This window comes from Geotrypetes seraphini, chromosome 1 (genome assembly GCF_902459505.1).
Source record: "Geotrypetes seraphini chromosome 1, aGeoSer1.1, whole genome shotgun sequence".
In the NCBI taxonomy this organism is placed as follows: domain Eukaryota; kingdom Metazoa; phylum Chordata; class Amphibia; order Gymnophiona; family Dermophiidae; genus Geotrypetes; species Geotrypetes seraphini.
Window position 1 is genome coordinate 178,716,448 of NC_047084.1, and position 1,112,997 is coordinate 179,829,444.

At 43.2% G+C, this 1,112,997-nt stretch overlaps 5 protein-coding genes and 1 long non-coding RNA gene across 30 annotated transcripts; 2 read left to right on the forward strand and 4 right to left on the reverse strand.

Moving 5' to 3' along the window:
• Positions 1-4,615: 4,615 nt before the first annotated feature.
• On the reverse strand, positions 4,616-243,434 carry SH3RF1 (SH3 domain containing ring finger 1). Of its 4 annotated transcripts, none has more exons than XM_033942153.1 (12): positions 243,347-243,434; positions 230,766-231,263; positions 118,507-118,782; positions 103,609-103,704; positions 92,772-93,074; positions 59,447-59,557; positions 37,636-37,787; positions 26,004-26,174; positions 24,056-24,327; positions 19,699-20,057; positions 15,837-16,189; positions 4,617-6,540 (listed from the first exon to the last, which is right to left on the reverse strand). In XM_033942153.1, the coding sequence occupies exons 2-12, from the start codon at positions 231,144-231,146 to the stop codon at positions 6,372-6,374; spliced, it is 2,643 nt and encodes an 880-aa protein (XP_033798044.1). In that variant the 5' UTR covers positions 231,147-231,263; positions 243,347-243,434; the 3' UTR covers positions 4,617-6,371. The 4 variants fall into 4 exon arrangements, with proteins under 4 accessions (XP_033798072.1, XP_033798044.1, XP_033798065.1 ...); XM_033942174.1 differs by lacking the exon at positions 243,347-243,434 and adding an exon at positions 243,242-243,292; XM_033942163.1 differs by lacking the exon at positions 243,347-243,434 and adding an exon at positions 242,986-243,191.
• A 131-nt stretch (positions 243,435-243,565) lies between these two features.
• LOC117359427 lies at positions 243,566-246,742 on the forward strand. The gene is made up of 3 exons (XR_004539233.1): positions 243,566-243,888; positions 245,009-245,193; positions 246,310-246,742. It is a non-coding gene; the product is annotated as an uncharacterized LOC117359427 (long non-coding RNA).
• A 76,511-nt stretch (positions 246,743-323,253) lies between these two features.
• NEK1 (NIMA related kinase 1) lies at positions 323,254-635,558 on the reverse strand. Of its 9 annotated transcripts, none has more exons than XM_033942215.1 (34): positions 635,012-635,555; positions 634,821-634,917; positions 621,618-621,715; positions 609,723-609,806; positions 591,635-591,702; positions 591,444-591,530; positions 586,559-586,613; positions 580,265-580,465; positions 564,544-564,613; positions 553,027-553,181; positions 533,380-533,439; positions 533,101-533,157; positions 526,500-526,547; positions 517,595-517,669; positions 512,784-512,956; positions 512,558-512,701; positions 498,568-498,670; positions 476,085-476,168; positions 475,408-475,491; positions 461,826-461,903; positions 453,821-453,916; positions 446,743-446,922; positions 445,319-445,381; positions 444,966-445,218; positions 424,448-424,597; positions 412,882-413,088; positions 382,739-382,853; positions 381,734-381,828; positions 362,378-362,598; positions 354,571-354,725; positions 341,529-341,752; positions 339,384-339,517; positions 330,238-330,370; positions 323,254-324,168 (listed from the first exon to the last, which is right to left on the reverse strand). In XM_033942215.1, the coding sequence occupies exons 1-34, from the start codon at positions 635,126-635,128 to the stop codon at positions 324,155-324,157; spliced, it is 3,978 nt and encodes a 1,325-aa protein (XP_033798106.1). In that variant the 5' UTR covers positions 635,129-635,555; the 3' UTR covers positions 323,254-324,154. The 9 variants fall into 9 exon arrangements, with proteins under 9 accessions (XP_033798106.1, XP_033798097.1, XP_033798089.1 ...); XM_033942206.1 differs by having other exon boundaries at positions 362,378-362,595; positions 381,734-381,831; XM_033942198.1 differs by having other exon boundaries at positions 381,734-381,831; positions 635,012-635,553.
• Positions 635,559-645,020: 9,462 nt separating this feature from the next.
• CLCN3 (chloride voltage-gated channel 3) lies at positions 645,021-835,424 on the forward strand. Of its 7 annotated transcripts, XM_033942304.1 has the most exons (16): positions 645,024-645,162; positions 645,383-645,546; positions 666,101-666,224; positions 700,623-700,803; positions 745,817-745,974; positions 761,209-761,308; positions 765,276-765,463; positions 767,078-767,200; positions 780,409-780,615; positions 782,963-783,043; positions 796,655-797,200; positions 808,051-808,237; positions 818,695-819,093; positions 820,873-821,089; positions 823,712-823,787; positions 833,108-835,424. In XM_033942304.1, the coding sequence occupies exons 4-16, from the start codon at positions 700,632-700,634 to the stop codon at positions 833,261-833,263; spliced, it is 2,610 nt and encodes an 869-aa protein (XP_033798195.1). In that variant the 5' UTR covers positions 645,024-645,162; positions 645,383-645,546; positions 666,101-666,224; positions 700,623-700,631; the 3' UTR covers positions 833,264-835,424. The 7 variants fall into 7 exon arrangements, with proteins under 7 accessions (XP_033798214.1, XP_033798195.1, XP_033798185.1 ...); XM_033942323.1 differs by lacking the exon at positions 823,712-823,787 and having other exon boundaries at positions 645,021-645,162; XM_033942294.1 differs by lacking the exons at positions 645,024-645,162; positions 645,383-645,546; positions 666,101-666,224 and adding an exon at positions 685,788-685,806 and having other exon boundaries at positions 833,108-833,297.
• A 25,960-nt stretch (positions 835,425-861,384) lies between these two features.
• Positions 861,385-893,935, reverse strand: LOC117359484 (histone PARylation factor 1). Of its 2 annotated transcripts, none has more exons than XM_033942357.1 (8): positions 893,554-893,935; positions 890,695-890,857; positions 888,830-889,019; positions 887,363-887,461; positions 886,222-886,372; positions 877,765-877,852; positions 870,102-870,274; positions 861,385-861,649 (listed from the first exon to the last, which is right to left on the reverse strand). In XM_033942357.1, the coding sequence occupies exons 1-8, from the start codon at positions 893,566-893,568 to the stop codon at positions 861,518-861,520; spliced, it is 1,011 nt and encodes a 336-aa protein (XP_033798248.1). In that variant the 5' UTR covers positions 893,569-893,935; the 3' UTR covers positions 861,385-861,517. The 2 variants fall into 2 exon arrangements, with proteins under 2 accessions (XP_033798248.1, XP_033798257.1); XM_033942366.1 differs by lacking the exon at positions 893,554-893,935 and adding an exon at positions 889,103-889,164 and having other exon boundaries at positions 890,695-890,829.
• Positions 893,936-971,879: 77,944 nt separating this feature from the next.
• On the reverse strand, positions 971,880-1,051,252 carry MFAP3L (microfibril associated protein 3 like). 7 transcript variants are annotated; one of them, XM_033942397.1, is made up of 4 exons: positions 1,051,130-1,051,221; positions 1,027,551-1,027,701; positions 1,018,717-1,019,126; positions 971,880-973,178 (listed from the first exon to the last, which is right to left on the reverse strand). In XM_033942397.1, the coding sequence occupies exons 3-4, from the start codon at positions 1,018,997-1,018,999 to the stop codon at positions 972,343-972,345; spliced, it is 1,119 nt and encodes a 372-aa protein (XP_033798288.1). In that variant the 5' UTR covers positions 1,019,000-1,019,126; positions 1,027,551-1,027,701; positions 1,051,130-1,051,221; the 3' UTR covers positions 971,880-972,342. The 7 variants fall into 7 exon arrangements, with proteins under 7 accessions (XP_033798288.1, XP_033798269.1, XP_033798279.1 ...); XM_033942378.1 differs by lacking the exon at positions 1,051,130-1,051,221 and adding an exon at positions 1,050,541-1,051,123; XM_033942388.1 differs by lacking the exon at positions 1,051,130-1,051,221 and adding an exon at positions 1,049,988-1,050,350.
• Positions 1,051,253-1,112,997: the final 61,745 nt, after the last annotated feature.

Genomic DNA, 1,112,997 nt, shown 5'->3' on the forward strand with positions numbered 1-1,112,997 from the left:
ACATAACGGACAAGTTTGAACCAGTCACAGAATTCCAAGTAAAGAAACTACTGAGAAGAGGGAAACCGGGCCCGCCGTCCCTCAACACCTGCCCGGGACTCTCCCACCTCACAGACCTCACCGATGACTCATTACGGTCGGGGCAAGTTCTGCTTAGATGGAAACTCTCCATCATTAAACCTATACCAAAAAGTAAAGAAAAAGACCTAGAAAACCTCTCCAACTACAGAGCAGAAGCAAACCAGCATTGGATATCCAAATTAGTAGACAAATTAGCATGCCAACAAATATCAGATTTCCTGGAAAACTCATCCAAACTTGACCCATCCCAATAAGGATTCCACAGACACCTGAGCAGGGAGACTGTGCTAATAGCAGTATAGGACTCTGTCTTTAAACGCCAGGCAAATGGTCAAGATGTGCTGCTGGGGTTCCTAGACCTATCAGTGGCTTTTGACCTAGTCCAACACACGCTGCTAAAATCACGTTGCAGAGAAGTAGGCCTCGAAGGAAGAGCTATGGCATGGATAGAATCATTTCTATCTAAAAGACTAATGAGAGTAGAATGGCAAGGGGATACCAGCAACTGGAAAGAAACTGTCATAGGGGTACCACAAGGATCCACCATGTCACCCATGCTATTCAAATTTTCCTCCGACCACTTGGAAAATTCATCAGAAACCTGGGGGGGGAATGCTACATTTACGCAGATGACATCCGATTGATCATACCGCTGAGGAAACAGAATGTAATGACCAAACACATATGATTGAGATAGGCTTAGAGAAAATCTTTGGCTGGTTTCAAGCAAACGGCCTAGTAGCCAACAAAGAAAAGACAGAACTACTACTTAAACAAATGGGGAGGAAATGACCCTGGTTTCTACCTAACACTAAATGGCAATATTGTAGAGCCATCCAAGAATGGGGTATGAAACCTAGGTGTCTGGCTGGACCCGAACCTAGACATGACAACGCATATCCAATGGATGGTCAAAAACGCCTATGGCAAACTGTACTTGGTTAGAGGACTGAAACTCTACCTTTCCCACTAAGCAATGTCAATGTAGTAATATCCCTGATACTCACAATCTTTGACTACTGCAATGCAACCTTCCTGGGTTTATCAAAATACATGATCACAAAGATCTAAACAGTACAAAACGCTGTAGCTAGGTTTCTACTAGGTAAAACGAGACAGACGAGTGCCACCCCGCTACTGAAGGAGTTGCACTGGCTCCCGATTGAGCAGGATAAAATTCAAAATCCTATTGTTGATGCACATAACTGTTCACCTCTCGGAACCGCAATACCTAGCAACCAGACTAAATAACCATATGCCCCGGCGTGCTCTGCACTCGAGCCAAGAGTCCTAACTACAAATAGTTTCTTTCAAGGACATCAAATACAAAAGCACCAGGGCAAGAATGTTCTCGGTAATGGCACCGACGTGATGGAATGCCCTACCGAAGGAATTAAAGTTAGAAAAGAACTACGGAAAATTCAAGAAAGGAATAAAGACTATCCTTTTCTCAAACTACTTCAACTGAAATTATGAAGTTGACAGAGAGAGGAAACTAGGACTTTCAGGGATGCATGTAAATAGATTAAATGTAGTTGAAATGGCCAACTTCCTTAATAATAATAATAGCTTTATTTATATCCCGTCATACCTTTTCAGTTCAAGACGGTATACAACAAGAACAACAAGAGATGCTAAAAGGACAGCAAGGTAACATCAGTTAGATTGGGGAAGGTTTGGAAGACAGTTGAGTGAACGGGGTGGTAGGGTAGGAAGGAGCATAATAGAAAAGGTAAGAGATGAGGGGAATAGAAGGCATGTAAGAGGTATGTAAAAAAAAAAAAAGGGTATGGTGTATTTAGCTGCAATAGTAAACTTAATATTACCTGTGTACATACATAGGATAACTAATTTGGTATAAACATGTGCATATAAGTAGGATGATGAATTATTGGTATAACCATGCCAGTATTAATAACTCTGTAACACCATCACATAGCTCTGTGTATTTTGGTATAGAGCCCCATGCATTGTAACCCCTCACAACTCCTTATGGTAACATCTCTACAGAAGCTAATGTATCATAACATCTTTACAGAAGCTCATGTAGTATAGCGCCTTTGCAGAGGCTCATGTAGACCACTCTGATTTGACTCCCCAGTCATTAGTAGTGGTATAGAAGCTCTCAATAATCATAATCTCTCTGACGTCCATCTCTTCCAGCTAACTCCCATATAAACCTTCATTCTCCCCACCTCATAAAAGCATAAGAATAGCCTTACTGGATCAGCCCAATGGTCGTTCAAACCCAGTAGCCCTTTCTCATGGTGGCAAATACAGGTCCCTAGTACCTGAACAAAACCCAAGGAGTAGCAACATTCCATGTTACCGATCCAGGACAAGCAGTGGCTTCCCCCTATGTCTTTCTCAATAACAGACTATGGACTTTTCCTCCAGGAATTTGTCCAAATCTTTCTTAAAACAAGCAGTTAATAAGCTGTTGATGGTCAAAGTAGCATCCCATATGGAACCCTCAAGAGGGAGAATCATAAAGCAACCTTTAGAAAACAAGCAATTGAGAACTGTGTTATACAAACCACTAGGTAAAAAGCATATAGGAGGTAATTCTATAAGGAGCAGCCTAAAGCTGGGCTGAAAGTATGCATGTAAATGCCAGTATGTTATTCACATGCATATGTGAATACAGGCATACACTAATCCAGCTAGGTGCTATTCTGTAAGTAAATGTATACTTGACAGCATGAAATTTTTAGGTAGACAATCACGAGTGGAGTGGGGATGGGGCACACAGGTAAATATATAACTTGTAGAATACTTCAAGTTATGCATACATCTTCCAATTCTAGACATAAGCATTTATAGTAGCTCTGTGATGATTGTGCCTAATTACATTCTTTCCTTTCTAGAATGAGCAAGCCCAAGAGGTAGTCTCAATGAGTGCAATTTGCATTGGGCTGGATATCCCTGGTTTGATCACCCATTGGGAAGGAAACAGGAACTCTGGGAAGGAAAAGGGGGAGGGGTGCAGGAGATAAGAGGCTGGGTAGAGAGGAGGCAGGGAGTAGGAGATCAAAGGGAGCAAATTTAAATCTGACTATCCTGCCGAAGGTGAGGGGCAGGATAGGTAGTTTTGGGAGGTGGGCTGGCTGGGAGAATATTTAAAAAGAAAAGCTCCTGGGGGTACAGATCTTTTTCCCCTTTCCACTGGAAGCAGATCGTCACTCACTTGCCCACTCTAGCTGGCTTGAGGGAGTAATAAAGGGGTTCAGAGGGGGTTATTAGTTGCAGCTTGCGGTATCCCCAAGCTACCAGGTTATATGCTCCTTTGGCGATGAGCAATATTGGGTCTTAAAGCTGAGAGGTATCTTAAGGATCAGGTGACCCAAAATGCCATGGAGGTCCATGCTAACCTCAGGCCCTTGCTGATGGGGCGGGGGGGGGGGGAGGGTGGGTTGTTTCAGGTAAAAATGCAATGTGTGGTTTCTTGTTATAGCTTGGGGGGGTGTTAATTGTTGGTTGTAGTGTTGTTTCTGCTCAATAAAGCTTCAGCCTGGTTTTACACCCACCGAGAATGTCTGTCTGGTCAATAATTAATTTTTTGTCAAACAAGTATTAGGAAGAGGTAAATGGAGGAGGAGGGGAGGGCAGCAGGGCCAGTACAGATCCAGCTGTTAAGCTCCAAACAGATGTGCTCTAGATGCCTTCATTGTGCCAGCTGATAATTAGGGAGAATTTGCTAATGGCTTCATTAAAAATAAACTCTTTTTACCAGGCTCTATTATTTTTTTCTCCTTACGATAACTATCATATACCCATAAAACATAAGTCTTAAGTATAAATGATTTAGTAGAAGAACCTCAGATACCACTCAGGACTCGTATCACTCACTGTCCTAAGCTTTATGTACCGTCTCCTCACTGGTGGTTCTATCCAGACTTAAAGCAGCATAAATTTGTAACAGGGTTGTAACTTATAGAAAATTCTTGAGAGTAAACAGCGCTTTGCTTTGATACATGGTCTTGAAAGCCAGTGAGGAAAGTCAACATGTTTTGCTTCCCTTCTTTTCAAGGCTCACTCGCCGACAGCCATCCTGACCACATTTTATTTTTTTTTTTTTAATGCTACTAGGAAATGGTTTGAAAAAAATGTGGACAGGATGGCTGTCGGCGAATCACAGGAAGAGAGCTTTGAAAAGGTGGGAAGCAAAACATGTTAGCTTTTCTCACTGGCTTTCAAGACCATGTATCAAAGCTAAGTGCTGTTTACTCTCAAGTATCTCATAAGAATAGCCTTACTGGATCAGACCAATGGTCCATCAAGCCCAGTAGCCCGTTTTCACAGTGGCCAAACCAGGTCACTAGTACCTGGCCAAAACCCAAAGAGTAGCAACATTTCATGCTACTGATCCAGGGCAAGCAGTGGCTTCCCCCATGTCTTTCTCAATAAGACTAAGGACTTTTCCTCCAGGAATTTGTCCAAACCTTTCTTAAAACCAGGTTCTTAAGTCTTCTACTAAATTATTTATACTTAAGACATGTTTGATGGGTTCATTATAAATAAAAACATCTCAGATGTAAAGTAATGGTTACATTTTCATATCTTTAGATATTAAAATATTTTCATTTTTACATGACAATATGAAAATAAGTGACCAGGTACTATACTGTATTTGCAATTGTGCTTATCACAATACTGTCATCTGAAGTGTAAAAATAAACCACAGCATACTGCGATTTAGAACACATACGAGTACAAAGCACAGTTTCAGCGACTGTGAAGGTTCAGTAACACCTTCAAAATGAAAGAGTCAAAACATAATAAAAGAATAGTTATGATCATTGCAAAAACACTTCTAGTCATACTCATACAGATCTGACCTTGTTTTCAGTAGTAGAAACCAAAACTGGTGATATTAAAGAATTAGCACAAGTTCTAGACATGCATTATTTAGCTGCAGTGTTGTGTGTATTAACCGAATAATACTCAAACCAGTCTTTTGACTCCTCTCCTCCCAGGCAGCCAAGTTTCAGAATATTTCTCATAAAATGTAAGAAATGTGTGTACACATTTGAGGCAACATGTAACTCTTTCATGCATACTCATTAGGGATATCCTAAAACCCTGACCTGGGAGAGAGGTAGGGCCAAGGTCAAGAACTGGTTTGACCACCATGTTAAACCCTTTAAAATCAAATAGATTCCTGGAAAAGCTCAACATGGAGATGTGCATATGATATTTGTTATCTTCTCATTTACCCTCTGCCACTGCATACCACCCCAAAAATTATGAGTAATATCGATTCTCAAATACTAGTGCACATAAATATACATATATAGACCTGCATGCATATAAGTACTACCCTGATGGCACTTATATGCTGGAAAATGTAAAACAGTCATGTTGAATTGTTCAATTTATACCTCTGTAATGGGAAAACACTCTGTATAGGGGAGATACCGTGCTGGTCCCCAGTCTGAATCAAGTCCACAGGAAATCAGGGACAACTTGCAGCATAACTGTAATGCCATAAATCCCCAGTCAAGGATACGAGAGAGAAATCTGACATCAAATGAGCAATCAATGAATTTCAAAAACCATTTCGTTTTGCCATGCATTTGAACCAGTTTCCCCAGATATTGCTGAGGTTTTTCCTAGTTAAGTCAAATAATTTACCTTCCAGTGGAATAATATTGCTTGGATGATTTTAATAAAAGGTAAAGAACTATTCAGAGAGAATCTATCCTTCTCTTCAGAAGAAATATCATTCTAAAATCTTTCCTTGTTCTCTGTTTTCAGCTTTCTACATATCACCATCACCGCAATTCAAGACTACTCTGTAAATAAAGATTAACTCTATCCCACTGTCATAAACAATCAAAATAAAATCTAGGACAGATCTATGTCAGAGGTAACGCTCACAAGGAGAGAACCCAGCTTCGCCTTAGATAACATTTTATAAATTAATTTGTTAAAATCATAATTCAAGAATTTAACTAATACACACAGAATTCCAGCTTTAAAAAACAAATAAATTATTAGTTACAGCCTTGTAAACAATAGTTTATTTTTTTTATTACCTATTTGAAAAAAAAGTCTTTCAGTATGATAAAACTGAACAGTACAAGGCACAAATTACACTTAAGACCCCATAGTGATAGAAGCAGCCAATGCTGTTCTGTCTTTGTTCGCTGGTGTAATTGTGCTTAAGGGTAGTAGGTACTTTGTATATTTTCCTCTTGATAACAAGATCATTTCAAACATTTGCAATGTAAAATCTTGTGCTTGTTTATGCATGCAGTGCAATCCTGAATCTGATGAAATGAGTCCCTTCAGAGGTTCTCAACAAAGCTTCCAGGAAAAAGCCCGGTTTTTCCATTTCTCTGTAATGTGCCTTTGAACCAGCCATCCTCACGTTTCTTGTGAACAAAAACAATGTCTCCTTCCTTCAGTTCCAATTCTGCTTCACTCTGGGGAGGATAGGATACCACCACCCTGTATCTGTGAATGAAAAGATATTTGGTTCAATTTTATACAAAGGAGCACTGGATAACTTACATTTAGACTGTGTCTTATAACCAGAATAGGAAACTCTTAAAAGTTATTCAAATCATATTAACTTATGTTATTTTGGCCCCAAACCCACTCTGCACTGTAATGTAGTGATATGCATAAGGCTTACAATTTGAGATATCTATAAAATATAAACTTCCGTGTTTATTTTTTTAGCTATTAAAGATGCTTAAAATTGATATTTTCATGTTACCCTATCATTTATCACCACTCAATCTACTATTGTGAAACTCACTATCCACCTATTGCAATGCGCTGTCGCACAAATCTCAAATGCACTTTTATAAAACAATTCTTAGAGATTAACCGGGATCTTAAGTGCTCACAGCCATAGTATTGAGGTATTTTTCAAAATCAATGACAATACCGTGAGCTATCATTGAACCCTTATGTATTCTCTATTTTCTCTATGTTTATATTATGTGCATTTTATTTTTTATTTTTTTCGTTATAAAATATATAAATTTTTTGCTTTGCTGTTCCATATAGTGTAGGATCACTTATCTTTTTTTCTTTGTATTTCTCCTGATGTTTATTCACTTCAATAATTTGTTCTCACTTCCTTTACTTAATTTACTTCAATGTTCTATTTCACTTCCTTTCACTTTATTCATTTCTCCTACGGAAGATCTCCGTTTCGCACCCAAACTTTACCACGGGGCTTCGTCAGGAAAGCGATAACTTTCACTCGCTTCTATTCATAACACAAAATTATTTCAGACAGAAGTCTCAAATCGATTCTGAGAGACTTATTCCTTGTCTGCGTGACCAGCTACTAAGGACCGGAGAATCTCCGTGTTATGAATAGAAGCGAGTGAAAGTTATCGCTTTCCTGACGAAGCCCCGTGGTAAAGTTTGGGTGCGAAACGGAGATCTTCCGTAGGAGAAATGAATAAAGTGAAAGGAAGTGAAATAGAACATTGAAGTAAATTAAGTAAAGGAAGTGAGAACAAAATATTGAAGTGAATAAACATCAGGAGAAATACAAAGAAAAAAAGATAAGTGATCCTACACTATATGGAACAGCAAAGCAAAAAATTTATATATTTTATAACGAAAAAAAGAAAAAATAAAATGCATATAATATAAACATAGAGAAAATAGAGAATACATAAGGGTTCAATGATAGCTCACGGTATTGTCATTGATTTTGAAAAATACCTCAATACTATGGCTGTGAGCACTTGTGACCCTATCATTTATCACAACACTGTCATCTGAAGTGTAAAACAAACCACAGTATACATAACATAACTTTATTTTGCTGCCTCAATCAAAAGAATTCTAGGCGGTTTACACAAAAGAGAAAACTGGACATTCAGCGAAATACAAAATATTAATAGTAAAAATACAGCATATTAACTAAAAAGACAGTAAAAATATATATATAGTTACCCAACCAGGTTTGTCGTTTACTTGTTTGAAATGCGAGCATCCTGTCTAAGAAAGACCTAGGGCTCCTTTTATGAAGCCGCGTTAGCGGTTTAACGCGAGTAATAGCGTGCGCTAATTTGCTGGCCGAGCTAGCCGCTACCGCCTCCTCTTGAGCAAGCGGTAGCTTTTCGGCTAGCGCAGGAGTTAGCGTGCGCTCAAAAGGTGCGTGTGATAAAGCCGCTAACGTGGCTTGGTAAAAGGAGCCCCTAAATTTACAGCCTAAAATCTTCGGGTATGCAAATAAGTTACAATTCCTGGTTACCCTCACGGGGTTATATACTGCAATTTAGAACACGTACGAGCACAAAGCACAGTTTCAGCGACTGTGAGGGTTCAGTAACACCTTCAAAATGAACGTCAAAACATAATAAAAGAATTGTTATGAAGTCAGTGAAGCATTCTCAGTGCTTGGGTATTTTGAGTTAACAATTCATTTTATTATTATCAGAAGTCCTATTTATGTTTTCGCACAGCCATCTACAGGCTCAATAATCTTCCTCACTCCCCAACCAGTATAACCCCCAGCAGAGGACCCCATAGATCTACCACTCTCTGGCTATAGCTAAGCACTCCCAACAGCCCTTGCATCCTTCCCAGCATGGACCCTATCTATAAAAGCCGAGGCAGTTCCAAAGCCCAGTATTAGTGGAGACAGTAGCAGCAGCATGCTCTGACTATGCAAGTTTGTTTTCTGTTCCTAGGCCTTGTCTCTTCTTAGCTTACAAATGCCTGGGAGTTGAAGCACCTTCATATCATGCTGATGATTTAATAACTTGGCCTCGGGTCAATTCCAACTTCTATATTTAAGGTTTGTGGGGTAGGTGAGATGGGGGAGGGGGAGAGGGAGATGATGATGTTTATCAGTTAAAACAGATACCATTAAAACACATCTAGTGTGTAAACTGAGGCTAAGTGGAAACCCTAAAACAGGGGTAGGGAACGCCGGTCCTCAAGAGCCGTATTCCAGTCGGGTTTTCAGGATTTCCCCAATTAATATGCATGAAATCTATTTGCATGCACTGCTTTCAATGCATATTCATTGGGGAAATTCTGAAAACCCGACTGGAATACGGCTCTCGAGGACTGGAGTTCCCTACCCCTGCCCTAAAAGATAAAGAAATGCCCTACTTTCTTTATATTTCTCATATGTAGGGTTACCAGACATCTGACTTACCCAGACATGTCCTCTTTTTAGAGGACTGTTTAGGTGTCTAGATGGCTGTTATTCTTGCCCAGGTATTCTTCCCTGTCCCCCAACTACCTCCGGCTCTGCTGAAATTGAATCTTTTGGGCTGTCCGGCAGCAGCAGCGAGGTGAGCTTGCTGCTGTCGGCCTGCCTTTTATCTGGACCAACTTCCTGTTCCCACATAGGCGGGATGCTTCACAGAGGTGGCTTCCAAGACAGGCCAACAGTAGCAGGCTCACCTCACTGCTGCTGCTGTCTGGCCTGAAGATTGCATTTTGGCAAGGATGTGCTCTTTGATGAAAGATTTTAGGGGGCTTGGTTAACAGAGCTGCCTCTGCTGCTCCCAAATGAACGTGTTTGAGGGTGAGCCAAAATCACAGTAGGATGAAATAACAATGCCCTTGGTATATTTTTACTCGCTGTGCTCAAGGCTTGATTGAATTCTTAAACAAGAGGTTTCTTTCCCAGAAAGCCCTGCTGGACTCCTTGGAGACAGCCACTTTGTTATTAAAGCAACCAGTTGAGAGAATTGGGAGCACTTTTGTGAAGGTAGGTGAGGAACAGGGGAGAGCCACAGGGAGAAAAATGCACTGTCCCACAAAGGGGGTGCGGGGAGAAGCACCCATGGAAGGGGGGTTGGAGGGAGGGATAGATGAACCTATGGGGGAGGGGAGTTGGGAGAGATAGAGAAGTGAAATAAATTCAAAAAACATTTTATTTCTTTTTTTTTTTCAAAACCCTTATTTTCTGATCTAGATAATAGGGTTCAAATTAGAGAATGACACAGTGGTAGTTACCCGTGGCTAGCCGCGGGTAACCCGCTGAAAACGGTGGGGGGGGAAGTGCTCATTGCGGGCATGGGGACAAGGCCATCCACCGCCCCGTGAAGCGGTGAATGGCCTTGTCCCCGCAGTTAAGGGAGGGAAGGTGTGCGGTCACCAATCGCGTGCGGCCCCCTTCCTACCTCCAGTGAAATCTATCTCCCTCCCTCCCCCTTTTCGGCACTTTAGAAAATAAACTGAAGCCGGCGAAGCCTGTCTGTGCCGCCCTGCAGTCGCGTTTGTGTGGGCAGAAGCTTCTCCTCTGACGCAACTTCCACTTGCGTCAGAGGAGAAGCTTCTGCCCACACACACGCGGTACAAGCAGGCTTTGCCGGCATCAGTTTATTTTCTAAAGCGCCGCAAAGGTAAGGGGGAGAGGGGAGGGAGGGAGATAGATTTTGCTGGAGGTAGGGAGGGGGGCCGCACGCGATTGGTGACCGCACCCCTTAAGTTTTTTTAGGCTGCGAAGGTAAGGGGAAGGGAGATTCTCGGGCAGCTAAAGGGCGGTGAGATGGCAAGAGAGAAGGGTGGATACTGCAATGATGGGGGGACGGGGCGGTGAAAGGGACGGCGGGTTTGGGGACGGGGCGGTGAAGGGGACGGTGGTCCGGTGACGGGGCAGTGACGGGGACAGATTTTTTCCCCGTGTCATTCTCTAGTTCAAATCACTACATGGTAATCCTCTTCAGTAAACTCAGGTCACCTATTATTCACCATTGCCCTCTATGCATTGTTTTTAATGTACATATAAAATCCCCCCAAAAAGTATTTTTTAAAAATCTGAACAATTTCTTTTACTGCCGATGTTAAACACTCAGGGCCTGATTCTCCAAAGTGCGTCCCGATTTTAGGCAGCTGTAGGCGTCCTACAGCTATCTAATCAGCCAATCAGGATGCACGTTTTTTAACCAAATGCTCCCCAGGCAGGCCGCCTATATTGAAGGCGAGGCCCGCAAGACACCTAAGCTCGCCTAAGGGCCTTAGGCGGGCCTTAGGCGAACCTAGGCGGCCCTACGCATCTCCCTAGTAGAGGAAGAGACGCTTACAATGTAGGCCAACAAAATGCTGGTCTACATTGTAAGTAGACGCGGCCGCTATACTTATTGCGGCAAGGGATCTCTCTGCTGCTATAAGTATAGCGGGTCACGGCCGCCTGTCCAATTGCTGGCAGGAGGGGGCCCAACCCCCCCCCCGTGCTAACAGCCCTAAAACCTCCCCCCAACCAAACTAACCTTTCCTTGTTGGCCAGATGGGACTTGCCCGTCCAGCCGGCAGGCCAGTCTCGTCGAAATGAGGCAGGCTCGCCCCTTCCCGGCCCATCCTTCCGAAGCCTAAGGCCTGATTAGCCCAGGCTCTAGAAGCATGGACCAATCAGGCCTTAGGCATAGCGGGTCCACCCATCCCCACTTAATCTAAGGTCTGATTGGGATTGCAGGTAAGTGGCATAAGTCCAGCAAGTAAACTAAAGTCCAGACAGGGGAGATATGATTCAGACGTTCAAATACTTGAAGGGTATTAACGTAGAACTAAATCTTTTCCAGAGAAAGGAAAATGGTAAAACCAGAGGACATAATTTGAGGTTGAGGGGTGGTAGATTCAGGGGCAATGTTAGGAAATTCTACTTTACGGAGAGGGTAGTGGATGCCTGGAATGCACTCCCGAGAGAGGTGGTGGAGAGTAAAACTGTGACTGAGTTCAAAGAAGCGTGGGATGAACACAGAAGATTTAGAATCAGAAAATAATATTAAATATTGAACTAGGCCAGTTACTGGGCAGACTTGTACGGTCTGTGTCTGTGTATGGCTGTTTGGTGGAGGATGGGCAGGGGAGGGCTTCAATGGCTGGGAGGGTGTAGATGGGCTGGAGTAAGTCTTAACAGAGATTTCGGCAGTTGGAACCCAAGCACAGTACCGGGTAAAGCTTTGGATTCTTGCCCAGAAATAGCTAAGAAGAAAAAAAAAAAAATTTTAAATTGAATCAGGTTGGGCAGACTGGATGGACCATTCGGGTCTTTATCTGCCGTCATCTACTATGTTACTATGTTACCATACACAGATAATAATAATAATTTTATTCTTATATACTCTTATATATTCTTATATACCGCTATACCAAAAAAGTTCTAGGTGGTTTACAACAAGGTGAGCTAATAAATGGGATACAGATAAAATACAAATTAGAATAATGGACTTAAAAACAGATAAAGACAGAAAGCATTTACAATATAAGCATTTACAATACGATCTTTTTTTTTTTTTAGAGTCTGGGGAAGGAAGACTGGTAGTACTTAATATTTTCCATCCCTCTATGAAAAAATTATATACAGTGGTACCTTGGTTTACGAGTGCACCGGTTTGCGAGTGTTTTGCAAGACGAGCAAAACATTTGCAAACTTGGTGCCTCGTAACCCGAGCTTGCCTCGCTGTACGAGTGCCCCCCCCCCCCGCGATCCGGCATCCCCCCCAGCGATCTGGCATCCCCCCCGCTCGCATCTGCCCCACCCCCGCGATCCTACATCCCCCCTCGAGCATGGCAATGACATCCCTTACCCCCACTGGGCACCAATGCCGGTGCCCGAAGATCCTCCCTCTTCTGGCGTGGCCTGGGCTGGGCGGTGCGTCGGAGATCCTCCCTTCCCCCCCCTTGAGGAATCCGACGCTGCTCCATACCCCTTTCTGCGGTCCGGCTTCCCCCCCTGTGAACCGGCATCCTCCCCCCACTCGCGTTGCCACCCCTCCACCGCGATCCTACTTCCCCCCCCCCCTGAGCACGTCAATGACACTTCTTTTACCCCGACTTGGCACCAGCGCTGGTGCCCGAAGATCCTCCCTCTTCTGGCGCGGCCTGGGCTGGGCGGTGCGTTGGAGATCTTCCCTCTTCTGGGCTGGGCTTGGCTGGACTGGCTTTGAGCATTTGCGCATGCTCAAAGCCTTCTGGTCTCGCTCTCAATCTTGGTAACAGTATAATATTGCTCAATGAGAGAAAAACCCCCAGATACATATACCATATTTTTCACTCCATAAGACGCACCTGACTATAAGACGCACCCTAGATTTCAAGGAGGAAAACAAGAAAAAAAACATTCTGAACCAATTTCTCTTTGCCAGGCTCTGTACCCAACCCCATACATACACACATCTTTTGTACTGGTATATTTTTAAGTAACTTGGGTCTTTTGACCTTGGGTTCTTTTTGATGTACTTGGGTACTGAGCCACAGTTGCCCTGAGTACCTGCATCATTTTTTCTAGAAAACATGCACTGGTTGTAGTATATTTGGGAGGATGAGCAGATATTTGTGGCAAACAGGTTTTTGTTTAAGATCTGCCTGTAATTTACACCTTCCTTATTTCCTCCCAAACTTCACAAGCTTCCCTGCTCCCATAACATCTTGCTGCCATTCCCATGCTTTACTGTATGGATGGTATTAATAGGGCAATGTACTGTGTATTTTTATCATGCATATTCCTTAGCAGTAATGCCCACAAGTTCTACTTTGGTCTCAGACCCCCCCCCCCCCCCCCCCCCCAATTTCTGCCTCTATGAGTACAGCATTTAATGTTACTCTTTGCATCATATGACTTTTCTTCAGCAGTGGCTTCCTTCTTACCATTCTTCCATACAGGCCATAATTGTGTGTGCCAATGTTTACTACTACTATTTATCACTTATATAGCACTGAAAGGCGTATGCAGCACTGTACATTTTGACATTTATAGACCCTGCTCGGAAGAACTTACAATCTAACTTGGACAGACAGACACGACATATAGGGTTGGGGATGCAGAACCCAAGGTGAAAGGAGTTAGGCGTTGAAAGCATTCTCAAAGAGGTGGTTTTTTAACTGGGCCTTGAACCCTGCCAGAGACGGAGCCCACCTTAGGGATTTGGGCAGCTTGCTCCAAGCATATGGCGCAGCAAGGTAGAATGGATAGAGTCTGGAGTTGGCAGTTGAAGAGAAGGGCACAGATAGGAGGGACTTACCAGATGAGCTGAGTTCATTGGGGGGATTATAGGGTGGAGATAAGTGAAGACAGATAGTGAGGGGCAGCTGAGTGAGTGCATTTGTAGGCCTGTAAAAGGAGCTTGAAATGGATGGCAAGCCAATGAAGTGACTCTAGGAGAGGGGCAACATGAGTATAGCAGCTCTCCCAAAATTGTTGAAAAGTCAAAATTCTTCCCAGTTTCTACCTTAAGTCACTGTAGCTCTTTTAAAGAAATCTTAGGCTTCAGCAGATTCCTACACTTTGGTTATTGTCTTTGGAGGGAAGGCCTGATCGATGTAGTGTTTTGCGAGGTTGAATTTTCCACTTTATAATGATGAATTTCACAGTATCCTTTGGGATATTCATATATTTTGAAATCTTCTTATAGCCTTCCCCTAATCTGTATCTTATTGAACAACTTTTCTTGGAGTTCTTTTAGAAGTTCTGCATTTGGCATGTTTCAGTCTTTGTTTTAAATTCACTTCCTACAATAGAAGCAGCTTGATTCTTAATCTAGTATTCTTCAAATCAGCTCTAGTGCTGTGATTGGACACAGGTGGGCCCCACTCATTGACGATAGGCCTTACTAAGGCAATTTTTGGAAACAGCTAATTTGGATTTGTTATGACTAAAAGCTGTAAAGATTTATGCAATCAAGACAGTTTAGTTTCTTATTCTTAATTGCTGTTTGAATATTTCTATAATTGTTCTTTCACAATGAAAGTACAAAGTATGTTCTCTAGATCAGTGAAATAAATTCTTTTAGTACATTCTGAATTGTATATTCTTGGCAGTAGAATGTGAAAAATATAGAAGAATGTAAAGAATAATAAAAAGAAATAATAATAATAATAATAACTTTATTTTTATATACCGCCAGGCAAACAAAGCTTGATATATTTTTGTTCACTCTTGTGCAAAGAGTTTTTATAAATTATTCCATGGAGCAAGCAATAATTCACAGCAATTAACCACAGAACAGCTGCTATAATAAAATTGAGAACAATGCCATTATTTAACTGATATAAATTAGTGCTAATTCTATACTAGACCTATGGTTCAGAAGACATACAATGGAAATGGCTATATATACAGCCTAATGTAAATATGTTGGCTATGTTGAAAAATTCTAGCATCAGAAAATGTGTAAGCAAGCCTAAATATATCTACATCTGTGGGCACTATTGATTCTTTTCAAAGCTTTTTACTTATGAGTAGCTTAATGGTTAGAATAGTGGGCTAAGAATAAGGGGATCGAGTTCAAAATCCTATTGTTGCTCCTTGTGATCTTGGGCAAGTCACTTAATCCTCCAGTGCCTAAGGTTCAAACTTAGGGGTCCTTTTACTAAGGCGAGCTAACCGATTCTATCCTATGGATGCGTTAGCATTTAGCATGTGCTAAATCGGCTAGCGCACCTTAGTAAAAGAGGGGGTTAGATTGTGAGCCCTCCAGGGACAGAAAAATACCTACTGTACTTGATTGTACACTGCGTCGATAGCTTTTGGGCTGGCGGGAAATATAGACGTAAATAAATAATAAATGCATGTACTAACTGAATAGGAAACTGCCAGGAACAAACCTAACAGTTACTGGAACACAGAGATTTGTACTTATTGCACTTTAATTTTTGGTATGTACTGTACAGTAACTGGAACCTTTACCGGAAGTTAGTAAATAAGCCCCATCGTGTTGCCTGGCAGTACTAGTCACTCTATAAAGAATGGTTCATGTTAGCAAAAAAAACTTTGGTTAATTAGCCTTGCCTTATTGTGACTCCAGATAGCAACATTTTCTCACCTTTCACAAATCACAGGTCTGGATTCATTCAATACTGGTCCCAAAGACGAGCAAGGCTGCCTTGGAGGAGGAGCTATTGGAACATTGGAATCCAAAGAACCTGACTTCCGATGAAGTGCCTCTTGCATTAATGCAGATGTGGCCACGGCAGGCAAGACCTCACCGTCCACTGGGCAGGATCCAGCTCTTCCATGGCTCACAGCAGCTGGGATCTCGGGACCTATGGCACCCTGCAAGGCTATCTCTAAAGCAGCTTGCTCAACCTCTAGAGTAGGGGACTGTGGAGGTGAAACCCGAGGCTTTCGTTTAGTAGAGGCTCCAGAGAGAAGTTTCAGCAGTCCTTTCTTTTCTTTCTGCAAAGTTACATAAGTCAAGAAAACGTTCACAATCAATTGTTCTGGGACAGATAGTGTTGGAGAGATCAATTATCATCAGTGTTAAACTCAATTACTGTATACCAAAATCCTAGTGTGTAGGGGGTTATTTCATTTTTTTTTTCTTTACTTGATATACTGCAAACTAGAAACACAATGGCTAATAAAGGCCAAATGTCCCATCCAGTCTGCAAATCTGCAGCTTCCACTATCTCTTCCTGTACCCACACTTCCTGTCCCACACTTTCTTGAATTCAGACAGTTTTGTGTCTTCACCACCACAACAGGGTGACTATTCCATGCATCTACCTCCCTTTCTGTTAAAAAACAAAACAAAACAAAAGCCTCCATTTAGGCACCTTGAGAAAGTGCAGAAGAAGCCTATTTTACAGTGTTACCTGGATACCCAGGAGCACTTAAATGTGGCAGTATTCTGTAAGTTACAAATGTAACTGGTGGCCCCACTCATGTGTATGCCTTCCTTGCATTTATGCCCTATGCTAAGTTACATATGATTGCAGGACAGTGTTTCTGCATCCTACGCCACTTTTGCAGATAAGTGTACAGAGGCCCGGATTCCATAAACGGCATCCCAATTGTAGGCAGCAGTAGGCATCCTACTGCTGTCTAACCAGCCAATCGGGATGCACGTTTTTTTAAAAAAAAGCTCCTGAGAAAGGCTGCCTACATTGGAGGCGCCTCTGGGAGCATAGGGAGGCATGCAAGCCCATCTAAGGCTAGGCGCAGGCGTGGTTTGCCTGGAAGTAGCCTTAGGTGGCCATACGCGTCTTCCTAGGACAAAAAGGATCTCCTAGTCCTTACCAAATAAGTTTAGCGGCCACAAATGTGGCCGCCAGCCAATCCCCCCTCCCCCGCTCCCACGAACAAACGTGGCAGGAGGGTGTCCAATCTCTCCTGCTGGAACACCCCCACCCTCACCCCCCCCCCCCGAAACGAAACCGGCAGGAGGGTGCCTAATCCCTCCTACCGGAAACCCCCCACCATAGAAATCGCGACAACACCACTATCCCTAGCCCCCCCTCCCCGGACCCCTTCCCCGCTAACCTTGAATGATAGCCAGACCAACCCTCCCCCCTCTAAACTTGAATGATGGCTGACTGGCTGGCTGGGTCTTTCCACCAGCCTGAAGGCCTGCCTCTGTCAAATGAGGCAGGCCTGCCCCTTTCCGGTGCATGTGGGATGCACCGGGGAGGGGCCTAAGATTCTGGTTGGCCTATATGCCTAAGGCCCCACCCATAAGTCTTATACAGATTCCAGTGAGATGGAAGCTCTGATATTCCCCCTATACACTCCATCTCCTGCAGAACTATTCTCTAGACATCAGAACCTGACCAACTGATTTGCTCTTACTCATAGAAAGGTTGCTTGCTCCCAGAACTTTAAAATGTTCTTACAGTCCCTCCAGAGATGTTCAAAGAACTCTACTGCCCCACACCCTCTCCAACACCTCTAGTTCTAGACCCCTGAATATGGGTTCTTTCTAGGACATCCAATGCATTTGTATGTAGTTGCTATATATAGTCGAATATAAACCAATCCTAATATAAACCGAGATAACCTCTTTTTTCTTCAAAACAGGGAGAAAAAATGTTGACTCAAGTATAAACCAAGGATTTATATTCAAGTATAAGTACTGGTAGCCCAGTGGTAAGCCGGGACAGAAGCAATCCCTCGTCCTGTCCCGGTTGGCTCTGCGCTCCCTGCCCAATCCATTGTAGGCATCCCCGAGCCTTCCTTGAGCCCTGGTGGTCCAGTGGTGAGCTGGAACAGGAGTGACGCCGCCTGTGTCCAGTCCCAGCCAGCTCTGCACCCCTGACCTTCCCCAGGCCTGCCTTGAACCCTGGCGATCCAGCAGTGAGCCTAGACAGGAGTGACCCCTCCTGTCCCCTATCCCGGCTGGCTCTGCACCACCCCACTTCCCGGACCCTGCAAAGGCCTACCTTGCACGTCTTGGTGGTCCAGCGGTGAACCAAGGCATGAGCGATAGTCTTACGCTCCTGCCCCATGCAGAGCTGCTAAAGAAAATGGCTGCCCTGAGTTCTCACTGCAATCTCTCAAAGTTGCAGCAGGAGCACGCGGCAGCTATTTTCTTTAGCGGCTCTGCATGGGGCAGAAGTGTAGGAGGATCGCTCCTGCCCCAGTTTACCACTGGACCACCAGGATCTGGGAAATGGGAGGGAGATGGGGGGTGCAGAGCTGACCAGGACAGGAGGGGTTGCTTCAGTCCCGGCTCACTGCTGGACCACCAGAGTTCAAGGCAGACCCAGGAGAGGACTGTAACAGGTTCAGGCAGGAGGGGTGCACAGTTGGATGATGTGAGTATAAACCAAGACCCCCATTATGGTCCAAAAATCTCAGTTTAGGTTTGAGTATATACAGTAGTAACACTATAACAGTAGAGAATATACCAATGTACTTGATCCCAAAACTGCACATCTGTTATACTGAGTTACCACTGCTCCCAAGCCATTTGATAGCCACTTTCTCTTGAACAAACCAGAAAGCCCAAATCCTTATACAACCTGGTTAGTATCTTTTTGGCAGAATTAATTTTAAAGAGGATCTTTTCAAGGGAGAAGGTAGAGTTGGAAAAGTAGGGCCTGTTGAATTTTTTATCTGTTCTTCCTGTTTGTATGTTCTTTGTCTGTCTACTAGAGTTATTTAAAAAATTCAATCTGAACTATATTGACTATTATGTGCAATTATTGTTGGAAGTTTTTGTAAGCTCCAGATTGTTCTACAGAAATTTAATAATTAAAAAAAAGAAAAGAGAAGAGACACTACTAGCAAGGGACCTTTAAAAATTAGATTGGGTCCCTCTGTGGATAAACAAAAGTGTTGTCTTCTCTCCAAATCTTTTTCTGATAGACAAAAAGAAAATTGTTCTTAGATTGAACCTCAAACAGGAAGCCTTTGTCCCTCTCCACTTGAGAAATTATGGTACCCAAATGGATCTAACAGATGATTCTTTGATGAGGCCAATCCCTGAAACATAACTTTCTTCCAGACACTAGTTCAGAGGCCATAACTTCTGGCACATGTACAACCTAGACAATTTTTAAACCTGGCTTCTTTTTGAAATATCTGGATAGGCAAGTTATGTTTTCACCACCTGCTGACAAATACATATCTCTAGCTTTTAATATGGGCTGTTTGAAGCTTATAGAGAAATAATACATGGTGAAATGTGTGTATAGGTATATTGTATATAACACACACAACACAAAACTACTAGCGTGGGACAGGAACGTGAGATCTCTTAGGGAGAGCAGCAGATAGTGGATGCTACGAATGGACAGACTGGCTGAGCCTTTTGGCCTTTATCTACCATCATGTTTCTATGTTACCATGAATGCTATCCATAAAGAACATTCATGGCATTCAGTAACACTTGGATATTATAGGGAAACAGCTGTCACAATAAGTACAAAACTCTAAGTGAAATATCAAGAAATGGTCCAACCCACCTTACTGTCTTTGTCCAGTTTTACAGCTCCAGGATTCCCAATTGATACAGCTGTTTCAGGAGAAGCAGGGGCTCCAGTATAGCCAGGGATAGGTCTCCAACTTGCATCTCCATCTAAAGATGCTGCAGCAAGGCTGGGACAATTTCCAGAAGCTGTTCCACAAGCCGATGGCACATTTGATCTGTTGATATTCACAGGAGTTGTCAAATAAGTAATAGATGCAGAGAGCTGAGGCTGCAGCTGCTGAGAAGGGGCAGAATGATGTGGGATGACAAGAGTGGCAGGTAAAAGACAGGTTGCATGCTGAGCCTGGATAGGAGTCACTGCTGCCAAGGGTCTCTCTTGGCTATGTACTGATGCTAGATCACATAAAAAGAGAATGGAAATAAATTTTAATTTCATTGCACTTTAAAATGTAGCACTTTACGAGATGAAGCATAAAATATGTTTGTCCCAAAAATAGGCAACAAATAAGCTGAACTGTTATTTTAATAGTCCAGAGATAAAGCTTAGAAGATTAACAGGTGATTTGCAAAAAGATTAACAAAATTAGGAGCCCTTTTATCAAACAGTGGTAAAAAAATGGCCTTGTACACCCTTACACAGGTTTTTCCAACATGCTAAGGCTGTTTTTCTACTGGGGTAAAACAGCCGAATTTTCTATTTTGGTGTTTTTATATTAATGGCCATCAGTGTGTGGCCATGAAAACAGATTGGTGCATAAGTCCTTACCATCACACATTACGTTCAATTTATTTGATATACCAGAAAAGTTTCAAATAGAAATCTAAGCGGTTTACAATTTAATAAGTAGAAGGCTTGGGGGTTGAAAACCAAACCAAACAAGTTTCGGAAAGCACACAAATGGGTAATGGGACAACAGGGAAGGTTACATAGCAATGAAAGGGAAAGAATGAAAGAATGAGCACATTAGGAGGCTTGATGAATTCCCATCAGAAGACAGATGTTAGAGAATGTCAAAGGTAAATAATAAGGAGACAAAAGTCAGTCTGAATGGAAAGCCAGAGAGAAATAATAAGCTTTTAACAAGGATTTAAATTTATTGAAAGATTGCTCAAGTCACAAATATTGGGGAAGAGCATTCCATAGTGTAAGAGAAGCAACGTTGAAGCAGGAATTCCTGGAGATGTCCAAGAAGACCTGATGGAAAGAAGGAACTACTAATTGGCCCTCCTAACCTTTTTCGAGTCTGTTATTTCACTTTCCAAACAAGACTATTATGACCATTTGACTAACTCTCTCAGCTCCAACCCTTGCCATCTCTTTGCCACACTGAACTCTATTACTCAAAGTACCCTCACCTCCAATTTCTCCATCACTTTCCCCCCCAAATTATGGCTGAGTACTTCTATGACATGTTACAAGATTAACCTTGAGTTCTCAACCAAACCACCTTCGCCTCTCTCTCCCCTAGACCACTCTGTCAACTCTATTCCATCCTCTCCGCTTTTTCTTCCTTTCCTGAAATCACTAAAGAGGAAACTGCACATTTTCTTTCCTCCTTCAATCAGATTCCCACCCATCTACTCAGCACTATCTCTCCTACTGTCATCCCTTCTATTTGTCACAACATCAATCTATCACTTTCCACTGCAACTGTCCCTAATGTCTTCAAACATGCTGTAATTACACCACTTCTTAAAGAACCTACTTGCCCTTCCAACTGTTACCCCATCTCCCTCCTCCCCTTCTTATCCAAGCTACTTGAATGTCTTGTTCACCGACATTGCCTTGACTTTCTGCTGTCCCTAGTTAATCTTCATCCACTCCAATCAGACTTTTGCTTCCTGCACTCTATGGAAACTGCCCTTACTAAAGTCTCCAATGACCTGTTCCTGGCCAAATCCAAAGGTCTCTATTCCATCCTCATCCTTCTTGATCTAACCACTGCTTTTGACAATGTAGATATGCTTGAATTTCAGGGCCCTGTTCTTTCTTGGTTCTCTTCTTATCCTTCACATTGCAACTTTAATGCATGCAGTGGTGGATCCTCCTCCACTGCTATCCCACTATCAGTCGGGGTACCTCAAAGCTTAATCCTGGGACCTATTCTTTTCTCTAACTATATTCATTCTCTTGGTGCTCAGATCTCCTCCCTTGGTTTTCAATATCACCTCAATGCTGATGATTCCCAGACCTATCTCTTTATACCAAAAATCTCTACAGGAATCCAGGCCTTAGTCTCAACCTGCCTGTACAAAATTGCTGCCTGGATGTCCCACCATCACTTAAAACTGAACATGGCCAAGACTGAACTACTTTATCCTTCTACCCAAACTACCTCTCCTCTCCTCTCCTCCCTTTCTCTATCTCACTCTCCCTGTTTCGTCAGCTCACAACCTCCGTGCCATCTTTGACTCCTCTCTCTCTCTCTACATAACTCCAACAGACCGCTAAAACGTGTTGTTTCTTTCTCTATATCACCAAAATCCAACCCTTCCTCTCTGAGCACACTACCAAAACCCTTATCCACACCCTTATTAACTCACACCTAGACCAGTGTTTCTCAACTTGGTCCTGGAGTACCCCCTTGCTAGTCAGGTTTTCATGATATCTACAATGAATATGCATAAACTTGATATGCATACACTGCCTCTATTATATACAAATTTCTTTCATGCATATTCATTGTGAATATCCTGAAAACCTAACTGGCAAGGGAGTACTTGTTGAGAAACACTGGCCTAGACTACTTCAACTTGCTTCTCACAGGTCTTCCACAAAACCATTTCTCTCCCCTTCAATCCATTCAAAATTCTGTTGCACGACTTATATTCTGTCAGAGTCACCAAGTTCACATTACCCCTCTCCTCAAGTCACTCCACTGGCTCCCCATCCATTTCTGCATATATTTCCAAAATCCTCTTATTGACTTGCAAGTGCATTCACTCTCCAGCTCTTCAATATCTCTCCTTTCTTATCTCTCCCTATACTCCTCCACGGGAACTCCATTCATTGGGCAAGTCTCTCTTATTTGTACCCTTCTCCTCTACTGCCAACTCAAGTCTACGTTCCTTCTCTTTTGCTGCACCTTATGCCCGAGTCAGTATGTTAAGCTTTGTCCCTGGAAGTATTCAAATCCAGGCTAAAAGCACACTTTTTCAAGGTTGCTTTAAACTCCTAACCCCCACTCACTTGTAAAGTACCCATGTCTGAGAAACTCTCTAATGCCCTGATTAGACTGTAAGGTCTACTGAGCAGGGACTATCTTTTGATTGTTTCAATGTACAGCATTGCATACGTCTAGCAGTGCTATAGAAATGATAAGTAGTAGTAGTAATCTGGAGAGAGCATAAAGGATGAGAAAGGAAGCCAAAAAAGGAAGGAGAACAGAAGGCTGTATCTTAAGAGACAGAGCATTGATCTTAAAGGAGATTCTATACGCAACTGGTAGTTTATGTGCAGCATTAAGAAGGGAAGTGACATAGTCGTATTTCTATGTTTCTATAAAGAAGTTTCATAGCAGTATTTTGCACCAATTTTAGTGATTATATTTGGGATGCAGGCTGTCCAATGAGAACAGTTACAATAATCAAGCTTAAAAAGAACAACGGAATGTAGGAGAATGTGGAGGGAACTATGCTCTGAAGAATGCATGGAATGAATGAAACTGTCTCTGTATATATGTGTGTTGCACATAGTGTAAAGGTTATGCATTTGATATATCACCTTTCTGTGGTACAGCCAAAGCACTATATATATTATATGCAAGTACTTTTTCTGTTCCCAGTAACACAATAAATGACGGTAGATAAAGTTGTGTGGTCCATCCAGCCTGTCCAATGAAGAGCCACACCAGCCTTTTTGTGAAGGTTAAATACTGGTTGGCAATTTGTCATCATACCAATCACATAAAGGCGTATAGCGTATATATACGATGCAGTCTTGAGACAATATATGCTATTGCTAACAGTATTTAACATGCTAATTTGTCTTCTTCTCTCCCCTTGAGTTGTACAGTACCCTCATTAGTAGATTCATACTCTTAAGTAACTGGGGCAATGGAAGGTTCACTGACTTGCCCAGGGCATTCCCAGGGGAAGAAGCCGCAACGTTTCTAAAACAGGTCCGTACATTCAACTATTTACACTGCCTCAGAGTAGGTATGACTTTGTGCGTTTTCATTTTTCTTATGTTTCGGGTGCTCATCTTATTAAAAGGCACATGTTCAGGTGTCCTGTTAAAAAATTCTTCTCTGTACTGAACTGCTGTTTTAGGAAGGCAACCAGTGAACGAGACTACAATTTACTGAAGAAAACAAGATTTTGCAAGCTAACTACACTCTATCAGCTCAGCAGTGATTTTTATTAAGGATCATGATATCAGAAACGTTTACCTGTTCTGACAGCATTGCGTGCCTGGTTTACCGTCATTTGATTACTCATGTGCATAAGAATCTTGGATTGTGGGCTCGTTTGAATGTGTGCTGATGGAATTGTACCGGTTGGTACCCCATTGGAGTTTAACACCTTATTAAAGTCAATGCCATTGCCCTGAAGTTTCTGGGAGGTTGTTCCAGCACTAGAAGGACTGACCATGGTCACCATTGGCCCAGACTGGCTAGCAGTAGTCACAGGAATTTTCACTTGACTGGCATTTGTCACTGACCTGTAAAAGACAAAGGAAAGATACATCTTTATAAACATAGGGCCTGATGCTCAAACTCTAGTGCTAGAGGCAAGAGCACGCATTCCATAGCCAAGAACAATGCTGAAAACTAGCCCCTCAAGGCCCAAAGCAAATTTTATGTGTGCTAGTAAAGGTTGGGGCTTTTCAGGTTGGGAAAAAAGATGGTTAAGTGTGTGTGTGTGTGGGGGGGGGGGATATGATTGAGGTCTACAAAATCCTGAGTTGTGTAGAACTGGTAAGAGTGAATCAATTTTTCACAAAACAAATAGGAGAAAATATTTGTTCACTCAGAGAATAGTTAAGCTCTGGAACTCGTTACAAGAGGAGGCGGTTACAGTGGTTAGTGTAGCTAGGTTTAAGAAAGGTTTAGATAAATTCCTGGAAGAAAAGTCCATAGTCTGCTATTGAGACAAACATGGGGGATGCTACTGCTTGCCCTGTATAGGTAGCATGGAATGTTGCTACTATTTGGGCTTCTGACAGGTACTGTGGAAACAGGATACTGGGCTACAGGGACCATGGCTGTTCTTATGAAAGCAAGGGGGAGGAATGTGGCCTTTGCATGTGCACAAGAGCCGTGCTTACTATGAAATGCCAATGTGCCTGCATCAGGCAAAACAAGAAGTGCAAAAGTACAGTATTTTCACGCATATAACGCGCGCGTTATACACGATTTTTACAAACCGTACATAACCTTGTGCGTTGTACAATTTTTTTTTTTTCATTCCGATCCGGCATCCTCGCACCGCCCAGCACAGCCCAGCCCAGCAACAACGAGGGAGGATCTTCGGGCACTGGCACTGGCACGTCCTGTGCATTGGTGCTGGTGCCCAATCAGGTAAGAGATGTTTTGCGGTGCTGGGGGGGATGTAGGATCGCGGGGGAGGGGATGCCAGTTCGCAGGCCAGAAGAGTAAGCGGGAGTGGGAGGAAGTTATAGCAACATGCGCGGTATACGCGTGTGCGTGCTATATAAAAAATTTTTTTACTGAAATGCTTTGGACCCCCGCGCTATACGCGTATGCGTGTTATACACGTATGCGCGTTATATGGGTGAAAATACGGTACATCAGCACCTTCCCCCACACCATGAAATATGTCACCCCACCCCAAATTTTGCTGTTTAAATCTCCTAAGAGGCTCTCACCAAAGTGAAGAAGAACGGACACCAATGGCGTACTCACCTCCAGCTTTTCTAGGGCTTGCAGACATATTTGTTTCTTCTCTCCTTTCAAAAGCCCCCCAAAACTGGCAATTTAATGTGAAAAATACAGACGAAAATGAACGCCATCCCCCACCTGGCAATGTGGTTTTGGCATTAGCTTCTGTGCTGTCTTCTGAGCATTCCGAGTGAATACATAATCACCTGACTTTAACCCATTTCAATTTGCTCTAATCTTCAGCGCACAGATTAGCATGCACATTAGAGGGTTTTGTGCATGCTGCACATATTAACAGGCACACAGTTCCAGCACTAATCGCTCCTACTGCCGGCATTAGGTTTTGAGCATCTGGGCCACAGTAAATCCAGCTGCCAAGACTACATGGTGTTTTATAGAATCATTAAAGATACAACACTTGTTTACAGAATTATTTCACAAATGACACAGGCACAAACAAGGCAGGTAGAAACCTAAGGTATTTAACAACTCTTACCGTGTGACTGATGCTACATAATTGCCAGGAAACACACCAATTTTGTTTGTGTGCATGGAAGTTCCTTTAAACCAGCCATCCTGACAGCGTTCAAATACCAAGAACATCTCTCCTTTTCGCAGTTCCAGTTCATCTTCCTTTCGGGGAGAATAAGGATAAATAGCAACATACCTGGAAGAATATATATCATTTAGTGCAGTAATCATGTGGGATAGGGTCCTTGAACCTACAAATTGCTCTAATACAACAATGTCACTTTTTTCCTGTGTGCTAGCTACGAATCATTTCCTGAAAATATTCTTTTAGAAAGACAAGACCCTTTTACATATTCCTATACATAAAAATGCCTTGTTTGTAGGAATGTGCACATAATTTTTCCTTTCATTTGTGTTTATTTCATTTATTTGAAACACAACAAAACCCATAAGAAATGCAGAGGCTAGGGTCCCCCTTTAAGCCCCGGACACAAAAGACCAGTTTCAGGCATCCCACAATTTAAGGAAAACTGAAGTTCCCTTTTCAGGCTTTTCTCCATCCCAACCCATTTTATCACGCCTATGAATCCCATCAATCCAAACAAATGCAATCACCAATCACTCTTGACCCATCAAGTCAATTTTTTCAAAATATTGTCAGGCACTGAAGCCAGCACCAGTGGGCTGGAGCAACCAGGGATCATTCCTATCCCATGGGACACACCAAACAAAGTAAGATGAGTCTAAATGGGATGGGAGATGGGTCAGGGAAAATAGTGTGGTGGCTGTGTTAGTTCACTTTCCAAGGTAGCATAAAGAAATAAAACAAAAAACAAAGGCAATAAGGGGATACTTTTTTTTATTGCACTAACTCAATGCATTTTTTTTAAAAATTATTTTTAATGAAAAGTGGCAAAGAGAACACATACATGAAATCCAGTAAGATGAGCTTTTGAAGGTAATAATAATAATTTTATTTTTGTATACCCCAATACCCTTCTTCCGATCAGAAAAAAGCAAATTTTGACAAATATCAGTATATATAAATATATAAGGAAAACATGAGATTATTTTGGGGATAGGAAGAGGGAAGGGTGGGTGGGCAGGAGAAAGAAAAGTGGTAGATCAGTTTTAAATGTCTTTATAGTGGGAAAGTAAGCCCAGATCTCTTTTAAGTCATGTCTGGTAGGTGTCATAATACCTTATCATTTTGTTTTCAAAGGTTTTATGATCTTGGATTGTTTTCAAGTTCCCTTTTAGGCTCCTTTAACAAAGGTGCGCTAGTATTTTCAGCGCACGCTATAGTGTGCGCTAGCCGAAAAATTACCGCCTGTTTAAAAGAAGGCGGTAGCAGCTAGCACATGCAGCATTTTAAACGCTAAGCATGCACTAAAACCACTACTACGCCTTTGCAAAAGGAGCCTTTAGTATTCTCACTATACTGCAGAGTACATTTGTTCACATATCCCTCCATAAAATCCTGTCGCTACAAGAAGTTCCTTGAGAGAACCCTCTCGTTTCAGGCCGCTAAACTGAATGTATGGCTTGGAAAAATTATGTTAGAGGTTCCTTCTTATGCTGATTTTAGAAAACTGCTAAAGACACAACTATTTGATAGGTTGGTATCTTAATGCAATTTGTTTTAACTTTTAATAAGTTCTTTTTCATTAAACTTGTATTTCATCTGCATTGTATGTATCAGTTTTATTTGTTGTGACCTGCCTAGAACCTTGTCGGTATGGCGGTATATAAGAATAAAATTATTATTATTATTGGTGATCAGTTTTTCCAAAGTGTTGTCCGACAGAATCTGCACTTAGGCCCAGATTTACTAAAGATAGCGACTCAATCGGTGTTGGACGATTTTCTGGCTGATTTTTAAACAGCGATTGATTCACTGTCAAGTTTGCATGCAGGGTGATATGATAGAGGTCTATAAAAAACTGAGTGGAGTGAAAAGGGTAGATGTGAATCGTTTGTTTACTCTTTCCAAAAATACTAGGACTAGGGGGCATGCGATGAAGCTGCTAAGTAGTAGATTTAAAACAAACTAAAGAAAATATTTCTTCACACAATGTGTAATTAAACTCTGGAATTTGTTGCCAGAGAATGAAATCAGTTAGCTTTGCAGGGTTTAATAAAGGTTTGTATAATTTCCTAAAAGAAAAGTCTATAGGCCATTATTGAGATGGCTTGGGGAAATCCACTGCTTATTCCTAGAATAATTAGCATAAAATCTGTTTTACTAGTTGGAATCTTGCTAGATACTTGAGATATGGGTTGGACACTGTTGGAAACAGGAAACTGGGCTTGAAGGACCTTTGGTCTGTTCCAGTATGGCAATTCTTATGTTCTTATGTCCACCTATTGCATCATCCTGCTTCTGACAGTTGTCATTCTAAAAGTGCTGCCAGATTGAGGAAGGAGAATAAGGAGTAAGACCTTCATTGAAAATGAAGGTGAAGATTCAGACCCCCTTGAGACCCTGAAAAGGAACATTTACTGTGTAGCTGCATTAAAACTTGTCCAAATCATATGCACATTGCAAGAATTATATCTTATTGTGTCAGCATTAATAAGAATCCATCTAGGAGAAGTTCATCTTTGCCTTAGAGACTGACAAAAACATCCGCTGACTGTGACAACATTGATTATTTGCTGAGAGTGAAAACTTTGGACATTCTTGGACTTTTCAAAGAAGAAATGTTTGGGTCACCAAACCACATGACCTCAGGTCTAGATGGCTTACCAGAAGTCCTATCGAAAAGTGCTGACAGATCTACAATCAAGCCCTGAAGGGAGGGGGACTCACTCCCAGAAATTATTGACCTCAGCATTAATAATGCATTGTCAGAGGAAAATAGAAAAGCCATATTTGGCACTAGGTGACATAATGCTTCAATATGACTCTATGACCAATATGTGTATTGTCCAATCAACATATATGACAAACATGATAATCCAATAGAAAGTGGTTATGTGATTTGTAACCAGGAAATATCTTATATTTTGGGCCACTAAAATAGAGTACAGTATAAAAGTAGCCCACTTGATTCATACTTCAGAACGGATTCCACATATCAAATATGCTGGCTATTCTGTATGTCATCCGTTAGCTCAATCTGCTGTATCTTTGGTCCATGTAAGCTGACTATTGTTTATTATTAATAAATCTATATCATATACAGCAATTGGGTTGTTAGTGTGAGGTCATTCCTTGAAGGTTCTCCAGCCTTCAAGATCAAATTTATTTCTTATATCTCTGTTGATAGGTGTCATCAACTCATGTTCGAGTCCTAGCAACTTGATGAACATTTTCGATTTTCAGAGGGTTGTGTACATGAGGAGCTAGGTAAAATAAAGGTAGACAAAGTGATGGGGCCGGATGGTGTACATCCGAGGATGCTGAAGGAACCTTTTCAATGAGTCTCTAGATTTGGGAGTGGTACTGGAGGACTGGAGAAGGGCGGATGTGGTCCCTCTCCACAAAAGTGGATGTAGGGAATTACAGGCCAGTAAGTGGTAAGCAAATTAATGGAAACACTTTTAAAACAGAAAATAGTCAAGTTTCTAGAATCCTGTGGATTACAGGACTGGAGGCAATATGGATTCACTAGAGGTATATCTTGTCAGACAAATCTGATCAATTTTTTTAATTGGGTGACCAGAGAATTGGATATAGAATGTGCGCTAGATGTGGTGTATTTAGATTTTACCAAAGCCTTGGACAAACAAACAGACGTCTAATAAATAAACTGAGTGCCCTTGAGATGGGTCCCAAAGTGACGGGCTGGGTTAGGAACTGGTTGAGTGGAAGGCAACAGAGGGTAGTGATCAATGGAGATCACTCTGAAGAAAGGGATGTTACCAGTGGTGTGCCTGAAGGTTCTGTTCTTATTTTTATAAATGATATTGATGAAGGGTTGTTGGGTAAGATTTGCCTTTTTGCGGATACCAAAATCTGCAATAGAATAGACATGCCAGATGGTGTGAATAACATGAAGAAAGACCTGGTGAATCTTGAAGAATGGTCTGAAATTTGGCAGCTAAAATTTAATAATAATAAATGCAAGTTCATGCATTTGGGCTGAAAAAACCAGAGGGAGTTTAGGAGGTGAAGAACTTATGTGCACGACGGAAGAGAGGGACTTGGGTGTGATTGTATGTGATGATCTTAAGGTGAGCAAATAGGTTGAAAAGGTGACGGCGAAAGCTAGAAGGATGCTATGTTGCATAGGGAGAGGTATGGCCAGTAGGAAAAAGGAGGTACTGATGCCTCTGTATAAGACTCTGGTGAGACCTCATTTAGAATATTGTATACAATTCTGGAGGCCACACCTTCAAAAAGATATAAAAAGGATGGATCGGCCCAGAGGAAGACTACTAAAATGGTGTGTGTTCTTCATGATAAGACGTATAGGGACAGACTTAAAGATCTCAATCTGTATACTTTGAAGGAAAGGCATGAGAGGGGAGATATGATAGAGACATTTAAATACCTACGTAATATTAATGTCTCTTTCATTTGTAAGGAAACTCTGCAATGAGAGGGCATAGGAGTAATCTGAGGAAATACTTTTTTACAGAAATGGCGGTAGATGCATGGAACAGTTTCCCTGAAGAGGTGGTAGAAATTCAAGAGGTGGTCTGAATTCAAGAGAGCCTGGGATATAATGGGCAGACTAGATGGGCCATTTGGCCTTTATCTGCCATCATGTTTCTATGCTTCTATCATCAAGTTTTTGTGACAGAATATAGAAATTGATTGCCAGGCCTTCTGCACAGTATAAATTTGATGTTGATGCCATTGTTGATTCAGACACAAACCTCTACCTCTAACACTGCCTATCTGCTGCTGCTCAGATGGTTGGTACACGATTAGTCTGACATCCCTGCTGAAACCTGTCCACCTCGGGAGGCTCTGTTTTAGTGAAACTACCAACAACATAGTTTTTAGCTTCTCAGATGCGCACAAGCCCCAGTGGCATGACAAGCCGATGTACCATTACTGGAGTCTCATATCTCTACTTGGCTAATCTTTTTTATTTATTTATTTATAATTTCAACAAATTTTTACAAGAAAAATCTTGTTTACAGAAAAGCAGTAAGAATAATGTTACTTCACATTATATGAAATCATATTATTTAGGAACCACCTTAGACCACCATATTTTGGGGGGAGAATGGCAGAAAAGTTGAGACAAAACTTTAAACAAAAGAAAAAGAATAATGCAATAAAGGAAACAGGACTAGCACTCAGTTCTGCATTATTACTTATTCACTCAGTCCTTTGGGGGTAATTCCTTTGAGCTCCAAGGAAGCCTTCAGGTGCTCTGGGAGGAAAAACACATATTTTACTTGAAGGTATTTAACAACATACTTGCAAAAATATGCAAGTAGAAATGAGGCCCCCAGGGATCTGGTTTCTTGCTGCAGAAGAAGGAATTGCCTTCTCCTCTCCTGCATAGATTTCGTGACATCCTGGTAGACCCAGATTCTTTTACCGTGGAATAAATTTTTTGAGGAATGAAAATATTGCTTCATAAACACTTCTAGGACCTGCAGGAAAATAAATGATACTAACAATGCTGTTCTAATAGAGGTGTCTGAAATGGACTCCTCCAGAATAGCTGAGATATTTTGAAGATCAAGTTGGGAAGATTGAGTATTCTGTCTCTCCATAGGCTCCTGGGATTGCTTAACTGGTAAATAGTATAACTTGTTTAGTGGAAGTATACAGTCCAGAGTGTACTTCAAAGTCTCAACAAGATAAGCCTTAAACATATCATATGGAGATATCCCAGGGGATTTAGGGAAATTAAGAATTCTGACTTTTAACCTGCTATTGAAATTCTCAGTATTCTTAATTTTCTTGTGGATAGCCATATTGTCTTTTACCACCACAGTCCTGAATCCCTGAAGAGACTGCACCTCAGTTTGTATTTGGGTGATTGAATTTTTCATTTCTAAGTTGGATTCCTCCAACCTTTTAGAGATATTGTCCATTTTTCCCCCCAGGGCCTTTACCTCCTTTGATGTTTTCACCTTCCAAATTGCCTCCATCGTCACCTCTCTGGTGGGGGCCGATGCCCCTAAGATGGTATCCCTCGGTAGAAGCTCATCTACCAAACCTTCCTCCTCTGCAGGGTCTTCAGACGCAACTTCGGTGTCCTTTCTCCCAGCCACGTCGGCAGCAGCTTCAGGCGGACAGGGAGGTGCAGCCGGAAGTGGTGGCGATAGTGAGATCTCATGCCCCAGTGAGAGAGGTTCCTTTCCTGCCTCTCTCGTAGTGGGGCTCATTCTGCCTGTTTGTGTGCAGACTACTGGCAAAAAATGCTCAATCAGGAGTTGGCGCGTTGGTAGTGAGGGCGTCGAGGAGGTAGGCACCCTCACATTTCCCTTCCGTTTGTGCGGCATCACTAAGGAGGCAAAGAAAAATCTGGCAGTCCCGAAAGCGATCTTACAAATGCTCAGAAAGTACCGCTATCTTGGCCGGCTAATCATTTTTAGGGCCTTTTACTCTAGGAACTTGTCGAAAACTCTTGAGCCCTGCTATGATAGTTCCCTGACTATATACTCCAAAACATCCATTATTCATTATGTTCTTATGAAATCAATTTTTAATAAGAATAAAAATAAGAAATACACAAATCATATGTGTTGATGTACACTCTAATTACAAATTTGAAGGTGTATATTAAACTTTTAAGCTTTATCTTCAGGATATGCTTTCCGTGTGGTTAATTATTATACAGTCGGTAATAGCGACGGGCAGTGTGTACAAAGGGCAGGGACTTAATCAGCGCAAGCTTTTGACCCGCACCTACTAGGAATCCTCGTTCATGGGAAATAATTGGAATCCCTGATCCCTATCACGAACAGGGTTCAGCGGGTTACTATATTGTATAAAAATAACCACACGGAAAGCATATTCTGAAGATACTCTTAAAACTTTAATATACACCATTAGATTTGTAATTAGAAGGTACATCAACACATATGATTTGTGAATTGGTTTGTGGAGAGTAACCCAAGAATTTAGCCATTATATTATCAGTAAAAATAAGAAATAAGCAAAGAAATGTTAAGCAGCAAAGAGATACTTTGACGAAGAGAGAGACAAATATATATCCAGGTGAAACATGGACAAAAATAAACTAATGAGATTCAGAACAGGCAACTGCATGGGAAATCCCACATGTTTTCAGAAAAATCCTTGAGGCTTTTCTGAGCTCAGACAGCTGTTCTATATCTGAATGGTAGGATGAAGCCACCCACTTGTGTGACTGATTCACCCTAATTATTGACAGAGAAGTTCAGCAATTGCTGCTGTTTTTACCGTATGAACATGAAATCAAGGCTTTTCTACCCAATCCTCAGACACAGTGGCATAGCGAGGGTGAGAGGCACCAAGGGTAGTGGTGCCCTTCCCTTGTCCTCTTCTCCACTCCCCCACCTCCACATGCTCCTTCCCCATCCCCTCTTGCTGCACGTGTGCCGCTTCCCTTCCCATGTACCTCTATAACGTTCCTGGTGTGAGCAACAACCCCCAAGCTGCTGTCGCGTCAGCATCTGCTCTTCCTTTGATGTTGATCAGATTTGTCTGACAAGACCTACCTCTAGTGAATCCATGTTGCATCTAGTCCTTAAATCCACAGGATTCCAGAAACTTGGCCACTCACTGTTTTAAAAGCATTTCCATTAATTTACTTACCACAGAAGTCAGACTCACCGGCCTGTAATTCCCTACTTCTTCCTTACTTCCACTTTTGTGGAGAGGGACCACATCCGCCCTTCTACAGTCCTCCGGTACCACTCCCGACTCTAGAGACTCATTGAAAAGGTCAGTCAGTGGAGCCACCAGAACTTCCCTAAGTTCCTTCAGCACCCTGGGATGTAAACCATCCGGCACCATCGCTTTGTCTACCTTTACTTTAGCTAGCTCCTCACGAACACAACCCTCTGAAAAATTGAAAATGTTCATCAAGTTGCTAGGACTCAAACATGAGTTGATGACACCTATCAACAGAGATATAAGAAATAAATTTGATCTGGCAGCACTTTTGGAATGGCAACTGTCAGAAGCAGGATGATGTACTAGGTGGACATAAGAATAAAAGAATTGCCATACTGGAAGAAAACACATGGTCCTTCAAGCCCAGTATCCTGTTTCCAGGTTGGGGGTTGCTGCTTGCGCCAGGAATGTTACAAACGTAAGGGAGAAGGGTGGCACGCACGCACGGCAGTGGGGGAGGCAGAGAGGAGGATGAGTGCCTGCGCCCTCACCAAGACAGTGCCCGGGGCATATTGCCCCTCACCCCGCCCCTCTTTACTATGCCACTACTCATAAGAACATAAGAATAGCCTTACTGAGTCAGATCAATGGTCCATCAAGCCCAGTAGTCCCTAGTACCTGGCCAAAACCCAAGGAGTATCAACATTCCATTATCTCAGAGTAAACAAGATTCCTGAATCCCAAAGAGTAACAAGATTCTAGAATCTCAAAGAGTAGCAACATTCTATGTTACCGATCCAGGGCAAGCAGTGGCTTCCCCCATGTCTTTCTCAATAACAGACTATGGATGTTTCCTCCAGGAACTTGTCCAAACGTCTCTTAAAACCAGCTATGCTATCCGCTCTTACCATATCCTCTGGCAATGCGTTCCAGAGCTTAACTATTCTCCGAGTGAAAAAAAATTTCCTCTAATCGGTTTTAAAAGTATTTCCCTGTAACTTCATCCAGTGTCCCCTAGTCTTTGTAATTTTTGACGGAGTGAAAAATCGATCCACTTGTACCCGTTCTACTCCACTCAGGATTTTGTAGACTTCAATCATATCTCCCCTCAGCCGTCTCTTTTCCAAGCTGAAGAGCCCTCAGACACACCCAGCCAGTCTGGTTTACAAGATATCTAAAATGAATATGTAGGAGATAAACTGCCATACAATTGAGCCCGTGCTTGCTAATGGATTTCATACAAATGACTCCCTCACAATATGAGCTTTCAGCTTACAGTCAGCAGGTGAATCAAACATATGTTCATCATGGATTTCCTGAAAACCCAAATTGGTATGTCCCCAGGACTAGTCTGTAAACACTGTATTAAACATTTAGCTCTAACTGCCTTATTTCTATACAAAATGATACCTATTACTGGTTCAATGTATGAATTATTCAAAGATAATGTACATGAGCTTTCAAGATCATATAGTGTTTCTCAAACCTGTCCTGGGGGCTGTTTCAGGATATCCCTAATGCACATGCATGAGAGATATCTGTATATAATGGAAATGACAGGTATGTAAATGTCTCATGAATATTCATTAGTACACCAATCCACACGTAGTTAGGGCTATTATAGACTTATTTAACTTCAAACACTTAATACAATTTTATAAATGAAGTTACTATATGTTTATTTTTTAATATACTGTATTAAATTTTATAATATGAAAAACCAATCACTTATACACATTCTTTACAATAAAATTTCAACATGAACACCCCTGTGACATACTTATTCCCTATTGCTTCTTATATTATAGTTCCTATTTTTTCCATATGCAATAGTCAATCAGATTTTCTCAAAAGTCTTTGTTGTGATATTATATATCTTTTCTACTTATCAGCCTCAGTTAATTTCCATGATAATTCTTCGTTGCTTCCAAATCAGCTTCCTGTTATTAGTTCAGCCCGACACCAGCTGTTGTTTCGCCTTTCGGCGTCCTCAGGAGCTGAGCTAAATCGCAGACTGCTCAAGTCGGCTACTTATTCTATTTAATACTCAAGTCGGCTATTTATCTATTTAATACTTCATCAATACAATTCACATTAAAATAGATCTTTCCGCTACATTAGGGGCTCCTTTTTCGAAGGTGCGCTAAGCATTTTAGCGCACGCACCAGATTAGATCGCGCTAGCTGAAAATCTACTGCCTGCTCAAAAGGAGGCGGTAGCGTCTAGTGTGCGCTATTCCGCACGTTAAGACCCTAACACACCTTCGTAAAAGGAGCCCTAGGTTTCCGTTGTGACTTAAGTAAAGATATTAGCTCAAATTTGTCCAAATATTAGCTCAAATTTGATTATATTATGATTATAATTTCCCAGAAGCCTTTGCCTCTTGTACTATGTCTTGCATTCTTCTAAGGACTAAATCTAAAATAGCTCCCCCTCATGTTGCTCCAAGAAGTCATTTATTGCATCTAGGAATTTTACCTCCCAAGCACACCCTTATGTAACATTTATCCAGTCAATACTGAAGTAATGTAGTTGAAATCACCCATTATTATACTGTTCCCCAATTAACTCCCTTTCCCAATTTCTGCAACCATTTCGCCATCTGTTTGTCCATTCGGTCCCAGTATACTCCTTCTCTTCACACAAGGAATTTCTATCCATAAAAATTCCATGCACATCTCCTTATGAGAGGTATACAGGGATATGGGTGACTAAAATTACGCCAGGTGTACACTTGGCTGGGCCTCCGCGTGTGTGGATCGCCGGACTTGATGGACTGAGGGTCTGACTCATTTCCCTCTTTAACATATGGCACAACTCCCCCCTCCAATTTGATCCACCCTATCATTGTTATATAATTTGTACCCTAATAACACAGTGTCCCACTGATTGTCCTTCTTCCACCAGGTCTCTGAGATGCCTATTAAATCTACCTTTTCATTTTCTCCAGAAGTAATCTTCTCAGAACCCAGGGGCACAATGATGACCTTTTTGTCCAGGTTATTTAGGATTTAATCATGTTTTGAGTATAAACTTAACAAAAAAATGCAATGCATCCTAAGAGGTTCACAAATTTTTAGTAAGCACTATGGGCCAGATTCTATAAATAGTGCCTAGCAAAGCAGCATCTACTGCAAGTCAATCAAAGTTAGACACCATTTATAGAATCACTCCTAGTAGCACTTAGGCATCAGTAGGCGTCATAATGTTAGGCACCGGTATATTAAATCAGGGTTTTCTTGGCCTAATATATTGGCGCCTAACTCAATCCACACCCAAACTCCACCCCTAACCATTCCCACTTTCTGAGTAAACACCGGTAGGTGCCTCAAAGTAGATGATTACCGCGAGGTGGTAGGCACCTACCAGCTAATTCATTTTTAATTGGGTTTTAATGGCGCTTTCAATTATCAGTGCTGATTAAGCCATTTAAAAAAAATTAAGTTAGGTGCCTAGATCGGTAGGTGCCTTTTATGGAATCAGGGCCTATGTGGTTTCACCCTGATGCATGAAGTTGCAATGGTTGCTTGTTTGTTTGGTTTTTTTTAGCTGTACTAGTCACCACTTGGGACTTTGATCTAAATTTCTCTAAAATCACAAATCTTGACAGCATTCAATGTGTTTTTCTTTTCCCCTTACCAAAATAGGTGGTGTTTCTCCTATCAATGTTTTCTCAACTAAATCTATTACTTGGATGTTTTTGTCTATCAAATTTTAAAGTGGAAAAAAATTTTCAACAGGATTAAATTTCAGTGCCATGGCTAACCATCACATTCTTTGGACAAGGCTACATTATTGATGAATGTTTCAAACCATCAATTAAGTGCTATTTTGCTTCCGCTGTAGAGTACCTATGTTCCATGTAAATGTTATTATGGTTTGAAAGCCATGTTTACTGTAATAAGATTTCTTGAAAACTTACACACTTGGTCGAGTTTGTTGCCGTAAATGTGATATTTGGTCACCAGATCCAGACACAGGCCTTTGTCCTGCTCCTGAAGAAGTGCTTCCGGATGATGTGGAGGCCATCAATGCAGCAGTCATAGGCAGAGGAGGAAGAGGGGGATTCATGTCCTGTGTCAGACAACAGAATATACACATTCAAAGTCATACAACCCATTACGGGCAGTCCCCGGGTTAAGAATGAGTTCCAGTTTTTAAACCGTTCTTAAGTTGAATTTGTATGTAACTTGGATCCTGCCTGTACAGTGCACAGTCTATATAAACATTAAGAACTTTAAACATTAAAGAAACAGTCCTCAAAATAAAGTACTGTAGTTTAAATAGAAAGAAAAGATAGGTTTACACTTATTTTTGTTCTTCATCAGTCCCACTATTCCCTCTCCATCACCACATCCAACATTTCTCCCTCTCAACCTCATTCCTTTCCAACCACCATGTCCAATATTTCTTTCTCCCTCCCTATGCCCAAGTCACCTTTCTTCATTTCCCCATGTGCACCATCTCTCTTTCCCTCTCGCTCAACCATGCCCAACAATTCTCCTTTTCTATTCCCTCCCCATCTCAGCATCTCTTTCCCTCACTTCCTCCATTCTTCCATCTTATGTCCCAAGATTATGCTCCCCTCCCTCACTCCATTCTGTGTCCCATGTTCATGCTCCCTCCCTCCTCTCTTCCATCCTTTGTCCAAAGTTTTTGCCCCCCTTCCTTCTGTGTCCCAACGCGACCCTACTTCTCCCTTCCTATGTCAATGCAGTCCCTCTTCCTCCCTTCCTGTCCCAACGCGACCCTCCTCCTCCCTTCCATGTCCCAATGCGCCCTTGTCATCCCTCTCCGTTCCATATCCCAAATTTGTGCCTCCAACATTTACTTCCTCTGTCCGGCTCCCTCCTTCCAGCCGCACCTCTGTTGGCAAAGCCGCGAGCGGTGGCTTCTGCACATGATCTGCTGGTCTTCGCAAAGCTGCGATTGGCGGCTACTGCATGCGTTACACCGACTGGAAGCCTTTCCTCTACTGTCTACATCAGAGGGAAGGCTTCCGAGTCAGCGGGCTGCATCGCCAATCACTGCTTTGCAAAGACCAGGGGACCAGGTGCTGGAGCTGCCACTTGTGGCTTTGTCAACAGAAGGTTAGCTGGGAGGAAGGAGCCGGCCAGAGGAGGTGAACACCCGCGAGAGGCATGAATATGGGATGCGAAACGTAGGGGTACGACGAGGGGCGCATTGGAACACGGAAGGGAAGACGCAGTACCCCAGTTCGTAAGTACGAGTTTGGACGTAAGTCGAGCATTCTTAAATCGGGGACTGCCTATACAGAAAAAATGTAAGCAAGTAATAAAACAAAACTTCAGTTTTGCTTGGTCCCCTCAAGAAAAAAAATACAGGACCAATTTTTGGGGAGACTTAGCAATACAAGTATGTTTGTTTCAATCTTGTGCTCTCATAAAGGTCAGAAAGTCAAGACAATCTTTTGACAAGGAAGCAGTCTTGATACAATCTATTTTTATTAAAATGCTTTTAAGTGGGGACTTGAAAAATCTCCAGATGCTTTCTTAAAGGTTTAATTGAACAGGAGTCAGTTTCAGGGTTGTGTTTGTAATTTGAAATGTTAAGGCAGAACATGACAATTCAGCTGCGCTCCGCCCAAACCCACTCCTTTAAGAGACATCCCTTTGATGTGTGCTGTAGGAAAAGCAAGGAAAAATCCAGAGTCACTCGCTATTGTTGCCACTTTCACTCATTCTTCCCTTTAACACTGCCAGCCTTTGAAATTCAACATTAGCAAAGCTGGCCTTCTTTGACAAGTACAGTACATCAAAGAAACTGAAGTTTTGCAGGGATAGATCAATGAAGCAGTTCTGCGCTGTGCATTAAACATGCAAGAGATGGACCCTGCTTGAAAGAGCTTACAATCTAATTATGACAGAAATACTGGACAAAAAAGGTGAATCAATATATGCTGCTCATGAAGGGAAATACATAGGGATGAAGAGGTAGAGAGGGTAAAAGGCTACAGAGGGAATGACAAACAAATGTGGATACCTTTCAGAATCAATGCTGCAATTGTTTTCTGACGCACAAAACCTTGGATGTTTCTATACTTACACTCCCGGGAAAGAAAGTTCAGAAAAGATACTGCCTGGAAACTGCAAGTTTGCTCTGCAGTACTAAGGGAAATTGTTTTAAAACTAGAAATATGATACAGAAAAATACATATTACTTTCTCATGCTAATTACTATGTAATATATCAATTTCTAGATGGAAAAAGCCCCAGTTTTTATTTCCAGTTTTAACAGAATTAACTTTTAGCCTGATGATGAACATTTCTATTTATTTCTTTATTTAACACATTTATATATTGGCTGGGATCTAGGCGGTTTCCAATATCAAGCACATTCAAAAAAATTTCATAAGACCATCGACAAGACAAAAAAGTCATTATCATTTCTCCACAATACAATGGTCCGACCTAAACAGACTCTATATAAAATACAGCCACGCAGCCTGCGACCTCAACCATTGCCCTCCATACCTGTTAAAAGCCTCCAGCCCAACATTCCACACTCTCCTCATACAATGGATACAATCCATGCTCACAGATGGCCTTTTCCCACAAGACCTCAGTGAAATCATTATCACCCCGATCATAAAAGACTCAAAAGGAACAACAGATCTACCATCCAACTACAGACCCATAGCCTCAATACCACTATATGTCAAACTAATGGAAGGCCTCATAGCTAAACTCCTCACCAACTACCTAGAAAACCACAACTTACTCCACCCTACACAGTCTGGGTTCAGACCCAACTACAGCACAGAGACACTACTAGGTTCCCTCCTAGACACAGCTAGACAACACCTCAGCACAGGCAAAAAAAATGCTGATTATACAACAAGATCTCACCGCAGCATTTGACCTGGTGGACCATGACATCCTACTACAAATACTAGATACAATAGGAATCGCAGGTAAGGTGCACACATGGTTTCAAGGATTCCTACAATCCAGGACCTACAGAGTAAAGACAAACAAAGAAAAATCAGAACCATGGTCCAACCCCTGCGGCGTAACCCAAGGATCACCATTATCCCCAACACTCTTCAATCTCTACATTGCATACCTCGGCACCTGCCTAGACAAATTAGGCTTAACCTCTTATAGCTATGCAGACAACATCACCATTCTCCTTCCTTTTGATCAACCAACACCCTCCATGACAGACACACTACACAGGACACTAGAAACAGTGGCAACATGGATGAAAGATCACAAACTAAAACTGAACCCAGATAAAACAAAAGTCATACTTCGTGAAAAGAACAAAACCTCCAACCATAACAAACCTAATCATAAACTCAATCACATATCCTATTCAACCCACTCTAAGACTTCTGGGAGTGATGATAGACAGAAGCTGTTCCATGCAACCACAAATCAACAAAACAATACAGAAATCATTCGCGGTCATGCGAAACCTAAAGCAAGTCCGAAAATTCTTCAACAGAAAACAATTCCAGCTCATGGTCCAGTCCCTAGTCCTAGGTCTTCTAGACTACTGCAACATCCTCTATCTCCCCTGCCCCGCAATCATGATAAAACAATTACAAACCACAGCTCTGAGACTGATCTATTCACTGAAGAAACACAACCACATCACTGCCGCATACCTCGATTCACACTGGCTCCAAATACAAGCAAGAATACTATTCAAATTCTACTGTCTACTATTTAAAGCCATAAATGGAGACAGCCCAGCCTACTTGAACAACCGCCTAATCCAACCAGACATAGGAGAACCCAGACACCATTCACGCACCCTCCAATCGGAGGCGTCAAACGCAAAAACTGTACGATGGCCTACTGGCCACACAGGCAGCAAAACTAGACCACCAACTCTCCAACCTACTGATCACAACCCCAGACTACAAAACTTTCAGAAAAGAAATAAAAACCCTGCTATTCAAGAAATCAATTAAGACAAACTAACACCGCAGGAAGCATTTCAATCCCCTGAAACAACCCGCTCTACTCTTTAACACCTCTGGAAATGTCCAGATAACTTCTTATGTAATCCGCCTTGAACTGCAATGTAATGGCGGAATAGAAATCACTAATGTAATGTAATGACCAGCTCAGATATCAGACCTTAGGCCCTTCCCTGTGCATCACATGAGATACAGAGGGAGGGGCCTTAGGCATCTGAGCCAATCAGGACCTTAGGCTCCTCCCTGTGCATCACATGGTGCACCAGAAAGGGGAAGGCCCAACATTTTTGACGGGCGGGCTTCAGAACTGGAGGGACTGTGCTTCTCTCCAGCTTCTAACATCTACAAAAGGTACGGGGTTCTGGAGTGGGGGAGGGGGGCATCCCTCCTGAGTTTTTTTTCAGGAGGAAGAGGTAGAGTAGGGGATGGTTCAGGGGGAGGGGGGCTCCACTGGCAAGAAAGAGTGGGCATCCCTCCTGCCGTTTTCGCTGCTTGGGAGGGGGTTGGTTAGTTGGTTGGTTGGTTCCTGGTCCCAGGACATCGGGGAGGGCTTTCTTTCTCTCTTTATTTTTATGGGACAGATATTGTACGTTAACACACGCACATCTGTCCATAAAAAAAAAAAGAAAAAAAGGTTTCCTGCCCCAAACAGCTGAGTGGCAGGAGGCTGTTTTCAGGGTTTCTCCTGCCTCTCAGCTGCTCGGACTTCCCTTTGCCTGCTTTGCACATATGTGAGATGCATTGAACAGTGCAGGGGCCTTAGGGACCTGAATCAATCAGGGTCTTCCCAGTGTATCCCAGGATGTACTAGGAAAGCCTGCCATTTTGAAGAGGCAGATCTGCCAGCAGGGGGGAGTGGATATCCCTCTTGCCGAACTTCAAAAAAGGTATGGGGTTAGGTGAAGGGTGTCCTGGCTCTGTGGTAGGAGGGAGTGGGCATCCCTCCAGCTGACTTTTAAGTGCAGGGTACAAGGGGTGGGAGCACGGGGAGAAAGGGTTCTGGCACAATGGGTAGGGGTATAGATGGCTGGAGGGATTGGAGGCATGCATGCATGAATGGGGTCTTTTTTTCTTTTAAATCTGCAGTGGGGGGGAGGGGGGTCTGAGCTATCAAGCCTTACTTTCCTGTCATTGCCTGAGCCAATCAGTACTCAAACACTGACATGAAAGGCTACAACTGCTCAGACCCTGCTGGAAAATTTTGCTTGTAAAAAGTGGGCAAAAAGTTTAGAGCATTACACGGAGTGCTCATTATAATGCATTTACATAGGGTTCTTGGTGGCTGCTACGAAGATCGGTAGCAGCCACCGAGAACCCTTTTGAGCATCAGGAGGAAAGTTTCCTTGCAAGCAAGGAAACCTTTTGTGCATCGAGGCCAAAGACACGTGACACAAAATATCACAGGTTTGTATAGTACTTTGTGTGTCTAAATGCTTTAAAAATGAGCCCCTGTTATGAGTTAAATAATGTATGTGGAGTTTGTTTAAATGCATGGATGTAGGGAGTCTGGCATAGGCACATCTGTAGGGGGTGTGTGTGTGTGTGTTTAGGGGTGTGTGTGTAGGCGTGTGTGTGTATGTGTTTATGTAGGCCAAGGAACAGGATAATTTGTGCCCTGCTTGCTGGTCTCTGCTGACAGTCCTAATGAGGGAATTCTGAGGGGGGAGGAGGTACAGTGGGTGTCTACGGAGAATGGAGGAAATATGTGAATTGGAAGGATATTTCTAAAGAAGCCTTCCCTGGCTTGCTGCCACCTTCTTAAAGCTCCTTTGGGGCTGCATTCCACTCCTGATGATTTTCAAAGCAGTTACAGTGCTTGACAAAAAGCTTGTGAACCCAAAGTATAATGAGAATTACTAAGTTCTTAGTAGTATTCTTTGTTTAAATGCAACCAGATTTTTCTTTTGCAATAAAAAGGGTATAAATGAAACAACTGAAATAATTCCATGTTTTGTGAAACTAATATACAAAGTATGAATAATCTGGATGATATTCAAAGCATTTTAAGTGGGCAGGAAATGAAATCAATTACTTCCACCTTCCTAGAGGTAGGATGTACAAAACTTCAGCACCATGGTAACCCCCCCCCCCCACCAAAAAAAAAACAAAAAACCACATAGTGGCAGAGATTTATTTTTTTTTTTTTTTACTGGTGATGCTCAGCACAATAACATGCAAACTATATGCATGCTATTCGTGCAGGGAATCACTGATAAAAGGGGGGAGGATCTGTACCTGGCGTTTGCTCAGAAGAGTTGGCCAGCAAGGAGAACAGCAGAAAAAAATGTCCCCTCTGCCGCCTGACCCTCCTCCCACCCTCCTGACCCTCCTCCCACTCGGTCACCTCTACCCTGACTCCCCCACACTTACTGATCCCCCACACACACACATACCTTGTAGTGAAGACCAGCAGGAGAAAAGCCCACTGCTGCTTGGATGCCCCAAAACCCCCTGACCTTCCCCGTACCTGGTGAAGACCAGCAGGAGGAATACCCACTCTCTCCTGCTTGGACCCCCCGACCCCCCGTACCTTGTAGTGAAGACCAGCAGGAGGGATGCACTAGGAGGGGCCTTAGGCATATTAACCAATTAGGGCCTTAGGCCCCTCCCAGTGCATCCCAGGATGCACTGGAAAGGGGGAAGTCCCACCATTTTGAAGAGGCCTCAGTCTCCTGTGGGAGTAATTGGGCTCCCTCCTGATGGACATGTTCCCATCTCTTGTCCTTCTCTCTCCTGCCTCTAGCTCTACCTCTTTCCCTCCTCCATTCTGTTTGCCACAGTTGCGGTTTCAGGAAAACAGTAGCAGCTGTGGGATGCTAGGGGGCAGACATGGGTAGAAGTGGGGTGGGAAGAGAGAGCAGGGCCAAAAGCTGGTGAAAATGGATTGGGGTGGGGGAGAGAGAGCAGCAGATTTTGTATAGAAGTGGAATAAGGGAGAGAGAGCAGATGTGGGGGTGCGGTACAGAGAGGAGAGAGATGATGAAACAGGGGAAGTGAAAGGGGAAATGCTGGACGTAAGGTAAGGGGAAGAAAGGGGGCAGACGTTGTATGGAAGAGGAGAGATACAAAGAGGAGGGAAATATTGATGGAAGAGGAGAGATGGGAGATGCTGGATGGAAAGGGGAGGTGGAATGCGCTATATAGGAGGGAGACAGAAGCCTGGATGGAAGAGGGGGAGAAACTGGAGGGAGATGTTGGAAAGGGGAAGTAAAAGGGGAAAAGAGCAGGAAGACTGTATGGAAGGAGGAGGAGGGAGAGTGTGGAGATGCTGGATGGAAAGGAGGAGAGAAGAGGCAGACACTGTACAGAATTGGGCAGATGCTGGATGGAAGAGGGGTAAGAAATGAGAAGATAATGGGGAAGAGACAGAAAGGAGGAAGATAAGGCTGGAAGGGGAAAGAAAGGGCAGATATAGGGGCAAACACTTTATAGAAATGGAAAAGAAAGAGGGCAAAGTTAATGAAAGACTGGGAATAAGTAAAATAGTAAGAATGAGTTAAATCTGGATATAAAGGTAGAAAAATAAATTTAAGAAAGCCATAAGGAAAAGGAGGAGAGAAAATCCTGGCAAGAGACTTAAGATGGAGGAAAACAGAAATGGCCAGAATACAAAGGTAAAAACAATAATTTTATTTTTAATTCACGATAAAGTTGTGTGGTACCCATGTTTATAAAGTTTAATAAACATAAATAACAAATAGAATTAAAATAATATCTTTTCATTGGACTAATTTTAATATATTTTTGACCAACTGTCACCTTCTTTCTCAGGTCAGGACAGCGTACTGTCTTCACCTGGGGAAGGAGGTATTGGCCTCTGAGAACTAACTGAAAAATATTTTTAAATTCTTTCAATAAAATATCTTATTTTCCATTTTTTAAAATTAAATTTGTAATTCTTAATTTGTAATGTTAATGCTTTCCTGTCTTGTAAATGATTTTATGGGATCTTGTGTTTCCATCTTGTAGGATGAATTTAAAAGAAGATTTTAATAATGATACCGTTAATTAATGTCTTCTTGTGTTTGTCTTGTTGAAACATGTTTAGCATTTCTTAAATATGTATGCATGTAATTTTGTAAACCGCATAGTTATTATACAGTATATAAATAAATAATAAATAAATACAGTAGTATAATATCATCAGGGTAGTGTAATGGAAAATTTTTGTTCACATCAACTCAGTCCTTTGCTCATGTAAAAAAGTTTTTGCTCACATGAACTCGATCCTTAGAGGGAATATTGCCCTCTATGTGTCTTTAAAAAATACAAGTGTTAAACCGGCAGAAATCACAGCTAGATTAAAGCCGAGGACATTTACGTATACCTGCTGATAAGAATGCGAAAATAATGTTGATGCGTAAAATGCAATTCTATCTACATTCTACTAAAATTCCACCTTAAAACACACCTAAGCACAGACACAAAATGGCAGCCACCAAAGTACCCACAGTGAGTGCATTGGTGGATTTTCCATTGCGAGTTTTATTTTTATTTATTGTGATTAGTATTTCAGTCAAATAAAACTGCATTGTATGTGCCATCCAAAATATATCTGGAGAATTGGTCAGTATTAACTACCATTTGGATTCCTTACACTTTGACTTATGTCTTGCTGGAATTCTGCTGTCTTTTTTCCCCTGTTTATACTATATCGCTGGGGTGGCAGATTGCCTTTTTGTTTGAGGGTACCCGAGTTCTGTCCCAGTCCCCATCTAAGCTCCACCCCACACCCTGCCCAGGCTCTACCACAGACCTCACCCCCATAATAATAGTAAAAATTGTAATGATATTTCTTCCATTCATTCTTCATATACACGCAATATAATCTTATTGCTGTATTTCCCCATGTATAGGCCGCAGCTTATACATCGATTTTACTAACATGAGTACTGGGTGCGGCTTCCTTATATGGGCCAGCCTATCTAAAGTCATCCCCCCTAAATACCTCCCTTGCTGGACTGCTGCCGTCAGTTTTCGCGAGTCCTGCGAGTCTCGCGAGAACTGATGGCAGCCATTCAGGAAGCGGCGCGGGGCCAGGCAGCACCGCTGGCTGCGACATTGGAGGAGGCAGCTGGCAGCCGTCAAGCGAGGGAGCTATTTAAAAAGGTACAGGGGGACTCCAGTAATGCCGCGACTTATCTAATGGGGCGACTTATCTAAGAGTTTTAAAATGAAAATTGGCATTTTCTGCAGCCTATACAATGGGGCAGCCTATACATGGGGAAATACGTTAATATATAATGGTAACTACAATTTTAACTACACAAGGCACACTGAAACATCTGCGTTCCTTAATGTCATGTTTTGAAAGGAGTTTTTCCTCTCTCTCTCTCTCTCTCTCTTAAAGCAGCTAATACAACAAGGCTAATCAACTCCATTCTACCTCTAGTTAAAATGTAATAAAAATCAAATGCCCAGATTGTAGCATAAAAAGCTTCTCCTTTCTCAGCCCCCAAAGACTGCTTGCTGCTTTAATAGGAATTCCATTTACTAGTTTAACAATATTTAACTCAGCTGTACCATTCCTTATCTAATTAATTCAAATGGGTGCACGTGACACCTGAAAAATGAAAATTGTTAAGCTACTAAAATATTTATTTTACTATTGATAATAGGCTATAAACAACATTTGAACAGCCCCCCCCCCTCATGCTCTGCAACCCCCTCCCCGATGCTTTCCTCGTTGGCCCCCCATGATGTTCTCCTCTCCAGCCCCTCCATGTTCTCCAGCATCCACCCTGATGCTCTCCCAAGAAGTCAGAGGGGTATCTAGTCCAGTGTTCTTCAACCACCGGTCCGTGAAATTTCCTGCCGGTCCACAGGGCCAGAACGTGCATCAGGCCCAAAACAGTGTTCTTCAACCGCCGGTCCACGGTGCGATCGATGCGGCGTTATCTTCGAGCCAGCTCCCTCTTCCTAACTGATTCGGTGCACAAAGGCACGGGCAGTAGCTCCTTTGGGCATCCTGCGCCTGAACCGGAAGCCTTCTCTCTGACGTTGCAACGTCAGGCTTCCAGATGAGGCACTGGAAGTGCAAGGTGCAATTAGTACTATTCTGGGGGCGGGGTTTGGGGTGGAGATGGGCGGGGTCTGGCCCACGACTTAGCCCAGTGTTCTTCAACCGCCGGTCCACAGAATAATTCTTTTATTTCTGCCGGTTCATAGGTGTAAAAAGGTTGAAAAACACTGATCTAGTCTATTGCACATTTTGGTATCAACCGCAAAGAGGCATATCTTACCAAACAGCCCTTCAGCAATATTGCTTACAAAAATGTATTAACTTTTATTCAATGAGAGATGTATTTAATTTAAACAAATCTACCACAATAATTTTGCACTTTGGACCTCTCACAAAAACCTTGTCTTTCCACCTTAAAGAGTTTAATATTAAGATAAAATCTTAAACAGGTTACAGCCTGCCAAAAGACAGCAAATTTTAAAGAGACTTTAAAACCTAAACAAACTATCTTTTGCCATGAGTTTGAAAGATTGAAACAGAGCTAAATGAAACAAGACACTAAAATAAGAGGTCAAAAAGCCTTGTCTTATCTAATCAGATTCCTGGTAATGCAGTATCAGCAATTTCCCTTTACATACACTGTGAAAAGCTCTAAAGCTCAGAACCTCTCATCATCGTCTCTAAAGCAACTGGAGTAATTCAAATAACAATTCACATCCATTGCCACATCTAAACATCCACGGGCATGAATCTTCCATTTCTGCTATCACTGCAACAATCTTTAAGCTGCCTTCAGTAGCCTATGCTTACTACACTAAAGTCGTCCTTTTATGAATGAAAGTGTTTTAGAGGTCCCTAGCACTAAAAGATAAAATATTTCCTTTACAGAAAAAAGTTAAATAGCATGGAATATTGAAACATTTTGGGATTCTACCAGGTACTTATGGCATAGACTAGCCACTGGTGGAAAAGATAATGGGCTAGAATGCTAGATGGACCCTTGGTCTGATCCAGTTTGACAACTTTTATGTTCTTAATTAGAGTAAAGACACGATATCCATTTTGTATCAAAAATAAATGTTTTACTGGCTCTGTTTTAAAGAACGGCATAGTAGCCAGGGTGGAAAGATGCTTTTATTGGGGGGGGGGGAAGTTAAAGTATTGTTTAATTCATTATGCATGTAAAACTTTTTGTACACCACTTAGTTCAGAGGTGGGCAACTCCGGTCCTTGAGGGCTGGAAACCAGTCAGGTTTTCAGGATTTCCCCAATGAATATGCACGAGATCTATTTGTATGCATTGCTTTCAATGCATATTCATTGGGGAAATCCTGAAAACCCGACTGGATTATGGCCCTCGAGGACTGGAGTTGCCCATCCCTTGCTTAGCTGTAGGTGGTTTGTAAATAAATAAATAAATCTTTAAAAAAAGGTTTAAGGGGGGTGGTCACGTGACCGGCATCGAGATGGCTGCTTAGTTTGCTCACTCGCTCCAGCCCGATCGTAATTATCGGCATCCTGCCTGTCTCACCGCTCTATTCAGGTCAAAAATTTTCTCTTCCGTTGCCCCGATGGCCGCGAAATCCCCTAAGTCTGACGGGGCGACTGCGTCTGGCTCCCACACCGCTACAAACGCTTCTAAAAGATCCAAGCACGAGCCCCCGTCTCCGGACAAGGCCTCATCCAAACTCCTCGTGGCAGACGCTTCCCTGTCCCACGATTTACAACTACTGCAGGGTCTCATGCATGAAAATTTGGCAGCGACAGCTGATATCAAATCTGAGCTAAGTAATATTACTCTCCGATTTAAGCAATTTGAAGCTCGTTTAGACCTCTCAGAAGAACGACTAACAGCCCATGATGCTCAGTTCTTAGATATACAACGTGGTCTCCGCAAAATGGATCTTATGCAGAGGGACCTGGATGATATGTCTAATCGCATGAGACGAAGTAATGTGCGTATCATTGGTTTACTGGAGTCTGTTGAGGGTAATGATACCATCTCCTATTTACACTCTCTCCTTCCATCTCTCTTAAACATACAATTTTCACCAGCTCTAGAAATAGAAAGAGCCCACCGAGTACCCTCCGGCCCTCCTCTACCATCTAAATCTCCAAGACCTGTGGTTTTGAAACTCCTTAGATACTCTCATGCCTTACAAATACTGCAAGCAGCAAAAATCAAACAACCTCTTTTGATAGATGGGAAAAAAAATTTGCTTGTACCTGATCTTTCTAAGAACACTGCTCAAAGAAGAAAAGCTTTCTTAGCCATGCGGCCTCAGCTCAAGACCATTGGAGCACAATATGGATTATTTTATCCAGCAAAAATGAGGGTTACCTATCATAATTCCACCAAGAATTTTGAGGATCCTGCTGAATTACAGAAATATCTAGATGAAAATATTGGAGCCATGACCTGAATTTTAGAGCTAATTTCAATGTTACATTTCAAAATGGATGCATTCTGATCTGGACTATCTGCTGATGGCTGGAGTTTTTGTATGCATACTGAGTGCCTCTTGACCTCACGGGTCCCCATCTATAGTATCTACATCTCCTGTTTTATGCATTGCAGCACATTCTTGTTCTTATTCTTCATGGCTGCACCTTATATTTTATTTTTCCCTTCTGGAGCTTGGTATTACCTTTTGTTTTCTTTTTATCATCATCATGATTCTTCTCTCTTGCTGTCTGATGTTCCATTTTTTCTGGATTACAGCCATCATTGTTGCTCATTTGGACGCCTCTTTCTAAAGGGATTATTGACATTTTATAGAGTTCCAATATTAGCTTCTGTTCACTTAACCCCATGGTCTCATTAAAGATTGTATCCCTTAATGTTAAGGGCCTGTCTAGCCCCATGAAGCGCAAGAAAATACTACAATACTTCAAACACTTAGGGGCTGATATATGTCTCTTACAGGAGACACACATAAACCTTGCTGAAGCGCAAAAACTCACCGGCGGTTGGATTCAACATTGTTACGCCGCCCCTGCCATGGGAAAGAAGAATGGGGTTATAACTCTCATCCGCAAGTCACTCAACTATCAATCAACCACTCATTCTTTTGATCCCATGGGCAGATGGTCCTATATTGAGGGTGTCATAGATGGCAAACCACTGAATCTACTAAACCTGTATGCACCTAATTCAGATGATCCCTCTTTCTTTCAGGATCTTCATACCATCTGCCATTCCTCATTCTCAGAACATACTATCGTCGCTGGAGACTTCAATTTTCCGTTGGACCCTTTCATTGACCGATCCTCTCTTTGCCGCCCTGCAAAACTGAGGGTCCGTTCAACCCTTTCCAATATGATGCAAACATACGGATGGACTGATTTATGGAGAATTTTTCATCCAACAACCAAGGACTTTACATTTTATTCACCGCCCCACAAATCATATTCCAGGATCGACTATTTTCTGACATCTAAAGACATCTTGAACATCACTACCGCAACTACTATTCACGATATATCTATTTCAGACCATGCTGCCATATCCTGCTCTCTCAACTGGTCCCTTGACAAGCCACCTCGTTCTTGGAGATTAAATAACCTGCTTCTTAGCAATGAAGAGTTTCTATCTCACATTACTGCTGAATCTAATGCCTTTTTTGCCCGGAATGAATCTTCTGTATCCAACTTTACCACGGTCTGGGAATCTTATAAAGTCTGGTTGAGAGGGGAATGTATTAGCTACACAGCTTATCAACTCAAAACTAAGAAATCTAACCTTCAACGTATGGAACAGGAAATACATGCCTTGGAATCACAATTATATGGTTCTTTTGACTCCACTCTTTATAAATCCCTACAACAACTTAAGTTCCAATACAACGAGATTTTCAGTTCATCTGCTTCTGTCTCACTATTCCGCCAATCAGCCTCATATTATGCTACCTCCAATAAGGCGGGCCATCATCTGGCTTCCTATCTTAAAGTAACAACAAAGAGGCACAACCAGTCACAACAGGGTTTGGATGGGGGACGCTCAGAATAAGCTACAGTACTAGCCTGAAACAACTCCACTCAAGAAGTAAAGGGCGCTCTCAGTGTGAACCATCAGCAATGGGAGCAGAAGCTCCGATACTTCACTTCTGGGCTGAGGCGGGAAGCCTCCACCACCACACCATCATTGAGCCCCCTATGTGTATATAATAATGAAAGACACCTACAATAAGGCCCTAAATAAATAATGCAATCCAAACAAACCCGTGAGCAATTTAAACTCAAACGGTGGAGATACAAACTGAGCGACCCCCACACAAACCCTGCCAGCCGAAACCCGCCAAGCTAACTACAAAGCAATATCAAAACATACTTAAACTCAATCAAAAAAATACTTATCTAAACCAAACTGCCACAATAAGAACGCCAGGAGCCGAAGTTCAACCAAGCTGGTTTCGGGGAGGAGCCCTTCTTCAGGAACCAAGCCCCCGACCGCAAACCAAAAAACAAAAAAATGAAATGAAAAAAATGCCGAAAAAACGAAGCGGGACGGCTGGAGGGAGGGGTAACCGAGCGGGAGAGCACTCGCGCCTAAAAAGCGGACCAGGAATTACGTCACACACAACCCAACCAATCATACAGGACGCACAACGCGTCCTAAATCACTCATACAGGGGCGGGAAAAAGAAAAAAGCCCCAAAGCTACAGAAAGAAAGCAGCAAAACCCGTGCAGTACTCGAACCCAAACATGCTGGAAACCACCCAGCACAGGGAACCTACACGATAACACGGCACCCAGAAAGAATAGGCAGGAACCCTATATAATGGTGTTCCATTCCACACTTTCATTAAGGCCGTGGGGAACAACAGCTTGAAGTTGGAAAATCCAATATTGTTCCCTAAGGTTTAACTGAAATTGTTTATCCCCCCTGAAATCCCAGGGAATTTGCTCCAGCACAAACCATGCGAGATCAGTGAACTGATGACCAGCTTCCAGACAATGAGGCACCAGAGGGGCGGCTAAAGATGCCGTTCTGATCCGACTCCTGTGTTCTTGAAGTCTTATCCTGATCTTTCTACTCGTGCGCCCCACATAGTGAAGCGCACAAGGACAGATGATAATATATACCACCCAAGCAGAATCACAGGACGTTTGGGATCTAAGATGGTAAGTGCGCTGCGTCCGAGGATGTTGCCATTGAGAAATAGATAAAGAGGACGCACACATATCACAATGGCCACATGGACCATGCCTCCCCCCGGTGACAGCTCGGCCTTTAGTAGATAACAATTCCTTCAAATTTTTTGGACGAGAGAAAGCAATGCAAGGAGCCTGGTTAAAGATGGCATGATGGTCCAAAACATGCCAGTGCTTTCTCACGATACCGGCTACCTGGTGGGCTTGGTCAGAAAATGAAATGACACACACCTGCTGTTCCATGGGCGGCCTAATAGCAGGAGCCCGCAGAAGCTCAGGATTGGCATAGCGTGCTCTGCGATAGGCTCTCTTGATGGTCCAATCTGGATAACCGCGTGCCTTAAAGCGCTGCCATAACAGCTTAGCCTGAGTTCTGAACTCCCCTAATGAGGAGCAGATTCGGCGGATCCTGAGAAATTGCCCCACAGGCAATGATTGACGCAGCCTGGCAGGATGACAGCTGGTGAAGTGTAAATATGAGGTACGATCGGTAACTTTCCGAAAGACCGTTGTAACCAAATGCCCACCGGACTTGCTGACCATAGTATCCAAATAGGTAACCCTGGCTCCATCCACCGTAGCGGTGAACTTCAAGTGTCTATCCAGGGTATTCAGCCAGGTAAGGAATTCATCAAATCTGGCCTTGGTACCAGTCCAAACCAGGAACACATCATCGATGTACCGGAGCCATGTGCCAATATCCGACATCCACATAGATGGATATAACAGCCGTTCTTCGAAATTAGTAACATAGAGGTTAGCCACACTAGGGGCCATGGCCGTCCCCATGGCTACCCCGTGAGTCTGCAGATAGAATTCCCCTCTTACTTCGAAGAAATTCCGCTGTAAAACCAAGGTGGCTAATTGCATCAAAAAAACCTTGGTTATACGATGATGGAAAAGCCCTTCAGATAACTGTTGTTCCACAATCTTCAAGGCCTCAGTCTGAGGGATATTGCAATATAGGGCTTCCAAATCCATAGTAACCAAGAGGTCAGTGTGTTGAACCTGGATGGACTCGATTTTATTCAAGAAATTGGTGGTATCCAATACAAAGGAATTTTCCAACTTCAAGCTGTTGTTCCCCACGGCCTTAATGAAAGTGTGGAATGGAACACCATTATATAGGGTTCCTGCCTATTCTTTCTGGGTGCCGTGTTATCGTGTAGGTTCCCTGTGCTGGGTGGTTTCCAGCATGTTTGGGTTCGAGTACTGCACGGGTTTTGCTGCTTTCTTTCTGTAGCTTTGGGGCTTTTTTCTTTTTCCCGCCCCTGTATGAGTGATTTAGGACGCGTTGTGCGTCCTGTATGATTGGTTGGGTTGTGTGTGACGTAATTCCTGGTCCGCTTTTTAGGCGCGAGTGCTCTCCCGCTCGGTTACCCCTCCCTCCAGCCGTCCCGCTTCGTTTTTCGGCATTTTTTTCATTTCATTTTTTTGTTTTTGGTTTGCGGTCGGGGGCTTGGTTCCTGAAGAAGGGCTCCTCCCCGAAACCAGCTTGGTTGAACTTCGGCTCCTGGCGTTCTTATTGTGGCAGTTTGGTTTAGATAAGTATTTTTTTGATTGAGTTTAAGTATGTTTTGATATTGCTTTGTAGTTAGCTTGGCGGGTTTCGGCTGGCAGGGTTTGTGTGGGGGTCGCTCAGTTTGTATCTCCACCGTTTGAGTTTAAATTGCTCACGGGTTTGTTTGGATTGCATTATTTATTTAGGGCCTTATTGTAGGTGTCTTTCATTATTATATACACATAGGGGGCTCAATGATGGTGTGGTGGTGGAGGCTTCCCGCCTCAGCCCGGAAGTGAAGTATCGGAGCTTCTGCTCCCATTGCTGATGGTTCACACTGAGAGCGCCCTTTACTTCTTGAGTGGAGTTGTTTCAGGCTAGTACTGTAGCTTATTCTGAGCGTCCCCCATCCAAACCCTGTTGTGACTGGTTGTGCCTCTTTGTTGTTACTATTATAGGATTTTTGGCATATTTATTGAGTGTAGTGTTGTGTGTGTTCCTATCTTAAAGGGCAAAGATCCAAACATCGGATTTCTCACATCAAGTCAGCCTCTGGTTCAATCCACAATACCACTTCTGACATTCTCAAAGAATTTCATTCCTTCTACGCCTCTCTGTACACTTCAGAATCTACCTGTCCAGAAGATGTGATTTCCGAATTTCTGAAGTCTGCACATTTGCCATCTGTTACCCCGTCTCAGCATGAATCTCTGCATTATCCTATCTCTACTGATGAAATCCAACGTGCTATTTCTTCTATGGCTTCTTCAAAAGCACCAGGACCTGATGGTCTTCCTGCGGAATTCTTCAAAACTCTCTCGGACTCTCGGACTCCACATCTTTTGTCCTATTATCGGTCTATTATTGCTTCTCCTAATTGTTTATCCCGCTTCCATGAAGCCAGTATTATTGTTCTGCCAAAGCCCAACAGGGATACCCAATATGTCAAAAATTATAGACCTCTTATTATCTCTTTGCTGAATTTGGACTATAAGATTTTTGCAAAAATTTTAGTTAATAGAATAGACTCTGTTATGTCTTCTCTTATACATAGAGATCAAGTTGGTTTTTTAAAGGGCCGTTACGGAGCAGACAATACCAGATTATTATGCCACATTCTCCATTCCACTCTGTCAAGAGACCAACCCCTCTTAGTGGCTTCTCTTGATGCTGAGAAGGCCTTTGACAGAGTGGAATGGAAATACTTATTTTGTGTCCTTCGCCACTTTGGATTCCCTGCTGAATTTATTCATATGATTTCTTTATTATACACCAACCCTACTGCTAAGATTATAGTTAATGATGCTCTCTCTGAATCTTTTACCCTCCAACGGGGCACACGTCAAGGTTGTCCTCTATCCCCCTTATTGTTTAACCTAGCTTTAGAACCCCTCCTGGCTCATATCAGATTATCTACCTCTATTAAAGGAATCTCTATTGCTGATTTGGAATTTAAGCTGTCTGTTTATGCTGATGACATTCTCCTATATCTCTCTGACCCTGAACAATCTTTGCATTCTCTCATTGATCTTATTTCTCAATTCTCTTCTATGTCTGGGTATAAGGTCAATTGGGACAAAACTGAGCTCATGCCCCTCAATGATGCCTGCACACCCTTCACTCTTCCCTCATATCCGTTCACTTGGATATCCACAGGGATGAAATATTTAGGTGTCCCATTTGACAAAGACCTCAAGATAACAATGGACCTTATCATGTCTAAGACTGTCTCCTCTGTGAAATCCGCTTTGTCCAACTGGTCTCCTCTACATTTATCTTGGTGGGGGAGATTAGATACCCTCAAGATGATGGTCATTCCAAAAATTACATATATGTTTATTATGTTTCCTCTTCTATTTCCTAACTCCTTCTACAAACATTTAGAAAAACTACTTCTTGATTTCCTATGGAACAATAAACCACATAGAATCTCGCAACGTAAACTCAAATCTCCCAAGTCGGCTGGAGGTGTTAACTTCCCTGATTTATTTCTTTATCACCAAGCCTTCTTGTTGAGACAGGGATCCGAATGGTTACATTCTTCGGATTCATGTACTAACACAATGGCCCCAAATTGGCTTCGACTTGAAATGGCCCTTCTACATCCTATTCCTACATTACGACTTCTTGGGTCCACACACTTACAAATTAAAACTCGTAACCCTATACTTCTCACTTCCCTCCGCACACTTCAGGATATAGACCGCTTATTAGTTTGCCCTTGGTCTCAATCCACACTATGCCCCTTATGGAGAAACCCTAAACTACTAATAGAGAAAAAGCCAGTATTCTGGCCATCCTGGACTACTTATCATATTTGGGATATCTCTGCACTATGTCACCCTGATGGCTCCTGGCTCACTTTTTACGAGCTTCAATATAAATCTGGCCTTCCTGACTCTTACTTCTATCAATGGTTACAATTACGTTCAGCTTTACGTAAACTTGATGGTGACCTGAAAACTAATCGCCAACCCCCGACTTTGTTAACTCTTTCCACTCAATTCCGTAATTTGGGCCATTCAGCTTCCAAGTTCTATAACCTTCTTAAGGAACTCCGATTCCCACTTCTTTCCTCTGTTAAAAAATCTTGGGAGGAAGATATTGGCTGCCCTATTTCTGATTGTGATTGGTCCTCTTATCTACGATCTATTTTTCATTCCTCTAGGTCGGCTTCCCTTACTCAAAGCCTATTTTTCCTTTGTCACAGAGCCCAATGGACCCCGATTAAATCAAATCGTATTAATCCTACCTTTGCAAAGGAGTGCTGGACATGTTCTACAGATATCGGCTCCCTCAAACATTTATTATTTCTCTGTCCCTCTATCCAAACATATTGGTCATCTCTGTGGAACACTATCTGTTCTCTTTTTCATATCAATGTGGCTCTCTCATACCAAATGTTATTACTTAAATCCTCTGCTTTACCATACCCTCTTTCTTCCTCTGATGCTTTTCTCTTTGATATTCTTATCTCCCTTGCTTTGAAACTTCTTCTTAACTCCTGGAAAGATCTATCTAAGGTGTCCGTAACACAATGGTGGAATCTTGTCTGCTTAACATATAGATATGAAGCATATTTGGCAAAAAAATGCGGCAGATTCCCTCAATTTCTTGCTAAATGGAACTCTCTCAAACTTTACCTCCAAAGCTCCAGCTCTTAGGTATTTCTTTATTTTTTTTTATTTATCTTCTATTTATTTATTTTTTTTAACTTAACTTACTTTCTTCCTTTATCTTCCTCTTTTCTTTTCTTCCCTCCTTTTTGTTTTATTTTATCATAGATAATGTTTTACTCATGTGATTTGCTTTTTCCTATGTCGGATTGCTTCCAAGGAATATAGTTCTAATTGTTATAGCAACTTTTTTCATGATTGTAATTGTATTTGCCCATCACATGGTTTGTTGATGTTACTATGCTTTTGTTTTATTGATTGTAAAACTTTTACAATAAAAAAACCGTGACTTAAAAAAAAAAAGGTTTAAGTAGTAAATCAAGAAAATGCCAGTTGCCCCTCTTCTGCCTCGTTTTCAATTGATTTAGATTTATCTCACACCTTTTTGTACTAGCTCAAGAGGTACAGTTGGTATTTTCCTGTCTCCTAAGAGCTTATTATCTAAGTTTCAATCTGAGGCAATGGAGGGTGAAGTGAAGGTATCGTGGAATCTTGCTACTATTTGCGATTGCACCAGGTATTTGCGACATGGGTGGACTAGTATTGGAAACAGGATGCGGGACCAAAGGTGTAGCTACAGATGGGCCCAGGCCCGCTCAGCACCCCTGACAATGCCAGAATGGGAGAAGCAAGCTGGGCTCCATGGCTAGGGAGGCTCGCATGGTCCTACATCTCCCTCCCTTAACAAATGTTACTCCTGGCGGAATTCTGCACATGCAAAATCACGATTCACATAAACATTACTTTCTCTTCTACTGCTTGTGCAGAATTCTATGCATTCTAAGAGGGTGAGGAATTTTACACAAACTCTATACTCGCAGAATTCGGCCAGGCAAAACATGTCTCTCATTAATAAGGTCACTGGCAGTGGCAGTGATCCCCACATGATGCCTGTGGCTATCCGAAAGCTCTCCTCTGCTGCGTGACCCTCCCCTCCCCCAACACAAGTTCCCTCTACCAGATTTATATTATGCAATTTGTGCAATAAAATCTACCATAGCATATGATCCATTGCCTACTTTATTGTTGAAATGTGATGCAACTATTTTTTTTTTTTACCATTTATAACACAAATGGTGCAGAATAGCTTTATACGGTGTCTGGTTTCACCATACTGCAGAATATATAGATTTCCGTCACAGACAATGTTCAACTATAGGCCAACTGCTCAGCTTCCCCTTTTGTCGAAGATCACAGACCACATTATGGCTGCCTAATTATCTAGGTTCTTGGAAACACATAATGTCCTCCATTCCAACCAAATGGGCTTTTGTCCACATCACAATACTGAGATAGCTTTATTGGGCATGATTCTGGACATTCAATCAGCAGTGGCCAAAAATAAATCTGTTATTTTGGACCCGATGGCTGTATTCAATATGGTGGATCTGGCATCTAGTGCAGCTATAGAGGAAAGTGTGGCATAGTAGGTACATCTATAACCTCAGCACCCTGAGGTTGTGGGTTCAAACCCTCCACTCCCTCAGGTACATTGGATAGGTAGTTTTGGTGTTCTCTGTCTCTGCCTGCTGGTGAATGGACTTAACCCACATGTCTAGATTTGTCTGTTGATGGCAGGGAAATGCCCAAGTTGCACCTAACCCTAGGTGCCACTTTATAGAATTGCCCCCAGTGTGCACATATGCAAGTCTCCCAAGGGAATTAAGTATCTGCCCCAATTTGATGATTAGCAGTGAAGGATTTTCCCCATTTTTAAAACTCCCCAAGTAGATGAAAATGAACATTCATGACATTATAGTTTCAACACGGTTTAGTTCCTATTGAGCTGGAAGCCCAAAGGAGCGAGCTGAAAGTGCTGGGAAAAAACCAGAGAAGGGAGCAGCAGCAGCATAGCTGCCGGAGTCCTCAAAATGAAAACTTATTTATTATATTTCAAAATTGATTAATTAACCACCTTTACAGCTAACACTAAGTGCAGGGTACAACAATGCAATTAAAGATCCCAAATTCTATGATATAGTACTTACTCCGAGGGCAGCTTGGTAGGTGACTTCTGGTGGAAAAGTAAATGAAGGTCCAGTTATAACAGGGCTACTGGGAGGTGGAGTCACAATAAGTCCTGTAGTGCTGATATGAACCTGAAAAGAATATTTAAAAAAAAGATTAGTTTTAATGTAAGCTTTCTTGCAACAAAGCAGCTCTACAATACACAACAATGTTAACTTTAAATAAACTAAGGGGCCTTTTAGTAAGCTGGGTTAAGTAGATCAGGGCTGCCCAAGTCCGGTCCTTGAGATCTACTGGCAGGCCAGGTTTTCAGGATATCCACAATGAATATGCATGAAAGAGAGATTTGCATACCAAGAAGGCAGTGCAGGCAAATCTCTCTCCTGCATATTCATTGTGGATATCCTGAAAACCTGGCCTGCCAGTAGGACTGGACTTGGGCAGCCCTGAAGCAGATAGTGTAGATTCTCCCTAACGACTGCTGCATGATAAAATCTGTACTATCGTTTATAGCAGGGGTGTCAAAGTCCCTCCTCGAGGGCTGCAATCCAGTCGGGTTTTCAGGATTTCCCCAATGAATATGCATGAGATCTATTAGCATACAATGAAAGCAGTGCATGCAAATAGATCTCATGCATATTCATTGGGGGAAATCCTGAAAACCTGACTGGATTGTGGGCCTCGAGGAGGGACATTGACACCCCTGATCTACAGTGTTAAAACTAAGCAGTATGGTAAAAACCCAACAAGCTGCTTATCGTGGACAGAAACTAGGTGTGGAATGAGCTGGTTAGAGGAGTGACTTCTGGCTACAACAGCTAGCAGGCAAGTTAGTACTGCGTACTAGAGAATGACATGGTAACAAAATTCATCACCATTCCGGATTCCGCGACAACCCATCCCATGTCATTCTTTAGTGTCTATCTCAATCTCAGTCCTTCTACACCTGCATTCTTCAATGCAAGGCTTGAGGGTCAGTGGCTGTGCCCATTCATACTCTGATTCATATGTGAGCCAAGTATAGGATAATGAAGCCATTGAGACATCACTGATGTGATTGGCTCTTAGGCATTGGTAGAATGAGGCATTATGACATCACAATATCTGCTCAGGATAACAGAGACTGTCATTCTTTAGTGTCTATCTCAACCTCAGTCTTCTACACCAGCATTCTTCCATGCAAGGCTTGAGGGTCAGTGGTTGTGCTCATTCATACTCTGATTCTTCCCTCCCTCCTTAAAGAATGATATGGAGATGGTTACTCACTGTTTTCTGCTGGGACGGGAACAGTGATGGATTTTGTTACCGTGTCATTTTCTACTGTGTACTAGCTGTCTCAATGGTTGATAACACTGCTAGATTTACCAACATTTCAAGAACTGGCAGTACGTGCAGCCTTACTATTAGCCGTTCAGTAGAATGGCCACAGCCCTAACATCCCCCTCCCAAATTTCCTCACAATCTAAGCCAGGGATCTCAAAGTCCCTCCTTGAGGGCCGCAATCCAGTCGGGTTTTCAGGATTTCCCCAATGAATATGCACTGAAAGCAGTGCATGCACATATATCTCATGCATATTCATTGGGGAAATCCTGAACACCCGACTGGATTGCGGCCCTCAAGGAGGGACTTTGAGACCCCTGATCTAAGACCTTCTAAGATCAGATTCACTCCAGCTCCTCCTGATCCAATTCCACTTTAAGCCCCTCCCCCTTGGCACAAAACTTCTGCCACATTTTCCCTGGCAAGCACACCCCCTGCCTCCCTGGACCCTCCTACTACTCCTGGAATTTATTCTTGTGGAATCGCTTGTCCTCTAGAAGCACAGGGCAGAAGTAGTCCTCTTCTGCTCCTGCCCCAACAACTGCAGGTTCCAAAATGGCACTGATGACTCCCTAAGCAGTAGTATTGCAGTACAACTTCTAGAAATCACCTTCGCATATAGGGTAGCGCTATAGAGATAATTAATAGTAGTAAATAAAGCTGACCCCTAGTGGTACATCTACACCAATATTTATGAATCACTAATATTACTCAATAGGAGTTCAAATCGATTTCCAAAAAAAGATAACTTGCGATACCTAGCAATTACAACATTGTGATCAAAACATTAAAAAATCTTACAATCAATTAGGATAACAGAAGCCCCATTTTAGAACCCAGAACCAACAGAGCAGCAGCCACTCAATCAGACTGCACTTACCCCCTCTTTTACTAAGGTGTGCTATGCTTTTTAGCGTGCGATAAATATTAGTGCGTGCTAAACAAGTTTCAAGTTTTATTTTGGTTTGATGAATCGCTTATTTAATTTACTAAGCGAAATACAACTTTAATAAAAAGTATAGGCATGCATGTTATTCTATGGATGCGGTTAGCACACGCGTTGATTTAGCGTGCTCTGGATGCGCGCTAAAACGCTTAGCACACCTCAGTAAAAGAGGGTCTTAATGTTACCTCTTGAAGTGGCGTTAAGTGCATCCATGCTATCAGCAGTTGTGATGGCTAGGACCAATCAACTCACTATCTGGCTACTTCTCTGCTTCACCCCTTCACGCCCATGACCTATGACCCAAAGTAAACAGCTTGCAAAGGTTTGTCCTTAATTTATTTTGCATGGTAAAATCTGCACTACCTGCTTAGTGCAGCTTAGTCAAATGGCTCCTAAGTCAGTAGTCATACAAGTGTTTGTGCATGGCACTGAACATAATAAATTTCCAGAATTTCTGCAAAGTTTAAATGTTGTTTCTGTTCATGCATTAAGCTTTATGCTCTGCAGCTGCCCTGCAAGTCAGTTCCTATTCAGTCAAAATGCATAAACAGAGAACAATTACAAAAAAGGAACAGTGAGTTAGTGGTGCACACAGGCCTACCCACTTTGTACTCAGGCCCACCCAGCAATGGCACAGCAACAATGTGGCTGGCGGGGATCCCCAAGCCCTCCAGAAGATCATGGGAGTTGGGGGTGTCAGTTAACATCATTCCCTAACTCATAGATACCTTTAAATCTTTATTTCTTTAACGGCAGTGAGCAACACATTCCCTCCTCTCATGCCAGTCCGATCCTACCCTTTGATGCAATTTTGCTGTCAGCAAAGGCTTAAAGGATTCAAAGGTAAAGGGGGGAGTGTAAGAGTAGAATTAAGTGATCCCTCCAAATGCATGGGGTGGGGATTGATTATCTTCAGAGAACATGTTACAAATGGGTCTCCTTATCGAAGTGTAGTAGGATTCCAAAATGTATTTTCCTATTTGGTGAAGAGAGGAACATTCTCGGTCCCTGTTCAAGAGTCATGCCATTCAATAATAATTAAAAGGTGATCTGTTCTGGGAAAAAAACCCAATTATAGCCTTACCTTTGGGGGGGAAATATAAAACACAGAATCTAAGATGGGGTCTTGTCTTCTTCCTCCCCAGAGGAGTCCAGGAGAGAGAAGAAATGAATAACTACAATCTGAACCTTGGTTCCCTGCACTAGGGGCTAAGGAAGAAGAGGAGAAAAGTACAGGGACTGCCAGATTGGTCCACAAAGGAGGTTTACTGAAGCCAGTTCCCATATAAAATAAAGAAAACAGGGGCTGCGATCTTGTTTTACAGTTGTCTCCTGAAGCAGGGTGTACCACACAGAAGAGAAAGAGGAGGTCTGATCTTATCCTCATGGAAAGGAAACAGAACAAAGCTGCTGCTAGCCTACAGTCCTTTTTTTAACTTTATTAAATTTTCAATGCTAATGCAAAGTGCATAAAATTATACATACATTAATAATCAGAATCAGCACTTACGATCAATCAATAACAATACAAAATGAATTACTCTCCCCCCCCACACACACACACTCCCTTCCAGTACATCCAAACCAGGAATAAAACAAGAACATAAGAATTGCCGCTGCTGGGTCAGACCAGTGGTCCACTCAAGCAGTGGCCCTCTGGTCAAAGAGCAGTGCCCTAACTGAGATATCCCCCTCCCACCCTTCCCTGGATGTGTGTATAAAATAACAGGAAATTGAAGGTAAGAGACAACTATACAGAAGTAACAAAAGTCGCTAATGGACCCCAAACTAATCTGAATAAATTATTATGCCCCAATCTATCTGAGTTCATTTTCTCATATTTATAACATAAACATAAATTCGCCCACCAAAAGGAAAAATGAAGCCTACAGTCCTGAAAGGGAAAAAATTATTGCTGGAGAGCAGAAGTTTGACCCAAGCCCTGGTTGAATCCCTTCTCACATAGACCTAACTAAAAACAAAACCTAATGCTGGCATAAAAGGTGATTAGCACTGGAGTAGGGCGCATTATTAATGTTCGCAGAACATTGAAAGGGATCTAGCACTGGTATCAACCTGCACCCCAAAGATGGCTGCAAAATGTATTGTTAAAGAGGTTACTCTGTATTCCTTCCCAATGCCCAGAGAACAGCACAGAAAAAAATTGCTGGCCTTACCACTGAAAACTTACTGCCAGCTTGGGGATGGCATTGAAGGGTTTTGAGAAGAGGAGTTCCTTCTGAATTTTTGACATTAAACTGCCAGTTTTGTGTTGCTGTTGATCATATAAGGAAAAACTCACTTAAAAATATGAGAAAACTCAATAGAAAAACGATCATTACAAAAACTAAATTCAGTTATAGATCACATTATGTAACTCCCCATCATGGCATGGAAAACACAGCAATGGACAGAAAATCCTACTAATTATCATCCATATATTCCCCAACTACTGCAAATTAAAGTACAGTGGTACCTTGGTTTAAGAGCATAAATTCGTTCCAGAAGCATGCTCTTAAACCAAAACACTCGTATATCAAAGCAACTTTCCCCATAGAAGATAATGGAAACTTGAACAATTCGTTCAACCCCCCCCCCGAGGCTACCGGTGCTGCTCCATCACCCCCTCCCTCACTCTAACCGGCATCGCACCCCCCCCCCCCCCGCGAGAACTGCAAAACACCCCTGTGCTGAAAGCGGCATCTGCCCGCCCTTCCTCCCAAGCACGGTCCTTACCCCTTCTGCTCGTTGTAAGGGTGAATGCGAGCTCCTGCCTCTTGCCTGGGCTGGGCCTTGAGCATCTGCGCATGCTCAAGGCCTTCTGGCTCTTGTTCTCTCGGAGATCTCGTTCTGAATTTTGGCAGCTAAGATTTAATGCAAGGACATGCATTTGAGCGGCAAAAACCTGAGGGAATGGTACAGTTTAGGGGGTGACAAACTTTTAAATATGAAAGAGGAGCGGGACTTGGCTGTGATAGTAAGTGATGATCTTAAGGTGGCCAAACAGGTTGAAAAGGCGATGGCGAACGCTAAAAGGATGCTTGGGTACATAGGAGATGAATAGCCAGTAGGAAAAAGGGAGGTATTGATGCCCCTGTTTAAGACTCTGGTGAGACCGCATTTAGAACATGTACAATTCTGAAGACCACACCTTAAAAACAATATAAAAAAAGATAGAGTCAGTCCAGAGGAAGGTTACTAAAATGGTCAGTGGTCTTCATCATAAAGTGTATGAAGACATACTTAAAGATCTCAATATGTATACTTTGGAGGAAAGGCAGGAGAGGGGATATATGATACAGACATTTAAATACCTATGTGGCATAAATGGAAAGGAAACTGTGGAATGAAGGGGCATAGGATGAAGATGAAAGGAGACAGATTCAGAAGTAACCTCTGGAAATACTTTTTCAAGGAAAGGGTGGTGGTGGTCTCCACCACCTCCCAGTGGAGGTGGTGGAGACAAAAAGTGTATCTGAATTTAAGAAAGCTTGGGACAAGTGTGTTGGTTCTCTGAGGAAGAGTAGAGGATAGTAGATTTATTTATGACACGGTTACACAGACTAGATAGAAAAATAAATGCAGATAAAGACCATATGGCTTATGTTTCTAACTAAGCTGTAGCTTTACAATCAGATGCTAGGCATTATGAGTAACATCTTGTGAAGAGGATTGCAAGTTGCATTATTCATATACTGCGGAAGTGACTGACCTGCAGTTCTGATCTACCACAGATTAGCCACATCAGCTTTTACAACACCTTAATAACTACTACCTTATGCACTTGAAAAGCAGCATTGTAAGAACCTCACTAAACATAAACACACATACAAATTGAAACAGCTGGCTTACTTGTCTGACGTGAAATAAAAAACAGATGCAAATAAGACACACAAACAAACAAATCTTCAATTGGTTTTCTCTCACAGGCATTTTCTGGAGCCTTGCATGAAGACTCACTTCCCACCGAAATATCAAGATGAGGGGGAAAGGATTGATTCAGTAGTACTTTAAAAACAAAACAAAATTTTTTAAAAAACAACCTTTGAAACACCAAAACCTCAAGTAGAACTGAAAGAAAATTACAAAAGAAAAAAGCACAAATGCCAAATTAGAGTAATGGAGCATATTAGAGATCATCCCAGTAGGCCAATGGAAAAATGAAAACAAAATAGCTGCCACTGCGTAGGAAGTTCTATACATGAACAGAAAATACTTCTAGTTTTTTTCCACAAATTGCCAGCATGCTTCTCAAAATGATGTACTATGACCCTAAGTGCGAACATGGTGACTTTCAGAGGATGTAGGAGATGCATTTAGCGTCCCGTTTAAAGCTTGATCAGATACTTTACACCCTGAGACAGCAGATTTGTGAAACGCTGGCCATCATTGATGTACTGATCAACAGAAGATAAGTTGATAATATTTTCATCAGTCTTTTAATATCTTCTACAAGCAAAGCATAACACAGTACAGTGCTTGTTTCATATTAAGGAGGTTTTTTGCAAATGAGGTGAATGCTTAACCACCATTATTCCACCATTGTGGAGGTGTGAGGGCCCTTGTCTGAGGCTTTTTCCTCCATTTTGATTGTCATTTAGCCTGAACTGTGTTATTAATACATCATTTGATATTGTGCATCTTTCTTAGTGAAAGTGTTTTGTTAATATTGTTGACTTTTCACAATATCTGAATCTTTTTTGGCTTTCAGAGGAGAGACAGGCAACTTCCAGTCCCCATGAACACCAATACACTCAGATTTGCAGGATAAACATTCTGAATATTGTGATAGGCAGACTATGTCTGCTAGGAGTGTCCCTAGAACAGTGCACAGTTCTAATCCAGACCCTTCTCAACTCTCCACCCTACCACCTGTTCAGGAAGTCACTAAAAACCTACCTCTTCGACAAATTCCGCTAACGCTGCCTTCCCCCCTTCCCTGCACCCTCCTGACCTCGACATGCCTCCATTCCCTCTGACTACGCCCCCCTCCCAAGCCACTATGGCCTCTCTTTCTCAAGCTCTGTTTTATCTAATTGCCCTGCCTTTCCATAGCCTCATATTTAACATCACTGTAAATGTACCACCGCTTTAACATGGAACATCGCTGTATACGTACAGTCTCTTCTTTAGTATATGCCTTTTTATTACTGCTATTTATGTAACATCTTTGTAAATGTAATAACACTGTAATATGTATCATCGCTGTAAATGTACAGTCTCTTCTATTGTTAACCGCATTGAACTTCCATGGTATTGCGGGATACAAGAATAAAGTTATTATTATTATTATTATTATTATTCCTTCATTTTAAACCGTTCCTTGAGTCAGAAGAGGACTTTCCTTCTTTGTCCTGTAGAGGGAGAGGGAAAGCAGAAGTGCAAGGTTCCCATCCCCCACTGTGTCCCAAGGTGATTACCCGGAAATCCTTTCCACCTGAGGGTTTGGGGCAGAGCTACAAACTGCTTTCCCTGAGAACTAAGCTTCTGGAGAATCAGAGGAGGGAAGAACAGCAGCAGGACAGGAGCTCCTGATAGCAGCCAAACTCCTGAATCTATGGAGTTAACAGAGGCTGGAGAAGAAGTACCTCCCAGTCTGTTGGAGGAACCACTTGCCATGGAGCTGGAGCTGAGCCCTGATACTAGTGCTGAGTTGGCTCATGAAGCTGCACCCATGGAAGTCTGCTGCCTAAAAACAAGTAACTAAATATTTTGCTAAGAATACTTCAAGTTTGTTTTGCCTATTTATTTGCAAGAGCTGAATAATTCTTACTCCAGCTGAAGAGTGAAGTTGCTCTTTTGTTGAACTGGGCAAGGACTTTACTTTGAAGTTTTGTTTTTCTTTTGGAAGTTTAATTGTTCTTTCCTGGTTGGGAAAGTGGACTGTGATAATCAGAGGCAGTGGGGTTTGCCCCATGTTCTTGTGGTGGGATAGTGGGCCTAATTATTGGCAATTTAAAGACCACACGGAGCACACTGTCTAACCAGCACTCTGCTGCTGAAGAAGTCAGTACAGCGGCACTGGCTTGAAGCTGAATTGATACAGCCCAGAAGTTATTGCTTTAGTTTTGGAAGTTTTCTTTTCTTTGGCTATGAACACTTTTTGGACTGTAAATTGAAAGTGAACTTAACTCTGTGAAGGGAAGATCTTTGCTATATGATTTTGAACTATTTTTATTTGTTTCTCCCACAGAGACTATTTTCTGACATAGTTTTGCAATGTGCATTTGAAGCCTGTTGGCTCCTACAGAAGCATCCTGAGAAATATTCTGTTATTTTTTCTGTTTTGAGGATTAAAGTTCCTGGTTTCATTGAAGCTGTGCTTATTGCATTTGATGGTGTCTCTTGCACTAAACGCTGTATTATTTCCTCCTTGTGCAGCCCGCAGCGGCTCACAAGAGTTTTCATGTACTGGTGATTCCAGACACCTTGCCTGGAGCTTGCCAGCTACAATATGCATAAGATATTTACATACAACTGAAGAAACGTGCAAACAATTTTCTCTCATGTTCATTCATTAGGGATATCTTGAAAACCCAAGTGCATCAGTTTATCAACTCCTACTTGAGTAAATATATCAAGGGTTACTAAATTTTATATTTCACCTGTTTAAAACAGAGTATCATAAAGTTACAGTCTTGTCTTTTTCTATATTGCTAATGTTTGATGAGGTATGAACTTAAAGATATGCACTTCTTTTGAGACAAAAAACACAAACAGCCAAAAGACCCCCCAAACCCCACCCCACCCCCCAATTCATTTGAATTCTTTACTTTACTGGTTTGGGAATATTGAATGCTATGTTGAAATAGTGCAAACTATTCTCACAATGAACAAACAAACAAAAACAAGAATGAAAAGAAAATGAAAACCATGCTCATGGAATTTGGCTATGACTTTAAATGGCTTACAGAGGACAAAGCTGTCTTTAAGTAAATTACATATGGATGAAACAGGGTGGTTAGAAGTATAATGTAGACTCAAACAAAATTGTATAAATGAAAGTTTCCATTAAAAAACTGTATTATTTATATAGAATTCTAAAGTACCATTAACAGTGACTCGCTGGACCAACTTTTATGACTTGTACTAAGCTTATCAGGTGCTTTTTGTCAGAGGATGAAGCCTAATTTTGTTGACTAAGACTAGGTTTGTGGTTTATGATTTAATCAGAACAACATGTTTTTTTCTACATTTGATCAGAGCCTAAAAATATTATTGGTGACAGATTGCACTTTTCTGGGAAGACATTATGAATATTTGTGGAATATATAAAATGCATTTTAAGCAAGTATGGAGCAGTGTATGCATAATTTTCCAGATTGTCAAAACTATTATTTCTATCTTCACATTTTGACTCTGTTATGTCCTCTTAAGGACTGCCAAATCTTAAATCTCAGTCTTTAACATACACAATAACTCACTTTTAAAAAAGATATATAAAAACAGACCACATTGTTCTTCACATCATTCTCCAGCTCTCTGTGATACCCTTCCAAGCTGCCATTAGAAAATTCCTCTTAGGTTCATTCTTTCCTTCTCTTCCTCCTTTAGTTCAATACAATTTGGGTATGACATCATACAATATATAAACATGAAACAGTTATGAAATGTACTGAAAGCATTACGGCATCATCTGACAATTCTAAACCACATGTTTAAACACTGGCATTGGAAAACTACATTTACAAAGCCGCACAGCCGAGTGCCGCGCAGAAAATGCACCAACGCCCATTTAATTCCTATGGGTATCAAAGCATGTACCCGCTGGCCCGCACTGTCGGCTTTTGTCAAAGAGGGAGCAAAGCATGCTAAGTGATGAGATCAGATCAAACTAAAGCTATTTCTTTTAAAGTTTACATAATTCCCCTCACACTGTAGCTTTTCTACCCTAATCCTTAGTACAAATTTTCCAGGTGTTTCAGTTGTAACTTATTTGCAGGATGGTGTGGCTGCTGGATACTATCCTGTGTGCAGGTCTATGTATGGAGAAATTTTTGCAAGAAGAAGGAAACAGGATTTTAAAACTATATCAAGGCCCATCTTATGCAGAAGTTTGAGGCTGGAATTGAGACATCCAGAGCAGGGCATGCTCAATTCCAACAGTATTTTACAAAGGTTTTGCTCAATCCAGCACATTTTGTACAAGGATGTGCAAGAATACACAAATTTACCTGCTTGTGTAGAGGAAGCAGCCATTTTAGGAAAATACACGTTGAAAAAATGAGCAGCAGAAACTCAACACTTTCACGTAAAAGCAGCATTTTCACTACTTCTGCACTACGAGCTACACGACTTCTACACTTGTAAGCCTGCCCATTTTACAAACCTATACGTATGGTAAGTGGTGCCAATTAAGTACAGAGGCCAAAATTTTTAGTGTTTTTCATTTTAGAGTTGGAAAAAAACAGGGGATTAAGGAGAATTATTCCCTTAAACCTGGTTTAAAACCATGGCCAAAATGAGCACTAAAAAAAAAAAAAAGCAGTGCATGCTTCTGTGCTGGTGTAAAATCTGACAGGGAACATTTTTTTCTCATCAACATGTATTCCTATTGTAAAATGGAGAATGCGTATAGATCAGAGGTGCCCACACTTTTTGGGCTTGCGAGCTACTTTTAAAATGACCAAGTCAAAATGATCTACCAACAATAAAATTTAAAAAAAACACAAAGAGCACTGTACGCATAGAAAATGTTAATCATCATTCCTATTCCAGGGTTTTTCAAAGAGGTCAAAGCAGATGACTCTATGCACTGTCACCTCACTTACAACCATACAAAAACAGACAAATACCCCCCTCCCTTTTTTACTAAACCACGATAGCAGTTTTTAGCGCAGGGAGCTGCGCTGAATGCCCAGCGCTGCTCTAGACGCTCATAGGCTCCCTGCGCTAAAAACCTCTATTGCATTTTAGTAAAAGGGGACCATAGTGTAAAATATAGAAAGCAGATATAAATTCAGATACATTTTGATCACTAAATTTAAAATAAAATCATTTTTCCTACCTTGTCTGGTGATTTCATGAGTCTTTGGTTGCACTTTCTTCTTCTGACTGTGCATCCAATCTTTCTTCCCTTCTTTTAGCCTGTATGCTTCCTCTCCTCCTGACCTCATTTCCCCCCCCCCCACAATGTTTTCTCCCTCCCTGCCCTCCCCCAAGCCACTGCCACTGCCGCTGCCATCGGATAACAGGTCGCCGGCCAAGCTCTCCCTGCTTCGGGCCCACCAGCATTCCTCTCCCCGACGTCAGAACTTACTCCGCTGGCCAGAACTTCCTCTCCAACAGCAGAATTGACGTCGGGGAGAGGAAGGCTGATCGGCCCAAGATCGACCTATTGGGAGAAATGCATCCTGGTCCTGCCTTTGAGGAAACAGAAAGTAGGCAGGACCTGGCAGCAAGAAGAGCAAATCGCAAGCTTCACTGACCTATCTCCCGCTTTAGCCCGTGAACGGGGCTCTAACATGTGCGTGCCGGCTTCCCTTCTCTCCCCCCCTCCCCCCCGACATAACTTCCGGTTTCAGGGGGAAGAGAAGGGAAGCCGGTACAAGCACACGTTAGCCTCCGGAGCATAAGTTCTCCAAGCTGTTTTTTTTTTTTTTAATGTTGAGCAGCGGCAGCAGCAGCAGAATTCAGGCCAGTCAGGAGGGGAAAAAAGAGAAGGGAAGAAGGGAACCCGCTCTGCGATCGACTGGGATCGCCTGAGCGAGCGACCTGTCGATCGCGATCGACGTATTGGGCACCCCTGGTATAGATTATAGGTCCTCCTAAGCCACACAAAACATCTCTGTGGGTGGATTTCCACACATACAACAGTTTTCTGAAATTTCCCTTTATATGTGTATGTGATATATACATACGAGTATAAATGTCACTATTTACATGTGGAATTGTGTCTAATGCCAGCTTTCTGAGCTATCCATTTGGCAAATGCTGAAGTCATTAGTTACCCTACAATAGAGGACAAATACTGTACATCCAGATCCAATTTATGTGCATTTGTTGTTCAATGAGAAGCAAAAACTGATTTCTGTTGTGTACAATACAACACAAACAAAAAAAGGAAGAACCAACAAAATCTGCAGTAAAAGGATTGAAGACAAAACAAAGGAAGGAGAACTGCAGTAACTTGTACAATGATACAGGCAAAGTTTATTAAAATAATTGTGGTTAAAAACAACACCTTAAAATTAAACCACGGGACCCGACACGGTCCGTGTTTCAGTACACGCCTTCTTCAGGGGTCCTAGGTTGGAAAGGAGTCAAATTGAATCGCAAAAAGCATGCTGAAGCCTGTGTGAAGACGAACGTGGAAGAGCAGCTTGTACGTGGCCTGATAGATTGTTTTTAACCGCAATAATTTTAATAAACTTTGCCTGTATCATTGTACAAGTTACTGCAGTTCTCCTTGCTTTGTTTTGTGTACAATACAACAACAAAAGGGCTCTTGCAAGCCAGTAATTAACAAAAGAGTCCTTATGTGAGTTACCAATACTGCCTTAAACAGACACAACTACTGTATAAACAGTTAATAATGCTAGCAAGTACAGAATTGATGTCTCATGTTACCAGTGACTGTCGCTGGAGGTACAGTGAAGAAATCCACTGAAAAAGTAGATTTTCAACCAGACATAATTACATTTTGGCATTTTAATTCTGCTTAACCCATCATAAGTGGATTACAGCTAAAGTGAGCCCGAGAGTTGGTCTCAATGGGCGACGGTAATATGGGGCTGGCTGGCTTGCTCGTGTTGTCACCCTTTGAGCTGGGTAGCAGCGTGGCTGAGGGAGGGGGGTAGAAAGTCCTCCAAAGGTGGGGATAGGGCAGCGGCGCTCTTCCCGCTGTGGGGAATTTAATCTGATTGGAAGGGGGAAAATCACGGGAGATTCCGGGTGGAGGGATTAAAGCCAGGACCTTGAAGGACACTGGGCTTACCGGTCCTTGGAGGCGGCTTTTTCCCAGGCTGGTTTCCTGTTTTCTTCATTCTGTGGTGTTGACCATAGCATCGGGCAGGTCTCTGGGATGATCATCGGTGGAGGAGGAGCCGATGGAAATCTCCCTGCAGGAAGAGTGACTCTTTTGCTGAAGAAGGCTCATCTGACCAGATTTGGATAGACCTAGTTGAAGAGTACATGCAGCCGCTGTGCTGCTCTAAGTCAGTGGCCTTGAGTGCGCTGGCGTCAGGGGGTGTAGCATGGCGAGTATTGGATCAACGTGCCTGAAGTACGGCACCCCTCCTTGTTCCTTGTCCCTTCACCCCCTGGGGTGGGTTCATGGCAGCAGGTGCAAGGGAGTTCTGGTCAGGGGATCCTGTTGCTGCTCCTTCTTCTGATGTCTCTTCACAAGACTCCCTAGCTGCGTTGGTGTGTTCCCGATGGCATGGCAGTGGGTGGACCCTCCTGGAGCAATGTAGATGTGACAGCACGGACCAGTGAGGAAGTGCCGGTAGTCAAAGAAGCACGCAGACAGTTGTCGGATATGGTGCCTGCTGTTAATGGCGTCACTGGTGGACCTGTTGGAGGAGTGATTAGAATTCCACGTGGGCCTGATATGGGTAACATGGTACTAGGTACTTCCTTGGGAAAAAAGAAGGCTAGGAAACAGGGGAAGGGGAAGTGCAGGCAGCAGAGGAGGGCTTCTTTATCATCGTCGTCCTCTTCATTGTCTTCCTCTTCTTCATCCACTTCTTCTTCACCATCGGTGGTGGGGGTCGGGATTTTGACAGTGTCGAACAGGGCCCCAGCACAAGGTGACCAGGCTCAGGGTGCACCGGAATTAGTGGCACTGACCGAGTTATGGGAGAAGGTGCCTAAAGTCTTGTGTCGCAAGATCAGGAAGCGGATTTGCTTGGATATTTTTCAATTGATGGAAGGCAGAGCGCATAGGAAGGGAAAGAAGAGGGTTAAGAAGGAAGGGGGTGCGGTTAAGCCCGCGGTGGTTTCGTGGAACATGGTGAACTAGTGAGGTACTTCCTTCAGCTCGCTAGAATTTGGGGCATTCCCATCCGCAGTATTATGAAGTGCTGCTGGCATATAAGGACTCCGTTCTCAATGCATACCAGCAGTCGGAGGTTGGGGCGTGACTCAACTATGATGAGACATTTAGGGATAAAATGTAGAACACTCATATGTCGTGGGCACTAAGGATATTAACCTGTGGCTCACCCACATGGCCTCCAAGGGGGGGGTGTCACTGCGGGGGTCGAGTGGAGGCACGTTTCAGCTGTATAGTAACGTCGGGGCTACTGAGGTATTAGAGCAGGAGTTTGAGGAGGGTTTTGAGATTCCATTTCAAGGTGAAGTGCATAATGCACGTGTACAGAATGCATCTTCAGTGATCCACCTTTGGACGATGGTACTCAGTAAGTTGCGGGAAGAGATTGGCTTCGGGCATGATGCAGGTCTATTCAGTATGCTTCCCTTCCAGGAAATGATGGTCTCTCCATTGGCAGTGATTCCCAAAAAAGAGCAGGGAAAATACCGTCTAATCCACAATTTATCGCAGCCCATGGGTCAATCCATGAATGATGGTATTCCACATGACCTTTGCTCACTGTGATATCAAGTCAGCTTTCTGCCTGTTACCAATGCATCCTAGGTCTTATCCTTTGTTATGGTTCCACTTTGAAGAGGGCTTCTACTTCGACCGGTGCTTGCCAATGGGATGCTCCATCATATGCACTTATTTTGAAATGTTCAGCTTGTTTTTTGTTCATAGGAGTGGCGGACTTAAATGAATGCAGGAATGGATCTTGAAGGAGACATTCGAAAGGTGGGCGTTGGAATTTAGGATGCCCCTGGTGGCTGAGAAGTCGGAAGGCACAACTACTACTTCCTGGGGATTGAATTGGACTCGGTGGCAATGGTGACCCGGCTTCCTGAAGGTAAGGTTCGCCACTTGCTTGAGCTTATCTCTCAAGTGTCATGCACTCAAATCTACTCTGGTTTAAGTTTATTAGGATTTTATATACTGCCTATCAAGGCTTTCTAAGCGGTTTTACAATCAGGTACTCAAGCATTTTCCCTATCTGTCCCAGTGGGCTCACAATCTATCTAACATACCTGGGGCTATGGAGGATTAAGTGACTTGCCCAGGGTCACAAGGAGCAGCGTGGGGTTTGAACCCATAACCCCAAGGTGCTGAGGCTGTAGCTTCAACCACCGCGCCACACACTCCTCTGCTGGGATCTTTAACTTCACCTGTTGCATTCTCCTCATGGGGTAGGCGTTTTCTCATCGACTAGTGGTAGCTACATCAGGAGTCAAGGACAGAAGGCACTTAGTGCGGATTTCATCAGGCATTCAAGCTGACCTTCACATGTAGGCACGCTTTCTCTGCGATTTCAATGGTACGCTTCCAATCCAGGAGCTGGAGGTGTCCAACTTTGACTTTGAATTGTTTTGGTCTTTATTGTCAAGGCAAGTGGTGTGCAGTCCAGTGGTGTGGAGATTGCTCGGAGTCATGCAGAACATTACATTGTTGGAGCTGTTCCCATTGATTGTAGCCTGTGAGCTCTGGCCAGAGCAATTGCATAACAGGCGCATAGTTTTTTGGTGTGATAACTTGGGGGTAGTGGAGGTTGTGAATCAGAAGTCCACACGGTGCCTGTTGATCAATTCACTAGTGAGGGAGCTGGTTCTGTGCTGTTTGCAATTTAATCTATTCATCTGGGAACGGCATGTTGCGGGAAAGCAAAATGGTATTGCTGACACCTTATCCCGTCTTCAATTTCCACACTTTTGCAGTTTGGAGCTGTAAGCACGGGCGAAAGGTTTGCGGATGCTGGAGCATTTATGGAGCCTGGTTGAAAAGAGGTCTGGGCGGTGCTGAGACTTTCGGTGGCTCCCTCCACCTGGATTCATTACAACGCAGGCTTCTGGGTCATTGCTTCCTTCCTTTCGGGGAGAGGTTGGTTACTGGGTCCAGTTTCTGAATCCCTGTTGGCAGACCATGTACTGGAGTCTCATCAATTGGGGTTGTCCCAGGGGCACTTAAGGGTCAGCTGAAAGGGTTTGACTTTTTTTGTAAGGCTCTAAGGTGGGATTGCCCATCTTCGGGCTTTCTAGTCAGCAGGATGTTGGTAGCTATGGTTGGCTCATGCCACACAGACTTGACCCGTGGCTGCCTATCACTCATGACCTGTTGGTCACACTACCATTGGTAGGTCATAGCTCTTTGAAGAGAGGCTGTTCAAGGCAGCTTTTTCCCTGGCGTTTTTCAGGTCCCTCCAGGTAGGTGAATTGCTGGTGCACCCAGTGGCTGCAGAGAATACCAGCGGGCTCTTCCTACAGAACGTACTGCTTGTAGAGTGCTCTATGTAGGTGCTCATTGTGAGATCAAAGACGGACCATCTGGGGAGGGGGCAATGGATGATGTTGCACCAGATTGCAGGTAGCGCCTCGTGTCCAGTGGCGCAGATGAGGGATTTTATGGAGGTCCACCCAGAGGGCAGTTCTATCTTTTTTATTCATGCTGATTGTTCTCCGCTGAAAAGGTACCAGTTCTTGGCTGTGCTACGGATAGCGCTGTGGCAGAGCAGTGAGGACCCGTCCAAGTTTGGTACTCACTCCTTTCTCATAGACGCACAGCTACAAGTGCAGTGGGATTATCTGGTGAGGGGATCAGACAAATGAGTCGGTGGATTTCTGGGGTTTACAGGGTATATATTAGACCAGGTGAGGTGGGACAGAGTAAAAGGGCAGTGCCTGCTGCATAGCAGAAGTGATTGGAGTGGCACAATGTTTACTGGGGTACTGGGCAGTTGGAAGTATGGGGTTTCTTTTCCTTTCAAAAAAAAATTTTATATATATATACACTAGCATTTAAGCCCATTACATTAACGGGTGCTAGAACAGATTAGTCTGATCTAGTATGACTATTTTTCTTATGTCTTACCCCCATATTCAGGCTCCCATTTCTTCTTTTACCTTCCCTATTTCCACCTTTTTTCACCATCTTAAAAATCTGTCCCCTTTCTCTGTCCTTCACCTCCATAGAACTCCCTCTCCATTCCCCCTTTCCCCATCAACCTTCACTTATTCTTCCAGCTCTTATCTTCAGCCCCTTTCTCTCACATGCCCCCTTTTTAGTCCCCAGCTTCAGTCCCAGTCCTTTTCTCTCACATGTCCCCTTTTTTCAGCCCCCTTCTTTTCCCTTTCAGCCTCCAGCCCCAGCCCCCTTTTCTCACATGTCCCTTTTGCAGCCTCCTTCTCATACATAACCCCTTTTCTGCCCCTAGCCCCCTTCTCTTACGCATCCCCATTGTCAGCTCCCAGCTCCTTTCTCTAACATGTTCCCTTTTTACAATACCGACCCCAACTCCAGCCTCCTTCTCCTATTTGACCCCTTTTGTCTCTGAAGTGTGGCTTGGACCCTGGTCCATTCCCAAGAACCCCCCTTTAAAGCCTCTTTCCCTCACATGTACCTTATTTTCAGCCCCAGCTCCAAACCCCTTTTTAGTCCGCCCCTTTTCCCATCTTTTCCCTTTCAGCTTCCAACCCCAGCCCCCTTTTCTCACATGTCCCTTTTGCAGCTTCCTCCTCACACATATCCCCTTTTCTGCCCCCTTCTCTTACACAGCAGTGGTTGTTTTTACTTTTCCTTTTGGTCTCGCCCGGGGTTTCTTCAGCAGACGGAGCGAGGGCGGGAAGGGGGAGTCGCCACCATGGTGGTTGCCACTGGCTCCGGGCTCGCAGTGTCGCCGAGGGAGGGCGATGGGGGAGTCGCCGCAGGCTCCTGGCAGATGGAGAGAGTTCTATTCTACTGCGCATGCCGAGGCATGGACTTTCAATGTGCATGCGTGGCTAAGGGGTTTATTATTATTGATAAAGCAGATGAATATCACTGCTACAGGTACAGTAGCTGACTGTTGACTATATGTGTATATACTCAATGCTGCCACCTCTCTAGATAGTGGTGCTAAATACATGTGTGTGTGGGGGGGGGGATTAACTCATAATAATGACCCACATGTTTTCAATTCACACACAGAACTGAAAAAAAACAGCAGCCTAAAGTCAAAGGGAAGAGCATTCCACGCTCTACGAGTAGCTCCAACAATAATCCTATCCCGTGGCCTTAACCCAAAGAGTGGAAGTAGGAATATAAAATTAAGAGCACAGTGCTAACAAAAGTATCCTCCTAAGAAGCCTGCAGCAAGGTCAGTTCTTAATGTGTTTGCTTGAAGAAGAGGCTGACTTTTATCAATATAGCTGGGGTTTTCCAGAAACCAAGAATACAGCTGAATGAATTATTTCAATGATGCACTCATATTGCCCAAAATTTGCTTGTTGGTAGTCTACAATACCACACTAACTGCAGGCACAAGTAACTATTAAAGTGCTATATATAACGGTTTGAAAAATTTGATTAAAAAAACAAATTACTGTATATACTCAAATATAAATCTATCCAAGTATAAACCAAGATACCAGTTTTGCACCTCTTTTTAGGGGAAAAATGGTAACTTGAATATAAATATAAAGTGGAGGGTTTATATTCTACTATTTTCCCCTTGCCTTCCCTGTGGTGCCCTACCGTCCTTCCTCCTACCCTCCCTTGTAATCTCCTTCCACCACTGCCCACCCTCCTCCCCCAAACTGGCAGACTTCAGCATGTACCTGCACCCACACCACTATCCCCACCAGCCAGCAGCTAGTGTTCCCTCCCCTCACAAGCAAGAGAGCCTGCAGCGAAGCTGTTGAAGCCTCACGAGATTGTCACTGGAAGTCTCGGTGGTCATTTTTGCTGCAGAGAAAGAATGGGCAGTCCAATGAGTGTGAATCACTCCTGCCTCATCGTGCCCCTAGACCACCGGGAAGTCACGGTAGGCCTGGGGGGTTACTCTTACTTATGAGGGAGGCAGGGAACACTAGCTACCAGCCAGTGGGGTGGGGTAGGGACATGGATGCAGGTACTTATTGAAGTCTACCGGTTTGGGAGGGTATTGGCAGTGGAGGAGGAAGACTCAAATATAAACCGAGACTCCCATTTTTGGACCATTTTGTGGCCCAAAAATCTAAATTTATATTCGAGTATATATGGTAAACAAATATTTTTTGAAAACAGTTATATTTCTCAACATAGTTTCCATTGTGGCCTGTCCACTTAGTCCAACAAGTGTCCAGTTTTTCCATCCTGTTGGAAAAATAAGTTTTGTCAAATTTTTTAAAATATTTCTTGAACTTGTTTTGGTGGGGGGTTTTTTAACCAAACTTTTCTAACCACCCTCATATAGCAGCATTGGGGAACACAGCTTGCAGAATCAAGTTCAGCATCCTACATGAAATATTGCTATCTTGAATGAAGTCCAAAGTACAAAGAGGTGAAGGTTTTATAATCACTGACTTTCAAATTGGGGGGGAGAGGGGAGAGAAAGAAAAAGGCATTGTCTGCCTGCATTATGAAAGATGTCTCCCATAATAAAAGCATGCTAAATATCAACATTGGATTTTAATGCATTTGGCTGGGGGATGATCAGTGCAGATGTTTTTGCTTTCTCTGGAAAGCACTTTGGCTTTAGTCCAGAGCACTTTTATTGAAAGGATAAAACTGAAGATGGCACTATAATTGAATTTTTACTGGGACTTGCAAGGATAGACAGAATTTCATGTTTCAATTGAAAAAGCACAGTTACTTACCTGTAACAGATGTTATCCGGAGACAGCAGGGAGATATTACCATACCATACCTTATACCCTACAATTATCAGCAAATAATAATGTGGTGAGATGCCATCCATGGAGCCTGGTATGATGAACACTATAAAAAGTGTACTGTCACTTTAAATCTTTTGAAAATCTTGATATTGCCCAAACTTTGTATACACCAGTGCCTTCTTGTCTGATGTCGCAGGACCATCGGTTCAGTAAAAAAGCTAAGAAGCCAACTAGGGAAGGTGGGAAGGTTGTGAGAATATCTGCCCGCTGTCCCTGGATAACACCTGTTACGGACAAGCAGGCAAGTGTATTCTCACATGTGGGACTCCCTAACTGGAAACAATAGAAACATAGAACAGACGGCAGATAAGGGCCATGGCCCATCTAGTCTGCCCACCCCAATAACCCTCCCCTACCTTTCTCTGTGAAGAGATCCCACGTGACGATCCCATTTGGTCTTAAAATCAGGCACGCTGCCTGTAGTGGAAGATTATTCCAGCGATCAGCCACCCTTTCGGTGAAGAAGTATTTCCTGGTGTCACTGTGTAGTTTCCCGCCCCTGATTTTCCATGGATGCCCCCTTGTTGCCGTGGGGCCTTTGAAAAAGAAGATAGCGGGTAGTTGGCATCTAAACAGAAAATACATTTTATAGAACTACTTGGCCAAACCAACTATCTCATCTGGAATGATTTTCCAAACAGTAGTGAGATGTGAAGATATGAACCGAGGACCAAGTGGCTGTCTGACAAATGTCCTCAGTGGGAGTGGAACGGAGATAAGTTACTGAAGGTTGCCATAGCTCTAACTTTATATGCTGTGACATTACCTGCTAGTGATAGCCCAGCTCAAGCATAGCAAAAAGTGATACATTCTGCTAGCCATGTGGAGATAGTTCTCTTGGTGACAGGAGCTCCAAATCTGTTAGAATCGAATGACAGGAACAATTAAGTGGAAGTAAAAGGAGCCCTAAATCTGCCCCAAAGTCTGTCACAAGGTATATTATTTGTAATCAGCTCCTGATAAGAACTTATCTGAATTTAAATCATATGTTTCTCTAATTTTGCTAACTTTTGGATTGAAAAAAGTCAGCTAACTCCGTAGATGTTGGTTGCAAAATTTCACTAATTGTAGTAAGTTGACCCACTTTAGTCAATTTATTAAAAATGGAAAATAAGGTTTTAAATACAAAAAAATAAATTATTATTATTATTATTGTCTGCCTCATTAATCAGACATGCATAGTACTCCTTTGACTCTTCAATAGCTTTTTTGTAGATTTTAAATTGAGCACACCACTCATGCCAATTGTGTCTTGGTCTATACGCCAGTTGTAGTGACCTGTATTTGTTATGTGTGGTGTGTTGCCTGGTTAGTTAACTGTTTTAACAATAAAATGTCCATTTTACAACCTCTGCTGCTTGGAGCTTGAGGGTACTCAGCTGAAATGTGTTCGACTTAGGGGTTACTTGGCTTGAGGAAGTTGGGAAACACTGCCCTAGGATATATGTAGTATCTCCTGCTCCAGCACATAACCACGCCTTCTCCAAAGAATCAAACATTGATTGCTTTTCAGTGACATAAAAAAGAACACTTATTTTATACATATTTAGCTACTTTTAGGCCACAAAGATGAATGTGTTCCCTTAACCTTATTCTTATATGGAGCAAAGAATTGAGGTTTCTTTTAGTCCATTTGGATATGTCACAGTAAGAATCAACAAATACGCTTTAGATGATACTTTTTCATTTATGACCTTGAAGAAAAATGTGCACCCTTTGACGATACTTTCTGAACCTAATTTCAATTAAGAACTTGATCTTTACTCCAGTCTCCATAGGGCAGCCAAATATAATCTCATGATCTGTGTTTTAACAGAGTTTGCAGAGCACAGGGCACTGGATTCTGGAACAATAGGTTTTATACCCCTGGTTGCAATTTGCTTGCAGAAGGATGTCATCTACACATCTTTAGACTCCGCTTCTTTCTCTAGTGGGTTGTACTGCCACCTTCAGTTTTCCCTGTTTGCTCTGCTTACTTTTATTATTTTTGGGATTTTCTTCATCTTTTTGAGGCTGTGGTGCCCAGAAGTCCTCATTCTTTGGGGTAGCTCTGCCTGGGAGAAGATGCATATTCCCTGGGAGCAATCTTCTGCTAGCAGGACAACCCTTCAGATGTATAGTCAGCTTGCACTAACAGTTTTTTGGAGTTCAGGGTCCATTCCCCTCAGAGCTAGCTCGCACCCCGATTTATCAGGGGCATGAGTGCAGGCTGTTTGGCCCTGGGGAAAGTCCATTGGACTTAAGGTGCTGGCTGTGATTTTTTTTTCCTCCCCCTGTCGCTGCACACGGTCTGAGGTCTCAGTCAGGCTTGTTCCGAAGATCAGGCAGCTCGAAGATCAAGATATTTAGACCTATGGAACAACATTCTCAACAATACTAAGGTGGCTCCTCTATACAGAGATTTTTTCAGTGATCCAGGCAGAGGTTTGCAGTTCCAGATGACATCAAGCTTCTGGTTCTTGAGCTGGTGCAGCCTCCAAGAAAACACGACGCCAAGATAGTAGCCATGCCCCCACAGATTGGAGGGAGGCTGTCAGCTTACTGGGAGGCTTGGATGCAGATTTCTTCAGACCACAGGGTCCTAAATCTTATTCGGGACAGCCACAAGATAGAGTTCTCTCGCCCTCCAATGCATCTCTTTGTGGATTCCCCAGCTGTGAGACCAGGAAAAGTGACCCAAGGTCCAAGTGAGGGCTCAAAGACTTGGATATTTGAGCCATAGAGCCCATTCCAGAAAAAGAATCAGGCTTAGGCAGATACTCTATATACTTTATAGCAGTGGTCTCAAACACGCGGCCCGCCATGTACTATTTTGAGGCCCTCGGTATGTTTATCCTAATCACAAAAGTAAAATAAAACAGTTTCTTGATCATAGGTCTCTTTAGCTCTAAATGACAATAATATTATTAAGACTTAGCCAGAAAGAAAGATTTATAAACTATAAAGAGTTTTACCTCATGCAAAATTGTCATTTCTTTAATAAGACATTAACTATTTTTTCTGAGGCCCTCCAAATACGTACAAATCCAAAATGCGGCTCTGCAAAGGGTTTGAGTTTGAGACCACTGCTTTATAGTGTCCAAGAAAGGCTCAGACGATTGGAGACCTATCCTAAACCTGAAGGCTGTAAATGCAGCACTGCGGATGGCTCACTTCAAAATGGAGACTGTTTGGTCGGTCATTGTGGCAGTGGCTCTGAGGGAATTTTTAGCCTCCTTGAACTTGACAGAGGCCTATCTTCACATTCCCATATTCCTGGACCACAGGAAATATTTAAGATTCCATGTTCTAAAGAGATATTTCCAGTTTGCCAACAATCAAGGGCAAAATCACCAGGCCCATACTGCAGTGGGTTGCTATTATCCAAGGCAGTCAAATATGCAGAGGGTCCCTCTGGGGAGACCAGCGAGAGAGAAGGGAATGCTGCAAGGGTGAGAGCACCCAAGAAACCACCTTTATTGTGGCTGCCATAAAGCCCAGAACCTGAAGATAATCTCAGACCGAAGGGGACCGCCAGGAGAGTTGGTTCCCTAGTTTCAGTCTGTGTGCCTCGAAGAAACATCTGGCCTTTCTCCATATGGAATCAGACACCCAGATCCTCCAGGGACTGAACAGGCTGCAGCTGGCTCTTCTTCAAGTTGACAATCTATCCCAGACTTTGAAGGGTCATTAAGGCTGTATGAACTGCTCTCTCTGCTTCCTCCAGTGAGGGCACTCTGAGGAGTCAGTCATCCAGGTAAGGGTGGGCAAGTAACCCAGTTTGTGGAGGCGAGCCGCTACTACAACTATTACCTTGGTCCGGGGGGACTGTAGCTAGACCAAATGTGAAAGCCTTAATCTGAAAATGCTGTTCCAGGACATGAAAACAAAGGAAGTGCCTGTGACCCGTAAAGATTGGTGTGTGAAGATATGCCTCTGTCAGTTCTAGCGCGGTCAGGAACTTCCCTGGCTGCACTGAGGCGATAACCAACTGAAGGGTCTCCAAACAAAAATTAGGCACTTTGAGACCCGCACTGATGTACTGGAGATCCAGGATCAGCCTCCAATCCTCTGAGCCTTTCTTGGGCATGACAAATTATATAGAGTATCTGCAGGAGCCTGAATCTATGTCTGGTACCCGTTCAATTGCCTGAATGTCCAACAACCTTTGGAGAGTCGCCTGGACCTGGGCCACATTTCTGGACTGTCCACTGGCAAGTCTATGAATCAGGCAGAGAGGGGACAGGTGAACTCCAACTTTTTGCCGGCCCTGATGACTTCCAGGACCCATTGATTGGGCATGATAGCTTCACATGCGTTCAGAACGCCCTGTAGCCTGCCTCTGATCTTTCACCTGGATGGGAGGTGGAGCCCCGGGATTTTCTATTCCCAGAGTATCTTTGCCATGCACTCTGAAAGGATCTCTGGGACAAGGACCCAGAGAAGAAAAGGCGCGAATGGCGAGAGCCTCGAAATGACCCACAGGCCTACCCTTTATAAGTCCTAGGCCTGCTGTCCGGGACTGACTCTGGACACTGGTCCTGGATGCTAGCTATGTGGTCATCCAATCCCAGGCCAAACAGCATATTGCCCCTGAAAGGAAGCTTGCTGAGTGTGGCTTTGGAAGTAGAATCCCCAACCTAATGTCTGTGTCCATATCCTCTCTACATCCATCATCTCCTTACTGTAACCTGTCCTTATGCTCCCTCTATGGCCAGCATCTTCTTTGTGCCCCTTCCTCTCCCTTCTGCCACCAGCCCTTACCCCTACTGGGGCTAATCTCTCTCCCTCTCTCTTCCTTGCTCTCCCCTACAATTCAGTGCCTCTCCCCCTCTCTTTTCTCTATCCAGTCTCTCTCTCTCTCCTTTTGTACTGCCCTTCAATTCAGTCTCTTTTTCTCTTTCCCCTCTCCAATTCAGCAGCATCTTTCCTTCTCCATCCCCCTAGATCCAGGAGCACCTCTCCCTCCCTCTCCCACGCCAAGTCTAGCAGCATCTCTATTTTCTCTCCTTCCCTCTATGTCCAACAGCATCTTTCTCTCTATCCTCTCCCTAGGTCCAGCAGCACATTTTTCTTCTCCTTCCCTCAGCCCAGCAGCAGCTCTCCCTCTCAGCTCTCCCCAACCAGATCCAGCAGCACCTCTCTCTCTCCCACTCCAGCAGAACATCTTACTCTTCTCCCCAAGTCCAGCAACACTTTCCTCTCATCCCTCCCAGATCCAGAAGCACCCTTCCCTCTCTTCCTCCTTCCCCACCCCCAGGTTCAGCAGCACTCCTCCCTCTCATCCTTTCCCCAGGTCCAGCAGTACTTTCTCCTCTCATTTCCCTCTCTCAAACCTCTCCCCAGTTCCAGCAGCACCTCTCCCTTTTATCTTACCCCCAGTGCCTTTAGTACCCCTCCCTCTCCTGTCACCAGGGCCAGCAGCTCTGTACTTTTCCCTCTCCCACTTCAAATCAAGCAGCACCCTTCTCTCTCATCCCTACCTTCTGTCTAGCAGCCACAGCACCCCTCCCTCTCCTGCCCCCATAACCAGTAGCACCCATCCCTCTCCTATCTCTAGGGCCAGCTGCACTCCCTGGCCTATTTCATCCCTCCCAAGTCCAGCAGCAGCATAGCCTCCCACAATTTTGCACCACCTCTTTCTGTCAGCCTTCTTGCAGTCTAGCTTCTGTTACCTGAATCTTCAGACAGGGAGCCTTGGAACTTTGCTAATCCCCACCCTCAAGGAAACAGGAAGTTGTATCGAGGAGGCAGGGTGGGGCCTAGCCAGAGATTCAAGACTGCCTGTCTGAATCACTCAGCTGCTGCCATTGGCAGTGATTCAGGTAAATTAGGACAGGGAGGATAGAATGGGAGAGATGGTGCTGGCTTAGAGAGAGAAGGAAGGAGGACAGGAAACATTCAGCACTTGAAAACAGTTGCGATGTCAGTGCTGTATACCCTTTGGGGTACATATATCACACTTTGGGAACCTCTGTCCTAGGGCAACTGCCAGCAAAGAAGATTGGCCTAAAAATATGTTCTGTCTTCCTCCTATATGTGCTCTAACCTGCACAAATCAAATTTGAGACTGAAGCAGCAGATCTTAACCTTTTCCTATCATGTGTCGCGGATGACGGGACATTCCAAAAATGTCGTTGCAATCGTATGTCCCATGGCATGGGACATACAGTACACGACAAGAACACAAAATATTTGAATTTACAGACTTATGACTTATTTACATTATGTTTACAATAGCCGTAAATGATAATGGTAAATAATACAACACTTTGCTAAAATAATTACAATTGGAACCAGTGTAACGTAAAATTTATTACGATAGGAAAAGGTTAAATATGACACAGAATCATCTCTCTAGATCTGGGTCTGACCATGTCAACTGCTGAATAGTTTATTCTACACAATGCTTGGTTTAATGAGGTAATAATTTTACAATCTAAGAAAAGAAATAAGAAGTATATTAAATTTGTCACCTACCAGACTTCTTTGTAAGAACATTTATTAAGATCCGTTTCTTACACTAACTTTATGATTAAACACCTTGATAGAAACATGATGGCAGACAAAGGCTAAATGGCCCATCCAGTCTGCCCATCCGCAGTAACCATTATCTCTTCCTCTCTCTAAAACAGGGGTGTCAAACTCATTCACATAAGGGGCCGAAATCTGAAAATAAAGGCTACGCTGCGGGCCAAATTTTTTTTTTTTTTTTTTTTTTTTAGATACTTAGGGGTCTTTTTATTAAGGTATGCTAACCGATTTAGCACGCACTAAATGTGTACCTTAATAAAAAGACCCCTTAGTCTTAGCAGAAGTATAGAGTTACAACCTCTCCAACCCCACGCCGGCTCTGTGATGTAAACAAAATAAATAAAAAAGACTTTTCCTCTCTCTTTTAGGTCCTAGACAGGCATGGGGGTCAGATTTTCTGTTCTGATTTTGTGTGTATGTGTGTGCTCTTGTTGAGGCTGGGGTGAATGAGAGGGTGTAGTGCATTATTATTCAATAATATAACTGCAGGGGCCTGGTAGCAAGGGAGTAGCGGTGGGGTTGAGGGCAGAGAAGGTTGAGAAGCATGCAGGTGGGTGTTGAAATAATAAAAACTGTTCCCTGGAATAAATGAGGCCTCCTGGACACACCATTGTAATAAATGAATAGAAAATGGAATGTGTGCCTCTCTTTGTGTGCCTCCTTGATCTCTCTCCTTCCCTTTAGGAAACCCCCAAAATACCTTTCCTCAGCTGCAGGTCTGTTTGGGATCTGACTCTGCAGGTTCACGCGGCATGCAGAGGATCGCTGATCAGCAGTAGCGATCCTAGCAGGCCGCCCGCGGTCCCGTACGTCAGAGGAGGGGCAGGACCACGCTAGAGGGAACGTGCAGCTGAGGCTACGGCGGCCTGCAGAGGATCACTACTGCCGACCAGCGATCCTCTGCAGGCCACATGAACCTACAAATGATGCAGCGCTTGTACAAGCGGGCCAGCTTTGGGAGAGATTTGAAATTGGCTGGCGGGCCAAATTGCAGTACCTCTGCTCTAAGAGATCCCACGTGCCTATCCCAAGCTTTCTTGAAATCAGACACAGTCTGTTTCTCCATCATCTCTACTGGGAGACTGTTCCACGCATCTACCACCCTTTCTGTAAAAACATATTTCCTTAGATTACTCCTGAGCCTATCACCTCTTAACTTCATCCTATGACCTCTCATTCCAAAGCTTCCTTTTAAATGAAAGAGACTCGACTCATGCGCATTTACGCCACATGGGTATTTAAACGTCTCTCAAGCAAAAATAGGTATTGATAACAAAATATATTTAAAAAATGCTAATATGTTATCAGCCAGTGGTGGATCTGACCTCAGAAAACACACATTTAAATCAAATAGTGGAGAAAAAGCCTCAAAAATTTATAATTAAGATGGCAATCTAATCAAGATTTCAAGCCATTCATAGTCTTATCATGGGCAAAAAACTCCACTTTAAACAAATGTAACTTTAACGACTGGACCAAACATCCACCACGTGCACAGGGAAAAGAAAAGCAATTGCCACTTAACTTCAAAAGCTGGCCTTCATACTCCAAATGATGTTGGTCCCTCGACATCCGATCTTCTTTTGGTATTGCCAGCATTCAATTCTCCAACATAGGATCTTGTTTTGCCATAAAATCAACTGTGTCAGAGAGCGTTGTTAATTTACACCTCAAGCGTTTGCTCCAAACTCTATGCTGGCATGCTGGCAATAACAACGGAAGATCGGATGGTGAGATCTTTAAGTCTGTCCCCAAATGCCATATGACGAGATCACACACCATTTTAGTAGCCTTCCTCTGGACCGACTCCATCCTTTTTATATCTTTATGAAGGTGCGGCCTCCAGAATTGTACATAATATTCTAAATGAGTCTTGTATAGGGGCATCAATATCTCCTTTTTCCTAGCTCTCAACTGGGACATGAAAGCAATGATGATATGGTCCCATTGCAAATACCAAGACTTATTCCTGGAGACCTCTTTCCTACACTGAACTCTATTACCGTATTTTCTCGCATATAACACGCGCGTTATACGTGGGTTTTACGTACCACGCATACCCTTGCACGTTATACGCGTGAGCGCGTTGTACAAAATTTTTTTTACATAGTTCCCCCCCCGACGTCCGATTCACCCCCCCCCAAGGACCGCTCGCACCCCCACCCCGAAGGACCGCTTGCACGCACCCGCACCCCCACCCCGAAGGACCGCTCGCACGCACTCACACCCGCACCCCCACCCTGAAGGACCGCTCACACCCCCACAGCCTCCCGACCCTCCCCATCATGTAGAAGCTCCTACTGGTGTCCTGCTGCTTCCTCTTGGCGGTCCCGACACCCGACACGATCGGGGCAAGAGGGAGCTCAAGCCCTCTTGCCCCAGCCAACCGCGGCACCCCCGACACGATCGGGGCAAGAGGGAGCTCAAGCCCTCTTGCCCCCCTGACTCCCCGACACGATTGGGGCAAAAGGGAGCCCAAGCCCTCTTGTCCCGCCGACTCCCCGACAATATCGGGCCAGGAGGGAGCCCAAACCCTCCTGGCCACGGCGACCCCCTACCCCCACCCCGCACTACATTACGGGCAGGAGGGATCCCAGGCCCTCCTGCCCTCGACGCAAACCCCCCTCTCCCCAACGACCGCCCCCCCCAAGAACCTCCAACTGCCCCCCCAGCCGACCCGCGACCCCCACGACACCCCCACCCCCCTTCCCCGTACCTTTGTGTAGTTGGCCGGACAGACGGGAGTCAAACTCGCCTGTCCGGCAGGCAGCCAACGACGGAATGAGGCCGGATTGGCCCATCCGTCCCAAAGCTCCGCCTACTGGTGGGGCCTAAGGTGCCTGGGCCAATCAGAATAGGCCCGGGAGCCTTAGGTCCCACCTGGGGGCGGGGCCTGAGGCACATGGGCCCAACCCGACCATGTGCCCAAGGCCCCCCCCCCAGGAGGGACCTAAGGCTCCCGGGCCTATTCTGATTGGCCCAGGCGCCTTAGGCCCCACCAGTAGGCGGAGCTTTGGGACGGATGGGCCAATCCGGCCTCATTCCGTCGTTGGCTGCCTGCCGGACAGGCGGGTTTGGCTCCCGTCTGTCCGGCCAACTACACAAAGGTACGGGGAAGGGGGGTGGGGGTGTTGTGGGGGTCGGCCAGGGGGGGTCACGGGTTGGCTGGGGGGGCGGTCGGAGGTTCTTGGGGGGGAGGGGGTTTGCATTGAGGGCAGGAGGGCCTGGGATCCCTCCTGCCCGTAATGTAGTGCGGGGTGGGGGTAGGGGGTCGCCGTGGCCAGGAGGGTTTGGGCTCCCTCCTGGCCCGAACAACTAGGGGGGGGGGTCGCCAGGGCCAGGAGGACTTGGGCTCCCTCCTGGCCCGATATTGTCGGGGAGTTGGGGAGTCGGCGGGGCAAGAGGGCTTGGGCTCCCTTTTGCCCCGATCGTGTCGGGGAGTCGGGGGAGCAAGAGGGCTTGAGCTCCCTCTTGCCCCGATCGTGTCGGGGGTGCCGCGGTTGGCTGGGGCAAGAGGGCTTGATTTCCCTCTTGCCCCGATCGTGTCGGGGAGTCGAGACCGCCAAGAGGAAGCAGCAGGACACCAGTAGGAGCTTCTACATGATGGGGGGTCGGGAGGCTGTAGGGGTGCGAGCGGTCCTTCAGGGTGGGGGTGCGGGTGGTAGTGCGTGCGAGCGGTCCTTCGGGGTGGGGGTGCGGGTGCGTGCGAGCGGTCATAGAAACATAGAAATAGACGGCAGATAAGGGCCCACGGCCCATCTAGTCTGCCCACCTTAATGTCCCTCCCCTACCTTTGCCCTGTGTATAGATCCCATGTGCCGATCCCATTTGGCCTTAAAATCAGGCACGCTGCTGGCCTCAATCACCTGTAGTGGAAGACTATTCCAGCGATCAACCACTCTTTCAGTGAAAAAGAATTTCCTGGTATCACCTCGTAGTTTCCCGCCCCTGATTTTCAACGGATGCCCTCTTGTTGTCGTGGGACCCTTGAAAAAGAAGATATCTTCCTCCGCCTCGATGCGGCCCGTAAGATACTTGAACGTCTCGATCATGTCCCCCCTCTCTCTGCGCTCCTCGAGCAAGTATAGCTGTAATTTGTCAAGCCGTTTTTCGTATGGTAGATCCTTGAGTCCCGAGACCATCCGGGTGGCCATTCTTTGCACCGACTCCAGTCTCAGCACATCCTTGCGATAATGCGGCCTCCAGAATTGCACACAGTATTCCAGGTGGGGCCTCACCATGGATCTATACAATGGCATAATGACTTCCGCCTTACGACTGACGAAACCCCTTCGTATGCAGCCCATGATTTGTCTTGCCTTGGACGAAGCCTGCTCCACTTGATTGGCAGACTTCATGTCCTCACTGACGATTACTCCCAAGTCTCGTTCTGCTACCGTTTTTGCTAGGATCTCGCCATTAAGGGTATAAGACTTGCATGGATTCTGGCTGCCCAGGTGCATAACTTTGCATTTTTTGGCATTGAAGTTGAGTTGCCATGTCCTAGACCAGTGTTTTTCAACCTTTTTTGGGCAAAGGCACACTTGTTTCATGAAAAAAATCACGAGGCACACCACCATTAGAAAATGTTAAAAAATTTAACTCTCTGCCTATATTGACTATATATAAAGTAATTCTCTTGAATAGGAATCAAATAAACACAAAGAAAGTATTTTATAATTACTTTATTACGAAATAAAAATTATAAAAATTATAAAATACTTTATTCAGTGCGAAACCTGGGCCTGTTTGGCTGAACACAAAGCTGATATTCTGGCTGGAATCGAAGAAAGACACACACGTAGCTCTTCGTCAACAGCTCTCAGTCTCTCTCTGTATTTGGTTTTTATAGCATACAAAAATAGACAAATATACCCTCCATCCTTTTTATTAAACCACAATAGCAGTTTTTAGCACAGGGAGCTGCGCTGAATGTCCAGCGCTGCTCTTGACGCTCATAGGCTCCCTGCGCTAAAAACCACTATTGCGGTTTAGTAAAAGGGGACCATATTGTAAAATATAGACAGCAGATATAAATTCAGAACTGTGCATAGTAAGTGAAGGGAAGTTTTCATCTCTGGGAATTTACCCAGTTAACTATTAAGTTATTTGGGCAAATTCCTTTGAAAACTGTGGTAATACTGCCTCCACTTTGCTAAATTTAAAATAAAATCATTTTTCCTACCTTGTCTGGTGATTTCATGAATCTCTGGTTGCACTTTCTTCTTCTGACTGTGCATCCAATCTTTCTTCTCTTCTATCAGCCTGTATGCTTTCTCTCCTCCACACCTCATTCCCTCCCCCAACTTTTTCTTCCTCTCTCCCTGACCTTTCTTTCTTTTTTTCTGTTTCTCTTCTTTCCTTCTGTTTCCCTGCCTGCCCCCTTTCTTTCTTTCTCCCTGCCGTTCCCCAAGCCACTGCCACTGCCATCGGGGAACAGGACCCACCAATGGATAACAGGCCCCAAAGCCGACGCCGACGCATGCTCTCCCTGACGTCAATTCTGCAATCGGAGAGGAAGTTCCGCCCAGCCAGGCAGCGATTGGCTGGCCCGAACTTCCTCTCCGACTGCAGAATTGACGTCGGGGAGAAGAAGACTTATCGATTAGATCGCCAAGACAAAGTGAGTCCTGGGTGATCGACTCACTTTGCCTTGGCGAGCTACTGGCGCCCCTGCCTCGGGCCCCCTGTCAGCTCCGGGCCCGGCGGCCCTGCGGCACACCAGGCAACATCTCGCGGCACACTAGTGTGCCGCGGAACAGCGGTTGAAAAACACTGTCCTAGACCATCGCTCCAGTAGGAGTAGGTCGTGCATCATGTTGTCGGGCACTGAATCTTCGTCTGTTGTGCATTTGGCCACTACATTACTCAGTTTGGCGTCATCGGCGAATAACGGTCCTTCGGGGTGGGGGTGCGAGCGGTCCTGTGGGGGGGGTGAATAGGACGTCGGGGGGGCATCAGGCTTTCAGGGTGGGGACAGGACTTCAAGGGGGAGAGGAGAGTCGGGGCGGGCGAAAGGAGAGTCGGGCAGCATGCGCGGTATAGGGTGTGCGCGGTATATAAAAATTTCTGTACATAAATTTGTGTTTTTCGCGTGCTATACCCATGTGCACGTTTCACGTTTCACGTTATCTACGTGAAAATACGGTAAATGGGATACATCTTATAGTGACACAAATAAATGAAAGGATCAAAATAACTTGGATGAACTTTGAAAAATATCAGACTGGGTTACTACATTGAGTCATAGAGGGATTGTAATATTTACTGAAGGTGCTACAAGATTTCTTTATTGCCCAACATACATCAGATATCAGACAATGTCTTTTTTTCAAACCTATTAACATCCTCTTGAAAACCTAGCTAAGTATTTTGAAAACTTAGCTAAGTATTTCTTTAGACACAGACGTACACAAAGAAAAGATATCCCTCTACAGGACTAGAAATTCTGTTATCCATTTTTTAGTTTTATTCCACAATTTGAAGACTACTACTATAGTTGATGTCTTTTCCTCTTGCTGTTATTCAGCTCTGTAAAAACTGGTGATAAATTGTTCTCTTTATCCTCCACTAGAGTGGTTTATCAATCACACTACTTCACCATCTCAGTTCTCTAAATTCACCTTCCCTGTCCCTTCTTCTAGAGATTGTCAGCATTTGCTGATTTCTTAATTTGCTAAGAACATGTTAACATCAATTATTAATTCACACTACTCAATATTACAACACTCTTAAATTATAATTGCAAAACATTCTGGGATATTCTTCTATGAAAGATGCAACAAAAGATATGTCTTATGTAGATTAAAGACTACTGAAGTCTTGCATTTGATTCCAAGTCCATTACCTGAGAAGGAGCACTGCAAGACAGACCAGTCAACTCACTTATACGAGCTGCCGCAGTGGGGTTACTGGAACTGATGAGAACAGGAGGACTAATTTCCATGGAGTGCCGATTTTGAGAAGATTGTGAGGACTTATTAGACATGGTAAGGGAGGTAAAGGAGTGCCGTTTTTTGGTGTTCTTCTTAGTATCAGTGTGCTTTTGGGTTGAATTGCTGTAGGCTGCCCCTGAGGTACCTTCTCCAGAGTCCAACCCAGAACCTGAGGGCTTGTCCAGCTCTATCAACTGTTTGGCTGCTGAATTGAACTGTAAAACAAAAATATTACATGAATGGAGGTGATTAGCCAGTTAGGTAATCTTACTGACAGAACATTCAAAGGCAAAATATTTTTAAAACGAGACATCACATTGTACAATAGAAAGTTTGCTTTTATGGGTGTGTTTCCATTATAGCATTACTGCCTGTTGAAGCTCAGTTCATCTGCCTGTTTGCCTGTATGCATGTTTGTTTGCACATGGCTGGATGGAGAGACATACAAAGAGACAACAGATGATGGGAGTAGCTAGATGATAGGAAATAACACAGTCACACAGTAAATGAAAGCAGAAAAAGAACCCCATGGTCCATCTGGGCTGCCAAACAAGTGACCAGAGACCTGTCCCTTCACACCGTGAAGGCCCAGGTCACCCATGTTTAAATGCTGGTTGTGGAGTCACCACCATGTCAGCCAAACATGATGAGAATGATAAGTTGAATATGTCACCAGTATACCACATACCAGTCAAGATGCCTTCACCTCCCTCCTAAGCTGTACAGTCTCCCCCGCCCCCCAACTCACAATATGTAACAATAAAATGAACACCACGCTGGAGTTGTTGAACCTTCACCTATATCTTGTGTATGCAGAACATAGACCGTACAAGCCTGTCCGGCATCAGCTTCTGTTCCCTCTAGCTGGATTTGGTCACTCTTCTTTGTCTCTCACTATTTGTGGGACAGACCATTCAAGTCTGTCCAGCATCCATCTCAGATTCCACTATTCTTGCTTCCACTTCTACAACCATGTTGTGTTTCCATCTTCATTCTATTTAAGCATTCCCTGTGTCTATCACACACATTTTTTAAATTCATTCACAGTTTTAGTCTCTGCCATCTCTCTCGGAAGCATCCACCACCCTCTCTGTAAAAAAGCATATTTCTTGATATTACTCCTAAATCTATCTCCCTGCAATGTTCATTCGTGTTCTCTAGTTCTACCACCCTTATGTCATTGAAAAAGGTTTATTTGAATATTAATAGCTTTCAAGTTCTCAAAGGCCTGTATCATATCACCTCTCTCTCTCTCTCTCTCTCCTTTTTTCCAGCATATACATATTCAAATTTGCTAGTCTTTTCTCAAACATCTCATGGCACTAACTCTGTACACCATTTTGTTGCTTCCTCTGAACTGCCTCAAGTCTTTTTACATTCTTATAGAGATAGGCCTCCAAAATTCGACACAGTACTCCAAGTGGGGCCTTACCAATGACTTGTACAGGGGCATCAACAATTTCCTTTCTTCTGTTTTCTCTCTCTCTCTCTCTCTTGCTCCCCCAGAAGGCCCCTCCCCTGCGTGATCCGGCACCCTTTTCCCCCCCTCCCATGATACGGCATCCCCCCGCCGCGATGTGGCAACACCCCCCTGCCACGATCCGGTCCCCCCTCCTGCCGCGATCTGAAGTCCCCCAGACCCACTCGAACAGGCTTCTTACTTCCATCTTGGCCTCGGCACCAGCACCGGCTCAAGGCCCAGCAAAGAAGAGGAGGCCGATCTTCGGGCACCGGCACTAACGCACATGACATGCCGGTACCGCAGGACATCTGAGGGTAGGGAAGTTCTGGTGGCTCCACTTACTGACCTTTTCAATGCTTCTCTAGAGTCAGGAGTGGTACAGGAGCATTGGAAAAGGGCAGATGTGGCCCTCGTCTCAAAAGTGGAAGTAAGTACCAAAATCTGCAATAGAGTAGACACCCGTGATAGTGTGTGAACAACATGAGTCAGGACCTTGCAAAGCTTGAAGAATGGTTTGAAATTTGACAGCTAAAGTTTAATGCTAAGAAATGCAAGGTCATGCATTTGGGCTGCAAAATCCCGAGGGAATGGTACAGTTTAAGGGATGAAGAACTTTTGTGCATGAAAGAGGAGCATAACTTGGTTGTGATAGTATGTGATGATCTTAAGGTGACCAACAGGTTGAAAAGGCGATGGCAAAAGCTAAAAGGATGCTAGGGTGTATAGGGAGAGGTATAGCCAGTAGGAGAGAGGACGTAATGATGGCCTTGTATAAGACTCTGGTGAGACCTCATTTAGAATATTGTGTACAATTCTGGAGACCACACCTTCAAAAAGATATAAAAAGGATGGACTTGGTCCAGAGGAAGGTTTTCATCATAAGAGACATATAGGGACAGACTTAAAGATCTCAATATGTATACTTTGGATATTCGTCCAATTTTACCTAGACTGCACCACAATAGCACATAGAGAGAAATTCTAAATTCTGTAAGGGCCACATAAAGTTAGATGCTGGCATATGCCTACTGTAGATTGTGCCTGCCAGCACCTAACTTAATTGTTTTAATCAGCTTTAAGTGGCAAGATAAATTCATTGTGCCATTAAAGTTCAATTAAAAAAAAAAATCTAGGCGTCTCCTGGGACCAGCAGCTAACACCTGGGCACCTAGTGGCACTTAGTGAAGCCACATGCCTAAGTAGGTATGTTTTTGGGGCGGAGTTGGCCTTAGGAGTCACTAGGCACCACTAGGTGCAATTCTACGATAAACTTAGGCACCAGAAATGCAGACTTTTAAAACCCTGGCCTATATTACCAGCGCCTAAGTTCAGCTACAGAATGCAGCATGACGTTTTGTTAAAATCTGTGAGCACTTTGGGGCTTTTCTTAAAGTCCCTAGCTTGCTTTTCAGATATGATGATAAAAACAGAGTACAAAAACAAAAAATGAAATTCTTGCAGAATAAGAGGTTTTCTAGCGAGTCGCTTTGGACCTATTATGGGGATCAAGCAGGCTAGAAACGCAAGATTGGTTTAGAATAGATTAACATAGTAACACAGAAAATAACAGCAGATAAAGACCTGAACAGTCCATCCTTTGTGCCCAATAGTCACACTTATTATACAATTTATTCATGGTTAAATTGTCTTTTCTTTAATATTTCTGGGCAATAGACCATAGAAGGCTGCCTAATACTGTCTTTAGGTTCCCACAGCTGGAGTTGCCATTGAAGCCCACTCCAGCCTGTCCTAATCATCCTGTCACTGGAGCTTCTGTCAAAGTCCTCCCCAGCTCATCCTAAACCAAATCACCATATATGGGACACATACCATGCAGAATTAGAGATCCTCTGTGTTCATTCCATGCTTTTTTGAATTCCATCACTGTTTTCATCTCTGCCACCTCCCTCAGGAGGGCATCCCAGTCATCCACCACTCTCTCCATGAAAAAGAATTTCCTAACATTACTCCTAAGTTTGCCATCCCACAACTTTAATTCATGCCCTCTAGTTTTACCATTTTTTTCTCTGGAAAAGATTTGTTTCTATATTAATGCCTTTCAAGTATTTAAACATCTGTATCATATCTCCCCTGTCCCTCTTCTCCTCTACTGTAGAGCATACATATTCAGGTCTTCCATTCTCTTCTTGTACATCTTTTGGCACAAGCCCCATTCCATTTTTGTCACTTTTCTTTGGACCATTTCAAGTCTTTTTACATCCTTTGCCAGATAGAGCCTCCAAAAGTGAATATAGTACTCCAGATAGGACCTCACCAATGATCTGTACAGGGTCATCAACACCTCCTTCCTTCTACTGGTTATGCCTTTTTCTATACAGCCTTCTGGCTACAGCCACTGTCTTGTCACACTATTTTGTTTCCTTCAGATCCTCAGACACTATCGCTCTAAGGCAGTGTTTTTCAACCTTTTTACACCCGTGGACCGGCAGAAATAAAATAATTATTTTGTGGACCGGCAAACTACTAGGACTAATATACAAAATAGACAAATATATTGCAAAATATAGACAGCAGATATAAATTCTCAAAACTGACACGTTTTGATCACTAAATTGAAAATAAAATCATTTTCCTACCTTTGCTGTCTGATGATTTCATGAGTCTCTGGTTGCATTTCCTTCTGACTGTGTATCCTTTCTTTCATTTCTTTCTTTCGCACTCAGGCCCAAGAATTGTCCCTTTCTATTCCCTCCCTCTTTCCTTCCTATGTCCTTAGTGCCCCTGGTGCCTCCTTCCCATGTCTTTAGTGCCCCCATTGCCTCCTTCTCATGTCCTTAGTGCCCCTTCCTGTCTTTAGTGCCCCCAGTGCTTCCTTCCCATGTCTTTAGTGCCCCCAGTGCCTCCTTCCCAAGTCCTTAGTGCCCCCAGTGCCTCCTTCCCATGTCTTTAGTGCCCCCAGTGCCTCCTTCCCATGTCCTTAGTGCCCCCAGTGCCTCCTTCCCATGTCCTTAGTGCCCCCAGTGCCTCCTTCCCATGTCTTTAGTGCCCCCAGTGCCTCCTTCCCATGTCCTTAGTGCCCCCAGTGCTTCCTTCCCATGTCTTTAGTGCCCCCAGTGCCTCCTTCATATCTCTTTAGTGCCCCCAGTGCTTCCTTCCTATGTCCCTCTCACTGCCTTCCACACTTTGTCCCACCCCCACCCCCGAAACCAGCCTGCCTGTCTACCTCTCTCCCTCCCTCCCTGGCCAAAGCCAGCCTGCTTGCCTGCCTACCTCCTTCCCTCCCTGTCACGCAAAAAAAACCCCAAAAACTCCCTCCTTCCTTTCCCCTGCTCTTATCACCTGTCCCATTGTACCCGAGCACAGCTTAGGGACACTGTCCCGAAGCTGTGTGTGGGGACAACGGGACAGGAGGTCTGAAAACGGGACTGTAATCTTGCCGGCTCTGCACGGACTGGCAGAAATTTCCTGCGGACTGGCACCAGTCCGCAGACCAGCAGTTGAAGAACAGTGCTCTAAGATCCCTCTCCCCATCCATGCATATCAGCCTCTCACCCCTCAGCACATATAGTTCCCTCGGATTTCTACTCCCCAAGTGCATTACTCTGCACTTCTTCACATTGAATTTTAGTTGCCAAACATTAGGCCATTCTTCTAACTTTTGCAGATCCTTTTTCATTTTTTTCACTCCCTCCAGGGTGTCCACTCTGTTACAAATCTTGGTATCATCCACAAAAGGCAAACCTTATCTTCTAACTCTTTAGCAATGTTGCTCCCAAATATACTGAACAGAATTGGCCCCAACACCAATCCTTGTGGCATGCCACTACTCACTTTTCTTCCTCCGAGCAAATTTCATTAACCACCACCCTCTGGCGTCTGTCCATCAACCAGTTTCTAATCCAGTTCTCCACTTTGGGTCCTAACTTCAGCCACTCAAGTTTGTTCAAGAGCCTTTTATGAGGAACTGTGTCAAAAGCTTTGCTGAAATTTAAATTACATCTAGTGCACTTCCTCGATCTAATTCTCTGGTTACCCAGTCAAAGAATTCAATCAGATTTGTTTGGCATGATTTACCTTTAGTAAAGCCATGTTGTCTTAGATCTTGTAAATTTGATTCTAGGAATTTCACTATCTTCTCTTTCAGCAACGCTTCCATTATTTTTCCAATAACCGAAATGAGGCATACAAGTCTGTAGTTGCCTGCTTCACCTCTGGGACCACTTTTGTGAAGAGGAACCACATCCGTTCTTCTCCAATCCCATTGAACCACTCCCGTCTCCAGGGATTTATTGAACAAATCTTTAAGAGGAGCCACCAGAACCTCTCTGAGCTCTCTCAGTATCCTTGAATGGATGCCATCTGATCCCATGGCTTTGTCCACCTTCAATTTTTTAAATTGTTCATAAACACTTTCTTCTACGAATGGCGCAGTATCCAGGCCATTCTCACATTTAATTTTGCCATCCAATTGCAGTTCTTCTCCAGGATTTTCTTCCATGAACACAGAAGTATTTGTTTAGCACATTTGCTTTTTCCTCATCACTCTCCACATAGCAGTTCCTAGCTTCTTTCAGCCTTGCAGTTCCATTTTTTCATCTTCCTTCTTTCACTAATATACCAGAAAAATTTTTTGTCTCTCTTTTTTATATTTCTAGCCGTTTGCTCTTCCGCCTGTGCTTTTCCCAGATGTATCTCTCTCTTGGTTTCTTTCATTTTCATCCTTTTTGTACTCTTCTTCTTGAGTACTTTTATATTTCATGAACATCAACTCATTTTACTTTATTTTCTCCAGGCCAACACAGTTTAATGGGAAAGCACTAATATTCACCAATAGTTAAGTGGTAAAGAAAATTTTAATTTGATAAATCTGAACAGCCTCACTAGGGTAATACTAGGAAAAACAGCATGTTTAGCTGAATAAATTAGGACTACCATAAGAAATAAAGGCAGGGCTTTTTTTCTGTGCCCATATGCAGCCAGTACTAGTACCTTTTTTACTTGCTCCGCCTCCCCCCTCTTCCCCCATGGCCGTAGTCATCTCCCCCCTTCATTCCTCAACCCCCAGTCTAACTTTCCTTTCGGTGTTTGAAAAGTTTGCGGCAGCAGCGATTCCCAAATGCCATCCCGCCACTGGACCAGCCTCTTCTCCCTACTGCAGCCTGCCTCTCCGACTTCCTTCTTGTTTCCTCAGAGGTTGGCCGCAGTAGAGAGAAGAGACAGGGCTGGCAACAGGGCAATGTTTGGGAATTGCTACGGCCGCCAACTTTTCAAACACCGAAATGAAGGTTAGACTTGGGGGGGAGCGAAGATGTAAGGAGAGAGGTGACAGACTGTGGCTGGGGATGAGTGAGGGTGGGAGGGTGAGAGAGAGAATTAATAAATGAGTGACACCAGGAAGTAGAAGGGAGATGTAGGAAATAGGGGGTTAGAAGAGAGAGAAAGTTGTCTATGGGTTAATGGAAGGGGGGAGTGCAGGGGGTGAGATTGACACAGAACAGAAGGGAGGGAGGGAGGGAGGGAGGGAGAGGGTGTGGGTTACTGCAGGGGCAGAGCTATAATGACCCTACCCCTAAGGTTGCACAATATGAGTACCAGTACATTTTTCCTACCAAAAAAAAATACTGAATAAAAGCAACAAAAATGGAAATGATGTATGTTCTCTTCTTAAAAGCATTTAAAAATGTCATTCTAGGTCAAATCAAAGGTTCATCAAGCCCACGATCCTGACTTTGACAATAGCCAATCCAGGACACAAGTACTGGCAGGATCCCAAAGATGATCCGATTTTTGCTCATATCAAGAGAAAAGCAATGATTTTTCCAAGTCTACATGATTAATAATGGTTGATGGACTTTTTGTTCAGGAATCAGTCTACCATTGATAGAAAACATGCAGCCTGGGGTCTAGAGGGAGAGCCTTATACAGAAACCTGACCCCTAGTGGTAGTATTGCAAGACTACAACTAGGGGTCACCAGTGCTATTTTGAACCCAATTAGATGTATATTCAAAGCACTTAGATTTACAAAGTTCCACTGTAACCTATGGAACTTTGTGAGTCTAAGTGCTTTGAAAATGAGCCTCAATGCTTGCAAGGGCAAATAGGAATTGTACCCGTCTGGACTCTACTAGATACCAGAATATTCAAAGTAGGCCCAGGGAGAAGAGATATTGGCCAAGGGGATCTTGAATTCATAAGAACATAAGAACAGCTATACTGGGTCTGTGTCGGACCTATTGTCTATCTAGCCCAGCATCCTGTTTCCACAGTAGCCAATCTAGGTCACAAGTACCTGGCGGAAACCCAAATAGCAGCAACATTCCATGCAACCTATCCCAGGGCAAGCAGTGGCTTCTCCCATGACTGTCTCGATAGCAGACTATGGACTTTTCCTCCAGGAACTTGTCCAAACCTCTTTTTTAAGCCCAGCTATGCTAACTGCTATAACCGCTGTTACCACATCCTCTGTCTAGTTTCAGAGATTAACTATTCATTGAATGAAAAAATATTTCTTCCTTGTTTGTTTTAATGGCATTTCTAGGTAACTTCATTGAGTGTACCCTAGTCTCCGTAATTTTTGAGAGTAAAAAATCTGTTTTACCCATTCTACTATATATCACTCAGTATTTTGTAGACCTCAACCATATTTCCCTTCAGCTGTCTCTTTTCCAAGCTGAACAGCCCTTTAGCCTTTATTCATACGGGAAGAGTTCCACCCTGTTTTCCATTTTGGTAGCTTTGCTTTGAACCTTTTCTAATTCTACTACATCTTTCTTGAGATACAGTGACCAGAACTGTATGCAATACTCAAGGTGAGGTAGCGCCATGGAGCAATACAGAGGCATTATGATATTCTTGGTCTTATTTACCATCCCTTTCCTAATAATTCCTAGCATTCTGTTTGCTTTCTTGGCAACTGCCACATATCCGGCAGAAGGTGTCAGAGTTTATTTATTTATTCAATTTTCTATACCATTCTCCCAGGAGAGCTCAGAATGGTTTACATGTACTCAAGCATTTTTCCTTATCTGTCCCTGCGGGCTCACAATCTATCTAATGTACCTGGGGCACTGGGGAAATTACGTGACTTGTCCTGGGTCACAAGGAGCAGCGTGGGTTTGAACCCACAACCCCAGGGTGCTGAGGCTGTAGCTTTAACCACTGCGCCACACTGTCCATCAGGACTGAATGAGCGGTTTACAATTAAACTAAACTAAAGCTAGTCTGAGAAGGCTAGACTTGGTTTACAGCAATTAAATAAACAGGGAATGATTTACAAATGATAAATAGAAGGCAACAGCAAAATTTCAAAATAATTCATTTTCAAAATGTTTAGCAAATAGAGTGGTTTTTAAAGATTTACAGAAAAATTGAAACGAACTGGAACTCCTTAAAAAAAAAAAAAGGGGGATATCATTCCATTTAATGGCGAGGAGAGGAAATAAAACATAATGGGCAGACTGGATGGACCATTCAGGTCTTTATCTGCCGTCATTTACTATGTATGTAAGTTAGAGAGGGGGTACATATGGAGGGAAGAAGGGGAGAACTCCAAAATTTAATAGAAAAGAAGAGGAGGAAATGGAGAGGAAGGAAGGGATGCCTTTCATAGGCTGTCACCAAAGGTTAACATAGATGATGGTCAATGTTTTAAGTTTCTTCTAATGTTGGGAAATGTTCATAAGTAAGAGGGGGTTATATTAAATGCATCAGAAAACATAAAGGATTTAAGTGAAGTTTTGAACTTGTCAATGGAAGTGTCCATTCTGAGGCGAGTCAGAAGAGCGTGCCACAGGATTGGGGCAGTTCCTGAAAATATGGCGGATCTAGTGGTATTATAAAAAATTTGTCTACAGGAAGGAATGACTAAAGGCTCCTTTTATGAAGCCACGTTAGCGGCTTTATCACACGCACATTTTTAGCGCTCGCTAACCCCCGCACTAGCTGAAAAACTACCGCCTGCTCAAGAGGAGGCGGTAGCGGCTAGCAAATTAGTGCGCGCTATTACACGTGTTAAACCGCTAATGCGGCTTCGTAAAAGGAGCCCTAAGAGATTTTGTTGAGTAGAGCGTAAAGTTCTAGACAGTGCATAGGGAATCGGGAGATGGTCTAGGAAGGTAGGAGTACAGAACACTACATTTCATCTGCTATTTAAATGACCAGTCTTGCAATTTCTCAAAAAACACTCATGATCCCATAGAACAGGGGTAGGGAACTCCGGTCCTCGAGAGCCGTATTCCAGTCAGGTTTTCAGGATTTCCCCAATGAATATGCATGAGATCTATTTGCATGCACTGCTTTCAACGCATATTCATTGAGGAAATCCTGAAAACCCGACTGGAATACGGCTCTCGAGGACCGGAGTTCCCTACCCCTGCCATAGAATAACAAAAAAGTTAAACAACTGAGTCTGGTATAAAACTGGTATAAGTTCTGAGAGACAATAAAAAGAAATATCTGAAAACATACAGCCATCACAGACATTAAGAGATTTCAGGATATGTGGTTGAAACAAAGCCATGAGGAATTTATAAGAAATGGAAGTTCAATATAACACACACCATAAACGTGCATAAAACATTAATGACACTGCTGTATGGAGATTTTGGGAAAAACATCCCTTAATCACCACTACAGTTTTTGCTTGAAACCACTGAGCAGCTTTCATTATACCAAGACTCAATGTGACACCACTGCAAGGAAGGAAGGGGGGGGGCATTCGGCAATATGAACCCTCAGCTTTCATTCAGTTCTCTTTTACACTCCAAATCAAAAACAACAGGAGAAATGAGAAAAGAAAGGGGGGCTTAAGCTATTATAACAAGTGCAATGAGGTAATATTAAATATTGTTCTTTTTTTTTTCCTCTCTACATTATATAGCAGGAACTTCAAAGGTTGCTACCTGAATACTTTTGAAAACTGTTGTGGTTCCATTTGGTCAGAAAGCAATATACAAACTATTACAGTAAAACAAGGATCTGAAGTCTCCAAGAGCTCCAGGACACCTTCAAACTTGCTCACCTTATTTTAGACCTCTTCATCCAAAATTCTTAATCTTATACTGAACAGTGCAAACATGAAACAACCAAAACAAAAAAAAATTCAAAGGTAAAAAAAAAAAAAAATATGCGAAGAAATAAAAGAGGTCAATCAACCTAAAGTCGGCCAATATGAAACTGGATTACAACGGGTAACAGAAGGTTACAGTAAAAAAAAAAAAAAAAAAGGATATCTGAGCTAGAAGAACTGCATTATTAAAGCACAAAAATGTTTCTATTAATTTCAAAGTCATCTGTGAGAAGCAAACAGACTTCTAGTTTACCCACCTCCACATAGGAAATTGGGAATATTCCTATTTTGTCCCCCAGCATTCCTTCAGCCCAGTTCTCATCCACCCGGCGGATCACTGTCAAAACATCATCCTGCAGAAACATTCAATTATATCTCCTGTTATTAGAGAAGCTTTCAATTAATTTCTCACTACAATAAATTACATTGCAGCAATGCACAAAGAAAGGCTCCTTGGCAGCTGCTTGACTAAATAATTCCACTGCTTTTAGAATTGAATTATTTTTTCCTATGTCTTTCATCTTCTCAGGAGTTGTCCTGTTAGTATGAAAACCTATATGAGTCAATTATGTTGGGGTCTTCTGAGCAGATCCTACCTACTGTGCTGCAATGAGCAATTTTTCTCTCTTTTTGTTTGAAACTGCATTGAAGAGAGAGCCAAGATTCAAAGTCTGATTGCTTAAAAAATTAATTCCAGGAATTAGTACAAGTTTCAAGGACTAAATGAAGATGTGAAAGCCACAACGAGCAAAGTAAAAGGTTTTTTCATTTTGCTCCTTCAGAGTAGAGGTCTGCACGGGAACGGGGATCGCGGGGATCCCGCGGGTCCCGCGGGGATCCCGCGGGTTCCCCCCCTGGCCCACGGGACTCCCACGGGGACGCCCCCTGGCCCACGGGACTCCCACGGGGATGCCCCCCTGACCCACGGGACTCCCACGGGGACGCCCCCTTGCCCACGGGACTCCCACGGGGATGAAAACAACCTACCTAAATTCTGGCGATGCAAGCATGCAGATTACAAGTCTGGCGTCGTGTCGGGAAATAGCCATGTTGAGCAGTGAGCTCAGCACGTACACAGATGAAAGCCTTGCTTGCTGATTGGTCCGGCGGCCCCGCCCCACCGTGCCGCCGGACCAATCAGCAAGCAAGGCTTTCATCTGTGTACGTGCTGAGCTCACTGCTCAGCATGGCTATTTCCCGACGCGGGCATTAGGCTGTTTTTTGTCATTTCGGGTGGGGGATGGCAGCGGCAGCAGCAGCCTGAAAAAGAAATCATCCTGGCCGGGTTCGGTGTCATGCTCCGGAGCTTCTACAGCCTTCCTATCTCCCTCTCCCTTCTACCTGCGGCTCTCTTCGGCAACTCAGCAGCAGCTTCTGACGTCGGGGCCTACCCTCTGCGAGTCCCGCTTGTTTCAACTTCCTTTTTCCACAAAGGCGGGACTCGTAGAGGGAAGGCCTCGATGTCGGCAGCTTGTCTTGATCACCGCTGCTGACGAGTTGCTTAAGAGAGCCGCGGAGCAGGGGGGTGTTGCCAGGTGCAGGTAGAAGGGAGAGGGCCAGATGCAGGACTCGTGGGTGAGGGAGGAGAAGAGAGAGGGGAGAGAAACAAAAGGAAATATTTCATACTGGGTTGGGCCGGAGTGGAGGGAGGGTGGAAAGATTCTGGCTACAGGGTGCATTAACAAAGGAAAAGGGGGGAAAGCTGAAAATGGAGATAGTGACACAAAGAAGAGAAAGGGTAAGCAGGACCTTCTGAATAAGGATAGAGATACAGAGGGGACATGAAGAGGAGGTGAAATAGAGACATAGAAGTAATGCTGAAAAAGTGTGTGTGGGGGGGGGAGATAAAGACATTGAAAGGGCAAATGGTGAATATGGGGTAAAGACAAGGACAGAGACAAATGAAGATTCTGAAAAAGTGGTGAGATAGGGATATAGGTGAGATGGACACAAAGAAGGGTGATGCTGGAAAATAGGTGGAATGGTAATTCTGACAGACACAGAAGGGAAATGCTGGATCAAGGAGAGATGGGGCTCAGGCTGGATGGAATGAGGAGAAATGCCTTGTTGGCCCGGAACTTCCTCTCCTACGTCAGAATTGACGTCAGGGAGCGGAATGCTGGTCAGCGCGACGCTTCTGCAGGGAAAGCTTGGGACAGCGGTGGCTTGGGGACTATTCCCCGATGGCGGTGGCAGCAAACCGAGTGGCTTGGGGGAGGGCACGGAGAAAGAAAGAAAGGGGGCAGACAGAGAGACAGAAAGAAGGGGGAACAGGGAGACAGAAAGAAAAAGTTGGGGGAGAGAATGAGGTCTGGAGGAGAGGAAACATACAGGAGGCTGAAAGAAAGGAAGAAAGATTGGATGCACAGTCAGAAGAAGAAAGTGCAACCAGAGACTCATGAAATCACCAAACAGCAAAGATAGGAAAAATGATTTTATTTTCAATTTAGTGATCAAAATGTGTCTGTTTTGAGAATTTATATCTGCTGTCTATATTTTGCACTATGGCTCCCTTTTACTAAACCGCAATATTGTTTTTTAGCGCAGGGAACCTATGAGCATTGAGAGCAGCGCGAGGCATTCAGCGTAACTCCCTGTGCTAAAACCTACTATTGTGGTTTAGTAAAAAGGGAGGGGGTGTATTTGTCTATTTTTGTATTTTGTTACCGAGGTGACATTGCATAGAGTCATCTGCCTTAGGAAATGTATATGGCAGATATCTTTGTTTTGTGTTCAAAAGAAAAGGAAATGCATTTCTGGTTTTATTTCTACAGTGTTGAAGTACTTGTTGGCCCTTGCTGTGACTGGTGGGGATCCCCAAGCACCGCCAGCAGAGGACCTCCTCTAGAGATGGTCAGAACTCCCCTCCACCAAGCGCAGCAGTCGCTGGCAGCATCCATGAGCCACTGAGGTGCCAGCATCTGTGACTCAGGGACGCTACTGCTGCCTGCCAAGCTTGGCAAAAGGGACCCCAGGCCAACTGCAAAGGAAGTCCTCAGCTGACAGTTTGTGGGTTCTCATCAGCTGAGTATTTATATTTTATATTTACATTAGAGGTTCTGGTAGAAACCCATTTACAAAGTATGTATTCTTCCCAATTAATATTTCCAAATTAATAGTCTCTATGCTTATTTGTAAATGGGTCTCTACCAGAGCCTTTAATTCAGTAGCATAATTAAATAAAATAACTATTTCTGAAGTTTATAGGGAAGGATGGTGACGGAGGGGATTCCTCGCGGGGACGGGTGGGGACGGAGGGGATTCCTCGCGGGGACGGGTGGGGACGGAGGGGATTCCTCGCGGGGACGGAGGGATTCCTCACGGGGACGGGTGGGGACGGAGGGATTCCTCACGGGGACGGGTGGGGATGGGTGGGATTTTGGCGGGGACGGGTGGGGACGGGTGGGATTTCTGTCCCCGCGCAACTCTCTACTTCAGAGACCAGAAATGAAAAAAAAGAAGGAAATTCTAGAAAAAAAATTTAAATTATTTTAGAATACTTTCTTACTCAGAATAATTTACTTATTTATTCAATTTTCTATACTGTTCTCCCAAGGGAGCTCAGAACGGTTTACATGAATTTATTCAGGTACTCAAACATTTTCCCTTGTCTGTTCCAGTGAGCTCACAAGGAGGGGGGGGGGATTAAGTGACTTGCCCAGGGTCACAAGGAGCAGCGTGCGTTTGAACCCATAACTTCAGGGTGTTGAGGCTGTAGCTTTTAACCACTGCACCACACTCTCCCCTCTGATGTGCTTTTCAATACACACTTTTAAAATATCATCATTACCTGTCCATAATACCTATGCAACATGAAGATTTAATACAATGAAAAATGTGAGATGATTACAATCCTGAATAAAGTATTTTGGTCACCCTGCTAACAAGTTGTAGATGATTTCTATTGGACTAACTTCATACATCTTCATTAGCTTTTAAGAGTAAAGGGGCCTTTTCTACTATGCTCCACTTATAAATGGGCTTAGCACATTCTTATGCGAGCCTTTCCTGCAATGCTAAGCTCATTTTTAGCACAGCTGTCAAAACGGGCTTTTTTTACATTTGTTTCCATTATGGCTATGTGTTAATGCCATCATCAAAGAAAGGGGGGTTTTCTTGGATAATAAATCAATTGTTTAAACCACTTTTTTTTACATACATGGGGCAGGCGCATTGGAAGATCACTCCTGCCCCACGTCACCGCTAGACCACCAGGTAAGGTCCGGGGACACAGGAGGGAGGTGGGGATGGGTCAGAGCCGGCCACTTATTCTTGATTTTTCACTATTCGCAGGCCGGCTCTGCACCTAACCCCCGTGAATACGAAGGGAGAGCAGTAGTGTGCAGCCATTGAAATAAATTACTGTGGAAGCACTTACTGCCTCCTATGTAGGAGGTGTTATGGGCTCCTGTGTTATATACACGCCAACTAATTAATATGGCAATGTCGTCTAGCACAATAAATGATTAGTGCATCCATGACCATTCTCTGCCAAACATGCCCCCTCCCTAAAAAATAAAAAAATAAATACCACATGCTTATCACATGGAGATGGCAACACATTTTATTGCGCTCCACATTAGATAATTTTTTACTGGGTTAGGTGCTCAACAGTGCCTAAACGCAGCTTAGTAAAAGGGCCCCAAAGTTAAGAACATAAGAATTGCCACTGCTGAGTCAGACCAGTGGTCCATCATGCCCAGCAGTCCGCTCACGCAGTGGCCCTCTGGTCTAAGACCAGCACCCTAACTGAGACTAGCCCTACCAGCACACGTTCTTGTTCAGCAGAAACTTGTCTAACTTTGTCTTGAATCCTTGGAGGGTGTTTTCCCCTACAACAGCCTCCGGAAGAGCGTTCCAGTTCTCTACCACTCTCTGGGTGAAGAAGAACTTCCTTACGTTTGTACGGAATCTATCCCCTTTCAACTTTAGAGAGTGCCCTCTTGTTCTCCCTATCTTGGAGAGGGTGAACAACCTGTTCTTATCTACTAAGTCTATCCCCTTCAGTACCTTGAATGTTTCGATCATGTCCCCTCTCAATCTCTTCTGTTCGAGGGAGAAGAGGCCCAGTTTCTCTAATCTTTCACTATATGGCAGCTCCTCCAGCCCCTTAACCATCTTAGTTGCTCTTTTCTGGACCCTTTCGAGAAGTACCGTGTCCTTCTTCATGTATGGCGACCAGTGCTGGACGCAGTACTCCAGGTGAGGGCATAAAGAAACAACACATTTACACTAGATTCAAATAGTAGCTAGACTATAGGCTATCTGTATATACGCTCAGTTTGGGTTAAGGAAGGAGAGAAAAGGAAGAATGGGGGCTGACGGAGGAGTCGGAGATAGTAAAATTCTGTTTAGATAACCTACATTTGATAGCGAGAGGAAAAGTCAGTATCCTTATTAAGTATTATGTTCTCTTTCAAAGCGTTTTTATCATCTTAGTTGCAAACATTTAGGGCTTCTTCTATCAAACTACGCTAGCAGTTTATAGCGTGGTGAGCCACGCTGAATGGCCCATGCTGCTCCTGATGCTCATAGAGTTCCCATGAGCGTCAGGAGCAGCGCGGGCCATTCAGTGCGGCTCTCTGCGCTAAAAACTGCTAGTGCAGTTTGATAGAAGAGGCCCTTAGTATTCTTATAAAGTTCTAAAATTCTCATAATGGAGTGCTCGACATCAACTTATCTTCTTTAATATCAACATGACTACATTAAAATATTATAAACTAAGCCCTATTGAATCGTTATTTACTTATCTGGATGATATTTTTATTTGCTTGATATCGACCATAATTTGATTAATCTTACAGCCAACATAAATTCTTGCTTATCCAAATTACATTCGTGGTCATTTTTGGTTCAAATGGAATTAAACACAATAAAAACAAAATTACTTTGGTTTGGTCCAGAAATTGCAAACTTCCCTAGTTCAATTACCCTTAATCCCAGTGATGATCTGTCAATTGAGTCTTCTTCTAGAGTGTTGGGAATCTTTTTAGACTCCTCCCTCTCTTTTCATTGTCAGGTAAACCATCAGATTAAGAAATGGTTTTTTCAGTGTGCGTACACTGAAAAGTATCCATCACCTGTTTTATCAACATCATTTTGTATTTTAGTCCAACCCATCATTTTGGCACAACTGGACTACTGTAACTCCATTTACATGGATTTGAGCAAAGGAAATGAAAAAAAGACTCCAGTTAATTCAAAATACTGCCGCAAGATTGGTCTTTGGTAAAGCAAGGTATGACCAGAGTTCCAAGGGTTGGACACGACTGAACGGATGGTAGTAGTAGTAGTAGTGGTGGTAGTAGTAGGTGGTGGTATTTAAACATTTCTTTCATATCTCCCATCTCCCAACTTTCCTCCAAAATATATATATTGAGATCTTTAAGTCTGTCCCCATGCGCCTTATGACGTAGATCACCAACCATTTTAGTCACCTTCCTCTGGACTGACTCCATCTTTTTTGAAAGTGCGGTCTACAGAATTGTACACAATATTCTAAATGAGATCTCACCAGAGTCTTATACGGTGGCATCAATACCTCCATTTTCTACTAGCTATTCCTCTCCCTATGCATCCAAGCATCCTTTCAGCTTTCACCATTGCCTTTTCAATCTGTTTGGCTACCTTTAGATCATAAACGCAAAACACAGGGGAAACAAATCCACAGAAAACAGAATAATAAAAACAAGTGGAATTGTCCAATAAGAAAAGGTGCAACAAATAAAGATGTCTCTCAACTCATCTGGACAATCAGGTTATCCTTTATTCTTCCAAAAATACTCGACCCTTGAGAGACATCTTTATTTGTTGCACCTTTTCTTATTGGACAATTCCACTTGTTTTTATTATACCTTTAGATCATCACATACTATCAAACCCAAGTCCCGCTCCTCTTTCATGCACAAAGTCTCTTCAGCCCCTCGGGTTTTTGCAGCCCAACTGCATGACCTTGCATTTTTTAGCATTAAATCTTAGATATGAAATTTCAGACATTCCTCAAGCTTCGTTAGGTCCTTCTTCATTTTTCCCACACCATCAGGAGTGTCTACATCCACAGAGAGACAAATCTTACCAGACAGCCCTTCAATATTGCTTACAAAAATGTTAAAAAGAATAGGCTCAAGAACTAAACCTTGAGGCACACCATTGGTAACATCCCTTTCCTCAGAGTGATTTTCATTGACCACTACCCTCTTGCTTCTAGGCCACTTTTGATTCCTTCATCTTCTTCAGCACGTGAAAAACTGGTTTATATTAGGAGACATATATACCACACCAAAAAAACAGATTAAGGAGTCCTTGGTCTTCTTTTCAGCAGAGGAGTCTGGAAAGCAGAAGTGGCTATAGTTGCCCAAAAGGGGTACAACAAAGTCATGGTTGTTCTATCAAAGACAACTAGCTAGGTCACCTGATAAAGATGGCAGTTAACTCATAAATCAGACAGATTTAACCCAGCTTTAGGCTGAAACAAAGGGTGAAAGAGATTAAGATCCAAGGGTATCTTTACAGCAGAGACCACACTGTATATCTAGAAACAGAGGAACCTGGTGCAGTGGGGAGAAGTGACTGAGGTTCCAGCTACCTGTACGGGCACTACTTCATTCTCTCCCTTGCAGCATGCCACCGGGCTCCGTTTTGGCATCCATTCTTTTACTAGTACTATTAATTTCTAGAGTTCTACTAAACATATGCAGCGCTGAACATCCAACATAAAAGAGACCACCCCTGTTCAAAAGAGCTTACAATCTGGTCAAGACAGACATTCTTTTCAACATGGCACTGCTAGCAACCTTAGGGGTCTATGCAGAAAGGCTCATGGTTAAACATAGTCAGATATTATGAGCAGAAAATTTTGCAGATAATAGGATAGAAGTATGCCAGACATATGTCCACAAAGGTTTTGCAGTAAGCTTGGTTTCTTTGTCTGCATCTCCAAAGGAAAACAAATGCCAACACACACTGGCACCTATTCTTTTGTACCTGAAGCAAGCCTTGTAAAATTTTCACATTTAGGCACAGAACAGGTGCCAATGTGTACTGTTAGTTTTGGTTTTGTTTGGACATGCACACATATCTGTTACCTCCCACCTGCCTTTGAAACTTGCAGGCACATCTTTCTAGTTGCAAAACTAGAAATAAAACTTACAATTAAAATTCAAAAACTGTAAAGTAATTTTCCAAGCCAGGCACATACAAGCGCCGAACCCACAGGCTCCTTCCTCCCCCAACTCCCCCAACATCAATTCTGGCGTCAGAGAGGAAGTTCCAGGCCAGCCAATCGTTGCCTGGCTAGCCTGGAACTTCCTCTCTGATGTTAGAATTGACATCAGGGGGAAGGCTGTGGGTCCGGCGCTTGTACATTCCTGGCCTGGCATCGGGGAAGCAGGGAGAAATTGGTGATGGTGGCTTGTGGGAGGCAGGGAGAAAGAAAGAGAGGCAGGGAGAGAGGAAGAAAAAGTTAGACTCATGGAGGAACAGAGAAAGATGTTGGTTGGGGAATGGAATGAGGTCTGGAGGAGAGGAAGCATGTAGGAGGCAGAAAGAAAGAAATATTGGATTTACAGTCAGAAGAAGGAAGTGCAACCAGAGACTAGAGACTCATGAAATCACCAAACAGCAAAAGTAGGAAGAAATTATTTTATTTTAAATTTAGTGATCAAAATCTGTCCAAATTTATATCTGCTGTTTATATTTTGCACTAGGGCCCCCTTTTACTAAACCGCAATAAGAGGTTTTTAGCACAGGGAGCCTATGAGCGTCGGAAGCAGCGCGGGGCATTCAGTGCAGCTCCCTATGCTAAAAACCACTATTGCGGTTTAGTAAAAGGGGAGGGGGTATATTTGTCTATTTTTGTATAGTTGTTACTGAGGTGACATTGCATATTTTAAAGTCATCTGCCTTGACCTCTTTGAAAAAAAAAAACCTGAATATAAATGATAATTAACATTTTCTTTGCGTACAGTGTGCTTTGTGGCTTTTTAAAAAAAATTTATTGTCAGTAGATCATTTTAACTTGGTCATTTTAAAAGTAGCTCGCAAGCCAAAAAAGTGTGGGTACCCCTACACTGGACATTAACGCACCGGAGCACATATTACACCTGTTCTCCTCCTCCCTCTTCACCTTAACCAGGATAAACACCACCCACCAACTGATCATCTTCTCATCCAAGGGAGTGAAGTACAAGCAGCCATTCAACACCCTTTTCACATAAGTCACCAGAAGAACCTGGAAAGCCCGTCTCTTTAACAAATTCTAATCCCAATTCTTGTCCAATCCCCCTCAGCTATTCCCATCCCAATCCCCAATTCTCTTGATTTAGATTAACTCATGCTCTTCCCATTTATAATTGTATTCCACCCAAATTGTTCTCCCCTTGTACCCCAATCTCTGACTAGATACATCCTTCTGATTCAAACCAACTTGGTTCTCTTCCATTTGTAATTTGTATCCCAGAAAGTACTTTTTTTCTTCTCCCCTCACATCTCATACACTCATTGTATGTATCTTGTTGTAAACCGCTCTGAACTTATGGTATAGCGGTATATAAGAAATAAAATTATTATTATTATTCTCACATCCATAAGAACTGAACTAAACTACCTCACCTTCAGGAAATGACTGAAAACCTATCTATTTGACAATTTTCTTTCAACTTAATGTCTCTGCACTCTTTCCTTGACAGTGCAACCGTCTCCGCAGTGCATTATACCTGCTTCCCTTTTACTACAATGTAACCATCCTATGCAATGTGTTGTATCTTTCCCTCCCTCCTGTAACAGTACACTTCCCCCTCAGTATTCGCGGTTTCGTTTTGATTATTTGCGGTTTTTCATTCTCTGGCTCCGCCTCCAAATTTATGTCACAGGAAATCGCTGCTCCCGGTGTTGAACAGAGGCAATCGCTGCTCCCGGAGCAAATCAGGTTAGGTTATTCACGGTTTTTTTATCCTTTTTTAGGGGTTTGTTACCGAAAAACCGTGAACAACATACAAAAAGTTATTCGCGGTTTTTTGGTATTCGCTGCCATGCTTTTCCCCTATCACCGCGAATGTGGAGGGGAAGTGTATAACCTTTTTCTTCAATGTGATGTAACTATTTCCTCATGAAGCTGCAAGGGCTTCTTTCCTATAAATCGCCTTGAACCTGAACTGGAAAAGTGCAATTAAGAAATCCTGATTAGGTTAGATCCCCTTCCTTTTTTCCAACATCCACAGTCTATTAGATTTTGGCCATACACCAGGGCTGTTTCTGGAAACTTGAATCATGGGCACTCCTCACCCAGACAACCTGGGAAGAGGAGGACCTGATGTAGGGGTCAAATTGAGGGCCCTTTGAATGGTACACCGTCACCATGCCAGCCTACATCCTTCTTTCTATGGTAAACTACAAAAATAAATAACTGAAGTTACCTATTAAGGATTCAAACATTTCTTCCTAACACACAAAAAAAGCAAAACATCTCAAACTTCATGAAAGGAAGCAGATTTATATTAATTCCTCAAATCAGAGTCATTAGGTGGGCAGACTGGATGGGCCATGGCCCTTATCTGCCGTCTATTTTCTATGTTTCTATTGGAAATCAAATTCGACTGTTCTGAAAGAAATTAGAATGCAACGATAGAAACAGGTATTTTTAAGCTCCCGATTGCAAAATTAAAACAGATGAAGCTTGCCAGCATAGAATCAAATGCAAATGGCCATAATGTGTGAAGTTTTAATAATCAGTTCAGCAGTAATGATGGCTCAAGATCCTATAATGTTCAGTTGTCTCATTAGTTATAAAAAGATGAAACAAGAAAGCCTGGATGCCACAGCTGTTTTACATTTATTGTATAATTTCAGGCAGCACTTTATTGTTTAGTTGCTGGGAGCAGTGAAAAATCTTGAACTGTCTAGCACGTTTGTTCTTGTACCATTTTAAGTGCAATTACATACATCAATCATGCTATAAACCTAGAGACAACTGTAAAAGAAACTCCAAATCACAATTAAAAATTGTATTTTCATACGTCTTCTATATATTCCTGCTCAGTCTTGCATGTCATGTCTGTATGCGGGCAGGAGTGAAGATAAAATCAGTGATGTACATTAATCTGAGCCCAGTACAATGAAATAATCTATTTTTAGACAGCCCAAGTTTTTCTGGAGAAAAAAATTATATTAGGCAGCAGGTGTGAGGACAGACAGGGAGGAAGAAATCAAGTGTAGCTAAATTGCCTTTCCTTAAGTCCTGCCAAACTGGTCTAGACAAGTAGATTTTATCACTTCTTCCAGAAGAAGGAGACAGAGCTAAATTGTATAGACTGTATACGTCCAGAAGAAATGCCGAGACTACCCCTTGAAGACAACAAGCCTTCAACTTACCTGATACTTTTCTGTCCTATCATAGTAGTCAGAAAACCGCTCAGATAAACCCCTGAATAACTATGGCGAGACTGAACTTGAAGGCTTACGTAGGGCTATTTCGGGATCCCTAATAACAGAGTGTGTTACTGCAGCAGGGACATACAAAAAGGAGCTTTAGAGAAGTATGTCATGTTGCTGAAGCACCACCTTGGGGAATGCTGCCATGGAATCTTCCTAATGCTATAAGGTCTAGAGCCCCCTTTTTTTTCAGTTGGGAGCTGAAACAACAAAAGCTTTCCCATCTAGTTCCTAGACGCAAAGTATGTAAAGACTGTAAAATCCACTTTTTCTATAGCTGGACCCATAGATTGTTTAAAAATGTGCTGCAATTTAGGAAACTGCTTTAACCACAGTTTTGGATAAATACCAAGAATCTCTACAGTAGAATTTCAGTTATTCAGCACTAATGGGGATTGGTAGATGCCGGATAACTAGTTTCTGGTTATTGCAAGTTAATTAAAAATAGTTGCGTCTCCCTCCCCTTCCCTTCTCACCTCACATTATCATCCCCCTCACCCCCACTTGTAGGTTGTCACAGGAAAGACCCTGTGAGCTCAAAGGACACCTGCAGTATCAAGGGGTAGATGCCAAGGGAAGCGAGTTGGCACAGGTTTCCACACATACAAATCCCTGTGTGCAACTTCGGATACTGCAGGGAAAGAAAATACCTTTGAGAAGCGGTCCTCAGACTGGGTCTGAGTTCCCAAAGACCTGTTTATTATTTCTTAGCTCACAAGCTAAAGAGGTAATGGCAAAACTATAAGTCCCAGCTAGATGGCAGGGGCAGGTCAACCCTAAAAACAGGGTTGGAGCAATCAGGGTTAGGAACACATCTGCACCCAAGATTAATTACCCAGCTGCAGGGAAAGAAAAGGGTGGCAGCCACAGAACTGGAGTTCTCAGCAATTCTGAGGAGTTCAGACCTCTCAAGCTAAGCCCAGGGGAGCAACATGGAACACCACAGTACAAGGAACAGGTAGGAACCCAGGACTGGGTGGTTCTAGGGGACATCATAACTGTTTGTCCAAAGGAGGTAGAAATGGAAGAGAGCCATAGTACCTGTAGTGAAGGTGGTGATTATTCAGTAACTTCAGGCTGTGAGGAAATAGACAGGAGCTGAAATCAGTTAAAGTGAGTGGCTGACAAAAAGGAAAATGCTGTATATTTGAATTGGATTGGAAGTAATGCACAACCAATTTTAAGGAAATCTGTTTGCTAAAAAAAAAAAAAAAAAGCAGCCTTACAAGAAAAGAAGGTCAGAAGTCAAGCCTTATTTTTCTGTCAAGAAAGGAAAATGTGTGGTTTTGTTTTGAGAAATTCCTGCATGCCAAGCCTGTTTTGGGAAAATGCACTGAAATGACACTGTAGAGAAGTAAAATCCAGTTAAGATTTTGGGAGGGATCTGATTTAAAGCTGATCATTTGGGCGGATACAACCTATGCCTTGGGGTTGTCCCAAAGCAGCTAAACTAGACGGACAAATCACCAATCTGCTATCTACGACCACAGACTACAAAACCTTCAAAAAAGAAACTAAAACCCTACTCTTCAAAAAACACATAAAACCTGTTCCTTCCCTAACTCCACCTACCACACACTCCACAATCTAAAATGTTTCTAATTACCCAACATGTTGCTCCTTAAGTTCTCGACAATTCTTATGTAATTCTTAGTTTCGACTATTCTTATGTAATTCTTATGTTATGCTTACGACAATTCTTATGTAATGTTACAACTCTTGTAACCTCCTGACAACTCTTGCGTAATCCGCCTCGAACCGCAAGGTAATGGCGGAAGAGAAATCACTAATGTAATGTAAAATTCTCCAGTGCTGAAATTGCAGAGACTGTGAGCTTAAAAGCAGTGCTGGAAGATTGAGGAATTGACTTTTCATGTTTGCAAGGTACTGAGTGATAGTACTGGTCTGGTACATCTAACAAAGGCCAGACTGAAGCCTGCAGAAAGGCAGGTAGAATATGCTGGGAATATTTTTGTGGTGTTTAAAATTTGCTGGAAAGTTCAGACTGTGTTTTGGGGTGAAGTGCATTTACTTTATTTACCTAAGGGGAAAGTCCCTGTGTTTTGTTTGTCTGTTCACTGAATGTTTTTCTGAGCTTTTTCCACATATCTGAGTGATGGACCAAATAAAAGCAAGATTTTTGCAGTTTATCTGACTTTTGAATTGTTTGTTCTTAAACCTTTTTGCAGTAACCCATACAACTAACTCCCTCGTCTTCGCTCAGTCAGGGTTGGTCCCTGGATTCATCCAGTATGGCCATGCCCGTCACAAGGTCCAGCATCTTCACTTCTTTCTTGGTCACTTTCTCTCTCCTGTTCTCCTCCACTTTCTCTCCCTCCCTTCTCCCCCAACTTCTTCCATCCCTTACCCGAAGCAGCAGAGCCAGTCCTGACAACCCCCCACCCTCCGTGTTTCCCAAACTAGTAGAGCCAATTCCTGACAACCTCCTCCCTCCCGAAGCAGCAGAGCTGGTCCTGACAAACTCCCTCCTCCCTCACTCACCTAACGATGTAGCAGAAGCTGGCAGCAGAGGAAGCACTGGTAAACAGGCAGCTTTTGGCCAGCCCCATCAGGGTCTTTCTTCTGCTAAATTGGCAATGACTAGACAGAAGAAAGGTCCTGCCTGGGCTGGCCAGAAGCTGCCTGTTTGCTGGCGTTTCCTCTGCTCACCGGCTACCACTACATCATTGGGTGAGGGAGGGAGGAGGGAGGGAAGAAGTTGTCAGGACCAACTCTGCTGGTTTCAGAACAGAGGGGACGAAAGGGATTGTCAGGACCAGCTCTGCTGCTTCAGGAATGGAGGGCTAGAGATTGCTGGCAAATGGTATAAAACAAATTAAGGCCTGTTACTGGAAAATCCTGCATGGCCTGTATCCCGTATATGGTGATTTAGTTAGGATAAACTGGAGAGGGCTATGATAGAGACTCCAGTGACAGGATGGTTAAAATAGGCTGGAGTGAGCTTCAGTAGGAACTCCAGCAGTGAGAACCTAAAGACAGTACCAGGCAAACTTCTATGGTCTATTGCCCAGAAATATTAAAGAAAAACAACAATTTAACAATGAATGTATATTGAGTGTAACTGTTGGGCAGACTGGATGGGCTGTTCAGTTTTTTATCTGCTGTCACTTACTATGTTTCTATGACTAGGATTACTAGACTTCAAGGAAATCCCAGAAATGTCCTCTTTTTAGAGGACTGTCCAGGTGCCCGGATGGACTTTCCAGAAGCTCCGATGAGTTCCAGCCATATCTGGCTAGCCTTTGAGCATGCGTGGAAGATATTACACACATCTGCACACCTCCAGATGCAGCCGGAGCTCATCGGGGAAGAAGAGAGGAGGCAGTGGGAGCATGGCTGGGGGGCAGTACAAGGCATGGATGGAGGCAGAACTTGGCGGGGTGGGGACAAAATGGGGTGGGACCAAGTGCCCAGGGTTTTGTGGCCCAAAATATAACCCAATGTATGAGCATCATTCAGAACTCAACCTGATTTATTCTCTCATTGAATTTAAGAACACAGTTTATGCCTGGAATTTGGTGGTAAATGCTTCTCTCCTTCACACACACAAGAAAACTCATTCCAGTGACTGAAGAGAAAATGTGGGAAAATAGAAGACTCAGCTTTATACTGAATGTAGGCTTCTCACAGTCAGGACTGACCTGGACAAGGCTTACTTTTAACAGAGGCAACCTAACAAAATTTGATAGGCATTTTTCTTTCTTTACCTTTGAAAATGGTAAACAGTCTTTGTCAGCTTCCTTATCTTTCACTTCAAAGTCATAAAGTGCTTTGCACTGAGGTGGAGGTTGAGGTAAGGGTTTAATAATCTGAACAAAATTAGTAGGGAAAAAGCCATGGATGCCACTGATTTCACCATGATACCAATTCTCGTCAACCTGCCGACGTAAAATGATGACATCACCCTTGCTGAATTTCAAATCTCCAGCCTCTTTTCCCTCGTAGTTGTAGAGTGCTTTGGCACAAGGTAACTGAGGTACACCCTGAAAAGGAAAAAAAAAGTTCTTTAGCAACTGAAAAAGTCAAAATGTCAACTAATAAAATAGAATTTCATAAAGAAATAAGCAGAAGACTTCAGGTTTTACACAGCATCTTTCTCAGAAAATTATACCCTCTTTCGAGGCCATTTCAAGGGTTGAATAGGTGGTGTGATTGTACAAGACAGACAGGGGCATATATAGATAGATAGATAGATAGATAGATAGATAGATATAAAACTGGGTGGGGCAAAGCACTAGGAGTGTGTCACACAAAACATGATTCTGGCACAGGACCCTCCTATGTTCTAACAACAAGAAAGACCCAACAAAACTCCATATCAATTATACAAGATCATCATGATGTTAATGGAAGAGTAGCCTAAAGGCTAGTAACAATGGGCTGAGAATCAGAGAAAGTATAGAATACAACTTTTAAAATTCACTCTTAATGTATTTACATTAGATCAGCAAAGTCACTGACTGTCACTTATTTCCTGAGGTTTCCAACTAAGGCTCTGATTTTCTAAACTTAATCGTTAAAATCATGTGGGTCGTCATAGTGCCGGTAGATTTTCCGATTTCAAAAAGCTAAGCAATGCTACAAAAACCTCGCATTCAAATGAGCTCCGCAAAATTCCACGGAAATTCCATCAGATCAGTCATTGGAGAAAGCGACTGAAACATTTGCAGAATAGTCCATGGTAAGAGGCATAAATGTGTGCACATACCAGGAAATGATATATCATAAGTGAATGAGCATCAATCATAGGTGTGCCTTATTGTAGTGCATCATAGGCACACACAATAAGCAAATGTTGGGGTTTTTCTACACTACTTTTGTAATTTTTTTTTTTTCTATCTTTCACCTCTTATGCTATTAGCAGTCCCAGACTTGCCAACGTATGCTTTTAACAAACATGTATGAGACGCACCTTTAAGACATGAGCTTTAAACACATGAGTATATGGCTCCCCCATTAAGTATGATAAATGTATTTTCATCTCTCAAGCAAATGGTAGCCCAGACCTCCCGGTGTACACTTTTGACACAAGCATTTATCACACTACTGACACCTCCAGACCTGCCAGTAATTTTGAAGCGTTAAAGGTCAGAGCTTCATTTCGTGCATCACCAGGCAATGGGCATTGCCCAGAGAGCTCATTTTAATATTAATTACCTTGTTGTACTACATTTACATAGTATTATCAGAGGATGCTTCGAAGCACAGAAAAGACTGTGCAGAACCATTATGTGCATTGGAAGCTAAAATACTTCGATGCTAAACCAGTCAGAACTGGTCAATTATTAAAGGCAAGCTACGTTTAGAACATCGGGGCCTCAGTACAGTAAATAGATAAAACACTGGAAAACATTTTCCAGTACTGATTTTCTGGATGACTGTTTACCTCTAGTAACACTAGTAGGTAGGTTATAATTATGCTAACAATTCATTACAAAGGTTTACAGTGGTTTAGATATTGAAGTATGCACTGGGTCATACATTCATGAACACATGCAAAATCATAGAGAAACAGCCAGCTACCTCAAAATTTATGAAACCACCTTAAATAAATGTAATATAGGTCAGAAAAAAAAATCCCCTCAGTTCCTTGATATTATTCAAATAGCTACAGATGTACATTGTTGAGTTGCAGCAAAATCATGGAACTGGCCTAGAGGAGTGTTGTAAAGCCATTACATAACACAACTTTATTCTTCTATACCTCCACAATCAAACGATTTCTAGGCGGTTTACACAGAAGAGAGCTGGACAATCAGTGAAGTGCAAATAATTAAAAATACAGCATGTTTCCTATGTATACACAATGTAAAATTATTAGGAGTCAATTATTCAATACAGAGATTTGTACAGATAAATCCTTCTTAACTCAAATAATAAGAGAGGTCCTATTCACAAAGACCAAGATTCTATAAATGGTGTCTTAAGTTAGGTATTGGCAGTGCCCTACCGGTACCTAACTTAAGTTGAAAACACTGTTAAAAAATATCAGAAAAAAAGAGCTTTTAAAAGAAAAAAAAAATGTATGGCGATGGAATTGTACCTATGGAGGCATTTTAAGATGTCTAATAATAATTTTAAAAAATTATTTTTATTCCACAGTACCTCTCAGTTCTATGCGGTTTACAATAAAGAGAAACTGGACAACACAGTGATAATACTTCAGTAGCATTAAAATTCATGTCAGACAAATTTATCAAAAGATAGTTTTAACATTTTTCCTAAAGCCTTGGTAGGAATAAAAAGCCGCAATTAGGCCATGTAAAGTTTTACTCCATTTATCAGCTTGCAAAGATAGTTCTTTCAAGAAATCTTTTCTACATAGAGTACATCCTGTTAAGGAACAGCCACAGGTACAACGGTCAGTATCAGAAAGTCTGAAATGTTTCAGCATATGACATGGTGCATTACCAAACAGTATCTTATAGCTAATACAAGCAAATTTGAAAGTATTCTCGCTTCAACTGGAAGCCAATGCAATTTCCTAAAGTAAGGTTTTATATGTTCAGATTTTTTCAGATTAAAGATTAGACGAACTGCCGTATTTTGAATAACACTCATCTTCCTAATAGTTTTCTTACAGAAGCCTAGATAAATAATATTACAGTAGTCGAGTAGGCCCAAGACCCAAGACTGCATCAAGAGTCTGAAAGAGATGAAATCAAAATGCAATTTTATATTATGGAGTTTCCAAAGAACAAGGAAGCTTTTTTTAACCAAGGAATCCTCTTGAGCATCAAATGACAGAGCACGTTCTAAAATGACTCCCAATATTTTAATGGTAGGATTAATGGTATAATCCATTCCATTTAACTTCAAGGAAGTCACCTTAACTTTGTCCATTGGGCTTCCTAGAAAGATTTTTGTTTTTTGGGGATTTAATTTTAATCTAAATTCTTTAGCCCATTGTTCTACTATTCCCAAAATAGATGAAACAAAATGTTGCATTTCTAATGATAAAGAGGTAATAGGAACAATTATAGTTATGTCGTCAGTATAACTCAGTGTATCGCAAACTGTATGCCGCGGCACACTAGGCAGGAAGAGAGGCTCCGGATCAGACATCAGCTGACCTGCATCTTCCTGCCTTCTACTGAAAATACGCTGCCGGGTATCCTGCTTTCCTCTTCTTCTCTCCCCACCCCTGGACCAGCAGCGGTAGCTCAGTGTGATTTTAACTTAGCCACACAGCTGCAGCTAGCATTAGTTTACACGTGGTTTCATCAGACAGCCTCGGGGCCCTTGCTAGACCAGCCCACTTCGATGGTGTGAGGCGGGCCGGCCTTGCAAAGGCCCAGAGGCTGCCTGGTGAAACCGCGGCTAAACTATTGCTAGCGGCAGCTGTGTAGCTAAGTTAAAAGCACACAGTGAGCAGCCACTAGGCTAGAGAAAGGAGGGATATTGCTGGAGAGGGAAGGGAGAAGGAGTACTGTGACAGGGGAGGAAGGAAAGGGAAGGGAGGAGAGTTGCTGTTTGATAGGGGGAGGAGGGAAGGGAGAAGGGGTACTGCTGGACAGGGGGAGGGAAAAGGAAGGGAGGAGAGTTACTGCTAGACAGGGGTAGGAGGGAAGGGAGAAGGGGTACTCTGGGACAGTGGGAGGTAAAAGGAAGGGAGAAGAGGTGTTGTTGGACCTGGCAGAAAGGGAGGGAAAGGAAAGGTGCTACACACTGGAGAGGAGGGTGAGATGGTGCATGGGGAGAGAGCATGTTAGGTTGGGGTGTGAGAAGGAGGGATGCCACTCAAGAGAAGAGGCAAGGACAGAGAGAGAAAGTGTGCAGGAGACAGAAAGTGTTGGACTCATGGAGAGGATGAGATGAATGGGGAGGACAGAAAGGAGGGAAGGAGAAATGTTACACTCTGGGGAAAAGGGAGAGGGCAGAGAGTGAAAAGTTGGACTCATGGAGGGAGAGAGAGATGTTGGTTGGGGGAGGGAAGGAGGACCAGAGGAGAAGCATGCTGGAGGAAGAGAGAAAAAATGTTGGACTGGGAGGGGGCCAGAAAGGAGGAAGGGAAGGGAGATGGACTGCAGGGGGCAGAAAGGAGGAAGGGAAAGAGAAATGTTACACTGGGGGGAAGGAGAGATGACTAAAGGGAGAGATATCAGACCAAGGAATGGAAAGGAAGGAGGGGAGTCTGGTAGCACTATAGAAATAATAGTAGTAGTAGTAATAGAGAGAGATGCCAGATTATGGGAAGGAGAGGAAAGAGATGACAGACTGGGAAGGGGGGAAAGGAAGGAGAGAGATGTCAGACCATGGAAATAGGAAGGGAAAGAGAGAGATAGGAAGGGAAGGTAAGACATGGAAAAGTAGATTTTGAGAAGAAAGCAGAAAAATTGAATGTTAAGTTAATGCCAAAGATGGATGCAATCAATTATACTGGTTGTATAAAAAACGTATTACAGGTCTAAATTATCAGTTTGTCCAATACACACATCTATGACCTGTATTAATCTTCTAATCAACTCATTAATTACACAAATGTTTTTCTATGACATTTTCATAGACGGAGAGAAAAACAGTCAATGGATAAGAAGGCCCTGGAAACAGTTAAAAGCACAGAAAAATAACAAAGGTAGGGAAAATGATTTTATTTTCAATATAGTGATTGAAATGTGTCAGTTTTGAGAATTTATATCTGCTGTGTATATTGTGGGTATATGAAAAATGAATGGAAAAAATTACATTACAATTAGTAAACATAAGAGTTGGCGCTGCTGGGTCATACCAGTGGTCCATCGTACCCAGCAGTCCGCTCATGCGGTGGCCCCTAGGTCAAAGACCAGTGCTCTAAATCAGTGATTCCCAACCCTGTCCTGGAGGAACACCAGGCCAATCGGGTTTTCAGGCTAGCCCTAATGAATATGCATGAGAGAGATTTGCATATGATGGAAGTGATAGGCATGCAAATTTGCTTCATGCATATTCATTAGGGCTAGCCTGAAAACCCAATTGGCCTGGTGTTCCTCCAGGACAGGGTTGGGAACCACTGCTCTAAATGAGCCCAGCCTCACCTGTATACTTTCTAGTTGAGCAGGAACTTGTCCAACTTTGTCTTGAATCCCTGGAGGGTGTTTTTCCCGCGACAAACTCCGGAAGAGTGTTCCAGTTTTCTACTACTCTCTGGGGCGGGATCTGGGGAAGTGCTTGGGTGGGTCTAGGGTGGAGCGTGGGAGGTCTGTGGTTAGGGGTACTCAGTTGATATTTGTTAGATTTCCCTGCTGGCACGCCCTACTGGCATTTCAGGGCCTGTCTGGAGGGGCTCTGCGTATATGTTAACATGATGATGTCACATATGCATGTGATGTCATCACAGCGACGTCAGCACACTTCTGGGTGCTTCGAGCTGTGGCCACTACCTTTAGTGTGCCCTGGCTCGAGAAAGTTTGAGACACTGGCATAACTATATAATTTCAGGTCCAACTTGTAGAATACCGCTGTAGGCGTGGCTACTGCTGGAAGAGGTGTTAGGTATCATAAAGTTCCTCCTTAGGTGCGATTCACATGAAATGTAAGCACTGAAAATATAGGTCTTAAAAACCCTGTCCTACATTTCCAATGTTTAACTTTCCCAAAGGTGCGGTTTTTATATAAGGTGCTGTTGCTCGATTGACACACGACCGGCAGCCGTTTTTAAGGCAGCCAACAACAATGGCACTGTATATAGAATCCGGGCCAAAATGTCATCTATGTCAGTGTTCTTCAACCTTTTTACACCTATGGACCGGCGGAAATAAAATAATTATTTCGTGGACCGGCAAACTAATAAGACTGAAATTTTTTTTAAACCCCATTGCCGCCCTCGCGAGCTCGGTCCCGTTAACCATCTGATCCCATCCGCACAAGCCTCAAATAGTTATGATTTTATACTGAACATATTTTATTAAAGTATAAAAAGAAACAATATTCTGTACAATTGTCATTTTATAAATATAAATAATACAGGGCAAGGATCAACAAAACCCCCGTCTCCCCTCCCCTTCACATATATCCCCTCTACTATCAAGAAAACTGAATAAGCCAAATTATTACAGAATGCTACACAAATATCATGCTAACAGAATACCGCAGTCACACATGGCAGGAATGGTGTTAGGGGCAGTGCAACTAGGGCAACTGCCGCCTGGTCAGAGAAAGCCCTAAGCCAGCTGGAAGCTAAAGAGCACTGCCTGGGCTTTGCACTCCCCAGTTATGTCTAACATCAGCTCTAGCAGGATACATATTTTAAATCTGATATATTCTAATCACAAGATAGAAATAAAATTTTTTTTTCTACCTTTTGTCGTCTCTGGTTTCTGCTTTCATCGTCTTTTCACTCTCTTCCATCCGGCGTCTGCCCTCTGTCTCTTCAATCCAGCATCTGCCTCTTCCATCCACTGTCTACCCTCTACCCCTACCCCTACCCCTCCCATATGGTATCTGCGTCTTTCTATGCCCCTCTCTCCTACACCAGATCTAGCATCTTTGTCCCTCTTTCCTTATTTTTCATCTGACCCCCCTTCCCAGCATCAATCTCTCTCTACCTTGTCATTCCTCTGTCTCTCTCCTTTCCCTCATCTGATCTCTCCATTCCATCCTGACTCCTTCCCCTCCTCTAATCTCCCTGCCAGCTGTTTCCTTCCAATGTTCCAGCAGTACCTTCTCCCTTTCTTCCTCCCCTTATCCAACAGTAACTCTCTTCCCTTTCCCTTCTCCCCTGTCAGCAGTAGCCCCTTCCCCTCCCTTGTCCAGGAGTACCCCTTCTCCCTTTCCTCCTCCCCTTATCCAACAGTAATTCTCATCCCTTCCCTTTCCCTTCTCCCCTGCCAGCAGTAGCCCCTTCCCCTCCCTTGTCTAGGAGCACCTCTACTCCCTTCCCTCCTTCCCTCTCCAGCAAATGTTTCCTCGATGTAGGCTAGTGGCAGCTCTGTGTGCTTTTAACTTCGGCACACAGCTGCCCCTAAGCAGTATTTTAGCGCGGTTTCATGAGGCAGCCTCGGGGCCTTTGGTAGGCCGGCCCGCTTCGATGATGCAATGTGGGCCGGCCTACCAAAGGCCCTGAGGCTGCCTCATGAAACCGCGCTAAAATACTGCCTAGGAGCAGCTGTGTGTCGAAGTTAAAAGCACACAGACCTGCCGCTGCTTTTCTGGGGGTGCGGAGACATACGCGGCAGGGGTCGGTGGTGGCAGGCAGGAGTGCCAGCATAGTGACGGCAACAGGAAGTTGCATGTCAGCTGACGCCGGCACCTTTTGCTGCAGCGGGGTCCTGAATCCTTCGCGGACCGGCAAGATTTTTTTGTGGACCGGCACCGGTCCGCGGTCCGGCGGTTGAAGAACTGTGATCTATGTGATAAAGATGCTCTACTCCTTAGGCAACACAGAGCAGTCTAATTAGATTATTGTACAATTCTAGGATAATTGACTCCTGTTGCAGGAATAATTAGCTATAACAATTCTCCAGTCTGATACTGTTTTTTGATGTTCCTGTTTGTGTTTATGGGATTCTTTCCTTCTGCTGCTTGCTTTTGCATACTATACAGCATGGGTGCCCAAATGGTTGATCGCGATCGACCAGTAGACCACAAAGGTAACGTCAGTCAATCGGTTTGCCTTTGCGATCTTGTTCTTCCTGCCCCCCCCCCCCCCCCCCCGAGCCAGGCCAGGCACGTACAAGCGCCAGACCCATAAGCCTTCACCTCCATTCCTTCCGCTGCTCCTTTGAACTCATGGGGAGTGGATTTCCACTTTCCCTATTCTGATTCAACTCTTCTCAATTAATATTCCCATATTCATTTGAGCCCACAAGCTTTATTCCCACTCCTGAAATCTCTTAAAATGCATAACATTTTACCCAAGTGTTTGAATATTCACCCCCTCAGTGCATAATCTGCATAGGATGTTAACCAAACCTCTGTGCCATGTGACTTTCACCAATTTGATACAATTCTCCTGCAGTTAGATAAATGGCAGACAGAAACCCCTTTTCAGTTTTTAACACAGACAGATAACGGCTGGTTTTAAATCCACTGTTCAAACATTTCTTTTCAAGCTTTCAAAAACCCATCTCTATGGGGGGATTCATCTGTATATTCCTTCCCACTCTGAACTACATGGTTGTTGTGGTATATAAATAAATAATAATTATTATTAGCAAAATAAATACCAGTGATACCAATAAAATAAATGATACAGTATTAAGACCTTTGAAATAAAAAGACAGTAGTAACCTAATATATGGTAGAATGCTATGAGTAAATCTGTGATTCAAACACTGTGATGAATCATGCATAGAATCTGTCAACTGCAAATGCAAATAACCTAAAGGGGAGATTAAAAGACACACTTCCCCTTAGTAAAAACAAAGTTGTTGGCAACCTACAATTTTTTTTTAATAATGAACTAATCAAGAAAAAGCAGTAGCAAAATAAGACAAGTAGCAAAATTAGAGAGTTAAAAAGCAGGACATATAGGGCACTTCTCAAAGAATAGTTCAATGTACTAACCTAACTTGATGTGCTCCATGCTTATATGCATGTCACATGGGTCAAAGGTTCTTTTCCACAAAATATATCAGGCCCAACCAAACTGGCCATCTGGCTATGCCAATAATGTTTATAAAGACTGGAAAAATCAATGCATCATCTATCTTACCCAGGTGCCTAAATATGACATGTACAAAAAGGAGGACATGCAGGAGAGGAGCTAAGAAAAGGCCAGTTAACAGTCATTGCTGTCAGCAGACAGAAAAGGATCAAGCTGGGAAAAAGCTGCCAGACAGAGATTCTTCTGTGATTGTGCCTTCCTATTTTACATTAGAGGCTCACCAAAGCTGCTTTCTTTCAGTTTCAGCCAAAACCGAAACCGCCATCAAAATGGACTAACCACTTTCAACTAACCCAAAACTACAGCCAAAATGTATTTGCCTGATTTGGGCCAAAACTGAAACCTGCAGTTTGGTTGTATGAATGTGAACCAATAAGGCCCAATGGGGATTATCAAAAATTTACTGTCAACAGAACTCTGCTAAACCCACAGGAGATTATTCCCAGGAACTACAAGCACAGGCTGACAACTGGGAGAGTCATTTTAACAACTACTTCTCAAGTCTGGCAAGTTTATGTTCCCAAGTCAAGTACTCGTAGATGTAGTTAAATATTCTCTGAGACAGGAAAAAATTATTAGATTTTTTTAATGCTTACCCAAACTGCATAATAGCAAGAAAATGTAGCACTGATATATTTTCTGTTTTTTATTTAGTTAAAGGACAAGCATGATACTGTGTTACAAAGTAATATCTGGTATGGCTACAGCCTATTTAGTCGATCAATTAATTTTTTTCCATCATAGATGTTCTACTTGGATAGCTTCCCTTTTTGATTTTCCATCACCCATAGGTTGCTGCTATAAAATATATAATCGACTATTGTCACTTCGAGCAGCTACTTGGGATACTGATTTTTGGCAATTTTTTTTATATCTACATCATATCAAAATTTTAGGAAACTATTAAAGACTTATTTATTTAGGACATTTTTGAAAGATTGAAAATGTATTTCATTCTGTGTTGTAGCAGTATTTTATATTTGTTAAACCGCATAGATCTGAAGGTTAATGTGCTATAAAAATGTTATGTTATGTTAAGATTCTTACTAGCATAGGGTACAGGAGTCCAGACACTGGTCTACTCTGTGGACATTATATCATCATGAAGTACAATCTGGAATTTAAAAAAAAAAAAAAAAGCATATTGCCATAAGCAGCCATTTTGAGAGCAGAGCCAGAAGGAGCAACTGGGGATTTACTCTTGCCCTGATTATACCTCCACCAGGGACTGTAAAATATGCCTGAGAGGAGCACCTATAGGAGGGCAGGGGTGAAAGGCAACTCTTGTTCAGAGGGGAGAGCAAGGGAGGTAGACAAACAGTACAAAGAACAAATTTTCAGCTTCCACGAATATACACAGTCAGTTTCTACCAAAACTGTAACTGTGGCCATAGTCTTTTGGATGAAACAAACCAGGCAAAAAAAGGATTTGGGGCCAGTTTCAGCACCATAACTGAAACTCAGTCATCCTCTATTTTATACTGTATTTCTTGTTCTTATTTATCTAAGTTTATTTGTTTGAAGTAAATTGCTATAATCTCTGTGAAGAAGGCAATATATACTGTAAAGTAAAAATAAATTGCAACAGAGTAGACACCCAGGAAGCTTGAAGAATGATCTGAAATTTAGCAGCTAAAATTTAATGCTAAGAAATGCAAGGTCTTGCATTTGGGCTGCAAAAAACAGAGAGAACGGTACAGTTTAGGGGGTGAAGAACTTATGTGCACGACAGAAGAGTGGGACTTGGGTGTGATCGTATGCGATGATCTTAAGATGGACAAACAGGTTGAAAAGGTGACAGCAAAAGCTAGAAGGATGCTAGGTTGCATAGGAAGATAAGGCCAGTAGGGAAAAGGAGGTATTGATGCCCCTGTATAAGACTTTGGTGAGACCTCATTTAGAATATTGTATACAATTCTGGAGGCCGCACCTTCAAAAAGGTATAAAAAGGATGGAGTCGGTCCAGTGGAAGACTACTAAAATAAGGCGTATGGGGACAGACTTAAAGATCTCAATCTGTGGAGGAAAGGAGGGAAAGGGGAGATATGATAGAGATGTTTAAATACCTACGTAATGTAAATGCGCTTAAGTCTAGTCTCTTTCATTTGAAAGAAAACTCTGTAATGAGAGGGCATAGGATGAAGTTAAGAGGCAATATGCTCAGGAGTAATCTAAGGAATACTTTTTTACAGAAAGGGTGGTAGATGCATGGAACAGTCTCCCAGAAGATGTGGTGGAGACAGAGACTGTCTCTGAATTCAAAAGGGCCTGGTGATGGTCGGTATATCAAGCCATAAATAAACTTGAAACTTGATAGGCATGTGGGATCTCTCAGAGAAAGAAAGAGATAATGATTACTGCAGATGGGCAGACTAGATGGACCATTTGGCCTTTATCTGCCATCATGTTTCTATGTTTCTATAAACTTTGAGTAGGTGAGAGGGGCTTTGGACTGAGAACTGAGGAAGAGAGCCTGGGGGAGAAAGGCTGAGAGTAGAAGTCAGAACAAAACAAAATAAGAAGATTTAAAAAAGAAAAACAGGGATAAAAGGACACAGTATTAACACAAAATATTAATACATTTTCACCCTAGTTCTCAAAAGTTTTAATAAAAAATTTACAATCCTGCTTTATGTAATTTATTGGACATCATTTATGCAGATTGGCCTAATTTTTAATTGCAGTGTATGAAAAGCTGTCAATGACCATTTAAACCAGGGATCTCAAAGTCCCTCCTTGAGGGCCGCAATCCAGTCAAATTTCAGAATTTCTCCAATGAATTATGCATTGAAAGCAGTGCATGCACGCACATAGATCTCATGCATATTCATTGGGGAAATCCTGAAAACCCGACTGGATTGAGATCCCTGAATTCTTAAGAATTAAGTTTATTTTGTTAAAAATAAATAAAACAGGATGAAGAGTGGATAAATAGTTCTTGCCAGTTGGAACTTATTTGTAGAGCTGTAATATATTACAAATCTGCCAAACTCTCTTAACATTCACTGCAATCAAAAGATCTGAGAAGCAAGTTCTGCTGGGGTCCATTTAGTGGCATTCTGAAATAATCCTCCTAACCAAGCTGAATCCCCACTGAAACTCTTAAATTGTTCCTTATACTATAGGGCTTGAAGATCTACTAAACCAGCTTACATTTCACTTCCAGTCTTTCACTTGGCTACACATGAAAGGAAAGCTTTAAAAGTGGGAAAAAAAAGTCTCTATCGTATACCCACAGGTTTGCAGCTGCCATTGTTCACTGCCAGCACTCTGTTAAACAAAAAAAATTAGTCTTGTAAAGCAACACTTATCCTGAGCAACTTGCAATGAGAGAGAGAGAGATTGATTCATTGGAAAAATATTTTATATTTCCATCCTTAAACATCCCAAAGATTTACAGATTTTTTTTCTTTTAATTGTAATTTTGACCTGGCAGTTCTCTCCTGCTTTTTTGGACTTTCAACTCAACCACAAAGGAGACTCCACTGGGCAACAGTGCCATGCACTGTAAGCCTTCAATCACAGTTACTCATGATAAGGTTCAAGGTTTATTAATATTTGATGTATCGCTGAATCTGTTTACAAAGCGATGTACACAAGTAAAAAAGGGATAAGATTATAAAGATACAAATTAAAAATTCGTTAACATCAAATTTATGACAAGACAGACTTGAACTGGGGAGGGAAGAAAGGCAAAGGTTACATCTGTTATATCGAGAAAAACATATATGGAAAAAGCAGAAGGAAACGGGGGTAGATAAAAAATTAAAAAATAAAAATATTAATATTGAGTATTAAAAGCATCTTTAAAAACATGATATGCTTTTTTCTCTATTTTTATAACCTTCCTTAGCCCAATCACAAAGGCCTTGGGTGGCATCCACACACTGATTATTTCTGGGACCCAGCAAGTATGTACCCTAGCTCGAATTAACAGGGGTCACTATTGAGCAATGAAAAAAACTAACCAAGTTTCAAGTTTATTTAAAATTTCTTATACCGCCTAATCAAACCTTCAAGGCGGTGTACAAAAATACCAAAACAGTGTACCAAATTGAATCAGAGTGTGTAATCAAAGACAAATTGGGGAAAATGACATATTTGTTAAAGACATTGACGAACGGGAATGAAGGGAAAGAGGGGATGGAACTACAATTGATAGAAAGAGAAAGAAAGAGCATTTAAGGAAAAGAACAAAAGGAAGGGAGACTGGAGGTAAAAACCTTTCCAATCTGGTTTGTCCTTAAAAGGGCAGTTTAAGTAACAAAGACATCACGGAATAAAAATGTCTTTAACTCCGCCTTAAAATTGGCAAGACTCGTTATTTCACGTAAGTGATTAGGAATACTATTCCAAAGCAAGGGGGCACTAACGGAAAAAATTGTACTGATATACTTCAATGAGGGAATAGTTAAAAGGTTGTGAGCTGTGGATCTTAAAGTCCTAGATTGATTGTATGGAATAAGTAAGTTGTTAATAAATTCAGGTTGATTATTTGCTCTGGTTTTAAAAGTAAGTAAAAGGATTTTGTAGGTGATCCAATGTTCTACTGGAAGCCAATGAGCTTTCTGTAAGAGGGGAGTGACATGATCATACTTTTTTGCATTGAATATGATTTTTACTGCGGTGTTTTCTACTATTTGAAGTCTTCTTATTTCCTTTTTTGTAATGCCTTTGAGGAGGGTGTTACAGTAATCTATGCATGAAATGACAAGTGAATGGATTAAAATGTTCAGAGAAGAGGGCTCTAACAATTTTGCTAAAGGGGGTCCTTTTACCAAGGTGTCCCAATGACAAATTAGTTGTGTGTGTTAAGTGCCGTTAAGTCCATAGGTATACAATGGGCTGCACATAAGAATAGCCTTACTGAGTCAGACCAATGGTCCATCTAGCCCAATAACCAATCCTCAGGGTGGCCAATCCAAGTCACTATTACCTGGCAAAACCCCATCAAGAACCAACATTCCATGTTACTGATCCAGAGCAAGCAGTTTTCCCCATACCTGTCTCAATAACAGACTGTGGATTTTTCCTTCAGGAACTGGTCCAAACATTTCTTAAAACCATCTACGTTAATCGCTCTTACCACAACCTCTGGCAACGAGTTCCAGAACTTAACTATTCTCTGAGTGAAAAATATTTCCTCCTATTGGTTTAAAAAGTATTTCCCTGTAACTTCATAGAGTGTTCCTTAATCTTTGTAATTTTTGACAGAGTCAAAAATCAATCCACTTGTTCTACACAACTCAGGATTTTGTAGACTTCAGTCATATCTCTCCTCAGTCATCTCTTTTACAAGCTGAAGAGCTCTAACTTTTTTAGTCTTTCCTTATATGAGAGGAGTTCCATCTCCTTTATCATCTTGGAAGCTCTTCTTTGAACCTTTTCTAGTTCAGTTATATCTTTCTTGAGATAAGGCAACCAGAATTGAATGCAATACTCAAAGTTAAGTTGCAACATGCAGCAATACTGAGGTATAACAACATTCTATGATTTGGGTTATTCTTCCCAATGTGAATTACTTTGCATTTGGCCACATTAAATTTTATCTGCCATTTGGATGCCCAGTTTTCCAGTTTCCTAAGGACTGCCTGAAATTTTTCACAATCTGCATGCATTTTAACAACTTTGAACAGTTTAATGCCATCTGCAAATTTAAACACCTCACTCGTCGTTCCAATTTCCAGATCATTTATAAATAAGTTAAATAGCGCCAGTCATAAGAACATAAGAATAGCCTTACTGGGTCAGACCAGTGATCCTTCAAGCTCAGTAGCCCGTTCTCATGGCCAATCCAGGTCACTAGTACTTGGCCAAAACCCAAGGTGTAGCAATATTCCATGCTACCGATACAGGGCAAGAAGTGACTTCCCCCGTGTCTTTCTCAATAACAGACTATGGACTTTTCCTCCAGGAACTTGTCCAAATCTTTCTTAAAACCAGCTACACTATCTGCTCTTACCACATCCCAGTCCCAGTACAGATCCCTGAGGCAGTCCACTGAGAAAAATAACTGAGAGTAAATAGTGGCGTGCCATTTTGAAGAGGCAGGCCTTCCAGCAGGAGAGAGTGAGCACCCCTCCTGCCGGTCTTCTAAAAAGGTAGAGGGGGTAGAGGGGAGTGTGCTTGAGCTGGGGGAAGGGGGTTCTGAGCTGACTCTCCACAGCCCACCAGGGTCTTCTTTTGGGTACTCATGGGAGTGTTAGGGGGGGTCCCAATGGCCTGGATGCACTAGGATTGCTAAAGCAGCAGGGAGAGGGCATCCCTCCTGTCTCTTATTTTTCGAGGGCCATTGCCGCCAGACGAGGCCACTGAAAACGTCACATCCTCAGTACAAGAGGACATTGGATCCCTCTGTTTTTAGACCCATTATTTCTTTTCTCCCCTCCCCCTCAGTACGGTATATGCACGTCTCTTTGGACCGCCTTTTCCCTCCCTTCCTCCTTCCCTCTGTGTACTTCTACACCAGGCCCCCCATGTATTTCCACATCAGCCCCCCCCCTCCGAAGGCCTGCATGTTCCCCCCTTCTTTGTAGCATCCTCCAGCTTCCCCCCTGGCCTCCCAGTCTTATCTTCAGCTAATTAGGGCAGCCTGAGGAGGATCGCCGGTGCTGTAGCGTTCTTAATAGGCTGCCTTCGTCCTCCGCAGCACTTTCCCTCTGCCGCAGTCCCACCCCTCCTCTGATGTCAGGGGCAGGAGCACGGCAGAGATAACGTGCTGCGGAGGACAATGGCAGCTTGTTAGGATTGCTACAGCACCGATGATCCTCTTCAGGCTGCCCTAATTAGATAAAAGGTAAGACTTTTCATAAGAACATAAGCAGTGCCTCTGCCGGGTCAGACCACAGGTCCATCCTGCCCAGCAGTCTGCTCCCGCGGTGGCCAAAAACAGGTCAAGGCCTGTCTGAATCATCAGAAGGGGCTCCCCTGCCACCTTGGTTTCCCATTTAAGTTCTGCCCTCCTATCGAAGTCCTAGCCCTCCGGTCTTGCACATGCACGACCAGGTTGGTTTACTCAGTACCCCACGATCCCTCTATCCCTCAGGAATCCATCCAATCCCTGCTTGAATCCCTGTACCGTACTCTGCCTGATCACTTCCTCCGGTAGCGCATTCCAAGTGTCCACCACCCTTTGGGTGAAAAAGAACTTCCTTGCATTTGTTTTGAACCTGTCTCCCTTCAGTTTCTCAGAATGCCCCCTCGTATTTGCTGTCCCCTTCAGTCTGAAGAATCTGTCCCTATCCACCCTCTCTATGCCCCTCATGATCTTGAAGGTCTCTATCATATCTCCCCTGAGTCTCCTTTTCTCCAGAGAGAAGAGCCCCAGCCTATCCAGCCTCTCGGCGTACGAGCAGTGTTCCAGCCCTTTTACCATTTTTGTTGCTCTCCTTTGGACTCTCTCAAGTACCGCCATGTCCTTCTTGAGGTGCGGTGACCAATACTGAACGCAGTATTCCAGATGCGGACGTACCATCGCTCGATACAATGGCATGATGACTTCCCGTGTTCTGGTTGTTATGCCCTTCTTTATGATGCCCAGCATCCTGTTGGCTTTTTTCGAGGCTGCTGCGCACTGTGCAGATGGCTTCAGTGATGCATCCACCAGCACACCCAAGTCTCTCTCGAGTCTGCTGTCTCCCAACAATACCCCCCCCCCCAATTTGTAGTTGAACAACGGGTTCTTTTTCCCTATATGCATGACCTTGCATTTGTCCACGTTGAAGCGCATTTGCCATTTGTTTGCCCAGTCTTCCAGCTTGTCCAGGTCCCTTTGTAGGTCCTCACACTCCTCCCTGGTCCTAACTCTGCCGCACATTTTGGTATCGTCTGCGAATTTATAACCTCACACTTTGCCTCCTTTTCCAGGTCATTGATGAATATGTTAAAGAGTAAAGGCCCCAGCACCGATCCCTGTGGCACACCGCTCGTGACTCCCCGCCAGTCAGAATATTGGCCCTTTACTCCAACCCTCTGCAGTCTACCCGACAGCCAGTGCTTGATCCATCTGTGCACATCCCCTCCCACCCCGTGGCTCCACAGCTTCTTAAGTAGCCTTTCATGTGGCACCTTGTCGAAAGCCTTTTGAAAGTCGAGGTAAATGATGTCTATGGGCTCCCCATTGTCCATCCGACTGCTTATTCCCTCAAAGAAGTACAGAAGGTTCGTTAGGCACGACCTTCCCTTACAGAATCCGTGCTGGCTTGTTCTCAGTAGGCCATTCCTCTCGATGTGTTCACAAATGCCGTCCTTGATCATAGCTTCCACCATCTTCCCTATTATTGAAGTCAGGCTCACCGGCCTGTAGTTCCCGGGGTCACCCCTCGATCCCTTCTTGAAGATCGGTGTGACATTTGCCAATTTCCAGTCCTCTGGCACCTCACCAGTTTTCAAGGATAGGTTGCAAACATGTTGGATTGTGCCCGCTATTTCCTGTCTTAGTTCTTTCAGCACCCTTGGGTGGATCCCGTCCGGGCCCGGTGATTTGCCGCATTTTAACCTGTCTATCTGTTTGAGGACATCCTCCCTACTTACCTCTATGTGCTCTAATTTTTCAGCCTGTTCCCCACTCATGAGCTCCTCTGAGTCCGGTATATTAGATGTGTCTTCGCTCGTGAAGACCGACGAGAAGAACATGTTCAACCTCTCAGCTACCTCTTTTTCCTCCTTAATCACTCCCTTCCTGTCCCCATCGTCCAACGGCCCTACCTCCTCTCTCGCTGGTCGCTTCCCTTTAACGTAACTGAAGAATGCCTTGAAGTTTTTCGCCTCCTTGGCCAGCCCCTCTTCGTATTTCTCTTTTGCTTTTCTAACCTCCCGGTGGCATTCCTTTTGGCATTTCCAGATATTGGTGCCTGTCTTCCTCTTTCTGCGATCTTTGTAGTTTATGAAAGCTAACCTCTTTTTCCTTACCTTCTCAGATACTACTTTTGAGAACCAAAGTGGCCTTCTTTTCCTCTTACTTTTACTTACTTGACTCACAAGGAGGTTTGTCACCCTTACAATCGCTCCTTTCAGTTTTGCCCATCGCATTTCCACTCCTTCCAGACGTTCCCATCCAAACAAAGTTAGTTTTTTAGAAGTCTAGAACCTTTGCTTTTGAATGAGCCCTCTCTATACCCATCTTAATATTAAACGTACTGAAGCCCAAGTTTTACCTTTTCTCAAGTTTGAATGTTAGCAGGTAAGATATTCCAATGGAGTTTTTCTTTCCCTTAGCAGATCCTCTCACTCAGCACCTCGTCAGGACACATCCTATCAAATAAATCAGTTTAATTTATTAGCTAACCTTGGCTGTTGGGATTTTTCCTGGGGGGAGAAGAGGGTGAACCCTCCCACTAACACTTCTTTTCCCCAGGTGGAGGCATCAAACATTGAGTGAGAGACCAAAGGAAACTGCCCCTCTCAGAGAGAGAAAGAGATAATGGTTACTGGGCAGACTAGATGGATAATAGGCAGACTAGAATAGATGGACCACCGTGTTTCTATGTTCTACGTTTCTATGCCTTCTGGGGACTCCAGTTAGGTCAGGCCCCGGAGTCACCCTGAAGGGGGCATTATATATTGTCACAAACCCGAGCCCAATGCCGGCCTTGTGCCAGTTAAACCCCGGAGAAAACATCCCCTGAAACTAGTCCTGGCTAATCACTGTGTCCCTGATAGGCAGGAACAGGACGCATAGGCTGTGTTCAGACCGGCTGCAGAACATAGCCTGGTGAAAACTGGCAGGGGCCCCTTTAAATCCTCCATTTTGTGAGAAGCTGGCTAAACAGGGTGGAAGGCAGCCTCAGCTGAAGGAAGTTCAGCCCCTGAGTAGGGCTGGGTGTGGTACAGCAGCTTTGCACCATTTGGAGAGCTGGCTGACCAGGAGGAAGGGAGACAGAGGAGAAGCTCTCAGGTGGAAGGAGCCTCCAAGTCCCCCAGAGCCAAAGGATATTGAAATGCTGTACTCTGAACCAGAAGGAACAACCCTGGTAAACCCAGATTATGAAGCAATGGATTACAGTGCTTTACCAGAGGTGGGATTGATTGAAGAAATGGATATTAATTAGTTTGAGTTGCTTTCTGAGTTTATATTTTTTTTTAATGTTTCCATTTCTGCTGTACAAAAGTATTTTCCTTGAGCATGCTAGCTAAAGGGATGTATGCTAGCGAAGGGTTTTACTTTGATGAGAAGTTTTTTTTTTCTCTTTTTGCCAAAATGGCTGCTGTGTTAAAACTTCAGCAATTGCTTTCATAAGGAGTGAAAATCCTGAAAGCTGGGGCAGAATTTGCCCAACACCTTAGTGGAAGATTTGCAGGTTATTTTGCTCTTGGTAACAAGGAGCCGCATTGGCGAATCCGCCAGCCTTCTGCCACTGCTTTTGAAAGGGCAGCACTGCACATTGCAGAAGGACATAATTTGTTTGCCAATTTACAAGTAAGACTTTGAGAGAGTCAAGGACTGCCGGAGACTCTGTGATACCTGGGACATTGATGAAAGAACTTTGGGAAAGTTATCCAGACCAGGCTGGTAATTACAATATATTTTGTTTTCATGATTATGATCAAGACCTTTTGAGTACATTTTCTTTTTATGCATTTTTGCTTGGACCTGTTCATTGAACAATAAATTTAATTTCTTTTTCATTACTTACCTGTGTGAGGCCATTCTGTTGTATTCACATAGGATAAGTTTATTCACAACAGGGACTTCCTCCCTCTTGGGGAAGCACGCTGGGGAGAATATTTTAAGCATGGGCCAGTTACCGCAAGCCTCGAGGGCCGGCCACGCTACAATATCTATATATATTCTCATTAAAATTTATTAGCACTGGCATTAAATTAGCTACTCTACATCTAAACATCTAGAAGTGTTTTAGGTGCACATTCCTATCAAGTGAAAACTTTTTCTTATATTATTGTCTGACCAGAAACCCAGGGTGAAAATCTGGAAGAATCCTCCATTGACTCTGAAGGAAAAGAATGTTCCAAATAAATAAAAAATTGAGAGGGCATTTTTTGGCTTAGCCTTCATAGATGGGATGTGTGTACTGTTTCTGCCATACTTTCTTCTATAATGGTACCTCTCATTTGTAATAATAACGCAGCTAGTCAGTTTCTTTCAGAGACCCAGGCAATAGCTTGAGCAGATAAGAATCATAAGAAAAGGAGAATTTTGTGATAGCAGATGGTTTAAATTGATAATTAGATTATGCTGTCAATCTGGTACTATTTTAACAATAGCTAATTTTAAAGCAGATTTGTAATTGATTTTTCTTTTTTTGCTATTGAGAAAAAGATTTCAAAATATGACTTTGTATACTCAGTAAACAACCCCACGACAAATGTAAAGAAAAAAAGAAAAGCAGGGAAGGAACTGTACACGTCAACCTGAGTTTATTAAATACAGTCATTTATTAAGATACAAAGCATATGAGATAACAATCAGTCTTTCATATCCTTATCTAGGATCTGGAAGGATATGAAAGACTAATTATCTTATATGCTTTGTATCTTAATAGATGATTGTATTTAATAAACTCAGGTTGATGTGTACAGTTCCTTCCCTGCTTTTCTTTTTTTCTTTACATTTGTCGTGGGGTTGTTTACTGAGTATACAAAGTCATATTTTGAAATCTTTTTCTCAATAGCAAAAAAAGAAACCTTCTCCACTTTTTTTTTTTTTTTTTTTTGCTTTCTATACTCAGTTGCATTGCTTTCATAGCTTTATTTCATTGGAGGAGGATGTTTTGCTCTGACTGCTTTTGTCCTTATTTGCCTGATATTTATATCAACTGGTTAACATATACATTAGAGAAACTCATCTGTTTCAGTACAAAACAATGAGTAACATTTAGTTAAATGAATGGGTATAAAATATTTGGAAATGCCTTTCTAAAATCCGGCAATTTGGAAACAGGAAAGTAGGGTTAGCAACGACCTGCATGCTTACAATTTGGTGTCTGCCACTAGGGTCAGGACTGGAGCATGGCCAAAGTTACAGCCACTGAAGTTGGACTCTTGCTGGCCTGCAGAATAAGAAAGAGCTAAAAACAAAACTAGAGGAAAATAATTACACACTGAAAAAAGCAACAACACTAACAAAACAAAAAAATAGTATACATGGGGGGGGGGGGACAACTTCAGTTTCTTTGCATTTTATTCACTACTCAGTGGTAAGTTCTTTGCAGGCAATGATGTCATCATTCTGTGCTTCTGAGTGATTAAAATGCTGGAAGAATTGTTTGCCTGAATGCTGCTTCTGTCCTGAATGCTGCTTCTGTGATTCTAGGATTGATGTCATCTCTGCTTTTGATTTTGGAAAAAAAAAAAACCCCACCTATGGAAATACCAGCAGACAGATCTTGGAATGATTTTGTATTCAAAGACACAAAACGGCTTCTCCTAAAATACTCCAAAGCATACTGTAGCCTCAACACCTACCCACCTTACCTGATCAAAGCAGCCACCCCAACAACAATAGGAAAATAATACAATGGCTCAACTATCACTTACAAAACAACCTTTTCCCCAAATCAGGAGAAGGAATTATCTTAATGCCCATTGCCAAGAACCCAAAACTCAGCCCTTCCAATGTAACCAATTACACAGGTTAACCAAATTTTTTTTTTCATGTTTTTGACCTGTTCCTGGGGTTATTTGGAGTGCTGATTCAGAAAATTGCATTGGATAGACCGCATCAGCTCTAGTTTCTTAGATATGGTTATGGGGGTTCACGGAAGTTTCGCCCCCCACATTTCGCCCCCAGCAATTCGCCCCTCACATTTCGCCCCCGCACATTTCGCCCCCCGGATGTTTCGCCCCCACACATTTCGCCCCCGCACATTTCGCCCCCCGGATGTTTCGCCCCCACACATTTCGCCCCCGCACATTTCGCCCCTGAGTGTCAGACTATTCCTCTCGCAGGCGATTTCTTTGCCGACACGACGGCAGGCTACAAATTCAAAGTGCACAGCTGGCTGTTCTCACTGCCTCTAATGTCGGCCCTGCAGCTCCGGACTTCCCCACACCTGCTCTCTCCCCCCCCCCCCCCCGATCACTATTATTTTAAATGTTATGGCAGCCACGGCGCTGTATCCATCGGAGGAGACTTCTAACCTCGGCCATGAAGTTGCTGTTGCAGGAAGAGTTCCGGGGCAGGCCGAGGTTAGAAGTCTCCTCCGATGGATACAGCGCCGTGGCTGCCATAACATTTAAAATAATAGTGATCGGGGGGGGGGGGGGGGAGAGCAGGTGTGGGGAAGTCCGGAGCTGCAGGGCCGGCGTTAGAGGGAGTAAGAGCTGATGGTGCCACAGGGTCCCGCGTTGGGGGGGGGGAGGGAGGAAGAAAGAAGATGGGGGTCATAATCCAACGCTACCTCGGCCTGAGGTGTGGGGAAGTCCGGAGCTGCAGGGCCGGCGTTAGAGGGAGTAAGAGCTGATGGTGCCACAGGGTCCCGCGTTGGGGGGGGGAGGGAGGAAGAAAGAAGATGGGGGTCATAATCCAACGCTACCTCGGCCTGCCCCGGAACTCTTCCTGCAGCCACCACCCGCCTAGGCAGGAACATGAAGTTGCTGTTGCAGGAAGAGTTCCGGGGCAGGCCGAGGTTAGAAGTCTCCTCCGATGGATACAGCGCCGCGGCTGCCATAACATTTAAAATAATAGTGATCGGGGGGGGGGAAGAGTCGGGGGGGGGGGGAAGAGCAGGTGTGGGGAAGTCCGGAGCTGCAGGGCCGGCGTTAGAGGGAGTAAGAGCTGATGGTGCCACAGGGTCCCGCGTTGGGGGGGGGAGGGAGGAAGAAAGAAGATGGGGGTCATAATCCAACGCTACCTCGGCCTGAGGTGTGGGGAAGTCCGGAGCTGCAGGGCGTTGGGGGGGGGGGGAGGGAGGAAGAAAGAAGATGGGGGTCATAATCCAACGCTACCTCGGCCTGCCCCGGAACTCTTCCTGCAGCCACCACCCGCCTAGGCAGGAACATGAAGTTGCTGTTGCAGGAAGAGTTCCGGGGCAGGCCGAGGCTAGAAGTCTCCTCCGATGGATACAGCGCCGCGGCTGCCATAACATTTAAAATAATAGTGATCGGGGGGGGGGGAAGAGTCGGGGGGGGGGGGGGGGAGGGCAGGTGTGGGGAAGTCCGGAGCTGCAGGGCCGGCGTTAGAGGGAGTAAGAGCTGATGGTGCCACAGGGTCCCGCGTTGGGGGGGGGGAGGGAGGAAGAAAGAAGATGGGGGTCATAATCCAACGCTCAGGGGCGAAATGTGTGGGGGCGAAATGTGTGGGGGCAAAACATCCGGGGGGCGAAATGTGTGGGGGCGAAATGTGTGGGGGCGAAATGTGTCTGGGGGCGAAATGTGTCTGGGGGCGAAATGTGGGGGGCGAAATGTGAGGGGCGAATTGCTGGGGGCGAAATGTGGGGGGCGAACCTTCCGGATCCCGGTTATGGGATAGTAGATAGGCCTTTGGGATAGTAGAGCCAAATAATGAACATTGGGCAAATTTAAGATTAGCCTCCAAGGGAATATATGATGGTTGGAAGACAAAATGTAATCAATGAACCTTTGGTAGCATGAGATAGAATCATACTACTACCACTACACATAAAACTAGGCCTGATGAAACAATTTGTAAAGGCTTTGAATAAAGATGGTTCGTGCATTGAATACGTGGAGGGGCATAATAAAAAAAAAACGTCTAAGTCCCCTTTTGGCCTAAGGCCTTAAACGTTCAAAGTAGAAGCAGGGAAAATGTCCATTATCAAAAAAAACATCCAAAAGGAGGTTTTTTTTTATAATGGCCTGCCTCTACCTTCAGCTGTTTAAATGCCCAGACCACCACTACGTCTAAACTTACACCATATAATCAACCTAAAAAAAAGCCTAAGCCCAAAACGTTCACAACAAGAGCTTTTAGGTGAAGGAGGAGCCAGTCCTTTGCCTAAAAGCTGGATTCTGTAACCGGTGTCTGTCAAAAACAACACCAGTTACAGAATTCCCCCCCCCTACAATGATCCGGGCAGGAGGGAGCACAAGCCCTCCTATCCTGGTGAACCGCGACCCCCCCCTCTCCCACACTGACATCGGGGCAAGAGGGAGCCCAAGCCCTCCTGCCCTGCGGCACCCACGAATCCCGCAACAAGATAAAGGCAGGAGGGAACCCAAGCCCTCCTGCCCTGGCGAACCGCGACCTTCCCCCCCCCCCTGGCTGACATCCGGGCAAGAGGGAGCCCAAGCCTTCTTGCCCCTCGATCCCCAACCCACAGGAGGGAGCCCAAGCCCTCCTGGCCCGGTGACACCCTCTAATCCCCACCCCCTACTAAAATACGGGCAGGAGGGATCACAGGCCCTCCTGCCCTTGACGCAACCCCCCCCACGACAACCCCCCCCCCGAACCCTCCCGCCGCTCCACGACACCCCACCCCCGTTCCCCGTACCTTAAAAATTGTTGGTCGGACGGACGGGTGCCAAGCCCGTCTGTCCGACAGGCCAGCCATCTCCGGGTATGGCTGGCCTTAGGGCCTGATTGGCCCAGGCGGCTCAAATCCCGCCCACAGGTAGGGCTTGAGGCGCCTGGCCCAACCGGAATCGGCCCAGTTGTCTTAGGCCCCTCCTGTGGGTACTTGGACGATCAGGCTTTTTGATCGTCCAAGTACCCATTTAGGCCACTTTTTAGACTTTTTTTTTTTTTTGATTATGAGCTCCATAGCGCATATGTTACCTGGACTTACCATGGAAAAACTATAGACAAGAATGTTCGATGGTCCACAGATCAGACAACTTATAAATGTTTATGTTTATTAAAAATCTTTATATACCACTTAACTAGCCAAAAAAGGCAAGATGTTATATTAACAATCTAAAAAAAAGAATGTAATTCATTCATTAATTAATGCAGATTGAAGTACTGAATTCAAATCCTGTCAATGTAAAAAAGCCAATTGAAAATAATGTGCCTTTAAATATCTTTTAAAATTTAGGAACGACTCTTCCTTTCTCAATTCTATAGGTAAACTGTTCCATAAAATTGAAACCAAATAGAAAAATGCAAAATTTCTAGTTGAGGCAAGATGAGTCTTCGATATATGAGGTATAGCTACTCTGTTAGTATTCAATGATCTCAATAATCGCTTTGGAGCACAGAATAATACTGAGGGCTCCTTTTATCAAGCTGCGCTAGCGGTTTAACGTGCGTAGTTGCGCACGTTAAACCGCCGGCCGTGCTAGCCGCTAACGCCTGCCTTGAGCAGGCGGTAGTTTTTTGGCCAGCGTGGGGGCTAGCATGTGATTAAAAGTCGCGCGCTAGCATGGCTTGATAAAAGGAATCCTAAGTTAGAAAGATATGACAGTTGTAGTGCTAACATCAAGATCTTAAATTTTAATCCTAAATTCCATTGGTAATCAATAAAATTTCAAATACAAGGGAGTTACATGATCTCTAATACGTACATGGCCTAATTACCGAATTGCAGTATTTTGTACTGTTTGTAAACATTTTAGTTGCCCTGCCATTATTCCTGCATATACTAAATTACCATACTCCAACTTAGATAGCACAAAAGCATGAATCAAGGTATGTAAAGATTTCTCATCTAAAAAATTTCAAATAGCTCTAAGCTGTCTCAAAGCATCAAATCCTTTAGCCACCATGTAAGAGACCTGTTTTTCGAAGTTCAAATGACAATCAATTATGATTGCCAAATAGCTAAAGCTGTTTACCATCTTAATACAATGGTGATCTAAAGGGAAGTCCAGTTGAGGCCCACATTTCATAGCATCAATTAATGAAATCTAATCATGTGCCTGGTCTTCATTTGTTCTTGTTGTGAAAAACTTTCTTGGCAACAAGTAGGCAGACAACTACACATAATTAGTAGAGGATATGTTCTTTCATTTCTTAGCTGTAACATAAGTGTTAAAGTCCATTATCTGCACAGTTACTTAGATCACTTTCCAGAGAACCTTGGTGACTTAAGTAAGTGAAGAGTAAGGTGAAAGATTTCACCAAGACATAAAAACAATGTAAGCCAGATACCAAGGAAGATGGGATGCACACATGATGGCAGACTATTGTTGGAATCTTATGCAGGATTGTCCTGGCAGATCCCACTCTCGGAAGTCTTACATAAGGAGCTTCGTGTGTGTCGAATGACTGGAAGGTTTGAATCATAGATTTGTGCTTTTGGTATGAAATAAGTAGATTTTCATGTTGTACATTTTTCTTTTAATTTTTAATATCTTTCCTTTATGCTTTAAAGATATTATTTTAAAAACTACATTAAAATATCCTGATTTTTTTAATGGGTGAGTAGAGTGAAAAGTGGTTTATGGCACATGTTCTGTATCTCAAAAACTAAAGCTGATAGGAGAAAACTGGTGCCAATTTTGGATACAGCAGGTCAAATATACCTAGAAACAAATTTAACATTTGAGACACCAAAATGAGTGCTGACCAGTGTTGTCAGGGAGGATGAGAGCATTAGCCACCGAAATAGAGAAGGGGAGAAGGGTTTAGGAGGAAAGGTGAGGAGCTCAGTCTTAGCAGTGAGACATCTAGGTAGCAATGTCAGACAGGCAGGTCGAGGCTTGGGCCTGGATTCCCATAGAAATCCTGCCTTCCACCAATGAAGCAAATGAATTGGCTTTCTACAGAACTGCAGCAACTACTGCAACAGACCAGCCAATTTCTACAGCGCGCTCTCTATCAATATTTTCTCTGTTCTTCCTTTCTCAGGGGGCACTCTTAAACACATGCTCATTTCTTGCTTATTTTGGCAGCATGGTCACCAAGGAAACTATTTATCAATGTATCACTTGTACCTGACCTTCTTCTGAATAGAAGTTTAGAGTCTGCCTCACACTTTAAAAGATTCAGATATGGTCCCAAAGCCAAAAGAAATAACCCACAAAGAAAATGTCTGTGGTGGCAACTGAAAACCTTTCCCCAGTAAAAACAGCTATAGTGACAAGAGCCCTTTTTAACAGGGTAGGACAAAAAGGCTTTTCAGATGGAGTCTGTGGTGATACAGCTTTCCCTTGGAATAAAGATTAACAGAGATGTAATAAGTTAATATCTTTTATTGAATGAAGTAAATATAATTTAGCTAACTTTCTAGAGCTATGTATCCTTCATCAGGCCTGAAAAAGTACATTCTTATTTGATGGCTTCCCTAAACACATCAGGAGTAGTGGACTACATGAAAAACAAACCAAACAATGGTGAAGGGTTTGGATGCTGTCCTTAAATAAATGAGGGGGAAAAAAGTGTTTGTGACTTAAGACAAGAACTGGGAACCATCAAGCAGCAAAGAAAGGCATATTGGGCCAAATTCTATAAATGGCGTCCCGATTGTAGACGGCCAACTGCTGCCTAACCAGCCAATCGGGACACATATTTGTTTGTTTCTCTGATACTTATGTATTTTATGAACTGTGCATATACATACATTGCAACTCTACCCCTGCTCTATTCAGTTTATGCCTCATTCTCCACCTTCTCCCCCCCCCCCCCAGCACCACCACTCAAGAACAGATACATGCAATCTTTTAAGGTTGCTTGGTCACTTAACTGCCTGGTGCAAAGATTTTAGACAGAGCTGGGGAAAAGCCTGCTGTCTTGGTATATGTGGGTACCAATCACAAAGGGAAATGTGGTAGGGAGGTTCTGGAATAGAGAATGATATGGGGACAAAGCTTTCAGGGATGGGGCAGGGATAGGGACAGAACCTGCGAGGTCGAGGATGAAGATAGATCCCGTGGAGATGGGGACAAATTTGTCCTCATGTCATTCTCTATACTGGAAGCCAAATTAAGGTTCTTAGGTAGGAAGTTAAAATCTAGAATCTCGAGGGTAGCATTTTCAGAAATGCTCCCTGTTCCACACCTAGGACCCATGAGACAAGCAGAGCTTCGGAGTCTCAATTCATAGATGAGGAAATGGTGCAGGGAGGAGAGTTTCAGATCTGTTAGGAACTGGGCAATATTCTGGGGAAGGAGGAGCCTATTCTGCAAAGATGGGTTCCACCTTAACTAGGATAGAACCAGGCTGTTGGCATCAACATTTAAAAAGGAGATAGAGCAGCTTTAAAATTAGAAACTTGGGGAAGGCCGATAGTCGCAAAAAGAGCATGGTTCAGAACAAGGTATCTTAAAATATATCACCATAAAACGGAAGACAAAGCATCCTGAAAATAAGATTGCAATACAGGCCACAGTAGACCAGGTTTCTTTAAATACAGAGCAGGCTTGTTTTAAAGATTGCAAATTATGCACGCCAACTGCTGAGCAATTTGTAAATAGATATGAAAAACATTGTTTGGAATGTCTGTATACAAATGCAAGAAGCCTAAGAAACAAGATGGGAGAGTTAGAATATATTGCATTAAATGAAAAGATAGATTTAATAGGCATCTCTGAGACCTGATAGAAGGAAGATAACCAATGGGCACTGTCATACCAAGGTACAAATTATATCGCAGTGATTGATTGGATCAAATTGGTGGAGCTGTAGTATTATAGGTTAAGGAGGGTCTTAAATTGAATGAACTGAAAATTCTACAGGAGCTGAAACACACCTTGGAATCCCTATGGGTAGAAATTCCATGCATAAAGGGGAAAAGGACAGTGACAGGAGTGTACTACTGTCTGCCTGACCAGAAGTGAATGGACAGATGCTGATAATAATGGGGCAGGACCGTGGCAGAGGAAGCAGCGCAGGGCTCAGAGAAGGGGCGGGACTACCGGCAGAGGAAGCAGCAGGGCTCACTGGCATCGCGAACCCATGGTAGGCTGCTTCTCCACCGCAAACAGAGCGGGGGGGGGGGGGGGGGCTGGGGGATGAATCGGACGTCGAGGGAGGTGTGCGAGCGGTCCTTCAGGGTGGGGGGGCCAGCGGTCCTTCAGGGTGGGGCATCAGGGTGGGGACAGGACTTCAAGGGGGGACAGGCAGACCTTTAATGGGGGACAAGACTTCAAGGGGGTCAGGCAGATTTTTAAGGAGGGACAGGACTTCAAGGGGGGCAGAAGGAGGTTTTAATTCAATTTAATATTTATGATACATGCATAGAAAAAATATATATGGGTCCAATGACGAGTGGGAGCATAAAGCTCCACACAATGAGATGGTTTGAGTGTGTGGTGGCCCGCTGAGGACCTGAAAATATTGTGAAGTCATGCAGAATGAAGTTTGGTAAATCAGTGAGATAACATCTTACTGAAGCTGGCTGTTATAATAAAAGCCTTACATGTATCTGTTTAAATTGTTAAAAATTACACATCTTGGTTTGTATAATGAAGATTAAATTGTATGGCAAATTGTAATTATCTACATTATAAAATGTGAAGTTTATTGATACAAGAAATGTTTAATTTTGATCTTCATTGCAAAATGAAATTTACCATTATGACTAATGAAATATTCTATCATAATATACTGTATTTGTGCAGGCAGATGAAAGTAACTCATCAGGAGCAACAAGGACTTGAAAGAACATGCCTAAATGATTAAGCCTTGAAGCAGTCAGTCATCTGAAAATTTGGCTGTAGGGAAAGAAGACCTGGAAATTAGAGAACGGGAGTGAACAAAGCAGACAATAGATCGTATGTTTATAAGTCATTATCCAAAAAAGTGCATCTCTGGAGGTAAAAGAAAATATAGGGTTTTATGTTATTTCAAACAACATACTCCTGTATTAAGAAAAGTAACTTAGATTTATAAGTGTATAAGTTTAAAACCTAAAAAGTATAGATCCAGAATTTTAAAAATTCTAAGCATAGATGTTATATTTTAGAATAAAGTAAATAAGATGATACATTTATTTGTAGCTTTTAAAGGCAATGCCTTCTTCACATAAAAAATGAAAGATGTTGACAAATATCAAAATATATAAGTGAAATATAAAAGCATTCCAATGACAGCCTAACAGGAAGAGGGTGGGGGTGGGTTAGGTGAGAATCCAAGAGCTGTGTGGGTGAGAGACATGGAGAGATGGATGGGTTTGATAAGAGAGAGACAAACTAGTATAATTTTATCGGTTATAATGTGATAGAAAACCCAGATCTTTGTTAAGTCCTATCTGGGGGGTGTCAAAATATTATTCACCATACAGTGGAACCTCGGTTTGCGAGTAACCTGGTTTGCAAGTGTTTTGCAAGACGAGCAAAACACTCAGCAAACTTTTGACTCGCAAACCGAGCACTGCTCCAATAAACGAGCACTTACAGACCAGGAAGTGCCGCTTCGGGGGATTCCTCTTCCGTCTTCCGGCCAGCCTTCCACGTCGGGTGCCTTCTGCAGGTTGGAGGACCTCTGTCTGGGCCTGCGCGGCCGGGTGCCGTCCCGCCTGCGCGTTGCGTGTGACACGCACAGCGTCAATCATCGGTGTTTTGCGTGTCGTGCGTGGCGTGTGGGTGGGGTGGCAATTGGATGTGTGGACTCGGGTGGGGGCTCTCCAGCATGCGAGGGGCATCCGACGTGGAGGGCTGGCCAGCGGATGGAGGAGGCATCCCTCTGAAGGCACTGCGGGGTTCTCCGGCAGCTGGTGGACATTACATGCATCCCCCCCTCGAAGCAGCACCATCGGGTTCTTCTTCCGATGACAGACAGAGGAGGCAGACGGAGGAGATGGCACTGCAGCACCTGGCCCCGACAGGTAAAGACCCCGGGTTCTGGAACCAATCATTGCTGTTGCCACTATTGTCTATGGGGAACTTGGCTTTGATAAACAAGCATTTTGGATTACGAGCATGCTCCTGGAACGTATTATGCTTGTAATCCAAGGTACCACTGTATATACAAAAATTAGATTTATAACATATACACATGAAGAATCATCTAAATAAGGTATCACTTTTAAAAGATGTCACAACCTACTAAGGTCCCGACCAACACAGGTACTAGAGTTACATAACCAAACAAGTGAGGAATTCTTTCAAACTCTTCTGTGACTACGAGTTGTCTAAGTCTATGACATAAAGTAAAAGGAAGGAGAAATTGACATAAAGTAAATGGAAGGAGAAATTAGTTCTTAACTAATAATTTTCTTTCCATTAGCCCCCAACAGATCAATCCAGAGATTTGTGGGTTGTGCCCATCTACCAGCAGGTGGAGATAGAAAAAACATCAGAGCTCTGCCCTACAGTCAGTCCCCTCTGCAGCAGCCTCATTTCCAGTATTCTAGATGACATAGTGGGGTATAATCCAACATAAACAGGAAATCTTCTGCCTCTGAAACAGAACAAGGAGACCCATACTCATTGGGCTAGTAACATAAAAGTATCTAGTCTAAACCAGACTAGAATTGAACAAAGATAAGATAATTTCTTTTTTTCAAGAGTACAATAAGATAAGGCAATTCCTCCTTCCTTGCAGTAGGGTCATCCCTCTCCTCAGGTGGAAGTTCTAAGATCCGCCTCAGTCTGCGTGCATTTTTAAAACTTTGAACACTTTAGTGTCATCTGCAAATTTAATCAGCTCACTTGCCATTCCAATTTCCAGATCATTAATAAATAAGTTGAATAGCACAAGCACCAATAAAGATCCCTGTGGCACTCCACTATTTACCCTTCTCCATTGAGAAAAATGGCCACTTCACCTAACCCTCTGTTTTCTGTCTGATAACCAATTTCTAATCCACAACTGAACATTACCTTCTATCCCATGACTCTTTAATTTTCTCAGGAGTATCCCATGAGGAACTTTGTCAAAAGCTTTTTGAAAATCTAGATACACTATATCAACTGGCTTACCTTTATCCACATGTCTATTCACACCTTCAAAGAAGTCAAGCAAATTGGTGAAGCAAGACCTCCCTTGGCTAAACCATGCTGACTCTATCCCATTAAACTATGTTTGTCTACGTGTTTCACAATTTTATTTTTATTATTATTATTTTGTCTGGCACTGAAGTCAGGCTTAGCGGTCTAATTTCCCAGATCTCTCCTGGATCCGTTTTTAAAAATTGGTGTAACATTAGCCACCCTCCAATCTTCAGCTATGACAGATAATTTTACTGACAGGTAACAGATCACTAAAAGCAGACCAGAAATTTCATGTTCCAGTTCTTTCAGTACCCTAGTCCAAGTGATGTATCACTCTTTAACTTATCAATTTGACTTAATACGTCTTCCAGGTTCACCAAGATTTCTTTCAGTTCCTCCACATCATCACCCTTGAAAAGCATTTCTAGTTCTTACATCTTCTTCCATAAAGACCGAAGCAAAGAATTAATTCAATCTCTCCACTATGGCCTTATCCTCCCTGAGCGCCCCTTTTGCTCCTTGATCATCCAATGGTCCTACAGATTTCCTCACAGGTTTTCTGCATCTGATTTACCTAAAAAAAATTTGTTACTATAAGTTTTTGCAATGGGGTAAAGCCAGACGTGGATCAACCCTATCAGGTGAATCTGAATCCAGCTGGCAACCCTACTGAATGAAGTCTACAAAATCCTGAGTGGTGTAGAATGGGTACAAGTGGATCGATTTTTTTACTCCATCAAAAATGACAAAGACTAGGGGACACTCAATGTTACAGGGAAATACTTTTAAAAACCAATAGGAGGAAATATTTTTTCACTCGGAGGATAGTTAATCTCTGGAATGTGTTGCAGAGGTTTGGTAAGAGTGGTTCATGTAGCTAGTTTTAAGAAAGGTTTGGACAATTTCCTGGAGGAAAAGTCCAGTCTGTTATTGACACAGACATGGGGGAATCCACTTCTTGCCCTGGATCGGTAGCATGGAATGTTGCTACTATTTGGGTTTTTGACAGGTACTAGTGACCTAGATTGGCCACTGTGAGGACGGGCTACTGGGCTAAATGGACCAGTGGTCCGACCCAGTAAGGCTATTCTTATGTTCTTATCACCATATTTGATTGTGTGGCATGTTGATGACATTTGCTGTGATATCTAAGCAAGAGTAAAGGCTTAGGGGGAGAATTATATAACAAGGCACCTCATTTAAGTGCCCAAAGCTTCTCAGGGAGTACCTATTCTATAACAGCATATGGGCACCCCAATTCCTTTACAGGATACTAGCATAGACCTGTACTAGTGCACTGTTATGCCAGGTCTATGGTTGGCATAAAAGGGCATGCCAAACTGCAAACAACATGCATAATTTTTTTCATAAGTTGCATATGTTAAGCTGGAGACACACTATGCCCTCTTAAAGTTACATACTTATAGCACTTACAAAGTCTCTTATAGACTAGTGCTTGGCGTACTTATGCAAACAAGGTGTAAGTTAACTGCATACAAGGTGTATATTAACTGTATGCACCCAATTACAGAATGCCTTTATAGTACATACAAGTTTTACTGTAAACAGTAAGGTCTTCTGCAATGTAAATTCACTTAGAAGGCTCCTTCATTAAACATGTGGACCTGAAACCTCTAGCAGATGTTTTAAATCAGAGGTTCATCAGTAATGTACATGGCATCCTGATGGCATCAAAATGAACGTATTTTCCAAAGTTTTCCCACAAAATTCTTGTGAGATCTCTCTAAGTAAGAGCAGTTCGTACATTCTGCAATCACAAATATTCAGCAGCATTATCCAGGTAAATGCTGCTAAGTATCTTGAAGACTGTCTCAGCACTATTTGGAAATTGCCATGGTGCTATGCGGGCAGAGAGGGAAGATCTAGCAGTATCTAGAAAATGGCAATATGCAAACTGATTCAATAAGTACCTGGATAAATTTAGGACTGGAAAATTGTTGTCCTGACCTTATCTAGACAGCAGTTTGATCGTCACAACTATCTGGATAGTGATGGAATGGCACTCCCCACTCTATATGGATATTCAGAGCCTTTACTATCTGGAAAGCAGCACTGAATATCTGTGAATAATTAAAACACTGTGGATGGCATTTGAATAAATGTAAACCATGGAGTTTAAATACTGCTCCAGCAGTGTCCTCAGTTCTAAATCCAAAAAGCTCAATTATAGAAGGAGAAAAGGGAAGATCTGTGTGACAGATGAATAAGCTGCCTTCAGGTAACAGGTAAGCAATTCTACTTATTGAAGGGGTCATTGGACACAAGAAACTTGGAAGATAAATCTACGCACATAGATGATGTTCTAATTTACACATTCACAGAAGTTCATGAAAATCTCTATTCTACAAAAATACAGCCCTATTGAAAACAAGTTACAGAGTTTTATTCAGAAGTAGGAAGAGACAACAGAGTCATTTGCTTTGAACCTTTCAGTGACTATGTTCTACAGTCTTACAATATTCTAGATCTAGATAATGGAAAATGCTATTGGACCCACAGAGAAGTGAGCAGTTTAAAGGGAAAAGAGGTCAACTATATCCTTGGTCAAAACAGGTTTCTAGCATATGCTCACAAAAATGTATTATGTGTATGGTTTAAAGGGCTTGTGAAGATTCTACTAACACAGAAAATGTACTGGAGCTCATTATTGTGAATGCCTCATACTTCAAAAGAAGTCAAGCATTTAATAGCTAATAATGTGCAATGTCTGTACCAACCTAATCCTCTCAAGCTACTGATTTTCAGTGCAATGAAAGCACAAGAGATAAGGACTGTATGCTGAAAAAGCATATTGCCCTTTTGTCAGTTTCATTAGTCAAAGGAACCTGGAGCATGCAGAAGGAATAAATTATGGAATTAAGTTTCATCAGATAAGGGAGCCTATAGGAAATTAAGCCTATATCCACCAGTAAACTTCACTGTGGTCAGAAAGACACTACAGTTTTCTGACAAAAGACAAAACAGGAGGAAAGAACCAGATAAGTGAATACAGGCACATGAGATGACAGACCCAAGCAGGATGGCATCAAGTGAACTTTGCAGGAATCAGAGGACGTAAGAAGCTGGTACCTAGCAAAAACTGTCCATCAGACCAGCCAGCAGTCATTCCAGAACCATCCAACCAGAGAATAAATGGCCATAAATCAGCACAAGACTGCAAGGAGGCAAAATAAATTAAACCCAGAAATTAAAACTTTGTAATCAGCAACTATGTAAAACCCATCATCATCTATGGAAGGTTGACAGACCAACTAAGGAGGTCTACCCATGATATGCAGCAAGATATAGAGTGTGAACAGATTGAAGCAGCCTCTGCTTCTACAGGGGGAGCATTCCCCTTCTATAAGTACAAATAAGAGGACCAGGTAAACTTTCCTTTCAGCTTCTTTGAAGAAAAAACTAAGAAAAGGAGGAAGGTCAAATAAGGATTTAACACTTTTCCTGAAATACAAACCTCTAATTCTTCGCAGAGCTAAAAGCAAATTTTGTGACATCTAAACTGATATTTTGAAAAGAAAAGCAAATAATCAAGGTTCTTAAGAAACTGTTTTTAAGCCACAGGCACAAAATTAGAAAATGGATTATTGAATAGGGCCTTACCTGAAGGCTGTAATTACCTGAAAAAATTATATTCACATGGTTTCTATTGAACAAAGAGCAGAGCTAACTTTTTCCATTAGTTTAAAATTTTTTTTTTTTTTTGAACGATGTTAAATCATTTTAAAATATAATGGCAGGGATCTGGTTTGAGAAAGTAAGGGGCTAATTCTGTATAGAACGCCTGTCTCAGTGACCACCTATGAAGCGGCTAATAATTGAACACCAGTACCCTATATAGAATCGCATCTGTCTTTAAAAATAACAGACACCTCACCCCCCTAACCACCCCCAATTCTCTAACTGGTGCCTACAGATTCACACCTACCTGATTGCAAAAATAGCCGTCTGTCTTTGCAGTTGGTCATGGCAAGGGAATCCCCGATCAGCTGAGCTGGCAGGACTCCCTGAATCTGTGGCTTTGGGAACTCCTGCTGGCTCAGCTAATTGGGGGGAAATACCCTGCTGCAATCAGCTGAGCCAGCAGCAACAGGGGACCCCCCCAATACCCACCCTTGAAATCAGCAGGAGGGATGCCCACTCCCTCCTGCTTCTGGCCCTCCCAAACCATGGGTACTCTCCCAACCGCCAACACCACACAAAACCCAAACACCCACCCTGGCACCCCTAAATCCATGCCAACACTCCCCGACATCCCCCGTACCTTTTAAGCAAGGCCGGCTGGAGGGATGCCTACTCCCTCCCAACAGCCTGCCTCCTCCAAAATGGCAGGCCTTCCCATTCCCGGTGCATCTTGGGATGTACCAGGAAGGAGCCTAAGGTCCCAATTGGCCAGATACCTAAGACCCCTCCCAAAGTGAAGCTTACTACGTCTTCTGGCATTTTATTGTATGGTGTGATACAATACCCATGGGCATTGACTAATTTTAACAGCATTGTCCAGCACCTTTGGACTCCTGAAGAAGGCATATTTGCCGAAACACAACTCGTGTCGCATCCCATTTATGTTTAGATGATACTCTGTATGTACTATATTGGTTGCTATTAAAGTGTGGTTCATTTGAAGACCAGGTTCACTCTGCTCCTTCTTTAGACTCCTTGGATTTGTGCAGAGTGGACTTTCTGTTATTTGTTCTCTCAGGGTTTCCACAGCTGGCATTGTGCTTGTTGCTGGTTTCCGGGTCTCACTGTGTCTTTGTCAGGTAGAAACCGGTGTTTCAGCCATCATGCTGTGGCTTTCTTCAGGGTAAGCTCTGAAGTCTGCAGTGTGACTTTGGAAATAGTGGGTTCACTGTCCTGAGTGGGAACAAGGCAGTCCACCAATTTGAATTTTGGTGGGAAATTCAGTTGGACAGAAATTTGAATTTTGTTGTGAAAGTCCATAGAATGGAAAAGTCTCTGGTAGGTTTAAAGATGTTCTCCCTGTGGAGCTGAGTTAGATGTTCTCTCAGGGTTTCCGCAGCTGGCACTGTGCTTGTTGCAGGTTTCTGTCATTTGTTTCAACACTTTTATACTCCCTTGTCACTTCAAAACTGAACAATTGTAAAGTCAGTTATACATGTCTACCAACTGTTGCTCTTAAAAAGCTTCAGATAATCCAAAACACTTCTATTTGCTTACTTACTCACACACTCATACTCATGTTCTGATCATATAATATCTCTTCTTAACCACCACCACTGGCTCCCTGTTCCTTGTAGGATCCAATTTAAACTTATTTGTTTGGCTTTTAAGACTCTACACTCTGGCCAGCCCAGTTATTTAGCATCATTTATTATCCCTTATAAACCCACACATTCTCTTTGATCAGCAGCATGTCACCAATTATCAGTGTCATCAGTAAATTTGACAAGATTGCAATCCACATGCCATTCTGCCTTTTTTGCAACAATGCCTTTTCTCTGGAACGCACTTCCACTTGCAGTCAAGCTCTGAACTCTCCTACCATAAATTCCGTAATCTAATGAAGACATATTTGTTCAAATTAGCATTTGGCTTAGAGGGCTGAGCAAGGCTTTTGGTGTCATATCATTCGTTTTTATTTTACAAAGTGGTTTTCTTTCCTTCTCGTCCCTGCTTTCTACTCCTTTGTTTTCCTAATCTCAACTTTTTTGTGATGATTTTGTAGTTCCTTTCCGAATTTCAGGTTATGATTGTAAACCACTTCAATTTGAGATGCAGTATATCAAAAGCTTTTTAAACATTAAACAGGCATTTGATGAAGATTTAAGAAGAGACAATGATGTCTAGTTTGCAGACAGTTTGTAATGTTGATGTATAAGTTTTATGTTTTGTCTCGTTATTTATTTTATTGTATTATGTACATTAACTTGTACCCCATCAATAATTTTAGATCTTGTAGGCTAAAAAAATTCTAAATAAATACATAATAACATAGTAAATGCCAGCAGATAAAGACCTGCATGGTCCATCCAATCTGCCCAGCAAGGTTGCCAGAGTTGAATCTGGTGCTTTGTACAGGTTTCATGTCTTCATTGATCTCTGTCTCTCCCTACCAATTTTTGGGAACAGACTGTAAAAGTCTGCCCAGCATCAGTTCTACCTCCCAACTATTGAAGTTGTCAATTAAGTCCATTCCAGTCTTGATCCCGATCTATTTTTGCCATTTATAGGCTTCAGACCAATGGCAGGCTCACTTCTATAGTCTTACTTCTCAACCTCTGAAATGGCCATCAAAGCTCATTCCAGTTATAAGGTCATTTAAGTTTTCCTTTAATTCCATCTTTTTTTTTTAAAGAGTATTCCTCTGTGTTTATCCCACACATTCTTGAATTTCATCACCTTATCTGTTGCCACAATCTCTCACAAAAGGACATTCTGGGTATAAATAAATGGTCTCACCAGTTTTGAACTGAGTCAGCAAAGGTAGAAGAGCAGCGACACGACAGCCTATTTTTATTCCTCATAACTAACTATGTGCCGGCCTGCATATAAAACATAACTGTCAGCATGAGCACTTAAATCTGACCTGTGAGTCTGGGAAAAAGCCTGGAGAAGAGAGAAGGAAAGAAAAATACAGTAGTAGAAAGAAATGAAAAATAAACTGGAGAAAAGGTATCCAGATGACTTGCTAAGCTATTTGGCTGCAGATTATTGAGGGTCGTTTTAGATCCCCGAAAGCCCGTGGAAGAATCACAAGGGAGCAAATCATTCACTGTTAATGATCACGAAGATTGTTTCATGACCTTAGACTGGTCACTTGCAGCACTACATCTCTTTTTATCTATCTAATCAGGTCTCTGCCTAGGAGTTTTTCCATGAGTGCAACCTAACAGTGGGGAGGCAGAAGAATTGACAGAAAAGAAGAAATTCGCATTGATGCCAGGTACAAGAATAAAGGGTTAGAACAGTGGTTCCCAAACCCGTCCTGGGGGACCCCCAGCCAGTCAGGTTTTCAAGATATCCCTAATGAATATGCATGAGAGAGATTTGCATATAATGGAAGTGACAGGTATGCAAATCTCTCTCATGCATATTCATTAGGGATATCTTGAAAACCTGACTGGCCGGGGGTCCCCCAGGACAGGTTTGGGAACCACTGGGTTAGAAGATCAAAGAGCGTACAAAGTTTTCTAGGTCCTCATCTTTTATTTTTTAAGGGCTTTATAGACCAGCAGCATGCCCGAAATTGGGTTTCTTCAAAGAAGGGGTAAAGAACCAAACAAATTAATAAAAAAAGAAACCTAGTACGTAGTGATGCTGTCACAGTAAATGCACCGAAACCCTTTCAATTCCTATGGCAGGGGTGTCAAAGAGCCGCAATCCAGTTGGGTTTTCAGGATTTCCCCAATGAATATGCATGAGATCTATTTGCATGCACTGCTTTCATTGTATGCTAATAGATCTCATGCATATTCATTGGGGAAATCCTGAAACCCGACTGGATTGCGGCCCTCGAGGAGGGACTTTGACACCCCTGTCCTATGGGCTTCGGTGCGTTTACTGCGACAGCATCACTACTCCAGTTTTGTAAAAAAGGCCCCAAATTCTGTGGTTGTGTAAAAATATCTGCAATTCTCAGCAGTTAGCTGAGTATTAGAAATAACAAAAAAAAAAATACTATCGAGTCCTACCTAGTAATCTTACAATTTATATTTTTAACATTTTCTGCTAAATGGAAAACAAGTCTAGCTTTCCTTTACTTTTCCCCCCACAGACAATAGCTGCTACTTTCCAGAGTTTAAATGACCTTTGCCCTGCCACCTACTTAGTTTCCCTGAAGAATCTCATTCATCCTTTTGTGATAAATTGAAACCCAATATTGGTTCATTTTCTCCTGTCACTTTGGTTTTAACCTGAAGAAACTATCGCTCACTGGGCAAAGGAAATAGTGATTCTTTCAGTAAATGATTAATAGCAAACATTCACTGACTTTATGCAAAATCTGTTTTTATTAAGGAAAACCTGTCAAACAACAATACAAAAGCAAAGGAAATTACATTTGCAAGAAACAGCAGAAGAACCAACCCCCAACTCCTCCTCCCCTAGTAGAATTGTCTATTACAAAAAGGAATCATAAACAGAGACCAGTACCAAAATGTAAGAGTAAGCTGAAAAAACCAAAATCTTCAAAACATGCATCTCCAATATCCATACCCCAAAACTTTCCCACATATTCCAAACCTAGAGTCCAGGAACTCAACCTAGAAAAAGGGATTATAGAGGGGAAAACCCCAGTGTATAAGGAAAACAAAATTAAAGAGATCCAGAGAAAATATGGCACAACTCACTTCCCCTAGGGAGATATATCACCCAACCTATTCATTATCTGACTTTGGGATCTCAGTGCCATAGAGTGCAGGTAAAGCTCCAAAAGGGACAAAAATAGCTTCCTTCTCTTATAAGTTGTCTTAGCGTCCTGTACCTCCCAAATGGTCAACTGAGACATGTGTGCCCTCCAAGTCCAATAAGATGGTGGCTGTGAGGTAGTCCAGATCTGAAGTATTATTTTATGACCCAATAGACTAAGCTTCCTAATCCATTGTAAGGTCCTCTGGCCTCAAAAGCTAGTCTCTGGATGGTCCCAGTAACAGCAGCCAGGGGTATAAAGCACTACCTGGCCCAAGATCTGTCGCATATATGCACATATCTGCTTCCAAAAGAGGCGCACACCTAGACAGGTCCAAAAAACATGAATAAAGAGCACTTTATACAAAATACATGAATAAAGAGCTCTCCAAAGAGCACTTTATACAAAAATCATTGGCTAAATAACCCATATGATGGAGCTGTGACGAAGTTATGTACACCCGATTTTAAAAAATGATATCTGTATTCTCTTAGGGAGGCACTGTAAACAATATTAGGTATGGATCACAAAGCAGCCCCCACATCCCAGTGAGCTAGAGAAGTTCCCAAATCGTGTTCCCAACTAGCTTTCAAGGAAGAAAATTTTTTTGGTGGTCTGCTGGAAACTAGGGCCTTATGAATACCTGAAATCGAAGGACGATCAGGAGTACCAGCAGAACCCCCCCCCCCCCCCCATAATTTAGTACCTAAATGAAAGGCAACTGCAATGGAGTCTAAGGAAATAAAATAGTGTTTAAGTTGGTGAAAGGCAAAACAGTGTCCCCAACCCAGAAGAACCCAGTGAGAAAATTCCTGATAAGAAGGAAACGCATCCTCAGGATCAAGCAAGTGTTCTATAAGAGAGATCCCAAGGCCTCCCATAAGGAAAAATCTTTATTCTCCATTCGCCTGAATAGGCAAAATGTCAGAGACCCGCAGGTTACCTCCCAGACGAGCAGCATTCACCAGGCATCTCAAAAGGGCCGAATCATCCAACTGGATCTAAGATGGGGTAGAAGAAGGTACATTGGAGCCTGCAATGAAGTGAAATAATAAGGAGCCAAAAATGCCCATTCAAAAGATAAATGGCCGTAGTCTTGACTCCCCGCAACCAAATCACAAATATGCCTTAATAAGCAGGAATTGTTATAATTCTGAAGATCTGGTAGCCCCAACCCACCCATCTTCCATCCTCCAAATATCCGCGACAATGGGAGCTTAGGTTTTCTACCTACCCAACAAAACCTTCGAAGCAGTTTGTATAAACCAAGTAGATCCCCCATCCGCAGTCTCAGAGGGAGCACCTGTAGCAAGTACAACCACTTAGGGAATATAGACATCTTATAGAGATTAATCCGGCCAGCGAGTGATAACAGGAGGGATGTTCAACTGCTTCCTGGTACTATTCAAAAGATGTTAAACATTGAGAAATAACAAATCAGCAATTCAGTTCGGGAGCAAAATTCCCAAATACTGAAAATAGTCTGTTGCCCATCTATGCGGAAATGAAGAGTCCCACTACCTACATAAGTTCTTCATAGGAGATATAGCTTCCAATTTATCCAAGTTTAACTTAAAACTCAAAAAATCTCCAGCACAATCCCAAGAGAAATCCGGGGTTCCAACAGATGTACCAACAAATCATCTGTGAAAGCAGCCACCTTAATTTGTGATCTCCCAAACACCCCCCCCCCCCCTTAATTTCTGGATTGGCATAGATATCCCAGATAAGAGCAGTCTTAAAATAACTGTTACATTTAATGTGTACACACATTTTTCTGCTAACAAATAATAAACCAGGGTCATTAACACAGTTTCTTCTATAAATCAATAAAACTAAATGTGAACATTAAAATCAGCCAAATCTTGACTAATATGTTTTGGCTGCAGTGTTTAGATGTAGGGAGATCCTAGATTCTCTACAGAAAGAACTGTTCTGGCATCTGTTAACTGAACCCGCATGGGAGAGGGCAATACAAGACTTAGGGACCCTGTGTGTTTGTGTGCGCCTAATGCAACTTAAAATGGTGTACCATGGGACATGCTTAGGCATCCTTTGTAAGTGCCAACTGTGTACACACTAACTGCATCAAATGATTTTTGAGGGAGGCATGTCATTGGGGAGGAGAGTCAGCATTCGTGCGCTAGTCTATATTAATGCGTGCTAATTAGTTAGTGCACAGAGCGCACATAAATCCTTACCACCTACAAAATGGGTGGCAGTAAACAGTAAGTAAATAATCAGTAATTTTTCAAAATGGACACATGCTAGTGGTAACATTAACGCACAGCTATTAACAGTGGCATAGTAAGGGGATTGTCTGCCCCGGGCGCTGTCTTAGAGAGGGTGCCAGCACCCGTCCTCCTCTCCGCCCCTTCCCCCATAACTCTTTAATGGTCCCAGCACGAGCAGCAACCCCAACCTGCTGCTCGTGCCAGCATCGGCTCTTCCTCTGATGTCACTTCCTGGACACGCGCCTAGGAAGTGACGTCAGAGGAAGAGCTGATGCTGGCGCGAGCAGCAGGTTGGGGTTGTTGCTCACGCCGGGAACATTAAAGAGGTACGGGGGAAGGGAAGGGATACGTTTGGCAGGAGGGGGTGGGGAAGGAGTGGATGAAGTGGGGGGGTGGAAAAGAGGGCGGGGGAGGGGCACCACAACCCCGGGCACCTCTTACCCTCACTAGCTACTGGCTATTAATACAAAAATACAACAATATAGATGCAATAATAAAGCCTTAGCGCACAAGGCTAATCAGGGACTTCCTTAGACTCCTCCCCAAGTCATTGATTGGCTCAGGCACCTCAGGCCTCTCCCAAGGGAGGAGTCAGAGGCGCCTGAGCCAATCAGGGCCTTAAGCCCCTCCCTGTGCATCACATGATGCACCAGAGCGGGGCCTAAGGCCTGTATTGCATCAGAGGAGGCCGGAGGAGCAGGAAGGACTGAGCATCCCTCCTGCTCCTGTACTTAAAGGTATGGGGGAGGGGGAAGATGGTGCCGGCAACCACCCGACCCGACCGTGGGGGGGGGCCCAACGGCAGGAGGGAGTGGGCATCCCTCATGCTATAGGTTCGGCCAGCGGGCGGGTTTGGGGGGAGTTCTTCGGGGGGGGGGGGTTGGGAGTGAGCCGATGGTAGGAGGGAATGGGCATCCCTCCTGCCATAAGTTCGGCGGGCGGGCAGGCAACAGAAGCCCTGACAGCAATGACAAGAGGCTGCTTCTCCTGTCACTACATCTCAGAGAGGGTGCCGGGTGGTGGTCAACGGCACCCTCTCTGAGACATCGGAGGTGACTAGCGGAGTGCCACAGGGCTCAGTCCTGGGTCCATTCCTTTTTAACATATTCATAAGGGATTTGACCCGAGGGCTTCAGGGTAAAGTAACACTATTCGCTGATGACGCCAAACTATGTAATATAGTAAGTGGAAGCAATCTGCAGGATAGTATGACGCAGGATCTGCTTACGTTGGAAAACTGGTCCTCGACGTGGCAGCTGGGCTTCAACGTCAAGAAACGTAAGGTCATGCATCTCGGCAGCGGAAATCCATGCAAAACTTACACCTTAAATGGAGAAACACTATCTAGGACTTCAGAAGAACAAGACAGCAATGTTACTTACCGTAACAGTTGTTATCCAGGGACAGCAGGCAGCTATTCTCACTAGTGGGTGATGTCATCAGACAGAGCCCCGGTACGGACGTCTCACAAGCACGTGTTGCTTGTAGAAACTTAAAGTTTCTAGATGCCCGCACCGCGCATGCGCCGGTGCCTTCCTACCCGGAGATCCGGGCGTGTCTCCTCAGTTCAGGTAGCTAGCCTGAGAAGCCAACCCAGGGGAGGTGGGTGGGACGTGAGAATAGCTGCCTGCTGTCCCTGGATAACAACTGTTACGGTAAGTAACATTGCTTTATCCCAGGACAAGCAGGCAGGTATTCTCACTAGTGGGTGACCTCCAAGCTAACCTCAGTGGGATGGAGGGGGAGTTGGCGACTTAAGAGAATAAATTTTTCAATACTGTTTGGCCAAACTGTCCATCCCGTCTGGAGAGGGTATCCAGACAATAATGTGAGGTGAATGTGTGAACCGAGGACCAGGTGGCAGCCTTGCAAATTTCCTCGATTGGTGTTGATCTGAGGAATGCTACTGAGGCTGCCATTGCTCTGACCTTATGGGCTGTGACCTTACAAGGAAGTGATAATCCAGCCTGGGCATAGCAGAAAGAGATACAAGCCGCCATCCAATTAGAGATGGTGCGCTTTGATACGGGTCTTCCCAACTTGTTAGGGTCGAAGGAGACAAAAAGTTGAGGAGTGGTTCTGTGTGGCTTGGTGCGATCCAGGTAGAAAGCCAAGGCACGTTTACAGTCTAGAGTGTGAAGGGCCGATTCTCCGTGGTGAGAATGAGGCTTAGGGAAGAATACTGGAAGTACAATGGATTGGTTGAGATGAAATTCGGAGACCACCTTAGGCAGGAATTTCGGGTGAGTGCGGAGGACCACCTTGTCATGGTGGAATACTGTGAATGGTGGGTCCGCCATCAATGCCTGGAGTTCGCTGACTCTGCGAGCGGACGTAAGGGCTACAAGGAAAAGCACTTTCCAGGTGAGATACTTCAGAGGGGCCCTGTTGAGTGGTTCAAACGGGGGCTTCATGAGATGGGAAAGGACTACATTGAGGTCCCAAACTACTGGGGGTGGTTTGAGAGGAGGGTTAACATGGAAGAGTCCTTTCATAAATCTGGCGACCACCGGATGGGCCGAGAGGGGTTTCCCTTGTAGGGGCTGGTGGAACGCCGCAATAGCGCTCAGGTGGACTCGTATGGATGTGGACTTGAGCCCAGATTGAGATAGGTGTAGGAGATAGTCCAGCACGGAGGATAAGGAAGCTCGCTGAGGTTCCTTTGACTTAGAAACGCACCATGAGGAGAATCTGGTCCATTTCTGGGAGTAGCATTGTCGAGTGGCGGGCTTCCTGGAAGCTTCCAAGACCTCCCTCACTTCTTGTGAGAATTGGTGAGGGGTTACGTTGAGAGGAACCAAGCTGTCAGGTGGAGAGACTGCAGGTTGGGATGAAGTAGTGATCCTTGCTATTGAGTAAGTAGTGAAGGAAACACTGGAAGTGGTACTGGTTCCCTGCTGCTGAGTTGAAGTAGGAGGGAGAACCAAGGTTGTCTGGGCCACCGAGGAGCTATTAGGATCATGGTTGCCCGTTCGAGTTTCAGCTTGACCAGAGTCTTCTGGATCAGCGGGAATGGTGGGAACACATATAGAAATCGTTTCCCCCAGTTCAGTAGAAAGGCATCTGCCTCGAGGCGGTGAGGAGTGTAGATCCTGGAGCAAAACTGAGGCAGTTTGGCGTTGTGGGGAGCCGCAAAGAGGTCTATCTGAGGCGTCCCCCATTGCGTGAAGATTTGGTGAAGGGGGTTGGAATGGAGAGTCCATTCGTGCGGTTGTAGCAGACGGCTTAGTTTGTCTGCTAAGACGTTGTTCTCCCCCTGGATGTATACTGCTCTGAGTAGGGCGTTGTGGCGCACCGCCCAGTCCCAGACTCGTAGAGCTTCCTGGCAAAGGAGGGCCGAGCCCGTGCCTCCTTGCTTGTTGATATAATACATGGCGGCCTGATTGTCTGTGCGAATGAGGATTACCATGTCGTGGAGTCGGTGTTGGAAAGCTTGGAGCGCATTGAAGATGGCTCTGAGTTCCAATAGATTGATTTGGTGTAGTCTTTCCGCACTGGTCCAGAATCCTTGGGTGCGGAGACCCTCCAGGTGGGCCCCCCATGCGTAATTCGACGAATCGGTTGTGAGAACTTTCTGATGGGGGGGAGAGTGCATCAGCAAACCTCTGGATAGATTCGAAGAGGTCATCCACCAAAGTAGAGACTGCCGAAGAGCAGGTGTGACTACGATGCGTTTGGACAGTGGATCGGATGTCTGATTCCACTGTGATGCCAGGGTCCACTGGGGGATCCTGAGGTGGAGTCTGGCAAAGGGTGTCACGTGTACTGTGGAGGCCATATGGCCCAGAAGCACCATCAGTTGTCTCGCCGGTAGGGTTTGGCGAGTAGCCACCGACTGGCAGAGATGAAGAAGAGACTCCATGCGTTGCCGGGGCAGGAATGCTCGGAGTCGGGTGGTGTCCAGGACCGCTCCGATGAAGGGGAGGGACTGGGTGGGTTGTAGATGAGACTTGGAGAAGTTGATCTCGAAGCCCAAATTCTGGAGGAAGTAGGTTGTAGCCAAGGCCGCCGAAGTGACCTCTGGGGCTGACGGGGCCTTGATGAGCCAGTCGTCGAGGTATGGAAACACCTGTAGACCCCTGTCCCGGAGTGCTGCGGCCACTACCACCAGGCACTTTGTGAAGACTCTGGGGGACGAAGATAGGCCGAATGGTAGCACTCGATACTGTAGGTGCAGATTTCCCACCCGAAATCTGAGGAACTTTCGGGAGGCCGGGTGAATGGGGATGTGAGTGTAGGCCTCCTTGAGATCCAGGGAGCATAACCAGTCGTTCTGCTCGAGGAGGGGGTATAGAGAAGCCAGAGTCAACATGCGAAACTTCTCTTTGACCAGGAACTTGTTGAGGGCCCGAAGGTCTAAAATGGGTCGCAGGTCGCCCGTTTTCTTCGGGACGAGGAAGTACCGGGAGTAGAACCCTCGGTTCAATTGGTCTGACGGGACCGGCTCGACAGCCCGAAGCTGAAGTAAGGTTTGGACTTCCTGAAGAAGAAGGGCGGTCTGCGTCGAGCTTGAAGGATACTCTCTTGGAGGATGGTCCGGGGGGGCCCGGTGGAATTGAAGAGAGTATCCTTCTCTTATGATGGAGAGGACCCATAGGTCCGTGGTTATAGCCTCCCATCGGTGGTAAAAAAGATGGAGGCGGCCCCCTATGGGAGAGGCCGAGGTTATGCTCCCGGGAGGGGCATCAAAAGGGCTGGGGAGCCTTAGGTACAGCCGGTGGCTGAAGTTTTTGCTGAGACTTCTGGGGAGGTTGTCTCTTTGCAGGCTGTCTCGCAGCAGGCGTTTGTCTGGGCATGTAACGCCGCTGGTAAATCAGGGGTGGCCTGGAAGGTCGAGACTGTTGAGGTTTGGGTTTGGGCCGTAGGATGGATTGAAAGGATTTTTCATGATCCGACAGCTTCTTGGTAACAGTTTCGATAGACTCATCGAACAGGTCAGCTCCAGCGCATGGTACGTTGGCGAGTCTGTCCTGTAGGTTGGGATCCATATCGATAGTACGGAGCCATGCCAGGCGACGCATGGCTACCGCGCTTGCGGCGGCGCGTGCCGAGAGTTCGAATGCATCGAAGGAGGATTGCATCAGCTGGAGGCGTAATTGGGAGAGGGAGGCTACCACTTCCTCGAACTCGAATCGAGCTTGGTTGTCTATGAACGGAGTGAACTTGCGGAGCACCGGCAAGAAGAACTCCAGATAGGAAGAGAAAAATAAGTTGTAGTTTAGCACCCGTGACGCCATCATGGAGTTTTGGTAGAATTTTCTACCAAATTTGTCCATCGTTCTCCCCTCTCGGCCCGGCGGTACAGAGGCGTAGACCTGGGAGGGATGAGAGCGTTTAAGGGAGGACTCGACCAGTAGGGATTGGTGGGAGAGTTGAGGGCCCTCGAACCCTTTATGGTGCACGATGCGGTATCGAGCATCGAGTTTGCTGGGGATCGCCGGTATGGAATACGGCGTTTCGAAGCACTGCATGAAGGTCTGGTCCAGTAATTTATGCAGGGGGAGCCGAAGCGACTCCGTTGGAGGGTTAGGTAAATGCATGGTGTCCAGATACTCTTTGGAGTATCGGGAGCCCGTGTCAAGGGTCACATCCAGATCATCCGCCATTTGTCGGAGGAATGATGAGAAGGACAATTGTTCCGCCAGCGTCGGTCTGTGGGACGGGCTGGAGGAGGAGGAGGCCTCCAGGTCCGTGGACATCGGGGAGTGACAAGGAGAATCGGGCACCGGTGTCTCCTCGTACTCCGGGCCCCTCGGAGGGGACACCTCTGATGAGGAGTATCCCCTACGTTGCAGTTTTTTCTGCGGTGACACCTCCGAATGGCGTGAGGAGTGCCAGGATGAGTGTCTCGATCGGTGCCCGTCTCGGTGGCGGGACGGGGATCGGGATCGTCTGTGCATCGCATGGTCTCCCGAGGCCCCCAAGTGGATAGGGCTGGAAGCAGTGGATCGCAACTGGGTTTGCGATGCGGGTTCTTGCGATGCTACCCAAGTCTGGTAAGGAGTACGGAAGAACTCTTCCTGACTATGCCCAGGGCTTCGAGTATCGATCGGAGGTCTGGTCCCATGTTGGCGCGGAGGCGTAATGGGTTCTAATGGCGGCATATCGGTAAGCGAGGCTTGCCGCGTGGGCATCGCCGCCCTCCCCCGTTCGTCCTCGTCGGTTGTCGAGGTCGAACGGTGTGGGGGAGGGGGAGGGGGCGGACCGCCCCTTTGGACCGGTACCGGGAGGTCACCCTGTATGGCAGCGATGAGCCCGGGTCCGATGGTCTGCATGAGCTCAACGAATTGAGCTTCCAGCACGGACCGTAGCGAAGCCGATAAGGAGGGATCCGCACCGAAAGGGGGTCCTCCTGCACGGACATCGCGTTCCTTCGAGGCCGAGTGTTTCTGCTTAGTAGCTTTCGGCACTTTGATGACCATTGGTGGCACTGTGGAAGGAAGAGGTACCTGAACCGAGGAGACCGGGGCAGGCACCGACGTCGAGCTCGTGGATGGTGTCGGGGTGAGCGATGCCGGTTTCACCACACTCGATGCAGGAGGGGTCGATGCCGGTTTCGCCCGAACCGGGGAGGTATCAGATGAAGTGGAGGCTGAGGGATCCTTAGCTGCGTCCATCTTGAACATCGATTCCCACAATAGGCAACGCCGCTTGAATGAGCGTGCCGTAAGGGTAGAGCAAGGCCTGCACGATTTCGGGATGTGGTCAGGGCCCAAACACTGCAAACAGCGCCAGTGAGGGTCCGTGAGTGAAATCGCGCGTTGGCACTTGCTGCACTTTTTAAACCCGGTGATTGGCCGGGACATAGGCCGGAAAATCTCCGCCGCGAGGTCGAAGCCGGTGGGCCTGAGCCACGTGGCCGGCCCGTTCGACCCGCCGGAGGAAATAATCTTCTTTTTTTTTTTTTTTTTTTTTACTGAAAAAGAAAAGAACTGTTAACTGTAATTAAAAGAAAACGAAAACGCGGACAAGGAAGGCAAATTTAACTGAATTCAGCTAGCGCATGAAGAAGTTGAACTTCTCAGCTCCGCGGAAAAGAAAGAACTGAGGAGACACGCCCGGATCTCCGGGTAGGAAGGCACCGGCGCATGCGCGGTGCGGGCATCTAGAAACTTTAAGTTTCTACAAGCAACACGTGCTTGTGAGACGTCCGTACCGGGGCTCTGTCTGATGACATCACCCACTAGTGAGAATACCTGCCTGCTTGTCCTGGGATAATTGGGAGTAATCATCAGTGCAGACATGAAGGCTGCCAAACAAGTGGCATCAGCCAAGGCAAGGCAAGGCAAATTATGGGATGTATCAATAGAAGCTTCGTCAGCCGTAAACCTGAAGTCATAATGCCACTGTACAGAACCATGGTGAGACCTCATCTGGAATACTGTGTGCAGAGGCCACATTACCGTAAAGACGTGCTTAGAGTTGAGTCGGTTCAGCGGATGGCCACTAGGATGATCTCCGGGCTCAAGGGTCTCTCGTACGAAGAAAGACTAAACAAATTGCAGCTCTACACTCTAGAGGAACGCAGGGAAAGGGGGGGGGGGGGACATGATTGAGACATTTAAATACATCACAGGACGTGTCGAGGTAGAAGACGACATCTTCTTTCTTAAAGGACCCTCAATCACAAGGGGGCACCCGCTCAAACTCAGAGGAGGGAAATTTAATGGTGACACTAGGAGGTATTTCTTCACAGAAAGGTTAGTAGATCACTGGAACAAGCTTCCAGTGCAGGTGATAAAGGCCACCAGCGTGCTTGACTTTAAGAATAAATGGGACAACCATGTGGGATCCCTACGAGGGTCGAGTTAAGGAACTAGGTCACTAGCACTCAGACTTAATGGGGTGGGGTCATTAGAGTGGGCAGACTCGATGGGCTATAGCCCTGTTCTGCCGTCATCTTTCTATGTTTCTACTGTCAGGACTCTGGGCCGACTCAATTGCTCAGTCACAGAGTTTGCATGCAAATGATTTGCACCTCCGTATAAATCATTTGCATGCAAACAAGATAGTGAATCAATCACTGTTTCAAAATTGGCCAGAGAATTGAATCGCTTTCTTTAGTGAATCTGGGCCAGAGACTTTAAAGGCTACACTATTATCTAAACTGACTTTGCTAAACAAACAAAAAAACGCAGCATAATTAACAAAACAAATAAAAACACAATGATATAACCTACTGAAGCCCAAGTTTACCTTTTCCCAAGTCTGAATGCCAGCAGATTGAATCAATAAAGGGTAAGATGTGATATACAGTGAATTAAAAACAGGTTTCTAAATTATGTGGATTAGAAAGTGTTTAAGGCAAGCAAAAAGTCCAGCATGCATTCATTTTGCTTCAATAAATTGTTCCCTAAGGGAACATTTCTTCTCCATTTAGCTTCTTCGAACTTCCCTCATTACTCCCAAGAGAGATGTATTAGCACACCACTAATGTATATTCTGTCTTTAGCTCTGCCTTAATATACTGTATTACTTTCTTCAACCTTTAAAAAGCACCAGCTTCCTTTTGTTACTCCATTTTTCACTACTGTAATCTGAAAGTGTGCAAAGGCACAAGGTCCATTTTCAAAAGGATGTAGTCAAGTAATGAGAGATAATTGGCTGCCCCAGCCCATTCCCCCTCCCCCAACCCCACTACATGAAAATGAATTCCTTTCAGATTTTAATATGCATTTGCCTTCACAACCAGCAACATTTTAGATACATTAAAATGAGGTGCTTTCTTTTGAGGGGAAGAGCAGGGCAGAGAATGTTAAAATGATCCAGTCGATAATGATGGTTTAATATGGCTGATGCTCTCATGAAAAATTTTTTGATCCAAATATTTTCAAATTCCTTTGTTGAGTGTTTGCTGTATTGTACTGATTTTTGCAATTTTGGACTTCTTGCGTTGCTTTTTATATGGCTTTATAAATAAAAAAGATTTAAACAAAAAGGAGGTTCTCTCAAGAGCATTTAGGTTGACTAGTAATGCAAATTTGTATTTTACAAAGTATGCGCTCAGTTTTGCCCCTGTCTTTTGCTTTCACAAATAGGCGCAAAGCACATTGGCAACTAAAGAGCTCAAAAAGAGAAAGAGAAACTACTCCCTCAGTTGCTCTTCACAACAAACTGTACAGGTCGTGGTACTGAAAATATCCCCTTATAAATGTTTTTGTTGCACAAGCCACTTACCCCTCCATTGCCTCAGGTACAAAATTCAGATAGTAAGTCCTATATGGGGACAGGGAAATACCTTGTGGCCCAAAATAGAACTCACCTTTAACTACCCCGGGAAAAGCATGACATCTTAACTTAGCATCTTTAAGCTCCACTTTGCACAGAACATTGAAGAAGGAATCAAGGTGCCCAATTCTTATGTTTTATTAAAGGCTCTGCATTTCTGTAAAATATCTAGGACAAAACCATAGGAGCTGACTCAGTGGGTGTTTGAGCACCCCCAATGTTAAGCAAACTCCTTGACTCTGTACAGGGAGGGGTCATTTCCGTTGGATATTTTTTTTTTTAACTTTATTTAGTTTTTAATGCCAACAAAAAGTGCAATACAATTTATATACAAATAATGATAATCAAGCAAGCACTTATAATCAATCAGTATCTATACGAAAGATAAAAATTCCCTCCCCATCCATCATTACCATCAGGAATAATACCAAAACAAAAGATATACCCCCCTCCCTTCCCCCTCCCCCCGGATGTGTGGGTGGAAAATAAAGATAAAGGACAACTATAGCAAATCTACAAACGATATGAATGGATCCCAAGCTAATTTGAATATCAGCATGTCAGCATTCATTTTCTCATATTTAAAAGTTAAACATTAGCTCGCCCACCAAAAAGGAAAATTTAACAAACCCAATCATTTTGAAAGTTGGCTCCTATGGACGACCCTGGCAAACAAAACGGCATTTGTTGGCATGCACAAAAGAAGCAATGATTTTAGAGGGGAAAAATAGCCTCCTGCTTGTCCCAATGTGTTGCTGCAGCTTTTTAAAATCCCTCTCACTCCGCCAAGAGTACAGACATCCCACCCCACTCCCCAAACTCTACCCATGAGAAGAAAAGATATCCCATCTCTGGCACCTACCCATGTTTTTCCTGGAGCTATTTTATTTATTTAATTTGTTTTCTATACCATTCTCCCCAATGAGCTCATGACGGATAAAGGTTAACATACATAATATGATCATTCCCAGAAGTTCCTAGCCCTTACTAGGATTCAAAATGCTGCTGTCGCCCTCTAGTGGTAGCTACGTCATACTACTGCTAGGGGTCAAACCGCCAAGTAAAGCTCTCACTGATAGGTGCTATGAGTGGGAATGGGGGAGTGTTCCTTGCTCTTTCAAGTAGGGTTGGCAAGCAGGACTGATAATGTTTTAGTTTCCCCTTTACTGGCAGTTGTACAAGCATTGGGGCTGGAGCAACATAATCAATGAAGAAATGTTTTGAAATAAAACTTGTTTTCCTCTTGTACAATGGGAAATAGGAGTTTACTTTTGGGGAGCACCAAAAGTACACCAATCACTCCTATTATGCCCCCTACAAAACTATGCATCAGATGAATTTACACACACAGATAGTGGTTTTATCAAATTATTTGCATGTGTATGCTATCTATATGTATAAATGCTTCTGTATTAAAGGCTTTGATGTTACAAGCTTAAAGTCACTTAGAAGTGCATTAAAGTAATAATGCAAGTTTTTTGGTCAAATAGCACAGACTAAATGGAAACACTGTGAGATATTTGCCCACAGCACATATATTTTAGCACAGTAAACACGATATGCAAAGCATGCAAATCAGCTCATTATGAAACATGAACATCATTTGCATTTGAACTTGCAAGCTCCATTACTCATGAAAAATAAAGGCTAAGAACATAAGAATAGTCTTACTGGGTCAGACCAATGGTCCATCAAGCCTAGTAGACCGTTCTCACGGTGGCCAATCCAGGTCCCTAGTACCTGGCCAAAACCCAAGGAGTAGCAACATTCCATGCTACCGATCCAGGATAAGCAGTGGCTTCCCCCATGTCTTTCTCAATAACAGACTATGGACTTTTCCTCCAGGAAACTGTCCAAATCTTTCTTATGTTTAAGCATTTTATTGATGACAAACAGCAGCTATAATACCGAAGAACATAAGAACAATAATTCCATATCAAAGTCATCAGGATTTTGTTATTATAACACCAATCTACCCCTCCCCCATCCCTTTTTTAATAATTCCTAGCATCCTACTTGCTTTTTAGGCTGCTGTCGCACATTGAGTGGAAGGTTTCATTGTATTGTCTACAATGACACCCAAATCCTTTTCTTGGCCACTAACCTCCAAGGTGGACCCCCAGCATCTGGTAACTGTGATTTATGTTATTATACCCAATGTGCATCACTTTGTATTTGTCCACATTAAATTTCATCTGTCATTTGGACGCCCAGTCTTCCAATTGCCTAAGGTTTGCCTGCAATTTTTCACAATCCACATGGGTTTTAACAACTCTGAACAGTTTAGTATCATCTGCTAGCCTTATTTTTCCATCCAGAAACATTTTAAAGGGGATAACAGAGAATCAAATAAAACTCCTCTATTTGCATAAAATGGAAGCAGTGCATGCAAATAGATCTCATGCAAATTCATTGGGGAAATCCTGAAAACCTGACTGGTTGCGGCCCTCAAGGACTGATGTTGGACAACCCTGCTCTAGCATTAGTCTCATGGTACACTTCTTCCTCCGAATGCACGAGTATTAGGGGCAGAGCCGGCCTGCGAATATGGAGATTCGCGGATACGTTTTAGGGCTGACTCTGACCCACCCCCTCCTCCCTCCTGGACCTCCCCAGACCTTACCTGGTGGTCTAGCGGTGACACAGGGCAGGAATGATCTTCCTATGCTCCTGCCCCGTGCAGAGCCATCATCAAAAATGGCTGCCGTAAGTTCCCGTTGCAGATTCGGAGGGAGAAGTGTACTACCACTAGAAGCTAAGCTGCCAAATAAGGGAGCACTCCCTTTTATGTTTATTTCTGAGGTACCGCAGGTTAGTTCACACAGTAAATGTGGCCGCAGTAATTCTGAAAAGTTTGTCACCACTTTGTAACTATTACTATTAGTTTGGTGGTGGGTTTTTTTTCTCTTGGTTTACCCTTTATCTAGTTTATCCCTATATTTTAACCAGAGGTACATAAAGACAGTTTCTAAAACATTAGCTCATATTTAAGCCAATGATCCTACAAAGCTGGGTTTTAGAATAGCTGGGTTTCCAATAGCCATCACTTAATCAGAGTCTGCTAGGAAAGCAAACTATGCAGACATTTACCTAACTAATTGGAAATTGCCTGGTTCATGTAATTTGCCTGGTTCATTCAGGCATGTGGATCACAAATCCTTTCCCATTAACTGTTCAAACACTTAACTTTATAAGGTATTTGTAGTGTTAATTGTCCTTCTCCTCATCTCTGTAACTGCCCCTCCCAAAACAGTGCAAACAACTTCAGAACAGAAAAACCCCAATATGACCACATTCCAATTTCATAGCAAGAGAACTCTTCAGTGTAATATGTTTATCACAATACAAGATGTCCAGGCTAATCTCCTGTACAATGCTAAACGTGGTTCCTTGCTGTTAGAGCAAAAGTTAAACCGTTCTAAGTCAAATCGCTATAAAGCCCAGCATCCTATCTGACAACAGCCAGTCCCAAACACAGGTACCTGGCAAACACCAAAGAGTAGACCAATTTCAGCTCATTTTCAGGGATAGGTGATAGCTTACCCAAGTCTACCTGGTAATATGTATGAACTTTTCTTCTCGGAATTTGTTCAAACCTCTTTTGAACTCTGAATAAGTTATTCACAACCTCCAGCAATGGATACAACAGCTTAGTTGAGTACTATATAAAAAATATTCTCTAAAATTTGTTTTCAATCTGCTGGTTGTTGGTTTCATCCCCTATTTAAACATATCACTCCTCTCTTGATTCTATAAATTACTATCATATGCTCTGTTTTCTCTTTTTCCCAAAAAGAACCATAACATGGGATGCACTGAGGGGCCTAAGACTAATTGGCCCATGGGAGGGGCTTTAGGTGCCTGGGCCAGAGTCTCAGGTCCCTCCCAGTGCATCCTAGGAAGTACTAGGAAGGGGCCAAAGGCCCTGATTGAGCACTGTACACACAAAAATATTTTTTTAAGTTATATAAACGTGAAATAAAATTAACGTGTGTTGAAGTGAATATTATGGACAGCAATTAACTGGACCAATGGTTTTGATAGGATCTAGATTGATAGCAAGAAATACAAAACAAAAAAAGAAAAGTTAATTAGTTTAATTTCCTATATATTGGTGACTGGGTAGACTGATGATGAGCTAGCTGAATGGCTATGACATCATGGCACTTTCATTAGAACTTAGCTAGTTGGTGGCCATAGAGGAGAGTATTTGGCCTTTATTCTGAAGATTCCTTCCAAATATTTTTTGTTATGATAACTATCTCACAGTGGTATGTACATGTTTACATTTTTTGTACTGTAATTGCAGCCTATAAACTAGAGCAAGCAGCAACTTTCTACTATGACATATAATATGTGCTTTAACTGAGAATGAAAAATGGGGTGCTTTTCAACCAGTATGTACAGAACAAATTGAGAACATGTTTTCTAGAGTGAATAATTCCTCTTGCATACTTGATCCCTGACATCCTACTATCCTGAAATGGCTGAAGGATTTGACTAGTAGTGTCATAAGAACATAAGAATTGCTGCTGCTGGGTCAGACCAGTGGTCCAACCTGCCCAGCAGTCCGCTCACGCGGCGGCCCTTAGGTCAAAGACCAGTGCTCTAAATGAGTCTAGTCTCATCTGCGTACGTTCCAGTTTGAATCCCTGGAGGGTGTTTTCCCCTATAACAAACTCTGGAAGAGCGTTCCAGTTTTCTACCACTCTCTGGATGAAGAAGAACTTCCTTACGTTTGTACGGAATCTATCCCCTTTCAACTTTAGAGAGTGCCCTCTCGTTCTCCCTACCTTGGAAAGGGTGAACAATCTGTCTTTATCTACTAAGACTATTCCCTTCAGTATCTTGAATGTTTCAATCATGTCCCTTCTCCATCTCCTCTGTTCAAGGGAAAAGAGGCCCAGTTTCTCCAATCTCTCACTGTACGGCAGCTCCTCCAGCCCCTTAACCATTTTAGTCACTCTTCTCTGGACCCTTTCGAGAAGTACCGTGTCCTTCTTCATGTACGGCGACCAGTGCTGGATGCAGAACTCCAGGTGAAGGCGCACCATGGCCTGGTACAGCGGCATGATAATCTTCTCCGATCTGTTCGTGATCCCCTTTAGCATTCCTAGCATTCTGTTTGCCCTTTTTGCCGCCACCGCACATTGTGCAGACAGCTTCATTGACTTGTCGATTAGGACTCCCAAGTCTCTTTCCTGAGAGGTCTCTCCAAGTACCGCCCTGGACATCCTGTATTCGTGCATGAGATTTTTGTTACCAACATGCATCACTTTACACTTATCCACGTTGAACCTCATTTGCCATGTCGATGCCCATTTCTCAAACTTGATTATGTCATGTTGCAGATCTTCACAATCCCCCTGTGTCTTCACTACTCTGAATAACTTCGTATCATCCACAAATTTAATCACCTCACCTGTCGTACCAATGTCCAGTCGTTTATAAAGATATTGAAGAGCACGGGTCCAAGTACCAAGTCCTGCAGCACCCCACTGGTGGCGCTCTTCCAGTCCGAGTATTAGCACTGAGCCCTGCGGCACCCCACTGGTGACTCTCTTCCAGTCCGAGTGTCAGGATAGCCTTACTGGGTCAGACCAATGGTCCATGAAGCCCAGTAGCCCGTTCTCACAGTGGCCAATCCAGGTCACTAATACCTGGCCAGATTATGTGCCAGATTCCTTAACAAAAGCAGTAGTTCATCCCTTATGAGGATGGTGGCGCTATGGCATAAATGGCAAGGTTTGGCAGACCTTTCGCACCCTGGGGAGTATAGGAAGCAATCTGTGACAGCCTGCAAACAAAGAAATATAAACTTTATATGTATGTAGAAAGCATATTGAACAGGAAAACTATACACAATAAGGGTAAAGAAAAGAAACAATATAAAAATTTACGAGCTCTTGCTGCGCCTTTAATAAGAATTCAAGTAGTGGAAAGTTGAATTAAAGTAGAGATCTAAAACCTATAGACTTTCTGTCTTTAGCTCTGGGCACATTAGCAGAGCTAATGCACTGGTTTCCTGCCTTTGTTTCTCTGACATTTTTCTTTTTTCATAATGTACTCAGATCTTAGGACTACAGGTTTTGCTTATTTTCCTTTTATAATAGGTACATAAAGCTGTATTGTGTGCAGTGTAAAATGCATGCCTGGGATCCCAGAATGCTTGGATGAGTGATTGGAAATCTTATAGAAAATATCTATATTTAGTTGTTTTTCAACTTTAGAATATATTGTGATTTTTTTAGATTAGGCGGCTGTGATGAATAAGCAAACACTTAAGGTTTTAATGTGTTCCAGGGTTATACTGAATATGTGCTTTGTTGCTCTCAAAATGTAAGAGGGTGTGTATGAACAGTTTGGCCCAGGGCCTCTTATCTTTCTTACACAGGCAGGACTAGAAAAATGCAGGATTAAATTTTGATGTTAAATTCCAGAGTATACTATATTGTGACTCGTTATATTTTATTGGGTTGTTGCTATATAATCAAACATTTAAGTTTAATTAGTTAAACAATTAATTGTATTATATAGAACAAATTGCAAAAAGAATGCTCTATGTAGTAGAATGGAAATGTTTTTGACCAATAGTGTGGAGGCCTGAGAGATGATGTCATATAGCCACTTAACAATATATAAGAAGACTAGTTGTTTAGTCCGTTACATTAACGGGTGCTAGCAGCCCTTCTCCCTTATTTTTACCTCCTCCCTGTCCAGCAACACCTCCCCCCCTTTCCCTGCTCCCCCCATATAGCAGTAGCCCTTCTCCTTTTATCTCCCCCTGTCCAGCAGCACCCCTCCCATTCCCTCATCCCCCTGTCCAGCAGTAGCTCTTCTCCTTTATGTCCTGCTCCCCCCCCCCCTGTCCAGCAGTAGCCCCAGGAAAAGAGTGAGGATCACAGGACCAAAGCTCCAATCCTCTTGATGCCTGACATCCAAGTAGGGGAAATCCACTCTCCCCACCTCCTTGCTCCTGCTGCACTTCCTCCTTGGCTATACACACGCGCACACACACACTTACATACAGCTCTCCGGCTCCTCGCGCCCCTCCTCCACCTTCCACTTCTTCGGCGGGGGCCAACGTTTTCTTTTTTTTTTTTTTTTCGCGTGTTCCTCCATCACAGAAAAACAGCACTACCGGCCAACTTAGTCCCTTGCCGCCCCCTTCCCGCGGTCCCAACAAACGTCCTTACTCCAGCAGGGGCCGCAGCACTCTAAACACGCTGCTTGGCGGCCTGCTACTGCCCTGATTTGCTCTGCCCGACACGGGCAGAGCAAATCAGGGCAGTAGCAGGCCGCCAAGCAGCGTGTTTAGAGTGCTGCGGCCCCTGCTGGAGTAAGGACGTTTGTTGGGACCGCGGGGCGGGAAGAGAAGAGAAGCGGCGGCAAGGAAATAAGGGAGTCGAAGGTAGGATCGGATGGGAGGCTGAACAGGGGTTCGGGTGTGCCGGGGAGAGGAACGAAGACGACGCCCGGAGAGAGAGAGAGAGAGCCGCTGCAGCGTCTCTGAAATTGAAAAAAAACTTCGGTCTTGACTTTTTTTTTTTTTTTTTTAGTTGAAAGACGCGGCGGTGGCTCCTCTCATGATCCCCACCTGCGTCGGAAGTCCGACGCAGGCGGGGATCGTGAGAGGAGCCACCGCCGCGTCTTTCAAAGAACCGTAAGCCGCGCATGCGCACTTCCTATGTGTCGCTACAGCTCACGGAAAAGCGGCGCACACTTAGGAACTGCGCATGCGCGGCTTACCATTTTATTATATTAGATGAGAAGCCAGAGTAAAGCTGAGACCTCTGACCAGAGTCACATGGTTTGAAACTCTATGAACAGTCCAAATCAAGAATTAGTATCGCTACTCAAACTCCTAAATAAGGTCAACGATAGAAATAAGAGGTAAATCTTACTCACAATTAGAGATGATATAAAATAGTAAAAGAATTTATTTTGAATAAAATTGTTTTTATATTTGTTTTACTTTAGAATAAAAGCTTAAATAAATGCTGTCCTGAAGAAGCTCTTAGTACTCCGACAAGAGCGAAACGGAGATCTTCCGTCGGGAGGAAAGCCGGGCGTTATTCTTAACCCGAGCTAAGTACCATACAATTACAGCATAAGCTAAAGTGCAAACAATAATGTAATTTAAAAGCAGCTCACAGAGAAAATAAGACGGTTATCAATGATAGCCCAGTTATAAGTTTAACAACTATGATTTGCTCTAGTTGCTGGCTTTGGGCACTTGAGCTACAAAGTCTTCTATCTAATTGTGAGTAAGATTTACCTCTTAGTTCTATTGTTGGCCTTATTTAGGAGTTTGAGTATTGAAACTCTATGAGACATCTGCTTTGTATAAACTGCATTGGAACTCTGTGGAAAGGCTGCATTTGTAACTAATTGACTTTTGATAAATACTGAATAAATATTTCCAATTGAAAATGTACATACAGTATTTATACACATTTTTGAGTTAGGGTAGCCTGTTGGGCAGGGGGTTACAGCCTTCCCCCATTGCTCACTTATTGAAGGATTCTTCTTTATATCCCAAGGGGCTCATAATCAAACCTTAAACACATCTAAAAACCCGCCCAAGTCAGCACTTGGACAACCTAAAAGACAGGTCGTCCCTTGTGCCAATAATCAAACTGAGTTTCTGGACAAGTTGCAGGGCTTTTTAGGCCTCTGAATCCTTCTGTGCGCCCAGAGCTAAAATGGGCGTATCTGGAGGAATGGTGTGGGTGGGATGGGGGCCGACCTAGACTTAGTCGTCCTGCAGGGATAATCGAAGGTTTTACTAGACATCCTGGATGAAACTTAAAACGTTGTGAGTTAGATGATGTAAAAACAGGTATAAGTGCCAAAAAGGTATCCTCTACTTTTACTTTGTAAATACGACCAGTCATTAGGTGTACTCATAATTCGACAATGTTTATATGCCCAGTAAAAAGGAAAAATTTGCAGGTAATGACTGGTCGTATTTACAAAGTAAGCTGTTATGACTTTGCAAAATACTTTATATTGTTGATTATATATATCACACATATTATGCTATATCCATTACTACAAGAAAATAGCTCCCCTTCTAGTTATAATACCTTTATTGTGTTATTCCATTCAGAATGTTATCATGTGTTTTTATTACTCTGTTCTTATGGTTATAATTTCACTATACGGTTTTTATGTTTTTATACATCAGTTCACTATCAGGTTTTAGTGACAACAACAATTTGTCTTTATTTTTTAAGTTGCTTTATTTTATTTATGGATATCAGAAAATAATGGGTATACATTGAAGGAACTAAGGCCAGTACTAGGCAGGCTTGCACGGTCTATGTCCCATATATGGAACCTAAGCACACTACCGGGCAGGGCTCTGGGTTTCTGGCCCAGAAATATCTAAAAAAAAAGGACCATGTCAATTAAATTAATTTATGAAACATGTATGGTTGGGCAGACTGAATGGACCATTCAGGTCTTTATCTGCCGTCATTTACTATGTTTAAAAAATGTTGTTTAACTTGTTTGTAGACTCTTGAAATGAATTTTTATTGAACAGAGAAATGAAAACAAAAACAAAGAAGGTACATGTCTTGCAAAAAATACACAACAAATCCCCCAACTCCCACCCACCCCACTCCTCATCCCAGCCCCCACCCAAAGCCAGCAATCAAAAGTAAGGAACAACAATATAAAAGACCAGCAAAAGGCAAAAGCACAACCCTGCGCCACTGGGAAGGCCCAGGCGGAATGGTCTAAAACAATGTTTTTCAACTTTTTTACACCCATGGACCGGCAGAAATAAAAGAATTATTTTGTGGACCGGCAAACTACTAGGACTAAAATTTAAAAACCCCGTTTCCGCCCCATCTCCGCGAGCTCAGTCACCTCAGTAACTATAGAAAAATAGACAAATATAGTGCAAAATATAGACAGCAGATATAAATTCTCAAAACTGACACATTTTGATCACTAAATTGAAAATAAAATCATTTTTCCTACCTTTGCTGTCTGGTGATTTCATGAATCTCTGGTTGCATTTCCTTCTGTCTTGTATCCTTTCTCTCATTTCTTTCTTTCTGCACTCAGGCTCAAGAATTGTCCCTTTCTATTCCCTCCCTCTTTCCTTCCCATGCCTTAGTGCCCCTTCCTGTCTTTAGTGCCCCCAGTGCCTCCTTCCCATGTCCTTAGTGCCCCTTCCTGTCTTTAGTGCCCCCAGTGCCTCCTTCCCATGTCTTTAGTGCCCCCAGTGCCTCCTTCCCATGTCCTTAGTGCCCCTTCCTGTGTTTAGTGCCCCAAGTGCCTCCTTCCTATGTCCCTCTCACTGCCTTCCACACTTTGTCCCCCCCCCCCACCCCCGAAGCCAGCCTGCCTGCCTGTCTATCTTTCTCCCTCCCTGGCCAAAGCCAGCCTGCTTGCCTGCCTACCACCTTCCCTCTCTACCCCGCAAAAAAAAAAAAAAAAAGCCTCCCTCCTTCCTTTCCCCTGCTGCTAAAGCCGACATGAAGTCTTCTTTCCGACGTCAATTCTGACGTCGGAGAGGACGTTCTGGGCCAGTCAGAATTGACGTCGGAAAGAAGACTTCCTGTCGGCTTTAGCAGTAGCGGCAGGGCGGTAAGAGAAGGGTACACGGGGAAAGGAAGGAGGGAGGGACAGGAAATGATCGCCTGTCCCACTGTCCCGAAGCTGTGTGTGGGGACAACGGGACAGGAGGTCTGAAAACGGACCTATGGTCATTTTAATCTTGCTGGCCCTGCACGGACCGGCAGAAATTTCCTGAAGAACAGTGGTCTAAAATACCCTGCAAACAGAGCCCTGTACTCTGATGAGCCCTGAGAAATGAGAGGCAAGGCCTTCCCCCCCCCCAAAAAAAAAAAATAAAAAAAAGTCAACCAAACACAACACCATGAATGAAGAAAACCCGAAAATAAAAGAAAATAAACCACAATAAGGAGATTCACAGCTGGGGAGAGGCAATCCAGAGCCCCCCCTCCTTCACCTCTCAGAACAGCTTAAAGTCGCAGAGCATTAAGAATCGAACTAGGAATTCTAGGAGTCAGAGAATAGAAATAAGGGCTCCAAACCCGCTGAAAAAACTTGGACTGACGAAAGGAAGCACGCACCTGACCCCTCTCAAGCAACATCAAAGCATGCAGCCGATTGCACCATGCCCAAGAGGCAGGCCTTATGTAAACCGCTTAGTTTTAAACGGTATAGAAATTTTAAAAATAAATAAATAAAAACACGTACGTGTGAAGTCTTAACAAGTATTAACCCACAATATTTAGCCTTCCCTGTTTCTTTGTAAGTCTACCTTGATAAGGAAGGATCTCCTGTTTGGGTGTATGGGAAGTTTTTTTAGGCCAGTATGAGGCCCTTGAAGATACAGCGCTTGCTGATGGGCAGCCAGTGGGCTGAGCATAGTGCAGGAGAGATGGGGGTCACAGATGCTGAGATTCTTTAAGGCGGATTGCTGCATTTTGTGCCTGCTGCAGGCAATTTAGGTTTTGTGCTGCGAGACCATTAAACAGTGAGTTGCAGTAATCCAAATGGGATAGTACAAAGATGTAGAGGAGCTGTGTGAAGTCTGATTATAAAGTTATTTTCTAGGTGTCCAGAAAAATATCAGATTATCTTAAAAAAGAAATATAACACCAATCAAGCATTCATAATTTGTCTTGCCATCTTCCATTCTAAAGGCTTTATTTTACATGACAAAATCAAATCTGAACCTATGCATTATGAAAAGGCTAAAGGAAAGGGCACCGACAGAAAGGCGTCTCAGCTGAGGGCATCAATACATTCTAAACACTTTCCTACCATTTAACTTAATGGAGCAAGGAAAGAAAGGGAAGGCTGAGAGAGCAGTAGATACAAAATTGCTTTGGTAAGGTTTTTAAAAATAATTAAGCCAGGCATGCCTCTACTCAAGCAATCTTTACTGAAGCGAGGAAAGCGAGCCACAAAACCCACTTCTTCTAAAATGGTCCCATTTAAAAAATAAAACGGAACGAATGTAATTAGCTGGGAGCTAGGAATAAAACAGTAGCCAATAGAACCTCATCCCTGTTGCTCTTTTTTATGTCCAAGATTTCTGCCCAGCAGCAAGACAGCATTTCCAAAGCACCAGATGGACGAACAGAGGCATAATGAGAACAAAAGCAGAGATCCATGGTCTACTAATCTCCTTCTCATGTCACAGATAATTCTGTCATTTATTTGTAGCAGAGCTTCTCAGAGTTTTTTATACATTGTACATTTAGGTGTTTATTTTCCAACAAATTAGGGTTCTTTCAAGGTACAAAAATATTCATTTGTACCACAGATACTACAGCAGTTGAGTATTAGATTTGTATGTGATTTTTTTTCATCGCCAAGAACACTTGGATTGAGCAGTCAATAAATGCTATATAAGTATCTTTTCCGGTATAATCAAATATGCATATTTATGTCACTAAGGAGTCAAAACACAAAGGACCCGATTCTCAGCGGTTGCCTACAAAGCAGCCACCAATCACGTCTATCACTCATCAGCTTCCTAAACAGAATCGCATCTACCATCGCTGAACAGACACCTTAAATGTAGGCCAGCTTTTTGCAGGCCTACATTTAAGGCATCTGTCTCAAACCTATGGAGATGCAAAGGGACAATTAAGCATGCCCAAGGCCACATCCTTGTGAAACCACACCTATGCCCCACCTTGGGCGTATTTAAGTTTCCCTATGTGTCTCTGTAGATGTGCTACAGACACCTACAATGTAGGCGACTTTCCTCAAACAATTATTTTTCTTTAAACGTGCATCTTGATTGGCTGCCAGATTGCGGTAGGACACTTGCTGTGTATAATTTGGATATCAAGTATATGCATTGCTTTCACTTGTGAAGATTTTTAACTTGTTACAATAAACTGGTTATTGAGATCATCACTTTCACAGTTCCAGTTTGTTTCTAATGATTGCTATAACTGCCATTCTCTAAGATGGAGGCAAAAGAAAAGGAGCCTAAAAGGATACTTTCCCATACCCAGTAACTATTGCTCCATGTCAAAAGTCTTAGACCAGTGGGTGTTATGGGACCTGGGGGCTGTGGTTCCCACTTTAAGGATTCCATGTAATTTTTTTTTTTTCTTAAGCATTAACAGGAACTTTATTTCATCTAAGGAAAAAAGAAACAAAACCTCAAGGGAGACAAATTGCACTCATTTGTAGTATGGATTTCCATACTAATTGCACTAAGATAACAAAAGTGTTTTAGTTCCAATTTAGTGCATATGTTTTATGTGCCATGATCTTGATACATCTGAAGTAATCATAATGTGCAAAAAACAATCTCTGCTCTAAACTGTAATTACACTGCGGCACTGAGATAAGCAGTTTATTACATTAGGCTCTCACTGATGACTTAACCATTTAAAACAAATGTACAGCATTCAAAGCTAGCCTGTCATCCATTTCCCATAAATGTTTGCATATGTCAATACACATTTGTGAATTCACACTTTCAACTCTGAAAATATTAACAAAAGCCCCATTTTGAATGCTGAATGCTTTAACTTATATGATAAATTTGTTTCTTTTAGAAGAGAAACTAGTTTGCAATGCAAAGTTATTTTTTTCAAAAATAAATGTATGATTTTTAAGTTTATAGGAATAAGCAAACAAATGCTCAAAATCAGCACCATGAGAAACACTCTTTTTACATAATGAGAGAGTGGAGGACAAACCATTTTCAGTAGCTTAACCACCATGCAAGTTTAACAAGAGAAAGGGTTTGTCAATTCTCTTGAAACCCTACAAAAATATGTTCCCTCTGCCTTACAGATTCCCAATGTTAGTTTCTATTTAATGAGGACAGCTGGAAATGATTAAAGGTTACTTCTGCTCAACATCATTAAAAACACAAAATCAAATGTCATGCAAGAAGCAGCACCAACCCACATTCTTCAGAGATAATATTATGAAAACCTACATCTGAAGTGCCAAATCAGTTTTTCACATTGCTTGACACACTTTCTTTTAGTACTCAGGACACTACAGCAGGTCATGTATTCATTTCCACACAAAGGAAAAAAAATTATTTTACTTAAAAATGATCCTTACAGCACTGCTTACTAGCAGTCGTACAATAGCAAGTCTAGGCTTGAGTTTTTAAAATATAAACAATAAAGCAAACCAGGACTGCATAAAGCAAGTCCATTCTTGTTTCACCACTCTCTTCCAAGTCCCTCAGCTTCAAAATTATGTTGGTAATGTCTACCACACCACAGCATGAAATTGGAAAACCAAATGCAGGAAATTTATCTTCAAGGAGAGAATTATAGAATTAATTTTTGAGTGTGGAAAGATATACTGCTGAATCATATTTAACTGTATTATACAATGGTCAGCACTGGTTTAACAGCTTAGGCAGTCATTTAGGACAGCAGCCTGGGTAGAGGGAGATAGCAATTTTTTTCTGTAGTCAGGGCAAAATTATAAGTCTCAACAGTCACATAAACACGAAAAACCATCAGCATGTATTTCACTCAAAGGAAGAAAGGGTAATTTTCATATAATCCATGTACCCATATGAATAGCTTTTGGAATTTACCCTCATTAAGCATATAGTACATTTAATAATAATAACAATTTTTTATATACCGCAGGACCATGAAGTTCTATGCGGTTTACAATGATTATAGATGTTTCAGATAGAGTGGAATCAAAGTATAGACTTGGTGATTGACAGTTCTAGAGATCATTTGTTGAGGGCTAGGATTGTATAGGTTGGTTTCCTAAGTATTTCAGGAACAGATGTGTTTTTAGACGTTTCCTGAATTCCCTATAGGTAGTAATAATAATAACAACTTTATTTTTCTATACCGCCACAATCTTGCGACTTCTAGGCGGTTTACATTCAAGAGAGCTGGACATTCAGCGAGTTACAGTATGCAGATAGTCAGAGGAAATACAGAGTAAATCAACTTTAAGAATGCAAAAATATAAAAATGTACAGTACGCTAATACATTTCCGAGAGGACCTGTTAGGAAAAGGTCGCGAATTACAAAAAATACATCGAAAATTACAATGTACAGTTTTAGAATTTTCAGGAGGGACATATTAGAAGACATGTCCCGAATTGTACAATACGGTTTGATTAGGATTTCAGAGGGGGGGTATATTGGGAACGAGAAAAGAAAGAAGTGTTCGGTGAAAATTCTGTTTAGGTGATATATTTGTCAAATAGGGCAGTTTTTATGAGTTTTCTAAAAGCATTGTAGGTCAGTCTAGCTTTATTAATGTAGTTGTCTAGCCAATGTTGTTGTTTGTTTGCTTGGTACGCGAAGGTTCTATCCAGAAAGGTTTTGTATTTACAATTGGTAATGATTGGGTGTGCAAAGAGATAGCGGTTTCTGGTTTGTCTTATAGGGCTGTAGAATATGAAGTGAGATAGCAAGTACGTAGGAGTTAGTCCCCAGACTAGTTTGAAACATATGCAGGAGAACTTGAGTAATTGTTCTAGGTCTTTACACCACAGAGCTGCTTGAGGTGAGAAAAGATGTTGATGATGACTTTTAAATTTACAGCCTCTGACCGGTGGAGAAACAAAGTTCGGGTGTGAGCTTCGCCTATGTCTGTTGGTTGAGAAAGAGAAAAGATCTATTATATATTTAGGGGATAAGCCATAAAATACCTTGAAGCAAAAACAACCAAACTTGAATTTCACACGTGCCTCCTTCGGCAGCCAGTGTAGAAGTCGATAGGAAGGTGTTACGTGGTCAAACTTAAGTAGTCTGAACGCTGCATTTTGTACCAGTTGCAATTGCTGCATATTCTTCTGGGGGAGTGCCAAGCAGGCAATGTTACAATAATCGAGTTGACTCAGTATAAGAGATTGTACCAGAATTCGAAATGATGAGACATTAAAGTAAGCTCTGATGGACTGAAGCTTCCAGAGGGTGAGAAAGATTTTTCTAATCAAGGAGTCTACCTGGTCAGGCTCTGGTCCAATGTTACTTAAATGGTTAAATGCTGAAGAGGAGTTTGAATTATGCATTTTTAAAGGATCTTTCTGGTAGACATGCTGTTTGGTTATTATGATGGTTTACTTTAAATGTCAATTCTCATGGAGCTTAGGGAAGTGAAAATTAATTGAGAAGGAGAGGCACACAATTTAAGGTTTATTTAGAGCACCTAATATCCTAGCATCAGCTCTGACAACAGATTGCTTCCGCTCAGACTGGAAGACTAGCATGGAAACTTCCTTTGCTGATGATTGAGATGTCTCGGAGGTGATCAGTGGAGTGCCGCAGGGCTCGGTCTTGGGCCCGATCCTATTTAACATCTTCGTAAGAGACTTGGCTGAGGGGCTTCAAGGTAAAATTACATTATTCGCCGATGACGCCAAACTATGCAACATAGTAGGCAAAAACACAGTGCTGGACAGTATGACGCAGGACCTATTCTTACTGGAACATTGGTCAAAAACTTAGCAACTAAGTTTCAATGCCAAAAAATGTAAGGTCATGCACCTTGGCAGCAGAAACCCATGCAGAACTTACATCCTAAACGGTGAGACCTTAGCAAGGACTGCAGCGGAACGAGACTTAGGAGTGATCATTAGTGAAGACATGAAGGCTGCCAATCAAGTGGAGAAAGCTTCATCCAAGGCTAGACAAATCATGGGTTGTATCCGTAGAAGTTTCGTCAGCCAAAAGCCCAAAGTCATAATGCTGTTGTACAGATTCATGGTGAGACCTCATCTGGAATATTGTGTACAATTCTGGAGGCCACATTACCAAAAAGATGTGCTGAGAGTTGAGTCGGTTCAGCGAATGGCCACCAGGATGGTCTCAGGACTCAAGGATCTTCCGTATGAGGAACGACTGGGTAAGTTGCAGCTATACTCACTCGAGGAACGCAGAGAGAGGGGAGACATGATTGAGACGTTCAAATATGTCACGGGCCGTATCGAGGTGGAAGAAGATATCTTTTCTCTTATAGGACCCACGGCAACAAGAGGGCATCCGTTGAAAATCAGGGGTGGGAAATTTCATGGCGACACCAGGAAGTACTTCTTCACCGAAAGGGTGGTTGATCACTGGAATGATCTTCCACTAAAGGTAATTGAGGCCAGAAGTGTGCCAGATTTAAGAAAAAATGGGATAGGCATGTGGGATCTCTTCATGGAGGAAGTTAGGGGGTGGGTCATTAGAGTGAGCAGACTTGATGGGCCGTGGCCCTTTTCTGCCGTCATTTTCTATGTTTTTTCTATGTTTCTATGTCTCTGCTAAAACATACACACTTGCTCCAAGGAAGGTAGAGCACTCCTTTTTTCACTGTGAGGCTCTTGAGGCTACCGAATGAGACAGAAGCAACATCCATCAAAGAAGACCAAAATGAACCATGAGGTCAAACCACTGCATCAATGACTTTATTTTTCCAAAGCCATTTTTCTACCTCACAATGCTCTTGAAGCACACTTTTTAGCCCTTAGGGACATCCATCTACAGGCAGAATAGTCTTACTGATGCTGTATAAACCCCAGACAAATGACATCTCTGGGTATCATGCTTGGCCTTTTGTTGTTGATGATGGGGCAACAGGCTGTAAGCTCTGGTTTAATCTGCACTATGGCTCCATGATGAAGAAGAAATAAGTACTAACACTTTCTTTTTATAAATTAGTGATGAACAAAACAAGTCGGGCAAGCACTCGGAGCATGGCTCATGGAATTATTTCCAACCCTTCTATGTTTTTCTCTAATCTGGAAGGAAGAAGAGGAAAGGGACAAGGGGAAAGTGAGCATGGGAGTTGTTGGCTTGAAAAGAATTAAATTAAATACAATATCTGTATTATGGGAGTATTTCTACAAGGAGCCACCTAATTTTAGAAGGCAGGAAGGCACATGACAGTATTCTAGCCACTTACATGTATAAATGACCCCTTATAGAATACAGACTGGTCGCAAAGTACATGCCATGATTTGATGGTGTATGTTGGTGGGTATGTGTTAAGAGTAGAGTTTGGACAGAGCATGGGCAGACCGCACAACTATATGTACATATATGTACTATCTAGGTGGAGAAATTTATATCAGCTATAGGAGGTGTCTACTTTTCTTTACAGAATAATCTTCTCAGAGGCATCAAAACCAGCTGCTATAGTGAGTGCCCTACTACAGAATTACCCTCTATACGTTAGTGTCAACAAATTTCAAATGATGCAATACACATATCAACACTAGCAAATAAAGAATTCAGTTACTATGTTCCATCATACAATAGTGGAACAATAATTAAGAAAAATACAGAATTCAGTTACTATGATCTACCATGCAATACACTTCCCCCTCCCTATTCGCTTTTGGGGTTCGCGGTTTCGATTATCTGTGATTTTTTTTTTGGGGGGGAAGCATAGTTTAGGACCTTCCCGCCTCCCTACAGGACTTAAAATGTCTAGTAGTGCTATAGAAATACCTGTAAGTAGTAATAGCAAAATGTCATTTATATATTTAAGTGCCTCATTCAGAATATGACGTCTCAAAGTAATTCAGATATAATTCAGCATTTCACAGATTACTCCTTACCTGGTGGTCTAGCGGGCTTTCGAGGCAGGAGCAATCTTCCCACGCTCCTGCCCAGTGTAGATCGCCAATAGGAAATGGCTGCCATGAGCTCCCGTCGTAGTCTCGAGAGACTATGGGAACTCACGGCAGTTATTTTCTACTGGTGATCTGCACGGGGCAGGAGCATAGGAAGTTCGCTCCTGCCCCGAAAGCCCGCTAGACCACCAGGTAAGGCCAGGGGGAAGGCAGGAGGGAGGCGGAGGTGAGTCAGAGCCAGACGAGAAGTTATTCGCAGTTTTTCACACTTCACGGTCTGGCTCTGCCCCTATCCCCCGCGAATACTGAGGAAGAAGTGTAGTGAACAATAATTAAGAAAAATACCGAATTCAGTTACTAGATTTCACAGCAGAATTTAAAAGAGAAAGAAAATGAAACACACATCAGAACCAGTAAGAGCCAGCCCAGAAGGGGGTTTAAGAGTGTGGCATATGAGGACTGTATATTAGGTAAAGAATGTGTAGCACGCCTCATGGAATAATTTCCAACCCTTTTGGCATGTATGTGAGCCTATGAGAGGGGAATGGCAGTTTGTAAGGAATAATTATTTCAATGAATTAATGTTTCTATGTTGCCGAAGCGGAGATGACTCCTCCCACAGAAATGCAACGGGCCATTTGGGGGGTTCCTTTATTTCTCTGGAATCTCAAACTACCAGAATGTGTCTTTTCATGGATTCCCCCCCTTACACCAAATTTGGCTCCATTCTGTTAAGTTTTTAGAGAATTACTTAGCCCCTGGAAAAACATTCTCTACTCCTTTATGAATATCTAATATTTCTACTGGATTGAAATGAATAAAAATAATAAAGGACATGATGAAAACAGTATCAGCTGGACATAAAAAGAGGTTCAAGAAAAATTCTGAGGAAGCTTACCCTCTGTTTTACAAAGCCACGCTAGCGGCTGCCGCTCGGCAACGGCCCCGAAGCCCTTTAAATCTCTATGGGCTTCAGGGCCGTTACCACAGCACAGCCAATAGCTTCGTAAAACAGGCTTCGTAAAACAGGCCCTTAGTTTATGGCAGAATGAAGAAAACTAAATTGGGGGAGACTACTGTGCAGGGGAAGGGCCACAGATGCTCAGAACTTTACACTAGTTCTGAGCTTTGGGAGAGCTGCTCCATTCTGGCAACGAATGAATGGCATCACTCACTTGTAAGCCAGATTCAATTTAACAAAAAGAAAACAAAACCAGTTACTATAATGCTATCCAGCACCAGTTGCTGGCATTACAAAAGAAACATTGGCTGACAAGCAGCATCTTTAATTGTTCCAGTACCAGCTTGTGGCTATGACAGCTGGAGGTGCTCACTTGCAGTTCAAGATGTTTGCAAAGTCACTCTCCCCACCCAGAAGGCATGGAAAACCTTGCATATACCCGAAAGGCTAGAGAAGCTGGGGCTCTTTACCCTGGAAAAGCGGAGACTTAGAGGGGACATGATAGAGAAGGTGGAGAGGGACAGATTCTTCAGGCTAGCGGGGACATAAAAAACAAGAGGGCATTCAGAAAAACTGAAAGGAGACAGATTCAAGACGAATCATAGGAAGTTCTTCTTCACTCAGAGAGTGGTGGACACCTAGAATGCGCTTCCAGTCTCCGCTTCTCCAGGGAAGAGAGACCCAGTTTCTCCAATTTTTCAGCATATGAAAGGTTTTCCATACCTTATATCAAACGTGTCGCTCTCTTCTGAACCCTCTCGAGTATCGCCATATCGTTCTTTAAGGAAGGGCGACCAATATTGGACGCAGTACTCCAGATGCGTTGGCAAAATAAATACTGTGGTATAGCTCCAATGCTCACTGAAATCAAGTTCATAAGCATGACCCATTCAAACAGGACTATTTTTTTCTTTGTTGAATGAACAGACCTCCTACCTTCACAATATAAGCTAACACTGCAATTTACTTCAATCTTAGAGAAATACAAACTAGTGACAAATTCATCAGTCATAGATCAAGCTGGTTTGATGCTGTGAAATACAGTAGACTCTCAGTTAACCGGCACCCATGGGAATTGATAGATGCCAGATAAATGTAGTTTCTGGTTGCTTGAGAATTTCTATTAAAAATAAGCCTAATACTATACCACATACTATGCCATAAACTGTTCCAGACAAACTATCAGACCTGTGGTAGGCAAAGTGTGGCGTGCCAAGTTTACACTTAAATTTCTTCCAGAAATTGATTTTATTTTCACATTTAAAGTATTACAGTATTTCTTTGATTTGTTTTTTCTAGTTGTTTGAGAGTTCTGGTTAATTGAGTTCTGGTTAACAGAGAGTCTACTGTAACATAGCATCTGAAGGAATGATAAGTATTTTGAGGAGAATGTGGCATAGCGGTTAGAGCTACAGCCTCGGCACCCTGAGGTTGTGGGTTCAAACCCCGCACTGTTTGTTCCCTGTGACTCTAGGCAAGTCACTTAATCCTCCACTGCCCCAGGTACATTATTTAGATTGTGAGCCCCTCGGGACAGGTAGGGAAAATGCTTGAAGTACCTGTATGCAAACTGCTTCGATTATAGTTGTACGTATAACTACAAAAAGGCGGTATACAAGTCCCAATCCCTAGTTAAAATGTAAGTCTAGTATTGCAGTTGTTGTGTTGAGCCTATTAAATTTGTAGCTTTTATAAATAGTTGCACGTAGATTCCATTCTGGAGATGGCCAAGGTTTTGTGCATTTGAAAGTTTACCACAGTGGCTCAAAATTCAACTACATAAAATTCAGAACGATATAAAGCAAACACTCAGTCAACTAAATAGAATTCTTTACCATTGTTCACATATTTACTTGTGGAAAACATCCCAAAATTAACTACTTCCCCATGGTTTGCAAACAATGAAGTAAATGTAGGCTGAAGATGAACTTAATTGCACAAACATTCCCAGCAGTCTTTCACACTACATGGATGTTTATCTTGGCATTTAAAGACTTGTGACTTAATTAATCTTTCACATCTCCCACTGCTTTTCAACTTTCCTTGAAAACAGTCATGCATTAAAGAGTCTCTGTGTCATCCAAGCAGAGACAATACATTTCACCAAGCATCTACCGGTTCTCACTTATATACTCCCATGTTCCTGACCAGCTGCATTCAGCAATTGGACTGGATGAAGGTGAAAGGCTACAGACTCAGGAGTAATCTAAGGAAATACTTTTTTACGGAAAGAATAGTGAATGCATGGATCAGCCTCCCAGTGGAGATAAACAAGAAAAGGACTGTATCTGAATTCAAGTGAATATGGGGAAGGTACAGATATCTCTAAGGGACAGGAAAGTAGAGGTTAGTAGTTAGCACGGATAGGCAGACTGGTTAGGCCACATGTATTTTATCTGATGTCATTCTCTCTATGCCAAACATCAATGCAAAAGTCTTTATAACAATGGTTTTCAATTTGAGGTCCGAGGGCCATTAGCAAACCCCCCCCCCCCCCAATCATCGTTCTGGGTTTCTTCTGTACTTTCTGTCTCTCTACCCAAACTTGGGGCAGAAAGGAGGACTTGGAATATAGGGAAAACAAGATACCTGCATGCTTTTGAAGGACCAGGCATTTCCCCATAAAACAAAGAGAACGCATTTGGAAATACCAACCTCCTTCAGAATACCCCCAATAAAAAGTTTGAAGGCAGGCTAGTGGGGACGGATATCCTTGGGAGGCTTCTTCAGGTCATCTGGATCCAAAGTGTCCCAATTTAAAAATGTAAAGACTACCATTTTATAAACATCAAGGTAAATCATCTGAGTAAAGTAAACAAATCAAACTTCCAATCTTAAATATTTTAGCCAGTAGTTAATGAAGAATAGTGAAACCAGCAGCATAACTATTGCATCAGTCCTTTGCATACTTTTCATCTTTCCGGTAGCTGTGTAATGGAGGGGTTTTTTTTAGTTAGTGTACGATAACTTTGTTTCATATATTTTTTAATTTGTACTTCATTTCAAGCTGACGGTGAGGTGAAACATTCAATGTTGTAAAGTAAGTAAAGTAATTCAGCCAGGTGCTCTATGACCAGCTCCAGAGGCCTTCCCTCTGTGTGTCCTTCCTATGCATACTTTAAGACCGCCGGGTAGGCAGGTAGACAAGTGGGGCAGAGAGATGCCGGAATCAGGGACAAAGGTCCAGAATGTATGATGCCAGGCCATGAGAGATGGAGAGGGGTAAGGGCAAGAGAGAGATACCCAACATTTGGAGGCAAAAAAAAAAAAAGTTAGAAAGACTGCAGAGGTCACCCAAGAGGTCCATGAGGGCTGCCAGTATGCATATTGGCTCAAAGGCCTTGCATTAAAGATACAATACAATAAATCAATTTCTAGACTGCGTAACCAAATAGTTCTATACAGTTCACAAGAGAGTAATAAGGACATTATATCGGTAGCATGGAATATTGCTACATCTTGGGTTTTGGCCAGGTACTGGTGACCTGGATTGGCCACCTTGGGAACAGACTACTGGGCTTGATGGACCATTGGTCTGACCCAGTGAGGCTATTCTTATGTTGTTATGAATTACAAACTGAATGAAGAAATATTTTCTTCAAATTTATTAAACCCCTCCACCCCATTTTACAAAGCCGTAGCGCAGTTTTTAGAGCCAGTCACAGCGGTAACAGCTCCGATGTTCATAGGAATTTTATAAGCATCAGAGCTATTACTGCCTTAGCTAGCGCTAAAAACCGTGCTACGGTTTTATAAACGGCGGGAGGGGGGGTAGATAAATTTACTATTTAGAAGCTTTATTACATGCCCCCTCATCCTTATATTTTTGGAAAAAGTCAAAGAAGCAATTCACAACTACCCATTCCACTCAGCATTTTATAGACCTCTTATCACATCACCCCCTCAGCCATCTCTTCTCCTTGCTGAAAAACCCTAACCTTTTAGCCTTTCCTCCTAGGGAAATCGTACCAACTCCTTTATTGTTTCTGTTGCCCTTCCCTCCATCTTTTCTAATTCTGCTATATCTTTTTTGAGATGCAGTGACCAAAATTGTACACAGTACCTGATATGCAGTTAAACCATGGAGTGATACAAAGACATAGAAATAAATACGCTCAGTTTTATTCATTTCTTAATACTTTCTAACATTTTATTTGCTTTCTTAGCCATTGCGGCACACTGAGCAAAGGTTTCAATATATCATTACCACCTAAATCCTTTTCCAATGCAGTCTGGGTTGTTTTTCCCTACATACATCACTTTGCACTTGCTCACATTAAATGTAATCTGCCTTTTGGATGCCCAGTCTCCCAATCCCGTAAGGTCTCCTGGGGGGTTTTCACAATACTCTTGTGATTTAACAACTTTGAATAACTTTGTGTCATCAGCAAATTTAAATCACCTCACTCATTATTCCCATTTCCAGATAATTTCTAAATATGCAGTCCAAGCACAGACCACTGGGAAACCCCATTATTTACCCTTCCCCAGTGAGAATACTCACCATTCAACCCTACTCTGTTTCTTATCTTTTAACTAGTTCTTAATCCATAATAGGACTTTCTCATTTCCTCAAATGCCTTCTGAAAATTCTAATACACAAAATCAATTGGCTCGCCTTTATCCATATGTTTATTACCCTTTCAAAGAAATGTAAAGCAAGATATCCCTTTGGCTTTGTCCCATGAATCCATGCCTGTGTATATGTTAAGTAATTTTCTTCTTTATAGTAGTCTCTTATCATTTTGCCTGGCACCATTACTCACTCTGGCCCAATCTATAGGTTTCACCGTATTTACAAATGCCGATGATATTCAACTATTCCATCCCCTAAATCCCCCGATGAAATAACAGAAATTAATCAAAAACTCAAAAAAAATCAGCCTCTGGCTACAGCATAACAAACTTTCTCGGAACATCCTTAAAACTACCAGTGTCTTTTTCTCGCTCTCTCCTGATGAACATCTATGTCTACCCATCTGTATCGACTCTTCTTCAATTCAAACGGATAGTAAAGTTAAACTTCTCTGAGTCATTCTAGACAGGGACCTTACCTTTCATCAACAAGTTAGTGCAGTTATGCAGAAATGCTTTCATAAGCTTAGGTTCATCTGCTCTGTTTCTTCTCTTCTCAATCCCACTTCTATCAATATCCTGATTCACTCCCTTGTAATCTCAACCATAGATTACTGCAATGCCCTTTATCAAGGCATAACTCAGAAAGAAATCCACCGTTTACAACTATTACAAAACACTGCTGTTAAATTAATCTATCATGCAAAAAAATTTGACCATATCACTCCTCTCCTTCGCAAAGCACACTGGCTACCTATCTCTTATAAAATACTCCTCCTCACCTTTAAAATAAAAAACTCTAACCATAGACAAACTTCTGATCCCTTACTCATCACCTAGGGCTCTCCAATCTAATAATCAAAATCTACTCTCAATACCGTCAATACGGGAACTGTTTTACGATACTACTCGCAAATCTATTTTTTCAGTCACCGCCCCCTCTCGGTGGAATGCCCTCCCATTAGACGTTCGATTAGAGAACTCGCTTGAAAAATTTAAAGCCAAACTTAAAACTTTCCTCTTTAAAGATGCCTTTACTCTTTAATATCAGTTTTCGTCTCTTAATCCCTTGATCTTAGTGAAGCTTTGAAACATCTAATGCTTCCTCTGAAGTGATTCCCATCCTAATGTTTTTACCACTCACCATTTACCATCCCTTTTTTACTAATTTTACTTTGATGTATTTTAAACAATCCTTCCCTCCCCTATTTTCCTTCTGTTTCATGTTCATTAACCTAAATTCGTCTAGGGTTTTTCACTATTTGATAAAATGTTTATTTATTTATTTTAATTGTTTTTTGCAATTTTTTTATATTGTACACCGTTTAGACACTTATTTTGATAGACCGTATATCAAAAATAAAGAAACTTGATCATTGTCAAGCTCACAGGTCTATTAATTTCCAGGATCACCTCTGAAACTCCTTTAAAAAATTAAATGTTACATTGGCCATCCTCCAATCTTCTTGTACCAAGCCAGATTTTAAAGATAAATTACATATTACTAATAACAGAACTAAAAAGATGAACTTGCAGAGCTATCAGTACACCCAGATGAGATGATTTGCTACTTTTTAGTTTGCCAAATTGCCCCATTACATCTTTCAGGTTTAGAGAGATTTGTTTCAGTTCTTCCAACTCACCACCATTAAATCCCCTTTCTGGCATGGGTATTTCCACCACATCTTCCTCAGTGAAGACCAGAGTAAAGAATTTGATTAGTTTATCCGCTAAAACCTTGTCCTGAGTGCCCTTTTTATCTATCGGTCATCTAGCAGTCCAATGATTATTTTATCTATAAAAGCTCTTCACATGTTTTTCCCCCCTCCAAGGCAATCTTCTTTTCAAAATCTCTTTGCATTCCTTATCAGCACTTTGCATTTGACTTGCCATTCCTTCCTTTGCTGTTTCCTAGTATCTTCTGCTATTTTCTGAATCTTTTTAGCTCTAATAGCCTCCTACACATCACTTTTTAACCATGCCAGTTGTCATTTGGCCTTCCAAGGTAATGCTTTATTCATACTTATCAATTGTCTAAAGGACCCATCTATTGAAGTCACTGAAATTAATTGAATATACAATACTGTACAGTAAAAATTATTACAAAGAGAGTTCTACAAACAAGGATACAGGGACTGAGAAAAAAGAGAAAGATAATATTATCTCCTTAGGAAAAATGCATTGATGGAAAAATGCATTGATGGAAAAATTAAATTGGGCGTAGAGGTGTTTCTGAGTGGCAGGTATCCATGTAGAATAGAGGGGCAGTTGTAAGTGCAATGGACTGTAAACCAAGAGACCCGAGTTCAAATCCCACTTTAACTCTCTTTTTTTGTAATTGTGAGCTCTCTAGAACCAGAAAAATGCCTACTGTGTATGAACACACACTGCTTCATAAGCTTTGAGACTTACAGACGTTTTATATATTTAGGTAAAGGAGGTATGTTTTTGTTTCTGGAGGGCTCAATTTAAAAAAAAAAAAGAGTTGAAGTGGAATTTGAACCTTGATCTCTTGGTTTACAGCCCACTGCATTAATCACTATGCTACTGAACAGACTTGTTTCCTGCTTCATTAAGAATACCCATAATACATGTAGTTGTCATAGAGCCTGCTATCCCTTTCAGGGGAGAGGAAGGAGGACAGCAACCATTGGGAGATAAAGTTGGTATCACACCTTAATTCCTCCAGTGAACAGCTGCACCCTTCTGTACCCTGGACGTGCTTAAACAGTCTGAAATTTAAAAAGACCTTCTTCTAAGACATGGATGTTTTTTCCCCTTTGGTAATCACTGTTGGATGTCCAAGATTTCAGGCCCTCCCTAGTCCCTTGCTACATGGTAATACTACAGTGTCAGATGTTCCTATTCTGATTTGCAAAATTGGGATATGGATGTTTCAAGCATATGGATGTCATCATTTAAGCCTTTTGAAATGCCCATATGCTATGAAAATGAAAGCCATGCATCTCAATGTTTGCAGCCTTGATATGCTGTACTTGTCAAGAGGCAGCATGTATTGCATTTATTTTATTTTTTTTAAATTCATAGGGGGGAGGGGCACACATTGCTTTTCTGGAGGAGAATCAGCTCATGCAACTTGAGCACAATATACCCTGGGAGGAATAGGAAATTTTGGCTCTTTTAAAATCTAGAAGCAGAGTTATTAGCATTTCAGTATACAAGTCCATACCTCTATGGTTGACAAAAGAAGTTACAGAGAAAGAAAAACAATTTATACTATTAAAATGCTCACCGTAAACATTGGTTTGCATGGTTGGAAGTCTATGACCAAGTCTATCAGGGCATGATTTGTTTGGGGTTTTTTTTTGTTGTTTTTTTTGGGGGGGGTTATTAGCAAAATTATCATGGGAAGAGACATGCACGTTTAAATCCTGTACTGGACAGACTGGCAAGTAGCCCAAAGGTGCAGGGGTATGAGCGAAGGGATATATGGAGAGCAGCAGGCAAGGATGTCACATGTTTATTACCAATTTGCTATACCACAATTTATAGTATATCAAAGCAGTGTACAATCATATACTAGCTAAGGGAAAATAACTCCCCCCCCCCCACCAAAAAAACAACAACAAAAAAACCAACCAGATGTTCATGCCAGTAATTTCACTGATTCAGTTATAAAATCATTGATGGAAAAAAAATTAAAAAAGTTTTAGTGCTGCCTTAAATCTTGGCTCTGAAAGTTCAAGGTAGAGATACTTGAAGAGGGAATTCCAAAGCAAGTGTATAAAAGCTGAGTTGCAGGGAAAATCACAAGTAATAATTCATTACAAGAACATAAAAATAGTGGTGAGGCATAAGGAAAAAGTACATCAAAGAGATGCAGCAACTCATATCTTTAAAGTAACATACACCCTCTCCTATTAAACTGCGCTAGCAGTTTTTAGCGCAGAGAGGCGCACTGAATGAATGGCCCATATTGCTCCCAACACTCATAGGAACTCTATGAGCGTCGGGAGCAGCACGGGCCATTCGGCGTGGCTCCCCGCGTTAGAAACTGCTATCGCAGTTTTATAGAAGAGGGGGGATAGTAAATGATGGCAGATAAAGATCTGAACAGTCCATCCAGTCTGCCCACTAATTACATGCATTAAAAATTCATGATTAAATTGTCTCTTTTTGATATTTCTGGGCCAGATTTTTGCCAGGTACTAGTGCCCTGGATTGGCCACCGTGAGGACGGGCTACTGGGCTAGATGGACCACTGGTATAACCCATTAAGGCTATTCTTATGTTTATAGATCATAAAATCCACCTGATACTGTCTTTAGGTTCTTTTAGATGATATGCTGTGGATATATGACTGAAACACCATCCTGGACAGATAACTCTGAAACTGTAGAAACAGGAAGATGGTAATCTCGAAGGTGGATGGTTTCCAGAATCCTTTAGGTTGATGATAGATTTCCCTAAACCAGTGGTTCTTCAACCTGTCCCGGGGAACCCCCAGCCAATCAGGTTTTCAAGATATCCCTAATGAATATGCATGAGAGAAATCTGCATGCCTATTTTATAGGCAAATCTTACTCATACATATTCATTAGGGATATCTTAAGATCCGACTGGCTGGGGGTCTCCCAGGACAAGTTTAAGAACTTCTGCCCTAAACAAAAAAACAATGCTGTTATTTTATTGTTGATATCATTTCTGCCACTCAGTACTGCTCAAAAAAGGAATAGTTGCTTGTTTCAACTCTATTTCTTCATACCAATTATATCAAAATGACGGTAACAAGCAGTAATAACAATATTTTTGCTCAAATATGACAATTCCTCTAGGCAGTCTTAAGAAATATGATGAAATCAAAACATTTACCAACCTGAAGATCCTCCTTGCCCAAACATGTCATCTTCATCAAAGCACTTCTCATGAGGTTTCATTCGGGCCACCAGGCCTTGCATTTCTTTGTTGCAGTGTTTGCATTTTACACACATGCCTGCCTTACCCATAGGTAGAGGAACTTAATTAAAATATTTCCAAACTGGGTCTCTTATGACCTGCTGCCATTATAGGTTTTCTCCTCCAAGGAGAGAATAATATGATATACCTCAGGCACCTACTGCTCAAAAGGTTTCACTTTCATTTTTACTGCTTGCCCCTCTCTCCTCACACTTTGTCCCTTGTGCAGATATATAAACTTAAGAGGTAAGGGATTGATTCTGTGTACATCGATTCGCAAAGGAACAATAGGGCTGTCTTTTTCTCATCTTTGTATATTTTATAACATTTTTGCTGTGAAGAAGCATATTTCTGCAGACACAAATTCAGTTTTAAGAAATGCAAAACCAAATCTGTGATAATATCTTCTGATAAAATCTGTGATATTATCTGTGATAATATCATTTTAGACATAAAAATGGGCCTTGATATTACAAGTGGGTTAATGGAATTCATTTACCCCAAAATTTAAACATTTGTATTTGATGTTTGCATCAATAAAAATTGTTTGAACATAAACATTGTATGAATATACAGCCTCAAGAAACAAATTAAAATCCCGACACTCAGAGTTTCGCTCTTAGCCATTTGCTCGAATCATTAGGGGCCTGTTTTACAAAGCCGCGCTAGCGGCTGCAGCGCAGTAACGGCCCCGAAGCCCATAGAGATTTAAAGGGCTTCAGGGCTGTTGCTGCGCGGCTTTGTAAAACAGGACCTAAGTGTTCTTACAGTTTCAGCTGTTCAAACCAGTGTCCCCTGAGGAAGGCGTCTTCATACGCCAAAACTAGGATCCTTGTTGGGACCACACTCTTGAATCAATAAAGACTTTGCTTTTGGTTGAAAGGATGTCTCCCATGCTTTTCGATTGTACTGTCTACAGCTAATCTTTAATTCGTGATGAATAGTTTTTGGACTATAATGTATCTTAAATGGAAAACTATCTTTAGACTAAAAAATTTTTTTAATAAAATGTTTTTTGAGGAAAAAAATCTATTTCAATAAAAAATATCCAATTTAAAGAAATAAAAATCCATGTTTCTAATTTTTTTTTTTAAAGCATTGATTTTTATCCACTCTGATTTGTAGAAATGAATGTATGGGAGGGAAAAAGGGTATTAACATAGGATGCTGCACTTAACTTTGCACACTTTATAATCAATTAAGTTTACAAGAATAATTGTGAATATTAGCAAAAATAAAACAAAAAAAGGAAACAAAAAGACAAACTTTACTCAACTGCCTATAGCTTTGATGGTTGGTTTATGTCGTTTGCTTTAGTATTAAAAATCCAATGTTTCTTCACAAGTTGCATTTCACCCTGCCATGTAATTTGCTTGTTTACTTATAATATAGCTGAATGTGCAGCAGCTAATGAGCTATTTGAAATTAATATTACACATTAGTGAAGTAGTGGTGTATTCATGTGTCAGCTGATAACCAATGATCCAAATGGGCTATTATACTTTTAATTAAAACTGCTCTTTATTATTATTCAATCTTTCAGCATTCTGGAACTTAAATAAAAATCCATAAGCATTATACATTGTAAATACTATCTTCCAGAATGATTTTTGATGAAACTCAATTAAACAAGCAAACAAATCAAAGTAATGCAAACCAACTTAATGAAATAGAACCAGACCACACAGAACAAAATCTACCATCTCCCCACCCCCTCAAAAAACTCCAGTGTGGAATCAAAAACATCTTGCTTCAGGTCTTTTACAAAGCCGCAGCAGCGATGCTGCCCACAGTAAATGCACCGAAGCCCATTCAGTTCGGTGGATTTACCGCTGTAGCATTGCTACTGTGGCTCTGTATAAGGGGCCCTAACTTTGGAATATATAAAATGCAGTTTTAAACAGTTTAAATTAAATTGCCTTTTTCTCCATTACCTCTCTATTGTCTCTCTTACTGCTTGATTTATTGCAGTTTAAAACTGTTTAAAACTGTATTTTATATTGTCCAAACTGAAGTAAGACATTTTTGACGTCACACTGGAACCCTCAAAAATTTATCTAAATTAAACGAAGCAGTACAGAAATTATTGTAATATTTAATAGAAGACCATGATAGCCTCTGAAAATAAAAGAAAAATTAAAAAGAACAACCTTTCGTTGTGTAAGTTTCCCTACAGCAATGGATAAATCATCATTAGCAGACTGGAAGTGGCGATTCTGAATTGAACGACTAAGATGGTTAAGGGGTTGGAGAAGCTGCCGTACAGCGAAAGATTAGAGAAACTGGGCCTCTTATCCCTCGAGCAGAGAAGATTGAGAGGGGACATGATTGAAACATTCAAGGTACTGAAGGGGATAGACTTAGTAGATAAAGACAGGTTGTTAACCCTCTCCAAGGGAGGGAGAACGAGAGGGCACTCCCTAAAGTTGAAAGGGGATAGATTCCGTACGAACATAAGGAAGTTCTTCTTCACCCAGAGAGTGGTGGAGTGGTGGAAAACTGGAACGCTCTGCCGGAGTCTGTCATAGGGGAAAATATCCTCCAGGGATTCAAGACAAAGTTAGACAAGTTCCTACTGAACTAGAACGTACGCTGGTAGGGCTAGTCTCGGTTAGGGCACTGGTCTTTGACCTAAGGGCCACCGAGTGAGCGGACTGCTGGGCACGATGGACCACTGGTCTGACCCAACAGCAGCAATTCTTATGTTCTTATATGTTCTTATGAACAGAAGATACATAGGAGCTGCTGTGTGCAAATCTATTCACCTGTGATGTTCAGCCAGAAAATTCAACCTAACTTTATTCACACACCAATATAGTGAAAAACACCCGGTAATACACACTCAGGTAATTCTTATATTTAATGAATATTGGGAGTTCAGATTCCACCAATTCAAACGAACTGGAATGGAATGGTGCTCTTCATAATCCCCATTTTACAAAACAGCAAAAGCGGTTTTTAGTGCAGGCCAGCACACTGAATGCTCTGTGCTGCTCATAGAGTTCCTATGAGTGTTGGGAGCAGTGCAGAGTATTCAGTGCGCTGGACTACACTAAAAGCCACTCTTGTGGTTTTGTAAAAAAGAGGGTTAGTTCTTTATTTTTACTAAAGTCAAAATGATTTATATACAGGGACATTTTCCTGTACAGTGTGTGTAACAGAGTGTGGAATGCAAACAAACTCTGTTAATAGCAATGGGTAATTTCTAGGATGTTATTATGCAGGACAAGGATTAAGTTCTGGTTTTTGTGCCTCAGAGAGCAGAGGAAGATTCCACTGGAGGAAAAGGAATGAGTGTATTTTTAACAATTTGTAAAGGAAACAAAGTTAATTTTCAATGGTCTTCCCCTCTCTGTCACTTTACTACCATTCTGTAATCTATATGAATCCTCGGTGGACTGGCTACATGGGCATTTGCTAAAGAAATTTGGGAAGAAATGGGGGTGGATGTCACCAACCAGGAAATAGGTTCATAGACAACAACGCGGAAGACAAAGGCGTGCACCGACAACTGAGTGCAAGACGGAGGCGCGCGCCGAAGAAAATTACTGTTTTTAGGGGCTCCGACGGGGAGTTTTGTTGGGGAGCACCCCCAGTTTACTTAATACAAATCGCGCCGGCGTTGTGGGGGGTTTGGGGGGTTGTAACCCCCCACATTTTATTGTAAACTTAGCTTTTTCCCTAAAAACAGGGAAAAAGTGAAGTTTTCAGTAAAATGTGGGGGGTTACAACCCCCCAAACCCCCCACAACGCCCCCACAACGCGGCGCGATCTGTATTAAGTAAAGTGGGGCAGTTCCCCCCCATGCCACCCCCCGGAGCCCTAAAAACAGTAATTTTCTTCGGCGTGCGCCTCCACACTGCGCTCAATTGTCTGCTCGCGCCTTTGTCCCGGCGCGCTTTTGACCTGACACCAGGAAATGTACTACAGTACTGTAAACAGCCATAACTACAGAAGACGTATTGCTTCATGTTTTCTTTATGTCTTAAAGCTAAGAAATGTAAGGAGTACTACACACAAGTTCGACTTTCAAAGTAATAAACTACATCCGACACTAGGAAATTATTTTCTCAAAGTACAATATAGTCCTAACCACAAAGTCATCTTCTATTCCGCTATCAGCAGCATCTAACCTTGGTTTCCTCATTACACTCTCACTTGATTTCCATGAGAATTTGCGGCTACAAGTACTGTATAAACATCATTAAAATTCTGGAAACTCCATTATACAAAGGACCATTGCTGTTTCAATATACTCTTCCTGCTGATTCTGTACAAACTTTAAAGGAAAGACCGTAGCTGAGTTCTCTCATTCCAGCTGTATTTTTCACAAGCCTTCAGGGTTACTAATTGCATCCGTAATAGCTCTTATAAAATGTTGCCTAAGGGAATCACAAAGTCAGTCAAAAAAATAATAATAATAATAATCAAATCTGTGATGGCAATAAAAAAAAAAAAAAAAAAGTTCAAAAGTAACACACACACAAGGGGGTCAAAAAAATGAACAGAATATTACAGATGCAGTTCCAGCACTCTAAAATGAAGATGCACTCACAGAGAAAACATAAAACATGGACATCTTTTACTAGGGGCTCCGTTTACGAAGCTGCGTTAGCGGCTTTATCGCACGCAACTTTTTAGTGCGGGCTAGCCAAAAAACCACCGCCTGCTTAAGAGGAGGCGGTAGCGGCTAGCGCAGCCGGCAAATTAGTGCGCGCGATTACGCGCTTCGTAAAAGGAGCCCTAGAAGTCAGCTACAGTTAAACATATCGACACTTTGCTAAACCAGGCCCAAAAAATTAAACCCAGTCATCCTATCAGGAATTTGTATTTCATTTTCCATGATACAAATTTGAGTGCCGTATACTATGATTAAGCTAAAAAAACAACCGAACATACTAATGGAGTCAAATGAGTAATATTTCCTTATTGCATTCTTATATTGGTTAAAAATTTAAAAAAGATAACTGAATAGCTCCATTGAACATCATAATCTGCTGCAACTATAAAAGTTCAAGAACAACATCATACAAGTTTCCAGGTTTATTTTATACTTGATCTATCACCAACACAGCCATCTGAGCAGTTCACAATTTGATCAGGTGCTCTAAGTACTTTCCATAGCTGTCCTAGGCCAGTGTTCTTCAACCACCGGTCCATGGACCAGTGCCGGTCCACAGAAAATTCCTGCCGGTCCACAGGGCCAGCACATGCATCAGGCCCAAAACAGTGTTCTTCAACCACCGGTCCACGGTGCAATCGATGCGGCTCCCTCTTCCTAACTGATTCGGTGCACAAAGCCACGGGCAGCGGCTCCTACGGGCATCCTGCGCCTGAACCGGAAGCCTTCTTTCTGACATTGCAACGTCAGAGGGAAGGCTTCCAGATGAGGCATGGTATGTGCAAGATGCAATTAGTACTATTATGGGGGCGGGGTCTGGGGTGGACATTGGGTAGAGATGGGCGGGGTCTGGCCCACGACTTAGCCCCGTGTTCTTCAACCGCCGGTCCACGGACTGATGCCAGTCCACAGAATAATTTTTTTATTTCTGCCGGTCCATAGGTGTAAAAAGGTTGAAAAACACTGTCCTAGGCAATGGTGCGACACTGGGACCAAACCCACAAAACATTAAAAAAAATATCTATATCAATTGTACGGCACCAGTCTCAAAGGATATTTACGGTAACTTGGGAATCTAAACGTGCCAGACTTATTGCGATATCCTTGTTAAAATGACTCTTCCAGATGTCCGCCTCTGCTTGTAGTTCCTGGGACTGGAAGGTAATCTCCTGTGGGTTTAGTAGAGGCCTACTCTCCAGTGGGCCTCACTGGCTCACATTCATACAATCAAACTTTAGCTTTCAGTTTTGGTTGAAAAAAAGGTACTAATAAGATTACACGTCCGGGCTTTGAAAAGCTTCCCAACATAATCGCATCGGGAAGGGGCATCTGCGTATGTGCGTGGGATGCCATTGTGTGGTGTCTGCGCATGCGTGGATGCAGAATGGGGGTGGGGCGGAACAGGATGGTCCTGGGGGCGTGGCCATGGGTCCTGATTTTCCCAAATTAAAATCTGGTAACCCTAGGTATTTTCAGCTGCAGTTTCAGACAAAACTGAAAAAAGCAGTTTCAGACATCTTCTAGCACCCATTATAGAACTGAGTGTAGCATTGACTATAAATAGGCTCCAGGACTGACACCTGCTAAAATCGGGGGAAAATTCTGGCACACAAGTTGGGTGTGCATCCCCCCTCAATTCTGTAACGCTGTGCATAATTTCTGGGAATACCCATGACCCGCCCATGCCTCTCCTATAGTGACACCCCCTTTTTGGTTAGGTATAAGAGAATTTAGTTGTGGTTCTTTATCACATAGACAGTTATATGTGCAATTCCAAATTAATGCTGGTTAACAACAAGAATTGATTGTTAGCAACCAATTATTGAGTGGTAATGGCTCATTAATTAATTTAGTTGCAGGTGCAACTAAGGACCATGCCCAAATTTGGGTGACATAAGAATAGCCTTAATGGGTCAGACCAATGGTCCATCAAGCCCAGCAGCCCATTCTCACGGTGGCCAACACCCAAGGAGTCGCAACATTCCATGCTACCGATCCAGGGCAAGCAAAGACTTCCCCTGTGTCTTTCTCAATAACAGACTATGGACTTTCCTCCGGGAAATTGTCCAAACCCTTCTTAAAACCAGCTACGCTATCTGCTCTTACCACAACCTCTGGCAATGCATTCTGAGTGAAAAAATATTTCCTCCTATTGGTTTTAAAAGTATTTCCCCATAACTTCATCGAGTGTCCCCCTAGTCTTAGTAATTTTTGACAGAGTGAAAAATCGATCCACTTGTACCCGTTCTAATCCACTCAGGATTTTGTACACTTCAATCATATCTCCCCTCAGCCGTGTCTTTTCCAAGCTGAAAACCTTTACAGAATCAGGGTGTTAATAGGTAGATTGTTTTGCACAGATCAGTAAATCAACTCCTATTTAAAAATAAATAAATAAATAAAAAAAAATCAATTCAAAATGCATAAAAATCAGAATGAGGAAAATTTACAAGGATGTAAAGATTTTTTACAAGACACTAACAGCAGCTCTGGTATTGAAATGCACTATAGATATTTAGCTCAGGAAGATACGAGATAGAGAATGACACGGTGACATAATTCATCACCGTTCCTGTCCCCGCGGATAACCGCGGGAAACAATCCTGTGTCATTCTTACGTTCTATCTCAACCTCAGTCCTTCTACACCAACATTCTTCAATGCAAGGCTTAAGGGTCTGTGGTTGAGCCCATTCATACTCTTGATTCTTCCCTCTCTCCTTGAATAATGACATTGAGATGGTTTCCCGCGGTCATCCACGGGGACGTGAATGGTGATGAATTTTGTCACCGTGTCATTCTCTAATACGAGAACCCATCTGCTTATTAAATAAAAAAAACCCAGATAATTTCTAAAGCCTAGTCCCAGTTATTGTGATGCCTAAGGATTTGGATAATAAAAGGCTATTTCATTACTCCTCCAATCATAAAACCGGTGGTATTAACTAAGTCACGCACCACTGATGGCCTTAGAGTTACGTTTAAGTGTAGTTAACAGCTACAAATATTTTTGTTCGTTGTAATTTCCCATGTTATTTGTAGGAGTTTTGTTTTGTTGTTTACATTTTTATTTCAGGTGAGGGTAATGGCATTAATACCGTGTAGTATTTGCAAACACTATAGGTCAAATTCTATAAGAAGCGCCCAAAAGTTAGGCGCCGACTTAGGCACTGTTCAGCGCGATTCAAGTAAAATTGGGTGCTGTTTAATGAATCACGCTGAGCGGCACCTATTTTGGAGGCGCCCAATAAATAGGCCAGCTCTAGGTACAACTAAAAGTTAGGCGCCCTTACGAGCGCTTATGTACGCTTACGATCAGCGATTCTGTAACAAGGCACCTAACATGTAACCACGCCTAATGTGCATAGCGCCAAAATTTTTGAAGGCCGCCTAAATCGCTTTATCTTGATAGGCACCTAAGTTTCAATTAGTGCTGATTAAAAAGCTTAATTGAGCTGGTTAATCAATTTAGAAAGGAGCCTATCTAGATGGGCGCCTCCAAAACAGGGACCTATCATTAGGCGCCAGTTACAGAATATGGGCCTATGAACTCTTCATGCCACAGGGAAAAATGAAATTTTAGAAAATGTCAAATTCATTATGAACGCCAACTGTTATATCCAGTCAAATGAATGTACATCCCTAGTTATAGCACCAAAATTAAAGAGAAGTGAGATGCAATGAAGTTATAGAGAAGGATGATGGAAAGGGGGAAAGGCAATGACATCAGTGTTTGGTGAACCACCTATGTTTTGCACCATTAGTTGGTAAAAATCACACATGAAGTACTATTTTCAGATTTAGGACCTCCATCTTATTGTAAAAGTTGACATTTATTTTATTAATTTCTTATACTTCACTTTTCTAATCACAGCTCTCTAGTACATATATTATCAAATTATAAGTGTAAAGTGCTCAGACCCTTAACCAAATCAAACTGGGATAACAACAGACTATGGTTAATATGGGACCATCATTGCTCTTTACGGTCCCAAACCACTCGCGATGCAAGAAATTTGATAAGTATTAAATAATGGTAAAATCACTTATCTTATGTTGCAAGTGGTTGATGAAAAACGTTGAGCATAACCATAGATCCAATAGATTATCAGTGCTTAGTAAATGCTAAAATGTGTTTAAAACCGATGAACCCCCCCCCCCCCGACTCGAGTTTCGACTCTTCCTCAGGAGGGGACACTTGTATCAGCTAACATTAACTCGGACTGTAAAGGAGTCAAGATAATGGAGGATAATATTGTCCATGAACGGCTTAAGAGATCTGGGCACTTAAAAGCCACTTTTTTTTTTTTTTTTTTTTTTTTTTAATTACAGTAAGATAAACACGTCATTGTTTTTGCCTGCATATGCCACATTTTTTAAAAATCTATCATGTTTCCCAATTTTCTTGGCAACCCCACCCCAGATCAAATACCAATTTTGGTTTATTTTTTTATCAGTAGCAGCCTGTCTGGATCTGGTGATAAACTGTGCCTAATCAAACTAGATAATAATTGAGAAACTACTCAGCCTCTGATTCCAACCTTACTGATGGGCTGAGAACAGGCCGACAACCTTCTTCCGCTTACTCCAATAACTTGAAAGTCTTGTAAAACATAATAGCTCTTTTGTCCTTTAACAGACCATATCAAATACAAACGCATACTGACGTATTGTCCATTCATGGTTCAAAAAGCCTGTGAATTTGGCTCTGGTCCTTCAGAAGCTTTTAATGTACAGGTAGATATTGAAGCTTCTCTTTACAATCTGAGCCATGGAATGTGGAGGGCGTGGCCTGGAACTCCTTGTAAAAGGAAGAGAGCATTCAGCGCAAAATGACCTCACCTGCAAGAAACGAGCTGATGACACAGAACAAAGGTAGTTTCCTTTACAAAGAAATGTAATCTGCTCTCAGAACTGCTTCACTGCTCTCAAATGATATGCAAGTATAATACAGTATATACCGTAACAGGTTCAAATCTAATGAAGGTTACAGATGTTCTCAAGCTGAAAAGGAACATGAAATGCTCTTGAGTACACCATTTAGAACAAACTTCTTGACTATGGTTTTTAATGCCAAAACAAATGTATTTCCTGTTGGCCACTACACACTATAGTTTGCACATTTGCATGAGTAATAATTCTGGAACGCAGCCCACAGTGTCTCCCAAGAACCATGCATGTTGATAAAAGTATAAATTAGACATATAATCCAAGCCATAAATAGCATGTCATACCAGAGCCTACATTCACAGGCTCTCTCCTGTAGTTTTTACAGCAGAAGTAATATAACAGTTCTTCTTTTTCACATACAGTATAGCTAATATAATCTGCCAAAGGAGTGCAAAATACCCAGCAAGATTCTGCCAATTTTAACAGCTGTACTGCCAAAACACAATGTGCTGACACTACAAGACCTAATAAGAAATGTGTTCACTTTTGCCATAGAGCAGGACAATTGTTGAAGTTTCTGCTAAAGAGCTCAGCTTTCAATCTGCAAAACTCTCAAAGCCTTCTTCTAATAAACCTTTTATACTTTATGGGTTGGAGAAATTCTGGGTGCCTAAAACTTGGTGCCAAGTGCCTGCAAGGAGAAGCCACTGCAGCTAAGTCAAAGCTGAAGAGAGAAGGCAACCGAGGGGGAGGAGGGGGGAGAAAAGAGACTCAAAAGTGGGGGGGGAGCTAAAGAAGCAGCAACCCACCCCAAATAAAACAGCAACAGAAAAGAGGTAAAACAAAAAAATTAGTTAAGAACAAAAATCTCCCTGTCTTCTAAAAATTCTAAGCTGGTGCCAGTTCTAAATATCTTTCCACACCTGTTACCAGTACCAGTAAATAAGCTCTATTATCTTGCACTTTATCATCCAGAAATTTATTTATTTATTTTTATTATTTATATACCGCTTATATCCTAAGTGGTTTGCATTCAGGTACTTTATCAAATTTCCCTATCTGTCCCAGTGGGCTCAAACTCTATCTTGTGTACCTGGGGCAATGAGGGGATTAAGTGACTTGCCCAGGGTCACAAGAAGCAGCGAGGGATTTGAACCCATAGCCTCAAGGTGTTGAGGCTGTAGCTCTAACCCCTGTGCCACACACTGGCATCTCAGTGGAAATAAGAGGACAGGGAGCAGGAGCAGGGTAGCTTTTCATTGTTCTGTCCATTGCAGTAGAAACTCCTCTCCTCCTCTATCTTCTAAGGAAAATGGTGAGAGAATGCACGCAGCTCCTGATTGGTAAGGCCCGACTTAGTACAGGAAGAGGCGGTCGGAGCATACGAGTGATTTCCTGCAGTCGCCGGCACTCCGGCTGCTCTCTCCTGCTGCCCTCTCCGGTCTCCCCCACGAAAAACCGTATTCGCGGTTTTTCAAGATTCACGGGGGTTCCTGGAACGGAACCCCCATGAATATCGGGGGAGTACTGTATATCTTTTTGCTTTTTTGTTGTTGTTGGGGGGTTTTGTGTCTTTGCTTCATCCTGCGTATCCTATCTTCTAATCTTTGCAAGCCACAATAGCGGCAACTCTGCACAGCCAGGCAGCATAGACTACTTGAGGTCACAGCAGCAATGGTTCTGCCAGTCGATCTGAAGGAAGATTCTAGGAATCAAATTTTGGCCACCAAGTAATGAGAACTTTTTTCACTCCAATAATAAGTTAACTTGCCATGTAATGTGTAGTTTTTACTTCCTGTCACAAAAACTATAACCTACTCAACATGAAAATCTAAGGAACTCATTTATAGAAGAGTTATTTACTGAAATATTTGCACAGGTGATTTCTTTTGGTTTTTATAGACAAAGTAGAAATCAGGGATCCCAAATTTAAGGTTCTGCCCTCAAACTCACCTATTTTTTCCTACTTGACTAAGAAGGTATGCAATAGGTATACAATTAAGAGAAAGATAGAACGAAAGTCTGAAGCAGGAGAATAAAAGAACAAGGGAGGATAACGTAAAGAAAGAAAATGGAGTAAAAAGACTGATAGAGATGGGAAGAGATTTAGAAAGGGGACAAAATACACACAAGAGAGATCCCTTGGCCTCTCGCTGAATAAAGTGGCTGGTTGCTCATTCTGCTTGCCTCAAAGTGAGCCCACACAAACAATACCCTGGCTCCAGCCATGCCTGGAAAGCATTTTTAATTCTGTCTCTCTTCACTGGCTGAATGTTACAATAGGTAAGGCAGAAACTTTGATGATTGATGCCAGTGGTGTAGAAGGGGGGGCGGAAAGCCCCAGGCGCCATCTTGGGGGGCACCGGCACCCAACCTTCTCTTCATCCCCTGCTCCTTCCCACTCCTCCACCCATGCACCTTCATTCCTTCCCTCCCACCACCACCGTACCTCTAGCTCTTCGGGGTGCAAGTAGCAACGCCAACCTGCTGCTCGCACTTGCATCAGTTCTCCCTCTGACATCACTTGCAGGCCGAGGAAGTGATGACAGATAGAGAGCCAACGCCGACACAGGCAGCAAGTTTGTGATGCTGCTCGTGCTGGGAAAGTTAGAGGGATGGGGCACGTGTGTCAGGGGGGAGCGGGGAAGAGAAGAGGGGAGGGACGCCACCGCCCCGGGCACCTCTCACCTTTGCTACCCCACTGATTGACACTAGTGCTCACAATTTTCCAATCTGTGCTAACCATTTTTCTGTGGGCTGCTGAGTATCCAGTATATATGTATACCCATGTCTCTGTTGTGTTTTAAATCTTTCATGCAGAAGTTTCTTGTTTCTCCCTTATTACTTTTGCTTATCCAAAGCTGCACCAGTAATTATAATTCTCAAAAATTGCTTATGACTCTGTAGTTGCCTTTCAAAACCAGGCACATAAGCTTAAAACCAGGCACATAACCCCTCTAATTCCCCTTTCTCTCAAACCTCTGTCAATAAAGAGAAAAGCTTTGTCTTTTTTTCCAACTTTTATTACATCAAATAGGCAAGGACCAAGTATTGGAAACCATATGCTGGAAACAATCTCTATACCTGTTATTCAGGAAACCACAGCAACCAATTGCTGTACACCACGGCTGTTTAAACAGCATTTCAAACAACTTTCAGACGTCATTTCCCTTCTATCACTATCTTAAATTAAAATTAGGGCTGTACATCGATTATAATTTTTAATCGCACAATTAATAGTTATTAAAATTTCTGATCACGCAATTAAATTACGTAATATATACATAGCAGACATAAATTCTCAAAACTGACATATCAAATCCCATTACCCTCCTTACTAAACTAAAAATTAAAAAAAACTTACCTTTTATCTGTAGTGGTAAAGGAAGCGATCAGAGACAAGAAAACTTTGTTTAAGGAATGGAAAAGGGGAAAAACAGAAGAAAACTGGAAAAAGCACAGGCAACATCAAAAGCAAGTGCCATAAGGCGGTAAGAGGGGCCAAAAGAGACTATGAAGAAAAAATAGCCAAGGAGGCCAAAAACTTTAAGCTGTTCTTTTGATATATTAAGGGGAAATGACCCGCAAAGGAAGCGGTGAGGCTGTTAGATGACCAGCCATCGTCAACAAACTGAACACATTTTTTGCATCTGTATTTACCGAAGACGATATATCCAATATACCGGAAGCCGACAGGCTATACACAGGAAATGAAGATGGGAAACTGACAGGGTCAACGGTCAGTCTAGAAGAGGTATGCAGACAGATTGATAGGCTTAAAAACGATAAATCACCGGGACCGGACAGCATCCACCCAAGGGTAATCTAGGAACTGAAAGGGGTTATAGCTGAATTACTCCAACTAATAGCCAATCTGTCGATCAAATCAGGAAAGATTCCAGAAGACTGAAAAGTGGCAAATGCTATGCCGATCTTCAAGAAAAGTTCAAAGGGAGATCCAGGAAACTATAGACCAGTGAGTTTGACTTCAGTACCAGGAAAGATGGTAGAGGCGCTGATAAAGGACCACATCATCAATCACCTTGACAGACACAAACTGATGAGGACCAGCCAGCACAGCTTCAACAAAGGAAGATCTTGCTTGACAAACTTACTGCACTTCTTCAAAGGAGTAAATGGGCAGATAGACACGGGTGACCCGGTCAACATCATATATCTAGATTTTCAGAAGGCGTTCGACAAGGTTCCGCATGAACATCTACTTTGAAAAATTGCGAGCCATGGAATCGAGGGTGATATATACTCAAGTGGATTAAAAACTGGTTGGCGGATAGGAAACAGAGAATGGGGTAATGGGCAATACTTGGATTAGAAAAGCATCACGAGTGGAGTGCCGTAGGGTTCGTTGCTCAGGCCTGTGCTCTTCAACATATTTATAAATGACCCAGAAATTGGCACGAGTGAGGTGTATAAATTTGTGGACAATACAAAGTTATTCAGAGTAGTAAGGACACAGAAGGATTGCGAAGACCTACAAAGAGACATAACTATGCTCGAGGAATGGGCCATGAAATGGCAAATGAGGTTCAACATGGATAAGTGCAAAGTGATGCACGAATACTAGATGTCCAGTGCTATACTCGGAGAGAGCCCCCAGGAAAGAGACTTGGGAGTACTTGTAGACAAGTCAATGAAACTGTCTGCGCAATGTGCAGCGGCGACGAAAAGGGCAAACAGAATACTAGGAATGATTAAGAAGGGGATCACAAACAGATCTGAAAAGGTTATCATGCCCTTATACAGGGCCATGATACGCCCCCACCTGGAATACTGTGTCCAACACTGGTCTCCACACATGAAAAAGGACATAGTACTACTCGAAAGGGTCCAAAGAAGAGCAACTGAAATGGTTAAGGGACTGGGGGAGTTGCCATACAACGAGATAGAGGATTACTGCACGAGATAGAGGACTGCTGGGCATGATGGACCTCAGGTCTGAACCAGCGGAGGCATTGTTTATGTTCTCATGTTATTATGACTAGAGAAACTGGGCCTCTTCTCCGTTGAAAAAAGAAGACTGAGAAGGGATATGATTGAAACATTCAAGATATTGAAGGGAATTGACTAAGTAGAGAAAGAGAGATTGTTCACCCTCTCCAAGGTGAAGAGAATGAGAAGGCACTCGCTAAAGTTGGAAGGGAAAAGATTCTGTACAAACATAAGGAAGTTCTTCTTCACCTAGAGAGTGGTAGAAATCTAGAAATCTCTTCTGGAGGCTGTTATAGGGGAAAACACCCTTCAGGGATTCAAGACAAGGTTGGATAAGTTCCTACTGGAACAGAACATATGTCAGTAAGGCTAGACTCAAATAGGGAACTGGTCTTTGACCTAAGGGCCGCCACGTGAGCGGACTGCTGGGCACGATGGACCACTGGTCTGACCCATCAATGGCAAAACTTATGTTCTTATCTTGTTCCACATCTCTGGTTCTGCTTCCCTGTCTGTCTATTCACTGTTTCTTTTTATGTCCTCTTTAATTTCTGCTCTATTTGCCCATTCAGGGCACTGGTGCATTTGTGCCGGGACTGCAAAATGTTTCATTTCAACGATGGGCTGTAAAGGGCCTCCGATATTTATTCCAGTTGTACTTGGAGGATGGACTCCTGGCTTCCTTTGCAACATTATGTCTTACGTTTGACCTACCAGCCATTGACATATTTGCTTATTACCAGATACGACATTATGTTCAGTCTCTGCCAGTTGAACATCTCACTGAGGACAGTCATGAAGCATTCTCTGAGCTCTATAGTCTCTCAGCTCAACAGATGATCCCTCTTAAATTTCATTTACTGGGCCTCCGGGATTGTCAAGCGGGACCTAATCTGGATATTTTGGTGGCTTCCTGGGAGGAAGACCTGCAGTGTTCTTTGACAGCCGAATAGGTACGACAGGTGCTGAAAACCATCAAGAGGGTGTCTGCCAATGTTACTCACTGGGAACTACATTTGAAAGTAGTTTGGCAGCTTTACATTTCCCCTGAAAGAGCAGCTCGGATGGGAATCACCCCTACTCATAACTGCCCAAGTGCGCACAGGCCCATGCCTCTTTGGAACACATGCTTTGGACCTGTCCTCTGATTCTTCACTTCTGGCGTTGTCTGGGGTAGACATTGGGCTCCTACGCCCACAGCGTTATTTGGATATTATAGTATAACCACACCAAAATTGAAAGGGATGACAGCTTTTGTAGCAAGGACTGTGCTTCTGGGAAAGAAAGCCATTTTGACCAATTGGCTATCCCGGGATCCACCAACTTACAGTCAATGGAGATCATTGATGATAGTGCATGCTTCTTTGCAGCGGAGACAGGTTGGTGATCTTGACCTGGGACCAGGTCGCCGCTTCTGTCAGATTTGGGAACGCTTTTGGATGGACCTTACACCCCAGGCTCGTGGACGATTACTGAATTTGTGAAGGGGGTCACACGCCACATGTCAGATTGTTGGATGTTGATGCTGTTGATGTTGGTGGGGAGGGGGATATGGGTGGAGGGATGGTGGGGGTTTGAATTGTGCATATGTAACAGGTTTTGGATTTCACTGCTATGTGATTTACTTGCATTCTCTTTTTAATAAAAAATACTTAAACATAATTGCTCTATATCCATCTTTCACGATCAAATTTACTTCTATTTTTCTTCCTCTTCTTCAAATCTATCTACTTTTTGTCTTCTCTTTTCTTCCCTTCCCTGCCATTCATAGGGACCATCATCTCCCTCCCCTTCCTTTCTTTGCCCTTCCATGAATACACTCTCTTCCCTCCCCTCTTTCTCCCCAACACTCTGTGCTCACCATTTCTCTCCTTCTCTCCTCTGTCACCATCTCCCTTATTTTTCCCATCTCTATTTCCAACATCTGGTCCTTACCCCCTCCCCATCTGCACCTCTTTCTCTCAGCAAATCTTCCTGTGATATTCTCCTCCCTTTCCTTCTCCGTGGCTAGGTGTCTCTTTCTCTCTCCCTCAATGGTTGCCTGCCCTCCTCCCTCCCTGGTCAGATCGGGTCATTCTTTTTCCTTCTCTCCCTCTAAATAACCTTTTATAGCCTGCTGGCAGTGCTAGTGATTAAAGTAGAGAACTATCAGTGGGCTCGCCGACTCCACAGTCTCTCGCGATCTCTCTAGTCCCTGCTACACTGGAACAGCTGATCTAACTTCCTGTTCCGACGTAGGGACCGCTAGAGGCTGGAGCTGGTAAGCCTGCCAGCAGAGCTCTACTTTAATCACTAGCACTGCCGGCAGGCTATATAAGGTTAGAGGGAGGGGATATAGTGGACTATAGTGGGCGCTGCCGGAGGAAGGTGGCAGACGGCGGAAGGTGGATGTATCCTGCTACACCAGAACGACCGATGTAATTTCCTGTTCCGGTGTAGCAGGGACTGAAGAGGCCACAAGAGACTGGAGCTGGAGAACCTGCCAGCAGTGCTCTGCTTTAATCACTAGCAATGCTGGCAGACTATAAAAAGTTTATAGTGGACTGTGGCAAGCAGGGGCAGCAGCAGGTGGCAGGGCAGAGCAGAGGAGACAAAGGGTGTTAATGCACTTTAAATTGACTTGCATTATTACTGCATTAAATGTGCAACCCTAATTAAAATATAAAACAGGATATTGAGTAAGAGCCTGTCTTAGCAACCTTTGTGATCTTCATTGCAAATCAGGCCTTAATGAAGCTAGCTTTCAGGGAAACAATGCTCAAACCTAATGTAGCGCTAAAAGGGAGTTAGTGCCAGGTTTGCCATTGTGGTGCGCTGAATGCTCTAATGATTTTAGTGTGGAAGCTGAAACCATTCATGCAAACCACATTTAAATGCCTTCATTAACTATCTCACAGCTATGCCCAAAAAAACTCTCTCAGGCATGTTTAGCACCAGAAACTTTCCACCAGGTCTGGGACAGTGTTAGAAGGGTTGATAGGAGAACAGGTATTTAGTGGCTAGCAGTGTAGTGAGGGAGGTTGGCGCCTGGGGCAGTGGCGCCCAGCATCGCCGAGCTGAGCGTGCCCCCCTACTCTTCCCCACCCCCAACTCTTTCCTGCCACTTGAGCGCCCCTGTCCACCTCTTGAAATGTTCTCCAGCACAAGCAGCATCTTGCACCCGCTGCTTGTGCCAATGTCGGCTCCCTTCTGACATCACATCTTGGTCCCGTGACCAGAAATGATGTCAGAAGGGAGCCGATGCCAGCGCGAGCAGTAAGTAAAAGATGGTGCTTGAGCCGGTAAACATTTAAAAGAGGTACATGGGGAAGGGTGGAGAGGAGGAGAGGCACTGATGCCCCCATGAAGATGGCACCCAGGGCAGTCTGCCCCCTCTCTTACTACGTCACTCTTAATGGCTCCCCTTCTCTCTCTTTCCAACCCAATCACACTGCCCTGAATGGGTTTCCCCTAAAAAGTCTGGTAATGTAATGTACCCCCTCCCCCCCAAAAAAAAAGACTTTAAAAAAATTTACTGGTTCCATCCCAGCTCCCCTGACCACCCCCCATCCCCAAGTCACAGGTTACTTGCCCTGGTGACCTAGCAGAGGCCCACCACCCCATTCCTAAGGGTATATGAGAAACATTCGAGCAGAACCATTTTATTTTTTTCCTTCATTGCAATGGATTGTGCTCTTCTGTGATGCATAATGTTTTAATCTGAAACACATGAAAAATAAAAGAAATATGTTTTGTCTGATTACTCATATTTTCCACAAATGGTACACATCTTAGACAAATTCTGCCAGGGGTATGTAAACTTACGAGCACAACTGTACATCTCATACATATTCAATATGGTTATTCCAAATAAAACTCCCCCAAAAGACTAAGGGTGAAAGTTACCCTGTTAAGTCAGGTTATTTTGCCACAGGCTCTCATTGCATAAAATGGGATGGGATGGGACTTGATATATTGTTTTTTCCATATGTGGTTACAATCAAAAATAACTTTGCCAGCATTGGTTATACTCAACAAAAATTGCTTGAGCTAAATTACCGTATATACTTGAATATAAGACAAGATTTTTGGGCCAAAAAATGGCCCAAAACTGAAGGTCTCATCCTATATTCTGGTCATCACTAAGTGACCATCCGACTCCCTCCCAGACATGCTGCAAGCCTCTGCCGACCTGCCGTATGACCTGGTATGCAGGGACAAGAGGGGTCCCTCCTGTCTTCTGTCCCGGCCGATTCTAACAATTTTTTTACCCCACTCCCCCCGCATACCTTTTTTCGCATCCCTGGTGGTCCAGCGGTGTATGAGCAGGAGTGAGCTTTCCATGCTCCTGTCACGCGCTGAGCCCCTCCCTACCTGAATGGCTACCTCAGATCTTGTGGCCAGTGGCACACCCAAAAAGCAAGAGCAAGCTTTTTGAGCTCCTACCCAGCCCTTCACTGCTCCCTAAATAGCTGCCGCCAGTTTTAGAAAAAGGCAGCATTGCAGTGAGCCCTATTGAGAAAAACTGAACAATCTGGAATACTGTACTAGAGAATGAAATGGTGGCTCTTACTCACCAAAACGGTGGGGGAAAAAAGTGGTCGCCGCAGGTATGGGGACAAGGCCATTCACCGCCCCGTGGAGCAGTGAATAGCCTTGTCTCTGCAGTAAAGGGAGAGCGCGCATTGTCACCGATCACACAGTCCAGTAGCCCCCCTCCCTCCTTCCTAACAATCGTCGCCATCCGAGCATCTCCCTCCCTCCCTTCCCCTTATCTTTCGCTGGCGATTTTTAATTTTCACTCAACAAGCAGCCAGAGCCTTCAAGTCACGTGTGGATGCCGGAAAGTTCTCCTCCGATGCAACCAGAAACAGGAAGTTGTGTCAGAGGAGTAGTTTCCGGCAGCCAAACGCAACTTCGCTTGTTGAGCGAAAATTAAAAATTGCCAGTGAAGGTAAGGGGAAGGAAAAGAGGGAGATGCTCGAACCCTGATGAGCGGGAGGGAGGGGGCTGCTGGACCATACAAAGGGTGCTAGACGGGGGTGGAGAGGAACAGATGCTGAAGGGAACTGGGGAAGAGAATGGGCAGAAGACACTGAAGGGAACTGGGGAAGAGAGAGTGGGCAGAAGACACTGAAGGAAACTGGGAAAGAGAGAGTGGACAGAAGACACTGAAGGGAACTGGGGAAGAGAGAATGGGCAGAAGACACTGAAGGAAACTGGGGAAGAGAGAGTGGACAGAAGACACTGAAGGGAACTGGGGAAGAGAGAGTGGGCAGAAGACACTGAAGGAAACTGGGAAAGAGAGAGTGGACAGAAGACACTGAAGGGAACTGGGGAAGAGAGAATGGGCAGAAGACACTGAAGGAAACTGGGGAAGAGAGAGTGGACAGAAGACACTGAAGGGAACTGGGGAAGAGAGAGTGGGCAGAAGACACTGAAGGGAACTGGATGGAAGGAGGGGATAAAGAAAAAAAAGGCACATGCTGGACTGGGGAGACAGATACCAGATCTGAGGGGAGGAAAGGAGGAGAGAGATGCTAAAAACCACCTGGAGGAGGGAAGGAAAGATGGAAGGGAAGAAGACAGAGATGCCAGACTATGGGGGGAGCAGAGGGAAGAAGATGGGTGCCACACCAATGGGGGGGAGGGTGAAGGGTGAGATGGAAAGGAGAGGCACAGTAACAGAGCATATGGAAGAGGCGGAGAGAAGGCAGACAGTGGATGGAAGGAATTGAATGAGGAAAGCAGAAACCAGACAAAAGATATAAAAAAGAATTCTATTTATTTTATTTTTTTTTGCTTTAGGATAAAGTAGTATATTAGTTGTGATGATAAACATTTATAAACAAAGCCCTGCCAGCTGAAGATCTCTTTCTCTAGTTCGGCAGCCAGAATTTTGATTTATAAAATGACAATTGTACAGAATATTGTTTCTTTTTATACTTTAATAAAATAAGTTCAGTATAAAACTATTCAAGGCTTATGTGGATGGATTCAGATGGTTTGCGGGGACGGGACGGGAAGGAGCTCGCGGGGACGGGACAGAGATGGGGACAAATGTTTTCCCCATGTCAATTTCTATACTGTCATATAATAAGAAAAGCTAACTAGACCCCTTCCAAATACAGGATGTAGTCACAAAGTACAAATATACAGTAAAAATTAAAAACAAGAAACTTCAAGAAGCCAAAGAAATAGAAAAATAGATGCATTTCCTTCTGTAATGTCCAAAATATAAAGATAGCAGATGTCTATTCCCAAAACTGACATATTCCAATCAATGAATGAAAAATAAAATTACGTTTTCTATCTTTTTTTTTTGTCTGGTGATCTTATTTTTCTAATCATATTGGTCCTAGTTTCTTCTATCCTCTTACTTCACCATCTAGGCAAATGGACAAGAAGCCCATTTCTTTTCTATCCTCCTATCTTCATTTCCTCCCCTCAGACATTAATTTTTCATGCTCAGCTTTCTCTAATTTATTTTTCTGCTTCTCAAATGTCATCTCTCCTTCTCATCATCCAGTCTTTAGCATCTTTTTATAGCTTCTGTCTACTTCTCCACCTCTCCCCTCCCAAAAAAACCCAAACATAAGAGTGAAAAGGAACCTAATCCAAAAGCTACTCCCCAAGAAAATATTTATAAAACAGAGTAAATGGGTAAAAATAAAAGTAATCTTAGTTTAGTATTAAATTATATGCAAATAATTTTCAATAGCTCAGTTGCCTTTATACTATGAATAAATTGAGAGACCACATATAGTATCTCTTGGGGAAAGAAAAAGTCACGATGGTAGTAGAGTAGACAGATGGCTCATCATTATCTCATTTCTATGTATTGTCTCTCTAAAGTGGCATCTCTCTCCTCTTTCTAAAACGTCTGTCCCTTTGCATTCCGATTTAAAAATAATTTTAAAAAAAGATACCTCCTCACACTTCCTATAACTCTGAAAACCTGGAGACAAAAACCCTGTATATTTTTCACAGTAACACAATTTCCAAGCAATGTGTGTAAAACCAACTAAATACTGTACTGATTCTACTAAACCATGCACATCAATTATATCAGCACAATGCATGTCTAACAGTGAAGACAGTAAGTTCCAAGCTTTCATAGAAAAATAACAGAAACAACAGTGCACAGTATAAATCTATAATAAGCTCCTACATGCCAAATATGAATAGAACAATGCATTTTTTCAAATGATCATGTTCCTTAACAGTGAGCTTCTAGTAACAATTTTCCCACCTACACATAATGGGAAACACCACTGCTTAACATTACATAATCAACGAGATGCTAACACTTCATCTTTACCTACCATCTGGTCTCTTCTACTTACATTACAAATCATTACCTGCTGTTATATATGTACAATTCACTTGTTTTGCATCACTAGATCACTGACTCATAGCTTGGCTCTTACAGTAGTAAATTGTAATCCTAAATGAAAATTAAGAATACACAATTTACGGTACATACCGTCTATGAACTCAAAAGTTCTCAAACTGGTGTACATTTTTTTCTCTCTCCAGAGAGTTCAAAGTACAGGCAGTCCCCGGTTTAAAAACACCCAACTTACGTCGAACTCGTATTTACGAACTGGGGTGCTGCCTCTCTCTTCCTGTGCCAACACGCCCCTTCTTCATCCCTTCCTGTCCAAATGCAACCCACCTCCTCCCTTCCATGTCCCACCGCACCCCTCGTCATCTTTCCCTCATTCTGCATCCCAAATTCGTGCCTTCCTCCCTCCCGCGGGTGTTTACCTCATCTAGCCAGCTGAGGCTCCCTTCTCCAGGTTGCATTTCTCTTTGCAAAGCTGCAAGCAGCGGCTCCTTCACATAGCCCACTGGCTCTTAACGTGAGAGGGAGGAAGCCGCGGCTCATGGCTTTGCAAAGAGAAGTGCAACTGTGAGGAGGCAGCCTCAGCCAGCCAGAGGAGGTAAACACCCACAGGAGGCATGGAGGCACAAATTCAGGATGCTGAACGGAGAGAAAGACAACGAGGGGCACATTGGGACATGGAAGGGAGGAGGAGGGTCACTTTGGGACAAAGAAGGAAGGGAGGGAGCACAAACTTCGGACAAAGGATGAAAGGAAGAAATAAAAGAGGGAGACATAGGATGGAACAATGGAGGGAGTGAGGGAAAGAGATGCCGAGGTGGGGAGGGAATAGAAAGGGAGAATTGTTGGGCATGGGTCTGAGTGAGAGGAAAAGAGATAGTGTACATGGAGAAATGAAGAAAGCGGTGAATTGAATTGGACATAGGGAGGAAGAAAAGAAATTGTTGGGAATAGGGAATTGTTGAGCATAGGGAGGGAGAAAAGATAGACTGGATATGGTGGTGGGAGAGATGTGAGGTACAGATGCATGGAATAGAGAGAGATGAGAGGGAGAAATGTTGGATATGGTAGTGGAGACGGAATAGTGGGATGGATGACAAACAAAAAAGTGAAAACTTCCTATCTTTTCTTTCTATTTAAAACTACAGTACTTTGAGTAGAGAATGACATGGGGAAAAAATTTGCCCCATCCCCAATAGCTCTGTCCCCCGTCTCCACCCCATCCCCGCAAACCATCTGATCCCTTCCGCACTTTCCCTGTGCGCTGCTTGCACCCAATGTTCAGTCAATGGAGCTGGCATTCGCTGATGTCTAATACAACTCAAATATTCATTGATTCTCAGTTATAGCTCTTCTATGTTCTCTTCTTGGTGTGTGCAATATATACATATATTGAGAAATTTAGTTTGTGCTGTTTGAACATATATTGTTTTGATGGCATGTGATGGTTTGAGCATGAGCAATATTTGTGTATTTTCTTTTGTTTTTAGTTTAAACACATTATGCTACCCCTCCTGATGATGCCGTATTGGCGAAACAGGGTAGAGAGGAGCAGAACATTACAGCAATCGGATTTTGAGCAAGAGAGTTGTGTTTCACTTGGTTGAGTTTTCCTGCAGAGCCACTTCGAAAGCAGATCTTCATATTTCAGCTGAGGCACTGTAGTGCCTGCATTTAAACAGATAAGTATTAGCTTCATAGATGGGGACAAAGAAGTGTGATGATGGTCCCTTAACAGTCTTTGGCAGCTCATGTGCAGGAGATTTGGGCGCTGAACACTTTGACCCGGATTCTGTATAGGACGCCCAGGAGGGGCGTCCTATACAGAATCGAGCCTACATGAACCCCAATTCTGTAACCGACGTCCATGTTACAGACGCTGGTTACAGAATCGGGTTACAGTAGATGCGGCCGCTACACTTATTGCAGCAAGGGATCTCCCTGCCGCAATAGGTATAGCGGCTGTGGCTGCCTGTCTCCCCACCCCCGACAATCGCTGGCAAGAGGGTGCCTAACCCCTCCTGTCAGAGTGATGCCCCCCCATGTCTCCCGATCAGGAGGGTGCCCAACCCCTCCTGCCAGAGGACCCCCCTCCTCTGGACCCCCCCCAGTCCCTCCCCAACCTCCCACTAACCTTTAATCATTGGCCAGACAGACGGGTCTTGCTACCGTCCAGTCAGCAGGCCCGCCTCGTTGAAATGAGGCGGGCCTGTCCCTTTCCGGCCCATCCCCGCTAAGCCTAAGGCCTAATTGGCCCAGGCTCCACATGAGATCGCACCATGGAGCGATACATGGGCATTATAACATTCTTAGTCTTGTTAACCATCCTTTTTTTAATAATTCTTAGCATCCTATTTGCTTTTTTGGCTGCCGCTGCACATTGGGCAGAAGATTTCATCGTATTGTCTATGATGACACCCAGATCCTTTTCTTGAAAAAAAACTGTTGAACCAAAACTGGTGGAACCTAAGCACAGGAAACCAACAGAACGGGATAGAAGGAAAGGAACTACTGGGCTTAATAAAACATTTGAGGGATTTTTCATCCAATACCGATGGCTTTCAATAGCTTTCCTGTGATTTCAAAAACATTTTCCTGAACATGCACTACAGAGGCTTCATGGTAGACATCAACCTTATAACCTAGTCTAATCAGAATTTCTGAATTGCACTTATCCAGTGCAGGTTCAAGGCAATTTACAAAGTAAGAGGTCAATGCAGGGACATGGGGAAGATTACATTACGTTGTAGAGCAGGGATCTCAAAAGTCCCTCCTTGAGGGCCACAATCCGGTCGGGTTTTCAGGATTCCCCAATGAATATGCATTGAAAGCAGTACATGCACATAGATCTCATGCATATTCATTGGGGAAATCCTGAAAACCCGACTGGATTGCGGCCCTCAAGGAGGGACTTTGAGACCCCTGTTGCAAAGGAAGGTTAAATTGTTGCAAGAAGCTGCCCAGAGAGAGCAGGACAGATTTGACGCTTTGGAGGCCGAGGAAAGAGGAGACACAATATCATCAAGGAAAATTGGGTACAGTTGCTTGGGAGGGGAGGGTTAATGGCTCACCACTGTATTGAGGAACATGCAAATGGGCAAGGATATTTGCTGGTGCCAGGATTGGAGGGTAGGCAGAGTTACTGTGCAGTGAGAAATTTATCAAACAAGTATATTTTCAGTCTTTTCCTGAAGGTAAGGTAGTTCCGTTCAGTTTTTATGGGCGTTGGAAGGATGTTCCAGGTTCTGGTGGCAGCATACGTGAAAAGGGTGTTGAATATTCGTTTATATTTCACTGCCATCATTCCTTATTCTTATATCCTGTAAAGAGCCACAAAGTCCCAATGACCTCTCCCCTCCATCCACAGAAAGGACTTTGCCCTTTTGGTCGCACTCCTTCAGAAGCGCATTTTGGTGGTGTCAGGTCAAAAGCGCGCCAGGACAAAGGCGCGCCCAGACAATTGAGCGCAGCGCGGAGGCGCATGCTGCTCAAAATTACTGTTTTTAGGGCTCCGACGGGGGGGGGCGTGGGAGGAACCCCCCCACTTTACTTAATAGACATTGCGCCGCGTTGTGGGGGCATTGTGGGGGGTGTGGGGGGTTGTAACCCCCCACATTTTACTGAATCTACTGCTCATGACGTCTGCGCTCCTATTGGATTATGGAGAGAAGATCATACAAAGATAAGTGCTTTTTTCCTTTTTCTCTTTTTGGCTTTCAACTGATATGTTTTAAGCATTTTGGGAGGTAGGATGGGAGTGTTATGATGCATTTAATAACACCACTTTTGATTCACTGTTGCCGGAGTTAAGAGGTGTTAACGTGAATGAGCACTATTATTCACTTAGAATTTTGTTTTGTATTTATTTAGATAGGGATTATTTTTAGTGAAAATTTATTCTGTTGCATCTTTAACATAATGCTTTCACCCCTCCATCAGTTCAATCTGCCCTGAGGATCCTAAGATGTTCAAATAGGTAAAAAAGGCAACACCAAAAGCCAGGATAATTGGAAGCACAGGAAGAAAAATAAGACAATAATAAAAAGGCAGAGATAGTATATCTCTGTTTAAGACTCTGGTCAAACCTCATTCAGAGAGCTGTGTACAATTTGGGAAACTGCTCCTTCTAAAAGATATAAAACAGGACAGAGTCGGTCCAGAGAGAGGCTACTAAAATGGTCTCTGGTCTTCATTACAAAGCATATGGGTGACAAATTTAAAGTTCCCATATATCTACTTTGGAAGAAAGGCAGAAGAGGGGAGAAAATAAGATTTAAAAAGTTATAACATATGACACTAAATGAAGATCTAGACATAAGCATTTCAGTTTCTTGACGGGATCGGGAAAATCAATGTGGCATTCTAATTCCAGAATAAAAAATTACATTGAAAGACAGAAACAAATATACAGACAATGATGGCAGGTAAAGACCATATGGCCTGTCCAGTCTACCATCACTTCCTCTCCACTAGAGAGCCTGTGTACTTGTCCCAAACTTTTTTGAATTCAGATACAATATTCATCTCCAGTTCATCAGAAGGCCATAAGTGGTAGGTGTGTGTATTTCTTTAGTCTCTCCCCTTTCAATTTCATCCTATGCCCCCTCATTCCAGAGCTTCCTTTCAATTGCCTTGTGGTCATTTGTGCTTCAGAAGCATTTAAAGGTCAACTTTTTTAAACTTCTAGCATTTGTATGGACAATTAAAATATGCTTTTGACTTTTATTGGCAGTTAATATAGAAAATTATAAACATTAGAATCCATCTGAATTATCAGCCCTTACCACAACTTCTCTAGCAGGAAGCTGTAACTTCTCTGTTTTGACAGATCCTTGGTGTCATTCAGCATAAGATTAAGACTGAGTCGTCAGCTTTCTCCACCGACTTTCCCTTTTTAAAAACAGTTAGCACCATCTATTCTACCCTGTTAGAATAGGCTTCCCCTAACTCAAAATGTTGCCCAGTTCTTAACAAATCTAAAGCCGCCTTCCCAGACTCATTATCTCATCCACACAGAGACTCCTCTGGAGTTCTGCACATGAGAGTTATTTCTGACCAAACTATCCTGTAGCTTTAGATTTCAGTTTCCTACTAGAGAATGGCACGGTGACAAAATTCATCACCGTTCCCGTCCCCGCAGATAACCGCGGGAAATAATCCCATATCATTTTCTAGTGTCTATTTCAACCTCAGTCCTTCTACACCAGCATTCTTCAAAGCAAAGCTTGCGGGTCAGTGGTTGAATCCATTCATACTCTGATTCTTCCCTCTCTCCTTAAAGAATGACACGAAGATGGTTTCCTGCGGTTATCCGCGGGGACGGGAACGGTGATGAATTTTGTCACTCTGTCATTCTCTATTTCCTACCTAATCCCTCCAGTGCAGCTTCCCACATGTTTAAGCTTGGAACTATTTGTTATAATGTTCTCCAGGGGCAAGTTCCGGGATATTTAATTGCTCAATTTAGTTTTTTTTAATACAAATCGTCCTTTCCGGATTACGTCCATTTTCACTTTTCCACTGGTAAAAGGATATACTTATAAGAGGTTTATACATAGGTTGATTTCTTTTTAGGCTGCTAGTTGGGATGAAGAATTTTGAAAGCTGTTAATGTTGTCCTCTTCATATTTGTAATTTAGAAAGTTATTGAAATCATTTATTTTTGTTAGATTTATGGGTAACTGAAAACCTGGTAATCTTTTATTATTAGAATATTGTCTTTCACAAATTTTGTAAATCACTGTTATTGTAAAGCCTCTTTACTCTTTTGTACGCAGCAATGAACTGAAAGGTATTTGCGGTTTAGAAATAATAGAAATGGAAATGGAAAAAGGAGTCTAGTGGATGAAAGGGAACTAATCTCCAGGAGATGCACAATGGACATATTCTTTATAGCAAGCAAATCAGAGCAAAAATTCATCAGCCCCACAGCAACAATTCCAGTGTGCAACTAACAAAATACAACTAAATTTACCCTATCATTATATCAGAATAAATATAGAAGTCAGTTATCTTGCAAATACCATTTCTTTGTAAAAGTAATCAAGAATCAAAATTAAGACACCGATTACAGCATTAAGGCCCTGATTCTATATAAGACACCTACATTTAGGCACCTCGACCGGAACGCTTAGCCGATATTTTTTTTTAATTGGCTTAATTGATGCTGATAATTGAAAGCGCCATAATAGCACACAATTTTAAACCAATTTTTAAAAATTTAATTAGTTGGTAGGCGCCTATCACTTCAATGTATACGTCTACACCAAGGTATGGTTAAGGACAGATTTAGAGCAGAGTTCGGGCACAGTCTGTCTTAAGACACTGGTATTTTAGATCAAGATAAACCTGGCTTAATATACCAGTGCCTAAGCTGCTAGGCATGATTCTACAAACAGCGCCTAACTTTGACTGGCATGCAGTAGGTTCTGCTTTTCTAGGCACCTACCAAGTTAGGCCTTAAGCAATTGTAAGTGTGTACTAATGTCCATTAGCACACTCTAAGCTTTCCAAAAGGTCTTCCTAGTGAATTACGCCAATAGTTTTTGTTATATCGCGACGAGCAACCTGTCCAAAAATATTCATTAACAATACTTACCTCCTCCTTTACAAAGCCGCGCTAGCGCTTTTAGCGCCGGCCGTGGTGGTAAGAACTCCGACGCTCATAAAATTCCTATGAGTGTCGGGGTTCTTACCGCTGCAGCAGGCGCTAAAAACGCTTGTGCAGCTTTGTAAAGGAGGGCCTCAATGAAGTATTAAGCTACTGCTAGTAGATTAATTTGATTCAGCCACTATATTTTACAATTTCTGCCTTTAACCGATTCACAAAATGCTGTCTTGATAGCAAAATACGTGACTATAGCTACAGATATATGAATGCCAAAAGAAAACAAATGCATGCAATACATCATAAAACTATTTGTATAAAAAATGCTAGAAATATGATTTTCCAACTATTAAAAAAAGTACTTCATCTGAAATTCTGCAACAATGGGATTCACAATAAACTCCTGAAAAACAGTTATTTAACAAGGTTCTCTGTGCCAATGTTGTCAGTGGAAATAGCTCATATGAAAAATTATACCTTTCAAACAAACTGAAGCCCAAAGGTAACTTTTTTTTTTCAGTAACTCTGGCAGCTTAATTGAAATCCATTAAATAACAACCAACTCCAAACAAGCAGATACTCTTTTGCAAGCAAACATTAGGGGCCCTGTCTTCTTTCTGTGAAATGACTGTTCTGAAAGACTAGCTTTCAGGAAGAAGACTTTACTGCTTATGAAAACAATGCAACATTTCCCAACAATAATTTCAACATGGAACACTTCTATGAATGTCCAAAAAAGTTCCTATTTTATGCAGGCAGTATAGGCACCTAAAATAAAATTCTCTAAAGAAGGTGTAAATATATCTACAAGCATGTTATACAGAAATGTAGACAGAGATCATGTGTTCTTAGCAACACACATTCTTGTATACTGCATTCAATATTATAGTAGCTCTTTCAAGTGGCGTAGTAAGGATGAGGGGCGATCGGGGCGGTGGCCCCCTTCCCTTTCCCCGTACCCCCTTTGATGTCACTTCCTAGGCGCGGGTCCCAGAAGTAATGTCAGAGAGAACGTCAAAAAGGTACAGGGGAAGGCAAGGGGGGCACGCGCAGCAAGGATAGGAGCGAGTGGGCGGGCAGAGAGGAGGAGGGGGGTTCCACCACGCCCTTAGGAAGACCGCTCCCAGGGCAGACCGCACCCTCTGCACCTCCCCCACTACGCCAACAAGATAAAAATGATTTTGTAATGTTACCCCACCCCCCCAATGACATTTAAAAACAAAAGCTATTCTATTACACATGTAGAGCCAGATTCAGAAAATGCTTAGCATGGACTCCTGTACTCAAATTTGGAATCAAAGACTTACACCTGCCGACACCTAGTGCAAATCCTTCCACCCTACTAGTGTTCTATAACATGACACCTAATTTCTGGGAGCACCCCTGATCCGCGGATGCCCATTCCATAGCTATGCCCTTTTAGAGGTTTGAGTTATGAAATTTAAGCGCACATTTTTTTTTTTTTCAATTTATTCAGTTTTCTATACCGTTCTCCCAGGGGAGCTCAGAACGGTTTAAATCAGGGGGTCTCAAAGTCCCTCCTTGAGGGCCGCAATCCAGTTGGGTTTTCAGGATTTCCCTAATGAGTATGCATGAGATCTATGTGCATGCACTGCTTTCAATGCATATTCATTGGGGAAATCCTGAAAACCCGACTGGATTGCGGCTCTCAAGGAGGGACTTTGAGATCCCTGGTTTACATGATGTGTGCATAACTCCAAATTACTGCAAATTAACACAGGTGAGGCTGGACTCATTTAGAGCACTGGTCTTTGACCCGGGGGCCGCCGCGTGAGCGGACTGCTGGGCACGATGGACCACTGGGCTGACCCAGCAGCGGCAATTCTTATGTTCTTAAGGGGTCCTTTTATTAAGGTGCACTGATTTAGCGCACGCTAAATGCCAAGGCGCCCATAGAATAACCTTTAGCATGCGTTAAATCGGTTAGTGCACCTTAATAAAAGGACCCCTAAGTGCCAATATACTCAATTAACTCCAGTAATTTAATGTTAGTACCTAATTGACTAATTCATTTACCCGAGCATCTGGGATCCATGACAAAATTTGGGGTGCCAAAATCTGGACAACCTATATAGAAGACAGGAAGGGGATAGTGTTTTCAGAAGTGGTCTTACAACTGTACTTCTAATGATTGACCACTCAAAATATTCTTTCTTGTACGATTAATAATGGAGAAATTAATGGTTTGTTTTCCCCATTACGAGCATCGGACTGGCCCAGTTGATAACATACAAGCACCTTATTTATTTATTGTATAGACATTGTCCTTAGATCAAAATAGGTTAAATACATTAGTCTACAGTGCTGGAGTTGTCTTCAGTTGCCACAACAAAACACTTCACTACCTGAAGAGTTTGGCTCATTACCAGTTTTCCTAATCATTGTACTACATTTGTGCATCTATTGCTTGCAACAGTGTATTCCAACCCTGTCCTGGAGGCACACCTGGAAAGTCATGTTTTCAGAGCTGCCACAAAAACTTATGAGACATTTTGGCATACACTGAAAAGAGCCAGTGTACACAGATCTATCTATCTTATGTATATTCATTATTGGACATCCTGAAAACCAGACCATATAAGTGTGCCTTCGGAACAAAGGCGAGAAACTAGCTTACAGGCTCTTGGTAGGAACAGAATCAGATATAAAACCAGCGGCATTTACCTTGGTTACCAGTTGTTTGTTCAAGACAAAATCAGTACAGCAACACCAAATACAAAAGGAAGATCTGCCTTCAGCTAATACAGTTTTCTTTTTAACTTATACGCTATTTTGTATTTGTTTGGTTTGTTTGTTTGGGGTTTTTTTACTGTGATTTTGTATGATTGTTTCTCGCTTAGATTTGTGAATAGGCAGGTTATAAATCATTTTACATAAATAAATATACCAATTTTGAATCCTCTTCAGAGACAATACAACTAATAAGAAGAGCAATGTACATTAAACTGGATACTAACCAAGCAGTATCCAACTTCAAGTTTATTAAAGTCTTGATATATCGCCCATCAGAGGTCTGAGCAGGTTACATAAAGACTTAGGGCTCCTTTTACTAAGCTGCGATAGCATTTTTAGCGCACGTAGGATTTTAGCACGCGCTAAACCTGTGCTATGCGGCTAGAACTAACGCCAGCTCAATGCTGGCGTTAAGATCTAGCACGCGGCAATTCAGCGCGTGCTAAAAACGCTATCGCAGCTTAGTAAAAGGAGCCCTTAGGGTTTTATTTATGAAGGACTCTTTCCAATCCTGGGCCTCTGGAAAAGAAACAAGGAGGCCTTAATAGCCTTAAGTTTTTTCTCCTTTTTCAGTCTGCTGTGCATAGAGGATGCAGAGAAATATGGTCCGACACCAGGATACCTACCCTTACTGGGGGGCTCCGTGCTTGCGCACGCTGCTGCAGTCCACTTTGAGAACTCTGAGGATCTTTTGTACCACAGATCGCTGTAGTTCCACTCTGAGCCCTCAATGCGTTTGTCAAGCTACTTCCAGTGCCTGCTTTCCGTGGTCTCTGTCTGATGCCATCCAGTAGCCTAACCAGTAGAATATTACTGGGAAGTTCATCCACGCCACAGTCTACCAAAGTTCTACATTCTGGACACCGAAGCTCACTTCGTGAGCTCACAATGCCCAGCAGACATCTCTTGCAGAAGGTATGCTGGCAGGGTAAGACTTTTGCGGAAGCATCCAGACGCTCCAAGCAAACAGGGCATTCCAAGAGATCCAACAAAGCAGATTCATCCATTGTTTTACTGACAGTACCTTGCTAAGAAGTCAGCATTCGCAGAGTTAATACCCAGTTTTCAGTAATCCAAATGGATTAAGTTACATCCATGCCTCTTCAATCTTTGCTCTGGATTTACTAAAGGAAAGAAAACATTAATTAACAAGTAGTTTCTTCTCAACACAATAATCTTCAAATTGTATTTTTCATCAACAGATGCAGGAACAAATTAAAGATAATATATTCAGGGCTTTTAGGAGGCTTGTCTTAACAGCAGAGCTGTGGAGTGGAAGTCGGAAGCTATTTTGGATGGAGTTGAACTTAGAGTCAGTAAAAAGTGTACCGACAGAGTCCAGCATCAGAATAAAAACATACAGAAACATAATGGCAGATAAAAGCAAAATGGCCCATCTAATCTGCCCATCCGCAGCATCCACTATCTCCTCCTCTCTCTAAGAGATCCCAACATGCCTGTCCCATTCTATACTTAGATATACATATCTTTGTCCTGGATCTAAAGCACTAGTATATAACAAGTTATATTACCAATACTTTAGATCCAGAACCAAAAAATTAAAGCCTAATATCAGTAGGTGTCAGAGTTAGAGCTGGAGTCAGAATCAGGCAGTAGAAAAATAGAGGCATCAACTCCACAGCTCTGCTCAACAGTAAACTTGCAAAAAGTCATTTTTTACCATACTGCTTTGATAATGGTCAAGTGTTAACCCTCCTTTTAGTTCAATAATTTTTATTGAGTTTTTACTGGAAACAATTTTTTTATTGAGCACAGCAGAGACAAAGAAAAGGCAATGAATACAGCAAAGAACACACAGGTGCACCAAAAGCCATACAGCAAATATATGCCAATCCCCAGAATCCCACCACCACCCCACTCCCCCCCACCAAACAACAATAACCAAAAGAGAAAAAAAAAATAAAAAAAACCCATCCAGTCCATCCAAGAAGGGAGGTCAGAAAAAGAACCAAGCAAAAGCAGAATATTCAGGGCTCTGGACTCTGATGAGCCCCCCCAAAATCAGAAAATGGACCTCCTGAAGAAGAAAGAAAGAAAATGAAAAGGGGAGAACAAGAAAAAAAAAAAGGCGGAGAAAAGCCAGGAAGAGGACATCCCAAGGCCGCGAACCCCTCACCAGTCAGTAAAATCAAATAGGCAAAGTATTAAGAATCAAACTGCAAGCTCGAGGAGACAAAGAGTAAATATAAGGACCCCATACCCGCAAAAAAAACTTCGACTGAAGCAAAGAATGATGCACTCGACTCCTCTCAAGCAGCATCAGAGCATGCAAACGGTTATGCCAAGCCCAATAAGAAGGAGCCCGATCTAAAACCCATTCCCCCAAAACAATCTTCTTAGCCACTAAGCCAGCCTTCCGCAAAAATAACCAACCTACCCCCGGGGGAAAATGGAAAGCCTCATATTTATCTAACAAAAACCTTGCCGGAGTAAGATGTTAACCCTCCTTTTATACAGGTTCTTAATTTCAATATAAAACCCAAGAGGGAATTTCAGCTCAGACTTCCACCTGGATATCAGCCAAACGCTAAGAATGGAATGTCATTGGATGGTTAGAACACTGAATTATAAGCCTGGTGCCTTGAAAATTTCACTTAACCTCTCAAGCCTCCCTAAATAGATGCACTATTCATTTATGGAAGAAAAAATACTCAACAGGTTCAAAGGATCACTAAAAAGTTGGCTTTATAAAGACGCATTTAAATCTTGAGAGTCAGCTTTATAAGGACCCATTTGAATCTTGTTACCTTCTGAGGCTTCCTCTCTCCTAAAATGAAACTTAAACGATAATAATTTTGTTCCCTATTGTTCTAAAAATTCTATGTTTTTCCTTTTCTCTAATTTATTTTAGATCAGTGGTCTCAAACTCATGGCCCGGGAGCCACATGCGGCCCACCAGGTACTATTTTGAGGCCCTCGGTCTGTTTATCATATCTTACATTTAGGAAATTACTGAAAACTTACCAATTTGATAAACAAGAATGTTGATTCTTTATTGCATATTTACGATGGTTTTATTAGGATATGTTTTTTAATTGTACCTTTTAACTGATGTATTTATAGTAGTAGTGTGTTTTTGAAATTGTATTTTTACTGAAATGTTTCAGTTCCTTTGTTGTGAACCGCCTAGAACTGTTGGTGGGGCGGTATATAAGAAAATAAATTATTATTATTAATAAAATAAAGGTTTCTTGATCATATGTCTCTTTAGCTATAAATTACAATATTATTATTAAGACTTAGCCAAAAGGAAAGATTTATAAACTATAAAGAGTTTATAAACTATATTTTATAAACTATAAAATTGTCATTTCTTTAATAAGACATTAACTATTTTTTGAAGCCCTCCACCTACCTGCAAATCCAAAATGTGGCCCTGCAAAGGGTTTGAGTTTGAGACCACTGTTTTAGATCATCCCGCTCACCTTTTATATGCCTGGTATTGTCTAAGTCTTGTGTGTATTGAGTGTTGTTGGTATCCTGAATTTTAATTTGTACATCGCCTTGAAATGAGATATTGCAATTTAATCAAATTTTTAAATAAACTTGAGAAACTATGAAATCAATATGGCATTGGGCTCACTAAAACTATAAGACACATTAGAACAGTTTCCAAAAATCCCAATTTAAAAATCAAAGAAAACCACTCCCTCTAAATCAGGATCCTATAAAAGCATGAAGGCCAATCATAAAATTGTCACAGTTCAAAACCATATCCAGTTCAAGAGTCCTCCACTGCCCCTGCTAACAAGAGCTAGAGATATTAAAGTAGGACTAGAACCCATTCACTGAGTCCAGGGCCTGTCTACCATAGAGGGGAAAAAATTTCCTAATAGTAGTCAAGTCCCATGCAGATCATTCCATGATGCACCATGCAGGGCAGGGCACTGCCATTTTGAAGGCGGCGGCCCAGAGGCAAAAGCAAGTGAGCATCATTCCTGCTTCTTCTGAGGAGGTTCTGGCTAGAATACTAGGGATTGTTTTTTCCAACTGTGGGGGAGAGGCTGGGGGGAGCACTAGACCACCAAGGCATTTTTTATATTAGGGGAAATGGATGGGAAAGGCAGGTAGAGTCGAGTTAGGTCAGGTCAAGTCAAGTAGGGGACCATTAGACTACCAAAGTATTTCTTTTATATTAGGGAAGGGAGTTTGGAAGTCCGATGTGCAAAAGTCAGAGTCTGGGGGCCATTACACCACCAGTATATTTTTTATATATATATTAGAGCAGTGTTTTTCAACCTTTTTACACCTATGGACCGGCAGAAATAAAAGAATTATTCTGTGGACTGGCATGGACCAGCGGTTGAAGAACACTGGGCTAAGTCGTGGGCCAGACCCTGCCCATCTCTACCCAATCTCCACCCCAGACCCCGCCCCCATAATAGTACAAATTGTAACACTAATGTTTCCACTTATTTTTCACAGATACACAATATAATCTTATTAACAACACATAATGGTTAACCACAAAATTAAACTACACAAATCACACTGACAGCAGATGTAAATTCTCAAAATTTACATAATTCAGTCACTAAATTCAAAAATAAAATCATTCCCCCCTACCTTTGTTGTCTCCCTCCCTCCATGCTGTACCTTACCTTCTGGCCTGCTCCCGCCTGGCTGTTTTATCCCGCCCCTGGTGTTATCTTCAGGCCGGCTCCCTCTTCCTCACTGATGCAGTGCACAAAGCTGTGGGCATCCCATGCCTCATCTGGAAGCCAAGGTTTCCGGTCCAGGCGCAGGACACGCGTAGGAGCCACTGCCCATGGCTTTCTGCACTGAATCAGTGAGGAAGAGGGAGCTGGCTCGAAAATAATGCCACATCGATCACACCGTGGACCAGCAGTTGAAGAACACTGTTTTGGGCCTGATGCACGTGCTGGCCCTGTGGACCGGCAGGAAATTTCTGTGGACCGGCACTGGTCCACGGACCGGTGGTTGAAGAACACTGTATTAGAGGAAGGAAAGGAGGTTGGGTGCAGGAAACAGTCCAGGGCAAGGCTGGGTTGGAGGAAGAGAAGGTATGCCCCTAGATACCTCTCCTCTCAACCAACCCTACCATGCTGTTCCAGGCCAGATGAAAAGTTTGCTGTGCTAAACACCCTTGAGAAATGCTTTACATGTAGCTGGAGGGTGTCTAATGACAGCATTAACATGCATTTAAATATGGTCTGTTGTAATGGGTTTGGTGCTTGCACCCAAACCATTTGAAAACAATAATGTGTGTGCAAACAGAACGTTAACTGCATGTTAACACCAGCAGCAGTTTTGAGCAATCGGCCCCAGTGCTCATTAAGCCCTACCAAGAATCCAAGCATTCAAGGGTATAAGAACAACTATGGACTATTATAAAAACATAAGTCAACGAATCTCTGTGTACAGCAAGTTAGAAAAGGGAAAGGGGAGAAAGAGATCAGTGTTCAGAAAATCCAAAAACAAATATGAGAAGGAGACAGACATTATCTTTTAAAAAAAAAGATGATAAGATAGTTAGCAACGAAAAGTACAAACAGGAAAATATTGTCCAGTCTTTGTTAAGATGTATAAATGAAAGAAATGAAACACCACTGTGGACATAGTTTAAGATAAAGTGAGGCTAGTGAGTAGGGGGACCAACAGAAGTTGTAAATCTTAACTCATTCCTTTTCATGTGTTTACAAAAGAGAATCCAATGTGCCTAAGGCAGGAAACCAGGACTTAAATGATTGTGGAATGATTGCAAATCCATTTACAGAGCAGGAAATACTTAAAGCAGGGCTTTCAAAACTTGCCCATTGATAACACAGTCAGTCTGTTTACAGGATATTCCCAATGAATATGTAAGAACTTGTACACACTAGAGATTCAATTTATGGAAATATTTATCAAGCTTACAGGACACCAGGCAACATAGTTTCACAACATGGATTTCAGTAAACTTTCAGACTGGTCCATATAAAAACTGCTAAAATTAGCCAGCATGGCAGAGCTGCTAATAGGGGTCTAGGACAATTCATCGCAGATGACTCAACATGGTTGTTTTAGTGCTGAATCGGCAATGATGCATGTCCTTGTCCCACAAACAGGTGGACAAATTGGTTCACTCTCCCTGTCTACGTAATTCAGCATTTCGTTGGAAGGGGGGTGATACCCCACCCCCTCAATTCCCTGTCTGTGTTCTATGTTCTACCCTCCTCCTCTCCTTCAAAAAACATTTCATTAGGAGGCGACTCTCCCCCCCCCCCCAAAAAAAAAATTCTACCGAGCGACACTGCCACCAAGCCACACCACTGCCGGAATGTGACTGCCATTCTACCCGCCCTCAAAAAGTATTTTCTGCCACCACTGGAATGAGACAATTCAAAACGCACCACCGCCGGAAGGTCTAGCACAGGGGTGCCCAATAGGTCAATCGCGATCGACCGGTAGATCGCCAAGGCAAAGTGAATCGATTGCGGAGCCCATCTGGGGCTCCATGATAGACTCACGATGCCTTCACAATCTACCAGGCCGATCAGCCTTCCTCTCCCTGACGTCAATTCTGCCGTCGGAGAGGAAGATCCGGGCTAGCCAATCGCTGCCTGGCTAGCCTGGAACTTCCTCTCCGACGGCAGAATTGATGTCAGGGAGAGGAATGCTGGTCGGCCCGACGCAGGGAAGCAGGGAGAGCTTGGGGCAGCGGTGGCTTTGGGGCCTGTTCCCCGATGGTGGCGGCAGTGGCTTGGGAGAGGGCAGGGAGAAAGAAAGAAAGGGGCAGGCAGGGAGATAGAAGGAAATAAGGGAAACAGAAAGAAAGGGGGCATGAAGAGAGAAAAAAAGAAAAGGAGGAAGGGAGAAAGAAAGGGCAGGGAGAGAGGAAGAAAAAGTTGGGGGAGGGAATGAAGTCTGGAGGATAGGAAGCATACAGGGTGAAAGCCCTGTATACAGGGTGAAAGAAGGGAAGAAAGATTGGATGCACAGTCAGAAGAAGAAAGTGCAACCAGAGACTCATGAAATCACCAGACAACAAAGGTAGGAAAAATGATTTTATTTTCAATTTAGTGATCTAAATGTGTCCGTTTTAAAAATTTATATCTGCTGTCTATATTTTGCACTATGGCCCCCTTTAACTAAACCGCAATAGCGGTTTTTAGCGCAGGGAGCCTATGAGCATCGAGAGCAGCACTGGGCATTCGGCGCAGCTCCCTGCGCTAAAAACTGCTATCATGGTTTAGTAAAAAGGGAGGGGGGTATATTTGTCCATTTTTGTATGGTTGTTACTGAGGTGACAGTGCATAGAGTCATCTGCCTTGACCTCTTTGAAAAAACCCCGGAATATAAATGATAATTAACATTTTCTCTGCGTAGTGTGCTTTGTGGGTTTTTTTTTTTATTTTATTGTTGGTAGATCATTTTGACTTGGTCATTTTCAAAGTAGCTCGCTAGCCCAAAAAGTGTGGGCACCTCTGGTCTAGGACGATACATCGCAGCTGCAATGAAATGTCCCACGATGACACAGCAGTGATGAATCATCCCATTCCAGCTAACAGAGGGGCCGATGCAATAAAGTGCGCAAGGCTTTGCATGAGGCTAGCACAGTTTTAACGCACAATTTTTTAGGCACACAAATACAAAAGAAGGGCATTGCAAGGAGCTAACCGTGTGCAAAGGCTTGCATTAGATACCAATGCACAGTGTATTTAAAACCATACTAATTAGGCTATTAGTTATTTTGTACAGAAGGAGAGAATGTGCAGAAGACTGAAAAGCAGGCTTTAACATCAAGTATGAGAAGGAATTGTAGAGTTAGCTCTTTCTGCACTAGCGTTTGTGAGGATTTTATGCCTACGAAATGAGCATGATCTGGAAAAATTTAAAAGTAATCTAAAAACATTTCTTTTTAAAGATACCTTTGATATTTAATCTATTAATTTAGTGACTATTGGTTTTGTTTTTTTTTGTTTTTTAATATTTCATTATTCATTTTCCTTATGTTTTCCCTTTTTTGTTCTGCTTTTCTATCATGAATTGTATTTCACTTCCCTTCATTGCCTTTTGTTATGCGTATATTGGACTATTTTAAATTTAATGTTATTATTTAAAGTTTGTAATGTTTGTTCCCCTCTGAATGTATTTTAAATTGTACATCGCTTAGAATTACGATTAAGCGATTAATCAAATGAACTATTAAACTTGAAACTTCTTAATATTCAAAACCACTATTCTTATCTTCTTAAAATATCAGAAATGGTCTCTGCCATGCTGAAAATAAAGTAATCACTAGCTGGGCATCTCAGCCTTGAATTATTTTCAAGATCTTTATTAATGGCACTGCCAAGGGATTGACGGAAATTTAAACTTGCTTCTAGAAGAAATAAAAATCTGGAACAGGATAGACATGCAGGAGGAAATGAAAATATAAAAGGGGCTTGAAAAGAGTGGTCAAGAAGTTGGAAACAAAAAGCCAAAAGCCAGCTTTCAATTTGAATTGCTAACTGAAGATTGCTAGTCATTTTAACAAAACATATAGTTGGGTGCAAAAGAGATTTCACCAGTTCGAAAAAGGAGGTAATAATATCTTTGTATAGGTCAATAATGAGAACCCAACTCATATTGTGTTCAGTTCTGAAAGCTCTACTTATGTAAAAACACTGAGGATGGAAGCAGTTCAAAGATCCGCTACCAAAATGGAACAGGGCCTGCAGCAAAATCTACACAAAGAGGTTTTAAGTCACTCAAAATATGATCACAAGAAGAAGGGAAGGGAGAGGATTTTTGGATCTAGCTCATACCTTTTTTCGGTTATAGCTGAAGGCAAGTTACACTCAAGTAAACTAGGTATTTTCCTATCCACAAAGAGCTTACAACCTAAGGGGTCCTTTTACAAAGCTGAAGTAAGAACTAACATGCATACTGCAGCAATAAAATGGCTTGCCCAGATGTCCCATAGTAATTTGGGGATGTGCACGTACTACCCATACACTAAAAAATAAAATTTATTTTTAGCACTGGGTGTAGAAAATGGGCATGCTTTGCATTGATCGATTCACAAAATAGGTGGTGATAGCGGCTCAAGCACTAATGGCCATGTGCTTTCTCTCAATATACGTTTATTGATAATTGAAATAAAGACTGCCCAAAGATTGGACATCCAGCAACTGATACAATCTTAACTCATGACTAGACAAATAATACAATACAAAGAATACAAGAAGAGAGAAGTGTGCCAGCACTAATAGCAGAGCGTCAGCGACAGTGAACTACCAACCAGTCAACAACCTAAGTGCAACCTTCACTTTCTATTTTATGCCTCACAAACACTCAACCCATCTGTTTACCACACAGACAATCAGACTTCCAGACACATCACCCAATACTCACCAGACACTCTACTCACACTCTCCTACATTCAGCCCCCGCCTGTCCAGACCTCCAAGCTCAGCAGTAAAACTATGAAAGAACAGCCCCCCCCCCCCGATCCCCCTGAAAGGATCAGGGGAGGATGATCAGCAGGGCAGTAGAACAATAGTTATTTCCAAAGAGCCACATAGCACAGTGGAAGAAAACATATTGGGTGATCTCCACTCTCCGATTAAGCCAATGCGAGTAAGAGGCCGCTAAATCCGATACCCAATGATGCAGCAAAAGTTATTTAATCTCCAACACCCGCCAAATAGAGAAACTTCCTCTGAGGAAGGGAAAAACCAGCTGTCAACAGTTCTCATTCTAATGGCCATGTGCTAATGAGAAAATTAGTATGTGGCCATTAATAGAAAAAAATTAGCGATTTTCCCCCAGCAGTAAAAATGGCTTTAGTGCATGGAAATGACCCACTTAAGGGTGCACTAAGGTCACTTTTTACTACTATTTGGTGAAAGGGCCCCTAAGTTTCTACTTGAGACAATGGAGGTTAAGTGATTTGCTCCTAAATCACAAGCAACCATGGTGAAACTGGTAAAAGGGCTGGAACACTGCCCATACGCCGAGAGGTTGGATAGGCTGGGGCTCTTTTCTCTGGAAAAAAGGAGGCTCAGGGGAGATATGATCATGAGGGGCATAGAGAGGGTGGATAGGGACAGATTCTTCAGACTGAAGGGGACAACAAGTACGAGGGGGCATTCGGAGAAACTGAAGGGAGATAGGTTCAAAACAAATGCAAGGAAGTTTTTTTTCACCCAAAGGGTCATGGACACTTGGAATGCGCTACCGGAGGAAGTGATCAGGCAGAGTACGGTACAGGGATTCAAACAGGGATTGGACGGATTCCTGAGGGATAAAGGGATCGTGGGATACTGAGAGAGGTGCTGGGATGTAACACAGGTATAGAAAGCTAACCAGGTAATAAGTATAGAAACCCAACAGGTCGTGCATGTGCAAGACCGGAGGGTTAGGACTACGATGGGAAGATAGGACTTCAATGAGAAACCAAGGTGGCAAGGGAGCCCCTTCTGGTGATTCAGACAGGTCGTGACCTGTTTGGGCCACCGCGAGAGCGGACTGCCGGGCGGGATGGACCTATGGTCTGACCCGGCGGAGGCACTGCTTATGTTCTTATGTTCTTATGATGCTCATTGCAGGTTTCCGAGTCTCGCTGCATCTTGTCAGGTAGAAACCAACATTTCAGCCACCGTGCTGTAGCTTTCTTCAGGGTATGCTCCGACATCTGCAGTGTGATTTTGTAAATAGTGGGTTCACTGACCTGATTGGGAACAGGGCAATCCACCAATCTGAATTTTAGCAGGAAAGTCAGTTGGTCAGAAATTTGAATTTTGTTGTGAAAGTCCATAGAACGGAAAAGTCTCTGGTAGGTTTAAAGATGTTCTCCCCGTGGAGCAGAGTTACATTTGAACCAGGTTGCCTTGGTTTTCAACCCACTGCTCCAAAAGGTTACTCCTCCATGCCATATTGAAAAGGAGGGGAAATGGGGAATACAGCAGAAATATGTAAATATAGAGTGCAAAGCAGGGGAGATGAGACCGTCTCAGAGGGACTTTCTTCCTGACAGGATGTCAGATATTTGGACCAGCAGAGGTAACAGAAGTCAAAACAGTGATGGAACTGAAGCATGCTCGAGACCATAGAATAGCAGGAAGCATAAATGCTGAGTAAAAATAGGGAGTCCTGGGTATCGGTTTAGGAGATAAAAGAATATATCTGCTCATTTACTCAGCATGATAAGGACCAATAACGAGGCAACATAACTAACATACACAAACAGCAACACCCTACATGGGGTCAAATTTCTACTGCTTGCAATTGGGCGATATCTTCAGCAAAGTGAGAGACAATAAGGCCATAGAAAAGCGATAACCAAGCTATTAGACAACCGGACAGACTAGGAAGGTCAACTGGTCCTTACCTTCAATAAGTACAGTAGGGGAGGTGGGGGTTCAACAGCCTATGGGATAGATTCACTAACCTGAGATCCGTGTCCGATTGCAAGCAGGCCGCCGAATTCACTAAAGGCCTGCATGCAAATGGGGGCGATCGTTGGCACACCTCCCAAAGACCGCACAGATCGCTGGAGAGCCATCCTTGAGCATGCGCAGACCATCTTCCTTGACTGTAGAGGGTCTGCGCATGTGCTGGTCCTTTGTGCCAGTGCTTTTTTTCTTATTTTTTACTTACTTTACTGTTTACTTCGCGAGCCCATGGTTTTAACCTGCTTTAAACCCGCAGGTAAAAACCACGGGCTCGCACTGCAGGGAAGGGCAGGCGAGTCAGGACTGAGCAGGGCTGGAGAGTCGGGGCAGAGAGCAGGGAAGCCAGAGCATGAGAATCAGGGCAGAGAGCAGGGTTTTAGCACAAGCAACTGGTCCTCACCAGTCGCTAGTTTTTTGATCGGCCAGCCAGTCGGTGTGCCAGAAGAAAGTTTAGTGAATCGCGTCCTTCCTGCTTTGCATGCACGGATCGGATCGGTACACAGGTTAGTGAATCGGGTCAGAGGAAAATCGGGTCGCAAAGGTCTCGCAAACCGGTACACAATCAGTTTGCTTAATGAATCTAGCCCTATGTGTTTCACAGAGATCATTAAGGCTATAGTTACTATCCATCACAATGCACTGTCTTCTACTGCCATCATTCTTTAATGATGCTAGATAAGGAAACACTATCTCTAGATACACAAACAGCTTCACTGTGCTTTCACCAATTGGTAAGTAATGACCCTAATTAGTGAACACTTAAAAAAAAAAAAAAAGATGTTAATCACAGAGCAGACATACACAATATAAAAAGAAGCCAAGGAGAACAGCATGTGCCCAGTCTGATGGAGTATTTCTATTTCTGGTCTTCTTTCCTGCTACCAAAGTCCTTTTGTGTCAATCCCAAAGCCTGACTGCATATTGGCACTGATCTGGTTCCTATCACTTTCACTGGTGGTACACACCCTAAAGAATTCACTGTAACTCATGAGTATAAGGGAAACTAGGACCTACACAATTCCTGGCTGCATAATCCTATATCCCACCCTTTAGGTTCTCTCGATACAGTTCTCGGGACACACCTACCCAGTCAGGGTTCAAGATACCCACCATTAATACACACGAGATACATTTCTATTGTATGGAAATTATCTCATGCTTATTGGCTGTACATATCCTGAAAATCCGACCGGGTGGGTTTGCCCCAAGGACTGGGTTGAGAACCCATTAGATTATTCTGCAAGGAAGCAAAAGCTATAACACAAGGAGGAGCAAAGTTCTCAATCAGCGATGATCGATTCACATAAACAACTTATTATACAAACTAGCAAAAAAAAAAAACACAAAACACTTTACAAGCAAAGTCATTGTTGTAGAAACCAGCAGGTACATCGACGCTGAAAAAGAATATGATCGCCGTAAAACGTAGTAAGATATGAACCTCGATCCGCGCTTCCCCGGTTCAGTCCCGAGAACATATGAATGCACACGGGCACCTCCTACTACGCCTCCGAGAAAGATATTCAAAAAGCAAGATGAACTGAAAAGGACGAGACAATTAAAGCCTGTTTAATACTCCAAAATTACTATAATAGCCGAGAGCCCAGAGATATCAGGTCAGACGCATTTGACTGTCCCCACACGCGCAGCACCCTTCGTCACACTCATTCAAGGATTCCCCCCTCCCCTCACCTCACCTCACCCCGGTCCAGCATGTCTCTCCCCCTTCACCTCGTCCGCGCTCCGGCCCCTCTCCCTCCACAGCCCTCATTCTCAAACTTCCCCCCACCCCCACATCCTACCTTAAAAATTGCCTTTGAGGTCGCCGGCAGCAGCAATTCATGCACGCTGCGCGCGACCGACCCCCGAGCTTTCCTTCTCCGGTGCCCCACCTCCCCCCCCCCCTCTCCTCTCCTCTCTGACGCGACGTCTTTCCCCCACCACCGCCTCCTCCCCTCCCTCCTGTGACGCGGCTTCCTTTTTCCGGCGTGGGCGGCGCGTGCGGTGAAGGAAAGGTGCGGGGGCAGTTGTGGCTGTTGCCGGCGATCTCAGAAGGGAGAGGGGAGGTTGAGAGAGATGGAGACATGCCAGGCTTTGAGCGAGAGGGAGAGGCTGGGTGTTCGGTATCTGCTTCCTCGGATTTGTTTCTCGTTGATATCCCCGGGAGCTACCTGGAGGGGGAGAGGTGCAGGGCCTTGTCCTTGAAAATCCCTAAGGAGGGAGCTCCTTTCCAAGGCCCCAATTAGCCTTGCGTGTGTCCGGTGAAGAATACGGCGAGCTGGTGAAGCGTCTCCGCCGTCTCTGAATTGCAGTTAAGTTTATCCACGCCTGTATGACATGAACTGTAAGTCTCCACCGTTATTAGCTTAAGAGTCTCTAAATATAAGACCGTTCTGGCTTTGTTTTGCTGTTGTGATTTGGGGAAAAAAAAATTCGCTTTTATCCATTTTGGAGATAAGTCACTCTTAACGTTACCCTTCTTCGCTGCCAATTCCAGACTTCGTTCCTTTCATCTAGCTGCTCCCTATGTCTGGAATAAATTACCCGAGTTTGTCCGTCAAGCCCCTTCCCTTGTTTAAAAGCAGACTGAAAACCCACCTTTTTGATATAGCTTTCAATCCTTAACCCTACTCCTCTGCCCTCCAACCCAGCCAGCTGATTAACCGTTCCCTTAACTCAGGGGTCTCAAAGTCCCTCCTTGAGGGCTGCAATCCAGTCGGGTTTTCAGGATTTCCCCAATGAATATGCATGAGATCTATGTGCACTGCTTTCAATACATATTCATTGGGGAAATCCTGAAAACCCAACTAGATTGCGGCCCTCAAGGAGGGACTTTGAGATCCCTGCCTTAACTGTATCTATGACATCTTGATTGTCTGTCTTGCCTGTTTAGATTGTAAGCCCTTTCCAGTAGGGACTGTTTTCTTACTCTTTCTGACTCTGTACAGAGCGCTGGGTGGGTCTGATAGTGCTATAGAAATAATTAATAGTAGTAGTAATTTCATAAAGCATTCTTCCGTGTGTGAGGCGTGGTCTGCATGTGCTTTCATAAAATTGGGTGGAGTTATATGCAAGTGTAAGCTTGTGTGCCAGTAGGAGAATGTGCACTTTTAAGAGCTCTATATTTAGGTGTGGATCTGGCATACCTATATTTTATTTAAAAATGTAAAAATGAGGGACCGGTAGGGCTGCTGTTGTCTCCCTTGGTGTCTCCTCCTCCTGCTCCATTGTAGACCTCTTCTTTGCAACCACAAAGTAAATGGAGACTGGTATTAAAGATTGTGTAAGATTTTTTTATTGGACCAGTGTAAGAATTTCCCATAATGTTATTGTATAAGAGCTTTTAAGGTATGATGATTGTCTTTCTAGGTGCTATTTTTTTCATTCTTGTTCCTAAAAAAGTAGAATTTTATTTCAAGAAACTTTAAAGCTATTAAAATAACTCTTTTAAATTTTCAAAATAGATTCTTCAAGAGGGAAGGTTCCTGCAGTACTTGATATCAAGGTGAATTGTCAGTCAGACATGCTGGAGGTATCAGCAGAAAGTCACCAGACTGAGGAAAAAATACTTACTTTGCTACAAACCATCCTCCACCAAAGAACTGGAAAATTCTGCTACAAGAAAGAAGGGACCTAATCCATTGAAAAAGTGGGAACACAACATATAGATTGTCACTTCAAGTTTATTTATGCAAGAGTATTATCTGATGTTGGCAGAACCCATTATAACACTTCTACTGCAAAGCTGCTTAAGCTCAAAACAGAATGTAAACTACTAGAAATGGGAAAGGGCCATGGAAACACTTAGATGGAGACATGGCATGAAAAGGACTCCCCAACATTTATCAAAATATAATAAAAATGTAGCAGAAGTGCTTTTCAGCATTTAAGTAAGAACATAAGAACAGCTATATTGGGTCAGACCAATGGTCCACTTAGCCTAATCTCCTGTTTTCAACAGTGACCAATTCAGATTATATAGTACCTTGTCAAAACCCAAATAGTAGCAACATTCAGGGCAAGTAGAGGCTTCCCCCTTGTCTGTCTCAATAGCAGACTATGGACTTTTCTTCCCGGAACTTGTCCAAATCTTTTTTTAACCTGGCTATGCTAACCCTTGTAACCACCTTCTCTGGCAACAAGTTCCAGAGCTTAAATATTCTTTGTGAAAAAAAAAATATTTCCTCCTATTTGTTTTAAAAGTATTCCCATGTAATTTAATTGAGTGTATCCTGTTTTTTGTACTTTTTGAGACAGTGAAAAATCGATTCACTCTTATCCATTCTATAGATAAGCCATAATGGCCAGCTTTAGTGTAAAGCAATTTTTATTGATGCAAAAATAACACAGCAAAAGATACAATCATGTGAAAAGAGTAACAAGTCCCCCAACACTCACCCACCCCCCAAACCCACCCCTCCCCAACCCACCCCCTACCAAAACCATCCAAGCTGCTGAAAGAAGAAACAAGAATATGCAAGCCCCGAAACCAGCAACATCCCAGCCCCCCCAACCCCCCCCCTACACCATAAGACAGGAGAAAAATAAAGAAACAAGGAAGAAATACAAATAAAAAATATAAATAAAAACAAAAAAATTAAAAAAAAAAGGGCCGGGGAGAGGCACACCCAAGCACCCGCCCTCACCGCTTAATGGCCAGCTTTAATTCATAAGTCAGACATTTAAGTCATTTGTATTGTTTATACTAGGACATAGTTATATTTTTGTTGTCTGAATTTAATATTCATTTTCCTTTCTTTTCTAGGATGCCCTGTAGAATGCTGGAGGTGATAGACTAGGGCAGATTTCCCTGGAATGTTAAACACCAACAACAAAAAAAAAACTTTGGCTTTTCTCAGAAGAATTACATCCCTTGAAAGGTATAAACTCTCAAGATCAATGAGCAAGAATACAGATATGCATGGAATAGGTGGGAGAAAGATCAATATTATGGAAATCATGAGCATGCATGAATATGTGCCACAGATGCCAATGAAGTCAAAAGTGGATAATCTGGGAGGTTTTTATGTTTTGTTGCAATATTAGTGTGTACAGAAAAATGCTAAAGATACAAACATTTATAAATGAAGTTATATATAATAAAGAAAAGGCCTTCTCTTGCAATGATCGTTAATAGATCTTTGCAGTCAGGTTATATGCCTAGATCATTGAAAACAGCCACTGTTAAGCTAAAATTTTAAAAAACACATTTAGATGATACAGAATTAATGAACTTTAGGCCAATCTCAGTCTTGCCGTTTTTAGGAAAAATAATTGTAAAAGCAGTCTTGGAACAACTAAAATTTGTGGAAAGAGAAAACATCTTTGATTGCCACCAATTTGGCTTTCGTGCAGGACATAGTGTTGAGATCTTAATGGCTATAACTGTTGATCAGTTGAAGAGATGGATGAATCAGAACCATACCATTTGCTTTGTTTCATTGGATGTATCTTCAGCATTTGATACAGTTGATAGCCATATCCTGCTTTGACTTTGAAAGATATGGGTATAGGCGGGACTGTATTACAATGGCTTACATCTTATTTTCAAGATCGTACGTTTAAAGTACAGAGCAGTGATGAATTGACCCATTGTAAACCAATGAGCAGAAGTGTTCCACAGGGCTCTGCCCTTAGTACTTTACTGTTTAATCTGTACATGTCGTCCTTGGGGGAGAGCCTTTGTAAAATAGATGTAACATATTGTATCTATGCTGATTACATCCAGTTCTTTCCAATGATAGACTGGAGAGTTGAGTTGAATGAAAGATTGACTGGATGTATGAAAAGTGTGAATGAGTGGATGGTGAAACATGAACTGGTTTTGAATCTTGCAAAATCAGAGGTTATGTTGATTGGGTGAAAGGATGACCCACAATGGCCAAAAGAAATTGAGGTTAGTGACCAGGTTATACCCATTCAACGAAAATTGAAAATTTTAGGGGTTTGGCTAAATTCAACACTTAGGGCTCCTTTTATCAAGCTGCGCTAGCGGGGTTAAAGAGCGCAACTTTTCATCACGCGTTAACCCCCGCGCTGGCCAAAAACTACCGCCTTCTCAAGAGGAGACGGTAGCGGCTAGCGCATCCCATGGTTTAGCGTGCGCTATTACGCGCGTTAGCCCGCTAGCACGGCTTGAGAAAAGGAGCCCTTAGTATGAAGGATCAAATTCTGTCTGTAGTTAAATCTACTTTCTTCCAATTGTGACTGTTAAATCGCCTAAAATCGATGATGTCGATATTTGATTTTCAGATTGTGGTTCAGATGATAATCTTTATCAAAGCTGGACTATGGTAATGCCCTTTATTTAGGGATTCCATAGTACAGTGCAAAGCTCTACAAATGATCCAAAATACAGCTGCAAGATTAAGTTGCGGGGGTTAGAAAATTTGACCACATAACACCTTGACTGAAGAAATTGCATTGGTTACCAGTGCGATTACGTATCATTTTCAAAACTTTAACTCTGGTGTTCAAGGTCATTTACCTGGGGATCCCTTGATATCTATCTCAAACTATGGCGGTCTATCAACCACTTAGAGCTCTGCGATTTGAAGGTGCAATACGATTGGCTCTGTCAGACTTCTCTAAAGTGCACTATGAAAACACAAGAACTTCTGCCATCTTTATCATGGGAATGAGTAACACTGTGTAACAAATTAACTGGACTGTTAAGGGCATTATCTGACATTCAGAAGTTTAAGAAAATTCTTAAAACTACATTATTTTTAGAAGCTTTTCAATAAAATATATGTTGTTTAATGCTGGTTTTAGGATGAATGGTACGGTGAAGATCTATTTAATTAAGGCTTCCTCTAAGATGTAATTATGCATTTGTAACTTAAGATGTCTGTGAAACATAGAAGATGACGGCAGAAAAGGGCTACAGCCCATCAAGTCTGCCCACTCTGCTTACCCACCCCCTGTCTATGCCCTAATGACCCAATTTCCTTATCTTGACCCTCGTAGGGATCCCACATGGGTATCCCATTTATTCTTAAAGTCTGGCACGCTGTCTGCCTCGATCACCTGCACTGGAAGCTTGTTCCAATGATCAACTACTCTCTCTGTGAAGAAATACTTTCTGGTGTCGCCATGAAATTTTCCGCCCCTGAGTTTGAGCGGGTGCCCTCTTGTGGCCGAGGGTCCCTTGAGAAAGAAAATATCATCTTCCACTTCGACACATCCCATGAGGTACTTAAATGTTTCGATCATGTCTCCCCTCTCCCTACGTTCCTCAAGAGTGTAGAGCTGCAATTTGTTCAGTCTCTCTTCGTACGAGAGACCCTTGAGCCCCGAGATCATCCTGGTGGCCGTCCGTTGAACCGATTCAATTCTGCGCACATCTTTACTGTAATGTGGCCTCCAGAATTGCACACAGTACTCCAGATGAGGTCTCACCATGGCCCTGTACAACGGCATTATGACTTCAGGCTTTCGGCTGACGAAACTTCTATTGATACAACCCAATATCTGCCTTGCCTTAGATGAAGCCTTCTCCACTTGATTGGCAGTTTTCATGTCTGCACTGATGATTACTCCTAAATCTCATTCTGCTGAAGTCCTAGTTAAAGTTTCTCCGTTCAAGAAGTACGTCCTGCATGGATTTCCGCTTCCGAGGTGCATGACCTTACATTTCTTAGCATTGAAGCCTAGCTGCCAGGTTGAGGACCAACTTTCCAATGTAAGCAGGTCCTGCGCCATATAATTCTGTAAATTGCATTCACTTACTATATTTCATAGTTTGGCGTCATCGGCGAATAGTGTTATTTTACCTTGAAGCCCTTGAGTCAGATCCCCTATGAATATGTTGAAAAGGAGTGGACCCAGGACCGAGCTCTGCGGCACTCCACTGGTCACCTCCGATGTTTTAGAGAGGGTACCATTAACCACCACCCTCTGAAGTCTGCCACTCAGCCAATCATTGACCCATGCAGTTAGTGTCTCTCCTAACCCCATCGATTCCATCTTGCTTAGCAGCCTGCGGTGTGGGACACTGTCAAAAGCTTTACTGAAGTCCAGGTACACGACGTCCAAAGACTCTCCCAAGTCCAACTTTCTTGTTACCCAGTCAAAGAAGCTGATGAGATTGGATTGGCAGGACCTACCCTTGGTGAATCCATGTTGACTGGGATCCCAAAGATTCCCTTCATTCAAGATCGTGTCCAATTTGCTTTTAATTAGTGTTTCCATGAGTTTGCACACTGTTGATGTGAGACTCACCAGTCTATAATTCGCAGCCTCTGCCCTGCAACCCTTTTTATGCAGAGGAACGACATTAGCTAATTTCCAGTCCAGGGGAACTTTCCCCTTACTTAGGGAGAGATTGAATAGTTCAGCCACCGGTTTCGCCAGGACATCGCTCAATTCTCTGAGCACTCTTGGGTGCAAATTGTCTGGTCCCATGGCTTTGTCCACCTTGAGTCTTGCTAGTTCACTGTAAACTTCACCTGGTGTGAACTCAAAATTCTGAAACGGGTCTTCTGTGCTTTGTGTTGCCTTCAACTGGGGACCGTGTCCCGGTGCCTCACAGATGAAGACTGAGCAGAAGTATTCATTCAATAGTTCGGCTTTATCGGAATCTGCTTCCATGTAACTTCCGTCCGGTCTTCTAAGGCGTACTATCCCGCCTGTGTTCCTTTTTCTGTCACTAATATACCTGAAGAAGGATTTGTCCCCCTTTTTAATGTTTTTTGCCAGAATTTCTTCCACTCGAAGTTTTGCCTCCCTAACTGCCATTTTGACCGCTGTAGACCTGGTCCTATATTCTACTTTTGCCTCTCTTTTCTCCGTGCGCTTGTAGGAGAGAAACGCTTTTTTCTTCTCCTTAATGAGGTGCGAGATCTCCGCGGTGAACCATTGGGGTTTATTGTTTCTTTGTCGTTTATTTACTGATTTTATGAAGCGGCTAGTTGCTTCATGTATGGTTGATTTCAGTGTTAACCACTTAGCTTCTACATCATCGGTCTCCGCTTGGTCCTGCAGCGTCTGATGGACGAAATCTCCCATGCGTGCGAAGTCTGTGCCCTGGAAATTGAGTACCTTTGTTTTCGTGTTTGATCTAGGGAAGCCTTTCCTAAGGTTGAACCATACTATGTTGTGGTCGCTGGAGGCTAGCGTATCTCCTACTGAGACCTCTGAGACGCTTTCCCCGTTGGTGAGTACCCGGTCGAGGATCGCCTGGGCCCTAGTGGGCTCCGTTACCATTTGTTTGAGACGTGCTCCCTTTATGGAGGTTAAGAGCCTCCTGCTACCGCTGGTTGTCGCTGAAAATGAATTCCAGTCTGCATCAGGCATATTGAAGTCCCCTAGCAGTACAGCTTCTCCTCGTAGAGTGATATTCTCTATGTCTTCAATTAATTCTGCGTCCATGTCTTCCAGTTGTCTTGGGGGTCTGTATACCACACCTAGATACAGGCATTTTTCTCTGCCTCTTGCCAGGTTTACCCAGAGGGACTCCCCGGTGTACTTGACATCTGTGATCCTGGTGGTTTTGATGTCCTCTTTAATGTATAGAGCTACCCCCCCCTCCTAACCTGCCCTCTCTGTCCTGACGAAGTAGATTGTAGCCCGGTATAGCCATATCCCACCCATGTGAGTCCATGAACCAAGTTTCAGATATTGCCACCACATCTAGGTCGGCATTCCTTATTTCAGCCTCCAATTCTAGAATTTTGTTACCTAAACTGTGTGCATTGACATACATGGCCCTCCATATCTTGTGTTTGCTAAGTCCCTGTGAGGCGTATCCTACCCGAGTCGGTAAGTCCTGTCTATTTTATTCTGTGTATGTTACTTTTGTAATGCTGCCTAGGAATAGGCGGTTGATAAATTTTTTTAAATAAATTCCTCAATAACATATATCATGCCCACAACCGGAGGAAGACAAAGACAGAAACTTGAGAAGAAAAATAAGTAAATCAACACATAACTTAAGAACAAATAACTAAAAAACCCATTATGCTCAAGGAGCATTTAGATTTACAATAGGTACGAATCTTAAACAGGATCTCCACTTGAAGTTCCCGGGGCCCTCTTAATAAAAGTGACTGGATAGACATTGAAAGGCTGTTCAACTTTACTGTTGCACCAAAATCTCCTACCAAGACATATCTGTTGCTACTACAGTGATGAAGACTGATCAAGGATATAATGGCTCTAGGTACAGCTGCTCGCAATGAAGCTTTACCAGCTTGTAGGATGGTTTTGTAGAGTATGCTGTAGCTCATGTAATCTATACAAATGATGTGTAGCCAGGAAGCTTTGCAGTCCAGAATACCTTGGACCTTATCTATGAGAGGCTGAACCTCCTTATCTCTTACTCTGTATCTTAAGAATTTCACTTGCGTCTAAACCTGGGAAATTTATTTATTTATATTTTTTTTTTGTTTAATGGTGAGGCCCACCTTCTACAAAGCTTTTAACACTGCTTTCACCTGCAGTAGATGGCTGTCCCAGTCTAAGGAGAAGATGACCTTGTCATCCATGTAGCCCAAAATGTACTTCCCATGCCCATCGCAGATTATGTCAACCAGGCATTGACAGGTAGCCATGGCCTCATGGAGTACAAAAGGAATTCTTTTGTAGTGGTCCAATTATTGGTGTATCAAAGGCTATCTTCATTTTAGAGGCAGCTGTTCTTAATAAGGTCCAAAGTGAGGCATGGTGTATCCAACAGCTCATCTAGGCATGAGATAGCATTTATCTTAAGGTCCCATCTGCTTTAGGGACTAGAACTATGGCATTGGCCCATGAACTCTTTGAGGAAATGGGAAAAATTGAAGCCAGCAGGCTATAGTGGAATCGGTGAACTACCGCCCAGTTAACATAACATAATCGATCAGTGTTCTTCAACCTTTATACACCTATGGACCGGCAGAAATAAAAGAATTATTTTGTGGACCGGCATTGGTCTGCGGACCAGTGGTTGAAGAACACTGGGCTAAGTTGTGGGCCAGATCCCGCCCATCTCTACCCAATCTCCACCCCAGACCCCACCCCCATAATAGTACTAATTGAAAAACTTTTTTCCATTCATTTTTCATAGATACACACGGTATAATCTTATTAACAACACATAATGTTTAACCACAAAATTAAACTACACAAAGCACATTGACAGCAGATGTAAATTCTCAAACTTGACATAATTCAATCACTAAATTCAAAAATAAAATCATTCCCCCCTACCTTTGTTGTCTCCCTCATTCCATTCTTCTGGCCTGCTTCCGCCTGGCCGTTTTATGCCACCCCCAGTGTTATCTTCAGGCCGGCTCTCTCTTCCTCACTGATGAAGTGCAGAAAGCTGCAGGCAGCGGCTCCTTGCACATCCCGCGCCTCATCTGGAAGCCTTCCCTCTGATGTTGCGATATCAGAGAGAAGGGTTCCGGTTCAAGTGCAGAACGCGCGTAGGAGCCACTGCCTATGGCTTTGTGCACTGAATCAGTGAGGAAGAGGGAGCTGGCTCGAAGATAACACCGCATCGATCGCACTGTGGACCGGTGGTTGAAGAACACTGTTTTGGGCCTGATGCACATCCCGGCCCTGTAGACTGGCAGGAAATTTCTGTAGACCAGCACAGGTCCATGGACCGGTGGTTGAAGAATACTGTAATAGATAACAGCAGATAAAGATGCAAGATCACTGGGTGATAAGACAACTTGATATTTCTCTAACATAGCTAGCTATTCTCCACCCCTTCTGTCTGGAGTTCAACTAGGGGTTAATTTTCACTTGTCCACCCATTTTAATATGTGTCAGTTGAGATCCAAAGTCATCTTCCCTCATAATAACAACAAGGTCCTTCCTTTTTTTCTGGATTCCCCTATCATAATATATCTTCTGTTTTGCCTCGCTCCTAGCCAAGTTTTTATGGGGCACCTACGTTATGTGCCTTTTCAAACCACTTAAGAGATCACATTCTGTGTCTTAGGCTCCACTCCTTCACTGTTCTCCCTTAAGACAACAACATGATGCTCTACTGTACAGGAGTTCAAGGGAGCTCACTTTTAAATATGTTTGAGCACACTCTCATGCAGCATAAAGGACAAATAGCAGCAGCTGATCCCAGTTACCAATGCCACAACATACTTTTAAGGGTATGATTGAAGCACTGATCTGGGCCATTGCACTACAATTAATATGCTACTGTATTAATACACCAAAGGCATTCCATAGTTGCTACAAGGTGAAATATTGAAAAATTGTGCCCTAATCCATTAGAATCTCAAGGGAGAAAGCCACTTGGCAGAACAGGCTCACCAGTTTCCAGGCAATGGTTCTTGCTTAAGTGGACCTTAAAGCAAAGTCCTAGGGAAATCCGTTGGCATGATCTACTATAATCAGAATATCCACTAGTGCTCTTGTCCAAGGGCCTCAATAATTTCAATGTCTACCCTGAATAGAGGAGTTTCAGCTTTAGGCAATGAAATTAATGGTACTTTGGATGCCTTGTGCCTGTGATTTTTGCACAGGTGGTGCAAAACTCTTGCACCTCCCAATAGACTCCTGGCAAATAAAACCTCTCCAAAATCTGGGACAAAGTTCCTTCTTCCCCGTTGTGTTGTGCCAAGCTTAAAATCAGAAAACAAGCTCTTGGGTACCATTAGCTAGACTATAGTCTACAGCATTCCCCAAGTCTGCAGTTTCCTTCTCTATGCAATATCTCCTTTTCCAAGTGAAAGCTAAGGTATGAGGACTACAGTCATTTTGTTTTCTCATTAGGCCCAGTTCAAGGTGTCATCCACTCCATTTCCCATTGAGAAGTCTGGAAATCTCCTCAAAACCTCTTCAGGGAATTCAGAACTTCCTCTTTCCTTCCGCTGCCCATAATCAGCCTTTCTCTTCTCTCTACTTTTCCTAGATTGACCAAGGACATCTGATTCCATTTTCCTCAAAAGAAATACAACACTCAGGAACTCCTCTGGTTCCTTTTCCTCCTTAGGTCCTGAATCTGGGAGCAAGTGTTTACACACCTCTGGATACATTATTTTTAAAAAATCTTTATTGAGTTTTCAAAACTGCCAAAAAGTGCAATACAATATACATACAAATAATAATAATCAAATAAGCACTTATAATCAATCAGTATTAATACAATAACCCCCCCCCCCATCCAACTGACATTTTCATCAGGGAATAAAGTCAATACCCCCTCCCCATCTCCCCCCCCCCTCGGATGTGTGTGTATTATGCCAATAGAAACAAAGATAAAAGACAACTATAAATCCACAAAAGACGTCAATGGGCCCCAAACTAACTTGAATATCATAGAATGCCCCAGCATATCCACATTCAAACAGGCCTTCCATCCCTTCCAATCTCACCTAGTAACAGCGTATAAGGAAGGCAAACTAATACTAACACTTTCAGCCAATATATTTTTCCTTGGCACTGGATTTACACATTACTTAGAGGATATTGGGTAAATGCCCCATAAATACATCTAACCTGAGCCCAGTTTCAGTTCCCTCTTCATAGTAGTTTGCACCAGATTAGAGAATGACACAGGGGAAACATTTGTCCCCATCTCTGTCCTGTCCCCGTGAGCTCAGTCTCTGCCCGTCCCTGTGAGCTCGGTCCCCATCCCCACAAATCAGCTGATCCCGTCCACACAAGCCTCAAGCCTTTTATACTAAACACAGCTACATTACTACTTTATTCTAAAGCAAAAAAGAAAAGAAATACAATTTTTTTTCTACCTTTATTGTCTGGTTTCTGCTTTCCTCATCTTCTCGTCATTCTCTTCCTTCCATCCACTGTCTGCCTTCTCTTTGTCTCTTCCTTATGGCATCTTCTCTGTTTCTATGCCTCTACCAGAAACTGTGTCTCTCTCTCCCTCCCACCCACCCCATAGGTCTGGCACCCATCTTCTTCCCTCCACTCCCCTCATGGTCTGGCATCTCTCTTCTTCCCTTCCATATCTCACTCACTCCCAGGTGGGGGTTTTTTTTTTTAACATCTCTCTCCTCCTTTCCTCCAGATATGGTATGTGTCTTCTCCCCCTCCCTTAATGCTCTGGTATCTCTCTCCCTTCCTTTTCTTTCCTGCTCTTCCTTCTCAATTTGTTTTCTACATCTTGTCTACTTTCCAGTCCTCAATTTCCCTTTCATTATGTTTACCTACAGCTTGCCACCTCTTTCCCTCATCCCTTCCAGTATCTCAATCTATCCTCTTCCCCAATCCAGAATGTGCTCTTTTCCTTTATCCCCTCCTTCCATCCAGTATGTGCTCTCTCTCTTCTCTCCACTTCCTTCCAGAGTTTCCTCCCCTCTCTATTCTCTCCCGTCCAGTGTCTGCTCACCTTTCTCTCCTCCCCATTTCCTTCTAGCATCTGGTCCCTCACTCACTCTCCCCTTCCAACCAGCATCTGCTCCCCTCTCTCTCCCCACTTCCATCCAGCGTCTGCTTCTTCTCTCCCCTCCTCATTTCACTTCAGCGTCTGTTACCCTTTCCTCCACTTCCCTTCAGCACCACTCAACCACTTCCCTTCACTGGTCCAACTTCCTCTCTTCCCCTTACCTTTGCAGATGCTCTTCATAGTTTTCTCTTTCTGAGGTGTCCGGACGCGGCAACGTTCTCACCAAGTCCTGCGCAACTGCCCCAAAGCTGCTTCTCTGACACACTTCCTGTTTCTGCCTGGGCGGCTTGTGTCAGAGGAGAAGCTTTGGAGCAATCGCGCGGGACTTGATAAAAACATTGCCGCATCCAGACTACTCAAAAGAGAAAACTATGAAGAGCGCCCATGAAGGTAAAAGGAAGGGGGAGCAATGGCTAGGTGAAGAGAAGAGATGCCCGGATGGGTTGACAGACTTAATTACACCTTTTGGTGGGCGAATGTGTGTATCACGTACAAATATGAAAGAATGAATGCGGAGTGTTGGTTTAGTAGCTCATTTAATAAAGTGTGGAGCCCATTGACTAAATTTGTTACTGTACAATAATGATCATTTATCTTTTCTTCTCTCTTCTTAGATATCTTTACACATCCAGGGTGAGGGGTTGGGAGGAGGGAAATAGACCTTGAAGACTAAAACTGTGTAATTTAATATTATCATTACATATTAAGTCTTATGTTCTTCATAAATGAATGAAGGGTGGGAGAAAATGATTGTTATATGTATTATCTGTCTAATTAATAGTGCAATGTATGCAGTATTTGTTTTTCTCTTGTTTGTAAGGCACTGTCATAGTTTGAAAATCAATAAAGATTTAAAAAAAAAAAAAAAAAAACCCTGAGTAAAGGGGATTCTCCCTCCATCTGGTCCTCAAAATAGAATGCTGAGATCATGATTGTCTGTTGCATGGTTGATACCCCCTGCATGATGAACAAAGTTCCACAATTCCATGAATACTGTGTACAAATATTTTTCTGAATTCCACAATAATGGCCTATGGGAATTTCTCCTTTTACTGCACTCATCTATAAGCCAGATCTTGCAGTTGCTGGGCCAGTACCTGTGGCTTCAACCAGATAATCCCAAAGGTTTGTCTACTGCTCTTGTCAGTCCCATGGGATCTCTTATAGCCATCTGGAGATCCTCTTAATTTGCAGCCCAGGCAGCTCTTCCATTTGCCCTCCTGCTCATAGTGGGCAAATAGAGTGACAATAAACAAAACTGCACTCCTGACACCACTATGCCACCTGCAGGGCTGGATTCATACCTACAGCTGGGGTTCTACTCTTCCATACAGGTCATTGCTCCTCAGCTCTCGAGAAAAAAAATCCCCTAAAAAAGACTTAAGAAAAAAGTTCCTCTTCGTCATATAGTATCCATATCACTTAAGCATTCACAATCTTTTACAGATGTTCCCAAAATGCCCAGCCTTTGTGTGCCCCTGTTCTCTTACAGCTGACCAAAGCCCCATCCAATATCCACAAGAGCATTGTGGAAGACATCTCACTGGAGAGCAATTTGATTAAGAGAGAGAGCTAAGGAGCAATGACCTGATCCCAGACCTGTATGGAAGAGCAGAGAGCTGGATATGGGTACAAATCTAGCCCTGACAGTAGCAATAGTCAAAACAATGACACTGGCCAAGTTTTCCTTATTTTCTGAGCTCCACTTGTTTGTTTATTTATTTAGATTTTTATCCAATAATGGAATGAGGGGTACAGATAGGAGTATACAAAGGAGTGTGTCCGCTGGGTGTTGTAGCAGAAGAGGAAGGTCTTCACCACTTTTTGGGAGGCCATCAGGAGTCCAGTGATCTGAGTAGGTAATTGGTTCCATAGTCATGGAAGAAAGTGGCTGTAGGAGCGTTTGCTTGCTGTTTCCATTTTGAGTGATCATCCTGGGGGGGGGGATGCTGAGCTGTCTGAGTCATAGTGGAGAGAGCGGTTGGGGGTGTAGCTTGGTGCTTCGTGGGCAGGGTTTTTTTTGGTGGAATTTTTTGTGTGCAATTACAAGGGCCTTAAAAGTGCAGCGGTTGTTGACAGGTACCAACACAGTATTTTAAGAAGTGGACTCACTGATTTAGAAGTTTATCTGGCAATGGAAAAGTCCACAGATTAAGAAAAGTAAAATTTAACAAGGGAAAGAATTGGGGATGAGGGACATCCCCAACTTTAAACAATATTACAGGGCTGTGCTAATAAGGGCGATGAAAAGTCACTGTGAGTGAGCCAAACACACAGTGGAAGAAAGTGGCTGTAGTGGAATACACAGATACAACTGACCCAACAGCGGCAAATCTTATGTAACTGTGATCTGTTTTTTTAACTCAATGGAGAATGGGTGGGGAAAAACCAAACTGAAAAGCAAAGCTGGCATGAACACATTTTGCACATCCCAGGAGAAACATAAGAAAAGGGGCAATCTTCAAGGGTAGTATGTTCCCACAGGCCAGCTTTCACCAAACATTATGTCACACTTTCAAATTCTGTGTAGAAATCTGGAACAAGTAAGGATTTACAATTATGGCAATGGAAGTAGTTAAGGAATTGGTAGGGCAACAGGCTCTATATTACCACCTACTCAGTACTGCAGGCTCCAACCAAAATATGTACAGATGCCCAAAGATATAGAGGGGATCCTGTTTAGATGTGGGGATTTGAAGAGTCTCATTATACAAACTATATGGGGGATTAGGGCAACTAGCCAGAACAGATAACAGCATGGGAAGGAGATAGAACAGGAAGGGTGACTGGGTAAGCAAAGGAGAGAAGAGACTGGAAATAAATTTATAGATACACCCAGAAGGGCTCGGCAGTAACTCAGTTCAAGCAAATGCATTACAAACTAACAGGTTGTACATCACACCAGTGGCACTATCTCAAGCTACTGAAAGATGGAAACAAACTATTTTGGGGAGGATGTGGCCAGTAAGGTACTTTTTTTTTTTCACATGTGGTGAAAATGCATGGTAATTAAACAGTTTTGTGAATGTCTGAGATCTGTTCCAAAAATGGGTGGGCATTGACTGGAGAAACAATAAAGAACTATGCTGGGAGTGTTCCCAGATATGGGAATACCAAAGGAAGTTAAGAACCTGGCACTTATTGGCAGTAAAAAAATGGCTATATCAAGGAAATAGAAAACCAAAGAGGGCCAGGGTTATTGGATTGGTGGAGGGAGGGAGAGAGGCTAAATAGAGACGTATGAAATATTGATAGTGCAACTAAGAGCCACCACTGCAAAATACAGAAAGACATAGTAACATAGCAAATAAAGACCTGAATGGTCCATCCAGTCTGTCCTGTAATCACATGCATTAAATTGAAATGCCTTTTTTCTTTGTTATTTCTGGCCCATAGACCTTAGAAGTCTACCCAGTGCTGTCCTTAGGTTCCAACTACTGGAGCTGCTGTTGAAGCTCACTCCAGCCTATATTAAAACATACATAGTAACATAGTAGATGACGGCAAATAAAGACCCGAATGGTCCATCCAGTCTGCCCAACCTGATTCAATTTAAATTTTTTTTTAAATTTTTCTTCTTAGCTATTTCTGGGCAAGAATCCAAAGCTTTACCCGGTACTGTACTTGGGTTCCAACTGCCGAAATCTCTGTTAAGACTTACTCCAGCCCATCTATACCCTCCCAGCCATTGAAGCCCTCCCCTGCCCATCCTCCACCAAACGGCCAGACACAGAACCAGACCGTACAAGTCTGCCCAGTAACTGGCCTAGTTCAATCTTTAATATTATTTTCTGATTCTAAATCTTCTGTGTTCATCCCACGCTTCTTTGAACTCAGTCACAGTTTTACTCTCCACCACCTCTCTCGGGAGCGCATTCCAGGCATCCACTACCCTCTCCGTAAAGTACAATTTCCTAACATTGCCCCTGAATACCACCCCTCAACCTCTGGTTTTACCATTTTCCTTTCTCTGGAAAAGATTTTGTTCTACGTTAATACCCTTCAAGTATTTGAACGTCTGAATCATATCTCCCCTGTCTCTCCTTTCCTCTAGGGTATACATATTCAGGGCTTCCAGTCTCTCCTCATACATCTTCTGGCGCAAGCCTCCTATCATTTTTGTCACCCTCCTCTGGACCGCCTCAAGTCTTCTTACGTCTTTCGCCAGATACGGTCTCCAAAACTGAACACAATACTCCAAGTGGGGCCTTACCAATGACCTGTACAGGGGCATCAACACCTTCCTTCTACCGACTACGCCTCTCTTTATACAGCCTAGCATCCTTCTGGCAGCAGCCACTGCCTTGTCACACTGTTTTTTTGCCTTTAGATCTTCGGACACTATCACCCCAAGGTCCCTCTCCCCGTCCATGCATATCAGCTTCTCTCCTCCCAGCATATACGGTTCCTTCCTATTATTAATTCCCAAATGCATTAATCTGCATTTCTTTGCATTGAATTTTAGTTGCCAGGCATTAGACCATTCCTCTAACTTTTGCAGATCCTTTTTCATATTTTCCACTCCCTCTTCGGTGTCTACTCTGTTACAAATCTTGGTATCATCTGCAAAAAGGCACACTTTTCCTTCTAACCCTTCAGCAATGTCACTCACATACATATTGAACAGGATTGGCCCCAGCACCGAACCCTGAGGGACTCCACTAGTCACCTTTTCTTCGAGCGACTTCCATTAACCACCACCCTCTGGTGTCTGTCCGACAGCCAGTTTCTGACCCAGTTCACCACTTTGGGTCCTAACTTCAGCCCTTCAAATTTGTTCAACAGCCTCCTATGAGGAACTGTATCAAAGGCTTTGCTGAAATGGATAGATCACAGTGCTATAAAATACAGATGTCCCAAAGAGAGAAAGCACATAGGGAGGATAAGAACAAAACCAGGAAACAGGGGGAGGGAAAGGGATACGTTTCTATTGTTGGAGTAACTCAACCAAGAGAAATGCAACAAATCAGCTTTGATATGTCAGTGTTAAGTTTATCAACATTAATTAGTGAGAATGTAACTAATGTTATATGTAATTTATTTTCTGGATATCCTTAATAAAAAGGTACAGTTAACAAAAAAATGAAAGAACTGGTTTCTCCCACCCTTTGTACCTTCCTCCTGCCCTGGCTTCTGTTACTCTGCAGCAGCTGTATATACTTTAACAAAAGGTTAAAGCTATTTAATATCATACTGGGGTGCTTTCACAGTTGTTATCTTATTTTCTCCTGACAACTCCTAGTATAAATAAGGACATTATTTATCAAGAAAAAAAAAAATGTGGGTGGTGAACAAATATAAGCCCTAGCCTTCAGATAACTGCAAATGAATAGAAAGTCTCTGCAAGGCAAGTGTTCCCAGGAAGAAAAGTACACGACAAAGGGGTTTTCTCACTTACAATAAATAAATTACTGTGCCACGGAACATAGGGTGATCCAAGCAATGATCAAAGCAAAAAATGTCCTCATGGCATTCAGTGAATAAGAACCAATTTCATGCCAATGGAGTTGTGACTCATAAGTAACCAGTGTTTTTTATTTTTTTTTGACTCATACAGGTCCAACTTTAGGAGTCAGGGTGGCTCCACGGAAGTCATGCCCTGTGAAACTAGCTGCAGAGCATATGAAAAGGCAGCATTGCAAATATTACACCATTCTGTAGAATCCCAACTCACTTATTGTTGGGAAAAGAGAACAAACAGGATTATTTACACAGAAACAACATATCAGAATACCTCACCTTAATCACATATGCAGAAGATAGATAGAGAGAGCCTCACCAATTACAAAATAAGTGACCACAAATAAGAAATTGAAATGTGTAGAGAAAAACTGAATTGGAAAAATTGTTAATATGGTCTTTGCTGCCTGAAGATTGGAGGGTGGCCAATGTTACACCGATTTTTTAAAAAGGTTCCAGGGGAGATCTGGGAAATTACAGACTGGTAAGCCTGACCTTCAGTGTCAGGCAAAATAGTTAAAACAATTATAAAAAATACAATTGTGGAACACATAGGCAAACATGATTTAATGGGACAGAGTCAGCATGGATTCAGCCAAGGGAGGCCTTGCCTCACCAATTTGCTTGACTTCTTTGAAGTTGTGAATAAATATGTGGATTTTCAGAAAGCTTTTGACAAAGTTCCTCTAGAGAGGTTCCTGAGAAAATTAAAGAGTCATGAGATAGGAGGCAATGTTCACTTATGTTCATTTCTGGTCGCCTTATCTCAAAAAAGATATAGCAGAACTAGAAAGGGTTCAAAGAAAAGCAACCAAGATGATGAAGGGACTGGAACTCCTCTCGTATGAGGAAAGAGGTTAGGGCTCTTCAGCTTGGAAAAGAGACGGCTGAGGGGAGATATGATTGAAGTCTACAAAATCCTGAGTGGTGTAGAATGGGTAAAATTGAATCAATCTTTTACTTCATCAAAAATTACAAAGACTAGGGGACACTCAATGAAGTTACAGAGTAATACTTTTGAAATCAATAGGAGGAAATATTTTTTCACTCAGAGAATAGTTAAGCTCTGGAATGCATTGCCGGAAGATGCGGTAAGAATGGCAGCCCTTCAGATAGCGGCTCTGCTTGGAACCACTAGGACTTTAAAGGTAGGGGCTTTTTTTAAAAGTATGGGAGGTGGGAAGCCTCCTGTCCCAACCCACCGCAGGACCACCTGGGCTTGAGATAGGCTTGTGGGAGGCCTACAATAGGTCCAGGAGGTACAGGTGGGTACCGACTTGAATATAAACCAAGACCCCCATTTTTGGGAACAAAAATCTTGGTTTATATTTGAGTATATATGTTAATACATGCAAGGGACAATATCAATTTTCCACCAAGCATGGACTCCGAAGTGTTTAGATGTGAGCGAGAGGAAATTACTCATCAAGGCTATTATGATTTTTTTGTGGTATTTTAAAGATCACTTTTGCTCGTTCTATATATTTTTTTCTTATCATCAATTAATACATTATGTTCATTCTTTCCCGAACGGTAGTCTTTGGTCACATTATGGTAAACAAACAATGATAGGTTGTCTATATCTAAATTGCATACAACGCTTATGCTTAAACCTGGTATGGTAACTTCTGAGCTCTTGGTGAGATGGGAATAAGATTTGAGTTCTCCCTAGTTATTGATTTTCCTCATGTTATTGTGGGTATGCCTGCAACAGTTTATGCTGCTATGTGTGAAGGTCCTTTTTCAGGGTTATGTTACTCAAATGCCAGCTTTTTATATAAGTAATTTGATCTCTGCTACTTGAGTAAAAGTCGGGGTTCAAATATAAGCTTTTTATATGCAATGTGGAGCTGTATTCCTATAATTTTTTCTAGAAAAGAGTGCTTAGTTATTTAATAAAAATTACACTGTGTAACACTATTTTTTGTGCATGGGCAATAACGGCCTCTTTTATAAAGCTTCACTAGCGGCTGCCACGCGGCAACAGCCCCGATGCCCTTTAAATCTCTATGGGCTGTGGGGCCGTTAGCACGGCTTTGTAAAAGAGGCCGTAAGTGTAATTTCCTAATTGCTCATGCCTAAACAGTATAGAAAATGTCTATTGCCATACAACTTTGCTTTTGTGATGAGAATAGTCAAATTTATCTATTTAAAAGGTGAAAACACTGCTCCAAGCTGCTTTCTCCTTCCTCGTTGTGTGTGGTCTGACGAAGACACCAGCTTTGACCTTTGCCTCAGACCACTGACTCCTTATCTAGAGCTCTGACAAATTATTTCATTAGGCCCCAATTTCATGTGCAGTGGTGGCATCACCATCATCCCGCGGTCAACCAGTGGTTCTCATTTGACGTTGTATTTCCCCACAGAGAACTTGGTCCGTTGTGGCCGGTGCCACCTTTGGTAGTGCACCTTTTTGTCCCTGCTGTCCCAAAGGCAGAGATAGCAGGGAAACTTGGTAAAACTACCTTTGAGATCTATTAGGAATGCCACCATTTTGAAGTCTCTGATGACCTCCCAGCTATACTCTTCATATTTCAAGGCACCTAGTAAGGTCTTGAATCTGTTGCAATCCTCTTTGAGGTACACTACTACTATTAAATATTTCTTTAGTGCTATCAGACACACAAAGAGTAAGAAAACAGTCCCTGCTCGAAAGAGCTTGCAATCTAAACAGGCAAGACCAGTGTCTCAAACTCAAACCCTTTGCAGGGCCACATTTTAGATTTGTAGGTACTTGGAGGGCCTCAGAAAAAATAGTTAATGTCTTATTAAAGAAGTGACAATTTTGCATGTGGTAAAACTCTTATAGTTTATAAATATTTCCTTTGGGCTAAGTCTTAATAATAATATTGTAATTTATAGCTAAAGAGACATATGATCAAGAAACTGTTTTATTTTACTTTTGTGATTATGATAAACATACAGAGGGCCTCAAAATAGTATCTGGTGGGCTGCATGTGGCCCCCGGGCTGCGAGTTTGAGACCACTGGGCAAGACAGACAAACAGGATGTCATGGATACAGCTGAGTGAGCCAGTAGAAGAGATGGGTATTTGTTCCTGTTATGTAGCAGTACAGCTTTGATGCTTCTGGATGAGCTGTCAATGAAGAGACACCACTCAGGTTACAGGTGATTTCAATTGTCTCAAACAGACTGGTCATATTGTGGCAGAAGCAGAGGCCATCTTAATGGGTTAAGAAGGTGGGAAAAGCTTAGTTACAATTCTTCTGATCTGTGATTTGCACACTTTCATCCAACAAGTTCTATTCTTGAGCCTAGACATTAAAAGCTCGGCATTGGACTTTGAGGTATTTTCAATTTGAATAGTATGGGTTTCTCTCATTAGCTGCACCACTGATATTGTAAACTGGATCTACATTTCCCTCATTCTCTGACTTGCTGCTGTCTTCTGAAAACAGTTGCTCGCTCTCTCTCTCTGGGGAAGTGGGTATGGGGAGCTCAGGGCAATGTGGCAATGGTTGAAGGAATGTCTGGATATGTGATTGCAGATGCATACTTGCTTGTTCGACATTTGGAAGGTTCCACCATGCAGAAGAAGCAGTTGCTTGAATGGTCAGTGAATTCCTGCCAAATTCTTGGGATAGCAAACTTCATGGTTCTCTTTTCCTCTCTGTACCATTCTGTTGAAGAACAAAATGAAATTGTGGTAATGAAAACAATAAATTTATTTCACATATGACTAATTTGTATGAGATTCTTGTAACATATTTCATATCTGATATATTCTCAAATAACATTGACATTTTTTAAATTTAAATCTTTTTAAAACTTACACGTTCTAAGAAATTTTATAGCAAAAAATTCTGCCTTCCTAGTGAGAAACAAAATTATCTTACTTTCCAGTTTTTGGCAGTGCTTGCATGTGAAGTGAGGTGCCCAAGGTTTGTCTTGATCCCCAAAAGGCATACCGAAATATGCTTTGTAAGCATTCACACATCTTAGCAGATACTTCTATGGAGTACTTTTCCCCTCTTGTTTTGATAATAATATTTTTTTCAGTACATTTTATTGCATTTACAAAATTAACAATAGAAATATATAAACATACGTATATACAAAGCAATGAATAACAATTACATAAAAGTACCTATAAAAATGTATACTTAAATATATAGTCAAGCTGAAGTTAGTAGACAAAAGACAAACTCTCATAAACAGTTACAATAATTATCTAGAAACACCCAAGTTTTACAAAAGTGTGCTATTGTACAAGATTTTAAAGCGATAACACTTTCATATTTAAGTACAGAATAGAGAATGACATGAGGAGGACAAAGTTTTCTCTGTCCCCACGGGAACTCATTTTCTCGTCCCAACCTCATCTGTATAAGCCTCAAACACTTTAAAATCATAAGTGTTTGAGGCTTGCACAGTTAAGGCAGAGCTTACAGAAATGGGGCAGGGACAGTGCCAGAATTTGCGGGGACAGAACAGGGAAGTTGAGTTCCTGCAGGGACAGGGACAAATTTGTCCACGTGTCATTCTTTAGTATAGAACACACATAACTCCACCATTCACTAAAGTTTAAATTACAGACCCAGTGACAAATAGACACATGGAGGAGCATAATAAAAAAAAACATCTAAGTCCCCTTTTGGCCTAAGGCCTTAAACGTTGAAAGTAGAAGCAGGGAAAATGTCCATAATCAAAAAAAACGTTCAAAAGGAGGTTTTTTTTTTTATAATGGCCTGCCTCTACGTTCAGCTGTTTAAACGCCCAGACCACCACTATGTATAAACTTACACCATATAATCAACCTAAAAAAAGCCTAAGTCCCAAATGCCCAAAACAAGGGCTTTTAGGCGAAGGAGGAGCCAGTCCTTCGCCTAAAAGCTGGATTCTGTAACCGATATCTGTCAAAAAGAACACCGGTTAAAGAATCCACCCCCCCCCCCCCACAACGATCCGGGCAAGAGAGAGCCCAAGCCCTTTTGCCCCGTGGCACCCCCACCCGCCAATTACAATGGGGCAAGAGGGAGTCCAAGCACCCTGAACCCCCCCCCCCCCCCCGCTGATTATGATTGGGCAGGAGAGAGCCACTTCTCCTGCAGCAATAGTTTCAGTAGGGGGTAGGCAGGTTGCTGGGCCGTGAAGCTGCAGCGATCAGCTGAGCGGCCCCTTTTTTGGCATTTATACCTGTTTTGACTTGGTCTAAGTCAAAACATATAAGTGCCGACTAGACAACTTGCCTAAACTTTTGGTTATACCTGCTGCATGCCTAGGTCTAGGTCAGCCCACCTCCCACCCTTTCCCCTCCTCTAAAAATGCCTCTTTTCGCTCTAAGTGTTTAGAGGCTGGGGAAAGGCCTAAGCTGGTTTTAGATACGTCTAAAGCCAGCTTTGATTATGGGTACTTGGACGATCAAGCTTTTTGATCATTCAAGTACCCATTTAGGCCACTTTTTAGATGTTTTGGTTTTTTTTATTATGAGCCCCATAAAGCTTAGGGTAATGAGATGTATTGAGCCCTAAGTGGTGTCGATGAAGATCTTGAAAACTGCTACCAGTGGCGTACCAAGGGGGGGCGGGGGGAAGGTCCGCCCCGGGTGCAGCCTTAGGGGGGGTGCACAGCCAGCCCGGTCCCTATCGCACTCCCACCCTCCCAGCGAGAGCAGCAAACCTCCCTCCAGTAGCGTCGGCTGCTTCGCGGCTTTCTCCTCCCTCTGCCGCGTCACTGATGATGTCATCAGCGATGCTGCACCGGCAGGAGAAAGCCGCGAAGCAGCCGATGCTACTGGAGGGAGGTTTGCTGCTCTCGCTGGGAGGGTCGGAAAGGTTCACTTGGGGGGGGAGAGATAGGAGGGTCAGCGGGGGTTCATCTGGGAGGGGAGAGAAGCGGTCTGCCTCGGGTGCTCCAAGGCCTGGTGCCATTATCTTCTTCGGGCAGCAGCAGCGTTTACAATTTGCTGCTATTGCCGGCTTCAGGCCTTCCTCTCTGCCGGGTCCTGCCTACTTCCTTTTTTCATGAAGACAGGACCCAACAGAGAGGAAGGCCTGAAGCCGGCAACAGCAGTGAATTGTGAATGCTGCTGCTGCCCGAAGAAGTTCAGGACACCAGGCCTTGGGTGACAGAAAGAGGAAAGGGAGCAGAGGGGAAGAGAATTGGGGAGAGTGTTGCTCTACCCAACTGGAGGGAATGAAAGGAGATGCCAGGGCTTAAAGGGAAGAAGAGAGGCCAGGGCATGGAGGGAAGGAGGAAGGTATGCCAGATCAAGGGAAAAGGAAGGAGGAGATGTCAGAGCATGGAGGGGGAGGGAGAGATGGAAGAAAAGGAAAGGAGAGAGATGCCGGGAATCAGGGAAGGGATGATGCCAGACTGTGAGGTGGGAAGGAAATAAAGGAGAAGAGAGAGATGCCAGAGCATAGGGGAGGGGGTGGTGACAGAGAGAGAAAAAAACGGAGAGGTGACAGAGTTGAAATCAATCATGTACAAAGGAGAGAAGAGGCATGGGATAGATAGTTTATGGAAGGAGCATAGAAAGAGGGAAGATGCCATATGGAAGAGAGAGAGAGAGGGTGCACACTGGATAGAAAGAGCACATAGGGCAGTGAATGGAAGGGGCGAGATAGAGGGTGAACAGTAGATGGAAGGGGTAGAGAGAGGGAAACAGACACTGAAAGGAAGTGTGGGGGAGAGGAAGGATAGCTGCTGAATGGAAGTGTGAGGGAAAGGGGGAGCAGATGCTGGAAGGAAGTGGGGAGGAGAAAGAAAAAAAAGGGAACATGCAGGATTGAGGGAAGAGGATAGAGTTAGTTACTGGAAGGAGTGAGGGAAAGAGGTGGTAAGCTATAGGTGACACAGTGAAAGAGGGAAATTGAGGACTGAATAGTAAAAAAGAATTTATAAAAGGCAGAAAATACATTGAGAAGGAAGACCAGGAAGGGAGCGGAGAGAGAGATGCCAGAGCAGGGGGGAAGGAGAGGAGATAGATACCAGACCAATGGGGTGAAAGGAGAGATGGAAGGGGGGAGGCATACAGTTTCTGGGAGGGGCATAGAAGGAGAGAAGATGCCATATAGGGGCAGAGAGCTGGCAGACAGTGGATGGAAGGAAGAGAGTAACAAGAAATGAGGAAAGCAGAAACCAGAGAAGACAAAGGTAGAACAAAAAGCACAGTTACTTACCGTAACAGGTGTTATCCAGGGACAGCAGGCATATATTCTCACATGTGGGTGACGTCATCTACGGAGCCCCGATGCGGAAGCATTTTCAAGCAAACTTGATTGAAGATTTAAGTTTGCTCTGCTGCTCCACGCATGCGTGCCTTCCTGCTCCACTAGGGGGTGCATCCCCTCGTGGTCTCCAGTTCACTTAACTAGCCAAGAAGCCAACCTCGGGGAGATGGGTGGGTTGTGAGAATATATGCCTGCTGTCCCTGGATAACACCTGTTACGGTAAGTAACTGTGCTTTATCCCAGGACAAGCAGGCATGATATTCTCACATGTGGGTGACCTCCAAGCTTACTGAAGAGGGATGGAGGGAAGTTGGCAATTTAAGCAAATAGGTTTCGCAATACCGATTGGCCGAACCGGCCATCGCTTCTGGATAGGGAGTCCAGACAGTAGTGGGAGGTGAAGGTATGAACCGAAGACCACGTGGCAGCCTTGCAGATTTCCTCGATAGGTGTGGACCTGAGGAAGGCTACGGAGGCTGCCATCGCTCGGACTTTGTGTCCCGTTACTCGACCATGCAGCGCGAGACCAGTCTGAGCGTAGCAAAAGGAGATGCAATCGGCCAACCAGTTGGATAAGGTGCGTTTGGAAACTGGGTGGCCTAACCGGTTTGGGTCGAAGGACAGAAACAGTTGTGGGACTTTCCGGTGTGGCTGAGTGCGTTGGAGGTAAAAGGCCAACGCTCTTTTGCAGTCAAGAGTGTGGAGCGCCACTTCTCCTGGGTGAGAGTGGGGCTTGGGAAAAAACACGGGTAAGACGATGGACTGATTTAGATGGAAATCAGACACTACTTTAGGTAGGAACTTTGGATGGGTGCGGAGTACCACCTTGTCGTGATGGAATACCGTGAAGGGTGGGTCCGCTACCAGTGCTTGTAGCTCACTAACCCGCCGTGCGGACGTGAGCGCGAGTAAGAAAATTACCTTCCAAGTGAGGAATTTAGGATGGCATTTGTCTAATGGCTCAAATGGAGGTTTCATTAGTTGAGCCAGAACCACGTTAAGGTCCCAAACCACCGGGGGGGGTTTGAGAGGGGGGTGGACGTTTAGCAGACCCTTCATGAAGCGAGTGACTAAGGGATGGAGCGAGAGGGCTTTCCCTTCCAGGGGCTGATGAAAGGCCGCAATTGCACTGAGGTGTACTCGAATGGAGTTGGTCTTTAGGCCGGAATGAGATAGTTGAAGTAGATAGTCAAGGACCAGGGGGACGGGGACCGACACCGGGTCCTGGCTGTGGGAGGAGCACCAGGTTGAGAATCTGGTCCACTTTTGTGAGTAGCAGGTTCGCGTTGAGGTTTTTCTGGAGGCCTCCAATATCTCCTTGACTGATTGAGACACGGGGAGAGCAGTCAGGGGGAGAGAAACCAAGCATTCAGATGAAGAGACTGAAGATTGGGATGTAACAGTGAACCCTGACCCTGTGACAGTAGAGAGGGAAACAGAGGCAGAGGCAGTGGATCTCTGACACTGAGTTGAAGTAGCAGGGAAAACCACGGCTGGCGTGGCCAGCGAGGGGCAATCAGGATCAGGGTGGCTTGTACTGTTTTCAGGTGGACAAGCGTCCGCAGTATCAGAGGAAACGGCGGGAACGCGTACAAGAACCTTCCCTCCCAGTTGAGGAGGAAGGCGTCGGCTTCAAGCCGGTCCGGGGAGTATATCCGGGAGCAGAAGAGAGGTAGCTTGTGATTGTGAGGGGACGCGAACAGGTCTATTTGAGGCGTCCCCCACCGTTCGAACACTCCTCATAGTGCCTGAGAGTGTAGTGACCACTCGTGTGGCTGGAGGAGGCGGCTGAGTCTGTCCGCCAGGCAGTTTTGTTCTCCTTGTATGTACACCGCCCGAAGGAAGGTGTTGTTGGAGATTGCCCATTTCCAGAGGCGCAGGGCTTCCCGACAAAGGGGCCAAGACCCTGTGCCCCCTTGTTTGTTTATGTAGTACATCGCTACCTGGTTGTCGGTTCGGATGAGAACCACTCGGTCGCGGAGCAGATGTTGAAAGGCTACAGCTGCGAGGTAGATGGCCCGAAGTTCTAGCACGTTGATGTGGCAGCGACGGTCTTGTGCTGACCACATTCCTTGGGTGCGTAGGCCGTCCAGATGGGCTCCCCAAGCGTACTCCGACGAGTCCGTGGTGAGTACCTTGCTGTGGGGTGGGGTGAGGAAGAGCAAACCTTTGGAAAGATTTGAAGAGTCGGCCCACCAGCGGAGCGATCGTTGCAATGAAGGAGTCACTGTCACGGAGCGGTCGATCGGGTCCCGGTCTTGACGCCATTGAGACGCCAGGGTCCATTGAGGGATTCTCAGATGGAGGCGGGCGAAGGGTGTGACATGGACGGTGGAGGCCATGTGGCCCAGGAGGGTCATCATCTGTCGAGCTGATACTGAGGTCAGCCGAGAGATCCTTCGGCTCAGACTTACTAACGCCTCCAAGCGCGGAGGGGGGAGGAAGGAGCGGAGGCGAACCGTGTCCAGCGTGGCCCCGATGAACTGTAGGGACTGCGAGGGGCGTAGTTGAGATTTTGGGAAGTTTATTTCGAACCCCAGACTTTGTAGGTAGGTAATAGTCTGTTGGGTCGCTGAGATAGCCCCTTCCTTGGACGGGGCTTTGATTAGCCAGTCGTCCAGGTAGGGGAATACCTGGAGGCCCTGGGAACGTAAGGTTGCTGCTACCACCACGAGGCACTTGGTGAAGACCCGAGGTGATGATGCTAGTCCGAAGGGGAGGACTCGGTATTGTAGGTGCCAGTCCCCTACCTGGAAACGCAAGAACTTGCGGTGAGCGGGGTGCACTGGGACATGTGTGTACGCCTCCTTGAGATCGAGGGAGCAGAGCCAGTCGCCCTCGTCGATCAGGGGGTAGAGTGTTGGTAGTGAGAGCATCCGAAACTTTTCCCGTACCAGGAATTTGTTGAGGCGTCTCAAGTCTAGTATTGGGCGTAGGTCTCTCCCGTTTTTTTTCGGTACCAGGAAGTAACGGGAGTAGAAGCCCTTCCCCCGTTGGTCGGGGGGGACCTTCTCCACTGCTCTCAGGCGGAGCAGGTCTCGAGCCTCGGAGAGGAGTAGAGGTAGCTGAGTCCGGTTGGGAGGGCAATTCCTTGGTGGATTGTCTGGGGGAATGGCCCGAAAGTTGAGAGAGTACCCTGATGAGATCACGCCAAGGACCCATGCGTCCGACGTGATTTGTTCCCAGCGAGGGTAAAAGGCTTTGAGTCGGCCCCCGATGGGAAGGAGGCCTGGGACTATGGCGGAGGGGGCCCGCCCCCTTCCGCGTGTCCCGTCAAAAGGACGGGGATGGTTTGGTGTTCGCGGGCGGTTGAGACTTGGGCATGGCCCTGTGGTGGGCTTGCGGACGTCTGGGTGGGGGCCGCGAGAAAGCCGGGGTGGACTTTTGTGGGTAGCGGCGCGGAGGGGCCCTGTATGGCCTGGGCGCTGGCGGTTTGGGTTTTTGCCGGACAAGGGAGGCAAACGAGCGTTCATGTTCAGAGAGGCGTTTTGTCGCCGCCTCGATAGTGTCATCGAACAATTCTTTTCCCACGCAGGGGAGGTTAGCCAACCGGTCCTGTAGGTTGGGGTCCATGTCGACCAGGCGCAGCCAAGCTAGTCGGCGCATGGCGATAGCGAAGGCTGCTTCTCTGGAGGAGAGTTCGAAGCCATCGTAGGCCGCGTGGAATAGATGAAGGCGCAGGTTGGAGAGGGACTCTAAGAGCAGGCCGAACGTTCCCTGCCGGGAGGCCGGTAGGTCAATCTCAAAGGCTCTCAATAGTCCAATGAGGTGTTTGAGGTATGATGTGAAGGTGAAAGTGTAGCTTTGCACCCTAGAAGCCATCATTGCGTTTTGGTATAGCCTTCTGCCGAACTTGTCCAGGGTTCGGCCTTCTCGGCCTGGGGGGACCGCTGCTGAGACCCGGGACGGGTGAGCCTTTTTCAAGGAGGATTCTACTAGCAGCGATTGGTGGGAGAGCTGTGGTTGCTCGAATCCCGGGTAAGGTACTGTGCGGTACTTGGCCTCCATTTTGGAGGGTACGGCCGTGACCATTTAGGGGGTCTCCAGGTTCCTGAAGAAGGCCTGTTGGAGTACCGGGTTAGGTGGTAAGCGAAGGGACTCTCTGGGCAGTGATGGCATATCCAGCTCCGCCAGGTATTCCTTAGAGTATCTGGAGTCGGACTGGAGGTCTAAGTCCAATGCGTGGCCCATGTCTTGGACAAAGCGAGTGAAGGATGGGCGAGATGTCCCCGGGGCCCCTTGCGGGGTCGGGGAACGAGATCTTCGTCGGTTGGAGAAGGATAAGGAAGCTTCCCTTGAGTATCGAGGTTCATGCTCTGATCCATGCTCCGAGACTGGGGAAGCACTGTGAGAGTGTTCCGGGGTTGTCGATCTTCGGCGTCTCGAGGAGCCCCTCGGAGACGATGCCGGGGTTAGGGGTACCGATCGATGTCGGATTGGTGACCTTGATCCGGACTCCCTCGGAGAATGTGTCCGAGGGGGAGTTCGGAGGATGTGCGGGTTGGAGAGTGATAACTCAGCCACCCTTAGTGGTCCCGTACGAGGTGTGGGAGAACGGCCTCGTAGAGTTGGTGAACCTCGTGCCCTCTTGGAGGTACGGCGGTTCGAGGTTTCTGTAGTTCTAACCCGACGTTTTGCCCCTCTGCGGTCTGCGGAGGGGGAACGTCTCGGGCGTCTCGGCGAGGAGTCCGAGGAGGATGGGATGCGGCGAGGGTTGCGCACCTTTCCTCGAGGTTGTTCGGTGTGAGGCTCAGGCTGGTCTGGCACATTCGAGGTCGAGGCCGATTGAAACTGGGCCATTGCAGCGGACAGCTCCGACGTGATCATCGCTCGGAGTAGGTCCTGGAAGACGGGCACGGACAGCATCGAAGGCATGTCCACTGCCTCGGTGCGCTCCACCGGGGGCGACCTCGTATTAGAGTATTCCCGTGTGGTGGAGGCACGGCCCGAAGGCTTGGAGGGCTTAGACGGGGCTGTAAGCATGGGGCTTCCGCCATGCGTCGCCGTTGTCCCCGAGGTTGGCTTCTTCGCTGTTACAGAACCTGAAGGGGGAAGAGGGGACTTACCCGGAGCCGAGGCTTTTTGTTGTCCCGAGGACTTCGGGGTCGAGTCTCGAGGCGATGCTGAGGTTTCCGGGGCCGAGGTCAAGGCCGGGGCCGAGGTCAAGGCCGGGGCCGACCTCGAGGCCGAGGTGGAGGGTTGGTCCGGGGTGAAGAGATCCGCCATGCGGGCTTTTCTTCGGCGGAGGGCCCGGTTTTGGAAAATAGTGCACTGGGGGCAGGAGTCGGTTGGATGAGCCGCCCCCAGACAGAGGATGCACCGGCGATGCGGATCTGTGAGAGAAAGAAGCCGCTCGCACCGGGTGCACTTTTTAAATCCGGTCAGAGGCCGGGACATTAAATCGAAAGTAGCCGCGGCTCGATTAGCCACGCGGCCACGGGGACCCGGAAGCCTCCGGGTCGTCGAAAACGAAGCAGGAATCAAGTAAAGGAGTAAAGAATTCGCGCACAGCGACTTAATCGTGAAAAAACAAGAAAAAATCGCGGTGCTAGAAGGCAGTTGGGGCAGAGCCTGAAAAACACGTCTTCTAGGCTCGCGGAAAATTTTGAACTGGAGACCACGAGGGGATGCACCCCCTAGTGGAGCAGGAAGGCACGCATGCGTGGAGCAGCAGAGCAAACTTAAATCTTCAATCAAGTTTGCTTGAAAATGCTTCCGCATCGGGGCTCCGTAGATGACGTCACCCACATGTGAGAATATCATGCCTGCTTGTCCTGGGATAAATTTTCTATTTATTTATTGCTTTAGGAGACATGTGTCACTGTTTCTGTGGTATTGCATTGTATGCAGAGTCCAGCTTCTTGCTGGTTCAATTTAACCTTTGTCTATGTATTTCTATTTTATCCCCCCTTTTACAAAACTGTGGAGCGTTTTTTAGCACCAGCCGTGGTAGTAGCAGCTCTGATGCTCAGAATTCTATGAGCGTCAGAGCTGTTACCACTGTGGCTAAAATCCACACTACAGTTTTGTAAAAGGGGGAGGGGTAAGTTTGTGATTACTTATTCCATACTAGGCGAAGATGTTTTCTGTGTTCTGTGTATTCGAAAGGCTTGGTTTTCTGTTAGGATTGACTGCAGGATTGATCTGTATTAGTCTGGTTTGTTTAGTTTTACAATGGGTGTATTGCTGTTGTACTTCTCACTGCAGTATGTAAGATGCTGCCTTTTCCTAGGTACTCATGTGTGACGTGTGGCTTGTTACTAAAAATCATGTTTTTCGTACAGATGGAGGGGGGGTGCCAAAAAATGATGGGCCCCGGGTGTCACACATGCTAGGTACGCCACTGACTGCTACAAGGGTTGTTTGCATGATAGCTAAAAAGTTAAAGCTGTCTCTATTTTCATTGTTATGGTTATACTTCCCTTGAAAAGCATACATGAATTTGTGCATTACTAGATCTATTCTAGTGTATACATATGAAGGGGATTTTTTAAAATAAAGTAAAATTCTGAGATCTCTCATGGCACATCTGGAATCTCATCGGGGCACACCACTGTGCCTTGGCACACAGTTTGAAAGACACTGCTCTAGTTCAAGTATCTCATCTCTCCTTCCCCTTTCTACCCTCCCCCCTCATCCAGGTAAGCATTTAATCTCCCCTTCTTTACTACTACTACTGCTTATCACTTATATAACTCTAAAAGGCGTACCTTTCACATTGACATTCCATCGAAGGTTGAGATAATATTGCAATGGAATCGTCATATTTTCTTCTATTGAGAAGTACATGGATAATGATTAATCATATTGGGATGATTTCAGCTAAGTGACTCATACTATTAGCAATATTTTTATAGATTGTTCATGTGTTGTGTATTGAATATGTGATTTAACTCGTTGAAGTGTATAACTTGCTGTTACAAACCTCCAATGACACGGATTCTGCCTTCCTGGATAAAATTTTCCACTTCTTGACTACCCTCCCATTTAATGAGCTATTTCTAATGTATAACCTAAATGTCTCCTGCTGTACTTCAAGACCATTACTTTTTTGTCCTTTCCTCAGTGGAGGGGAAAAACAAACAATCCCTTTTCTCACTGTAACCTCCCTTTAATTAAATAGGAATAAAATGAGGGGGATGTGAATTCTTCTGTATGCGGGTATTTCTCTAGAATTCCTAGAAGGCAGGAGGTGTGTATAGACCTCATTCCAGCCCTAACAGGAGGTGCTGACGACATGCACCAATAGTTTCTGTGTTGCAAAGTCAAGGAGTTTAGGACTAGTTTTGCAATAAAACTATAAAATCATAAAAATTTGATTTAGCATATTTTTAAAACATGTTCAGCACACTCTGCTTGATGAATGAAGATTTGCCTGGCCTCTCTCTGTACAGAGGACAGATAATTTTCTAAAACATTTTTGTATGCAGATGTAAAATACCGCTTATTAAATCAGTGTTCTTAAACCACCGGTCCGTGGACCAGTGCCGGTCCACAGTGCCATCATGTGCATCAGGCCCAAAACAACCGCCGGTCCACACTGCGATCGATGAAGCGTTATCTTCGAGCCAGCTCCCTCTTCCTCACTGATTCAGTGCACAAAGCCACGGGCAGTGGCTCCTACGGGCATCCTGCGCCTGAACCGGAAGCCTTCTCTTTGACATTGCAATGTCAGAGGGAAGGCTTCCAGATGAGGCACGGGATGTGCAAGGTGCAATTAGTACTATTATGGGGACGGGGTCTGGGGTGGAGATTGGGTAGAGATGGGCGGGGTCTGGCCTACGACTTAGTCCAGTGTTCTTCAACCGCCGGTCCACGGACCGATGCCGGTCCACAGAATAATTCTTTTATTTCTGCCGGTCCATAGGTGTACAAAGGTTGAAAAACACTGTATTAAATTACTCCTTGTATACAAATACATGTAATGACAAGAACACACATTCATGTATGTTCTGCCCTCTCTCTGGGGACTGTCAGGAAGTTTAAATCCAGTACGGTAAGCATATAATATCATCAGTATAGATTCTCTATTCTCAACCAATTCTTCTTTGTTTTCTATCCCATTTTCCCCAAAGAGCTCAGAACGGGTTACAGCTTAAACGTACATAATATGCAGTTAGCAGGTTACAATTTGCCATGGTTACTGTGCAAGGTATCAATACGACACATACCGAGATCTAGTATCAATATACATTTCTTTGTAATCCATCTAAATGCGCTATTCAACGGTCTCACGGCGAAGAACGTATGTCTCCAGCACGGCAATCAGACTCCTAAAAAACCTCCATGGTATTTTGCTCACCAAGTAAATTAATATTTTTAATCCTCCTTAGGTGTGGTTAGTGCAAGGACATTTCCGGACAAGGAGTAGTGCTCTACTGAGGGTTCAGACATTACTGTCTTCCCCTTAATCCTCCAGTGCCCACCGCTTTGAATGTCAGCTTTGAAATGCCAAAGTGACAAAAAGGCGGTATACAAGTCCCCATTCCCTGTCCCCTTAGGGCCCAAAATAAATCAAAACTCACTGTAGCCCTAGAAACGGCTTTCAAGCAGGCTTAGGCCTGAGGCCCCACTATGTCGCTTTCCAGTTTAGCCCTAACTCATTGCTGAAAGGCAGCATTCCACAAATTCTTTTCAGCTCATAGCAAAATCCACAAGACTTGTCCAGCAATAAAATTCCAAATCTGAATATACTGTTTTCCCACAGTTCAAATCATGTAAATATAGTACTATTATATTTGCAGAAAATGACACAGCACCTCTGAGCTTCCTACTTGAATGAGAACAGCAGAGCTTTAGCTATTCACCTGCTATCACCGCTTTAGGGACTCACCAGCAGCTTCAGACCTGTGATTTGGAAGTCCTTGTTGTATACATATACAGTATGGCACGTGCCAAAATGAAGAAAATGCTGGCAAATAATTTTGCAAATGTTTCTATGGACTAACATTTTCAGCCATAAATCAAGTAGTTGCTCTATCTTCAGGTGCCCTGATTATTTTCTGCTGGTTTCCAGAAAGATGAGTTAGGGCAAATGTACAACAGATTGAAACTTGCCCTGACATTGTTTAGTTTCAGGTCATCCTCTTGCTCTTCAGCAACTCAGAACATGCCCCAGGCTTGCTTGCTACAGTAATGTTGTCTTGGGAATGGGAAGAAGACTGGTTCAAGGCTTCCATGTAGTGCAAATGTAATCTCTTTTATTTCTCTCAAAGACTTATTAAAATAACAAGAACTCTTTAAGAATTAAACTCTGAATTCATTGCCAGAGAATATGGTAAAAGCAGTTAGCTTAGCAGGGTTTAACCCTCCACCCTCCGGTTTGGATAATTTCCTAAAACAAAAGTCCATAAGACGTTATATTAAGATGGACTTGGAAAAATCCACTGCTTATTCCTGACAGCATAAAATTTATTTTACTTTTGGGATCTTGCCAGGTACGTATGACCTGAGTTGGCCATTGGCTTGATGGACCTTGGGTCTGTCTCAGTATGGCAACTCTTATGTTCTTAAGAATAAGGGGCCCCTTTCATAGGAACCAACTTTCTGAAGTATTTGGATGTGCTGAATCCAATGGAAATTACCCCTCCCTATACACAATCAAAGAGTTTACTCAATATTGGGGGTGCTTAACCACCCACAGCACCCACAGAGCTGGCTCCTTTAGCCCTTCTATCAAAGAGCATTAGGTGCTTAGCCTGTTTTTGTGCATTAACTGCATGTTAACTCACATCTGTATTAAGGCATTTTGCTGTAGTTTACTGGTTATTACACAGTAAACTGCATATTAATACAGTTCTCAGATTTTCTTTCAGGAGCATGGAATGGGTGGGGAACAGATGTGGAAATGTTATCCATGTATCCATGTATATGCTGCAACCAAAATTGCGTACAGAAATCTAGGCATGAAACTTAATTGGTTAACAAACCAATCAGTGCTGATAATTGCTAATTAACAAGTATTTATTTATTTTAAAAAATGTATATACCACCTAAAAAATCTAGGTAGCATACAATCAACATACAAAGTAATTAAGAACAATACATCATCTATCTAGTAAAGCCGCTGCAACCCACCCTGCTGATCATATTCATATCCTCCACATAAGTACACTAGTAAATAACGGTATCTTTTAAATAATAAGGAAATCTCTGATCTTACATAAACAAGTTCCTGGAGGAAACATAGTCTGTTATTGAGAAAGACATGGGGAAAACCACTGCTTGCCCTGTATCGGTAGCATGAAATATTGCTACTCCTTGGGTTTTGGCCAGGTACTAGTGACCTGGATTGGCCACCATGAGAATGGGCTACTGGGCTTGATAGGCCATTGGTCTGACCCAGTAAGGCTATTCTTATGTTCTTATGCTATTTGTACTCAGTTCATTCACATAAACACATCAACAAATAACTGTGTTGTCAAAAGATTTTTTAAGACATCGCTGATCTTATACAAGCGCAACTGGCAATGTGTTCCACAATTTCACTCCAGCGACTGAGAACATAGAATTTCTAACTCTTGCATGCATTATACTCCTTTCTCTCTCTCTCTCTCTGTACATAATCTCATTATGTTTTTAGATCTTAATGCTCTTCTGGGGCAATATAGCTCCAACATATCTTGAAAGCATCCGGGTGCTTTGTAATACAAAACTTGATGAATTCTTGCTATCACTTTATATTGCACTCTTTGCACGAATTAGAATTTACACACATAACTTGCTAAGCGTATTCTACAAAGTGGTGCCTGTAAATTCCAGGGCTTAGATCTCAAAAGGGGGCATGGCCAAGGGAGGAGCATGGGTGTATCATGGGTGCTCCTGAAAGTTAAAGAAAACAAAGAAGCAAATTGTCAGAGAATGAGTCCTTTAATTAAATCCTTAAAAAGCTCCCAGCTTTCAAAAACTGTATCCCTACATGACCATGTTTTGCCGGTCAGCCATGCCAGGGGCTAGATCATGGATTGGCAACTCCGGTCCTCGAGGGCCGGAATCCAGTCGAGTTTTCAGGATTTCCCTAATGAATATGCATGAGATCTATTTGCATGCACTCATTCTCTGACAATTTAGTAACATAGTAGATGACGGTAGACCCGAATGGTCCATCTAGTCTGTCCAACCTGATTCAATCTAAAAATTTGTTGGGGGTTTCTTCTTCTTAGCTATTTCTGGGCAAGAATCCAAAGCGCTGCCCGGTACTGTTCTTAGGTTCCAACTACTGAAGTCTCCATTAAAGCTCACTCCAGCCCATTTACACCATCCCAGTCATTGAAGCCCTCCCCAGCCTATCCTCAATCAAATGGCCATATACAGATACAGACCATACAAGTCTGCCCAGTACTGGCCTTAGTTCTTCAATATTTACTATTATTTTCTGATTCTAGATGCTCTGTGCTCATCCCATGCTTTTTTGAACTCCGTCACCGTTTTCATCTTTGTTTTCTTCCATCTTGGATTGTGTAGATCGATTGCCTTGTTGTTTTCTGTTCCTAAAAGTTAGGTGCACTGTTATTGAATATGTCTGATCCATGCACAACTTAGGCACTGGCATTTAAGCCTGGTTTTCATTGGCATAAATGCCTGTGCCTAAATTTTAGTTACATGGATGGACGCTAAATCTGATTCTATAAATCACTCCTAAACTAAACCTTAAGTTTATATACCGCATCCTCTCCATAGAGATGGAGCTCGGCACGGTTTACAGGAACTTTAATATATGGAAGGAAAAACATAATATAAGTTAGTGATTTTAAAGAGGTAGTTTATAGAATAGTGCTAAACACTGATATTGTAGGAAATACTTCACACTGCATTAATAGGAGGTGATAAGTGCTTCCATGTTACATATGCAGCATTAAGCTGTGGTGACTGCAATTGTAACCCACTTTATGTTCTGTTTTGTAGCAGTTACTAAAAGCACACGTAAGAGTTGCCATACTGGAACAGATCAAATGTCCAACCTGGTTCACAAGTACCCGGCAAGATCCCAAAGAGTAAAACAGATTTTATGCTGCTTATCTTAGGAATAAGCAATGGCAGATTCCGGAACTTGGAGCCTGGGTGGATAGCTGGCTAACGGCTGAGCTCCCTCCTATGAGCATTATTTATTTGAATTAAAATAACAATTTTTTTCTTCTAATTCAATTTAAAATCCGTGGAAATGTCCTCAACTAAACAAAAGTTACAAGAAGCTCCTACTAAATCAACAGGAAAAAACAAAAGATTAAAAGAAGATCCACAGTCTTCCAGTGAGGTTCCTTTGCCTATGGATGCCTTAGACATAATTGAGGTAATGGAAGAATTAAGAAAAATCAATTTAAATCTAATGGAAATGAAACAAGAAAGTTTCCTGGTGGTAATCCCCTGGAAAGAAAAGGTGAGAAGGGTTTCTGCTGAGAGACAAACCTGTATGTCTTCAAGCGCAGGAGACGGACGGATCCCAGGTGAGCTGCTGCATGGGATGAGATGCACGCCTCAAGGGGCCGCGGTTTGCCTCCTCCCTGGTGTTTCCGACGGAGGCATGGAGGGTTCATCTCGGGTGCCGGGGGGGTGAGACGGCCGCACGTGCTTTGGTCGCTCCTGAGGCACCTCGAAATATAGGAGGCTGTGACGACGCACTCAGCTGTTTTCCTCTTCCGGGGATCAACGGCGATTGTGGGAGCCGGAAGGGTCCAAGCGGTTCCGCTCAGATGTTTTCCTCTTCCGGAGATCAACTGAGATTGTGGGAGCCGGCAGGGACCAAGCGGCTGCACTCTTATACACAATCATCATGACGATACAGGATGAAATGGATGAGCTCGAGAGGGTGAAGATTATGAGGGTTACTGAGCTCGGTTGCACAGAATGTGGAGACGGAGGCGACTTGGAAATGGATGAAGATATAATAATACAGAAGCAGATCAGACCCCTTCTCAGAGCTCAATTAGCAACGCGAGTGGCCTTTCAGCTGGGGTTGACCGAAGCTTTTTATCATTAGGTATACTGGATCTTGACACAATTTGTGGATGCAGTCAAGGACGCAATTTTGGGAAAATGGCAATTTTTTTGGAGTTATCACCATCTCTGGCACGGAAGAAAGATGCCAAACAAAAGGATGTGGATGTTCGGAGAGCTCTGGGACTTCTGGATGGAGAATGATTATTAGAGGGCATCCAGAAATGACAGTATTGCTCATTTAATATCTAACTTTATACTGTAAGATCCCCTTATATGTAGCTTGCTTCATCCTTACTTAAGAATGATAACAATAGACACAATTGAAGCCCAATACAGGAAAGATTAGTACCGAAACTGCAGATGTACCTCCTGAAGTGATGCTTTAAACAAAATGCAGCATGTTGTTTTTAAACATTATGGGCATAATAGAAGATGGTTTATTTGCACTAAAAGATGTGTCTTTGGAATTGTTTAATTAAAGGCCTTGCATAAATGGAAGAATAATGAATAATAGTCATAGGTTCTAAAATGTGTTGATAGGATGGATGGGAAAGCTACTGAAGTTATCTGGATACAATAGACTAGAGAGAAGTAGAACAAGATAAAAAAAGACACTTGATTCTTGTTATGCAACAATGAAATGGTTATCAATACATTAGTTAAGTTATAAAGAAAGATTTATTAACTAAATAAAGTTGTTTATGTAACTTATTTAACATTTTAGGAGGATACTATACTTTATCATAAACATATTTTTCTTGGATAAATTGTTGAAACTAATTACAGTGGTACCTCGGTTTATGAGTGCACCAGTTTGCGAGTGTTTTGCAAGATGAGCAAAACATTCGCAAACTTGGTGCCTCGTAAACCGAGCTTGCTTCGCTGTACGAGCGCCCTCCCCCCGCGATCCGGCATCCCCCCCAGCGATCCGGCTTTCCCCCGCCCGCATTGCCCCCTCCACCGTGATCCTACTTCCCCCCCCCCCCGAGCAGTCAATGACATCCTTTACACGACTTGGCACCAGTGCCGGTGCCCGAAGAAACTCCCTCTTCTGGCGCGGCCTGGGCTGGGAGGTGGGTCGGAGGTCCTCCTTCTTCTGGTCTGGGCTGGGCTGGACTGGCTTTGAGCATTTGCGCATGCTCAAAGCCTTCTGGTCTCGCTCTCTGGTCATGCTCAAAGCCAGACCAGCCCAGCCCAGACCAGAAGAAGGAGGATCTCCGACGCACCGCCCAGCCACGCCAGAAGAGGGAGGATCTTCGGGCACCGGCACTGGTGCCAAGTTGGGTAAAGGGTGTCATTGACTGCTGGGGGGGGAAGTAGGATCGCGGTGGAGGAGGGGCAACATGAGCCGGGGGGGGATGCCGGATCGCCGGGGGGGATGCCGGATCGCCAGGGGGGGGAGGGTTGGAACAGCGTCGGATTCCTTAAGGGGGGGGGAGAATAGAGCAGCGCCGGTAGCCTCGGGTGGGGGGAGGTGGAACCAATCAAAGCAGTTTCCCTTATTTCCTATAGGGAAACTTGCTTTGATATACGAGCAATTTGGTTTACGAGCATGCTTCTGGAATGAATTATGCTCGTAAACCAAGGTTCCACTGTATTATTAAATATTACCTTTAGTCTACTTATTTCATATTTGGAATGATTAATTCTAATTCATGAATATGGTGTAACCAATGTTTAGACATGTGGAAATTCTAATTTAGAAAGTTTAGAAATTGAATATTTTATAAATAATTTAAATTGAATTCTCATTTCAATTGGATTCGATGAATTGAAATATTATAATGTACTTATATAGAAAAGATCGTCTGGAAGCATTGGATGATAGCAGGAATATGTTTATTGAATGATGTTATCTCTAATGATAAACTGCTTGAGTTTTCACAGTTGCAATATAAATATAGCCTTAATAAATCAGAAAGTTTTAGATGGTTGCAACTGAAGCAGGCCATTCGGGCCGGGTTCCCTGAATGGAAAAATCTTAGTGATCAATATAGTATGGAGTTCTTATGCTTTCAGGCGGACTTCCTGGGTCACCAGGCTGCCTAATGGTATAAATGCTTAACCCCAAATACTGGTCTGAGAGACATTTGGAGCATAGAGATTAAACATCAAATTTCTGTGTCTAAATGGACACAAATTTGGACTTGGAGGATGAGATTTACAGTGTCAGCATCTATGAGACAAACATGTTTTTTTCTGTTACATAGAACATTATGGACCCCTATTCGGTTACAAAAATTGGATGGCTCTAAGTCTAATAGATGTTGGCACTGTCATCTCGAAGCAGGGACTTTAGATAATTTATTATTCTATTGTCCATTTATTATGACCTTTTGGAAATCAATTTGGGACCAAATTAATTGTTTATTAGAAAACCCAGTGGCATTATCATATGATACTGTGCTATTTGGTATGGCAATGAGAGCAAAAAGCCAGATTTCTTCAAACAATAACAAATTATTACTTATAATGACTGGGGTTGCCATTCAACAAATTACTTATAACTGGAAGAACTGGAGTAGATTAAATTATAATTTTTGGTGCAAATCCCTAAGTCACATGTATAAAATGGAAAGATTTATTGCAATACAGCGAGGATGTTTTAGGAAATTTCAAGATGTGTGGGAGCCATTAACAAATTATTGTAATGATTAGATGACATTTTTTCCCTTGATTTACAGGTTCAAGTATGAGGGGGGAGGGGGGATAATTTTATTATTTTATTATTATATATTGTACAATGTATTTGATTATATAATAGGATGGGATGGGAAGGGTGGGGGGTTAACAGCATTTTATATGTACTCTTGATGATTATTAAGTGACTAGTCTTTAAGCCCATTACATTAACGGGTGCTAGAGTAGATGTCTGTCTGTTTGGGGGGGGGGTTTCTCTCCTTGGATGCTGCCTGTCTGTCTGTCATTTTTTTTGTCTGTGTCTCCCTATGTCCTTAGTGCCCTCAGTGCCTCCTTCCTATGTCTTTAGTGCCCCTAGTGCTTCCTTCCCATGTCCTTAGTACCCCTTCCTATGTCCTTAGTGCCCCCAGTACCTCCTTCCCATGTCCTTAGTGCCCCCAGTGCCTCCGTACTGTGTCCTTAGTGCCCCTCTGCCTGCGATCTAGACATAGGTGTTCAATTCTGGAGGCCACATTACCGTAAGGATGTGCTCAGAGTTGAATCGGTTCAGCGGATGGCCACCAGGATGGTCTCGGGGCTAAAGGGTCTCCCGTACGAAGAAAGACTGAGCAAATTGCAGCTCTACACTCTCGAGGAGCGTAGGGAGAGGGGAGACATGATTGAGACATTTAAGTACATCACGGGACGGGTAGAGGTGGAAGATGATATCTTTCTTCTCAGGGGACCCTCGACCACAAGAGGACATCCGCTCAAGCTCAGGGGAGGGAAGTTTCGTGGAGACACCAGGAAATACTTCTTCACGGAGAGAGTGATTGAGCATTGGAACGAGCTTCCAGTTCAGGTGGTCGAGGCACGCAGCATCTCAGACTTCAAGAACAAATGGGATACCTATGTGGGATCCCTACGAGGTCATGCCAAGGGATAGGGTCACTAGGACTGAATGAGCGGGTCAGTAGAGTGACAATATAATTACAATTATTCTTTAGGGGGTCAGTAGACTTAAGAGGGTGGGTAAATAGTGTGGGCAGACTTGATGGGCTATGGCCCTTATCTGCTGTCATCTTTCTATGTTTCTATGTTTCTAGGTACGACGAGCAAGGTGATTAAATTTGTGGACGATATGAAGTTATTCAGAGTAGTGAAGATGCAGGGGGATTGCGAAGATCTGCAACGTGACATAATCAGGCTTGAGGAACGGGCATCCACATGGCAGATGAGGTTCAACGTGGATAAGTGTAAAGTGATGCATGTAGGTAACAAAAATCTCATGCACGAATACAGGATGTCTGGGGAGGTACTTGGAGAGAGCTCCCAGGAAAGGGACTTGGGAGTTATGATTGACAAGTGATAAAGCCGTCCATGCAATGTGCGGCAGCGGCAAAAAGGGCGAACAGAATGTTATGAATGATAAAGAAGGGGATCACGAACAGATCAGAGAAGTTTATCATGCCGCTGTACTGGGCCATGGTACGCCCTCACCTGGAGTACTGCATCCAGTACTGGTCACCATACATGAAGAAGGACATGGTACTACTCGAAAGGGTCCAGAGAAGAGCGACTAAGATGGTTAAGGGGCTGGAGGAGTTGCCGTAGAGTGAAAGATTAAAGAAACTGGGCCTCTTCTCCCTTGAACAGAGGAGATTGAGAGGGGACATGATCGAAACATTCAAGGTACTGAAGGGACTAGACTTAGTAGATAAGGACAGGTTGTTCACCCTCTCCAAGGTAGGGAGAACGAGAGGGCACTCTCTAAAGTTGAAAGGGGATAGATTCCGTACAAACGTAAGGAAGTTCTTCTTCACCCAGAGAGTGGTAGAAAGCTGGAACGCTCTTCTGGAGGCTGTTATAGGAGATAAACACCCTCCAGGGATTGAAGACAAAGTTAGACAAGTTCCTACTGAACAAGAATGGGCGCTGGTAGGGTTAGTCTCGGTTAGGGTGCTGGTCTATGACCAGAGGGTTGCCGCGTGAGCGGACTGCTGGGCACAATGGACCAATGATCTGACCCAGCAGCGGCAATTCTTATGTCCTTATGTAAAAAATATATATATATATATATATCTTATGAGCTGAAAATAAGCAGCAGTCCTTTCACCTGAAAACAAGTCACAATATTGTCTCAATGACTGAACTCAGGCTAAAAGTTCAGATGTCGGATTTAGATGTTGCATAACTTTAAACTATCACAGTTTCTGCAAGACAGGACCTGCTCATTCTGGCTTAGCTTTTCTCTGACACCCTGAAGCTCTAAGCTATGTTTAATTAAGCATTTGTGAGCCAGTAGTTTTCACTCACTAAATAAAGATCCCAGCTCATTCATTTATTTCTTTTTTTTAATCGTTTCATTAAAATTTTGATGTATGGCAATATCATTAATTCAAAGCGATTTACAATTAAAACAGGGTCTTAATTATTAACTAAAACCAACACAGATGGACCTGACGTACCAATACATAAGGGAAGTAGGGAGAACTACAATAAGTATAGCAAAGGATACATACAAGGAAAATACAAATGGAGGGTAAGAAACTTTAAAAGTATTGATAAAGTATAATAGAAAATTAAGAACTTTTTTTTTAAATTCAATTTCTCAGAGCCTAAGACAGAGGACAAGTGAGTTTAAGCAACGAATGGGATCAATAGAGACTCCGATAATTAGATCTCAAAAGTATCCTTATACAACTAGCATTTTAACAGTCCTTTAAATTTACTTAGTGGTTTTTCTTGCTTAATAAATGATGGTAAGGAATTCCATATTCTGGGCGCTGTAACTGCAAAGATCGTATCTTGTCTTGTATTTATTATATTAAGTGGTGGAATTACTAGAAGGTTTTTGTCCTCTGATCTCAGACTTCTAGTAGGAATATATGGAATAATGTACCTTTCTAAAAATGATGGAGCTTTAGTAGGTAATATATTGAATGTTAATCAATCATTTATTCCTTTTTCAACAAAAACAATTATTGAATAATCAAGAGCTCAATCTCATTACAAAACAAAACATCTAAACAAGTTAGCAATCATTACTACAAAATAATAAGTTTTAGGACTCTGCCATAGCCCACATTTCAGGAGAGACAATCACACGTATCAGAGGGAGTGATATTAAAGTAAAATTAGAATAAACTTTCCAAATTATTAATAGTGGCTCCTCCCCATTCATTTGAATGGACTAACTCAACATGATTCACTCGGTCCCCTGCATTGATATCCCCTTTCCTTCAAGGAAGAATTGCAATTGGGAAGGTTCATAAAAGACATAAGAATTTTGATCTAAATAAATCATACGTTTGAAAGGGAAACGTAACTGAAATTTCACCCCCAATGCGTTCACATTTTCTTTCATCTCCAGAAATCCAAAAATGAAAGTATTGTATAGAATAAAAATTAATTTTTTTCCCCTTTAGTTCATATACATACAGGGTGGGGTGGGGAGATGGGAATATTTTATTATTTCTTTTACTTATAAATAACTATAGGATACAAGGGAGAGGGATTATTTGATATAGTTTAGAATTTGATGATATATTAAGTGCGATTTAAGTATAAATGAGTGTATTATATGTTACACTTACTGGGAGTTTTAAAATGAATAAAGATTAATTAATATAAGTTAGGTGGAGGGGAAATGATTGTTTTTATGTATTAATTATGTATTTAAAGTGCCTTCTTTGTAGTATTTATATCTAAATTAATCGTATGGCACTGTTAAAGTTTGAAAATCAATAAAGATTAATAAAAAAAAACAAAAACCCAAAAAACCAAACATCTGGAAAAACTAAAATCTTTTCATTAAGAAAGGAGACTTCTTTGGCTCATTCATTTATAAGATCAGGTCACAAATTTCTGAGCAGAAAATATCTGCTCTGTTCAGATTTCATACTGTCTAGGCAGAGTAAATTTCATTCTTTGAATGGGAGTTTGTTGTTTCAGAGTATTAAAAGCAGTAATTAAACAGATCGGATGTACCACACATTATTATATGATCATTCCATCATGAATGTGCCCATTTCCACATCATATCCCAACATCCATGGTTTTTGATTACGGGAATTGCTTCATGGCAAATAACAGTGTTGCCACTCTTTTGAAGGACAAATTAAGATATTTATTTTGCTAAGTATTGCTCTGCTGGAAGCTGGTGCATGTAATCAAGGCATTGCAAGGTACCAATTCTTTCTCTCTTTTTTTTATTTTAAAGCACACTAAACATTTAGGGCTCCTTATTCAAAGCTACGTTAGTGGTTTTAGCGCGCGCTAAATTGCCCTGTGCACTAGACGCTAACGCCAGCATTGAGCTGGCATTAGTTCTAGCCACGTAGCGCGGGTTTAGCGCACGCTAAAAACGCTATCGCAGCTTAGGGATCCTTTTATCAAGCTGCGGTAGGGGTTTAACGCACATAATACCACACGTTAAATCGCCTGCCGCACTAGCCGCTAACGCCTGCATTGGGCAGGCGTTAGTTTTTTTAGCCAGCCGCGGGGGTTAGCGTGTGTGAAATGTCCGACGCGCTAACCCCGCTAGCATGGCTTGATAAAAGGACCCCTTAGTAAAAGGAGCCCTTTAAAATATGCTCTGACCTCTGCTGATGTTCATTGTGTTAACCTCTAGGAAAATGAGCCAAGATCGCTTGCAGTTGATCCAAAATACAGCAGCCAAATTGATCTATCGGAAAAAGAAGCATGATCATGTATCCCCTTTGCTGAAGGCTCTTCATTGGTTGTCAGTCCATCTTAGAATCCAGTTCAAGTGTGCAAGCATAGTGTTCAAAATTTTGAATGGAGTATTTTTGCCTTTGGTCCCTATTTCTCTTAATTCTTTACGAACTATAAGACCAAGAACTTCTCAACTGGCATTAGGTTATGTTTCCCACCCCTTTGTATATATCTTTACTTCTATCTGGAATGAACTACCAGTTGAGATCAGAACTATTTTTTCTCTTTACGTCTTTAGAAAATATCTAAAGACTTTCCTTTTTCAAAAATTATTACGTAAGTAACTTCATTTGAGGAATCAGACAACCTTTCCTTATGTAAACCAAGTCGAGCCTCTATTGTCTAGAGCAGTGTCTCAAACTTTCTCAAGCCGGGGGCACACTAAATGTAGTGGCCACGGCTTGAGGCACCCAGAAGTGAGCGGACATCACCATGATGACATCATGCATATGCGTGACATCATCATGTCAACGTCCACGCATGTGCAGAGGCTCTCCAGATGGGCCCTGAGATGCCAGTAGGGGGTGCCAGCAGGGAAGAAGGCCGGAGAGAAGGAGAGGCACTGGTACCAGCTGATTGCCTACAGCAGTGTTTCTCATCTACTTCAAGCTAAGTACCCCCTAAGCTAAGTCTAACACATATCAACTGAGTACCCCCACCACAGACCTTCCTAGGCCCACCCAAGCTCTGCCCCAGATCCCATCCCCTTTACTAATTGTAATGCAATTTTTCCCATTCATTTCTCATATACACACGATATTACACAGCAGAAATAAATTCTCAAAACTGACACATTTCAATCACTATATTGAAAATAAAGTAATTTTACCTACCGGCGATCCTGGGCTGCTTTAATTAGCTTTACAGGTGAGACTGGGAGGCCAGGGGGGAAGCCAGAGAACGCTAGAGAGAAGGGGGAAACATGCAGACCTTCAGCGAATCGGGTAGCGCTGGTGCTGTACCGTGTAGGAAAGTCAGCTGGCAGGCATTTCTCTTCCTCCTCAGTGTGCCGTGGCACACTTGGAATCTCAGGAGGCACACAGTTTGAGACACACTGGTCTAGAGGATGATCCAGTATATAAATCGAAAGATTGGATTGGACCTCTTAGCAAAGAAGAGACCTATCTTGATTTTGGAAGCTGATGACTTCTGTAGTCTATCACAAAATAAAAGGGTTTGATTTCTTGAAAGTAAAGATAACAGAATAGTATGTTGGTTTAGGAGCCGCTGAGCCAGTTAAGTTTTCAAGATATCTACAGTGTACAAATTCATAGTTCACAGTTTGTCTATATTTGATAAACCACTCATCTGAGCAGTTACATAATAACGTAGTAAATGACAGCAGATAAAGACTTGAATGGTCCATCCAGTCTGCCCTATAATTAAACGCATTACAAATTATAGGTGCCAGGTACTGGATTTGCCACCAAAGTTCACTCCAGCCTATTCAAACCATCTCGTCGTTTGTGGGATTCAGACTGAGAAAGTCGGCCCAGCACCGTCCTCATGTTCCAGATTACTGGGGCTCCCACCAAAGCCTTCCCAAGCCCATCTCAAACCGAATTGTCGCATGCGAGGACACAGACTGTGCAAGTCTGCCCAACACCGGCCTTAGTTTTTCAATTTATAGCATTCATATTCTAATTAGAGATCCTTTGTTTACACATGATTACACATGCATAAAAGTCAGTTCTAGAGAAATGATGGGGGAAAAGAGAAAATAAAGGAATCATTCTAAGTCACAAAAAAGGAGGGATGAAGTGTATATAATAAATCCCAAGAATGTTAGAACTAATCTAACATTTATGCAGCATAAGTAACCACTGTCTTATAGATCCTCAGCGGGCCACCAGGCACTCAAACTTCTTTCATAGTGCCGTCACTGGATCCGGTTTATATAATTTTTTAAAAAATATTTTATTAAATATGTACTAAAAGTACTTAGCTATGCTAAGTCTCCATAAACTATCGCTAATATTTAATACATACTTTACACTCACTAACATTAAATCATTTTAAGCAAGCTAAAAACCTGTTAATCCTTCCATGCTTACCTACCTGCTTTAACCATTCCAACCGACCATAGCGTCTGGCAAAGAATGGCGCCATTACTCCTAATTAAGAAATTTAAACGCCATTCTTTACCAAATTTAAATTTAATGAAAGCATTTAAAAATATTTTTAAAAAATTTATATAAACCGGATCCAGTGACGATGGGGAGCATAAAGCCCGGCACTATGAAAGAAGTTTGAGTGCCTGGTGGCCCGCTGAGGATCCATAAGACAGTGGTTACTTATGAATGAAGTGCTGCATAAATGTTAGATTAGTTCTAGCATTCTTGGGATATATAACTACTTAATGGTTCTTCATTTAAGTGTGTTTAAATAGTGCCAGGGGCTAACAACATGTATATAATAAAGACACACAGAGCCACTACAATCTGGTACCGCCAATACTGGGGGGAGGGGGAGCTCAGCTATGTTTGTAGGGCTAAGTTTGAGTAAGAAAGGACTAATCTTGAGTAAAAAATTTTTGAAATGAAGGTACTATGCAGATGTCAATAGGGAGTTGGCTCCAGAGAGCGGGACCACCATTCAAACAAAACACAACTGAGACGTGTAAATTATAAAGAACAACATGGAGAAAAAAGGACCTCCATACTGTAGCTCTTGGGCCCTTAAAGCGCCCATTGGAGCCTGCATCATCACTCATGGGTCTACAAAAAACAAACAAACAACCTCCACAAAAAGCTTGGGCCTGGGAGGCCTTCCTTAAGTTTTGTTGCTGCACATTAGCACAGCCCAACTTATGGTGGAAAGAGAATGTGGTTCACCTAAACTGGAGTTAAAATGTGTGGGCAAAAACGAACAGCAGTTGCAGCATTAATATCAAAGGAAGACATTATCATATTATATTGACACCTTCATCTTCACATCCATTAACGTGTATTGTATTAATGTTACTGCTTTAAATGGGCAAATCATCCATCCCGATCAAACCGGATTTATAAATAATAGATATACCTCAGATAACATTAACATAAGTTATAGAACTCAGAACTGGAAACGAGAAAATGAAACCATATTCTTAGACATCTAAAAAGCTTTTGACATGATAGAATGGAGATAATTATTTTGTGTACCAACTGAAGTTGAATTCAGTCCTCATTTCATGTCATGGCTAAAAGTATTATATGACTCTCCTACAGCCACAGTTTTAGTTAATGGATCGTCTTCTGTTAAATTTTCTCTCCAGAAGGGTATTAGACAAGGCTGTCCTCTATCTCCACTTCTGTTTGTGATAGCTGTAGAACCATTAGTTACAGCTATGAGAAATTCTAATGTTATCAAAGGCTATTGAAAAAGAAACTCATAAGCTCTCATCATAAACATATTGGATTTTCTCAGCATTTTATCCCAATCCATTTCTCAGTCACTGCATATCATTAAAAATATGGCCTGATAGATATTTGGTAAACGTCTCTAAGGATCTCTTTTACTAAGCCACACTAGAGGTTTCTACCGTGACCTGGAGTGATTTTTATTTTTGTATTGTGTTTATTATTATTTGCTTTATGCAAAGCAAAGGACAAATGAACAGATATATTAAATACCATCACAAACATCAAACTGTACAAAAATACTCCAACGCTGCTCCGACACTCGATGGTCTGGTTTGTTTTATTGATGTCTGTTATTGAGGCATCTTTTATGACTTATGGAACATAAGAACATAAGAATTGCCGCTGCTGGGTCAGACCTGTGGTCCATCGTGCCCAGCAGTCCACTCACGTGGCAGCCCTTAGGTCAAAGACCAGTGCCCTAACTGAGTCTAGCCTTACCTGCGTACATTCTGATTCAGCAGGAACTTGTCTAACTTTGTCTTGAATCCCTGGAGGGTGTTTTCCCCTATAAAAACCTCCGGAAGAGCATTCCAGTTTTTTACTACTCTCTGGGTAAAAAAAGAACTGCCTTACGTTTGTACGGAATCTATCCCCTTTTAACTTTAGCGAGTGCCCTCTCGTTCTCTTCACCTTGGAGGGGGTGAACAATCTCTCTTTCTCTACTAAGTCAATTTCCTTCAATTTCTTGATCATGCCCCCTCTGTTTCATCTTTTCAAGGGAGAAGAGACCCAGTTTCTTTAGCCTCTCATACGGCAATTTATCCAGTCCCTTAACCATTTTTGTTGCTCTTCTCTGGATCCTTTCGAGTAATACAGTACTCCCCCGGCAAATATTGAAAAACAATATTGAACAATTGAAAAACTTCCTTCGTCCTGGTCGTAATACCCTTCTTAATGATACCCAACATTCTGTTTGCTTTCCTTGAGGCCGTGGCGCATTGAGCCGATGCCTTCGGTAGACACAACACTGAAGGCATCGGCTCAATGCGCCACGGCCTTAAGGAAAGCAAACAGAATGTTGGGTATCATTAAGAAGGGTATTACGACCAGGACGAAGGAAGTCATCATGCCGCTGTATCGTGCAATGGTGCGGCCACATCTGGAGTACTGTGTCCAGTACTGGTCGCCATACCTCAAGAAGGACATGGCGGTACTTGAGGGAGTACAAAGAAGAGCAACTAAACTGATAAAGGGAATGGAAAATCTCCCATATACCGACAGATTGAAGAAGTTGGGACTTTTCTCCCTGGAAAAGCGGAGACTTAGAGGAGACATGATAGAAACTTTCAAGATCCTGAAGGGCATAGAAAAAGCAGACAGGGACAGATTTTTCAAATTATGGGGCACCACAAGTACAAGGGGGCACTCGGAGAAATTGAAAGGGGACAGGTTTAGAACAAACGCTAGGAAGTTCTTTTTCACTCAGAGGGTGGTGGATACATGGAACGCGCTTCCAGAGGCTGTTGTAGACAAGAAAACATTAAATGGTTTCAAAGAAGGTTTGGATAGATTCCTAGAAGAAAAAGGGATTGAGGGGTATAGATAGGTATGGACCATTAATCAGGCAATGGGCCTGATGGGCCGCCGCGGGAGCGGACCGCTGGGCAGGATGGACCTATGGTCTGTCTCAGCGGAGGCAACCTCTTATGTTCTTATGTTCTTAATGAATAAGTTTTTTCGTCTGGGGAGGCAGGAGAGGACAGCTGAGCTGAGCTGAGCTGGAGCATGGAAGACCTGATTCAGGAATCAAACCAGTGAATCTTTTTGAATGGATGTGTGCAGCACTTGTCACATGAATCACTAAGCCAACCCAGCTGCCTATATCTTAGATCATCTTTTAAACGGGCAGGCATGAACACTTAAAAATAGCTGTCCCTTATGCCTGGAATAAATTGCCTGAATTTGTCCACCACACCCCTTCCATAAGAACATAAGAATTGCCATTGTTGGGTCAGACCAGTGGTCCATCGTGCCCAGCAGTCCGCTCACGCGGCGGACCTTGGTCAAAGACCAACGCCCTAACTGAAACTAGCCCTACCTGCGTACGTTCTGGTTCAGCAGGAACTTGTCTAACTTTATCTTGAATCCCTGGAGGGTGTTTTCCCCTACGACAGACTCCGGAAGAGTGTTCCAGTTTTCTACCACTCTCTGAGTGAAGAAGAACTTCCTTACATCTGAACGGAATCTATCCCCTTTCAATTTTAGAGAGTGCCCTCTCATTCTCCCTACCTTGAAGAGGGTGAACAACCTGTCCTTATCTACTAAGTCTATTCCCTTCAGTCCCTTGAATGTTTCAATCATGTCCCCTCTCAATCTCCTCTGCTCGAGGGATAAGAGGCCCAGTTTCTCTTTCACAGACCGAAAACTCCCCCTTTTGACATAGCCTTCAATCCATAACCATACTCCCTCACTGCAGTGCCCACCAATCTAGCCAACAGATTAACTGTTCCCCTTAACTGTATCCGTGACATCATCCTGTTTGTCTGTCTTGTCTGTTTAGAATGTAAGCTCTTTCGAGCAGGGACTGTCTTCTTTGTGACTCTACAGCACTGCGTATGCCTGGTAGCGCTATAGAATAATTAATATTAGTAGCAGTAACAAAAGAGCTCCACTTTTGACAGCTGTTCAAATTCACATTTTACTGTAGTTATTTTTTATGGCATTTTTATGTACCATCTTCCTGGCATAGTCATTCAGAATGGTTTGCAATGTATTCAAAGAGCAATTAAAAGTACCTTGCAACCAGAACATCTAAAAACAGAAAAAAAAAATCCTACCCTCTTATTATAGCCTTCTCATTAACAGCCTTGCCTTATCCTGGGAACAGAAAAGCTTTTTTTAAATGGCAGCAAGGTTGACACCTCGCCTAAATTCTCTGACAGTTTATTCTAGTTCTCTGGTCTCAGGGTTCTAATTAAATAAGAACAGCAGTGGGTCAGGCTGCAGTGAATATTACTTGCTCTTTGATGCATTTTGGTACTATTTTTCAGATTTTCAGGATGATGGTAATAAAGTAAAGCCAGGTATAATCCTATGTTACTAACCAGATGGTATGTTCCAATCACCTCTCCTCCCCCCCCCCCCCCCATTCAGAATGTGATACTGACCCGGTGTGTGGAACTGTCTGGAATACAGGCATACAGAGGAAGATTTTCCTGTGCAAGTTTTGTTTGGTCTGTGAAGTGGTGACAAAACAGTTCCTCGTGTGAGCATTTTCCAACTCCTAGCAGCTGGGTATAACAACCAGAAGAGGACTTTGATCATTATTACCTCTCATGGACACGTGCACTTAGTTTTGTATAGTTGCTTGATCCAAGCATCTAATAAAGCAAGCACTTTCCCCACAGTGCCAAATTTGCCTATGTGCATCCATACACTATGCGCTAAGAGAATATTTCTTAATCTTCTCTAAGAGGGCATGACGACACTAATCAATTAACACATGACACATTGCCAAATGCTAATTGATTAGTGCCTGGTTAGTGTGTGGACCCTTGCCACCTAAAAATAGGTGTCATTAAGGGCTCAGGCAGCAGCTTTTTTTAATGGCAGGAGGGCGGATGCCCGGAGAGCCATCTTTGACGGAGGGTGGGGATGGTGCCTCTCCTCCTCTTTGCACCCACACACCTCTTTAAATGTTTGCCAGTGAGAGCAGCATCTTCTACTTGTTGCTCGTGCTGGCCTCAGATCTCTTCTGATGTCACTTCCTGGTTGCAGGACCAGGACCTGACATCAGAAGGGAGCCGAAGCCAGTGCAAGCAACAGGTGGAAGATGCTGTTTGTACTGGTGAACGTATCAAGGGGGGTGCTCAGGCAGCGAGAAGTGGGGTGGGGGGGCACTGAAGCAGCAGGTGAGTGGGGGCGAGCAATACAGTGATGCCAGGCACTGTTGCTTTGAGCGCCATCCTCACTCGCTACACCACCGGCATCAATGGTGAAATTAGCACATCGCTATTAATTTGGAAAATGTAAAGTCAGTCATTTTCCTGCCATGAGACAAGTGGTATTAGTGTGCAGGAATGATGAGCATAAATTAAGACCACTTTTGCTGCAGCATTAGTAAAAGGACCCTTATGTGGAGCTCCTCATCTTTTGTCCATACGCTAATTTCCAAGAAATCTTTTCAGTTCATGGTCAAAATGTTTTGTCATTGGTTATTCCACCCTTCATTATAGACAGCAGAGTGGTTTATTGCAACTGGATCCTAGCTGTTTTGTTTACAGATACTTTTATGAGAAAATATTGGTGAATGCTGTTAATTGCACCTGTTGCTATCTCAAGAAGCCTTCATACTATCTTATGTACTAGCTGTGTTTTTAATATTTGTCTGATTATGTTTTGATATTATTTCATATGTTTGTTTTTTTCTTTCTAGAAATCGATAATGATTGACAGAATAAAGTATTTTAAAATAAATATAACATTTAGGTCAGTATTCTATAACATAGTATACCATCTATTAAATAATATCCCAACACAGCTCGTGTTTCAAACAGTATTTCTGCTTTATGGGAATTATCTTCAAACTCCTGTCTCATTGGAAGCAGAACTTGCTGGAGGTCTGATCTATTTCTCCTTGGGATCCTTTGGGCACAGCCAGTTGGAAAAAAGGAAAAACCTCTCCCTTACCACATCTCACATTAAGGCCCGCTTTTATCAAGCCACATTAGGGTTTTTTTTTAAATCGCCGGACACTATGATAAAAGCTACGAAGCTCATAGGAATTCTATGAGTGTCAGAGCTTTTACCACAGCGGCCGGCAATAAAAACCCTAACATGGCTTGAAAAAAGGGGAGGCCTAAGTTTAGTAGAAGCTATAAATTGGGTCCTTTTCAGTAACTTGGAAAAATCTTCATTTTAATATAAGTACTATTTTTAAATTAAAAATATTTTGTTCCATTGATTTTTTAATTTGAAGACACAGAGGGGATGTGGACACTCAAATTACAAATGACCACTTATTTGGGAAATAGAGTTTCAAATAAACAAATTCAAAAGAGTTTTTTTCATTCTTCATTTGACCACAATTATGGGAGAGTGATCAGTAAGGTAAGGAGATCATTACCCAATCCCATTACAGCATTACAGAATTCTTTTTCAAATCCAGGAAAGCTTTTAATTCTTCAGAAGAAAGAATACTCCGGTGACGGGTCAAAAGCGCGCGAGGACAAAGGCGCGCCAACAACCGAGCGCGGACATCTAATCGCAGGGCTTAATCGCGCCAAAGAAAACCCGTATTTTAAAGGGCTCTGACCGGGGGTGTGGGGGGAACTCCCCCACTCTACTTAATAGGGACCGCGCTGCCTCACGCTGCCATGTTGGGGGGGGGGTGTAACCCCCATATTCACTCAAAAACAAGCCCCACACGGACAAACGATACAAGGCCTTACTTACAACCCACAACATTCACACTCCCCAAAGAGAAAGGGAAAAAGGAAAAAGAAAAGAAGTGGAGAAAAAGGCCTCAGTTCAGCTTCATCTGGCCAAAAAAAACTCCACTCCTACAAAAGCTGTTTATGTGTAAATGCTGAAAAATAGTCCAAGAAAACAAGGCAACTAAAGTAGCCTGCCAGGTGGTATCAAACAGCACACCTAATACAGATGAAAGGCAGTGGGTGAATGTAACAAAAGACCCTAATCCTTGAGTATTTATTTCAGGTGTAACCCCCCACATTACACTGAAAACTTAACTTTTTCCCTAAAAAACAGGGAAAAAGTTAAGTTTCCAGTATAATGAGGGGGGTTACAACCCCCCAAACCCCCCACAACGCCAGCACGATCTCTATTAAATAAAGTAGGGGGGTTCCCCACCAACACCCCCCGTCGGAACCCTTTAAAATAGTTTTTCTTCGGCGCGATGAAGTCCTGCGCTCAGTTGTCCGCGCTCAGTTGTCGGTGCGCCTTTGTCCTCGCACGCTTTAGACCAGTGGTTCCCAACCCTGTCCTGGAGGACCACCAGGCCAGTCGGGTTTTCAGGCTAGCCCTAATGAATATGCATGAGAGAGATTTGCATATAATGGATGGGACAGGCATGCAAATCTGTTCCATGCATATTCATTAGGGCTAGCTTGAAAACCCAATTGGTCTGGTGGTCCTCCAGGACAGGGTTGGGAACCAGTGCTTTAGACTATGAACCGAATACTCCAAACCAAACCAGACATTTACAAGGGTAGGCTAACAAAATGTTGCTCCAAAATTTAGGGGAGAATTCATCAATGTGTACTACTGTTAAAAGGGCTATTTTACCTCAAATCGTGCTATTTTAGTACAGGGTCCCATTTTATGCTAAAATAACCCATCTTAACAACAGCACACATTGATGAATCCACCAACTTAATGTCTCTTGACTTAGGGCTCCTTTTACTAAGCTGTGCTAGCAGTTTTAGCGCGCACATAGCACGTGCTACAATGCCGCATGCACTAACTGCTAATGCCTCCATAGAGCTTGCGTTAGTATTTTTCATTTAGCGCATGGTTAGCGTGCGCTAAAAATGCTAGCGCACCTTAGTAAAAGGAGCCCCCCAGAAATTAGCAAATTTACTCCCCCCGCCCCCTTTTTACAAAATCATAATGCGGTTTTTAGCGCCAGCCGCAGTGGTAACGACTACGATGCTCATAGAATTCCTATGTGCGGAGCTGTTATTGATGCAGCTGGCACTAAAAGCCACACTACGGTTTTGCAAAAGGGGAGGAGGGGTTAATTTTAATACACTTCAAACTAAAGTGCATAAAACTGTTAGTGTGCTTCAAAGGAACGGTTGTCTATTTAATTTTGTATCCGTGTGTCAAATTATATGTTGGACACACCTCTCAGGCTATTTGCAATAGGATTCAAGAAGGTTTGCACCAAATTCGCACAACGGTGCAGCATTGGCATGAACAGTCTCAGCGTTTGGCTAATTTGAAGTATGCGGTGGCGGTGATTTGTCCCATATTTTGTGGAGAAAGGAGCAACATTGGGAGACTATGTATCCTGGTGGAGTGAACTGCGAGGTGGAGTGGTGGGCATTTTTGTGACTGTTGTGGTATTTTTGGGTACGAGGGAGAGATTTATTGTTATTCTCATATTTCTATTTTGCTAAATATTTTTCATGTTCCCACTGTTTTGACTTATTGGGGGGGGGGGGGGGGGGCAGCTTAAGTGTTTTCTCCAATAATAGCCTTTTGACGTCACTGTTTCCGTCATCTGTTTTTTAGATGGCGCGTCTCGCAGAGTGTCTTCATTTTAAAAAACACTGCTGTGCTACAAAGTACTGACTGGAGTGCCATTTTTCATGATTTAATGTTTTCTTCTTTTCATGATACTGTGGAGTACGGTTATATTTTGTTGAATATTATGTTTGGATTTTTTTTTTTTCAGTTATCCTGTTTAGCTTCCTGAGGCAGCTATTGTGAAATGTGGTCCATGTCGGGGCAGCAGTTTCAGCTTTATTTCCAAGATAAGACTAAGATAAGTGTTACCATTTTTCTTTATTTTGGCATATGTGGTGAGAGTATGCACATTAAGGGCTCCTTTTACAAAGGTGCACTAGCGTTTTTAGCATGTGTTATAGTGCGCGCTAGCCAAAAAATTACCGCCAGCTTAAAAAGAGGTGGTAGTGGCTAGCATGTATGGCAATTTAGTGTGCGCTATTCCGCGCATTAAGGCCCTAACGCACCTTTGTAAAAAGAGCCCTAAGTTTTAAACAGTGTGCAATACTTAGAGTAGAAAGTGGACCTTAAGTTGTTTAACTTCATGGTTGCTCCTTTGAAGTGTTGATCAAAGATTCAGAGATCAGGTCTCATAGTTCAAGAAGCATCTCACACCTAAAGAAAGCTGGTGTTATAGCTTAGTTACCATTGCTTATCCAGTTTTTGGACTTAAAACCATTCCACACATTTAGATCCTAGAGCTCCTCCCTTCCATTAACAAGCACTTCCTCAGTTGGTGCTGCTGCTACGTTCTGCCCTCCCTATCTGTGCATGTACGGACTCTGCACTCCACCAAACTTCCATTAATGTCCCAGCATTTGAAACAGACCAAAGATCCATCAAGCCCAGTATCCTGTTTCCAACAGTGGCCAATCCAGGTCAAAGTGCCTGGCAAGATCCCAAAAGAGTAAAAGTCTAGCAGGTTTTGACTAGTACCTGCTGCAGCAAATAGGAAGGGAGAAGCATGGGCACTAGTCAACTCTTGAGCATTGTTTCCTCTGAGTGAGGATCCTCTAACTGTGCTACCATCAGTAAGTACAGTTACTTACCGTAACAGGTGTTATCCAGGGACAGCAGGCAGATATTCTCTAAATGCGTCTCCTCAGCGTGTCCTCAGTTCAGATAGCTAGCAAAGAAGCCAACCACGGAGAGGTGGTGGGTTGCGAGAATATCTGCCTGCTGTCCCTGGACAAGCAGGCAACATATTCTCTACATGTGGGAGACCTCCAAGATAAACAGAATGGGATGGAGGGAGAGTTGGCAATTTAGGAGAACAGATTTTGCAAAACAGACTGGCCATCACGCCTGGAGAAAGCATCCAGACAATAATGCGAGGTGAACGTATGAACCGAGGACCAAGTGGCAGCTTTACAGATTTCCTTGATGGGAGTCGAGCGGAGGAAAGCAACAGACGCCGCCATCGCTCTGACCTTGTGGCCCGTGACTCGACCCGGCAGGGAGAGACCAGCCTGAGTGTAACAGAAAGAGATACAAGTGGCCAACCAGTTAGAAATGGTCCGCTTAGAAACCGAGCGACCCAAGCGATTGGGATCAAAAGAGAGGAACAGCTGGGGAGCAGAACGATGAGGAGCGGTGCGCTTCAAGTAGAAGGCCAGCACACGCTTACAATCAAGAGAATGTAGAGCCACTTCTCCAGGGTGAGAATGGGGCTTCGGAAAAAACACAGGAAGAACAATGGATTGGTTGATGTGAAAATCTTAGGCAAGAATTTAGGATGGGTACGGAGGACCACCTTATCACGATGGAAGACAGTGAAAGGTGGGTCCGCCACCAAGGCTTGAAGCTCACCGACCCGACATAAGTGACAGCAATAAGAAACACAACCTTCCAAGTAAGATACTTTAAGTGAGCCCGTGCTAGTGGCTCGAACGGGGATTTCATCAATTGAGCAAGGACCACGTTAAGATCCCAAACCACCGAAGGAGGTTTAAGGGGCGGATGAATGTGGAAAAGGCCTTTCATGAAGCGGGAAACCACAGGATGAACAGAGATAGGCTTCCCATCAATCGGCTGATGAAAAGCAGCAATGGCACTAAGGTGGACTTGAACCAAAGAGGACTTGAACCCAGCACCAGACAAGTGCAACAGATAATCCAGGACAGCCGATGAGGCAGACAGCAGCTCCTGCTGCCGAGCAGCACACCAGGAAGAAAAGCGGGTCCACTTCTGATGGTAACATTGGCGAGTGGACTCCTTCCGAGATGCTTCCAGGACATCCAGCACAGGCTGGGAGAACTGGAACGAAGGCATTAAGTCTCAAGGAACCAAGCCATTAAGTGCAGAGACTGGAGGTTGGGATGGAGTAGAGAACCCTGACTCTGCGGAAGCAGAGAAGGAAAAACAGGCAGAGGAAGAGGCTCCCTGGAACTGAGTTGCAACAGAAGGGAGAACCACGGCTATTGGGGCCACCGAGGAGCTATCAGAATCATGGTGGCATGCGAAGACTTGAGCTTGACGAGAGTCTTTAGAATCAGAGGGAATGGAGGGAACGCATACAGGAACCTCCGTCCAATCCAGAAAGAAGGCATCCGCCTCGATCCTGAGAGGGGTGTAAACCCTGGAGCAGAAGCGGGGCAACTTGTGATTGAGGGGGGATGTGAACAGATCGACGTCCGGAGTCTCCCAATAAGCAAACACCTGACGCAGGGTCATGGAGTGGAGGGACCACTCGTGAGGCTGCAGAAGAAGACTCAACTTGTCTGCTAGACAGTTTCGCTGACCCTGAATGTAGACAGCTCGAATGAATATGTTGCGGTGGATGGCCCAATCCCAGAGCCGCATTGCCTCCTGGCACAGGGACCTGAGCCCTGTGCCCCCCTGTTTGTTGATATAATACACGGCGACCTGGTTGTCCGTGCGAACTAGCACCACTTGGTCGCGAAGCAGGTGACAAAAGGCCTTCAGAGCGAGGAAAATTGCTTGAAGCTCCAGAAGATTGATGTGACACAGGCGATCGGCACGGAACCAAAGACCCTGGGTGCGCAGACCGTCCAGATGAGCCCCCCCAAGCATAGGTCGACGAGTCTGTCGTGAGGACCTTTTACGGAGGAGGAGCATGAAACAGAAAACCTCAGGAAAGATTGGAAGAGAGCATCCACCAACGGAGACCTCTTCAACAAAAGGAGTCACAATAATGCGTCGAGAGAGAGGATCCCGATCCTGGTTCCATTGGGATGCCAAAGTCCATTGAGGAATACGGAAGTGAAGTCTGGCAAAAGGAGTCACGTGAACCGTGGAGGCCATGTGACCTAGGAAAACCATCATGAGCCGAGCCAGCGCCGAGAGCAAATGGGTCACCCTTCGGCACAACGGATAAGGGCCTCCTGACGAGGCTGAGGCAAGAAGGAGCGGAGACGAACCGTGTCCAGGACCGCTCCGATGAATTCGAGAGTCTGGGATGGGCAGAGGTGAGACTTGGGAAAGTTCACCTCGAAGCCGAGACTCTGAAGGAGCAAGATGGTCTGACTTGTCGCTCGCAGGACTTCGTTGCGAGAAGACGCTTTGATTAACCAGTCGTCGAGGTAGGGAAACACCTGCAGGCTGCGGAGGCACAGGGCTGCAGCCACCACAACCAGACATTTTGTGAAAACCCTCGGAGAAGCCGCCAGGCCAAAAGGAAGAACATGATACTGGAGATGGAGATACCCCACCTGGAATCTCAAATACCGGCGAGAAGCCGGGTGTATCGGAATGTGCGTGTACGCCTCCTTGAGGTTCAGTGAGCACAGCCAGTCCCCCTCGTCCAAGAGGGGATACAACGTGGGAAGGGTGAGCATTCTGAATCGTTCCCGGCCCAGAAACTTGTTCAGAGCACGGAGGTCCAGGATTGGATGCAGATCCCCCGTCTTCTTGGGTACCAGAAAGTACCGGGAATAAAATCCGGAGTTTCACTGTTTCGTGGGAACCTCCTCGACCACTCGAAGGGCCTGAGTTTCCTACAGAAGGAGGGGAAGCTGTGACTGAGCAGAAGGAAACTCTCTTGGAGGCAGGTCCGGGGGTACGCGACTGAAGTGGAGGGAGTACCCCTCTCGGATGATAGACAGTAAACTGTCGGTGGTAAGACTTTCCCACTGGGTATAGAAATGATGGAGACAACCCCCGATGTGGAAGGCTCCAGGAGGAAGGGAGCCCGAAGGCTTGGACTGGAAGTGTCAAAAGGATGGCACAGTCTTCGCTGGGGCCGATGGCTGAGTCTTAGGTTGACATTGCTGCTGCTGCAGTGGCCGTTTCGAAGGAGGCCTAGAGAAAGCAGGAGTGGATTTTTGTGGATACCCCCAGAGAGGAATTTTATATTGGCGAGCCGGAGGGGCCTTTGGTTTAAGTTTCACCAGAGATGCAAAGGACCGCTCATGGTCCGAGAGGCACTTCGTGGCCGCCTCGATGGAATCATCGAAGAGCTCATGGACCCACACACGGGAGATTGGCAAGTCGATCCTGTAGATTCGGATCCATATCCACAATCCGGAGCCAAGCGAGGTGACGTATGGCGATCGCAAAGGCTGTAACTCTTGAAGACAATTCAAAGGCGTCATAAGAGGCCTGAAACATGTACAGGCAGAGTTGGGAGACGGTCTCCTCGAGGAGATGAAACTCCTAACGCCGAGGCTCTGGCACAACCTCCCGGAACGAGCGGAGGGCATCTATACAGAATCGGAGGTAAGACGTGAAGATGAAATTGTAGTTAAGGACACAGTTCGCCATCATCGAATTCTGATAAAGGCGGCGACCAAATTTGTCCATCGTATGGCCCTCCCTGCGGGGACGGCAGCATAAACCTTCGAGGGGTTAGACTTCTTCAAGGAAGACTCAACCACCAAGGATTGGTGGGAAAGCTGAGCACTTTCAAACCCATTAACCGGGATAGTCCGGTAATGGGACTCCAACTTGGAGGGAATAGCTGTGACTGCATATGGTGTCTCCAGGTTCCAGAGAAACATCTGCTGGAGAACCTGATGCAACAGAAGGCGAAGTGCCTCACGAGGCGTATTGTCAACTCCCATTTCCGCCAGGTATTCCTGGGTAAAGCGGGAATTGGACTGAAGATCCAAGTTCAAAGCTCTGTCCATGTCGGAGATGAAACGAGAAAAGGAGGAGATCTGAGAAGAAGATTCATCCTCCAGGGAGACTCCAACCGAGACCGGGGTGCGGCCGAGAAAGAGGGAGAAACTTCCCTGGAATAGTAAGCCAGAGCCTCAGAGTCCCATGAACGGGAGACCAAAGAGGTTCGACTAAGGCGTCTAGGGGGTGTCGAGGAACGGCCCCGAGCAAGATGGACCGATGAAGACCCCGGAGTCCAAGGGAACCGCTGGTGAAGCCTCGAAGAGGGGGTATAGGAAAATTCCCCAACCAGCTTCGAAGTAGGTCATTTAGAAGCTGGCAATCGCCTCGATGAGGAACATACACTAGAGTCCAATTCGAGGACAAGCGTGTGTGTAGATGGTCTCGAGGTTGGAGACCTGCCCCGACAGGGCAGAGAAGACCGGGGGCCTTTTAGAAGAGGCAAGCCTCGCCGCAGTAGCGGGGGGAAAACGGGCCCCCTTCCTGGACCCCTGAAAAATCATCGGCGACTCAGGGGAGGAAGATTTGCTCGAGGAAACCCGACGAAACTTACGGGTGAGGCCTCGAGAGATGAGGGGATGCTCAGGCTGGTCAGACTGCGACTGGGTCGAGATCGAGGTCAAAGGCGTCGAAGTTGGGACTAGCTGGCTCACTACCGAGGAAAGCTGTGTGGTAATGATAGCCTTAAGAATGTCCTCGAACATAGGCACCGAGACCAAAGGTAGGTGGGTCGGAGGTGCAGCAGTGCACTCCTTCGGGGCAACATGGAGGAAGAGTATTCCCTACGTGAGGAGGCACGCTTAGATAGATGTCTTGAAGACGTCGATGAGGCGGCGTTGACATGAGATTCCGAGGTAGGCTTCTTTGCCGGTACACCTGAGAAGGGAAGAGGAGACTTACCCGAGGCCAGAGTAGCAGAAGGGGCTGAGGCCGGAGCCTTCGAGGCCGAGGCTCCCAACGAGGGTGTCGAGGCTGAGCTCGAGGCCTGTCCCGCAGGATCCATGGGACCAAAGAGTTGGAGAATCTTGGCCACCCTTCGATGAAGAGCCCGCGGTTGTAAAGTCACACAAGGACACGACTCAGCGTGGTGCTTTGCACCCAGGCACACCACACACCAACGATGAGGATCGGTGATGGAGATAGCCCTGTTGCACTTAGTACAGTATTTAAATCCGGAATGAGGCCGGGACATAAGAAAAAAGACGGCTGCCGCCCCGCGAGGCCAGGCGGCCAGAGGAAGACTGGGAACCCGGTCAAAAATAAACAAACTGAAGAAAAAAAATGAAATTAAAGGAAATTAAAGACGCGAGCACAGCGACTCAACAGAAACTAACCAAACAAGCCGCGGTGCAAGAGGGACGAGATCACGCGAAGCAAGGGAGCAGTGCTTCTGGCTCCGCGGAAAACAGAGAACTGAGGACATGCTGAGGAGACGCATGCCCTGGGTACGGCGGGAGGGGCATGCACACATGCGAGGGCCAATCACAAGCCTGAAGGTCTTCGAGCAATTCTGCTTGTGAAAATGTACGCTAGGGGGCTCCTTCGGTGACGTCACTCACATGTAGAGAATATGCTGCCTGCTTTTCCTGGGATAAAAGGCTAATGCTTCAATATTGTGTTTTCAATCGCTAGGGACAGGCAGGTTCCCTTGGATTTGACAGAGTTTGCCTGTCCTTCACTATTGAAAATATGGTAGTGAAACAGCACCCCCCACTGGCTGGACTGAAGGTAGACTCCCCTTGCTCAGTTAGGGAAGTGTGCTCTTGAGGCAGAAATGCAAACTCGGCTCCAACTGGCAACCAAGCTTTCTTTTTTGATTGACCATTTCTGATCATATTCTAGTCCTGACCATTTTCAGCCTTCCATTAAAACTATCATTATGGACTGATTCTATAAATGAAGCCTAAAAAATTGGTTCAGAAAAAAAATAAAAAAGAAGCACTAACGCTATTCTATAAATGGCATTCAAAGTTAGGTGCCATTATAGAATAGTGCTTGCCCTGGATGGACCGTTCAGGTCTTTATCTGCCATCATTATGTTACTATGTTCTAGGATCAAACCTAATGTAGTATAACCCAGTGGTATATAACACAAATACAAAAATAATAGCGAAATACCACTATATCAAACAATACACATCAGTATTGTCAAGCCTTCATCTATCAAGGCATCCTATACGGCCTCAGAAATGGAGCCTACGCACAGCAATGCAGTCACAAACTGAGACAATCCGCGTAGTAGAAATGCTCCTGCTCCAATCATTGGCCTTTAAAACTATTTTTTTTTTTTTTTAAAGTGCTATTTTTTAATCACTATTTTGTAATATAAACCCTACACCACTCAATATTTAAGATGTGGTTTTAAATACGTAATGCTTATTCAAAAAATCTGCATCAAATACTGTGTGTAATATCAAAATTTGAAAAACTCGACCACAAAAACTTATCTTATTTGTTTAGTAGTCTTCACTGTCGGAGTCTTAATAGTAAAATCTCAATTCATGTCCATTCGCGAATTCACATCTTAAATATTGAGTGGTGTAGGGTTTATATTACAAAATAGTGATTAAAAAATAGCACTTTAAAAAAAAAAAATAGTTTTAAAGGCCAATGATTGGAGCAGGAGCATTTCTACTACGCGGATTGTCTCAGTTTGTGACTGCATTGCTGTGCGTAGGCTCCATTTCTGAGGCCGTATAGGATGCCTTGATAGATGAAGGCTTGACAATACTGATGTGTATTGTTTGATATAGTGGTATTTCGCTATTATTTTTGTAACTATGTTCTAGGAACCATGCATAAATTAGGCACAGATCCTGCTCACCTTATAACCAGTCACGTAAATTGCAGGAACACTCTTAATCTGTCCATGACCCTCCTAAGGCTGTACCCCCTTTTTGGAACCATGCATAAAGTTTACATATGAATCCCATGCCTAAATGTATGCAAGTAAATTTTAATTAATAATAATAATAATAATAATAATAACAGTTTATATACCGCAGGACCGTGAAGTTCTATGCGGTTTACAATGATTAAAAATGTTACAAATTGAGTAGAACTAACAAAGTTAACAGCTAGTGACTAACAGCTCTAGAGATCTAACAGATCTAGAGATTGTACAAATCAGCTACCTAAGTACTTCAGGAACAGATATGGTTTTAGGTGTTTCCTAAATTCCCCATAAGTAGTAAGCCTAAGCAATTGTTCCAGATCTTTACCCCATAATGCTGCCTGCTGTGAGAAAAGATGTTGATGATGTCTTTTAAATTTACATGCTCTAACTGGTGGAGAAACAAAATTCAAGTGTGAGCTTCTCTTATGCCTATTGGTTGAGAAAGAGAAAAGGTCAGTTATATATTTAGGGGCTAAACCGAATAGTACCTTAAAGCAAAAAACATCCAAACTTAAACTTCACACATGCCTCCATCGGCAACCAATGCAGAAGTCGGTAGGAAGGTATTACATGATCGAACTTCGTCAACCCAAAAATTAGCCTGACCGCTACATTTTGCACCAGTTGTAATTGATGCATATTCTTCTGGGAAATTGCCAGATAGGCGATATTACAATAATCAAGTTGACTCAGTATAAGGGATTGTACCAAAATTCTAAATGATGAAACATCAAAATAGCCTCTAATGGACCGAAGCTTCCAGAGAGTAAAAAAACCCTTTCTAACCAGAGTCCACCTGGCCTTTTCATGGTTAGGCCCTGGTCCAGTATTACACCCAAAACCTTCATAGTAGATTGAATAGGATAACTAAGTTTATTGATGTACAGTGATGTTTTAGTATCAAGTAGGTGTGACGAAGCTACAAAAAATTTAGTTTTTTTCTGAATTAAGCTTCAGTCTAAGTTCAGTCATCCATTGCTCCATCAAATTTAGTATTTCTGTTGCCTTAGGAGTAACTTCAGAGAGAGAGGTAGCAAATGGGATAATGATTGTAAAGTCATCTGCGTAACTAAATAATTTTATCCCAATTATCACCAATAATTACTCAAGATCCCAATTATCAGTGATAATTGGCATGTTATTCAATTAAATTATGCCTTGATTATAGAATTAGGCTGTATAAGTTGATGTTATTTTAATATACATATTTTAACGTAAAGCTAAATATGTCAATCAGTCAGTCATATCAAATATAATTATTCGTTCACATAAAACATTCTCAGATCAGCCAATAAAACGTCCCAACAAAGAGTGCAGAACAGAAGTAGGATGCTGCAAACTATTCAGATTCTGGTGTCACCTCTGTGACAGTAACACAAACTGTCCAATTTCCTAGTCACTGATACTGTATGAAGTAACACAACTTTGCAAGCAGATATTCAGAAACTTACCATACCATACTAGCAGGAAGTCCAACAAATCAAACTGCATTTACATGCTGGAAGAATCCCTCATTGCATTTACACAGGCAAAACACGAGACAGACCATCATCATCCTTCTTAAAGGACCCTCCGCCACAAGAGGACACCCGCTGAAAATAAAGGGCGGGAAGTTTCATGGCGACACCAGGAAATACTTCTTCACCGAAAGAGTGGTTGACAGCTGGAACAAGCTCCCAGTGCAGGTGATCGAGGCCAGCAGCGTGTCGGATTTTAAGAACAGATGGGATGCTCATGTCGGATCTCTAGGAGGCAAAGGTCATCAGAGAGTGATTAAATAGGGGGGGTGGGTCAGCGGTGTGGGCAGACTCGATGGGCCTCGGCCTTTTTCTGCCGTCACTTTCTATGTTTCTATGTTTCTAATAAATGAGGATAGTGAAGAGTAGTGATCAGAGCTACAGTCTCAGCACCCTGAGGTTGTTGGTTCAGACCCCACACTGCTCCTTGTGACCCTGAGCAAGTTACTTAATCCTCCACTGCCCCAGGTACATTAGATAGATTGTGAGCCCACTGGGACAGATAGGGAACATGCTTGAAGTATGGTACCTCTATGTAAACCGCTCCGAGTGTGATTATAAAACTACAAAAAGGCGGTATACAAGTCCCAATCTCTTTCCCTAATAAAGAATAAGAAATTATAAGCAGGGGGAGACGGAAGTGACGTCATCTCGCTAATGGCTGAGTGAAACAGGAGCTCCGTCGGGCTTCTGTGCTTTATAGCGCTTGGCGCTTCCAAAGTATGTTTTTTTTGCCACGGTTTTCGACTGCTCGGGCTCCCCTTTTCATGGCGAATCGAAAGCGCCTTGAAAAATTTAAATTCTTCGGCGATCCGCCGGAGAAATCGGCCCCGGAGGCGGCGGGCAGCATGGGGGAGAGAGAGAAAAAAAAAATGGCGACCGGACCAGCGACTCAATCGGAGTCGGAAGATGAGGGTATCCCCGATCAGAGGAGGGAGGTCGGTGATGCGCCCCAGAAGTCTATGACAGACTGGTTTAAGGAGCTCAAGGCAGATATTAATGGGGTGCGGAGTGACGTGAGAGCGGCGATAGCGGAGCTGCGGGCAGAGGTCGGCGAGCTGGGAGCCCGAGTTACAGCAACAGAAGACCACGTGGCTACCCTAAATACGGCGGTGACAACTACCACAGAAGATTCGGCTCGCCTGTCCTCTGAACTGCGGGACCTCCAGACTCAAGTTGAAGATCTGGAAAATCGGTCTAGGCGCTGCAACCTGCGCTTTAAGGGCATCCCTGAAACGGAGGAGTACAAGGATTGCAAGGCGGTGGTACGGGACTTCTGTGAGCATTTGTTGAGAGCTGATGGAGCTGACCTGCCTGATAATATGATTCTGGTGCGGGCCCACCGCAGTCTGGGAGCTGCCCGAGCTCAGAACACGCGTGATATCATTGCGTGCTTTGGAGAATTCACATTGAAGGAACGGATCTTGCTGGCTGGCCGGCGACAGGCCACACTCCGGTGGAAGGATATAGCGGTGGGTGTATTCCAAGATCTAGCGTGGTCTACATTGCAGAAGCGCAGGGCATTCAAAGATGTTACCTCTGCCCTGCGCACTGGGGGCCATAAATACCGCTGGCTTTTCCCCTTTGGGATGTGGATGACTGTTAATGGGGCATCACGGAGGGTGAGTACAGTGTCGGAAGCCTGGGCGGAGATGCGAGCCCTGGGATGTGGGACATCGCAAGTGGAAGATCGGCCCCCTGCAGTAGCATCTACATCAACACAGGGTGCCTCATGGAGCACGGCATTGCGGTCCGGGAAGAAACCAGCGAAACCTCCATCCTGACAGAGTTTGGACATTGCCTTGCTTTTGCAGGGAGGGAGTTGATCCCTTGGCTTTTGTGGAGCCTGCATACATATGATCGTTGGTGTTGGAGATTTTGGGGGCTTCCCGCGCTCCCAACGTTGTATGACTTTCTCTAACGCACTGTATTTTATTCCAGGAAGTGTTGTACTGGTTCATAATTGTTTGATGTTGGGAGACAGGGGGGGTATTTGGCTGGGTTGAAAGGGGCTTGGTGAGTGTGGGGAATGCTTGCGACTTGAATGTAGTTGGGGGGGGGAAGGGTGGCATTTGGAATATAAGTGTGTGGTTTTACGCTTTGGGGGTCTCAATGCTTCTGAAAGTGGGATACATGCCTTTGGGAGGGATTGCACTTTCTGTCAGCTGGCGAATCCTAACCTACAGGGTTCGATGCAGCGTAGGGGTGGGGGGCGGGGGGTGGGGTTGGGGGGGGTTCAGGGGGGGGGGGGGGAGGGGGAGGGTAGAGGAGAAGCTGTTTACTGTAGGTTCGTGGAATGTTAATGGACTTAATAGTCCTGGGAAGCGTAGTATTGTGACTAAGGAATTGATTCGCATGCAATGGGATGTTTGTTTACTTCAGGAAACACATTTGAGGCCTCGAGATGTGGGGGTTTTAAAATCACGCTATTATGATCAGATTTGGACCCACCAGGGGTCGACCCCAGGGAGGAGGGTGGGAGGTTTGGCCATTTTGGTACGAAAGGGCTTGGGGTTGGTGGTTGATCATGTATATCAGGATGGTGCAGGGAGATGTTTGGCTCTCGTGGCTACGTTGCAGGGTTGCACAATTACCCTTATCAATTTGTACGGCCCCAATAAGGGTCAAGCTAGTTATTTTGGGTCTATCAAAGAAGAACTGGTTGGTTTTGCGAAGGGGTCGGTGTATCTCGGTGGGGATTTTAATGTTACACCTGATGTTACTCTGGATCATTCTGGGGGTGGGACTAGGTCTCCGTCCAGGGCTGCTAGACGGGCTTTACTGTCCCTATTCTCTTCTCTGGGCTTGGTGGATAGCTGGAGGTTGTTGCATCCTACACAACGAACTTATACCCACTACTCACATGCACATAAATCATACGCACGCATAGACGGGTTGTTGGTCCACCGCAATTCGTGGGGAGGGATTCGCCAGGCGGAAATTGGAACTATTCAAATTTCTGATCATGCGCCTGTGTGGGTAACTAGTGTGGGGTACTGGACAGGGGAGGGATGCCGTTTTTGGAGACTTAATGAATCTCTATTGAAAGATCCAGCTGTGGTCCGGGAGGTGTATGAAACTGTGGACCAATACCTTCAGATTAATGATAATGCTACGGTTACTGATGCGATATTGTGGGATGCTCTGAAGGTGGTAATACGGGGTATCTTTATCAAATGGGGTGCTCGTCGTAAGCGCTTCCGGGCTCAGCGCAACCTGAGGTTAAGGGAACAATTGGAACGGTTGGGGAGGCTGCACCAGAGACACCAGGACCCCTTAATATATGAACAATTAGTTAAGGCACGGGCGGAGCTCTCCCTACTGCAGATGGAGGAATATGAGTTTTTGAGGACACGTTTGCGGCAAACGGTCTATGAATATAATAATACACCTGGATCTCGCTTGGCTCGGTTGATTAAGCTGAAACAGGCGAGAGCGGATATTACTCAGATACGGGATGCAGGAGGGACGGTGCATCGGACTGACTCAGATATCAGATCAGTTTTTCTTAATTTTTATTCTGATTTATACAGACCCTCACAGGGGCGAGATCCGGCTGCTATTGAAAGATACCTTTCACAGTTGCGGCTTCCTCGACTTTCGGATGAGGATAGGGAATTGCTTAATGAGCCTATAGAGTTAGGGGAAGTCTTGGGAGTCATTGCTGAGTTGAAGTTGGGGAAATCGCCGGGCTTGGATGGCTATTCTAATCAGTTTTATAAACTTTTCTGGGAGGTCCTGGCTCCGTTGCTGGTTCGGGTTGCGAATGGGGTGAGGGATGGCTCTCCGTTGCCGTCCACCATGGGGGAGGCTGGGATTTCGGTCCTGCTTAAACCAAACAAAGATCCGATGGGGTGTGGGTCTTACTGACCGATTTCGTTACTAAATACTGATGCAAAAATCCTTGCTAAAGTGTTGGCTCTTCGGTTGGGGAAGGTACTGCCGTCTTTGGTACATTTGGATCAATCTGGTTTTGTTCATAATAGACAGGTGTGTGATAATATTAGACGCACTTTACACCTTATGTGGGCTGCTCAGCGGACATCTGCTAAAGTAGCTTTTCTGTCGATTGATGCCGAGAAGGCTTTCGATCAGGTTGATTGGAACTTTTTATGGCAGGTGATGTCGAAGATGGGGTTGGGAGTTTTTTTTTTGGCATGGGTGCAGGCCTTTTATGCAGCTCCAAAAGCTACTGTGTGTATTAATGGGATTTATAGCGACTTTTTTTCCATTGCGAGAGGTACTCGACAGGGATGCCCTTTATCTCCTCTGTTGTTTGCCCTTTCTATGGAACCTCTGGCCATTCGTATTCGGGAACATGGTGACTTAATGGGGTTACGAGTGGGAGATATTGAACATCGTATTGCACTCTTTGCTGATGATGTGTTATTGTATGTTCGGGACCCGGAGGACTCGTTACCAATTTTAGTTGATCTCTTTTTAGAATATGGGCAGCTTTCGGGGTTCACGGTAAACATGGATAAATCTGAATTGTTGAATGTAACCCTGGGGGAGGAGGATCAACGTCGCTTAGCTGTCCGGTTTCCTTTTCGCTGGGATCCGGGGGTTATTCGCTATCTGGGAATTCGTTTACCAACCGATCTATCTCAATTGTATGCAGCTAACTATGCTAGAATTATTCAACAAATTAGGACTGATATTCAACGCTGGAATGGGTTTTGGTTGTCTTGGTGGGGTCGCATAGCAGTGTTGAAAATGAATGTCCTACCCCGGTTGCTCTTTCTCTTTCAAACGTTGCCGGTCGCAGTCCCACATTTGGTGTTGAAGCAATTACATGCTTTGTTTTTTCGCTTTATTTGGCAGGGGAAATCTCCTCGTATCTCCAGAGCTGCTTTGTGGGCAGCTAGGGATAGAGGGGGGCGCGCGGTACCTAATTTATTGTGGTACTACCGGGCTGCACAGCTGCGGCTATTATTGGATTGGGAGATTGCTGATTTTAAGTTGGCGGTGCATATTGAACAACATTTTGTGGGACGCCCATGTTTGAAACGCTGGCTTTGGTCCTCCTCTATTGATCTTGAGCGACTGGCGGTCCCAGGTAATCCGTTTTTGGAACATCTTCTGAGAGTGTGGGGGGTTACTAAACGGCGTTGGGGGGCTGGGGTAGGCCCCTCGATTCTTGGTGCGGTGCGAGGTGAGCCTATGTTCCCGGCGGGTGGGGAGAGTTCTGTGTTTGTGCGGTGGGAACGGTTGGGGTTGTCTACCTTTCGAGATGTGCTTCAGAAGGGGGTCCTGGTGTCTTTTGAAACCTTCCAGATTAGTGCTGATTTGCCCAGGGGAGACTTTTTGGCTTATTCTCAGATACGTCATTTCCTTCACTCTCAAAAGTGGGATAGGGGACCCATTCAATCTCTAGACCCCTTCGCTCACTTGTGGGTCACTCTTCGGAACTTACCTAAACCCATTTCTGTTCTTTACCAATATATTCGGGGCTCCTTTTCCTTTCCGGCTCTCTATCAACGGGCTTGGGAGGTTGACTTGCACTGTACCTTTTCTGTTGAGGAGTGGTTTAGAATTCATATCGAAGTGGGAAAAGCCTCTTCTTGTGCACTTATTAAGGAAAATGCCTATAAAGTCACCATGCGCTGGTATTACACACCTGCCCGTCTCCATCGTATGTTTCCTACAGTATCTGCCTTATGTTGGAGATGTGGGGTGGATAGGGGGACCTTTTTACATATATGGTGGGATTGTCCAGTTTTAAAGCCCTTTTGGAGGACTGTTGTGGGATGTTTATCACAATTGTTACAGATTTCCTTGCCTTTTTCTCCACAGGGATGTCTATTAGGCCTTTATAATGTTAGTCTATATTCTTGGCAGACAAAGCTCTGATGTTGGGGTTTGGCGGCAGCAAAATGTTTGATTGCTGCTCATTGGAAACAGGGACTGGCACCTACTCATTTGGATTGGACTTTGAAGCTTCAGTTTATTTTTCATATGGAATTATCTATTGCAAAGCGACATGGGTATTATTATACTTACACCAGGTCTTGGACAAGAATATTAGAAAAAATCGAATCTTTACATTGAGCTTCTTTCTGGGGGGGGAGGGATTGTGTACAGGGGGACTTCCCTGAAGAAACCACAGGGAGTCCCTCTCTGAGGGTCATAGAGTTGGTAAGATGGGGGGGGGTATTGTGGAGTTCTGATTGATGATAAATACTGGGGGCTGCTTGGTCTTGTTGGGAGCAATTTCTACTGTTTGTACTGCTGGGGGAGCGTTCTGTGAATTGGGAGCTTTTTATATGTTTGCTCTCCCATCTGTTGATGTCCCTGATATTTATATTCTGGTTTGTATATTTTCCACAAAACTTTTTTCAATAAACATTTATTGATTAAAAAATTAAAAAAAAAGAAATTATAAGCAGCTTAAAATCTGTTTTACTACTTGGAATCTAGCTAGTTATTTGGCCCTGGGCTTGATGGACCTTCAATCTATCCCAGTACGGCAATTCTTATGTTCTTAAAGCAAGGGGTCACCTAAACGAAGGTGCTAATTTATGGAACTGCCTCTTCCCTGAAGTACACATTTGACAGCTCATATTTTTCTACATGTGTGTTTGAAGATGAGACTGCTTATGGGAACTTGGATTCAACAGATGCTATTTTGCTGCATTTGCAATAGTCAACATACATCACTATTTTCCCAATACCACAGAACTTACTTTTACCAGATATGTTACATGCACAAGTTGAAAAAGGACACAGATGGAACTCCGTGTCAACATAAGACATTTCACAGCACTGTTTGTAAATAATTCCTTAACTAGAATGCTAAATTTAGAAAACTCTGAATTAAAACACAGGAAGATTTTCATAGCTAAGCAACTCAAGTTATATTTTAAGGAACCAAGAATGCTGCCAGATTTGAATAAACTTGGAAACTTGCATTCATCCTTTGAATCGTGCCATTCAGATATTTTTATTTTTTTAATCAAACACAGCAGAAAATTTTACACATAAGTTGGAGAAGAATTATATGAAGACAGGAGAGCAGTCTTCGGTTTATACTAGTGTCAAACTCCCATGATGCATTGTAACTGAAGTCATTTTGCATAGTGCTAGAGTAGCCATACATGGATATAGTAGAAAACTCAGCATATAAAGAGACAATATATAGACAAGACATTCTTTGGCTATTATTAACGCTTATAAAAGAGCCAAGTATGAAAAGCATAGCTGCTTTTCAACCCAACAGAATAACTCATTTTAATATGTTTATGTATTAACCCAACGTAAGGTTTTGTTAATTAACAACAACAACAAAAAAATCTATTCAGCAACAGTGGGATGAATACAAAATAGATGAGGTATTCAAAGATCCACCATAGTCTGCATTGCACAGCTGGAAAAATATACAAGATTTTTTTGGGGTGAGATCATATCTTTCATAGATCACCTAATCAAATATTGATATATAAGGTGGTCATCATAGGTGTTGAAAATGTGTGGTTTGCAAATATGTACAGGAAACAAATGTTTACCACCAGCTAATATTGCAATTAAATCATGAACTGAGAACATACACTGATTGCAATACAGAAGAGGTGATATGTGCTATATTGTTTGATATTTAAAGCATAGGTGTTCTCAAACCCCCCATAGCATGGGTGTCATATAAAATTTTAAAAAAATCATCTCAATTTTCTGTAACACGTGTGTACTGTTCCTGTAGCTCGTTATTGATCCTGTAGCATGTAGATTCACTATAGCATGTGTGTTCTTAGTTTCTCCATAGCATGCATGTTATCGAAAACCATCTCAATTTTCTGTAGCTCAATGTAGCTTGTAGGTTATTGATCCTGAAACCTACTGGGGAACAACATTCACCTGGCGGTCCTGCATATATCCATAAGCACCACACCACCTGCCCTGGGAAAAGAGACGCAGGATGTCACTTGCGCAACCCAAAAATCCACCCTAGGCTGACCTAGAAGCTGCTGGCACCCCTGTGCCAGCAGACAAAAACGAGATATCGTCTACACTATCTTAAGAGCTCCTTTCAGAGAGACATACTGCTCTGAGATTAAGAATGTCTTAGCAGGGTATCAGGGAAAGGCAGAAGACTAGGAGCGCACTCCACAAAGCCAGGAGGAAAAGTGAACAGAGTTGGCTAAAAGACCAAATTCAACTCCTGCTGAGATGCAGACATAAGATCCAGCAAAGCCTCTCCCAAAAGCTCCGATGAGCTGAACTCCCATGACCTGAAGCGCTGTGCTGGAGCATCAACTGAAGGATCACCCAGAACAGGATCAGGGTAGTGCTGAAACAGTGGCGGATTGAGAGGAAACATGCCCAAAGAAGCAACACTGTTTAAGAGACAGAGCAGTGGCAGAGTGGGACTGTGAAGGGAAGAATGTCTGCTGCAAGATGCATTCCATAAATATGTCGAGTCTGTGAAGGCCTCTGGCTCCTGGGGCGCAGAGGCATTGTGGGATGACAGAAGAATGCGGTCCTAAGGTTGCGGAGGGTCCATAGCCTTACGGAGCCCAGGATATAAAATAAGCCACCCTGTCAGGCTAGCCAAGCATTTAGTCACCTGCTTAATCAGGGGAGAGGCTAAGCCTTGTGCCGCCGTCACTCTCAGGAGTGCCACACAACATGTGACACAAAAATGCTCCAAAAGCACCCAAATTGTGCAATCCTGGCAAGAATCCACATCCTAAAAAGTTTGGAGGCAAAAATTGCAGTTTTGGAGAAGCATGGAGCTTCTGGAAAAAAAGATTGCTAAAAATCCAAGATAGTCACTGCTGAAAAATTCATGCCAAACTTGTGATATTTTTCACAGATAGCAAACATTAAAAATGGTGATTTTAGGATTTTTCAGGTGGGGGAACATAGGGAGACACGCAGAAACCTTTAAAACTATGAAATTCAGCGCCCCTCCCCCCCAATTCACCTCAAAAATCATATGCACGAATACAAGATGTCCGGTGCTATACTTGGAAAGAGACCCCAGGAAAGAGACTTGGGAGTACTTGTAGACAAGTCAATGAAACTGTCCACGCAATGTGCAGTGGCAGTGATGAAAAAGGTCAACAGAATGCTAGGAATGATTAAAAAGGGGATCACAAACAGATCTGAGGTTAATATGCTGCTGTACCGAGCCATGATTCGCCTCCACCTGGAATACTGAGTCCAACATTACATTACGGATTTCTATTCCGCCTATATCTTGCAGTTCAAGGCGGATTACAAAAGATTTGACTGGACATTTTCCAGTGAAGATACAATTTTTTTTTTTTTAACAGAGGAGAGATAGCTGGATAGAATCCTAGGGGAACTTAAGGGTTGGATAGTAAACTGACAGTGCCAAACTGTGTGATATAAACAAATAGAATACAGTTAGGGTAGGTAAGATTACAATCTATTTTAGGGGTCTGTTTACTTGGAAGGTGTTTTGGGAGTTATTTGGGGGAGAATTATCTGGAGGTAGGTGAATTATCTGGAGGTAGGTGAAGAGGGGTTAGGATATTTGGATGAATACACTGGTCGCTGTACATGAAAAAGGACATAGTAGTGTTCCCCGCGAATTCATGGTCCCAGTCATTTGCGGTATTTTCTGACCATGAAGGGGAAGCAGGAGAGGGCAGCTGGAGTGCCGGCGAGTGAAGGAAATCACTTGCGGTATGCTCCGACCGCCTCTTCCTCTATTAAAGTCGGGCCTCACCAATCAGGAGATGCATGTCAAAGCACTCGCAGGCATGTCACTTGCTGGCACTCCAGCTGCCTTCTCCTGCCTCCCCAGATGAAGAAACGTATTCATTGTTTTTCAATATTTGCCGGGTGAGTACTGTATTACTCGAAAGGATCCAGAGAAGAGCAACAAAAATGGTTAAGGAACTGGATGAATTGCCATACGAGAGGCTAGAGAAACTGGGTCTCTCTTCTCCCTTGAAAAGAGGAAACTGAGAGGGGACATGATCGAAACATTTAAGAAATTGAAGGAAATTGACTTAGTAGAGAAAGAGAGATTGTTCACCCCCTCTAAGATGAAGAGAACGAGAGGGCACTCACTAAAGTTAAAAGGGGATAGATTCCGTACAAACGTAAGGAAGTTCTTTTTTACCCAGAGAGTGTTAAAAACTGGAACGCTCTTCCGGAGGCTGTTATAGGGGAAAACACCCTCCAGGGATTCAAGACAAAGTTAGACAAGTTCCTGCTGAACCAGAACATGCACAGGTAAGGCTAGTCTCAGTTAGGGCACTGGTCTTTGACCTAAGGGCCGCCGTGTGAGTGGACTGCTGGGCACGATGGACCGCTGGTCTGACCCAGCAGCGGCGATTCTTATGCTCTTAAATGTGCTGCAGCCTCTTACAACTCTCTTATAATAGCTATAATCAGAGAACCACTTCCTCATGCTTGGAATGCCTCCATGATACTGATCTTCGGGCTGCCAGTCAGATTCCATGCCTGACTGCACCTTCACTCCTGCAGACCAAAGGACATGCTCAGGAACGGGTAGAGGCACTGAATGCAGCCGGCACCCTGCGAAACACCGCTAAGTCTCTTAGGTATGGCCAAAAGCCTGTGCCAAACTTTGTTCGGCAGTAGGGGAAACTAGGACTGCTGAACTCCTCAGAAGCAGTTGTAGGCTGGCTGACAGGTACCCACAGGGATTGGCCTGTCTGCTGCAGGTTGAAGTCTGTGTTCTCCTTGCAGGCAGAGCTAAATAAGCACTCTTAGCACAAGGAATCCTGAAAAAAATGGATGAAAAACACCAAATAAAATAATAAAAAGGAGGGAGCAGAACAAACACACTCCTGCTGGCATGCGTGCAGAAGAAAAAAACTGTAGGTGGAGCTAGAAGCAGAGTCACAGAGAAAAAATCTGGATTGGATTCCATCTGCATATGGCATGTGGCCATTGGGATACTACCTACTTGTCTAGAATGTCTCCCCTATTGCACTGGAACAAATGTTATCACATGGTTTCAAATCAGAAACAAAATGGCAACTATTTATGGACAGGAATTAGAGTTCCTTTTCTCGGGTGTCAGCATCCATAGCAGTGGTCTCAAACTCCAACCCTTTGCAGGGCCCCATTTTGGATTTGTAGGTACTTGGAGGGCCTCAGAAAAAAATAGTTAATGTCTTATTAAAGAAATGACAATTTTGCATGAGGTAAAATTCTTTATAGTTTATAAATCTTTCCTTTTGGCTAAGTCTTAATAATAATAATATTGTCATTTATAGCTAAAGAGACATATGATTATGATAAACATACTGAGGGCCTCAAAATAGTACCTGGCAGGCCACATGTAGTCCCCGGGCTGCGGGTTTGAGACCACTGATGTATAGCCTCTTCCATGCTGAACAGACATTCACATTCATTATATTTTCTTGATGTCTGCCCCTCTTTCCTACTGAAGGAATTACCCCTTTAAATTGTGGACTAGATAACTCTTTTTGTAAATAGTGAAGGTTACTATCCTGATTCCTTGGGTAATATTGAATTGGTCCTTATCCCCAAATCTGAAGCAGTTGATTTGACTACTCCAACTAAATTTAGAACGATTGGCAAAATACCTTGGCTTGCTAAATTGTTAGAAACTATAGTAACCCATCAGCTCTCAATCTCAGTTTATGTTTAGACTCTTACACAGCACAGAGTCACTTCTTGTCCTAGTAATAGAAACTAAACAACTTTTTAGTAGGGGGTGTCAAATGATTTTATTGCAGTTCCAAATTCCAGCTGCATTTGATACAGTTGATCACGGCTATTATCCACATTAGGTAAACTTCATATTTCAGGAACAATATTGAACTGGTTCATTGGTTTTCTTTGTAAAAGAAACTACTGTGTTCAAAAACAAAGTACTTTCTTTTTTTCAAAATAAATTTTTTATTACTTTTGTGGAAATAATGCAAAGAAAATAAGTACAATGATAACCAGCTGTAGAACAGGCAACAGCAAGCCATTCCCATTGGTTCTTCATGAAGGCTTAAAACAATATGAACAAAACCTAGAAAATTTAAACATACCCCCCTCCCCTGAGAGCTCCGGAATCAAAAAATCAAGAGAAAACTACGGGCTTTATTGGACAACTCATCCCAAACAAGGGGCCACATTTTTTTATACCATCTCCAGAACTTAGGTGAACCACATTTAGCATCCAAATATTCCAGTTTTAACAATGTAAACATTTTGTTTCTCCAAAATGTGAAAGTTGGGGTTTCAGGTTGTCTCCATTGCAAAATACATTTCCTGGCTAATGAAGCCTTGTGCAACAATACATTAGGAACCTTAATTTTTTAACTGATAAGAACATAAGAATTGCCACTGCTGGGTCATTTTAGTGGTCCATCGTGCCCAGCAGTCCGCTCACGCGGTGGCCTTTAGGTCAAAGACAAGTGCCCTAACTAAGACTAGCCTTATCTGCGTACATTCTGGTTCAGCAAGAACTTGTCTAACTTTGTCTTGAATCCCTGTAGGGTGTTTTCCCCTAAAACAGCCTCCGGAAGAGTGTTCCAGTTTTCTACCACTCTCTGGGTGAAGAACTTCCTTACATTTGTACAGAATCTATCCCCTTTTAACTTTAGAGAGTGCCCTCTCATTCTCTACCTTGGAGAGGGTGACCAACCTTTCTTTATCTACTAAGTCTATTCCCTTCATTATCTTCAATGTTTTGATCATGTCCCCTCTCAGTCTCCTCTTTTCAAGGGAGAAGAAGCCCAGTTTCTCTAACCTCTCACTGTACGGCAACTCCTCCAGACCCTTAACCATTTTGGTTGCTCTTCTATGGACCCTTTCAAGTAGTACCGTGTCCTTCTTCACGTACGGCGACCAGTGCTGGACGCAGTACTCTAGGTGAGGGCGTACCATGGCCTGGTACAGCGGCATGATAACCCTCTCTGATCTGTTCTATTTGTGATTTTCCCCAGAGGTGTTTCTGCTTTCCACTATCTATTTACTATTTATTTGGATTCACTTCGTTTTGTCGTCAGAGCTAGAAATAAAATACTTTCCTATGCTGATGATAACTCATATTTTTGCAATGATCCTCTATTAAATGCTCTTCCTGAATCATCAAAGTCAAATACTGCATTGAACTTGTGGAGGAGTGGATCTGAGGATATCTTTGAAAGCTTAACAAATTAAAACCAAAAGTTTTAAGGTTCAATAATTCACAACTCAGGCAAAACAATTCTGTAAAACCTTATAGGGTTTTTGGTATGATACTTATTTTAAGCCTAATTTTTGAACCTCAACTGAATAATTTTATAAGAGAGTTTTTATTAGGTTCAGACAAATGCATTCCATTGGGTTCTTTTGTCAAGTGTTTTATTAAAACTTGTCATAGTGCTTGTGTGTAGCATAATCTAACATAGTTTTTTCATATTTGTACATAAGCAGCCTAAGTAAGCTATACTACAATAGTATAGCCTAGTGATCAGCAGAGAAAGAATAAGAGCAAAAAGTATCATGGTCGAAATATTGCCTAACTGAACGTAGTTGACAGAGAATATAGAAACTGGTTTTATATAGACTGGATATCTGCTGTGTAAAGGTCAGTTGTGAATCAAGGATGATACCTAAATAGCAAAAAGAATGTGAAGGTGAAACAGGATTTCCCAGATTTAGGGCCCCTTTTACAAATGAGAAGATTGAGTCATTATCTACTGCCGCATTCTTTGTTCACATATTTATTGTCCCCCACTTCTAATCCTTCCTTTTCTAGTTTCATACAGTAGATCCTTCTAGATATTTTGGCCCAAATTCTATAAACGGCGCTGTTGTCGCAACCACCTTAAAAATAGCCACCAATCACATGTCAATCAAAAGATGGCACCATTTATAGAATCGTGGCTTTGGAAAAGGTAGGTACCGGAAATGTAGGCCAGGGTTTTCAATGCCTACATTTCCAGCATCTACCTTTTATGTAAATCGTGCCACTGGAGGTGCTTTACAATGCCTAACACCACTTCTGGCGTTAGCTGCCTACATTTTTCCTTTTAAATGCTTTTTTTTTTTTTTTTAAATGATCTTTTCAACTTAAAGCCCCTTTTTATCAAGCTGCTTTAGGGGTTTTTTTTAACCGCAGTGATAAAAGCTCCGATGCTCATAGCAATTCTATGAGTGTCAAGAGCTTTTATGACAGCGGCCTGCAATAAAAAAACCCTTACACAGCTTGATAAAAAAAGGGGGAGGGGATTTAGGCGCAGGTAGGGCGCCGCTTATAGAATATAGGCCTTTATTCCTATGGTAATGTACCTTATTGCATTTTATGGATTATTCCCTCTCTTCGAGTATATTCTTCATATAGCAAGAAATGACCACAGACACCAGAGAAATAGACAAGCATACAAAATTAAGTCTTTATTTTAGAACATTAGAAATAATATACATAATATCAACTTTAACTTAGGGCTCCTTTTACTAAGGTGCGTTAAGCATTTTAGCGCGTGCTAAACGCTAACGTGTGCATGTTAGTCTATGGACACGTTAGCGTTTAGTGCACTTGTAGATTTAGCACGCGCTTAAACACGCGCTAAAACGCATAGCGTACCTTAGTAAAAAAGGGAGTGAGTGATACAAGATAATCTATAGATTAACTCTTTTTAAGTTTCCAGGTCTGGTTGCCAATAATAATTAAACCTTTCCAACAGTTTCTGTAGACTGTGTTATCTTACATCTTTGAAAAGCAATACAACAGGGAAAGGAAAAAAAATATACAGAAAACAAATCTTTAAAAATGCAAATTTATTCTCAGAACAGCTATAAATTGGTCCATGTAATATCTTATTTTCTGTAGTACATTAAAAGGTCTATCACAAACCTGTTTTTTTCTACAGCCACTGCTTAAATCTAATGTCTAAGATCATGGTAGAGGTCACCTTCTTACATGATAGCTGAATATTATCAGCTTTAACACACATTCTACAAAAGCTTCTGTGTGTTTTTTTGTGGGGGGCTATATATTCAAAATCATATGATTTGTAGAGCTGTTCAGTTTTGAATGGAGAAAATACAGAGGAAAAGCATAAATTAAAACATGGCTTGTCCACCTGACCTCTCACCTTCATGCAGTCAGCATGCTTCACTCTAAAATCTCTCCCCTATGTCCTACATTCCAAGAAATGATTTTAACACTTTACATTTAGTAAAATATCAAATACCAGTTTGTAACAAACTTGGAGCCTTTGTTCTTCCCCAGCAGCATATGGCAAAGCGTGAAAATGTCCTGAGTGTAAATTATTCATCATTGTCTGCCAAAGGAAAAAATAAAACACACAAGGAAGTTAATAGAGAAAAAAAAAGAGCTTTTTTTATTTTTTTTGCTATGAAAGAATGTATTTTTTTAATCTAATAGGCAGCATCTTACGTTAAGGCAGGACAATCATAATTATTAATCCCATTGGTAATTCAATTTTCACAAGCTCATGGCTTCACTCCAGATCCATTTTTTTCTGAAATGTATTACTCTCCTTTCAAAAAATGTATTCACTATTTTAATAATAAGAATGAAAGCTGCTTGCTTATAACAAACACTCTCAGTACAGCAAGGCACATCAGCAGAACACAGGACTGAATTTTTCCCATAAGCTTCCAAAGCTTTATGTGTGTTCTCAGTGAGTATACATAGAGGGCCGGATTCTGGAGATGGCACCTACAAAAATGGCACTGTCCGCGTGTCAATGATGCATAAGCACCACTACCATAATTGCAGCTACTGTTAAACATAGGTGCTGGTAACGTAGGCCAGGGTTTTGAAGGCCTACATCAGTGGTGCCCACACTTTTTGGGCTTGTGAGCTACTTTTAAAATGACCAAGTCAAAATGATCTACCAACAATAAAATTTAAAAAAAACACAAAGCACACTGTATGCAGAGAAAATATTAATTATCATTTATATTCTGGGGCTTTTTCAAAGAGGTCAAGGCAGATGACTTTAAAATATGCAATGTCACCTCAATAACAACTATACAAAAATAGACACTAAACCTTTTTACTAAACCGCGATAGCAGTTTTTAGTTGCACTGAATGCCCTGCATTGCTCTCGACGCTCATAGGCTCCCTGCACTAAAAACCGCTATTGCGGTTTAATAAAAGGGGGCCATAGTGCAAAATATAGACAGCAGATATAAATTCTCAAAACGGACACATTTTGATCACTAAACTGAAAATAAAATGATTTTTCCTACCTTTGTTGTCTGGTGATTTCATGAGTCTCTGGTTGCACTTTCTTCTTCTGACTGTGCATCCAATATTTCTTCCCTTCTTTCAGCGTACTGTATGCTTCCTCTACTCCAGTCCAGACCTCATTCCTTCCCCCAACTTTTTCTTCCTCTCTCGCTGCCCCCTCCCCTTCGTTCTTTCTCCCTGCCCCCTTCTTTCTTTTTGTCTCCCTGCCCCCCTTTCTTTCTTTCTGTTTCCTTTCTTTCTTTCTTTCTCCCTGCCCTTCCCCAAACCACTGCCACCGCCATCGGGGAACAGGCCCCCAAGCCACTGCTGCCCAAGCTCTCCCTGCTTTCCGATGCAGAAGCGTTGGGCCAACCAGCATTCTTCTCCCCGACGTCAGAAGTTCCAGGCCAGCCAGGCAGCGATTGGCTGGCCAGCCAGGACAGCGATTGACGTTAGAATTGATGTCGAGGAGAGGAAAGCTGATCGGCCCGGAGCTTCTACATCCTGTTTGCGGCATCGGGATGCAGGTAGAAAGCGAGTCTATCACAGAGCCCAGGATGGGCTTCGCGATCCACTCGCATTGCCTTCGCGATCTACTGGTTGATCGCGAGTGACCTTTGGCACCCCTGGCCTACATTAACGGTGCCCTTGTTTGACGTGCATAATGCCTAAGATCATTTCCAGCCCAAATCACACCTACTTTGAACTTAGGCGCTGCTTGGCACCTCTGCAGACAAAATTTGGGAACCTACAATTTTTTTAAAATGAGGTTTTATATGACATGGTCAATTACCGTGCTGATTAATGCCAATTAAACTAATTAAGTTAGGCAGCAGTAGGGCATCTACTGCCACCTAACTTACAGAATCAGCTAGAGAGCTGCACGGGAACGGGGACGACGGCAATCCCGCGGGACCTGCGGGTTCCCCCTTCGGGTCACAGGGATCCCGTGGGGACGCCCCCTAGGGTCGCGGGGATCCCTTGGGGACGCCCCTCATGCTCTCGGGGATCCAGCGGGGTTCAATGCCTTTCCTACCTGCCCTGCTGCAAGGCCTCATCTTCCATTTTCTGCCTGCCCTTCTGCAGCACACATAGCCAATCGGAAGTCTTCCCCGATGTCAGCGCTGACGTTGGAGGGAGGGCTTAAGCAAAGCCCTCCCTTCCTCCGACGTCAGTGCTGACATCGGGAAGACTTCTGGTTGGCTGTGTGCGGCAGGGCAGGTAGGGAGAAGGCAGTGGCGTACCAAAGCGGGGGGCGTTCCGCCCCGGGTGCAGCCATGGGGGGGGGAGTGTGCACAGCTGGTCAGGTCCCCTTACCTTTGTGGCGCTTCCCCCGATTGACCGACAACAGGCCCGGCCGACAAACCTCCCTGCCCTGTAGCCACAAATCTAAATTACCTTCTTACAGCAGCTTCAATACTCCAGCTACTGTAAGAAGGTAATTTAGATCCGTGGCTAAAGGGCAGGGAGGTTTGTCCGACCGGGCCTGTTCTGTTGTCGGTTGGGTGGGGATGCGCCACAAAGGTAAGGGGCAGGGAGGGAGAAAGGGAGGAAAGGTGGAGTGGAGAAGAAAAGACGCTTAAGGGAAATGGGTAAAACTGAGGGGGGGAGAAGGACGCTGAAAGCACTGGGGAAGACATAGGGGTGGAGAAGGACGATGAAAGGACATGGGGAAGACAAAGGGGTAGAGAAGGATGCTGACAGGACATGGGGAAGATGGAGGGGAGAAGGACGCTGAAAGGAAATGGGGAAGAGAGAGTGGGGAGAAGACGCTGGCAGGGAAGAAGACAGAGATGCCAGACTATGGGGGGAGCAGAGGGAAGAAGATGGGTGCCAGACCAATTTGGAAGGGGGGAGAAAGGGAGAGGCACAGTAACAGAACAAATGGAAGACGCAGAGAGAAGAGAGACAGTGGATGGAAGGAATTGAATGAGAACATGAGGAAAGCAGAAACCAGGAGTCAAAGATAGGAAAACATTCTTTTTTTACTTCAGGATAAAGTAGTATATTAGTTGTGTTGATAAAAATTTATAAACATTAGAGGCTCTGGTAGAAACCCGTTTACAAAGTATGTATTCTTCCCAATTAATATTTCCAAATTAATAAAGTCTTTTTGCTTATTTTTAAATGGGTTTCTACCAGAGCCTTTAATTCAGTAGCATAATTAACTGAAATAACTATTTCTGAAGTTTATAGGGACGGGCGGGGACTTAGGGGATTCCTCACGAGGACGGGTGGGAACGGAGGGATTCCTCGCGGGGACGGGTGGGAGTCCTCACGGGATGGGTGGGAATTTGACGGGGACGGGTGGGATTTCTGTCCCCGCGCAACTCTCTAGAATCAGCTCCAGAATGTCCTCATGCTACTGACTTTCCATAGGGCCCCCTTCAGATCTATATAAGGTATTTTTGGTAACAGCTAACTCCAGGGGAGAGGATATGTGCAAATTGGTATCTTACTATCTTCTAAGAAATATCTGTTATAAGTAAGCAACTTTATCTTCTCTGAGCACATATAGAGGTCCCTGCAAATGAGACTCCCTGGCTGCCAACTGCCTTTGAATAAAAAGGGGCAAATATGGCTACAAGTAAACACATTTTTGCTGAGAGTATTCTAATTTGTATAGGATTTTCCTCTTTGCTCCATAAGCTCTTTTTTCCACCCAAAAGTGGGTGGAAACACCCCCCTGCATACCCACTGCTGTACCTTTTTTAAATACCTGCACGCCGCCCCCCACCATTGTACCTTGTTAAAAACATCCTGGTGGTCCAACGTGATCTCTCCCTCGCTAGCTGTCTTCTCCTATTTCCCGGCCAGCGGCGCACAGGTCAGGAGCGCGGAGGTCAGGAGCAAAGCTTTTCACGCTCCCGTTTGGGCCTGTGCTGCTTTCTAATTGGCTGCTGATAGTTCTTGTGGGAGTGCAAGAACTGACAACAGCCATTCAGAAAGCAGTGCGGTGCCAGGCAGGAGCGCGGAAAGCTCACGCCTGACCTCCACGTTCCTGACCTGTGCGCAGCTGGCCGGGAAATAGGAGGAGACAGCTAGTGAGGGAGTGAAGGATTTAAAAAGGTACCGGGGAAGAGGGGGATGATTAAAACACAGAGACAGCTGTCTAGGGAGGGAGGGATTTAAAAAGGTATTGGGGGAGGGCTGGCTGGCTTGGGACATGTGCCTATCATTAAACATGCCCACTACTAGACGTGTCCTGTACCCTGTCCCGGCCTACCACCAGAGGGGGGAACAGGGTACAGGGCACACCATTTGGTTCAGAATTTTTTTTCTTGGTTTTTCCTCCTCTACAGGTGGGTGCGTCTTATGGTCAGGTGCGTCTTATAGAGCAAAAAATACGGTAACTCCCAATTGTTTTTATATGCTTTACCACTCAATTTGAAAAAAATTTAAGACTTACAGCTGAGCATATATTTCAATGAGAACTCAATCCACATGGGAAATATTTCTTCTTGTTCCATCACCAGATTCATTTTTTAAATATATTTTTTTCTTTTCATACAGCTTATAAATAGCTATTTGAGGCTCCACAACATTTCAAATTGTAACAAATACACTTATCTAAATTCTTGACGAAGAGGAACTAGATGTGATCCAACAGCTGGTATATATGTATCAGCCAGTGCAGTGGAGAAGTTATGAGCTTCGGAGCATTTAGTGCTCCAGGTCATGGTATAAACCTCTACTGGAGTTTAGTAAAAGTGTGGGGGGGGGATGATATTTATTGTATGCATTTGTAGTTCATTACTTGACATGATGCCTTACTTGCAGCACATCACCTCCCTCTAACCCCACCAAGCATAATGGTAAAAAGAAGAGGACAGAAAAGGAAGAATGAGCACTTCAGGCTCCTTGACAGTGTCCAAACCTGACATAGCACCACATGAAACCATGAAGCAATCTGTAGAAGTAATGCTGAAAGCCTTTCTTTCATAAGCTTGTCTGTCTCCAAGAACAGAGAGAGAGAGAGAGAGAGAGAGCTGTCAGTAAGAAGCCCACAAAGACTGAAAAGTCACTACCTGTGTTGCACTCATTGTTATGGGAACTCAAGACCCCAGCCACATTGGTTCCAAGGAGAGAAAAAAAAATCACCCCAAAACACTTGCTTAGAATGTTCCCTATCTTTACTCTGCTATTTGAGCTTCATAGATCGCTGGATTGGATTATAGGCAACGACAAGCAGTGCTCAAGTTCCTGAGGAAGAGGGGGATTTTCCTTCGAAATGGAGCTCCATCAAACTTAAAACAGCAAGGAGTAATTGGGACACAGTATCCATTATACCGTTGAGATAAGTACTATGCTTCAGTTTGAAAACTTTCCAGCTAATTTTTGATTACTTTTGTCACGTTGATACAATTGGAAATAACATAATTATTTGATACTGAATGCTGAATGACTACATTTAGTGTAGGATTGTAGCGGTTGAAAAACTTTATTATTTTAACTATTGTTCACATTTGAATATTTTGGACATTATCACTGATTAGGAGTACTTTAATACTTTTTTGCACACTACAGAGAGATCCTGGGATGTTTCACAAGTACCGTAAATACCCTGTTGCAAGCTCCAGTTTATACTGACTGAGTACTCTCATTCCAATAAAAATTTTTTTTAGTATTTCAACCGCTTCACTCTCCTATTTACACTTAGGGAAGGAATTCCTAGTTGTTTGCATTTTTGACATTTTTTCCTTTTTGGGTTTATTTGTTTGAAAATCTTCTAGAATGTTCCCCAGGCATGGCTTATGCTCCATCTTCTTAGGTCTTTGGTTTGCCAGGAACATGGGCCCATAGTCTACTAAGAAGTAGCCTACTTGTAGTTTCTTTTACATCTGAAGAAGAAAGAGAAATACTGAGAATCTAAAAGTAGTACAATCCCGCCATAAGGGCACTGAAGTCAGCTTGAAGCTTTATATTTTTTGTCTCTATCTGTTGGCAAGGAATCATAATCCACTGGTCTGGCATGAACAATAAGAAAACTCAAGTTCTCATTAGAATGGATGTCTCTGACTTGTATGTTATTCAAATCTGCTGGGTACTTGGCATCATACATCACTCAAGAGAATCTAAGAGTGTATTTTTAAGGTCAGCCTCATAATGTAAAAATGTTAACACATTTGTGTAAATAAGAGCACATATTACCTTCCTGATATACTCCATCAGCCATGACCAAATGAAGGATCTTGGGATATAAATGTTGATTCTCATTGCCCAGGATGCTCTGAACTATTGTTGAACATGTTTCAATGTTCTCATCTTCATCTTCATGAATGGCCTACACAAAAAAATAAAATATGGAGAGAAATGAAAGGCGGCATCTGTTGACATCATACTTGACATGGTCACTTCTAAATTTCTAACCCTGAATTACAAAGGAGCTCCTGCTTTTTTTCCTCAAACACAGCAGAAATTGTATTTGGTTTTCTTTTTTGGCTCCTTTGAATTGACTCTCTCTAACACTGCAAAAAAATTATTGAAAAACTGAAAAATAAAGAAATAGAACAGATCAGAAAGACACCTTCATGCTCGTTTGAAGAAGGAAGAACTGAAGGGGACAGAAGTTGGAAAGCTGTGATTGACATCTTCTGCAATATGCTCACAAGCGAAGATGAAAAATTAAATTACAGACCCATCGCTAACATTCCTTTTTTAGCAAAACTAACAGAGAAAGTTTTATTTAATCAGATCTCTGAATTCATTGAAAAACAAATATCCTACAACCAAACAGGCTTTAGGCAGCATCATCCCACTGAACATTCCTTCTTAGGCATGACAACTTCTATTCTGTATCACCTGGATCATTACAAATCTGTTCTTCTAATTTCTCTTGATCTATCCTCTGCCTTTAACACCGTTGATCATATCCTTCTCCTTGAAAGACTTGTATCTATCAGAATCTCTGATCAGGTTCTCATGCAGTTTAGATCTTACTTTTCTAATCGATCCTTGATGGTCTCATTCAACAACTCTATTTCAGAAAATTTCACCACCAATTATGGGATTCCGCAAGGGTCCATTCTTTCACTGCTATTGTTCAACATCATTCTAGCCCCCCTGATGCCTCTCTGCCAATCCATCAGATTTAATGCTTTTGCCTACGCCGATGACATTCAACTTTTACATCCTATGGATTCTGAAAACTTTCAAGACGTCCTATCAATCATCAATAAACTCGAGCAAATTCATCAGTGGCTCAATAACAATAGGCTTGCTCTTAACGTGACCAAATTGAAAATAATGCTCTTTCCATGGAAAGATGGATTTAAACTAAATTACCCCATTACTCTTCAGATGGTCACCACTATTAAGATCTTAGGGATAATTTTTGATCAGAAACTTTCATATCATGATCATATCAATAATATAGTCAAATCCACCTTTTATAGACTACATCAAATTCGTTCAGTTTCAAAATTTCTAGAACCGAAACAATTAACATATTAATACATTTTCTGGTGATTTCCAAAATCGATTACTGCAACTCCCTGTTTAAGTGAATTTCCCAAAAGGAAACAAGGCGCCTACAAATTATCCAAAATGCTTCTGTTAAACTCATTATGAAAGCAAAAAAATCTGATCATGTGTTGCCTCTTTTTAAAAAATCCCATTGGCTTCTGGTTTCTCATTGAATAACTTGTAACATATGCTTACTAACCCTTAAGACACTTCTTTTTAATGCCCCAGCCTTCATTGATGAGACTTTTTATTCCTTATGCTCCTACTAGAATGCTTAGGTCTAATGATCATAGGGTAAGGGAAAGAAGGTACCAGGCCGTGAGGCAAAGCAAAACCAACAAAGAGAGGCGTTGGAGATGTCAAATCCAACTTGTGGTCACAAAGCCTTTATTTGCAGTTTGTATCAAAGTTATATAACAAATCTTAAAACAAGCAAAGTTCCAAAAAATAAAATCCTGACTAGATTCCAAGTTTCGGCGATATCATCGCCTTCCTCAGGGGACAATTATGAACTTGCAATGTACTGCAAACTGTGCGTGTGAACGCGGCGGCGTCTCTCTATCCAAAAAGAAGCACTTCTAAAAGCGTTTCTATTAATTTGCTTACCACAGAAGTCAGACTTATTCCCTACTTCTACTTTTGTGGGGAGAGACCACATCTGACCTTCTCCAGTCCTCCAGTACCACTCCTGACTCTAGGGACTTATTGAAAAGGTCAGTCAGCAGAGCCACCAGAACTTCCCTAAGTTCCTTCAGTACCCTCTAATGTACATCATACGGCCCCATCTCGTTTTATCTACCTTTATTTTAGCTAGCTCCTCACGAACACAACCCTCTGAAAATCGATCAGGGTCTACCAGTCTTCCATCCCTATTCACGTTTGTCTTCTGCGGTCCCGCTCCCGGTGCTTCAGCCGTGAACACAGAACAGAAATATTTGTTATGCAATTCAGCCTTTTCTTTATCAGCTTCTACATATTCTCCCCCCCCTCACCTTCGAGTCTCACAATGCCACTTTTGTACTTCTTCCTATCACTAATATATCTAAAAAATGTTGTCTCCTCGTTTTACCATGTCAGCTATTTTTTCTTCCATTTGCAGCTCATTATAATAAAGATTTTCGATCACTGCTACTTAGATCCAGTTCTTATGAACATTTTAGAAAACTGTTGAAAACTTTTCTGTTTACAAGATTTCAGACTAATTAGATCCTGCTGTATTCTCCACAACACAATATGTACTTTTAACATAACCTTTTGTTAACCACATCAAACTTATGACTATGCGGTCTAGAAATTTGTTGTTATGTTGTGTCTTTGCTTTCCTGACTACACGACCAGCGTCTTTTAACTTTTCCAGATATTTTTGCCCGTCTTCCTCTTTCTGTGATCTTTTGTAGTTTCCCATACTTCGAGCATTAATATATACTGCTTTCCAGACATTGTCCCTTCTTCTGTAGAGGTATTCAGTGATTTACTTACCTGAGGGCTTATACTCACCTAGGGGTTTTGATCATCCTGCCTCATCACTTCTAGTTTAAAGCCCTCTTCAGTAGATTAGCCAGCCTGTTGCCGAATACACTTCTTCCCTTCTTTGATAGATGCACACAATACCTGTTCAGCAGCCCTTGGAAAATCATCCCATGGTTCAGGTAGCCAAAACGCTATCGACGACATCATCCACATAGCCACGCATTTATCTCTAGGATGCGAGCTTCTCTATCCTGGCCTTTACCCTCGAAATGGAGGATGGACAGGAATGCCAACTGCGCACCTTCTCTCCCAGAGCCACAAAGTCTCTGGAGGAGAGGAGTGACAGGGGAGATATGATATAGACCTTTAAATACTTGAAAGGTATTACTATAGAACCAAATCTTTTCCAGAGAAGAGAATAGACTAGAGGGAATAAACTAGAGAGCATAATTTGAGATTTCAGGGAGGAAGACTCAGGAGCAATGTTAGGAAATTCTTTTTCATGGAGAGGGTGGTAGTTGCCTGGAATGCCCTCCCAAGGGAAATGGTGTAGAGCAGTGTCTTTCAACCTTTTTACACCTATGGACTGGCAGAAATAAAATAATTATTCTGTGGACCAGCATCTATCCGTGGCCCAGAGGTTGAAGAACACTGGGCTAAGTCGTGGGCCAGACCCCACCCTTCTCTACCCAATCTCCACCCCAAACTCCGCCCCCATAATAGTACTAATTACACCTTGCACGTCCTGTGCCTCATCTGGAAGCCTTCCCTCTGACGTTGCAACGTCAGAGAGAAGGTTTCCGGTTCAGGCGCAGGATGCCTGTAGGAGCCACTGTCCGTGGCTTTGTGCATTGAATCAGTTAGGAAGAGGGAGCTGGCTCAAAGATAACACCGCATCAATCGCACCGTGGCCCGGCGGTTGAAAAACACTTTTTTGGGCCTGATGCACATGCTGGCCCTGTGGACCGGCACTGGTCCATGGACCGCTGGTTAAAGAACACTGGTGTAGAGGAAAACAGTGATGGAATTCAAAAAGTATGGGATAAACATAGAGGATCTCAAATTAGAAAACAAAGGGGTTGATCCAAGATGGTGACTGAGGCAGAAGCATGAAACGTAGCTCCGTGCTTCACAGTTTGTCTTGTTTTACCTGCATGTTCACTGGGACGCGTTTTGCTTAGTGAGAGATTCACCGACTCTCCCTCGCTGTTTTGCGATGGGGAAAAGAAAGGGAGCCTCGCGACCAGGACCTCCAGGGATCAGCGGCTCCAAAGGCATGATACAGACGACGTTAGAAGCCGGAGTTATGTGTCAGACTCCAGGGACGACCCAGACTTTGGGAGGAGTGCCAATTTCATCAGCAAACCTTAGCTCTGATCAGGCTTCTCTGAGCCTGATCCAAAGGCAGCCTCCTCCCCAACCTGAAGGAAGTACTACAGCTGTGGAAGAGGCAACCCAGCGGTCCTATGAAGACGGACAACTGGTGATCCCCGGAGGAGAGGTTGGAGAACAGTCTCTTGAGAGACAGGCCCCCACTGAAGATAGTGTAACATCAATGTCCTCCATAGCCCAAGTTGGTGAGAATATCTTATCTTTACTGGTTCAATTTGGGGAGCTAACTAAGTCTGCCAAAGTCAATTTAGATGACCTGTGGAAGGCAATAGTTACCATGGACTCTAATCTTAAAAAGGCAGTAACTTTAGTGTGTGCTGATTGCACTACTATTAGTATTCAGGCCAACACACATGGGATTATTATGAAACATCAAGAACAAATAAATCAAATAAAAAATTTGGAGAGAAAGATTGTTAAGGAAAGATCTTATATACAGAAAAAATTGGAATATCTAGAAAACAAACAAAGAAGGAACAATCTAAGATGATTAAACTATCACAAAACGGTTTGTCCCTGATTCTATAAACAGAACCTAACTGTTAGGTGCTGAGGAGCGCAACTGTCAATCATCCGCTAGGCAGTGTTTATAGAACTGCACCTTTTGGTACCTAAGTGCTCTTTAAACCTTAAGCGCACTTCCATTTATACCAGGGTTTTCTTTGCCTAAATGACTGCATCTACAAAACCGGTAATTGCTCCGTTAGCAATGATGTGGAAGTATTTAAAAGAAATTCTGTTAATTCCAGAAGAAAATCTGCTTCCAATAATTAGGGCTCAGTATTTATCTCTGAGTGGGAAAAACAGCTCGTCTCTACACCTGGACAAGAAATAGAACAACAGCGATTTAAATCTGACAAATTTTTTGGAGGACTCACTTGAAATAATAACGGAAAGATCTACCTTTATTGTGACTTTTGCCCTAGAGTTTGATAGGGACTTAATTCTACGGACATACTTTAGACCAGTGTTTTTCAACCGCTGTTCCGCGGCACACTAGTGTGCCGCGAGATGTTGCCTGGTGTGCCGTACGGTCAGGGCCGCCATCAGGGCAGTACCACCAGTCCTGCATTCAGGGGCCCGGAGCTGACAGGGGGCCCGGGCTCCCCCAGAGTCCTAGGCCACAGTCTAGGGAGAGGGGCGGTCCGCCCCACGTGGACAGGAGAGAGCTGGACGGGGGACCCGTGGAGTTCAATACATCTCAAGTCGCGAGGCTAGTCTTCTGTTCCTGCCTGCCCTGCAGCTAACATATAGCCGATCGCAAGCGTTCCCCGATGTTAGCGCTGACGTCGGAGGGAGGGCTTAAGCAAAGCCTGCCCTCCGACGTCAGCGCTGACGTCGGAGAATACTTCCGTTCGGCTATTTGTGCGCGGCAGGGCAGGCAGGAAGCAGAAGACAAGCCTCGCGGCTTGAGCTTCGTTTTGCTGAGAAAGTTGCAAAGATGGGCTGGGAGGCAAACACGGAACACAAAAGGGGGGAGGGAGTGCGTTTTGGACACAAGGCATGAACTTGGGAGAGAGGAAGGGAGGGAAAGAGATGCTGAGGTGGGGGAGGGAATGCGTTTTTGGACACAGAAGAAATGGACTTGGGAGAGAGGAAGAGAGGGAAAGAGATGCTGAGGTGGGGAAGGGAATGAGTGTTTGGACACAGAAGGCATGGACTTTGGAGAGAGAAAGGGAGGGAAAGAGATGGTTGTGTACATGGGGAATAGAAGAAAGGAGAATTTTTGGTCATAGGGAGGGAGTGAGTTACAGATAGTGGCATACCAGGGTGGGGGGGGGGGCGGTCTGCCCCACCCCGGGTTTACGTCCCAAGGGGGTGCACAGCTGGCCACCCTCCAGTGTTGTCCCTAGGCCGGCAAACTGCGGCTCTTTAGCCACTTGAGTGCCACCGCCGCCATCGGGAACAGGCCGGCGCCAAGTTCTCCCTGCTTTTCCCTGTGGGGCCGGCCAACTCTCGCCACTCGCGTCAATTCTGACGTCGGAGAGGACGTTCTGGGCCAGCCAATCGCTGCCTGGCTGGCCTAGAACGTCCTCTCCGACGTTAGAATTGACAACGGGTGGCGAGTGTTGGTCGGCCCTGCGGGGAAGAGAAGCAGGGAGAACTTGGCGCCGGCCTGTTCCCGATGGCGGCGGTGGCACTCAAGTGAATTACTTTATATATAGTCAATATAGGCACAGAGTTAAATTTTTTAACATTTTCTAATGGTGGTGTGCCTCGTGATTTTTTTCATGAAACAAGTGTGCCTTTGCCCAAAAAAGGTTGAAAAACACTGCTTTAGACACTTGAATGATAAGTTTTTCGGTTCCATTATATGTGTTTTTCCTGATTTGTCTAAAGAAACACAAAAAAGAAGAAAAGAGTTTCTTAGTTATAGACCCAGGGTTTTGGCTCTGGGTACTCAGTTCCTTTTAAAATTTCCTGCAAAATGTTGTATTTCTTTAGAGGGGAAGAATTTCTTATTTTTTGATCCAAAACAATTATGTGAATTTATTACAACCAGAGAAGGAGGCGGAGTCATTATTGGTTCAATTGTATCAGCCACAGTGTAGTGAACCGGCTGTCTGGGGGTTAACTATGTCCCTGATTTTGTCTAAATAGATTTAAACATTGTTTCTTTATTTTCTTTGTTCTTTGATCCAACAATAATATGTGGACTAAATAATTAATTAATCTGTTGTTTAATGTTAAATCAATCATATTTACTTTGCTGGATATTATTTTCAAATCTTCTTCAAGTTTGTGTGTTTGTTGTTATGATGAAAATTTTGAATAAAAATAAAATAAAACAAAACAAAGGATGTAAATTAAAGTTCTAAGGCCAGTACTGGACAGACTTGCACAGTCTGTGTCCCATATATGGTGATTTGGTGTAGGATAGGCTGGGGAGGGCATCAATGGGAACTCCATTGACTTGGAACATAAGGATGTTACTGGCCAGACTTTGGATGGTTGGATAGGCTGGAGTGAGCTTGTACGATAAGTTCAGCATTTGGAATCTAGGACAATATCAGGCGGCCTTTACTATGACCCAGAAAAATCAAAGAAGAGTCAAGTTAAATTAATCATGTATTTTTAATGGGTATAACTAATGGGCAGACTGGATGGACCGTTCAGGTCTTTATCTGCCGTCATTTACTATGTTACTATGTTTATGATTTTGTAGCTCACTGTGTTTGCGCAGTTTTTCTTATTTTGTTATCAGCACAGAACTGGAAGGTTTTGTGGAATAAAAATAAAGTGTTATGTTCTCAGGGCATAACAACAGATATTGCAGGGTTTAGGCAAAGCAAATGCCTTTCTGTCTTAATTCTTAGAATATATTGATTCTGAAATGTTGTTTGTGGAACTTCTAAACTACTCTAGTAAGAAGCCTTACGGATTATCTTTTTTTTTTTTTGTAGGATAAGCAATTTTTATTTATTAAATAAACTTATAAACCACCCACTGAAACCACATACCGGTACTTAAAATTAACAAAAACAATACACAAATTATGAAGTAAAATATATTTATTTAATAAAACTAGTATAATAAAAAGAGCAACAATACTATTAGTTGCTGTTAAGGCCAAAGGCTTGTGCAAATAAAGAGGTCTTAAACGCTGTCATGTTTGTCTCTAAATTGAGTTCCATTGCTAGATGTGCCTATCTATATGAATCTGTATGCAGCTGTCTATCCATGTGAAAGTTTACAGTGAAGGTTAAGTGAAAGACCATCCAGGTATCTGCTGCACAATTACTGCAACTAGGATCAGACATCCTGTGTTGGAAATTGGGGCATTTCACAAAGGTAAAGGTAAAGGAAAGATAATCTGTCAACATAAACTATGGCCTAAAAGCTGTTTTGAGGAAATTTAACAATCACAGATACTCCAAAGGTCTCACAACAGTCCCATGGGGAAAGAAGATAGAAACCTATACATTTGTCAAGCCAGTATTACGCCGTGGTAGCTTTGAAGTTTATTCTTTTTTAAAATCTATTTTAAATAGCAAGGCGTGACATATGAATAAATGGGATACCCATGTGGGATCCCTACGAGGGTCAAGATAAGGAAATTGGGTCATTAGGGCATAGACAGGGGGTGGATAAGCAGAGTGGGCAGACTTGATGGGCTGTAGCCCTTTTCTGCCGTCATCTTCTATGTTTCTATGTCTATTGCTAATTTTATCTCTCTCTCACATTTCTGTTTCCCTGTTCTAGTGAGTTTCTCTCGTGCTACCAAAGCTCACTGGACCCTAGAGCAGACGAGGCAAACTTTCTGCACATGAAGTACAAGCTCTCGTTCCTCTCAATATGTATTATCTGCCACTAAGATTTCAACCTGATCCACATCAGCTCTGGCAAGCTGAACCAGAACTGCTTTTGCCTGACTGCATCCGTGGACACATCTTCCTTGTTTAGATAGCCAGGAACTCTGCTTTTGTAGATACTATAGAATAACAGCAGGACCTGCCTACTGTATTTTCCATCTGCATATACAGTTTATTACTCCCTTTAAGGAAACTGTTATGACATGGGAATACATTAATACCTTTATCCCTCTTTCTTGGAATTCCTCAAACCCTAATAATACCAGCAGATCCTCCCACAAATTAAAACTATCCTTCCCCTCGCTAAAAGGCATTTCCCACACTGGAAAGCTAGGGACCTCCCTCCACTTCAAAATCACTGAGCTCTGGAACAACCTTACCTCCCCTCTTCGGAACTTGAGCTCTCTCCAAGTTTTCCGCAAACATCTGAAAACCTGGCTTTTCTCAAAAAATGTAAGTCTCCCTCCAACTTAGGAATCAAGGAAACTCTTATCTCTTGGCATCCCAAGTCCTCTAAATTTTCTTCACACTTCTACCTCTAACTCTCTGTTGTAGTTCCTTCCTATTTCTCCTACTGTAAACCGCGTCAAGCTCTACGAACCTAAGGATTAGATTAGATTAATACCATTTCAATACAGAAAAGCTACTCTTACAGACCTTGATTTTATTGTAAACCTCAATGAATTTTTCAAAGCCTATTTCTTGTTCCAGCATGAATCGGAGCTCTTCCAAGTGGCCAAAGATACTGTCACTGTCTTCATATTCACTGGCAGCATCAGCATCACTATTATCTGCAAAGAGAGAGAGAGAAAAAAAATGACTGATAATGTTTATCTCAATATGAATGGGGCTTGTGTCACAAAGGAAGGCAGAGACCTTGCATGCTCAGCTATAATGAAGCGTCACCATCTGCTGGGACATACAATATCTCCTTATCCTGCCACAAAAAGCATCAGAACACAGCAAGGCCGCTGACTTCAGTATTGTGCCTCCATGGTTCTGATATGTACTCATTTATTATAAACAGTATGCAACAGTACAGAACATACATTTTATTTTCTAATACTGTAAAGACAGGAGTGCTCACTGCTAAGGGGGGCAAGGTCGAATAAAGTGGCATGCTTTGTAAATTTTGAAAATTGTGCACGGGAAGGTCATGAACTTCACTGCCACCCCCTTTTCCACTGTAGAACAGAAGTAAACGGAAAGAAACTAATAGTCAAAAATGGAATACAGAAGACAAGGTACTGCATTTTAGGAACAGCCAAATAAATAAACATGAAGAAACTCTTATGTTGAAAGACTTTACAGGTTTCTTTTTCTGGCCTAGCAAGCTTCCTCATGCTTCTTTTCAGATTCCAACGCAAGCAGCAGCAAAATCCTTCATTCACAACTCTTTGAAATTTTCTTCCTTCTCTTTCTTGGTTAAACCAAATTATAGAATGATTTTCATTTTTGATTAAGATCCTTTCCTCCTGTATCACCATATGATTATCTTCTAATTCCCTCCTACGTTATCCCCTCGCTGCCAAAGAGTTCATCTGCACTGACTCTCATGCCCATTCACTGAATAGCAACAGTAGATACAAAAAAAATCATAAAAATAATGGATTTAAGGATTGTATTCAAGAGCAGCCATGGACTAGCAAGCCAAGAAAGCCTTCTGAGTCATAATCTAGACTTTCACTGCTTGGGCTGAAAGCCCCTCTTATACAAAAACACAATCCTTAGGCTAGATTCACTAAACCCGATTCTGTCTCTGATCTGTTCCCGATTGCATGCAGGCCAACAAATTCACAAAAGGCCTGCATGCAAATAGGGACGATTGTTAACACTCCTCCTACCTATGGCCAGGATAGCTAGAGAGTGATCCTGGAGCATGCGCAGACCCTGAAAGTAGTGATAGGAGAAAGCAGTCTCCTGTCACTGCTGTCAGGGCTTCTGCCGACTTAAAAAATTTTTTTAATTTTAATCAGGCAGATATTTTGCGTGTATTACACACGCAAAATAACTGCTCCGTTAAAATAATAAAGCCCCCCCGAAATGCTTCCTCCCTCCCCAAATCCCTAAAAAATGCCCCACACGCCAATGCCCAGATGTCATCACCACATGTAAGAATATTATGCCTGCTTGTCCTTGGAGAACCAGTTTCCTCCAGCCTTTGATTTTCAATTCTTTCTTCCTTAATTCGATCTACGATTTATTAACATTTGATGTGAAATTAATGGGTCAAAGCGAGTCACAGTATGTAATTATAACTAAGACAAGAAAAGAACTCCATAATTATAGGAAAGAGAAAACAAACATTCAGCTACACAGGCGAGAGGACTCAAACTTGCATACAAAAGTCATCATAGTTTCCCAAGATGGGAAGAGGCCCTACAGTCCAAAAACACATTAAAACATACATTTTTAATTTAGACAATGTCTTACCTGACCGTTCCATTCAAAGAACAAAAAGGATAGTCCTGATTGATAAGTAGGGATAACTGCTCCCAAAGAAGGCTAATATTTATTCCTTTCAAATAACCAATAGGTATCACCATTATGATAGAACTGACTCCATTCCCTCTTTGAAGGAATTATGAACACTTCCTCTTCATCATTCCCAGTAAGAGTAAGTAGCAGAAGCTACTGTAGATCTGGGAAACTGACCACAGACCTTCTATATGCCAGAACCATTGGCCCATCGCCTCTAATTACAGTTAAGACTCTCAAAAACAAAGCCTCCCTTTAAAGTTGCATTATTTCTTTCCAAAGAAATCAGGGAGAATGTTACGTTTTGAACTCCAAACAAGATACCTGAATGCCATTCTTCATTAAATGCACTTTCACTGCTGGGCAGGTCTTCTTCCTCAGATCCATTTGTTATAGGCTCTGCACACTCCACCCTGTCCTTTTCTTCTGGTGCTGGGTTTAAGTTACCCTCCTCCTCTTCACTGTACTCCTCACTAGGCTGCTCCCTCAATAGCTGCTCCATGGAGACCTGGAGCTCCTGCAAATCCCGGTCTGTCTCCCCAAACATGCTGTCATTAAAAATACAAATTACAAGGAAAAAATTAATAATGGCCAAGCAGTAGTCAAGCAAAACACCTCAATGTAAATTCCACAATAAATTGATCACCAAAAAGATACAAGTAGAAAGCACTCACTCCCAAATGTTTATATTTGTTCAATTTTAGTTTCCCCATAGTGGCCTGTTTTCCAAATCTAGTCAAGCAATTGTGTATCAAGGCTATATTTTAACTTTGAGGAAGACAGTCACCAATAACATATCAGCATAAGTGCACCATGAGGACAGCATGGGATCTGTAAGATCAAATACTGGCAAGAAGTCAAACTGTAATAGTATAACTTTATGGCCTCTTGACAGCAAGAATCTTATTTCTGTTGTTAATGCTCTTAAAAGGATTATCATATTGAAACTTTTACAAAAACCTAAGACCAATAAAGAACATCAAATATTGTAGATCTATATAATCTGACAACTGTTTAGCAACTGAGCTTTCCATAATTTTCAAAGAAATATGGCAATTAACAATAGCCCTATATCTGTCTCTATGTCAGCTGCAGATACTATGGCCAGTCCTAGTAAAGTTACAAGCAGGTCTCTGGAGTAGCCTGGTGGGCAGTATAGTGGACTACAGAGAAGGCGACCCAGGAACAAATGCCACCTTAACTAGTATACTTGTGGTGGAAAATGTGAGCCCACCAAAAACCCACTGTACTGCCATATAGATGATACCTGCAGGCATAAGGGCTATTGGGATGGTAGACAGGTAGGTACCGTAGGTTATCTAAGCAGTTTTACAATCAGGTATTCAAGCATTTTCCTTTTCTTGGTTTGGCGTTCCCTTTCAAGAGACAAGCCTGGATGGAACATGGGAATGGGACCCCAAGTCAGAAGATCATTCAAGAAAGGCAGAGGAAGGGGATCTGGTATGAGGAGACGAACCAGATCCCCACACCATGGGCGCCTGGGCCAATCTGGAGTCACCAGATTCACACGGTCTGCGTGACATGCAATGCGAAGAACTCTGCCCACCAGTGGCCATGGAGGAAAGACATACAGCAGGCTATCCATCGGCCAATCCTGCACCAGAGCATCTAGCCCCTTGGCATAACAATCTCTACACTGACTGAAGAAACTCTGTGCCTTGGAGCTGAAATATGTGGCCATGAGATCCATCATCAGCTGACCCCCATGACACCACTCGCCGGGATCCAGCACATGACAACTGAGGAAATTTGCCATTCCTGTTATATTGGAAGTCGAGATGTCCAGAAGATGAGCTTCTGCCCACTCCATGAGAAGTGCTGCCTTCTGCGCTACCAGATGACTCTTGGTTCCCCCCTGACGATTGATGTAAGCCACTGCTGTGGCATTGTCAGAGAGAACCCTCACAGCTTTGTCCTCCAGCAACAACTGTAAGGCTATAAATGCCAACTGAATGGCTCTAGTCTCCAGAACATTAACATAGAAACATAGAAGATGACGGCAGAAAAGGGCTACATAAGAACATAAGCAATGCCTCTCCTGGGTCAGACCTAAGGTCCATCATGCCCAGAAGTCCGCTCACGCGGCGGCACAACAGGTCCAGGACCTGTGCAGTAATCCTCTATTTATACCCTTCTATCCCCTTTTCCAGCAGGAAATTGTCCAATCCTTTCTTAAACCCCAGTACTGTACTCTGCCCTATTACGCCCTCTGGAAGCGCATTCCAGTAGTCCACCACTCGTTGGGTAAAGAAGAACTTCCTAGCATTCGTTTTGAATCTGTCCCCTTTCAACTTTTCTGAGTGCCCTCTTGTTCTTTTATTTTTAGAAAGTTTGAAGAATCTGTCCCTCTCTACTCTCTCTATGCCCTTCATGATCTTATAAGTCTCTATCATATCCCCTCTAAGTCTCCTCTTCTCCAGGGAAAAGAGACCCAGTTTCTCCAATCTCTCAGCGTATGAAAGGTTTTCCATCCCTTTTATCAGACATGTCGCTCTCCTCTGAACCCTCTCGAGTAACGCCATATCCTTCTTAAGGTACGGCGACCAATATTGGACGCAGTATTCCAGATGTGGGCGCACCATCGCCCGATACAACGGCAGGATAACTTCTTTTGTCCTGGTTGTAATACCCTTCTTGATTATACCTAGCATTCTATTTGCTTTCTTAGCGGCTGCTGCGCACTGTGCCGTCGGATTCATTGTCATGTCCACCATTACAGCCCATCAAGTCTGCCCACTCTGCTTACCCACCCCCTGTCTATGCCCTAATGACCCAATTTTCTTATCTTGACCCTCGTAGGGATCCCACATGGGTATCCCATTTATTCTTAAAGTCTGGCACGCTGTCTGCCTCGATCACCTGCACTGGAAGCTTGTTCCAATGATCAACCACTCTCTCTGTGAAGAAATACTTTCTGGTGTCGCCATGAAATTTTCCACCCCTGAGTTTGAGCGGGTGCCCTCTTGTGGCCGAGGGTCCATTGATCGGCTAAGAAGGCCTCCTCCAGCGACCAGCTGCCCTGAGCTGAACAACTGAGACACTGGGCTCCCCAGCCAAGGAGATTGATGTCCGTGAAAAGTACTGTCCTCTGGGGCTGATCCAGTCCCTGGACCAGATTGTGGGATTGAAGCCACCAGTACAGACAACGATGAACAAACACATGAAGAGGAACCAGAGTGTCCAGCTCATGAATCTGCAGGGACCACCACTGAAGAGCATATCTAAGGGGGCGGATTTGAGCCTGAGTCCATCAGACCACCTTCAAGGAGACTGTCTTTGACCCCAAAACCTGAAGAAATCCTGTGCCTGGAGGCAACAAGAACCCAATCTGCGACTGCAACTTCTGCACAAGACATCGTAAAAGAAATCCCTCCCCTGACTGGTGCCGTATAGAACTCTGAGATACTCCTTTGAGATGGAGTCAATTGACTCTTGGAAAGGTTGACCACCCAGCCCAATGACTGCAGCAACTCCACAACCTGAGTGTGACTCAGCTCTCCTGAAAGGACTTCACATGAATCAACCAGTGGTACAGATAATAAGCCAAGATGCCACCACCACCATAAACTTGGTGGAGGTATGTGGAGCTATGGCCAGATCAAACGGAGGCGTACAGAACTGATAATGCTTTCCCAAAACCAAAAAGCAATGGAATTGCTGATGCGAGTCCCAAATCAGGATATGAAGATAGGCTTCTAGCAGTTCGAGAGAAGTCAGAAACTCCCCGGGCTGAACTGCTAAGATCACTGACTTTAGGGTGTCTACAAAAAAGGAAGGGACCCATAGCACCTGGTTCATACCCTTTAGATCCAGAATAGGCCAAAAAGACCCCTTTTTCTTGGGCACCACAAAATAAATGGAGTACCTCCTGGTGTGGACTGACAAGAGGAAGAGAGAAAAAGATATTGGAAGGGCCATTCGAACTAGAGAGCATACCAGTCTTTAATCACCTCCAGGATCCACTGATCTGTGGTGATCTCGGTCCACCCCCAGTAACACTGCCATAATTGGGCTGCCACTTGAACTGGGGAAAGGACCTGAATACCAACATTGGGCAGGTCAGGAGGAGGAGGAGGAGGAGTCCCTTCCTTCCCAGCAAGCACCCCAAAAGGACTGCATACGCTGGAAGAACTGACCTTGTGAGGAAGCACCCACAACAGACACTCTGTCAGGCCTATACTGGCGAAACTCAGAAAGATGTTGGCGGCCCAATCCTCCTCTACCAGACTGCTGAGGCCTGTCCTCAACCGAGGCACCATGAAATCACTTAAACTCTGCACCAGCTTGTCCAAGTCCTCGCCACAGAGGAAAGAACCCTTAAAGGGAAATTTGCTAAGCTTGGATTTGGAGGTGGAGTCCGCTGACCAACCACGCAGCCACAAAGTTTGTCTAGAAGCCACACCTAAGGCCATAGACATAGCCAAGGCATGCAACAAATTATACAAGGCATCAGAAAGATATGAAGAGCCAAGCTCAATTTTAGCAACCTCCTGATCCACCAGAGACCAGTCATTAGACTTCCTATCCAACACATGCTTAGCCCGCCAGAAACAGGCTCTGACCGCCAGAGCCACCACATCAAAACTCTACTTAAGAAGAGACTCCATCCTCCTGTCCTAGAGGTCCCTCAGAGCTCAACCCCCCTCCAGAGGAACAGTATGCCTCTTAGTGAAGGCAAAAACCACTGCATCCACAACTGGCAGCTGAAAGGAGTCTATTAGCCTGAGGAATAGGGTACAAGTGAACTGTACCAGCCAAAAAAGGGCATCTGGGGTCTTCCACTGAGTGTGCAGGATATCCCAGAGATCCTAACATAAGAACATAAGGATTGCCTTACTGGGACAGACTGAAGGTCCATCAAGCCCAGTATCCTGTTTCCAATAGTGGTCAACCCCGGTCCCAAGACCTAGCTAGATTCTGAAGTATGGGGAAGGAACGGGAAGCTGTCAAAACCCCGAAGAAGAGGATCTATCATACGAAGAGCCTCTTTGGAATCATCCTCAAAATGCAACACAGAGGACATCTGAGCTCCTGCAGCTCTTCCCAGTGAAGAATGCATACCACTGAAGTATCCTCCTCCATGGGCGGCTCCAACACCCAGCCACCCGCCTCATCTCCCCCCACTGAGGGTCCTGCAAGTCCCCAGAGAAACCCAGGTCATCGTCTGGTGACAATTCACTATCAAGGTAAGCCATATCCTCCAATGAGAGACACTGGTGCTTAGACCAGGGGAGAGGGGGATGGAGGAAGTGCTGGCGTAAAAGAAAAAGACCCTCTGGATGAAGACGAGACCATCGGGGGGGGGGGATGTATGTGTGTTCAAAGGGCTACCAGCCACATGCAGGCAATATGCCTTGCAAATAGCTAGCACAAAATCTGGGGAACACCCCCCCCCCAGTGGAACGGAAGAATGCTCAACTGTAGAGGAAGAAGCCTGCTAGACCTGTTCCTGCCTTTCTAATATAGGTAGGATCTCAGCTGAAGACTCGGCTAAAATGGCGGAGTTTCCCACCAAAAAGGAAAGGCCAAAAAAGACTCCCCCAAGGTTGAAATCACTGAAAAGGCCTGAAATAATAATAATTTTATTTCTTGTATACCGCCCTGCCATTAGTTATAGGTGGTTCAAAACATTAGATAAATACAATCGTATACACATTTCTATGGGCAAAATTATATATCATGGTTAAAATACAACTTAAACATACAAGTATTAATATCTCGATTAAAATACAAACTAATTGTGAAGAAAAATTTACAAACACGGCATGATAAAATCATTAAAAAACTTAAAGATCAACATTCTTGATTATCAAACAGATGAGTTTTTAATAATTTCTTATATATAGGATAAGAATAAGCCTGAGCAATCAGCGGGCTTATCCAGGAATCCACTTTCCCCGCCTGATATTTTAAAGTCCTATCAAAGGATGTTTTATAGCGACAATCCCTAGGGGTGGGGAAAATAAACATGCCCGAATTCCTAGTATGCTTTTTTGAACTAAACAATTTCAGATATGATACCAAATAAGAGGTTAGTAGTCCAAAAAGGGCTTTATAAAAAATACTCGGCCCCAAACGGCAGCCAGTGTAGTTTGGCATAAAAAGGACTTACATGATCATATTTTTTAAGACCAAAAATTAAGCAAACAGCAGTATTTTGAACCAATCGAAGTGTTAATACAAGCTCCTAAAGAAAGGACTACAAAAACAGAACAGGACAGGACAGACTTACCACTCCACATGCTGGAGACTGAGAACAGACTGATTCTATGAAAGACAGCATTGCCCACTTGTACTGTAAGAATTCAATGTGTTCTCAGTCTCTACCTGCTGGCAGAGGAGCATAAACCCATCTGTCTGTGCTGGGCTGGAGGGACACTAAATAATAGACATTTTCTCCACCCAATATGAAGAAATTAGATTCTTACCTGCTAATTTTCTTTTTTTTAGTCCTTCTAGACCGGCACAGAAACTGATGTGTAATAGCTCACCACGACCAGCAGGTGGAGACTGAGACACAAGCTTTTGGCTGCAGCATAAGTGGGCTGTGAATTCCCAAGTACAATCAGTCTGATGAACAGCCAAGCAGAACTAAGAAACTAAGAACTGTGAACTACAACAGTAACAACACTCCCAGAAGGACAATAGTAACAGAGAAATACTGTTGGATATTGAATAAAATAAGAACCTTCAAAAATGTCCCTGCAGTTCGCCAGCTATGCCAGACAAACCGCTCCTATTCAATATATTCATTAACGACCTGGAGGCAGGAACAAAGTGTGAGGTTATTAAATTTACAGATGATACCAAACTATATCGCAAGGTCAATAACATGGAGGACTGCGAAGATCTCCAAAAAGATCTGACAATACTGGAAAAATGGGCCAAAAAGTGGCAAATGAGTTTCAACATAGGGAAATGCAAGGTCATGCATATAGGGAAAAAAAAACGATGTTCACTTACAAAATGGGGGGATCAGCGCTAGGGGTGAGCGACCTTGAAAGAGACCTGGGAGTGATGGTAGACACGACATTGAAGGCGTCGGCGTAGTGTGCCACGGCCTCAAGGAAAGCAAACAGAATGTTGGGTATCATTAAGAAGGGTATCACAACCAGGACAAAGGAAGTCATCCTGCCACTGTATCGTGCTATGGTGAGCCCGCACCTGGAGTACTGTGTTCAGTTCTGGTCGCCGTACCTCAAGAAGGACATGGAGGTACTTGAGAGGGTCCAGAGAAGAGCAACTAAGCTAATAAAGGGCATGGAGGACCTCTCATATACTGACAGACTGAAAAAGCTAGGGCTTTTCTCCCTGGAAAAGCGGAGACTTAGAGGAGACATGATAGAAGCCTTCAAGATCATGAAGGGCATAGAAAAAATAGACAGGGACAGATTTTTCAAATTAAGGGGATCAACAAGTACATGGGGGCACTCAGAGAAATTGAAAGGGGAGAGGTTTAGAACGAATGCCAGGAAGTTCTTTTTCACACAGAGGGTGGTAGATACATGGAACGCGCTACCAGAGGATGTGATAAACAGGAGCACGCTACAGGGGTTCAAAGAAGCTTTGGATAGGTTCTTCGAAGACAAAGGGATTGAGGGGTACAGATAAGAGTAGAGGTAGATTAGAGGGATGGGATTAGAGGTAAATTACAAAATTAATCAGGGACCACTGTTCAGGCACTAGGCCTGATGTGCTGCCGCGGGAGCGGACCGCTGAGCAGGATGGACCTCTGGTCTGACTCAGCGGGGGCAACTTCTTATGTTCTTAACCAAACACAACTATTCTTTTAATCTCCCCTAACACACCAAAAGACACCATAGAAAAAAACAGCACTCTTTGCACAAAACTCCAAATAAAAAAAATGACAGGGTGGGATCTGTGCTGGTCTGGAGGGATTAAAACATCGCATCTCAACGTGTCTGAACTTCCACATAGTAGTGACGCACAAAAGAATGGAGAGAAGACCAAACCGCAGCTTTACAGATCTCTACCAGAGGTATAAGACTCTGCCTAAGAAGCTGCCTTACCCCGAGTGGAATGACCTTTGAGAAATTCCGGAACAGATTTCTTCTGAAGAAGGAACGCAGAAGCGATAGCCTCCTTGATCCATCGAGCAATGGTAGCCTTAGAAGCACCATTACGAGGACACAATAAGAGGACAAAAAGACGATCCGATTTCCAGAACTCCTGGGTCCACTGAACATAAGAGCGAAGGACCCAACAGACATCCAACTTACGCAACTGCCTCTGCTCCAAAGAGCCCTCCCGACTATCCAAGACTGGGAGGACCACAGACTGGTTGACATGAAAAGTCGAGACTACCTTTGGTAGAAAAGAAGGAACTGGACGCAGCATGACCCGCTCCCTAGAGAACTCCAGAAAGGGAGGCCTACAAGAGAAAGCCTGCAGCTCAGAAACATGTCTTGCAGAAGTAATGGCCACCAGGAAGACCACCTTGAGTAAGGTCTTTCAACGTGCAGGAGCTCAGAGGCTCAAAAGAAGGGTGTACTAGCATGGACCAAAGGCCGCACCGGAGGACGGAGCAATTTAGCTGCCCTCAAAAAATGAATCACATCCAGAGAACAGGCCAAATGCCAACCATGCAACAAACTGTGAAACATAGACAAAGCTGCAATTTAATCCCGGAGGGAGGACCAGGAAAGCACCTGTCCAAGCTATCCTGCAAGAACTCCAAGATGCAAGTCAAAGAAGCACGAAAGGGAACCACGCCATGCATGGAACACCACTCCTCAAAGAGATGCCAAACTCACACATAAGCCCAAGAGGTGGAAAGTCTCCAGGAACCCAAGAGGGTAGGTAAATCTCACCTTATCTGAATAACCTTTCTTACTTAGGCATTTCCTTTCAAGAGACAAGATGTAAGACAAAAGGGACCCGGATCGAAGGTCGGGCAAGATGGGTAGTCTAAGAGGATCTGCCCCGAGAAGATGAATCAGATCTGCATACCACAGATGCCCAGGTGCCTGGGCCAGTACAGAGCCACCAGAATCAAGCTGCCGAGGTGATGAGCAATGCAAAAAAGGACTCTGCCCACCATTGGCCACTATGGAAAAACATACAGGAAGCCGGTCATCGACCAAGGCTGTACCAGAGCATCCAGCTCCTCAGCCTGAAAATCTCTGCGCTGACTGAAGAACCGTGGCGCCTTGACGTTGACACTCATGGCCATCTGGTCCATGACCAGTGGGCCCCAAGCCTGCACAATCAACTCGAATGCTGCCGGACCGAGACACCACTCACCGGGAACCCGCACATGACGACTGAGGAAGTCCACCTGGACATTCTCTGCTCCTGAATGTGGGAAACCAAGAGGTCAGAAGATGAGCCTCTGCCCAATCCATGAGCAGAAAAGCCTCCTGCGCCACCAGACGACTCTTGGTTCCCCCCTGACAATTGATGTAAGCCACCGTTGTGACATTGTCCAAGATAACCCGAACCGACTTGCCCGTCAGCAACGTCTAGAATGCTAATAATGCCAACTGGATGGCTTTGGTCTCCAGAACATTGATCGACCAAGATGCCTCCTCCAGAGACCAGATGCCCTGAGCTGAGCGACTGAGACACTGAGCTCCCCAACCAAGGAGACTGGCATCCATGAGGAGCACTGTCCACTGAGACTGATCCAGACACACTCACTGCACCAGATTGGAAAACTGTAGCTACCAGCGGAGGCTGCGACAAACTAACCCCCGAAGAGGAACAGGAGAGTCCAGATTGTGCATCTGAGGCTGGGGAAGAGCATACTGAAGTGGGCGCATGCGAGGCCGAACCCACCTGACCACATCCAGGGAGGCTGCTATTGACCCCAAGATCTGTAGAAAATCCTGCGTCTGAGGACACCAACAATCTATCAGAAAGTGGATCTGCGACTGCAACTTGCACACTCGGACCTCTGGAAGGAATACACTCCCCAAGCTGGCGTCAAAGAGAACCCCGAGGTACTCCAGGCATTGAGATGGAGTCAACTAGCTTTTGGACCACTCCATCCCAGCGACTGCAGGAACTGCACAACCCGAGCCATAATCTGACAGCTTTCCTGACAGGATTTTGCTTGAATCAATCCGTCGTCCAGATAGGGATGCACCAGAATACCCTCCTTGCATAAGGCTGCCACCACCAGACCAAAAGGAAGTGCACAAAAACTGATAGTGCTTTCCCAAAACTGCAAAGCGAAGGAAATGCTGATAGGAGGCCTGAATCAAAACATACAGGTTAGGCCTCCGTCAGATCGAGAGAAGTGAAGAATGACCGATCTCAGGGTCTCCATATGAAAAGACGGAACCCAGAGCGCCCTGTCGACACCCTTCAGATCCAAAATGGGCTGAAAAGACCCTTCTTTCTGGGGCACCATGAAGTAAATGGAATACCTTCCGATGCAACACTCTCAAGGAGGCACGGGGACCACCGCTTTGAGGTCGAACAATCTCTGCAGCATTTGCCAAAAAGCCTGCCGTTTCCAAGCCGCCTGACAAGGAGAAGCAAGAAAATAATCTGGCAAGGGCTGGGCAAACTCCAGAGCATATCTGTCCCAAATCACCTCCAGGATCCACTGATCCATCATGATCTTGCCCCACCGCTGGTAAAACTTCCACAACCGGACACCAACCGGCACCAGGGGAAGGGCCCGCAAGGAGTCATTGAGTTGGGTGGGCGACGGAGGGGCCTCCGGAGGAGTTACGACCCCCCCCTATGGGCATCCTGAAAGGACTGCATTCAAAGGACTGCATGCGCTCTGAAAGGAAAAGAAGCTGCATCCCGACCAGGGCAGTATCGATAAAAATCATGCAACCATCCCCGAGCAACACCACCCCACACAAACAGGCGAGAATGGTCCTCAGGAAGACAGGGCACCTTAGAATCAGTCAAGGCCTGAACCAACTTGTCCAAATCCTTGGCAAACAAGAAAACCCCCCCAAAAGGGAAATTTAGTATGCTTAGCCTTAGACACCGCATCCACTGACCAACCCCGGAGCCACAGAATACGGCGAGCTGCCACACCGAGAGCCATGGACTTGGCCAAAGCCCGCAGCAGATCATACATGGCATCCGAGAGATAAGAAGCGCCCTGCTCAATCTTAGCCACCGCCTGATCCATCAAGGACTAGTCATCAGACTCCCGGGTCAAGGACATGCTCAGACTACCAAAAACAAGCCCGAGCCACTAGAACACCACACATGGCTGTCTGGACAGCCAGGGCAGCTACGTCAAAATTTTGCTTAAGAAGGGACTACAGCTGACAATCCTCAGAGTCCCTCAAGGCTGAGCCGCCCTCAACCTGCACCATATGCTGACACGCTAAAGCCAAGCAGAAGGCAAAAAAATGTGGAACTGATGATCTTGTTAAAAAGCTTTATTTGGAAATGGTGCAGAGATGTATAAAATAAAATATAAATAAAACAAAAACACACAGTATATAGCTTGTGGCTTAGACCTGACAAGGGCCATGTTTCGGTCGTGAAAATGACCTTCTTCCGGGATCAGGTCCTGCTATGAGCTACAAGCTTAAGAACACAAAACAACGCAACAAAATACTGTGTACACAACAAGCGTAGTTTTCTAATCAGCTGAGTTGTTTTGCATTCTTAAAGCTTGTGGCTCATAGCAGGACTGGACTCTGGAAGAAGGTCGTTTTCACTGAGTCGATTAGAAGACTACACTTTGTATTTTGTTGTTTTACATTCTTAAGCTTGTGGCTCATAGCAGGACTGGACCCCGGAAGAAGGTTGTTTTCACGACCGAAACCCGGCCCGTGTCAGGTCTAAGCCACAAATTATATACTGTGTGTTTTTCTGTTATTGATATTTTATCTTGTACATCTATGCACCATTTCCATATAAAGCTTTTAACAAGATCATCAATTCCACATTTTTTTGCCTTCCGCTTTGCTTCTGTTTTTGTGGAACTATTTTGGTTGACTCCGTGAAGACGGGATACTGGGCTAGATAGACCATTAGTCTGACACAGTAAGGCTATTCCTATGTTCTTAATTTGGAAAGCAATTTTGTGTTGCTTGCACAAGATCCTAGCACTTCCATACTATTATCTCACCAAACAAATTCATTGAGGAGGTTTTACAAATCTAAGCATATAAGGTGGAATCTTGTTAAACAGGTTTCTTTTAATGTATAACCATGAAATGTCATACCTTTTCTTATTTTTACAAGTCCAAACAGGGAAAGACAGCCCTCAGACTATGTATACACCATATAAATTCATTTTTGAGGGTGAAAATCTAAAGGAAACTCCTAAATCATTTCTCTAGTTACACTTTGTAGCAAGTCTTAGTATTCTAGCAGCAGTGCGTTCTTTATGTCCTTCGAAAAACTTTCATGCAATACTTTTGACAGAAACTCTGTAAAACTACCTACTCTGAGAACTTTATAGGACCTTTTGTGGGATTTTGTATAGTACTGGCAGAAAAAGATCTTAGGGGACCAAAACCCAGAGTACTAGATTTAAATGTCACATTTTTAAAAATAAAGGACAAACTAAATATATCTCACTATAGTATCTGAAATCATTAACCATAATATGGACTAACCATCTACTTTGAGCATATGCTGGGTTCCAATGGGATAAGAGAATTTTCTACACTAGTGTGCCTCCTGAGATTTCAGGTGTAACGTGAGACACTAGGGAGGAGGAGGAGAGGTGCCAGAGGACATGCCTCTCGCGGAGAGAACCACATGCTGTAGGCAATCAGCTGGCGCCAGGACCTCTTCCCCTTCTCTCCAGGCGTCTTTCCTGCCAGCACCCCCCACTGGTGGATCAGTGCCCATCTGAAAAGCCTTCGCGCATGCATGGACGTTGACGCAATGACTTCACACATGTGTATGATATCATTGCGTTGATGTCAGTGCACTCCTGGATGCCTCAAGCCGTGGCCACTATGTTTAGCAGCTCAAAAAAGTTTGCGAGACACAGTTCTACACTATGGGCAATGAAGACATATTGTCTTACAATGTCTTTTCTGCAGACTGAACTTATGAAAAGTGGGTTAGTCAGATTTCAATTTCCAGTTTAAGCACAAACAGAAAACATTCTCATTTATGCTTGATATACACACTGGGCTCATATTTAACCAAGCTGCTCATTCAATTTCAAAACAAAAATGCAGTATTTATTTAAGATATGTTTATCAGTGTTCAGAAAGAATAAGGAACCCATAAGAATGCTAAGACACAACAAATCTTGGGCTGCTTGTCCATAATTAAGTCAAATAACATCCATCATTAGTGATACCTTATAAACCTGTCTGGCTTGAGATTCCCAACCCTGCACACTGTCACATAAGAAACTATCAGTAACATGCATACATACGTGTCTTCAGAATCTGAATGCCTTTCTTCTTTAACTGGTTCATCTTCTAAATCATCTATTTCAAGATTATCTTCAATCACATCTGGCACACTAGGATCAACAACAAATGTTCTGAAGAGCTTTGAAAGATCTGGGAGTGAACACGTTCGCAACATCTGAAAGAGAACAAGAAAAAATAAATGAATAATCAAGGAGACCTAATAAGAATCAAAAAATCTAAATAGATGTTGAATATTAGTGTCTTGTAAAAAACATATATATATATATATATATATACATACATACATACATATATATATATATATATTAAAAGGGCAATAATGAACTTGCAAACTCATTTAAAAATGGAAACACTTCCTACAAACATGAAACGTCTTCCTTTGAAACTTTGACTGCATGGTGCTCAGCTATTAAGTACCCATGTACTTTAAACTGCTCCAAGAAAGTGTTGTAAATTACATACAGAAATTTAACTACAGTATATGACTTCCTACTTCAATTGCCCTGCCCTTGACCCAACTCCACCCACTTTGTGTGTACTGGGGGGACGGAACAGGGAAAAGCAGTTACTCACCTGCAGCAGAAGTTCTTCAAGGACAGCAAAATGAGACTTCTTCTCACTGAAGGTTGATGTCATCCTTTGGCTCCCAAGAACTCCCCAGCATTCTTTCTAGAAGCTTTTGGAAACAGCCTAGCATGCATGTGTATGTCTTCCCGCCCACCATCATCACATGAGGCCAGCTCAATCTAATGGAAAGATTAGGTTCTTACCTCGATAATCTTTCTGGTAGAAAGGTACATCAGTCTTGACCAGTGGGTTATTTTCCTCTCTAACTGCAAATTGTGTGGAAGACATCATCTACCTTTTTCAACGCCACCTCCTTTTTCACTGGGCTGTGTTATAGCTCCTCAATTTGTCTCAAAGCAGTTGTACACCACTAAAAGAGGAAAAATAAGGAGGAGTGTGGGGATCCTCTTTGACAAATCACTTCTGGTCTGCAACAGCGATTGTTAAACAAACGATGTCAGTAAAAAAACAGTACAGAAAACAACGTGGAACGAACAAGCCACCTATCTGAGTGCAATCAGCACTAACATCTGTGGAGCTGTCATGCTTTAACTTGCCTCTAAACTAGAGAAGTCTTTACTCTTCAGATGTCTGACAGGCAAAGATCCCAACCTTTGGAAATCCACACCTCTCTGAGACAGTAAGCATATCGATATCTGACAGTGTGAGCCGTCAAGACTGAGGTACCTTTCTACCCGAAAGAAGATTATCGAAGTAAGAACCTAATTTTTCCTTCTGGTGCAAAAGGAACATCACACATCTCTATAAGAATCCAGGCCCAAATCTCAGCTTGTTTGTCCATCACCGCCACTTGGATGTCTCACCGTCATTTAAAACTGAATATGGCTAAGACTGAGCTCCTTACCTTTCTACTTAAACCCACCTCCCCACTACCCCTGTTCTCTATCTCTGTGTACAACATTCTCCTCCTCCTGTCAGCTCGCAGCTTCGGGGTCATCTTTGACTCCTCTTTCTCCTTCTCCGCTCAAATCCTACAAATTGCTAAAACCTGTCACTTCTTCCTCTTTATTACCAAAATCTAACCTCACAACCAAAACCCTGATTCACACTCTTATCACCTCTCTTTTAGACTACTGAAATTTTCTTTTCTAGGTCTTCTGCTCAACCATCTCTCCCCCCTTCAATCCATTCAAAATTAAGAACATAAGAATTGCCATACTGAGCTGTGATCCGGCATTGCCTTGCAGACGGGAGGGGGAACGCAGGATCCACTTCCTACAGATTTGTATGCAGGTACTGTGAAATTACGTGATTTAGGACCTATTCCTTTGGTCCCTTCCTTGGAGAAGCCTCAAATTATTGGCCTGGACTCCATATGGGAAGCCATTTCTTCATTACAAATATCTCTGGGGACTCAGAAACAAACTTTAACTTCTCATTGTGCTGGAATATTAACAGAAGAAACAAGGCAAAAAATCCAACGAAGGCTGCAGTGAAATAAGGCAAACGAGAAAACAAAAACAAAACTGCAGACAGTATTTACAAGATGCAGGCTATATTTATTATATCAAATATAAATGCAGTTACTATTACCACCCTTTGAAGACAACCTAAGGACCCAACATGGTCCGTGTTAATCGGTAAATACGCCTTCTTCAGGGGTCCATGGTTGGTAAGGTTTAAGATGAACCGCAATTTGAATTGATAATAAACAGTCACTGATGGTGTGTCCGCATCTGGAGTACTGCATCCAATATTGGTCGCCGTACCTTAAGAAGGACATGGCGTTACTCGAGAGGGTTCAGAGGAGAGCGACGCGTCTGATAAAGGGGATGGAAAACCTTTCATATGCTGAGAGATTGGAGAAACTGGGTCTCTTTTCCCTGGAGAAGAGGAGACTTAGAGGGGATATGATAGAGACTTACAAGATCATGAAGGGCATAGAGAGAGTAGAGAGGGACAGATTCTTCAAACTTTCAAATAATAAAAGAACAAGAGGGCATTCAGAAAAGTTGAAAGGGGACAGATTCAAAACGAACGCTAGGAAGTTCTTCTTTACCCAACGTGTGGTGGACACCTGGAATGCGCTTCCAGAGGGCGTAACAGGGCAGTGTACGGTTCTGGGGTTCAAGAAAGGATTGGACAATTTCCTGCTGGAAAAGGGGATAGAGGGGTATAGATAGAGGATTACTGCACAGGTCCTGGACCTGTTGTGCCCAGCAGTCCGCTCACGCGGCGGCCCGATGGACCTCAGGTCTGACTCAGCAGAGGCATTGCTTATGTTCTTATGATGATGTTGAGCCCTGAAGCACAAGAGGACTGCCACCTGCACTTAAAGCAAGCTCACTGCAAGCCCATTCTCAAATCCAGCTTGAAGAAAAGCTAGGATCACTGACATCTGACCTCTTAAAGTTTCTATATTTTCATTAGCACGCCAGCACTGAAACATTTTCCAAGCCTTAGAATGTGCCGTGACAGTTGCTGGTTCCTTAGAATTTAGGAAGGTAGCTATGGCCACCGCCGAATAGCCCTTCTGCGCTAATGTAGTGTGCTCAAGAGCCATGCTGTAAACCCAACAGTGGCGTACCAAGGGGGGGGGGGGCAGTCCGCCCCGGGTGCAAGCCATGAGGGGGGTGCTCCCGGCCTTGAAGTCATGGTCCGGGAACTTCCCATGGCCCGACCCCAAGGCTTTCACGTCTCCCTTTACCCGATTCCTGCAGAAACTCTGCCGCGGTCCCGCCCCTCCTCTCACGTCAGAGGCAGGATCGTGGAAGAGGGACGACAACTTCGGAGGTCTATGGCAACCTGCAAGAATCGCTAAAGTACCCGCGATCCTTTCTGCAGGTTGCTTTCTGCTGCAATCGGGTAAAGGGAGGCGCGGGAGGCCAGAGGGGAACACACAGGCCTTCCCGGGGGGGGGGGTGGGGGGTGCAGTCCTTCGGGGGAGGTACAGTCCTTCAGGTGCAGGCCTTCAGGGGGGGTGCAGGCCTTCAGGGGGGACAGACCTTCGGGGGGGACAGGCCTTCAGGTGGGGGTGCAGGCCTTTAGGCGGGTGCAGACCTTCAGGGGTGGGGTGTAGGTCTTCAGGGGGGACAGACCTTTGGGGGGAGGTGCAGGCCTTCGGGGGTGGGGTGTAGGCCTTCAGGTGGGACAGACCTTTGGGGGGTAGGTGCAGGCCTTCGGGGGGGGGGGGGGACAGGCTTTCAGGGAGGAGAGACCTCCAGAGGAGGGGGTCCTGGTGTAGAAGTACACGGAGGGAGGGAGGGAATGGGGGTTTAAAGGTCAATTTACCTCAATGGACCTCAATTGAAGGCTTCCCTTCAGACTGGCACTGCCTCAGGACTTTTAAAAAAAATATATATAACTTGAATCCACAATTGAACCAACCCCACTGGCTCTCAAAGCTATATGCCTTGCCGGTATCGGTGGCAAAGCTTACAGCTGAGGAACCTCTATAGAAAGAATATGGGGAGGTGGGGGGAATGGGGAGGGGCTTGACCCGTTGAGTATGGCACCCCTGAGGTCGTACAGACTCCCGAAAGGGTCCCCCAAGCTCAATCCAGCACCATCAACAGGACAAGAAGGCCAATTTAAACAAAATCCAACAGCCCTACAGTAAACCAGGGAAGACTGCACAGGCTTACCACCTCCTGAGACTGAGAGCAGACTGATTGTACTTGGGACTAGAGAGTTGTGCAGGGACAGAAATCCCACCCGTCCCCGCCAAAGTCTCACCCGTCCCCACCTGTCCCCGTGAGGAATCCCACCCGTCCCCGTGAGGAATCCCTCCATCCCCACCCGTCCCCGTGAGAAATCCCCTCCGTCCCCGCCCGTCCCCATGAGGAATCCCCTCCGTCCCCGCCCGTCCCTATAAACTTCAGAAATAGTTATTTCATTTAATTATGCTACTGAATTAAAGGCTCTGGTAGAAACTCATTTACAAATAAGCAAAAAGAATTTATTAATTTGGAAATATTAATTGGGAAGAATACATACTTTGTAAACGGGTTTCTACCAGAGCCTCTTTTGTTTATAAATTTTTATCAACACAACTAATATACTACTTTATCCTGAAGCAAAAAAAAAAAAAAAAAAAAAAATAGAATTCTTTTCCTACCTTTGTTGCCTGGTTTCTGCTTTCCTCATGTTCTCATTCAGTTCCTTCCATCCACTGTCTCTCTTCCTTCTGCGTCTTCCATTTGCTCTGTTACTGTGCCTCTCCCTTTCTCCCCTCTTCCAAATTGGTCTGGCACCCATCTTCTTCCCTCCGCTCCCCCCATAGTCTGGCATCTCTGTCTTCTTCCCTGCCAGCGTCTTCTCCCCACTCTCACTTCCCCATTTCCTTTCAGCGTCCTTCTCCCCCCCATCTTCCCCATGTCCTGTCAGCGTCCTTCTCCCCCCTGTCTTCCCCATGTCCTTTCAGTGTCCTTCTCCCCCCTCTGTCTTCCCCATGTCCTTTCAGTGTCCTTGTCCCCCTCTGTCTTCCCCATGTCCTTTCAGCGTCCTTCTCCCTCTCTGTCTTCCCCATGTGCTTTCAGCGTCCTTCTCCCCCCCCCGTCTTTCCCATGGCCTTTCAGCGTCCTTCTCCACCCCTTTGTCTTCCCCAGTGCTTTCAGCGTCCTTCTCCCCCCTCCTTCTCTCCCGCCCCCGGGTGCAGCACAGCCGGCCAGGTCCCCTTACTTTTATGGCGCTTTCCCGACAACAGCCCCGGTCTGACAAACCTCCCTGCCCTTAACCGCGAATCTAAATTTCCTTCTTACAGCTGCTATAAGAAGGTAATTTAGATTCGCGGTTAAGGGCAGGGAGGTTTGTCGGACCAGGGCTGTTGTCGGTCGGTCAAGCGCCACAAAAGTAAGGGGACCAGGCCGGCTGTGCTGCACCCGGAGCGGGGCGGACCGCCCCCCTCCCTTGGTAGCCACTGGAGCCGCGAGGCTACTCCTCCTTACCTACCCTGCCTGCAGCACAGAGCCGAACGGAAGTCTTCCCGACGTCAGCGCTGACGTCGGAGGGAGAGAGGGCTTTGTTTAAACGCTCCCTCCTCTCCGACGTCAGCGCTGACGTCGGGAAGACTTCCGTTCGGCTCTGTGCTGCAAGCAGAGCAGGTAGGGAGAAAAGCCGCGCGACTTAGTGCATCCAGCCCCGCAGGAACCCCGCGATCCTCGGAGGCGTCCCCAAGGGATCCCCGCGACCCTAGGGGGCGTCCCCATGGGATTCCCGCGACCCTAGGGGGCGTCCCCACGGGATCCCCGTGACCCGAAGGGGGAACCCGCGGGTCCTGCGGGATTCCTGTCGTCCCCGTTCCCGTGCAGCTCTCTACTTGGGACTGCACAGCCTATTTGTACTACAGCCAAAAGTTTGTGTCTCTGTCTCCACCTGCTGGTCATGGTGAGCTATTACCCATCAGTTGCTGTGCCGGTCTGGAGAGATGATTAAATAAGTCATGGTTTTTGCTTTTTCCCTACCAGAAACCGCTGCACTCATCTCTCATCTGGTGGCAATATTAAGAAGTACATGTATATGTTAGAAATCCAGTGTTGGTGCATTTTCAAGAGAAAAAAAAACTAGTTGTCATGACTTATGAATCAACCCTCGTATTTCAGTGCTCCCCCAATCTGAAAAGATCCAATGCAAGATAACATAATCAACTTATATACTGCAGGGCTGTGAAGTTCTATGCGGTTTACAAAAAGTAGGATGTACAATTAAATATTAATTACCCAAATATTTATAAAATAAGATAGATGTGTTGAGAGACCATTGTGAAGTTGAAGAAATCTACTCAGTTTGTCTGCTAGTATGTTCTGTTTTCCTGCAAGATAAACTGCTTTCAGCAGGATGTGGTGAGCCCAGGTCCATATTTCTATCGCTTCCTGGCAGAGTGTGGCCAGACCCTGTGCTTCTTTGTTTGTTCAAGTAGAACATGGCGACTTGATTGTCGGTGTGAATAAGGACTACTTGATTCTGCAAACGATCGTGCAAAGCGCAGAGTGCATTGCAGATTGTTTGAATCTCCAAGAGGTTGATATGGAGAGTTTTCTCATGAGGAGTCCAGACTCCCTGAGTGTGAAGGCTGTCAAAATGGGCTCCCCAGCACAGCATGGAGGTGTCTGTGGTGAGTAGCTTTTGGTGGGGAAGAGGTTGGAAGAGAAGTCCTCTGGAGAGGTTAGACGGAAGCATCCACCATGGGAGGGAATGATGAAGATCTGAGGTTGCCTATCATTGCAGAGAGAGATCTGGTACCTTGTGACCACTGGGAGGAGAATCCAGTACACTACTTCCAAGATCAACTGAAGGAGTTCTTCAAGAGGGATATCAGTGACATTTTCAAGTTGCATGCTGCACTGAAGCTAACATTGAACCCCTCAGTACCGGCTCACGCTAAACATGGCACATAAAGGCCTGCAGGTACCGACTCCAGTTTTTGCATCAAAGCATCGATGAACTTCAAGATCTCATGGCAAGGAAGCATCCTAGTACCAATTCTCCTTCCCCTTAATGTCAATGAACCTGTGCTACCAAGAGTCTATGGCCTGGCTGCCCTGAGTAGAGAATACATTATTCATATTCGGCCGAATAGTAATTTAAGTTAGAATATGTGCTAAATGCTACTAAAATAAACACTTGACCTCTGATTTCACATTGTTTTTATTATTTATGTTAAAGCTCAATATCCATTATTCATATTCAGTATTTCTATTAAGCTAACTAATATTTTTCATTATTTATATTATTTGGTACAGCTTTACCTAGAACTACTGTATAATTGCTGCATCTACACTGATCCAGCTCCAGCAAGAAGAGTTAAGACTGGTTATTCTACATAGGCAATACAGAGCACTACTGTGGAGTCAGCTTACATCACAGATTCCCAAATCTTTCCTAGGGATCCCCTAGGTAGTCAGGTTTTCAGGATATCCACAATTAATATTCATGAGAGAGATCTGCAAGCACTCTCTCTTAGGCATTGTGGATATCCTGGAAACCCAATTGGCTGGGGTTCCTCAGGACAGATTTAGGAACCTCTTATTTACATACCAACAGACATTTTATATCTGTAACATCTATTTCCAGATTAAAGACATTTGTCCTGGAGTCATTATTGAAACACTGACTCCTGGGGTCTGCAAGATAGAATAATAGAAGATGCTAGAATCAGAGCTCTGTAGCTTTGACAAGCTGGTGGTATACATACAACAGACCTTACAGCATCTAAGAATGAAAACATTGGCATTATACCACAATCACAATTGTAGTGCAAGAGAATCAGGATTTACTTACCTTTGGGTTGTTTGCATCAAACAGGCCAGTAGATAGCCCAATCAGCAGTGATGTTTTGCCTTTGCTTTTCACAGGTGACGCAGAGTGTGAACGGGGAGGCAATGAATCCTCCAGTGAAGACTGAGCAGAAAGAACAGGAGAGTTAAGTTGCACGCCCAGAGGTAGTACTACCTTTTGGAAAAAGGGCACTAGCGGCAACTCACTGGCACAATACTCTGCTGCTGTGAATGAGAGAGAAAAAAGTGTGATCAAATTCAAATAGAACAAGTATTTAAGTTTCATGAGGATTATCTTAGTTTGCAAAGTGAATACATTCTGAGCGCACAGTGGGCTCTGTATGGACTGTGCTCAGCACAGGCACACATTCTTATTGTACGAGGGCTGTTCAAAAAGTATCAGACCTTAATTTTTCTTGTGTAAACAAATAAAGCTAGGGAGGTGTGGTTTGGAGAACGTATGTATGCGGCCCTAATGCACATGCTTGAATTTTTCCCCCTTAAGAAGCTGTCAGTTGCCGGCAGACACTTCCTCACTCATCAGTGGTAAGTGAGCACCGTTGGATTTTCATTTTTGACAAAATGACTGAAAAAGTTGAACAATGCTACTGCATTAAATTTTGTGTAAAGCTTGGTGATTCCCAAGTGGAAACGATCTGCAAGATTCAACAGGCCTTCAGGGATGAAGCAATGGGTACCACACAGATAAAGGAGTGGTACAACTGTTTCAGAGATGGCCGCATATCAGTGGAGAGTGAAGCAAGTTCTGGTAGACCCTCAACATCCAGAAATAATAATAATAAAACTTTATTTATATTCAGTCATACTTTTTCAGTTCAAGACAGTATACAGTAGTGGAAAAGCACAAAGTGGATAATGAACCTTTTCAGTTCTAGACGGCATACAGTAGTGGATAGTTACAAATCGGGATTGTGGGGACAGGTATCAATCTAAGTAAGGGGGTAGGGAGTAGAGGGAAAGAGAGGGAGAGGTGGAAACAGAGGGGGGGAAGGGGAAGAGAAGCGGGAAGGGAGGGGTGGAGGGGTTTTTAGAATGGGTCAAGAGCTTGGAGGATCAGATGAACTTGTTGAATAAATGGGATTTCAGTGCTCCTCTGAGAGATTGGTATGTTGGGAAATTGAAGAGGAGGTTGCTTAGGGTGTTGTTCCAGATGCCTGCTTGGAAGGATAGTGTTCTATCAAGGAATCTTTTGTAGTGGCATCTCTTGGGAGTTGGGAATGAGAATATCAACGTTTTGCGGGAAGGGTGGGGTTTGTCCTGTAGGACGAAGTGATTCAGGAGGTAGGTGGGCGAGGTGCCGAATAGTGTCTTGTAGCAAAGGCAACCGAATTTAAAGATGATTCTGGCCAATTAAATTTTCTGTAGTATGAGGTTATGTGATCGGATTTTTTTCAGGCCAAAGATCAGTCGCACCGCTGTGTTTTGGATCATTCTTAGTCTTTTTATGTTTTTTTTAATGAGATCCTAGGTATACAATGTTGCAGTAGTCCACTGAACTTAGAATTAGAGATTGGACTAGAAGTCTGAATGAGGCGAAATCGAAGAATGGTTTTAATGTGCATAGATTCCATAGAAGACTAAACCATTTTTTGATTAGGATGTTGGTATGGGCATAAAATTTGAGTTGTTGGTTGATGGTAATGCCTAAGATTTTTATCGTGGAGTAGATAGGGAAATTTCTTCCATTTATGTCAAGCGAGGATTCAATGTTGTTGGTGGTCGGGGAGGCCATGAAGAATTTGGGGTTTTCTGGATTTAATTTAAGTTTAAAATTGTTTGTCCATTGTGCTACCTGGTCGATGACTGATGCAATGAAGTCTCTAGTTTCGGACGAAAGGGTAGAGATGGGGATGATTTTTGAAATCATTGTTTTATTATGGCATACAGTGTACAACATGAACAACAAAATACAAGTACAAACTGTGGCGTGGAGGAGTGGCACAATGGTTCGAGCAGCTGCCTCAACACCCTGAGGTTGTAAGTTTGATTCCTACTTAACACTTCATTGCCTCATGTACAAAATACATACCTGTCTAAAATATGTAAACTGCTTTGATTGTAACTATACAAAGAAAAAGCGGTATACAACTCCCATCCCCTTTACCCTTTAACTGTTAACATCCTTCAAAGTAGTCTCCCAAGTTGTCTTGTGTGTCACTCAATTCATGAGGTGCACACTGTGAATGCACAGCATTACAAGACATTTCTGCATTACCACCGGCATTGTGCAGTATGGGAGAAACATCCAGAACTGTCGCACAATAGCATAATTCTACATGGCAACACTTTAAAGGATGTTAACAGGTAAACATATTCACTCCCAAGCTAATTGCGTGCTTGGTTTAGTGAAACAGCTAACATTTATTACTTACTAGCTGATGCCCTGGCGTTGCACGGGTATTTAATTATAGCAATAACACTGTAAATGGATTCAAATAAAGATACTTTATAGTGGTGAATGAAATTATTTTTTAACAGCTTTATAAAAAGTACAATATTCAAATTATAATGTGAAATATTTGACAAAATGAATACAATACAACTAACACAAAACTTGATTATAAACAACATTTTTAGTTTCATCTCCAGGAGCAAGAACATATAAATTCTTGGGTGAACCCACCCTTGAGCAAGCAACATAGAGTTGTCCATGGGAAAAACAGGGGGATCTTAAATCCACTCCACAGTATATAATAGTCTGTCCCTGTGATTTGTTGATTGTGATAGAGAATGCAAGTCTCACTGGAATTTGCAATCTCTTAAACTGAAAAGGAAGATATATTGGAATAAGTGGCATCCAAAAGTTTCAGTATTGATTTAAACAACTCAATATGTGGAAACTCAGGTTGAAAAGAAACTCCATGCAGTTTTTTCCCGGTTCAGAATGGAACCTGTGTTCCTAGTTCAGCATATGTGAGTACTCATGTAATGTAATAACATTATGAATTGGGGTGCATGAAGGAAACAGTTACAAACACAGTTAGAACATACAAACTCTATATGTATGGTGGTAGAATAGAAACGATGTCCCTAGTGGTTATAGTGTCATAGAAAGTGTTTTATAGTTGGAATTACTGTGAGAATGGCAGCTTTTTACATCCTTTCCATTGACATGAATGGGTGAAATCTCATTTTCTGTTTGTAGCTCCGCCCACGTGTACAGGTGGGCCGCGAGACCCCCAGAACATATCACCCCAGGTAGTGAGGGATCTGCATACTAAGTTTCGTTCAATTCGGTCAAGCCGTATTTGAAGTACTGTGAGAATGGCAGCTTTTTACAATTTTACCATTGACATGAATGGGTGAAATCTGATGTCCTGTTTGTAGCTCCGCCCACGTGTGCAGGTGGGCCGCGAGACCCCCAGAACATATCACCCCAGGTAGTTGGAATTACTGTGAGAATGGCAGATTTTTACATTTTTTCCACTGACATGAATGGGTGAAATCTGATTTTGTTTGTAGCTCCGCCCACGTGTGCAGGTGGGCCGCGAGACCCCCAGAACATATCACCCCAGGTAGTGAGGGATCAGCATACCAAGTTTCGTTCAAATCGGTCAAGCCGTTTTTGAATTACTGTGAGAATGGCAGCTATTTACATTTTTACCATGGACATGAATGGGTGAAATATGATTTTATGTTTGTAGCTCCACCCACATGAGCAGGTGGGCTGCGAGACCCCAGAACATATCACCCCAGGTAGTTGGAATTACTGTGAGAATGGCAGCTTTTTACATTTTTTCCATTGACATGAATGGGTGAAATCTGATGTTCTGTTTGTAGCTCCGCCCACGTGTGCAAGGTGGGCTGCGAGACCCCCAGAACATATCACCCCAGGTAGTGAGGGATCTGCATACCAAGTTTCGTTCAAATCGGTCAAGCCGTTTTTGAATTACTGTGAGAATGGCAGCTTTTTACATTTTTTCCATTGACATGAATGGGTGAAATCTGATTTTCTGTTTGTAGCTCCGCCTACGTGTGCAGGTGGGCCACGAGACCCCCAGAACATATCACCCCAGGTAGTGAGGGATCTGTATACCAAGTTTTGTTCAAATCGGTCAAGCCGGTTTTGAATTACAGTGAGAATGGCAGGTTTTTCCATTTTTTCCATTGACATGAATGGGTGAAATAAGATTTTCTGTTTGTAGCTCCGCCCACGTGTACAGGTGGGCCACGAGACCCCCAGAACATATCACCCCAGGCAGTGAGGGATCTGCATACCAAGTTTCGTTCAAATCGGTCAAGCCGTTTTTGAATTACTGTGAGAATGGCAGCTTTTTACATTTTTTCCATTGACATGAATGGGTGAAATCTGATTTTCTGTTTGTAGCTCCGCCCACGTGTGCAGGTGGGCCGCGAGACCCCCAGAACATATCATCCCAGGTAGTGAGGGATCAGCATACCAAGTTTCATTCAAATCGGTCAAGCCGTTTTTGCGTGATCCGGCACATACATACATACACACATACATACATACCTCCTATTTTATATATATAGATTTGTTAATAAAACAATGATTTCAAATGTCTTGTGTTTTGCTTCTCCCCTACCAAAAGCTCCTGCACTCATCTCATCTGGCGGCAACATTAAGAAGTACATGTTACACACTTTCAAATCTATATATTAGATTTCCAGTGTTGGGGCATTTTTGAGAAAGAAAAATAGTTGTCAGGACTTATGAATCAACCGTCGTATTTTGGGGCTCCTTCAATCTGAAAAGATCCGACACAAGATAGATTTATTGAGAGACCACTTGTGAAGCTGAAGGAGTCTGCTCAGTTTGGCTGCTAGTATGTTCTGTTTTCCCACAAGATAAACTGCTTTCAGTAGGATTTGGTGAGCCCAGGTCCATATTTCTATCGCTTCCTGGCAGAGTGTGGCAGACTCTGTACCTCTTTGTTTGTTCAAGAAGAACATGGCGACTTGATTGTCAGTATGAATAAGAACTACTTGATTCCGCAAACAATCATGAAAAGTGAGGAGTGCATTGGAGATCGTTTGAATCTCCAGGAGGTTGATATGGAGAGTTTTCTTATGAGGAGTCCAGACTCCCCGAGTGTGGAGGTTGTCAAGATGGGCTCCCTAGCACAGCATGGCAGCGTCTATGGTAAGTAGCTTTTGGTGAAGAAGAGGTTGGAAGAGAAGTCCTCTGGAGAGATTGGATGGAAGCATCCACCACTGGAGGGAATGACAAAGTGTTGCTTATCATTGCAGAGAGAAATCCAGTGACCACTGGGAGGAGAGAGTTTGTAGGTGTACTCTGAGGTGTAGACATGTGGAGTGAAATGAAACGTCAAAGTCATGTGACCCAGGAGACATAACATTTGATGGGCTTTGATGCATGGTAGGGAGGATAGTCTGTTGAGTCTCTGCTGAGGCAGAAAAACTCAAGTTTGCGTAGTGTACAATGATCTCTGATGAACTCTAAGGTCTGTGTTGGTTGGAGATGCAACTTCTGGTAGTTCACTGCAAATCCTAGGAGTTCCAATAGCTGAACTGTCGAGTTGATTGAATGCTGAGCTTGCTGCAATGATGAGACCTTGATCAAACCTGCCTGAGGAGTCTATCCTACCTGTTTTTAAACAAAAACAAGATGTTTTGACGCAGATCCAAATTGGGAAATCCAATATGGCTGTTGCATGAGCAATTTTAGCACTAAAATGGCCCAGGAAATCCACACCAAAAAAATAGAAAACAGCGATTTTAGGATTTTTGAGATGGGGATGGGGGACCTTCAACCCGCACAAAACCTGATTCTGGAGACCCCCCAAATTGATCTCACAGGCTGTCACCCTGTTACTACACCATGCTGTGCATTGAGAGCCACAAGATGGAAGCCTCAAGAAGCCTGGAACCTGGACTGCCAGTTTCTTCTGAATGCCTCTAGGGCCCAACGTGCTGGCTAGAGACCTCCACCCCTCCCGAAATCTGCGCATGCTAACAGGTAGAGGAACGCAGTCGGCCCCGATCCTGGATTAACCACCACAGAGCCACTCAGTTTGCGCTCAAATCCACTAGACGACGAACCAGGGGTGAGCTATGCTCCCAGGGCAGGGGTCTGCAACCTTTAAGACATAAAGAGCCACTTGGACCCGTTTTCGAAAAGAAAAAAAACTTGGAGCCGCAAAACCATTATAAAACAAATCTAACACTGCATATATTGTTTCTTATCTTAATGCTATATACAGGATCACTAAATTGAAAATAAAATCATTTTTCCTACCTTTGCTATTTGGTGATTTCATGAGTCTCTGGTTGCACTTTCTTCTTCTGACTTTGCATCCAATCTTTCTTCCTTTCTTTCAGCCTCCTGTATGTTTCCTCTCCTCCAGACCTCATTCTCTCCCCCAACTTTTTCTTTCTGTCTCCCTGTTCCCCCTTCTTTCTGTCTCCATGCCCTCCCCCAAGCCACTCGGTTTGCTGCCACCGCAATCGGGGAACAGCCCCCAAGCCACCGCCGTCCCAAGCTTTCCCTGCAGAAGTGTTGCGCTGACCAGCATTCCGCTCCCTGACATCAATTCTGACGTAGGAGAGGAAGTTCCGGGCCAACAAGGCATTTCTCCTCATTCCATCCAGCCTGAGCCCCATCTCTCCTTGATCCAGCATTTCCCTTCTGTGTCTGTCAGAATTACCATTCCACCTATTTTCCAGCATCACCCTTCTTTGTGTCCATCTCACCTATATCCCTATCTCACCACTTTTTCAGAATCTTCATTTGTCTCTGTCCTTGTCTTTACCCCATATTCACCATTTGCCCTTTCAATGTCTTTATCTCCCCCCCCCCCACACTTTTTCAGCATTACTTCTATGTCTCTTTTTCACCTCCTCTTCATGTCCCCTCTGTATCTCTATCCTTATTCAGTAGGTCCTGCTTACCCTTTCTCTTCTTTGTGTCACTATCTCCATTTTCAGTTTTCCCCCCTTTTCCTTTGTTACTGCACCCTGTAGCCAGAATCTTTCCACCCTCCCTCCACTCCGGCCCAGCCCAGTATGAAAGATTTCCTTTTGTTTCCCTCCCCTCTCTCTTTCTCTCTCTCTTCTGCTCCCTCACCCACGAGTCCTGCATCTGGCCCTCTCCCTTCTACCTGCACCTGGCAACACCCCCCTGCTCCGCGGCTCTCTTCAGCAACTCGTCAGCAGCGGTGATCAAGACAAGCTGCCGACATCGAGGCCTTTCCTCTACGAGTCCCGCCTTTGTGGAAAAAGGAAGTTGAAACAAGCGGGACTCGCAGAGGGTAGGCCCCGACGTCAGAAGCTTGTGTCGATCGCTGCTGCTGAATTGCCGAAGAGAGCCGCGGAGCAGGGGATGTGGCCGGAAGCAGGTAGAAGGGAGAGGGAGATAGGAAGGCTGTAGATCTCCGGAGCATGACACCGACCCCGGCCAGGATGATTTCTTTTTCAGGCACCTTACAAGTCCAGCGTCGCGGCGGGAAATAGCCATGCTGAGCAGTGAGCTCAGCACTACACAGATGAAAGCCTTGCTTGCTGATTGGTCCGGCGGCACGGCGGGGCGGGGCCGCCGGACCAATCAGCAAGCAAGGCTTTCATCTGTGTATGTGCTGAGCTCACTGCTCAGCATGGCTATTTCCCGCCGCGACGCTGGACTTGTAAGGTTCATGCCTGCGTGACACACTACCGGAGCCGCAGCAAAGGTGGAAAAGAGCCGCATGCGGCTCTGGAGCCGCAGGTTGCCGACCCCCGTCCCAGGGGAACAGTCCCTGAGCTCCCAAACTGTGAAAGCAGGCTGCAAAGCAGCCAACCCCTTGGAAGCAAACTCTGCACCTCAGAGTCTGCGATCTCCTGCAACCAGAGCTGTCCCCCAAAGGGATCCTCTGTACGAAAAAGAAAACACACCAAGTAGCTAAAAAATACTGACGTTAAAAAAACCCAAAACAAAACATGAGCAGAAAAGGCTAGCTCCTATTGTCTCGCTTGTAGGAAGACAACTGTAAGTTGGTGGGCAGTCTAGAGATCTCACGAGATGGAATTGACTACCCGAGAGTTCAGGAATAGAGTGAGGTTGAACAAGAAAGCAATGTTACTTACCGTAACAGTTGTTATCCAGGGACAGCAGGCAGCTATTCTCACTAGTGGGTGATGTCATCTGACAGAGCCCCGATGCGGACGTCTCACAAGCATACTTGCTTGAAGAAACTTCAGAAGTTTTGAGATGCCCGCACCACGCATGCGCGAGTGCCTTCCCGCCCGATGCTCCGGGCGTGTCTCCTCAGTTCAGGTAGCTAGCAGAGAAGCCAACCCAGGGGAGGTGGGTGGGACGTGAGAATAGCTGCCTGCTGTCCCTGGATAACAACTGTTACGGTAAGTAACATTGCTTTATCCCAGGACAAGCAGGCAGGTATTCTCACTAGTGGGTGACCTCCAAGCTAACCTCAATGTGATGGTGGGAGAGTTGGCAACTTAGGAGAATAAATTTTGTAATACTGTTTGGCCAAACTGTCCATCCCGTCTGAAGAAAGTATCCAGACAATAATGAGAGGTGAATGTATGAACCGAGGACCAAGTGGCAGCCTTACAAATCTCCTCAATCGGTGTCGATCTGAGGAAGGCTACAGAGGCCGCCATTGCTCTGACCTTATGGGCTGTGACCTTACAGGGAAGGGGTAGTCCAGCCTGGGCATAGCAGAAAGAGATGCAATCCGCCATCCAGTTGGAGATGGTACGCTTCGAAACAGGGCGTCCCAACTTATTCGGATCAAAGGAGACGAAAAGTTGAGGAGCAGTTCTGTGTGGTTTGGTGCGATTCAGGTAGAAAGCCAAAGCACGTTTACAGTCCAAAGTGTGAAGAGCTGATTCTCCAGAATGAGAATGAGGCTTTGGAAAAAATACAGGAAGAGGTATGGATTGGTTGAGATGAAATTCAGAGACCACTTTAGGCAGGAATTTCTGATGAGTGCGAAGGACCACCTTGTCATGATGGAATACTGTGAAAGGAGGGTCCGCCACCAAGGCTTGAAGCTCACTGACCCTGCGGGCAGAAGTGAGGGCAACCAGAAAAACCACTTTCCAAGTGAGAAACTTCAGCGGAGCCTTGTTGAGAGGCTCAAAAGGAGGTTTCATAAGTTGAGAAAGGACAACGTTAAGATCCCAAACCACTGGAGGAGGTTTGAGAGGAGGATTGACATGGAAAAGACCTTTCATAAATCTGGAAACCACAGGATGAGCGGAGAGAGGTTTCCCTTGCAGAGGCTGATGGAAAGCCGCAATTGCACTCAGATGGACTCGTATCGATGTAGACTTGAGGCCAGAATTAGAAAGGCGCAAAAGATAGTCCAGAACAGAAGACAGGGAGGCTCGTTGAGACTCCTTATGATTAGAAACACACCAGGTAGAAAATCTAGTCCATTTTTGGGAGTAGCATTGTCTAGTAGAAGGCTTCCTGGAAGCCTCCAGCACCTCCCTAACCGCCTGGGAAAACTGGCGGGGGGTCACGTTGAGAGGAACCAAGCTGTCAGGTGGAGAGACTGCAGGTTGGGATGGAGTAGAGATCCTTGTTGCTGAGTAAGCAGTGAAGGAAACATTGGAAGAAGGAAGGGCTCCCTGCTGCTGAGTTGAAGTAGAAGGGAGTACCAAGGCTGTCTGGGCCACCGATGAGCTATCAGAATCATGGTGGCATGGTCGGATTTCAATTTGACCAGAGTCTTTTGAATGAGAGGAAATGGAGGAAACACATACAGAAAACGATTCCCCCAATCCAGCAGAAAAGCATCTGCCTCGAGGCGAAGAGGAGTGTAGATCCTGGAGCAGAATTGAGGCAGTTTGAAGTTGTGGGGGGCAGCAAAGAGGTCTATCTAAGGCGTCCCCCACTGAGAGAAGATTTGATGAAGGGGCCTGGAATGGAGAGTCCATTCGTGAGGCTGGAGGAGACGACTCAAGTTGTCTGCCAAGGCATTGTCCTTCCCCTGATTATAGACAGCTTTGAGAAAGGTGTTGTGGTGAATCGCCCAATCCCAGACTCTGAGAGCTTCCTGACAAAGGGAGGCCGATCCCGTGCCCCCCTGCTTGTTGACATAATACATGGCGATCTGATTGTCCGTGCGAATGAGGACTACCATGTTGTGAAGCAGATGTTGGAAAGCCTGAAGAGCATAGAAAATCGCTCTGAGTTCCAGCAGATTGATATGGCACAGCCGGTCTGCACTGGTCCAGAAGCCTTGAGTGCGAAGACCGTCCAGATGAGCCCCCCATGCATAGGTCGAGGATTCGGTCGTGAAAACCTTCTGAGGTGGAGGGGAGTGAAACAGCAAACCTCTGGATAGATTTGTAGAGATCATCCACCAATGTAGAGACTGCTGAAGAGCAGGAGTGACTATGATGTGACGAGTCAGAGGGTCTGACACTTGTGTCCACTGAGATTCCAGGGTCCATTGAGGAATTCTGAGGTGAAGTCTGGCAAAAGGAGTCACATGAACTGTAGAGGCCATGTGGCCCAGGAGAACCATCATGTGTCTCGCTGAGATGGACTGGCGAGAAGACACAGACTGGCAGAGGTGAAGAAGAGCATCCAGGCGCTGTGGAGGAAGGAACGCTCTGAGTTGAATCGTATCCAGAACTGCCCCGATGAAGGGAAGAGACTGGGTAGGCTGTAGATGAGATTTTGGGAAGTTGATCTCGAAGCCCAAACTCTGCAGGAACCAAATCGTTGTCAGGGTCGCCGAGATGACCCCCGAAGCCGAGGTGGCCTTGATGAGCCAGTCGTCGAGGTAGGGAAATATCTGAAGACCCTGGTTCCAGAGTGCAGCGGCCACTACCACCAGACACTTCGTGAAGACTCTGGGAGACGAGGACAGGCCGAATGGAAGCACTCGATACTGCAGATGTAGATGTCCCACCCGAAATCAGAGGAACTGGTGAGAGGCCGGATGAATGGGGATGTGAATGTAGGCCTCCTTGAGATCCAGAGAGCATAACCAGTCGATCTGCTCGAGGAGGGGGTAGAGAGAAGCAAGGGTCAGCATGCAAAATCTCTCTTTGACCAGAAACTTGTTGAGGACCCTGAGGTCCAGAATCGGACGGAGGTCGCCCGTCTTCTTCGGAACAAGGAAGTACCGGGAGTAAAACCCCCGGTTTTGTTGGTCCACAGGGACTGGCTCGACGGCCCGAAGCCAGAGCAAAGCCTGAGCTTCCTGAAGAAGAAGGGCGGTCTAGGTCAAGTTGGAGGGTGGTCCGGGGGGACCCGATGGAACTGAAGAGAATATCTTTCCCTGATGATAGTAAGGACCCAAAGGTCGGTGGTGATAGCCGTCCATCGATGATAAAAATGATGGAGGCGACCCCCGATGGGAAAAACAGGGGATGGCAGAACGGGGTTGGTTATGCTCCCTAACAGAGAGTCAAAATGGCTGAGGGGCCTTAGGGACAGCAGAAGGCTGAGGTTTTTGCTGAGCCTTCTGTGGAGGCTGTCTCTTCGCTGGTTGTCTCGCAGCAGGAGCCTGCCTGGGTGCATAGCGCCGCTGATAGATCAAGGGCGATCGAGAAGGACGAGACTGCACAGGCTTAGGTTTGGGACGAAGAATGGATTGAAAGGATTTTTCATGGTCCGACAGCTTCTTCGTCACGTCTCAATAGACTCGTCGAATAAATCTGCACCCGCACAGGGGACGTTGGCAAGCCTGTCTTGGAGGTTCGGGTCCATGTCAATGGTCCGAAGCCAGGCCAAACGATGCATGACCACGGAGCAGGCAGCAGCTCGTGCCGAGAGCTCGAAGGCATCATAGGAGGATTGCATCAGTTGAAGGCGCAACTGGGACAGCGAGGCGACTACCTCTTCAAATTCAAAGCGGGCTTGAGACTCGATGTAAGGGGTAAACTTCCGAAGCACATGCAGGAAGAACTCCAAATAAGTTGCAAAATGAAAAGTGTAATTAAGCACTCTGGATGCCATCATCGAGTTCTGGCATATGCGCCTCCCGAACTTATCCATTGTGCGGCCCTCCCTGCCCGGAGGCACCGAGGCATACACCTGGGACGGATGAGACCTTTTGAGGGAGGACTTGACCAACAGAGATTGATGAGATAGTTGAGAGCCCTCGAATCCCTTGTGATGCACCGTTCGGTACCTGGCATCCAGTTTGCCAGGAACAGCCGAAATAGAGTATGGTGTCTCAAAGCACCTCATGAAGGTTTGGTCGAGTAGTTTGTGCAGAGGGAGACGAAGAGTCTCGGCAGGAGGATGAGGCAAATGCATGGTATCCAGGTATTCCTTGGAGTATCGGGAACCGGAGTCCAAGGTGATGTCGAGATCATCCGCCATCTGCCTGAGGAAAGACAAAAAGGACAGTTGGTCTGCCAATACAGGCGGCGGGACGGGCTGGACGAAGTCGAAGCCTCAGGGTCCAAGGAGACTTAATAATAATAATAATAACTTTATTTTTCTATACCGCCATAGTCAGGCGACTTCTAGGCGGTTTACATAGTAAGAAGGCTGGACATTCAGCGAATAACAAAGGTCTTAATACAATACAATACAATAAATCCGCATACAATACAATACAATGAGTCTAAGTACAATACAGTACAATACAATACAGTGAGTCTAAGTACAGTAACATAATAAGTCTAAATACAATACCATACAATGAGTCTAGATGCAATACAATAGTCTAAATGGGAAATTTACGTATTAATTGGTGATCTATGGGTAAAGAGTATCTGAAAGATTTAGAACTTCCATGAGTTGGAGTTTTAAGGGTAGAGGAGATCTGAATACATGAGGGGCTTCTTGTGAGAGAGAAAAGGCGGGAAAAAAGCGTTTACTGGGAGAGGAGTCCTAGTGAGGGGGGGGGGACCGTTTTAGTCAATGAATTTTGCGAATAGGGCGGTTTTGATCGATTTGCGGAATGAATTATAAGTCAGATTGGGTTCATTTATGTGGTTTTTCAGCTAAACTTGCTGTTTGTTCGCTTGGAACTTAAAGGTTCTGTCCAAGAAGGATTTGTATCTGCAGCCTGTAATCTTTGGGTAGGCAAAGATGTTTTTGTTTCTGGTTGCTCGTGTGGGGTTGTGTAGGATGAAGTGAGTTTGCAGGTATGAAGGTGCTAGTCCCCAGGCTTGTCTGAAACAGGTGCAAGCAAATTTGAATAGGATTTGCGCTTCTATTGGAAGCCAATGCAGCTTTTTATAGTAGGGGCTAATGTGGTCGTTTTTTCTTAGTCCGAAAATTAGGCGCACGGCGGTGTTTTGTATTAATCTCAGTTTTTTTATTGTTTTTTTGTGGGATGCCCAGGTAGATGATGTTGCAGTAGTCAAGAATGGATAAGATCAGCGCCTGAACAAGCAACCTGAATGATGTAGGGTCAAAGTATTTTTTTATGGTTCTTAGTTTCCATAGCGTGTAAAAACATTTTTTCACTAGTGAGTTTGTGTGGTCAGTCATAGCTAGGTGTGTGTCTAGAGTGATACCAAGTATTTTTATGTTTTTGGAAATTGGGTATTCGTGATCGTTTATTTTTATCGATGTTCTCGTAATTTTGTCATTAGGACTAGCCAGAAAGACTTTTGTTTTCTCTGTATTTAGTTTTAGTTTGAAATTAGTGGTCCATTTATCGATTTCGGTCATTGTGTTTGAGAGGTTATCTACAATTTCTTTTGTGATGTCGTTTAAGGGTATAAGGATGGATATGTCGTCCGCGTAAATGTAGTGTATTAAGTTTAGTTTTTGTAGGAGGTGACCTAGGGAGGCGATATAGATATTGAAAAGAGTAGGCGATAGGGGGGAACCTTGAGGCACGCCTGACGGGTTTTTCCATGGTTTGGAGTAGTTTCCATTGCTGATTACTCGGTAGGACCTGTTTGTTAGGAATTCTTGGAACCATTTCTTTGCCTTTCCAGAAATTCCCATTGCTTCAAGGCACAGTAGCATGATTTCATGGTCTACCAGGTCGAACGCACTGCTGAGATCTAATTGTAGAATCAGTGCGCTTTTGCCTTTGCTAAAGAGATCATAAAGGTGGTTCAGCAAGGAGGCTAAGACAGTTTCTGTGTTGTATCCTTTCCTGAATCCTGATTGGTGTTCGCTAAGGAGGTTAAATTTGTCCAGGTAGTTGGCTAGTTGAAGGTTGACCAATCCTTCCTGTATCTTTGTGAAACGGTGAATGCTTGCTATGGGTCTGAAATTGGATGTCAGAGATGAAGAGGCTTTCTGATCTTTGGGGATTGGAGTGATTAGTATGTGTCCCATTTTTTTGTTTAATGTTCCGCTTGCAAGGGCGGATGTTATCCATGCAAATAGTTCCTATTTAAATTCTGGGGGGGCAACTGTCATGATTTTAGGGGGACATGCATCAAGTAGGCAGTTAGATTTGGTGTACTTGTTGAATAAATTTAGGAACTGCTGCCAGTTTGGGTATTCGAGGTGGTCCCATATCATGTCTACTCTGGTGTCTTGGTCATGGGGTTCTAGGAATTGAAGAGCATTTGATGTGGATGTGGGTAGAGTTGCTCTTAACTCGGCGATTTTATTTTGAAAGAAGTTGGCTAGAGTTTGTGCAGATGGAGTGGGCTCAGTGTCCTTTTTCAGTATTTGTGTTGTATCGGTTATAGTTTTTACTAGTTTGAACAATTCTTTGCTGTTTATTTTTGAAGTACCAATTTTTTTTGCGTAATGCTTAGTGCGTTTTTCTTTGATCTGATTTTTGTATATTTTCATTTTTGTTTCCAGTTTGTCCTGTCTGACTCATTGTTTGTTTTTTGCCAGATTCTCTCCAATTTTCTTAGTTCCTGTTTGGTGGTTAGTAGTTCACAGTCAAACCATTCGTTTGGTGGTCTATTTTTCTTTTTGTATGTTTTATATGGTGCTATTTGGTCTAAGAGTTCTTTGCTGTAAGTTTCCCATCTTGTGGGGAAGTCCTGAATTTCGTTGATTATGGGCTTTAACTCGTAGTGGGTCCAGAATTCGGTTGGGTTAATAATGCCACGGCTGGTTATTGTGTTCGTATTGACGTTTTTGTGTTTTTGTTGTGTATTCTGTTTTAGCCAGTGCAGATTGAACTTGCCAATGTAGTGGTCTGACCAGATACATTTTTCCCAGGGTCCTGAGTAATATTGTATTTTGGGGTCTATTGTTTCTTTGTGGGAGAAGGTGATTAAATCTAGTTTGTGTCCTTTTTCGTGGGTTATTTCTGCGTCTGGGTTTGGAAAGTCCAGTGACATTAGGAAGTTGGCGATTTCCGCTATTTCAGGCTTTGTCTTTTGCTCTAGGTGAGTGTTTATGTCTCCCAGAAGCAGGTTGTATGATCCTTTTAAGGTGGATAAGGTGAGGAATTCGGCGAATTCCTCTTTAGCGTTTGACCATTTTTTGGGTGGGATATAGAATAAAGTTGTAATTAATGATTCTTCTAACTGTGCGTTAGTGATTTTGCAAGTTAGTATTTCAAGGTTTTCTGACGATTTGGAGTCGGTCTTGATGTACTCGAAGTGTTCTTTTAGGATGATCGCTAGTCCTCCTCCTTTTTTCCAGTTTCTTGATAGTGGGATAATTTTGTATCCCTGAGGTAGGATTTCTTTCATGATAGTGTCAGTGTCAGAGATCATCCATGTTTCTGTCAGAAACAGGAGGTCAGGTTTTGTTTGTAGTATCCAGTCATTTATTATGTGTGCTTTGTTTCTCACGGAGCGGGTATTTAGGTAGTATCCCTTAATGTTTTCGTAGCTGTTTGCTGTATGGATTTCAGAATATGTTAGCTTTTTTATGTTTCTGTTGCAGAACTTGTTCTTGTGTGGTTTGCGGTGTTTGCGGGTGGTGTTTAATACTGTGATTTGGTGAAGGTCTTGTTTTGGCTGGTTTTGTAGGAATTGTAGAGGGTTGGAGGGCTTAGTTAGTTCGACTGGTCTGAGCCAGGAGATAGGGTAGGTGTGCATAGGTTGAGGGGGTTGTCTTCATTGCCCCAGCATTTAGAGCAGAATAGGTATAGGATCCCTAAGAGTAGTTGTTGTTTATTGCAGATTGCCATATTGAGTGATAAGTGTGCGGTTCGGGTTGTGAAAAGAGGGGACTGTTGCCTGGCAGGGTGTGTCAGTTCATGGACAATAGAGAGAGGGTAAAGGTAGAGTGAAACTGGTTGTGTAGACAGAGTAAGTTGAGTGTAAGGAACTGAGTTGAATTGTGAGAGTAGGTTAAGTATGAGGAGAACTTACGGTGAGAAAATAGCGAAAGTTTATATCTGAGTAGAAGGATAATAATCATACGGTAAAGTATATGGAGTAAGAACAGCTGTGACTGGTTGTGCAAGTAGTACCAGATCATGCAGTAACATACAGTAATTGTTCATGCAATAATTGTTCATGCATTAATTGGACAGGTCATGCAATAACAGGTTGTACATGCGGTCGCAAGCTATTCATGCATTAGTTGGTTATACGTGCGGTTATATATTATTATACTTATGAAGCATTCGGTTATACATGCGGTTACATAATATGATATCTATTAAACATGCGGTCTCAGTCCGTACATGTTGGCTATTTGTACTGGACCGGCAATATATATACAGGACAGGCAGTATACTATTGTACATGCGGTCTAAACATGCAGATTCGAATTCTGAGGAGTACTTATCGTTGTTCTTGAATTGTGCTTTTCGCTCCGGTGCTTCGCAAAGGTGCGTGCTAAGGTGCACGCGCCTTTGCCGTGCGCCTTAGCCAGCGCACCGAACGGCTGCGTGCCGTTCTCTCAGGCAAGTTAAATGGTTTCACCGAGGGGGGGCGGAGCTGGCTCACACGCCCGGATTGGAGGGGGGCGGTTTCACTGGAGGCTCCGTGGAGGAGCCGGCCCCGAGTTGGAAATTTGCTGCCGATTGCAGCTGTGGGTGTCCGCCGAGGGTCTGAGTAGAAACGGCCTGAAAGCAAACTGAAAACAACTCTGCCGGTTGCAGGTTCAGTTCTTGTGATCGACAGGGCGAGAACGAGCCATAAGGATCCTCGTACTCCGAGCCCGGAGGAGGAGAGACATCCGAAGAGGAATACCCCACACGAGGGAGCTTGTTCTGAGGCGAGACTGTAGAATGCCTAGAGGAATGCCTCGAAGAATGCCTGGACCGATGCCCCTCCCGATGTCTCGAAGGAGATCTGGATCGGCGGTGCTTAGACTGGTCCCCAGAAGCCTCCAAGGAGTAGATAGGGCTCGAAGCAGTAGAGCGAAGAGGCGGAAGATTCGACGCCTCTCGAGACGCATTCCATGCCTGATAGGGAGTGCGGAAGAACTCCTCTCGGCGATGCCCAGGACTTCGACTACCCGAAGGGAGGAGCCAAACATCCTCGTCCGGAGGTGTAATGGGCTCTAAGGGAGGCATGTCACTAAACGAGGCCTGCCTCGAGGGCCCGGCCACCAAGCGCCACTCCTCCTCCCCGAGCTGCGAGAGCGAGCGGCGAGGGGGAGGAGGAGGGGGCGGCTCGCCCACCCCCAGGAGGAATCGGTTGATCACCCTGGATCGTGGCCAGCCACTTGGGCCCCATGGTGGTCATAATGTCAAGAAATTGAGCCTCCATAATTGACCGTAACGAAGCCGACAAGGAGGGAGCCGCACCCGAAGTGGGATCTCCTGAACGGTTTTCGCGGTCCCGAGTGGTCGAGTGCTTTGGCTTAGAGGCCTTCGGCACTTTGATAACCACCGGTGGAATGGTGAGAGGAGGTACCTGATCCGAGGAGACGGAAGAAGCAGAAGGCGGAGGAGGAGGAGCAGCAGGCAGGGTCGAAGCCGGAATGAAGGAGGCCGGCTTCAGGAGACCCAACGCAGCAGGAGCAGTGGAAGGCTTCGCGGGTACAGGCGAAGCGCTGGTCGAAGTCGAAGGTTCTTTAGCAGCTTCCATCTTGAACATCGACTCCCACAAAAAACAGCGACGTTTAAAAGCACGTGCTGTGAGAGTGGAACAAGGCCGGCACGATTTCGGAATATGTTCTGGACCAAGACACTGCAGGCAGCGTCGATGCGGGTCCGTCAACGAAATCACGCGATGGCACTTGCTGCACTTTTTAAAACCCGGTAATTGGCCGGGACATAGACCGAAAAAGCTCCGCCGCAAGATCGAAGGAGCGGGGCCTGAGCCACGCGGCCGACCTGGTCCAATCGCCGGAAGAAATTTTTTTTTTTTTTTTGAAAATAAGAAAACGAAGAAAGAAAACACACGATAAAGAGCAAAATAACTCAAAACCGCGGGGAATAGAAGGCAAAAAACACGGGTTCAATTAGCGCAGATTTGAAGTAAAACTTCTCAGCTCCGCGGAAAGAAAAGAACTGAGGAGACACGCCCGGAGCATCGGGTGGGAAGGCACTCGTGCATGCGCGGTGCGGGCATCTCGAAACTTCTGAAGTTTCTTCAAGCAAGTATGCTTGTGAGACGTCCGCATCGGGGCTCTGTCGGATGACATCACCCACTAGTGAGAATACCTGCCTGCTTGTCCTGGGATAATACATCTTACAGCTATATCATGAAAACTAATATAAGATTGCTGGGGGCAGAACAGTGAAGAAAGGTGCTGCTGAAAAATTGGCAATTGTTTTATTAAAGACTTTAAACAGAAGGTCATGTAGAATTTGCCATTAAGTATTCTGTTAGCAAATATTGATGCTTGAAATAAATGTCTGCCAAACTTGACTACTAAAAGAGTTCTAACTCAACACTGGCTGGTGTAAGCATTCTAGGTACCACATGTGAACCTTCAGTCTTGTGCACCCCATCATCAGAAATACCTAAACAATTGACCCGCTCTCCCTCTCCCTCCCCCCTCCCTATTCCACCTGAACTTACAGCATTGTTATAAATATAATCTGCTATCTTCATCTTATCGTAACTTTACGTTGCTATTTATCCCCAACAGGTCCTGTCGGACATTATCTACTAAAATGTACATATTACATTTTCGCTCAGCAAATTGTATTTCTATACTATTGCCTCCTGAGGTCTCTGATCTCTGTATTTCCTCTGAATATCTACTTATTGTATTTCGCTGAATGTCCAGCACTCTTGATTGTAAACCGCCTAGAAGTCGCAAGATTGTGGCGGTATAGAAGAATAAAGTTATTATTATTATTATCATTATGGACCTCCCAACAGGAACAGTTCCAGCACCATCCTTCTAGCAGTGGTAACTAGCATAGAGCTTTCTCCTTTAAACGTGGTGTCTCTTAGCACAGCAATACCTAATCTGCACAACAGAAGTGCAATGTACGTGATGAGAACTGGCCAACAGTAAAAGTTGTGTTTTGTTTGTTTGAAGCTAGTAAAATTATCCTGGAAATCGGAGATGTAATTACAACATTACATATATGGACTCACCACACACACTTCTGTCTTGTAGGGGTAGAAACACCACACAAGAGTTACTGACCTCTTCTAGCATCATCTTGCAACTGTCCCTGCTGAAGTTTTACTTCCTGAGATTTGTTTTCCTTATCTTCTTGAAGAACACTGCCCTCCGGTGGGCTACTGCAGAACATAGCCAGAGAGATAAAACAAAATGGCAATTATTTTTTTTTTAGATTGTTGAATTTTATATTTAATTAATTTGTTTTCTATCCCGTTGTTCCCAAAGAGCTCAGAACGGGCATGCAAAAGTTCATACAAAAGTAACATTTAAAATTATTAATGATACGTATTTGATGACAAAGTTGAAGTCAAGTAAACAGAGTTACCTGAAGGAAAAGCTACAGTATAACCGTAAATATTAACTGGGCTGAGCTTTCATATTTATAAAAATAAAAGTTGATAGTACAAATATGAGTAAAAAGATGGTGATAACTGGTACACAATTGAGGGTTTAAGAGCCAATTGTATTAATATAAATAAAAGGAAATTGTACTTAATACCACATGAGATATACCAAAATCACTGAAGAAGTCGTGGATGGTTCTAAAATAAAATTGTTAGAAGATTTATTTAAAAATAGAAAAATTTACAACTAAATCCATTCCTGTACAGGAGGAAAATGCGGCAACAGAAGAACACGGTAGACAAATAGACTTCTGTATTTCTTTTCTTTAACCGGTTAAGAGTGTAATTCCATAAGCTTCACCTCTTTCTTTTATCCTTTCCACTCCCCCACAAGAGACAAAGCCTGAAGCAAATCTTAGTTAATAAGGCTCTGGAATTATTACTCTGATGACAAATGTACAAATCATCATGCCAACAAAGTTTCCAAGAGGTTGATCAGAGAAAGAATGTGCATTAATTCAAACCCTTTGTCTCAACCTCCAAGGAGGAAACATACAATCATCAGTATTAATATCTTATACTGGTCTTTTGTATTGTCTTTCCTTTTCTCTATTTTACACATTACAGATTACACCCCTCAAATTTCTTGCATTTGACAGAGAACACACCGTCATTTCTTTACCTCTTTCCCTCTGTCCACCCCCTGATAACAGAGATGTGGCATTCTGTATGTTTTTCTCTGGTTTGGGTCTCAACTTCGCCAAGTATTTCAATCTCCAAATCTTCAGGATCTAAAGCTGAACAAAATGCAAACAAGTCATCACCACATACAGCTACTTGCAAGCAAACATTGTGGTCCCCCAATGCTTATCTTGGCCATCTTGTTCCATATGACTACAGTAGCTGTATGTGTTTAGAATGCTTTGTTAAGTTTCCATGTGCTACATGTACCATTTCTAAGAGGCACAGCAGAGGAAAGCAGTCATGTATAGATTTAACCTTCATTTGGCCTGATTCCAAGGCATTGCTCTAAGTCAGTGTTTTTCAACCTTTTTTGGGCAAAGGCACACTTGTTTCATGAAAAAAATCACGAGGCACACCACCATTAGAAAATGTTAAAAAATTTAACTCTGTGCCTATATTGACTATATATAAAGTAATTCTCTTGAATAGGAATCAAATAAACACAAAGAAAGTATTTTATAATGCTGCCACCGCCAACAACACCGTTGGCGGCGGTGGCACTCAAGTGGCTAAAGAGCCGCAGTTTGCCGGCCTAGGGACAACACTGGAGGGTGGCCAGCTGTGCACCCCCTTGGGACGTAAACCCGGGGTGGGGCAGACCGCCCCCCCCCACCCTGGTATGCCACTATCTGTACCTCACTCCCTCCCTATGACCAAAAATTCTCCTTTCTTCTATTCCCCGTGTACACAACCATCTCTTTCCCTCCCTTCCTCTCTCCAAAGTCCATGCCTTCTGTGTCCAAACACTCATTCCCTCCCCCACCTCAGCATCTCTTTCCCAAGTCCATTTCTTCTGTGTCCAAAAACGCATTCCCTCCCTCACCTCAGCATCTCTTTCCCTCCCTTCCTCTCTCCCAAGTCCATTTCTTCTGTGTCCAAAAACGCATTCCCTCCCCCACCTCAGCATCTCTTTCCCTCCCTTCCTCTCTCCCAAGTCCATTTCTTCTGTGTCCAAAAACGCATTCCCTCCCCCACCTCAGCATCTCTTTCCCTCCCTTCCTCTCTCCCAAGTCCATGCCTTCTGTGTCCAAAAACCCATTCCCTCCCCCACCTCAGCATCTCTTTCCCTCCCTTCCTCTCTCCCAAGTTCATGCCTTGTGTCCAAAACGCACTCCCTCCCCCCTTTTGTGTTCCGTGTTTGCCTACCAGCCCATCTTTGCAACTTTCTCAGCAAAACAAAGCTCAAGCCGCGAGGCTTGTCTTCTGCTTCCTGTCTGCCCTGCCGCACACAAATAGCCGAACGGAAGTATTCTCCGACGTCAGCGCTGACGTCGGAGGGCAGTCTTTGCTTAAGCCCTCCCTCTGACGTCAGCGCTGACATCGGGGAACGCTTGCGATCGGCTATATGTTAGCTGCAGGGCAGGCAGGAACAGAAGACGAGCCTCGCGGCTCGAGATGTATTGAACTCCGCGGGTCCCCCGTCCAGCTCTCTCCTGTCCACGTGGGGCGGACCGCCCCTCTCCCTAGACTGGTGGTACTGCCCTGATGGCGGCCCTGACCGTACGGCACACCAGGCAACATCTCGCGGCACACTAGTGTGCCGCGGAACAGCGGTTGAAAAACACTGCTCTAAGTGATCACCTAATCTGCCAGTTTAAATTAAACACCAAGGGGCAAATAATTAAAAAAAGTCCCAAAAATGGCCTAAATCTGTACTTGGACGATCAAAAAGACAGATCATCCAAGTACGGATAATCAAAGCTGGTATTAGATGTATCTAAAACCAGCTTAGGCCTTTCCCCTGCCACTGAACGCTTAGAGCGAAAAGAGGCATTTTTGGAGGAGGTGAAAGGGCAGGAGGTGGGCCAACCTAGACTTAGTTGTACAGCAAGTATAACCAAAAGTTTAATGAGGTTGCCCAGTTTTGACTTAGACCAAGTCAAAATAGGTATAAGTTTCAAATAGGGGCTGCTGAGCTAATCACGGCTTCTGTGATCAGCTCAGCAGCCCCGGCAACCTACCCACCCCCTGCCTCAATCCCCACCCCCGAAATGCCGTGAATACCAGTAGGAGAGATGCCCAATATCTCCTGCCGAGGCGCACCCCGACACCCTTACCACCTCCTGCGAATACTGGAAGGAGAGATGCCCAATCTCTCCTGCCGAGGTGCAGCCCCGACCCCCCCCCCCCGAATACCAGGAGGAGGGATCCCAGGCCCTACTGCTAAGGCGCTCCCCCAGGAACCCCCCCCCCCAACAACACCGGCAGGAGGGATCCCAGGCCCTCCTGCCGAAGATGGCCCCCCCCCCCCCGCGAATCCCCCACCACCACCCTGGACCCCTCCACACTAACCTTTAATGTTGGCCGGCTGGATAGCCCGCCTTACTCGGAATGATGGGCCTACCCCTTCCCGGTGCATTGTGGGATGCACCGGGGAGGGGCCTAGGGCCTGATTGGTCCAGTCACCTAAGGCCCGCCCATAGGAGGGGCCTTAGGCAACTGGGCCAACCGGAATTGGCTCAGTTGCCTTATGCCCCTCCTATGGGCGGGGTCTTTTGGCACATGGGATGGGTTGTCTCTTACAACCCAACCTAAAACTGCTGGGAATAATGATAGACAAAGGCTGCACCATGCAACTTTAAATCAGCAAAACGGTTCAGAAGGCATTTGCAACCATGCAAAACTTAAGACAAATCCAAAAATACTTCAACAGCGAACAATTCAAACTCATAGTACAAGTGCTAATCCTAGGACTCCTGGACTACTGTAACATATTTTACCTGTCATGCCCTGCCAACATGCTAAAACAATTACAAACAGTCCAAAATACAGCCCTAAGACTAATATACTCGCTGAAAAAATACGACCACATTACCTCAGCTTTCCAAAACTCACACTGGCTCCCAGTACAAGCACGCATACAACACATACAACTGCACCCTAATTAAAGCCTTAGATGGAAATGGACCAAGCTATCTGAACAACCGCCTAATCAGGAAAAACACATCCAGACCAAGTAGAACTCAAGCACACTTTACCCACCCCCCAATAAAAGGCATGCAAAGCAAAAAAATATATGACGGTCTACAGTTGGATTACTGTAATTCTGTTTATGTGGGCATTAAGCAGGGCAGTCTAAAACGACTGCTGTTGATACAGAATACGGCAGCAAAACTCATTTTTGGGAAAAGAAAGTACGACCATGTCTCTACCTTGTTGAGAAAGCTTCACTGGCTTCCGGTTCGCTTTAGGATTCAGTTTAAGTGTGTATGTATTGTCTTCAAGTTTCTTTATGGAATTTTTGACCCTTTTGTTCCTTATATTGGAATACTTCTAGATCTTGCCACTTGAGAATTATACAGAAATATAAACTATCGTTCCCTTCTCTTAAGGGAACTAAATCTATTGGAAAGCTTAGCTAATCTCTTGTGTTTAAACTGATAGAAATTTGGAATAAACTCCCTGACTCTGCAACAATTCCGTAAAGTTCTAAAAACATTATTGTTTTCACAATATTTTAATGACTTACTTTCTGAATCGACAAACTATTAGTGTTTTAACACCTTCTTCTTATGTTCACATTTTGCATGTTACCTGATTTTAATTATTTGTGAACCGAATCGAGCTTTACCACGAGATGACCAGGTATATAAACCGAAGATTAGACTAGACTATACGGTCTAATAGCCACCAGAGCATCAAAAATAGACCAACACCTCTCAAATCTACTGACCACGATGCCCAATTACAAAACATTCAGAGAAGAACTGAAAACCATGCTATTCAAGAAATTTATCAAATGATCTAACCATATCGACCCTTCCCAAATCCCAATGCATACTATAGCTATCTCCCTGGGAATGCCCAGTCTAATATCTTGTTGTAAACCGCCTAGAACTGAAAGAAGATAGAAGACATTAATGTAATGACTAGGGAGTCAATTCAGAGCAGTTTACATGAGCTTCTGTAATGGTGTTACAATACATGAGCTTCAATAATGATGATATAATAGAGTTAGGGGGTTCATAGACAACGGTGCGAAAGACAAAAGCGCGCGCCAACAATTGAGCGCAGCGTGCGCCGCCGCGCCGCTCTAAATTACAGTTTTTAGGGGCTCCGACGGGGGCTTTTGTTGGGGAACCCCCCCAGTTTACTTAGGTTGTAACAATTTTTTATTGACATGAAAAAATATAAGGCACGCATTAGTGAATTCAGCAACAACAAACGCCAGCTCAGAGAAAAAGATACATCGGCTGCATACACCAAGACAATCATACCAAAGCATGTCACAAACACCAACCCAGAAAATCTCCCACCATCTCAAGGTCCCGCCTCCCCCCAAACCTACCCCCCATCAACACCCCCCCCGACCCCCCTAAGGGAGTGGAACACCGGACATAGAAAAGCACAAACCCAATTCCCCCCCCCCCAGGGTCTGAACTCTGATGACCCTAGGGCGACAAACCCAACTAGGCATCCCCCTCCCTCTAAGCAGAGCCCCTCCAGCCCTCTACAACCCCCCTCCCCCCCTCAAACCCCCCCCAAACCCCAGAGCAGAGAGACGTCGAGATCCAGAGCTGGCCAGGAGAAAGCCGCTTCAAGTCAAGGTGTTCAGGAGCAGGCCACGCCCCCTAGGAGACAAGGAGTTGACATATGGGTCCCAGATCAGCAAGAAGCTCCGCCGACGCTTAAGGGAAACCCCCACCTCCCGGGCCTCACAAAGAACCAACTCATGGAGAAGAGCCCTCAAATGCCAAAAAGACGGAGGACTCGAGGAAGTCCACTGCTGCATGATACAACGCCGGGCCAGGAGACACACCTTACGACACAGCCATCGAGCCCCCGGAAGCAAGGAACGAAAAGCTCCCGGTAAATCCAGTACCACCTGCTCAACCGTGCCCTCTACCGACGACTCCAAAAGCGAGCTCAAATAGGAGACAACCTCAGCCCAAAAAGCCTGCGTACACCAACAAGTCCACAAAGCATGCGCAAACGTGTTCGGATCTCGACCACATTTAAAACACAGGGGAGAAGCAACACCCCCAAATTTGAATAGTTGAGCTTGGGTGATATACCCTCTATACAAAATGCGAGCATAACATTCCTGCAACACAGCTCCTTGAATTAAACGCGGCAAACCTGCCAGATTCCGGGAAACCTCCCAAGTACCAAGGTCTAAATGGAGCTCTGAGGCCCAACTATCCCGAACCCCCGAACAATGCCTAGGAGCCTCAAAAGGAAGCAAAGCCCGATATAAAGCGGACACTGAAGTCTGAAAAGGCTCCACCTGGGCATACAGATCCCTAATACGAGCCCCCAATGGGTGCTGAAGGGCAGTCCGGGAAAGTGAGAATATAATGTTTAACTTGACAGTAAGCGAAAGTGTCCCCCCAGCAGTGCCCCAACCGCTCCCTCAAATCCGCTAAAGTGCTCAGGTCCCCATCGACGGTCAGCAGATGTTCTACCAAATAAAATCCCAATGTTTTCCAACGACGGAAATTCGAATTGTCTGAGCCCGGTACAAAATCTGGATTGCCCATCAGGGGCAACAGCGCAGTCACCCGCGGGTCCCCCCCCAGGCGCCGAACCAGACCCTCCCACGCCCCACGCATGGAAGCCAAAAGAATTGAGCCCCGAACCTCCCGTGGCAAGGCCCCCCCCGGCAGGTGAAGCAAGGCTAGGAGAGAATACGGGGCGTATAGAATAGTCTCAAGCGAGGTGGGGGTATATTGAGAATCCCCAAACAACCAATCCTTAAGATGCCGCAAAAGACATGCTAAATTATATAAACCAAAATTCGGAATACCAAGACCTCCCTGCTGCCACCCCCCCACCAAAAGATCACCTTCCCTGCTCCAGGATTCGAGGGCAGAGCGGGTGAGAGAGGAGGCGCTGGGAGTCTCAGCAGCAGCGTGCTGAGACGCAGGTAACCAGCGAAGGCGAGCGGCAAATCATCTATTCAGTAGGGGTAGGCGAGAGTAGCTCCGCCCACCCCCACCGCGTCAGCAGTAGGCGCCCGGGCTCCCCTCCTTAAAAGGAGGCGGGCCGACGGTCCAGCCACTGCTCCAGGATTCGAGGGCAGAGCGGGTGAGAGAGGAGGCGCTGGGAGTCTCAGCAGCAGCGTGCTGAGACGCAGGTAACCAGCGAAGGCGAGCGGCAAATCATCTATTCAGTAGGGGTAGGCGAGAGTAGCTCCGCCCACCCCCACCGCGTCAGCAGTAGGCGCCCGGGCTCCCCTCCTTAAAAGGAGGCGGGCCGACGGTCCAGCCACTGCTCCAGGATTCGAGGGCAGAGCGGGTGAGAGAGGAGGCGCTGGGAGTCTCAGCAGCAGCGTGCTGAGACGCAGGTAACCAGCGAAGGCGAGCGGCAAATCATCTATTCAGTAGGGGTAGGCGAGAGTAGCTCCGCCCACCCCCACCGCGTCAGCAGTAGGCGCCCGGGCTCCCCTCCTTAAAAGGAGGCGGGCCGACGGTCCAGCCACTGCTCCAGGATTCGAGGGCAGAGCGGGTGAGAGAGGAGGCGCTGGGAGTCTCAGCAGCAGCGTGCTGAGACGCAGGTAACCAGCGAAGGCGAGCGGCAAATCATCTATTCAGTAGGGGTAGGCGAGAGTAGCTCCGCCCACCCCCACCGCGTCAGCAGTAGGCGCCCGGGCTCCCCTCCTTAAAAGGAGGCGGGCCGACGGTCCAGCCACTGCTCCAGGATTCGAGGGCAGAGCGGGTGAGAGAGGAGGCGCTGGGAGTCTCAGCAGCAGCGTGCTGAGACGCAGGTAACCAGCGAAGGCGAGCGGCAAATCATCTATTCAGTAGGGGTAGGCGAGAGTAGCTCCGCCCACCCCCACCGCATCAGCAGTAGGCGCCCGGGCTCCCCTCCTTAAAAGGAGGCGGGCCGACGGTCCAGCCACTGCTCCAGGATTCGAGGGCAGAGCGGGTGAGAGAGGAGGCGCTGGGAGTCTCAGCAGCAGCGTGCTGAGACGCAGGTAACCAGCGAAGGCGAGCGGCAAATCATCTATTCAGTAGGGGTAGGCGAGAGTAGCTCCGCCCACCCCCACCGCGTCAGCAGTAGGCGCCCGGGCTCCCCTCCTTAAAAGGAGGCGGGCCAACGGCGCGCAGCCGTTCGGCACGCGGCGAAGGCGAGCGGCAAAGGCGCTCGCCTTAGCGAGAGCGCCTTTGAGAAGGGCCTTGAGAAGGGCCTCCAGTAAGCCGTATCCACACTCTAAAACCTAAAAAAAAAAAAAAAAATTTTGCATTCACATTCTAGACTCGTATACACACTCACTCTCTCCACATACGCTTTTCTTCCACACTCTCATCCAGGCAGATAGCCTTCTCCTGACACCCTCTATTCTCTCTGCAACTCCCTATTCTCATTGATTTTCTATTTCACACCTAATCTCTCTTCCTTTGGATATGGCAGGGAGGACAAGAAGTACCAAGACTACCATCCAGTTCATCACGCCAATGTCCGGCGAGATCCAGGGGATGGTGCAGAAGGAGAAGGATGGCACTGGACGGAGGGCAGAGGTTGCTGTGCAGACCGAGACCGCCCCCCTAAACCACGCCACAGTTTCTACGCAGACAGAGGAGATGGAGCAGCTGAACAAAGACATCCTACTGGAACTATGGAGTCTCAGGGAGGAGGTGCAGCGCTTGAGGAGCATCAGGGAGGATGAGGTCTTCATCGACGAAGCTATCAAAGAGGTTTCCCATTTGGCAGAGCTGACCCATGACAGATCCATCCTCGAGACACCCAGGTCTCCAGTTACAAATTCCACGATCGGGGTGCAAGAAATGATAGGAGATACCGGTCCCTGGCAGCTGGTAACCTCCTCCACGGGAAAACGTAAACCCCCCCCCTTTTTCTCACTTCCTTTTTCTTCTTTTTGTCCCAAACAGGGCAGCTCTACTTCTTCACCACAACTCAATCTGAACAACAGATACCACGTCTTGCAGGATATTACTACCGAGGAGATAGCGGAAGAAGCTCGAGAAGATACCCAGCGCACAACTTTGACTCCAAACCACGCTGATCATCCCCCCCGGAAGAAGCGCAGAGTGGTAGTCATCGGGGACTCCATGCTGCGAGGAACCGAGGGTCCAATTTGTAGACCAGATTTGCAGTCGAGGGAGGTCTGCTGTCTCCCTGGAGCCAGGATTCGTGACGTCACCACCTCTCTCGATAAAATACTAAAACCTACTGACCACTTCCCTATGCTTCTTATCCATATAGGTACAAACGACACTGCAAGGAACACCGTAGAGAACATACCCGATGACTTCAGAGCCCTGGGTAGGAAGCTGAAGCAGACGGGTGCACAGGTGGTCTTCTCATCCATCCTCCCAGTTAGAGACAGAGGAAGAGCCAGGGAAGAACGCATCCAACGTACCAACGAGTGGCTTCGCAACTGGTGCATTGAGATGAACTTTGGATTCCTGGACCATGGAAAGGCACTCCAGGGACTGCAGGGACCAGACGGACTTCACTTGACCAAAAGAGGTAAAAACGTACTGGGACACCGTCTAGCCCGCCTACTTCGCAGGGCTTTAAACTAGGTAAGTTGGGGGAGGGTATCCACTCACATTCCACAGCAGTAAGGAACCATCCAGTGGAGGCGAGACACAACCGCCCTTTTGAGCCCAAGGTAAGCACCCATAGCACGCATGACAGCTCTAACAAACACAAGGGATGGAGGGCCATGTATGTCAATGCACACAGTTTAGGCAATAAAATTCTGCAATTGGAAACCGAGATAGTGAATGCCAACCTAGATGTGGTGGCAATATCCGAGACCTGGTTCACGGACTCTCATGGGTGGGATATGGCTATACCGGGTTACAGTTTACTTCGTCGAGACAGAGAGGGCAGATTAGGCGGAGGGGTAGCGCTATACATTAAAGAAGGAATCAAAACCACCAGAATCTCGGAAGTCAAGTACAGCGGGGAATCCCTCTGGGTGAACCTGGCCAGAGGGAGAGAAAAATGCCTGTATCTTGGTGTGGTATACAGACCTCCAAGACAACCGGAAGACAAGGACACGGAACTAATCGAAGACATAGAAAATATCGCGCTAAGGGGGGACGTTGTACTAATGGGAGACTTCAATATGCCGGATGTAGACTGGAGCACACCTTCAGCAACAACCAGCGGAAGCAAGAGGCTACTAGCCTCCATAAAAGGAGCACGCCTCAATCAAATGGTAATGGAACCCACTAGGGCCCAAACGATCCTTGACCTAGTACTCACCAATGGAGAAAGCGTCTCAGAAATCTTCGTGGGAGATAAGCTAGCCTCCAGCGATCACAACATGATATGGTTCCATCTGAGGAAAGGTTTCCATAGATCAAACACTAAAACAAAGGTACTCAACTTCCGAGGAACAGACTTTGCACGTATGGGAGTTTTCGTCCATCAGGCACTCCAGGACCAAACGGAGACAGAGAATGTGGAGGATATGTGGTCATCCCTGAAATCTGTCATACACAAGGCAACCTGCCGTTACATAAAATCATCACATAAACAGCGAAGAAAGGACAAACCCCAGTGGTTCACCGCAGAGATCTCACGTCTCGTTAAGGAGAAGAAAAACGCATTTGCTTCCTTCAAACGCACCGGGAAAAGCGAAGATCAACTGCTACACAGGATCAAGTCCACAGAGGTCAAAACGGCAGTCAGGGAGGCCAAACTTCGAGTGGAAGAAACTCTAGCAAACAACATTAAGAAAGGGGACAAATCCTTCTTCCGGTATATCAGTGACAGGAAAAAGAACACAGACGGGATAGTACGCCTGAAAAAAACAGACGGGAATTACGCAGAATCAGATCCCGAAAAAGCAGAAATACTAAATAAATACTTCAGCTCGGTCTTCACCTGCGAGGCGCCAGGGTCCGGCCCTCAATTGAAACCACAGTCAAACACAAAAGACCCGTTTCGGAGTTTTAAATTCACACCCAGCGAGGTTTACTTTGAGCTAACAAAACTCAAGGTGGACAAAGCCATGGGACCGGACAATCTGCACCCCAGAGTGCTTAGGGAGTTAGGTGATGTCCTGGCAGAACCGTTAGCCGTACTATTCAATCTCTCACTGAGTACAGGGACAGTACCCTTGGACTGGAAAACAGCTAACGTCGTTCCTCTACACAAAAAGGGTTGCAAGACAGAGGCTGCAAATTACAGACCGGTGAGTCTGACATCAATAGTATGCAAAATCATGGAAACACTGATCAAACGCCAGTTGGACACGGTCTTGAACGAAGGGAATCTACGGGACCCCAATCAACATGGATTCACCAAGGGTAGGTCCTGCCAATCAAACCTCATCAGCTTCTTTGACTGGGTAACAAAAAGACTGGATGAAGGAGATTCACTGGACATAGTGTACCTTGACTTCAGTAAAGCTTTTGACAGCGTCCCACACCGCAGACTGTTAAACAAGATGAAATCAATGGGGTTGGGAGAGACTCTGACGGCATGGGTCAGAGATTGGCTGAGTGGCAGACGTCAGAGGGTGATGGTTAACGGTACTTTCTCTGGGACATCGGAGGTGACCAGCGGGGTGCCTCAGGGCTCGGTCTTGGGTCCGCTCCTCTTCAACATATTCATAGGAGATCTGACTCAAGGGCTTCAAGGTAAAGTAACATTATTCGCCGACGACGCCAAACTATGTAATATGGTAAGCGAGGACAATTTACAAGATAGTATGGCGCAGGACCTGCGCACATTGGAATGCTGGTCCTCAACCTGGCAGCTGGGCTTCAATGCTGGAAAATGTAAGGTCATGCACCTAGGTAACAGAAACCCGTGCAGAACTTATACCTTGAACGGGGAGACCTTGACCAGGACTTCAGCGGAACGAGATTTGGGAGTAATCATTAGTGCAGACATGAAATCTGCCAATCAGGTGGAGAAGGCTTCCTCAAAGGCAAGGCAGATGCTGGGTTGCATCCGTAGAAGTTTTGTCAGCAGAAAGCCTGCTGTCATTATGCCATTGTACAGGGCCATGGTGAGACCTCATCTGGAATACTGCGTGCAATTCTGGAAGCCACACTACCGCAAAGACGTGCAGAGGGTCGAGTCGGTCCAAAGAATGGCCACCAGAATGGTCTCAGGGCTTAAAGGTCTCCCGTACGAAGCAAGACTAGACAATTTGCAGCTCTACACTCTAGAGGAGCGCAGGGAGAGGGGAGACATGATTGAGACGTTTAAATACATCACCGGACGTATAGAAGTGGAAGATGACATCTTCCTTCTTAGAGGCCCCTCAACCACAAGAGGGCACCCGCTCAAACTCAGGGGCGGAAAATTTCACGGCGACACCAGGAAGTATTTCTTCACGGAGCGAGTGATTGATCGGTGGAACGGGCTTCCAGTGCAGGTGATCGAGGCAAGCAGCGTGCCAGATTTTAAGAATAAATGGGACGCCCATGTGGGATCCCTAAGAGGGTCAGGGCAAAACACTAGCTAATCTTAAGGGGAGGGTCTATAGTGGGCAGACTTGATGGGCCTTGGCCCTTTTCTGCCGTCATCTTTCTATGTTTCTATGTATGTTTCTATGTAACGCAACCGAGGTTTCCTCCCACGCCAACAAAACCTAGCCAAAACCCGTCTCAGGCTCCTCAAGTCCTTCTTGAGAAGACGCAGTGGGAGAATCCTGAGTACGTAAAGCCACTGGGGAAAAATGACCATGCGAATCACCGCCACACGCCCCAACAAAGAAAGGGGGAAATCTTTCCATCGATCCAACTGCTGTGACGTGCGATCCAAAAGCGCCCCGACATTCAAAGAATAAAGACGACCAAGTGAAGCTGTGAGCCGAACCCCTAGATAACAAAAGGAATCCGTCGCCCAACGCAGCGGAAAGGAAGCCCCCCAGTTAGTCCGCAAGATAGACGAAGTGGGCAAAGCCTCCGACTTCCCCAAGTTCAAACGAAGACCCGCAAAGTCCCCATACTCCTGAATCGTTTCCAATAACGCCGGCAACGAACGCTGCGGGTCCGTAAGATGAACAAAAAGATCATCTGCAAAAGCCGCCACCTTAAAGCAAATGGAACCAAAAGAAACCCCCTGCACCTCAGGAGTCGAATGAATCGCGCGTAGCAAAGGATCTAAAGTGAGAATAAACAAAAGCGGGGACAAAGGACAGCCCTGTCTCGTTCCACGGGAGATAGCAAACAACGAAGAACTGCAACCGTTCACCAGAAGGGCCGCTGTTGGAGAAGCATACAAGGCCCTCAACGCCGAAACAAAACGGCCCGCAACCCCATACTTGGCCAAGGTGGCAAATAAAAAATCCCAACGAACCCGGTCAAAAGCTTTTTCTGCATCAAAGCTGACCATAAGCGACGGCAGTTGGCGGCGCGCACACAACTCCAAAGAGGCTAGAATGCGTCTCAAATTCTTCTCGACCGAACGGCCCCGCACAAACCCAACCTGAGCCTCATGAAGAAGCGCAGGAAGAACACAAGCCAACCGATTGGCCAGAACCTTAGCCAAGATCTTCACTTCGCAGTTGAGCAGAGAAATAGGGCGATAGGATTCCACCCTAGCGGGGTCTCGTCCCGGCTTAGGCAGAACTATAACGTGAGCCAAGTTAAGGTAAGCCGGCATAGCCTCCGCATCCACCATGACATTGAACATAGCCGTAAGCGGCGCGACAATTTCTTCCCGCAACAACTTATAAAATTCTGCCCGAAAACCGTCAGGGCCCGGCGCCTTCAAGGTCGGGCTCTGACGAATAACCGAATCCACCTCCTCTTCCGACAATGGGGCATTCAGCGTTTCCAAATGGGCCGGGTCCAAACCAGGTAAATCCAAAGAATCCAAATACAGCTCCCCCGGGAGACCCTGAGTCGAAGGCTCTGCATACAAATCAGCATAATAGTCCCGAAAAGCCTGACAAATGTCCGCATCCGCTGTAATAGGCCTGGAATCCGAAGAGGTAAGGGCTACTATTTTCTGTCTACTCTCCCTGTGAGAAATCAAACGAGCTAATAGGCGGCCACATTTGTTACCATAAGCATAAAGACGATATTTGTAATAGGCCAGGCTCTTAGCTGCCCGCTGGTGAAGTTTCTCATTCAGAGCGACCTGCACCTCCAACAAGGCCTGCCGGTTGACATCAGTGGGCTGACGTCCATACGCTCGACGAAGATTCCCCAACAACCGGGACAAACGAAGAATTTCCCGATCCCGAGTCTTTTTGGCTTGCGAAACATAACTAATAATATGCCCACGAAGAACCGCCTTAGCGGTTTCCCAAAAAAGAACAGGGTCCTCCCGGTGCTGATCATTATGATAGCAATAATCTTTCCAGCGCGCCACCAACGAATCATAGAATTTGGGATCTTGGCCGAGCCAAAGAGGATATCTCCATTGACGGGACTGCGAGGACTGCCCCGGGGGCGTCCACTCCAGCCACACCCAAGCGTGATCTGAAATCGCGTAGGGACCAATCTCCGCTCGCTCCACCTGAGAAAAAACAGCCCGCGAAAGAAGCAAGTAGTCAATACGTGACTGCGTGGAATGCGCCCGTGACATATGAGTAAAATCTTTCTCAGTCGGGTGCAAAATCCTCCAAACATCCTCCAACTCCAACATCTGACAGAAGGAGGGGAGCCCCCTGCCGTCCTGAGCCCGGCGATTAGGGACCGCAGATGATCTATCCAGAGAGGGGTCCCAAACCGAGTTAAAATCCCCTCCCAACAACATCGGCACACCCTGATGGGGCGCAAGAATCGCCTGTAAACGCCTATAAAATCCCCGATCATACGTGTTAGGAGCATAAACACTACCCAAAAGAACCACAGACCCCGCGATCTGAGCCCTACAAAAGATATATCGGCCCTCAGAGTCAGCCCCCACAGAGTCCAGACTAGCAGCAACCCCCTTACGAACCAAGATAGCCACCCCACATTTCCGGCTGGAGCCAGCCGCCGCCTTGCACACAGCCACCCAACCCCGCCGGAGTTTAGCATGCTCCGCCGCAGTAAGGTGTGTCTCCTGTAGCAAGACAATATCAGCCTTGAGGCGTTGTAAAGCTTGAAGAATTTTAGTACGCTTCACCGGGGACGTGACCCCCCCAACATTCCAGGTCACCACTCGAACCATGGAAAAACAGAAAACAAAAACACCAAACAAAGGTGAAAAAATTCCATGGGCACTCCAGAGCACCGTCCCAGCAAGCGGGTTCCTGAGCACTGCGGTGTCCCACCAAACCAACCTCCCCCAATCCACTCCGGATCAAAAGAAAAACCGACATCCCCCTGCACCGAATCAAAACCCCCCCAATCCAACCCCCCACCCCAACCTCCCCCCCTACCGCCCCCCAAACCCCCACCCCCCAAAAACCCCCCCAGTGCGATCCTCCAAAGAGGACCCATCACATGAAGACGCCAGCCTACCTGGACCACCCCCACTAAAAGCCCCCATGAAGCACCCTACCCCCGATACCAAGAGCAAACCCCCCCATCCATACCCTCAAAGAGCAACAACCCAACCCCACCCGCCTCAGGGTCCCCCCCACCCATAATCTGGGAAGAGGCCACCACATGTCCAGCCCACACAAACCTTCCCCCCAAGGACCCAGCCACCCCCTCATAAACACTCAGCACTCTAACTCCCCTTGCACTCCCCACACTCCACTACCCCCCGACCCCCACAACCAAACTCCCAAAAACTCAGCCCCCCCGTGTCTCCCGAGCCCCCCAACAAAGTCCAATCATAGTCCAAAAAAGATCCCAACCAAGAACAAAGGCAGACAAAGGCAACCCGGGGAACAGGGAAAAGCAGCAGCCTGCCCACCAGAGGACCGCAGAGGAAGCAGGGCACTCCCAGAGCTCCGCAAACTCCCCTCCAAGACTCCAAGCGGGGGGCAGAGGGCCCCACAGAAAATTGATGAAAAAGCGGAGGGGGGGAAAAGCCAATATCATCAAGGCTCCCCAGGTTCAAATGTCACTGCCCGCCAACAAGCAGCCGCGTCTTCCGAACAGTTGGTCAAGGGGCAGTAGATGACGGAAGGCCACCACCGCCATCCAATTGGGCCAAGTAATCCCGGGCTGCCGATGGGGACTCAAAGAAGCGAACCGAGCCCCCCTGGGAGACACGGAGTCGAGCAGGATACAGTAGAGCAAACCGGATCCAACGAGTGAATAAGGCTGAACAAACGGAGCTGAAGCCCCGACGCCGCTGAGCCACCTGGGGAGAATAGTCCTGAAAGCACAATACTTTACGGTTCTCATAAGTCAGCTGACGACCTCCTCTCAGCGCCTGCAGGATCGCGGACTTGTAAGCAAAGTTGAGCACTCGGATGATAACCACTCGGGGTCTGGCTTCCGCGTCCCGCCGAGTTCCAATCCTGTGGGCCCTCTCCACCCGTAAGCGACCCAGCGCAGTCGAGAGCCCCAAGGACTCTGGGATCCAGCGCTCCATGAAGGACTGCAAGTCTGACTCCCCCAAAGACTCTGGGAGCCCCACAAACGAAGGTTATTTCTTCTGGCTCGGTTTTCCAGCTCATCCACCTTGAGCTCCAGAGCCTCCAGGCGCTGCAACTGCTGGCTCTGTGCTTGCTCCACTCCACCCACGCGGTCCACCACCTCGCCGACCCTGCTCTGGAACTGCTCCAGGTCTTGGCCTACTCCATCCAACTTCCCCTGCAGCCGCTCCAGCTTGTCATCGAGCGGCTTGAGCCGCTTCTCCAGCACGGACTCCAAAGCCGCCGTTACCTCCGTGGTGATCTCCGCCACCCACGACGGAGAAGCGGAAGGCCCCGCTGGGCTTGTGACCGCCGCCATTTTTTCTTCAGCGAGCCGGGCGCGTTCTCTGTGCGGTCTGATTGATTTTGCCGCCATACAGCCCCGCTCGCACTCCACAACACCGGCGCCGTCTCCAAGTAGCCCCAAGCAGGGAAACAGCGGTCTGACGGGGGCGAAAAGTCAGCTAAAGTCGGGCGATTCCAGGTAGGCGGCAGGAGAGACGCGAATCACCGTCTGCTCCTGAGCATAGCGTCACGTGATCCCCCCCCCCCCAGTTTACTTAATAGACATCGCACCGGCGTTATGGGGGGTTTGGGGGGTTGTAACCCTCCACATTTTACTGTAAACTGAACTTTTTCCCTAAAAACAGGGAAAAAGTTGGGGAGAGGGAGACAAGATGGCGACGAGAGTGGACGTGTGAGTCTAAGCTCCCGCTCTGGCAAAATAAATTTACCTTCGGTGACGCTTTCCTCAAAGTTCTTCGATGCCTAAGAGGAGGGGACGACAGAGGGATATCCCGTGACTTCGATTCCGCGTCAAACTGCGATAACAACATTCACAGTTCCGATGGCGTCGGGCGGATCCGCTACTGAGCTCCAGGAGCAGCTCAGCATGGACGGCGATGCGTCGCTGAGCCCCTTGGGACCTGATCCTCCTCCTCCCCCGAGTAGCACAACAGAGTTGTTGCTTCCTGTTGGGGGAATTCGGCAGCAACCGACTCAGGAGGTGACCCTGTTGCAGGCAAGCTCGGAAAAAAGATCAGGAGAGGGAGGAGCAACACTGCAGGCAAGCGGTGGTGAGAGTGGGGGAGGTGAAGCCCGGGAAGGAGAGCGGGAACCCGGGTTCCCTCATCTCAAGCCGCTTGTGAAACCGGCGGTGGTCACACTGGATTCATTGTGGGGAGCAATTGAAAATCTTCAAACTGTATGTATTGGATTTATTTCCTTGATGGCTGAAGTTTCTTCTAAAGTTAATAAACTGGAAACTGTTTCCTCTGATCAAGCGTAACAAATAGGAGACATTGAAAAATCTATAATTGAGGTTAAATCTTTAAATAATCAGAATGCAAAGGATAAAGTTTTTCTTCTCCGTAAAATTGAAAACTTGGAAAACCAAAATAGGAGTTTAAACTTGAGGATTTTAAACTTTCCTATGTCTAAATTTAAAACTCCTAGGGAATTATTTAAAGATTTCCTGGTTTCTACATTAAAAATCACGGAAATGAATATACCACCTTTGCAGAAGATTTATTACTTAAAAAGGACATTAAAGGAGTCTGAAACAACTACTGAACAAGATTTAACAACTCTTTTGGAATCATCAAATCTTGAACTGTCCGGACGAGCTACATTGATAGTATCCCTGGTATTTTATCAGGATAAAGAAATGATTTTGAAATTGTATTATGGTTTAAAACAAGTTTCCTTTTTGGGAGAAAGAATATATATATATCCGGACGTTTCAAAATGGACTCAGACTAGAAGGAAAGAATTTCTTGCATATAGGGATAAAGTTGTTTCATTAGGAGCCTCTTTTCAGTTAAGATTCCCTTGTAAATGTTTTGTTGTATTTCAAAACAATAGATATATCTTTTATGATTCTCAGCAGCTACGTTTCTTTTTAGAGGGTAAAGGTGTTTCATTTGCACCACAATGACTTCGGTGTAACTCAAGTCCTTTTTCTTTTTTTTTTTTATTAACCATCGGTTCTCACTTAATTTCCTGTAAAACTTTAATATGTGATCTTTCCTGGAAGAATTTCCTTTTCTTAGTCTCTTTCCTCCTTTATTGAGGACTATGTTAAATAAAAAGTATGGGTTACTTCTTTTTGTCAATATATTTCCAATAATGAAAATGGATTTATTTTGTATTATCTTTGTTTTGAATTATGATTACTAATATTGGATGTATTAATATCGTATATTGCCTTTAAACATAATTGTTGTTTATTTGAAAAATTTAAATAAAGATTTATAAAAAAAAAACCAGGGAAAAAGTTAAGTTTTCAGTAAAATGTGGGGGGTTACAACCAGTGTTCCCTCTAAGCGGGCGGGTGTTGTGAGCAAACTTTTTTCACCGTGAGCCAAAAATATCGGGCGCCAGCAAGTTATGAGCCAACTCGCCCGATTCTCCTCTCGCCGCCCTGCCATCTGCCGTACGCCTCTTCCGATCGTGCGCTGTGACGAGAAACGTGTGCGCTGCGATGTAATATTTTGTGCGCCAGCGCACGCCAGCGCAGCTTAGCGGGAACACTGGTTCAAATGGTTTTATTTATTTCCCCAAATTAATTTTTGTTATACGCATTGAAAATATTTGATATTGCGTTTAAATCAAAATCTCAATAAACTTGAAACGAGTGCCCGTGAGATTGTGGGAGGGTTAAATACTCAAAACTTAGAAGTTTTTGCTACGCCAGCTTTCTGGTATCTTTACATACAGTGGCGTACCTAGCATATGTAACATCCGGGGCCCATCATTTTTTGGCACCCCCCCCCATCTGTAAGAAAAACATGATTTTTAGTAACAAACCACACGTCACACATGAGTACCTAGGAAAAGGCAGCATCTTACATATTGCAGTGAGCAGTACATCAATACACCCATTGTAAAACTAAACAAGCCAGACCAGCACAGATCAATCCTACACCGTCAATCCTAACAGAAAACCATGTCTTTCGAACACACAGAACACAGAAAACACCTTCGCCTAGTAAGGAATATGTAATCACAAACTAACCCCTCCCTCTTTTACAAAACTGTAGTGTGGATTTTAGCTACGGAGGTAACAGCTCTGATGCTCATAAAATTCTGAGCATCAGAGCTGCTACCACCAAGGCTGGTGCTAAAAACGCTTCACAGTTTTGTAAAAGGGGGGATAAAATAAAAATACATAGACAAAGGTTAAATTGAACCAGCAAGAAGCTGGACTCTGCATACAATGCTTCACAGAAACAGTGACACATGTCTCCTAAAGCAATAAATAAATAGAAATTTTTTTCTACCTTTGTCTTCTGTGGTTTCTCCTTTCCTCATCTTCTTGTAACTCTCTTCCTTCCATCCACTGTCTGCCGTCTCTCTTCCCCTATATGGCATCTTCTCTCCTTCTATGCCCCTTCCAGAAACTGTATGCCTCCCCCTTCCATCTCTCCTTTCACCCCATTGGTCTGGCATCTCTCTCCTCGCCTTCCCTCTCCCACACCTCTCCTCATAGTCTGGTATCTCCCCTTCCCTGATTCTCTGGCATCTCTCTCCTTTCCTTTTCTTCCATCTTTCGCTCCCCCTCCATGCTCTCACATCTCCCCCTTCCTTTTCCCTTAGACTGGCATACCTTCCTCCTACGCTCCAAGCCCTGGCATCTCCTTTAATTCCCTCCCTCATCTTCCTTCTCCCTCCAGCTGGGTACCGCAACACTCTTCCCTGCAGCTCTGCACTTCCCCACAATTGCCATGCTTCGGTTCCTCTTCTTCCTTCCTTCCCCCCCCCCCCCCCCGCAGGACCCTGCGGCACCATCAACTCTTACTCCCTCTAATGTCGGCCCTGCAGCTCCAGACTTCCTCGCACCTTCTCCCCTCCCCCTTTGGATCGCTATTATTTTAAATGTTATAGCCGCGGAGCTGTATCCATCAGTGGAGATGTCTAACCTCGGCCTGCCCCGGAACTCTTACTGCAGCAGCCGCCCGTCTAGGCAGGAACAGGAAGTCACTGTTGCAGTAAGAGTTCCGGGGCAGGCCGAGGTTAGACATCTCCACTGATGGATACAGCTCCGCGGCTATAACATTTAAAATAATAGCGATCCAAAGGGGGAGGGGAGAAGGTGCGAGGAAGTCTGGAGCTGCAGGGCCGACATTAGAGGGAGTAAGAGTTGATGGTGCCGCAGGGTCCCGCGGGGGGGGGGGGGAGGAAGGAAGGAAGAAGAGGAACCGAAGCATGGCAATTGTGGGGAAGTGCAATCCCCCCAATGCGTCCCCTTACCTTACCGACGCGTGTGTGCGCTGTGAAGAGAAACTTTGCGCTGCGATGTAATATTTTGTGCGCGAGCGCAGGCCAACGCAGCTTAGCGGGAACACTGGTTACAACCCCCCCCACCCCCCACAACGTCCCCACAACGCGGCGCGATGTCTATTAAGTAAAGTGGGGGGGTTCCCCCACGCCCCCCGTCGGAGCACTAAAAACAGTAATTTAGAGCGGCGCGCGCTGCGCTCAATTGTCTGGGCGCGCCTTTGTCCCGGCGCGCTTTTGACCTGACACCGAGTTAGGGAGTTTCTGTGATGGATTTCCATACATGAACTTCTGTGATAGTACAATAGTGCATGGTTAGAATGGGTCTGGGGTTTTTTCTTTTCTGATTATACCGTATTTACATACTATCTTCACCCTATATGTACAATAAGGAATACTATATTCATCCTAAATATAACATTTATCATCCATATTTATATTGCAGTACATTTATCTTAAGAATATATAGAACATTTTATACTCCATATATGTTCGTATCCATATAATACTAGCATTGTGTACTATGCTCATTTTAAGTCCTATGTATATGCATGCATAGAAACCAGTATCATATACTATGTTCATCCTATATTTACAAACATCCTGTTCATTCTAGTTATCTGTACTTTATTTCTTAAACAGTGTTTACCCTATTGTGTTCCTAATGGGAGGTAGCTGGCTAATCCTCTATGTCGCTACTTCTCCTGTGTGTTGCATTTTTAATTAAAGTAGTCTGTGAAAAGGATAGTCCGATGTCCTTTTCTAGTTTTTGTTTCTTGGGAAGAGAGTTCCACCATGTAGGAGCCATCACTGAGAACATTTTTGTCCTGATGCTTTTGCATTTGATGTCTTTGAAGGAGGGTATTTCCATTAGGTATTCTTGGCTCCAGCACAGGGCACATGCTGGTGCATGGTTGTGTAGTCTGGCTGCCAGATATTGTAGTTCTAAGAGATGAATGATTTTGTGTGTCAGCAACAAGATCTTGAATTTCACCCTGCTTTTCAATCGGGAGCCAATTGCCAAATCCAGAGTATCTGGTGGGCAGAAACGGCATACGCTGATACCTTGTTCATGAGCATCTGCCATGTAATCTACTCCTTCCATCACCACCTGGGACAGACCTCCTCCTCCTCCGCAGGACTCCGCCTTAACCTGGTGTGACAGGCATGTGCCACAGAGCAGCTGCCATTTTGATCCTCAAAGCTAGCGGGATTATTTTCTCTGCTGTGCAGACACTCTGGGGTTCCCCAGTCCTGGAGGACTCACAGGAGACTGAGCCCAAAGTTTCCGCCCTTTCCTCACGTGCCCTGTGGCACATGGCCGCTCCTCTGCAGTTAAAAGTGCACAAAACTGGCATGATATCAGGAGTCCATTTCAGGTGATCCTCAGCCACAACAAAGGTTTTTGAAGCAGACAGAGGCTTTAAAAAAAAAAAAAAAGTCTGCCGAAACATGGCCATGTTGGGTGTATGTTGAACAAACTTGCACTTTGGCTGATATCTTGGATCCTTTCCTTCTTGTCTTGCTTGCTAACTTTATCCAGTTAATCATTCAAGTACAGGTCTGAATATTGCCAGTACCTGGATGCATGATGGTGATAAATTTATACCTGGATAATCAACCTCGTCTAATATCTAAATACCAATGTTGAATATCTAATATAATAACTGTGGTGGCTAGAATCTATTAATGTTTTCCTGTCCTGTAAATGATTTTATGGGATCTTGTGTTTCCATCTTGTAGGATGAATTTAAAAGAAGACTTTAATAATGATACTGTTAGTTAATGTCTTCTCGTTGAAACATGTTTAGCATTTCTTAAATATGTATGCATTTAACCTTGTATGTGGTATATACATTTTTAAATAAATAAATCAAACACTTGACCAATTCAGCTAAAGTATTTAAGATTAAATACAAATATGCAAATGGTCACAGACCTTATCTTTCAAACCTGGTCAAGCACTCTGACCAAGGAATGAACAAGAAACCACACGTACATGGGGGAAATAAGAAACAGAATTCACACAAAAAAAGAAAAACCCAACTCTAAAAATATCAAACCAGCAAACAAGGAAAAACAATTGGCTAAAGCACAAATACAGTAGAAAAAAAAATACTTCAGAAACTAATTAAATCAAAACCTGCAAAAAATGGTTAGATTTAAGTTCACCTCTCCTTAAAAATGAGACTGATAAACTGCAGTTCAAAACAGTAGCCTATGGACAAAGCTGTGAAATACCACTGGAAGAGGAGCAGGAGCTACTGTAAAAGAACAACTGGAAAATGCAGGCTGGGACATACTAATGTCAGAAGGATCGCACACAGAAATGCACAACAAAGTAAATGCCAGACAAATACTGGAATCATGACTGACAGAATCTGGAAATTGCGATCCTCAGAGCCCTGGAACATTCCCATCCCCACCAACAAAATACTTGATGCATGAAAACTGCACATTACAGTAAAGTCGAAAGAATAGCATTAATATATAGAAGCGACACAACTATTATTTTATATGTGGATAAAGAAGGTGCCCAAGCACCAATAAATGCAGTCACTAATAAAATATGATGGAAATATACAGACATTTGCCTAATTGCATTGGACACAACAGCCTGATTAAAAATATATATTTCCAAGCACACTGACATGTTGCCTGAACATACTACACCTTATGCATGTCAGGTGTGACTATCTCAGCACTTGCTCTATGCTGCTAAGCACCAACAGTGAACCTGAGATCAACATCCCCTGCCATAGGTGTAAGGTACATTCCCAACAAAATATTTGCAAAACTATCTCATTTGGTGACATTGCTTCATAATTCCTACAGGAAAAAAAGGCACTATCTGATAGACGGATCTCGGGGCAGACTCAAGAAAGCACACAAGATTAAAAATTGAATAGTTTCTTGGAGTGTCTTTTTTCTAGTCTGTTTTAATTTATCCAGCACAGCTCAATTAGAACAGTCCTCTGTTAGGCTATAGCTTTATGAGCTGTCATAGAGTACATCAGTTTTAATCTTCTAATTTGAATCACCTTCTAGCTTACTTTAATCCAGTGTATCGCAAACTGTGTGCCGTGGCACACTTGTGTGCCTCCTGAGATTTCAGGTGTGCCATGTCACCAGCTGACTGCCTGCAGGACGTGCTTCTCACGGCAAGAGGCACGTCCTGTAGGTAATCAGCCAGCACCAGTTCCTCTCCTCTCCAGGGCTCTTCCCCACTGGCACCCTCCACTGGCGCCTCAGGGTCCATCTGGAGGGACATCACTGTGATGATGTCATCGATGTGATCAGGTCATGCATGCGCATGATGTCATCATGGTGACATTCAAGCACTTCCGTATGCCTCAGGCCGCGACCACTACGTTTAGTGTGCCGTGGCTTGAGAAAGTTTGCGGGACAGTGCTTTAATCTAATCATTGTAGTGAAAGTTCTTGGTCAGGAGACAGACAGCGAAGTCTCTTCATGAACCCTGCAATCATAAGCTTTAAGTTTGACTACTAGGTTTCACCAGAGGGTGATGTCCATCATTTCTTTCCCTCAGGGTCTATGAGTGCATCAACCTAGCATAGGAACAAGAAACCCTCTGCACAGCAGCACCCAGCACTGCCCCTGAGACAACCCCAAAACTGCTATATATGGTACAATGTAAACACTGTTCCTGTAATACAGTGGTTCCCAAACCTGTCCTGGGGGACCCCCAGCCAGTCAGGTTTTCAAGATATCCCTAATGAATATGCATGAGAGATTTGCAAACCTGTCACTTCCATTATATGCAAATCTCTCTCATGCATATTCATTAGGGATATCTTGAAAACCTGACTGGCTGGGGGTCCCCCAGGACAGGTTTGGGAACCACCGCTGTAATACATGAATGCAGCAGCAGATCAAAATTTTCTAATGAAGGAAGAGATGTATTAATATAACAGGATCAATTTAATTTTCATCCATTTACAAACATAAGCATCTTAAAGTCTGAACTCTAATTCCATGTTTCTGGTTCTCTCAATGAATCATGCAAATTCATTGTAGAAGAGAGGATATTGTAAGAATGGTTTATGTAGGATGTATTCTAGATTTATTATACAGTATATGATTATATATGGAAAATTTATTATGTACTATTATAAAGGTATTAAGTAAACAAGCTATTTAGGATTATGGTGACCAGATAGCAATATTACTTACCGTAACAGTTGTTATCCAGGGACAGCAGGCAGCTATTCTCACTAGTGGGTGATGTCATCCGACAGAGCCCCGATACGGATGTCTCACAAGCATGTCTTGCTTGAAGAAACTTAGAAGTTTCGAGATGCCCGCACCGCGCATGCGCCAGTGCCTTCCCGCCCGATGGACCGGGCGTGTCTCCTCAGTTCAGGTAGCTAGCCGAGAAGCCAACCCAGGGGAGGTGGGTGGGACGTGAGAATAGCTGCCTGCTGTCCCTGGATAACAACTGTTACGGTAAGTAACATTGCTTTATCCCAGGACAAGCAGGCAGGTATTCTCACTAGTGGGTGACCTCCAAGCTAACCTCAATGGGATGGAGGGAGAGTTGGCAACTTAGGAAAATAAATTTTGTAACACTGTTTGGCCAAACTGTCCATCCCGTCTGGAGAAAGTATCCAGACAATAATGCGAGGTGAATGTATGAACCGAGGACCAAGTGGCAGCCTTAAAAATCTCCTCAATCGGTGTCGATCTGAGGAAGGCTACAGAGGCTGCCATTGCTCTGACCTTATGGGCTGTGACCTTACAGGGAAGGGATAATCCAGCCTGGGCATAGCAGAAAGAGATACAAGCCGCCATCCAGTTGGAGATGGTGCGCTTCGATACAGGTCGTCCCAACTTGTTTGGATCAAAGGAGACGAAAAGTTAAGGAGCGGTTCTGTGTGGTTTGGTGCGATCCAGGTAGAAAGCCAAAGCACGTTTACAGTCCAGAGTGTGAAGAGCTGATTCTCCATGATGAGAATGAGGCTTCAGAAAAAACACTGGAAGTACAATGGATTGGTTGAGATGAAATTCAGAGACCACTTTAGGCAGGAATTTCGGATGAGTGCGGAGGACCACCTTGTCATGATGGAATACTGTGAAAGGTGGATCCGCCACTAAGGCCTGAAGCTCGCTGACCCTGCGAGCAGACGTGAGGGCCACCAGAAAAACCACTTTCCAGGTGAGATACTTAAGTGGAGCCCTGTTGAGAGGTTCAAACGGAGGCTTCATGAGTTGAGAAAGGACAACATTGAGATCCCAAACCACTGGAGGAGGTTTGAGAGGAGGATTGACATGGAAAAGGCCTTTCATAAATCTGGAAACCACAGGGTGAGCAGACAGAGGTTTCCCTTGTAGAGGCTGGTGGAACGCCGCAATAGCACTCAGGTGGACTCTTATAGATGTAGACTTGAGACCAGACTGAGATAGGTGTAGAAGATAGTCCAATACAGAGGATAGGGAGGCTCACTGAGGCTCCTTGAAATTGGAAACACACCAGGAAGAAAATCTAGTCCACTTCTGGGAGTAGCATTGTCGAGTAGTAGGTTTCCTGGAAGCCTCCAAGACATCCCTCACCGCCTGGGAAAACTGGTGAGGGGTTACGTTGAGAGGAACCAAGCTGTTAGGTGGAGAGACTGCAGGTTGGGATGAAGTAGTGATCCTTGATGTTGAGTAAGTAGCGAAGGAAACACTGGAAGAAGGACCGGTTCCCTGCTGCTAAGCTGAAGTAGAAGGGAGAACCAAGGTTGTCTGGGCCACCGAGGAGCTATTAGAATCATGGTGGCATGGTCGAATCTCAACTTGACCAGAGTCTTCTGGATGAGAGGAAATGGAGGAAACGCATACAGAAAGCGATTCCCCCAATCCAGCAGAAAGGCATCTGCCTCGAGGCGATGAGGAGTGTAGATCCTGGAGCAAAACTGAGGCAGTTTGAAGTTGTGGGGAGCCGCAAAGAGGTCTATCTGAGGCGTCCTCCATTGTGCAAAGATCTGATGAAGGGAGTTGGAATGGAGTGTCCATTCGTGAGGCTGGAGGAGACGACTCAAGTGGTCTGCTAAGACATTGTCCTTCCCCTGAATGTAGACAGCTTTGAGGAAGGTGTTGTGGCGAACCGCCCAATCCCAGACTCTGAGAGCTTCCTGACAGAGGGAAGCCGAGCCCGTGCCCCCCTGTTTGTTGACATAATACATGGCGACCTGGTTGTCTGTGCGAATGAGGACCACCATGTCGCGAAGCAGATGTTGAAAAGTTTGAAGAGCATAGAGGATGGCTCTGAGCTCCAGAAGGTTGATTTGATGGAGTCGGTCCGCACTGGTCCAGAGTCCCTGAGTGCGAAGCCCATCCAGATGAGCTCCCCATGCATAGGTCGAGGAATCGGTTGTGAGAACCTTTTGGTGGGGAGGAGTGTGAAACAGCAAACCTCTGGATAGATTCGAAGAGGTCATCCACCAAAGTAGAGACTGCCGAAGCGCAGGAGTGACTATGATGTGTCGAGTCAACGGGTCCGACACCTGAGTCCACTGAGAAGCCAGGGTCCACTGTGGAATTCTGAGATGGAGCCTTGCGAAAGGTGTCACATGAACTGTAGAGGCCATGTGCCCCAGGAGGACCATCATGTGTCTCGCTGAGATAGACTGGCGAGAAGATACAGACTGGCAGAGATGAAGAAGAGCATCCAGGCGCTGAGGAGGAAGGAATGCTCGAAGCTGAATGGTGTCCAGTACCGCTCCGATGAAGGGAAGGGACCGGGTAGGCTGCAGATGAGATTTGGGGAAGTTGATCTCGAAGCCCAAACTCTGCAGGAAGCAAATCGTGGCCAAGGTCGCCGAAATGACCTCTGGAGCTGAGGGGGCCTTGATGAGTCAGTCGTCGAGGTAGGGAAACACCTGAAGACCCCTGTTCCGGAGTGCAGCGGCCACCACCACCAGACACTTTGTGAAGACTCTGGGAGATGAGGACAGGCCGAATGGAGGCACTTGATACTGCAGATGTAGATTTCCCACCCGAAATTTGAGGAACTTGCGGGAGGCCGGATGAATGGGAATGTGAGTGTAGGCCTCCTTGAGATCCAGAGAGCATAACCAGTCATTCCGCTCGAGGAGGGGGTAGAGAGAAGCAAGGGTTAGCATGCGAAACCTCTCCTTGACCAAGAACTTGTTGAGGACCCGAAGGTCCAGTATGGGTCGCAGGTCGCCCGTCTTCTTCGGAACGAGGAAGTACCGGGAGTAAAACCCCCGGTTGTGCTGGTCCACCGGGACCGGCTCGACGGCCCGAAGCCGAAGTAAGGCCTGAGCTTCCTGAAGGAGAAGGGCGGTCTGTGTCAAGTTGGAAGGATACTCTCTTGGCGGGTGGTCCGGAGGGACCCGATGGAATTGAAGAGAGTACCCTTCTCTTACGATGGAAAGGACCCAGAGGTCGGTGGTAATAGCCTCCCATCGATGATAAAAATGATGGAGGCGACCCCCGATGGGAAAAATAGGAGGATGCAGAACGAGGTCGGTTATGCTCCCTGGAAGAGAGTCAAAAGGGTTGAGTAGCCTTCGGTGCAGCCGGCGGCTGAGGTTTCTGCTGAGCATTCTGGGGAGGCTGTCTCTTCGCCGGTTGTCTCGCCGCTGGAGTCTGCCGTGGAATGTAGCGCCGCTGATAAATCAAAGGCGGTCTACAAGGTCGAGACTGCTGAGGCTTGGGCTTAGGCCGAAGGATAGATTGGAAAGACTTTTCATGATCTGAAAGTTTCTTGGTAACAGTCTCGATAGACTCGTCGAACAGATCGGCGCCCGCACAAGGCACATTGGCAAGTCTGTCTTGGAGGTTCGGATCCATGTCAATTGTTCGAAGCCATGCCAATCGACGCATGGCCATGGAACAGGCGGCAGCACGTGCCGAGAGTTCAAAGGCATCGTACGAGGACTGCATCAGCTGGAGACGTAGCTGGGAAAGGGAGGCTACCACTTCCTCGAACTCGAATCGAGCCTGGGAATCAATGTAGGGAGTAAACTTGCGGAGCACCGGCAAGAAGAACTCCAAGTATGAAGAAAAAAAGAAATTATAATTGAGCACTCGAGAAGCCATCATAAAATTCTGGTAGATTCTCCTACCGAACTTATCCATTGTCCTTCCCTCTCGTCCCGGTGGTACAGAGGCATAGACCTGGGAGGGATGTGAACGCTTGAGAGAGGATTCGACCAGCAGGGATTGGTGAGAGAGTTGAGCGCCCTCAAACCCCTTGTGATGAACAATGCAGTATCTTGCATCCAATTTGCTCGGGACCGCAGGAATGGAGTACGGCATCTCAAAACATCGCATAAATGTTTGATCCAGTAATTTATGGAGTGGAAGCCGAAGAGACTCCGCAGGAGGATTAGGCAAGTGCATGGTGTCGAGATACTCCTTAGAATACCGAGACCCAGTGTCCAAAGTCACATCTAAGTCATCAGCCATTTGTTGAAGGAAGGAAGAAAAAGACAACTGGTCCGCCAGAACCGGCCTCCGAGATGGACTGGATGAAGTGGAAGCCTCAGGATCCAGAGATACTTGGGAGCGACAAGGAGAATAAGAGGTAGATGGTTCTTCGTACTCCGGCCCCTCCGGGGGAGATAAATCCGAGGAGGAGTACCCCAGACGTGGCAGCTTCTTCTGCGGCGAAACCTCAGAATGGCGTGAGGAGTGCCGAGATGAGTGTCTGGATCGATGCCCCTCCCGGTGCCTGGAGGGAGAGCGAGAATGTCGATACTTCGCATGGTCCCCCGCAGCTTCCAGTGAATGAATGGGACTGGAAGCAGTAGATCGAAGGGGCGGGATGGAGGCCGCCTCACGCGATGCAGCCCAGGCCTGGTATGGAGTGCGGAAGAACTCTTCCTGTGATTTACTATGCCCAGGACTTCGATTATCAATCGGGGGAACAGCACCGTGTTGGCGCGGAGGCGTAATGGGCTCTAAAGGAGGCATGTCGCTAAGGGAAGCCCGCCTCGAGGGACCGGCCGCCCTTCGCCGCTCCTCCTCGTCAAGCAACGAGATCGATCGACGAGGAGGAGGGGGAGGGGGCGGTCCGCCCCATGGGATCGGGACCGGGAGGTCACCCTGGATGGAGGCGATTAACCTGGGCCCCATAGTCTGCATGAGCTCGACAAACTGAGCTTCCAGCAGGGACCGCAGCGAAGCCGATATGGAGGGATCCGCACCGAAAGGGGGTCCTCCAGCACGGTCTTCGCGCTCCTTCGTGGTCGAGTGCTTCTGCTTGGAAGCTTTCGGCACCTTAATGACCACAGGTGGAATAGTGGAAGGCGGTACCTGAGCCGAGGAGACGGGGACAGGCACCGGCGCCGAACTCGGGGCCGAAGTCGGAGTAAACGAAGCCGGCTTCAGAAGGCCCGGAGTAGCAGGAGTAGGCGCTGGCTTCGCATGGACAGGCGAAGCGGCCGATGAAGTCGAAGCCGAAGGTTCCTTTGCAGCTTCCATCTTGAACATCGACTCCCACAACAAACAGCGCCGCTTAAACGCCCGCGCTGTTAGAGTGGAACAAGGCCGGCACGATTTCGGGAAATGTTCTGGACCAAGACACTGCAGGCAGCGTCGATGCGGGTCCGTCAGCGAAATCGCGCGCTGGCACTTGCTACACTTTTTAAAACCGTTGATTGGCCGGGACATAGGCCGAAAAAGCTCCGCCACTAGATCGAAGGAGCTGGGCCTGAGCCACGTGGCCGACCCGGCCGACTCACTGGAAGAAAAATTTTTTTTTTTTAAAGAAAAGAAAGAAATTACACGAAAAGAGTAAAAGAAACCCAAAATCATGGAATTTAGAAGGCAAAAAACGGGAATTCAGTCAGCGCAGAATTGAAGTAAAACTTCTCAGCTCCGCGGAAAGAAAAGAACTGAGGAGACACGCCCGGTCTATCGGGCGGGAAGGCACTGGCGCATGCGCGGTGCGGGCATCTCGAAACTTCTAAGTTTCTTCAAGCAAGACATGCTTGTGAGACGTCCGTATCGGGGCTCTGTCGGATGACATCACCCACTAGTGAGAATACCTGCCTGCTTGTCCTGGGATAATTGATAATCAGTGCTGCCTAACACAGTATTTTTCAACCTGTCCTGGAATGACCCCTAGAGAATCTGATTTTCAGGGCATCCACAATGAATACACATGAAACAGATTTGGATGCATTATATCCACTGCATACAAATCTCTCTTGTGCTTATACCTTGTGGATATCTTGAAAACTAGACAGATTAAGGGTACTCCAGGACCATCTTGAGATAAACTACTCTAGTAGTCAGACAATCTTCATTACAAAATAAATGCCAAAATGACAAGACTGATGTGTGAGCAACTCTAAACTACAATTCTAGGCAGCAGTGTTATACATAGAGGTCCCTCTGTACAGCTACACTTCAATATTGACACATACCTTCTGACATGATTTCTGATGTGATAGGCTTGTGAATATCTTGGATGGCTTGTTCCATTGTGTGCGTTGTGTCAGGATCTTTTCTCTCAACCTCTCTGCCATCAACAGCCATGAAAGGCTTTTCGATATCAGAAGATCCTTCCTGCATGTTGTCATCTCCAGATGGCACAGGCTTCTCACATGATCTCTCATGAACATCTGCATCATCTAGTCACAAAAAAATTAATTTTAAAGGAGGTGAACCATGTGCGCACACATTTGCTGTGGATAATACAGGGAGGAGAGAGAAAACATTCCTGTAAAGATGTCATTCTGCCATAGTGTGTGTGGGGAGAGAGAACAACATTTTTGTTAGTCACATATCTAATTTTGAGGCACATAATCTCACAAGGCAGACCAATATGTAGGATCTTCATCAAGAGATGAAATATTACTTTTCCAAAATGCTTCCTATAATTCAGCATATAGGAATGGGGGTTAAACTGGTCTCAGAGCTGCTATTCCACAGTCTTAGAACTTCTGCACCATTATCAAGTTTTCATGCTTGCTAAACCAAGCTGTCATGCTGAATACCAGTTGTAATCATTTTCTTTGACTACTGCACACTTAGTTCATGTCTTTTTCAGTTGCTCAAACTGAGTTACATTCAGGTACAGTGTTTTCCTAAACCCAGAGAGTTTACAATCTAAGTCTGAACCCAAGGCAATAGACAGTTAAGGATTGGCAGAAGGACTTGTAGTTGACTTCTCTGGTAGTCAGGCCACTGCTAACTAATGGGTTACTTAATGTATGTAATAACATTTTAAAGATAGTTTCAGTTTAGTCACACTTATCTGCAGGAAAAGTTCTTACCTAATGGGTTATAATAGGCCTAACTTAATCAAACAGAGCATCTTAAACATGTAACATACATCAATACGTACAAATCAACAACAACTCCCCCCTCGCACCCTTACTAGGAAGCTGGAAGAGACTATGGGCTAGATTCACTAAGCCCACCGAACAAGTCCCGACCACTTAGTGAACCCTTTGCAACCCGGACCTGATTCATTAACCTGCCTCCCAATCCAATTCTGATTCGCGCATGCAAATGAGGGGGAACAGCATGCAAATATAGGCAGGCAGCGATTCACTAAAAAATAAGAAAAAAAAGAAAAAAGAGGAACACCACCTGGGCTGGCCGATCCCAAAACAAGCGACTGATGAGGACCAGTTGCACACGTCCCTGCCGACTCTCCTTATTCATTGCCTCCCTGAAATCCCTGCCAACTTCCAGCCCTGTTCTCTGCCGACTCTCCTGCCCCAAGCTTCCAGCCCTGCTCTCTGCCCTGACTTTCCTGCCCCGATCTTCCAGCCCTGCTCTCTGCCCCAATCTTCCAGCCGTGCTCTCTGCCCCGAGCTCTGCCCAATCCTTCCAGCCCTGTTCTCTGCCCCGATCTTCCAGCCCTGCTCTCTGCCCCGATTCTCCGCCCTTCCCTACAGCGTGAGCCCGTGGTTTTAACCCGCTTTAAACCCGTGGGTTAAAACCATGGGTTTGCAAGTAAAAAGTAAAAAAAAAAAACACAACAACACGGACATCAAACGCATGCGCAGACCATCTACAGGCAAAGTAGATGGTCTGTGCATGCGTCTGGATCACTGGAGAGCGATCTGTGTAGTCGGTGGGGGGCATTCCTCTGATTGCCCCATTTGAATACAGGCCCGTTGTGAATCAGTCGGCCTGCGTCGGATCGGACACGGAGCGGAGTGAATGGGGCAGGTTAGTGAATCTAGACCTATATAAGGAATAACAAACGATATCTGACCAAGCCCAGTATCCTGTGCCCAACAGTGATTAAAGAATAGATCCAATCCTTCTTACAGATAAACAGAGATAACCAGTGGCTTTCCCAAGTCTACAAAGATAATGGTTTTTCCACCATGAGGTTTCCAAGTTTATTAATTATTTATATACTACCTATCAATGGAGGTTTTACATTCAGGTATCCAAGCATTTTTCCCTATCTGTCCTGGAGGGCTCACAATTTACCTAGCGTACCTCGGACAATGGAGGATTAAGTGACTTCAACCCACAACCTCACGGTGCTGAGGCTGTAGCTCTAAACCTAAACCCATCTTAAAACCAGATTTGTTACCGGCTTTTTATCATATCTTTTGGTAACAAATTCCATAGTTCAATTGAGCACTGAATGAAAAAAATACTTTTTCTGATTTGTTTTGTATGTGCTACCTATTAATTAGCTTCATGGAGTGTCCTTAATTCTAGTACTACTTGCAAAGGTTAATAAATAGAGCTAGATATTTAATGCCTCATTAATAATATTAATGCATTAGGCTCCCTGCTTCTGCAGTCTTGCCCCATACCCTCCCCCCAGCAATTCAGCATCTCTCACTCTCTCTTCCCTTCCCTCCACCCCGCTCCGTCACCCTCCCAATTTGCTTTTATGGTTGGCAGCACTAAAGACATGCTACCTCCAGCAAACCTGGAGCCTTTTCCCATCTCCTCTGTTGCAGTTTACTGCTTCCAGTAAGCAATATGGAATAAGAAAGAAGGCTCTGAGCTGGCTGAAGGCAGCATGTCTTTAGTGCTGCCAAGCACAAAGCATGTCTGGAGGGCCATGGAAGGAAGGCAATAAGGAAGAAGAAGAGGTGCTGGACCTAGGAAGGGAGGGAAGACAAAGATATGCTGGCCCAGTGAGGAAGTGATGGGATGGTGCATTGTGGTGTGAGAGGGAAGAGTGAGGCACTAATAGATTAGTTTGTACTTTGCTCCTGAAGAAATTGCAAGTTCTTTTTTTAAAGAAACTTGAATCAGTGTTTTGCAATTAATCTTGTGATTAAAAATCATAATCACAATTAATAAGAGTGATAAAAAAATATAATTAATAAAATTTTAATTAATTTATGAATAACTGATTCACAACAATTATTGTGAGAATAAAATAAAGAAAACTTTTCAAGGAAAAATAATTACATAATAATTTGTCTACAATATTTGAAGCCAAGCAAGGAAAAAAAAAAATCAATAGAGGAAAAAACATACATCAGAAAAAAAAAAATGCCACATGTGGGCAGAACTGCTAGCAGTATTAACAATGAAACTTAGGCATCAAACCTTTATTGCCACATTATTTCTTGCAGGAAATATATTCTAACAATCGCTTAGGATCAAAAAAATATGACAGCCTCATAAATACATGTACAAGGAAAATGAAGCATAAAATTAGCTCCCAGTGTAAGACTCCTAGGCTTAAGGACACTACTTGCCCTGGGTTGGTAGCATGGAATGTTGCTACTCTGTGGGTTTTGGCCAGGTACTAGGGACCTGGATTGGCCACCATGAGAACGGGCTACTGGACTTGATGGACCATTGGTCTGACCCAGTAAGGCTATTCTTATGTTAACTCTTCACACCTCTTCTAGGTAACCTTTGACAAATCAGGAAATTCAAACACTTTTGAACCCCCTTAGCATGAAAATACAAATGCAATACTACATTATAGTATGGTTCCAAGGCAGAAGTTGCTACTAAGGTAGACCACTGGGTAACAATCTCCAATGACAATTCCAGGAAATCAGTAAAAAAAAAAAATCTGTGGATTAATAGACCAATTGATTAGGTTATCTGGAACTAACTGTGAAGGCACAAAGACACATGTGCTGTACCTGTTTTATAAAGGCAACATACACAAATCTATGATTTTATAAAATTGCCTTCCTAGAATCTGCACACAAAGTTACACCAGCTTTGAGACAGGTTGTACACACATCAATAAGATTTTGTAATACGTGTACAAATGCATTTCCTACACCTGCTCTGTCCAGGAAAAAGACCTAGGTGCCATCGTTGCAGTGACAGATAAGAAAGCAAATAAAATGTTAGGAATTACCAGAAAAGGAATGGAAAACAAATCTGAGAACATTATAATAATGGCTTTATATTACTTAATGGTGCAACTGCATCTTGAATACTGTGTGCAATTCTGGTTGCCACATCTCAAAAAGATATAGTGTAATTAGAAAAAGGTACATGGAAGGGTAACAAAAATGATAAAAGGGATGGGATGACTTCCCTATGAAGAAAGGCTAAAGCAGCTAGGGCTCTTCAGCTTGGAGAAGAGATGACTCAGGGGAGTTACGATAAAGGTCTACAAAATACTGAGTGGAATGGGTAGATGTGAATTGCTTGTTTACTCTTTCCAGAAATACTAGGACAAGGGGGCATATGATTAAGCTACTAAGTAGTAAATTTAAAACAAAACGGAGAAGGATATGGCGATACTCAAGAGGGTTCAGAAAAGAGCGACGCGATTGATAAAAGGTATGGGAAACCTTTCATATGCTGAAAGATTAGAGAAACTAGGGCTCTTTTCCCTGGAAAAGGGGAGGCTTAGAGGGGACATGATAGAGACTTACAAGATCATGAAGGGCATAGAGAAAATGGAGAGGGACAGATTCTTCAAACTTTCGAAAACTACAAGAATGAGAGGGCATTCGGAAAAATTGAGAGGGGACAGATTCAGAACCAATGCTAGAAGTTCTTCTTCACCCATAGGGTGGTGGACACCTGGAATGCGCTTCCAGAGGGTATGATAGGACAGAGTACAGTATTGGGGTTCAAGAGGGGATTAGATGATTTCCTGAAGGAAAAGGGAATAGAAGGGTATAGATAGAGGATTACTATACAGGTCCTGGACCTGATGGGCCGCCATGTGAGCGGACTGCTGGGCATGATGAACCTCTGATCTGACCCAACAGAGGCACTGCTTATGTTCATTCAATGTGTAATTAAATGCTGGACTTCGTTTCCAGAAAATGCGGTGAAAGCAGTTAGCTTAGCAGGGTTTAAAAAAGGTTTAGCTAATTTCCTAAAACAGAAGTCCATAACCCATTATTAAGATGGACTTGGGGAAATCCATTCTTATTCCTAGGATAAGCAGCATAAAATCTGTTTTATTCCTTGGAATCTTGCCAGGTACTTGTGATCTGGGTTAGCCACTGTTGGAAATAGGATATTGAGCTTGGACCTTCGGTTTGTCCCAGTATGACAACTCTTTATATTCAGCTCACAAAAGATGATTGGCACATTTACTGAAATCTGACATCACAGGTGTATGATCTCAATTAGGCGGAACCCAGTTTCTGTTCATCCTATTATACACCAGTGCTCTGACTAACCCACAACTACACATACCTTGTGTACACAGTCAATGTTTGCAAATAATGAAGTACATAACTCCCAGCAGATCATTGCTGAGAACAGGTAGTCTTAGGGTTACCATATGGCTCCAGAAAAGGATGACATTCTGGGGAAAGAGCAAGCTATACAGGAAGGATGGACTCCACCTCAGCAAAGACGGAACAAGGCTACTTGCAAGCAACATCAAGCAAGAAATTGAGAAGTTTTTAAACTAGGAAGAAGGTGAAAGCCGACAGTTGACCAAGAGTCGATGGTTCGGGAAACGGTATACCCAGAGGATACCGTACAGGAAGATTGCGGCGAAGACTCACTGGATCATAGGCAAGGCAGAAATCCTGACGGATCAAAAGGGATAAAAGAGGGAAGGAAATGCAAGAAAGTAACAGGCCTCAAATTCAAGTGTATGTACACGAACGCAAGAAGCCTAAAGAATAAGATGAAGGAATTGGAAGCTATGGCACAAAAAGATAACCTTGACATCATTGGTATCACAGAAACATGGTAGAACGAGGAAAATGTCTGGGACACTGTGCTACCGGGCTACAAGCTATACTGCAGAGACAGAGTGGATCAAAAAGGTGGGGGTATTGCCCTATACATCAGAAAGGGAATTGAGTCTACCGGACAGAATACGCCGGATACGAAAAATAAGGTAGAGTCTCTATGGGCCAATATTCCAGGAACAAATGGAATGGAAACGAAGATCGGTATCTACTACCGACCCACGGGCAGTCCGAAGAAACTGATGGAGAAATGACAGACGAGATTAAACACAACTGCAAGGGAGGCAATGCAGTTATCATGGGCGACTTCAATTATCCAGGGATAGACTGGAACCTAGGCACCTCCGGCTGCAGTAGGGAGACCAAGTTCCTGGATGCTGTAGGCAATTGCTTCTTGGAACAACTTGTCAAGGAAAATACGAGAGGAAATGTAATTCTGGACTAAATTCTAAAAGGACTACGAGGACCGGTGCAAGGTATAGAAGAGATGCTGGGAAGCAGCGATCATAATATGATCCACTTCATTCTGGACAAAGGGGCAAAATATCGATCCAGAATGATGGCCACGGCACAGAACTTCCAAAAAGGGAATTATGAAGGGATGAAACTCGTGGTGGGAAAAATTATGAGGAAGAGGATAAGCACTGTAAAAATGCTAGAGCAAGCATGGTCTCTTTTCAAGGACACAGTCACCGAGGCGCAAAATCTATATATACTGCATATCAACAAGGGATCCAAGAGGAAAAAGTACAAGGAACCGGTGTGGCTTACTGTAGCGGTGAAAGAAGCAATCAGAGACAAGAAGACTTCATTTAGGGAATGGAAAAGGTCAAAAACGGACGAAAACTGGAAAAATTACAAACAACATCAAAGCAGGTGCCATAAGGTGGTAAGAGGGGCCAAAAGAGACTACGAGGAAAAAATAGCCACGGAGGCAAAAAACTTCAAGCCGTTCTTTCGATATAAGGGGAAACAACCCGCAAAGGAAGCGGTGTGGCCGTTGGATGACCATGGAATAAAGGGAGTGCTAAAGGATGACAAAGCCATCGTCGACAAACTGAACACATTCTTTGCATCTGTATTTACTTAAGAGGATATACACAACATACCGGAAGCTAATAGGCTATACGCAGGAAACTAAGACGAGAAACTGACTGGGTTGACGGTCAGTCTAGAAGAGGTATGCAGGCAGATTGATAAGCTTAAAAATGATGAATCCCCTGGACCGGACGACATCCATCCGAGGGTAATCAAGGAACTGAAATGGGTTATAGCTGAACAGCTTCAACTAATAACCAATCTGTCGATCAAATCAGGAAGGATTCCGGAAGACTGGAAAGTGGCGAATATTACGCCGATCTTCAAGAAAGGTTCGAGGAGAGATCCGGGAAACTACAGACTGGTGAGTCTGACCTTGGTACCGGGAAAGATGGTAGAGGCGCTGATAAAGGACTGCATCATTGACCACCTTGATGGACACAATCTGATGAGGACTAGCCAGCACAGCTTCAGCAAAGGAAGATCTTGCTTGATGAATTTGCTGCACTTTTTTGAGGGAGTTAACAGGCAGACAAGGGTGACCCAGTCGACATTGTATATCTGGATTTTCAGAAGACGTTCAACAAAGTCCCGTACGAACGACTACTTCGAAAAATTGTGAGCCATGGAATCGAGGGTGAAATATTCACATGGATTAAAAACTGGTTGGCGGATAGAAAACAGAGAGTGGGGGTAAATAGACAATACTCGGACTGGAAAAGCGTCACGAGTGGAGTGTTGCAGGGTTCAGTGCTTGGACCTGTGCTTTTCAACATATTTATAAACGACCTGGAAATTGGTACGACGAACGAGGTGATAAAATTTGCAGACGATATGAAGTTATTCAGAGTAGTGAAGACACAGAAGGATTGCAAAGACCTGCAACGTGGCATAAACACACTCGAGAAATGAGCCACTACATGGCAAATGAGGTTTAACATGGATAAGTGTAAGGTGATGCATGTCGGTAACAAAACTCTTTTGCACGAATACAGGATGTCCGGTGCAGTACTCGGAGAGACCCCCCAGGAAAGAGACTTGGGAGTACTAGTCGACAAGTCGATGAAGCCGTCCGCGCAATGTGCGGTGGTAGCGAAAAGGACAAACAGAATGCTAGGAATGATTAAGAAGGGGATCACGAACAGATCAGAGACGGTTATCATACTGCTGTACCGGGCCATGGTATGCCCCCACCTGGAATACTGCGTCCAGCACTGGTCGCCGTACATGAAGAAGGACACAGTACTACTCGAAAGGGTCCAGAGAAGAGCGACTAAAATGGTTAAGGGGCAGGAGGAGTTGCTGTACAGTGAGAGATTAGAGAAACTGGGCCTCTTCTCCCTTAAAAAGAGGAGACAGAGAGGACATGATCGAAACTTTCAAGATAATGAAGAGAATAGACTTAGTGGATAAAAATAGGTTGTTCACCCTCTCCAAGTTAGGGAGAATGAGAAGGCACTCTCTAAAAGTTAAAAGGGGATAGATTCCGTACAAACGTAAGGAAGTTCTTCTTTACCCAAATAGTGGTGGAAAACTGGAACGCTCTTATGGAGGCTGTTATAGGGGGAAACACCCTCCTAGGATTCAAGCCAAAGTTAGACAAGTTCCTGCTAAACCAGAACGTACGCAGGTAAGGCTACATTCAGTTAGGGCACTGGTCTTTGACCTAAGGGCCGCTGTGGGAGCGGACTGCTGGCCACGATGGACCACTGGTCTGACCCAGCAGCGGCAATTCTTATGTTCTTATCACTTCCAGGTTTTACTTCCACTGCTTTCAATGGAAGTAAAACCCAGATGTCTCAATCTGTCCTCCTTTTTCTGGTATTCTTTATTGAATCACAGCTCTTTTTATTTTATATTATAGCTATCAAGCTAACATGTTAAAAACAAACGTTTATCATTCTCAGCAAAATATTGATTCAGTTTCCAGTAACGCTGAAACGAGTCATGTGATTAGATGGTATATCACAATATCTAGAAATTCCAGCCATTTACAACACCCATGGCGGAACAAGTATAAAAGTCAATAGCAGCGTTAATGGATTGTGCAACTCGTGCAAATTGTGCAAAAAATTTTTTGTAATGTGCTGAAGTGCTATTAAAGTGCTGGTTAAAGTGCCATGTGCTTTTTATTTCAATGCCTGGCCCCCCGACCCAGGTTTCGTATTCTTCGTCAGGAGGGGTCTAGGTAAAAGCAATCTAACATTAAAAACATTACAACAATAAATCAGATACACACTCAAACTTACAACTGAATCTCGCCAATCTTATATCAAATATCAAAACTTCTCTACTATCAATATAAAGTTGTTAAACATACCTTCTCAGGCAATCTATATCGGGGAACGACACCGGAAGAAGAACTGGCTGAAGTTGCTTAAACTCCCGGATATAAATACGTACGCACACACTAGTACACCCGTCTGGTTAAAATGCTGCAATTAAAGCAGCGGAAGTGACGTTATATCCGAGGGCACCACACATATACTTACATATTTAACCACTCGATTTCAGAATTTAAACCGTTAGGAGATAAGGTATTCCAATTGTAAATAAAACGTTGTTCTTTCTGCAATAAAAGTTTACAGATGTCTCCTTCATATTGATCAATATGTATAAGCACTGTATATCTGAGATCTTGTAACGAGTGATCCTCCCTCAACCAGTGATCGACCAGAGGGGCGGACTCTCTGCCCCTGCGGATATTGCTGAGATGTTCAACAATACGAGTTTTAATTTTTCTACTGGTTTGACCAATATACAACAAACCGCAGGGGCAGATCACGCACTAGAATGGTCTCCGGACTCAAGAGTCTCTCATACGAAGAAAGACTGGGCAAACTACAGCTATACACTCTTGAGGAGCGAAGAGAAAGGGGAGACATGATTGAGACATTTAAGTACATCACAGGTCGTGTCGAGGCGGAAAGCGATATATTCTTCCCCAGGGGACCCTCGGTCACAAGGGGGCACCCGCTCAAACTCAGAGGAGGGAAATTTAATGGTGACACCAGGAAGTATTTCTTCACAGAAAGGGTTGTAGATCACTGGAACAAACTTCCAGTGCAGGTGGTCAAGGCCTCCAGCGTGCTAGACTTTAAGAATAAATGGGACATCCACGTGGGATCCCTATGGGGGTCGAGCTAAGGATCTGGGTCATTAGCACTCAGACTTGATGGGGTGGGTCAGAAGAGTGGGCAGACTTGATGGGCTGTAGCCCTTTTCTGCCGTCATCTTTCTATGTTCTATGTTTCTATGTTACACAACTCCCTGGGAATCACAGTTGGTGCCCATAGTGAGATCAAATTTCTTACCCTGTGAGTTTAGAATAGATATGGAGGGTTGACCCCATATAAATCTGCAAGTACTGCAGTGACCACAAGATTTATGAGCTGATAATCTTTGTCTGCAATAAGTTCGCCTCCTGTATCTAAGCTTTTCACCCAAGTTACGAGCCCTAGTAAAGGCAAATTTAGGTTTATCCCTAAGTGAAGAATGGTATTGAACTATGGGCCAGTATTTTAAAATTATTTTCTTAATAGCGTTACTGTTGCTAGTAAATGGTAAAACACACACCGTATGAGAGTCATTATCCTTCTCTGTTGGTCGCATAAGCCAAGAACGATGACAGTTCTTGGCTCGCTTCCAGGCTCTTTTGATAATTTTTTTAGGATAACCACGTTCAACAAATTTGTGTTACAAATCCATAGCTTGATTATTAAAATCAATTTCATCTGAACAAATTCGGCGTATGCGAAGAAATTGACCCACTGGAATGCTATTCTTAAGTGAACGAGGGTGAAAGCTTTGATACTGGAGGAGAGCATTGCGATCAGATGGTTTTCTGTGTAGACTGGTGGAGATAGCTTTATCATGAATATAAAGGCTAATGTCCAAAAACGATATACGGACCTTGTCCTTCTTATACGTAAATTTGATGTTGGGGTCCTTCTGATTAATTTCCTTTTTCTGGTGCCATATGTAATTCTAGGTAGTCTGCCTTTTCACAATGGGGTGCCATAGCTCAAAGGGCATAGGATCCTATTAAACTAAAACTTCCTGCAGGCTTCAGTTATAAAATTCCTGATAAAATACTATAAAAATCTTTAATAAATTAGAACTTTGTTCTGCTCTGTTTAAAATTTTCCTTTCTGTTTGCACTCTGAGGATGGGTGTACTCCTCGCACTCCTGTTCAGGGGTGGGTTAACCTTCCCAGTACACTGAAAACTCGCACTCTCCTCCTGACATCTTCCCCTTTCTGCTCTTCCACTCTGAGGGGGTGTGTGTGGGGGGAACCCCTCCTACAATCGCGCTCCATGTCGACATGGTCCCAATGTTAACATTGTCAACCCCCCCACTACACTTAGAATTGCACCCCAAAAATCCCACTCCCTTCATGCGCACACTTGTTGTTACGTGCATCTGATGGAGCGGAATTGTCGGGGTGCAATTGTCCTGTGCGGTATTGACAGTGTACCATTATATACTGTACATGTACTTATTTTTTACCTGGGGCAATAGAGGGCTAAGTGAGTTGCCCAGAGTAAAATACCACATTTTAAAGTGAAAATCTGTGGATTCTTTCACTTTGAAAACTGTGAATATATTTTACAACTAAAAATTTGAAAACTGTAAAATAAAATGTGCATGTAGTGCAATCCTCACCCAAATCCTGCTCCTAGGAAAGCCTCTGCTAAATGTAGAACAGTGCACATATTTTTATTTGCATGCAGAATGGCCATAAGTAGGGCTTTGAAAATTGTTCTCCCTTTGTGCAAGATGTCTCACCTCATTCTAAAGGTGATTGAGGCTTGCATGGCTTACCAGAGAGAATGGTTCCTTGCAGCATTTCAGTCTGAGATTGAAGCTCTGCTTCACCAAGAACCCGTAGCAAAGAGTCAGCAGGGCCCCTGCCCCAAATACGCCTGGGTTGCTCCCCTACATCCAATTTAATAACTTCCCCAACTGTCAGGTCTATAGGAAAGAGTCAAAGAGAAAGAGGTCTGATGACAAATGCACCATGGATGGGATGCTACAGAAAACCAGACTTTCAATGATCATTAGACATTAAAATGACTTGTCCTCTGCTGCTCGGCACTTACATTCAGTGAGCAGCAGAGTTTGACAGTGGCAGCTCAGGCAAGTCCAGAAATTATGGCATTTCTATTCTATTTATCTGCTCTATAGAATCGAAGGCAATTTGCAATCAAAATAAATTAATATGGAGCCCAACTCACAATACAAAACAGTAAGAAAAATTCTAATTGTTTACCACTTAGGTTTGGAGATAGGTGGGATAGAAATTTTTACATAAATAAAAATAATATACCCGTATAGCAATCACTTACCTCAATCTCAACTGTTACTGGACACAAGCTTTTCTCAAAAATCTTATGTTATTGCTTTGTTTTATGTAAATCATGCCAAGTACTTTTTGGAGCAGGGAAATGTAAAAAAGATGTGGAAAGAAAGCATTTGATTTCATTTTTAGACTTTCTCCCTGATTCATTTGAAATGGTTATTTTTAAGCATGCATTAAATCTTTTTAGAAGACATATTAATTAACTCAGCTTATGAATAAACACAGGTTAATGGGCATTAAATCAATTTAGTGAGCACTAAATTTTAAGGCAAGCTAATGAACGCACATCCCTACACAAAAGAAATGGGAAATGAAATCAGAAAAGAAAAAATGTGGCCGTGCCTCCTAATTTTCTTTCCTTAAGTTCAGCCATTTCAGTCCAGAACTCATGGGCTTATGCCCCCAACCATCAGATGGAAGACAGATGAGAGCTGTGGCCTTTATCCTACAAAATAAGCAGACCATCAGACAAATGGTTTGACGCCGAACTCCTACACCTAAAAAGGCATTGCAGACAACTAGAAAGAACATGGAAAAAACAGAAACAAGACCACAATAAAACAGAATGGAGATCCCAAATCAAACAATACAAAATCAAACTGAAGGAAAAACGTAAAGACTACTACTCCAAACTCATTGGCACTGAAAAACCAGACACCAAAAAACTTTTCAGCATTGTAAAAAACCTCACAGATACCAAACCCTTCCTCGCCACCCAAGGAACCCAGACTCCATCAGCTTCACAACTATCGGACTACTTCAAAAATAAAATCATCACAATCAGAGCCACATTCAACAATTCTCAAAATATCATAGAAGAGATACTAATAAAACCCACAAAAGACGAAGCCATCTCAGCAGATAGGACCTGGACCAACTTCCCAACGACACAATGGTCAGACCTGGACCGGCTGTACAAAAAATACAGCAAATCCTCCTGTGATTTGAACAACTGTCCTCATTACCTATTAGCAACAGCATCCACCAAATTCATCGCTTGTCTCACGCTATGGTTGCAAACCACTCTCAAGGAAGGTCAGTTCCCTCCAGAACTTGGCAAAATCATAATCACCCCCATACTAAAAGACCCCAAAGGCCCAATAGACAACCCAACAAATTATAGACCAATCGCTTCTATACCACTATACATCAAACTCATAGAGGGTCTAGTAGCACAATATCTATCCTACTACCTAGAAGACCACCACATTCTGCATCCAACTCAATCTGGTTTCAGAGCTAATCACAGCACAGAAACATTACTGGTATCTTTACTTGATATAGCCCGACAGCACCTCAGCAAAGGAAACAAGTTACTAATCATCCAACTCGACCTTTCAGCAGCATTTGACTTAGTAGATCATCCAATACTTCTCCAGACACTAGATGCCATAGGAATAACTGGTAAAGTTCACAACTGGTTCCAAGGATTCCTTCAAACAAGATCATATAGAGTTAAGTCAAAAGATATTTTATCCGAACCCTGGACAAACCCCTGCGGAGTACCACAAGGATCCCCACTATCGCCCATACTATTCAACCTCTTCATAGCTTCCTTAGGCACTGCCCTAGACGCCCTAAATATAACTTCTTTCAGCTACGCAGATGACATAACCATCATTCTCCCATTTGACATCCAAGACCCCAGCTCCAATGGACACCTAAAAACAACACTGGAAACAGTAGAAAAATGGATGATGAACCATAAGCTGAAACTGAATGCGGAGAAAACCAAATTCCTACTACTAGAGAAGGAACAAAAGCCATCTATAACAGAACTGGAAGTAAACGCAATCAAATATCCCATACAGAGCACTCTCAAAATTCTAGGAATACAATTAGACAGATGCTGCACTATGCAGACACAGATACACAAAGTCATACAGAAGGCATTCTTCACCATGCGAAACCTAAGAAAAATAAGAAAGTTCTTTACCAAAGAACACTACAAGATCATTGTACAATCCCTCACACTCAGTACCTTGGATTACTGCAACAGCCTATACCTACCATGCCCAAACAACATGATAAAACAACTACAGACCGTTCAGAACACAGCCATCAGACTCATCTACTGTCTCAGCAAATTTGACCACATCACTCCCGCCTATGTAGACTCTCACTGGCTTCCGATAAAAGCAAGAACTCAATTCAAGTTCTATTGCCTACTATTTAAAGTAACCCATGGAACTGCCCCCTGTTACCTAAACAACCGCCTATACCGCTACCACTCATCCAGATCAAGAAGAACTCAAAACCTATTCACCTTCCCCCCTCATAATGGAACCCGACGTAAGAAACTATACGACAGCCTTCTAGCGACACAGGCAGCGAAAATTGACCCCACCATCACCAAACTAATGATCAACACAACAGTCATCAAAGTGTTTCGAAGAGAAATCAAAACATTTCTATTCAAAAAACACGTCCTTACCAACTAATATCCTCCCCTTTCGCACAAGCTCTCCCTCTATTGAATAACACATTAGTCATCTCCTAGAACCTGTCCTTCCAAACATATTCTGACTCCTATATAAGCATTTACCTCACTATCCAACAAACTTCTTACGTCATTATTAGGTAACTTCTAGTCTGTAACCCGTATATACTGATATTCTCTACTGTATCCTGTTATCACTTGATTCTCTGCTATGTAATTCTTACAATTGAATCCTCTACCACACCATGTAAAGTACATAAATCACTGTTATGTAATTTCTCTAGATAATCGTTGTTACGCAATTCTCTCGGTAATGTCCAGATCTCTTATAATTTGTAATCCGCCTAGAACCGCAAGGCACAGGCGGAATAGAAATCACTAATGTAATGTAATGTAAAAGGCACTGTACAGTATCAGATAACTAGTATTCCTATAATAATTTTTTTTTAAACCCTTCCCAAAAACTTTTCTTCTCTGGAAGGAAGGGAATCCAGAGGACTTAACCAGAAATACATCTCCTTGAGAGAAACTTGAAAATGTCTCAGTGTCAGGCAACATCATAAAATAAACCAAAGGTTATTGAGTGAACTAAAAGGTCATAAGCAAGTAATAGGGAGAGACGACTGATCTGGCTGGACATAAAGAAAGAATATGAGCAGGTAAGACCAACTTTTTCCTTTCATCTACCAGACCAGTTCAGAACTCATGAATTGCACACCACGCAAAATGTGGCAGCCCAATTAATATTTACAAATGTAAATGTGATAGCATTTCTCTTTTTGTGCACTACACTGGTTGCTTGTTGAAGCCAGGATAATGTTCAAACTATGTATGCTGGTATTTAAAACCCTGCATGGTGCAGTAGCTTTAGAAGTTAGATTTATTATCCTTACCACAGAAATCTGTTAACCAAGTGACCTGGAATAGACTGGATTTGAAACGGATGGGCCATTTGGCCTTTATCTGCCATCATGTTTCTGTGTTTCTAAATCCAGAAGATATTAGATCAAAAAGGTCATTTTCCCTGCCCTTTTCATATCAAGCTGCTAAGATCTGAAATACCTTACCTTTAAAAATAAAACAGTTAACTAATTATTCAGTACACAGGAAGGCAGTTAAAAAACTTTTTGTTTCACAAATATTTGCTTTCCAAGTTGTAATTGCTTTAAATAATGTTATTTCCTAGATATGCCTAGTTTCTTTTTTTTATTGATAACTTTTATTGTAAAAAGCAAAAGAAAACATACAAGAAGATAGGAGTGCAGTGGCTCTTCAGCATTCCCTGCCACAAATAGTAAAATCAACATACGCTATAAACAAGCATAGCCCCCCTCCCTGCCCCCCCCTAGCAAGAAACTACAATCCCATCTCATTAGGGACCAGATCTACGTTTCCAAGTCACATAACAATGCCATATGCGGGCAAAATGTCCCAAACGATGATATTTACGAGCAGTAAGCTGGTACACAAAAACCAGTTATCCATCTTTGCTATCACCCTAGCACATTCAGACGCCTGGGGAAGCTTCCAAGAGGAGGCCACCACCAGTCTAGCCGCTGTGAACCAGAGTTTACAAAAAGTAGTCTCTTCCTCTGTAAAGGTAGAGGGATAGTGGTGAAGAAAGGCCAAAGCTGGCTGGAATTTGCATAGAACTTTTGAGGTTGTTGCAGAATATAAGCATTGTGATGTAATGTAATGAAGATGTAATGCTTTGCACGTTTGTGTAAGAGACATTATCCCAGGACAAGCAGGCAGCATATTCTTGACTGATGGGTGACGGCACCGACGGAGCCCCGGTACGGACAATTTTAGAGTGATTGCACTCTAAGAACTTGGAAAGTTCTAGTAGGCCGCACCGCGCACGCGCGAGTGCCTTCCCGCCCGACAGAGGCGCGCGGTCCCCAGTTTCTTAGTTTCCGCGGAGCTAAGAAGACGCGTCTCTTTCAACGGCTGTTGAAAGATTTTTTCGGTATCGCCTTCCCGCTCGCGTAAACCTTTGAGGAAATAATATTTCCTTCATTTTCTTTTTTCTTTTCTTTATTTAAAAAAAAAAAAAACAACCCCACAACTTTGTTTTTTCATTTATTTCAGTTTCCCCGGCGGGGCCTGTTGCCACCATCGAGGCCTCGGCCTTCGATTTAGCAGAAGCCGTTTTCACGTTCATGCCCCCCCAACCCGGGTTTAAGAAGTGCCAGCGGTGTGCGAGGCCCATTTCTCTTACCAACCCGCACAACTGGTGCTTACAGTGCCTGGGTCCTGACCATCGAGCCTCCACCTGCACCCGCTGTGCCACTTTAAAAAAGAGAACTTTAAAAAACCGTCAGATCCAACAACGGTTATTATTTGGTGCCGATATGTCTGATCCAGCGGCACCGGCACCGACATCGGCCCCATCTCAGTCGGCACCCACCTCGTCGACACCGCGCCGGCGTCGCACCCTTCAGGTAAGCCGGCTAAGAAGCCTTCCCCGCTGGAGCGTCCTCCGGTCTCAGTAGCAGCGAGCCCAGTCCTGCCGACCTCGAGGCGCCCGCGGAAGCGCTCCGCACCGATTGAGGTGAGCCCATCGACCTCGGGTTCCTCCTCTTCGGAGCGTCGAGCGGCACCACAGGTACCGCAGAAGAAAAAAGCGGTACCGGTGCCTTCGCTGGACGAGCGAATTGCTGCCGTCCTGCAGGTGCAACTCAAGGAGCCGTTACAACAGCTCCTTCCCGCACTTTTGAAACCGAGCCTTCCAGTCCCGGTCCGGTCTGAGCCCCCGGTACCGACAGTGGAGCAGCCCCTTTTATCGGCATCCACTTTGTCGGTACTGGTACATTCTGCTTCATCGGTATCCATGCCGATCTTAGCACCGGAACCGCGGTCTTTACATCAGGCTGTGCAAACTTCGGCACCGACACAGACCTTAACATCTCCCGGTACCGTTTCCCAGAGGTCGGGTAAGTCGACACACAAAACTCGACACCTGGAACCCTCCACACCGGAGTCCCGAGACCGCAGCTTCCAAGTTAGGGATCCTGATCTGTGGGGTGACTCCGAAGAGCCTCTTCTCTCTGAGGGGGAATGTTCATCTGGTGACGAGGATCCTTCTACTTTAGATCCATCCTCTAAACCAGATGCAACCTCTTTCACCTCATTTCTGAAAGAGATGTGTGACTCTCTCTCTATTCCCTTGGAGGCTGAGTCCAAAAAATCCAAAGCGTTTCTTGATGCACTGGATTTTGACCAGCCTCCAAGGGAATTTCTGAAATTGCCTCTCCATGATATCTTGAGAGAGACTTTTTACAAGAATCTGGAGACGCCTTTAACCATCCCAGGAGCCCCTCGTAAATTGGACTCCTTATACAAAGTCATCCCCATTCCTGGCTTTGACAAGCCACAACTTCCACATGAGTCTCTCTTGGTGGAATCAACTTTAAAGAAATCAACGCCTCAGTCCCTCCTGGCAGAGAAGGTAAGGCCATGGATAAATTTGACAAGAGGTTGTACCAGAATGCGATGTTGGCTAACAGGTCAGGGAATTATGCTTTTCATTTCTCGTTCTATCTAAAGCATCTCATACAAAATCTGACTGCTTTTGAGAAGTACCTCCCTGACCGCAAGAGATCTGCCTTTCGCCAAACTTCTTTATCTCTTCTACAGCTTCGCAAATTCATGGTCCGGTCGATCTACGACACATTTGAGCTAACTTCTCGAGCCACGGCCATGTCGGTGGCCATGCGTCGTCTGGCATGGCTCAGGGTCTCAGAACTTGTTGTCAACCATCAAGATCAACTGGCTAATGCGCCTTGCCTTGGTGATGAGCTCTTTGGAGAATCCATGGACTCCACTACCCAAAAGCTCTCTGCCCATGAGACTAGGTGGGATACTCTCCTCAAAACAAAAAAGAAGACCCCACCAGCTCGGCCTTTTCGGCAGCAATCGGCCTACCAACGCCGCTATGTGGCTCGTCCTTTGCCACCGGCTCCTCAACAGCCTAGGCATCAGCGACAACAACAAAGGCAAACCCCTAGGCCAGCACAACAACAACAGGTGAAGCCTCCTCCTCCACAAAAGTCTACCCAACCCTTTTGACTTGGTTCTCCAGGGCATAGCCAGTGTTGTACCATCTGCCCATCTTCCACGACCCATAGGAGGACGCCTTGCTTTTTACATAAGCCGTTGGGAAATCATCACCTCGGATCAGTGGGTCCTCAACATCATCCGCCACGGCTACTCTCTCAACTTTCAGACTCTTCCTGCCCAAAGTCTGCCAAAAGAGTCTGCTTTGAACACTCCTCAGTCTTCCCTCCTTCTTCAAGAGGTTCAATCCCTCCTCCTTCTGAACGCCATAGAGGAAGTTCCTCTAGATCAAAAGGGGCAGGGATTCTACTCCCGTTATTTTCTAGTCCCCAAAAAAACAGGAAATCTCAGACCCATTCTAGATCTTCGCGATCTCAATAAATGCTTGGTCAAAGAGAAATTCAGGATGCTTTCTCTGGCCACTCTTTACCCTCTTCTCAATCAAGGCGACTGGCTATACTCCCTCGATCTCAAAGAGGCATATACTCACATACCGGTCAATCTGGCCTCCAGACAGTACCTCCGCTTCATGATCAATCATTGTCATTACCAATACAAGGTGCTGCCCTTCGGTCTTGCCTCCTCTCCAAGAGTGTTCACCAAATGTCTGATTGTGGTGGCTGCCTTTCTACGCTCTCACCACCTTCAGGTCTTTCCTTATCTGGACGATTGGTTAATCAAGGCCAATTCATCTCAGACAGTACTCCTGGCCACCAACCAAACCATCCTGTTTCTACAACTTCTGGGGTTCGAGATCAATCTACCCAAATCTCATCTCATCCCCACTCAGAGACTTCAATTCATTGGAGCGGTGCTGGACACAGTCCTCATGAGAGCGTTCCTGCCGTCCAACCGTCTTCAAACTCTTCAATCTCTATGTCAGCAGGTGCTTCCACAACGTTCCATCTCTGCCAAGCAAATGATGATACTCTTGGGTCACATGGCCTCCACAGTTCATGTCACACCATTCGCACATCTTCACCTGCGCACTCCTCAATGGACCCTAGCTACCCAGTGGTCCCAAGCGACGGATCCTTGCTCACGGCACATATTTGTGACATCATCTCTTCGTCAGTCTCTACAATGGTGGTTGATGTCCTCAAATCTCTCCAGAGTTCTTTTGTTCCATCTACCTCCTCATCAACTTGTCATCACCACTGACGCCTCCCCTTATGCCTGGGGAGCTCATTTGAACGAGTTCCAAACTCAAGGTCTTTGGACAGCCCAGGCTGTCCATCAATTTCCTGGAACTCAGAGCGATGTTTTATGCCCTCAAGGCCTTCCAACATCTTCTCTTTCCTCAAGTCCTCATGCTGTGCACAGACAATCAAGTTGCAATGTACTACATCAACAAGCAGGGTGGGACAGGCTCTCGCCTCTTGTGCCAGGAAGCCCAGAAAATTTGGGCTTGGGCCACAGATCACCAACTATTCTTAAAAGCGATCTACATTCAGGGAGAACAGAATTCCTTAGCGGACAAACTCAGCAGAATTCTCCAACCTCACGAATGGTCTCTCGATCCTTTAACTCTACAGTCCATCTTCGCTCAGTGGGGCACTCCTCAGATAGACCTCTTTGCAGCTCCTCACAATCACCAGCTGCCCCTCTTCTGCTCCAGACTCTACTCTCCTCACCGTCTGGCAGCGGATGCATTTCTCCTGGACTGGTCCAATCTGTTCCTGTATGCTTTCCCTCCGCTACCTCTTGTGTTGCGAACCCTGTTCAAGCTCAAGAGGGAACAGGCCACCATGATTCTCATCACTCCACGATGGCCCAGGCAACATTGGTTCTCCCTTCTATTTCAACTCAGTTCCAGGGAGCCTATTCTTCTTCCATTGTTTCCTTCTCTGCTTACACAGCATCAGGAGACCCTTCTGCATCCCAACCTCCAGTCTCTGCACCTGACAGCTTGGTATCTCTCGGGATGACTTCGAATGATACTCTTGTCTCAGCCCGTTCGTTCTATTCTGGATGCCTCCAGGAAACCGGCCACTCTGCAATGTTACCATCAGAAGTGGACAAGATTTTTTTCCTGGTGTCTTCTTCATCATCATAATCCTACGTCCCTTTCTGTGGAGACCTTGTTGGATTACCTTCTTTCTTTGTCTGACTCTGGTCTCAAGTCTACTTCCATCAGAGTCCACCTCAGTGCTATTGCTGCTTTTCATGAGCCAGTTCATGGAAAACTCCTTTCAGCTCATCCTTTGGTTTCCAGATTCATGCGGGGTCTTTTCAATGTGAAACCACCTCTTAAAGCTCCTCCTGTAGTCTGGGATCTCAATGTGGTTCTCTCCGCCTTAATGAAGCCTCCGTTTGAACCTTTGGCTACGGCTCCTTTCAAGTTTCTCACTTGGAAAGTGGTCTTCCTTATTGCTCTTACCTCTGCCAGGAGGGTCAGTGAGCTACATGCACTAGTTGCGGATCCACCTTTTACTGTCTTTCATCATGACAAGGTGGTTCTGCGTACACATCCAAAGTTTCTCCCTAAGGTTGTCTCTGAATTCCATCTCAACCAATCCATTGTTCTGCCTGTCTTCTTTCCGAAACCTCATTCTCATTCTGGGGAACAGGCTCTGCATACTTTGGACTGTAAGCGGGCTCTAGCTTACTATTTAGAGCGTACTAAGCCCCACAGATCATCTCCCCAACTCTTTCTGTCCTTTGATCCGAATAAATTGGGACGTCCTGTTTCTAAACGTACGTTGTCAAATTGGCTTGCAGCGTGCATTTCATTTTGTTATGCTCAGTCCGGACTGACACTGGAAGGTTCTGTCACGGCCCATAGAGTTCGAGCTACGGCAGCATCTGTGGCTTTCCTCCGTTCCACTCCTATTGAGGAAATTTGCAAAGCTGCTACTTGGTCCTCAGTTCATACTTTTACATCTCATTATTGTCTGGATGCATTCTCCAGACGGGATGGACACTTCGGCCAATCTGTTTTGCAAAATTTGTTTTCCTAATGGCCAACCTTCCCTCCATCCCTCTTTTTGTTAGCTTAGAGGTCACCCATCAGTCAAGAATATGCTGCCTGCTTGTCCTGGGATAAAGCACAGTTACTTACCGTAACAGGTGTTATCCAGGGACAGCAGGCAGATATTCTTGCGCCCACCCACCTCCCCGGGTTGGCTTCTTAGCTGGCTTATCCTAACTGGGGACCGCGCGCCTCTGTCGGGCGGGAAGGCACTCGCGCGTGCGCGGTGCGGCCTACTAGAACTTTCCAAGTTCTTAGAGTGCAATCACTCTAAAATTGTCCGTACCGGGGCTCTGTCGGTGCCGTCACCCATCAGTCAAGAATATCTGCCTGCTGTCCCTGGATAACACCTGTTACGGTAAGTAACTGTGCTGTCCCTGCTTGACAGAAACCTACAAACTATTCAAGACAAACAGGATAAATAAGGGATTAGGGAGTTACACCAATGATGGGAATGATTAAAACATGAGTACTGAACAGGCGAATAAGGGATTAAGAATTAAAAAGAAGCTTCAAAAAAGTAGGTTTTTAGCTTGGATTTGAAGAGAGTCAGAGGTGAAGCATGACATACTGACTCAGTAAATCTATTCCAAGTGTACAGTGTAGCGAGATGGAAGGCATGGAGTTTGGAATTGACAGTGGAAGAAAAGAAGATAAGTGTGACTTATCTTATGGGCAAAGTTCACATTAAGAAATGTAGGGAGAAATACTAAGGAGCTGCAGAATGAATGCAGAGTAAGTAGGCTTCCTTGAGGTCCAGAGCTTTGAGGAACTTCCCCAAACACATGGTTGAAAAGACTGAATGTAAAGTTTCTATCTTGAAATGAGGGACCTGGAGAACCAGGTTCTTTTTCTGTCAAAATGAAAGTATAACAATCTACTTTGGAAACAAGATTGTGGTTGAGAAGTTCCTTTGACTGGGCAGTAATGTCTAACATCTCTGAATATGGATTTTCTCACTAAAATATGAGAAGTCTTTGGCTTGTCCTCTGGCAAACTCTGTGGCTTTGCTTCACCCAAATCCTTCAAATAGTTTACTGCTGAAGGAAAGCCTACAAAGTTGGGTTCTTAAGGCCCCAGAAGCCTCCTAGCAAAGTCCTAATGTTATAGAGGTCATCTGACATGAGTCTTGCTTCCAGGTAAGCTCCTTCTTTTGAACTTCAACTATCATCTACAAAGCCATCTTCCAAGTGCTGGACCCATCAAAAATATATATATTTGCCATATAAGCCCAATGCTGCTACCTTAAAACTTTACATCAGCAACTATTTAAGCTTGTAATTTTGTATATCTTTGAGTGCTGGTACTGCCCTCTATGTTTCTCATCTTATTAGTGACCAGTGCCACTAAAGTGTTCACTTTATGCAAATTCAGCTTGTCATTGTAAACCGCCTAGAAGTCGCAAGATTGTTGGCGGTATATAAGAATAAAGTTATTATTATTATTATTATTATATTATTTCTCCTCCAGGATTAACAAGCATAGTTTACCCATGGCTCTGCCCATTCTAAAAACAGCTTCTGGAGTACCCCACTTTGCTGATAAGATAGCCTGATGTACTGGAAGGTCTTGGTGGACTAATGGATTCCCCTCCAAAATGGAATTGCTTATAATGCCCAATTCTTGTGCTTGGGGGTTCAGAAATAGCCAGCATCCCTATGCCTGCTATATCATCCCTGGAGATGCCAACTTCCTAGAACTTGGAGATGCCAACTTCCTTTAACTAGGAAAGCAGAAAACAAACAGCGAAGGAAATTCTTGGTGTTCAATGCCTTTTATTATATGACAAGACTTGACACGATCCTGTTTCAGCCCAAAAGAGCCTGCCTCAGGAGTCTGGAATCAGGTTGGTTGTAAGATCATTATCCCTATAAGTCAATATCTTAAAACATGAAAAATGGCTCTGAGAGCCGGTATGGCGGTTCTGACAAAAAAACTTTTCCGCAAATTTTTCTGCACAATTTCCTCCATTGTCCAGCACTTCTCCTCCTCCCAGCTCCTTCCCACTCCTTCCCCGCACATGCCTTTACTTCCTCCTACCATACCTCTGGCTCTTCACCGGCGCAAGTAGTTTGGAGATGCTGCTTGCATCAGGGAAGCTAACCAGGAACAGGGGAAGGGAAGGAGCACATGGGCATGGCAGGGAGGGGGAGGAAGAAGCAGGGGGGGGCAGAAAAGAGGGCAAGAGGGGGCACTACTGCCCCAGGAGCCTCCCACCCTCACCACATTAGTGCTGGCACGTAGCACTGAGGATCCAAAGCAGAGTTTTCAAGTTTTTATTAAAATTTGATATAATCATTTATCTTTTTTTTTACTAAGTGAAATACAATAGTATAAAAAGTCATTAAAAAAATAAAAACTTACTATTACAATTTAAGAACTGAATATAAAATAGGATAAACTAAATCGATATACTAAGCAAACTAATACAGAAGAGTAGAGGGGATGGAACTACAATTTGGTTTTTAAAGTTCAGAGGAGAAACACATATGGGAAGCACAATAAGGTAAGGGGTAGGAAAGAAGAAAAAGAAAAAGAAAGACAAAGAGAAGAGAGAAAAGAAAGGGAAAATAACCAGGGAAGAAGGAAAAGATATCAGTTTTAACGAAAAATTAAAGACCGAAAGCATCTTTGAATAAGAAACTTTTCAGGTTACTTTTAAAGCAGATCAGATTAACTTCCTCTCTTAGGTGTTGTGGCATAGCATTCCAGAGCTGAGGCGCAGCCACGGAGACAATGTCTTGTCGTCGAGTCCCTATAATTTTCAGAGAGGGGACTGTTAGCAGCTTTTCATCCATAGACCGGAGTGGACGTGAAATATTATATGGGATGAGTAATTGATTGATAAATTGTGATTCATTTGATGACAAAGTTTTGAATACAAATGTAGAATTTAGAAGGTGATTCTATGGGTGATCGGGAACCAATGAGATTTAACTAGAAAGGGTGTTACATGATCGTATTTTTTGGCATTACAGTTTAACAGATTTTGTTTGTTTGTTTGTAGTTCCTACTAATAGGGAATTACAGTAGTCAAATTTTGCAATGATTAGTAAATGGATTAATATATTTAATGATTTTGGTTCGAAAAATTTGGAAATTAAATGAATCATTCAAAGCCTATAGAAACAAGATTTTACTATACTGCTTATGTGCTCGTGATATGAAAACCTATCATCAATAATGATTCCCAGAATTTTTATGGAAGTCACTATTTCTAACTGTATGTTATTAAGAATAAAAGGGACACTTAAATTTATTCCATTCTTCCATGGAAGAAGGATGACTTTTGTTTTTTGGATGTTTAGAGATAACATATTGGAGTTTAACCATTGTCTGACGCACTCAAGTTTATTGTTTATTTCAAGTATTTCTTTTTTGTTTTCTGAATTCAGAAGATGCAATAGCTGAATATCATCTGCATAGGCACAAGTGGTAAATCTGATGGACTGACAGAGACTTAAGGGGGGTGATAGAAAGATATTAAAAAGAAGTGGAGACAGACTAGATCAGGGCTGCCCACAATGAATCAGGATATCCACAATGAATATGCATGAGAGAGATTTGCATACCAAGAAGGCAGTACAGGCAAATCTCTCTCATGCATATTCATTGAGGATATCCTGAAAACCTGGCCTGCCAGTAGATCTCGAGGACCGGACTTGGGCAGCCCTGGACTAGATCCTTGGGGTATTCTGTATTTAAGAGCATATGGCTTAGAGGTGGTATAATTAAAGATAACTTTAGATGAACGATCAGTAAGAAAAGATAGGAGCCATTCATAGATTTGCCCTGATATGCCTATTGATGTAAGTCTTTCGAGAAGTAGTATATGATCAATGGTATCAAATGCTGCTGGCAAATCTAAAGAGAAAAGAATAATGGAATTATGATGATCTAAATCAGTGTTCTTCAACCGCTGGTCTGTGGATCGGTGCCAGTCCGCAGAACTTTTCTGCTGGTCCACAAGGCCAGCACGTCCATCGGGCAGAAGTCAGAGTCCTTCAGCTGCCGGTCCACAGTGCGATCAATGTGGCGTCTTCGGGCCGGCTCCCTGAGTGCTGCAGTGCACAAAGCGTGGGAAAAGGCTCCTACACGCGTCCTACGCCTGAACCAGAAGCCTTCTCTCTGACGTCGTAACATCAGATGAGGTGCGGGATGGGCATGAGGAGCCGCTGCCCACAGCTTTGTGCAATGCAGCACTGAGGGATCTGGTGATGAAAGCCGGGTGCTCGGCATTCAATGCAGAGGTTGAAGCCCACCCCTGGCAGCCACTGACCGAGCCGGGCGCTAAAGCTCCTTCGACCCACCTCGCCATCTCAAAGCACGAATAGCAATTTTCATTTTTGATTAGTGGGAGGTTACAGGAAGGGGCCAGACTGTGCGCAACCTCAGGCTGCTGGTCACCTCAGCCCCAGAAGTTCATAGGAGGCAGCTCTGCTGGGTTTTTGGGCTCCCCCTCCCCCAGTATGGAGCAAACTCCTTGACTGTGACCAGGAAGAGGGTAATTTCCATTGGGTTTAGCACCCCCTCAGTCATTTGGAATAGTTGGCTCTTAAGTATGTTAGAGCCGTGGCTCTCCCCCACTACCATGTATTTTCGCATGTTTTATATTCTGCTAATCCAAATTCGCACCCTTGATCCCAAATACATTTTTGTACTGGCAAGGATAGTGACCCAGTGGTGACAGCTAGTGCAACTAGATAATAAGGAGGTGCGGCTAACGAAGGGATGGAAGGACCTTTGGGGACGCCCGCTCAGGTTGATTTCCCACACATGATGGTATGTCCCTGAAAAATAAGATTTTTTTTTTTAATCACAGGGAGAGCGGGTTTACGCTAGCATTTACTGGGTACCTTTTGCCCAGGATAATTGGACTATAGATTTGATTTATGAGCTGATTACCACTTGGACTGGCCCGAAGATAACATCGGGGGGCAGGCCAGAAGGCAAGGCACAGCATGGAGGGAGAGAGACAACAGCGGTAGGGGGAATGCTTTTATTTTTTTATTTAGTGATTAATTTGCATCTGCTGTCTGTTCAGGAAGAAATGCATTTGTTTCGTTTCCTCTGGGGTTGTAGTGTAAGCAGAGTCTTGCATCTTAGGGTTTGTTTGTAAATATTAGTACTTTTAGTTTGTGGTCCTGTATTTGCATGGGGTTATCTGTTTTCTGGTAGGAATGAATGTTGTAAAGCATACAGTGTGCTTTGTGTATTTTAATTTTGTGGCTAACCATTATGTGTTTTTAATACGATTATATTGTGTATGTGTATATATGAAAAATGAATGGAAAAAATGGTGTTACAATTAGTACTATTATGGGGGAGGGGTCTGGGGTGGAAAATGGGTGGAGATGGGCATGACTTAGCCCAGTATTCTTCAACTGCCAGTCCCTGGACTGGTGCCGGTCCACAAAATAATTATTTTATTTCCGCTGGTCCATAGGTGTCAAAAGGTTGAAGAACGCTGATCTAAATGATAAAATATGTTAGTAGTCAAACCTATTAGTGAGTATTCAGTGGAATGGAACTTTCTGAAGCCTGTCTGATTTGATTGTAAGCACTGGTGGATTCCACAAAATCTGATAATTGGTCGAATACTATTCTTTCTGTCAATTTGGCTATAAACGGGATATTGGCAATAGGTCAGTAGTTCGATGTATCCTGCAAGATAGCTTTAAGGTCTTTGGTTATTGGGTAGACTGAGGCTATTTTCCATTTTAATGGCAGAGTGCCAGATTTTGGACTATTTAGGATAAGAGTGCATAGGAAGGGTCCGAAACATGAAAAAAGTGCTTTTAAGATGAAAGGTGGAATAATTTCCGAACGTGACCCCTTTGTATTAACTTTCTGGAAAAGGCGTTCGATATCAGATAGTGAGGGTAATTTTTTATTTATTTGTGTTTGTTTAACATCAAAAGAAAATACCTTTGATAAAGAAAAATAACAATATCCAATTAGGAAACAATAATACTCATAACATATACAATCCTATGATAGTAGTCCACAATTAAGGAGAGAGAATCAAGCACTGTCAAGGGTAGTTGACTTTAAAGAAAAAAGGAAACATATCAATATACTCATAAATACAGAGCAAATTGATTGTATCATTACTATACAGTCTGGATGGTGATATCAGTAGGCATCTGTGGGGCTATGGAAGCAGCTTTACCCTCCAGGAAAAATTGTAATTGATCAGGTTCATAAAAAAACATATCTATTTGCTTGATAGTTAATACAATATTTACATGGAAAGCGCAGCTGAAAGGCAGCTCCTAAACACAGTACTAACTGACGTATCATTAGAAATTTTTTCCGAGCAATTGCGTCCATTTAGAAACATCAGGAAAAATAGCTATTTTTGAACCATAAAATTCAACATTCTCAGTCCTAAAGAATAGACGAAGAACTGCTTCTTTGTCTTGTAAGAAAACAAAGGTCACAAGAAGTGTAGCCCTTACAGAAATTTCAGATTGTGAGGACTCAAGGATATCTGTTATATCCAGCTCTGTCAATTGATTTTTCATGTCCTGCTTTGTTTCCTTGGGAATATTTAAGTAATATAATTTCTGTAATGGGGGTACAGATGCCTCTGAATACTTTAAGACTGAAGTTAGAAACTGTTGATAGAGTTCCTTGGGTGAGTGTAGTCTGGAAACTGGAAAATTAATCAGTCTTAAGTTTAAGTTCCTATTTGCATTCTCCAGATTCTCAATCGTCCTGGTCAACATTGCTTTGTCCTTAACATGAAGATTAGAAGAATTCTGTAAATCAGAGACCTGTTTTTCAATTTTGTCTAATCTCTGGTCTTGATGTTGAATTTTCCCTTCTAAGTTTTTCAACTGTAGTGAGGAAGTTTGTGAGGCTGAAATAGAATAGGCGCATACCTTATGAAGGCTTTCGATAGCCTCCCAGAGTGCTTCCATGTCTATCACCGGTGTTTTTTTCAGCAGCTCAGGAGGGAGGAAGGGAATCATTGAAGAAACGCCAATCATTGGATCTGTAGCTAAAGTTCCACTTCCCGAGTCACCCTGAATTCCAAGTCCCCCAGTCTCTGGCATTTGATGTTGAAAATCCAGCGAGACTGGAACTGCCTCCGGGGTCAAGGGTGAGTTGAACAGCGCAAGCGGAGTTGTAAACATCCCCGTCGCTTCCTGCAATGCTGTCGGCGTCCCCGACATCCTTCCTGGGCATGGGGGAGCTCCGGGACCAACTGGGCTCAGCGAAACTTCGCTGTCCTAGATCAAGGTCGTCCCCCCTTAGTCAGCCGGAACGCCCTGAGCAACCGATACAGCATACGTTGTAATTGCTGTCTGGCCCGTTAGCGATGTGGCAGAGGAGGCAGGAAGACCACCCCTCTGTTTCCCTCTGCGCTTAGGCATGTTTAGCAAAACAGCAAAAAAAGGTAATGAATTAAATTTTGCCAGTGCAGGGAGAGCCTCCAGCTAGGCGACTAGCTCCATCGCCATCTTGAAACTCCCCCCTAGTGAGGGTAATTTAAACTTGGAACATTTTGCAAAAGGTAAGTGAAAACTAGGTAGGGCATAGGGAGGATCCATAGCCAGAGTTCGACCAAGTTGTTTCCAAATGTCATCTATCTTTTTACAGAAATAATCAGCAAGTTCTTGAGCTGTTGGACAGGTATTAGAAGTAGTATTTTGTCTAAGAGTGTCAGGAGCAATGGGTTTCAAAATGGAATATAATATAGGGGGATTTTTTGCTTTTGAAATTTGAGTTGAATAATAGTTTATTTTCGCACAGTTGATTTTAATTTTATAAAAGGATGCTTGCTCTTTATAACGTCTTAGGTTTGTAAGTGTTTTATTTCGTCGCCATTTTTTATTTTTTTTTTTGCAGTTTTTTCAGCAGAAGAAGCTCTTCTGAGAACCAAGGATTTTTAATCTTTCGTGAAGAGATGATTTTAATTTTAAAAAGGTGCCTTTTTTTCCAGTAATGATTGTATTGCTGATTCCCAGTGGTTTCGACATTCAAGTTTACAGTTTTAGAATTGATCAAAGATGAAATGGTTGATGACTCTAAGTTGTTAAAATTGTAGTATGAAATGGTTTTGGTTTGTGTGCGTTTTGCCTTTTGCTGAAGGTGGATATTAAGAGAAATAAGGCAGTGATCAGATCATGGAACTGGTAAGTTATAAAAATCTGAGAATACAGCAAAATGAGATTTTGGGGCAAGGATCATGTCCAAGGTATGGCCTGTCGAATGGGTTGGGCCAAAGGCTAATGGTTGAGATAAGAAGTATGTGTTAGGGATTCAGCAGTAGTAGGATTAGTCTGGTTGTCAAAATGAATATTAAAGTTGCCAAGAATCACTGGGTGGTCAGAGGAGGAGCAGAAATCAAAGACTAGGGATTGAAATAATGTAAAGCTATCCTGACCAACAGGCGGTGGAATGTAGAGTAATAGAAAATCAATAGTGGGTTCAGTGTTAAGTTTTACTTGTAGGAATTCAAAGGCCACATTCCCTGTAGAGTGGTCGACAGTGGGGAACGAGGCAGACCCGGTTTAAAGCTAAGTTACTTACCTTATATTAATTAAGATTACAATGACCGTCAAGACAAATAATGCACTGACACTTTATAAATTATTATAACTTATTAGAATTTAAAACTAGCAGTAGCATAGTGTTCAAAAATCAAAGAAAAAATGTTCCAGCGAGGATGGCTACCACACTATTTTATCGTGTGGCATTCTGAGGAACTAAGCGTGTCATGAACACTTGCACAGTGGTGGTTTGATTTTTGATTTCATTAATTTGACATTTAGTGCACTTTTGAGATTTTGCATGTTCAATAATAGAGAGCATCCACCACATAATCCAGACAAAAGGAGCTGAGGTATGGCTCCTAGCCATCATGCTCCAGAGTACATAGCCTGGAAAGACAGGCATGTATCACAAAGGACGCCACCGAGGCCACTTTAAATCCCAAAGTCAACGCCACAAAAAGTCTCTTCAGAACCACATCCACTCAGCAATCCTGCATACCCTTGAGTACTACACTGCCTTCGTTCAGCAGAGAAATGCACTTAGTAACTTGTGCAACCAAGGAATCCATTTTAGGCTGTGTAAAAAATTGCTGGCACTCCTGTGCCATAGATACAGCCGAGACATGGCTCTTGCAACCTTAAGGGACTCCTGTGGAGAATCCCACTGCTCCAGACTAAAACATTAATGTCCAAATTTCAGGGAAATGTAGAAGACTGAACCCTCACTCCACTCATAAGGGAGGAGGAAGTAGACGGAACTGGTTGAGAGTCCAAATTCAGCTCATGCAAGGACTCAAAATAAGATCCAGCCGATCTGAGGGAACATCCCTCGGATCCAAAGTGCCAGACTGCGGGAAAGCGTCCCCCGATATGGGAGGCGCATCTTGAGACAATAAGGGAACAGTGAGAGACTCATCATCATCTGTGTCCCCATCAAAAGGATCTCCCAGGCCCTGGGACAGGCGACGTAAGATCAAAGGACTCAATGGTCCGGGGAGGTTGAGTAAATTTAAACCTGAAAAAGGGTTGATGCTCCCAGCAAGTGAACAGGCTTCGAGTAGCCTGAAGGCCCAAAAAATTTAAGGGGAAAATATGAACATTTTTACAAGAAAAAAAACTATGAAAATAAGTAAAAATAATATCAGGAAGGCACAAAAAAATGAAATTTGGCACGCTTTTGGAGAACTCCAAAAGAACACAGCTTCTCAGCTCCATGGAAAACTGAGAACTGATGGTCCTGCGAGCTGTTGTTGGGTGGAAAGGCACCGGCGCAAGCGAGATATGGGCATGTCTCGAGACGTGCAAAATGTTTAAAGTGACAGTACACTTTTGCACTGTCTGTACCAAGTTCTTCAACTAAAATTCCAACTGCAATCAACCCCCACTGCCCCCTAAAATTCCCCTTCCTCCTGCACTCACTTCTCCATTCTTAACCTATACTTAAGTTGCTGCATAGTCTTTGTAATGTCCAAATGTATTCCACTGTGAATGTTTGCTTGCAACCCATTCTGAGCTACTGGGAGGACGGGATATAAATCAAATTAAATAAATTAAATAAATGTGAGAATATACTGCCCGCTTGTCCTAGGATAAACATTTTTTCTCACTGTTGACCATTTACCTGTTTGGATTATATTGACTGGTTGCAATGGAATCTGGTGATTGACTTGGGAAAAAGTAATATTTCCTTTGGCAAATCCCTTCTTCCATCAGATATTATTGGTTGTACAAAAAATTTTGTCATATCACAGAAAAGAACTCCATTAAATTAATAGAGCCAGACTGATATGCATTACTGATTGATCACCAAATACCCATAAGTAATATATGGTGCCTATAATTCTACTGATGGGTCATTGCTTCCCCTTTTTCTGGTACAGCTTCACATGACTACATTGTGCATCCAAGAAAGTATTGGGTTAACTACACAAAGTACAGTAATAGGTCTGACTACATCAAGCCTCGAGTGCCTGCATTGTGGAACCATAATAAAAAAGCAAACTCACTTTCAGCTTCCAAAAGCGTTTCCTCCATGGTTAACTGTTCAAGAGGTACAACAGGTGCAGGTCCTGCCTCCCATTTCTTACGGTCCCCTGTGCCATGCTCTTTCTCCTCTTGTTCTTCCTTGTCTCTTGGTACAATGGTCTCACAGGTTTCTTTAGTCTCTTGCTCAACTTTTTCTTCATCTTCCTGAGCTTTCAAGTTCTGGTTCAGTCTTCGCAATATTTCACGCTTTTCATTGTGAATCGGTGAGCTACCCTAAAAAAATAAAATTCCTCATAAAACTAGAAAACAAAGACCTAAGTAGTAAGTGAAATGAAAAGCTGAAGGACAATCAAGGCCCATGGAAGGCATTTACCTGAACAGATGAATCTGGTTTCTTCACTTCCTCTGCAGTGTCCTTCGTTTCGGTTACACCTTCCTGTTTCCACATAAATTAAAATGAAATACATAATAAGAGAAACACTTGGAAATGCACATCTAGGGCCCTGAATAGGTAGGAAATAAACATCTTTAAATCCACCAGAGACTTTTCCATTCTATGGAAAGAGAGACCAACTGACTTTCAGAACAAAATTCAAATTTCTGACCAACTGACTTTTCTGCCAAAATTCAAATTGGTGGATTGCCCTGTTCCCAATCAGGTTAGTGAACCCACTATTTAAAAACTGCAGACCTCACAGCATACCCTGAAGAAAGCCACAGCATGGTGGCTGAAACATCGGTTTCTACCTGACAAGATGCAGCGAGACCTGGAAACCTGCTACAAGCTGATGAAGGGAAATTCTTTTCCAAAACGAATAATAATATAAATTGTATCTAAAGATCTTGGGGAGGTATGTGATTTAACACTTCACAACTAAGCCTACCAAAAAAAATTTATTTCTGTCTTAATTTGGAGGACAAACCCCCCCTAAGAAAATGAAATAATAAGCATAGTAGTCCTTTTACTAATGTGCGGTAGCCGATTTAGCGCACGCTAAAAACTGGATCAGCAGCATGGAATGTTGCAACTATTTGAGGTTTTGCCAGGTACTAGTGACTAGATTGGCTACCGTGAGGACAGGCTACTGGGCTAGATGTACCACTGGTCTGACCTAGTAAGGCTATTCTTATGTTCTTATATTCTAGGACAGGTTACTGGATTGATGGGCATAGTGAGGTACATTAATGGCTGGATGGACTTAATGGAGTGTATGTGTTGAGGGCTTGGTGGTTTCAATAGGCAAAGGAGTTAGAGTTAGATGTTATGAGACTTCCTAGGTACATAAGACTTGGTCTTCTTAGACTAGAGTGCCTCTACTTTGTTTATATTTGTATAGCGGTTGAGTAGAATCTAAGCTCAACTCCCACCTCTAACCCATTGACGACAAAATGGTAGTGAAAATATAAACTTTTTAAGAACATTATATTTAAACTAGCTTGCACCATTCACCTCATTATCTTATTGCATCAGTAGTAGGGATTTACTACCATGTTAAAATATGGAACATGCACTAAGAAATGAACACAAATTTTTAACCCTACATAATTACAAAGTTCTACATGTGCTTCATGCAGCACCACTGGGACGGCTATTTTTTTTTTTTTTAACTACAGAAAGTGGTTTTTTTTAAAACTTTATTATTACTAATCCCCCAAAGGAGGACACCTGTTCTAGACACAGCATTCACAAAGAAAATGAGTCAAAATCTGTATTTTGTTTCATCGAATGTTTTCTGTCTACATCAAACCTAAATGATCATATCAATGAGCTTTCATTTTAAGCTACAAAGTACTTACTGCCCCAACATTCCTAAGAGCACAGGTCATAGAAATAGCAGGTGTAGTCGGTGGACTGGGCTGCGCCTGAAGTTGTGCTTTGGCAGGAGAGCCCCTAGCCTCTTGCTGACTATGGCTCGGGGAAGGAGGTGCCACTGCTGTGGGGCCGAAAGGCACATTCTTTAACCCTTTGGCAGCCAGCTGCAAGAGAAATTGTACCATACAATTAACATAATAAAACAAATACTGTATCAACATAACAAAAGAATAATGATCAGTAATTATAAATCATCTGACAATTCCACAGCTAGCAGTATATTTAAGATATCTACCTGTAACTTGTACTCTTCTTGGAAGTCAGGAAAAATTAGTCATCATACTTGTGGGTGATGTACTCTGATGGCACCATGAATGCATATACTCTAAGGCCCCAATTCACAGGTTTAGCGACAATCGCTGCTACCCACCCGATTCACTAAACGGCCTACCGTGTATTTTCTGATCTGATCCAACCCAACACATGCAAATGAGTAAAACCCCACACAAAATAGCCAAGTGATTGATTCACTAACGCTTGGCTATTTTGCATCGGATTTTACTATCCTAAAACCCGACTGCTTTAGACCTGTCAGTAACTGTGTTACCGACAGGTCTGCCGTTTTTTTGACAGGTCTGCCTTTTTTTTCCATGGCACAGATATTTTGCGTGTATTACACACACAAAATATCTGCCCCATTAAAAAAAAGAATAAAAAACAGGCAGACCTGTCAAACCCCCCAATAAATGCCTTCCCCCCCATGACCCACAAATGGCAGGAGGGTTGCCCATTCCCTCCTGTAACCAGACACTCCCCTCACCATGCTGAAAAATATGGCAGGAGAGATGCATGGTCCCTCCTGCCATTGACTCCCTCTTCCCCCATGGCTGGCCGAATACCACCCCCCCCCGAACACCCATGCTTAAAAATATGGCAGAAGGGATGACCCCTCCCTCCTGCCATCAGCCCCTCTCCTTCTCCCTCCCCAACAAATGGCAGAAGGGATGCCCCCTCCCCCTACCTTTAATAATAATAATAATAATGCGGGCCTTAGGTCCTGCCCAGTGATTGGCTCAGGTACCTCGGGCTCCTCCCTTGAGAGGAGCCTGAAGCGCCTGAGCCAATCAAGGACTTCCTTAGGGATGAGACTAAGGAAGTCCCTGACTGGCCACTGTTTATCTGCTAAAAAGGGGCTTGACCCCTCATATTTGGCAGCATAGGAAGCAGATCTTGGTAGGACATCTCCTCAGATGAGTGAGCCATCTTGGCTTCATACAAGGTATGGCCACGACTCTGGTGGAGAACAGTTTTAAGGTCTTGATGAGGTGATATTACACTCCAGTTAGCTTTACAAAATGGGGGACAAGTTTGCCCAGTAGTGAGGATTATTTGGGAAAGATATTTGATATTTTGTCTATATTTTAGGGAAGCAGGTGAAGCCTTAGCCTGAAGTTGTTTTTCTTCACCATTTTCCACCTACTTTTGCTGAGGAAGAAGTGATAATTTGTAAGTTGTTACTGATGGTTGCAAAGCTATTATTGGCTGCCTCGTGGAGGTTGCCACAAACCCCTGATTGTACTAAAGTAGTTTGTAAGTTGGATGATTAGTATATTTTCTATAGACTCACTGCTTTAAAGTATCATAGATTGGGGAAATTTGGCTGTAACTGGGAATGTTTTGAATGTTGGAAACATATTTGGGTGGTTTAAAAGTTTTGGGGTGGGGAGGGATATTACTGTTTCCTATGCTGGGAGTGCTGAAGAGAAACCCTGTGCTCCTATCTGATTTGTGACTGTTTCTTGTGTATTTTGTTTTCTGCTGTTATTTTTGCCTTTTATGCTCAATAAAAACGTATTAATTTAAAAAAGAAATCTCTCATTTTCTCAATTTAAGAACATAAGAATAGCTTTACTGGGTCAGATCAATGGTCCATCAAGCCCATTCTCATGGTGGTCAATCCAGGTCACTAATACTTGCCAAAAACCCAGAGTAACAACATTCTATGCAAAGAAGTGGCTTACCTCATGTCTTTCTCAATAACACACTATGGACTTTTCCTCCAGGAAATTGTACAAACCTTTCTTAAAACCAGCTACGCTATCCGCTCTCACCACAACCTCTGGCAATGCGTTCCAGAGCCCAACTATTCTCTGAGTGAAAAAATATTTCCTCCCATTGGTTCTAAAAGTATTTCCCTGCAACTTCATTGAGTGTCCCCTAGTTTTTGTAATTTTGACGGAGTGAAAAATCGATCCACTTGTACCCATTCTACTCCACTAAGGATTTAGTAGATTTCAATCATACCCCCACTCAGCCATTTCTTTTCCAAGCTGAAGAGCCCTAACTTTTTTAGTCTTTCCTCATACGAGAGGAGTTCCATCCCCTTTATCATCTTGGTCGCTCTTCTTTCAACCTTTTCTATTGCTAATATATCTTTCTTGAGATAAGGAGACCAGAATTGAACGCAGTACTCTAGGTGAGGTTGCACCATGGAACGATACAAAGGCATTATAACATTCTTAGTCTTTTTAACCATCCTTTTTAAAATAATTCCTAGCACCTTGTTTGCTTTTTTGGCCGCCATACATTGAGCGGAAGGTTTCATCGTATTGTCTACAATGAATCACAGATCCTTTCCTTGGGCGCCAACCCCCAAGGTGGACCCTAGCATCCAGTAACTGTGATTTGGGTTATTCTTCCCAATGTGCATCACTTTGCATTTGTCCACATTAGATTTAATCTGCCACTTGGACGCCCAGTCTTCCAATCTCCTAAGGTCTGCCTGCAATTTTTTACAGTCTGCATGCATTTTAACAACTTTAAACAGTTTAGTATCATCTGCAAATTTAATCACCTCACTCGTTGTTCCAATTTTATATCATTTACAAATAAGTTAATAGCACCGGTCCCAGTACAGATTCCTGTGGCACCCCACTGTTTACTCTCACACATTGAGGAAAATGACCATTTAACCCTACCCTCTGTTTTCTATCCATAAATCAATTCCTAACCCACAATTGAACTTTGCCACCTATCCCATGACTCTCTAATTATCTCAGGAGCCTCGCATAAGGAACTTTGTCAAAGACTTTCTGAAAATCTAGATACACTACATCAAACAGCTCACCTTTATCCACATGTTTATTCACACCTTCAAAGAAGTTAAGCAAATTTGTGAGGTGAGATCTCCCTTGGCTGAACTCATGCTGACTGTCTCATTAAATCATGTTTGTCTACGTGTTTCAGAATTTTATTTTTTATAATTATTTCCACCATTTTGCCCAGCACTGAAGTCAGGTTTACCAGTCTGTAAATTCTCAGATCTCCCCTGGAACCCTTTTTAAAAAACGGCGTAACATTGGTCACCCTCTGGAGGATTTGCTCCTCAGATTATGCTTATAAACAGCATAAAAGTAACATTAAAGGGCAAAATTGAAGCACCATTGGTTAAATACTGGCAACACTTTTTCTAGTGCAGAATGACTGGTTATGCTCTGAGATTGATTTTAGATAATTCCAATGAGAAGAGCTTACGTGTTTTTCTATAATTGGTCTGAGCCACCTGACTAGGATTTATAACTTTGAAACCGCCATTTTGTAAACAAGCATGAGATAAGAACATAAGAATTTCTGCTGCTGGGTCAGACCAGTGGTCCATCATGCCCAGCAGTCTGCTCCCGCGGCGGCCCTTAGGTTAAAGACCAGTGCCCTAACTGAGACTAGCCTTACCTGCGTACGTTCTGGTTCAGCAGGAACTTGTCTAACTTCATCTTGAATCCCTGGAGGGTGTTTACCCCTATAACAGCCTCCGGAAGAGCATTCCAGTTTTCTACCACCCTCTGGGTGAAGAAGAACTTCCTTATGTTTGTACGGAATCTATTCCCTTTTAAACTTTAGAGAGTACCCTCTCATTCTCCCTACCTTGGAGAGGGTGAGCAACCTCTCTTTATCTACTAAGTCTATTCCCTTCATTATCTTGAATGTTTCGATCATGTCCCCTCTCAGTCTCCTCTTTTCAAAGGAGAAGAGGCATAGTTTCTCTAACCTCTCACAGTATGGCAACTTCTCCAGCCTCTTAACCATTTTTCTCGCTCTTCTCTGGACACTTTTGAGTAGTACCGTGTACTTCTTCATGTACGGCGACCAGTACTAGATGCAGTATTCCAGGTGGGGGCGTACCATAGCCTAGTACAGCAGCATGATAACCTTCTCTGATCTGTTCGTGATCCCCTTCTTAATCATTACTAGCATTCTGTTCGCCCTTTTTGCCATCGCCATGCATTGCACGGATGGCTTCATCAACTTGTCGACCAGTACTCCCAAGTCTCTTTCCTGGGAGATCTCTCCGAGTACTGCACCAGACATCCTGTATTCGTGTGTAAGATTTTTGTTACCGACATGCATCACCTTACACTTATCCATGTTAAACCTCATTTGCCATGTCGCAGCCCATTTCTCGAGCGTGTTTATGTCACGTTGCAGGTCTTCGCAATCCTTCTGCGTCTTCACTACTCTGAATAGCTTTGTATTGTCTGCAAATTTAATCACCTTGCTCGGCGTACCAATTTCTAGGTCATTTAGGTTCAGAACGTGAACTCGCAGGCCTTGAGCATGCTCAGATGCTCAAGGCCCAGCAGAGGAGAAGGCCGATTTTCAAGAGTGCCCAGATGAGGGTAAGAAGTGGCGGGGGGGGTGCCCAATCGTGTTGGGGGGGGTCGGATCGTGGCGGGGGGGGGTGCCCAATCGTGTCGGGGGGGGTCGGATCATGGCGGGGGTGTGCCGGTTCGAGGCAGGGGGGTGCCGGATTGCGGGGGGGGTGCTTGTAAATCGAGCCATGCTCGGTTTCCAAGGCACCGATTTTGCAAATGTTTTGCTCGTCTTGCAAAACACTCGCAAACCGGTGCACTCGTAAACCGAGGTACCACTGTATGTTGAAGAGCACAGGTCTAAGCACTCCACTCGTGACGCTTTTCCAGTCCGAGTATTGTCTATTTACCCCCACTCTCTGTTTCCTATCCGTCAACCAGTTTTTTAACCACATGAGTATTTCATCCTCGATTCCATGGCTCGCAATTTTTTGAAGTAGTCGCTCATGCGGGAGACCTTGTCGAATGCCTTCTGAAAATCCAGATATACAATTTCGACCGGCTCGCCCTTGTCTATCTGCCTATTTACTCCCTCGAAGAAGTGCAGCAAGTTCATCAAGCAAGATCTTCCCTTGCTGAAGCCGTGCTGTCTAGTCCTCATCATATTGTGTCTGTCAGCGCCTCTACCATCTTTCCCGTTACCGAGGTCAGACTCACCAGTCTGTAGTTTCCCGGATCTCCCCTCGAACCTTTCTTGAAGATCGGCGTAACATTCGTCATTTTCCAATCTTCCGCAATCCTTCCTGATTTGATCGACAGATTGGCTATTAGTTGAAGCAGTTCAGCTATAACCCCTTTCAGTTCCTTGATTACCCTCGGATGGATGACATGCGGTCCCGGGGATTTATCATTTTTAAGCCTATCGATCTGCCTGCAAACCTCTTCTAGACTGACCGTCAACCCTATCAGTTTCCTGTCTTTGTTTCCTGCGTATAGCCTGTGGACTTCCGGTATGTTGTGTATATCCTCTTCGGTAAATACAGATGCAAAAAAATGTGTTCAGTTTGTTGGCGATGGCTTTGTCCTGCTTTAGCACTCCCTTTATTCCATGGTCATCCAACGGCCCCACCGCTTCCTTTGTGGGTCGTTTCCCATTAATATATCCAAAGAACAGCGTGAAGTTTTTCACCTCTTTGGCTATTTTTTCCTCGTAGTCTCTTGGCCTCTCTTACCACCTTATGGCACCTGCTTTGATGCTGTTTGTGCTTTTTCCAGTTTTCATCCGTTTTTGACCTTTTCCATTCCTTAAACAAAGTTGTCTCTGATCGCTTCCTTCACCCCTACAGTGAGCCACGCCGGTTCCTTGTTCTTTTTCCTCTTGGATCCCTTGTTGATACATGGTATATATAGATTTTGCGCCTCGGTGACTGTGTCCTTAAAAAGGGACCATGCTTGCTCTAGCGTTTTTACAATTCTTATCCTCTTCTTAATCTTCTTCCCCACCATGAGTCTCATGTATGAACTAAGTATGAAAGCTTGATATGAAAAGGAAGCAGTGTAAAGAGCATTCCCTGATGCAGCAGTTTGGAGCACAGCGAAACGCTGCAGAGTTGGACTAGCTTTTTTTGACTGCAGAAATATGATGATGTGCTATGCATCTTGAGATTGTTAGAAGAAATAAATAAGTACAAAAGTTACGTGATTAGTTTTTAAGTGGCTTTGGGAAATTTTCTATGTTGAATATGAAGGATTCAAAGACTCAAACGGGGAGGTTTTTATGCCAATGATCGAGAAAAGGGAACATTATGAGTGTAGCTTATTGCACCGGATTAAAGTTCCCCTAACTGATTCTGAGGCTTTTTCTACCCCTTAATAATTGAATTGAAGGTAGTGAGCTTAATAGTGGTAGGTTAGATTTTTCTTTACAGTGGTTGGCTTTTCTATATTATTATCACTGTCCACACTGAGTTGTTGTGGGATTAAGGAGGTGTTATGTCAGAGGCCAGCTGATAATCAGAGCCCCTTTTGGGCCCTAAACGTGATTGAAACAGGTCTAACTAAGGGTGTTATCCTTTTTATACTTGATTTTTCTTCCTATTCAGTTACCGCTGTTGGACATCCTGATTTTGGGTCCCCCTAGTCCTGCCTAAACTATGCTCCCTTGCTATTTGGATTATTGCAGTGTTGGATATCCCTCTTCTGCCTTTGCAAAATCAGGATCTGGACATTTCATTCAAGCACGTGGACCTTAATTTGGGCAACTTGAGATGTCCATAAGCCTTGAAAATAAGAGCCATAGTTGCCTTTATGTCACTATAAAATAAACAAAAAATAGCCACCTTGCCCTATTAACTTAGGCTTCCTATTAATAAATTACCCTCAACATCTAATGCCAGCAGCTCCTTGATAACTAAATGAAAACAAGAAACACACAATCTAATTATATTTATTCCAGGCTGAATAAAGACATACTTACATGCTCTTCCCAAGCTTTCTTCTCCCTTTCATAAGCTTCTCTTCTTTTTCTTTCCAATTGCTCTTTCAAAACAGCAGCTCGAGCATTTGCTTGAGCCTGAGAAAAGAAAAATAACCAACCAAAACAGTAAATTCTCTTATACAGTCAAATTGATAAAATTTGAAACAATAAAAATAATTTTAAAACCCCAACAGAATTAAGTCTCCATCACCACTTAACTCTTCTTCTATTGCCAAATTATATAAACTAAAACATCTAAGCCAGGGGTCTTCAAAGTCCCTCCTTGAGGGCCGAATCCAGTCGGGTTTTCAGGATTTCACCAATGAATGTGCATTGAAAGCAGTGCATGCACATAGATCTCATGCATATTCATTGGGGAGATCCTGAAAACCCGACTGGATTCGGCCCTCAAGGAGGGACTTTGGAGACCCCTGATCTAAGTAATAAAAAATGTGTGCGCACAATTTGTTTTCAAAAGTGGCTTAAAATGTGCCGTTCCTTTTTTTTTTTTTTTTTAATATTCTTTATTCATTTTGAAAACTTAGAGCAAGCGTACAGGAATATATTATTAGCAACAACAGTAACACTTGTAATTCTCATATAATTCTACAAATAAAAATAAAAATTATATCCCGTCCCACCCACCTTCTTTCAAATATTATAATCAATTATATCATAAATGTGCCATTCCTTTACACAGACGTGGAACTCCTGGCTGTTCTTTCTACAGAAGTAGCCAAGCAAATGAAAAAGCAACAGTCCTTATCACAACATATTGGTTCCAACCATCTCCTGAATTGATGGTTGCATAGCTGTCTCTGATCACAATAATCTTCCTGTACAATAAGTTGCCAAAACCTGAGACCTGTACCCGGGACAAATGAATACTGGTTGTGAGTGAGGAAAGGATTAAAGTAGTGAGAATGTCATCTAAGCAGATTTAAAACTGTATAGTGGTAGTGGTGCTACTGCTTGAAGAATGGTCCTTTGCTTTTTAATCTGTGACTTGTAGAGCTTGATGTTGATAAGCAGGGAGATATTGTTGAAAATGTGAGAGCTTTTGCATCAATGATTTGAGGTAAAATGTCATGTGAAAGTTATAGTTTAGAATCCTGGTGGTGAGCACAGAGAACTGGAACACGTCTTCCAAATTTGTCCAGAGTTCTTGCCTCTCATCCTGGAGGAGCACTGGCACAAGAATGGGTGCTGTCAACATGTTTCAGAGCTGTTTCTACTACTAAAGATTTATGTTGCAGCTGTGGCTTGTCAAATGTTGGAGTGTATTGTAGTCTGTATACAGTGTCCAGTATTTTAGGAGCTACATTGACTGAAAGGGGAGCAACCCAGTTTTCAATAAGAGCTTCTTTCATAAGTTTAACACAATATTTTGGCCAGTCTTCATAGTCCAGAGCTTCCATAAGTTCTACTCTGGGTTCGTGCTCAGCCTCCATATGGAGGAAGTTCCAAACCCATCTGCCTACTGAAATCTGTGAAGGATAAGCTTTCAGGTGGAGGCTATTCCATAAGATTCCTCTGCTGATATTTCGGCATCAGAAGTCTGTCTAGACAGGTCAGAGTCGAGGTCCTGAAGATGGTGGCATGAAGTGGTATGAAACGCCGAGCATCAAGGAGAATGGTGACATAATGGTTGATGTCTAGAGTGTTGAATGAGAAGAGGAACATTGAGACAAGGCTATGCCTGGAAGAGGCTATAGGTCTTAAAGGCAATCGACATTGAAGCGTCTAAGTTGAGTGCCCCGATGTAGATCGATGTGAAGAATCTTGTTTTGGAGGCGATTCTGGATGCTAGAATATTGCTGATTGTGAAGCAGATTCATGGTACGCTATGTCAGGCTGAGCTGAGGCCGAGGTCTCCTGCATTGTGGATAGCAGCGATTGTGACTGCAATATAGATACTAACTCTTGATGTAATAACACTCTGATCTGATCTTGGAGTGTAGGAGTCGGTACCAATGGAGCCAAAAGTACAGGATGATATCCTGTACTTGTCCTCGATGAATAGTTTTCAGTCTGTACATTCATGGTAATCATTCATTTTCATAATCAGCTGCAGAAGTACTACCAAGTGATTATATCAGTGAGAACATGACAACATAACTGGGCCTTTCCAAGTTTCCCTTCCATCTCTTGTTGATCAGGAAAGTTCCAACAAAAGATTAGGTTCTTATCTTTGCTATCTTCTTTTTTGTAAATCCACACTTTATTCCGGGACCAGTGAGTTGTTTCGGTCCATCCGTCAGGACTTTGTAGGAAGCCTCAAACTTCAGAGGCTTTAACCCCTCCCCCATACCTCATCACTGAGCATGCTTCTCATCGTATTTGTCATTAGAGAGAGAGAGGTACGGGGACACTCCCCAACAAGTAAGTATATTCTGCTTGCAATTATAAATGCAAAACAGCAACAAGGAAACATAATAAAATCAAGATATCAAACATCAGTAACCAGTATGACAATAACAGTGCTAGCAGTAGAAATAAAATGCACTGAGTAGGGAACCCCGCCCCCCCCCCCAAAAAAAAAAATCCCAAACCCAAAAACTGAGTGCTAACTCCATTCTGATGGCACTCTAATAAAAACTGGACAGAAAACAGAAATCCAGAGTGAATCAGCAAATATAGGGTGGGTTCCCTATACTTTATTCTGGGACCAGTGAGACATAGCAGAGCAGTCCCAAAAATTCAGAGTGGAACTGATGAGCCTGCTGCCAAGACAAAGGCACCAAACGCAGCATCCTGCTTGGCTGCCAACTCAATCCTGTGAAACTTGGGAGAAGGTGTGCTAGGAGGACCAGATAGCAGCTGTGCAAAACTCGTCTAGAGAAACAGCCGACGACTCTGCCTAAGAGAACGAAACACCTCAGGTTAAGTGTGCCCACACCTCAAGAGGGGGCTTCTTTCCATCCGCCATGTAAGCCACAGCAATGGCCATCTGAATTCAACTAAAAGCAGTGGCCTTCATAGCTGGTCTACCCCTGCGGGCAGGGCCTGCCAGAACAAACAGGTGATCAGAGAGGCGAAAATCACTGGAAACCTCCAGATACCGCAACCAAAGCCTACACATGTCCAAGGACCACAAAACCCGGTTCTGCTTCCTCGAACCAGAGGAAGCAATAGAAGGAAGCCAGACTTCCTGATTCACATGAAAAGTGGAACCACTTTTGGAAGAAAGGAAGGAACAGTATGCAGCATCACCGTGGAATCCGTAATATGCAGAAAAGGATCCCTGCAGGAGAGGGACCGAAGCTCTGAAACTCTATGGCCAGAGATAATCGCCACCAGGAAAACCAGATTGGCCACGAGACATCAGGGACTCCTGCTCCATAGGCTCATACGGAGAATGAGCCAGAGAGTTGAGAACCAGATTAAGGTTCAAGGTGGAACTATAAAAGCACAAGGGAGACCTAAGCAGCAGAGTGCCCCTTAGAAAATGAGCTACATCTGGATAAGCTGCCAAGGAGCTCTTCAAAAAATGGAGGGCCCCCACACGAAAAACCGGCAACTGACACCCAGAGCAAAGTTACTGCTAGGCCCTTCTGCCGGCCATCCTGGAAAGAACTCCAGGACCCGAGAAATGGAGGGGAAAAACTGTTCTATCTGACTCAGGGCGCACCAGGCTGGGAAACACCTCCAAGCCTTCACAAAGGCTACCACTATGGACTTCCTTGTGTTTTGAAGCAACATGGCAATTATGGCTGAGGGATAGCCCCAGCTAGTGAAGACCGCACACTCAAGAGCATGCCGCGAGACCAAAGCGGTCTGGATCCTGCAGAGAAGGTGGAAATGACAAGATAGCCGGAGCCCCTGATCCTGCTGGAGCAGAACCAATTCAGCATACCATGGCTGCCTTGGCCAATTGGGAGCCACAAGAACCACCGGATCTTCATGGGCTGCTATCCGCCTCAACAGATGCTCTATAATTGGCCATGGAGGAAAGAACTAGCAGAGGCTGAACCAGAGCATCCAGGACTTTGCTGCCTGCCTCGCGATTACAACTGAAGAATCAATAGGCTTTCTTGTAGACCACAGTCGCCATGAAGACAAACGTGGGGCACCTCCACTAATCGACTATGCAATTGAATGCCCTTTGAGAGAGTAACCACTCTCCGTGGTACAGCATCAGACGACTGAGAAAGTCTGCTTGAATGTTGTCCACTCCTGCCACATGCGCTGCAGACAGCGCTACAAGGTGTCTCTCCACTCACCAGAAGAGTAGCTGAGTTCCCACGCTCAGAGAGGGACTCTTTGTGTCCTCCTGTCGATGGACATAAGCCAATGCCGTGGCACTGACTGAGAATACACAAATGGCTCAATAACAGAGACGACCCTCAAAGTGAAGAGCAAGCCAAAGCATCTGAAGTTCCAGGCGCTTTATCAACCACTTGCACTCTGAGGGCGCCCACCGGCCCTGAACAGCGATGATTATGCGCACCACTTCCCAACCTTTGAGACTTGCCACCGTAGACAGAATCACCCAATCTGAGATCTGCAGGGGAAGACTCCTGGAAAGCGAGAGAGGTCTCAATCCCCATGCAAGACTGTATTGTGTCACAGTTGTCCAGGTCAGGTGTGCATGTAATGTGTCCTGCTGTAGAGTCCAGAGCGAAAGAAGGGCATCGTTGTCACCATGGTTCTCAGAACCTGGAGGTACTGCCATGCTATTGAGACCAGAGTAGTTAGAAGGTCCCTGAGAACCGGCTGTAACTTCTCCTGATGGAACACTTGCAGAAACACTGTGTTCTGGCCCATGTGAACTCGAGCTCCTATGCACTCCAAATCTGGCTAGAGGTGACACATCCTGAAGCAGAACACCCAGCCCAGGTGCTGAAAAAACTGTACCACCTGATGAACATCTCTGATGCCCCTTGGACAGCGAGAGAGCTCTGGTCTACCAGTATTCCAAGGTGCAAAAATGTTCTGCATGAGCCAACATCATTGCAAAATGGAAATGTTGCCCCAAGGCGTGAAACCGCAGAACTTTCCAGTGATCCAGAAAGTATAGGAATATGGGGATACACCTCCGTCAAATCCAGGGAGGTTGGGAACTCCCCCAGTGCCACTGAAGCTAACATTGAGCACACAGTCTCCAAGGGGAAGCAAGGCATTTTCAGCACCACACTGACTGCCCTGAGTATCAGAATTGGTCTCCAATTGCCGGATCCTTTCAGTGGAACGATGAAGTATATTGAGTATCTCCCAGAGTCCGATTCTCACAGTAGTCTGCAGACTGTGACCTGCACCCGAATCACCCTCTTGGGACAGTCATCAGGGGAATCAAGAAAACACTCCATCCGAGAAAAGAGAAACTCCATAAAATCTCTATGACCCAGTAGTCACAGGTAATGGCCCGCCATTCCACCAGAAAAGCCGATGTGCGGAGGAGACAGCAGCCTGGCATCAGAACTGTTTCTTTTTGGAAGCCACCAGTTGACTTGCAGTGGACTGCTGACGATGAGACCCATTGAAGCGTGGTCTGGCAGATGAGGAGAACCTTTGTCCCATGGAAGAGTCAGAGAACAGACGAGAACGCCTGAAGGGAGGAAAAGTAGAACGCCCAGAATCCTGGAAGGTGCCTTGGCCTGCAATCCTGCACAATGGCCATAAGATCGTCCAGACCCTGGCTGAACAAGAGCTATCCCTTAAAGGACTTTTTAGATGAATCTCCAGACCACTGCCGGATCCAAAGCAATCTGTGAGATAAAACAGAATGGGCACCAAGTTTGACGAAAACTGTGAACATGTTGTACAAAACATCAGCCATATAAACCACTCCGGAGATGAGAAAATCTGATTCGTGAAGCACCACATTGCCAGGATCATGTGGCACCCCTGAGCCACAAAATAGGAGGATAATGCCGCCTTAACACCAAGAGTGGCCAAATCAGACAGACTCTTAAGGACAAAATCCACAAGTCAGTCCTAAGCATCCTTCAGGACTACTCCCCCATCACTGGGGAGAGAAGTATGCTTGGGGAATCCACCTTCAGGGAAGTAAAGCACTGTTAAAGGCAACCGCCATGGGAGAAAGCCGTGCCATGACAAGCCCATTTCAAGAAACCCTCAGGAGCCTCCCAGAAAGCTGTAAGAATCCGAACGAGGTCAAGATGAACAGGAAGAGAGGCAGATTGTGGCATTTGGTCCCTCAAGAGAGAACATTCTTCAGTGACAATCTGTGCAGACTGCAACTGCAATTCCTGCAGAGATTGAGAGATTAAATCAACATGGTGTGCGTGCTGGAAAAAAATCTGTGCACAGGGGGATCTTCCCCAAATCAGGGGCTCCGCACAGGTTCGGATCCTGGAGATCTTCCAAATTCGCCACATCTGCAACTGCTGCAGCGCCTCCCGGTGAAAGCAGAGGCATGGAGAAGAGTCTTATAAGAGGACAGATCCATGCCCACTGGAGCAGTGATCCTTGTGACCGGTACAGAAGCCGGTGAAAGGGAAGAAGGCAAATACGTTTTAACTAAGTATGCCTGATAAAGCATATCCACAAATTCTGGGAAAACATATCCACTGCGGCAGCAGAAGATTTCTGCACATCAGTTTTGGACTGTGTGGAGGATTTTTGAAGTTTAATGACAGAGATGCACCTGTGTTTCACCAAAACGTTGCCAGCGCATTCCTCAGGGTCCCCTGACACTATTTTCGTGAGAGTCGGGTCAGAAGGCGCTTGAAGACCCTCCTAAGAGGTCAAATGGACCAAATCCGGGCAACCTGTGCACCCCTCGTGGGCTGCAGCGCATGTGGAACACAGCTGCGCATCCACCAGCCATCCACTGCAAATGAGGCTCGAATCCATGACTTCCTACCCTGAGGAGGTCATCTATGTGGTTTTCTTGCAAAAATGAAGCTGGCAAGTATAAAAAATAAACTTTAAAATCAAATCTGGAAAAATCCAAGATGACCACTGAGTGCCTGTTTTGACTAAAAATAGCCTGGGAAAACCACAGAGAAACTTCAAAAACAGAGATTTTAGGGGGGGGGCATAGGGCATGCAGGTAAACCATCTAAAAACCCCTTTTTAAAGATTCCCCCCAAATCTCTGATTCAATCTGTTAGCCTGTGCTCAAAGAAAACATGTGCTGACAGGAAACACTGCAGACAGCACTCACCGTGAAAGTGCTGAATGGAAACACGACGACTGCTCCACCGGCTGACCCTCATGGCTGGAGACCTCTGCCACTCTCAGACATGCTGCGTAGACACCTGGTGGAGGTACGCAGTCTGGCTCCAATCACGGTTGTGCCTCCACGGAACCGGTCAGACTGCACTCTACCCACTAGCGGATGAACCTGGGGTGAGCAAACTTCTAAGGGAATAGTTGGTCCCTGAGTCCCAATCTGAAGTGCAGGCTGTTCAGGTGGCTTACTGCCCAGCAGGGAATCCCCCAGAAGCAGACTTTTTCCAAAGGTCTGTGATCTCCTGCTGTCAAGGATATCCCCGCAGGGAACCTTCACAGCACGAGGGTGAAAACCGTGAACAAAAAAAAAAAATGCCACAAAATTAAACATGAGCAGAAAAGATAAGCTACTACAGCCTGGCTTGTAGGAAGGAAAATTGGTAAGAAGAGAAGCATACTCAGTGATGAGGTATGAGGGGGAGGGGTTATAGCATCTCAAGTTTGAGGCTTCCTACAAAGTCCTGACAGGTGGACAGAAATAACCCACTGGTCCTGGAATAAAGTGGGATTGTACAAGAAATCAGGTTTTCAAAATTAGTATGAACTGGGGTGAAGGCGCCTCAACCACAATAAAAATCTCTGGAAACAAAAATAAAGTCTTTTAACATATGTTAATTCAATTATTTTTGTGCAGACCCAAACACCAAAAGAACATTCTTAATTTTTACTCAGACTGAAGAATTTACTTAGTTATTGCTACAACCTTACCAAGTATATACAGAATGTGAAATAAATCATGTAAATTTGAAAAAAACAATTGTATCTCTGTCGATCTTAAGAAAACACCTGGTGGATTAAAATTTACCCTCAGTGCTTCTATCTTTTTTCGTCTCAGTTCAGCCTCATCACTTTCTTCCTGTTCACTAGAGCAATTATCCTCTCCCTGCAAACAAAAAGTGAACAAAGCATTGTTATTTTTTCCAAAAAAGATGAATATAATTTATGAAAATAAGCTTTGATATGATCTGAGGAAGTATACTATTTTTGACAATGCAAAACCAGAGAAGCGTCTTGAAGAGGTGGTGAGTGAGGATCTGCTAACAGGAAGAAAAACTCAATTGGAGTATCTTACCTGATGACATTCAAACTTGGGAAAAGGTAAACTTGGGCTTCAGCACGTTATTGTCCTTTTTTAGTTCAGTACTCTGCTTTTTAAGCAGTCAGTTTAAGCAATAGTGTAGACTTTAGGGTCTCTGTTAGGGTTTTATATAAAAAGTTTTTTAGTCTAGATTAGTATTTTAGGTTGTATTTCAGAGAATAAGATCAGATTAGGGCACAGATTGCAGTTGAAGAAAGCCTTTGTTTAGTGCAGTGGTTCCCTACCCTGTCCTGGAGGACCACCAGCCAGTCAGGTTTTGAGGATAACTCTAATGAATATGCATGGGGCAGATTTGAATGCCAGTTACCTCCATTATATGCAAATCTCTCTCATGCTTATTCATTAGGGCTATCCCAAAAACTCAACTGGCTAGTGGTCCTCCAAGATAGGGTTGGGAACCACTGATCTAGTGTTTAATTCCCTCCCCAGCTCCCACTCACCCCAAGCCTGATCTTTTGATTTATAAGCTGTTATGTCAATTAGGAACAAGGGCATTGCTTTGGTAAGATTTTTTTAATGCCTTTTCTTCTCTCTCTTTTTGGTTCATCAGGTACGAGTACTTTTGAAATCACAGTATAGCTGGGAAATATCATGACACCAAAACTGTTGCTCAGATTACTGTTTCTGTCTCTGTGCAGACAGAAAATGTTACCCAAGAAGAGGGAGTGGTTCCATGTGCAAGCTGTCTTCATCTTGAATCCCTTAAGAAAGAAGTAATGGAGATGAAAGAGGAGGTGTCAAGACTGAGTAGCATCTATGAGAATGAGAGGTACATCAATGAAATGCTTCATGAGGCATCAAAGATTTCCAGCAGTGGGGAAGAAAAGGCTGTGCTGAGGATACTGTGATTCCACCTGCCCTTGAACTGAAGAGCCGGTAAGCAGCCCTGGAATTGGAGAAGATGAGAGCATCCCAGGGAGAGGAAGAACCAAAGCTCAAAATTTCCAAAGCTGCTGGACCCGTGAGCACTAGGAGGTGTTAAGGTACTGGTGGTTGGTGATTCTCTTCTGAGGGGTAGAGAGGCGTCCATCTGAAGACCAGACATGCTGTGCTGGGAGGCATGCTGTCTGCCTGGTGCCAAAATCCAAGATGTTACAAATGACTATTATCTGATACTGCTCATCCATGTTGGCACTAATGATATTGCTAGGTATCCCTCCGAACATATCAAAAGTGACTTTGTGGCTCTGGGAGAGAAGGTGAAGCAGTCAGGTGTACAGGTGGTATTCTCGCTTATCTTCTCTGTCAAGGGTAAATGCCAGGACAGAGAAGCTTACATTCTGGAGATGAACGAGTGGCTGTGTGAATGGTATGGTCGAGAGCATTACTGCTTCCTGGACCACAGGATGATTTTCCAAGTGCTCCTGAGGAGGGATGGTGTTCATCAAAGAAGGGAAGAAATGTCTTCAGCAACAGACTGGCTAATCTACTGAAGAGGGTTTTAAACTAGAATGCTTTAGTTTCCAAGTTTATTTAGAATTTCTTATACCGCTTAATCATATTTCTAAGCGGTGTACAATAATAATAAAATTTGTACAACAATCAACAAATATGGAACAATGTTAAAAACATTACAATACTAGTAAAAACAAAGACTTACAATACCGACAGACTGAAAACAAGAGGAAAAAGGGGAGGAACTATAAAATGTAAAGAAAAGAAAACAAGTATAGGAGATACAAGAGGGTGGGGTAAGATTGCAGATAAACTGTGTGACAGCCCTTACAAGGACCATTATGAATCATAAGCATCAAGAAATAAAAATGTTTTAGTGCATGTGTTGGTGGGCCCTCTTCTGCTGCTACCCCACTAGCAGTTGGTGTACCCCAGGGTTCTGTCTTAGGACCTCGTCTCTTCTCTCTCTACACCTCTTCCCTCGGTGCCCTGATCTCCTCCCATGGTTTCCAGTATCACCTATATGCTGATGACTCCTAGAGCTACCTCTCTACACCTGAAATTTCACCTAAAGTCCAGGAAAAAGTCTCTGCTTGTTTGGCTGACATTGCTGCCTGGTTGTACTGCCATCATCTGAAACTAAATATGTCCAGCTCAGTCCCTCTTTCCTCCTAAATTCTCTGCTCCTCCTCCTCCTTTCTTCATCTCGGTTAATAATACTGTCATTGTTCCAGTCTCCTCTGCTTGCAACCTTGGAGTGGTCTTCGATTAAGACCTATCATTTTCCATGCATATCCAACAAGCTGCTAAGACCTGTCGCTTCTATCTTTTCACTATCACCAAAATTTGCCCCTTCCTCTTTCAGCACAGTACCTGGACTCTTGTCTAAGCTCTCTTAACCTCACGATTAGATTACTGTAATCTACTCTTAACTGGTATTCCTCAGTGTCGCCTCTCCCCCTTGCAATCTGTGCAAAACTCTGCTGCACGACTTATCTTCTACCAACCTCACTACGCTCATGTCACCCCTCTCCTTAAGTCACTTCACTGGCTCCCTATCTGTCATCGCATACAGTTCAAGATCTTATTGCTGACCTACAAGTGTGTTCATTCTGCTGCCCCTCAATATCTCTCCTTGCTTCTCTCTCCTTATACACCTCCCAGTGAACTCCATTCCTCAGTTAAGTCATTCTTAGCGTTACCCTTCTCCTCCATTGCCAATTCCAGACTTCATTCCTTTCATCAAGCTGCTCCTTATGCCTGGAATAAATTATCTGAGTTTGTCTGTCAAGCCCCTTCCCTTGTTTAAAAGCAGACTGAAAACCCACCTTTTTGATATAGCTTTCAAACCTTAACCCTACTCCTCTGCCCTCCAACCCAGCTTGCTGATTAACCGTTCCCCTTAACTGTATCCATGACATCCTGTCTGTCTGTCTTGCCTGTTTAGATTGTAAGCTCTTTCAAGCAGGGACTGTTTTCTTATTCTTTGTGACTGTGCAGCATTGCAGTAGCGCTATAGAAATAATTAATAGTAGTAGTAGTAGAATCTTTGAGGCAGGTTAATCAAAGCCCCCAGGTGAGTTATAAGACCTTAGGTAAGTAAATCACTAAATACCTTTACACAAATGGAAAAAGGGGACAATGTCTGAAAAGGGAAGGGAGAGAGGGAAAGGAAATGGGGACTTGCATATTGCTTTGTTGTGGATTTAGCTTTCAAAGCTGACATTCAAAGTGGTGGGCATTGGAGGATTGAGTGACTTGCTCAGGGTCACAAGGAGCAGTATTGGGATTTGATCTTACAACCTCTGGGTGCAGAGGCAGCAGCCCTACTAGTGAGCCACACCTTCCCCCTTGGAAAGCAACTTGCTTTCCAATCTTCCAATCAACCATTTCTCTCTCTTTCAATCTGTTCAAAATTCTGCTGCATGATTTATATTTCAACTGAGCTGCCATACTCACATTACCCCTTTCAAGTCACTTCATTGGCTCCCCATCCATTTCCGAATATAGTTCAAACTCCTCTTACTGACCGACAAGTGCATTCACTCTGCAGCCCCTCAATATCTCTCCTCACTTATTTCCCCCTATGCTCACCCTGTGAACTTCATTCATTGGTTAAGTCCCTCCTATCCATACCTTTCTCTTCCACTGCAAACTCCAGACTCTGTCCCATCTATCTTGCTGCACAGTATGCCTGGAACAGTCTGCCCGAGTCATTATGTTAGGCTCTGTCTCTAGCAATATTCAAACCCAAGCTAAAAACCCACTACTTCAAGGCTGCCTTCAACTCCTAACTCCCACTCACCATCCATCCTACCATTCTCTCTGCAAGAAACTCCCCAAACTCTATATTTTCTATCTGTCTGTCTTCTGAGCATGGACCATCTATTACATTGTAAGTGTACAGTGTGACCAGGTGCGCCTGGGCTCAGCAAGTGGCCTAACTAGGTAAGTTGGGGGAGGGTACAGGCACAAACAATATACCAGGCGAACTAAAATGCCAATACATTTATGAGGCTGAGGAAAGTAGACACCGAAATTCTGGGTCAGGGGTGAGTGCACACACTTTTGAGTCGAGAGTAGGGTCACATCATATTTATGGGTCACATTGTAATTCCGGGTCTAGGGGGAGTACACACTGTAGTTCTGGGTATATGGGGAGTACACATTGTGGTTCTGAGCCTCAGGAAAGCACAAATAACACAAACAATGCTAAAGGTGTTCAAATAGCTCAAACAGGAATAGCCCCACTGAGATGTAACAAAAATATAACATGGAGGGCTATGTACGTCAACGCACACAGTTTAGGAAACAAGATCCTGGAATTGGAAACAGAAATAAGGAATGCCGACCTGGATGTGGTGGCGATATCCGAAACCTGGCTCACAGACTCCCATGGGTGGGACATGGTCATACCGGGTTACAACTTGCTTCGCCGGGACAGAGAGGGTAGGATGGGAGGGGGTGTAGCACTATATACTAAAGACGACATTAAGGTTACGAGAATCTCAGATGTCCAGTATACTGGGGAATCCCTTTGGGTTAATTTGGCCAGAGGGAAGGACAAATGCTTGTATCTTGGCGTAATTTACAGACCCCCAAGACAACAGGATGACCTGGATATGGAAATAATCGAAGATATAGAAAATATCACCTTGCGTGGGGACACAGTATTGCTAGGTGACTTCAACATGCCTGATGTGGATTGGGTTACACTTACCTCTGCTTCCGGCAGCAGCAGGAGGCTATTAAACTCTATGAAAGGAGCAAGCCTCAGGCAACTGGTGTTGGAACCGACAAGGGATCAGGCAATACTGGACCTGATACTTACCAATGGAGAAAGTGTCACAGAGGTCTCGGTGGGCGACACATTGGCCTCCAGTGACCACAACATGGTATGGTTTAATATCAGGAAAGGTTTCACTAAATCTACTACACTAACCAAAGTCCTCAAATTCAAGGAAACAAATTTCAAAGAAATGGGAGACTTCGTTCACCAGGCGCTACAAAGCCAAGAAGAAACCGATAACGTGGAAGACATGTGGTCGACTTTGAAAGCAACCATACAAGAAGCAACAAACCGCTATGTAAAATCAGTAAGTAAACGGCGAAGGAACAATAAGCCACAGTGGTTTACTGCGGAGATCTCAGACCTGATCAAGGAGAAGAAAAAAGCATTCATCTCTTACAAACAATCGGGGAAGCAGGACTCTAGAGCAGACTACCTGGCCAAATCAAAAGCCGTCAAAACAGCAGTCAGGGAGGCTAAATTCCTCATGGAGGAGTCTCTAGCAAAGAACATCCAGAAGGGAGATAAATCCTTCTTCAGGTATATCGGTGATAGAAGAAAAAACTCAGGCGGGATTGTACGTCTTAGGAAACCAGACGGAGACTATGTGGAAAAGGATTCGGAAAAAGCCCAACTATTAAATGAATACTTCTGCTCAGTCTTCACCCGAGAAGCGCCAGGGCTCGGCCCTCAGCTACAGACAAGGGTTGGCTCAGTTGACCCGTTTAGTAACTTTGAGTTTACGCCCAGCAGTGTCTACGGTGAGCTGTCAAGGCTCAAGGTTAACAAAGCAATGGGGCCGGACAACTTGCACCCCAGGGTGCTTAGGGAGCTGAGTGATGTCTTGGCGGAGCCACTGTCCGCGCTCTTCAACCTCTCCCTTAGTACAGGCAGCGTCCCGTTGGACTGGAGGACGGCTAACGTCATTCCACTCCACAAGAAAGGCTCCAAGATGGAGACAGCAAACTACAGACCAGTGAGTCTAACATCGATAGTGAGCAAACTAATGGAAACTCTAATCAAACACCAATTAGATAAGTTCCTGGATGAGGAGAATCTAAGGGATCCCCGACAACATGGATTTACTAAGGGGAGATCCTGCCAATCCAACCTGATTAGCTTCTTTGACTGGGTGACGGGGAAGCTGGATATTGGGGAGTCCCTGGACATCGTGTACCTGGACTTTAGCAAAGCATTCGATAGTGTACCGCACCGCAGGTTACTGAGCAAGATGAGTTCTATAGGATTAGGTAACACATTGACGAAATGGGTTGGGAGCTGGCTTGGAGGTAGGCTCCAAAGGGTGGTGGTGAATGGCACCCCCTCCGAAATGACGGAGGTGATTAGTGGAGTACCACAGGGCTCAGTCTTGGGCCCAATCCTATTCAACATCTTTATAAGAGACTTGGCAGAAGGGCTACGAGGTAAAATAACATTATTCGCCGATGACGCCAAACTGAGTAATGTAGTGGGCAAATGCACAACAGACGAAGATTCAGTGCCCGACAACATGATGCACGACCTACTCCTACTGGAGCGATGGTCTAGGACATGGCAACTCAACTTCAATGCCAAAAAATGCAAAGTTATGCACCTGGGCAGCCAGAATCCATGCAAGTCTTATACCCTTAATGGCGAGATCCTAGCAAAAACGGTAGCAGAACGAGACTTGGGGGTAATCGTCAGTGAGGACATGAAGTCTGCCAATCAAGTGGAGCAGGCTTCGTCCAAGGCAAGACAAATCATGGGCTGCATACGAAGGGGTTTCGTCAGTCGTAAGGCGGACGTCATTATGCCATTGTATAGATCCATGGTGAGGCCCCACCTGGAATACTGTGTGCAATTCTGGAGGCCGCATTATCGCAAAGATGTGCTGAGACTGGAGTCGGTGCAAAGAATGGCCACCCGGATGGTCTCGGGACTCAAGGATCTACCATACGAAAAACGGCTTGACAAATTACAGCTATACTCGCTCGAGGAGCGCAGAGAGAGGGGGGACATGATCGAGACGTTCAAGTATCTTACGGGCCGCATCGAGGCGGAGGAAGATATCTTCTTTTTCAAGGGTCCCACGACAACAAGAGGGCATCCATTGAAAATCAGGGGCGGGAAACTACGAGGTGATACCAGGAAATTCTTTTTCACTGAAAGGGTGGTTGATCGCTGGAATAGTCTGCCACTGCAGGTGATTGAGGCCAGCAGCGTGCCTGATTTTAAGGCAAAATGGGATCGGCACATGGGATCTATTCACAGGGCAAAGGTAGGGGAGGGACATTAAGGTGGGCAGACTGGATGGGCCGTGGGCCCTTATCTGCCGTCTATTTCTATGTTTCTATGTTTCTATGTAACCCAGTGTACACCAACTTCGACAGAGCGGTTTGTGAGGTCATTTTGGTAGCTTGGTATTGCCCTAATAAAGAGTTCAAAAATGTGGTGCAATTTTCTTGGGTAATATTTATTGTTTCATCTTCATAAACAAACTTCAAAAATAATTCTCAGGTTTGTATCACCTTTTGCTCAAGTCCTGCATGCACAAACCAAACAAACAATTAAAGTTCAAGCCAAAAAATGCCAAAATACAAAAGCCTTATTTTAACAAAAATGAAAGGTTTTCTTCTGCCAGGCAAAACTCCCTTGGGGTTAGGCTTAATGCCCCAAGGGTGGGATCCTCTCCAAATAGTTTCCCCTCCCAAAATCCCAAACAAAATGGCTGCCTGTGGCTTGTAATTTAAAGTTCAAATAAAAACTTCACTCTCTCAATAATCTTGAGCCAACTTCCTTTCATGCAACCTCTTTTATCAGTGGCCTTCAGCTTACTTCCATGCCTTCTAGGCTAGGCAAATCAGTTCCCTCCGTCTCCGTGTCAGAGGAACTTTCACTATCAGCCATTTCAAAATCTGGCACAAAAACAGCATTATCATTAGCATTGCTCTCTTCCTCATAAACTTCTACCTTAGTTTGCTGCCATGGTGAGGACTGCTGTTTTTTGGCTCTCATAGGCTGTAGTGTGCTGCCTTCCTTCTGCTTTATGGCTTTGGGTTGCTGGAGCTAGAACTGGAGCTGCGTGAAAGTTACTCCCTTTTCTTTCACTGCAGTGAGCTGATTACCCCTTATGACAGGTGTGCTAGAGTAGCCTGCCCTCTGAAGCCTTCTAATCTGGCCTGAACCAGTATCAGCCTGATTGGGTGTGGCTTGTATTCTAACCATACTTTTCCCCTTCTATGGCCATGTGGCTGCTGGGACATGTAGTCTTCCTGGCTGTTTCCTTACAGTTAGCTTTAGGCATGGCTTGAGGAGGTTTAACTATGGGAAGGCTTGGCTTATGAATATTCCTAGGGGCTGCTTTGGGAGTTAAATTAGCAAGTTTAGGAATACTTTTAATGTTTTTAACTTTACCTTCCTCTTTTGGCAAGGCTTCCTCACTAGGACCTTTCAGCACTATAGAAATGATAAATAGTACAGTGGTGCCTCACACAACGAACTTAATTCGTTCCAGGAGCAAGTTTGTTATGCGAAAAGTTCGTTATGTGAAACGCGTTTTCCCATAACAATACATGTTAAAAAAAATAATTCGTTCTGCAGCATAAAATATGCTAAGATGACATAAAAAAAGATAAATTTGTCAAAATGGTGAAAATGGTGGTCTTGCTGAGGCCAAACTCTTTGATGAGGTCACACTGTTTTACCCCACATTCACTCCTTCTAATTATTTCCCGTTTCATTTCAACAGAAATCACCTTCCTGCTTCATGATATATAAAAAATATTGAGTTTATCTTAAAAGGACGACTGTATACAGTGAGAGAGGGCAGTTAAGTGCAGTGCCTGCGCGGAAGGATGCAATACATTGGCAGCTCGGGCGACTTCGTTGTGTGAAACGAAGTTCGTTGTGTGAAACGAAGTTCGTTGTATGAATCAAGACATGAAGTTCGTTGTGTGAAACGAAGTTCGTTGTATGAATCAAGACATGAAGTTCGTTGTGTGCAGCGTTCGCTGTGCGAGGCGTTCGTTGTGTGAGGCACCACTGTAATAGAAAACAGTATATATTAATGCTTGAAATATGCTAGATCTAGAAACTGTGATGGAAGAGGCTGAGTTGGATTTAGTGACAATCACAGAGATGTGGTTCACGGAGAACCATGATTAGAATATAGTTATAAAAAGCTATAATCTGTTCAGAAAAACAGGGTAGGAAGAAAAGGAGGTGGAGTAGTGTTATATGTTGTTGAGAGCTCTGAGGTCCAATATCAGGCGAAGGCCCCCATCTTTTTTGGGATGAGGAAATATTGGGAATAAAATCCCGTGTTCTGCTGATCCAAAAAAACCTTCTCAATGGCATTGAGAAGAAGTGGAGATTCGACTTCCTGGAGAAGAAGAGAGGACTACAGAGGGTTGGAAGGATGATCTGGAGGAATATTGAGGAAAAGAAGAGAATATCCTTCTCGAATGATATTGAGAACCCAGAGATCGGAGATGATTAGCTGCCGACAATGATGGTAATGAGTTAAATGACCTCCAATGGGGAGAGGAAGAGGTAGAGTTGTCTTGATTGAAATTATGCTCTTGAGTAGCTGGTCAAAAAGGCTGATTTGACTTGGGAGCAGTAGAAATCTGAGGCTTTTGAGGATGCTGTTGACGCTGTTTTTTCTGCTGCGGCTTGGAAAGAGGTGTAGATTTTGGTGTATGACGCCTCTAATATGAAGAAAATGGTTTGAAAGATTTGGAGGCAGAGGATTTAGATTTTAGGCGTGAGTAGTGAATTAAAAGACTTTTCATGCTCTGAAAGTTTTTTAGTTGCATTTTCAATAGTGTCCCCAAAAAGCTCATCTCCAAGGCAGGGTTATATTAGTTAAGCGATCCTGGAGATTAGCGCCCATATCCACTATCCTTAGCCTCCTCATGGCCACAGATATTGCAGAAACTCAAGAAGACAGCTCAAAGGCATCGTATGCAGATTGCACTATATGCTGCCTGAGTTGAGTGAGAGTATTAAACATGTGCTGGAACTTTGTCTTCCTATGAGATGGAAGATACTTGTAATAGTTTGGCATTTGTTTTATCCAATGTTTAAGATAACAGGTAAAATCAAAATTGTAATTGATGACTCTGTTAGCCAGCATGGAATTTTGGTAAAGACGTCTCCCAAATCTGTCCATCATTCGACCTTCTCATCCTGGAGGAACTGTGGCGTAGACTTTAGAACAGTGGTCTCAAACTCAAATCCTTTGCCGGGCCACATTTTGGATTTGTAGGTACTTGGAGGGCCACAGAAAAAATAGTTAATGTCTTATTAAAGATATGACAATTCTGGATGAGGTAAAACTCTTTATAGTTTATAAATCTTTCCTTTTGGCTAAGTCTTAATAATAATAATGTAATTTATAGCTAAAGAGACATATGATCAAAAAAATTTTATTTTACTTTTGTGATTATGATAAACATACAGAGGGCCTCAAAATAGTACCTGGTGGGCCGCAAGTGGCCCCTGAGCCGCGAGTTTGAGACCACTGCTTTAGAAGGAGCAGATTTCTTGAGAGTGGATTCAATCACGAGAGATTGATGTGAAAGTTGAGGCTTATCAAAACCAGGAATGGGAATGATTTTGTATTGAGAATCCAGTTTCCTAGGAGCAGCTGGAACAGAATAAGGAGACTCCCAATTTTTACGGAGAGTTTCTTTCAGGATACCATGCAAAGGAAGCTTGAGAAGCTCCTTAGGAGGATGTTTGTAGTCCATAGTTTCCAAAAACTCCTCTGAATACTTGGAGTCTACTTCTAATTTCACAGCCATGTCTTTATTCATCTGCCTGATAAATTGAGTAAATGAGAAGGAGAAGTTTCTCTGTGAGAAGTAGTATGAGGAGAATACTCTGCCTGAGAATCAGAAGCCTCTATAGAAGATGGAGATGCACCCTGGTTTGAATCCAGACGAAGATCTGAATCTAATGGAATTGAAGGAGAATGGTACCAATGTTTGATTTAGTACCGGTCCAATGGAGTAGGTGAGACAGACTTCTTATGCTTCTCTGAACGTTTGGGAGAAATATATCTGGACTTCGAAGAATGCTTGCCAGACTTAGTGGAAGTAAGACGTGGAGACAAATGCCTGGAATGACTAGAACTAGTCTCAGAAGAATGAGGTTTCTTGTGCTGATGCCTTGGAGAAGGAGATCGATGTTTTGAAGTGCGATGCTTTGTAGGAGATCAGTACCTTGAAGAATGATGTCGAGAAGAATGACTCAATGACGATGACCAGTGTAGAGATTGACACGGTACAGATGAGGCAGTGGTGGTACCTGCATTTTGCATGGGGCGACACTCAGGCTGGGCCAGTACCAGAGGAGCCGACATGGGGATGACAAGTTGGAACATATCGCCAAACTCCAAAAAGAGAGCATCGAGCTTCTCTTTAAAAGTCTGCACCGACACCTGTGGCTTGGACGCCGGTATCAACGGTGCCGCGGCTCGCTCTGGAGAGGATGACATGGATGAAGATGCACCCCTTGAAGTTGAAGTGAGCCACATTAATGGTCTCTGCTTGGCCGGTACAACTAGACTCGATACCTTAGTGGCCTGAGACACCATCTGGGAAGCTGGTGACTTCTTAGCTATAGCCTGTGACACCGACATGGAAGCTGGTACCTCAGACGATGGCGATGCTTTAAGAAAGAAACCTTTTCTTGTTTAGTTTTTTTTTTTAAAAGATGAATAAAGACCAGTAAACGCACAAGCGGGAAGGCAAAATAAAATGGAGACCATTTCACACACGACTTTGTAGCTCCGCGGAAAAGTAAGAACTGAGAAGCCACATGCCTACGTCGGGCGGGAAGGCACTCGCACATGCGTGGTGCGGTCAGTCGTGAACTTTCTAAAGTTCTTAAAGTGCAAGAGTGCTTTAGCAACTGTCCATACCGGGGCTCCATGGATGACATTATCCATATGTGAGAATATCTGCCTGCTTGTCCTGGGATAATGCATGTTATCAATCCCAAAAATAAGCAGTAGCTTTCCCCATGTCCATCTTAATAGCAGATTGTAGACTTTTCCTCGAGGAACTTGTCTAAACCTTTTGTAAACCCAGATATGCTAACTGCTTTTACCACATCCTCTGTTAACAAATTCCAGAGCTTAACTGTTCGTTGAGTGAAAAAATATTTTCTCCTATTTGTTTTAAAAATATTACCGTGTAACTTCTTGGAGTGTCTCCTAGACTTTGTACTTTTTAAAAGAGTAAAAAAACGATTCACTTCTACCCATTCAACTCCACTTAGGTTTTTGTAAATCTCTATCATATCGTCTTTTACGTGCTGAAGAGCCCTAACTTCTCAAGCAGCTTGTTTCTCCTCATATTAGAAAAATTCCACCTTTCTTTGACCCTTTTCATATTCTACTATTCAGAGCCATAGAGAGACATTATAATATTCTTTATTTTCTATCCCTTTCCTAATAATTTCATACATATTATGCAATATTACACATACAGTAACAAAGTAAATGATGGCAGATAAAAACCCACATGGTCCATTCAGTCTGCCCAACAAAGTGGCCACACTTTTCACTTTGTGCAGGCCCCAGTCACCCATGTTTAAGCACTGGTTATTAAGTTTCCATGCTTAAGCACTGGTTATTAAGTCTCCACCATGCCAACTATAGAGGTAACTAAACATGATGGAATATAACCATATATCATTCCAAAGTATTTTTTTAAATTTAATCATTTTATTGAAAATTTTGCAAATTTACAAACCAAAATATCCATGAAAGATATTACTAAACTAAGATACCAGATGGTGTTAATTCACACAGAAAAAACAGAAGTAACAAACAATGAAGGTCTAGGACAGGATATAAATCTAAATAAATAAATAATGTTACTATTTGAATAATTTTTTATTTTTTCTCTTCTCTAACCTTTTTTTTTTTCTTTCCTAGTTTCCATACCCATGAAGGAACACAGTGCCACCAACAGGCAATATGTTCCTCTTTTGGAAGGACTACAAACTCAATGATCAGCTTCCATCTATAATTTTACTTCTGCAGTGAGTTGGAGCACCCTCTTTATCTAACCCATCAATTGCCTCCTGCACTTTTGGGACACTGTCAATCACCACCAATGCTAGGATCTAATTTTTCCCTATTTTATATTTCTCCAGCTCATTTCAGTTACAGCAACTGCTATCATTTGTTGGATGGTGAAAAGATAGGGAAGCTATAAACTACTCAGCCAAGTCTTTCAAAGATATCTTGTCTGTGGAAATTGAACTTGGATCCCCTGCATGAGGTAGGGCTGACTTTGCAGTGACAGCACAGCCAGTGAAAAACTGAAATGATCTTGTAAATTCATCTGATGAAAAGAAATTCTCTGTGTATGGCCCTTCCGTGGCTGATTTCCCCTATAAGAGGTTCTATCAGAAAAGAAAAAGATGCAGACTTCAAATAGTTGTTTCCTGAAAACAAAAGCAGGTTTTTTGCTGGTTTTTGTTTCATAATTCTCAAGTTGATCCAGTAAAAGCTAAGGTGTATGTCAGTTTTTGAAAAAAATCCACATTCTGACTTGAGAATAGACAGCACTTCATAGAATTTTACAGATAACAGAGCTAACTTACTTTTTCTCCCCGAAGCTTGGCTTTAATCTCCTGCCGTTCATTAAAATTTTGAAGTCTTATTTGTCTTAACCTAGCCAAGTACTCCTACAAAAAAAAATAAACAAACAACCCCCAGGTCATATCTCAATCAATTAGCCAGCATTTTTTTTAAAGTAAAAAGGCAAAAGAAACTTGGTTTAAATTTTATCACTATTACAGACACTGAAGATAGATTTCATAGGATTACATGAAAAGGTTTATTAATGGCAAATGAATTGTAATTTTCCTAAAAATGAAGCCTTCTTTTATTAAAAGAGAAAATTTCAATTTTAAATAGAGACAGTTCAAGTATTTGCACCAGAAACTGTTACATTAGCTTGAAGGGTTTACCTTTCCTTCTTTTCTAAGAATTTCTTTTTGTACAAAAATGAAGACATGGTGGGAGGGAGAACGAGCAAGCGAGCAACTGAGCACGCACACGCCTTGCAAAAACAGCAGGAGTATTGCCTTAAGGGATACCATAGCAGCAAAGCATTAAGAGCAGCCATGTTAATAGCTCTTTTGAAATCTATAGGGAAAACTCTTCACAGTTTTTATTTGCAATTCCAATTTTTTTTAAAAGTCCATGCAAGTAAAAAAGAATTATATCAAAGGAAGCTAGTGATGTGATAAGGATGGCAAACATGCAGCCAGCCTACCTCTTCTTCTTTGTTTCTGGACCTCCTTCCTCTTGAAGCACTGGGCCTGCCTCCATAGATAGCTGTCAGGCTTTGCTGTATACCCTGTTCACCATTTAATGTATCAAATTTAACAACAGCTGGGGGCAGGGGGCCATAACACATCACCAATTCTCTTTACGGTTGCTTGTTAAAGGAGGTCTTGGGCAAATTACTTTATACAGACAGTGCAAGGGCTTAAAAGGGATAAAAATCAGTCCTGAAGCTTGGTCTGCTAGCAGGCCCAGGACAGCAGCTACTGTAATTCTTAATCTTAAATGGAAAAAAAGCAATAAAGCCTCCAACTGAAGTCTAACACAATAAATATTAACAAGAACTACCCTCATGAACAAGATACAAAATTCTGATAACTGAACTTCCATATTAAAATCAGAAACACTAAAATTTATCTTAATATTGCTACTTTTAAGTTTTAAGGTTCTCTCCTTTTCAAACGGATATTCTCCTATATATCGGGTTCTGTTCTTGACCAGAAGAAAATTTAAAACTGGTAATCAGAACCATCACTGAAGTCTTCCATTTGAAGTGAAAATTGTGTTATATTAGTGAAAGCAATATAACCACATTGAGCAAACACCACTTTTAAAAGCCAGTTTCTATCTTCTGGCACTCCCTCCTATTCCCCCCTCCCTCCCCAAATATATACAAAAGTCCATTAGAAATGATATGGATTAAAGCAGATTGCTATGGAAGATGGTATTAAATTCACAGAATTATGAAATTACAGTTTAAAAGAATAAATATTTGACATGAAAAACTTGCAACAAGTGCTATAATGAACAAACTATCCCACACTCACAGAAGGTCAATGGCCTAGCTAGAAAGACAATTTACAAATGAGGACAGATCACTATGGAAAAAAATGCATTTTATACAATTAAGCATTGAAAAAGAATACAATTTAAACAGTTCATTATTGGACTTTGAAGAAAATTGGACTCAAATGGAAAGTTCACCTACATGGATATTCACTGTGGAGCTAGAAGAGGGGGTAGACAGCCTTGTGGCAGGAGCAACAGAAGAAACGGGTCTGGATTACAGAATATAGCAGGGGTTTTCAATCTAGTCCTCAGTCTGGTTTTCAAGCATCTACACTGAATATGTATGAGATAAATTTGCATGCACTGCCTCCAATGTATGCAAATCTCCCATGTATATTTATTGTGAGTATCCTGAAAACCTGACTGACTTGGTGTGCCTCAAGGAATGGGTTGAGAACCTCTGGAGTAGAGTGACTATTCTCTGCTCTAGGTTCACCCCCCTCTCCTCCTCTTCCCTAGAGGCTGCTTGGCAAGAAAAGGCTGGAGCAGAACACTCCTGCTGCTCTGGAGTCTGAAAAGAAGTGGCAGAACTATGTTCCAGGACTTTCTTCCATAACTTAAGTCCTGAAAGCATTCAAATCCAATATAGAGATTTTTCTTTAATATTTGGCAAGAGAAACTGAAAATGTGTTATTTCTTTGGATGGAAAGGACTTGAATTAGTTATTGGTAGGGTTGCAAAAAGAACCAGAAGACCCAAGGTCAAACCTGACCTCAATCATACTTGTGGGTGAGTTGCTTTATAGATACCTACAGTGCAAAACAGTACCCAACAGAGAAATGACACATTGCTTACTGTAGCTTGCTGTTTCCCACCAATTTATTTTTCACACTGTCTATGCATGAAATACCTTTACATACTATGCAAGCAGATTTGCATGCATTATCTCATGTATATTCACTGTAAATATTCTGAAAACTCAGATGACTGGGAGACCCCAAGACAGATTTAAGAACCTCTGCTATAAAAGCATTAAGACTAGAAATAATTCTCTTCAAATTTATTTATTTATTTCGATTTCTATCCCGTTCTCCCAGAAGCTCAGAACGGGTTACAGGTAGACATTCACAATCGTTTGAAAACAGACTAGTCATGACAACAAATAGGTTACAGCAAGCAATAACAGAGCTTTTTCTAGAGATCAGACTGGTCATAGCGAAGAGTAGTAGGAGAAGTATATTGAGGAGGCAATATCTGTGGATTGTAAAAGCAGATGAACCATGTAAAACACATCCACTTGGATAGGTACGTGAGATCTCTCAGAGAGAGAAGAAGATAATGGTTACTGCAGATGGGCAGACTAGATGGGCCATTTGGCCTTTATCTGCCATCATAGGAACATAAGAATAGCCTTACTGGGTCAGACTAATGGTCCATCAAGCCCAGTAGCCCATTCTCATGGTGGCCAATCCAGTATCTGGCCAAAATCCAAGGATTAGCAATATTTCATGCTACCAATCCAGGGCAAGCAGTGACTTCCCCCATGTTTCTATGCACAAAGTTACCAGCATAATCACTCTGTTAATCCATTTCCAAAAGAAAAAATAAAATTGAAATGGGTAAACACTGTCAAGTTCGGATGAACTTTTATCTGCTACAAAGAGCACAGAGGACGTCTATGTTAAAAACTTCTTCTAGAGTAAGGTATGACATGAAAAAAACCCCAAAAAACAAACTTTAAATAAATAAAAAAATAAGGCAGAAGATAGTTTCATGTTAAAGGGGACAGACTAAGCCACTGCTGGATTTTCAGTACTGCACTCATGGACTTGCGTAATGGTTAGAACAGAATGCTGAGAACCAGGAAAACCTGGTTCCAAGCTAACTGCTTCTCCTTCTGATCTTGAGCAAGACAGTTAATTCTCTATTGCCTCAGGATACAAACTTAAATTGTGAGCCCTCCAGGGAAAGAAAAATATCTACAGTATTTGCATCTGGTTCCTTATTTGATAGATCTGTTCTGTTATTCTTCTCTACACTGTTCATGTGGTACCAAAGCTTTTTTTAGTTTTTCCATCAGTTAAGGTACAAAAGATATCATGATAGAACTCTCTCTTTCCAGGTTGCCCTATGAGATAAAGATTTCAAATGGCTGTTATCAAAGTCTATCTCTTACCTTCATTATAGAAAACAATTGAAAACTTTTTTGTTTTCAAAGTTCTTTAGCTCTTAAAATTTAACTCATCTGTTCAAACTATGTATTATAGCTAAATCTTTTGTAAACTACATTGAACTCTCCGGTAATTGTGGTCTAGAAATAAATTCTTATGTTATGTTATCTGAATGTACACCACTTCAACAGCTTTCAGATTTGCAGGTGCTGAAAGGTTCTCAGCCGAACCAACCAACTTCCTAAATTCTGAGTGTTATTTTTGCACTATAGCTGAAAAGAGTGTTATGTTATTCTGTTAAGTGCCAATTTGCAGAAACAAAATTCTACATTTTGATATTGTTTCAGACCATTGATTGAACTATAACCATGTCATTCTCTTCTTGGTTAGACTGAGTACTTTTCAACACCCCCTCGTATGTAAGAAAACTAAATTAAAAATAAACGTGAATTGAAAGCAAAGCCAGAACTGCAATGCCACTCCCTTATGTCATATGAATATGAAATATGAGAAGGTGTGCATCAAAGAAGCTACCCAGTACAGCAAGAATCGTCAATATACTGCTAAACATATGAATGACAATTCTATAACCTACTTAAACACTCTTCTAATGGCTATTCTTGAAAAAAAAAATCAAGTGAAGCAGTCATATAAATCCAGGTACATATACTTCACTTCTAGCAATCATTTTCCTTCATCTTCTCTTCACATCAATTTTCATTCATGTATATTTAGCAAAACATCAGCATAAAATCTCTAAATATAACCTCAGTGACCATACTTGAACTTATTATTTCATTTTAGTTCAATTTCACTGTAGCAAGCCTCCTCATCAGTCTATTCAACATTCTTAAGCATACTTTATTATGTAGAAGAAGCACTTATCTTAGTTTTCATGCTTTTTGGGGCTCCAGCATGAATTTACATTTCAGGGCTAGCTGTCTCAAGGAGCATCTCCTAGAAAAATCCATTTAAAAATCATTCTTTTACATTCTAACAGAACAACATTACTTACATTGGATGGGAGGGAGGCGACACAGATAGATTTTTGAATTACCATGAGCAAAAATGGACGGCTGAGGGGAGATATGATTGAAGTCTACAAAATCCTGAGTGGAGTAGAACAGGTACAAGTGGATCGATTTTTATTCCGACAAAAATTGCAAAGACTAGGGCAGACATGGGCAACTCCGGTCCTCAAGGGCCAGAATCCAATTGGGTTTTCAGGATTTCCCCAATGAATATGCATGAGATCTATTTGCATGCACTGCTTTCAATGCATATTCACTGGGGAAATCCTGACAACCCGATTGGATTCCAGCTCTCGAGGACTGGAGTTGCCCACCCCTAGACTAGTGAACACTCGATGAAGTTACAGGAAAATACTTTAAAAACCAATAGGAGGAAATTATTTTTCACTCAAAGAATAGTTAAGCTCTGGAATGCATTGCCAGAGGTTGTGGTAAGAGCGGATAGCATAGATGGTTTTAATAAAGGTTTGGACAAGTTCCTGGAGGGAAAGTCCATAGTCTGCTATTGAGAAAGATATGGGGAAAGCCACTGCTTGCCCTGAATTGGTAGCATGGAATATTGCTACTCCTTGGGTTTTGGCCAGGTACTAGTGACCTGGATTGGCCACCATGAGAACGGGCTACTGGGCTTGATGGACCATTGGTCTGACCCAGTAAGGCTATTCTTACATTCTTATAATTTAAATGGGGTTAGTCCTACCGGCTTAAATGCTGAGTTAGAATGGATGACATTGATTTGTATTTTAGAGGCATTTGCATCGTACTCTCTGTGATTGGTTGAAATGGTCAGGTGATGAGCTAGTATAAAAACGGATGAAGAGACACCACCGCCATTTTAGAATGAAACTGGGCTGGCGGTAGATCTTTCTGAAAGGTGGGTGGTTTAAAATATTGAAATGTAAGTAACGTCGTTATGTTAGAATATAAAAGAATGCTTTTATAATGGATTTTTCTAGGGGTTGCTCCTTGAGACAGCTAGTTGCGAAACATGAATTCATGTCGGAGTCCCGAACACCATAAAAACTAAGATAAGTGTTTCTGCTACATAATAAAGGAAAATTGGGCAGAGAGAGAAAAGAGAGGCAGAGATGCAAGGGAGAGAGAAGGACGAGAATAAGAAATGTTGGATATGCTCGTGGAGAGGGAACAGAGTGACAGATTGAAGGGGATGCAAGGTGGAGGAATATTGGACAAAGTGATGGAGGGAGAGATGTGGCATGAGGCTGGAGAGGGGTGACAGAAGGAGAAATGGGCATGGGGCTAGTGGGCAGTGGTGAAAAATGCTGCACATAATCCGGAGGATGAGAGGGGGAGAAATGTTGCCAATAAGGGTGGAGGAGAGAGGAAGAAAAGTTGATTCATGGAGAGACAGATATGTTGGCTGGGGAAGGGAATGAAGTCCAGAGGAGATGAAGCATGCAGGAGGCATAAAGAAAGAAATATTGTTTGCACAGTCAGAAGGAAGTGCAAATAGAGACTCATGAAATCTCCAGACAACAAAGGTAGGAAAAATTATTTTACTTTCAATTTAGTGATCGAAATGTGTCAGTTGAGAATTTAGATCTGCAGTCTATATTTTGCACTATATTTGTCTATTTTTCTATAGTTGTTACTGAGGTGACATTGCATATTTTAAAGTTATCTGTCTTGACATCTTTGGGAAAAAAAGGAATATAAATGATAATTAAGATTTTCTCTGCGTATAGTGTGCTCTGTGTTTTTTTTAATTTTGTGGTTACCATTATGTATTAATAAGATTATTCCTCTGGAAGGAAAAGAGGTTGCACCCCAGCCTGGGCGGTACCTATGAAATCCACTCAACCGTTCCCAAGCAGAACCACCACGTGGAACCGGGTGAGATTGGTCCCCTGGTGTTTTGTTTATTTTTATTTTTTTACTTTACTGAGGCACAGTAGAGACACTCAAGGTCTGAACCAGCTCATCCAACTCCAAAGGCTACGGCAGGCCATCACACCTAGACCCATGGACTGGACTAAGGCATCCAATAGATTATATATGGCATCAGAGAGAAAAGAAGCTCCCAGCTCAGTCTTAGGACTTCCTGATCCAAGAAGGACCAGTCAGCTGCTACACAGTCATGAATACTCGCTGACCACCAGAAACAAGCCTGGGACTCTAGACCGCCATAATTCGCTGCCTGAACAGCCAGGATAGCCACATCAAAACTGTGTGTAAGTAGCGCGTCCATCTTACGGACCTGAGGATCTCTTAGGGATGAGCCACTGTTCACCGGCATGGAATGTCTGCGAGCAATAGCCGCAGGAATACTTAAAGTATCTCTATCCCCATCTGGAATGGGGTAGAATCTGGCCACGGACCACGTTAATCAAAAAGGCACGTCCGGAACGTTCCACGGAGCATGTACTACATCCTGAAAATCCTGATGCATAGGGAAAGTGCGGGATGCTGACTGGATCCCTCTAAGAAGAGGATCCACCACACAATTGGGTCCTTAACAGCCTCTTCAAAGGGTAAAACTGAGACACCTGAAGAATGAGCTCCTGCAACTCTTCACGAGGAAAAACGCACACAACATACACCAACCAGCACCTCAATAAAAAATCTCTATCCAAAGCAGCAGACCCCCCAATGGATCTGGAAAATCTTCCCCAAGATCCAAGTCCCCATCCAAGTCCTCATCCATAAAAGAAACCTTGTTCCAAGACACCCACGAACGTTGGGACGATGGCTGTGGGGGTCAGATAGAGGCAACCTGAACAGGAGACTGAATGGGGTGGCTGTGGAAGGGAAATACCTCCCAGATGACCCCCGGAACCAAAGCAGGACCCCCCAGCCGCCTGTAAATAAGCCATGCACATGGCTAATATAAAATCAGGTCTCAACAACCCTGGTGGCAATCTTGAAATCATAGCATAAGCAGAAGACACACTTAAGACCTGTTTCTGACTCTCCAAGACAGGAGCAAGGTTGCCTGAGGCAGTGAGCAAAATGGATGCGTTTCCCGCCAAAACTGAAGGAAGCACCTGAAATTAAAAGCGGACCCAAAGCCAAACACGACCCCACCGCTACAGAAACACTGCTAGCAGCCCCAGCTGCAGCGACAAGAGAATCCCCTTTCTGAATGGTGGGGGAAGCCCGGGCTTCTCCAGCAACTCCTGTTGATACCGACACCTGAGGCCAGGTCCCCCTTGAAATGGCTAGGGCATTTCGCACACGCCAGCCGATCGTGCCCACAACCAATGCACTTTTTAGTCTTTTCAGAAGCTCTTATAATGAAAACGCCAAAAACCCCATGCACAACAACGCCGTATAATAATGGCAGCCTCAGGCTTTTGTTAAACTCCTTTTATTGCTTGTGTCTTTTATTTTTTTTTTTTACTTGTCAGAGCTCACCAACTGTCTCAAGTTAGAACAGACCCCCACATGGCTCTCTAAACTGTAGGCAGTGCCTAACAGGTGGCAAGGTGTACAGTTGAGGCTCCTCTAAAGCAAGAAAACAACCTGTGGAGGTGGGAGAAATGGGGGAAGGGACTCGACCCTTCCAAGTGTGACACCCCCCAGGGTCAGTAGGACCCCTGAGAGAGTCCCCCAAGCCCAGTCCAGACAGCAAAAGGGACAAGAAAGATTCACTAACCAGATCCAACAGGCCTTAACAAACCTCAGCACAGACTGCAAACAGACCACTCTACCTGCTGGACACTGAGAAAAGACCGAGTGTAAGAGGGACTGCACAGCCTACTTGTAATTTAGCCAAAAGTCAATGTCTCGGTCTCCACCTGCTGGCAGAGGAGCGTAAACCCATCCGTTTCTGTGCCGGTCTGGAGGGATGCTAAAGAATAATAGCAGGTTACACAAGTATTCAATTACAGAACCTAGGGCCCACGTTCCATTTTAGAATAGGCTCCTAGCATACAATCCTGAGGCATCTAAATAAATACACCCACTTCTAGAATGGCCCCTCCAGTGCTTCATTCCCTATGGAGGTTGTACATGCCTTGCCAGACAACCATTTATCTCACACTTTTCTTATCTCATGTTCATCTGAGCAGTAAGATGAAAACCACAGAGGGTTGGTAATATGGAAATCCAGAAGATAAAGAACACTATTACCTTGGGCTGTGTCAGGAGTATAATGAAACAGCAAATCCCAGTATCAAAACACAAGGTTATTTCAATTTCAGAATAAAATAGCAGTTAGCTTGACTTATGCTGTAATGCTGTGTGACAGGATAGGCATTATGAGGACAGACTAACACTGCCGTTTTATTCTGTAACTGAAATAACCTAATGTTTGACACCGAGATTTACTATATCATTGTTCTCCATAATCTTTTATTTGTTGTAATATTGTTCTTTGGCTTCTGCTAAGCAGTAAGACATTCATATTGTGAAGAACAGCTTACCTGTTATCACACATAACAGCTATGTGAATCCTCAGTTTCACAAGGAGGAAAACCTCTGTTTTTAAAGTCTAACAACTACCTACCACATCTGAGGTTTAGTTATGTGATAATACAAAAAGGAAAAACAGCAAAAGAAGGATTTTTTTCTCCCAGAAGGAATAACAGAGGAACAGAGTAGTACATTAAATATCCCTGGTCCCTAGTATAGACTGCTGCATTTCTAAACTTCAACTGTGGGCTTTGTCTATTCAAATGAAACTGAATGCGCCAAAACCAAATTGGTTTGGATTGGGCCAGAATGAGAAAATCTCCCTTCCTCTGTTACATTAAAAACAGGTATAACATTACATATAGATTTTTCATCTAGAGTCCTGGGTTTCATCTTGGACTCATCACTTACATTTCATGAACAGATAAATTCCTTGACAAAAAAGTGTTTTTTTAGTCTGCGCATGTTGAGGAAGGTCAGATCACTATTCCATCAAGAACATTTCTCAGTATTTGTACAATCCACTCTGCTATCTCAGTTAGATTATTGTAACTCAGTTTATCTGGGCATTAAGCAGAGCAGTCTAAAACGACTTCAGTTAATACAGAATACTGCAGCTAAGCTCATTTTGGGGAAACAAAAGTATGATCATGTTTCCCCTTTGTTGATAAAGCTTCACTGGCTCCCAGTTCGCTTTAGGATCCAGTTTAAATGCGCATGCATAATCTTCAAGCTTCTCTATGGAATATTTGATCCTTTTGTCCCCTTATGTTGGAATACGCTTAGACTTTGCCATTTGAGAAACACACAAAGATATAAGTTAGCCTTCCCTTCCTTTAAGGGAATTAAATCTACTGGGAAGCTCAGTCGATCTTTTGTTTTCAAGTTTGTAGAGATCTGGAATGAACTTCCTGACTCCATTAGGCTTTTAGGCCAGCTGCAATTATTTCGTAAATTCCTGAAAACTTTGTTGTTCTTGCAATTTTTAAATGGTTTAACTACAGCCTCAATGAAATGATAATATTATAGTTATTTTTCTTATGCTTTTCTTATGTACTTTAGTTTTTAATTAGTTCTTCCTTCTCTTATGTTTTCTGCTATGTACTATAGTCTTAATTATATGTGAACCGAGTCGAGCTTCACTGGGAGATGACCCGGTATATAAACCAAAGATTAGATTAGATCAATTCAACTTTTAGTCTATTTTGCATAAAGCGAGATTTTTTTTTAAACTAGATGTAGCAAGAACAAATGTACATCTTTTATATTATACTAGATTACTGAGCTGACTACCCTTTACATTAAGTGCATTAATTAGATCCAAGTCTGCCAACAAGCACAAATCCTTCATAAGGACATTAAGAAAATGGAAATGGTTCAGAAAGAGCTATAACTAAGATAGAAGGCCTAAGGTCTGCAATAGAAATAGAGAGGCTTAAGACACTCAAATTGTACTTGCTGGAAGAAAGGATAGGGGGCACACAACAAAAATGTTCAAATCTTTTTTCCATGTTATCAAAGACTGTTAAAGGAAGTTCAGAGCAATGAATCATGGCTGGAAGCTGCAGGGAAGAAGATTCAGAAGAAACATTTTTACTGAAAAATGTAGTACATGCCTGAAGCAGGAAGAAAAAACCCCCCAACCCATGACCATGTGATGGTAGGAAGGAAATAATAGGATAAATTAGGGAAGATGCCCTCTAATATTCAATATGAAGAGGGGAATGTACAAGGTAATGGCTGTACTGATGAATTAGGTTACCACATAGATTGGAGCAACTTGCACAGAACACCATGGTCAGAGCCTTTCATATCAGCCTGTATGGGGTGGCAATGGCAGTATGTTTTAAACATAGCTTCACTAGTTTTGGTGGCTGTATGATATGGGAAAAGGCCTGGTGTCTGATTTAGTGTAGTCTTATAAGAACCAAGGAGAAAAGTAAGATTTTGGATAGCCTCCCAGGAGAGGTAGTGGTATTTTAACACTTTAGGGAAAGAGAGAGAGCGCAATTGAAGGAACATGATTGAAATGGTGTAGTGGCCATCTTAGTCCACTTTTCAAGGTAAAACATAGAAATAAAACAAAAACAAAGACAATAAAGTAATACCTTTTTTATATAAGGGTATTTGGTTCTGAGGACTCCAACCCTACCAATTATGAGGCAAAACGAGAAGTTTTAAGGGAGTTTGAGAACTTAGGCAGAGCAAACGAAACCTGCAGTGCTAGTGAACTGGTGCATGTTGCAAACTCTGCATCTTCTGCTTCACTTAGGCATGCCCATCCTAATCCCAACAGGCTGCAATAATCTCCCTCAGCAATTAACAACTGCCTATCAACAGGGGAATGTCCCGGCTTCCCTTACAAGGCCTGCTCAGAACCCTCCAAACCTCTCTGCCTCAGTCTTGCCTTATTTTTCTCTTTTTTGTTTTTTTAAGCTTAAGGCCTAGAGACCAAGTGAAGGGGAGGGAGAGGGGGAGGTAAAGGAAACGTACCATCGAAGCCTCAACTACTTTACAATCTGTTAAGCAGGGGCTCCACAAGAGTACACCACCACAACTGTCAGCCCAGCAGATGAGACCCATAGATCTGAACCAATGTTCCCTCTAAGCTGAGCGCATGAGCGATCACTCACTATTTTCATTGGCGTCGCTCATAATTTTTCTTGTGTCGCTCACTAAAATACTGCAGTGGGAAACTGAGGACTGCACAGTAAGATCCCCGACGCACTTCTGACGCAGGTGGGGATTGTGAGAGGAGCCGCTGCCACGTCTTCAGTGGCGTACCAAAGGGGGGGGGCGGTCCGCCCCGGGTGCAGCCTGCCCTAGGTGCAGCCTTAGGGGGGGGTGCACAGCTGGCCAGGTCTGGATCTGGCCGGCTGTGCACCCCTGCTAAGGCTGCCGTCGGAGAGGAAGTTCGGGCCCGCCAATTGCTGCCTGGCTGGGCGGAACTTCCTCTCCGACGGCAGAATTGACGTCGGGGGAATGCTGGTCGGCCCGACGGTGGGAAGCAGAAAGAGCTTGGGGCAGCCGCAGAGGTGGCTTTGGGGCCTGTTTCCCCTGATGGTGGCAGCAGTGGCTTTGTGGAGGGTAGGGAGAAAGAAAGAAAGAAAGGGGGCAGGCAGGGAGACAGAAGGGGAAAAAGAAAAAAGAAAGGGGGCATCAAGAGAGAAGAAAGAAAGGGCAGGGAGAGAGGAAGAAAAAGTTAGGGGAGGGAATGAGGTCTGGAGGAGAGGAAGCATACAGGCTGAAAGAAGGGAAGAAAGATTGGATGCACAGTCAGAAGATGAAAGTGCAACCAGAGACTCATGAAATCACCAGACAAGATAGGAAAAATTATTTTATTTTAAATTTAGTGATCAAAATGTGTCTGAATTTATATATGTTGTCTATATTTTGCACTATGGCCCCCTTTTACTAAACCGCAAGTATTTTTTAGCGCAGGGAGCCTAGGAGCGTCGAGAGCTGTGCTGGGCATTTAGCGCAGTTCCCTACGCTAAAAACTGCTACTGTGGTTTAATAAAAAGGAAGGGGGGTATATTTGTCTATTTTTGTATGGTTGTTACTGAGGTGACAATGCACAGAGTCATCTGCCTTGACCTCTTTGAAAAAAACCCAGAATAGGAATGATAATTAACATTTTCTCAGCGTATAGTGTGCTTTGTGTTTTTTAATTTTATTGTTGGTAGATCATTTTGACTTGGTCATTTTAAAGTAGCTCGCAAGCCCAAAAAGTTTGGGCACCCCTGAGCTAGAGCGTTGAAGCTGTGTATTTCTATTTTATCCCCCCTTTTACAAAACTGTAGAGCATTTTTTTAGCGCCAGCCATGGTGGTAGCAGCTCTGATGCTCAGAATTCTGTGAGCGTCAGAGCTGTTACCACTGTGGCTAAAATCCACACTACAGTTTTGTAAAAGGGGGAGGGGTTAGTTTGTGATGACATATTGCATACTAGGCGAAGGTGTTTTCTGTGTTCTGTGCGTTCAAAAGACATGGTTTTCTGTTAGGATTGACGGTGTAGGATTGATCTGTGCTGGTCTGGCTTGTTTAGTTTTACAATGAATGGGTGTATTGATGTACTGCTCACTGCAATATGTAAGATACTGCCTTTTCCTAGGTACTCATGTGTGACGTGTGGCTTGTTACTAAAAATCATGTTTTTCGTACAGATGGGGGGGGGGGTGCCAAAAAATGATGGGCCCCGGGTGTTACTTATGCTAGGTACACCACTATATGTAAAGATACCAGAAAGCTGGTGAAGCAAAAACTTTAAGTAAATTGTTATTCTTCTAAGTTTTGAGTATTTAACCCTCCCACAATCTCACAGGCACTCGTCCTCCGCGCCTGCTCATAAATTTGTGGAGTATAATAATAATAATAATAATAATAATTACTTTATTCTTGTATACCGCATTACCATGGAAGTTCTATGCGGTTAACAGATGAAGAGACTGTACATTTACAGCGAAGTTACAATTTCCTTAATGTTACATTTACAATTTTAGACGATACATATTCGGTCAGGTTACCTTTACATTCTAGACAATATATATACGGTGAGATTATTTTGGCAGCTAGGTTATATGTTCGGAGTGGTTACATTTGCTATAAGCTCGATACAGCGGCGTTATAGATGTCGGTGTTACATGAGGCGGTAAGGGTCTAGGGGAGAGGGGTCAGAGGAGGAGGGAGGATAAATCAGAGGAATTTGTCAAAAAGGTAGGTTTAAGTTAACTTCCTGAATGTTTGATATTGGGGGGAATTGGAGATGAGAGTAGAGAGGCATTTGTTCCATTTGCCCGCTTGGAATGCTAGTGATCGGTCAAGGAATTTTTTGTAGAGGCAGCCCTTCAGGGAGGGGAAGGAGAACAGATAGGTATTTCGAGTACGAGAGGGGCCAGTAATTTCAAGGTGCTCAGATAGGTAGATTGGTGAAGAGCCTGCTAAGGTTTTGAAGCAGAGGCAAGCGAATTTAAAGGTGATTCTTGCCTCCACCGGCAGCCAGTGGAGTTTGGCGTAATAGGGGCTAACGTGGTCGTATTTTTTGAGGCCGAAGATGAGGTGGACGGCGGCATTTTGTACTATTCTTAGATGTTTGATGGTGTTTTTATAGGCTCCTAGGTATATGATATTACAGTAGTCCAGTATGCTTAAGATTAATGATTGGACCAGTAAACGGAAGGAGAGGTGGTCAAAGTGGTGTTTGATGGTGCAAAGTTTCCAGAGGGTGCAGAAGCATTTTTTGACCTGGGCACTGGTATGGTCTTCGAAGGTTAAGCATCTATCTAGGATGACTCCGAGTATTTTTATGGAGGGGTTGATAGGATAATCAAGGCCGTTCAGTTTCATGGAGGTGTTTGTTATTTTATGGTTAGGGCTAGCCAGGAAGATTTTGTTTTTTTCAGAGTTGAGGTCCATAGTTCTAACTTGGTGAGGATGGAGGATGTGAGTTGTTCCGTTTGTTGGGTGAGTGAAGTTAGGGGGATGATGATGGTGATGTCATCGGCGTAAATGAATGATTTAAGGTTTAAGTCGGCTAGTGTCCGTGCAAGAGGTGCCAAGTAGATGTTAAAGAGGGAGGGGGATAGTGGGGAGCCTTGTGGGACTCCACAGGAATTACACCATTGATGGGAGAAGGTTCCATTGCTGTGTACCTGATAGGTACGGCTAGTTAGGAAGCATGAGAACCAGTGTAGCACTTGGCCGGAAATGCCGATGGAGTCCAGGCAGCGGAGCATGATATCGTGGTCGACCAGATCGAAAGCGCTGCTTAGGTTGAATTGGAGTACTAGGGCGCTTTTGCCCAGTGAGAATAATTGGAGGAGGTAATTGGTTAGGGCGGCTAAGACCGTTTCCGTGCTGTGGTTTGAGCAGAAGCTGGATTGGGAATTGTGAGGATGTTGAACTTTTCTAGGTAGTTCATGAAGTCATGGTTAATGAGGCCTTCCATGAGTTTTTGGAAGAGTGGTATGTTGGCGATGGGTCTATAGTTGGTGGCGGAGGAGATGGGTTCTTTGTTGTTTTTGAGGCGGGGGGATACGAGAATGTGGCCAAGTTCAGTCGGGAAGAGACCAGTGGACAGGCATAGTGAGACCCAATTGAAGAGTTCGGTTTTGAATTGGGGGGGGGGGGCGGATTTAATAATGGTGGGTGGGCAGTTGTCTAATAGGCAGTTGGAGTTGGCGTATTTTGAGAAGAGTTTGAGGAAAAGGTTCCAGTCTGGGCTTTCGAATGAGCTCCAGGTCATGTCGGTCATGTAACTTGTCGCTCATGCATATTTTTTTTTGCACACACCTCATCAATCCTTAGAGGGAACATTGATCTGAACCCTACACCAGTGTGCTCCCCCAAGCTTAACTGGCAGAAGAGCATGGTCCAATTCCTGTGAGCTGTCACTAGGTGGCAGACTCAACCTAAGAAGTCTGTGCCCAGACTTCTAGCAGCCAGATCTGAAAATCTCCTGCAGTACAAATCCAGATTGCAACCATCTGCTGGAGGCAGCAAATACCAGCAAGTTTCAGGACCGCATCATTCCTTATATCGTGGCTGGAAGTCAGTGTTCTCTGCTTCCATCTGCTAGTTGGAGAGCTTAAATCCACTTAGGATAAGGAAAGGCATTTTATTTATATATTTTAAATCACTAACCTGAAATCTAGTCGCTGTATTCTTCCTGGAATAAGCTGGATGCTATGAAACCCAGATCAAAATCTCTGCTTTCAACACATCTCCCGCATGACTTTATATGTTAGAAACAGCTGGACTGCACTGGCTAATTTTGATTTTGGGGGAGGGGGGCTTGTTGGACGGACCACACAGGTCTTCTTTATCTACCATCATTTACTATGTTAACTATGTTAATATCATTAACTCTCTTGTGCGCAAGACATACTTCCTAGCTCTGAGGCCTTTGCATGAGGTCCATAAATATTTTATGGTGTCAAAATTTAATGTGTTTTCAGGTATAGTCTGAGACTAGATTATTGATGTTTTAGGTAGTCCACTGGTTCCTCCCATCCCTACCAAGAACAACCAGCTTGTTTGGTATTGACTCTAAAAGGAACACAAAGCAAGTTTCATCTCCAGAAATCATGTAGCTTTAGTCCTCCTTCTTCCCTCCAGTTGATTGAAGGACTATAACATTTCTTACTTGTATGCCTCCTAGATCAGTTGTGAATTTATAGAACCCTATAATCTTGAGTGCCCCTCATGTTCATGTGTCAGACTGAAACCAGCAGACTGAGGCCACACAGATAAAAAGTGCTGCTCTCCTCTCAGTAGGAAAGAGTGATAATAAATGTGCAAAATTTGGTGTGCCCAGTGGTTGAACAAATGAAAAAAAAAAGTGCCACAAATAAAGGTTGAGAAACACTGATAAACTGTAAGGGATTTTTTTTTTTTACATTCAAAAACAATTTTTTGAAAAGGAAGACAGAATGCACAAGCCTTCTATATTAAACCTCCTGAAGTACAGAATATACCAGAAGTTGCCTATGTATTTAAGAGCAGGAATTTTTAGGAAAATAAATAAAAGTTAACCCATTGCTCTGTCTTCAAATGAAAAGCTTGCACAGTTTATTAAAAAGTAGCATAATTTTATTCTAATCTATACCAAGGAACAAACCAATAAGATTCCATCTCTATCCTTGAAGCAAAAAGTTAAAGACTGAAAGAATATCACCTATCCTTTGACACAAGAGCAGGACTTGGGTGTGATTGTAACATGATGATCTTAAAGTGGCCAAACAGGTTGAAAAGGTGACAGCGAAAGCTAGAAGGATGCTAGGGTCTATAGAAAAAGGTATGGCCAGTAGGGAAAAGGAGATATTGATGTCTCTGTATAAGACTCTGGTGAGACCTCATGCTTTACATCCTTGCCAAACTGGCTTTCGTTCTTCACATTCAACAGAACTGTCACTGCTAGGCCTCATCTCAACTATACTTTACTACCATGATCACCAAAAATCAGTTATTCTTATTTCCCTTGACTTGTCTGCAGCCTTTGATACTATCGACCACTCTCTCCTTATTAACAGACTCAAAGACTGCGGGATTACAGGTCCAGCTCTTTCATGGTTCAAATCTTACTTTAACGAACGCAGCTTTAAAGTCCATGTAAAGAATGAAACTTCTCCATCTATATCACAAACTTATGGTGTCCCGCAATGTTTGATTCTATCCCCATTGTTATTCAATATCTTTCTGTCTCCTCTTCTTACATTAGCACAATCTATTGGATTCACGATCTTTGCCTATGCAGATGAAATACAACTTCTTCACCCAATCAACACTTCAAACATTTCAGATATAAATGACATAAACAATAAATTGGACATCATAAATGACTGGCTCTACTCAAATAAACTCTCCCTCAATATTGATAAATCCCGTGGCCTCCTACTTCCAATCAAAACCTGCGAATCTTTATCAGGAAAAATTTCTATCAAATCCACTCCAATACAAATGGAAACAAAAATAAAACTATTAGGAGTCATCATTGATAGGGATCTTACTTTCCACGATCATATTAGTTCTGTTGTAAAAATCTGTTTCTTCAAACTTCGCCTCATTCGTTCACTAACTTCAATCCTAGAGACTGATACAATCAATACCCTGGTTCATTCTTTAGTCATCTCCCACTTAGATTACTGCAACTCTCTTCTCAACGGTCTCCTCCCAAAAGAAATCCGACGCCTACAATTAATACAAAATACAGCAATAAAACATTCATAAAACAGGCAAATTTGATCATGTTACTCCACTTCTGAAAGAGGCACATTGGCTCCCCATCACTCATCGCATCACCTATAAAATCATCTTACTGACCTTCAAAATAAAACTCTCTCACCAGCCTTCATTTCTTGATAAGCTTCTCATTCCTCAATGTTCTTCACGTACTCTAAGGTCAACAGATCAAAGCTTCTGTTTATTCCATCCATAAAAGACTTCTATTACACCCAGAAAATAAATTTTGCAGTAGCCGCTCCAACGTTGTGGAATTCTCTGCCACAACAACTCCGTGATGAACAACATATAGACAAATTCAAGATAAGCCTAAAGACTTTTTTATTTCGTGACGCATTCGCTCGTGTTTAGACTTACCCTCTGTTTTCCTTTTTTTTTTTTTTTTTATTATTTCTTTTTCTCTTTTAAGCAACCAACCGCTTTGACAAAGCGACCCTACCCAATACGTCTTATCCCATTCCCACTTTCTCCTTTTTCTTCTTAAATATGTAACTTTTCCCCTCCTTTCCCTTTCAAGTATGTCTAGTTAATGTCATTAATGTTCACTCTATTTATTTCTAAATATTTATTATTTTATTTTTCTTCTTTCTTACCTTTATAAAATTTTATTGTTAACCGGCCAGATATTTGTTGATGGTCGGTATATTAAAAAGCTAATAAACTTGAACATAAGAACATAAGAACATAAGCAGTGCCTCCGCCGGGTCAGACCACAGGTCCATCCTGCCCAGCAGTCCGCTCCCGCGGCGGCCCAAACAGGTCACGACCTGTCAGAATCATCAGAAGGGGCTCCATTGCCACCTTGGCTTCCCATTTAAGTCCTGCCTTCCTATCGAAGCCCTAGCCCTCCGGTCTTTCACATGCACGACCTGGTTGGTTTTTACTCATTACCTGGTTAACTTTCTATACTTGTGTTACATCCCAGCTCCTCCTTCAGTATCCCATGATCCCTTTATCCCTCAGGAATCCGTCCAATCCCTGTTTGAATCCCTGGACCGTACTCTGCCTGATCACTTCCTCCGGTAATGCATTCCAAGTGTCCACGACCCTCTGGGTGAAAAAAAACTTCCTTGCGTTTGTTTTGAACCTATCTCCCTTCAGTTTCTCAGAATGCCCCCTCGTATTAGCTGTCCCCTTCAGTCTGAAGAATCTGTCCCTATCCACCCTCTCTATGCCCCTCATGATCTTGAAGGTTTCTATCATATCTCCCCTGAGCCTCCTTTTCTCCAGAGAGAAGAGCCCCAGCCTATCCAGCCTCTCGGCGTATGGGCAGTGTTCCAGCCCTCTTACCATTCTCGTTGCTCTCCTTTGGACTCTTTCAAGTACCGCCATGTCCTTCTTGAGGTGCGGCGACCAATACTGTACGCAGTATTCCAGATGTGGGCGCACCATCGCTCGATACAGTGGCATGATGACTTCCTGTGTTCTGGTTGTTATGCCCTTCTTTATGATGCCCAGCATCCTGTTGGCTTTTTTCGAGGCTGCCGCGCACTGTGCAGATGGCTTCAGTGATGCATCCACCAGCACACCCAAGTCTCTCTCGAGTCTGCTGTCTCCCAACAATACCCCCCCCAATTTATAGCTGAACAGCGGGTTCTTTTTCCCTATATGCATGACCTTGCATTTGTCCACGTTGAAGCGCATTTGCCATTTGTTTGCCCAGTCTTCCAGCTTGTCCAGGTCCCTTTGCAGGTCCTCACACTCCTCCCTGGTCCTAACTCTGCCGCACAGTTTGGTATCGTCTGCGAATTTTATAACCTCACACTTTACCTCCCTTTCCAGGTCATTGATGAATATATTAAAGAGTATCGGCCCCAGCACCGATCCCTGTGGCACACCGCTTGTGACTCCCCGCCAGTCAGAATATTGACCCTTTACTCCGACCCTCTGCAGTCTACCTGACAACCAGTGCTTGATCCATCTGTGCACATCCCCTCCCACCCCGTGGCTCCACAGCTTCTTAAGTAGCCTTTCATGTGGCACCTTGTCGAAAGCCTTTTGAAAATCGAGGTAAATGATGTCTATGGGCTCCCCATTGTCCACCCGACTGCTTATTCCCTCAAAGAAGTACAGAAGGTTCGTTAGGCATGATCTTCCCTTGCAGAATCCGTGCTGGCTTGTTCTCAGTAGGCCATTCCTCTCGATGTGCTCGCAAATGCCGTCCTTGATCATAGCTTCCACCATCTTCCCTATAATTGAAGTCAGGCTCACCGGCCTGTAGTTCCCGGGGTCACCCCTCGATCCCTTCTTGAAGATAGGTGTGACATTTGCCACTTTCCAGTCCTCTGGTACCTCACCAGTTTTCAAGGATAGGTTGCAAACATGTTGGATTGTGCCCGCTATTTCCTGTCTTAGTTCCTTCAGAACCCTTGGGTGGATCCCGTCCGGGCCCGGTGATTTGCCACATTTTAATCTGTCTATCTGTTTGAGGACATCCTCCTTACTTACCTCTATGTGCTCTAATTTTTCAGCCTGTTCCCCACTCATGAGCTCCTCTGAGTCCGGTATATTAGTTGTGTCTTCGCTCGTGAAAACCGACGAGAAGAACGTGTTCAACCTCTCAGCTACCTCTTTATCATCCTTAATCACTCCCTTCCTGTCCCCATCGTCCAACGGCCCCACCTCCTCTCTCGCTGGTCGCTTTCCCTTAACGTAACTGAAGAATGCCTTGAAGTTTTTCGTCTCCCTGGCCAGCCCCTCTTCGTATTTCCCCTTTGCTTTTTTTACCTCTCGGTGGCATTCCTTTTGGCATTTCCTATGCGTCTGGTGATTTTCCTCTGTTGGGTCCTTTTTCCACCTCCGGAAAGATACTTTTTTGTCCTTTATCGCCCTTTTTACTTCTGTTGACATCCAAACCGGGTCCTTTGATCGTTTGTTCTTGCAGCCTTTCCTGAAATTGGGGACGTACATTCTCTGCGCTTTCTGCAGGGTGTCCCTGAATAGGGTCCAGGCGCTTCCCACAGTCTCCATCCTAAAGATGTTTCTGAGCTTCCTCCCCACCATTTCCCTCATAGCAGCATAGTTCCCTTTCTTGAAGTTCAGCGCAGTTGTTGCAGTCCTCCTAACCACGGGTGTCCCTCTTTCTAGTGTGAATCTAATCATGTTGTGATCACTGTTGCCTAGTGGTCCTCCCACTTCTACCCCTCTCGCTGGCCCCCCTAATCCGTTTAGGATGAGGTCAAGAGTAGCACCCCCTCGCGTCGGTTCTTTGACTAGTTGCTCCATGAAGCAGTCTTTCACCGCTTCTACAAATCCTGTCTCCCTAGTGCAGTTGGAGTGACCCATACTCCAATCTATCCCCGGGTAGTTGAAGTCCCCCATCACTGTTACACTTCCAGTCCTGCACTCCTGTCTCAATTCCGCTTCCAAGTCATGTCCGACTCCCTCTGGCATGTCAGGTGGTCGATAGTACAGCCCCAGTTTTATGGCCGCACCCTTGTTTCTCGGTAATTTGACCCATAGTGATTCCAGCCCTTCTGTCTTCGTTGCCATATCCATCCCGATCGAGTGGATAGAGTCCTTTATATATAGTGCTATGCCTCCCCCCTTCTTGTGGGTCCTGTCCCTCCTATAGAGCTTGTACCCCGTCAGCGCTACATCCCATTGGTTTTCCTCTGTCCACCAGGTTTCTACAATTCCAATTATATCCAGGTCCTCCTCCCTGGCCACGACTTCTAGTTCACCCATCTTGGCCGTGAGGCTTCTTGCATTTGCGTATAAGCACCGCAGGTCCCGTCGTTTTTCTTCCACCTCTGCATTTATCTGGGCCACTTGCCCTTGGATTTCTGGCAGTTTTCCCGCTCTCTGCGCTTCTGCTTTGCCCTCAGCCTTTACCCTCTTCAAAAAGGATGGAGTTGGTCCAGAGAGAAAGGCTACTAAAATGGTGTGTGGTCTTTGTCATAAGACGTATGGGGACAGACTTAAAGATCTAAATATGTATACTTTGGAGGAAAGGCGGGAGAGGAGTGATATGATAGAGAAGTTTAAATATATACGTGACATAAATGCACATGAGTCGAGTATTTCATTTGAAAGGAAGTTCTGGAATAAGAGGATATAGGATGAAGTTAAGAGGTGATAGGCTCAGGAGTAATCTAAGGAAATACGTTTTTACAGAAAGGGTGGTAGATGCATGGAACAGTCTCCCAGAAGACGTGGTGGAGTCAGAGACTGTGTCTGAATTCAAGAAAGTGTGAGATAGGTACGTGGGATCTCTTAGAGAGAGAGGAAGAGCTAATAGTTACTGTGAATAGGCAGAATGGATGGGCCATTTAGCCTTTATCTGCCATCATGTTTCTATGTGTCAAGAGATAGCAAGAAAAAGAGAAAAGGGAGTAGTAGAGAATGGGTCTAGGAAGATTCATTGCAGCTAGTTCAGTGTTGGCCGTTTCAGTGCTGAATAATCTCATGAAAACATCCCGCAATGAAATGTTTATGATAAATCGTCCCATTCCATGCAGACAAGCACTAGAAATCACAGTGTGAGCCAGGTTTGATGCCTCCAATTCAGTGTTTGGGGGTGATGCCCCTCCACATACTCCCAAAATTCTTCCCTCTCCCTCTCCATGATTACACTAGGACCTGTGTTTCCCCATTGGGAAGAGCACAGAATGTACCATATGAGAGCAGGAAGGACAGAACCGCTGCATAAGGCACCAATTCCACAGCCAAAATGGAATAATTCCAATGTGCAAGAGTTGGCCCCTGAGCAGCAGGCTGCGGGGCGAGGCCAGAAAGCGAGCATTGATGTCTGGTAGGGAACCTGGGACCTGGGGGGGGGGGGGGGGGAGAAACTGACACTGGAGCTTCTGCGTTGCGTCCTTCAACTGTTGTCACCTCCGAGGGGACTGTGCCTGCCCTCTGCAGGTACCGAGGAGGGGGCTGGGGCGTCTGTGTCTCTTACTTGATGGGCTGTTCCCCAAATGCCGACTTATTTCAGCAAGCAGGGAGAGATGTTGGACTGATGGGGATGTTGGACTGATGAAGTCCAGCCTCTCCATAATGGGGCGATTCATCATAGCCATGCTGAAACCTCCCCTGATGAATCGTCCCATTCTGGTAAAGTTTAAGCCTTCCTAACAATCTACACCAGCTTTGTGAACATATAACTAGAAAGCATTTCTAACTATTCTGCTGGCCAGTTGTAAATATTGTATGTGCTTTCAAAATACAGACACACAAATAATGGCTTATTATTTCCACATTTTTTCAGAAATAGAAAAATAGATATTTTTTACAAGCTGTGTTGCTCATGTTGCTGAGTATGCCTTTCAGCACTATGGAAATGATAAATAGTAGTAGTAATATTTGGTGGATAGCACCTTTGGGTCACAATAAAGGACTAGCAGTATTTAGTACAAACTCCATACCAAGTGGCCTTCAGCTCTGGCTTTATTCAACATTGCTTCCTGTTTTCGCTGCAAGAATTCCTCCACTTGTCTGGCTCTCTCAGCAGCAACCTGTCCTCTTTGCCTAAGGAAACATATAAGAAAAAAAAAGCTTACTTGGATATATTTTACTGTCACTTGAGATCAGAACTTTCTTATATTGCCCGATAACAGAAATCTTGCCTTGATAGCATCATACTGGTTCACAAACCTGCACTTACTATGAGCTTAACCACTTGCACACACACAAGATGACTCACTAGACGATAACCAACCCAAAATCATGTTTGCATCAAACTATTACTCCACACAAAGAGTATGTACTAGTGCTGCCCGATTTCCGATTCAAATCAATTCACCGATTCACTTCAGGTGAATCGATTCGATTTAAAAAAAATAAATAAATTGGCCCCCGGATTTGGCGAGTAACCCTCCCCCCTCGCCCCCTAAGGCAGAAGCAGCAGCACTGCCTCTTGCTGGCCGGCTGCTGCCACTCCTGCTTTAGGGGGCAAGGGGGGAGGGTCAGTCAGGAAGTGCATACCCCTCCCCCCCAACGAAGGCCTGCATATTCCCCCTGGCCTCCCGCTCTTATATTTACCTGGAGCACACTGTTGGATACTGATTAGAACAAGAACCTTCCAGCAACGTCCCACAGTTCGCCAGCTAAACTAGCCGAACGAATTGGGGAGTAATAACAACAAAAACTCACAGAAAAAAACGTAACTCTTTAAGAGAAAACACTGAACAAAATGACAGGGCGGGGTCTGTGCCTGTCTGGAGGGACTAAAAGAAAATTAGCAGGTAAAAACCTAATTTCTCCTTTATCGTCCCTCCAGACTGGTACAGAACATATGATACCAAAGCAGTGCCCATCATAGTTGGGACACCTGAAGGATACAGGACGGATGGTAACAAAGCAGTACTCATCATGGGTGGGATCCCTGAAGGGCTGCCACAAGAACATGCTCACCAAATACTGTGTCCTTAAGTGCCCAATGTCTACATGAAAGTGGTGAACAAAGGAATGGAGAGAAGACCAAACCGAAGCTTTATAGATATTCCCCAGAGGTACAAGAGAAGATTCAGACCAAGAGGCCGCCTGAACTCGAGTGTAATGTGCTTTGAGAAAATCTGGAACAGGTTTCTTGTGAAGATATGCTGAAGCAATAGTCTCTTTGATCCAAAGCGCAACGGTAGCCTTGGAAGCACCGTCACCCTTATGAGGACCCGCAATAAGAAAAGAAAGACGATCTGACTTACAGAACTCCTGAGTCCGCTAAACATAAGCAACAGAACTTCTGGGTCTGCTAAACATAAGTGCGAAGGATCCTATGGACATCCAACTTGTGCAATTGTCTCTCTTCAAAGAAACTCTCCTGACTACCCAAGACTGGGAGGACCACAGACTAGTTGACATGAAAAGGCGAAACCACCTTCAGAAGAAAAGAGGGAATCGGCCGTGGCACGACCCACTCCTTAGAAAACTCCAGGAATGGCGGCCTACAAGAGAAGGCCTGCAGTACGGAAACGTATCTCGTGGAATCAATGGCCACCAGGAAGACCGCCTTAAGAGTAAGGTCCTTCAACGTGCAGGAACAGAGGCTCAAAAGGCGGACAACAAGCACAGAAAGAACTAGATTGAGATCCCAAGCTGGTACAGATGGACAGAGCAATTTCGCCACCCACAAGAAACAAATCACATCCAGAGAAGAGGCCAAACGCCGACCATGCAACTGACCGCAAAAAGAAGACAAAGCCACAATCTGCACCCTAAGAGAGGACCAGGCAAGACTGCGGGAAGGGGAACCACGCCATGCACGAACAACATTCCTCAAAAAGACGCCAAACACACACATAAGCCCGAGAGATGGAAAGTTTCCAAGAACCCAAAAGAGTGGAGATCACCTTCTCCGAATAACCTTTCTTACTTAGGTGCTCCCTTTCAAATCCAAGCCTTAAGACAAAAAGGACCCGGATCGAATATTGGAATGGGACCCTAAGTCAGAAGATTGAGCAAGAGGGGCAGCGGAAGAGGATCTGCCATGAGCAAACGAACCAGATCTGCAAACCACGAGCGCCTGGGTCAGTCCAGAGTTATGAGAATCACATGGCCTGCATGCTAGGCATTCTGAAGAAGAACTCTACCCACCAGAGGCCAAGGCGGAAAGTCATATAGCATGTCATACATCGGCCAAGGAGCTTTCCTGGAATGACTTGGCTCGAATCAACCAGATAAGGGTGAACCAGAATGCCCTCCTTGCGCAAGGCCGATGCCACCACCACTATAATCTTGGTGACGGTCCATGGTGCCATGGCCAGACCAAACCGAAGCACACAAGACTGAAAATGCTTTCCTAAAATCGCAAAGAGAAAGAAACGCTGATGGGAGGCCCAAATTGGGACATGCAGATAGGCCTCCATCAGATCGAGAGAAGTCAGAAATTCTCCAGACTGGACAGCAAAAATTACAGATTTCAGTGTTTCCATTCGAAAGGATGGAACCTGGAGAGCTCTGTTGACACCCTTCAGATCCAAAATGGGCCGTAAGGACACCTCTTTCTTGGATACCATAAAGTAAATGGAGTACCTGCCAGTGCGAATCTCCTGAGGAGGCACTGGAACCACCACTTTGAGGTCCAGCAACCTGAGCAATGTCTGCTGAAAAGCCCTCCTCTCCCATGTTGCCTGACAAGGAGGAGAGAAAATGATCTGGCAAAGGACAGGAAAATTTTAGAGCATAACCGTCCCAAATCACCTCTAGGACCACTGATTCGTTATGATCTTGGCCCATCCCCAATAAAACTCCCGCAACTGGGCTCCAACTGGCACTGGGGGAAGGACTGACAGCGAGTCATTGGGCCAGGTGGGCTGAAGAGGAGTCCCTGGAAGAGTCTCGCCCCCCTCAGCGGACTCCACAAAAGAATTGCATGTGCTGAAAAAAGCGATTACTGGAAGGAAAAGGGGCAGACCCTCCCCCCCCCCCCCCCCCCCGACATCAATGCTTCTCTCCTTTTTAGCTTAGACATGATTTTAATTTTTAACTATATTTTATTGTTAACCGTTTAGACACTTGTATGATAAATGGTATATCAAAAATAAAGAAACTTGGTACTTATGAAAATCATGCAAACGTCCCGTGAAGCCTGGTGAGGATGTTCCTCTGGCAGCCAAGGCACCTTAGAGTCACTCAAGGCCTGAACCAGCTTATCCAACTCCTCCACAAAGAGAAAGGAGCCCCAAAAGGGACATTTACTGAGCTTAGATGCCACATCCCTGACCAATCCTGAAGCCATAGGGTACAGCGGGTTGCCACTCCACGGGCCATGGATTGGGCTGAGGGCCACATTCAGAGAAATAAAAAAATGCCAAGCTCAATCTTAGCCACCTCCTGATCCACTAAGTACCAGTTAGCAGACTCATGGTCGAGGACCCGCTCAGACCACTGGAAACAAGCCCAGGCTACAAGACCATCACATATCATTGCCTGGACAGCCAAGGCAGCCACATCAAAACTCTGCTTAAGGAGAACCTCCATCTTATTGTCCCGAGTCTCTCTCAGGGCCAAACTGCCCTCAACTGGCACGGTGTGTCGATGTGCAATAGCCAAGACCACTGCATCAACTACAGGGGACTTAAAAGTATCCCTATTCCCATCAGGAATGGGATAAAGTCTAGTCATGGACCACACCAAGTGAAAAGGCGCATCCGGCATCTTCCACTGTGCGTGAACCACATCCCGAATATCCTGATGCATGAGATGCTGACTGGATGATCCTGATGAATGGGATGCTGACTGGATCTTCTGAAACAGAGGGTCCACAACTCGAGGGGGGTTCTTAACTTCCTTCTCAAAGCGCAAAACCAATGACACCTGAAGAATAAGCTCTTGCAGCTCTTCCCAGTGAAAAATGTGCACAATTGACGCATCCTCACCAACTGGTGCCTCCAAAAATCTACCATCCAAATCATCAGAGCCCCCTAGAAGATCCTGGAGGCCCACCCCAAGATCCAAGTCCTCATCCAGTGAAACCGGATCAGCCATAAGTCACCCGTGGTCGCTTGGACAATGGCTGAGGGGGCTGGACAGAAGCAGCTAGAGCAGGAGACTGAACGAGGGCAGCTATGGGAAATAAACACCCCCAGAAGACTCCAAAACTCCAGGGACAGAAGCAGGACCCCCCAGCCGCCTGTAAATAAGCCTTGTATATGGCCATCACAAAATCAGGGCAAAAACCTCACGGCAGCAATAAAGAATTCACAGCAGGAGCAGAAGACACATACAAGACCTGCTCCTGTCATTCTAAGACAGGAGGAAGATCGTCTGAGGCCGTGGGCAAAATGGCCACACTTCCTGCCAAAAACTGAGGGAAGGCTTGCAGACAAACTGTCTACAGAAAGAAGCAGTGGCAATGAGGCCTGACTAGACTTCACCGCTAAGGCAGGACCTCCTGGAGCCTTGCTGCAGTGGCAAGGGAATCCCCAGCACCTCTGGCGGTCCGCAATGCCGAATCATCCTGACCGTTGGCAGGTGAGGAAACCCCAGCGTGGGCGGCAGGGAAAGCCTGGGCATCTCCAATACCCCCTGCCGATCAGCAAAGCCAACACCGGTTCCCCCTTGAGGCAGCTAGAATACTTTGTGCACAAGCCAACCACATTCACTGCTTGGCACCTACAAAAACACACTTTTTTCTGCTTTTTAGAAGTGCTCATGACGATGGCTTGGGAGGGGGGGGGCAGTGGCTTGGGGGTGTCGGCACAGGGTGGGGGGGGGTATGGCGCGGGGGAAGGAGTCTATTTTTCTTTAATGGGACAGATTGTGTGTGTTTAACACACACACACATCTTTGCCATTAAAAAAACCCCCAGAAAGCCTAAAAGCAGTGACAAGAGGCTGCTTCCTATCACTGCTGTTAGGGCTCTGTGCATGTGTCAATCACTCACTGAGTAATTGATAGGTCACATTTACATGCAAATGATTTGCACCTCCATGCAAATCATTTGCATGCAAACTTGATAGTGCATCGATCGCTGCTGGAGAATCGGTCACAGAATCAGCCAATAGCAATCGAGTAGCTATCTTTAGTGCATAAGTTTCCAAGTTTATTTACAGTTTGATATACTGACCATCAAACAAATATCATGGTTTACAATTGCTAAAATTGGATTTAAAAAAAGAGAAATAATTAAAACAAAAAATTAAAAATAGGGCAACATAAAGGCCAAACAAATACAAAGATACGGACAAAGTTGATACAATAAGCACTGGGGGAGGGGAAGATTCAAAATTACATTGAAGTCAAAATGAAAATAAATGGGAGGTAGGAAGGGGAAAGGAGAGAACTAATAGGGAAGGGGAGGGGGGGTCGCTTCTTAAAAGTGGTTCTCTTTAACAGTTAAAGATGGAAGGAGAAGGATCTTATCCTGAATTTTGGTATGTGTATTGAAATAAAAAGGTTTTTAGTTTGGTTTTCTGATCGAAGGTGAGATGGCATTGCATTCTAGAGGGAGGGGGCTGTGATGGTGAAGATAGTATTTCGAGTGTAGAAAAGTTATTTGAGTGACGGAACAGTCAACAGATTTTGATCAGCGGATCTCAGAGCCCAAAGAGAAGCATAAGGAATGAGATATTTATCAAGGAATGATGGGGAGTATGCAAGTTTAATCTTAAATACTAATAGAACAATTTTATAAGTAATTCCCTGTGGAACAGGAAGCCAATGTGCTTCACATAATAGCGGAGTAACGTGATCATATTTTTTTGTGTTGTGAATAAGCTTAATGGCAGTATTTTGAATTAATTGCAGTCAGCGAGTTTCTTTTTGGGTGATTCCATGGTATAAGGAATTGCAGTAATCTATGAGTGAAATAATCAAGGAATGAATAAAGGTTTGGATGGAGGCCGGTTTGAGAATGGAGGTTATAGAACGAATTAGTCAGAGTTTATAGAAGCATTTTTGGGTAACTACACTGATCTGGTCATGATAGGTTTCAAGTTTCAAGTTTTATTATAATTTGATGAATCGCTTATTCAAAATTTACTAAGCAAATTACAATAAAATAAAATTTAGACATACTATTTAAAATTTGCATATAATAGGCTAGACCGACAAACTTACAGACAAAATTGATACACAAGGAGTGAAGGGATAAAGTTACAAAATTAGTGCTTTGAAGAAGAAAAAGAGAACCATGAATAGAAAGAACACAAGGGAGGGCAAAGTGTATCTTTCGGGGGCCACTGTTTCACTGCTTAAATATGAATTAAAGATTAAAAGCATCTTTAAAAAGAAAGCTTTTTAAGTTATTTTTAAAATGACTAGGGTCTTTTTCCTCTCTTATATATTGAGGTAAAGTGTTCCAGAGTTGGGGGGCCATCACTGAAAACATACCATGGCGTCTGGTTCCAATCACTTTCAAAGAAGGGACTATTAAGAGCTTTTGAGCTGTAGAACGGAGCGAACGGGGTTGTATTATAGGGAATAAGCATTCTATTAATAAATTGCGGTTCATTGATGGACAGAGTTTTAAATACTAAGAGAAATATTTTAAAGGTGATACGGTGATTGATTGGAAGCCAGTGTGAGTTAATTAAAAGAGGAGTAACGTGATCATATTTTTTACCATTATGAATAAGTTTAATGGCTGTATTTTGAATTATTTGAAGGCGTTTCTTTTCTTTTTGGGTAATGTTTATTAGTAATGAATTGCAGTAATCGAGTTTAGCGATAATAAGGGAGTGTATTAAGATATTTAATGATTTAGGCTCAAGAAACTTAGAAATTGAGCGAATCATACATAGTCTATAGAAGCAAAAATTTAATGGTATTACTTATGTGTTCGTGAAAGGAGAATTTATCATCAACAATGACACCAAGTATTTTTAAAGATGTTACTAAATCCAGCTGAATCTTGTTAATGGTGAGGGAGTACTCAAGTTTATTCCCTGTTTCCACGGTGAGGTCTTTATCTAGGATGATTCCTAGTAATTTGACTTTAGGTTCAATTTGGATTTGTTTGTGTCTATGCAGATTTATCCTTTTAAAGATTTGTTATTTTTAGCCGGAAAGAGAATGCCATAGGATTTTTTTATATTGAGAGATAAACGGTTAGATCGGAGCCAGTGACTGATTTTGTCAAGTTTGATATTTATTTCTTGAATGTCGCTTGTGTTTGAAGGGTTGATGTGGTGCAAAAGTTGGATGTCATCAGCATAAGCAAAGGTGGAAAATCCTATTGATTGAGCTAAGGTCAGAAGCGGAGTTAGAAAGATATTAAAAAGTAGGGGAGAGAGAATAGAACCCTGTGGAACACTGTAGGTTTGAGTGATTGGAGAAGAGGAGGAACCTCTAGAGTGGACTTTGAAGTTCCGATCTGTAAAATAGGAAGAGAATCAAAGGAGGGCATGATCTGAAATTCCACTGTTTTTGAGGCAATGGAGAAGGAGGGCGTGATTGATTGTATCAAACGCTGCTGGTAGGTCAAGAGATATGAGGAGAACAGATTTGCGGTGGTTGTGGTAATAATAGATGGTGGTGGTGAGACCAATGAGAGATAGATCCATGGAAGCCTGTTTGATTAGGGTGGAGCACATTGGTTTTCTCTAAGTCAGAGAGTTGATTGAACACTATTTTTTCCGTATGTTTGGCAATGAAAGGCAGGTAGGCAATGGGATTAAAGTTATCGCAGTTGGTTTCATCTAAGTGTCGGATTTTTAATTTTGAAAAAACTAAGGCAGATTTCCAGGATTTAGGGACAGCATTGGTGAAAAGACTTTTGGTGATCATTTAAAGAAGGGGCCAAATATCAGAAAATTTTTTTTTTAGAGTGGATGATGAAATATTCTCAATAGGGCTGTTAGAAGTGTTCATAGATTGGATGATTTTTAGAAGATCACCAAGAGATGGGAGTTTGAATTTTGAGAGGGTGCTGAATGGAAAATGAGGGTCAAGAGGGCCTGTTGATGGAGTATGCCCGAGACGTTTTTTGTATGTTTTTTATTTTTAGGTCAAAATGGTTGAGTTAGGGGGTAGGTACATAAGAATAGCCTTACTGGGTCATACCAATGGTCCATCAAGCCCAGTAGCCCGTTCTCATGATGGCCAATCCAGGTTACTAGTACCTGGCCAAAACCCAAGGAGTAGCATTATTCCATGCTACTAATCAAGGGCAAGCTGTGGCTTCCCCTATGTCTTTCTCAATAACAGACTATGGACTTCTCCTCCAGGAAATTGTCCAAACCTTTCTTAAAACCAGCTACCTCTGGCAATGCATTCCAGAGCTTAACTATTCTGAAGAGTGAAAAAAAAATTTCCTCCTATTGGTTTTAAAAGTATTTCCCTGTAACTTCATAGAGTGTCCCCTAGTCTTTGTAATTTTTGACAGAGTGAAAAATTGATCCACTTGTACCCGTTCTACTCCACTCAGGATTTTTTAGGCTTCGATCATATCTCCCCTCAGCCGTCTCTTTTCCAAGCTGAAGAACCCTAACCATTTTAGTCTTTCCTCATACAAGAGGAGTTCCATCCCCTTTATCATCTTAGTCACTCTTCTTTGAACCTTTTCTAGCGCCTCTATATCTTTCTTGAGATAAGGAGACCAAAATTGAGGTTCCACCATGGATCGATATAATGGCATTATAACATTTAGTCTTGTTAACCATCCCTTTAAATATAATTTTTAGCATCCTGTTTGCTGTTTTTGACCACCGCTGCGCATTGGGCGAAAGGTTTTATCGTATTGTCTATGATGATACCCAGATCCTTTCCTTTGGCACTAACCCCCAAGGTGGGCACTAGCATCTGGTAACTGTGATTTGGGTTATTCTTCCCAATGTGCATCACTTTGCATTTGTCCACATTAAATTTCATCTGCCACTTGGACGCCCAATCTTCCAATTTCCTAAGGTCTGTCTGCAATTTTTCACAATCCGCATGCATTTTAATAACTTTGAAGTTTAGTGTCATCTGCAAATCACCTCACTCACCGTTACATTTTCTAGATCATTTATAAAAAAGTTAAATAGTACAGGTCCCAGTACAGACCCCTGCGGCACTCCACTGTTTACTCTCCTCCATTGAGAAAAATTACCATTTAATCCTACCCTCTGTTTTCTATCCGATAACCAATTCCTAATCCACAACTGAACTTTGCCACCAATCCCATGACTCTTTAATTTTCTCAGGAGTCTCTTGTGAGGAACTTTATCAAAAGCTTTCTGAAAATCTAGATACACTATATCAACCGGCTAACCTTTATCCACATGTTTATTCACACCTTCAAAGAAGTCAAGCAAATTGGAGAAGCAAGATTTCCCTCAGCTGAACCCATGCTGACTCCGTCTTATTAAACCATGTTTGTCTACGTGTTCCAGAATTTTATTTTTTATAATTGTTTCCACCATTTTGCCCGGCACTGAAGTAAGGCTTACTGGTCTGTAATTTCCCAGATCTTCCCTGGAGCCCTCTTTAAAAATCAGCGTAACATTGGCCACCCTCAAATCTTCACGTACTACAGACGATTTTAGTGTCAGGTTACAGATCACTAACAGCATTTTAGCAATTTCATGTTTGAGTTCTTTTAGTACCCTAGGATGTATACCATCTGGTCCAGGCGATTTATCACTTTTTAGCTTGTTGATTTGGTTTAGTACATTTTCCAGCTATTTCTTTCAGCTCCTCCACATCATCACCCTTGAAAACCATTTCCGGCTCAGGTAGATCTCTTACATCTTCTTCCATAAAGATCGAAGCAAAGAATTCATTCAGTCTTTCCACTGTGATCTTATCCTCCCTGAGCGCTCCTTTATCATCCAATGGTCCGACAGATTCCCTCACAGGTTTTTTTTGCTTCTGATGTACCTAAAAAATTATGAGTTTTTGCCTCTTTTGCAAGTTTCTCTTCATATTCTTTCTTAGCTGTCTTTATAAATGCTTTGTATCTAGCTTGCCATGGCTTATGTTTCTTCTTATTTTCTTCATTCGGATCCTTTTTCCATTCTTTAAAGGATGTTGTTTTGGCTCTAATAGTCTCTTTCACTTCACCTTTTAGCCATGCTGGCTCTTGTTTCCTCTTCTTTCCACCTTTGCTGATACATGGAATACATCTGGTCTGTGCTTCCACGATGGTATTTTTAAATAACATCTACACCTGGTTTACAGTCCTAACCTTTGCAACTAATCATTTTAACTTCTTTTTAAACACTTTCCTCATTTTATCATAGTTGCCCTTTCAAAAATTAAATGCCTCTGTCAAACTTGATAGCGCATCGATCGCTGCTGGATAATCGGCAAGAGACTCGGCCAATAGTGATCGAGTCACTATCTTTAGTGTATCTAGCTCTAAGTTGTTAAAAGTACAAGAGGATTGTGAAAAACCACAAGAGGACCTTACATGACTGAGGGATTAGGCATCCAAATGGCAGATGAAATTTAATGTGAGCAAGTGTAAAATGAAAGAATGGAAAACAAAGATGAAAATGTTATTATGCCTTTGTACTGCTTTATGGTGCACCTGTACTTCAATATGTGCAGTTCTGGTCGCTGTATCTCAAAAAAACATATAGCAGAATTAGAAAAGATACAGAGAAGGGTGGCGAAAATAATAAAAGGGATGGGACAACTTCCCTATGTGGAAAGGCTAAAGCAGCTAGGGCTATTCAGCCTGGAGAAGAGACAGCTCATGTGAGATAAGACAGAGACCTATAAAATACTCAGTGGAGTAGATATGAATTGTTTGTTTACTCTTTCCAAAACTACTACTAGAACTAGCGGGCATGCGATAAAATTACTAAGTAGTAGATTTAAAACTAACCAAAGAAAATATTTCTTCATTCAACAGGTAATTAAACTCTGGAATTTGTTGCCAGAAATTGTAGTTAAAATGGTTAGCTTAGCAGGGTTTAGAAAAAGTTTGGATAATTTCCTAAAAGAGAAGTCTGTAAGCCATTATTAAGATAGTCTGGGTAAATTCACTACTTATTTCTAGGATAAGCAGCATAAAATCTGTTTTTCCTCAAGATCTTGCCAAGTACTTGTGACCTGGGTTGGCCACTGCTGGAAACTGGATACTGGACTTGGTAGACCATCAGTCTTTCTCAGTATGGCAACTCTTATGTTCTTATGTGGAAAGAGGAACCAAAATGTATAACTATGTGATGCAAGATTCCACATTAGGAGTCACTGCTCAGGAAAAGAATTTGGTGTCATCATTGATGATACGTTGAAACCCTCTGCTCAGTGTGCAGTGGTGGCTAAGAAAGGAAATACTGTAGAATAGTGTCTCTCAAACTGTGTGCCATGGCACAGTGGTGTGCCCCGAAGAGATTCTGAGTGCCAAGAGAAATTCCAGAATTTCACTTTGTTTTAAAATATTCCCTTCATAAGTATACACAAGAATAGATGACATTTACATCACATACACAAGAGTCTGTCAATGCTATGAACGTCTGTGTATGTAAGGATACGACCACCCAGACAAGCATCATTCTTTGACATGATTGGTCCTTGAAAACTAACGGCAAGTTAATTTTAGTTTTATTTTTTATGCAGTAGTTATCCTAACTTGAGCAACAAAGCAATCAAGGCTTTGTTACCATTTGGATCTTTTTATCATGGCGAACTTGGATTTTCAGCTTTGACAGAAATTAAATTGAAAAAAAAAAAAAAGAGAATGACTGCAGATGGTGGATGATGAAATGTGTGTTTGCTTGTCGACTATCGAGCCATGTTTTGAGTTAATTTGTACTCAAAAACAAGCACATCCATCGCATTGAATAGAAATTCTATTCTATCCATTTAGTTTCGCTGTTGCTACAATTACCCATACATAGCTTAAAGAACTTTAAATAAATAACTCTCAAATTTAATTTTTTGTTGGTTTTGCAATTTTATAATTTCAATTATAATGTTCCGTGAAAAACATTTGCTCCATTTAGTGTGCTGCAAAAAACATTCTCTCTGTTTAGTGTGCTGGAGCTAAAAGAAAATTGAGACACACTGCTGTACAATGTTAGGTATTATTAGGAAAGTAATGGAAAACATACCTGAGATTATTATAATGCCTGCATGGCTCCACGGTGCGACTACACCTTGAATATTGTGTACAATTTTGGTCACCGTATCTCAAAAAGGAACAAGGGCACCAAAAATGATAAAGAGGGTGGGATGACAAGGCTAAGGATCTTCAGTTCGGAGAATAGAAGGCTGAGCTATGATGGATGTCCATAAAATACTGAATGGAGTGGAAATGGTGGAAGTGGATCACTTATTTATTCTTTCCAAATATACAAAGACTAGTGGGCATGAAATGAACAAATACAGTATATTATCCCAGACCCTGTGGGCCAGATTCTCTATAGGACGCCCAGTCTCAGTAGCCACCTAAGCGGCTTTTGAGAATTGCACATGGGTGTCCTATATTGACGTCTAACCCCTTATAACCATCCCAATTCTCTAACCAGCGTCCATGTCACACTGGTTAGAGAATTGCGTTGCTGCGGCGATCAGTTTAGCGGCCGTGGCCAGGAACCCGTCCCCCTGCGAAGTTGGCCAGCAGGAGGGAGTAACTGAAGACTATTCCTGCCCAGAGATCTCTCTGAACCAAGGAAGGTTAAGGTGAAAAGGGGGGAGGCCCAGGAAGGGAAGCCCTATTGTTCTTAGAAAGAGGGAGCTGTTGCTGTTTGGGGGAGGGGAGAGAGAAGAGGAGAGATACACAACCAGCTGAATCTCAGCCAGGACCTGCATAAGTTCCAGCAGTAAGAAACATAGAAACATGATTGCAGATAAAGGCCAAATGGCCCATCTAGTCTGACTATCCGCAGTAAACATTATTTCTTTCCCTCTCAGAGAGATCCCACATGCCTATCCCAGGCTCTTTTGAATTCAGACACAGTCTCTGTCTCTACCACCTCTTCTGGGACACTGTTCCATGCATCTACCACTCTTTCTGTTAAAAAAATATTTCCTTAGATTAATCCGGAGCCTATCACCTCTTAACTTCATCTTATGCCAACTGAAGCATTAACTTCATTTCTCCTTTCTTATCCATGCAAATGTTTAATCAAATACTTAGGGATGAAATATGTTTTTTCTTACCTGAGCAACTGAGAACCTTTTTGGATTTGAAGAAATTGGTGACTTAAATTAATTATTTTTTTCTTTTTTTTTTGAACAGCTGTTAAAGATAAAGTGGGACCAAAACTGTTAAGCCTATTCTTTACTATTATTTGATATAAAATTAGGTTCTCCTCCCTTTACTAGAGCCCCTTTCTCATTATTGTGGTCTAAGGAAGATAATACATATTTGTATTTAACTGATAATTTGCCCTTTTTTTTTCTCTGGATTCTCTTTCTGTATTTCTTGAGCAAGAGTATTCTTGTGAATTATGATAAATTGCAATATATAATTTTTTTTTTAACTTCATCCTATGCCCTCTCATTGCAGAATTTCCTTTCAAATGAGAGACTCGACTCATGCGCATTTACATTATGTAGGTATTTAAACGTCTCTATCATATCTCCCCTCTCCCACCTTTCCTCCAAAGTATACAGATTGAGATCTTTAAATCTGTCCCCATATGCCTTATGATGAAGACCACATACCATTTTAGTAGCCTTCCTCTGGACCAACCCCATCCTTTTTATATCTTTTTGAAGGTGTGGCCTCCAGAGCAGTTTAGGCACATTCAACACTAGTGCTTGGATATGGCCCGGCATGTAATATCCAGGTCTAATTTAGTTGGTGACCACCAGCACATAACTAAATCCCAACTGCCATTGGCTGATTATTGACCAGAACATCTTTTAAAAGCTGTCACAATTGCAGTTGCTCCACTGACAACTAAATCAGTTTGTCAGCCCATCATTTCAATCACAGCATCCAGTGTCACATTTACTATTATACACAACAATCGCCCAGTCTAAAATACAGAGATGAGACTGGGATGTAAATGGATGTGGGGTTCACCACAGTCCAACCTGTTTGCATTAGCTTGTTTAGACACCTCCTTCAACCTTTTCAATTCTTTTCCCATGGCATCAGCATCTGGTAAATGGTGGAAATCGGCTGGCTCGTTGGGAATTTCAGGACGTACATTATGTGCTGATGCAGGTGCAGCTTCTCTGTAAATAAATATGTAGAGCATCATTCATTATGTTCCTCCATGCTAAGGGAAAATACACCACAGCCTGGACTTGACTGTACCTGTGAATGAGTTTCACCATCTGCACTTCCATTTTTAATTTGGCTTCTCTCTCTTCAGCAGCTTTGATGTTTTCTTTCTGCTGTTGCATCTGGTCAAATATGGCATGGTAATGTTCATACATTCCCCGGGGAAGTGCACCTCCTCCACCTCCAACTCCTCCATAAAAAGGAATCTAATGTAAGAAAAAGGAGCTTCATAATCATCTTTGTTAGAACTTTACAGAGAGACATTAACTATGAGTGGCACAAGAATTATTGATAAGTGCTTGACTTTATACACTTGCATTTTGTCACATTATATACATTTTCTTGTTAACAATTTATACAAGCCTAGAACCATGAAACAGATATTTCAGCAGCCCATAGATAAAGCAATACAAATGAAGCTAAATAAAGAAAATAAAAAGCCCGAGAAGGAAATAGGTGACCTTGGGCTGAGTTTAGAGAGATGAAGGAGCCAAGCTCTACTCAAACTAGCAATGCCCAGAGGCTAGGAAAAGCAGGGGAACACAAAGTTAGATTAGAATGTCAGGCAGAGGAGAAGATAAGTTTCTCAACTTCAAAGAGGTTAAGCAGCACAGAGGAAAGCGGGTTTATAGACAGGAAGCAGAACATGTGGCTCACCCTAGATCTCTCTAAATCATTTTCAAGGTAAGTACCCTGGCAGTTTCAAAAAGGGTATGTAGATGCTTTTCAGCGTATTTTTCTTAGCTTTAAAAGTTGCCATTTTTGAAGTGGAAACAGTAATGTGTATTGAGCCAATAAAATGAATTGTGGGTTTCCAATCTTCCCCCAAGACAACAATTTGTATATCATGAAACAGGATTCCTGGCAGGATGAAGATGTTAGTGTCAGCTGAAAAATAAGTAAAGTTTTGATATTTGGATGAAGAATGTAGAATGAGATTGGGATTTTCAAAAAGGAACTGTAACTGTGAATTCATAATACAGTATTAGAGACACTGTACATGGGATTGGATCTCAATAGTTTTTTGTATTGATGAAAAGAGCCCTAATAGAATAAGATGATTTAGCTCACATGGTGGGTAAAAATGACTATTTGGTGGATGTGTGTATGAATAGTGGAGTTTTTTTATGCCAGTGACTGAATTTGTGTCAGTCCTCCATTCTAGTAGGGACTGTTCTCCTTGGGACCGAGACTTTTTCTCCACTATTTGAAATGAATGTGTAATTAAGAGTGACTCCGTAGATTGGATAATGAATAGGTTGAATGGTGATTTCAACTATCCCAATTTTGACTGGATAAATGTTACATTAGGAAGTGCTAGGGAAGTAAAATTCTTAGATGCAATAAATGACTGCTTCTTGGAGCAACTGTTCCAGGAACCAACAAGAGGGAGAGCTATTTTAGATCTAGTCCTTAGTGGAGCGTAGGGCATAGCATAAGCAGTTTTGGGTCCATTGGGAAACAATGATCATAACATGATCAAATTTGAGCTAATATCTGGACCAAAATCACAACCAGAGAAGAGAGATACTAAGGAACTGTGAAGTAAATACATTTGTAGGTCAGTAAAAGTTTGAATTGTATGTGGAAATGGACAGGGAAGCAATGAGGGGTTGAGAGGGGTTGTATGGGTATAGCGGCATTGGCAGAATATGAGGCATAAAGCAGAATTCTGGATGGATTGAAAGGGAGAGAGATGGTTTAGCAGAGGTGAATTAGAAGCAGTCTAGGCAAGAGGCGACAAGGATACAGATGAGGGTCTTAGCAGTATGCTCAGAAAGAAAGAGTCAAATTTTGGCAATGTTGTAGAGAAAATAGTAGAAATAAGAGCCTTACTCTAATGAGAGGGGTCAAAATGGATTTCAAGGAAATAAAAGGAACTTTTTGCTTGCCAGAGAACAATACTGGATTTATAGTTTAAAATCGTATTTTCCATTTGGTATGAATGAAGCTATAGATTGGCATGTGGCAAGCAATATGAACAGTTGATCATTTTTCATAAGATAAGTCCAGAATTATGGATTGCCAACTTATAAGCGATACAGTAACACTGAACTCTTTTAGGCTTTTGGATTTTGGACTACAACATGTATCACATTTACAGGGGTTTTCTTTCAGCATAGCAATATACTAACAACATCTCCTCAATCATGAAAAACTTTCCATGATTAATCTTCTAGTCCCCTGTAGCTGAGATTTATAGATAGATATAGAGATACATATACACATCTCAAAACCCGTATAAGGGCGCTCCAGTAATTTCTGTTTTTTCATATAGGAAATCAGAATGTTTTCCCCCTATGGAGCTTTGAGTTGAGCCGGTCCACTAGGGGGTGGAGCGTGTCTCCCTTTGTCTCTCCAATGCTGGCTCAATCCTACAGCAATCTATGATGCTAGAAGGGCAGACTTACTAGGAATAGGAGGATTAATTTCAGCTGGAGTGAGGGGGCTGGAGAGTATTCCATAAGGTTTAAATTCTCTTGCTTTTATTTGCAGTGTAACTGCACCGCGAAGAACCATCTTTTGATCCGTACTGCTTTGAGAGATGCCCCTGATGAAGGATTCGAAACAGGGCTCTTTAGGGCAATCAGCTGGCACCCCACATGATATAATAAACAGTGGTTTGCAGATAAGTTCCTGTTTTTCAGCCATTTTATTAAGGGTTTAAAATTCACCATGCTTTATATTTCTCAGGAGCTTTTTCACCAATGTCATTTAAAAGCACTGTTGAATTGTTGATTTATTTATTTCAATCCTATTTAAATTTAATTCTCCACACTATATAGTCACCAGGGTTTTTGGGCGATTGTTAACAATTTTTGCATTTATTTATAGTCTAAGGAGAAAAAGAAAAAAAGCAGTTAAAAAAAAACTTTTGCACTATGAATTATAGATTTTTAGATTAGCCCACAGAGTGTTTTAAAATTATGTGAGTGGGTAATATCTGCCAAGCACGTTGGTGCATTTGGTGGTATTGAACCCTGGTGAACTCGGATAAAACCTTCCACATGAGTTCCCACTTACTGATGTAACACTCTGTTTATAATTTCCAACCAAACATTTGGTACAAGGGGTTCGGTTAGCCCGAAACCCTTCAGGTGTCTGGAGAATAGAGAGCAGGTCTGGTTTTTGGAGTAGAGAAAATAGTGACAGGTTTTGGCAGTCTGTTGGATTTGTGAAGGAAAGGAGAAGGATGAGTCACAGATTGCGAGGTTGCGAGCTGATGGGACAGGGAGGATGAGGATGATGTCTACAGAAATAGAGGATGGGGGTAGAGGAGAAGTGGGTTTAGGAGGAGCTCAGACTTGGTCATGTTTAATTTTAGATGGCGGTGAGACATTCAGATAGTGATGTCAGATAGGCAGGCTGATACCTGGGCCTGAATGTCTGTAGAGATTTCAGGTATAGAGGTATATCTGTGAGTCATCAGCATAGAAGTGATACTAAATGCTATGGTAAGAGATTAGAGCACCAAAGGAAGAAGTGTAGATGGAAAAAAAAGCAGTCCCAGGAAATAGACCTGAAGTACACAGACTGATAGTGGGATGGCATCTGAGGAGGATCCACCAGAGCATACACTAAAAGTTGATAAAGTTGAGCCAGTTGAAATAGTGTATCTAGATTTTCAGAAAGCTTTCGACAAAGTGCTTCATTAGAGACTCCTAAAAAAAATTAAAGAGTCATGGGATAGGAGGCAATGTTCTGTTGTGGATTAGGAATTGGTTACCGGACACAAAATAGAGAGTAGAGCTAAATGGCCATATTTCTCAATGGAGAAGGGTGAATAGTGGAGTGCCACTGGGATCTGTTCTAGGACCAGTGCTATTTAATGTATTTATAAATAATCTGGAATTTGGAATGACAAGTGAGGTGACAAAATGTGCAGATGACACTAACCTCTTCAAAGTTTTCTAGGTGCCCTACAGAAGAGTCCACAAACCAAACTGTCAGATGCCGGGCAAATTCTAGCTTATAACCGTACTGAATGTTGTCCAGAACCCACTAGTTGGACGAAATCTGAACCCAGGCCTGCAGGAATGCTGAGAGCCTGTCCCCGTGTCATTCTCTAAGACATGCGGCTAGGAGGAAGGAGCCGGTCAGAGAAGATAAACACCAACGGGAGGGAGGGAGGCATGAATTTGGGACGCAGAACAGAGGGAAGGACAACAAGGGGTGAATTGGGACATGAAGTGAGGAGAAGACTCACGTTTGGATAGGAAGGGAGGGAGGAGGCACGCGTTGGCACAGGGAGTGGCAAAACCTCAGTTCGTAAGTATGAGTCTGACATAAGTCGGACGTTCTTAACCCAAGGACTCACTAGGGGCCCTAGGCAAGTATGCCCTTTGTCCCCCTTCCATTCTTCTTGCTCTTGCCTGGAGTCTCCAGCATCAGTTATTTGGGCTAATCCTAACATTAAAGGCATTTAAGGAAGGCAATCAGGAATTTAAAATCACTCTTTTTGCAGATGATCTGCTTCTGTTGACCTCTTCTATTATCACCCTTCCAAATTTGACAGCTAAACTTGAAGCTTACTCTCAAGTCACTGAGTTCAAAGTAAACATGGAAAAGACTAAAGCTTATCATTTCACACTGGATAATAATATCTTAAACAGTATACCATCATATTTTTGAAGCTAACTATGTAAAATTACTTAAGACACTAAAGGCTGACCTAGAGTGCTGGAAAAACATCACTTTCTTGGTTTGGTAGGATATCCACTATTAAAATGAATATTTTGCCCTGATTTCTCTATCTTTGTCAGGTCTGCCCAAAGCAAAACTAAGGTCAGGAGAATGAAGGAACAGAGAGTTAACAGCTCCGAAAATTAGTACTCATGGCCTACCTTAAGATCACCACTTCCACCTGAACCAATCACATTTCTCCATCCTTGTTCTCTAGCTTTATTAATGCGATCCATCTGAGAAATAAATGAACAGATATGAAGTTGCAAGATGGTGGTAACCGTTACTAAAAAATAACTACCCCCCCTCTTTTACAAACCCGCGCAAGGGTTTTTTTAAAACTAAACTAAACTAAAACTTAACTTTATATACTGGGTCTTTAACCAGAAGAAGCTCAACGCAGTTAACAATAAGTTAAAAAAATATGCTAAAATACAAGGTGGATTAATTTTCAAAGTGTTTAGCAAATAGAAAAGTTTTTAAAGATTTACAAAAAGTTTGGAAAGAGCTAGGACACCTCAAAATTAAAGGAAGTTCATTCCATAATTGGGGAAATTTAAAAGCCAGAGAAAGGCTGAAATTCTTGACTCCTTTAATTTCATTCCTAGAAGGGAGGGAAAGTTTAAATCGTTGAGTGCCTCTCGCATATGAAAATCTATAGACATTCCATAGAAGAGGAACAAGAGGAATGAAAATACCATATAAAAATTTAAAAATAATACATATACATTTAAACTGGATTATGAGATAAACCGGGAGCCAATGGAGACTCAAAAGCAAAGGAGTCACATGGTCGAATTTGCTTTTTCCATAAATCAGATTTGCAGCGGTATTTTGAATCAATTGTAATCTTTGAAGGCAGATCTTTGTGATACCAAGATAAATAGCATTACAATAATCTAGCCGATATAATATAATTGATAATTGATTGGACCAAGACAGAAAAATTATGTTGATGGAAAAGAGATCTATCCTTTCTCAGCATTCGTAAACTGAAAAAACATTTCTTAGCCAGAGAGTTTATTTGATCCTTAAAGGTAAAGGAAGAATCAAAAAGTATTCCCAAAATCTTGGAGGAGAATTCAATTTGTAGGGAGGCTCCTGAATCCAGAAGTACAGTGGAAGGAAGATAATCCAGTTTTGGGCCTAACCACAAAAGTTTAGTTTTGGCTGCATTTAACTTCATCTGCACAGACATAGCCCAGGTTTGATGTTTGGAAATACTGTGGTTTATTTTAAAAGTTAAATTAGTAATATTTGAGTCAATCTCGATCAATATAAAAATGTCATTTGCATAGATAAAAAGCGTTTCCCAAGCTGACAATTTATAAGTGTTCAAAGTTGTCATGTAGAGATTAAACAAGATTGGGGAAAGCAGAGAACCCTGGGGAACCACGCAAGGAGACTGCCAGGAATTAGAAATATTACCATCAATATTAACTGAGTAAGATCGAGACAGTAAGAATTTAGAAAACCAGACAAGACCAACCTGATTAAGTCAGATATCTGAAAGTAATTGGAGCAGAATATCATGATGCACTACATCAATCGTCATGGACAAATCAAACTGAAGCAAAATTGAACATTTATTTTGTAGTCGTAATTGTTGAATTTTAGAAAGAAGAGAAATCAATAAAGTTTCAGTACTAAAATTAGAACAAAATCCATATTGAAAAGGTTGAAGTAGTGAGAATTTCTCCAGATAATTGGTAAGTTGACCAGCTACATTTGATTCTAGCAACTTTATCAACAATGGTATATTGGCAATTGGTCGATAATAAGGGGATAGTAGGATTTCGATCTGATTTTTTCAGAAGGGAAAGGAGTGTTATTTGTCCAATAGATTGTGTAAAGTATCCATTTTTAGCCCCAGCGCACTGAATGCTTTGCACTGTTCCAACTGTAATAGAGTTCCTATAAGTGTCAGAGCAGAGCAGAGCATTTAGTGTGCTGGCCAATGCTAAAAACCTCTTGTGCGGTTTTATAAAACACAGAATTCAGCAATTTCCTTTCAGCATGAGATACACTGATAAATGTTAATAAAATACAGTAATGAAACAGGTGTATTACTTCTGTATGGCTTTTCAAAATTAAAACTAAAAAAGGCAGTACAGAAAACTAATTGTCATGAAGGGCCATACAATTCAACAGTAGCTGAGAGTAGCAAAAGCAGCACCACAGTTTGATCATATACAAGAACAAAATAGAAAAAACAAGGGCTATTTAACAATAAATAATTATGAGGCCAATCATTGTCAGTCTGCCATTGTCCCTTCCAAAAACAGGCTCTAAAAGGTCTGATTTCAATACATTTTGCCTCTATCATCCTTTAGGAGGCTATTCCATGATTTCACAACACTTTTCTTTGAATTCTTTGTATATCGCTTAGAAGTCTGATAAGCGATCAAATCAAATTTTAAATAAACTTGAAGAAAAGCTCTCTTGCATTACCATTCCAATAATGACCCCTCAGTTCTAAAATAACTTGTGGAAATACTCAGCTCTACCATACCCTTCCTCTTATCTTCCAGAGTTTGAATATTGAGCCCTCAATATATAAAAGGTTTATAATTCTAAGAGTTATACTCCCAAATATTTGATCCATTTCCATTTCTTTGGAAGGAAGAGGGTATAAAATATTTAGGTGTAATGATACAAAAACTCTGGAAGATACCATGTTGGTAAATGAAAGATCCTTACTGTCAAAGGTCAAAGAAATGTGTGAGTAATGGAATCCACTACATCTTTCCTGGTGGGGGAGAGTCCAAACTATCAAAATGATGATTTTTTTGCCTGTAGTTTGTTATCAAATGAGTATTTTACCAATTTATTTTCAATTCTTCTTTTTACAAAAATCTAAATGGGATTCTTTCAAAATTTCTTTGGCTTGGTAAAAATCCTAGAATAGCCTTAGTATCGTTACAAAAAAATTGATGGGAGGGGTAAATTTTCCAAATTTTTATAGGTATCATCAAGCTTTTTATCTTGCGGCAGGGTATGTATTGGATCCTTCCTGAACTCATGGAGAATCTACTGGATTGGCTGGTTCTTGAAAGTCATCTTATGGCTCCACTTCATTTAAATTCAGATAAAGCACTATTTCTTAACGATTCGATTTAAATGTGAGCCCAATCAGTATGCTCTATTAGTAGAACAATCACTTTTATGTTCCAGCTGTTGCTCTCATTCAAATAATTTAATGCGCTGATTTTATTGATCCTCAGAAACACCACCTGTGGTCAAGTGGAATAGCGCAGAGCTTACTTAAGGGATGAATGGCTTTGGAGAAATTTGGTAGTGAAACATGTTGGCAAAGTTATCCGATTAAGGAAGACCACATTTGAGATAAGTTATACCTTGATACCTTAATATTTAATGCTAAACTATTTATTTAAACACTAAAATATTATCATGAACTAAAAATGATCCAGTGAGGAAATAGCACTTAAAGCCTAGGACAATGAATTATAGGAGTCCAATGTGGTGTTTCTGAGGATCAATAAAATCAGCGCATTAAATTGTTTGAATGAGAGCAACAGGTAGAACAAAAAGTGATTTTTCCACTTCATTTAAAACATATCTTGAGTATCAGGCTTCCTAGAATTTATAAGGACAATATTATTTTTCATTCAACCTGGACTACGTTAAAATTTATTGATCATTTAACTCCAATCCCGATACAGAAACCAAAGTGTGAGTCCCTATGGTTAAGCTCCAAGATCATGATAGACAATTCAAAGATTCTTTGAAAACATTGGCTAAAAGCAGGCATTCGAACCTTAAATGATGTTATTACAGAAGAAAATTTGGCCTCTTTAATTCAATTACAACAATCGTTTAATATTTCAAAAACTCAAGGTTTTAAGTGGATGCAATTAAAACAAGCCATTCTGAAAGGGTTCCCTGAATGGCATACTTTGGTAAGTCAACACAGTCTGCCAGGCATATGTTTCCAGGTGGATTTTCAGGGTCATCAGGCTGCCAAATGGTATAAATTAATATGTGAATATCTTTCGAAAACACCAAAAACAAGCTTAAGAGATATTTGGAGCATAGAAACACAGCAGAATATTTCTGCTATTCAGTAGTCACGGATTTGGACCCGATGGATGAGTTGTACAGCTTCAGCATCTATGAGGCAAACTTTGGTTTTTCTGTTATATAGAAGATTTTGGACTCCAGTTCGATTGCATAAATTGAATAGTACAAAATCTAATAGATGTCATCTTGAAACTGGGACATTGGCCCACCTTGTATTTTATTGTCCGTTGATACTTAACTTCTGGAAGTCAATTTGGGGAAAAATTAATTTTGTTCTAGGAGTGAATATTTCGTTGTCATATGATGTAATTCTATTTGGGACATTGTTAACATCTAATAGTCCAATTGATAAACATAAAAGTAGACTTCATATAATGACTAGGGTGGCCATTCAATTGATCATTAGAAATTGGAAAAATTGGGACCATTTAAATTTTACCTTTTGGTTGGAAACACTATGGGGCTCATAATCGAAAGAGACAAATGTCCAAAAGCTGGCCTAAGTCAGCACTTGGACAAACATTGTCAAAATATGTCCAAGTGCCGATAATAAAAATGGGTTTTGGATGTATTTCTAAATGACCTAGGCCTTCATAGTGCCGCCGAACGACCATAGCTAAACGTGGCATTTCAAGAGGAGTGTTGAGGGCGGGAGTTGGGCGGGACGTGGGCCAGCTTAGACTTAATAATCTTTATTATATCACAGTTCTATCTCAACTTACAAAATTATATGTTAAAAACAAATAACTTAATAACTCCAAAAATACACTGATTCAGTATCCAATAACGCTGGAAAAATTCTTAAGGCTAGATGTTAAGCCAAATCTTCTTAATACTCCTGCCATTAAATGATAAGAGGCAGAGGTGATATAAAGTCAAAAATCAGCGTTAATTGGAATATTGTGCAACTAGTGCAATTTGTGTAAACAATTTTTGATGTGCAAAAAGTGCAATTAAAGTGCCTTGTACATATTGATTCAATGCCTGGCCCCCCGACCCGGGTTTCGTATTCTTCGTCAGGAGGGGTCTAGGTTGAAAACACAAACTACAATTAAAAAAATTTTTTGTTTAAAACCTATATATACTTAACTACATATCTGAATCAATCTGGTTCATACTTTTAATCTTACTATTCATATATCATTACAGTTCTGCTAAACATACCTGCACAGGCAAACTGAACCGGGAACGGCACCGGAACAGGAACTGACTGAATAAACCTAAGCTCCCGGAAATATATATACACACTCACACACCCACCAAACTGAACCTCTCTAAAGATAGGAATGGAAATGACGAAAGACCCGAGGATATCCACCATTTACTTATATATTCAACCACTCGATCTCAGAATTTAAACCATTAGGGGATAGCGTGTTCCAATTATAAATAAACCGTTGTTCTTTTTGTAATAGAGTTTACAAATATCACCTTCATATTGGGTGATGTGAACTAACACTGTGTACTTAAGATCTTGCAATGAGTGATCCTCCTCCACCCAATGATCTACCAGGGGGGCGGATACTCTGCCCCTGCGGATATTGCTAAGATGTTCTATAATATGTGTTTTAATTTTTCTACTGGGTTTGACCAATATACAATAATCTGCAGGGGCAGTTCACACAGTACACCACCCTCTGAGAGTCACAATTGGTACCCGTGATAAGTTCAAATCTCTTCCACTGCGGCACTGGAGTGGTAATAAAAGGTTGACGCCACACATGACAGCAAGTACTGCAATGCCCGCATGGTTGATGAGCGGGCAATCTCTGACTGGATTTAACTCCTCTCCTGTATCTGAGTTTTTCACCCAAGTTCCGAGCTCTTGTAAAGGCAAATTTAGGTCTTTCCGTTAATGAGGAATAATATTGTACTATGGGCTTAGACTTAGCCATACTGCATGTATAACCGAAAGTTATACAGCACAGGATCGAAGGAACTTGAATGTTGTGACTTAGACCATTTAAAAAATGATCTAAGTCACAAAAACCCACCTAAAGTCACCAGATAAGCACTGCAAACACATAATACAGACCCCCACACACTACCCCAGTGATCATTGACCCTCCCTCACCCCATAAAAATATTAATCACAACTTGAAAATTGTGCCTCCAGAACATCATCACCTGGCAGCCTGGCATAGGAAAGCCTAGTTGTGCTGCACAGAGGCATCTTAAGCCATCTTGGGGGTGGGTTAGGGACCCATGGAGAGGAGGACCCATGCCCATAAGCCCCTGTAATCACTGCATTGATACTGAAACATGTGCACTGCCCTATACACCCCCAAAACCCTTTTGTACTAGCATATAAGTGGCTCCTGCAGCCATTAGGGCTATTGGGGTGGTAGATAAGTGGGTCTAGGGGATTCTGGAGGTGGTTTGGGGGGCTCACCAAGACATATAAGGGAGCATGAGATGAAGACATGGCACCCTTTTTGTGAAGTTCATATCAGTGCCCTGTAAGGTACACCACTATTTAGGTGCCATGTCTGGGTGTTCAGTCCATCACTTTGCAGACCCCTCCCACGTCCAACAGGGCTTGTTCTAGGCGTTTTTGACTTGGACGAAAAGTTGGACGAAAATGTGGTGTAAAGATGGATGATTTAGCGACTTGGATGATCAGATTGACAGGAAGTATACTTAAACGATTTTCGAAACGAAAAAAATTTGGACGTATTTTTTGAAAATATGTCCTAAGCTGTTTTTTTACTTTGGACGACTTGCGACGTAGACAAAAATGGACTTAGACGTTCCTTTCGATTATGCCCCTCTTTATTTATACTATCATTATGAAAGAATGTTAGCAGAACAATCTGGGAAAAGTAAAAACTTTAAAGAAATTTGGAGTCCATTAGAGTCCTTTGTTAAACAAATTAATGATTAGTAATTCATTAGATTAAGTTTTCTTTGCACACACATCCAGGGAGGGTGGGAGTGAGGGATGGGAAATAGTAATTTGCAAGTATGTAAGTGCTGTTGTTAGAGAATAAGAGGATGTGAAATAGGAGAGACAGGGTGCGTAAAAGAGGTGTCAAGATGTAGGTACACACAATATAAAAGAGAAATTGAGGACGCCTACTTCGGAAACTAAAGAACCATGGGGTGGAAGGAGACGTACACAAATGGATCAGGAATTGGTTGGCGGGCAGAAAGCAGAGGGTAGGAGTGAACGGCCACTACTCGGACTGGAGGAAGGTCACGAGTGGTGTACCGCAGGGGTCGGTGCTTGGACCGCTGCTATTCAATGTATTTATAAATGATCTAGAAACGGGGACAAAGAGCGAAGTAATAAAATTTGCAGATGACACCAAGCTATTCAATGGGGCTAGGACTAAAGAGGACTGCGAAGATTTACAAAGGGACCTAAACAAACTAGGGGAGTGGGTGACAAGATGGCAGATGAAGTTCAATGTAGAGAAATGCAAAGTCTTACACGTAGGATACAGAAACCCGAGATACAGCTACACAATGGGAGGGCTGTTATTGAGTGAGAGTTCCCAAGAAAGGGACTTGGGGGTAATAGTGGACATGACAATGAAGCCATCGGCACAATGCGCAGTGGCTGCTAAGAAAGCAAATAGAATGCTAGGAATAATCAAGAAGGGTATTACAAGCAGAACGAAAGAAGTTATCCTGCCATTGTTTCAGGCGATGGTGCGTCCGCATCTGGAGTACTGCGTCCAATATTGGTTGCCTTACCTAAAGAAGGATATGGCGATACTCGAGAGGGTTCAGAAGAGAGCAACGCGTTTGATAAAAGGTATGGAAAACCTTTCATACGCTGAAAGATTAGAGAGACTGGGCTTTTTTCGCTGGAGAAGCGAAGACTTAGAGGGGATATGACAGAGACTTATAAGATCACGAAGGGCATAGAGAAAGTGGAGAGGGACAGATTCTTCAAACTTTTGACAACTACAAGAACAAGAGGGCATTCCAAAAAATTAAAAGGGGACAGATTCAGAACCAATGCTAGGAAGTTTTTCTTCACCCAACGGGTGGTGGACACCTGGAACGCGCTTCCAGAGGGAGTGATAGGACAGGGTAAGGTATTGGAGTTCAAGAAGGGATTGGACAATTTTCTGAAGGAAAAGGGGATAGAAGGGTATAGATAGAGGGCTAGTATACAGGTCCTGGACCTGATGGGCCGCCGCGTGAGCGGACTGCTGGGCATGATGGACCTCAGGTCTGACCCAGCAGAGGCACGGCTTATGCTCTTAGGACTGGATAGTAAGAAAAAATTAAATCTGGACAGAGGCAGAAAATTGAAGAAAGCTGAAAGGAAAAGGAAGAAAAAAACCTGACAAATGAGAAGAAAATCCTGGCTAGATGAGGAAAGTAAAAACCACCAACACATCTGAAAAAAGTAAACAGCCAGACAAGAAATGTAGAAAAAAGAATTTTATTTTTACTTTAAGATAAAGTAGTATGGTAGCCATGTTAATAAGAGAAAATGGAAATAAGGTGCTATCTTATTGGATTAATTTTAATACCTTTTTGACTAACTTTAGAGACCAAAACCTCCTTCCTCAGGTCAGGTCAGGACTGGATACCATACCACAATAGAGGTATACTGCCCTAACCTGAATAAGGAGGTTTTGGCTTCTGAAAGCTAATTGAAATATATATTTAATCCTATAAAATGGTATCATTTTCCATTTTTCATTTAATTTGCATTTATTGATATGTCGTGGTTGGAATGTCAGTTTTTAGCAATTTACATCTGCCACCTTTTATTTTGCATATCATAAGTGGACACACATTGCTTTCTCTTTCTCTGGTGTAATGTAACAAAAAACCTTTGCTCACATTAACTCAGCCATTTCCTCACAAAAAAAAAACATTTTTGCTCACATGAACTCAGTCCTTAGAGAGAACTTTGCGCCTAAGTCTTTCATACAGGCCAAAAGAAAAAGGTTAATTGTGGTAGGACATATTGGTATAACTCAGCAAAAGTCCCTGAACAAAAGAACAGCCTGCTCCAAGAAAGTTTAGCTGATAACAGAAATAACTCACAGCGCCTTTTACCTTCTCTTTCTCCAGCCTCTTCATCTGTTCAGCTTTTATCAAATTCATCTGAAACAAATTTTTTAAAATTAGATATATATTTTTTATGTAGAGCTTTCATACCAGACTAGTTGTTACAGATTCTGCCTATGGGTAAAAGGTAAAAAAAATCAAGGGGAACATAGAACATAACAAAATGTATAAACAGTAAGGAGTGTAAGTGTGAATGACGCTTTCAAAAGTAACATATCCCTCTAAAATAACAACACTTGTTTTATGAAGAAGCTTTACATATGGTAGGATAAGCTCAGAGACACAGAGGGATAATAAGCGGGGTAAAAAAAACCTAACCACCTCACCATCCAATCATCGCTGATATCCTCCACACTTTTTAACTTACTCAATTTTAATTTGTCAAAAAATAGCAAACTTCAAATAAATTTAATAAGACTTAATAATTGAAAATAGCACTTAGCTATAACATGGTTCTTTGGTTCCGACGTACTGAAAAACTGATAACTGCAACTGCTCTCAAATTCAAAAGCCTCCGATATGCTGCTACATGGCCAAGTGTTGTTATTTTGGAGGGATGTAAGGGTAAAAGGTGGCAGAATTACTTTTGAAAAGCCATGGTTTTTGTTCTGAATTGTTCATAGTGTGCCCTCTTCCGACAAAGGGCACACTATTTGGGAAGTGTATACATTCTTTCCCAATAGCTCATGCATGAGTGAACCATCACATATGTGCAAACAGTGTGCAAATTTAGAACCATCGGGAAAGAGTACGCATTCTATCAACATTGCTTCTGTAATGAAAAATGACATCCTGCCCTTCCCCACAAATTCCTGTAGACAAAAACAAATGTACATTTTTAGGCTGCTCTCCACTAATGAACAAACAAGTAGCAAACCTCAAATATAGTCACAGGAAAAATATATTCCCTATACTACTCCTAAAGAAAACTAAAAATATAAGAATGAGCACAGAGGTTTTTTTCTTTTTAAAATTCAGTTGTAGAGTTTGATATTACACCCCCTTAACCACCCTATGTGCCTTATATTACTGGTTTTACTACTACTATCATTTCTATGGCACTACAACAAAGAAAGATTAGGTTCTTATCTCGATAACCTTCTTTCTTGTAGATGTATCTACTGGTCCTGAACACTAGGGTTATGCATCTGAACCTGCAAATTGCTTGCAGAATGGTGTCAACTAGTGCTGCCCGATTCACAATTCAATTCAATGATTCATTTCGAATCAATCAATTTGAATCGATTCAAACCCCCCCCCCCCCCCGCAAAAAAAAAAAAAAAAAGGTTTCCCGATTCACTCTGACCTTCCCCCCTCGCCCCCTAAAGCAGGATCGGCAGTGCTGCCTCTTGCTGGCTGGCGCTGCCGTTCCTGCTTTAGAGAGCGAGGGGGAGGGACAGTCGGGAAGTGCTGCAGTGTCCGGTTTCCCCCCTGGCCTCCCGCGGCTCCCTTTACCTGATTGCAGCAGAGAGCAGCCTGCAGAAAGGATCGCAGGTACTTTAGCGATCCTTGCAGGCTGCCACAGGCCTCAGGAGCTGTCATCCTTCTGCTGCAGTCCCGCCCCTCCTCTGACATCAGAGGCAGGATCATGGCAGAGAGACGACAGCTCCGGAGGCCTATGGCAACCTGCAAGGATTGCTAAAGTACCCGTGATCCTTTCTGCAGGCTGCTCTCTGCTGCAATCAGGTAAAGGAAGGCGCGGGAGGCCAGAGGGGAACAGACAGGCCTTCCGGGGAGGGGGCAGTTCTTCGGGGGGGGGGGGGGGGGGGTGCTGGCCTTCAACGGAGGGACAGGCTTTTAGGGAGGGTGTAGGCCTTCAAGGGGGGGTGCAGGCCTTCAGGGGGAGAGAGACCTTCAGGGGGGACAGGCCTTCCGGGGGGGGGGGGGAGCAGGCCTTCAAGGGGGGAGCAGGCCTTCAAGGGGGGAGCAGGCCTTCGGGGGTGAGGTACAGTTCTTCGGGGGAGGACAGGCCTTCCGGGAGAGGTGCAGTCCTTCGGGGGAGGGACAGGCCTTCATGAGGGTGCAGGCCTTCAAGGGGGGGACAGGCCTTCAGGGGGGGTGCAGGCCTTCAGGGGTGGGGTGTAGGCCTTCAGGGGTAGGGTGCAGGTCTTCAGGGGGGACAAGCCTTCAGGGGTGGGGTGCCCTTCAGGGGGAGACAGACCTTCAGGAGGGGGGGCCCTGTTGTAGAAGTACACGAAGGGAGGGAGGGAGGGAAGAGGGGGGTTCAAAGAGATGTGCATATGCTGGACTTTAGGGGGAAGAAATAATGTGTCTAAAAACAGAGGAGTGGGAGAGAGATGTGGATAATGGGATTTAGGGAGGGGGTATAGATACTGGATAGGAGGGTAGTTGGGAACTGAAAGGGAGATATGGTGGACCCTTGGGTGGTAGGGAAGGAGGGAGAGATGCTGGATGAAAGGGTAGTTGAGAAAAGGTGGATCTGTGGATGGAGACGAAAAAAAGGAAAGATGCCAGACCTCCAGGGGAGGGAAAGGAAATGGAAGGGGAGGACAGAGATAGAAGATTGATGGTTAGCACGGAGAAAGAAGAAAAGAAGGAGACCCTGGCAAGCAAGTTATCAGAAGACAACCAAAGCCTGGGACCAACAAGATTTGAATATTGACCAGACAACAAAAGATAGAAAAAATAATTTTATTTTCTGTTTTGTGATTACAATATGTCAGATTTGAAATGTGTATCCTGCCAGAGCTGGTGTTAGACCGCAAATGTGAGCTAGGATTTAACAGAGAGAGGAAAAGTCTTTTTTGTTTGTTTATTTTGTTTACACCACTGTGCCAGTGTGGTTAAAAGAAGGCAAAGGGGGTGAAGAGGCTATAAAATAAACCTACCAGGATGTTTTATAAAAACACCCAAATGGGCAGGAAAATCAAATCGAATTGAAAAATCGATTCAAATAGACTGAATCGAATCAAAATTTTTTTTCCTGAATCGGGCAGCACTACTGTTAACATCTTTTGAACTCTGCCTCCTCCCTAAGCAGCTGCTCCTGCCCCCTCAGTTTGTACAAAAGCAATCAAGTAGGACTTTAATGAAACACATAACCAGAAGGAGGGAATGGGGAAAAATCACCAGCATTACTGTTCTGTTCTGCTCTGTAACAAACATTACCAAAAAGAGATTAGGTTCTTATTTTGCTAATATATTTTCTAGTAGATAAGTGTGTCATTCTGGATAGACAGGTAATCTCTCTATGCTCACGAGCTGTGCAGAAGGAATCCACTCCAAGATTTTGATTCCTCCTCCTTCACCAGAGGGCTCCATATGAGAGGCTGCTTCTCCCACCAAGGAAACCTCACTTTGGGACAATAAAGGGATTGATTCTGATTTCTCGTCCTCCGAGTACTTGTCTGAGGGACCATCAGAGATAAGAATAGCCTCTGCTCTCAGGAAAGTAGTAGCATTCAGAGAGGCCTGTGTACTGGTCTGCTTGCCAGTGGACCTAACAGGCGAAGTTCTACCTTGAGCATAAGCCTGCCAAAGGAAATTAATGAACTCCAGGATAAACACCTGAGTGGGCAACTCTCCTTGCCGCTTAGGGTGGAGCAAATGTCTTTTCTTGGACTGCAAAGCATCTATGCCTTATAGTACGCAGGGCCACTGTCCAATGGGTCCATCTGCCTTTCTCCAGCCCTAGGACTGTGAAGGGGTTAAGCCGAAAGCTCCTTCCCCTCTATCCTGTGCCAAGCCGCAGCTGGTGCAAGGGCACTCTTTAGCCACCCACCCAGCACAAAATAGGCATGGTATAGGGATATTAGGGTTTGAGGACTCCATCCTTATCAGTTTTGAGGTAAAACAAGGTGTTTTGAAGAAGCTGGAGAATTCAGAAGAAAAAATAAATAAAATAAAATTGGGAAATCCAAGATGGATGCCACAGCAGCATTTTGGCACCAAAAAAACGGTTTCAAAAATAGGATTTTAGAAGAGGAAGACCAAAGACCTAACTGCAGAAACAGTCAAAACACAGTTTTCAAGAACCCACCATCCCCTGATTTTCCCCATAGGCTGTCACAGTTTGTACTCACAGACCACATGCTGGCAAAATGGTGCTGCATCCTGCTTCAGTTCCTTTAAAGTGTAGCTGGATCTGGAGGGGTTCTCTGCCTCAAGCCACTGGTCAGCTTCCACACTGAGATCTTCCAGCTGCCAGTCAGACCGTAGTCAGAACCTCTACCAGCCCTCCCCCCATGCCCTACAGAAAAAAAGGAGGAGGCAAAGCTGCAGTCTGAGCACCCTGAAGGGCTACTATTGGTGCCTAACAGCCTGCATTCAAGCTCCTAAGTTAAGGAAGTGAGCAAGTGCTGAGGCCCAGAACCCTGAGCTCCACAAATCTTCAGCAGGCTGGCTGTACAGGTCCCTGAAGGATACACCTGCCAGGCAGACTTAAATGTCTGCTCCTCTCCAAGCAGGCAAAGCAGTCCCTTGAAGCCATGCAAAAAAAAAATCTGCAAAGCCAAAAAAATGAAAAAAAACCACCATAAGAACATAAGAATTGCCGCTGCTGGGTCAGACCAGTGGTCCATCATGCCCAACAGTCTGCTCACGCAGCGGTCCTCTGTTCAAAGAGCAGCACCCTAACTGAGACTAGCCCTACCAGCGCACATTCTTGTTCAGCAGGAACTTGTCTAACTTTGTCTTGAATCCTTAGAGGGTGTTTTCCCTATAACAGCCTCTGGAAGAACGTTCCAGCTTTCTACCACTCTCTGGGTGAAGAAGAACTTCCTTACATTTGTACGGAATCTATCCCCTTTCAACATTTAGAGAGTGCCCTCTCGTTCTCCCTACCTTGGAGAGGGCGAACAACCTGTCCTTATCTACTAAGTCTATCCCCTTCAGTACCTTGAATGTTTCAATCATGTCCCCTCTCAATCTCCTCTGTTTGAGGGAGAAGAGGCCCAGTTTCTCTAATCTTTCACTGTACGGCAGCTCCTCCAGCCCCTTAACCATCTTAGTCGCTCTTCTCTGGACCCTTTCGAGTAGTACCGTGTCCTTCTTCATGTACAGCGACCAGTGCTGGACGCAGTAATCCAAGTGAGGGTGCACCATGGCCTGGTACAGCGGCATGATAACCTTCTCCGATCTGTTCGTGATCCCCATAAAACAAAGAAATGAACAGATCAAATCACAGAGACACCTTCATGCTCACCTGCAGAATGACAAACTGAAGGAGGCAGCAAAGGACATAGAAAAGGTAGAGGAGTTGAAAAGCTGTGATTTGACATCTTCTGCAGTATGCTTGCGAGCACAGATGGATAACCCTATAGTTCAGCATACCATCCCTACTGAACTGGAATAGGGATATGGACTCCGAGCTCCACAAAGTTGTCTGCAGGCTGGCCAAACAGGTCCCCAAGAGATTAATCTTCTGGATGCAGACCCAAGTCTGCTTCTTCTCCATGCAGGAAGAGTTTACCCCAGCACTGTGGAGTTCTGTTTCACTGAAATCAGCAAAACTTGCAAAAAAAACCCCACCGAAAATAATAAAGAAACATACAGAGCAGATTAAAAAGACATCCTTTGGCTCACGTGCAAAAGGAAAAACTGAAGTGGGCAGCTGAGTCTTCTGGAGAAGGAGGAAGAATTGAAAACCTGGAGTGGATTCCTTCTGCACAGCTCATGAGCATGGAGAGAATACCCTACTGTCCAGAATGACACACCTACTGCGCTTGAAATATAGTTAACTATTTCTTCTTTTCAGGCTCATATAGAACTTGATAAAACTGTAAAAACACATTAGCTATAGTGTTCCGATCGTCTAAAGGTTGCCCTGTAGTATCCCATATGCCCATTTTATGAGTTTTGGACAAGCAGCTTACCCACCAGCTCAAACCACTCTTGCTGCAGTTTTTGTACCATAGCATTTAAAGTATTTCTTCCATTCTAGGTTCTTTAAGGCACCACCTCAGGACAGCCAGCTTATCTTTACATAATCAGTGTCCCCAAGGAGATTATGTGACCTCTCATTTCTGCTTTTAAAATTTCCCAATATATTAAAGATCTCCCTCTGGGAAATTATTTTCTGTAATGAAATTTTCTAAATTTTTTCTACCTGTGCTACATCTTTGAATCTAAGAGGAGAGTATCATCAAATTGCCATCTGTGGGGCTGTCAAGGAGGAGTAAAAGCTTACAAGGAGAGAACCATAGATGCAAGCTCATGCCACACCTGCAGTTCTATCAGAACATCTTGTACTTTATGATAGTCTTGCTTACTCATCAACCAGTGATATATGCAAGAGTACCCTAGAATAAAACATAAAATCTCTGGTATCTAGATCCCATTTTGCCATAAAGGCCTTTAACCTATGTCTGGCAGATCCAGCTTATGTTAAAGAGGAGGTACTACATATTATCCAAACGAGGCTCCAAGGTTATATTAAAATCTCCGCCCAATATTATACAGCCCTCTGAATGTCAACTCAATAAAACATCAGTCTCATCATAAAACACTCCCTGCATTGGTTGGGAGCATGACACTGGTTTAGCCCAAAACACCTATTCTAAAAAATTTATCATGAATCACAATATGCCACACAGAAGAGATCAAGAAAGTGGAATGGAATTTTGTCTACCTGTTCTTGCCGTTTTTCCTTCTCAGATATTTCTAGTTTCTTCTTTTTACTGCCATCCTGAAAAATAAAGAAATGGTTCAAATCCTTGTGCTCTCATGTTTCTATCTGTTCCCACAAGGAAGATTAGTACTCCAATGGCAGATGTGCCCAGGAAAAGGAAAAAAAAATGTTAAAGGGTTTCAGTGGAAAGAAATGAGGAAAGGATTGTAGGTTTATTTTTGTAATGACATTTTTTCTTCACATTTCTGGCTGAACAAAATCAGACCATGGGTATTATACCTCAACCATTTTCCTCTTTTCTTCTACAGGATTCACTTTCTTCACTGGCAGCAGTTGGGCCTGGACAAAAGTGAAACTGCAGATTAGATGTGATTATACAGCAGGTTTCTTTTTCCAAATCTGAGGAATAGCTCTGATTTTATTATTATTATTATTGTTATTTTGTAAAGAAATGACAGAAGAATCACGCATAGCTACTCATCTATAGCAGATGTTCTCCAAGGAGAGCAAGACTAGTATTCACACATGGGATAGGATGTGGAAGCTATCCAACTTTCTATTACTTTCAGAAGCTTCTGGCAGTGTCACACTGCACATGCACAAGTGCCTTCCTGCTCAGCGAGAATTCACAGGACTCACAATACAATATCAAATCAAAAAGAATACAACTCTTAGAGACGGTGGGAAGGTATGTTAGAATACTAGTCCTGCTGTCCTCAAAGAATACTTGATACAGATGAGCAGCTATTCCTTACCTGGGGACAAGCAAGACTGTTTCACACTTGTGGGAATCCCTAGCTACTGGGCACACCGAAAAGCACCACCACCAAAGGACAACCAGAAAATTAATCAACATGAACATATACAGTATATATACAAGACTTGTTGGGAAAGTTCAGCCTAGATCAGAAGAAAAATAGAGCCTAGGAGATTAGAGTTAGATTCTAGACCCAAACAAACTCTGTAAGACTGCGGAATATGCTGCTAATAGTAATGAGAGATGAATGTGTAGACTGAAGACCATGTTGCAGTTCTGCAATTCTTCTCAATGAAGGCTAATTTCAAGTGAGCTACCAACACTAGTGCTGCCCGATTCACGATTCAAATCGGTTCACCGATTCAAATCAGGTGAATCGATTCGAATCGGTTCATTTTTGTAAAAAACCGGGACTCACCGATTCAGTCCCGATTCAAGTTCATTCTTTTTTCACTGCCGGTCGCCGTACTAATTCCCATCTAATGCAACTTCCGGTTTTGCGAAACCGGAAGTTACATGAGAAGAAACAAAGGATGTGGGAGCGTCGAGGGGGGAGAGAGAGCAGACCTTGTGCAGCGAACCTCGGAAGCAAAGTGTATTTTTTGCTGGCTCTGTCTCCACATTTCTCCTTTCTTCCCTGCGATTCCACATCCAGTTGAGTAAGTAACTGAACTGGCAGTGGGGCTGAGAATCGGCGGGAGGGCTGAGAATCGGCAGAGGGGGCTGAGAATCGGCAGAGGGGGGCTGGGAATCGGCATGGGGGCTGAGAATCGGCAGGGGGGGCTGGGGATGGAAGCTGTGAATCGGCAGGGGGCTGGTGAGTCTGGGGGGCTGGAAGCTAGGAATCAGCAGGGGGGCTGGTAAGTCTGGGGGGCTAGGGATGGAAGCTGGGAATCAGCAGGGGGGCTGGTGATCCTGGGGGCCTGGGATGGAAGCTGGGAATCGGCAGGGGGGTTGGTGAGTCTGGGGGGGCTGGGGATGGAAGCTGGGAATTGGCAGGGGGGCTGGTGAGTCTTGGGGGCTGGGGATGGAAGCTGGGAATCGGCAGGGGGGCTGGGGATGGAAGCTGAGAATCAGCAGGGGGGCTGGTGAGTCTTGGGGGCTGGGGATGGAAGCTGAGAATCGGCAGGGGGGCTGGTGAGTCGGGGGCTGGAAGCTGAGAATCGGCAGGGGGGCTGGTGAGACTTGGGGGCTGGGGATGGAAGCTGAGAATCATTTCTGTAGGCTATCAGAAATTTGCTTAATTATCTACTCACACCGAAAAGCAGTAAAAGTCAATAGGTTCTCTGAGTGGGAACAACCTGTTTGATCTTGCACTCGTGTGATTGACCAATTGTATATCACTGTTTAATTTATCACATTGATTAATTTGAGCACACGTGAGGTGTCCTATGATGGTGTGCACTGCAGGCAGAGGGTGACTAACCTGTGCCTTATTGTGTAAAGCACTGGAGAATTTTCTCCCCTCGCTTACCTCTCACGCTGAGGACACCCTGCTTCAGTATAATCATTTATATGATTTATCTTATAAACATTATTACGTGGTCTTTTCCTCAAGTGCTGAGACATCAGGTTGTTCCCACTCGGAGAACCTATTGACTTTTACTGCTTTTCTGTGTGGCTTTAACATTTTTGCTATTCATTATACCTAAATTATTATTCAGTAGAAAAAATTTAGTGTGTTCAATCAAGCAGAACATTCACTCATAGAAGTCCAATGTCCAGACAGGATTTGATTGAACACACTAAATTTTTTCTACTGAATAATAGTCTAGGTACAATGAAAGTAAATAGCAAAAATGTTTGCGTAGATAATTAAGGAAATCTTTTTCATATTGCTTGCTTATGGACTGGGAAAAAAGACTGTTCAAGCAAATGTCTCCAAAACTGCTTTAATGGAAAAATGTGATTTTTTTTTAAGTACTTTGTGAAATTTATTATTGTTGTGAAATTTATTGTTGTACTTTGTTTAAACTTAAAAAGCTGTGTCATTAACAGTGAATCGAATCGAAAAATCGATTTAACAGGGTGAATCGAATTGAATCTAAATTTTTTTCTCTGGATCGGGCAACACTAACCAACACAGCTATGGCTCTCATACTTTGAGCCATGATGTAACTCTCAAGAGTCGGCCCAGCCCGGGTATAAGCAAAAGAGATGCGTCTGCTAGTGAACTGAATAAAGTGTGTTTACTGATGACTATCCCCATCTTGTTTGGGTCAAAAGAAACAAAAAAGCTGGGTAAAAGGTCAATAGGCTTTAGTCCATTCCAAATAGAAGGCCAAGGTTCACTTGTAGTTCAAGGTGTGCAATGTGCCTTCACCAGGATGGGTATGAGGTTTGGGGAAAATGTTGGAAGGACAATGGAATGATTAAGATAGAAGTTTGATGCCACCTTAAGAAGAAACTACTCTGTTAGGATGAAACTTCATGTATGGTAGATCCACTACTAGGACTTGAAGCTCACTGACTGTGAGTCAAAGTGATCACCATCAAAAACAAGACAAGAACATAAGAGCTACCATACTGAGACAGACCGCAGGTTCATCAAGCCCAGTTTCCTATTTCCAACAGTGGCCAACCCAGGTCACAAGTACCTGGCAAGATCCCAGAGTACACATATCTTATGTTACTTACCTAGAAATAAGCAGTGGATTTCCCCACATCAATCTTACTAATGGCTTATGAACTTCTCTTTTAGGAAGTTATCCAAACCTTTTTTAAACCCTAAGTTAATTGCTTTCACCACATTCTCCAGCAACAAATTCTGAATTTAATTACATGTTGAGTGAAGAAATATTTTCTCCAGTTTGTTTTAAGCATACTACTTAGTAGCTTCATTACATGCCCCCTAGTCCTAGTATTTTTGGAAAGAGTAAACAAGCGACTCACATCTGCATTTTATAGACCTATATCATATCTCCCCTGAGCCATCTCTTCTCCAGTCTGAATAGCCCTAGCCACTTTAGCCTTTCTTCATAGGGAAGTCGTCCCATTCCTTTGATCATTTTCATCACCCTTCTCTGTACCTTTTCTAATTCCAGATCAGGTACTTCTGATGACAGGAGTCAAGTGGCTCAAAAGGATGGGTGAAGATGAAATTGATGTCCCATGACAGACTGGGAAGTTTGATAGAGGACTTTGTCAACAGCAAACCTCTCAAAGTGAATTAGAGACTGTACAGATATGGGCTTACTTCCTACACAGTGAAATGCTCAGATGGCACCGAGGTGAGCTCTTACAGAAATGATTTTCAGACCATACTCAGAGGATCTAGGACCCTGTCCTCACACTAGATGACAAATTTCCTCCATTTAAAAGCATATCAACTGTTGGCAGAAATTTTCCTGGATGCCAACAGGATTTTGGAGATGACCTCAGATAACTGCAGAGATGCAAATTCTATGCTGTCAACATCCAGGCTATGAGAGTTTCAAGTTTCATAAAAATTTTGATGTATCGCAATATCATTAATTCAATGCGATTTACAATTGAAAACTGGGTCTTAATTATTAACTATAACCAACACAAACGGACCTGATGTACTAATACATAAGGGAAATAGGGAGAACTACAATAAGTATAGTAAAGGATACATACAAGGAAAATACAAATGGAGGGTAAGAAATTTTAAAAGTATTTATAAAAGTATAGTAGAAAATTAAGAACTTTTTTTTGTTTGGTTTTTTTCAAATTCTCAGAGCCTAAGACAGAGGATTAAAGAGTTTAAGCATCAAATGGGATCAATAGGGACTCTGATAATTAGGTCTCAAAAGCATCCTTGTACAACCAGCACTTTAGAAGTCCTTTAAATTTACTCAATGATTTTTCTTCTTTAATAAATGATGGTAGGGAATTCCATATTCTGGGTGCTATAACTGCAAAGATCGTATCTTGTCTTGTATTTATTACTAGTCTTTAAGCCCGTTACATTAACGGGTGCTAGAATACTGTTCACCCTCTATGTTGCCCCTTCCATTCACTGCCCTCTCTTCTCTTTCCATCCAGTGTCTGCCCCCTCTCTCTCTGTCCCATATGGCCTCTCTCCATCTCCTCCTTCCTTTTGCCTTGGTCTGGCATACCTTCCTCCTTCCCTCCAAGCCATTCTCTCCCCCTCTGCTCCCTTTCCTCATTTAACTACTTCATTGGTTAGCAGCAGCATTCACAATTCATTGCTGTTGCTGGCTTCAGGTCTTTCTCTCTGGCCGGTCCTGTCTTCATGAAAACAGGAAGTAGGCAGGACCGGCCAGAGAGGAAGGCCTGAAGCCAGCAACAGCAGCAAATTGTAAACGCTGCTGCTGCCTGAAGCACCCGAGGCAGACGCTTCTCTCCCCTCCCAGCCCAACTCCCGCTGACTCTGCGACCCTCCCAGCAAAATGACTTTAATATCAAACCTCCCTCCAGCGTTGGCAGTCGCAGCACGCTAAACAGGCTGCTTCTGCTTTATTCTGCCGTTGAGTCTCTTTGTCGCGTCATTGATGACGTAATCAGTGACGCGGCAAAGGGACTCAACTGCAGGAGAAAGCCCGAAGCAGCCTGTTTAACGTGCAGCGAGTGCCAACGCTGGAGGGATGTTTGTACCGGTGCAGAAGCGATATGTCTCTCCCCCTCCAGTACCTGTGCAGCACTTTGCTGCGGCGCATCCTCCCATAGGGGGGGGGTTGCATAGTGGGAGCCGGGTGAGAGCGGAGATCTCCAGTTGGGGTTTTTTTTTTAAAAAGTTGAACGCCGGCGCTGCAGCTCCTCTCTCGATCCTGGTGCAGTTCGAGAGAGGAGCCGGTACCATTCACGGTGAGGAAGGCCGCCGCAGCTGTGTAATTTTTTTTTATTATTTGAAAGTCGCCGCGAGCAAGTGGTGATGTAAAACCCGCGCATGCGCAATCGTGTTTTCGCGACGGATCAGGGAACACGATTTTTTTTATTGCGCATGCGCGGCCTATCATTTTATTATATTAGATACTAAGTGATGGAATTACTAGAAGGTTTTTGTCCTCAGATCTCAAATTTCTAGTAGGAATATATGGAGCTAGGGACTGGAGGTTTGGAATGCAGTATATAAATTGTTAAATAAATTCTTGGCAAAACTCACATAAAAAATAGCCTTTAACCAAGTTTCGGAGTTTATTGAACAAACAAACATACTACATCCCTATCAAACAGGTTTCAGGCAAAATCATTCAACTGAATACTCACTTATAGGTCTGACATCTTATCATTTTATATCACTTGAATCATCACAAGTCAGTAATTCTGTTATCATTAGACCTATCTGCTGCATTTGACACTATTGATCATAACCTTCTGTTACAACGACTTCAATCTATAGGCATAACTGGTCAAATTCTGGACTGGTATACCTTGTACTTTGAAGATCAATCTTCCACAGTAGTCTTTAATCAATCATCATCTAAACAGTTCCCAAACAAGTTTGGTATACCATAAGGCAGTGGTCCCCAACCCTGTCCTGGAGGACCACCAGGCCAATCGGATTTTCAGGCTAGCCCTAATGAATATGCACGAGAGAGATTTGCATATAATGGAAGTGACAGGCATGCAAATCTGCTTCATGCATATTCATTAAGGCTACCGTGAAAACCTGTTTGGCCTGGTGGTCCTACAGGACAAGGTTGGGGACCACTGCCATAAGGGACTATTCTTTCTCCACTGCTATTCAATATCTTCTTAGCACCTCTGCTCACTTTAGCACAATCCTTGGCTTTTCCATTTTTGCTTATGCCAACGACATTCAATTAGAGCAGGGGTGTCAAATGTCGGTCTTCGAGGGCCACAATCCAGTCGGGTTTTCAAGATTTCCCCAATGAATATGCATGAGATCTATTTGCATGCAGTGCTTTCATTGTATGCTAATAGATCTCATGCATATTCATTGGGGAAATCCTGAAAACCCAACTAGATTGCGGCCATCAAGGACCAACATTTGACACCCCTGAATTACAGCATACATTAGATCCAGAGAACCCCAAATATATATAGGAAATTAACATGAATATGGAACAAATCAGTAACTGGTTAAATGAAAATATGCTGTCTCTGAATATAAAGAAATCTAAGACCATGCTTTTCGTGCCTATAAAAGGTATCTCTCTCTCATGTCCTATCCAGATTAAATCAATTCTGGTTCAGATAGTTTCTTCAATAAAACTACTAGGTGTTACACTTGATTCTAACCTGTCATACCATGAACAAATCAGTAGAAACATAGAAACATAGAAAGATGACGGCAGAAAAGGGCTACAGCCCATCAAGTCTGCCCACTCTTCTGACCCACCCCATCAAGTCTGAGTGCTAATGACCCAGATCCTTAGCTCGACCCCCATAGGGATCCCACGTGGATGTCCCATTTATTCTTAAAGTCTAGCACGCTGGTGGCCTTGACCACCTGCACTGGAAGTTTGTTCCAGTGATCTACAACCCTTTCCGTGAAGAAATACTTCCTGGTGTCACCATTAAATTTCCCTCCTCTGAGTTTGAGCGGGTGCCCCCTTGTGACCGAGGGTCCCCTGGGGAAGAATATATCGCTTTCCGCCTCGACACGACCTGTGATGTACTTAAATGTCTCAATCATGTCTCCCCTTTCTCTACGCTCCTCAAGAGTGTATAGCTGTAGTTTGTCCAGTCTTTCTTCGTATGAGAGACTCTTGAGTCCGGAGACCATTCTAGTGGCCATTCGCTGGACAGATTCAGCTCGAAGCACATCTTTTTGGTAGTGTGGTCTCCAAAATTGCACACAGTATTCCAGGTGAGGTCTCACCATGGTTCTGTAAAGCGGCATTATGACTTCAGGTTTGCGGCTGATGAAGCCTCTATTGATACATCCCAACATTTGCCTTGCCTTGGATGAGGCCTGCTCCACTTGTTTGGCAGCCTTCATATCTGCACTGACGATTACTCCCAAGTCCCGTTCTTCTGAAGTCCTAGCTAGTGTTTCCCCATTTAAGGTGTAAGTTTTGCATGGATTTCCGCAGCCGAGATGCATGACCTTACATTTCTTAGCGTTGAAGCCCAGCTGCCATGTCGAGGACCAGTTTTCCAACGTGATCAGATCCTGCGTCATATTATCCTTGAGATTGCTTTCACTTACTATATTACACAGTTTGGCGTCGTCGGCGAACAGTGTTATTTTACCCTGAAGCCCTCGGGTCAAGTCCCTTATGAATATGTTGAACAGGGATGGTCCCAGGACCGAGCCCTGCGGCACTCCGCTAGTCACTTCCGATGTCTCAGAGAGGGTGCCGTTGACCACCACCCTCTGAAGTCTTCCACTCAGCCAATCGTTGACCCATGCAGTTAGTTTCTCACCTAACCCCATCGACTTCATCTTGTGCAATAGTCTGCGGTGTGGGACACTGTCAAAAGCTTTACTGAAATCCAAGTACACTATGTCCAGAGACTCTCCCGAGTCTAACTTTCCCGTCACCCAATCAAAGAAGCTGATTAGATTGGATTGGCATCCCTACCCCTAGTGAATCCATGTTGACAGGGATCCCTTAGGTTCCCCTCATCCAAAATCGTGTCTAGTTTACCTTTAAGTAAAGTTTCCATGAGTTTACATACTACTGATGTGAGACTTACTGGTCTGTAATTTGCAGCCTCTGCTCTGCAACCTTTTTTGTGCAGAGGAATGACGTTGGCTGTTTTCCAGTCCAGGGGGACTCTCCCCGTACTTAGGGAGAGATTGAAGAGTACTGCTAACGGTTTCGCCAGAACATCGCTTAGCTCTCTGAGCACTCTTGGGTGCAAATTGTCCGGTCCCATGGCTTTGTTCACCTTAAGTCTTGACAGTTCACTGTAAACATCAGCAGGTGTGAACTCAAAATTCTGAAATGGATCTTCCATGCTTTGCTTCATTTCCAGCCTTGGCCCGTGCCCTGGTGCCTCACAGGTAAAGACCGAGCAGAAGTAATCATTCAGCAGTTTGGCTTTATCGGAATCTGTTTCCACATAATTCCCGTCTGGCGTTCTAAGGCGTACTATCCCATTTGTGTTCTTCTTCCTGTCACTAATGTACCTGAAGAAGGATTTGTCCCCTTTCTTAATGTTCTTCGCTAGAGTTTCTTCCATTCGAAATTTGGCCTCCCTGACTGCTGTTTTGACCACTGCAGACTTTGTCTTGTATTCAATGTTTGCTTCCTTCTCCCCGGTGCGGTTGTATAAGAGAAATGCTCTTTTCTTCTCCTTGACGCGGTACGAGACCTCATCAGTGAACCATTTGGGTCTCTTGTTTCTTTGTTGTTTATTTACCGATTTAATGTAGCGGGTAGTTGCCTCATGAAGGGTCGACTTCAAGGTTGACCACATAGCTTCCACATTATCAGTTACTTCTTGAACCTGTAGTGTCTGATGAACGAAATCTCCCATGCGTGCGAAGTCAGTGCCCCGGAAATTGAGTACCTTTGTTCTTGTTTGAGATCTAGGGAAGCCTTTCCTAAGGTTAAACCATACCATGTTATGGTCACTGGTGGCTAGCGTTTCTCCCACCGAGACCTCCGAGACGCTTTCCCCGTTCGTAAGTACCAGGTCCAGGATGGCCTGGGCCCTAGTAGGCTCTAGCACCATTTGTTTGAGCTGTACTCCCTTCATGGACGCTAATATCCTCCTGCTATCACAAGTTGTCGCTGAGAGTGTGTTCCAGTCTACATCAGGCATATTGAAGTCTCCTAATAGAACAACATCCCCCCGCAAGGTGATATTCTCAATGTCTTCGATTAATTCTGCGTCTTTGTCCTCCGATTGTCTAGGAGGTCTGTATACCACACCAAGGTATAGGCATTTTTCTCCACCTCTGGCCAGGTTTACCCAGATAGATTCCCCAGTATACTTGACATCCGTGATCCTGGTTGTCTTAATGTTCTCTTTGATGTAAAGTGCTACCCCTCCTCCTAACTTACCCTCTCTGTCTTGGCGAAGCAAGTTGTATCCTGGTATAGTCATATCCCACCCATGAGAGTCCGTGAACCATGTTTCGGACACAGCCACCACGTCTAAGTATGCATTAACCATTTCTGTTTCCAGTTCTAGAAGTTTATTCCCCAGGCTGTGTGCGTTAACATACATAGCTCTCCACTCTTGGTGTTTACTAAGCTCCTTATGAGTTAAGGTGTCTCCTAGCGAATCTTTTGCAGTAAGGGTATTTACCTCGGACTTAGAAGCGGAGTTTTTGTTCGCCACCTCAGGATTGTTACTTACTGTTCCGGTGTACAGTGGTAAGTAAATGTTTTTACAGGTTACGGCTGATTTGCTCCCTATCAAAAATTTTGGACTCTTCTTCCATTAACATTCTAATACATGCACTGGTAATTTCATGCCTCAATTATTGTAATGCGCTTTATAAGGGCATTATCCAAAAAAAACTGAGAAGATTACAAATCATTCAGAACATTGCTATTAAGATATAACTAACTCCAAAAAAATACGATCGTGTGACCTCACTGTTAATAAAAGCACACTGGTTACCAATTGGACATAGGATCACTAAAAAAATTCTTCTGCTGACTTTCAAAACTCGTGCTAACAGTCCAGAATTTATAAACAAGCATCTCATTCCCTATACTCCATTAAGATCGCTGAGATCTACCTCACAACATCTATTATCCAAACCATCTTTAAATTATATTAATACAATGCGTACATCCATCTTTTCGGTAACCACCCCGTCACTGTGGAACTCCACTCCTATTACCTTAAGAAAATAAAAGTCAATGACTCGTTTCAAATCAAAATTAAAGGCAATTTTATTTAAAGATGCTTATAACATTTAAATGTCCTTATCAGGACGATATTCTAATTTATTACGTTCTCTTTTTTTTTTTTTTTTTTTTTTACAGATCAGAGAATTTATTTTTTACCCTACCTTCTGTTTTCACTCGAATTGTTCCTTTTCTATCCAATATTGTAGTTCTCTCCTCTTATCCTATTGTACAAGTAAGTCAGTATGTCACATTTACTTTTCTTAAATGTATTGGTCATTGTAAAGCTACCCGCTAATTTTAATTGTAAACCACCTAGAAACTATGTATAGGTGATTTAACAAATTTTAAATAAATTTGTAAACAATGTCGATGCATGCTTCGAGGGGGAGACATGTTTATGCTCCTTAGCTCACTTACGACCGTCCCCTGATAATGGTAGCACTGACAAAGAAGAGATGACATGAAGGGTCAGCGCTGGTGTCACAAAAACAGTGATACCTATTGGTCAGACTCTGGGTCATAACCCCATTCTGGGGGGAGCTCATGGCCAAGGACAGTCACTGCCCAAATTACTGACTGAATCAGGAACAGATATTAAAAAAAATATTAGGAGCTGCGCTCTCTCCCACAAGTAATTGCAGATAGATCTTAGTGTTACCTCATCTCGATTACTGTAATTCTTTACATGTGAACTTAACATCAAAATTGATCAATAAATTGCAGTTGCTCCAGAATACTGTGGTTAGATTAATTTTTGGTCTAAAAAGATATGAAAGTGTTGCATTAGCTTATAAGAATCTTCATTGGTTATCAGTTGAGAGGCAAATTAAGTTTAAATCAGCTCATCATATATTACAGACTGACTCTTCAGATAATCTGATTTCTCTTTTTTCTCATTTGCATTATTGTTCCACCAGATTATGTGGTACTTTATTACTACATCTGCCACAGTATGGTATAAGTGACAGCTCAACTCCTCCTCTTTTGCTTACGCTGCTATTACAATTTGGAACTACCTGTTCACATTAAGACTGATATTAATTAGTTTTTCTTATTTATAAATTTATTGGTTTGTTACAACAAATAAGAACTTAGGCAATAAACAAATTCAAAGAAAGTACATCAAGCTAAAAAATAATCTTATCAAGTCCACATTATTATAGGGTCTGACTGTCCTGTAGGAGTCACCAAGAAAGCAAAGAAAAAAGAAAAGGCAAACAATATGCCATAATCTCCTAAATCAGGCAAATAAACATTGGAAATGGGGATAGAGGGGTATAGATAGAAGATTACTGCACAGGTCCTGGACCTGTTGGGCCGCCGCGTGAGCGGACTGCTGGGCACGATGGACCTCGGGTCTGACCCAGCAGAGGCATTTCTTATGTTCATTCTTATTTTCACTTGATCTCAGCCTCTGTGCTAGTTACAGGCAATATGTCTAATTTAGGTTTATCTTTAACAAAAATTTCTAAATGAGCTGGATCAACAAAAATATAACTAGTATTCTGATATGTCACTAAACACTTACATGGCAACTTAAGAAAAAATAAAGTTCCCACAGCCAAGACACAAGTCTTGAGTTGCAGGAACTGCTTTCTCTTGTATTGCGTCTGTTTAGAGATGTCCGGAAAAAAAGTATACAACAGGAGAACCAAATCCACAAACTCAAAGACATGAAACTAGGAGTGGAAATGTCCCCAAAAAAGGTGGCCACAATTTGATTTTAAAAATAACATTTTATTTATCCAAAAATGGCTCAAAAACTCAATGACTCGACATATACATGTTTCAGCCAAATTGGCCTGCCTCAGGAGTCTAAAATGTTCAGCATACCTTTTCATTTATCTTTTTAACATATTAATTATTGTTTGGATTTTAGTTGCAAGTTTGTATTTGGTCACTAGTAGCTGTATTACAGCATCTGTACATTAAGCACTTGGATCAATATATCTTTGTGTTTGAAGACTTACCAGGTATGCTGTTTATATATTTTCTTCTTTATATATTTATTTTATATGATCTTCAAGCATTTGCACATTTGTATGACAGTGGACGCTATATTTTTATTTATTTACTAGCTGATCACCCGGCGTTGCCCGGATATAAATTCCCTTCAGGAACATTCACTTGAAGAATAACATCACACAAATTTTCAGTTTCGGCTTCACCACACCACACCACAGCGGCACTTCCTTATATACTGTTGACTGTGACATCATTCTGACTGTGTGACATCATTCCCCAAGCTTCACACCATTGGTCAAAGCAATATCTGTCTTTTTCGATGAGTCTTTACATGTCATCCCCTTCCCACCCCCACAGTATTTTTTTCCCAGATAGCAATTGATATGTATACCAAGTTTGGTTGAAATCTGTCCATGCGTTTCGGAGTTATGCTGGAACATACATACATACATCCGATTTTATATATATATAGCTGATGCCCCAGCGTTGCACAGGTATTTAATTATAGCAATAACACTGTAAATGGATTCAAATAAAGATACTTTATAGTGGTGAATGAATGCAAGTCTCACTGAAATTAGCAATCTCTTAAACTGAAAAGGAAGATCTGTTGGAATAAGTGGCATCCAAAAGTTACATAGTAACATAGTAGATGACGGCAGATAAAGACCCGAATAGTCCATCCAGTCTGCCCAACCTGATTCAATTTAAATTTTTTTTTTTTTTTCTTCTTCTTAGCTATTTCTGGACGAGAATCTAAAGCTTTACCCGGTACTGTGCTTGGGTTCCAACTGCCGAAATCTCTGTTAAGACTTACTCCAGCCCATCTACACCCTCCCAGCCATTGAAGCCCTCCCCTGCCCATCCTCCTCCAAACGGCCATACATAGACGCAGACCGTACAAGTCTGCCCAGTAACTGGCCTAGTTCAATCTTTAATATTATTTTCTGATTCTAAATCTTCTGTGTTCATCCCACGATTCTTTGAACTCAGTCACAGTTTTACTCTCCACCACCTCTCTCGGGAGCGCATTCCAGGCATCCACCACCCTCTCCGTAAAATAGAATTTCCTAACATTGCCCCTGAATCTACCACCCCTCAACCTCAAATTATGTCCTCTGGTTTTACCATTTTCCTTTCTCTGGAAAAGATTTTGTTCTACGTTAATACCCTTCAAGTATTTGAACGTCTGAATCATATCTCCCCTGTCTCTCCTTTCCTCTAGGGTATACATATTCAGGGCTTCCAGTCTCTCCTCATACGTCTTCTGGCGCAAGCCTCCTATCATTTTCGTCGCCCTCCTCTGGACCGCCTCAAGTCTTCTTACGTCTTTCGCCAGATACGGTCTCCAAAACTGAACACAATACTCCAAGTAGGGCCTCACCAATGACCTGTACAGGGGCATCAACACCTTCTTCCTTCTACTGACTACGCCTCTCTTTATACAGCCCAGAATCCTTCTGGCAGCAGCCACTGCCTTGTCACACTGTTTTTTCGCCTTTAGATCTTCGGACACTATCACCCCAAGGTCCCTCTCCCCGTCCGTGCATATCAGCTTCTCTCCTCCCAGCATATACGGTTCCTTCCTATTATTAATCCCCAAATGCATTACTCTGCATTTCTTTGCATTGAATTTTAGTTGCCAGGCATTAGACCATTCCTCTAACTTTTGCAGATCCTTTTTCATATTCTCCACTCCCTCTTCGGTGTCTACTCTGTTACAAATCTTGGTATCATCTGCAAAAAGGCACACTTTTCCTTCTAACCCTTCAGCAATGGACCCAACCCGACCATGTTCCCAAGGCCCCGCCCCCAGGAGGGACCTAAGGCTCCCGGGCCTATTCTGATTGGCCCAGGCGCCTTAGGCCCCACCATTAGGCGGAGCTTTGGGACGGATGGGCCAATCCGGCCTCATTCCGTCGTTGGCTGCCTGCCGGACAGGCGAGTTTGGCACCCGTCTGTCCAGCCAACTAAACTAAGGTATGGGGAAGGGGGGATGGGGGTGTCGTGGGGGTCGGCCAGGGGGGTCGCGGGTCGGCTGGGGGGGTGGTCGGAGGTTCTTGGGGGGGGCGGTCGTTGGGGGGAGGGGGGTTTGCATCGAGGGCAGGAGGGCCTGGGATCCCTCCTGCCCGTAATGTAGTGCGGGGTGGAGGTAGGGGGTTGCCGTGGTCAGGAGGGTTTGGGCTCCCTCCTGGCCCGAACAACTAGCGGGGGGGGGGGTCGCCAGGGCCAGGAGGACTTGGGCTCCCTCCTGGCCTGAACAACTAGCGGGGGGGGGGGGTCACCAGGGCCAGGAGGACTTGGGATCCCTCCTGGCCCGATATTGTTGGGGAGTTGGGGGTGCAAGAGGGCTTGAGCTCCCTCTTGCCCCGATCGTGTTGGGGGTGCCGCGGTTGGCTGGGGCAAGAGGGCTTGAGCTCCCTCTTGCCCCGATCGTGTCCTGCGGGGGGGGGGTGAATCGGACGTCGGGGGGGGGGGCATCAGGCTTTCAGGGTGGGGACAGGACTTCAAGGGGGAGAGGAGAGTCGGGGCGGGCGAAAGGAGAGTCGGGGTGGCCAGAGGAGAGTAGGGGCGGGCGAAAGGAGAGTCGGGCAACATGCGCGGTATACGGGTGTGCGCGGTATATAAAAATTTCAGTACATAAATTTGTATTTTTCGCGCGCTATACCCGTGTGCGCGTTTTACACGGGTGCGCGTTATCTACGTGAAAATACGGTACTCATGTAATGTAATAACATTATGAACTGGGGTGAATGAAGGAAACAGTTACAAACACAGTTAGAACATACAAACTCTATATGTATGGTGTCCGTGGTAGAATAGAAACGATGTCCCTAGTGGTTATAGTATCATAGAAAGTGTTTTATAGTTGGAATTACTATGAGAATGGCAGCTTTTTACATCCTTTCCATTGACATGAATGGGTGAAATAAGATTTTCTGTTTGTAGCTCCGCCCACGTGTGCAGGTGGGCCGCGAGACCCCCAGAACATATCACCCCAGGTAGTGAGGGATCAGCATACCAAGTTTCGTTCAAAGCGGTCAAGCCGTTTTTGAATTAGTGTGAGAATGGCAGTGTTTTATTTTTTTCCATTGACATGAATGGGTGAAATCTGATGTTCTGTTTGTAGTTCCGCCCACGTGTACAGGTGGGCCGCGAGACCCCCAGAACATATCACCCCAGGTAGTTGGAATTACTGTGAGAATGGCAGCTTTTTACATTTATTCCATTGACATGAATGGGTGAAATCTGATTTTCTGTTTGTAGCTCCGCCCACATGTGCAGGTGGGCCACGAGACCCCCAGAACATATCACCCCAGGTAGTGAGGGATCAGCATACCAAGTTTCGTTCAAATCGGGCAAGCCGTTTTTGCGTTGGCAGCATTTTACATTTTTTCCATTGACATGAATGGGTGAAATCTGATTTTCTGTTTGTAGCTCCGCCCATGTGTGCAGGTGGGCCGCGAGACCCCCAGAATATATCACCCCAGGTAGTGAGGGATCAGCATACCATGTTTCGTTCAAATCGGGCAAGCCGTTTTTGCGTTGGCAGCTTTTTACATTTTTTCCATTGACATGAATGGGTGAAATCTGATTTTGTTTGTAGCTCCGCCCACGTGCGCAGGTGGGCCGCGAGACCCACAGAACATATCATCCCAGGTAGTGAGGGATCTGCATACCAAGTTTTGTTCAAATCGGTCAAGCCGTTTTTGCGTGATCGCGGCACATACACACACACATACACACATACATACCTCCGATTTTATATATATAGATTTGTATTTTTTAAAGACAGTCCATGCATTTCATCTTATATTTATGATTGGCCCTAGCCACTAATTTGCATATTTTAATGAGAGGTTTTAGATTATGTACTTTTGGACTTTGTAATTCATTGTTGATCATATTTATATCTTAATTGAGCATGTGTAATGTAATTCTTTTTTAATGCCCCTTTTATACATTTCATATCTTATAATATAGTTCTTTTGATGTCATTTTTAATTTATACTTGTTTCAAGGATCTCTATGTTGTATTATCTTTCCATCTTTCATTTATTATGTTTTATGGCAGGAATATTGTATATAGGATGTTACCATTTTATGTGTCATTTATTTGCCTTCTCTTGAAGTTTCCAGATGATGATTTCATGAATAGTATGTCATGGTTTTAATATTGTTTCATGTTTGTGTATTATTAAAGATTTAATATTTTATGTATGTTTATGTTTTTAGACTCCTGTGGCAGGCCAGTTTGGCCGAAACATGTACTTGTCGAGTCATTGAGTTTTTGAGCCATTTTTGGATACATAAAAGGTTATTTTTAAAATCAAATTCTGCCCACCTCTTTTGGGACATTTCCACTCCTAGCTTCACGTCCACAAAACAAGCCATTTTTATTTATAAAATATAATTTAAGAATAGGTTGTTTTTCTATTTCAGTCCTAAAGGTGACCAACAATGTTGCTCTTTTGGCTATAAAATCTTTCAATGACTATAGGAATTGAGAAATATTTAAACTATCGGGTGACACTAATTGATCTTTCCCCCCTTTTCTGAAACCATTTTGGAACCACTAGGTATATAGTAAAGATTATCCGGAGAAAAAGTTTCTGAGTGTAAGAAAATATATCCTTCAAATACATTTTTAGTAATTCCAAAGGAGACCGATAATGAGATATAGGAAAATTCAGAAATCTGAGGTTCCTAGATCTCATAGCATTTTCCATATTTTCCATCTGTAAATATAATAAAGTATTTTTCTTCACATTAGATGCAGCACAAGATTGCATTACAGAGACAGATGCTTCTACTTTGTCCAATTTCTTTTCCATTACAGCCAGTTGAGAATCATGCTCAGCCACTTTATTTGTTATTTCAGATGAAAATTGACAAAGCTTTATTACTGTGCCCTATAATGAGTTCTCAATTCTATTCACTACAGTCCAGATGTCTTGAAGTGTAACAGTTTATCGCCCAACTCGGGCCTAATAATAGGTCCTGTAGGCATTGAAACAGGAGACACAGAAACAATTTTTTTTCCCATTAAGGAGTTTTTTGGGTCCATCTCAAAAGATTGTGCAGAAGTTGAGTCTGAACCGGATGTGGAAACGGAATCATCCTTCTCTAATAAAGGTAAGATGGGTTGAGGTGGAGGCGTGGGTTCGCCAGATGAGAGAGAGACAGATTGGGATTTCATCAATCTTACCTTCAAAGGATGTTCTAGAAACTGGGCATAGGTTGTGATCCATTGGTCCTATTATGTTAGAAGAGGGAATAATCTTAGCTTTCCATTTGTCCATATTCTCCCAACTGCTCCTCCTGGCTCCAAAGGGGCTGAAAAGGGGCATGTCCGTGGCTCACTCTGGTTTTAATCCTGGGAGAGAGGACCTCTCCTCCTGAACGACAGATGTGTATTCTCCTGTAGATTTTATGGCTTCTTTGGATGTAAATTGCCTTGAACATTTTTGGTATAGTGTGATTATAAAGTAGTGTATTAGATTAGATAAAGGTTAGTGGTGTTATAGCCTAACAGAAACTGGATTTAAGAGGGCTGCTGCATTACTTGGAAGGAGGCAAAACCTGCAGGCAGGCATCCCTGTGGCCACCATCCGACGCTGTTGGACGTGAGGTCCTCTCCCGTCTTTAAAAGACCAAGGAGCTGTGGAACGCAGCCCATGGACGCATGCCCAAGGGGGCGTGGCCAATGGGTCAGGACACATCCCTTTTGAGTCCCTTCGGAGCCACTAGGAGTAACGAGATGGAACAAGGGGGAATAGATGGTAAAAAGGAAGTCAAGGGTCATCCCAATGGCCCCGGCTACGGGACAGATAGACTGCCATCTAAATCCCACTTCGGTGACATCTCTGGAAGGTAAGATCGATTTCCAGACCCATTCTGCCTCGCTCTCCTTTGGCGAACCTTTGCCTCCACCTCAACCTGCCTTAAGTTTACTGGAGAAAATTGGCTCTACACCCGAAGTTGGAGTGAAACTAATTTCTCCTAATTTAACTGACTTAGATTCAACCTCAATGTCAGCGGGGAAATCTATTTCGGTGTTAACTCCTGTACAAATGCCTCAGTGTTCTGTATCATACTACAAGACGTTTGGGCAGTGGTTAACAGAATAGAAAGCTCATTACAGAACACAGTTGTTCAGCTTTGCCAGTTTTCTACTGAAATTACAAAGAAGCTGACTGACCAGGGAACTCAGTTAGAATAAATGGAGAAAAGAATTGATAAAGTAGAAATATCTGTATCTGTGATTCAATCTTGTGTTACATCTAATGTGAAACATAATTCTTTAATACACTCACAGCTGGAAAAAATGGAAAATGCTATGAAATCAAGGAATCGCTTTTTGAATTTCCCTTTATCTCATGATTTGTCTCCAGTGGAGCTTCTGAGGATGTACTTAAAAGATATTCTTCACTATACTCTGGCAGAAGGTTTTCTCCCAGATAATTTGTATTACATCCCCAGAAGCGCCAAGGTTCTGTCAGAGGAGGGAGGAATGGATCAGCTTGTATCCCCAGATAGTCTGAATATATCACAATTCTTGGAGTCTTCAAAAGATTATATTGCTAAACTAGCAATTCTGTTGGGTCACCTTCAAAACTGAATTGGAGAAGCAAGCTGTTCTTAAACTTTATTTTCTAAATAAACAGGCCTTGTTCTATGGGCAAAATATAAATGTGTTCCCAGATGTCTCCAAACAAAAACAATATAGAAGAAGACTCGTGTCCTGGCTGTGGGAGCTTTATTCTTCCTTAAATTTCCCCGCAAATGTTTGGTGACATATGAGAACAATAAATACATTTTAGTTGATCCACCTCAGTTGAAGATATTTTTACAAGATAAGCCTAAATTGGATAATTTACCTCAGACTAATGCAGAGGTATGAACAGAGGTGATACTATAAGAAAGAAAGAATAATTACCTGCCTGTTAATAAGTGTATTATATTTTTACTTATGTGTGCTCCACTTAACAACAGCCCCAATGATGTGGGCTAGATCATTTAAATTCTTGTATGATTTTTTTCTTTTTTGGAACTTTGAGTTATTGCTTACAGTTTTTATTTGTTGTAATAAATGAATAATTCTATAAATAAAATTAAAAAAAGAAACTGGATTTAAATGAGCTCAGAGCCCAAGAACAAGAGGAAACTAGCAGAGAGAACCATGTCACAATACATGTAAGTTATTCATACACTTGCAGCAAAGGGCATTATATGTACATTGATTTAGAGACTAATATGCAAAGTAGGTATTATCAATTCCTACTGACATAGCAGCACAAATGCTCAAACTTACCAAAAGTTCAAATAGAGTATGAAAAGACAGTGGTAATCATAGTGCGCAACGGAACTGGAAAGATCTTAGCTGTTCCTTGCCACTTCAAGTTTCTGAAAAATGTAGCAAACCATGCTTTAAAACCAACTAAAACTACCAACAGCACAGAGCCACTCTGTGAACTGCATAGTTGCCCTCACCTGTCTATGTTTGGCTAGCAGCTTCTTCTCATGAAACCTCTTGGTTATATCCCCAGGTTTCCTCATGGATAAAGGCACTCCGTATTTAGCAGCAGGTTTAGTAATTTTCTGAGAACGGGCTGCAGCTCCGATTTGTCCTGGAGCAGGCCGCTTTGCTACAAAAAAGATATTGTAATTAAATTAAAAAATATTTCCCAAAAATATAATTTCAGATATTTAGAGCATGAGAAAACCCTTTTACTTATATGACGTTTCAGCAAAATACCTGAGCCAACAGGAAATAGTGCCACCCACTGCTAGGAAACACATTTTGATTTATTTATTCATTCATTCAATTTTCTATATCGTTCTCCCAGGTGAGCTCAGAACGGTTTACATGAATTTATTCAGGTACTCAAGCATGTTTCTCTGTCTGTCTTGGTGGGCTCATAATCTATCTAATGTACCTAGGGCAATGGGGGATTAAGTGACTTGCCCAGGGTCACAAGGAGCAGCGTGGGTTTGAACCCACAACCTCAGGGTGCTGAGGCTGTAGCTATAACCACTGCGCCACACATATTTTTGTGTGAAAGTTGTGTTCACTGGTTGGTTGAGGAAAACTAAAGTGACCAAGGTTTCTAATTATTGTGCATCTTATGTTTGTTTGAAATGAAGTTACATGGAAGTGTCTTTAAAACCAAGAGGAGAAAATATTTTTTAATTCAGAGAATAGTTGAGGATGTGGTAAAAGCAGTTAATGTAGCTGGTTTAAAAAAAAAAAAAAAAAGGTTTGGACAAGTTCCTGAAGGAAAAGTCCATAGTCTGCTATTGAGACAGACATGGGGGAAGCCACTGCTTGCCCTGGATCAGTAGCATTACTAGCATTAGTAGCTACTATTTGGGTTTCTGCCAGGTACTGGTGAAATGGATTAGCCACTGTGGAAAAAGGATTCTGGGCTAGATGGACCCAATATGGCTATTCTTATGTTCTACATCATGGCCTTAAAAAGCATAAGAAGCCTAATTTCTGTAGGCTGTTTCTAAATGAAATGACCCCATCATATATTACAGTCAGCTCTAGACTTATTCTATATCAGCAGCACAGGCCTTTGCAGCATTTAGGTTACTTTTTGCTGGCTTCTAGAAGTTCAGAACATGCAGTGCTCAAAAGGTGAATGCAAATGCACAAATCATCAATGTACAGTACAAGTCCAAAAATCTGGACTGCTCGGGGATTGGGTCAGTCCAGATTTTCAGATTCTCAGGCAGTACTTTTAAAATTCAAATTTAAGGAATAAAGAGAAGATGAAAGAAGCCAGTTTTGTTGATTTATTTACTAACAAATATAGAATGCTTCATTTATCAAAATGGATATATTTACAGGAAAACACAAAGAAAATTATGTCTCACTGAATTAGCATATTAGCAGAGTCATAGCAAATAACCCCCTTTTATAAAGCCACTCTAGCGGCTGCTGCTGCGGTAATCACTCCGACATCCATTGGGAATTAATGGACGTCGGAGTGTTTGCTGCATGGCTTTGTAAAAGAAGCCCATAGGTATTTTGCTGTAAAATGGGTTTCTGAATATTCATTTTTCCTGTTTGTTACAATTACTGTAAAAGACATACAACAATCTATTTCCGATTCAGGTTGGGAAAATTATGGTATTTTACACACAAATCATCCAAATCTGCATCTACACAGGTCACTATGAAACCCTTTAAGATCACATATGATCAATCCTTCTTTATCAAAACACTGTTGGTCCTGTGGCCAAGCAACTGGTAATATTAGACACGTTCTACATGAATGTTCTTATGTTAAAAATTTCTGGGTTGAACTATGGTCCACCATAAGCAATATATTTAATATCACTAATCCTTTTGCTTACAAAATAATTTAACTTAAAGGGTATTGAAAGAACTAAAGGAGGAAATAGCGGAACTGCTACAGCAGGTTTGTAATCTATCCCTGAAAACAGACGTGATCCCGGAGGATTGGAAGATAGCTAATGTTACGCCCATCTTTAAAAAAGGATCGAGAGGTGACCCGGGTAACTACAGACCAGTAAGTTTGACTTCAGTTCCGGAGAAAATGGCGGAAGCGCTGATAAAAGACAGCATCGATGAGCATCTAGAAAAGAATAAACATGAAAACAAGCCAACATGGTTTCTGCAAGGAAAGATCGTGCCTAACGAACTTATTGTACTTCTTCGAAGGAATTAACAAACGGATGGACAAAGGGGACCCCATAGACATCGTATACTTAGATTTCCAAAAAGCCTTTGACAAAGTACCCCATGAACGCCTACTACGGAAACTGAAGAACCATGGGGTGGAAGGTGACGTACATAGATGGATCAGAAATTGGTTGGCGGGTAGAAAGCAAAGGGTGGGAGTGAAGGGCCACTACTCGGACTGGAGGAGGGTCACGAGTGGTGTTCCGCAGGGGTCGGTGCTGTTCAATGTATTTATAAATGATCTAGAAACAGGGACGAAGTGCAAAGTAATAAAATTTGCAGACAACACCAAACTATTTAGTGGAGTTGGGACTAAAGAGGATTGCGAAGATTTACAAAGGGACCTAAACAAACTAGGAGAGTGGGCGATGAGATGGCAGATGAAGTTCAATGTAGAGAAATGTAAAGTCTTGCATATAGGAAACAGAAACCCAAAGTACAGCTATACGATGGGAGGGCTGTTAATGGGTGAGAGTACCCAAGAAAGGGACCTGGGGGTAATGGTGGACAAGACAATGAAGCCGTTGGCACAGTGTGCAGCGGCCGCTAAGAAGGCAAATAAAATGCTAGGTACTATTAAGAAAGGTATTACAACTAGAATGAAAGAAGTTATCTTGCCGTTGTATCGGGCGATGGTGCGCCCGCATCTGGAGTACTGTGTCCAATATTGGTCGCCGTACCTTAAGAAGGATATGGCGATACTCGAGAGGGTTCAGAAAAGAGCGACACGATTGATAAAAGGTATGGAAAACCTTTCATATGCTGAAAGATTGGAGAAACTGGGGCTCTTTTCCCTGGAGAAGCGGAGACTTAGAGGGGACATGATAGAGACTTACAAGATCATGAAGGGCATAGAGAAAGTGGAGAGGGACAGAGTCTTCAAACTTTCAAAAACTACAAGAACGAGAGGCCATTCGGAAAAATTAAGAGGGGACAGATTCAGAACCAGTGCTAGGAAGTAGAGAATGACACGGTGACAAAATTCATCACCGTTCCCGTCCCCGCGGATAACCACGGGAAATAATCCCATGTCATTTTCTAGTGTCTATTTCAACCTCAATCTTCTACACCAGCATTCTTCAAAGCAAAGCTTGCGGGTCAGTGGTTGTGGCCATTCATACTCTGATTCTTCCCTCTCTCCTTAAAGAATGACATGAAGATGGTTTCCCGTGGTTATCCGCGGGGACGAGGACGGTGATGAATTTTGTCACCGTGTCATTCTCCACTAGGAAGTTCTTCTTCACCCAAAGGGTGGTGGACACCTGGAATGCGCTTACAGAAGGCGTGATAGGACAGAGTACGGTATTGGGGTTCAAGAAGAGATTGGACAATTTCTTGAAGTAAAAGGGGATAGAAGGGTATGGATAGAGGATCACTATACAGGTCCTGAACCTGATGGGCCGCCGCGTGAGCGGACTGCTGGGCATGATGGACCTCTGGTCTCACCCAGCAGAGGCACTCCTTATGTTCTTAAATGTTTTAAAACTTTATTATCCATACATAATGTTTACTAATGGATACATTATTAGCAATTGATTTAAAATAATTTGTGCTTCTTGGAAAAACCTTTCACAAGTGCACTATAATAAATGGTGGAATTTGACCTACCTTTCTTAAAGATATGAATGTTATCTTGCAAAGAAGAGTAATGCTGTTTAAAATAGTTTGCCTTGAAAGAATATTTATCTTCTTACTCTTAAGTATCTGTTTTTGTTATTTTTTTAATATGTGATTCACTTCTCATGTATAGCGTCTCCATGGTTTCCTGTTATTTGAAACTTTTCAATAAATAAATGAAAACTTTAAAAAAAAAAAAAAAAAAGCTCCAGCATCAACATCTCTCTCTCTTTCCCCAAAAGTACTGTCTAGATTGCAATTTTAAAGGGTCCAGATTCTCAGGTGGTCCAGATTTCTGGCATCCAGAGTTTTGAATCAGGTGAGCCCCATGAACCCACCAATGTTCAGGAAAGCTCAATAAAAAATTGGAAGGACTTCTGGTCTGAACAGCAAACACAACAGCTACATCTCACTGGTGCTCTAGTTCCTCTCTCCTTCCTCCCAGATTGTTGCCTCAATTTGGTGGTAATTATTACCTGAGATAGGGTTGAGGCTGCTCTTGCTTCAGATCAAAGAGTCAAAATTAGAAATTATAAATACAGAGGTCAGGACGATTAAAGAAAAGTATGAAGTGATGCAAGCAACAGTAGAAAGCAGGATTAGCAAACTAGAGGATAGCAGGGCCAAAGCCATAGTCAATAGTCAAATATAAAAGCTTCAGAAACAGCTCCAAGTGATGAAAGATGGGAAGCCTAGAAAAATGGGAGCAGGCACTCTAACATAAGAATATTAGAAACCCTCAAAGAGGAAAGCCATTGTATGAGAGATTTCATCAGTAGATTTTTGCTTACCTACATTCCCAATTCACCAAAAACTCTGAAATATGAAAGTGAGTGAAAGGACCTATAGAGAGTTACACTCAACAGTAACAACACACCCAGAGCCATCATAATGAAGCTCTTGAGGTATGAAGAACTCATGTAAAGTGGGCCATGTGATTTTCAACAGCACAAGATTTGGAGTTTTCTAAACTTATGAGCAGATGCTTTGAAAAAATGGAAAGACCTGCTTAGATATCATGACATTTGCCAAAAAGAGGCTATAAAATTTGAATATGGTGCATATAATCCTATATAATAAAAAGCTAGCCGCGCATGCGCACCCAGACCTGCGTGTTCTGTGATCCGTAGGTCCGTGGTCAGAGTGCGTATGCAGCGGCCAGACAAATCGCGAAAGCACAGCACAGCCGGCGACTCCCCCCTCCCTCCCACCCTCACTCACCGCCAAAACCACCACCGCCAAAGCCTCCTCCTTCTCGCCGGCTCACCCGCGTTTAAATTGAGAAAAGCGCTGCACCTCGCTAACGCTGGCTTGCCGTTTTCTGTCCACTGCGGCCCGCCCTCTCTCACGACTTCCTGTTTCTGCTAGGGTTGGCCGGTGAGGGGAGCCGCCATGGCACATTCAAAATTAAACTTCGGCCCCACACTCGCGACTTGGAAAATTTAACTTCGGCCCCACACTCACAGATTGAAAGAAATCGCCCCAGCGCTCGCAGGCGGCTGAGGCTCGCAGCCGGTCTGGGCGAAAGTGGCGGAGCTCCTCTGCCAAATCTGTCCCCACAGGAACCTAACACCTTGCCACGCGGAGAAAGGGGGGGTGCGCAAGCTCCTACAGAGCCAGTGAGAGAATGTCTTATCCCCCCGAGCAGGAAAGGAAAATAAGTGAAGAGGTGGATTTTTCTTCCAGGTCTCTGACTTCCCTTTGAAGTGGTTTGTGCTCCAGCTCTTCTTAGGTTTCTCAACTTTGCTCCCACCCCACCCCCATCAGACTAGCTTTCAACTTTGTTAAATCCATTCAATTTGTAACATCTTTCAATCAATGTTAACCGGCAGAACATTGTTAAAAGAAGTGACCCTGGAAGGTAGGACTGCCTATTGGCTCTGCAAAATGGACAGGGAAAAGCCAAGCCCGCAAATGAAAAATGGGCAAGAACTGCATGCATAGAGAGAGAGAGAAAAAAACAAAGGTGACAGGTAGCAGGATACAGATGTTTCAGGTTTGGGAGGAAAAAGAAAGACAGAAAGAAATAAATACAGAAATACAGAAACAGGCTAAGGAGAGAGAGAGAAAGAAAGAAATACAGACACACACACACATATTCTAGCACCCGTTAATGTAACGGGCTATAAGACTAGTAATAATAATAATAGCTTTATTTATATCCTGTCATACCTTTCAGTTCAAGACGGTTTACAAGAGAGGCTGCAGGAATGCAGCGAAGTTACAACAAGAGCATGAAGTAGGAGTAAACAAACAGGTGTGTAACATAATTATATATATCAGAAGGTAGGAGCATGCAAGTACATAAGAAGTTGCCGCTGCTGGATCAGACCAGTGGTCCACTGTCCCCAGCAGTCCGCTCCTGCGGTGGCCCCCAGGTCAAAGACTAGTGCCCTGAGACCAGCCCTACCTGCATACGTTCTGGTTCATCAGGAACTTGTCTAACTTTGCCTTGAATCCCTGGAGGGTGTTTTCCCCTATAACACCCTCCAGAAGAGCATTTCAGTTTTCCACCACTCTCTGGGTGAATAAACATTTCCTTACGTTTGTACGGAATCTATCCCCTTTTAACTTTAGAGAGTGTCCTCTCGTTCTCCCTACTTTGGAGAGGGTGAACAACCTGTCTTTATCTACTAAGTCTATTCCCTTCAGTATCTGGAATGTTTCTATCATGTCCCCTCTCAGTCTCCTCTTTTCAAGGGAGAAGAGGCCCAGTTTCTCTAATCTCTCATTGTACGGCAACTCTTCCAGCCCCTTTACCATTTTAGTCACTCTTCTCTGGACCCTTTCAAGCAATACCGTGTCTTTCTTCATGTACGGCGACCAGTGCTGGTCGCAGTATTCCAGGTGAGGATGTACTATGGCCCGGGTCATGATACACCCTGATCTGTTCATGGCCCCTTCTTAATCATTCCTAGCATTCTGTTCGCCATTTTTGCCGCCGCCACACATTACTCAAACAGTTTCATTGACTTGTCTACAAGTACTCCCAAGTCTCTTTCCTGGGAGGTCTCTCAGAGTATAGCACCGGACATCCTGTATGCGTGCATATGATTTTTGTTACCGACATGCATCACCTTGCATTTATCCACGCTGAACCTCATTTGCCATTTTGCGGCCGATTCCTTGAGCGTGTTTTTGCCTCGTTGTAGGTCTTTGCGATCCTTCTGTGTCCTCACTACTCTGAATAACTTTGTATCGTCTGCAAATTTAATCACCTCACTCGTCGTGCCAATTTCTAGGTCGTTTATAAATATGTTGAAAAGCACAGGCCCAAGAACCAAACCCTGCGGCACTCCACTCGTGACGCTTTTCCAGTCCGAGTATTGTCCATTTACCCACACTCTCTGTTTCCTATCCGACAATCAGTTTATAATCTACGTGAGTATATCACCCTCGATTCCATGGCTTGCAATTTTTCAAAATAGTCGTTCATGCGGGACCTTGATGAATGCCTTCTGAAAATCCAGATATACAGTGTCAACCGGCTCGCCTTTGTCTATCTGCCTATTTACTCCCTCGAAGAAGTGCAGCAAGTTCGTCAAGCAAGATCTTCCATTGCTGAAGCCGTGCTGGCTGGTCCTCATCAGATTGTGTCCGTCAAGGTGATCGATGAGGTGGTCCTTTAACAGCGCTTCTACCATCTTTCCTGGTACCATCAGACTATTCCTAGTACAAAGTCAGACTCACTGATCTGTAGTTTCCAGGATCTCCCCTCAAACTTTTCTTGAAGATCGGCATAACAGTCGCCACTTTCCAGTCTTCTGGAATCTTTCCTGATTTGATCGACAGATTGGCTATTAGTTGAAGCAGTTCAGCTATAACCCCTTTCAGTTCCTTGATTATCTTCGGGTGGATGCCGTCTGGTCCCGGGTATTTATCGTTTTTAAGCCTATCAATCTGTCTGCATACCTCTTCTAGACTGACCGTCGACCCTGTCAGTTTCACTTCTTCATTTCCTGCGTATAGCCTGTTGGCTTCCAGTATATTGGATATATCCTCTTCAGTAAATACAGACACAAAAAATGTGTTCAGTTTGTTGGCGATGGCTTTGTCCTCCTTTAGTACTCCCTTTATTTCATGGTCATCTAACAGCCCCACTGCTTCCTTCGCGGGTCGTTTCCCCTTAATATATTGAAAGAACGGCTTGAAGTTTTTTGCCTCCTTGGCTATTTTTTCCTCATAGTCTCTTTTGGCATCTCTTACCGCCTTATGGCACTTGCTTTGATGTTGTTTGTGCTTTTTCCAGTTTTCGTCCATTTTTGTCCTTTTCCATTCCTTAAACGAAGACTTCTTGTCTCTGATCGCTTCCTTCACTGCTACAGTGATCCACGCCGGTTCCTTGTTCTTTTTCCTCTTGGAGCCCTTGTTGATACGTGGTATATATAGATTTTGCACCTTGATAACTGTGTCCTTAAAAAGGAACAATGTTTGCTCTAGCGTATTTACAGTGCTTATCCTCTTCCCAATCTTCTTCCTCACCATGACTCTCATCCCTTCGAAGTTCCCTTTTCGGAAGTTCAGTGCCGTGGCAGTCTTTCTGGATTGATTTTGTGTTCCTGTATCTAGGTTGAAGTGGATCATGTTGTGATCACTGTTTCCTAGTATCTCTTCTACTTCTATACCTTGTGCCAGTCCTCATAGTCCATTTAGAATTAAGTAGAGAATTGCATTCCCTCTCGTATTTTCAATGACAAGTTGTTCCATGAAGCAATCGCCTACAGCATCCAGGAACTTGGTCTCCCTACTGCAGCTGGAGTTGCCTAGGTTCCAATCTATCCCCAGATAATTGAAGTCGCCCATGATAACTGTGTTGCCTCCCTTGCATTCGTGTTTAATCTCGTCCGTCATCTCTCCATCAGTCTCTTCAGACTGCCCTGGTGGTTGGCAGTAGATGCTGATCTTTGTATCCGTTTCATTTCTAATGTGAGGTGTTCGGTTATTGTTAACTTCAGAGGCCACAGGTGCAGATGTTAGTGGCGAGATGTGTAATTGCAATTGTCAATCTTACCTATTCATTGGGCATCACATAAATCCAGCATTGTACAGATTCCTGGTATTCTTTTGAAATGATTAATTTCAGCCACCAACTATAAGGACCCAAGGTAGCACAGACATTACAAATACTGTAAACAAAACAGAATTTGATGATGATTTTTCTTTTGTTTTAAAATTTGTTGTTTATATAACCTGTAGCACACAAATGGCTGTGAACATTTATTGAAAGATAGCTGTACGATAAGAACAAATGTTACAGAAAAGCACAAGAAAGTTAGTGTTGGGTATGGTCACAAGGCGTCAGGATTTACCCAGACACGTTCTCTTTTTAAGAGGATTGTCCGGATGGCTTTCTAAATTTGTAAGAGTTTGTCCAGGTATGGCTCTTCTGTGTCCCACACTTACCTCTGTTCGGGCCAGTCGGCAGCATAAGCAAGATGAGTCTGCTGCCATTGGCCTGCCCTAGAAGCCTTCATTCCACATCACCAGATCGAGATCGAGCGATCGAGAGAGAGGCACATACAGAAGGATTGGACGAAAGAAGACAGAGAAGCAACCATGAGAGGGTGTTGAAGGGAGGGAAGGAGGGAGAGATAAAGAACCACCTGCAGGACAGGGGGTTGGAGGGGAGAGAGAGAGAGAGAGAGAGAAAGAGAAGCACCGTGGGGGAGGAGGTTGGAGAGAGGGAGGAAGAGAGAGAGAAGCACCCTTGGGAGGGAGGATTGGAGAGAGAGAGAGAAAGAAAAACACCCACAAGAAAGGTGTTTGAAGGGAAAGAAAAAACACTAAAGGCTGGATGCTCTAAAATTGCTGTTAAAATCCTGTGAGTCGCTGTGGTACCGGTAAATTACTAATTTGAAAATGGCGATCAATGCTGAAAGAATTTTGAATGCAAATGATTTTTGCAGAGGTCCACTGTAATCCCATCTGATCAGTTGTTGGAAAAAGCAACTGACACATGCACAGAGTTATCTTAAAGCAAATCTTTTATGTACCAAATAGCAAAAGTGTGAAATAGCAAAAGTGTTGAACTCACTTTCCATTGAAATTCGCAGAACCACAGTATACACGCTGTTTCATAAAAATCCCTACCAGGGGTCCAGAGAGACTCAGGTTAATAATACAAGTCACTCGGAACAAAGACAATGTAAAAGTTCAGCTGATATTTTTGATATATTACCTCAGACTGTACTGTATGTATAATTTGATAACTATGTAGCATGTATAACTCTTTCTAACATGTTTAACTGTATACAGAATTCTGTATAACAATAAATTGATTGTAACCCGCCCAGAACTCTAATTAATTTATTTAAAAGATTTCTTAACCACCTATAACTAGGTGGTTTTACAAAAAAAAAAAAAAATCATATAAAAAATAAGAAATATACAGCACATATGTTACAAACAATAACAGCAGTTCCTTCATATCAGCCATATTTTACGGCACTCAACAGTATATCAATACAAAAACATTCATAACCCAGAAAAGACATTTATTGAAATGCTTCTACAAATAATGTAGATTTGGTAGAATAAAAGATTGTGAACCACACTGAAATCCTCAGAAAAAATAGGCTATAACATGAGTCCTACACAACATCCAAAGATTGAAATGAAAGGTTATTAGGATCTCAAGTGCTCACAGTTATATGCCAACTGACCAAGTCTAGGCAGATAACTAAACTTGTGAGCTATCATCGGTCTTTTAATTCCTCCCAACTGCAGATTGACTGAACTGGAATGGAGACTACTCCAGCACAGGGCTGGAAGGCAGCAAGCAGCTCACTCACCTATGGCTCAGTGCTGTTACTCTGCACTGTTCCTGATGAAGCTCTTCCATGATTATTGAGAGCGAAACGGAGATCTTCCGTCGTTCTGTTTGGTCTTCAGCTGGCCGGGTTAAGAATCTACACCCGAGCTAAGTATTTGAATAACTATAAATATAATAGTAGTTAAATATAACAAATTGCACAATAAGATTAAAGTAATTGAAATAAAATAACACAACAAGGAGTTAAAGGACCGATGATAGCTCACAAGTTTAGTTATCTGCCTAGACTTGGTCAGTTGGCATATAACTGAGCACTTGAGATCCTAATAACCTTTCATTTCAATCTTTGGATGTTGTGTAGGACTCTTTTTTTCTGAGGATTTCAGGATATAAGATTGTACATAACATCTAGCTTATTCAGTCTCAACTATTAGGGGCCAAAAGGTTAGAGAGGAAGGTGAAGACTAAGATGATTGCACCATATGTTCTTTTGTATTACAATGGTATATGCTACTGTATCTTGATATGCTGTTTTGTACTTTTACTGGATATTCAATAAAAGTTTAAAAAAAAAATCAGATTAGAGAAACGAGGACCCCAGTGACAGAAAAACAAGAGAATGTATGGAGATCAGGCTGAGCCAGAGACATTGCTATCACTAAGCAGAAAACATGGAACTTCTGCTTTTCAATTTGGTGTCATAGCTCATCTTTCTAAAAATACATCAAGTAAAATACACTTCAGTTGCAGTAAATTAGTTGAACATAATCCTGCATGCTGGAAAGGAGAGAAGCCACTTACCCTTTAGGCTTGTACTAACTGCTGGTATCTGTCAAAATATATTTAGCAGTTTTTATTGCTTTAATAACCCAAACATCAAAGATGATTTTCTGCATTTCTTCTTTACCTGGTGCAGCTGGAGCTCCACTCTTAGGCTGGTGCTGAAGTACTGCCTGCCCAAACTCCTCTGCAAAATACTTAAAAGAACATGAAAAGCACAGTTACTTACCATAACAGGTGTTATCCAGGGACAGCAGGCAGATATTCTCACATGTGGGTGATGGAGTCCCGGTATGGACAGCTTTAAAAGTGTATTGCCACTTTAAGTTTTTAGAAACTTCGCGAGTGCCTTCCCACCTGACGTAGGCTCGCAGTACCTCAGTTTGGTAAGCAAGCTAAGAAGCCAACCAGGGGAGGTGGGTGGGTTGTGAAAATATCTGCCTGCTGTCCCTGGATAATATCTGTTATGGTAAGTAACTGTGCTTTATCCCAGGACAAGCAGGTAGCATATTCTCACATATGGGACTCCTTAGCTTACTACAATGGGTTGGAGGAAGAGTCGACCATTAAGAAAATAAATTATGCAGTACTGCTTGGCCGAAGTGACCATCCAGTCTGGAATAAGATTCCAGACAGTAGTGAGGTGTGAATGTATGAACTAAAGACCAAGAAGCAGCTTTACAGATCTCATCAATAGGAGTGGAACATAAGAAAGCAACTGAAGCTGCCATAGCTCGGACTTTGTGAGCTGTGACTAGGCTCCAAGGTGCAGCCCAGTCTGAACTTAACAGAAGGCAATACATGCCACCAACCACGTGGAAATAGTTCTCTTGGTTACAGGCCATCCCAGCCTGTTAGGATCAAAGGAGATGAACAGTTGAGGAGATGTTCTATGCTGTCACGGGCAGGACAGCGCTGCGCCATCTGTAACACCCGTGTGCCCTAAGCAGACCCCGAAAGAGACCTATATTTCTTGCCCAGAAGGTGCCAGGGCATCCCAAACCCATGAGAATGACAGGGATGTGGGTAAAAGTAAAAACTTTCACATTAACAGGAAAGAAGTTAGTTGTTAGACCAGACCTTGGGTTGCAGTTTCCCAGGGGAAGGAAAACAGAACACCACCAGGAGGTTAATGACCATACTAAATACACAGAGGAAGCACCTGTGAGGAAAAGCAAGCCTTATCAGGGTGTGCCACGCTATACAAAGGGGAGTGAGAGGAGAGTGGAAAGAGAGAGGAACCCAAACCCAGGCAGCAGGCTTGCCAGAGGAAGGACCTGGAGGAAAGCTCCAGCCTTCAGGAGAAAGCAGACATATAAATGTTGGATGCTGCTGAGAGTAATGGGGAGTCCTCATTAGAACAGCTCCAGCCCATGGAAGTCACTCCTGACTGGGCAAGTAATCCCCAGAATGGGATTGGTGAGGAAGTAGCCATGGAGGTACTTATAGCCAAGCAAAAAAGTTGGAAACTGTAAATGTTTTTCTTTCAACCTTAAAAGTGAACTGTTTGCATACTGTGAAGACTTGCTGTGGCTGTTACCTAGAGTGAGGGATAAGAACATAAGAATTGCTGCTGCTGGGTCAGACCAGTGATCCATCGTGCCCAGCAGTCCGCTCCCACGGTGGCCCTTAGGTCAAAGACCAGTGCCCTGAGTCTAGCCTTACCTGCGTACGTTCTGGTTCAGCAGGAACTTGGCTAACTTTGTCTTGAATCCATGGAGGGTGTTTTCCCCTATAACAGCCTCCGGAAGCAGTGGTGTACCTAGCATATGTGACACCCGGGGCCCATCATTTTTTGACACCTCCCCTCATCTATATTAAAAATATGATTTTTAATAACAATCCACATATCGCACAACAAGAGTGTACCTAGGAAAAGGCAGCATCTTAAATACTGCAGTGAGCACTAGAACACCAACACATACATTGTAAAACTAAACAAGCCAGATCCCACAGTCAATTGATCCTGCAGTCAATGGCAACTGAAAACTATGTCCTTTTCATACACACAGAACAGAGATACACCCTCGCTCAATATGGAATAATCACAAACTAAAAATAGAAATATGTAGACAAAAGTTAAACTGAACCGCCAAGAAACCAGACTCTGCATACAATGCAAGACCACAACACCACATGTCCCCTAATACTGTGCAAAATATAAAGACATGCACGATTTACACCCTAAATGGCGAGATCCTGACAAGAACTGAAGCAGAAAGAGACTTAGGGGTGATTGTCAGGGAAGACATGAAGTCTGCAAACCAAGTGGAGCAAGCTTCATCCAAAGCAAGGCAAATCATAGGTTGCATACGCAGGAGTTTCGTCAGCCATAAACCTGAAGTCATTATGCCACTGTATAGATCCATGGTGAGACCGCACCTGGAGTACTGTGTGCAATTCTGGAGGCCGCATTACCACAAGGATGTGCTGAGACTGGAATCGGTCCAGAGAATGGCCACCAGGATGGTCTCGGGACTCAAGGAGCTCCCGTACGAGGAGCGGTTAGGGAAATTGCAGCTCTACTCACTCGAGGAACGTCGAGAGAGGGGAGATATGATCGAGACATTCAAGTATCTCACGGGTCGCATCGAGGTGGAAGAAGACATCTTCTTCTTCAAGGGTCCCGCGGCAACAAGGGGGCATTCGTGGAAAATCAGGGGCAGGAAACTGCACAGTGACACTAGGAAGTTCTTCTTCACTGAAAGGGTGGTTGATCGCTGGAATGGTCTTCCACTTCAGGTTATTTAGGCCAGCAGTGTGCCAGATTTTAAGGCCAGATGGGATAGACATGTGGGATCTATCCACAAAGATAGATAGGGAGGGTCACTGGAGTGGGCAGACTTGATGGGCCGTGGCCCTTATCTGCCATCTATTTCTATGTTTCTATGTAAATTTGATAAAACTAATACATAACAATCACCACTTTACAAATTAACAAATAAAAATAAAACAAATAATGAGAAATAAGAAAATGCCTTTTTATTGGACTAATCCATTTTTCAATTAGCTTTCAGAGGCCAAATCTTTCTTCAGAACAGTACAGTATACTGCTGTTATGCTATCCTGTCCTGAGGAAAGGGGTTTAGTCCAAAAAATTGCCTTATTTCTATTTCCTATTTATAAACTTTTATCAATACAGTTACAATACTACTTGATTCTAAGTAAAGCAATAAAAAATCTTTCTACCTTTTGTCGTTTCTGCTTTAATCATCTTCTCTTTGCTCTCTTCTTTCTATACAGCGTTTGTCCTCTCTCCCTTCCATGCAACATCTGCCCTCTTTGCCCCTTCCACCCAGCTTCTGCCCTCTCTCTACCCCTTCTATCTACTGCCCACACTCTCTCTGCCCCTCCCATCTACTGTCCACCCTCTCTCTATTTCCATATGGCATCTTCCCTCTTTCTATGTCCCTTCAATAAACTGTTTATCTGGGGTCCCTTCTCTCCTTTGCACATGGTTCATTTCAGCTTCACCCCCCTCTCCATTTTCTGTCTCCACCCCCTCCCATGCTTTGGCATCTCTCTCTCTTCTCCTTTCCTTCCTTCCTTCCCACTCCACACCATGGTGTAATATCTCTATCTTACATTACATTACATTAGTGATTTCTATTCCGCTTGTGCCTTGCGGTTCTAAGGGAATTACAAATTAGAAGACTGGACATTTCCAGTAGCATTGCAGTACATAGAATCAAGAATGTGTCAAGTTACAATTGTTAGTCTGGACATTTCCAGGAGAAATTGAAAGCAGATAGTAGATAGTGATAGGTTGTTTTGATGAATAGAAATAATACAGTCAGGATTCAGAGGTGTTGCTGTGGTGGTGGTGGTGGTGGTCATGAGAGTATTTTCTAATACTATTGTGAGGTTATGATGATGGGAAGTGTTTTTTGAAGAGATGAGTTTTGATTTCTTTTCGGAATACTTTAATGTCTATTGATTTGGTCAGTAGATTGGAGATGGTAGTATCGATCTTTGCTGCCTGTGTCGCTAAAAGGCTGTTGTATAGTTTCTTTCGTCGTGTTCCATTGAGAGGGGGGTAAATGAATAGGCTCTGAGTTCTCCTTAATCTGTGTGAGAGGTTACGGTGTAGTCTGTTGTTTATGTAGCTGGGTGCTGTTCCGTGTATTACTTTGTATAGTAGACAGTAGAATTTGAACTGGGATCTTGCTTTTATTGGTAGCCAGTGTGAGTCTAGGTATGCGTTGGTGATGTGGTCATATTTGCCGAGGGAGTAGATGAGTCTGAGGGCCGTGTTCTGAACAGTCTGTAGTTGTTTTATCATGTAGTTTGGGCATGATAGGTAGAGGCTGTTGCAATAATCTACAATACTTAGTACTAGGGATTGTACTAATATCTTGTATTGATCTTTGTTGAAGAATTTTCTTATTTTTCTTAGGTTACGCATTGTGAAGAAAGCTCTTTGGATGATTTTGTGGATTTGAGACTGCATTGTGCAGTTTCTGTCTAGTTGTATTCCCAGGATCTTGAGTGTACTTTGCATTGGGTACTTGATTGTATTTAATTCTAGTTCTGTGAGAGATGTTTTTTTTTCCTTCTCTAGTAGTAGGAATTTAGTTTTTTCCGAGTTCAGTTTTAGTTTATGACTTGACATCCATTTTTCTACCGTTTCCATTATTATTTTCAAGTGGTTTGTGGATAAGGGGTCTTGAATGTTAAAGGGGAGGAGGATAGTTATATCATCCGCGTAGCTGAATGATACTGTGTTTAGGGCGTCTAGGGTTATGCCAAGGGATGCTATGAAGAGGTTGAATAATATGGGTGATAATGGTGATCCTTGTGGTACTCCACATGGGTTTGACCATGGGTCGGATATGTGCTCTTTTGACTTGACTTTGTATGTTCGTGTTTTGAGGAAGCTTTGGAACCATTTGTGAACATTACCTGAGATTCCTATTGCGTCTAATATCTGGAGTAGTGTGTGATGGTCAACTAGGTCGAATGCCGCAGAAAGATCGAGCTGAATGAGAAGCAGCTTGTTTCCTTTGCTGAGGTGTTGTCGGACAATGTCTAATAGTGATACCAGTAGAGTTTCTGTGCTATGGTTGGATCTGAATCCAGATTGTGATGGATGTAGTATGTGATGGTCTTCAAGGTAGTTGGAGAGGTGTTGTGTGACAAGACCTTCTGTTATTTTAATGTATAGTGGGATTGAAGCGATTGGTCTATAGTTTGCAGGATTGTCTATAGCAGTGTTTTTCAACCGCTGTTCTGCGGCACACTAGTGTGCCGCGAGATGTTGCCTGGTGTGCCGTACGGTCAGGGCCGCCATCAGAGCAGTACCACAAGTCTAGGGAGAGGGGCGGTCCGCCCCACGTGGACAGGAGAGAGCTGGACGGGGGACCCGCGGAGTTCAATACATCTCGAGCCGCGAGGCTCGTCTTCTGTTCCTGCCTGCCCTGCAGCTAACATATAGCCGATCGCAAGCGTTCCCCGATGTCAGCGCTGACGTCGGAGGGAGGGCTTAAGCAAAGCCTGCCCTCCGACGTCAGCGCTGACGTCGGAGAATACTTCCGTTCGGCTATTTGTGCGCGGCAGGTCAGGCAGGAAGCAGAAGACAAGCCTTGCGGCTTGAGCTTCGTTTTGCTGAGAAAGTTGCAAAGATGGGCTGGGAGGCAAACGCGGAACACAAAAGGGGGAGGGAGTGCGTTTTGGACACAAGGCATGAACTTGGGAGAGAGGAAGGGAGGGAAAGAGATGCTGAGGTGGGGGAGGGAATGGGTTTTTTGGACACAGAAGGCATGGACTTGGGAGAGAGGAAGGGAGGGAAAGAGATGCTGAGGTGGGGGAGGGAATGCGTTTTTGGACACAGAAGAAATGGACTTGGGAGAGAGGAAGGGAGGGAAAGAGATGCTGAGGTGGGGGAGGGAATGCGTTTTTGGACACAGAAGAAATGGACTTGGGAGAGAGGAAGGGAGGGAAAGAGATGCTGAGGAGGGGGAGGGAATGAGTGTTTGGACACAGAAGGCATGGACTTTGGAGAGAGGAAGGGAGGGAAAGAGATGGTTGTGTGCACGGGGAAAAGAAGAAAGGAGAATTTTTGGTCATAGGGAGGGAGTGAGGTACAGATAGTGGCATACCAGGTGGGGGGCGGTGTGCCCCACCCCGGGTTTACGTCCCAAGGGGGTGCACAGCTGGCCACCCTCCAGTGTTGTCTCTAGGCCGGCAAACTGCGGCTCTTTAGCCACTTGAGTGCCACCGCCACCAACGGTGTTGTTGGCAGTGGCAGCATTATAAAATACTTTCTTTGTGTTTATTTGATTCCTATTCAAGAGAATTACTTTATATATAGTCAATATAGGCACAGAGTTAAATTTTTTAACATTTTCTAATGGTGGTGTGCCTCGTGATTTTTTTTCATGAAACAAGTGTGCCTTTGCCCAAAAAAGGTTGGAAAACACTGGTCTATAGGACCTTTGGGATCTTTTAGGATAGGTGTAATTATGATTTCTCCTAATTCCGCTGGGAAATGACCTTCACATAGTGTTGTTTGAAGCCATAGTGTGAGGCTAGCTTTAAATTTGGTGGAAGCTGTTGCTAGTAAGTATGAGGGACAGTTGTTCAAGTCACATGAGGATTTGCTGTATTTTTTGTAAAGCCTGTCCAAGTCTGACCATTGTATCTTTGGGAAGTTTGTCCATATCCTGTCTGCTGGGATTGCTTCATCTGTTTTGGGATTGATTCGTATTTCTTCTATGTTGATTCTTGAATTGTTGAATGTGGATCTGGTTGTGATGATTTTGTGTTTGAAATGATCCGCTAATTGGGTGGCTGTGGGAGTTTGGTTTCCTTGGGAAGGGTTTCCTTCCCTTCCCTCTCCCCATGCCATGGCATCTCTTTCTCCCCCTCCATGGTCTGGTATCTCCTTTCCTTTTTTCCTTTCCCTCCCTCCCATGGACTTGGCATCTCTGGTTCCTCTCCCTTGTCTTCCTTCTTCCCTCTCTCTCCCCAATTGGGTGCTACAGCAGCAGCAGCATTTCTCTCATCCCTTTCCCTGTGCAGCAGTAGCATTTTCCCCCCCTTCCCTGTGCAGCAGCAGCATTTCTCTCCCTCTTCCCTGTGCAGCAGCAACATCTCTTCCCTTCCCAGCATGTCTGGCCGGTTCCCCTGCTCAAAGCAGCGGGCATCTACACCTCACATGATCTGCGGCTGCGTCGGAAGCCTATTCTCTGACGTCGTGACGTCAGAGGGAACGCTTCCGACGCAGCCATGGATTGCGCGAGGAGCTGACGCCCGCGGCTTTAAGCAGGGGAGCCGGCCAGAAGTGAAACAACCGCTGGAGGGAGCACAAGCTGGGACGGACACCACTGTTTATAGCAGGGGTGGCCACACTTTTTGGGCTTGCGAGCTACTTTTAAAATGACCAAGTCAAAATGTTCTACCAACAATAAAATTTTTTAAAAAATACAAAGCACACCATACGCAGAGAAAATATTAATTATCATTTATATTCGGAGGGTTTCTCAAAGAGGTCAAGGCAGAAGACTCTATGCAATGTCACCTCAGTAACAACTATTCAAAAATAGACAAATACCCCCGCTCTTTTTACTAAACTGCGATAGTGGTTTTTAGTGCAAGGAGCTATGCTGAATGCCCCGCGCTGCTCTTGACGCTCATAGGCTCTCTGTGTTAAAAACCACTATTGTGGTTTAGTGAAAGAGGGGCCATAGTGCAAAATATAGACAGCAGATATAAATTCTCAAAAATGGACACATTTTGATCACTAAATTGAAAATAAAATCATTTTTCCTACCTTTTAGTCTGGTGATTTCATGAGTCTCTGGGCCTTCTTCTATAAAGCCAATATTTCTTTCTTTCTCCTCCTGGCCCCTCCTCTTTCTTTCTGCCTTTCTTTCTCTCTCACCCTGCTTGCCTGTCTTTCTTTCTTTCTCTTTCCCCCTAGTCCCCACAAAGCCATCGTGCCGATTTCTCCACTTCCCTGATTCTTTCTATACCCCCACCCCCAAGCCAGCAGCCGATTTCTATCTGCTCCTTCCCTGAGCCAGGCCTGGCGCGTACAAGTGCCAGGCCCACAAGACTTCACCTCCGGCGTCAGTTCTAAAGGGGAGGAAGTTCCAGGCAAGCCAGACAGCGATTGGCTGGCCCAGAACTTCCTCTCCGACGTTAGAATTGACACCGGAGGTGAAGTCTTGTGGGCCCTGCACTTTTTCCCCACCCACCAGCCTGCCTCACCTTTTGCCTCCACCTACCACGCAGCGGGCCGGCAAAGGCAACCAATGAGAGGAGACGATGGATTGAAGTCATGTTGCTGGCCGGGTTAAGGAGTGACTCTGCGGGGGAGCCGGTGCCGGGATGTGGTGGTTAGACGGAGCAGCAGCAGAATAGGGAGGGTGGCCAGCTGTGCACCCCCTTGGGGCGTGCACCCAGGCAGACCGGCCCCCCCCCTAGTACGCCACTGTCCGGAAGAGTGTCCCAGTTTTCTACCACTCTCTGGGTGAAGAAGAACTTCCTTACATTTTTACGGAATCTGTCCCCTTTTAACTTTAGAAGTGCCCTCTTGTTCTCCCTACCTTGGAGAGGGTGAACAACCTATCTTTATCGACTAAGTCTATGGTCTGCATTATCTTGAACGTTTCGATCATGTCCCCTCTCAGTCTCCTCTTTTCAAGGGAGAAGAGGCCCAGTTTCTCTAATCTCTCACTGTACGGTAACACCTCCAGTCCCTTAACCATTTTAGTTGCTCTTCTCAGGACCCTTTCGAGTAGTATTGTGTCCTTCTTCATGTACGGTGACCAGTGATGGACGCAGTATTCCAGGTGAGGGCGTACCATGGCCCGATACAGCGGCATGATAACCTTCTCCGATCTGTTTGTGATCCCTTTCTTAATCATTACTAGCATTCTGTTCGCCCTTTTTGCCGCCGTCACGCATTGTGCAGACGGCTTCATTGACTTGTCGACCAGTACTCCCAAGTCTCTTCCTGTGGGGGGGGGGTCTCCCCTGAGTACCGCACCGGACATCCTGTATTCGTGTATAAAATTTTTGTTACCGAAATGCATTACCTTACACTTATCTACGTTAAACCTCATTTGCCATGTCGCAGCCCATTTCTCGAGCGTGTTTATGTCCCATTACAAATTTTCGCAATCCTTATGTGTCTTCACTCCTCTGAATAATTTCGTATCGTCTCCAAATATAATCACCTCACTCATTGTACCAATTTCCAGATTGTTTATAAATATGTTGAAGAGTACGGGTCCAAACACTGAACCCTGCAGCACTCCCTGGTGACACTTTTCCAGTCTGAGTATTGTCCATTTACGCCCATTCTCTGTTTCCTATCCGCCAGCCAGTTTTTAATCTACGTGAGTATTTCACCCTCGATTCCATGGCTCGTAATTTTTCAAAGTAGTTGTTCATGCGGAACCTTGTTGAACGCTTTCTGAAAATCCAAATATACAATGTTGACAGGGTCATCCTTGTCTATCTGTCTGTTTACTCCCTCAAGAAGTGCAGCAAGTTCGTCAAGCAAGATCTTCCCTTGCTGAAGCCATGCTGGATGGTCCTCATCAGATCGTGTCCGTCAAGGTGCTCAATGAGGCTGTCCTTTATCAGTGCCTCTACCATCTTTCCCAGTACCGAGGTCAGACTCACTGGTCTGTAGTTTCCCGAATCACCCCTCGAACCTTTCTTGAAGATCGGCATAACATTCGCCACATTCCAGTCTTTTGAAAATTCTTCCTGATTTGATCGACAGATTGGCTATTAGTTGAAGCAATTCAGCTATAGCCCCTTTCAGTTCATTGATTACCCTCGAAAGATACCATCCAGTCCTGGCAATTTATCATTTTTAAGCCAATCAATCTGTCTGCATACCTCTTCTAGACTGACGGTCAACCCTGTCAGTTTCCCGTCTTCGTTTCCTGCGTATAGCCTTTCGGCTTCCGGTATGTTATGTAAATCCTCTTCAGTAAATACAGATGCAAAAAATATGTTCAGTTTGTCGATAATGGCTTTGTCCTCCTTTACCACCCCCTTTATTCTATGGTCATCCAATGGCCCCACCGCTTCCTTCGCAGGTCGTTTCCCCTTAATATATCGAAAGAACGGCTTAAAGTTTTTTGCCTCCTTGGCTATTTTTTCCTCGTAGTCTCTTTTGGCCCCTCTTACCGCCTTATGGCACCTGCTTTGATGTTGTTTGTGATTTTTCCAGTTTTCATATGTTTTTGACCTTTTCCATTCCTTAAACAAAGGCTTCTTGTCTCTGATCGCTTCCTTCACTGCTACAGTGAGCCACGCCGGTTCCTTGTTCTTTTTCCTCTTGGATCCCTTGTTGACACACAGTATATATAGATTTTGTGCCTCGGTGACTGTGTCCTTAAAAAGGGACCATGCTTGCTCTAGCGTTTTTACTGTGCTTATCCTCTTCTTAATCTTCTTCCCCACCATGAATCTCATCCCTTCGTAATTCCCTTTTCGGAAGTTCAGTGCCGTGGTCGTCGTTCTGGATCGATGTTTTGCCCCCATGTCCATGTTGAAGCGGATCATATTGTGATCACTGCTTCCCAGTGTCCCTTCTACACCTTGCGCTGGCCCTCGTATTCCATTTAGAATTAATTCCAGGATTGCATTTCCTCTTGTATTTTCCTAGACAAGCTGTTCGAGGAAGCAATCGCCTACAGCATCCAGGAATTTAGTCTCCCTACTGCAGCCGAAGGTGCCTAGGTTCCAGTCTATCCCCGGATAACTGAAGTCGCCCATGATAACTGCGTTGCCTCCCTTGCTTGTTTTATCTCGTCCATCATTTCTCCATTAGTTTCTTCGGATTGCCCTGGGGGTCGGTAGTAGATGCCAATCTTCGTTTCCGTTCCATTCGTTCCCGGAATTTTGGCCCATAGAGACTCTACCTTTTTTTTTCGCTTCTGGCGTGTTCTCTCTGGTAGACTCGATTCCCTCTTTGACATATAGGGCAATACCCCCACTTTTTTGTCCTAGTCTGTCTCTGCGGTATAGCTTGTATCCCGGTAGCACAGTGTCCCAGACGTTTTCCTCATTCCACCATGTCTCCGTGATGCCGATGATGTCTTTTTGTGCCATAGCTTCCAATTCCCCCATCTTATTCCTTAGGCTCCTTGCGTTTGTGTACATACACTTGAGTTTGCGGCATGTTACTTTCTTGCATTTCCTTCCCTCTTGTGTCCCTTTTGATCCGTTAGGATTTCTGTCTTGTCTATGATCTGGTGAGTCTTCGCCGCAATCTTCCTGCACGGTATCCTCCGGGTATACCGTTTCCTGAACCATCGACTCTTGGTCGACTGTCGGCTTTCGCCTTCTTCCTAGTTTAAAAACTTTTCAATTTCTTGCTTGATGTTGCTTGCAAGTAGCCTCGTTCCGTCTCCGCTGAGGTGAAGTCTATCCTTCCTGTATAGCTTGCTCTTCTCCCAGAACGTTGTCCAGTTGTGCACAAAGTGGAATCCTTTTTCCTCACACCAGTGCCTCATCCACGCATTGACTGCTTACAGCTCCATCTGCCTTTTCTCGTCGGCCCTAGGTATCGGCAGGATCTCTGAGAACGCTACACTCGGCGTTCTGGTCTTCAGCTTCCATCCTAGTATCCGGAACTGGTCCTTTAGTGCTTCCCTGCTGTAATTCCTGTTCCTCATGTTGTTTGTCCCCACTGCCGTATCTTCCTCTTCCACGCTGTCGATGATCCTGTCGATGCGGCTCACTATGTCTTCTTCCTTGGCTCCTGGTAGGCAGGTCACCAGCCAATCCTGTCTTCCTCCCACTATGTGGCTGTCGACTTGTCTGATGATGGTATCCCCCACGACGATTGCTGTCCTCTATCTTCTCTTGTCTCTCTAGCCGCAGGTCCATGTCCCTGGTGTAAGTCCATCTCTCCAGCCGTAGGTCTGTGAACTCTGCACACTTCCATCTTCCCTCATCCTGGCGTTGGCTTGCACTGGACTCGTCTTTCTGTATGTTCCCTCCGTTGTTTCAAGGTCTCGCTGCTGTGTCACCTATTTCTTCCTTGTGGTTGTACTCCAGGTGGTCCTCACTCATTATAGGTGTATCTTGGCAGTTCCCTCCAGTGAATTAAGTAAGACACTTTTAAAACAGGTCTTGCTCTGGATGTCTAAATTCTGTCCTGAAGGGCATTGCAGGCAAGTTGACTCCCTAGTCTCCAGACTGAATAAAATACAAACCTCAAATTTAAATGAGGAGCACCCTCAGCGTGGGTTTGAAAGCTTTAAAGAGCAGCTCAATAAAGCAAATCTAATGCTTAGAAAAGCTAAAGCCAGCAAACACCGAGCAGAAATTACTACTCCCGCCGACTGCACACCATCATCTGGGTGCTCTTGTGTGCTTTAAAGTGCAAATTAAGTGCAAAAAATGTGCAGTAAATAAATATATATAGGTAGAACACAAAAAGTCCACTGTCCTGCAATGCCCCAAATGCCAAACCTACTGACCCAAGCAGGAGATAAAAAGTTAGTCACTTGTCCCTCCAATTACTTAGCTGAATAAAGGACATAAACCAGGTAACATTTTAAATTGTTTGGAATGCGATAAGATTTCAGGAAAAAAAAGAAAACATGAAGTAGTGCAGTGAATGTATACATTTTAATCCATTTTTCCTACCTGGCTCATACAGAAATTAGGAAGAACCTTTTGGTGACCTTTGGGGAAAAATAACACAGATGCAGAAGTAGTTATGAAGAAAGCCCTAGAAATTATCATAGCATGATAACCACATCCTTGAAGTTCTGCTTGATAATCTAGTTTTGAAAAATTAGTAAGTTGTTGATAAGAAATATACCATAGAAAATAAGTTGAAAAATCACTAGCTTAAGAGGATAAACACAGGTGATAAAAGGGATTAAGAAGAGAAAAATGTGAAGTTTGTTACTGCTACTTACTGGTTTACAGTTGGGTGTGAAAACAGAATTAAAAGAGTTTAAAGAATAAGATCTAAGAAAAATATTGATTAAGAGAAGAATTTCTTGTTAATGAAATAAGTATAAAAATCATGTAAGAGTTGCAAGAATATCTTTAAACCATATGCTTTATAAAATTAGAATAAGGTTAAGAAAAATATATACTGAATAAAGAAACAATATTAAGTAAGAAGTTTATAAAAGCATGTATGCATGATAAAATGCTTTATAGAATTGTAGAAAAATGTTAGGAGCATGTAAGAGAGGAAAATGATCTTAGCAGTTTTAAAAGTAACTTAAAGAGTTTCCTTTTAATCTTTAAAATTATGTTCAAATTTTATACTAGTTTTCCTTCAGGTTTCTACTTTTCCCTCCCTAATGTTCTTTCCATCTTTGGTTCTTTTCTGTACTTTAAAGCATTGAATTGTAGTTCTATCTCTCCTTACCTTGTGTATTGATTAGTCTGTAAGTCTGTCGGTCTAACCCATCATTTTTAAATTTTAAATGGTATGTCTAAATATATGTTTATATTTTTATTACTGTTGTAATTCGCTTAGTAAATCTAAATAAGCGACTCATCAAATTAAAATAAAACTTGAAACTTGATAACAGGTAAGATGAAGTTAAAGATAAAATAATTTAAAAAGTTCATGTCTGTAGCAGAAAAAGGTGTGTCTTAATAGTTGGCTTGCTGGAAATCATGTGATTTGCTTGTTACTATGATGTTACATGAATATGTTCATTAACAAATATCACATTAAAAATGCTATAAATGTAATACATTGAATACGGGATCTTGAGTACAAGGACAGGAGAGAAAGGGCCACTTGAACTTAGGAACACAAATGTGATTATCTTGATTTGCCACCTTTATTTAATAAACCTGCTACTTAACTTACTGTCACAATCTTTGTAGTAACAATTTGTGAACAGGCTAAGAATCTCTTCCTTTGGGAGAGGATCACCGACCCTGAGAGATCCCTCCTGACCACCCTAAGGCTTGCTGCAGCCTTGTCAAAGCTTAAGACAATCTTTTGGCCATTCTTTGTAATCTAAGGCATCAAAGAGTTCTGCTCTTGGCTCAGACTCTGATTCCATCTTTATTGAGACAGATTGCCCATCTGCCTAATAAATTTTGTTAAGGAGAGGCTCTCCAATTTGGTGACGTCCTGCAAGAAGGTGGAGTAGATGGATCTGATTCAACTCCATATGACTCTTCAGCAGAAAGACCTGGATAGTCAGAGGATGAATGCTGAGATAAATCAGAGTCATAGCTATCGATGTCTTGCCTCGGTGATGGCGAGTGTTGAGAAGGACGTCAAGGCAAGTGCTGAGGTGTACATCGAGGGAAGTGCTCATGAGAATGTCAGGCATGACGTTGAAGGGAGCATCGAAAGACACTGCAGTGTCTATCCGATGAGTACCTGAATCTGGACAAAGAACTTTGACGTAGCTCTCCTAGACTATGAGCTTTGACTTGGAGTCCAAGATCTGGCTCTCAATGTTAATGTAGAGTACTGCTCGGACTTGGCTGGTACCAGCTGTGTTATGGCTGATGATTGCATTGAATGAATCTGCAACATAGTAGCCAACTCTCTCTGAAGCAGCTCCCATATCTGGTCCTGTAAGAACAGCACCAGTACCAAGGCTGTGCTCGGTACAGATGGTGCTGAGAGTACTGGATGCCGGGGCACTGGTGACCATGATGACGAGGCACACCTCAAAGGGGGCACCATTTGAAGAGAAGGTGATCTCGTCTTGGTGCTTGATGCCTGGTTTGCGTTGATGGTGTAGGCACTTGAGACAGCACTGATGAATGTTTGGATGGGGAAGAGTGTTTATGCTTCTTAGCTGATTCCCCTGATTGAGGCAATACCGACGTCTAATGCGGTGTTGATGCCCGCACCAGTAAAGATGCTGCAGATGAACTGTGGGCATCGGGGTTAGAGTTCACTGCCACTCTTGATGCTCCCGAAGTCTCTCCAAAAAGTTTTTCGAATTGGAGATGATGAGCCTTAAGTAACCTCTTCTGCAATTTAAAACAGTACGGGCGAAAATCAGGTCAGTGGTGAGGACCTAGGCACTGGGTCAGTAACCAAAATGGTCCTGTTACACTAAGTGCAACGCTTGAGGCCATTGTAAGGTTTGTCCGAGAAGTCGAGTAGATGTAATACTGAAAAAAGCTTGATGCTCCTGGCCTGAAAACAGTCTGAGGCGAGTCCAAGGCCCAAAAACATTAAATATAAATAAGAAAAATTTTACCAAGGTAAACTAATAATAAAAGAAAATAATGAAGAAACTGTAGTAAAATTCAAATGGGAAGGCACTACAAAAGTAGCTTGACGCAAGAGGAAAAATACACAGCTTCTCAGTTCCATGGAAAATTGGAAACTAATGGCTCCACAAGCCAACATCAGGCAGGAATGTACCGGCGCATGTGCAGTACGGGCAGTCTCGACCTTCAAAAGACTTAAGTGACACTACAGTTTTTGCTCTGTCCATACCGGGCTCTATGATGATATCACCACATGTGAGAATGTGCTGCCTGCTTGTCCTGGGATAAATTAGAACATATTACATTATGCAAACAATCAAATAAGCCTATACAAGAAAAAAAGTAAAGACAGAAAATGCAGCAAATAAAAAAAAACAATTCATGCTATTAACTCCATAGAAAACTACATAAAAATCATTGTGAAGAATGACCAACCCATTTATTGGTGCTTTTCAATCATTGAAAAGTTAAGTTTCAACCCCTCCCCAAAAACTATTCCCTTCTAGAATATAACATAGTACAGATCTAATACATGGTATGAAGCATCAGAAGTGATACAACAGACGAGAAGGAACAATCAACCTGGTATACAACATTCTATTGCTTTCTCGCAAGTTCCATGGGTATGAAATAACACTACAGTACAAAGTACATACCTGAGGAGGAAAAAATTTCTCAATGCGTTTGACTATGAACATTTTCTCCAATATGGAGTTGACTGATGGCCTATCCTTGGGATTCCGTTTAAATAGCTGGGATACGAGATTGCGAAGGTCATAGGAATAGTGCAAAGAAACAGGAGGAAAAGTTCCACGGATGATCTTCAGGACCAAATTCTTCATGTTCCCAGCTTCAAACTAGGGTTACAGGAAAAGAAATAAAAATAAGTTACATGTGTGGATTCCTCTGGTGAACAGTGTTGCACTTTTGTTAAAGGGGCTGATTTTATGGGATGGGCCAGACTGGCAAATGGCAGAGGTATCCCTTTCAAAACCAGCTGAGGAGGTGGATTCTGCCATATAAACTGAGGACTAGAATCAGATCCCTTGGTAATTCAGTCAAAAAAATGCAGCCTTGAATATAATCTATGGATTTTTTTAAATGCCTGTTTTTATTTTTTCATTCTACAGATTCCAACACAAGCTATAAAAAGGCAACTTATGGCTCTTAAACATTTGAGTCTAGATGGAATTCACATTCCTACAGAGAAACAAAGGAAATACAAAAGGCTGCCACATCCTTAGGGCCCATTGTTTTCAGTATTTCTATGGACAAATTGATTAGTATCTGTTATTTTTCTTTCTTGAAACCCGGTAGACCAGTCCAGATGCATTGTTTTATGCAAGAACATGGAGAAAAGAACACAATTTTCCAGTGACTTATCACCATTTTAAGGCATGGTGCCACCCTGGAACTTGCATGAAAGCTGAAAAATCAACAAACCACCACAACCATAGGGATTTGTATTTGACATTAGGGTCATTCCATGTCAAGTGCACCAGGAGCCCACGCTCAACCCCCTTGAAATCCAACCAAATTTTACAGGGGTGTTGTCTAGGGTCTCAAATGAAACTCTGCAAATTTTTGGGATTTATTTCAATTTGGTAAGGAGCTAGGAGTAATTGAACAAAAGCAATCGATCCACTCCCAACTTTGCTTTAGCACTGAGTCAAAAGGAAACAACCTAGGAGTCTGAAATTTTGCAGTTTGGTACAACATCTTGGGGCAAGTTTCTGTGCCAAGTTTGAAATCTTTTGCGAATGTGCTTCCATTTCTACAGGTCAGCAAAGTAGGAAAAAAAATTCACGAATGAAAATTTTTGGCAAAGTTTGGCTCCATACTGCTGCTGGTAGGTAAGTCAGCTGAGGATACAACTTTACCAGCAGACATGTTACTTCCAAGATTTGCAATATGAACTTTTACAGTCAAGTGAAGCTGAAGATATGACCATTCAAAAGAATATGGCTTTATGCATTTATGCAAATTTTCACTGTTTTTTAGATTCAAATATCTCTAATGTGTAGGTTTTTTGTGTGTTTTTTAAATATCATTTGAAAGAGCATGTTTTTTTTGCTACAGAAACTATCCTGTTTCATCTCGGACCCGACCTTTCTTTGGTAAGAATTAAAGCTTCAAAGATAAGCATTAGTTGTATATGCGCACAGATGTTTAATATTGAAAAGAGGCATGTTTAACACAAACCATTATCTTTAAACCATCAGTTCTCATCAAAGAAAGATCGAGTCCAAGATGAAACAGGATAGCTTCTGTAGCAAAAAAAAATGCTCTTTCAAATGATATAAAAAAAAAATACACATTAGAGATATTTGAATCTGAAAAACAGCCAGTTTGATCTCTTCCAGAATCGATTTGTTAGTTCTTCTGGCAGTTCATGGCATGCCTAAAATCCTTCTCTAGCACCAATGATGTCCAGCTGTCCAAGATTTCTCAGCTTCCCTGGGCTGGCCATGCTCTCATCACTTTTAATATATCCAGACCTGCTTCCTTTAACAGTCCTCCGATTGTTACAACCAACATTAGGGATTTCAGTAAATTAACTCCAGCTAATTTAGCTGAATCTTTTGATCTCAACCTTGAAGATTTTGCAACTTTGTCAACAGACGTGCAGATTGAGAAATGGGTAGAGGCTACCCAGAAACTCCTAGGTAAACTAGCTCCAGTTCGCCATCAGAGCTCCTCCACGAATAAAAGAATTTGGTTTACACCGGAGCTAATCTTGCTCCGACAACAGGCTCTTTCACTTCAGAGGAGTTGGCTACGCCACCGTTCTCCTATACTACTCAATCTTTATAAAGACAAATCATTTTACCACAAAAAAAAAGATATCCAGGAAAGTAAAAAGACATTACAATAAGAAGATTGCTGCAGCTAAAAATTCATCGGTGCAATGTGCGACAGCCTCAAAGAAAGCAAACAGAATGCTGGGCATCATCAAAAAGGGTATCACGACCCGGACGAAGGAAGTCATCATGCCGCTGTATCGCGCAATGGTGCGCCCGCACCTGGAGTACTGTGTTCAATACTGGTCGCCGTACCTCAAGAAGGACATGGCGGTACTCGAGGGAGTGCAGAGGAGGGCGACTAAGCTGATAAAAGGTATGGAAAATTTTCCATACGCTGACAGGTTAAAAATGCTGGGGATGTTCTCCCTGGAGAAGAGGAGACTTAGAGGGGACATGATAGAAACCTTCAAAATCCTTAGGGGCATAGAGAGAGTAAATAAGGACAGATTCTTCAAACTGAGAGGAGCCACAAGCACTAGGGGTCACTCGGAGAAATTGAAAGGGGACAGGTTTAGAACAAATGCTAGAAAATTCTTTTTTACACAGAGGGTGGTAGACACATGGAACGCGCTTCCGGAGGAAGTGATAGGCCAGAACTCTGTACAGGGATTCAAGAAGAGTTTGGATAGGTTCCTGGAGGATAAGGGGATAGAGGGGTACAGATAGAACTTGAGGTAGGTTATAGAAGTGGTCAGAAACCACTTCACAGGTCGCAGACCTGATGGGCCGCCGCGGGAGCGGACCGCTGGGCGAGATGGACCTCGGTCTGACCCAGTGGAGGCAACTTCTTATGTTCTTATGTTCTTATACGTGATCTTGTAAACGCTTACTTCCAAAGGAAATAACGTGGGATTAACATCTGCATCTACTCTCCCAGCCCAAGATTTGGCAGATTATTTTATGCATAAAATAGCCTCTGTTCACAGTACATTATTTTCTGCCAATAATCCTCCTCCCGCCAATTCACCATTCAGACCTGATTCTATCCTTCTTAGTACATTTACCAAATTCAAGGTCTCTTATTTGTCTGAAATTCCAAGAACAATGCAAACTATCAATGCATCAGGGTGTTCTGATTCCTTGCTACCTTCTCTAATCAAAAAATACTTCTTTATCTTCGGACCGTATATCCAAAGTTTAATAGGAAACAGCCTCTCCAACGCCACTATGCCAAAACAATGGAAAATAGCTAGTTTTAGGCCAATCATGAAGCTACCTTCAGGCAATCCCGAGGATTGCTCCAATTATTGCCCAATAGCTAACATTCCATTCCTTGCAAAATTAACTGAAAAGGTTGTTTTCAATCAACTGACACCATTTCTGGAACAAACCAACACTTTGTACCACATCATTCTACAGAGCTTTCACTTCTAGGACTAGTTACCACTAATAGGAACTACCCAGATCAAAGAAAATCTGTTCTCCTGATCTCCTTAGACTTAACTGCAGCCTTCAACACAATTGACCATTCAATTCTCCTTAGTCATCTCAAGTCTTTAGGGATATCAGGGACTGCCCTGGAGTGGTTTACCTCTTATTCAGCAATAGGCATTATCAGGTCTGCTTTCCAGCCTCATCAGAACCTTACACGCAGGATTTGGGTGTCCCACAAGGCTCTATTTTATCACCTATGCTGTTTAATCTTTTTCTTGCTCCTCTACTGACTAATTGCACAATCTATTGGATTTACAGTTTTTGCGTATGCAGATAATATTCAGCTTATTCATCTGATCCATTCTACCAACCCAATGGAAATTCAGGAAATTAACCAAAAATTAACTGCTGTTAGTAACTGGCTTTGCCAAAATCTTCTCTCCCTTAACATCAATAAATCAATGGCCATGGAAAATGAAATCCTTACTTCCCCATTATGCATTTCCTCAAACCCAATTCAGCTTGTTCCAACTATTAAGCTTTTAGGTGTGACCCTGGATATTAAACTCTCCTTCGAAGCACAAATTAGTTCAGTAATTCAAAAATGCTTTCAAACTTAATTTGATATGCTCTCTCTCGTCAATCCTTGAAACAAAATCTCTTAATATACCGTATATACTCAAATATAAACCAGGATTTTGGTGCCAAAAAATTGGCCCAAAAATGGGGGGTCCTGGTTTATATTCGAGCCAATACACCCCCCTTCTGAAATTATTGCAGGCCGCCACCGCAAGGCTCTGCACCCTGCCGCCCTCCCTGTCCTAACCTCATACATCTACCGTCGATCCTGGTGGAAGTGCAGCGGGCAGGAACGAACTTTCCAAGTTCTTGCCCCGCTGTTAATAGGTTTCCGTGAGTGTCTTCAGCTGCGCTGAAAAGCACGAGCAGGCGCGCGATTTGGCACTGCTGCTCAGTGCTGAGCGGCTTCCTTAATGGCTCCCACAAATTCTCCTCTGGACTGCTTCAAGCCTTTGTGTCTTTGCCAGATATGGTCTCCAAAATCTTGCTTTTTAGGATCTTGCCAGATACTTGTGACCTAGATTGATCGCTATTAGAAACAGGATGCTGGGCTAGATGAACCTTATGCTCTTAAGTTATTCAATCTAGTTTAAGGCTTGCCTTGGGCTTATTGTGATTTGAGCTAGGAAATGTAGAACAGCAGGCTTCCATGATTTAATGTTTTGTTTTTTTTAATGTCTCAAATTATGAATGCAAGTTTGTGGTCTTCCATGATCATTAATTTGCTAGGTTGACCTAAAACCCCCATCTCTAGTCACCCCAAGATATAGAAGTATAGAGACTGAAATGATACTTAGAGAAAAGTTATGGGGGTGGAAATGTGGGTGCGTCTTATGGAGGGAAGACAACCCCCCCTTCCCGGTACCCTTTAATAACACTGCCTGCCCGCCCTTTAAAACATCCCCCACCCCACAGTAGCTTTTTAAACACCCTCGAAGCCTGGTGGTCCAGCGGTGTATGGGCTGGTAGGAGCGAGCTGTCTGCGCTGCTACCTAGGCCCGTCCTGCTTTCTGAATGGCTGCGTCAGTTCTCGCAGGACTTGCAAGAACTGACTGCAGCCATTCAGAAAGTGGGGCGGACCCAGGCAGCAGCAAAGACAGCACCCTCCTGCCGGCCCGTATACCGGGGAAATTAAAGGGCTTCTTTTATTGTGATACCCAACCTTTCTGGAAGATCGTGGCTGTTGGAAACAGAGCCCGGATGAGCATGCGGCATGGAGCACACTGTGTGATAAGTTGGCTGCGTGTGCCTGCTCGTGGTTGCTCCATTGTGCTGGAGGGGGGCGGGCTCAGCACGAAGATGAAAAGTGGGAGCACAAAAACGGGGCTAGGTCAGTTCAGTGATGGGGCAAAGATGGTATAGTAAGGAGATAGGATGCGTGTGTTGTGTAGAGGACATAACAAGGAATAGGGTAGCACAAGGAGAGGAAGGTGATGGAGGGATTCAGGAAGGCAGTGGGGGTGATAGGAGTTGAAAGTACAGGTTGAAGATGGGATGAAAGAGAGGATTAGTGCAACTGCAAGAAGATAAGACTGTGCAAGGAGCAGATGGGGAGAGGGTACAGGGCAGGGCGGTGGGACAGGGTACAGAGCCTGGCGGGAAGGGGGGACAGGGTGCAGAGCCTGGCAGGGAGTGTGGGGGTTTGGGTGCAGAGCCTGGCAGGGAGTGTGGAGGTTGGGTGTAGAGCCAGGCAAGGAGTGTGGGGGGCTAAGGGCACAATTTGGTTCAGAATGTTTTTTTCTTGTTTTCCTACTCTAAATCTAAGTCTTATGGTCCGAAGCGTCTTATGAAGCAAAAAATACAGTATTTGCATTCATATGTGACATGATAATCTCCTGCTAGTTGTCTCCGTTTGCATTCCTCCTGCAAATTACATATTCCTTCAGAAAAAGAGCTAAAGTTAAGTCTCCACTAGAAATCTTACATCCTCTGGTTCAGTGCTAAATATATAAAAAAATTTCCATCTTAAGAATGAATCAACAAGTCTTTAATTCAGAAGAAAGTTGAAGAGAGAGTATGGCATATAATCATTTTTCTTAATTGTATTTATTGTAATTGCTATATGAATTGACTATTACACAATACCTAGATCCCATTATTGAAAACAGAGCAGTTTAAAAAATTTATATTTAAATTAAAAATTTGAGTATGCCATATACATTACATTATTAAGGTAATGAAAACTGAACTTACGGCATGCTTCAACGTGCACATCTCATACAAAACACAGCCCAGGGCCCAAATGTCACTGTTTGGGGGAGAGGGAGGAAACACAAACATACAGGCAATTACACAAACTGCTTCTCAAATTCATCTTCAGTTCTAGTTTTACAAGCCAAAACCAAAAAACAATCGAACCAATCAGCAGAAGACAGTCAAGCAAAGAAACACAAAAGGACAAAAACTGCAGAAAACAATGTACAAAGTGTCAAGTTGTTTTATTAAAAATAAAAATAAAGATAAAACAATTATGGAAATCTCAATGATGGTTCTCTTATGTGAAGTAGAGGACCCTAGTTCAAGTTTTACAACCCCTAATATTTTAAAAACCCATTGAAAGTATTTGAAAGTCCTTCTTAAACAAAGGGAAAAATTACCAAGAACATAAGAATTGCCGCTGCTGGGTCAGACCAGTGGTCCATTGTGCCCAGTAGTCCGCTCACATGGCGGCCCTTTGGTCAAAAACCAGCACCCTAACTGAGACTAGCCTTACCCGAGTACGTTCCGGTTCAGCAGAAACTTGTCTAACTTTGTCTTGAATCCCTGGAGGGTGTTTTCCCCTATGACAGACTCCAGAAGAGCGTTCTAGTTTTCTACCACTCTCTGGGTGAAAAAGAACTTCCTTATGTTTGTACGGAATCTATCCCCTTTCTATTTTAGAGAGTGCTCTCTCGTTCTCCCTGCCTTGGAGAGGGTGCACAATCTGTCCTTATCTACTAAGTCTATTCCCTTCAGTACCTTGAATGTTTCGATCATGTCTCCTCTCAATCTCCTCTGCTCGAGGGAGAAGAGGCAATTTTTTGCTGTACGGCAACTCCTCCAGCTCCTTAACCATCTTAGTCGCTCTTTTCTGGACCCTTTCCAGTAGTACCGTGTACTTCTTCCTGTACGGTGACCAGTGCCGGACGTAGTACTCCAGGTGAGGGCGCACCATGGCCCAGTACAGCGGCATGATAACCTTCTCCGATCTGTTCGTGATCCCTTTCTTTATCATTCCTAGCATTCTGTTCGCCCTTTTTGGACGACTTCATCGACTTATCGATCAGAACTCCCAAGTCTCTTTCCTGGGAGGTCTCTCCAAGTACCGCCCCGGACATCCTGTATTCATGCATGAGATTTTGTTACCAATATGCATAACTTTACACTTATCCATGTTGAACCTCATCTGCCATGTTGATGCCCATTCCTCGAGCCTGATTATGTCATGGTGCAGATCTTCACAATCTCCCTGCATCTTCACTACTCTGATATCGACCGCAAATTTAATCACCTCACTTGTCGTATCTATGTCCAGATCGTATATAAAGATGTTGAAGAGCACGGGTCCAAGCACCGAGCCTTGCGGAACCCCACTGGTGACGCTCTTCCAGTTCGAGTATTGTCCATTTACCCCACTCTCTGTTTCCTATGCTCCAGCCAGTTTTTAATCCACGTGAGTATTTCACCCTCGATTCCATGACTCGCAATTTTCTGAAGTAGTTGTTCATGCGGAACCTTGTCAAACGCCTTCTGAAAATCCAGATATACAATGTCGACTCTTGTCTATCTGCCTGTTTACTCCCTCAAAGAAGTGCAGCAAGTTTGTCAAACAAGATCTGCCTTTGCTGAAACCGTGCTGGCTGGTCTCATCAGACCGTATCCTTTATCCTTTATCAGTGCCACTATCATCTTTCCTGGTACCAAGGTCAGACTCACCGGTCTGTAGTTTCCCGGGTCTCCCCTTGAACCTTTTTTGAAGATCGATGTAACATTCGCCACCTTCCAGTCCTCCGGAATCTTTCCCGATTTGATCGACAGATTGGCTATTAGCTGAAGCAGTTCAGCTTTAGTCCCTTTCAGTTCCTTGATGACCCTCCGATGGATACCATCCGATCCCGGGGATATCAATCTGCCTGCATACCTCTTCTAGACTGACCGTTAACCCTGTCAGTTTCCCATTTTCGCTTCCGGCATATAGCCTGATGGGTTCTGGTATGCTGTGTATATTCTCTTCGGTAAATACAGATGCAAAAAAATGTGTTCAGTCTGTCGGCGATTGCTTTGTCCTCCTTTAGCACTCCCTTTATTCCTTGGTCATCCAAAGGTCCCACCGCTTCCTTTGCAGGTCATTTCCCCTTAATATATCGAAAGAATGGCTTGAAGTTTTTCGCCTCCTTGGCTATTTTTTCCTCGTAGTCTCTTTTGGCCCCCTTTACCGCCTTATGGCATCTGAGTTGATGTTGTTTGTGTTTATTCCAGTTTTCGTCAGTTGCTAAAGGTTGTCTTGTTTTACAAAAAAAATATAAAGGGAAAAGGAATGGGATTTGGATATACAGTCTTTCTGTGGTTACAATCAAAGGTGTTTGCATATTATATACAAATACTTATTTTTTATTCAAGGACAAGCAGGCAGGAATAATCTCACATATGGGCAATGTTCTCGACAGACGATGAAACCGAGAAATCCGGCATATGCATTCATTTCTTCTTCTTTCAGGAACCGCAAGCTGGCTATTCTTGAAGCAAGGGCTTCAGCTCCCCTTCTGAAGTAATGGACAGGCTTCTATTATTCAGCCACCATCCTTTCCAGCAGCCTTTACTAGTGGCCAGCAGCCAGCATAGGAGGTGCAGGTACGAGCCAGCAGCTCTCCTTGAATACCCGGTGCAGCTGGAGTAGCTTAAATACAGTAGGCATTGGTGCATGACTATGCTGGGGCTGCTTTATTACAGTCGCCTCCCTCATCAGCGATACCACCATTGGGGGAGTCACACCTTCCAGGGACACTTCAGCATCATCCCAATATTCATCTCTAGTAGCACACCACTGGTGCCGTCACACAGAGGCTGGTTCGCCATCCCGTCGGTTGGTGTCCTCTGCAGTAGGGTCACTGGCACCTCGACACAACTTTTAAAACCAACAGGGGGAAATTTTTTTCACTCAGAGAATAGTTAAGCTTTGGAATGCGTTGCCAGAGGATGTGATAAGAGCGGATAGCATAGCTAGTTTTAAGAAAAGTTTGGACAAGTTCCTGGAGGAAAAGTCCATAGTCTGTTTTTGAGAAAGACATGGGGGAAGCCACTGCTTGTCCTGTATCGGTAGCATGGAATATTGCTACTCCTTGGGTTTTGACCAGGTACTAGTGACTTGGATCGGCCACTGTGAGAACAAGCTACTGGGCTTGATGGACCATTGGTCTGACCCAGTAAGGCTATTCTTATGTTCTTATGTTCTCAGCCTGTGCCCATGGCACCCTTGCCGGAGGCAGGGCCAGCGCCATCCCTGTGCGAATAGCTCATTCAGCAGTTGCAGTTGGAATTTTCAAGGCTTCTGCAGGCGCACGCAGTATCAATTCCTGATTTCATAGCCCCCATTAAGGAATCGTCCGAGTGCTGTCTGGAACCTCCAGTACGTCGCCGATCTCGGACCTACAGTTCTCAAGGAGTAGCATCTGACCTCGATGCCCATCGGTGGTGCACCTTGTGGGCATCTGGCATAGACGCACATGGGCAATGACCACCATGGACTTCTGCGGCTGGCCCACATAATCAGCACCTGGCATCCCAGTCATGGCAGGAGACCTCATCAAGAGAATATAGCTATTCTTCACACTCTAGACATTTTGTTATTTCTACAATTTCTAAACTGCCTATACCTAAGCAGTTCACATTTAAAACATTCATAATAGTTTGGAAGACAGTACTTTAAATAAATGAATTCAATTACATTACAAATCACATAGTAATTATTTTCGATCCTCTCAGCACTCCCCTATACAGCATGTCTCATCACAGCCTGCTTTTAAAGGGGTTTGATTTGGATTTGTCTCCCCGCTCTTTCAGCTTCTACCTTGACTTTTCAACAGATGAATCTTCCAGCCTCCCTTTGGGCCAAACATCGCCCAAAGTGCCGGTCATATCCAAGGTTTATCAGCCAGCTGGAGAAGATATTGTCATTTATGGCAGAGCCCGGAGCCCAGCTTCGAGCAGAGCTTATGGCTGCCCTTGATTATCCCAAGTGGCCTTGAGACTATATAAAGCTTCCTCTACATCATCTCTCAAAGGAGACTTTACTCAAGAACTGAGCTTCCCCACTCGACATCCCAGTAGTGCTATGCAAATTAGATGCACAGTATCATATCCAATCGTGTCCAGGAATCAACAGACCACAGTTGCTGCATCAATCATTGGTCGTAGAATCTGCCCTGAAGCAGGTGCACAGTGCATGAACCCATGCTAATGCCCCTCCCAGAAGAGAGGGTCGAACTCTGGATAGATTTGGGCATAGAGTGTTCCAGGGGTCTATGCTGGCCAACAGAATCCTGAACTAGTGCTAGTGCTAGTTTTGTATGTCAGGTTTTTATGTTATGCTTATGTTTGTTTTCAGTAACCTGCATAGAATTTTGGATATGCGGGATATATATATATATATATTTTTTTTTTTAAAATAAACAAACTATAATTTCTTCATGACTTTATCTGAAGTCTCTTATACAGAAGCTTGTCGACCCTGATTTTAACAGTACTTACCCCAGCAATAAAAATATTAGAATAAACCATTCTAATCTTGTTTAGGGCAAATCCCAGAAGGAAATGGATTCTTTATAGATTGTAATGATTACTAGACCCAAATATATTCATGATTCAACAATGATTATCTAGATAGGGATTAAAAACCACAGAAAGCCACATGTAAAAGGGATTGATCCAAAAGCTCATCTACTTTAGGATATTTGTCTATAAGGTCAATAAAAAGTGCTCTTATTTTCCTTCTCCAGAAACTATATCAAGCATTACTGAGATAGTGCAAATTATCCATGCTGGGGGGGGGGAGGAGGCAAGGGCACCAAGAGGTTAAATACACTATATAAAGCTTTAATACCTTTTGTTATTGTAAGGTCGGTTTTCACAGATTTCAGGCGACAAATAGTAAGGCGTCCCAATGCAAGTACGAGCCAGCTCCACAGTACTAGTAAAGAAAAATAAAGAAAAACTTAATACTCACAATTTATGTTTTAAAACTCCAAACTGAAGCAATCACAAAACTACTGAAGTAAAAAATTAAACTATTACCTATTGAGAACTCTTGCTATTCCAAAGTCTCCCAATTGTATTGTTCCATCTTTGGTTAAAAATATATTCTAAATTAAAATAATACACGGAGAAAAGTAGTTAGTGTAATTACAAGATTTGTCTCAAGTTAATACAATTAAACAGTTTGAAAAAATAAAAAACAATTTCCCAATTTTTATAGGTATCATCAAGCCTATATAATGCGTCAAGGTATGTATTGGATCCTCCCTGAGCTCTTAGAACATTACCCAGACTGGCTATATCTTGAGTGGAAAATCATGTCCCCGATGAGACTGTCTCATATATTAAGTATTAAAATACCTAGGTACGCTAAGAATAATGTGATTTTATTGGACATATAGAAAACAATTAAATTTATTGATAAGTAAACAGATGTTCCCATAATAAAGTCTACTTTGCAGTCCTTATGGTTAAACTCCAAGATTCAAATAGGCGATGCTGGGATCGCTTGGAAGAATTGGATGCAGGCAAGTATTCGGACATTAGATGACATTATGTCTAATGGAAATCTGCTTGATTTTTCACAATTGCAACAGTCATTTGGAATTTTAAAATCTCAACAATATAGGTGGTTGCAGTTGAAGCAGGCTATTCAGAGTGGGTTCCCTGAATGGAAAAATTTTAAAACATATTTTAGCCTGCAAATCCTTTGCTACCAAACTGATTTAGTAGGTCATCAGGCTGCTCAGTGGTACAAATTGATTTCTGGATTTTTGAATAAAAAGCCAAAAAATAATCTTAGAGACATCTGGAGCATCGAGACAAAACAGTATATTTCTGTGTCTCGTTGGCCACGAATTTGGACTTGGAGATTGAAATGTACAGCGTCACCATCTATGAGACAAAACATGGTTATTTTTGTTACATAGGATTTTCTGGACCCCAGTTCAATTAAATATAATAGATAGTTCTAAGTCTAATAGATGCTGGCATTGTCATACTGGTATAGGGACTTTGGATCATCTGTTGTATTAATATATTGGAAGTCAATTTGGGGACAAATAAATTTAGTACTAGATTCAAATGTTCCAATGTCATATGAGGCTATAATTTGTGGAACAATTTTACATGTGAAACCCACTCTAGATAAGAGTCGTCTATTTATGATCCTAACAGGTATAGCCATTCAATTGATTACAAGTAATTGGAAAAACCATGATAGAATTAATTATACATTTTGGTGGGTGAATGTGTGTACTACATACAGATACGAACGAATTAATGCAGAATGAAGGGGTTTTAGTGAGGTATTTAATATAATTTGGAGCCCATTGACTAAATTTGTAAAAACATAATAATGTATTTTCATCATATCTCTTCTTTTCTTTGGTTTATTTATCTTTACACATCCAGGGGGATGGGGGGTTGGAGGGAGCGGAATAAATATTGATAGTGATATTTGGGTAACTTTATTCGTATTGTATATTAGGATATATTCTGATATTATTATATGCAGGAAAATGAAATTATTGAATGATATTTATGTTACCTGTATAGATAATAGTGGAATATGTGGAATATCTTTTGTTCTTTCATTTGTATGACACTGTTTTTGATTAAAAATCAATAAAGAATTAAAAAAATAAAAAATAAATGTAAAGTCTTACTCTTCTGAACACACATTAGGAGAACCACATAAGCTCACCAAAATCAATGAAGTCAGATGTAGATGGCATCTTTATAAGCCAAATTAAGGAGGATAATATTTACCCTTGAGTATTTCTGCATTAGACAGGTAACACATTTCATCTGCATACATGACTGAAAACTGTCCTACACCATACACAAGGAAGAATGACAGGATGAAGACTTCCAATACAGTACTACTAAACATTTTGTTACCTCTGTTAGGCAATAATTTCTTACTACTGTACCTGTGTCTTAAATGATTTGTGTCTACCTACATACCATCTCAAAATTAGCTTAATACACATTAAAACTGAGTGAAATAGTGTGGTGGCCCTGTTAGTCCACTTTCCAATGTAGTATAAGGAAATAAAACAAAAACACAAAGGAAAAAGGGGATAACTTTTTTTATTGGACTTAACTCAATGCATTTTATGATGAGCTTTCAAAGGTAACCCTTCTTCAGATCAGAAATAAGCAAATGTTGACAAATATCAGTATGTATAAGGAAAACATGAAAGCATTCAGGGATAGGAAGAGGGAGGGGTGGGTGGGCAGGAGACGGAAAGGTGGCAGAGCAGATTTAAATGTCTTTATAGTGGGAAAGAAAGCCAGATCTCTGTTAAGTCCTGTTTGCACTGAATGATGTATATACCATATTAGAAAATGAACATGTGAAGGATCCCTTTATTGCTAAATGTTTTTCCTATGGGATCCTTTGAACTCTACTTGCACAGATTGCAGTTTGTCACACCCCAAGGATGTGTGTCATTCTCTTCTTCATGGGTTTGTGTAGGGAACTTGGAAAAACTAAGGTTATAAGAGATCTGCAACCACTACTCCAGGAAGATGAATTACAAAAGAAATATTCCCAGTTACACCTGTGCTGGCTTTCCATCAGCCACCTAATTTGAAACAAAAATTGGTGAAAAGCAAACTTCCCACACAAACCCATGAAGAAGAAAATGGCACACAAGATGGATTCACTGGTAGCGCAGGTATAAGAGATTCAGGGATTTTAAGTGAACAGAGAATATGGCGCCAAATGTGAGAAGGCCCGTTTGAAGAAGGTCACTTAGATTGAAAAGTTAGGAATAAAGTGAATGTCAGTGAGCGTTGGGAGTTTGAAAACCTGCCAGCGCTAGATTTGGTTTGATTCATTTAAGATAAGTGTTGCCACTTGAGAATTTTATAAGTGCTATTAATTAAAAAAATCATTGGCGACTGCTTTGTATTTATTACTATTAAGAGTGAAAAAAGATGCAAACATTTGTGTGTGGGATAGGTGCAAAGAAACCCATTTACAAATAAGCGAATACACTTTATTAATTTGGAAATATTAATTGGGAAGAATACATACTTTGTAAACGGGTTTCTACCAGAGCCTCTAACGTAAATCTATATATATAAAATCGGAGATATGTATGTGTGTATGTGTGTGTGTATGTGTGTATGTGCCGTGATCACGCAAAAACGGCTTGACCGATTTGAACGAAACTTGGTATGCAGTTCCCTCACTACCTGGGATGATATGTTCTGGGGGTCTCGCGGCCCACCTGCACACGTGGGCAGAGCTACAAACAGAAAATCAGATTTCACCCATTCATGTCAATGGAAAAAATGTAAAAAGCTGCCAACGCAAAAACGGCTTGCCCGATTTGAACGAAACTTGCTATGCTGATCCCTCACTACCTGGGGTGATATGTTCTGTGGGTCTTGCGGCCCACCTGCACACGTGGGCGGAGCTACAAACAGAAAATCTGATTTCACCCATTCAAGTCAATGGAAAAAATGTAAAAAGCTGTGGGACCAATTTTAACGAAACTTGGTATGCAGATCCCTCACTACCTGGGGTGATATGTTCTGGGGGTCTCGCGGCCCACCTGCACACGTGGGCGGAGCTACAAACAGAAAATCATATTTCACCCATTCAAGTCAATGGAAAAAATGTAAAAAGCTGTGGGACCGATTTGAACGCAAATTGGTATGCAGATCCCTCACTACCTGGGGTGATATGTTCTGGGGGTCTCGCGGCCCACCTGCACACGTGGGCGGAGCTACAAACAGAAAATCAGATTTCACCCATTCACGTCAATGGAAAAAATGTAAAAAGCTGTGGGACCGATTTGAACGAAACTTGGTATGCAGATCCCTCACTACCTGGGGTGATATGTTCTGGGGGTCTCGTGGCCCACCTGCACACGTGGGCGGAGCTACAAACAGAAAATCAGATTTCACCCATTCAAGTCAATGGAAAAAATGTAAAAAGCTGTGGGACCGATTTGAACGAAACTTGGTATGCAGATCCCTCACTACCTGGGGTGATATGTTCTGGGGGTCTCGCGGCCCACCTGCACACATGGGCGGAGCTACAAACAGAAAATCTGATTTCACCCATTCAAGTCAATGGTAAAAATGTAAAAAGCTGTGGGACCGATTTGAACGAAACTTGATATGCAGATCCCTCACTACCTGGGGTGATATGTTCTGGGGGTCTTGCGGCCCACCTGCACATGTGGGCGGAGCTACAAACAGAAAATCAGATTTCACCCATTCATGTCAATGGAAAAAATGTAAAGAGCTGCCATTCTCACAGTAATTCAAAAACGGCTTGACCGATTTGACCGAAACTTGGTATGCAGATCCCTCACTACCTGGGGTGATATGTTCTGGGGGGTCTCGCGGCCCACCTGCACACATGGGCGGAGCTACAAACAGAAAATCTGATTTCACCCATTCAAGTCAATGGTAAAAATGTAAAAAGCTGTGGGACCGATTTGAACGCAAATAGGTATGCAGATCCCTCACTACCTGGGGTGATATGTTCTGGGGGTCTCGCGGCCCACCTGCACACGTGGGCGGAGCTACAAACAGAAAATCAGATTTCACCCATTCACGTCAATGGAAAAAATGTAAAAAGCTGTGGGACCGGTTTGAACGAAACTTGGTATGCAGATCCCTCACTACCTGGGGTGATATGTTCTGGGGGTCTCGTGGCCCACCTGCACACGTGGGCGGAGCTACAAACAGAAAATCAGATTTCACCCATTCAAGTCAATGGAAAAAATGTAAAAAGCTGTGGGACCGATTTGAACGAAACTTGGTATGCAGATCCCTCACTACCTGGGGTGATATGTTCTGGGGGTCTCGCGGCCCACCTGCACACATGGGCGGAGCTACAAACAGAAAATCTGATTTCACCCATTCAAGTCAATGGTAAAAATGTAAAAAGCTGTGGGACCGATTTGAACGAAACTTGATATGCAGATCCCTCACTACCTGGGGTGATATGTTCTGGGGGTCTCGCGGCCCACCTGCACATGTGGGCGGAGCTACAAACAGAAAATCAGATTTCACCCATTCAAGTCAATGGAAAAAATGTAAAAAGCTGTGGGACCGATTTGAACGAAACTTGGTATGCAGATCCCTCACTACCTGGGGTGATATGTTCTGGGGGTCTCGCAGCCCACCTGCACACATGGGCGGAGCTACAAACAGAAAATCTGATTTCACCCATTCAAGTCAATGGGAAAAATGTAAAAAGCTGTGGGACCGATTTGAACGAAACTTGATATGCAGATCCCTCACTACCTGGGGTGATATGTTCTGGGGGTCTCACGGCCCACCTGCACATGTGGGCGGAGCTACAAACAGAAAATCAGATTTCACCCATTCATGTCAATGGAAAAAATGTAAAGAGCTGCCATTCTCACAGTAATTCAAAAACGGCTTGACCGATTTGACCGAAACTTGGTATGCAGATCCCTCACTACCTGGGGTGATATGTTCTGGGGGTCTCGCGGCCCACCTGCACACATGGGCGGAGCTACAAACAGAAAATCAGATTTCACCCATTCATGTCAATGGAAAAAATGTAAAAAGCTGCCATTCTCACAGTAATTCCAACTACCTGGGGTGATATGTTCTGAGGGTCTCGCAGCCCACCTGCACACGTGGGCGGAGCTACAAACAGAACATCAGATTTCACCCATTCATGTCAATGGAAAAAATGTAAAACGCTGCCATTCTCACAGTAAATCTAAAACGGCTTGACCGATTTGAACGAAACTTGGTATGCAGATCTCTCACTAACTGGGGTGATATGTTCTGGGGGTCTCTTCACCCAAGAATTTATATGTTCTTGCTCCTGGAGGTGAAACTAAAAATGTTGTTTATAATCAAGTTTTGTGTTAGTTGTATTGTATTCATTTTGTCAAATATTTCACATTATAATTTGAATATTGTACTTTTTATAAAGCTGTAAAAAAATAATTTCATTCACCACTATAAAGTATCTTTATTTGAATCCATTTACAGTGTTATTGCTATAATTAAATACCCGTGCAACGCCGGGGCATCAGCTAGTATAAAATATAAATGCTCAGCTGATGAGAACTCCCAAGCTGTCAGCTGAGGACTTCCTTTGCAGTTGGCGGGGGTCCCTTTTGCCAAGCTTGGCAGGCAGCAGTAGCGTCCCTGAGTCACAGATGCTGGCACCTCAGTGGCTCATGGATGTTGCCAGCAACTGCTGTGCTTGGTGGAGGGGAGTTCTGGCCGTTTCTAGAGGAGGTCCTCTGCTGGCAGTGCTTGGGGATCCCCACCAGTCACAGCAAGGGTCAGCAAGTACTTCAACAATGTAGAAATAAAAACAGAAATGTATTTCCTTTTCTTTTGAACACAATACAAAGACATCTGCTATATACATTTTCCAATGCTAACATATTTTAGTCAATAAATTCCGTTTTTTTACCTTTGTTGCCTGGAGACTTATTTTTCTATAAAGTTGGTCCCAGTTTCTTTTTTCCACTTTCCCATCTTCTGTAAATTCTTCTGTTGCTGTCCATTGGTTCCTCCTACCATGGTCCAGCATTTATCCCTTTCTCATCATTCACCCCTGCCCACCAGTCCCATGCCCAACATTTCTCCTTCTATTACCCCTCTCCAGCACCATGCCACATCTCTCCCTCCATTCCCTTCACCACTATGTCCAACATTCCTCCCTCTTGCATCCATTTCAATCTGTCCTACTGTTCCCTTTCCACCACAATATTTCTCCCTCTCATCTGTACCTCACTCCCTCCCTATGACCAAAAATTCGCCTTTCTTCCATTCCCTGTGTACACAACCATCTTTTTCCCTCCCTTCCTCTCTCCCAAGTTCATGCCTTCTGTGTCCAAAAACTGTTCCCTTTCCACTACAATATTTCTCCCTCTCATCTGTACCTCACTCCCTCCCTATGACCAAAAATTCTCCTTTCTTCCATTCCCTGTGTACACAACCATCTCTTTCCCTCCCTTCCTCTCTCCCAAGTTCATGCCTTCTGTGTCCAAAAACGCATTCCGTCCCCCACCTCAGCATCTCTTTCCCTCCCTTCCTCTTTCCCAAGTTTATGCCTCGTATCCAAAAACGCACTCCCTCCCCCCTTTTGTGTTCCGCGTTTGTTTCCCAGCCCTCATCTGCAAGCAAATTACCTTAGTAACTTTCTCAGCCAAATGGAGCTCGAGCCGCGAGGCTCATCTTCTATTTCCTGCCTGCCCTGCCACAGCACACATAGCTGACCAGAAGTCTTCTCCGATGTCGCTAACGTCAGTACTAACGTCGCTTTGCTTAAGCCCTCCCTCCGATATCAGTGCTGACATCGGGGAAGACTTCCGGTCGGCTATGTGTACTACGGCAGGGCAGTTGGAAAAAAAATACGAGCCTCGTGGCTCGAGTTGTATCGAACCCCGCAGGATCCCCGCGACCTTAGGAGGTAGAAGCAGGTACTATAGAAAGGACGGCCTACACCTCACCAAACAGGGAGCAAGAGTCCTGGCTGAGAACATGAAGAAGTCCATTGAGAAGGTTTTAAACTGAAAATTAGGGGAGAGCCGACAGTCGACAACCCGTCGATGGCACGGACACCAGGACAGACCAAGGAGGAAACTTTAAGCAACCACGCGATTACAGGGCAAGAACAAGGTGATACAACAAGAGGCAATGAAACAGATCAAATGGATACAAAAAAAGATGTGAGGACCACTAAATCCATGAAATTAGCGCGAACAGAACTTAAATGTATGTATACGAATGCCAGATGCTTAGGAAACAAAATGGACGAACTGGAAGAATTAGCAAAAAGAAAACAACTGGATATCATAGGAATAACAGAAACGTGGTGGAATGAAGAAAATGAATGGGACACAGCATTGCAAGGATATAAACTATACAGAAGAGATAGGATTAGGCAAAAAGGGGGAGATATTGCCCTGTATGTCCATGAGGAAATAGATTCTGTTAGGGATAGAGAAACAGAAGTTAATGATAAACTAGAGTCCCTCTGGATAAAGATTCCTGGACAAAAAGAAGCAGACATACGAATTGGCCTCTATTATCGACCCCCGGGACAGAGTGAGGAAACAGACAAAGAAATGATGGAGGAAATTAATAGTAGAAGTAGATCAGGAAATGTAACGATCATGGGAGACTTCAACTTTCCGGGGATAAACTGGAATTTGGGAATGTCAAGCTGCGGCAGGGAGATAAAATTCCTAGAATTGATAGGAGATTGCTTCCTTGAACAAATGGTAGGAGAACCGACAAGAGGAAACGCAATCCTAGACTTGGTAATAAATGGCATTACTGGGAGGACAGCAGACGTTGAAGTTACGGCCCCGCTGGGGACAAGTGATCACAATATAATCAATTTTACCATTGGCATTGGAAGGGGGAAACCAATCAAGACTAAAGCCACGACCTTTAACTTCAAAAAAGGGAATTATGACAACATGAGAACCATGGTTAGAAAAAGGCTCAGGAAGGGCAGAGCTGAAATTCAAACAGTTGAGCAAGCATGGTCTCTACTGAAAAACTTTACTAATAGGGAGAAAGTCACTAGAATTCTGTGATGAAAGTAATAATATTCTTTATTGAATCACAGCTCTTTATTTTATTTATAGCTATTAAGCTAACATATTAAAAACAAACGCTTATCATTCTCAGCAAAATATTGATTCAGTTTCCAGTAACGCTGAAACAAGTCATGTGATTAGATGGTATATCACAATATCTAGAAATTCCAGCCATTTACAACACCCATGGCGGAACAAGTATTAAAGTCAATAGCAGCGTTAATGGATTGTGCAACTAGTGCAAATTGTGCAAAGAATTTTTTGTAATGTGCTGAAGTGCTATTAAAGTGCTGGTTAAAGTGCCATGTGCTTTTTATTTCAATGTCTGGCCCCCCTCTACTGAAAAACACCATCATAGAAGCACAGAATATCCACATACCAAAGATATCCAAAGGAAGGCGAAAAAAGAAAAAAGGAGAACCAGCTTGGTTATCCAAAGAGGTTAAGGATGCAGTAAGAGAAAAGAGGAACTCGTTCAAAAAATGGAAACAGGAAAAAACAGTGGAGGCCTGGAACTGTCACAAAATCGATCAGAAAAAGTGTCATAAAGTGATAAGGGATGCCAAAAAAGTCTATGAAGAAAAGATAGCGCAAGAAGCCAAAAACTTCAAGCCCTTTTTAAGATATATAAAAGGAAAAAACCAGCAAGAGAGGCAGTGGGCCCTCTCGATGACCAAGAAAGGAAAGGGTCAATCAAAGAAGACAAACAAGTTGCCGATAAGTTAAATGCATTCTTTGCCTCTGTCTTCACAAATGAGGACACTACAACAATGCCAGACACAGGGAATATATTCACTGGAGGCATAGAGGAAAGCCTCGCAACAGTAAATGTGGAGTTGGACATGATATACTTTCAGATTGACAAACTAAAAAGTAGACAAACTAAAAAGTGACAAATCCCCTGGACCGGATGGAATTCACCCGAGAGTATTAAAGGAACTTAAGGCAGAAATTGGCGAACTATTGCAATCCTTAGCTAACATGTCAATTAGAACCGGGCAAATACCAGAGGACTGGAAGATAGCAAATGTCATCCCAATTTTCAAAAAAGGATCAAGAGGCGAACCAGGAAACTACAGACCTGTGAGCCTCACATCAGTTCCTGGGAAGATAATTGAGGCACTAATTAAAGACAACATTGTACAACACTTGGACGATCACAACCTAATAAGGGCTATTCAACACGGCTTTAGGAAAGGGAAGTCATGTCTGACGAATCTGCTTCAATTCTTTGAGAAGGTGAACAAACATTTGGATAGTGGAGATCCAGTGGATATAGTTTACTTGGACTTCCAGAAAGCGTTTGACAAGGTTCCGCATGCAAGGCTTATGAAAAAGCTACTGAGCCATGGAATAGTAGGAGAGGTGCACGGATGGATTGGAAAATGGCTAGAGAACAGAAGGCAGAGGGTTAGCATAAATGGGCAATTTTCGGACTGGGAGAGAGTGACTAGCGGCGTACCCCAGGGTTCGGTTCTTGGGCCTATCTTGTTTAATATTTTTATAAATGACCTTGAAGAGGAAACAACATGCAATATAGCAAAGTTTGCAGATGATACAAAACTATGTTGAATGGTTGGCTCTATAGGGGACTGCGAGGATCTCCAGAAGGATCTAAACCAGCTGGAAACTTGGGCGAAAAACTGGCAGATGAATTTTAACATAGACAAATGCAAGGTGATGCATCTAGGAAAGAAAAACAAAGAACATGAGTATAAGATGATGGGGGTGACATTAGCCAAATGTGAACAGGAAAGGGATTTGGGGGTACTGATAGATAGAACCCTAAAGCCTTCGGCTCAATGTGCAGCGGCGGCGAAGAAAGCAAATAGGATGTTGGGCATGATCAAGAAGGGGATCACGAGTAGATCGGAAGAGGTCATAATGCCACTTTACAGAGCAATGGTCAGTCCTCACTTGGAATACTGTGTCCAACACTGGTCTCCATACCTTAAGAAGGATATAACTCTGCTGGAGAAGGTGCAGAGACGAGCCACGAAACTAGTCAAAGGTATGGAGAATTTGAGTTACAAAGAACGCCTCAGAAAACTGGGACTATTCACCCTCGAAAAGAGAAGATTGAGAGGGGATTTGATAGAGACCTTTAAAATATTAAAAGGATTCGATAAAATAGACCAGGAAACAGCATTACTAACATTTTCGGAGGTGACACGCACACGGGGTCATAGCCTAAAACTGAGTGGCACCAGATTTAGGACAAATGTTAGGAAGTTCTGTTTCACACAGCGAGTGGTTGGAGCTTGGAATGCTCTCCCGGAGGAAGTTGTGGCGGAAACTACTGTTCCGAGTTTTAAGCGCAAGTTGGATGCACACCTTCTGGTAAATTGTATTGGGGAATACGGGGTATCCCGGTCTCCAAAAAGGAGTACCTAAATGGGCCGCCGCGTGCGCGGATCATCGGACAGGATGGACCTCGGTCTGATCCGGTGAAGGCATTTCTTATGTTCTTATGTCCCCATGGGATCCCCGCGACCTTAGGAGGCGTCCCCACGGGATCCCTGTGACCTGAAGGGGGAACCTGCGGGATCTCCGCGGGTCCTGCCTGATTCCCATCATCCCTGTTCCCATGCGGCTCTCTAAAAGAGACTAGAGGGGGCTAAGCTCATAGCTCCCGCCCCTCCTTGCATACCCATGGCACGTGGTATATGGACACTCTCCACAGGCGCTCATTCAGCGCAAACTTGTCATGATATAGGGGTAAAACCACCTAAGGAGTCTTTATAATTTTACAATCAATTTAAACCAAACATGGATGTGTTTTAGAGGTAGATAGAGGCTTTTAAAATAAAATCCAAGATGGCCACTTTGGCAGCATTTTGGCACTAAAAAATGGCCCATGGGAGCAAAATTAAAAGTTCAAAAACACTGAAAATAGGAATTTAGTGGTGGAGGACCCTTGGGATAAGCCCAGAAAACCTTAGTTTTGCCAATTTCTAACCCACCCAATTTTCCCCATAGACAGTAATGAGCTGTGCCTGCATCACCTTCTCACTGCAACTGGAAATGAAGAAGGAATTTCTGCCTCAGACAAGCAAGGATAGCTTTAGTAACTCGTCTCTTTGGGTTGCCTTTTATTCAGGTTCCAAAAGCTGAAATCCTTGAACCCTCCTATTCCCACACAATTCTTTAGGGGGGTGCAGCTGACCTCTGCCAAGCCTCCCAAGCAGTTACGGGGTTTAATCAGCCTGTACTCAAGCGCCAACTCAAAAGGCGAGCACCTCTCCCAGGAAACCTATTCCCAAGCTCCAAATGTTAAACATAGAAACATGTTGAAAGATAAAGGCCAAATGGCCCATCCAGTATGCATATCTGCAGTATCCCACGCTTTCTTGAACTCAGACACAGCCTCTGTCTCCACCACCTCTTCCGGGAGTCTGTTCCATGCATCTATCACCCTTTCTGTAAAAAAGTATTTCCTTAGATTACTCCCAAATCTATCGACTCTTAACTTCATTCTATGCCCTCTTATTCCAGAGCTTCCTTTCAAATGAACACAACTCGTATGTGTTTACGCCATATAGATATTTAAATGTCTCTATCATATCTCCCTTTTCCTGCCTTTCCTCCAAAGTACGTTATAATCTCAGTCAATACTCTGGCATTGGTAAACCATTCATAATACCACAACTATATCTCTCAATACCGCTCTCTCTTCTTAATAAATTGCTGAAGCCCTGATAGTTTGACTAAAGCAATTTATTAAGAAGAGAGAGCGGCATTGAGAGATATAGTTGTGGTTTCCTCCAAAGTATAAAACCAAAAAAACTCTGTGGAGTGACAATGTTCCCAAATGGACTTTATTTGAAAGTATCAAAGTTCCAAAGGTACACTAAAATCATCCACATAAAATAATTCCATCCACATAAAAGTAAATCATCCACATAAGAGCCTTAAAGGACCTAGTCCGCTAGGGATACAGGACCCAACACGGTCCGCGTTTCGACAAAAAGTCTTCTTCAGGGGTCCCTGGGGTCCTATAAAGGTGAGTACGTGGGAAACAATTGTGTGGTGAACCAGAAGTAAGACACTGCTTTTTGTCGAAACACGGACTGTGTTGACAGAGCTGTTCAAAAAGGTGGAGTAACTCTCTATGTAAAGATCAATATCCAAGCGACCGAAATGCAAGGGACCTGGGGAGAGGAAGAAGCGATATGGATTGCTCTGAAAAGAGAAGATGGAACTTCTATCTACGTGGGTGTAGTCTACAGACCTCCGACTCAATCGCAGCAAAATGATAAGGATCTGATTGTGGATATCCAAAAGTTTGGAAGGAAAGAGGAGGTGCTGCTGTTGGGAGATTTCAACCTGCCGGATGCAAACTGGAATGTTCCGTCTGCAGAAACGGAAAGAAGTAGGGAGATTGTGGATGCCTTTCAAGTGGTTCTACTCAGACAAATGGTGACAGAAGCCACGAGGGAAAAAGCGATATTGGATCTGGTCCTCACAAATGGAGAGAGTATCTCTAATGTTTGAGTGGGTGCTCACCTGGGAAGTAGCAATCATCAAACGGTTTGGTTTGATATAACGGCTAAAGTGGAGAGCAGCCGCACGATACTTAAAGTCCTAGATTTCAAATGTACGGACTTTAATGAAATGGGAGAGTACCTGAAGAAAGAGCTGTTAGGATGGGAGGACATAAGAGAAGTGGAAAGACAATGGTCTAAGCTGAAAGGAGCGATAAAAATGGCTATGGACCTTTATGTGAAGAAAATAAATAAAAACAAGAGAAAAAGGAAGCCGATATGGTTCTCCAAACTAGAGGCAGAGAAAATAAAGGCGAAAGAGTTGGCGTTCGTGAAATATAAAAAAAACCCAAGAAGAGGAGTGCAGAAAGGATTACAGGGTGAAACTGAAAGAAGCCAAGAGAGAGATACGTCTGGCAAAAGCACAGGCAGAAGAACAAATGGCTAAAAATGTAAAAAAGGGAGACAAAAATTTTTTCAGATATATTAGTGAAAAGAGGAACATGAAAAATGGAATTGCTAAACTAAAAGATGCTGGGAACCGATATGTGGAGAGTGCTGAGGAAAAAGCAAATGTGCTAAACAAATACTTCTGTTCTGTGTTCAAAGAAGAAAATCCTGGAGAAGGACCGAGATTGTCTTGCAAAGTTACATGAGAAAATAGAGTAGATTCTGCGCCATTCATGAAGGAGAGTGTTTATGAGCAACTTGAAAAACTGAAGGTGGACAAAGTGATGGGAACAGACGGGATCCATCCCAGGATACTGAGGGAGCTCAGAGAGGTTCTGGAGGTCCTATTAAAGACTTATTCAACAAATCTCTGGAGATGGGAGTGGTTCCCGGGGATTGGAGGAGAGCGGATGTGGTCCCTATTCACAAAAGTGGTCACAGGGATGAAGCAGGAAACTACAGGCCAGAGAGCCTCACTTCAGTTGTTGGAAAAATAATGGAAGTGTTGCTGAAAGAAAGGATAGTGTACTTCCTTGAATCTAATGGGTTACAGGATCCGAGGCAACATGGCTTTAAAAAGGTAAATCGTGCCAAACGAACCTGATTGAATTTTTGGATTGGGTGACCGGAGAGCTGTGAACACAGAAGTATTTGTTTAACACATTTGCTTTTTCCTCATCACTCTCCACATATCGGTTCCCAGCATCTTTTAGTTTAGCAATTCCATTTTTTCATCTTCCTCCTTTCACTAATATATCTGAAAAAAATTTTGTCTCCCTTTTTTTACATTTTTAGCCATTTGTTCTTCCACCTGTGCTTTCGCCAGACGTATCTCTCTCTTGGCTTCTTTCAGTTTCACCCTGTAGTCCTCTTGGGTTTTTTTATATTTCACGAACGCCAACTCTTTCGCCTTTATTTTCTCCGCCACTAGTTTGGAGAACCATATCGGCTTCCTTTTTCTCTTGTTTTTATTTATTTTCTTCACATAAAGGTCCATAGCCATTTTTATCGCTCCTTTCAGCTTAGACCACTGTCTTTCCACTACTCTTATGTCCTCCCATCCTAACAGCTCTTTCTTCAGGTACTCTCCCATTTCATTAAAGTCCGTACGTTTGAAATCTAAGACTACGTATCGTGCGGCTGCTCTCCACTTTAACCGTTATATCAAACCAAACTGTTTGATGATCGCTACTTCCCAGGTGAGCACCCACTCGAGCATTAGAGATACTCTCTCCATTTGTGAGGACCAGATCCAATATCGCTTTGTCCCTCGTGGGTTCCGTCACCATTTGTCTGAGTAGAGCCTCTTGAAAGGCATCCACAATCTCCCTACTCATTGTGAAGAAAGTTCAGCAAGATTTAGTTGAAGGATTTGTGACCTCAAAAGAATTTAAATTTTTGTGCCCCAAGATCTGTGTCATTCCAGTTTTATACACTCTCCCTAAAATCCACAAGTGGTTAAATAATCTGCCTGGTTATCTGAACATTTCAGGGAGAGATTCCAATCTGTAGCTTTTGTCTTCTTTTATAGATGTGTTGTTTTTTTTTTTTAACTCTTTGTAGCTTCTTCTCCATCTCACATCAAGGATACTACACATTTTTCCAGATATGGTCAGAAGTCGATTTCACTGGTGTTCAGCAATTTGTGATGGTGATCCTAGGATGCTAAAACTTTGTATACCTCCGTTTTCCAGAAGGAAGCTCTGGATGTCATCACACAATTTCTAGTTGTGCCCATAGACCACATGAAGACCCAACTGAATTTCTACCTACCCTAGTGGAGATCGCTTTATGTGATAAACATTTTTTGATTATGGAGAAGATTTATTTACAAATATCAGGAGTGGTGATGGGAACTACATTTGTTCCTACCATTGCGAATCTTTATATGTCACAATATGAGAATCGTAGGTTCACCAATTCTCCAGATAAAGACAAAATTTTTCTCTGGTGAAGATATATCGATTATGTGTTTTTATTATGGACGGGGGATGAGGATGCTTTAGATCAGGGGTGTCCAACCTGCGGCCTGAGGGCCGCATCGGCCCAGTGAAATATTTTGTGAGGCCCCGGTCGAGGGCGATGCAGTGTTTTCTTCTGCTGCCCCTGGGTATTTACCGTCTTGCCGGCTCCCTCCTCTGTCTTGCTGCGCATTTGTGCGGCCCCAGAAACATTTTTTTCGGCCAATGCGGCCCAGGGAAGCCAAAAGGTTGGATACCCCTGCTATAGATCCTTTGTGATCCAGTTTGCAATGGACTATTCTATGGTTAAAGTACATTTTCTGTATGTGAAAATTGTACAAATTCACTTTTTCACACAAGTATTTAAGAAACCAACTGACCATATTACTATGCTACAATATGAGAGTGATCATCCAAAAAGAATAGTCTTCCTTACTCTCAGTTACAAGATGTTTTTAAAACTAAGTTAAAAATGTATTGTTAGATTTAAGGAAGAAGGGTTATCCTGCCCACATTTTTTGTTCTGCATATAAACAGGCCAAATACACACATTATGGAATGGATAAATAGCAATTGGTCCAATGTCAATTCAATTGAAATCATTGATGTGTTTTGCAATATTTGTTGAGAGGGGAAAAGTTGGCCAAAATTCTAAAGAAGAATTGGGACATTATGAAAACCCACTCACTATTCAATGATCACCGAGTCAGATGTAGTTGACTCTTCCTGAAATTGACTATCCAATAGAGTCCCTAGGGGAGATCTACCACCTGCTGCACTGTGTGCATGCCTTCCTGTCTTGAGGGGGCTCTGATTAGCCAATCATTCAGGTACGGGTGGACCTATATGCCCATTCTGCAAAGGTGAACTGCTACTACCACCATCATCTTGGTAGAGCCGTGGTCAATCTGAAAGGCAGTGCCTCTGGAGGAACATGGAATCTCAGATATTTTCTGTGATCAGGAAAAATGGAAATGTGAAGATATGCCTCCATTAAATCCAGTGAGGCTAGGAACTCGCCCGGAGCAACTGCCGCAATGACTGACTGGACCATCTCCATGCGAAAGCGTGAAACTCTCATTGCCTTGTTTATGGACATTAGGTCCAGGATAATCCTCCAATCTTCTGTGCCTTTCTTGGGCACAATAAAGTATATGGAGTATCCGCTGGAGCCCGATTCTTCTTCAGGGACATTAATGTCCAAGAGTTGTTGTACCATCGCTCAGACCCTGGACTCCTTCTCTGGCCGTCCGGCTGAGGAGTCGAGGAACAGATCTGGAGAACAGTGAGAAAACTTGTTCTTGTGAACCCTCCTGAATAATGTCCAGAGCCCAGCAATCTGATAGATCTGTTCCATTCCCTGCAGAAAACTGACAGTCTCCCACCAATGTGAGGAGGCCTGGCAATTGGATCTGGCATCATTGTGGCTTTTTAGTGGCTAAGCCACCATGCGTCCCTGAGGATTGTTGGTGTCTGTAGTTGCCAAATCTTTGTCTGGAACCTTGGAAGGGTATCTGGGAAGAGGAACCTGAGGAGAATTTGCAGGATCTCGGAAAGGAATGAAAATTGCCTTGGCCACCTCTGGTGGAACGTCAAATTCTGCTGTCTGATAAAAATTTGGGATGGCAATCCACCATATTAGCCATAAGGTCATTCAAGCTTTTACCAAAAAGCATCTATCCCTTAAAAGGTAATCTGCTTAAAGTAGCCTTGGAGGCTGAATCACCCACCCACTGATTAATCCAGAGCATCCGGTGGGCAGAAACGGCATAAGCCAACAGCTTGCTCAGGACTCTGATGATGTCATAGAAAGCATCGACCACATACTCCACTCCTTCTATAATCAAATGGGGACAGACATCCTCCAGCTAAAAAGGACTATGCCACAACCTGGTATGATAGGTCCATGTCACAAAGGAGGCAGCCGCTGCTGCTTTGATACCCAAAACTAACGCTTCAAACTTTCTTTTAAGGACCACATTCACCTTGCAATCTTGTACATCCTTCAGCATCACTCCTCCCTTACTAGGATGTTTAGTCACTTGAGCTACCACAGAATCAACCTTCAGCTACAAAAACAGAGACAGGGACCCTAAATCATCCAAAGACGCAGCGGATCCTTGAGTTAATAAAGGCATGGAAAGGGACTTCCAGTCCTCCCAGTCCTGTTCAGAGCAGATCAGAACACACCTTCTCAGTACTGAAGAGAGCTATTCTCCACTGGTGAAGGGAAGGAGTTGAAAGATATGAGTGACATCCTTCTGCAAAGTTTGGACTAAAGGAGAACAACAGCTTCAGTATAGAATCCTATGTCTTTGCAACAGAAAGCTCTAATATGCCTATTTGAGGCAATCAAAAAAAAACCCAACTGGTTAGATGTACCTCCAGAACAAGATTGGGATAATACTGGTTTAAACAATAACGCTTGGAGGTTAAACATAGTGGAGGAAGGGGAACCATATTGGATCAAACATAGGACCCTAACATTCATCTACCCAGGACAATAGATAACCAGAAAAAACAACATGACTTAAGTGATAGCTTACAAGTTTCTAAGACTGGTAGCTGAGATGTAGCCATGCAATGTTATACAATAGGTCCAGCTGGTCTGCTGCCACAATGTACTACGTTACTATGAGAAACAAAATCAACAAACCTGTGATTTTATGTCTCGATGCAGAATTTTTCGGTCATGCACATGTTTTAGTGCTAAACAAATCTGTACAAACCAGTCCATAACCTGTTAAAAAAATTTAAAAAGTTGTGTGTTTATATTTATTGCCATCTTGACCTTTCTATATGCATGCAAATGGAGATCACAGGGATGGGGACCTTAGGACGTAAGCGGTAAGCCCTTGGAGGATAAGTTGTTTACAAACAGATCTCAAAATGTTATGGTCATTTAAGACCAGTTGTTCTCAAACCTGTCTTGGGTGACTATCCACCCACCACCTGGGTTTCTAGAATATCCCTAATGAATATGCTTGAAAGGTGACAGGCATGCAAATCTGCATATTCATTAGATATCCTGACAACCCAGCTTGCAAGTGGTCCCCCAGAATACTGTAGGTTTGAGAACACAGGGATTTATACAGCCCCTGTTCCAAACTAAAATCAACATCACTGTAGCAAGATCCTTCCTTAAATAGTTTTCAGAGGTAACAGTCCTTTTTCCAGATCAAGACAAAAATGACCGATTTGCTTTTTTTTTGTTTTGAAGGAGACAGTGTTAAGTCCAAAAAAGTAGTCAAGACAAAGTTAATCTTTTTTTTATATATATATATTAGGATTTGCTGCAAAATGATACTTTAACAAGAAGAGTATATTACATTCAAGCATTTTTTAAAAACCAGAAATGGGTAATGGTTTGAATAAATAAATGCAGCCCTGTCCTGAAGCATTTAAATGATTTATGTACTATAATTTACTCAACAATTTGACAGATCAGAAAAGAGGCCTCTAAATAGATTAAATAAATTCACAATCTGAATGCAGACTTATGTCTATAAGAGGATGTACAGTAGAGGTACATTCACAGAACCTCAGGGAAGCCAAGATAGTGGCTTAACTGAGGTGTCTTCTCTTCATCTGACTCGAGACAGAAAAAGCAGGACTCATGGAAGGAGGCAGTGAATGTGGGTCGCTGTTCCAAGCATCACATGGAAAGGAACACAGAGCCTACTTTCCCATTTGGGGTGCTGCCTGCTCCAGTACTCTTCCCAAGATGTGCAATGCCTCCTTCTCGCATGCTCCAAGAAGACTTGAACCGCCTCATTCTGAAGCGTGCTCTCAAAGTGTAGGAGAGCCAGCCGGATTGATCAAAGTTCCAGGCAATTGATCGACCATTTTCATTTGGAAAGGGAACAATATCCCCAGACTGGAATGTCTTTGCAAAGCACCCTCCCAGCCATCAAGACTGACATCTGTCATCAAGATCACCCAGGTATAAAGATGCGGAGGATGACTCCTCTGGATAGAGAGGATTCAACCTCTAGGTTAGACTACGCCAAGTCTCCAGCAGATCCCTCTGAGGACTCCAACAAGAGATAAACACATCCTATAGTGGGCACAAATGAGCCCTTGTCCAGAGCACTACATCTATAGTCATGGCTATCAACTCCAGAACCTGTAGGGATTGCCAGGCTGTCCTGGCGTAACTCAGGAAGAAACAGCTTGTTCATTCCCAGGATGAAACGAACCCCAGGTATTCCAGGACTTACCAAGTTTTACCAAGTTTACCAAGTTTTATTTAAAATTTGATATACCACTTAAAAAAAAATTGTCCAAGCGGTGTACAAAGTCATAACTATTAAAATCAAAGGGGAAGACACTGGACGATAGGACTTATATGACATATAGAAAACAAGAGGATTAGGGGAGAAATACAATTTGTAATAGGAGAGAGAGACATAAAAGGTCTCACAGATGGAGGGGGATATGCTGACTTTTCTGAAAGGTGACCACCCAGCCTACTCTCTGCAGCTGTTGGACAAACTGTTGCATTGCTTGACATCCTTCAGACTTCAACAGAGCCCTGATGAGCTAAATGTCCAGATACAGATGGACTTGAATCCCGAACTTCCATAGGTGGACTACCACAACCACCATCACCTTGGGAAAGGTTAGAGGCATCGTCGCCAGCACAAAGGGCAAGGCTGCAAACTGGAAGTTTAATGACATGGAACCTCAAGTATCTACAGTGCCCCGGAAAAGTGGGAATATGACATTAGGCCTCCGTCAAATCCAGAGAGGCCAGAAAGACCACTGGCACTACTGAGGCAATTACCGACTGAACTTTTTCCATTCTGAATGGAGGAATCTGGAGGGCTACATTGATCGCTTTAAAATCCAGAATTACTCTCCAATCTTCGGAGCCTCTCTGTGGTATGATGAAGTATATCAAATATCTGCCTAAGCCTGAGCCAAACTCTGGAACAGGATCTATGGCCGATATGTCCAGCAATCTCTGGACAGTAGCTCTGACTTTAACCACTTTGTCTGGTCTCCCTGTTGGAGAATCCAGAAAAAAATTCTAGAAGAGGCCGATAAAACTTGGAGCTTGTACCTTTCTCGCAGATTGCCCAGCACCCAGCAATCTGTAATGATGTCCGTCCACTCCTCCAGAAATGCTGAGAGCAACCCTCTGATCTGCAGAGGGTCGGCCGAGGGTCTGGCATCATAACTGATCCACCAACTGTTGTTTGGTGCTTGATTCAGACACAGTCCCGGAAGAGGTAGTGGAAACAGACTGTATATGAATTCAAGAGGGATAGGCACATGGGATCTCTCAGAGAGAGAAAGAGATAATGGTTACTGTGGATGGGCAGACTAGATGAGTCATTTGATCTTTATCTATCATCGTGTTTCTATGTTTCTGTGATAAGATCTCTGACACAAAGGACCAAAGAAAACTGACAATATCGCCTGGAGGGATGAAAACTAGAATGCCCCAGTCCCCTAGAAGACCAAGGCCTGCTGTCCGGCAAGGACTTAGGCTTACAGACCTGCACACTAGCCATTAGATCATCCAGACCCTTACCAAACAATAATTGCTCTTTAAAGGGTAGTTTACCGAGGGTCACCTTGGACGAAAAATCACCGGACCATTGCCGGATCCACAACACCTGGCGCTTAGAGACAGAGTAAGCCGATAACTTGCTCACCACTCTGAATAAGTCATACAGGGCATCAGCCATATAGTCTACTCCAGAAATCAAAATGGAAGATCCTTAAGCACAATGGCGTCAGGATCATGATGCAGCTTGAAATGACTAGCAACAAAGGATGCAACAACAGCTGCTCTCAAACCCAAGGTCACGGAATTAAAAAAAAATTTCAGCACAAAAGTGACCCTGCGGTGTTGTGCGTTCCTCAATAGCACGCCACCTTAACTGGGGAGAGAATGTAATGTAATTTATTTCTTATATACCGCGAAGTGTGCTTTATGACCTGCGCCATCAGGGAGTCCACCTTTGGAGAAACAAAATGCTGATTAAAGGTCACTGCCATTAAATATAGCTTGGACATGGCCTTGGCCACTCCAGAGGACCCTCTGGTACTTCTCAGGATTCGTGAGTATCTTTCCAAAGTCTGGATGATCAGAAAAAGAGGAAAATTGCAGCTTCGGGCTACTCATAAGAGAGTACTGTGTTGTCGAGGACTGGCTAGCCTCCAATTTCAATTCCTGAAGGGATTCTGAAATAATCCCTATCAACACAAAGTCTGAATAGTTTCTGCATAGTGATGTCCCTCCCCAAGATCCAGAGCTTCACTCAGATCTGGATCCTGGAGATTCGTAACTGCAGCCAAATCCCCCACTGTGGAAGTGCCTGTCTGAGAAAGCAAAGACATAAGGACATCATCTGGATCAACCGAGTCATACATGGGCCCCTGACACCAACAGAGACGCCATGGTAGGCAGATTTGGTGAATCTTTATTGGCTAGATAAGCCTGAAACAGCATATTAGTAAAGTCCGGGGGAAAGCCTTTACTTTGCGGGGCAGCCTCCTCCTCTGAACCCTTCTTGGAGCTCTAGGAGCATCTGCAGGCATTAGGCATGGAATTGCAGCTGCATTTCACCGGGGGATGCACTTGAACTGCCCCCAGCCCAATTTTGGACTTTTTGGATGATCCTCAGATTGACTGAGGGTTAGAATCCCCGAAAGGGGTGAGGAGCTAAGGCGGATGTCATCTCCCCCCTCATGCACCGCACAGCACATGGAACAAAGATGCTCACCAAACAGCCATCCGCCACAAATGGGGCATAAATCCTGAGGAGTCCATCTGACCCGTTATCTTGCAAAAACAAAATGTTTTGAGGTACATAAACGTTGAGTGCCAGGGATCCAATTCCCTTGCAAATCTTTCCCCCTCTGCTCACTCAGTCAGGGGTCGCTCTTACAGCCCAATCTGCAGTCTTTATACCTAACAGCTTAGTATCTCTTGGCCTGACTTCAGCAGATTCTAATCTCTCTCAGTACAAGCCATTTTAATTGCTTCTAGAAAACCTTCTACTCAGCAATGCTATCAACAGAAGTGGAAACACTTTAATACGTGGTGTATTCTCCATCACCAAGATGATCTATCTTCTTTTCTACTTTCAGTATTGGATTATCTTCTCCATTTATCCAATTCTGGGCTGAAAATCACCTCGGTTAGAGTTCACCTCAGTGCTATTAGTGCTTTCCATATTCCTATCAACAATAAATCTCTGGCCTCTTACCCTCTTATTTCCAGGTTTATAAAGGGACTTTTCAATTCCAAACCTCCATTCAAGCCACCTCCAGTTGTCTGGGATCTTAATATAGTCCTAGCCAGTTTGATGAAAACCACTATTTGAACCAATGGAATCCACTCATCTCAGGTTTCTCACTTGGAAAGTGGTCTTCATGATCTCTCTCACATCTGCCCGTTGAGGGAGATATCAGGATCATGATGGCTGGCTCGTTCTTGACTTTGACCAATATCTTAAGAATGAGGATTGGTGGAAATGCATACAGGAACATGTCTGTCCAATCCAGGAGACAGGCATCCGCTTCCAGATGTTGAGGAGAATACTGTCTGGAGTAGAAGTGAGGCAATTTGTGATGGTAGGGAGATGCAAACAGGTCTATCTGAGGAGTCTCCCATTATGAGAAAATGTGGCGTAATACTTTGGAGTTGAGAGTCCACTCGGGCGGTCGAAGAAATCTGCCAAGTTTGTCGGCTAGAGTATTCTGTGACCCTTGAACATACAAGGCTTTGATAAATATGTTTTGAGCAATTGCCTAGTTCCAAATGTGCTCGGTTTCTTGACAAAGAGGAAGAGAGCCTGTTCCTCCTTGTTTGTTAATGTAATACATCATTACTTGATTGTCCGTGCGAACCATAAGGACCTGATTGGAAAGACTGCTCTAAAAGGTTTTTAGAGTATTTCGAATTACTCTCAGCTCTAATAGGTTGATGTGTAATGTCTTCTCTTGAGCAGACCAGCAACCTTGTGTGCAAAGACCATTCACGTGAGCTACCCAAGCATACATGGACATGTCTGTGGTAAGCACTTTCTTTTTTTTTTTTTTTTTGTAATTTTTATTTATAATTATACAATCTTATTTTACAAGAATTAATTCTTGTACATTGAATACAGGAAAGAAAATTTTAACGCAATAGTACTTTTGCCACAATCATCATAATGATGATAATACACCCCTTCTTAGACCACAATAAACAGGGGTTGACCAAAACTAAAATTAGAGAGAAATTTAAAGGAATAATACAAAAAAGAAAGGCATAATGTATCTAGCGCCCAATTATTATTATCCCTTAATCCTTGATGATCTGCTTAACATCTAGAAATTCCTTCAGATGGTTAGGAGAGAAAAAAACATATTTAACACCTAAGTACCTAACCAGGCATTTGCAGGGATACACCAATAAAAATGTTGCTCCAATATTTATAGTCTGTTGTCGCATTGCAAGAAAATCTTTCCTCCGTTCTTGTGTAGTCTTAGCTACATCAGGATATATCCATATTTTCCGTCCCCCAAATAATTTTTGGGAATTTTTGAAAAACAATTTCATAATTATATTCACATCCTGTTCAAAGACAAATGATACTAGTAATGTTGCTCTGTCCATTTCAGATGTTATCGTTTGTTCCAATAAAGCCGTCACATTTGCAAAATCTATCACATTTGTCTCTCCTTCTCTTACTTTCCAAATCTCATTTCCATCTTCATTTACCTTTCCTTTTCCATTTCCATCAGGCATCTTTTTATTTGGTAAATAATAAATTTTATTAATTGGAGGAATACAATTTGAAGAAATTTCCAAATTCTCAATGAGGTATCTTTTCAGCAAATCAATAGGTAACATTCCTGAAATTTGAGGAAAATTTAGAAAGCGGAGGTTCAAACGCCTGTTAAAATTTTCAAATTGTTCTAGTTTCTTATGAATGATAGAGCTATCTTTAATTGAAGCCAATTTGAATTGTTGCAATTGTTGTATGTCCCCCTGCATTTGCTTGGCTTGGCCTGTAAACTCCATTTTCATAGATTCAACTGACCCAGTCAAAATTTCCAGTTTTTCATTTAATTTTGTTACCTCATCAGTTGATTTTTCAATTTTCCCTTCCATCCTCTGCAACAATTGCCAGATGCTGTTCAAAGAAACCTCCGTTTGAGAGAGGGAAAAATCCCCTCTCTCTGCTGTTGATTCCATCTGCCGTCCCGCCGACAACGCTGAGCCCTCGCCGGGAGACCCCACGCTTTCACTTCCGGAAGCGTGTGTCTCTCGCCACAGCGCTTCGGCTGTAGCCGGACACGGAGGCGTCGTGGGAGCTGAAGGAGACAACGATGTTTCAATGCCCGAAAGGGCCAGTGACTCCCTCCCGTCACCGCCCAACGCCGAGCTCTCCACTCCAGCCTGTGTGAGCGCCGGAGAAGGCGCGAAGAAACGGTCCATCGTCTGCTGAGTCGGGGTGGACATCAGGGCCGACGAGGCAGAAGCCCTAAGCACCCCTTTCCTCTTAAGAGGCATCCGTATAAGGTATTTGAAAAACGCAGATTAGGAACTTGTTGAGAGCGTCTCTCGCAGCTCCTCTACATCGCCGCCATTTTGGTCCACTCCCAGTTCCGTGGTAAGCACTTTCTGATGTGAAGGGATGTGAAATAGTAGACCTCTGGAAAGGTTGGACAGGTCCATCCACCACTGAAGAGATTGACAAAGAGATGAGGTGACTAATCTTTTGAGAGAAGGGATCGAGAGCTTGAGACCATTGAGATGCTAGGGTCCACTGAGTTGATCTGAGATTGAGCCATGCGAACAGTGTAACATGGACTGTGGATGCTACATCATCTGTCTGGCTGAAATGGTTTGTAGAAGTGAGATCTGGTTGCAAAATTGAAGCAAAGTGTCTTGTCTTTGTTGAGGTAGAAAAGCCTGTAGATGAACAGTGTCGGGTAGGGCTCCTATAAATTGCGGTCTTTGAGAGGGTTGAAGTTGGAACTTTGGAAAGTTGACTTTGAACCCTAGCAGCTGAAGAAATATTATCATCAATTATGTTGCGGAAAGAACAGCTTGAGAAGATGCAGCAAATCGTCTAGATATGGAAACATTTGAAACCCGTGAGTTTTTAGGGTTGCTGCCATGATCACTAGGCACTTGGCAAATACTCTTAGAGAAGAAGCCAGGCAGAATGGCAGAACTTTGTACTGGAAGTGTTGATGAGCTATGCAAAAATGCAGAAACTTTCCCTGAGCAGGATGTATGGATATATGCATGTAAGCTTCTTTGAGGTCCAGAGATCATAGCCCTTCATTTCATTCTATAAGAGGGTATAAAGTCCCTAGAGTTAGCATGCACAACTTTTCTTTGACTTGGTATTTGTTTAAGTCTCAGAGGTCGTGAATTGGTCAAAGACCTTCCGTCTTCTTTGGGATTAGAAAATACCTGGAGTAGAACTCCTGATTTTATTGAGAAGGAGGAATTACTTCTATGGCATTTTGTTGAAGCAGAGCTTCTATTTCCTGAAGAAGATGGGATATCTGTTGTGATGTGAAAGAGGACCCAAAAATCCATCGTGATGAGAGTCCAACGTCAATGATACAATTTTAGTCACCTTCCGATAGGTTGGGGAAGAGGCTGAGAAGGAGAAATGGTGGCCATGCTCGCCAGAAGCACGTCAAAAAGACTGAGCAGGCTTTAGAGGAGCTGAAGACTGGGTCTTTTGAGGTTTCTGCTGCTTTTGTCTCTTCTGTGGTGGAGGCTTGGAAAAAAAAGTTACAGGGTATTGTTTTTTTATAAGAATAAGAAGCAGGTTTTGGAGCATGGAATGTTGGCTAAATGGTCTTGAAGATAAATATCCATGTCAGAGACTCGTAGCCAAGCAAAACGTATCATAGCAACAGACATGGCAGATGCTCTGGCTGACATTTCAAAAGCATCACATGGCATTCTTACCATATATTTTCTGGTTTGCAGGAGACTATGAGTAGTTTGCTGAAAATCTGTAAGATGTTGTGGGGGAATATACTGTTCAAAGTCTGTCAATTTCTGATGTTTAAAATAAAACAACATATAGAAGTTGTAATTAAGGACTCTATTGGCCAACAGAGTTTTGGTAGAGATGGTGACCAATTTGTCTATAGTATGACCCTCACTCCCCGGTGGTGCAGAAGCATAAACCCTGGTACTGGAAGATTTTTTAAGGGTCTATTCCACAAGCAATGATTGGTGTTGTAGTTGCGATTTGTCATATCCAGGGCTCGAGGAATGGGCATTGACATGGCAGATGAGGTTCAACGTGGATAAGTGTAAAGTGATGCATGTCGGTAACAAAAGTCTCAGGCATGAATACAGGATGTCCGGGGCAGTATTTGGAGAGACCTCCCAGGAAAGGGACCTGGGAGTTCTGATCAACAAGTCGATGAAGCCGTCTGCACAATGTGCGGCGGCAGCAAAAAGGGCAAACAGAATGCTAGGAATGATAAAGAAGGGGATTGCGAACAGATCGGAGAAGGTTATCATACCGCTGTACCGGGCAATGGTATGCCCTCACCTGGAATACTGCGTACAGCACTGGTCGCCATACATGAAGAAGGACATGGTACTACTTGAGAGGGTCCAGAGAAGAGCAACCAAGATGGTTAAGGGGTTGGAGGAGCTGTCGTACAATGAAAGATTGGAGAAACTGGGCCTCTTCTCCCTCGAACAGAGGAAATTGAGAGGGGACATGATCGAAACATTCAAGGTACTGAATGGGATAGACTTAGTAGATAAGGACAGGTTGTTCACCCTCTCCAAGGTAGGGAGAATGAGAGGACACTCTCTAAAGTTGAAAGGGGATAGATTCCAGAATCTGTTGTAGGAGAGAGCACCCTCCAGGGATTCAAGACAGGGTTGGACAGGTTCCTGCTGAACAAGAAGTGCGCTGGTAGGGCTAGTCTCAGTTAGGGTACTGGCCTTTGACCTGGGGGCTGCCGCGTGAGTGGACTGCTGGGCACGATAGACCACTGGTCTGACCCAGCAGCGGCAATTCTTATGTTCTTATCAATTTTTCTTGGGGCTGCAGTGACAGAAAGAGGAGTCTCCTGGTTTTTAAAGAATACCTCATCAAGCAGATTATGCAAGGGTAACTTGAAAAGTTCTTTAGGAGGCTCATCATAATCCAAGGCATCAATGAGCTCTGCTCTGGGCTTAGTGTCAGCCTCTAATATGACAATTTTGCCCAACTGTCCAATATATTTAGTAAATGAAAGTCCTTCAGGTGGAGATCTTGGAGGAGGAGGAGATGGATCTGAAGGTATACCATATGACTCAGGAGCAGACAAAGTAGGCTCACACTCTTGAGTCAGTATGGTGACATAAGAGATCAGAATCAACTGCAGGAACTCCAGGTAACTCTCTGTAAGATGAAGATTATAGTAGAGAATGATGAGATGTTGTTACTCAATGTCTTCAGTACCGATCCAATGAAGATGACAAAGAGGAGCGACAAGAGGTTCTTTTATCCCTGGAAATATGGGATCGATATGATGCAGAGTGGCGATGCCTCGATGCAGAGCATCTAGTCGATGAAGAGCATTGACGCTGCAATGGCGAGGATTGATGCCTCAATGAAGAGCAGCAATGTCTACTGGAGGATCGATAAGAGGTAGACCAGCACTTCGATGAAGATCTGGAATCAGTACCTTGCAGCCTCAAGGTGCTATACTTAGGCTGAACCGGTACCGAGGGAGTTGATGTAAGAACTGGTGTCAAGTGCAATTTAAACATGTCACCGATCTCCCTCCAAAAAAACTCATTGAGTTGTTCCTTGAAGAGTTGCACCAGTACCCTTGGCTCAACAGCTGATACCATCAGTGTGGCAGGGGGTCGAGGGGAGGATGACCTTGATGAGGATGCAAGCCCTGAAGGAGACACAACCTGCAGAGATGGAAAGCAATGGCATCGACGTTTGGCCTGCATCGAGGGACTCGATACTGTAGAGTCCAGCAACACTTGCTGGGAAGAGGATGGCTTCTTAGCTTCCCCGATGCTGGAATCTCGTCTGATGTTGATACCGATGATGGTACCGCCAGTACCAAAGGTTCTGATTTTTTCCTGGTGTCCATGGCTGAGCTGAACATCTTCTCTTGTTCTATAAGATGAGCCTTCACTGAGCACTTTTGTAAGGTGGAACAGTGTGTGCAGGTGTCAACTCGATGCTCAGGTGTCAACTCGATGCGGATCAGTGATTGAAACAGGCTGCTGGCACCGACAACACTTTTTAAAACTGGTCAACAGTTTCCATATGGACGGAAAAATTGTGGCAGCAAAATTAAGCTCAATGATGAGAAAGGAAAAAAGCCCGCTGAGGGAGAACATGAAGGCAGAAAAGCCCAAGTGAAGAAAAAAGAAATTTTATTTTTTTACTTTTTTTCAAAACAAAGATAATAAAAAAGAAGAAAAAATGGCCAATGGCCACTCAAAGACATAAAACGTTGTTTTATGGGTTAAAGCAATGCAGACTGGATGGAGTCCAGAAAAAAGCACTTCTGCACTCCATGGAAAAAGAAGAACTGAGGTACTGCGAGCTGGCAGGAAGACACTCACGCATGCATGGTGCGGGAAGTCGCAAAGTTTCTTAAAACTTAAGTGACAGCAAAATGGGGAGGAGCCTTGTTAAGATGACATCCTGAAGGAGTCTGGCAGAATGCCACCGTATCTTTTACCGGACTAGGTGGAGAATCGACGGACAACGAGTTGGATGACGAGAATCACAGCATGGCGGGGGATGAGGACGACGGGGAGCCGGAGCTTTGTCTAAAGGGAGAAGGCCAGGAACTGGAGCAGATCATGGTGGAAGCTCTGAATTCAGAAAAGTACACAGAGGACAGGAAATCAGAGCGGGCCACAGGGGAGTGTGAGCCAAGTGGAGAGACGGGAGAGAGGAAACCAAAGGACCGGACACAATCCCCTGCAAGCTCAAAGCTAGTCTGACACGACCCCTGGGGCAGCGTGATCCGAGTGTGAATGGTGGGCAGGAAGCAGAGAACTGGCCCAGAGAGGAGAGGCATAGTGAGGAAGAGGAAGAGGAAGATACAGAGGAGGCGAGCGTTGTGCATCACTCTGCAAAGAGGCAGCCGTCCAGCAGGAGACCGCGCTGGACCACTGCCACTTAAAAAAGGTACCGGGGAGGGGGATGTGGACGGCTTCAGGCTTTGGACTGCAGGCTGTTTCGGGCTTTGGGCTGCAGGCTGCTTCAGGCTGTGGGCTTCCCAGCACCAGATGCACCAGACGCACCTACGTGTAGAGGAGGAAAAACCAAGAAGAAAAAAATTCTGAACCAAATTTTTTTTTCTTGGTTTTTCCTCCTCTACAGGTGGGTGCGTTTTATGGTCAGGTGCGTCTTATGATCCGAAATATACGGTAAGTGTGAGGAGAGAGGAGCAAGCAGTAAAAATGAAAAAGTGAAACCTTTCTGTAGAAACTATGATTTAATTAAAGTCTTTCTGACTAGTGATTTAAAATCAAATCCACCCTGGTTTAATGCTGCTCTTTACAATACAAATCTCAAACTGATTTGCTTACCTGATCTTCTGAAAACAAAACACCTTTTTGAGCATTTATTCTTTTGAAGAGGTCTCCACCTTCGCAATAATCCATCACTATGTAAAGACAGCCACCTTCTACAATAAGAAAACCATAAATTAAAACACAAGTGGCACCGTAAAACCAACTGAGAGTTAGAAGATCTTCTAGAGCATTCTCTCGCAAACTCTTGGCTGGTGGCACACTAAATCCAGTGCCCTGGCCAGAAGGCACCAAAGTGCGCGCGAATGTCGATGCGATGATGTCATGCCCATGTGTGACATCATCACGTCGATGTCCACATATGCGCGGAGGCCCAACTGGCTACAACCCACTTTGGTTGGGGGATCGTTGAAGAAGAAAGGTGCAGGGAGAACAGGAGAGACACCGGCGAGGAGGAAGAGGGTCATTCACACCGGCTGACTGCCTACAGGACGTGCCTCTCACAGTGAGTAAGACGATTCTCCTTCTTCCCAGTGTGTGTCGCGGCACACCTGAAATCTCAGGAGGCACACTGGCATGCCATGGCACACAGTTTGTGATACACTGTTCTAGAGCAATGGTTCCTAAACCTGACCTGAGGCCCCCCCGGCTTGATTCTCTAAACTCACCAGTAAAATCCAGCAAGTCAATGTAGTGGCCATAATAGGAGCGACATTCAAATTATATGCACGCTATTTATGCAGAGAATTGCCAGTAAAGAATGGGAGGAACTGTGCCTGGTGCATGCTCAGAAGAGCAAACGCCAAGCACAGCTCCTCCCTTCTGTCAAAGCTACTCTCCTTGCACTAATCAACTGAGATGCAGGTCTCCCTGAGTCCTACTGGCTCAGCTGATTAACCGGCAGACAGAGTAGCAGAACGAAAAGTCCCCCCTCCCACCGATTCCCACCCCTCATCCACTGCTATTGCCCCCCCCCCCCCCAAAACCCTGTACAAGATCAGCAGGTGGAATGCCCATTTCCTCCTACCACCGCTGGGGTCCCCTGACAATCCCCCACAACCCCCCCTCCCGTACATTTAAACTGAAAGACAGCATGAGGGATGCCTACTCCCCCTGCCGCCGGAGTCTCCCAGCTCTCCGACAACCCGCCACCCCCATACCTTTAAACCAGTGGTCTAAAACTCAAACCTTTTGCAGGGCCACATTTTGGATTTATAGGTATTTGGAGGGCCACAGAAAAAATAGTTAATGTCTTATTAAAGAAATGACAATTTTGCATGAGGTAAAACTCTTTATCTTCTATATATATATAAAATCGGAGGTATGTATGTGTGTATGTGTGTGTGTATGTGTGTATGTGCCGCGATCACGCAAAAACGGCTTGACCGATTTGAACGAAACTTGGTATGCAGATCCCTCGCTACCTGGGATGATATGTTCTGGGGGTCTCGCGGCCCACCTGCACACGTGGGCGGAGCTACAAACAGAAAATCAGATTTCACCCATTCATGTCAATGGAAAAAATGTAAAAAGCTGCCAACGCAAAAACGGCTTGCCCGATTTGAACGAAACTTGGTATGCAGATCCCTCACTACCTGGGGTGATATGTTCTGGGGGTCTCGCGGCCCACCTGCACACATGGGCGGAGCTACAAACAGAAAATCTGATTTCACCCATTCAAGTCAATGGAAAAAATGTAAAAAGCTGTGGGACCGATTTGAACGCAAATTGGTATGCAGATCCCTCACCACCTGGGGTGATATGTTCTGGGGGTCTCGCGGCCCACCTGCACACGTGGGCGGAGCTACAAACAGAAAATCAGATTTCACCCATTCACGTCAATGGAAAAAATGTAAAAAGCTGTGGGACCGATTTGAACGAAACTTGGTATGCAGATCCCTCACTACCTAGGGTGATATGTTCTGGGGGTCTCGCGGCCCACCTGCACACGTGGGTGGAGCTACAAACAGAAAATCAGATTTCACCCATTCAAGTCAATGGAAAAAATGTAAAAAGCTGTGGGACCGATTTGAACGAAACTTGGTATGCAGATCCCTCACTACCTGGGGTGATATGTTCTGGGGGTCTCGCGGCCCACCTGCACACATGGGCGGAGCTACAAACAGAAAATCAGATTTCACCCATTCAAGTCAATGGGAAAAATGTAAAAAGCTGTGGGACCGATTTGAACGAAACTTGGTATGCAGATCCCTCACTACCTGGGGTGATATGTTCTGGGGGTCTCGCAGCCCACCTGCACACGTGGGCGGAGCTACAAACAGAAAATCATATTTCACCCATTCAAGTCAATGGAAAAAATGTAAAAAGCTGTGGGACCGATTTGAACGCAAATTGGTATGCAGATCCCTCACTACCTGGGGTGATATGTTCTGGGGGTCTCGCGGCCCACCTGCACACGTGGGCGGAGCTACAAACAGAAAATCAGATTTCACCCATTCACGTCAATGGAAAAAATGTAAAAAGCTGTGGGACCGATTTGAACGATACTTGGTATGCAGATCCCTCACTACCTGGGGTGATATGTTCTGGGGGTCTCGCGGCCCACCTGCACACGTGGGCGGAGCTACAAACAGAAAATCAGATTTCACCCATTCAAGTCAATGGAAAAAATGTAAAAAGCTGTGGGACCGATTTGAACGCAAATTGGTATGCAGATCCCTCACTACCTGGGGTGATATGTTCTGGGGGTCTCGCGGCCCACCTGCACACGTGGGCGGAGCTACAAACAGAAAATCAGATTTCACCCATTCACGTCAATGGAAAAAATGTAAAAAGCTGTGGGACCGATTTGAACGAAACTTGGTATGCAGATCCCTTACTACCTGGGGTGATATGTTCTGGGGGTCTCGCGGCCCACCTGCACACATGGGCGGAGCTACAAACAGAAAATCAGATTTCACCCATTCAAGTCAATGGAAAAAATGTAAAAAGCTGTGGGACCGATTTGAACGAAACTTGGTATGCAGATCCCTCACTACCTGGGGTGATATGTTCTGGGGGTCTCGCAGCCCACCTGCACACATGGGCGGAGCTACAAACAGAAAATCTGATTTCACCCATTCAAGTCAATGGGAAAAATGTAAAAAGCTGTGGGACCGATTTGAACGAAACTTGGTATGCAGATCCCTCACTACCTGGGGTGATATGTTCTGGGGTCTCACGGCCCACCTGCACACGTGGGTGGAGCTACAAACAGAAAATCAGATTTCACCCATTCATGTCAATGGAAAAAATGTAAAGAGCTGCCATTCTCACAGTAATTCAAAAACGGCTTGACCGATTTGACAGAAACTTGGTATGCAGATCCCTCACTACCTGGGGTGATATATTCTGGGGGTCTCGCGGCCCACCTGCACACGTGGGCAGAGCTACAAACAGAAAATCAGATTTCACCCATTCATGTCAATGGAAAAAATGTAAAAAGCTGCCATTCTCACAGTAATTCCAACTACCTGGGGTGATATGTTGTGGGGGTCTCGCGGCCCACCTGCACACGTGGGCGGAGCTACAAACAGAACATCAGATTTCACCCATTCATGTCAATGGAAAAAAAGTAAAACGCTCCCATTCTCACAGTAATTCAAAAACGGCTTGACCGATTTGAACAAAACTTGGTATGCAGATCCCTCACTACCTGGGGTGATATGTTCTGGGGGTCTCACGGCCCATCTGCACACGTGGGCGGAGCTACAAACAGAACATCAGATTTCACCCATTCATGTCAATGGAAAAAATGTAAACAGCGGCCATTCTCACAGTAAATCTAAAATGGCTTGATCGAGTTGAACGAAACTTGGTATGCAGATCTCTCACTAACTGGGGTGATATGTTCTGGGGGTCTCTTCACCCAAGAATTTATATGTTCTTGCTCCTGGAGGTGAAACTAAAAATGTTGTTTATAATCAAGTTTTGTGTTAGTTGTATTGTATTCATTTTGTCAAATATTTCACATTGTAATTTGAATATTGTACTTTTTATAAAGCTGTAAAAAAATAATTTCATTCACCACTATAAAGTATCTTTATTTGAATCCATTTACAGTGTTATTGCTATAATTAAATACCCGTGCAACGCCGGGGCATCAGCTAGTAGTTTATAAATCTTCCCCCCTCCCCAAAGGCCTGCATGTTCCCCCTTCTTTGCAGCATCCTCCAGCTTCCCCCCTGGCCTCCCAGTCATACTTTCAGCTAATTACCGCAGTCTGTAGAGAGGATCGCCGGTGCTGTAGTGTTCTTTGCAGGCTGCCATCGGCCTCCGTAGCACGTTCCCTCTGTCGCAGTCCTGCCCCTCCTCTGACTTCAGGGGCAGGATCGCAGCAGAGGAAACGTGCTGCTGAGAATGACGGCAGCCTGCAAGGATCACTATAGAAGAGCAGGAGGTCAGGGGGGAAGCCAGAGAACGCTGCAAAGAGCAGGCAGCACTAGTATAGACCACAGGCCGCAAAATAGTACCTGGCGGGCCGCATGTGGCCCCTGGACCGTGAGTTTGAGACCACTGCTTTAAACTGAAAGATGGCAGGGGGGATGCCCACTCCCTCCTGTCGCAGGTGTCCTCTATCCTCTGTCCCCCACATCCACCCTTGAGAGCCCCCCGCCCCCTGAAACTGAAGGACAGCCAGAGGGATGTCTGCTCCATCCGGCTGACAGGCCCGCCTTCTCCTTTCTGGTGCATCCTGGGATGAACTGAGAGGAACCTAAGGCCCTGATTGGTTCAGATGCCTAAGGCCCCTCCTCTGGGCAGGATTTTAGGCACTATTACATATCACTCACTAACATTCATTAAGCTCCAGCTTTAACTTTACCCCACGGTACATGTGTGTGTTTTGGCGCACTGACTCCCTGAAGACGCCAACACAGTAGGACTTTGGTTTCCTCTTTCAAGCCGTGAGCTTCTTTATATTAACACAAATTGTTTGTTCCTGTAATTTAATCGCCTTATCTTTGTATTTAGATGTACACACTTGGCACTATTTGTTTCAGATTTGTATTTTTGCTACGATCTGTACTTAGCTATGTATATTGATTCTTTTATCCCTTCGTGCCTCTATTAAGCATTCTCATAACGTGGATTTTCCCGGTCTCAAATTGTGCCTTATAATACCATTTGCACTCGGCGTTTCACATATCACTCATTAACACAAGTGGAAATGCAGTGGGCAAAATTGAAAGGAATGATTGTAAGGGCAACAAACCTTTTTGTGAGGCAAGTAAGTAAAAGTAAGAGGAATAAAAGGCTGTTATGGTTCTCAAAAGTAGTAGCTGAGAAGGTAAGGAATAAAAGGTTAGCTTTCATAAACTATAAAAGATCGCAGAAAGAGGAAGTCAGGCAAAAATATCTGGAAAAGTTAAGAGAAACTGGTCGTGTAGTCAGGAAAGCAAAGATACAAATGGAAGAAAAAAAAGCTGATACGGTAAAATGGGGAGACAAGAAATTTTTTTTATATATTAGTGATAGGAAGAAGTGCAATAGTGGCATTGTGAGACTCAAAGGTGAAGGGGAGGAATATGTAGAAGCTGATAAAGAAAAGGCCAAATTGCTTAACAAATATTTCTGTTCTGTGTTCATAGCTGAAGCGCCGGGAACAGGACTGCAGAAGACAAACGTGAATAGGGATGGAGGAGTAATAGACCTTGATGGTTTTCAAAGGGTTGTGTTCGTGAGGGGCTAGCTAAAATAAAGGTAGATAAAGCGATGGGGCCAGATGGTGTACAGCCAAGGGTGCTGAAGGAGAAGTTCTGGTAGCTCCACTGACTGACCATTTCAACGATTCTCTAAAGTCAGGAGTGGTACCAGAGGAATGGAGAAGGGCGGATGTGGGCCCTCTCCACATAAGTATAATTAAGGAAGAAGTAGGGAATTACAGGCCGGTAAGTCTGACTTCTGTGGGAAGCAAATTAATGGAAATGCTTTTAAAACAGAGAATGGTCAAGTTTCTGGAAGCCTGTGAATTACAGGAGGCAACATGGATTCAAGTTTCAAGTTTTATTGAGTTTAATATACCGACCATCAACATGTATCTGGCTGGTTTACAATGCTAAAAAAAAAGATAAAAAGTAAAATAATAATTATATAATTCACTAGAGGTAGGTCTTGTCAGACAAATCTGATCAATTTCTTTGATTGGGTGACCAGAGAATTGGATAGAGGATGTGCGCTAGATGTGTATTTAGCTTTTAGCAAAGCCTTTGACAGTGTTCCACACAGACGTCTAATAAATAAACTGAGTGCCCTCAGGATGGGTCCCAAAGTGATGGGTTGGGTCAAGAACTGGTTGAGTGGAAGGCGACAGAGGGTAGTGATCAATGGAGATTGCTCTGAGGAAAGGGGTGTTACCAGTGGTGTGCGGCAAGGTTCTGTTCTTGGGCCTGTTCTTTTTAAACATTTTTATAAATGATATTGCTGAAGGGTTGTCGGGTAAGATTTGCCTCTTTGCAGATGATATCAAAATCTGCAATAGAGTAGACACACCGGATGGTGTGAATAACATGAAGAAAGACCTGGTGAAGCTTGACGAATGGTCTGGAATTTGGCAGCTAAAATTTAATGCTAAGAAATGTAAGATCATGCATTTGGTCTGCAAAAACCCGAGGGAACAGTACAGTTTAGGGGGTGAAGAACTTATGTGCACGACAGAAGAGCGGGACTTGGGTGTGATTGTATGTGATGATCTTAAAATGGCCAAACAGGTTGAAAAGGTGATGGCGAAAGCTAAAAGGATTCTAGGCTGCAGAGGGAGAGGTATGACCAGCAAGAAAAAGGAGATATTGATGCCCCTGAGACCTCATTTAGAATATTGTGTACAATTCTGGAGGCCACACCTTCAAAAAGATATAAAAAGGACGGAGTCGGTCCAGAGGAAAGCTACTAAAATGGGGCGTGATCTTCATCATAAGGCGTAAAGGGACAGACTTAAAGATCTCAATCTGTATACTCTGTAAGAAATGCAGGAGAGGGGAGATATAATAGACATTTAAATACCTACGTAATGTAAATGCGCATGAGTCGAGTCTTTTTCATTTGAAAGGAAACTGCAATCAGAGGGCATAGGGTGAAGTTAAGAGGTAATAGGCTCAGGAGTAATCTAAAGAAATAGTTTTTTTACAGAAAGAGTGGTACGTGTGGATCAGTCTCCCGGAAGAGGGGTGGAGACAAAGACTAAGTCTAAATTCAAGAGGGCTTGGCATAGGCATGTGGAATCTCTCAGAGAGGGAAAGAGATAATGGTTACTGCGGATGGGCGGATTAGATGCCATTTGGCCATTTGCCCTTTATCTACTATCATGTTTCTATGTTAACTTTGCAAAATCATTATATACAGTATATAGTTTTCATTTTTTAGTTACTTGTTTGTTACTTGTTTGTTCCCTGAAAAAGGCATTCCAGATAGCCGAAACTGAGATCCTAGTCAAGGCCTTATTTCAAAGATCTGATTCCAAATCAAGTAACTTCAGTGGGACTTTATATGAAAGATATGTTTGGATTTTATGAGACTAAATGTAACTGTTGGTTGATTCAGATATCTCGCTTGCTTTTTCTGTTTGTTTGTCACATATCCTATGGAAAACATAGGTTCACTACAAATTTCTGACAATGTAGAAACCTTCCTATTCCTGCCCCATCTCATATGAAAGAGACCCAAATCTGTAGTAAATGCTTCATAAAGAGATTGTGCAGGCAACTCTCAATTTCTTTTGGAAGATGGGAGGTCCATAACAAATGCAAAAGTGGTATATAGGGATATTGCCTCTGTTCCAAGCAGAAAACAACAAACAGACTGCAGACAATGTACAAGATGCAGGCGTTGTTTATTAGTAAATGCAGTAACATATACAACCTTATAGCCAACCAAGGGTTGTATATGTTACTGCATTTACTAATAAACAACGCCTGCATCTTGTACATTGTCTGCAGTCTGTTTGTTGTTTTCTGGTTGCTGTTGTTTACTGCAGACTACGTTGGATTTTCTTTCTCCCATTTGTGCACTCTGTTCCAAGCAGACACTAAGTTTATCTATCCCAAATTCCCAATCTACCAGAAAACGTAATTGCAATGCCCAGTCGTACCACAATTTATTGGGGATCGCCCTTCTCCCCTGCTCCTGGCTACTGACAAGCACCCTTAACAAAAGTCTAGGACATTTTTCGCCCTATATAAAGGTCAGGAACACTCATTGGATCTGTTTTAGCACCTTGTGGGGTAACCTAATTGGGAGCACCTGAAATAAAAACAGAAGGCAAAGTAGTATATTCATTTTAAGAACTGAAATCCAGTCCCACCAAAATAGATATCTATAGATTTGTTGCAAAAGGGTAGGATAGTTCCACTGATCTTTATCCTCGCCTGTGGAGAGGTATAAATAGCTTTGACCCCTGAGAGAAACACTCACCAATTCCCACTTTTGACAATATTTGCAACAGGAAGGCCCAGCACACCCTGTCAAAAGCCTTTTCAGCATTGATTGATAACAACACTGCTTCTATCCAGGTGTGCTGGGCCTCCTATATCAAATGTAAATTACGTCTAATATTATTTCCCAACCTCCTTTTACAAATAAAGTCAGAGTGTCTGCCAGCCAATCTGTCAGCTAAAATGTTTGCAATTATCTTAATATCAATATTCAGCAAAGAAATGGGGCGGTAGGAGCCACACCCTGCAAGGTCTTTTCCTGGCTTTAAAAAGAAAGACATACCCACCTCTCTCATAGGAGCTGCAGAGGATCTTTCCAATAGGCCATTGGCCACCCTCTGTAATAGGCTCCCAGTTTCGCTGCAAATTTTTTGTAAACCATCCAACCAGATTTCAAATGTTTAACGGAACTAAGGATTTCCGCTTCAATAATGAGAGAATGCAACCATTCCCTCTCCATTTCAGACAATCTTGACATTTGAATAGTAGTTAAACAGGCAGTTACTCTGTCTAACCCCCCCCTTAGATTTCTGCATATATAAAGAGATAATATGCCAGAAAATGGTGAGCTATTTCCCAATCAGTATATAGCATTTATCACTCACCTCTTTAATCTGGATATTCTAAGCCCTGGTGTGTGGCTCCAATTTATTTTTAAACTTAAAAAATTGCTGTTGCAACCGCTGGCAAGCAAAGTTCACCTCTTCTATTTTTAGATGAATGAACTCTGCCTTCACCTGCTGCAACAACTTCAAAATTTGGGGTCTTGAGTTGCTTTATGTTTTTTATATAACACCAATAATTTCTCCTGAAGCTCCAAAGAAACTCACTTCCTCTGTCTCTTCTTTCTCATCAAAGGGAAAACTTCCCAGTCAGCCACAAGAGGCGCATAGGATACGCTGCTCGCGGCTTTAAGCAAACGCTGTAGCAAGACGGAAGAGGGAGCCGGCAGAGGAAAATACCGCATCGTGAGCGGGGCCGCACAGAATTTTTCACAAGGAAAACACCGCATTGTGAGCGGGGCCGCAAAGAATTCTTCACGGGGCCGCATGCGACCCGCGGGTTGTACACCCCTGTGTTAAAGGGAAGCAGCCGGCTAGGGAGGAGGTGGGACCGCTGGATGACGGAGACAGGAAGGGAGTGGTGAAGGAGGAGAAAGAAGTAGCAGAAAGACTTAACATGTTCTTTTCGTCTGTATTTACAAATGAAGACACATCCAACATACCGGAACTTGAGCAAATCTTCAATGGAGTTTAACCAGAAAAATTAACATCCATGGAAGTGAGCCTTGAAGATGTACACAGGCAGCTAGAAGGAACTAAAGGAGGAAATAGTGGAACTACTGCAGCAAATTTGCAATCTATCCCTGAAAATAGGCGTGATCCCGGAGGATTGGAAGATAGCCAACATTACGCTCATCTTTAAATAGGGATCAAGAGGTGATCCGGGAAACTACAGACCAGTGAGTCTGATCTCGGTTCCGGGGAAAATGTCGTTTATGGGCGATGTACGACCGATATTCAAAGAGCCTGGTCTTGCAGTGCCACATGTGAGACGATTGGGGTGGTATATGCTATTGTATGCCCGTGTGGCTTGTTTTATATTGGCCACACGGCGCTGAGCCTGAAGTCCAGGCTCTTTGAACATCGGTCGAACATCGCCCATAAACGACAAGTAGATGTATTAACCCGTCACTGTGTGGATAAACAACATTCTTTTGAGTTCACATGCTTTGTGATGGATCATATCCCAGTGACGTCACGGAGGGATGACATGAAGACTAAATTATATCAGAGTGAACAGAGGTCGATTTTCTTTATGGACACAATCTGGCCCAAGGGGCTGAACTAGAAAGTGGAATGGTGTGCGTTTTATTGAATATTGTTTTTTGATTTTTGTTGTGAATGATCTCCGGTGGAAATGACATCATGGAACGCGGAGTCTTTAATCCAGGAGCCATTTTGTTGCCAGTGCTGGATGGAGTTGGAAGGAACAAGAGCTTGTTATGGAATTTCCCTGATGCAGCCACTGATTGGCAAAACAAGAGCCTTGTTGGAAATACACCTGCTTATCTTCACTTGACTGCTGGTGGTGTATTGACCGGAACGTCGTGATAGTGGATGGAGTAATGGATCATCAGTGAAGCTAAGTACAGTTTTTTGGTTCTCTTGTTCTGTTTCTTGTTCCCTGTGCACAGTGGTGGGATGTTTCCCTGTTTTTGAAAATGACATTTTGATTGTAGTGGAGTTTTTTGCCCATGAAACAGAATAAGAATGGCTTAAAAACTCATTGGGTTGCCGTCTGCATATTATTGATGGTTGAGGCTTTTTCTCCACTTTTGAGTAAATGGTTTTCAGCAGGTACTTCCACCACTCTGGCAAATAACATTTTTCTTAGATTTTGGATTTAAATGTCTCTTATCATATCTCCCCTCTCCCGCCTTTCCTCTAAACTCTAAAGTATACATATTGAGATCTTTAAGTCTGTCCCTATACGCCTTATGATGAAGACCACGCACCATTTTAGTACCCTTCCTCTGGACCGACTCAATTCTTTTTATATCTTTTTGATGATGCGGTCTCCAGAATTGTACACAATATTCTAAACGAGGTCTCACCAGAGTCTTATACATACCTCTTCCTATGCACCCTAGCATCCTTCTAGCTTTCACTGTCACCTTTTCAACCTGTTTGGCCACCTTCAGATCATTACATACAATCACAACTAAGTCCAGCTTCTGTCGTGCACAAAAGTTCTTCACCCCCCTAAACTGCACTGTTTCTTTGGATTTTTGCAGCCCTAATGCATTAACTTGCATTTCTTAGCATTAAATTTTAGCTGCCAAATTTCAGACCATTCTTCAACCATTCTTCACCTGTTCAGTATCATAAGGTTGACTTATGGAATCATCTTCCAATTACTATGGGCTCCTTTTACAAAGGTGTGCTAACGTTTTTAGCGTAAGCACCGGATTAGCGTACGCTACCCGAAAAACTACCGCCTGTTCAAGAGGAGGTGATAGTGGCTAGTGCGTGCTATTCCGTGCGCCTTTGTAAAAGGAGCCCTTTAAGATCTTGTAATAATTATTTTAGAGTCCGTAAGTTAAAAACATACTTATTTTGTAATCTTAATAGCTGATATTTAATTTGCAATATGTTTGTTGTGGTGCTTCATGGTTCCTGAATTAATTGATTCAGCTCCTATTCAGTGGAATCCATCCTAGAATTGACAAAGTATAGGCGGAATACAAATATTGGCATAATATAATATTTTCCTTTGTTGGGGTTTTTTGTTAGGTTGTTTGTTTGTTTTTTAAATTTATTAAGGAACCCTTTTACTAAGCTGCAATGAGCACTAATGCGCACATACCCCCCATCCTCCTTTTTTATTATGCTGTGCTGCTGAGCAGTATGAGCTAAATGCTGAGTTGCTCATAGGAATAAAATGGGTGGCTTGGCATTTAGTCCACACTGTTCAGCAGCAAGGCTTGATAAAAGAGGGGATATTGCAGCAAAAATAGCCTAATGCAGGATGCACTCAAACAGGGGTCTCAAAGTCCCTCCTTGAGGGCCGTAATCCAGTCAGGTTTTCCCCAATGAATATGCATGAGATCTATGTGCACGCACTGCTTTCAATGCATATTCATTGGGGAAATCCTGAAAACCCGATTGGATTGCGGCCCTCAAGGAGGGACTTTGAGATCCCTGCACTAAAACATTCTGCACTAATTTTTGTCCTCTTCGTGCAATATTTATTTATTTAGGAGGGCATGCCAGGAGCAGAGAACAAGCATGGAAGCACTATTCAGTTAGCACATTAACATTAACCCTCATTAAATTTATAATGCAGACTTAACACAGGAGACAGTTTGTGCACTTGTGTTAGTTATTTTAATGGACACACAAACACGAGGGTTCTTCAAAAGGTTTCTGCGCTTTCATATTATCACGGAAAATGGTTTGGACGGGAGAAGCGGTATGAGAACATGTCATAGCATGTTATGTGACTAGTCAGTCAGGCATGCCAGGTCACCTTGCAGGTAGTGATGTAATTTGTTTTTGAGATATTTAATAAATAATATTTTTTTTAAAAAAGCATGGAACAGATTTTGTCGGCAGCCACCTTAAAAGCAGTTGCTGACTGAGTGTCAATCACAAGATGGCACCACTTACAGAATCGCACCACCGGCAAAGGTAGGCACCAGAAATATAGGCCAGGGTTTTCCAGTCCTATATTTCTGGCGCCTACCTTTAATGAGAATAGCGCCTTACAATGCCTAATGCCACTTCCAGCATTAGCCATGCCTACAATAGCGTTAGGTGCCGTAAAGCATCTACAGTAATGTAATTCCGGCACCTTGAAAATCAGTGATAAACGTAGTTTAAAATGTGTTTGTCTACCTGCGCCATATAGAGAATCCAGGCCTAAGTCCTGTACATAGAAATGGGTTTAGCATCAGGAAAGACTCGCATAAGAAAGAACTAAACCCATTTCTTTGTGTAGTTTAGTGAAAGAGCTCCTAATTAGGTATTCAATTGTAATACATGTACAGTTCTGCAGCACAAATGTCTTTGCACCTTAGTTCAGTGTTTCTCAACTCGGTCCTGGCGAACCCCCTTGCCAGTCAGGTTTTCAGGATATCCACAATGAATATGCATAAGCTTGATTTGCATGCACTGCCTCCATTATATGCAAATTTCTTTCATGCATATTCATTGTGGATAACCTGAAAACCTGACTGACAAGGGGTACTCCAGGACCCAGTTGAGAAATACTGCCTTAGTTAACCAATTTGCATTTACCAATAAGTTTTTGTTTGTATGCAATATCTGACCTTCAAATGACTCTTTGTACTGGACAATATTTGGATGTTTCATGTTGGCCAACACAGCAACTTCTTTCCTGGACTCCTGTCTTTCTTTGTTGGACATCTATAAATCAAAGAAGACTACCACATAAATGATTTTTTTTTTAAGTATGTTCTCCAAAGGGCAAACAGAATAAGCTGCATTAAGCTGTACTTACTCTTGAGATGTTAATCTCTTTGACCACGTAGTGCTTGCCATCTTCTTTGGACCTCACCAGAATAGCTTTCCCAAAGGAGCCTTCCCCGATCTTATTCACCTTAGCATATTTCTCCATCTTTTCCCATCCAAAACATCCTAAGCAGCGTGCCCGGAAACAGTGCCGATTCTAACTCGGGCGGGGACTTCCAGAACCAAACTCCGAGGGGGGGGGAGAAAATGACGAGCTCGGCCGGCTCCAGAACCGAACGTCAGCGAGAACTAAGCACTCGTTGGGCTCCGTCGCGAAAGCCGGCGGGACGTTCGGTAAGCTCAGTCCAGAACCGACCGGAGCGGCGCTCACTGTGGCTCTCTGATGTTACTCGTTGCTCGGCAGCGACCTAAGCTAAACTAGTAGCGCCTGCGCTGTCAGCGGCCTGATCCCACCCCCCTCACCCCTAGCTGCACCAATGAGAAAGCCGTCACGAGCGTTCTCAGGTCCTGAAAGAGGTTTAGTAAACGCCGGACAGCGATTCTTTCAACTGTACTAATACACGCAATCAGACGAAGAAGCCCTTGAAAGGGAGTGTAAATGCCGCGTGCGCCTAGCTCGCTCAGACGCTACTCTGAACGCGCGGGAGGAAGCGCGACAGATTGGTTTCTTGGTATTCTACCTGAACAGCTCCTCTAACTTATAGGACGTTTAGGTGTCCTATGGCTTTCAAAAATTCCGCTATCACCTAACATGAGTTATCATATTTACATTTGTTCATTGGCTGTGCGCTCCCGACGTCAGAGGTAGGCAGTGGTCATAAAATAATGTGATTCAACTGTGTATTTTAATCCAAAGGGTGCACCTGAATAACCAGCAATAATTGAAGATGTTTGACCATTCAACTAAGAGGTCTGAATAACTGCTGTACTGTCAGCCATTGGGCTAGCAGCTGACCTAGACCTTGGTATGATGCATCAAGCAAGCACAAGTTACAACCAACTACAGAGGTTGGTCTTTTAGACTGAATAATGGATAGTACAAGCTGGACTTAAATGGAGAAAAGAACAAGGTAGCAAAATGGACAAACTGTATGAGCTGCATAATGTATGCAAGTGCTCTTAGAGCATAAATTGTATTAGCTTCTGACAGGAATAACTGATCAGCAGTTCTCAACCAGGGTAACATAGTAAATGACAGCAAATAAAGACCTTAATGGTCCATCCAGTCTGCCCATAAGTTATATCCATTAGAAAATACATGATAAAATTAACTTGTCCTAGGTTCCAAATGCTGTAGTTGCCATCCAAGCTCACTCCAGCCTATCCAGAATGAGCCACTGATTCAAGAGGTGAACGTCGGCTGCGCAGGTTGGTACATGCCAATTATCACACTACCATGGAGCAACTCACCGCTCAAACGAACCAGGAGGCTTCAAGATGTGTGTCCAAACGACTGTACAGTGAGCCCTGTTGTGAATGGGGCTCTGGAGCAGACAGCTGGTGACTGCACCCATGCTCACAAGGGTTCATCACAAAAATGGCTACAATTTGCAACGAAGTACCAACACTGGACCTGCACCGACTAGCAGAGGGTTACCTTCTCCAATAAGTCACATTTTGAACTCCATTGAATGGATGGATGTTGGCATGGCAGGCGTGAAACCACTGAGTGTCTAACTGGGATCTTAACAAGTTAATTGGATTTAAAATTTATGTGCGTAAGACTATTCCCCTGTTTTACTAAGGTGTGCTATGCCCTTTGCACGCTAAATATACGCGTGCGCTACCCGCTAACACGTCCATAGACTAACATGCATGCGTTAGCATTTAGCGCGTGGTTAGCATGCGCTAAAACAGCGCAGCTTTTTAAAAAAAAAAAACTATGACTTGCACTAAGAACAATGCTAAGTACTTTAAGCTCTATGAGGTTTAAAAGTTTACAGCACATATGCACTTTTTGGAATGGCACTTTAAGCACTAGTGCACTTTCTGTCGGTCCAGAGACTCTGAAATTAACTGTGAGGTTTAATTAGCTTTTATTATGAATGAAGTATACAGTCCCTCTAGTATTAAAAAGTAGTAAATAGTATTAAGCAGTAATCTTAATGAAAAGCAGTGAAGAAATAAAATTATATTTAATGTTTGAAAGATGGTAGGGAGGATGGGTTCAAGCTGGTTATGTGAATGTGCGTAAGAGAAAAGAAGCATCTTTCTCTTTGAAAGAACCCTGAATGGGTGAAAATCTAATACTCAATATTCCGAGGCTTGTTCCTGTCTATAAATAGAAAAAAAAAAGAAATTATCTCCAGTGTCATTTTGATTTATTTTGGTGATTCTATATATTGCACTATGTTGAGTCATAAAAAACTTTACTATAATAAAAGAAGGTACAGTCAGACAGTATTCAGACTCAATCTCAAGGTCCAGGCAGGAATATAAGCAGCTATGAAGGTTGTTAAGGGGGCAGACCAGTGTGAAGTATCTTAGGCGTTAAAGTTAATACCTTATATCGAATCCAGTAAATGATGAGGAATTAATGACAACAGTAAAAGAGAGGAGTAAATTGATCAAAGTGGCCAGCAGACGGCAGAAGACAGATGAAAGTATTTTGGACTGATTTAAGCCATTTTGAAAGAGCAGAGGAAAGACCATATGCACAAAATTACAATAGTCTATTCTTGAAGAAACTAAAGCATAAAGAAGGGTGACACAGACAGAGTTGCTAAATTAAACTCATCATTGATCAAATAAGAACTTTCAATAAAATCCCTTGTGTTGTATTGCAACAACGGCTTTGCCTTTCTTTTGTTTTTTTCTGTGCTGGGCAAAGGAAGACTTCTCTTTTTCTGTCTCGTCGGTATTACAAATATGACATTTGTGCCCATCATGCTGAAATGACGGAACATAAATGGAACGTCATGCCATTTTCAAATTCATGGACTTTATATGATGTGGGTTGTCATATAAAAACAGTAAACAACACTGTCAAGGTATCCGAGTTGAAATTGTTAGCATATGTGGTGCGCTATTCAAGTACTGAAGGGAATAAACTTAGCAGATAAAGACAGATTGTTCACCCTCTCCAAGGTAGAGAGAACGAGAGGGCACTCTCTAAAGTTAAAAGGGGATAGATTCTGTACAAACGTAAGGAAGTTCTTCTTCACCCAAAGAGTGGTAGAGAACTGGAATGCTCTTCCGGAGTCTGTTATAAGAGAAAACACCCTCCAGGGATTCAAAACAAGGTTGGACAAATTCCTGCTGAACCAGAATGAACGCAGGTAGGTCTGGTCTCGGTTAGGGCACTGGTCTTTGACCTGGGGACTGCCGTGTGAGCGGACTGCTGGGCGCGATGGACCACTGGTCTGACCCAGCAGTGGCTATTCTTATGTTCTTATCTCATAATAAAATATTATAACATTAAGGACATTGTTGGACGTCTAAATCTCACAGGATGTCCGGGGCGGTACTTGGAGAGATCTCCCAGGAAAGAGACTTGAGAGTTCTGATCGACAAGTCGATTAAGCCGTCCGCGCAATGCGCAATGGTGTGAACAGAATGCTAGGAATAATAAAGAAGGGGGATCACGAACAGATCGGAGAAGGTTATCATGCTGCTGTACCAAGCCATGGTGCTCCCTCACCTGGAGTACTGCGTCCATCACTGGTCACCGTACTTGAAGAAGGACACGGTACTACTCGAAAGGGTCCAGAGAAGAGCAACTAAAATGGTTAAGGGGCTGGAGGAGTTGCCATACAGTGAGAGATTGGAGAAACTGGGCCTCTTCTCCCTTGAAAAGAGAAGACTGAGAGGGGACATGATCGAAACGTTCAAGATACTGAAGGAAATAGACTTAGTAGATAAAAACAGATTGTTCACCCTCTCCAAGGTAGGAAGAACGAGAGGGCACTCTCTAAAGCTGAAAGAGGATAGATTCCGTACAAACATAAGGAAGTTCTTCTTTACCCAGAGAGTGGTAGACAACTGGAACGCTCTTCCAGAGTCTGTTATAGGGGAAAACACCCTCCAGGGATTCAAGTCAAAGTCGGACAAGTTCCTGCTAAACTGGAATGTACGCAGGTGAGGCTGGACTCATTTAGAGCACTGGTCTTTGACCTGAGGGCCGCCGCGTGAGCGGATTGCTGGGCAGGATGGACCACCGGTCTGACCCAGCAGTGGCAATTCTTATGTTATGTTCACCTAAAACTTGATTTTCTAAAGGACATCTAAAAAATTGGACGTCTAAACAATGTTGAGTGTGATTCTACAAAGGACGCCTATCTTGGACGTCCAAACTGCGCCTAACTTTAGATACGTTTTGTAGAATCAGGGCCATAATGTGTATATGTCATTCAATTCAGCTAAATTCATCTCATGCACTGAAGGTAATACCAAGAAATGTTGAATTCATTATATCAGAGACCTATAACTGGTTTGCCCACAGTACCATTCACCAGCTGAAATATAAGCTATTACTTGAATGCATTAATGTTGATGAAGAACCACTTAAGATTTTAAAGTTGTCAGATACTCGTTCAGCGGGTCCTTGATCAATATGATGAACTGAAACTTCATTTTCAGATAGCCAAAGATGAGCTCTGTGACTATACCGCTGAGCTACTGTATCAGATGTTCTGTTCAGCAGAGAATAAACTTTATTTGCTGTTTTTACACCCCATATTACAGGAACTGAACAGAGTGAACAAATTATTTGAGCCAGGCAAAGTGAGTCCTGTTAAGTTGCTGACAGAACTGATAACTTTGAATTGAAACATGATTCAGTGAATTGGGGAACAACAATGGCTTTTGCTCTAGAGAACAGGTGTAAGCTGCTATTAACTTTGGTATTGAATTCCACTTACTGTTGCATGAGTCTAAAATTTAGTGCTCTTTGGAAGAGCAAATAAAAGAGTGCTGTTGAGATTTTCTGTGGAACTTCTAAGGGAACTGCATCAAAGATTGCTGGCAAACATTTAGCAGCTAGAGTCTCAGGCTGATCTCTCACCTTCTGCCATCCTTGGAGCACAGAAAGGGAATTTGGGAGATCTGGAGCAGCAGTGGATGTAAATCAGCACAATGGCATGACCAAACTTCAACAATAATGACATTTAGCAGTTTTGGATAACCGCAGCAAATTACACAGATGTTTCAGGGGATTTTGACTTTCTACCGCTGGGACATTTTTGCCTTGAGTGTGTTAGCGATGCCTTTCAGTAATGCAACTGTAGAAATAACTTTCTCTCAAATGAAACTGATTAAAATGAAACTGAGAAACAGGATTCAGCAAGGCATGCTGGAAACTTTGTTATGCATTTGAAGCTACATGAAACGCAAAGGAATCTGTTGCAGTGGATGTACAGTATCCCAACAACAGCAATGCTGAGTAAATTAAATTCCAGTATTTATTTGAGTGATGATCATAAAAATGATGTTTTATCTGATGAATATTTTGCAGATTGATAAGGTTTGTTATTATTTTAATTATAGTTGATTATGCAATTTTTATGTTGTGTACTCTTAGAAATATGAAGAAATACATTGGGCTGCTTTTTCAAGGTAAATGGCAGGATTTTTTTTTTTTTTAAAGTATCTGGCAACATTGCTTGACAGCTCTCTCTATCTTATACTTACATTCAGACCCACACCCACCCTTCCTCGGATACTTAAGAAGGACAGGCACATTCACATACATACAGAAGCAGCCCTGTAACAGATTTATCTTCTAAGCCTATTTCTATATAAAATACTTTTTCCAAGCCACTCCTATCTGTTGTCTTCTTGTGCTACAATCCCCTACCTCTGAGAAGTGAACATGGGACCAAAGAAAAAAGGAACAAAGAACTAAATGAAAAGATTACAGAGTGCATAAGAGATTAGCAGCCCACAGTAGTATCCAGACAAGGAAATCTTAGTGAGGAAGAGAAAGGTATGTAGAAAGCCGCATGGTTTCTAATGCAAAATTAACAACAGCAAACACCCCCCCCCCCAAAAAAAACCCAACCCCCAAACCCAGCAACCGCAGTAATCCACAGTTCATTATAAAATGTTCCCCTTCCTATTAGAACACAAGTGATGATTGGAACACATACTGACAATGGACATTAAAATAAACTAAGCCACGAGCTTTCTACACCAACCCATAATTCCTAGTGCCCCCCAACCCCCCAAACATTACAAAAATATCCCTGGTACAACAAACATCCCTAGACCTGATTTGCCCTTCAACCTGCCCCAAGCAGTACAATTAAAATCCCTAGTAGTCTAATGGCTTCCCTTCCTGATCCTGCCTTGACTTTAAAAAAAACAATTTCTGCTGGCCACAGCTGCTGCTATTTCCCAAGATGGCTTCACTGGAGGCAAGAGTAAATGACCATCATTCCTACCTCTTTCAAAATATGCCCATGAGGATGAACCAATGATCCATCAAGCCCAGTAGCCCGTTCTCACGGTGGCCAATCCAAGTCATCAATACCTGGCCAAAGCCCAAGGAGTAGCAATATTCTATGCTACTGATCCAGGGCAAGCAATGGCTTCCCCCATGTCTTTCTAATAACGGACTATGGACTTTTCCTCCAGGAAATTGTCCAAACCTTTCTTAAAACCAGCTATGCTATCCATTCTTACCACAACCTCTGGCTTAACTATTCTCTGAATGAAAAAAAATTTCATCTTATTGGTTTTAAAAGTATTTCCCTGTAACTCCATCAAGTGTCCCCTAGTCTTTGTAATTTTTGACGGAGTGAAAAATCGATCCACTTGTGCCCGTTCTACTCCACTCAGAATTTTGTAGACTTCAATCATATTTCCCCTCAGCCTTTTCTTGGACGCTAACCCCCAGTATGGACCCTAGCATCCGGTAACTGTGATTCGGGTTATTCTTCCCAATGTGCATCAATTTGCATTTGTCCACATTAAATTTCATCTGCCACTTAGATGCCCAGTCTTCCAATTTCCTAAGGTCTGCCTGCAATTTTTCACAATCCGCATGTGTTTTAACAACTTTGAACAGTTTAGTGTCATCTGAAAATTTAATCACCTTACTCGTCGTTCTAATTTCCAGATCATTTATAAATAAGTTAAATAGCACCGGCCTGTTTTCTCCTCCATTGAGAAAAATGACTATTTAACCCTACCCTACCATTTTCTATCTGATAACCAATTCCTAAGCCACAGCTGCACTTTGCCACTTATCCCATGACTCTTTAATTTTCTCAGGAGCCATTCATGAGGAACTTTATCAAAAGCTTTCTGAAAATCTAAATACACTACATCAACCGGCTAACCTTTATCCACATGTTTATTCACACCTTCAAAGAAGTCAAGCAAATTGGTGAGGCAAGATCTCCCTCGACTGAACCCATGCTGACTCCATCTCATTAAATCATTTTTGTCTACGTGTTCCACAATTTTATTTTTTATAATTGTTTCCACCATTTTGCCAAGGAAGTGAGGCTCACCGGTCTGTAATTTCCCGGTTCTCCCATGGAGCTCTTTTTTAAAATCGGTGTAACATTGTCTACCCTCCAATCTTCAGGTACTACAGATGATTAATTCAGTCTCTCCGTTATGGCCTTATCCTCCCAGAGCGCCCTTTTTTCTCCTTGACCATCCAGTGGGTTCTGGAAGGTGGAAAGTAGGATTTATTTTTTTAAAGGTGAGGGTAGAGGGCCACTACACTACCAGGGATTTTTTAAATGTAATGTTTATGGCAGGGGAGGATGGATCATAGCAGGGGCAGGATGGATTGCGAGAGAGGGGCCACTAAACTACCAGGTATGGAGAAGTGATACAGGAGGCTATCCAGGGGCAGGGGGGTTTGAGCCACAGGGGCTCTCTATGCTGCCTCAGCCCTGATGGTATGTTTCTTTCTATAGATTGACTGAATTTTGCTTCCAGTTTTAGCACTGAAATCAAACAGATTTAGCCATGTTTTTGGTTTCAATTGAAAATGTTTTTAAGTTTCAAGTTTTATTTAAAATTTTATATATAAATTGTCTAAGTGGTGTACAATGTTAAGACCACTAAAATCCAGGGGAAGACATTAGACAACAAGACTTTACTGACTTACAAGATACAAATTGGATTGAGGGAAAATACAGTTTATAATAGGAAAGAAAGAACGTAAAAGGTCAACACATTGGAAAGGGGATATGCTCTTCCTTCTAAATGCGATCTAGCATCAGTATATTTTCATCTGATACCAAAAGTGCCTCCCCAACAACAAGAGTGAGTCTCAGCTTCTCCATCCCAATCACACCTGCATATGCCAATGTTGCAGTTAAAATTGCCACTGCAATTTCCTGCAGCAGCTTTACAAGACTGCCATGGTAGTTTGCTGCAGCCCTTTTGAAATTGCAGCAGGCATAGGTGACAACATAAGAATAGCCTTACTGAGTCAGATCAATGGTCCATCTAGCCCAGAATCCCGTCTTCATGGTGGCCAATCTAGTACCTAGCAGAAACCAAAATGGTATCAACATTCCAAGCAGTGGCTTTCCCCATGTCTGCTTCAATAGCAGACTATGGACTTTTCCTCTAGGAACTTGTCCAAATCTTTTTTAAAACCAGCTATGATAACCGCTCTTACCACATCCTTCAGCAATGCATTCCAGAGCTTAACTATTCTCTGAGTGAAAAAATATTTCCTCCTATTGGTTTTAAAAGTATTTCCCTGTAACTTTGAGTGGCCCCTAGTCTTTGTAATTTCGGATGGAGTAAAAAATTAATCCACTTGTACCACTGAACCACTCAGGATTTTATGACTTCAATCATATCTCCCCTCAGCAGTGTCTTTTCCAAGCTGAAGAGCCCTAAGCTCTCTTTAGTCCTTCCTCATATAAAAGGAGTTCCATCCCCTTTATCATCTTGGTTGTTCTTCTTTGAACCTTTTCTAGTTCTGCTATACCTTTTTTGAATAAGGCAACCAGAAATTAATGCAATACTCAAGGTTAGGTCACACCATGGAGTGATACAGAGGCATTATAACTAGGGTTACCAGATGTCCAGGAAAACCTGGACATGTCTTCTTTTTAGAGGACTGTCTAGGTGCCTGGATGGATTTCCAAAACCCAGCATTTTATTGGGGATTTTGAATACCCCGAACTCGGGACTGTGCCTGAAGAGCCACTGAACATGCGTGGATGCGATTCAATGTCATATACAGGTATATGATGTCATCGCATCGCATCCATGCATGTTTGGAGGCCCTCCAGACATGGCCTAGGCTCAAGGAAGAAGAGAGGAGGCTTGTGGGGGTGGGTGGGGCTGGGGCAAAATGGGATGGGGCATGGCTGGAGGCAGGATAGGGCGGGGCTGTGTTCTCATTTTTTTTTTTTTTTTGCACAATCTGTTAACTCTAATTATAGCATTATTAGTCTACCATCCCTTTTCTAATAATTCCTAGCATCTTGTTTGCTTTTTTGGCTACTGCCACACACATTGGGCTGAAGTAGGGTTATCAGATTTTACGTTAGTAAAATCGGGACCCCCCTAGATCCGCCCCCAGGCCTGCCCAGTTCCACCCATCCCTGTTCCGTTATGCCCCAACCCCACCCCCGATGCCTGTTTGTTGTGGATGCATTGTGATAAAGTCACACGCATCCGACATCACGTTGCATCTGCGCATGTGTGGATGCCCCCTTCTGACGCAATTTACTTTCATAACCCGGACGTGCCGGGTTTTGAAAAGCCATCTGCATCCGGACGTGTCCTCAAAAGGACGTGTCCAGGGAAATCTGGATATCTGGTAACCATAGTAGGCAGAAGGGCCAATGTACTGGTTCCAGTCTCAAAATGGCTGCAGTAGGAAGTTGTGGTAGACAATTTGAGATTGGAAGGAACAGCATGGGCAAGAGTAGCTGGAGATTGTTCTTGTCCCAATGAGACCAAGTTTATAAAATTAGAGGGACAATGCCTTGGGCTATTTATACTATTGTTTGTGTTTCTTTGATGTTCTTGTGGTGCCACAGCATAAGGGAGGGAGGGTGACTAGAGACTGCAACGATATGGGAAGAAAGAATCTGAGATAGTGTTGGGAGAGAAAGAATTTTTAAAAAATACAAAGGTCTGATGGAACTGAGCAGAATATCTATGCCGTCCTCAATTTTCGAGTATTGTCTCCAAGTTCGAACTAGCGCTGATTATTACAGCCTCGTCCTGTCCTCGATTTCATTGGAGACACAGGTAAAGGCCTTTTTTCGCTTGCATTTTCTTTTCAGCTCTCCTCTTGGCTTACATCACCTGCCCGTTTTCCGATGTTTAAACTACCTTTCAATCACGCTGTTTTGTGGGTGTGTTGTTTGCTTGTTTTTAATTCTTCCTGTCAGTGGTGTTCTTCTTAAAGGTGTCCCCCGGCAGGGAACTAACATTGCTGTTCTTTGTTGCCCTATGGATTGTTATTCAGTGTCACCAGCTCTCCAGAGGAGTCGAGCCCTTCCTGCTCTGCTGCAGAGGGTTCTGGCTTCCACTGACAGGACGAGAAAAGGGAAAGCTGTGATTTGCTTTAGCGCCCGTTTTTTCCTGAAAGGACCAACATGCCAGCAATACCTATCTGTTCTCTGTTCTGAGGTAAGGGATAAAAGAGGTAGGTTAGTTATTCCCTCACATCTTTTCGTTATGAGAGATTATACTGTTCTTCACATTCTAAACAAATAAACGTTATAAAACAAAGCTAATTTTATGATATCAAGCAATCCTTTAACCCAGTCGACTACAAGAATGCATATGTCGATGTTTGTTCCTCTGGGTTGTAAAGGATGGGGACGGGTCATAATAAAAGACAAACAGAAGGTAAGTTTGTTCTGGGATTTCTTTTACTATCTGTATACTTAAAGTGTGAGTACATAGACTTATAAGCATTTCCAACGGATTAAATCACTTAGGCTTGGTTACTACAGGGGAGAATGAAATAGGGAGGTTCTGGGTGTATTTTTTGAGCTACTTGATTAATTGCACACTGGACTTAAATTTGAAGATTCATCTCAAGTTGTTTCAGGTGACAGGTGGTGTGTTATATCAAGCGTTCTTTCTTCTGCTTTTGTTTGCTGGGTCTTGTTGTAGTACCGTGGTATCTGCAGGTTCCATTGAGTCCAGCCAGTGGGGATAGAGGGTAGATTTAGCTTAAAAAATGCTTTTGACAGCCCACAATTTTTTGTTTTCTTTTTAAAGTTTGCAGTATCATAACAAGCAAAACAAAGTGAAAAATAAATACAGCCTCTTATAAATAAAGTAATATATCTCGGAGGAAATTACTTATTAGACCACAAAAGACAGGAGGAGTGTCTAGTTTCTAGGGAGAAATACAAGATCTTGCTCAAAAACTAAGGATAGTAGTAGAGTTGAGTTCTCCAGTACTTCTAGTAATGAAGATTCCAGAATCACTGATATATCTTGCAAGACATTATCATCTCTTTGAACTTGGTGTTGATTTTGATCAATATTTGGGTCATGACAAGTCTAGTAGGTAAATAATATGTCTTATTAATATGGGGAATAGCCTGTTCAGGCATTGCAAGAATTTCAATCAAATATTTTTTTTAAGAAATCCAACAAACCTAGGAAAATGTAACACTTTAAGATTGTCTTCTGTTTTGATTTTCCATTTGATCTAATTTCCAATGAATCAAAAGTTTCTTTCATAATCGTAGAAACTGTCTTTTTAAGTTCTTTAACTTTAGCTTGAATTTGATTAACTTGATCCAAGCACTCAGTCTTAACTTATCCATGTTTTGAATTAGTCTCCATCTTACTGGGCATCTGGAAACTTCATTAGCAGTTTTCTCCACAGTCGCATCAAGTTTTTACAGGACTTACTAGATTCCTTCAAGGGTAACCACAACACAGGTGCAGCAAACTTCAGATGCACCCCAGATTGATTCTTCGTCAGTCAGCTGAACAAGTCTGCCCTCCTCTCTGCAGAGATCAGCTACAGATCCAGTGGCCCACATGTCATCTGCAGGTTTATCCTGGAGCACTGCTGGACACGAAGGTAGCTAGAAGCTAGCGGGGACAGCATGGTTTCATGTCTCAGCAGAGACAACAGGGCTCCCTCGCCCTTCTCCAAAGCAGAACCCTCTTGACTCAGGTATAGCTCTGAATGCATATTGGTTGAGGGTGGGCTGGGTTGGGGATGAGAGGAAACAGTCTTAACAACCCCCTTCCATTTAGTGTGAGGCATTTTGAAAGAGAGGTATGAAATTTCCAGCCTCATACCTCTGACCAAAAAACAGTGCCAGAAGTCTTTCCGACATCTTGGCCACTCCCCCAGATTTATCTAAGCGCACTGACAGCCCATAATTTAAGAAAAATAAATCTGCAGCTTCAATTAGTTATGGGCTTAACATGAGCAATTTTGTATTTTATTTTGTGTGTGTAGTGGAGTGTTACAGTAGTTTTAAAAACCATCAACTGAGCAAATTCTCAAAGTCAGCACCCTAGTGTTTTTGGCCAACCATTTGCTTAGATCATTTATCTTTCTGACTGTTCTGCTTTTTTAAAATGTGAAATACGACCACAATCTTAAGTGATTCTGAATATGGTGCACTGTCCTGTTTATAGATAGTGCCTCATTCCCAGACTTGCCCATCCTTTTCTGCATGTTATGGACTCAAACCTTCCATAAAGTAAATGCCATATCAACTAGCCCTTCCCTCACATTTTGTTTTTAAGAAAATCACTATTGGGTAAACAGAAACAAAGTCAAGGAACAACAATAAAAGCCCAACTGGTGGTTGTAGGTGGGAAATTAGGGTGGTCCACGGTAGTGTGTAAAAAATAAATAATCAACCTGGTCAAATCTTGTCTCCGCAAAGCTTATTTTTGTCCACTTGGTATGTTTATTAAAATCTTTCTATACCACCTATATAGCTAAAAAAGGATCAAAGCGGTTTACATCACAACTTAATCTTATTTATGAAAGGAACTCCATTAGAAATAGGAAAGGAAAGAAATTAATATTTCTAAAACATATCCACTAAAACTGATATATATATAAAATAAATAAATCAATACATAGCAATACAAATTCTAAATTAATGCAGATTGCAGTCCCAATTCCATTATTCAATTTGAGAAAGCCATTTGAAAAAAGCAGTTTTGTTGGGACACAAGTCAATTTACTAGAAATTGCATATATATATTTATCCCATGCATATACCCCCTCTTCTATTAAATTGTGCTAGCAGTTTGTAGCGCAGAGAGCTGCGCTGAATGGCCTGCGCTACTTCCAATGCTCATAGGAACTCTATGAGCATCAATAGCTGCGTGGGCCATTCAGCACGGCTCCCCGTGCTAGAAACTGCTAGCACAGTTTAATAGAAGAGGCCCATAATGTTTTCCGGTAGCATCGAAAGCAATTTATAATGCCCCTTCCACTTTCCTTTAAATCTCTTACCATACAGCATCATGCGCACTTATTCTTGATTCCTGTCCATCCATTGGTTGGCTGTTATAGCTCATAGTATTAGCAAGCCAATTAAAAATTTCTTGGTCTGAACTGAGCTGCCTCCTAAGTCTCCTACCCTTGAGTTGCTTCTACAAGGTAGGTCCCAACCATTCACTTGTAGGTGCAGGCTAAGATAAGCCACAGTTGTGCACCTGGAATGGACATTTCTAACATACTCAGCTTGGGAGTCGGGTGCAGGCTTCATTGCAGCCCAGACATCTATCCTAAGCAGCCCTAGAACAAGACATGTAACAGATCATAGAAGTGCTCAACCGGTTGTGACAGTCGAATAGGAAGGGGCTGGAGGAATGGGATATATTGAATGACTGGAAACCGGGTGGATTTAATTTGAATTGCTAGTCAAAAAGAGTTGATTTAAATCATGGTTTTCTACCGAGAGACTCATTCTTGCTTGTATAATCTTAATATTTACAACCAGACGAAGGTCTGGGTTTTTTTTTTAAATTAACTTTTCAGGTTAGTTTTGCAGATATATAGAAAAATATTACTTATTTGGTTATACTAATACATAGATAAATAATTATGACATTATTACAAGGAACTCAAGTTTAATAGGCTAATCATTCATATTTGGATAACTTTTGTGCTGTACTTTATTGAAAGGAGAAAAATAATTACCTTAATAACAATTTAAATAGTTTTATTTAACCAAAACAATAACATTATAGCGGTTCATAATCAATTGCGCGCAAGACAACAGTGCGCGGACAAGTTAGCACAAGTCAACTGAGCGCGAAGAAAACTGAGCGTCAAGACAACTGAGCGTGAAGACAACCGAGCGCAAATCATTTTCTGTAACAAGTGGGACAACTGAGTGCAAGACATCTGAGCGCCAGCAAGTGAGCGCAAGACAACTGAGCGAGAGACATCTGAGTTCTGGCAAGGGAGTGCGAGACAACTGAGCGAGAGACATCTGAACGCGAGACAACTGAGTGAGAGACATCTGAGTGTCGGCAAGTGAGCGCAAAACAACTGAGCGAGAGACATCTGAGCGCCGGCAAGTGAGCTTGTTATAATGATTAAATGATTAAATTATTATATTAAAGTAAATTATTATAGTGATAAAAAATGCATTTGCACAGCCCAGTATCAGTGTGCGTTTGACCCAGGTGCTTTTGTCCCGTTACCAGACATGCATTGAAAGCAGTGCATGCACATAGATCTCATATTCATTGGGGACTGTGAGACCTGTTATAGTGGAAGGTAAATGGGCATAGTGGGTGTTTTCAATGGGTTCATAGTCAAATGGATGAAAGACCTATTGTGCTTTCCATATTTTGTTCTGATGCCCCTAGTCTGATGCCTGCAGTGTCTATTCATCTGATCCATCCGTCTTGTCTCCCAGTTCATAGTCAAATGCTAATGTAACCAGGCTAATGTAACCAGGCCTCCTACTAGAAGTATGTAACATTCAGTAAGTTATGTTATTTTCATTATTCTAAGTTTCATGATTTCTAAGTAATCATTTATTTGTGTTTGTCTTGCAGGATATGTTGTAATAATTCTCAAAATGTGTTTAAAGCTAATGGCTAATACATTTGTTTAATAATCTTTACATGACAGAATATATGTTTAAAGTGTTTATGAAGGTCATTATATTCTTTTTTTTTTAATCTTTATTCATTTTCAAACTTACAATAAGTGTCTTAATATGTTAGAGAATAATAACTAATTTGTTGAATGGCAACCTCAGTCATTATAAGTTATTAGAAGTTCATTATCTCATTGTAGTTTTTGAGGTTAAAATAAAATAAATTCTGGACTCCGTAGTTGTATTATAATGTATTTATTTCTGGTTAACTGTGTCATTTAACGAAGCATAATACAGTGAACATATAGAATGGACAAAATAGGTCCCCCAGGGCAAAGTTAAATGCAATGTAAATATTAATGAACACATTGAAACATGATGTGAACAGTGAATAATAACATTGAATGAGAAAGAGCATTATAAGGAGTTTGAAATTGAAAAGACAATTACATGGTCAAAATAGAGGCTGCTGATGAGGGCGAAAGCCTAAATTCACAGAAAGAGAAGTATTCTGTATGCTTTAGATATAAAATAGTTAAGCCTTGAGCTTTATCTTCAGCGTTTGAACTAGAAGATGTAAAAGATTATATACATAGATACATACATAAATATAGTACATATATACACATATAGAGTACTTCTCGTTCAATGAGAAAGTATTGTTCCCCATCAAGGGCAAGCACAGGAACATTGGAGAAATGGACAGGGAGTGGAGGAAACTCCAGTGCCTGTTCAATGCCAGTGCTTTCACTCTTTCATTCAGTCAGTGTGTGTGTGCAGCGTGAACCACAATAGTGGTCGCTGCAATAGGGGTGGTTGGTGGTGAGGGGTTGGTCCCAAAATCACAGGTGGAGCGGCGGTAGAACAGGTGGGACACCGGGTGGGGCTTTGAATGGGGAGGTGGGAGTGAAACAGAGGATAGGGTGCGAGAGGAGGTGGATGCTAATATATCTGCAATGACAAAGAGCATTATAAGGAGTTTGAAATTGAAAAGACAATTACATATTCAAAATATAGGCTGCTGAAAGAGAAGTATTTTGTTTCATAAAGTTTAACAGAGTACTTCTCGTTCAATGAGAAAATATTGTTCCCCATCCTCACTGTCATCTGAAGAAATAAATGCATGTAGTGTCAGAAGTATATGAAGAACTGTTAATGCTTAAAAAAATAATTAGTCAACAGAGATATTATGACTGCAATGGCAAGTACAGGAACATTGTAGAAATTGACAGGGAGTGGATGAAACTCTAGTGCCTGTTCAATGCCAGTTCTTTGACCCCTGGCTCTCAATCAGTCATGATGGAGTACTTCTCTCTAAATGCAAAGTTACTGTTCCCCATGAAGGGGAAACGTCGTAATATACTTAAAATGGACAGTGTGTGGAGTAAACTTCAGTATCTGTTCACCGCCAGTACTTTGACCCCCTCGTTCAGTAATTACAGTATTACATTTACATAGTAAAAAATATAGGAGTGGGAACACATACCACATTCCACTGTGAGGTCTTTGAACCCCTTCATTATTGGTGATAATGGAATGCATTTGGGGAGTGGGATTTTATACCTACTGAAAAAGATTATTCTCATGCTATTACTTCAGGAGACCTGTTTATGTTTTATTAATGGTAATACAACAATCACATTGTTAGGTTATGAAAGGAAAGATGATCACATAACAACTATCCTGTCATGTACATGAGTATCCCTGCCACCTCCTGGAACAGGTGTAGTACGTTTCCCACAACCATATTCAATATTTGCACCACTGTCTGAATATCCTCTGCTGTTACAGACCTGGGCAGAGGATCAGTGAGCGTAGCATCATGAGGGGGATGAACAAGGGCATTTGTGGAGAGGGATTTTATACCTCCTGAAAAAGATTGTTCTTATACTATTACTTCAGGAGACCCGTTTCCCTGTTTTATTAATGGTAAGTAGTTCTAGGATTTAAAGCAAACTAGATGCACATCTCCTTACAAGAGGCATAAAGGGATATGGGTGACTAAAATTATGCCAGGTGTACACCAGGCTGGGCGTCCGCGTGTGCGGCTCGCCGGACTTGATGGACCGACGGTCTGATCTGGAGATGGCACTTATGTTCTTGTACAGCAATCACATTGTGTGTGCACGAAAGGAAAGATGTTAACATATCGCCTCTATACATTTCATCTAATTTATACTTGAACTAGTCTTATAGCCCGTTACATTAACGGGTGCTAGAATATATGTATTTCTTTCTCTCTCTCTCCTTAGCCGCTTTCTTTCTTTCTGTCTTTCTTTTTCCTTGGCTGTCCATCACCACCCCTTGCCTGCTCCCCCTGTCCATTCTCCCTTCCTTTTACCTCCCCTGTGTCCACCACCACCCCTTCACAGCTCTCCTTATGCAGCAGCAGCCCTTCTCCCTTTGTTTTACCTCCCCCCTGTCCAGCAGCACCTTCCTTCGCCCCCTGTCCAACATTAGGCCTCCGTTCCTTTTTCTTCACCTCCCCCCTGTCCATCAGCACCTCTTTCCTTCTCCCCCTGTCCAGCAGTAGGCGTCCCTTCCTTTTTCTCCCCCCTCCTCCTTCTTATCCCTATGATACACTTACCTTGCTCTGCCCCTGATCAGAGGTTCCCGACAGCCGCCCAGTTGCACCCATTGGAAAAGTTCCCTCTGCGGCATCCTGCACCCATCCTGACGCGACTCCCGCTATCTTTCTTTCTGTCTGTCTCTGTCCCTGGCCCCCTTTGTCTGTTTGTCTTTCTGTGTATCTCCCTGCCCCTGTGTCTTTCTTCTTTTCTTTCTGTGTCCCTTCCTCCCTCTGTCGGTCTGTCCGAAGCAGCATTCCCTCCCCCTCCATTTCCCTTCCCCCACACCAGTTCCCTGTGCACCTGCCCCCGTGTCTTTCTTCTTGTCTTTCTGTCTCCCTTCCTCCCTCTGTCTTTCTGTCCAAAGCAGCATTCCTTCCCCCTCCATTTCCCTCCCCCCACACCAGTTCCCTGTGCACCTTCCCCTGTGTCTTTCTTCTTGTAGCGTTTCCTCTACCCCCTTTCCCTTCCCACAGTCGCGACTACAAACGCGGGCCCGAGTCCTTTGCGGTCCCCCTTCCCTTCCCTTCCCGCGGGCCCGACTGGCGATTTAAGCAGCGTGTCAGCAGTCTTCACACGCTGCTTCGGGTCCTTCTACTGCCCTGATTTACTCTGGCACGTCCAGAGCAAATCAGGGCAGTAGAAGGGCCCGAAGCAGCGTGTGAAGACTGCTGACACGCTGCTTAAATCGCCAGTTGGGCCCGCGGTAAGGGAAGAGGGGGGGCGGCAAATGACTCGGGTCCCGGACAGCGGAAAGTTGCAGGGCTCCTCGGTGGGGGCGCTGAGTGGCCGCGAACCCTCTCCTCCTAGACCCCCCACCCCCCCGGAGGAACGGAGATCGGCGGCTACAGCCGCTGGCTTCGGCGTCTTCTATCCACTGCGGCCAACCCTAGTGGAAACAGGAAGTAGTCAGAGAGGGCAGCCGCAGTGGACAGAAGACAGCAAAGCCAGCGTTAGCGCGGTGCAGCGCTTTTCTCTTCATTGAAAAGCGGGTGAGCCGGCGAGAAGGAGGAGGTGGTGGTTTTGGCAGTGAGTGAGGGCGGGAGGGGGCAGTGAGTGAGGGCGGGAGGGGGGGAGTCGCCGGCTGTGCTATGCTTTCCCGATCTGTCCGCCGCATACGCACTCTGGCCACGGACCTACAGATCACGGATCAGGGATTACAGATCACGCTGGTCTGAGTGCGCATGCGCGGCTAGCTTTTTATTATATAGGATGATAAGTGTTCTACTCTATTAAAAAGCTCTCTAAACAAGATAAGCCATCTAACGTGTAGCTTTACAAGTTCTATCTAGTTCTGTGCTGTGCTGCTGTCTCTGGGCATGTAAACTGAACACTTATGTCTGATAAGGTTTTGCATTTATCCTGTATGCAGTTGTGGCTCATTTTCAATAAACTGTATATTAAAATGTCTTTTTAAAAGTATCATAGACATGATGTCACATTTTTCTGATAATCAAAGGAGAGCTGGCAAGCCAAGTCCAGACATGGGAGCTGAGATGGTGGGATGCAGGCGCGTCCTGATGCTGGAGACGTGATTGTTCAGGTAGTAGTCATAGCTGCTGCAGCACAGGAGGCTGGAGGGGAAAGAAAATACAGTTGTGAGGGATAGAAAGCAACAGTCTGGGCCCGGGACAGAGAGAGAGAGACACTCACAGGAGGATAGCAGATCCCATGAGATGTAGGAGGCAGGCGAGTCCTCATGCTGGAGACCAGTGGCGGCTTCATTGCAGCAGCAATACAGGAGGCTGGAGGGGAAAGAAAACAGTATTGTGAGGGATAGGAAGCAACAGTCTGGGCCCGGGACAGAGAGAGAGAGACACTTACAGGAGGATAGCAGATCCCATGAGACAGTAGGAGGCAGGCGAGTCCTCAAGCAGGAGCCTAGATTGTTCAGGTAGTAGTCATAGCAGCTGCAGCACAGGAGGCTGGAGGGGAAAGAAAACAGTGTTGTGAGGGATAGGAAGCAACAGTCTGGGACCGGCAGAGAGAGAGAGAGAGACACTCACAGGAGGATAGCAGATCCGATGAGACGGTAGGAGGCAGGCGAGTCCTCATGCTGGAGACCAGTGGCTTTATGTGAGAAGGGGTCGGTAAGTGGGGAACGGATGTGGAGGGGGTGGGAGTGTGGAGGGGGGTGGATAAAGGGAGGGAGTGTGGCAGGGGGAGGGAGGAGGGGTGGGACTTGTTTTTTTAAATTTTTTAGTTTTTTTTCAAGGAAGGGTAAGGGCAGGAGGGGGAGGGAGTGTGGCAGGGGGAGGGAGGAGGGGTGGGAGGAGTGGTGAGAAGAAGGTGCAGCTCCCTCGGTAACAGCGGGAGACATTCACGGGGGGGGGGGAGGGGCACCACCAAGTTTCTCCATGATGTTATGTAGTGCCCCTGTGATATTCCGGACCGCTCGGATTGCCTCATGAGAGATGTCCTGAATGGTTCCCACACCCGCATTCAGGACTCCCACCACCGTATGAATGTCCTCCGCTGTTACTGAACTGGGCAGAGGATCAGTGTTTGTGGCAGCGTGAGCCACAATAGTGGTCTCTGCAACAGGAGTGGTTGTTGGTGAGGGGTTGGTGCCACAATCCCGGGTGGAGCGGCAGAAGGGTGGGTAGAACAGGTGGGACAACGGGCAGGGCTTTGAATGCAGAGGGGGGGTTAAAACAAGGGTTAGGGTGCAAGAGGAGGGGGATGCCAATATATCTGCAATGACAAAGAGCATTATAAGCAGTTGGAAATTGAAAAGACAGTTACATAATCAAAATATCAGAACACTTACCGGTCTGGACAGAGAGGTCGCTGATTCGCTCAATAATGGGGGATGAGAGAGGACTCCTGGAGGAATGTGAGTGGGCTGAGGGAGTACTGTGGGTGGATGAGGGAGTGCTGCGGGAGGTATGTGGGAGGGCTGAGGGAGAACTGAGGATGGAAGTACGATTGCGGGGGAAAAGTTCTATGCAGAACCAGGGGGTAGGGTGTGGGAAGGAGGGGGAACCGGGCATTGGGAATGAAGGGGCAGGGCTGGGTTTGGGGTGTTTTCTTAGGGGGATCTTTGATGAGTGTGCTCGAGGGCGTTGGTGGGGTGAAGTGGGATGGGACTGGGCGGAGGTGGAAGGGGGTTGGGAAGGGGGACGGGACTGGGCGGAGGTGGAAGGGGGTTAGGAAGTGGGGCGTCTGCGTGGGATAAAGAAGGGGCGGTCAGGGATAGGGGCAGTGGCAACATCTTCCTCCTCCTCCTCCTCCTCCACCACCTCCTCACTGTCATCTGAAGAAATAAATGCATGTAGTGTCAGAAGTACAGTCAAACCTCGGTTTACGAGTGCACCAGTTTGCGAGTGTTTTGCAAGACGAGCAAAACATTTGAAAAATCAACGCCTAGGAAAGCTAGTTTGACTCGATTTACGAGTGCCATCCCCTGCGATCCAGCATTCCCCCCAGTGATCCGGCATCCCCTCCCCCCGCGATCTTACATGCTCCCCCAAGTACCAAAACGATATCCCTTACTCCGATTGGGCACCAGCACCAACGCACAGGACATGCCTGTGCCGGTGCCCGAAGATCCTCCATCTTTTGTGTTGGGCTGGGCGGTGCATCGGCGATCCTTCCTCTTGCTTGTGCTGGGCTGGACTGGGCCTTGAGCATTTGCGCATGCTCAAGGCCTTCTGGTCTCGCTCTCTCCGAGATTCTCAGATTCAGAATCTCGGAGAGAGCGAGACCAGAAGGCCTTGAGCATGCGCAAATGCTCAGGGCCCAGTCCAGCCCAGCACAAGCAAGAGGAAGGATCGCCGATGCATCGCTCAGCCCAGCACAGAAGAGGGAGGATCTTCGGGCACTGGCACCGGCATGTCCTGTTTGTTGGTGCTGGTGCCGGTGCCCAATCGAGGTAAGGGATATCGTTTTGGTGCTCGGGGGAGTATGTAAGATCGCGGGGGGGGGGGGGATGCCGGATCGCTGGGAGATGCCAGTTTGCGGGGGGGTATGGAGCAGCGCCGGTAGCCTTGGGTGGGGGAGGGGGTGGAACGAATCAAAGCGAGTTTCCATTCATTCCTATGGGGGAAACTCGCTTTGATATACGAGCAATTTGGTTTACGAGCATACTTCTGGAACGAACTACGCTCGTAAACCAAGGTTCCACTGTATATGAAGAACTGTTAATGTTTAAAAAAAATTATTAGTTAACAGAGATATTATGACTGCACACCTTACACCCCATCTATATTTTACTGTAACATACCTGGGGTGTTATCCAGATTCCTCCTCACAGACCGCACCCACGCAGGGTGATGGAGCCTTAGCTCCCTGGCCTTTTTTTTTCAAATCTTCAACCTATTATATAATGGGCAGAAATGAGTGAGGCATGATATATATGGGATATGTTGAACATTATATTAAAGCAAGGGTAGGCAACTCCGGTCCACGATAGCCGTATTCCAGTCAGATTGTCAGGATTTCCTCAATGAATATGCATTGAAAGCAGTGCATGCAAATAGATCTCAAGCATATTCATTGGGGAAATCCTGACAACCCGACTGGAATACGGCTATCGCGGACCGGAGTTGCCTATCCCTGTATTTAACTCAAAGAACTGTAAGATGGAGGGACACAATTATGAACTGTGCAACAAACATGCATATTTGAAATAATTATGAACTGCAATTTTCCAGCGGATGGATGATGATGCAGTGCGCGATTTCATGGAATGCGAACAAAATATGCAGACATATTATTGGCTTCCGCGCAACAAACATGCATATTTGAAATAATTATGAACTGCGCAATTTTCCAGCGGATGGATGATGATGCAGTGCGCGATTTCATGGAATGCGGACAAAATATGCAGACATATTATTGGCTTCCATGCAACAAACATGCATATTCGAAATAATTATATAAACCACGCATGTATTTAATAAGTACTTACGGAGCGCGGTGTCAAGGCACTAGCATTAAACAGGTGCGTGAGTATTTTCCACGCCCTGTCCATCTCTCCGATGTTCCGCGGTTTCCCCTTAATGGAGAACAAAAGCTTTCCATTAAGGGGAAACCGCGGAACATTGAGAGAGAAGTACTCAGTTAGCCTGAGTATCTCTCAGAGAAGTTGGGCTTTCGCCCACGAAATCCTTGATAGGATGCCATCTTCTCTGTGAATCTATTATGTTTTTGCAAAGCTTTTATACCACTCACATGACTGATTAAGAGTGAATATGGTGAGATTTCCCCTTCCTGTGCTGCTATTGGTTATCTAAAACACGTGTTATATGATTAATCGTCAAGCACAGATTATATTACATTGAAAGCACGCATTGTTGTGGTCAAATGCGCATATTAATTGAGTATGTGTGAATTGTAAAGTATATAGTTTTGTCTTACTTTATTGAAACAAAATTTGCGTTAGCATGGCGCGCATACGTGTTGAATCGCATGATGACATCATCATGCATCCATTAGTGCATAGTGATGACGTTTGTCATCATTTTAAAGTTATTGTAGTTTTGCGCGCAATTGACGGATTTCCCAGCGTGCAATTGACGGGTTTAAATCCAATGAGCGCAAAACTAAACCACGCGGACAAACCTATTTACTGGGAACTCGGAATAAATGGTGACAGGTCTAAATGCGAGGGGGACCGAACTGTGCATGCGCACATGTTGTTCAAAGTATGCATGCGTTGACTTATTGATCCTTATGATTCAAATGTGAGTCTCGCCTATATGAATGTTCAGGGTGCATATGCAAAGGGTTTATCAAATACTCGCAATAATCTTTCGCGTATTTGTTGTATAAGCAAAATATGAGAGAGCTGAACGGTTGCAAGTCATGCATGAGAGACGGATGCATCTGCGCATGCACAGATATAACAGTGTTTGAATATGGGTAACACATTAGAACATAATAATTATACTAATTTTAAAAATATCTGGGGGCCATTGACAAATTATTGTAATGATTAGATATCATTTTCCACTGATAGTATATTTATACATTTGGGGGAGGAAGATGTTATAAAGTTCTGTTTAAAGGTTAATCAATAAATAAGATTACAATTTTTATATGATATTTTTGATTGAAATATTTTAGAGAAGAGGGAGTGTGGAGGGAATAAATTTTATGTATGCTTCTCAATCCTAGAACGGTGGATTCTGCAATTACTTCCTCTGGGAGAGCATTCCAGGTGACCACCACTCGCTGCAGTTAAAGTTTGGTTATGATTTTTGAGGGATAGCTTGTTTAGTTTTAAAAAGGGTTTATTGACGTACTGCTCACTGCAGTATGTAAGATGCTGCCTTTTCTGGGTACACTCTTGTGGATTAATATAATAATAATAATAACAGTTTATATACCGCAGTACCGTTAAGTTCTATGCGGTTTACAAAAGATTAGTGAAGTACAAGTTGAGTTGACGTACAAGTTGAGTTAACTTAAGGGATGTGGGAACAATAAGGAGAAAGGGCAGGAACACCGTTAGAGAGGGGAAAGAGAGAAGTGGGTCAGCTGTCTAGGTATTTCAGGAATAGGTGAGTTTTGAGGCGTTTCCTGAATACCTCATAAGTGGTGGGCAATAGGAGTTGTTCTAGGTCTTTACCCCATAGAGCTGCTTGATGTGAGAGAAGATGCTCATGGTGTTTTTTTAGTTTGCATCCTCTAACCGGGGGAGAAACGAAGTGCAAGTGGTAGCTTCTCTTGTGTTTGTTGGCTGAGAAAGGAGAAGAGGTCAGTGATGTATTTAGGGGTTAGACCGTAAAAAACTTTAAAACAGAGGCAGGTGAACTTAAACTTTACACGAGCTTCCATCGGCAGCCAGTTTAGCTGTTTGAAGTATGCAGTGGGTCTGAGTGACAAAGCTGGCACAGGAGATAACCAGAAGCAGTGGGTCTGAGTGACAAAGCTGGCACAGAAGATAACCAACAGCAGTGGGTGTGAGGGAAGGAGATGAACCACAAGCATCTGGCACAGGACATGCCCTACGTGAAGGAAAATGCCTATGAACACTACCCACAACACCTTGAAAAGTTCAAAGTGAGTAAAGTACGATTGAGTGGGTTACCTGGTCGGCATAAAAAACCTTCACACTTGGCACATGTCAGAGCAGTGGATTTTAGGATGGGTAGGGGCCAGTGGAGGGCTTCAGGGAAACTCCTGGGAAAGGGACCAGAGCACAACAGTTAGCGGGCCTCTGGCTTTCTGGGCCACCAAAAAAAGGGGGATATAGATATTTTCAAGTGTCTCATCTTTTCCTGCAGCATGTGTGGTAGGGAAGACTCAATGGACATGTCAAAGCAAAGTTCATGTCACTGAGTGAACACAATTGTAGTATAGCAACAGGAAAACCTGAACGTCAATATCAAACTCTAAAGGTCCAGATTATATGCTATACCGCTGAGATATTGGAAAAGAGGTCTTTGTCCGTATGTTGGCAGCAGCGTTTTTAGTCTTTGAGTCACTCTCACATATGTGCTCTTACTGCTGGCTGCTGCGCGGTTACCAGCATGGAATCGAGCAAGCAGCTGTTCTGTGTGATCTTGCTCACGCTGTATATGCTCAAGGAGTTTAAAGATGGTTGGATGGTGGCATGAAACTGAAGATTGAAATGCATGGTGCCAACCTTCCACTGAATTGTTGGTCCGAGGCAGTCCATCTTCAACACAGGAGCGCATATTCCACAGAGGAATAGGAAAAGGTGGGACACGTCTCCCATTTTGCCGCAATCTACCAATGTAATTGTCTTCCCAATAGTCATACACCAGGATCAGTTCATCTGGTCGAGTCAAGTTTCAAGTTTATTAGATTTTAATATACCGACCATCAAGCAAATATCTGGACGGTTTACATTAAATTTAAAAAAAAAGACAGATAAGAATAAGAACAATTGAAGAATTATTTAGTAATTTGAATAATATATAGTGAACATTAAAGACATTAACAAGACGGACTTAACAGTGAGGATAGAGGGAATGGATGGGTAAAGTTACATTGTAAGTAGAAAAACACTCAGTAACATCTTCAACAGGAACAAAACTTAATGCTAACAGCATTTTGGTGAACAATCTTATTCTCTCATCATCTCTATAGTTGGCGGTCAATCCCTCATGTTGAATTTTGCGCCACAATGATTGACCCAGATGGAACAGGCAGCCAGAAACTGCAGCATTTGGAAATACTCTTTTGGCAGCTTGCAGGCTTGCTCTCTCAAAGTCCATCAAAATAGTCAATGGTGCCGACGTGTTTCTGGTTTTTACCAGTTTCCTTAACACACATTCATAGTCCTCCTCCCTTTTACTATTCAACAACACATATACCATGGGAAGTGCACAATTGTCTACAAATGCATGGGGGGCAACTTTAAATGTCCCATCCATGAACCAATGGCCATGTTGCTCCAATACCTCAAGATTTGCTTGAGTTGTGAAAATGAAAATGCGTCTTTCATCATTTTCACCAGAATCCCACAAAAGTAATTGTTCACCACGTGTGGTTCTTTGCAGCTGCTCAGGAACTTGGATCTCTCTTATTGACCTGGGATTACCCATTGCTAGATGGCCTGCTTTTCTTTTTCGATTGATTGTTCTCTGCACGGAGGAGTATGCAGGCAATAATGTAGCTGCTTCTAATGTTGAACCCGCTGTTGTCCCCAGAATGATCTGTCGGGGCTTTTTAACTGTGGTCACAGCACTTTTGCGTATGTCTCCCATCATTCTTTCAGCAGCTATTTTTGCATTGTTGGAAGCATGCACATGCGCCGTTATCTCGACAGAAGATCCATTGACATGCCTTTTCTTCTGCCTACACAGTCACGGCGCACACACCTCCAGGACATGAAACCGTCTGCCATGACTCGGTCACGACGATAACGATGTCCTTCATGAACCCAGTGCTCTTTCCCACGCTGTGAAGTTATTACTTCCATCTCTATGGCAGTTCATCCAGAATAAACAACCCCTGAAAGCATACAATTTTTAATATTATCCTATATTGACTTACAATTGATATATAATTCCCTAAATCCTCAGTGCACTACTCAAAATAACATCATACCTGTAAGTCTGGAAGTTTATCAATGAAACCCTCATGACTTGTAGTTGACCTTTGACCCTGAACCAGTACCTGCAAGAGTTATAACATGCATGTAAACTTCAGGTTTGCTCCCCCCCCCAATCTCCATCACACAAAAAACCTGCAAGGGTAAAATAGGTGAGGTTAGGCCATACATATGTAGAGTTCAGCGCTATGGAACAACACATTATACCTGCAAGGGTGCGATCCCTGGCAGGAAAACACTGAAGATGTCTGTCGTCTCTTGCTTATAGTCTCTTGCTTGTAGTCAGCTTCAATAGTAGATTATATGAAGTTATTACATACATATGAAATAGAAATCCCTATACCTTTATACTTACCTTGAATATAATACCTCCAAGATTGAACTGCTTCACAACACTCAGGTTTCAGCAAATTCATATCCCTCAGTACATCTCTGCAAGACTAGAATTTATAAAGTTAGCACATAGATATGACAAACAGGACCCAATATGTCTGTACTTACCTTTCAAATCATATCTCCAGTGGTGGAATTTTGGCTTGACAACCATCATGGATTAAAAACGTCATTATACCTAAGCACAGACAGAGGGAAGGGAGAGAGGCCCAAAAAAAGGACCCACTACAATGGTAGACAATCACCCTCATTACACACCCAAGCCAAGAAGTTTAAGAACATAAGAAGTTGCCTCTGCTGGGTCAGATCAGAGGTCCATCGTGCCCAGCAGTCCGCACCCGAGGCGGCCCATCAGGTCCATGACCTGTACGGTGATATTTGTCTCAACCCGTAAATCCCCCTTGGTCTCTATCTATACTCTTTCTATATCCCATCTCTACCTCTATCTGTATCCCTTAATCCCCCTATCTTTCAGGAATTTATCCAATCCTTCTTTAAAACCCTGTAGTGTACTCTGTTCTATTACAACCTCCGGCAGCGCATTCCAGTTGTCCATCACCCTCTGAGTGAAAAAGAACTTCCTAGCATTGGTTCTAAACCTGTCCCCTTTCAGCTTTTCCGAGTGCCCCCTTGTACTTGTGGTCCCCAATAGTCTGAAGAATCTGTCCCTGTCTACCTTCTTGATGCCTTTCATGATCTTGAATCGGGCAGCACTACTGGATCCAATACCTCTCCTCATAGGTCCAATATTTATATATATATATTGTGGTATTCAGCCTATGCCTTCTAGGTCTGTCCCCAGAGTAGTGCGCAAATCAGAAGCAGATGCACTAGAAACAGCTCACTTTAAACCTCAAACTGACCATTTTGAGGACTTTCTTCTTTAGTCTCTAGAAGGAGCAGGAGAACAGATTTGCCTGTTCCACATCACACACACATCTCTAGCCCCAGCAGTCATGTGCAGACTGAAACTAGAACCAGCAGGAAAGCCTTTGCACCTGAGAGTTTGGGGCGTGGCTGCAGGATTTTACTCCAGAGAGCAGAACAGCTAGGGAGTCAGAGGGAAAAGAAGGAGCAGCAAGGAAGGCAGGAATGCTCAGGGCTGAGAGTTCTGGATGGCAGTGAGCAACCAGAATGTATGGAGCTGGTAGAGCAGGGGTGTACAACTTTGGCCTTCTCCAGACCAGGTTTTCAGGATTTCCCAAATGAATATGCATGAGATCAATATTCATACAATGGAAGCAGTGCAGGCAAATAGATCTCATGCAAATTCACTGGGGAAATCCTGAAAACCCGACTGGATTCGGCCTTCGAGGGCCGGAGTTGTGCACCTCTGTAGTAGAGGCTGGTTCAGAGCAATCAAATCCAGTGCCCCAAGATTTTCAAGCCATGGAGCTAGAGCCATATCCTAAACTGCCTAATGGGGCCCTGCCAATGGAAGTCTTCTGCACTAAAGGCAAGTGAGCTAAATTGCCTAATTGTTTGAACTGGATATTTTTTTTGAATAAGCTTACTGAATGCTTATTGCTGTATAACCTTGAGAAAGATGGGATGCTTGGTGGCACCTGAAAGAACTTTAAAAGGACTGGGTTTTTTTTTTTTTTTGGGGGGGGAGGTTTCTTTCCCCCTGGGTGGGGGAAGGGCTATTAATAGTCCCAGGAAGTAGGGACTGCTCTGTGTTTTTCTGTGGTGGGTTTGAGGGCATACTTTTGCAATATTGAGACCACACAGAGCACATTCCCTGGCCAGCAAGTCATATGCTGGGGCCTAGTGCCATAGCACTAGTGCAGACTCAGCCAAAAAATATTAAAGGAGTAACAGAACTTAATCACTAGATTAGTACTGTTGAGTGATTACTGTTGCACTACAAAGAAATCGGTTTTGGACGGCACAAGTAAAAATCGCATGTCATTTTCAGTGAGCTTTCACCTCCAGTTTAACTGCTTCTGTTTGTTGGTTCCCTGACGCAGGTCCGAAACGTGGCACTTCGGAACCAGCTACTTCTTTAAGTTGAGTGAAAGTTTTTTCAACACTTCACATTTTCCATCAAAAGCTAAGCATAGCTGTAGTAGCTAGCAAAACAACAGTTAAATTCAAACCTGTAGCAATTCGTTCGAACACTGCAATGATTGGGTGGTGAGGCGGAATAATATGCCTTCATGTCTCTGAGCAGAGTTTCATTCGATATACATATTGACAAGTATTATGTTTAAAGTTTCATGATTGACTTTCATGAAGTAACTTTTTTATGAAGTGACTTTTTCATATTCATAGCACTAGTGCAGGCAGAACTGTTTTGGAAAATTCAAATACTTTATTTTTAAAAAAATCTTTATTAATTTTCAAACCTTGATAGTGTAATACAAATAGTATATCAGAAAAACTGCACAAAACACACTATTAACTATACAATTAATACATTAAACAATCATTTTCTCCCATCCTCATCTTCAATCTTAATATAATAATATATATGATGTGATTACAAAATATAATTAAATAATACTTTCTTTAAAGATAAGCTGGAAAAGCTGTGACGGCTTTGAGAAGCCAGAACTGTGGGTTTTGGGTTTATTTTGTGTTTCCAGTATTGAGAGACTCAAGCTAAAGGGTTTTAAAGAACTTTATTGGACAGCAGAAACCCAGAGACTGTTTGAAAGTACATTTCTTTTTGAGCACAGTGTGCACTAGTTGAAGGACCATATTTTGAGTACTTTGGAGCATTCTGACACTATTGTGTTGTTTTGGGTTTTTTTGCCTTTTGAACTGTTTAAACTCTTACGCAAGAAGGCTGGTTTAAATGTGGTTTTTTTTGTGAATAAACTAGGTCCTGGCTATAAGAAACATACTTATCTGGTGCTGTGGTGTTTCCTTTTGGTTGCCTATTTTTTTTTTTAACTTGTTTAGCCTGCAGCGGCTCACAAGAGTTTTCTCTTGTCACTGGTGCCCTAGGACCCATTGCCCTGAGGCTGCCGGTGACAATATACTTTTTTGTAATCTTAAGCAGCGCACCTATCGTCATATATTGCAGAGTCCATTTAAACTCAGTACAGCAGAAGATCGGATAAATGAATAGTGTACATTAAGAAGAAACAGAGAAAAAGTGAGTTCTCCTGAAGCAGCCGCAGTGGTGAAACATAGCGTTATGTCAGAAGCTTGATATTGAATATAAATGGACTCTGCAATATATGAAGATAGGATATATATATATATATAAAAATGTATATACCGCATACAACTATGCGGTTTCCATATTGGACCTATGAGGAGGTTTTGGATCCAGATTGAGATATGAAGTGACTCAAGGCCTTCTAATTCTCCCTCTTTCCGAGATTCTCGGAGATCTCCGAGAATCTCGGCGAGAGTGAGAATTAGAAGGCCTTGAGCATGCGCAGATTCTCGGAGAACCTCCGTCTTGCCTGTGCTGGGCTGAACAAGGCCTTGAGCATTTTTCAGAATCTCGGAGAGAGCGAACCAGAAGGCCTTGAGCATGCGCAAATGCTCAAGGCCAAGTCCAGCCCAGCACAGGCAAGAGGGAGGATCTTCGGGCACCGGCATGTCCTGTGCGTTGGTGCTGGTGCCAAATCGGGGTAAGGTTGTTATTTTGGTGCTCAGGGGGACGACGACGTGAGCGGGGGGGATGCCAGATCGCGGGGGGTGGAGCTCGTATATCGAGTCAAACTCAGTTTCCGAGGCACCGATTTTGCGAATGTTTTGCTCATCTTGCAAAACACTCGCAAACCGGTGCACTCGTAAACCGAGGTTTGACTGTACTTGTTTCTGAAAGAAAGACAATCCCTTCTTCTGTTGTTATACAAGCACATACAACAGGATCATTGGGGACATTACTCCACGATCAAGACTTAGGTTAACAATTTTACCCTCTAGATCTGTTGCACATGCTCCATTTTGCTGTTATACTACAGTTTATCCAGCAGTTTCCTGGCAACATCTCCTCTGCTGGGTAAACTGTATCCTGGTCTCAGTGACTGAGCCATATTAATCAGATGGAATAAACTTGGAAATTTTTTCATCAATTACCTCTTCTTCGAATCTGTTGAGTTTTTTTGTTTTTTTTTTAAACACAAACTTATATCCATGGTGGCTCCTGGATAGTCAGATTTTTTTCTTTCTTTTAGGTGATATACTATGGATATGTGGTGTATATGATATGACTGAAACACTATCATGGACAGACAACTCTGAAACCATAGAACCGGAGGATGGTGACCTTGAAGGTGGATAATTTCCAGAATTCTTTAGGTCAGTGGTCTTTGTTAATTTTTAAGAGAAGGTTGTTTTAGATTCAAAGGGCTGAAGGAAGGCTGACAATGGGGGCCAATGATGTATAATTAGTATAGTTTTTGTTTGCATATTTCAATTCCTAACTTGTTTTGTATTTGTTTGTCTGTACTTTGTATGTATGACATAGTCAAGTGATTCTGCTATAATATATTTTTAGTGTAGGAATTTTTAGCAATCCTGCTTGTTCTTTTGTCCCAGTAAGAGATGTACCAGTGTACTAGAACATGATATAATATTTGTAATGCTCCATTTTCATAGGTTTGGTTGGTGCTGTATGAGTTTTGGCAGTGTTCTTGTATTTTATATTAAGCATTAATGCTTTTATATTAAGATATTAATGCTTTTTCCAAAAATACTAGGACTAGGAAGCATGCCATGAAGTTACTAAGTAGCAGATTTAAACAAACTGGAGACTTCTGGTGGAGTGATCTCCCAAGATGGCTTCAGATCATTAGAGCTCCATGCTCTCCCTTTGGAACTCCCCTTCAAGCTGCTGAAACTGCAACAGTAAAATGTTAAGGTGAACCTCAGTCCCCTTTGCCTTGTTAAGCAGAGCAACTGTTGGGTTTGGGTATTTTTTTTCCAAATTTATATTTTATTGAGAAAAAGAACATTGAACTATAAGTACTGCATAAAAAAACAGTTGTAACATGACTCTTTGATACAATGCAAATAACCCCCTCATCATATGTACTTCAGTCATCCCCAACCACCCCCTGTGGTTCTGGAAATAGCAAGTATAATGGTATGAAACAGCTAAACAGATAGCCCCATTTGTTCACACCAAACAACATATGGTTTCCATTGCAGCTGAAACTGTCCCAGTCTATGATGTTTCATAGCAGTTAACTTAGTCATACGATATACATAATCCAATTTACATATAACTTGCTCCTTGGATGGAATAGTCTCCTGACGCCATACTGCAGCCAATGCCAGGCGCGCCGCAGTCACCAAACAAGCAATGAGGGGAGAAAACTTAGTTGGCATATTCAAGAGCGCACAGCCCATCTCTTTAACAATTAAAACCCCAACCCAAAGGTGGTTCAAGATGGCGGCGGTGTGCAATGCAGGTTGAGGTCGAGCTCTGAGATTTCTGAATTTATTCGCAAATATGCCTCATATTAAGCGCAAAGGCACCGTCCGAATGGGCCCCTTACCTTCGGACACATCCACGCCGATGCGCCAGATGCTCCTCGACTTCCCAGCTAGACCTCCTTCTGAAATTGGAGTGCGGAGGGCCGTGGCGTCGCCTTCTCGAGACTTGGTAGGCATGCCAGAACCGGAAGTTTCTCTCTCCCCTCCTGACCTCTCTACTCCTCCGTGTCCTGCGACGGAGATGCCTGAGCTTGAAGGAAGCCCTGATACCCAGGTGGTTGCAGGAATTCTCCTTCATGAGGGAAGCGCAGCCGGACTCGATATCGCAGTGGAAAGGAAACAACTAGGAGTTGAAGATCCTGCTTCAACTCCCTCGGAGGTCTCCCTTGTGGATGTCTGGAGACTGCTCCAGAAAATGGAAGGGACAATTCGGAAGTCTACTGAAGAAACTACTAACTTGGTAGGCACAGTTAACTCTCTAGTTAAAACAGTAGATGATATTAAAAAAGATATGGATCAGAAGTTTCTTCAAGTTAATGAGGATATTACATCTTTAAAAGCTGTCAATGAAACTCTAATAAAAGACAAATTAATGATACATAAAAAGATAGAACAACTGGAAAATTATAATAGAAGACTAAATCTAAGACTACTGAATTTCCCCAAAACATTGGATACATCACCGGTTGAAATGTTTAGAAATTTTCTTACACAGAATTTAAACTTCACACCTGAAATGTTTCCGCCATTAAATAAGATTTACTACTTACCAACTTCTTAAAAAAAAAAAAAGGTGTTGAAGTGAATGTAACGGAGCCTTATAATCAGGCTCAAATAGACTTAGGCAATATTTCAGATATTTTGGAATCATCGTTGGTGCGTATTGAGGAGAGGGCAACTCTGCTGGTCTCGTTTGTGTTTCAACAAGATTTAAATGCTATAATGAAATTGTACTTCAGGAATGCACAGAATCCTTTCATGGGTCAACGGGTCTGGATTTATCCGGATGTCAACAAAGAAACCCAAGAGAGGAGGAAACTTTTCCTAAATATGAGGCAAGAAGTAAAGGATTTGGGGGCAAATTTCCAACTAGCATATCCATGTAAATGCCTCATTAAATATCTTGGATTGAAGTACACTTTCTTTGTCCCAGACCATTTACGGTCGTTTCTGGACTTAAAGAAGATCAACAAGGGTTAGATTTGGTCAATAAGTCTTTAGAGGAGAATACCCGTTAATGCCTATTTTGTTATAATGATTGCTTGTTGGATTTATAAGTCCTTATTTGCTTTGGGCCACCACACTGTACTCTAAGTTGGGGTCTAAGAAGAAGTTATGAATGTTTTTGTTTCCTTAATATTATATTACCTTGTATTTTGTTTCCTTTCGTTTTGCTTAAACAAGCGTTGATGCTTGCTTTATATTTTTAAAACTTAATAAATAAAAACAAAAAACAATTAAAACCCCACAGATTTCTGACGTAATGGAGAATACCATATCCCAAAAAGGACACACTTTAGGGCACGACCATCATATACAAGCAAATGTCCTATGTGCTCCACAATTGCACCAACAGAGATCAGATATGTTCGAATTGATCCTGTGGAGCCTCTCAGGTGTGTAATACCACCAATATAAAACTTTATAACCATTTTCCACCATATTGGTAGCAATTGAGATCCTAAGTAGAGCACCCAATATGGACTTCCATTGCTGCGATAGAGTCTGGAAATACACCCCCTCCTGCTAGAGGACTCCCATGCTTTATCCCAAACTGTGTTATCTGTAAAAAGATCTGGCAGCGAGAGCAACTTACGGGTGCCAAACCCGTCCGTCCGGCAGGCAGCCCAGAGAAGAATGGGGCCGGATTGGCCCAGTCTAACCAAAGCCCTGCCTACTGGTGGGGCCTAAGGCGCCTGGGCCAATCAGAATAGGTTCTAAGATAAGTTCTCTTTTTTTGACACATTATAATACATTTTTGATGAATTGAATTGAATTTTAGATAAAAATTAATCATAATATTGACTGATGAATTAAATAAAGGATAGGTTTGCACTCAGTTTTCTAATTAAATTAATAAAAAAATTTTGAGGTAGGAAGGAGGCTTGAAGTAAATGATTACATTACATGCATTCAGGATGAAGACTTAAAATAACATCTAAGTTTTATAAGAGGTCTCTTTACTGAGAATAATGCATCCTTTATGATACTTCAGCCTCTTAATTTATTAATTCATTTATATATTAGGGAAAATGTGTGCCCAAAACAAGTTGTTTACACGATTGAATTTGGGTTATTAGTAATAATAGATTTTTTCATAAAAATAGAAGTTAGATACTAAATAAAAATTTATTAAACTAGAATATGAAATTAGGCCACCAGTCACAGCATGGTGCTTCAGACCACATATGCGATGGGAAAGCTGAACAAATTATTGTATTACACAACAAAGGAAAATATAACCCCACGTGTAATGAAACAGAACAAAAGAAAAAGTGGGGGAAGGGGCTCTGTACACCAGCCTCAAGATCAATCAATTTATTAAGAATATATCAGCCATTAAAACATAAACATACATAAAAAATGCAAGCCTATTAGAGTCCTCAGTCCTTCTTAACTGGACCCCAACACGGTCCGTGTTTCAGCTTTTAGAAAAGCCTTCCTCGGGAGTGCTGGTGGTCTCTGAGGATGAAAAAAAAGCAGAAAATATGTATCTATACATGTACAAGTTCTACAAATAATGGATAAAATAAAGTTTTACAAATAATAATCAAATTAATAAATAAATATATATGAATATAAATATAAAATGGATGAGCATCACCAATTTAAAAAGTCATGGATGATGAACATTCACATTGCCGAAATATAAATACTGTACATTCGAAAATATATACAGTACTCCCCCGAAATTCACAGGGTTACGTTCGCTAGTGACCGCGAATGTTGAAAAACTGCGAATATCGGAAGAGTACTGTAATCAGCACTCCTCCTCTCTTGCTTCGCCCCTAATTTAAAAAACAAAAAAGTTGCTTTCTACCTCTGGTCTCAAGCGCCTCATCAGGCCATAGAAGACACCACAGGTTGGTCTTGAGCATGATGCTGAGTGCTGACCCTTAAGGTTTCCCCGCGACCAGCCCCAGGAAAGGTACCCTGGTTGCCTTAGTCGGCGGTGTTTTCCAGAGATTGGTGGTGGTGATTTTTCTGCTCTACATGTTGTGGGAGGGGGCATGGGAGGCATGCAACCAGGGAAGACCGCAGGTTGTAGAAGGGAAGGCTGGCTGAGTGTAGAGAGCTTTTCTATTTCTGCTCTACGTGTTGTGGGAGGGGGTACGGGAGTTGCTTGGCCAGGGAAGACTACGGATTGGGGAAGGGAAGGCTGGCTGAGCATAGAGAGCTTTTCTATTGGTCAGTCATTCGTGGTATTTTCTGACCAGAAAAGGCAGTCAGAAAATACCTTAAATGACTGAGTTCGCGAACTGTGAATTTGTGGGGGTATACTGTATACAAAAAACAAAAGGAGAGAACCAATACAGTCTGCAGTGAGTGAAGCACAAACCAAAACAAAGAGAACTGCAGACAAATGTACAAAGATGCAGGCTAAATTTATTGAAACAGAATTTATGAATGTGGTTAATGTTACCACCTTGAACCAAACCAAAGGACCCGACAGGGTCCATGTTTCGGTAAACATGCCTTCTTCAGGGGTCCAAGGTGGATAAGGTATCAAATAGAGCCTCAAACAAAAACTTAGCCTGTGCGAGAAGACAGCAGCAATCGTTTTGTTTCATTGCTGTTGTCTTCTTCGCACAGGCTTAAGTTTTTGTTTGCAGCTCTATTTGATACCTTATCCACCTTGGACTCCTGAAGAAGGCGTGCTTACCGAAACACGGACTGTGTCGGGTCCTTTGGTTTGGTTCAAGGTGGTAACATTAACCGCATTCATAAATTCTGTTTCAATAAATTTAGCCTGCATCTTTGTACATTTGTCTGCAGCTCTCTTTGTTTTGGTTTGTGCTTCACTCACTGCAGACTGTGTTGGTTCTCTCCTTTTGTTTTTTGTATACAGTATACCCCCACAAATTCACAGTTCGCGAACTCAGTCATTTAAGGTATTTTCTGACTGCCTTTTCTGGTCAGAAAATACCACGAATGACTGACCAATAGAAAAGCTCTCTATGCTCAGCCAGCCTTCCCTTCCCCAATCCGTAGTCTGTAGTTCTCTTTGTTTTGGTATACTGTATACACAACTAAATCAGTATACCAAACACATAACGGAGGAAAACCAAACATACCCAGTAGATGGCACCATTGCATTGAAGAACAGTGTTTCTCAACTTCTTCAAGCCAAGTACCCTCTAAGCCTAACAAATACCAACCAAGTACCCCAGCCCAAGCTCCACTCCAGACCTAACCAAGCTCCGCCCCTGACCCCACACCCATAATAATAGTACTTTTTGTGGCTTTGGCATTCAAAGCGATGGGTAATGGAGGATTAAATGACTTGCCCAGGGTCACAAGGAGCAGCACTGGGATTTGATCTCACAGCTTCTGGGTGCAGAGGCAGCAGCTCTACCTGTGAGCCACACCCTCCCAGAAGTGGGAATTTCCTTGCTACCGAAGGTTGTTGCAACCTTTTATGTCAATCTACAGCTTCGATGAAGCAGGATAAGCTTTTTCAGGTGCTGACATCAGAAGAGCTTTGCTTCTATTTGGAAAGGACCAATGATTTTTGTCTCTCAGACCACCTTTTCATTCTAACTAGTCAGGCTAGTTGAGGCAGACCAGCTTCCAAGACATCTATTGCTAGAAGGATCTGTATGGTGATTTCATCATCGTACATTGGCTGTGGGAAACAGCCACTGGTCTCCCTGAAAGTACACTCTACCAGAGGCATGGCCTCTTCATGGGCAGAGTCTCAGGTAGTTCCACCTGAGGAGATATGTAGGGAAGCTAGGCTACATGGTCTACTCTCCTTACTTTTCAGAAGTTCTACAGAGTGAATGTAGCAGCTCATGAGAATGCTACATTTGGGTTCTCGGTTTTACAGGCAGGCTCATCTGTCTCATCCTAGACCCAAGGAACTGCTTTGATACGTCATCTATTGTCTGGAATCTTTTGCACTGCAAGGGAAAATTAGGTTCTTACCTCAAATTTCTTTGTAGTAGAAGGGCAAAGGATTCTGGATGCCCCACCTTGTCAGTTACTTTGCCTGCTTACTGCCTCAGACAGATCTTTTGGGTCCGGAAGTAGAGATCTTTTCCAGCCAGTTAGATAAGAATATACTGGATCATTAAAAATAATAATTTGATAAGTCTTTAAGTGCTCCAGAGCTGTTAATGCTGGTTGCATACAGAGGTGGAGTGCTAGTTCCTACTAGAATTATACTGTTTGGGTTAACATTGTTCGTTGTTTTTGTTATAGAGCAGTACAAAAATATATTGTCAGAGAGGATTTCCTGTTCTCTTCCTTCTGATTTCTTATACCGTATTATAGTGCTGATAAACTACTTTGGTACAAACTGAAAGTGGCAGTACGGTCCACTGGGGAAGGAGGCAGAGTTGAAAGATGTAGATTACATCCTTCTGCGGGCAATTTGCGACCAGGGGTATAGAACCTATCGTCTGGAATCCTTTGCTCTTCTGCTAGAAAGATTGCAGTAAGAACCTAATTTTCCCTTATGCATCTGAATGTGGAGAAGCACTTTGACCTATGTTTTACATAAGAAAATAATCTTGTTAAAATAAGGTAGTTATATTAAACTGAAGGGTTTTGGCCAGGTATTAATGACCTAGATTGGCTACCGTGAGAATGGGCTACTGGGCTTGATGGACCATTGCTCTGACCCAGTAAGGCTATTCTTATGTTCTTATGATATGGTGATATTAAAGCTGAATGTATTCTGTAATGTTGCAGCTCTAGTTTTTCCAATATTGTATAATGAGTCATATGATCCTCAGCATGAATTCAGCATCATAAGACAAGAGTAGGAATTGTTTCTTGAGTTTAATGGACTGAGTGTAAGAAACAGCTACAGAAGATAAAAGTTTGTAATTTTTAGTTACCGTAAGCCAAGTTTGAACAAGAGAAAAAGAAGCTAATTAGAGTTTGAAAACTGTAACTACTGATTGGTATGTATTTTTGCTGTTATTGGGCTGATAGGCTTATTTAAAATCTATAACTTAAGTGACCTGATTTTGGATTTAGTGTATTGAAAATCAGGATAAAGAAAGAGGGAACTTGCAGAGTTATTGACATTTGAGTTGTAATTCAGTAGGCTCTAGGGAAATACAAAAGCTGTGGAATTCAGTTCAAGAGTTTGCTAGTATATTTTTCATTCTCAAACATTTCTAACACTGAATATTTTGTAGAACTTTGCTTTTGGGTATGAAGGTTTGAGAGTAACTAGAAGCTTAGTGCAAAGCAACTAATTTACTTTTTCCAAGCTTAATAAAGGTTCCATTTCCTTGGTTTTTGAGGTATCCTGCATTTGCACAGATTTTCTTTTGCATTATTTTGATTTAAATTTAAGAGATGTTGAGATGCTTTTGAATTTCAAACCAGATATTGAAGAAAAAAAAGATAGTAATAATAATTTACATGCTGATTAGTTATAGATGGACAAGCAGGCCAAAGGGGAAGTTTTATAACACAACACTTAAAGGTACACACAACTCATCGCTCATTTCCACCATATCAGACTTTAGCATTGCTCACCCTGATTCCATAATCCTTGGAGATTTTAACATTCATTTTAATTCTCCTAACCATCCCAATACATCTGAACTTTTAACTTTAATTTCTGACCTAGCATTAACTCCCCTCATCTCAACTCCTACCCATTCTGCAGAAAATACCCTAGACATGGTTCTCTGTCCCACACTAATTACACATCTCTTCAAAACTTCCAATTCTATACCCTACCATGGTCTGATCACACTCTAATTACATGGCACCAAGATTTTCCAGTACCAATCAGTCAAACACAACAAAAGAATAAATATAACATCCGCAAGACCAATGATCTAACCCTGTCTGCAATTCAAACTTCTTTTAATTTAAACCTTAAAGACTTCTCTTTTCTCTCTATTTCAGAACAGTCCTCACTCTGGGAAACTTCCACCAAATCTCTATTAGACTCTTTGGCACCTCAAGTAGAAAAACACTCTTCTTCAAAACAAACTCATAAAAACCAACAACCCTGGTTCAACCAAAATCTGGCTTTACTCCGCAGACAACTACGTTCTATCGAACATAAATGGCGCAAAACACAACTCTATAACTTTCTCATTATGTTTAAGGAAAAAGCTTCTCATTATAAAAAAACCATCCAACTAACTAAAAAAGAATATTATTCAAAACTCATTACTTCCACTCGTAATTCTTCCATTCTCTTTAGTATAGCCCAATCACTCTCTAAATATTCTAAGAAAAAAAACCTACCTCCTTCTACCCAGCTTCACGCAGACGAATTATCCTCTTTCTTTGATACTAAAATTAAAAACCTCAGATCACACCTCGGACCATTACTCCCAGATCCCTCCTTTCAAAATCCTAACGATTCTTTACAACTTTCATTCAGCATTCTTTCAAATTTCAAAATGCCCTCATTAGTAAATCTTCACCTTATCTTACAATCAGTAAACATATCCAACAATCCCTTGGAAAGTATCCCCCCTTCCATTCTCAATAAATTTTTCTCTTTCTTCGGCCCATTCATCTCAGAAATGATATCTAAATCTCTCTCCGACTGTATCGTACCTAATGCCTGGAAAACAGCCCTTATTTTTCCCAAACTCAAACAACCCAACTTAGATCCCTCTTTACCTAAAAATTATCGCCCCATCGCTAATCTACCCATGATCTCCAAATTAACCGAAAAAATCATCCACTCCCAACTTACAGAGTTTATCGAAAAAACTCACGCCCTACATCCTTGCCAAACCGGATTCCGTTCATCCCATTCAACAGAATTATCACTATTAGGTCTTATCTCAACCATTCAATATTACCACGACCATCAAAAATCAGTCATTCTTATTTCCCTTGACCTAGCAGCAGCCTTTGATACCATCGATCACTCTCTTCTCATCAACAGACTCAAAGAATGTGGTATCATAGGTCCAGCTCTTTCATGGTTTACATCTTTCTTTAATGAACGCTACACCATAGTTCGCGTAAACAATGCTACTTCCGCAGCTACAACACAATCCTACGGTGTCCCTCAAGGTTCAATCCTATCCCCACTACTATTTAATATCTTTCTATCTCCTCTCCTTACATTAGCTCAATCCATTGGATTTACTATCTTCGCATACGCCGACGACATACAACTTCTCCACCCAATCAACACATCAAACATTTCCGATATAAAAGACATAAATAATAAATTGGACATCATATATGATTGGTTGTTCACAAACAAACTCTCCCTCAACCTAGATAAATCCCGAAGCCTCCTTCTTCCAATTAAAACCACAGAATTCTTACTGGAAAATATTTCAATCAAATCTACCCCAATTCAAATGAACACTAAAATAAAACTATTAGGCGTCATCATCGATAGGGATCTCACCTTCCACGACCATATAAGTTCAGTTGTTAAAACCTGTTTTTTCAAATTACGTATCATCCGATCTCTAACTTCTGTTCTAGAGATTAATTCAATCACTATTCTGATACACTCATTAGTTATCTCCCATCTAGACTATTGCAAATCACTTCTCAATGGTCTCCCTCAAAAAGAAATTCGTCGCCTCCAACTAATACAAAACACTGCAATAAAACTTATATATAAAATAGGCAAATACGACCATGTCACTCCTTTTCTAAAAAAAGAACATTGGCTCCCCATCACCCACCGTATCACCTATAAAATCATCTTACTTTCCTTCAAAATAAAACTTTCTCACCTGCCCTCATTCCTTGATAAACTGCTCATTCCCCAATGTTCCCCACGCACATTAAGATCAACTGATCAAAAACTTCTTTTCATCCCCTCCATAAAAGATTTTTACTATACACGAAAAGTAAATTTCGCAGTAACTGCTCCAACCCTATGGAACTCCCTACCACAGCAACTCCGCGATGAACAACGACTGGATAAATTTAAAACAGGCCTAAAAACTTTCCTATTCCACGATGCATTCACTAACGCTTAGACTTATCATCTTTCTTCTTCTTACCAGCAACAAACCGCTTTGATAAAGCGACCCCACCCTCTATGTCCTATCCAAACCCCACTATCCCCTTTTTCTTCTCAAATATGTAACTTTTCCCCTCCTCTCCCCTCTCCCCTCACTTTCTAGTTTGTCCTGTAATGTTATTCATGTTCACATAATATTTTTAATATACCTATTTTATTTTAGTCTTCCTATTTTCTAATTCATTGTTAACCGGCCAGATATTAATTTGATGGTCGGTATATTAAAACTAATAAAACTTGAAACTTGTATCAAAGGTGCCATAAAATTGACTTGCCTTTATACATTAGGCACTATCCCATAAGACAGTGTCTAAGTGCCCTCACACCTAACTTCAAGGGGGGATATACACATGGTATATAGAAAACTATAAACTACCTATGTAGATGTGCCAACTTATGCCTGACATTGACATGGCGTAAGAGGGCATGCTTATAAATGGGCACACCAATGTCAACCTTATGTTCTTATTCCATAACAGAATTTTGCTGCCAAGATGCTGTTATGGAATACACAGTCAATTAAACTGGTATAATATATTTAGATGGGTCTTGTTTATATAACTCAATTTCAATGTAGCAATAGACCAGTCATTCAATCTTCCAAATCAAATTAATCGTAATCATATAAATAGAGGTGTAACATAGCAACTTCTTTATTCAATCAAACGAGGCCTATCTTCCTACAAATAGGCAGATGACATCACTATTCTCATACCTTTTGATCAACCAAAGCCCTCCATGACAGACGCACTACACCAAACACTTGAAACAGTAGCAACTTGGATGAAAGATCACAAACTGAAACTATCATTCCCCTCTATAAAAGGTATATCCCGCGCAGGAAAACTTGGAACATCTCTCCCCTTTAGAACCACAGAACTCTGGAACAACCTCTCATCCCCACTCAGAAACTCAAGCTCCTTCCAATCCTTCCGCAAACACTTGAAAACGTGGCTCTTTGCAAAAACCTAATCACCTCCCACTCTCCAGTATTCTGTCCCTCTCTTTCCTCTTAGTCCCTCTCCTTTATCCCTTATTGGAGTTCCTTTCCTCTTAACTCTGTAAACCGTGCCGAGCTCTGCGCTTGCGGAGATGGCGCGGTATACAAACCTAAGGTTTAGTTTAGTTTAGTTTGAATAGAGAGTTGCACGGGGACAGAAATCCCACCCGTCTCCGCCAAAATCCCGCCCGTCCCCGCCCGTCCCTATAAACTTCAGAAATAGTTATTTCATTTAATTATGCTACTGAATTAAAGGCTCTGGTAGAGACCCATTTACAAATAAACAAAGACACTTTATTAATTTGGAAATATTAATTGGGAAGAAAACATACTTTGTAAACGGGTTTATACCAGAGCCTCTAATATAAATATACAATATAAATACTCAGCTGATGAGAACCCCCAAGCTGTCAGCTGAGGACTTCCTTTGCAGTTGGCCGGGGGTCCCTTTTGCCAAGCTTGGCAGGCAGCAGTAGTGTCCCTGAGTCACAGATGCTAGCACCTCAGTAGCTCATGGATGTTGCCAGCAACTGCTGTGCTTGGTGGAGGGGAGTTCTGGCCATCTCTAGAGGAGGTCCTCTGCTGGCGGTGCTTGGGGATCCCCACCAGTCACAGCAAGGGTCAGCAAGTACTTCAACACTGTAGAAATAAAAACAGAAATGCATTTCCTTTTCTTTAGAACACAATACAAAGACATCTGCTATATACATTTCCCAAAGCTAACATATTTTAGTCAATAAATTCCGTTTTTTACCTTTGTTGTCTGGAGACTTATTTTTCCATAAAGTTGGTCCCAGTTTTTTTTTCCGCTTTCCCATCTTCTGTAAATTCTTCTGTTGCTGTCCAGTGGGGATTCCTATCTCTGGGGTTTTCTTGTCTCCCTCACCTTTATGGCTGGTCATAACTTGGTCTCTGCTAAGGGTAACGCAGTCTGTAAGCAGTTTTACTGACCAAGTGAGACTGGTCCCAGATAATCTAAATGTCCTTCAGACATCTTTCTGGTGCTTCTAGTTGGCCATAGCCTTCTAGTGAATTCTGCTGCTTTGGAGGAGGCACAAGTGCAATTTAGAGAAGGCATTCTGATACCTTTTGATCTTCCGCACTTCAGCTTCATGTTGGCACTGCACAAGACTATTGCATCTTTCAGTTGCAGCTGTGGCTCCTTTGCTTAGCACAGAGCCTGTGTGTTTATTGGCTGTTTACAGACAGCATCTTAAATTGGTAGGGTGTGCCTTTACAGCATAGTTTCTCCTTTTTCTTTCCTTGATATTGTCCATACGTCCTGTTATACAATGTGGTTCTTCCATTCTCTCAGGGGCTCGGCCTCTTCTGTATTGTGGTTCTTCCCTGCTTGCAGTGATTCCTTACCTGTGGCATGTGCCCGCATGGTGATCTGCAAGAATTGATGTGTCCTGTCGGCAACAGTTGTTTGTTGCTCTGTGGTTTGGCTGGAATGGGATTTCTTCAGCTCCAAAGCTGGCAGTTGGCTTTTCCATCTTACGGAGTTTCTAGGATACTCCCAATTCCGTTGCATGCACTTAGCATTCCTGGGTAGCAGAGTTAGTCGGGTCATAAGTGCCTCCTAACAGGTGGCTGCCTGCCTTTCCATCATCTTGTTCAAAATGGACATGTCTCAGGTTTTCAGTGCCACTTCTTCAACAGTGGCTTCAGAGGCGGCATACATTTAAATGACTTCCTGTGTGGCATCATTGGCGTTGTCCACAGATGTGGCTTTATGCTTGAAAGGAGGGCTCTGCACCGGCTGAGCTGGTGGGGGGACAACTGGGTGCTAGGGAGAACACTGCTCATCTTCCATTTCCTGCCTGCCCTGCCGCAGCACACATAGCCGACCGGAAGTCTTTCATAAGCCCTCCTTCTGACATCAGTGCTGACATTGGGGGAAACTTCAGATTGGCTATGTGTGCTGCGGCAGGGCAGGCAGGAAATGGAAGACGAGCCTCGCGGCAGGGCAGGTAGGAAAGTCAGACAAGCCTCGCGGCTCGAGCTGTATTGAACCCCGTGGGATCCCCGATACCACGAGGGGTGTCCCCACGGGATCCCCGTGACCCTAGGGGGTATCCTCAAGGGATCCCCGGGACCCGAAGGGGGAACCCGCGGGATCCCCATGGGTCCCCCACTCCTGTGCAGCTCTCTAAAACAACCCAGACAAAACAAAATTTATCCTCCTCAAAAATAACAAACCCCCAACCATAACCAACATAGAAATCAACGCAATTAACTACCCCATACAACCCACCCTAAAACTACTAGGAATAACAATAGATAGATGCTGCACCATGCAACCGCAAATCAATAAAACAATACAGAAATCATTTGCAGTTATGAGAAACTTAAGACAAGTCAGAAAATTCTTCAAGAAAACACAATTTCAGCTCATAGTATAATCACTAATACTAGGACTACTAGACTATTGCAACATCCTCTATCTCCTGTGCCCTATTACAATAACAAAACAACTACAAACAATTCAAAACACAGCTCTAAGACTCATCTACTCATTGAGGAAACACGACCACATCACAGAGGCATACCTCAACTCTCACTGGCTTCCAATTCCAGCAAGAATACTATTCAAATTCTACTGTCTATTTAAAACTTTAAATGGAGATAGCCCAACTTACTTGAACAACCGCCTCATCCAAACCACCTCAACCAGACATAGGAAAACTCACACCCCATTCACACACCTACCAATCAAAGAATTTAAACGGAAAAAAACTATATGATGGCCTCCTAGCCACTCAAGCAGCAAAAATAGACAACCAAATCGCCAACCTTCTTATAACGACCCCAGATTACAAAACTTTCAGAAAAGAAATACTTTCAAAAAATCTCAAAAAAAGTCCTAACCTCTCAAGCTTCCTTCTTTCATCCCTCTAACCCTGCGAACCCCCAAATCAACCTGCTCTACTCTTTTTTTATTCCCAAAACGGACCAGAAATTTTTTTGTAAAACACCCTCTTTAACTCTTTTGTAATCCGCCTTGAACCACAAGGTAATGGCAGAATAGAAATCCCTAATGTAATGTAATGTAAAATGTCTTATTATGAAAAAGCCATTAGAAGCGGCACTCTATTGTGTAGCCAACAGAGGATTTCTACTGAGTTCCTGATGGATTTTGTATCTCTTGTTATTAATAAGAACTATTTTTTTTTTTTCAAAAAGAGTTTTTCCAACAGATACAGGGAGTAGCAATGGGGGCAACACTAGCCCCTTTAGTCGCTACATTGTTTGTAGCGGACTTTGAATAACAATTCATTTATAATTCTTCTTTTCCAGTAAAGTGCTGTTTTGGAAAAGATATCTAGATCAGGGGTGTCCAACCTGTGGCCCGAGGGTCCCATGTGGCCCTGTGAAGTAATTTGTGCGGCCCTGGTTGAGGGCGATGCAATGTTTTCCTCTACAGCCCCCGGTTGTTTACCGTTTTGCCAGCTCCCTCCTCTTGTCTTGCTGCAGCGTTTGCTCATTTGTGCGGCCCCAGAAACTTTTTTTTTGGCCAGTGAGGCCCAGGGACGCCAAAAGGTTGGACACCCCTGATCTAGATGATATCATATGTATCTGGACAAGGACGGAAGAAGATTTGCAGCAATTCTTTGAGTGATTGAATTCCCTTACAGATTATCTAAAATTTACCATAAAATTTCAGAACTTTTTGGATGCACATGTATTTTGCCTTAATGACAAAATTATCCATCACACTTTCAGAAGCCTGACACATGAAATTCATACCTTCACTTTGATAGCTTTCACCCTATTCATCTGAAATGGAGTCTCCCTGTGAATCAATTTTTGAGGATCCGAAGAATATATACTTTTATGGACGACTTTAAATTCCATTCAACTCTGATGATGGAACACTTTGGGAATAGAGGCTATCCAGAAAATGTGATTAAACAAGCCTATTTACGTGCCAAATTTGCTAATAGAGAGCTACTGCTCCAGTATAAGATGAAGCAGGATGAGGACAGAATGGTAGCAGTATTTCCTTTTTCCTCCTTTAGTACAGATATTAAGAAGATCATTCATAATCATTGGCCTATTTTACAACTATATGATGAATTAGCTACCCCTACCATAGGAGGTAAGCCTATTGGGGAAATTCTAACTTATAAAAGGCTAGTTTATGAAACCGATCAACAGCCCTTGTTGGGACATGTTAAATGTGGCTCCTGCCAGTGGTACAATTCCACGATAGAAGGGATAAATTGGAATGCTCCAGGTTCCAGCCGTCCTATACATTCTAGGACCAATACTTCCTGTTTATCAAAAGGAAGTAGTGTATGTAATAATTTGCCCATGTGACAAGCTATATATAGGGCGATCTATGCGTACCATCAAAACTTGATTGACAGAACATAAATCTAGACTTAAAAATAATACTCCCTAGCACCATTGGTTAATCATTGGGAACAAGCTAAACATCGGCCAATGGAATTTAAATGGAGAGTTCTGGAGGAGATACTAGTTGGGTGGGAGGGTGGCAATATTGAGTCGCTGCTCAATTACAAAGAACAAAGGTGGATCTTTGAGTTACAGGCTCTAGAACTTAAAGATTTGAATGCCAAACTTGATTGGCAGTCTCTTAATCTTTGAATGAATTTCTTGGAGCATTACTATTCAGTGAGCCAACCAATCAGATTGCTCCGGATCGTTTATGCCATGGGGTAGATGGGCTGTTCCCTTTTTCAAGAGACGCTGAGGCGAAGTTGAATGCCTGCCATGTTAAAACTTTAAAGATTAAAAAGTAAGTTAAGAGATTCGTTAGATGATACTACTTACAATTTTTAATACTGTGGAGATATAACATCGAATGAACGTTTATTTTGTAGATTACCGCACCCTGAAGCAGTTTGTTATAAATATTCAAATGAAACATGCATGTCGGCGGCAGATTTTACTAAATAGTAACGGTTGGTACAAGTTTGGTCACAAGCCCTACCAGAGTTGCAGATAAGTTCATATCTAACTTATTAATAATTTAAAGATATTTAAGTAAGTGATAGTGAGAATATGATAAAGTTTTAGATATAATAAAAGTTTGATCGAAACATAAACGAATAGCCAATGAGGAAGTGCAGCAGCAAGCAAACTCTATAATATCTTGTGTTGGCTACACAATAGAGTGCCGCTTCTGATGGCTTTTTCGTAATAAAATATTTTGATTGAATAAAGAAGGTGCTATGTTATATCTTTATTTATATGATTACGAATAATTTGATTTGGAAGATTGAATGACTAGTCTATTGCTACAATGAAATTGAGTTATAGAATGTACGGCACTGGAGCACCTAGACTAAGGCGATAATTTATAGAATTGCCCTTTAAGTTGGTTCCACATATGGAATGGTATCATTTCACATCATTGATATGAAATGTGCCCCAGCTGTGGACAGTAAAGGCAAGAAGCCTTCCTGAACATGTGTATCAGAACTGCCTAAGTGTTTGCACTATGAGGTCTCCTCAGTCTCTTCTCATATATCTAGCATGTCTTGTAGTACTCTTTACTTGCAGTATTCGGGTTATCCTCAGAATTTCTCTTTTTAGTTTCTTGGCTTTAAATTCTAAAATTTGTGGGTTATTTTAAAGTTTTAATCATTTGTATGGTAAATTTGACAGACATTTACAGCCCAAGTCTATCCAAATAGTGCTAGGGTGGTCTGGAGATGGAGCCTGGGTGGAGCAAAAACATTGTCCTAAATTATCTGGATGGTTATCCAGGTAGCTCCTGGCCCTGGTACCCAGATAATGGGCTGAATATACAATGCAATACAAGTTCTTGTATCCCGCAATTTTCAACATGGAATCAATGCGGCTTACAGCAAGAGGGGTTTACATTAGTGATTCTAAGTTAGAGATATGCAAATCTAACATAGATAACTCAGGTTTGAGATAATTTTGATGGGGTGGAAACGAAGTCTTCAAGAAGAATAAATTACAAGGGGAAAATATCTGGGTAAAACCGAGTAGCCAGCATTTGAAATGAATGCAGACAAGCTGTATGTTTCTTATAATGGCTGACAAGAAAGCTACAGGTTCACTTGGTGTTTTTTTCACAATGCAGAAGTGTCTAGCTTTGATTAGCACAATAAATGCATATATTGTTTAGGCATTGGTCATAATGACTAGGTCCCATTATATATAAGATGGGACCTTCAGTAAAATAATGCATATTGATGGTATTGGTAACTCTAGTTGTTGTCAATTTTCAAAACAATGTGGGAACTTTCCGAGTCCCTGGGTACTTTAACCCATTGACTTTATAATCTAATCTAATCTTCAATTTGTGAGTCACACATACCTATACAGGCTCAAGCCAACAGATCAAAGAGGAAGGGGAGAGTAGTAGGGGAAGAGAGCATGGAGAAACAAGAGAAGGAACTTAGAAGAAAGGGGTGCTATACAAAAATTGAGACAGTTAGTTGTCAAAGAGGTGAGTTTTCAGGTTTTTTCTGCATGTATAGCAGTTAAGAACAAGTTCCTGGAGGAAAAGTCCATAAACTGCTGTTGAGACAGATTTGGGAGAAGCCACTGCTTGCCCTGGATTGGTGTCATGGAATCCTGCTACTATTTGTATGTTTCTTATGATGGCTGACAAGAAAGCTACAGGTTCACTTGGTATTTTTTTTTCAACTACTGTGTCGCACAAGTCTGTCAATGAAGCTGTCCTCTCCTATAGCTCCATTCCCTATTCTTCTACTGATACCCTCACCCCTCCCATCTCATGTCCTGTAAGATGTTCCAAATCCCAACCCTGGTTGACCCCCCCAACATCCGTTATTTGTGCTCCTGTGCACAAAATGCTGAACATCTTTGGCTTAAATCCCGCACACATGCTGACTTCTTACACTTCAAAATCACACTGAAGTCCTTCCAATCTACTTTTTCACTTGCCAAACAAAAATACTACAACCATTTAACTAACTCTTTGTGCTAACCCTCACCATCTCTTTGCCACACTCAGTGAACCTCCACTTCTATCCCCTCCTCACTTCCCCCAGACAATTGCAGAGTTCTTCTACAAGAGTCACAGGATTCACCTTGAATTCTCAACCAAGTCACTTCCCCTACCACTCTTTCCAGCTGTCCACTCTGCCAACTTCCTTTTAACAACCCCTACCACCTTTTCCTCCTCTTCTGAAGTCACAGAAAAGGAAACTGCTCATCTTCTCTCCTCCGCCAACTTTTCCTTTGATCAAATTCCTACCCACCTACTTGGAACTATTGCTCCCACTGTCATCCCTCCCATCTGTCACATCCTCGACCTATTGCTTTCCACTGCAACAGTTCCTGATGTCTTCAAACATGCCCTAGTTACACCTCTCTTCGCAGCAGGATCATCTGCCCCGCCCTAGACTCAGAGGATTACTTTGGTACGTCTCACTTGTCAAGCCTACTGTACCCTTTGCACTAGAAGTGAAGATTAGGTTCTTACCTCAATCATCTTTCTAGTAGAAGGGTACAGTAGTCTCGATGGCCCATCCTGTCAGATTTTAAGTTAACTTACTTTTTGCCTAAGACATATATGGGTGTCTTCAAATGTTGGTCTTTGTACGACTAAAAGAGAATGGAGATGCTTCATGTTCTTCTATTAAATAAATGTAGAACACCGAGAAAAAGAAGAAGGGGTCTTGCCTTAAAGCATAAAATGCAAAAGAGTAAAGACGAGAGATGTCAATTCCAACTGGTAATTTATTATAAAAATGTCCACAAAACAAATCAAGCTACAACAACTTCTTTGTACATATAGCAAAGTCCTGAACTGGTAGATAGAATCAGAGAGGTCCCAACTCAGATCCCAGTTTCAGCTTTTTTGAAATGCCTTTCTCAGGGGACACTGACATATTATGTCACAGAAAAACACTGCAAATAAGAAGTTATCTGTTAGCTCTAGAGCGAAAACTTTGGGAGAAGCTATAGGAGTTACATAAATGTTCGTGCTGGTTGCATCTTGTTTATGAGGTGTATAATTAATTGTTCTTGTTGCAGAAACAGAAAAGACTCAAATTGTTGAAGTTCCCCGTGCCTTCCTTGTTGTTTCTCCTCCTTAGGGGTTATCCATTGCTGTAGTACAAACTGAGGAGCTGAGACACTACCCAGTGGCACAAGGAGACTGAGTTGAAAATACTATTGTTGAATTTTGCAGTCTTTTTGGGTGAAGGGAAAAAACCCATTTGTCAAGACTACCGTACCCTTCAACTAGAAAGAAGATTATCAAGGTAAGAACCTAATCTTCCCCCAATGTTTACCGTAGTATTTGTATCATGCCATATATTATATAATGCATGTGTCGCAACCTTCTTAACCAACTTGTGTGGATATCACTGAGACTGGAATTTTTCTTTTAAAACCACAGCTTTTCCCCTTATACTCATCAGTAGTGCTACATATCCATCGGTATAAAAAAAAAAATTGTGAAAAGAGAATACTAGACCATAAATGAAAAAAATGCATGCTAGAAAAATTCAACAATATGTTGCAATCAGAGCATTATATAATTCATGTATAGACCTTTGATTAAACCGATTAAGGTATACTTGAATAAAGGCCAACTGAAACTGCTTTTTTATCAGTTAGGATGAAACTGAAGCTGCTACTGAAACTGTCTGATCATTTTTGCCGATGAGGCTAAACTGTACAACATAGTGGGCAAAAGCACCACTATGACGCAGGACCTACACTTACTAGAACAATGGTCTGCAACTTGGCAACTGAGTTTTAATGCCAAAAAGTGTAAGGTTATGCACCTTGGTAGTGGAAATCCACGCAGAACTTACACCCTGAATGGTGAGACCTTAGCAAGAACTGTTGCAGAATGGCACCTAGGAGTAATCATCAGTGAAGATATGAAAACTGCCAATCAAGTGGAGAAAGCATCAGCAACAAGAGGGCATCCGTTAAAAATCAAGGGTGGGAGATTTCACGGTGACACTAGGAAGTAGTTCTTCACCAAAAGGGTGATTGATCATTGGAATAATCTTCCACTTCAGGTAATTGAGGCCAGCAACGTGCTTGATTTTAAGAGAAAATGGGATAAGCGTGTGGGTTCACTTCGAGGAAGTGCTTAGGGGGGAGGGTTCTTAGAGTGGGCAGACTTGTTGGGCCGATGGCCCTTTTCTGCCGTCATATTCTATGTTTCTATATAATTTTCACCAAGGCCAAAACAAAAAATTAAAGTTTGGATGTGCCATTGTAAACCAATGATGTCCACTGAGGACAGTCAGAACATGCAGTTAGCAACTCTCTGCTAAACCTATAGTAAATTACCACCTTCCAGTGCCAGTAACTGCAATCACAGGATGACAAATATAAGAGCCATCTTAACAAGGACTTCTCAGCAAGTCTGGCTTGTTTGGGTTCCCAAGTCAATGCAGATTTAGTTAAATATCCTCTAAAGCAGGGTTGCCAGATTTCCTCTTAAAAAAAAAAAATAAATAAAAGCATCTGGCCCCACCCCTTTCTCTCCCCCACATGAACTTCTGGTCTTCTTCCCTGAGCTCGGGGCTGCATCTGGAGGGTCTCTTGACATGTGCTGATGTTGACATGATGACATCATGTGCACGTATACAACGTCATCGCATTGACGTCTGCGCATGAGCAGGCGGCCTCTAGACGTGGCCAAAGCTTGGGGCTTCTAAAAATCAGACAAACTGTCAGGTTTTGGAAACCCTCCGGGCATGTCTGGGTTTTCCCGGATGTCTGGTAACCCTACTCTGAAGCAGGAACTTTGTTAGAACATGTAGAAAAACCAGTGGGGTTCCCAAGGGGTCTGTGCTGATACTGCTGCTTTTGAAACATATTTATCAATGATCTAGAGATGGGAATAACTAGTAAGATAATTAAATTTGCTGATGACACAAAGTTGTTCAAAATTATTAAATTGCAAGAGGACTTTGCGAAACTGGGAGACAGGGCATCAAAATGGCAGATGATATTTAGTGTGAGCAAATGCAAAGTGATGCATTTGGGAAAGAAGAACCTAAACTATAGTTATGTGATGCATGGTTCCACATTAGGAGGCACCAGTCAGAAAAAGGATTTAGGATATGTTGAAACCCTCAGCTCAGTGTACAACAGCGGTTAAGAAAGCAAATTGAATATTAGGAATTATCAGGAAAGGAATGGATATGATAGAGACTTTCAAGATCATGAGGGGCATAGAGAGGGTGGATAGGGACAGATTCTTCAGACTGAAGGGGACAACAAGTACGAGGGGGCATTCGGAGAAACTGAAGGGAGATAGGTTCAAAACAAATGCAAGGAAGTTTTTTTTCACCCAAAGGGTCGTGAACACTTGGAATGCGCTACCGGAGGAAGTGATCAGGCAGAGCACGGTACAGGGATTCAAACAGGGATTGGACGGATTCCTGAGGGATAAAGGGATCGTGGGATACTGAGAGAGGTGCTGGGATGTAACACAGGTATAGAAAGCTAACCAGGTAATAAGTATAGAAACCCAACAGGTCGTGCATGTGCAAGACCGGAGGGTTAGGACTACGATGGGAAGATAGGACTTCAATGAGAAACCAAGGTGGCAAGGGAGCCCCTTCTGGTGATTCAGACAGGTCGTGACCTGTTTGGGCCGCCGCGGGAGCGGACTGCCGGGCAGGATGGACCTATGGTCTGACCCGGCGGAGGCACTGCTTATGTTCTTATGAAAACAAAGATAAGAATGTTGTAATGCCCTTGTATCACTCTAAGGTGTGGCCACGCCTCAGATACTGTGTGCAATTCTGGCTGCCGCATCTAAAAAATATATATATATATATATAGCTGAATTAGAAAAGGTACAGAGGAGGGCGACAAACATGATAAAAAGAATGAGACAACTTTCCTATGAGGAAAGGCTAAAAAAGCTAGGACTCCAGCCTGGAGGAGAGAAGGCTTAGGGGAGATATGATAGAGGTTTTTAAGATACTGAGTGACGTGCAATAGGTAGATGTGAATCACTTGTTTACTTTTTCCAAAAATGCTAGGACTAGGGGGCATGCAGTGACTTATGTTGCTTGTGACAGACAGTCTCATATTATTCTCGAAGCTCTTTTGACCAGAAGTATGGTGTCTCCATGAGCAGAGTGCCACCTGAAGAGGAGATCTATAGAGCAGCTATGTGGTCTGCTCTTCATGCCTTTACAAAGTTCTACCAAGTAGACATGCTGAGGATCGAGTCGGTTCAGCAAATGGCCACCAGAATGGTCTTGGGACTCAAGGATCTCTCATATGAAGAAAGACTAAAAAAGTTGCGGCTGTACTCACTTGAGGAACGAAGAGAGAGTGGAGACATGATTGAAACGTTTAAGTACATCACGGGTCGCATCGAGTCGAAGATGATATCTTCCGTCTCATGGGACCCTTGACCACCAGAGGGCATCCGCTGAAAATCAGGGGAAGGAAGTTTCATGGAGACTTCAGAAAGTACTTCTTCACCGAAAGAGTGGTGGATCATTGGAACAGACTCCCACTGCAGGTGATTGAGGCCAGCAGCGTGACGGATTTTAAGAGAAAATGGGATGCTCACGTGGGATCTTTAACCCTTTCAGGACCAAGGGACATATTTGTCCCATAACTTTAAAATCCTATAAATTTTGATTGGGATAGTCTACAGTTCTAAATTTGATATGTACGGATTCCATATGATACTGCCTTTATGTAAACAAACTGGTTCCGACATTCATTCATTAGCGTCGTTGCCAGATTGACGAGAAGATTCACTTGCCACACTGTCCATAAGCCAGAAGTTTGATTTTTTTAAAAAAAAAATAATGATATTTCACAAAAAAAAATCAATTTTTTGGCATCTGCAAGCCCTTTTTACCATAAAAATGTCGTCAAAACCACAAAAATTGGCCTACGATCCTTATGGTCCTGAAAGGGTTAAGGGAGTGAATTCAGGGGGGCGGATACTTGGAATGGGCAGACTTTTCTGGGAATGGAATGGGAATGGAAATGGGCTATAGCCCTTTTCTGACACCATTTTCTATGTTTCTATGGTGTCTTGAGAGGACGCCACTTTTGGGTCCACAGTTTTGCTGGTAGGCTCATATGTTCCATTCTAGACATTTGACACTGTTTTGGTATGTTACCTAACATACAAACTCCTGTGTTTAAGTAACAAATGAAATATTAAGTTCTTGCCTGGATAATCTTCTTTCTGTTAATATACACAGGAGTCCATACAGCCTGCCATGTGGGTTTTGCAATTTGCCTGCTTTCTGCCTCGGGCAACTCTATACTCGAACTGGAGTTTTTCTCCTGCCAGTTGGATGAAAATGTATGAATACGAGAATTACTAATAAAGAACTGAGTTATTTGAGCTTTGAGGTTCCTTATGTGTTAAGAGTTAGTTGAACAAACAACAAAATGATTTCAGATGTGTGAGACGGTTTTTGGCGTCCCATTTGAGAGAGGTCTGATCGGTCGGGAGGCAGCTGATTTGTGAAACGCTGGCCACCGTTGGTGTACCGATCCGCTGAAGATAAGTTGAAAAGTTTTTCTTCTATCTTTGTTTTTCATTAGTGAAGTACAGCATAAGGCTTTTATTACATTGAAGGTTTTTTGCCAATGAGGTGACCGATCAGCCACCTTTAACAAACCACTTCGGTGGAGGTGGAAGGGCCCTTTTCTGAGGCTTTTTCCTTCTTTTTGAGTTATTTAATAGCCTATGCTGTCCTTATATCACATTATAGGACATCACAGCATCAATCATTATTGAACGTGTTTATTATTATATACATTGTCTTTTCATGATATCTGAGTCATTTGTATGCATAAGTAGGAAGCCATCAATTCACTAAACAAAAGAAGAAACACTGATTGGGTTTGCTGATCCAAAACGAAGCGACTGCTGAGGACCAGTCACTGTTCTTGCCGACTCTTCTGCTCTCTGCCACCCTGAAATCCCAGTATCGAGGTTACAACCCCAACCATCAAAATAAAAACTGTAAAATATCTATACATATGCATATGAACTCCCTTATATTCTGCAAAAAGAGCGGTGCTATCCTGTGGTTTTAACACACGAGTTTAAAGTGTGTTCTGTTCCATAATCTGGCTGCACAAAAATCATTCCTTTTAAAATGTCCACACATAGGGCCAGCAAGTAAACTGCAGCCACCCTTTCCCCTTTATTTTAAACTCGCTTATGTGAAGAGCAAGTGCATGTGCAAATGGCATCTACAACCAACAAGGATAATCTGCGCATGCGTCTCGATTACTCTACAGCGATCCGTGGGATCGCTTGTGGGTGTGCGTCTGATCAGATCATTTGCATGTTGAATCTGTAGTGAATCGGTCACTCGGCAAAACTCAGCCATGAATCGCCCAACAACGATCCAGATCGGTGAGTTTAGTGAATCTAGGCCTAAGTGTCAAAGCTAGCTCTCACTAGAATAAGCAGTTCTTTGGGGTCTTGCCAGGTACTTGTAACGTGGTTTGGCCAATGTTGGAAACAGGATACTAGGCCTATCTCAGTATGGCAACTCATGTTCTCATCTACCCTCTTATTCTTCTGCTGCTGCATTGCAAACATCTTCACCAATGTCATAGAAGCCTGCCTTCTTATAATGAAATCTACTTTATCTTCATGTACTAATTAGCTGCAACCACCAACTTAAATTGTGAGCCCACCAGGACAGACAGGAAAAATACTTAAGTACCTGATAGTCTATGTTGTGTTAACTGTGTGTATCAAGCACTGAATAAACATAATACTTTTTAAGGCGAGCTGCAATAATTTTATCACTGAATAAACAAACATAATAATACTCTGTTAAAGTGAGCTGCCAAACACTGCAGCAATGATTTCATATCCTGTTTCAATAAAGAAATTGGTCTGCGGGAGTCCAACTGATCTTTAGGATTCTTTGGCTTCAACAATACAACACAGACAAGCTTTTGCCAGCAGATCTCATTTTCAGGCTCATCTGAAGGGGTCCTGAGCAGTGCTCCCTCTAAGCGGGCGGGTGGTGTGAGCAAAATTTTTTCCCCGTGCGCTAAAAATATCGGGCGCCAGCGCCAACTCGCCCGATTCTCCTCTCGCCGCGGCCTGCCATCTCCGTACGCCGTGCGCTGTGACGTGACATTGTGCGCTGCGAGGCAATATTTTGTGCGCCAGCGCACGCCAGCGCAGCTTAGAGGGAACACTGGTTCCTGAGCATTGTGCTCAGGTGGGAAGATAATCTTTCTGCTGTCAGTTAGTCAGTATTGCTGCCACTAACTGCACCAGAAGCAACTTTCCTCCAAAAAGGCAGAAAAAAAGAACTTCCAAATCCAGACCTACCTGCAGTCACTCAGGGTGAGCAAACAAAACAAAATCATATAAGTAGTCCCATCCCCTCAAAACAGTTCCAGCACAGTCTTTCAGCAACCTTGCTTTATTAGGGGAAATTCAGTATGACAAAACAACCCTCATCCTTTGTTCCCAAAAGGTCTATGCAAATGAGGCAGCACAAAATCTTCAGCCTTCCTCTCTTATCAGAAAAGCCTGGTTTATTCCTCCCCACCCCTCTTCTGTTAATGTTCAGTTCTTTTTTCAGCAAGTTAGATCTCTTCCTCTTCCTAGGTTTTACCAAAAGCTTGGAAACAAAAGAACTCCCACTGAGACCTAACTATAGAATGTAGATAACAAGCTTTTGTCTAAAAAGAATAGTCAACAAAACAGTTTCACTTAACTCAAGTCCATTTGCTCAGGAGCTCCTTCAGCTCCTTTGAGCAGAGAATTATTCTCCTTAGGTTCAACATGCCTCTACATAGCTTCTTCCAGCTTCTGTTTCCACTGCTGTGGCTCTTCAGGGAATAAGCTCCATATACTCCCCAGTCCCCATCAATGTTCCCTCTAATTTTTCATAGGCTGTGTGTGCAAAAAATTTCATCTGTGCGCATTTTAAAGAAAAACTAAATTTGTGTGCGCTATAAAAATGATTGCCAGAGGGCCCGGAGTTCAGTTATGGGCATTTATGGACAGGTCTTTGAGTTTAGTCTGAATTAACGAAAGCACAATGTAATTTTAGTTACACTTTATGTTAGTTACACTTTATGTAACATAAAGTCTCATTTCAATAAACATAAATTATGTTTCATTGAAATGTTTCATTGAGCGCTACCTATAAATAAGGTATCATTGTACTTGATACTTAAAATTTAGAAAATAACAGCAATTTAGTTTTCAAAGTTTTTCCCTGCGATCTTTCATATTTATCCATTCCAAATAAATTCTGTCAAGATCTGTTGAGCCTCCATCTTGAAGGTGACTCTTAACACGCATCAGCATTTCCAAATGCTCTAAATGTAAACGATTCCTTTGTTTAGTCTTCAAATTGTTCATTAGACTAAACCACGCTCACAATCTAAACTAGGTGCTAAGAATGTGGCACCAATGTCCATCAATTTTGTTAAATATGCAAATGGATCATTCTGAAATGCAAATTTCATCATATCTGGAAAGCTGTTTATCAGATTGCTTTTGATTTTTTTCTGCAACAAGGAATTTAAAGTCATTGTATTGCTGAATAATAACACTTTCCTCCGGAAGAAATTGTTTATACTTTAAACAAAGAGATCTGATATGTCCATTTCCGAAGTCAAAGTCGCATTGTGATATTGCTGTACAGTCAAAAGCAGACCATTCCTCAACTTCATTTTCAGGAAATCTTTCACCCAGATGCAAACATAGGATGTTGATGAAGGTTAATATGGAATTAGTATCCAGTGAAACTTTTTCTCCAGACCTCATCCTGTTGTCAAGAAGACTGTTGACTTTATCACTCCACTTAACCTTGTCACCTAAGTATTGCATTCGAAGTTTGTTCAATTTACCCTGTGCAAGATGATAAGCTTCCAATGGTGTCAAACCACATTTTTTAAATGCCATGGTTAAGGAAGCCAGTTCTGATAAAGACATCATTCAAAACTTCAAGTGTATTATGAAATTGTCCACTGTTCAGCTTCTTATAGCAGTACTTTGCCTTCTTCAAAATATTTTAACAGGGGATCATAATTTTGAATAATTGCTTTAAGTGCAAAGTGTCTAGATAACCAACGCACTTCATTCAGAGGTCTGAAAGCAATTGATTCACATTCAGATGCATCTGCTATTTCTTGAAATTTGCATCGTTTAGTAGAAGACCGACAGAACACCGTGTACACAGTTCTCATTACAGTTTCTACCACTTTCATCAATTTTACTTCTTTCCATGAATCAGAAATTCCCAAATCTTCCCGATGTGCAACACAATGTTGCTGCATTAAATGTGTAATGTCTTTTCTCAACTGTGCTGCAACACCATCTATTTTGCCCAACATAACAGAGGCACCATCAGAGGTGAACATAACCATTTTATTCAGGTCAAGTTCATGTTTCCTATAGAATTCCCTAATTGCTGTTACTATTGATGTAGCATCACATGCTTCCAACTGTAGCATCCCACCAAATGATGACCTATACTCATTTGAATTGACTGGCCAATACTTAAAGTAGAGTATTAAGTACTTGTTGACAGAAATGACTGTGCTTTCATCAACAGTTAACATATGATAAGTTGCTAATTTAATGTCTGCCATACGCCTACAAATAATCCAAAATACTGCAATTAAAATAATTCATAATGGAAAGAAATATGACCATGTAACACCTTTTTTAATAGAATCACACTGGCTTCCCATAAACCAACGAATAATATACAAAATAGCACTTTTAGTATTTAAAACACTATCCACCAATGAACCACAATTCATAGATCGGCTACTAGTTCCACATACTTCGAACAGTTCCCTGCAGTCTGCTACACAAGGGTTGCTTATGGTTCCTTCTTTAAAGGTTATAGGAACCAGACGTCATGATATTTTTTCAGTTGTGGCCCCCCTTACCTGGAATACTCTTCCCTTATACATCAGAGAAGTCAAAGATCTTAATTTATTTAAAACCAATCTAAAAACTTTTCTTTTTAAAGCCTCTTTTAATCTCTAGAATAACTCTTTTTACATTTTTTTTCCCAATTTCCAATCTCTAAAATAATTCTTTTTACCAATCTTACCCCAATCCCAATGTTTTCCCCCCCTCTAGACATTTCCTATCTTTCCTCCTAGGAAAACAACATTTTGTAACTTTTGCCTTCCTTTGTCCTTCCCTAATGTATCCTAGTTCGTCTGTAATGTCAGTCTGTTGCTTACCCCCCTTTTTTAATGTAGTACAATATATATTTTAATGTTGTATGCCATATATTTTCAATGTTACTCGCTTAGAATGTAATAAGCGATTCATCAAATTTAATTAAACTTGAAACTTGATAATTCCAAGAAATTCAAAAGCATAGTTTTTGCTTTTCCAGCTATCAGGTATACTAACATACTTTGCTATGTGCTCAATGATATTTTGAACAGAGAGCATTGAGATATTCATCTTAATAGCCAGCACAACACTGTCGACAAGAACCTTAATTTAATCAGGACTGGAACGATCCGGTCATTACTAATTTGCCTGTTTTCTTTTTTGGTTGGGCTTTCAAGCAACATGTTAACCAGTCCCCCTCTTAAATTCGGATTTTTACTTCTGAGTTTCCTAATACTGTCGGTATGAGATTTACTTGATAGATGGCGTTTCAGAAAGTCCAGTTTCCAAACATCATCCCATATTTTTCCAGTAGAAAATTTTCCAGTTGCTTTGGCATCTTGACAATAACAACACACAACTCCATCATCTTCGTCATAGGTAAATATTTCACACAGTCGAACACGCATTGTATTTCGAGATTCCGGTGTCTCCGTTTCAACAATTTCTTCAAGCCATTCAGACCTAAAAGCTGTTGCAACTCTCTTGCGTTTTACACTTTTCACCATTTCCGGTTTAGACATTTTAAGAGTTATATCTGGTTGCAATTTAATAAACGAATACAGTTATACAACCGTAGTACCACGCTGCACACTACAATTCTACGAAATAAACAATATGGAGAAACTTCAGGAAGTCAAAGAATCGGAAGTGTTTTATATCCTATGGGCCATAGGCTATGGCCCTATGGGGCACATGACGTGTCAAGTTCAACTGCCAAAGATAATGGAATCACGTGAATGACTTAAAATTTATATTATAGCGCTTCAATAAATGTGATAAATGGGAAATCGGAACATCTGGTCTTCTGCAACATTTCATGTTAGCAGTGAAAATCATTTTAGCCAAAATTTATTTTTTTGTGCGCGCTATTTTAATTTGTGTGCGCGGGTTTGGCAAGTTGTGTGCGCGCGCACAGGTGCACAGCTTAGAGAGAACATTGGTCCCCACCTTCTCCCTCCTTTGAGCTCTAACTGCTCCTCCTGCTTTCCCTTAAGCCCTGATTGCTCGCTGTTAAACACCTGGGAAAATGCAGGCTGAGGTTCTCTTTCCACCCCCTCCCTAAGATAGCCAGGGGAAGGTAGAAAACCTGGGGAATGGCCTTGGCTCTGGGAGGCTATGTATTCCATGTCCTTCTTCCTAACCAGGTATTTTCCTTCACCCTTACCCTTTTCCTTGTCAAATAGCCCAGCTCTCTAGTACTTCACTGCACATGCATTGCATCTTTTTAAAATCATAAAATTCTGACCCTAGTCCATGGGTGTCTGCTAATTTTACATTTTGAATAGCTATTCTAATCTCTTCTTGGGTGACCAATCTATTTATGCTCATCATGTGCTCCTCAATCAGAGCTGGGAACATCACGTCCTTAAAAATTCCTCTTTCAGAGGGAGGAGAATTGTGTGCCGTGAGTGTACAGTCTGTTACTCCAGAGGACCTTGGTGCTAGAGGATTTGTTCCAACAAACTCCAAAAATAAAAATTGCCAAAGTACCTTACAAAGAGACCCACAAGAAGGCAAAAAGGTCAAGGGTTCCCAAGAGTGGTAGTGAAACAGTGCTCCCAACAAAGGTTAAATCAATAACCAATAAATAGGTATCAGGATTTTACTAATAAGTATCAGGATTTTACAAGACTTAGGTACCCTCAGTGCGAAGGGACAGCGACGGGAGCAAGGCTCCAACGCTTCACGCATCAAGGTGACGCTGGGAAGGCGTACACCTACACACCATCATAGGATACCAGAGTGTATGTTTTTAAATAAAAATAACACTATCACCAAAAAAGTGCAAAATAAACACAGGGCACTGTTACAATAACCAAACAGGGAACCCCCCAGCCAACTCCCAAAAAATAAAAGTAAAAAAGCAAAACTTAGCTTCAAAAGATTTTCATCCAATGTCCAAGGGAAGTGAGACAGGGCAGATGGAACGCCAGAAGACCAGGTTCAACCAGCCTGGTTTCGGGAACAAGTCCCTTCCTCAGGAACCCATAACTGAACAAATCAATCAATGGCAATCCTCCAGTAGAGCTGGGAAGAAAGGAGGAGCGTGCTATTTGTTCCAGCATATCCAAAGTCATTAACAGCTGACTTAAAAGGAAGCACCGGTAACAAAGGGTTAGAGGAAGGAGAGTTTGTGTGTCCTGAGTATGCAGCCTGTTACCCCAGGGGACCTTGGTGCTAGAGGATTTGTTCCAGCATGTCTGATGTCATTAACAGCTGACGTAAAAGGAAATGCTGGTAATAGCACGCGGCCATTGGAGCCACAAGGAGATGAGGAAAGGTGAGAGAGAATTTAGACCTACTCATGGCACTACAAGTATGGGTAAGTGTAAAGCTAAAACTCACAATATCCTGTAGCACGATTTATGTTCCTGGGCAGTAAGTGTAATTTTCTAATTACTCATGCTGAAAAAGTATAGAAAATGCCTGTTATTTCCATAAAACTTTGCTTGTGTGACCAGGATAGTCAAATTTTGTAATTTACCTATTTAAAATGTGAAAGTGCCAAATTTTCACCCTTTCATTCTTATGAAGTCATAAAAAGTAACATATGAATCACAATTAACAAGTATTTATATTGAAGACGACTACAGAAGATTTAGAAGTGAGTAGTTTTTAGAGATTTGCAATTATATTGTAAGTCACTTTCATGAATCAGCCCCCAGATGTAGTCTCCCATCATGTTCTCATTTTATTGTGCTTAGTAGCAGCATTCACCTTTCTCCTCTGAGTATGATTTCATGTTTTCCTTGAATGTCTCAAGATGAGCATCAAGGACATGGACTTTGAGAGACATCCTATAGCCCATTTTACTGTAATTCTTCACCAGATTCTCTACTAACTCCATGTAGTTTTCCTGAATCCTTATGAGCATATACAACTACCGTATATACATGAACAGGATTTTTGGGCCAAAAAATTGGAATCCCGGTTTATATTCGGGTCATCCCCCAGTGACTACCCGAAATCCTCCTGGACTTCCTGCAGGCCTGCCTTAGGCCAGAACAGGAGGTATCCCTCCCGTCTCCTGCCCCAGCCGATATTAATAATTACCACCTTCCCTCCTTTGCGTACCTGTTCCCTGGTAGTCCAGCGTGTATCCCGCGCTGAAATCCTCCCAAAGATTGTAAATATAGTAGCCAGTGGTGCAACCTGGCAAGCATGCAGGTGCGAGCTTTTCGTACTGCTGGCTGGCCCTGCACCGCTCCTTGATAGGCTGCCACAAGTTCTCACGGTATTCAAGTCAACCATTTTTCCTCCTTTTTGGGGGGGAAAATGGGGGTCTCGACATATTTGGATCGACTTATATTCGAGTATACACAGTATCTAATGTTTGAGTCTTTGCTCTCTTTTAGTACCTCTGACAAATCCTTTTATAGTAATATAGCTACCCCCTCTACTTCCCACTGTGTCCCACCCACTGTTAATTTCTTGGAGAACAACCATTTCTGGGTTTTGGCCTGCAAATGATCTGCCTCCTTATGCAATACAATGCATTTTGGGGGGTATTTTAACCCTAACATTTACTCTTAGCAATTGTTGCTTGGTGCCATACTCCTTTCCCCTGAATTCCTTAAGTGCTCTGCCTTCCTTAAAACACAGCTTACACTCAAACATCCTGTCTTCCACAGCATTCTCTCACATCCTCACCATTCATTCAGTCTTCTCCTCTCTCTATCTCTTCCACTATAACCCAACCTTTCCCTTCCATTAAGTTTCCAAGTTTATTATTTCTTTGATATACTGTCTATCAAAATTTATCTAGACGGTATGCAATCAATAAAAATATTTTAAAATAAATAAAAACCATATCCACATATGACAATAAAGCAACTGTGGAAGATAGGGGGGGGGGGTAGGTTGCAGAAACCTTACAAGACTAACATGACAGGAGGGAAGGAAGAAGAGGGTAAAAAAATACATTGAGTTAAAAAAAATATATAAAATGTTGCAAGGGCGAGGATAGAACATAAGGAGATATTTTGCTTCAAAAGATGCGTTTGGTGGCTGAATAGCCTGAATTGGATGTTATTCAAGGGTGAAGAAGAGAGCTCTGAGATTAGGTATTGTAAGTGTCCTTGAATAGAAAAGTTTTGATTTTTGACCTAAATAATGTTAGGGAAGACTTGTTTCTTGTACAGGGGTTGAGCATTCCAGAGCGAGGGTGCCATAGCAGAGAAGATGGACTTTATAATTCCCCAGGCAACATTCTTTGTGGGGCAGTGGAGCAGCCATCTGTTCTCAACACCTACCTGCTCCCCTCCTTCACCCTTATCTTTGTTGTTCAATACCCTGCTTCATGGCTACTTCCTCCTCTATCTGTTAGAGTGCTTCAGATCCTCTCTTCTTTTGCATGCTTTTTTTATCTTTCTGTTTGTTTCCTTAGTGTTCACTGTCTGTGATGTTTTCACCTCTCTGGTCCTGATCTCTTTCACCCTCTGAATTTACCGACCATCTTTCCTAGTATGCTGTTCAGCATGCCTTTATTCCTTGGGACTCTTATACTTCTCTGGGATTTGCCACCATTTACTAAACATTACTTATTGCAATAAGCTCATAGGCTATTTGCTTTTCCCCGCCATATCTGCAAATCACTGAATTTCCTAGCTATCATTAAGTTAAGACTGAAAGGAAATGACCAGCAGAACGTGATCATTTCTCCTTTAAGTATCTCTGGCTTCAGGTCCCTCCTTCTAGTTAGGGTAAATGTGGATACATCTTGATATACCTGTATCAGTGCCTCATTGTACTGGATAGGTCCATGTGCTCACACTTTGTGCAGGAGAGAAGCATTAGGATAGTTCATAAAATCAAAGGACAGAGTGGTACAGTTTATTATTTGGTGGCTTACCCTGGGCCCTGTGAGTATGCTCTCTTTCCATTGTTATTTATGTATTTATTTTAGATTTATTAACCACTTTTTCATGAAGAGATTCAACGAAAACAGTTTAGACTTCATTAAATAGTAATCGGATACTCTTACATATTTTCCCTATCTGTCCCAGCAGGCTTACAATCTAACTGTAGTAGCTGGGGGCAATGGAGTGTTAAGTGACTTGTCCAGAGTCACAAGAAGCAAGCTGGGATCAAACTCGCAACTTCAAAGTGCTGAGGCAGCAGCTCTAACCACTAGACCACTGGGCCAGTAGTTGTGAGGAAGAGCCACCAGTTCAGCGCTAGAAGTGTCTGATGTATGAAATGGCAAACATTGAACTGAAAGCCCATGAATGTAAACTCACTCGAATGGCTGCTTTAAATTTATTTTTTGCACCAATATGTGCCTGCCAACCTTGTGGAGTGAAGGGTTGTAGTCGGTTGTGGCCCTAAAAGTGAGTATGTGGAAAGGAGTAGAAAGGAATAGAGTGAATTATATGGCAGAGTGTTGGGGTAAGGCAGGAAAGATAGGCAAGGGGGTGTTAGTGTGGAAAATGATAGAACAGGGCAGAATTGTGTTTCAGGGGGACAGAGATATCTGTACAGGTACTGATTTGATAAAACTCTACAAAGAGTTGTGTTTTTAGCCTGACCCAGTTGAATGGCATTTAAAACTTTTGATCATTATACAATGTGTTGTATCTTTGCTTTTCACTAATAAAAATAATGTAAAAAAAGAACAAAAATAGGTAAAAGCAAAGCAAATTTATAGTCTGCTTTAAGTGTTGAGCAGATTTGCAAAACAGTTTTTAAGTGGAATCTCTCTTCTCCCAGAAATAGGTAATGAACAGTCAAATGGAGTCTGAACAGCTGTTTCATAGAAGTTACTACCGAAATAGTTACAACAGTATTACCAGTGCAAGTAGTGATGAAGAGCTTCTAGATGGTACCGGTGTTGTCATGGATTTCCAGACCTCTGAGGATGACAACTTATTAGATGGTGATGCATCATCAGGTAAGCTGATTTTTGTTGCTTTTGGTTTGAATTTTACACTCCATTATTGGCTAAATTTTACTAATGGTTTGGGTGATTGATTTTTCTGCCTAAAATAGATTATAATATCACATAGTACAAACATAAAATAAACTAAAACGTATAATGGCAAGCCATCCCACCTTCTCTGTCATGCACATAAGTCAGAGTTTTTGCGCACACAAAACAACCCTATTTTCAAACACAAGGTACCCGTATCAGATTCTTTTGTGGCACATAAAGTTATTTCCAGTGCAATAGGCGAGACATTCTAGACAATGGGGTTATTTCCCCATACTCACATGCTCTGCAGAAGGAAACCACTCTGGATTTTTCACTATGCCTCTGTAGAACTTCACTGATTAGTTTAGTGCCCTCTACAGTCTTTCCTTCTGTATGCATGTCTGCAGCTATGTGTGTTCTGCTCTCCCCATTTTATTGTTTTGAATTTGATGTAGTTTTGTCCCCTTTGTGGGTATTTTTGCATTTGAAGCAAATTTGGAGCTCTGCCTGCTTGAAAATTCACAGACTTCGGTCTGTAGCTGACAGGCCGATCCTTTTTGGGTACCTGTTAGCCAGTCTGCATAGTTTTCCTAGTAGCTCAGGGCCGTCCCTGAAGTCTCACCTTCTGTTAAACAGGGGTTGAGCGCAGACTTTGGGCAAGCTCAGGGAGCTCAGTGCTGGATGCATTTTCGCGCCTCCGTCCATCCTGATGTGCATCCGGTGGTCCACTGGGATGGAGGCATAGTCAGACAGTGGAGTCTGACCAGCAGCCTGAAGATTAGCTTTGTGAGAACATTCACAGCATTGTGGCAGTGAATTCTTAAACAGCTACTGAGTAAGATCTGGTGAGTGAGCAGGTGGATTCCAGTGTATCAGGTCACAGTGAGTACAAGGAGCTGATAGCTTGTGAGAGAGTCAGGGAAAGTTTATAAAGTGGGGTTTTCTGAGTTTCTGCATGTTCCCCTGTGTTCCTCCTGAAAAATCCTAAAATCACCCTTTTTGGACTTTGGGAAGTGTGAGAAATATTGTGTTTTTGGTGTGAATTTGGTGACGGTGGCCATCTTGGAGTTTTAGCGATCTATTTTTCTTCTCCCTGCTTCTTAAAAAACTGTGACTTTTGCCTGGAAAATTGCTGGGATGGAATCCTTGGGGATCTCCTCATGTGAATTCATGCCAGTATTGCGCAAATTTAGCAGCTGGGGGGAACTGTAATGACCGGCTTAGCTTTCCACCCACAGAAGTAGGTGATCAGATGCTCAGCCAGCCTAGCGGGGTGACTCCATTACTTTCAGGGCTCGGCACGGCTGATTTTTCAGTCAGCCTGGTTGTGGACTCTCTGCAGTCTAAGATACACAAATTTAAATTTTCTAAGGGTGATTCCATGTCCCAAGAGCTGAATACCTTCTCTAAAACCATAACATTTGTACTCAAGAGTTTAGGAAAAAAAAAAAGGTGTGTTCTCCTGAGCAGTCTCCTTTCATTCCCAGGGCGTTTTTGGGTGGCGTGGTGCCTTCAGGAATGCCTCGCCTCCGCCTGATCCAGCTGTTGATCGGCCTGCTCCTAATTTGGAGGATTCGGCTGCTGATCCTGACATCTCTGATTCCTTGTTTGACAGTGCAGCTCTTCCCGGATCAGAGAATCTGGACTTGTGTGCTGGATCCGCGGATCCTTTGGGGGCTCTGGATCCTTGTGATGATCCTGCTGTCCTGCGCTTAATCAAGTCTGCAGCTCTGCCTGTTCTTACTATGCATCTTTGTAGCAATTGGGCTTAGCCGCTCTGCTGGCTCCATCTAGGCTTTGTAGTGGATGCTCGCATTCTGTGATCTTTCCCTGGCATCCAGATATGATTTTTATGAGTAGTTTGACTCTCTGGAAGGTACTTTGAAGAGTGCTAGAGCTATGTCCCGCTTGTATCCCCTGGCGCAGGAGTGTCAGCAGCTTCTGGGGCAGCCCAAGGTTGATACCTTTGTGGCACAAGTGACTAAGCACACCTTTCTTCCCAGTGCAGAATGTGTTAGGTTGAAAGCTATACAGGACTGCCATGTGGTCCTCAGGAAACTTTTTGAAACAGCCAATTTGGGCATCAGAGCTGTTGTGGTGACATCTTTTGTTACATGCGCTTGCTAGAGACTGATGTGGTGGAGCCTCCTCAACTGCTGCTGGCTGGGACACTTTATATAGTGGATACCTTATATGACCTTTTGACAGTGCTGGCAAAGATGTCAGCATTCTTCCTTTCGGCCTGCTGAATGCTCTGGGTCAGGCAGTGGGCTGGTGTTTCCACTTCCATGGTGACTTTAGCGAGGCTATCTTTTTTAAGGGGAAGTTATTGTTTGGCACAGGCCTGGAGGTCCTCATAGATTCAGTAATGGACTGTTGTCCAGAGTCCCTGCCTGATAGTAGACCCAGACCCTCCAGGGGTTCTGGGCATTCTAATTTTCATGGCTCCAGCTGCTCCAGACAGTATGCACATTCCATGTCGCAGAGATTTTCCCAGAGCTCCCAAGGTCGGTATGCGAACTCCAGGAGCTCCCAACCTTCTGCCACCCATCATGCACAATCTACCAGAAAGATACAATGATGCCAGGATGACGAATGCCCCTCTGCGGATAGGGAGCTGGCTCTCGGATTTCTGCGTGCCTGGATGTGAATTACGAGTCAAGCAGAACCCTTGACAAGAGGAGAAGAAATAGTGGATGTGAATTACAGCAGACCTGTGGGTGTTGGACATTATTCAATCAAGATACAAGTTGGAATTTACCCAGCCTCTGTCAGATTGGTTTGTGGTTTCTCCGTTCTGACGACCGGACAATGTGTTCAGAGTCCAGGCTACTGTACAGTGCTTGCTGGATATTCAAGCTACAGTGCAGGTGTCACATGATCGCTCAGGCAGATACTCTCTATTTTATCATGCCAAAGAATGGTCCTGATGATTGGAGGCCTATTCTGGATCTTCAGCAAGTGAATGCGACTCTCAAACTTCCCTGCTTCTGAATGGAGACCGTGCAGTTGGTCATTGCAGCAGTGGCTCCGAGGGACTTTCTGGCCTCTCTGGATCTTAGAAAAGCGGCTTACACATTCCCATGTTAATGGCCCACCACAAGTTTCTGCGGTTTCATGTTCTGGAGCAGCTTTAACAGTTCTCGGCCCTGCCCTTTGGGCTGGCGACAGCGCCTTGTACCTTCACCAAGGTGATGGTGGTGGCGGCAGCAGCAGCTTACCTGAGGAAGATGAGTCTGGAAGTTTACCTAGACAACTGGTGGATCAGAGCTCCCTAGTTGGCTAAGGGATGTCGTACAGTGGAGCAGGTGCTTCAGGTGCTGGAGGACTTGGGCTGGATTGTTATCCTCGGAATGAGTCCTCTGCAGCCCACACAGTCATTGGCATGCTTGGGAATTCTCGTTGGTATGGCTGCAGACCATGTCTGACAGCCCAGGACTCGCACACAGAAGATTTCTGCGCTTTTGGAGTGGCCAGCTCCTTCGGTGTGGGATAATCTTCAAGTTCTAAGCTTTATGATTGCCATACTGGATGTAGTTTCTTGGGCAAGGGCGCACATCTTTCCTTTTCAGCCTGCCTTACTCTCTCGCTGGGTGCCACACTGAGATGCCTTGCAGATTTGGCTGTCGTGGTCTCTATAGACTCGAGCAAGCATCGACTGGTGTATTCACCCGCAATCCCTCTAAGGGGCTTTCTGCTCCTCATTGTCTCCTGGTTCGTGGTAAGGGCAGATGCCATCATTCATGGCTGGTGAGCTCATTGCAATCGTTGTCCTGTTCAGAGGTTGGAAACTCTCACAGAGAAAGTGGTCCATCTGCCTGGTGGAGCTCAGGGCCATTTGTTTGGCTCAGATGAGTTTCAGAAGCAGAGAAAGTGGTCCATCTGCCTGGTGGAGCTCAGGGCCATTTGTTTGGCTCAGATGAGTTTCAGATGCAGAGAAAGTGGTCCATCTGCCTGGTGGAGCTCAGGGCCATTTGTTTGGCTCAGATGAGTTTCAGACGCAGAGAAAGAGATCCATCTGCCTGGTGGAGCTCCGGGCCATTCGTCTGGCCTTGATGAGATTGCTGAAGACCTTGGAGAGCCAAGCAGTCAGGGGCTTCTCTGACAATATGAAGGCAGTAGCCTATATCAATTGCCAGGGCGGGGCACAAGAGCACTCCTTTGGCTCAAGAAGCCTGCCTTCTTTTTCTTGTGCAGACCATCTTCCCCTGGTACTGACAGCAGCACATGTGGCGAGAGTGGACTACGAACAAGCAGACCTCCTCAGTGGACAGTCTCTGGATCCAGGTAAGTGGATCCTGTTCCCACAGGCATTTCAGATGATTGTGGAGTGCAGGGGGAGTCTCCGCGTCGATCTTATGGCCACTTAATGATTCCGTCAAAGATCCGAGCCCGGAAGCAGAGGACTCGACTTGCTGATGCAGTGCTGGGCCATTAGTCGACCATGTCCTTCAAAGGATCCTGGTTCATCCTGGCTGCGTTATGCTGGTGGATTCAGCTTGATCATGCGGGTGTGTGAGTCACAGCCTTTGGGCTGAACGCTTCTTCGGACCCTCTCAAGCAGGGTCTAGTTGCCATGCCAGTTCAAGGGCCTCTTATGGCATAGCTCTTGAGCATGCAACCTTTGGACATATGAGATGTTCTGGCCCTTGGTGTTGAGGCTCTTCTACAGTCTAAAAAGTCATCCAGGGGGTCGGCGTACTCTACAGCATAGATGGTTTTCCAATATTGGTGCGTCCAGGTCCAAGTAAATCCATATTCAGTTCCGATCTTGCTGATTCTTGCCTTTCTTCCCTTGGAAAGATACTGGCCTTACGGTGATTGTGTGTCCCAGTAGCCGGGCTCTCTTACTTAGAGCCCGGGACAGTTGGCCCTCTGTGGCGGCTCATCCTGATGTCGTTCCATTCTTGCAGGGTCCGTCATATCAGTTGATGGCTGTCCATTCTATCCCTGCCTTGGACCTTAGTCTGGTGCTGTCTAGCTTTATCTAGGCTCCCTTTGGCCTTCTTTCAGATGCTTCTCTGTTGGTTTTGATGCTCTAGGCCGTTGTTTCAGCTTTTCATGTTCATTGGGCAGTGTGTTTATCTGCCTTTCTGCCAATAGGTTCCTTGACTCAAGACCACCTGTTGAAGAAACTGGTCGTACGCAGGGTTCTCCTGCATTATTTGGAGGACACTAATGAGTTTCGTCTCTCTGTCCATCTGTTTGTGCTGACTCATTTTGTTAAGCAGGGTGCTCCCGCTTCTAAGATAACAATTTACAGATGGATCCTTAGGGCCATTTCATCAGCCTACATTCTTTCTGGGGAACAGTCCCCTGTTTCCATCAAGGCAATTTGTATCAGGAATGTGGCTTCTTCTTGGTCCTAAGCTAAATCTGTCCCTTCTGAGGAGATTTGTAGGGTTGCAACGTGGTCTTCTCTTCTATTGGTCACGTTTTACAGAGTAGATGTTGCTGCAAGGCAGGACATGGCCTTTGTATCCTCGGTCTAAAGGGCCAGCACAGCAAGCCCATCCTAGCTATTTGGGAGGACTGCTTTTGAACGTCCCTGTTGTCTAGAATGTTTCGCCTGTTGCACTGGAAAAAGAGATTATCTACTTACCCTAGTAAGCTGATTTCCAGTAGATAGGTGAGACTTTCTAGACTCCCTGCCCTGACCTTTCTGCGCCTGTTTACAGTTTGTCTGTTTATGCTTCTCTATGCTGCTTCTTGGAGGCCACTCAGTCCTTGAGGGCTGGAAAGAATTTGTATATATGTTCCTTTTGTTGAAGAGTTGTGCTGCGCTCCTTTGGAGCCTGTGTTGACAGTTACTGGTACTGTTTCATTCCTTTCAGCAGAACTAATTGTTTAACCTGTTATTACAGGTGCCTCTACTTCACATAAGTGGGTGCTTTGGTACTGATTGTAGAGAGGGCGCTAAACCAATCAGTGAAGTACTACCTAGGCAGAGTGTGTTCCTTCTGCAGAGTTGTGAATATGGGGAAATAATCCTATTGTCTAGAACACTGTTCTTCAACCGCCAGTCCGCGGACCAGTGCCAGTCCGCGGACCAGTGCCGGTCCGCAGAAAATTCCTGCCGGTCCGCGCAGGACCGGCAAGATCGACATATGAAATTTCCTGCCGGTCTGCGTAGGGCCGGCAAGATCGATGAGCTGAAGTCCGCGCAGGGCCGGAGAGATCATGGGGAGCCTCCGACTGGCTTTCTCCCCTCCCAGCAGCTCTCCTTACTTACCAGTGCAGCAATTCAGGAAGGCAGCCTTGGGGCTTTTGCTGAGTTGCAGCCACCTCTGATGATGCAACTTCCTCTTTCTTCAGAGGCGGCGTGACCCATCAAAGGACCTGAGGCTGCCTTCCTGAATTGCTGCGCTGGCAAGTAAGGAGAGCTACTGGGAGGGGAGAAAGCCACTGTTAGAGGCTGGGAAGCTGCTGGGCATGGTAAAAAAAAAAATAAAAGGGACAGCTGCTACTGGACCTGGAGAGGGAGAAGGAGAGATGCTGCTGGGAGGGGAGGAGGGAAAGGAATCTGGGAAGCTGCTGGGCAAGGGAAAAAAAGGGACAGCTGCTACTGGACCTGGAGGGAAGGATAAGGAGATATGCTGCTGGGAGGGGAGGAGGGAAAGGAGTCTGGGAAGCTGCTGGACAAGGGAAAAAAGGGACAACTGCTACTGGACCTGGAGGGAAGGAGGAGAGATGCTGCTGAGAGGGGAGGAGGGAAGGGAAGAAAGTTACTGCTGGACAAGGGGAGTAGGGAAGGGAGAAGGAAAAAGGAAGGAAACAGCTGACAGGGAGATTAGAGGAGGGAAAAGGGAGAGACAGGAATGAGATGGGAAGGGGGTCAGCGGAGAAATAGAGAGGGACAAAGATGTAGGAGAGATAAAAATGAAGAGAGCAGTAAAGCTGGAATGAATCATGTAAAAAGGAGAGAGGGGCACAGGCTGGATGGAAAGGGGAACGGGGCATAGAAAGAAGACAAATACCATATGGAAGGGGGAGAGATCATACAGTAGATGGAAGGAGCAGATGCTGGATTGAAGAGACAGAGAGAGCAGACGCTGGAAGGAAGAGAGAGAAAAGAAGATGAAAGCAGAAACCAGAGACAACAAAAGATAGAAACAAATAATTTTATTTCTATTTTGTGATTAGAATATATCAGATTTGAAATATATATCCTGCTAGAGCTGGTGTTAGACATAACTGGGGACTGCAAAGTCCAGGCAGTGGCTTAGGGCTCTCTCTGACCAGGAGGGCAGTTGCACTAGTTGCACTCCCCTAACCCTATTCCTGCAATGTGTGATATTTCTGTGTAGCATTCTGTAATAATTTGGCTTATTCAGTTTTCATGATAGTAGAGGGGATATATGTGAAGGGAAGGGGAGACAGGGGTTTTGTTGATCTTTGCTCTGTATTATTTATATTTATAAAATGACAATTGTACAGAATATTGTTTCTTTTTATACTTTAATAAAATACATTCAATATAAAATCATAACTGAGGCTTGTGCGGATGGGATCAGATTGTTTGCAATGACCAAGCTCGCGGAGACGGAGCGGAAACAGGGTTTTAAAATTTCAGTCCTAGTAGTTTGCCGGTCCACAAAATTTTTTTTTTTTCCCACCAGTCCATAGGTGTAAAAAGGTTGAAGAACACTAGTCTAGAATGTCTCACCTATCTACTGGAAAAGAGCTTACCATGATAAGTACATAATCCCTTTATATGTAAGTGATATGGTTATTTTTAATGTATCCAAAGTTTTAGTATATTATCAACTTAAACACATAAATTTAGAAAGTCAAGGAAAGGCAAAAAAAAACAGGGTGCAGTGCTTCCCATTGACCAGAATGGAGATCAAGTGACTTGATATTCTGGAATGGTTGCTGATTAACCTCCCCCTCCTCTTTTTATGAAGCTATGTAAGGGGTTTTTATTGCCGGCTGCATGCAGAATTAAAAGCTCTAACACTCGTAGGAATTCTATGCAATTGGTGAACATGAACATAAGGCAAACCAAATACAACAGTAACACAGATTATCATGTGATAGGAAAAGGTTTTATTTAAGAGGTAGCATAAATAAAGTTAAGAATTAGACTGTAGGAAGATACTGAGGTTCTGAAGACACTGGATTTTGTCTTACTTTTGAACCTCCTTGATTATTGGTATACTTTGTACAGTAAAATTAAGTTGTTTTCATAAATTCTAGAACTTGAAAAATACTATTACCAGGTCACTTTTTAAAGTCCCCATAAATACTCATGTGACACCCCCCCTTTCTTGTTTACGCTTGTTGTTAGTTTGGGTTGGGGTCCACAATAAGATTTTGCTGTAGCCTAGAATGTCATGGGCATTTATGGCTATACGTGTAGGGAGCGTCAATTTTGGAGATGCCATCATAAAAAATAAAGTAGTAATAAAATGGTACAATTTTTCATGTGTAAAATTAACTAGTAGCTTTAAATTTTGTGTAATAATGTTATTTACCTACCTGAAATTACTAGGATATATTGCAAAGACATAGGATTCTGTACTATTGCTGTTCCTTCCCCCTAGTTGCGAAATTTGCAGAAGGGTGCCACTCAAATCTTCCAACTCCTCCACTTCAGGACTTTGAGAACAGCTCCTCCTTCGGTTTTTCCTTCTGCAAGCGAACTCAGAAGGTGTGTGTTTGATCTGCTCTGCCTTCCTTTTCTTATTTTCGGGTATTTTTGCTGTCGGTTTTATATTTTCCTATGTGGTTTCAATGCTCAGAGGTCCTATTCTTGGGCTTACTCCACCAGTGAAAAGACGTAGTCCCGTGTGGGCGGACTGCTGCTCAAAGGTCAAATGTGCAGAGTACCTGTGGAGCCAGCTTTCTTTGTGTCTCTTCAGTAGTTTAGGGTTCATTCCTCTAGGACAGTGGTCAGCGGCTTGCGAGCCGCATGCGGCCCTGTAGCCGCTTGAGTGCGGCTCACGGCTCAGCTAGCTAGAGCATGGATGCCCAATCTGCTTCCCTTCCCCATAAAGATAAGGTGACCATATGTCCTGTTTTGAACAGGACTGTCCCCTTTTTTGATCCCCTGTCCCGTTGTCCCCATGCATAGCTTTGGGACGCCAAAATGTCCCGTTTTCAAGGACAGCGTCCTGAAGCTGTGCATGGGGACAATGGGACAGGCGATCACTTCCCCTTCCTCCAGTGCCGAAGCTTGAAGCCTGCCCCCCTCCCAGATCATCCCCAGCTGCTGCTGCCTACCACCGCTTCAAACACCCTCCTGGTCCGCCGCCGCTGCCGCCCGCCGTAACTAAAGAGAAGGAAGGTCCAGGCACTGGCCCACAAACCTTCTTCCCACGTCATTTCTGATGTCGGAGAGGAAGTTCAGGGCCAGCCAATCGCTGCCTGGCTGGCCCAGAACTTCCTCTCCGATGTCAGAATTGACGTCAGGAAGAAGGTTTGTGAGCAGGCGCCTAGACCTTCCTGTGCTTTAGTTGCGGTGGGTGGCAGACGGCGGCGGACCTGGGGTGGGGGGTGTTTGGCAGCAGCAGTGGGGGCTAGTCTGAGGGGGGCAGCAGCAGTGGGGGTTAGTACGGGGTGGAAGGGCAGGCTTCGGCGCTGGAGGGAGGGGGGCAGGCAGGCTGGCTTTAGCGCGGCAGGCAGTGAGGAAGGGAGGTAGGCTGGCTAGCTTCAGGGGAGAGGGTGGAAGAAAGGCTGGAAGACAGTGAGGGGGACATAGGAATGAGGCACTGGGGGCACTAAGGACATAGGAAGGGGCACTAAGGACATAGGAAGGAAGGAGGGAGGGAATAGAAAGGGACAATTATTGGGCTTGAGTCCAGAAAGAAAGAAAGAAATGGAAGAAAGGATGCACAGTCAGAAGGAAACGCAACTAGAGACTCATGAAATCACCAGACAGCAAAGTTATGAAAAATGATTGTATTTTCAATTTAGTGATCAAAATATGTCCGTTTTGAGAATTTATATCTGCTGTCTATATTTTGCACTATGGCCCCCTTTTACTAAACCACAATAGCGGTTTTTAGCACAGGGAGCCTGTGAGCATCGAAAGCAGCATAGGGCATTCAGTGCAGCTCCCTGCGCTAAAAACCGCTATAGTGGTTTAGTAAAAAGGGAGGGGGTATATTTGTCTATATTTGTATAGTTGTTACTGAGGTGACATTGCATAAAGTCATCTGCCTTGACCTCTTTGAAAACCCATAGAATATAAATGATAATTAACATTTTCTCTGCGTACGGTGTGCTTTGTGTTTTTTAAAATTTTATTGTTAGTAGATCATTTTGATTTGGTCACGAAGGTAAGGGGGAGGGAGGGGAGCTGCTGAAAGACATCTAGTAATCCTTGCAGGCTTGACTGTGCAGGGAATTATTTTTGTAAAATCATGTTTTGTTATGTGACTAGCATTATTTAGACTTTAATTTCTATGAATGAATAGAATGAAAATGATATAAAATTGCTTGCTTGTTTTTATATGCGTGCACTGAAGGGAAGTGGAGAGAGAGTGGGCTGAGGATGCTGAAGGAAATGGGGAAGAGAGAGTGGGGAGAAGACGCTGATTTATAAATTGGCAATTGTATAGAATATTGTTTCTTTTTTATACTTTAATATAATAAGTTCAGTCTAAAACTATTCGAGGCTTGTGTGGATGGGATCAGATGGCTTGCGGGGATGGGGACCAAGCTCGCAGGGACGGAGCAGGGACGGAGCCAAATTTTTCCCCATGTCATTCTCTAGGCTCTGCCATGAATTGATTTCGACTACGTGTGGCCGAGCGGGGTGTCAGTCGAGTTGACGTAGCCATCGTAGCGCAAGCGGGCGTGGGGTATGGCACTCTAACCTTAATCCATGCCTTTTTGTGTGGATTTGCCAGATGAGGAGCAGCTGTGTTCCATGGGTCATGGAAGGAAGGGGCAGGAGCTTCGGGATCAGCTTCTCTGGAGTCCTCAAGTCTGTAGCACCCTAGAAAGCCAATCTTCATGGAAAATATCCCGTCTAGAGGCTGCACGCAATGAGGGGATGACATGCAAGTGAATTGGAGAGGTGCTACCTCCCCAGTCAGGGGTCTTGCAGTTGTCCTTGGGGCCTTCTGTCTGAGGATTCTCAGATTTTGTCAGTCTACTGTGGAAAGCCTTCTTAATGGGCCCAGGAAGTGCTGTGCTGCCTGTGACTGCACCCGTGCTGATACACTGGAATTCATGTCCTAAGCAGATCTCTCTGCCTCAGAAACATGCTGGCTCCTAGTATTAGAGTCCATTCAGATCAGAACTGGGAGTATTGGAAGTCCCTTCCCATACCTTTAATATCATAAGGCTCTGCTGCATCCTTGGATGATTTGGGGTCCTTTTCGGGGACAGGAGGTCAGGAGACTGTGGTGTCAGTTGATGACGGTGATGAACCCTCAGTGCGCCATCTTTTCAAATCAGCTTCTGTTTCACATGCATTTATGACACCCTCTGTGCATTGGATTGAGAGAACATCTAACCCAGCTCCACGGGGAGAACATCTTTAAACCTACCAGAGACTTTTCCATTCTATGGACTTTTACAACAAAATTCAAATTCTGACCAACCGACTTTCCTGCCAAAATTTAAAATGGTGGACTGCCCTGTTCCCAATCAGGTCAGTAAATCCCACTATTTCCAAAGTCACACTGCAGACTTCAGAGCATACCCTGAAGAAAGCCACAGCATGATGGCTGGAACGTTGGTTTCTACCTGACAAAGACACAGCAAGATCCGGAAACCTGCAACAAGCACAATGCCAGCTGCTGAAACCCTGAGAGAACATGTATATGTTGTCTCCAAATGCTTGTCTTGGAGCAGCCAAGAGAGTATGAAGATAATTGGTTTTTGGCTGTCAATCAAGTACAGTAAATGATGCGATAGCTCATTATGATAAAACTTGTAGGAGAGCCTATGCCAGCTGTATAAATGTTAGTGCTGGTTGCACTCAAGTGGCTTGTTTGGCTCTACCTTTGTTTGTATTATGTTTCATGGTGTTTAATTAATTGTCTTTGTTGCAGGGCAGAAAAAACTTGACTTGGTCAGAGATTTCCCAGTGCCTTCCTTGTTATTTCTCCTTTATTAGGGGTGATCACCTGCTTTGGTACAAACTGATGAGATGGGGCACTGCCCACTGACACAAGGAGGCAGAGCCAAAAAGCTGTGGATGATTCCTTCTGCAAAACTTGCGAGTAGAGGTGAATAACCTATTGGTCAAGACTCCAGTTTCTTTATACTGGAATGAAGATTATCAGGGTAAGAACCTAAACTTCCCTTCCCCTCTCTGCTGCCCCTTCCCCCGACAGTCCCAGTCTGGCATGGTGCTGATCAGAGACAGAATAAAAGGAGAATGGCTGCACATTGGGCCACATCTTCCTCCTCTGCCATTTTGGCCCTGAATACAACATTTGTACATAGTGTGACAAATCCAGGATGAGTTCAGGGTTTTCTCCCTTGAATAGCCAGGATTTGCACAAAGTTATGTTTGAGGTTCTGTTCCTTTAAGGCACTCAGATTCTAGAGGCAGGGACGTTTTGCTTGCTTCTTAGTATGAGATGCCTGATACTATTTTCCCACCCTGGCTTAGGGAGTGTGGCCTAAAGCTGCTTAAAGTCAGGCTCAGGTTACAAAGGAAGAGGAGGAGGAGCAGGGAAGGGAGAACTCAGAGCTTCAGAAGGAGAGTATCCGAGCAGGTAGACCAAGAGCCCAGCTAGGCACCAGCAGGAACTGCCTACTAAAGCTATACCAGCAGACTGGGGTATGCAGGAGGTGGGTGACATTCCTCTTAACCCAGCTACTGAATTTAACTCACTATCAGAAGCTATGGTAATTGGAGAAGGCATATTTGAGTTCCCTGAAGCTATAGAGGTTTTGCAGATTGATTGAGCCTGTAAGTCAGGGGTGCCCAACGCGTCGATCGCGATCAACCAGTAGCTCAGGAAGGCAACTCGAGTCGATCGCACTCGTGTTGCCGTCCTGATCTACGGGCCGATCAGCCTTCCTCTCCAGTGTTCTCCCTAGGGCCTTTTAGCTGGGCGGTCCGCCCAGCTGTCATCTGCCGCTGCTGAACATTAAAAAAAAAACGGCTTGGAGATTTCAGCCCCTAGCGAACTTATGCTCCGGGCTCTAACGTGTGCGTGCCGGCTTCTCTTTTCTTCCCTCCGAAACCGGAAGTTATGTCCGGGGGGGGGGGGGGGAGAAGGGAAGCCGGCACGCACATGTTGAGAGCCCTGAAGCAAGTGTTCGCTACGGGCTAATGCGGGAGACAGGTTAGTGAAGCATTTGTTCTTGTTCCTGCCGGGTCCTGCCTACTTTCTGTTTCCGCGAAGGCAGGACCCGGCAGCATTTCCCCCAATAGGTTGATCACGATCTTGGGCTGATCAGCCTTCCTCTTCCCGACGGCAGAATTGACGTCGGGGAGAGGAATGCTGGTTGGCCGAAGCAGGGAGAGCTTGGGGCCTGTTATTGGTGGTGTTTGGGTCCTGGTCCCCGATGGTAATGGCAGTGGCAGTGGCTTGGGGGAGGGCAGGGAGAAAGAAAGAAAAAGGGCAGGCAGGGATACAGAAGGAAAGAAGAGAAACAGAAAAAAATGAAAGGGAGGCAGAGAGAAAGAAAGGGCAGGGAAGAGGAAGGAAAAGTTGGGGGGAAGGAATGAGGTCTGGAGGAGAAGCAGCATACAGGCTAAAAGAAGGGAAGAAAGATTGTATGCACAGTCAGAAGAAGAAAGTGCAACCAGAGACTCATGAAATCACCAGACAAGGTAGGGAAAATGATTTTATTTTAAATTTAGTGATCAAAATGTGTCTGAATTTATATCTGCTGTCTATATTTTACACTAAGGTCCCCTTTTACTAAACCGCAATAGAGGTTTTTAGCGCAGGGAGCCTATGAGTGTCGAGAGCAGCGCTGGGCATTCAGCGCAGCTCCCTGCGCTAAAAACTGCTATCATGGTTTAGTAAAAAGGGAGGGGGTATATTTGTCTATTTTTGTATGGTTGTTACTGAGGTGATAGTGCTTAGAGTCATCTGCTTTGACCTCTTTGAAAAACCCTGGAATAGGAATGATGATTAACATTTTCTATGCATACAGTGTGCTTTGTGTTTTTTTTTTTTAATTTTATTGTTGGTAGATCATTTTGACTTGGTCATTTAAAAAGTAGCTCGCAAGCCCAAAAAGTGTGGGCACCCCTGCTGTAAGTTATGTTCCTTTCTCATTCTACTGACCTGCTGACTAAGAAAGGATTTGTGTTTTGTAACATAAGAAAGCACAGTGTTTTGGAAAAGCACATACAGAAGCAAAAGTATTTTAATTTGTTTCATGTTGGTAGAAGGGTACTTTTCCGTCTGTTCTGATTATTGTGCTCCATTCAGCTGTGTTGCTCAGAGTGGTTGCCATGGAGACCAGTAGCAGATTGAGGTTTGCAGGTTGGGAGCTGAATGCTGTCCTGTTTGCTGCTAACGTTTTCCACCATTCTCTGTATGAATCAATCTATATGGGGTTTAAAGCTGTTTAAGGATATCATAACACTTCTAAGAAATATACTGCCTGTTTTTGTCTGCCAATTAAGAACTGTGGCTAAAAGCCTGGAGCACTCCTGTTTCACTGCCTGAGTGTGGGGGAGGTGCTGATAAGAAGAGCTGGCAGAGACTGCCTGAAGCACGATGTGTGCAAGCCAGATCAGCAACAAACCCAAGCTGGAATGTACAAACCAGAGCATAGCAATTTTGGTGAAGCATTTACTTTATATTATTGTGTTACTTTTTGGACTTTATTCTGATCTTCCCAATGAAGCTAACTGGGACAGTCTGGTCAAGTTTCATTTTTGTTCAGAGACTGAGAACTATGTATTGCATTTGAACTGTTTTGGCAATACTCATGACAATTGTTAATTTATGAAAACTTGATTTGGCCAGTGGCCGGAATAAATCTTTATTTTGTCCGCCATTCTGACTGGGTGTCTGTTTGTCGAAAGAAAGTCTGCTGTACTTACCTATACCTGAACTGTTAGTTCGGTAAAAGTCCTGAAGGGGACCCTCAAGCTATAGAGGGCACGCTGGAGAGAAGATTGTCACAGCCCAATGCACTAACCAAGCTGGTTAGGCGCCTAGGGGTGACAAATTGTCCATGTTTTTTCCCCAGTTCTGCTTGTAAAATCATTAGGAGCATATATTTTTAAATGCCCAAACTTTTTTTTAATAAAATAATCAATGAGTTTTTACATCATAAATTGTAAAACAAAGGAAAAACTGCATAAATGATGTACAAGATGCCAAGTCTTTAATAAATAAGCAAATATAAAATCAGAAATATAAAATCAAAAATATAATCATAAAACAGTTTGTATCCACAAGGGTTGGTGAACCCGGACCTGCCAAAGTCCGTGTTTCTAAGAAACGCTCCTTCCTCAGGGGTCCTAATGTAAGCAATTAGATATGTATGAATGAATGTGTATGTATTCAATAAAAATGGCGACAGCAAGACTATGTGACCAGATCATCCTATGAGTGATAGTGGTGAACAATTAAATATATGATTAAATACATGTATATTCAAAGGGATGGTGACAGTAAGACTATGGACTCCTTTTACGAAGGTGTGCTAAGCGTTTTAGTGCACCCGCCAGATTAGCACACGTTAGCCAAAAATCTACCGCCTGCTCAAAAGGAGGCGGTAGCGACTAGCGCATGCGGCAATTTAGCACGCACTATTCCGCGCGCTTTTGTAAAAGGAGCCCTATGTCACCGATCCTGTGAGTGATAGTGGTAAGAACATCACAAACCATGTGTATAGGTGTGGTGGTAAGCTTCCAGGTGGGGGTGTACCATGGCTCGGTATAGCAGCATGATAAACTTTTCAGATCTGTTTGTGATCCCCTTCTTAATTATTCCTAGCATTCTGTTTGCCCCTTTTCGCCGTTGCCGCACATTGTACGGACGGTTTCATTGACTTGTCTACAAATACTCCCAAATCTCTTTCCTGGGGGCTCTCTCCGAGTATAGCACCAGACATCCTGTATTCATGCATATGATTTTTGTTACGTTGAACCTCATTTGGCATTTCGCGGCCCATTCCTTGAGCGTATTTATGTCTCTTTGTAGGTCTTCACAATCCTTTTGTGTCCTCACTACTCTGAATAACTTTGTATCATCCACAAATTTATTCACCTCACTCATCATGTCAATTTCTAGGTCATTTATAAATATGTTGAAGAGCACAGGCCCAAGCACCGAACCCTGCGGCACTCCACTAGTGACGCTTTTCCAGTCCAAGTACTGTCCATTCACCCCCACTCTCTGTTTCCTATCCGCCAACCAGTTTTTAATCCACATGAGTATATCACCCTCGATTTCATGGCTTGCAGTTTTTCAAAGTAGACGTTCATGAGGAATCTTGTCGAATGCCTTCTGAAAATCTAGATATACAATGTCGACCGGGTCACCCTTGTCTTTCTGCCCATTTACTCCTTCGAAAAAGTGCAGCAAGTTCGTCAAGCAAGATCTTCCTTTACTGACGCCATGCTGGCTGGTCCTCATCAGTATGTGTCCGTCAAGGTGATCGATGATACAGCCCTTTATCAGCGCCTCTACCGTCTTTCCCAGTACCAAAGTCAGACTCACCAGTCTGTAGTTTTCCGGATCTCCCTTCGAACCTTTCTTGAAGATTGGCATAACATTCACCACTTTCCGGTCTTCCGGAATCTTTCCTGATGTGAGTAAAGTATGAGCTGAAAACAAACAATGATGTGCTGGTGAATAGTGGGAAAACGGCGAGATCGAGGAAATGCTTAGAGAAAAATTAAAAATACAGCCAGTACATAACGGAAAGCTGACATTTATGGGTGAAATACAAGGCATGCTGCGCAAAATGAAGTGACGGTCTGAGTGAACTGAATTACAGGGGAAAAGCTTTGGGAAACACTAAGTAGTGAATCACTACCGAAAGAAGGTATATATAATACATATTGCGCAGAAACAAAAATTTGTGTACTTACTGGTGTGGTGAATGGCTTTGAAAGCGAAGTGGGCTCCTACAAGTTGCAGGAACAGTAGCGAAAGTGAAAAAATGCCACGGGAACAATGTGGAGATAAATCCTTGTGACGTGATGATGTATACTTCTGCGTTAAAGGGAAAGAAAGAGCCGGTGGTATTGGGAAATGTAAGGATGATCTTGATTGTGTCCAAGTTGATGTTAGGGTGATATTGATTGGATCCAAGTAGAATATGGTATGAAACATGTTCGGGAAAAATGCTGAAGTGAGTTGGCATGTTGTATAATGCGGTGTGGAGAACCAAATGATAGGGAAACCTCACCGAATGAACAACGTTGATGAGGATTGTGTATAGTATGTGATGAGTGAAAGAAAGGCAGCATGTGAAAGTGTGATTAAAACAAACAAAAAAAAGGAACATATTGGTGAATTATGAGATGACTAATGAATAGAGGGCTATCTATGTGAATTGAAAAACATTGCATAAGTAATATCACATCTTGGGTGATCAAAAACAAGCCTATGTAAATAAAAACCGTGCTTGCACAAAAGACTGCTCGAATACATAGAACCATGGCATGAAAACCTTATGCATAATATGATCAAGAAAAAATAAATAGTGACATGGGCAAGCAGTATTGCTCTGTGATTATGGACAACTTGAGTGGATAAGGAGCTGACACGTTTGTCCAGAGATACCCTCAGTGTGTTGAAGTAACGTGAGTGTGCCACAATGCCTCGGGGAAATTACATTACACTTGAGTGAATCATATTCAAATATAAACCTCATGTCATGTTGCTGAATGACACATACTGTAAACAAACATTGCAAAATAGGAAAACAGTCGCATACATAGATGATGTCTAAATATAATTAACAAATATATCATTGATAAAAATATCAATAAAAATACATTAATAAGTGCTTCATATAAATGAATGGACAAAATTTAAAATATGAATGTGACATTGCATTACTGATGAGGCAGAGATAAAAATGGTATTTTGATCTATATATGTGAAATTAAAAAGCATGAGGGGAACATTGAATGAATGCAGGTATGGAAATGGAAACAATATCACATCTAAGTAAAATAACTAAAATAAACTTGAATGTGCATTAAAAACTGAATATGTCATGTTATGGATAGGCTAATTGGACAGAACGCTAGGGACACAATAGGATAGCCAAACCACACTAGTTGGCAAATCTGTGTTGGTGATAATGCCATATGAGTAAAACCAAAAGCATCCTGAAGAATTTGGTCACATAGCAGTGAATGTAAAACCAATAAAGGAGAATGGACAATGAGCAATGAGAATGAGACATGACAAATGATGCATGGCTGGCATATGTGCCCAATGAGGTAAAAAAAACTTGAACGATATAAAAATGTTAAAGAAAAAATGGATGATGAAGGTGCCTAATGGTATTTAGTGAACAAGAGATGCTGATTACATGCACATAAAAAGGCATGGAAACAGGTGATCCAAAACTAAAAGTAAAATGTTATGAACAGAGTATTTGAATCATAAGAAAGGATGAAAGTCTATTTCTGCATTAAGACCTGCTGGTATGATTGTGTTAATTTCAAAAATAGTTCTCTGTTCCGTTTGTAAAAGTATTTGGCTAATATCGCCCACTCTCCATTTGGTTTTGAAAGTTCTGAAAACAAAGAACTTAAAATCTTCTATAGTATGATTGAATTCCTGCCAGTGAGACACAAGGGGGGGGTGCAAAGCATATGCCTCTCAGAATACAGCTAAGGTGCTCTATGATGCGTGTTTTAATCTTGCATTTTGTTTTTCCCACATATAATAAGCCACAAGGGCAGATGATGATGTAAACCACAAGATCGGTATTGCATGTGTTGCTGAAGTTCAGTCTCTAACTTTTGCCTGTCCTTGGATGATTAAAGGTGGAGATGCTCATGGAGTGGCGGCACACTGAACAGGTTCCGCATGGTTGATGTCCAGAGTGTGCTTGTGAAGGATTGCCAGGTTGAGCTCTTGATTGATTGGAAAAATTAGAAAGTATAGATGGGACCAGTTTGTCATGTAAATTTTTGTTGTGGGAAAAAGCAATAAGGGGTATATGACTTTTGAAACATTTATATAACTCCAGAATATGCCAATTTTTTCTGATGATGTTGCTAATGTCTTGTGAAAGATGTGAGTGTTTTGATGACACAAATGAGATTGGCAGGTTTAGAGGTCTTGTTTCCAGTTTTTAACATATCTTCTCTGTGATGAAGCTTTGAGCATTTGTAACATTCGCCAATGTCCTGTAGTGGATATCCCCTTTGTACAAATCTGTGGGACATAATGAGGGCCTGCTTTTTGAATTTTTCCATGCTGGAACATAATCTCTTGAAATGTAAAAATTGACTGTACGATAAGTTCCTTTTATGGTGTTTCTGATGGAAGCTCATATAATGAAGATACGGTAATCTTGTGATGGACCCTTTCCATAGAATGAAGATATCGTCAATATAGCATTTGTATAGTCTTAAGTTCTTCTTTAAAGTCATGGGTCTCTAAGAACCGTTTCTCAAAGTCTGCCACATAGAGATTGGTGATATCTGGCGTCATGGATGCCCCCATGGCGGTGCCCTTGATTTGTAGATAGAATTGGTCTTGGAAGCAAAAGTAGTTTTCGGTTAATACTATTGTAGCAAATGTAATGATAAGCCTATTTGGAATGCGAGTTTCGTTATCTCTGTTTTGTAAAGTTTGTTCGATCACACGTATTGCAGACATTTGGAGGATATTAGTATAAAAAGACTCTATGTCTAGGGTCACTAGAATAAGATCCTCCAAGTCACCATCAAATTCATAAAGGATTGTGATCATGTGTGATGAATCGCGAACATAGGATGGTAGGCTGGAACGAATGGACGTAGGAAGTAATCAACGAAGTCAGACAGTGGTTTCAGTACTGAATTATTTGTGGAACTGATGGGTCTTCCTGGGGGATTGGTAATAGACATGAATTTTAGGAAGAATGTATATAGTAGGGATTACAGGATTTTCTTGGATTAAAAATTGTTTTCCCTTAAATGTGAGGAGACCTGTTTTGTGTGTTATTTCTACTGGTGCTTTAATTTCATCCTGTGATCTCTTTGTGGGATCTTGATACAGAGGTATGTAAAAGGTGACATCTTGTATCTGCCTATGTATCTCATTGACATATTTTGCTCATGATCCATGACAACAATCCCACCGCCTTTGTCCGCCGGCTTGATCACGATTCTAGTGTTAGATTTCAATTCATTGATGGACGTGATTTCCTGTTGCTGTCACCATCCCTTTGAATATTCATATATTTAATTATATATTTAACTGTTCAACACTATCACTCACAGGATCATCTGGTCATATAGTCTTGCTGTCACCATTTTTATTGAATACATACACATTCATTCATACATATCTAATTGCTTACATTGCTTACATGTTGGTTCCGGGTTCACCAACCCTTGTGGATACAAACTGTTTTATGATTATATTTTTGATTTTATATTTCTGATTTTATATTTGCTTATTTATTAAAGGTTTGGCATCTTATACACCATATCTGCAGTTTTTCCTTTGGTTTTCGATTTGACATATTACTGCAGTTTTATTGGATTGTATTTTGCTTGTGTTTGCCTCTCGGTTTTTTATACATCATAAATTGTGCCATGATAAGTCAAACCAGAGGTCTATTATTCCAGGGCTGCTGTTCAGTACTAAGTGTGACGATGAGTAATCCAGCTTTGTGTGATCAGCATTTACTGCTTTGTAGATGGCTGCTATATATTTTATTTGCATTATAAATTTTACTTTTTTAAACCATGAATCGTAGTCCAGAGTCTGATGAGCATGTTAATGTTGCATTAGCTGAGTCACACTACAGGCTTTTCATTAATTATATTAGATGCAACTTACAACAAGTGTGGACAGGAAGAAAAATTTTTCATATATCCAAATATTAGTTCATTTTATTTATTAGACTTATGTCTCATAATGCCCTGAGATACAACCAGCATAATATGCAAAGTAATGAAACAGGCAAACAAATAACCACAATAAATCAACTAAGATATAAAATAGGTAGACATAAAATGAAGCAATTATAGAAAATGCATTTTTAAATATACACTAGGAACCAGGTGTATCAGGACAATTTTTTTTTTTTATTTATTTATTTATAAATTTTCAAATTTACAATTCAAGATGAAATCTTGTACAGAAAGTGATTACATCAAATGAACAAAGAAATAAACCTCATAAATTTACTTGGACTTGAGAGATTATACAAATTTTCATTTTCTATGTAAATTTATGAGGTTTGTATCAGGACAATTTGAACAATATAAGCATTACTGGTCAAGCATCTGACAATAGAAAATGCCTTCAGCTTATGAAGTGTAATGGAGATCCTATTTCCACTCATATTCTATTTTGCAAGTATGATTGCTGTTCTGTAGTAGTTCCAAACAATTTTATAATCAGAACCATCTGTTCTTTCCGTCTTCCAGGCGTTTTGATCTTGGGGATTGGGCGAGGGTGGGTTGGAAAGGAGAGGAAAGGGATTTAGGCACACATCCATGCCCACCTATGTGATTAAACTGAGAAATTTGGAAGAAGCTGCAGTTACAGTGTTGGCAGTCAGAACTGGAAGAGGTGTAAAGGTTCAAGAGACAAAAATAGAACTAGAGTTAAAATGTTCTAAAGACTGAGAGCTCCTTTTACGAAGGCGTGTTAGGGCCTTAACGCGTAGAATAGCACGTGCGCTAGCTGCTACTGCCTCCTCTTGAGCAGGCGGTAGTTTTTTTGGCTAGTGCATGCTAATCCGGTGCATGCACTAAAAACGCTAGCACATCTTTGTAAAAGGAGCCCTGAGTTAATGGGTTTAGATATCTGAAATATAAGCTAATGCTATTCGTTTAACTGCTTAAGTATAGCTTTAAGTGTATGAAACTTTTGAAAGTGTTTATGACAAATGGTCTTATGACCAGGCCTATGTACATAGTTCAAATAAACCTATTAGCCAACCTTGTTCCTGGGGGAGAGAGGAGAGAAGAGGGTGAACCCACCCATTACTTCTTTTCCCCAGGTAGAGGCACTAAGCCCTAACTGAGTGAGGGACTGACGGAAACTGCCTTTCAGGGATTCCAGTCAGGTCAGGCCCTGGACCCAGAGCCACCCTGAAGGGGGCTTTACATGTGCATATGTAGTGGAATGCTTTTTTTGTTTGGGGGTGGGGCAAAAACTCTGTCCAAGCTCCACCTCAGGCCCTGCCCCTATAATAATAGTACTTATTGTAATGCCTCTTCCATTCATTCTTCATATATATATATATATATACACAATATGATCTGATTAACAATACAGAATGGTAACCGCATAATTAAAATGCACAAAGCACACTGTATGCAGATACAATTTTAATTATCATTTATATTTTGCTTTTTTCAGAGAGGTCAAAACAGATGACTTTAAAATATGTAATGTCACCTCAGTAACTGCTACAGAAAACTCTCTTTCAGTGCCAAAGAAGTACACCAAGAAGTAATAGGTGGTATATAAAAACCTTAAATAAATACAAAACCCTGCAAAAAGCATAAGAATAGCAATAGTGGGTCAGACCAATAGTCCATCTAGCATTTTGTGAAGCTACTGGGAAAAAGGTGCTGCGATGTCTGAAATCCAATATTGGAACAAGATTTTCTTAACTAGTAGAATTACCAGGTATATGAACACTCATTGAGGAAGGGAAAATCCCACGTTCAATAATGCCCTCTGATCCCCCCCAAAGTAGCAATCCTTAGTCCCACGGAATGGTCCTTTTCACAATTTGTTCAAGGAGGGGAAGAACCTGGAGCCACAGTTCTGTGGTTGGGAATTCCAAAAATAGATGTACAAAAGTACAAGAGAAAGGAAAATGATAAAACCAGAGGGCATAATTTGAGTTTGAGGGTTGGTAAATTCGAGAGTAATGTTAGGAAATTCTTTTTTACAGAGAGGGTGGTTGATGCCTGAAATGCACTCCTGAGGGAGGTGGTGGAGAGGAATACAGTGACAGAGGATCTCTAAACAGAAAATAATGGGTATATATTGAAGAACTAAGGCCAGTACTGGCCAGACTTGCACGGTCTGTGTCCTGTATATGGCCATTTGAGTTGAGGATGGGCTGGAGAGGGCTTTGATGTCCAGGATGGTTTAAATGGGCTGGAGTGAGCTTTGATGGAGATTCCAGTAGATGGAACCTAAGCACAGTACCAGGCAAAGCACTGGGTTTCTGGCCCAGAAATATCTAAGTAAAAGGACAATTTAAATTAAATCATTAATTTATAGAGCGTGGATGACCATTTTGGTCTTTATCTTCTGTTATTTACTATGTTACTATGTAATTTCTTAAAAGATATAACAGTCCTTACAAATGTCTGTTTGTGCCAAAACTAAAAAAAAAACTTTGAGAGACACTGCTTTAGCCTTAGCAACTGCAATGAGAATTATATCCGAGTGGTAAGTAGAGATAGAAAAGTTTGAATCATATGGGAAGATGAGTTGGGACCCAGTGAAGCAACCTGAGGAAAGGAGTAATGTGGGTTTAATGACCCTGATGGAAAATGAGGTGCACATCAGCGTTCTGAACAGATAGAAGTGGAGAGATATGGAGTAGCGATACACCGGTGAGAAGCACATTGCAGTAATCCAGATGAGAGGTGATGAGGGTATGGATAAGTGTTTTGGCTGTGTGCTCTGAAAGGACAATATGGATTTTAGCAATATTATAGAGAAAGAAATGACAAATTTTGGCAGTCTGTTGGATATCAGTGGAAAAGGAGATTGTGAGCTGACGAGACAGGAAGAATGAGGGTATTATTTACCGCTATAGAGAACAGGGGAAGGGGAAAGGGGCGGGTTTAGGAGGAAAGATAAGGAGTTCATTCATGGCCATGATCGCAGAAAGAGGAAGACAGGCAAAAATATCTGGAAAAGTTAAGAGAGGCTGGTCATGTAGTCAGGATAGCAAAGATGCAAATGGAAGAAAAAATAGCTGACACAGTAAAACAGAGAGACAAGACATTTTTTAGATATATTAGTGATTGGAAGAAGTGTAAAAGTGGCATTGTGAGACTCAAAGGTGAATGGGAGGAATATGTAGAAGCTGATAAAGAAAAGGCTGAATTGCTTAACAGATATTTCTGTTCTGTATTCATGGCTGAAGCACCGGGAGCAGGACCGCAGAAGACAAACATGAATAGGATGGAGGAGTAATAGACCCTGATCAATTTTCAGAGGGTTGTGTTTGTGAGGAGCTAGCTAAAATAAAGGTAGACAAAGCAATGGGGCCGGATGGTGCACATCCGAGGGTGCTGAAGGAACTTAGGGAAGTTCTGGTAGTTCTGCTCACTGATCTTTTCAATGATCTAGAGTCGGGAGTGGTACCGGAAGACTGGAGAAGGGCGGATGTGGTCCCTCTCCACAAAAGTGGAAGTAAGGAAGAAGTAGGGCATTACAGGCCGGTAAGTCTGACTTCTGTGGTAAGCAAATTAATGGAAATGCTTTTAAAACAGAGAATGGTCAAGTTTCTGGAATCCTGTGGATTACAGGACTGGAGGCAACATGGATTCACTAGAGGTAGGTCTTGTCAGACAAATCTGATCAATTTCTTTGACTGGGTGACCAGAGAATTGGATGTGGTGTATTTAGATTTTAGCAAAGCCTTTGACAGTATTCCACACAGACGTCTGATAAATAAACTTAGTGCCCTTGGGATGGGTCCCAAAGTGACAGGATGTGTCAGAAACTAGTTGAGTGGAAGGCGACAGAGGGTAATGATCAATGGAGATCGCTCCGAGGAAAGGAATGTTACCAGTGGTGTGCCTCAAGGTTCTGTTCTTGGGCCTGTTCTTTTCAACATGTTTATAAATGATATTGCTGAAGAGTTGTCGGGTAAGAATTGCCTCTTTGCGGATGATACCAAAATCTGCAATAGAGTAGACGCGCCGGATGGTGTGAATAATATGAAAAAAGACCTGACGAAGCTTGAAGAATGGTCTGAAATTTGGCAGCTAAAATTTAATGCTAAGAAATGCAAGGTTATACATTTGGGCTGCAAAAACCAGAGGGAATGGTACAGTTTAGGAGGTGAAGAACTTATGTGCACGATGGAAGAGAGGGACTTGGGATTGTATGTGATGATCTTAAGGTGACCAAACAGGTTGAAAAGATGACGGCGAAAGCTAGAAGGATGCTAGGTTGCAAAGGGAGAGGTATGGCCAGTAGGAAAAAAAGAGGTATTAATGCCTGTGTTTAAGACTCTGGTGAGACCTCATTTAGAATATTGTGCACAATTCTAGAGGCTGCACCTTCAAAAATACATAAAAAGGATGGAGTCGGTCCAGAGGAAGGCTACTAAAATGGTGTGTGGTCTTCATCATAAGGCATATGGGGACAGATTTAAAGATCTCAATCTGTATACTTTGGAGGAAAGGCAGGAGAGGGCAGATATGATAGAGACATTTAAATACCTACATAATTTAAATGTGCATGAGTCGAGTATTTAATTTGAAAGGAAACTCTGCAATGAGAAGGTATAGGATGAAGTTAAGATGTGATAGGCTCCGGAGTAATCTGAGGAAATCCTTTTTTACAGAAAGGGTGATAGATGCGTGGAACAGTCTCCCAGAAGAGGTGGTGGAAACAGAAACTGTATGAATTCAAGATGGCCTGGGATAGGCACGTGGGATCTCTCAGAGAGAGAAAGAGATAATGGTTACTGTGGCTGGGTAGACTAGATGGGCCATTTGGCCTTTATCTGATGTAATGTTTCTATGTTTAATTTTAGATGGTGGTGAGACATGCAGATAGCAATGTCAGAGAGGCAAGCTGAGACACCAGATTCCCATAGAAATTTCAGGCGTAGAGAGGTAGATTTGAATCATCAGCATAGAGGTGGTACTGGAACCTGTGGGATGAAATGAGAGTACAGAGAGAAGAAATGTAGATGGGGGGAAAAATTAAGGTCCCAGGAGAGATCCCTAAGGTTCGCTGACCAATAGCGGAAAGGCAGAGGAAGATAAACATTTAAATATTTGTTTTAATTGTTGCAACAAAAAAAAATAAATGACAACTGAGGAAGAAAGAAAAACTAAATACTTGTAGGGATGTTGTTTAAATAAGGTACATTAAATATAAATGAATAGCAACCTGCACAGAATTCAGTTCAAATTCTCTGTTCTGCAGAATCCCCCCTGAAGCAGAAATTGTTACACTTATGTTATGAAAATGGCTTTTAGTCACTCAAAAATCCATATTAGATGGCCGGCTAACAAGGTAGATGAGCTGGAGGAATAATTGGAGTCCTGATTTATAAATGTAGAGAGGAATTTCGTAGTCTAGACCAGTGTTTTTCAACCGCTGTTCCGCGGCACACTAGTGTGCCGCGAGATGTTGCCTGGTGTGCCGCAGGGCCGCCGGGCCCGGAGCTGATAGGGGGCCCGAGGCAGGGGCGCCAGTAGCTCGCCAAGGCAAAGTGAGTCGATCACCCAGGACTCACTTTGTCTTGGCGATCTAATCTATCGAGCCGATAAGTCTTCTTCTCCCCGACGTCAATTCTGCAGTCGGAGAGGAAGTTCGGGCCAGCCAATCGCTGCCTGGCTGGGCGGAACTTCCTCTCCGATTGCAGAATTGACGTCAGGGAGAGGAAGACTGATTGGCCCGAAGCAGGGAGAGCATGCGTCGGCGTCGGCTTTGGGGCCTGTTATCCATTGGTGGGTCCTGTTCCCCGATGGCAGCGGCAGTGGCAGTGGCTTGGGGAACGGCATGGAGAAAGAAAGAAAGGGGGCAGGCAGGGAAACAGAAGGAAAGAAGAGAAACAGAAAAAAAGAAAGAAAGGTCAGGGAGAGAGCAATGTTCCCTCTAAGGATTGATGAGGTGTGTGCAAAAAAAAATATGCATGAGCGACAAGTTACATATTCCACAAATTTATGAGCAGGCACGGAGGACGCATTTGTAAACAAATGTAGTTTATCCTTGTACTCCTTATGTATTTTTAATCATCTATGGATATGTTTGTATGTTTATTGTTCAAATGGTTTTATTTATTTCCCAAAATTTATTTTTGTTATACACATTGAAAATATTTGATATTGCGTTTAAATCAAAATCTCAATAAACTTGAAACTTGAAATGAGTGCCCATGAGATTGTGGGAGGGTTAAATACTCAAAACTTAGAAGAATAACAATTTACTTAAAGTTTTTGCTTCTCCAGCTTTCTGGTATCTTTACATAATGCAGTGGTGTACCTAGCATATGTAACACCCGGGGCCCATCATTTTTTGGCACCCCCCCCCCCATCTGTACGAAAAACATGATTTTTAGTAACAAGCCACACGTCACACGTCACCTAGGAAAAGGCAGCATCTTACATATTGCAGTGAACAGTACATCAATACACCCATTGTAAAACTAAACAAGCCAGACCAACACAGATCAATCCTACACCGTCAATCCTAACAGAAAACTATGTCTTTCGAACACACAGAACACACCTTCGCCTAGTATGGAATATGTAATCACAAACTAACCCCTCCCATAGACAAAGGTTAAATTGAACCAGCAAGAAGCTGGACTCTGCATACAATGCTTCACAGAAACAGTGACACATGTCTCCTAAAGCAATAAATAAATAGAAATTTTTTTCTACCTTTGTCTTCTGTGGTTTCTGCTTTCCTCATCTTCTTGTAACTCTCTTCCTTCCATCCACTGTCTGCCGTCTCTTTTCCCCTATATGGCATCTTCTCTCCTTCTATGCCCCTTCCAGAAACTGTATGCCTCCCCCTTCCATCTCTCCTTTCACCCCCATTGGTCTGGCATCTCTCTCCTCTCCTTCCCTCTCCCACACCTCTCCTCTGCAATCCCTTTCCCTTTTTTCCCTCATTTCCCTTTTCAATTTATTTTCTGCATCTGTCTAGATTATGTTCTTACTACTCTCTCATCAATGTTCTTTTTTACTGTCTACCTAAAGCTTGCCACCTCTTTCCCTCACCCCTCCAGTGTTTCCCTAACTCAATCCTTTTCTCCCCATCATGTGTCCTCCTTTTATTTATCCCCTCCTTCCATCATATACCCTCTTTCTCCAACCCTTCCATCTAGTACCTTCTCCTCTCTCTGTCCACTTATCATCCAGCATCTGCTCCCCTCTTTCTCTCCTCCCATTTCCTTCTGGCATTTGCTCCCTTATCTCTCCCATCTGCACTTCCATCCAGCATAGGTTCCCCACTACCATCCAATGTTTGCCCTTTCTCCCTCCATCCACCCCTCTTCAATCAGCATCTTCCCCCTTTCTTTCCCTCCAATATCCTTCCCCCTTATGTCTCTCTCCTTTCTCTGTACATCAATTCCATCAGCACCACCCTTCCATACCACCCTGCCCCCTTTCTTTCCCTCCACCACTCTTCCATTCCAGCAGTCCTGCTCCTTTCTCTCCCTTCATGCAGCAAGGTCCCGCGATGATTGTAGCTGCCTGCTGCCAATCCACCCCACTCTGACATACTTGCTCTAGAGCGGACTCAGCAGCTGCATGCTGGAAGGGCCCACGATGACTCGTCTGCTGGCTCTGCTCTGGAAGAAGTAAGTTACGTTGGAGGGGGTGGGCCCGGCAGACACAGGGAGTTGCGGCAAAGTCCCGCAATGATTGTGTCTGCCGGGTCCACCCCCTCCGACGTAACTTACTTCTTCCAGAGCAGAGCCAGCAGACGAGTCATCGCGGGACTTCCCCACACCTGCTCCCCCAAAATTGCCATACTTCGGTTCCTCTTTTTTCTTCCTCCCTCCCCCCGCGGGACCCTGCAGCACCATCAACTCTTACTCCCTCTAACGCCGGCCCTGCAGCTCCGGACTTCCCCGCACCTTCCCCCCCCCCCCCGATCGCTATTATTTTAAATGTTATAGCGGCGGCGCTGTATCCATCAGTGGAGACGTCTAACCTCGGCCTGCCCCGGAACTCTTACTGCAGCAGCTGCCCGTCTAGGCAGGAACAGGAAGTCACTGTTGCAGTAAGAGTTCCGGGGCAGGCCGAGGTTAGATGTCTCCACCGCCAGGGTCGGAAACCAAACCCCCACCCCGACGTCCGATTCCTCCCCCAGCCTCCCCTTACCTTTGCGACGCGTGTGTGCGCTGTGACGAGAAACTTGTGCGCTGCGATGTAATATTTTGTGCGCCAGCGCACGCCAGCGCAGCTTAGCGGGAACACTGCGAGAGAGGAAGAAAAAGTTGGGGGAGGGAATGAGGTGTGGAGGAGAGAAAGCATACAGGCTGATAGAAGGGAATAAAGATTGGATGCACAGTCAGAAGAAGAAAGTGCAACCAGAAATCACCAGACAAGGTAGGAAAAATGATTTTATTTTAAAGTTAGCAAAGTGGAGGCAGTATTACCACAGTTTTCAAAGGAATTTGCCCAAATAACTTAATAGTTAACTGGGTAAATTCCCAGAGATGAAAACTTCCCTTCACTTACTATGCACAGTTCTGAATTTATATCTGCTGTCTATATTTTACAATATGGTCACCTTTTACTAAACCGCAATAGTGGTTTTTAGCGCAGGGAGCCTATGAGCGTCAAGAGCAGCGCTGGACATTCAGCGCAGCTCCCTGCGCTAAAAACTGCTATTGTGGTTTAATAAAAAGGATGGAGGGTATATTTGTCTATTTTTGTATGCTATAAAAACCAAATACAGAGAGAGACTGAGAGCTGTTGACGAAGAGCTACGTGTGTGTCTTTCTTCGATTCCAGCCAGAATATCAGCTTTGTGTTCAGCCAAACAGGCCCAGGTTTCGCATTGAATAAAGTATTTTATAATTTTTATAATTTTTATTTCGTAATAAAGTAATTATAAAATACTTTCTTTGTGTTTATTTGATTCCTATTCAAGAGAATTACTTTATATATAGTCAATATAGGCAGAGAGTTAAATTTTTTAACATTTTCTAATGGTGGTGTGCCTCGTGATTTTTTTCATGAAACAAGTGTGCCTTTGCCCAAAAAAGGTTGAAAAACACTGGTCTAGACCAGTGTTCTTCAACCACCGGTCCACAGGGTCGGCATGCGTATCAGGCCCAAAACTGTGTTCTTCAACTGTGCGTTGTTAATAAGATTATATTGTGTGTATATATGAAAAATGAATGGAAAAAATAGTGTTACAATTAGGACTATGGGGGCAGGGTCTGGGGTGGAGATTGGGTAAAGATGGGCAGGGTCTGGCCCACAACTTAGGCCAGTGTTCTTCAACCACCGGTCTGCAGACTGATGCCGGTCCACAAAATAATTATTTTATTTCTGCCGGTCCATAGGTGTAAAAATGTTGAAGAACACTGGTCTAGACTCTAGATATCCTTGTCGAGGGTAAGCACGGATTCGCTCTTTGTTTCGTATTGCAATCCATTTTACTGGACTTGAGAGCTAATGAACCGCGCTTTCAAAGAGCGGGATTGGTAGTGGCTTCCTTTTAGCTTAGTCACCTTCCCCCGCAGCAGATGCTGACAGAGGGCCTAAACGTGTCATTCCTCTTTAACCCCTGCCTCGAAGGTAGCTCCTAGTAAGTGGGCTGGTACAATTTCCTGCTGGTGACATCAGCGAGCGAGCAAGAAGTCCGCAGCGGCTGAATCGAAAATGGCAGCTTCCGCGTCTGCTGTAACAGCAGCGGGAGGAAGGCCACGGCTCTAAAGTAACAAGAGAGATTTTGGCTTTGAGATACTCATGGATGACTCTTCGGATCCTTATTTGCCGTACGATGGCGGTGGAAACAGCATTCCTTTGCGAGAGCTGCATAAACGAGGTATGACTGAATCGAGATAGAAACTGGAAGAATTCGCGTTCAACTTGTCATTTTGTGGGCTCTCGTGTGATATCTATCCTGTAGGAGAAGACTGTAACCCTTCCAGCTGCCCTTTTCTCAGTCTTTAGATTAGACGGGCTTTTGGCTAGTAGCAGCTCAGGATTCCATCCTCTGTAGAGCAGCAGGCCAGCGTTCAGATCCGTCCTTTCTCCCTTATCCCTCGCCAAGAAAATCGAGTTTGTATCAGGGGCCGCTGTCGCCGTGATCAGAAATCGTCTTTGATCCCTACAAAGAAACAGCTGTAAAAAAAAAAAAAAAAGCCTTTCATAATGAGAACATTTCAGTTATCAGGTTGACTTTCAGATAAAATTTCTGAATATCTATTTCTTGAAGGTGTGAGACAACTTGTAGTAATAGAGGTTTATTTTATTTTTATTAGTTTATTTTGTTAACTGGATGTATGATCATTTTATCTGAACTGATCAAATAGATGTTTGTTTAAGGTTAGGTTATGCTTAGTTTCACATTCACTTGTTTGTATATCTCTTTTAATCGTTAAGGCCATAAAATGAAAGTACAGGTACTGTAGTTTTGAGAAACTTTTCTGTGCATATGGTCAAACTGGTGGGCTATTTGGCCTTTATCTGCGGTCATGTTTCTGTGTAATAGTAGATTTCATTTGAAATGTGTAAAGTTACTCATTAATTTTTCCACTGTAGATCCTGCAGATTCTTTTCCTTTTTAAAAGAAGTAATTAAGTCAAGGGATTGTTCAAAGAGCACCCTGTACAGCCTTTGTGTTAAGGTGAAATATGCTGCTTTATGGAAACCTTGTTAATGCATTCTAAGATATATGTGGATGAGTATATATGAGTGTTTAACATAACTGTAAAGTTTTGTTATTGAGATGCTGGTGCATCTTGATTTACACAAAGTTGCTGTTCATATACATGTATACAGTTTCCAAGGGGGCATGTCAAAAAAGTATGCCTGTATTTCTGGTTTTGTAAAAGGCATTTACATCTGCTCCAAGGCAAGGGCTTTGCACGAACAATTGAGGGGGAATTTTGCTTATTTCGGTGCTATTTAAAGCAACCTCAGAAATGATAATTAAAAGGTTGACTTTGGCATTTTAATTGGCTCTTCTTGGATATTCAGGGTTTGTTTTTTTTAACCCAGCCAGTGACATACCTAGCATATGTGGCACCCGGGGCCCATCATTTCTTGACACCCCCCCAATCTGTATGAAAAACATGATCTTTAGTAACAATCCACACGTCACACAAGAGTGTACCTAGGAAAAGGCAGCATCTTACATACTGCAGTGAGCAGTACATCAATAAACCCATTGTAAAACTAAACTAGCCAGACTAGTACAGATCAATCCTACACAGTCAATTCTAACAGAAAACCATGTCTTTTCGAACACACAGAACACAGAAAACACCTTCGCCTAGTATGTAATCACAAACTAACCCCTCCCCATTTTACAAAACTGTAGTGTGGTTTTTAGCCATGGTGGTAACAGCTCAGATGCTAACGCTAAAAAAAGCTCTACAGTTTTGTAAAAGGGGAGACAGAATAAAAATATGTAGACAAAGATTAAACTGAAGCACCAAGAAGCTGGACTCTTCATACAATGCAACACCACAGAAACAGCAATGCATCTCCCCTAAAGCATTAAAAAAAAAAAGATTTTTTTTTTCTACCTTGTCTTCTCTGTTTTCTGTTTTCCTCATCTTCTTGTCACTCTCTTCTTTTCATCCACTGTCTACCCTCTCTCTGCCCCTTCTATATGGCATCTTCTCTCCTATTCCCCTTCCAGAAACTTTATGCCTCCCCCTTCCATCTCTGTCATAGGGGAAAACACCCTCCAGGGATTCAAGACAAAGTTAGACAAGTTCTTGCTGAACCAGAACGTACTTAGGTAGGGCTAGTCTCAGTTAGGGCGCTGGTCTTTGACCAGAGGGCCGCCGCGTGAGTGGACTGCTGGGCATGATGGTCCCTGGGTCTGACCCAGCAGCTGCAATTTTTATGTTCTCCCTCCCCCCCCCCAATGGTCTGGCATCTCTCTTCTCTCCTCTTCTTCCCTCTCCTATCCCTTCTCCCCACTTTCATCAGCATCTGCTCCCTTTCTTTCCCTCCAACCCAATTCCATGCAGTATCCTTCCCCCTTACGCCTCTTTTCCCTTTCCCTGCACACTAAGTCCATCAGCATCTGCCCCCTTTCTCCCCCATCCACCACCCTGACTCCCTTTCTTACCCTTCACCACACTTCGATACCACCCTGACCCCCTTTCTCACGCTTCACCACCCTTCCATACCACCCTGACCTCCTTTTTCTCATTCTACCACCCTGCTATTCTTCTTTCTCTCTCCATTGAAATCAACAAGGTCCTGTGATGAGTACTTCTGCTGCCGCTGCTTCGGAAGAGGTAAGTGACGTCAGAGGGGGGCTGGGCCGACAGACGCAGGGAGTTGCGGCAAGGTCCCGCAATGACTGCGGCTGCCGGTCCACCTCCCTCCGATGTCACTTACCTCTTCCGAAGCAGCGACAGCAGAAGTAGTCATCGCGGGACCTTCGTGCACGTCAGTGCGGCTGCCAACTCTGCTCTGGAATAAATACGGCAGCCGCGCTGAGGTGCCGTTTTCAGCAGCGCGGGAGCTTCTGGACCTGGCCGGCTGTGCATCCCCTTGGAGTGTGCACCCGGGGCGGACTGCCCCCCCCCCCCCTGCTCCCCCTTGGTACGCCACTGAACCCAGCAATTAACACACATTCAAAACCCTGAATGAAGCTGCTCTTTTTTTTTCCTATGTATTGCTGTCCAAAATGGCTGTTATTGCAAATGTAGATTGTATCACATAGAGCAGTGATCTTCACTAAGTTTTAAGCGAGGACCATTTTGGGTTCAAAAGGGCTGAAGGAGAGCCAGCAAATATTACATTACATTACTTTACATTAAAACCCATAATTTCACCCTATTCTTATCTCCTAAAGACCTCCACTTCCCTTTGGTAACTCTTTACCCAACATATATTACCTTAAAAATTCTATGTCATCGCTTATTCTATTCCTTCAAATTTTGAATGTAATTTTTGTTTTCGTTCGGATGTAATCCGCCTTGAACCGCAAGGTAATGGCGGAATAGAATCACTAATGTAATGTAATGTAATTACATTAGGGATTTCTATTCCGCCATTACCTTGCAGTTCAAGGTGGATTACAAAAGAATTATCAAGGAAGTAATATGTTCATACTTTGGACCATGACACAATAACACTTCTTAACATTAATTCCTACCAGAACACCTGGCCTTGATCACACATGCAGAACATATAAGAAGGGAGTGTTATGGTCTATAGTTGAGACACAGAGTATGAGAGCTTCCAATATCATAAGGGGTTTGATAAGTTTAGAGTTGTAGACACGCTTCCAAGGTTCTAAAAGTCCTTAGGGAGACAATAAGGTCCTGCTAGACATAGGAAAAGTAATTTCTCTACCAGCAGTAAAGAAGTTTTAGGTAACCATCCAGACTATTTTGTGGTACCAAAAAAAAGGTCTGAACTTTCTACTCCAAATATTGGACCTCAAGCGAATGAACAAACACGAGGTGAATCAGAAATTAAAGGCAATTGTTAAACAACGCAATAACCGGAACAGAGGTAGCAAAATGCAACATATGTACTTGTACATTGCCTATTGGATCATTCGTTCATGCCCAGTGCAGTGCTCAGCCTTTAGTCGTGTGGCAACCATGAGGTCAGAAACATGGATGCTCTTTTGCAAGATTGTAACATCAAAGAGCAACATGCAGCAGTGCACTTTCTTTGCCCAGAGGGAGTGAAACCTGTGGAAATTCACCATCAGATATTGACTCAGTATGGACAACGCACCATGAATCAATGAAAGGTTTATGAGTGGGTAAAAAGCTTTAAAGCGGGAAGAACAGGTGTAACATCACGCATACAAGAGCACATTGATAAGGTGGATGCCTTGATTAGAGAAGACTGATGAATAATGGTGTCTCAATTGGTTGCAAATTTGAATATCAGCTATGGATTTACATTTTCCATAATGCATGATGACAGTGTTTAATGGGTTCTCCAACAGCTTACTGATCTGCACAAGCAACAGCATGTGGAGGATGCAACCCAATTCCTGTGACAGTATAGAGAAGATGGAGTATTCTGGAGAGAATTGTCACTGGCAACGATACATGGGTGCATCACTGTGACCCAGAGAGCAAAAGACAAAGCATGAAGAAGTAAAGGAAGCGGTGTTCACTTGGCTTCAGGGGCAGCTGAAAAACTTCTTTGCAGGAATGCAGAAGTTAGTCGAACGATGCAACAAATATATCATCTAACTTGGGGACTATGTGGAAAAGTGATATGTCAAATTGCTCACAGTTACTTCTATTAAAGCCATTAAATGTATTTTCCCTTTACTTTTTGATTTACCCTCGTATGTGGTATAAGAACTTTTATTCTTTTTCTTATTAAGCACTTATTAAAGAAAACAATATAGCCCATATCACTAGAAGAAGAGAGAAACAAGGTGAATAATATACAAGAAATCAAGAATCACATCCTGCCTGATTAATCCTATGGTGAAATAGAAAAAATAACTCTTTATGATGGTAGAACATTAACTTCCCTATCTAATAGGTGTCTAAATGATCTGGTGCAAAGAAGACATATTTAATATCAGTTAATGTGATTATACACTTGGAAGGGAATTTCAAAAAGAAAATAGGCTCTTAAAGCTAAAGCCCTAGGTTTTAATTGAAGTAATTGTTTATGCCTCAATTGACTTACCCTAGAAACATCAGGAAATATTTGTAATTTCCCTCCATAGATCAGGAAATCTTTCTTCTTAAAGTAATTTTTCAAAATATTAGTCTTATCCAGCTCTGAAGCAAAGGAAACCAGGAGAGTGGAAAGCCATTAAATTCTCAATCTCCTCAATATAAGAACAAAAGAATAGCCTTACTGAGTCAGACCAGTGGTCTGTCTAGCACAGTACAGAGCAAACAACGAAAAAGGAACCAACAAAGTCTGCAGTCAGGAATACGAAGACAAACCAAAGCAAGGAAAACTGCAGACGTGCATACAATGATGCAGGCAAAATTTAATATGACAATAGATAAAATGCGGTTGAAAACATCACCTAAAGGCAAACAAACCATAGGACCCAACACGGTCCGTGTTTCAGAAAACACGCCTTCATCAGGGGTCCCAAATGGAGAAGGAATCAGTTAAAACCGCAGAAATAAGTGTGAAATAAGTCTGTGCATGATCAGTCTAGCACAGTAACCTGTCCTCAAGGTGGCCAAATCCAGGTCACTAGTACCTGGCAAAAACCCAGAGTAGCAACATTCCATGCTCAGGGCAAGTAGTGACTTCCCCCATGTCTATCTCAATAACAGACTATGGACTTTTCCTCCAGGAAATTGTCCAAACCTTTCTTAAAACCAGCTACACAATTACATTACATTGGTGTCTTCTATCTCACCAATAACTTTCAGTTCTAGGCGGTTTACAAACAAATTGGCCTGGGTATTCCCATAGAGATTGCAAGGTTGATAGATAGAATATTCATTGGGATCTGGGGAAGAGTTGAGACGGTTTAGTTCATTTGACAAATTTTTGGAATAGCATGGTTTTCAATTCTTTCCTGAAGGTTTTGAAGTTGGGCGTCATGGTCAGCAGGTTGGAGAGAGGATGGCTATCCACTCTTACCATAACCTCTGGCAATGCAATGCATTACAGAGCTTAACTATTCTCTGAGTAAAATAATATTTCCTCATGTTGGTTTTAAAACTATTTTCCTGTAACTTCACTGAGTGTTCCCTACTCTTTGTAATTTTTGACTGTGAAAAATAGATCCACTTGTTCTACTCCACTCAAAATTTTGTAGGCTTCAATCATAGATCCCCTCAGCCATCTCTTTTCCAAGCTGAAGATCCAAAACATTTTTAGTCTTTCCTCATATAAGAGGAGTTCCATCCCCTTTATCATCTTGGTCGCTCTTCTTTGAACCTTTTCTAGTGCCGCTATATCTTTCTTGAGATAAGGAGACCAGAACTGAATGATGTACTCCAGATGAGATCACACCATGGAGCAATACAAAGGCATTATAACATTCTTAGTCTTGTTAACCATCCATTTTTAAAATAATTCCTAGCATCTTGTTTGCTTTTTTGACCACCACCACACTGGGCGGAAGGTTTCATCGTATCGTCTACAATGACACCCAGATCTTTTTCTTTGGTGCTAACCCAGGAGGTTAGCAATTTCATGTTTGAGACCTTTTAGTACTCTGGGATGTATACCATCTGGTCCAGATGATTAATCACTTTTTAACTTGTTGATTTGGCTTAGAACATCTTCCAGATTCACCGAGATTTCTTTCAGTTCCTCCGCATCATCACCCTTGAAAACCATTTCCGGTTCAGGTAGATCTCTTATATCTTCTTCCATAAAGACCGATGCAAAGAATTAATTCAGTCTCTCAGCTATGGCCTTATCCTCCCTGAGTGCCCCTTTTGCTCCTTGATCATCCTATGGTCCCATGGATTTCCTTATTTATTTGTTTATTCAATTTTCTACACCGTTCTCCCAAGGGAGTTCAGAACGGTTTACATGAATTTATTCAGGTACTCAAGCATTTTTCCCTGTCTGTCCCAGCGGGCTCACAATCTATCTAATATACCTGATGGGTTTTGAGGAGTAGTGGCTCGTGGCCAGCAGGGGGTGCTGTTTAATGGGACGATATTGAGGTCAGAAGCATGATAGTGCAGTATTTTTGTAGCGCCAGTTTTTTCGTATGATTCTGGGTAATTCTAGTTAGACAAACATCTGTGTTAGTTAAGGACCACGCCCAAATAGAAGCGTACGAAAAACAGGTGAATAAAACATTTAAATATAATGTAGCTAAGGCCAGAGAAAAATATACTAAGGATTAATATAAGGAAAAGAATGGTGTTTTTTTGTGCACTTTGCTGTTTGAGCTAAATCATGGTGGAAATCATGACTACATGAGACATGGAGTCCAGTTTAGATTCTTTGTATGTGCTATAACTGTCCTGTCTTAGGCCAGCATCTTGTGCCAGTGAATAGTTTCTGTTCTTTGTTCAGCTTCCCGCCTTTAGCCTCGTGGTTCTAATTGAAAACAGATGTGCTTAGACCAGTTAGGAAAAAAAAGCATATTAGATTCCATATTCCAAACTGAGATATAAAATGTATGAAGTATGAATGGCCAAGATATGAATGAAATTATGAATGTTTGGGGCCCATGAATGTGGTGACATGAATGTAAAATATAAATGGTTTATATAAATGGTTTTATAAACAAAAACATTAAGAAAAACTCTTAAGCACAACATCTGGAAATGATTAGAGTCAGTCCCAAGAATAGGGAAAAGGGGGGCATTGAAAGCCCATGCTTCAGGAAGAGGAGAGGGGGATTTAACCCCCCCTCTTTCTCCTGAGTAAGATTTCTGTGTAAGGCTGTGCAATTTGAATCTGTCAGCTTAGGAGTTCTTTTTCTTTAAGGCTCAGAACTTGTCAGCATGGAAGGACTGAGAATTTACCATGTTAATAATTGTGAATTCTTTTGAATGTTAATGTTAATTCAGAAATCATCTGAAACTTTGACTAACTTTTAAACATGGAGGAATGTTTCTTTGTCTAAACTTTGAGACCACCCATAGAAATGTTATTGGTCGTCAAACTTGATGATGTCACTAAACCAAAAGTTATATAATAGACTGTAATGAGATAGAAAAACGAGACCATTGTGAGAAGGCCAGTCTTTGGCCACGATGATGATCTCCCATGAGCGCAACGTAAGCAATTATGCTATTCTTTTGATCTAATAATGGGAAAATAGAACCAATAATTCAATAAATCCTGGTTATAATTTTAAAACCTTGCGCTGGTGTCATTTTGCATGTAGAATTATTTTCAAACCTGAAGCTTTCACAAATGGCGTCAATGCCCCATGCTCAATTGGTGCCGAAACCCGGGAACTAACTAATTTGACGCATTGAAAAAGCTTATAGGTTATTCATAGAAGCTCTAGGAATTTTAGAGATTTCGCATGGTTGTGTAACAAAAGGTAGTCACAGGTTGACTGGCTGCGCAGGAATATGGCGGAAATTAGAGATAAAACGGGACCGGAAAACTGGAAAATTGTGAGTATTACGCCTGTTTAAAGAAAAAAATAATAATAATAAAAAAAAAAAAAAAAAAATTAATTAAAAATAATAATAAAAAATATTATTTAACAATAATGAGCATGCATGCTTGTATATATCTGTACATAATTATATGAAGTTAGTGGAAATTAAATATTAATGGAAAAAGAAAAAGAAAAAAATTAGAAATAAAAGTAACACAGAAAGAATGTTGTGAAAAGAAAGAAAAAAACCTTGCAGTGCTGGCATTTTTCCATCTGGCTTTTAAACTGAGCAGTGCCCGTCTGAAAGAAGAAAAAAGTGCCCAGTAGAGAGCAGGTCTCCTCTGTGCACGTAAGTTTTTGCTTGTTTGAAAATGCGTTATTAAGTTTGAAGAAAAAAACAAATTTGTTCTTTCCTGCTGTGTGTCTAAGCTTTGTCTCTGAACTAACTTGTTTCTCTCTGTGAAAGTGAAAACTGTCTGTTTTAATCTGACTTTGAAAAGTTTCCCTCTGTCCCGTCTTTTTGTTTGAAAAAACGGGTTGAGGGCACCCCCCCTCTTTCTTTGTCTCCCTCTGTGCATTTTCAGTGCCTATCTGAAGTAACTACTTTGAAAAGAAAAAAGAAATTGTGTTTCTCAGCTTTGTCTTTCTAAACTCCAGTTCTGTCTCTCAGTCTTTTTTGCTCTGCCCTAACTTTTTCTCTTGTCTCTGGAAAAAGAAAAATAAAGTTAATGGCTTCCCGTTCCCTTCAGTCTCCTTTGTTTGAAAGAGCGGGCTGCAAATGGGGGATTTTCACCCCCACCTTTTTCCTCCCTCGCCTTCCACAGAGCTATCACGTGAGGAAAGAGGGGGAGGGAATAGCAGCAATGGAGTCCTTTGTCTCAGGGCTACAGATTTCCAACAGGTATTTGCTTATCTCGGAGCAAGTCTGTTTTGCATATTAAAAGGGTTTATTGAGAACTGGTAGTTTAGCAAGACATGAGAATCCTATGTATCCGTGGTTTAAATTTGTTTCCGATGTAGTAGAAAAAAGATTCAATGTGGTCTCTCTCTGATAAAACTTTACCAGCATGCTGTTTAGAGTTCCGTAAAGTTTGTGTATGTTGTTTTTGTAGTGATCCCTGCGGTGTTAGGAACAATGGAGGTACTTTGGGAAAGTTTCAGAAGCTATTTGTAGCCTAAGGGCTCAGTGCAAGATGCATTCTAGAAAAAAAAAAAAAAAAAAAAAAAAAAAAAAAAAAAGACGTTATGTAGCTTGAATTTTTCCCTTGTTCCTTTATTTTTTAAAAGGGTTATAAGAGTGTTGCAAGAAAAGAAATGTTGGGTCAGAATGTGATATTTAAACAAGGTGGATTTTGCCATAAGTGAAAAGGAAAAGAAAATTAAATGTTTGGCTGTTTCAAAGCAGGGAGATAGTTTTGTAGAACGAATGTACAGGAATGTGGAAAGAAAGCTTGTGAAATGTATTAATTAGAAGTTCGATAGGGAAGATGGGAGAAGAGAAAAGAATTCTGCTGGACTTGGGAATGAAAGGATAATTTTGTGGAAAAGAAAAAGATTTATTCCAAAAAACAGATACCATGCTTAAAAGCAGGCAAGTGTGCATAAGGGAAAAATAAAATCCCTGCCTTTATATTTTTATCTCAGGGTTCAAATTAATTTTGAATATGAATTTTTGTGCCCCTGCATGGTTTATAAAGTATTTTTAAACTTGTGCATTGTCCAAAATGTATGATTAGGGAGTAATTAAATTTAAATACATTTAAAATTAAATTGGGAAGTTTAAAATAAAAAGATTAAGAAAAATAGAGGTTAAGTACCTATATTTTTTTGAAAATCGAAATAAATGTGAAACAAAGGGCTTGCTAACTTAGTTAACGGAAAAGAACAATTATAATAAACTTTTATGTAAGTGGATGAATTCGGAATTGAAATTTTGCTTACTTTTACAAGTAAGCTCTTCAGGATAGGAACCTAATAAAAAATATGAAATTGAGAATAATTCCCTGATGTTAGAAAAAAAGAAAGTCTAATTTTACCATGTAGAGAATGTGTCTGCATGTTTAAATTTTCCTGTAGCCATATTTTGGTACTACAGGACCCTGAAAAAAGTCTATTTAATCTGTATGTTTTGTGTTTCAGTTAAGAACCTTCTTTGAATCCTTTCAACAATTCAACACAGAGAATGTGGCTCTGCAATACAAGAATTAGTACAGTTTGCAGAGGGGATAACGTGATAAAGTGCTATGTGTTTCTCTTTTCTTTGTTCTTTTGTTAATGAACATGTGCTTTCCTTCCAGGATTTACACTGACCAGCAGTACCACATACCACCACTAGAGCTGTGGAGAACACAGAGAAAAAAAATTCCGATGCTGAATTTTCGGCGGGAATTTCAGTGTTCCTTTGTCTTCAACTAATGAGCTGTGCTTACCTTTCATTACAGAAAAGCCAAGCTTGAATTATGAAAATGTTGCAGCATGAACTTTTTAAAGCCATGATTTAAATTTCACTGAAATTAATTTAGAGACTCCGACCTTACAAGTTGCTAAAACTATTTGCAAAAGACATTTCTGGACTCATATAAAAAAATTTTGAACGAGAAAAAACAGACTTTATCTTAAACCATGTTACTTTAAATCACTTCATTTGAATTAGGCTTCTGAACTTTAATTATGCTTTTGCATAATTTCATAGACTTATTCTGATATTGTATTAATAACTGTATTTTCTTTATCATTGTCTTCATGCATTGTTCTCAGAAAATATTTTGTTTATCCTGTATTTTAAATTTTATTTCATATGACTGTATTTCTATACACAGTGGCAGCTTCTAAGCTGTAACACAGTGCCACAATATTGTTTAATTGGGTTTAACAGCTGATATCATCAGTCCTTTTAATGATTTTAATTTAAATTTGAGAAATGAGTTCCTGCAACACACACAGAAAAAGAAAACTTATATCTGATGTGCATGCATTATCTGCACATGAGTACATTTCCATATTAAGCATATATTTGGGTTTTCTTAACACTGTACATTATTTTACACTTTATTGATATAATTCCAAGGTGTTATAACATAACACTTTTGAGCATAGGGACTAATTAAATTAGGTAATACTGAGGTTCTCTTTATCTTAGGGAAATCTAGGGTTCTATTTTTCTTTAGCTATACTTTCTCTAAATTTCTGACTTTTTAAACTTTAAAAGTACTGGAGTTTCATGAATACCTCTATGAATAAAACAACAGACACTAGGTTAGTCTCTGCTCTAGGACTGTACTTGCACCTAGAACAGACACTGACTGTCTAACTACCACTGGAATGGTAAGTTTCCTATATGATATGGTTTTAGACAGCAACTTACATAAATGTACACTTAGATGGGTTTTATCTAGAATAGTGGATGGGATTTGCTTGCATTCTCACTAGAGAATTCAAGTACACTTTGGGTAAGATCTTCTAGGCACCTGCCGTTGCAGGCCTAGGTAGTACATTTTTCTGGCTTTTGCTATCTAATTGGCATTTAAAAGAATATACTTGCACAGACACACTGATCCATAAGAAGAACCGTACCCTGAGTGAACCCCAGCGCCACAGATAAGACCACGAGCTCAATTCTGAATATTACTTCATAAATTCAGTAATATCCAAGAGGGGATTGAGGAGTAGTGGCTCGTGGCCAGCAGGGGGTGCTGTTTAATGGGACGATATTGAGGTCAGAAGCATGATAGTGCAGTATTTTTGTAGCGCCAGTTTTTTCGTATGATTCTGGGTAATTCTAGTTAGACAAACATCTGTGTTAGTTAAGGACCACGCCCAAATAGAAGCGTACGAAAAACAGGTGAATAAAACATTTAAATATAATGTAGCTAAGGCCAGAGAAAAATATACTAAGGATTAATATAAGGAAAAGAATGGTGTTTTTTTGTGCACTTTGCTGTTTGAGCTAAATCATGGTGGAAATCATGACTACATGAGACATGGAGTCCAGTTTAGATTCTTTGTATGTGCTATAACTGTCCTGTCTTAGGCCAGCATCTTGTGCCAGTGAATAGTTTCTGTTCTTTGTTCAGCTTCCCGCCTTTAGCCTCGTGGTTCTAATTGAAAACAGATGTGCTTAGACCAGTTAGGAAAAAAAGCATATTAGATTCCATATTCCAAACTGAGATATAAAATGTATGAAGTATGAATGGCCAAGATATGAATGAAATTATGAATGTTTGGGGCCCATGAATGTGGTGACATGAATGTAAAATATAAATGGTTTATATAAATGGTTTTATAAACAAAAACATTAAGAAAAACTCTTAAGCACAACATCTGGAAATGATTAGAGTCAGTCCCAAGAATAGGGAAAAGGGGGGCATTGAAAGCCCATGCTTCAGGAAGAGGAGAGGGGGATTTAACCCCCCCTCTTTCTCCTGAGTAAGATTTCTGTGTAAGGCTGTGCAATTTGAATCTGTCAGCTTAGGAGTTCTTTTTCTTTAAGGCTCAGAACTTGTCAGCATGGAAGGACTGAGAATTTACCATGTTAATAATTGTGAATTCTTTTGAATGTTAATGTTAATTCAGAAATCATCTGAAACTTTGACTAACTTTTAAACATGGAGGAATGTTTCTTTGTCTAAACTTTGAGACCACCCATAGAAATGTTATTGGTCGTCAAACTTGATGATGTCACTAAACCAAAAGTTATATAATAGACTGTAATGAGATAGAAAAACGAGACCATTGTGAGAAGGCCAGTCTTTGGCCACGATGATGATCTCCCATGAGCGCAACGTAAGCAATTATGCTATTCTTTTGATCTAATAATGGGAAAATAGAACCAATAATTCAATAAATCCTGGTTATAATTTTAAAACCTTGCGCTGGTGTCATTTTGCATGTAGAATTATTTTCAAACCTGAAGCTTTCACAAATGGCGTCAATGCCCCATGCTCAGTTTTCAGCTTCTGATGAACCACAAGAAATTTGTTATGACGTTTTGCCTCTTTTGCAATTTTCTCTTCATATTCTTTCATAGCTTTGCATCTAACTTGCCAGTGCTTGTATCTTTTCTTATTTTCTTCATTTGGATCCTTTTTCCATTCTTTAAAGGATGTTTTATTTGGCTCTAATAGCCTTTTTCACTTTACCTTTTAACCATGCCGGCTCTCGTTTCCTCCTCTTTCCACCTTTGTTAATACATTGAATACATCTGGTCTTCCACAATGGTATTTTAAAATAACATCCATTCCTGGTTTACAGTCCTAACTTTTGCAACTGATCCTTTTAGCTTCTTTTTAATCATTTTCCTCATTTTATCATAGTCACCCTTTTGAAAATGAAATGAGCTCACTTTAGAATTTTAAAATTAGAATGTAAGTTGCAAACCAAGAGCCTGATATACTTATTTTGACAAATATAAAATGTGTAGAATTTTGCAGAATTTTTTTTTTTTCAGGATTCCTCCGAGTAAGCTTCATAAACAGGCTCCAAATGTCTGGCAGCAATTGATTCCATGGCAAGGGGGTTGCAGAATTGAAAGGCTGAATAGTGTTGAGTAGATGAAAACTGAAGAGAAGGGGTAATAGTCCGAAGAGATTTAGAAACTAAAAATTGATGTAATGTTGACAAGAAAAGTATGATGTCCTTAATGATATGAAGAGAAAACACTATCAAGGATAAGATCGATTTATTAATAGCGGTTGGATGGGATTTCTGGAGGTTGAAGACAGTGATTTGAGTATCTATTGTTAATTAGTTGAGGATGTAGAATATTATGTCCTACACATTCTATAGCTGGATCATTTTTATGCCATTTGAAACTTACAGGAAATAGTAAGATAGCATAGTAACATAGTAAATGATGGCAGATAAAGACCCAAATGAAAGGAAATGTTAGAGGCCTAAGGTTGGTGAAATGGAAGAGTACATTTCAGTGCTGCATTTCTGACTTTGAATGGCATACTAAGAGCTGTTACAAAATCTGATTGACCTGCATCCTTTTTCATTTGCAGGAACTCATTACACAATGACAAATGGAGGAAGTATAAACAGTGCAACCCATTTACTGGATTTCTTGGATGAACCCATTCCAGGGGTTGGGACATATGATGATTTTCACACCATTGACTGGGTACGAGAGAAGTGCAAAGACAGAGAAAGGCATAGACGGGTGAGTCGAATGAATAGCACAAATTCAGGTGTTAGTTTTTGGGTTGACATACTTTGAAAATGGAGATTTGTGAGCCTCGGGTAGTGAAAGAAAAGTTTTGGTGCTTTAAAGCACTCTGGCCTAGATTCTTAAAAAATGATGGGCTGCTATTGCAGTCGTTCTGGTAGCGAATTAAAAAAAGCAAGTCATTCTCTAAAAAAAGTTCATTTAAATAAGGTTGGTGGAGAGTAGCGAAAATTTGCAAAATTTGCATGTGCTCATCGCTGGTAATGGCGATGGGTACATGCACAGAAAAACCACAAAAACAACAAAAAAAATCAACACAACAACAGCAGGAGAGATGTTTAATCTCTCTCACTGCCAACCAAATCTCACCCCCCCCCCCCGCAGCGGGAGAGATGCCCACTCTCTCCCGCTACCAAGCGAACCCTCCCCAGCAGCGGGAGAAATGCCCATTCTCTCCCACTGTATCACAATACCCTCCCTGCCTCCGACCCCTCTCCCCCATACCTTTAATTAGATGGCTGACCAGAGGGATGCCTACTCCCTCCCGTCTCTTCCAAAATGGGCCTTCCCCTCCCTGGTGCATCCTGGGATGCACCAGGGAGGGGCCTCAGACTCTAATTGGCCCAGGTTGTTTAAGGCCCCTCCCATAGGAGGGTCCTGAGGCTCTGATTGGCCCAGGTTGTATGGCAGGTGTGGTGTGGCAGTGGGAGCGTATGAGAGGAGAATGGACATCTCTCCCGCTGCTGCGTGGGGGAGGTAGCTTGACAGCGGGAGAGAGTGGGCATCTCTTCCGCTACTGTGGCTTTTCTAGCAATCTCCGACACTGCTATGCTGTGGTCTTAAACAGTGCTGTCACTGTACCAGCACCCCTGGATCAGTCACTGATTTTTGTCGGCTAAAGCCGACACCGCTCTTGGAGAATGGCTCGGCGATTTTAAAGAATCCACCGGAGTGCTCATTTTAATGTTGAAGAGTCTATTTGCATGTCAGTGTCGGAGACTGCTAGAAACCTCGCTAAAAAACAGAGATAAGCAAGCCATTTTGATAATCTGCTGCTAAAATGCATACAGGCTGAACCATTGGAAAACGGTTTAGTGACGGTGTTAAACTTTTGAGAATCTGGGCCTCTGTATTTTTAGTTTTCATAATTAAAGAATACTCATTAATTGCACGCAGAAGCTTTGTTATATATGGGCATGCAGGACTCATGCCCCAGATCTATCAGTGCCTTAAGTTCCATTTCTTCCTAATGGGCCGATGCCGAGAGGTTTGCAGTAGAATCAAATTCTATTACAAATCTTGCACCACAGAATTTCTGCAGCATACTCAAATTCTATTACAAATCTTGCACCACAGAATTTCTGCAGCATACTCAGAATAATGAGCATTCAAATTTATACTGTGTTAAAATTGTGATATTACTTTGTTTCACTGTATTTTATGATAATGTTTCTGTCAGTATCTGAGCGCTGATTGGCTTAGGCACTGACTTTTTAAAATTAATACCACCAGCTCTGGTGGCCTGAATTCACTCTCCCTGCAGTGGAACCAGAAACACTACTAGAAACCATAGATGTGATGAGACCCTTAAAGTAAATAATACCAAAATCCAGAAAAGGTCTTAAGAAATAATGAAGATTGTTGTTAAGAGAGTAAAAAGGTCTCAGAAACTGCTCAGACTTCAATCACTGACCATAAATAAACCTCTCACAAACCTATAAATACACGTATTATACTGAACAACAGAGTGCTTAATTCATACACTATCTATATAATAAAACCGTAGGCGGCGCATGCGCAGTCTTATCGGCGTGCTTCCGTGATCCGTATGTCCGTGGCCGCCAAGACTGCAGCATGCCCCGCGCTTACTACGGCCCCACGTGCAGCTCAGTTCGGCACGGCGGTTTCCCCAGATAGGGGAAGCCAAAAAACTCAATCCCGCCTCATGGTCCTGCCGCCGCTCACGAATTCCCCCCCCCCCAATCCTCCTGCAACAGCCGCTACCGCTCCTGTTCAAAGCGGCCTGCTGAGGTTCGCGGCCGCTGTAACGAACCTCGCAGGCCGCTCTCCACATGGTAGCACGTTCCCTCTGACGCAATCGCGTCAGAGGGAACATGCTACCGAGTTGGAGAGCGGCCTGCGAGGTTCGTTACAGCGGCCGCGAACCTCAGCAGGCCGCTTTGAACAGGAGCGGTTGCGGGAGGGGGGGGAGTTTTAACAGGAGGAGTCGCCGAAAAAAAAACTTCAGCCGCAGCAGGCCAGCACACGGGAAGGGAAGGGGGAGGGGCCGAACGGAGCAGGGCAGCTCAAGGTAAGAAGGGAATGGGGGGTGGGGGGAAAATGTTTCTACTACTCAGCAGGGACCTGGAGGGGAAGGGAAAACCGCTGCTGCTTCTGCAAAGGAAAGTGGTGGTAGGGGAGAGAAGGGAATGGGGGGTGGGTGGGGGAAAATGCTGCTACTACTTCTCAGAGATCTGGAGGGGAAGGGAAATATCACAGCTGCTTCTGCAAAATAAAGTGGGGGGGGGAGAGAAGGGAATGGGGGGTGGGGGAAAATGCTGCTACTGCTTCAGCAAGGACCTGGAGGGAAAGAGAAATACCGCTGCTGCTTCTGCAAAGGAAAGTGGGGGGGGGAGAGAAGGGAATGGGGGGGTGGGTGGGGGGAAATGCTGCTACTACTTCACAGGGATCTGGAGGGGAAGGGAAATAGCACTGCTGCTTCTGCAAAGGAAAGTGGGGGGGAGAGAAGGGAATGGGGGGTGGGTGGGGGGAAATGCTGCTACTACTTCACAGGGATCTGGAGGGGAAGGGAAATAGCACTGCTGCTTCTGCAAAGGAAAGTGGGGGGGGGGAGACACAGAAAGAAATACAGACAGACAAAGGAGGCTAGGGAGAGAGACAGACAGAAATAAAGACAGACAGGGGACCAGAGAGACACAGAAATAAAGACAGACAGGCAAAGGGGGCCAGGGAGAGAGAGAAAAAAATTGCAGGAGGGAGAAAGACAGAAAGAAAGGAAGAAAGAAACAGGAGCAGGGAGAGAGACATAAAGAAAGAAAGACAGACAGCCATATATTCTAGCACCCGTTAATGTAACGGGCTTAAACACTAGTTAAACTATAAATTCGAATTGCATCATACTGTGAAAATGATGCACATTTTCAAAATCTGTCACAGTCAACATATTAAACAAATTCAGTGACCAACCAAACAATTTTAACAAATATATCAGCTCACACTTAACTTTAATTTGCCCGATGGAACCTGTTTCACTGAGAATACTGGCTTCCTCAAGGGTCTAACAGTGGGGCTTTGTAGTGCATGTGAGTAGACTGATTGCAGTGTATGGCAGAAGAGTATATTCAAATAGAGGCCTAGGGTAGCCCTGGCCCACCCCCCACCCAATCCAAACAGATAGGCCTAAAATATTTACACTTTATTTCTAGGTGCTTTTTCTGTAGTGCTATCTCAGAGACTAGGAACATGCTCAGGTTTGCCATTCCCTGAGTCTGCTGCCTCTTTCCACTGTACCACTTTCTCTTTTAGAGCAGAAATATGCTGGTAGAAAAAGGAGGCTAGGGAACTGGTGATACTCTGTGTGCAGAGTCCCCTGTAGCCTCCTGGGGAAGGTAGGGATATGGAAAATATAGCAAGGGAGTGAAATATAGAAAAAGTAGAGGGGAGGGGATGACATGGGGAAAGAGGACATGAGAGGGGATGGTAAAGTTGGTAGGAAGGTAGAGAGGAGAGATGAAAGAGGTGGGAGAATGAGATGAGAGGTTTTGAAGAAGAGTGTGAGGTATGATACTATGAGACTGTTGAATAATCAAGGAGCAAAAGAGGCACTCAGGGAGGATAAGGTCATAACGGAGAGACTGAATGAATTCTTTGCTTTGGTTTTTACGGAAGAAGATGTAAGAGATCTACCAGAACCGGAAATGGTTTCAAGGATGATAATGTGGGGGAACTGAAAGAAATCTCAGTGAATCTGGAAGATGTACTAAACCAAATTAAGAACATAAGAAGTTGCCTCCACTGGGTCAGACCGAGGTCCATCTCGCCCAGCGGTCCGCTCCCGCGGCGGCCCATCAGGTCTGCGACCTGTGAAGTGGTTTCTGACCACTTTTATAACCTACCTCAAGTTCTATCTGTACCCCTCTATCCCTTTATCCTCCAGGAACCTATCCAAACCCTTCTTGAACCCCTGTACAGAGTTCTGGCCTATCACTTCCTCCGGAAGCGCGTTCCATGTGTCCACCACCCTCTGCGTAAAAAAGAATTTTCTAGCATTTGTTCTAAACCTGTCCCCTTTCAATTTCTCTGAGTGACCCCTAGTGCTTGTGGCTCCCCTCAGTTTGAAGAATCTGTCCTTATTTACTCTCTCTATGCCCTTAAGGATTTTGAAGGTTTCTATCATGTCCCCTCTAAGTCTCCTCTTCTCCAGGGAGAACAGCCCCAGCATTTTTAACCTGTCAGCGTATGGAAAATTTTCCATACCTTTTATCAGCTTAGTTGCCCTCCTCTGCACTCCCTCGAGTACCGCCATGTCCTTCTTGAGGTACGGCGACCAGTATTGAACACAGTACTCCAGGTGCGGGCGCACCATTGCGTGATATAGCGGCATGATGACTTCCTTCGTCCGGGTTGTGATACCCTTTTTGATGATGCCCAGCATTCTGTTTGCTTTCTTTGAGGCTGTCGCACATTGCGCCGATGGTTTCAGTGATGAGTCGACCATCACCCCCAAGTCCCTTTCCAGGTTACTCACCCCTAGCAGTGTTCCCCCCATTTTGTAGTTGAACATCGGGTTCTTTTTCCCTACATGCATGACCTTGCATTTCTCCACGTTAAAACTCATTTGCCACTTTTTTGCCCAGTCTTCCAGTCTCGTTAGGTCCTTTTGTAGGTCTTCACAGTCTTCCGTGTTTCTAACCCTGCTGCAGAGTTTGGTGTCATCAGCAAATTTGATAACCTCACATTTTGTCCCCGTTTCCAGATCGTTAGTAAATATATTGAATAGTAGAGGTCCCAGCACCGACCCCTGCGGAACTCCGCTCGTGACCCATTGCCAATCTGAGTATTGGCCCTTGACTCCAACCCTCTGTTTCCTGCCCGCTAGCCAGTGTTTGATCCATCGGTAGATATCCCCTTGCACCCCGTGGTTCCACAGTTTTTTAAGTAGCCGTTCATGTGGTACCTTGTCGAAGGCTTTTTGGAAGTCAAGGTAAATGATGTCTATGGATTCACCCTTATCCATCTGACTATTTATTCCCTCAAAGAAGTACAGCAAGTTCGTGAGGCATGACCTTCCCTTGCAGAAGCCATGCTGGCTCGCCTTCAGTTGTCCATTGTTTTCTATGTGTTCGCAGATTGTGTCCTTTACCATTGCTTCCAGCATCTTTCCAGGAACCGAGGTCAAGCTCACAGGCCTGTAGTTTCCCGGGTCACCCCTTGATCCCTTTTTAAAGATGGGCGTGACATTTGCTATTTTCCAGTCCTCTGGGATCTCCCCAGTTTTTAGGGAGAGGTTACATATTTGGCGAAGTGTCTCTGCTATTTCGTTTCTCAGTTCTTTTAGTACCCTTGGGTGGATGCCGTCCGGGCCTGGTGATTTGTTGCTCTTTAGTCTGTCTATCTGTCTGAGGACATCCTCTTTGCTTACCTCTAGTTGTACCAGCCTTTCGTCTTGCTCTCCGTTTATAATCACCTCGGGTTCTGGGATATTGGATGTGTCCTCTCTGGTGAAGACTGACGAGAAGAATTTGTTTAACCTTTCAGCTATCTCTTTTTCCTCCTTTATCGCTCCTTTCCTGTCTCCGTCGTCCAGTGGTCCCACTTCCTCTCTGGCTGGTTGTTTCCCTTTCACATACCTGTAGAAGGGTTTGAAGTTTCTTGCTTCTCCTGCCAGTCTTTCCTCATATTCTCTCTTTGCCTTCCTGACCTCTCGATGACATTCTTTCTGGTGTCTTTTGTGCTCTTCCTGGTTTTCCTTTGTTGGATCCTTTTTCCATTTCTTGAAGGATGATTTCTTGTCACTTATCGCCTTTTTAACTGCAGATGTTATCCATGCTGGGTTTCTAGTTCGAATTTTATTGCACCCTTTCCTAAACTTTGGGACGCACAGGTCTTGTGCCTCGAGCACTGTGCCTTTAAGCAATGTCCAGGCTTCCTTTACGGTCTTCACCTTCCCTGAGTTGCTGTTGAGCTTTTTTCCTACCATTTTCCTCATGTCCTTGTAGTTTCCCTTTCTGAAGTTGAGTGCTGTCGTTTTGGTTCTTTTCACCTTTGATGTTCCCATGTTTAATTTGTACTGGATCATGTTGTGATCACTGTTCCCTAATAGATTTTCAGAAAGCTTTTGACAAAGTTCCTCATGAGAGGCTCCTAAGAAAATTAAAGAGTCATGGGATAGGAGGCAGAGTTCAGTTGTGGATTATGGTTATCGGATAGAAAACAGAGGGTAGGATTATCTGTACTGGGACCGGTGCTATTTAACTTATTTATAAATGATCTGTAAATTGAAACAATGAGTGAGGTGATTAAATTTGCAGATGACACTAAACTGTTCAAAGTTCTTAAAACGCATGCGGATTGTTTAAAAATGTAGGCAGACCGTAGGAAATTGGAAGACTTGGTGTCCAAGTGGAAAATGAAATTTAATGTGGACAAATGCAAAGTGATGCACATTGGAAAGAATAAACTGAATCACAGTTACCAGATGCTAGGGTCCACATTGGGGGTTAGCGCCCAAGAAAAGGATCTGGGTATCATCGTAGACAATACGATGAAACCTTCCGCCCAATGTGTGGTGGCGGCCAAAAAAGCAATCAGGATGCTAGGAATTGTTTAAAAAGGGATGGTTAACAAGACAAAGAATGTTATAATGCCCTTGTATCACTCCACGGTGCGACCTCACTTGGAGTATTGTGTTCAATTCTGGTCTCCTTATTTCAAGAAAGATATAGCGGCACTAGAAAAGGTTCAAAGAAGAGCGACCAAGATGATAAAAGGGATGGAACTCCTCTCATATGAAGAAAGACTGAAAAGGTTAGGGCTCTTCCGCTTGGAATAGAGATGGCTGAGTGGAGATATGTTTGAAGCCTGAAAAATCATGAGTGGAGTAGAATGGGTACAAGTGGATCGATTTTTCACTCCGTCAAAAATTACAAAGGCTAGGGGAAACTCAATGAAGGTACAGGGAAACACTTTTAAACCCAACAGGAGGAAATATTATTTCACTCAGAGAATAGTTGAGCTCTGGAACACATTGCCAGAGGTTGTGGTAACAGAGGTTTAGACAATTTCCTGGAGGAAAAGTCCTTAGTCTGTTATTTAGACAGACATGGGGGAAGCCAGTGCTTGCCCTGGATCGGTTGGATTTTGGCCAGGTACTAGTGACCTGGCTTGACCACCTTGAGAATGGGCTACTGAGCTTAATGGACCATTCGTCTGACCCAGTAAGGCTATTCTTATGTTCTTAAGTGGATAAGAGAGACAGAGGAGATGTGGAATAGGCAGAAGGGAAGTGAGGCAAGAGATGTGGAGGAGAAGAAAGACAAAAGAGCTGTGGTATATGGATAGCAGCATGAATAGGGCAGTATTTATTTTTTATTTAAAGTTATTTGTAACACTCCTATCTACAAATCCACAAATCTAGGCGAGGAACAATGCAATCGTACAAAATCAGCAAATGACAAACAATAGAATGTACTGACAAAACACCTCAAAAATTGTAATAAAAACACCTAAACATCTATGTACAATCACAAAATATATCTTCAAAAAAACAGTTCAGTGCAACTACAGCGCACAGACTAGCAGAAAGAAGCAAGATCTCATACACACGCATAGCTGGTACCAAAAGCGCGTTCAAATAACACAGTTTTTACTTCTTTTCTAAATTGACAAAGCAAGGGCAATTGACGCACTGAAACCGACAGGGCATTCCACAATACCGAGCCCTGGACAGACAGCATAGATGTACGATTGCCAGTAAGTTTCACAGTTACTAAAGATGGAATTTCCAATCTCATTCTGTCAGCAGACCATAACTCACGAGAAGAATGCCATCGAAAAAGCAAATTAACAACTGAAGGACAATTACTTTGAAGCACCTTAAACATCAAGCACAGAATCTTAAATTCTACTCGCATGCCAATTGGCAGCCTATGAAGCGTACGTAATATCAGAGTGATATGATCGAATTTCGAAACATGAGCAATCAGGCATGCGGCAGCATTCTGTGCCATCTGCAAAGTACGCAAAACATATTTAAGCAGCCCTAAATAAATAGAGTTGCAATAATCCAGCAGCGGTGTTATCAATAATGTGACAACTGTACGAAAGTTGCATCCTATAAATAATCATGTAACCTCCTTAATAACTACAGCTTGAAAAACACACTGGAAATCACACACTTAAAATGGGGCTTAAATGACAAAGATGAATCAAGCACGACTCCCAGATACTTACATTGCTGTCTCACTGCAATGACCTCACCTGCTAGGGAAATTTCAGAGGGACACAATGCCAAGTTCTTTCCATGGGCCAAAAATTATACTTGTTTTTGCAACATTCAATTTTAGATGGTATAGCGTCATCCAATCCCGAATGACAACAAAACAGTCATTCAAATATGAGACTGCTTCATAATGCAACTTTTCAACGGGAATCAGAAATTGAATATCGTCCGCATAAGTCTCACCCAGTCAGTAACACTCACACCTACCCTCATGATGAACCCCCTCATATTCCTATACTTCCTCTGCTATACCTCTCCACCCTCACAGCCTTAAACAACATATCCCCCAACCATAACATCAATCCTCCATGGAACTACAAACAACAAAGATCCCGTCCACCAGAAACTCAAGAAACAACCGATGGAATACATTAGACATCTTCAGCACATCCTCCCCATACTCTGGAACAAACATAACCACAATAGACACCAAAAACAAACAAATCCTAAACCCCTCAACAACCCACTACCTACAAAATACTCAACAAAACCAAACGAAATCGCCATCCCCTGCATGTATGTTAACGCTCGATCAGTGGTAAACAAGCTTTTCATCCTAAATGACCTAATCACATCAAAGGACATTGCTCTGACATTCATCACAGAAATATGGCTGAAAGACCTTGAAAGCCCTGAAACCCCATACCTCTGTCTATAGGGTCACAACATTCTTCATTCTCCCAGAAAGTTCAAACGTGGAGGCGGCCTGGCAATAATCTACAAAAACTAATACCATCGCCGAAGCAGATTCAAGCTCCCAACCTGACCAAGAATACATCACCTGCAAGCTCGAAAGCGAGCACAACCTCGCACACAAGAACGTTGGAATTCTCCTACTCTACAGACCCCCTAGCACTAAATTCAGACTCCATCACAAAAACGATGGAAATAATAACAAATCTTACTTGCCAACATGATAAACTAATCATACTCGGTGATATCAATCTTCCCCTTGAATCTGCAGAAAATAAAGAAGTCGCTAAACTCAAGACTCTACTTGAGGACTGCCAAATCGCAATCATATTCTCAGGCTCCACCCATGAAAAAGGCCATACCATAGATTTGTTTGCATCCTCTCCACCAAACCTAGTCAATAGGGCCAAATGTTCCCCCTCCCTGGACAGATCACTTTCTCCTAGAATTCTGTTTAAACCTAACTGACATAGACCTGAACTCCAAAGCCACCAAAGAAACAAGAGTAGTCCGCAAGAAAACAAAACCTGATTTATTTTGGAACATGATCTCAAAATCTCTGCCCTTCCCCCCCCCCCCACGAATAACATTGCCTCAATGATAACCAACTGGAACAAAATCATAGTCAAAACTCTAGATACTGTAACCTCCCTCCACCCGCGTGTAATAAAATCAAACCGACCTTCACTCTGGTTTACGGAATCCTTAAGACTAGACAAACAACTATGCAGACGTCTAGAGAGGAAATGGAGGAAAAACAAGACACCAGTACACAGAACACAATGGAGAGCAGCCATAAATAAATTAAGGACAATATATCCGAAACCAAGAAAAACTACTACGCCAGTAAACTAGGAAGCAACACAACCAATAGCAAACCAATAGCAACCAATAGCCTGGTACGACAACTGACATCCTCCCAAACCAAGAATCTGCAACCCACTCTAATAAAATCCAAGCCCAAGAACTAGCAGATTTCTTCCTCAACAAAGTCAAATTGATCCAATTGGAAGTTGCAAAGACAGCCACAACAAACACTTCCCAACACAACTACGGAATACACTGAACCCATAAAAGCAGACCAAATCTGGACTTCATTCACTAACCTTTCCATCCCTGATACCAATAAACTAATATCAAAGCTAGCCTTACGAGGCACTCCCCTAGACAGCTGTCCTCCATACCTTCTTTCAGCAGCTCTGCATCATATCATTAACTGGCTCACCAACCTGCTAAATAGTTTCCTGAACCAAGGGCACCTACCCAAAGAAATTGGTAAAATAGCCTTAACCCCTATACCGAAAACAGTCCAAGCAGACCTCTCCATAGCATCTAACTACAAACCAATTGCTGGCATTCCGATCCTCACTAAAATCCTTGAGTCCCATGTCAGCAAGCAGCTAGCCTCATACATAGAGCAATACTCCTGCCTTCATATGTCTCAGTACGGCTTCCGAAAAAAGCACAGCACCAAGCTCCTTATCATCACGCTAATCACTAAAATCAAACAGTTGCTAAGCTCGGGTCATCAGGCAATATTACTCCAATTTGATATCTCTGCAGCCTTCGACTTAGTGGACCACTACCAGCTACTCCTAACCAAACTCTTGGAAATCGGAATAATGGGTACTGTACTGAAATGGTTCGCCGACTTCCTACAAAATCGCGAATACATGGTCAAAAAGCAAGAAGTATACTCCAACCCTTGGAAGGCATTCTGTGATGTTCCACAAGGCTCTCCATTATCCCCAATCCTATTCAACTTATTCATGAGCTCGCTGGGACACATCAAAATGGAAGATGAAACTATACTATCCTACGCCACGACATCCTCCTCCTCATCCCCATAACCAATAACCATCCTAATATTGTCAAAAAAATCTCAAACAATTAAGATAAAATCCAAACTTGGGCAAAGAACAAGTTGAAACTAAACGCCACCAAGACCAAAGCCATTGGTTTCCGCACCGCACAACAGAATGTCATATCCAACCTTACTCTTTCATCAGGCATTACTCTCACAATGGAAAAATCCACCAAGGTACTAGGCTGCATCTTAGATGACACTCTCACAATGGAACCTCAAATCTCTAACCTTTGGAGAAAGACCATCTACACCAGGGCTGCCCACACTTTTTGGGCTTGCGAGCTACTTTTAAAATGACCAAGTCAAAATGATCTATCAACAATAAAATTTTTTAAAAACACAAAGCACACTGTACGCAGAGAAAATGTTAATTATCATTTATATTCAGGGGTTTTTTCAAAGAGGTCTATGCAATGTCACCTCAGTAACAACTATACAAAAATAGACAAATATCCCCCTCCCTTTTTACTAAACCACAATAGTGATTTTTAGTGTAGGAAGCTGTGCTGAATGCCCCGTGCTGCTCTTGACGCTCATAGGCTCCCTGCGCTAAAAACCACTTTTGCATTTTAGTAAAAGGGGGCCATAGTGCAAAATATAGACAGCAGATATAAATTCTCAAAACGGACACATTTTGATCACTAAATTGAAAATAAAATCATTTTTCCTACCTTTTTGTCTGGTGATTTCATGTCTCTGGTTGCACTTCCTTCTTAGAAACATAGAAACATAGAATATGACGGCAGAAAAGGGCTGTCGGCCCAACACGTCTGCCCACTCAAAAGAACACTCTCCTAAGCAATTCCCCGAAGTGAACCCACATGTTTATCCCATCGTTTCTTGAAGTCAAGCACATTGCTGGCCTCAACTACCTGAATGGAAGGCCATTCCAACGATCAACCACCCTTTCAGTGAAGAAGTATTTCCTGATGTCACCATGAAATCTCCCACCCTTGAGTTTGAGCGGATACCCTCTTGTTGTCGTGGGACCTCTAAGAAAAAGGATATCTTTCTCCACCTCCACCTCCTCCTGTAAGATATTTGAACATCTCTATCATGTCTCCCCTCTCTCTGCGTTCTTCGAGAGAATATAGCTGCAGCCTGCTTAGACGCTCTTCATATGTGAGATCCTTGAGTCCTGAGACCATCTTGGTAGCCATTCGCTGGACCGATTCCATTCTCTTTACGTCTTTTTGATAATGTGGCCTCCAAAATTGAACACAGTACTCCAGATGAGGTCTCGCCATGGACCTGTACAATGGCATTATGACTTCAGGCTTTCGGCTGACAAAACTTCGGATGCAACTCAGCATTCGTCTAGCCTTGGCCGAAGTTTCTCCACCTGAGTTGCCGTCTTCATATCTTCGCTAATGATTACACCCAGGTCCCATTCTTGTTAAGGTTTCCTCGTTCAGGATGTATGTTCTGCTGGGGTTACCGCTACCAAGGTGCATAACCTTACACTTTTTGGCATTAAAGCTCAGTTGCCAAGTTTTAGACCATTATTCCAGTAAAAGTAGGTCCTGCCTCATAGTGTCGGGCATGGTTGCACTGTCAACCACGTTGCATAGCTTAGCGTCATCGGCGAATAGTGTAATTTTACCTCGAAGTCCCTGAGGCAGGTCCCTTACAAAGATATTAAACAGTATCGGACCCAAGACCGAGCCCTGCGGCACTCCACTGGTCACAGCCGATGTTTCTGAGGGCATTTGTCGTTGTCTCTGGCAAGGTTCACCCAGAGTGATACCCCCGTTTCTGAGGGGGTACCATTTACTACCACCCTCTGAAATCTACCACTGAGCCAGTCTTTAACTCATGCAGTCAAAGTTTCTCCTAATCCCATCGCTTTCATCTTGTTTAATAACCTATGGTGTGGGACACTATCAAAAGCCTTACTGAAGTCTAAATACACAATATCCAGGGATTCCCCCCTGTCCAGTTGTTTCATTACCCAGTCAAAGAAGCTTATCAGATTGGATTGACAAGACCTTCCCTTCGTGAACCCATGCTGCTGAGGGTCCCTCAGCTTCTTGTCATCCAGAATCGTATCCAATCTGTTATTAATCAACGTTTCCATAAGTTTACACACTATTGATGTGAGACTCACTGGTCTGTAATTTTCAGCCTCTGACCTGCATCCCTTTTTGTGGAGCGGAATGACGTTAGCAGTTTTCCAGTCCAAGGGAACTTTTCCCTTGTTTAGGGAAAGATTGAAAAGCGCAGATAACGGCTCTGCCAGGACATCTCTCAGTTCCTAAAGTACTCTGGGGTGCAGATTATCCGGCCCTATTGCTTTGTTCACTTTTAGCCTCGATAGCTCATGGTATACATTGCTCGCGGTAAATTCAAAATCCCGGAACGGGTCCTCCGAGCACTCCCTTGTTTGCGCCTGCGTTCCGGATCCCGGCGCCTCACAGGTAAAGACCGAGCAGAAGTATCCATTGAGTAGTTCAGCTTTGTCTGAGTCCGGGTCTACATAGTTACCGTCAGGTTTCCTTAGGCGCACAATCCCTTCTGTATTCCTTTTTCTGTCACTAACATTCCTGAAAAAGGATTTATCCTCTTTGTTTACATGCCTAGCTATATTCTCTTCCATCCGGAGTTTGGCATTCCTGACTGCTGTTTTAACAGTTCTAGATTTCATCAGATAGGCTTTTTTAGCTTCTTTAGCTTCCGGTCGTTGTTTGTAGGATACAAATGCTCTTTTCTTCTGCTTAACTAGTTCCGAGATATCTTTGGAGAACCATTGGGGTCTGTTATTTCTCCGTTGTTTACTCACAGTCTTTATGTAGAGGTTGGTTGCTTCCTGAATTACCTCCACACTGTCAGTTGTGTCCCGGTTTTGCAGTGCCTCATAGACATAATCTCCCATGCTCTGGAAGTTAGCTCCCTTAAAGTTAATGACCTTTGTCGATGTATTTGGCCTAGTGACTCCCTTCTTGAGGTGAAACCACACCATGTTGTGGTCACTGGAGGCCAAAGCCTCAGGTTTCCGTTATCACTACCACGTCCAGGTCGGCATTTCTCATTTCTGTTTCCATTTCCAGAATTTTATTGCCCAAACTACGTGCATTAACATACATAGCCTTCCATTCTCTATGTTTGTCCGGTCTGCATGGAGATCTTCCCGTTCGAGTTAGTTTGTCCCCCTCAGTACTGTCTTTGACGCAGATACTTACCTCAAACTCAAAGATGGAGTTATTTACCCTATGCCTTTCTTTCTCCCCCTGGCCTCCCCTCTCTTTCTTTCTGCCTTTCTTTCTCTCTTCCCCTGCCTGCCTGTTATCAGGTCTTGGGAACATGTCCCAGCTGAGGGACTAGAGCTGGTAGTATTTTAGTAGGTGGGAGGAGGAGGCCCACTGAATTCTACTGCTCAAAGTCTGAGGCATCTCTTCATAGAACACGAAGATCCAAGGACATAGAAATATGATGGCGGATAAAGGCCAAATGGCCCATCCACTCTGCCCGTCTGCAGTAATCATTATCTCTTCCTCTCTCTCTAAGAGAACCTACATGCCTATCTCACGCTTTCTTGAATTCAGAGACAGACTCTGTCTCTACCACCTTTTCCTGGAAACTGTTCCACGCATCTACCACCCTTTCCATAAAAAAGTATTTCCTTAGATTACTCCTGAGCCTATCACCTCTTTAACGTCATCCTGTGCTCCCAACATGATATTTTTTTTACAATGGTATTGGAACTTAGAGAATCTGACTCTGGTTCATACAGGAAAATATGCCAGGGTCTGCAAAGGAAAGCATACCAATTTATCACACTTTGTAAACCATGCTTGTTTACTGTGTCCTGTAAAATATTTTTGATATTCCAATACGTTTACTGTACATAGTTAAAAAATACTGAATTCTGCAAGATTTTTTTTCCTGATGACAGAGAGTATAACTTCTTGGCATCTGACTCTAGACAATTTTTATATGAAGTAATCTTGAGTGAATTTTTGGAGGAGAAACTGGGGAGGGGACAGGCTTTAGAAGTGTTGAAACTCACTTCTAATCCTTTATGCAGAAGGGATTGTATGGTATAAGAATGTAAATGAATGCCACATTATTGGTTACAACAAAAAACTAATGTTAGTCTTCACTGGTTTTTATGATCACAGTTTACATATATGGTGTTTTCTACTTGTAGATTAACAGCAAGAAGAAAGAATCAGCTTGGGAACTGACAAAGAGCTTTTACGATGCCTGGTCAGGATGGCTGGTGGTTACACTTACTGGCTTGGCATCAGGTAAAGGATGTGGTGGCAACTTCAATATGTGGTATATCAGCTATGTCCAAAAACTCACAAAATTGAGAGTAAACAACTAAATAACAGAATCCTCAAAAAATTAAACAAATTAACCATAAAAGAGAATTCATTTAAGAAATTACTTATAATATTGAAAATGTGCTCACTGAAACAAACACCACATGATGCCGCTGGGGGGCAAAGGAAAAGGTGTTTAGTAATTATATCATAGCACAAACCCTCCCTATCTCCTCAAGAAAAAGTGTATTCAAACAGTAAAAGATGGTATAAAACATTTAGCTACAAAAGATGGTAATAAGGCAATAAAAAGCAGTCACTTATCTTTAGATGTTTTTCATTAGACTCCCGGAAAGGTAATGCAGTTCTGAATAATGACGTCTTCCACCAGCTCGCAACTCAAAAATCAAACTTTATAAGCATCTTCCACCAGACTATCTACCATTAAACACCATAGTACTTTTGACAAGTTGTGGCACTCTATAAGCATAATAGATCTTTATGATCCGAAAATGAAAAGCTATTAATTCCAATAGCACAGGGAAATTATGCTCTGGTGAGCCAATTGCGACTGTGTGCAAATTGGATTCAGTTTAAGAAGCAGTTAAAAACGCAACTGTTTGTTACTGCATTTTTGTGATCTATTAATATGTATTTGAAGAAAAGAATCTGTTTGCTATTGTAATATTGCGATTAATTAGGTGACATTTGAAGAGAGTAAATTGTTTAATTATGTAGATTTTTATGACATGGTTTGTTTCTATCTTTAGTATGTTTTAATTGATGTAAACCATTTAGTTTTTTTGTAAACGGTATAAAAAAAGTTTAAAATAAATCATATTTATCCCCAAATCCCATTCAGATCTCAAAAGTATTCTTCACAAATCCACCTCCCAAAGCCTTCATATTTGAAAGTTATCCCCTTCCCATCACTAAGACATTGGTAAAACTTAGAAGTCATCTCTTCTGCAAGGTTGGGCTGAGCAATTTCTCAAATGCAGTTTTCCCTTTCAGTAGGTTTCCCAACACTCCAGAACTTTGCAAATAGTGTTTAAGTCAGTGGTCTCAAACTCGCGGCCCGCCAGGTCCTATTTTCAGGCCCTTGGTATGTTTATTATAATCACAAAAGTAAACTAAAACAGTTTCTTGATCATATGTCTCTTTAGCTAAAAATGACAATATTATTATTAAGACTTAGCCAAAAGGAAAGATTTATAAACTATAAAGAGTTTTACCTCATTTCTTTAATAAGACATTAACTAATTTTTTTAAGTACCTGCAAATCCAAAATGTGGCCCTGCAAAGGGTTTGAACTTGAGACCACTGGTTTAAGCTGTAAGTAGGGTAATAAATCTCTGGAGAGCAATGCATATTTCATTTGTAACTCCCCAGATGCAAGAACCCCACTCCCCTGAGGATCCAATAGCTTCTCCACAAATAACTAACCCTTGAAAAAATGTCCTTCTCTCTTCCCCCAGGTCATATTCTGCCTTAAATCTCAAGGATGCATACCAGAATTATTTTTTCCCTTCTAACAGTCAAGATGTAGTTGCTGCCCAAATGCTCATTGTAAAATGATGTAAAGGACCTCCCATATTGAGCTTCTGAAGCTCGCTTTTATCAGGCATCTACGGCAAATGCATCAGTGGTATATCCATCCCATCCCCTTCCTCAGTATCTTACCACTGCATAACCTCCTGCACTTTCCACTTCAGTACTGCCCCTTATTGTGCCGCTTTGTAATATTTTTAAATATTAGGTACCACAAGCCCTGCCTCAGCCTTACCTAAACATGTAATTTGTCATGCTACCCCATTGGCAAGGAATGCCCAAATGAATCTTAATATATGTTGTTGCAGGCGTAACAGCACCCTATTCTCTATCTTGATTGGTAAAGATTGAAAGAGATAGAACAATTGGGAGTAAGATCATCATTTTAATAGCTGCAATCCATCCCACCCAGGAGAAACAAAAAGCACCCCACACCTGTCCAAATTATGCTTGATTTTCCCCATTAGAGGATAGTCCATAGTTTATAATTTAGTTTATGGTATTTAGTTGATGATGTAATTAGTCCCCGGTCCCCTATATGAATACCTAAATATAGGATAAGGTGATGCTATCTATCGGAAAGGGAACTAAGCTCATAACAGTGCCAGACAATCATCAGGTAGAGTAACATTAAGAACCTCAGATTTATGCATATTAACTTTGAAACCCGAAATTTGTCCATACCGCACCAACTCTCTCATAACTGCTGGAAGTGATAGCTCAGGCAGAGACAAGGTAAAGAGAAGATCTGCAAAAACGCTCAATTTATATTCATTCTCACAGGCTCTAATTCCTTTAATCAAAGCCTGCTCTAGCACACTATGAGCTAAAGGCTCAATAGCTAAAGCAAACAAAATAGGAAAACAGGAATAATCTTGCCTCGTTCCTTGGAATATTTCAAAATGCTGGTGGTGAACTGGGTTAGAAACTGGCTATCGGATAAACGCCAGAGGGTGGTGGTTAATGGAAGTCGCTCGGAGGAAGGAAAGGTGAGTAGTGGAGTCCCTCAGGGTTCGGTGCTGGGGCCAATCCTGTTCAATATGTTTTTGAGTGACATTGCTGAAGGGTTAGAAGGAAAAGTGAGTCTTTTTGCAGATGATACCTAGATTTGTAACAGAGTAGACACCGAAGAGGGAGTGAAAAATATGAAAAAGGATCTGCAAAAGTTAGAGGAATGGTCTAATGCCTGGCAACTAAAATTCAATGCAAAGAAATGCAGAGTAATGGATTTGGGGAATAATAAACAGAAGGAACCATATATGCTAGGAGGAGAGAAGCTGATATGCACGGATGGGGAAAGGGACCTTGGGGTGATAGTGTCCGAAGATCTAAAGGCAAAAAAAACAGTGTGACAAGGCAGTGGCTGCTGCCAGAAGGATGCTGGGCTGTATAAAGAGAGGCGTAGCCAGTAGAAGGAAAAAGGTGTTGATGCCCCTGTATAGGTCATTGGTAAGGCCCCACTTGGAGTATTGTGTTCAGTTTTGGAGACCGTAAGAAGGACGAAGGATGTAAGAAGACTTGAAGAGGTCCAGAGTAGGGCGACGAAAATGATAGGAGGCTTGCGCCAGAAGATGTATGAGGAGAGACTGGAAGCCCTGAATATGTATACCCTAGCCTAGAGGAAAGGAGAGACAGGGGAGATATGATTCAGACGTTCAAATACTTGAAGGGTATTAACGTAGAACATAATCTTTTCCAGAGAAAGGAAAATGGTAAAACCAGAGGACATAATTTGAGGTTCAGGGGTGATAGATTCAAAGGCAATGTTAGGAAATTCTACTTTACGGAGAGGGTGGTGGATGCCTGGAATGCGCTCCCGAGAGAGGTGGTGGAGAGTAAAACTGTGACTGAATTCAAAGAAGCGTGGGATAAACACAGAGGATCTAGAATCAGAAAATAATATTAAAAATTGAACTAAGGCAAGTACTGGGCAGACTTGCACAGTCTGTGTCTGTATATGGCCATTTGGTGGAGAATGGGCTGGGGAGGGCTTCAATGGCTGGGAGGGTGTAGATGGACTGGAGTAGGTTTTAGCAGATATTTTGGCAGTAGAAACCCAAGCATAGTACCAGGTAGAGCTTTGGATTCTTGCCCAGAAATAGCTAAGGAGAAAAAAATAAAAAAATTTAAATTGAATCAGGTTGGGCAGATTGGATGGACCATTCAGGTCTTTATTTGCCATCATCTACTATGTTATGTTACTATGATCTTAGTGTAAGCCAGAGGTGCTGTGTAAATAACTTGAATCCAGCCCACCAGTCAGGACCCCAGGCCTATCCTAGCCAAGATTTTAAACAAAAAGGGCCAGGAGACATTTTTTTTTACTTTTAACATGGATGCTTTGTATGTTAGAATGGGATATTGCACTTGTGTTAATTGGCATCCTTGTGGCCTGCAGGTGCACTTGCAGGGATTATAGACATTGCTTCTGACTGGATGACTGATCTGAAGGAAGGCATTTGTATCAAGGCCCTATGGTATAACCATGAACAATGCTGCTGGTTGTCCGACCAGGTAACCTTTGAGAAAAGAGACAAATGCCCAGAGTGGAAAACCTGGGCAGAGCTCATAATTGGCCAAGCTGAAGTAAGTGAAACTTTACAGAAATACTGCCTGTTAACAAAGCATTATTGTTAGAGCATTGATTAATAAAGAAGTATGTTTCTGCCAGGATAGAATGTATTTGTGTCAGGAAACAGTATTGCAATTTAACATACTTTGATTCAGGGCCATCCTGAGGGTTGTGGGGACAAGAGACAGGCACAAAAATTGCTCCCTGTTCGTTGTCTTCCTTTTGGTAGCTGCAGTATTAGGACAGGGCAAGGCTACTATGGGGCATGTCACAAAGGGTGCAATTTTGGTTCAGGACACTTCTGCTTTGATTCCCTCTTTTTTCTCTAAACCAGGGGTGTCCAGCCTCGGCCCTTGCCAGGTCAGGTTTTCAGGATTTCCTAAATGAATATGCATGAGATTTATTTGCTTACAATGGAAGCAGTGCATGCAAATAGATCTCATGCAAATTCCTTGGGGAAATCCTGAAAATCTGATTGGATTGCGGCCCTTGAGGACCGATGTTGGATAACCTTGCTCTACCACATGATATATGTAGAGCTATAGAAAAATGACACTGAACCACTTGGGAAAGAGGCTAGCTGGTGGTTGTGTTGTGCTTTGCGGCATCCTCCAATCTGATAGAGAGAGTTTTTCAGATAAAGGATCAGAGTCCAGTGACTGCATTTTTTCCTGATAAAATTTCTGATTGATTAATTTTTAGACATAAGGTGTATTGCTGCTTTTTTTTTTACTTTATTTAGTTTTTAATGCAATACAATTTATATACAAATAATAATAATCAACCAAGCACTTATAATCAATCAGTATCTATACAAAAGATAAAAATTCCCTCCCCCATCCATCATTACCATCAGGAATAATACCAAAACAAAAGATATACCCATCCCCCTGGATGTGTAGGTGAAAAACCAACTGAAAATAAAGATAAAGGTGTATTGCTGCTTTAATAATGTGCTCCCAGATGGTGTGCAGGTGGAGGTTATTATATCTTCACCAGTGTGTGTAAAGCGCTGGAGAATTTTCTCCTTTCGCTTATCCTTCACACTGAGGACTCCTCCTTCACATTATATTTTGGATTAAATATTTTGGATTAAATACTTGGTACTTTAGACAGAGTGGGTCGCCTTGTGAGTCTATTAGACCTTTCACTGCTTCATGTGGTTTCTTTTTAAATTCCAAAGATGCATTTCCTGGTTGAAAAGAAAAGATGTTTCTGTGAGCATATCACATCTTTTGCCAGTGCAAAGTAGAAAAATAAATTTTAGATGAGGCTTATGATAATGGAAAACTTATGGAAGAGTATTGCATTACAAAACCCTTTTAGTTAATTCACATATGAATGAATGAAAACTTTGTTAAAACATATAAAATATTTATGTTCATTTTCCCCTCCATATTAGATTTCTGTGTTTTGAGAAGAGTTATAAAATCAACTAAGATAAAAAAGAAGTGGTAGTGATTAACTAGTTAGATACCGTTCTATGCAACAAAATAACAGTTTTATTTCCTTTCCTTCAGCTGTTGGGACACAAATGGAGAAAGTTTGCATGATATATAGAAACATATGTATTTAATATTTCTGTAGATGACTGCAAATAAATTAACTTGTTTAATATGGTCTTTCAGGGTCCAGGTTCATACATAATGAATTACATAATGTTTATTTTCTGGGCCTTGAGCTTTGCCTTTCTGGCTGTCTCCTTGGTGAAGGTGTTTGCTCCATATGCATGTGGATCTGGGATTCCAGAAGTAAGTTCTGTAAACTTTTACTAATGTTTATCAGGATTAATTTACTGCCTTTTTGTAAAAATTCACCTAAGACTGTGTACAGCAAAAATAACATAGGGCTAGATTCACAAAGCAAACCGATCTGTACCAATCGGTTTGCGACCCCTTTGCGACCCGATTCACTAACCTCTCCTGTGATCCGCGTCCGAGCCGTGCATGCAAATTAGGGGAAACGGCATACAAAGTAGGCAGGGACGCGATTCACTAAACAGAAGAAGGAAGACTTCTTACCGACTCTCCTGCCCTTTAAAACCACAATCTGGCAATGTGCTTTTGCAGAATATATAAAAAAGGAATTCTTCCTTTTTTATATATTCTGTAAAATGCATTGCCAGCCCGTGGTTTTAACCCGCCCCGCACCGATGCCCCCTACACTGATCCCCGCACCGTGCCAATGCCCCACAAAAGGCAGGAGGGATGCCAACTCCCTTCTGCCATCTCAAACCCATCCTGGCTGGGCCTGGCCCAGCCCACCTCCCTCCCTGTAGCTTATGCTAGGCCGGCTGGCCTCGTACCTTTAAAATTGTTGGGAGCAGGAAGGGTGCTTGGTCCCTCCTGCTCCTCCAGCCTCCTGTGCAGCAATGACAGCCTTAGGCCACACCCCGATGCATTATCTCATGCATGGGGAAGGGCCTAAGGCCCTGATTGGCTGAGGCGCTTCGGGCCTCTCCCTTGGGTGGGGCCTGGGGTGCCTCAGCCAATCAGGGACTTCCTTAGGGAGGAGTCTAAGGAAGTCTCAGGCCAAAAACAATGGCCAATCAGGGACTTCCTTAGAATCCTTCCTAAGGAAGTCCCTGATTGGCTGAGGCGCCCCAGGCCCCTCCCAAGGGAGGAGAACGAGGCGCCTTAGCCAATCAGGGCTTTAGGCGTCTCCCCGATGCCTCAGATGAGGCATCGGGGCATGGCTTAAGGCTGTCATTGCTGCGCAGGAGGCTGGAGGAGCAGGAGGGACTGAGCACCCCTCCTGCTCCCAACAATTTTAAAAGTATTGGGAGGGGGTGTGCCTGGCCCAGCCAGCCGGCCTAGCTTAAGCTACAGGGAGGTAGGTGGGCCGGGCCTGGCCAGGATGAATTTGAGATGTCAGGAGGGAGTTGACATCCCTCCTGCCTTTTGTTGTTCAGTGGGGCATCGGCACGGGGGGGGGGGCATTTTTTTAGGGGGTTTGGGGAGGGAGGAAGCATTTCGGGGGGGAGGGGCTTTTTTATTTTTATTTTAACCAAGCAGTTATTTTGCGTGTGTAATACACGCAAACTATCTGCCCGATTTAAAAAATAAAAAATAAAAAAAGCCGGCAGAAGCAGTGACAGGAGGCTGCTTCTCCTGTCATTACTGTCAGGGTCTGCGCATGCTCCAGGATTGCTCTCTAGCGATCCATGCTGTGGTTGGGGGGCGTGTCAACAATCGTCCCCATTTGCATGCAAGCCTTTTGTGAATTCATTGGCCTACATGCAATCGGGAACGGATCAGACACAGAATTGGGGGGGTTAGTGAATCTAGCCCATAGTTAGTAGGCAATTATAGTAGTAAAAAATAATAAAAAATATTCAAATAACACAAATTTATTGTTCTTTTTTTTTAGTAATTTTATTTTAGCAAGCTGAATAGTACAAGCGGAGATTCAAGTTGCAGGCAGTGCCAACTTAGAGGATGCACCAGGGAGGGGCCTAAGGCTCCGATTGTCTCAAGTTATTTAAGACCCCTCCCATGGGATGAGCCTTATACAACCTGGGTCAATCAGAGCCTCAGGGCCCTCCCCTTAGTTTACAAAACGATTGAATAAACTCGTTTTTACCAATTTTCTAAAATTGAAGTAGGATGAGGAGAGCATGATAACGTTACTAAGCCAATCTTTCCATTTGCCTGCCTGGAAGGCAAGAGTTCTGTCCAAGAATCTTTTGTAGTGGCAGGCCTTTATTGTCGGATAGGTGAACAGATGTATTCTTCGTGTGGGCCTAATAGAACTTGCCAGATTAAATTGGGAAACTAGGTAAGTGGGGGCCAGACCAAATATCTAATATAATAAAATGCTAGGCCGCGCATGCGCCGGTTTTCCGTGAGCTGTAGCGACCCATAGGAAGTGCGCATGTGCGGCTTACGGTCTGGCCACACGCGGCTGCCGACTGCTAGCACCCCCTGCCCTCTCCAAGCCGGGACCGCAGCCAGCCAACGATTGCTTCCACAGCATGGAATTACTTATCTGCCAAGCCCGCGAGGGGAGGAGTGAGAGGGCTGGGGGCTGTCCCGCTGGCAGCAGGGCCCCGATCCCCTTGCACCGCAGCAGTGTCGGTAAGGAACAAGTCGACGACTCCCCCCTCCCGCACCAACCGCTGCCGCTCCTGTTTGAAGCGGCCTGATGAGGTTCGCAGCCGGCTGTAGCGAACCTCGCAGGCCGCTCTCCACATGAAGCACGTTCCCTCTGACGCAATCGCGTCAGAAGGAACATGCTACCATATGGAGAGCGGCCTGCGAGGTTCAATACAGCCGCCCATGAACCTAAGCAGGCCGCTTTGAATAGGAGCGGCAGCGGCAGCAGGAACCATGGACGGATGGACGGAGGTAAGAACGGGAGGGGAAGCCAAAAAAGAAGGGCTATGGAGCAGGCAGAAAAGGGAGCTGTTTTGGTGGGAGGGTTGTGCTGAGTGCACGAAGCAGGCAGGCAGGCATTGCACAACAGGGGGAGAGGCAAAGGGGGATGTTTTGGGGGGATGGTTGTGCTGGGGGCCGACAGCAATCATGGGGGGAACAGAAGAGGGCCACGGAGCAGGCAAGAATGGCACAACAGGGGACCAGAGGGAGAGCGAAAGGGGGCTGCTTTGTGGGGAGGGGTGTGCTGAGGGCAGACAGCAATCAGGGAGGGGGGAGGAACAGAAGGGGGGCCATGAAGCAGGCAGGCATTGCACAACAGGGGAGAGGCAAAGGGGGCTTATTTGGGGGGATAGTTGTTCTGGGGGCAGAAAACAATCATGGGGGGGAGGAATAGAAGGGGGCCATGGAGCAGGCAGGCATTGCACAACAGGGGGATAGGGGGCTGCTTTGGGAGGAGAGTTGTGCTGTGGGCAGACAGCAATTATGGGGGAGAACAGAAGGGGGCCATGGAACAGGCAGGCATTGCACAATAAGGGGAGAGGAAAAGGGGGCTGCTTTGGGGGGATGGTTGTTCTGGGGGCAGAAAGCAATCATGGGGGGGGACATAAGGGGGCCACAGAGCAGGCAGGCATTGCACAACAGGGGGAGAGGGAAAGGAGGCTGCTTTGGCAAGCAGGGGGGTCAGGGAGACAGACAGAAAGAAAGACGCACAGACAGGGGACCAGGGAGAGACACAGACACAAACAATGACAGACAGACAGCGTCCAGGGAGAGAGAGAGACAAATAAAAAACAAAAAACAGACATACAGACATCTACTCTAGCACCCGTTATTGTAAGGGGCTTAAACACTAGTTGATTTATAATAGAGAATAACACGGGGGGAAAAATCTGTCCCCGTCACTGTCCCGTCCCCGGCCCACCATCCCCTTCACCGTCCCATCACCGCCATTCCCTTCACCGCCCCGTCACCGTCACTGCCATCCCATTCACCGCCCCGTCACCGTCCCCGCAGCATCCATATAAGCCTTAATACTACAATATTTAGCTTATTCCTTTCTTATACATCAAAGTTCTGGCTGCTGAACTAGAGAAAGAGATGTTCAGCTGGCAGGGCTTTGTTTATAAATTTTTATCAACACAACTAATATACTGCTTTATCCTAAAGCAAACAATAAATAAATAAATATAATTTTTTTTTTCTACCTTTGTTGTCTGGTTTCTGCTTTCCACATCTTCTCATTCAATTCCTTCTATCCACTGTGTGTTTTCTCTCTGCGTCTTCCATTTGCTGTTGCTGTGCTTCTCCCTTCACACCCCCCCCAATTGGTCTAGCACCCATCTTCTTCCCTCCGCTCCCCCACTTCTTCCCTCCGCTCCCCCATAGTCTGGCATCTGTCTTCTTTCCTTCCAGCATCTTCTCCCCACTCTGTCTTCCACATTTCCCTTCAGGGTCTGTTTCTCTCTACCCTCTTTCAATGTCTGTTCTATTCCTTTCTATCGCCACCCTTCCCTCCCTCCTTCACAATCTGTTCCTTTCTACCACCCTTCGCGTGGCTTATCTATCTACCTCCCTCTCTGTTATTTTTGTGGCACGTTACAATGTAATTTGTGCAAGTCGCTGGAGCCTACGAGCTCGATCCCTGTCCCATCCCCACAAACCATCTCGCTTCTGTGTTCCTATTTTCCCCATTTCTAATATCTCCCCTATGTATCTGGAATTGCCCCCCTCTGTGTTCATATACCATCTCCATGGCATGTCCCCTTTATGTTTCTATTCCCATGCCACCATGCACATAATTTCCCCTCTTTCTGTTACATTCCTGTGTCTAGATTTCCCCTATCTTCCTCTTCCATACCAGTGTGTCTCTTTTCAACCCCATCTAGCTTCTCTCCCTCTTTCTTCCGCCCCCTCTCTCCCCCCCCCCCGCTTCCAGCATTTGGCTCACCTGCCTGTCCTCCCCTTTCTTTCCTGCTGTGGGTTTCTTTCTTTCCCTCTTCATCCCCTTGGCCCAGAATCTTTTTCCCTTTCACTCCCTCCTTCCTAGTGTGAGCCGGGAAGGTCCAGCAGCCCCCACCCGCCAGATTGCAGAGTTTAGCCAGCTCCCTCCCTCCACCTCACCTTATATGCCAAGTTTGCCGGCTTTCTTTTTCCCGAGCCGCATGCGTTCAAAAAGCTGCGCACGCGTGGCTGCGCGAGTTGATCAATCTTCTCCTCTCCTGCAACTTCCTGTTTCCGGTTGCGTCAGAAGAAAAGATTGATCAACTCGCACAGCCACCCGTGTGCGGCTTTTTTGATCGGGAAAAAAAAAGCCAGCAAACTCGGCATATAAGGTGAGGTGGAGGGAGGGAGCTGGCTAAACGCTGCGATCGGGCGGGTGGGGGCTGCTGGACCGTGTGATCCTTGATGCCTCACTGCGGAGACAAGACCATTCACCGCTCCACGGGGCGGTGAATGGCCTTGTCTCCGTCCCCGCAGCGCCTACTATTTTTCTTTTCCCGTTTCGGCGGGTTACCCGCGGCTACTCGCGGGTAACAACCACTGTGTCATTCTCTAATTTATAACACAGACAAGAGAACTTAAACAGGATTCGTGCCTCTAGGGGCAGCCAATGGAGTTTTTGATAGTAGGGGCTTATGTGTTCCCATTTCTTCAGCTCAAAAATCACTGTTCACAATACTTGTTACAGAGCAGAACAGAATCCTCACACCCCCTTTTTCTTGTGATGTCTCCTATTAGAGTGGTTGTCAATTGCTTTGCTACAAACTGAGGAGACAGAGGTCAGCCCACTGAGGAAGGAGGTGGAGCTGAAAGATATAGATGACATTCTTCGTAAATATAACTCTAGGATATAGGACTCCCAGACACATCTACCAGAAAGAAAATTATAGAGATAAGAACCTAATCTTCCAATAGTACAAAAAAGGACACAATAAATATCAATAACAAATAAATAGTATGAATTACATAATACATAAATGCTGTACAAATGAAATATAATAAATCTAACAAACATAATAAAAAATAATTATATGAATAAATTAAATCCAATTAAGCTGCATAAGTTTGCAAAAATAAATAATAAAAGGAAGAACAATAGCAATAAAAATAGAACTGACCATGGGGAAGAGGGAAAGGAGAAAGAAACTGGACTACATAGGTTGTGGAGTGGGAGGAATTCTGGCAAATGCCATACAGTGTATGCACTGCCCCTGGGGGAGTCTAATTCAAGAATGGGGGGAAGGCCTGGGTTCCTGAGACATCCTCCCCCATGGCTACACCACTGGTTTAGACCAAGTGCTCAATAATATTTGTTGAAAGCATACAGTAGAAAGGAAATATCACTTGCATTGACATATGTTGATAAAGGAATTTAAGAGTTCTTTGAACTCTGGCCCCGTACCTTTGTGAGAAGTTGAGAGTGGGAGGGATGATCGGTCCCTCCTGCTCCGAGGTCCGCTAGTCCAAAATGGCGGGCCTTCCCCTCCCTGGTGCATCATGTGATACACAGGGAGGGGCCTAAGGTTTTAGGCTCCTCCCTCTATCCTGGGATATAGAGGGAGGAGCCTAAGGCCTTGACAGGCATCTGAGCTAATAAGGGCCATAGTCTTTCCCTGTGCATCAAATGGTGCACCGGGGAGGGGAAGGCCTGCCATTTTGGACTGGCGGGCCTCGGAGCAGGAAGGCCAAGCATCTCTCCTCCTCTAATGCAAATAAGGTCACTAATATTGAAATGCCATGTACACTAACTGAGCGATTGATGCACAAAAAAAGCAAACACTTATAGCGATCCGATAATTTAGTCCTGAAATTAATAATTTGTGAGCATAATTCGTTCCAGAAGCATGCTTTTAATCCAAAGCGTTTGTATATCAAAGTGAATTTCTCCATGGGAAATAATGGAAACTCAGACAAACTTTAATATAAAATATACTGTATATACTTGTATTGCAAGACCTCGCTCGTTTAGAACAGTCACTACACTCCCACAACGTATCGAGATTAGGTGGGAACTCAGGGAATTGGGTAAGACTATGTAGACTTCATGCTGCTAGTTTTTAATTGCTCACTGTTGTTAGCTTATTATTTTGTTATTGCCACTAGTCCATCAATTGTTTAATGTTATTAGTTTATTAATTTGTCATTGCTGCTAGTTTATCAACTGTTTACCGCTGCCATTCTTTTAATCTATCTCTGATGCTAGTTTTGTAATCACCTATTGTTGCTACGTTACTAATTTGCTTTCACTGCTAGTTTATTAATTGTTGCTAGCTTATTAATTCACTTGCGTCACTAATTTTTAACTGTCTATTGCTGCTGATTTGCTATTTTTGCTAGTTTATCAATTTAATGCTGCTATCTTATTCATTTGTTGATATTCTTAGTTTACCAACTGCTTCTTACAGATAGGTAACTATTTCGTTACTGATTTTTTTTTTTTTTTACTCTGTACTTTTATTCATCTATTTTATCTTAAAAGCACTTGAATTAATTAGGTAGCATTTTACAACTACTTACTTTTAGAAACCACCATATTGTCTGTACCGAACTCGTACCTTTTAGCACAAGTTTTTTTATTTTAGAGTGAGATCTTAATTTAAGTGTGTTCAAGATGCATTCTTTAAAATGTTTTTCTGTTACTCCTGTTAGGTAGATTGAAGGATGTTAGTTTGATACCACTGGAGTTATCCATGGTAGACATTGCTTTATGCAAACCTCTAAATTCCAATCCACAGTCAGCTCCAATACTGTTTAACTCTGAGGAATTACCATCATTTGATAAATAATAATTTGGAAATTTTATCTTACACACTTAATAGAAGGGACCTACTAGATTCCTTAAATTGTATTCTCTTTTATATGCCACCCAACTCCTGGGCTGGGGCCAAAAAACTTTTTTTTTTTTTTTCAATAAATTTTTATTAGAATTTTGTAAATATAGCAATCAACAATACTGTACACTTCAGCAATACAGAGATAGAACACAGCGTGAATAACAAATCTTTCACCAATTCACCCTCTCTTTTCCCAATGCTCAGAATACAAAATACAAAGAAACAGTGCCATCTCCCTCCCTATCCTAATACCAACCCCAAAGACATCAATATTATCCCCTCTCCCCAAACATTCATGACCCCCCCTTGTGGGGGCCCCTCAGTTGGTGCTGCAGAGAGCCCCCCCCCCCCGCACACCTCTCCCCCACCATTTGCTCGCAAATATAATTAAACATATTGAAAAATTTTCTTCCAGGATCTTTCCTGCTGTTCATAATAACCATAATGCTTCGCAGCAAGACATTCCATCTGGGCCAGTTGGCTGTACTTAAACAACCATTCCTCCCCAGTAAGAACACCCGTACATTTCCAATACTTTGCAATTAGACACTTTGCAGCTGCCAAGCCTATACGCACAAGCTTAGTTTGCCAAGGGAGGCCTCGAACATTGTGCAACCCCAGCAAACAGACCTGTGGCAAAATTTGCACGGGATTCTGGATCCACTGAGTTAAAGTGGTAGTAACATGCAGCCAAAACATCTTAATCTTCCTACAATCCCACCATATATGTAAAAAGGAACCAGGTACATTGGGATACATAATATGTAAGCGCTCTGGGGTTAAATACCATCGTGTTAAAATTTTATATGCATTTTCTTGTACCAATATGCAATGAGATGCTCTCTGTACCTCAGCGCAAATTGGAAGCCAGTCTTTCTTTGTAAACCACAACTGTAAGTCCTGCTCCCATTTAAGTCTAAAAGGATATTGAATCAGCTCCTGTCCTTTCAAATACAGTGGAACCTTGGTTTGCGAGTAACCCGGTTTGCGAGTGTTTTGCAAGACAAGCAAAACACTCAGCAAACTTTTGCCTCGCAAAACGAGCATGTTCCGATATGTGAGCACCTCCCCCCCGCTCTAACCGGCATCACACCCCCCGAACCAGCATCGCAAACCCCCCCGCGAACGACCCCCCCCCCCCCCCAGATGCTCAAGACCCGGCCCAGGCAAGAGGCGGGAGCTTGCTTTCACTCTCACAACCAGAAGAAGGGGTAAGGAGCGTGTTTGAGAGGAAGGGCAGGCGGATGCTGCTTTCAGCACGGGAGTGCGATGCGGTTCTCGCGGGGGGACGTTTGCGGGGGGGAGGGGGTTGCAATGCCAGTTCGGGGGGTGCGATGCCGGTTAGAGCGGGGAGAGAGGGGGTGATGGAGCAGCGCTGGTAGCCTCTGGTGGGGGGGGGGGGGTTTGGTGGAACGAATCAAAGCGAGTTTCCATTCATTTCTATGGGGAAACTCGCTTTGATATACGAGTAACTTGATTTACGAGCATGCTTCTGGAACGAATTATGCTCGTAAACCAAGGTTCCACTGTACTTATAAAGGATTGAAATTGGCCGAGGCACTTTGCCCAATAATACCCATAAATTTTCCAAATGTTCCCTCCCCTGCGGATTCCCCCCCACAGTCTGCCAAAAGCTTAAAATGGTGAAGCTGCCTATATGCAAAGAAATCCCCCCATAACCAGTGGAAACCTATATTTATTCAACTTCTTCCTGGTCTCCATTCTCTCAGGTATCTATCCAAGCTCTGATTACCGCAATTCAACTTTTCAGGACGTTGTTATGCACTTTTAACCACACAGCCCCGACAGAGCTCCCGATTCAAGCAGCCTTCCCGTGGCGTGACGTCACTTCCTCCGCCAAAAACATTTTTATGAATTTATTCTTACTAATTCTCTTGTGACCTCACAATGTTTATTGTTGGGTGACATTAATCTTCATTTGGAAGTGAAACCTGACCAGGATGTAGCTGATTTGACGGCCTTTCTATCTTCCCTGAAATATTCTTTTCCTCAGCCATCACAAATGCATATTGGGGGTCACCATCTCGATCTGGTTTCATTAACTACTAAATCTGAACTTATCCCAAAAATCTTGGTCTGATCACTTTATTTATTATTTTTCATTGGGATGGATTAAGTAATATAATTTAAATGAAAAATCACATAAACAAGATATTCTTATCAGGAAATCACCCGACCCACTTGAATTCTGGAAACGAGTTGATTTATTACCGGAAGACAAGATTTATGAATTTCCATTTAATTGAAAAACTTTATGTAACACTATTTTAGACGAAATTGCACCTAAACACGTCGTAAAAAGACAAGCAGGTGATTTAAAAAAAATGGTATGATGCAGAGTTATTAGAAATGAAATGAATAGTACACCGTTTTGAGAAGAAATGGCTAAAATCTAAATCAGCCATAGATAAAGAAAAACGGAGTAAGGAAGTTAGAAATTATAAATCATTACTAAGAGAGAAACGGAAAGCATATTACACAGATAAAGTAGGGAACACTAGTATCAATGTAAAAAAATTATTCCACTTAATTAATAATGTATTTAATGTGACTAAAAAAACACAATCTCCAAGGCTGCCTCTACCATCTGCCAATGACTTAGTGAATGTCTTCTGTTTCAAGGTTTCTAGTTTAATATCTTCTTGTTTGCCTTGTTCATAAATTATCGACTATCATTTTAATATGATAGAAGAAGAAGTTTGTGCAGATTTACATTGGTCTCCATTTGATTATCCAGAATGGGATGATTTTTCCAAATTATTCTGTAGATATGCTAACGGCCTCTTTTACAAAACTGCGCTAGTGGCTGCGCTGCGCTAACAGCCCCAAAGCCCATAGAGATTTAAAGGGCTCGGGGCTGTTGCTGTGCGGCAGCCGCTAGTGCAGCTTTGTAAAAGAGGCCGTAAATCATATTGTCTACTTGACCCCTGTACTCCTAACCTCATGGCAGCTGCCCCCTTAAGTTTTAAATTGAAATTATTTGAATGGCTATCTGACTCTCTAGAAGCAGGAATATTTCCGTTTGAGGAAGATAATATAATTATTACGCCAATAATTAAAAACATTAAAGCAGTCGCTTCTTGGCTGGCCCAGAACTTCCTCTCTGACGTTAGAATTGATGTCGGGTGGCAAGAGTTGGTTGGCCCCGCGGGGAAGGGAAGCAGGGAGAGCTCAGAACTTGACGCTGACCTGTTCCCCGATGGCGGCAGAGGCAGCTTATTCACCGGCGGCGGTGGCAGCATGTTCCCCAATGGCGGTGGCTTGGAGGGGGGCAGGGAGAAAGAAAGAAAGAAAGGGGGGGACAGGGAGACAGAAAGAGAGAAGGGAGATGGGAGACAGACAGAAAGGGGGAATAGACAGAGAGAGAAAGAAAGAAGAGGGCAGGGTGAAAGAAAGAAAAAGTTGGGAGAGGGAATGAGGTCTGGAGGAGAGGAAGCATTCAGGAGGCTGAAAGAAGGGAAGAAATATTGGATGCACAGTCAGAATAATAAAGTGCAACCAGAGACTGATGAAATTACCAAACAAAGGTAGGAAAAATGATTTTATTTTCAATTTAGTGATCAAAATGTGTCTGTTTTGAGAATTTATATCTGCTCTCTATGTTTTGCACTATGGTCCCCTTTTACTAAACCACAATAGCGGTTTTTAGCGCATTGAGCCTGTGAGCATCGAGAGCAGCGCAGGGCATTCAGCGCAACTCCCTGCGTTTAAAAAACGTTATCACGGTTTAGTAAAAAGGGAGGGGGTATATTTGTCTATTTTTGTGTAGTTGTTACTGAGGCATAAAGTCATCTGCCTTGACCTCTTTGAAAACCCATGGAATATAAATGATAATTAACATTTTCTCTGCGTACAGTGTGTTTTGTGTTTTTTAAAATTTTATTGTTGGTAGATCATTTTGACTTGGCCACGAAGGTAAGTGGGAGGGAGGGGAACTGCTGAAAGACATCTAGTAATCCTTACAGACTTGACTGCAGGGAATTATTTTTGTAAAATCATGTTTTGTTATGTGACTGGCATTATTTAGACTTTAATTTCTATGAATGAATAGAATGAAAATGATATAAAATTGCTTGCTTGTTTTTATGTGCGTGCGCTGAAGGGAGGTGGAGAGAGAGTGGGCTGAGGACGCTGAAGGGAAATGGGGAAGAGAGAGTGGGGAGAAGATGCTGATTTATAAATTGACAATTGTACAGAATATTGTTTCTTTTTATACTTTAATATAATAAGTTCAGTATAAAACTATTCGAGGCTTGTGTGGATAGGATCAGGTGGTTTGCGGGGATGGGGACCAAGCTCACGGGGACGGGCGGGGACGGAGACAAATTTTTCCCTGTGTCATTCTCTAGGCTCTGCCATGAATTGATTTTGACTACGTGCAGGCGAGCGGGGTGTCAGTCGGGTTGACATAGCCGTTGTAGCGCAAGCAGGCACGGGGTATGGCTTTCAAAAAAAGTCTTAATAGTTGTATTGCTGATTTTGGCTCTTTTGACTAATGAGTTTGCCTACCACTGGGCTAGGGTATATTGTACTGAGGTAAATTGTGTGTGTACGCTGTGCGTACTTGTATTATTCTTAATTGCTGCATTAAGCTACACTCAGCGATGCGCGTATGTTGTGTGTATTGTGATGATGTGGCGCATGTTGAAGTGCTCGTAGTGCAAGTCAGGGCTCGTTGATCAAGTTAAAATTTTATCAAACGTTTTGCTCGTTTTGCAAAACACTCACAAACCACGCTACTCACAATCCAAGGTTTTACTGAATTTATAACTGGCACCAGGAACCCCCTCCCCCTTTTGCCTGCCCACCAATGAAAATTGGCCGGAGGAGATGCCCATTCCCTCCTGCCGTGGTGACACCCCATCCCCGCGTGAGAGAAAGTTGCCCACTCCTTCCTGCTAATGGAAGGCCCCCCAATGCAAACTTATCTCAAAGGTATGGGGGAGCATCCGGTGGCAGGAGGGATTGTGCATCCCTCCTGCCTTTTTTGGGGGTGGGGAGAGTAGGGCATAGTTCGGGGGTTTAGGGGGGAAGGCGCCTGGCGTGGAGGGGGGCCTCCATTGATAGGAGGGAATGGGCATCCCTCCTGCTAATTTTCTTTCACGCAGGGGGGGTCGCCATGACAAGAGGAAGTGTGCATTCCTCTTGCTGATTTTTGCTGGGGGGGGCGGTGTCTTCTGGTGCCACTTCATGGGGGGATCTTTGGGGAGGGCCATCATGGGTGGGGGGCTGATATGACATTTATTTTTTTAATTGGGCAGATATTGTGAATGAGTAACACATACACACAACATCTGTGCCATTAAAAAAGAAAAAAGCTCCAAAAGCTGAGGGGCTTCCTCAAACCGGCTCTGCGCATGTGTCAGTTGCTCTCAAAGTGACTGATCAGGAGGGGATCATACTACGAACCTCCATGCAAATAATTTGCATGGAGGTTTGTTGGTGCATCAATCACTGTTCCAGAGTTGGCCAAAAATTCAGCCAACAGCGATTCACACTGTCTTAACGATTGTGTTTTGTGCATCTAGCCCTCTCTCTCTATTCTGACCACTAATTCCTTTCACCCTGCCTCTTTAAGATAAGAACAGGTCACATTAAAAAAAACTGTAAAAATCTCATACATGCTATTTGTCATGCAAAGTAACAAATTTTCAGGTGAGAAATAGTGCTATGTATTTTTGTATTGAATAAAATTCTTAAATAGGAAACTATATTTTTGGTTTGCAGATTAAAACTATTTTGAGTGGCTTCATCATTCGAGGGTACTTGGGCAAGTGGACGCTGATGATTAAGACCATCACTCTGGTCTTGGCGGTGGCATCTGGTCTAAGTTTAGGAAAGGAGGGCCCTTTGGTACATGTTGCCTGTTGTTGTGGGAATATTTTTTCCTACTTATTTCCAAAGTACAGCAAAAATGAAGCAAAGAAAAGAGAGGTAAGTCCTTGCTACTGATGGACTTAATTACATATTAAACGTAATTTACTTAAATCGTTGTAATGTAATTCTCTCGGTAATGTCTTGATCTCTTTTAACTGTAATCCGCTTAGAACCGCAAGGCACAGGCGGAATAGAAATCACAAATGTAATATTAAATATGTCATCTCCTATGTGGCTGTAATATTACGGTAAATAAAAGAACAGTAGAAAAATAATCCTTTCAATGTGTTTATCTGCTGTCATCATATTATGTTGCTAAGTAAGTAGAGTAACTTGTTTTTATAGTAATGTGATATATTGATGAAGAAATGATATGACAGAAGGTACTATATATGTCTGTTTTTATTCTGTATGTTCTTATGTACACTGCTTAGGTGATAGGCAGGTTATAAATACAGGGCTAGAGTCACAAAGCAAACCAATCGGTTTGCGAGCCCTTTGCGACCCGATTTCCCTCCGACTCAATTCACTAACATGTGTAGCGATCCCATCCCGATCCGTGCATGCAAATGAGGGAAATGGCATGCAAATTTTGGAGGGCAGCGATTCACTAAACAATTTTTTAACACCGATTGGGCTTGCTGATCAGAAAAGAAGCAACTGTTGAAGACCAGTCGCTTCTATCCTAGCCGACTCTCCTGCCCTCTTCTGCCCTTTAAAACCACGGGCTCACAATGCTTTTTAACAGAGCAAGCCCGTGGTTTTAACCTGAAATCCGTCGCCACTGCCATCGGGCCCGACGCTGCCCACCCTGTCCCTGCAAATATGGCAGGAGGGATGCCAACTCCCTCTTGCCATCGCAAAACTGCTATCGGCCCGGCCCACCACTTCCCGTACCTTAGTCCGCGGCTCTTAAAATTATGGCAGGAGGGTTCCCATCCCTCCTGCCCTATCTACTACTACTAAACCACCCCTCCCAACAAGTGCCCCGAACACCCCTTCTTCCCCGAACCCCCCAAAAAATTTGCCCCGCAGCCGCCGTTTAAAATTATGACAGGAGGGTTCCCACTCCCTCCTGCCATCGGTCCCACCCACCCAAAAACTAACGGCAGGAGGGATGCTAACTCCCTCCTGCCACCCCCCCCGGATACCCCTTTCCCGGTCCGGTCCCCTCCCCACCCCACCCTCCCCTTACATTTAACGGAGCAGGAGGGGTGCTCAAGCCCTCCTGCTCCAATGCCTACCACGATGAGTCTGAGGCCTTAGGCCCCGTCCAGGTGCATCATGTGACACCTAAGGAAGTCCCTGATTGGCCAATCAGAGACTTCCTTATTAAGTACTTACTAAGGAAGTCCCTGATTGGCTGAGGCGCCTCAGGCCCCTCCCAAGGAAGGAGCCCGAGGCGCTTGAGCCAATCATGGCCTTAGGCCTCACCCTGTGCATCACATGATGCACTGGGGCGAAGCCTAAGGCCTCAGACTCGTCGCATTGGAGCAAGAGGGATTGAGCACCCCTCCTGCGCTGTCCATTGTATTATAAAGGAATTGCTAGTTGTATATTATAAGGTCAGTTATTAATAGCACACACTAATACTGTCAGCATGCATTGTATGTAAATAACTCTTTTATTTATATTAGAATATACAAATGTTAAAGCAACAAAAATTAAAGTTCTATTTACAAAATGAATGCTAGGATTCTGGGATTCAGATCTGCTTTAATTTGATCACACTAAACACTGACAAGTTTATCAATGGAACCGACAAACCTAGTTTGACCTGTATTTGCTATAAATCATTCAAGTACTCTAAGATCTAGTAGTCAACATCTTTTACAAATTCCTTCTTTAAGACACCTTTTCTATGATACAACCCGCAAATGTATTTTCTCTATGAGTGCACCCGAGCACTGGAATTCATTACCAGCTTACTTAAGAGAGGAAGAAAATATCAATAAATTTAAAATAAATTTAAAAACATTCACGTTTAAGGTCGCATATAACTTACGACTTCCCGTCAGACCAAGATCCCTGATTTATGCCAATAAATAATAATCAAGGAAGAGCATAGTTTCCCTCCCCTATTGTGCTATCCTTTCTCCTTCTTTCCTATAAATGATTGTAGTTCCACCCTTTTTCCCTTATGTCTCGGTCTGCCATGTATCTACCCAAAGTATTAATAATATGTTACCAATTTTATATTTTTAATGTAATGTACACCACTTTGACAATTTTTAAAGAGGTATATCAAATTTTAATAAACTTGGACTTGTATAGCCTTGTTATTGTGCACTAAGATTTAGTAAAAAAGGTGGTGAAATAAGGTGGTGATTATAATGTTAATTTCTGGCTGTTGGAGATTGGCATATTGCAAAATGCAGCTTCTAATTTTACTTTTCCTTTCTAGGTACTATCGGCAGCTTCAGCAGCAGGAGTATCTGTTGCTTTTGGAGCTCCAATAGGTGGTGTTCTATTTAGTTTGGAAGAGGTATGTGTTCATTTAACATATATGTGGCTCCTATAGACTTACATTCATAGCGGGATTTTTATACATCTTGATGCACAAAGCCTCCAGTGTGTTTGAATCTTACTGGCTATATCTTTGTAAAAATGAGATGTGCCATGGTATCTTCTCAGTTGTTTGGGGGGGGTTTCCCCTTTTTAACCCTGTTATCAGGCAGGGTTAATGCAGCTACATGACTGGATGACATCATGATACAGCTTAAAATGATTAAAAAGAACAGAAAACACAAAAACATGAATGGAGCATAGCATGGTTTCCACAGGACACTCTCAGGACAGGAATGACTTGACAGCAAGACTAACTAGTTTTCCCAACAAAACCGGCACTTGCTGAAAATCAAACCATGGAGGTAGCCTCTCTGCATGCTAGCAGACCAGGTGCTGCCTCCATACAGGCTCATGGCATACATGAACACTCCAGTTGTAGAGCTCTGTGAAATTGCTCCTCCATACTGACACCACCACTGGTCCTAAAGGAAGTTTCTCCAGCCTCATCACTAAAAGAAATATAGTGTTCCTCCCCAAATACTCTGACTGACTACATCATGCTGGCTATTCGTTTAGAGACTTGCTCAACTCCATCAGCCCCCATGACTACCCTCCTCTGCTGCGCTATAGCTTCTACAGAATTCCTCTTAGATAGTACTTCCCTCCTGCAGAATTCTTCTCAGACCCTCCCCTGTTATACCTGAGGAACCTCAGATCACACTCAATGCCACAAACTGCTGCAACTTTGTCTTAGGGATCCCTTGCCGAAAAACTACTCCTGGGACCATGAAGATGTTTATCAGAAGGTCAGGGCAATGACCTATAATCAGGAAGAGCATTGGGATTTTTGAAGCTCCTTCAATCTCTGAAGAGCTACCATCTTTGAACCCCATAGAAGTGCCTCAGGACCTTGCCCCAGATGTCCAAAAGGACAATAACTCCTACCTAGATTTTCTTCAAAAGATTATTAAAGCTCTGGTCCCCCAGACTGCTCATATCACACAAAATAAACAAGATTTCAGAGCTATCCTATAGTCCCTCAGTACTCCTAAAGAAGTTCTTGGCCTACTGATCCATCAAATCATCCAAGATCTTTAGCTCAAGATCTGGAAAATGCCGCTTACTATTCAGCCTACTTCCTGACATTTTCATTTAATTAATTAAACATTTATATGCTGCCTTGTTCCAAAGTGGTGAACATCAATACAAACACAATTTTAAAAAAAACAAACCCAAAATATCAAAATAACAGAGAAGATTTATCCTGAAATCCATCATTTCAACCATCCTGGACAAGTAAGTGTCTTTTCAGCAACTGCCGAAATCGAGTCTGATTTTGTTCTCGACATAGTCCTGTTGGCAACATGTTCCAAAGCTTGGGGCCAGCCAAAGAATAGCTTCATTTATACATCTTTTAAAGTCGAACCTCCCAGAATGTTGGTTCTATCAATTGACTTGAAACTTTAAATCGGAGTGATCTCCCTGGAATATACCACTGTAACAGGTTCTACAGATATTTACAAGCAGATTGGTAGACACTTTGGTATCATCGTCAACAGTTTGAAGTTGACCCTATTCTCAACAGATAACCATTATAAATTCCTATCATCTAGATCTCAAATACAAGTTTCATCCTGCTCTAGGTCACATACTTCCACAGTTTCCTCACCAATCTGCAGATTCAGAAACAGCTTTGAAGAGGACTAGTAGTATTGGAATGTAGACTAACATGCCACCTGAGAAGGAGCAGAAAATGTTAGATATAGTTTGCAAAACATATCGGGGAGCAGTGCTTAACTTGAGGACTGTAGCCTATTGGTTCAAATCCCTCCACTAGCCATCACCCTTTGATCTAAAATTTAGTGGATAGTGTATATTCTCCAGATAATTATCCCTCTTGACCCTGGACTTGCAAAATTATGGTTTCAATCTCATCCATACAACCTATGTTATTTAAGATGCTGCCTTAAGCACCTCAGTAATTACGCCTGGGCCAGTCAAAAGTTTGTAGCTCTAGGCTTTGAACACCAGGAAAGAGCTCTCCATGACCATCTTGCTCATGCATCCTGTTGTTGAGAAAATTTCTTTGGCACTGTTCTTAAGAAAAAGCCGTATTCTCAGGCTTACTATTCTTGTAAATGGTTACAGCCTTAAGCAAGTTATGCTCAACAGCAGCAGAGGCCATGAGAAAACAGGCAACCACATTATCAGTTTCAACAAAACCCTCTCAGATTTTTTGGCAATCTGCCTGTAGGGAGCAGATTAATATTTTTCAAAGAGCTTTGGTAATCCATTGCCATGGACAAATGAGTCCTCAGAATTATTAGCCAAGGATACAGAATACATTTCTCCAATATCTTCCTTCCCCCAAGACCTCTCAAGAAGCCCACCAGCATCCCCTTTTATCACCTTGGTATCCTAGCTTCAGAGCTGGACTCTTATGAAGGCACATGCAGTGGAACTAGTGCTTCACACTCAGTGGGGTTTGAGCTTCTGTTTGGGGGGGACTTTGATCCATGCTGGACCTTTGAGAGCTCAAGATGTTTGTCCTCAAGGAGACTTGCAGAATAAACTCACAGTCACCCCACAATTCAATGAATGATTTGCTAGCCTCTCTAGATTGCAAAGATGCCTACATGCACATACCCATCCATCAATAACACGGGCAAATTTTGTAGTTCACATTCTCAACAATACAAGATCCTCCTTTTCAAACTGTCCTCTACCCACAATATTTGCCAAGTGCATGGCAGTGGTGGCCACCCATCTTCACTGGAGAAGCTACTTTGTTTTTCCCTATCAATTGGCTGGTATTGGGGCAGATAGAACAAGCCACCCTCAACATCATTCAGGCTGCTGGCTGGGACACTTTATATAGCGGATGCCTTATATGACCTTTTGACAGTGCTGGCAAAGGTGTCAGCGTTCTTCCTTTTGACCCACAAAATGCTCTGCGTCAGGCAGTAGGCTGGTGTTTCCACTTCCACGGCATCTTTAGCAATTGTTTGGCACAGGCATGGAGGTCCTCATGGATTTGGTAATGGACCGTTGTCCAAAGTCCCTGCCTGATAGTAGACCCAGACCCTCTAGGGCTTCTGGGTGTTCTAATTTTCATGGCTCCAGACATTCCAGACAGTGTGCACATTCCATGTCACATAGATTTTCCCGGCCCACCGCAAATTTCTGTGGTTTCATGTTCTGGAGCAGCTTTACCAGTTCTCGGCCCTGCCCTTTGGGCTGGCGACGGTGGCTTGGACCTTCACCAAGGTGATGGTGGTGGTGGCAGTTTACCAGAGAAGATGGGTCTGCAAGTTCACTCTTATCTAGAAGACTGGTGTATCGGAGTTCCCTTGTTGACAGAGGGACGTCGCACAGTGGAGCAGCTGCTTCAGGTGCTGGAGGACTTGGGCTGGATGTCATCCTTGGAATGAGTCCTCTGCAGCCCACGCAGTCATTGGCATGCTTGGCAGTTCTTGTCGGTACAGATTTCTGCGCTTTTGGAGCAGTTGGTTCCTTCGGGGTAGGATTATCTTCAAGTTCTAGGCTTCATGGTTACCACACTGGATGCAGTTTCTTGCGCAAGGACACAAATACATCCGCTTCAGCCTGCCTTACTCTTTCTCTGGACGCCACGCCGAGATACCTTGCAGATTTGTCTGCCGTGGCCTCTGTAGACGCGAGCAAGCATGGACTGGTGAATTCACCCACAATCCCTCTGCAGAAACTTTCTGCTCCTCATTGTCTCCTGGATCATGGTAAGGGCAGATGCCAGCCTTTGGGGCTGGAGAGCTCATTGCAATTGTCCTGTGCAGAGGTGGTCACTCTCACAGAGAAAGTAGTCCATCTGCCCTATGGAGTTCAGGGCCATTTGTTTGGCTCAGATGAGGTTTCAGATGCAGAGAAAGTGGTTCATCAACCGACTGGATCTCTGGGCCATTCTTCTGGCCTTGATGAGATTGCTGAAGACCTTGAAGGGCCAAGAGGTCAGGGTCTTCTCTGACAATGCGACAGCAATAGCCTTTGTCAATCATAAGGGAGGGCCCAAGAGCACTCCTCTGGCTCAGGAAACCCACCTTCTTTTTCTTGAGCGGAACGTCTTCTGGCGCTGACAGAAGCGCATGTGGCGAGAGTGGACAACGTGCAAACAGACCTCCTCAGTGGACAGTCTCGATCCGGGCGAGTGGATCCTGTTCTCACAGGTATTTCATGGCCACTTCATGATTCCGAATGGTGCTTTTCTTCTTTCGTCCAAGTTCCAAAGCCCGGAAGCAGAGGGCTCGACGCGCTGATACAGTGCTGGAAGCAGGAACTTTTTCCTGTCTGTTTTTACTCTTGGGCTGTTGGTCAACTGTGTCCTTCAGAGGATCCTGGTTCATCATGGCTGCACTATGCTGCTGGTTTCAGCTTGATCACACGGGCGTGTGGGTTGCAGCCTTTGAGCTGAGCGCTTCTTCATACCCTTTCAGTTGCCATGCCAGTTCCGGGACCTTTGGCTCTTACATGGCTCTTGAGCACGCCCTTGGTGTTGAGGCTCTTTTACAGTCTAAGAAGTCGTCCAGGGTGTCGGCATACGCTACGGGGTGGAAGGCCTTCCAATACTGGTGTGTTTAAGTCCAGGTAGATCTGTATTCATCTCTGATCTCGCCGATTCTTGCCTTTCTTCCTGCTGGAAAGATATTGGCCTTATGGTGGCTTCTCTATGGGTCCCAGTAGCCAGGCTCTCTTACTTAGAGCCTGGGACAGTTGGTCCTCTTTGGTGGCTCATGCTAATGTCACTCCATTCTTGCAGGGGGTCCGTCATGTCATATGGTTGAATGTCCATCCTTTCCCTGCCTCGGACCTTAGTCTGGTGCTGTCTAGCTTTTATCCAGGTTCCCTTTGGCCTTCTTTCAGATGCGTCTATGTTGGTTTTGATGCTCTAAGCTGTTGTTTCAGCTTTTCATGTTCCTTGGGCAGTGTGTTTCCCTACCTTTCTGCTAACAGGTTCCTCAACTCAGGACCATCTATTGAAGAAACTGGTCGTATGTAGGGTTCTCCTGCGTTACTAGGAGGTCACTAATGAGTTTTGCCTCTCTGACCATCTGTTTGTGCTGACTCATTTGATTAAACAGGGTGCTCCCGCTTCTAAGGCCATGATTTCCAGATGGATCCGTGAGGCCATTTCGTCAGCCTACATTCTTTCTGAGAAACAGTCCCCTGTTTCCGTCAAGGCACTTTCTAACAGAAGTGAGGCTTCTTTGTGGTCCAAAGCTAAAACTGTCCCTCCTGAGAAGATTTGCATGGTTGCAACGTGGTCTTCTCTTCCCACGTTGGTCACGTTTTTACAGAGTGGATGTTGCTGCAAAGCAGGACTCTGCCTTTGGGTCCTTAGTCTTAAGCTGTTTAGAGGGAATGCTTTTGTACGTCCCTATTTTCTAGAATGTCTTACCTATTGCACTGGAAAAAGAGATTATGCACTCTACCCTGGTAAGCTCCTTTCTAGTAGATAGTTGAGACATTCTAGACACCCTGCCCTGTCCTTTCTGTGCCTGTTTAGTTTGTCTGTTTATGCTTCTCCATGATGCTTCTTGGAGACCACTCAGCCCTTGAGGGCTGGAAAGAATTTGTATATATGTTCCTTTTATTGGGGAGTTGTGCTGCGCTCCTTTGGAGCCTGTGTAGGTGGTTACTGGTAGTGTTTCATTCCTTTCAGCAGAACACTTTGTTTAGCCTGTTATTACAGATGCCTCTACTTTACATATGTGGGTGCCTCTCGATGTTTGGGTACTGACTGTAGAGGGCACTAAACCAATCAGTAAAGTACTACAGAAGCAGAGTGGATTCCTTCTGCAGAGCATGCGAGTATGGGGAAATAACACTATTGTCTAGACTTATATATTCACTGAGGAAACACGACCACATCACAGTGGCATACCTCGACTCACACTGGCTCCCAATACAAGCAAGAGTACAATTCAGATTCTACTGCCTACTATTTAAAACCATAACGGAGACAGCCCAGCCTATCTAAACAACTGCCTAATCCAATCTACCTCAACCAGACATAGGAGAACCCACAAACCGTTCACGCATCCCACAATCAGATGTCAAATGAAAAAAACTGTACGATAGCCTTCTAGCCACACAAGCAGCAAAATTGGACTACCAACTCTCCAATTTACTGATAACAACCCCAGATTACAAATCGTTCAGAAAAGAAATAAAAACCATGCTATTCAAGAAATTCTTGAAGACAAACTAACATCGCAAGACTCATCCCAAATCTCTGAAGCAACCCGCTCTTCTCTTCAATTCTTCTGGAAATGGCCAGATAACTTATTTTGTAATCCGACTTGAACTGCAAGGTATTGGCGGAATAGAAATCACTAATGTAATGTAATGTCTCGCCTATCTACTGGAAAAGAACTTACCAGGGTAAGTACATAATCTCTTTATACAGAGTATGAGTCAGAGGTACTGAATGATTTTCTTATTTTATGTTATTGAAGGGAAATGCTTATTGCAATGGTGGTTCAAAAAAAAAATGTTGAGAGGGTGCTGGAAAATTCTCAGCCCAACCAAGAAGAGAATGACATGGATATGGTTCAATCAATGATCTGAAACAATGTCAAAACAGAGAATTTTGTTTCTGCTAATTGGCACTTAATAAAATAAGATAACTCCTTTCAGATATAGTGGTAAAATAATGCTCAAAATTTAGGAAGTTGGTTGATTGCGCTGAGAACATTTCAATACCCCCTTGTATTTGTTGAGCAGATTATACTCATTGACTCAGCTTGAAGCCTTTCTACTTAGATTATTTCATTTGGTAAAATTTTTGGTGACATTGTTATTTTAAGTGGCAAAACAAAAGAAAGGCAAAGCTGATGTCACAATACAACACAAGGGATTTTATTGAAAGTTCCTATGGAAAGTCCCAACTAGGATCCTGGTTTTGGCAGAACACTGCCTTCCTCAGGGGACACACCAAACTGATAACAGGATTTAACAGTGGTATCTCTATTTATCCCAGGACAAGCAGGCAGCATATTCTCTACATGTGGGTGACGTCACCGACGGAGCCCCCTAGCGGATGTTTTCGCAAGCAGACTTGCTTGAAGACCTTCAAGATTGTGATTGGCCCGCGCATGCGTGCGTGCCCCTCCTGTCCAGTCTAGGGCATGTATTTCCTCAGTGTGGCCTCAGTTCACTGTTTTCCGTGGAGCCAGAAGCACTGCTCCCTTGCTTCACGCGATATCATTGTCCCTCTTGCACCGCGGCTTGTTTGGTTAGTTTCAGTTGAGTCGCTGTGCCCGCGTCTTTGTTTTCCTTCTTTTTCGGTTTTTTCAGTTCGTATATGTTTGACCAGGTTCCCAGTCTTACTCTAGCTGCCTGGCCTCGTGGGGCCGCAGCTATATTTTCTTCTTATGTCCCGGCCTTGTTTCGGGTTTAAAAACTGTACTAAGTGCAACCGGGTTATCTCCATCACCGACCCTCATCGTTGGTGTGTGGAGTGCCTGGCTGCAGAGCACCGCATTGAGATGTGTCCCCGTTGTGCGACTTTGCAACCGCAGACTCTTCGTAGGAGGGTGGCCAAGATTCTCCAACTCTTTGGCCCCATGGATCCTGCAGGACAGGCCTCGAGCTCGCCCTCGGCGCCCTCGTTGGGTACCTCGGCCTCGAAGTCCCCGTCAGCCTCGAAGGCTCCGGCCTCGGCTCCTCCTGCTACTCCGGCCTTGGGTAAGTCTCCTCTTTCTTCCTCAGATGTGCCGGCAAAGAAGCCTACCTCGGAGTCTCATGTCAGTGCCGCCTCGTCGGTGTCTTCGAGACATCACTGTAAGCATGCATCCTCACGTAGGGAATACTCTTCTTTGAGGTCGCCCCCGAAGGAGTGCACTGCTGCACCTAAGACCCAACCACCTTTGGTCTTGGTGCCTATGTTCGAGGACATGCTTAAGGCTATACTTACCATGCAGCTTTCCTGGGTGGTGAGCCAACTGGTCCCGACTTTGACGCCTCTGACCTCGGTCTCGACCCAGTCGCGGTCTGACGAGCCCGAGCGTCCCCTCGTATCTCGAGGCCATGCCCGCAAGACTCGCCGGGTTCCTCAAGTGATTCTTCATCCTCCGAGTCACCTTTGACTTTTCGGGGGTCCAGGCCAGGGGCCCGTTTTTCCCCGCTGCTATGTCGCAGCTTGCCTCTCCTAAAAAGGCCCGGTCTTCGCCCCTTCGGGGCAGGTCTCCGACCGCGAAACCTTCCAGGCACACGCTTGTCCTCGAGTTGAACTCTAGTGTGTGTTCCCCAGCGAGGTGGCTGCCAGCCTCTAAGGGGTCTTCTTCAAAACCGGTGGAGGAATTTTCCTTTGTCCCATCTTCTCTGAGGCTTTGCCAGCTGTTTCCTGGGACCCCGGGGTCTTCCCTGGTCCATCTTGCATGGGGTCATTCCTCGACGCCCCCCCAAACACTTTAGTCGAGCCTCTTCGGTCACCCATTCGCGGGACTCCGAGGCATCGGCTTACTATTCAAGGGAAATTTCTCCCTCTTTCTCGGCTGCCCCCAGATCTCGCTCGGGGTCTCCTCAGGAGGATGTGTCTTCTTCTCGAAACTCCTCCTTTACTCGTTTCATCTCTGACATGGGTAGGGCCTTGAACATGGACCTCCAGTCTGAGTCCCGTTATACCCTGGAATACCTTGCGGAAATGGGTGTTGATCATCCGCCCTGTGAGGCGCTACGATTGCCATTGCACCAGGTTCCCCGGCAGACTTTTCTCCGGAATCTGGAGACCCCATATGTGGTCACTGCCATTCCCTCCAAGTTGGAGTCCCGTTACCAGACGATCCCGGTTAAGGGGTTTGAAAGTTCTCAGCTTTCTCACCAATCCTTGGTGGTTGAGTCTTCCTTGAAGAAGTCTAACCCCTTGAAGGTTTATGCTGCCGTCCCTCTGGGCAGGGAGGGCCGTACGATGGACAAATTTGGTCGCCGTCTTTATCAAAACTCAATAATGGCGAATCGTGTCCTCAACTATAATTTTATCTTCACGTCCTACCTCCAGTTCTGTGTGGATGCCCTCCGCTCTTTCCGGGAAGCTGTGCCAGATTCTAGGCGTCAGGAGTTTAGTCTCCTCAAGGAGACCCTCTCCCAGCTCCGCCTTTATATTTTTCAGGCGACCTACGACGCCTTCGAGTTGTCATCGAGGGTCACAGCCTTTGCGATCGCCATGCGTCGCCACGCTTGGCTCCGGATTGTGGATATGGGTCCGAATCTACAGGATCGTCTTGCCAATCTCACTTGTGTGGGTCATCAGCTCTTCGATGATTCCATCGAAGCGGCCACCAAGCACCTCTCAGATCATGAATGGTCCTTCGCTTCCCTGGTGAAACTTAAACCGAAAGCCTCTCCGGCTCGGCAATATAAAATTCTTCTCCGGAGGTACCCACAGAAATCTACTCCTGCCTTCTCTCGGCCTTCTTTGAAGTGGCCGCAGCAACAGCAGCAGCGTCAAACTAAGGCCCAGCTGCCAGCTCTGGCGATGACTGGGCCGTCTTTTTGACAATTCCGGTCCGAGCCTTTGGGCTCCCTTCCTCCTGGAGCCTTCCCCCCTTCCCTTCGGGAGTCGTCTCCATCATTTCTATGCCCAGTGGAAAAGTCTTACCACCGACAGTTGGGTGCTTTCTATCATCAGGGAAGGGTACTCCCTTCACTTCAGTCACGTAACCCCGGACCTGCCTCCAAGAGAGTTTCTTTTGCTTGGCTTCAGCTGCCTCTCCTTCTCCAGGAAGCTCAGGCCCTTCTTTGCTTTCAGGCGGTCGAGGAGGTTCCCCCGGACCAGTGGAACACCGGATTTTATTCCTGGTACTTTCTGGTACCCAAGAAGACGGGGGATCTGCATCCAATCCTGGACCTCCGTGCTCTGAACAAATTTCTGGTCAGGGAACGGTTCAGAATGCTCACCCTTCCTACGTTGTACCCCCCTCTTGGACGAGGGGGACTGACTGTGCTCGCTGGACCTCAAAGAGGCATACACGCACATTCCGATACACCCGGCCTCTCGCCGGTATCTGAGATTCCGGGTGGGGGATCTCTATCTCCAGTATCGTGTTCTTCCCTTCGGACTGGCGGCCTCGCCAAGGGTCTTCACAAAATGTCTAGTTGTGGTTGCTGCAGCCCTGCGTCTCCGCGGCCTGCAGGTGTTTCCCTACCTCGACGACTGGTTGATCAAGGCGTCCTCTCGCCATGAAGTGCTGCGAGCGACGAATCAAACTATCTTGTTCCTTCAGAGCCTCGACTTCAAGGTGAACTTTCCCAAATCTCAGCTCTGCCCGTCCCAGTCTCTGGAATTTATCAGAGCAGTCTTGGACACGGCTTGTCTCCACTCCTTCTTGCTTCAGCCTTGGCAGGAGGCCCTTGTTCTCTTATGCCAGAGGGTTTCCCATCTGTCCTCGGCCCTGGCTCGGCTCATGATGGTCCTCCTATGTCACATGGTCCTCCTAGGTCCTTTTGCCAGACTTCACCTCCGTATTCCTCAATGGACTCTAGTGTCCCAATGGAACCAGGATCGGGATCCTGTCTCTCGACACATTGTCGTGACTCCTTTGTTGAAGCAGTCTCTCCATTGGTGGATGCTCTCTTCCAATCTTTCCAGAGTTTTTCTGTTTCATGCTCCTCCTCCGCAGAAGGTCCTCATGACGGATTCGTTGACCTATGCTTGGGGGGCTCATCTGGATGGTCTTCGTACTCAGGGTTTTGGTCCAGTGCCGACCACCTTTGTCACATCAATCTACTGGAGCTTTGAACGATTTTCCTCACCCCGAAAGCTTTTTGTCACCTGCTTCACGACCGAGTCGCCATGTATTATATCAACAAACAAGGGGGAACGGGGTCCCAGTCCCTGTGCCAGGAGGCGATGTGGCTCTGGGATTGGGCCATCCGCTGCAACATATTCCTTCGAGCAGTCTACATTCAGGGCCAGCACAATTGTCTGGCGGACAAGTTGAGTCGTCTTCTGCAGCCTCACGAGTGATCCATCTATTCCTTGACTCTGCGTCAGGTATTTGCTCGTTGGGGGACTTCGGACGTCGATCTGTTCACGTCCCTCCTCAATCAGAAGTTGCCCCGCTTCAGCTCCAGGGTTTACACCCCTCTCAGACTCGAGGCAGATGCTTTCCTGCTGGATTGGACGAACCTGTTTCTGTGTACGTTCCCTCCATTCCCTCTGATTCTGAAAACTCTAGTCAGACTCAAGTCCTCGCATGCCACCATGATTTTGATAGCTCCTCGGTGGCCCCGGCAGCCGTGGTTCTCCCTTCTTTTGCAACTCAGTTCCAGGGAGCCTCTTCTTCTGCCTGTTTTTCCTTCTCTGCTTACACAGAGTCGAGGTTCTCTTCTTCATCCCAACCTACAGTCTCTGCACTTGACGGCTTGGTTCCTTGAGACTTAATGCCCTCATTCCAGTTCTCACAACCTGTGCTGGGCGTCCTGGAGGCGTCTCGGAAGGAGTCCACTTGCCAATGTTGCCATCAGAAGTGGATTCGCTTTGCTTCCTGGTGTGCTACTCGACAGCAGGAGCCGCTGCCTGCCCCCTTATCTGCTGTCCTGGATTATCTTTTACACTTGTCTGGCGCTGGACTCAAGTCCTCTTTGGTTTGAGACCACCTCAGTGCCATTGCTGATTTTCATCAGCCAATTCACAGGAAGCCTATCTCTGTTCATCCTGTGGTTTCCCGCTTCATAAAAGGCCTTTTCCACGTTCATCCACCCCTTAAACCTCCTCCTGTGGTTTGGGATCTTAACGTGGTCCTTGCTCATTTGATGAAACCCCCATTTGAACCGCTTGCATGGGCTCACTTGAAGTTTCTTACTTGGAAGGTTGTGTTTCTTATTGTTCTCACTTCTGCCCGTCGGGTCAGTGAGCTTCAAGCCTTGATTGCAGAACCACCTTTCACTGTCTTCCATCATGATAAGGTGGTTCTCCGTACCCATCCTAAGTTCTTGCCTAAGGTTATTTCTGAGTTTCATATCAACCAATCCATCGTTCTTCCTGTGTTTTTTCCAAAGCCCCATTCTCACCCTGGAGAAGTGGCTCTGCATTATCTTGATTGTAAGCGTGCGCTAGCCTTCTACTTGAAGCGCACTGCTCCTCATCGTTCTGCTCCCCAGCTGTTCTCTCTTTCGATCCTAATCGCTTGGGTCGCTCTGTTTCTAAGTGGACCATTTCTAACTGGTTGGCTGCTTGTATCTCTTTCTGTTACGCTCAGGCTGGTCTCTCCCTGCCGGGTCGAGTCACGGGCCACAAGGTCAGAGCAATGGCAGCGTCTGTTGCTTTCCTCCGCTCGACTCTGATTGAGGAAATCTGTAAGGCTACCACTTGGTCCTCGGTTCATACGTTTACCTCGCACTACTGTCTGGATGCTTTTTCCAGGCGTGATGGCCATTTCGGCCAGTCAGTTTTGCAAAATCTGTTCTCCTATTTTGCCAACTCTCCCTCCATCCCATTCTGGTTAGCTTGGAGGTCTCCCACATGTAGAGAATATGCTGCCTGTTTGTCCTGGGATAAAGCACAGTTACTTACCGTAACAGGTGTTATCCAGGGACAGCAGGCAGATATTTTCGCAACCCATCCACCTCCCCGTTTTTGGCTTCTTTGCTTGCTACCCTGAACTGAGGCCATGCTGAAGAGACGCATGCCCTAGACCGGGCGGGAGGGGCATGCGCGGGCCAATCGCAAGCTTGAAGGTCTTCAAGCAAGTCTGCTTGCGAAAATGTCCACTAGGGGGCTCTGTCGGTGACATCACCCACATGTAGAGAATGGATAACACCATGGATAACACATGCTGTCCCTGGATAACACCTGTTACGGTAAGTAACTGCTTTCAGGTTGTTTTGAAAAAGACCTTTAGGAACATACTGGAAAAAAAAGTACTGACAGCCAAACTTCTAAAGAAACTTGTCAAGAAACTCTCAGTGAGAACTGAAAGTGTGTAGTAAAAAAAGCCAGCACAGGTGCATTACCTCTTTATATATCTAATGCACCTGTGCTGGCTTTTTTTACTACACACTTTCAGTTCTCACTGAGAGTTTCTTGACAAGTTTCTTTAGAAGTTTGGCTGTCAGTACTTTTTTTCAGTATGTTCCTAAAAGTCTTTTTCAAGACTACCTGAAATAGAGATACCACTGTTATATCTTGCTATCAGTTTGATATGTCCCCTGAGGAAGGCAGTGTTGTGCCGAAACCAGGATCCTAGTTGGGACTTCCCATAAGAACTTTATTAAAATCCCTTGTGTTGTATTGTGACATCGGCTTTGCCTTTCTTTTGTTTTGCTTCTTGCTGTGCTGGGCAAAGGAAGATTCCTCTTTTTCTTTCGAGTTGCATATTTTAAGTGGCACACTAGATATATTTTTAGATTGTTATTACTGCAAAATTATTTTTATCAAGCTTAAAATTAGTTCTTGGGAAATATAACAAACAAAATACCATTATAATAACTTCAGTTCTTTGTAATTAATAAAGTCTCAACACTTCAGTGTAGTTTAAGACAATTTGATAAATTAGTATTACAGATACTAATTTCTGGACTGTATCTTTCTTAATTGCTTGTCTCTTTTTTGTAGGTGAGCTATTATTTTCCTTTGAAGACTCTGTGGAGATCCTTTTTTGCTGCCTTAGTTGCTGCATTTGTTCTAAGATCAATCAATCCCTTTGGTAATAGCCGCCTGGTCCTATTCTATGTGGAATACCATACTCCTTGGTACCTGTTTGAACTGTTACCATTTATTCTTTTGGGAGTGTTTGGTGGACTTTGGGGAGCATTTTTCATCCGTGCAAATATTGCTTGGTGTCGTCGACGTAAAACAACAAAGTTTGGAAAGTATCCTGTCCTGGAGGTTATTGTTGTTGCAGCTATAACAGCTGTCATTGCTTTTCCAAATCCTTATACCAGGCTTAACACCAGTGAACTGATCAAAGAACTTTTCACAGACTGTGGGCCTTTGGAGTCATCCTCTCTATGTGACTACAGAAACGATATGAATGCCAGCAAGATAGTAGATGACATCCCTGATCGTCCAGCAGGTTATGGAGTCTATTCAGCCATGTGGAAGCTTTGCTTAGCTTTAGTGTTTAAAATCATCATGACAGTTTTCACTTTTGGTATCAAGGTAGGTTATATTGTTATTTTCTAATGTATGTGCTTTATGAAACTTCCAAAAGAGAAAAAAACAAAACAATAAGATAAAAGTTCTAAAATACATGCTAGAAACATTTCATATAGGCACATTTCACTACTTGGGTAGGGTATGTATATGTGATTGTGGGATTGCATCTGTTAGTAACTTGGTTTGATGGATGTTTGAGTGAACAGGGTGCACCTGTGTTTGCTGTACATATGTGTGAGGCATCATTGCAGGTGATTACATGAGTTAGTAGATGGATGTGTGGACTTTATTTATTTAATTTGTTTTCTATCCCATTTTCCCCAGGGAGCTCAGAAAGGGTTACAAGTTAAAAAAGAATTCAAAGGTGTTTGTCATAGTTATCCTGTACAGTATAAGTTTTTCAATACAAGTTTTTATCCTAACTTAGACACACATTAGGGATCTGATACCCATATACATAATGTATAGTTACAGGTTAAATTTGTCATAGTTACAGTGGAAGATGTTTCAATACAAGTTTTTTTTCTAACATGATACATACTGGGATCTAGTACCAATATATGTTTCTTTGTAATCCATTGGTCATGGGCAGGGGAGTTAGGTGAAGAGGTATGTTTTTATTCCTTTCCTAAAGATGAGGAGACCTTCAGGGGATCTGATCTGCGGGGGCAGTTGGTTCCAGTGATTCGATATGAAGTGGGAGTAGGAACGTTGTTTGTCAGTTTGCAGTTGAAGGGCACAACCAGGAGGCCTCTTGAGGCGTGTTTCATAATGGGAGCGGAGGGACCTGCTCGGCACATATGGAGGAAGCTTTCCCATCATGTAATCTGGTGACATGTCGTTTGATGATTTGAACACTAGCATCAAGCCCTTGACACAACATTTGACCACGTGCTGCCAGTGAGCCAACAATAGAGCCTGGGAGACGGGCACGGAGGTTTTTTAGAAGCTTGATTGCCGCATTTTGTACATTCTGGAGATGTCGTATGTTGTTTGCCGTGAGACCGTTGAATAGGGCATTGCAGTAGTCCATGCAAGAAAGGACTAAGGCATAGAGTAGTTGAGTGAAGTCAGATTCAGAGAAGCAGTTCCTTATTTTTCAGACTTGACATAGGTAGTAAAATGAGGAAGATACCACCTGAGAGATATGGTTGGAAAGTAACAGGTTAGAGTCAAGGAGTATTCCTAGGCTGCGTGCCTGGTCCTTTGTAGTTAAGGTAGTCGAGTCCCAGTATAGTGAGGGACAGGCACGGTTGCAGTGTTCTTTGCAGATCTAAAGGAGTTCCATTTTGGAGGCATTTAGTTGCAATTTGTTGGCAGTTATCCAGTTTTTGATTTCTGAGAGGCATTTTAAGAGTTTCGTGATCTGGGCATCACGGTTTTCTCCTAGCGATAGGTATAGTTGGATGTTATCTGCAAAGGCGTGAATCTATATTTGAAATTTGTGGGCTATGTCTAGGACTGGCCTAATGTAGAGATTGAATAATAGGGGGGATAGCAGAGCCCTCTGTGGAACACCGTATTTGATTGGTTTCGGTTTCGATAATGCATCGTTGAGCAGTATGCTTTGGGATCTATTCAGAAAGGAGGCAAACCATCATAACAGTGTCTCGGATTCCGATTTCAGAGAGCCGCGCAATAAGGAGAGGATGGTCAACAGCGTTGAATGCCATGCTGGGATCTAGCAGCACTAGAAGGACATCATTACCCTTATCCTTGAGTTTCCATCTATCGGCGATGTCAAGAAGGACTGTTTCAGTACTATAGAATTTCCTGAATGCCAATTAGAAGGGGAATAGGGCTCTTTGTTCATCGATGAAGGAGTGTAATTGGTTCAACACTGTTTTTTCTAGGATCTTAGAGACAAAGGGTAGATTGAAAACAGGTCTAAAGTTGCTGAGTACATTAGCATCGAGTGTGGGTTTTTTCAAGATTGGTCTGATGACCACTGATTTCCAGTTTGCGGGCACTACACCTGTTTTCAGAGAGGTGTTGATGAGAGGAAGAATGGCATCTACAAAGGGGTCTTTCACAGCCTCCAGGAGGTGTGGCGGACAGGGGTCCAGGTTGGAGCCGGAAGGGCATATAGCATCTAGTACCTTGATGATGTCGTCATGCAAGACTGTTTCAAAGTGAGTTAGGTTTCCAGTTGTAGTTTTAATTATCTTGTCTGAGTCATAGGGGAGTGATGGCTGTAGTGTGGTAGAGTCGAGGTAAGAGTGTATCGCTGTTGAGTTCGGTGTTAAGGCATTGGTTCTCTCTGCGATGTGAGTATTTTTTTTGTTAGTTGAAAAAGGTTTTTTGTTCTGTTGGGGGTCTTTAATAGTTGTTGGGAGTAGTATATCTTTTTTTTTAGCCTTCAGGGTGGCTTTTCTGTATTGTCAATGCAGTTATAGCAGGATGGCTTTTGCGCTCTTTTTATACTTGAGTAATCAACTTCAGATGGTCTCCATTTCCTTAGTCTCTTCCTAACACCTTCCCTTCACTTGTTCCCCCTTTACAATTGATCCCCTTCCCCTTGTACTCATGCCCCTTTTCCATTCTTCTTGAATCCATTGTTTCCACCCTTCTTCTCCTAACAAGCTGCTTCTTACCTTCTTTATTTTAACCATCTCCTTAGTTACCACAGATGTGTCCTCTTGAGCAGAAGGGCCAGGTGTTAGACCTTCATGGTGTGCTACTGTCCTAACACTGTTTAGCAACTTTGTGGTTTGAGAGTTTTGTGTGATTGTGTGTCATGTTATGTTTTTGAAAGAGACCCACAATGTTTGATCTAATCATAAGGTTCAACACAAGCGATATTTTTACAAGTTCAAACCTGCTGATTTCTCATTACATTTCAGACTCCTGATGCAGACCTTAGACCGATTGTCAAGTCTTGTAGAACTTGCTTATAAAGGAATTTCTTTAGCATCTTGAGGTCCTCTCCACTGTGTTTTGTCATGTGCCTCTATCTATGTCATGAAGAACTGCTTTCACTCTTTAGCTGGCAGGGGTTGCCACAAGAAACTGTCTCAACTGTTCAGTCAGCAAGGGTTGAGTCCTCACCAGCATAGCAGCCACTACACTTCAACTGTGAGTTTACAATAACTAAATAGTCCAGACTACCTGTAGATATATTCCATATATCAAAAAAGGAGGAAGGAAGACCAAACGGCAGCCAGCGTGGTTAACAAGTGAGGTGAAGGAAGCTGTTAGAGCTAAAAGTGAACCCTTCAGAAAATGGAAGAAGGATCCAACTGAAAAAATTGTAAACAGCACAAGAAATATCAAGTCAAATGAAAAGAAGATTGCACTAGAAGCATAAACACACAATAAGAATATTTTTAGGTATATTAAAGGCAAAAGGCTGGGAAGAGAATTGGTTGGACCGCTAGATGACTAAGGGATAAAAGGTGCTCTCAGGGAAGACAAGGCCATAACAGAGAGATTAAATTAATTTTTTGTCTTGGTCTTCAACGAGGAAGATGTGGGGGAGTTACCGGTGCCAAAATGCCAGAAGTGGTATTCAGTTCTGATGAATCAGAAAAACTCAAACAAATCTCTGTAACACTGGATGATGTAATGGGTCAATTTGACAAATTGAACAGTAGCAAATTGCCTGGACTGGATGGTATACATCCCAGAGTGCTGATAGAATTGAAAAATGAACCTGCAGTGCTATCGTTAGCAATTTGTAATTTTTTAAAAAAATCCAGCATAGTACTGGAAGACTGGAGGGTGGTCATTGTGACATTGATTTTTAAAAAGGGCTCCAGAGGTGATCCGGGAAATTATAGACTGGTGAGTCTGACACCAGTGCCGGGCAAAACAGTGGAGACTATTATAAAAAATAAAATGACAGAACATATACATAAGCATGGATTAATGAGAGAAAGACAACATACTTAGTCAAGGGACATTTTGCCTCACCAATCTACTGCATTTATTTGAAGGGGTGAATGAACATGTGGATACAGGTGAGACAGTTGAAATATTGTGTATTTGGATTTTTAAAAGGCATTTGACAAAGTACCTCATGAAAGACTTCTTTACATTACATTACATTACATTACTGATTTCTATTCCGCCTCAACCTTGCAGTTCTGGGCGGATTACAAAAGAGACATCTGGACATTTCCAGGATGATTACAAAGAGACTTCTGGACTTTTCCAGAAGAGTTACAAGAAGAAGAACATTTCCAGAGGAGTTAAAAGAAGAATGGTGTAGTATAGTTTAGGGAATGGGATACGGCAAGGAAGCTTGGGCTATTCCAGTGGATATACAATTCGGGATGCTATACAAATAGGATATAGTGCAGTTTCAGTATATATGCAGTTAGGGAAGCAGTTGACAAGCTTGGGCTTTGAAGGGAAGGGCACATTCCACTCTAAACCGGCCCAACCGGGCGTCCCAAGAAAGAGACTGCGGAATCCAGGTTTCCAGGAAAGCAGGCAGGTCTGCATCTACAATCCGCTCCGGCAGCACCACCAGCCGTAAGTTGTAGGGAACAATGTAAGCTTGCTTCAGCCAGAATTACCAACATCTATAATGACTTCGTCATTGCAAGCATTTAAATTTCCTAAAGAAGCACCACTACCTTATGTTCATGCTTCTCAAATTTCATTATTTGATGTATGGAAGGTAGTTACGAATATTGTAGGCCTCGGCAGCATATTGCCACCTTAGACTTTGTGTGTTCCGAGTGTGTGTTTTCTTTACTTGCTCTCTACTTTCTTTTCTTTTTTTTACTCTCTTCCTGTACATTTTTGTAGTTCATTCTTCTTTTCTGATTTTTATTGTATATTATTTTGCTTTTCTTGAAAGGCAGTTTATCAAATGTCAGTGAAACTAAATTGCAAGTCCAGCTCTGTGAATTTTCTCAGCAAGTTGTTACCAAGATAGGTAAGGTGGAAAATAAATTGAATCTATTGAATATTATTTCTAAGAAGAATGAGTCTCAGATTGGTGTGCTGCAACGAGCAAGAGTGTCTAGGATTAAGGACAGTGGAGAAGTTTGAAAATCAGATTAGGGGTACCGATTTGAGATTTTTGAATTTTCCAGGATGTGCATTACTATCTGGTGAGATTCTGACAAAATATTTCAAGGAAATACTAGTTTTTACAACTGGAAACAATTATTATTACAGAATGTCATTATTTGCCTAAAAAGATTCTGAAAGGAGGCCAAACTGATGGAGCAATGAACGAATTGTCAATGAGAGAGGATGAGATGGCAAATTTGACAGCATTTCTAGAAACTTCTCAGGAGAATATTTCTTATTGTGCTACCCTTCTGATTTCCTTTTCTTCAGAGGCTAATAACATTAATGTTTTGAAAAATTACTTTAGAAAGCGTGATTTATTTTTTTTGTTTTGGAAAAGTTCAAGTTTTTCCAAATGTGAAGACTCTCCTTTTCGGTCAATGATGACGTCAACAAATGGACTGCTCTCCGTAAAATTGACTACACCAATTAGACTCTAGCCCTTTTTGCCTCCTTTTATGTACTTCCTGAATGTATCTGTCATGTCTGTGGACTTATTTTGTGACTGTCATCTTGTAACCTGTTCTGAGCTTTTTGGGAGGACAGATAAAAATCAAAATAATTAAATTAAATTAATAAACAAATAAAGAGGTGAGCTTTTTAACTTGGACATGATCACTGCCAGAGACAGAGCCTGCCATAGGGATTCAGGCAGTTTGTTCCAGGCATACGGTGCAGCGAGACAGAAAGGATGGAGTCTGGAGTTGACAGAGGAAGAGAAGGGCACAGATAGGAGGGACTTGCCGGTTGAGTGGAGTTCTTGGGGGGGACCTGTGCTTTTGCAATAGCATTGTTGCCGTTCCATCAATGTCACTATGATTTAACAACCCCAGAAGAAGCCGTCATCAGGCGAAACTGGTCTTGTTGGGATGATCCTCTCTTCTCTCTCCCCTCTATAGCGATTAACTTGTTCTATTGATCACTCTCTCCTCAAAAATGGATTTCCTGTCCTATTAACCCTCTTTCTTCCTCCCCTCTTAAAGTCAATCAATTTGTACCTTTGCTTAATCTTTGTAAACCGCTTAGAACTTCACGGTATTGCGGTATATAAGCTGTTATTATTATTATATAAGCTGCATAATTGAGATAAGTGTTGCAGTAAAGGAAGGTTGTACGCCCATTGTATACCTAGGACTGCATGGCACTTACATGCTAATTCATAAGTGTGTGCTAAATCCATTAGTGTAGCTTAGTAAAATACCCACATGACTAAGGCTCCAATCATTGTCATCATTATTGCTGCAGGAACAAAGTAAAACCACTTCTAATCAGGCTGTATATGAGATGTAAAGTGTGAGGTGTTAACCCTTTCATGACCAAGGGACATATTTGTCCCATAACTTTAAAATCCTATAAATTTTGATTGGGATAGTCTACAGTTCTAAATTTGATATGTACGGATTCCATATAATACTGCCTTTATGTAAACAAACTGGTTCCGACATTCATTCATTAGCGTCGTTGCCAGATTGACGAGAAGATTCACTTGCCACACTGTCCATAAGCCAGAAGTGTGATTTTTTAAAAAAAAATAATGATATTTCACAAAAAAAATCAATTTTTTGGCATCTGCAAGCCCTTTTTACCAAAAAAATGTCATCAAAACCACAAAAAGTGGCCTACGATCCTTATGGTCCTTATTGTTCCCTCTAAGCTGAGCAGGTGTCCTCCAGCTGCATTGCTACCACTAGGGGGTGGAATATTTTCAGTCGCTAAGGACAGGTATGTTCCCTGGAGTCCTGCAGAACTTGCCTGTCCCTCACAATTGAAAAATGTGACAGTAAAACAGCACCCTCTATTGGTGAGACTGTGGGTGGAGGACTCCTGCTCAGCTTAGAGGGAACAGGCCCGTAAGTTTATTTTTTGGTGGCCTTTAAAAATTACTTAACAACTAATCAGAGCTGTATAGGACTAGTTTCTAAAAATTTAATAGAGACCATTGCAGTCTAGAGTACAGTTGGAGATAAAGATATGAAAATACGAGGGGATGCTGAAAAGTTCTCAGCTCAACCAACCAACTTCCTAAATTCTGAGCAATATTTTGCCACAGTAGCTGAAAAAAAATGTTATCTTATTTCGTTAAGTGCCAATTTGCAGAAATGAAATTCAAAGTGGCATTGTTTCACATCATTGATTGAACCATATCCATATCATTCTCTTGGTTGGACTAAGAACTTTTCAGCACCCTTTCATAAATATAAGACATCTTATTTAACCCTTTAATTGGCAAATGGTGAAATGGCTGCTTTACATAACTTGATGTTGAACAAGAGCAACAGTGCCAAGTAAACAGGCATTTGGAGATGCAGATCTCCCATTAGAGCCATAGGAGATACATGTTGCTTCTGATCAACAATGCAAAATAAAGGGCTAAATGCTTATAATACTAATTCTTAGTAGTAAAATCAAAACATTGTAAAATGTTTCTGTACCTAACCTTATCCAGCAAAAGATATAAAATCATTTTACATACTTCTCATAATTTACATTGGATGTCATTTCAGTTCCATAAATATTACTATGCGGAGCTAAGCAGCAGAGCTGCTTTTAATTGCTGTTACTCTCCCCACAATCGGTGATTAATAGCTACACCTGATAGTGCTATACACTTGTTTTAAAGTTAAAAAATGTACTTGAAAATAACATGCTACATATGATTGCAAGTAAAGATAGTCTCCTGTATGCAAGTATCATGTAGTAAATGACTTTTGGGAATAACAGACTATTAGTGAGATGGTTTGTCATTTCCTTCCCCAGTCATCTTCCCCCCTCCTCCCTCCCCAGTTAAGGCCAGGTACTCATTTACCAACCTGAAGTAGCTGGTGACTGTTAGTCAGTTACCTGATAAAAATCCCAGTGTGGGAGTTGAACTCAGGTCATGGGTATAGTAAGCAAGTGGCCTACCAATTGGACCATGAGGCAAATAAATAGATTGAATAAAATGAAAACTTTTCAAAACAAAATATAACAATTTAAAACCAGCTCTCAGATCCACCAGAAGCCACTGTAAAATATTACTAACAGTGGCATGACCCTGTCGGTACTTTTTCTACAAAAAAAAATCAGCCTTTGAATTTTAGCCAACTGCAGCTTGGTTTTCAGTCTCATCAGCATTCTGATATATAGCGATAATCAAGAAATGTAAGAACAACTGATTAAACCATCTGCCTGAGACCTTTTTCCTGTAGTAATAGTGATGAAGCAATCTAGATGCCTACACTTTTGATTTTACTCATCCTCAACATTATAATCCCACCAACATCTCATGGAGCCCTTTTCATTTTACTGCCTTTCCATAGGAATGTTGTCCTAGATTCAAATTTGGTAAATTAATTTTTGACCAGTTAATAGCTTTTTTTAAATTTTATTAGGAAACCCCTTAGTACTCGAAAGGGTCCAGAGGAGAGCGACTAAAATGGTTAAGGGCTGGAGGAGTTGCCGTACAGTGAGAGATTGGACAAATTGGACCTCTTCTCCCTAGAAAAGAGGAGACTGAGAGGGGACATGATTGAAACATTAAAAATACTGAAGGGATTAGACTTAGTAGATAAAGATAGGTTGTTCACCTTCTCCAAGGTAGGGAGAACGAGAGGGCACTCTTCACCTAGAGAGTGGTAGAAAATTGGAACGCTCTTCCGGAGTCTGTTATAGGAGAAAACACCCTCCAGGGATTCAAGACAAAGTTGGACAAGTTCCTGCTAAACCGGAACGTACGCAGATAAGGTGGACTCATTTAGAGCACTGGTCTTTGATCAAAGGGCCACCGCGTAAGCAGACTGCTGGGCACGATGGACCTTTGGTCTGACCCAGCAGCGGCAATTCTTATGTTTTTATAATATTTATATTGTCTTTTCGCAAGAGTCCTTCATTGGCAAAAAAAAGTTGGAAATCAGCTGCACAAGAAAATGACTTTATATTATGGATTTGAATTTCCTAACCAAAATTATGCATTAAAGATGTTATATTAATGGCGAGAGAGGAGACCCTAGGGAAACTATATAAATCTAATTCCAATGCTTACAGTAATCATTTTTGAACTTAGTGATACTCATCTTCAGAAGGATAAAAAAAAAGATGTCAACCAACAGTTTACTTAATAGTCCCCCAGGTCAAATGCAATGGTAAAATTCAACTGCATTCTTTATCCATTCATAGAGCTCCTATAACAAGTCCTTCAAGGCTTTATTAGTATTAGATGACTTTTGAAATCCAGATTGAAAATCATCTTTCTCTCCCTCCCTTGATATAAATTGTTGAAGCAGCATTTCAATTGCTACTGCCTGCATTTTTGATGAGAACATCGATTTAACAATCAGCCTGCAATTACTACTAAGCTTTGTATCTAGAATCAAACCTTTCAAGATGGATTAAGACAATTCTCTTACATTTGAAGAATATCTCCCCTTTCAAGGACTCATTGATAAAGCCTGCTATCCAATCCACCACTTCACCCAAGTAAAAAGTCATCTGTAAATCTTTGTTTATACCTTCACTTCTCTTATATGAATAACTTGAAAATCTTCCCATCCACCCTTTCCTTTTCCACTGAACTTTCCAAAACCCTCAAGCATCCACCCCCCCCCCCCCGCCCCCCACGAAGACATTCTGAATTATCATTACTCTCTACATCATTCTGCTACCCTTGTTTTTTGGTTGTCTCCACAGTCTCATTTTGCCAGGCCATAGCCATCGTTGAAGATGTTATGAGTCCATATACTGTATACCTCCAATCATATCCAGCTGTAATGATGAACCAGGCCTATCATAATTGATTTTTGAGGTCTACACAAGCCTACATCCCCTGTGCCCCGTCCCCCACCCCCTGTGCTGTAATAGGGAACCACCAATTAATGAAGCCTGGGTTTTCTCCAGTAACCTCTCAGCTGTTCCTGAATTATCATATAATAAGCCTACATCATTCCCAGGTAATTCTTCTCAAAATGTTAAGATCTTATCTTGAAAAAAATCTTCCTAGTTTTTATTTTTTCCTGGAGATCTTTTTTTTTTTCCTCAGGAGAATGATTTCCTTTTTATTCAACCTACCTTTTGTTCTTGCCTTAATTGTTTCTTTACTATTCAACATTGTAATTCTCCGCTCTTACCCTAATGTTTAAGTAAGTTGTTTTTTTGTCTCATCTAGTGTCCTTAAATATATTGGTTATTGTAAATGTACCCCAAATTTTTATATGTAAACCACTTAGAAACCATGTATAACGTGATTATCAAATTTTAAATAAATTTGTAAACTTGATATATGATAGAACAGGAACATTTTGAAATAATTAAATGCATGAAGGACATAGAGAGAGTGGAGAGGGACAGATTCTTCAAACTTTCAAAAAATAAAAGAACAAGAGGGCATTTGGAAAAGTTGAAAGGGGACAGATTCAAAACGAATGCTAGGAAGTTCTTCTTTACCCAATGTGTGGTGGACACCTGGAATGCGCTTCCAGAGAGCGTAATAGGGCAGTGCATGGTACTGGGGTTCAAGAAAGGATTGGACAATTTCCTGCTGGAAAAGGGGATAGAGGGATATAGATAGAGGATTACTGCACAGGTCTTGGACCTGTTGGGCCGCTGCTTGAGCGGATTGCTGGGCACAATGGACTTCAAGTCTGACCCAGTGGAGGCATTGCTTATGTTCTTATGTCTCTCTTACTGCTGCTATCACTACTACTACTTATCATTTCTACAGTTCTACTCTAGTACTTCCTCTTCTATTTGCTGCTGTTGAGGAGGCAGGAAGAGGATTATTGTGCTCTGAAGGAATCTTAAGATGAAGCACTATAAGTTTTTTACACTAACCCATTGTTTTATTCTAATTGCAGGTTCCTTCAGGTTTGTTCATCCCCAGCATGGCTATTGGTGCAATAGCAGGAAGAATTGTGGGTATTGCAGTGGAGCAGCTGGCATACTATCACCATGACTGGTTTATATTTAAGGAGTGGTGTGAAGTTGGAGCAGATTGCATCACACCAGGCCTTTATGCCATGGTTGGTGCTGCTGCATGTTTAGGTAATTATGAGCAGTACATTCACTATATTGTTTGTAGGGTTTTGTTAAAGAACATGTAGCACCAGGCAACTACATCACTGTTTACAATGAAAAAGAAATTAGATGTTGATTCCTGGTTTCTAGTTCTCTTATTTTCTGATTCTCTATTATGGTTTCTTATCTAGTCCAGTGTTATATGTAATGTACCTTCCCACAGACCAATGTTTCTCAACCTTTTCAAGCCAAGTACCCCCTAAGCCTAACAAATACCAACTGAGTACCCCTACCCAAACTCCGCCCCAGACCTGCCCAAACTCCACCCCTGACTCCACCCCCATAATAATAGTACTAATTATAATGCAATTTCTTACATCCATTTTTCATATACACACAATATAATCTTATTAATACATAATGGTAATCACAAAATTAAAAAACACAAAGCACACTGTACGCACAGAAAATGTAAATGATCATTTATATTCGGGGGGTTTTCAAAGAGGTCAAGGCAGATTACTTTAAAATATGCAATATCACCTCAGTAACAACTATAGAAAAATAAAAAAAATATATAGTGCAAAATATAGACAGCAGATATAAATTCTCAAAATGGACACATTTTGATCACTAAATTGAAAATAAAATCATTTTTCTATATCGCTTGGTAGACTGGTATAGTCCTTACGAATGGGTTATATGCCTCACTGCTACCAGCAGGTGGAGACTGAGCACAAACTTGTATATCAGGCTAGAATCTGCCGAGCAACTCAGTTTTTCTCAGTCTCCGTTAAAGCAGGTGGTAAGACTAATTTGGCTCCCCTCTTAGTACTGTTGGCATTTCGTTTTGGACTCCTGGGTTCCCCTTTTGTGCTGGATAGAGCTTGGGCAGGTCCTGTTTGGGGATCCGTCTAACCTCGGGGGTGTTAAACTCGGCAGGTCTCTTGGTGGGTCCCTCCCCCCACCTTCTTCCACCTCCCCACATTTTTGTAGAGGTGCCTCAGCCGGTGGCCTGGCCCCCTGGTTGATCAGCCCTCCAGCTTTAAGAGCCATGAAGTCTGTTCTGAGTAAGTGGGGAAAAAATAAATAAATCCTGAGGTGTGCTGGTCTAACGGGCTCAATTCCCTTTAAAACAGCCATTTGTATTGTTTTTTTTCTCATCTAACCAGCACTTTTATTCCAGCTAGGGCGTTTTTCAGCACAATGAGCACTTTTAAGGGGAAAAAAAATGCTCATTGTGCTCCATACGTGAGGTACTTGCGGCCGGCCTGTGCAAGCGTTGTGCAGGCCGGAGCAGTGGGTGCCTGCAGCCAGGGCACCCCGCTGTATGTACCTTGCGAAGGATTCCCTTACTGCCGGAGCGGCTGGGGATTCCCTTTTTGTGTCGGTCAGTTTCTCGGCCTCAGCGTCAGGAAAGTCCCAGGCTTTTCAGACACGACAGGCTGCAAGAGCTCCGATTTTGGCAGTTTCAGGTCCAATTTCAGTAGGAACCTCCTTCATTTCTGTTACCTCAGGTGACCTTCCCCCTGTTCTGGAAGTCCCTTGGGGCTGCCAGGGGTTTTCTCCCTGAATTTATGTTAGCACTTTGTAAAGCTTATGTGCTGGTGGCTGGAGGTTCCGTGTCAACTCCGGGGGTCTCAGGGTGGGTGGAGTTACGCCATCGACGTCTTCCCTTGTGCAGCCCCACATAGTGGCAGTTTTTCCCCCCTCTACTCCTCTCTCATCCAAACAGCCGAGGGTCTCTTGGGATGAGGATTTTTGCCCAGAGGAGCAAGATGTAATTGATGAGGACCTGGACCTTTGGGGAGATTTCCAGGATCCTCTTGGGGGTCAAATTCAGACAGCAAGGGGTTCGAACACCCCCTGCTGGCAAAGATGCATCTGTGGTGCGCATTTTTCAGCAGGAATAGCTTCATAAGCTAATTCTTCAGGTTTCCTCAGTTTTGCACTTTGAGGACACCATGTTGGAGGCACCCACATACGGTGGACTCCTTGCTTAAGGAGATCCGCTCTGCTTCCCGCTCTTTTCCTATGCATCAGGATATTGTGCTTGCACAGTGACAGGTGCCGGAAGCTCCCTTTCATTTTGCACGCTCCATGGCCTACCTGTATCCCATTCCTGAAGGGGATAGGAACACTCTGAAGTCGCCTGTGGTCTCGGCCATCTCTAAGAGGCATACCATGCCTGTTGAGGGCATTGCGGCCTTGAAGGATCCGGAGGAGCGTAAGTTGGAGTCCCTCCTTAAACAGAGTTTTGATGTGACAGCTCTGGCGGTCCAAGAGGCGATGTGTGGCGGGCTGGTGGCTTGGGTGTGTTTTCGCTGGGCCGAGCATGTCCTTGACTGTAAAACTAAGGATTGGGAAGTGCTCAGGCGCGAGGTAGCAAAGATTGAATTGGGTGCTTCTTATCTTTCAGATGCCATGTATGATCTCTTACGAGCTTCTGCCAAGTTGTTGCCATGTGCAGTGGCAGCTCGCCTTACCTTGTGGCTTTGCGCTTGGTCGGTGGACTCGGCGTCCAAAGCTAAGTTGACAAAGTTTCCTTTTAAGGGATCTTTCTTGTTTGGTGAGGACCTGGACAGGTTGGTTCAGACTCACTGATTCAAAAGTGCCTCGTTTGCCTGAGGATAGGTCTAGGCAGCTGGCTCAAGGTGGCGCTGCTCGTGGGCATGATTGCTGCCATTTCCGCCCTGGTCGAGGGGCTGCCTCTTTTCAGTCCCCTAGGCTCTCTAGAGGCAGGTTCTTCCAGCGCATGCAGTCCTTTCATGGAGCCCGCCAGGGTGCGGGTAGCGCCCCCGCCGGGTCCCCTGCTGCCCGTCCTGCCCAATGACTTCTTGCCGGCGCCCAACTGCGGGATTTTTATCCAAAGTGGGCAGACATCACATCCAATCAGTGGATTCTGGAGGTGATTCGGGACAGTTATGCTCTGGAATTTGCCCATTCCTTGCCAGATCATTTTCTCACTTCTCCCTTGCAGGTGGTGTAGAAGCAGCAGGCCTCTCGCCAGACCCTTCAAAGATTGTTGGATCTCCACGCGGTGGTTCCAGTTCCCCGCGGGAATGGAGCACAGGTTGGTACTCGATTTACTTTGTGGTGCCAAAGAAAGAAGGGACCTTTCGGCCCATCCTGGATTTGAAGGGGGTCAACAGGGCTCTTCACATGGCTTCCTTCTGCATGGAAACTGCGGTCTATGATTCTGGCGGTTCAGCCGGGGGAGTTTCTGACCTCTCTAGGCACTACTTGCACATTCCTATTCGGGCCTCCCATCATTGCTTCCTGCGCTTTGCGATCTTGGGGCAACATTATCAGTTCTGTGCACTTCCTTTTGGTCTGGCCACAGCTCCACGGACGTTCATCAAGGTGATGGTGATCGTCTTGGCGGTTTTGCGCAAAGAGGGCATTCTAGTTCATCCCTACCTGGATGACTGGTTGATTCGAGCAAAGTCGTTACGGGAGAGCACCTGGGCTATGGCTAGGGTGGTGGAGTTTTTGCAGACGTCGGGATGAGTAGGCAATCTTGCCAAAAGCCGGCTGTCTCCCTCTCAGCATCTGGAGTATCTAGGCGTGCTGTTCGACACCTCCTTGGGGAAGATCTTCCTTCCGGAGGCCCGGATAAGCAAATTGCAATCTGATTCACCTGCTTATGGCATTCCAGTGTCCTCAGGCACAGGATTTCCTCCAAGTCTTGGGGTCGATGGCGGCTTCCCTTGATGTAGTGAGGTGGTCGCGGGCCCCAATTGCGTCCTCTTCAGTATGCTCTTCTTTGGAGGTGGTCGCCTCAGAGGCACAGTCTGGATCACCCTGTTCCGCTTCTGGGCTTAGCTCGGGGCAGTCTTTGTTGGTGGCTCCAGACCCTCCCCATCTTGTACAAGGGGCGAATCTGGATCAGCCGCAGTGGTGCTGCTCATGGATGCCAGTCTTCTTGGTTGGGGAGCTCAGTGTCTAGGTCATTCAGCTCAGGGCACCTGGTCCACGGAGGAGGCTTCTTGGTCGATCAATGTTTTGGAAACCAGAGCCATCTGTCTTGGCATTGCTAGCCTTCCAGTCCTTTCTGATGGGCAAGTCAGTCAGGGTTCTGTCGGACAATGCCATGGCAGTGGCCTATATCAATCATCAGGGGGACACCAGGAGCACTTTGGGAGCACAGGAGGCGACTCTGCTCATGGTCTGGGCGGAATTGCACCTTCAAGACATATCAGTTTCACACATAGCTGGAGTGGAGAATGTTCAGTTGATAGTGCAGTCTTGGGGTCAGCACCTCATGGACCTGATGGCCACAAGTGTCAACGCCAACACACCCCGCTTCTTCAGTTGACGAGGGCCAGGATGCTCTGGTTCAACCATGGCCAATGGAGTGGTTGTTGTATATGTTCCCTCCATGGCCATTAGTGGGCAGAGTTCTCCACATAATTCACCATCTGGGCCTTGTGGATTTGGTGGCTCCGGGATTGGTCTCGACGACCGTGTTATGTGGATCTGGTGAGGCATCTGGTGATGGATCCTCATCCTCTGCCTCTCTTGGACGACTTTTTATCTCAGGGTCCCATTCCAATGTTTGATCTGGGTCCCTTTTGTCTTACAGCTTGGCTCTTGAAAGGGGTCACATAGGTAAGAAGGGGTATTCAGATAAAGTGATCTCAACTCTCTTGGAGTCCCGGAGGCTTTCCACCTCTCGGGCTTATGTGATGGTTTGGCATCTATTTGAGGAGTGGTGTTATGCGTGTGGAGTGGTCTCTTTTCGCATTTCCCTGCCTTCTTTTTGCGCTTCTTACAGGATGGCCTGGATAGGGGACTGACTTGGTCTTCTCTCCGGGTTCAGCTTGCGGCCTTGTCAGCCCTTTGGGGGTTATTGAAAGGTCAGCATTTGACTGTTATTCCTGATGTGATTCGCTTCTTGCGGACGGCCAAGTTGCTCAAGCCACCTGTACGAACCTCTGTTCCATCTTAGGATTTGAATCTGGTTCTGTGAGTTCTAGTGCGCCCTCCTTTTGAACCGTTGGGTGACTGCTCTTTGAAGGACCTTACTCTTAAAGTGGTCTTCTTTGTGGCTATTACTTCAGCTACTCAATAAATAAGCAATGTAAACAAGTCGTTCAACAAAATAGCAACAGTGAAAAAACTTGTAGGAGAATAGGTTTAAAGTATTGTTTAGTACCCTCAGATACCTGTGCTGTTAAACCATCAAGTGATTTTTATAACAGCTTGTTACAGGTTTTAGGATATCATTCATTGGGTACAATTTTATAACGTGTTGATACTACGTGCACCATAAATGAAATGAATATAAAGTGCTAAAGTAGAAATTATATAAAAATAAATAAAGCACAGCACTTATCTTAAAATGTTGTCATAGCCCAACGGGACCCGTTTCACCGACAGTTCGGCTTCTTCAGGGGTCGTGTATTAACTGAAAACATTTGAAAAAACATAATTATGAACGTGAATGTGATAATAAACTATAACTTAACCAAAAAACCCATAAAATATATTTTAAAACAGATGTGACTTACTGGGCAGCTCTGCTCTTACTTCTTAGGCAGAAAATGGCGCTGGCATCGTAAGAACGCTGCACATGCGCTTTAAAGATGTAGCTCATTAATCATTCATGTTCATCCGAGACTACTCTTTAAAGTAACTGACTACTTTTTATAAGTATTTCATGATTTAAATGCTCCCATTTTATAATATGTTAAAAATAGAACATTGCATCAATATTAGATCATTGGTCTTCTCAAATAAGGAGTTGTTTTAAAAGTTGTTTTCAAAAAAACGCAGTCCATTCAACTGTGGTATTTGAACCTTCCGGCTTCATAGATCCTAGTTTATGAATCCAGCGTGCCTCTTTTTGTAAAAGTAATCTTCTTCGATCACCCCCTCTGTTATTCATTATGATCTTATCAAAACAGAAACACTTTAAGTCTGTAAATTTATGTTGTAACTGGTTACAGTGCTCTACGAGTGGAGCTGTCAGTCTCCCACATTTGAGATTTGATTTGTGCTCACTCATCCGGATTTTAAAGGGCCTGGCTGATATCCCTACATACCATTTCTGGCATGGACAAATTATGGCATAAATAATGTGGTCAGAAGAGCAGGTTAAAAAGTGTTTGATTTTGTATAATTTTCCATCCTTAGGGTTTATAAAATCTTTCTGCTGTATTGTATTCTGACAGATATTACATTTACCACACTTAAAAAATCCATTCGGTAAAGGTGTTTTTGTTAAATTTAGAGAACATACAGCCGGAGAGAGTATTTCTTTTAGGTTTTTATCTCTGGAAAAAGCAATCTGTATGTCTGTGTTTTCAAAAATCGGACTTGTCTTCAGAATCTTCCAGTTCTCTCTAATAATATTGGCTACAGTGCTCCCTGCAGTAGAATATTTGAGCACACATGTGAATCTATCTGTATTTTGTTGTTTGTGTTCTTTCTCTTGTTTTTCCAATAACCAATCACGGTGATAGTACTTTGCTCTCTTATAAGCCTTTTTAAGTACATTTCTAGGGTAGCCTCTGCATTCCAATTTTTGAATTAAAATTTTTGCATGTTTATTGTAATCTTTATTATTAGAACAATTCCTTTTTAGTCTTAAGAATTGTGAGAACGGCAGGTTCTTTTTGAGACTTACAGGGTGACAACTCTGAAAATCAAGAAAAGTATTCCTATCCGTTGTTTTCCTATATAGATAAAATTCAAAATGGTCAACCATTTGAATCACTAATATATCAAGATAATTTATTTTATCTTGAGCATATTGTGCTGTGAACTGAATATTATCATCACAGCTGTTGAGCCATTTCAGAAAGGACTGGAGATCTCGTTCTGTACCTTTCCACAAAAACAGGACGTCATCTATAAATCTATACCATTTTGTGATTTGCATGCTAAATGGTGAATTTTCTAGCCATACAGATTCGAAATCGGCCATATAGAGATTCGCCACCGAGGGAGCAAATGTAGCTCCCATAGCTACACCCTTTTTCTGCTTGAAGATCTTATCATTATATATGAAAACATTTTCTTTCATTGCAATTCTTGCTATATTTGAAAGGAATTCAGAAGGTATAATATGTGGCCTTGGTCTTTTATCGAAAATTTTCTTCAAAATGGCTAGAGCATCGTCTTGTGGTATGGATGTGTAGAGTGAAGTGACATCCAGTGTTACAATTGCTATTACTTCAGCTAGACATATTTCTGAGCTGCAGGCTTTCTCTTGTAGGGCTCCCTTTTGGAGTTTTCTAGGGAGCGGGTTGTCTTAAAACCTGTTCCTTCCTTTCTGCCAAAAGTAGTTTCTCCTTTTCATGTTGAATCAGGCAGTGGTCCTCCTGGTATTGGGTAGCTGGGAGGGCTCTTCTGATCAGAGACAGCTTTGCAAGTTGGATGTCAGTTGGGTCCTTCGCTCTTATGTGCAGAGGACCCAGGAGATCAGGAAATCAGATCATCTATTTGTCCTTCTAGCGAGTCCTCGTAAGGGGGATGGCACTTCTAAGGCTACTATTGCACGCTGGATCAAGGAGACTTTTGCTTCCGCTTATCTTCTGAAGAAGAAGCCTGTTCCAGAATTTCTTAAGGCTCATTCCACTAGGGATCAGGCAGCTTCTTGGGCTGAATCTTCTCTGGTGCTTCCAGTGGATATTTGCAAGGCTGCAGTTTGGTCTTCTCTGCATTCCTTTGTAAGACACTATCATGTGGATGTTCAAGCGTGTCGGGACGTGGTATTCGGTGAACGTGTTCTGGTGTCCCACCCTTGATGGGTACTGCTTTGGTACATCCCATTCATAAGGACTATACCAGTCTACCAAGCGATACAGAAGGAGAAATTAGGTTCTTACCTGCTAATTTTCTTTCTGTTAGCTTGTAGACTGGTATAGTCCCGCACCCTGTCTGTCTTTGTGCGGTGATGGCGGGTTTTTGTTTTGCTCGTGTGCAGATTTTGGTTTTTTCTGCGGGTTTTTGAATTTTTCTAGGAGCGGGAAGAAGTAAGAACAGCAGCCATGGTTCTGCTGGCTTAGCTGGTGAGCTGTGGGGATGTTTTCTATACCAGGATTAAGTTATACATATGTTCCAACAGTAGTTTATAAGTATTTGTTGTTTTTTTCCACTCCTGTTCAGAGTGTGTTATACTGTTTTCAGTTGAAGTCTTTCCTAGGTTCTGCTTGGCTATTCAGCAGACTGAGTTGCTGGGCAGATTTTAGCCTGATATACAAGTTTGAGCTCAGTCTCTACCTACTGGTAACAGTGATGCATATAACCCATTCGTAAGGACTATACCAGTCTACAAGCTAACAGAAAGAAAATTAGCAGGTAAAAACCTAATTTCTCCTTCCTACCTTTGTTGTCTGGTGATTTCATGAGTCTCTTATTGCATTTCCTTCTGACTCTGCGTCCAATATTTATTTTTCTTTCTGCCTCCTGTATGCTTCCTCTCCTCCAGACCTCAATTCATTCCCCAACCAACATCTCTCTCTGTTCCTCCATGAGTCCAACTGTATCTATTCCCGTCCTCCAACTTTTTCTTCCTCTCTCCCTGCCTGCCTCAAAGCTGAAGCCACCACCACCAATTTCTCCCTGCCTCCCCGCCCCACCCCCTATCCGACCCACCTACCCAACACACTCCATTCCCCCCCAATTTTTTCTTCCTCTCTCCCTGCCTGCCCTGCCACCCAACACGCTCCATTCCCACCCGCCGCCGCAGCAACAGGGATGGGCCAGGTGCATGCAGCGACTGCACTCAGCCAGCCCAAAAGTTCCCCCCCCCCACCCGTCATTTCTGACATCAGAGAGAAGGTTCTGGGCCAGTCCTGTAATATAAATCGAGTGTTAATAAATGACCATGTATACACGAATATAAACTGAGATAACATCCCCCCCTTTTTTTGGAGGGGGGGAGAAAATGTTAATTTGAATATAAACCGAGGATTTATAGTCAAATGCTACCTAGCTGGGCCTTCCCAAATCTAGCACTGGTATCTCCATCTTAAATCCTGGTGGTCCAGTGGTGTGGTAAGCCAAACCAAGACGGGACAGATCCCTCCCGGTGGGTGTCGGGTCCTGTCTGTCAACTGGCTGTAGAATCACCGCACGCCTTTTCCTTCCCTCCCTCCCTCCCTCCTTGCTGTATAATCAATGCGTGCCCTCTCCCTATCTGCTGTAGAATTACCATGTGCACCCTCCCTCTTTCCCTCCCCCCAGGCTTACCTTAATCACTTGTGGTCCAGTGGGGTGAGTCGGGCAGGAGCAATCCTCTTACACTCCTTCCCACGCAGTCTCGCTGAAAAATGGCTGTTGTGAGTTCCATTTCGCGAGACTTGAAGCAGTCTCACAAATTGCTGCAGGAACTTGTAGCAGCCATATTTTCAGCAAGACTGTTCGTGCAGGAGTGCAAGAGGATTGCTTCTGCCCTGACTCACTCCACTGGACCACCAGTGATTAAGGTAGGCTTGAGGGGTATCCTAAGCTGCTTCTTCAAGGGAGGGAAGGGTGTGTGTGTGGTGATTCTACAGCAGGGAGGGGAGGGAAGGAAGGGGCAAGTGGTGATTCTACAGCTGGCTGACAGCCAGGACAGGATCTGACACCTCACCTTGGGAGAGAGAGGGATTGTTCCTGTCCCAACTTGGCTCACCGTACCACTGAACCACCAGGATTTAAGATGGACCCAAATATAAACAGAGAGACTCTTTTTTGGGCCCAAAAATCTGGTTATATTCGAGTATATATGGTACAGTAAAATCAGTTATTTCCATGGGACACTAAAGGGGGAATTCATTAATGTGTGCTGCTGTTAAGATAGGTTATTTTACCACAAGTTCTGCTATTTTTAGCACGAAGGGCCCACTGGATAAAATGAGACCCTGTGCTAAAATAGTACAACTTGTGATAAAATAACCCATCTTAACAGTAGCACACATAGATCAATTCCCCCCTAAATCATTTTTGCCCCAGAATGCTTACACAGTTCAATTTAATATAGATCAAGATATGTTCTTATATGCAGATATGGACCTTTCCAAAATGATTTCCTATCCCTTTTGCATATAAAAAGTGTAGGATTAGTTGTGTTATGACAGGGAATTATGAATTTTTTTGTCCTATTAATAATTACTAGTTCAGAGATTTGCTTTTACCAGCACCTTGGTATCACAGAGAAAATATTTTATCTATGGAATAAATTTGCCTTTATTTTATGTTTTTCATTTTTGTGAAGTGAGTGGGAGGTTGGTATTTTCTTAATCACCACAAAAATTAAAAAAGAGCATTGATTTCAATGGACGTTTTCAACCAAGCAGACTGTGAAACTCCTATCTTGTTCTTGATAATAAACTGAAATAGTGACATATACAAATTAAGGTATTACTAACTATTAGATACCTGAGAATCAGCACCTTAAGTGCAGAAATTGTTCTAATATCAATATAATTATTTTTTTCATTTTCTTTCATTTGTGCTAATTAGCTACTATTTCTCCTTTAATGTTTGTCTAGGTGGGGTCACAAGGATGACTGTGTCATTGGTGGTTATTGTATTTGAGCTCACAGGAGGACTCGAATATATTGTGCCCCTCATGGCTGCAGTAATGACCAGTAAATGGGTAGGAGATGCCTTTGGTAGGGAAGGCATTTATGAGGCACACATCCGTCTCAATGGCTACCCCTTTTTAGATGCAAAAGAAGAATTCACACATACTACGCTTGCTCGAGATGTAATGAGACCTCGAAGAAATGATTTACCTCTGGCAGTACTGACTCAAGATAACCTGACAGTAGATGACATTGAAAGCTTGATAAATGAAACCAGCTTTAATGGTTTCCCTGTTATTATGTCAAAAGAGTCTCAAAGACTAGTAGGATTTGCTCTAAGAAGGGATTTGACTCTTGCAATAGGTAAGCCTTTTTTATGTAGTGTTCAGAGTACTGAGAGTGGTTTTGAGTATAAAAGAAAACTAAAATAATTATATTGCCTTTATTAGTTCTTTGCCTTGGCCAGTGAGAATTAAATCATGTCTGTGCTTGGGCAAGGGCTTTGTAATTCTTCATGCTTCCAGGCTTATTTTGATGATGTTGTGGACAAGTGGGCTAACCCTCAATTTTTCCAGTACAGGCTTTTTGGATGTAATGCATCAATACATCAACATTTATGGCTCCTTTTACTAAGGTTCGCTAGGGCTTTAACGCACAGAATAGCATGTGCTAGACCTTAACACCAGCATTGAACTGGCGTTAGTTCTAGAAGCATAGCGCATGGTAATTTCCTGTGAACGCTAAAAACACTAGTGCACCTTAGTAAATGGAGCCTTTAATCTATGGACAAGTGGACTGAGGAAAAAAACCAATGAATTTTGCAGATTTTTGCACATGATTGAATGGGCTATCCTCATTGACCACATAGACAACTGGGCCAACCACCTCGGGTGTGAAAAATAGGCTAGTCCACTTCTTTATAAGACCATCCATTTCATATGTATAAACCACTTCTGGATTTTTGTTTTGTACATTGTACTTGGGGTTTCATACAAATATCAAAAGGTAGTATATGTGAAAGTTTTGCTTTATTTCATTGTCATTGTTGTGCCAAAACAGTACAATGGAAACACTATTCAGAAGACTGCTTTCCATAGCTTCTGGGGGACTCTGTTTTACACAGATCAGTGGTCCTGCTGATGTTGGTTTGGCTGTCTTACTCCAGTAGAGAGTGAGAGGACAGCCTAATGGTGTAGCACAGATGTGTCCAACCTGCGGCCCCATGAAGTATTTTGTGCGGCCCCAATCGAGGGCGATGCAGTGTTTTCCTCTGCTGCCCCTGGGTGTTTACCATCTTGCTGGCTCCCTTCTCTGGCTTGTTGCAGCGTTTGTGCGGCCCCAGAAACATTTTTGTCGGCCAATGCGGCCCAGGGAAGCCAAAAGGTTGGACACCCCTGGCGTAGCATGTTACCATTGCTTGCTACAAATGAATGCTCCTGGTAGATTAGCAATTTTGAAGCCTGTTACTAGCAACCTTTTTGGTAAACTAGTAATTGGCCAGAGACCCATTCTTACAAGGTTGTACACAGTGCTGTCTCAATTCTGTTCTAGTATATTATTAACTTTACAGAGCTTAAAGGAAATACCTCTGTCTATGCTAGAAATTTATGTTCAGTCCACTCATAGTGCTGGGTCAACTGCTTGGAATGTTTCTTTTAAAAAATGTTATGCTGTTAGTATATACACCTTTTTTGTGTAAAACATTATGAAGATTAGAGAACAGAAGAGTACAGATGTGTGCACACAAAGAAAAAGAATCAAAAACTTGCCCAACTCTAAGGATGTAACTGTTTCAGACTGCCTATGTTAAAGCAATAGCAAAACAATGCACTCAGGGGGAGAGTAAGGTGCAGTGATTAAAGCTCCAGCCTCAGCACCCTGAGGTTGGGGGTTCAAACCCACACTGCTCCTCGTGACCCCGGGCAAGTCACTCAATCCCCCAATTGCCCCAGGTACGTTAGATAGATTGTGAGCCCGCCGGGACAGAGAGGGAAAACTGCTTGAGTACCTGAATAAACGCATGTAAGCCGTTCTGAGCTTCCCTAGGAGAACGGTATAGAAAATTGAATAAAAATAAATAAATAATCATTCTCAGCTTATTTACCTATTTCTGCAATGTTTTCTGATCGTTTTTCCTTTTAGAAAATGCAAGGAAAAAACAGGAGGGCATTGTCGGTAGTTCCAGGGTTTGTTTTGCCCAACATACCCCATCACTTCCAGCAGAGAGTCCTCGGCCACTAAAGCTTCGCAGCATCCTTGATATGAGCCCATTCACAGTGACTGATCATACGCCCATGGAGATAGTGGTGGATATATTCCGCAAATTGGGGCTGAGGCAGTGCCTTGTAACTCACAATGGGTGAGTGTAAGGGTGGAAGAGTGACTGGATCATGAGGTCAGAGATGCTGACATACCTTCTGGTGGAGTTTTTTTTTTGTCATTTAGGAATGCGCACAGAATTTTTACTTAAAAAATACATATGTGTACTTTTTTATTGGCCATGCAGAAGGGCATGAATATATCTACTATACACTTATTTGTAGCAGATCAGTCTTTTGTGCCCAATAGCATTATAAACATCCAGTCAGTGACATAGTGTTGGGAATGGGATTACTCTCCAACTTTAGAAAGGGGTGCGTTTGAAACCATGTGCAGGATAAATAGACGGAGAAGTCTTACACCTAACCAGTTTCAATTTGTACAGTAATGTGGGCAGATTATTGATGTTGCACTCTTATCGAGTGAGGTGATAGATCTAGCTTTATGGCATGACTACAGGCACCCTTCTTTGCAACAGGGTGTCCATATTGGTTTTTTTTTCAAATATAAGGTATGCCTTTCTACTAGAAAGATTATCAAGGTAAGAACTTAATCTTCCCATCTCCCTTCTCGAACTAGATAATTTGGCGCACCAAGGGAGTAAACTCATGTAAACCGTTCTGAGCTGTCCTGGGAGAACGGTATAGAAAATTGAATAAATAAATAAAGACTTATGTTTTTTTTTCTGTTATCAAAAGGAAATGTACAGTAAAATAAAAAGTCTTATCCTCCTGGTTAAAATTAAACTATTTTGTAAATCATTTTGAATAATGAGGAACATGTAGGACCCTGCCCCTATTTGAATCTCTCATAATACAGCATTAGGCTTGTGTGTCGGGAGTGTTTGGATCCCCTAGATGGCAAACCAAAATACTGGCCCATGAATTAAAGCAGCCCATTTCGCCCCTTTCCTTTTCAAAGATAACTGAAAGAGGGACTCTTACCTAGCTACTTTCTAAGTGTAATTTATAGTTTGCAATAGTACATGATTTATTTTTTTTTTTTTACAGCTTCTCACAGCACAATTGTTTGCATTCTGTTGCCAGGGGTGTGAGGAACACTTGAGTTGTCACTCTGCATGGTGGGGTGATCTTTCATAGCGTTCTGCTGGGACACTATCCCATAATACAAAGGAGCAGCCAGAGTGTACACACTGGAGCCCAGGAGGCAGGTTGCAAACATAGCTGCTGTGGGAAGCTGGCATAAGTGTTTCAGCAGCACAGAAGTACACCTGAAACTGGGAAACCCTGGGTAGTGAGACTGCTTCCGTATACACTTAAAATTGTGGCTGCTTATGAGTGAGTGTCTCTACCTGTCTAAACTTGATATTGGGCATACGTGAGATTACATTTTGCCCATCTTCCTGCACAATGCTTGAACTAGTTCTGCCGTCAAAGCAGAGAAGGATCTTACATTAAAACAACAAATTGCATTCTCAATAAGAAAATGGAGTGCATGTTTTTACTGCTTCTTTATTGACCTTTGCTTTTGAATTAGATCTGTCAGAATATGCTGATTAAGATGAATCAAATGTAGCAATTTCTAATCCATTTGCTTTCATCATCACTTATATTTCTGTCAAGTTTGATATCTGAAGGCACAACGATTGTTAAGCACAGTTGGGATTGTTTTAATTCTCTATGCAAAAATGAAAAGCAGACCAAAAATTAACAAAAAATAACAAAAGAAAATTATTATAACTTGAATAAGTAATTTTCTGAATCAGCCTCTGTAATATGCTGGGTGTATGTTGTTTTGAACTGCTCACAGCAATCTATAACACTATGTTAAATACTGGAAGACCCTAATTTTTTTTTTTTTTTAAAGTTCTTTTGTGTATATGTTTAACGATGCTTGTACCCAGACTCTGAGAGAAACAAACCTTAAATCAATGAAAGAATTGCTAAACCTAACAGAACAGCAACCCTTCCCAGTAGTTTTTTCATACACCTGTTTTAAAGCTGCAAGCTCCTGTTCTCAAAAGCTATATTGACCAAATTGTATACTATAAAGCATTGCAAGTAATAGCTATGTGTCTGATATGGCACCTACAAGTTTTGGAGCTTGATTAAGTGCCACAGTTGACTTATTCTTCCTAATTAATTTGTGAATTAAGCATCAAGAATAAAAGTGGTGGTATGGATTGGAGATTTAGGGCACTGAGATTGGGATGTGGACCATGAAACATGTGTATGAAGAATTCCTAACTTCACTTAATCGTACAGCTGTGGAAGGAAGGCTTGGTTGGCACATATTGTAACTTACTAAATTTAATAAGTGGCTAGACAAAGGGCTTTTGGCAAGGGCCACAGACAGCTCTGGTTTTCAGGCTGTCCCTAGTAAATATTCATCAGACGCCTTTGTATACACAGGTTAATTTGCAGAGCTTGCTTACTCTGAAAACTAGACCGGAGCTCCTGAGGAACACATTTGGAAATTGTTTCAGCTTTTGAAAAGCTAATAAAAATCTACAAACAAGAGGCCAAGGATTAAAGTTTGTCAGAGTATATATTTTCAAAATCACATATTTTGAAAGTTCTAGTTTCTTTGGTATATAGCCACTGTCCCTGTTGTCATGTACGTCCTCTGCAAGTGTTAACAATATGATGAGAGCATGATTTATTAATTTACTTTTATTTTAGCATAACATAATCTGTTTCAGGATTGTCTTGGGGATCATCACAAAGAAGAACATTTTAGAACATCTCGAGCAACTAAAGCAGCACGTGGAACCCTTGGTGATTAGATATATCCCCCTCCTCTCCCTAGTCACTCTAGAAGGCAGGAAGCATGAAACCTGTGGTTCCTATGCAGCGGCCACTTACTAATTTACTAAAAGTGGACACAGAATTTACGTATAAATCATTTGTGAACCTCCCTGTTAGTAGTACAAGAGACTCTTAGTCCTCTTGTAAAACACCCACCCAGATATACATACTACATAGGCTTTGCACTTCGCTGCTGTCCTTTACCATGTGACACCAAATCACCATAAGACATTCATCTACTCTGGAAAAGATTTACAGGAATAGTTATTATTCTCCCTAACTTTAGAAATGGTCTGCATTGGTTTTTAATTACATTATTCTTCTGTGTGAAATAATATTAATTTATAAAAAGTTATTTCTTTTCCTATCAGTAACAAAAATTGGCTTCTCTTGAAAATTCCACTCAAAGAGAATATGTACTTCTTATACCACAAAGTCTCTGCCAGACTTGGCTTTTATTCTTTTCTAAAGGTGGACAGTTGACTGCCTTTCTTACAGCTGGAGAATGGCAAGATTTCCCATATATGTCTTTTTGTTACTTGGGTACCTATTAAAACTATATAGTGGCAATCGGATTAATATAATGTTTGTAGTAACATTGTACAGGATGGTAGATAAGGGCCAGTGGGCCACCTGGACTGCCTAGCTATCACTTTCTTTGAGACTCATGTTACATTAGGTGAAATAACATATAAATAACCATACCTTAAACCAACACTTATCTCTGTCACTATATCTCTTAAACCTCTAAATCCTGACCTGCCACGTTCTTCTCTATCTATTCTGTTACAGTGCTAGCTCTAGTCAGATGGATAACAGATTTCCCCAACACTTCTCTTGCTTACAATTTGAACCTTGTATATTCAAAATTTTGAGGAAAAGGTCATTTAAAATTAGGCAGTCGCCTTTCTTTCTTTTGGGTCCCTATGAATACCAGACTTAAGGGAGAAGGCCTGAGTGTTAAATTATTACACCACTAAACTTTGTAATAATCAAGACAGTGGCCAGAACTAGTGAGGCAGTTGCTCAAACATTTGGCTGCCCCACACTCATTATTGATAGGGACACTTTAAGGGTAATTCTATAACAGGGTGTCTACTATAAGGACCAGTTCTGGTGTGTCTTTTGAAGTCAGTTCTTTAAAAAAAAAAGTAAGCGTCCATTTTCTTTACGAAATACTAATGCATATGGCAGAGATGTGCTTACGTTTAGGCACAACCTTTTACACCAACCCTATGGTAAATAGCTACACATTGATGTATGCTTAAATGCAAGTAAATTGTAGTGTTTTATACTTACACATACGTATGTACTCTGCCCACACACATGCCCACTAGAAAAGTACATGCCACCAAAGCCTGGTGCATACTTTTCCAGAAGTCTCTATTCTGTAAGAGACCATTGATATATGTAAGTGATCATATGCATAAATTACTAGAATACTGCCATCTCTATGTGCTGCCTAAACCTAGCTGGCTCCTTTTAGAATTACCCCCTTTGTGCAGGTTACACCAGCCTTGTAGGAAAGTTAGTATAGTCCCCTAGGTTCTACCTATGGCTGCTGTGGATAGGTGAAAGCCTGGATATCAAAATAGAAAAAGATTTGATCTGAGAAAAGTTTAATGGAACCAATTTAGACTGTACAGTAATAGTACAGAAAGTAATTAGTAGTCAGGAAAGCAAAGATGCAAATGGAAGAAAAAATAGCTGTCACGGTCAAATGGTGGGACATGATATCTTTTTAGATATATTAGTGATGATAGGAAGTACAAAAGTGGAATTGTGAGACTCAAAGGTGAAGGGGAGGAATGTGTAGAAGCTAATAAAGATAAGGCTGAATTTCTTAACAAATATTTCTCTTTTGTTGCTGAAGCGCTGGGAGTGAGACCGCAGGAGACAAATGCAAATAGGGATGGAGTTGTGGTAGACTGATTGATTTTCAGAGGATTGTGTTCATGAGGAGCTAGCTAAACTAAAGGTGAACAAAGCGATGGGGGCCGGATGATGTACATTCGAGGGTACTGAAGGAACTTAGGGGAGTTTTGGCAGCTTCGCTGGCTGACCATTTCAATGCTTCTCTAGAGTCAGGAGTTGTATCAAAGGACTGGAGAAGGGCGGATGTGGTCCTTCTGCACAAAAGTGGAAATAAAGAAGAAGTAGGGAACTACAGGCCAGTAAGTCTAACTTCTGTGGTAAGTAAATTAATGGAAACACTTTTTTCTCTATCTATTCTGTTACAGTGCTAACTCTAGTCAGATAGATAACATATTTTCCCAACACAGAGAATAATGACATTTCTGGAATCCAGTGGATTACAGGACAGGAGGTAACATGTATTCACTAGAGATAGGTCTTGTGTCAGACAAATCTGATCAGTTTCTTTGACTGGGTGACTAGAGAATTGAATAGAGGGAGTACACTAGATGTGGTGTATTTAGATTTTAGCAAAACCTTTGACTGTTCCATATAAATAAACTGAGTGCCCTCGAGATGGGACCCAAAGTGACTGATTGGGTTAGGAACTGGTTGAGTGGAAGGCAACAGGGGGTAGTGATCATTGGAGATCAATCTGAGGAAAGGGATGTTATAAGTGGTGTGCCTCAAAGTTTGGTTCTTGGAGCTATTCTTTTTAAGCTTTTTGTAAGTGATATTGCTGAAGGGCTGTCAGGTACGATTTGCCTCTTTGTGGATGATACCAAAATCTGCAATAGGATAGACGCCCTTGATGGTATGAATAATATGAGGAAGGACCTAGTGAAGCTTGAAGAATGGTCTGAAATTTGGCAGCTAAGATTTAATGCTAAGAAATGCAAGGTCATGCATTTGGGCTGCAAAATACCAAGGGAATGGTACAGTTTGAGAGGTGAAGAGCTTTTGTGCATGAAAGAAGAGCAGGACTTTGGTATGATAGTATGTGATGATCTTAAGGTGACCAAACAAGTTGAAAAGGCAATGTCAAAAGCTAGAAGGATGCTAGGGTGCATAGGGAGAGGTATGGTCAATAGGGAAAAGGAGGTATTGATGCCCATATATAAGACTCTGGTGAGACCTCATTTAGAATATTGTGTACAATTTTGGGGTCCGCAACTTCAAAAAGATATAAATAGGATGGAGTTGGTCCAGAGGAAGGCTACTAAAAAGGATGGTGGTCTTTGCCATAAGACGTATGGGGACACACTTAAAGATCTCAATATATATACTTTGGAGGAAAGGCAGAAGAGGAGAGATATGATAGAGAAGTTTAAATCCCAGAATTTAACTACAAAATATTACTCACCAGAGATGGGTTACACTTCCCAGATAACCATTTCACAAACCAGTGGAGAAAAAGCCTCAAAAATTTCAATGCAACTTCAATACTGTTTAAAGTCCAAGCTCTTATGTACTATCACTGGCAAAAAAACTCCGCCACCACTGAAATGTAATTATCAAAAGGGTGCACGGAAGAGGAGTGGAGTTTTCCAGCTGACACATTCCCTGAGGAACCCTTTGAGAGGCAAAACAAGGCACTTGTTGGAGGATTGGGCATGGATTTTGGATTGTACATCTGAATGGTGCCGTGGTGTTTTCATCTACAGTCTGGCCAGACATTTTCTACCAGCACAGCACGGCGTTTCAGACCATGGTCCCAAACTAAGTAAAACATTTTTGCTTTTCCTTTGCACAGTGATGGGTATATTACCCCTTTTGATAATTACATTTCAGTGGTGGTGGAGTTTTTTTGCCAGTGATAGTACATAAGCAGCTTGGACTTTAAACAGTATTGAAATTGTTTACTGCTGCATTGAAATTTTTGAGGCTTTTTCTCCACTGGTTTGTGAAATGGTTATCGGGGGAGTGTAACCCATCTCTGGTGAGTAATACAGTGGAACCTCGGTTTGCGAGTAACCCGGTTTGCGAGTGTTTTGCAAGACGAGCAAAACACTCAGCAAACTTTTGGCTCGCAAACCGAGCATGTTCTGGTGTATGAGCACCTCCCCTCCGCTCTAACCGGCATCGCACCCCCCGAACCAGCATCGCAACTAACCCCCCCCCCCCGTGAGAACTGCAAAGCACCCCCGTGCTGAAAGCGTCATCCGCCCGCCTTTCCTCCCAAGCACGGTCCTTACCCCTTCTGCTCGTTGTAAGGGTGAATGCGAGCTCCCGCCTCTTGCCTGGGCTGGGCCTTGAGCATCTGCGCATGCTCAAGGCCTTCTGGCTCTCGTTCTCTTGGAGAGAACGAAATCTCCGAGAGAACGAGAGCCAGAAGGCCTTGAGCATGCGCAGATGCTCAAGGCCCAGCCCAGGCAAGAGGCGGGAGCTCGCATTCACCCTTACAACGAGCAGAAGGGGTAAGGACCGTGTTTGGGAGGAAGGGCGGACGGGCGGATGCCACTTTCAGCACGGGGGTGCTTTGCGGTTCTCGCGGGGGGGGAGTTCGCGGGGGGGTGGGTGGTTGCAATGCCGGTTAGAGTGGGGGGAGGGGTGATGGAGTAGCGCCGGTAGCCTCGGGGGGGGGGAGGGGAAGGGGGTTGGTGGAACGTGGAATGAATTGTTCAAGTTTCCATTATCTTCTATGGGGAAAGTTGCTTTGATATGCAAGTGTTTTGGTTTAAGAGCATACTTCTGGAACGAATTATGCTCTTAAACCAAGGTACCACTGTATTTTGTAGTTAAATTTTGGGATTTTTTTCTATTACTCTTTGTTTTTTTCTTGTGAGACAGAGAAGTTTAAATACCTAAATGGCATAAATGCGCATGAGTCAAATTTCTTTCATTGAAAGGAAGCTCCAGAATGAGGACATAGGATGATAGGCTGAGGAGTAATCTAAGCAAATACTTTTTTACAGAAAGGGTGGTATGGTAGATGCATAGAGTAGTCTCCCAGTGGAGGTGGAGACAAAGGCTGTGTCTGAATTCAAGAAAGCATGGGGATGGGCACATGGAATATTTTAGGGAGAGGAGAAATAGTGGATGCTGTGGATAGGCAGACTGGATGGGCCCTTTGGCCTTTATCTGCCATCATGTTTCTATGTTTATAATTAGTTTGTAAGAGAGTAGAGGTAATTAACATAATGACTCAATTAAGACTATATTATCTGCATTATTAATAAGAGAATCTACTTTTGAAATCCTTTATTAACAAATTGAGAGTTAAAAAAGTGTTTATGATGTAAGGGATGGGAAGGATTTGATGCACCGCCTTTCTATGATGTAATCAAAATGGTTTATATAGGTTGCTTAATCAGATAGAGTTGCAAAATAATTCGCTGAGTTTTTAAAGGAAATTTTTTATAGCTCACTGAAAAATGTATGAACTAAATCCAGATCACTATCTTTTTATTGGATAATAGTTCAGCATTTGTTAAAAACAAATAAAGCATGGGCTATAGTGGTTAAAAAGAAAAACTTTCCCCTCATTGCAGGACCACTCTTATTTAGGGTCAAATAAAAAGCATGCTTTGGAGATTAAAGATCACCCCATACTTTTAACCAGTATGATCACATTTTAAAAACAACCCTAGATGCCCTCTACTGCTCGCCCCCCTGCCCCAATAACATCCAAAGCATGAAGACAGCAGTCAGCGTAGGAGCCTATGTGTCAGTATATGCTCAGAAATCCCAGTACTCTAGATGATTTTCCAGTCTTAACAAGAAGCACACAGGAGAAGAGGGCCAGGGATCTGTGAGCATTCACAGTCCAAGTTCAGAGGGAGGAGGGGGAAGCCCTGTTGCTATGACCCCCACTTGAGGTCCCGCTCACAGTTTAGGAACCACTGGCTACGATGCCTCTGAACTTCAAGATGTGTTTCAGACTCAAATAGTATTATAGGACTAATATGATTACTGCATCTGAATTTTTAATTAAATATGAAATATGCAGAGTACATGAGATTTCTGTTGTATACAAGTCCAAACCTTTATATCTTTTTTTTTGGTTCTATGAAAGTAATCATAAGCTATAAAGAATGAAATTAAGACCATTTTAAATATTTGGTGAGATAAAAGTTAGACAGTTCAGGATATTTGAGCTGTAATATATATTCTCAGAAAGTAAAATATGAGATAATGTCCTTCAAAAATGAAATTATTTTGGGGTAACAGTGTTTTGTAGTAAACAAACCTGAGGATAATATGTTCAAAGTGATTAAACACAAGGTTAGAAACAGAAGATAAACACCATGCAGCTTTCCCTTATTGTAGGGTCCAGTGGCTTTAACTGCTACTAAAGATCCTCAGTTCTCTTCCATGTCTGGTTTTTTAACATTCTGATACTATTATTTATTTTCCTCCTCTGCAGGTAGGCAGTTACCCTTTTCTGTTTCTTGAATCCATATTTCACTCAAAAGCCTTCTATATTTACAGATTTCCTCTTCTGTTTTGTTAAAAATACCTCATTCCCCCATTGTGTTCTGCTGTTCTCTCAGTTTGTATGTCCCTTCCAGAATACAATTCTGTCCTGTTTAGTGTTAAGCAAAAAATGCTCATTGAATCCAAGTACTAGCAGAGCCCTAAAGAATAATAACAAATCTAATATGCAGAGAGAGAAGTTCAGTAACACATTAGAAACTGCTCAGGAAGTGGTATATACAGAGCAGTAAGCTCTTAACAGCAATAGTAAATGTTACATCATCATAAATCTCTCTCTCATATTTTTTAAGAATGATAATTGTGTACTTCTGTAAAGCATTCTTCAGTGTCTCCATGTCAAAACGTGTCTGTCATAATATCATTAGCCTCATAAATCACAATGTGCTTCCCTCATTATGGACTATCAAAATTACTTAGCTGAACTCAAAATGAAGCTTCTTTTTGGCCTCTCTGTGTCCGTCAAGTTTCCCCATTTCAACTCTGCTGGGCTTCAGCAGATTCTGTTTCCCACAAATCTACAAAATATAGTAAAATCTTGGATTGCAAGTAACTTGGTTTGCAAGACAAGCAAAACATTTTATTAAATTTTTACTTTATAAACAAGCAACGTCTTGCAATACAAGTACATACAGTATACACACATCACAACTGAGCCGATGGTTCTTCTCTCTCTGACGCTGCGGGAGTGTAGTGACGGTTCTAAATGAGCGAGGTCTTGCAATACAAGTACGTATAGTATTTTATATTAAAGTTTTAGGGTTGTGGAACGAATCTTTTGTTTCCATTATTTCCTATGGGGAAATTCGCTTTGATATACAAGTGCTTTGGATTACAAGCATGCTTCTGGAACGAATTATGCTCGCAAACCAAGGTTTTACTGTACATTCTTAAATTCAAGTCAGTTTGTACTGCCATGTTACTGAACTTATCTCTCTCTGCATATTAGATTAGTTGTTAATCTTTAGGTCTCTGCTAGTACTTGGGTTCAAGGAGCATGTTGTGCTTGATATTTGCTATATTCTCCTTGGGGAGTTTTTGTGAAGTGAAGCTGTTTGGATTTAAATCATGGCTATCATATCATGAATATTTTTTTCAGCTTCTGTGTTTTTATCTTGTTCCAAATATTGGTGTCATCTTCAGAAATAGACATCTACCATTCTAGTGCTTTAATAACACTATAAAAGCTTTAAAAAGGGCTCCAGAACTATATCCTGTGGCATTTTGATGATTATTAACCTGTTGCTTGTTACTGGACTAGATTTTAGTTGAATTTATTACTGTAGGACCCATATTCACAAAAGATCTAAATCTTAGGTCCTACTGAAATACCTCGATTTTGTGATATTCCTTGAGGATGGTGCAAAATAGCCAAGCTCAGTTGCCAGATTTTTTTTTAATTTTAGGAACATTACATCTTAAAGCTGCAGTACTAGCTTTTTTTGAAAACATTCATTGAGTATCTTGTTCTTAGGTAATGTATCGGTTTTTTCAAACCTCCTCCTCAAACACATGTACCATGTAATTCTAAATTATTTGAAAGAAACTAGATTTGTTTCTAAAACAAGTGCAGCTGCCCTAAAAGGTGTACAAATTTTATATATTTTTTAAAGTGTAAAATTATAATAGGACAAAAATGAAATGTCCTAATGACACATTCATAATTAGCAAGACCCCAAAAAAGAGAAGCAGCAATGCATGAGATATGATATTAGGGCAAATGGAACACTTTTTTTGGTTGGAGTGTCTAAATAAACCAAACAGCCCCACTACCAAACTCACAAGTTGCTGATAGTTTGGGGCCATGGATCAACCTGGATTTTGCCCTATTTCTTCATCCCAGTCTTCTGGGGATGGTTACAGAACTGTAAGGACTTCATTTTTTTTTTTTGTTGTAAATTTTATTTTGAAGAAGTCAAGCTAAAAAAATAAAAATGAAGCGATAAGTTAAAAAAAAAACCAACCAGTTGCTATGTGTATCATCTCCTGCGTTCAATTTATAAACAGAGCCCTAATAGGAAAGTTTCATTGTCTCTGCACCCAGTTCATTTGAATAAGGACTCCTTAAACATCTCCAAATTTAGCAGCTTCAGCAAAACCTTAGTTGTCTACTTCTGTGATATTTCACACATGTTTCATGCCTCCTTTTATAAAGTACTAACCTGAATAATAAAAGCAGCAGCTTATGTCTTCAGCTTTCTGCTTTTACTGTGGTCTCATCCTGAGAGGGTTGCAGCCTTCACCCTTCTAGACTTCACAATCCTGATATGGTTAACGGCTGCATTTAATAATCATGTCTACTGATCAATGTCTAAATGTGTTTTCTCTAAGCAGTGAGCTTCAAAGGAATTGATCCTTTTCTAAAGCTTTCACACTGTCTGATATTGGGCTGTTTTCAATAGAGACTCTTCTGGAAATTGAATATTGCTATGACATTGCTGAATTTCTTTGAAATGGATTGGACGCTGTTGGGGGAGGAAAATTTAATTTGAGGGTATAGGGTCCTAGTGCATCAAGCAGCATGTTGTTTCTTGATGACTAGATTTGAAAACATCCTTTCATAGAGGAGCAATATCACTTTCTTTACTGTTCACTCTGTTCCTTCTTTTTTGCTGCTCCTTCTATCTTTATTTTTATTTTTTTAACTTTTTTGTTGGCATACAATCAATTTTATTTGAGAAAACAATAAAATAACAATTCTGAACATAGTTATCCCAGGCTTTGATCTTGGGAAACTAATTATTTGCTCCTGGTGGCTGTCATACTGCTTTATTAGATGATGGTTACATGTATAATAATGTTATGTCAAGATTAGAAGATCAGAATTTTACGTGCATTATACTTTTATTTCTGTCAACAAAAAGGACAAATCAGATCTAGGACTTGCTTTTATGAAAACCCCCTTTTCTATTTAGTATTCATCCTTTGTTTATTCATTCCAGGCGCCTCCTTGGCATCATAACAAAAAAAGATATCCTCCGTCATATGGCCCAGATGGGAAACCACGACCCCGAGTCAATAATGTTCAACTGAATCCTATAGCAGAGGAGAGAGAAGAAACAGAAGAGGAGATTCATTTATTGAAGAACACAATTTAGCCCGAGGGGATTGTTAGAAATGGAAACAAAAGCCGAGCCTCTTCAACGCTATTTGCACACAGCAACGTTGCTTCTTTGTGGGAGTTTGTTCAATTTTATAGAGAAAAAAAAATGATATACTTGGCATATACCATGGGGGAAGTAAAAGTCCATTGCACTGGATGCAACCCGCCAAATAAGTGCAGGTGGAAAGCCTTCTCAGGGAGCTGGGAAGTAGCCAGTGTCCATCCTGTTACATGAATATTTGAAAGACACACAGTCCTTTTTGCTGCAGGAGATTGCATCAAATTGAGCCATCATTGAGACTGAGAGAAGATATCCTTTTTTAATATGGAAAAGCCTGTTGTGTTGACTCATAAAATTGTCTAGTTATTGCATCTCACCTTTCTACATTCCAGAAGAGCTTTTGGGTCCCCCGTCCCCCCCTTTCTTGCTCCCTGTGCATCTGGAGATTTTTCTTTTTGAAGTAGTAGTTTCTCATATTGAGATTTACTGAGGCTTAATCACAAAGAAGTGTTTGTGTGCCATTGAAATGTGTGATTTCACACTTCACCAAATGCTTAAGAAACTACAGATACTCTGAGAAACTGTAGGAGGTAAAAAATCTTTGTAGGAAACATGAGAAATTGTGCAGCCTAGTGCCATGCACCAAAACTGTTAAAAAAAAAAAAAATGCTTTTGGTTTCTGTTGATCCTTAAGATAAGTAATTGATTAATGTGATTTGGTCCTGCAATTTTTTTATTTTACTAGAAACTCTAGGACCAACCATCCTGCAATGTAAGAAAAAACACTACTGATTAAAAACAGGACTAATGGAGCTATACTGCACCTGTTTTGTAAACTACATGCTATAATCACTGGAATTGTGTGCTTTTTTTCCCTGGAGATTAAGATCCAGTCTTTCTTTTTTTCCCAAAATTAAAAGCAGATCACCTGGAAGAAAATTTGTTTTCTTTTCATAATTTGCACTAAATGTATATTTTCCCCAAATTGCATTATTTATTTTTTAGTTATTACAAATAAGATAAAATCTCTTTTTAAAACTTTCTGTTCTATAGTAAGCTGCTTCATAATCTGAATCCTTTATGAAATGTGAGTAATGTCAGAAGTTTACATGTGGGACGTTCAAACAATGAAGCTACTTTTCTTTATAATTTAATATTTGCTTAGAAGTGGTTTTTAAAATATAAATATCACTTTCACTACCTTCAGCTATTGATTAGTGTAAAAAGTGAAGCACTGCACAATTTTATGGCATGGGATCATTGCAGGCTTTTGAAAAAAAAAGTGCTACTTTTCTCCAGTTTAAGGCCCCCTTTTATCAAGGTGCAGTAGAGTGTTTTAGCACGGGCCAGTGAGGTAAATGCTCCAGCGCTCATAGGAATTGAACAAACGGAGCATTTACTGTGCCAGCCTGCACTAAAACGCTGTACTGCAGCTTGATAAAAGAGGGCCTAAGTTTATTACATATTCAGGATGTAGCAAACTAGCATCTAAAATTCCAGCTATAATTCAGCCTTTTGCAAAAGTACTAGCTGCAACTCAACATAAGAGCTAGAAAAGCTAAAGAGAAGAAATAAAACATCACACGTTGACAGAGAAAAATACAGATTGGATTATTTACAGGCTTTTTGAATTCTATAACAGCTCATTTTTAATTTTGCAGTAGGAAAAAAAAACAACTACATTTTGACCAGAAAGTGATTTTTAAAAAGTAGTAATTATGCCTCCAAAGTATGCCAAGATGTCATTCCAAATCAGAGCACTATACTCATGCTGTGGTAAAGCACATGTCATTTGGTCCCTGATGCTGTCACTTGCTGGGCTGTTCTTTTGGACATGTCTCTGAGTCTGGTTATTGTACACTGGGAAGCTCTCATGTGGAAGTAAGACTGTGCTATTAATCAGGGGTTTGCTGTTTTCTAATGGACTATTGGCAGCATCAGATTCAAATCACAGTTCTGAGCAGATGCATTGATTGGAGGATGTGCACATCTTTTCCTTTCATTTATAACAATTGATTTATACAGAGTGAATTACTTTGTTAACCTGTGGATGTTGCCCAGAGCTGTAGCTAATATTCATCTCAGTGTTTTTATTCATGATAGGTACGGTAAGATTAAAGTACTGTAATTTAAAATTAAATTAATGTATGACAAATTTTGGGTTTTGATGTTTTAATTAATTTCTATTTCCACTTATCAGCTGAAAATATAACATTTTAATGGTCCAGTGGTTAGAGCTACAGCCTCAGCACACTGAGATTGTAGGTTCAAGCCTCATGGTGCTCCTTGTGACCATGGGCAAGTCACTTAATCCTTCATTGCCCCAGGTACATTAGAAAGACTGTGAGCCTGCCAGGACAGGGAGAAATGCTTGAGTATCCGAATGTAAAACCGCTTAGACAATCTCCATTGATAGGCGGTATTTAAATAACTGAAATAAAAAATTTTATTCCATCCATCTTGCTTGTAACTGCAGTACACTAGTATTATTGCAGTGCTTTCTAATAGTGTTGTGTGGGCTTTGAATCCACTACCCTATCTTTTGTTTTGCAAAATTCAATAATGTAATTGTTTCAACTATCTTAATTAATTTTATCCTCTGATAGGAATAGAACACTGAAACTGTTTTTTTCCCCCTCTCCTTTGGTAATTGAGCATGGAAATCGAGGTAAGATGATTCCAAGACTTTAGGTAGTCTAACATGGCCCACCTCTTAGGAATGGGCTACGTAATGCTGCTGTTTATTATTAGTATCTGAAATTTTAATATTCACTAAAAGCTCTCCAGCTATAAGAATCTAAACCAAACAGGGCATCACTTTTGCAGTAACCTATAAATCAGCCACATGAATGATGGCATACAGCAGTGCCAAGCGTTCACACGCTGCCAATTCTATACAGCTACCTCTTTTAAGTTAGTTTAGCTTCAGCTCTAAGGGAGAAATTGTGTGGTTGGTTTAACCTCTCTTACTGTTACACACCTTTTTCTTTCTATCAAAAAGCAGGATAAAATCAACCACACAAATGGATTCTTCCAAACCAGAGATGGCAAAAAGGATGTCTTGCATGAAGGATGCAAGGATAAGTCTTGCAGGAAACAAAGGGTCTGATTTTCTAAATTGCAGTTTGTATTTGCATTTACTGCAGGTTAGACAAAATTAACATGCAAAGCCTATGGTGTAACTGTTGGAGATGTGTCCAGCATTTGTCTGCAGTTTCCAAATGAACAAGTTCCCTTTCAAGTGTTACTGTTGACTGCACACTACTTACTGTGTGCCAGTTGCCATGTGCCATCCATGCCCAGTCCCTTCCTCATCCTGCACTAAGTAGTTAGCACAGGATCTTTACCCTACTGGAAGAAGCCACTGCTTACCCTGAATTGGTAGCATGGAATGTTGCCACTATTTGGGTTTCTGCCAGATACTGTGACCTGGATTGGCCACTGTGGAAACAGGATACTGGGCTACATAGACCATTGATCTGACTCAGTATGATGGTTGTTATGTTCTTAATCTAATCTAATCCTTAGGTTTGTATACCGCATCATCTCCACGTTCGTAGAGCTCGGCGCGGTTTACAGTAGAAAAAAAAAGGAAGGAACTACAACAGAGGGTTAGAGGTAGAAGTGTGAAGAAAATTTAGAGGACTTGGGATGCCAAGATATAAGAGTTTCCTTGATTCCTAAGTTGGAGGGAGACTTACATTTTTGAGAAAAGCCAGGTTTTCAGATGTTCTTATTAGCATGGGCCTATTTTAAAATGCCCTAGAGTGCACTGTGGAATCTCTCTGAGTGGAAATTCAGTGAAGGATGGAGAAGAGTATAATGGTTGGGATGAACTGCCTAGCCTGGATGAGGAAACAAAAGTGAATGCTAACAACATTGGCAACTGAGAAATAATTATCATAGTATTGGTAGAATAAATATCTCATTACAACAAGTTAAGAGAGAACTTTCTTTTATGCTGTAATAACTGCTTCATGAAAAAGCTGGTCCTGGAACTGATGAAAAGAGATAACTGGGTCATTCCATGTTAAGTGGACCAATGCTGAAAACTGCCCACGCTTGACCCCTTTGAAATCCAACCAAATTTTACAGGGGTGTTGTCTAGGGTCCCAAATGAAACTCTGCAAAAATTTTTTGATCTATCTCAATTTGGTTAGGAGTTAGGGGTGGTTGAACAAAAGCAATTGATCCACTCCCGTGCCTTGTGTGATCTAAAACACCAACTTTGCTTAAGCACTGTGGCAGAAGGACACTACCTACGAGTCTGAAATTTAGCAGTTTGGTACAACACCTTGGGGCAAGTTTCTGTGCCAAGTTTGAAATCTTTTGCAAACGAATGAAAATTTTTGGCAAAGTTTAGCTCCACACTGCTGCTGGTAGGTAAGTCAGCTGAGGATACAACTTTACCAGCAGACATGTACCATGAGGTACTTCCAAGATTTGCAATATGAGCTTTAACAGTCAAGTGAAACTGAAGATATGACCAAAAAATATGGCTTTATGCATTTATGCAAATTTTCACTGTTTTTCAGATTCAAATATCTCTGTGTAGTTTTTTGTTTTTTTTATCATTTGAAAGAGCATGTTTTTTTGCTACAGAAGCTATTTCATCTTGGACCCGATCGTTCTTTGATGAGAATTGATGGTTTAAAGATAAGCATTACTTGCTTGCGTAAACATGTTATGTTGAAGGGTCATTGGCACTTCATTGTGAATGTGCAGTGGAACTATATTGATCTGAAAACTCAAAACCAAGCTTTGCCAGCCACAAATACTCATCTCATATTATGCTCAGCGTTTGACAAATTTACTGTGCACTTTTGCAAGATGACAGTCAAAACATGCATTGGCTTGCCCAAACGCATAATCATGTGATTCACAATAATGTATGCAGAGTTGTAGTAGTATGTCTGATACATGCAGCTTTTCTGAACATGTTCTGACTTGCAACTATCACAGCACAGTGGCTGTATGAACAAGTCTGAAGCAACTGAAAGCAAATATAAAGGAGGGGCATGCTTTTGTTTTGATGTACTTCGCTGAAAATTATTCCTTCTTCGTTCAGGATGCAGTACAGGGGTTTCACTGGGAAAATAGCCAAGCAACATTACACCCCTTCATTGTCTACTTCTGCAATCCTGATATCCAAAGCCTATGCATATGCATGATCAGTGACTACTTGTGTCATGATACTATTGCTGTTCATGCATTTTTGAGGAAGCTTAGTCTGCATCTGAAGAAAGTTTTGCCTGTCTTAAGCCATATTCACTACTTTAGTGATGGTTCTGCACAATATAAAAACTTCAATAATTTCATTAACCTCTGCAGCTATGATACTGACTTTCAAATTACTGCTGAGTGGAACTTCTTTGGCACCAGTCATGGTAAATCTCCATGTGATGGGATTGGGGGAACAGCCATGTGTTTAGCTGCCCATGCCAGCTTACAACGCCCTCTCATTAACCAAATTTTGACACCAAGAGATCTATTTGAATTCTGTGATAAATCTGTCTCGGGAATCAAATTTTTCTTCATTGCTAAGGAAGATATTGAAGCAATAAGATCTGTTCAGGAGCAAATATTTAGTATAGGCCACACAGTGGCTGGAACAAGAGAAAATCACCAATTTAAGCCCATAGACACTGCTAGACTCTGCATTAGCAAAATTTCAAGTGGACCAGCTCATTCATTGCCAGTGTCTTAGAGCTCCTTTTACAAAGCTGCGCTTGCGGTTTTAGTGCGCGCTAAATTGCCACACGTGCTAGACGCTAATGCCAGCATTGAGCTGGTATTAGTTCTAGCCATGTAGCGCGGATTTAGCACACACCTAAATTCTGCATGCGCTAAAAACGCTATCGCAGCTTTGTAAAAAGAGCCTTTAGAGTCTGATACTGATCCTGACCGTGTCTTTACCTTTCAAGCATCCAGCTTTCAACTTGGACAATACTTAGCTTTGATATATTACAATTCTTGGTGGATTGATCATGTATGTGAAATTTCAGTGGAAGAATGCGACATCCTGGTTAATTTTTTGCATTCACAAGGTCCTGCACGGTCATTTCACTGGCCTCCCCGCAGAGACATGCTGGATCCCTGAACAGCATATTATTGCAGGCCTTAATGAACCTATGACCACTTCATCAGGCAGACAGTACACTTATCCACAAGCTATTTTGGCAAACATTGACCAGACTTTCAACACCATGTGCAAGAAACTGAGTTAAAAGTTGAATTTATGCAATTTCCTGAACTTTGTCAGTATGTATGCGCACTTTAACTAAGTGTGGTTTTTGCACTTTTCTTTTTCGACCAGTGGCAGTGGGTATATGAAAATGAATGGATACAGGGACGGGGATCATAAAACAGTAACAATCTGAACTTAACTGTGAAACTTCATGTACCTTGTTCATTTGCATACAACATGGTTTGTGTTAAACATGCCTCTTTTCAATGTTAAACATTCATGCACATATACAACTAATGCTTAAATTCTCACCGAAGAAAGGTTGGGTCCAAGATAAAACGGTATAGCTTCTGAAGCAAAAAACATGCTCTTTCAAATGATATAAAAAAAAACCAAAAAACTACCCAAGTTGTTGTACCAAATTGCTAAATTTCAGACTCCTAGGTAGTTTCCTTCTGCCACAGTGCTTAAGCAAAGTTGGCATTTTAGGTCACACAAGACATGGGAGTGGATCGATTGCTTTTGTTCAACCACCCCTAGCTCCTGACCAAATTGAGATAGATCCCAAAAATTTTGCAGAGTTTCATTTGAAACCCTAAACACCACCCCTGTAAAATTTGGTTGGATTTCAAGGGGGTCGAGCACGGACTCCTGGTCCACTTGGCATGGAATGACCCAACTATTCCAAATCTACTCTTCATTGCAACACAGTACCTAGTTGCAAGCGTGGGGGACAACAGTGCTCATAATGCTATCAAATTTCACATAATTTTTCTCAAGCGTTATTCTCAAGTTGCACTTAGTTTAAAAAAGGTTTAAGATGAAGTATGGGAGTTGAAATTCCTCCTTTTGGTTCTTTTCTGTTAAAAACTGCCATCTTAAAATTGCAGTCCACATATATTCTACATGCTAGAAAAGGTTTACAGAAAACCAAATAACTGCCAGCATGTTTAAATAGTGAAATGAAAGAGGCTATAGCTCGATTCTGGTGTTAGTGTCTAGCGCACACAGCAATTTACACACGCTAAAAACGCTATCTCAGCTTAGTATAAGGAGCCCTAAATGTTTTGCTTTGGTTTTTATTAAGGAGGATGTTCGGGAGATACATATATTATTGTTTAATAATAGGGACTTAGGAACTGAAGCACATCATGGTAAAACTAAATGGTATTGTGGAGCAAACTGACAAACTAAAAATTTACAAATTATACTGAGAATGGACCGATACAAATCACAGACTTGTGAAAGAACTCAAAAATGAAATTGCAGACCTGGTACTAATGAAAACAAAAACTGGATACAGATGTTCTGGAGATAATGTATTAAACACTGACATATAAAACCATGAAAATTCAATTAAAAAGTACAATGCTAAAAAATGTGATAAAAATCCACCCGGACCCTTCACGGTCCGTGTTTCGGTGAACACGCCTTCCTCAGGGGTTATATAAAGAATTGGACTGAAAACAGTCTATTGTCTTTAAACGTGTGAGCAAAGAACACCGCAAACAAGCTGAAGTAGCAAAAAAATGCTAAGGAGACTTGGTACTAATAACATATAATCATTACAGAAAAGGGATATCTGTGAAATGTAGGACGGTCAATGTAGTGCTAGCTTTTAAAAAGAGCTTCTGGGTTGATTTGAGAATCTACAGTCTGGTCAGCCTGATATTGATGCTGGTCAAAATTGTAGAATATAACGTTAAAAACAAAATTATTGACATATAGCCTAATAGGGTAGAGCCATAAGAATGTAGTGAAGGAAAATCTCGCCAATCTGTTTTTGAGCTAATTAGTAGCTGACTTACGGAAGGCATTTTGATAAGGTATTCATTAAGTAATCCTGAGGAAATTAAAATGTAACTGAATAGAACAGGTTAAAAGATAAGAAACAAGGAGGAGGTAGTCTCAGTTCTGTAAATGGAGAAAATAATGGAGTGCTTCAGAAATATTTTATTACGCCTGATGCTTTTTGACTATTTATATATGATCTGGAAAAAGGAATGCTGAGCGAGGCAATGAAACATGAGAGCAGACAAAATTTTCAAAGTTATTCAATCACAAGTGGATTATGAGGAGTTGTGGGGGACAGGGTATTTAAATGGGAGATGAAATTCTATGTGGACAAATGCAAAATGATGCTGATAGCAAAAAATATTCAGCAGTTACTTGGTGCTTGGTTCTACATTACATGTCACCACCCAAGAAAAGGATCTTGGCGTCATTGTGGAAAAAACACTGAAATCCTCAGCTCAGTGAGCAAAGAAATAATTTGAAAAGGGGTGTAGAAAAAATGGAGATTATTAAAGCCTTTGCACCAATCCTTACTACAAGCATACTGAATGCTGTTTAGTTATGGTTGCCCCATCCAAAAAAAACAACAACACACAAACGAGCTAGGAAAGGTACAGAGAAAGGAAACCAAAATGATAAAGCTGATGAAATGGCTTCCCTAATGAAGACTAACTAACTTAGGACTCTTTCACTTGGACTATAAGACAGCTGAGAAAAGATATGATAAGAGATCTATAAATTCATGAGTGTGGAAGGAGTGAAAATAGGCTATGAAATCTCATTAGAAAGTCCTGGGGATGAAGACTGCTAGTAAGGAGGGAGCAATGAACTTCTGACCTGAGTGTTCTTTTGCTGATATAGAATGAAGTTACATGTAGCAGGTTTTTTCCAAGAACATAGAGATTTGAATCCTTGCACATGGGTGACATCACTGATGGAGCTAAGCATGGAAAATGGCAAATTAGCAGAGCCTCATGGTTCTCCATAAAGCAATGGGCAGGTGATGATGAATTTGAGACAGAAAAAAAATGAATATTTCCCAAAAAGAGCTAAACCACTATAACATTTGGCCCCTAAGAAAATCAAAAAAGTCAAGAATGACAGCTGATGATCCACCACATCAAAGGCAACCGACACAACTAAGGCTGCAGGACCACTGTCCAGTCTTGAACACACTTCACTAAGAAATGCTGCCAACACTACCTTAAACCCTGATCCGTGAGAGTTGAGAGCTCTAATGGCCTCAACATGGTCTATCAACTGAGCTAAAACCATCTTTTCCATTAACATTGCCATAAAGCAGAGATTTGATATGGGTCAATAGTTAGCAGAAAGGGGTCTAAGGAATGCTGCTTCAGAACCATCTGGATTGTCAACTGCTTTTGAAAAAGAAGGACTACCCTTTCTGAGACTATTAGTAATCCTACAAAGCACTAAAGGCAGTAAACCAAGGGCAGGAAGTCTAATCCCCTTTAATGGTAAAGGTAGTTAACAATAAGTAAAATGTAAGGAAGAAAAATCCAGGAAAGAGACTCAAAATTAGGCAGATGAAATGAATGCCTCATATGCTTAAAGGACTTATCCTGACCTGACCAAACTACATCTAGGACGTATAGTACTTCTCCATTAGACGGGTACCGTGCCCCAATACTGAGGCTATCAAAGATGTACAACCAACCAATGGAGCAACAGAACCAGATCGAAGACCAGGCAGACACAGAACTCAAACAAGCAAATAAAACTTTTTGATAAAACCAGTAAGCTAACTTTGCTGAAGCTGTGAAGGGGAAGACTTAGATAATTGGCCTACCAAAAAACTAGACACAATGATAACCTAATTCCAAGCAGCATTTTTGGAGTTCCCAAAAAGAGTGGAAAAATGCTTTGCTAATTTAACCTATTATCAAACTGCTGTTTCTCTTTCAATACTCACCATGCTGATGATGTTTTTGAGGCCCTCGTTGTTTCAAGAGTTTGTGACCCTAGTGTTACCATGAGTTGTGCTTTTGTGCAGAAATACTACCAAGTTTATTATTCATTTTGATATACTACCCTACAGTGAGACCACATAGATGATTTACATATACAAAAAAAAAAAGAAGTATGCAGAAAACAGGAATCTATCTATATATATATATAAAATCGGATGTATGTATGTATGTGCCGCGATCACGCAAAAACGGCTTGACCGATTTGAACGAAACTTGGTATGCAGATCCCTCACTACCCGGGATGATATGTTCTGGGGGTCTCGCGGCCCACCTGCACACGTGGGCGGAGCTACAAACAGATAATCGTATTTCACCCATTCATGTCAATGGAAAAAATGTAAAGAGCTGCCAACGCAAAAACGGATTGCCCGATTTGAACGAAACTTGGTATGCCGATCCCTCACTACCTGGGGTGATATGTTCTGGGGGTCTCACGGCCCTCCTGCACACGTGGGCGGAGCTACAAACAGAAAATCAGATTTCACCCATTCATGTCAATGGAAAAAATGTAAAAAGCTGCCATTCTCACTGTGACCAATTTGGACGAAACTTGGTATGCAGATCCCTCACTACCTGGGGTGATATGTTCTGGGGGTCTCGCGGCCCACCTGCACACGTGGGCGGAGCTACAAACAGAAAATCAGATTTCACCCATTCAAGTCAATGGAAAAAATGTAAAAAGCTGTGGGACCGATTTGAACGAAACTTGATATGCAGATCCATCACTACCTGGGGTGATATGTTCTGGGGGTCTCGCTGCCCACCTGCACATGTGGGTGGAGCTACAAACAGAAAATCTGATTTCACCCATTCATGTCAATGGAAAAAATGTAAAGAGCTGCCATTCTCACAGTAATTCAAAAACGGCTTGACCGATTTGACCGAAACTTGGTATGCAGATCCCTCACTACCTGGGGTGATATGTTCTGGGGGTCTCGCGGCCCTCCTGCACACGTGGGCGGAGCTACAAACAGAAAATCAGATTTCACCCATTCATGTCAATGGAAAAAATGTAAAAAGCTGCCATTCTCACTGTGACCAATTTGGACGAAACTTGGTATGCAGATCCCTCACTACCTGGGGTGATATGTTCTGGGGGTCTCGCGGCCCACCTGCACACGTGGGCGGAGCTACAAACAGAAAATCAGATTTCACCCATTCAAGTCAATGGAAAAAATGTAAAAAGCTGTGGGACCGGTTTGAACGAAACTTGATATGCAGATCCCTCACTACCTGGGGTGATATGTTCTGGGGGTCTCGCGGCCCACCTGCACACGTGGGCGGAGCTACAAACAGAAAATCAGATTTCACCCATTCATGTCAATGGAAAAAAATGTAAAAAGCTGTCATTCTCACAGTAATTCCAACTACCTGGGGTGATATGTTCTGGGGGTCTCGCAGCCCACCTGCACACGTGGGCGGAGCTACAAACAGAACATCAGATTTCACTCATTCATGTCAATGGAAAAAATGTAAAACGCTGCCATTCTCACAGTAATTCAAAAATGGCTTGACCGATTTGAACGAAACTTGGTATGCAGATCCCTCACTACCTGGGGTGATATGTTCTGGGGGTCTCGCGGCCCACCTGCACATGTGGGCGGAGCTACAAACAGAAAATCAGATTTCACCCATTCATGTCAATGGAAAAAATGTAAAAAGCTGCCATTCTCACAGTAATTCCAACTACCTGGGGTGATATGTCCTGGGGGTCTCGCGACCCACCTGCACGCGTGGGCGGAGCTACAAACAGAACATCAGATTTCACCCATTCATGTCAATGGAAAAAATGTAAACAGCTGCCATTCTCACAGTAAATCTAAAACGGCTTGACCGATTTGAACGAAACTTGGTATGCAGATCCCTCACTAACTGGGGTGATATATTCTGGGGGTCTCTTCACCCAAGAATTTATATGTTCTTGCTCCTGGAGGTGAAACTAAAAATGTTGTTTATAATCAAGTTTTGTGTTAGTTGTATTGTATTCATTTTGTCAAATATTTCACATTATAATTTGAATATTGTACTTTTTATAAAGCTGTATAATTTCATTCACCACTATAAAGTATCTTTATTTGAATCCATTTACAGTGTTATTGCTATAATTAAATACCCGTGCAACGCCGGGCCATCAGCTAGTTGAACTATAAAATTATAGGAAAGAACAAAAAAATAAATGTTAACTTCTTGAAGTGAGACAGCTCTATCAAAACCCTGATCTATGATAGCATTCCATTTGACTACCTGCTCAGCCAAAGAAAGATTTGTAGGAAACTCAGAAAAATTTGAAAAAAAAAATGGGGGAAGCAATATCTAGTGGAATACATATGTGGTCCAGTTTGAACTGGCCCTAGCAAATTATCAGCAAAAAAACCAAACCAACAACTTAACCACAAAATTATTAGATCAGAAGATGATATACAAGAAGATGGAGGGGAGGGAAGGGAAGTTTTTCATCTGTGAAAGCACTAAATCTAAAATATGACTCTTCATGTGGGAAGGGTCCTGAACCAGAAAAGAAAAAGAAAAAGTTGCCAAACAGGTGGGGGGGGGGAGAATAATAATAAATGCAAATGTGTGAAAAATCTCAGTATTTGGAAGGTAAAAGATAAGCTTTTGTCAGTAAGTGCTGTGCCATCATACTACTATGGTACTACCACCACCACTCTGTCCAAAGCTACAGGGTAGGAAAACAGCAGCAAATCTCACAGCCAAACAATGCAGCTGATAGGTTTTCTCCTCTTTTCTCAACCAAGTTTCTGTAAAACACAATTGTGTCATGAGATCAAAAGTATAGTGGTCTTAAAACAAAGAGGCTTACAATTCAGCAAAACAAGACATGAGGTTAAAAAAAAAAAAAGAATATTTCCAGAAATAACTGGCAACAAACAATTCACCAGACAAGGGTGATGCCATGGCTGACCCCATTCCTCTTTTTCATACAACACAGGGATAACAGCTGAATTGCACAGAATGCAGGTTACCAACATACACACACAAAAAAAGAAAGAAAATAGCTAACTGAAAGCCACCCTACCACTGAATATAATTGGCAAGAATAACTGTAGCTAAAAACTCTCAGCAGGGGCAAAGCTTACCTAAACAAAATACAAACACATCATTGGTAAAATATACATGCCAGCAAACTGAACCCCAGATGAGAACCAGGAAAATACAGTGGAGTAGTATTCTGCCACAGACCCAGATGATTCCTATAAAGGTTGCCATGAACTTGGGAATCCTTCAGCCTGAGAGGCATGAAAAGAAAAAGGTGAAGCATCACTCGCGACTGGTACCCTTTGAAACCAGGCAATGGAATATCAGTTATCCCAGGACAAGCAGGCAGGTATTCTCACTAGTGGGTGATGTCATCCGACAGAGCCCCGATACGGACATCTTGCAAGCATGTCTTGCTTGAAGAAACTCAGAAGTTTCGAGATGCCCGCACCGCGCATGCGCCAGTGCCTTCCCGCCCGATGTACCGGGCGTGTCTCCTCAGTTCTTTTCTTTCCGCGGAGCTGAGAAGTTTCTCTTCATTCTGCGCTGACTGAATTTCAGTTTTTTTGCCTTCTTTACCCGCGTTTTTGTTTATTTCTTTGAATTTCTTTCACTTTTACTTTATTTTTCTAAAAAAAAAAAAAAAAAAAAAAAAGTTAAAATTATTTCTTCCGGCGGTTCGGCCGGGCCGGCCTCGTGGCTGCGGCCTAGCGCCTTCGACCTTGCAGCGTCGATTTTCCGGCCTATGTCCCGGCCAATCACCGGTTTTAAAAAGTGCAGCAAGTGCCAGCGTGCGATTTCGTTAACGGACCCGCATCGACGCTGCCTGCAGTGTCTTGGTCCGGAACACGTTCCGAAATCGTGCCGGCCTTGTTCCACGCTCACTGCGCGCTCGTTTAAGAGGTGTTGCTTGCTTTGGGAGTCGATGTTCAAGATGGAGACTGCCAAGGACCTGTCTGCTTCTACGTCTGTTGAGGTTTCGCCGGTCCGTTCGAAACCTGCATCGACGACTCCTGCATCCAGCATCGTGAAGCCAGCATCGTTTGCACCGGCTCCGGCATCGAGTTCAGCATCGGCGCCTGCCTCCGTCACCTCGGTTCAGGTACCGCCTTCCACTGTCCCTCCCGTGGTCATCAAAGTGCCTAAAGCTAGCAAGCAGAAGCACTTGGCCACGAAAGAACGCGAAGACCGTGCAGGAGGACCCCCTTTCGGTGCGGATCCCTCCATATCGGCTTCGCTTCGATCCCTGCTAGAAGCTCAGTTTGTCGAGCTTATGCAGACTATGGGACCCCGGCTTATCGCCAACATTCAGGGTGACATTCCGGCCCCGGTTTCAGGGGGCGGTCCGCCCCCTCCCCCTCGTCGTTCGATCTCGCTGCTCGACGAGGGGGATCGGCGGAGGGCGGCGGAATCCTCCAGGAGGGCTTCCCTTCCTGATATGCCGCCTTTGGAGCCCATCACACCTCCACGACAACAGGGTGCTAGGGCGGCCCCTGATAATCGGAGTCCTGGGCATACTGCATCGCAGGAGGAGTTCTTCCGCACTCCATACCAGACATGGGTGGCGCTGCGTGAGTCCGCATCTCTGCCACCTCTGCGATCCACGGCATCGAGTCCTATCCATTCCTTTGAGGCTTCGAAGGATCGATCGATGCATAGAGGATCTCGTTCCCCGTCCCGTCACCGGGAGGGGCATCGATCTCGGCACTCTTCTCGGCACTCCTCACGTCATTCGGAGGTGTCTCCGCAGAAAAAGATGCAGCGTTTGGGATACTCCTCGTCGGATGTATCCCAGCCGGAGGGACCAGAGTATGAGGAACCATCTACCTCCTATTCTCCATGCCGGTCTCAGCTCTCCCTGGACCCGGAGGCTTCCACTTTGTCTAGTCCGTCTCGTCGGCCGGCCTTGGCAGACCAACTGTCTTTCTCATCCTTTCTCCGACAGATGGCGGATGACTTAGATGTGACTTTGGACACTGGGTCTAAATATTCTAAAGAGTATTTGGATACCATGCATTTGCCTCACCCTCCGGCGGAGACACTTCGGCTTCCTCTGCATAAATTGCTGGACCAGACTTTCATGCGCTGTTTTGAGACACCGTATTCCATACCTGCAGTTCCCAGTAAGCTGGATGCTCGATACCGCATCGTTCACCACAAGGGGTTTGAGGGGGCTCAACTTTCTCATCAGTCCCTTCTGGTCGAGTCTTCTCTCAAGCGTTCTCACCCTTCCCAGGTCTACGCTTCCGTGCCTCCGGGCAGGGAGGGGAGAACGATGGACAAGTTTGGTAGACGTATCTACCAAAACTCGATGATGGCGACTCGAGTGCTCAATTACAATTTTTTCTTCTCTTCATATTTGGATTTCTTCTTGCCGGTGCTCCGCAAGTTCATCCCTTTCATCGATGCTCAGGCTCGTTTCCAGTTTGAGGAGGTGGTGGCGACCCTGTCCCAGTTGCGGCTGCAGCTGATGCAATCCTCCTACGATGCCTTCGAGCTCTCGGCACGTGCTGCGGCCTGTTCGGTCGCCATGCGTCGCCTGGCCTGGCTTCACACTATTGATATGGATCCGAACCTCCAAGACAGACTTGCTAATGTGCCTTGTGCGGGAGCGGATCTGTTCGATGAGTCTATCGAGACTGTTACTAAAAAGCTTTCGGACCATGAGAAGTCTTTTCAGTCTATTCTGCGACCTAAGCCGAAGCCTCAGCAGTCTCGTCCCTCTAGACCGCCTCAAATCTACCAGAGGCGTTATCAACCGAGGCAGACTCCTCCTGCGAGACAGCCTGCGAAGAGGCAGCCTCCACAGAAGACTCAACAGAAGCCTCAGATGCCGGCTGCACCCAAGGCTACTCAGCCTTTTTGACTCTCTTCCAGGGAGCATAACCGACGTTCTGTCTTCCCCTGTTTTTCCCATAGGGGGTCGACTCCATCATTTTTATCATCGATGGGAGTCAATCACCACGGACCTTTGGGTCCTTACCATCGTAAGAGAGGGATACTCTCTTCATTTCCAATGGGTCCCCCCGGACTACCCTCCAAGAGAGTATCCTTCCAACTTAACGCAGACCGCTCTTCTCCTCCAGGAGGCTCAGGCTTTGCTTCGGCTTCGGGCTGTCGAGCCGGTCCCGTTGGATCAGCAAAACCAAGGGTTTTACTCCCGGTATTTCCTGGTCCCGAAGAAGACGGGCGATCTGCGGCCCATTTTGGACCTTCGAGTCCTCAACAAGTTTTTAGTCAAGGAGCGGTTCCGTATGCTGACCCTTGCCTCTCTCTACCCCCTCCTCGAGCAGAACGATTGGTTATGCTCTCTGGACCTCAAGGAGGCCTACACTCACATCCCGATTCATCCGGCCTCCCGCAAGTTCCTCAGATTTCGGGTGGGACATCTACATCTGCAGTATCGAGTGCTTCCATTCGGCCTTTCCTCGTCGCCCAGAGTCTTCATGAAGTGTCTGGTGGTGGTGGCTGCTGCACTCCGGAACATGGGTCTCCAGGTGTTTCCATACCTCGACGACTGGCTCATCAAGGCACCGTCGGCTCCGGGGGTCATTTCGGCGACCTTGACTACAATTTGTTTCCTGCAGAACTTGGGCTTCGAGATCAACTTCCCCAAGTCACATCTTCAGCCCACCCAGTCTCTCCCCTTTATCGGGGCGGTCCTGGATACCATCCAACTTCGAGCATTCCTTCCTCCTCAACGCATGGATGCTCTTCTTCTACTCTGCCAGTCGGTGTCTTCTCGCCAATCCATCTCAGCGAGACACATGATGGTCCTCTTGGGTCACATGGCATCCACAGTTCATGTGACGCCTTTGGCCAGACTACATCTCAGAATTCCTCAATGGACCTTGGCATCTCAGTGGACTCAGGTGTCCGATCCGTTGTCCCGCCACATTGTAGTCACTCCTGCTCTACGGCAGTCTCTTCTCTGGTGGATGACCTCTTCGAATCTATCCAGAGGTTTGCTGTTTCACTCTCCTCCCCACCAGAAAGTTCTCACGACCGATTCATCGAACTATGCATGGGGAGCTCATCTGGATGGTCTTCGCACTCAGGGGTTCTGGACCAGTGCGGAACGACTCCATCAAATCAATCTCCTGGAGCTCAGAGCCATCTTCAATGCTCTCCAAGCTTTTCAACATCTGCTTCACGACATGGTGGTCCTTCTTCGCACCGACAATCAGGTCGCCATGTATTATGTCAACAAACAAGGGGGCACGGGCTCGGCCCCTCTTTGCCAGGAAGCTCTTCGAGTCTGGGATTGGGCAGTCCGCCACAACACCTTCATCAGAGCTGTCTACATTCAGGGGAAAGACAACGTCTTAGCAGACAAATTGAGTCGTCTTCTCCAGCCTCACGAATGGACGCTCCACTCCGACCCCCTTCATCAAGTCTTTGCACAGTGGGGGATGCCTCAGATAGACCTCTTTGCAGCCCCCCACAACTTCAAACTGCCTCAGTTTTGCTCCAGGATCTACACTCCTCATCGCCTCGAGGCAGACGCTTTTCTACTGGATTGGGGGAATCGCTTCCTATATGCGTTTCCTCCTTTTCCTCTCATTCAAAAGACTCTAGTCAAGTTGAGATCAGACCATGCCACCATGATTCTGATTGCTCCTCGGTGGCCCAGACAACCTTGGTTCTCCCTTCTACTTCAACTCAGCAGCAGGGAGCCAGTACTTCTTCCAGTGTTTCCTTCACTACTCACTCAACATCAAGGTTCACTACTTCATCCCAATCTGCAGTCCCTCCACCTGACAGCTTGGTTCCTTTCAACATAACTCCTCACCAGTATTCTCAAGCAGTGAGGGAGGTCTTGGAGGCTTCCAGGAAGCCTGCTACTCGACAATGCTACTCCCAAAAATGGACTAGATTCTCTTCCTGGTGTATTTCCAATGCCACGGAACCTCAGCGAGCTTCCCTTTCTGCTGTATTGGACTACCTTCTACACCTATCTCAGTCTGGTCTCAAATCTACCTCCATTCGAGTCCACCTGAGTGCTATTGCGGCTTTCCATCAGCCTCTACAGGGGAAACCTTTGTCTGCTCATCCTGTGGTTTCCAGATTTATGAAAGGTCTTTTTCATGTCAACCCTCCTATCAAACCTCCTCCTGTGGTTTGGGATCTCAATGTTGTCCTGTCTCATCTCATGAAGCCTCCGTTTGAACCTCTCAACAAGGCTCCACTTAAGTATCTCACCTGGAAGGTGGTTTTTCTGGTGGCCCTCACGTCTGCTCGCCGGGTCAGTGAGCTTCAGGCCCTAGTGGCGGATCCACCGTTCACTGTATTCCATCATGACAAGGTGGTTCTTCGTACTCATCCGAAATTCCTGCCTAAAGTGGTCTCTGAATTTCAAATCAACCAATCCATCGTGCTTCCAGTGTTCTTTCCAAAGCCTCATTCTCATCCTGGGGAAGCTGCTTTGCACACTCTGGACTGTAAACGTGCTTTAGCTTTCTACTTGGATCGCACAAAGCCTCACAGAACTGCTCCTCAACTTTTCGTCTCCTTTGATCCAAACAAGTTGGGCCGACCTGTATCGAAGCGCACCATCTCTAACTGGATGGCGGCTTGTATCTCTTCCTGCTATGCCCAGGCTGGATTATCCCTTCCCTGTAAGGTCACAGCCCATAAGGTCAGAGCAATGGCAGCCTCTGTAGCCTTCCTCAGATCGACACCGATTGAGGAGATTTGTAAGGCTGCCACTTGGTCCTCGGTTCATACATTCACCTCTCATTATTGTCTGGATACTTTCTCCAGACGGGATGGACAGTTTGGCCAAACAGTGTTACAAAATTTGTTCTCTTAAATTGCCAACTCTCCCACCATCCCATTGGGGTTAGCTTGGAGGTCACCCACTAGTGAGAATACCTGCCTGCTTGTCCTGGGTTAAAGCAATGTTACTTACCGTAACAGTTGTTATCCAGGGACAGCAGGCAGCTATTCTCACGTCCCACCCACCTCCCCTGGGTTGGCTTCTCAGGCTAGCTACCTGAACTGAGGAGACACGCCCGGTACATCGGGCGGGAAGGCACTGGCGCATGCGCGGTGCGGGCATCTCGAAACTTCTGAGTTTCTTCAAGCAAGACATGCTTGCAAGATGTCCGTATCGGGGCTCTGTCGGATGACATCACCCACTAGTGAGAATAGCTGCCTGCTGTCCCTGGATAACAACTGTTACGGTAAGTAACATTGCTTTCTTGCTATACCAGAATCCCCAGACCATGCTTTCCTTTTTTTGAAGACTTATCTCTCATGGAGTTACCCCTTCTGACCACTACAAGAGTTGCAGTTGATGTCTCTTCCCCTAGTATTCTCCTGAAAAATGGAGTCTGGCATATATGATGCCGCCAGGACTTACAGGGCCAACTTTTTTTTTTTTTGTTCAAATATATTTTATTAAATTTCCAACTACAATGCATGTAAACATTCAAAAACAGTTAGCAGAGTTATCCACTAGATTAGAACATAAATCCCATCCCCACCCCCACCCCATCCCCAACCCCTAGGAATCCAGTGCCGTGTCGAGAAGTATAGGGTCAATCTCACAGATTTTTACAGGGCCAACTTTTAACTCAGACAAATGGAACATACCTAGCAGGAAAACTGAAGTCACCAATTCTCTAGTGCCCATACCCAACAGCAAAAGGTTTTGCATTACTGCTGCACTGAACCATCTTTCACTAAGTTACAGACCAGGAATGCTTAAATGATAGACGATTGGATCTGGCTTTTGGTCTATATTTGGATCACTAGATAACTGGATTTTCCATTTGGAATGCAATATTTACTTGTCAATTATGATTTTTAAATCATAGTCACTGAGCATTTCTCTTTTGAATCTGATAAAAAGCTTTTTGACATACTTAACTATTGCACAGAAACTTATTCTTCCAACTGGAAATCCTCTGATCTCTTACATATTCACCACTGGTGGAACTCAGTTTGACATCATCAAATAGCATTAGCAGAACATTCAACCAACAAATACTGGTCTCCTTTACGTTGTTATTTAAAATCTATTGCTCCCTCAGAGTAGGTTTTCCTCTAGAAGTAATATACATCACCTTGGTTTGACTTATGTTGTAAACTTTTATTGTATGCTGTTTATTACATTGCAATGTGCTTGTATGATTTCTTTTTTCTTTCTGTTTGTATTGTTTTTCCAAAAGTTTAATACAATTTCTTGGAAATAAAAAAAAGAAAGAACTAATGAGTTAGGTGATCAAATTTGTTGACGACACAAAGTTATTCAAAGTTGTTAAATCACAAGAGGATTGTGAAAAATTGCAAGAGGATCTTATGAGACTGGGCATCCAAAGGGAAGTTGACTTTTAATGTCAGCAAGTGCACAGAGAAAAGGAACCCAAAATATAGCTACATGATGCAAGGTTCCACATTAGGGGCTCCTTTTACTAAGCTGCGATAACGTTTTTAGCATGCGCTAAACCCACGCTATGCGGCTAGAACTAACGCCAGCTCAACGTTAGCGTCTAGCGCGCACTAAAACCGCTAGTGCACCTTAGTAAAAGGAGCCCTAGGAGTCACCAACCAGGAAAAGGATTTAGGTGTCATCATTGATGATATATCGAAACCTGCCCAGTGTACAGCAGCGGATAAGAAAGCAAGTGGTGTGACTATCTCAAATAAGAGTATACAAATCTGGTCACATCTCAAAAAAGATATAGTAGTATTAGAAAAGATACAGAGACGGTAACAAAAATGATAAAGGGGATGAGACAATCTTCTTGAGGAAAGGCTAAAGGGGCTATGACTCTTCAGCCTGGAGAAGAGATGTTTGAGAAGAGATATGATAAATGATTTATAATATACTGAGTGGAGTGGAACAGGTAGATGTGAGTCACTTGTTTACTCTTTTGAAATATACGACTAGGGGGCACGCAATAAAGTCCACAAACATAACCAAGATGGATGTTCCTCATCAGGCCCCAACTAGAATCCTTTGGTCTCTCAATGACTTGACTGCTCCACATTCCATTGGCTTATGTGAAACTTGACTCCACCAGAAATAGGGCCTTTCTTGCATGGCTCCCACACTCTGTAATTCTCTGCCCTCCATCTTGAGCAATTTTAACAGAAATTTATGGTGGCACTAACAGCCCACTTTTTCCAGGCCTTTAGTGGTGGTGAGGTATTTGGAGCAATCTATTACTCCAGATGCATATAGCCACTGCATGTGAATGATAATTTGATTCTTTTTCTTGCTTTTTGGTATGACTGTATTATCTTCTCTGTCCTTTCCCTTTCCTATCATTACTGATAGTGTTTCTTTGTTTTATTTTGTTTATAAACCACTTTATTTTTTGTTGGAAAGGTGGTACATTCAGTACAATAAACCACTGCTTATTTCTGGGATAAGCAGCATGATATCTGTTTTACTCTTTTTGGGATCTTGCCAGGTACCATAGGTACTCAAATATAAAGAGATTTATGCCAAATAAAAGGGAGGTCCAAAAATGGGGTTCTCGGTTTATATTTAAGATTCTCCTCCATCCTTTTCTGCTGCATTTACCACCATTCCTTTCTCCATACTCCTTCCTCCTCCTCCCCTGGGGTTACAAGCATTTTATTAGCAGTTTCTTTTTTTTTAACTTGAAAATCTTTATTAAAAGTTTTATGTTATACAAGCAAAATGTGGATATCAAAGCTCAATCACCCCATAGTATGTAACAAAACAGAAAACAGCAGAATCAGAAATCACATTAAAGCAAGAAGAAAACATCATTGACAAATAGATATCCCCTGCATTGAATCGCAAATCCCCCCACCCCTCCCAAATAAACTGAAATATCCAAAGTGGACAACTCCCTGTTGTTCCTTCAGGCAGTTATCCCCACAGCAACAATCCCCCCAGCCCCAGTAAATTTAAACTACAGTATCAATCTTGTCCATAATAACAGTCCAAGTTCGAATAGATGAAAAATAATGCCCATGCCGTTTGGCAATGGAAAGTTCCATGGTACACATTTGATGAAATTTCAGAGAACATTCTAACATAGCAGGCGCCTCAGATCTTTTCCAGTGATTAGCAATTAAACATTTAGCCGCAGCCAGACCCCAATGGCGGAGTTTAGTTTGCCAAGCATGTTCACACACATTATGTAAGCCCAATAAACATTCCGTTGGTACCAACGGGAGCACAAATTGTAACAATTGGGATAAACAACCAACAATACGTTTCCAAAAAATTTATAAAGGAAGGCAATCCCACCATATATGCAAAAATGTGCCCACAGTTCCCCCCCCCACACCTCCAACACATTGCAGAAGAACCCGGAAACATTTTATGTAACCTAGCTGGTGTATAATACCACCTGGTAAACACCTTGTAGGCGTTCTCCTGTATAAGAACACAAGAGGAGGCCTTACCCACCTCAAGTCAAAGTTGGTTCTATTCCCTCTCCGAAAAAGAACACCCCAAGTCCCGTTCCCAAAGGTCTTTATATTTAGGATGAAAGGTAACCGAGCCCCGAAAATATTGATAGAGAACTGAAATGGGTTTGGGCAGACTACGAAGTGTAAGCCACAGGTGTTCTAAGGGAGCCATTGACTTGATCGATTCCCCAGACCAGCCCTGCGATTGAATAAAATGGCGGGTTTGGGAGTAGGCCAAAAAATCCCCCTGAGGTAAAGCATTACTCCGCTGAAAGGCCTCAAAGGATACCAAAATCCCCTTATGGAGGACATCCGAAAATGTCCGAAGCCCTAGACGCTCCCAGCGCAAAAAAACCGAGCTCTCCCTACCCACCGGGAAGAAAGGTTCATCACACAACACCCCCAAGAGTGAAGGCACCATCCCTGCTCCCCATCTCTTCCGCGTCTCACACCAAATCCTCAAGAGATGATTCAAAATAGGATTGCTCAAAGTTCTAAAAACCACCCGTTCTGATAAAGAAGACCAAATTAAGGATCGTAAAACCCGGTTACCCATTAGTTGCTGTTCCAATTGAACTACACGTTTTTGTTCGGCTATATCCCAATCCAACAATAGTCTCAACTGCGCCGCCCTATAATACCAGAACAAATTGGGAAGCGCCCGCCCCCCAAACTCACGAGGCAACCACATACATTGGCGAGAAATCTGAGGCGGTTTCCCCTTCTAAATAAACCTAAAGAATAAGGCATGAAGCTCTTTTAACACCACCGAAGGGAGAGGTATAGGCAAAGTTTGAAAAAGAAATAATAAACGAGGCAGAATGTTCATTTTAATAACCGCGATCCGTCCCCACCAAGACAACCACAACCCAGACCACTGCTGTAAATCCGCCCTAATCTGCCGAATTATGGGGGGTATAATTCAAAGTATATAGCTGAGAAATATCCCGAGAAATATAAATCCCCAAATACTTAAGCGCCTCAGAAGCCCAACGAAACGGAAATTTCCCCGACAACCCCCGTTCCTCATCAGCAGTCAAGGTGAGTCCCAACAATTCAGACTTATCCGGATTAACCGTAAAACCGGACACCCGACCAAATTCGTTAAAAATATCTAACAAAATAGGAAGGGAGAATTCTGGATCACGCACATATAACAAAACATCATCAGCAAACAGCGCAAGCCGGTGTTCCTGAGCCCTAATCCATACTCCTCTCAAATCTAGATGTTCTCGTATGCAGAGCGGAGAGAGAGGGCAGCCCTGACGTGTACCCCGTTCAATTGAAAAAAACTCCGTATAACTCCCATTCACTCTAATAGACGCCCTCGGAGAGCGGTAAAACGCCTGCATCCATGCCAGAAAGAAATCCCCACACCCCGTCCGCTCCATGACCTGCCATAAGAAGTCCCAGCCCACCTGATCAAAAGCTTTCTCCGCATCAACTGCTAATAGAGCTACTTTATCCAAAGTCTGCTGCGCCTCCCAAATAAGATGCAACGTTCTTCGAATATTGTCACTAACTTGACGTCGCTGAATAAACCCCGACTGATCCATATGAATCAGGTGAGGCAAGCACCGCTCCAGCCGGAGGGCCAAAACTTTTGCCAAAATTTTTGCATCGGTGTTCAATAATGAAATGGGCTGATACGCACCACAACTAGCAGGGTCTCTCCCCGGTTTAAGCAATATAGAAATACCCGCGTCTCCCATCGATGGCGGTAGCATCTTACCTCCCCTCACCCCATTAATAACCCGTACCAATAAAGGAGCGAGAACGTCCCTATACTGTTTATAAAAACTATTGGTGTACCCATCTAAATCCGGGGACTTTCCCAATTTCAATCTGGCAATAACCCCTAGTACCTCCCCCAAGGAGACAGGACTATTAAGATATGTTATATCAGAGTCTCCCAGGTGTGGCAACGTCACTTTATCTAAATACGCCGTGATAGATTCCAATTGTATCCCCTCCACTTTCCTATATAATTTAGTGTAAAAGGAAAGAAAAACCTTCTTAATAGCCCCATCAGTACACTGCATCTTCCCCTCCATATCCCGAATCCGTGTAATAGCGGATCGGGCCTGTTTCAATTTAATGTACCGAGCGAGTTGCAAACCAGCTTTATTACTATATTCATATACCGTCTGGTGCAATCTTAGTCTATAAAAGTCAATATCCTCCATCTGCATTAGAGAAAGCTCATGCCGCACTCTCAAAAGCTGTGCAAACACCTCTGGGTCAGGAGAACACTGGTGTTTCCTCCCCAGGGAAATCAAACTTTCCCTCAGGGATACAACTCTGCGCTCCCGCCTCCGCTTAAGGCGGGCCCCCCATTTAATAAAGACCCCTCAAAGTACAGCTTTAAGGGCATCCCACAAAATAGAGTCCCCAACCATACCATTATCATTGTCATGCAAATAATTAGTAATGGCCTCCTCTACCTCCCTGGCCACCTCCGTATTCTTCAGCAATGATTCATTAAGCCTCCAAAAGGCCCTATGATTCCCCCATCCCAGTAGCCCTCACAAGCTATCCAGACAGGCGCATGATCAGAGATATGTATCGCTTCAATTTCAGCGGCCCGTATTCCCCCCCACTGATTACGATGGGTCCAAAGACTATCAATCCTAGCATAGGAACAATGAACAGATGAATAATGTGTATATGACCTCTGAGTAGGGTGGTGCAAACGCCAGCCATCAATCAAACCCAGGGAGGACATCAAGGCAAGAAAAGCTTTGCGAGAGGCTCGTGAAAACGGCTGAAGTCCTCCCTGTGAGTGATCAAGCACCACATCAGGCGTGACATTGAAATCCCCACCCAAATATACTGACCCCCCAACAAAGTTGACCAAATCTTCTTTAAGAGAGCCATAAAAGGCCGCCTGACCCCCATTTGGACCATAAACATTAATCACAGTGATGTGACGGCCCTGCAAGGTACCCTGCAGAGCTAGACACCGTCCCCCAGAATCTCTATATACCTTCAGAACTGTAAAACCCAAACCCTTGCGGATAAGAATTGCCAGTCCTCCCACTTTTTTAGCAGACTGTGCACTTTGATGAGTCCATACCTGTTCAAAGTGAGAGGACCTCAAAACCCCCACATGTCTGGGCCTCAAATGGGTTTCTTGAAGCATACAGATGTCCCATTTCAATCTATTCAATTCACGATACACTATACTCTATTTACCCGGATTGTTCAAACCATTCACATTCCATGATCCTATAGTTAGACGTTTACAAGTATTCCCCCCCAGGTTCCCCCCACCCCATCCCCCCCCCAGAAGCTGACACCCTCAATGAAGGACCAGCCAGTCCATAGAAAGTGAAAGTTACCCCAGGTGACTAACCCAAGCTGCTCCCCTGAAATCCAAAACAAAACCAAGAAATATAACAGGTCAAGCAACAAGGAATGTCAGTAAGAAACAGCAACAATTGCAGAGTCCAATACAAACGTAAGACCGGAGTCATCACACCACTCAGTGAAGCTCCCAGCCAGACAGTTCAATCAATCCATCAGCGAAGTAGTATAGATGAAACCTCAGGTTCCCAGTTTAGCTGCACGCTTTCCAGAGCGCAAGACCGTGGACCAAGCTCCTTGGAGTCCCGATGTACTAGCCGATTCCGTCTCAGGCGCTGGCTCAGGAATATTCACACACCCCAGCTCTTTCATAGCAGACCAGGCTTCCATTACAGTAGACACTCTCCGAGACCTTCCATTTACTGTAATCCAGACCCCAAAGGGGAAAAGCCAGCGATACTTGTGGCCCCCATCCCGCAGGGCTTGGGTGACCTCCTTAAAAGCTCTACGCTTCTGTAGTGTAGACCAGGCCAAATCTTGGTATACTCCCACCTCCAGCTCCTTCCAACGGAAACGGGGATGGCGCCTAGCCATCTGCAAGACCCGTTCTTTGAGCGTGAAGTCAGCAAAGCATGCAATGATATCTTTGAAGCCAGGACCTCTCACCGGACCCAAGCTCCGATGTGCCCTCTGAAGATGAATCTCGTGGGGTACCTCAGCGCCATCCATTCCAAGCAGGCTGCGACAAAACTCACTCACCACATGTTTGCAATCGCGGTACGCCTCCCCCTCCGGTATTCCTTTGAATCTCAAGTTACAGCGGCGCGATCTATTTTCAAGATCCTCCACTTGTGCTTGTAAATCCTGCAACTCTGAGGAGAGGCGAGCTGATGATTCTTTGACCCCTGACACCGATGCAGACAGCATTTCCATGTGGTCCTCTGAAGCCGATACTCGGGCCCCCAGCTCCCCCACATCCACGCGAAGTTCTGCCAATGCGGCTTTTACATCAACCCGGACTCCAACCATTTCTTCTTTCAGCTCCTTAAACCAAGCATGAAAAGATTTGTGCGCTGTCCCACCAGGCTCTGCCGGAAGCTCCTCGTCTCCAGCCTCTGCGACTCCGCCGGCATCGCGGGCCCCGCCGCCATCTTGGGCATGTCTCCCGCTCCTCCCTGCGCTTCACCAGCTGCTTTTTCACCCGCAGCTTTTTCACCCGCTTCGTTGAAATATTTAAACTTATCAAGTTTCTTCCGCGTCGCCATTTCCACGGCAACCGATTAGCAATCTCAGCGCTGAAATCGAAACCACGTTGGAAGCCGAAAAACTCTTTTTTTCTCTTCTGCCCCTACGGAGCTCGTAATTCAGGCAGCCATTTGCTAGGATGACGTCACTTCCTCTCCCTTTATTAGCAGTTTCTTTCTTAACTTTCTCTTTTTAAGAAAGGTTTGGACAATTTCCTGGAGGAAAGTCCATAGTCTGTTATTGAGAAAGATATGGGGCAAGCCAATACTTGCCCTGGATTGGTAGCATGGAATGTTGCTACTCCTTGGGTTTTTGCCAGGTAACAGTGACCTGGATTGGCCATCATGAGAATGGGTTACTGGGCTTGATGGACCATTGATCTGACTCAGTAAGGCTATACTTATCTTTCTTTGGTCGATGCTGATAACGTTATGCGCTGGGCTGATGCAGGGCCTTGAGGTCCTGCACATGCTCAAGGCTTGACAGCTCTCCCTCTCTCTGAGAGGGCAGGAGCTGGCAGGCCTCAAAAATATGCAGACGCTCATGGCATAACTTATTTTGTCTGAATCAGCAGAAAGGCAGTAGGAAGGAGCTACCAATAAAATGTTTAATTGTGGGTGTGGGGGGTATGGAAGAAGACCGCAACAGAAGGGATGTGTGTATGTGTAAGAATAAATGCTGCTCATTGGAGTTATAATACACTTGAGTATAAACCCCTCCAATTTATAGTCAATGGTTTGGCCCTATTATTGGATTTGGGAAAGTGGTAGTTTTTGAGTGAGGTACAATAAGTGGGCAACACAAACTGTATACTGCTTTGTTCTTGTTTTGTGTTTACTGCTATCTGTTGTGTACATAACAGTATTTTCAACAAAATCCTTGTTAAAGAAAAAAAAAAAAAAATACAACATTCCCTCTCCCCTCCCCCCCAAAACAAACAAACCACCAAAGAAATGAGAGAGTGGGATAAGTAATGAGAGCATAAAGAACTTCTCATACTGCAACCAAACAATAAGCAATAAGAATTTGTTTTGCTCAATGTCATTTCCCTCCTCTGCAGCTTAAGACAAAATACCAGTCTTCATTAGAACTGAGACAGGGGACATAATGGTAGGTTCAGGGATAAAAAATGTAAACTAAAATTTAAATAAAAAGTAAATCTCTTTCACTAATTTAACAAAAACAAAATATCAAATAGTATTTTGTTCTTTATTCTTTATTTAAAAAAAAATACTAAACCATGAATTAATACAAACTAACAAAAAGTCAGTTTTCTGACATCAGAAACTAACATATGGAAAGGTCACCATTTATTTCATAGTCTTTGACTCATGCGGTCAGCTGGTCCACATTTTCTGCATTTCGATTAGCCAAATGAGATTCAATTATTTCTGCAAACAGATTTCTCTTCAACAGGTTGTATGCAAGACGCAATAGCTGGCTGCTCACCTTGTGAAAATACTGGAAAAACAAACAAACAAACAAACTTGTATATCCTAAAGAAATAATGCGAGACAAATATGCAAACAATATTGTCTTCTGAAAGATAGCATCCAAATGGTCAGAGTGATAGGGCATGTGACCACTGACATACTAAGGGCTCCTTTTACTAAGCTGCGGTAGTGTTTTTAGCGCACACTAACCCCCGTGCTACGCGGAAAAACTAACGCCAGTTCAATGGAGGCGTTAGTGTCTAGCGTGCGTGCTAAAACCGCTAGCGCAGCTTAGTAAAAGGAGCCCTAAATGTAAGGACCTCTGTCCTCTCCCTCCGTTCTCCATCTCTGTGGATAATACCGTCATCGTTCCAGCCTCCTCTGCTTGCAACCTTGGAGTCATTTCAATTCAGACCTCTCATTTTCTACACACATCCAACAAACTGCTAAGGCCTGTTGCTTTTATCTCTACAACAGGGGTGCCCACACTTTTTTGACTCGTGAGCTACTTTTAAAATGACCAAGTCAAAATGATCCACCAACAATAAAATTTTAAAAAAACACAACCACACTGTACGCATAGAATTGTTAATTAATATTCCTATTCCGGGGGGTTTTCAAAGAGGTCAAAGCAGATGACTCTATGCACTGTCACCTCAGTAACAACCATACAAAAATAGACAAATACCCACCCCACTCCCTTTTTACTAAACCACAATAGCAGTTTTTAGCACAGGGAGCTGTGCTGAATACCCAGCGCTGCTCTCGACGCTCATAGGCTCCCTGCGCTAAAAACCACTATTGCGGTTTAGTAAAAGGGGACCATATTGTAAAATATAGACAGCAGATATAAATTCTGACACATTTTGATCACTAAATTTAAAATAAAATCATTTTTCCTACCTTGTCTGGTGATTTCATGAGTCTCTGGTTGCACTTTCTTCTTCTGACTGTGCATCCAATCTTTCTTTCAGCCTGTATGCTTCCTCTCCTTCACACCTCATTCCCTCCCCCAACTTTTTCTTCCTCTCTCCCTGACCTTCCTTTCTTTCTCTCTTCATGCCCCCTTTCTTTTTTTCTGTTTCTCTTCTTTCTTTCTTTCTCCCTGTCTGCCCCCTTTCTTTCTTTCTCCCTGCCCTTCCCCAAGCCACTGCTGCTGCTATCGGGGAACAGGACCCAATCCGCCACCAATGGATAACAGGCCCCAAAGCTGCCGCCGCATGCTCTCCCTGCTTCGGGCCGACCAGCATTCCTCTCCCTGACGTCAATTCTGCCGTCGGAGAGGAAGTTCCGCCCAGCCAGGCAGCGATTGGCTGGCCCGAACTTCCTCTCCGACGGCAGAATTGACGTCGGGGAGAGGAAGACTGATCGGCCCGATAGATCGCCAATGCAAAGTGAGTCCTGGGTGATCGACTCACTTTGCCTTGGCGAGCTACCGGTCGATCACGATTGATCTATTGGGCACCCCTGCTCTACAACATCTCCAAAATTCGCCCTTTCCTCTCCGAGCACACTACTCGGACCCTTGTATACACTCTTGTAACCTCATGCTTAGATTACTGCAATCCACTTCTAACTGGTCTCCCAGAGTGTCACCTCTCTCCACTGCAATCTGCGCAAAACTCTGCTGCATGACTCATCTTCTACCAACCTTGTTACACTCATGTCACCCCTCTCCTTAAATCACTTTACTGACTCCTATCCGCCTTCGCCTACAGTTCAAGCTCCTATTGATGACCTACAAATGTGTTAATTCTGCTGCCCCTCAAATTCTCTCCTCTTTTCTTATACATCACCCAGAGAACTCCGTTCCTCAGATAAGCTGCTCTTAGCTGTACCCTTCTCCTCCACTGCCAATTCCAGACTTCCCTTCTCCAGATTTCATATAGCTGCCCCCTATGCCTGGAATAAACTACCTGAGTTTGTCCGCCATACCCCTTCCCTTGTTTAAAAGCAGACTGAAAACCCACCTTTTTGATATAGCCTTCAATCCATAACTCTAATCCTCACTGGCCACCAACCTAGCCAGTAGATTATCCATTCCCCCTAACTGTATCCCCACCCTGGCATCCTGTTTGTCTATCCTGTCTGTTTAGACTGTAAGCTCCTTCGAGCAGGGACTGTCTTCTTTACGACTGTATAGCACTGCCATAGAAATAATTAATAATAGTAGTAGTTGTAACATAGCTCCAGAATTTCATGTTCACATACTCTGGGAGTGGTATTAACACTTAAAAGAACTAACCCTGGTTTTTACAAAGCTGCGGTAGAGGTTTCTATGACAGGCAGGTGAGGTAAATGCTCCAACGTTCATAGAATTCTTATGAGCATTGGAGCATTTAACTCACCGGCCGAAGGTAGAAACCTCTATCACAGCTTTGTAAAAGGAGCCATAGACTGTAAGCCAAGTGCTGATATTAGATTTAAAGCACCATTTGTTTCAGCATACACAATAAGCCTTTCCACGCAAGGACTGGTTTAGTCAGTTTAGGCGTAAGACCAATCGGAAGGAAGATGTTCTTTGTTTGGCCCGCCTCCAGTATTCAAGAATGCCACATCTCCATGTACAATTACTTACATGAAGAATGCAGAGGAACAGTGAATGTGTTTGAAGTTTTGCTTATAAAATCCATTTGTTTATGGACAGTAGGTTTACATGTGCTTACTATTTTTAGGTTCAACTGCTATGTTAGTGTGTTTGGCCCTGAAAAAGTAGCACATTTGGCTATGAAACGATCGGCTGACTGCACATAGCAAGGTTGTAAGGTTGAATATGTACTACATTTATATACAAGGGACTGTTTCTAATTTTTCATGTTTTTCTTAAGTCATAATATACAATTTTCTTGACGCGAAAGTTTTTTATGTCCATGTTGTGTGGTTGGTAGAGTGGTTTTCCGTCACCATTTAAACTGAGGCTTTTTCTTTCACTAGCAACTTGCATTGTATTGGTGCCTTGTATTGCATTGTATTGTATTACTGGAGAGTTTGTGCATATAGTATGGTGTTTAATTACCCCCATTCCTCTCATTCAATTTTTTTGTTGCTCAAGGCCATGTCATAAGCCCAAAGCATTTCAAAGCAATTGGACCCTGCAACACCAGCACTGGGTGAAGTGGTAGTATGAGGTACTTATCCTGCTGTAACAACCAGAATCACTTACCAGTGCCACAAGAATCACCCACCCCTTGGTGGGTTGCTATTCTTCGAATAATCTACCCTAACATTGGCTACGGGGGATATACATACAAGTTTCTTTGTTGACCATGATTGCATCAAGGTGTTTAAGCCGGCATTTCCCGGCTCTACTTTTCAGCTGAAGAATCGAGAAGCCTTCTTATTGTCTGCTGAAACCATTAGATTGAACGTAAGCCTTCCCAGTGCTTTACAATTTTGTTGAAAGCACTCTGGGACAAAGACCACTCCCCCCAGATCCAGAGTCTGGCAAACTGAGAAGGCCTGCTTGCACACTGTCCAATCCCACTATATGCGCCACTGAAATGGCTTGTAGGTGTGATTCTGCCCAGCGATACAACAGCTGGGCATCTAGCTTCAACTGTCTGTTGATGTATGCCACTGCTGTAGCATTGTTCGAGAAGACCCTGACCACTTTGCTTTCCAGGGTCTTTTCGAATGACTGTAGTATAAGACGAATGACTCTCAGTTCCAAGCTGTTGATGGACCATTTTCTCTTAGAGGGTAAACGTCAGTCCTGAATCAGGCGACCCTTGCAATGGCCTCCCTAGCTGTAAAGATGGGCATATGTCATCAGTATCACCCAAGAGGAAATGCAGGCAAATCCTTGGACAGTGTCTTTGCCCGAAGCCACTAACACAAGCTGCGACATGCTTCCACTGTCCAGGTCAGTGGCATCTGGCTTTTATCTTCCATCATGTTTCTATATTTCTAAATCCTTCTGTGGAGACTAGCATTATAATAGTGTATTCTGAAGAGGGTATAAATGAGCTTTCACCCAAGGTACCACTTCTGTGATTGCTACCATCGACCCTAGTACCTGCAGAAGTGCCATGCTTTAGGAGCTGGCATTGCCAGGAACTCTAAAATTGGGATTCTTAGCTTCAGCTTGCGAGATTTTAGAAGGAAAAACGGCTTTCTGCTGTGTTGGAAAGGATTTCCTAAGTGCTGCAAGGTTTGGGTCAATTCCAGTTGACTCTTTCAGAAATTGAGAATCTATCCCAGGTCTTGCAGGAGCTGGACAACTTGTGTCACTGCCTTGAGACCGTCTGTCTTGGATAGAGCCCTGATTAACCAATCGTACAATTATGGGCATATCTGAATCTCTGCCTTGCATAGGTGCGCTGCTGCCAGCACCATCACCTTAGTAAAGGTGTGAGGTGCTGTTGCCATACCGAATAGGAATGTCGAGAATTAAAACTGTTTTTCCCACACATGGAACTTTCTGTGTTCCAGGAACATAGGACTATGTAAGCCTCTGTCAAGTTCAGAGAAGCTAAGAACTCCCCCGGCGCCACCGAGGGGTCTCCACCCGGAACCTGTACACCTTCAGTACTGCATTGAAAGACTTCAGATCTAGGACTGATCTCCAGTCATCTGAGTCTTTTTTGGGCATGATAAAATAAATTGAGTATCTGCTCAAGCCCGATTCTGTGTCTGGCACAGACTCTACAGCTTGTATCTCCAGAAGCCGTTTTAATGTCACTTGGACTTTTGACTGCCTTCTTTGATCTTCCAGCTGGAGAATCCACAAAGAAATCCCGAAGGGGATGAAAGAATTTGAGTTTGTAGCCCTCTTGAATAATGTCTAGTACATATTTGTCTGAATAAATCTTCACTCAGGCCTCCCTGAACTCAGAGTCTCCCTCCTATTCGAAGTCACTTGGACTCTGGCCTGGAATCATCAGGACTTCTTAGGAGTGGCTGCTGAGCAGGAACCTGACGCTTGAGCTCTTCTTGGGCTCCCGATCCTCTGTCTAGATCTGTGAAATGATCTCTGAGCCTGCCAATGACTGGCGAGACCATCTGTAACCACGAAAGGGATCACAATTTGACAACCGCCTCCCCCGCAGGGGGGGGGGGGTCAGGTGGTCTACTGTCTGGTGATGACTTAGGATGACAATCTGCCACATTGGCCCCAAGGTTGTCCAACCCTTTGCCAAAGAGTATTTGTCCTTAGAAAGGAAACCTATTCAAAGTAGCTTTAGAGGCATAATCTCCCACCCATTGTCTGATCCAGAGCATTCTGTGGGTGGAGATAAGATAAGCTGACCCTGAACACATCATATAGAGCGTCTGCTACATCATCAACCCCTGAAAGTACCACCTGGGTGTGTGTGCTCTCCTCCAAACTCTGAGCCTGGCGCAGCATCTTATGGCCAGATCATAACACAAAGGAAGCTGCCACCGCCACTGCTTTCAGACCCAATGTTAGAGCTTAACTATTTGAGGACTAAGTCCACCCTGCGATCCTGTGCATCCTTTTGCAGTACTCCATCTTCACTAGGAAGTGACATACACTTCATAACTTGCGCTACCAGTGAATTCACCTTAGGTGGTACAAATAACTGCTGAACTCAGGAGCCATGGGATACAATTTTGACATGGCTCTGACAATTTTCAAAGGGCCTTCTGGGGCCTCCCATTATTCTGTCAGCATCATGGTGATCTCTGGATGCAAAGGAAAAAAAATGTGGACTGGGTCTTAGAACAGCTCATAAGAGAAATCTGAGCTATGGAAGTCCGCGGAGGCTCCAAATTTAACTCCCTCAGAGATACTGTAATGACTTCCATGAAGTTTAAACAGTCTAAACATAGCTGGGTCTTTTCCCTGGTCCAGGGCTGCCACAGACTCTTGGCTGGTAGCACCCACTTGCAACCCGGAATCCTCAGGATTCACTTTAGAACATACGAATAGCCTTGCTGGGTCATCTAGCCCAGTACCATATCTTCACAGTGGCCAATCCAGGTCATATGTACCTAACAAAACCCAAATAGTAGCAGCGTTCCATGCTACCGATCCAGGGCAAGCAATGGCTTTGCTGGAACAAAGGAATCAATCCTGACTCCTAGTTATCCCTGTCGTTTTTTGACTGGGCCTCTGGTTCCTGTGGAGTACCTTACCATGATGGACCAGTACTCTGTAAGGGAAAAACCTCTTAACAGTCACTGGTGTATGTCCAGGCTGTGCAGATAGCCCTTTATATTTCATATAAGCTTCAAACATTAAACTCACACAATCAGAGTCAAATCCCTGAACTGGATCTCCTAAGGACCTCTGTAGGAACACTTCCTGTCTCCTCATAGGTTCCGAGGCATCTGCACATTTGTGTTTCACTGATGCCGAGTCACAATTTGAGAGCTCTAGGGGGGATATTTGACACAACATACAAGCTTTCTGCGACTCCAAGACCCTGAAGGGACCAGAGGGGGCTAAGCCTAGCGCTCCTGTGGCACATAGACAATTCTGAGCTGGCAAACCAGCACAAAACTGGCATGATAAAGGGGTAGAAAAGCATGGGGAGTCCATATAAATTGATTATTAGTAACATCAAGGTGTTTTGAGGCAGAGGCTTTTAAAATAAAATCGGGAAATCCAAGATGTTCACCACAGCAGCGTTTTGGCACCAAAACATGGCTCAGGAGAACTAGATAAATGTTTCAAAAGAGACCCTCAAAAGGAGAAAATTTCTGCCCCAGACAAGCATATCAAATCCTGCAGAAGCTTTTCTCTTTAGGCTGCCTTTTAGACAGGCTCTGAAAGCCTGAAACCCTCTACCCCATTAGCTCTTCTCCCATCTTGCGGGGGAGGGGGGGGAGGGGATGCACCCGGCAACCACTGTCACCATCTGGACCAACACGGGCCAAGCAGCCTGCGCTCAATGGCTGATAATATCAGGCAAGTAGAACTCCCAGGGGAACACACCCCAAGCTATCTCTGTTTTAGTACAGGCTGACTAGGTAGGTGCTCTGTAAAAGGGAATTAGAGACTGTATCTTCTCCCAGGCAGAGCTGTCCCAGAAATTCTGGGAACCTCTGGAGGACCATGAGGTCTCGAAATTCAGATTAAAACCCCAAAAATAATAGATCAATTGCAGAACAGAAAAAAACACACCTTCTTAACTTGCTTGCAAATGAAAAAACTGGGAAATGGGGCACTGTCCACTAATACTAGGAGGTGGAACTGAACAGCTATAGATGATTCCTTCTGAAAAACTCATCGGCAAAGGTGAATAACCTACTGGTCAATACTCCTGTTCCTTTTTGTCCTGGAAGCTCAGTTTATGTACTGAACTTATCATATGCGGAAAGTTCCTGTGTTGGAAGCTGGGGCACCCTGCCGGCTTTCTTGCCGCTTCAACAGTATGGGTACGACTCCTGCAGAAAATCTCTTCTGCTAGCAGGAATTGAGCATCACCTCCAGAAAAGATATAATTCAGGGGATGGAGAGCCAACAGGAAATACTTGGTCCCCCTCACACCTAAAAAAACCAAACAAACCCTGAAACAAAACTTCTGGCTATGCCACTATACCTTACAAGCCCTGATTGTCCAGTGGTAAAGGTGGGGCAGGAGCAGCCTTAACTACACCAGTAGACCATCAAGGCTTGTAAGGTAGGCCTGGGGGAGGAAAGTACAGGAGAGCTACAGGTGGGTGAAGCAGCACTTTGGGGGAGGGGGGAAGGTTTCCGAGGGAGGATTGCTACTTTTCAGACCACGTTTAGGACCAGTTGGCATTGTGTGGCAAGGGGAGGAAGAAGCAAAGCTCGATCATCTGTTAATCCAGAATGTCAGATATGCAAAGGCTGAATATAGTATAACACTGTCCAATAACCTGCACCAGAAGCTCCAACCACTACACGCAGAGTCAAAAAAAGGTCACACTCCACATAAAAAGACGCCAGGAAATGAAGAAAACTAGCAATCAGAGGAATATTGTTGGGGAAGGTTTTTTTCTCTTACCTTTTAGGGAATAATTCTAACTGGATTTTATATATAAAGCAGTTTTTCATGCTCTATTTAGAGCTACAAAGCATGTTCAGTTTGAAAGGACCTTGCCTTCCCAAACCTATCCTATTAATAACACAGCAGGCCTGGTTTTCAGGATACGCAAAATGAATATGCATGCAAATTTCTGACATGCATATCCTGGCTGTTGATCAACTGTAAAGCTTTGGTAAACTCCAGGCTAGACAAGCATGCTCTTGTATCCTACTCAAAATGGTTATGAAGTTGTGAAGCTAGCATGTAGTCACATGAGTGCTGCTGCTGCATTCCAGGCTCAACAGGGGCTTGCTTGCATGTCATCAGTAAGGAAAGTAGGATTAGCTCCAGGTTTAGTCTCACTTTAAAATGAAGAACTTTAAAAAGAAAAACTATTTAACACTGCAGATCAGTCCTAGGTGTAGTTCAAGACAAGAAATTAGAACTTGCTGTCACAGTGATGCTTTTTAACCCAGAAAGCATATCTAGAAGTAATCTATATGTTTTTCATATAATACTTACATGTGACCCATAGCAGAAGAGATCCATTCCCAGCTCATAGCCCATTCCGTAGTCACATTCATCATTAGCAAACTGGACAAACGTGATCATTTCTTGGATTGGTGCAAAAGCCTTCATTCTCTCATCATCATTGGGAGCTTCAACAATTCTCTTGCAAATTCTCTTAAGGTTTGCTGCAAGGACAATGCATTCAGACAAAACTAATGTCATCTGATGAACTTTCTAACAATGCAAGCATCACATGCAACACCACTTACCCAGACAGCAGATAATACTTTGAGCCAAAATGACTCTTCTGCAGCAGGGCAAGTGCTACACGATAGTGTTTTGCAATTAATAGTCAGCATATCATATGCAACTCTCTCTGATTTTCCTGACAAAAACTTGTATTTACTGTATTTAATAAAAAGTCAAAGAGGAATATTTTATTTTTAAAGACCTAGGCCTAGATGCACTAAAGTCAGCGATCATCTAACGATCATTGCTAAACTAGTTTGACTGGTTTGGCAACAATTGCATTTGGTCGACCCGATGCAGAAAATGGCTCACCACGTGGTTTTCTGCATGATCGCTCATTCTCCGATCCAGCCATGCAAATAAGGTAATGCCAAGGTGAAACGCCATGTATACTAGCCAAGCGACTGATGCTCTAACATCGCTTCACGATGCACAAAAAAACAACAAAAAAAAAGCAATCACTTTTAGCGATCCAAAAAAACGACTGGTCAAGACCAGTCGCTTATGTGTCTTACTGATAGTTCAGCCCTGAAATTAATATACTATTTACAACTGATACTATAAATACAGTTATTACAATAGCAGGGATGTATACATCGTGAGCACGTGTGTTGAAGGCGCGTCTTATGTGCGTCCATTAACAATATAAAAAAGAGAAGGCAGTGAAAAGATGGGGCCAATGAGCGAAGGCTAAAATTTTCGTTCCTCATGATTAAAATTATGTACAAGCTGGGCCAGAACTTTATACAGCACCACCCTCATTTATGCCCCGCATTTGTGTAGTCTGCTGCTATTTCTCTGCAAAGCAACAAAAGATTGCCCTTGCTGCACCATTTAAAACATAATCTTATATACCGCTACAACCTCATAGCTCAGCGCGGTCTACAAGAAAGAGAGCCTTGCACATACGCACATTCGCAGGGAAATGGGCATTCTATATAAAGAATTCAAGGAGAAAAAAATGGAAATAACACAGTTAAGATACTAAGAATAGCATGTGAAATACCAACGTTTGTTGACTACGTGCGCTGTGTGCCCCACGGGACGCGTGTGCTTGTGCTCCATCAATCAACATTACGGATGGTGGTTGTATGCTCCAATTTATGCAGGCTGCCCTTTTCCAGGGAGGTAGAGGAAACGATGATGGCAACTGAAGGAGGGAGGGAGGACCAACTGCCATGGAGTCAGACGTAGCAAATCTGACACATGCTTACATTGTTGCTGAATCAACTGGACTATTCTGGCCATGTGTGAGTCTCGCTCTAACAGCGATCTATCAGATGGGATCTAACGAAGATTACAGTGAACCTCCATGCAAATCAAATCATTTACCTGCAGACTTGTTTGAGCATCGATCGCTGTTTTAGAATTGGCCAAAAAAATTGAGCCACAGCGATCCACAGTCTTACCAACAGTATTTAGTGCATCTAGTCCCTAGTATTTTAAGGTCTTGAAATTTCAGTGTTCCACAAGGCTACTTATATTTGTCCATATAATGCTTAACGGCCCGAGTAATAGTTAAATTTGTTTCTAGCTACTTACACTTACACCTTTATCCAATTTAATTTCCAGAATACCTTGCCTCTCTCTTTGTATGGAACACAAAACTAGCTTATTGTTGCTTTGTTCGTTTTACAAAAATATTCAGTTTCTTACAGCATTTAGTTTTACAGCAGGGGTGTCCAACCTTTTGGCTTCCCTGGGCCACATTGGCTGAAAAAAATGTTTCTGGGACCACGCAAATGCTGCAGCAGGACAGAAGAGGGAGCCAGCAAGACGGTAAACACCCGGGGGCAGCAGAGGAAAACACTGCATCGCCCTTGACCGGGGCCGCACAAAATATTTCATGGGGACACCCCTGCCCTACAGTATTAGGGAGTTACTGACCTATTTCTATGCTCCCTATGATAGCAAATATTACTGAAAAGTTGGTGCTGTTTCAGCTGGTGGCATTTGTTGATTGGATCCAGTTTATAGACAATCATCAATATGGGTTTTGTGCTTCTCATGGGGTGGAGACCTTATTGTTGTCTACCTTAGATGCCCTGAGACACAGAACAGAAATGTAGAAACGTAATGGCAGATAAAGGCCATCTAGTCTGCCCATCCGCAGTAACTATTATATAGAAACATGGGTGAGAGGTGGAATTTTATGTGACCTTGAGCACTTCTTCTGCATTTGATAGTCAATATGGATCTGTTGATCTTGAAATAATATTGATGTGGGCTGCGGGAAAAAATATATGATTGGTTTTTGTCTTATTTATCAGGGAGTTCTATGCAACTTAAATTGTTTTTTAATTGGTTAAATGTTGTGGTAATTGACCATGCCATTGAAAATTCATTAAAAAAACAATTTTTTTGATAGCTAATTAAGGTTGTATGCGGATATCCTCGTGGCACATAGCGATGCCTATCTGAAAAGTAAGCATGGTTAGGGGCAGATAATAGGCATGGTAAACTTAGGTGTTGCTAGGAGTGCGAGTTAGGTGCCAGTAAATAAGGCCAGGTATAATTTGGCCTAATATACTGGTGGCACATACCTCAACGACGCCTAGCGACATCTTAGTCTGCCTAGGCACCACTAGGCGTAGTTCTATAAAGGACACCTAGCAGTTAATTGACAACTGCACAGATCAGTGCCTATAAGTTAGGCACAGTTTATAGAATCAGGTCCAAAGTGCTTAGCATTTGTTACAGCATCTCTATACAGACTGGGGATACACAAGTTTCCCTACTTAGATGTTTGGCCAAGATTACATAAGAGGAAGGGGAAAAAGAATCAATGTGCATGACCATTTGGGTGCTAGAGCTACTAGGGTTAAGTCATAAATTATCCCAAATCTAATTAGGCCCAACTCAAGGAATGCTAATCATGACTTAGGCTTGCACATTCTCCTGTAGGACCAGAAAAATCTCTAACTTTAGTAGATTAAAAAAGTGTGCCAGAAGGTTTCAGCACAGTATATACTGAAAATGCTAAGGTACATGATCTCCACTGTCCATATAACTCCAATGGAACACTTCAATTTGAGACCAAATCCATGGACCCTGTCTTTCTAATGCTGACCGACTTATAAAATGCATTTGATTACTTTTTTTAGCTAATGATTTCATATTTAGTCTGTGTGTTCGTTTTTAGATTCCTGAGGAAGGTACCAAGTACCGAAACACATGTAGAGTTGAATCGCTGAATGTTATTATCTTACTGACAATAAAGACCCCTACTGGACTATCTCGACCTTCCCACTTTGTTTTGTTTATTTTCGTATGCATCTCATAACTAAAAGGCACCTGAAACTTGTTAGTTAATTTTGGAGTGGTTTTATGGGACTGCAGCCTATGTCAAATTAGGCCTGAACTATTTCTTTAAGAGAATTAAGCTGTTTAGCATTATTGATCTATGCTAGATGCAAGAACATGTCAACTGTTCTGCCAACATTTTATTTTCCCAAAACCTCATGGCCACAAAGATAAAAGGGAACTGCACATTTCAGACTATCAAGAGTGGATTAAAATCTTTAAAAAGTCCATTTAGCTTTTGTTTCTTTTTGACCCAAACAGGATGGACAAATGCTAGTGGAATGTTTTCTTTTATATATGCCCAGGCTAGGTTGACTATGGAGGGTCATATCACAGCTCAAAATGTTACACTGGTAGTGTCAGCAGATTAACCATTCCCCCTAACTGTATCCATGGCATCTGTTTGTTTGTCTGTCTTGTCTATTTCGATTGTAAGCTCCTTTAAGCAGGGACTCTCTCCTTCATTACTCTGTACAACTCTGCGTAGGTCTGGTAGTGCTATAGAAATAGTAGTAGCTCACTTGAGATCAGCCTCCATAGAGATCGGCAGAACTGCAACGTGGTCTTCAGTCCATACAATCACATCTCATACTATTTGGAACAGGACTCTAACTGTGACAGTCCTTCAGAATCCACCCCATCCCCTCGGGCCCATTTTGTTTCTGTTTTAGGCTGCTTAAAATAAGATAGTTGCAGAACCCCTTAGGCCCTGCCTTATCAGTGTTCCCCATTTTTGCTTAAAGCAGCCTGGGTAGAATATTACATCCTGCTTGTCCTCAGAGAAAAAGTCATTCAACTGTACTGGTGTTCTCCAAGAACAGCAGGATGCATATTCTAACATTCCAACCCAAATCCCCTTGAAGCTGAATTCTACAAGCTGTACATATTAGGATTGATCAGATCCGCTATGCAGCAATAGTTTGAAAGGTACGTGTGTGAACAGTGTAATGCTACCAAAAGCTTCTGGAAAATTAGCTGGATCAGATATCACCATCCAACAGTAAGAATATGAAATCTTGTTTGTCCTCTGAGAAAATGCCCGGAACTCAGCCATTATCAAAGAGAGTGCCGACTTAAGCAAACCTGCTTTCATGGTCTCTTTTCTGAGAAAAAGGAGAGAAAACTCATGGTTACCTAAGACTAACTTGAGGAACCATTCCACAGACTGTTGCCACAGAAAAATTTTGTTCTACCAGGGTAATCAGCTTATAGACTGTTGCCTTGAAACCCAAATGAGAGGAAGATTCTCAAAACTTCATGATAAATTCCGACGGGCTGCTACTGAGGTTGCTAATGATTTCAAAAAAGGCAAGTCATTCTCAAAAGACCCCCACATGCAAATGAGGTTTGCAGATGTTCACATAGGCTCACTAAATTTACTTGAGATAGGTCACTGCTGGTAGCGATCAGCACATGTGCAGAATACACATGCATATTTTAAAAACCCACAAAAAAACCCATCAAACCAAATCAAAGATTGGCAGGAGAGATGCCTACTCTTTCCTGCTACGCTTGCACAACCACCGGACACCCACCCCTGGCAGCAGGAGGGATGCCCACTTTCTCCCACCATCATCCAACTCCTCCATCTCCCCCATGCCCCTGATGCCCCCCTCCCAATACCTTATTCACGAAGTCCAGCTGGAAGGACACCTACATGCTCCGGCTGGTTGGCCCGCTCACCTCTTACAAAATGGCAGGTCTTCCCCTTCCCATTGCATCCTGAGATATGCTGGGGAGGGGCCTAAGGCTCTGATTGGCCTAGGCCAGGGGTGGGCAATGAGGGCCAGAATCCAGTCGGGTTTTCAGGATTTCTCCATTGAATATGCATGAGATCTATTTGCATGCACTGCCTACCATTGTATGCAAATGGATCTCATACATATTTATTGGGGAAATCCTAAAAACCCAACTGGATTCCGGCCCTCGTTGCCACCCCTGGCCTAGGCGCTTAAGGCTTAAGTCTGAAGATTTTCTGGATCATTGTCTGAAAGTAAAAAAGCCCAACACTGAACTTTCTCACTCTAAAATCACAACTTAAGAGTTGCTATACTAAGACAGACAAAAGCTCCATCAAGCCCAGAATCCTGTTTCCAACAGTGGCCAATTCAGATCACAAGTACCTGGTAAGATCCCAAGGAGTAAAACAGATTTTATGTTGCTCATCCTAGGAATAAGCAGTGAATTTCCCTAAGCCACCTCAATAATGCCATATGGACTTTTGTTTTAGGAAATTATCCAAACCTTTTTTAAACCTTGCTAAGCTAACTGCTTTCAGCATATTCTCCAGCAATAAATTCCAGAGTTTAATTACACATTAAATGAAGAAATATTTTCTCTAGGTTGTTTTACATCTACTACTTAGTAACTCCATCACATGCACCCTAGTTGTATTTTTGAAAAGAGTAAAGAAGCGATTCACATCTACCCTTTCCACTCCACTCAGTATTTTATAGACCTCTTATCATAACTCACCTGAGCCATCTCTTCTTCAAGCTGAAGAGCCCTAGCTGCTTTAGCCTTTCCTCATAGGGAAGTCGTCCCATCCTTTTTACCATTTTCGTCACCCATCTCTGCAGCTTTTCTAATACAGCTATAATTTTTTTTGAGATATGGCAACTACATAAGAGTATTCACACAGTATTCAATTTGTGGATGTACCACAGAGCAATACAAAAGCAATATAACATTTTCACCTTTGTTTTCCATGCCTTTCCTGATAATTTCTAACATTCTATTTGCTTTCTTGGCCTCCACCGCACACAGAGCTGGGGGTTTCAATGTATCCTCAATGATGACACCTAGAACCTTTTCCTTCGTGGTTACTCCTAACATGGAACCCTGCATCACATAGCTTTCATTCAGATTCCTCTTTCCCACACGTATCACTTTGCAATTGCTCACATTAAATGTCATCTGCCATTTTGACGCCCAGTTCACAATGTCCTCTTGCAATTTAACAACTTTGAACAACAAATTTAATTATTTCACTAGTTATTCCAATTTCTAGATCATTGATAAATATGTTAATAAGCAGCAGTCCCCACAAGAATGACCATTTAAATCTACTCTCTGTTTTCTTTCAACTAATTCTTAATCCACGACAGAACATTACCTCCTATCCCATGACTTTAATTTCCTCAGAAGTCTTTCATGAGGTACTTTTGTCAAATGCCTTTTGAAAATTCAAATACGTGATAATCGACCAGCTCACCTTTATCCACATGCTCATTCATCCCTTCAAAGAAATATAGTAGATTGGTGAAGCAAGATTTCCTGTGTAATTCATGTTGGCTTTGTGTCATTAATCCACGCTTATATGTATGTTCTGTCATTTTCTTCTTTATAACCGTCTCTACTATTTAGCCTGGCACCAACATCAGATTCACCAGTCTATAATTTCCCAGATCACCTCTGGAACCCTTTCAAAAAAATAAAAAATTGGCGTTACGTTGGCCACCCTCTAGTCTTCCGGTACCATGCTGGATTTAAAGATAAACTACAATTTACTAACAAAAGCTCTGCAAGTTCATTTTTCAATTCTATCAACATTCTGAGATGTATACTATCCAGTCCAAGCAATTTGCTACTGATCAATTTGTGAAATTGACCCATTACACCTTCCAGTGTTCCAGAGATTTGTTTCAGTTTTTCTGGTTCATTAGCAATGAATACCATTTCTGACATTGGTATCTTCGCCACATCTTCCTCAGTAAAGATCGAAGCAAAGAATTAATTTAATCTCTCTACTATTGCCTTGTGTCCCCTGAGCGTTCCTTTTACCCCTTGGTTGTCTAGTGGTCTAAAATTGTTTTCCCAGCTTCTTGCTTTTAATATACCTAAAAAAGTTTTTACTGTGTGTTTTTGCTTCCAGCGCAATCTTCTTTGCCTTCCTTATCGGCACCTTGCATTTGACTTGCCATGTCTTGTGCTGTTTACATTATTTTCAGTTGGATCCTTCTTCCATTTTATGTTGTATTCCTGATACCTTGCCAGTAATGGGGACATACTGCTTCTACTACCAAAGCCAGAAATGAGACAAAAATTCTGTCCAATAAAACAATAGAACTGCAATATCTTGTTTTGCTCTTAAAGAAAAATAAAAAAGGAAGGTTAAAATTACCATCAGTTTCAGGAAGCTCTCTGTAACCAACATCGTTTCTATCCACAGGTACCACCAGACCTGCTCCATGGAATGTCTTTGTCACCACCTGTGTTAGAAGAAATTCAGAAAAGATAACAATATTTTAAAATACTAAAATGTAAGCACAATGGACTTATGCACTCAATTGTCCCTACAGTAATTTCATCTTGAAAAATGATTGGGGGAGGGGGGAATCAAGTGTGCATACTATACCATTGTCTAAGTCCTATAGGCTTAGTGTAACACTTTTATAAAACCAAATCTCTAGCACAGTTACTATAAAAGGAAAATACTTATGTTTCTAATGCAGGTGGCATCAATTATTAACATATCATTAGTTAATAAAGTGTGCACATTGCAATGTTATTAGAGGCAGAAAACATTGCACAAAATCAATTTACAAAATTCATAACAAAAAAGAAATATTTATTCATAAACGGAACATATACAATCAGGACTGATGTCTCAGCCAATAAGAGTAGAAGCTCCCTGCCTATGATATGGATACATTGAACTTATTTTCATTATTGTAGTTTCAATGGGCCCCATATTCAAAATGATTTAAACAGCCAGGTGAAGCTGATACCAGTATACATGCTCAAAGATTGCAGGCTTCTACCCTTTCCAGGGTTCCCTATGTAAAGGATTCTTATACATGATGACTTATCAAAAGTGTCCTCATGATAAAAATAATTTAGATAAAGGAAACAACAAAATTCCTAGTTTTTGTCTGTCTAGAACACAGGTGTCAAACTCAAGGCTCATGGGCCAAATCCAGCCCGCCTGTTTCATGCAGCTCACAGTGCGTTTTCATTGCCGCCCCTGGTGTTTGTTATCTTCTGGCCAGCTGCCTCCTCCTCCTCAGTGCCTCAGTGTACACAAAGCCGTGCGTCGGCTCCTACGTGCGTCCTGTACCTGAACAGGAAGCCTTCTCTTTGATGTCGCAATGTCGGAGGGAATGCTTCTGAATGAGGCGCAGGACAGGCGAGGAGCCGCCGTCTGTGACTTTTTGTACACACTGCGGCAGTGAGGAGGGAGCAGGCCAGAAGATAATACCGGGGGCAGCAATGAAAACGCGCATCGCACCGCAGCTGCATAAGACATCCACCTGAGGGAGGCACCTAGTTGAGGCACAGCATGGAGGGAAGGAGGCAATAAAGGTAGGGGGAATGATTTTAATTTCAATTTAGTGATTGAATTGCGTCAATTTTGAGAATTTACATCTGTAATCTATATTTAGAAACATAGAACATGACGGCAGAAAAGGGCCACGGCCCATCTAGTCTGCCCACACTAATGGCCCACCCCCTAACTACCTCCATGAAGAGATCCCACATGCCAATCCCATCTTTTCTTAAAATCTGGCACGCTGCTTGCCTCATTACCTGTTGTGGAAGATTATTCCAGCGATCAACCACCCTTTCGGTGAAGAAATATTTTCTGGTGTCGCCATGAAATTTCCCACCCTGATTTTCAACGGATGCCCTCTTGTTGCCGTGGGTCCTTTAAGGAAAAAGAGATCCTCTTCCACCTCGATACAGCCTGTGACATATTTGAACGTCTCGATCATATATGTCCAAATATGTTACAGGCCGTATCGAGGTGGAAGAGGATCTCTTTTTCCTTAAAGGACCCACGGCAACAAGAGGGCATCCATTGAAAATCAGGGTGAGAAATTTCATGGCGACACCAGAAAATATTTCTTCACCGAAAGGGTGGTTGATTGCTGGAATAATCTTCCACAACAGGTAATTGAGGCAAGCAGCGTGCCAGATTTTAAGAAAAGATGGGATTGGCATGTGGGATCTCTTCATGGAGGTAGTTAGGGGGTGGGCCATTAGTGTGGGCAGACTAGATGGGCTGTGGCCCTTTTCTGCCGTCATGTTCTATGTTTCTAAATATAGATTACAGATGTAAATTCTTAAAATTGACGCAATGCAATCACTAAATTGAAATTAAAATCGTCACTGTTCAGGACGAAATGCATTTGTTTCTTTTTCTTTGGAGTTGCACTGCATGCAGAGTCTTGAATCTTAGGCTTTTGTTTGAATATATTAGTACTTTTAGTTTTTGGTCCCATATTTGCATGGGGTTATAATTTTGTAGTTAACCATTAAGTGTTGTTAATAAGATTATATTGTGTGCATATATGATAAATGAATGGAAAAATGGTGCTCCAATATTATGGGGGCGAGGTCTGGCCCACAACTTAGCCTGTGTTTTGAATTTCGGCCCCTTAACCCTTTCAGGACCATAAGGATCGTAGGCCAATTTTTGTGGTTTTGACGACATTTTTATGGTAAAAAGGGCTTGCAGATGCCAAAAAATTGATTTTTTTTGTGAAATATCATTATTTTTTTTTTTTTTAAATCACACTTCTGGCTTATGGACAGTGTGGCAAGTGAATCTTCTCGTCAATCTGGCAACGACGCTAATGAATGAATGTCGGAACCAGTTTGTTTACATAAAGGCAGTATCCTATGGAATCCGTACATATCAAATTTAGAACTGTAGACTATCCCAATCAAAATTTATAGGATTTTAAAGTTATGGGACAAATATGTTCCTTGGTCCTGAAAGGGTTAATGTGATTGAGTTTGACACCCTTGGTCTAGAAGCATTATTTCATGATATCATACATAACATACAGGAGCTCAATCATGCAGAATTTTAAAAACTAAACAAAATTTTAAATAAAATTCAGACATGGATAGGAGGCCAGTGCAAACATATTGTGAGAGGCGGCATACTCTTAACTTTAAACTCCCCAAATCAGTTAGGCTATGGTATTCTGTAATACCTGTTTCTTCATTAACCCAAGAGAGGCAGCATTACAATAACTGAAGAGTGGATATACAGTAGTCTATACAATGCAATAAAAACTGGCTTCATATAGAAAGGCTTCACTTAACACAATAAACACAGATGCCTAATACCTTTCTAGTTTAAACACATCCATTTGAGCATCGAGTTAACCCAGAATTGAGCACACCTAAAATTTTCAATTAACCAAAGTGATACAAGTTCCAGATAGTAAGTCGCTCTTAGGGCAAATATTGATCTGATCATAGAAACATAGAAATTGACGGCAGATAAGGGCCACGGCCCATCCAGTCTGCCCACCCTAATGACCCTCCCCTGCCTTTACTTTGCGAATAGATCCCACGTGTCGATCCCATTTGGCCTTAAAATCAGGCACACTGCTAGCCTCAATCACCTGAAGTGGAAGACCATTCCAGCGATCAACCACCCTTTCGGTGAAAAAGAACTTCCTGGTGTCACTACGCAGTTTCCCGCCTCTGATTTTCCACGGATGCCCTCTTGTTGCCATGGGACCCCTGAAAAAGAAGATATCCTCCTCTGCATCGATGTGGCCCGTGAGATACTTGAACGTCTCGATCATGTCTCCCCTCTCTCTGCGCTCCTCGAGCGAGTATAGCTGTAATTTATCTAACCGTTCTTCGTACGGGAGATCCTTCAGTCCCGAGACCATCCTGGTGGCCATTCTCTGGACCGATTCCAGCCTCAGCACATCCTTACAGTAATGCGGCCTCCAGAATTGCACACAGTATTCCAGGTGGGGTCTCACCATGGATCTATACAGAGGCATAATGACTTCAGGCTTACGGCTGACAAAACCCCTGCATATGCAACCTATGATTTGTCTTGCCTTGGAAGAAGCTTGCTCCACTTGATTGGCAGCCTTCATGTCCTCACTGACGATCACCCCTAAGTCCCGTTCTGCTACCGTTCTTGTTAGGATCTCGCCATTAAGGGTATAAGTCCTGCATGGATTTTGGGTACCCAGGTGCATAACTTTGCATTTTTTGGCATTGAAGCTGAGCTGCCATGTCTTAGACCAGTTCTCTAGTAAGAGTAGATCGTGCATCATATTGCCGGGCATTGAATTTTTATCTATTGTGCTTTTGCCCACTACATTGCTTAGTTTGGCGTCATCGACAAATAATGTTATCTTACCTCGGAGCCCTTCTGCCACCCCGCTGCGGAACCTGAGCTCCCTTCAGTTATTCCGCAAACAACTGAAAACCTGGCTTTTCAGCAAATTGTAGCTCTATCCTTCCCCCCTTTCTCTCCCCCCTTCTACACATAAGTTCATGTAATTCTTTTTCTTCTTCTCTACCCACTATTTTAAGTTCTTTTAAACCGTGTCGAGCTCCATTCTCTTGGAGATGATGCGGTATATAAACTTAAGGTTTAGATTAGATTAGATTAGATATTGAATAGTATCGGGCCCAAGACAGAGCCCTGGGGCACCCCGCTGATCACCTCCGTCATTGCAGAGGGAGTGCCGTTCACCATTACCCTTTGAACCCTACCACTAAGCCAGTTCCCAACCCACTTCGTCAATGTGTCGCCCAATCCTATGGAACTCATCTTGTTTAGCAACCTGCGATGAGGTACGCTATCAAATGCCTTGCTAAAGTCCAGGTATACGATGTCCAGGGACTCTCCAACATCTAACTTCCCCGTCACCCAGTCAAAGAAGCTGATCAGGTTGGATTGGCAGGATCTCCCCTTAGTAAATCCATGTTGAAGGGGATCAACATGGATTTACTATCAATCCATAATTGGGATCAGGGTGGATAAAAAAATAAATTTTTTTCTTTAAATTCTTTATTGATTTTTAATCATAAACAGCGTCATACAAATGAAAGAACAGAAGGTATTACATACGTTACACCAATATCCTTATAGGTAACATAAATATCATTCAATAATTTCAATTTCTTATATATAACAATATCAAAATATATCTTAATATTTGATACAAATGAAGAATAAAGTTACCCAACTATCACTATCAATATTTATTCCCCATCATCCAACCCCCCCCCCCCACCTTGGATGTGTAAAAATAAATGCACCTAAGGTAAGTTATGATAAATATACATTAATATATTTTTCTATTTTTACAAATTTATTCAACGGGCTCCAAACTTTATTAAAAACTTCACTATAACCCTTACATTCTGCGATAATTCGTTCATATCTGTATGTTGTGCACACATTCACCCACCAAAAAGTATAATTTATTCTATCATGGGTTTTTCAATTACTGGTATTCAGTTGAATGGCTATTCCTGTTAGGATCATAAATAGACGACTCTTATATTTACCCAGAGTCTAATCACTCACAAATACCAACTCAAATCCACCAGTTCTCAGACTATGGCCAATTGGCCACTGCTCCTCAAGGCAGGATGGCAGGATGATATGATTTCAGGCCACTGCAAATGCTAAATATTACCAACAGCAAGCGTGTGAAGATCTTCAGACCATAAGTACTTAACCATTAACCTTCCCCCTTACTGAAGGCATATTAAGAAATGCAGAGAGCAGAAATCCAGTGGCCAATGGACAAATTTCTACCATAAACCACTAGGAACCAACGCAGAAAGCTACTGTGGGCTGTAGTGCATAGTTAATAAGCAGTTTACCTGCTCATTAATGGCCATTGTATGTAAAAATGTTGCTGTACAGTAAGTTAACTTCCACAGTAGGCTTCAATGCAAACATATTAAAGCGCCTAATAAAGAACAATGTAGAGCTGTGTGCTGATGTTTTCCACAGGAGCACAATGCCAGAAATTTACCACTAGGTCTTGACACAATGTTGAAAGCCCCTGCAGTCTGCATAGCATCTATCTCCGCCTCCCCCAACCATAAAAACACTGCCACAAGTCCTGCCGATTCGGAGAGGAGGTCCTCTCTCCCTATTTAAGACCAGTGTGAGCCGCGGAACGCGGCCCACAGATGCGTGCCTAAGGCCGCGTGTCCGAAGGGGCGTGACCAAAGGGGCAAGTCCTGCCCCTTTGAAGCCCCTTCGAAGCCACGAGGAGTGAGGAGCATTTCAGTGAAATATCATGGGAAAACGGAAAGCTAAGATCATATCTTCTTCTTTGAACGTGATTGGACCGATGGATCGTCATCTTTCCGTTTTAACTGGGACTCCTACAGAAGGTAGGTTTGAAATTCGATCCCAATCTGCTTCTATCTCTTCTGGCGAACCCACGCCTCCACCTCAGCCTCTTACAGCATTAAAGGAGAAGGCGGACTCTGTTTCTATATTAGGGTCAGAGCCAGCCTCTCCATTACTTTAAGAACTGGACACTAAAAATGTATCTGAGGGGGAACAATCTTTTACGGTATCTCCTGTCTCAATGCCTATTGGTCCTATTTCTAGGCCTGAGATAGGTAATAAACAAATTACGTTGCAAGATGTCTGGACTGTTGTAAATAGAATTGAGAACTCATTACAGGGCACTGTAGTTCAACTTTGTCAGTTTTCCTCAGAAATAACAAAGAAGGTGGCTGACCATGATTCTCAATTGGCAACTATGGGCAAGAAATTGGATAAAATAGAAACATCTGTTGTTGCAATACAATCAAGTGCTATATCTCATATTAAGGATAATACTATATTACATCTTCAGTTGGAAAAAATGGAAAATAGTATGAGATCTAGAAACCTTAGGTTTTTGAATTTTCCTATTTCCCATTTTCTCTCCCCATTAGAACTACTAAAAATGTATTTTAAAGATATACTTTCCTATACAGGTTTAGAAAAGTTTTCTCCAGATAATCTTTATTATTTGCCTACTACCGGTAGGTAGTATTAAAAAGATATCAGTAGAAGAAGGGGGGGAAGATCAATTAGTATCTCCTGATAGTTTAAATATTTCCCAATTTCTTGAATCATCAAAAGATTATATAGCCAAGAGAGCAACATTATTAGTCACCTTTATGACTGAAATAGAGAAACAAGATATACTTAAATTGTATTTTCTGAACAAAAATGCCCTGTTCTGTGGTCAACAGATAAATATCTTTCCAGATGTCTCTAGACAGACACAGTACAGGAGGAAGCAATTCCTGCAACTCAAGGCGAGAACCTTGGGTGTGGGTGCATCATTTTTTCTTAAGTTTCCCTGCAAATGTTTAGTGACTTTTCAGAACACTAGATATATATTTTTAGACCCAGCTCATTTAGAGAATTTTCTTGTAGATAAACCTAAATTGGATATATTACCTGTTACTAATGCAGAAGCTGAGAAGGAATGAATATAGAGATTTATTGCCTGGTGTTATAATTTATTGAATATTGATGTTTAGTTTCTTATATTATTTCTGGAGGATAAAACTGCGATAGGATTAGTCAACCCCCAATAATGTGGGCTTGCCAATGTCTGTATTTTAATTTGAATTATTTTCTTTATATTTTGTATTTTTTGCTTGAGTTTGTTATGATATAACAATAAAAATTTATAAATTAAAAAAAAAAAATATCTCCCTGGCATCTGGTAGAGCACCCATAGGTCCCTCAGACCCCTGAACCTTAATGATACAGGATTCGTACACGCTCAACTCCTGCCTCCTTCTTTGAAAATGGCAATGCTTGACCACACCATGATGCACGAAGTAGGGTTGGTCTGCCATATAAGAGCATTTTCCTTTATTTGGTAGTGTGGGCAGAGTCTACCAAATAAGGGGAAAAATTCCCTTATATGATAGCAGGGTTGGGGTGAGTCTAAGCCTTTTGGATTCCCTGGGCCACAATGGCCGAAAAAAAATTTTCTGGGGCCGCACAAATGCTGCAGCAAGACAGAGGAGGGAGCCAGCAAGACGGTAAGCACCCGGGGGCAGCAGAGGAAAACACTGCATCGCCCTTGACCGGGGCCACACAAAATACTTCACGGGGCCGCAGATTGGACACTCCTGGTCTAAGTGCATCACAGTATGCACTGGGTGGAGTCCAGCAATGCCATTTTCAAAGATAGCAGCATCAAGGCAGGAGCAAGTGAGCACTGCCCCTGCCTCATAAAGGTATGGGGGTCTGGAGAGTCTAAGAAAGGGGTCAGGGAATTGGAGAGGTTCATTAAACACTAGGGACATATTTTAAACATCTGGGGGAGGGAAAGTGATTGGTTTGGGTTTAGGAGGGGGTCTGTTTGTCGAATATTGGGTTTGAGAAGTTGGTTTTGGGGGGGGGGGGCGATACAGATGCATAGAATATGTAAACCACTTTGCTGTTCCACAGAAAGGTGGTATATCAAGTCCATGACCCTTTTTTAAATGTCATCTTACCTGTCAGTGTGTGAGCCAAATCAACATTATAACAACAGTAAAGGCAACATTGTGTAATGAGCTGCAGATCACTGCCACAATTTTAATCTGGCAGTAATTGGCATGCTTATTGTTTACAACGTTCTATGGCATTTCCAGATTAATAATTTTGTGGTAGAAGCCACATATACGCTGGCTATACTTTGCTGCTTTAGCCCTTGAATTCTGTAATAGATACACAATAGAAAGCATGAAAAGAAAATCTAGTTTAGTGTCTGTCTTAGCCAACACTTGAAAAGAGCAAACCAGTTACTTCAAAAATAAAAAAAACCTGCCTCAATTTAAGTCTTACTTTCTTGTCCCTCTGTTTCATTTTCAGAGTCTTCTGCTCCAGTGAATAACCTAATTCTTCAGCAGTCCGGGTTAGTTTTTTATCAAGCTCTTTCAAAAGGGCCTGTTTCTTTTTATCTGTCAATTCCTTACGTTTTCTAGACAAGAACTGCCTAAAATAGATAAGAAGAGAATCAAGAAGTGCAAAAAGTTCACTCTGCTGACAGCTCCAGGGAGCTTGTGGTGATCATCTAGAAGGGATCTACTGCTAATGTCAAAACCTGTCAGCATCACTAAGGAAAGGGTCAGTAGTATGTGCAGCTTAAACATATATATATATATATATAATCAGAAAACTAAACATTCACATCAGCCAAGTGATGCCTGCAAGTATGAACCACTAACTTTCATAAATATGGTGCAAGAGTAAAAAAATATATAGACTACCAAAGCAAATGTATGGCCACCACACATTTTCATTCCTATAGATGCACACTGAACTTATCTGCTTTAAAAGGTTATGTAATCAGAGCATTTATCAGATTTGACAAAGTGGGAACTGTTCTTGTTTTAAAAAGAGGAAGTGAATGCTCAGTACCCCAACACTGCAGTGCCACACTTATGAAAGACCAATGGATTCAGTCCAACGTCACAGCAACTGTGCTGTATAGGAGATCCCCTATGGGAGGGGCATTAGGCGCCTCCCACCCACCTTAACAGCAGTCCCTATTGGAGCTTAATTCACAAATGGTATATAACAGGATATTTATAATAGAGCTGAAAATTGTTCTTATGGAAAAATTAATCCACCCATGGTCTTAGTTTATAAGACTTTATTACAGTCATATTTATTCAATATTCTTTGAGGTTAGTTAATTGTTAATAATTTTCTTTCTTTCTATCTCATCAGACCTCAGGGCCAATTTTACAGCCACTAACAGCCTGTTTTACAAAGCTGTGCTAGTGGCTACTGCGTGACAACAGCCCCATATCCCTTTAAATCTCTATGGGCTTTGGGGCCGTTACTGCGCAGCAGCCGTTAGTGCAGCTTTGTAAAACAGGCCCTAAGTAATCAGCACCAACTTTTTCATCAGTCTATGGATCTAGTCAATGGCTTTTAAATTTCAAGGGAAAATAAATATTAACGGAACTAAAAACCTTACTTGACAGCAGCAAATAAATTGTCTCCAACTTGAAAAATTGTGCAGCCTTTTTTCACTTCATTTGCACCAACAAAGACAGGCAGTTCATCAGGACAGTCCCTGTAAATAAGCTACATAGTAAGCAATCAGGAGCCTCCAAGCAAAAAAACTACAGAACCTCCAAAGTCTAGTCAGATTCTGATAGGGTTCTTTTGTTATGTCTACATTTTTACTCTCCTTCCGTCCCTTAACACCTCCCAAAAATTCACCCACTCCCCCAATGTGCTCTTGAACCTATCCATAGCTATATATAGTCATGTGAAAAAATTAGGTCACCCCATGAAATATTTAGTTCTTTCTTAAGAAATGTTCACATATTGATGTCAAATCTTTTTTTAAATTTATCTCTGGAAAAGAAAGTGATGTAATTGCAGGTAAAACAACAAAAATATTCCTCGTTTTACAAATGAAAGAAAAGATAGCCACAAAAATGTGTATTCTAACTGAGGAAGGGAATCCCTGGACGCCAGCACCCGAAGCGGATTCCCCTTCACGACGGCCGGCCGCATCAACTTCGTGTCTGGAGCAGAATGAGCATTTTTTCCATTTAAAAGTGCTCTTTGCGCAATTGGTGACCTAGCTAAGGAAAGCAATTTATTGATAAAACAAAAGCAAAGCAATAATTTTCTGGATTGGCATGCTTCTCAAGTTCTCTTTATTCAGGCAAATTACAAACAGCACAGACATGCTCCATGGTTCAGTACTGATGAACTGGATAGCATATCAGGTGGCAGCAGGTCAGGCAAAAACCAAGAGTCAGGGCAGGTAAACATTATGGTTGGAGCCAACAGAAGCAGCAGGGAACATTAAACAGGACTGGTGTCAGGTCAAAAGCGCGCCGGGACAAAGGCGCGCCCAGACAATTGAGCGCAGTGCGCGCCGCCGCGCCGCTCTAAATTACTGTTTTTAGCGCTCTGACCGGGGGGCGTGGGGGGGGAACCCCCCCACTTTACTTAATAGACATTGCGCCGTGTTGTGGGGGCGTTGTGGAGGGTGTGGGGGGTTGTAACCCCCACATTTTACTGAAAACTTCACTTTTTCCTGTTTTTAGGGAAAAAGTTCAGTTTACAGTAAAATGTGGAGGGTTACAACCCCCCAAACCCCCCATAACGCCGACGCGATGTCTATTAAGTAAACTAGGGGGGTTCCCCAACAAAACCCCCCGGAGCCCCTAAAAACTGTAATTTAGAGCGGTGCGGCGGCGCGCGCTGCGCTCAATTGTCGGCGCGCACTTTTGTCTTTTGCGCCGTTGTCTATGAACCAACAGGACCAGTTCCTGCAGCAAGCAAGAGTTTCTATTATGCAAACAGTCTCTAAACACACTCCCTCCCACAAAAACCCGGATTCTGTTCCAGACCAAGAGAATTTGAACTGCAAACAATATACTGTAGTATAACTTTCAGTAGCGACAAGCTTTATGCGGCTTACCTGAAATACCCAAGATGATACTGTGTCTTACTGTCTCCAACAATAAGGGTCTGAAACTCTGGAGGGTCATAGAAAAATCTCCAGTGGAGGTTATAGTTCAACTGGGATGCATTTTTTGCTGTTTTGTACTTTCCAGAGAGGATATCATAGGGACCAACCAGTTGAAGTCCCAGACTTGAATTCAGTGCATCTGCAAACCAGAGGAAAACCATGAATGTCAACAGAAGCCATTCTATCATGGAACACTAATAGTAGGAAGTCAGAAGTGCATACCCATTTTCAGCAGATGCACTGCCGATGGGAAAACAGTCAGTGAACTGGACGAAGTAAGTCCCCTGGTAAAAGAGGGCATGTTTATGGACAGACACTAATAATTCAGCTTCAGAATGTGCATTCTGCCACTTCCAGAGTTGGGCTAGAATTAATAAGTGATGCTCAAATTTAGGCACTCTAAAAAAACCTGCTCCAAGTCTTCTAATAAACACAGAAAAACATATGCGTGAAGACTGTTTCAATAAACGATACTTGTATATTAAATACCTACTTGCATTTGGGTGGACAAATCAGTTAGGGAGAGACTCATGAAAATATTTTAAGAATCCACCAGGATTTTCCCCACAAAACTGTGCACCCTAAAGCAGTTATCTCTCACATCATTCATGCCCACTCCACAAGTGTATTTGCTTACAAAATCAATTACAAAATGTTTTTCTGTGTGAAGACTTCAAATATATATATTGCAAAAACACCCTACTTCTATGTTGGCACTCTAAAGTTCCATGCACTGGCTGCCCATTCAAAAACGTTGCTATATTTATTATTTATTGCGAGGCTGACATGAGTTTGGTTTATATTCGAGTATATACAGGTAAGTACTAACCCCAACACTTAGCAGAGGAATTTAGGGGGGGGAATGCGACATCACATATGCACTTATCTAACACTTCTTTAATCACCTGAATCACAGGTGCCTGCGGGGGGGGGGGGGGGGCTGTTAGCCTCAATTTCATCTGAGACCAACCACACAGGACCACTATTTTTATTGATGTTGGGATTAATCCATAGTTATTTCGCTTTAATTGCATAAGGTTATAAAGGGCCATCCATTTGGAAAACAGTTTAGCCTGGAAGAGGAGGCCTGACAAGGGTCTTAAAAGTGTAAGAAGCTGCCATTCTCATTAAGCAGTACAGTTTACACCAGGGGTGTCCAACCTTTTGGCTTCCCTGGGCCGCATTGGCTGGAAAAAAATGTTTCTGGGGCGCACAAACGTGTAAACGCTGCAGCAAGACAGAGGAAGGAGCCAGCAAGATGGTAAACACCCGGGGGCAGCAGAAGAAAACACTTCATCGCCCTTGACCGGGGCCGCACAAAATACTTCACAGGGCCGCAGGTTGGACACCCCTGGTTTACACCCTTATCTCTGAAGAGACTCTCTCCACAGCCAAGGCACATCATCAAGCTTTCCCTGTACATCCAAGATGAGCACTCCAATATCCCTGGAACATGTGCACAATCCCCACCACTTCCCAAAACACTGTACCAAGTGCTTCACTGTGGCTAGTTAAAAATCCAAACTCTTATTTCCCTAGGTCCTCCTAACCTTGGGCTTCCTGCTAGCAAAATTTGGGACATTAAAAATAAGCAGGCTTTGCTCTGGGCAAAGAAAAAAAAATATGATAGCTTGTACATCACACAAGAAGACAACTTTAGTGGAAGCCTCTTTGTCTCCACTGAACGCAAGGCTAGCGTTCAGAATGTAAAAAGTTACAAGGACAATTCTTATTCAACATACAAGAAACACATACTAAAATTTCTTTTTTTTGTAATAAATATAATCAAGGTAAAGATTCATATTGTAACCTACCACTGGGTTCTGTAGGACTGAGTTCAAGACAAAATTTCCAAAAATGAAAAAAGTCTTCAGGTAGGAGAAGTTTATAGAGACTCTGTGCCTCCTGTCGTAGACTGTCTGGCACATCTGCAAGTTCCAATCTCTTCTTCTTGGCATCTTTAGCCCCATTCTCACACTGCAAAAACACCAGAGTAATTTTGTAAGATTCAATGTTAAAATAAACAATAAAGGGCCAATAAAGCTATCAATCCACAGACCCCTAAACATATAAGTGAAACAAAACAACCATGGTCAGATGTATAAAAATAGGATATTGGGAAAGGAAGGGGCTTATGTCCTTCTACTTTTAGGCAAGTAACAAACCTATTTACTGCCAGTCTGAAAGTAAGCTGTGAGTATAATACCCTGATGGAAATGTTATAAAGAATCACAAGACTCTTTCGTGTCTAGTTTATACCACCTTCCAATCAGAACTCTATAAACGCTTCACATAGCAATACAAATTCCACAACTTTCTTTATTGTACAATCTCATCTCTCCATCCTTCATAGCCACTTTTTTACCTTCTGTTTCAGTGTCCGACTCTTCTTATGCCAAATTCTCACCCTACCACTTTCCTCTGATTCTATCTCCTTGGCCTTCAAAACATATCTTCACCACTACCACATGACCCCCCCCCCTATCCCCAAATAAATCCAAAACACTTAATATCTGACCATCTCCCTTCCCATTTACTTCCAATCAATTCAATGCCTGGTCTGCATCAGCTCCCTGAAGTTTGCCCAGTTATTCTATCCAAACTAAGAATACATTCCAGCTGTTAGCTATTGTGCAACAAGTTCCAATATTTCTTATCCAAGACAGAGCAGAACAAGAGAAGAAAATGAAAAGGAACTATCTTGAGTAGAAGATTCATAAGATCCCTACAGTCTCTTTCAACATTTCCTGGGTGGAATCACAATGTTCTGCAGTAACCTAATTAAACTAGCAATGCAAATGTGCTTATTGTCTGAACATCTAGTCTCCTAGGTCCCCCAAGTAGACTATAGTTTGGATTTGGTTATGTGAGCAGCTGGGCTTTTGATAAGCCTTAAGTAGACACAAGTTATGTAAAAACTAGAAACAGAAAGTCAGCAGCTTATTCTATTACGAACCCACCTGCTATTAGGACTTCTAACATGCCATTACTAAGAACTCGGCTATTCTTGACACAATGTTAACTGGGACGACAGATATGAGCTAGTGGTAGGTAGGTGTTTAAATATTTAAGCTACATTTTCTGCTATGTCTTCATTTTTAGCAACTAAGGGTCAATTAAAAAAAATAAAATAAAAAAGTTGATGATGGATTCTGAAGTTGGGCATTGCCAGGCATCCTCTTATCGATTAAGGCACCCCATACAGAATCTGGTCCTAAGTGGGGGAAGGGGTAAAACGCGGACCTCATGGATCTAAAACCGCAAGTCCTTAAAAATCTGAGGTCCGTGCATTGACAAGCACGCCTTTTAGCTTGTTTTACCCAGATCCTTATTCCACCGCTTTCCCTGAAGCTCAGGCCCCGGCTTTGCCTTCCCTAATGGCTAAGGAGGGAGGAGGCGCACCGTGGCTTTTGCTAATTAGCCCGATCGTCCCTTCCTCCAGATCTCTCCCTCCGCACTGATTCTGAGAGCCCCCGCGATATGACACTGGATGGCAAATAGCTGGATTTGGGTGGGGGAGGTTAAAAATGTGTACAAAGGTCTGCAGTGCATCTGGCCTCGCGGACCTCACGAATCTGAACTGCACAATGCACATCCTTAAAAATCTGAGGTCCGTGCCACTTTTAGTCTCTGGCTCTGACAGACCTCTATGACATTTTAGTCACTGACGGATCCTAATGCTTTTCGCTCCCTATGCGGAGACTAAAAGTGGCACAGACCTCAGGGCAAAAAGTTTTGCCGCTAGTCTCAGCATAGGGAGGGAAAAGCATTAGGATCCGTTAGAGCTAAAATGTCATAGAGGTCTGTCAGAGCCAGAAACTACAAGTGGCACGGACCTCAGATTTTTAAGGATGTGCGGTTTTAAATCCGCGAGGTCTGTAAGGTCCGTGTTTTACCCCTTCCCTCCTGAGCTTATCGCAAGCCTTCTTAAACACTATTACTATTTTGTCCTTCATTACTCAGCCTAGAAGTGTGTGCCATGCCTCTACTAATCTTTTGTGGGGGGAAAAATGGATTGTTCCTCATTAATATACAGGTAATTCAAATGTATGCAAATGTGCAAAGTACAACAATCACAAGATTTTTAATGAATCTCCTCCATGAGCTCAACATTTTTCAGACTATTACACATTGCCACTAAAAGAAAAAGTAATAAAAATTTCAAGAAAATAATACAAAGCCCAGCAAACTAGCCACCTCGAAAATGTCTGGTCCGCAGCACCCCACTACCATGCAAATTCAAGAAACTAAGGCAGAGGAGCACCTTTGACTACAAACACATCAAGGTAAAGGTAGAGAGAAATTAGATCAGGGGTGGGCAACTCCGGTCCTCGAGGGCCGGAATACAGTCGGGTTTTCAGGATTTCCTCAATGAATATGCATGAGATCTATTTGCACGCACTGCTTTCGATACATATTCATTGGGGGAAAAACTGAAAACCCGACTGGATTCCAGCCCTCGAGGACCGGAGTTGCCCACCCCTGAATTAGACCCTACGTTGCTACATCAACAAACTTCAATACACGGACTACTGAGGGGGACGCATCTAGTCGCGAGCAGTTGGCTGCTGTCACGTTCACGCGCCAAGCACCCTTAGCAGTTCTCTCGCTCTCTTCCAGTGCCGTGTGCGGCACAGCTCCCTCCTCCTGAAGCTCCCACGCTCGCGTTTTACCTTCAAGCTTGTCATTGCCGTTCATACAGGTTGCCTACGAGCTTTCCTTCTCCCGCGTCCAGCCCTCCACGAGGCTACTTCCTGTTTCCGATGGGCCGGAGGGGTGTGACAACGGGGGGGGGGGGAAAGGAAGGTTTCCGAGCAGGTCCTAAGGCCATCGGCTCAAAAACTGATACCGCCGCCGGTAACGCCAATGACAAGTCTCGAAAGTGGGCACGAGAGATGGAGAGATCCAAGATGGTGGAGGGAGTAGCTTGCTAACTCCGCCTTGCCTCTCACTGCCCTTGGAAATGTTGCTATCCCTGTCTGGAAGCTGCCTATAGAGAAGGTGCACGCCCCGTCTTAGTAAAATCCCTAAGGAGAAAACTGTCTCTCCCCCCATCCATCCAGGTCTTCCGTTGCTTTCACTTCTGGAATCGATGGAAGTAAAACCCGGATATCTCAACAGTACTATTCAATGAGAATCCTGGAGATCCTCCTGGTTTTACCTTGTTCCACCCTCGTCCAACATGGAACAGCGAACCTGGAAAGTTTATGCACGTTCTCAGACTAAATTTGTACACGCAAGACCTTTCAACCAGGGGTCCCCAAAGTCCCTCCTTGAGGGCCGAATCCAGTCGGGTTTTCAGGATTTCCCCAATGAATTGGCATGAGATCTAAGTGCATGCACTGCTTTCAACGTTCTGTAGCTTTGTTTTAAACGTTTGTGAATTTAAAAAGGAATTTTCCTTCGTAACCAGGTTGAAGATAATTTCATAATGCATGTGGAAATGGCTTTTATAAAGTTGGATGTATAATGCACATGTACAACTTGTCCAGGTTATCTGTCTTGACTAGATTGCAAGCTCTTCGGAGCATGGACTGTCTTTTCTCTGAGTTTTACCATAAGATTTACATCATCAGCTTCCTTAAAAGATTGAGAACGATCAAGAAGAAGATTTATGAACTTATTTATAAAGAATATGGACTCTATGAATTTATTATAAAGAGTAATGAAATCAGCCCTCTTAAAAATAGATTAATAAGTTTTAAAAAATATATATATATTTTAAAATATATTTTTATTGAAAATGGCAAATGGTCATGAAACCATACACAGCAAGAGATTTATTGAGGAATTTTAAAAAAGTAGAAAAAGGAAAGAAAAAGTTAAAAAAATTAAAAAAAAATATAGATTAAAAGAAGTTAGTATGGTATAAAATGAGGGGGGAGGTGGTGTAGCCTTTGATTGAAATTGTGAAGTGTGCTGCTATCCAAACACATAGGGCTCCTTTTATCAAGCCGCGCTAGCGGTTTAACGCACGTAATAGCACACGTTAAACCACCGGCCGCGCTAGCCGTTACCGCCTCCCTTGAGCAGGCGGTAATTTTTTGGCCAGCGCAGGGGATGAAACATTGCACGCGTTAACCCCGCTAGCGCGGCTTGATTAAAGGAGCCCATAATGATGCAGTCACTAATTCTGAGGCAACTTATCCACCTAAGTATAAGATAGAGACAAACGAGTTTAGAGAGTTATAGGAAAAGAAAGGGGTGGATGATATAGTATATTAGTTTTGTTTCAATGTAATCTATTTATACCCCGCCTTTCCCAAGGCAGGTCCCAGTAAAGTACATACACAAACAGAATCACATACAGTACAACAAATCAAACATCAAAATAACATAATAGTAATAATGTAAAGCCTCCTTAGGGTTATTGTTTGTACAATTTATGTCTTGTCCCTTTAACTTAATTATAATAAATCATCAACAAACTTTCATTACCCCTGAGGTGGAGGTTTCTGGATTAGGAAGTGGAATGCTGAAAATAAAGGCATCTGAGCATCTGGCATGATCACCTAGACTTTAACACCTCAACTTGTGAGCAAAGCCTAAGACATTCAGAGTGGCGTAAACTGCACTGCTCAACTCCTTTCTTAGGTGAAGACAGATAGTTGTCTCAGAAGTAAAGGGGCGTTTAGTAACTTTTTTTAGGTGCAGTAAGCTCTTGACAGGATGAAATCATAATTGCATTGGAATGAACACTTAAGAATGAGCAGTATTTTATGAGGATCAGATGTTTGAATAAGAAATTGTTCACCTGTGTCAATGCAGTCCTTAATGATTCTGATTTTAATGTGTAATGTTCCTCTATTTCTACTTTCCTTTGCTAATACCACAGTATATTTATCCCTTAGCTGACTCCTCCCATTTTGATTTATTTTATGTTCCTGCTAATGTCTCTGGAGGTTGTTTGATAACAAATGTTCTGTTTCCTGGAACTCTTCATCTGTAAAACCCCTGTACACCATACCAGATCCACCTATGGTACCATACCATAGAAACCTTTGTTATTTTGTGTGTTTAAGTACACTACTTTGAAAATGGGTCTCTTTCTGTCCTGACTGCAGCTATGAAGTCAACCAGATTTCCTAAACCAAGACAGTTCCACTGTGTTTCTCAAGTGTTCTCTGCTATGTCCTTGACCATGCTGATGGCATGAGTTTGAGGGACTGTGTTGCTTTAATCTCACTGGGGTGGAGACAAAGACTGTATCTGAATTCATGAAAGCATGGGTTAGGCACGTAGGATCACTTTTAGAGAGAGGAAGAGATAATGGTTACTGCAGATGGACAGACTGGATGGGCCATTTGGCCTTTATCTGCCATCATGTTTTTATGTATATGTTACTATAACATTTTCCATCACTAGAGGGCAATATTTAAACTCTTATTAGTTGATACATAAAATTAAAAGGTAACAAATATATATACAGTACATATATTTATTTAATTTGTTTTCTATACCGTTGTCCCCAAAGAGCTCTGAATGGGTTACAGGTTAAACATACATAAGGTACAGTTATAGTTAACAGGTTATACGATTTGCCATAGATTCAGTGCAAATTTCACAATATAAGTCTTTATCCTAACTTAACACATACTAAGGATCTAATCCCAATACATGTGATATACAGTTTACAGGTTAAATTTGCCATAGTTACAGTGCAAGATTTGTTATACAAGTTTTTATCCTAACGTACATTTCTTTGTAATCCTTTGGTCAAGGGCAGGGGAGTTAGGTGAAGAGGTATGTTTTTATTCCTAAAGTTGAAGAGTCTGAACTGTGGGGGCAGTCGATTCCAGTGGCTTGGTATGAAGTGGGAGAAGGAACATCGTTTGGTGGCTTACAGTTGAAGGGCATGACCAGGGATGTTTTAAGGCGTATTTCATCCTGGGAGTGAAGGGACCTGTTTGGCATGTTTGGAGAGAGCTTGGTCGTCATGTAGCCAGGCACTATGTCATGCAACGATTTGAATGCTGGCATCAGGCCTATATAATAGTTCATTATTGAACTAAGAGGGCAATAATAAAAACGGGTTTTGGATGTATTTCTAAACGACCTAGGCCTTCATAGTGCTGCTGAACGACCAAAGCTAAATGGGGCGTTTCGGGAGGCGTGTCGAGGGCGGGAGTTGGGCGGGATATGGGGCAGCTTAGACTTAGTCGTACGCATGTATAACCAGAAGTTTTACAACAGAGCCTAGACAGAACTTGGACTAAGTCACAAAAACCCAACTAAAGTCACCAAACAAGCACTGCGAACACATAAAACAGACCCCCACACACTACCCCAGTGATCACCAACCCCCCCCCATAAAAATTTTAATCACAACTTTAAAATTCTGCCTCCAGACCATCATCACCTGACCGCCTGGCATAGGAAAGCCTAGTCGTGCTGCACAAAGGTGTCTTAAACCGTCTTGGGGGTGGGTTAGGGACCCATAGAGAGATGGACCCATGCCCATAAGCCCCTGTAATCACTGCATTGATATTGAAACGTGCATTCCCCTATACACCCCCAAAACCCTTTTGTACTGGTATATAAGTGGCTCCTGCAGCCATAAGGGCTATTGGGGTGGTCTAGGGGATTCTGGATGTGGTTTGGGGGGCTCACCTTAACCTATAAGGGAGCTGTAGGGAGGAGAAGCCATGGCACTCTTTTGGTGAAGTTCACAGCAGTGCCCTGTAAGGTACCCCACTGTTTAGGTGGCATGTCTGGGTGAGCAGTCCATCACTTTGCAGACCCCTCCCACATCCAATAGGGCTTGTTCTAGGCATTTTGGACTTGGACGGAAAGTTGGACGAAAATGTGGTATAAAAATGGACGATTTAGTGGCTTGGACGATCAGATCGGCAGGACGTATAATTAGATGATTTTCAAAATGAAAAAAAAGTTGGACGTATCTTTTGAAAATGTGTCTTAAGCTCTTTTTAACATTGGACGACTTGCAAGATGGACGTAAACGGACTTAGACGTCTCTTTCAATTATGCCCCTCAAAGGCTGTAGGTTTGATCCTAGCGCTGTTCCTTGTGACCCTAGGCAAGTCAACCCTCCATTGCCTCAAGTACTATAGATTGTCCACTGGGCAGATAGGGAAAATGTTTAGAATACCTGACTACTATTCAATGTAAACCATCTTGGGCGAAATCTCTTTATAAAAAGGTGGTTAAGAAATAAATAAAAATTGAGGGCAATACCCCCTTCCTGCAATCAGTATACTGTGAGCTAGGCATGAAATTGCTTGCGCTTACAAGCATACAAGGTTGCATTACAGTGGTGGTGTTGGTTCTCACAGCTGGAAAGAGTTGTAGAGTGCAGGGATTAGAGGATGTAAGGAGATAAAGCCGACAGGTACCCCCAATAAAACATTTTTGTTGATCTTTTTGTCTACATCTCTTAAGGACCTTTTTACTAAAGCTTAGTACATGCTAACAGAATTAGTGTGCGGTAAACGCTGTACATCCTATTTTAAGAGGGTGGTTTGAAAAGTTTGGATAGAAAGCAAGTTAAACAACATAGTCACCATTGAGGGCTATTCACTTAGTCCAGCGAGTTTCCAGTTTTTTCATCAGCTATTTTTCCTATGATGTGAAAAAACTGGAAACTCGCTGGGCTAAGTTATAGCCCACATTGACTTGCTTTTTTACCAAACTTTTCAAACCACCCTCGTATATTTATGGGTCATGTGGCACTTAGCACATGCTAATTCTGTTAGCTAGCACTAAAGACTAGGGTTACCATATGGCTTCAGAAAAAGTAGGATGGATTGAGACATTTGGGCTCTACTTCCATTCCTTTCAATGGAAGTAAAACACAGATCTCTCAATCTGTCCTCATTACTTCCATTGCTTTCAATGTCAGTAAAACCTGGATATCTCAATCTGTCCTCTTTACTTCTGCAGCCATATGGTAACCCTACTAAAAGCCTCCTTTAACGAAGCTATTTAGCATGGGCTGTTGCGGTAACTGCCCCAAAGACCATAGGGACTTAAAGAGCTTTTGGGAAGATGCAACGTGGCAGCCACTAGTGTGGCTTTGTAAAAGGGGGGGGGGGGAGGGGAGGGTTAACTTTAGTAAGTTTCAAGTTTTATTAAAATTTGTTATCCCACTTATCTAGTTTCTAAGCGGCTTACAATAGGTCCCCTGTATCTTATTAGTTCACTATCAAACGGCCAATGTCAGCTGGCATGGGCAAGAACAGAAAATACATGAACACAGTGTTAGTAATATTTCCTATTACTGAATCATTTTCACATTACAAACCATGAATTTAAACTGATGTGTCACCTTCTCTGTCTCCCACCCACCCGGCTCTTGCTCACCCCTCCCTCTTCCTTTGAGACTGCCATTGCAATGCTTTCATGTTTCACCTATATATACTGATATTTGTCTACATTTGCTTATTTCTGATCTGAAGAAGGGTTACCTTTGAAAGCTAATCAGATGCATTGTTAGTCCAATAAAAAAGGTACAAGCCTTATCTCCTTTATGGATTATTATCCTATATAATAAAACCCTAGCCGCGCATGCGCACTCCTACCTGCGTGTTCCATTTTCCCTGTTCTGTGAGATGTAGGTCCGTGGTGGCAGGAGTGCGCATGCGTGGGTCCCCAGCCTTACAGCACCTAACTACACTCGCCGGCAGGACTGGCCGCCAGCACTGGACTCCCTGCTCTGGTAAAAGTAAGTTCTTCGCCTTGCCGCCCCCCCTCCCTGCGGTCCCGACTCCAAACCTGACGACTCCAGCAGCGTCTGCATCACTCTACACACGCTGCTTCGGGGCCGTAAGGCCCCGAAGCAGCGTGTGTACAGTGCTGCAGACGCTGCTGAAGTCGGCAGGTTTGGAGTCAGGACCGCGGAAAGCGAAGGGGGGGGGGGCGGCGGCAAGGGACTATGAGAGCCGACTAGACGTCTAGCACCCGTTAATGTAATTGGCTAAAATACTAGTTTTATTTATATTTCAATTGAAAGGAAATTCTGGGCATAGGTTGAAGGTGAAAGGGGATAGAATCAGAAGTAACCTCAGAAAATTTTTTTTCATGGAAAGGGTAGTGAAAGTGTGAAACAGCCTCCCAATGGAGGTTGTGGAGACAAAAATTGTAGAACGAATTACAAGGGGGGGGGGGCGGGGGAGGGGGGATTCTTCTTGAAATAGCCTTTTGGCGAAACTTGTCGAATTGACAGGTCCCTTCCCAATATGAACAACTTAACAAACAAAGATAAGTTTTAAACTTTATATGATATTATCAAGTAACTTTGAATGAGCATGGAGCACTTAAAAACAATAAAATATATATGTAAAAAACAAACAAACAAATAATTTATAGAAAAGTGGGTCCCATGACGAGGCCAGTGCCGAAAAAGTACCTTAACCATTGAAAGCACTTGGCTATAGACTGGCACTTCTGAAGACCTCACAAAAAAAGTTTTAAAATGTTAACATAAGTCTGTGCGATACTGTTTTGATAGCGTTGGATCTATGACTGTTTGTATATCATCATTATGTGTTGTCATATTTTACACAAAGAAGCATTTGACGTGCACACATCAAAACATTTCAATCGTAGAAATAGGACATTGATAGAGGATTAATTCCCTGTGTTCCAACCCGGAGCAGTTTTCTTGGAATGATAAATAGCAATCTGTTCAGTTTACAGTAACATACTAAACAGGATCATCAGAGACACAAAATAACTAATAGGGTGAGGTGACAAGAAGTTACACCTACCGGAAGAATTTCTCCCTTCCACACCCTCTAATGCTTCTTTTCTTCTGGGCTTTCAGTATTGCTGTGGGTGAGGTGAACAATTTTTGGTCCTGGGTAGCACCTTCCTGGAAGTATTCCAGTGATTGGTTGGACAGGTGGGACTACAGACACTGCATAGCTCCTGCTGAGTCACCCTGCTGACAGCCCAGCCTGGAACTATGCCAGACTGTAGCTCCTCAACCTGTCACCTAAACATGCTGAAACTGCAAAGTGCTGTCAGAGAGAGGGAAGCATTTGGGTAGTCACAACTTGCCTGTGCATGAACCACTGCTAAGTGACTCAGTTCCAAGAGTGAGACTGGAGGCCAGGCCTGGATTTCTGTCAACCCCATCATGAAGCATTATGGAGCCTGCAGCAGGGATAGAACCAGACCTGCCAAGTTATACAGTTCCAGAAGAGAAATTTTAAGCCAGTCCCATCCTATGCATTATGGGACCTGCAGCGCAGATTTCAAAGGGTAGAGTTAGTGACTACAAATTTCATACTCCTTTAGTGTATAGCTTTAGATTGCAAACAATTTTTATTGACATGAAAACACCAGCAGAACAAAGAAAACAACAAGTAACAGAACATAATGAACAGAGGCAAAAATCTGCATAACAAAGTACAGCATGATAAAACAAGTGTCAATTATATCCACCCATAGACCCCCGATCCCCCCTTTTGTTCCCCCATCCCTCAAGTCACACTCACCACTCCCCCCCCCCCTTCCTGAAATGGAGAGGAATGCAAGGGCTTGAATAAGAAAACCACAAACCAAATTCCCCCCCAGGGTCTGGACTCTGATGACCCCAGGGCACCTAAATGAACAAGGCAACCCCTCCAAAAACAATTCCCCCCCCAAACCTATTTTAGTGTATAGCTTTAAATCAGGACTGAACAAAAAGCCTCCCACCTGGAATTTGGTAACTTGGCAGCTCTGTACCTAAAGCAGTGTAGCATTTGTCATCTACAATTCTTAGGGCTGTCATGTTACTTATTCTAAAGGGAAACTTATTGGGAGGTCCTGGTTTTAAACTTACATCCCAAAGCAGTGTAGTATTTGCAGTCCATGATTCTATCCTTGAAAATCAGTGCAACAGGCTCTATAATGCGCCAGGATGAGTATAGCAGAAATCCAGGACTGGCCAAAAAGTCTCCTTCCTGGAATGGGTAACTTAGTAACATTGTGCTACATGTTTATACCTCACTGGAGAAGGGAACACTAAGGGTACATCACAGAAGGAGGTAGGGTTTTGCTCCTTTGATTTAAGTTAGGCAGTAGGGTGTTCCAGATTCCTGTTCCTGCTGGGTTACTGGTCCAGCTCTGTACCTAATCCAGTGAAGAAAGTGTCCGGTTTCTGTTCCAGAGAGCTCCAACGCAAAAAAAAAAGCTGTGAAAAAGAGCTGAAGAAACAAGGTTTTGTTTAATTTTTTTTCCTTTTGATAGTGTGCATACTATATTGCTTTGAAAGAAAAGATATTCGCTTATTTAAAAAAGCATGAATAGCTGAACACGGTTAAAAAAATATTTGCCTGAGTTAGGTTTCTGGTTGGTGCAGTAGCCTGAGGAGAACAGTTCATAATCTGTTACAATATTTGGAGCCAGCCCCTATACATGCCACAGAACAAAGATGGATCGCTCAGTTGGCAGAGCTTGAATTCAAAGTCAGCTACAAACCTGGAAAAGCTAGCCAAGTAGCTGATGCACTGTCAAGACAATCTCATGACTTGGAAGCAGATCAGGAAGATTCAGCCCCACTTCCTATTAATGAATATGGCTGAAGTTAGAGACTAGTTGTGGCCTGTTGCTCAAAAGGGAAAGTCTCCAAGAATAAAATGTGTCAGGCAGGTGACTAACTTTAGTTACTATGAACTAAGATGATCTCAACCTCATATTAATATAGGAACTCCAGTAAACAGTAGCAAAAGAAACTGGGATTCAATGATCTTGACTAGTTAATGAAAAGGGATCCATGGGACAACATGGAGATAAAACAATTCCTAGTTCCAAAGAAATTAAGGTTGGAAGTGGTCCAAACCAAGCATGATTATGTAGGACATCCAGTTGAAGAGATCATTTGTAAAACCTAAGAAGAGATTATTACTGGCCAGGTATGGGTTAGGCTGTGAAAAATTGGATACAACAGTGTAAACAATGTGTTTTGGCGAAAGACTTATTTCCAAGCAGGCTTTCTACTGGAGATATTAGCCAAGGATTATGTCGCGCTGGAAGCAAGTGCAAATGGGCTGGAACATGTGCTAGTATTGACCAATATGTTTACGATAGCTGCTCCCATGCCAAATCAAATTGTTGCATTCGGACCAAGGCAATTGGAAGTGATCCAAGAACATTGAATAGTAGTCAGGTATTCTAAACATTTTCCCTATCTGCCCAGTGGACAATCTATGTTACCTGAGGCAATGGAGGGTTGACTTGCCTAGAGTCACAAGGAACAACGCTGGGATCAAACCCACAGCCTTAGGGTGTTGAGGCAGCAGCTCTAACCACTAGGCCACATCTCCACTCAATAACTAGTTAAACATACATATATTAACTTCTTATTTGAATAATAAACTATTATATATTTGTTACCTTTTAATTTTAGGTATCAACTAATAAGAATTTAAATATTGCCCTCTTAGTTCAATAATGAACTATTATATGGGCCTGATGCCAGCATTCAAATCGTTGCATGACATAGTGCCGGGCTACATGACGACCAAGTTCCCTCCATACATGCCAAACAGGTCCCTTCACTCCCAGGATGAAATACGCCTTAAAACATCGGACATTTGAAATGTTAAAATATCACACCACTCCATACTATCCTTAGGGAAATGCTCAGTGTGAAAGATTTAATAGAACAAAGCTGAATATGCTTCGCACATTATCCAAAGAGAAGAAACATAAAGGGGTAGAATACTTGCCTGAATTAGTTCTGATTTACAATAGTGGCATATATATACCAAAATATCACAGCTTTAATGAAATAAAATTAGTTAAATTAAAAGTAAAGTGCTCAGACCCTTCAACCGAACCGTTCAGTGAAATCACCAAACTGTGGTTGCCAATGGAACCATCATTGCCTTTACCGTTCCAAACCGGCTTCACAATATATTGTAAAACAATACATATCAATGAATAGTCAAAATGAACATAAGAACTGCCATCTCCGGATCAGACCTTCGGTCCATCAAGTCTGGCGATCCGCACACGCGGAGGCCCAGCCAAGTGTACACCTGGCGTAATTTTAGTCACCCATGTCCCTCAATGGCTCTCGTAAGGAGATGTGCATCTAGTTTGCTTTTAAATCCTAGAACGGAACTTATCTTTAGTTCCAGGGCGATCAATTGCTCATGAAATTCTTAAGGCACAGTATAATAATGGTGCTCTAAAGTGCTGGTGCTTGCTATATACTGTAAAAGCCGTATAATGAAAGATAGATAGAACCTTGGATGATTGGGTGAAAAGACATCATAGATGATCATAGATGCAGTGCAGATTGCTCAGAAAGAATCTGCCCAACAAGCCACAGTGAGAAAAATGTTATTTGATAGCCATTCAAAAGGAGCGCTCATCTCACAAGGAGACAGAGGATTATTGTGAGATAAATTCTGGACCATAAAAAGGTTAAGGGACAAGTGGGGATATATCCCGTAAGAAGTGGTAGAAGAGTACGAATCTGAGGGGAGTACATATAAAATAAGAGACCTGGCAGGAAATGACAGAGAAGTACATCATAACAATTTAAAAGTTTTACCGTTACCAACGACAAATGCTTTATTGAATGATACCTATGGTTAAAAGATAAACCGAATTTGGAGTTAAACTATGACTCATAAACTGACAAATTACACAAAGGTGACTTGGGTGAGGGCAGTATAGAGACCTCTTGGGTTCTTTTAGCAGAAAGTGAGTCAGACTTCAAAGACAGAGAATTAGCGAATGACACGGGGACCGTTTACAGTGGTAAACCATGATTACCACAGTAAATCTGCAGGAATGGAGACATTTGCAACTGGTTTACCACGGGAATGGGGACCAGACCTTTTATCACCACATGGGAGCAGTGAAAAATCTTGCTCCTGTGGTAAAAATAATTGCGCCCGTGTCAGACTCGGCATCTCCTCCCCAGTTCCTCTTGCACTGATTTTACCTTCAAGAGACAGCCATGCCACGATGAAGACAGAAGGAACCCAAAACCAAAGCCTGAGACCAATGTGATTTGAAGAATAAAATTACCAGACAAAAGGTAGAAAAAAATTAATTTATATTTTGTGATTAGAATATTTCAGATTTGAAATATGTATCCTGCTAGAGCTGGTATTAGACATAACTGGGGCTCGCAAAGCCCAGGCTGTGCTTCTTTATCTTCCAGCTGGCTTAGGGCTCTCTCTCTGACCAGGGGCAGTTGCCATCCCCTAACACTATTCCTGTCATGTGTGACTGTAGCATTCTGTTAGCTTGATTTTTCTATGTAGCATTCTGTAGTAATTTGGTTTGTTCAGTTTTCACAATAATGGAGGGGATATTTGTGAAAGGGAGGGCAGGGGTTTTGTTGATCCTTGCTCTGTATTATTTGTGTTTATATAATGACTGAGCAGGGATGGGGACTGAGCTCATGGGGGACAGGGCAGGGACGGGGACTGAGCTCGTGGGGACAGGGCAGGTTCGGGGATGAGCTCATGGGGATGGGGTTGGAATGATGATACATTTTTTCCCTGTACAGAGAATCTCAAAGTATAAGGACAGGTGATTCATTGGATATGGGGAATGAACATGATAATATCAGCATTTATTCAGGAATTAGTCAAACCAGACCAAGGAGGGAAAATCAGGGAAAACTACCTAGATACCTATGTGATTACATGATGTACTAAGTATGGCAGTATATTAAGGGTGATTCAAGATATATGGTTCCTGAAATATGAATGAGTGGTGTGAGTGTTTAGAGTGAGTGAGTGTTGTGTATGTTTGAAAAATGTCAAGGTTTCATTTTTTAAGAAGGGGCGAATATAACCAGTTAATTTAACCAGTTAAAAAAATTTTTTTCTAACTCACCTGGGAGGTGGGAAGTCATTGGTTGCAGTATTGGAAGCAGCCTGAGCTTGGCTGAGGGATTTAGTCTTCTGGCCTTCTCTCATTCTGGGGTTTAGAAGAGTCCTGGGTTTGCTGCGACCCGGGGCCGCCTATGCCTATCATTTAGGCGACCTGGGCTGGTCAAATCCATGAAGGGAGGCAATCTGTAGCTCCCTCCAGCAGTCGCAGCACTTGTCCACACTAGGTTGGACGCTGGAGGAGAAGAACACCTGTGTTGGTGCATACGTGAGGCTGCGCATGCGTGAAGAGCAGGCTGGAGAGAGGTAATTGGTGGCCAAGAACACATGGGAGGGTGCTGAAGACCGAGCTGGGCCAGGAAGAAGGGGGAGAGGGTTCTTTAGAGCAGTCGATGGTGGCATTCATGCCCTGGGACCATGGTTTGGCAAAGATCATCCTCATTGCCTTTCCACAACATCAATATGTCATTGATGTATCGGAACCACTTAAAAATACAATCCAAAAACAGTGAATGTTCAATCCAAATGGCCTCAAAATTAGCCATGTACAAATTAGCGACCGAGAGTGCAAAGTTCGCATCCATTGATCATAAATTTAATATTTTTACAAGTGCTATGCATTAATGGGACATTAGTACACAAGTTGCAAAGAAAGAAATAAAATAAAATACCCCATAATAAGGCTACAGGAAATTTGAGCTTAGCTCTTCGGAAACTTCCGCATTAGAACACGCTAAACCCAGATTTTACCGCACCTTAGTAAAAGAGCTCCTTAGATTGTAAGCTGCCTGAGGGCAGGGAAATACCCATTATATCTGAACCTAACTCGCCTTAAACTACCACTAAGAAGGGGCAGCTGAATGTAGCTTGCCTTATATTGGCACTGAGCCAAACCAATGTTAGTGCTGGAGTTGTGAGCTGCTGCTGTAATTATTCTATTTATAGTGGGGAGCAGGGAGCCCTGCTGCTGCTGCCCCAGGGAGCTCCTACAATTAATTTTTCCACCAGATAAAACACTTGGTATCTTCTGCTCTACAGGAAGAAGTTTCTGTGGTATTTGCTGCTATGGCCAATCTTTTCTCAATAATTATCACTGGTAGTTTTTTCAGACAATCACTTCACCTGCTTTTATTTATGTGTGTCATCTGTAATGAACTAGAATAGCAATGAAAACAAATCGCTAACAGATGGTACTGATGCTCTGTGATTACAGAGAGGCAGTTCTGCATATGGCTGCCATGAGCTAGCTGGCCTCAACAAGGCAGTCATTATCCTAAATAAGGAGTTCTTAACCCAACCCTCGGCCTACCCCAAGCCATCTAGTTTTCAAGATCTCTACAATGAATATGCAAGAGATACATGTGTATTTAATGGAGGTGGGGGCAAGCAAATTTATCTTATATATATTCACTGTGGGCATGCTGAAAACCTGACTGGTTGGGTGTGTTCCAAGGACTGGATTAACATAAGAAAATAAGAATTGCCATATTGGGACAAACTGAAGGTCCATAAAGCTCAGCATCCTGTTTCCAACACACTGACAAGATCCCAAGATTCCCCAAGCCAGCTCAATAATGGCCTAAAGACTTCTCTTTCTTAAACTATGCTACGCTGATTTCAACACATTCTGCAGCAATGAATTCCAGAGTTTAATTACACGCTGTGTAAAGAAATATTTTCTGCAGTTTGTTTTAAATCTACTATTTAGCAACTTCATTGTATGCCCCCGCCCCAGTCCTAGTATTTTTGGAAAAAGTAAACAAGTGATTCACTCCACTCAGTATTTTACAGACCTCTATCTTCTCTTCCCTGTGAACTGTGTGATTTCAACATGGAATGTTCTAGACTAATTATTAGAAGACTAGTCTTTAAGCCCGTTACATTTACGGGTGCTAGAATAGATATGTGTGTCTCTCTTTCTTTCTTTCTCTCTCTTTCCTTGGCCGCTGTGTGTCTGTCTTTTTTTATTTGTCTCTCTCTCCTTGGACACTGTCTGTCTGGCTGTCTTTTTTTATTTGTCTCTCTCTCCTTGGACGCTGTCTGACTGTCTGTCTCTGGCTTCCTGTTTGTCTGTCATTCTTTCAGTCTGTGTCTCTCCTTATCCCCCTTCCTGCCTGTATTTCTCTGTTGTGCCATGCCTGCCTGCTCCGTGGCCCCTTCTGTTTCCCCCCTCCCAGAGCAAAGCATGATTGTTTTCTGCCCCCAGGACACCTCTCCCCCAAAGCAGCCCCCTTTCCCTCTCCCCCTGGCCCCCTGTTGTGCCATACCTGCCTGCTCCGTGGCTCCCTTCTGTTCCCCCCAGAGCAAAGCATGATTGCTGTCTGGCCCCCAGCACCCCCCCCCCAAAGCAGCCCCGTTTCCCTCTCCCCCTGGTCCCCTCTTGTGCCATGCCTGCCTGCTCCTAGGCCCCCTTCTGTTCCCCCCTACCAGAGCAAAGTATGATTGCTGTCTGCCACCCAGCACACTCCTCCCCCCAAAGCATCCCCCTTTACCTCTTGCCCTGGCCCTCAGCCTGCCTGTATTGCTCCCAAACCTGGTTTCCTGGTCTTTTCTGGCCCACTGGCAAAACCGCTGCTGCCGCTGCTGCTCCTCTTCAAAGCAGAATGATGAGGATCGCCAGCTGGCTGTAGCGAACCTCGCGGGCCGCTTTCCACCTTGGTAGCACGTTCCCTCTGACGCGATCCCACCCCTCAAGATCGCCTCAGAGGGAACTGAGGTGGAGAGCTACTGATGTGGAGGTGAGGTGAGGTGGAGAACAGCCTGCGAGGTTCGCTACAGCCGGCCGGCAATCCTCAGCAGGCTGCTTTGAAGAGGAGGGCAGACAATGAAGAGCAGCAGCGGTGGCAGCGGGCCTTACAGTGTGTGAGGGCGGGAGGGGGGAGTCGCCGGCGTGTTCCCTGCGTCCGTGTTCGAAAATAGAATTTGGCACGGAGGAACACATCATGCTGTCAGGGAAAACGCCTTCCTGAGTGCGCATGCGCGCTTAGGGTTTATTATAGAGGATGTCAGTTAATATTCAAGGCAGTTATATTATTTGGCTGACTGGATTACCCCCTAGCTTCAGATGGAAATGGTCACAGGGAAATAGATTGATTGATTTATAATATTTATATTCCACTTATAACTCAGCAAGTAACAAAAAACATACATGTTTAATTGTAAGCCGCTTAGGTTTTAGGCGGATAACAAATATCCTATATAATAAAACTCTAGAGCGCGCATGCGCTCTTGAAAAATCGTGATCCCTGGCGCCGTGTTTTCTGATCTGTGGCCGCGTTCCATTTTAGAACACAGCCAGGGTTCACTCTGGACACTCCCCTCCTCACTCACCAATCCGAAGCAAGCTCCTCACCAACCGGAAGCAAGCTCCTCACCTCCCGCCCTCGTTCACCGCTGCTGCTGCTGCTGCCTCTGCCGCTGATCCTTCTCTTCAGGGCAGCCTGCGATCGTGGCCGGCTTTGGTGGGCCTCGCGGGCCGCTTTCCGGCCTTGGTGGCACATTCCCTCTGATGCACGGGATCGCGGAGTGTGCTTCCGGGTTGGGGAGCGGCCTGTGAGGTTCGCTGGGGCCTGCCACCATGATCGCGGCCTGGAGGAGGCCAGAAGACGCCGGGATGCAGGGAGGGTAAGCAGGGGAATCAATACAGGGGGCCAGAGGGAGAGGGAAAGGGGGCTGCTTTGGGGGGAGGGGTGTGCTGAGGGGAGACAGAAGGGGCCATGGAGAGACAGGGAGAGGGAAAGGGGGCTGCTTTGGGGGAGGGGAGTGCTGGGGGGAGACAGAAGGGGCCATGGAGAGATAGGGAGAGGGAAAGGGGGCTGCTTTGGGGGAGGAGTGTGGTGGGTGGAGACAGAAGGGGCTATGGAGAGATAGGGAAAGGGGGCTGCTTTGGGGGGGAGGTGTGCTGGGGACAGACAGTTTTGCTCTGGGTGGAACACAGAAGGGACCATGGAGAGACAGGGAGAGGGAAAGGGGGCTGCTTTGGGGGAGGAGTGTGGTGGGTGGAGACAGAAGGGGCTATGGAGAGATAGGGAAAGGGTGCTGCTTTGGGGGGAGGTGTGCTGGGGATAGACAGTTTTGCACTGGGGGAAGACAGAAGGGGCCATGGAGAGACAGTTAGGGAGAGGGAAAGGGGGCTGCTTTTGGGGGTAGGGGTGTGCTTAGAGCAAACAGCTTTGCTCTGGGGGGAAGACAGAAGAGGGCCATGGAGAGACAGTTAGGGAGAGAGAAAGGGGGCTGCTTTGGGGGAGGGGTGTGCTGGGGGGAGACAGAAGGGGCCATGGAGAGATAGGGAGAGGGAAAGGGGGCTGCTTTGGGGGGGAGGTGTGCTGGGGACAGAGTTTTGCACTGGGGGAAGACAGAAGGGGCCATGGAGAGACAGTTAGGGAGAGGGAAAGGGGGATGCTTTTGGGGGTAGGGGTGTGCTTAGAGCAAACAGCTTTGCTCTGGGGGGAAGACAGAAGAGGGCCATGGAGAGACAGTTAGGGAGAGGGAAAAGGGGCTGCTTTGGGGGGAGAGGTGTGCTGGAGGCAGACAGCTTTACTCGGGGGGGGGGGGGGAAGACAGAAGGACACAGACAGCGGTCAAGGAGAGAGAGATAAAGAAACACAGACAGACAGACACACATATATTCTAGCACCCGTTAATGTAACGGGCTTAACGACTAGTTTTAAATAAATAAGCAAATAAACATAAAACAATACAATAAACATCAAAACAGAATGTCAAACAAAAATCCTCTCTGTCTACCTCTCGTCAAATTACCCATCCATTGGGTAACATAGTAAACAACGGTAGATAAAGACCTGAATGGTCCATCCAGCATGCCTTTACAAACAAATGAGTTTTCAGCCTTCTCTTAAATTCATCAAAAGATGACAAAAGGCATAAATTGTCTGGAATTTATTCCACAACCGAGGCCCAACAATAGACATCACCCTACTAATTTCAATCAAGTAGCATGCAATTGTCAATGAATTGCTTCACTGCAGAGAATGGCAGGATGGACTGGAAGAAGAGCGAGGAACCTTTCCTGCATCTCTTATTAAACATATACCTTATATACCGTAACACTAACAAAAATGAATTGTATGGGTGGGAGGGAGTGTTGGCTCAGCGTCCTTCTTTCTTTGAGTTTCTACCTTATTTGAAATTGACTTCTACTTGGCAGTAGCACCCGGGTTATTTTTCTCTGTATTGTATTGCCAAGGGGAGGAATATTTTAGCAGCAAATTTTCAGCACACTCCCCCAGCCTCCCTCCCCACTTACGCCCTCCCATACTCAGTTCCCTCCATCTCTGGAGCAACTCATTGCTCATTCCCTCTGCATCCCTCAAACACTCATAGGCCTTCTCTCTTTAATAGTCACTGGCATAGCTGGAAGGTGGGGGGACAGTAGCTCAGGGATATGCCACCAGCTGCAGAGCTTGGAGAGTTCTGGCTGTTGGACCAGAGGAAAAAGTCTTCAGCTGGCAGGACTCCAGCCCCTCCAAAAGCAACCATCTGGCTATGTACCTGTCAGTCAGATCAGCAGTAGGAAGGAAGTACCTTGAGAGATATGAAGTTTTTCTGTGGTGCCAGTAGACAGGAAATGGGGAATGGGCTGCTATGCACCAGGTTCCTGGTGCTTTTCTGTCTTTCAAGTCAATCAGATTCGTTTGGCACGATTTACCTTTGGTATACCCATATTGCCTCGGATCTTACGTATAATCCATTGGTTTCAAAGAATTTCACTATCCTTCACTTCAGTAATGTTTCTATTATTTTTCCAATAACCAAAGTGAGGCTTACTGGCCTGTAGTTTCCCATTTCATCTCTGTGACCTCTTTTGTAAAGAGGGACCACATCCGCTCTTCTCCATTGATCAGCTGCTGATTTGAACAGGCGAAGTTTAACTTTAAGTTCTCCCAACCTTGATAAAGTCATGCGAAACGTGTTGGGAAGGGGAATAACCTGCTATAAAGCTAAGTTACTAACATATTGATTACAAAATCAAACTAAACTAAACCTTAAATTTGTATACCGCATCATCTCCATAAAGATAGAGCTTGGCATGGTTTACAGGTAATTCAATAAATGAGGAAAGGACATAAGCAGTTATCCTGCCGTTGTATCGGGCGATGGTGCGCCCGCATTTGGAGTACTGCGTCCAATATTGGTCGCCGTATCTTAAGAAGGATATGGCATTAGTCGAGAGGGTTCAAAGGAGAGCAACACGTCTGATAATAGATATGGAAAACCTGTCATATTCTGAGAGATTGGAGAAGCTGGGTCTCTTTTCCCTGGAGAAGAGGAGACTTAGAGGGGATATGATAGAGACTTATAAGATCATGAAGGGCATAGAGAGAGTAGAGAGGGACAGATTCTTCGAACTTTCGAAAAATAAGAGAACAAGAGGGCATTCGGAAAAGTTGAAAGGGGACAGATTCAAAACAAATGCTAGGAAGTTCTTCTTTACCCAACGTGTGGTGGACCTTTGGAATGCGCTTCCAGAGGACGTTATAAGGCAGAGTACGGTACTGGGGTTCAAGAAAGGATTGGACAAATTCCTACTGGAAATGGGGATAGAGGGGTATAGATAGAAGATTACTGCACAGGTCCTGGACCTGTTGGGCCGCCGCGTGAGCGGGCTGCTGGGCACGATGGACCTCGGGTCTGACCCAGCAGAGGCATTTCTTATGTTCTTAATAAGAAATTAGAGGTTATGAAGAGGATAGCTAGCTTTACATTTTAAATAGATAGCTTTACGTTTTGGAGAAAAGCCAGGTTTTCAGATGCTTTCGGAATAATTGGAATGAGCCTAGGTTCCGCAGCGGGATAGGGAGTTTATTTCAAAGCTCAGTGAATTTGAAGAAAAGGGATTTCCCTAATTTACCTGCATATATGACGCCTTTTAACGAGGGGAAAGATAGTTTGAGTATGTGGGCAGATCTGGTAGTATCAGGTCTCGAAGAATTCCAGGACAGTGGGATTAGGGGAGGAAGAATGCCATGTAGGATCTTGAAAATTAGGCAGGTACATTTAAAGTGAATCCTAGAAACCACCGGAAGCCAGTGAAGTTTTGAAAGAAGCGGGGAAACATGATCGAATTTGTTTTTTTGCGAAGATCAACCTAGCCGCAGTGTTCTGGATCCACTGAAGTCTTTGAAGATTTTTCTTGGTTAGACTTAGGGCTCCTTTTATCAAGGTGCGCTACGGGGGCTGGTGCGTCGGACAGTTCATCACATGCTAACCCCCGCAGCAAGCCAAAATACTAATGCCTCGTCAATGGAGGTGTTAGCGGCTAGCACGGCAGGCGGTTTAACACACGGTATTCCGCGCGTTAAACCCCTACCGCATCTTGATAAAAGGACCCCTTAGATCAAATAACAGAAAAATCAATTGGTAATAAATGTTATAAGTATTGAATGAATGATTAATGCTATACTGGGAATTATGAAGAATAACACCACTAGGAGCTTCACTACTCTGGTGGAGGTCTGAACTCCCTCATAGTATAAGCATTATTTGTTTAAGTATAAAAGAAAAGAAATAAAAAATTTCAATGAATTTTGGACATTATTGTGAAATTATTCTAAATAGAAGAAAGGAGCATTGGAAGACTGAGGATGTGACAGATGGAAGGGATGAGAGTAGGAGAGATAGTGCGGTGTGATTTTAGGAAAGGAAGAAAAGTCGGCAAGGGCTGAAAGAAGGTTGACAGAATGGGCCGGGGGGAGGAAGAAGTGGAAGTGGCTTGGTTGAGAACTCAAGGTTAATCATGTGAACCTTGTCATAGAAATACTCAGTAATAATCTGGGGAGGAAGTGATGAAGAGGTTGGAGGTGCGGGCACTTTAAGTAGAGAGTTCAGTGTGGCAAGTAGACGGTGAGGGTTGGAGCCAAGAGTTAGTCAAGTTGATGTAGTAATAATAAAAATAATAATAATAATAATAATTTTATTCTTATATACCACCAAAGCCATGGAAGTTCGAGGTGGTTTACAACAAGAAGCGCTGGACAATCAGCGAAGAGGTCACAATCAAGTCATCTATACAATCTTACATAATGGAAGAAGTGGAAAGCTATATAGTTCTTAAGGTTACTGGTTGAATTAGCAGAGCTGTATATATTCTTAGTTTACAAAGCGATTGAACAAACTTGTTTTTACCAATTTTCTAAAATTGAAGTAGGATGAGGAGAGCATGATAACGTTACTAAGCCAATCGTTCCATTTGCCTGCCTGGAAGGCAAGAGTTCTTGCTTGGCAAGTCTTGATTTGCAAGTGAAAGAGCAGACTGAAAGGAGGTCAGTAAAAAATGTAAATGTACAAAGTCACAATGTTGGATTTGAGCCAAAGACATTCAGCAGATCTGGTTGGGGTTTGGCAAGCCTTACAGAATGTGGAGTGGGAGGAGCGAGGGTACCTAAGGCAGAGGAGAGAATGCTATTATAGGAAGAGACAGCCTCATTGACAGACTTGTATAGCATAGTGGTTGAGAGGAGGGCTGAAACTGAAGTAGAGAGAGTGCAAGGGTCAATAGCCTGAAGATTTGTTTAGTTTCCCCTAGTCTTGGTAGTATTTTAAAGAGAAAAGAAAAAAATTCAAATTTGTCTGTTCTACATCACTCAGGATTTTGTTGACCTCTATCATATCCCCCCTCAGCCATTTTTTTTCCAACTGAAACTTCTTTACTCTTTCCTTGTATGAGAGGAGTTCCAGCTTCTTTGTTGTTTTGGGTACTCTTCTTTCAACTTTTTTCTAATTCCGCTATATCTCTTTTGACATAAGGCTACCAGAATTGCACACAATACTCAAGGCGAGGTTGCACCATGGAGCGATATAGAAACATTATAATATTCTTTGTTTTATTTTCCATCCCTTTCCTTATGATACCTAGCATCCTGTTTGCTTTTTTAGTCACTGCTACACAGTGGGTGCTGACACATAAGGTGGATCCTAGCATCAAACAATTGTGATTTGGATTTTTCTTCCCAGTGTGCATCACTTGGCATTCGTCCACATTAAATTTCATCTGCCATTTGGATGTCCAGGTCTTCATGTTGTCATTTACTGACATATGTAATGCAAATCTCATTATTTTCAATGGGGCCTATTTAGTCATAATTTGCATTAATGTACATTAATAAATCTAGTCCTTGGTTTATAAATCTTCTGGGAAAATCTAATGTTCCTGAATTTGAAAGGTGAGTAACAAAATCCAGCTCTACTAAGTAATGGCTAAAGGGCTTTTTCCCTGAGTGGCTATGGCATTTCTCTTGGCTTGTTTAAAGGTTTAACATAGAGGTATCTTGTGGAAAATAACGTTGGTGACACCGGAGAATCAGAGTTGGGAAATCACTATTTTTATTGTAACACTGGAAACAAAAACTGACCGCACCCTTTCTGAAACACTTTCAAACATTTTTTAAACAACCAACTAATGTCTGTGATGGGTAACTGATTGCATTTATAGTCACATGGGCAAAAAATGACTAAAACTGTTGCTTTAATATACATATTGTATTTAAATCTGCGGCCTTTCTGTATGAAACTATCAAAGCAAAAGAATTTAATCTGGAAAATAGCACCAAAATGGTTATCTTGGGGGAGAGAGAATTGAAACCGTGAGAATGACTATAGCGCCTACTGTTATGTACTATTTGAATATGATTCCGATCTGTTTTTCATCAGCTATGTACAAGGTGATCAGTAAATTTATTTGGCAGAATAAACAGCCAAGGATAGCATTTAAAACTCTTCACTCTAATAGAGATCATGGAGGAGTAAACTTTCCTCACTTTTACAAGTATCACTACGCTTTTATATTAAGACATTGGCTTGTGCCGAAGTTTAGTTTGCCAAGTTGGTATTCTCTTGAACAGGATATGTTTTATCTGCTTTGTCCACAGGATGCAATAGGAACTGAATTACCTGAGCATTTGAAATTAAATCATATTATAAATTCCACTCAAAAGGTACTCACCGATTTGGATAGTCAAATGAGTATTCCATTTGGAAGCACACACAGATGTCCATTATGGGGAAACAAAAATATCCATATTGATGGTAAACAACTAATGTGAAAGAGTGGATACAGCTGGGCATCCACACAATTGAACATGTTAAAATTTCAGATAAGCTCAAATCCTTTTTGGAATTAAGAGACAATCATCAAATTAAATTCACACATAGCTTTAAATGGCTACAACTTCGACATGTAATTGGTTCCATCAAGATCTCATTGAAGACATCTGAGCTAAGTATTCTGTCACATTGCAAAAGAATTATGGGCCTAGGACATGAAGCATCTAATTGGTATAAAGTTCTGGTCCAAAAAGAACAAAAGCAAAGAATAAATGGTCTAAAGGATATATGGACTTGTGAATTGAATGTGAAAATATCTGAAAAACAATGGGATCTTATATTACTCAAACATATTAGATGCTGTCAATCTGCCTCAATGAAACAAACATTATATTTTATGATGAGAAGCTCAACAAAATTAGTGCTGAAAACTCTCCTATGTGCTGATCTTGCAAGAGTGAAAAAGGAACATTGGAGCTTTTCCATTGTCAATTGGTACAGCCATTTTGGAAGCAGATTTGGAGTCATATACAAATATTATTATCTACAAATATACTGTTAACATATGCAGGAGTTATATTTAATATCTTTGATGGTTCTGTTGAAATAAGCAAGGATAATGTAAGATTAATAGTCATTTTGACAGCGGTAGCTATTCAGTCAATTTTTAAAACATGGAAGGATTCAACTTTATTGTCCTTTCCTTTCTGGTGGAACTCAGTATGTATGATTGGGAAATATGAAGCAGTAATTATGGAAAAAGGCAAAAAAGCAAAATTTGACAAAGTATGGTTGCCTATTAAAAAGTATGTAGAAAACAATAAAGGTTAAGAGCTCCTTTTACAAAGGTGCGCTAGCATTTTTAGCGCACGCTATCCGAAAAACTACCGCCTGCTCAAGAGGAGGCTGTAGCGGCTAGCGCATGCTGCGTTTTAGCGCGCGCTATTCCGCGCTTTAAGGCCCTAACGCACTTTTGTAAAAGGAGCCCTAAATGTTATGGATGTAATAAATATGTGTATGAGTGGATATGAATGATACTGCATTCTCTGTAGAGCGGGGAGGGGTTGTTTTGTGTTTAAGATACAGATGTTTCCCTAGCTCAGGGGTAGGCAATTCCGGTCCTCGAGAGCCAGAGCCAGGTCAGGTTTTCAGCATATCCACAATGAATATGTATGAGATGGATTTGCATGCATTGCCTCCTTGAGATGCAAGTCTGTCTCATGCATATTCATTGTGGATATCCTGAAAACCTGACCTGGCTCCGGCTCTTGAGGACTGGAATTGCCTACCACTGCCCTAGCTTATGTTTATTATACGGAAACATCTTGAAATGTATATTCTGTCTGAATGTTATGTTCTAAAATTTTTCAAAATAAAAATTATTTGAACTTACATCTGCGGCCCCAAAAAATGGCATGAGCCAAGATTATTCAGAGAAAGCAGAAATATAGCAGAGAATCCATGTCTACACCATCTGTTGTGTGTTTAATGCACAATGCTGTGTGTGTCCAGTTGCGTTATAGAAATAATAAATAGTAGTAGTGTTAGTTTACAGACTTTTACTGACACAGAGTAAATTATACACAGTTTGGGCCAGATTCTAATTGAGGATGCCTATCAACGTCTATTCTCCGCCCCTAACCATGCCTTCTTTTCAAGTAGGCATCATTAGGCATTGGAGGACACCTCAACTTAGGCATCGCTAGGCACCGCACGGAATTCCACGCACAACATTTAATTGATTGTGTTTAAAAAATTTTTATAGATCAATGGCACAATCAATTTCCACACCAGTTAAGCTTGTCACATCAATTTGGGTTGCTCGCAGAATTTAACCCCTATTTTACGAACGCATAGCACGGGGTTTAGTGCCAGCAGCAGCGGTAACTGCTCCGACGCTCAAAGGAATTCTATGAGCCTAGGGTTACCATAAGGCTCCAGAAAAAGAAGGACAGATTGAGACATCTGGATTTTACTTCCATTGGAAGTAAAATCCAGATGTCTCAATTCATCCTCCTATTTCTAGAACTATATGATGGAAGCAAAACCTGGCTATCTCGATCCGTCCTAATTTTTCTGGAGCCATATGGCGACTCTACTAAGGCCATTTCTATGAGCGTCAGAGCAGTTACTGCCACTGCCGGCGCTAAAGCCCACACTATGCGTTCATAAAAAAGGGGGTTAGTTAGGCATAGTGTGGGCTTTAGCGCCGGCAGTGGCGGTAACTGCCCTGACGCTCATAGAATTCCTTTGAGCGTCGGAGCAGTTACCGCTGCTGCTGGCACTAAACCCCGTGCTATGCGTTCGTAAAATAGGGGTTAAATTCTGCGAGCAACCCAAATTGATGTGACAAGCTTAACTGGTGTGGAAATTGATTGTGCCATTGATCTATAAAACTTTTTTAAACACAATCACCTTCCTCCCCCCCCCCCACCCATAACCTTTCCTTCTCTTTCTCAGTTCAGCTAATGTTATAACCCTGCCAGCTAAATCTTACATAGGACAACCATGGAATGCTCAAGGACATGACAGGTTACGGCGAGAAGTTCACAGCAATCACAGGAGATGTTTCCTGTTAATTAAGGACGTGACTGACTGTATAACTTCCCATGCAGACTCTTTACCATGTTGTTTTGATAATGCTAAGGAATCTGGCTGTGACTCATAACTAAAATCATATGTTATTCATTTATTTTGCCTTTTATAAATGCTATTATATAAAAAGAGTTTTAAGGGTAGCACTGGTAGAGTCTAGCAATCATTGTCATAGCAACCAGGAACACAATATGTTATTTTGGTCTGTATGAGCAATTTGATATGGGAAACCATATCATATAAGTTTAGAGAAACAATTTTTTCAGTTTTGAGTTTTTTAGGGGTCCTTTTACAAAGTTGTAGTAGAAAGTGTCCTTAGCATACCCTTATGTGGGTATTTCCTATGCGTTAAGGCCTAGGGTTACCATAAGGCTCCAGAAAAAGAAGGACGGATTTTCTCTCACTCACAGGGCAGGAGCAGCTAATGGAGTGCTCCCCCTGGAACCCTTGAGAAAGCCTCCTGTGAGGCGAAACGGGTCCCGTCGGGCCATAATGTTGGGGCAAGCAATTTCTAAGAATAATAAAGATAAAGATTAAGAATCACTGTGTGTCCTGTCTGGATTTATGGATTTATGATAAAGAAGAGTTTCAGCTCTGGAAAGAATTTCCCTACAAAGTGTCCAACCTGCGGCCCTGTGAAGTATTTTGTGCGGCCCCGGTGGAGGGCGATGCGGTGTTTTCCTCTGCCGGCCCCGGGTGTTTACCGTCTTGCCGGCTCCCTCCTCTGTCTTGCTGCAGCGTTTGCGCGGCCCCCAGAAACATTTTTTTTGGGCCAATGCAGCCCAGGGAAGCCAAAAGGTTGGACACCCCTGATCTACAGCTCCAGCTCACTGTATAGTCTTTTTCTTAGGTTTTTGTGCCAAAAGCAAGGACTCCTCTGAGTTATATTGGCCACAGAAAGAGGTTCCCGTTCAGCCAACCCCTAATTCTGTAACCTTGGTGTCACCAGCCAGACTCTGAACTGATTGAACAGTTTCTTTAATAATGAAGCAACTTGCAGTCAGACGGATTCAACGCAGTTCAAGCCTGTCACATATCTTCTCACTCCACCAGCAGGTGTAATTATAGAATAGCGGCATCCGTGCCTACATTTAGGTGAATTTAGGACAATATTGTCGTAGTTCTTGAGCGTAAGCGCCATTCTATAAACTGGGCCTAACTTTGCACTTAACTTTAAGCGCAATTTATAGAATAGCACTTTTTTCAGTGCTGATTTTTTTCAGTGCAATATTTAGAATTCAGTCCCTTTTTTTTTTTTTTTAAATATCCTTTTTATTAGAGTCAACCAGAGAAACAGGCTAGAGAATTCAGTCCTATATGTCAAACTGGCCCTGCCTGGTGCATCCCAGGATGTGCTAAGCAGGATGCTGCCATTATTTCAAACTGGCAGTGCTGGAGGAAGAATGAATGGGCATTGCTCTTCCCAATTAAGGTGTGAAAGGGCGATGGGGGTATCCAGGGGAAGGTTCAGGTGGGTAGGTGCAACCAAAACAAAACTGCAGACTGTGTACAAGATTCAGGCAAATTTTAATATGACAAGAACACAATATATACTGCTGTTGGCTTTTTTGGCGAACTTGATACACACAGGCATCCCTTCGAGATTCTTCATTTTTTTGTGGCATTTTTTAGCCCCCCTATTTTACTATGGACCCCTGACGAAGGTTTGTCCGAAACACGGACCGTGTCGGGTCCCTTTATTGGTAAAAGGGTTTTATATATTGTGTTCTTGTCATATTAAAATTTGCCTGCATCTTGTACACAGTCTGCAGTTTTGTTTTGGTTGCTCCTGGCTCATTTTTTCTGCAGATCTTTTTTGGATCCCCTTTTTTTGTTGTTGTGGTTCAGGTGGGTAGGTGCCAGATCACTAGATGGACTCTGGAACTTCAGGAAGGCCGTGAAAACCTTCCTCTTTACTAACCCAGCGCCTTAAAGTCATTCACCCTGAAATGCCACCCAGTCAACGCACCTATGTCACTTAATCTCACCAGATGCTACTTAGTACATATGTTTTATTGTTATGTCTATATTGTAATTTATGTAAACTGTCATCTCTGCTCTGTCTGGATTATTAAGGATGTACTTTGTAACCCGTTCTGGGCTCCTTTGGGAGGACGGGCTAAAAAATCGAATAAATAAATAAATAGACACTAGGGATTTTTTTTTTAGTCAAGGGAGAGAAGAGAAGGGGGGACTGTTAGACACCAGGGATGCCTCTACCCTGTGGGCCATAGTGTGTGGTGCAGTGGTTAGAGCTACAGCCTTGGCACCCCAGGGTTGTGGGTTCAAATCCCACACTGCTCCTTGTGACCCTGGGCAAGTCACTTAATCCCCATTGCCCCAGGTACATTAGATAGAGTGGGAGCCCACCAGGACAGTTAGGGAAAAATGCTTGAGTACTTGAATAATTTGTAATCTGCATAGAATTGTAGAATATAAATTATTTTTTAAAAAACCCCAAAACCTTTGCTTTGATTAAAGGAATGCCTTTCAGTTCACATGGCAAACCGTGGCTTTACTACAGCATTTCTTCTGTTGAAGGCTGTATCTCTAGTGAGAAAGCAAATCAAACCATACGTACTTTCATCATTCTCACTTCACCGTCCTTGTTCAATCCACCATCCTCTCTAGATTGGATTTTTGCAACTCCATCTATTTAAGCCTAACTAAAAAAAAACTCCATAGACTTCAGCTAATCCAAAACGCTGCGGCCAAGCTTATTTTCGCAAAAGGCAAGTTCGACCACGTCTCCCCACTCCTATCCAAACTTCACTGGCTCCCAGTTCACTCCAGAGTCCTCTTTAAATGTGCCTGTTTAGCCTTCAAGATCCTACAAGGCATCCTCCCTCCCGTTATCCCACTCTTCTGGAATTCCTCTAACCCTAATTCCACTAGATCCTCCCCAAAACTGAAACTATAATTCCCCTCTACAAAAGGTATATCCCGCGTAGGAAAGCTAGGAACATCCCTCCCCTTTAGAACCACAGAACTCTGGAATAACCTCACATCCCCGCTCAGAGTTTCAAGTTCCCTCCAATCCTTCTGCAAACACCTGAAAACTTGGCTCTTTTCAAAAATCTAACACTTCCCGCTTTTTGGTTCCCTGTCCCTCTTTATCTTCCTAGTTCCTTTCCTATAACCCTTCATTGTAGCTCCTTTTCAACCTAACCCTGTAAACCGTGCCGAGTTCTACGCTTGTGGAGATAGCGTGGTATACAAACCTAAGGTTTAGTTTAGTTTAGTTTAGTACACACAGAATAATGGCATCCACTGAACAACTGGATCCATGTACAACTGCAATATTTATATGTTTGCCCAGACTCATTCCAGGCAAAGTTCAAAATGAAGTGCAAAATACTGTTTGCAGGTTCACAGCATTTCAGTAGCCAGATTGGTCCACCAGTTTCTTCCATTCATTTATTTTATTTAAAAAATGTCAAGGGCTCATTAGCTGTAATCATAAACAACTTTTAACATAATACAAAAAAATGAGAGTACATATAAAGTATACTACAATTCTTTTGAAACATATAAGTACATCATGGGACGCATCGAGTCAGATGATGATATCTTCTGGCTCATGGGACCCTCGACCACCAGAGGGCATCCGCTGAAAATCAGGGGAGGGAAGTTTCATGGCGACTCCAGGAAGTACTTCTTCACCAAAAGAGTAGTGGATCATTGGAACAGACTCCCACTTCAGGTGATTGAAGGATCCCTAGCTAGCTGACATGGCTGGGTCACGGTGTATATGAAGAAACTATCAGTGGGTCATAATTAGTACAAAGAACAACTTGTGACTCCATTTTATTGCTCTGAGAAATCACGTATGCATGCAGGCCTGTTCTATGTATCTGTCTTAGTGCCTGGCACAGCCAGGAGGCATCAGGATGTAGATGCTAGTTAGCCTTGATGTATAGATTATAGGATGGATTTATGGTTTTGTTTTTCTCTCTGCTGTTACCTTTTGGTCAGAGCTGGTTAGAACTGGTTTGGACTGGTTAGGATCCTATATAACTTTTGTGTCCGAGATCCTCAGGGTCTTCTGTTTATGCAGCCAGTTCTGCCCAGAAGTCCAGCATATATGCTTGTTTAATAAAAGCCTTTTTAAATCTCTTCAGTCTCTGGCTCAAGTCTCTGCACTACTAACGGAGGGCCTTATCCTAAAAGGTACCTTCATTTGGCGCCCGAACAGGGACTTGATCTACAGACTTGAGCCTGTTTGGCACGATCGTCTCCCTCGGAGGATTTCAAACCTTGCCTCCTACGAGACCCGTAATAGCCGGCATTAACCTGGTGGTTGACCAGGAACGGTTTCTCGTCGAAGACAACGGATTGCTCCTCGAGAAGGAACGAATCGGTGGAGATTTCTGGCTCCTGGTTTTGTTGTGCCGGTACCGGACCTGTCTTGGTAAGTGAGAAGTTGATTCCTTCTCTATCCTGTCTCTATCTCTTCTGTCTAGTAACTTCTTAATCTGTTGTGAAGCACAGAGAGGTATATAGGATTCTGGTTTCTGGAAATTGGAACTTTTGTTGGGTGCATATATAGATTGTATAATATGGGTCAGAGCACCACCGACCCCCTTCAGATCATGCTTAAATATTTTACAACTGCCTTTTCTGGCGATTATGGCGACCCTAAGATTTTTTATTGTTTTCTTCACCCTTATTTTTATTGTTGTCAAAGGCTTAGTATTTGGAATTTAATCAACTTTTTGTCATACTTGTCAAATTAATAAAACAAAAGCTCTGGGGACACCTGACAAGACACAGAGAACGAGAAATTGGTGATGTTGAGAAATTACCCGGGGAGATGGAAATAGCATTTAGGTTGGAAACCTGGGAAAAGTTGGTAAAGCAAGCCAGCATGATTGTTTTGCCGAAAGTTGCAGACAGGATAGTGTAAGTTGCTTAACAGGGTAAAATGCATGTGGAAGTTCGCACTGATGAACGAGAATAAGGACTGTGATTTTAGATATATGTTGCGTGCAGTGGATTTGTTACAGACAGTGAGTAATTTAAAGAAAGTTGAGCCAGATAGTTTATGTGTTCTCGCAGTTGTCAAAGTGTGTCTGCTGGTAATAAAAAAAAAAAAGAAAAAAAAAAAGCAACCGTTTGTCAGACATGTGGGGTTTGTGTTGGGCACATCTCTGCCTTTGTATCCCAGCGTTGGGGGATTTAAAGTACAAGACTAACAATGATAGAGGTTAAGTATCCATATTTTTCTGCAAATTGAAATATTTGCTAAACATGGGCTTGATAATTCAAGTTCAAGTTTCAAGTTTTATTATTATTTGATGAATCGCCTATACAAACATTCTAAGCGCTGAACAATTAAAAAAAAACAAAACACATTTTAGAGGACAAACAATTTTAAGACAAGTACAAAGTTAAATAACAAAGTTTTTCAGAGTTTTATAAAAGAGATAAGATCTTTTTCTTTTCTGATGTACAGTAGCAGTGCATTCCACGTTTGTGGTGCTGTAACAGAAAACATGTCATTTCTTCTTGTACCCACAATTTTTAAGGAAGGGACAGTTATTAAGTCTTGTGATGATGATCGTAGAGAACAAGGGGCATAATAAGGAATGATCATTCTAGACATGAATTGAGGCTCATTGAAAGCTAGAACTTTAAAAACCAAGAATAATATCTTAAAAGTAATTCGGTGGCTAATAGGTAGCCAATGGGACTTAATCAATAGCGGTGTAATGTGGTCAACTTTTTTTTTTTTTTTTTTTTTTCCTTTATGAATGAGTTTTATTGATAACGGATGGATTGAGATTACTTCTTTTGTGCTAACAGTCTCCCTTGCTTTCCCGTATTGTGTCTTTATCCTGGTGTTCTTTATGAATTCTTTCTTCCCATGCATGTTTGTATAAAGTGTTATTATCAATCAGATTCTAAATACAATTGGAAACAGAAATACCTTTCAAATAAACTTGGTAGCTCAAACTCCAGAGGAAGGGGGTAGTTATTATGTAAGGACAGTGCAGACTAAAGTAGCTACATCTAGTCTGCAGCAGTGCCCACTCCTCAGAGTGTAGCGGGACCCAGGTGGCAGACAAGGGTTCCAGGTCTGCCTGCAGGGAACATGGCTAAGTGACCTCAGGGGTGGTGTCACGTTAAAATGTCTCTTCTTTGTCTTCGCAGTCATACATACAGAGCTGTTCTGGACCTGTTACAATGAGCCTTTTTCTACCCAGAGAAGGAGGATAATGTTCTGCTTTCAGTAACCTTGAAATGACCTTGCACTTAACATTTAACATGTTTCTTTTTTTCCCCTTTGAATTGACATTGCCATACTTCAGAATACCTCTATATTTAACATTGTACACTGTACCTAGTAAGTTTTGCTTATTTTTCAAGATTGAAGCACACCCTAGCAGTTGCGTCCCTGTCTGCCTTATGAATGTAATTGGCAGGGCACCAAGCCAGAGTGATCACATTCTTACGTTTTCTCTTTCGGATGTTCCAGTAACCATTAATAGATGCCTTTTATGATTATGTGATTATTATGCCATGTGTTATATCGCACTTTACTTTGCCACTGTGTGCACACAATTATGATTCGTGCTATGATGGACGTTTGTTTTTGTATAACTGTGCATTTCTCTGCAGATCTAAGTTCAGCTCTGAATCCTTGCCAGCTGGAAGAAAAGTTCCACGCCTTTTCTGTTTTCTATGTTTGTTTATGCCCTGTAATCTTTGTGTTGTCTATCTGTTTGGTTTGTGGGGTGCCCCAGGGAAACCAACCATACCATTGGCCATTTTTGGAGATTTTTCTCTCCCTTTTTGCATTTTTGTTTTTTTTCCTATCTATATTGCCTTTCTAGCTGTTCACGCCCACGCTGCCCTCTGGCGCCAGCGCTCCTTCCTCACCTCCTCTGGATCCCCTATCCAACACCACCAACTCATCCTGGACCTTTTGGATGCTATCTTGTTACCCTCCAAAGTTTCTATCATGCACTGCCGGGCCCACCGTCGCCTCTGTGATTTCATCAGCCGCGGTAATGCCTTGGCTGACCGCTCGGCTCGCCAGGCGGCCCTCCAAGGTCCGCCCACACCCCCTCTTCTGTTATCCCTTTCCTCCCCTCAACCTTTCCTTCATTCCCTTTCCCCAGTACACTGACCCCGAGCGCAAGTGGGCCACGCAGCAATCTGGCCATTGCACCCTCCCATCTGGATGGATTACTATACCCTCCTCCCACACATCCACCCCCCTCCTGTACATCCCTCAACTCCTGGCCCTCACTGTTGTCCAACGTGCACACGATTTTTCTCATGCCGGTAACCCAGCTCTCCGCACTCTTCTCCGACAGAATTTCTATATCCCGAATCTCTCTCAACTCATCTCCCATGTTCTGCTCCGCTGTGTCATTTGCCTCCGACACACCCCTCTTCTGTCAGATCCCCCGTTCCTGGTCACCAGCCTATCGGTTCACATCCCATGCAAGTCCTCTCTACTGATTTTACCCACTTGCCCCCCTCCCATGGGTTCCGTTACCTCCTGGTTTTCATTGATTCCCACACTGGGTGGCCAGAGGCCTACCCAGTGCGCACAGAGAAAAGTAGGGAAATAGTAAAGGCTTTACTCCGTGACATCATCCCTCGCTATGGCCTGCCCCTAGTGATTGGCAGCGATAATGGCCCCGCCTACATATCACAAGTCACACAAGCTGTCTCTCGGGCTCTGCAAATCACCTGGAAATTACATGCGGCCTATCACCCCAGAGCTCTGGCCAAGTTGAACGCATCAACAGAACTATTAAAACCCTCCTCGGAAAAGCGGCAGAGGAAAGCCGCCTGCCATGGCCCAAACTGATCCCTTCTGTTCTATTTTGCATCCGCTGTACCCCAGGTAAACGCAATCGGTTGTCCCCATTTGAGCTCATGTATGGCCGACCCCCGCCGATAGTCAGTCTAGACCCCGAGTCTCTTGAACAGATAGGGAACGCTATCACAGACGCAGAGATAAAGCAGCTAGGAAAGACCATTATGAAATTGCAGAACTGGGTCATTTCTAGAGCCCCGCTACCAATTACAACCCCTGTTCACCTCTACAAACCTGGGGATCAAGTGTGGCTAAAAGTATGGAAGAAAGAACCGCTGAAACCCCTTTGGACAGGGCCTTTCACTGTCTTACTTGCTTCTCCCACAGCTGTCAAATTGTCCCGCCACGAGTCTTGGATTCACTACAGCCGTGTGAAGCCCGCTGCTGAGTATATTTGTGAAAAAGGGCCTACTGACCTTCAACTGAAAATCACGCGGCTGCCCCACACTCTGGAAGAGTAATCACGCAAGTCTGATCTGGAGATCTGACAAGATATTTAATATGAACTCTGTTGTATATTTACTGCTTGTGATTTACGTCTTGCCAACATTGTCCATGTCCCCTACCCCTCCCACGCCTGGGTGTGCCCCTTGTGTGGCACTAGTGGACAATGGGGGCAAAACGGAAAATGTTATTAGATTTCAAACTAATTATGAGTGTAAGGGTCAACTAGTGACCCCTGTATGTATATAAAACAAGGTTGAATATTCTATATGTAATAATGGAGATTCACAGATCTGTTTCGACCCCAAAGCAACTAATAGGGATACTTGGATAGAGGTCAGGTCAGTCTGGGATCAGGGCCCCCTGATTCAACAAACCCTGGTCACTAATCCCTATGTCCCGGCCTCAGTCCTCTTTGATGCTTGCCATGCCATGGACCAGAACCCCACCTTCCTTGGACGTTGTGGTGCCCTAGCATGGAGGAGGGAATATATGCACAACGATAAATACATGTGCCTGGCGGGACAGAAGCCGTCCCACTGTGAAGGGTCTTCCGAACACTACTACTGTAACTACTGGAGATGTGTATCCTGGGCTACTTGGGGTATGACCCGACTGCCCACCACCCGAGCCATATTATCCAAAGTGGTGACTACCTCTGACTGTGGCCTCCAGAACTGTAATCCACTTAACTTCACTATCCTACAGCCGTTTAAATGGAACCTCGATGATAGCCTCCGGAAAGCTCGCTATCTTGTGGGCCTACAGATATATGGTAAGGGCACGGACCCTGGTACTGTCTTGCACATCAAACTCGTTGAGAGACACCGAATCCCTGAACAACACAGCATTGTGTTTCCTGACTTTTATGAACATATGAAACTTGACCAACAAGACTTTGTGCCCTCTGCCACCACCCGCAACCTTTTCATACAGTTCGCTGAAGCCATAGGAGCCACCTTAAATCTGACAAACTGTTATGTCTGTGGGGGCACCCAGCTGGCCTCTGAAAAACTCCATTCTGGCAAAACACTGCATACAGCGTCTCGGACCATCCTTTACCACTCGTGTTGGACACCTGCAGTGCCAATCCTTATGGACTAAAAACAGCACCTCTCAGCCCGGTTGGACTTATTGGACCGGAGATCCTAAGTTAAAAATACCCAGACGATGGAATACTACTGGCAATGCTACCACATTAAATGTCTACCTCAACCTGCCTGCTTCTGCCCCTTGGGCTGCACCGGAAGGATACTACTGGATCTGTGGGAAAATGGCGTACCCCACTCTACCCTCAAATTGGACTGGCACTTGTTTTCTGGGCACTATCAAACCAGCCTTCTTCCTCCTCCCGTTATCCGAAGGAGAACATCTGGCTGTCCCAGTATTCGATCAACGGGCCCGTTCTGAAAGAAGTTTGGAAATTGGTAAATGGGATGACACTTGGCCCCCGGAGCGCATCATTGCTGTCTACGGTCCTGCTACTTGGGCTGATGATGGTATGTTTGGGTACCGGACCCCAATCTACATGCTTAACCGCCTCATACGACTGCAGGCGGTTTTAGAAGTTATCACCAATGAAACAGCTAGGGCCCTGGGAGCCCTGGCCAAAGCGAACACTATGATGCGTACCGCCATCTATCAGAACCGACTGGCCTTAGACTATCTATTGGCCGCTGAAGGAGGGGTGTGTGGAAAATTCAATCTTTCCAACTGCTGTCTACAACTGGATGATGAAGGATTTGTGGTTGAAGAGGTCATAGACAAGATTACCAGATTAGCTCACGTTCCTGTCCAGACTTGGAAGGGTTTTTCTGCTGATATGTTTGGACTCAACTCACTGACTGATTGGGCCTCCAAACCGGGACTCTTTAAAGCCCTCACCATAATTTTCCTGGTATTCTCTGTCATACTTTGTGTTCTTCCTTGCCTGTTACCATGTTTATTGAAAACCCTTAACCGTACTATTAGGACTACGATTGACAAAAGTACCACCGCTCTAGTCCTGGCCCTTTCCTCCTATCACCCAGTCCCCACCTCTGATACAGATGGCCCTGACCTCCCATAACCCAGCTAGTCAGCTAGCCTACAGAAGAAAAGTTGGGAATGAAGGATCCCTAGCTAGCTGACATGGCTGGGTCACGGTGTATATGAAGAAACTATCAGTGGGTCATAATTAGTACAAAGAACAACTTGTGACTCCATTTTATTGCTCTGAGAAATCACGTATGCATGCAGGCCTGTTCTATGTATCTGTCTTAGTGCCTGGCACAGCCAGGAGGCATCAGGATGTAGATGCTAGTTAGCCTTGATGTATAGATTATAGGATGGATTTATGGTTTTGTTTTTCTCTCTGCTGTTACCTTTTGGTCAGAGCTGGTTAGAACTGGTTTGGACTGGTTAGGATCCTATATAACTTTTGTGTCCGAGATCCTCAGGGTCTTCTGTTTATGCAGCCAGTTCTGCCCAGAAGTCCAGCATATATGCTTGTTTAATAAAAGCCTTTTTAAATCTCTTCAGTCTCTGGCTCAAGTCTCTGCACTACTAACGGAGGGCCTTATCCTAAAAGGTACCTTCAGTGATAAAGGCCAGCAGCGTGACGGATTTTAAGAGAAAATGGGATACTCACGTGAGATCTTTAAGGGAGTAAATTCAGGGGAGGGGATACTTGGAATGGGCAGACTTGTTGGGCTATAGCCCTTTTCTGCTGCTTTTTTCTATGTTTCTATTAGTCTCCTTTAGCTTGAGAGGCACCAATTGGTATAAGGGGAATGTAAGAGTGGTGGAGATAGGGTGGGGAGTGGGAGCTGATGAGGACATAATAAGGGGAGGGGAACTTGTATACCACCTTTCTGTTGCTTTGGCATTTCAATGCTGACATTCAAGGTGGTGGGCACTGGAGGATTAAGTGACTTGCCCAGGGTCACAAGAAGCAGCACCAGGATTTGATCTCACAACCTCTGGGGGCAGAGGCAGCAGCTCAACTAGTGAGCCACAGCGAATTGTGAGGGCAGATTGAGAGAGAGAAAGTGAGGAAGAGAGAGAGAGGGGAAGGTGCAGGCTAGCAGATTCTGAGAGAGAGAGAGAGAGAGAGAGAGAGAGAAAAAAAAGAGAATGATAGAGAGGGAGACAATGACAAGACAGTCTTGTCTCTCCCTACACTCCTCCCCTGGGAACTCCATTCATCAGGCAAATCTCTCTTATCTGTACCCTTCTCTTCTACTGCCAGCTCCAGACTGCACCCTTTTTCTCATGCTGCACCATACGCCTGGAACAAACGGCCTGAATCAGAACATCAAGCTCTGTCCCTGCAACTATTCAAATCCAGAGCAAAAGCCCACCTTTTCAAGAATGCATTTAACTCATTACCCCTTCACTTTAAGCACAGCGCGAGACTCCCTAAGCCCCCTACTTGTCCTGTTATCTATTAATTTAGATTGTAAGCTCTATTGAGCAGGGACCTTAAAGCACTACATATGCCTAAATAGTAGTAGTACTAGTTAGATGCCCTTTCTTTTATCCTACAAATGCTTCTGTCAGGATTCCTATAACCACCTCACATACTACCACACTGCTCATGCACTTCATTATATTCAATTTTCCTCGTGCATCCTGCCATTAGCTCACTATCATAACACCACCATACACATATGTGCAAGAAGCATGTAGGTCTCTTCCAGATAGTATACATCCATCTACAATAACTCACCCAATTATACATTTGCTTGATATCAGCCAGCATTCTGCAATTCTATCCCACCAAAACTTCTAAATAAATCCCACGTTTTTCAAGTTTCAAGTTTTTATTAAAATTTGATTAAATCGCTTACCTATTTCCTAAACGATGTACAAATGATAAAATAGGGTAAAAGTAAATTTGAAGCAAACAATTAGACAAAAAAATGAACAAACATCAGGAGCAAAAAGGAAAGGAGGGAGAAATACATTTCATAATAAGATAGGGGAACAATTAAGGTAAAAGCATAGAGGGTAGGGGATGAATGGAATAGAAAAGGAGCATCTCGATTAATTATTCTAAATTAAAGGCATCCTTAAATAAATAATATTCAATGTAGATACTCCACTTTTTAAATTAGAGAGCCACTCTCAACGGAAGAAAACGCCTCAGATTTTTTTTAGGTAGGGCATAAATGCTCAAACCTCCTCCACCAACATCATCGGCAAAAAACTTCCGGAGAGAATGTGCAAACTACCACATTCAACTCTTAGGGCTCCTTTTATCAAGGCGCGGTACGGGGGTTAGCGCGTCGAACATTTCATCACGCCTAACCCCCGTGGCAGCCTAAAATCCTGATGCCTCGTCAATGGAGGCGTTAGGTACTAGCGCGGCAGGCAGTTTAACGCGTGGTATTCTGCGCGATAAACCGCTACCGCGCCTTTGTAAAAGGACCCCTTAATGCAGGACTGAAATAGCTATCGCTCTTAATTGTGAGAGAACAAATGATATTTGAATATTGCCGATGATGTTGGTGGAGGAGGTTTGAGCATTTATGCCCTACCTAAAGAAAACCTGAGGCTTTTTCTTCCGTTGAGAGTGGCTCTCTAATTTAAAAAGTGGAGTACCTACATTGAATATTATTTATTACCCACTTTCACCAAATTTGGATTTAGTATTATCCTTAAATAAATAGCATTTCAACTTGCATTTAAACCGATCCAGCATTTTTTCATCTCTTAAATGCATCGGTAGGGTGCTCCACAGCTGGGGTGCAATGCCGGAAAAAATATCAGGGCGTTTTGTACTGATTATCTTAAGGGAGGGGATAGATAATAAATGTCGGTCAGTGGATCTCAGTGAACGTAAAGGCATATATGGAATTAAGAGTTTATCGATAAATAATGGTGCTTTGGATGTTAATGTTTTAAAAGACAGCAAGATAACTTTATATTCATAGAATATGTTTCATCCATTAGCCCATCCTCGAGGCAGTCTGATGAAAATGCAGTTGAAAGCTTCTTGAAATGTCAATTTGTACTTTTTAGGAACAAATTGTATGTTCACAGATTCCCCACACAGATAAGCAAGGATGGCATAAGGCTCATCTCTGCACACAGAAAAGCTGAATATATGACATTCAAGTTTCAAGTTTATTGACTTTTAATATATCGACCATCAACAAGTATCTGGCCAGTTTACAATAAAATATTTAAAAAGAGATAAAGGTAATACATATTTAAAAAATAATGAAAGTGTACATCAAGGACGTTAACTGGACAGACTTGAAAGTGAGGGAAAGGAGGGGAAAAGTTACATATTTAGAAGAAAAAAGGAAAAAGAGGGAATAGGGTAAAACATATGGAGTGGGGTCGCTTTATAAAAGCGGTTGGTTGAGTAAGAGTAAAAAAAAAAAAAAGATGCTCTAAGCACAGGTAAAAGCGTCGCGAAATAGAAAAGTCTTTAGACTTATCTTGAATTTATCAAGTTGTTAAGAACATAAGAACATAAAAAGTTGCCTCCGCTGGGGCAGACCAGAGGTCCATCCTGCCCAGTGGTCCGCTCCCGCGGCGGCCCATCAGGCCCACTGCCTGAACAGTGGTCTCTGACTAATTTTGTAATTTACCTCTAATCCTGTCCCTATAACCTTACCTCTACTCCTATCTGTACCCCTCAATCCCTTTGTCTTCCAGGTACCTGTCCAGACCTTCTTTGAAGCCCTGTAGCATACTTCTGCCTATCACATCCTCCGGCAGCGCGTTCCATGTATCCACCACCCTCTGGGTGAAAAAGAATTTCCTGGCGTTTGTTCTAAACCTTTCCCCTTTCAATTTCTCCGAGTGCCCCCTTGTACCTGTGGTTCCCCTTAGTTTGAAAAATCTGTCCCTATCTGTCCCTTTTTCTATGCCCTTCATGATCTTGAAGGTTTCTATCATGTCTCCCCTGAGTCGTCGCTTTTGTTGTTCGAATCGGAGTTGCTGTGGCAGAACATTCCACATTCTAAGGCCATTTCTGAGAATGACGCAGACAAGCACCGTTGCACTGAAATTCCACCTTTGTGTGGAGATGAGAACCTCTGTCACAGCTGCCTAAGCTCTGCGCACAATGAGGCTTCCAAAGCCAGAGGAAACGATAACCTTGATGGAACATTAGCTCTGCAAAATTAGGAAGCACTGACTGATGGTGATAAAATTCTGGCTCGTAAAGCTCTAATCTTGCCATATTTCGTGAGAGTGGTGATTGCTGCGTAGGCATTGCGTTTGGCAGTGTTCCCGCTTCTGAGAGGCTGCACCATTCTCAGTACGTCCTGCTAGATAAGTCAAAGCTACGCTCAAAACACGATAGAGCCACAGTGCTCTTCATCTTATTTCAATCTATTAACGCACTGGTCTGCTTTTTTAAAGCGTGCAGCAAAGGAGTGAATATAAACATATCTTATTATACGTTGCTAGAAAACAATCCAAATGTCTGCATTAGAGTCAGCTTGTAGGTGCTGTAAATTATAAGTTGTTTCAAACATGCTTGCAAGCTGTTCTAAACTTTCTGGAGGTAATTCTCTAAGCGGGTACCTCCTTCTAGCATCCTGATGGCATGCAATGAGAGCCTTATCTATAACATCATCTGGGCACCTAGATTCCATTTTAGAATATTAGAGTAACCCAATATTGTTACGCCATACAATTAGGCACTCACAGTTACATCAGCCATAGACCTAGTGTAACTACAGGTGCCCAAATACTGTAAGGGCATGCACAATTTAGGGCTCCTTTTACAAAGGTGCGCTAGCGTTTTTAGCGCACGCACCGGATTAGCGAGCGCTATAGTGCGCGCTACCCAAAAAACTACCACCTTCTCAAGAGGCATTATAGCGCGAGCCATTCCGCGCGTGAAGGCCCTAACGCACCTTTGTAAAAGGAGCCCTTACTGTGGGGCTCATTTTCAAAGCACGTACTGGGGGATGCACTGCAGTCAGCGATCGTCACTAAACTTGTTTTCACAGCTTTAGCGACGATCGCTGATAACTGACCCGATGCACAAAATGGCCCACCTCCCTTCGATCGCCCATTTTCTGATCCAGCCATACAAATTAAAAACCCCATGCAAAATAGCCAAGCGACTGATGCACTAACATTGCTTGGTTATTTTGCATTGGGTTTAGCGATCGTAAAAAACGATTGCTCTAGACCTGTTGGTAACTGTGGGCATCCCTCCTGCCATTTTGGGGGGGTTCAGGGGGGGGCGGTGGCTCGGAGGTGGTGGCACAGCATTGGGGGCTTTTTTTCTTTTTTTTAATGGGACAGATTGTGTGTGTTTAACATACACATAACATCTGTGCCATTAAAAACCAAACCATACCAGAAGCCCTAACAGCAATGACAGGAGGCTGCTTCCCCTGTCACTTCTGTCAGGGCTCTGCACATGTGTCAATCGCTCACTGAGTGATTGATTGGTCACATTTGCATGTGTACTGATAGAAGTGAGTGAGCTGCCAAGAGTTATTTCTCAGTCAAAATATGGGAGAGTGGGAATTTGCCATGCTGTTGGGATATTTTATTTTATTTTACTTGATGTTATGTTGTTTTAAGTTTTTCATATGCTATTAGTGTAAGTTCACAAATTTTTTACCTGTATGTTCATGATTCTGGATGTTTTACTGTAATCCAGATAGAATTTTGGGATATGCGGAATATACATTTTTAAAATAAAAAATAAATAAAAATCCTCCAGTGCCCACCACTTTGAATGTAAGCTTTGAAATGCCAAAGCCACAAAGGCGGTATACATTCCCATATTGCACCTAAAAAATCAGCACTAAAAAAAATCCCAGCTAAACATTATTCTATAAACTTTGGGGTGGTTCATATAATAGCGCTTACACAAGGGAGCCATGCCTAAACCTTGCACCTCAATTTAGGTACAGATATCCCTTATTCTATAATTGCTCATGTAACTTTGAGCAACACCTCTGACCCGCCCATAACCCTCCCATTTCCTTGTCCTTTTTGGTACCACGAGTAAATTTAAATTAAAGCCAATAAACACTAACAATTGCTTGTTAAGAAGCCAGTTATCAGTACTAAATAGCTCGTTAGTTAATTAAGTTGCATGGAATTCAGGTGCATGTCTCTTATGTGCACTCTTAAAGGATAATGCTTAGGTGTTTTGCTGTCACTTATGACTTTAAGGGCCAGATTCTCTAAACAGAGCCTAACTTGGTAGGCGTCTAGGAAATCAAAAGTTTGGCGCTGTTTGTAGAATCACGCCTAGTGGCACCTAAATCAGCTTAGGCACTGGTAGGCGTGAACAACTTAGGTGCTGGTATATTAAGCCAGGGTTTTCTTGGCCTAATATACCAGTACCTAACCAAATCCATGCCTAAACTCTGCCCTTAATTATGCCTATTTACCAGTAGGTGCCTCGGAGTAGATGCCTACATCGAAGTGGTAGGTGCCTACTGGCTAATTAATCTTTTAAATTGGTTTTTAATGACATTTTCAATTATCAGTGCCAATTAAGCCAATTAAAAAAATTAAGCTAGGCACCTAGATTGGTAGGTGCCCCAGTCTAGGCGCCCAACCGTAGGTGTCTTTTATAGAATCAAGTGCTAAATGCACACTTGCCCCGTGAAAATAACAGTATTCTTATATCTGTGTACTCAAGTAGGGTGCAAATGAAAGCCCTGTTGTAAAATTGCCTCCACTGTGGCCATTCTATGGAAATTTGGAGCGCTGCTCCAATCATGGCTTGAACTGGTGGCGGTGGTGGAATGAGCATCGCTGTGTTAAGAGGTGTTTCTCTTATCATTTCAATTCTGCTAACTACCAAACAAGACTGATAACAGCAAAAAAAAAAAAACACAACATATTTTTAGCTAGGCTCTTCTCTCTGGAAAAAAGGAGGCTCAGGGGAGATATGATAGAGACTTTCAAGATCATGAGGGGCATAGAGAGGGTGGATAGGGACAGATTCTTCAGACTGAAGGGAACAACAGGTACGAGGGGGCATTCGGAGAAACTTCAAAACAAATGCAAGGAAGTTTTTTTTCACCCAAAGGGTCGTGGACACTTGGAATGCGCTACCGGAGGAAGTGATCAGGCAGAGTACGGTACAGGGATTCAAACAGGGATTGGACGGATTCCTGAGGGATAAAGGGATCGTGGGATACTGAGAGAGGTGCTGGGATGTAACACAAGTATAGAAAGCTAACCAGGTAATAAGTATAGAAACCCAACCAGGTCGTGCATGTGCAAGACCGGAGGGTTAGGACTTCAATGGGAAGATAGGACTTAAATGGGAAACCAAGGTGGCAAGGAGGCCCCTTCTGGTGATTCAGACAGGTCGTGACCTGTTTGGGCCGCCGCGGAAGCGGACTGCTGGGCAGGATGGACCTATGGTCTGACCCGGCGGAGGCACTGCTTATGTTCTTATGTTAGGCATCTGTTCTCCGAGACGAAGGCTCCGTGAGAACTGGAGCCCACTGCTCCCAGTTTGTTCACTAAACACTGGCTTCCTACTCAGTTCAAAGTTATAATCATAATTTCAAGTCGTCGTGTAAAAATATTTCATACTATTTTAAATCTGCATTTATTTGTTATATTCCCTTCCGTTCACTACTGTCTAATGACCAAGGATTGTTGGTGATTCCATCTGTTCAAAAAAAAAATCTATTATGTTGAAACTTGCATGGGAGCCCTTTCAATCTCTGGTCCTATTATATCGAATTCTCTTCCTGTTGATTAGGCTTGAGTATGATTTACTTTGATGCAGAGAAAATGTCAAATCCATTTTTCTTCAAGCAAGCATTGTTTCCCTGATGTAACTGCTTTAAACTCAAGTAATGTCTATAATGTTATAATTCAGACTGATCATTTTATTATAGTAGAATTATATTCAGAGCAAGGCCCAAGACGGTTTACAATTAAAACTAAACCAATATCATCTTTGAGAATTACAAATTAAGGCCCCTTTTTATCAAGCGGTGTTAGGTTTTTTTTATCGCCAGCCGCTGCGGTAAAAGCTCCAATGCTCATAGATTTCCTATGAGCACCAGAGCTTTCACCGCAGTGGCTGGCGATATATAAACCTAATGCAGCTTGATAAAAGGGGGCCTAAAATATAAAATGTTACTGATGAAAAAAAATTCATATTGCATTAAGAATCATTTGATTTGATTTATTGACTTTATATACTGCCCTTAACAAAAGTTTAAGAGTGGTTTACAACTTTATTAGTACAGGTATTGTAAATCACTTAATACTCAAGTACAAGTGGTATATCAAATGCAATCAATCCAATACAATCAAGCTTTAAAATAATAAGCATAAAAATGAACACAAATTCTCTAAAAAAAAAAAAATTATACTCAAAATTTTCTAAATGCAGATAATTAATAATCCAAGAAACTACTGCAAACATGATATACCTCCAAGAAAAATACCCTGCATCAACTGACACTAACGGACAACAACCATGTTTTCAAGACTTTTTGAAATGCAGAGCAACTTGTTGATTCTAAAACTGCTACAGGCAAGGCATTCCACAATGATGGCCTGGCACCAGAAAATGTTCTATTCCTTGAAGTACTCAATTGCATAATCTGTAAGGATGGAAGATCCAGGAAACTTCGCTTTGATGAGCGAAGTACTCTCACTTTCGTTTTTGTCCTGCAGGAGCCTTGGTGTCTGCTCAACTGCTCACTGCCGATTCCAGTTTTTATCCAGTTGTTATCCATCAGGTTTCTTTGTATTGACATACTCTAGGACCACTGAAGAAGGAGTGTTTCTTCGAAACACAGACTGTGTCGTGTCTGGGTTCATCAACCCTTTTGGATACAAACTGTTCTATGATTATATATTTATATATATTTTTTATGATTGTTCATTAAAGACTTGGTATCTTGTAAGAACATAAGAATTGCCACAGCTAGGTCAGACCAGTGGTCCATCTGCCCAGCAGTCCGCTTACGTGGCGGCCCTTAGGTCAAAGACCAGTGCCCTAACTGAGACTAGCTTTACCTGCATACGTTCTGGTTTAGCAGGAACTTGTCTAACTTTGTCTTGACTCCCTGGAGAGTGTTTTCCCCTATAACAGCCTCCGGAAGAGCATTCCAGTTTTCTACCACTCTCTGGGTGAAGAAGAACTTCCATACATTTGTACGGAATCTATCCCCTTTTAACTTTAAAGAGTGCCCTCTCATTCTCTCTATCTTGGCGAGGGTGAACGACCTGTCTTTATCTACTAAGTCTATTCCCTTCATTATCTTGAATGTTTTGATCATGTCCCCTCTCAGTCTCCTCTTTTCAAGGGAGAAGAGGCCCAATTTCTCTAGCCTCTCACTGTACGGCAAGTCCTCCAGTCCCTTAACCATTTTTGTCGCTCTTTGAGTAGTACGATGTCCTTTTTCATGTATGGCGACCAGTGTTGGACGCAGTATTCCAGGTGGGGGCGCACCATGCCCTGGTACAGCAGCATGATAACCTTCTCTGATCTGTTTGTGATCCCCTTCTTAATCATTCCTAGCATTCTGTTTGCCTTTTTCGCCGCCGCCACACATTGTGCAGATGGCTTCATTGACTTGTCTACAAGTATTCCCAAGTCTCTTTCCTGGGGGGGCTCTCTGAGTATTGCACCAGACATCCTGTATTCGTGTATAAGATTTTTGTTACCGACATACATCACCTTGCACTTATCCATGTTGAACCTCATTTGCCATTTTGCAGCCCATTCCTCGAGGGCATTTATGTCTTGTTATAGGTCTTCGCAATCCTTATGTGTCCTCACTACTCTGAATAACTTTGTATCATCCACAAATTTAATCATTGTACCAATTTCCAGGTCATTTATAAGAGCACGAGCCTGAGCACCGAACCCTGAGGCACTCCACTCGTAACGCTTTTCCAGTCCGAGTATTGTTCATTTACCCAAACTCTCTGTTTCCTATCTGCCAACCAGTTTTTAATCCACGTGAGTATATTCCATATTCATATTCCACATTCATGGAAGCAGGCTGTTTGTGGTTAATTGTACATGTTAAGTATTGCCAAAAGAAGATTCTAGTACCTGTACCTTTAAATAGATTAGGACTATTACAGTAAATGATCTATTAGAGTAAATGATCTAGTTTTCTTTGTAATAGGCTGCTTCAGAACACATGGACAGCTCCCTGTATATTATAGGACCGTTTCTATTGGATACATGCCTTCTATGCATGCTGGGCTAGCTGCTTCTCTTGTGCTTCTCCTCCCCTACTCTGGGAGCTCAGCAGCTAGCACTCTATGGTTTAGGCTTAGCATACTTTACAGAAAGCACTGCACCTTATCAAGTTTTCACCCTCTTAGTACTGTTAATCTTATTATAAATACGGCTTTATCTCTTAGCAAATGTTAGCATAAGAACATAAGAGCTGCCATATTGGGACAGACTACAGGTCCCTCAAGCCCAGTATCCTGTTTCCAACAGTGGCTAGCTCAGGTCACAAATACCTGCCAAGATCCCAAAACAGTAAAGCAGCATTTATACTGCTTATCCATATCCATCTTAATAATGGCTTATGGACTTCTCTTCTAGGAAGTTATCCAAACCTTTTTTAAACCCTGCTTTCACCATATTCTCTGGCAACAAAGTCCAGAGTTTAATTACACATTGCGCAAAGAAATATTTTCTCCTTTTTGTTTTAAATCTACTTACTTTGTAGCTTCATTGTATGCCCGCTGTCCTATTATTTTTGGAAAGAGTAAAGAAGTGATTCATATCTACCTGTTCCACTCCATTCACTATTTCATAGACCTTTACCATATCTCCCCTGAGCCATCTCAGCTCCAGGCTGAAGAGCCTTAGCCAGTTTCGCCTTTCCTCATAGGGAAGTTGTCCCATCCCTTTGATCGTTTTTGTCACACTTCACTGTAACTTTTCTAATTCCACTATATCTTTTTTTAGATGTGGTGACCAGAATTGCACAAAGTGCAGTTGTACCATGGAGCAATAGAAGGGTATTATAACATTTCATTTTTGTTTTCCATTCCTTTCTTGTATGCCTGTTTGTGTGAGTAGTGATTGCAAGTTACCCCATTCCTTGGGTCTTAGACAGGAATCCTAATCTGTTTTTCTTTTGGCCTCATGCCCCAGTGTCACCAAGGATCTACACAGTCAAATAAAAAAATAATACGGCTCTAGAACTGACAGATGTTTGTGATAGAGAAAAATATCCTTTTTATTTAATTAAGATAGCGCAGTATTTCATTAAGATAGCGCAGGGAGAAATAAGAAGGCCAAGGAGTGTTGCAATATGAGAGCAGCACCATATGGCCAGTGTACTTTCTACCAGCCTGGGTGTACTTTCTACCAGTGGCGTACCTAGGGTATGTGGCACCCGGGGCCCATCATTTTTTGACACCCCCCCCCCCCCCCTCATGGAAAAATTTTTTTTTTTTTTTTTTTGCAATAACCATGAAATGGAATAAATGGTCAGAATAGAAACAGGCAGTGAAAATTTTCTTTTATTGAACCTCATTTATGTAACCATTATTCCAAACATAACATAACATAAATTATGTCGGAATTGTCATGACATCAGAAGTACATATGGAGTAGTTGCAGGTGATGCTTGGGACAGTTCTGATTATGTTAGTTTGGTTTTATGTGTTTTTTGAATAGAAGGGTTTTTATTTCTTTTTTTAAAGTTTTGTAGTTTGTGGTCGAGGTCAATAGGTTGTAGAGTTGGGGGTCAAGTGTTGCAGCTCGAATGGCTAGGAGGTTGTCGAACAGTTTTTTTCTTTTGACGTTTTTGGTTGGAGGGTGTGTGAATGGTGCGTGAGTTCTCCTATGTCTGTTTGAAGTGGATTGAATTATTTAGCTGAAGAAATTAGTTACCCCCCCATTCCACACACATTAATTCTCTTCCATTTTTGTTCCCATTATAAAAAAACACTGATAAGTTCCCAGGAAAAAAATACATTAAAATAAGAAGTGAAAACAAAGGCCCCTACAGATGAGAACATAACATAAGAATAGCCTAACTGGGTCACACCAATGGTCCATCATGCCCAGTAGCCCATTCTCATGGTAGCCAATAGTGCTGCCCGATTCAGAGAAAAATATTTCATTCGATTCGATTCACCCTGTTGAATCGATTTTTCGATTAGATTCACTGTTAATGACACCGCTTTTTAAGTTTAAACAAAGTATAACAATAAATTTCACAACAACAATAAATTTCACAAAGTACTTAAAAAAAAAAAAATCACATTTTTCCATTAAAGCAGTTCTGGAGACATTTGCTTGAACAGTCTTTTTTCCCAGTCCATAAGCAAGCAATATGAAAAAGATTTCCTTAATTATCTACTCAAACATTTTTGCTATTTACTTTCATTGTACCTAGACTATTATTCAGTAGAAAAAATTTAGTTTGTTCAATCAAGCAGAACATTCACTCATAGAAGTCCAATGTCCACACAGGATTTGATTGAACAAACCATATTTTTTCTACTGAATAATAGTTTAGGTATACTGAATAGCAAAAATGTTAAAGCCACACAGAAAAGCAGTAAAAGTCAATAGGTTCTCCAAGTGGGAACAACCTGATGTCTCAGCACTTGAGGAAAAGACCACGTAATAATGTTTATAAGATAAATCATATAAATGATTATACTGAAGCAGGGTGTCCTCAGCGTGAGAGGTAAGCGAGAGGAGAGAATTCTCCAGTGCTTTACACAATAAGGCTCCTCTGCCTGCAGTGCACACCATCATAGGACACCTCAGGTGTGCTCAAATTAATCAATGTGATAAATTAAACAGTGATAAACAATTGGTCAATCACAAGAGTGCAAGATCAAACAGGTTGTTCCCACTCAGAGAACCTATTGACTTTACTGCTTTTCTGTGTGAGTAGATAATTAAGCAAATTTCTGATAGCCTACAGAACTGATTCTCACCTTCCATCCCCAGCCCCCAAGACTTACCAGACCCCCCCTGCCGATGCATTTACTTACTGCCTGAACTGGATATTAAATCGTGGGGAAGAGAGGAGAAATGCGGGGAAAGAGCCAGCCAAAACTAGTATTTGTTGCTGCTGAGTGCACCAATCCAGGGCAAGCAGACGCTTCCCCCATGTCTTAATAACAGACAATGGACTTTTCCTCCAGGAATTTGTCCAAACCTTTCTTAAAACCAGCTACGCTATCTACTTTTAACATAACTTCTGGCCACTTCATTTTTAAGCTTAGATCTTTCCTTCCAAACAGAGACCTTGCTAGATGTCAAATACAGCACAAGGTAACTTCACATGGACTTAACTGTGCAGGAAATGAATCTCCTCATACACCCACCATATAGTGCAAAAATGTGCAAAGGTCTGTTTTTTTCTTTCGATCACTACATAGCCTAATGCCACACAAGCAGCGCTGTTACAAACATATTCTGAAGGTCAATGCTAAGGTTGACAAAGTTTCCTTCCTTGGACCAGAAGGAGATACTGACAAACCACTGGAAGAGATTCTAAAACAACTACCCAGAAATAACACCCAAAGACCCACTCAGTGTGTGAACCAGTTGAGTGGAGTGGACTAACTGGGGGTGGAAATGGGCCCAGAGTTTGCTCAGCAGAATTTCCCAGACTACCTCTTCCTCTCAACACACTGACATGCTACCACCACCACCAACACTAGGAACACCTCACCGAGTATGCCAGCAATGCTTATAAACTTTATAAAACACATTATTATATTTTCTTATAAAGCATATATTTTAACTGAACTCAGCCTTGCCATTCACAAAAATAGAAAAGTTCCCATTTCAAGCTGTCTCATGTACACTTTTCAAATCTAACATATTGTAATCACAAAACAGAAAATAAAATTATTTTTTCTACCTTTTGTTCTCTGATCAATATTCAAATCTTGTTGGTCCCAGGCTCTTGTTGTCTTGCTTGCCAGGGTCTCCTTTCTCCGTGCTAACCATCCGTCTGCCATCTCTGTTCTCCCCTTCCGTTTCCCTTCCCTCTCCCGGAGATCTGGCATCTTTCCTTTTTTTGTCTCCATCCACAGATTCACCTTTTCTCAACTCCCCACCACCCCAGGATCCACCATCTCTCCCTTTCTGTTCCCAACTATCCTCCTATCCAGTATCTCTATCCCCCCTCCACACCATCCCCTGTTTCCAAGTTCTCTCCCTTTCTGTTCCTTCCCTCCCTAAATCCCATTATGCACCATCTCTCTCCCACTCCTCTGTTTTTAGACCCATTATTTCTAACCCCCAAAGTCTGGCATATGCACGTATCTTTGAACCCCCCCTTCCCTCTCTCCCTCTGTGTACTTTTACACCAGGACCCCCCTCCCCCGAAGGTCTGTCCCCCCTCAGAAGGGCTACACCCCACCCCTGAAGACCTGCACCCCCCGAAGGACTTTACCTCCCACCCGAAGGTCTGTCCCCCTCTGAACGCCTAAACCCCACCCCTGAAGGCCTGCACCCTCCCCGAAGGATTGTACCCCCCACCCGAAGGTCTGTCCCCCCCTGAAGGCCTGCACCCATCCCGAAGGCCTGCACCCACCCCGAAGGCCTGCACCCACCCCGAAGGCCTGCACCCCCGAAGGCCTGTCCCCCCCCCCCTTGAAGGCCTGACCCCCCCTTGAAGGCCTGCCTGCTTGTCCCCCCTTGAAGGCCTATCCCCCCTTAAAGGTCTGCCTGTCCCACCCCCTTGTAGGCCTGTCCCCCCTTAAAGGTCTGCCTGTCCCACCCCCTTGTAGGCCTGTCCCCCCCTTGAAGGCCTGACCCCCCCCTTGAAGGCCTGCCTGCTTGTCCCCCCTTGAAGGCCTGTCCCCCCCTTGAAGGTTGGCACCCCCCCAAAGGCCTGCACCCCCTTGAAGGCCTGTCCCACCCCCTTGTGGGCCTGTCCCCCCCTTGAAGGCCTGCCTGCTTGTCCCCCCTTGAAGGCCTGTCCCCCCCCTTGAAGGCCTGCACCCCCCTTGAAGGTTGGCACCCCCCCAAAGGCCTGCACCCCCTTGAAGGCCTGTCCCACCCCCTTGTAGGCCTGTCCCCCCCTTGAAGGCCTGCCTGCCTGTCCCCCCCTTGAAGGCCTGCACCCCCTTGAAGGTCTGCACCCCCCTCGAAGGCCTGCACCCCCCCGAAGGCCTGTCCCCCCACTTGAAGGCCTGCCTGCCTGTCCCCCCCTTGAAGGCCTGCACCCCCTTGAAGGTCGGCACCCCCCCTGAAGGCATGCACCCCCCCTGAAGGCCTGTCCCCCCCCCTTGTAGGCCTGCACCCCCTTGTAGGCCTGTCCCCCCCCCTTGTAGGCCTGTCCCCCCCTTGAAGGCCTGCCTGCCTGTCCCCCCCTTGAAGGCCTGCACCCCCTTGAAGGTCTGCACCCCCCCCCGAAGACCTGCACCCCCCCTTGAAGGCCTGCCTGCCTGCCTGTCACCCCCCCTCCCCCTTGAAAGTAGGCTGCCCGCCCGCCCGCCCCACCCTGAAGGCCTGATGCCCCGACCCACCCCGAAGGACCATTCGCCCCCCTGGCCTCCCCGCACTACCTATGAAGCAGCCGCAGCAGGATCGCGACGTCAGCTATCTTTGCGCTGCTTAGGAGCTGCTTCCTGCGCCGGGCTACCTTAAGCTACTGCCCCCCCCCACGCCCGAAGGACCGCTCGCCCCACTGACCTTCCAGCACACCTATGAAGCAGCCCGCAGCAGGATCGCGACGTCAGCAATCCCTCAGCTGCTTGGGCGCTGCTTCCTGCGCCGCGGTCCCGCCCCCTCCTCTGACGTCAGAGGAGGGACAGGACCGCGGCGCAGGAAGCAGCGCCCAAGCAGCTGAGGGATTGCTGACGTCGCGATCCTGCTGCGGGCTGCTTCATAGGTGTGCTGGAAGGTCAGTGGGGCGAGCGGTCCTTCGGGCGTGGGGGGGGGGACTGAGCGGCAAGGCCGGGAACACCCCCTCAGGGCTGGTACCCGGGGCGGCCCGCCCCCCCCGCACCCCCCTAGGTACGCCACTGCTTTCTACCAGTGCCAGAGAAAATAGTGAGCTTAGCTGCTTATGTTTTAGAGACTAATCACAGACTGCGTGTTCGGGGCAGGAAGGCAGGAGCGTTCAGGGCAGCAGGCAGGCAGCATGTTTGGGGCTGCAGGATAGGGGCTGACAGGGCAGAGAGCAGGGCGGCAGAAGGCAGGGCAGCTGGAAAGGGCTTCAGGGACTGGTCAAGTTTCAAGTTTATTAAAAGAATTTTTTAGACTGCTTAATCAAATATCTAAGCGGTTTACAATGTAGTGTTACATAAAAACATATATCATTATAAAAACAAATAAAAACAGGGGATACTGGAAGACAATCCGAGTATTAAAGGCAGAAGACGTACGGACCTACTGCAAACAATAGGAGAGTGGGGAAGAACTACAATTTTTATAGAAAAGGTGCAACATGAAAGGAAAATACGATAGGCTAGGGTAAAAATTAACAATTTACTTTATGTTTTAAATTTTGGAATTTTAAAGTTTTAAAATTTTCAAAGTTTTTTTTTAAAAAAAATATCAAAATATTATAATATTAAAAACATTAAAATTTTAAAATATTAAAATATGGTCCTCAGCAGTTGCTTTTTTTTGATCGGCCAGCCCAGTCGGTGTTGCAGGGTTTTGTTTAGTGAATCGCGTCCCTGCCTACTTTGCATGCCGTTGCCCTCATTTGCATGCGCGGAGATAGGCCATTTGGCCTTTATCTGCCATCATGTTTCTATGTTAGGAAATACTTTTTCACAGACAAGGTGGTGGATACTTGGAATACTCTCCCAGGAGAGGTGGTGGAGACAAACACAGAGACCGAATTTAAAAACACATGGAATAAACACAGAGAATCCCTATGTAGCAGAGCTTCTCAAACTGTGGGCACAACCTAGGTGAGTTTGCCATGGGTACATCATTATTCTGCACCTGCGGGGGGGGGGGGGTCACACAAGTTTTTTTTGGCTGTGCTCATGAGGTCACATGCACAAAAATATTGGGAAGCTTTACTATGTAGAAAGAGCATGGAAGCAAAGTAAAACAAGGCCTAAAGTAGTGTAACCTGCATGGAGTGGTGGGTTCAGCTCTGACCACCTTGTTGGGGAGGCTGGATGGCCATCATTTGCTATGTTACAGTCACACTTTCTGGAGTGTTCACTGCTTCTTCTGTAACTCAATTCCCAAATCAAGATGCGAACGACTGTCAAGTCTTTGGGGGTATTTATCAATAATGATGTATCCTTTACTCCCCATATTTCCTTCCTTGTACAAAGAACATTTCATGCTGTATGGAGAGGTCGATTAAATCTTGTTTTGAACGATGCAGGCTGCAGCAATGAAAATTTTAACTGGAGTGGAATATTGCAATTCAAGCTGGTTATCATCAAGTTTCAAGTTTATTGTATATTTGATTAATCGCTTCCTCACATTTCTAAGCGATGAACATATCATTAAAATTACATACAATTAAGGGGGTAGCAAAACAAGCAGAAACTAAACAAACGTAACATGTTAAAGACTAACAGTACAAACATGTAAAAACGAGAGGAAAGGATGGGTAGAGAAATACAAATTGCTGATAGAAAAGAAGACAATGATGGTAAAAATAACAATAGGGGGGAATAAACAATGAACCTTAAAGAGGTTATGGAAAGGACATGAAACTCCTAGTCAAGTTTTTTAAGTATCAAAAGCATCTTTGAAAAGAAAGCTTTTTAGTTTGCTCTTAAATTTATCTAAATTGTTTTCTTCTCTTAAGTAAAACACATGGCTCTCTCTTATTGATTGAAGAACATTGACTACCAGTCTCCAGTCTAATCCTTTCTAAGGTTTTCCTTCTTCCCCGTAAGGACTAGCACTGTGGCCAACCCCAGTATCTGTCTAAAATGCTTACTCCTTATCAGCCCTGCAGAGCCCTTCTTCTTAGGCTAATCTCGTACTAATCCCTTCTTTATATAGATTTGCATGTGTGTGTTTGTGTTTAAAATTATTTTCCGTTTGTCTATAAGGGACTCTCCCTTTTATAGAGTTCAGGTAGGTGCCTCTGATTAGTTTCCTCATCTGAGTATTATCCAGAATGCATAATATTTTTTTATGTTTCTGTAGTTTTTAATTTAACCTTATATTTACAGATACTTTAAAAATGTATATTTTGAGCAGATTACAATGGAACATTTGACATGAAATAACATATGCAGCTCCATTTTAGACAGAAGGTAGAACTCAGACTTGTTAAATTCAGGTCAGAATTTCAGGTGTAGAATTTCAATATACTTTATATTGGTGTTTCCCAAGTCAGTTCTGGAGTACCTCCCCCCCCATTGCCAGTCAGGTCTACAAAATTTCCCCTATGAATATGCATGAAATTGATTTGCATACACTACCTCCTTTATATACAAATCTCTTTCATGCATATTTATTGTGGATATTCTGAAAACCAGACTAGCGAGAGGGTACACCGGGGCTGACTTCGTAAACTGCTCATGTAGTTGTTGTTGTTGTTGGTGGTGGTGGTGGGGAGGTTTCCTCCCTTATATCACTTTTATTTCAAACTTTTGCCAATACAGCAAGGAAATGGAAATTTACAAACATAAAGAAAAAGATTATCAACCTTAATTAGATTTCAATAATAACATTAATGGAGGACCATTTCATATTTAATAAACATCAAAATGAAAAAATAATCAAGAAGGTACTACAATGCTGCAGGAAATTTATCTTCCCTCAAAAAAGAAACTAAAACAAGCACTTATCTTAGACTGTATTTCCTTCTAACATAGTGGTGATGAATCAATTCTTTGACTACTCTCTAAAAGATCAAGAGTCAGTTATACTAACGTTCCCTTTGAATTAGAAACTGTTCCAACTGGTTTACATCCCAAAAAATATATTCATGTTCTTGGAATTTAATTATACATTTGTAGGGAAACTTCAAATATATGTAGCACCCAAAGATAATACCCTAGATTTCAATCATATAGTGGTGGGGTTTTTTTTTCCCCTAAAATACATTCATTTGCCTTCAGAGGCAGTAGAAGCTATTGTACAAAGATACTTATTGGAAAAATGAATGGAGGAAATCAAAAAATTTACACCTGTAAGTTAAATCAATCTCCAGTCATGGAAAATGGCTTGCTGCGCCACCAGGGTTTGTGCGCATCTGTGAAGCTGAACGCTATGCCGTTGGTAGTTTCACTACCTGCAGGGCCTCCCAAGGTGGACAGGTTTCAGCGGAGATGCCAGACTAACGATGTACCACCCATCTGGGCAGCAGCAGATGGGCAGTGTTGGAGGCCGAGGATCGCGTTTGATGTGACAACGGTGACAGCGTCGAATTTATACTGCACAGAAGAAAGGTCCAGCAATCTACTTCTGTATTCTGCCTTGAAACTTGTTAGGAATCGTTAGGATTCGAACACAAGTCGATGGCACCTAATACATCCCTATTTTATGAAGCCATGTTAGGCTTTTTTTTTTATCGCTGGCTGCATCGGTATTAGCACCAACGCTTATAGAATTCCTATGAGCATTGGAGCTAATACCACCGCGGACGGCGGTAAAAAAGCCTAACATGGCTTCATAAAAAGGGGGGGGGGGGGGGAGGTGTTACACATGCAAGCTGACATTTCATAACTTACACATATAAGCTGTGAAACACTAACTTGAATGTGTAACTTAAATACCTACTTGCAGGTGTGCCTGTCATTGTCAATCCTACACATACTTGTCTAACAGAAGCTGTGAACCTTATTTTCATTTTGGATGGTGAAATAAGGAACAGGGCATTTAGGGAAAGAACTCTCATAATCCCTTCTATAAAGGACTAGCTTACGCAAACACTTTTAGAAAGTACAGGTGCAAGGCAGCAGCTGTAAATCCCCAATGTTGATATATTATTAGGAACCCTGGCGGGATGAGAACTGACAGGCAGCCATTTGGAGCGCAGCGCGGGACCAAGCAGGCACGCAAAAAGTGCGCACCTATCACTGCTGCTGCCAGAAGAGAGCAGGGGAACTGAGGCAGGAGCGCGGAAAGCACGCTGGACCTCCGGGATGGCAAAAAAAGGGTACGGGGTTTCGGTTTTTTTTACATTCGCTCCTTAAGACACACCCTTATTTCAAGTTCATCTTATGGAGCGACAAATACGGTACATTGCAAGATTCTTTGTACATGAAAGAAAACTGTTAGCAATATTCATAGAAACCCTTCAAATATGTGTATTACATTAAACTACTTACTATTAAGCACGCTTTGTTTAAGAGTAATCACAGTCAATGTTCACTTTGCAGAGACAATCGATCTCCAGCGTCTGCAGTCAGACCTCAGAGCAAATCAATGCTGGTGTTAGCGTCCAGCACGCGCTATTCTGCGCGTTAATGCCCTAACGCAGCTTAGTGAAAGGAGCCCTTAATATAGTACACAATTAAGAGTCCAAATGTCTGCAGCATTTCAACAATGCCCAAACTTTCTGTTGTGACAGGCTTTGACTGCATTTTGCTGACAGGAGGTAGTGCCAGATAAGTAGGCTTAAGTATAGCATCAGGGCAGAGTATGCAGTCAAATTACTGGATTAAGAAAATAGAATGCTGAGTCAGCACAGTCGCTGACGTTTGCAGATAAAAATAAGAGAACAGAGTGGAGGCAGATCAGAGCAGGGCACCTTGGAGATAAGCAATAGTCCTAATGGCTAAAGCAGTGGTCTGAGAAGAGAACCAAGGGCCGGATGCACTAAACTCTCCGACCGTGTAATGCTCATCGCTAAACCAGTTTGACTGGTTTAATGATGACCTAACTTGCTGATCCGATGTACACAGTGGCCCACCGTGTGCTTTTTCCTGTGTGTTTGTATGGTATTCTCTGACTCTGCCATGCAAGCAACCTCATTAGTATTACAACGAGGTCATTAATATTAAAACTAGCCCTAACATCGCTTCGCCATGCACTAAATTTAGTGATTGCCTCAAATGACGCTAGAAAAACAACAGGTGAGGTCTTGGTATAGGCGTGAGACATCCCTGACTCAGGTGTCATTTAATTTTCGACATAAAAACCTCCTTTGTGCAGACACACATTATTGTGAAAAAAACAAAATAACACTTATCTTCACCATCTAATTTCTGGGGTTTATGGTCTGGATATTAAAGAAGTGAAGGAGCTGCGAATCCTCCAATGTATTTAAATGACCTCACACCAACAACCCAATTGCTGTATATATGTTTAATAATAATAATAATAATAATAATCAAAAGACAGCTTACATGGAAGTAGCATCCAATAGGATAGAAAAAACCAGCAGTTAAGCCAAACGGAGGGGAAACCCAGAGTGCCGGCACGTCTGAGATGCCAAGTCCATCTTAAAGCTAATCAGCAATTATGATGGACCTTTTATACCCAAACCTAGGAGCTTGGGGTACAGAGTCCTGCATAGCTACTAATTACATACTTAATTTCTATTGGATTTTCACACTTTGTCATTTTTGATGATTTACACATAACTGCAGCTGAATCATAGAGAAGCCTAGTGTCAAATATGACTTCTCTATTTGCCCTGACAGTGCATTCTTAATTCTAAGGTCAATGATTCCTAAGGGTGAGCCCCTCCCTCCTCCACTGATCTTCTTCTGTTCAAGCTTGATTGTAGTTGTCAGCAGTTTTACCTGCAGTTCATGTCATTTTTGGCCATGTCATCCTGACCTGTTATTGTGGCTTTCTTGTAACCCAACACTGTAATCCTAAAATAGTGCTGCTATAGGCACTTAGCAAGATAGTTCAAAAAGCAGTTTTAGTCAAATGAGTTCTCAAAGGGTTAAATACCACTTGGTACGGCAACTGAGCACTAACAATACATATAAGTAGATAACTAAGATTACAATTTTTTTGTGTAGCAGGGTGTCCTCAGTGTGTAAAATCAGCGATAGGAGAAGACCTTCAGCGCTTAACGTGGACGACACGGGTTATCCAACCCCTGCCAGCAAACCATCACTGGACACCTCATGTGTGCTCAAAATAAATAATACTAGTGAGAATAACTCAAAGTGATAATTGCTTTATAAATCACACAGGTGCAGTAACAAGCGGAAAACCCGCTACGAGAACTCCCCAGCCAACTCCATCCAGCAGGAAGAAAAATAAGACTTAGCTTAAGATTTGGTTCAAGCATCCCTAATCCAACAGGAGACCATAATCACTGTGCATCCTGGAGAACCAATTCAATAGGTTCAACTGAGCCAGGTTTCGGAGACAAAAAGTCCCTTCTTCAGGAACCCTATGCCAAACTAGGGCAGGAGAGATAAGACCCCTGTCATCAGAATCAACGATCACTTGAGACGCCAAGCCAGCTGAGAGGAGGGAGGAGCGAGTTTCTCGCTTGTTACTGCGCCTGTGTGATTTATAAAGCAATTATCACTTTGAGTTATTCTCACTAGTATTAGTTATTTTGAGCACGCGTGAGGTGTCCAGTGATGGTGTACTGGCAGGGGTTGGATAACCCGTGCCGTTCACGTTAAGCACTGGAGGTCTTCTCCTATCGCTGACTTTACACACTGAGGACACCCTGCTACACAAAAAAAATTAATTTTAGTTATCTGTTTATATGCATTGTTAGTGCTCAGGTGCCGTACCAAGTGGTATTTACACCTTTGAGAACTCATTTGATTAAAACTGCTTTTTGAACTATCTTTTGTGTAACCGAAGCAATTCTTGGAAAGTCCTTTAATAGAACAGCTATTAAGTGTCACAATCAGCAGCTTCTAGGGCAAAGATGAAGTTATCTTGCAAATGTATTAGTTGTGCTGAAAGTAAGATATATACTTTGCACAGTTCATAGACCTTATGGCAAGTCTAATTTTATCAGCATAATGTCTCTTTTGAGGGTCTTTTCTCCTCAGAAGGCAAAAGCTTTAAGAGGTCAGATACAATGATGACTGCAGAGTTTAAATATTGATGCGCTAGTGGCTTGGCATATTAGAAAGGGAGAACTATGGGCTCACAAAAAGTCATGTATATCACCATCACCATCATTATCTTTAATTAATTCTTCAGCTGGTCCATTAAGACAGTATTACAACCTACAAAGAATCTAACTTATTCCAGGACTACTCTAGGGCCTACTCCATTTTTGTACAGTTAACCGAGGTAAGAAAAAATTCATTTATATGGGAACTTCAAATCTTATTTTCATTTTAATTTTACTATCTATTTAATTATTTTTATTCTGCTTATCTTACAATTCTATGCAGATTACAAATTATTCAGGTACTCAGCATTTTTCCCTATCTGTCCTGGTGGGCTCACACTCTATCTAATGTACTGGGCACTGGGGGATTAAGTGACTTAACATACACCATAGACAGGCAATGTGAGAGAAAAAAATTCAAGTAACCATCAAAAATACTCTCTTCACTTATTAATTCATCTTCATACTCTTTAAGCGGAGTGAGTATAAATGTATTGGGATAGTCTATATTAAGCTAGAGCAACTCTCATGCGCTCTAACTACTGGAGGAGAAAACCTCAAGTCCCTGTTTGCCGCCAGCTATTTGACTCAGCTTGCAAACATAAGCGGGACAATCCTCACTGGTTTAAACCTCTGACCTCCCAATTAATACGTTCTTGTTTTATTATTTCGGTTTTTTATGTTATCTGCCTACTCTGTGCCTTAATTCAAACAATCTACGTTTAGTTGCATGATGCTTTGAAAGTAGAAAAATACTCTAAATGCTCAAAATTTAAGAGTACTTAGATCTTTGCACTACAGTGCCAGTCAGCTGACCGTTGCCGACGAAGGCTGCCCGCGTTTCGCTCTAGCTGCATCAGGGCATCGGACAATGATCGAAACTAATCAAATGGTAAAAGAAAACAGGGGTAGGCAACTCTGGTCCTCGAGAGCCGGAGCCAGGTCAGGTTTTCAGGATTTCCCCAATGAATATGCATGAGACAGATTTGCATCTCAAGGAGGCAGTGCATGCAAATCCATCTCATACATATTCATTGTGGAGATCCTGAAAACCTGACCTGGCTCCGGCTCTCGAGGACCGGAATTGCCTATCCCTGACCCATACTAACACAACTCACTTTTTAGTCGGCAGCTCTAATGGCTGTGGACTGGAGCAGCCTCGTTTGCTCTAGCTCAGGAACTCCGGTCCTCGAGAGCCGTATCCCAGTCGGGTTTTCAGGATTTCCCCAATGAATATGTATTGAAAGCAGTGCATGCAAATAGATCTCGTGCATATTCATTGGGGAAATCCTGAAAACCCAACTGGAATACGGCTCTCGAGGACTGGAGTTCTCTACCCCTGCTCTAGCTCAGGGGTAGGCAATTCCGGTCCTTGAGAGCCGGAGCCAGGTCAAGTTTTCAGGATATCCACAATGAATATGTATGAGATAGCTTTGTATGCACTGCCTCCTTGAGATGCAAATCTATCTCATGTATATTTACTGTGGATATCCTGAAAACCTGACCTGGCTACGGCTCTCGAGGACTGGACTTGCCTACCCCTGCTCTAGCTCAATATAGACTAAACCAATGCACTTATACTCACACTGCTTTAAGAGTGTGAAGATGAATTAATAAGTGAAGGGAGTATTTTTGTTGGATTAAGTGACTTGCCCAGGGTCACAAGGAGCAGTACGGGATTTGAACCCATGACCCCAGGGTGCTGGGGCTGTAGTTCTAACCACTGCACCACATACTCCCCACTAAAGGCAAAACTCTCATGACAATGCTACAATGCCCAGTGATTGTGGGGTTTGTTTTTTTTTTGTTATTGTTGAAGTCGTATTCATATTTCAGTCCCAAAACCATAAAGTTCAGAATCTCCGCTTTCTGTTAGCTTTCGTTCCCTGTCCTTTGGAAGTGCATTTGCTGTATCCCCTTGAGTGTATTTAGATTTTAAGCTTTCGCTGTCTGGACTTGTTGAGCTTGTTGATTACTGAGTGCAATTTATTTTCAGCCCAGCTGTGCCAAGTTCTAGCTTGGCAGCTTATAGACACATTTCTTTTCAGTCTCTTGGGAATACACTTTTGCTTAGTGGAGGCTGTGAAAGCCAGATCAGTAGATATGTGAGCAATGTTGAAGTGGCGAAATACTGGATTTGTACCTGTTCTAGTTTCCATGGCTACAAAACTCATTGGCCCAACATCAAAGAAAAGAAAGGACAAGATGGATATTTCTCACAAGTGAGTAACATCGTCTAATGGAGCCTGGGTTGGAGAAACAGACACAAAGCTGTAAGAACTTTCTATAGGTCCTATTACAATTGAATCAAAATGTGGAGCCACCATGGTGAATCTTTTTAAAAAATATATAATCATCTTTATTGCGAGCAAACCTCATAACAAACAAAGGCCAAATAGGACTACATCCAGTCCAAGTTACCGATTACAGAAGAATTTTACAATAATAAACAAAAGTAAGATAAAAATATGATACAATACTCAAGAAGTGAACAGTAGAGGCCAATGATTAAGAGAAAGAGAAAAAGAGATTTGCAGGAGAGGTTTTTTCCCCCCTATATATTATAACATCCCCCCCCAAAAAAAACTACCACCATCCCATAATCAGCACAACTCCCCTCCTCCCAGCCCCTCACCCAACTTCCACCCACAGCAACCAATTATTTATTCAATATAAGACTATGTTGTTGATGAGTGAGCATATTCCAACAGGGCTCCTAGATCGCCTGGAATGCACTCCAGCGCTTGGACTCTGCATTATAAGCAACAGTTCCCACAGCCCTTCTCTCATGTTTTCTACTCCCTCCTCGGTTATCATCAGCCTGTGTGAGAGTGGTTCTTTAACTTGCAAACATTTGTACACAGCCTGTGCTCTTTCATAAGACAGGGACGACGAGGGCAACCTATTAATATAATGGTGGCGCTGCTGATTTGCTTACACATCCCCAGAAAGCAGATTAAAGGATGCTTGCACTGCTGTGAAAGGTATCACATTTTAGGATCACAATGTGCTATAGAGGCTTGTAAAAGTATCGTACTCTCATACAATGCCAAACACGTTTCAATGATCTGCACAGCTGCAACATGAAAGAGCAATTGGACAAATAGCCAAAGAGTAAATAATAAGAAGCACAGCCTTTGTCATAGCAAATCCAAATTGGCTGTGTTTCCAAAAATTGCCTTTATGGACGAGCTATTTGTTGTTACTGAAGATCTGCAGTGAATGGTGTGCCTCTGGAGCTGGGCTGAAAGGTCAACAGGTTGGAAGTGCTGTTGTCTATGGAAGGCATAGACAACAGTGCTGATTCAAGTGTTGAATGCATTTTCTTAAAAAGAATGGCTGACTTTGATTACAAAAAATAGATACAGTGGTGCCTCGCATAACGGACGCCTCGCACAGCGAACGCTGCGCACAACGAACTTCAGGTCTTGCTTCCCACAACGAACTTCGTTTCACACAACGAAGTCGCCCGAGCTGCATCGCTTAACTGCCCTCTCTCCGCCTGGCTCCCTGTGCAGTGGCGCTACATATTTTAAACCCCCCTGCCGCCGCTGCTGCATATTTTTAAGCCTCTGCCGCCACCGCATATTTTTAAACCTCCCCCCGCCGCCACATATTTTTTTAAAAAAGCCACCACTGCTGCAACTTTAATCTCACCCGCTCACTCGTAACTGGTGGTCTAGCAAATTTCCCAGCCAGAAGCGCAGAGATCAAGAGCAAGCCTTCTGTGCTACTGCCTGGGCCTGCGCTGATCTCTGAATGGCTGCAGTCAGCTCTCGCGGGACTCACAAGAACTAACTGCAGCCATTCGGAGATTGGCATGGGCCCACACAGGCGTGCAGAGGAATTGCTCCTGATCTCTGCGCTTCTGGCCTGTACGCCACTGGCTGGGAAAGATGGGAGGAATTAAAAAAGGTACCGAGGGGGGATGATTAAAAAGGTACTGGGGAGTATGTGGGGGGTGATTATAATACACAGCAAGGATCAACAAAACCCCTGTCTCCCCTCCCCTTCACATATATCCCCTCTATATCATGCTAACAGAATACCACAGTCACACATAGCAGGAATAGGGTTAGGGTAGTGCAACTAGGGCAACTGTCCCCCCTGGTCAAAGAGAGCCGTAAGCCTCTGCCTGGACTTTGCAGTCCCCAGTTGTGTCTAACACCAGCTCTAACAAGATAAATTTATCTTTTTTTATGTCATCTTAGCATATTTTATGCTACAGAACGAATTATTTTTTTTAACATGTATTGTTATGGGAAAACGCGTTTCACATAACGAACTTTTCGCATAACAAACTTGCTCCTGGAACGAATTAAGTTCGTTGTGTGAGGCACCACTATTCTAAATCTAATAGATGCTGGCATTGTCATATTACCGTATTTTCACTCATATACCGCGCACCCGTGTAAAACGGGTAAAACGCCGTGTAAAACGCCGGAAGAGGAAGCAGCGTAGACGCAGGGCTAAGAGAAGGGGCAGGACTGCCGGCAGAGGAAGCAGCAGGACGACGGTAGGCAGTTTCTACATGATGGGGGGGGGAGGTTGTGGGGGTGCGAGCGGTCCTTCGGGGTGGGGGTGCGGGTGCGTGTTCGAGCACGAGCGGTCCTTCGGGGTGGGGGTGCGAGCGGTCCTGTGGGGTGAATCGGATGTCGGGGGGGGGGAACTATGTAAAAAAAAAAAGGGGATAACGCGCTCACGAATATAACGCACATGGTTATACTCGGTTTGTAAAATCGTGTATAACGCACGCGTTATATGCGTGAAAATACGGTAATATAGGGACTTTGGATCATCTGTTATATTTTTGTCCACTTATACTTAGTTTCTGGAAGTCAATTTGGGGACATTCTTGAGTCATCTATTCCCTTAACCTATGAAGCTGTAATTTGTGGTACTTTACTACATGTTAAGCTTACTTTAGATAAGTATAAAAGTCGCCTTTTCCTGATCATGTCGGGAATAGCTGTTCAACTGATCACACATAATTGGAAGAACCATGACAGGATTAATTACACTTTTTGGTGGGTAAATGTGTGTGTATATAAATATATATATAAATATGAAAGAATGACGGTGGAACGTTTGGGGACTAGTAAGTCTTTTAACAATGTATGGAGTCCATTCACTACTTTTGTTGCATTACAGTACGGGTCATATTTCTTTCTTTTTCGTTAGATTTCCTTACACATCCAGGGTAGGTGGGTGGGGGGAGGGAAATGTACTTTGAAGAGTTAAAGTATTTAATTATAATATTGTAATCACATCATATGTATTATTATATAATAATTAAGATGAGAATGGGAGTAAATGACTGTTTAATGTAATAATTATATAGTTAATAGTGCATTTTGTGCAGTATTTCTGATTTACCAATTGTTTTAAAATCAATACAGATTAAAAAAAAAAAAGAATGGCTGACTGGAGAGCGAGAGTACTGGAGGCTAGAGAATGACACGGTGACAAAATTCATCACTGCTCCCGTCCCCACGGATAACCGTGGGAAATAATCCCATGTCATTTTCTAGTGTCTATTTCAACCTCGGTCCTTCTACACCAGCATTCTTCAAAACAAAGCTTGTGTGTCAGTGGCTATGGCCATTCATACTCTGATTCTTATGTGAGCCAAGGATAATGAAGCCATTGTGACATCACTGATGTGATTGGTTCTTAGGCACTGGTGGAATGAGGCATTATGACATCACAATATCTGCTCTGGATACCAGAGACTGTCATTCTGTAGTGTCGGTTTCAACCTCGGTCCTTCTATACCAGCATTCTTCAAAGCAAAGCTTGTGGGTCAGTGGTTGTGGCCATTCATACTCTGATTCTTCCCTCTCTCCTTAAAGAATAATAATAATAATAATAATAATAACTTTATTCTTATATACCGCCATACCCATCGAGAATGACATGAAGATGGTTTCCCACGGTTATCCTCGGGGACGGGAACGGTGATGAATTTTGTCACCGTGTCATTCTCTACTGGAGACCATTTTGTAAATGGATATCTCTGGTTAGGTATTCCAATGCGGTGTGATGAGAATCTATTCTGCAATGGCTTTTGGGTGCCCAGATTCCATTTTAGAATGCTAGTGTAACCTGGCATTGGTGTCTTAACATTTATTTGCCCAGAGGTGCATCAGCTATACTATGTGCAAGTGCATGTAAATGTACAGCATCTGGGAGAAATAATGATGAGACAACCCACTGCAGCAAATAAGGAACCTAGCAGACCCCTATGAAGGAATATAGACCTTCTTTCAACAGTCAGGGAACACCAGGTAGGAAAGAAAAAGGAGTGAATGATAAAGTTCAGAAACACCCAATACAGCACGTTTCCAAGTTTATTATTTATATACCGACTATCAATGGAGGTTGTCTAAATGGTGTAGCCCTGGGCAAATAGTATGCACTGAAGTGAGGAGTTAGGGGATGCATCTATTTCCCAGATCTGCAAGATAAGAGTTTTAAAATTATTAGTACTGTATGCTGTGTACTGGTGTATGAAGGGCAGCCCAAGCATTTGGAGCTGCACAGTTTGGCAGCTGGGGTATAAAAACCCCAAAAAAACCCTTCTAATTGGTAACAGAGCAGTGGTTCTCAAACTTCCTAATGCCGTGACCCCCAACCATAAAATTATTTTCGTTGCTACTTCAAAACTGTAATTTTGCTACTGTTATGATTCGTAATGTAAATATCTGATATGCAGAATGTATTTTCATTGTTACAAATTGAACATAATTAAAGCATAGTGATTAATCACAAAAACAATATGTAATTATATATTGTGAAATATTTATTTCTAATTATAAATAAATGTATGTGAGCATATCTGCATGTGGAGCGGTGTCTCGGTTCCTAAGACCAGTGTTCTTCAACCTTTTGATACCTATGGACCGGCGGAAATAAAATCATTATTTTGTGGACCGCCACCGGTCCTCGGACCGGCAGTTGAAGAACACTGAGCTATGTCATGCCCATCTCCACTCAATCTCCACCACAGACTCTGCCCCCTTAATAGTACTAATTGTAACACCATTTTTTCCATTCATTTTTCACATATACACACAATATAATGGTTAACAACAAAATTAAAATGCACAAAGCACACTGTATGCTTTTTAACATTCATTCCTACCAGAAAACAGATAACCCCATGCAAATGCAAGACCAAAAACTAAAAGTACTAATATTTACAAACAAACCCTAAGATGCAAGACTCTGCAAGCAGTACAACCCCAGAGGAAAAGAAACAAATGCATTTCTTCCTGAACAGACAAATCAATCACTAAATAAAAAAACACCAGACAAATCAATCACTAAATAAAAAAAATAAAAGCATTTCCCCTACCGTTGTTGTCTCTCTCCCTCCAGGTGCCTTGCCTTCTGGCCTGCCCCCAGTGTTATCTTTGGGCCAGTCTACTGTGCGATCAACACAGCGTTTTCGGGCTGGCTCCCTGAGTGCTGCATTGCACAAAGCTGTGGGCAGTGGCTCCTCACTTGCATTCCGCACCTCATCTGGAAGTCTTCCCACTGATGTTGCGACATCAGAGAGAAGGCTTCCGGTTCAGGTGCAGACCATGCCTAGGAGCCTTTTTCCACGGCTTTGTGCACTGCAGCACTCAGTGAGTTGGCCCGAAGATGCCACATTGATCGCACCGTGGACTGGTGGCTAAAGAACGCTGTCTTTGGCCCAATGGACTTGCCGGCCCTATGGACTGGCAGAAAATTTCTACGGACTGGTGGTTGAAGAACATTGTCTAAGACCATCAGACATATGTATTTTCCGATGGTCTTAGGCGACCCCTGTGAAAGGGTCATGCATCATACAGGTTGAGAACCACTGATCTAGAGGGAGAGAACGTCTAACCTGGGGGGGTTTGAAAAAAGCTCTTGCTCCTGGTTCTCTATGGGAACCACAGACTATGTGCAGACAGGTAAGTACCTCTGAAATTGCCAGGGACTCAGCAAGTTCCAGCAGTTTCTAGAAGCCTAGGAGAAAACACTGAGAAGCCAAGTCAGTTATTGGTCTTCCAGGAAGGTTATCTCAATTTTTGTGACCTCACTCCAGAGGAGATTTAAGATCTGGATTTGGGTAGGATATTTGTCTTTTGGTTTGGACAATGGAAGTAAATCCCGGATGTCTCAATCCATCCTTCATTTTTCTGGAGCTATATGATAACACTAGAGACCACCATCTGATCATTGTTATTGTAATTTGGAAATTAGAAGTAAGATCTTGGAGAGGGAGAATCTGTACATAGTTGGACTGTATTCACTGTTGAAGAGTATGCCCAGTGGCGTACCTAGCATATGTGACACCCGGGGCCCATCATTTTTTGACCCCCCCCCATCTATATAAAAAATATGATTTTTAGTAACAATCCACATATCGCACAACAAGAGTGTACCTAGGAAAAGGTAGCATCTTAAACACTGCAGTGAGCACTAAAACACCAACACATACATTGTAAAACTAAACAAGCCAGATCCCGCACAGTCAATTGATCCTGTAGTCAATGCCAACTGAAAACTATGTCCTTTTCATACACACAGAACAGAGATACACCCTAGCTCAATATGGAATAATCACAAACTAAAAATAGAAATATGTAGATAAAAGTTAAACTGAACCGCCAAGAAACCAGACTCTGCATACAATGCAACACCACAACACCACAAAAACAGTGACACATGTCCCCTAATATTGTGTAAAATATAAAGACAGTAGATGTAAATTTGAAAAAACTGATACATAACAATCACCACTTTACAAATTAACAAATAAAAATAAAACAAATAATGAGAAATAAGAAAATACAATTTTATTGGACTAATCCATTTTTCAATTAGCTTTCAGAGGCCAAATCTTTCTTCAGAACAGTACAGTATACTGCTGTTATGGTATCCTGTCCTGAGGAAAGGGGTTTAGTCCAAAAAATTGCCTTATTTCCATTTCCTATTTATAAACTTTTATCAATACAGTTACAACACTACTTGATTCTAATTAAAGCAACAAAAAAATCTTTCTACCTTTTGTCATTTCTGCTTTAATCATCTTCTCTTTGCTCTCTTCTTTCTATACAGCGTTTGTCCTCTCTCCCTTCCATGCAACATCTGCCCTCTCTTTGCCCCTTCCACCCAGCTTCTGCCCTCCCTCTCTACCCCTTCCATCTACTGCCCACACTCTCTCTGCCCCTTCCATCTACTGTCCACCTTCTCTCTCTTCCATATGGCATCTTCCCTCTTTCTATGTCCCTTCAATAAACTGTATATCTGGGGGTCCCTTCTCTCCTTTGCACATGATTAATTTCAGCTTCACCCCCTCTCCATTTTTCTATCTCCACCCTCTCCCCTATGCTTTGGCATCTCTCTCTTTCTCTTCTCCTTTCCTTCCTTCCTTCCCACTCCATACCATGGTGTGGTATCTCCTTCCCTTCCCTCCTGCCATGGCATCTCTTCTTCCCCCTCCATGGTCTGGTATCTCCTTTCCTTTTTCCTTTCCCTCCCTCCCATGGACTTGGCATCTCTGGTTCCTCTCCCTTGTCTTCTTTCTCCCTCCTTCCCTCTCTCTCACCAATTGGGTGCAGCAGCAGCTGCATTTCTCTTCTCTCTTCCCTGTGCAGCAGCAGCATTTCTCCCCCCTTGCCTGTACACCAGTAGCATTTCTCCCCCCCCTTCGCTGTGCAGCAGCAGCATGTCTCCCCTTCTTGCCTTTGCAGCATTTCTACCCTTCCCCCTTCCCTGTGCAGTATTTCTACCCTCCCTCTTCCCTGTGCAGCAGCAGCATGTCTCCCCCTTGCCTTTGCAGCATTTCTCCCCCTCTTGCCTTTGCAGCATTTCTCCCCCCTTGCCTGTGCAATATTTCTACCCTCCTCCTTCCCTGTGCAGCATTTCTACCCTCCCCCCTTCCCTGCCCAGCATTTCTACCCTCCCCCCTTCCCTGCCCAGCATGTCTGGCTGGTTCCCCTGCTGAAAGCCGTGGGCATCTACATCTCACCGATCCGTGGCTGCATCAGAAGCCTTCTCTCTGACGTTGTGACATCAGAGAGAACGCTTCCGACGCAGCCGCGGATCACGTGAGGAGCGGACACCCGCGGCTTTCAGTAGGGGAACCAGCCAGAAGCTGAGCAACGCCGGTGAACACCCGTGGACACCCCTGTTTACTGCCGCTGCTGCTGGTTAAGGAAAGGCAGCAGCGGCAGAATAGGGAGGGTGGCCGGCTATGCACCCCCTTGGGGTGTGCACTCGGGGCAGACCGCCCCCCCCCCTTGGTACGCCACTGAGTGTGCCTCGTCCTGGTTTCAAAAAAGAAGTACAGTTGGATTTGGTTTTGGACTTTACATCCTGGTGTGGTCTACATTATTCAAGGAGTGAGACGAGTGTCTGGTGCTTGTTTGTTGTGGGACTCCAGCTGATAAGTTGATCCCAGCTCTAGTCCTAACAAATAAAATCAACTTTGTGTGCCCCTTCCCAGCATCTGGGCAAACCAAGGAGCTACAGTGGTTTTTACATTCAGGTACTCAAGCATTTTTCCCTATCTGTCCCAGTGGGCTCATAGTCTACCTAATGTTACTGGGGCAATGGAGGATTAAGTTGCTTGCCCAGGGCACAAGGAGCAGTGTTAGGCTCAGACCCACAACCTCAGTGTGTTGAGGCTGTAGCTCTAACCACTAAGCCAGTCCTCCCACCAGAGATCCCAAGAAAGTGTGGGACAGGCACATGAGATCTCTTATAGAGAGGAAGAGATAGTGGTTACTGCGGATGGGCAGAGTGGATGGGCCATTTGGCTTTTATCTGCCGTCATGTTTCTAAGTATGATAACGCTTCTGTGCAATAGAGACAGGTTTGCCAAACAGATAATCCAGGGAGTTGCACAACACATCAGGTCTGCACAGCCTGTGTAATACAGGTAATTGGTGTGACTGGGTAAATAATCTAATTGGCGTCAGTGAGTCATCTCTTTTGCTATGGAAGAGTAAAGTACAACCTGCCGGTAGAGATGTACACCATACTGATTTGGGAAACTGTACCATACATTCTGTTCCCTAAAGGTGATGGCAACACATACATGTGGCCGCTAGAGTTGTGTCATTGAGCTGTCTGCTGCATCTGTATCATGCAGATGGGTGTGCCCTAGAGCAGCGCACCACAGCTGCATCATAGAAACATAGAAACATAGAAATAGACGGCAGATAAGGGCCCATCTAGTCTGCCCACCTTAATGTCCCTCCCCTACCTTTGCTGGTTACTGCAGCTGTACCATACAAGCTGTATAGGTGGATACTGCAGCCATGCAAAATGGTGGTTTACCGCAGCTGGCTGCTGCAGTTTGTGTTTACAGTAAAGTATTTTATTTATTTGGTTAGTTTTATATCCCGTCCTCCCCAACGAGCTCAGAACGGGTTACAAGGTTGACATACATAATGCATCGACAAATAGATTAGGAATTTATATATAGACAATTATTGCGGAGAAGTCACCCAGGCAGCAACTGCAGCTGTGCTATAGAGTCAGCTGGTGCAGCTGAGGTATAGAGGACTGTTGCAGTTGTAATGTACATGCCACTGCTGCAGGAGAGCCACACAGCCAGCAGGTGCATCTGGGGAGGAGACTAAGGGCTCTGATTGGCCCAGGTTGTTTAAGGCCCCCTCCTCTTGCAGGCCTCTGCTGGGCCTGCCATGAGACCTGGTGGTCCAGCGGTGGCCAGGACAGGAGGGATCCCTCCTGCCTCCTGTCCCAGCTGATTCTAAGAATTTTTAACTTCCTCCTGCCTCCCCCGCATACCTTTAGTATCCCTGAAGCAGTGAATCGTAGCAGGAGCGACCTTCCGTCGCTCCTGCCCATGCAGAGCCACAAGCTGATTGGCTGACACAAGTTCTCGTGGCAGCCTACATTTCTGGCACCTATATTTGTGTGAATCGTGTCTACTTAGGTGCTTTAGGCCGCCTAACGCCACTTCTGGTGTTGGCCATGCCTACTTTGAGGTTCAGCGGCCTAAAGCACCAGGTGACCCGTCAAAAGCGCGCTGGCCATTGGCGTGCCGACAAAGCCACGCAGGATTTTGTAGACTTCAATCATGTCTCCTCTTAGCCGTCTTTTTTCCAAGCTGAAGCGCCCTAACCTTTTTAGTCTTTCCTCATATGAAAGGAGTTCCATCCCCTTTAGCATCTTGATCGCTCTTAAAAGTTTCCACATATTGTCTGCCTGTTTTGTATGGGTAGCTGACAGTAGTAAAACATTACATTCACACTCTATATCCTCCCCTAATCCAAAATATCCCTCCAGGAGCAAACACATCACAAGCCAGCTAAAATTATGCTCCCAAGGAAGGGCAGGATTAATGCATAGGCAAACTCCTCAGGTGCCTAGGGCCCAAAATCAAACAGGGAACTGCAATCTGCTGGGTCTTTCACCTGCAAATTGTAATTTCTGGCAGATTCTACCATACTTAGAACCAGCTCTACAACATCCACAAACCACTTCAGAAAAGGGGAATTGGAGAGGGGAGGGGGAAAGACTGTGAATGGAGAACCTGGTAAGATGAGGTACAAAGTGAAAGGGGGTCCACAAATGTAATGTCTAACATAATGCTAATTCAACCTCCCCCTCCCCCCAACAATTTTGCAGGTGCAAAAGCAGGAACCTTTTTTTTTTATGACAGAAGTGCATGAAGGGACAAAATAACGTAAATTGTTTCTTCCTTGATGCATGCTATTGTCACAGGGCATCATAGAAAGCTCACAATTTGTCTCAGTGTATTTCATCAATCACTGTACATTGTTTTTCCATCAATGAATGGCACTGTACATCTTAAAAAAAAAAAGTGGTAGTCAAAACTTGCAAGCTGGAGCTTAATTTGTTAAGTATACTGGTAGGCATCTGGGGGTAAAAACATTCCCTGCAAAACATTGGAGTCTGGTGTGCATGAACCTTGGAATATGTGACTATTGCTTTTCTATAAGGAATCCTTGTTTCCTCTTTGTATTCATTAAGATTGTACACCAGGGCTGCCCAAGTCCAGTCCTCGAGATCTCCTGGCAGGCCAGATTTTCTGGATATCCACAATGAACATGCATGAGAGAGATTTGCATACCACGAAGGCAGTGTAGGCAAATCTCTCTCATGCATATTCATTGTGGATATTTAGAAAACCTGGCTTTGCCAGTAGATCTCGAGGACCTGCCCCTTACACTGTTAGAGCAGCTGCCTCAGCACTCTGAGGTTGCGAGTTTGATTCCCACTGCAGCTCCTCGTGACTCTGGACAAGTCATTTAGCACTTCATTACCCCAGGTACAAAATAAATACCTGTCTAAAATATGTAAACCACTTTGATTATGTAAACCACACAGAAAACCAGTATACAAGTCCCATCCCCTTTATCATACACTTACTGTTTGCTAAAGGCGGGTATAGCTAGGGTTACCAGATGTCTGGGAAAGCCTGGACATATCCTCTTTTTAGAGGACTGTCCAGGCTCCTGGACAGACTTTCCAAATCCCAGTATTTGTCCGGGATTTGGAAAGCCCCTACAAGCCTCCGCGCATGCTCCAGGCCCTCCAGACGCGGCTGGAGCATATTGTAAAGAGAGGAGGCTTTCTGGGGGCGGGGCTGGAGGCGGAACAGGCAGGGTCATGTATCCGGCTTTTCTTAACCCTAGATCAGTGGTCTCAAACTCATGACCCGCCAGGTACTATTTTGAGGCCCTCGGTATGTTTATCATAATCACAAAAGTAAAATAAAACAGTTTCTTGATCATATGTCTCTTTAGCTATAAATGACAATATTATTTAAGACTTAGCCAAAAGGAAAGATTTATAAACTATAAAGAGTTTTACCTCATGCAAAATTGTCATTTCTTTAATAAGACATTAATTATTTTTTTTCAGAGGCCCTCCAAGTACCTATAAATCCAAATTGTGGCCCTGCAAAGGGTTTGAGTTTGAGATTACTCCCTAGATATAGCAAGTCCCGATATATAAATAAACCCTTTTGGTAGAAGATGGGGAAGACTGATCTGGGTTTGGTATGCAATTGAAATCTTTATTGGCACTTGATATACTGCCCAAATGGCCTATAAGGCATCTAAGCAGTTACATTGAAAACAGAGAGGCAAATATGTTTACTAATCATACTTGGACAATTAGTACAGTAATACCAATGAACAACAATAACAAAAAAGAACTGGACACAGTTCAACCAGCGATGTGGGTGTTGGTGACATAGCTGTGTTCAGATCAGGTACCAAGTAGCTGGAAAATCATCATCATAACACTGCTGGCATCAAATGTTTCCTTCTTCTGCACTTCCTCCTCCCCCCCCCCTCCACACTTTTTAAAAAACTGTGCAAGAGGATTTTAGCGCTGTCTGGTGTGCAGAATGCTCTGCTCCGATGGTCATAGAGTTCCTTTGAGCGTCTGAGCAGTGCAGAGCATGCAGCATGCCGACCGGCGCTGTAAACCTCTTGCACAGTTTTATAAAAGGTGTGAATGGGTATGGTAGTTTAAATTAAAACCACTGGATTTATATTCTGCTTTCCAGAGGTTCAGGGACCCATTACCCTGGAATTCCTTCCAGGGCTAGACAATTCCGGTCCTGGAGAGGTTATCAGGATATCCACAATAAATATGCATGAGATGGATTTGCATCTCAAGGAGGCAGTGCATGCAAATCCATCTCATACATATTCATTGTGGATATCCTGAAAACCTGACCCTGGCTCTGGCTCTTGAGGACCGGAATTGCCTACCCCTGCATAGCCAATTTCCATTATATTGAACCAAACAACTATCTAGCTCAGGGATCTGAAAGTCCCTCCTTGAGGGCCGCAATCCAGTCGGGTTTTCAGGATTTCCCCAATGAATATGCATGAGATCTATTTGCATGCACTGCTTTCAATGCATATTCATTGGGGAAATCCTGAAAACCCGACTGGATTGCGGCCCTCAAGCAGGGACTTTGAGATCCCTGAGCTAGCTAAAAATTTCTTAAACAGGAATGTCTTCAGTAATATTTTGAAGTTAAAATAATGTTGTCTAGACCTTAGCATTAGTGGCAATTGTGGCATGTAGTACAGTGCCCTAAAATAAATACAGTTAAAATACATAAGTTCAAAAACCCCTATCCTTCCTACTACTTAACTACCATCCCTCGACCACTGTGACTAACCCAGATATGTTATGAATGCAATAAAAATCAAAATCACCCCAATAGTCCTAATCTCAAGGGGAGGTTATACCAAAATGCAGGTGCTCTACCTGTGAATGATCTATTCAATACAACCTCCCTAGGCAAAGATAATTTTAATAAAAGTTCCTGACTAGAATGAAACACCTGTGCGAACCTATAGTTTCAAATCCAATCCTTCATATACCCTGGGGTCATGCAATACAGGTTTCAGAAAAACAGTATTATAATTTTAAATCAAACATGTGCAATGATAGAAAGCTAGCGGGGGTTGCAAGATTTCAACTTTTATAGCATGCAATAAGCAATCGCCATTTCTTCAGTATTCCCAAATAACCAGCATTGGAGTAGTCTAAATGTGTGATTTAGGAAACAAGACCTGGATCTGTGTACAGTAACTGAATGTGCACTGCTTTGATAGACAGCCATCCACTTATCTTGACTTCCTGCATATGCCAATCACTCACAGGACCCGTTTCGCCTTATTGAATGGGCTGGCTCAAGGTAAGTGCCGATTATTTGCTTACGGTCCTCACTTCTTCCATGGCAGATCGTAGGAAGTCAAGATAAGTGCCAGTGAGCCTAAAAGTGTGGCGTTTTACTTATTAAGAAACGTGCCTTTGAGCCTTTAGGTCTGGCTCTCATTTACTTATTCAGTGTCAGGCAGAGTGCATTTAAGTTCACTTTGCCGAGTTTGGGCTAGATTCACTAAGCAAACCGATCGTGTACCGATCGGTTTGCGAGCCCTTAACGACCAGATTTCTATCCGGACCGATTCACTAAGGCCTGTAGCGATCGTCCCATGTAAATTAGTAAAATCCCATGCAAAATAGCCAAGCGATTGATTCACTAACAATTGCTTGGCTATTTTGAGTCTATTTTGGCTATTGCCAAACCAGACTGCTGCAGTCCTATTTTTTTTATTCATTTTTTTTACATGGCACAGATATTTTGCATGTGCTACACATGCAAAATATCTGCCCCATAAAAAAAAATAATAATAAAAGACAGGCAGGCCTGTCAAAAAATGGCTGAGGGCCCCCCCTCGTGACCCACAAACAGTAGGAGGAATGCCCACTCCCTCCTGCCACCACCCGACGCTGCCCTCCCTGTCCATGCGAATATGGCAGGAGGGATACTCCCTCCTTCCACCGAGTTACCCCCTGACCGGCACACGACTCACCCCCCAATCTTGCCCACCCCCGACTGGCATACCGCAGCACCCCCGACCGGCACACTGCCCCACCCTAACCTGCCTGGCCCGACCCATCCTGATCCGACAACCCCCTGTACCTAACAGTTGGAAGTAGGAAGGGTGGTCAGTCCCTCCTGCTCCTTAGGCCTCCAGCGACATCTTCTGGAGCAGGAGGAAACGCAAAGCCCAACTGTTAGGTACAAGGGGGGTGTCGGATCAGGATGGGTCGGGCTAGGCCAGGAGGGAGGAGTGATTCGTGTGCCGGTGCCGATCAGGGGGGGACTCAGTTGGTGGCGGGAGGGAGTTGGTATCCCTCCTGCCATATATGAACAGGCAGGGAGGGCAGCGTCGGGTGGTGGCAGGAGGGAGGGTCATCCCTCCTATTTGTGGGTCACGGGGGGGATTGTTTGTGGGTGAGTTGGCCGGGGGGGGGGTGTCGGGCAGGGACAGAGTGTGTCAGGCCGGAGTCCGATCTCTCTTTTCTGCTCACCGGACTCTCCTGCTCTCTGCCGCTGTTCCCCACAGTGCAGGCCCGCTTTAAAACCACGGGCTTGCACTGCAGGGAACGGCGGCAGAGAGCAGGAGAGTCCGGGAGCAGGCAAGAGAGATCTGGGCTGGGCTGGGCTGGGCTGAGCCCTGACAGCAGTAACAGGAGGCTGCTTCTCCTGTCACTACTGTCAGGATGCGCGCATGAGCGGTGATCGCTCTGACCATGGGTAGGGGGCGTGCTAACGATCGTCTCCATTTGTATGCAGGCTTTTACTGAATCAGTCGGCTGGCATGGAAACGGATCGTGCACGGTTTGGAGGTTTAGTGAATCCTGGTCTTTAGTCTCAGAGATCAACAAGCCAATGTAATTGTTTTTTTAAAATCAATTTTAGTTATTTAATTAGAGCATGGGTAGAGAACTCCGGTCCTCGAGAGCCGTATTCCAGTTGGGTTTTCAGGATTTCCCCAATGAATATGCTTTGAAAGCAGTGCATGCAAATAGATCTCATGCATATTCATTAAAACCTGACTGGAATACGGCTCTCGAGGACCGGAGTTCCCTACCCCTGAATTAGAGGATGACTGCTGAGATCATTTTTCCTTTCATTTGTATTTGGTGGATGGTAATTGTGCTTGGCCATGACTTTTTGTGTGGATCTGCATTTATGTTGGTTTGTTCACATTTCTAAATTGTTTTGACAATTTGAGTGTGCCAAAAACCCCCCACAAAAAACCTCCAGAGATTTTTTGTTATTGTTTCTCAGCAACCATACGGAATTTCAATGTGAAATGTTACAGCTTTGTTGTTACTATCTATGTTTTTATGTGAGATTAACTTTAAATAGAGCAAAGCTACAGACTCTTTAGTGTGACCACTCGGCACTTTTCACACATTCAAAAATGTTTGCACCTTAAAACTACCATTTGACCCCCCCCCCAACCAAACAGGGCACCAGCTTACTGTTAACATCACAGTGATGTAGACTTTTGATTGGGAAGCCATTCTGGAGGCCCCCTAAAGCTGCAAACAATCACCAAACTCAAAGAACATAAGAATTGGCGCTGCTGGGTCAGTCCAGTGGTCCATCATGCCCAGCAGTCCGCTCACGTGGCGGTCCCCAGGTCAAAGACCAGTGCTATAAATGAATCCAGCCTCACACGCGTACGTTTCATTTAGCAGGAACTTGTCCAACTTTGTCTTGAATCGCTGCTGATGATCCGAGACAGCCTGCCACAGGGACCGATTGACAAAGCTGTTAAGAACTTATCAAATCAACTGAAGGCCTGTGTTAAAACTGGGGGTGGACACTGAGGGAAATTCTGTAAAGGCCACCTAATTGTTTTAATCGGCTTTTAGTGGTACAAAAATTGACTGCACCATTAAAAGCCAATTATAAAACAGTCACCTCCCAGGACTGGCAGCTAACACCTGGGTGTCTAGTGGTACTTAGTGATGCCACACACCTTAGTAGGAGTGTTTAGGGGCAGAATTGGCCTTAGCCATCACTAAGCACCTCTAGGCATGATTCTACAATGAACCTAGGTGTCAGGAATGTAGGCCTGCACAACTCTGGTCCTCGAGAGCCGAATCCAGTTGGGTTTTCAGGATTTCCCCAGTGAATTTGCATGAAATCTATTTGCCTGCACTGCTTCCATTGTATGCATATTGATCTTATGCATATTCATTTGGGAAATCCTGAAAACCTGGCTTGGCGAGGGCCGAAGTTGTGCAGGCCTGGCCTAGGGTTACCAGACATCTGGATTTACCCGGACAAGTCCTCTTTTTAGAGGACATGTCCAGGTGTCCGGACGGCTTTTCAAAACCCAACACTTTTTCCAGGTTTTGAAAAGCTTCCTCTTAAGACCACGTCTGGAGGGGGCATCCGCGCATGCGTGGATTGCCCCCCCCCCCCGATTGATGAGGCTAAGGGGGGGCGGGCCTGGGGGGTCCGGATTTTATGCAAGTAAAATCTGGCAACCTTACCAGTGCCTAAGTTAAGACACCAGTAATCCATGATTCTCTACATGGCACATTGACACACGGCAGATGCCATTTTGCTAGGCACCACTTATAGAATAAGCCTCTTTGAACATTCATAGTGACTGCGAAATTCTGACACATTGTTATCGCTATTTATTTATTCGTTTATTCAGTTTTTTTTAGCCTGTCCTCCCAAATGAGCTCAGAACAGGTTACAAATCAGGTACTCAAAAAATTTTTCTTTTCTGTCCCAGGGGGCTCGCAGTCTATCTACCTGAATTAAATGACTTACCCAGTGTCACAAGGAGCCATACAAGGTTTGAACCCACAACCTCAGGGTGCTGAGGCTACAGCTCTAACCACTATGCCACACTTTGAATGACTATTTTATGAGCTTTAACTCATTTATAATGTGCAAAAATTGATAGGCAGCAATGCTAAAACATCAATAACATCAACATAGCTTAAAATAATTAATCCCTCCTTTTATGAAGCCGTGTTGGGGTTTATCATCACAGGCCACAGTGGTAAAAGCTCCGACATTCATAGGAATTCTACAAGTGTCGGCGCCTTTACCGCCATGGCTGACCCTAATGCGACTTCATAAAGGGGGAGTAAATGTTTAATAGTAATACGTTAAGTATGATGATGATTAAATAAATATTAAATAATAGAAAAATCACCCACTGTGAAATTATGTAGTGCTGAGATAACTATTTTATTCAGTTAATGCAAATCTCTAAACATTATTCAAATGTATGTGTGAATCTAAAGGGGTGGAAGAGCCTCAGAATATGGAGCAATTAACCCAACTGGGTTTCAAACTCACTCCTATTTAAGTAATAGGCAAAACACTCCCTTCCTTCCTTATTGGAAATTGATTGCAATTATCTGGACATTTTTTGCTGATTTTTGAATGTGAACTAAGAATTGGTGCGTAACACCCTTTTTTAAAAATAAGTAAATAATTTATATATAAAAAAAGATTAAAAGTAGGAAGGAAGGAAGGAAGGGGTGTTTTGCCTATGGCTTAAATGGGAGCGAGTGAATTGTTCACGTTTGAAACCCAGTTGAGTTAATTGCTCCATATTCTGAGGCTCTTCCACCCCTTTAGATTCACATATACATTTTAATAATGTTTAGATTTGCATTAACTGAATAAAATAGTTATCTCAGCTCTACACAATTTCACAGCGGGTGATTTTTCTATTATTTAATATTTTTACGACCACGTGGTCAGACAATTAAGATTTAATGGTTAGATTAAATAAATACATAAAATCTCTCATTGAAATTAAAAATAGTTACTGAAAAAAAACAGCAAAAAAACTCTAGGGGTGGGTCCTTTTTTTTTTTTTTTTTGCCTCACCCTGTGTAGATCACCCTGTAGACTCCCTTCCAAAGAAGTCAAAGTTCATGACTTCCTAGTGAGTAAATACTGATCTTCTCCAATATCTCATGTTCCTTTAATCACCCTCCACTGATAAGGAAAGTCACAAAAAAAGGAATTTTAATAGCAAACATAACTTTATTTCATTATCACAGTGCTGCCTCCTGGGCATTATCTTATATTCAGAACAATTTTCTTTTTATTAACATAAAGAAAATGAATAAGCTCTGCCAGAACAAAGAAATAAAATCAACTAATGTAGTTTTTGACTATCATGTCCAGTGTCTAATTGAGCATCTTAGCGTGGTCAAAGCTTAAGGTGCTTCACACCTAAAGAAACATGTGTAAATCAGCACAGTAAAAGTAAGTAACGATATCAAAAACAGCAAATAATAGTAATTACTTAGTCCTAAACAGATCGTATTTGATTTAGACCAGGAAGAGAGTGACTAGGAGCCCACATGCATGATTTAGATACAATAGGAGTTTAACCAGTAAGGCTTAACGGTAAGTGCTTTTTTTTTATTTTAAAAAGGGCAACACCTGATCTCCTCGTTATGCATAGATTTGGAAAATAAATACTACACATGGCTTTCATAAATAATACATGACGTTTTGCTCTCTGTCAGAGCAGGTGCTGCTAGTTCAGTAGAAAGTGCTGCTGCTTGTGCTGTATTGTCCTCGTTGATGTCAGATGGCTCACTGTGGTGAGACAGTGTGTCTATACATTCCTTTCTAGACAACGGGTGGACAGACACCTTTATTGCAATCTGTCGTGGCTGTTCATGAAGCGAAGAGGCATCAGAATCGTCAGTGGGGGAATCACTGCGCATTAAAGCATTGGGCATGGCATAAACCTCACGTACATTGGAAGCCTCTCGACTTAAAGGGACCTGCCTCCCAAAGGTGTGTCCCTGCTCCTCAAGGCCAACTACTTCCATGAGCTCTTCCATTATTGTCCTGCAGTTCATGATGAGAGGTGGAAGAGGAACACTCCTGGCTAGCTCCTCAATGTAGCGAGCAAACTCCATGGTCTTGAACTGGGTTACTTTGGCAAGCTCAAGAGTTTTAGCCGAGGTTATGATTGGAATACGCTTTGCAATCTCAAAAGCCTTTTGTAATTTCTCTGCTCCTTCCGTCCGGAAGAATTCATTGATGGCTTTTTCAGTTTTCTTGAGATGGCTACTCATCATACATAGTCTGGTGACATTCAAGATCATAACAATGGTAAAAGCTATGAGGCAGACAATCATGTAATAGATTCCCATATCTCCAGAGGTAAAGACAACCCTCAGAGTAACGGTATTATTCACACTGCCATGAGAATTGGAAGCGACACAGGTGTATTTACCTCGATCATCAAAGGTCACGCTGGTAATATTCAACAAGCCACTATCAAGAATCCACCATCTGCCTACTGGAGGAGACAAAAACACATTAGATTTGAGTTCCGTCAAGTATATAAGCAGCAACTGTACACATTTTGACATTTACTCTACAATGAAGTTTATTTTAATTTTTATCAAATCTAGCCTGTAAGATTTGAGCAGGATTCAAACCTCTCTAATACAACCTACACTCTTTACCACAAGGTTTATATATTTTTTAAATGATTTGTGGTTAGATTGAATTCTGCAGTGCATGACCTAGTGGTTAGGAGCAGATGGGGAAACAGACAACTGGTTTTAAATTCCGCTTCTGTTACGGACACATTGTATTTCCAATTGCCTTGGAAACCCACTTAAATTGTAACTGGTCTGTAATTTATTGTACAGAGCGCTTTACGAGACATATCTGTTTTAAGATTCCTCACTCGTACTGACCTACCCTAGACAACTCCTGCATTTTAGCTTTCACAGAGGATGTGGTCTCATTAAAAATATTGTCACTACTGAGAAAGCCCTAGAATCCTGTAGCAGTGGACTAGCCAGTGGCGTACCAAGGGGGAGGGGTGTGGGGGGTGCGGTCCGCCCCGGGTGCCAGCCCTAAAGGGGTGCTCCCGGCCTTGCCGTTCAGTCCCCCCCCACACCCCCGAAGGACCGCTCGCCCCACTGACCTTCCTGCACCACCTATGGAGCAGCCCGCAGCAGGATCGCAACATCAGCGATCCCTGAGCTGCTTGGGCGCTGCTTCCTGCGCCGCGGTCCCGCCCCTTCTCTGACGTCAAGGGGGAGGGGGTGATAGGCAGGCAGGCCTTCAAGGGGGGGACAGGCAGGCCTTCAAGGGGGGAGGCAGGCCTTCAAGGGGGGGGACAGGCCTTCGGGGGGGTGTGCAGACCTTCAAGGGGTGCAGGCCTTCAAGGGGGGGGACAGGCCTACAAGGGGGGGGGACAGGCCTACAAGGGGGTGGGACAGGCCTTCAAGGGGGGGACAGGCCTTCGGGGGGGTGCAGGCCTTCAAGGGGGGGTGCAGGCCTTCAAGGGGGGACAGGCAGGCCTTTAAGGGGGACAGGCCTTTGGGGGGGACCCTGGTTTAGAAGTACACGGAGGGAAGGGGGTGTTCAAAAAGATGTGCATATGCCAAACTTTGGGGGGGGGAAGAAATAATGGGTCTGAAAATAGAGGAGAGGGAGAGAGATGATGGACCATGGGATTTAGGGAGGGAGGGAAGGAACAGAAAGGGAGAGAAGTTGGACACAAGGGATGGTGTGGAGGAAGGACAGAGATACTGGATAGGAGGGTAATTGGGAAAAGAAAGGGAGAGATGGTGGACTCTGGGGTGGTGGGGAAGGAGAGAGAGATGCCGGATGAAAGGGTAGTTAAGAAAAGGTGGATTTGTGGAGGGAGATGAAAAAAAGGAAAGATACCAGACTTCCTGGGGAGGGAAGGGAAATGGAAAGGGAGGACAGAGTTGGCAGATGGATGGTTAGCAGGCAGAAAGAAGAAAGAAGGAGACCCTGGCAAGCAAGTTATCAGAAGAAAACCAGAGCCTTGGACCAACAAGATTTGAAATATAACCAGACAACAAAAGGTAGAAAAATTAATTTTATTTTCTGTTTTGTGATTACAATATGTCAGATTTGAAATGTGTATCCTGCCAGAGCTGGTGTTGGACTGCAAACGTGAGCTAGGATTTAACAGAGAGAGGAAAAGTCCTTTTTGTTTCTTTATTTTATTTACACCACAGCGCCAGTGTGGTTAGGAGAAGCCAAAGGGGGTGAAAAAGCTATAAAACCCAGCAGGAGTTTTGAAAAAAATCACCCAACTGGGCAGGAAAATCGAATTGAAAAACCAATTCAATAGGCTGAATTCTCGAATCAAAATTTTTTTTCCTGAATCTGGCAGCATTAGTTTGCGCTACTGTCTTAGACTTTAGGACCTGGGATTGGGAAGAGATGGCATCCTCAGTACTTTATAAAGCAAGTGAAACGAGGATTTGGTCAGACTTTTGAAGGGTCTGCAGAAAAAAATTATTGTATAGGCCGGGGACATGAGACAGCAGGAAATGGGAACTTTTCTTCCTTCTATTTTTGTGAATGGAAAGGCTGAGGATGTCAGAGAGTTCAGTTAAAATATGTGCTTTATAAGAAAATATAATAATGTGTTTTATAAAGTTTATAGCATAGCTGGCCTACCCAGTGAGGTGTTCCTAGTGGTGGTGGCGGCAGCGTGTCAATGTGTTGAGAGGAAGAGGTGGTCTGGGAAATTCTGCTGAGCAAACTCCGGGCCCATTTCCACCCCCCAGTTAGTCCACTCCACTCCAGTCAACTGGTTCACACACTGAATGGGTCTTTGGGTGTTGTGCCTGGGTAGTTGTTTTGGGATCTCTTCTAGTGGTTTATCAGTATCTCCTTCTGGTCCAAGGAAGGAAACTTTGTTATCCTTAGCATTGACCTACAGAATATGTTTGTAACAGCGCTGCTTGTGTGGCATTAGGCTATGTAGTAATCGAAAGAAAAAAACAGACCTTTGCACATTTTTGCACTATATGGTGGATGTATGAGGAGATTCACATTTCCTGCACAACTAAGTCCATGTGAAGTTACCTTGTGCTGTATTTGACATCTAGCAAGGTCTCTGTTTGAAAGGAAAGATCTAAACTTAAAAATGAAGTGGCCAGAAGTTATGGTAAAAGCAGATAGTGTAGCTGGTTTTAAGAAAGATTTGGACAAATTCCTGGAGGAAAAGTCCATAATCTGTTATTAAGACATGGGGGAAGTGTCTGCTTGCCCTGGATCGGTAGCATGGAATGTTGCTACTCTTTGGGTTTTGACCAGGTATTAGTGTCCTGGATTGGCTACCAAGAGAATGGGCTACTGGGCATGATGGACCATTGGTCTGACCCAGTTAGGCTATTCTTATGTTATGTTCTCATCTGTAGGGGCCTTTGTTTTCACTTCTTATTTTAATGTATTTTTTTTCTGAGAACTTATCAGTGTTTTTTATAATAATAATAATAATAATTTATTTCTTATATACTGCTATACCCTAAGTTCGAAGCGGTTTACAGTGAAATCGTGTCTAGAGGGAGTACAGGGTTAACAGAAGGATACAGGATATTACAAAGTGAGCAGGTACTGGGTGGTTACAATAAGGTACGAAATATTAACACGAAAAAACAGTTACAGTATGTTTACAATGAGGTACAGGGTACTGGGGTGTTTACAGAAAGGTTAACACGAAAAACAGTTACAGTGTGTTTACAATGAGGTACTGGGGTGTTTACAGAAAGGTACAAGATATTAACAAGAGACCGATTACAGGATGTTTACAATAAGATACAGGAAAGTATAAGGTGAGCGGGTGCTGGGGTGATTACAGTAAGGTTCAAGATATTGACAGAGAACAGTTACAGGATGTTATACTAAGTTATAGGATGATACAATATGAACAGTTACTAAGGATCAGTGCTGTTTACAGCTAGATATATATGATAAGCGTAAGAGAGGTAAAGCATAAGACGTTGGGGGAGGGGAAAAGGACTTTCGATGTGGTTTATAATTGGTAGGGGGAGGGTTTAGGTGGTGTTGAAGAGGCGGGTCTTCAGAGATTTTCTGAAGTCCACGTATGATGTGGCTTCAAGTATTGGTTTTGCTAGCCATGTGTTCAGTTGAGCTGCCTGGAAGGAAAGCATTCTGTTTAGGTACTTCTTGTAGTGGCATGATTTCAGGGATGGGTAGGTAAAGAGGTTTGTTCTGCGGGAGGTCTTTTTTGGGCAGTAGGTGAGGAATTGGGAGGCTAGGTAGGTTGGTAGCATTCCGAAGATCGCTTTGAAGCTGATGCAGGCAAACTTGAAGAGTATTCTGGATTCTACTGGTAGCCAGTGGAGTTTTTGGAGGTATGGAGAGATATGTTCCCATTTCTTGAGTCCAAAGATGAGACGGACGGCAGTGTTTTGGATTAATCTTAGCTTTTGGAGGGACTTTTTGTATGCTCCCAAGAATATGATGTTGCAGTAGTCCAGAGTACTCAAGATGGAAGCTTGTACTAGTAGACGAAAGGATGATTCATCGAAGAATTTTTTGATGGTGCGAAGTTTCCATAGGGTAGAGATACATTTTTTGAACATTTAATCAGTGTATTTTTCTAGTGTTAGGTGCCTGTCAAGGGTAACCCCTAATATTTTAATAGATTGATCAATTTCGTAATCTTTGCCATTCATGTGGATCTTGTTATCTTTTATCTGCTCGTTGGGAACAAAAATGAAAGAGAATTAATGTGTGTGGAATGGGGGGGTAACTAATTTCTTCAGCTAAATAATTCAATCCACCTCAACCAGACATAGGAGAACTCAAGCATCATTCACACACCCTCCAACCAAAAACATCAAAAGAAAAAAACTGTTAGACAACCTCCTAGCCATTCGAGCTGCAACACTCGACCCCCAACTCTACAACCTATTGACCTCGACCACAAACTACAAAACCTTCAAAAAAGAAATAAAAACCCTTCTATTCAAAAAACATATAAAACAGAACTAACACAATCAGAACTGTCCCAAGTATCACCTGCAACTACTCCATATGTACTTCTGATGTCATGAAAATTCAGACATAATTTATGTTATGTTATGTTTGGAATATAAGAAAATTTTCACTGCCTGTTTCTATTCTGACCATTTATTCCGTTTCATGGTCATTACAAAAAATATTTTTTTACATGGGGGGGTGTCAAAAAATGAATGGCCCCGGGTGCCACATACCCTAGGTACGCCACTGGGACTAGCCTAATGATTAGAGCAGTGGTTGAGAACCAGAGAAGCTAGGGTTCAAATTCCATCTTGCCTTTCCATAGCCTCAGCTTCAGTCTTAGCTTGTAAGCTATCTGGAGACAGAAAAATACCTACTGTACCCAGATGTAACTTGTTTTGAGTCATTACTATCCCCCTCTTTTACTAAGGTGCACTAGCTGTTTTAGTGCGCGTTAAAACGCTAACGCTTCCATAGAATATAATGGACGTGTTAGCATTTAGCGCATGCTATAACAACTAGTGTGCCTTAGTAAAAAGGACTCCTATGTGTCTTTTGCAGATAGTACCTGGGTACTCCCAGAATACAAAATGAAGAAACATTTTAGTATAAAGGCAAACTTCTACCTTCTATGGTTCTATATAAAAATATTTTATTCAACTGGATTCTAAAGTTTAAAACTGGATTCTAAAAATATTTCATTCAACTGGATTCCTTCAGATCCCCAATGGACAGGTGACTACTGCTGAAAGATAATACCTAGGTATATGCCCTGAGAGGCAAAATGGAAAATTGCATTTTTCAAGCAATTAGAATACAGTACAGTACTTCAAGATTTATCCTAAGTTCACATCATATTTAGGCGATACCCTAATCAGAAGATTTTCTATAATGACTGTTCCATCTATGGCAGTGGTACTCAACGTTGGTCCTCAAGGTTTGCAACCCAATTGGGTTTTCAGAATTTCCACAATGAATATGCACGAGATCTATCTGTATGCAATGGAGGCAGAGAATGCAAATAGATCTCATGCATATTTATTGATGAAAATCCTGAAAACCCAACTCGGTTTCAACCCTTGAGGACCCAACACTGAGCAACCCCTGATCTACGAACTATCCACTGATTCTGTGGTTCCAGAAGTTATAGGGCTCAAAATCGAAACAGAAATACTGTATGTCTAAAAACCGGCCTAAATCGGCACTTAGACGATCATTAAGACAGGTCTTCCAAGTGCCGATAATCAAATTGGGTTTTAGACGTATTTAAAAATGATCTAGGCCTTCACAGTGCTGCTGAACGACCAGAGCTAAAAGGGGCGTGTCAGGAGGAGTGTTGAGGGTGGGATTTGGGCGGGACTTGGGCTGTCCTAGACTTAGTCGTACTGTATGTATAACCGAAAGTTTTACAACACTGCCTAGACGGAACTTGGACGTTGTGACTTAGGTCATCTAAAACCAGGTCTAAGTCACAAGAAGGTATCCAAAGTGACCAGATAAGCACTAGACACACAGTATAGACCCCCCACACACTGCCCCAGTCATCACTGACCCCCCTAAAAATCATAACAACTTTACATATCTGCCTCCAGAACATCAGCATCTGGCACAGCCTGGAATAGAAAAGCCTAGTAAAGCTGAACAGAGGTGGCTTAAGTAGTCTTGGGGGTGGGTTAGTGAACCATGGAGAGGAGGACCAGGCCCATAAGCCACTCTAATCACTGCATTCATGGTAAAATATGTGCATCCCCCCAAAAAAAACCCAAACCCATTTGTACTGCCATATTAGTGGCTCCTGCAGCCATAAGGGCTATTGGGGTGGTGCACCATGACCTATAAGGAAGCTGTAGTGAGATGTTTATGTGGGACTCTTTTTGTGAAGTTTACAGCAGTGCCCTATAAGGTACCTCACCACTCTGGTGCCATGTCTGGGTGTCCAGTCCATCACTTTTCTGGCCCCTCCTGCACCCAAAAGGTCTTTTTCTAGGCGTTTTGGACTTGGATGAATTTTTGGTTGAAAATGGGGTATAAAGAAGGATGACTTAGCGGTCTGGACGATCAGATGGCTGGATGAACAGTTGGACGATTTTTGAAAGAAAAAAAAATATGTTGGACGTATTTTCGAAAACGGATCTTTTCCCATGTCCGACTTTGGGTGACTTGCGACTTAGGCCCAAAAGAGACTTAGACGTTTCTTTTGATTATGCCCCTCCACGTCTTTTTGTTTGCTGTATGAGATAACTTTGTTGCTAGGTTTGCTGGGATAGTCCATGGGATCCTCTTTAGAGCTCTGCTTAGGTAGCCTACCTTTAGAACTATCTTTCAACTAACTTTTCTTATAGTTCCCGCATTAATTGATTGACTGATGGGGTGATTAAAAACTAACAGAAGTCCCCCAAATCCCTTAGTTCGTAACTAAAAATACATGTAAATACATGTAAAAGCATTTCCAGAAAGACAATTGAACCTGAAAACACAATATTGTGTTTTCAGGTTCAATTGTCTTTCTGGAAATGCTTTTAAGAGGATCAAGACAAAATAGAATAGTAAAAAAAAAGTACAGTAAAATATGTGGTATAACCATAACTATTTTATATCATCATGTTCTGCTTATTTCTAAAGAAAATTTAAATGATATTGATAAGGTAGGATCTATTATGAATTTTAAACAGAGTCAGATGTATTAAGAGGGGCAAAATCATAACTTTAAATTGTCCAAAGACCTGCCTAAGTCGGCACTCGGATGTCTTAATAACAGGGACGTCCAAGTGCCAATAATCAAAATCAAGTTTCTGGATGTGCAGCAGCACTTCTAAGCTGTTGTGCATCCAGAGCTCAAAGGGGCATGATGGGAGGTGTGTTAAGGGCAGGAATCAGGCAGGATTAAACCTGGACGTACTGCAGTGATAATCAAAGCTTTCCTAAAGGAAACTTAAGACACACCTAAAACAGGTCTAATTACCAGCGTCTAAGTGTCCCAAAGCTGCCCAAACTAACTAGATGACCACTGGAGGGATTAAGGCATGATCCCCCCCTTACTCCCCCAGTGGTCACTGACCCCCCCTCTCACCATCCAGAGACGGGGGAAAAATAAACAGCACATTGAAGGCTTCCCATCAGTTGATTATGGCAGAGAAATCCCCATCAGCTGAGCTGGTTTCTGAGATTCCTGCTGGCTCAGCCGATGGAGATTCCCCCTGCCAAGATCAGCTGAGCTGCGGAACCCTATATCCCTCCTCCGACATCCCCCAACATTTCTGGACCCCCCCTCACCCGACACCACCAAACATCAGAATACCCGCTCCCCACATCACCATTGAACACCCGCCCCCCCCCCAACACCATTGAATACCCCCCCCACATCATCCCTGTACCTTCCGCTGCAAAATCAGCGGGAGGGAAGCCCATTCCTTCCTGCCTACAGGACTGAATGCTGAATGCTAAGAATCACAGGCCTTTCTCCTTACATCTTGGGATACAGTGGGAGGGGGCCTAAGGCCCCAGTTAGCTCAAAATGGTGAATGAGCCAATCAGAGTCTTAGGCCCCTCCCACTGCATCCCAAGATGCATTGGGAGGGGGAAGTCCCATCATTCTCAGCACGCAGCCCTGTAGGCAAGAGGGTGTGGGCTTCTCCCCTGCTGATTTTGCAGTGGAAGGTATGGTGGTGTTGGGTGATGTGGGGGGTGTTCAAAAATGTTGGGGGATGGTGTGTAAGGCTCTGCAGCTCAGCTGATCCTAGCAGGGTGAATCCCTATCAGCTGAATTGGCAGGAATCTCCAAAACTGGCTCAGCTGATGGGGATTCCTCTGCTGCAGATAAGGTAGTTGGGTACATCTACAAAACTTGCTTTTGTGCATTTTTCATGGGGACGTTTTTATTTTTGAAAATAGCCAAAAAGGACCAAAACTTATAACTAGATATATTAACCTAGATCATTTTCAAAAATAAAAGCTAGATAGATGGTCTGGCAGCTTTGAAAATGGACATTTTTTTCTCTTGGGTTTGTGGACGTTCTGCCCAAAAAAATCCAACCTCAGACTTATATGTCCTATCGAAAATGCCCCTCCACATATTTTTCCCCACAGACACAAATCACTGGTTTAAAAAAAAACCCAAAAACTCACTTTCATGCCATTTGATTTTATTTATAGTCTATTGATTTAGTGTTGTTCTTTTCTATGAGTTCATGAGTTTTCTATGAGTTCATGTTGATTTGTATTTTATTTATGCAGTCTTGACCTTTATTCGTGTAAAGTGTATTTCTTCTAGACCAATAATCACACCCCTAAGGCAGGCCGAAACATGGACCATGTTGGGTCATTAACTGGATCATTCCACAATAAGGACATTATGTTTACAGGACTTTTTATTCATGTGCTTTTACATGTATTTTAATTTGAGTTCATAGAAATAAAGATTGTCTCAAGGTTGACGTGTTCTATCCTACTCCCCACTTGCTTTCTTTTTGTTGGATTTTACGTGGGGTTTCTATTCCCTTTCCTTTAATTTACAAATGCACTAATACCGCACTATGCTAGTATTCTATAATGAAACTAGATACCTGAGCTATAGAACAGGCATTTGCCAAAAATGGCTTTGTGATTTCTAATTTATTTATTTTTTCTGTAATAACCCACCTATTAACTAGACAGGTTACAGTAAAACATGCAATAAAATTTTTAAAGCAAAACATAAAAAACAATGGAAGCACCCACACGTATAGAATAGCCTCCTATATAACTAAAAAACAAAACAAAGGATTAATAAATTACATAGAAAACAAATCTCCATTACCATCATTTAATACCCATTCTTCATTATTCTGGGTTCATACTATTTTATCCCATCAGAATTGCAAAGAACAAAGAGTATCTTTCAGCTCACTGGGGAGTTTTTTTCTCTCCAAATAGCAGCGACCACCTCAGAAAAAAACCAATGGTCCAGTAGAGACGGTGGAGATGAAAACTATATCTGGATTCAAGAAAGCTTGGGACAATTACATATGAACTCTAAGGGAGAAGAAAGGATAGTAGATGGCAGGGAGGGCAAGATTCCCCATTCTAGACCTTCAAAGGTGGGGGGGAGTGGGGCTGTAGCAGTAACAGCACTAACAATAGAGGTGTGCTACCTGCCAACAATTTTAAATCTCCCTCCTGGCCCAACACAGGCAGAAACTTGCTAAATGTCTCCTGCTGTGCCATTATCGCTTTAATGCTATTCCACCACAGATCCTCCTTGGTCCTCCTTCTGCTTCCTGCCACATTATCTCCACCCACATGAAGTATTTCCTGTTTCCACATAAGTAGGTGGAGATGTGACAGGAAGAAGGAGGAGCAAGGACCCATGGCTGGCAGTAGAACAGAGCTAACGTGCTGATGGTGTGGGGCAAGGTGGGGGGGGGGGCAGTGAGGCTCTTAAGATTGTTTGCGCCAAGTCCATCTTTGTCTTTCAGCGGCCCTCAATAGCATGGATGGGCAGATTTGATAGGCCACATCATCTTTAACTGCCTTCATTTTTCTATGTAATTCTTAGCTCCACAAGAAGCCAGTGTAAAGAAGTACAATAATGGGGTCATTATATCCCATTATTTACTAAATGTAATTATATTGGCCACAAATTTTATATCCAGTGGAGCTTTGCTCAGGAGGTTGAAGTTTTTTTAGTAATACGAAAGAAAAATGATTAATATGACACACACATCTAACAGATAATGTGGAAAATTTGGGATCAGTATCCCACCTCTCATATTTAGGTAAATTGCTAAAAAGAACAATATTCTTGCAATTATAGGGATTTTTGAAAGATGATGGCTATCCAGCAAATTCACAAGCAGGTTTCAGGGTTAAAAAGAGCAGAGAGACAACGTTCACTGCTATTGTCAATGATCTGAAGCTAATTTTGGACTAAGCAGAATGCAGGAATTATTTAATCTAAACACAGCATTTGAGTCAGAAAAGTACCAGATGCTGTTGAATCATCTGGCATAGATAAAGCTTGGGGGGAGGGGGGTAGTATGAATCTGGTTTAGATCTTTTATGAGTGTGAGAATAAATTCTGTAAAGGGTACTGAAAAATCGGCACCAATAAAAATTAGCATTAAGCAGTGCTCAGGGTTGGGTGCCATTTATAGAATGGTGCTTGATGCCAAGATCTGTACCCAATTTTGGGCACAAGGATTTATACCAACCGAGACCTAATATAAATTCTCATGCCTAAATTAGGTGCAGATCTCTCTTATTATGTAACACTTTGTGCGTTTTCAAGGAACATAGAAACATGACGGCAGATAAAGGCCAAATGGCCCATCTAATCTGCCCACCCACATGAAACCATTATTTCTTTCTCTCTCTGAGAGATCCCACGTGCCTATCCCAGGCCCTCTTGAATTCAGACACAGTCTCTGTTTCCACCACCTCTTCCGGGAGACTGTTCCATGCATCTACCACCCCTTCTGTAAAAAAGTATTTCCTCAGATTACTCCGGAGCCTATCACTTCTTAACTTAATCCTATGCTCTCTCATTGTAGAATTTCCTTTCAAATGAAAGAGACTCGACTAATGCACATTTACACCACATAGGTATTTAAACGTCTATCATATCTCCCCTCTCCCGCCTTTCCTCAAAAGTATATAGATTGAGATCTTTAAGTCTGTCCCCATACGCCTTTTCATGAAGACCACACAGTATTTTAGTAGGCTTCCTCTGGACCGATTCCATCCTTTTCATATCTTTTTAAGGTGTGGCCTCCAGAATTGTACATAATATTCTAAATGAGGTCTCAACAGTCTTATAAAGAGGCATCAATACCTCCTTTTTCCTACTGGTCATACTTCTCCCTATGCAATCTAGCATCCTTCTAGCTTTTGCCGTCAACTTTTCAACCTGTTTGGCCACCGTAAGATCATCACATACAATCACACTCAAGTCCCGCTCTTCCGTCGTGCACATAAGTTCTTCACCCTCTAAACCAGGGGTGTCGAACTCAATCAAAGAAGGGGCCAAAATCTAAAATCCAGCCTAAATCGCGGGCCGAATGGTTTACTGAACAGTCATAAACTGACAATGTTAACCAGAAATGTGAATTTAAAATGAGTGGAACAATCTTTTCCTTAACAGTGCTGTTAACCAACTCACATGCTATCAAGCAAAACAGTAATATTGGTATCAAGCAAAACAGTAATATTGGAATGTACCTAAAATGCTCATTGTTTTGTTTTCTGGCTAGATGTCTGACACCGTTTTCCCCGGATCAATGAGTCAATGTTCGGTTTTATTTCTTGGGCTGTAGCAACCCGCAAAACAGCATGGAGGTTGTCATCAGTAATGCGTGATCTGTGCTTGTTTTTGTTCAGATTCATTATTGAAAACATCTGTTCACAAAGATAGGTGCTCCCGAACATGGATAGAATACGGGCAGCATGAAGTCGGAGCTCTGGCATTGAGTCAGGGGGCAGTAGAGGGTAGAAGTCCTCAATTTCAACATCCTGAAACCTTGATTTCAGGCCACTGTCAGACTGAAGCTCGATTATCTCCATCTGAAGGTGATGGGGCACATTGTTGACATCAACTGTAAAAGGATTGGCAAAGATGTCAAAGCCTGAGTGCTGTGTTCTAAAGTCAGAGAAGCGCCGCTCAAATTCACTTAGTAAACGGCTAACTTTGGTAGCCAGCCGACTGCAAGGAAAAGTACCAGAAATAATGGTTGAGATACTCAAACAAATGGGAAAGTGGGCAAGATTGTCCTGTTCCAGTTGGGACTTCCATAGTTGAAGTTTACGCTGGAATGCTGTGATCATGTCAGACATCTTCGTGATGACTTGTTTGCGTCCCTGCAGCTTCAGATTCAGTTGGGCGAGATGCTCGTATATGTCACACATCATAGCAAAATCACAAAGCCAGGCGGGATCCGACAGTTCAGGCAAGGGCTTTCCTTTACTTTCCATGAAAAGAGCAATTTGTTCTCTGAGCTCAAAAAATATTTTGAGGACTGCGCTCTTGCTCAGCCATCTTACTTCTGTGTGGTATGGCACGTCTCCATGCTCTGCACCCACCTCCTGTAAAAACTGCTGGAACTGGCGATGATTCAGGCCACGTGCCCGTATAAAGTTAATAGTTTTAATGACTGTGGTCATTATGTCATTCATGTCTAGAACTTTTCCACACATAGCCTCTTGGTGGATAATGCAATGATAAGTAATCAAGGGTGTGTGGCAGTGACTTTTTTGCATTCTTTCCTTCATTAGTCCAACCAAGCCTTTCTTTTCTCCGCACATTGAAGGTGCGCCATCGGTAGTTAGCCCCATCAACTTTTCCCAGGGTAATTTAAAATTATTTATAGATTTCTCCATAGCCTCAAATATATCTCTACCAGTCGTCGTCCCATGCATGGCAGCTACATCCAAAAGTTCCTCAGTGACAGAGAGGTCGGTCTTCGTAGCACGTATAAAGATGGACAGCTGCGCTGTATCAGTGTTGTCTGTGCTTTCATCGATAGCAAGTGAAAAAGCGAGATAACTGCATGCCTGTTCGGCCAGCTGTGATGATAGATTTCCTGAGAGTTCTGGAACTCTGTCTGCAATGGTGTTTCTTGACAAACTGACATTTTGAAAACTCTGTATCTGGTCTGGGCATACTTGCTCACACACTTTTAGCATGCATTGCTTCAAAAAGGCACCCTCTGAAAAACACCTTGAAGTACAGGCAATTTCTTCAGCCACTATAAAGCTTGCTTTCACTGCAGCATCATTTTTCGCTGTAGCCTTTGTAAACATTTGCTGCTGTGATTGTAGTTTGCCTTTTAGTTCTTTAACAATTTTATGCTTTTCTTCCAAAGTATATTTGCCATACTTAACATTATGTTTGGTGTCAAAATGACGACGTATATTGTACTCTTTCATCACCGACACTGTCTCATAACACAATATACACACTGGTTTGCCCTCTCTAAGCACAAACATGTATTCATTTTCCCATTTGTCATTAAATTGTCTGCCTTCACCGTCAACTTTTCTTTTCCTGGACATTTTGGGATCAATATTGGCAGTAAAAGATGTAGTTTATTGGAAATCTGCGTTAGAAGGAAAAAGTTGAAAACTGCACAGGGATAGCTTGATTTGGCAGATGGAGTGAAGAAAAAAAAGTCAGTCAATAAATGCCTGGCTGGGTACAGATAGCAGATTCTGTTGCAATTTTTATGCCTGCACTTTATGCCAGGAACTGGCAGCTTCTGCTGTGTATTTTTTATGCCCGCACACTCACTCTCTCCTCTGCTCTGCCACCCGCACAACCACATCGGATGCCGGACTATAGGTCACGCCTCCTGAATCTCGCGTGACTTGTTATCTATGCGCATGCGTAATAGATAGCAAGTACGGCCGGCGAGATCACAAGCCTCCTATGTCAACGCGTGTCATTGTGATGGAACGCAGCGGCGTGCAGTGATGACAGCGCGGTGTGGGCCACATTGCAAGGCCTGGCGGGCCGGATTTGGCCCGCGGGCCTTGTGTTTGACATGTGTGCTCTAAACTGTACCATTCCTTTTGGTTTTTGCAGCCCAAATGCATGACCTTGCATTTCTTAGCATTAAATTTTAGCTGCCAAATTTCAGACCATTCTTCAAGCTTCGCCAGATCTTTCTTCATGTTATTCACACCATCCGGCATGTCTACTCTATTGTAGATTTTGATATCATCCACAAAGAGGCAAATCTTACCTGACAACCCTTCAGCAATATCATTTATAAAAATTTTAAAAAGAACAGGCCCAAGAACAGAACCTTGAGGCACACCACTAATAACATTCCTTTCCTCAGAGCGATCTCCATTGGAGGTGAAATGCCCTTGATCCATACATGCTCCTCCCACGGCTGCATCTGGGTTCTAAGCTTCAGCTTGCGAGGCTCTGGAAAAAATACACGGCCTTCTGTCATGCTGAAGAGGATCCCCAAGTACTCCACGGACTGGGTCGGTTCCAGGTGACTTTCAGAAACTGATAATCCATCCCAGGAGCTGGACAACTTGAGTCACTGCCTCATGGCCATTGGTCTTGGAAGGAGCCCTGATTAATCAATCGTCCAAGCATGGTGTACCTGAATCCCTGCTAAACAGTACTGTTGGGCAAGTTTATCCCTATTGGATTTTGATTGTGGACTAATAAATGTAGCTTCTTTGGGTGGTTTTAGATATCTCACTTGCCTCGTTTTTGTTTGTTTTGCTATTGGGACCGAGGCTTGTCTTGTGCTTGTCTTTTTGTTTCCTGTACCTGAATCCCTGCCTTGCACAGGTGCACTGCTGCCACCACCATCATCACCTTGGTAAAGGTGTGAGGTGCTATTGCCAAACCAAACAGGTGTGCCAAGAACTGAAAATGCTTTTTCAGCACATGGAACCTGAGGAACTTTGTGCTCAGAGAATATGTAAGTGAGCCTCCATCAATTCCAACGAGGCTAGGAATTCCCCTGGTATCACCGAGGTAATGACTGCGTGCATGGTCTCCATCCGGAACCTTTAGTGCTGGTTTTAAGAAAGGTTTGGACAATTTTCTGGAGGAAAAGTCCACAGTCTGTTATTGAGAAAGACATGGGGGAAGCCACTACTTGCCCTGGATCAGTAGCATGGAATATTGTTACTTCTTGGGTTTTGGCCAGGTACTAGTGATCTGATTAGCCATCGTGAGAATGGGCTACTGGGTTTGATGGACCATTGGTCTGATCCAGTAAGGCTATTCTTATATTCTTATCAGATCCAGGCTTGGTCTCCAGTCATCTGAGTCTTTTAGGCACGATAAAGTATGGAGTATCTGCTCGAGCCCGATTCTGCATCTGGCACAGGCTCTATGCCTTGAATCTGCAGAAGCTGTTTTACTATTACTTGGACTTTGACCACCTTCTCCGGTCTTCCGGCTGGAGTATCCACAAAGAAATCCCAAAGGGGATGAAAGAATAGGAGTTTGTAACCCAGGCTTTCCTGAACTCCGAGAGTATCTATCCTATTCGCAGTAATTTGGACTCTGGCCTGGCATCATTGGGATTTCTTAGGAGTGGCTGGTGAGTGGGAATCTGATGTTTAAGCTCTTCTGGAGCCCCCAAACCTCTTTCTAGATCCGTGAAATGATCTCTGAACAGATAAGCCTGCCAATGTCCGCCAATGCCAAGACTATATGTAACCAAGAAAGGAACCACGACGTGACCTCCCTGGGACATGTGGTCTATTTGGTAATGACTCAGGATGATGATCTGCCACACTGGCCATGAGGTTGGCCAACCTTTTGTCAAAAAGCATTTGTCCTTTGAAAGAAAGTCTCCTTGAAGTAGCTTTAGAGGCACTATCTCTCATCCATTATCTGATCCAGAGCATTCTGCATGCGGACACAGAATAAGCAGACACTTTGCTCACGCCATATAGAGCATCTGAAACATAATCAACCCCTGAATGTATCACTTGGAGGCATGTGGTCTCCTCCGAAGCTGGAGACTGACGCAGCATCTTATGGCAGGCACACAACATAAAGGAAACTGCCACCGCTGCCTTTCAGACCCAGTGCTAGGGCTTCAAACTGTCGTTTGAGGATCAAGTTCACTCTGTGGTCCTGTGAATCCATTAAAATTACTCCACTTTCACTAGGAACTTGCACTACCAGCAAATCCACCTTAGGTGGGACAAATAACTGTCGAACTCAGAAGCCATCGGGAACAATTTTGTCATGGCTCTGGCAACCCTCAAAGGGCCCTTTAGTACCTTCCAATGCTCCCTCAGCATCATGGTAATCTCTGAATGTGAAGGAAAAATGTGCACTGGATCTTAAAAATTTCTCATAAGAGAAATTTGAGCTGTGGAAGTCTGAGGTGGTTCCAAATTTACTCTTTCAGAGATACTGCAATGACTTCCATTAAGTCCACTGTTTTAAACAGTCTGCACACTGTTGTCCTTTCCTTGGTCCAGGGCTGCCAGTGCAGGCCAGTTAGGTAGGTGCCCTGCGAAAGGTTTGCCCCCCAGCTACAGTCCTCTGAACTAGAGACTATATTCTCCTAGGCAGAACTGTCCCAGGATTTTTGGGAACCTCTCACTGTGAATCCTTGAACTTTGAATTAAAAACCCGAAAACAACAATTGCAGAACAAGAAAAAAACAAAACAAAACAAAACACGACATCTTCTCAACTCACTTGCAGAGCAAGAAAAACTGAGGAGGGGGGCACTGCCCACTGACACAAAGAGGCAGGACTAAAAAGCTGTAGATTATTCCTTCTGCAAAAACTCACAGGTAAAGATAAATAACCCACTATTCAAGACTCCTGTTCCTTTTGCACTTGAAAAACATACTAATGAAGTGTGGTAATTGCAGAGAACATGCTGGGCATGCTGCCAACAATTACCACACAACATTTGCACTTAAACACATTTGGGATCCTTTTACAAGCACACCCTTATGCAAGTCTTTCTTGCATGCTAAGAACATTTTTAGTGCAGCTGGAAAATGGCCAATTTTCCATGTTTCCATAGGTGCCAGCTCTGTGGGTGCTTGAATACCTCCAATATCGTTCCCAGTAAATCTGTATATCTGGGCCAACAAGCTCCACTCTACAGAGATTACAGGAAATCACAGGAAGGGAGTGCTTCTATCTGTATCCTACTTACTGCTCCTGCAGGGTTTTGGTAAGCTGTGTCTATCAGACTGGAGGAGGAGTGAACTGCTGTGGCTTACCTGCTGCCAACTGGGAAGGAGCAGCAGACCGACACTGACAAAAAGGACAGACTCGGATAACTTTATTAGTATGACAATTTTATGTATGTTGCCAAAGTAATACCTATAAGCAGTCAAGGTAAAGAGAGACAGACATGTAGTGGGAGAAGAATAGAGAGGGCTAAAAGCGGTGAAGGAATTTAAAGGGTTTACTGGCTAGGAGAGAGAAATATTGGAAGAGGCAAAAAGGAGCTGTAAAGGAAAGAAAGGCTGAATGATGGGGACAGGGACTGATATTGGAGCTGTGGGAGAGGAGTAGACATATGCTCCGAGGGTGAGAGACTCTCATGTAGAGTATGGGTCGTGTGGGGGAAAGGTTGCTGGCACAAGGAAATAGGATCTGGAACAGAAGGAGAGGAAGAAGAGCAGGTGGGGGGGGGGGGGGGTGAGGCACAAGCTGCTGACAGACAAGGAGCTGAAAGAGATGAAGAGTAACTGTGTAGGACTGGGAAAAGAGCAGCTGACGAAAAGGGGGGGTAATAGTTGGGTTTACTCCGGATATGTCCTCTTTTTGAGGATGTGTCCAGGGGTCCGGACAGCTTTTCAAAACCCGGCACTTTGTCCAGGTTTTGAAAAGCTTCTTTCAAATCGCCATCTGGCAGGAGGGCATCTGCGCATGCGCAGATGCCATGTGATGACATCACACGTACGTGCCATCACGTCACATCCGCGCATATCCTCCTGCCCGACGAGAGCAGGCAGTGGGGGGTGGAGCCGGGAATGGGTGGAACTGGGGGTCTAAGGGTCTGGATTTTTCAAACAGAAAATCTGGTAACCCTAGTAATAGTGGAGAGAACAGACATGAACCTATGAGCCAGCTCTGTGGGTGCTACGGGTGCTCGAGAACCCCCCCAGTGCTTAGCAAACTATACGAGTGTGTTTAAGGAGGGGTGGTTTTGTTGGGTTTAGCACCCCCCAGTCATTTTGAAAAGTTGGCTCCTAGGGACAGGAATGTGAGAAAAGCATGAGAGTAGAAGAGGGAATAAGAGTAAAAGAAAGGAAGTTGCTACAAGGGAAGCTGTAGAAAGAAACCGCAGAGAGACAGATAGACACAGAGGAAAGACATTATGATGTCATGAGAGGAAGACTGAAGAAGAATCCTTTAAAGAAGGAATGCGAGAACAGAGAGAAAAGCAAGAACAAGTAGAGACAAGAGGATCGAAGTTAAACTAATCTAATACACAACTTATTCATTGTACTGTACCAAAAAGGTGCAAAGCTATTTACATCCAAAGAAGCTGTTAAAAATACAAAAAGAATACAAAAGCAATCTGATATTGGGATTGTCTCCAGCTTACCTTTTTCCTCATTTTGTGTTGCATAGACCATCAAGAGAAACTAGAAACTTCTACTTATTTGCTTATCCAAAAATTAATGGGTGTAGATATAAGACCTTCTTAGATAGGACCCTAGCATTTCAAGCTGGTAGGCAACAATCTTGGTATTCAGCAAGCTATGCTATCCTATTGCAGTTTTCGGAAATTAATTAAGACCACTTTGTTCGATAAGTTTATTACTTAAGGCTCCTTTTACGAAGCTGTGTTAGTGGTTTAACGCGCGTAATAGTGCACACTAATTTGCCGGCCGCGCTAGCCGCTACCGCATCCTCTTGAGCAGTCGGTATTTTTTCGGCTAGCGTGGAGGTTAGCGCTCGCTAAAAAGTTGCGTGCGATAAAACCGCTAATGTGGCTTCGTAAAAGGAGCCCTTAGTGAGTTTTATTATTGAAATTCTATTTTATAAATATTTGTATTTTCTACTGTATTGTTGTATTTCGCCGATTGTCCAGCTCTTTTTCGTGTAAACCGCCTAGATCTTTTAGTTATGGCGGTATAAAAGAATAAAGTTATATTATTAAAATTAAAATATCATACCATGAATATTACAACACATCATATTAAAAAAAGTTATCATATTTTTACAAACTGATTGCAGCTGATTTTTATATATACCAAGACCTCAAACACCCAAGATACTACTTGTACTTATTTCATGTCGTTACTGGGGTAATAGAAACATAGAAACATAGAAATTGACGGCAGAAAAGGGCCGCGGCCCATCAAGTCTGCCCATACCAATGACCCACTCCCTGACTTTTACTTCCCTAGAGATCCCACGTGGATATCCCATTTTCTCTTAAAATCTGACACGTTGTTGGCCTCAATCACTTTCTGAGGTAGCTCGTTCCAATGATCGACCACCCTTTTGGTGAAGAAGTACTTCCTGGCATCACCATGAAATTTCCCTCCCTTGACTTTCAGCGAGTGCCCTCTGGTGACTGAGGGCCCTGTAAGACAGAAGATATCATTTTTCACCTCTATACGTCCTGTAATATACTTAAAGGTCTCAATCATGTCTCCCCTCTCTCTTCGTTCCTCCAGTGAGTACATCCACAGTTTTTTTAGCCTTTCTTCATACATGAGATCCCTGAGCCCCATGACCATCTTGGTAGCCATTCGCTGCACCGACTCAATTCTCAGCACATCTTTCCGGTAGTGTGGTCTCCAGAATTGAACACAATACTCCAGATGAGGTCTTACCATGGATCTGTACAGTGGCATTATGACTTCAGATTTTCTGCTGACAAAACCCCTACGGATGCAGCCCATCATTTGTCTTGCCTTGGACGAAGCCTTCTCCACTTGATTGGCAGCCTTCATATCATCACTGATGATCACTCCTAGATCACGTTCCACCATGGTCCTGGTCAAGGTTTCACCATTTAGTGTGTAAGTTCTGTGTGGATTTTTTTTTCCTAGGTGCATCACTTTACATTTTTTAGCACTGAAGCTTAACTGCCAAGTTGACGACCACTGTTCCAGCTGTCGTAGGTCCTGTGTCATACTGTCAGGCACACTGCTTTTACCTACTATGTTGCATAGTTTTGCGTTGTTGGCAAACAGTGATACTTTTCCTCTGAGCCCTTGGGTCATATCTCCTATGAATAAATTGAATAGAATCGGCCCCAAGACGGAGCCCTGTGGTACTCCACTCATCACGGCTGACGTTTTGGAGGGGGTACCGTTTACCATCACCCTTTGAAGTCTACCACTAAGCCAATCCCTAACCCATGTAGTGAGTGTATCCCCTAATCCCATCGATTTTAGTTTGTTCAACAGCCTGCGGTGTGGGACGCTATCAAAAGCTTTGCTGAAGTCCAAATATATCACTTCCAGGGACTCCCCGGCATCCAGATGACTAGTCACCCAGTCAAAGAAGTCAATCAGATTTGATTGGCAGGACCTTCCCCTGGTAAATCCATGTTGGTGTGGATCACGTAGATTTTCTTCGTCTAGAATTTTGTCGAGTTTCTGTTTGATCAGTGTTTCCATGAGTTTGCACACTATGGATGTGAGACTCACCGGTCTGTAATTTTCTGTTTCTGTTCTGCAGCCCTTTTTGTGGAGTGGAATTACGTTAGCCGTTTTCCAGTCCAGGGGTACTCTTCCCGTGCGCATGGAAAGATTGAAGAGCACGGATAGTGGTTCGGCCAGAACTTCACACAGCTCTCTGAGCACCCTGGGGTGTAGATTGTCTGGTCCCATGGCTTTGTCTACTTTGAGTCTTGAAAGTTCGTAGTAGACGCTACTGGGAGTAAACTCGAAATCCTGAAACAGGTCATTTTGGCTGTCTTTTGTCTGTAGTTGTGGACCAGCTCCCGGCGCTTCACAGGTGAATACTGAGCAGAAGTATTCGTTTAGTAGTTCTGCTTTGGTAGAATCAGATTCTGCAAAGTTTCCGTCTGATTGCTTGAGGCGTTCTATCCCATCTTTGTTTCTCTTCCTGTCGCTAATGTACCTGAAGAAGGATTTATCCCCTTTTTTAATGTTCCGTGCTAGATGTGTTCATCATCGGTCTTGTTAAATTTTTAATGCAGGTATTGATACCCTAATGCATCTATGTGGTGCTGTACATAATTTTAGGAAGAGCACTTAACTTATAGCCTGATGGCTACCCAGCCGTTTCACTGGCATGCTTCCTCAGGGGCAGTTGCTCTTGTCATCAGTGTTATATTTTAACACTGCTAAATGGGCTCTCCCTACACCACTAATGTGAACAGGTAGATTATTCCAAATTGTAATGGCAGCGTAAGCAAAAGAGGAGTCGAGTGTTGGTTATACCGTAATCCTCTAATATGTGGAAAGTGTAATGATAAAATACCACATAATCTGGTGGAAGAATAATGCAAATGAGAAAAAAGCAAAATCAGATTATCTGAAGAGTCAGTCTGTATTATACAATGAACTTTGCAAGCTGATTTAAACTTAATTTGACTCTTAATCGATAACCGATGAAGATTCTTATACCCTAATGCAGGGTTAGGCAATTCCAGTCCTCGAGAGCCGGAGTCAGGTCAGGTTTTCAGGATCTCCACCATGAATATGTATGAGATGGATTTACATGCACTGCCTCCTTGAGATGCTAATCTATCTCATGCATATTTATTGTGGATAACCTGAAAACCTGACCTGGCTCCAGCTCTCGAATTGCCTACCCCTGCCCTAACGCAACACTTTCATATCTTTTTAAACCAAAAATTAATCTAACCACAGTATTCTGGAGCAACTGCAACTTTTTGATCAGTTTTGATGTTAAATTCAAATATAATAATAACTTTATTCTTCTATACCGCATTAGTCGTGAGATTTCTAGGCGGTTTACATCGAAGAGAGCTGGACAGGCAGCGAGTTACAATATGCAGAATCTTTAAAGGCAGCGAATTACAATATACAGTTTGTTAAACATTGTTAAGAATTTCAGACTTATACACAGAAGTGGACATATTTGAAATAATAGAATTTGATTTAGTGTTTGGTGTAGATACTTTTTAGGTAATATTTCTGTCGAATAAGGCAGTTTTTATGGCTTTTCTAAAGGCGTTATAAGTCAGTCTAGATATGAAGGTTGGAAAATTGTTTAATTTATGGTAAATATTTTTGTGCCAGCAGGGCTGAATCAAGGGTAGGCAATATTGCTCTTACTACTGTACTATTTATCATTTCTATAGGGCTACTAGACGTATGGTGCCCTTCTCTTTCACTCCTGCAGTCACCAGAATAAGTTATTTTACGGTAAGAACATGTGGGAGCAGGAGGGGATTCTATTTGAAGCTATAGTCTGAAAAACACTTTTTAAAATTGAAATGCAGAGATCTACAAGTTTAAAATTGAAAGGAGAATAGGGGAATAGCACATCTTTTCTTTTCACAAAAATAAAAGTAATTTTCCCGTTTCATCTTATGGGAGACAGAAGTGTTGGACTAAGTGGGCTCATTATGCTGTATCGGTTGAAAGAAATAGCACGGCAGCGGCGGCAGCAGCAGCAGGAAGAAGCAACAGGAGAGATGAATGGAGTTTGGAAGGGGATGAAGGGTACGCTGCCTTTGAACTAAATGAGTTTCCTGGTTTGGCTTTCCTCTTGGCTCAAGCCCCAGCTTTCCATTCTCACTCCCAGCATAGTTCTGCTACAGGCTAGCTTTGTATTGCTTATAGTGGTGTGCCAGCCCAATATCCTTCTACATCATGTAGGCCAGGGAAAGAGGAAAGTGGGAAGAGAATAGAGGAGAAAGAAGGGGATGTTTGGTAACGGGAGTGAGAAAGATATATGTTGTGATGTAATTAGAGAATGACATGGGGACAAATTTTTCCCCGTCCCCATGGGAACTCATTTTCCCGTCCCGCCCCCGCAAGTTCTTTTCCTGTTCCTGCTCCATACCAGCAAGTTCCTCCTCATCTGCACAAGCCTCAAACACTTTAAAATCATAAGTGTTTGAGGCTTATGTGGTTAAGGCAGAACTTACAGGAATGGGGCAGGGGTTGGGTTGATCCGCTGCATCCCGACCAAGCACTTTAGAAGCTTTAGATGCAGTGGATCAATACTGAAGGGTGGGGGGACTTCTTGATAAAGCCTGTGGCGAAACATGTCGGAGAGTGCAGGTCTCTCTATCTGACATTTACGATTAACTAATAGCAACTCATGCGATCAGCAAGCATGAAAAGCTAAGTACAATATATAAATATTTAAAGTTTCTTAAGTATTGGAGGTTTTTTTTAGAACTATTTATTGCACCGAAAGAAGCACTTTAGTAGCACTTTAGAAATACTTATCAATTCAATTCCAAAAAATCTTTTATGAAAACAAGTCTGATGAAGATCAATCTGCCACGAAATGCCTCAACCAGGAATTAATTGGTTGGAGGTTGGCATATTCTGAAGACTTAAAACCAAAAATTGAAGTATTTAATAAATATATCTATTGAATATTTAATAACATTGCATAAACTGCTAATTTTACCAATGTGAATTTATTGTCAGTCAACTGAAGTAAGAGGTTACAAATTTCTACTTTTCTTAGAGAAAGCATCAGCTGGGAGTAGGATGGCAAACTGTGGTTATGAGTTTGGGATTGGGGAGGAAGAGACTGGTGACAAAATTAATCCCATGTCATTCTTTAGTTTCTATCTCAACCTCAGTCCATTTTTCACTGCAAGGTTTGCGGGTCAATGGTTGTGCCCATTCATACTCCGATTCTACTCTTTCTCCTTAAAGAATGACATGGAGATAGATGGGCTTCAAAATGGCAGATGACGTTTAATGTGATCAAGTGCAAAGTGATGTATGTGGGAAAGAGGAACCTAAACAATAGCTCTGTGATGCAGGGTTCCACGTTAGGAGTCGCTGCCCAGGCTCAATGTGTGGCGGCTAAGAAAGCTAATAGAATGTTAGGAAAGGAATGGAAAACAAAGATGAAAAATGTTATAATGCCCTTGTATTGCTCTATGGTACGACTGCACTTCAAATACTGTGTGCAATTCTAGTCACCGTATCTCAGAAAAGATAGAGGAGAATTAGAAAAGGTACAGAGGGCAATGAAAATGATAAAAAAAGATGGGCCGACCTCCCTATGAGGATAGGTTAAATCGTCTAGGGCTCTTTAGCTTGGAGAAGAGACAGCTCGGTTGGGCGGGGGGTATGATAGAGGTCTATAAAATAATGAGTGACATGGAAAGGGTAGATATGACTCACTTGTTCACTTTTTCCAAAAATAGGGGGCATGCAATAAAACTACAAAGTAGTAGACTTCAAACAAATGAAAGAAAATATTTCTTCACTCAACCTGTAATTAAACTCTGAAATTAGTTGCCGGAGAATGTGGTGAAAGCAGTTAGCTTAGCAGGATTTTAAAAAGGTTTGGATAGCCTCCTAAAAAGCTATTATTCCATAAACTATTATTAAGATGGATGTGGGGGAAATCCACTGCCCTAGGATAAATCAGTATAAAATATATTTTACTCTTTGGGATTTTGCCAGGTACTTGTGACCTAGGTTGGTCAGAGCTGGAAACAGGATACTGAACTTGATAGACCTGCGGTCTGTCTCATTAAGGTAGCTCTTATGTGGTAATGCAGATGTGCCGATTAGCACACACAGACACCCGCTCTCTGCCCCCCCAGATATGCCCTCTGCAAAAAAATAAAAATGATTGTTTAGCATGCAATTTGCAAAATTACCATGGGATGCCTTAGATCCCATGTAAGCCCTTTTAAGCTGCAGTAAGCACGTGCTAATGTTTATTGCAGCATAATAAAAAACAACCCTTAATTTTTGCTGTTAAGGGGTGATAAGTGTAAACATAACACACTTTAATATAAGATACTCAGAGTGTTCTAAACTTTAACTGGAAACACAATTAGCTATAATTCAGCAAATACTGTTCAAACTTTGTTTTATCTCAAATAAATGTCTTACTAATCTAGATAAAAAGACAGAAGAGTGACCCTATCTCTATTCCATCCCAGTCCCTGCGGACTTTGTCCCCATTTGCACAAACTTCAAACATTTTATTAGAGTATAAAAAGGACAATATTCTGTACAACTTTTTATAGATCAAAAATAGAGCCTTCCATTTCGATCTGGTTTTGGTGCAACCTTCCCAAAGTTTCAGTTGCCTATGTTGTTATATCATCTGAGAAGATAATCGAATTTTCTCTCAGACATGGGTGTAGAAGAGAACCTAAACTGTGTACTGGAAAAACAGGAAATTAAGTGTCTATTAAATGTTGGAAATGTTCTTTGATGCCAGCAATGATAGATGAATCTGTTGCAGTAACATTAAGATGCTTGAGCAACTGGGCACGTGATGGAAGACATTGTACATGGTAGGAGTCTGATCAGCAGACAAGACTTTTGTCTATGTTTGATGTGGCAACAAGACACAAATGATGCCATTTAATAAGTAGCTCATTAAAAAAAAAAGAAAAAAGAAACTGCTTTTGGATTTAAAATCACTGAATTCGGTTGTCAATTGTCTAAGATATGTTTTTACCGATACTAGTCTCACGTTTTTAGAGAATGACATGGGGCCTACATTTGTCCCTGTCCAATCTCCACAGGCTCTGTCCCCCCATCCCTGCCCCGTGGACTCTGCCCAGCGGTAATCCATAGGTACCTGTCCTCGTGTCATTCTCTACCTAATGGTTAGAGTAGACTTTTCTTATTAGTTCGGGTCAATCTTGTGATCACCTCTTTTGTAACCACAAAAAGGTGGTATTCAAGTCCCATTCCCATGATTTCACAATAATGAATCATTCGATTTTTTTTTTTTCTTTTCTCCCAATTCCTGTGGACAGTTTGGGTCTTTAAGGCTGAAGAAAGGTCCATTTCCAAGTGCCAAATGGATGAATTTGGGCTACAAAATATGAACCTCAGGTTGCCATAGCCTAAAACCTAAGATGACCAATTGCAGCAAAGAAATAAAAAAAACCAACAACTTGAATTTTCTAAAAATGTTCACTATTGCTTCAGTTCCATTATTCAAAATATTGCACGATGATATTTTAGGCAATGTGGCAGCAGAAAGTCTGCGGGGATGGAGCAAAGCCCGAGGCTGTAGAGGATATTTGAAAGGCAGCCATTCCAAAAATACATGCCATTACTTCAGAATCTATTTTTACCCAATTTTTCATGCTGGACTATAGACCTAATTCTGAGCATCTAATTAGCATAAAGCTTATTTCCAGCCCAGGGAATTCAAATGGGGTAGCATTCCCAAGACGTCTACTAGAATTGGCTTGGCACTTCAGAATCAATGCCAGATCTGCATTAAAGGCGATCTCAGTGACAACCTATTGTACAAAAGGTCCTCAGTTTCTCACACAGTTTGCCCTAAAAAATCTAGATTAGGCAAGGGAAAAGTTCTAGTATTAAAGCTTAACACAAGGACACTACCACCCTTTCCCCATCCCGGAATCACAGAGCTGGTTCTTTAAAATGGATCCAATGGCTGCTAAACCCAGCAATAAAAAGACCCTTAAACTTAACAATATTATGACTGCAACAACTACCAGGACTCAGATAGCAGAAATCCTAGACCTGCCAAGTCTCCTCCATGTACCGGGCCATGGTAAACCCCCACCTGGAATACTGCGTCCAACACTGGTCGCCGTACATGAAAAAGGACATAGTACCACTCGAAAGGGTCCAGAGAAGAGTGATAAAAATGGTTAAGGGACTGGAGGAGTTGCTGTACAATGAGAGGCTAGAGAAACTTGGCCTCTTCTTCCTTGAAAAGAGGAGACAGAGGGGACATGATCAAGATATTGAAGGGAATAGACTTAGCAGAGAAAGAGAGATTGTTCACCCTCTCCAAGGTGAAGAGAACGAGAGGGCACTCTCTAAAGCTAAAAGGGGATAGATTCCGTACAAACGAAAGGAAGTTCTTCTTCACCCAGAGAATGGTAGAAATCTGGAACGCTCTTCTGGAGGCTATTATAGGGGTAAGCACCCTCCAGGGATTCAAGAAAAGGTTAGATAAGTTCCTGCTGAACCAGAACGTACGCAGGTAAGGCTAGACTCATATAGGGCACTGGTCTTTGACCTAAGGGCCGCCGCATGAGCGGACTGCTGGGCACGATGGACCAATGGTCTGACCCAGCAGCGGCAATTCTTATGTACGTCACTTCCTGCTCTAAGATTTCCCACTCAGCAGTTTCCTCCATTTGCAGTAGGAGATGTGTTAATAAGACATTTCCTGTGGCTATGGGACCAGTCTTGTGATAAAGAGCTGCAAAATCTCACAGGTTTTATCACAAGACCGGTCCCACATTTTATTAAGGCATCTCCTGCTGCCAGAGGATGAGGCGGTTTATTGGTGCTGCAGAATTTAGGTAGGTTAAGAGGCTGAGACAGGAGGCAGAGTGGGTGGACATGGAGCTGGGTAGAGCGGGGCATGTTCCAAGATCTCCTTCCCAAAAATCAGGCACCTTGGCAGCTCCACAATCTTACTTAGGAAAAGGCAGTACTGTAAATGATAAAGGCCTAATCTGAATCTGGAGAATTGTTTAGATGACGGACAGTCACCGTATAATATGGAACCCCTTAGCCTTTTAGACTTGCATTCTTAGAGACTGAAAAAGGACAACCTTGCACTCAACTGCCCGCAAGGCATCCAGGATTGTTGCCTGCCTTTCTTGCTCTTTTTTTGTAACAGCTCTGCCTGGCTTCATGGTAGTGTACCATAAAGGTTGCTAAACTTCTCATTCCTGTACCTGTCTTATGAGTATTTCTGCTTGTTCCTGCTAGAAGTGGATGAAATGAACTGGGCTGGGGTTGTTTAAGCTGTGTTATCCCCAGACCAGTACTGCTCTGAATTAAAGTAACAGAGTGGTCCCTACTCCTCTGAGAAAGCTCTTGCTTATATTTTTAGAAATCCTGTGGTGAGGCAACCTGTTAGATGTAAATTTTTTTTTCTTGAAATAAACCTTGCTTAGAAAAGAAAAAGGGTCTGCTGAATTAAATCCTGCTTGGAATCTGATAAAGTCATGTGCATGGGAGCAAGGATCAATAGAAGAAAGAGGGGAGGACAAAATGATGAAAACAGAGGCAGCATATCAGAGATGCTAAGGGGGAATAATTTTTGAAGAAGAAATTAAGCACAGGTCTCCTGCCCTGCTCCATTCAAGCTCCTGGCTCCTGCCCTGCCACACTCCTGTCCATCCCACAGTCATTTCAGGACATACTTTATTTACACCAGTGACAACAGGAATAGATAAGACAGACATGCATTTTCTCCTGGTCTGTGTAAAATGCAAGTACAGATGATGTAAATTCTCAAAACTGATATATTCCAAACAATGAAGTGAAAATAGAATTATTTTCTCTACCTTTGTTGTCTGGAAATTCTACTTATTTTTCTAATTCTTCTGGGTCCCAGTCTCTGTTCTGCTTTCTTCTGCCTATCCTCTTAACTGGGTTTCCAGTCCAGTTTCTGTCCACTCTCATCTTTCTCTCTGCTTATCTTTTAAGAACATAAGAATAGCCTTTCTGGGTCAGACCAATGATTCATCTAGCCCAATATCCCATCTTTACGGTGACTAATCCAGGTCATAAGTACCTGGCAAAACCCCAAAAAGTGGCAACATTCCATGCTAGTGATCCAGGGCAAGCAGTGGCTTCCTTCATGTCTGTCTCAATAGTAGACTATGGACTTTTCCTCCAGGAACTTAAAAACATGATGGCAGATAAAGGCCAAATGGCCCATCCTGTCTGCCAATCCATAGTAACCATTATCTCTTTCTCTCTCTCTCTAAGAGATCCCACGTGCCTATCCCAGGCTTTCTCAAATTCAGACACAGTCTCTTTTTAAAACCAGCTACGTTAATAGCTCTTACCATATCCTCTGACAATGTGTTCCAGAGCTTAACTATTCTTCAAGTTAAAAAATATTTCCTCCTATTGGTTATAAATGTATTTCCCTATAACTTCATCGAGTGTCCCTTAGTCTTTCTAATTTTTGATGGAGAAATAAAAAATATATTGATCCACTTGTACCCGTTCTACACCCCTCGGGATTTTGTAGACTTCAATCATATCTCCCTACAGCTGTCTCTTTGCCAAGCTGAAGAGCCCTAACCTCTTTAGTCTTTCCTCATACGAGAGGAGTTCCATCTGGTTGGCACATATGGAGGAAGCCTAATTGACATGTTGTGCAGGAATTTATATGCTATCATCAAGCCCTTAAAATGTTTGGCTTTGGGCAGCCAGTGGGCTGATGATTGGGACAGGGAGATAGGGTCATGGGGATGAAGGTTCTTCAGGAGTCTGATTGCTGTGTTTTTTATACACTGAAGACATTTAATATTCTTTGATGCGAGACTGTTGAATTATGCATTGCTGTAGTCCATGCGGTAGAGGTCAAAGGCATAGAGAAGATGGGTGAAGTTAGATTCTGAGTAATAGTTCCTTATTTTCCAGAGTTGCCGCAGGTAGTAGAAGGAGAAAGAGACCATCTGAGAGATGTGGTTGGAAAGCAAAAGTTTTGAGTCGAGGAGTGTTGTATTCTTACGTTTTTTTTCTTATATTATCTGCTTTGAACTAGAGAGTTGCGCGGGGACAGAAATCCCACCCGTCCCCGCCAAAATCCCACCCGTCCCCGTGAGGAATCCCTCCGTCCCCACCCATCCCCGTGAGGAATCCCTCCGTCCCCACCCGTCCCCGCGAGGAATCCTCTCCGTCCCCACCCGTCCCCGCGAGGAATCCCCTCCGTCCCCACCCGTCCCCGTGAGGAATCCCCTCCGTCACCATCCTTCCCTATAAACTTCAGAAATAGTTATTTTATTTAATTATGCTACTGAATTAAAGGCTCTGGTAGAGACCCATTTACAAATAAGCAAAGATACTTTATTAATTTGGAAATATTAATTGGGAAGAATACATACTTTGTAAATGGGTTTCTACCAGAACCTCTAATGTAAATATAAATACTCAGCTGATGAGAACTCACAAACTGTCAGCTGAGGACTTCCTTTGCAGTTGGCCGAGGGTCTCTTTTGCCAAGCTTGGCAGGCAGCAGTAGCGTCCCTGAGTCACAGATGCTGGCACCTCAGTGGCTCATGGATGCTGCCAGCGACTGCTGCGCTTGGTGGAGGGGAGTTCTGGCCATCTCTAGAGGAGGTCCTCTGCTGGCGGTGCTTGGGGATCCCCACCAGTCACAGCAAGGGTCAACAAGTACTTCAACACTGTAGAAATAAAACCAGAAATGCATTTCCTTTTCTTTTGAACACAAAACAAAGACATCTGCCATATACATTTCCCAAAGCTAACATATTTTAGTCAATAAATTCCGTTTTTTACCTTCGTTGTCTGGAGACTTATTTTTCCATAAAGTTGGTCCCAATTTCTTTTTTCCGCTTTCCCATCTTCTGTAAATTCTTCTGTTGCTGTCCATTGGTTCCCCCTACCATGGTCCAGCATTTATCTCTTTCTCATCTTTCGTGCCTGCCCACCAGCCCCATGCCCAACATTTCTCCTTCTATCACCCCTCTCCAACACTTGCCACATCTATCCCTCCATTCCCTTCACCACTGTCCAATATTCCTCCCTCTTGCATCCCTTTCAATCTGTCCCATTGTTCCCTTGCCACATTTCTCACTCTCATCTTTTTCTTCCCTATCACATTCTGTACCTTCCTCCCTACGACCAAAAATTCTCCTCTTTCTTCCATTTGCCGTGTGTGTGCCGTGAGGGAGGTCTGGTGCCCCAGAGTAAGAGCAGGGGTGCCCACACTTTATGGGCTTGCGAGCTACTTTATAATGACTAAGTCAAAATGATCAACCAACAATAAAATTTAAAAAAAACACAAAGCACAATGAAAGGCAGAGAAAATGTTAATTATTCATATTCCGGGTTTTTTCAAAGAGGTCACGGCAGATGACTCTATGCAATGTCACCTCGGTAACAAAATACAAAAATAGACAAATACACCCCCTCCCTTTTTACTAAACCACAATAGTAGGTTTTAGCACAGGGAGTTAAGCTGAATGCCTCGCGCTGCTCTCAATACTCATAGGCTCCCTGCGCTAAAAAACGATATTGCGGTTTAGTAAAAGGGAGCCATAGTGCAAAATATAGACAGCAGATATAAATTCTCAAAACAGACACATTTTGATCACTAAATTGAAAATAAAATCATTTTTCCTACCTTTGCTGTTTGGTGATTTCATGAGTCTCTGGTTGCACTTTCTTCTTCTGACTGTGCATCCAATCTTTCTTCCTTTCTTTCAGCCTCCTGTATGTTTCCTCTCCTCCAGACCTCATTCTCTCCCCCAATTTTTTCTTTCTGTCTCCCTGTTCCCCCTTCTTTCTGTCTCCCTGTCTGCCCCCTTTCTTTCTTTCTCCGTGCCCTCCCCCAAGCCACTCGGTTTGCTGCCACCGCCATCGGGGAATAGCCCCCAAGCCACCGCTATCCCAAGCTTTCCCTGCAGAAGCGTCGCGCTGACCAGCATTCCGCTCCCTGACGTCAATTCTGATGTAGGAGAGGAAGTTCCGGGCCAACAAGGCATTTCTCCTCATTCCATCCAGCCTGAGCCCCATCTCTCCTTGATCCAGCATTTCCCTTCTGTGTCTGTCAGAATTACCATGCCACCTATTTTCCAGCATCACCCTTCTTTGTGTCCATCTCACCTATATCCCTATCTCACCACTTTTTCAGAATCTTCATTTGTCTCTGTCCTTGTCTTTACCCCATGTTCACCATTTGCCCTTTCAATGTCTTTATCTCCCCCCCCCACTTTTTCAGTATTACTTATATGTCTCTATTTCACCTCCTCTTCATGTCCCCTCTGTATCTCTATCCTTATTCAGTAGGTCCTGCTTACTCTTTCTCTTCTTTGTGTCACTATCTCCATTTTCAGCTTTCCCCCCTTTTCCTTTGTTACTGCACCCAGTAGCCAGAATCTTTCCACCCTCCCTCCACTCCGGCCCAGCCCAGTATGAAATATTTCCTTTTGTTTCCCTCCCCTCTCTCTCTCTCTTCTCCTCCCTCACCCATGAGTCCTGCATCTGGCCCTCTCCCTTCTACCTGCACCTGGCAACACCCCCTGCTCCGCGGCTCTCTTAAGCAACTCGTCAGCAGCGGTGATCAAGACAAGCTGCCGACATCAAGGCCTTCCCTCCACGAGTCCCGCCTTTGTGGAAAAAGGAAGTTGAAACAAGCGGGACTCGCAGAGGGTAGGCCCCGACGTCAGAAGCTTGTGTCGATCGCTGCTGCTGAGTTGCCGAAGAGAGCCACGGAGCAGGGGGTGTGGCCGGAAGCAGGTAGAAGGGAGAGGGCTGCTGGAAGAGGTAGAAGTTCCGGAGTATGACACCGACCCGGGCCAGGATGATTTCTTTTTCAGGCGTGCAGCTTACAAGTCCGGCGTCGCGGCGGGAAATAGCCATGCTGAGCAGTGAGCTCAGCACGTACACAGATGAAAGCCTTGCTTGCTGATTGGTCCGGCGGCACGGCGGGGCGGGGCCGCCGGACCAATCAGCAAGCAAGGCTTTCATCTGTGTACGTGCTGAGCTCACTGCTCAGCATGGCTATTTCCCGCCGCGACGCCGGACTTGTAAGCTGCACACATGCATCACCAGAATTTAGGTAGGCTGTTTTCATCCCCGTGGGAGTCCCGTGGGCGTCCCCATGGGAGTCCCGTGGGCCAGGGGGGGAACCTGCGGGATCCCCGCGATCCCCATTCCCGTGCAGACCTCTACTTTGAACCTGTTTCAGGGAGTTGGCAGAATATAAGTACCAGCACCACTACCATTACCGTTAACTATATGTTAACGTGTTTAATGCACCTTGAACTGCTACTGAAAGAGGCTTAAGCTAAATCTAAAATCCCTTCTGACCCCCCTTAACACACCTTTTTTCTTTCAAGAGTACTTCCTTTGCCGTGACCAAAAAAAGCCCGATAAACTAGGGGCCTGGGAAAGGGGCATTTAAATTTAACTTTAAAATATGTTTCAGTGTCACCATACTAGCAGAAGTTGGAGCTGGTAGTTTGTTCAAAAACTTCCCAAGTAGGAAAATCACGAAGGGGCCAAAACTCTGCCTATTATATATCAAAGATAGATTTCCCAGAGAAAAAAAAATACCCCAGACAACCCAAAAACCCAAAGAATGCATCTGGGCAATGCTGGTGCCTGCATCACTCTATTCATCTCTCTTCAGCATGGCAACATTAAAAATAAATAAGAAACAGTCAAAACAGAGGGATAGGAGTGAGGGAAATTGTTTTTAAAGCAGAACACGCTCAATCAAAAACCCAGATGTTGTCCGCTCTAAAAAGTGATCAGAATGTTAATCAGATGCAGAGATCTGGGCTTGTAAGCAAACCAGAACCAGCATCAAAAGCCCCCCAAAATGTAAATTGTTTACTGGTAACTTTTTCTTCCAATGCTATTAATACTATATAAAAGCCACAGTATCAGACCATCCTCTTCATGATAGAAAGCGAGAAGCTTTACTTTAAAAAACAAACACACAACATTGCAAATATGCGTTTTCAGCCATTAGTATTGTGGAAAATGTTTAAAATTTTGTCCGATACGCATCTAAGGGTCAGATATGAGCTCTTTGGGGACAACGGGGTAGAAAACAAATTAAATAAATAAATTTGGTTCCCTCAATGTCATCCTCTTTCTTGGGAATCTTCAAAGTTCAGGGGTGTAGGTAGCCCTCTGATTCTGGGGGGCCCAGATGTAGACTAAGGGAGCAATGTATTCCCTCTGCCCTCCCCCCCCCACCCCCAGTGCATTAAACATATCTTGGCTGATAGGTATTATTTGCAAACCGAGCTGTCGCTAAACTGAAGTGTGGTCAAAAGTTTTAACAAACATGGGGCGACCTATGAATAAAAGCTGCTATTTCATTTTACCTCACAAGTGGAAGTGTCTTTATGTTCCTTCTCTTTGACTGGCAGAAAACAAATACCATTGTCAAAGCCTAATAAGCAGCAAACAGAAGGCCACAGTCAGGGTTCCTGCTAGAGAATGACACGGGGACAAATTTGTCCCCGCAGGAACTCAATTTTCCTGTCCCGTCCCTGTGAGTTTTGTCGCTGTGCCTGTCCCATTCCTGAAAGCTCTGCCTTAACCACAGAAGCCTCGAACACTTAGGATTTTAAAGCGTTTGAGGCTTGTGCAGATGATGATGGAGCTTGCAGGAATGGGGCAGGGACAGGAAATAATAACAACAGTTTATATACCGCAGGACTGTGAAGTTCTATGCGGTTTACAATGATTAAAAATGTTACAAATTGCTCGAGATCAGTTATTGTGGGAAAGAGTGTGAAAATCAGCCACCTAGATACTTCAGGAACAGATATGTTTTTAGGCGTCTTCTGAATTCCCTATAAGTATTAGCAAGCATAAGTAATTGTTCCAGATCTTTACCCCATAATGCTGCCTGATATGAGAAAAGATGTTGATGATGTCTTTTAAATTCGCATCCTCTAACCGGTGGAGACACAAAATTCAAGTGTGAGCTTCTCTTATGCCTATTGGTTGAGAAAGAGAAAAGGTCAGTTATATATTTAGGAGCTAAACCGAATAGTACCTTAAAACAAAAACATCCAAACTTAAACTTCACGCGGGCCTCCATCAGCAACCAATGCAGGAGTTGGTAAGAAGGTGTTACATGATCGAACTTCTTCAACCCAAAAATCAGCCTGACCGCCGCACAGGAACGGGATGGGAAAATGAGTTCCAGCGGGAATGGGGAAAAATTTGTCCCCGTTATCATTCTCTGCTTGCACCCATCATTTTTGATGGTCCTGTTCTACTCCAGTAGTAGTAATTTTCAGTCTAGCAAAAAAAACCCAAAACAAACAACAACAACAACAAACCCCAACAAAGCTGGCATGCTGCAATCAGGGTCTTACACAAACTCACAGATTCCTCACAAAAATGCGCTATTTTTCTTTGCCCAGTTGACTAAGTAACAGGAGCAGGCAAAATATACCCCCTCCTTTACTAACGTGTAGCGTGGGTTTTAGCGATAACTGCACCAACGCTCATAGAATATCCCCCCCAGTCAAAGGCATGCAAAGCAAAAAACTATGACGGACTATTAGCCACCAGAGCAGCGAAAAATGACCGCCACCTCTCCAATCCGCTGACCATGTCGACCAACTACAAAACATTCAGGAAAAAACTGAAAACTATACTATTCAAGAAATTTGTTAAATGATCTAACCAAACCTTATCGACCATCCCCAGATCGATCAACCTTGTAATCTCCCTGGGAATGCCCAGGCCAATTCTTGTTGCAAACTGCCTAGAAGTGAAAGGTATTAACAGGATAGAAGACATCAATGTAATGTACTCCTTGTGATCCTGGGCAAGTCACTTAGCTCCATTCTAAATAAAGTTGATTGAAGTTTCCCTGATGTGCAGTGATTGGTCCACAGTGGAGGAGGGGTTAGGCTGATGCCAGATACCAGCACATTCAAGATCTGGTCTGAATTGAGCCATGTTTGCAATGCCTGGGAGCACAGAGATTAAGTGCCGATGTGAGTATTTGGTATCTTTTCATTTGCATTGTTTGAGAACTGAGAATACGTCTGCTTATATAATTTTTTGCGCAGCCCAGGAAGCCGCGACACAGCTTAGCGAAACGCTGGCTGGCCATCGTCAGCTTTGGATGAGCAGACTTGCCACAAGAACAGCAGTGTGTATGAAAGACACGTGGGTCTGATCGAACACAGTGCTGAGAAAGATAAGTGTTTATCATAATAGTATTAGTAACATTATATACTGGCACACAATCCGGACGCAGTCCAATTACATTAGCGGGAAGCGATTTTATGGTCGCTCCCAACACAGTTGTTCTTTAGGAGTTTAGAGTAGGGCTTCTAGCGCATGTGGATGGAAATTTATTTAAATATTTGAAAAGTATTTATTATTGAAAAAATATTTATTACTGAAGATAAGAATACTCGGAGGAGGGTAACTCTAATAGTAGCCTGAATGCTTATAAAATTAGCAGCAGGCACGAGTCTGAGGCTTTTTCTCCCCCTTTACAAGATTCCTGAAGCACAGTAGTGGCTTTTTGAATTTTAAGTCCACAGTGCGTTGTTGAGCCTTATGAAGAGGTTTAAAATTATGCTATGTAAAGGAGTAAAAAGGGAAATCTCTTTTTGAGAACAGGATTTGCACGAAGGGTATTTGAATTTTTTTGATTATTATAGTCCCTGAGTGTGGAGTGAGTTATCAAGTCACTTAATCCCCCATTGCCCCAGCAGGTGGTAGAGAATGTGAGCCTACCGGGACAGATAGGGAAAAATACTTGAGTACATGAACGTAAACCACGCAAAATACACCCATGATCCATGCTTACTTTCTGGCAGTAGCGTCGGACTAGGTGCCTACCTTAAAGTAGCACCACCCTCCAGAATTTGACCACAGAATATCCACAGCCTGTGGATATTCTAACATTGCTGAAAAACACAGTGCACTTTTATCACATACAACAGAGTTTCGCAAACTTTGCAAAGCTGCAGCACACTAAACTGGTGGCCGCAGCTCAAGGGCATCCAGAAGTGCGCAGATGTTGATGCAATGACATCATTTGCATGTGTGACATCATCATGGTGACATCCGCGCATGCACGAGGTCCTCCAGACGGGGCCCCGAGCCACCAGTCGAGGTGCTGGAAGGGAAGGAGGTGTCGGTGCTGGCTAACTGCCTACAGGATGTGCCTCTCGCTACGAGAGGCACTTCCTGTAGGCAGTCAGCTGGCGCCTCTCCTCCTCCCCAGCGTCTCGCGTCACACCCTTGAATCTCGGGCGGAATATTAGTGTGCTGTGGTACAGTTTGCGATACACTGACATAGAAGATGAGCTATAATAAGGATGCCTACTTCCACAGGTGAATCATTATTTTACTCACGAAAATGCCGCCTTTGATTATAGCCCACCGTATATTTAGTTAAAATTTATTTAGAATTTTTTTTAATACCATTTACATCATTAAAAAAATACAAAAAATAAAAAAAAAACAAACCAGATCATAAAATCTACGTCGTTAAACAATTTATTCTCTTCAAATGATGATTAAACAGATTTGTTTCTTATAATGCCAGCTAAGGAATCACAAAAATACAGTAACTGAGTTTTTTTAAATTGAAACTGGTCACAGATTGTACATTTTTTTTAACCTATTTTTAATTCGGCAGGAAGAGGGGAAACAGTACAGTTAAACTATTAAATAGAAGTCCAGAAGCAGTCAATTAAGCTGCAAATTAGAAATACTAGCTCATCGCATGTTAATGGAACTCTCAAAGGAACATTTCTAAACCAAGTAATTGAAATAGCAAAGGCAATACAATATTAAGGTATTAATTTAGAGCAGCCTCTCAAACGCTCATTATACTTGTTGATTTCACTGAAGAAATAAATGCCTCCTGGGTTTGAATTCTCTTTTTGTATCACAAGGCAGCAGTACTATCAGCTTGCCTGTTTACCGACCTTAATGCTTCCCTCTTTGGGACTTGTCTTAAGTCTTCCCGTCTTGTCTTAATCCCCCCCTTCCTCCTGCAGCCTTTCTCCAGGACTCCCCCTTCATCTTTCTCTATCCTGTGGACCTTCTCTGTTTCTTCATATTTTGGGGGGATGCACACAGATAAAATTAATGAAATACATTTTTAAAAAATAGGTTTAACTTTTCCTTTTTTTTTCCTGCGATTCAGAGTTTTCTACTGTTTTAGTTAGTTTCACACATCCATTTTAATAGCAATTTTTAAAATACACTACAGTATTTTAATTTGCACTACTTTAATATGCATTAAATCATAGGTTACTGCACAACAAAATCACTTTAGCATGCACTAAATATTTTAAGGCAGCGATTCCCCAAACCTGGTCCTGGAGGCACCCCAATCAGTCAGGTTTTCAGGATATCCACCCACGGCAACAAGAGGGCATCCGTTGAAAATCAGGGGTGGGAAATTTCATGGCGACACCAGAAAATATTTCTTCACCGAAAGGGTGGTTGACCGCTGGAATAATCTTCCACAACAGGTAATTGAGGCCAGCAGCGTGCCAGATTTTAAGAAAAGATGGGATTGGCATGTGGGATCTCTTCATGGAGATAGTTAGGGGGTGGGCCATTAGTGTGGGCAGACTAGATGGGCCGTGGCCCTTTTCTGCTGTCATTTTCTGTTTCTATGAGAGAGATTTGCAAGCACTGCCTCCACTGTATGCAAATCTTTCTCAAGGATACTCATGGTGGATATCCTGAAAACCTGACTGGCTGGAGTGCCTTCAGGACCAGGTTTGGGCCTTGTCAATAACGTGGCAGAGTAAAATCCCCAATGGACAAGGCCAAGCAGCCTGTCTAGAGTGCTGCCAGCCCGATGCTGCTTTGGATGAAGGTAAGGCTCGCTTGCTGTCAGTGGGGAGGGAAGGACGGATGGTCAGCAGGGGTTCGGCTGTGCGGTGCGGTGCTCAAGGGTTTTGCTGCACAAGGGATGGGAGAGAGGGAAGGATAGAAGCTGGGCAAACTTCTGCTCCACAGAGGAAGGGAGGAAAGATGCTGCACATGTGGGGGAGAGAAAGGAAAGTGGAAGAATTGGGGTGAAGGAGAGGATGGGAGAGATGGTCATGTGCATATCCTGGAAATAAGACCTAGTGCCTTTTTTGGGCCTCAAATGAATATAAGACACTGTCTTATTTTCGGGGAAACACGGTAGCACTTGCTGGTTCTAAATTCCACACTGGTTCTTGAGACTTGTTCACGAGTTGGTTTTTTTAAAAAAAAAAAATACAGTGGCAATTTCATGATCAGGTGGGAGTGTTGGGTTTTCAAGATTTCTAATTATGCATGCATCTGTGTATAGTAGTTCATGGCAGCTATGATCAAAAGTCCACTGCATATATGCTGCCAAACAGCTCATTGATATACAAGAGTTCAAAAAAAGTAGAGAAAGAAAGAGACCTCAGAAAAAGAATAATGCTCCTTATTTTCAGTACATCAAGTGCTGCAATGGAGCTAGCACAGTCATTGGTCTCTCAAAAAACTCCATAAAAACAACCAACTCACTCTTTCCAATATCTTCAGCAGACAGGTACTTATCTTCATACGTAGTTGCCGAGGACGGTCAATCATGGTAAAAAGCAAAAACTGTTGCTGATCTTCACTCCGTAAATCAATTCAGGCAAAACAAATATTGGGCTAGACCCGACAGAGGCCCTGTTTCACAACAATACTATATCAAGGGCTCTGGTCACTATATCTGCCCGTGTCTTCCAAAGACAGCAACTGTAGCACATGAAACAAGAATAGTCCTTTCAAAGACTCACTGGAAGTTATACAAGCAAATCAATCTCATGTATAGTCAAAATGTGGTTTGCAAGTGTTTTGCAAGACGAGCAAAACACTCCAGCAAATTTTGCCTCGGTAAATGAGCTCGTACGCGTGTGCCACGCGTGTGCCACTTCGAGTGCTTATGTTGTGTGTGCCTGGGCCGCGCTCAGCGTCATTGTGCGTGTCTATACATAATACGTGCATGTATGCGATCGTATGTTGGGATGGCGCTCAGAAAGTATAGCATTTCTCACTTCAAACGAGCACAGTTTATGAGAATGAAAGCCCAGGAACGGAACAAAAAGAGCCAATTTGCTGGAGAGGAGGGAGCCAAAGATGAGACCGGGACCTTTAAGCTGCGACTTGACATGTCTGCTATTCACAACCTGTCTCTTTAGCATCCTGCCCCTTTCCTTTTTTCCCTCTTGCTATTTCTCAGCCTGCCTCTCCTTTCCTTCCTCGAGCTTTCTGCCCTCGTGCTCCCCTAACTTTGTTTGTGGCAGTCGCGCTGCAGCGAAAGTGCTTCAAACCGATGTGGGGACCTTTCAAACCGATGTGCCGTGTCCTGCCTCTTCTGCGTCTACTTACTACAAGTTTTTGGGATGTGGAATGAATCGTCCGAGTTTCCATTATTTTCTATGGGGAAATTTGCTTTGATACACGAGCGCTTTGGATTACGAACATGCTTCTGGAACGAATTATGCTCACAAACCAAAAGGTATCACTGTATATTCATTGTGGAAATCTTGAAAACCTGACTATGTTGTGGCCCTCATAAACCATGTTTGCCCACCCCTGACTGCATTCAAAAACCACACACGGTGTGTGTGTGTGGGGGGGGGGGGGGGGGAGAGGGAGGAACGCACATCACATGTCCTCCTTGTTTTTAAAACAATATTTCTTTCCTGTATTCACTCACCAGCTGTTCATTCACTTCACATGTACTAATATTGAAAGTGATTTGTGGAAGTGTTTTTCTTGTTTCTATAGTTCTGAAAGTTCTTTCAACCAGAATCACAATGGGAATGTAAAAGAGTCTTACGTAAAACAATTGTAGGGGCATAATCATAAAACTAAAACATCTCAAATCCGCCTAAGTCAGCACTTGGACGTCCTAACCGCCAGGATGTTCAAGTGCCGATAATCGAAACCTGTTTCCTGGATGCCTAGCAAAACGTTTCTCTTGCTATGTGACTGACTGATAGGGAAGGTGGGCTCTCACTTTTCAGCAAGAGGGCATATGATCGGTGCCATTTTACAATATTAGCAGTTGCACATGTTCATTGGCACATCTAGATGTGCCCACTTACACTAGCCATTGACCTGGCACCAAAGCTCATATTCTATAATGACTTATGCACACAAGTGCCATTTTAGAGTTGGCTCTAAGCATACCCCATTGTGGTGCCTACTTCTCACACCAAATTATAGAACGACTAATCTGGCCCTAGTTCTCTTAGGCTTCTGCGGCTGTTGTCAATTGTTGCGGTTATCTGGGTCTTGCCATGTCTGAGTAAATGGAACCAACATTTCATTCGTCGTGCTATAGCAGCTACATTTCCTTGCCCGGCTTAAAGATTTTTAATCGCAGACCGTGGTGGTAAAAGCTCTGATGCTCATAGAATTCCTAGCATGCGAACAACAACAACAACAAAACCCCCCAAAGGGGCTTCACAAAAGGGCGTGTGTAAAAATTTGTCAACCCCCCCTTTCTTTAACTTTGATTGAAATTTAATATTTTATTTCTTGGCCCATGTGGACTAATTCATATATATAGTTGTTACTGGTACTCTAGTAACCATGGTTTTAGAATGGCCTGCAAGATACCCGATCCTGGGCTACCCTTTCACTTTTATGCAAGAAAGAATCCTCTATGTTTATGTCATAAATTTATGAAGTACGTTACCATTATAGACTCCACTACCCATCTAAGAGAGCATTCCACCCCCCCCAAAGTAGTAGCGCCCCACCCCCCCTAAAGTAAGAACACCCCCAACACCTCCCCAAAATAAGAGCACTCCCATGCATACCTGACCTCTTGTGTGGAGGGAAGCAATGCCCCTCACCCCTCCACAAAGGAGCACCCCACCCCAAAAACTAGGAGTGCCTCCCGATGCACTCCAAAATATGGAGTATCCCCCGCATCCTCTAACCCCCACCCAATGGAGGAGCATCCCCCCAGCCTTCATGCCTCTTGAAAAGTTTGTCGGTGCGAGCAGCATCTTCCACCGCTTGCTTATGCCGGCCTTGTTTCCCCTCTGACATCATATCCTGGTCCTGTGACAAGGAAGTGACATCAGAAGGGCGCCAAGGACAGTCGAGCAGAGGGTGGAAGATGGCCGACAAACTTTTCTAGAGGTATGCAGGGGGACAGAGAGGAGGAAAAGCATCGTTGGGGGGGGGAAGGGAGGGGGGAGAAGCTTAGGCACGATTCATCACAGTTCATTGGGGCTGTCATGGAGAGGTTGATTCATCGTGTCTGTTGAAACATCACGCGATGAAATGGCTGCAATGAATCATCCCATTCCGCTGGGGGATGGGTTTGGCTGTGGGGCCCAATGTCCCACTGTACATCACCAAGGATGTCACTGCTTGCACCACCCTAAAATCATTTTTTTTTGTCATGTTGAACTGCTTCTGAATGTCAAATAGGCACATCACGTCTCTTCACAGACGTCGGCTCCTCAGTCCAATGATTTTGATCAGGGTTCTCTAATGAGTCTGTTGGACTCCTGCAAGAAGTATTTTTGTTGAATTTGATGACTTGGCTTGCTACGCCACTGCCCAGCTTTAAGATAATGGATTTTGGTTTACATTTTTAATCTCTTTATGAAAGCATGTTCTGAAACACTGCCTGAAAGAAAACAAATCTCCCCTGACCCAAAAACAGGGGTGAGGGGAAGAGACAGCTCAAACCAAAACCCTCTCCTAAATTTTTTTGTGATAAATGGGAAGCCCTCAGTCACACAGCTCGCAGTGGGGACTAACCCCTAATGCGCCAGCTGTCACAGGCATACACCCACAAGGGTGTTATCTGTGAAACATCCCCGGGCTAACCCGTATATATAATCAAACATATAACTAGTGCACAACCCAGTGTGCTAATAGTGCAAAATGTGATAAACAGCCAACATAAAATGCAAAAATGGTTGGAGCTTGTCTCTGCCTCTCATCCGAGGGTACAGAAGCGATCAAAATCAGCCAAAAGGCGCAGGCGTGAGGTGCAAACAAACAGTCTAGGAGGTACTTAGCTTCTCCGTAGTCAAAAACACAAGGCAGCGCAAAAGGCTTGTCCAAGCTTGTCCAACGGGACTCCGTTTCGTGGGTACGAAACCCCCTTCCTCAGGAACCAGCTGCTGTAACAAGTAGCTCTCCCTATATTTTGGTTTGGTTTTTTTTTTATATTCCTGAAACACTGCCTGACATTGGGATGTTTTGTGTTTAATATCCTGTCTTCTTTGTGTCCCTGTTGGGTGCATGGCAAATAGTATAGCAACTGTAAATGTGAAAGAATAGATATTTACGAATGCAGTCTAGGAGTAGTGGATGGAAAATATCTGGTCTTGGTGAACTCTCACGTCGAACGTGAACTCTCAAGGCCCAGCATAGGAAGCAGATCTTCAGGCACCGGCACCACGCACAGGACATGCTGGTACCGGTGCCGCTGCGGAGGCTACAGAAAAGTAAGAAGAGGGTTCGGGTGGGTTGGGGGGACCTCAGGTCGCGGCGGGGGGGGGTGCCCAATGGCGGCAGGGGGGTTGCGGATCGCGGGGGGGAGGGTGCCGGTTCGCGGGGGGGGGGGGGGGAGCAGCGCTGCTGGCCTTGGGGGGGGGGTGTGGAGGGTGGGAACCTATCAAAGCGAGTTTCCATTATTTCCTATGGGGAAACTCGCTTTGATAAACGAGCATTTTGGATTACGAGCATGCTCCTGGAATGGATTATGCTCGTAATCCAAGGTACCACTGTACATAGACTTACAAAGTTACTTATTGTACTATATTTTACTATCAAACTTTGTATGTGTACATGCTTTGAAAATTGAGCACTATAATATTTTATTTAAAAAAAATTAATTTACACCACATAAGACCTATGCGGTGTACATAAAAATATACATAAAAGTCTGACAATACATACTAATTCATCAAGAGAGCCTAATTCTACATGTTATTACAAAGGCATCAACAATCAAGTAACTTCTCAATCGCTAAATCATCACAGAGCCTCACTTCTTATCTTCCAACACCTCTTCACTCTTCAGATATACTGCATCACATAAAATCATATACAAACAGTTGTGTCTTCAACAATTTCTTAAAACCTAATCCAGCTACACATAAGCGCAAAGATCCTGGCAGAGCATTCCAAAGTTGCACACATCTACAGACAACATGGTGTCAACAATCCTAGAGTGAGGCCCAGATTCTCAAAACATTGTCTAAAATAGGCCTTCCCCTCCCTGGTGCATCTTGGGATGCACCGGGGAGGGACCCGAGACTCTGATTAGCCCAAGTTGTTTATGGCCCTTCCCATGGGAGGGGCTTTATACAACTTGGGCGAATCAGAACCTCAGGCTCCTCCCCGGATGCACCGGGAAAGGTCCTAAGGCTCCGATTGGCTCGGATGCCCCATAGGAGGGGCCTTAGGCGTTTGGGCCAATCAGAGCCTTAGGACCCTTCCTGATGCATCTGGGGAGGGGCCCGAGTACTATTATTTTGCCATTACTTGCTTGTTGCTCTACACAAGTACCACAAATATATAAAGAGTTTATTCTATTACTTTGACCAAATTGTATTTTATGTCGCTAATGTGCTACTCTCCTAATTTTTATTCCGCAGGAGTTTCTTATTGATGTTATTCTTCTCCACCATGTTTTTTTGTTGAATTCTAAAGAAATTCTTCAGACTTTTTCACTAGTCTAAATGGTTGTGCCTCGGAAAACTGGGACTGTTCACCCTCAAAAAGAGAAGACTGCGTGGGGATCTAATAGAGACTTTTAAAATATTAAAGGGATTTGATCAAATTGACCAGGAAGCAGCATTACTGATATTTTCAGATGTGACGCGGACAAGAGGTCATAGCCTAAAACTGAATGGCAGCAGGTTCAGGACAAATGTCAGGAAGTTCTGTTTCACACAAAGAGTGGTAGGCGCTTGGAATACTCTCCTGGAGGAGGTGGCGGCAGAAAATACTGTGCTGGGTTTCAAACGCATGTTGGATGCAAGTTTCAAGTTTAATACAAATTTGATTAATTGCTTTATCTAAATTCAAAGCGATGTACATAAAAATAAAATTACAATATAAATACAGTATCATAGTAGATAACACAAACAAGGTTAATGACAAATTTGACAGAACCTGAAACAAAAGGGAAGTATAGGGAAAAAGTTACATTTTAAGTTAAAGAAACATACGTATAGGGAAGGCACACCTTCTTGCAGATCATATTGAGGGATATGGGAAAACCGAGTCTCCAAAAAGGAGCACGTAAATGGGCCTCCGCGTGTGCGGATCGCCGGACTAGATGGACCTTGGTCTGATCCGGTGAAGGCGTTTCTTATGTTCTTATGTTATAATCTGATCAATGTAAACTTTATCCTATAAAGATGGCATCGGTTATTATTTTCTATCCCATGGGTACTAAATTGCCAATATAGTACTAGTTTGAAGATCTCTGAATGTGTGTTAGCAAGTCTTAGCTTGTGCGGGTATAATTCCAAGGCATTTTCCTCCTACTTAAATTGTCTGTTTGAGCTTTCTGTCATATGTGAAGATGTTTCTTATAGTGGGGAGAGGGGAGTGGGGTTCTGGATTTTGTTGGTCATATTTTTAATTGTCCTATTGACTTGTACGAATTAATTGTTTCCTGGATCCACGTGTTGTCTAGTTCTACAGTATGCTGTAAGCCCATATCATGCCTCAGATTTCTCTTCACTTTCCTTGTTGTCTTTTTCATTGTATAATTTGTTAGTCTTCCTAAAAGTAGTGCTTCCAGCTTCTATACAGTTATAACTACTTTACCCCCTCCTTTACTAATGCAAAGAGTGGGTTTTAGCGCCAGCAACTGCTCAGACGCTTATTAAAACCTGCGCTATGTGTTAGTATAGGAGAGGGTTACTTGTCAGAAATCTTGACTTGAAAAGCCTAGCTACAATAGCAAAAGAAAAGAAGGCAACACCACCAGCTTACCTTCATTGTCCTCCTCTTCCAGTAAATGGCCATTTGAGTTGTACCACTGGAAATGTGGACCTGGACTGCCTTTGACACTGCAGTCCAACAAGGCACTGCTCCCTTCCTTCACAATAACATGGTCCACTCTGGACATGATCACAGGTACGGAATCCAATACCCCTTCAGTCCAATTTAAAGTGCTGTTATTTACTTCCTCTGCAGATGCCAAAGCCGACGACACGATGAATAGATTTACAGCTGGCAGAAAGATTGAACAAAGCAAGCTGGTTGCTGTAGTCATCTTTCTTCTCCCAGTAATTCAACTGGAGCAGAGGTGGTCTTGATTCTGGTTTGTAGCTCTCTTACGCGGAGCAAGTCACAGAGTGTTTTCTCTGCTCCATGAGGATTTTGTATGGAGAAAAGAAATCCTAAAATGAAAAGGAAAGAAAAAGATAAAAAATTTTGTGGTACGTGTCACAAAATACATCTTACATTCTCATAACTTCTATTACATGAAATCAAATAAACCAATTTTCTTTTCACATCTTCATTTTTAAGCTCCCTTTCTAAGGGCTAGCTGCTACCAATTCTTGCTGTTTACATGACCTGCATCCAGTGATCACCGCATGGTATGGTTTAATATTAACCCCAATGACCCAAATGTAGTGAAAATCTACCAACAACCAATAATAACTCTTTCATAAGAACATAAGCAATGCCTCTACTGGGTCAGACCTGAGGTCCATCGTGCCCAGAAGTCTGCTCACGCGCCGGCCCAACAGGTCCAGGACCTGTGCAGTAATCCTCTATCTATACCTCTCTATCCCCTTTTCCAGCAGGAAATTGTCCAATCGTTTCTTGAACCCCAGTACCGTACTCTGCCCTATTACGCTCTCTGGAAGCACATTCTAGGTGTCCACCACACGTTGGGTAAAGAAATTCCTAGCATTCGTTTTGAATCTGTCCCCTTTCAACTTTTCTGAATGCCCTCTTATTCTTTTATTATTTGAAAGTTTGAAGAATCTGTCCCTCTCTACTCTCTCTATGCCCTTCATGATCTTATAAGTCTCTATCATATCCCCTCTAAGTCTCCTCTTCTCCAGGGAAAAGAGACCCAGTTTCTCCAATCTCTCAGCGTATGTATGAAAGGTTTTCCATCCCCTTTATCAGACGCGTCGCTCTCCTCTGAACCCTCTCGAGTAACGCCATGTCCTTCTTAAGGTATGGCGACCAATATTGGACACAGTACTCCAGATGCGGACGCACCATTGCCCGATACAATGGCAGGATAACTTCTTTCGTTCTGGTTGTAATACCCTTCTTTTTTTTTGTTTGAAATAATTTTTATTGAACAGAAAAGCACTGAACAGCCAAAGAAAACAGTACAATACAGACATGGCAAGGAAATAGCGAACTAGCATAGCAGTCAGGGGAGCTCCCCCCCGAAGGAAGGAGAGACAAACCCCACAGTCTGCAGAAGAGGGAAACACAGAATGCAATCAAGCTGGGCAGTACAGTACAATTCAACATTTTGCAATAAACAAATGCAACAAAGAACAAAAAAAAAGTTAAGCCCCCAACATCCAGCCAACTCACCCGTCTCAGCATCCATACCCCATTCATGCCAACCCACACACATACTCACCAGCATCCATCCAAGCCCCCCCCCCCAGTCCAGTGGAAGTAATTAGGGGCAGGGCACACACAGTCACAGAGAGCCAACCTCCAAGATGGTAGCATCCCAAAGAGATCGATACAGGCCCCGAGACGCCAACATCAGTGCCGGGCACGTGCGAAGCTCCCAGCGAGCCACTTCAAGCAAGGAGCGCTTCCATCAGGCGCAGTAATCCATCCAAAGACGGAGCACACCGCGCTTGGCCACCAGCAGTGCAGTATACAAAAAATGCCAGTGTTCCAAACTCAGGCCCTGATCTAGCACCTCTCCCTCGCACCTCAGCAGAAGAAGTAAATAGGACCATTGGAAGGGCAGTTGCACAACCCGAGCCAAAAAATCCAACACCCCATTCCAGTAAGTCCCCAGCTGCGGGCATTCCAGTAGCATGTGCACAAGGGTACCACGCATACGCTGACATTTAACACAGATATCGGATTCCCAGAGGCCCACCCTCCTGCCCCGCACCCTGGTGAAATAAGTGCGGTGTAGTATTTTAAATTGTATTTCCTGTAGCGAGACATTCCGGGATCCTCTGGGGATGCTAGAGAAACAGGCCACCAACAGCTCAACCCCGACCGGCTCCCCCAACTCTTCAGTCCATTGAGAAGCTAAGCCAAGGAGTCGAGGGTCCGGTCGTTCTGCCCGGGCCATCCTATACCAAGTAGAGAGAGAATTCGAAGAGGCAGGGAGAGAAAGAAAGATGTGGTCAACCTTCAGGAAACGATATCCAGCTGGGGCACTCCTCCGAGACGCATCATAAAAGTGACGCAGCTGCAAATAAGCAAAGAAAGGCATATCAGGGAGAGACCAGTGACGGCGGAGGTCAGGAAGGGGGGGGAAGTCCCATCCGCAGATGCCGGTAAGCTAACGTGCCCCAAACAGAAACAAGTGCCAAAGCTGGCCTCCAGGCCACGCGCTCCACCAACACCCGGCGGGAATGGGGGGTTACCCCGAACAAATTGAAAGGCCCAGTAGTCTCGCGTTCCCCCTCCTATCCGACGTCGCCACCAGAGCAGCGCGCGCCGCAGCGGATCCAGCCAAAGAGAATTACAGCCCACCCACCATCCGGAAGCGCTAAGCCGCCCCTCTCCCTACTCTGCGTGAGTCTCCAGAACCCTATGCGGGCCCTCCGGTTCCGCCAGATAAAAGAACCAATAAAGGACCTATAGGCTTTCTCCTCAGCCTCCCTCAGCCATAAAGGTATCATCTGCAATGGATAAAGAATCTTGGGCAACAGAACCATTTTAACGAGGGCGATGCGACCGAAGAGAGACAGAGGGAGGTCCCCCCATTGATGACAAGTATCCCGAAGCAGAGCAAGGCGATTCACAATGTTGCTCCGATAAACCGCGGCCCAGTCAGCGCTGAGGAAAATCCCAAGGTATTTAAGCTCCCCCACAGCCCATCGAAAAGGGAAATTAGGCAAGGCACGGGATGCACAAGGCAAAGTGACAGGGAGCGCCTCAGACTTACTGAAATTAATACACAGTCCTGAGAAGGACCCAAAGGAGTCAATAAAGGAAGTTATACAAGGAATGGAAACCCGGGCATTGCCAATGAAAAGCAGCATATCATCCGCAAACATGGTGATCTTACAGAGCTCTGCACCCACCCGGATACCCTCCACCCCCGGGGCGTCTCGGATCTTAGCCGCCAGCGGTTCAAGCGAAAATATAAATAACAGCGGCAACAAGGGACATCCCTGCCGGGTCCCTCTCCGCAAAGGAAAGGAAGTCGTGCGCTGACGATTAATAAGCAGCTGAGCGGTAGGAGCCGTATATAAACGGACCACCCAATCATGAAACGGGCCGGTGATACCAAAGCGCCGCAAGACCCAGAAAAGGTAAGGCCAGACAACCTTATCAAAGGCCTTTTCGGCGTCCAAACTAGCCAGCAAATCGTCCCCAGGGCGGCCCCTGCCCTCCCTCAGAGCCACCAGCGCCTTGAGAATGTTGGCCGAAGAAAAACGTCCAGGCACAAAGCCCACCTGGTTAGGATGTACCAGCAAAGGGACAACCTGTGCCAGTCGCTTAGCCAGAATAGCCGTAAGAAGTTTCATGTCTTGGTTAAGCAAGGATATGGGTCTATAAGAGCCTACCAGGGTGGGATCCTTGCCCGGTTTAGGAAGCACCACGATGTGAGCATGATTCTGCTCCGGGAGAATTCTATCCGAAGTCTGCATATCACCAAAAATAGCACATAAAGCAGGGCCCACATGATGTTGTAAGATCTTATAGAACTCGGGTCCCATGCCATCCGGTCCCGCAGCCTTAGCGAGTTTCAAACGGCCTATCGCCGTAGAAATCTCCTGACAAGTGATAGGGGGTTGAGTAATTCGCTGTGCCCCTCAGAAACGTACGGAAGAGTCAAGTCCCGAAAGAAAAGATCACGAGCCTCAGTATCGTACGCATCCGCGCTATACAAGTCACTATAAAAACGCACAAATTGGGACTGGATAGCCGCCTCTGTTTGGTGCAACACATTAGAGGAGTCCCGAATATGAGAGATGCGCGCCGCACGGCGAAATGGCCGAACCAGGTTGGGCAAAAGCTTCCCCGCCCGATTACCCCATCTGTAAAGTTGAAACTTGTACACATCAATATGGGTTAATGCCCGTGCATAGAGAATGGTATCAATCTGTTTACGCAAACGAAGATACGACTGTCGAGCTTCCTCAGAGCTATGCCGCAGATGATATCCAGAAAGACCTGGGGGCTGTTGCCAGCTCAAAATGTAATGATTCGAACTGGAAATGAAAATCCACAATAATAAACCTTAGGAACTTCTGAAAGTCCTATCTAATAGGGTTATCTATAGAAATATGCCTTAGACAGGTCTAGGGATATTAAAAAAATTATCCCTGTGGCAAAGATAACTATGCATTGCATTTATATACTGAAGTCAGGAATTCTGAGGAAGATGCTGAGTTAGTTGCCTGTGAAGTTCACAATGAGCCAAAATGTACTCTCCATTTTGGGAACTACAAAGAAGATGGAATAATTTCTTTACCTTCTTTTGCCCTTAGAAGCCTTAACTGTAAAATTGATGATTTTAGGGCTCCTTTTATTAAGCCGCGCTAGCGGGGTTAATGCGCGTGACTTTTCATCACGCGTTAACCCCCGCGCTGGTCTAAAAACTACCGCCTGCTCAAGAGGAGATGGTAGCGGCTAGCGCACGGGATTATGCGCGTTAAAACCGCTAGTGCGCCTTTGTAAAAGGAGCCCTTAGTATTGGGTCATGCTTTACTATGGGGGTTTACAATATGTTTAATGTATTGGATACCATTGTGTACAGCCAGATTTTTTTATTTGAGAAAACACATGATAAATATTAATGAATGATATGTACAGCAGGGCCCATTGCATAAAATCAAGATAAAAATTAGTAGTGTGATAATGGTTAGTAAATAATCCCGTTGATGTTTTTATTGCAATGATGGCTTGCAATGGTTTCATTCCTTAAAAAAAAAAAAAGGGGGGGGTGTTATATGGGTTTTTGATATCTTACGACTTGCTTAAATGGATCATGCTTATGACTTGCTTAAATGGATCATGATTGGTAAAGATTTCTTCAGGGCACTATGCAATCCACACTGAACAGGGTTTTAAGCAGGAAACTAAAGAATGTAAAACCTAAATTAAACTAAATTATATATGTATTATGTATGAACTAGTATTTAAGCCCGTTACATTAACGGGTGCTAGAATAGATGTGTGTGTCTTTATTTCTTTTTCTCTCTCTCCTCTTGACCGCTTTCTGTCTCTCTCTTTCCTCGGCTGTCAACCATCACCCCTTGCCTGTTCCACCTGTCCAGCAGTAGGCCTTCTCCCTTCCTTTTACCTACCCCTGTCCAGCAGCACTCCTTACCTGCTCCCCCTGTCCCTCATCCCTGCTCCCCCTGTCCAGCTTCTTCCCTGCTCCGCAGTCATTATTCCCTGCTCCCCCTGTCCAGCAGCACCTCTTCCCTGCTCCCCTGTTCCTCTTCCCTGCTCTGTCTGTCCAGCAGCACTCCTTCTTTCCTCCCCCTGACCCTCTTCCCTGCTCCCCCTGCCCAGCAGCATTCCTTACCTGTGTCTCTCTTTCTCCTTAGTGTTTTGTTATTTTTTTAAATCTGTCTCTTTAGCCCCCTGTCCTTCTGTGAGTGTCTGTGTGTCTCTGTCGTTGTGCACTGTTGTTTGTTTGTTTTTTAAAATCGATGTTTAGCTCCTGATCCCCTCTGTTTCCATGGCAAGCATGTTCGCGGATGTGAGGGCCGTTTTGTGGTGACGGATCTGGCGGCGCCGTGTAGGTCGGAAGACGGGCCTCAGCGTTTTGTAGGTCCGGGTCTGGCGTCGCCGTGTAGGGCGAAAGCGGGAGGCGGGGCCTCAGCACCGGCCGGGCGGCTCGCGCCGCCGGCCCCCAGTAGCTCGAGGCCGGCGGCGGACATGGCTTGCGTTGCATGGTGGAGGAGGAACATTGGTGACGTACAACCCGCGCATGCGCACTAAAAAAAACGCGACAGCTCAGGGAACATGATTTTTTTAGTGCGCATGTGCGTCCTACCATTTTATTATATTAGATGAAAAACAGCTCCATTGCAGTGATTGCACCAGTCTCCAATGCAATCAAGGACTCCTCCCCAACAGCAATATCAGAACATAGGAAATCAGTTGTATTTGACCCTAGGACTGGGGTTGTTGGTTTTTTTTTTTTTTTAAATAAGCTAGGCTATCTTGTCAGTACCATACACAGAAATTCTGTTTATAAAAACATAGATGACAACCCACTTTTGACAAATACACTAGACACGATGGTGTATAGACTTAAAGCATAAAACATGCAAGAAATCTCCACTTTAACACAAACGAGCCTCAGCATAGGAGGAACGGTAGTCACACCAGGCCTCCAAAATCCAACAGCTATTGAGCCGAGTTTTGCAGCAATTAAGCGGTCCTGCTTCAATCATTGGCTCTCCTTACAACCGGCGGTTTCAACGGAAAAAACTCCAGCTGGAGAAAACAAAACCGTGAAACCGTCAGGTGTAGAGACTAATAATTTAAGAACTATTACCACATTCCTACACATGGTGCATAGTTCTTAAATTATTAGTCTCTACACCTGATGGTTTCACGTTTTTTTTTCTCATTTTTTTCTCCGGGTGGAGTTTTTTCCGTTGAAACCGCCGGTTGTAAGAAGAGCCAATGATTGAAGCAGGGCAGCTTAATTGCTGCTAGGTTCAGCTCAATAGTGTTGGATTTTGGAGGCCTGGTGTGACTACCGTTTCTCCTATGCCGAGGCTCATTTGTGTTAAAGTGGAGATTTCTTGCATGTTTTATGCTTTAAGTCTATACACCATCGTGTCTAGTGTATTTGTCAAAAGTGGGTTGTCCCATATAAAAGTACATCGACAAGTTTACCTTGGGTGAGTTGCGAGTTACTTCTATAAAAACAGAAACTTGATGGCATATAAAGGCCAAATGGCCCATCCAGTCTGCCCATCCGCAGTAACCATTATCTTTTCCTCTCTCTAAGAGATCCCACGTGACTATAGCAGGCTTTCTAGAATTCAGACACAGTATCTATCTCCACCACCTCTTCTGGGAAATTGTTCCATGTATCTTATCACCTTTTCTGTAAAAAAAAGTATTTCCTTAGATTACTCCAGAGCCTATCACCTCTTAACTTCATCCTATGCCCTCTCATTCCAGAACTTCCTTTCAAATGAAAGACTAGACGTGCATTTACATCACATAGGTATTTAAACATCTCTATCATATCTCCCCTCTCCCGCCTTTCCTCCGAAGTAGGTTTTAGACATCTACCAAAAAAAATATCACTGTTGCAAGCACAATGTTATTAAGCAGGGCTTGTCTAACCCATGAGATTTTGCTACATGCATGAAGACTGGGTTGAACATTCTAAATAAGGGCTTCCCAAACTGGAGGCTACAAAACCCATTTGGGGGGTGTGATCTGAGCAGAATGTAAATAAAAACATCACTGGTCTGTATCTCCAGGGATTGTGTGCTTTCTGTGGCCTCAGTAATGTGAACGAACCACAGAAAGTTTGATAAAACATGAAATGTATCTGAAGAACGACAAGAGAGTTGACTTAAGCAAACAAAATTCATCCCAAGGATATTTTTTTATTTTAATTATATATGTGTTTAGACTGTATATTTGTTTCAGGCATAGTCACAACCTAATGTTGGCATGGGGCAGACATTTTTATCAAGTTATACAATTTTCCCCAAATTCTACATTTAGCATCCTCCCCCCCCCCCCAATTCGACCCATTGAGCAGAATGGTGCGCACAAGTCAAAGCAAACCAAGAAAATGTTACCAAATGATTCCACAGTGAGAAGGAGATAACCAGAAGCAATAAAGAACTGTGGAAACAATCTCAAAATAACCTGTAAAAGCGATGCATGTGCTCGATACATCCAACTGATACACAGTAAAAAGTCTGTGGCATGGACCCGACATGGTCCTGTTTCAGTTTTTGACAACCTTCTTCCGGTGTCCGTCCAGTTTGAGCCACAACAGATAAAGTTGCTAAATTGCATCCAAGATACTGTGTGATAAGGTCAGAAGGCAGCTCAAACTGGACGGACCCGGAAGAAGGTTGTTAAATACCCAAAATACGGACCATGTCGGGTCCATGCTAGAGCCTGCTTAGCATGATTCCAAATAATAGCTATGTATTACACGATACAAAGGAAAAAAACAACCCCACGTGCAGGATATGACAATGAAAAAGGAGTGGGGGAGGGACATAGAGTCAAACCGCTATGATGACAATCAATTTATTAAAATATATATTTGTGTCATGTACATAAAATACAGCAGGCATAAACTCATAGCAGATATAAAAATATAAGTGTATAAACTGGACCCCAACATGGTCCGTGTTTCGGCTAGAGTAGCCTTCCTCAGGGGTGTATAAAAGCCTATAAAAACAGAACAGCAAAATAAACCATAAACAAATATACAGTCTGAACACATATATAATTAAAATTAAAAAATATAAAGCATGTATACACTAAATGCCAAAATATGCAGATGGATGGCAATATAAACATATACAGTATTTTTCGCTCCATAAGACGCACTTTTTCCACCCCCAAAAGGGGGTAGGAATAAGGGTGTGTCTTAAGGAGCAAATTTTTTTTTTTTTATTAAAAACAAAACCCCATACCTTTTTTTCATCCCAACTCTTAGCCCGCTTTTCACGCTCTTTTCCGGCAGTAGCAGCGGCAGCACAGAGGTGCATGAGGCAGCTGTGTACTTTTTGCGTGCCTGGTCCTGTGCTGCACTCCGGATGGCTGCTGCCAGTTCTCGCGAGTCCACTGTGTAAAAAAAAAAAAAAAAAAATCTTAGAGCTGCCACTTCATATCACAAATATAATCCTTATTTATTTTGTTTTTTCAGGGGGTAGGAAATGCGACATGGATGAATTTTGCTTGGATTAGAGCAGCGAGAGAAAGTGAGGTGGCAGAGTGAACAGTATTCCCTGAAGCAGCGGTTTTAAAAGTGCTACAAGATGCTGCAGCGTCGGACTGACTTTCCTGACTGCAAAAAGTGTGCACGATTCACCTCCTTTGAGAACATACTTCTTCACTTCTTTTGCAGTCAAAGAAGTTTGATCCGGTCAGATCATGAGGTAAAAAGTATTAAAAATGAAGATGAACACAGAGGATCTCTAATCAGAAAATAATAGTATATATTGAAGAACTAAGGCCAGTACTGGGTAGACGTGCACGGTCTGTGTCCGGTATATGGCCATTCAGTCGAGGATGGGCTAGGATGGTTTAGATGAGCTGGAGTGAGCTGTAACAGAGACTTCAGTAGATGGAACCTAAGCACAGTATCGGGCAGAGCTCTGGGTTTCTGGCTCAGAAATATCTAAGAAAAAGAACAATTTAAAATTAAATCATTAATTTATAGAGTATGTGGTTGGGCAGACTGGATGGACCATTTGGGTCTTCATCTGCCATCATTTACTATGTCACTATGTTTTTTAACTAACCCAATAGTTTAAATTTAAGTATGTTCATTTTGAATTAAAAAAAACTGAAATGGGGAGGTTTTTAGGTCAATAAATGAAAGAGTGGAAACATTTTGAGTATGGTTTTACTGCACCAAATTGACAGATGCCTGAAATTACTCTGAGGATTTTCATACCTTGGGGGGGAGGGGGGGAATTTAGGATTGTATTTTTGATATGAAGTGGCTGCTATAAGATTTTTTTTTTTTTTAATATAGTAGGTAGCTGTTATTTGGTATCTGGTTGATCACTGTCCCTTTGGATTTTTTTTTGTGGCTTAACATGATTGTACAAGGTGCATGTACCTGTTATAGAATCGCACTAAGTGCCAGTCTCTTGTATAACTATTAGGTGTACCCATTTAGGCCAGCTAAAATGATGCCTAAAAGCCTGCTTCTAAGTTGCATGCAGATCAGGTGTATTCTGCAATACACATCTACCACTACATTTAGGAATGCCCACAATCCACCCTAACTGTCCCCCCCTTTTCATATTCACCCACTGAAAACTGGTGCACACTTTTTATAGAACCAAGCTTTCCAAGTTGAGTGCATAACTTTTAATTAGTGGCAATTAGCATCAATTCCAAGGTGTTAGTTGCCAATTATCAGCACAGATTAGGCCAATTACTCAATTAAGTTGTGCATGCAAATTGGCTGTGTGCACAATTTAAGGCGCCATATGCAGAATTTGGGCGTTTGTGGCATGTTTACCCCGAGGAGGGTAACCATAAAGAATTGATGTGAGGAGTCCGTGCTTTTTTTCCTACTCTTTCATTCACAATGTTCTATCTGTTAGAACCATGGCACTAATTTATCTCACCCAGTGGCACCCTATGCATTTTTTTCCACTGTGCTTTTCTTTCACAGCTCAGGGGCGCCACAACCAGCTACACAGCTTACATAAATACTGCATCAGCCCCAATGAGAGAGAGCTGCTTAACATAAAAGGCTTTTGTTCTTACCCATTCTGCTCCAGTGAATAGATATTATCCTGTACTGGCTGCACTCCACTCAGAATTGTTCCTCTCCATAGTACAGAAACATTAACTAGCCAATTCTCACAGGGGTTTCATTTAATATTCATTTTACAGCCAAGCCACCATCAGTGGAGATGGAAAGAAAGGACTTCCTTACAAAAGCAGGATGATCATGAAAAACCAGCAATGACTGCAAATTGGTCTTTCCTAGCACATAATGTGGCCACTGTGGTCAGTGTTGCCACCCTGTCCTTACATAATCCTTTTCATAATGAGCATACAAGCCCTGAGTTTTCATGCTTCACTTTGGAATAAGTGAAATGGCAGCTCTATTCATCTTAAGGCAAATGGAAAAGGTGAAGTCCTCTGCTGAGTGTGTGTCTCTATACCCCAAAATCTTATCCAAATTTGTAGAAACATTTACATGTCAATACCATGAATAACATATAATACACTTCCCCTTCCGTAGTCGCGGGGGTATGGGGCAGAGCTGGCATATGAATATTAAAAAAAACACGAATAATATTCAGGCCGATTCTGCCCCTAACCCCCGCATCCCCCAGCTATTTTAAGCCCTGAAACCTCCCCCCCCTTAAGCCTTACCTGGTGGTCTAGTGGGTTTTGGGGGCAGGAGCGATCTTCCTACGCTCCTGCCCCGTGCAGATCGCTCACAGGAAATGGCTGCCTTGAGCTCCCGTAGTCTCTCGAGCCATTTCCTGTGAGCGATCTGCACAGGGCAGGAGCGTGGGACAATCGCTCATGCCCTGAAAACCCGCTAGACCACCAGGTAAAGCTTAAGGGGGGTGGGGGGGCTTACAGGGCTTAAAATAGCCTGAAAAATGAAAGTGTATTTTTTGATCTAAAACTGCGAATAAGCGAACCTGTAGATACGGAATTCACGAATACGGAGGGGGACTGTACAAGTTTCTCAAAGTTCTGTTTTGCAAAAAATCTTGCAGCAAAGAACTTGACAGAAAAATCTCTGGCAATGCTGTGTTAATTGATTTATGAGGGGGGGGGTTTGAAGATATTCAGGGTTCCTTTTATTAAGGTGCGCTAGCGTTTTTAGCGTGCGCTGAAGATTAGCGCATGCAAACCCCACACTAAATGAAAAATACTAACGCAAGCTCTATGGAGGCGTTAGCATCTCTAGCGCACCTTAGTAAAAGGAGCCCTTAGAGATTCACAATCCCTTAACACGCTAAAAAGAAAAATAGATAAGTATACATTTTTGTTTACAAAAGTATGCAAAATATGAAAATGAAAGCACCTTCAAGAACAGATACATAAAAATAGATAAGTAAGCCATAGAAATTATTACTGTCAGTCTCAGCGCTTCATAGTTGCCCTCATCAGGGTAAACATGTATATAACTTGATAAAGATGCCTGCCTTGTGCCGATATTGGATTGTGACTCTCCGAATCCTAACGCCTGGGATAAATTAAGTTTGCTTAAGTCGACCCTCCTGCCATTTTTCAGATACATTTCATGTTTTCAAACTTTATATGTAATTCATTCACATTATTCCTGTCACTTACAAAAAATACTGCAAATCAACGAATCTTGTTGAAATCCACATTGTATCTAACCACTATGCATCTTCCATGTTGTATCTTTATTGCAACGACAACTGTGTAACACCCTTCTAAAATTAACTCGCCTTGAACTCACCTAGTGAGGATTTAGCGGGATATAAGACCACATAAAACATAACATAAAACCACTACATTCAACTGTGATCATTTCAACCTTAAATTTTAAGCCAGTGTCTCTCAAAACTGTGTGGAACAGCACAGTGGTGTGCCAAGAGATATTACAGAATTGTACTTTATTTAAAAAAATTCCCTTCATAAGTATACATTAGAATAGATAGAGGAAGTCGCATATGCAAGTCTGTCAATGTTATGAGCATCTGTATGCTTAAGGATGAAACCACCCAGACATGCATCATTCTTTGATGTGATTGGTTCCTGAAGACTAAAGGAAAGTAATTTTAGTTATTTTTTTATGTAGTAGATATCCTAACTTGAGCAACAAAACAAATCAAGGCTTTGTGACCATTTGGATCTTCTTATTAGAGAATGACATGGTGACAAAATTCATCACCGTCCCCGTCCCCGCGGATAACCGCGGGAAATAATCCCATGTCATTTTCTAGTGTCTATTTCAACCTCGGTCCTTCTACACCAGCATTTTTCAAAGCAAAGCTTGCGGGTCAGTGGTTGTGCCCAATTATACTCTGATTCTTTCCTCTCTCCTTAAAGAATGAAATGAAGATGGTTTCCCGCGGTTATCCACGGGGACGGGGACGGTGATGAATTTTGTCACTGTGTCATTCTCTACTTCTTATCTTTGCAAAGTTGGGTTTTCAGTTCTGACAAATTAAATCGAAAAAAAGAAAATGACTGCAGATGGTGGATGATAAAACATGCGTTTGCTTATTGACTATTGAGCCTTGTTTTGAGTTTATTTGCACTCAAAAATAAGCACATCCATCACATTGATTAGCAATTCTATTCTATCTACTTTTAATTTCACCATTGTTACAATTCCCTGTACATAGAATAAAGAACTTTAAATAAATAACTCTCCTTTTAATTTTTTTGTTGGTTTTGCAATTTTATAATTTCCATTATAATGTGCTACAAAAAACCATTTGCTCCATTTAGTGTGCTGGAGCTAAAAAAAAAAAAAAGGTTGAGAGACAGTGTTAAGCTGTACTTCTTGTTTATTTCAAGTGGGCTCAAAAATTATTTTATCATGGAAAAGCTACTTCAAATTCTCTGGAAAGCTAGATGAAACACCTGTGAGGTAAGTCCAGTCTCAGGTGTGGAAGACTTTGTTCAACACTGTCTGGACACTAGTGCTAGGGAAATATTTTTCGATTCAGTTCAGCCTATTGAATTGGTTTTTCAATTCGATTCACTTTTGCTGTCCAATCGGGTGTTTTTTTTTTTTTCCCCAAACAGTCTGGCAGGTTTATTTTTACAGCCTCTCCAACCCCACGCTGTGATGTAAACAAAACAAAAACTTTTCCTCTCTTCCCCCCCTTTTACAAAAGCACAATAGCGTTTTTTAGCGCAGGCTGGTGTGCTGAATGCTCCATGATGCTTCTGGCGCTCAGAGTTCCCATGAGAATCGGGAGCAGCGCAGAGCATTCAGTGCACTGGCCTACACTAAAAACTGCTATCGATATTTTGTAAAGGGAAAGGGGGGGTCAGTTAGACAGCAAGCGTGAGCGAGGACCTAACACCAGCTCTGGCAGGATACACATTTCAAATCTGACATATTGTAATCACAAAACAGAAAATAAAATTATTTGCTCTACCTTTTTGTTGTCTGGTCATTTTATTATTCAAATCATGTTGGTCCCAAGCTTTGGTTTCTGTTTGTTTTCTGTCTCCTGCCCATTTGCATTTTCTTCTTTCTCTGTGCTCACTATTCATCTTTCTACCTTCCCTTCCGCTGCCATATCCAACATTTTTGTTTCTTTCCCACTGTCTACCATCTCTTTCTCTCTCTCTCCCTGCCTTGTGCCCTGGGTCAAACCTCTTGATTCTCCTTCATGCAGCATCTCCCTTCCTCCCCTCCATTATCATGTGCATCATTTCTTTCTCTCTCCCCATGTACCATTTCTCCTTGCCCTCCACCCTATGTCCAACAATTCTCTCTCTCTTCTCCATGCATGTCTCCCTCTCACCCCTTTCTACCTCTGTTGCATATCTCCCTTCATCTCTTCCACCCCATGTCCAACAATTTCTCCTTTCTCCCACCATGTTCCACAGCTTTTCATCCCTCCTTCCCATGCTTCTATGTAGTAATTTTCCCTCCCTCCCATCTCCCTGAGTAGCAGCTTTCCATCCTTCCCTCCCCCCTGTACAGCAGCCTTCTATCCTCCCTATCCAGCACTTCCCAATAGACACCCACCCACCAAGAGACCTCAACCTTTGGGCCTCCCAAAGCAGCAACAGCAGTGGTGAACAGGCCTGCCCACCAGGGTTTCCCTATGCTGCATCATCAGTGACACAGTAGAGGGAAGGCCAAGGCAGGGCAGGCCAAGAGCAGCTTGTTCAAAATGCTGCCTCTGCCCGCTGGACATCGCCGTTGCTGCTACCGTTTTAGGAGCCCAATTTCTCCAGCAAACAAATCTATTCATCGAAATGAACTGGTGAATCAGGCAACTACTGAACACCAAAGGTCATTTTAATTTAGGTATATCATGGAAGTGAAAAATGAGGGAGCTTTCAGTGTAGCCAGCAACAGCACCGATAAAAGCCCACTTAAAAAAGGTAAAGGGTAAGTCTTATCAATCCCTTTACCAGATGGGCTAAGGCTAAAGCAGGTGACATGAGATGAGAAAGAGAAGAACTGCTTGTCAAATTTTTGTATCATGAAAGCTAAATTATATATTTAAGATTGTTCGCTGCTTAGGTTTGGAAATAGGGGAGAATAATTTTACAAATAAAAGAAAGATCAAGACTTTTAAAAAAATACAATATAGATATTTTAGTTAATACAAACAAACGCATAATGCAAAATATGAAAATGAAAGCACCTTCAAGAACAGATACATTTTGCATTATGCTTAAGAAAAAAAAAAAAAAGACTGAATGTGCCAAAAAAACAAGCTCTCAAACTCTTAGGCTTGTGCAAACTTGATACCAGCTATTTGTTACAAAAGCACACAGCAAAACATTAGCTACATTTTAAGATCAAAAAGGTTATCTAGTTGCAAGCTTAAATCCACACAGATATATATGCTAGTCTTAAAAATTCCAAACTATGCAGTGCAATTAAGCTTATAGGATTAAAAACAATTCTAGTGTACAAATATTAGAAATCAAATCCGGTATAACCTTATTAAGCAAAGTCCCAGGAAACAAGTAAGCAGTCCACTAATCATAAAAGGATGGCAGTTGTAGAAGCAGACACAGTTAATGGAGGTTAAAAAAAATATTGTTTGGGCCTACTAACCTCATTGAAGCAAACACCCAAACACTATCCAAATCTCTACTTAAATTTACAACAGTGATTTTAAATCTATATGATTAGAAAATTCACATGTTGGCTCAGCTCACTAATACAAAAACTGGGAAAAAAATGGCCATTTTACTGCTGCAGTAAAAACCCAAGCAACTACTTTTTACTGTAGTTTAATAAAAGGACTCCTTAATAAATAAGGGCCGGATTCTCTAAACAGCATCAGCATTTTGGGCACCGGTAGGCACCAATGTTCCCTCTAAGGATTGATGAGGTGTGCGCAAAAAAAAATATGCATGAGCGACAAGTTACATACTCCACAAATTTATGAGCAGGCGCGGAGGACGCAGGCTCCTCACCAATCTACCTATTTGAACACCTTGAAATTGCACGCCCCTCTCGCACACGAAACACCTATCTGTTCTCCTTCCCCTCCATGAAGGGCTGCCTCTACAAAAAATACCTTGACCGATCTCTAGCATTCCAAGCGGGCAAATGGAACAAATGCCTCTCTACCCTCATCTCCAATTCCCCCCACTATCAAACATTCCGGAAATTAACAAAAACCTACCTCTTTGATAAATTCCTCTGATCAACCCTCTCTCCTCCCCTCACCCCTCTCCCCCTATATCCTTACCACCTCATTCAACACTGCTATCTGTAACGCTGCTGTATCTAACTATAGCAGTTGTAACCGCTCTGAACATATAACCTAGCTGCCAAAATAACTTCACAGTATATTTGTTGTAAAAAAAAAAAAAAAAAAATGTAAAAGGTAACCTGACCGAATTTGTATCGTCCAAATGTAAATCTAATATTAACGAAATTGTAACATCACTGTAAATGTACAGTCTCTTCTTCTGTTAACCGCATAGAACTTCCATGGTAATGCAGTATACAAGAATAAAGTTATTATTATTATTATTATTTTTAAACAAATGTAGTTTATCCTTGTACTCCTTATGTATTTTTAATCATCTAAGGATGTGTTTGTATGTTTATTGTTCAAATGGTTTTATTTAATCCCCCAAATTTATTTTTGTTATACGCATTGAAAATATTTGATATTGCGTTTAAATCAAAATCTCAATAAACTTGAAACGAGTGCCCGTGAGAGGGTTAAATACTCAAAACTTAGAAGAATAATAATTTACTTAAAGTTTTTGCTTCGCCAGCTTTCTGGTATCTTTACATACAGTGGCGTACCTAGCATATGTAACACCCGGGGCCCATCATTTTTTGGCAGCCCCCCCCCCATCTGTACGAAAAACATGATTTTTAGTAACAAGCCACACGTCACACATGAGTACCTAGGAAAAGGCAGCATCTTACATATTGCAGTGAGCAGTACATCAATACACCCATTGTAAAACTAAACAAGCCAGACCAGCACAGATCAATCCTACACCGTCAATCCTAACAGAAAACCATGTCTTTCGAACACACAGAACACAGAAAACACCTTCGCCTAGTATGGAATATGTCATCACAAACTAACCCCTCCCCCTTTTACAAAACTGTAGTGTGAATTTTAGCCACGGTGGTAACAGCTCTGACGCTCATAGAATTCTGAGCATCAGAGCTGCTACCACCACGGCTGGCGCTAAAAAACGCTCCACAGTTTTGTAAGAGGGGGGATAAAATAGAAATACACAGCTTCAACGCTCTAGCTCAGGGGTGCCCAAACTTTTTGGGCTTGCGAGCTACTTTAAAATGACCAAGTCAAAATGATCTACCAACAATAAAATTTAAAAACACAAAGCACACTATACGCTGAGAAAATGTTAATTATCATTCCTATTCTGGGTTTTTTTCAAAGAGGTCAAGGCAAATGACTCTATGCATTGTTACCTCAGTAACAACCACACAAAAATAGACAAATATACCCCCCTTCCTTTTTATTAAACCACAATAGCAGTTTTTAGCGCAGGGAACTGCGCTAAATGCCCAGCACTGCTCTCGACGCTCATAGGCTCCCTGCGCTAAAAAACACTATTGCGGTTTAGTATAAGGGGGCCATAGTACAAAATATAGTCAGCATATATAAATTCAGACACATTTTGATCACTAAATTTAAAATAAAATCATTTTTCCTACCTTGTCTGGTGATTTCATGAGTCTCTGGTTGCACTTTCATCTTCTGACTGTGCATCCAATCTTTCTTCCCTTCTTTCAGCCTGTATGCTTCCTCTCCTCTAGACTTCATTCCCTCCCCTAACTTTTTCTTCCTTTCTCCCTGCCCTTTCTTTCTTTTTTCTCTCTTGATGCCCCCTTTCTTTTTTTCTGTTTCCCTTCTGTCTCCCTGCCTGCCCCCTTTCTTTCTCCCTTTCTCCCTACCCTCCACAAAGTCACTGCTGCCACCATCAGGGGAAACAGGCCCCAAAGCCATCGCCGCGGCTGCCCCAAGCTCTCTCTGCTTCCCCTGACGTCAGTAATGCCGTCGGAGAGGAAGTTCCACCCAGCCAGGCAGCGATTGGCTGGCCCGAACTTCCTCTCCGACTGCAGCCTTGGGAGGGGTGCACAGCTGGGGCGGACCGCCCCTCCCCCTTGGTACACCACTGAAGACGTGGCAGCGGCTCCTCTCACAAATCCCCACCTGCGTCGGAAGTCCAATACAGTCGGGGATCTTGAGAGGAGCCGCCGCTGTATCCTTCAACTTTAAAATAAACTAAGGCCGCCGCCGCTTCCTCTCACCTCCGCCCGCCCTCGAGTGAGCGACAGGAGACAACGTATGAGCGACGCCACTGAAAATAGTGAGCGATCACTCATGCGCCCAGCTTAGAGGGAACACTGGACTAGGCACCCAAGGTCAGTAAAAAAAAAAAACACAGTTGAAATGATATTTTTAACCGAGTTTCAAGGTGCCTATAAAACATTGGTGCCAGAATCACACCTCCTTAGGCATTTTAGGCTGTCTATTGCCACTGTGGGCTAACGACAAGAGGCCATACTGGAAAAACTAGTCACAAAATTATAACAAATTCATATGCTGTATCAAAAAAGTTATAGGTGTTGCCGCTAAGCAAGCTAAGTATTTATTTCCATTAAATTATGAGTGAGAATATAAGAATTGGAAGAAGAATGAAGTAGAAGATAGAAATAATGAATTATAATACAGTTGAAAAAATTAGATTAAAAGTAAAACCAACCAACGGGACTAATGAAGAATTCAGCCAGTTAAGGTCCATTGACTCCGCTGACATACTGAAGACTCCGAGGTTTTAGAAGAAAAATACTTTTCTACTTATTTATTGGCAAGCATTTGGTTGCGCATTGATTATTTATATACATATATCACATTATCTTTTTTGGTAACGACAGAGGTGGCATTAGGCAACCTAAAGCACCTACGGAGATGCGATTCACAATCAAAGGTAGGCGCCGGAAATGTAGGCCTAGAAAACCCTGGCCTACATTTCCAGCGCCTACCTTTGCCCGCATTGCGATTGTGTTAACTGGTGCCATTGCGTGATTGACATGCATTTCCATTATTATGGCAGCTGCCGACAACGGCATCGGTTAGAGAATCCAGCCCTAAGGGCCTCAATGTACAACACTCCGTGATTTAATTTTAAATGTTTTATTATTTGCACACTTGTAAAATTAAAAAATGAATAAAGAATTAAAATAATAATAATAATAATAATAGAATCCCCCACACACACAAAACCAACCAAAAACCACCTACCATTTCTGTTGCTAGAAGAATAGAAAGCTTTTAAACACTAGTTTTTCTTGGTAATATTTCATTTGCACATCATTTCTATATGGCTGATTTATGCCAAATATTTAAAATATTCTTACACTTATTTAAAACAATATTCATGGATTCCTTGTTAGTCTAATAAATATCCTACTTGTAAAACATGGAATGAAGCTGTTAAATCTGTATGGTATCTCTTTTTCCCTATGCCAAAAATTTGGCTCTTTCCAGCTATTGTCATACCAAATTTTCACCCTCTTTTACTAAGCCACGGTAGAGGTTTCTACCATGGCCTGGGGTGCTAAATGATCCTACGCTGCTCCAGTGCTCACAGCATTTAGAGCTCCAGGCCACGGTAGAAACATCTCTCGTGGCCTAGTAAAAGGGGAGATTTATTTCCATTTTTTATCCTATTGTAGTGGACCTGCTCTGTTGATATATTGCATGTTTTTATTTTAACATGTAAACTGCTTAAACAACTTGCTCTGATGAACGGTATATCAAATAAATGGCTGTCAGTGGCACTGATGTGAACTGTAAGAGTCATCCAGTGCCATAGAATCCCTCTGGATTTCCTTGTTGATCTGGGGTTTGAATTCATACAGAGACTCTTGCTACTTTTTTTTTTTTAATTACAATTCAGAGCCATGACTTCTCAAAAATTCCATATTCAATTTATTTGGCAGGTCCAACCACTATTATTGCAACATTGATCATCACCGTTTGTGATCCGGCAAAGAAAAATGTAGGTTAAAAAGAAAATGTAGCAACATCATTCTCTATCTAGGCAGGAAAGATTAATGAAGTGAGTTCACAGGCCTCTTGACTCACTCTATACAGTTTCCAAGGAAGATAATGTTGGCAGTTAAGGATGCCATGGAGATAACCTTGCTCGTCCGTCTCCTTTAGATTCTCAGCAGTTTACAGAAAAAGAGACTTTCTATGCCAATGCTGTAGGAATTTTTAGCAATTTAACTTCAGTGGAGCTCTTCTAGCGAACCATTTTTTTTTTTAAATAATTATTTATTCATTTTCACAAATTACATTAAGTGTTAATATTTTCATTCACAGTAACAATAAATACATCACTTATAAACAATCATTGGTATATTACATATATTCTTATCCCTATCCCTCACCCATCCCCCCCAACCATATACTCCATTATTGTATGATATATGTAATAATAAAATACCCCCTCCCTACCTCATAAACTAATAAACATAAGGGAAATAATTTTACTTAATCCTGACAATATTTTGTTAATGGTTTCCATACATCCTGAAATTTCTTAAAATATCCCTTTTGTAACGCAGTAAATCTTTCCATTTTATAGATATGGCATAAAGAATTCCACCAAAAGTTATAATTTAATCTCCTCCAGTCTTTCCAATTATATGTGATTTGTTGAATGGCAACCCCTGTCATTATAAGTAGCAATTTATTGTTGTTCGCAGAAATCTGACTTTTTGCTCTCATATCCATACCAAATATCACAGTATCATAGGATAATGCCACTGGATTCTCTAATAAATTATTAATTTGGTCCCAAATTGATTTCCAAAAATTCATAATATATGGGCAATGAAACAATAAATGATCTAAAGTTCCTGCTTCTAAATGACAATGCCAGCATCTATTAGACAAAGAACTATCTATTTTTTGCAACCTAACAGGGGTCCATAACGCTCTATGCAACAGAAAAAAAACCAAGCGAACCATGAGCCAGTCAGCGCTCCTATGCTGAGCAGCCGTTAAGTTTTTTGGTCCAATAGGCTTTGGGTTTCCCTCTTTGGGTTTACAATGAGATCAGGAGAGACACTGCAGCCATCTTTTTTTTTTGCTATTCCAGCGGCGTTACAGCACAGAATGTTTAGCTTATGAATTTAAGTCAGGTAAGTGTGGTATCACAACAGTTTACACCCTTTATTTAAACGAACATGGTGCTTTTTTTTTTTTTAATTGCAGCGCATATGCAATTTATGCTATCATACCGCATTTCCCTGATGAAGTAGTGAAATGAGACTCATCGGAAGAGGTAGCGCTGTAACAAATAAGATAATTTTTTTATAGCAAAAACATGAACTTGAGTTATACAAAATAAGAATTTAAATAGAGAATATGAATAATTGAATAGCACAGCAATGGGTCCAATGAAGATTGCAGTCCAATCGTATTAGATTATTCGATTGGTAGTCTGAAGACCCTTAAAAAACAGATATGCCTTTATTGCTAAAGTGATATCTTGTAACTATTGAGTATTTTGACTTTAAGCAGCCACTGTTCAGTAAATGCTGTGGAAGGGAAGCCGGAAAAAAAATTTCCTATCTTCTTCCCCCAATTTTTTTTTTTTGGCTCTAGACAAATGTTACGAGTGTACACTCTGTGCAAAGAGGACATGCTCTTTTTCTAATAGTGAAACAAGAGATGAACACAGAAGATCTCCCATAAGTAAACAATATTATCAGTTATTTTCTTATCAGTCATTATGAAAGAGCTATCAAGATTATCATTAATTCAAAATACAGCAGTTAGATTGATTTGTTAGACTGATTTACGGATTGAAAAAAATACGACCATGTAACACCGTTTTATTATGAACTTCATTGGCTGCCTGTGGAGGCTTGGATTTTGCTTAAGCTGAGCTGTTTTTGTTGGTGACGGGTCAAAAGCGCGCGAGGACAAAGGCGCGCTGACAACCGAGCGCGGACAACTGAGCGCAGGGCTTAATCACGCCGAAGAAAACCCGTATTTTAAAGGGCTCTGATGGGGGGGGGGAAACCCCCACTCTACTTAATAGGGATCACACTGCCATGTTGAGGGGAATGTGGGGGGGGGTGAAACCCCCCACATTATACTGAAAACATTATACTGAAAAACAGGGAAAAAGTTAAGTTTCCAGTATAATGATGGGGGTTACAACCCTCCAAACCCCCACAACGCCAGCGTGATCTCTATTAAGTAAAGTGGGGGAGGTTCCCCATCAACACCCCCCATCGGAGCCCTTTAAAATAAGGTTTTTCTTTGGCGCGATGAAGTCCTGCGCTCAGCTGTCCACGCTCGGTTGTCGGCGCGCCTTTGTCCTCGCGCGCTTTTGACTATGAACCATTTTCGTTATAAGGTTCTTTAAGGCTCAGCCCTAATTTATCTGATTGATAGCTTCATTATAAAAATAGTAGAAAAACACATACTTTGTTTAATTTCCCGCCCGTAAAAGGTTGTAAAAGTAAGAAATTCCTTAATCATGTTCTAGCATTCCAGGCAGCTTCTCATGAAAAGGAATGTCATTCATTGCTGCTTTCCGATGATTCTTACAAACATTTCAGGAGAAAATTGAAAACCTATTTTTTTTCCTGAAATATTTGACCAATTAATCCATTCTTTCTATGTAATATGTTATAATTAATAATTTTTTGTAAACCGCATAGAACTTTTGGTAATGCGGTTAACAAGTACATTGTAATGTAATGACTACCAGTAGCAGAACATGAGATGTGCGCAAGTCAGTAACGGACAACAAATGAAGAGAGATAAGAAGGAACCCCTGAGTGAACGATCCTATAGATCAGGGTCAAGATTTTGTGGTGAATCCTATGAGAAACCGGAAGCCAATGATGTTACTTTACAAATGGAGTGATGTGATCGAAACAGCATGCAAAAGCAGTTGCATAGTGGTATTTTGAACTGATTGGAGTTTCTTGAAAAAAAAAAAAAAAAAAGTGGGGAGACCTGAGTAAACATTACAGCAATTGATCTTTGAGGAAACAAGAGAATAAAGAAGGGTGGCACAGCTTTCTTAACAAATGGGCGGAGAGAGCAAATTGTGTGTAAGAAGAAGAAACAAGAAAAACAGGAAATATGGAGGCAAGAATGACACTCGAGATACTTCAGAACTGTACTAGTGTCAAGGGGGGAGCCCTGGAGTTTAGGGGTAACAGTGGGACATCTGGTATGGCCCATAACCCAGAGAGCTAGAGACTGATGGATTGAGAACTAGACAGTTGGAATGGATCCAGTTGTTGATTGAATCAAGAATGAAGAACAGAAACATCTAATGTGTAAGGGTTTGGGGTAGAAATGAGAAGAATAATGTCATCACACACATAATATCTGATATTGAATTCTTATATGAGGGCTGCTAGTGGGCTGAAGAAAATATTAACGAAGAGATGAGAGAGCACAGAACCTTTGAGAACACCACATGGAAGAGAGGAAAGGCTGGACTCTGAAGTAGGGGCGACAGGTGCAATTTGATTTAAAAAACACACAACAGAAGAGAACCGATGAAGCACAGATCCTGAAATACTCTTCGTGAAAGGGATGCCGGATATCCAAAATCTCTGAATGTTAGAAAAGTTTGGAGCAGATACTTTCTTCATGGAGTTTTGCTAAGAAGAGTATGTTAGAAATCAGTTGGTAATTATTTATTAGAGCCATCAAAAAATGCTTTTCATGGTGTGGGGAAGGGGGGGGGGACCCAGCCTGAAGATAAACTTTTGGTGATTATTGTAAGGGCAAGAGGGAGGAGACCATGGTTGGAGATGCCAGTCCAGTTGGAAGGCATGTGATCAAGAGGTACATGGTACATCTTATTAAAGGTGTTCAAGGAGGGAAAATTGAGCCTTAACCAAGAAGACCTTAAAGGTGGCGGGCTACAGGATTCAACAGAGCTTGATAATGCAGAAGAAAGGGGGGACACAAAGGGGATCAGGGGACAGTCTCATGGTGACATTGGGAAAGACACAGAGATCCTAAATTTTTGTTGAGAAAAAAATTAGAAAAATCTAAGGCAGGCAGAAGGAGTAGGTGGGATAGAGAATGATGAGATTAATGAGAGGTTAGATACTACCTTAAATAATGATTTTGGATGGTTAGAAGACTGTTAAAGTTGTATAAAATTCAGAACGAAGAGCTCTTGGTTGGGAGTGATATTAAGTGTAGAAGCTCCCGAAAAGGAAGGAGATTGGAGTGGGCTCTTGAGCGGTGCCAAATGCACGCAGCATGATGTAACTGCCTCCTAATCAGCTGAACATCAAATTGGAACCAGGGCTCTCTCATAGATTGAGGAAAAAGCTGCCAAAGTGGGGTGGACTGTTCAACTGCAGAGGACCCTGGGTAGGCAGAATCAAAAATCGAGAAAATCTGGGAAGAAAAACAAAACAAAAACAAACCACCCAGGGGTGGCAGGGTAGATATATCCACGGGTTTGAAAGCTATTTATTTATTCAATTTTCTATACCATTCTCTCAGGGGAGCTCAGAATGATTTTACATGAATTTATTCAGGTACTCAAGCATTTTTCTCTTGTCTGTCCTGACAGGCTCACAATCTATCTAATGTACCTGGGGTAATGGGGGGATAAGAACATAAGAATAGCCTTACTGGGTCAGACCAATGGTCTATCAAACCCAGTAGCCCGTTCTCACGGTCGCCAATCCAGATCTCTAGTACCTAGCCAAAACCCAAGGAATAGCAGTGGGCAACGTGGATTTGAAACCCACAACCTTAGGGTGCCAAGGCTGTAGCTTTAACCACTGCGCCACACTCTCCCCTGCAATAATTTGTTGGTAGCGTCTAATTATTGATGCTTTAACAGTTCATTAGCCAAATAAGTTGTAGGTACATTTTGGCAGCATGCCCAAATTTGGGTGCTATATATAGAATCGGGGGGGGGGGGGAGAGGGGGGAGTGTACATATTATCAGCTAATGACTTACTTCGCATATGACAGCCCATCCCTAGAAAATGCATCAGGAGATTGTAAAGCATCTCTTCGATGTAAGCAAGTCCCAGCATCGCTACATCCTTCCAAGTACCTGGTGATAGAATGGCTTTACTCCCTGTAATTGTCCATTCCACCAGAAATCACAATGTTATTGAGAGAAAACTGGTCAAAGTGGTAAACCCGACAAAATCTTGATCAGAACGCATGGAAGCCAAAAGTCTAGTTTAAAAGTACTGACTGTGTTTTGCTTCAGAGGAGTGTGTGGCGCAGTGGTTGGATCTACAGCCTCAGCACTCTGGGGTTGTGGGTTCAAACCCCACGCTGCTCCTTGTGACCCTGGGCAAGTCACTTAGTCCTCCATAGCCCCAGGTACGTTAGATAGATTGTGAGCCCACCAGGACAGATAGGGAAAATGCTTGAGTACCTGATTGTTAAACCGCTTAGATAACCTTGATAGGCGGTATATAAAAACCTAATAAACTTGAAACTTGAATTTACTGTACATGTATACTGTACTTACGACCTATGAACTTAGAGATTTGTACCATATGGGTGCTTAATGCTCTGCCACTCAATCTCATTCAGGATATGATTATGCAACAACTGCTGCCCAAAAGAGACTACAAAAGCCTCTTGCTACGAACAGTTTTCGACATCTGCACCATCTCCTGATTAAATGTCTTCTAGCCCGTCACACTCCTCGGTCACATTGATGAAATAAAGAAAGAAAAACTATACTCTTCCAGAAATCCCTGAAAAAAAGTCTTACCACGAGTACCTCCCTTCTTCCCATCTGCTCCCTGACTCACCGATACTACCTGATCTACTCTTTACCTTCACTAGAAATGACCAATTTCTTTTGTAACCCACCTTCTATAACTCTATTGTAATTCGCCTTGAACTGCAAGGTAATGGCGGAATAGAAATCTCTAACGTAACGTAATGACTGCGTAGTTTGATTCGGTGATCATTTCTTCTTGCACATAGGGCCCCTTTTACAAAGCCACGGTAGTGATGGCTGCTGCGGTAAATGTACCAAAGCCCACAGGAACTGAACGGGCTTTGGTGCATTTACCACAACGGTCAGGCTGATTTTTGGGCTGAAGAAGTTCGATCACGTAACTTCTTCCTACCGACTCCTGCACTGGTTGCCGATGGAGGCTCGTGCGATGTTTAAGTTTGGTTGTTTCTGCTTTAAGGTACTTATCGGCCTAGCCCCCAGATACATATCGGACCTTTTCAACCAATCAACATATGAGAAGCTCAAGCGTGAATTTCGTTTCCCCACCGGTTAGAGCAGGGGTGTCAAAGTCCCTCCTCGAGGGCCGCAATCCAGTCGGGTTTTCAGGATTTCCCCAGTGAATATGCATGAGATCTATTTGCATGCACTGCTCTCATTGTATGCTAATAGATCTAATGCATATTCATTTGAGAAATCCTGAAAACCCAACTGGATTGCGGCCCTCGAGGAGAGACTTTGACACCCCTAGGTTAGAGGATGTAAATTAAAAAAAAAAAAAAAAAAAAAAAAAAGACATCATCAACATCTCTTCTCATATCAGGCAGCATTATGGGGTAAGGATCTGAAACAATTATTTATGCTTGCGAATACCTATGGGGAATTCAGGAAACACCTAAAAACATATCTGTTCCTAAAATACGTAGGCAGCTGCATTGCACAATCCTTCCCCGCAACTGATTGCTAAACTTCAACTCTGTTAGTACTACTCAATCTGTAATGTTTTTAATCATTGTAAACCGCCTAGAACTTCACGGTCCTGCGGTATATAAACTGTTATTATTATTATTACTGCAACTTTGTAAAAGGGGCCCCCATCATTTTTTCCAACTCTCAGAATTTCTCTGCAAAAGAGATGTCAGGTAGCTGCATTCCTTGCCAGTGCGGTCCAACTCTGCATTCTCAACAGTCAAGAACGAACAGAAAGCAGAAGCATGCTATTTGCTGTAAAGAATTACCATTGGAATATTCATTTCTATCTCTATCTCTACCTCTGTCTTTTATATTTTTATCTTTACTTTTCATAAACTGTTTCTTCAGGTACTTTAGTTAGATTGTGAGCCTTTGGGACAGTTAGGGAACTTCCAAGTACCTATCTTATTTATTTTATTTTATTGTATCTTTTAATTGCATCATTTTTGTAAACCGCTTAGAAGCCTCACAGTTATTAGCGGTATATAAGAATTAAATTAAATTAAATCTCCTTTCTTAAATTAAATTCACTCAAGCACATACTTTTCTCCTTTTACTCCTCTCTAAAAGCCTTATTTATTAAGGTTATTTTGTATTGGTATTAAGAAGAAATGATGCCTAATGAACACATCCTGAAGCGTGAGCACTGGATGTACTACATTAAGCTGCTAGCAAGAGCAAAGCGATAATGTGTGCGTCTGTGTTTATTAATTTATTTATTTGGAGTTAGTAACCATCTTTAGAAAGAGATTCACCCAAAGAAGTGTAGAAGAAGTAAATCTCTGGGTGGAGATAGATGTGTGTGTGTGTGTATATTAAAGGAGGAGTGGAGTCATCTAAGGTTAGGCTGGGAACCAGAAATGCCCAAGTTCAAATCTCATGGGAGTTCCTTGTGGCCTTGGGCAAGTCATTTAACCCTCCGTGCTTTGGGAAAAGGAAGTGACAATCCACTCTTGTATCATGCCAGGAGTCAAATCTGGATACTGGAGGAAGAGTGATTTTATCATTTTGAGCAAATATTGATTAGCAATAAATACACTAGTGAAAACAATGGGTAGGGCTAAATGACCATTTTTCTCATTGGAGGAGGGTAAATAGTGGAGTGCCGCAGGGGTCTGTGCTGGGACCAGTGCTACTTAACTTATTTATAAAGGATCTGGAAATTGGAATGCTGAGTGAGGTGATTAAATTTGCAAATGACACTTGAACTATTCAAAGTTGTTATAAAGCTAGCAGACTGTGAAAAATTGCAGGCAGAGCTTAGGAAATTGGGTGACTAGGTGCCCAAATGGCAGAAGAAATTAAATGTGGGCAAATGCAAAGTGATGCACATTGGGAAAAATAACAAAAAAATCGTAGTTACCAGATGCTAGAATCCACCTTGGGGGTCAGCACGCAATTAAAAAAAAAAAAAAAGATCTGGGTTTCATCAATAATAATAAAATGCTAGAGGCGCATGCGCTCTTGAAAATTCGTGAGCGCTGGCGCTCTGAAGTGTGCTTCTGTGGCAACATTCTAAACCTCAGGGTGCATGCGGGGGCTGGAGGTGCGCACGTGGGGGCTGAAGGCGCGCGACTGTGGAGCATTTGGCGGTTTGCAGTCTGCCGCTGATTCAGAGGGGGAGGGGGGGCACAGGCGCACCTGCCAGGATCTTCTCACCCTCCTCACCCACCCGCCGCGGCTCCTCTCTCGAACCGCACCAGGCGGGGATCGAGAGAGGAGCTGCGGCGCGGGCAGCCGGCCCGCAGACAGGAGGCTGCCAAAGCCGGAAACGAAGCTTCCTGGTGGGGGGGGAGGGACTGACGGACGGCGAGGAAGGAGTGGGAGCAGGCTGCAGAGGCTGTCGGTGTCTTCAGGCCGCGGTGGCTTTAGGCAGATGTCGGTGGAGGTAAGGGTTGCTACTGGACATGGGAAGAGGTGCTGATGGACGGGGGGGGGGGGGGGGGAAAGGAAGGGAGGCCTACTACTGGACAGGGGGAACAGAAAAGAGGTACTGCTGGACAGGGGAAGAGGTGCTGATAGACGGGGGGGAAGGGCAAAAAAAGGAAGGGAGGCCTACTACTGGACAGGGGGAGTAAGAAAGAGGTGCTGCTGGACAGGGGGGGAGTTAAAACAAAGGGAGAAGGGCTGCTGCTGGATAAGGGGACCAGTGAAGGGGTGGTGGTGGACACAGGGGAAGAAAAAGGAAGGGAGAATGGACAGGGGGAGCAGGCAAGGGGTGGTGGTGGACCGCCGAGGAAAAAGAAAGACAAAGAAAGAAATACTGAAACAGGCTAAGGAGAGAGAGAGAGAGAGAGAAAGAAATACACACACACATATATATTCTAGCACCCGTTAATGTAATGGGCTTAAAGACTAGTTATATATAATACACTGAAATCTTCTGCCCAACGTGTGGTGGTGGCCAAAAAAATCAAACAAGATTCTAGGAATCATTAGAAAAGCAATGTTAAACATAACTAAGAATGTTATATTGCTTCTGTATCGCTCCATGGTGCAACCTCACCTTGAACATTGTGTTCAATTCTGGTTGCCTTACTAAAACAAAATAAAGCGTAACTAGAAAAGGTTCAAAGAAGAATGACCAAAATGATAGAGGGGATGAAACTCCTCTCATATGAGGAAAGACTAAAGAGGTTAGAGCTCTTCAGTGTGGAAGAGAGACGAGCGAGGGGAGATATGATTGAAGTCTACAAAATCCTGAGTGGTGTAGAACAAGTACAAATGGATTGATTTTTTTTTACTCCATTAAAAGTTAAAGACTAGTGGACACTCAGGGAAATACTTTTAAAACCAATAGGAGGAAAGAAGTCAGAGAATAGTTAAGCTCTGGAATGCATTGCCAGAGGATGTGGTAAGAATGGTTAACATAGCTGGTTAAAAAAAAAAAGGTTTGGACAAGTTCCTGGAGGAAAAGTCCATAGTCTGCTATTGAGACAGACAAGGGGGAAGCCACTACTTGCCCTGGGATTGGTAGCATAGAATGTTGCTACTATTTGGTTCTTTGCCAGGTGCTTGTGACATGGATTGGCCACCATGGAGACAGGATACTAGACTAGATGGACCATTAGTATGACTATTGTTACATTCTTATGAATTGTTCCTCTCAGGAAAGGCAAAACCTTGGTAATGCTTGCAAACAAGGCAAACTATTGCAAAACCTTTATACTGAACACCACAACAGGATGCATTAATTTTCCACTCAAAACAGCAGCAGGTTGTAATATTAACAAACAAATATTGTAATATTGCAAACCTAGACAAGAATAGCTGCGCCCCCGCCCCCAGCAAATTAACAGCTGCTTCAAGCTACAATCACAAAGGTTTTACTTTCTGTATTATTTAGTCGCTGATTTTGGGGCATTACTGTATAACACATTTATTGTAAAAGTGAATTAAATAAATACAAATAGAAATGCATTCATATTTTATGAACTTTGGTGGAGAAAAAAAGTAAGATGCCTGGTCTGATTAATTTTTAAGAACTTCAACTTCCTTTTAGACTGACTTTGAGATGTCATTTTTGGATAGGCTTTACTACTTAAGCTTTTGCTCACCGAGCCCATATAACAAGGTGGTTTTATTTGTCATGGCTTTGTTTTTTTTTCCAGCTTCCAGCTGATAGATGACACGTGGACACTAGAAGATGGTAATCTGGTTTAGAACACTGTACATCCCAGTTTATTTATAGCACAGCAAAGAGTCGGGCAACGTCTGAGTGGGTGATATTCCCACATGTATAAGAGGAAGTACCTGGGCCATGCTAACTGGTTTGGGCAGAAAATGTTGTAAATAACATCATAAATAATAATAATAATAATAATAATTTTTTAAATATAAAAAAATTAAGCACTCAGAATAACTGACTCAGCATCCTTTTCACACATCACCCATCTGTACTCATATGTACTATATGTTACTTGCACATACAGTTCTACTTGATGGCTGTCATACAATGTAATAATCTCTGCTCATGTGCATGCCACACAGTATATGGATTTTTACTTATTGTTCATATAAAATTAATAAAAATATTGAACTTAAAAAAAACAAGCTGCACATTTCTAGTTCCCAGTCAGAATAAAAATCCCCATCGAGATTCCACTCCAGTAGGATTGCCTAAAATCGTACAATTAAGGAGTACGGTGCAAGCTTGTTACTTGTGTTGCAGCACCATCTCCCCACTCATCATTCAATGTCCCAAGCATTTAGATCGCCCTCTCTCAGCAAATAAACTGCCTTAATGAAATGACGTACAAAGCAGAAAATGGTAAAACCTGGCACTTCTGGTGAAGAGCTGGGTCTATAACTTAAATAAAATTGAGCACGAAATTTGCGTCAGGTTACTGCATAATGGCCACTTAGTTCAAACGTCAAACAATAAGCCAGCAGTTGGAAGCAGGGGCTAGCTCCAGGTGAGGCACCGTCACAGAGCATCAAGCTCAAGGGCCCCCCCCCCCCCCACGAGCCGCTCTCACTCATTAACTCACCTTGAGCAGTGGCGCGAGCCGTTCCTCCGGTCTCGCAATCCCTCGAACTAGCCCTCCCCTCCCCCGCTAATGCATATTAATGGACTCTCCGGATTCACTCGAGTAAAGTCAGCCCTGGCTCCGCCTAATAAAAATCTTGGGCCATCCGTAGAAAGGTCAGTGGCAGCAAAGGTCAGAGCTAGGTCTCGGGGGCAGTTTTGACCTCAGACGGGAGCAGATTGCAAGCATGAAAAGAAGCGATACCCGCACGAATGTCACTCTAGAGCCAGCCAGACCCATAAACGCTTCTTAGTTGCCCGACTGGGAGAGACATAGGGCACGGTCTCAGTTTCCCCCCATGCCCAGCTGCCCCACACGCCTTTGCGCTTTCAGTACCGAGGCGTTGGCGACCTAAAGCCATCTGTTTTTTTTTTTTGCTTTCTCTCTCCTCCAAAGCACACGTTGCATACATACGGCACGCGATTGCAGGTCTCCCGCCAGCCCCGGCATCTGCACTGCGCTTCTCGCGGCTCTCCCCCTCCTCCCCCCCGCCCGGAGCCCGCGCGAGACTCACCTCTTCCTTCCAAACGCGACCCTCGCGAGCTCGAGCGGACCTGGCGACCCTCCGCCAGCAGGGAGCCCGCAGAGCCGGCGAGGGCGCAGTCACTCGCTCCGTCGCCCCCGCTCCTGCTTTTCCCTCTCTCTCTCCTCCGCCCCCTCCGGAGCGCGAGGGTCTGCGGCAAACTTTCTCCGAGCGCCCTGCGGTGGGACCGGGCCGAATCTTGGGCTCCCCCCCCCCCCTCCCCTCCGAGGGGGAGTTCTTGTCCTTCTGCCACTCTCCGGGCGATCTTTCGGGATAAGGTCTTTTTTTAGCCGGCTACGAATCCTCTCTGCCCAAAAGCAGCTCTTTAATGTTGCTCTTTCTCTTTTACGCCTAGCCCTTGTCCCTTTAAAGCAGCTGCGGGCGAGCGTAGTTCCTTGACAGTGCACAATAAACAATTTGTATTGATTTAATTTTTTTTTTTTTTTGCCGTTAGGGCTTTAGATAATAGCCTTCTTCTGACTTATTCTCAAAATAGAATACAATCGGAAGCGGCCTTCTTCACAAATCAGCTTATAAAACCGCTGCAGCAGTCCTGAGTACCAAAACAGCTCACACATACTGTACAGCTGTCAGCGCGAGCCCGTGCACAGGCCCCTCCCTGCCCGTTTCGGCGCTATTCGAGGAAATGAGGCTGTGATAGTAGCAATGGAGGGGGGTTCCAACCAATCAACCGTCTTGTTTGGTCTCCCAGGGAAACTCTTCCTCCCTCCCTGCTTGCCTTGCCTTCGCTGCTGCTTCAAATCATTCTGTAATTCCCCCCCCCCTCCCCGACATTGCTTTACGCCTTTCAACTGTTTTTTTACACCTATTTTGGGGAAGAAAATCGATTGCAACAATTTGTTACATTATACTAGTTGTCGCACCGGGACTTTATGGGTTAATATTCTTGGTGGGAAATTTTTGAGCTGAAAGAGGTTGTGCTCTAGAGCAGGGGAATAGCGGCAGCAATCAGATGATATACAGTATATTTAAAGTTTTAGTAAAAAAAAATAGTACCCTTGACAGTCAAGGCGATTTAACTGGCCTGGAGAGGCTCTTGGCCACTTAAATCGTTTGTACAATCGATCTGGTGAGAAAATCAAAGGCACTTAACTGCTAAATTGAAAACGAGATTTTGTGGGCAATTCGGGGAGGAGTCAGCATTTAACTGCTTAAGTTAGCTAACTCTGGGACTGCATAACTTTATTCTGTTTTTCTTAGGCATTAAGGCCTGGATTCTCTATAGCAGGGGTAGGGAACTCCGGTCCTCGAGAGCCGTATTCCAGTCGGGTTTTCAGGATTTCCCCAATGAATATGCATGAGATCAATGTGCATGCACTGCTTTCAATGCATATTTATTGGGGAAATCCTGAAAACCTGACTGGCATACGGCTCTCGAGGACCAGAGCTCCATACCCCTGCTCTATAGGGTGCTGATATTAGTGGCCGCCTAAAAAGTGGCAGCCGATCGTGTGTCAGTCATGTGACAGCGCCCTATAGAGAATCGTGCCTCCATGAAAGATAGGCATTGGAAATGTACGCCAGGCCTTTTCTGGGCCTACATTTCTGGTGCCTGTCTTTGTCGTGAATCATGCCTATGTAGGTGCACTTGGCCGCCTAATGCCACTTTAGGTGTTAGCCACACCCATAGTGGCGTTCAGTGGCGCTGTTTTAAACAGCGTTTGTTAATTAACTTGGGCGCCATTTCTAGAATTTTCCCTCTAAGGGCCAGATTCTATATAGGACGTCTACATTCGGCGCTCTAATCAAGGATGCCTAGCAATGTCTAACTTTGTAATCCGCACACAACCTTTTCTTTTTTTAATTGGTGTGGTAATTGACTGTAGCAGTTTTCAGCCAATCCAAAAGGAAAAAAAAAAATTTAAATTAACAAGAGTTTGGGGCTGAACTCTTAGGACGCCTAGTGATGCCTAAGTCGAGGTGCCCTCCAAGGCAGGATTAATGGCTAAGAATGGGTATGGTTGATGTAGGCATTGCTAGATGTCTGAGTTAGGCACTGGTAAGTTAGGCCAAGTAAAACCTGGCCTAATATACCAGCACCTACTTTCAGGATACCTAGCGACACCTAGGTGGGATTTTATAAGTGGTGCCTAGTGATTGATTGACAACTTCACCGAGCAGCACCCACAATGCTAGGTGCCATTTATAGAATCTGGCCATAAGAGCTCCTTAAGGGAGTGTTAGAGCTACAACCCCAGCATCCTGGGGTAGTGGGTTCAAATCCCGCACTGTTCCTTGTGACCCTGGGCAAGTCACTTAAACCCCAATTTCCCCAGGTACGTTAGATAGTGAGCCCACCGAGACAGGTAGGTTAAAATGCTTGAGTACCTGAATAATTTGTAATCTGCACAGAATTGTAGGATATGCGGAATATCTATAATAATAAAATGCTAAGCGCGCATGCGCACTCTTACCGCGTGTTCCCTGATCTGTAGGTCAGTGGTTGGCAGGAGTGCACATGCACAACACCAGGACTCCTCCTCCAGAGTCCCAGACACGCTGACCGCCTTCGGTCCCACGGGCCTCTCAAGCAGCGGCGGTGGCAGGGATTGCGGAAACTTTACCGAGGCGGCTGTTGGCTTCAGGCATGTGCGGCGGCAGTCGGCACCTGCAGGCCACGGCGGCTTGAGGCGGCTGTGTCGGAGGGCAGACACGAACGGAGGTAAGGGATGCTGCTGGACAGGGGACAAGGTGCTAATGGATAGGGGGGCAGAAAAAGGAAGGGAGGCCTACTGCTGGACAAGGGGAGCAGGAAAGATGTGCTGCTGGACAGGGGGGGCAGAAAAAGGAAGGGAGGCCTACTGCTGGACAGGGGGAGCAGGAAAGAGGTGCTGCTGGACAGGGGAAGAGGTGCTGATGGACGGGGGGGGGGAGAGAAAAAGAAAGGGAGGCCTGCTGGACAGGGGGAGCAGGAAAGAGGTGCTGCTGGACAGTGGGGGGAAAGGAAGGGAGGCCTACTGCTGGACAGGGGGAGCAGGAAAGAGGTGCTGCTGAACAGAGGGGAGGTAAAACAAAGGGAGAAGGGTTGCTGCTGGATAAGGGGAGCAGGCAAGGGGTGGTGGTGGACAGCCGAGGAAAAAGAAAGACAGAAAGAAAGAATGACAGAAATACAGAAAGCGGCTAAGGAGAGAGAGAGAGAAAGAAATAAAGACAGGCAGATAGACACACATATATTCTAGCATCCATTAATGTAACGGGCTATAAGACTAGTAAATAGATAAAGCCACCATAGTGATTATTTCATGGCAAATCCTTTCAATTCCTATGGGCTTCAGTGCTTTTGCCATGGGAGGGAAGGGAAAGGGATTGCATATCGCCTTTTTGTAGTTATACAACCACAATCAAAGCGGTTTACATACAGGTACTTCAAGGGTTTTCCCTGTCTGTCCCGGTGGGCTTACAATCTAGCTAATGTATCTGGGGTAGCGGAGGATTAAGGGATTTGCCCAGGGTCACAGGGAGCAGCACGGGGTTTGAACCCACAACCTCAACAGGTACTTCAAGGGTTTTCCCTGTCTGTCCTGGTGGGCTTACAATCTAGCTAATGTATCTGGGATAGCGGAGGATTAAGGGATTTGCCCAGGGTCACAGGGAGCAGCACGGGGTTTGAACCCACAACCTCAGGGTGCTGAAGCTATAGCCCTAAACACTACACCACACTCTCCTCCAGGAGAATCATTACTGCAGCTTTGCAAAAGGGCTCTAAGTGCTGAAGATTTCATTTAACCAAATAAGAGACAGCTGATTGCATAAACCCAAAGCCTTCCATCCCCGTGGGAGTCCCATTGGCTACAGGGGGGTCCCCGTGGGAGTCCTATGGGTTAAGGGGGATTCCCGCGGGACCCGTGGGATTTCTGCGATCCCCGTTCCCGTGCAGATCTCTAGTGAGAAGGGAGATGGAAGTTGAGTGGCAGGTACATAGCAGATGTTTCACAGTGCTATCTGTGAGTAGCTATTCAGCGCTTTGGGGACTGACATTACAGTACTGTGCTGCATGACTCCTGCTGCCTCCAGCTCCATATGCCACCATGTCGATTGCCATGCTGATATCTGCATAGTTGCCTAATGACAAGGAGCAATGGGGCAAGAGGCTGCTGTGGTAGTTTCTGTGATCTTATTTCTAGGTCAGGACATACTGTAAACGGCAATGGCAATCTTACATTCTGACATGAATATGCTGCCTTTCTAATGATCCATTACAGATGCCTGAGACCTAGTGCTGTGTAGGAAAAAGTGGTAGACTGGTGATTAAAAACAGCTTATAATTCAGAGATAGTGAGTTCAAATCCCACTACTAGCACCTAATACAGAAGTGGCTTGAAAACAGTGTTTTTGTTGGGGGGTTTTGTACCAGGGTCAGCTGACTGATATAATCAGGAATCTTACTGTGCTTGCATTTACCTCCCTAGGGAAAGAAGCTTGCTAATTATAGATGGCAATGATCTTTTGCAAGGCCCTGCTGTATTTATTATAGCTCCTCCTCCTGTGCTCCAGGATGATAAAGAGCTTTCAGGACCTGTGCAGCATGAGTCTAGCCTGCAAGAGGGTGTCATGGAAAAAAAAAAATTGGCTGCCTTCTTCCTGCAGCCATTTTGCAGACTGTCCCTGTATGGATGATATCATCACATATTGCGTGCTGATCTCGGCGCTGATTTCCACACAGAAATTTCTGTGCCTATGGATCAGCATGCAGGTTTTTATGGTGTGGATATTGGCGCTAAGCTCAACTTGGAGCACCCTTTATAGAATCATGAATCGTTTTTATCTGCTCTGATTTTTTGGGCACCCATTATAGAACTGGGCCTGGTCTGCGCAAAACCAACCCACTTGGAGAAATTACTCTTCAGAAAACCAAATCAAAGGAGCCACCAGTATCACTTATATGCTGATGACTCCCAGATCTTGTGTACTTGGATTTTCAAAAGACAAAGTACCTCATGAAAGACTTCTGAAGGAAATGAGAAAGTCATGGGATAGGAGGCAATGTCCTTTTATGGATTGAGAACTGCTTGAAAGACAGAATACAGAGAGCGAGTTTAAATGGTCAATATTCTCAACGGAGAAGAGTAAATAGTGGGCTCCACCAGGGGTCTTTGCTTTAACCGCTGCTTTTTAACATATTTATCAATGATAGATAGGAATAACTAGTGAGATAATTAAATTTGGCAAGAGGATTGTGCAAAATTGCAAGAGGACCTGTGAGTCTGGAAGACAGGGCATCAAAATGGCAGATGACATTTAATGTGAGCAAGTGCAAAGTGATGCATGCAGGAAAGAGGAACCCAAACTATAGCTATGTGATGCTGGGTTCTATGTTAGGAGTCAATACCCAGGAAAAGGATCTAGGTGTCATTGTTGAGGATATGTTAAAACCCTCAGCTTAATGTGTGGTGGCAGCAGCTAAGAAAGCAAATAGAATGTTAGGAATTATCAAGAAAGGAATGGAAAACAAAATGAAAATGTTATAATGCCCTTGTATTGATCTATGGTACGGCCACATCTCAAATACTGTGTGCAATTCTGGTTGCCATATCTCAAAAAAGATATAGCAAAATTAGAAAAGGTATAGAGAAGGGCATGAAAAATGATACAAGGTTTGAGATGCCTTCTCTATGAGGAACGGCTGGCTAGGGTTCTTCAACTTGGAGAAGAGACAGCTCGGTTCATAGACAACGGCGCGAAAGACAAAGGCGCGCCCAGACAATTGAGCGCAGCGCGGAGGCGCGCGCTGCTCAAAATTACTGTTTTTAGGGCTCCGACGGGGTTTTTTGTTGGGGAACCCCCCCCCCCACTTTACTTAATAGACATCGCGCCGGCGTTATGGGGGGTTTGGGGGGTTGTAACCCTCCACATTTTACTGTAAACTTAACTTTTTCCCTAAAAACAGGGAAAAAGTTAAGTTTTCAGTAAAATGTGGGGGGTTAGAACCCCCCACACCCCCCACAACGCCCCCACAACGTGGCGCAATGTCTATTAAGTAAAGTGGGGGGGTTCCCCCAACGCCCCCCCGTCAGAGCCCTAAAAACAGTAATTTTGCGCTGCGCTCAATTGTCTGGGCGCGCCTTTGTCCCGGCGCGCTTTTGACCTGACACCCGACAGGGTTCGTAGACAACGGCGCGAAAGACAAAGGCGCACCCAGACAATTGAGTTTGACCTGACACCGACAGCTCAGGGGTGATATGATAGAAGTCTATAAAATACTGAGTGGACTGGAAAGGGTAGAGGTGAAACGCTTGTTCACGCTTTCCAAAAATATTAGGACTTGGGGGGCACGCGCTGAAGCAAGTAAGTGGTAGATTTAAAACCAGAGAAAAAGGAAGCCAGGCAGAACAGAAATGGGCCACTTCTGTTCTGCCTGGCTTCTTTTTTCAGCCGCGTGCATGTCATGAATAAGACACTTATCTGTGAAAGATACCATGGTTTATACTCTTCCCCTGATGGAGCAGCGTGAGCATGCGAAACAGAAGTATTTGCTTTTGGGAGAAAGCGGTTCGTGGCAAGTGAAGAATGAAGGCATGTGTTCCCGCTAAGCTGCGCTGGCGTGCGCTGGCGCACAAAATGTTACATCGCAGCGCACAAGTTTCACGTCACAGCGCACACTCGAGCGGAGGTGAGAGGAAGCGGCGGCGGTCTGCCCTGATCGCCTAAGATGCAGCAGCGGCGGCTCCTTTCATGATCCCCGTAAATTACGGGGATGCCGCCGCTGCTGCATCTTAGGCGATCAGGGCAGACCGCCGCCGCTTCCTCTCACCTCCGCTCGAGTGTGCGCTGTGACGTGAAACTTGTGCGCTGCGATGTAACATTTTGTGCGCCAGCGCACGCCAGCGCAGCTTAGCGGGAACACATTTGTCTTGCCACATACTCAGATAAGGTTTTTTTTTTCACTTTTCTTGGAATTGTGTTAAAACAGTGTATTTCAAATTGGACTGTGATTTACCCAGCTATAGCTGTTTTGTTTTTGAAGTTTCTTGCAGTTAGATTCAATTAATCATCCTGTTTGGAAACACATGGTTTGAGTCTAAGTTTATGAATGTATGACAAATCTACAATTTGTTCCCTCTAAGCTGAGCAGGAGTCCTCCACCCACAGTCTCACCAATAGAGGGTGCTGTTTTACTGTCACATTTTTCAATTGTGAGGGACATGCAAGTTCTGCAGGACTCCAGGGAACATACCTGTCCTTAGCGACTGAAAATATTCCACCCCCTAGTGGTAGCAATGCAGCTGGAGGACACCTGCTCAGCTTAGAGGGAACACTTACAGTGTAGTCCCGGTGGTCTGTGTATGAGGTCCGTTTTCTCCACGTTTTTGTGCTTATGATTTTTGATGTGTTATGATGTTACTGGATGAATGTATGATTCTGCAAGAACAGATTAACAGTGTGTCTATTAAATTTTTTTATTTTGGGGAGGAGTCTATACAGCTGTTCGTCCTGTTTTTTTGACTGGTTGGCTTCTATCTCTACAACATCACCGAAATTCTCTTCTTCCTCTCTGAGCACGCTATTCGGATCCTTACACTTAGACTACTGCAATTTACTTCTAACAGGTCTCCCGCTGAACCGCCTCGCTGCCCTGCAATCAGTGCAGAACTCAGCTGCACGACTTACACTACACTCACCTTACCTCTCTCCTTAAATCACTTCAGCTCGCATACAGTTCAAACTCCTATTACTAATCTACAAAGTCCCTCAGTATCTTTCCTCTCTTATCTCTCCTTATAGGCATCTCCAAGAACTCTGTTCCTCAGATAAGCTGTTTTTATCTGTACCTTTCTCCTCCACTGCCAATTCTAGACTTTGTTCCTTTCATCTAGCTGCCCTGTATGCCTGGAATAAACTACCTGAGTTCATCTGTCTAGACCCTTCAATTTCCTTGTTTAAAAGCAGACTGAAAAGCCACCTTTTTTATATAGCCTTCAATCCATAACCTTACTCCCCGCTGCTCACCACCCTAGCCATCAGATTAACAATCCCCCACCCTGGCATCCTGTTTGTCTGTTTAGATTGTAAGCTCTTTCGAGCAGGGACTGCCTCCTTCATGACTGTACAGCACTACCTTGGAGAGGGTGAACAGTCTTATCTTTCTCTACTAAGTCTATTCTCTTCAATATTTTGAATGTTTCGATCATGTCCCCTTGTAGTCTCCTCTTTTCAAGAGAGAAGAAGCCCAGTTTCTCTAGCCTCTCATTGTATGGCAACTCCTCCAGCCCCTTAACCATTTTAGTCACCCTTCTCTGAACCCTTTCAAGTAGTACCGTGTCCTTCTTCATGTACGGCGACCAGTGCTGGACGCAGTACTCCAGGTGAGGGCGCACCATGGCCTGGTACAATGGCATGATAACCTTCTCGGATCTGTTCGTGATACCCTTCTTGATCATTCCTAGCATTCTGTTCGCCCTTTTCACCGCTGTAACACATTGTGCAGCTGGCTTCATGGACTTGTCAATCAGAACTCCCAAGTCCCTTTCCTGGGAGGTCTCTCCAAGTACCGCCCCGGACATCCTGTATTCGTGCATGAGATTTTTGTTCCTGACATGCATCACTTTGCACTTATCCACATTGAACTTCATTTGCCATATCGATGCCCATTTCTTGAGCTTGATTATGTCCCGTTGCAGATCTTCACAGTTCCCCTGTGTCTTCACTACTCTGTATAACTTTGTATCGTCTGCAAATTTAATCATCTTGCTCGTCATACCAATGTCCAGATCATTTATAAAGATGTTGAAGAGCACAGGTCCAAGCACTGAAACCCTGCGGCACCCCGCTGGTGACACTCTTCCAGTCTGAGAATTGTCCATTTACCCCCACTCTCTGTTTCCTATGCTCCAGCCAGTTTTTAATCCACGTGAATATTTCACCCTTGATTCCATGGCATGCAATTTTCCGAAGTAGTCGTTCATGTGGAACTTTGTTGAACGCCTTCTGAAAATCCAGATATACAATGTCAACTGGGTCACCCTTGTCTATCTCCTTGTTTATTCCCTCAAAGTGCAGCAAGTTCGTCAGGCAAGATCTGCCTTTACTGAAACCGTGTTGGCTGGTCCTCATCAGATTGTGTCTGTCAAGGTGATCAATGAGGCGGTCCTTTATCAGCGCCTCTACCATCTTTCCTGGTACCAAGGTCAGACTTACCAGTCTGTAGTTTCCTGGATCTCCCCTCAAACCTTTTTTGAAGATCGGCGTAACATTCGCCGCCTTCCAGTCTTCCGGAATCTTTCCCGATTTGATTGACAGATTGGCTATTAGTTGAAGCAGTTCAGCTATAGTCCCTTTCAGTTCCTTGATGACCCTCAGATGGATGCCATCTGGTCCTGGGGATTTGTCACTCTTAAGCCTATCAATCTGCATACATACCTCTTCTAGACTGACGTCAACTGTATCAGTTTCCCATCTTCTTTTCCAGCATATAGCCTGATGGGTTCCGGTATGCTGTGTATATCCTCTTCAGTAAATACAGACGCAAAAAATGTGTTCAGTTTGTCAGCGATTTCTTTGTCCTCCTTTAGCACTCCCTTTATTCCACGGTCATCCAACGGCCCCGCTGCTTCCCTCGCGGGTCATTTCCCCTTAATATATCGAAAGAACGGTTTGAAATTTTTTACCTCCTTGGCTATTTTTTCCTCATAGTCTCTTTTGGCCCCTTTTACCACCTTATGGCACCTGTGTTGATGTTGTTTGTGCTTATTCCCGTTTTCATCTGTTTTTGACCTTTTCCATTCCTTAAATGAAGTTTTCTTGTCTCTGATCGCTTCCTTCACCTCTACAGTGAGTCATGCCGATTGTTTGTTCTTTTTCCTCTTGGATCCTTTGTTGATATGCGGTATATATAGATTTTGTGCCTCAGTGACTGTGTTCTTAAAAAGGGACCAAGCTTGCTCTAGTGTTTTTACAGTGCTTATCCTCTTCTTAATCTTCTTCCCCACCATGAGTCTCATCCCTTTGTAATTCCCTTTTCGGAAGTTCAGCGCCATGTCTGTCGTTTTGGACCAATGTTTCTCACCTGTATCTAGGTCGAAGTGGATCATATTGTGATTGCTGTTTCCCAGCGTCCCTTCCACTTCTACATGTTGTGCCGGTCCTCGTAGTCCATTTAGAATTAAGTCCAGAATTGCATTTCCTCTTGTATTTTCCTTGACGAGTTATTCCAGGAAGCAATCACCTACAATATCCAGGATCTTGGTCTCCCTAGCACAGCCGGAGATGCCTAGGTTCCAGTCTATCCCCAGATAGTTGAAGTCACCCATGATAACTACGTTGCCTCCCTTACAGTTGTGCTTAATCTCGTCTGTCATTTCCCCATCAATTTCTTCAGACTGCCCTGGGGATCGGTAGTAGATGCCAATCTTCGTTTCCAGTTCATTTGTTCCTGGAATTTTGATCCATAGAGACTCTAACTTATCCGTCAATTGTGGTGTGTTCTCTCCAGTAGATTCAATTCCCTCTTTGACATATATGGCAATGCCCCCACCTTTTTGAGCCACTCTGTCTCTGCGGTATAGTTTGTATCCTTATAGCACAGTGTCCCAGACATTTTCCTCAGTCCACCATGTTTCTGTGATGCCGATGTCAACGTTATCTTTTTGTGCCATAGCTTCTAATTCACCCATCTTATTCCTTAGGCTCCTTGCGTTCGTGTACATACACTTGAGTTTATGACCCGTTCCTTTCTTGCATTTCCTTCCCTCTTGTGTCCCTTTCAATCTGTCTTGCTTGTGATCTGGTGGGCCTTCCCCTATATCTTCCTGCATGGTATCTTAAGAACATAAGAACATAAGCAGTGCCTCCGCCGGGTCAGACCATAGGTCCATCACGCCCAGCAGTCCGCTCCCGCGGCGGCCCAAACAGGTCATGACCTGTCTAAATCTTCTAGTGAGTCTTCCCCTCTATCTTCCTGCACGGTATCCTCCAGGTATACCGGTTCCCGAACCATCGACTCTCTCTCTCGGTCGACTGTCGGCTTTCCCCTCCTTCCTAGTTTAAAAACTTTTCAACTTCTTTCTTGATGTTGCTTGCAAGTAGCCTTTCTTACATTTCTTGATTTGTTTATGTTTAAATTCATTGTATTGCACTATTTATATTTTAAAATGAATAAATATTTACAAAAAAAAAAAAAGACTTCACTTTTAGTGTTTCTATTGATAGTAGCTGTGGAGATTTTTGTGGGGGTTTTGCATGAGTTCCTACAAATTTACTATACCAAGATAGCTTCCAAAGAGGTGAACACAAAAACAGTGGGAGAACTAGTCTGGCAACGCCTTATTTTTTTATTACTCGCAACCATCCAACAATTCTGAGTGAGTTCCAATTAAACATATATAATTAAAACAATATACAAACAAATCATCTCATAAACTATATATAAAAATATTCTTCCTAACTCAATCATTTACCAAGAAACATTTATTGGAAAAGCAAAGCTTCAACCATTCTCCTAAATTGGATTAAACAAGTGGCACTTCTTATATCCAGTGGTAATGCATTCCACAATATTGCTCCCTGAACAGTTAATAAAGCATGCCGAATGCCTACTAACTTTATCTGTTTAATAGATGGAACCTCAAGACAGATCTCATCTTCAGATCGTAGTGCAGGAGAGAACTAAGCAGTATTGGACATCAATCCTTCAAAAGCTTAAAAATTAAACAAACTGTTTTAAACACTATGCGATAAGCAAATAGGCAGCCAGTGAAGATCACGCAAAATAGGTGTAACGTGGTCAAACTTCAAAGCACCTTCTGAGTATGATAAAACATAAGCTGAAGTTAAAGCATTTGAAAATGGATGTGGTATTAACAAAGCATTTCCAGGAGGATGGAACCTCACAGGGCAACAGTTTGTTACATTATGCTAGTTGTCGCCCCAGGACTTTATGGGCTAATATTCTTGGTGGGAAATTTTTGAGCTGGAAGAGGTTGTGTTCTAGCGCAAGGGAATAGCGGCAGCAATATTTAAAATTTTAGTAAAAAAAAATAGTAGCCTTGACAGTCAATCAATCTGATGAGAAAATCAAAGGCACTTAGCTGCTAAATTGAAAACAAGATTTTGTGGGCAATTCGGGGAGGAGTCAGTATTTAACTGCTTAAGTTAACTATCTTTATTCTGTTTTTCTTAGGCATTAAGGCCTGGATTCTCTATAGCAGGGGTAGGGAACTCCGGTCCTCGAGAGCCGTATTCCAGTCGGGTTTTCAGGATTTCCCCAATGAATATGCATGAGATCTATTTCCATGCACTGCTTTCAATGCATATTCATTGCCCATGAAGTCCTGGGGCGACAACTAGTATAATGTAACAAATTTAGCCAGTGGCAGTCAGCGGGTTTCTTTTTTTTTTTCCGGCTGCCACCATGTCTGACTGCACTGACTATCTGGGTTCGTCCATATAATATAATGGACACGTCAGCCTTAGTAAAAGATGGGGTTTATAAGTTAATTACCTGAACAGAAAACAAAAAAAGGGTTCCACCAAAGAGATTCCACAAGGAAAACAGCAGCGCAAACACAAAAGAAACTGTGGAATTGATCCTGTCAGAAGTAATTGCTGCTTTTTATGGGGATGGGCGGGGATGGAGGTAATTCCTTGCGGGGATGGGTGGGGACGGAGAGGATCCTGACGGGGACGGAGAGGATCCTGACGGGGACGGGTGGGGACGGAGAGGATCCTGATGGGGACAGGTGGGGACGGAGAGGATCCTGACGGGGACGTGTGGCGACGGAGAGGATCCTGGCGGGGACGGGTGGGGACGGAGAGGATCCTGACGGGGACGGGTGGGGATGGAGAGGATCCTGATGGGGACGGGTGGGGACGGGACACCAGCAAAGAGTTAAAGAGGTACAGGGGCGGAAAGGAGGAGAGGTGCCAGCGCTTCCACTAAGATGGTGGCCGGGGTAGTCCCCCCCCCCCTTATTACGCCACTGCTTCCTCCCCTCTGAGGGAGAGGACAATGACTTTCCACACCATTCCCCAGGTGACCCGTCAAATGTGTGTAGGACAATGGCGTGACGGACATTAGTGCGCCAGCGCGCACTGCACTGAGATCTGGCAATTTTTTTATTTTTAAGGGGGGAGGCAACCCCCCCAAACTTAAAATTCAGTTGCTAGCTAGTGTTGGGGTAAGGTTTATGGGTTCCCATAATCATGTAAACCTTACCCTAACACTAGCTAGCAACTGAATGTTGTAAGTGTAGTGAGGGGAGGGGGGGGGGTGTTTGTAACCTTCAAAAATAAAAAATTGTCGGGTCTCAGTGCGTGAAGGCGTGCAAATGTCCTGCACGCAATTGTCGGTGTAATCAATTCCCCATCTCCCCCCCCCCCCCCCAGAGAGTACAGTCTCTGCCTGTTTCAGCAGCAGCTGCAGCCCCACCTCTGCCTGCATCTGCCTCTGGAATTGATGCTGTGCTGGAGGAGCTAGCTATGATGTAAGAAGCCATTGATCACGGGGTAGAGGCGCTGGAGGCAGCTGTGGCGAGGCTCCAGCATTTGTTTACAAACCAAATAAATAAATAATAAATACATATTTTGCTGCCTTTGAGCATGCTGGGATCCAAGGTTCTCACTCCTCCTAGCACCCTTAGTCTGCCCCATCTCCTGAAACAGTTTCTGGATATATTGGGGTGGCGTCCCTCCATTCCTCCCCCCACCCAAGGTCACAGTGTTCCATCCTCCTTCCCTAACCTTTTTTTATTCAGTGTACTATATATAGATTTTATATTATTTTTTACTAATCTTATTTTTGACACATTTTCGTCCTTTAATTTTTATGGTTTTATTCATAATTTAGTTTGTATTATGTTCTATTGATAATTATAGGTTTGACATTTTTATTCTATATTTTTAAAATCTTATATTTTATATAAAAGAGTTGCTTGTGTCCTGTATTCTCCTTTCAATTCCCTTGTTTGCACTAACTTATATCAAGATTCCGTGGCTACTACAAAGGTTTCCTGCCCACTGTGATTTCTTTCTTTCTTTCTTTCTTTCTTTTCTTTCCTTTTCATTGAAAAATCACAAGACCACATCTCTGTAAAGCACCAAAGAGGTGCTGTGTCCAGGAGCAGGATCCCACTGTCTATCATGACTAGGGTTACCATAATTTTTCTGGAGCCATATGGTAACCCTAAGCATGAAAACACATTATAAGACCCAAATAACATGTGTAAACAAACTTGAGTGCTGTTTATAGTGGTTCCAAAATTAGTGCCAAATGCTTCTTTGTAAACAATGCTCTGAGCACTTCCCCTGAAGAAGCCAACATAGTGTGAAACGGATTTGAACTCTGTCGGGCCAAAAAAGATAAGTACCCGTTAAGTTTGCTACGCACTGAAAATAGTTGGTTGATTTTGAATGTGGTTGCTGACCCTACGTTAATTACTTGACTATGAGAGAAAACCAGTATTTAAGTAATTTTTCAAAAACAAAGAAGATTAAAAAAAAAAAAAAGAATTTACAATAAAAAAAGAATAGTGAAAAGTAAGAAAAAGAAAATAAAAAAATTATAAATATATATTTGTACAGAGGTTTTTGACCAGTGATAGAACTCTTAAACCCCTAAATGGTGTCTTATGATAAACCAGTGCCTATTCCCAGAGAAAGAAGGAGAACTGTAAAGTCTAGTAAGCAGACAGTATGCACACCAGAAAGGCAGAGACTAGGACAGAGTGCTGCAGCAGCTCAAAATCCCATTATATTTCCCTATTATTCCTTATTCAAATCTACAGAGGGAAACACTCCCTTTAATTCTACAGCATTGCAGGCTGACAAACAGAGGGTTTAAGCAAGGGGAGGAGCCAGCAGAGCTGATGTGCACCAGGTAGTTGAGCCTGGGAAGAATAAAGCTTCTACAGCTGAGAGCTGGGGGGGAGGAGCAGTAAGCCGAAGCTGAGAACCCTGCTGGTTAGCAAACTCTGAGGGAGTTTCTACACCAATCCCTCTACCTCGTTGGAAATTTCAGCTAGGAGCTCCCAGGCAAGAAAGGAATCCATTTCCCAGAGAAAGGTTAGCTTGGGAGGGGGAGGATTCTGAGGAAAAGTTTACACAAGCTGGCTGTGAGAAACGAGGCCTTTCACAGGTTGGGGAAAGAGAGCCAAAGGACAGAGGAGGAACTGCTATGGAAGTAAATGAGCAGGGTTTTGATTCAAATAACCTAGATTATGACATGGAGTGCAATGATGAACCAGAGGAAGGCATGTTTGATGAAGGCATATGTGAATAAAGCTGATTAACTGAGAAACCTTCCTGTTTAAAAGTTAAACTAATGATCCTGTTGCTGAGGAAACTGAAACTGAAACTGTAATTGAGTGTTTGGGGACAGGAGTGTGAATGAGCTTTGGTGCAGTGGCGGGAAGGAATCCCCTCACAACTGAAGTTTAAAGCCAGGTTTAAAAGTATGACTGTTTCAGGTGTCCAAAGCTTGTCCCTGTCCTGAGTCACTGAATGACACGGGTGGTGTACAGGGTCATTTATTCTGTATTAGTGTGGTGAAAGTTCCCACACATACTGGCCCTAGTTATAGGAAGTCAGGGCAGTATTGTGACAGGGCTCTTTGGAGCTGGGAAAACGAGAGAGTCCATTATTAGACTGTTGCTACTGAAAGCAGTCTGAAGATTAAGTAAAGGCAGAACACTGCCTAGTGTTGCCTATTAGCAAGGAGAGGTGGACTTGGGGGTCCCTGTTGCAGAGGACTGCCTGAACTGTAGTAAAGCTGCAGCCTATGGGAAAAAGTTCTGTGGAAATTGTTTTTCCTTGTTTTGATGAAGAATAATAAAACCCTGAACTTTTGGGGGTATTCAACGATTGCTATATTTGGCTGCAAGGACTTTGTGGAGGGCGGCCAGGTGATTTTGCTGACAGTTTCCCTGTATGAAGGAATACAAAGGAAAATAAAAATGTTTTTTTCTGTTTTGAAAGCAGAAGGGCTCAGAGACTATTCATTTTGAGAAACCTGCATAACCCCATTGGCACCCTGTGGAGACTGGATCCATGCGCATGTGGTGGGTGTTTGGGCCTTGCCCCGCTGGCGGGTCTTGACTAGATGGGCTAGATGGACCTTTGGTCTGTCCTAGTAAGTCTATTCTTATCTTCTTATGTTTTTAGTAGCTTCATTGCCCCCCCCCCCAGACCTACTCTTTTTGGAAAGAGTAAACAAACAATTCACTTCTACCCATTCTATTCAATATTATAGATCTCTATCATATCTCCCCTCATCCAGTCAATAAAATCAAAACTGAATTTATCCAATCGGATCTCATATCATTCACTATAATTAATTCTGGCACAATCAGTGAATATTCATGAAAAAAAAAACTTGTCTTCAAGATAGTACATCCAAAATCCATTATAACATTTGCCAAATATCTCAATTAAATTCCTGTGGAGTGACTGTGTCCCATTTATAAATCTGCAACTGTTCCCTATACAAGAATCTATTCCAGAACTGCAAAATGCAATTCAGAATCTTCATGCTGTTTGTCAATTTAGTGAGTTACCAAAGATGCCTTAATGGTTTTACAAGAATCTGTCTAATATATGCCAGTTTCATAGATAGAAAATAATGTAGATAACACTATGGGACTCATAATCGAAATGGAAATACGTCTAAAAACCGGCCTAAATCGTCACTTAAACGATCAGTGAGTCAGGTCATCCAAGTGCTGATAATCGAACCGGGTTTAAGAAGTATTTAAAAACGACCTAGGCTGTCACAGTGCTGCCGAACAACCACAGCTAAAAGGGGCGTGTCAGGAGGAGTGTCGAGGGCGGGAATTGGGCGGGACCTGGGCCATCCGAGACTTAGTCGTACTGCATGTCTAACCAAAAGTTTTACAACACTGCCTAGACCAGTGGTCTCCAACTCAAACCCTTTGCAGGGCCACATTTTGGATTTGTAGGTACTTGGAGGGCCTCAGAAAAAAAATAGTTAATGTCTTATTAAAGAAATGACAATTTTGCATGAGGTAAAACTCTTTATTTTATTTAATTCAATTTCTATCCCATCCTCCCAGTAGCTCAGAATGGGTTACAAGGTTTATAGTTTATAAATCTTTCCTTTTGGCTAAGTCCTAATAATTATATTGTAATTTATAGCTAGAGACATAGGATCAAGAAACTTTTATTTTGCTTTTGTGATTATGATAAACATACTGAGGGCCTCAAAATAGTACCTGGCGGGCCGCGAGTTTGAGACCACTGGCCTAGACGGAACCTGGACGTTGTGACTTAGGCCATCTAAAACCAGGTCTAAGTCACAAGAAGGTATCCAAAGTGATCAGATAAGCATTGCAGACACAAAGTACAGACTAGAGAATGACATGGGGAAAAAATCTGTCCCCGTCACCGCCCCGTCACCGGCCCACCATCCTCTGCACCGCCCCGTCACCGCCGTTCCCTTCACCACCCTGTCACCGTCACCGCCATCCCTTTCACCGCCCCGTCACCGCCACTGCCATCCCATTCACCGCCCCGTCACCGTCCCCGCTGCATCCATATAAGCCTTAGTACTGTAATATTTAGCTTATTCCTTTCTTATAAATCAAAGTTCCTGCTGCTGAACTAGAGAAAGAGATGTTCAGCTGGCAGGGCTTTGTTTATAAATTTTTATCAACACAACTAATATACTATTTTATCCTAAAGCAAAAAATAAATAAATAAATATAATTTTTTTTTCTACCTTTGTTGTCTGGTTTCTGCTTTCCACATCTTCTCATTGAATTCCTTCCATCCACTGTGTGTCTTCTCTCTGCGTCTTCCATTTGCTGTTACTGTGCCTCTCCCTTAACCCCCCCCCCAATTGGTCTAGCACCCATCTTCTTCCCTCCGCTCCCGCATAGTCTGGCATCTGTCTTCTTCCCACTCTGTCTTCCACATTTCCCTTCGGGGTCTGTTCCTCTCCACCCTCCTTCAATGTCTGTCCTATTCCTTTCCACCACCACCCTTCCCTCCCTCCTTTACCATCTGTTCCTTTCTACTACCCTTCAGCTCCTCTCGCGTGGCCTATCTACCTTTCTTCCTCTTATTTTCATGGCACGTTACAATGTAATTTGTGCAAGCCACTGGAGCCTGCAAGCTCGGTCCCTGTCCCATCCCCACAAACCATCTCGCTTCTGTGCTCCTATTTTCTCCATTTCTAATATCTCCCCTATGTATCTGTCATTGCCCCCCCCTGTGTCCATATACCATCCCCATGGCATGTCCCCTTTATGTCTCTGTCCCTATGCCCCATGCACATAATTTCCCCTCTTTCTGTTACCTTCCTGTGTCCAGATTTCCCTTATCTTCCTCTTCCATACCAGTGTGTCTCTTCTTTTCAACCCCATCTAGCTTTTTTCCCTCTTTCTTCCCCCTCCTGCTTCTAGCATCTGGCTCACCTGCCTGTCCTTCCCTTTCTTTCCTGCTGTGGGTTTTTCTTTCCGACTTCATCCCCTTGGCCCAGAATCCTTTTCCCTTTCACTCCCTCCTTCCAATTTGAGCCGGGAACACTAGCGATCGCACGGTCCCCGCAGCTCACACCCGCCTGCCCAATCGATTCTAGTGTTTAGCCAGCTCTCTCCCTTCTCCTCACCTTAGTTTGTAGATTTTCTTTTTCGGCGACCCGCACGCTATCAGAGAGCCGTGCACGCGCGGCTGCTCAGTGTTCAATCTTCTGCTCTGCTGCAACTTCCTGTTTCCGGTTGCGTCAGAGCAGAAGATTGAACACTGAGCAGCCGCGCGTGCGGGTCGCCGAAAAAGAAAATCTACAAACTAAGGTGAGGAGAAGGGAGAGAGCTGGCTAAACATTAGAATCGATTGGGCAGGCGGGTGTGAGCTGCGGGGACCGCGTGATCCTTCATGCCTCACTGCGGGGACAAGACCATTCACCGCCCCGCGGGCGGTGAATGGCCTTGTCCCCGTTGCCGCAGCGACTGCTAGTTTTCTTCCCCGTTTTCGGCGGGTGACCCGCGGCTAAAATGCGGTGGCCGCGGGTAAACCGCCACCGTGTCATTCTCTAGTACAGACCCCACACACACTGCCCCAGTGATCACTGACCCCCACCCCATAAAAATAGTAATAACAACTTTACATATCTGCCTCCAGAATATCAGCACCTGGCAGCCTGGCATAGGAAAGCCTAGTAGAGCTGCACAGAGGTGGCTTAAGTGGTCTTGGGGGTGGGTTAGTGAACCATGGAGAGGAGGACCCAGGCCCATAAGCAACTCTAAATCACTGCATTCAGGTTGTAAAATGTGCACACCCCAAAACCCTTTTATACTGCCATATAAATGGCTCCTGCAGCCATAAGGGCTATTGGGGTGGTAGATAGGTGGGTCTAGTAGATTCTGGGGGTATTTTGGGGGGCTCACCATGACCTATAAGGGAGCTGTAGTGAGATGTTTATGTGAGACCCTTTTTGCGAAGTTCACAACAGTGACCTTTTAAGGTACCTCACTACCGTGGTGTCATGTCTGGGTGTCCAGTCCATCACTTTTCTGGCCCTTCCCATGTCCCAAAGGTCTTTTTCTAGGCTTTTTGACTTGGACAAATTTTTGGATGAAAATGGGGTATAAAGATGGACGACTTAGCTGTCTGGACGATCAGATGGCAGGATGTACAGTTGGATGATTTTTGGGAAAAAAAAAAAGTTGGATGTATTTTTCAAAAATGGACCTTTTCCCGTGTCCGACTTTGAGCAACTTGCAACTTAGGCCCAAAACGAACTTAGACGTTTCTTTTGATTATGCCCCTCCACGAGTTTAAATCAAAAAGAACTGGTATTTGATAAGTGGTGGAATTATATTGGAGAACTGTAGTTTATAATACATATGGGTAGTGATCACAATTATAGTGTCCGTGTAAAAGTCACTTCTGAGGCAAGTCTATCACTATCATAGATGGTGTAATAAGTTACAGTAAATTCTTACCCCATCTAAAAGAAAAATGAAGGACCACCTCAAACATAGGATGACTCTATAATGCATACCAATATTTTTTTAAAAAATTTCTAATTGGGCTGTTTTAACAATTTGCAAGCATAATCTATAAAGCAAAAATGGAATACACATCAGTATATTACATAAAAAAGAAGCAAAAGAAGATGAATAGTTCCCTATAAGCCCACAGATTAAATCAATTTTTATACAGAAAAGCACAAGGTGGCACGTCTCATTCCCTGGAAACTCTGTAAGCATAACAACATCAATGTACCAGGGAACCATTGAGATCACGACCTTAAGAGAACTGGCATTGAATATCCTGTTTATTTTTGGCGACTATAGACTTAAGGCTCCTTTTACTAAGCTGCGGTAGCGTTTTTAGCGCACGCTAACCCCCGCGCTATGTGGAAAAACTAACGCCAGCTCAATGGAGGCGTTAGCATCTTGCATGCTCGGCATTGTAGCGTGCACTAAGCGCGCGCTATAACTACTAGTGCAACTTGGTAAAAGGAACCCTTAGTCAAGATTCAATGCTGAATGGCTAAGTTTACAGCAGCCACAGATAGACCAGCTATTTATGTAGCTTGATTTGGCCACTAAACTTAGCTGGCTAGCACTTTAAATTTTGTTGATAAGAATTGCCGCCGCTGGGTCAGACCAGTGGTCCATCGTGCCCAGCAGTCCGCTCATGCGGTGGCCTTTCCGATCAAAGTCCAACGCCCTAACCGAGACTAGCCCTATCAGCGTACGTCCTTGTTCAGCAGGAACTTGTCTAACTTTGTCTTGAATCCCTGGAGGGTGTTTTCCCCTATGACAGACCCCTGAAGAGCGTTCCACTTTTCTACCACTCTCTGGGTGAAGAAGAACTTCCTTATGGTTGTATGGAATCTATCTTCTTTCAACTTTAGAGAGTGCCCTCTCGTTCTCCCTACCTTGGAGAAAGTGAACAACCTGTCCTTATCTACTAAGTCTAGTCCCTTCAGTACCGTGAATGTTTCGATCATGTCCCCTCTCAATCTCCTCTATCCGGCTTATTCGTGCAACATAGTAGACTATCCATTAAGCACTAATTATCAACAGCCACCTCGCGCTAATTAACCGACCAGGAACTGTTCCTGGCTGGTTAAATAGTGCTGAATATCTGCCAGCTGATGTTAAAGCAAATGCCCGTTATTCATATTTGGCTAATCTAATCAGAACATTTCTATTTTCTTTAACCAATCAGCTCAAGACAGATTACAGTGCATATGTTCAAATATAAAAATGTTCATTCAAAATCAACATTAGACAAAAAGATCACAACAAATTAAGGGTCCCTTTTATCAAACCGCAGTAAGAACATTTTTAGTGCAGGCCAGTGAGGTAAATGCTCCGATGCCCATTCAATTCCTTTGAGCGTCGGAGCATTTGCCTCACCAGCCTGCGCTAGAACGCTCTACCGCAGTTTGGTAAAAAGGAGCCTAAGCTATTTAGCAGATAATTATAATTAAAAACATAGCATTTAATGTCCATAATTTCACAAGGTAATTGATTCTAAAACTGCGGACCAATGCCACCTAACGACCACCTATGTTAGGGTTGTCCAGAAAAAATTAAAATTGGAAAAACTGTGTGAATTGAAGATTTTCCCATGAATTTGATCAGAAAATAATTTTTTAAAGCCCATCCTGGGGTCCCTCAAAGCCACTGATTACATAGAGCTCCGATTTTCTTAAAAGTTGCTATTATTTTTGCTTAAGGGAGCAACCTTCTTGGCATTGTAGCTATAATGTTTATGTTTTCACACTCAGCAATGATACATTGGTAAAAAATATATTTTATGTCAAGTCTGCTTTATTGAAAAAGAACAATAAATCAATACGTAAATAACACTACAGAGTCTCCAATATGCTTATTAGAACAAATGTGGCTGGATTCCTTAGAACTTCACTAATACAGTGTTACAATCGCAAAAGAATAGGAAAACATTCTCCTGCCATCAAATAATGATAAAAAGACATTTTATGAAAAAATCTAGTAGTATTTTTATAAATGAACCTTATTGTGGAAAAGAGCTGAAATTTAACATACTTCGTTAATAGCTAAACACGCACAGTTTGGTATAGTCATCTACCAATGGTGTTCCAAACACTCAAGCTTTCAGGCACAAATTCTATAAACAGCATCATTGTTGGTGGCCACCTTAAAAGTGGACACCGATTGCGTGTCAATCACACATTGACGCCATTTATAGAATCGCGTCTTTGGGGAAAGTAGGTGCAGGAAACGTAGGCCAGGGTTTTCAAAGCCTATGGGGCTCATAATCGAAAGAGAAAAATGTCCAAAAACTGGCCTGTCGGCACTTGGACAAACATTTCCCAAATATGTCCAAGCGCCAATAATAAAAACGGGTTTTGGACGTATTTCTAAACGACCTAGGCCTTCATAGTGCCGCTGATTGCCCAAAGCTAAACGGGGCGTTTCAGGAGGAGTGTCAAGGGCAGGAGTTGGGCGGGACATTGGCCGGCTTAGACTTAGTTGTACAGCATGTATAACCAAAAGTTATATAGCCCAAGATTGATGGAACTTGGACCTAAAGTAACCAGAAAAGCACTGCAAACACATAAAACAGACCCCCACACACTACCCCAGTGATCACCGACTCCCCCCCCCACATAAAAATATTAATCACACCTTTAAAATTCAGCCTCCAGACCATCATCACCTGGCCGCCTGGCATAGGAAAGCCTAGTCGTCCAGCACAGAGGCAGCTTAAGCCATCTTGAGCGAGGGTTAGGGACCCAGGGAGAGGAGGCCCCATGCCCATAAGCCCCTGTAATCACTGCATTGATACTGAAACATGTGCACTCCCCTATACACCCCAAACCCTTTTTTACTGGCTCCTGCAGCCATAAGGGCTATTAGGGTGGTAGATAAGTGGGTCTAGGGGATTCTGGAGGTGGTTTGTGGGGCTCACCATGACCTATAAGGGAGCTGTAGTGAGATGATGCCATGGCACCCTTTGTGAATTTTACAGCAGTGCCCTGTAAGGTACCCCACTATTTAGGTACCATGTCTGGGTGTTCAGTCCATCACTTTGCAGACCCCTCCCACGTCCAACAGAGCTTGTTCTAGGCATTTTTGACTTGGATGAAAAGTTGGATGGAAATGTGGTATAAAGATGGACGATTTAGCGGCTTGGACGATCAGATCGGCAGAACGTATAGTTAGACGATTTTCGAAACAACAGAATTTTGGACGTATTTTTCGAAAATGTGTCCTAGGCTGTTTTTTTTACTTTGGACTAGAGAATGACACGGTGGCGGTTTACCCGCGGCCACCGCATTTTAGCCGCAGGTCACCCACCGAAACAGGGAACGAAAACTAGCAGTCGCTGCGGCAATGGGGACAAGGCCATTCACCGCCCGTGGGGCGGTGAATGGTCTTGTCCCCGCAGTGAGGCATGAAGGATCGCGCGGTCCCCGCAGCACACACCCGCTTGCCCAATCGATCCTAGTGTTTAGCCAGCTCTCTCCCTTCTCCTCACCTTAGTTTGTAGGTTTTCTTTTTCGGCGACCCGCACGCTATCAAAGAGCTGCGCACCCGCTGCTGCTCAGTTTCGATCTTCTGCTCTGATGCAACCGGAAACAGGAAGTTGCAGCAGAGCAGAAGATTGAACACTGAGCAGCCGCGCATGCGCGGCTCTTTGGGAAAGCGTGCATGTCGCCGAAAAACAAAACCTACAAACTAAGGTGAGGAGAAGGGAGAGAGCTGGCTAAACAGTAGGATCGATTGGGCAGGCGCGTGGTGGCTGCGGGGTCCGTGCGATCGCTCGTGTTCCCGGCTCAAATTGGAAGGAGGGAGTGAAAGGGAAAAGGATTCTGGGCCAAGGGGATGAAGACGGAAAGAAAAACCCACAGCAGGAAAGAAAGGGAAGGACAGGCAGGTGAGCCAGATGCTAGAAGCAAGGGGAGGGGGAGGGGAAAAAAGAGGGAAAAAAGCTAGATGGGGTTGAAAAGAAGAGACACACTGGTATGGAAGAGGAAGATAGGGGAAATCTGGACACAGGAAGGTAACAGAAAGAGGGGAAATTATGTGCATGGGGCATAGGGACAGTGACATAAAGGGGACATGCCATGGGGATGGTATATAGACACAGGGGGGGGGGCAATGGCAGATACATAGGGGAGATATTAGAAATGGGGAAAATAGCACAGAAGCGAGATGGTTTGTGGGGATGGGACAGGCTTGCAGGCTCCAGTGGCTTGCACAAATTACATTGTAACGTGCCATGAAAATAAGAGGGAGGAAGGTAGATAGATAGGCCACGCGAGAGGAGCTGAAGGGTAGTAGAAAGAAACAGATGGTAAAGGAGGGAGGGAAGGGTGGTGGTGGAAAGGAATAGGACAGACATTGAAGGAGGGTGGAGAGGAACAGACCCCGAAGGGAAATGTGGAAGACAGAGTGGGAAGAAGACAGATGCCAGACTATGGGGGAGCGGAGGGAAGAAGATGGGTGCTAGACCAATTGGAGGGGGGGGGGGGTGAAGGGAGAGGCACAGTAACATCAAGTGGAAGACGCAGAGAGAAGACACACAGTGGATGGAAGGAATTGAATGAGAAGATGTGGAAAGCAGAAACCAGACAACAAAGGTAGAAAAAAAAATTATATTTATTTATTTATTTTTTGCTTTAGGATAAAATATTATATTAGTTATGTTGATAAAAATTTATAAACAAAGCCCTGCCAGCTGAACATCTCTTTCTCTAGTTCAGCAGCAGGAACTCTGATTTATAAGAAAGGAATAAGCTAAATATTACAGTACTAAGGCTTATATGGATGCAGCAGGGACGGTGACGGGGCGGTGAATGGGATGGCAGTGGCGGTGACGGTGACGGGGCGGTGAAGGGAACGGCGGTGACGGGGCGGTGCAGAGGATGGTGGGCTGGTGACGGGGCGGTGACGGGGACAGATTTTTTCCCCGTGTCATTCTCTACTTTGGACGACTTGCGACTTAGACGGAAACGGACTTAGACGTCCCTTTCGATTATGCCCCTCTATGTTTCCAGCACCTACCTTTGACGTAAATTGCACCTACAGAGAAGCTTTTATGGCTCCTAACGCCACTTCTGGCATTAGCCACGTCTACAGTGGTGTTAGGTGTCATAAAGTACCTCTATAGGTGTGATTCTGGCACCGTTATTTTTAGGAACTGGTAAGCACCATGGAATTTGTTTAAAAAGTGGATTTAAAAAAAAAATTCTTTATTCAATGAAATCAAAAACGCCTGCATCAGGGCGCTTGACTTTTTGTTGGATTTAACCCAGCTTTGTACTAACAAAGGACTCGTCATCTGTGGATTACAACATCACAGTGACCTCTGATGCAGGCGTTTTGATTCGCCGAAACACAGCCCTGTGTGGGGTCCGTGGTTTATATATGTCCTTTTATTGGAATAAACAAGACTCTCTTACATCAGTTATCCTACGGGGCATGTTCATTGCCCGTTCCCACTGTTTTATTTGTGTGCCTAAGGGCTCCTTTTACTAAGGTGCGCTAGAGTTTTTAGCGTGTGCAGAAAATTACCGCGCGCTACGCTTCCAGAACTAAAGCCAGCTCAATGCTGGCGTTAAGGTCTAGCGCGCGGGGCAATGTAGCGTGTGCTATTCGGCGCGTTAAAGCCCTAGCGCAGCTTAGTAAAAGGAGCCCTAAGTTAAGGCACCATTTATGACCCCCTTATAGAATATGGTCCTCAGTGTCTTCTTGAGAAAGGATAAAGCCTGGGATGCTGTTCAACTCCTTGCAACAAGGCCTCACACTGCACTGCGGTGTTGTGAGGATCTGAGTATCCATGACTGGGGCCAGTGGCATCTGGCCAGAAATATTTGGAGTGGTCAAAACAACATTGCACGTCAAAAAAACATTTTGTTTGTCATATATATAAAATGGAAAGGGCGTTGGCTGTTCAAAAAGGGAATTATAACAAATTTAAGGATGTGTGGAGGCCATTGATGGATTTTTGTAAAGTTTAAAAAAAAATTTTCTTCCCTGAATTAAAAAGTTTAAGAAAATAAGGGAGGGGGGGGGGGGGTGTGGGTATTTTTTGGATTATAATAAAAGAATATATTTTTCATAATTATATAAGGAAGGGGGATATTATTATATTTTATAAGGGTTATTTATAAGTTGTCAAGTGAAAGTGAAATTGATATTTGTATTTATTGTACTTGATTTAAGATATGAAATGAATAAAGTATTTAAAAAAAACAACAAAAAAACAAACAACATTCCATATATACACTCCTTCCCCCCTCCACTTTTAAATTAGCAGTCTTCTGTACATAAAAGAAACCCTCCTCCCTTCAGCCTGTTTAAACTACCTGGTAAAACCATCATTATAACTGATAGCGTCATGCAACAAACTCTTCTATGTGGGCGTGTAGTTTAGATTCTCTACAGGATTACTCATAATCTCAATATAAACCTTGAAGCTTCATTTCTGTATATTCCCCAGCAATGAAGCTACTCCTTTACAACTGACCACACAAAAAAATATTCAAATTATGATAATGAATTCATAAACAATGCACCTTCCATCAACTGTCAGATGCTTTGTTTAAAGTGTGTGTGGGAGGAGTTGTATGATGACACTTCTCAACTTAGTCCTTGGTAGGGTTACCATACGTCTGGGAAAACTCTGACATGTCCTCTTTTTAGAGGATTGTTCGGGTTATCTAGGTATGTTTTTGTAAGTCGCCCGCAAGCCTGCCCACCCTCCCACTTTGGGCTCAGCATAAATTATGCATCCAACCTCATCCCCTTTCCGAAGTCTGGCTTGTCTTCGGTCTTCCTCTCCTCCCAGCTGCCCTGCACTTCCTCTCTAGTCCCTCTCTCTGCATTTTTTCAAGGCTCAGATTGGAAGCTGGTAGCATCAGTGATTTAAGACACCCGCTGCCAGCTGGCTCCTCCTGAATGCTTTTCTCTGCCATGTCCCACATCTTGTGAAGCAATTTCCTGTTCCCGCGCAGGTGGGATGCGGCAGAAAGAGGATTTCAGTAGCTGGCAGGCAGTCAAAGTCTGCAGGGGAATGGGGAAGGGACAAGAGAGAAATACCGGAGTCCTGAACCGCATGACAGAGAAAGATGCTGCTCAGAAGGGGAAGGGAGGAAATAAGGAAAGAAACAGAGCTGGCAGGGAGATCAGAGGAGAGGGTAGGGGGCAGGATGGAGTGGAAAGGTTATACAAAGGAATAAAGGACAGGAAGAGGCATTAGAGGCATGAGAGAGACAGAGATTGATGCTGGGAAGGGGGCCAGAGTGGGGGCAGGGTCATGCGTCCTTTTTTGTCTTCACAAATATGGTAACCCTAATCCTTGGGGCACACCCAGCCAGTTGGGTTTTCGGGATATTTACACTGAAGATACGTGAGATGGTTTATGGAGGCATTGCATGAAAATCTCTCTCATACATCTTCATTGTGGACAGGATATTCCAAAAACTTGACTGGCAGGGTGTGCCCAGCACTGTTCTACCAGAAGTGGAAACCCCATTAATCCTGTTCATTTTTATGTTTCAAACAAGCCAGACAGTTTGAAAAATAACCCAAAACTGCAAAAAGGCACTCAAAACCAATACAGGAAACTTACACCAATATACCTGCAATTGGGAAGCAGAAACAAGATGTACAGTTACAGATTCTAACAGACACCACATTGCCAAAAGAATCTTTTACCTCAGCTGCAGAACATGACTCTCACCTGATAACAAAACATGGAACTGCAACCCCCCCCCCAAAAAAAACAAACAAACCCCAACATGGAGACAAAAACTGAAAGCAGAGATAGCAAACTCTGCATGTCATACAACACCAGAGAAATAGAAAGAAATCCATGTCCTCCTATACAGTGCAAAATAAAGGCAAAAGATGTAAATTCTCAACACCAACATAATTTAATCATTAGAATGATAATAAAATAATCGTCATATCTTTCTTGTCTGGTGATTTTATTACACTAATCATCTTTTTCTGCTTTCCTCGTCTTTACAGTGCTAAAGCCTATGACATGTAATTCCACTGCTGATAAGTTTACATTGGCTGCCCATACAATATAAGTTAAAATTTAAAATTGACTTTCAAAGCCCTTCATCAGGCAATTTCACCCTATCTAGCAGCTATAACCATTCCATACACTCCCTCACGCGCATTGTGCTCATTAGATTCACATTGGTTAGTACTTCCCTCCCCTAAAGTGGCCCATTACGAATCAACTCATTTCTGCATTTTTATTTTTATCTCTGTTCTTATGGAATAATCTACCACAAGACATTCATAATGAACTTTCATAAATTTAAGTCTTTATTAAAAACTCACTTTTTTGATCTGGCATAAAAAACCTTATTCCTGATTGAGACCACATTGAATAAAAAGATTAGGTCTTTCCTATTAATTATGGCGTTCTTTTCTTAACTTGAGTTGATTGTTTTTAGTGTTTTGTAAGCCGCATTAACCTTTTTTAAATTGCGGGGTACCAAATTTGAAAAAACATAAATAATGCAAGACACAAGGCAGGAAGTGATCTTTCACATTCAGCTTTCTTAAATTTTTTGCCTCCTGAGATCTATGTAGCTTTCCTTCTTCCCTTCCTTTCATGTACAGTCTGTCTCCCCTTTTCTTTTCCTTAGACTCCTCTATCCCCTTTTCCTTCAGGAAATCATCTAATCCCTTCTTGAACCCCAATACCATACTCTGACCTATCACACCCTCTGGAAGCGCGTTCCAGGTGTCCACCACCCTTTGGTTGAAGAAGAACTTCCTAGCACTGGTTCTGAATCTGTCCCCTCTTAACTTTTTCAAATGCCCTCTTGTTCTTGTAGTATTCGAAAGTTTGAAGAATCTGTACCTCTCCACTTTCTCTATGCCCTTCATGATCTTGTAAGTCTCTATCATGTCCCCTCTAAGCCTCCGCTTCTCTAGGGAAAAGAGCCCCAGTTTCTCTAGTCTTTCAGCATATGAAAGGTTTTCCATCCCCTTTTATCAATCTCGTCGCTCTTTTCTTACCCTCTCGAGTATCGCCATATCCTTTTAAAGGTACGGCGACCAATATTGGACGCAGTACTCCAGATGTGGGCACACCATCGCCCGATACAATGGCAGGATAACTTCCTTTGTTCTGGTTATAATACCTTTCATGATTATACCTAGCATTCTATTCGCCTTCTTAGAGGCCGCTGCACACTATGCCGATGGCTTCATTGTTTTGTCCACCAGTACCCCTAAGTCTTTAACAATTTTCTAAAATCAAGATAGGAAGAGACCTCTAACACAATTTTTCCAAGCCATATTCTGAATCATTTTGTGCCATCTGCAAAAGTTGGCCTGGATAGTATTTTGTTATTATCTTTCTTTGTTTTGGGCTGGAACAAAGGGAATATTTGGATCGTTTTAATGATATGTCTGTTAAATGATTCAATAATGGTTTACATATCCTCAGAACAAACGCTTTTGTCTTTCGCGCCGTTGTCTATGAACCCAAAATGGTGTCAGGTCAAAAGCGCGCCGGGACAAAGGCGCGCCCAGACAATTGAGCGCAGCGTGTGCCGCCGCACTGCTCTAAATTACTGTTTTTAGCGCTCTGACGGGGGGGGTGTGGGGGGGAACCCCCCACTTTACTTAATAGACATCGCGCCATGTTGTGGGGGCGTTGTGGGGGGTGTGGGGGGTTGTAACCCCCCACATTTTACAGAAAACTTCACTTTTTCCCTGTTTTTAGGGAAAAAGTTCAGTTTACAGTAAAATGTGGAGGGTTACAACCCCCAAAACCCCCCATAACGCCGGCGCGATGTCTATTAAGTAAACTGGGGGGGTTCCCCAACAAAACCCCCCGTCGGAGCCCCTAAAAACTGTAATTTAGAGCAGCGCGGCGGCGCGCGCTGTGCTCAATTGTCGGCGCGCGCTTTTGTCTTTCACACCATTGTCTATGAACCGAACAAAATAGTTGATCTTGACAGTGGCTGGTGATCAGAACAATTCAGCATTGTCAGACATGCTCAGCATGGGATTATGTTATGCGGGCAATACTTCCAGGTTCTTCAACCATAAAAATTCCTGTGATATGTTTTAAAGGAATGAGAGATGTCCTCGCGTGTTGAGAGAAGGTATGCCCTTCAGTATCAACTGTAAGATTTTTTTTGTTGTCCCCTTTTTTCAGACCTTTGCTCCAGAGGCAGGCACCATTGGTGGTAAAATATCTGGATGTCAGTGTTTTGTTCAAAGGGATAATATTTTACTATGTGGGTGACTCCAGCACGGAGTAAACAACGTATACAAACAGCTAGGGATTTATGAGTCTGAACTAATAATGGAATATGAGCAGCATGTCCCGGTTATGCTCTCAGATAAATGGATTAATGATTGAGTCATTTGTCCCATTTATGAACTGGTTGTTAAGGATTTCACCAACTGACATCTTATGAACTATACACAACAATGGAGTCGTGAGGATAAGATGTCAAGTAATCGGCCGCGGGTATACTGTTCGGGAGTCACTTTGTTGATAAATGTGCTACAAAAGCTCATAGACTCGACACTGGCAGTGTTTCGGCGGCTGTGCCTTTATCAAGAGTCTTGAAGGGTGGACACAGTCCACACGGACACTATGGACGAAGCGCTGGCGGAAAAGGCTGAAGAAGCAGCAAATGAACAAGTGTCCAAAGCGAAGCTCCTCCAGATATTTCACCAGCGCTTCATTCATAGTGTCCATGTGGACTGTAACTCGCAGTAATTTCCTGCGTGCGCTAGAAACGCTAGCGCACCTTAGTAAAAGGAGCCCATAGTGTGCAATGATGGTTCTTTGCTAATCATGGTCCTGGCACCAATCCCAGCAATGACCTTGGTGGAGGCACTGAGCACACTAATAATTACTATGTAATTTACAACTTTCATAAGATTCTAAGTTAACGAAAGTACCGTATTTTCACGCATATAACGTGCGCGTTACACAAGATTTTACAAACCGTGCATAACCTTGCGCGTTATACGCGTGAGCGCGTTGTATAAATTTTTTTTTACATCGTTCCCCTCCCCGACGTCCGATTCACCCCGCAGGACCGCTCGCACCCCCACCCCAAAGGACCGCTCGCACGCACCCGCACCCGCACCCCCATCCCGAAGGACCACTCGCACGCACTCCCACCCGCCTCCGCACCCCCACCCTGAAGAACCGCTCGCACCCCCACAGCCTCCCGACCCCCCCCCCCCATCATGTAGAAGCTCCTACCGGTGTCCTGCTGCTTCCTCTTGGCGGTCCCGGCCATTCTGTGAGCCCTGCGCCTGCGCTGCTTCCTCTTCCGGCGGTCCCGCCCTTTCTCTGATGTCAGAAAGAGGAAGAGGAAGCATAATCAGAAACAGGACTATACCTTTAAGTGCAGCTGCAGCTGAATTGGAATGTTTAGCTAAGACGGTTATGAGCCACCTGTTGATACTTGTATAATTAGAAAATGTAATTATTTCTACAAACTGTTTTGGCACTGTGAAATGAGGTATCTGCAGAAAGCATCCTTTCCCTTTACATTTTTAATCAGCAGCCGTGCACTTGTAAATTGTGGGTGAAAACTCACAACGAAGGAGTTATGGTTTCTGCTCATGCTTATACTTTACGTATCAAGTCGGTTATTGCTGACTGGCTGCATACTCGTTCTCACATTACACAAATAGCGTATGAAGCAGTCTGCTATTATAAGCATGGTGGATATGGGAAAAATCATTTCTTTACCTGACATGGAGCAGCGGCATTCAGCAGTGCATGAATCATGAATAGGTACAGAGAACACTTCATGACCTTCAGTATGACTCATCCCATTGCAGAGAATTTGCAAATAATTTATGAAGTCTGGAGGGAGCTGGGGAAAGTAAGTGACTTCAATGGTTGATGTCAAATTTGCCCACTAAAATTATGCATTGGCCATTTTAGGCATTACTTTTCAATTAATGGCTTGATTCTGCTAGGCCTTGCATGCATAGAATTCATTACAGATTATATACTTCTGAATATTTATTTCTATTTAGTTACCTATATATCTGTAAATGCTTCATATAATTCCTGGTATGATTTATACAGTTCTTCCAGCTGAAGCAAGGTAACATGCTCATGAGCTTAAATTCAAACAATCAATCATCACTCAATAATAATAAAACCCTTAGCGCGCATGCGCATTGAAACTCCGTGCCTCCACATGGACAGTAGAATAGAACTCTTTCTGTCTGGCAGGAGCCTGTGGCGGTTTCCCCATCGCCCTCCTTCGGCTGTGCTGCGAGCCCAGAGCCAGAGGCGACTACCACAGCAGCGACTCCCCCCTCCGCTCCTCTTTCCGTCTGCCGAGGAAACCCTGGGCGAGACCAAAAGGAAAAGTAAAAACAACCGCTGCCGTGTAAGAGAAGGGGGCTGGGGCAGAAAAGGGGATATGTGTGAGAAGGAGGCTGCAAAAGGGACATGTGAGAAAAGGGTGCTGGAGCTGGAAGCTGAAAGGGAAATGATGGGAAAAGGGGCTAGGGGGGGGCCAAAAAGGGGTTTGGAGCTGGGGCTGAAAAAAGGGGACCTGTGAGGGAAGGAGGCTTTAAAAGGGGGTTCTTGGGAAAAGAGACCTGGTGTAGGAGGCTGTTAAAAGAAGACAGTTCAGAGAAGAGGGCTGGAGCTTGGGACTGCAAAAGGTGAGTTGTGAGAGAAGGGGCCTGGGTCTGGATTTGGGGGCTGAAAAGGAAGACAGGTGTGATAAGGAGACTGGGGCTAGAACAGGGCTGGAAGAGCAGGTATGAGAAGGGGGTTAGAGTTGGGGGCTATTAAAAGGGAATGTGTGAGAGAAAGGAGCTGGGGATGAAAAAAGGGGAAGGTGGGAGAAGGGGGCTACAAGAGGGGACATGTGAGAGAAAAGGACTGAGACTGAAGCTGGGGGCTAAAAAGGGGGCATGTGAGAGAAAGAGGCTGAAGATAGGAGCTGGAAAAATAAGTGAAGGTTTTGGGGAAAGGGGGAATGGAGAGGGAATTCTATGAAGGTGAAGGACAGCGAAAGGGGACAGATTTATAAGTTGATGAAAAAAGGTGGAAATAGGGAAGGCAAAAGGGGAAATGGGAGCCTGAATATGGGAGTAAGACATAAGAAGAATAGCCATACTGGATCAGACTAATCTATTCTAGCACCCGTTAATGTAATGGGCTACAATACTAGTTTTATTTATTTCTTGTTAGGCAAGCATAAAGGAACAAAAAACAAATAGAATAGTAATAGAAAACAAAATGAGAATATTGCAGTGCCTTTGCATGTCCCTTTTGCAGCCTCCTTCTCACACATATCCCCAATGTCAGCTCCCAGCTCTAACATGTTCCCTTTTTACAATACCTACCCCTTTTTCATCCCCTATTTCCCTTCTCCAATTTGACTCTTTTTGCTTCTGAAGTGTGGCTTGGACCCTATTTTTTCTGAGGCCCCCCCAAGTACATACAAATCCAAAATGTGGCCCTGTAAAGGGTTTGAGTTTGAGACCACTACCATAAGCCTTTCTTAAGATGAACTTCAGAAAATGCACTGCTTTATTTCTAGGATAAGCAGAATAAGAACATAAGAGCTGTCATAGAAAGCAACATATGAATCACAATTAACATGTATCTATGCTGAAGTTATAGAAAGATGACCACAGAAGATTTGGAATTGAGTAGGTTTTTGAGATCTATGATTATATTGTAAGTCACTTTTATGAATTAGCCCTCAGATGTAATCTCCCTTCATGTTCTCAATATATGAGTATTGTCCTTGGTAGCAGCGCTAACCTTGCTTCTTTGAGTATGCTTCTGTGTTCTCCTTGAATGTCTCAAGATGAGCATCAAGGACATGGACTTTGAGAGACATCCTACAGTTCATTTTACTGTAATTCTTCACCAGATTCTCAACCAGCTCCACGTAGTTTTGGGCCTTATGATTACGCAGGAAGCCCAAAACCACTGCAACAAAGCTGTTCCAAGCTGCTTTCTCCTTCCAAGTTAGCTTCTTGGGAAATTCCATGCATTCCAGAATCTTCTTTATCTGTGGTCCAATGAAGACACCAGCTTTGACCTCAAACAGGGAAGATGTCTTGAAGGGACTTGAAGACTGCCAACTCCTTATCTAGATCTCTGACAAATTGTTTTATTAGGCCCAATTTGATGTGCAATGGTGGCATCAGCACCTTCTGGGGGTCCACCAGTGATTACAAAATCCAATAACTTTCTCGCTATTAATTTCAAAATTCAAATTTGTGCCACTTTATTATTGAAAGGTTCTGTTGCATCAAAACTCCTTGAGATAATAAATCATAAAGGGAGAGCCTCAGATCCCCGTGCATGAAAGATAAATGCTTCCGCACTGGAAAGGGACAAGATCTTCACTGGCTCATCCCCTCCTACCTACAGTGAGACACTTCTGATGGATCAAACTTTCTCAAATTGTGTCAAAATTACTTAGCTGTAGGAGGAGCAATTGACTTGATGATCTTAAAATCTCTGTATCTCTGCCAGTCCTCGCCGACGGACGTCAGGCTAGCTGCCGTTTCGCTAACAAGCTGCGTCAGGGCTCCGGACAGCGTCTACAAGAAAAAAATCAAAAAGTAGCAGAGATCCTATTTAGGCACAAGAAACTTATCAATAATGCAGTAGCTTACAGCAGCGTTCTAAGTCACACGCTTGCTAGAGCAAAGAGCACCCCAGTGTAACCGGCATCTGTCAAAAACAACGCTGGTTACAGAGTCCTGTAACTGTTCCCCCCCAATCACGGCAGGAAATATGCCTAATCTCTCCTGTCGCGATCCCCCCCGAACTGGCAAGAAGGAACCCAGGCCCTCCTGCCGACAACCTCCTCCTCCCGAACCCCCTGATCCCTGAACCGGCAGGAGGGAGCCCAGGCCCTCCTGCCGGAAGGCAATTAACCCCCCTTGAGCCCCACCAATTACCGGCAGGAGAGAGCCCAGGCTCTCCTGCTGGAAGACAATTACCCCCAAACCCCACGATGACCAGCAGGAGGGAGCCCAGTCCCCCAGACCCCCCCTCCACGGACACTTCTAACCCCCCCAGGCCCCTCTCTAACCTGCAAAGTTGGATGGACGTGCTCTCCGTCCATCTGTCCATCCTCCAAATGGTGGTTTGGCCATTGTGGGATGCACTGGGTAGAGACCTAGGGCTTGATTGACCCAGGTGCCCAAGGCCCCGCCTATAGGAGGGCATTAGGCACTTGGGCCAACCAAAATTGGGCCAGGTGCCTAAGGCCCCTCCTATGGGTGGAGTTTTAGGCACATGGGCCAACTGAATCTTAGGTTGGCCCATGTGCCTAAGGCCCCATCCATAGGAGGGGCCTTAGGCACCTGGCATAATTCTGGTTAGACCAGGTGCCTAAGGCCCCTCATATGGGTGGGGCCTTAGGTGCCTTGGCCAATCAGGCTCTAGGCCCCTCCCTGGCGTATCCCACAATTCACTGGGAAGGGCCAGGCCTGCTATTTGGAGGATGGCGGGCTGGCCAACTAGAGGGAGAACCCGTCTGTCTGTCCGTCCAACTTTACAGGTTAGAGGGGGTGTGGGGTTGTGGGGTCCATGGGGGATATGGAGGGGGGTTGGGGGGTGCCTGATCAGGGGTTCAGGGGGGGGGTGTTTGCCTTCTGGCAGGAGGGCCTGGAGTGTAAGATGGCCTTCCTGTAAGACGGCCCACATTTCCAGTACCTCCCTTTGACACAGGCCGCGATTCTGAAAACGGCACCGTAATCTGAGCGATGCACAACCAATGGCGTATTTTCAGGTGCTTGCTGATTACGGCACTGCCTTCAGAATCCAGGCCCAAGGTCTCACGTGGTAATCCTGCGCTGATCAGTTAGCAAAGTGCAATGTAGCTGCATTAACTGATTAGCATAAGAATCCCCTTGACACGTCCGTCCTCCCATAAAACTGAAAAAATTTAGCATGTGGATTAGCGCACGCTAAAAATGACTTACCACAGGACGTCTGAGCGCATCCTATGGTATGCCATTTTAACTGCGTTAGGCGTGCATTTATTTTGTCAGAATGAGACCACCAAAACACCTCTCATTATAACTCTATTGACAGGTGCAACAATTTAACCAAAAACATTCACTGCCAGCTGTGAGCTTTTACTGTTTAAAAAAATTGTTGATATTGGTCAATGTCTGCCCAAACCTTTGGTAATAAACTGTATTAATGTGTGCCTGTATGAATTCTCCACAAATTTCTGTCAGGGCAGCCACAACAAAGTGATCTGTTTACCCTCCCAATGTGTAAGGCCTTCATATTCATTTTTTGGGGGGGAAATTGTATTTTCCCCCTCCCTCCCCTTTTGTGTCTCTAGTCAATATGCTCTTATGCTTATATGTCCTAGTCTGTTATTTTTATTTTTAATTCCTCTATTTTTAACTTTGGTACAATCTATTGTAAGCCACCTAGACCAGTGTTCTTCAACCACCGGTCCATGGACCAGTGCCGGTCAACTGAAATTTCTGCCGGTCCACAGGGCCAGCACGTGCATCAGGCCCAAAACAGTGTTCTTCTACCGCCGGTCCACAGTGCGATCGATGAGGCATTATCTTCGGGCCAGCTCCCTCTTCCTAACCGATTCAGTGCACAAAGCCACGGGCAGTGGCTCCTACGGGCATCCTGCACCTGAACCGGAAGCCTTCTCTCTGATGCTGCAACGTCAGAGGGAAGGTTTCCAGATGAGGCATGGGACGTGCAAAGTGCAATTAGTACTATTATGGGGGCGGGATCTGGGGTGGAGATTGGGTAGAGATGGGCAGGGTCTGGCCCACGACTTAGCCCCGTGTTCTTCAACCGCTGGTCCACGGACTGATGCCGGTCCACAGAATAATTCTTTTATTTCTGCCGGTCCATAGGTGTAAAAAGGTTGAAAAACACTGACCTAGATGTAACGATAGGCAGGATAACAAATACATAAACTTGAAAAACTTGAACACTAAAGAGCATCTATCTACCTGCTCTAATACTCAAACTAATTTTCCAGCTGCCACCAACTCAACAGTAATTCTGGAAACAAAAGATAGAATCTGCCCTTTTACTGAAGTGCTTTGAAATTTGAGTTTAATGTGTTCTGACACGGGATTTTCCCATGCGTTCAGTCCAGATTTAACATGGCACGTAAGAGCGATTTTTAGAAATTTGCAGGTCCAGTGCTAATATTCCCATCAGCGTGCAAGATCTGCACAAAATTAATGTGAGAGCATTTATACCTCCCATTTAGGAGGTGCTGTGTGTCCTACATTAAACCCACCCCCATTTCACATAACAGTAGTGTGGTTTATAGTGCTGGCCATGGTGGTAGCAGCTCTGATGCTCATAGAATTCATATGAGCATTGGAGCTATTACTGCCGTGGCCAGCGCTATAAACCGTGGGGTGTAAGTCTGAGTTTTTCATTTAGCACTGGCTAATCAGAACACACTAGCTGGATAGTGCAGGAATGTTCACTCTCTGCCTACTTAAAAAAAAAAAAAAAACACAAAAAAAAGTTAACATGTGATCAGCATGCAAAAACAGGGAAATTGCTACAAAATGCTGTAATGCATTTTATGGTAAGACTTTTCTCATACGCTAATTGTGCATTAGGGTTTGACACCCTTTAGTAAAAGGATCCCTAAAATAGGTTCTGCTCATATGTATTTTATAAAGAAAAAAAAAAAAATGGCCTTTTGTTGAAAATTGAAGAAATATTCAATTTTTTTGTTGAGCTAATTTTCAGGGGCTGCACATCTTTGTTTTCCTTTGCTTGCCCTTATCCACCCAACCCAGTAGCCACCAAGATGGTGTACCCTAGGATTACATCTATTTCTTTAATACTTAAAAACACTATAATAGTGTATAATTCCCTGAAGATGACAAAGCAGTATGTAATTCATTGCTCCCTTTCAACAGAAACAGCCATTGCTACTGTGCCTTGTTAAGGTCTTTATTCCCTTGTACATTTTTCACATTCTGCTGTCTAAAGGTACAATTTAAAATGACATCCTACTGTGCAAAGTTGGTATGCATTTATCCTAAATGATTCATGGCTGTTATTGCTGCATATGGAGCTTCCACCAAGTACTGAGTTGAGGGATTATATTGATGAAAATGTTAACTAGGCTGGCAGATATTGTTATTTAGCAATCAAGGTTTTAGCTTCTTATCCTTAATTACATTTTGAACATCTGTAATTATTCTTTCACATCAGAAGTATACAGTATATTTTGCAGATTGGTAAAGCAAACTCCTACTGTAATACATTTTGAATGGTACTTTCTAGAAGTAGAATGTGAAAATGTATAAGGGTATGAGGATTTTTACAAGACATTATACTAGAGATCAGATCGGGATGGGTTGCAGTTAGCTTTGACGGCAGCTCCAGCAATGGGGAAAAGAAGGCGATGTCGGATGGACTTCTTTGATCTGTGCCCCATATATGGTGAGTAGGTTGGGCTGGAGTAGGTTTTGATGGCACCTTGGTAGCTGGGGAAGTGTGGCCAGTGCTGGGCAGACATTTTATAGACTGAGCTCTGAAAATGGCAAGAATAGATGAGTGGCAAATATCTGAGTACAAGTCTTGCATATCTTGGGGATAAGGGAAGACATCTTATAATTGAACATTGCCTTGATGCTGAATGTTGGGCAGACTCAACAGACTATGCAGGTTTTTATCTAATCTAATCTAATCTAATCCTTAGGTTTGTATACCGCATCATCTCCACATTCGTAGAGCTCGGCGCGGTTTACAGAGAAGAAATAGGAAGGAGCTACAACAGAGGGTTAGAGGTAGAAGTGTGAAGAAAATTTAGAGGACTTGGGATGCCAAGATAAAAGAGTTTTCTTGATTCCTAATTTGAAGGGAGACTTACATTTTTGAGAAAGTGTCTGAGGATATGAAGGTGACAAAATAGTCTGACAAAGTGGTGGTTGTAGCCAGGAGGATGCTAGGCTGTATAGAGGCCTAACCAGCAGAAGAAAGGAGGTGCTGATGCCCCTGTACAGGTCGTTGGTGAGGACCTACTTGGAGTATTATGTTCAGTTTTGGACAGCTTACCTGGCCAAGGATATAAAAAGATGTGAAGGGGGTCTACAGGAAAGTGATAAAAATGGTAAGAAGTTTGCACCAAAAGAAGTGCAAGAAGAGACTAGAAGACCTCAATATGTATACTCTAGAGAAGACAAGGGACAAGTGTGATATGATACAGACATTTAAATATTTGAAAGATATTAATATAGGACCAAATCTTTTCCAGAGAAGAATTCTTTTTCACGGAGAGAGTGGTGGATGCCTGGAATGTCCTCCCAAGGGAAGTGGTGGAGAGGAAAACTGTGATAGAATTCATAAAAGCATGAGATGAACACAGGATTGTTAACTGAGCAAACTTTTACAGTACAAATCCAGCAAAGGAGATGGTTTGGATAGGTTGGAGTGAGCCTCCAGTAGCTGGAACCTAAGGAAAGTACCGGGTAGGCTTCTAAGGTCTATGGCTCAGAAATAACAAAGAAAAAATACATTTTTTTTTGTAATGCATGTGATTAAGGGCAGACTGGATGGGCCATTCAGGTCTTTATCTGCCATCATTTACTATGTGACTATGTAAGAAAAGCCTTACTGGGTTAGACCAATGGTCCATCTAGCCCAGTAGACTGTCATCACAGTGGCCAATAGTACCTGGCAACCCCCCCCCTCAAAAAAAAAAAAAAAGTAGCAAAATTCCATGCCAATGATCCAGGGTGATTGATTGAGAAGAGTTTGGAAACAAGAAGGAAATTTTGCTGAAACATGACAATGCTAGGCTTCACACAGCATGAAACACTTAGGGCTCCTTTTACAAAGGCGTGCTAGTGGTTTTAGCCATGCTAAAATGCTGCACGCGCTAGCCGCTACCGCCTCCTTTTAAGCAGGTGATAATTTTGTGGCTAGCGCACATTATAGCACATGCTAATCCGATGCGTGTGCACCTTTGTAAAAGGAGCCCTTAGGCGTGAGGTTCATTCCTGTCATGGTAGAAACATAGAAACATAGAAAATGACGGCAGAAAAGGGCCAAAGCCCATCAAGTCTGCCCACTCTAATGACCCACCCCCCTGACTTTACCCCCCCCTAGAGATCCCACATGTAAATCCCATTTACTCTTAAAATGGCCTCAAACACCTGCTGGCCTCAATCACCTGCAGTGGAAGTTTATTCCAACGATCAACCACCCTTTTGGTGAAGAAATATTTTCTGGAGTCGCCATGAAATTTCCCTCCCTTGATTTTCAGCGGATGCCCTCTTGTGGCCGAGGGCATTTGGAGAAATTGCTCTTGAAACACCAATTGCAATTGCAAAGATGAATCTTATAATTTTACTCCATCTACCATACAGCCCAGATATACTGCCATGCAATCTCCATTTTTTGTTTCGCATAATTGAAAGAATACCCTTGGGGGTTATCTGTTCAACTCAAATGAAGAGCTGGAAATGAATGTGAGCAACTGATTAAGAGACAAACATAGAAACATAGAATATGACGGCAGAAAAGGGCTATAGCCCATCAAGTCTGCCCACTCTAATGACCCACCCCCCTGACTTTACTCCCTTAGAGATCCCACGTGAATGTCCCATTTTCTCTTAAAATCTGACATGCTGCTGGCCTTAATCACCTGCAGAGGTAGACTGTTCCAATGATCGACCACCCTTTCTGTGAAGAAGTATTTCCTGGAATCACCTCGAAATTTCCCTCCCCTGATTTTCAGCGGATGCCCTCTGCTGGTCGAATGACCTATAGGACAGAAGATATCATCTTCCACTTCGATACGGCCCGTGACATATTTGAACGTCTCAATCATGTCCCCCCCTCTCTCTTCACTCCTCTAGTGTGTACAGCTGTAACTTATTTAGCCTTTCTTTATACGTGAGATCCCTGAGTCCCGAGACCAGCCTGGTGGCCATTTGCCAAAGGGCTCATGTTACTAAGCCTTGCTAGAGATTTTAGCGCACGCTACAGGCTAATGCCTCCATAGAGCTGGTATTAGTATTTTCTGCATAGCGCGGGGGTTAGCGCATGCTATTCTTCAGCTCGCGTTAAAAACGCTAGCGCAGCTTAGTAAAAGAAGCCCAAAATGTTCAGTTCTTTTGCAACAGCTTTCAAAAACCGGCCGTCATTGGCAGAAATTTGCGGCAAATGGGGGTGACTATGGGACTAGCTGAGGAGCTGAGGCGATCACAATGCATGGGAAGGGCTGTCATGCTCAGAACTTTGTGCTAAAATTCTGAGCTCTGGAAGAGCACTACTGTTCTGACGCCATTGAATGTCACCAACTTGTGCACCTTATCCATCTTGTTCTGTACAAAAAACACCTGTTACAGGTGAGCAACATTGCTTTTACCCAACTTGATCTTTAACCTTAACAACAACTCAGAAAAAATATTTTTTTCTAACCATGGATTATATTTATTTATTTATTTCATTCATTCATTTTCTATCCCATTTCCCCCCCAAAAAAAGCTCAGAAAGGGCTACAGATTAATATACAGTTAACAGGTTATAATTTGTCATAGTTAGAAACATAGAAACAAAGAAGATGACGGCAGATAAGGGCCATAGCCCATCAGATCTGCCACTCTACTGACCCACCCCCAAGTCTACTATCCTAGGGATCCCACAAGTTTTTATCCTAACTCGACACATACCGAGGATCTAGTACCAATATGCATTTCTTTGTAATCCATCGGTCATGGCAGGGGAGTTAAGTGAAGAGGCATGTTTTTATTGCTTTCCTAAAGTTGAAGAGTCCTTCGAGCGATATCATCTGCGGGGTAGTCGATTCCAGTGGCTCGGTTTGAAGTGAGAGTAGGAATGTCATTTGGTGGTTTGCAGTTGAAGGGCACGTCCAGGGGTCATTATGAGATGTATTTCATCCGGGGAGTGGAGGGACTTTTTCGGCACATACTGAGGAAGCTTGGCCGTCACATAGCTTGGCGTCATGTCATGCAAAGATTTGAATGCTGGCATCAGGTCCTTGAAGGACACGTTTGGCTACGGACTGCCAGTGAACCAATGATAGAGCCTGAGAGACAGGGTTGCGGGCATGGAGGTTATTTAGAAGTCTGATTGCTGCATTTTGTAAACACTGGAGACATACTTCCCCCCCACTTAAATCTGAGGACTTAAATGCAGTCTAATTTTCAAATTAATATTTTTCTTTCTGCTATTTTTTGTGTTCTCTACTGATCCACTTTATCAGCTTTTGTACCGAGTGTTTTTTTCTTATACTTATTGGGGGGAGGGCAATTTCCCAACTGTCCTCACTGTAATGAAGACCTGCATGCTTTGCACCTATTCCTAGAGTTTAATTGTGCACAGATTTTTCACTTTGAAGCTTTCTCTCACCTGTTTTTCTACAGATGGAATTTTGCTGGAAAGATATGAATGAATGAAAATGCAATTTGCAAGTGAACTTGTCCTATGAGTTCAAAGAAGCATGGGATTACCACAGAGGATCTAGAATCAGAAAATAATATTAAAAATTGAACTAAGGCCAGTACTGGGCAGACTTGCGCGGTCTGTGTCGGTATATGGCCATTTGGTGGAGGATGGGCTGGGGAGGGCTTCAATGGCTGGGAGGGTGTAGATGGGCTGGAGTAGGTTTTAACGGAGATTTCGGCAGTTGGAACCCAAGCACAGTACCGGGTAGAGCTTTGGATTCTTGCCCAGAAATAGCTAAGAAGAAAAAATTTAAAAATTTAAATTGAATCAGGTTGGGCAGACTGGATGGACCATTCGGGTCTTTATCTGCCGTCATCTACTATGTTACTATAGCCCTCATGGAATACCTACTATGTAGGTAAATGTAGGCAAGCTGTGAAACAATACACTAAGGGCTCCTTTTACAAGGATGCGCTAAGCGTTTTAGCGTGCACTAAATATTAGCGCACGGTAACCACACGCTAAACGCTGTGTACATGTTAGTCTACGGACACGTTAGCACACGCTAAAAATGCTTAGCACATCTTATTAAAATAGGGGGTAAGTTTTAGCCACATGGAGGAAGAACAATTTTCAGACAATGACTGAATGAAGAAAGATTTTTATAATGCCACAAGCCTGACATCTTCTGGTGTTATGTAAGTGCTGAATTTTTCATTCCTAGAAGCTGACCAGGGAAATAATGGCAGCAGCTTGACACGGAGATAGGAGTTTGAAGCTGGCATACTTTATTTCATAAGTGAAAACTAAAGGCTAAAGGCAGTTTGGTTGAAAAAGAGACAACATTATTACATGTAGTAGGTCTTCGGGTGAACTGTGTGCTTGAAGCAGAGTATCAAATACCCTGAGTAAACCTTAAGCTATGTGCACCTGCAGGGATAGCTCGAAGTCCTATTTCTCCCATAGTTCTCCATCAACAAATACGTTCTGTAGTTCAAAAATGTTTTTATAAATTGCGAATGATACGCTCAATATAATCTCTTTTAGAACCTGCACCACTTAATACCTTTTTAAAAAAAAATCTTTATTCATTTCAAATCTTAAATCAAGTACAATATTGACATTTATCAATTGAGCTTACAAATACACTTGAAAACCTATAATTGATCATCATAATATAAAATATTACCCCCTCCCTTATTTATGAAAATGATTTGTTTCAATTATAATAAAAAATAACCCCCCCCCTGATGTCTTACAATTTTATACAGGGAAGAATATTTTTAATCTTTACAATATTCTATTAATGGCCTCCACACATCTTGAAATTTGTTGTAATTTCCTTTTTGGACAGCTAGTGTCCTTTCCATTATATATATATGGCATACAGAGTTCCACCAAAAACAATAATTAAGTCTATTCCAATTCTTCCAATTGTAAGTTATCTGTTGAATGGCAACCCCAGTTAAAATTAGCAATAACTTGTTATTATTAGATGAGATTTGTTTCTTAGCCCTCATTTCTATAGCAAATAAAACTATATCATATGATAATGCCACATGATTTGCTAACAGGGAATTAATTTGATTCCATATTGATTTCCAAAATTCTAATATATAAGGACAATAGAACAACAAATAATTTAAAGTCCCTGCTTCAAGATGACAATGCCAGCACTTAATACCTAAATTCATTCTCTTGTCTTCACACATCTTGATTATTGCAATTCTTTATACCAGGGTATTTGTCAAAAAGAGATTAGACGACTACAAATAATACAAAACACCGCTGTGAAACTCCTACTCAAGGCAAAAAAAAATTTTGATCATGTTACACCCCTTCTTGTTGATTCTCACTGGTAACCCATCACTCACTGACTGACATTTAAAATGTTGTTTCTTACTTTTAAATCAAGACAATATTCTCCAGCTTTTACTGACAGACTGCTTCTTCCCTACAATCCTTCAAGAACATTGCACTGTTGCTATCAAAATCTTCTCACTATCCCCTCATTATGTCATATTGTTTACGATACAACTTATAAATCTATTTTCTCTGTAACAGCTCCTACATTATGGAATGCTATGCCTCTTTATCTTCGTCAAGAATCTTCCATGGACAGGTTCAAATCAAACCTCAAAACTTTCCTATTTAAAGATGCTTATAAGACCATAAGAATAGCCTTACCGGGTCAGATCAAAAGTCCATCAAGCCCAGTAGCCTGTTCTCAGGGTGGTCAATCCAGGTCACTAGTACCTGGTCAAAAACCCAAAGAGTAGCAACATTCCATGTTACCGATCCACAGCTTCCCCCATGTCTTTCTCAATAACAGACTAAGGACTTTTCCTCCAGGAAATTGTCCAAACCCTTGTTAAAACCAGCTATGCTATCCGCTCTTACTAAAACTTCTGGCAATGCGTTCCAGAGCTTAATTAGTCTCTGAGTGAAAAAATATTTCCTCCCATTGTTTTAAAAGTATTTCACTGTAACTTCATTGAGAGTCCCCTAGTCTTTGTAATTTTTAACGGAGTGAAAAATTGATCCACTTGTACCCATTCTATTCCACTCAGGATTTTGTAGACTTCAATCATATCTCCCCTCAGCCGTCTCTCTTCCAAGCTGAAGAGCCCTAACCGTTTTAGTCTTTCCTCATATGAGAGGAGTTCCATCCCCTTTATCATATAACATATGACAAAAACCAGACCTTTTTTCACCATCATTTACTCTCTTTTACTAATTAGACTGAGACCATCTTAATCTAAACTTAGACAAGTCTGGCTAATTTTAAATAAATTTCCTCCTCCCTTTATGTTTTACCTTTATATTCTTTTTTTTAAAATTGTATTTCTCCCCTTTTTTCTCTATGTATCTGTGTGACTGGGTTTTTTTCCCCCCCAGTATATGTAATTTTACTTTTTTTTCTATTTACTTTTAATGTAAACTGCTTAGACACTTGATAAGCAGTATAGCCCTCTCTATCCCTCAAAAGTGGTAGCATATCCCTTTTCTCTCAATATATCTTTCAAAAAAAATGGAAAAAGGATCCAAATGATGAAAATAAAAAGCACTATAAGCACTGGCAAGTTATATGTAAAGCATTGATAAAGAAGGCTAAAAAAAGAATATGAAACAAAAATTCATAGTAAAACTTTTTCAAGTACATCAGAAGCAGAAAGCCTATGAGGGAATCTGTGGGACCATTAGATCATGAACGAGCAAAGGAGGACCAGGCCATAGTGGAGAGAATTAATGAATTTTCTACTTTGGTCTTTACTAAGAAGATGCAAGAGATCTACCTGTACCAGCAGTGATTTTCAAGGGTGACAATGCGGTGGAACTGTAAGAAATCTCAGTGAACCTGGGAGACAAACTGAGTCATATTGACAAATTAAAGAGCACTAAATAATAACTTTATAATAATAACTTTATTCTTATATACCGCCAACAATCTTGCGACTTCTAGGCGGTTTACAACGAAGAGAAACTGTACAGACAGCGACTTACAGAGTATAGCTGAGAACATCTGATAGTAACAACAGTGATAATAATAGCAACAGTTTATATACTGCAGGACCGTGAAGTTCCGTGCGATTTACAATGAATTAGAAAAATTCCATAAATTGAGTGGAGCATTCATAGTTAGAGATTAGAGGTTAACAGTTTTCAAGATCAGATCTGGGTGGGATTACGAAGGGGGCTATTGTCCTGAATCGTTACCTAGGTATTTCGAGAACAGGTATGTTTTTAGGTGTTTCCTAAATTCACCATAGTTGTTTGTGTGTGTAATTAGTTTTTCTAAGTCTTTGCCCCATAAGGCTGCTTGATACGATAGAAGTTGTTGATGGTATCACCTGGTCTGGATGGTATGCACCCTAGGATACTGAAAGAACTCAAACATGAATTTGCTGATCTGCTGTTTAGTGATCTGTAACCTGGGATCAATAGTATGGAATCTTGCTACTATTTTGGATTCTGCCAGGTACTAGTGACCTAGTTTCGCCACTGTTGGAAATAGGATACTGGGCTAGACGGACTATTTGGTCTGACCCAGTATGGCTGTTCTTATGTTCTTACCCCAGCCCCCCTTTTTATAGCCAGCATCTCCTCTTTCTTTCTTGACACCTACCCTACATTCAGCATCTCCCCCTCATTTTCCCTTCCTGCTTTCAGCCATTGATCCCACTCTAGCCCCAAGTTTAAAGAAGAGAGTGTCAAGCAGGCCCTATAAGTATAGGCCCAGAATGAAGTGCTTCCTTGTCCTGCCCCTCCCCTGACAGAAGGTCTGCCTTAGAGGGGGCTAGGATAAGACAGCGATTCAACCCAGGCTTGTTATTTATAGGGCCTGTACAGCCAGAGGCAGAGCTAGATTGGGTGCAGGGGGGAGCAGTCATTTCAATTTAGTAAACACTAAAAAAGTATAGAAGATGAAAAAGTAAGGCTATAATGGAAACAACCACAACGCAGCAATCCTCACTCACAGGATCAAAATATAGGATGGCAACAAGATTCCCCAAATCATTAACATCAATACAAAAATCCAGTGCAGATGTTTTGACTTGGCTCATATCACTGCCTCCTTTGTTAAATGCAGCTTAATTATTTACTTCTGTATTATTTCTTCAGAAATAAAAACTAATAGACGGCATAGTTTCTTTTCTACTTATCATTTTTAATGCAGTATCTCCAGCATGCCAAGGCGGGACCCGTTTTGCCCACAAGGGCTTTCTCAAGGGTTCATAGAGGAGCTCTTTACTAGCGTCCTTCCTCTTTTGGGGCTACACTTTAAATGTGTCTGTCTAACTTTTAAGATTCTATTTGGCACATATTCTCCACTTTCCTGGAATTCTCAAAGACTGAGTTTGATAAAGACTATGCAAAAACTAAAACTTTCTTTTCCATCACTTAAAGGTATTGTTTCTATTGGCAAACTAGGGAAATCTTATATATTTAAACTAACAGAGATATGGAACGGTATTCCTCTAAGGTTAAGAGAACTAGGTTCACTTCAATCCTTTCACAAAAATTTAAATTGTAAGTTTGTTCTTTATTTTTCTTTAATTTATTGTAAACCGAGTCGAGCTTTATTATATGAAGATATCCTGGTCTATAAATTCAAGTTTTAGTTTAGTTTCCCTGCCCCTCACAAACTGGTTCACCTGGCTAGCTCCTCGACTTGCCAAAATGAAGCTGTACATGGGGCAATAGCTTGATGTGTGCCACTGCCAGCTCAGCCAGTTTCTTCCTCCACCCCACATGACTTAACTTCCTGTTTTAGGGAGGAGGGAAACCAGCAGAGCTGGCAGTGGCATGCATTGGGCTAAGGCCTCACACACGGCTTCATTTTGATTCAGGCAATTCAGGGAGCCAACCGTTCAAACAAGTGAGTGAGTGAAGGGCAGGGCAGGGAAACTCGTGGTTTCTTCAAGCTGTTTGGCCCTCAAGAAAGCAATGGCTAGGAGGAAAAGTTAGTAGTAGGGGGCCCCATTGTCTGTGAACACGAGAGATGCAGAGAGAGAAGAGACATGGTGGGGTGAAGTGAGCAGAGATTGAATGATGTTGCATGATCAGGAATGGTCAAAAGGAGAGAGACAGGAGGATTGGTGGAGACATAGGCAATGTTGGATGGAGGAGGGAGAGGGTAATAAAGGATGCTGGGAGAGACAGAAGGGCGATGTTAGATGGAGAACAGTGGCGTACCTAACATATTTGACACCCAGGGCCCATCATTTTTTGGCACCCCCCCATCTGTACAAAAAACATGATTTTTAGTAACAAGCCACACGTCACACATGAGTACCTAGGAAAAGGCAGCATCTTACATATGCAGTGAGCAGTACAACATCAATACACCCATTGTATAACTAAACAAGCCAGACTAGTACAGATCAATCCTACATCGTCAATCCTAACAGAAAACCATGTCTTTCGAACACACAGAACACAGAAAATACCTTCGCCTAGTATGGAATATGTCATCACAAACTAACCCCTCCCTCTTTTACAAAACTGTAGTGTAGATTTTAGCCAAGGTGGTAACAGCTCTGACGCTCATAGAATTCTGAGCATCAGAACTGCTACCACCACGGCTGGCGCTAAAAAACACTCCACAGTTTTGTGAAAGGGGGGATAAAATAGAAATACATAGACAAAGGTTAAATTGAACCAGCAAGAAACTGGACTCTGCATACAATGCAATACCACAGAAACAGTGACACATGTCTCCTAAAGCAACAAATAAATAGAAAATTTTTGTTCTATCTTTGTCTTCTGTGGTTTCTGCTTTCCTCTTCTTCTTGTTACTCTCTTCCTTCCATCCACTATCTGCCATCTCTCTGCCCCTATATGGCATCTTCTCTCCTTCTATGCCCCTTCTAGCAACTGTATGCCTCCCCCTTCCATCTCTCCTTTCACCCCCATTGGTCTGGCATCTCTCTCCTCTCCTTCCCTCTCCCACACGTCTCTTCTGCAATCCCTTTTTTCCCTCATTTTCCTTTTCAATTTATTTTCTGCATCCATCTAGATTACGTTCTTCCTACCCTCTCATCAATTTCCTTTTTTACTGTCTACCTACAGCTTGCCACCTCTTTCCCTCACCCCCTCCAGTATTTCCCTAACTCAATCCTTTTCCCCCATCATGTGCCCTCCTTTTATTTATCCCCTCCTTCCATCCTCTGCCCTCTTCTCTCTCCCCCTTCTCTCCACTTCCATCATCTGCCCCTTCTCTCTCTTTCCCCCTCCTTCCATCATCTGCCCTCTTCTCTTTCCCCACTTCCATCATCTGCCCCTTCTCCCCACTTCCATCATCTGCCCCTTTTATCTCTTTCCCCCACTTCCATCATCTGCCCCTTCTCTCTCTTTCCCCACCACTTCCATCATCTGCCCTCCTCTCTCTCCTCCTTCTCTCCACTTCCATCATCTGCCCCTTCTCTCTCTTTCCTCCCTCCTTCCATCATCTGCCTGAGCGGAAACAGGAAGCTGAGTCAGGGGAAGCTTTTGACTGAGCACCTGTTGCCAATCTGAAGTTCTGCTGATGCCGGGAGAAGGAGGTCGAACTTGAGTGCTGTCGCGGGGCAGGGGGGGCGCCGATGCCGCTGAGTGCCGTCGCAGCCCAGGAATTTTCCGGACCTGTCCAGCTGTGCACCCCCCGTAAGGCTGCACCCGGGGCGGGCTGCACCCGGGGCGGACCGCCCCCCCCACCCCCCTTAGTACGCCACTGATGGAGAAGAAAGAGTGTGTGATGTTTGCTCTTTTCTTTCTTTAGACACAGCACTTGGATCCCTTGAAGAAGCTGTTTTGTGAAATGGGACCCATTGGGACATAAGATAAATGCTTATTTGTTATTGCTTTTTTGATTGTTTTTTGATTTGATTTGATTTATAACCCACTTTTCCCAAAGCGGCTCACAATGTAAACATACAATACATAATAAAAATACATGTAAAAACGTAAACAAAATAAGTGATCAGTGCTTACACCAAAGTAAATGTCTTAATGCCCATATTTCATATTGCAAAATAAATGTCTCTTCAATAACTTCTTAAACCCATCAAGATTACATTGCTTTCTAATATACAAGGGTAATAGATTCCATTCCTGGGCTCCTTTACAAGGAAAAATAGTCACACATGAGGTATTCAGTCTTAAATCCCTTACAGATGGCACAGACAAATCACCATGATGGACAGAGTGCAATTTTGATAAAGGAACATATGCCTGAATAGTATCCACCAAACTTGCAGAAGCCAAACCATTCAAACACAAGTATACCATCACAAGCAGTCTGAAGCAAATACGATCTTCTAACTTCGACCAGTATAGTGTCAGATTGTATCACACATTGGGTTTAATTGAGTACATGGAGGGTTTTTTTGCCTATGGATGAGGTGTTAGTACACATTGCTGGGAAGCTGGGATATCACCCCTGGACTTCTGAGGCTTTTTTCCTCCATTTTTTCATATGTTAGATTGAGATCTTTTTGTGTTGGGTATTGCTGAAGATAGTATGGGCAGGCCTTCAAAATCTACATATATTCCACCCTTCAGAATGGTAGTACTTCTTTGCCACTCAATTTCTCCTGCAGCATTTACACCTGCTTTGAGTCACATGCAAATGTGAGCTAACTTTTTGTTAGATTCAGGGCTTAAGAAGAGAGTTTGAGGGGGAATTAGTATTTTCCTCTTTGGGGTTTAAAAGCATCCTAAAACTGCTAAAGATTGCTTATCAGAATTTGACTGTTTAACTGGTTTTCCTTGTCTGTGGAGGGTAGTAATTTGAATTTTATACATGCATGAAATACCTTCTATAAAATTACCCTATGCATACAAACTGTATTCCATCTAAGCCAGTGGTTCTTAACCTGGGTTCAACCGAACCCCAGGGGTTCGGTGAGTCAGTCTCGCGGGTTCGGCGGAGGTCAAAACACACCTCCGACTCATATAGCGCTTCGGAAGCGTTCAATCATCTATCAGTTATTCAGTGATTTTGATCAAGACTGATCGTGTACTCGGTTTCTTGATCTATCAATCAATTCCTGATCAAAATTTGTGATTTAACTGATAGATGATTGAACGTGACCAAAGCGCTTATGATTCGTGATGATACGCCCCGCTTGTCCATAATTGGCTGCAGGTGATCACGCAACATCGCTTGGCCTATCTGTGCTGCAGGGGATTTGATGCGCACAGTAGTCGAATTGTAACTGTTGTGATGGTACGTCGTGTGATACCTATCTTAATATTTTAATCCTTTACTAACTATGTCGAGCAAAATATGAAAGTGGTCGGACGAATATGTACAATATGGATTCATATGTATAACAGAACGTGATGGGAGTCAGCGTCCTAATTACATGATTTGCAATGCCAAGTTGAGTAATTCTAGTCTAGCTCCGGCAAAACTAAGGGAATAAAGAAGGGTTCGGTGAACACGCACATGAAATTGGTGGGGTTCAGTACCTCCAACAAGGTTAAGAACCACTGATCTAAGCAGAGCACATGAGCAATCGTTCATACATTTTACATGGTCGCTCACAAAATTACTGATTGACACAGCTTTCAAACAAAATTAGCCTATAAAATAGTAATTAAACTAAACTAAATCAATTACCATATGTGTGCTAGGTTTTTTTTGGTGCTATATATAGAAATGCTTTGCTAATACTGGGATTAAAAATTGTTTGTTTTTAGAACTTGTCGCTCAGGCAAACCTTCCCCTCCCCCCCAAAAAAAAAAACAACACATGCTCCTGGCCACATCTTAGAGGAAGCATTGCATACAACTGTGATGGCAAAAATGCTTATTTATTTGTGACTTTGGTATAGACATGTTTAGAGGTAAATTTTGGGCAGACCACAGCGATTTATAGGCATAATGAGCAATAATCATCTGCTACCAACCTATTATTGATGTTAATTGACACCATATAGGGTTTTGTGTGATGACCAGCAGCAAAGAACACATGCTGTATCAACTGAGAAAAGTCAAAGCCGAAAGTCATAACATGGAATTAGAACTGAAAATAAGCAAGATGAAGATCATGGACATGGTAAATGATGAAAATTTTGAGTTTGAAGACGATAGAAGTTGAAATTCTTTACAAGCTCCTGGGCTCTTTTATAAACAACTAGCTGATGCCCCGGCGTTGCACGGGTATTTAATTATAGCAATAACACTGTAAATGGATTCAAATAAAGATACTTTATAGTGGTGAATGAAATTATTTTTTAACAGCTTTATAAAAAGTACAATATTCAAATTATAATGTGAAATATTTGACAAAATGAATACAATACAACTAACACAAAACTTGATTATAAACAACATTTTTAGTTTCACCTCCAGGAGCAAGAACATATAAATTCTCACCCTTGAGCAAGCAACATAGAGTTGTCCATGGGAAAAACAGGGGGATCTTAAATCTACTCCACACCACAGTATGAGGAGTGTGTGGCGCAGTGGTTGGATCTACAGCCTCAGCACCCTGGGGTTGTGGGTTCAAACCCTGTGCTGCTCCTTGTGACCCTGGGCAAGTCACTTAATCCTCCATAGCCCCAGGTACGTTAGATAGATTGTGAGCCCACCGGGACAGAGAGGGAAAAATGCTTGAGTACCTGATTGTAAAAACCGCTTAGATAACCTTGATAGGCGGTATATAAAATCCTAATAAACTTAAACTTAAACTTAAACTATGTAATAGTCTGTCCCTGTGATTTGTTGATTGTGATAGAGAATGCAAGTCTCACTGGAATTTGCAATCTCTTAAACTGAAAAGGAAGATATGTTGGAATAAGTGGCATCCAAAAGTTTCAGTATTGATTTAAACAACTCAATATGTGGAAACTCAGGTTGAAAAGAAACTCCATGCAGTTTTTTCCCGGTTCAGAATGGAACCTGTGTTCCTAGTTCAGCTTATGTGAGTACTCATGTAATGTAATAACATTATGAACTGGGGTGCATGAAGGAAACAGTTACAAACATAGTTAGAACATACAAACTCTATATGTATGGTGTCCGTGGTAGAATACCGTGTTTCCCCGATGGTAAGACACTGTCTTATTTTTATTGGAAGGCCAAAATATGCTCTAGGGCTTATTTTCGGGGGGATGCCTTATTTACCCATGAAGAAGACTACAGTACACAGTTATTGTTGAAAAAAAACAGAATTTTATTACCTGTATTGGATGTTCTGGCCGTGAACAAACTCCTGCAGTCTCCGTTAGGGAGGGATGAGGGAAGCTGCCTGTGTTTCCTTGCGCGGAGTCACGTGCGCGCGCTGCAGTCCTGTCACTTCCTCCTCTTCACTTCATGACGAGGCGCGGCACGCAGCCATGGAGGCAAATACGGTAGACGGAGGGACCACACGGAGTCACCCACCGTACCACCCGATTCGGGTAAGCGCAGGTATCGGTGGGTGGCTTATTTGCGGGGGGGGGGGGGGGTGCCTTATTTTACATTTTTTTCTAAAAAGGATGGGCTGTCTTATTTGATGGCCCTGCCTTATCATCGGGGAAACACGGTAGAAACGATGTCCCTAGTGGTTATAGTGTCATAGAAAGTGTTTTATAGTTGGAATTACTGTGAGAATGGCAGCTTTTTACATCCTTTCCATTGACATGAATGGGTGAAATCTCATTTTCTGTTTGTAGCTCCGCCCATGTGAGCAGGTGGGCCGCGAGACCCCCAGAACATATCACCCCAGGTAGTTGGAATTACTGTGAGAATGGCAGCTTTTTACAATTTTTCCATTGACATGAATGGGTGAAATATGATTTTCTGTTTGTAGCTCCGCCCACGTGTGCAGGTGGGCTGCGAGACCCCCAGAACATATCACCCCAGGTAGTGAGGGATCTGCATACCAAGTTTCGTTCAAATCGGTCAAGCCGTTTTTGAATTACTGTGAGAATGGCAGCTTTTTACATTTTTTCCATTGACATGAATGGGTGAAATCTGATTTTCTGTTTGTAGCTCCGCCCACGTGTGCAGGTGGGCCGCGAGACCCCCAGAACATATCACCCCAGGTAGTGAGGGATCTGCATACCAAGTTTTGTTCAAATCGGTCAAGCCGGTTTTGAATTACAGTGAGAATGGCAGGTTTTTCCATTTTTTCCATTGACATGAATGGGTGAAATAAGATTTTCTGTTTGTAGCTCCGCCCATGTGTGCAGGTGGGCCGCAAGACCCCCAGAACATATCACCCCAGGTAGTGAGGGATCTGCATACGGTCAAGCCGTTTTTGAATTACTGTGAGAATGGCAGCTTTTTACATTTTTTCCATTGACATGAATGGGTGAAATCTGATTTTCTGTTTGTAGCTCCGCCCACGTGTGCAGGTGGGCCGCGAGACCCCCAGAACATATCATCCCAGGTAGTGAGGGATCAGCATACCAAGTTTCGTTCAAATCGGTCAAGCCGTTTTTGCGTGATCGCGGCACATACATACATACATACATACCTCCTATTTTATATATATAGAAGAAGCAACTTGCAGGGAAGAAATACTCCACAGAATAGCACTTGGTCGCTCTTCAATGAAGGCTCTCGACAAAGTATTCAAAGGCACGTAAATAACATTCCAAAGAAAGATCAAACTTGTCCATGCATTCATTTTCTCAGTGGTCAATTATAGATGTGAAAGCTGGTCACTATGGAAACAATAACAACTTGTATAAATGCGCTGTCTCACAAATATATATATCTCCTTGCATAGGTATTCTAGAGAAAAACAGGGGTCTCAAGTGCTCCCAGCCAGAGGCTTGAGGTATACTTCAAAGCCACTGACTGATACTGTGAGCTATCATCGGTCCCGTTTATATTCTCTATACCAATGACTAATGGTTTTTATATTTACGTTCTCTTCTTACGTTTTTACGTACTTTTTTATTTTTTTAAAAAGTATTTTAGTAAATCAGTTCTTTTGCCAGTCTGTACAATTCACAATTACTTAGCTTTTTTTCTCATTGACTCTTTATTCTCCCTCTCATTAACTCTACGGAAGATCTCCGTTTCGCGCCCGTACATTAACCAGGGGCTTCTTCAGGAAAGCGCCAAGGGCCACTGTAGGAAAAGCAAAACAACCTTAATTTTTATTCATATTCCTTTAAAAAGTTAACTTAATGTTAACTTTATCACATATAATTGTGACTATTTGTGTTTAACAAAGCTACGAGGCATAGCTCTTGGAGACTCCGTCATACCTTAAATTATTCTCTATAGTTTTTGTATTACTGTTTTAGTTTTAATTATATACTAGTTACTGCCCTAACCTTAGTCAAGGCAGTCTGAAGACCACTTGGGCACAAACGGAGGACGCCATTAACGGTATTACACATTGTCCAAACATACCTCATAGTATCCCCAGCGTAGTTCTACTATTTTTCTATTGCAAAATAGAATCTCCTTCCTCATAGGATTCCCACAGCATAAAAAGCGGAGAATGAACTCGGTGCTGGGAATCCGGACTTTTAAATCCTAGGAAAGCGTCTGACGTCACTTCCGGCGAACAACTCGAAATGTGGCTATTAATTGGCAGACCTTCTTTTAATAATATACACACATATAAAAAAGCTAGGGGGTCTTATCGTGTTGGATATATTAATCTGGGTAAGCTAACAGACATTTATATTACGGCTATGAAGTGGGTTGTACGAATGAAGTTCCAGTATGTTAAGCATGGGGAATAAGTCATGATGTCATGTGCAGATGTCAAAGGGATGTGTTGGTCCAACTTCCGACTGTTTAATTCCGGCGAGTTGTTCGCCGGAAGTGACGTCAGACGCTTTCCTAGGATTTAAAAGCCCCTGGTTAATGTACGGGCGCGAAACGGAGATCTTCCGTAGAGTTAATGAGAGGGAGAATAAAGAGTCAATGAGAAAAAAAAGCTAAGTGATTGTGAATTGTACAGACTGGCAAAAGAACTGATTTACTAAAATACTTTTTAAAAAAATAAAAAAGAATGTAAAAACGTAAGAAGAGAACGTAAATATAAAAACCATTAGTCATTGGTATAGAGAATATAAACGGGACCGATGATAGCTCACAGTATCAGTCAGTGGCTTTGAAGTATACCTCAAGCCTCTGGCCGGGAGCACTTGAGACCCCTGTTTTTCTCTAGAATACCTATGCAAGGAGATATATATATTTGTGAGACAGCGCATTTATACAAGTTGTTAGTGTGATACACAATATCAATTAAGTGGTGAACACTATGGAAACAAGACAGAAAGAAGATTGACTCATTTGAGATTTGGTGCTGGAGAAGGATTTTATGCATTCCATGGACCGCCAGAAGAACTAATAATTCGATTTTGGAAGAGATCATTCCAGCTATGTCACTCAAAGCCCAAATGATGAAGTTACGAATGTCTTATTTTGGTCACTATCAGAAGAGAATGATCATTGGAAAAGGACATCATGTTTGGGAAGATTGAAGGAACCAGGCAAAGAGGGTGACCTGCAATAGATGGCTGGACACGTTGAAAACAACCATGGGGGTGACCAGACAAGCACAAAGCCGATTTCTTTTTTAGATTTGTAATTCAAGTCGTTAGGATTCGAACAAGAGTCAATGGCACCTAACTAGGATTTTGTGTGCAACTGAAAAGGTGTGGTCATGGAAGGGGCAGGGGCATGGGCATGACAAGGAGACTCCAACAAGTTGCACATATTTTTAGAGAATACTGGATCTCTGTGCCCAATTTGGGCACCAGCATTTATACCAGGTTCCAGCAGATTTCAACTCGTGTCCATAGTTAGGGTGCAGAAATCAGCACAGAGTATAATTCTATAAAGGGTGCACACCCTTTGTAGAATTATGCTTAGTGCCAATCTTTTATGACACCCACTTTTGAGTGTGATTTATAGAATCTGGCCCATACTGAATAAAAATATGCATGGTTGCACATGTGTACATTTACACCATCTTTCTGCAGGATTTGTGCTGTGTGCTTCATAAAGTATTTGTTTTATTTATTAAAATTTTTTTATTCCGCTCTAAACCTGAGTGGATTACATACAAACATATTAAAAGTTTACAAACTTTAACAAAATTTAATAAGAATAGCGGACTGTTAGCTGCAGTTAGATTACTCAGATAAATAAAAATAAAAATTAATCTTCTATTAAAACAATTGTCTGCCTAGACCTCAATAAAACAAGTACCCGGAACCCTGCAGGAGTTAATAAAAAGCTTTAACAACAAGAACAAAAAAGGGTCTTCAGCAATTTCTTTTTATTTTTTATTAGAAATTTTTCATTAAATGTATTACACATAACAAAGAATATGGAACAATCAAATAACTATGATACAAAAAGATTTTCCAAATACCATCAAGCCCACATTATTGAGAGAAGACCGTTTCAACTTCAAAAGTAAACAATAAAGGCAAATAAGAAAGAAAAATTTTCCAAATGGGACAAACCAGTCCCACAAGGAATTTTCTTTAAACTCTCAGCACTGGAAAAAATATTTAGGGCTCCTTTTATCAAGCCGCGCCAGTGGTTTAACGCACGTAGTGTGTGTTAAACCACCGGCCGCGCTAGCCGCTACCGCCTCCTCTTGAGCAGGTGGTATTTTTTGGCCAGCGCGGGGGTTAGCGTTTGATGAAACATTGCGCGTGTTAACCCCGCTAGCGCGGCTTGATAAAAGGAGCCCTTAAAGACCTTCAGTCAGAGTCAGAATAATCACTTCAAATTATTTCTCATTACCCTGTAAGAATAACTCTAATTGTGTTGGCTCCAAAAAAATATAATCCTTATTTTATAAGTGTATCAAGCACTTACAGGGGAACTTTAAAAAGACTGTAGTTCCCAGACCCAGAGCTCTTGATTTTAAAGCCAAAAAGGCCTTCCTCCGGAGCAGCGTGGGTCTGGCCACGTCGGGAAATATCAATCTTATCAGCAGAAAATTTAGCCTCTTTATTTTTAAAATAAAGTTTCAAAATCAATATTTTGCCCACTTCATTTAAGCAGGAGACCAATAAAGTGGACCTATCCTGTATCAAGTCTTGAGAGCCCTCAAGAAAATTCTGTCAAAATAAAGTGTTCAGCAATTTCTTAAAAAACATCTTGTTACTACACAGCTTCAAAGAACCTGGCAGGGAATTCCACATCTATGGACCAGCTATCGAAATAGCTGATGCCCATATCTTCATCAGATATGCACCAGAATCAGTACAAATTTCCAACTCCTCACATCTAGTTATGTGCTACCCAGCTCCTCAGAAGTACCACTTGGGTTCAACAATTTTCATTGCCCTAGGATTTATGTACTACCTCCTCACTGGAGCCAATATCAAATTTTTCTATTATACTTTAATTATTACTTATTTAACACCCCCTCTAGCATACTTTATTCTTGAGGGTACTTAGCTTTTATTTGAGGTCTTCCTTTCAGGGATATAGGAGCCAAGATGTTTCACCCATAGAAGGTTTTTTCAAGGCTTATCATCCCTTAAAGTTTACACCTGAAGTCGCCCGCTGATTTCCCTCTGATGAAACTTCTGCCTTTCCCTTTGCTGTGTGGGATCATAGAGTACGAGTTGGTACGTATTTCTGCAAAATTTATGTCAAGTACCATTGTGCTTCCCTATAAACCACCTGGTGAATAACCATCAGAATTTTGTATTCAATACGGCGTGATACTAGAAGTCAACGCAAGACCAAAATTACCCTCAAAGCTAGCAAAACCACTGCACATTTATGCATATAGAATGTAATTGATGTACATTCTTCTGCAATTTAGGTGCTCTTACTTTCACTAGCTTTATGCTGGTGTAAGGGATCGTGCCTTATTTGGAATAATTCATCTGGCGTTCTGCAGGGTTCGCCATTGTCCCCACTGCTTTTTAATGATTACATGTCATCATTGAGTGTGCAACTGTCTCATTTGGGGATAAAACTGTTTAGCTATGCAGATGATTTTACGATCATTATTCCATTTGCTAATTCTCTTTCAGAAGTCATCCCTATGGCAACAGAAGTATTAGGTTTAATGGAATGGATGACTGAATTCAAAGCTTAACTCGGGAAAAACGAAGTTTTTTGTAGCCTCGCCACGCCCATACGATACTAAGACATCTTTGATCATAAATAAATTCAGTTATCCTATCCAATCTACCATTAAGATTTTGGGTATAATACTAGATCAGGGTTTAACTATGGGGCAGGAAATCTTTTTTTTTTGGGGGGGGGATGCACCAGGGAAGGGCCTAGGACTCCAATTGGCCTGGATAACTAAGGCCCTTCCCATATGAGGGGCATAAGGTATCCAGGCCAATCAGGGCCTTAGGCCCCTTCCCAATGCACCCCAGGATGCACCATGAAGGGGAAGGCCTGCCATTTTGAAGAGGTGGGCCTGCTGGCAAAAGGGAGTGGTCATCCCTCTTGCCAGCTTCTATAATGAGGTATGGGAGAGCAGCTTGGGGGGGTTGCTTCAGCTGGGGGGGTTCTGAGCTGACCCCACCATCCCATCAGACCACCAGGGCTGTCTTTTGGGGTCTTGTTGATGTGGTGGTGGGAAGGGGATCTTCATGTAGGGTGGGGGGGAGCATGGGGGAGTGCTGGGGTGAGTCGGGGAGTCCAGGTGGCCCAGATGCACAACTTTGTTACTGAGGCAGGAAGGAGTGGGCATCCCTCCTGTCCCTCTGAGTGCATCACTGTCGCAGGGCGGCCATCATTATCAGGGGTTTCAGGGACCTCATCATCGGGGGGGGGGGGGAGGGCGGCTCAGCTCGCTTTTTGTTTTTTAAATGGAGCACAGCATCTGTGTCCATTAAAAAAAAAAAAAAAAGTTATATTTCAGGCAGGTGGATTCTTTGGTTAGAAAAGGTTTCTTTACCCTCTGGATGCTCTGATCCATTAGGGCATATTTTGATGTTTCATCATTTAGAATTCTGGTGCAGTCCCTTATACTTAGTGAGCTTGACTACTGTAATATTGCCTATTTGGCAATATCCCAGAGGAATATGCAGTGATTGCGCAAGGTTCAAAATGCGGCAGTCGGGCTGATTTTTGGGTTGAAGAAATATGATCACATAACACCCTCCTATCGAATATTGCATTGGTTGCCAATGGAGGCACAGGCGAAGTTTAAGTTTGGTTGCTGTTGCTTCAAGGCTCTGTTTGGTTTATCTCCCAAATATATAATTGAGCTCTTTTCTTTTGCAACCAATAAACATAGGAGAAATTCGCATTTGAATTTTGGTTTTTCCGCCTGTTAGAGGCTGTAAATTTAAAAAACATCATCAATATCTTATATAAGAACATAAGAATTGCTGCTGCTGGGTCAGACCAGTGGTCCATCGTGCCGCTCCCGCGGTGGCCCCTAAGTCAAAGACCAGTGCCGTAACTGAAACCAGCCCTACCTATCATATCAAGCAGCATTATGGGGTATGGACCTGGAACATCTGATTATGCTTTCTGATTCCTATGTGGAATTTAGGAGACATTTAAAGATATATTTGTTCATGAAACACTGGCAAGGATATTGTAATGAACCATCTAGATCATTATAGTATTATTTCTAATTATTTGGTAATCTATCTTTTTCTCTTAATTGTAATTTTTTTTTAATTTTTTTGTAAACTGAATGGCCCTGCAGTATATAAATTGATTATTATTATTATGTTACACTGGTATTCTATAATCAAAATACGCACATACTTTCCTTTATTGAATAGGCCCAGTAAAGCTATTCTTATGATCTTATTTGCTGATACTGTACTGTTATGCTTTTTGCCTTTTGAGAATATTGAGTAAATAAGTGCAATTGTTAACTCAAGCTAAGAATTTTAACTAGTGGAGTTTTTTGGTGACCAAGGATGTGTCTTCAACTCCAAACTGCCTTTTGGAGTTGATATGTCCGGAGGATCAGTAGCGTTATCTGAGTCCAACGTGACTTTTTCTCCACTTTAAATAATCTGCAGTGGTATCCTTTCAGTACAGTATTCTCTGAATGCATTTTGTATTCTGAAGTAATTTAAAGCGTCATTATGTAGAAGAAGTGCATTCTATGGTAGTGGCAAGCTAATATTCTTTGTGGAATAATGACTTTTAAATGAGAAACCTATTCAAGCTAAGGCATCTATAAATACCGCCTCCAAAGTACAAGAACTCAGTGTCACTTGCTTCATCCCACACATACACATAGACAAAAGAAAATCGGTATACAGATTTAATCACAGTGCATTATGTTAACCCTTTCAGAGTTGCATCTTCACAAAAGGCCACAGTAGAAGAATTTAACATCACTCACACACTTGTTCTTGTCAAAAAAAAATTAAATTAAGAAGTTCCTTATTATTTCGCAAAGACGGACTAGTTATGAGTCATTCTCTCTAACATTGTAGTACTGGTGCATCAGCGCAGGTTTCAAACAGATAAAACACAGCTACATTTTATTGAAAAATGTAGTTTTTTAACCTTTCAAGATGTTCCCTCATTTCTTCAGTGCAAACAAAAAATAATACCCCAATCAGAGGATTAACTCGCAAAACAGCCACAATAAACTATGATCCTGTCTTGTAACAATTCACACTGAGAAAATACAGTATGTGTATGATATGGAAGAACTCATATCAAAAATTTAAGTCATTACCGCAACCCATAATATTAAACTGACATTTGTACTCATTATCGACCCCTTTTTCCAAGCTGCGCAAGAGGGTTTTAGTGCGGGCCAGTGCGGTAAATGCTCTGATGCTCAAAGAATTGCTATGAGCATTGGAACACTTACCTTGCCTGCCCGCGTTAAAAATCTCTAGTGCAGCTTGATAAAAGGGGGGAGGGAGGTTATATTTGTTATATAATTACCAAATCACCTCCAATATTATATGTTCCCAAATAGCGTCCAAAATAATTTAAAAATTGATTAACTTTCCAAAATCAATAAGCAAATCACAATAAGGGTTTACCTGATGCAGCTCTTGGTATGTAAACACACAGTAAGGGCACCTTTTACAAAGCTGCGGTAGTGAGTTTCCTCACGGCAAATGCAACGCAGCTCATAGGAATTGAATGGGCTGTGTCATATTTGCTGCACAAGAATTGCTAATGTGGCTTTGTAAAAAGAGCCTGAAATGATGGCAAAAAAAAAAGACCCTCACGGTTCATTCATTCTGCCTACCAAGGTAGCTGGAGCCTTACCCTGTGCAGGTCCCAGTCACTCATGTCTAAATACTGGCTGTGAAATCACCACCCTGCCAACTATCTAGAAGAGATTTGTGCGGGGACAGAAATCAAGCCTGTCCCCGCTGGAATCAAATCTATCCCTGCCTGTCCCCGCAAGTAATTAAATCCGTCTCTGCATGTCCCTATAAATTTCAGAAACAGTTATTTAATGGTGGAGACCCATTTACAAATAAGCAAAGACACTTTATTAATTTGGAAATATTCATTGGGAAGAAAACAGTACACACTTTGTAAATGGGTCTCTGTCAGAACCTCTAAATGTAAAATATAAATACTCCAGCTGATGAGGACCCCCAAGCTCTGAAGGCGCCAAGGATCCCTTTTGCCAAGCTTGGCAGGCAGCAGTGGCACCCCTGAGTCATTGATGCTGGCACCTCAGTGGCTCAGGGATGCTGCTAGCGACTGCTGCGC

Coding starts and splice junctions, on each gene's coding strand:
- SH3RF1 (XM_033942153.1), bottom strand. CDS start 231,146: ATGGATGAATCTGCTTTGTTGGATCTCTTGGAATGCCCTGTTTGCTTG. Junction 24,328..26,003: donor TATGTAGCATCAGTCACACG/GTAAGAGTTGTT, acceptor TGTCTTTTACAG/GTCAGTGACAAATGCCAGTC. Junction 6,541..15,836: donor AGACCTGTGATTTGTGAAAG/GTGAGAAAATGT, acceptor TTTCATTCACAG/ATACAGGGTGGTGGTATCCT.
- NEK1 (XM_033942198.1), bottom strand. CDS start 635,128: ATGGAGAAATATGCTAAGGTGAATAAGATCGGGGAAGGCTCCTTTGGG. Junction 634,918..635,011: donor AAGAGATTAACATCTCAAGA/GTAAGTACAGCT, acceptor TTTGATTTATAG/ATGTCCAACAAAGAAAGACA. Junction 591,703..609,722: donor ATCGAGACATAAAATCACAG/GTTTGTTGATTT, acceptor ATTTTAATTTAG/AATATATTTTTAACCAAAGA.
- CLCN3 (XM_033942304.1), top strand. CDS start 700,632: ATGAACAGTCAAATGGAGTCTGAACAGCTGTTTCATAGAAGTTACTAC. Junction 767,201..780,408: donor GTGGATCTGGGATTCCAGAA/GTAAGTTCTGTA, acceptor TTTGGTTTGCAG/ATTAAAACTATTTTGAGTGG. Junction 808,238..818,694: donor TGGTGCTGCTGCATGTTTAG/GTAATTATGAGC, acceptor ATGTTTGTCTAG/GTGGGGTCACAAGGATGACT.
- LOC117359484 (XM_033942357.1), bottom strand. Junction 886,373..887,362: donor AATTTATTTGCTGCTGTCAA/GTAAGGTTTTTA, acceptor TATCTATTTTAG/GCAGTTCTTGTCTAGAAAAC. Junction 861,650..870,101: donor TCTTCTGCTATGGGTCACAT/GTAAGTATTATA, acceptor TTGTTTTTCCAG/TATTTTCACAAGGTGAGCAG.
- MFAP3L (XM_033942435.1), bottom strand. CDS start 1,018,999: ATGACTACAGCAACCAGCTTGCTTTGTTCAATCTTTCTGCCAGCTGTA. Junction 973,179..1,018,716: donor GGAAGAGGAGGACAATGAAG/GTAAGCTGGTGG, acceptor TGTCTCCTCCAG/TAGGCAGATGGTGGATTCTT.